The sequence below is a fragment of the Amblyomma mixtum genome, chromosome 1 (assembly GCF_055824585.1).
Source record: "Amblyomma mixtum isolate Tamu chromosome 1, ASM5582458v1, whole genome shotgun sequence".
NCBI classification, from domain to species: Eukaryota; Metazoa; Arthropoda; class Arachnida; order Ixodida; family Ixodidae; genus Amblyomma; species Amblyomma mixtum.
In genome coordinates, this window is record NC_143012.1 from 8,065,382 (window position 1) to 9,192,077 (window position 1,126,696).

Sequence of the window (1,126,696 nt, forward strand, 5' to 3'; positions counted from 1 at the left end):
TCAGCGGCTAGGCACGTGGTCGCTGACAGCTGCGTTTGAATGGGGCTGATATGTAAGTGGCCCATACACTATGTGACTTCTTCCCCGCAGGGAGGCGTCTGCAGCATGCAGACGTTGGTGAGTGGCGACACCACGGGGTTAACCCGAGCATCCGCAGGGACATCCCCGCAGGGGGATGATGGTGAACAATGCGTCACCACGGACCCGAGCATCCGCGCTTAGCCGTGCGTGGCATCGCCGTGTCTGGGGAAAAGGGGATCCTGGTGGTTGAGCCGATGCCGAGCGTTTGGACCCTTAAGGCCCCTCGGCGGAGGCAACACACCACTTTGGCCCCAGCTTCCTGTAGACGGCACCTCCGGCCTGACCCGACCGGGGGAAATCGGCAGTCGCCTTTTCCTGTCCGCCCCTCTATCTTTGACTTTCCTATTTCCTTTCTTACAACTTTCCTGTATCCTCCTCTCTTCTTTGTTTTTTCCTTTTTTCCTGGCGGCGAGGGTTAACCGTGTGTGACCAACTACCCTGAGTTGAGTCATATTAGGTTATAGTTAAGGTGTACAGCTGGCGTGGGCAGGACTTTCTTTCAAGTTCCTGTCGCGTCCCCTTGTTGGACTCCATGGTGGGTGGCTGGCACCATGACCGAAAAACATCAATTTTTTATGGCTCCCCCTTTCTCCAAACCAGATCGCTCTCTCAAAAGAGGGCGGAACGATGCAGATGATTTTTTTTCAGAAAAGAAAGCAATCTTTCCCAAAATTTCATGTCGTCCATAGCGAAGCAGAAGGAAAACAAGCAAGACTAATATCCCCGTTCCTAGTAGCAAAGTGCCTTTCAGATACCTTGGGCCTTGGGTACAAGGTATCCAAAATGGCCAGCGGTGACTTACTGCTCGAACTTCGTGACACTGTCCAACACTCTAAACTCTCAAACCTTGCGTCCATTGGGGAAATCCCAGTCTCTGTCGCTTCACATCGATCTTTGAACACTGTCCGAGGCGTCATATCTGAAATCGACTTTATCCACCTCTCTGAGAAAGAAATGCTTGAGGGCCTTACTGACCAAGATGTCATAAATGTTCAGCGCATAAAGATCCGGAAGGATAACAAGGAAATAGACACAAAGCACCTGATCCTCACTTTCAATACCAGCACACTGCCCGAAAGCATTGAAGCTGGTTACCTGAAAATAAATGTAAGACCATATATACCCAACCCACGAAGATGTTTCAACTGTCAGAGATTCGGCCATGGCTCACAGAGTTGTCGCGGCCGCAAAACTTGCGCGAAATGCTCGTCAAAGGAACACCAATCTGAAGAATGTGTTGCTACACCGCGGTGTGAAAACTGCGAAGGAGACCATGCTGCCTATTCCAGAGCTTGTCCTTCTTGGAAAAAAGAAAAAGAAATCATTACTCTCAAGACTACTGAAAACATTTCTTTCAAGGAAGCAAGAAGGCGATATGCTCAAACAAACACATTCTCCTTCAGTGCAAAAACAAACTTCGCCGATGTGGTGCGTGGGCGCGGCACACCACACCAGGCTTCGGCACCTGTCCAGGCCACACGCAGTGAGCCTGTGGCGGGGCCACCCGCGCCCCCGTGTGGAGTAGCTAGCGCTACTCCGCAAACCCCGAAGGAGGCAACGCAAACCCCCGGGTCGGCGGGCCTCAAGACCTCTTCCCACAGGTCGAGGTCTAACTTGAAAACCAACGTGCCTCCTGCACGGTCGTCCAGCGCCTCTGCAGAGGCGATGGACACAACCCAAGGCAGCCCCGTGCCGTCCACGTTGGATGGACGACGAAGCTCCTTGGATCGACTGAAAAATTTCAGGTCCCGAGTCACGGGGCCAAATCCAAGTTAATTTCAGTTTTTCTTCACGCACACACAACATAAAGATGGCTTTCATAATACACTGGAACTGCCGAGGACTCGTAAATAACTATACAGATATCAAAGACATTTTAAACATGAATTCTCCTGTTGCTTTATGCCTGCAGGAAACCAATCTAGGTCCTCGGCACACAAACGTGCTAAAAAAAATACACTGTCTTCCGCCAGGACCGAGAAGGGGCGAGCAGACTCTCGGGAGGCGTAGCCATCGTTGTGCAGCCTGGAGTAGCAGCTTGCGAGCTCAAACTGAAAACTAGATTCGAAGCCGTAGCAGCCACTGTGGTTGCTCACAAAACCATCACACTTTGTTCCATATATCTTCAACCGCACCTCGAAGTAACGCAGCATGACTTAGAGAACCTTTTATAACAGTTGCCGGAGCCATACGTGGTAGTGGGAGATTTTAACGCACACTCTTGTTTTTGGGGCAGTGATAAAACCGATAGCAGGGGTCATGTCGTTGAGGATTTTATACTATATAATAATATTTCACTACTAAACACTGGTAAGTCCACTTATTGCTGACCTAGCTCAGGAAAAATGAGTGTTTTAGATTTGTCTTTTAGTTCTCCATCTGTTTTTAGCGATTTTAAATGGGATATTTTAGACAACCCCTACGGAAGCGATCATCTGCCTGTTGAAATCAGCCTGTCATCCCCACCATCAGTCATCCCGACAAAAGCACGGCGCTGGAAGCTTCATTTAGCAGACTGGCAACTTTTTAGAACACAAGTCACTTTAGAAAAAATTGTTTTAGAGAATCTTAATATCAATGAAATAAATGAAAAATTCACAACTTGTATTCTCACTGCCGCACACTCGGCTATACCTCAATCTTCAGGAATAGTACGGCAAAACCATAAAGTGTGGTGGACTGAAGATTGCAAAGAAGCAAAAAAACTGCAAAACAAAGCTTGGGGTATATTTCGCAGATACCCTACGCAGGATAACCTTATTAACTTTAAAAAAGCAAGAGCTAGGGCTCGGAACGTACGTCGAAATGCCGAAAAAGCATCATGGCAGAGCTTCGTTTCATCAATAAACAGCCACATCACATCAAAAAAAAAATATGGGAGCAGGTGCATAAACTAGATGGTCGTTACTCCCCATTCACGGTTCCTCTTCTGACGGCTCCTGGTGTGCAGACAAATATAAAAGAACAAGCAGATATATTAGGTGAACATTTTCCCACTATATCGAGTTCCTCTCACTACACAGAATCATTTTTAAAATATAAAAACACGGCCGAAAGACAGAGACTGCCGACAACAGGCAATGCTCACGAAGCATATAATATCCCAATTACACTACAAAAAATTAAGAGCGTACTTTCTTCCGGTAAAAAGACAGCACCAGGACCAAATGGCATTCATTACGAAATGCTCGCCCATCTGTCTGAACCTGCTGTGGTATCACTTCTGACATTTTTTAACAAAATATGGGTATCAGGAGAGATACCAGAGGCTTGGAAAAAAGCCATTGTGGTACCATTGTTAAAGCCCGGAAAGCTGCCTACATCCCCTGGCAATTACAGACCCATAGCCCTGACAAGCACACTTGCAAAATCCTTCGAAAGCGTTCTGAACATTAGGTTAATGTTTGTATTAGAATCCCGTGAACATCTTGAAATTCATCAGTGTGGGTTCAAAAAAGCATGCTCTACAACAGACCATCTTGTTCGCCTTGAGAACACAGTTCGAGAAGCATTTATACACAGACAACACTGCCTTGCGGTCTTTTTTGATTTAGAGAAAGCTTATGACACCACATGGAGGTTCGGCATTCTGCGGGACCTTGGAGACCTCGGCATACGTGGCAGGATGCTGAAATGCTTGAATGACTTTTTGTCCAACCGTTCATTTCAAGTACGGTGCCACTCTTTCTAGGAAGTTCACTCAAGAGAATGGCGTACCTCAGGGATGCATATTAAGCACTACGCTCTTCATAGTAAAAATCAACTCCCTAGCAAAAATAATTCCAAAGTCCATCATGTATTCAATCTATGTCGACGATCTACAGATTGCTTGCACATCCTCTAATGTTACATCGTGGGAAAGGCAAATACAGCTGACAGTAAACAGACTAACAACATGGGCAGATAAAAATGGATTCAAGTTTTCCACGCTAAAGTCAGTAGCTGTACTCTTCTCGCTTAGAAGAGGGCTCCACACTGATCCCACTCTTTTCCTGAATGAGGTGACATTACCAGTGAACAATGAACACAAGTTTTTAGGAGTAACTTTTGACAAAAAACTCACATTCCTGCCACACATAAACACCCTCAAAAAGAAAGCTTCTCAATCCCTGAATATAATAAAAGTACTGTCACGAAAATTTGGGGTTCCGACAGAACATGTCTTTTAAAAATTTACCGTTCTGTAGTACGCTCTACCCTTGATTATGGATGTATAGTGTATGGCTCAGCGAGACCATCATACCTTAAACGACTAGATCCAGTACACAACTTAGGTTTCCGTCTTTCCACCGGTGCATACAGGACGTCACCCATAAACAGTCTTTATGCAGAAACCAACGAACCATCAATTACAGACCGAAGAACCATGCTCACATGCTCGTACATTTTAAAAATCCGTTCGATGCCCAAACACCTATGTTACCCCATAGTCACAAAATGCCCATCAAGAACACTGTATAACAACAAGCCGCTAGCTATAAGACCACTCCTCCTGCGTTTTGAAGAGATGTGCCAAAACATCTGTGTTCTAGACACATTACCTGCCATTGCACCAAGACGAAATCCACTGCCTCCATGGTACAATTTTCCTGCAATTTGTGACCTCACTCTTACACACTTCCATAAAAAACAAACTCCACACCAACATATAATACAAGAATTCCTTGCACTGGAAGAAAAATACGATAGTTTTACGGATTTCTACACGGATGGATCAAAAACAGATGTTTACGTAGGAAGCGCAGTGGTACGAGGGAATTCGGAGAAAACAATAAGACTTCCACAGTGCACATCCATCTTCACTGCAGAAAGTTACGCAATCTGTATGGCCATAGAAAAAATAGTTAACGAGAACCTCCCAAACAGTATTATTTATAAAGACTCCTTAAGTGTAATTACAGCTCTCCACTCTGGAAATGCTATCACTCCTATACTTGGTGACATCATACACGACATAGTAACAGCCACAGCTAGAGGACAAAACATAAAACTCTGCTGGGTACCTAGTCATGTTGGAATAACAGGCAACGAGAGAGCAGATTTGTGTGCTGCTAAGGCTCATGGAAAGGAAATTAAAAAAGTAAGTATACCCTGTAATGACTGCATGAAATCAATAGAAAGGAAACTAAGGAAAAAGTGGCAGTCGGCTTGGAACAGTGAAGTAAAAAATAAACTGCACTTGATAAAACCAGTTTTAGGTGAATTAAAGTCGTGTGTGCACCAGGAACGTTTTAAAGAAGTTATCTTATGCCGTCTCCGAATAGGCCACACGCACCTTACACACAACTTTCTCCTTAGAAAAAAAGACAAACCTGTTTGCGAAGAATGCGGAGACGAACTTACGGTTAACCATATTTTAATATCTTGTGTTAAACTTGAAAAACAGAGAAAAAAGTACTTTAGTCAATTTTATAGAGAATGCATTCCTTTTCATCCAGCACTGCTGTTAGACGATAATGCCATTGTTAACATTCCTTCTATATTTAGCTTTTTAAAAGAAGCAGGCGTACTGGAAAATCTTTAATTATTGAACCACTGGCTCACTCTATTGCATGATACACCTCACCCACTTTCTCATTCATGTGAAGAAGGCTGAGGTTCTTACTTTATTGGTTGGGATCCTCGACATCCTTGGCCAGCCAAGGATGGCCGCTGAGGCTACCTGACCTTTTTAAAGCTTTTACCATTAGCCATTCCTAGATCTCGTCTTCTCCGTTATTACTAGGTAGTTCAACGTTTTAGGCCCTTTACACCACTGATCACTTTCTACATTTTTATTAAATCCCGCAGAAAACATTTTCCATACCTTGTGCTTGGCGCATGATGGCCTTAGCTGCCTATGTGCCATAAAACCCAACACAACACAACACAACTTTCTGACTTCTGGCACGTTTAAGATGTTGAACATCAATTGGGTGCTTTTGATGGTCGCGAACAGCACTGCACGTTAAAACTACAGATACAGACAGGGCTCAAACTGCCGATTTTAGTGCGCCGAAAGTTCATTTGATATGAACGGTTAAACAGAAACGGAAAATGAAAGTATCAAGTATAGTGGCCTCAGGGTTCTGAGTTAGCTTCTTTTCGTCTGTGGTTGATGGGCATGCATAAACGGTCTGGGTTTCCCCAAAATCGACGTTTCACTTCGTCAGTGTGACTGACGGTCACGCACGCACGTGCATTTATTTGATGACAGCGTGCAAAAGGTTTCAAACAACTGTCTTTTCATCTTATCCTGTGACCGAAAGATGACAGTGGTGTTATCGAACAATTGTTCGCACTTCTTGCACCTAGATCCGCAAGGTTGTCTGGCGTAGTTAAGAAGCCTCATAACCTGCGATGCTCCCGGAGCCTTTCATTCAGGCACCATCCCGTCTGGCCGACGCATGCCCGGCCGCATGGTAGCGGTATTTTATACACCCCTCCGGAAAAGCAAGGCATGAACTTTCTCGGGTGCTTTTCCCCACATGGGCTCTCACGGCTCGCTGGTTTCAGGTTTATCTTTGCACACAAACCCTTGAGTTTGTTTTGGTGCGGCAAATGCTACTGCGACATCATGCTGTTCGCCAGCTTTCTTTTGCCTATGGAAGACGACGTGCATGGAAGGCAACACCATAGGCCGCTTATCGTTTTCCCGTTCTTTCTTGTTCTTTTGTCTTCCTACTACGACTGTCTTGAGGACACCGTCAGCCACCGTCAACTGGTCGCAGTGTAGCATGGACAGAGAGTTGAAAACCTTTTTCATGGTTTCAGAAAACGAAGGCAAGTGCATAACGGACCGGTCCGTCACGTTGACGAAGCGGGAAGTCGACTTCTTAAGAAAATGAAAAAAAAAAACTAGCAGCGGTTTAACTATGCTGCTCCGAATGATCGAGCAATAGCTGTTCTTGCTAGTCTGTCACGCGAATATTGTTGAACGACATGCGTTTATTTCCAAACCCGCAGTGGTGGCTGTGTGGTTACGGCGCTGGGCTGCTGGCCCGAAAGACGCGTGTTCGATCCCGGCCGCGGTGGTTGTGGTGAAAAACTTTAATATTCAAAGAGAGTTTGAGGGTCAAAAAACCGTGCTGCATGGTCGGTATCCTTAGTCCGGGACACCGCACGACGAGGCCCCGTCTCGCGCCCGCTTTACTAAAGCACTTTGAGACTCCAGTGTGAAGCAGTTGAGGAGGGCAGTCTCCCATGCCTCTCGGGTGGGGGTGGGGGAAGGGGGGAGGTGAGGATTCTGAGTACATGCCCACATCATGTTAAAGATATCGCAGATCTCTCCACAGTGCGGGCAGCGCCCATCTGTGTTCGGATCGAAGTGTTTTGCTATAGCAGGACAGAGAAGAGTTCCTGTCTGCAGGCGCCGCAGAGTTCGCTCCTCCGCCTTACTCAGCCCCTTGGCGGGTACTGGGTAGAGACGGTGGCTGTCGCAATAATGAATTAGGATTTCGCGGAACCGCAGAAGCGGTTTATGAGCTTCTGAGCCAGGAGAGCCAAGATGAGGAGCCCGGTGTGTGAGCGCTCGGGCGGCCGCATCAGCGGCCTCATTGTCTCGTAGACCCTGGTGGCCAGGAGCCCAGATCACTTTTGTGCGAGTTGGATCGGTGGGAGCGATAGAATTTTTCTTCTCCCTCGTCTTCCGTGCTCGCACCGCGGCTGCCGCTATGTTTCTATGCACTACTCTGCCCGCACTCCACCCTCACCTCTAGGGACAACTTCATGTGCGGACGCCGACACAGCCACGAAGCAGGGGAAAGGTGCCATTTACCGCTGTCGCTGTAAAATACAGTACTGTGCGCACTTGTGTTCAGGCCTCTGAGCGTAGTCATCCTGAAAATGCAGTAATTTGGGGCCAAGTCGCTTCCCTTCTTCTTGAAAGGTGCCAGACTTAGTTTGTGAAAATAACTCTAGGGACATTGTCATGATCGCTGGCCCATCTACTAAAATGAGAACGTGGCTTGGTGTGAAGCGGCACAGCATAAGGCAGAAATCCAGTGGGGCCTTCTAACGTGAGTGTGATTCTGGTTGATCAGCCACTCATCCCTTGAGTGTACTCGTGATTGGATGTCCTGGTGCTGTGCAGGGCGTGAAACTGGACACTTTAGTGCCGGCAGATTTTGCGTCCTTCTACACCTACAACGGCTCCATGACTTTTCCACCGTGCACCGAGGGTGTCAAGTGGGTGATTATCCCGGAAATGCGACTGGTTAAGGACGATACGGTAAGCCATGGAGTTTTAACGCCACGGCATTAAGGGTTTCCGAAAAGCGGAGAACCGGGCGTAGTTGGCGTCTTCGCATGTCTTCGCAGAAAAGCCGCAGTGGGCGAGAGGCTCGAGACGTCACATGTGAAGCAGTGGAATGAAAAGTGACCAACATTACAAAACATGATTAGAAGGTCACAACATTACCCAAACGTCATTATGACAAGCAAATATATAAAGTAAAATGCATTGCGTTGAAAAGAAGATTCATGCAGTTAGTCGGGAATCGAACACCGGACCCTTCGGGATGCGAGTCAGACACGGTGTCCATAAGCCAGGGAGGCGTGTTCATACTGTGTTTCCTTCCTGTTTCGTCCGTTTTTTTTGCGTACGACATTCTTTCAAAAATAAACACTGTCCGTGCTTGCGCGGGCATGGGGAGCGGCTGACGGGACCCATCAACGCTCTCGCCTTGGGCACTTAAAGGCGGAATGCTATGGGTGCCTGTGTGCTGTCTGATGAAAATGCTCGTTGAAGATCCCCAGGTGGCCGAAATTATTCCGGAGCCCTCCACTACGGCACCGCTTTCTTCCTTTCTTCTTTCATTCCCACCCCTACTGCTTTCTGTTCGGGTGTCCGCTGAGATATGTAAGACAGTTGCTGCGTCATTTCCTTCCTCAAAAACAAATTTTCAATTTTTGCAAATTTCTATTAGTGCCCTCGATTTTTTTTCGCTTTACTACGGTAACGTAATGAATCTTTACCAACGTAAGCAACACATATCCCTCTTCGTAGCATCTGCATCGTTCACACGTTGGCATCAACTACTGTAACAATGTATCCACCGCGACGGTGTTTTTGCAAAAGGACCTCTCAGGTCGAGGCGAAAAGCAGTCCTCTCTGGACTTGGCTCTCTTAGCAACAGCGTGAATGTCGTTTTTATCGCTGAGAGCCCAGAGTGCTTAATCATTATCAAACTAAACCAAACTTTCTGTAAGTGCCCCTCACCTCATCCCAATAGACGATATGCGAAATTGCTTGGTGGTCTGGCAACACCGCGCCCTCAAATTCCGGTTTCCATCTTGGTTCCGGCGAGCTCGTCGAGCTGGTGCATTGTTTGCTATGCGTACATTCTTGATATCGATATAGCTGTCATGAATCTTGCGTGTGAAATTTCAGCAGGCAAGCTTCAGCAGCTGCGTTGTTTTCACTGCTGATCTTTTACCAAATGTAGGTGCTTTCAGTAAGCGCCAACTTCCTCCTACCGCGTCCTGAGCTTCGCTTGAAGTCTGGCGCTGATGATAGCCAGAATCGGCACTGGGAAGTGTGTTGGCAAGTCGAACTCTGCGCCACTGTCATTTTAATTCGCGCATTAAAGCACCGGTTCAAGCATCACGCATTATCATGGCTATTTTATTCCCAGGTGGACGCGATTTCATCTGGTGGGGTAGCGAGCGGTCATTTTGCGCTGAGTGCACAGATGTCTTGACAAACTTCTGTGACAGTGTGAACTCTCGTTCGCACCGACGCCAGGAGCTTCGTGCATTGCAGTATATTCACACAGGACCCTCGACCAGCTGCGTAATGTGATTCCTTTAAGGCCGATTCACACGACGGACCGTTCGCCCGCGGCCCGCGCACTACGTGTTCATGCGTCAGCACATTTAGAGGCGCGCTGCCGGCCCTGAGAGGCCACGGCCGGCAGAGCGCCTCTAAATGTGCTGACGTATGAACACGTAGTACGCGGGCCGCGGACGAACGGTCCGTCGTGTGAATCGGCCTTTAGGGCAACGTGCAATGCACATCCGCGGTTTTCAACGTCACCGTTTCAGAGCCCGGCGCCGCCTGGTTTTCGCCGCAATTCGTTGAAACCGCGTCTTGCTTAAGATGCAGTTGAAGCGAGTATTGCGATGTTGTCAGTCGATATTAACAAGAGGAAAGTGGGCACATATAATTCAAAATATTGTAAGCAGAAACGCAGTTTTTTTTTTTTTTTCAGATAAGCACTGAGCTACCGCGGCGGCTTGATTAGAGAAAGAGCGTACAGCTGTAGGTGCCTGCACGGACTCGATACGCTGGTCAAGCTGTGTATGCGGGGGTGAAATTCGCATGTTCGGTTGCCTCCGACACTTAATTCGCTTCCTCCCAAACCTACACAAATTTCTTTGTTGCGAAGCAAGCTGTTGCAACTTGCCACAACGATAATAGAATCTGATAGCCTGAAGCGTTTTCAGAACAATGATGCACGTACTTCCTAGCTTGGAAATTCGCCCCGCCTTCACAATAAAGTAGCTATACTTTTTTTCAGGCTTTCGCCGCCGGAGGTATCGAATGCATAGGAATCCTCAAAAAAAGCATTCGCACCTCAGTTTTTATACGTATGATGTATTGCTTCACAAAGACCGCGCATAACATATGCGGGCGCGATCACGTACGACATTATAAGAAAACAATGTGTGGGATCTTGCAACAACCCCATGGTCCAGGGAGATTGCTCGCCCTTCCAAAACTAATCGAACACGGGAAAAACTTAACTGAACACGTAACAAACTAAGCAGTAATGTGCGTGTGGTTCTTCGAGTGCGCTTAGTACGCCACAGCATGAGCAATCGAGGTTTTTAGATGGAGCGCACTGAGTGCCCATGGCCGCGATTTACCTGCACACCAATGAACGTGCTTCTCCGCGTCTGGAATACACGCTTGAGGAACACAGGCGTAGGCTCGCTCAAAGAAATTACCTTCTCTATTACGTTGCTCAAGTATGCGTCTACATATATTCACTCCCGACCGGAGAGTTAATAAGTGCACTAAATCGTCTTCTAATTTTGATCAGAGACAACAAAGGCTGTGGTCCGTATCTTAATGTAAACACAAATCATCTAGAAAGCTTTGTGAAAAATAAGCGCACAAAGCGCAAGCTGTGCACTGAATGGCGTGCTGACACACGATACCTCACATGGCATTTGCTGTTACTAAAACGTTGGGACCGAGTCAAGAAAAAATAGGAAAGCGAAAAGCTGTAACGCACCTAGTTCTGGCACGCATCGTAGTTTCTTTGCATAGTGGACAGCATAGCGCAAGAGCGCATCGTCATTCCACTTTTCAAACGAAGCACAGCCGTTTTAACCCAACGCAGGGCAGCGGTTTCGTTTTCTGTACCGAACCAACATGGAGGCCTTAGTTCTCGGAGCGCCGAGAGAAGGCGCTGCGCATTTCGCATATGGCATAGGGGATTATGGCATAGGGCTTTATGGCATAGGGCTTTATCGCATAGGGCTTTATGGCATAGGGCATTATGGCATAGGGCATTATGGCATAGGGCATTATGGCATAGGGCATTATGGCATAGGGCATTATGGTGGTACAACAAATATGAAGTACTAAGAGGTATTTGGAAAGGAATAATGGTGCCGGGACTTACTTTCGGCAATGCGGTTCTGTGCTTAAGGGCAGAAATGGTTGGTTGGTTTATGGGGTTTAACGTCCCAAAGCGACTCAGGCTATGAGAGACGCCGGCAGAAATTCAGTCGAGATTAGACGTAAATCAGAGAGCTGTTGGAAGATTAGCACTAGGCGCCCACGGCAAAACCACAAATGAGGCAGTACAAGGGTATATGGGCTGGGCATCGTTCGAAGCACGGGAAGAAGTAAAATACTATGTGAAGAACGCCTGAGGAAATTGGACGATAGCAGGTGGGCAGCTAAGGTATTTGAATAATTATACAGAAAGAGCGTTGACTCATAGTGACGGAAAAGAACTAGAAAACTAACCAGTAAGTATGCCGGTCATGAGGACGGAGAAAGAAAGAGCGTTAAACGACAGGTTAAAAACGCGGAAGTTAAATATTGGATGAATTCAATGGAAAAGAAACATAGTGTAGAACTATATTGATACTGGAAAAGGCAGATCAGGAAATAATTTTTCTATGATAACTCAGGAGGCAGTGCCCTGCCTTTTGAAGCTAGATCAGGGCGTCTTAGAACGCGCAGCTACAAAAAGAAATTTAACGAAGAAGATGACACATGTGCAGTGTGTGGTAGATCTGTGGAAACAATTGAACACCTCATAATCAAATGTGATGGTATCCATCCGGATGTCGATGCAGGCACAGTCACTCTTCCTGAGGCCCTAGGGTTTAAAGAAAACAATGGTTACGTTAATAAATCTGCACTGGAAGTTATCAAAAAGCGATTCGAGGATTGGTGGCTGAAAAGCAGAGATGTGACATAACGTAAGAAGTGTAGGAAACCGTAGACAAAGATGCTAAAAAAATAAAGAAAGAAAAGCTGAGCATGGTGGCAATTGCCACCACCCCGTTTCAAAGTTTCAAAGGGGGCGTTGCTATCCATCCATCCATCCATTTATCCATCCATCCATCCATCCATCCATCCATCCATCCATCCATCCATCCATCCATCCATCCATCCATCCATCCATCCATCCATCCATCCATACATCCATACATCCATACATCCATACATCCATACATCCATCCATCCACCCATCCATCCATCCACCCATCCACCCATCCATCCATCCATCCATCCATCCATCCATCCATCCATCCATCCATCCATCCATCCATCCATCCATCCATCCATCCATCCATCCATCCATCCATCCATCCATCCATCCATCCATCCATCCGTCCGTCCGTCCGTCCGTCCGTCCGTCCGTCCGTCCGTCCGTCCGTCGTCTATTCTCGGTAATAAATATCATAGACGCAAGAAAAACTGCTATTCAAGCAAAAAACTTTATATTGGCAAGCACATTCCACGCCCGGGAAGTGACCGGAGGTAATTAGTCCAGCTTCGCTAGAGAGTATAAGCCATACGCCGTGTGGCTCAGTGGTTATGGTGCTCGGCTGCTGACCCGAAAGACGTGGGCTCGGTCCCGGCCATGGCGCTCGAATTTCTATGGAGGCTAAATTCTAGAGGCCCGTGTACTGTGCGTTTTCAGGGCATGATAAAGAATCCCAGGTGGTCGAAATTTCCGGAGCCCTTCAGTACGGCATCACTCATAGCCTGAGCCGGTAACCTAGGCCATTAATTTCCTTCCGTTAGGTTGGATAAATAACGCATGTCGAAGCAGAAATATCCAATGCTGGGGAATATGAAACTTCAGTCTAGGACTGCTCTTGAGATGGTTCAAAATAACTCTGCGCGTTTCATCCTCACTAATTACAACCGCACTGCAAGCATAACTACTATGAAATCTATTCTTTCTCTTCCATTGCTGTCACTAACTGGTGAAGGGCAGGGTTAATTGGAGAGACATGGGAGAGGCCTTTGCCCTGCAGTGGGCGTAGTCAGGCTGGTGATGATGATTATGATGATGATGATGATGATGTCGTGATGATGGTACATTGAGGTTGGCCCTTCGTCAACAGAGATCACATGGCACTTCATATACGGGGTCACATATGTTCATGTTGAGCATTCGCACTGTAAAGAAATGCAGCACGCAGTGAATCGCGAAGATTTAACGAGGATTTAACGAAAGTGCTTCGCTCTAGCAGACGCATCGTTGGTTTCTGTGAAGCATTTCGACGTGTGAAAACGTGAATGACGGTCTCCTAACTATCGCCCTTTCTGCGAAGTATTCCTGTTTTTGTGCATCTATAGTTTGGTTTATGGGCGTTTAACATTCCAAAGCGACTCAGGCTACGAGGGACGCCGTAGCGAAGGGCTCCGGAAATTTCTATCACTTGGGATTCTTGAATGTGCACTGACATCGCGCAGTATACCAGCCTCTAGAATTTCGCCTCCAACGAAATTCGACCACTGCGGCCAGGATCGAATCCGCGTCTTTCGGGTCAGCAGCCGAGCGGCGCAACCACTGAGTCACTGCGGCGGCTGTTTTCAAACACCTATGAACGCATACTTAGGTACAGGGTCGTTCAGTATGATGGGGAACTCGCGAACGCGTGGCCACCGCACTACGCAAAGTGCTAGACAGAATTGGCGACACCAGGCGCACGCGCAGAAAGAACCGGTGAAGCTTTGGACGGCGGTCCTTCGCGAAGCACTCCGGCCACGTGCTCGTGTGTTCCCATTCATATTGAGCGACCCTGTACGAAACTGCATGCATTCTCTGAATGGTACATATTGACAGCTCTTGTTGATGTATATCACTTCCTGCCGCTAAGGTGATCCTTATTTTTCGTTCAACGAAACGGGCGATGGAAGGATTTTGCTTCAGACGCAGGTCATGTGTGACCATCTACTCTTGGCTGTGCCTACAAATTACTACTCTGTACACCCAAAAGCTGCAAAATAGAGTACAACAGATTGTTTACTCTCCGAGAGAGTACCAGTTTATACCCTACTCTTTGTGTATACGTATATACCTACCTGCCATAGTATATTCGTGCCTCAAGTTATATGCGATTTATTTTTTTATTTCAGCTGTCTGCACTTGTTAACGTCGCACCCATGTCAGGCTTCTCGGTATCCAAGCAGGATCCAGGGAAGGAGCATGACTTTAAGGTTCACAAGCGTAAAACTTAATAAAATTCATTTCTAGCTAACATCCATGCCGGTGCTTTGTTTTGTAGTGTAGTTTGAGTTGGTTTCTTTAGAAACTAGAATGTTAATCGAAATGTGCCCGAGCCATGCTATGACACATGCGTTGAAGAGAAGCGTGGAAATCGTAACTGTGGTGTAGCAGCTTCGGAAGTTAGTGGCAACGAAGATAGAAGCCTGAAGCCACCGATGACCTGCTACCACCTGTAATCAATGCATCAATGATCCCCACCGCTTCCAACCTCGGTAAAAGGTCGCCACGTATCGCCATTTCCATGCTGCCACTACCAAGCTTCTCGGTCCACGAATATGCCAACCTCTGTTACTCCCCGCTGACTCAAATCAGTGATCCGTTTTCAGAACTGCCTACTCGCACGCGATGCAAGACCCAGCACGATGCTGCTTCGCTACGCCAACGATGAAGTAAGCGACATACAAGACATTTCACCTAAAACTGTAAGCCGTCTTCAAAACAGGGCTTTTCGATTTAGAAGAGCGCTTTTTTCGGCACAGCGTTGTCGTCGGTGAAGTGCGTCAGATTGCAGCTATGCCCTGGCTGGTCAACTGATATCTAGTATAGTTCACTTCTAATTCGTAAGTAATATCCATATCAGTTCTTAAATTTTCGAAAATTCTTTTCTCGTCGCCGCTGCAGCGCAAGCAATATGGGGATCGCACACGACTGAAACCGCGTGACCAGAAAGAGCGCTAACCACGCCCCCAGCGCACGTCACACACCAGCGCGCCTGTCACGTGCTCGCTGCGTGCTCACCGTCCCCAATTGGCCGCTGCGAAAAAAGCACGTCACACCTGCGCCGCTGTGTGACACGCACGTAGCCATGGCTAGTGCCCTTTCTGACCGCACGGTTTCGCCCATGTTCGGCCCCAGAATTCCTTCCGCTGCAGCAGCGACGAGAATGTCTTGTTCCAAATTCTAAAAACTGGTATATTACTTACGGAGGGCTATGATCCTTTCACTAAATAAGGAGCTTAAAAGCAGTAGTTAAAAAGCTAACTGCTCAGTATTAGTTCGTCGAATACAACTTAAGTGCGCAGTGAAGTTCCGCTCACATTTAGGACCCTCGCACAGAATTCCTCCACGACAAAAAAAAACATGGCTGTTGTAAAATTTTCTTGTTACCTAAACAAAGAGCTGACCACCAGAAAACGAAGAGGCTGACAATCCGCGCTTGAAGCTTCCCGGACGTGCAGAAGCCTTGCATTCCAGGTGTCCGATGAGGCGTAACTGAGGGTCGTATCGTTGCTGTTTGCGAACGGGTCATTGATACTCACAGAAAGGCGTCGCCATGGTCTCTTCCGAGTCAACACCGTCTCACGACAGGCAGTCGGCGTCAGAATTCTTGCGTCCTAAATTGCTGACCACGGTGACCCCGAACTCCTGGAGTCGCATGTTCCAGCGAGCGACACGGCCCGTGTAGTCTTTCAAATTAGCCAGTCAGCATGAAGCGATGACAAACTTGAATGTCCTTCTGTACTGGTGAGGGGCAGAATTTCCATGTAGCCGAAATTGCAAGGAACTTATCACCGGCCGTCGCATAGTTGACCATGGCTTTCGACAAGAAGCGGCTTTTGTGGACAAGATCTCTGTCCCGTCTTCATGGACGAGTACGGCGCCTAGACCCATGCTACTTGAAAAATTGTCAGTAGGGGTGTGCGAATATCAAATTTTTCGAATACGAATCGAATACGAATACTTGGTTCCGAATATCGAATCGAATATCGAATAATCAAGGACAGACACAACCACTGCAAAACATTATTTGAGCACCCAAGAACATCACAGTTCAACTATCAGTGATGAAATGAACACAAAAGGTTTGTGTGGCTGCACAAAAAGTACCAAAGTCTCAAACATTATTCTCAGAAGAGTGGCAATATCAGAGAAGATGGCTAGTATACAGCATTGATTAAGGCTAGCTCGCCATAAGCCCAGAAGGGCGTTGCTGGGATGAACATAAAAGGCTGTCGTGAAGGAAAACCGGCTGCCCCACATGATCAGGCAGAAATAGTTCCCTTCTAGCTGAAACGACTTCTCCTGCCAAAGAAAATGCCCTCTCACTTGGCACTGACCTGGCACATATTGCGAGGTATTTCATCCACAGCTCTGACTATACCAGCTTCACAGGTATAGCCACAAAGAAGCTCACCAGCGCAGTCAGCTACTGCATGACCCAACGTTACGCATTGCTCTGGGCGCCGCCAAGTTGTGTCTCTGTCGATAGGACTTGCGGACCGAAATGAACGCCGGTGCTCGCAATATAATATTCGGCTAGATACGAATATTCGCGTCGGGTCGAATATTCGAAACAAAACGAATACTTGGATTTCGAATCGAATACGAATACTAAATATATAATATTCGAATTATATTCGAAAATATCGAATATTCGCACACCCCTAATTGTCAGTGGTATAGCTCTGGTTAAACCTGGTAAATTGCGTAAGCAATGGTGCGCGCGTTCATCTGGCGATTCTTCGGCGCGTTGCCTTCGCCTGGTAGCATTGCGGCGTCCCTTAGCAGTCAGGTGTCGAGATTCATCAGTGACCGATGATAAAATTTTTGTCAATCAGCACCTGTGTCCGGCAATGAAACGCCCCTTCGGTGCTGTAAATGCCGCGAAAAAGGAACGAGGATGGTAACACGCCTGTGTCAAGAATGGAAAAATCTACGTTCGCCAAACTGAAACATCAACAGTTATACCTATCACTAGCAAGGATCAGCTGTCCAAAATTGCTTAGAGTGTTCCAGCTTATCTGTACAGCTTGCATGCTGTAAACATGGATTTTCTACCACAACCAATTCATGAATTGGTCAGAAAGAAAAAAAAAACCTGCCCTATCTTTTTTTCATCAAAACGTCCGACCTTTAAGAAACAAAGAAAATGAAATGCAAAGTCTTTCACTGTGCTCATGCTTACTGAAACATGGTATGAACGCGAAACGGCTATATTCTTCCCATCTGGCTAGCAATGCTTCTATCGAAATCGTGACGACAAAAGAGGCGGTGGTGTTTCTATGCTGGTAAAAGATAACCTGCTGTGTGATACCGAAGAGAAATTCTGTGCTGTCACTCCTGATTTTCAAGTGCTTACCTGACAACGCCTTGACAATATGTTTTGCGTGGACTACAGACCGCCAGCTGGTACATTTAGCCGTTTTTTGGCCTTCCTTAAGAAACTTTTGCAATATGTGACGGGGCAAAAAGTGCAGATCTTCTTAGATGGAGACATGAATGTAAACATGATTGTAGCTACTCCTTACCAGAAAGACTTAAGCCTTACTTAAGACTTAAGACTTGGCCTATCTAATGTAATCACCTACCCAAAGCGTATCACAGAACACATTTCTACATTATTAGACGTATTTATTACCAACGTTAACATAGACACTATATTTACTGGTACTGTTTGTACAGGTATAAGTGATCATCTGGGAACCTTGCTATTCGTAGACAAGCAATTTACCATAAAGTGGAATGAAGCAAAGCCCATATACAGTCAAGTTATTACATCTTTGCGTCTTGATTCATTCCGCCAAGAAGTTAAAAAACAAACATAGGATGCAGTATATGAATGCCGTGAGAGCAACGCAGCGTATATTAACTTCCTTAAGAGTATACTTAATTATACTTAAGAATATATACCACCAGCATTTTTCAGTAATAAAAGTAAAAAAGCCAAGGAGAGCGCGAAAACCATGGTTAACGAGAGAACACCTTAAAATGGTCAAGCATAAAAATGCGTTGTATGCCAAATCTGTAAGGACTAAAGATCTAAATATACTTGCAGAATTTAAGAGCTACCAGAATGAACTTACGTCTACGCTGAGGAAAGCTATTGATTCATACTTAATAGATATGTTCCATGCCGAATCCACACTGCGGCCAGATGCAGCTTGGCGCAAGTTGAACTCTTTGGTGCGTCCCGGTACTCCTACGCTTACACTTGGCACCTTTAGGCATGAGGAAAAAGAGCTCTCCTTGCAAATTGATCTCGGCAGACCAGTAGCAATCACTGCCTTTACATAGATTTTTCTGCGCACTTTAGACGTCCGCACAGTACCTTGATTCTACGGGATGTGTAAAAAAAAAAAAAAACAGCCGTCGAATCAGCTGATTTTTTTCTAGCTGCCATGTTTACGATGGCTGAATATGTGGGTGGATGGATAAGGCTGAATCCTTTGAATCGGGCGGCAGCTCACGCTACCTAGCAGACGCTTTTCCAGCGTCAGCGCACCCTCGGGGCAGCAAAATTGACTGAAGAGCAAACTTAATTGCAAAACTGAAGACGCTTTTTGTATTGCTTCATGTTAGGTTTGAAAAATAGTTTGTTAGGAAAATAAAACATTGTTTCTTTTATTAACAGCGTGTTTACAGTAAAATGTTAGCATACGGTCCCTTATTGTGCAACTAAATGCTTCCTGGGCATAGCCCCGCTACTAGCCACCGCAACCTCGCTGCTAATTGGTTGATTCCGCGGTCAGCGTCTCGCGGTGTCGTCATTTTCATGTCACAGCCTCAAAATTGTGACAAAAATTGAGAGTTACTTGTAATCGCACCCAAGGAATGTTCCAAGGAAGTGGTTCTCTGCTGTCTCTGAATAGGCCACACACACCTTACACACAACTTCATACATACAAAACAAGACAAGCCAGTGTGTGAGCAATGCAGAGAAGAGCTGACAGTAAATCGTGTTGTATTTTTGTGCAGGAAACTGGAAACAGTGAGGAAAAACAGCGAGGATTTTGTTATATTGCACAAAGAACACATACCATTACATCCCACATTGCTCTTAGGTGAAGATGTTCTTCTTGGCTAATGACATGTTTTTTTAAGTATTTAAATAGAGCAGATGTATTAAAGAACTGTAGATTCCATGAAATATAGTCAGTTTATTACAACAGACCTTTTTAACCTCACCTCAGCAACTTTCGCATTCCTAAGAAGGCTGAGGTCTGTTTTAAGCCTCGACATCCTTGCCCAGCCAAGGGTGGTTGCTGAGGTTCCCCGACTTTCGTTAAAGCTTATGCTATGCTATTAGCCATGTCTAAAACTTTTGTCCTTTGTTATCACTCTGTAGTACGAAATAGCTTTTTATGTCCTTTACACCAACGTTGTCGTACAGTTTTTGTATAAATTTTCGCACAAAATTTTTGATACCTTGAGCTTGCCGCATGATAGCCGTAGACACTTATGGGCCACTAAACGTAACACAAACACATATGATGTTCATGCCTACGACACTTCCTTGATTTAGGAGACCATCCTTCGCACAGATGTCGGTGTAGAATGAACTAAACAAGCTAACGAAAGTTTGTCATTGAATGTAACTTTGTGCCAAAAAAATACGTAAATATTACTCTTTTAGGTCACATCCCAAGCAACCTTTAAGTGAAAGTTGGCAAAGATTTGCGCTCGAACGTTCAGCCGCTAGTGTAATTTAAGAATTTTGAAGAATTGTAAACACGGTTTCTGATATACCTACATATTTACAGCTCACCCTTTTTCGCTCCTTTGGGCATCCCATTTGGGACTGTTGGTCTTTTACATCGCTATTGCCCGACTTTCCCCACATCCGTTGTTACGCTCAACTTCAACTCCTCTTCATATTTTTGATGAACTACGGCATTCTGGTTTGGTTTGGTTTTATGGGCTTTAACGTCCCAAAGCGACCAAGGCTATGAGAGACGCCGTAGTGGAGGGCTCCGGGAATTTCGACCACCTGGGGTTCTTTAACGTGCACTGACATCGCACAGTACACGGGCCTCCAGAATTTCTCCTCCAAAGAAATTTAACCGCGCGGCCGGGATCGAACCCGCGTCTTTCGGGTCAGCAGCCGTGCACCATAACCACTGAGCCACCGCGGCGGCCAACTACGGCATTCTGTTGCGGGCCATTAACAACAGAAAACACACACAAGTTGCTCGTCATGCTAAAGGGTTCCATTCGAATTATAGTTACATCCTACAGCTCATTTATTCAAAAACTGAATATTATTCGCGTCCACACAATGTATGGTGTAAGATTATGTAAATTTTACAGTTTAAACTTTATAAAGAACATCCCAAATCTCGCTGACCTAGTCGAGTTTGCCGAGTGCGTGGTATGAAACGTCGTTTATGACCACACAGTTTGCCATAGTTCGACATTTGTTAACTTCCCAGGATTCAGGCTGGCGTTTGTAGTTTGAAATGTCGTTTCAAACCACACATGCCAACCTAAATCCTGGAAAGTTAACAAATGTCGTACTAATTATGGAAAACATATGCCAAAATTCTTTTCGCCTGCTACAATATATCAGCTTTTACAAGACATGGATGCTGCGAGACTGTCCGTGAAAAAGTTGCGCGATATCTTTATTTACATACACGTGCATTTTCTACTTGTAATATTTTGTTAACTGGTCATGTTTTGTCTGTCCATGGCTTCTTTCTTTCTTCGCAAATACGATATTAAGCGTTTCATGATAAGCTTTGTTCTTTTTCTTCTTTCCTCGTGTATACCTTGTGCTTACGTGTAGTTTGTATATGCGGTGTCATCTTTCATTGCCCTATTTTTGTCTATTTTTTATTGACGTATGTATGTTGTCCAGTGTAGCATTTGCCATTCCTGCTGTAACAGAATGAATGCACTGGCCTAGTCGAGCCTTTTCGGCTTTTTGCCTTTGCACCAAACAACACCTGATGTTGAACAAAGATAATGATGATCTGTACTAATAAAAAAATGGCTGAGGCTTAACTTGGTTAAGCCTGGAGAATGCGAAGCATCATCGTGTCGCGTAATTTGGAGGCGCACAACCACAGCGACGGCACGAGGTGGGCCCCCGTTTCTCCACTGTCGTGACGTCATCGTGTCACGTGGTGTGACGTCATGTATCACGTGATTTGGAGGCGCACAACCACAGCGACGGCGCGAGGTGGGCCCCCGTTTCTCCACTGTCGTGACGTCATCGTGTCACGTGGTGTGACGTCATGTATCACGTGATTTGGAGGCGCACAACCACAGCGACGGCGCGAGGTGGGCCCCCGTTTATCCACTGTCGTGACGTCATCGTGTCACGTGGTGTGACGTCATGTATCACGTGATTTGGAGGCGCACAACCACAGCGACGGCGCGAGGTGGGCCCCCGTTTCTCCACTGTCGTGACGTCATCGTGTCACGTGGTGTGACGTCATGTATCACGTGATTTGGAGGCGCACAACCACAGCGACGGCGCGAGGTGGGCCCCCGTTTCTCCACTGTCGTGACGTCATCGTCTCACGTGGTGTGACGTCATGTATCACGTGATTTGGAGGCGCATAACCACGGTGAAGGGCTGAAGTGGTAGCTAAAGTAGTATGCTTCGCATAAAAAAACCTCATGAGACATCGCCACCGAGCTCCACGTTCATCACGACCCCCAGAGAAACAAGGCCGTTCTACTTTTCCTTCGTAGCTGTAAGAACATCTGAGCATCTAATTTATTACGGAGCCCTGGTGAAATTGTAGAAGGAGCGCGAACAGGAGGGCCGTGTTTCCAAAACAAGCACGGAAAAAGTCTTGCTGCCATAGTTCGGGGTCATCTTTTACTGTGTTTCGGACATACAAAACATTGAAATCCCATAGGGTCAAACACGTGTGCTCCTTAGAACAGCTTTCGATCAATCCGCGAAGAATGCTGGGAAACGAGGATAGCGCATATCCTCTTCCTTGGGGACGGCCTGCTTCCCGTCTCCAGTTATTTGGGACGACTCTCCGTGCGTTCGTTACGATAAAATTTGGAATCAATGTATCTGCACAATTTACTTGATGGCAACGCAGGCATAAAAATGCGGAGACTTTCACCGAAGACCACGCCATCGATTACTAAAAACTTATATATGTATTCATTATATACATTAAAAGACACTGTGTCGGGGGTATTACATGGGGAGAGGGGACGTATGCATTACAGAGTTGGAACAAATTCTAGATACAGCAGGCTGCTTGCCCCACATTAAAATTTCAATAAAGCATGTAGCAAGATAAGACCTCACGATTATAAAATAACAAGCTTAATGAATATGAGGTGACAGCTGCAGTCTTGATCTATGTTCTTCGTTTTGTTTGATATTGCCGTCCCTGTTTTATACTGTAGAGCTCGTTGCACGTATTTTTTTTTTTGATGAGCATTGATTCCTATTTTGGTTAATGATATTATGTGAAATAATATGGCAATGTTTGAAGTTGGTGTTATGTTCTGCAGATATTGGTCTTCATATAAATTTAGCGCGCTAGCAGTAAAACCCACAATCTTCGATTTCGCTGATGAATGTCTGTCCGAAGCCTCTCTCCGTGACCTTGGGGTTGCTCCAGAAGAGAAACAAGAGTCTCACAAGCCCCACCGGTGGCACCACCAGCCATCGTAGGGCAGTGGCGCACCGCTTAACCAAAGCACGACTGCGATAGGAATCGTACGAGGACTCCCAGCGATCTATGAATGCTCAGTATAGAAAATCACTAGTAACGCATATATGCAGATTAACCCATTAAAGCTAACGCGTCATGCGCTAAAAATCTGTAACATGCAAGCGAAAACGCTAGCGACTCCTGCCGCTGCGGCTCAAAATCCTGTTATGAGTTCCCGCGACGGCTCGAGCGGCGAAGTTGCAACAAGTTGAAAGCTTTCGGCTGCGACGCGCCGCTCAACCGCTCGATTCGCTCAGTCCCTTGCATTTGAAGGAGCCTTAAGGAGGAGCTTTCGTCTGATTTTATCTGTCTTTATCTGAAGCATACTTGACCTCATAAACGAAGCCTCGAACCGAAACCGAAGCGAAACCCGAAGTGCTAGTGCACCTAATTCGGATTTGGCATAACTATGCTGAATGATCTGCAATTTTTTTTATTAAGCATGAAATGCTTTTAGCTCCCGTTGTCGGCAGTGTGGTGACGTCACGCCGAGACCGAGAGTCAACATCCGGGCACTGAATTCCGCTCATCCGGGCAATGAAACGAGAGCATACGGGCACTGAAACGAGAGCATCCGGGCACCGTACGAGATTTAACGAGACTCTCTAAGCCCTCCTACCGGACCGGCGTACAAGCGCCGGTAGGTTCGCACCGAACGTGTGATGGTGTTCCTCCCTTCCTGTAAGGTGCGGTTCGGGTGTCCACCGAGATGACATAGAATTACTGCGATATTTTCTTTCCTCAAAAAGCGTCGCGTTCAAAGGGCAAGGCATCGCGCCGAACGGGTGGCGGCGTTCCGTGGACTGCCTGGCAGCGCTACAACACGCTGTCGCGTTCCACTCCTAAAGGCGTAGCTTAAGCGAAATTAATTACAGTTAAATAGTATTTAGTCATCAATCAGCAATTGGTCACTAATTAATAATTTGTCATTACTTCGTCATCAAATATGTGTGACGTAATTCAGTTGGTTAGTTTATGGGGTTTAACGTCCCAAAGCGACTAAGACTATGAGATACGCCTAATGGAGGGCTCCGGAAATTTCGACCACCTGGGGTTCTTTAACGTGCACTGACATCGCACAGTACACGGGCCTCTAGAATTTCTCCTGCAAAGAAATTCTAGCCGCCGCTGCCGGGATCGAACCCGCGTCTTTTGGGTCAGCAGCCAAGCACCATAACCACTGAGCCACCGCGGCGGCTTGACGTAATCCAATGGTGACGTCACCAGTGTCACATAGGCAAAGTGGTACAAATAACTGAGGAATGAAAACAACGATTACAAAGATGAAAGTCAAACAGAAACCGGATACAGCTGACGAGGCAGGGCGCAAGAGATTCCCCAGACACTCACAGGAAACGATTGCGTCGACATGGATCAGTGCACAGTATGTGTGGTGTGTACGTGTGTTGAACACTAGACCCATTTCAAGATTTTGACTAGTACCATCTACAACCAATGTGTTATGCCCGTAAACATTTCATGCTTACTCTACTCTCTGTTACCCGAGAGGCAGAGATTTTTTTTTTACTACTCTGAAGGGCAGGAGACAATTGCCAACGTACCAAAAAATGAGTGGTATTCCTATATAGAAGCGACGATGAAAAGGAAGCGTAAAAAGAAGACTGGCGCGTGTTTCGTGCCCGACCTGGATCGAGCAACTCTGGCCAATCCCCGCCGTGGGTATGTGCCATCGCTTCGGAGGCAACACCACCGCCAGCCGGGCGCACTTGAGGACAGCAGAAGGCGTTCGAAGCTCGTCCAGTTCGGTCACGGATTCCTCGACTCTGCAACATGGCCTCGTTGCTGACGTCCGTCGAGGGTCCCCTGTCATGGCCGCCTACTCCACGGCTCCGGTGAGCGTCTTAGTCGTCGCAAATACGACTTGGTCGTATTTGCAAACGATGACTGGGAAGACACGTTACTCTGACGCGGTAACCAAAGCGCGCACCTACCTCTGCAGGTTTCTAGCGTCTTGTCTTCGCTGTGCGTTCGGATCTCTCCGGGCTGCCTGCGGGCATACAAGGATCAGCGCTGAGCTAATCAGGCTTTCATAACCGAAGCGAAACGGAGGATTTGGACAAACTGAGAGCCGCGGTGGCTTAGTGGTCCTACTGCTCGGCTGCTGTCCCGAAAGACGCGTGGTCGATCCAGGCCGCGGCGGTCGCACTTCGACGGGGGCGAAATGCGTTTCGATGGGGGCGAAATGCTAGAGACCCGTGTACAGTACGCTTGCCGCGCAGGTGGTCTAAATTATCCGGAGCCTTCCGCTACGACATCCCTCATAGCCTGAGTCGCTATGGGGCGTTAAAATCCCATAAATCCTAAAACATTTCTCTTTTTTTTCTTTCACTTCCACCTTCCTTCCACAGTTACCGCGCCGTTCATTTATTCATAACCAGTCATTGAACAAACTGAGAAACCGAGGACGTAATGTCACATGGCACGATTGAGGCCCATAGCTATTAAAAATACGTCATATCAGAAGCGCTGCAATTTGACATGAACACAAGGAGACATACTAGGCCAAGCGCTGCTTACAACTGATTCCACCTGAAGAAGGCGGATGAGTGGCTCCTTCTCCGCCTTCTCACCAATACACTGCTGTGCCCAGCAGCACTAAAACATTTTGACCCCTCCTTTAGCGGCAGCTGCCCACACTGTAGTGCAGTGTCTTCTGACACCTATCACATGGTGTGGGCCTGCCCCTCCAACTCCGCCATTCCCCCCGTCCCCAACCCAACCCTGGAGGACTGGGAGGCGACCCTGCTCGGCTGCCACGACTTTCAGGCCCAACAAGCCTTAGTCGGGCGCGCCCGGGCGGCGGCCACCGCCACTGGGGTCCCATACTAGGGACCTCCACCTAGTGCTTGTAAGGATCGGTCCCTGACGGGCTGATCCAAACATACCTCCTGTCCCTTAACACCACTACCACCACCATGCGTTTTATACGCGTCCTCAAGGCTAGCATGACAGCATCTGCAACGATATTACTAGGGCATACTAAGGAACGCACTGTCTTTTCTTGATAATGAGATGGACGATCAACTGACGCAGTTAATTACGAGTGATGCTATTTTTTGTGTTTCAGTGTCTTCTCGTGTCAGTTGATCTGGAGGTCTTCCAGTGACGCGGCGCTGGCTTAGAAACGAGACAGTGCCACGGCATTCTTTTAACCACCGGTCGAAATTTTCACATTGTGCTCGTGCAGCTCGTTGCAGCGGCCAGTTCGTTTCACATACTTCTTGCTACAAGACGGCGGGAAGCGATGGCGTAGGGCGCAGCACCATTACTTATCACTGAACGATTGCTTCCTGATTTACCTCTTCGCTCTTCTGTATAGTTGTACAGTGGGTCTTCTTTTGTATTGAATTATTCTAGTTACCTTCCTCATGTTTTAACTGTTATTTAAAGCTATTTATTTCTTGCTCCTAGTTTTCTGCATGACTTCTGATTAGTTTCTAGTTCTTTTCCTCCACTGTGGTCAACGCTATTTCTGTATAAGTACAGTAGAGCCCAGTTATAACGAACATGACGGTGGCGCATACTGCGTTCATGGTATCCGAGGTTCGCAGCAGGTGGGCTTTTGCTTCCACAGCTAGAAATACCAAGTCCGATGAAACTGGCGTTTGTTTCTTAGAAAAGGCGAATAATTATGCGCGTCGGCTTCTTCGAAGGAGGTCATATGACGAGGCTTTCCAGTCTCTGGAGAGGGGCAATACGTGGGTAGTTTCTCGCCGAGGCCAGGCAACAAGCTAATTCAAACTGTGCCTCTCCCGTAACCGAGAGTAGAGTAAGCGTGAAATGTTTACGGGCATACACATTGGTTGTAGATGGTACTAGTCAAAATCTTGAAATGGGTCTAGGGTTCAACACACCACACCACACATACTGTGCACTGGTCCATGTGGACGCAATCGTTTCCTGTGAATGTCTGGGGAATCTCTTCCGCCCTGCCTCGTCAGCTGTATCCGGTTTCTGTTTGCCTTTGATCTTTGTAATCGTTGTTTTCATTCCTCGGTTATTTGTACCATTTTGCTTATGTGACACTGGTGACGTCACCGCTGGATTACGTCACACAATTGTTGACGAAGTAATGGCAAATTACTAATTAGTGACTAATTACTGGTTGATGACTAAATACTAATTAACTGCTAATTAATTACGCTTCAGCTTCGCCTTTAGGAGTGGAACGCGGCAGCGTGTTGCGCTTCCAAGCAGTCCACGGAACGCCACCACCCGTTGGGCGCGATGCCTTGCCCTTTGAACGCGACGCTTTTTGAGGAGAGGGAATTACGCAGTAATTCGCTGTCATCTCGGTGGACACCCGAACCGCACCGTACTGGAAGGGAGGAACGCCACCACCCGTTCGGCGCGATGTCTTGCCCTTTGAACGCAAGGCTTTTTGAGGAGAGGGAGTTACGCAGTAATTCGCTGTCATCTCGGTGGACACCTGAACTGCACCGTACAGGAAGGGAGGAACGCCACCACCCGTTGGGCGCGATGCCGTGCCCTTTGAACGCGACGCTTTTTGAGGAGAGAGAATTACGCAGCGTAATTCGCTGTCATCTCGGTGGACACCCGAACCGCACTGTACAGGAAGGGAGGAACGCCACCACCCTTTCGGCGCGATGCCTTGCCCTTTGAACGCGACGCTTTTTGAGGAGAGAGAATTACGCAGCGTAATTTGCTGTCATCTCGGTGGACACCCGAACCGCACCGTACTGGAAGGAAGGAACGCCACCACCCGTTCGGCGCGATGTCTTGCCCTTTGAACGCAAGGCTTTTTGAGGAGAGGGAGTTACGCAGTAATTCGCTGTCATCTCGGTGGACACCTGAACCGCACCGTACAGGAAGGGAGGAACGCCACCACCCGTTGGGCGCGATGCCTCGCCCTTTGAACGCGACGCTTTTTGAGGAGAGAGAATTACGCAGCGTAATTCACTGTCATCTCGGTGGACACCCGAACCGCACTGTACAGGAAGGGAGGAACGCCACCACCCTTTCGGCGCGATGCCTTGCCCTTTGAACGCAAGGCTTTTTGAGGAGGGAGTTACGCAGTAATTCGCTGTCATCTCGGTGGACACCTGAACCGCACCGTACAGGAAGGTAGGAACGCCACCACCCGTTGGGCGCGATTCCTTGCCCTTTGAACGCGACTGAATTACGCAGTAATTCTCTGTCATCTCGGTGGGCACCCGAACCGCACCGTACAGGAAGGGAGGAACGCCATCACCCGTTCGGCGCGATGCCTGGCCCTTTGAACGCAAGGCCTTTTGAGGAAAGGAAATGGCGCAGGAATTCTGTCATATCGGTGGACACCCAAACCGCACCGTACAGGAAGGGAGGAACGCCGCCACCCGTTCGGCGCGAAGCTACCGGCGTTTGTATGCCGGTCCTGTAGGAGGGCTTAGAGAGTCTCGTTAAATCTCGTACGGTGCCCAGATGAGTGGAATTCAGTGCCCGGATGTTTGGCTGTCGGTTTCGGCGTGACGTCACCACACAGTCGACAACGGGAGCTAAAAGCATTTCATGCTGATAACACGATTTATGTAATCAAGGTTGAAGATTTTTGAGGGAAACCGGTGGCAGGTAGGTACCCTCGCCATAAGATTCTTGGCAGTCGGACAGTGCTCGTACTTCGCGCGCAAAGAAGAAGACATTGCACGAGAGGTAGGAGCATTCCAACTGATTTGGGAGGTCTGGGCATTCGCCGGACCACGGAAGCGCCCCCCCGCCGTACTCGCGCGCCGTACTCCGCGCTAGTGGAAAGTTTGCTCCCTTTTTACTTCCATGTGGGTGTATCGTTGTTTAGAGAGCAAGTGAAGAATCTATACACGTGTGTGTCGGCGCCGCTGCACGGCCAACCAGGTGGTTAAATCGCGCGACACGACACAGAGAGGAGGATGGGAAATGTGCGGAGCAAATTTAGACAACACAGGTCGTATGTTGATGGCAGATGAAGAGCTAGCCATATAAGCCCTTCCAGAGTGTCCCCCCGCATAGACGAGCAACATGCCTAAAGAACCCAAAAAAACTATGTTTATTAAAGACTTTACTGTAGGGCTTAGGCACATGCAAAAGGCAGGCAGCAGCCTGGCGACAGCTTTCGCAGAGTTAAGATCGTGACACAGCGGATAGTAAATGCCTATCAATCTTTTTTACGGTAGGGATTTCTTTTCGGTAATTAACGCGTTATTTGAGGCATTATAAACAGCTATCACAATTTCCTTTTTATGGTCATGTTCTGCATGCATCCTACACCATTCTAACTGCTTGACGTCTATTCCGGCTGCTACCAATATCAGCGTGGTGTTAATCTCGAGTTTAGAGCACTGTTTTTACACTTTTTAGGGCTATAGATATTGATATTGTGACGAAGACGAAGCTGGCAGTGGCGCGCGACGGAGCGCTCGCGCTAGGCCAGCGGCCATTAAATCATCTCTCGTTCATGGGTCACCACGCCTCATTCTTCGGCTGGCCGCCACGTTACATTTGGTGTGAGGTGCTGGGGTCCCTTCATTGCCATCCTGGTCACGGAGCTTCGGTGTCCTTCGCCTGCCGTGGACGTCGGCCGTGAGTACCTGGTCCGCGCCGCCTGGCCGTGCCCCAGCCCGCCCGACCTGAACCGGCCTCGACGCTCACCCCTGCCCCGTCCCCCGCCCGGACCACAAGACACGACGACCCAAGACCCGACCTACCCAAGACCCACAAGACCCATGACCCAACCGACCCAAGACCCTGCCCACACGTGAGGACACCACCCCCATGCCCCTGCCGTTCGGTGCGCCCAAGGGCCTCGGCCGTCAGCTCCCGGCACCCTACGACCCGGATGCTTCGTGGACCGGGGCTCATTCTCTCATCTTTCTCATCGTGGCGGCCAGCACTGCACCATCTTCTACATACTGTTCAACCCTCCACTCAAGACCGTCGCCATTCCGCGCGTCTATTCGTCAAAGATCGGGATGATCGCTCGGTGGCCCCGGGTAGTGTGACGAAGACGAAGCTGGCAGTGGCGCGGGACGGAGCGCTCGCGCTGAGCCAGCGAGCCTATCATTTCTTCGTGAAAAGTAATGCGTTTCATGTCCAGCTCATAACCTGTGTTATCTCATAAAATTACCTAGACCACTTTGATCTAAACCGACCTTAACCTTTCCCAAATCTTTGTCCAGGACAGGCCCAAATTTGATCGTCACGAACGTGTACCCTTCACGTTCCCTGGTTGATACTCCGCCAGCTGTCAGCGTCAACAAGTTGTGTCAGAGGAAGCTTTGTGCGTAATTTATCAACAGAAAAGAACTATTTTGATATGAAAAGGAAGGATTTCTTTTTTTCATTAGAGAAAATGGCCCGTCGTCCTTTAGTAACATGCACGTGACTGGTTTTCCGCAGCTGCCAACTGCTCTTGTTCCGTCAGTTTAGAATGCCATTAGTGTCTTTACTAAGAGAGATTGAGTGCACTTATGACAAGTAAGGAAGCACTGCGCGGCTTGTATAACATGTTTGTTTGTCTTTTTTTTTTTTCAGAATGGCTTCAAGTCTGATGGTCATGCATCGGACAGCCTCAATTGCACCCGTCCACTCAGTATTCCGGTTGGTAATCTTCTGTTGTTTTTTGTCTTTAGAAGGCAGCTTTTGTTTTACCCGTAGAAAGAGATTACTTCTGAAGTGCAAATATTGTGTTCTCTATTCTTAACGCAATCGCATTCATTTACATTCAATTCTTACCTTGTCCTGAGCTTATTTCATGTTAGTTTCTGGTGCTTTTGTCCATACAGGCGCCCCTGTACAAAAAATGGCATCAATCATTCTTTTAAAGCAAAGATGGCTCAGGCTTGGTCATCCTTCTCACAGCCTACGTCATTGACGCCACCTTACGGGTGTTCAGGTAGCTGCCAACTTCAATTATAACTGAGTTTATATTGAATTATAATTGAAGGCGGCTAGCGACTCAACTACAAAGTCGAGTCGCTAGGCGCCTTTAGACTGTGGTGTTTGCGTTGCTTACCGACAGAAAATGTTTATTTTCTATGAAACTTTATGCATTGCCTTTTTTTCAGCAAAGCTTGCTCAAGCTTGCTCTTCATTGTTCGGACGACGTGTGTCATTGACGGTGCCTGTAAGTATTCCAGCAGCTGTCAACTTCAAATATGTCGAGTCACTCTGGGCATTTCAAGGACGGTTTTCCATTTCTTTCTTACCGGAGAAAGTAATTTTCTGACGGAAAGTAAAGCGTTTTCCAAACTCCACCATATCAAAACATAAAACATTCATGAAAGCAGTTTGTTATCGAGGAACTAATTCCGACACTACGTACACCCATGCTGCTGTCATCGTATCTCTTCAGAGAGCCTTGAATCCACGGGTATGCCTGTCGCAGTTCAAACTGAACTAAAGCGAGCGGGATTTAATGCTGAAACTTCGTCCAATTTACCACGCAGTGTAAGCTCCACTGGAGACAGTACCATTTTAACGCTACTATTCAGCGCGCGTTAAGCGCATTCGTCTGAGCTAAGGGAACACCTGGTTTAGGACAGCAATTCCTAGCGCGAACCTAAAAGTCCTACATCCTGTTGCGCTCTCGAATATTTTCCCGAGCAGCATATAGTTTACTGTAAATCTGCTGTATCCCATTATAGCTGCCCGGTGGGCAACTCTCCGCGTCCGAGTCCGCCGCCTGGATGGGCCACCAGGATCACAGCATGCTCAAGTTACGTGATCATTCTTTTGCAACCTCTTTGTATTTGCGAATGTTAGGTGTGCGGGGGGGTTCACCCCCTCCGTCGCCACCATGTCAGTTCTTTCCGGTACAGGGAGCACCGTAAGTAGACGCCCTGTGCACTGAAAGCGCCCCCTGTGATATCAACCTGAAATGAACTAACTCGTTTCTCTCCTGCGCGCGCTGCGTCGCTGCTGCTGTCCCCTCCCCATTGGCAACTTACGAGGCATGACCTCAGAGGACGCTTCCTCTGAAGTTAACAAAAAAAAAACATGCGATGGCTGAACGTTTAGGTTTTTTAACTCGTAAGAGCTGATTTCAAAACAAGCCTGTCATTTTTCTTTGGCTCGAAATCTGCTTTTACTGAGTTAAGTCGCGAAGGCAGAACAGTTCCATTCGTTATATTTCGTTCCATACGTTCTGAATTAGACACAACGGCGAGTACGCTATAGGTATAAAACTGGTCGCGGTCTGTTTTTTATTTCATTTAATGTGGTTTTGTCTCTATGGTACGTTGTAGGCGAAGCTTATAACGCCATCGAGAGCACACATAATAAAGCGGATCCGCTGTATTCGCCTCTCACACAGGGCAAGCTGGCGAGGAAGAGGAGACGGAGTACCCATACGTGGGATCCACTTCCGGCTTCTGTACTGATGATTGGAAGTACAGTGACGGTAATATTCTAGCGTGGCTTAAATGCCGAGAGTCCAAACTTAAGATTTCTGCATTTCTAAAGCGACACCTATGAGTAAAATAGGAAAGGTGTTTTCGCATGTAAGATACGTCACTAGGTGCAGTCAAAGTAAGCGTAGCTATCGTAGTTTTCATAGATATCGTAGCCAGTTCTCCAATTTGGCAAAAAGATTTATTTTAATGGACGGTTCAAATACTTCGCCTCCAGCCGCCGTGGTGGCTCAGTGGTTACGGCGCTCGGCTGCTGACCCGAAGACGCGGGCTCCATCCCAGCCGCGGCGGTCGAATTTCGATAGAGGTGAAATTCTGTTGGCCCGTGTACTGAGATGTCAGCGCACGTTAAAGAACCTCATGTGATCGAAATTTCCGGAACCCTTCACTACGGAGTCCCTTATAGCTTGAGTCCCATTGGGATGTTAAACACCTGTAAACCAAAACTTCGCCTCCAAAATTCTTTACTCGAACTCATTAGTTAATGACGCTGGCAGTGTGGTCACGACCGGCGCGCCCATTGTGGCGTTGATGTTGATACGGGATTTCGTCTGCCAACGGCTTGCAGCAATAGATGAAGCTGAAGTTAGACAAAAAAAAAGCGAGATACAGATGTTGCTATCACCGGAAAATTTCGCTAGTAAACTGCTTCAATCAAGGCTGAATTTACACGCTGATCTTGGAAGCTACGCTACATCGCCATTTGCTTCAAACGTGCGGCAACCAGTCCTTTTCGGTGCGGCCATCGCGAGTTTCCGTCAAATGGCTGGCAGAATTCGAACTTTCAATGTTCCGGTCATAAAGGTGAATTTTTATGGCGTAAGCGCAGCTTTGGACAAAGGCCACCATGGCACAAAATATATTTCGTACACTGTACTCGAATGCTTCAAAAATTGATCTTATCAGCCGAGCATCAGGCCAGGGCAAAGCTTCTACCTAATGTGTCACCGGTGGTTACACGGTGGTTACGGTGGTTACAAGGGTCTTTCGGACCTTCCCTTATATCTCGAAGGCGAACTTGCGTTCTCAGCTCTCCCTAGTTTAGGGTCACGATTCCTGCTACAGAGCTCCACGACTCGGCTTAGAAGCAAACCACCTTGGCTATACATTTTTCCCAATAGATGTACGTACTTAACGTCGCTTGTTGACGCAGGTGACAGCCGCAACGTGGGAAACCTTGCACTCCGGGGATCGTGGGATTATTTTCCGTTTCGACAATGCGCGTGGTGTTAGGGATTCAGGAAACAAAATTGATAGTATTATTGGTGTAAAAATCTCTGTGCATGCCTCACTGTTTTGGGGAATAATTAGGGCGTCTTATAGTCGAATTAAGAAATAGTCCATTAACGATATGAAGGCCGCTAAGTTCATCTGGAACAGAAATCGCTGCTATGTGTAGCACGCTCTCAGAGAGAAAAAGAACTTCAAGTTCGGAATGCAGACAGTTGTGTGAATGCCTTACAGGATTAAACACGTTAAATCGCGCTTTCACGCAGATGTTCCGGATCCGTGGCTACCTAAGAAATGCACTCCGCAGAATATGTGCAAAAAAGAAGGCCCAAAATCATCTCCCATCCACGTCAAAACCGATCTCCCTCCCGCCGCTGGTGAGGACATGGAGTTGAAGACTACCTACGATGCGGAGTTGAAGCACATCAACGTAACATTCAACAAATTCTGTAAGTGTCCGCTGGCAGCGCCCCCGTGCAGTCAGAATAAAAACTGCCGCCATGAAGCGGCGCCGGATATCCTATTTAACTCCATTGCTTTAAGGGTCCCTTTAAGAGAAAAATTGGCATCGGCTGCGTTGTGCAGCGAGACTAACGACTCACGTGGATCTGTGAAATGAAAGCGATAAAAAAGCATGGCACGTAATGTGAACTAAAAGTCGCCCACAGCTCAAATGATGCAACTTTATAGAGTAAACGACTTCCGGGAGTCGAACTCATGACCATTAGGTTGCGAGTCCGACACGCCAACCCTAGACCATTGAAGCACGTTGTTTGGATTTGGTTAGTTGGAGGCCTTGTGCGTCTTGAGGTTAAAAAAAAATAAAATAATTGAATAACAAAAAATAGAAGATTTAAAAATGAAAATAGGTATAAATAAAGAAATCAGCCGCCGTGGTGGCTCAGTGGTTATAGTGCTCGGCTGCTGACCCGAAAGACGCGAGTACGCACGCGGCGGCTGCGTTTCGATGGAGGCGAAATGCCTGAATTCCTTTGGAATGTTAAATCGGACGTTAACAGCGGGCATTAAAACCAAAGCAAACTAAATAAATAAGTGTCCGCGTAGGCAAAGAGGACAGGCCCAGCCCGCTATCGCGTCATGCCCATAAGGCGGAGCCTAAGTGTCATCCGTTTTTTTTTTTTTTTGTGAAGAGATGCAAATTCTTTTCACGAGGTCTGCGTGGACCGTTAGTATCCACATGAAACTTCTGAAGTTCTACCTGAAAAAAAGATTTCAGCGTGTCGCAGCTGGACGTCGTCATGTTAAGGAGAGCCGGAAATGTGCATTTTCTCATTAATACTGCCGTTGAATGTGCTGTTGAAAAATGTTCCGTTAAATGCGTTCCAAGTGATCGTACCTGCAGTACTTGCACTGCCCTAACAAGAATATGGAGGCCACCGATAGACGAAATTTCCAGAAGAGCAAGCTGCCGGGCTAGTCGGTGATGCATGTTGAGTAGAAGACAGCGCAAAAAAGCGGACGAGAGACTGAAGAGAGGACACATAAGACCGGCTTATGTGTACTCTCTTACATCTCTCGTCCGTTTTTTTTTTTGCGCTGACATCTTCACAACGAGATCTTCGCATAAGTCCCCAATATCGGCAATAACACCTCCTGTAAAACAGCTGCGGCTGAGTGCAGAAGGCATAGCGCAGCTTTAGTGCCCCGATTAGCTCACAACAGCTGCGGCGGCTGCTTTGAATGCGCTAGCATCAGTAGTGTCATTACGGTCAAAACCCGGAGTCGTTAGCGGTTCGAAGTTCTGGTGTAAGAGTGAAAAAAAAATGGAGCCGACACTTAAGCTGCGCCTTAAGTGTATAACGTGAAAGCGTAATGGTTTAATTCCCATATATGCGGAAGGTCACTCTCTACTTTGTTAGGAGAAGGTAAGTGACGCCAACCAAGTAAAATACAGGAAAAACACGACGTTTCGGGACCGGCTCGGCCCCTTCTTCACGGTGTGACTACGGGCGAGCGCAGCTTGGCTTTTTAAGCCCCTGTGTGGAGGACCTGCGGGTCAATGGCCGCAGCCCATGGACGTAGGATGAGGGGAGAGTCCCCAGGGAACGATTAACATTCTCTCGTGTTTGCTGTATGTGCCACGACTCGAGTAGAAGCCTCCTGCGTGGGTTAGCTTCCGTTTCCAATACAATGGTGCTGTCGAAGTCAATTGGGTGGTCACACCCTTCACAGTGTTCGGCCACGGCGCTGCGTTGACGATGTATTGGAAACGGAAGCTAACCCACGCAGGAGGCTTCTACTCGAGTCGTGGCACATACAGCAAACACGAGAGAATGTTAATCGTTCCCTGGGGACTCTCCCCTCATCCTACGTCCATGGGCTGCGGCCATTGACCCGCAGGTCCTCCACACAGGGGCTTAAAAAGCCAAGCTGCGCTCGCCCGTAGTCACACCGTGAAGAAGGGGCCGAGCCGGTCCCGAAACGTCGTGTTTTTCCTGTATTTTACTTGGTTGGCGTCACTTACCTTCTCCTAACATTAAATTTCCCAACCAGACAGACTTCTGTCGAATGTTTTCTTTTGACTCTCTACTTTAAATTCATTGTTCCCTGGGTGTCCTCATATCCCTCCTGGCGCAGTGGTGCAGCGGTTGAGCGATGGGCCACTGCCCTGAAATAGCAGGTGCTCCCAGTGGTGGGCGTTGTGTGGACCAGGTTGCTCTTCCAGAGCCAACAATCATTAAGTTAACTGCAACCTGCCATGGTGTGCAGTTTGCTCGCTATCCCGAGGGCACGTAGTGATGACACCGCAAGGTCACATGACCTAGGTTGTCCACCTGCTTCTTACGTTGCTTTCTGGAGACCACATGCCAGAGCCATGCCCGTGATTTTTCGCTCACAACACCCACACGGATTTTCTGATGAACGGGGCTTTTAATGTTATCGCGTTAGAGGTATTAAAGGTGGTCAATGCGCTTGATGCAGCCGAGCGTGCGTTAGCATTTCTGTTCCCACCGGACGGAGCAGCGATTGGACGGAGCAGCAGATAGCGATTCAGTCCGTCAGTCACAATGTGATACGCCGTATCGCCTCCCTCTCCCCCATTCGCCACCCGGCACCCGTAGCCTCTCACCTTTTCTTCGTATTTCCTTTCCCTCATCTGCCCTGCAAGTGGAGAGAGGAATCTCTCTCCACTTTCCCACCATCCTAGGGAGGCTTCAGTGGACGGACGGATTTTCCGACATAGGGGTTCTAATGCTGTCGCATTAAAAATGAAAAAAAAAGTAAAGGCGCCCTGGCTGCATCACTTCTCGGTGGGCACCTCAACCACACCGTAAGGAAGGAAAGTGAGGATGAAAGAAGCAAGAGTGAGAAGGAGGGGCCGTATTGGAGGGCTGCGGAATGATTTCGAACGCCCGGGATTCTTAACGTGCGCTGACATCGCATGGCACACGCGCACCTTTTGCGTTTCGCCTCCATAGAAACCCTGTCTGAAGGGATGAAGGAAGGAGCGAAGGAAACTTGAGTAAAACGGCAAGTTGAGCGAGTAGGTACAGCCTTTGTCAAAAGTAACCAGGCTGCATGCTTTGCTTCTAATTTGTGTAACAGAGCCCTCACGGCTTCCCTAAAGATAAAAAAGTTCCTTGAAGGTGAAAACAGGTGTTCTTCTTACCATACAGAGATTTAGAGCTTGAGAGCTGGCATAATACCTTTAATATACGACTGAGAAGAAAAAAAACGTGCAGCCTGGTTACTTTTGACAAAGACTGTACATATTTGAAGAACAAAAACAGCGCAGCAACCGGGACAAGCGCCTGTCCTGTCTTCTCGCTCTTTCCTTGTCGCTACGCTGTTTCTGTTCTTCAAGGAGCGAAAGAGAAAGTGAGGAGGAGAGTGTGGAGGTGGAAAAAGTACAACACACACATGTATGTCATTCCAAGACCAATCGGCAATAAAAACGTTGAGTGTATCAGTTGCTGTTACTGAGATCACAAAGCGATGGCGGTCAACGTGAGCCCTGAACCACCTTCGATGAGAAAAACTGTTGTCGACCGCACAACCTTAAAGGTACGATTTGCGCAAAGAAGACGGGAAGAAATTGCCGCGCTTCTAACTACCCCGCCGTGGTTGCTCAGTGGTTACAGCGCTCGGCTGCTGACCCGAAAGACACCGGTTCGATCCCGGCCGCGGCAGCCGAATTTTGATGAAGGCGAAATTTTAGAGGCCCGTGTACTGTGCGACGTCAGTGCACATTAAAGAACCCCACGTGGTCGAAATTTCCGCAGCCCTTCACTAGTGTAGTGGGGTTTAACGTCCCTCATAGCCTGAGTTGCTTGGCGACGTTAAACCCCAATAAACCAAACCAAACTTCCAACTGTTTTGTTTTTTTTACAAAGCAGCTATATTTACACCAGCGACAGTGATCACGGTCACGAAAGGCCAAAAGGCAAAATACGTAGTACGTTTAAAAAAATGATCGAACTCGTATAAATAGAAGTAGTGGACGTCTGCTTCGAGCTAATTCATCGTGCAAATAAACGATTCGTGAAATCGACGCTTTGTGATTGGTGTGAGTGAATTCGGTTAATAAACATAAATCGGTCACATAATCGAAGCCGCAATGTTAGCGCATAGTCCTACTCATTAATCGCTACGATCGCCTGTTTTTTTTTTGTTTTTTTTCGCCCATGGGCTGAACTATCGGTGCACGTTAGAGTACGTCAAGTAGTCGCTACAAACTACGGTGCGCCTCATAGCCCAAAGTGCCTTATTTCTGGCTACTGAACATTTAATTATCTAGTAATTGTTAATAGCGGCGTATATCGACGGCCTCGGGGTATCTGATGTTTCATCTTTCTTCTTTTCAAACTGCAGTGTACATGACGATTAGAGATGCAACACCGCCGACCCTACAGCTCGGCGCAGTCACTTACTTCCTGAGGGAAGTGCACTTCCGGTTTGCAAGCGGCGAAGACGGATATGAGCACGTTTTGACGCCCATTGAAACGCCGACTCCCTTGGAGGTGCGTCTGTCTCCTCGGCAGCACGTTGATAGCTTATTCCTTTCGGGACCGCAGGTAATATGTCACGTGAAGCGCGAGTCAGTTTCCCGTATTAGGCTTTCTTTCGCGAGTCCCACGCTTTATACGCCGGCTGCCACTGACTTTACATCCTTGGCGTTAAGTCCTTAAATGACCATGGACACCTGATTTTACTTGCATGTTTTCTTCTTTCAAATGACTGCTAAGAGAGCGATTGTAAGGGCTAGTTGGTGGTTCATCGTCTGGGAACCACGCTGGACTTAGACAAGGGAAACCACAAGGACGACGACAGACGAAACGTTAGACCATACACGGTTAACCACATGATATTCGCGTACAAACACTAATTTATAATTTTTTTCTTTGTTGGTAGCGTTGGTAGCGCTTACGTCATTGACGCACAAAAATAGTGCCATAAAATTATAGATACGTACTTCTAGTTCACAATAACGTTTACACCATTTGAATGACAGCAAACAACGTATCAGTGGTTGCGTGTCTCACGTGACCTAAACACGCCTAACGCGTCAGAGCAATCGTTCAGCTGATGAAATAAACCGAAACGGCACCAAAAATACAGTTCTAAATTACATGTAGACAGTTCTAAATTACGTAGACGAATACCACGTGGAGAACCATGTATTCTAATATTTAATCCATCTTTTCAAAAAAGAAAACACCCACCAAAAATAATTGTTTTGAGCAAATTTTGCGCAAAACAAATGGGCATAAGGTGGAAAAACACACAAGAGAAATTGCGCTCGTCTGGGCAAGTTTTCTCTTTAAATGTTTCACCGACTTGCCCAACAGTCTGCGTTACTAAAATTGTCTATAGAGTTGCACACTTCGTGTTCAGTTATGTTACTCGCCATGACCGAACATTTCCTCGGTTGTACCGAAAATTCCCCATTTCAGGCCCTAAGTCTTTCATAATTACAAAAATGGCAAAATTACAAGGAAATCTTGAAACAAACCGAAAGAACAGTTATTGACGCAAAACACAAATATTTCAATTGCACTCTGCCGAATCTCTTAAAAACAGACCCGAAAAAGTTCTGGAATGTAGTAAATCCCAAACAAAATCAGTGGGTACCATCCATGTTAGGTACAGATGGCAACGTGCTATCACCAGTCGAGTGTGCCGAGCAATTTAATGCATACTTCGTTGGGTGTTCACAGATGAGCATCCTACTAATTCCGTAACGCCGCCGCCGCAGAGTATCCCGTTTCACTTTCCTTTTATTATCATCACCGCACACGGCGTAAAATGCGCCATTGACCGTTTGCCGTTCAAGACCAGTCCAGGGCCCGATGGCATCAGTGCTAAACTTTTAAAACTAAGCAGTCATTTTTCAGCACAGTTACTTTCACTAATATTCCAACAATCACTCGATTCTGGATGTATACCAGAAGACTGGAAAACAGCTCATGTTCTGCCAATACTTAAATCTGGTGATAACACTGTCTTCAGTAACTACCGACCTATCTCGCTAACATCTGTTAGTTGCAAACTTCTCGAACATATTCTATACACTCACAATATGGCCCATCTCAATCGAAATAATTTGCTTGCAAACAACCAGCATGCTTTTCGCCCAAAGCTTTCATGCCAAACACAGCTTTTCAAGTTGGTAACGGACCTTCATAATTCATTGGACCTTTCTCATTATGTAGATGGTATTTTTATTGATTTTTCAAAAGCCTTCGACCGTGTACCTCATAAACGACTAACACTGAAAATACGCAGCATCGAACTCGACGGCAATACAACTCGATGGCTTGAACAATTTCTAACAAATCGTTCTCAAGCGGTTAAATTAAATGGTAATATTTCCAGCCTAGCCCTTCTTAAGTCTGGCGTCCCTCAAGGCTCAGTAATAGGACCGCTTTTATTTTTAATATATATTAATGATATAGCACTAAATATCAATTCGACAGTTCGCCTTTTTGCCGACGACTGTGTAATTTACAGAGATATATCTAGTCCTAACGACGTCATAGCTTTACAATCTGACCTTAACTAACTAACAGAGTGGTGCGGCAAATGGCAGATGCAAATAAATAGAGAAAAGACTAAACATTATTCACTTCTGTTTAAAAATCGCAACCAAACACTTACCTAATAAATGACAGCATAGTAGACTCGGTTTCATCGGTTAAATATCTCGGCATTCTGCTAAATTCTAGCTTAACATGGACAGACCACATCGAAACTATTTCATCTAAAGCACATAGAAAACTTGGCTTTCTAAAGCGGCGCTTATATCTAGCCGACAGGGACACCAGGCTTCAAGCATTCAATTCTCTTGTTCGCCCTTCACTGGAATATGCGTCAATCATTTGGCATCCCTACCAAACCACCCTCTCCAATATACTTGAAGCCGTTCAGAATAAAGCCGCGCGATTCATCTTATCATCGTACTCGAGATTTCAAAGCGTTTCATCTTTGAAGCAAGAGCTCAACATGCCGCCCCTCGCAATGCGCAGAAAATTTGCCAGATTATCTTTTTTTCACACTCTCTTTCACAGCAGTACATCATTTGCCCGGTCGCACATCTTACCGCCACCTCATACTTCACGTCGCACCGATCATATCTACAAAGTTAACCCCATCTTCGCTCGTACGGAAAAGTACAAGAATTCGCCTTTAACCTTGTCAATAAAAGAATGAAATGAGTTGCCCTCCAGTATCGCTACCATAACCCAGTTTTCTTTATTTCAGTCGGAATTGCTAACATATCTGGAATCCCAGCGCGTTCAGTAACCAGATTTGCTTTTATATCACTAGCAAACTAGTATGTTCTCTTTCTTTGTTATTTGTGCATTTTTTTGTAAGTTTTTTACGTTGTCATGTTCTTTCTCAACATTATGTATTAACCACCTAAAGTGCTTTTTTGCCTTGGAAAATTGTGCTCTGATTTGTCCCCCCCCCCCCCCCCCCCCCCTATGTAATGCCCCCAGTGGGCCCTTAGGGTATTTGAATAAATAAATAAATAAATAAAATAAATTCTGCTGCTACTGCAACTTTTTGCCCCACCATGCTAGCTTGCCCTCTCTTGGAATCCGCTCCGTTACCCTTAAGGACCAGCAGTTATCCTGCCTTCACATTACATGAACTGCCCAATCCCATTTCTTCCTCTTGAATTCGACTTGTATGTCATTAACCCGCTTTTGTTCCCTCCCCCACTCTTCCCGCTCCTGGTCTCTTAACGTTAAACCTATCATTTTCCTTTCCATAGCTCACTTTAAGCTGAACTATTCTTGTTAGCCTCCACGTTTCTGCTCCATAGGTGAGGACCAGTAAGGTACAGCTGTTGTATACTTTCCCTTGAGGGATATCGGTAAACTTCCATTCATTATCTGAGAGAAACTGCCATATGCGCTTCACCCTATTCTTATTCTTCTGCTTATTTCCCTGTCATGATCGTGATCAGCGGCCACTGTCTGCCCTAAGTAGACGTATTTCCTTACCATTTCCAGCACCTTCCTAGCAATTGTGAACTGCTGTTCTTTTGGTTTCCTAGATATTAATTTTTAGACCGACTGTTCCGCTCTGCCTGTCTAACTCATTGATCATGCTTTGCAGTTCGTCTTGTGGGGGACTTAGCCAGGCAATGTCATCAGCAAATCGCGGATTACTTAGGTATTATTCTTTAACCCTTACCTCCGGCTGTTCCTAATCCAAGCCTCTGAATACATTCTGTAAACAGGCGATGAATAGCATTCGCAAGGTCGTGTCTCTCTGCCTGAGTGAGTGAGTGAAAACTTTATTATCTCTAGATTCGGTTGTATTCGGCGGTTTTGAGATGGCTTCGTCCATCTTGCTCAAAGGTCGGTTGCCCTTAGTCCAGGGCTCCGCTGGATGCTGCTGCCAGTTTTGCTCGCCGAATCAGACCTTCTTGTTCGACCCGGCGATCGCTGGAGAGCACTCCCTCCCATTGCTCCGCACTCGGGTTTGTTATCACTGGTACCACGCTTATTCTCTGGCATGCCCACGTTATGTGGTACAGCGTGGGGGGTTCTTGGCACCAAGGGCATTTGTCATTGTATTGTGTTGGATACATTTTGTTGAGTACGTGTAGGTTCGGGTAGGAGCCCGTCTGTAGCTGCCTCCACGCGACAGAGTCCTCTCTGCTAAGGGAGTTGTCCGGTGGTGGATACCGCTTTCTGCAGCCCTTGTAATAATTTAGTATCGCCGAACAATCTTGGGGTACAGGTTCGTTCCCCTCGAGGTCGCCTACGTTGGATGCTCGGTAATAAGTGTACTCTCGAGCTATCCTGTCCGCCTCTTGGTTCCCTGTTACTCCCGCGTGTCCCGGCGTCCATACTATCGCATGCCTGATTGGTTCTTCGTTTGTTTGTTGTTGTGTTATGTGGCCCCCACAGCGGAGAATGCGGAGCGCTCTGTGCCCTATTCTGCCGCATAGGTAGTTGCGGCATGCTGTTTGTGAGTCTGTAAGGATTTTTAGAACCGTTTAGATCGATAGCCCTCCGCTGCCGCTAGTGCGACGGCCGCTTCCTCAGCCTCGACTATCGTACAGTCTTGTAGTGATGCGCTGGTAATCTCGCGTAGGGTCGAGTCAGTCACCGTTGTAACCGCATTGCCGTTGTGCTGCCCCGCTGTTCTGGTGTATGTGGCTGCGTCCACGTATACCGTCGTTTCTTGGGGTGCTAATGTCTTTTGTAGGTATTCAGCCCTAGCCTCTCTGCGTGCTTTGTGTAGGTTAGGATCCATGTTCCGGGGTACTGGCGTTACTTTTAGTGTGTTGCGATATTCGTCCGGGATTGTTTCTGTCCTCTGTATCTCTTGAATTTGATCGGCGCGGCCCAGTTTCTTTAGGAGCTCCCTGCCAGATGGGCTCTGTTGTAGTCTGTGCAGTTGGGAGACTTGCGTAGAGTACTTTGCGTAGAGTACTTTGCGTAGCTTTGCGTAGAATCACGTCCGCCTGTTGTACCTCACTCTTGATGGGATTGTAGTAGGGGAGGCTGTATGTCACTCGGCTGACTACCAGGCTTCTGACCAACTTGAGTGTGTCCTCCTCTCGCATGCCATGACGTCTGTGTGAGATGCGCGTGATCATGCGGGCTACTTGTAGAGTTGATGCTTTGAGTAGGGCGAGGGTGTGATTGCAGCGTTGGTTTGACTGTATCCACATCCCCAAGATTCTGATGAGTGTTTTTTCCGGTATCGATTTCCCCTCGAGGTAGACGTTCAACTTTAAGTCGTCGCTAGTGGGGACTGTGCGATTTTGTTTTCCTCTCCAAACTCTTAGGAGCTCTGATTTCTCGGTGGAGCATGCTAGCCCTCTTGCTCTGACGTAGTTCTCTACGCAGGTGGCTGCCTTTTGTAATTTCTCTTCTTTCTCTCCGAGGGAGCCTGTGTTGACCCAGATGGTGATGTCGTCGGCATACATGGCATGGTGTATGCCGTCGATTGCTTCTAACTGTTTTGCCAAGCCAGTCATGGCTATGTTGAAGAACGTAGGGGAGATGACCGATCCTTGAGGTGTTCCTTTATTTGGAGTAAGGAATTTGTCTGATCTGAGCTCCCCCAGGCCAATCGTTGGCGTTCTGTTTGAGAGGAAGGCTTTGACGTAGCCGTAGATTCTCCTCCCGCAGTTCAGGTCGTTCATGCCCGTAAGGATAGCCTCATGACTTACATTATCAAAAGCCCCCTTGATGTCCAATGCCATTATTATGTTTTCTCCACTCGTGGGGACGTTCCCAAGTACTTCTTATTTGATTTGAAGTAGTACATCTTGGGTCGATAGTTTTGCTCTGACACCTTCCTTTGTCTGAATTATATTCCTGACTTTATAGAGGACTATGGTAGCTGTACAGTCGTTATAGATATCTTACAGTATTTTCACATAAGACTCTTCTACACCCTAATTCCGCAATGCCTGCATAACAGCTGAGGTTTCTAATGAGTCATATGCTTTCTCGTAATCAATGAAGGCTATATATATAGTTGTTGGTTATATTCTGCACATTTCTCTATCACCTGATTGGTAGCTTGAATATAGTCTATTGTCATGTATCCTTTACAAAAGCCTCCTAGATCATTCGATTGACTGAAGTCTATAGGTTGTTATGAGTCTATTATCGATTACCGTAGTAAATGCCTTGTAGGAACGACGGTCTTAATGAACGATAATCTCACAGCTATCATTACGGAGTGCGCTGTAGAAGTAGGCGGTAGGATTATTCGACAGGATACCGGCAAGCTATCTCTGGATGCGGAACATCTGATTAAGAAACTCCAAAGCATGAAAGCGACCAACCCTAAAGACAGATTAGAACTTGGAAGAGCTATCAGAGTTCATAAATACGCCGAACGCAGCCGACTTCAGGAAGTTTAATATGTAGAGAATAGAGCATGCTCTAAAGAACGGAGGTAGGCTAAAAGCGGTGAAGATTAAACTAGGCATAGGTAAAAACCGGCTGTATGCGTTAAAGACAGAGAGTGCAATGTCATCAGTAATATGGACAAGGTAGTTTAACTGCACGAAGAGCTTTACAGAAGCTTGTACAGCAGCCAGTCTAACGGGAACGTTAATCAGAGAGACAGTAGTGCACAACATCGGGACATTCCGCCAGCAACGAAAGAGGAAGTAAAGAAAGCCGTAGGAGCAATGCAAAAGGGGAAAGCACCTGGCGACGATCAGGTAACAGCAGATCTGTTTAAGGACGGAGGGGATATTGTGCTAGAATAAGTAACCATCCTGCATACGCAATGCCTTATGACCTCGAGGGTACCAGAAGCTTGGAAGAACGCTAACGTTGGCTGCATTCATAAAAAAAGGGAGGCGTCAAGGACTTGAGAAAACTTGGGTTCTGAAAATTTTTTTGGCCTCCGTAAAAATTTTCACTTAGCCAAATTTTACGTTCCAGACTCCCTCAATAAAGGCAAATTTTCTGAAGGGAGCATCACTGTTGGCGTTAATGCCCTTGGCGTCAGCACCCTCGGCGCTGAATTCTTGGCGGCATCTGCGTCTGCGTTGGCCCACACGTTGTGGGCGGCGCACTCTAAAGATAAAAGGAATAAAATGGATTAAGCTTCCCTCTAGCGCACAGCCTTTTAGAGTCAGGGTATACTCCCCAAGCCGCGTAATAGACTTCCATCGCTAAAAATACAGAATACTTGCGGTTGGCAACGGAAACATGCGAAGTTCTAGCAGTTACTGAGATTTTAACCGAGGTTTAAACCTCCCATTCCCAACTGCATCAAGTTAGTATGCTTTGCAGTGGGAATATAACTTCGTTGCCAGGAGTAAACGTTCCGTATATTTAGTGATCGGAATCTGCTCCGGGACATGGGCCGCATACCCTGGTCCTAACAGGGAGTGCGCAAGAGGACAGATTACTCTCCATTACTTCTATAAAGGTACATTTGTGTTTAGAATGCGCGTGAGCCCTGCTCCAAAACTCTAACGTAGTGCTTTGGAAAGAGAACGGGGGACTGGTGAGGACTGGTGATCTCTTCCCAGGGAATGCGTGAATGGGAGGTTCTGTGCAGTTCCGAAGCGTGTAACTGATCGCTGTTGTGCGGACTGGCGTTTCTCTGGCATGCAGATCCAGTTCTTTCACGTTAAGGGTGCCACAATGGATTTTTTCGACAGCATCAAGGAACCCGACGGTGTGGTGGCGCTTTCTGTCCTATACCAGGTGAGTGTTGCATGTTCGACGGCCACTTATTGAGTAGGACCGCGAATATACCTCCCTCGGTAACTTTAATTTCTTATACTGCAGGCCTCTTGAAGAGGCCTGGCCAGATGGGCGTACTTAATGTTTACACTGAAGCAAGAGCTACGTAAAAAGTACAAGGGAAGTTCAAGGGGCGGCAAAAACACGGGCCTAAGTAAATTAAAAACAGCAAGTATTTAAACTACCTAACTCGACACAAAAAGTGTACAAATGGCTCTTGAATAGGTAATAAATAAAAAGTAATAAAACACGGCTGAGAACGTACAACACGCACGTAACAAAAAAGGCGTCAAATGCGCGTGAGACAGGTTAAGGTGCACTATAATAACAATACAAAACACAGGTGGGCACTGGAACTTAATTTTAAATAAACACTCGCAATTTACCAAACCCAGCCTTAACCAGTTGCGACAGTACTTTTTATCCGTATAGATGTTCTGGTGAATAACTGTTTTCCATTGTCCCAAATATCTTTCTTTATATTTTTGTTTCACATCATACAATCATTGTCACCACATTATATAACTGTTTATTTTCTTGTGCTCTGTTTTTCTCTCTTATGTTCGACTGATGTTATTTATTTTGATTTTGAATGTGTTGAAATCATTCATATGTATGTTTTTTCCAGTTTTTACATTACTTCAAAACTGTACACACGTTTCTACTTGTTACCGCATTTTACACGTCTTTCTGTGCTGTGTGTTTAAGTATTGATATTTTTATGTTCCTTTATTTTGCTGTTTTTCAATGTCTGTATGACTTGCCCTGCCTTGTATGCTGGGCCCTGGGCCTCGTCAAGCTGACAAAAGCAGCTTTTAGCCCAGGTGTCCCACCAGAATTTTGTTTTCTGGAAATAAACTGAAACTGAAATTGAAACTGAAACTCAAGCAGCCAAGGGAAGATGATGCAAGTGCTCATGAAAAACTAGAGAAAAAAGGAAGGAGAACAAACGCTTAGATGGATTGGGCTTAATTCGTTTTCAGTAATCAGAGCCATTTGTGCATCACTGAGAGCGTTACGGTGCTCCAATGAAGGCCTGGATCTTCATAGTGAATGTTGCTAAAGTCTGTGCATGTGTAATCAAGGCGTCCAATTTGTTTCTTTGTCAGATGACGACAGGAAAATCTTGTTTGTAATGCTGGGGTTAGTCGCTTAGTAAATGAGATTGGAGAAGGCTGCTGTCAAAAACCCCAATAATTCGGAAAGTGTTAGACGCGTACGCAAGTAAGGTAAATCCAACGGGGGCCGTTTGTGTGTGTGTGTGTGTTTGTGTGTGTGCGCGTGTACGTGCGTGCGTGCGTGTGTGTGTGTGCGTGTGCGTGTGTGTGCGTGTGTGTGTGTGTGTGTGTGGTGGGGGGGCGTGTGTGTGTGTGCGTGTGTGTGTGTGTGTGTGTGTGTGTGTGTGTTTGTGTGTGTGTGCGGGCGTGTGTGTGCGTGTACGTGCGTGCGTGCGTGTGTGTGTGTGTGTGTGTGTGTGTGTGTGTGTGTGTGTGTGTGTGTGTGTGTGTGTGCGTGCGTGTGTGTGTGTGTGTGTGTGTGTGTGTGTGTGTGTGTGTGTGTGCGTGTGTGTGTGTGTTGGTTGATGGTTGATAGGGTTTAACGTCCCAAAGCGACTAAGGCTATGAGAGACGCCGTAGTGGAGGGCTCCGGAAATTTCGACCACCTGGGGTTCTTTAACGTGCACTGACATCGCACAGTACACGGGCCTCTAGAATTTCTCCTCCAAAGAAATTCAACCGCCGCGGCCGGGATCGAACCCGCGTCTTCCGGGTCAGCAGCCGAGCACCATAACCACTGGGCCACCGCGGCGGCTGTGTGTGTGTGTGTGTGTGTGTGTGTGTGTGTGTGTGTGTGTGTGTGTGTGTGTGTGTGTGTGTGTGTGTGTGTGTGTGTGTGTGTGTGTGTGTGTGTGTGTGTGTGTGTGTGTGTGTGTGTGTGTGTGTGTGTGTGTGTGTGTGTGTGTGTGTGTGTGTGTGTGTGTGTGTGTGTGTGTGTGTGTGTGTGTGTGTGTGTGTGTGTGTGTGTGTGTGTGTGTGTGTGTGTGTGTGTGTGTGTGTGTGTGTGTTCGAAAAATTACACTAGCGAACTGAATATCCTCCTATTTGATCATTGGTTCATGCTGAATAAACAGCGCAAGATAGAGAAGGACAAAAGGAAAGGCGTACAACGCACAAGCGCTGCGTCCGCTGTGCCTCGCCCAAGTCGACATTCGATTATTGGAAAGAATCAAACAGTAATGTGGTAAAACTTACTCGAAACTAACCGAATATGCCTCAAATGTGCGAAATCATATCGAGTAATTGGCGTGATGTTCGAATAACGTCCAACGTGTTTTTTTTTTCGGCGAATGTTCAAACAAAGCCATATACCATTATGCCGCGATCAGTATATCGCGAGATGAAGGGTTCAACGCCGCGAAGCGACACATTCGAGTGGCGGCGTTCTTACCGCTTATACCTAACCTATAAAATTAGACGACGCGTCAGGGCCCAGGCGAGTTCACCAAACATCGCCTTGAAGCCCGATTTCGTAGGCTGCGGCTGGCTCATACCTAGCTGCCGCCTACCTCATGCTCTGAGGTGTAACTCCAGTTCGTCATAAATTTAATTTTCTTACACGTATAAGCTGGGAGCCATTCAGTTAAAAAATTCAGGGGGCACTTTGACTGTCTAAAGTACGTAGAGGCGAAAGCGTTTTCCGAACCACTTTCGCTGCTTCTTTGGCACTGGTGGCGTCACATATAATTGGGTACTAATTACTAAGTGATGACAAATCACTAATTAATGGTTAATTACTGATTAATGCCTGAATACTAATTAACTGCTAATTAATTACGCTTAAGCTTCGCCTATGGGAGTGGAACGCGACAGCGTGTTGTAGCGCTGCCAGGGGGTCCAGGGAACGCCACCACCCGTTCGGCGCGATGCCTTGCCCTTTGAACGCAACGCTTTTTGAGGAAAGGAAACGGCGCAGTAATTCTGTCATCTTGGTGGACACCTGAACCGCACCGTAGAGGAAGGGAGGAAGTGGGAGTGAAAGAAGACAAAGAGGGCCCGTAATGAAGAAAATGAAAATTGTATTTGAGGAAAGGAAATTACGCTGTAACTGTCTCACATATCTCGGTGAACATTCGTCAAAATTCAGAGGGGCACTTTTTTGACCTAAAGTGTGGTCACTGATGTGTGGTTAAGATGTTAAGCTTCGCCTCTAATAGCGGAACGCGACAGCATCTTGCAACGCTGCCAAGGAGTCCATAGAACGCCATTGCCCATTCGGTTCTACGCCTTGCTCGTCGGTAAATTGGTTTTTGAGGAAAGGAAATGTATCTGTCTCTCATATCTCGGTGGACACCTAAACATCGCCGGAAGGGAAGGGAGGAGGATGGGAGTGAGCGAAGACACCGTATTCACTAGACGCGCCTTTGTTCATTCCAAACCATCGAGCTGGCATGGCGGAGCAATAAAGACAAAAAAAAAAGAGCTGGCATGGCGGAGTGGATAGCATGCTCGTGTCGCACGCCGAAGACCGGGGTTCGATTCCCGAGCTCGACTAATTTCCTACTTTGTTTTATTTATTTATATGGTCCGACTAGAAAATTTAAGTAGGCTAATTGGGTAATTAAGCAATTAACTAAGCTCAGTCCCACCTACTTGGAGCATCACTATACCATCCCTTTAATTGGTTGCGTGGTTACAAGCCAAAGTACAATTGGCCCCGTTTGAAATTCGCGCACTGTGACGTCACGGCCGTTTCGACCAATTGAAAAGCGTGACATTTCTGTTGACAACTGCTGCTTACAACGATGAGACATAAAGGCTTTCGCCTTAATAATGCCACGCAGTGGTGAATGCAATCCGGAGAGCAGGAAGAGAGCGAAAATGGCTTCTAAACAAAACTCTCTTTTTTGGGCTGACCTGCGCCCGCAAAGGACACGCGCAAGCAAAACTTTGGGGTCTATAGTCCTCTAAGGCTGCCGTTCTGCAGAAGATCCGGTGTCGTCGTTGCACTTATTGGCTATTTCGCGAGCTAGAGGGGGCGCCACTGTTGATCAAATATGGCGGCGTCCCGGAGGCGGATGCTTCAGAGGTCAGCCCAGACAGAAAGCACTTATTTGAAAATTTTACAATAACTCCCGATAGTTTGTGCACTGTGAAAACCTTTTATGAGCCGGTCTTTCGTTTCTCGAGGGTGTAAGGACATAAACCAGAGACAAGGCAATAGTCGCCTTTAGACGTTTGAAAATGGCCGATGTGGACGTGGAGCAGTAAGTGGTCGACGCGTCCTTTGTGGAGGATTTAAAGTCAGTGACATTGACAAAGTTGATCTTGGACAGCAAGTGGATGACAAATCTAGACGCGCAATATTTCGCATTTAGCACTGCAGGGAAGCCAGACCAGCGGCTGTGCATTTCTCATGGTACTTCGCAGCAAACAAGGAATGATTGCCATCTAGTCATCTTCGCTTCAGTTTTAACTGATAAAGCCTATTAACTGTAATGAAGCGACTCGCACGATTAGTGTGGACGGCCATTCTTTGTTCGAGCGGTGCTGCTAAGTAGGCCAGCGTTCGCAAGCGTGCACCCGAGTTGCGTCAGCTTCGGCTTCCTTCTTTCTCTCCTTCGTGGGCGCTAGCCGCTGGGGCATCAAACCCCAACTCTCTTTCCTACATAACAATCAATTTTATTAACAATGAGTTTCTTCGAGTATCAATATGTTTACACATGCAAAGCGAGAACAATGCGGTCGCTTTCTTTCGGGCACTGTCTTTTCGGAGCAATCAACTGCGCCTGACGCTCTCCATTCAAAAGCAGTCAAAGGAAGGCAGGTAATTAGTATAAGTCAGCTATAGTAAAATTTTGAGTCGTCTGCTTCTACTCGACTCTTGCGAACCGCCCGTCTACTTGATTGATTCCGGCGACACCGGGGACGAGGGGCTTCCTAAGTGCGAAAAAAAAACCATAAAAGTAAAAATAAATCATTAAATCACACACCCAACTCCATGAATAACAAAGCACCATGTCACGATACACGCATGCCATAATAACGCCTCCAATTGACAGTCATGCACGAAACTCTTTGAACTTATTGAAACTGCCATTTAACCCGCCGCGGTGGCTCAGTGCTTACAGCATTCAAGACGCTGACTCGATTGCGGCCGCGGCGGCCGAATTTCGATGGAGGCGAAATTCTAGAGGCCCGTGTACTGTGCGATGTCAGTGCACATTACTGAACCCCAGGTGGTCAAATTCCGGAGCCCTTCACTACGCAGTCCCTCATAGCTTCAGTCGCTTTGGGACGTTAAACACTAATAAACCAAACCAAACGTGCCCTTTAGTCATGTGTGGTCAGCGATGTTTCCTAATAAACAGCGCCTCGTATTTGCATAGGCCCTTTTAATGCAGGCAGGCCATCTTTTCAGAAATTTAGGCTTAGCCTAATAAGAACTGTGCTGTAAAGGTCCTGCAAGCGTTACATTGAGCGTGAAAACTTCCTTTATTAAACTTGTGTATTGCTGGCACCAAAAGCTCACGTAATAATATTTAGCGGCTTTTCTGTCTTGTTTCTGTGCAAACACTCAGGCAGCAGCGCTCCTAACGCATATTTTTTAATGAAAACCTTTTAACCACACCCAAACAGGAATATGCCTCTATAGGAGTAAAATGGGGGTAGAGCTGTCCTCTAGCGCACTCACTTATAAAAGGGAGCAGGGCAGAGATCAGCTCCGTTTTACTGTTTTCTGTTAGGGTGCATCGAGCTCCTGAACGCTAAAGCAATAGAGCAAGCGACGTACGTCAGCGTCTGAGTATATCCTTCTTGGACTTCACTCTAAACAGGGTAAAAAATTGACAAATTAACAGACGATTACGAGAGTCGGTGGTGCTAAGTTATAGCGCAGCTCTTCACGCGTCACCTGTCATCGCTGGCAGGTGGCGTGTTACGCTGCTAGCCACCCTCCGGGTTCTTCCCTTGGCAGCCACCTTCCAGGTGGCTTCCGCTCTGCTGCATGGACAACCGGTCATGCCGACAACGCCGACGACGACGCGGAATGCAGAAACCGGCGTCTAAGGGCTGCGCTCTGAAACTAAGTGAGCTGTCTTCTAGCGCAGCTCCTTTTATAGAAGGGAGTGCACTAGAGGACATCTTACGGCCTTTTTGGTCCCATATAGGCGCATTCGTGGTTAGAGTGTAGTTAGCGGCGCCGCCGCAGAGTGGAGTCCGTTTCATGAAAATCGCCAATATACCGCGCGCATCTGCTGCAGATCAATAAAACGGAAGAGAACCCGCCACCTCCACCCCCGGACAGCGCTTGGGACACTACCCTCAAGGCCGTCGCAGAAAACATCAACGTCACGGGCAAACCAAAGCCGGTAATAAAAGTGGCGTTATTTGCGCATGCGCCGTACCTGCATACAGGTAGCATGCGATCCATTTGCTTACCAGGCTGCTTTTCAGGCATTGCACGCGTCATTTGATATACATGAAGGGACAACACGCAGTACGTTGGTGCAGCAGACGACCAAGAACCTCCTGTTCTGTTAAGAGTTACTTTCATCTCCCCCTCACTTTCTCTCTCCCCGCGCCACAACTGCTTCTCCCTCGCTCTCCACGCACCATCTGTGTAGCCACAAAAGGCCTGTGCACTCTTCTTGTGACGTTACCGCACTTTGCCCGGTTGACCGTGACGTACCAGGAATATAGACCTCTTGACTGGCGGCCTTCGCTTCTGGAGTCTTGAGGTGTAAATTCTTTACGTGGTAATGACAACTCCGTCGAATAACAGACGAGCAGAATAACGCCCAAGAGAAATTGAAGAGCTCCGCGGCGGTGATAGAAAGACGAGTCGGCTCTCTCAATCGAACTCAATTAAAAGGTTCAAGGGGAAGCTTTGAGCCAGTTGGTCTGACATGTTGAAGAGGAGGAATAACCGCGAACTTGGAGGAGACTTAAAGGGCCACTGCCCAGGGTCCGGACATTTTTGAAAAACAAGCCCACTGCATAGATGAGGCATCGAAGATAACCTCTGCAAAATACTAGAGCCATGCGCGCCCCGAAAAGCTGCGAAAATTCAAATCAAAGCCCGCTCGTTCTTTCCTTCAACAAAAACGGGCCCGGCCCACTACTCTGAACCCCGCTGACGTCGAGGGGGGCTACTTTCGCTAAAGGCACTCCATTGGTGCATCGTTCTGACTGACGGGAGAAGGTTGGGCGTAGCCTTGGCGTCGCGTCGTCTGCACAAGGCTTTCCGCAGCGCCTTCTGTTCTGGCTCATGCCTACAAACCCGCATGAAGGAACAAAAAAAAAACTGCGGAGGGTGCGTGCGGCGACAGCCTTGAACCCTAGCCATAAAAAGTAAAAAATAGTAAAACTGAGGGAGTTGGTTCGCCCCCCCCCCCTCCCCCCGCCGTGATCACCTCACGAGACGCTCTGCGTACGCGCTCCCTTCTCAGATTTTTTTCTTCTATGCAAGCCCTCTAAAACAAGGTTTTAATTACTAGTGCAGCAGAGCCTTTCCCTCGCTCGCCCACTTGACCGCTCCGCACACACACCGCTTATCTTTCGTGCATCTTGCGTACGCCTTGACTCCAATGAATGACATATGCTTTGGAGCGGAGAAAAGACACAAACACACAGAACACAAACACGCATGGAGAAAAGCAAACGGGCGGTTGCCGGGTCCGCGCTTCGCCGTGTGTTTCGAACACAACCGACTTCCGCCCCTCCGCTCGTGAAACGGTGGGGAGGCCTAAAAGAAAATGAAAAGGTGGCTCGTTAACTGGGAATGACAAACAGATGTATGAAAGGATGCGCTCGCTAACAAGTCTAGGTGGTCGAGCCGATCGCGCCTCTCGATCGTTCAGTGTGCGGAGAAAATGCAAAAACCAAGAAAAGAATTCTATTGAAGGCGGGGCCATGACGTCGCCCTGTGACGCACTCCACAGACACCACGCCTCCGGAGAAGGAAGGGGTGATTTTGCCTTGCCGAGCCTACTCGACGAGGAGCGGGAAAGAAAAATTTCGAGGAGGGAATGGAAGGAGAGGAGGCTCGCTCAAAGTGAGGTAGAGAGTGTTTGGGATTATGGGGTGGGCAGGGGCCCTTTAAGCAGATGGTATGACGTCACATAGCGCGCAGCTCCCCTCGTGAGAGGAGGAGAGTCAGGCCGTGGCTATGCGCCGCGCAAGGCGACGGCGTGAGATGGGGCCCCGTTTTTACACAGATGGTATGACGTCACGCAGCGAGGTCACGCGAAAGGTCAAGCGTGGCTATGCGGCCGCGGCACGGCACGGGCTGAGGTGGTAGCGAAAGTAGTATTGCTTCGCAATAAAATATTTACTTTGAGCGGCCGGCGTACAACGGCCAAGTGAGAGACTGTGCGAGCGTCGATGTCCCCACATGAAGACAATGGCCCCGCGCCATGTTCTGACCGGCGCAGAGCAACTCATCTGTGCCGGCGGGAAAGACATCGCGTAAGCCATGACCCCCCCCCCCCCTCCCCCCAGCCAAGCAATTTGCACGCCCTCGCACCGAGTACTCCTGCCAACCACACGCGACGCAGCACCCCACATTGCACGTAGTGTATAGAGCAGAACTACCCCTGTCCCTTCTGTCATTTCCCCTTTCTTTCCCTCTCCCTGTCCTTTTATCTCCGCTAACCGCACCGCTGGTACTTCAGGTTTCGATGGCAGATAGCGCGGCTAGCAGCACCTTTTCTTTCCATTATTATTTTTATTGATAAATATCGACTAACGACAACAACTCCACTCAAATTAAAGAACTTCAGTCGGTAGAAAATTAATCCGAATCCCTTTACTACTGCGTCCCTTCCTTTTTTTGAATATCTTCATCCCTTCCCGCATGGCACGGTTGAAGTACCCACCGAGAAGTGGGACAGCTAGTTACTACGCCTGGAAAATGAATTATTCTTCCCCCTCGTCTTCCCTGCTCGCACCGCGGCTGCCGCTATGTTTCTACGCACTCCTCTGGCCGCACTCCGCCCTCACCTCTACGGACAACTTCATGTGCGGAGGCCGACAAAGCCGCGAAGCAGGGGAAACGTGCCATTAACCGCTGTCGCTGTAAAAGACAGTACTGTCCGCACTTGTGCTTAGGCCGCTGAGCATAGTCATCCGGGAAATGCAGTAAATTGGTGCCAAGTCGCTTCCCTTCTTCTTGAAAGGCGCCATACTTAGTTTGTGAAAATAACTATAGGGACATTGTCATGATCGCTGGCCCATCTACTAAAATGAGAACGTGGCTTGGCGTGAAGCGGCGCAGCGTAAGGCAGAAATCCAGTGGGGCCTTCTAACGTGAGTGTGATTCTGGTTGATCAGCCACTGATCCCTTGAGTGTACTCCTGATTGGGTGTCCTGGTGCTGCGCAGGGCGTGAAACTGGACACTTTAGTGCCGGCAGATTTTACGTCCTTCTACACCTACAAGGGCTCCATGACTTTTCCACCGTGCACCGAGGGTGTCAAGTGGGTGATTGTCCCGGAAAGGCGATGGGTTAAACAGGATACGGTAAGCCATGGAGTTTTAACACCACAGCATTAAGGGTTTCCGACCAGCGGAGAACCCGGCGTAGTGGGCGTCTTCGCATGTCTTCGCAGAAAAGCCGCAGTGGGCGAGAGGCTCGTGACGTCACACGTGGAGCTGTTGAATGAAACGTGACCAACGTTAGAAAACATGATTAGAAGATCACAACATTACTTAAACGTCATTATGACAAGCAAGTATATAAAGTAAAATGCATTGCGTTGAAACGAAGATTGATGCAGTTAGTCGGGAATCGAACCCTGGACCCTTCGGTATGCGAGTCAGACACGGTGTCCATAAGCCAGGGAGGCTTGTTCATACAGATTTGCTAGAGTTGAACTTTATGCGTGTGTCGTGTAATCATTCACATAATATAGAAACGGTGTCCACCCTGCCGTGGTGGCTCAGTGGTTACGGCGCTCAGCTGCTGACCCGAAAGACGCGGGTTCGATCCCGACCGCGGCGGCTGATTTTCGATGGAGGCAAAATTATAGAGGCCCGTGTACTGTGCGATGTCAGTGCATGTTAAAGAACCCCAGGTGGTCGAAATTTCCGGAGCCCTTTACTACGGCGTCCCTCATGCCTCAGTCGCTTTGGGACGTTAAACTGTAATAAACCAAAAACCAAAGAAACACTGTCCGTGTTTGCGCGGGCATGGGGAGCGGCTAACGGGACCCATCAACGCTCTTGCCTCAGGCACTTAAAGGCGGAATGCTATGAGGTGCCTGTGTGTTGTTCGATGAAAATGCACGTTGAAGATCCCCAGGTGGCCGAAATTTTTCCGGAGCCCTCCACTACGGCATCGCTTTCTTCCTTTCTTCTTTCATTCCCACCCCTACTCCTTTCTGTTCGGGTGTCCGCTGAGATATGTGAGACAGTTGCTGCGTCATTTCGTTCCTCAAAAACAAATTTTCAATTTTTGTAAATTTCTATTAGTGCCCTCAATTTTTTTTTCGCTTTCCAGTGTAACGTAATGAATCTTTACCAACGTAAGCAACACATATCCCTGTTCGTAGCATCTGCATCGTTCACAGGTTGCCATCAACTACTGTAACAATGTAACCACCGCGACGATGTTTTTGCAAAAGGACCTCTCAGGTCGAGGCGAAAAGCGGTCCTCTCTGGACTTCGCGCTCTTAGCGACAGCGTGAATGTCGTTTTTATCGGTGAGAGCCCACAGCGCTTAATCATTGTCAAACTAAACCAAACTTTCTGGAAGTGCTCCTCACCTCATCCCAATTCTCGGTAATAAATATCATGGACGCAAGAAAAACTGCTATTCAAGCAAAAAACTTTATATTGGCAAGTACATTCCACGCCCGGGAAGTGACCGGAGGTAATTAGTCCAGGTTCGCTAGCGAGTATAAGCCATACGCCGTGTGGCTCAGTGGTTATGGTGCTCGGCTACTGACCCGAAAGACGTGGGCTCGTTCCCGGCCATGGCGGTCGAATTTCTATGGAGGCTAAATTCTAGAGGCCCGTGTGCTGTGCGTTGTCAGGGCATGATAAAGAATCCCAGGTAGTCGAAATTTCCGGAGCCCTTCAGTACGGCATCACTCATAGCCTGAGTCGGTAACCTAGGCCATCAATTTGCTTCCGTTAGATTGGATAAATAACGCGTGTCAAAGCAGAAATATCCAATGCTGGGGAATATGAAACTTCAGTCTAGGATCCTCCTTATGACAGTCATATTACTGCTCTTGAGATGGTTCAAAATAATTCTGCGCGTTTCATCCTCACTAATTACAACCGCACTGCAAGCATAACAACTGTGAAATCTATTCGCCAGTCCTTCTCCACCACCAGCGGGATCCGCCGCGTTTCCACGGCCTACCTCCTGAGGACGCCGAGGACTGGCTGGACCAGTTCGACCGGGTGGCCACATTCAATTCTTGGGACGGGGACTCAAAGATGCGCCATGTCTATTATGCTCTGGAAGACTCTGCAAGGACATGGTACGTAAACAATGAATCTGGCCTCCAAACATGGGAGACATTCAAAACAGAATTTCTCCAGGCATTCACCAGTACGTTTCGCAAGGAGAAGGCCGACCTTCTTCTGCAGAATCGCATCCAACTTCCGAACGAGAGTGTAATGGTGTACGTGGAAGAGATGAGACGCCTCTTCCGTATAGCGCAGACCCAAGCATGCCGGAGGAAAAGAAGGTGCGATTGCTGATGAAGGGTGTAAAGGAGAAGCTTTTCGCAGGCCTGGTTCGGAGTCCACCCGCAACAGTAAACAACTTCAAGGAAGCAATGTCCATTGAGAAATCACTCGATATGCGGGCATGGCAGTACGAGCGCACTAACGTATCGATGCTCTGCACCCGTACTGAGGGAACCTCCATGACCTCAGCAGAATCACTGCGTGAGGTCATTCGAGCCATTTGCAGCAGACCCCTGTTCAGCCACAGATTGCGTCATTTACAGATGTCATTCGCGAGGAGGTCGAACAAGCATTGGGTACCTCGCAGCTTCCGGCAGCCTCTCCACCGCCGCCACAAACATTGAGTTATGCTGCCGCTGCAAGCCGTTTCCTTCCGGCCTCGACCCAACGATATGAAGCACCTACGCCAGCCGCACCTCAGCTTCCTCCTTCCCAGTCGAACATTGTCCAGCGACCTAGGCCTCGCAGAACTGACGTCTGGAGAACCGCGGACCATCGACCGTTGTGCTACCATTGCAGGGCACCTGGGCACATCTGGCGCCGCTGTCCATACAAGGAGATGGGTCTTCGAGGGTGCCCCTTCGGTGCTCCCCGTCCGCTGCCTGGATAGCGACCAAGGGAGATCGCAGATTACATCTCCCATGCGGACTCCGGCCAGCGTCGCATCTCCCGATCACCATCTCCGTGCCGCTACAGCTCTCCGGGACCCAGCGACCAGGGCCAGTCTAGAAGTCCCCGTAGGGGAAACTAGACGCGGCAGCCTCTGGAGGTGCGGCTGCTCGACGACAAGAACAAGACCCTCCAACGCCACCAGATACATCGCGAATGCCGTGCAACACACCGTCCTCGACGACCCACGAACGACAGCATGTTAAGACAAGCCGACAACCCGCCGCACTTCTTCGTAACCACGACGCTTCTCTTCGACGCCGCATCCCTTCGACGCACCAAAGCAGCGATCGGACTCCTCGACTGTACCGCAAGACGCCACCACCGGCCGATTTAGACGTTTCAGTAAACGGCACAGCCGTAACTGCTTTAGTTGACACTGGCGCCGATTATTCTCTGCTCAGTAGACAATTCGCCGCTGTGCTCAAAAAGGTTATGGCAGCTTGGGACGGCCCGCAGTTAAGTACCGCTGGGGGACATTTGATTACGCCGATAGGAATGTGCACGGCGAGGGTCACGGTACAAGGGCAAACCTTCCCTGCAAAGTTTGTTGTCCTCGCTGATTGCTCTCGTGATGTTCTGCTGGGTATGGACTTCCTAACAGACAACGGAGCCATCATCGACCTGCAGTCCCAGTCCCTCCAGTTTTCGACAGAGAATACCATTGACACCACAGATGCCCTCTCGTCGGCGCTCCATATTCTTGACGAGCAAGTGACCATGCCTTCCCGCTCCAGTATACTGGTGACTGTCGGTTCGCATACCATTCGAGACACTGAAGGTATAGTCGAGAGTAAACAACTTTTGCTTCTCGACCGCGGTATTGCAGTACCTCGGGCGGTAGTGTTTCTGGAAGACGCCAAAGTTGATGTACTCCTGACTAATTTCAGCAATGAGCACCAGCACCTGAACAAGGGGACGACTGTCGCTTACATAGATGCCGTCACTTAGATGCCGTCACATAGATGCAGTCACAAAACCTTACTCGTGTTTCACGACCGGATCCAGAGGACATAGTCGACGTCCAGTACATTAATCAGACATTGCCGCAACAACAACAAGGCATGCTGCGCGACCTGCTCAATCGCTACAGACACAGATTTGCGTCATCTCCGCGCGTCGGCAGGACACACCTTGCTACACATCGCATTATTACGGACGACACGGCGCAACCACTTCGACAGTCACCCTACCGTGTTTCCTCTAGAGAACGCGCCGCCATCAGCACGCAAGTAAAGGAAATGCTTGATAATGACGTCATTGGACCGTCTCGGAGGCCCTGGTCCGCACCTGTCGTGTTCGTAAAGAAAAAGGACAGAACATTGCTGTTCTGCGTTGATTACCGGCGACTGAATAACATCACTAAAAAGGACGCTTACCCTTTGCCCAGAATCGACGACGCTTTGGATCGTTTATGCAACGCCAAGTATTTCTCCTCCATGGATTTGAAGTCTGGGTACTGGCAAATAGAGGTAGACGAGAGGGACCGTGAGAAGACGGCATTCATCACTCCAGACGGGTTGTACGAGTTCCAGGTCGTGCCATTTGGTCTTTGCTCCGCCCCAGCGACCTTTCAGGGGCTTATGGACACAGTACTCGTGGACCTGAAATGGCACACTTGCCTCGTATACCTGGACGATGTGATCGTATTCGCCCCAACTTTTGACGAGCACCTTCGTCGCCTCGAGGCAGTGCTGCAGGCCATAAAGTCCTCTAGACTCACTCTAAAAGCCGAGAAGTGTCACTTCGGTTACGAGGAGTCGAAGTTTTTGGGTCACCTCGTGAACCAAGAAGGGGTCCTTCCGGATTTTGAAAAAACCGTCGCCATCACTAATTTCCCGCCGCCACGCGATCAGAAAGAAGTTCGGCGCTTCCTTGGACTATGTGCTATTACCGCCGCTTTGTGAAAAACTTCTCTAAAATCGCTGCGCCCCTTACTTACCTGACCAAGGCCGATGTCCAGTTCCAGTGGGAAGCGCCGCAACAACAGGCGTTCCTAGAGCTTCAACGCCGCTTACAGTCACCACCCATTCTGGCGCACTTTGATGAATATGCTGACACTTAGGTACACACCGACTCCAGCAATGTTGGTTTGTGTGCAGTCCTAGTTCAGGTCCAGAAAAATCAACTTCGTGTAATTGCCTACGCAAGTCGTGCACTGTCTAAGGCCGAGGCAAACTACTCTGCCACCGAAAAAGAATGCCTCGCCATCGTGTGGGCAATTTCCAAGTTTCGACCATACCTTTACGGTCGACCTTTCAAAGTAGTCACAGACCATCATGCACTTTGTTGGCTGGCCAACATATAGGATCCTTCAGGGCGCCTTGCACGATGGAGTCTCCGACTGCAGGAATACGACATTTCTGTAACCTAGAAATCCGGCCACAAACACTTGGACGCCGACTGCCTTTCCCGTGCCCCTGCACAACCAGCTCCTGACGACGCTGCGGACGACGCCGCCTTTGTGACCGCCCTAAATTCTACCGACTTTGCTGGCCAACAACGCGCCGACCCGGACCTTCGAGACGTCATTGATTATCTTGACGGTGCCTGTGGCAGAGTACCTGCCGCCTTCCGGCGCGCTTTATCTTCCCTCTGCCTGCGTGACGGCGTACTCTTCAAAAAGAACTTTTCTTCTAACAGTCGCGAGTACTTGCTCGTCGTGCCCGAAAACCTACGCGTCGAAATTTTGAATGCCTGCCACGACAAACCTGCTTCCGGCCACCTTGGCGTCACTAGAACGCAAGCCAAGATTCGCGAAAAATACTACTGGCCTCGCCTTGGACATGACGTTACGCATTACGTTCGCTCTTGCCGTGACTGTCTGCGCCGCAAGGTTCCTGCTGCCAAGCCCGCCGGCTTCCTCAAGCCCATTGACCCGTCGTCCCGACCATTCCAACAAATCGGGATAGACTTGCTCGGCCCGTTCCCCATATCAAACTCCGGAAAGCGGTGGATAATAGACGCCACAGACTATCTCACGCATTACGCGGAGACAGCCGCTCTTTCGAGTGGAACCGCTATCAATGTCGCCAAATTTCTTGTGCTTCAGATCGTCCTGCGCCATGGCGCACCACGGGTTCTCATTACTGACCGAGGAGATGCCTTTACTGCTGAGCTCATGCAGCATATCATTGCTTTCAGCCACATCAGCCACCGCAGGTTGACCTCATACCACCCCCAGACGAACGGCCTGACCGAACGACTGAACAAGACTCTCGCGGATATGCTTTCGATGTACGTGGACGTGGAGCACAAAACGTGGGATGAAGTCCTGCCTTATGTCACGTTCGCCTATAATACCGCCGTCCAGGAAACAACCAACATGACACCGTTCAGTCTCGTCTATGGACGACAGGTGACCACAACACTCGACGCTATGCTCCCCCATGTCGACGACCACCCAAATGCCGACGTTGCCCACTTTTTACAGCGCGCCGAGGATGCTCGACAACTAGCCCGGGTGCGAATTCGCGCTCAGCAGGACCAAGATGCCCGACGGTACAACCTGCGGAGACGGGCGGTCGAATATTTCCCAGGCGACCTTGTCTGGGTTTGGTCCCCAATACGACGTCGCGGACTCAGCGACAAGTTCTTACGTCGTTACTTCGGCCCCTACCAAGCCCTGCGGCGTATCGGCGATCTCAACTATGAAGTCATTCCTGATCAAACACGACGCTCACGACATGACGCGCGCCCCGAGGTGGTCCACGTCGTTCGCCTGAAACCGTATCACGCAAGGACACCGTGACACTCCCTCTGACGCTGGTTTCCTTTTAGCATCGGGCCGATGCTTTTCGAACGGGGGGGGGCTAATGACGCTAGCGCTACTGAAGACGACGACGTGAGGACATTAAGCAAAAAGGACGAAGTTCGCCACCGTCTTGGACCACCAGACGTTCTTGGGAGCCTTCCAAACCGCTTAGAGCGTTAGCGGGTCTTTACACCGACGTGACAATATATCTTCACTTAACCACGTCTCAGTCAGCACTACTACATCAGTGTCATGCGTAAGTAATTGACCTTCCAACTCAACGACTTTATTAACAACACTGCGATAGTTAATATTTAAAACTCGAAAACAACCTTTTTTAGTTTTGTTGCGTCAGGTGTGCTTGGTAATCCGGTACCGCTTGTTTTCAGTTTTGTCCCAGGCAAATAAAGTCCCGTTCACACTTAATTTATCGAACAATAACTTGACCTTCGCACCGTTCGACCTTTCCTCAGCAGAGCTTTCCCATAGTTTTTGCCTTATCTGACGAACACCAAACGAAAAATCCTCTGAAATCGATATTTCAGAGCCCTTGAGTTTGGGACAGGCTTTCATTATCGATACTTTTTCATGGTACTCTAAAAACCTCACAATTACTGGACGATCACCATCTTCTTTCCCAGCCTATGACAGCGTTCAATTCCACTAATGGTTAAATCAAGCTTTTCTAGAAACACTCTCTCTTTTATCTTCTTGCTAAGATCATCAAATGTTTCCGTGCTGTCTTCTTTAACGCCATAAATTATCAGATTGTTCCTTCGACTCCGGTTTTCTAACTCAACAACCTTATTCAAGAGGCTCGAAACATTCTGTTCTAGTTCAGCTATAGTTGGTTTCAGGCCACTTACTTCTGCCTTCAATGTACCAAGAGAAGCCATCTGAGTTTCTATACCACTTATTTGTTTATGTAAGCTTGCTACATTTTTTTTTTCAAGTTTTTCTTGTCTAGTCAGGACACTGTTGATTGAAGCAGTTATTTTGCCCCAAGAGAAGTTGCTGCAACATTTCCTGGTCTGTAGGCCCCGGATTCGAAACTGATTCTGAGTCCGACCCTCCTAGAACGGCATTCGTTGCCGCTGACGGCCTCTATGAATTCACCGTGGTGCCATTCGGCCTCTAACTCTCCCGCCACGTTTGAACGAAAGATGGACATCTTGCGCGGCCTGAAGTGGAACGTTTGTCTCTGCTATTTAGATGATGATGTGTTTTCACCCGATTTTCCGACACATATCAAGCGCCTGCGCCAGATATTGAGCTGCCTCACCAGTGCTGGCCTTCGAATTAACCGGAAGAAATGTCACTTTGGCGCCCGGCAGCTAACAATACTCGGCCATCTCGTCTCCAAAGACGGCGTCCTACCCGATCCTGACAAACTCTTTGCTGTGGCTGACTTTCCTAAACTGACTTCTAGAAAACAGGTGCGCCGATTTGTGGGTCTCTGCTCCTATTTTCAGCGCTTTGTCCCCAATTTCGCCTCTATCGTCGCGCCCCTTACGAAAGTCCTGAATGGTCCCGCCGACCTGTCTCAGTGGGACACGGCCTGCGATGAAGCTTTTCCTGCGCTCCGTCGTCTTTTAACGTCACCACCTATTCTTCGGCGTTACGACCCCAGTGGCCCTACTGAGGTGCACACCGACTCAAGCGGAATCGGCCTCGATGCTGTCCTTGCCCAGCGCAAGCCCGACTTTGCTGAATACGTCGTTGCGTACGCCAGCCGTGCTCTCACCAAAGCAGAGTCGAACTACACCGTGACAGAAAAGGAGTGTCTTGCCGTAGTGCGGGCTCTCACAAAATTCCGCCAATACTTTTATGGCCTCCCGTTCACCGTCGTTACTCATCACGACGCCTTGTGCTGGTTGGCCTCACTCAAAGATCCCTGAGGACGCCTTGGCCGCTGGACGTTCCGTGTTCAGGAATTCGATATTACCGTAGTTTACCGGTCGGGCCGCAAGCACTCCGACGCCGACGCCTTGTCTCGCTCGCCACTGCCCTCTCCTGCGCCCTCTTCGCCGGTATCTTATTCCCTACTCGCAGCGCTCACTACTATGGTCATGCCCAATCAACAACGCCAGGATCCATGGATTTCATCCTTGCTCGATGTCCTGGCCTCCTTCCCTCGGACCCTTCGTCGCCAAGCTTCCCATTTTGCCCTTCGCGACGATCTCCTGTACCGCCGCAACCATCGTCCGGACGACCGAAAGTGGCTTCTCGTGTCTCCCTGACATCTTCGGTCTCAGACTTGCGCACACCACCATGCCGACCTTCAGAGCGCTCACGCTGGCTCGCTGGAAACCTATGAGAGGCTATGCCAGAGGTACTATTGGCGGGGGCATGTACAACTTAGTTCGTCGCTACGTTCGCTCCTGCACAGCCTGTCAGCAGCGGAAGTCGCCACCTCGCCCTCGACTGCCCCGTTACAGCCATTACCGTGCCCGGCTCGCCCTTTCGATCATGTGGGCATCGACTTATATGGACCGCTTCCCTTCACGACCACCGGGAACCGATGGATTATAGTCGCCGTTGGCCAGCTCACTCGGTATGCTGAGACCGCTGCCCTACCTGCGGCTTCTGCTCGCGACGTCGCCTTCTCCCTTCTTGATCACTTCGTCCTGAGTCACGGCGCTCCACGAGAACTTCTCAGTGACCGCGGCCGTGTTTTCTTGTCTGAAGTTGTTCACGAGCTTCTCGATGCGTGCCACTCAGTCCACCGCACCACGTCTGCTTACCGCCCCCAAACCAACGGCCTCACCGAGCAATTGAACCGGACTCTTGGGAACATGATCGCCATGTACATTCGCTCCGACAGATCTAATTGGGATCAGGTTCTTCCGTTCGCAACCTATGCATATAACACCGCATCTCAAACAACCACCGGCTTTTCCCCATTATTTCTTTTATTCGGGCGCGAGCCTTCCTGTCTGCTGGACACAATCCTTCCCTACAACCCCGAGAGCTCGGAATATACTTCCCTTTCTGACATTACCCATCACGCACCGCAGAACGTCAAGGACTCCGGAAACATGAGTCCGATCAAGACACCCCCGCTGTTCACTTCTCCGCTGGCTCATTGGTCTGGCTCACTGTTCCGGCTGCGTACAAATTTTCGGCCAAGCAGATTATCCCTTACCGCATCATGGAGCGTACGTCACCTGTGAACTATATCATCGAACCGGTGACACCTTCTTGTGACACGTCGCTCCCGTCAGCCCCTTGGAGCCCTATTACAGCCCCCTCGTCGTCTTCTCGCCTTGAGTCGCCAGGATAGCTCCCTCTTTACGCCGATGCAGTTGCAATGAAGGTGATGATTCAGCACCACCGCCAACGACGACAAAGTGCTCGGGGCGTCCTTCGGATGCTCGTGCTGGAGAATTGCCGCTTTCCGGTCTGTTGCCTCGCTGGTCCTCAGACCACTTGCGCTAGGGTCTTCGTCGCCGGCGCTTTCAACGTGCCAATAAATCGCTATAAAGAAGAGTGCACGTGTCTTTGAAGTTCTACACAAAGAGGACCCCAAGCCGCCGACTCCCGAATATATATTCCTTTTTTTTAAAGCCTGGACTCAAGTTGCGTGAGCTACTCTGTATATGCTTCGTGAGTCTCGCAGCTTCTTTCTGTGCACATCTTGCGAACTTCATCTGCCCTACTGGCCAGTTATTCACACATCGCTGACATGTTGGCGCCAGATGTATGCGCTAAGAGGTAAAGAGGGCAATGTCATTAGCAATATGGATAAGATAGTTAAAGAATCCGAACAGTTCTACACAAATCTGCATAGTAGCGAATGTAATCATCAAGTTACTGAGAGAGGCAGTAGAGAACAGAACTGGGACATCCCTCCAGTAACGAAGGAGGAAGTAAAGAAAGCCTTAGGAGCAATGCAAAGGGGGAAAGCAGCTGGTGAGGATCAGGTAACAGCAGATTTGTTGAAGGACGGAGGAGAGATTGTGCTAGAAAAACTAGCCACCCTGTACATGCAATTCCTTGCGACCTGGAGAGTACCAGAAGCTTGGAAGAACGCTAACATTATCTTACTCGTTGGCATCCAGCCGAGCGCAGCCATACGGCTACAAAGGAAAGCTATACAGCTTTCTCAGAAACTTCGCAGTTAAAGAAAAATTCGTCCTGGTCCGGGGATCGAACCCGGGACCACCGCTTCACCGGAGCAGTCGCTCTACCAATTGAGCTAACCGGGACGGCAAGCTTAAGGTAGGGCGAGAGCGAATTGATCAATAACTCGAAGTTTGAACAGTGTTGGTCAAATGTTTAGGGGAATCCCCCAAGGTGGAGTAGATTTGTAATAAGGGAGTAATTACTCGTTGGCATCCACCAGAGCGCAGCCATACGGCTACAAAGGAAAGCTATACAGCTTTCTCAGAAACTTCGCAGTTAAAGAAAAATTCGTCCTGGTCCGGGGATCGAACCCGGGACCACCGCTTAAAGGCCGATTCACACGACGGACCGTTCGCCCGCGGCCCGCGCACTACGTGTGCATACGTCAGCACTTTGAGAGGCGCGCTGGATGCATGGATGGATGGCGGCCGACAGCGCGCGCCTCAAAGTGCTGACGTATGCACACGTAGTGCGCGGGCCGCGGGCGAACGGTCCGTCGTGTGAATCGGCCTTAACCGGAGCAGTCGCTCTACCAATTGAGCTAACCGGGACGGCAAGCTTATGGTAGGGCGAGAGCGAATTGATCAATAACTCGAAGTGGGAACAGTGTTGGTCAAATGTTTAGGGGAATCCCCCAAGGTGGAGTAGATTTGTAATAAGGGAGTAATTACTCGTTGGCATCCACCCGAGCGCAGCCATACGGCTACAAAGGAAAGCTATACAGCTTTCTCAGAAACTTCGCAGATAAAGAAAAATTCGTCCTGGTCCGGGGATCGAACCCGGGACCACCGCTTCACCGGTGGCCCACAACTCTACTCCACCTTGGGGGATTCCCCTAAACATTTGACTAACATTATCTTAATTCATAAGAAAGGAGTAGTCAAGGACTTGAAGAATTACAGACCGATCAGCTTACTGTCCGTTGCCTACAAGGTATTTACTAAGGTAAACGCTAATAGAGTCAGGACAACCTTAGACTTCAATCAACCAAATGATTAGGCAGGCTTTCGTAAAGGATACTCCACAATAGACCATATTCACACTATCAACCAGGTGATTCAGAAATGCTCAGAACATAACCAACCCCTATATATAGCCTTCACTGATTACGAGAAAGCATTTTGACTCAGTGCAAACCTCAGCTGTCATGCAGGCATTGCGGAATCAGGGTGTGGAAGATTGTTATATGAAATTATTGGAAGATATTTATAATTATTGCACAGCTACTATAGTTCTCTACAAAGACAACAATAAAATTCCCATACGGAACGGTGTCAGGCAGGGAGACACGATCTCGCCAATGCTATTCTTCGCCTGCTTGCAGTAGGTATTCCGGGTCCTCAAATGGGAAGAGTTGGGGATATGAGTTAATGGAGAATACATGAGTAATCTGCGATTCGCTGATGACATTGCCTTGCTAAGCCACTCAGGACATGAACTGCAAAGCATGATCAATGAGTTAGACAGGCAGAGCAGAACGGTGAGGCTAAAAATAAACATACAGAGAACCAAAGTAATGTTCAACAGCCTAGCAAGGGAACAGCAGTTCGAAATTGGTAGCGATGTGCTGGAAGTAGTAAGAGAATGTCTACTTAGGGCAGGTAGTGACCGCTGATCCGGATCATGACGGGAAATAACTAGAAGAATAAGAATGGGGAGGAGCCCGTATGGCAGTTTTCTCTCAGATCATGAATCGCAGTTTACCGATATCCCTCAAGGGAAAGTATACAACAGCTGTACTTTACCGGTACTCGCCTATGGAGCAGAAACGTGGAGGCTAACGAAAATAGTTCAGCTTAAGTTCAGCATAACACAGCGAGCCATGGAAAGAAAAATGATAGGTGTAACGTTAAGAGATCGGAAGCGGGCGGTGTGGGTGAGGGAACAAACGCGGCATAATGGCATTCTAGTTGAAATCAAGAGGAAGAAATGGGCTTGAGCAGGACATGTAATGAGAAGGCAAGATAACCGTTGGCCCTTAAGGGTAACGGAGTGGATTCCAAGAGAAGGCAAGCGTAACAGTGGGAGGCAGAAAATTAGGTGGGCGGATGAGATTAGGAAGTTTGTGGGGATAGAGTGGCCGCAACTGGCGAAGGACAGGGTTAATTGAAGAGACATGGGAGAGGCCTTTGCCCTGCAGTGGGCGTAGTCAGGCTGATGATGATGATGACGATGATGATGATGGTGATGGTACATTGAAAGTTGGCCCTTCGTCAACAGAGATCACATGGCGTTTCATATACGGGGTCACATACGTTCATTTTGAGCATTCACACTGTAAAAAAATGCAGCACGCAGTGAATCGCGAAGATTTAACGAGGATTTAACGAAAGTGTTTCGCTCTAGCAGACGCATCGTTGGTGTCTGTGAAGCGTTTCGACGTGTAAAAACGTGAATGCTGCTCTCCTAACTATCGCACTTGCTGCGAAGTATTCTAGTTTTTGTGCATCTATAGTTTGGTTTATGGGCGTTTAACATTCCAAAGCGACTCAGGCTATGTGGGACGCCGTAGCGAAGGGCTCCGGAAATTTCGATCACTTGGGGTTCTTGAGTGTGCACTGACATCGCGCAGTATACCACCCTCTAGAATTTCGCCTCCAACGCAATTCGACCACTGCGGCCAGGATCGAACCCGCGTCTTTCGGGTCAGCAGCCGAGCGGCGCAACCACTGAGTCACTGCGGCGGCTGTTTTCAAACACCTATACTTAGGTACTTATACTTAGGTACAGGGTCGTTCAGTATGATGGGGAACTCGCGAACGCGTGGCCACCGCACTACGCGAAGTGCTAGAGAGAATGGGCGACACCAGGCGCACGCGCAGAAAGAACCGGCGAAGCTTTAGATGGCGGTCCTTCGCGAAGCACTCCGGCCACGTGCTCGTGTGTCCCATTCATATTGAGCTACCCTTTACGCAAGTCCATGCCTTCTCTGAATGGTACTTATTGACAGTTCTTGTTGATGTATATCACTTCCTGCCGCTAAGGTGATCCTTATTTTTCGTTCAGCGAAACGGGCGATGGAAGTAATTTGCTACAGACGCAGGTCATGTGTGACCATCTACTCTTGGCTCTGCCTATAGATTACTACTCTATACTCTCAAAACCTGCAAAAGAGAGTACAACAGATTGTTTACTCTTCGAGAGAGTACCAGTTTATACCCTACTCTTTGTGTACGTATATACCTACATGCCATAGTATATTCGTGCCTCAAGTTATATGCGATTTATTTTTTTATTTCAGCTGGAAGCACTTAAGAAAGTCGCACCCGATTCAGGCGTCTCAGTATCCAAGCAGGATCCAGAGAAGGAGCATGACTTTAAGGTTCACAAGCGTAAAACTTAATAAAATTCCTTTCTAGCTGACATCCATGCCGGTGCTTTGTTTTGTAGTGTAGTGTGAGTCGGTTTCGTTAGAAACTACAATGTTAATCGAAATGTGCCATGCTATGGGGCATGCGTTGAAGAGAAGCGTGGAAATTGTAACCGTGATGTAGCAGCTGCGGAAGTTAGCGGCAACGAAGATAGAAGCCTGAAGCCACCGATGATTTGCTACCACCTGCAATCAATGCATCAGTGATCCCCACCGCTTCCAACCTCGGTGAAAGTACGCCACGTATCGCCATTTCCATGCTGCCACTACCAAGCTTCTCAGTCCACGAATATGCCAACTTCTGTTAGTCCCCGCTGACTCAAATCAGTGATCCGTTTTCAGAACTTCCTACTCGCACGATATGCAAGACCCAGCACGATGCTCCTTCGCTACGCCGACGATGAAGTAAGCGACATACAAGACGTTTCACCTAAAACTGTGAGCCGTCTTCAAAACAGGGCTTTTCGATTTAGATGAGCGCTTTTTTCGGCACAGCGTTGTCGCCGGTGGCGTGCGTCAGATTGCAGCTATGAGCTGGCTGGTCAACTGGTATCTAGTATAGTTCACTTCTAATTCGTAAGTAATATCCATATCAGTTTATAAATTTTCGAACATTCTTTTCTCGTCGCCGCTGCAGCGCAAGCAATATGGGGATCGCACACGACTGAAACCGCGTGGCCAGAAAGAGCGCTAACCACGCCCCCAGCGCACGTCACACACCAGCGCGCCTGTCACGTGCTCGCTGCGTGCTCACCGTCCCCAAACGGCCGCTGCGAAAAAAGCACGTGACACCCGCACCGCTGTGTGACACGCACGTAGCCATGGCTAGTGCCCTTTCTGACCGCACGGTTTCGCCTTGTCAGTTTGCAAACTCCGCTGCAGTTCGTCGGCCAAACGTGGCCCCAATCGGTTCCTTCTCGTGAGGTGGCGCTTTCGACGCTGTTGGCCCGTTCCAGCCGGTCTCTCGTCACACGAACCATCGCCACTTTATGCCGGCAATTCCTGTTTAACGAAGATATTTCCAAGATACTGCACAATATTATTCTGAACGTGCAACTACAGTGGCTGCGCGAACGGTCCTGGGCGGCAGAGGTTTGCCTATGTGACACTTGCCACGTGACACCACTTTGCCTATGTGACACTGGTGACGTCACCACTGGATTACGTCACACATAATTGATGACGAAGTAATGACAAATTACTAGTGTCTAATTACTGATTAATGACTAAATACTAATTAACTCCTAATTAATGACGCTTGAGCTTCGCCTTTAGGAGTGGAACGCGATAGCGTGTTGTGGCACTGACAGGCAGTCCGCGGAACGCCACCACCCGTTCGGCGAGATGCCTTGCCCTTTGAACGCGACGCTTTTTGAGGAAAGGAAATGGCGCAGTAATTCTCTGTCATCTCGGTGGACACCCGAACCGCACCGTAAAGGAAGGGAGGAACGCCACCATCCGTTCGGCGCGATGCCTTGCCCTTTGAACGCAACGCTTTTTTTTAGGAAAGGAAATGGCGCAGTAATTCTCTGTCATCTCGCTGAACACCCGAACCGCACCGTAAAGGAAGGGAGGAACGCCACCATCCGTTCGGCACGATGCCTTGCCCTTTGAACGCAACGCTTTTTTAGGAAAGGAAATGGCACAGTAATTCTCTGTCATCTCGCTGGACACCCGAACCGCACCGTAAAGGAAGGGAGGAAAGCCACCACCCGTTCGGCGCGATGCCTTGCCCTTTGAACGCAACGCTTTTTGAGGAAAGGAAATGGCGCAGTAATTCTGTCATATCGGTGGACACCCGAACCGCACCGTGCAGGAAGTGAGGAACGCCACCACCCGTTCGGCGCGAAGCTACCGGCGCTTGTATGTCGTTAAATCTCCTACGGGGCCCGGATGCTCTCGTTTCAGCTTCCGGATGTGTGGAATTCGGTGCCCGGATGAGTGGAATTCAGTGCCCGGATGTTGGCTCTCGGTCTCGGCGTGACGTCACCACACTGCGGACAACGGGACCTAAAAGCATTTCATGCTTAAAAAGTAGGAGTCACTTTGGCGACTAAAGTGGTGCAAGGCGAAAGCCTTAGTACAGCATTCTGTCACGAATGGGGTTGTGAATGATGATTGAAGTGCTGCCAGCGAATGACGCGTCCATTGGCTGTCTGCGTGTGTTACTGATGTGTGGTTAACATGTTAAGCTTCGCCTGTAAGAGTGGAACGCGACAGCGTCTTGCAACGCTGCCAGAGAGTCCACAGAACGCCATCGCCAATTCGGCTGTACGCCTTGCTGGACGGTAAATTTATTTTTTTGAGGAAAGGAAATGTATCTCTCTCGCATATCTGGGTGGACACCTGCACCTCGCCGTAAGGGAAAGGGGGAAGAGGGGAGTGAACGAAGACGCCGTATTAGCTAGACGCGCCTTTGTTCATTCCAAACCATTCAGCTGGCATTACGGAGTGGCTAGCGTGCTCGTATCGCACTCCGGAGACCCTGGTTCGATTCCCCAACTCGACCAATTTCGTTCTCGGTTTTATTGATTTATGCGGTCTAACTAGAAAGGTTAATTAGGCTATTTCATATTTTTATTATTGTATTTCTATCCATCGTGTTCTGTCATTCACATGTCAATTGTTGGAACTGTCTAGGATGTTCGACACAACGTATATGAAACGAGCAACGTCGAACTGAGTGGGGAAGTGCGTGGTGGTGGAGCGAACGCGGCTTCGTACTTATCTGTTTTTTTCAGCAGCGTCTCCTACCGCGGACGCTGTTGTCGCTGCGGCGCGCGTCTTTCTTTTCTTTTCCTCTTTCTTCTGACCTCTTCATTCTCCTCTATCTTAATTAGGCTATTTGATTAATTAAGCAATTAACTAAACTCAGTCCAACTTAGTTGGAGCATCACTATACGATCCCTTTGATTGGTTGCATGGTTACTAGCCAAAGTAAAATTGGCCCCATTTGAAATTCGCGCACTGTGACGTCACGAGCATTTCGACCAATTGAAAAGCGTGACATTTTCTGTCGACAACTCCTGCTTACAACGATGAGGCATTAAAGGCTTCCGCCTTAAAAGTTAACTGCTCAATATCAACTATCTTCGGATACAACTTAAGTGCGCAGTGAAGTTCCGCTTACATTTAGGACCCTCGCACAGAATTCCTCCACGACAGAAAAAAAACTTGTCTGTCGTCAAAATTTTCTTGTTACCTAAACAGAGAGCTGATCACCAGAAAACTAAGCTCTAAAGGAGAGAGAGAGAGAAAAGGACGGAAAGGCAGGGAGGTTAACCAGGCGATGCCCAGTTGGCTACCCTACACTTGGGGAGGGGAACAAAGGGGAAAAAAGGAAAAAGAGCGGCAAGGAAATGAGTTTTCTAAATGTCCAGCGACCACTATGTCACAGGGACAGAGGGCGCGCACTGAAAACTTAAAGATAATAGGCGGGAATGCAACCCCGAGTCCCTTAAGAAATTCAGGAGCGCTTTCACCGCTTTCCGTTGTCTGAAGGTTGTGTCCAAGGCCCCAGAACGTTGGACTCTGTTAAAGGACGCGAGTCCAAGCGGAGCAGAGAAGCAATTAGGAAACCGCGCTCTCGCTCAAAACGAGGGCAGTCACAGAGGAGGTGGCTGATCGTTTCGTCACAATCACACTGGTCACACGCAGGAGAGTCAGCCACAGGCGGCACAACAGCGTAGTATCACCGCGGGGGAGGCCGAATGGTATATGATGTTGGAGCAAGAGGTTGAAGTGATGCGAGCGGGGTGTCCAACCTCCAGGGGCAGACCACGACGTTACAGTTAGGTTTCGGGCGAGCAGTTGAAGGTGCCTTGCTGCGTCAGCTCTTGTCAGTGGTATGCGGACAGTGTTGGTTGTATCGTGAGCCGATCGAGCAGCATAATCAGCTAAGGCATTACCAACAATGCCGCTATGGCCTGGTACCCACTGGAAGATGATTTCATGATCTTGTTCGATTGCCTGGTGGTGCATATATCGTATCTCCGCTATAAGTTGCTCATGGTCGCTATGTCTCAAGGCAGACTGAAGACATTGTAGGACAGCTTTTAAATCACAGAAAACAGCCCATTTTTGAGGTGATTGTTGTGAGATATACTGTACCGCCGCAAGAAGTGCGGCCAACTCTGCTCCAGTAGAGGTAGTCCGATGCGAAATTTGTTGGTGAATTTGAGTCTGTCGCGCAGGAACGACCACAGCGCAAGCAGAACTAGTAGAGGTTACTGATCCATCCCTATAGACGTGAGTACAGTCCCAATATTCGAAGTGGAGCATGGACAATGTCAGTTGGTTAATGGCTGGCGTCGATAAATTTGACTTCTTCGCTATCCCCGGAATAGCAAGGCGTACACATGGGAGCCGCATACACCACAGAGGAGAGGGAGGTAGTGCTGCCGGGGTGAACTGTTGTGGGATCGATGACTGTTGCGTCGTTATCACCTTTGCAAATGCAGAATGTGGTCTCTGCAGAGGCAGAGGCGCAAGGTGATGCTGTGGAATCCTTGAGATATGACGTATGTGCATTCGCAAGCAGTCTAGGACAATATAAGTAGACATCGGGTGGTCTTTGGCGAGTGCAATGCTACCCAGTGTTGATGCGCTCCGAGGGAGACCTAGGCATGTGCGAAGGGCCTGACCCTGCACTGACTGGAGGGCACGCATGTTAGTTTTGCACGTGTTTGAGAGTACAGGTGTACTGTACCGCAAGCATCCCACAAATAGAGCTCTGTACAACTCCAGCATTGACTGGACCGACGAGCCCCATGATTTTCCACCCAGAAATCGGAGTAAATGAGCGATAGACGTTAGCTTTTTTTCAAGATGACCACCTTCAACGAAATAGTGAAATGGTACAGACTGAACAGACAGACTATGCCGCCACCTCACCCGGGGCTTACCCGGAAGGAGGCAGTGTTATATAGACAGTTACAGACGGGGTCCCTGCTCACCCCGGTGCTAGCTAAGCACGTGTGTCCGAGTGTGTACGCGAGTGACATATGCAGACTGTGCGCGAAGGAGAGAGCCACCGCGGCTCACATCCTTTGGGACTGTAGCGTAAATCCGCGCGAAGCCAGCGAGAAGACGACGATCCCGCCGCAGCTAGAGGCTGCAACGAGGAGCTGTGATCATAAGACACAACTCAAGGCCGTCCAGCAGGTCTCGGCAGCTCTCGAGAGGCAGCGACCGAGCGAAACCGAGGAGAGGGGGGCGGCGCCCCCAGGAAGGGGGCGGCGGCCCTCTCGAACCCGCGGAAGTAGCGAGGGACGTAACAAGACCTCAAGGAGCACAACGCACGAGATTGACGTAGTGGCCGCGTCGCGGTAAAAGCTTGTCCTCCCTGCTTGGAGGGAGCCTAACCGACTCTGCAGGCTTTCTAAATAAAAGTTGTTCTCTCTCTCTCTCTCAGTAGAGTACAATGCGGGCTCCATGATAAATTGCGGTCGATCAGGATCCCTAGGAAACGATGAGATTTGCTGTAAGAAATGACTTGACCGTCGATGCGTACCGGATATGGAGTCATACATTTACGTGTAAATGCCACTAGCGCGCACTTTTCCGGTGAAACGCTGAGACCTTGCTTCTGGAGATAGGAAGAAGTGATTAATGCTGCCCGCTGAAGTCTTGCACGCACCTGGGGACGCGTCACAGAGGAGGCCCAAATGCAGATGTCATCGGCGTACATACACACCTGGACGGTGTTGGGGAGGTTCTCAGAGAGGGCGATGAGAGTCAGATTAAACAATGTAGGGCTAAGGACACCGCTCTGGGGCACGCCACGGTAGGTGTAATGCGCAGGCGTCGGGCCATCTTCACATTGGATAAAAAATGATCTTTTGGACAGGTAGCTCTCTATCCATGCAAACATCCGACCACCGATGCCCACAGTTTCCAGTGCATCAAGAATGGCCTCATGGGCCACGTTGTCGTAGGCACCTTTTACATCCAGAAAGAGTGCCACTGACAAACGTTTCAAGCGCTTCTGTTGTTGAACCGTGGATACGAGATCAACGACGTTGTCAATAGAAGAGCAACCCCGCCTGAAGCCGGCCATAGCGTCGGGGTATATTTTGTAGTGTTCGAGGTACCACTCAAGGCGCGACAAAATCATTTTCTCCATGACCTTTCCTACGCAACTGGCCAAAGCTATTGGCCTATACGATGAGAGCTCGAGTGGAGATTTCCCTGGTTTTAGTAGGGGTATCAATCGACTCGATTTCCATTCTTGAGGAACAGCACCGTCGAGCCAAGAGTCGTTGTAACGTTTGAGGAGCTCTTCTTGCGCGTCGTGGCCAAGGTGGGACAGCGCAGCATATGTGATTCCATCTGGCCCTGGCGAAGACGAACGCCGACATCCTGCAAGAGCAGCGTCGAGTTCCTCGCGAGAAAAAAGGACATCCATGGCTGGGACCCGTGAGGTAGGAGGAACACGGCGGGAACTCGAAGCAATTGCTAGACCAGCAATTTTCCTGCAGTAGTCCGTTGCTACCTCAGACTGCTGTCGATCTTGATAGACAGCCAACGCATAGAATGGTTGTCTTTGCTGCGGAAACGTACGGACGCCCCGCACAGTACGCCATATGAAGGACATGGGCTTGCGGGGATCCAAGTGCTGACAAAAGGACCTCCAGCGCTGGTTCGCCAGCTGATCCATTCTTCGTTTGATTTTTTTCTGCGTACGTCTCGCCTCCTGTAGCTCTAAAATTCTGTAAGGACGAATAGGCTGACAATCCGCGCTTGAAGCTTCCCGGACGTGAAGAAGCATTGCGTTCCAGGTGTCCGATGAGGCGTAACTGTGGGTCGGATCGTTGCTGTTTGCGATAGGCATAGAAAGGCTGGTTTGGTTTGGTTTATGGGGTTTAACGTCCCAAAGCGACGAAGGCTATGAGAGACGCCGTAGTGGAGGTCTCCGGAAATTTCGATCACCTGGGGTTCTTTAACGTGCACTGACATCGCACAGTACACGAGCCTCGAATTTCTCCTCCAAAGAAATTCAACCGCCACGGCCGGGATCGAACCCGCGTCTTTCGGGACAGCAGCCGAGCACCATAGCCACTGAGCCACCGCGGCGGCGCATAGAAAGGCGTCGCCATGGACTCTTTCGAGTCGATACCGGCTCACGACAGGCAGTCGGCGTCAGAATTCTTGCATCCTAAATTGCTGACCACGGTGACGCCGAACTCCTGGAGTCGCATATTCCAACGAGCGACACGGCCCGAGGAGACTTTCAAATTAGCCAGTCAGCATGAAGCGATAACCTTGGACGTCCTTCTGTACTGGTAAGGGGCGTAATTTCCATGTAGCCCAAATTGCAAGGAGCTTATCACCGGCCGTCGCATAGTTGACCATGGCCTTCGACAAGAAGCGGCTTTTGTGGGCAAGATCTCTGTCCCGTCCTCCTCGACGAGTACGGCGCCTAGACCCATGCTACTTGAAAAATTTGTAGTGTTTTAGCTCTGGTTAAACCGGGTAAATTGCGTAAGCAATGGTGTGCGTGTTCTTCTGGCGATTCTTCGGCGCATTTCCTTCGCCTGGTAGCATTGTGGCGTTCCTGAGCAGTCAGGTGTTGAGATTCATCGGTGACCGATGAGGTGGAACCCCTCTGCGAGGTAGAACGTTGTCGCCGAGCTGCATCCTTAGCACGACGCTTTGCAAGATGTTCTTCACGCTGTTGTGGCGTCTCTTGTGCACGTTGTCGCTTTCTCGCTTCTTCCTGGCGTTGTCACTTCTCCTTAGAGGACTGCATAGCAAAGCATTAACGCCTAGGCAAGCGCGCATTTATGGACGCGTAACAGCGCGGGAGCATGGGCGCCGCCATATTTTGTCACGTGACCATTCCACCACGCTCCCAGGGACTCCACTGAACGCCATCGCCCGTTCGGCTGTACGCTTGCTGGTCGGTAAATTGGTTTTTGAGGAAAGGAAATGTATCTGTCTCGCATATCTCGGTGGACACCTGAACCTCGCCGTAATGGGAAGGGAGGAAGATGAGAATGAACGAAGACACTGTATTCACTAGACGCGCCTTTGTTCATTCCAAACTATAAACGCGCATGCAAGACCGCAACGTTGAACCTGTTGTTTCGCCCAGAATTCATTTTAACCGAATGTTGCTGCAGGTAAAGGGCATTTACAAAGAATTGAACTTTTTACCGGATTGGTTTCCTCTCCTGATGCGCAGTATATCCTTACCGGTCTTTTATACCATATATATATGTATATATATATATATATATATATATATATATATATATATATATATATACATATATATATATATATATATATATATATATATATATATATATATATATATATATATATATATATATTCATGTCATGCGAGCTCTTTTTTTTCATGGTATTTATTTACATGGTTTTGTACAGAAAGGATATATATATATATATATATATGGTTTGGTTTATAGGGTTTAACGTCCCAAAGCGACTAAGGCTATGAGAGACGCTGTAGTAGAGAGCTCCGGAAATTTCGACCACCTGGGGATCTTTAACGTGCACTGACATCGCACAGTACACGGGCCTCTAGCATTTCTCCAAAGAAATTCAACCGCCGCGGCCGGGATCGAACCCGCGTCTTTCTGGTCAGCAGCCGAGCACCATATCCATTGAGCCGCCGCGGCTTATATATATATATATATATATATCCTTTTTGTACAAAATTATGTAAATAAATACCATGAAAAAAAAGAGCTCGCATGGCATGAAAGAAAAAAAAGGATGCCCAGGCTTAGCTTGGAGAATGCGTTGCATATTGCGCGGTCTTTTTGCGGCGCGAGGTATTGCTTGGCGGCACTCGATTTTCTCAGCAGCTTTTCCTTCATGATTTGGATGGATGGATGGATGGATGGATGGATGGATGGATGGATGGATGGATGGATGGATGGATGGATGGATGGATGGATGGACGGACGGACGGACGGACGGACGGACGGACGGACGGACGGACTGGACTGGACTGGACTGGACTGGACTGGACTGGACTGGACTGGACTGGACTGGACTGGACTGGACTGGACTGACTGGACTGGACTGGACTGGACTGGACTGGACTGGACTGGACTGGACTGGACTGGATGGATGGATGGATGGATGGATGGATGGATGGATGGATGGATGGATGGATGGATGGATGGATGGATGGATGGATGGATGGATGGATGGATGGATGGATGGATGGATGGATGGATGGATGGATGGATGGATGGATGGATGGATGGATGGATGGATGGATGGATGGATGGATGGATGGATGGATGGATGGATGGATGGATGGATGGATGGATGGATGGATGGATGGATGGATGGATGGATGGATGGATGGATGGATGGATGGATGGATGGATGGATGGATGGATGGATGGATGGATGGATGGATGGATGGATGGATGGATGGATGGATGGATGGATGGATGGATGGATGGATGGATGGATGGATGGATGGATGGATGGATGGATGGATGGATGGATGGATGGATGGATGGATGGATGGATGGATGGATGGATGGATGGATGGATGGATGGATGGATGGATGGATGGATGGATGGATGGATGGATGGATGGATGGATGGATGGATGGATGGATGGATGGATGGATGGATGGATGGATGGATGGATGGATGGATGGATGGATGGATGGATGGATGGATGGATGGATGGATGGATGGATGGATGGATGGATGGATGGATGGATGGATGGATGGATGGATGGATGGATGGATGGATGGATGGATGGATGGATGGATGGATGGATGGATGGATGGATGGATGGATGGATGGATGGATGGATGGATGGATGGATGGATGGATGGATGGATGGATGGATGGATGGATGGATGGATGGATGGATGGATGGATGGATGGATGGATGGATGGATGGATGGATGGATGGATGGATGGATGGATGGATGGATGGATGGATGGATGGATGGATGGATGGATGGATGGATGGATGGATGGATGGATGGATGGATGGATGGATGGATGGATGGATGGATGGATGGATGGATGGATGGATGGATGGATGGATGGATGGATGGATGGATGGATGGATGGATGGATGGATGGATGGATGGATGGATGGATGGATGGATGGATGGATGGATGGATGGATGGATGGATGGATGGATGGATGGATGGATGGATGGATGGATGGATGGATGGATGGATGGATGGATGGATGGATGGATGGATGGATGGATGGATGGATGGATGGATGGATGGATGGATGGATGGATGGATGGATGGATGGATGGATGGATGGATGGATGGATGGATGGATGGATGGATGGATGGATGGATGGATGGATGGATGGATGGATGGATGGATGGATGGATGGATGGATGGATGGATGGATGGATGGATGGATGGATGGATGGATGGATGGATGGATGGATGGATGGATGGATGGATGGATGGATGGATGGATGGATGGATGGATGGATGGATGGATGGATGGATGGATGGATGGATGGATGGATGGATGGATGGATGGATGGATGGATGGATGGATGGATGGATGGATGGATGGATGGATGGATGGATGGATGGATGGATGGATGGATGGATGGATGGATGGATGGATGGATGGATGGATGGATGGATGGATGGATGGATGGATGGATGGATGGATGGATGGATGGATGGATGGATGGATGGATGGATGGATGGATGGATGGATGGATGGATGGATGGATGGATGGATGGATGGATGGATGGATGGATGGATGGATGGATGGATGGATGGATGGATGGATGGATGGATGGATGGATGGATGGATGGATGGATGGATGGATGGATGGATGGATGGATGGATGGATGGATGGATGGATGGATGGATGGATGGATGGATGGATGGATGGATGGATGGATGGATGGATGGATGGATGGATGGATGGATGGATGGATGGATGGATGGATGGATGGATGGATGGATGGATGGATGGATGGATGGATGGATGGATGGATGGATGGATGGATGGATGGATGGATGGATGGATGGATGGATGGATGGATGGATGGATGGATGGATGGATGGATGGATGGATGGATGGATGGATGGATGGATGGATGGATGGATGGATGGATGGATGGATGGATGGATGGATGGATGGATGGATGGATGGATGGATGGATGGATGGATGGATGGATGGATGGATGGATGGATGGATGGATGGATGGATGGATGGATGGATGGATGGATGGATGGATGGATGGATGGATGGATGGATGGATGGATGGATGGATGGATGGATGGATGGATGGATGGATGGATGGATGGATGGATGGATGGATGGATGGATGGATGGATGGATGGATGGATGGATGGATGGATGGATGGATGGATGGATGGATGGATGGATGGATGGATGGATGGATGGATGGATGGATGGATGGATGGATGGATGGATGGATGGATGGATGGATGGATGGATGGATGGATGGATGGATGGATGGATGGATGGATGGATGGATGGATGGATGGATGGATGGATGGATGGATGGATGGATGGATGGATGGATGGATGGATGGATGGATGGATGGATGGATGGATGGATGGATGGATGGATGGATGGATGGATGGATGGATGGATGGATGGATGGATGGATGGATGGATGGATGGATGGATGGATGGATGGATGGATGGATGGATGGATGGATGGATGGATGGATGGATGGATGGATGGATGGATGGATGGATGGGAGCGCCCCCTTTGAAACGGGGCGGTGGCGACCGCCGCCATGCTCAACCGTCTTTTTTTATTTTTTATTTATTTTTATTTTTTTCACGTGGTTTGGTGGCGTCACGTCACGTGGTGACGTGACGTCACCAAACCACGTGACGTCACGTCACGGGGTTTGGTGGCTGCCCGGCCGCGCCCAAGGGCTGAACTGAGTGATTGCAATATGCTACGCATAAAAACAGCTCTCATGGCGGAGTGGTAGCTGCTCGTCTCTCACTCCGGGGACCGTGGTTCGATTCCCCAACTCGGCCAATTTCCTACACGGTGTTATTTTTTATTTAGGTGGACTGACTAGAAATGAGGCTAATGGCTTAACCGATATCATTCGAATGACATCGATGCACTGCGCGCCAATGCTGCTAACGCCGGCTTCGAAGCCCAAAGTGGAGGACCTCCTAGTGGCGTCATCTGTCGTAGACAGAGCAAACTGGCGCCGCTGCCGCGCGGCGCGCCGACGGCGCTGCCATCTCTGGCAGTGTGCGGCTGAAGCCACACTGTTCAAGGTCAACTGTGGCCGCCGCCGGGGCCCACGCGACGGCTCGAAACCTGGCCCAATATTGCGTACGCAATAAAAAAAGTGTGGACTTCTGCGTCTTCGTCGAAACGGCGAATGCGCGGCCTTTTGTGGGACCCCGGACGCGCTCGAACAACAGACTGTATGGCGCCAGGAATCGTCGCGTGTTGGGGTCAGTGGTCATTATTGGTCTCAAGGGTGACAGCCTAGCCGCCATCTTTATTCCCACGCCGAAAAGCGTTCAGCTGGTCAGGCACACCCCCGCAAGAGTGACAGTGGCGCCGGCTGAAAGAGAAAAGGCCTGAGGCAGTGGGAAAATACCGGAGAAGACTGGGACTGCCGCAATCGCCGGCGCTGAGAGGGGGGCGAGGAGGGCGGTCCAGCCTGAGAAGAAGGATCGCCAGTATGGACAGGAAAAGCAAGAAAAAGCTGGCGTCAGTGGGGTGATTAACAAAGCCTGAGACAACACCGCTGGCAGTTGGTCTCCGGCGCCCGGAAGCGATCGGAGGAAGACGAGCCTCAGATATGAAACGAGGACAACTCCGCAGGCCCTGCGTTCCTTCTGACGGAAGACTCCGGCGCCAAAGCAGCGGTATGTAAGCTTGGGCACGCCAGCCTCTGCATCACGTACTCGTTAACATGTAACTCATTCATTCATTCATTCATTCATTCATTCATTCATTCATTCATTCATTCATTTATTGATACTGTCAGCCTTTCTCAGGCTATTACAGGAGTGGAAAACCTAATAAATTCACATTCAAACAAAGGTACATTTCACAACTGCGATATCGACACAAAAAACAAAGAAAAGATCAAACAGTAGATAAGAATAACACATGCAAGTGCTGAGGCAAAGCTATTACATTGGTGTACTACGGTCCAGGTAAGATATCAGGCATTCTAGAAAGGCGTCGAGGGAGTTAATATTTACAATGGACTCTGGCAGCATGTTCCATTCTTTAATAACACGAGGAAAAAAACTGTACTTAAAACAATCGTTATAAATATATTCGTTCTGTTCCGAGTCTACCTGTATATCTCTGCCTCTCCATCTAGTCATAAAACGCCCCAGGAAGTAAAGAGGCTGTAATGCACCTGAAGTTCTTTGGTGGCTTCAAGTTGCGGAGCTGCCCATTTTGATGGCCTGCCTGCCTTTGTCATTTTTGTCAAGAGCTGGCAAGGCGCTAAAAGTCCTTGTCAAATCATCGGCAATACGCGTACAACCCCCCCAATCGTTTTACAACTTTTTGGTCGGCAGGCTGCGCAAAATGCGCTACAGCAGCTGTTTACATGATGCGACCTAAAACCAGCGTGCAGTTTCTTGTAAGTAAGGTTGCATTTTTTCTAATTTCCCTGTTAGCTATGATGACTTGATTGCTTCTGGTACTGTCCGAAGCCTTTTTATATGATCGTGAAAGTTCAAGACGAAGACGACGATATCATCTAAGTATACTAGTGAAACTTGCCGTTTGAGACAATCTGCTGATATGTTCATCACATACTTTGAAGTCGGTGGCGCTGAAAAAAATACAAATGGCGTTACCCTTAACTCTCAATAACATTTTGGCGTGGTGTAGGCAATGTTCTCTCCATCCCCTTCGTCGACTTCGATTTGCCCATGAACGCTTTTCAGATACATGGACAAGAAGTACTCTTCGTCACAAAGGCTATCTTAGGCTGTTTTTGACCCGGGGTTGAGTTACCCCTCGACCTCTTTCTTTGTTTAGCTGATCAATCGGAGAACTGCAGACGACCGTCCTCCTTTTTCGAGCGCAGCTCTTTGGCGCCCGTTTCTGCGTTTCGCGGCGTCGCCGTTGTCTGTCGTAACCAGCAGTGGACACCTTAATCACCCTTTAAGCTGAGAAACCTATGGAGCGGGAGCTTGTAAAGCAGAGGGAAGGCTATAAATTGGCAGCGAATACGATGCGGAACGCAGGAACGTGCGCCAAAGAGCTTCGCTTTTAAAAAATACTTTCTGGGGCCACACTGTTCTGCCATTGTCGTCGGATATTGTAGCGATAGCTACACTACGCCAGCCGCTTCGCCTCTTCGGCGTGGTCGCACTTTCGCCGTGGTTGCACTGACCTTCAGCCGTTGCGTAGCAACCGCCGCGATGGACACCCGAACCGCACCGTACAGGAAGGGAGGAATTGGGAGTGAAATAAGAAAGAGAAAGACGGGCCGTAATAAAGAAAATTAAAATTGTATTTGAGTAAAGGAAATTACGCAGTAACTGTCTCGCATATCTCGATGGACACCCGTCAACCATTTGTAGAGGAAGGGAGAAAGGAGTAGTGAAAGAAGAAAGAGGGGCCTTAAAAAAGAAAATGGTTTGGTTTATTCGGGTTTAACGTCCCAAAGCAACTCAGGCTATGAGGGACGCCGTAGTGAAGGGCTCAGGAAATTTCGACCACCTGGGGTTCTTTAACGTGCACTGACGTCGAAAAGTACACGGGCCTCTAGAATTTCGCCTCCATCAAAATTCGACCGCCGGCGGCCGGGATCGAACCCGCGTCTTTCGGGTCAGCAGCCGAGCGCCATAACCACTGAGCCACCGCGGCGGCGTAAAAAAAGGAAATGAATTTGAGGAAAGGAAATCACGCACTAGCTGTGAATCCACGTCCAGGGACGAAGAGGAAGGAACTCCCAGCGAAACGCGGCGGCGAAAGACTGCCATGCCACTTAGGCAAACACAACAACAAACACTGGCCTTGCAATTCGACTCGGCGAGTTCCACTCGGCTAGCTGTAGCTATCGCGTCTCTCCAGGTTCAACTAGAGTTAAACCACAGCCAATTTTTTTAGCGATCGTTAGTAGGCTTAGGATAAGAGTGACGGTGATCGCAGTAAAGTTCTCTCTCTCTTCAGCTAAACATACTCAAGTCCTCTCCCGGAATTCATTTTTACCAGAAGGCCGAAAAAATACATGGGCATAGCTTCTTATAGAAAAGTCAAGCTAAGAAAGTTGTTCGACTGCCGGACTCCGGCAAGGGCCAATTCGAGGGACGAAACATATTCCCGACGAACTTTCTTTCACTGTTTCTGCTATCTGCTGCTTCTGTTCCAGGACACCCGGTTCAAGTGAACGCGTTTGCAGCGATAGCCAACCACACGCTGTTGCCGTCTTTCCTATCAGTATGAACAGATGACACGGCACTTGCCTGCCCCAGTCTGAAAAATCCATGCAGTCGAGCGCGACAGGGCGAGAGCATAAAACCGAGATGAAAAAATGCAATTCATCGCCTAAAAAAAAATAAACTAGTGTCATTATGGCCTCAGTTGGAACACGTGCGAAATAAGATTGAAGATAAAGCCTCCCGCTCCTTCCCGGCGAGGCGGTTGAGAACTGTCGAGATTTGGCCTAAGCCTACCGGGCAGTGGCTACGCGGCGGCAGCGCGACTTCGCCCTTTCAGTGGTGTTCGGGTGTCATTTCCTAAGTTATTTTTGATATCGTTCGAAACTGACCATGTCTGAATGAACTAATCTAATCCTTCCTGCTTCCTCGTCGAACTGTGATGTCAGCTGGAATTCTCTATCAGCCGAGGCCTTGGAATTGCCGTCAAGTTAAAGCCTAAAACAAGGTCAAAAGGCCCAGCTATTACCGGCGCCTGATAACGTTGTGTTCGTGCCAGCTGTTCGCAGGACCTTCACCAACCACAGTGGATCTTCTCTTTTACCGCAGAAAGAAAGAACTTCCCAAGTGCCACTGCTGCCAGCTTGTCATCAAAGTGCGGTGTTGTCGGCGTCGCCTCTTCAAACGGCCAACTCGGCTTGCATGGACGAAGCCTTCCCAAAGCTTCTTCCACAGCAGCAGGAACGGTAAGTGCGTATACAGTCGGTCAGTTCTGCAACTCACAACGCTGAATTCGCGAATTCTATGCACAATGCTCGGGGTTGAGCTTTTGGGTGTAGATCTCGGCCGAAACTGAAACCATTTCTTTCGTGGTTCCAAGTGGCAAAAATCGAGGAAACACAATGTGTTTCCAAAGAATCCCGATGGCGTTGTAACTTGGCAGCGCATCGCTTCTACGATAGCTTGTATGAATGCGATTCTGCTTCTTGATGTGGAAGATCAAAAGGTATCAGAAATAAAAGGAACGCAACATCGTTTCCTAAAGCGACGAGTTAATGCCGAATTGTGCGACACGCGATACGCTCATGTATGCCAGTGCTCAACAGTTGGGAATTTCACACCAAGTGTTTGCGACAGCACTGGAAAGGCTTCCTACTTCTGCGTATGAATTGTGGCTTATTAAAGATGTGCGTGCTCAGTGGTGCGGACATGGAATGGCTCAACAAGCTGAGGCCGTCAGTAAAATTCCGTCCACACACATTTCATGTTAGAGTAAAAATGTTAGTGCAAACCGGCATCCTCTCCCGGCTAAGCTCCCCGGCGATCGCGAACCAATTGGTATGGAGGTTGGTCCTCTGCGGTACCGGCAAGAACGGTGCTTCTGATTTCTGAACCGGCAGTAATATAGCCAAACGGGCGAGTTGGTGGTACATATTGAAGACAAACAGCGCAACGACGCAGACAGAGTGGAATCGCTGAGAGACAACTTTGGTGCTTACTGCCCTACGTACTTTCTAGAACAGAGGATCGCTTCAGAGTGCGCCTTTCATTTATAGACCAGCAACAATTACGCGATCAACCCTCAGCTACGCATGACTGCGAGTTGCCAATCATTGCTTGCATCTGTGCCACCGCGACTGACACAAAAAATCTCTGCGGATAAGTATAGGTCGTTACGGGGTCTTCGTATGTGCGTTGAACGTCCGCGAGTTTTGCTATACTTGATGTTTTATTAGCGTGGGAACTTCGTTCAGGCCCGTGTACTGTGCGATGTCGGTGCACGTTAAAGAACCCCAGGTGGTCGAAATTTCCGGAGCCCTTCACTACGGCGTCCCTCATGGCCCGAGTCGCTTTGAGACGTTAAACCCACATAAACAATCATAAAGACAAAGGCAGTTTCAAAGGTCGCCATGAATATCTAAGAAATATGATACCCGAGCACCACTGAAAAGGAGCAGCCATGCTTTTAACGCATCGTCACTGCTGCTGCTGAATTCCAATTCCGGCAACAGAGCTACGTAAAATGTGTCGCACTGACAGGTGGCGGTAAGCCCTGATACTTTCGCATCACTTACGGCACAGCGGTTAAGCGATGCGCCACTTAGCAAGAATGAATACTTCCCACAAGCCTCATTTTTGCACAGATAGTTCTTTAAGAGGCTGTCGCTCTTGCACGAAGGCCTGCTGTTGTGCGAGTCATCTCCTTCTTAGCCATTTTCACTTCTGCTCAGACATTCTTTGTCCGGCGTCATCCTCCTCTCCCCTGCAAGTGGTGAGGAGGAGAGGGGCCGGGGAATAGGGAGACGGTTCCCAGGTTGCGGGTGCAAACTGGGAAATCCCCCTCCACCTGCCAACCATGGCTCCACGCAGACGCCACCGGACAGTTCTCGCCTTCATGGTCCTCCCAATGCTATCGCATTATTATCGAAAAGAAGTCTTGTGGTAAGCGTCCAGAGCCGGCCAGATATCTCAAAAAGTGTGACAAACATCCCGAAGCAGCAGAAGGAAGGGGATGTGTTAAATTCAGAACGAAAAGAGAAAGGATTAATACCCTGAAAACTGCACAAACCTGAATAAGTGCTCGGTTTATAGCGTATTTAGTGAAGCTAAAAAAAAAAGGCAGTGCGAATTTGTACGAACCATTTTCTCCTTTCTCGGGGTCGGTGAGGTCACGACAGTTGAACAGCCTTTGAGATGTGCTAAGCTATTGTTTGCGGCAACCCCAGCAAACTTACTATCCCCGCTAGTAATATGTTTTTAGTAGTCCTGCCGCCACTCGTAGCCGCCACTATGCCGCATTCCGGAACATGGCCCCTGTGAAGAATTGCGTAACTGATATGGTCAAACAGCTCTAGTGAAATTGCGTCCTGCGCAGAGTTTAAGGAGAGATGATTGTTTCAAGCAGGTGAAGCTCCTGCCTTGGATCGACGATTAGAAATGGCAGTCAAACTATGCCTATAGATGAAAGTAAATTCGATATTTGGTAAGGCTCGTGTTTGATATCTGAAACTGGAACGCCTTCATACCTTAAAAGCACAAGAGAAACACACATCTTGTGGCTTTTACGTACGATCTCGAATATTACGAGAAGCACGAGTTTTTTATTGAAACGCACAGCTGTTCGATGCCTTCGCTGCAGGATTTCTCGCAACGTCGTGACGCAACATGTTTTGATCAACGGCTTTGTTTTTCTGCGACGACGTGGTTGCCAGTCTATCGAGCACTGTGCGGGCGTACTTGAGCCTCAAGATCAAATCTCGTGGGCAGCCTTTCCGCAGAGTCTCGAGCCGGTATGTGTGAAAGACGCGCTTGGCATCTATGTACGACACCGCGGCCATTAACGGGCACAGGAAAATCTTTGTGTGGTCCTGGTGGAAATTTACCTGGAAGGAAGAAAGACGACTGCGTGAGGTTTGCTGCCAAGACAGGAAGCCGCTTCCACCATTTCACACAGGAAAAAAGTCGCCACTTAAAGTGTTTGCCCAAAATGTTAATAATTTTGGAGTACAGCACACTGCGATGAGTAAAAAGGTGATTTTGCTGAACTCAAAGTTCCACATCTCCTGTTGCATCCAGACAGTTCAGATAAATTCACTTTTCACCAAGACAGGGACCGCAGAGCGTGCAAAGTTTCACGTCATTCGTACCAATGGCAACCATTCGGGCAACACTGCGAAGAAAAATTTAAACGCTAGAATGCAACAATGCAAGCAAGTACACTCGCCGCGATTCTGCGATACTGACATTGTTAACGGTAGCTTGCAATGCACAAGGCACTTTCCGTGTCAATGCAAGAACGACAATCGCTATTATCAAAGCTTTCATCGATAAACGCAAACAACGCTATTCACGTGGTTACTTGTATGGCGAAACGATAGACACAGATGTATTCAAGACACGCGACTTCTGGTCATTTCTAACCTGTAAATGGTTAAAATGAACACCCTTCTATATGTTTAGGACCTTCAGTCGCGCAGCATGAGGACGCAAGATCAAATCCAGGACACAGTGGCCGCGTTTCGATGGATGCGAAATGCAAAAGATGCTCGTGTCCTGTGCGTTGTCAGTGCACGTCAAAAGATCTCCGTATGGTCTAAATTAATCCGGGAAACTGTACTACGGTGTCTCTCATTGACTATGTGCTGCTTTGGGACGTAAACCCAACTTGCTATGCCATGCCTTACCATACCACATTCAGACGAAGACGAGTCCTGCTGTCGAAAAGCACGCTGAGGCTACCCCATCCCTTGTTGACTTTGTGTTGCATACCATACCAGACCATACCATGGTGTATGGTCTGGTGATGGGAAATAAATCATTATTATTACGCCATGCCATGCCATAGCATACCGTGCCATACCATACCATCTCGTGCCATATCATACCATGCCGCAGGGCACTATATTAAACCATACCATTGCATACCATACCATACCATACATACCATGTCATACCATGCTATCATGCCATGCCATAGCATACCATACCATACCATATCGTGCCATATCATACCATGCCATACGGCCCTACATCAAACCATACCGTTGCATACCATACCATACATACCATGTCATATCATGCTATACCATGTCATACCATACCATACTGTACCATACCTTCCTCGCAGGACCCACCAACAAGAGACTAGAGAGACACAACCATCGTTACAACAGCGCAGCAAATAAATGTGCCCGGTCTTAGCATCTTCAGTTGTATGCCATTATTTGCGACGTCCTCAACGCTGGTCATCCATGCTGATTTCACTACTTGTGACGCCTTCGGACTTCTATGCTCTTTGGTTACACCTGAAACAAGCATAAGCTAAAGAGCAAGTGTTAAGGACTGCACCTGCACTGTGCCGTTAGTGAGGTAGAAGCAGATGGCCGGGCGTGTGCGCAGCCAGGTCCCCAGGCAGGGCAGCCTGACCAGGTTGTCGCCGTCCCGTGGACGGGAGTCCGGCCCCGCACTCTGCAAGTGCATCATCATGTAGTCCCTGAAGTACTTGAGGAGAAAGATCTTCTTCTCCAGGAACGGCGGGTACACCTCTAGGGTGTGGTAGCTCTCGACGCCGTCCGTGTCTACGAACGTCACGTTGCTGAAACAGAAGACGGCAGCTTGATGAGCGTGGTTACAATCTACAGAGCTGCGAAATCTGTTGACTGCTACTGGGAGGCCATTTTTTCTGGATCATTTTACAAACAGGGGATTGTAATTAAATACGACTGGAAAACGAAAGCTAAAAACGAACGGGAAACTACAAACAGTGCCTGCTTCTAAACATTAAAATGCGCGGAGGTTATTTCGACGCTTCTGTGAAAGCATTTGACACGTCCTCACTCATTAAGACAGGTCTAAGATGTTTCAGCTTGCGACTACTTTAATGAAGAATTAAGCGAAGAAGTCTTCCGGCTTAAAATAAAGTGACACTTAATGTGCGTGCAGAGTATGCGCTACTTATATCATCCGTAGGTTTGCGTAAGCGTAGTACAATGCATAGTGTCCCAACTGCAGTAGGCAACGCTAGAGTGAAGCATGGTTATCACGCGCTTTCACTGGAAGCAGGAAAACGTTGAATGCCTTCATTTTAGATATTTGTTTGTAAGGATCTGCTAGAGTAATTCATTTTCGGATGTACACACAGGAGGAGACTGATATGTGAAGCAGCATTAGCAACAAAAAATTTGCGCATTGAATTTCCTATCCAACTTGCAATTATTTCCCATTTATCTTTAACGGGCACTCAAACTGGCTGTACAACCGTACAGCCAGCTTGTAAAAGACTGATGCAAAGATAAGCTTCTATAGCAGGCAAGGAGTCGTGAAATCATGCATTTGTGATTGAATAATCCTTGGTGCGCTTGATATGTTCAGCGACGGCGTATTGGTCCCTTTCTAAACTTGCATACGAACTTTCTGCAATCGAGAGGAGGCAAGGTCGCATTTTAGTGTGGCAGCACAACTAAGCGCATTTTCCGATTTCGGGCATACTTACGTCCCTGAAGCCTGCTTTGTGACAGGAAACCCACCTGCCAACCTGTTTGTCCGCAACCTGCGCGGCGCGCACACCTGGCAGAGCCTCACCTGGGTGAAGGCTCTCAAGGTGAGGGCCTTCAAAGTAAAGATCTTCAGGTCAGAGGCCTTCAGGGTAAAAGGTATTCAGTTGTGAAGGCCTTTAGGTAAATGCCTTCTGGGTAAAGGCCTTTAGACCAAATGCCGTTATGGTACAGACCTTTAGGAGAAATGCCTCTAGCAAGTAAGGACCTTGAGTTCCCACCGTAATTTGGTCTAAAGACCAAATTAAAGAAAGGTACTACTTCTGCTCTGTGGAGGAAAAGACACGAGCCAGAAGAAGACGCACTCCAGGCGCTTGTGTGTAGCTTCGCAAAGCATGTATCACCTACCTATACATGCCCAAACGTTTGCGTTTAATTCCTAAACTTCTGTTGCTGTAGGAGCGAAATCGATAGCGGCGAAAAGAACACGCGTAACTGTCCCACTGCGTGTAGACGAACAGCGTAATGAGAGAAGAAATTAAAGGGAAGAAAAGAAAGGTGAGAGACACAAAAACAGATAAAGACTTCGCACGCTTCGTGCTGGAGCCACTCTTTCATTGCACTCTAATTTTACCTCTTGCCTAAGCGACACGACGAATTCGCCAAGATAGCCACCGCGGTGGCTCAGTGGTTATATTGCTCGGCTGCTGACCCGAAAGACGCGGGTTCGATCCCGGCCCCGGCGGTTGAATTTCTTTGGAGGAGAAATTCGAGGCCCGTGTACTGTGCGATGTCAGTGCATGTTAAAGAACCCCAGGTGGTCGAAATTTCCGGAGCCCTCCACTACGGCGTCTCTCATAGCCTTAGTCGCTTTGGGACGTTAAACCCCATAAACCAAACCAAACCGAGTTCGCCAAGATAGAAGAATTCGGCGAACAAACGTACAAATAAAGTGTGCAAAGCTTCATTAAAAAAAAAAGTAGGCAGAGACACTTAAACCTGCTTACGTGTGAGGAGGCGTAAGCCCGCCCGCTCACTTTGTTAACACTTGCTGGAATTATTATAATTCTACTCGCTTTCGCCGCATCGACTCGAGATGCTGCTGGGTACGCTAATTGAGATGCTCGATGGGAGACAAGAAGACGGCTTTATTTGCATTCAAGCCGTTTATGACTGCTTACGTGAGCTAATTTCGCGAAGGCAGTCGCCGCGGTACCGCGGCCCGCACTCCGCCTTAAGGGCATGACGCGATAGCTAATGGCTTAATGTCCATATATGCAGAACTGGCCTTTCTTGACATTCATAGATCCCTGAGAGTCATCATACCACTCTTGGCGCAGAGGTGCAGCGGTTAAGCGAGGCGCCACTGCCCTGCGATGGCAGGTGCTGCCACCGGTGGGACTTGTGTGACACGCATTGCTCTTCCCGAAGGACCTCGCGCGACCAATGATTAATTTAACTGCCACCTTCCAGGTTGCATCAGAACGCCATCTTTTATGGGTACCATCGAGCGTCAACACACACACACACGGAGAGGGGTTTTCGCTGAATGGGGCAGGTCAGGCTTATGCCTTAGAAACGTGGGCAGCCACTTGCATTTTATAATGGCTCCATAGACGAGAAAAAAGCTCAGTGCTATATTGATTCGCTTAACCCATATGTTATATTTAATGAGACCCACAAACGGTTCACTCTTAAGACCGCATCAAAGGCATTAGCGAGCAGCAAAGCAGAAATTTGGGCGAGTTGGTAAGTATTCATGATATTGTTCACAGCGCAACAGAAACGGGAAAAACGAGGGGTTGTGTACCAGGTTCCCTTTTCATGCGGGGCTATGTACATCGGCCAAACCGGCAGGTGTGTGAATAAGCGCCTGTTGGAGCATGAAAATACTAGAAAAAATGAACCCCTTTCCCACACAGGCGCCCATTGCAGGAACTGCCAATGCGAGAATATGAAAGATCATGCTGAAAGGAAGGCAAGAGGTGACCCCCTTGCACAGTCTACGTTTCTGTGCAAGGAATGCAAATGCGCACCGGATTATAAGAACACGCGTATCCTGTTCCGACACGGCGATAAGGTAACATGAGAGATCATGGAGGCCTTTTATATTCATCAGAAAGGCAGTCTATGTATCAGCAGCCCTTCGATTGCCTTATCCGAGAGGGAGTTGAGGTATCTGAACTCCCACGTGCCTTCCAGAAAACGTCTGTGTGCTTGATAAGTGTTTCTATATATACCCCTTCTTTTCTTCAATAAAAACTAGTTGATAGTCAGCGCTTGTGTGTGTTACTCTTTCGTTTTTCCCGTTTCTGTTGCGCTGTGAACAATAGCATTAGCGAGGCCCGCCGGCACAAACGTCAAAGGACATTTCGTGCCCCTGTTCTGGACTCTCACCGGTCAACAGCAATGGAGGCAGTTTAAATTAAGAAGGTATACGCACAGCCAGCATTAATGATTCAACATTAATTGAAGCACTGGTCCTTTCTCCCATTCGTTCCCTTTCCGGTCGGCTTCAGGTGTGGCCACTCTTAACTGTGGCATAAAGAAAATTTCATCGAACACGCACATGCCCGGCTGCGCAAGCATAATGTGTTGCTACATGATGGTTTGGTTTTGGTTTTATGGGGTTTAACGTCCCAAAGCGACTAAGGCTATGAGAGACGCCGTAGTGGAGGGCTCCGGAAATTTCGACCACCTGGGGTTCTTTAACGTGCACACACATCGCACAGTACACGGGCCTCTAGAATTTCTCCTCCAAAGAAATTCAACATGACTGCGGTCGCGCGTTCAGCCCTTCAACTACTCGGAATTTCCTTCCACTATACAGTTGGTGAGCGGCGCCCTAATCTTTCCCTCCCTTCAATTTCGAGGCCTTGCTCGCGTCTTTTCGCAGACAGAAAACAGGCAACAGAGAAACTTACGTGTTGTTGCTGAGCAGAATGCCACGGGTGTTGTCGTTGAACAGCACGCCAATGCTGTTGTCGCAGAGCTCGTAGGCGAGGCCGTATTTTTCGGTGCAGTCCATCCACTTGCTGACCCAGAAGACGGGCGTCGAGGCCGGGTCCTCCACTTCATCGGGGTGCTCGAAGCTGTGCTCGGGCGGCCGGGCGTTGAGCAGGCGCCGAAGAAGGCGCTGCAGCTCTTTCAGGTGGGCCTCCCTTTGCCCTATTCTTTGGACAGAGCCCGACGACACATCTGCATCTGCACTCGGCATTGATGCTGCAGTCTGATCCGGCACTGCATCTAGTGTTCCACTCGATGCAGTTGCTGCACAGGGGGGGGGGGGGGGGGGGGGGGGGGAGTGCGCAGTCAACATCTTCAACCTTCGAAATAAAGCACTGATGCTTTTGTAATATGCTAAAAATTAAGCCCTCGTTTATTTAACTTTTTTGTGTGTTAACAGTTTGTACTTGCCCTTCAAAGCGGGCCGTACAAACTTTCCTGAAACGTACATCTTAGCCGGAAGTGTATTCATGTTTTGCGAACAATGCCGCACATTGAAGTTGAGCGTCGTTCAAGAGGAAGTCGGTTGAATTTTCTCGTTACCATCGTTTAAGTGACACTGGCAGCATGTTTTAGCAAAAATCGATTCTATAGCTCTTCCTGGCTGCGTCAAAGATAGAAAATTGAACTTTAAGAAAAAAAATGGCTGTGGCTCAGCTTGGTTAAGCCCGGTAATTGCGAAAGCAATATCCGTAGCTACGCCATGGTTCAGCTGGTAGTGTACTGGTGCTGGTGCTTGTGGTTAAACTTGTGGTGATGCATAGGTTATACAATCCAATCTAATATAATCCAATCCAATATAAACCAATGCACTCCAATCTTTACCTTACATAAAAGCGCCGTTTTCGGCGACAGAAGCTCCTTTGTTAGGAACCCGCAGCATCATTTATAATGCGTACAGACTGAAAACTCGAGGCTATGAAACAGGCATTTTAACGGACGTTCCAACAGCAAGCGTGATAGTGATAAATCGAAGTTATACTTCATTCGGACCAAAAATCTGCCTCAAATTTGACAGGGCTCCGGAAAAGGCAAAAACAAAGGAATATAAGCCAATCATGCACGTAACAACAGATGCAGTGTCACTCAGAAGCATGTAAATGCTAAATTTTCTGCGGCAATTGAATTCACGTCAACGCTGCTCGTCCTCATCTGGGAAACGAGGACTTTAACCAATAAATAGGAACTAACACATGCCAAACCGCGGAGTCTATCGCACAAGGCAGCAAACCTTTGCGTAAAGGAGCACAGAAGTCTAACAAGAAACCAAGTACACTTCGGTGGTTTGGCTGCGCCTCCTCTTGTGGATGGTTCCTTAAAGGAGTTATCTTGGCTCCCAGCTCTGCGACGATAATGGTATGCAGCAGCTGAGACAACTCCCTACTCGACAAACCGACAGGCCAGTGATCCAAACCCAGTCTGATGAGTCAGACCTACATTTATTGTCTTAGCAACAGGAATAAAACTACTTTATTGATGTGTTGTCCTAATACTGTGTCAGTTCATTGCAAAGAAACATGCGCTGATTAAAATAAAAGAATTACTATTATGTGGTGACTACTTTTCGTGCAGCTGCAGCGCAATTAGGAAAACTCGAGTCACGCTGTATCTTCATGAGATAATTATATTGCAATTTACTCGGACCTAGAAGAAGCATTGCACTTGAAAAGAAAGCCAAATAATTTGCTAATTTATTGCGAAATAACTTTAACCCCACGTCGACTCAGTCATTAAACACTTTAAGCATGCCGTGTACTGGGCTGCCATTACCGTTACCGGAGTATAGGGAGCCCGCGCGCAGTCACTGCGCATGCGCGGATTCGCTTGAGGGCGCCAGATGGCGCCAGGTACCCGGGAGCTGCGCGGGTGCCTTCCGTATTGAACCAATCAGCGCGTGCGTACTGGCGGGCTTCCAGTGCTCCGGTAACGGTAATGATATCACAGTACACGGTATGCTAAAGGTATCTATTAGCCAGCAGTGCCACACGCAAGCAACATGCAATACCGTTGGTGAACTAACCACTGCCTTCGTTCTTTTCCGAAAGAGGTTTACGGCCATCGGGGGTCAAAGTAATGTTGAGCGTGTCGAAGCGCGGCTCCGTCACCAGGCAAGACGTTGGCAAGCGTGAAGGCAGGGGCCCTAGAATGATAAAGCATCAGTCAATGACTGTGGCAAATGACAAAAAAAAATCGCGTATTTCTGACTGCGTTCAACAGTTATTCTGCAAACGAATGAACTGAGTAGAGGCCGACAACCGGGCTAGACTCACAAACAAAAGAAAGTTATCGATTATTCTCGTCGGCCTAGAAGAGGTATCAGGAAACAATACTTTGCAGTTGAAATTAACCAGGTTTAAAAGACGAAAGGAAATTAGGGCCATTTTATACATGATGAAGAGGCCTGTAAAGCAGGGCATTGACGTTGTTTTCTGCCTCCTTACAAGCTTTCTGGCTTATGCGCGCCCATCTCAAGAGGCAAGTAAAGAAATCCTGTTTGACATAGCATGAGAACCTGTTCACGCCATGTGCCACGCGCGTTGCGTGTAAGTTCCCGCTTACCTGTGAAGGTTTACATCGGTCAAAAAGGCCGATGTATCAATGATTGGCTACGTGAACACAAGTCCTTGGGCTCTGCTGATGGAGCGAATTTGCCCCGCCATTGCAGGGAGTGTAGTTGCTACCCTCTGTTCGAGTAATCTTACCATTCTTGGCAGGGCTAGAGGCAAAGATAAGCGCGAAGTTCTAGAAGCATACTTCACCAGTATGCATGGCGATAACTGTACCACTTCAGTGTGCTTGCTTGGTAAAGAATTTGCCTTCTCAGATCGCCGGTGATAGATACGTTGCTTATCTTCCCTTTGTTATCTCCGGAATGGGACCATAATTCTGCCAGGCATGCCCATGCTAGCCTTACTAGGGGGTTGCTGTTTTCATTAAAGCACAGTTGCTAGTCCAGTCGTCGTGATGTGCGTCTCCCTTTCGTCCTTGTCCTTTCTGATTGGCTCTACTTCAGGCTTAACGCAATAAAGCAACACAAATATATGCGCTGTCGTCGGTATGCTATGGTCAATACTTGCAAAGCCTTGCTTTGCTATAGCTCTGGAATCCAACATAATTTTATCTCCACTGGCTGCAAATTGATTACCGTCGCATGAAGTGGTTGGCTTAGCCGTGATGACCCTCAAGATACACAGCATCCATCGGTGCTGCGAAGATACTTCGGTTTCATCACATTAACGACGCAAATGTGTGTGGAACGCCGCCTTTGTTCTTAAGTGTCAGTGTAGTTAATAAAAGGTTTGGTTTGGTTTATGGGGTTTAACGTCCCAAAGCGACTAAGGCTATGCGAGACGCCGTAGTGAAGGGCTCCGGAAATTTCGACCACCTGGGGTTCTTTAACGTGCACTGACATCGCACAGTACACGGGCCTCTAGAATTTCTCCTCCAAAAAAATTCTAGCCGCCGCGGCCGGGATCGAACCCGCGTCTTTTGGGTCAGCAGCCGAGCACCATAACCACTGAGCCACCGCGGCGGCCGTAGTTAATAAAAGGCAAACATGAAGTTGTGACGTCCGCCTATCAACTAGGACATAAAGCTAACACATTGTGTTTCACTGTGCACATTTTATGCCTGAACGGAAAAGCCTTTAGCATAAAAACCACTTTCTGTCAAGAAATTGATGCCGTAACGTTCGATACCTCAGGCGTTCATATTCTGCTCGGGAAATGTGCATAATTGGTGTTGCGCTGCTCCCCCTACCCACTCTCCTCACACCCTCTTCGACGTTGACAGATGATACGGTTTGGAGCCCTGCTACATGACTCGATAGCTAAACCTTGTGGTTTTGACACTTTTGGCGAAGGTTGTGCGTCTCTTAAACTTTATGGGTTTCATACTGAGGCTGTTTTAAACAGCAGGTCATCACAAAACAGACACTGTTCGTTAGCCCTAAAAAATCCTCCATGAAAGGTATAGACGCGATGCAAGACATAAAGTGGCTCATTATTTTTACTTTTATGGTAATTCCAAAGAGGTCTACCATCCCATACGTATCGCTTCCCTGCAGTGCGTGTGTATATCGAAAAACAAAAACTTGCCACAAGTTAGGAAGTCGTCCTGCAGAATGGCCTCGATGTCGGGCCTCTTTTCAGGCTGTGGATGAAGCATCTTTCGGATCAGGGCTCTGGCCGGGGGGCTCACCGCCAGAGGGATGTGGTAGTCGTTCTTTTTTATGCGCACGTATGTATCCTTCAGCGTGTGGGTCTCAAACGGAGGATATCCCGCAAGCATAGTGAACCTGCAAAGAACGGTCACATACCGGTTATTCGGCTCCGCATAGCTGCATACTTGCCATGACAGTGAACCATGCTAGGTCGTCTTTAATAAGCGGCACATCCACAATGGGCTGTGAAAGTTGTGTCAAGATGAAAAGCAAACTTTCAGAATGCAAACAATACTGTTGGCAAAGGCTCAGGGTGAAGAAGGGAAAGTGCAGCAGTGGAAAAGCCAGCGGTAATGTTTGTTCTTACAGTGATAGCCATACGGAGATCGTGTGTGGGCTTCGAAGTCACTTTTAGGAACACAAATGTTCTCTCTGAACAAAGAAGATTGCCGAGTTGTTTGCCTGCACGATAAGACTTGATGAAAAGTGCGTGTTTCTGGGCGAATTGGTCATACATGGTTAAGCAAAAGTACTGCGCAAAAAAAAAGAAAAAACACGGGCGAGAAGACGAAAAGGATTTTATTGAGAAGAACATAGATAATTATATCGTCATGTCTGCAAAATATTTACTGTGCGCATGCAAGAAACCTGCTTTCTTTCTGATACAGCTTTATCAAGATGTCGCTGATAAAGAATGAACAAAAAGGATGATTGTGTCAGCGACACCTTGATAGAGTTGTATCAGAAGGCAAGCAGGTTTCTAGCATGCGCGCAGTAAATATTTTGGCAGACATGACGACATAATTATCCACGTTCTTCTGAATAAACTCAGTCGCGAGTCTGCGCCCGTCCTTGTCGTCTTCTCGTCCGTTTTTTGTTTTGTTTTTTCACAGTACCCTTGCTTAACCAAGACTTGATGAGTTTACGTGTTAATCCTTGTGCTAGGAAAAACGGTTGTTTGCTTAACTTTTTGCAGTTTTGTTTTCTAAATGTCCGCAGAACCTCACGTATGTGTTGCTTGTAAAAATGCTACGCCCTGCTGTCAATGTTTGCGGTGGTACCATCCATGTGTACTACAATCAAGTTTTAAGAAATACTTCAAAGAGTAATGCTCGAACAAACTTGTCAAGACGAAGTCACGGCCATTTTACTCTTTGTGCGAAAAGTGCATGCTTAGTCCCTTCGGTGCAGTAAGCCTCAAGCAACCTTTTCATTTGCGAAAGCGGAGACACAGCCTGGTGAAATGATGGAATCAGGATATTCGGCAGACTTGAGTGACGAAAATTTTCCAAGCTCAAGTAGCCAAGGAAGGTGCTGAAGAAAGCTTTTTTGATATCAACGCTAGAGGCATTTATCCTACAGGGGCATTGAAGTAGCTGACTATGATGATAATGACGATGCATCACTTGACTCATTTAAAATAATTTTTTTTGGTGTCCTGGCATAGGTTCACGAAAATTTTAAGCACAGTGAGTAACATATTAGATTGAATTCGGTTATGTGGCCTTAGTTTTGCAACAGGTGGGGCCGCTTCGCCGCTCTTTACAGAAGTCAATAAGTATGAGGACGCGCGATGGCTCATTGGACTCACAGGATGCACCCAATGGACCAGATGTCGACCTCATAACTGTGCCCCTTCTTGGCCAGGATCTCTGGGGCGATGTTGTTGGGGGTACCACACAGGGTCTTCTTTCGCTCCCCCTCGTAGTCAAGACGGGTGGCAAGCCCAAAGTCTCCCACTTTGAGCTCCATGCTTTCATTGAGCAGCAGGTTGCCAAGCTTCAGGTCACGATGAATGACCCGCTGCTGCACCAGATACCGGCAAGCAAGGAGGAGCTGGTGCAGAAAGTACCGCACCTCTGGCTCAGTCAGGGCCAGGCGACGCCGGTGCACCTCCATCAGAGACTGGAAAACATTACAAAACGTTTGTGAACCTAACGTATTGAAACCGTGGCACGTCGACTATAGAAGGCACCTGGTACCCAATGAGCGCCCACAGCGACTCCTGAGCGCGCGTGTTAGCCATAAACCGAGCGTCAGGCTTTCTTCTGCCACTCATGTCTCGGGGAGTAGAACCCAGATTTGAATTCCCTGTGCAGATTTGTCATGTCCCCCGACAAACAAATCAATGGATGCGTCAGTCCACCACTCAGCAAGCCACTAAATCACACACTGCTGGACTTATGGCTTACCTGTATATTAGTACGTGCAATAAATCATACCCTGCTGAAAAATGTTGTATGTGCAATAAACTCATACAGTTTATAATACAAATATCATACCCTTATCATACAAATCATAGAAAATTATCATACAAATGTCATAGATTTCTGTAAAATCATAGTCATCATAGAGATGTCATACAATATCATACAAATTGCATGATATATCATTCAGATTGTATGATATTCTATGATGAAGCCTCTATGAGGTTATTGCATCATAGAACTCTTTTTCAGCAGGGTATTCACCCACTGGAGTGATCGCGTGCTTTTCTTTCTTTTTTTGTGCCTGCGGGGATGAGACGAAGGTAATCCTCGAAACGTATTAACCAGTTCAACCCTGCGTAGCGTCCAATCTTAAAGTGCCCATAAAAATGTCTACTACAGGAATTGACTATCAAAAGCTCTTTGGGCCTATTGCAAGTCCTTTCGGAGTAAGGTGCGGCAGTCGATAATAATTAATCAGCGGGCACCAAAGCAAGCCCACATGACACATATTTCGAATCATTCTTTTGATATCACAATGACTCGAGATGAAAATGATCAGCTGGGATTCGAACCAGCACTTCGACAGTTATCATAATCAAACTAAAGTACACTATGCGACAAAGACCCCTCCCAGTGAGCTACAATTGGATATCTCCAATGCCAGTTGTCGCCTTCCCATCCCTGCAAATTTTCCAATCTCACCAGTCGACATGACTGTGCTGCCCACCGCTACGTTTACCTCCCCTTAATATCCACTCCGTTAACCCAAGAGACTATCGCATTACATGCCGTAGGCTTGTCCACATTTTATTGATCTATGCCATAATATCAATAACTGGCGTTTGTTCATTTACCTACCCTGCTCTATCTGTATCTCTCAGCGTTGTCCATACATTTTGCTTTGCGCAGTTTGCCATGTTATTCTCGTTTCAACCTAAATTTTTTCATTATCCCCCAAGTTTCTGTCTCATAGCTGAGTGCTGGACAACTATTATGTGCTTTCCTCTTGAGGAATGACGTTTAGCTGCGATCCGTGACCCGAGGGTACCTGCACAAACGGTCTCCACCCATTCTAAGCCTCCAGCCTATATCACTATTATGGTCCGATATTCTCTTACAACTTCAAATGCCCCTCTGCCTTTCATAAACCATTCTTTCTTTTCCATGATGATTGCGAACTTTTATGGCGCAAGGGCATCTGGGGCCGAAGAGCGCCGTGGCACAAGATTTCTTTCTTTTACACAAGGTGGGTCAAAGACCCAATCCCTAAGCATTTCACCCTAAAGAAGCCGAGCGCCAGGCCAGGGGAAAGCTTGTACCCACTGTATCACCGGTGGATACCCGGCTTCTTTCTTTTCCATATTATTTCCATTTTTAAGGCGAAAGCCTTTAATGTCTCATCGTTGTAAGCAGAAGTTGTCGACAGAAATGTCGCGCTTTTCAGTTGGTCCAAACGGTCGTGACGTCACAGTGCGCCAATTTCAAACGGGGCCAATTGTACTTCGGCTAGTAACCATGCGACCAATTGAAGGGATCATATAGTGATGCTCGAAATAAGTGGGACTGAGCTTAGTTAGTTGCCTAATTACCCAATTACCCTAATTAACTTCTCTAGCCAGGCCATATAAATAAACAAAACCGAGTAGGAAATTGGTCGAGCCCGGGAATCGAACCCCGGTCTTCGGAGTGCGAGACGAGCATGCTATCCACTCCGCCATGCCAGCTCGATGGTTTGGAATGAGCAAAGGCGCGTCTAGTGAATACGGTGTCTTCGCTCACTGCCATCCTCCTCCCTTCCCTTCCGGCGATACAGATACATTTCCTTTCCTCAAAAACCAATTTACCGACGAGCGAGGCGTAGAACTGAATGGGCGATGGCGTTCTATGGACTCCCTGGCAGCGTTGCAAGACGCTGTCGCGTTCCACTCTTAGAGGAAGCTTAACATCTTAACCACACATCAGTGACCGCACTTTAGGTCAAAAAAGTGCACCCCCTTCCCTGAATTTTGATGGGTGTCCACCGAGATATGTGAGACAGTTACTGCGTTAATTCCTTTCCTCAAATACAATTTTCATTTTCATCATTACGGGCCATCTTTGTCTTTCTTCTTTCACTCCCACTTTCTCCCTTCCTCTACGGTGCGGTTTAGGTGTCCACCGAGATGACAGAGAATTACTGCGCCATTTCCTTTCCTCAAAAAGCGTTGTGTTCAAACGGCAAGGCATCGAGCCGAACGGATGGTGGCGTTCCGTGGACTCCCAGGCAGCGCTACAACACGCTGTCGCGTTCCACTCCTAAAGGCGAAGCTTAAGCGTCATTAATTAGCATTTAAATAGTATTCAGGCATTAATCAGTAATTAAAGATTAATTAGTGATTTGTCACCACTTAGTAATTAGTACTCAATTACATTTGACGCCACCAGTGCCACAGAAGCAGTCAAAGTGGTGCGGAAAACGCTCTCGCCTCTACGCACTTTAGACAGTCAAAGTGCCCCTGAATTTTTTTAGACAATCCATTCTAAACGGAATAGATACGTAGATATTCAATGATGGAATCTTTTCTGGTAACATTAAACAAAATTTTCGGGTTTCATGTTAGTCAACATTAAAGCTTTAGCATAAACGAAGTGCGAAAGCCTGAGCTACGTCGCTTTCGAACGTATCATTTCACACTGTAAGTGCATCACGGCGAAGGGAATCCTGTCCCCCCCCCTCCGAAGAAAAGCTGCAAAATGGAACATACCCGTTTGCTGCACAGTTCCAGAATGATATACACGTTGTCCTCATCTTCAAAGTGCCCATGAAAGGCAACGATGTGTTTGTGTGAGAGGCTCTTGTGTATTTGGATCTCGTGAGTGATCTGCAAGAGCCGGACACAAGCTATAAATAACAGTATCGCAGCATGAAATGTTACAGATATAGCAATTAAAAAAAAAAAACTTTAGTCCTTATAAATTCGAACATTCAAGCTACAGAACCTATGAACTTCAGCAAAGCGATGTTCATGCATAATATATCCCAAAATTTAAAGCAATAACTGCATCTCACTGTCTTGCTCATTTATTTAAACACTACTGAGTATGTTCAAGGGCAAGAAGTAAGAGAAGGACAGCAAATGCACTCAAACAAGCCCGCATACGATACATACCTTTTCCCTTTGATGGGTGTCCTTGATAAGTGCCTTCGAGACAATCTTCCCGGCGTAAGTCGAGGTTGTCTCCTTGTCCAAAAATTCATAACACTTTGCAAAGGCGCCCTGAAAAAATTAAGAACCTTTTGGTAGGCATAGTTTTTTTTTTTTTTTGTACCATGCTGTCGTGCTCCGCAGAAATTGCTTTTTGAAGTTTATTTCAAACCATGCGTGCGTGCACGTGTGTGTGTGTGTGCGCGCGTGTGTGTGTGCGTGTGTGTATGTGCGTGTGTGTGCGTGTGTGTGCGTGCGTGTGCGTGCGTGCGTGTGCGTGCGTGTGTTATACGCTTTACGGCTCTCACTGCTAGAATACCTAACTCTTACTACGACTGCTCACATCCCTTGACACCATGCCGAGCTGAATTAGTTTTTCTACGTAGTGCGAATAACAGTTTTTTTTTTCCCCACAGTCACAGTCAAGATATGACAGTTTGCCATGACAGTTTTAATATTATTAGTACTATACAAGCAATACAATGTGATGTTGCCACGATGTCTACTGCCGCGGGCACGTGGCCTTATTAGGCGCAGCGAAGGCACGGACGAATTATCTCGCATGTGTACTCCTACTTTCGAAACTGTTTGCGAAATGGAAGCGCGAAGCTGCAAAGTTTTTGAATGGTGCCCGGCCAACAACCACGGGCCGTCTGATTTCGACAATCACCAAGTGCGCGTGTTGCAAACGCCGCCGCCGAGTAGCTCTTTTACTGCAGCAGAAAAGCTCAGTTATTAACCAGTCCGCGGCTAGAATCTTCATCCATCTTGCTGCCTCCTTGCCGTCACTGCCACATAATATTATGCGAAGCATATTACTAGAGGTACACTACAGCCCTTCGCCGGGGTTACGCGCCGTGCAGACCACGTGGTACAGTGACGACACACCACGTGACATACCACGTGACACATGACGTCACGACAGATCGCCGTCACGCGCTGGGAGAGGGAGAACGATGCCATCGCCCAGACACCGGAATGTCCTCGAGCCGCATTCCCGCGCATTTCGAACGCGCGTACACACTCGGTGTAGGTGAAACGCTCGCTCCACCGGGCAGGCGGACGAGGCTTCCGTGGCAATCCAGGCGCCCACCCAACGCGCGTCTCGGGGTTAGTCGGCGTTCCGCTGTAGCCATGCCGTTGTCTTCCCCCACGACGAAGGCTTACCCACCCTTGCTCGAAGACTCAAGTCGCCAGCGCCCAAGCAGGACGACCAAGAAGTCTTCATCTCCGCGAATCTCTTGAAAGAGCAATAAAAGTTTTCTCTCTCTCTCTCTCTCTCTAGTGGTTGTATTAAAATGATCAAGTATTCAACCAAGGAAAGTCATGTATTAACAGGCCTAGCCATCAATATGCTTCGCATCTGACCAGGGTTAACCAAGTTAAGCCTCAGCCATTTTTTTTGCCACAGAGTGACCACCTTTTTTGATGCACTTCTGAGCTCTTTTTTGTTCACTGAATGCTGACGGTGTAGGCGAACTTATCGCCTTCTTTCACCCCACAGCGCAAGGTATACCTAGAGTACATGCTCGCACAAAGCAGTACGTTTGTTCGCTAAGCACTGCAATCAGACATGCAGAAGTCTGAGATATCCAGGGCTCTTCGCGATAGTGCACGCGGAGCAATGGGGCCGAAATCCACAGACGCTCTGATCCCAACGCTAACGTGATACTATCGGACTGTTCAGCTGCTCAGCTGTTCAGCTGAACATGAGTTCGCCTATAGTAAGCGGTTGCCTTTGAAGGCTTTTGTCCGCCTGCTTGCCTTGCCAAAGTCAGCTCCACATGACCTGGTAAATTACAGTTGATCAAGTTAAAAACTCCCGGCTTTGTTCGAGAATACATTGGTTGAACTCGAGCAAGAACTGCACACTGAATGTGTTAGCTAGACGTGCGGTCTTGAACGAAAGAGTGCTGCTACACTTGGCACCCTTGTTCGGAACGAAGCGCTGGCTACTATACTGTTGTATCGCCTCTCCCCACCTCCTCAAATCCGGAGATCGTAAGTCCAAATGAGCATTACACTCATGGCAATCCTCTACGAAGGTATCACACCAAAAGAAACGCGAAAAGAAAAGGAACGCCGGGATTCTGCATACCGAGCAGTATGCCTTGCGTCAACTTCAGCAGTATAGCATGAAGCTGCACTGCGATAAGCATAGATCAACTGCCAATGTCTGAAATGCCTACCTTGCCAAGGAATTTGCCACGCACGTACTCTCTTCTCGATTTGCTGTCTGTGATGACCTCCGGAATGTCCCTGCTTGCGGTGGCACCAGTCTGGGTCGGGAGGGCGGACGTCATCGTGTAGTACAAACGGCAAACCTAGTGGCACCAGCCCAACTCCGCTCGAAGAAACGGGTTTCAAATCATCCCAACCAAAGGTTCCAGAACGCTGCGCTCAAAAGAACGAAGATGTCATTGGTCAACCCGAAAGCGAAATATTCTGCTCATTGGCTGCGGGCCAGCGCGAGATTATGCCACGTTGGCATCTCCCGCGAGCGCATCTACCTCACGCGTCACACGTACGTGCCAAACACCAACTAAAGCGCCCGCTTTAACTTCTTTTTAGACCGCAGCTCTTTGGCGCCCGTTTCTACGTTTAGCGGCGTCGCCGTCGCCGTTGTCCATTGTAACCAGCAGTGGACACCTTAATCGCGCTTTAAGCTGCGAAACCGATGGAGCGGGAGCTTGGAAAGCAGAGGGCAAAATTGGTAAAAAAGATTTTTGAGGAAAAGAAATGGCACAGTATCTGTCTCAATTCTCGGTGGACACCTGAACCAGAAGGAAGGCGCATAGCTGCCCTCTTGGAACAGTGGACACCTCAATCGAGCTTTAAGCTGCATGCATTGACATTGACAGCGTTGCGCTAGAAACGCGGCGCTGAAGCCATAGGCCGTCGGCGTTCATTGTGTTCATTGGCGTTGGCATTGAAAACGTTTTACAGGCGCATAACTGCCCTCTTGGAACAGTGGACACCTCAATCGTGCTTTAAGCTACCGGGCGGTAGTGACAGATGTGCGCTGCATGCGTTGGCATTGACAACGTTGTGCCAGATACGCGGCGCTGAAGCCATAGGCCGTCGGCGTTCGTTGTGTTCACTGGCGTTGGCGTTGACGTTTTACACTCCGATCATTTTAAGGAAGGGAAGTCATATACCTTTCTCCCCGGGTCAGTGGATGCCTGAATCGCGCTTATAGGTACATACGTGGGGTGACGAGAGGGAGATGTGTGCTGCATGCGTTAGCGCTGACAACGGTGAGCGAACTCTCGCGATCAGCCATTCACCTGCCAGGGTGGTGGTGGTGAAAACGCTTATTGCCAATGATGTAAATCGTAGGGGGAAAGCCCCGTACATGGCACTTGGATGCCTCCTCAATGTGAGGAGGAGGCATCCTTACAACGCGAAGGATAGCCCCTGGAGCGCAATCCTTCTGTGAGCGCTGGAGATGATCCGGCGCTGGTCTTGAGCGGACGAGCTGGTCAGAAGAGACTCCCAGTAAGACTCCGCCGCGGTTGGTGATGGGGGATGGGGAAAGGTTGGGCATGTGAGGAGGGTGTGTAAGAAGTCTCCAGGTTTGCCGCAAAGTTTGTATGATGAAGGTAATTGCTCTGGGGGTCGGGCATGCAGCAGTACTGGGTATGGAGCAGTCCGGGTTTGTAGTTGTCGTCAATGTGCAGCCTGCGCTATGGTGAGGGATGGAGCTGGGGGTGCGTATTCCCTTCGTTTGTCTCGGCAGTACGAGAAAATATCGCGGAAGGAGAGCAGGCGCTCCGAGGCTCGTAGAGGGGGCTCGACTCCTGCCCGGAATGTGAGATCTCGGGCTAGGGAATGAGCCTCATCATTGCCAGGGAGGCCAGCAGGTGCTGGCGTCCAGATAAGGGTTATGAGGAGCCGGGGCTGCCAGAAACGTAGTAAACGAGGTGGCAGGGTGGGTGGGGACGTTAATGTAGATATAAAGACAAGGGGGAATTTCTTACCACTTATGCGGGAGAATATCCCGTTCGACTCGCTCGTAACGCATCCCACGGCTGTGACAACCTCGCGAAATACTTGCGCAGACCTCTTTTTTGAGATCCAGGCATTGGTGCCGCAAGTCGACCATATATCCACCTATTTCTCCGACCACTAAGCTTCCTTCATGACAAACGAGAACAGTTAGTGGAGTGTTTCTTGAAGAAGGAATGTGCGTAAAAAATAAGTTGCCTGTAATTGTGCATGCATGTCTTGCCTCAAATTCTTTGTCTCAATCTACCGAAAAGCTGAAACAGCTGATGAGCTGCGCTCAAATTTCGAAATAGGAAATAACGTAATCGTCGGCAATTTATTTCATTACCATCTAACTTCGGCTGAGGCGCACTGCCTCCGTGCCGATGCGAAGGAAGTGTCCTCAAAGTCAACACGAGTAGCCCGTCCCCGCGTGCCCCAGTCGAACGTGCGAAGCACTCGCAGAGTGTCCTCGCTCTGTGTGCCCTCTTTTCACCGTGGCCTCCGAGACTTCTCGGAGGCCAGCTTTACTATCCTATGACCGCAGTTGGCGATTTGTGCAATTAGCTAAAAGCATTTTAGGTATGCGAATTTGAAGAACATGCTTAAACCAGCAAACATTTCCAGAAACGGTGGGCAACGCGAGACGCGCGCGCACAGGTGACCTCGCAATCTGGTGCGATTCTGGTAGTGCATGCTTGCCAGCAGCACGGCGTTATGCTCAGAAGACACGACAGGACGAGCGCCAACTAACAACTCGGTTGTTGTTGCAAACTAACAACTCAGTGAGTTGTTAGAAGTCAACGAAGGAGCGGTCGAATGGATTCCGTTGTGAAAGGCTCGGGATAAGTTTTGATGACTTAAGGTTTTCTAACGTGTGCTGACATCGCACACCACACGGGAGTCTTGCATTTCGCCTCCATCGAAACGGGGCCTCTAAAACCTGTACTGAAATTAAACCGGAGTCCTCAACTACAGCATCGCTCTCTCTCTGCCTCCTTCCACTCCCTTCCCTCACGACATGGTTGAAGTGCCAATAGCAAGACCACCTTCCTATTCCTCACAAAATCCATTTCTGACGACATTGAATTGCTCGCCAAAGCTGGCTTTTTTGCATACACACTAATTATGAGGAGAAGCCAACCTTCAGCTCACAGTGGCTGTAGGCCTGTGGAACACTTATCAGTTAGGGGCAATGAGAACGTCTTCGTTTGATTTTATTCCAGGAAAAATTCATTGTTTGTTTTTCCGGCCCTGCTGACGTCCGTTCGTCAGCGAAAAGTGCATTTACTGTTGAGAATTCTGGAGTTAAAATGGAAAAAGTTCCCCCATACAATTCAAACTGATGGCGTTGGTCGCGTCGAGAGAATTATGGACTCGTCTGATCGCTGACTGGCAGTGGACGGCAGAGTGGTCTGGCCTGAGATCCATGAACAAAGTATGTAACGTTACCGCAGTTTGCTTCTAAGAACGGCCTATGGCGGTGATAATTGTATTTTGTTTTCCATTTTGGCCTGTCCGAGCTTGTAAAAGCTGTTTTAGTTAATATAGCCTCTGTCGTTGGAATGCAATAATTAATCAATATTATAGACGACTTCAATTTATCCACAGTGCCCTGTTAACTGCGTGAATGTTAATGGCTTAAAAGATGGAGTTTGACCTCCCGAAGCTGCACGCAGGCCGCAAGAGCTCAGCTTCCTTCCTCTATGACGTAATTTAGGCCTAAAGGCTCTTCCCCTACGCTGACATCGCGCGGCCACATAGGCCAGTTCCCGCCTTACCGCTGCTGAAATGTAGCTGCCGTGGCAGGGATTCTGTCTCGCGACCTCAGGTTCACCTCAGGCAGCCAACTTTTTTTTCTTTTGTATCGCGTTGCTTCTTTCCGTGTACGACGCGATAGCGCTGGGGCTGCTTCACGCACAAACGGCAAACAGCTTTCACTCCCTTTCCTCACGGCGCGGTTCAAGTGTCCACCGAGATATGCGAGACAGATACTGCGTCGTTTCGTTTCCTCAAAAACCAATTTACGTGACGAGCGCGGAATTTCAACTCGTTGTTAGTACGGAAGTGTCACGGAGACGTATCGAGGGAAGCGCGCATTGGTTTCAGGGCTCTGCTGGAGTGGCAATTCAGACGCCTTCGATAAATATATAAATAAACAACCAAACAAACAAAAATGTTCGCGACAACGCAATCGTCGTTCCAAATGGCGTGTAGCTCGGCTGGCTGACATACGCGCAGCCGATAGCGGCGAAGCTCCGAAAACGAAACTACGCGGCCGGAAACCCTATCGGTCTATCCATGGGGGCCTGCCGATCGTCAAAATACATGCAGTTGCACGCATGCTAGAGGGGCGTCGGAAGCAATGTAACATGCAGTTCAGGCCGGGGGCTGAATATTTGGGCGATCGGTTTGTGGAGCAGGTCATAATGCGTCACGGCACATCGGGAGCCCGTCCGAACTGACCGATGCCAGCCCCTGGGTGTCCGAATAAACGAGCTCTTGAGTCCATATCTTACATGGGCGTTTGGCAGGACTCTGGTGGCTGTCCTGATTATTTGCATTAACGAGGGCTGAGGAGTAGGAATAAAGGTTTATTTAGTTGGGTCGAATTAATTAACAATGTTTTACCACACAATGTTCCATATGCTGCAGCTAATTTCACATATGGTACATATTTCTCTCTCGTGGCGGCGCAAGGTACCACCGGCAGCTCTGTGGTTTTTGTATAGAATTTCAAATGTTTTTAGCAAATAAAATGTATTTTCCACAAAATTTAAGGCAAGGTTCGTAAATGTCATACGGGTCCAAATTCGTACATTTTACGAGAAATTCGAATGACTTGGCAGGTATGCAACTTCGGAATCTGTGCTGCGGAATGGGCGAACCTCACGAGAGCTTTCTTAGGCTGCTAGTCATGGCCATGAAACTATGGGGACTGCACAGTGCAAGCAGCAAGTCATGGAGCCCTCACTCAGCCTTCAGGGGTCAAAGAGAATGGCAACATGCGTAGATTCTTGGTCACTCCAATTCTGCAGCTCCTCTCAGCTTTGAAGCTGCTGAAAATGTGTAGCTCGTACACTTAACTCATGAAAGTGCGCAAGTGAACAAGGAAAAAAATAGAGCCCGTTAGTTAAAAGGGTGTATCCACTAACAGCGGTGCTAAAATTACAATGCTTAATAAGGTCAATTTAGTTGGTACATACGTGCAACAATTTTCAGACATGCTGAAAAACAAGTGAATTTGATAAGTCAAAATATGCAGCTCAGCACTTGGTACAAGATTTAAGAGAACTGAGACGCAGGCAGCAGAGCAGAATACAGCTCACACTAGAGAACAAAACGAGTGGTGAATCCCGTCTAAAAGTGAATACATTATCTGTGGCAAAAGTGATTACTTTGCACGAAGCTGCAGTCAATATTTACACAAATCATGATAAGCCACTTTTTCTTGCTTTTGAATTTCGGGTCATTTGAGTCTTTCCCATTCACTAATGTGCTTGAATGTTGGAACCGGCAACACATGTTAAAGCTTTTTTGAATCGCCTTTAGAATATGAATAGTACTTGTCGTATTGAACAGCCCCGACTGCGCACAGTATTAACCCTTTTCAGTCCCAGCGGTCATTTGACACCACAGCAGAAAACCTGAATTTGAACAGCGAAAAAGAAAAACTTGTAAATTGCTTGAAGTGGTTCACCCAGCATTCTTACTGGCATCAGCGTGAGCATTCTGACGTTATCTTGCAGGTGAAGGCCCCCCCCAAGGCAGACAACCTAAGGACAACAGCACGGCAAGTTACATGCCAGATAAGGCTGCACTTTTGACAACTAATCATTCACAGACCAATATCTATGCACTGTGATTTTATACGTACTAGGGCATACATACAGAAGTAAAGCAACGCAAAAGGTTATGACGTTAGGAGCTTAGGCTCTCCATAAGCGCAGCTTTTTGGCATGTACAATTTTGACACTACCAGGACTCAGCGGTTGCTCATAGTGCCCAATGCATAATGATGGACACACCATCTTACGTGTTTCTGCTTTTGTCCTCGCAGATATGCCCATGCTGGGGACGTGCTTTTATTTGTGTTGTCAGACTGCACCAGGAAACATTTGACAGACTATTTGAGATCGGAAATGGAAACTTGTCCGATGTTAAAGATGACGATCCAGGAGACAGAAATATGGTGGCAAACAGTCAAGATCAAACTGTCATGGATAGTGCGAGTGACAGCTCTAGTTATGAAAGTGGAGCAGAAGCGACCCGCATCTGGAAGAAAAATAATTCAAGACAACGGACACTACATGTCAAGGTGGAGGTAGTGGGCAGCTAGTATACTTGATAAAATTCAGTCTCGTTCCGTGTACTTCTTGCACTATGTTCTGAAAAGTACCTTGCTTGAACTCACTGACAAAATGAAGTAATACTCCATCCTACAAGGGGGTAGGTCCGTCAAGACTGATAGCAATCTGTGGAGTGTCGAAATATTCATGCTGTGTGGCGAGTCTGGTCTGATTTAAGACTTTAAATGCCTTGAAGCACATACCATCTGGTTTAGGACACTCTTTTTAACAATTATTTCACTTCCTTGCCTTTGCTGTATGCATTACTAAAGATATTTGCCGCCGGAAAAGCGAGCCAAAAGTGAAAGCTAAGCAAGAACTGAAGAAAATCTGTTCATCAGACTGCCTTATGAGCAAAGACTGAAAGGTGGCAATGATGCAATAGATGGACAATAGGGCTGTGGGCATAGTATCAAACTTTATTGCTGTTCAAGATGAAGATATTTCAGTGTTGGAGTGAGGCAGACAATAGCTTTGTAGACTTGAAACAACCACCTGTTGTCAGAGTCCGCAATCAGGGCATGGGCGGTGTAGACAAAACAAACTTCCTTGCTATATTGTACCACACAACAATCCATTCAACGAAATGGACCTTGCGGATTACTTTTCACTTGAACTTTGCCGTCGTGAACGCCTGGCTGGAGTATAGACATGATGCAGACACTCAGTGCCTAGCGTCGAGCAAGCAGCTAGACCTTCTTGACTTTAGCATAAAGTTGACTTTCTTCTAGACTTTTTTTCTCAACTTTAGCAGATTGAAGGAATGCTCTAAAAAACTCATATGCAAGAAATGCCAGTTTCACGGCTGCCTGACTAAATCCAGGAACTGTTTCAAGGATGTCCATACTCTGCACTAATGTGTACTTTTTGTTTGAATTTCTCTTGACGTGGCTTCAGAGACTAAAGCAGTTATCAACCATATTCTACAGCCCTTGAGCCCTGATGCACAATTTTGACATCGTATTGCTAATTCAATAAATACTTGCACTACAACGTTTAAACTTCCTGCAACTGCTGTTTTGGTGACCAATGTGATTTTCTGAAAACATGGTGAAAAAAAAAATATCTGCTCAAATTCAAAAATTCACGGCCGACAGCGTTAAAAGATTAAAAAGTGTTTTCATGAAGCACATGCCATTAGGCAAACGATAACCAAAAAAAAAAGGCCTAAAATTACATTCAGACACACACATACAGAAAGTAGAATCTGAACATGAAAAATAAAGCCATATTCCTACCAGTACTTGCAGTTTAATGTGCACGATATTAAATCGAAGATAGATATACTTTGCTGATATGCACGTCACAGGAAAAGCACTTGAATAGGCTGCAAAAAATAGAAGCCTTTATTTACAGCTGGACACAGACACACACAAAGCAGACATTCACCAAGAATGATGTCCAAGAATTAAAACACGCTAGAAAGACCAAGCACAGAAGAGAGACACACAGAAAAATAGTATTTACAATATGCCCAGCAGCAGTTCAGCACGCATGCATTTGTCATTAACAAGCAAGCCACCTTTGTCTTAAAGGCCTGAACGTGGTGCCGTTCTGAACATGGCAGCGCTTTTGCTGCTCCAAACGGTGGTCCTTAAGATGACGCAGAGGAGGCCAGCCTGTCCAGAATAGTGCGTGCATACTTGAGGCGCGAGAACAGGTCGGGTGGACAGCCTTGCTGGAGTGTCTCTAGCCGGTAGGTGTGGAAGACCCGGTTATTGTCAATGTAGGACACTGCAGCCATCAGTGGACACAAGATGATCTTGGTATGGTCCTGGAAGAAATTGATCTGAAAGAAAGCAAGACGCTGACATCAGAAAGTGCACTGCCATGAATGGGAGGGTGATCTGTTTGTTAGAAAACAAGGGGGAAGGAAGAAAGAAAAATTTACTGATCACCAACCAGCCAAAAAAAAAGCCAAACAATCTACAGTCGCCGACCGATTTTTGGGACTCGGCGGGACCCGAAAAATGGTCTGAATAATCGAACAGTCCAAAAAATCCGTGAACTTAAAAAAAACTTTTCTATGAAAAACTGGTTTTCAAAATCGTGAAAATCGTCGCTCGCTGTGCGAAGCAAGAAAAATCAGTTTTCATGGGGCAATGACGTTCGCGAAGACAGAGGTAACCCACGAGTAACCCAGGGGAAGACGAGTGCGGAAGCAAGCCACTCTCCGAATGCAGCACCCCCCCCCCCGTCAACCACGTTTACTGCCCCGCAGCGCGGTGTGCGTCGTCCAAAGCCGCGGCGGATGCTGTGCCATTTTCAATGCGATCGCACGCCCTTTGTAGACCATCTCGATGGCAATGGAGAGCATCTCATTTTCTCGAATGGCAACGATGGAGAACAAATAGCCAAGCCTATTCAAGCCAATCCGATTGCGCCCGCCGAGCCAATTCCGTTTCAATCCAAGATGGCGCCTTTCACAGTGGCGGCAAACGGGTTGGTAGTGGCAGCGATGCCCGCTCGCGTCTATATTAGGCTGAAATAAACTTTCGGTTGAAAAACGATCACCACAATATTGTTGGCATCTATTGTAGTCCGAAAATTCGAACTTTTAGACTCCGCAAAGTCCGAAATATTGGTCGTGAAAATGTACACATTTCTACAAGGTGTGCGGCGGTGCCTCAGCAAAGTCCGAAATGTCGTGCTAGTCCGAATTATTAGAGTCCGAAATATCGGTCGGTTACTGTATACTAAAATCCTGACAATTCAATTTCGGCTAATTTGAAATCCTCCAAAATGTGCAGGATTGGTGCAGTCCCATATTTTTTAATGTGAATTTCAATGCATAACTCAAACCGGAAGCTGACATCTGCCCGATTAATACCAAGATCTGGGGTGCTATGCAGGAGCGGCCGAGTTAGACTAAAAATTAGGAATACCCGAGTTAGACCAGAACCTAAAACCTAAAAGTAGAACCAGAAAGTAAAGTAAGAAGTAGAAAGTAAAACCAGAACCTAAAAGTAGCATGGGGTGTGAACAAATGTATTCATTATAAAATGAATACATTTCAAGTTTTGGTCAGGAAATTAAAATGTAGTTTACAGTGAGTTCATCACATACTTCACAGAGATGATTGTTTTGTCAGTAAGAAGCTTTCACACAGCTTTCACAGAAACTTCATGGTTCAAGAACAAAGAAAAAGAAGGTCATAAGACGCTGTTCATTCATTATTTCCAGATGCTTGCAGCAAGCAGACTGGTTGAAACCATAGATGACTATCTCAAAGGCAGAAAGGTTTGTGCACACTTCAAGACTGGCTGGGAGAGCGCGCTTGTAACTTTTCTGATAAACAAGTCAGCCATTAGAGAGAACGACTGAGCCTTGACTGCTATCGTACCCTCAAGCCAGCGTGCCATACCCTCACTTGACTGTTGGCAATCTTGCTCATAAGAACTTGCTACTGAAATTTGTTATAAGTGAGTTCAGTTATACAGTTAAACCTCAACTAAAGGAAATCTGTAAAATCTGCAAGTTTACTTTGTAATACTGAAATTATGCCACATCGAAATTCATCTCCTAGCACACTAAGAATCCACCAAAAAACACTGCAGATAACTCATGGGAAAAACCTTTGAGATTAAAGTGCTCGATTACTTCTGCCCTTTCTTCACCAGCAACAATGGCTTTACTAGTGCGTCACTTAGTTTTTTGTTTACTTATGCCAGTACTCAACGAAAATGATGTCCAAACCAAAACGTAGCAACCAGCAACAGGCTGTGGTTGCATCTGGAAAGGCAAAGAAGAAAGTCATAGGACTTACCTGCACTGTGCCATTGGTGAGGTAGAAAGAGATGGCCGAGCGTGTGCGCAGCCACGTCCCCAGGCAAGGCAGTCGGACCAAGTTGTCACATTCCCGTGGACTGACGTCCTCCCCCGTAGTGAGCAGGTACTGCTTCATGTAGCTGCAGAAGTACTTGAGGAGGGTGACTTTCTTCCCCAGCGTTGTCGGATACTGCTCCAGCGTGTGGTAGTGCTCTAGTCCGTTGTCATCAACGTACGTCACGCTCCTGTTGAAATAGGCAGCAACGGCATGAGTGCATGTACTGAACTAAGGTGACGATTTCGTTTAACACTTCGCGCAGACATGGGACGCAGATTAGAAGGTTCAAGGCATGTGGACTAGAAGCGCGTAAACTTGTTGCACTCTTGTACAGCATTAAATTTTGCCCAACATGCAGCTGCCCTCAACAGAATTCCCGCACACACACAAATCTATCGCTTAACAATGTGCTTGCAGCAATTCAACGCGATAAAGGTCAGACGTTGCACCACACCTCTTGAACTTAATTTTAACATAACGCAATTGATGTAAACGTAGTTGCACGTTTTTTTCTTTCAGATGGTGCAGTAGATAATTACAACACATGGATCACCAGGCGGTATTCGCCCAGAACCACTAAATTCACAACTGAATTTTTTCTCTCATGCTGTTTTAGTTTCCATTCTGTTCCAGTACTGAACAATGGCTGTGACGTGGGTTTTCAATTATAAATTTAGCAGTCATAGGCAAATATTACGCAGTAATCTATGTATACTAATGTCTAATGCATCATTTACAAAAGAAAAATATGTAAGCCGGAACTAGGCTTCAAGAATGCCATGAGATGCTATTTCCCATCCAATTTTCCCTTCCCTTAAGAGGGGACCCTGCTCTTGAAAAAAATTTTATTAATCTAGATATAGTAATGAAATTTTCAGGCCACATGTATTTTTGTGTGCTGATTTTAGATATGTCATTTAATTTCGTGTAAAACAATTCCTTGAGCACTTCTGCAATTTTTATGCAAGTATTTTGGGAAAACTTTTGCAGAAAATTTGCTGCAGGAAACTTGCTCAAATGCATGCCATTGGGTTCTCTTGACACCAAGGAATGCAATAAGGGTAAAATTATCATCCTGGCTATCCTAGAACATGAGTTATAGAGTTTTGAAGTTGTCACTTCAGAAACAGGAATACACACTTTTCTTCTCATTTCTGAAGCGACAAATTCAACTCTATAACTCAGGTTCTACAAAATTAAAGGACATATTTAGAATCAGCGCACAAAAATACATGTGGCCTGAAAATTTCATAACTGTGACTTCATTAATAAAAATTTTTTTTTTAAGACCAGTGTCCCCCCTTAAGGTTGCCGCATTTTCAGACAGGTGAGAATAAAAAAAAGCTCACACATTGTTGTTGAGGAGCACAACACGCGTGTTGTCGTTGAAGAGCACACCAATGCTGTTGTCACACAGCTGGTAGCCAAGGCCATACTTATCCGTGTAGTCAACCCACTTGCTGATCCAGAAGACCGGCACTGAGGCTGGGTCTTCGGCCTCGTCAGCCCCCTCGAAGCGACGCTCAGGTGGCCGGGTGCTGCACAGCTCCCGCAGGAGACGCTGCAGCTCGTTCAGGTGTGCCTCTCGCTGCCCTCCTTTCGGTGCAGGGCTTGACGCAGCTGCTGGTGCTGGAATCGGTGCTGGTACTGCGCCTGGTCTGGCTGCTGCACAGGGCAGGCAACACAGTACATGAGTACAGTCGTACTGTCCAGGGTTGCAAATAACGTGCAATTCCACAAGAAAGCGGCGTGCAGAAAAGGAGCAAGAGCCAGCAGCCATCACTGCATGATGAACTCTGCATGAAAAATGTGCCCAGAGAGACCACAAAAAGATTTTTTTCCGACATCTTGGATCCATGAACCATTAATATTGTGACGGACTAGAAGACGACGAAGCGGGCAGTGGCGCGGGACGGAGCGCCCGCGCTAGGCCAGCGGCCATTAAATCATCTCTTATCCATCATCCATCACACCTCATTCTTCGGCTGGCCGCCATGTAACATTTGGTGGAGGTGCAGGGGTGCCTTCATCGCCATCCTGGTCACGGAGCTTCGGCGTCCTGCGCCTGCCGTGGACGTCGGCTGTGAGTGCCTGGTCCGTGCCTGGTCCGTGCCCCAGCCCGCCCGACCTGAACCGACCTCGCCGCTCACCCCAGCCCCGTCCCCCGCCCGGACCACAAGACGCGACGAACTGACGACGTTGCCGCGACCGTAATGACCCGACCGACCCAAGACCCTGCCCACACATGAGGACACCGCCCCCCTGCCCCTGCCGTTCGGTGAGTCCAAAGACCTTGGCCGTCAGCTCCTGGCACCCTACGGCCCCCGATGCTTCATGGACCGGGACTCATTCACCTATCATCTCATAACAATATCATTAACAATAACCTAACAATATCAACAAATTAGACTAGGCACGTGCGAATATCCAGTAATTTTGAATATTAGATCAAATAGTTAAGTATTCGACATTCAATTTGACCTGAATGTCTGATGTTTGAAATCTCGAAGTACTATTCGCCTCAAGCAAATACAGTTTCTGGAACTCTAGCTGCGCGCAGGCAAAGAAAGCCCCGACAGGGCACGGCACCCAGATCTGCACCTGCCCTGTGTCGGCAGCCGCACTACCCGCGGTGTGCACGCGCCACAACCAGCATGGCTGGCATGCACCAATAGAGATTTTAGCATGGTTCGATCTGCTTCGACGCACCACCAATTTGCATAAGCTGATGGGTCCAGACAGGATAGACGTGCAAACAGCTGGCCGGCGACCTGTGCATACATGGTGACCTGCGAATGTGCATTTGGTGTCTGTACACCTTCAGGAGAGTTTTCCTTGAAGCAAAAAAAAACTGGATACCACACACAAACTGAATGCTGTGAAGAAGCAGACTAATCGATGCAAGAAGCTTGGCACTGTGCCACAGACCACTTAGGATTGAAGCGAGATTACAGAGCTCGAACAGCAGTGACCGATAACACACCTAGCAGGTAATAGCTGCTACTTGGAAGACACCAATACAAGGTTGAGGACGTCCAGACATGGCTCAAGGATCCCAGAGTGCAAATTAGTCCCCCAAATTCACCACTGCCTCTCAAGTGACAAGATTTGTAGCAAGTGCTCACTTGCCTCTAGGTTTCATCAAAGAAACGGAATTATAGATGGCAGTGAGGAAGAAGCTACGGACAAGGAAGGTTGAATCGTGGAAAAATCAGGCGAACAATCCTTACATTAATAACAATAGTATTTTAAACCCCAATGACATGGTTGGGAACAAGAGGAAGCATTTAGACTGTGAGAACGTGCAAGCACTGATTCTATGGAATTTGATAATATATTGGCAGAAAGCATGATTTCAATCAAGATTTAACTGCATTTACCACAGACTCGTGCATACAAAGCTCACTGCAATTAGGCTTAAAACATAACTGAATGGTGAAAGTGAAAATATTTTTCAATTCACATCCAATAATACAATTTAATCCTGTAAGTAAGGCCTGTGATGGCAATTCCTAAGGTGACCTGAACAATTCATTTAAGCGCCCAAGGAACTTCTAACACTAAATACGCCCTTCCTCTGATAGGAAATGAAATTGAACAAGAAACACTACACACGTTGATGGGGCTTCAGGCTCTGCACTGGCTTCACCTCCTTTTCTGGATGATTTCTAATTGGAGTAACCTTGGCCTCCAGCTCTGGAAAAGTAAAAGCATGATGCTGAGGCACTGAGTTTCTGTGGGAAGAGCAACACATGAAATCTTGGCACTATTCAACTCCGCATTGAACTCAAGCAGGTCTCGTCTTTGTGTCCTCTTGCTTTGTCTGTCGTCTTGTTCGCGCCGTACCCTCCCACAGGTCTGTCTATATCACAAATAATTCATGTTGCAACGCTAGCATGCAAGGTCGACTCACCACGGCCTTCATTTCGCTCCAGCAGGGGCCTGCGGCCACCAATGGTCAGGGTGGCATTGAGGGTGTCAAAGCGAGGCTCTGTCGCCAAGCAGGACGTTGGCAGGCGTGAAGGCAACGGTCCTAAAAAAGAAGAGTCATATTGAAGGACAGAGCAGAGAAGACGCCATCACACAGAACCAACCACACTGCATCAATCAACGCATTGTTCCACGCATGAACCAGTGTGCTGCGTGAAGCAACTCGCTGGCCCCATCAGCAGCAAAGATGGCAGCCGTTTCACCCAAGCAACACAAGTTCTGTTTACGTATACTCACCACTGAAAGGCAGTTTTTGCTTCTATATATACAGTCAAGCCTGCTTATAACGAACATGATCGTCACGTGGCATTCATTCATTATATTCGGATGTTTACAGCAAGTAGATTGGCCATAATACAGGTGACTATACTCGAATCTGTATTCACGTAATTACCGTAAAAACCCGCGTATAATACGAGGTTTTTTTTCCCATAATTAGCGTCCTAAATTTCCGCCTCGTACTATTTGCGGATCCCGAACAAAAATTTTCGAAGTTGCTCGAAGTTTTGGTTTCGTTTTTGCGGCGTGGCTATGGCTTGGCTTCGCTATTGGCGCGTGGCTACGGCTTGGCTTCGTTACTCTCGACAAACGACGTCACGACATTGTTTCTTTGTTGATCCGTTGGGTGCGCCGGGGGGGTCGCGGTGTGCCGTGCGCCTGTTGACAACGCACGTGCTCGCATGTAAGGCACGCTTCGTGAAGTGGATATTGTTTTAGAGAGCACGATGTCACGGTCTCGAAAACAGTACTCGGCTACTTTCAAGCGATTTTGGCTGCGGAGAACATCGGCAACGGTGCGGCCGGGAGGCAGTTTGGTGTCGTTGAAGGAAGCATTCGTGGATGGCCACAACAGAAAGAAGCCCTTTTCGCGTGCAGCGGAACGCGACAAAGCTTTCGCGGCCGTTTGATGGTTGTGTAAAGAAACCGTTCAAGGACGCAGTCAGGCAGAGCTACGCAGAGTGGATGCGCTCAGGTGAGCCTGCAGTGACGCCAACCGGGCGGCTGAAGCGGGCTTAAGAAGTGCGGCACCTCGAACGCCCTCGATGGCACGGAAGATGAGTACATTTGGGATGATTTGTCGGACAAAGAAGTGTCCGAAGAAAGCGCTACTGAAGAACAAAGTAATTGAAGTGAAGTGCGGGATGCGATTTGAATAAATGTCTTCTATGAGCTTGTGTTACTCGTATTATACGTGGGTGAAACTTTTTTTCCCATTTCGCGTCTCTAAAACTTAGCCCCGTATTATATTCGGGTTCGTATTATACGCGGGTTTTTACGGTAACACACCAGCTACATTTGCTATCAAAACACATACCGTATAAACGCTTGTAAGGGCCACACCAAGTTTTCCTGAAGAAAATATTAAAAAAAAGATCTGTGTATGGGCCACACCCGAACTTTCCACAACTCACGCGGGAATAGTCTTCGAAATGCATGCGCCATGGCCTCCATGATCAGCTCCAGCTGTGAGCAAAAGCGTGCTTGATCGTAGTGGCCGCGCACAGGAGCTTCTAGGTGGCGCTCATAGATGGTGCCCGAGGCCACGGCCCATCATCATCAGCTTCTTCCTCTGCCGCGAGCTCCCGCTATCTAGATCGGCATCAGTATAGCCAGCCTCAGCTTGTTGTGGTTGTCAGGGGAGTGGGAGTTGTTTCTGGTCCATGGGATTTTAACGTACCAAAGCGACTTGGGCTATGAGGGACGCCGTAGTGCAGGGCTTCGGAAATTTCAACCACCTGGGGTTCTTTAACGTGCACTGACATCGCACAGTACACGGGCCTGCAGGGGTTCGCCTCCATCAAGACTCCACTGCCGCAGCTGGGATTGAACACTCGTCTTTCGGGTCAGCAGCTGAGCGCCATAACCACTGGGTGAAGAGGATGACATGGGGCTTCGAATGGGTGTGAACACGAGGGCACGTTGGACTGGAGTATAACGGTCACGTAGGACTTGCACAGTAAACGGGCCTCTAGCATCTCGTCTACAGGCAGTGGAGTTGTGGTAGCGTGTTAGTTAACTGTAGTTGTGGCTTTCGCGTGTTGCCAACGGCTGTTGCAGTTTTAAATCGATAGGCAAGCACCTTAATAGCTACAGGGCTGGGAGTTAGCTCTCGAACACGGCAAGCGTGTGGTGGGCAGGATATTCGACGTGGCCGACAAGTGCGCCCGATGATCGTGCAACCAAAAGGGTGCACTGAGAAACAAGCTGCAAAAAGCGTGCTTTCCGAGGCAAGCCGTGCGAGTACCCCGAACTGAAAGAAGAGCTGCTCTGCTATGTGATGAAAGTGCGAAACAACGGCTCCGCGTTGACAGTGGACATGCTGCGCGGCTTCCTTTGGGATGATCATGCACCAGAGCACAGCACCAGCTCAGTCAAAATACTCCGCGAGTGATGACTGAACGCAGAATAAATGCCGCTCATTCCCTGATTGGTGTTTTTACTTAAAACACACCAATCGCACATCGCGTGTATGGACCGCACCCTGAAAATTGGCCCCCAAATCTGGAAAATAAGTGCAGCCCTTGGGCACGTTTATACGGTAGTCATCAAGAATGCATTACTATAGTGCACAGCTTTCGTCCAAACAGCCACAGTGCAGAAGAACCTACCACAGGTCATGAAGTCATCCTGCAGAATGGCCTCGATGTTTGGTCTCCTCTCTGGCTCTGGTTGCAGCATCCTCCGTATGAGAGCACGTGCAGGGGAGCTCACCGTCGAAGGAACATGGTATTCGTTTTTCTTGATGCGCACGTACGTTTCCTTCAGTGTGGGAGTCTCGAACGGAGGTCGCCCAACGAGCAGCGTGAAACTGCGTAGAAATGACATGCATTGGTTACTTAGGTACTTCTCTCGTTTGACAATGAGAGGACAGCAATGGCCTGGAAACACAGATCGGAACTATCCCATGCAAGTAGCAGCACTTCCATGGCTTTAGAACCCTGAACACCGAGGCTCCGGAAAAACCTGCACTGGCATTTAAAGGTGCACTGAAGAGGAATCTGAGCTCGTCTTTTTGCCGCGGGAACCCGATCTACACGTTCCGAGCATTCTGAAAAACTGCGACTTATTGCCCTGTGTGGCCGATTTCCCTAATTAAATCAAATTAACGCCCGGCTCCCGCCTTTTTTTTTTAATTCTGCCTCGTACGGTGGGCGGAGTCGACCAACACGGGGAATGCCTTTCAGCTAGCTCCGTGGAGGCTTTGCTTTCGCTTCATTTTGTTTTTTAGGTTTCTGTGAATAAAGTTGCATTTGCAGATAATATAACCGCAAAATAAGCCCGCAGAAATAAAAATACGCGCGGACTATTTGCTTATACGGACTACTACGTATTACTCCGCCGATGGCAGAGCGGCAAGCCGCCACGGGACTGGGTGAAAGGCACTCCCTGCGTTGGTCGACTCCACCCACCGTACGAGGCAGAATTAAAAAAAAAAGGCGGGAGCCGGGCGTTAATTTGATTTAATTGCGGAAATCGGCCACACAGGGCAATAAATCGGGGTTTCTAAGAATGCTCGGAACGTGTAGATTGAGTTCCCGCGGCAAAAAGACGAGTTCAGATTCCTCTTCAGTGCACCTTTAAGGCATCCCCAGCATTATGTCCACGAAACCCACTTGACAGCTTTTAACAGCTTGCACTAGTCTGCTATTAGTCTGCTATGACCCATTGCAGAAACTGCCACTTGCATGGCAGAAAAAAGAAATGAACTGCAGCTAGCACTCTGCAAGGATATCTGCCTGCTTGCAGAAGACACCTTACACTAATACGCACATCACCAGAGGGTCCTTTGTCTACGCATTTGTCTACATCTCCATCAGTGTCTCGGTGCAATGCAAGAACTATGATGTGAAATCAACTACAGTTAGGTGGGTCTCAAGTCTACAGTAAAGCACCACTACACACTGTTCCTAAGGAAGCAGTCCATTGCGAAAGCTCTTCTTGGTAATGAAAGAAAGGTATTCGAGAGAAAATCAAATCAAACAGCAACTTTTATGCTATCGACTTGTTTAAAGGGACACCGAGGAGAACATGTTTGTTCTCAGCAAAGTGATTTTATAGCTCATCCTGTGTATGTCCAGCACGACAGGTTGGCACCCACACCAAAAAGCACTGAATGGCCACTTAGCCTAGCCTCTAGGACCCGTACCTAAGAAAGCATTGATGTTATGCACTGAACTTGTGAAATAGTCTGGTGATGGCAATACTTGTGCTTCATTTTACGGCGTTTTACAATGTACAAAATCTCCATTTTCGGTGAAGGCAGCGAGTGTCATTAGAATGTTGTAATTTACTGATACAGGCCAACTTCAATTTGTTTGCAGTGTCCCTTTGATGGCACAAAACATTGTTACACGAATCTTGTTACAGAAAAAATTTCTAAGAATTGTTGAAAATGTTTCGCATACCTACCATACGGCCGCACTTTTCTTAAAGTATAACTTACTTCCAATTACTAAGCTTTATGACTATCGTCTGAGCAAGTGTGTGAAAAACGAGGTGTTGAAGAATATATCTTTTCTTTCCAAATTAGCTGGTTTAGAAAAGCGAGATGCAATGTACAACACAAGAAATATAGCACAATGGAACGTAAAAACATACAGAACTTTCTATGGTAATCAAACATTAGAAAATAAACTACCACGACTTCTTAACAAACTCGCACAAAACGATATTGATCTCCAAAATACAACACGCCACAAACTGTTCGAGTATTTTTTACACTACACCTAACCTTTTTTTTCTGTGATTTGTTTACCTAATTCTTCTTTCTTTCACCATCATTGTAAGTTTTCTTTCCAGCCAGGACAATGCTGTTGATTTTATGCTGACTACTGTAACCTGATAACAGCTCTGCTATATGTATTTTTTCCTTTGTTATCTGTATTTCCTGTATTTTCTTTTTTTTTCGTGTGTGTGAAAAAAGAAAAAAAACCACTGCATTGCTGTCAAAGTGGGGGCCCGTGGCCTTGTCAAGCTGTCAAACGGCAGCTTTTACTACGGGTCCCCGCCATCATCTGTACCATGGTGGCAAAATAAAATTTGAATTTGAATTTGAATTAAAATGTATTTCGTTCAGAGCTGCGATTGGTTGACAGCGCAGTAACCTGCAGACTATCAGCGATTGTTGCAAACTGCTTTTTATTTTTGTGTTTTGCAAGTTGTATACTATTATAGCCAAGCAAAATTTCCTGTACTATACGCACAGCCCAATATGGCGGCACCCACAGACCTCTTCTTGAAAAGGTCTATAACAACTCCCAAAGCACCAAAAACCTCCAAAAGCACTCACAGAATGCAACCGATGGACCAGATGTCGACCTCATAACTGTGCCCCTTCTTGGCCAGGATCTCTGGGGCGATGTAGTTGGGGGTGCCACACAGGGTCTTCTTTCGCTCCCCCTCGTAGTCAAGACGGGTGGCAAGCCCAAAGTCTCCCACTTTGAGCTCCATGCTTTCATTTAGCAGCAGGTTGCCAAGCTTCAGGTCACGATGAATGACCCGCTGCTGCACCAGATACCGGCAAGCAAGAAGGAGCTGGTGCAGAAAATACCGCACCTCTGGCTCAGTCAGAGTCTTTCGACGCCGGTGCATCTCCATCAGAGACTGGAAGATGAAAGCAGAAAAAACTTCTTTACACATGCACTACCCAGCTTGTGTCATGTAAGACACAGGCTCTCAAAATGTGAAGCTTTCTTTCTTCTGCATGCAAACATACACATTTCCACACAGCATTCTAAATATATTTTTCAGCTTATTTATCCAAAGAGAGTCAAGCTGTCAGCTATGAGAGGAGAAGGCGGCCCCATGGAAGCTCCCTCGTTGCAAAAGCTAACCCCAAGAATGAGTGTACTGTTTTAACATTCAGAATTTATCAGTTTCCCAATTTTAATTATGCAGTAATTGGATTTCTCTCAATAAATCCAATTTCACAGTTCTGTAATGTACAGAGCCCTAACGACACAGTAGTGAAAGTTCTAACTTTTGTTTGATGTTTTTAATGACTGGTCATTGCAGTGTTATGGGTTTCTGAAGATTCACGTACTCCAGAGGTTCTCAAACTAGCTCCCACAATTCTCTTTGGGGTTCCCCGAGCATCTAAACCAACCCATGTATGCCTCAAACCTCACCCTTCCTTTCAACCATTTAATTTTGGGACTACCATTCATTGCTGCGTCTAATACCCCTGTCACAAGGGCAAGTTTAGTGACACTTTAACGAAGTGCACTTCTCCAGAACTAGTGACACTTTCGGGGCGTGCTGCTACACGGAAAAATAAAGTGTCATTCGTAATTGATGGTGGTGACGATGGCTTTTCAAGTAAGGCACAAAAAATATTACTTTTCACGCTTCAAAGCTTTAATGTAAAGTTAATGTACAGTAGATTGCAAACTGCAAGCACTTTTTTATGATTATCAAGGAGCCTTGTGCAATATTGTGACTGTTGCACCGCCACACCGAAACGGTTGCAGATGGTTGCTACCATGGTTGCTACGGTCGTCATGCTAGCCGCCATAGCCATACCACTGCGGCTGCCTAAAAAATTATTGCAGCTGAAACAAGAATGTCGGAATATGTGCAGTATATATATTTAATGGCAACGCAAATAAGTTTACATGAACAAGAGGGCAAGAAAAATTAGCTGCGTTCAATAAAACGCCATTTTTATTGCCGACGTTGTATTCTAATTTCGAAACGCTGCTACCGAGGCTATACACTTCGCCCCTCGGGAAAAGTGAAGTGAGTTCCCTAAACTCACTTCTTGCCGAGTGCATTCAGCAGCGAGTGTCATTAAAGTTCATCGTGTGACACGATGCGAATGACACTACAGGAGAGTGTCACTCGTTGAAAATGACACTAAACTTGCTCGTCTGACAGGGGTATAAGTCAACTCTGAATATCAGTTGACCCCTCAACTCCTCGCTGGCCCTGCCCCAACCCGCTGCACTTAGTTTTGTAGTTTCTCGTGAAATTGCATCATGGCACACACACAACTCAAAGCAGTAAACGCGTAATGATGCAGTCAGAAGCAAATGGGCATCAAAAGAAGAAAGCTGAGCTCCATCTGCATTCCTCACTCGCATGCAGCTCGAATGACTAGCATGAAATCGACTGCCAATTAATGCGGATTCTGGTGCAGCATCCAAGGAAGCGACCACCAGCATGAATGAGCTTAGCACACTATTCGAATCATCTTCAGCCGGAACAGATCTGCTGACGAATAAATTTTTTTTTTATGCATGGAACTCCATAACTCCACGCGTCCTGTCAGAAACTGCAACCGAAGTGGAGCACATACTAGCCACCACTCGTCCAGGACTACTATAGAACCCGCAAATAGGACAGCCCCGTGTATAGGTCGACACACCAAATTCAGATGGTCGACTTTCGAACCAAAGGTTTACTCCTACATGCAAATAAACGGTAATCGCACTACCTGTTCATTACAAGCAGTTTCACTATGGAGCCAGTCATTAAATGAATTTGGGCATTTCTTGAGGTGCCATGCGTCTGCATGCTTCTTTCTGCATTGCATGCATTTTGGGCAAAAAGGAATGTGAAGCCAGGACACCTGGGCTTCCTCTGCACCTTTCGAAAGTCATTAGCGTTCCTCACAGCTAAAAACATTGACAACCACTCACATACTGGAATGAAACTTCTACTGATGGCCTTCTTGTCAATCCTGATCACCTCCATTACCATCTCATTCCTATGCAAGCAAATTTTTAAGCTCACCATTTCCACGGCCTCAGTTCAAGCAATTTCTAAGGGCAACACTGAATTTGAGGCGCCATAAACATTACCCACATGTTGATGTTCACTCCCAACTTTGCTGAACATGAATTTCAGGCTTGTTTTACTTCATTATAAACTGATTACCGGAGGCATTATTTCCAATTGCTAATTTGGTCATTCAGTGCAAGTGTTTCCATTAATGTACGTGACGTAATCACTGCGTCAGGTGGAGCACTGCATGACAAAATCCTCAATTCTAAACCAACCTAGCAGTTTCATACCTCATGTTCTTAAAAAACTATCGGCTTAGACTCGAATAAATATGGTATACTGGCATTGTATTCTGCAGCGCAATAATTTATCCTCTGCATGCTTCATAGCTATGGAAGAGTTGGAAGGCACTACTGAGACAGTACATACGAAAAGGCGCATAAAGAATACCGGGGAATGAAAAACGTACTCGTCGGCTGCACAACTCCAGGATGATGTAGACATTTCTGTCATCTTCAAAGTAACTGTGGAAGCCTACGATGTGCTTGTGGTTAAGGCTCCTATGAATCTGGATTTCCTGAGCCATCTGAACACAAAACAAAACATGAATGAGATAATATGCACTCCATCACACAAAAGAGGCAAAAATGAAAGAAAGCCATTACTGCAGCACATCCAGTAGAATACAAAAAAAGAAACAGCATTTGGCAACAGGCCATGGTTCTCTAGCACTATTATTCTGGCAACAAATCACAAAAGCAACAGGTATCCACAATGTCAAACAAATTGAAAGCGCAAAATTGTTTGCCTTATAGTTTCAACAAGGATACTGCTAATCCAGGCCCTAGCCCAGTACTTTGCTAGAACAATTTTTTAAAGGAAGAATAAATACCTAATATAGAGCAACATAAAACAAGTCATGCTTAGCTGTCCTAAAGTTCAAAAAAACAATTACAGATATTACGAACCTTTTCTTTTTGGTGAGACTTGACAAGGAGAGCCTTGGAGACCACTTTGCCAGCATAGACTGTATTTGTAGTCTTTTCCACCAGTTCGTAGCATTTTGCAAAACCGCCCTGAGAAAGAAATACCTGGTCATGTTCTACCCCCTACAGTAGGGCATCTTCATATGAAGACAGCACACCCAAACAGCTACTGCCAAGTTTTAGTCTCACTCTAGCTCCAAATATTCGGTTTGATTTGGTTTGGTTTATGGGGGGTTTAACGTCCCAAAGCGACTGAGGCTATGAGAGACGCCGTAGTGAAGGGCTCCGGAAATTTCGACCACCTGGTGTTCTTTAACGTGCACTGACATCGCACAGCACACGGGCCTCTAGAATTTCGCCCTCAAGAAATTCAGCCGCCGCTGCCGGGATCGAACCCGCGTCTTTCGGGCCAGCAGCCGAGCGCCGTAACCACTGAGCCACCGCGGCGGGGCCCAAATATTCGGTGTATACATACTTTACTATTCCTAAGTTATAATTTGATACCCAAAATACTTGTTTACTAGGGTGGATTTTTTGCCACTCGAGCTGCACAGCACACAAAGCAATGATACCGAGGCGGCAACTATGGCGTCATTTACCAACGGCCCTGGGTTCGTTATCGCAATTTTCACGCTCAGCGGAAACCGCGTCTACGCCTTGCGAACACTGAACCTTCCTGGCCCTCAGTATTCGTCGGTCGCCCACGTGTGGTGGCTTCCTTAAAAGGAGGTGAGACACTGCATTGTGGAAAGACTTGCTGGAGCGCTGCGAGTCGGCGCACCGACAGTGAAAACCGGCTTCAATTCGGAGTAGCCTCCATCTTGCAGAAGCCGTGTGTGGGCCAGACACGTCGGTTGCCCTTATTTTCTTTGAACGACGTAGTGAGGTGCTGGTTTACCAGCAACTACAAGACAAGGCCGAGCTAAAACAGTGTTACGAATACAAATCTCTAGCAGCAGCGTAGTACAGCTGCGCAGTTTCACCAAATTTCCCAAAACAACTGGAAATTCCGAGAACAATAATTCCACATAACAAGGTCCACATAGAACCTTGCCTCGAGGGGCGGTAGTAGCGCAAAGACATAACGTGTAATGCAGTTGGGAGGGCTGGACCTGTAGGGCTATCATGTCGCCGGGCAAAAAGTGCACAAAATTTTTTCACGAAATTCTCTCGGGCGTAAACACGAGGGAAAACAAACAAGCAGTGTGGAAGCAGTAAGCGAAGTACTACCTGCCAGCACTGCGTACGGCGAACTTCAGTAATTTGCATTCTGGGTCCGGAGCCCTACCTCAAAAAATGGTGTTCCACGGCATGGAACCATGGTAGGCAGAAATATCGTCCGTCGAAAGCCCGTGCACTCACCTTGCCAAGAAATTTGCCGCGGACATATTCTCGCTTGCCTTTCTTGTCAACGACGACTTCGGGAAGGTCCCTGGTTGCGGTAGAGGCAGTTTTTGTCGGGATGGCGGAAGCCATCATGCACACCCAAACCCTTGCTCACGGTTAAAAACCCCAACAGCCCCAACGAACAAGCACTCTTGCAAGCTAGTTCAAAATTGCCACAACCGTCAACTAGGAACCAGGGTTGCCAGGTCCAAAGAAAGAAAAGTCGCCACAGAAACGGGGAAAGTAGCCAGAAAGTAGCCAATAAGGTTGACTCAAGCCAAGCCACCCAAATGATCAAGTCAATATGGCGACCGCCATGTGCTGTGTTGTGTCCACCGTGGCTGCGTGATTTCCTGAGTTATTTCGCCTGAGGAACGACTACACAGTGGCAGGATGCAGAAGAGGCGACCAAGTAAGACAGGGTTGCATGTCTGCACCGCTTTCAAACTGAAAACAGGCCCGCAGTCTCCGTATTAATCGGTGTCGCATTCAAACCGAACTCATCGCACCGACGTCGTCTAGCGCTGCCGTTTTGGTAGTGCCGATCTGCTATGTGTGTGCTCCAATCACCAACCGTATTGCAGCGGATTGGAAGCTATGAGCGTGAGGCAAAGATTTACGTTCCTTATGAGAAGTGTATCGAACGACATTTTTTGACTGGTTTGGGCGTGTTACCAATCCTTGAGGATTTGGTTTCGCCAATACGGAAGCGTGTTTCGTGAGCTGCATCATCTGTTCTTCTTTTGTTCTGTTTTTGAATGGAAACATTTGCTGGTAAGGAGCATTTAGCGCCAACCAATTATATTATCTCATGTAATCGCCACTCGGGGTAATGCAGTTTTTTCGGAGTATTCCAACCCGTCATGTGCTAAGCGAGTAAAATCCCTCTTGAGTAGATGGTCAGTTTGTCGCGTGTTTAAGTCTGCGTATGCGATATAACTACGTTGTGGAAATTCATGTTCTCTAATCCTCATTTGAAACGCATGCATGTGGCAGAGTAGGTATGTTGACACACGCGTGTTGGACATGTGCACGTATTGTTGCGATCATTAATTTGAATGCGATAGGATTAGAAGTTCCATGGGACCAAAATGCGTCTTCGGTGTAAAAATCGCCCCTTTGGCTGTAGGAATGTGACCTCAACAGACCAGAAGTTACAGCACTTTCGGTAACGGCATCACTAACTGTTAATGCTGTCGCATTGCCATCTCATAATGGAATTTGGTGTGCCTGTGAATTTTTTTACAATCTGAGCGTGCACTTCGCAGTACAGAAAATCGCTGTTTACATCTAAAAGCAGAAACGGAGACATAGCAGTCAAACAAACAAAATGCTCCTAGACGTCCTCCAGGGCAAAGAAGGGGCAGTGATAGTCGTATTCATAATTTGGTTTTGACAGTAGTGTTTGTGACTCTGACTGATAAAACCTGAAGCACCTGGAGTGACTTATGTACCAGATGGCTCTGTGAGATTGGTCTACTTTGTTAACTTGTGGTTCTCAACTTTACTAATGTCTTAGCATTAGAAAGTTGTGGGCAAGAAAGAGGAACTGGTGTGATGCATGATGCGGTGTGAACCTTGTGATGTCATCAGAACCTGCCCACCATGGCAGGTGCCAGTTAAATTAATGATTGGTTGTGAAAGGTTGCTTGGAAAGAGCAACCTGAGTTTCACAAGCCCCACCGCTGGCTGCATTTAAAACAGCCGCCTGCCAGGGGCTGTGGGTGGTGCATTAAATTTAACTACTGTGCCAGGAATAGTATGAGGATTCTTGGTCATCCATATATGTAAAGTAAAGATTGACCAATTTCGCATATGTGGCATTGACCCATTGATGCTATCACGTCATGCCTTAAAGCGGAGCTTAAACAGAATTGGCAGCAACAGGAAACGCTAACGCATCCAGACGATCCACCAAAGATTGCCTAAGAGTTTTTATTACCCACTAGTCACTTTGTGCTCTTTTGTTTTGAATCCTGTTTCATGTTCAAGCCTTGAGGGAGCTAAAACCCTGTGCCTGCTCTGATAAATGATTTGGATGTCTTTGTTATGTGCCCTGCCATTGTTTCGTCATCTGTGGGTCAGTTTGGTGTTCTGCTTGCTGCTCGCAGGTTACGCATATGGCGAGAGGCTCATGAAGCAGATGGGCTGGAGGGAGGGCAAAGGCCTGGGAAGAAACGAGGATGGCAGCGCTGACTTCATTCAGGTGAAAAAGAAGCTGAACACTAAAGGTTAGTTGCATAGCTTGCTTGCAGCATTGACTAGCAGACATTGAATACTGCTCTTGGTAATATCTCTGTTCCAGTGGTCCTGACATCATTCTTCATAGCCTTCCTCGCTTTTTTCTTTTTCGTGTTTTTTGGGTGGTAGACAAATTAGTCGAGAAGTCACATCACTGAATGTATGCGACGGCAAGCATCATTAACCGTATGACTTCTTGTGCCCTTGCCAAAATAGGGCTGTTTTGTCTGTAGATTCACTAATGCATTAACAAGAAGTTGGGAGAAAAACAGAGTTATTCTCTTGGCTAATAGACCCGCCGCGATGGCTCAGTGGTTACGGCGCTCGGCTGCTGACCTGAAAGACGCAGGTTCGATCCCGGCCGCGGCGGCTGAATTTCTTGAAGGCGAAATTCTAGAGACCCGTGTGCTGTGCGATGTCAGTGCACGTTAAAGAACCCCAGGTGGTCGAAATTTCCGGAGCCCTTCACTACGGCGTCTCTCATAGCCTCAGTCGCTTTGGGACGTTAAACCCCAATAAACCAAACCAAACCATCTCTTGGCTAATAGTTGTGCATAGGGCAGAGAAATGGCGTCATTTCCATCTCAGAATATTGCATGCAGAACGTCAGTGTTGGGAAGCTTCACTTCTGAGGAAAATTAAGTGGAAAGCATGAAACAGTCCGGATGTTTTCAGGCTAGATGTTTCAATTCAGAAACTCTAGATGTTTCGATTCAGTGGAAGTATTTTCCCAGACTCAAGAAAGCCAATTAAATCTGTAATATGAAGCACCAACTTTTAATTTTCTACTGGCATGCACAAAATTGTGTGCAAAGCCTCACAGTAGTGGGAAATTTTAACATCAAAACATCAGCAGCCTAGGACTGGCTCAAGGAATTGCTTTTTGATTTTAAGACGTGGGTGACACTAGAAACCAAGGGGGAAAAAAATTGATACTGCTAGCAAGGAAATCTGCATCAAAATGGTAAGCAACTTGCTGCCATGCATATTAATTGTGATGTGAGGTGCTAAATTCATCTGAAAACACGCGCAGAAAAAGCTGCAAATTTTCTACGTACACAGTCGTATACATAATGTCTGAAAGGCTTATTTGGCATTTCTCTATGATGGCGATAATGTCATTTATTCTATCAAGCAGCTTTGTACATGAGCAGCTCTGTTACACTATGAGTAGTGCATTGTTCTGATTCAAGCAACACTACCTGATCCAGTCTGGGCATCATATTTGCAAGTGTGCTTGCATTCTTCACAGACTTGCCTGAGCACATTTTCATAACTGCTCTTTATTCCAGGAATTGGCTTCAATGGAGTTGATGATCGTTGGGTCGAACACCAGGAGGCTTTTGACAGCCTCCTTAATCAGCTGAATGACGGAGACCCAGCGACCATAGAGAACAAGCTTATTAGTGTTGAAGAGCGAGCCTTCAAGCTTGGTGGTCGGGTACAGTGAGTACTGCTTTTGAAGTTTGTGTTAACCCTCTGTGTTAACATTTTTTTTTTATCTCTAGAGAGAGTCTAAAGATGCTAGCCGCCTCTTTTTTTAGGGGGCGTGCAGGCCGCTTCGATTTGTGTGAAATGCTGTCACCCCTCAGTATTAACACAAGCTTAGTTCTGATTATTTTCATTATGTGGCAAGAAAATAAACTCTTTTGGGCAGGAAACACAGAGGTCACAGCATGGCCACAAGCAGCGTATGTTCTTGACAACGATGGTTATAGAATTCTGGCTTGAGGGGAACGGTGATGAATCTGAAACTGATGTACTGATGTCTATTCTCTGTCGGATAAAAAGACTGCCTCACATGGTAGCGATGCAGGCAACGGAAATTCCACAACGCCAAGCAAGTTCCTGTTCAAACTCCACACCGCAGTTCAAGATCTACCACACAAAGACAGCCGTGTTGGCATTAACCGAAATTGATTTCAACTTGTTGTAATGAACATGTAGGGAATTCTGAGCAGGTTATGTTTGATTTTTGTTATAAACTACCAAGGTAATTTCCAGTGAAAATCTGTCCTGGACGTAGTCGGCAATTTAAAAAAAAATTCAGTTCGGGAGGGTTAAAGAGAGGCAGTTGCCTATAGTCTCCTTTTGATGTCATCGTGTGCTGGGCCATTTATGCGCAAAATTTTTCCAACTCACATCCCTGGAACTCTCCTTATGTCTTTGTGTCAGAAGCTGTTTTGAAATTTGACTGTAGATGACATGCTTTTTCACGAAAGCCTTGGTGTGATTGTAAAGTACAAAAGTAGATTGAAGTGTGCATAGGGGAGGAAAAGTGTAACATTAGCATCCTCACACCGGCATAGTGCATTGATAAGGGTGCTTCTATTTCTCATCACTTTTCACGCCATTATCTAGACTCGCAGAGAGAATGCTGGTACCTAAAATCAGTCTGTGTCTTACGAATTCAGTAGGGCTGCATAGCCCTGAGGTGAATAGTATTCAATAGATGGGTACGCAAGCTGCTTCTGCTGTAATTTTCGGACAAATACAAAACTCCGAAAAGGCTTACCACACTATACAATTTCACTCACATGCTTAGCTTTTTGCATAGAAAATGGTTGTGCCCACCTCCATTTCTTTTGGCACTTAGTGGCAGTGCATAGAATGTGCATACATATTAGGAGGAAAATGGGGAGGAACAATAACAATTTGGGTATAGGGTAATTGATTGCCTTCAAATTGTACATTGTGATTAAGTGCCCACCTAAATGACCTCTAGCTAGTGCTTCTTCCAGCAAGAATGCTAAACATATCAGTGGCATTACTGAATGCTACAAACCTCTTTAGCATTTCTACTTGTGCAACAGTTATTGCATTAGCAGCTTGGGTGCCCCTGCGCTGAATCAACCTCACACGTGCTTGCTCACAAATCTTTTGTCTTGACTTGCAGCTACTCAAAGTTTCTTCGAGGAAAAGACTTGAGCCAGAAGAAGCAGGAGGATCTGAATGCCATTGTGATCAAGCGCAAGAAGAAGAATGATGAGGTGAGTCTGTGACAAGAAGTGCAGAAATCAGATGCTGCATTGTCATTCTATGTGGCATACAAAAATCGTCAGCAGCATTGCCAGAGTCCATCAATACATTTAATGGTCATGTAGCTTCTCCGTAACGCTGTGGGTAAGCTTTGTGCGCTGCGAGGAGTGACTGGTGTGCAGCGCTTGGTGTCACCTAAAGACACCGAGAAGACAGCAGGGAAGGTGGCCACTATTGTCGTGATAGATTGGCACATAGTTTTTGCCAGTAATTCTGCGTGCCGTGACTGATATCCTGTGTGTGAAGGCCGCGAAGAAAGTGTTGCACCTGCTACGTGTATGGCTGTTATTGCAATCCCCACACTTGGAGGCGAGTCAGGGAGGGGAGTCATTGACAGGCACAAATTTTGCAACAGAGTGCACACCTGTCCTTCATAAAATGGACAAGGCATTACTGCACACGTGATGCACAGGAACAGTGCAAAATCTTGCACTGAACTTCAGCTAGAATTAGTAAGTCAGTGAAGCTGGTAATAGATTGGCTGCTGTATAGCAACTTTGGCTGTTGATTTAAACAAGGCAGACAGTATTTTAATGTCTCTTTAATACAGGGATTCTGTACGGCGAAAAGAATTCGGGAGCAGGGAACGAGTGCTCAGTGTCCAGAAATGTAGTGAAAGATGTCACCAGACCCACCCCCAAGGAAAGGAGGGGCAGTGTACGTACTAGTAACATCATGACCTAGGGGCAGAGCAGGAAGGCTTTGTCCAGTTTTTTTTTTATGCTTTGGGTTAAAATACTGATATCCAACTAAAAGTACATCTCCGTCATGGGCATTTGACAGGCATATGTGAGTTCAGTTTGTAGTTTCCATGTGCATTGTGGGTACCTGTATGAGGACAAAAGAAATTGATTGCAGTAATCAGATAAATTACAATCGCATTAGTGACCATCTACATGGCCAAACCAAACATCGCAAGTCATTGCCTAAAAGCTCAAGTGCTTCAGGTTTGTTGCAGATATTTTTTTTTTTTCCACTGCCCATGATATGTTTTTCGTGCTATTACTGACGTGAAGAGGCCATAAACTGTGCTCGCAAAGCCTTGCGTTACTTGAGAACATTGTCAGATGTTTCCACACTGGTTGTGTGCGTAGTTGTTTTCCTGCATCACCTAACTGGAGTGAAATTTTCAGCCTTGGCTTTCTAGAAGCAGCTTCACTCTGGTATATTATTTTTCCGGAACACTTCCCATTACCATTCTTCAAAGGGCACACACATGAATGCCACAATACAGCTATCGAACGCAGTACTTCGGCATGAATTCTACCTATTCGAGTGAACTCAGATGTATGGTAGTGATAGTCAGCTGTCGAAATCTTGACAGTGCACAGTGAAATCCAGAAAAAACATCATTTCATGTGGCAATATATCGTCCAGCAGAAATAGCATCCATTTTTCATTGCCAACCGAAACTCATTTGCCAACCGAAACTCAATGAGTTTCTTGAGTTTCGGTTTTGCCAAGCCTTACACAGCCATACAAATGACTTGGATGTAATCCAGCTCGAAAAGCACCATGAACAGTCTTAACTGTGATGCACGCTGTAAAACATCTGTGCCGACTCTGCTTCCATGCCCTTAGATGCTCAGATGCGCCCCTAGTGGCAACTTCTGTCCCCATGTCACACTTGTGGCAAAGCGTTAGGACCAGTAAAAGTATTGAAAGGCTCTGGCATTACACAGAAGTTTCATGACCTGGAGGAAACCTCTGTAAGACATTCGTAATGCCTCGTCTGAGGCTTTATGAAGAGTTCAATAAGAAGAATCGCTGATCTGGACTGAAGCTGACTAGTCTGTCATAATTTGTGTGCTAAGGTCGTTCTGCATCTTTGTGGCAGGAAAGCGTACCAGAGACTGAAACGAAAGAAGAAGAAAATCTGTCCGGTGTTAAAACACATACCAGCAGCTTGAGCTACCAAGAGTACTTCACTCAGCGCATGGAGGCATTGAGGCGCCAAAAAGGTATGGACACTGTTTTGCATCATTTTGTCATGGTGTCTCTGCTGCACTCAAGCAGTGCAATAGGTCAGCGTTAGGAGCACTGAGAAAAGATTGAAGTTGACTTGTGTCACTAGCTTACCGTGTTGTAATGATAAAGGGGCTGTGATCACTCAAAGTGAGGCTTTTATAAGCTAGGAATTGTTAGTAACTACTATTAGTAACTATTACTACTACTACTGCTAGTACTACTAGTACTATTATTAGTAACTACTGGCTCTTTATCATAAAAAAACTGGTGATGTGAGTTGCAAATCTCTGAGGCTAAGAAATACTGCCACTCACTTACTTCTGAACAGTGGTCACGGAGGCATGTTTTGTATCTTTTATTTTTTTGTATTGAGTTTGAATCAAGTGGCAGGCAGGCAAAAAATATTGCTATCTTTAAATCAAATTCTCTCAGCAATGAATGATTCTTTTGCTGCGAAATAAACAGCAACTTAGCCGTAATGAGCCAAAAAGTCTATTTTTAATTAGAAAAAAAATAATATATAGTAATGACAACTTATTTTTTTTTTAAATGATGGTGTGTGAAAATAGTGTGGTTTAAAAGTTAGAAATTTTCATAAGTAGGGGATGACCACAATGCCAAAAGTTAAGAAAGCTTTTCGTCCCATTACGCACTTTTTCTTCAGTGCTGCAGTCTAATTATATCTACTAAACTTCAAGATTTTTTTCATGGTTTTCCCACATCGTCCATGCTTAAATCTTTTATTCTTGTTTCCACTGAGTGGGTCCTGTATTGCCTTGTATAGCAGCGGCACTTCCCCGTTCAGTGTTTGTCTAAGCTGGCAGTTATTCAAAGCAACTTTTTTCAAATTTAATGTAAACCTTAGCTGCAGTCATTCAGCTAGGACATTTGAAGTCTTAGTTGAACAATCGAAGTGAAAATCAGCTGTTTGGCCCTTTTTGGCTGCTTTGGCAATGTTTGCTCACAAGTAAAAGATCACACTTATTAGTCAGAAAATTGGATTTAAAAATCACGCATTCTCTTTTTTGCTGCCACTTGACTCAAACTCATGGCATCAAGACCGAGAAGGACTCTGTAATAACCATTTCGTAGTGAGTGATGGTGTTGTCTGGCCTCAGAGATCTGCTACAAAAGTCTGCATTCATCTCCTCACATTTTACGTGTGAAAACAGCCTGTGGCAGTGACAGCTGCTTTTTATTTTTTACTCATTTCTTTTTACGAAAGCTTGATTTTTCAGTCAAAATAGCCCCTTTGTCTCTAAATTGTGTTAATCTAGTGATATTGGACAACTTCAATTCGTCCTGAATGCCCTTTAAGGTTCCGGCGCGTTTGGATGAGTATTGAGAGTGAGACTGCGCCTCTAGAGACTCTTGATTGATGGTGCCACCCTTTACACTTGCCTAGGTTCCATCGGGAACAAAGATGGGCAGCCCTCTCACCACACAGAAAATGGTGACCACATATCCGAGAAAGAAGGTGCTGAGGCGGCTCCACAAGAAGATGTGCCCCCGGATGCTTGCACGCGCTTCTCCTGCCTAGATGACCAGGAGGGTTCGAAGCAGAGCAGAAAAAAAATGAGACAAAAGTCAACTCAAAACGCATTTGAGGAGAGCACGCTAGAAGGCACAACCGTTCTTGCCGCGGAGGAGACGGACAGTGCACCGCGGAAGCCTAAGAAGTCCAAACGGAAGTCGCCTGACAATTTCACCAGAACGGAGGATGCAGAGGTAGAGCAATTTGAGGTAGCAAGTGTCAAAAAAAGACGAAAGGCATCTCGAGGTGACGCTGTAACGCCCTGTGATGATGCTTCAGCTGACACAGAACCTCTAGAGGAGCGAGCAGTAGAGAAGAAGGTTAAAAAGAAACGGAGGACAGCCGAGGAAACCAGCGAGACTGGTATTGATGTCAATGAACAGTCTGATGAAGCAACTGTTTCAGTCTCTGAAGAGTTGAAGTGCGCTGCTCAGGAGCATTCTAAGAAAAAAGCAAGGCAAACACCCTGTGATGATGATTCAGCTGAGGCAGAACCTTTAGAGGAGCGAGCAGTAGAGAAGAAGGTTAAAAAGAAACGGAGGACAGCCGAGGAAACCAGTGAGACTGGTATTGACGTCAGTGAACAGTCTGATGAAGCAGCTGTTTCAGTCTCCGAAGAGTTGAAATGTGCTGCTCAGCAGCAGTGTAAGAAAAAAGCGAGGAAAACGCCCTGTGATGATTCCGCTGAGACAGACCTGCTAGAAGAGCAAGCAGTAGAGAAGAAGGTTAAAAAGAAACGGAGGATAGCCGAGGGCACCAGCGAGACTGGCACTGATGTCACAAGAGATCAAAGAGGCAGAGGTCTACACCTGGGCAAATCAGCCTCTTCTGAGGAGCTCGAAAGTGCAGTGAAACAGCCAAAGAGGTTGAAAAGAGAGTCAGGTGGTGACCAGGCTGAAAAAGACGGGCTTGAAGGTGAAGCAGACAAGGCTATAGGGATTAGAAGCAGTAGCGAGAAAGTGAATACAGGGGCTTTCGAGCCATGCTTGGACCCTTGTGCACCTGAAAAATATAAGCGCAAGAAGAAAAAGGATGGAAATGAAAGAACTGCGCCCGAGGAGCAACAAGAACAGGCTGAATCCAAGGGGGAAGCAAAAGGCGAGTCTAAACAAAAATGGAAGGAGGCTGAAGCCAGTGTTTCTAATGAGCAGCCAGTTAAACTAGGTGGCAAAAAATTGAAACTCAAAAGGGAAGAAAGAACAGAAATGGAAGAGAGCACACAAGAAGGCCATCCGGCACTGGAGGCAACGCAACCTGCTGTTCTTCCAGGAAACTGCAAAAGGTATGGAGCAGCTGTTGCGTTGTAAGGTGTAGTGAGGTTATCCCCGGGAGAAAGTGCTTTGTCAAATCCTGCTTTCTTATTTTGTGATTTATTTATTTATTCATTCATTCATTCATACAGATAGACGTTTTGAAATATTGAGTTGGCCTCTGCGACACAGTAATACCCGTGTTTGCGGACATCAGAAAACCAGGTTAATCACGTTACCTAATTTCCGAAAGTTAACTTTTGACTGCAACAGTTAGGCGCCAGATCGCAATTGGAGATTTTTAGACGGCTGTTAGTAATAACCATATTCCTTTTATTTTTTAGAATTTCAACATGCAACTTCCATCAGTAATGTAGCACAGCAAATTTTGGCCGCCTTACGGCCTTTTCGAAAATCATGCAGCACGAAGGGATAGCCATCACTGCGTGTCCCTCCGTGGTACGCACGCCTCGCGATCTTCTCTGTCCCGCCCGCGCTGCGGTGCTCACCGCTGCTCGCTGCTCCAGCCCACACAGGAGAGAAAAAGTTAATGTGATATATGTGTCATGTAGCGATGTATAGAGATTGACATGGCTTACACGTGCCAAAGACGCGCTCATTTCGAAAAAGGCGTGCAGTACCGAAAGTTTGTACCATAGCACCCAGAGTAAGCACCTTTTCAAAATTCCAAAAAGTGAAATGTCTATTACTTATAGCTGTATGACTATTACTAGTTTGTTTTGGTTTAAGGGAGTTTAACGTTCCAGAGCAACTCAGGCTATGAGGGATGCCGTAGTGAAAGGCTCCAGAAATTTCAACCACCTGGGGCTTTTTGATGTGCACTGACATCGCACAGTACACGGGCCTCTAGAATTTCGCCTCCATTGAAATTCGATCGCCGCGGCTCAGATCGAACCTGCATCTTTTGGGTCAGCAGCCGAGTGCCATAACCACTGAGCCACCGTGGCGGGGTGGCTATTGCTAGAGTTATGGCTGTTACTTATTCTGGCTATTACTACAAAAAAGGTGCGCAGTGGCGAAAATTTTTGCCATACTGTCCAGAGTAATCGCATTTTCAGAATTCTAAAAAGTGATATGGCTGTTGCTTACTGCCAGCTACAAATTTCCATTTGCAGCCAGGTGTCTAACTGCTGGAGCCAAAAAGTTAACCATTGAAATTTAGTTAACCAGCTTACAAGTTAACATGATTAACCTGTTTTCTGATGTCTGCCAACACTGGTATTGCAGTGCTGCTGAAACCATCTCAGTACTTCAAACCACTTAGTATTTTTTTTAAATTCTGATTCACCTTCGCTAAAATGGCTGGTATATGCAGTCTGTGAACTTCCACAGCTCTTGCTTGAATCCACTGCATTTGTGCTGCCACCATCAGGCTTTGCTTCTGGTCTGTAGCAGACTGACTGGTGATACTGGCAGCACATTGTGGACATCACATGCTCGTTTGCACAGTAAAAGGAATCTAACATGGCGAACATACTTTGAAGGTTTATATCACTGACCATATCCTAGCTATAGGAATTTTTAACAGACATCGGTTAAATTCATCCATTGGTATTAAATTTTTTTGTTTTGTGTGATTTTTGTTTGACTTACTACGATAGTGTATTGAACGGAGACAAAAATAGAAGTAATTTTGTGATGACTTATGGAATCTCTTGCCCTTTTGTCCACAAAAACAAGTGGAAAGTGCAGACGTGTGATTGATGCAGCAGTTAGAAGATACATACATATGATTCTGTGCAGATCACAATTTTAGACATTGAGTGTTGGATTTGCAATGTGTAGGTTCCTATACATGTTTCTAACATGTAGCGGTGCATAACAAAGTATATGTCTGCTTCCCTGATTGGCTGTAGCTTTGGCTGCTTTGCATAAAATTTGAGCCAAGGTATAGGCAAGTGCTTTGTGTTCTTCGTAGGCGATCAACAAGGTTCAATTTGCTTGGTTCCTTGCAGTGCTGTCAAGCAATTCGGTAATGCTGAGTGGCCAGAGGCGGTTTCCAGACGAAAGAGAAAGGGCAAAACCAGAAAACAGACATCTGCAACGGAAGTGGCTTTCAAGCCTTGTGAGCGGGAAGTTAGTCTCCCGCCCTGGGAGCGTGCGGTTCAGCGCTGGCAAGTTGGACACAACTTCATGTACCCGAACAAGATGCCACCAGTGAGCTACGAAACGGCTGCAGCCATGGCCTGCTGGGTTGTGAACAAGGTAGAGGAAAGCTCGAGCAAGATCACTCCCAACAAGGCATGCCACCTCAGCAAGGATGAATACGCAGAGCTGCTTGGGAATCACATCTACAAACGACACCGCACCACCAACTGGATGCAGATTCCAGGCTACGCCTCTGAACTCTGGCTGTCCAGGTGTGTCCCCCACCTGGTGTCCTGTCTGAGAAAGAACGTGCAGCTTGAGAAAGATGCTGAGTGTTCATCTGGCGAGAGGACAGTGGAAGAAGAAAACAGCAAAAAAAGTGGGGACGCAAGTTCTGTATGCAGAAGGTGGTGACCATAGCTATTGTTTGGTTATCGTGGAGCGCATTTTTTGTAGCATCAGTGCCCTTTTTTGAAGTACTCTGAAACAGACTGTGCCTTTGAGGGCACATATCAGAACGGTGGCGCACTTCTTGCCTTGTGCACACTCTAAATTGAATTTAGGTCATTGGACTGTGTGTCTGCTTTTGCATCTGTACGGAGGATTTCTTTGAATATATGTATTGCTTAGCGGATCAACAGGCTCCTCTCTACACATTTTACATTACATGCCGAAGGTTTTGAAGTGCGACATCAGTGGCTAACTTCGCGGTCAGTTGCTGCAGGTGCTCTATTTTAGAGCGAGAGCTCCACTCCTCGGGGTACAACTTCTGATTTCGATGTGAATGAGGCAATGACCTTCAATGCCTCACAAGGTCAAACCAAACTTAACTGCGTGGTAGTATGGCCCAAGCTATGGTAGTATGAACACTGGGTACCTGACCTTGACATTTGATTTGAGACAGCGGAGGCCATGCTTAAAGGGGCCAGGGAACACAAAATCAGTATTGCTTTACCTGTTGGTTGCATATAGTGAGTTATAGTGATGCTATTAACATCAGTCATACTGCGTATATTTTGGTTTTTAATATTTTAATTAGTTTGCAACAACAAATTCATGGCGATGATGGTGTCGCCACACAGTGGCAGTTTTTAGCTTTAGCATTGGATGTGACATTATGGGGTGGGAGCTTGATGATTGGACAAACAGTAAATATTCTGTTAATAAATGAAGATACTACATTTTGTCACATTCTTGCCTTTTTATATTAGATCAACAAAACCAACATGCTTGCTTTACGTAAAAGCACTGCAAAGTACTGTAAGTGAAACGAAAAAAAAAAGTACCACCAGAGGCTCTGGCTATTGTTTTGCATCGAAGGACTTTGCACCTCTGTGTACACATCTATGACCGAGCACACACCACTTATGGCTACTCTCTATGTGTCTGAGAACGGCTTGACAGAAGATATCTGATTGAGCCATTGCATTCTACAAACATTTGTTAGGGTGTCAAGGAAGGATGCAAAGAAAAAAGCCATTCATTTCACATTTACCACTGCACATCATCAGCTTGTGGAGGGATGACGCCAAGTGGCACTACGTTCCCATCAACAGTGCATCTGCCTGCCACGTCAGGACTAATTGGTGCATGCGCAGTGGCAGGACATGGTTAAAGTAGATGCTTTTAGCACAGCGTGTACCACGAGATGTCACTGCACATTCAAAGATTCCCCTGAGGACACCAGATGGCGCTGCGTTCCCGACAACATTACGCACACCTTGCTCGCTGCAACCAATCAGCACGTTTGTCTTGGCGGGCCACGGCATGCGGCAAGTGGTAACAGTATGCACTATGCTAAATGTATCAACTATATCTCAAGCAGATTGTCACTCCGTTGTAATATCTCAAGTTTAGATAAGCCAGGGAAGGCCATTGATCAGTGTTCCCTTCTATGTCGTCAACGGGACGATGGAGCATCGCTGTACCAGCTGGGCGTCCACGTGGTTTTTGTAACCATGGAAATGATGCTGCCAGCCTTGGAAAGAACGAGTTACAGCAAACAGGCAACTATGGTGTGCAAACTTCCGCAACGTGCTCAGATAGGCTGTTTTGATTGATCCCACCCAGTGGCGTCATGTGGAAAGTGAAATGGGAATGAGAAGCACCGTAAAAATTGAGTTGAGGGCAGCATTTGTTTGCTTGCATTTTGAAATTCATTCATTGAATAACTCCTGTTCCTATGTACTGATACGTATAATTCTTTTTGAGTCAGCATCTATGAGACAGAGAATTCACCTGACGTTTAGCCGGAATCCCTTCAAGCAGGGTTTCACAGCCTCATTAACAGAGCTTTTGCTCGTATAACTAGGTTCAAGCCACGTTGAACCCCAGCCATTTTTTGCTGGAAACATATACAAGTCAGTAGCTTTGGCCTGAAGCAGCTGGTACTGTGCATTGTGTCGTGCGCATGTGCTTGCATGCTACTTTAGCAAGTTCAGCACGCGCATGCGACCTGTATATATATGTTAATATGTAAATAATTTATTGCCCAGTGTATCTCTCCCGCTATTCTTTCTAACTGTCCCCTCACCTCTTCACACTTCTTCACATTTCACTTCTGCACACTGTCTGCTATCCTTTATTTCCGCTGCCCCAGCTCAGATGCTTCCCATAGCCATGGCAGATGCCGACGCCAGCAAAAATCTTTTCCTTCCATTTGCTATGTTTATTAAACCACTTACTTACTACTACTGAAGTAGCTGCAGATACTTGGCAGGTGTAATGGGAAAGGCTACTCGTCTGATCACTGCCACACAAAATGAAACATTTGGCTTGATGCCTCGGGCACGCCCTCGTGTCAGATGTGCCCAACAGAGGTTGGGAAGTAGGGTGGTCTCCCAACCTCTTCCTCCGACCTCTGGACTTTCCAGTGCCATGCTTGAGAATTGCACATGTTACTGAAGCGCAAGCAGCTGCCTCTCAGATGAAATGTGGCTAGAGAGACTGGAATAATATTACCAGCCTGCTGTCAAAAGCGGAAGGCTAACAGCTACACTGTTCATGCGATCTGATTGCTCCTGATAGGAAAATCAGTGGGTAACCTGTCGCTTGCCATCCATTACTGGCATTCTTCTATGTAGGCATGTGTGCCGACACTGAAAATCACTCCTTGGCAGTAATCTATGCATGCATATGTTAATTGCGTGTAAGGTACCAGCTGTCGTCAGGAACTTGAAAGTAAGGGTCCTGCTCCAGAGAGAGGCAAGGTGGCAAAGGCCTTTGCCACCTCGCAGGACATCTGTACGTGCGAATTAGCAGCTGGTAGTGGCAGTGTACACCAAACTTTCATCGATGCCAAAATATTCCAAAGCTCGTCCAAACCTCCAAGCAGGGTGGCACTTTCCAAATGCCGGAGAGTGCAGTCGTAGGCAGGCTGGGCTGGTAAAAGCTGGGTTGGGGATAGGGATTCGATTAGGGTGAGAGGATGTGCTGAGGCTGAAGCTGGCAGATCTTGCAAGATCCATGTAGAAAGGGAAAAAAGTGGACCCTACGAGCATTGTCCATAAAAGATTGGATGAATTGAGTGAGGGCCCATGGGAAGCATCGGAGGGCAGCCCCTGATGCAGAGCAAATTGGTGCCAGCGACCAGGTGGTGAGCGGGGAAACTTTATTTAGCACTATAACTTGAGGCCCGCAGGCCTGCTGGGTCTTCACACGACAGCACTCACGGTCTAAACGTTTATGTGATGTTGGTCCATGACGTATGTGGTCTGGCTGACAGCGATCTTCTGCCTGACCAAGTCCGCTGACTGGGTGATGGACAGCTCGGCAGGATCTTGTTGGTGTCAGCTGGTGTCTCTTTGCCGGTGTTTGGAGACATCTGTTGACCAAAACCTGCAAATTTTTTTTAAACCTCTGTGTGGAAGAGATGGGGAGGACGTCGCGCTCGTGAACCCATTGCTTAGTTTCTTTCATCATGAAAAGTCCACGGAGAGAGCGTGCCATGCGAGAGCCTTCGACTTGTGCTCCTCGTGGGTCATGTAACTGGGTGGCAAGGTGAGCACCTGGGATAAGGGGAGCCCCGGTTATCCAGTGCAACTTCCCAAGTATGCTTCGTTACGCGCGATCGGCTACGGCGGGAACAGCAACAGAATTAAGCGATGCGTCTGAAGCTGTTGAGTGCTCAGCAGCCTAGATGGTGAAGACCTGAAATGACTACGTGATGGCCTTTAAAGGGCACTGAAGACAAATGCAGGTTGGCATGCTGGCTAGTAAAACAGCTTAACTAAGCTAGAAAAGGCCACAAAACGAAACACAAGTGCAGGTGGCACCGTACGTAGATACCTGAAGCTACGCTACATCACCCAAAACTGGCCTTTTCGGTGAGAACAACACGAGTGGTCGTGAGTTTGAACTTACTTGCTCTCAGATAAATGCGTCTTTTGCTGCCAGAAAAAAAATTATTGAGAACAATAACTGAATGTACTTGTCCTCAGTTCAGCAGTGTTCCTTACAGTAGGGTCCCTACTTACAGCAGATGAAGCATTGCCTGCCATAGCTTCGGCTTCGTTGAAGAAGCAAAGTTAGTTCTATGCAGTATGCGCGAGTACTACTGTAGTAGCTATGTTTTTAATTAAGAGAAAAAAACTAGGTTCGAGCTACTATTTTTACTCGGCAAGCAGTGGGCGCGAAACCGTGGAACCTCGTGGACCTGAGAAAGCCTCGATTGAAAGCCGCATGGTAAGAGATTTGTGCCATTTGAACTGACCATTAATGCTTCTCTTAACAGTACTTGCCTAAATTTCACAGGATTCGGTCTTCCTGCTGATGAAAACTCTCCCACAAGCGAGCGGTGAAATTGTTGTTGTTGTTCTTGCCTCAAAAACGATGGCACATACCGTGTCCACGGTATGTTCCATGTTCCATCACCATGATCATCATCATCATCATGATTTTTGAAACAGGACGTCACTGCTGACAAAATAACGGGCAAGAATATTCTGACGGTTGCCATTTTTATCTTTGTTGCGTGTGTGTGGTGTTGCGTTGATCCAGTTAGAAGGCCGTTTTGCTTGGCTGTGTCACTGGAAACTAAAATTGACTCTTAGGGGCTCTGGGACGCTCATGAGTGGACTCGTGGAAAACGACATCGCCGCCCACAGGCTAAGGATGTTCAAGGAACGGCGCAGTTTCTGTGAGTATATGGCAGCCTCGCTGTCAGGTATGCGCTTGACAACAAAGCTTTCGCCACCATGCATGTGTCATGCTAAGCTGAATTCGAGTTACAAGGCTGTGTCTCGCAATCATGCTTCCTTGCTTCGTCTCTTTTGCCTTTGTTTCGACCTGTTGACACCCTAGCGACGGGGATTTATTGTGTAGTAACTCCGAGGCAACGCAGTACCACGACTATGCGCAGTACTGACTCATGCGCGGACGGTTAGATTCGATGAGGACAGTGGTGATTTCGAACTTCCTAACCAAGTTATGCTACTGTAGACTGCATCGCAGACATTCGTGTGGCCAAGTGAGGGTGCTGCTCTGACACAAAGGACATGTTTCTGAGTTGTGTGCGTGTGCGTCTGTTGCATGTCGTAACGCTTTGTAGGCGTGCAACTCTGCTGTCGACCGTTTCATGTTCTCATAATTACGCTTTGATTACGTATGTCCCCCTGCCTATTTATATTTTTAACAACTGGCCTTCTTTCGACTAACTGCGACCGTTTTCCAATGCAGTTCAGCGAAAGAGGGATGTGGACGCAATACGCGACGAGCACCCGTCCAAAGTTCCCGTAAGTACCCTTGCTCCAATCGCTCATATCTCAGCACGGCGTAGCGTTGCATGATTCATGTTTATATTGTCTCTCTCTCTTTTTCCCTGATAGGTAATCATAGAGCGGTACCCGGGAGAGAAACAGCTACCTATCATCGACAAAACAAAGTATTTAGTGCCGGACCACATCACCATGGCCGAGCTGGTAAAGATAATCAGGTATGTCTGTAATCAGAACACTGAAGCGTACTCCTATGACAGCTCATAGCTTCAGTGCTCATAGCACTGAAGGCGTCCCTCATAGCCCGAGTCTCTTTGGGACGTTAAACCCCCATAATCCAAAAGCCCGACATGACCTTATCATTGTTTTAACCAGTCTGCGACGTTATAGCCAGCATTTGGTAGCTAAAACTGAAATCATGCCAAAATTTTGGTGTCTGCAGAGCCTTAGCAGCAACACGTGGAAAGCAAAACATCACAGCAGGCAAAAACACGCATCAAATATATACAGTTAAAAAAAAAACAGCATTCAGACCTGTACAAACGCATCCAGTGGTCTATGAAACCAGGGTAAGCATGGGGAAGTATTTCTGATATTGTTTCTTTTCGTTAGACAGGGTTTGGGAGATAGGACTACTACAGCGATTTAATGGGACAATGAAATTGGGGACGTCATTTGTGCTAGCCTAATACAGCGTCCCAAGACCCAGAGTGTAAACTGTGACACTGATTTTTGCAAACATTAAGATTGTGATAGTCTGGGCACCGAAACATAGTATTGTTTGCTGCCTTTCGGTTGTTTGACTGTGTACTATATTGTCACGTTTTAGTGACGGCAGTCCAGAGGTCAGGAAGACACCAGAAATACTTGCAAACGAAGCTCTTTATTAGGGCTGACTTGCGCCCGCAAAAGAACTGAATCACTCGGTGGTGGCGTAAGCAACAAGCGTGCTCGTCAATCGTCGATCTACGAATGCCCGCTGCTCGCGGCATCGTTCAATTTAAAGCCGGCAAGGAAACTTCGAGATAACAGGTCGAGATCATCTAGAGTAATCTAGAAACAAGTAGATGCAGCTGTTCATGGCTGTGAAGAATCGAGATTAGTCCGGTCGCTTCTCGCGTCGCGATCAAAAATGATAACACCCCTTTCCTGCTGCCTTGCACGAACGAACGGGCACTACAATGCTACGTGGCATTACCTCCCTCCCAAAGAAGCATCGTCTCGATGCTTTAAAACGAAAATAAACACGGAGAATGCGAACTTCGAGTCCTTTAGCGTTCATAATAAGGTTTAAGTGCAGCGGTAAAGCTTCAAGTCTGGCCGTGTCGTCGTCGTCGGTGTCATCGTAATTTTCGTCGTCGTAGTTGTTGTCGGTCGTCGGGATCGTCGTCGTAGGGTCGTCGTAGTTCTCGTCGTAGTTGAGGCATAGTCTTGTGTTTTCGTGGATGGAGGACCTTAGTTCTTGCGCTCAGGCGGCTCGGCGATGAGCATTCTTCCCGACGCAAGAACTCTTCGTTTTCGGCTGGTCGCTGGCCGGGTCGGGGTCGTGGGGCGTCGTAAGAGAACCCTCGGATGCACATTCTCCTGTATGGGCAGTACCGGAGAATGTGACCGGCTTCGCTGCAGTGGAAGCATAGCGGGCGGCGCTGGTCGGGTGTTCTCCACTCGTCGCATTTCCTCGGCCGTGTGCGACGCTTGTAGGACGGGCGAGTTGGGGCGAGAAGGCGGCGCTCCAGCGCAGCTGGCTAATGGCGATAGGGGCTTGGGTCCCGTCGTCGAGGTGCAGGACGGTGCACTGCTGCGGCGTAAGTCATGGCTGGAGGCTCCAGAGGCTGCGTGGTAGACTGGAGTCAGTTCCTCCGGTGAATAACTCGAAGGGCTGGCATCACGACTTGCAGGGGTTGTCCGGTACCTGGAAGGCTACCCCGCACTTCCACCAGATGTCACGTTCTAGTGACGGCAGTCCAGAGGTCAGGAAGACACCAGAAATACTTGCAAACGAAGCTCTTTATTAGGGCTGACTTGCGCCCGCAAAAGAACTGAATCACTCGGTGGCGGCGTAAGCAACAAGCGTGCTCGTCAATCGTCGATCTACGAATGCCCGCTGCTCGCGGCATCGTTCAATTTAAAGCCGGCAAGGAAACTTCGAGATAACAGGTCGAGATCATCTAGAGTAATCTAGAAACAAGTAGATGCAGCTGTTCATGGCTGTGAACAATCGAGATTAGTCCGGTCGCTTCTCGCGTCACGATCAAAAATGATAACACCCCTTTCCTGCTGCCTTGCGCGAACGAACGGGCACTACAATGCTATGTGGCAATATGATGTCTAGTATACACAGGGTGGTGACCTCTCTGGGACGCGTGGTAAAGTTAGAGCCTTCATCTCTTCATTGCTGTCTCAGTGTATATACAGTACTGCTACAGATGCAAAAAGCACTTAAAGGTGGTTTACTACACGTTGAAACACATGGACATGACCGCCACTGACCGCCACTTGTGAAGCATGATCACACCAACTACTTTCATTTGGAACCTCCTCTAGAGGCATCAAACGACGCAAGCCTGTTGTATTTTTTGATCATAATCGCACTAATGTGATTGCAGTAACTTCTATCTTTGTAAAAGCTTGTCAAGGGGCACAAAATAGTGAGACTAGCTCTACTTCATGGCAGCGCAGGTTCCAAAAGTAGCCAAGAAAAGCTTTCTATTGGACCAAACCCTTTTCCATGGCAGCTGTGCCTGCAGTCTTGTTGTATTGGACTTATACATATTGGAGTATATTCAACACATTCCAGTAGGTTGATTGAAGTTTACTTAGCATTATGGAAAATGAGGTGTGCTGTGAAATTAATGTTTTTTTGCCTGCTCAGTGTTGTGAAGGTTTCTGGATTGAAAATGCAGCTGAGCTTGTGGTGACGGGACGACTGACAGTCTCTGGGCTGTGGAGGCTTACGGATATCTGAGCAGTGGCCAAACCTGGCAGCTGCATTCTGTAGTTCTTGTTGTTACATGTGTAGGGTGTTAACAGCTGTGCCAATAAAGGCAGATTCAAATGACGGACCATGAAACCAGTTTTCACCCATCAATTAGGCGTCACACGTGGCGTCCCACTTCCAGTCAACCTGGTCACATTGGTGAACATCCTGATCAGCGGATTATGCATGCTCATGACCCTTCGACATGGTACTAGCCTTCATAAGGCTATCCCAACTAACACCTCACAGGCCGGAAGGGGGACTTGAGTTGTCTAACCAGTGGGCAAAAGCTGGTCCATGCTTCATTGTCTGTATCCCGCTTAAATAGAGGCATATGGAATTTCCCAGTGCTGTGGCTGTATATTGTGGTTGGATTGTCTCCTGTGTTTTGAGTAATGAAATCAACCCATGTATTCGGTTAAACTCAGTTGTTATGAACAGCGTGATTGATTGTGATTTGTTCAGTATATAGAGTAATTCGCTATACCTAAACCCACTTTTAACAAACTTCAGTGAATTTCAGTATCAAATTCGTTATACAGGAAGTTGTGAGCAGTGGAGCAAAATTGCGCTGACAGAAAAAGAAAAACTTGCCGCTCACCATGAATAATCGAGTTCACAAGTAATTTATTGGTGAGAAATATGCACCTATTTGAAGGAGGCAGTGATTTTCGCTTGGAACAGTGCGTGTAGCCTGATCAATGAGAATCTCATTTTCGACACATGACATCATTTCAATGAAATTCAGTCCGCTTCCCTGTATTCCCAAGCAGTATTGTCACAGCACATCGGCAGCAGAAGGGGCTTTGTGAAACGTCAGGCGGGGGCTATCATCAACCGTCAAAAAATCCTCAAAGTCAACTTCTGTTGGCAGAGTGCCTAGAACGTTAGTGAGTTCTTCCCTCATCGTGGAAACGTTACTATCATCTTGCACTGTGTGCACCGCACTCAAGACACAGTTCAGCATGATGGGAGCAGTTCCGAATTGTCTCAACTCGCGTCTTACCAGGCACGAGGCGGCAGCCATCAGCACTTTGGCAGTCTTGTGTGTTGACTCGGATTGCCAATTTTTTTTTTTTTTTTTCAAGATGGTACTTAGTGTACTCCTCAGAATCTCGATATTCGATTTGGCGAATAATTTCAAGTTTGTCTGAAGGCAGCAGGGTTTGCCGCTGTTTCATCGTCATCTTGCAGGCTGAAGCGCGGGAAAGTAAGTGTGCAGCAATGCAGGCACAGCTGAAGTCGAGAGAGAAGAAGAGCAGTGCGACTCGCGAACACAAAGAAAGCTCGGAGGACGGCATCTCGTAGCGTACGTAGGCTGCCGAGCCCGAAGTCAGCGCGATAGGTCTGGATTTGCTCACGCATACTTGTTCACGCGGTAGGTGGCTGCGGAATAGAAGGGCTGCAAAGCATGGCTGGTCTACGGCACGATTTTTAAAGGGCTGCTTCCACTCCTCCTGCGTTTATGAGGTTTCACAGAGCTCAGAGCCAGGGCAGCAGCACACATTGGTGGGTATTTGGTGTTTGATCGCAAGCACTCGGACTTTGATTTCTTCAATATGTACTTCATTATAAAAAATACATTTTACATGCGTAATGCTGCACGAACTACCGAGTGTTCGATATAAAGCATAATTTGTTTCATCTGAGTTCGTCATATTCGGGTTTTACTGTATCTGCACTTTGTTTCTCAGATAGAAACACTTCTTCTGTCAGTGGAACAATGAAGACAAATTCGATAACATAATGATAATAGCTATGCAGTGCAGTCTTACACTTGCAGTAATGAAACTGCTATTCTTGGTAACTGGCTGGTTCAACATTCATTAGTTTGCTAAGTGACTGCCACAGTGCAGTTATTTTGTCACATGGAGTCGCAGTGGAGGAACAGTAAAGAGCCTTGCACTTGAGTGTTCACCGACTTGCAGTGAAAGGTAAACGCACTTCATGCGCAAGACAAGGCGAAATTGTATGGGCATCGCTTGGTCCGTGTCTGCATGGCCCTTTTTTTTTTCTGTCTCTTATTTACAACACTGTGCGTGCACTGCAGGCGACGCCTGGAGCTGCACCCGAGCCAAGCGTTCTTCCTCCTGATCAACCAGAACAACATGGCGCCCGTGTCAGCAACCATTGGTGACCTCTACGCCCAAGAACGGGACGAAGACGGCTTCCTGTACATGACATATGCTTCGCAAGAGGTCTTCGGCTGAACACATGCACTAACTGCTCCCCTTTCCTCCAACCCCTGCCCCCCACCTAAGAGCTTTTAGTAAAGTGGTTATTTGTTCTGCTTGTAAATTATATAAGTATGCTTGAAATGTGGCGACTCTTGTTGTCCGTATTGCTCACTGCTGTTTCAGCCGTTTAATTCCTAGCGTACAACATGTGCGACACTCTAAGGATGTCGGTAGTTTTCATTAATACTTGCAGGTATATATATTGATTGCGACCCTTTTTATTGTATACCATAAAACCTCAAGGGCCACACCTGTGTATGAGCCGCATCCCGTCTTTTGTATTAGATAATTCACGAAAAATACGGTTACACACGTTTTTTTAATACGTGTATGGGCTACACCTTCAGAATTCATACCCGGATTTTCAAAAAAAAAAAAAACTGCGGCCATTATATGAGTTTTAAAAGGTATTTATCAAAGCAAGGTCTAAATGCTAGCCATGAGGGATGTAGGAGGCGTGCTGGAATCACTCACTGGAAAAGTTATCACTAATGGCGAAATAGCCCAAAATTTCTGTGGTCATACTGCTGCAGTGATCGTTCATGGAACTCGAATTTTACTATTGATTTATCCTCTTTGCTAGAGCCATAGTATTTGTGTGCACTTTTATAGTTTTTTCACTTGGAAATTATGGTGGTTGGCTAATTTTAATATCCAGTAGTCATCATTTCCATAATAGGTCAAGCATTTTTCCATAATAGGTCAAGCGTAATTGGTTGGGAAGAGCATTCCCCTGAACACCTAAATTAATAGATTCCTCAACCCCTGCCTTTCCTTTTACTCATATTTTCAGAGTAATCATACTGTAATTGCATAGCAGGCTGTCTTACTATGTCATCGTCGGCCTAGCTACATCCACTGCAGGACATTGCCCTCTCTCATATCCCTGCGGTCACAATGTATTGCCACATATAAGACGGACGTTTTCCGGCCATCCAAAGTTGGAGGCTCAACCTACATGCATAGTCACCCCGTTTGTGGGGGACTAAAGAAAAGTAGTTTTGGCCAAGCTGCAGGTAGTACAGGGTCCGTCAAAAGTTCCCAGGCCACATGGTCCGCTTTTCATCGGTATATCCTGGCACTTAAGATTCCGATAGAGCTATCGAGGTTCTCAGATGGTAGAACGATCCTTCTTCTATTCTCTACAGATATTTTGAGCTTCGAGGGTATCTCAACAGCCCGACTATGCTGCTCAAAAGCAAACCCTGTGGCCTTGGAACTTTTGACGGACCCTGTACATGCCTTGTGATGGTGCCTGTTCATGGCAGGATGCATGGATCTCCATAAGCAAAATTAAAAAATGTTATTTCATGTGCAAATTGGTTCTGCCGTGAAAATTCAAATTGAACGTTGTTTACCCAGCTCACTCACGTTGGTGGTCTCTTCCCTGGCGAGCAGTAGACAGCACTGGGGCGAAATTTCGACAGTCTCTGGAACGCACGTCACGGTGGAACCCCGAACTGCAGGATCATCAGCGGTTCATTTTGCCACTAGTTGGCCAGTTGCACTCCAGTATGGGTTGGTCCCCAACTGTTAGCATTGCAGTTGCATTTTTACGTGTTTTTCGCTTTAAGCTGCGTGCGCCGCTATGCGATTTTGTGGAGGGTTGGGGTTTCACCCACCAGCTTATATGCGCAATATTCAGTAGCACTGTGCTATGCCAGTTGTGGCCCATTTTACCCCCCAAACTTCTGTATCTCATCCACCTACCTGACTGTCTGCCGCTCTGCTTTGTGCTTGCCTTCTCTTGGAATCTGGTCTGTTACCCTAAGAGACTATCCGTTATCTCTCTTCACATTACATGCCAGTTCGTCTTTTTGTTAGCCTCCAAGTTTCCACTGTATAGGGGAGCACTGGCAGCATACAGCTGTTTATATTTTCTGCTTGAGTGATACTGCTCCACTTGTACTCCACCTCTTTTTTATTCTCCTAGCTAATTTGATCTCTTGGCCTGGATCCGTAGTCACAACCCGCCCTCAGTATTTTGCTGCTCATCGTCAACTGCTGTTCTCTTCGAAGACTGCTGAGCATTGGCTTTCATTGTAGCAATTTGTAGACCCTTTGTTCTGCTTTTCCAATGTAGGTCCTCTATTATACTTTGCAATTCAGCCCTTGAGTTATTTAAAACAGCAAGGCAATGTCATCAGCAAATCTGAGATTCTGAAGTACTCGCCACTAGCCTTTATCCCCATCTCTTTCCGTTCCGGTTTTCTCAATACCTACTGTATGCGCTGTCAGTGGCAGAGAGATCATGCCTGCCGGCTTGATGCCTTTTCTGTTCGGGATTTTATCACTTTCCCTGTGGAGGACTGTGTTCGTTGTGCAGCCCTTGGGTATTTTTCCTACTCAGTATGGTGGCCGAATGGTTTAAGCATTCAGCTGCTGATCTCAGGGTTGTCGCAGGTTTGACTGTGCCGGCCATGTTCCAATATAGGCGAAATACAAATGCATGGTTGCTGTGCGATATTGGGCACTTTAAAGAACCCTGGATTGTGTAAATTCACTCAGGCGTCCGGCATAGCCCATGTGTCTCTTTGGCGCATTAAACCCCACAGTTTATAATTCTTTTTGTGGATATTTTTTAGGTAATTTACATGCACCTCTTCTGCACTATGTTTCTGTAATGCCTGCATAACTGGTGAGGTTTCTACCGAGTCAGATGCTTTTTGTAATCTATGAATGCTTTATATAGAAGTTGGTTATATTATCCACATTTCTTTATTCTTTCATTAATAGTGTGAATGTGGTCTATTGCAGAGTGGCCTTTTCGAAAGCCAACCTGCCCCTTTGGTTAACTGAAGTCTAGAGTTGCCCTAAGTTTACTAGTAAATTACCTCAGTGAATACCTTATATGGAATGGGTAGCAAGCTTATGGGTCTAAATATCTAAGTCCTTCTCGTCCTCTATGGATTAGGTCAGTGTTGTCATTCTTTGAAGATTCCGGCATACTAGAGGTCGTGAGGCATTGTGTATACAGGGCAGCAACCCTTTCTAGCATGATATCTTCACCATCCTTCTACAGATGTGCAATTACCCAATCTTCGCCAGATGCTTTCCCCCCTTTGTGTTGACTGTAAAGCATTTCTTACTTCCTCGTTTGTTACTGGTGTGATGTCCAATTCCTTTGCCGTAATCTAGCCAATGTTAGTATAATGATTATTTTGGCTACTGTATAGATCTGTGTAGAAGTCCTTGGCTACTTCTGTCTTACCCATATAGCTAGTGACATTGCACTCCTTGTCTTTTAGTGCGCACATGTGATAATTGCCCGCGTATAATTTCCGCTTGGCCAGTTTTAGGCTGCCTCTGTTAAAGCATGCTTGATCATTTCCATGGTATGCTTCCTGGCAAGGGCGTCCGCAGAACTTTTTCCAGGGGGGTGCACCCGATTTCTGGGGATGGGGGAGGCGGTAGGTTTGTAGTTGTTTTCTACTAGGGCGCAAATAATATCCGTAATTCCAAGGGGGGGCAACCGCCCCCCCTTGCCCCCCCTTCCGGACGCCCATGCTTCCTGGTATTATTTATGCCTGTCGGTTAACTATGACAGTTCTGCCAGTTCTGTCTCTGGGGTTCGAAGCTTTCATGTTTTGGTGTTTCTAAACCAGAACTTTTGTCTCCTGAGAGAGCTTGTCAGTATCCTGTCTAGCTAACCTACCCCTGACTTCTGTCTGCCTTTTTTCACAAAATATGGTGCCCTCTAGGGAGTGTGCAAAAATTTGTCTGCTACCCTTAAAACTAGTCGGAAACAAATGCACGTGCCTGCCAAGTGGCCAGTGTGTGCTTGACAGCTGCCACCACCTGTCACTAACATGAACTGCATAGTAGAAGCTGGTCACTTATTTTCAACCAGTGGAACTCGAGGAAGAGAGCTGCACATGTGTAGAGCGGTCACTTGAAAAAGGCAGATTGCGCACTTCGATATTCAACTTCAAGATTATCGCTTATGGCTTGTACACTAAAATCGCTGTCCCTGGTTAAAGCTGAATGTCTGTTCTCAAGCAATACCCTGAATTCTTCTACTTTCCCTCTTGCTTCTGACTCGTTTATGCACTCTGTCCTACCAGTTTTTCCTCCGTTCCCTATTGAAATCCATTACAATTTTAGACCTCCCCATCCTATGGTCGCTACATCTCGCCTTGCCTAGTACCTCCACGTCTTGTGTGATAATGGGATGGGTGCACAGTGCGAAAGCCTTTTTTTTTTTTGCATTTTTAGCTTTCACCATGTGGCTCTTTGAAATCTGCTTCCAGTTCTTCTGTTTGTGGAGGAAGGTGTTCATGATTTGTAAGCCATTTCATTCAGTGAACTCTACTGACTGCTGCCCACTGCTCTTCTTAGAACCCATGCCGTAGTACCTTCTGCCTGGTCGCTTGGCTGTTTCTTACCTACCTTAGCATTGAATTCACCCACAAGTACACTGTGCTGCATTTTTACTTTACTCAGTGCTCATTCCACATCTTCATAGAACATTTTAACCATCTTGTCATCTTGACTGAATGTAGGTGCATTGACTTATCCAGCCTTCACCGTGTACCTTTTATTAAGATTAAACGGGCTGCGAAACACTGCCTGGGGGAATACTGGCTATACTTCAGGTGGGTTCTTTATGTCACACAGATGCTGACTTAAAAAGAATTACAGGAATCGATGCACAGGAACGGGAGTTATTCAGTGAAGAAATTTAAAAATACAAGCGAACAAAACGCTGCCCTCAACTCGATTTTGGCGGGGCTTCCCACTCCTATTTCGCTCTCCCAATGACGGCACCTGGCGCAACCAATCAAAACAGCCAGCCAGAGCACGTCGCGGAAGTTTGTACTCCATGGTTGCCTGCTCTGTGAGACTGGCAGCGTTGTTTCCATGCCAGAGCGCCCCTGGTAGCGTATTTTTATTTTACTTGTTTCGCAGGGCTTTTATCTAAGACAAGCAAGTTGTTTTTGTTGATCTAATATAAAACGCAGACAGGTGACAAAATGTGTCTCTATTTATTCACACAATTTGCAGTATATTTACTGTTTGTCCGGTCACCAAGCTCGCGCCAGGTGATGTCATATCCGCGGCTAAAAACCCGCCACTGTGTGGCGACACCATCAGAGCCATGAAGTTGTTTTTGGGAGGACATTAAAATATTAAAAAACGGAATGTACGCGGTATTACCGACGCTAATAGCACCATTATAACTCACTGTATGCAATCAACAGGCAAAATAGTCAACTGAGATAGTGTTTCTGGGCCCCTTTAAGGTAACTGCCAGTCAGTGCTGTAGCATTTGCTGGCAAGGTCTTCATTTTGGCATCACCCCTCTTCTTTTTTCTTGACAGTTTTCCATCTGGAGCTGCCTGATGGTTCGAAGTAGTGTCCAATTGCTCACAGCTATTGAAAAGAACCAAGAAAATTGAATTTTGTCATCACCTAAACAGAATGCAAAGCGACCTCTTGCCATATATTGGCTTGCCTCTGCTTTTACGGCAACTCTGCTGACAAGGTCTTTATTTTGGCACCGCTCTTTCTCTTTTTCTTCTTCTTCGATGGTTTCCTGTTTGAAACTGCGGGATGGCTCGAAGTAGCGTCCAGCTGCTCACACTGAAAAGAACCAAGAAAATTGAATTCTGTAGTCACTTAACAAGAACACAAATTACCCGCGCCCTTCCACAAGGTGTTTACGAAAAGTGGCAAACATGCCATCCAGAGACGCAAACAAATGCCTAGTACTCTAAATCATATGTTGAAAAACACATTAATGCTTGCAGGCATAAATAGCAGATGCATTTCAACTGGTTGTCATGATTGTAATGAACCATCGAATAAGCTCTACGCAGCTTAAAGGGGCACCGAGGACCAATTGAAACTGGCCGGTATGGATAGATTACCATGTTCTTATAAAAAAAATTCTATTTTAAGTGAAACTAGAGCTTCTGTAAGCTAGAAAAGGCTGAAAATGAAGAACAGGTGTTACCACCACTGGCTGATTTCACAATTAAATTCCGGTATGTTGACAGTTTTTTGTGGAATGGATTCCACAGGCTAGGCTACACTGTCATTCACTCCGAAACAGTGATCATGGACTCGATCTCAGTGTAGATGTCTCAAGTTCGAATTTAGTGATGGGAAAATGCTTAAATCCAGTTGTCTTGACAACAAATGCATCTTTTGCTGCCAGGCAAATACCATCACGCTCAGAAATAGCCACAGAATCAGTTTTTCAGAATCAATTTTTACTCGGAACAGAAGTCTGATGTTTTTGTCCTTCCAACTTCTCTGAAACAAAGTACACGAAGCGTAATTAGTGCCGAAGCAAAGAAATACAGAACTATTTTGTCCACTTTCTGCCAACTTGGCATGCTCTTGCAGCTTTCACAGGACTGTTTGCAGCAGGTTGACATGGCAACGGTATCAACCATGTCATCTTCTGCACCACAATATTGCTCTCAAGCATGGCTGAAGACGCCATGCTTTACCTCTGCTTGGCACAGTGTCGGAAGTGACACTCTCTGGACATGACCACTGAGCTTGAGTTTTCGCTCCCTGGAAACAGTCAGTTTGCTCTCTCTGCCTGCTAGGTGTCCACTGTTCAGGTCATTCAGGGGGCCATTGGAAGCCTCTTTGTGTTCGGCCATCTGTTCATCACCATCATCGAATCCAATGCCTTTAACAAAGCGGTTATAAATGTATGCCCTTAAAAGTCTGTACAGGTTGCAACTGCAATGGCAAACGTTTTGCTCAGTCCGGTCTGAGGCATGTTCCTTGAATCCTAATCCGCGGTGGCTCAGCTCGGCTGCTGACCCGAAAGTCGCGGGTTCGATCCCAGCCGTGGCGGCCGAATTTCGTTGAAGGCGAAATTCTAGATGCCCATGTGCTGTGCGATGTCAGTGCACGTTGAAGAACCCCAGGTGGTCGAAATTTCCAGAGCCCTTCACTACGGCGTATGGCGTCCCTCATAGTCTGAGTTGCTTCGGGACGTTAGACCCCAATGAGCCAACCAAACCTAATAGTGCATAAGACGCAGTGCAACTGAACTGTCTAAACCAGGTTTTTCCTTCATTCACTGTTAGCTGGAAAGCATAGAAATGCGAAGACTGCTCCGCACCCCTCATGCTGCCTGTGAACACCGGGATGGTACTAAGGTACGGAATTACAACTCTGCAATTTTTACAAGTATGTTCGTAATGGAAGATGGTGTCAAACCATGAAAACCGGTAAAGAGATGCGATATAGATGGAAACAAAAAAAGGATGGTTCTGGCCCGGCACCTCCAGAACAAAAGGTGAAATCATTCAATCCTAGCTGCAAAATGCCATTTTGCAGCTCGATTATTGAAAAAGAAATTGAGACCAGCCGGATGATTTATAATTACTGTTAGCTCCAGCTGAAAAAATGTAGAATTTGTCAGGGGTACCCATTTCAGGTGGAAAAGCTGTGAATGAGGACCCCTGTCGAAACAATGCCCAAACATTGCATTTTCATCTGGAATATATATATAATGACTATGAAACAACTGCCTGACTTTTCCGCCAGGAAAAATAGTTAATTGCTACGTAACTGCTTGAAGCCTGTGAAAGAAGCAATTGAAAACAAGCACACAGAGGGACCCGAATTCCATGAGGCAAAGGTTGCTTCATTCTGTGAGCACACGTGAAAAAGCATATCGCCGCACAAAAATGACCGAATTTGGTGTATCGAATTTTTTTTTAAATGAAAATCGCCAAACGCATCGCATATTGCAATGCATTATATTGTAGCTTATTAGTTGCACTTTTGAACTAAAAAACGCCCAAGTTGTGTGTGCAAAACGTTTCGAAAATTTATTGGTTAAACATGCTGGTAACACAAAAAAAGAAAGAATACGAGCAAAACAAAAATAAGCCTCTGCACTGAGCCAGCAATTTATTATAAAAAACTTAAAATATACAAAACGTTGCACATGTTCTTAGCTATCACCCTTGCGATTTTCAGCTGCTAACATACTACACTGCACTTTCCGTGTCATTTCAAATTAGGCAATACTGGTGTGCCGCTAGAGAAAGCAATCGCATATGAGGATATGAAGTAGAGGTAAATGTGGGATGTGTTCCATATTACACTTCTTCTGAGTTCTCTTCTTGTGTTAGTTATAGCAGAGCTTGCAGTCACTACTTTTTTCATTGTTTTCGGTTGGTAGTAATGAAAAATAAACACCGGAAAAGCCCTAATAGGGGCGTGGCCTTTCTTGACATCATCATAATAAAAAATCTACTGAAGCATTCGGTAAAACATCTTGCCAGTATGTTGCAAAGACCCCTAAGGCACCAAATAAAGCCACTCTCGACATTTACAAATCAAATGTGCTACACAAATTGCATCGTGAGCGGCAAAACGAAACTTGTGTGCACGCGCTAATGTCACGTGCCTCTGAGACTGAGTTTCGCAACCGGAACTGAGATCCAACCATTCAACGTGATTGTCAAACTCACCAGTACTGCTCAAAAAAAAAAAGTGCTTAGTGAAGCTTTCGCCCCCCAGGAGTACGCGGCGCAACAGACACCATGACTGGCGACTGGTGCTCTATACGTCCGCTCAAGTTTCGTTTTTCTCGTCGCCGCCTCGCGTTAGGAAGTGAAAAAACGGAACTGAAAAACAAAATGGTGTTGCAGAAGCAAAACAGACGGCGCACCTTGTCCAGTAGTGTTCTTGAATTTTTGGCGGCAGGTTCAAAACGGGTTTATGGCGCGGAAATAGAGATCGATACGTACCCCATCTCTCCTCGCGCACATTTATCCGGATCTATACAACCTGAACTGTAAACACTGCGGCCAATGAACCAACTGCGATTATATCTTATTGGATTGCAAAATAGAGCCACCTCCGGGTGATCTAATTACCGCTCCTTCTCTCGAGCGGTGGGAGACCGCGCTGTCTAGCTCTGACCCCAGAACGCAAAATCTGGCGGTGGAGTGGGCTTGCAAAGTCGTCGAGGGATATGTACTCACGACCACTTAACGCGACCTCTTAGCACCAAACTCTTTCCGACGAATAAAATGTTTTACTTTCAGTCAGGGGACGAGGCCTTCCTTGACATCATCCTAATCAAAAATCTGCTGATGCATTTGGTAAAAATATCCTTGCAGTATGTTCCAAAGACCCTAAAGCACCAAATAAAACCACTCGACATTTACAAATCAAGCGCGCTGCATAAAATACAACGTGAACGGTAAACCGGAACTCGTGCGAGCACGAGCTGATATCCCAGGCCTCTGAGACAAAGCCTCGCTATCGAAACTGAAATCCGACCATTTCATTTGGGTGGCTAACTCACCACTACTGCTCTATAAATAAAAAGGCAGCATAAGAACCGAAAAAAAAAAATCCTCAGTGCAGCCTTTCGCGTTTGAGGAGCGCGCGGCGAAAGACGCCATGATAGGCGACCGGCGGATGATGGGCGGATTTTTCACGTCGCCTCCTCGCGTTAGAAAGTTAAAAAAAAAAAACAGGATTGAAACCAAATAAGTAGTGTTATAGAAGCAAAATAGATGGCGTAGCTTGTCCAGGAGAGCCATAGGAGCGCCGCCCTAAATTTTTGGCTGCGGGTCCAAAACGTGGATCATATATGACCCACGCCTTGGAGTGGTTAAGAAGAGTTAACCGTACGGACCAATGATTTCTTACTGCGAGAGACGGGTTTGCAACGGAGAGCAGTAAGCGCCCCTATGTGGCTGCACACTTACGCCCTCACTATTAATGTGTTCTCATGCGTTGTTTATTTCAAACATGCCCGTATGATGCCGTTTCATTGCGTTGTGTAATCAAAACAATAATTTTGTAAACTTAGTTTTTGACTTCAAATAAGTACCAATTAAACTGCAACGACTTAACCAACCTAACGCCATATATATCAGTGGTCCATTCGCTCATTTACATAATTTGGGTACTTCGCGGCCTTCGCGGCATAGCTTTTCTTAATATAACTAGAGGTCTCTTTTTTTGTTTGTTTCTGGTGTGGGGTTACTGGCACGGTTCGGACCCTGAACTCAGGGCCAACGCCACTCCGCTAGCTCGACCACACCTGTGGCCGCGAAGAACACACCTCCGAGGAATAAGCCCGCAGGCAAACCTTTAATTGGGATCTCCCAATGTCTTTCCTCGGTCGCGCGCGGGCAGCAGCGGCAGGCAACAGGCACAGGACACAGGCACAGGGGACAGGCACAGAGCAGTTCGGGTCACCTGGGCCGCCGCTGGTGTCGCGTCCGCTCTCTCTCAAGGCTCGCTGTCAACTCTCCATCAGACTGTGCCCGTGCGCGCTACCCGCGCGGCCGCCGAAACCGAGAGGGCTGGGTAAGGAGGGCTGCCCACGTGACGACGCGTAGTCGCGGGGCGCCTCCCCTCCGCTCCATGTCGGGGGCCGCCAGAGGAAGAGCCGTGGTAGGCCACGAGAGAGAGAAGGGTGCATCCGGCGGGCGAGGGGCAACATGAATCCCCACACTGGGGAAAGGACATGGCGCATTAATTGTCTCATCTCGGTGGACATCCCAACGGCGTCGCAAGGGAAGGAAGGAAGGTAGGATTGAAAGAGAGAAAGAGGTGCCGTAAGTGAGGGCTCCGGAATAATTTCGACCACGGTGTTAAGTACTTTTAACACCGTGATTTCGACCACCCGGTGACCTTTGACGTGCCCTGACACCACACGGCAGACGGGCGCCTTCGAGTTTCGCCTCCAGTTCGCCTCCGGGAACTAGAGGGAAAGCTTGCGGCGCTACACTTCTTCCACCGCAAGGAAAGGCGCAGGAATGCCTAGAAAACGAGGTTTCTAGCTTGGTTTGGTTATTGTTGGGCATAAAACGTCGACTCAGCCGTAAAATACGGTTCTTCTTGAGGAAAACCTCGAAGAAATGCCGTGAAAGTTTCTATACCAGCCTAACACCGAACGTTCACTTGCGTTAAATCTATTGAAAAAGTGAAAAACGCAGTATTGAAATAATTGAGTCTGCGTAGGAAAGCATCGCGGCGCAAATACCAATTCCGAAGTACAATACATGTGCACTCTTTCGGCCTAACACTAGTCAGAGTTGCGGCGGTCGGAATTTCTGGAGTGAAGCTACATGAAGAATATTTCCTCATTCTAGACTTCGTTAGGCAAATTGCGAGTGACTTTGATGTTCGCACCAGGTCACGGACACGTACTGGTGGTCCCTCGACCTACGGTGCGCCCTATCTTATTAAGACAGGTCTAAAAGTTCTACTGCGTTAGGTCCTTTGTGGAGCAAATGCATTTCCTCAGCTGTTAGTCCCTCGAAAGGCCCCACTGCTCTCTTGGAGACTAACTGCAAAGGGACATTGGGTAGTTTCATCATAGCGGTGACATACGAACTTAGACGCAAACTAGTTTACCACAGTATTCCAGCTGTGCACGTGCACTAGCAGCTGCGCGGCCACACGCCTGTTGCTGCGCGTGGGCAACGGTAACCCTGTAAAGTGACATGCAGGGTATGTCTATGTTAGTACGTCTCCGCTATTCTAAAACTCTACTAGCCATAGTTGGTCTCTTCGCTGGCCACAGCCGTTCCTCGCAAGGCCTAAACTACACGCATTTAGTGCAGGTGCAAACTTCTCGGCTTAAGAGAGTGCATTACAAAAGGAGTTGTCCCGAGACAAGCTCAATACATGCTAGTAGCTGACAGACAGGTTTCTAATGGGGTTTCGTCGCAAAGGCCGCTGTAGAATGTTCGCTAAGGCAGCTATAGCAGCAAGCAGTTCGAGCTTGAGAAAGAAATATGATGTATGGCTCCTCCCGAAAGGGGCTAATCATTACGGCTTCGTGACCCCAGAGGGCCCGGTGAACGGCAATATTTGCATGCCTCGGGTGAGGTGCTCAAAACCCATCCTCCCAGACGGCGCGATGCAGCGCTTTCGGAAGGCCGAAAAGGTCGAGAGTGTGGCTGGTTGGGCGCGCGCGCTCTGGCATAAATTATGCAAATGAGACCGACAGAAGCTGACGTGCACGCATCGCCTTCTCTCTGCAGCCGCTTCTCCATTAAGAATGATGAATTGACCCGTAGGTCGCCCCGTCTCAGTCAGCGGCTTCTCGGACGGTTGAGAAGGGGGCTTTGTTTCGTGTTTCGGCGGCGTCGGCGAACCCTTTGAGGGCGCGCTGAATTCGAACGCGTCTCTGGCTGTCCAGTGCGGTCGCGCCCATTATACGTTGCCTTCGAAGGAGGTGTCGAATTTGATTACGTCGCTAATCTGCCTTCGCACGATGTGCACGGGCTCTGTGTGAAACGACGTGCATGTACGCGTGATCGAACTGCATTATGCAGCACACGTTGGTGTTTTTCTTCGATCAGCTCTGGCGTTGTACGACGGGTGTTGGATATAGTTTTGCCTTCTTGGTTGTAATGTTTTGAATGGTGCATGGGATTTAAAAGTGTTACTTTGAAATGAAAGCTTCGAATTTCCTCTCTAAGAAGACGTTTTCTTATGCAGGTGCCGACGCTGACGTCAAAACAGTGGTGCCTCGGACGGCGTGAACGCGTGGCCGAAGCACCGTGCGGTGCGGTGGAATTTATGGCTGCGGAAACAGTTTCACCTGTCGACACAGAACTTCGGACTTCTGGCTGTTTTCCAATGGGAAGGATGGTCTGAAGCGTAAACGCACTTTGCGTTCGACGAAGGAGGTGACGCTAGTGCGTCGTTAGTTTTATCGACAACTACTCTCATCCTTCCGGGTCAGCAGGCAGAGACTGGTACGCCACTGGACAAAGAGCGCATATATATCGCCGATGATGGGGAATATATCGAAAACTGGCGTGCTCCTGGAAAAGAAGACATAACAAACTTGCATTCAGCTCGCAATTTCTTTCGATTTCATCACTTAATAAAATGGTGTCTGTTCTGGACAGCTTTACTAATCGTCATCAACCTAACTACCTCCGCTGCAGTACTAAGGCCTCTCCCATATTCTTTATTCAACGTTTTATTGACAACAGTGCATTGTTGAAGGGAGACGTAGCCAAAAAGCTAAAGTAAAGGCTTCATGGGGGCCACGCACCCTTTCCAGGCAGTTCCATCCCTCCACTAATCCCGTCCTGTGCCAGTTGCGACCACCTCACCCCGCAAACCTTCTAACCTCATCCGCTCAGTCTCTGCCGTCGCCGGCTAGCTTGCCTTCCGTTAGAGTCCAGTCCTTTGCCGCGAGCGACCATCAGTTATCTGCTCTCCGCATTATTTGTTGTTGTTGTTGTTCACCTCATGGGATGGCGCATACCCACAGAGGGGGATCGGCCAAGAAGAGGGGTGCATAGAGAGTTTTTGAGATTTTTTGCTTGTTTGTTTGGTTTTGTTTTCTGGGGAAAAATAAATAGATAAATAAAGTAATAAATAGCAATAGCAGAATGGTGGGGAAGAGAATCTTTATGAGAAAGCAGAAAGACCAAAAAGAAACAGGACAAGCATAACGCACGCAGGAGCTGGACTCAGCAAGATCTCTAGCAGAGGGAGTTGATTAACAAATAAATGAATGAAAATAATAATAATAATAGTAACGGGGGATAGAAAAAAAAATAAAATTATGTGTAAAAGTTAAATAAATAAATAAAGAATAAAATATTAGCAAGGTAACCGTTTAGATTCCAGTAAAAAATTTTTGAATGGCGGTAAAAACAGACCTGTGGCTGTAACCGAGAATGGTGGCCCCAAATGACAATATGATCGGGCTGCTCAAACTAAGGCCAAGCTGTTGCAGTGGTTGCTCTAAATATCGACGTCTCATCATGGTGAAGCGTCGACAAAACAACAAAAAATGGTCTATTGATTCTTGCTCACCACAGAATGCGCAGACGGGAGAAAGCGCCAAACCAGACCTGTGCAAATAAAAATTTAAGGGGGGGATCCGGCAGCGCAGCCTAGTTAGAGAGACTTCAAGCTGTCGCGAATGGCATGATTTCCTGCTGCACGGATACTGAAAATGCAGGAAATCATCAGATCTTAAAATTGATCCAGATCTCATGCCTCTTCATCTCAGCGAGGGTGTCATGAACTAGCGTTTGTTATTTAATCCACTATGCTGTCTCCCTGCCTCAACTTGACTCACGCCGTTGTAATGCTAACGTAATAATTGTTGTAATGCGTTAATTATCGCAAAAACTATGCGCTATGCTTTCTGTGTGACGATGAATCAACACGCTTCAACATATTCCTTCCTGAAGTAGCTTATAGCCCAAGCCGCTAACGTTTACACGAACCCGACAAGTGAATTTCAAGACAACAGGCCATCTCGACCCGACGCTGTCGGGTTCACTGAAGTTTCCAGCATGAGGACAACGTTACTAGACTATAATAGCCTGCTCTATATGCTGGTCCAGGTGGTTAAACTTATTGAATCGCCCCATCTCTCTTCGTGGCGGTGGCTTATTGTGGGCGCTACACTGTCACGCACTGTGTGTTGCGAATTTTTCTAAGGTTTGAAAAGGGAAGTGTTCTGGTATTTTTCTCAGTTTTTGTTAAATAACGGCCGCTGACAGACAGACAGGGCTCATTTGGGAACGTTCCACTGGTCTGAAGAAGAAGACAGACCACGAACGAACGCACACAAACAAACGAGGACGATGAGAAACATATAGCACAAGCGATCACGCCAAACTTGCGCCACTAATCAGCGCGTCTACTCTTTCCGAAATTTAACTTTCGGCTCTTTATATCTTACGAGCACAGCGCGAAACCCGTCGTACTAGAGACGACTGTTCCGGGGCACTCAGCTTTGGCTCAGTGGTGAACTTGGGTACGAGGCTGACGATGCGCTCCGTATTCTCTGGCAGGCGCACTTGACCCATGCATGGTCCTTCCATCCCACCTTGGCTTGGGAGGCTGCTTGGGCTGACCGGCTCGATGCATCCTCGGCATTTGTTGCCACAAGCACTCTGTGTTGTGGCCCACTCAGGCGAACGAGGAGCGCAGAACATTTCTACCTTTTGGGATCCCGAAGGCGCGTGTAGAGGAGATCGCCTTAGTGGACATCATAAACGTGGCGTAAGGATTAGCAATGAAATGCGTTGGAGTAGCTTTTTTGACGGTCCAAGACAGCTCTGTCACGAGATATACCATACCAATTTAGAGGAAAGTGCTGTACGATGTTGGAAAAGAGGGGTCATGATTGGGGCACCTGCACATAGTATGTCTATTTTATGGGCATAAGCTTCTGCAATGGGGTCAGGAAGGGCTTCCGGGCAGCCGCGTTGCAAGAACCATCGAATTTATTCACGGCGGCTGCATTCCGGTGGAGGTGAAAAGCAAATACGCCGTTCGTACGTGAAACTGGTCGCGCAGACGTCCAGCACTTTTCGTGCGACCATGACTGCAAAAATTATATGATCTCTACTACTGAGAATAACGGAAGCTGTGCGCAGAATCCTGCTGTTCTTGCCTTTTCTTTCTCTCTCTTACTTCAGCCCGCCGCTGTATTATGGAATAAAGGGCGTTGTGGAGGCTGCTTTCGTCTTCGAGATTCACGGCGAACAACAACAGGGACACCGCGACTACCCAGTGTACAACTGCAGTGTTCAGCGTCCCTGTCTCCGTTGTTTGTGCTGGGGTCGACCACCAGGGCAGCTCCAAGTCTCAGCTGACCGCTTCCTGAAATGTTCGGGCCGCACTGCCGCTTTGAGATTAAACATGCAGAGTTCGTACGCTCGTGCTTACGTGCTCGCTGTCGGAACTAAATCCGGGTGGTCTGCCGTCAGGCATCTCAGGTGTACTGAGATGAAAATAGAACGCCCGGACACATCCGGTTAGTGTTTCGGACCTGGTGACGCATGCCTGATTTCCGTGAGGACAGGACTGCGTTGGGAGCGTCATGGAGGACAGTAATAGTCCGCACTGAATGTAATGCGAAAAGTGAGGCAAAACGTTGTTTTATTTTGGAGCGGAAGATGCTGAAGAAGGCTCCTTACAGAAGGGTGGACGGCTGGACAGCTTGGAAATAGTTCATTGCGGATGGTACAGTGCAAAACAGACGAAAGAAAAAGCTAGAAAACAATGCACGCAATGTGATGATTATGATGGTGATGTCCTCAGGCTTAATGGCACATGCCCACGGCGGGGGATTGGCCAGGGTGCATATAACGGATACAAACGCACTCATGTGCAAGGAGTATTTGGATAATTTTGGGACCTGTCCAGAATTGCGAGTCAGCGCCGGCCTGTGTTGTCTCCTTCGTTTTTCTTTCGTCGGTTTCGCGCTGTGCCATCCCCAGTGAAGGTTTTCTGAGGTCTACGGCGTCTACAGTGTCAACAACCGAACGCTCTCTTACGCAATTTGTTTATTTGTTCCCCAAAATGCCCGTTATAGGATATTATACACAAAGAGTGGGCGTGAACTACGGCAGCAATGGTTAAAGGATTACTTTTTAATGCCCTTTCTGAATTGGTGACGGTCTAACAACAAGACGATGTCTTTTAGGCCTGGGCTGGGCGTAGAAAAAAAAAATGGTTTCTGAAAACCCGTCGTATCAGTGCGCTGTGGGTAGACAGCTTCAGGATGGCTGCAATGGGATGAAGGGTGGGCGGCACGGATGATGATGTTGTCCGACGAGAATATGTAAAAAACCTATGCTAGATACAAGGACGGCGGGAAGCTAAGGTGAGAAGATCAAGACGAGATTTTAACTCAGTCACTCTAATGCAAAAAGTATAGTTAGAAATGTTGAATCTAGCTACATGACCTCAGGTGCATTGGAGCAAATTGAATGGTTTATTTTGAGGAGGATGGTATGTCGACACAGGCGCTTTGTCCACATATCTGGACGCGACCTAAGCCCGCACGTATTTTCATATAGAAGGCGAATTTCCATCTTTGAACTCCGCGCTCTTAGCACTTTGACCCGCTGTCTAAAAAGGCTTTCCCGCTGTCAAGTTTGTGGCGCCACCTCTTGCAACTATAGCGAAATGCATTTGTAAAAAGAAAAAAAGAAATGATGGGCATTACGGCGTGTTTTTGGCGGGACGAATGAATGGCTTTTATTTTAGCATGCTAGCTTTTCAAGTTGTTGTGAATGATGCAATTTGCCATTTGGAATATGTCAGTACGTTAATGTAGAAAAGGCACACATATTTCTATGTCGTAGACGAACGAATGTCTGCGGTGGACGTAAAATTTACTTCTTTATTCTTATTATTTTTAAACAATTTCTTTTAACCCTCATCTCTTTGTTTCCTTCGTTTTCATTCCAATGTCCTCAAAATCCCTTAAGATCCTTTGTTCGTTTTCCCAGATTCCTGAATTTTTATTTATGAGCCGCTTTAGGTAAGCCTGATGATTTTTATCCCGTTTGGATCTGCACCAAACCCTGGCCAATATCTCCCTCCGTCGGTACATGTCATCGCTTCAGAGGCAACAACAACAGCAACAGCGTTCAGAGTGGCGCGTCCACAAACGTGGACATGGCGCCTTAATGCCGAAAATATCAAAGCGGCGTTTTCTGCCCACTATGCGCCGTTTTTTTTTTTTTTTTTTCTGGCATGTGAGGCACGAAATGGGCTTACAGGTAGCTGGAAACTATGCTTCTACAAGGAGAGCGTTGGACGACTCCTGCGCTGAAGCATTGTTCATGAAAATAGCCGATGGAAAAGCACCTCCAAAGGAGCGCGGCCGCCCAACCGAGCAGTGAAGACCTGCAGACGGTCGCAAGGAAGCGCCGCTATGCTGAGCCGCTGCTGACAAACACAGCGTGTTATCATCAGTGCTTAAAAGGGGTCTCGAAGGTCTTAGGCCCCCTACCAATATTAAAAAGGAATCTGCACCTCTCCCCCACCCCCATGCTAGAATGTAGACTGTATGATGCGAAGAAAGAAACTATTTCTTATGCTTCTGTTCAGTGGTGATCTGAACATTTCTTCTCTATCATTTTGAAAATTTCGTTATGGCAAATTATTAAGCAAGAATTATTAAAATTTTGCATAAAATCCGAGACGAAAAAAAATACGAAATGGCAGCATTACACAATGGGTGATGAAAAACAGGAACCCATACCTTTACACCACGAGTCAGTTCAGAGCTGGCCGCTCAGCTCCAAGGCTACAAAACAACAATCAGCACACTGGTGGAGCGTGGGAATAATTTCCTCGGTACTCTGACATAAAATGACCAAACAACGGCCTTTAAAAGTGACTTCGCCTATTTGTAAGAACCTTGCGTAAAACAGGCGGCAAGCTACTTTCTCTCGCTCCCCCTGCACCTGTGCTCAGATCACTCGAGACCCCTTTGATGAAGTCAGACTTTAAGCACTGCCTGTGATGGAACTAGCATTTGCCCCAACTTCTGAACACGTCATTTGCACAAAGGTACCGAAGTGAAGGCTGGACATCTAAAAACCGCGTTCGATGCCGGAAATGCCGAATTTTCCTCTGCCTGTCGCTGCACTCGCCTGTGGGACAGCATGGCTAAACGCCTTCTGCTGGTTTTGCAGGTCGTGTCGTGGTTTTCGGATGCGACAACGAACACTTCACATGGGCTACCATTGAACCTGCCGGATCATCTAGAAAGCAGCGTGACACAAGATGCAACTGCCTGCGTACTACCCGTGCACGCATTCCCGCTTGCTCATCTGGAAAACGTGACGGTGGAACTACGTTTTGCCGAGAAGAAACACCACCGGAAAATTACGTCATCTACAGCGGATCTACAAAAGGGGCAGTCCTGCGCGGGCCTCTTCAGAGGGCACGGCACTCGCCTGTGGGACAGCATGGCTAAACGCCTTCTGCTGGTTTTGCAGGTTAGTTCCTGGCATAATGTTCATTCTAACAGAAATGACAATAGATTTGTAGTAGTCCTGCCGTGCCCTCGCAGGTGTCGCGCAATTTTGAGTTATTGCTGGACAGTGTTGTTGTTGCTGTTGACGTCGGGTGAAATTGAGGAGAATCCGGGGCCTACAACAGAGGAATACTTGCAGATGATTGTAAAGAATCAGGCAGACACGGATCGCAAATTGAAAGCTATTCAAGACGAAATCGGTTAGCTGAATGCAAGGACGGAAGGGTTATCGGACTTTCTAGCGGCATTCAAGGAAATAAGCACAAGAATTGATAACCTTGAGTCTATCATCAAAGAGCAAGCTAAAAAGTTAGTGGAATTTGAAAGCCGCGGCCGGCGTAACAATCTTTTAGTTTTTGGGCTCCCTGAACAAGCCACTGAGTCAGAGTTAGATCTGAGAAAAGCGGTTGTAGACAATATTTTCCACAAGGATCTTGGTGTTCAGGTTACTTCAGTCGAAAGAATTCATCGCCTAGGAAGAAAGAAAACAGGAGCTACTAGACCAGTAATTATGAAATTCTATGATTCCAGGGAAAAAGACAGCGTTCTTAAAAACTGCCACAAACTTAAAGGCACGTCTGTTAGCGTCAGCAATGACTACGCAAAAGATATTGTACAAGTTCGGAGGAATTTGTGGCAGTCTGCTGCTGTCGAACGATCTAACGGACAAAAGGTATCGCTGGTTCACGATAAACTGAAGATAGATGACCGTCTGTACTCTTGGGACGACACTCGAAACGAGCGTTTGCTCTGCCGGACCCAACGTAAGGGTGCTCGAAACACCCACAACGAATCGGAGACAGCATATGACAGCCATAATGGATCACCTTCCAGAAGTGAAAGTAATTCATAGCTCAGGATAGTTCTGTTGAATGCTCGCAGCATTCTTAACAAGGTCACAGAATTGAATTTTTTATTGCTCTCAGAGAACCCGCATATCGTTTGCATAACGGAAACATGGCTCAACAGTGATGTTTCTTCTGATTGCATTGTTCCTCCTGGCTACACAATGCTCAGATGGGATCGAGATTCCCGTGGGGGTGGTGTGGCCATTATTGTGAAGTCATCGCTCTCAGTTTCCACGATTACGAGCGAAATGCCGGAGTCAGTGTGGTGTAAAATTATGTTTTCTGGTGCTGCGTACGTCATAGGAGCAATTTACAGGCCACCGAATACTTCACCCGATTTTCTCGATAAGTTAAATGAGTTTCTTTTCAGTCATGTAACTAGGAGCACCCGCCTAATAATGACTGGCGATTTCAACTTGCCACATATTGATTGGGGATTGACTACGCCTGGGCATACAGAAATTTCTAGCGCGGAAAAATTGCTGGATATTGCTTTCTTTTACAATTTGAGACAAGTAGTTGGACAACCTACACGGATATCGCCTCAGTCACAGTCATTACTAGACTTGGTGTTTCTCTCAAATAATGTAGGAGATATTGAAACAAAGGTCACCGATGGAATATCTGATCACAAAATTATTTTCGTGAGAGTGCTTACTTCTGCAAACGTTCCTGCGGAACCTATGGTTCGAGTAGAAATCAAAGAGTACGGGAAGGCCGATGGTACATCCATCCTGGATTACCTGGAAACTTGTTTTGATGAATTTGAAAGTGCCTCTGAAAATGCATCAGTTGAATGGTTATGGCAGCGTCTTAAAGTTATCATCAGTACTTGTGTCGACCGGTACGTTCCAACTAGAGTTAAGAAAACAAAGCAGCGCAACCCATGGGTCACCAGGGATATCATTCACGCGAAACGGAAGTTGAAAAGATTGCGTAGAAAGAAAGCCGACTTCAACGACATACAGGTTTTACGTCAAAAAATAAAAATGTTGCTATCGGCTGCAAAAGAAAGATTTTTCAATCACACTCTTAGTGGTTTTCTGCAAAATTCTCCAGAGAAATTTTGGCGCTATCTTGATAAAAGAATGGAAAGAGTAAAGCAGGTGGCAGTGGGAGCCGAACTTACTGCAGATAAAACGGATATGGCCGACCACTTCAATAAATATTTCCAATCTGTATTCGCAAGAAACACGAGCCAAAGCGACGCACACGACGAAGCACATTCTCGTGAAACGTCTATCGATGCTATCAGCTTTACTCAGAGCGGCGTGTTTCAGCAGCTGATACAATTGGACGAAAAAAAAGCTAACGGCCCGGATGGAATACCTACATGCTTCTTGAAACGGTATGCTGAATGGATGTCCTTCTACTTGGTAATTATATTCCGAAAATCACTCGTAACTCATTATCTGCCACAAGACTGGCGCACTGCCATTGTTATACCCGTATTTAAAAGTGGCAATCGCACACTTATGAACAACTATCGGCCTGTGTCACTTACTTCAATCTGCTGTAAGGTAATGGAACATGTTATTGCGAAACATATTATCATTTTTTTGGAAACAAACGGACTACTTTCTGAATGTCAGCATGGCTTCCGTCGAGGGTTTTCAACGGTGACACAGTTAATTGAGACAATACATGACCTTTCTAAAGCTATAGATGACCTGGGACAGATTGATGTTATTTGTGTAGATTTTGAAAAAGCCTTTGATAAGGTTCCTCATGACAAATTACTCTTGAAAGTGCGAAGGGCTGGCATTAATGGAGACATCCTTAGATGGATAGAAGCGTACTTGGCGAAACGCAAACAGGCGGTACGTGTTGACAATTGCGAGTCTGGCTTTTTGGATGTGTATTCTGGTGTACCACAGGGTTCTGTGCTGGGGCCATTGATATTTCTAGTTTATATCAATGACGTTGTATGTGCTGTTGGAAATTCTGTTAAACTGAAACTATTTGCGGATGATTGCCTCATTTATGCACCTGTCACATGTGAAGGAGATCAGATTAACATTAACCAAAACCTGCAGGCTTTTGCACTTTGGTGTGAAGAATGGGAAATGAAAATCAACTTCAATAAGACCACATTTACCCATGTAACTAACAAACGAAATATAATTTCTTTTCAGTACAGTATTGCAGGTCACGATTTGGTTAATGTTAGTACATTCAAGTATCTGGAGGTGTCAATTTCTCACAACCTAAGTTGGCACAATCATGTCGAAAATGTTTGTGCGGTGGCACGTAGAAAACTGTGTTTTCTAAGAGGGAAGTTGGGGAGAGCAACGAAAGATGTCAAACTTTTAGCATACAAATCTCTCATACGGCCTTCCCAAGAATATGCATCTGTAGTATGGTCTCCTCGGCAGAAGATTCTTTCAACGGAAATAGAAAAGATTCAAAGACGTGCAGCGAGATTTATTTGTTCAAAATACAGGAAAACAGATTCGGTAACTGAGATGTTAAACTCATGTAGTCTAGAAACATTAGAAAAAAGACGTAAAAAGCAGAGATTAAAAATACTTTACCAAATAATTCACGGAGAAATTAACATCAATAAAGAAAAATATCTGCAGCCTCCAGGTAGACTAAGCTCCCGCCTTAACCACCACAAAGCGATTCGGCCATACTTGACACGAACTAACGTCTTTCGCTGCTCATTCTTTCCGGATGCTATTGAGCACTGAAATAAACTGCCCGCTCACGTTGCTGAGTCTACAGGTGTAGCGGCATTCTTGAATGCACTTGGGGATTCCGTCTAGGCATGGGATTCTTGTAGATGGGCGCGTAACTGATTGTCCAATATTGCTTTTTGTATAGCAGGTGATTCTACAGTGGTGTGAACTGTGTTGCGTTTCAATGCTCTCTTGTATTGTATGCTCAAAGAAGCTTGTTCATTCATGGTTATATATGCATTTTTTTTGTCTCTTCACTTTCCCTCCCTGTAATGACCCTCAAATGAGGGTTGACAGTATTCATAAATAAAAAATAAATAAATAAAATGCCTCTTTTTATCTGTTTCATAGGTCGTGAATTGGAGAATAATTCTCTAAGCGTATATTCTCACAGGTTAACATTTATTCAAATTGGCAGTGGCTTAGCTCGGCTATGCCAGGATATACGAAGCGAAAGCGAGCGTAACGACGAGACGTGCGGTGTGACGTCATACCAAACGGTGGCTCCGCGGCGAGGCGCGCGGTGTGACGTCATGCCAGATGGCGCGGCGAGCGCGCGGCGTCCGCCAGCTGCGGCAGTTGCTAGGCAACGGCTCAAGGTCGGTCTCTGTGCCTCCTCGGAGCACCGCCACAGCGAAATCGCAAGTTCGTGGCCATTGTAGCTTTCGCTACAATACGTAACGATCAGTTAGAAAAAGAAAGCAAATGTTGCAGTGTTTACGCTGATGTAGCAACTTTGAGATGTTATGTCTACATAAGTGGACTCGAATAAAATATGCTCAAATATGAATATCTGTTCACAATTTTTTGCACATCACCTATATTTGGTCTACTGATCGTGACTTGTACAGAAAAAGATTTTTCTTTTTAAGAGATTTAATTGGCGCCTGAGGGAGACATAGAACGTGCAAACCGCAGCCTGGCGCTGAAAAATGCCACATAGTGACAAATTTCACAGTAGGGGCCGCTGAGACAAGGCTACGGCGCCAAGGCTGTGATTAGCGGAATAAGTGACTTGAGTAATATGAATGGGTCAAGATAGAAATGTCTAGGTATTTAATTCTGTCGGTTAGGGTTACAGGATAATTACAAAAGGCGGTAGGTGGGAGCTAAGTAGTTATATGACGGCGATGGAACGGCCGTAATGGAGTTTTACTAACACCTAGTTTAATGTACCAGATATCACGCCATTCTTGTATATTGAAATGATCGGTCTGCACAGTGGCAACATAAGATAGATTAGTTATGGAGCAGTACGCACTACACACTCATCCGCAAAAAGGCGGATGTTAGATGTAACGCTACATTACAATATAGATTCAGGAAACAATGGGTCCCAGTACGGCACCTTGAGGAACATTTGACAAGGCATATGAGAACGGGCAAAAGAGTGGGAGTTAGCAACGACGAACTGCAGGCGATTAGTTAAGAACTAGCAGACCCAATTGAGTACACATGGGTCTAAGTTAAAGGCACACCGAGGACAAACTGAAGACGACCTGCATCGGCAGGCTACTGCGTTCTAATCACAAAAAAATCGCCATTATCGAAGGCGGAGTTTTTATAAGCTAATAAAGATTATAAAACGAAGTATAGTTCTCCACTATCCGCTGACTTCGCAAAATGCGTGCGTCAACACCATTTAGTCGCGGATCCCGGAGTCTGAACTATACCGCCATATACTTCAACGTTGGCAACCCGTCCACTTCAGTGAAGACGTCACGACCCTGAATCGACTGGCGGGAAGATTTTTGAATCCAACTTTCTCTCCGATAAATTCGTCTTTTGTTGCCGAAACAACTCCAACATAGTCAGAAACAGTCATAGAATCGATTTCTACTGACAGATTATTGGGTGGAGTTGACACCAACGTCAAGAGAGCTCGAGTAGCAGGCGACGATCAGAACTTTATCGAAAGCTTTGACATAGTTTAGGAATAGAGTGTCTATGGGTATTATTAAAGGCGAGATTTGTGTGAATGTCGTGATGGAAATGAGCGAGCAGGGTTTCACGAGAATTACATCACACACACACACACACACACACACACACACACACACACACACACACACACACACACACACACACACACACACACACACACACACACACACACGCGCGCGCGCGCGCGCGCGCGCGCGCGCATTGTCTGTACCGGCTTCTGTCATATGCACACATTGTTTCCACAAACACACTACTCTCACACACGCACGCACTCGCTCTCGCACACCCACACCCAAACACATATATACACACATATACATTCACGCTCACTCTCGCACATGCAGTCAGTCATGCACATGACCCGAAAGACGCGGGTTCGATTCCGGCCGCTGCGGTCGAATTTCAATGGAGGCGAAATTCTAGAGGCCCGTGTACTGTGCGATGTCAGTGCACGTTAAAGAACCCCAGGTGGTCGAAATTTCCGGGGCTCTTCACTACGACGTCTCTCGTAGCCTGAGTGGCTTTGGGTCGTTAAACCCCATAAACCAAACGAAACCAACCACATGCACGCTCTTTCTCTTTTGCATACTCAAACACGTGGTCGCACCACTCATCACAGGCAGCTCGGCAAGGAGAAAGTGCGCACTAGAAAAGCCATAAAAGTGCATTAGGCTTGTGACCCAGAAACAAGCCTAGCGGCCGGGCGCTTGTCTCGGGGACGCCTCCGCACACGGCGTCCATTACGGCGCGTACTCTCGCCCAGTCTCCACGCGTTCTTCGCGCGTGCGCACGCTCACACATGCACGCACAACGCCGAGTCGCTCTTCGGCGTCGGAGCGGCAGCCGCCCGTTCGCGTAGGAACGGGGCGTTGAGTCATCGCAGAGGTGGAGAAGACACCGCAGCAGCAGCCGTGGTGGTGTGGAGAGGAGGATGTGGGCCTTCGGGAACGACCTACCCGCAGGCCTTCCGCTGCTGCTTCCTCCACTTCAATGGCCCTGTGCGCAAACACACGCCTCGGTGGTTACACTGAGCACGCGGCCACCGTGTGGTTACGGCGCTTCAGGTTGCGTCATGCGGGCAGTAAAAGTTGGCGATTAAAATGCCAACGGTGCACCGTGTCCGTTAGCGCAACGAAGTTTTTGGTGGGAGGTGACTCGCTCCTTTACCACGCTACCCTTTGCATGCCGATGTACGGCGAAATCCACGTTTCTTCAGTGTGCGTGTTCGTTTTTTTTTCTGTTTTTTTTTTTTCAAGTGCTAGCCGCGCCTGAGAATTTGCGCGCAGTCAATGGACGTTCTTTTTTTTTCTTCAGAGCTTTCTCTCTTCGACGACGCGATGGTCATTGCCTGACTTCGCCTTTCTTTTGTTTTCTTTACTATTTATTTAAAATTTTCAAGGAAAGCCCCTGCAGAAGGCGCGTACTGCTTTGCCAGGAGCTGCTGTCTCTCTCCGCTGGTGATCGAAGCTTGAGAATGAGGACGCTCTTGCGATTAACGCCCAACCTGGAAGTTATCCGGTTCCGAAGGGAAATTTGCGACCTGAAGAAGTTGCATATACATTGGTTACGTTGTTGTGTAATTCTAATCACTCTGTCATACTGAACTGACTTAATCTTGGGGTTTCTCTTCAGCTTTCATTCATTCATTCGTTTTAAATTCTCTCCAAAGCGCTTCGACCACCTACCCCTCTGCTTTTACGCGGGCCGTTTTCAACTGACAGATAGAAATTCTTTCCTTGTGTCTCGTTTATTTCTTTTTAAACCTTTGCATAACAGACTTTGACTCGCCCGAGGTAGCCTCCGTCGATAAACAAGCGAATGTATCGTAAATAAAGAAATGCAAGAAATGGAGCAGTCCCCCATACTACCGCCACATTGAGTCAGTTGAGGTGCCGCCTCTGGGACTTTGAAATCACCTAAGGTATCTCCTTAGGTATCGCCTTAGGAACCTTAGATATCGACCTCGATTTGCGGAAAGCCTTTTATTCCGGAAATCACGACAGCTTACTTAGGAAATAAAACCGGTACGGAATTAAAAGGTGTCAGCTCAGAACTTTCTGAGAGCCAACTGTCAGTGAGACGCCACTATAATTTTTTTTAGCAATGATAGGCCCCAAAATTACTTAATAAAAGCGGATGTCCCACATGGTCCAATACTGAGACCAGTCGTACTTCTCTCATACGTTATTAAGATCACTGAGCTCAAACACACACCTGCTGAAATCGCATTATTTGTTAATGACAGAAGCGTGCTCCTTACAGGCAGAGACATCCAAGAAATAAAAGAGAGGAAGATAATGCCTATCTGGGACAGCTATCCTAGTGGCTGGAAAAATAAAGTTGGGGATGCATATACAAGAAACTTAAGTATATAGTGTTCAGACACATCAATAAGTATGTAGTATATAATGGCGTCAAGGTTAAATTTTAAGGCCACTGCTTGGAGGAAGTGTGGATCCAAAAGTTTCTTGGCATACGGTTTAATGAACCTTGGTCGTGGACTTATCCATTTGACGCGCTCTTTCTTAACTTTGGATGTTTAAGCGAAGTTGCCTGTGTCGTATAAGTCTCAGGCTCAAAAGATCAATATATTGCACATTATTTTATCCAGAATTGCTATACGATGGTGTGTAACTATGATAGAGTATTAAATCTGCAAAATTGCGTATTTCGGACACAATAAATTTATAAGCACTCAGTAACAAATGTGCTTAAGCAACCATCTTTTTCCAAATTTATTATTATCACGGGTTGACAAGTACATCTGGACAAAGACCAGAGAGGAAACATATAGCTAAGCTGCTCGACCTGCATTAATTTGCTGTTATTTCAGCCTGCCGTTTAAGTCGTTGTGAAGAATTTTTAGCTCTCTTCAAAGAGGTTTCTGGAGCAATAGACAAACTACGTGCGCTAGAAAATACATCTATACATAGTTATCATGCAGTTCCAAATTGTGCACTGAATTCTGTTGCCTTTTTTTATTCCTTATCCCTCTACTCTTGCGTGTACTTTAAAATTAACTCAGTTCTGCTTGGTGTTATTGTTGGGTACAGCTCCAGTGCGCGAAGCGTAAAGTATTTTTATTCTTCTGCTAAGGTCGAGCTAAGTGTATTTATTTATTTAGTATCTCAGGGTCATTACGGCATTATAGAGGCACTATGAGTGTAACCACGTTCCTGTTCAAAACCAAGAAAATATACATCTGTCACTGCAGTGTGTTTATTTTTGTCCTACCGTAACTGCGTTCGTGTTTGAAACACAGGAAATATACTAGTGTTGGTGCAAGCTACAATTCGCGCAAGGGGGCCGAGGTGTCATCAGGCTTTACAGCCACTGTCCTTGCGCCACACGCAGAGATCCACCTGCGTTGTTTCCTTAGAATAACGGCTATTTTTCCATTTCAATCTCATTCATTCATTCATTCATTCATTCATTCATTCATTCATTCATTCATTCATTCATTCATTCATTCATTCATTCATTCATTCATTCATTCATTCATTCATTCATTCATTTCGTTTAATGGAAGAGCCTGAAGTAAAAGCTGTAGCTGCGGCTTTAAAAGTCCTCAGCCTCCATCGTAACGACTGCATATACAGGAACAGACGTCGATCTGTAGCTGTAAGGATGGGCACATTTATATAAGCAACTCGTGTGCACTATAGAAACTTGCGAGAACCAGCTGAGTCGGTAGCGAATTTGGAACGAAAATGATAAAACAAAAATAAATAAACACATTTGAATTGCAATAAGAGAGTGTGTGACAACAACTAATGTACTTCGGCTGGAGAACTCATACCAATCCGACACAGCGAGGAGCGATGAGCCTGCTACTTCTTGAAAATTCACCATCGTGTGTATTCAAGTTGTATACCTGAGGGGAGTAATGAAATGACATTACTGAACAAAAAAAGCTGTGTAGTATGTGAAAGAACACCGAAGCAGTCAGCGGCAGATATTAACATATACATACAGGGCTGAAACATGAAAGAGAACACTGTTCTAGCATTTATTCAGCGATTATTTTCCAAATATGAGCGGGAAGCTCACTTTTACTTTTTTTTTCTAAGCACTTTTTCTCCAGGCACCTGACCTCCTTTGTGTTTATATTTTAATCCAGAAGCGGAAAATAAATTTGCATCTAGAACTACAACTAAGCGTTGCCTTGTGATAAGAACAAAAAAAAAAAGTGTAGGCAGTGATTTCTTACAATGCCCGAAACTTCTCAGTTTTTCTTAACCAGCTTTTGTCTAGACACACGATTCCTTCAATGGCTCTTCAACTTCAACGCAAGAGTAAAAAAAAAAGAAAAAAAAACCGTTCCGTTTGAGTGGAGACAAAGCGTCCCCTCTTATATGGCTCGCACCTGTACGGACCCCATAGATCTCGCTCTGAAATGTTATCTTGGTCGTGTCATTCAGCTTGCTGTATACGCTGGCAGGATGAATTACTTTACGACGAGGTGGTTTTCCTACACTTGACGCGTGCATGCAGGTATCACACGCATACTGTCAAGGAAGCTGAGTTAAGCGAAAGGTGAACTTACTGGAGCAGTTGGCACTGCGTATAGAATAAACATTTTGTACGTCCGTGTATACATGGGCGAGGCATTCAGATTGAGAGAGGGCTGAAGACAGACGCTAAACAACGCGGGAAGTGGGCATCGAGCCCTTTGACATATCCCCGCCGAACACGCGCGCAATCCGCAGCCCACAGGACCGGCTCGGTACGTCCGACTCGCTAGTACGAAATCCAGACACCACGGCTTTACGACCTCTAATCACAGGTCATGCGTGCGAAGCAAGTGGCGTCGAGACGAAACGTCTGCAGGCCCGCCCTCATGCTTGTTCACTGCTTGCGACACTACAAGGAGAGACGATATATATATTTTTTACTTGTGACAGGAGCAATAAAAAAGAAAGGGAAACATCCTTCTCATCTTAATCCACTCGAAGAATGAGCTGTAATAACTCTTCAGTTTGCGCTCAGTGAAACGTGCAATGCCCTGTTGGCTCTACCTTAGGCATGAGGAGGAGCCATATTCTTTCTTCTTTCGCTTCCTTCTTTTTCTCTTCCCTAACCGCGGGGTTGTGTCCTCCGAGGAACGAGACATTATTGCGCCTTTTTATTCGGAAAGCAATTTTACGGTGCATACCGGCGCCCACGGTACGCGTGGTACGCCTTTTCTTTTTGTTTCGCTAGTGTTGCATGATGTAACATGACCGAAGGTGGAAAACGGCAGCTGCGCGAGAACCCTCTTGTGCTACTCGTGGGATAAAGGCACATCATGGTGGCTCACTGGTTACGGCGTTCGGCTACTGAGCCCGAGGATGCGGGACCAAATACCGCTTGCGGGGGCCGCGTTTCGGTGGAGGCGAAATGGGAATGACGCCCGTGGGTTGTCCAGTGTCAGTGCACGTTGACTATCTCTGACATTAATTGAAGCCCTCCACTACGGCGTCTCTCTCTTCCTCCTTTTGCTCCCATCTTCATCCCTTCCCTCACGACGCGATTGCGGTATCCATAGAGGAGGAGTGAGGCAGTTTTTGCGCTAACTGCTTTCCTCAAAACCAGTTCTCATCGCATAGAAAAAAATAAAGTTAAAACCGAGGATTTCGCTACGTTGTTTGCAGACAGGAGGGCAGGAGATGGCCGAGGAGTTTGTTAGGATAGCCCTCCATATATGCCTCCTTGTCTGCTCATATCACGTGACTGCGCACTCACTCACTCACTCACTCACTCACTCACTCACTCACTCACTCACTCACTCACTCACTCACTCACTCACTCACTCACTGACTGACTGACTCACTCACTCACTCACTCACTCACTCACTCACTCACTCACTCACTCACTCACTCACTCACTCACTCACTCACTCACTCACTCACTCACTCACTCACTCACTCACTCACTCACTCACACACACACACACACACACACACACACACACACACACACACACACACACACACACACACACACACACACACACACACACACATGAACTTTTCATGTGGTCATTACTAATGTGAGTGCGTTTATTTTGCCCAGTGGCGCTGAGCTTGATTACGTTCCTTCCAGGAATCCCGCAGGTTTATATGTATTGCGAGCTCTTTCAAGCAATGGAAGAATCAGCAAAAAAATCAGTCAGTCAGTCAGTCAGTCAGTCAGTCAGTCAGCCAGCCAGCCAGCCAGCCAGCCAGCCAGCCAGCCAGCCAGCCAGCCAGCCAGTCAGTCAGTCAGTCAGTCAGTCAGTCAGTCAGTCAGTCAGTCAGTCAGTCAGTCAGTCAGTCAGTCAGTCTCACGTCGTTACGGAGAAGATTTGGGTCAAAAAAGACTTGCTGCAGCTTGACAAGGTTGCTAGAAACCCTATTACTGAGTTCAAATTGCGATAGACTTCAGCTCTTGTGTTGCAAAAACTTTGGACAATAACATGTTCAATGAACAAACGAATTTTTAGCTGTACTCCAAACTAACTTCTTTGGCGTCCGCCATGTTTGTCATAACGAGTCCCTCTTTTCCCTTCCCTTGTCTGCTCATTACACAGTAGAAAGATGAGACCACTGCAGGGTTCAAAGGAAGCGACCGTCTGAGGATATAACGCGGGTGTCGAATGTGTCTGTTGTACGCACAAATTGAGGCATCACTGGAGCGACCTGGCGCGACAGTGCGAAGGGACCTAGGCTCGTACACCCGCCTGTAAACCGCGCCACCGAGCCGACACACCGAAACAAGCGAAAGACAGGGGGACAGAGCCCTAGCTCTTCAGCTTCTGAGCGAAAAGAATTTAAAAAAAAATAACAATGCGTTGTCTCGCCAGCTAGAAAATGCCTCTGGGCAGACGCACCCCGTGGCCAGAAGCCGATTATTCGCGCCGGCAGGGAAGAGCGCCGATTAAAATAAAAAAAAATACGATGGGAGAAAGAAACGCGAACGAGTATTTCCTTCTGCCCTTTCTTCAAAAACGCCGCCAGTCGGGAGGCAGGCATAAAGGCGATGGGTCGTGCCAAGGACAGAAACAAAAGCACTACCAAAAAGAAAAACCAGTTTCTACACCGAAGGAATGTACTGTGGTAGGGCTGAGAGCACTCCATGTCTGTGAACAGGTTGCAATCAAAGAGGTTTTCATCTCTCCAGTGGAGCAGATAAAGCTGCGGCCATATTGTTAGAGTTTTTCAGGACTTCAAGTTTCCAGCAATGACATCAAAACACTCTAAAGGTGAAGCGTACTTGTATGCTGGAAGATAATTACAAAGCTTCATGGGTACAGAGTAATCGGGTTCGAAATATTTAGTTGTACGCTTGACATTTCCTCGTTAAATTGCTGCCAACTTTTACACTGAGAGCAGCGTTAGGCAGCGCCGCTTTCCAGCAGCGGCGCAGCTGAAAGACAGCGCGAGAGGTCGCCGCCGTCGAACCGAGTTTAGCGCCCCCGCGGCGAGGAGCCGCCACAGGCGATGGCGCGTGTTTCCTCTCAGTCGTTGGCTCGGTGTCTGCGTGGTTCGCGTCAGTGCGCTGTTTGTGCCAGTGTTCGCCCCGCGGCGTGCGAATTGTGCCTTTGACACGCCCCAGGACCTTACACACAGACCACCCACGGCTCGTCCACGACAATGAGATACGCGTCCAGCTAACCGGTGAGTGACTCCGATGCCGACTACGGGACGTTTTGTTGCTGCGGCTTTCCTGAAAGCCTCCGAGAGTCAGCGGCTTCTTACGTTCGCGCTAGGCGACGACATCTGTTTGAAACCTACTGGGCCCCTGAAACCCGATGTCATGCAGCGAGTGATCCGGTGGTTGTCGTTGGCGCGGCGACAAGTGCCCTCAGAGTGAAGCCGGTATCACACCAACACACCTCTCCAGCCACTGCGCGGCTCATCGCTTTTCCCCTGGTTATTTTTGGGTCTCTAAGGCCACAGTGAGGATGGTACCGGCTCGCGTGCCCGCGAGCGCGGCATGTAGCCGCACCGGTATGTGTTTGTGTGTGCGTCTGTGGCGACATTTGTGGTCTTCATGGAGCAGTGGTGGAACCTAGTTGTCCGTGATCGCATCGTTTGGTAGGTCGGTTGCCGCTTGCCGGTAGCTAACGCTTCGAGCGCGTGCCGCGGTTGCTCCACTTTTTGCGACCCCGTCTGTCCGTTTGTCCGTCGAGACGAACTTACCGGCGAGCGCGCGCGAGCGATATCAAAAAAGATTCCGGTTTGCCCGTCGATGCGGTCGGCACGCGCACCGGCTGCCGGACTGGGTGCTGCCAACCTTGAAACGTGCCGTCGTAACCGGCAAGCTAAATCAGCCCGTCGAGAGAGACTGCCCATTAGAAATTCACTGGTGGACGCCGACACGGAGCTTGCTAGCGATCTTAGCGACGGGAGCAGAGACACGATTTTCTTCCTTTTTTGCTTTTATATCGTCTCACGACGACTGGTGCGCGCATTTTCGTGCTCAGCGTAACGAATTCACTAGTACTGGAAAGAGTTGGGCCAGCCGTTTCTTTCGAAAGAACCTTCCTGTGACTGCTTTCGCTTGATTGGTCGCACACGTTTTGTGCCAGAAGACAATTAGTGTGTTTTGCGCTGCATATTTTGTGTTAGTCTTTTGGCTAGTATATCAGACATTGGTTTGCAGGGGATCGCTGTTTGTGCCAAGAGCACGTCGTTTCTGCGACTGCCGCTAACACGCGGCTCGCCTTCGCTTGGCACGCGGTTAGAGCTCCTTGCGGTCGCTTATAAGTTATACTGCATTAGCGCTCGTTTCTTAGAAGCCTCGCGATCGGCGACTCAGGCGTGGAAACGTGCGCGCCGAGCCACGGATTTGTCATACAATATATATCGTGCGGCACAGCTGCGAACATGCATATATATACCGGGAGTTTCCACGTCGAACCTTCGGCGTCTTTGATCGCTCGGGGCTGGGAGCCAGCCAGAGCAGACTACGAGTAAAAAAACAGCTTCTCTCCAGTGGGTGTCGGAGTGGTGGTTTGGTAGCGTCTTGCCGGGAGCTCCTTCGTCGCTGCGGCCGTATCCGGCCCAATCGTTATCCGGACGTTGCTCCCGATGATTAGCGGGGCGGTTGTTGGCAGTTTCGGAAGCACCCCGGAATCGTCGGACGTCCGGCGCCATTGGTTTTTTCGCCCTGACGTCGACATCGTCTGGTCGTGCCTCGTCATATCGCCCTGGGTCTCAGCTCAGATTTCCCGCGTCTTGGCTATGGTCTTGTAAAACGTTTTGCAACTGTTAGCAGTTGATGTGTAATCGTTTGGAGGCTGCATAACCGTCCAACCGTGGCTGGTTGACGGCATTTATACGGGCGATCCTTTCTGAGCGATCGTAACGCCTCTTATGTCACTTTGGCGGTGCATTCGACCTGCGAGACTGGATGTTCATTCTCTTAAATATTGCTATCTTGAGTGGACGATAATTCCTAACAAAACTCGTGATAACAAAAACCGCGCCTCTAAAATTGAGTCCTGGGCTGCAAACTTTTCGGAGAAGGATAGAACACGTTGTTCGGTGGTTCTTGTCGGTCGCCGACGCCGCATGGGGCCTAGAACCCTGCCTACAACTTCAGTACTAAACCTTTGGCGCAGTTATTTCAGACATTTAGCGATGACGGGGCATCCCTGATACGTAGTTGATGATGATGATGATGTCTTCAGGCTTAAGGCACCCAATCACCCAATCACCCACGGCGGGTGATTGGCCAGGGTGCGCAGTTGATGATGATGGTGTCTTCAGGCTTAATTGGCAAATACCCACGGCGGGGGATTGGCCAGGGTGCATAGCGGATCTTGTTGTACTTCTCTTTCTTTGCTTCTTCGTCTTTTTCTGTCTCTCTCTTTCCGTCTGTGTTGCGTATAATCTGCCAGCAGCCCTATGACACTGATTATGTGGAGGAGCACAACAGAGCGATGATACGGTTCTGTTCAATACCGCGATAAGTGTGTGTTGACACACCAACCTGAAATAGTTCGAAGCTGTACCATAAGTTTCGCGGTGACCTGCTGAAATTGATCGTTCAACGTGGATACATCATCACGTGCCTCGAAAATGCCGCGCTAGGTACACTGTGCGCCTTACATGCATAGATCCGCTATGCTAAACGTCGCAAGTTACTGAAAGGTCCATACAAGGAGAACTATGTGCTTACATTGCAACTACGCAGAGCGTGCCACGTTTACGTAACGTTGAATGTGCATGCGCGGTGACGTGTTCGTACAACACCCCCTGAACTTGTTTTAGGGGCGTCGTTGGTACTCTACGTTACTATGAAGGAGTACTAGGCTGAACGAGCAGCAAAAAAAAAAAAAAAAGTGTGATATTTTTTCCCCAGCGCTAACACAAACATCCGTCGTTCAGTTATTACCACTACTGCTAATATCACCACCCGATCGTCACAAGACGCGCCTGATGAAGCTATCGTTGCAAAGAGAAAATGTTATATGTCGCGCTGTGCAGAAAATGAGGGAGGCGCATCTTTTCACACCGCATTTAATGTCTCTCGTGAGCAGTCGTCGAAGAGACGGCTGTTCCTTCGCAAACCCTGCACGCGTCGAGCCGTTGAAAGATGGTGTCTCGTGATGACAAGCGACGCGTCCGCACCTCCTCATTCGCGCGCTGTCTTCTTGCCATGCGGTGAGCCCCGCAGTTGCGCGTATATGCAGGCAGCCAACAGACGTGGCGAGCAGCTTCAGAAACGGAATTGTTGTGGTGCTTGCATGTGTGGCTGAAAAAAAGAAAAAACTCAACCCGCTCTGGTGGTCTAGTAGCAACATCACGTCGACAAACAACACTGTCTAGAGACCAGAGCATGAGCGTAGACGGCCACTTTTCGAGAGGACTCAGCCCCAATGCCACCTCGATACTGTGGTACGCCGCAACTGAAAGCTTCCGGGTACGCCTGCAGTCCAAAGACAGTGTTACCCAGGCAGGCCTGATCTATAAGCGGTCGACACATGCCCAGAAATTCATGACGAGCGTATTTTTTTCATGTATCTTAAGATTCCTGTAATAATTAATATATCCGCAGATCTTCCTTTGGCGGGCTTGTATTTTTTTGCTTTTAACGTTTTTGTTATAGTAAAAAAACAAAAACAAAAAAACTTCGGTTTCCTCTGGCAATCTTTACTCGATGCGGGCGCTGAACAAAGTTTGAAAGAAAGATTTTGCTGCGAATCGGAATGGACCATTGTTTCTGTAACAGTACCTACAATATTCAACAACTCTTTCACAATTGAAATTGGTGTCCAGGGATACCGGTGGCTCAGTGGTTACGGTGCTCGGCTGCTGAGCCGAATGCCGCTGGTTCTATCCCGGTCGCGGCGGTATAATTTTGATGGAGGCGAAATACTGGCGGCTGTGTAGTGTGCGTTGTCAGTGCACGTTACAAACACCAGGTAGTCGAAATGATCCGGAGTCTTCCACTGTGGCGTCCCTCACAGCATGAGTCGCTTTGGGAGGTCAAACCCCATAATACCATAAAGTTTGAGTCCTGAAATCTTTGACTTCTAGGGGCCGGGGGAGCAGCAACACCAACTGCACCTACCTCATTGTTATGGTAACAACACCTCGACGCGATCTGTCTACACGGTGTCGCCACCCCTTCCTCTGACCATAAGTCGTTTACGGACCCCATCTGTCCAGACGGCGGCAATGTAAATGAGTGATTACATAGCGTAGAGACCAGTTGTCTAAGTGACTGGCCAACCCTTTCCATACCACACGTGACTTACGGACCTTTTATAACACCACCTAGATACTGCTTAGATGGTGTTGCTGACCCCCCAGGTTACAAGTCGGTAACGGACCATCTGAATGGATGGCAATTCCGCGGAGTGACAAGTCCATTGGGAAGTATTTTTCTACACAATGCCCCCCCCCCCCTCCCCCCCCCCCCCCTCCCCCTAATATTCCCTAACATGTCGTTTTAGACCCTTTATAACTGGTGGCAGGAACACCGTCACTGTCCATATGGTAATGCCATCACCGATTCACTGTCTAGAACTCTAGGTGGTGTTGCTACCTGCCAACATCGTCGTTTATGTTCTCTGTCACGATGGTGGCAACATCACTTAGACGCCGCTGACCGCGGAGAAAGCCTGGCCATCACCGGTGGTATCGCTGTAAAACGGGACGGGCTAAACCGGCGCGCACTCGGCGACGACGCACGTGCACACTAGGAAACGCGGCGCACGGGGCGAGGATTCACCGTCCAGCCCCGTCGCCGAAAGCGTAGCAAAACGCTCCGGAAACGCGGAAAGGATTCGAGGCGGCGCGTCCTGGTACACGAAGGGGGAGGGGGAGACATCCCTTTCTCTTCTCCCACTTGGGGGGGGGGGGGGGGGGGGGGAAGTTTGAGAAAATGGACCGCATTCCGCCGGGCGTACGTAAGAAACCGCGTCCGGTTCGGCCGTTTCTGCCGCGCCGTCATGTCTGCTGTCTTCTGCCGCTTTTGTTTCCTTGGGCGTTCCTTCTTTCTCTGTTGCTTGCAGGTTGTTACCGTACTGACGCGAATACAAGCCCATCTCGTCCTTGATGTTATAACGGTAACTTTGTTGTAGACTTCTTTCAGCGCTTTGTGTGGTCATTTTTTTTTGCACAGTTACTGATATCGGGCTCTCGTGACAGTTCTTATCCTTTGGAAGTCCTTTTCCAGCAATATGAGCCGTTAACAATTACTGCATATGTTTTCTGAAAAAAATCTCTAATTTCCTGGTTATGGGCTTAGTATTTTGTTCATAAATTCTGTATAGAGTGAGGTTTTTTCAATCTTGGAGGAGTCAGGTCGCCGATCTCCCTTGCCGTCGACGCCCGATATACAGTCTGTACCACTGCTACGAGTGTGCGCGTGGTCAATATTTCTTTTTAATGCGAGAGCATTCAAAGGACCACGACGGCGAATACTGTCGGCGTCGGAAGCTGTGTGAAACCTCCACCAGGTGGCAGGAGGCGTTTAGGGGCAGCTCCCGCTCTCCACCTGCCATAACAACAACTAGAAGGAAACATCGGCTCTAATTAAACAGCGGTAGTGGTACAGTTCGTGCACCAGGCTGCAGAACGATAGCGCAAAGGTTGTGAAGAATGATCTCGCATATATCCCCCTTCAATCCATTGTATAGCCCGTCATTTATTTTTAACGACCGTCCTTCTGCTTGGAAGAAGAAAAAACAAAATTCTCAGCTCGAAGTTCCTTTTTATATGGAGTGTGCGAGTAATTTTTTGAATCTGAACCGTATACATACAGGGTGTTTCACCTAAGACTTCCTGCAATATTTAAAAATAAGCTATTTGAATTAGATGCGCGCTTTTTCTGGCATAGCATTGTCAGTGGTGTAGTACATCATAATGCAGCTAAGACGTGCTAACTAGCAGGCTTGTTAACCAATATTTAATAGTTAACTTTTAAACTATTACCGTTGGGCTCCTTAATTATTGAGAGACATGCAGCCCACCGTAAGTGATGTCCATATCCGTTTTTAGAATTTCGAGAACGCGATTATCCTCGGCGCTGTGGCCCAACAAAATTTGGCTATTTCGACGAGTTACGTGCACTGGAGAGGTTGCTTTGCCTGCAAGCTTCTCAAACCGCATGTATTTTGGCGCGATGATAGGCGAAATTTGTTGGGCCACAGCGCCGAGGATAATCGCGTTCTCGAAATTCTAAAAACGAATATGGACATTACTTACGGTGGGCTGCATGTCTCTTAATAATTAAGGAGCCCAACGGTAATAGTTTAAAAGTAAACTATTAAATATTGGTTAACAAGCCTGCTAGTTAGCACGTCTTAGCTGCATTATGATGTACTTCACCACTGACAATGCTATGCCAGAAAAAGCGCGCATCTAATTCAAATAGCTTATTTTTAAAAATTGCAGAAAGTCTTAGGTGAAACACCCTGTATAGCCTTGCTTTGCTGTAGAATTGAATACGAATAGCACGGGTCCGTTCAAATACGAATCCCAATCAAATCCCCCCGCCCGTCGAAAAACCGAATCGAATACAAAATTAACAGTGAAAGAGCCGAATCGAGTACGAATCAAATATTTGTGTGACTATTTGCTACTTGTGCGGACATCCGTACAAAACGAATATTCGTGCGAAACAGCGGAGCGCTAGCGGCGGCGCTAAAATTCATATAATTAATGCTGTAGCTGACGAAATACGCAGCACTGTTAGGGGACGCCCCGCAAGAAGTCGGTATATGTACTGTCACCATCATTCCATCGTGGAATGCTCATAGGCAAAGCACCTTTTGATACTGAAGAAGACAGCGAACAAACCAGCGCGAAATTTCAGTTAATGAAATAGTTTGAGCCATGGCCTCCGATACCGGGCATGGAGGCATGGTTTGCTAAACGTGGCTGAACCTTGTCGAGTCGCCCAATATTGAAGGCCATATATGTGTGAGAACTGTGAATGCCGCCTCACGAATGCACCACGTCGCGGCGCTGTACCCTCCTTTCCACAGAGGCCGATCGCGGCAGCGTGCTCTGCGGCGTAGGAGTGCATAGGCCCTTCCTCTGGGTGAAGGCGAGGTCAGGGTGTTTTTCTCGAAAAAAGCCAAAGCGGAGCGGGGTTCGTGAATTCGAGCTAATACGGTATGACGTTTCCTTGGGTGGGCCAACACCCTCACTCGGCAGCGCTTGCGGCGTAACGAGCGCTATCTGTATCGCGATCGGCCGAGTGGTCCTCGCGGCCTTAGTGCGTCCGTTATCTAAGTATACCTGCCATCGGCCGATGTCGGAAGCGATTGCGCGAATGGAGAAGAGGGAGAGGGTTGCTTGCTATGGATTCTGACGTTTTTTTTATATATTTTTTTCTCCGCCTTTCTCTGAAGTGTTGGCCCTTGTTCGCTTGGGAATCAAGGACCCAGATTTATACTACGCGGTGTGTGTATACAGTACGTATTGTAGAAGGAAGGAGAGTCGGGCCTTCGTCTCCGGATAGATTAGTCTTCGAAGCGGCCAGGACGAAATATAATTCGCTTTATGTACGTATTTGCGTAATGTCCGCGTGGTTCAGGAAGACGCTTTTCACTTCCTGCAGACGAAAATCAAACAAACACGGAATCTGGATATCGTCCCTCCCTTCGTGTATTTTGCCGGTGCGTATGTAAGTGAAAGGTTCAGCGGGACATGCATTTATGTATGTAAGCTTTTACAAGCTTATAGTGGGGCCCAATGACTCCAAAGTCTTCTAAATACACATCAAACCAAAACAAAAAAAAAATGACACCCCCGATGTTAGAAAGCAGCGATAGCACTTGGTTTTGGTTTAGGTTTGGTTTAGAGGGGTTTAACTTCCCAAAGAGACTGTGAAGGCCGCCGCAGTGAAGAGCTCCGGAAATTTCGGCCACCTGGGGTTCTGTAACGTGCACTGACTGCACTGACATCGCACAGTTACACGGGCCTCTAGCATTTGACCTCTATCGAAATGCGACCTCCGTGGCCGGGATCGAACTTCGTCTTCCGGGTCAGCAGCCGAGTGGCATAAACACTGAGCCACCGCGGCGGCGCGATAGCATTTGGATTTTGCGCTCGCTGATTACTTTCATGCTTTTACTGTAATGAAGGATTTTACTCCAAGCCGAGGCTTCACACACGTGACAGAATTTTTCTGGAGGGGGGGGGGGGGGGGGGGGAATGGGCGGAAGTGGGTGGGTTGTTGGCGGGTGCGGCTTCTGGAGGGTTAGGGGGACGGGGTGTGGGCGGAGCTTCTGGAGGCGTCACTCGCCGAAGCTTCACACAGAAAATTTTTTGCCTGCACACAGGTAAGCGTTGCTGTTACTGCCGCCACAGTAAAACATATGACCAAGAGCGTCTGCGAGAATCCATCATAAAACGGGCAGGTGAACGAACAGCCGCACTTTTGATGCGGTAGCACTAGAGTAGTCGTCGCACCAAAACCGGGCCGATGTAGGGGAAGATTCGCCCGTAGGTCAAGAGGTCACGTGACTTTGTGACGCCATCACAACGCTTCTTGATTGACCGAGAGAGGTCACGTGATCTTGCGTAAGTTAATGGCTGGTCGAGACAGATCACGTTACCTTGTGACGTCATCACAGCTTGTCCACCGGGTTGTGAGCAACCTAGTTCATTGACAGTTACCTAAATAGAAGATCGAAATGTGAAATCTGGAGAATATGTAATGGACAGCTGCAACTGCAGCTAGCAGTCCGTATATGCCGATTGATGGACCGGAGATTGCAAAGAAACTGATGCAAACGTGCACAGAGGTTGCAATAGACGTTGTGACAAATGCGCATTCCACTCTGAAGGTGACTTAAAGGGGCCCAGAAACACTATCTTAGTTAACTGTTTTGCCTGTTGATTGCATACAGTGAGTTATAATGGTGCTATTGGCGTCGGTAACACCGCGTATATTCCGTTTTTTATTATTTCAATGTCCTCCCAAAAACAACTTCATGGCTCTGATGGTGTCTCCACACAGTGGCGGGTTTTTAGCAACGGATATGACATCACCTGGCGCGAGCTTGATGATCAAACAAACAGTAAATATACTGCAGATTGTGTGAATAAATAGAGACACATTTTGTCACCTGTCTGCGTTTTATATTAGATCAACAAAAACAACTTGTTTGTCTTAGATAAAAGCCCTGCAAAGCAAGTAAAATAAAAATACACCACCAGGGGCGCTCTGGCATGGAAACGACGCTGCCAGTCTCAGCAAGAACGAGTTACAGAGAGCAGGCAACCATGGAGTACAAACTTCCGCGACGTGCTCTGGCTGGCTGTTTTGATTGGTTGCGCCAGGTGCCGTCATTGGGAGAGCGAAATAGGAGTGGGAAGCCCCGCCAAAATCGAGTTGAGGGCAGCGTTTTGTTTGCTTGTATTTTGAAATTTCTTCTCTGAATAACTTCCGTTCGTGTGCATCGATTCCTGTAATTCTTTTTAAGTCAGCATCTGTGTGGCATAAAGAACCCACCTGAAGTATAGCCGGTAACCCCCCAAGCAGTGTTTCGCAGCCCCTTTAAGCGTCCGCACAGTTTCTGTACTTTACCCGACTATGAGCACCCCTCTTGGATATCAGACGTCCTCCAGCATTCTGCAGCGTTCAACCGATCGCCGACTAATACGATATGTTTGCGATTCTGTGTTCTGCCATGGTGTTCTCGGATTTTCGTATGCACCTCAGTCCTCGCCGCCCAACAATGAACGCTGGTTCGTGTGGTTTGTTAACAGAAATTGCTCGCACGTGCAGGGTGCCCGCTTTGACGATAGCCTTGAGAAGCTTCATCTTGGTTTTGAAGTGTATCAACGCAATGTTGCATCAACTCAAGCTGTGAGAATCGGATATGCTGTGTTCATTGAGACTGACTGTACACTAACTGAGCAAGCCCGAGTGTGCATCGAACTGTTTACAGGGTTCCTAAGAAGTAAGAAAACACTGCTTTCGTACGGATTGTCCCTTGCATTGTTTTACATCGATCGCGACTGTGCTTCGCAAGGAGATCGAACGGGTCCCATATCGTGCGCTGTTTGCGACACTTTTCAGAGAACACCGGTGACTGCTCGCGACGTTTCGCGATCGTTCTATAGATCGCAGGCGTTCGTGCGATGGTTTCGTGTGAAAGGCTGTACACCGGTCGATCCGTATACGTTGTGTGTCGTGGCTCCCTCACTGCGTGTGAGGCCGTCAGCACGCTTCGCAGTCGCTTAAACTGCATGCTGGCTGTTTTGTCGTTTATTTGCTAGACTTCGAACGCTTGCTCATTAATTCAAATTAATGACTGCCCGTTCTGCGCTTGCCTTCCTGACTCGACGAGTTTTTTTGTCTGATGGCCTAGATTTGCTAAACATCGTCCTCTGTTCTCTGCTACCAACGGTGTGCCCAGGCTGCAGCGAGCGAAGTGATACAACACGCACACACTGCGCACTGACGGAAAGCGGTACAGGCCTGCAGTCTCTTGGGCAGCGTCTAGAAAAAAAAAGAAAACAAGGAAGCAAAGCGAACCGTACAATTATGCAACCTGTAATGGTTGCATAATCGTGAGGGTGGTGATCTCGTTATTAACCGATCAACCTGTTATTGTTTCTCCTCCTTCTCTGCCATTTTTATTTGGCTCTTCGCACGTCACTATAAGCATATAATTGACCTTATTTACTTTTGATAAACTAATTGGTTTCGAACTTAACAAAGTCACGGTGAGCTTTGGGTGGTGGGTAATCTTCACTGATCATCGCCCGATGGTCGGCGCAGGGATTACTGCGCCTGCGCGTTTTTGCCGTCTGGTCAGTTTCTGAAATATGTCTGAGCAACGTTCACGACATTTCCAGGGGTGTGCATCTGAATGAGTACGGAGCAGGGGCGATGTTGTGTTGAGGCCTCGAATCAAAAAAGTATTTTCGAAGACTAAATATTCGCGGAGTATTTTCGAAGTTTGTGAGAGCAGGGAATTTCATTTTCCTTTGTGAAAGAGCAAACTATTACTGTACTGGAAAGGAAAATTTCACGTAAGTAAGGAAACGGAAGTGAAATGAGACCTCACTGTGCACTGCATAGGTACCACATTTTGCACTTTTTCCGCGTTTTCGAGCTGAGAAAAATGGTTTTCCTCTTTGCTGTATTTGGAATGTATTCCTACCTTACGCGCGTTTTGTATCTTCCTTCTTATTATTTCACTTGCACCGATCCAGCTGAGCTATATTTAGAACGACATGGGAACAATTCCACACTCTAAACATGAATGTGCCTATATGACAGGAAAAAGGGAGTAGCTGTCCTCTAGAGCAACCCCGTTTATAAAAGGGTGAGGACAGCTTATTCCCTTTTTACTTCTTTCTGTTCAGCATGAAGGCAGACGTATCCAGTAATCATTAATGTGTACCTCCCGCCCTCTTATCTCTCAAGTGCAGCTTTCTCGGACATCACTTTTAATTGTGAGGCAACTGTGGAATATTGCAAGATACTGTTACGAACATATTGATAGTAACAGACTAATCTTTGGATGCGTAGCATAAGCTCTCTACGACAATAGACAATAAGTGTTGACAATAAATAAATTTGACTATAAATAGCAGAAAGCTAGAAGCATACAGAGGAGGGATAAGCGAATATATTGATTGTCATGTTTCACTCTTACGATAGGCGTAAACATATCGTGAATTCGTAAACAACTTCCCGTTTAAGAAATTCACTTTTCCACAATTTCTGGGCATGTTTCCCCTCCATGGGTTGGGATGAAACAGCACAAGCTAGCCTAGCCCCCCGTTCTCGTGTGCGCCTCTCTCTACGGTTGCTCACCGTTTTCTCAGTCGCCAGCGGGATTCGCCTTGCTGCAAGAGTGTAATCTACGAGAGCCTGCGCCGTAGCTGCTTGGGAGGGGATGCGAGGGCCAGTTCAGTTTTCTTTTTTTCTTTTTTCACCTTCGCAACATTCGTATGCGCGCGTATGTGTTTGTGTGAGAGTTCAAAGCGTAAATCAGCGGGGAAAAAAAGCAGCCAAGAGTAGCTGCCCTCCTCTTACTTCAAAATTTTTCATCTCCGCGCGACACGCGCACAAAAGCGGGGCTCGGTGCGGGAAGAGCGTCTTCGCCGTCGCGTAGGCTGCCTGCGTCCCTTCGTGAATGCACCGGGGGGGAGTCTGACGGTGGGAGCCAGCTCTCGCTTTTGACACTCTCCGTGCTGCGACGATTCGTGCCCTGTGCGTGCGTGTACGCGTGCTTGACAGTTGGCAGATGACGGTGCGCGAGTTGCGCTATAGAGAACTGTCCTTTTTTAGGGACACGGGTTCCGAGAACGTTTTCTCTTTATTTTTGGACACGTAACGCGAAAGAAATGAAGAAAGAGAGACACACACAAAAGAAAAAAAAATATGCGAAAGTGCGTGCTCTCTATCCCACCTTGCTTTCATTTCATCTGCATGTGTAATTGCGGATGTAGTATGAGTGGAGATAGAAAGTTATGTTCGAGTTTCTAAAGACCCTCTTTATCCAGGGCGCCGCCATCTTGCCAGCCGCGCACTCCTCAGAGAAGAGCCGGAGAAACCACGGCAAGGAACCTGTGCATGCGGCACTGAAAAGATAATTCCTTATGGTCTCTTTCCTCACGGTGTGTGCGCAAGTGTGCGCCGGTTTCTCTGATTTCTGTCCGCTCTGTGCAAATGTCTGTACTACCAGGTACAGCGAAGCAGTTGACACAGAATGTCCTCAGCAAGATTGGTATGCTGGGTGAATTCGCTCCTAGTGCAGTACCTACCAGCTCCTGATGAAGTTTACGAACACAGGGATGGGAGGCAAGACGAAGTTAAGCGAATGGGAGAAGGTGCAGAAGTAGGGAACGAAGAGAAGAGTAAACTTGTAGAGGAGAGAGAGAAAAGCTGAATGATGAGAAGGCTGATAGATGGGATCGGAACACAGTTCAGCCGTAAGCTAAACGTCTAGGAGCAAACTTTTTTTTTGTGCCTTTAGGTCTCTTTGTGGAGGAAGTGAAGATCCGGAGTGTCTGATCACGCTCAGGCCAGCTCTGTGACCTGTCTGGATTGCGCTGGGGAGTACGCTTTTAACGAAATTGGCTCTGGAATTGGGGCATAAGTTTATTGCCCTTTTGCGGCGTGATCGTGGGTGTAAGAGGAGGTAGAACAGTTGACGTTATTCGGTCCATGACGCAGAGTTAAAAAAAAAAAAAAAGTGTTCACAGCAGACGTCTACTGATATCCTACACCATTTAAGTCGTTCTTTTTTCTTTTTCATTGTAGCCGAAAGCGGCAGACTTTGCCCAAAAGAATCCCAAATGAGATCTGAGGGTACTGGCGCGAGTTTTGTGGGTCTTTTATTTACTCAACGTCACTCTTGAGTAGCCTCACTACATTGTCTGTTCAACATGAATGTCGTTTCGAGCCCCTGAACTGCGTGCTCCTTTCAGGTTCAACTCTCGTGTCCTCTAGAGAAATAATCGCGAAAAAAAGAACTACTCGTCGTAAGCTAACTGAACTATTGGCTTGCGGCGCGGACCGCAATGCGTTCTGTGCTTGCTTCTGAAGTGCAACGCGTCTGCAGTAAGTTACATGGAATCATGTGCAGTCATGTGCGATCATGTGTGGGGAAGCATTCTGCTTTGCAGTGAATATGTAGTAGAAGCTTGCGCGAAAGACCCTGTGGCATCAGAACCAGGCCGTCAGGGTGGCATCACCTTCTCCAGTTGGTCCGAAATGCTCGATTGGCCGTTGTATTATTCTCCCGCATCCAGCGAGTCGGCGCCGAAAAATAACGCTGTGTCGCTTTAAAACCGACACGGAACTGTTTTTTTTTTTCTGCAGTCGTGGCTCTTTTCGACTGGTTCGAATTGAAAGCCGCCGGACTTCTCCTTTTTTTCTTTTTCGATCCTGGTTTCAGTCAGTTTCAGTCTTGAGGTCACTCTGACGCAACCATGAAGGAAGTTCATGGAGAAATTTCTCGGTTTAGTTCGAATTCCTTCTCGGCGTAACGTCATCTTCTGGGGAGTGTGCTAATTGCCCTAACAAAAATTTCACTAGGCTGTCCAATGCCTGTCTTTGTAGGTGCTACAGACTGTCTTCGTCAGTCTGAAGAATTACTTGTGAGAGTGGGTAACACGACCGCGCAGGGATTGTCGAATGCGGTTACTTCCGGTTCATCCGGATGACGTGCATGGGACGTACGATGAGAGACTTCGGAGTCCTTTAATCTGCAGGAAGTCCTTTGCCTGAAAAGGGTACAGACACGAAGCTTTGGATGTCCGCTTCTTTTTTTTGTCTCGTTACTAGGCATAGTTTCTAGGCCTTCGGGCGTAGTAACTATGCAATTGAGCTTGAAACACTAATGTTCTGCGTTAATAATTAATCGCAACCTATTTTGTACCGGAAGTTTCGGTCTCTGTCGGCGCCAGCGCTTAAATGCACCTTGAGGTCATAGAGGATCGGCCACCCTAGACTACCACATTCCTGATGACGTCGACGTTGCCTGCAAGCACTGGTTGTTCCTGCGAATAACCATTCGGCTAGGTGACGTCACAATAATTGGGGCAAGTCCACCTTGACTTCACACGATACGAGTGGATATGCAGAGCGGCTCACCGGACAACGTTCATAAATCAAATTAAATTATGTTCCACGCAACGCCTGTGGCTGAAACTTGCTACAAGGCATCTCCTGATGGCCAAGTGAAACAAATCATATCGTTAGGCTACGTTCGAAGTTTGTTGTGTGTATCTCTTCAAAAAGAAAAAAAAAAATTCAAAGGGCACTTACTACCACTTACGTGCTTTGAATGCAAAAGCATTGTCTCATCGTGAGCTCTGTTGAGAGGTTCACTGAAGATTCATTCCTTTCTAATGACGCACCTACTCAATAGAATACAGTCGTGAGGAAACTCATACACTAAGTTTATTTATTTATTTATTTAAATACCCTAAGGGCCCGGCTGGGCATTACATAGGGGGGGACAGCAAATAACACAACTACTCAAACTTCACTTCATGCGTAATACAGATAGAGAACAAAAGAACTAGGTGTTAATGATCAAATTCGGTAGTTTTTTTTTTTTTTAACATCGTGGGCATGGTGCACTGGGCAATAAACAAAAATAATATGTACACGCATACGGCCAAGCAGGGGTACAAGGCGACAAGTTCAAACAGACGACAATGCTGCGCCTGATTCAAGAAATGTTAGTAGCGCTGAACGGAAAGATGATGGTTCAGTGATAGCTACAATGCTAGCAGGTAAACCATTCCACTCCCTTATAGCCAAGACTAACGGGGAATTCTGATATTTCTTTGTGCGGGCGAAAATTGTTTGAATTTTATGCGCATGGTCGGTTCGAGATGATATGTGATGTGCTGCTGTGATGTGCCTCCGTGCAAAAGATGAATGGTTGTAGTAGAGGGAGTGGAACAACGATAGGCGAAAGAATTTGCGTCGTATGTTGAGGCCCAGAAGATTTAGAGACTGTTTTATTGCGGTAACGCTCTGAAATGGAGAGTACGACCGTAAAATAAAGCGTGCTGCCTTATTTTGCACTGATTCTATAGAGCTAGATAAGTTTTCTTGGTGGGGATGCCATACTACCGGACAATATTCCAATGATGCCCGAGCTAGAGATGTGTAGGCCAGCAATTTGGTGTCAGGGTTCACCTTTATTCGCGAAGCAGCAGCGCGGTGTTGTGGCCTATGGGTCGCATGGTCGCCTCGCATTCTGGAGGTCTTTGGTCCAATTTCCCGCGATGTTGTTTTTCTTCCCTGTGGACGTCACTATCTTACATTCTACTGCTGACGTCATGCGAGACGATGGTGACGTCACTGGGGGGTTTTCGGACCGCTGCTGCTGGTCAATGCTGCCGAGAGAGACCCTTGTGCCAGCTAGGCGTATGCAGTACGGGAGCATGTAGCGACCAGAGGCAAGTGCGGGGCACCCACCGCTCGGGCCCATCACGGCGAGCAGTGTGGATAGGCCGCGCGGCCAGTCTGCCTCGGCTAATGCGTTCCCGCGGCCAGGCCACTCACGCCGTCGCTCGCGTGCCAGCGACGCAAAGAGGACGAGGCAGCTTTCGCCTCTCCCTTTTTTCATTTTTCATCTCTTCCTCTCGCCGTAAGCGGAGCGGGACGCCGCTGCTCGCGTAAGCGCCCACGTAACACGTGGAGCACCGCGCCGCAACACTGGCACCGAGGGGGCCGTACGGTCCGCCGGGTGCCGCATTTCACCTTAAAAGAAGTGGGCTATCGAAATGCGGGAAGAAGCACAGTTCGTAGTGATATTTGTAAACAATGGGGCGGGATTTCGCGAAAGTGGGGCCAAAGACGAGTTTGAGTCCAGTAGTTGAGGGGAAAACCCTTAGGGAGGATTAAAATTTTATGGAGGGAAATAATTAATATAGTTAGCGTCAGCTTAAGCACAACTCTATGGCTAGAAAGTAAAGCTGTGCAGTTCGCTTTTTGCTTCTTTGCAGTTGAAGAACTAAGATTTTTCAAAAGCTGCGAAGGTTTCAGAAACGTCCAGCTGTGAAGATTTGAGGAAACCGTATAGCTTTCATTTGCGTCCCTATGGGTGCGTTTGGTTAATACTAATTGTAATTAAGGTTTCCTCATTTGGACGCCACGTTTGTACTCCGTCTTGTCCTTCCACAAAATGATGTTCAGTGGTGCTAGTTCAGGTTCACCGCGTTTCATGAAAAATTCTCTCGTTTCCACCGGTGGTGACGTCATTAGTTACATCGCCATAGAAACCGCTGCGAGACGAGTTCCTAGTTAGTTTTTTTGGTGTATGGATGTGTGTGTGTGTGGGGGGGGGGGGGGGGGGGGGGAATAGAAGCCGTCTCAGTGACTCGGCCTTGTCGGTCTGACAGCAGCCGACGTGCATCACCGGGCGGAGCGCGGTATTTGAGACAGCATTACATGAGCGGCTTGCCATAATTTTTTCGGTCACACGAATAGTTCGAGCGAGTACCGATGGAGTTGCCAGCGGTTCTCTGTTCGCAGCCGTTAAAAATTTGTGCGTCACAAACTTAAGAGAAGTACTCACGTTCTAATGGCACTAGAACAATCGAAATTAGTTCTCTAAGATAGAGAGAGGGTAGACCGAATTATTCGTCTCTCAGGTATCGAGTGCCTTATACTGTGTCTGAATGTTGTGAAAAGATTTTACTAGCAATGCAAGCGTGTAAGGAATCATGTTAGCTAATTACGGCGGAGGCATCAGGGATCGTATTGAAGGATGCGCTTTCATGCCTGGTCATGTGGAGAGCTTCCATCTAGCTAGTGCAAGGAGACCCTGTGACTTGCTTGCTTCAGTTAGGCATTCAAAAGTCGAGAACGCTGTTAGTTAGTTAGGTTAGTTGAATAGCCAATAGTTATAGTTATTATAGTTATAGTTATTCTCATGACATATCTTCTAAATCTGTGCTCTGTATCTATAATCGCGCCGTTATGAAAAAGAAAAAGTTCGCATCGAACAAACTAAACACCATATATGTATACGAGGGGTGGCTGGTTCCGAGAAAGGACGCTAACATCTCCTCAGCTCAGATAAAAATAAAAGCCCTGTGGCCGGCTTGACTGTCGTGTAGTCTCCGAACTCATCCTCTCAGTCGAGCAGTGCTAACCAACGCAGTGTATTCCCACTGGAAATTTTAACTTTTCAGTACGAAGCGTTCGCGGCACTTAAGTCAGAGCGAACAGATAAAAATTTTCTTGACAGCAGTGTGTAGCTGGGCTTCTCTACGCGCTCTTTTACCATCAGACAAAAATGTCTCGTCACGTTCGTTAAGGCGCAGTCAAGTACGCGACGTCTACCTTTTTGTGTCACGATGAGACGCCACCACGAGGCGCTAGCTGCTATTTCGTATTTCGTTCATGTCGGATGCCATTGAGAGCGGCCGGTATATATACGAGGCTGTTTCGCAAAGCCTGCCATCATGTTGCGGATTGGGTCCGAGCGATCAATTTCTGTTAGCGTCATATTGTAACGCCCCACCACGGCGTCCGTGAAGCGGTATGAATAGTGGTTGGAACGTGACCGGGGTATTTAACTACCACAAAGCTTTTCTTACTATATATATACTACATACGTGTAAGTCGTGGGAGAATAAACGAACCGCGCCGCTGGTTCGAAAGCCGCCGATTTTGTACTCGAAGATAGAGAGCGATGCCGCAGGCAGTCGAATCCAAGGTATTGTACGAGAGGCAGGTAGCAACTACTAAACTTTTTCTCTTTTTTAGCTTTTATTTTTATTTCTCTAGCATGTCGTGAGGCTGACGCGTCTTCTCAAAGGGGTATTCTTCACCTCTGGTGAGCACCTGTGTATGTGTATTCCGCCGCGTCCAAGAATAGCCTCGCAAAGGGGGGTTTCTTAGCGTCATCGACGAGACGAACAGATGCGGTCGTCACGCCGCCGATGCAATTTTTTTCGCGTGCCGACTGCGAGAGATAGCGAAAGAAGAATAGGAAGGCGTAAAGAAAAGAAATCGTCCCTACACGGAAAGAAATGAATAAAGCCTCCTCTCGCTGTGAGGTGCGATCTGAGTTCAATAGGCAACAGTGGCATCGATCAATAGTGAACCGTATACAGCACGGAACACTTCCTGTTTCCATTTCTTTCGCGTACGCACCGAAAAGATGGACAGAAGAACAGAAATAGGTGAGAGGGTATGGGAGCGACCCCTCTCGAAGCGGAATCGACACTTCGGTTGTGCAGGACCTTGTTGTTGGAGGGGGGCTCAATGCAGCGATTGACCAGCGGCGTGTAATAGATAAGTACCGCATATATGCGGCCTGTGATTCGGAAATGTGTGCAGGGCCTGTGCTTCTTTCTTTTTTTTTTTTTGTAGTCTAAGCTAAGCGTGACTTCCTGCGGTGTTCTTGCACACTCTTTGTTGGGACCCGGGTTGCGAGGTCCGGCTCAGCATTCGAAGGAGGCTATACATGTACTGCACCTCGTCGTGTGATCTTAAGGAGCGAACGGCGCGGTTCGGTCGTGCTGACCCGCTTATGACACGTACAGCGCGCGGCGGTATATATATATATACGCGGCATGTACAAGCGGTCCGCGCGACTTTGCGGCTTTGATCAAACATCATGTCGGAAAGGGGTGCGAAGAGTGACTGCCCTTCCCGGCCGGTCTCGTCCAAGATGGTGAGGGGGGGGGGGGGGGGGTGATTTTTGACACTCAAGGAAGGAGTAGCGGTGAATAAACACGGGGCCTTCGGTGTACGGTCGAAGACGCTTTGAGAAATGATCCCTGCCGTCTTGCACCCGGAAAAAGCTTTCTTGGGCGTGCTGTGGTAGCTGCCTCTTTTCTTTTGCGTGCCTGTGTTGCTTCTGGGTCTTTAAATTCATTTCGTGCTTTTTTTTATCAGTAGGCTTCGTGGTTGAAGTTGTTGAGCAGTTGCGGATACCGTATATATACGGTGGGACCGGGTGTATGTAGTCTTTAGAGCAGTATGCCTCGCAAAGGGAGTTCGTAGCCCAGCTCCTTTTGCAGAGGCTCCCCGGGGATCAGGAACGTGCCTGCATGGAGGTTCACTTTTCCTCTGGCCGCCTCGAGCTGTGCTCCTCTGCGCCGTTTCCGTGGTCTCGGCTGATCTTGGCTTTGTTTTACCGCAAGTGTCGGTGCAAAGGTGCAGAGACATTGGATGCGTTCTTTGCTCTAGCTATGTTCTTTTCCGCGTACGCTACACTGAAAATAGTTCTACAGTGCGCTTCGTATGTGCGGAAGACAGTGTTTTGGTAGCCTGCTTGTTCAGCCGTACAGAGTCTAAAAGTACTGGTTTTCTGTCTGCCAGCAATTCCGTACTGCGTACTGCAGCAACACTTGTGTTTGAGTTTATGGTAGGCAGGTTAGTACTCCATCGGATTAGTGCGCTAAGGGATAAGTGCTGCATTGGAAGATTCCGCTTGCAACATCCTGTCTCTAACTGTCCCTATATATTGCCTCTGTAGAGCACGTGTCATAGAAGGTCCTCTGACACCGCATCTGGAGCGCGTAGTCTCAGTTTCGTAACCACCATCGTCAGTTAAAACCAGGGCAAAGGCCTCTCAGTGTAGTCTGCACATACCGATTGTCTTGGTCCATGAAAGTCCTCATACATCGTTAACACACACCGTGCAAAAGTAAATGCAGCCGGCTGGATTTATCTTCGCATGGCGTGTGACAATGGGTGCATGAGGATGTTCATGGGTCATCCCCGTCAAGATTAGATTCGCCTCCTGAGCGTATGCCGCCACGATGCTGCAGGCAGCTTTTGAGGTAATCCATGCGTCGTCCATCAAACTATCGCCGACCGATTCGATGCAGACCGCAGTTTTGTGCAATATTATGAAACAATATTCCACAGACTGGGGTGTTCCGCGGTACCGATGTTGTGATGGAATATTCTGCACGCTGTTAGCGGCGCTCCCTTTTGGTCCTGTGCGTGCCCGACCTGCGCGTTTCCCGAGCCATAATCGTACGCGTCCCCGCGTGCTCCACTTGCCACCGACACGCATTGTTCCTGCGTCGTGTCAGTGTTGTCGCGAGGGCTGCTCGTCGTGGAAAGGAGTCGTGGTCAGCGGATCAGCGCCAAAAAGCGAGCCGCTCTGAGCCGCCGCCTCGACCGGGTTGGCTGGGGCACGCACGACCCGCTTGTCCCTCGGTCGGCGCCGAGAAAGGAGCAAACAAAAAAATAAAAGCTTGCAACAAAACAATAAACTCGGCAGCCGGGCGCAACACGCTGGCCTGGTGACGGGCGCTTCGCCGCTGTTTCTCTCTCTCTCTCTCTCTCAGCGCGTGTCCTTCTCTCGTGTTGTTCATTTCTGTGGACGTATATGCATGCATGCATGCATGTGACCGTATATGTGGCAGAACTTGTGCGAACCACTCTCTAAAATTTTTCACACCCTTAAAGGTGCAAAAAAGTTGTTCCAGTGTCCTAGGGCTAACACGATTTACGATGTTCATAAACACCTTTGTAGCGCCTCATAAGCACATTTAGGCTGTTCACAAACACCCGAACACCATAGAGTGCTCACGAACACAATTAAGGTGTTGAACACCCTTTATTGGTGTTAGCCCTGGGACAAGACCGTTACACCATTTGAGAGTGTAAAAAATTTTAGAGTGCCGTCGGCGCCAGGGCTTGACTGGGACTGGTGACTGGGGACTGGTGACTGCATGCGGCAAGAGCGAAGCTCTGTTGGCACGTCTCGGGCTACCTGCTGTATTTATCCTTTCATTTTTATGTTCTTGCCTGCTGGGGGCTTTCGTTTGTCCACTGTCGTGGGGCGTCGCCTTTCGTTCGTATGTACTCTGCGTGCAATCTTCGGGCCCGTATGGCCTTGCAGGCGACGCTACATCAAGCTTCGCTTGGCAGTGGATGCTGACGCGCGAACTTTTCAATTCGGTAATGCAGTTCGGCATCGAGGGCGGGGTGTCTGTAGGCTCCTAGTTGATGAATTATTTGGTCGAGTGATGAAATGATAAATCACTCGAATGAATGACTGACTGAGTCGTTGGTTTAGCTTCCCATTTTGAGTTACCTTCGTAGCGTGGGCATCTCCTAGAGGTTAGGCGTACGTCTTGCGTACGCTCGCGTCCGAAGAGTGTTTTCCATTAAATTAAACAAAGAACAACCACTCCGCTTCACGTGTGCTTAAAGGACACCGAGTACTAATGAAAGACGGAGTTTTTTTGAAGCCAAGATAGATCGTAAAACGAAATCGAGGTGTTGCCACTATGTTACACCGTCATTCATTTCAAAGCGGTGTCAACCCGTACTTATCGGTACGGACGTCACGAGTGTGAATCTACTGGCGGGAAAAATGCGTCTTTTGTTGCCGGGCAAATGTCAGCATACCCAGAAGTAGGCAGATAATTAATTTTTTGCTGATAACAATATTTACACGGAGTTTTTTCAGTGTCGCTTCAATACCCTGACAGACACATCTAAGACTGCTTACGTGCGCTGAGTCGTGCGACGTTGCAGAGTGACTGAGTCATGAGTCATGACTACGAGACATGACAATGCATACTTTGTGCAAACTCTATGCACCTTACATTACATGACTTGTAAAGTGCGGGTCCATGCTACGTTACAGGATGATTATCAGTCATGAATGTGACTACGAGGCATGATTTTCACACGTTACGTTCGTCACTCATGACTATACATGTTCGCTACATGTACAGTTTTTGTCAAAAGTAACCAGGCTGCATGGTTTGCTTCTAGCTCGCACAGTGGAGCCCTTACAGCTTCCCTGAAGTGGAAGCGGTCTTCAAAGGTAAGAACTGGGGGTCTTCTTACCTAACACCTTCTGATCTTTAGGAAATCCACAAAGGCTCCACTATACAAGCTAGAAGCAAATCATGCATCCGGGTTACTTTTGACAAAGACTGTATGTTGACCTCGTACGCCGGTGTTCTGGCATCAGAATTTCATGCCATGGACGGCGACGGATGGCGGCTTTTGTGCTAATGGGACATACAATGCTTTCGCACTAAAATCTTCCACACACCTTCTGGCTTGCGGCTACACTCGTTATGGCTACACATTTTGCGGCTACGCGTGTAGCGGCTACACTCGTGGCTGCGCTCCTTGTTTGACATGTCGATGCACGATTACCGTGAGACGAGGCGCGCGTACACAGCTGGGGCTTCGGCCGGCGTGATTGCCACGGTTGTCCGGCATTGTTGACGAGCGATCCTGTCGACTGCCCATCGCGTCGGCCTTGGCTGCGCTACCCGTCGCCTGCGCAGCACTGCCTGGCCCGGGTGCACGGACGGTTCTTTCGCAAGCGGCTCGCCGGGGCCTGCGCTGGGACCTCCTGTGCCGCCGATAACGTGTCTTCTGCATGCCGTCGATAATAGTCTGCAAGTAGGTAGCCGCGCATATAATGGGCGCTGTGGGCCGCGTTAGGGGAAGTGGAGCTGCGTAATGACAATCTATTGCCTCTTCGGTGTTTAGCCGGGGCTCGGGTTTGGTTGCGCCACGGGTATTGTGCTGCGGGTCGTTATAAAGGTTAGGTTAATCTAGTTTGTTCCTTTGCTTCGTCTCGGTGCATCTATTTGCTTGCGCTTACTAACCGTCTCATCTGACATCCTGTGCCACTGCATAGCCGATGAGGTAGCTAGATTACCGAGTTGAAGTGGACGGCTATGTCATACCTGCTGCGCGCGCAAGGCTTGGTAATAGGGTCAATGGAATTATGCGGGCCAAACCAGAACTATAGGCTACGAGGCACATCGTATGATGTGGAGGGCTCTGTATTCCTCTCGACCCTCTGGTATTCTTTAGCGTGCACTGACATCACAGAGCACGCGGGACGTCTTTTGCGTTAGGCCGCCATCGAAATGCTCTCCACTTCGTAATTGCAAACTCCTTCCAGCACAGCATTCGATCACCAGCCTCAGCGGAGTTGTTCTCGTTTAGCTGATGTTTCGACTTGTCTTCCTCAAATTAACAAGATGACAGAAGCCAACAGCCACAGAAACCAAGGGGCACAGGGGATTTTTAATTAATTTATTTATTTTGTGGTGTTGATCAATTTAGAATATTACTGAATATGTTATACAAGTAATATTTATACAAGTAATATGTTATACAAGTAATATGTTATACAAGTAATATGTTATACAAGTAATATTACAAGGTTATACGGGGTGCCTCTGTACGCTAGGCAATGTTTCGACAAGATGACGACTTTGTCTGGACGAAGACGCATCCTCTTGCCGAAACGTTGGCAAGCGTTCTGAGCCTGCCGTTCAGGCCCTTGTTCACTTTGTTCTTTGTTGTTACGTATATACAAGTAATACAGGCATATACGTATAGGCTGATGCACCCCCCCCCCCCCCCTTTTTTTTTTCGAGAACGATTAGCGAATGGAATGCCCTGCCTGTGGAGTGATATCGGCTGTTGACTTTATCAAGGCACTTTAGGATGCATTCTGGATCATTTGTTTAGTACATCCATCAGTTTCATTTGTTCTGCTTGTTTTACCGATGTACGCCTACCAGCTCTTGTATTGATTTTGATTTTATCCCTCTGCCCTCTCTGCTTGGACCTAAAGAATGGTTCGCACTAACGTGGAAATAAACAACTTAAAATAATAAAATATCTAACTTGGGTTATATGCCTCGCATAGCTCATGCACCTCACATGACTTGCATACCTTATATACCCCACATGGCCTATACAGCGTCTGGATATAGTAACCAATATCCGGACGCTGCATGATAAGGTCGACGGTTTTTCCGTCTCCGGACGGCACAGCTCTTGTTCGTGACTTTCTCGCGGGCTGCGCAATTATCCTTGCTCGCGCAAGTGCGGCTAGCTGCCTCCCGCAGAGCTGTGTGTGGCGGCGACCGTATTCGCCCGCTCACGTGAATGCAATACACGCCGACCCACGACAGCGGTCGGGATTGCGTATACCGCATTGGCTCCGAATCCAGTCGGCGGTGCGGTGACGCGTCTGTCCGTGTTGAAAGGGGTTTCTCCGCGTTCTGGCTGGCGACGCTGCCGGCCAGATAGATAGCCGAGACGCGCGTCGGCGTTTGCCGGGGCTTATAGTAGATGCCGCTTGATTAGCGAAACGTGTTACCTCGGTTGCGTTGCGCTTACTAGCATATAGTATCGACTCGCTGAGGGTGAGAACTTGGCACGCCGCTGTTCACGTGAGAAGGCGTGACGTAAATGGCGGCCCCTCCGCACGGTTCAAGGGCAGTGAGGGCTCAACAACTCGCCATTCGTTTATCGTTGATCGGCTTGAACCTGCTTTGACGTACCGGTACGGTGCAGGTTTCCTCCAGCCTGTCTATACTAGGCTTATACTTGGGGGGAGGGGGGGGGGGGGGGAGGTTCGTTTATTGCGTCACGTCGCGAACTCTGTCATATCAAATGTCACACTTGCAGTGGAAATGTATACGTTAAGCTTAATGGCTTGTTGCAGGATGAGCTTGGTGGTTGTTGCTGTAATGTCTGAAAATGAGCCAAATAATTATTCTATTAGCCTATTAATACATTTTCAATTTATCGGATCATCAAATAAGTTAATTAATTGTTGAATAATTCGCGGTATACCAATTTTCGTCGATCACTCATTGCTTTAATTTTTCGATAGACCACTAACTCCTTTGTTTTATTGGTACATAACTCACTGCATTCATTTTTGGACGGACTGATCACTTGATTTTCGAAACAGAACGCTGAATTTATTGGCCGTGGTTAACCTAGTGATCGGAGGCCTAGTCGTTCGATCAGCTAAATTATCACTTAGTCATGTCGAAAGCGAGCTTTTAGTTATTGCTAACTGCCACTTGACTAGTGGAGTTAGGGTTGTCGTAGAGCCGGATGAAATGATCATGCTGTCACTGCACCAATGCCTCGTTGAATCAGTTCAACGTTTGCCTTCGATCACTGCTTCCCCTAAGTATGTGGGGCGACATACTAAGTACCGTGCTAGCATGCTGTTTATGACGGCTATACTAAGTATTGCTAGTGTTGGGCTGTGTGACGCCGCAGGAACCTTTCTTGGTGCTAGCAAGCGTTTCTTCCTCCTCCTTCGGGTGTCCACGTGGAGGCCCCAACGCGTCGGGGCAGGCAACCCCACGACTCCTTTCCGCGCCTGAATAGCCGAAGCCGCCCGGTCGGGAAGTGTTCGGGCCGAGCACGGACCGCATATATGTGGGAGAGAGGCAGCCACGGAGCGTGCAGAGCGATAACTTCGCGCGATATACTCTCTTCCCCGTCGCGTGCCCGCGGGAGCTCAGCGGACGCCGACACGTGGGTTCGGAAACGGGAGTATCGGCTTTCCTGGGGTGCTGTGAGCGATAGAGCAGTGTCTAAAGCCTGCTGTGAGACATGCGCGTATTGAAAGTGCTTCGTAGCTACTAAATGGTGACCGGATTTTTAGTATTGATAAACGGCTCATCCAGAGAGAAAGGTGGCTTACCGCTGTCTGTAATCCATCTTCTAATTATGCCTGTACCCGATGCAGGTGTACCTTTTCCTTTTATCGCCTTTTATTTCGATGTCATCTATCACTTAGCATTTGCTAAACCTCTTCGCGAAGCCCTCGCTCTGAAATATAGGTTATCACAGTGTTATATTGGTTGAATTATATCCTCAGAAACCAGCGTAACAGAGGGTGAAGATTCAAGGTTGTCTTCTCCGCATTCAACTTCGACTTCTCCGCACCAGCTCGGTTACGGACACTGAACATTGAATGTAATGGAAAAGTTAATATGCAGTCAGTATTTACAACAGTATATACAGCGACTGACAGGACAAGCAATGACATACGATGCCTGTTTTCTCTGATGTCATTCGTTCAAGGTCACATCAGGTCGTCGACCGCTGATAGTCGCTGAGACATAAGTGAGAGGAGCTTGGCGGTAAACGAGGGAACAGGGCTGTTATAGAAGTGCAGTTACCTGTCCATGACAAGGGAGCGAGTGTCGCCACCTTACCAAAGAAAGGGGAAGTCGCCAACCATCAATTCCATCGGCTACTTTTTAGCGTTGGCGCGGGGCGGGCAGATTGACGGGAGACAAGACTCAGTTGCAGAGTGGTGGGTAGTTTATATTAAGTTTGCGGGCATAGGGCGGCCGCAGCTGGGGCAGGACAGTGTTAATTGGAGATATGAGAGAGGCCTTTTTTGCCCTGCAATGGACGTAATCAGGCTGATGCAACAATGTAACCATGTGGGCTAGTTGGTGTGTATCAGACATAACTTCACCAGCGAAAGTACGAGAACACCAGGAGGAGAAGAACTCAGGACAACGCTAGTTCTGTGTTCTTCTGGTTGTTCTCGTACTCGCTGGTGAAATTATGTCGGGCTGATGATGATGATTTCAGTAGAGCAGACGACGTGGCTATCCTGGATTTATTAAGTGACGCATTTGAACAGTTTCAGCACCTTAGCATATCAGGTGACGTGAATTCTTTAGTAACATTTTTCGAAAACATTGTGAAGGTCTGTATTCAGCGTTTTGTTCCATTAAAAACTAAAAAGCAAAACCACAGTATGCCCTGGATAACAAGGGACATACTGCATCTTTCTCGCCGTGTTGCCAGACTACGCGTTTCCAAGCGCAATGGTAACCCTGAACTCTTGCAACAGTTCAGCGACGCTAAAGAAGAACTCCGTGCCAAAGTTCACTCGGGAAAAGATTTTTACTACAGAAATTCCTTGCCGCAATTAATGAAACACAATCCCCGCAAATTTTGGGCATCCATATTGCCACAGAGCACTAGTCCCAATACCTTCATTATTGATGATAAGCCGGTCTGTGACTCATTAGCTATAGCTACTAATTTCAACACATATTTTCAGTCGGTATTTACAAGAGATAACCTTGAAATGATTACTTTTCCTAGCAACTCTCAATGTTCTGTCGAAGATATTTCAATAAGCGTCGAAGGTGTTCTGAACCTCATTCTGAACATAAATGTGAAAAAAAGCAGTGGTCCTGATGATATCCCTAATGTATTTCTGCATCGTTACTCTCTTTGGACCAGCCGCTATTTGACTACCATCTTCCAGAAATCGCTATCATCCGCAACCGTCCCCGTAGCCTGGAAGCTTGCAAAAGTTATTCCCCTGTTTAAAGCTGGCAGCACCCAAATCTTGTCCAACTATCGCCCCATTTCGTTAACTTCACACTCATGCAAATTATTAGAACATATCATTCATAAGCACATTACAGAATTTCTTGAAGCTAACAATATCTGGTGCAAATTTCAGCATGGGTTTCGGCGCGGGCTCAGTACCATTTCACAACTTGTAGAATTCACGCACGACATTGCTAGTTCCCTCGACACCGGCTCACAAATCGACGCTTTATTTATCGACCTTTCTAAAGCTTTCGACACCGTTCTCCACAGCAAACTTCTTTGTAAACTTAATGCAATACTCAAAAACCCGTTACTGGTAGACTGGATATCAAGCTTTCTTTCTAATCGTACACAGTATGTTTCTTTCAACTCCTGTTCATCTGAAACTGTTAATGTATCATCCGGTGTACCGCAAGGATCCGTGCTCGGGCCACTGTTGTTCTTATTATACATTAATAATTTGCCAGAAAATATTATTTCTAAAATTCGGTTGTATGCAGACGATTGTGTCATATACAGTTCAATTAACACCCCTGAGGATCACGCGCAACTAAATCAGTCATTCGTGTCATTCTGCTCATGGTGTGAAACATGGCAAATGCAAATAAACTTTCGTAAATATGTATACATGTCATTCTGTAATCGCACAATGCCATCTTCTTACACCTACTCATTCAAAGATAACTTTCTGAATCAAGTGTCCGAGTACAAATATTTAGGTCTTCTTTTTTCTTCTAACTTGTCCTGGTCAAAGCATATTAACACAATATCCAATAATGCAATGCGGAGGCTCGGTTATCTAAAACGTACACTAAGTGTTGCCCCACAAGAAACTAAACTGGTAACATACAAAGCTTTAATTCGTCCACTTTTGGAGTATGGGTCAATAATCTGGAATCCTCATAAACAGTCCGATATCAGTAAGCTGGAATCCGTCCAAAGGAAAGCAGTACGGTTTATTTGCCGACGGTATGACAGACATTTTTCACCTTCATCCACTCTTCCTGCCATAGGCCTTTCCCTCCTTTGTACCCGCCGCGACAATGAGTGTTTAAAATATTTTCATGGTATTGTTAATTCATCCCGCTTTGCTTCACTGTCTGAGTATTTGCATTTTTCAGCATCTTCATCTACAAGGAGCTACCACCCTTTTAATGTAACACCCATTCACGCGCGCACTGATATGTACAAATTTAGTTTTTTTCCTCGTGTTATCGAACGATGGAATTCTTTACCCGGTGATATACGCTCCCTGGAACCAAACCTATTTTTCAATGTTGTTGCAAATCTGTGATTAGTCTGTTCCATTTCTGTTCTGTATTTTAATGGTGTTCACTTCTGAATATGTTGTCCCTCTCAGCCTTTTTTTTTCTTCCCCCCACTCCTGCAATAGCCCCATCGGGGCTGCAGTATATGTAAATAAATAAATAAATAAATAAATAAATAAATAAATAAATAAATAAATAAATGAGACTTCATTCAACGAGGACACGAGTATATATATAGACCCTGGGGACGGACGTAATACTGGGGTTGTTTTACGAAGACTCAACACAGTCAGGATACAAATACACGCAACAAGCCGGAAGACAATCATCAACCAAAAGCTTGGGCGACACTTAGGCGCATTCCGCGCACCCTAAGCGTGGAATGCGACGGAGATCCCCATTGTTGTTGCTTTGGTGTTTCATTTTTTATGCGTTTCGGTGTGCTCCTCAGACACTCCTCTCAACCTGTCCACTTCTGTCACACAGATGAAGCAGCAGATGAGGTCGCATGACCTCTCGATCCGGTGAGCTGGTTGCCATCTGCCACCGTGGACACGTTGGGATGACGTCGCGAGGTCACGTGTCCCCTCTCGACCAATCAATTTTATCCCCACCTGCCGTGGTGGGCAGGTTGCTCACAGTCCGATGGGGCGGTTGCGATGACGTCAAATGGTCACATGACCTCTCTCGCGGCATCGGCGGGGCTTTGGTGTGACGACAACTCTAATGCTATCACAACGAAACTGCAGCACATGTGCGATTTAATATTCGCCGTCATCATCATGAGCAGGACTAGCCTGTCGGTGCGTTACATTGTGCTCTGGGCCTCACTTCCAAGCGCTCACCGGACAGTGTTCAGAATGAGCGAGGGGAGGAAAATCCCATGTCCGGTCTGCCGGTCGTCCCCCCTTTGTTCTCCGGCGGCGCCGGTCATACTGGTGACGATAAAGAGCGCGCCCGTCGCGATAAGCGCGGCGCGTTTTGCCACGTCGTTAGGGCTTTGCTCCTCGAAGCGCCTGGAAAATTAGCGCCTTCTCTTTTCCACGACCGGTTTCTCAGCCGGGGCTGGTCGTTAGCCCCCCCCCCCCCCCCCCCCCCCCCCCCCCCTGTTTTTCTTTTTTTCTTTTCTCCCTTCTTGTGTCTCGAGCAGGGACAACAAACCCGCGCAGCGATAAGACGGCTTGCACCCGAGCAACGCTGACCATTTTGTCTTGCACAAATTTGCGCGGGCGGGGCTGGAGTGGAAGGAAAGCGGTAATGATTTACTTGCAACCCCACGCGTTGCTCTCCGCGTGAACACTGTGCTGGCTGCGGAATCCATTGTGGAGGCTTGGATTGTTGTGTATTGCTGGAGTCACGCATGCTTTTCGCCTCTTTGTTCGCTTTGGTGAGGTTGGACTCGGAGAAGGTTTTTTGTTTGTGTGTTTTTTTTTGCTTGTATATCATCGCACTGGGGCAGGTGTTGAAACTGAAGTTGATTTCCTTTGTTACAAAGGAGGAGCCGGGACAGAAAGCTGCGGCAACAGTTTGACAAACGGTCTCGACTTCTTTGGGTATTGGCTGTACAGAAGGAAGACAGATGCATTACACATACTTACAAATGCAAGCGAAAAGAGCCCGTCTCTTTTACGTGCTGGGTGACATGTAAGCTAAGCACGCTACTATAATAACTCAAGTTGTAGTCCAATGTAGGATTTGAATAGCTGCGACACAGCTGGTTGATGTTGAAGCCCATCGCTCATCCATGTGCGACCCTCTGTACACTTCAAGGTGTCCTGGTCGAAGCTGCACGTAAACGATGGAAGTTTTGCTTAACCTCACTGGCGTATCACTGTCGCGACGATCGCGCGAAGATTCTGTTCTATAGGTACATTGTCTGGACTCCCTTTACCGGCCTCACTGAGCTGACTAGAGTTCCTGTACTCTAACGCTCCCAGTACTTCTAATATGAGATCCGCAGATAAATAGCTTGTATAGCTCCTGGCATCACGCAGACAAGTGATCATCCCCGTTCACACATATGTCTATCTTAGTTTAATAACGGTGGATTTTGAGGTATACTGCTTTTTGTGCACTAACCTCTACTGCAAGACCAAAAAGGGCTTTGATAATTGGATGTAAAGAACTAACAAGCAAATGCTAACAACTAACGTACAGCCTGACAGGTAAACTCACATACAAACGAGGAAACAAACATTCTTCCTCACTCGAGTTTTGAAGTGCAATATATAGGCCCTGCTAGGCCACCATAACACGGCCTAGCAGTGAACCCTATGGTCTAGAGTCTTTCGGAAAAGACGTTAAGCGTTAAGGACGTTGAGGAGTTCTACGTATCGCAGCTATATATGACCCTGTTTCCCAATAGTCGCGGCTTCTCCAAGTGTCTGGGGCAACGTGTCGCCGCACTGTGTTGCGTCGGCGCCGACTCCCATACACTGCCCTTTTGCGCGGGGTTGAGACGATCGAGCGACGCCCGTTCTTCGGCAGCCTCGGTTTGAATGTGAGTACAGAGCATCTTCGAGTGAAAGGCAGTAAATCACGCTCGTTACCCATCGTCTCTTCTTTAGCCGTCCGGGTCGTACTCGGAACAACCACTGGCGAGCGGAATTGGCGGTCCCAGATTCGTCGTTGTCGAGGAACTGCGAATCTCCCTGCTAGACATTCTAGACTTGAGACAGTGACTCGTGTCGCCTGGAGAAGGAAGCTCTATGCGTGTTTTTTGTTTTTTTTTTCGAAGAGTCTCTGGTTGTTCCTGTGATAGGCCGCACATCTGCATTCAGTGCATTTCGCCAGAGTAGCGATCAAACTTGGCGTCCTTTACGGTCCCGGCACTGGTGGTCCTAGGAAGCGCTGGGGTATTCGCTGGAGCACTGCATTTCGCTTGCACAATTTTTCTCGATATCGGTCGTCCTCGTTTTCATGTTGTTCTTGGAACCGCATCCCCACAGACTTTCTTTCGCTCTTGTCGCTACGCAAGCTGCATATATAGTTAAATGTTTCGTTTCTGCGGAACCCTTTCATCACTAGACTGACGGTTCCAGTGCGTGGATACATCTAAAATGGAGAGAGGCACGGTTTGGGATGATTTAGCTTTCTCTCTCGTGAGAGGGCCGCGCCACCGACGCGCTGATTTTTTTTTTTTTTTTCTCTTTGGGCTGTTCAGTCTACGCCCGTAACGATCAGTTTCGAATCGCCCCAGACTGAGCGTAGGCTGCAGCGTCGATGTTTCCCGCTCACGTTGACTACGTCTAGACTCACGTACCGCAACTTAACCGAAGATGCGAGTCTGGGTTGGCCGCCTCTGATAGGACCTGCGTGAAGCGGATTCAACTGCGAGTATACGTAAGCGCCTTGTTCTGAGCCTCTCTTCGCCTCTTTTTTTTTTTTTTATCGATATCTTTGTCCCATCGTCTACCCTTGTTGATGCCTTGGTGTGCGCGCATGTGTCACAGAGTTCAGTTTGCAACATCCGTGGTAGTCGCTCGCCTGTCGCTTTTGTTTAACTGCCTTGGTGCCTGTGTTGTATGTTTCAAAACGTGTTGCAGCTTGAGCGGTAAATGGTTCTTGACTCTATTTAAAACTTGCACTGAGTACGCATAGAGTTGTAAAACACTCATAAACATTCGCGACATTTGAAGTCACGTTTGTTTGCTTTTCTAAGTTTATAGAATTATGTCTTTAGAACCTGCTTAATTCTCTCCCAGTACGCGTTCAAAACAATATTTAATACATACATACATACATACATATTTATTTTGTCATATTTACACATGGAAGTATGTGTGCCCGCGGAAGCGCAAGACAGGGCGCTTGTGGGCGGGCCACGGCAATCAAACAAAGTGCAGACTCAGTACAGACAAAATTACATGGTTTGCAATATAAAAGAGAGAAAAAAAAAACATATTGATAGGAACAACAATCACACTTGTACACACTGAAAAAGTAGGTTAAATACATAGATTATGAGGATGCAACAACAACAACAACAACAAAAAAGCAACCGTGCTTCGTAACACATATCAACAAGACCTTAAAAGTGTTTCGAGCCATTATGTCAGTGTACCGTTTTAAAGGTTCTAGGGCAGGCGCTCGTCACTGCACGTCAAAACAATTTCTAATGAGCCACACACTCTACAAAATTCTAATGAGTTGTATCTTTAGCACTTTAAAAAACCTTTACGCGAATTCACTGCAGAAGATTCCTCTATTCTCATTTCAGACCTACTTTTTAGAATTTGCGATGCTTTCATGTACAGCATGTTGTGGGCTCAGCGTGTCTAGACTTTTATATTTTTCGGCAATTCATCGACGAACACTTCACACACGATGGGGAGCAGGCGCTCTGCGTATCAGCCTGTTAGCATACAGGTTTTCCCAATAATATAAAGTTATATAAAGTTCCTTCTAAGTTATGCAGGGGGCTTTCTAAAACCTCTGAAAGTCCCTGTTTTGAGAGGTGTGGAACTCTGGCGATGGGAAACGGTTCGCGCTATATGAACCAGCAGAAGCCAATTCCTTGCCAGCCGCTGTGGCTCAGTGGTTATGGCGTTCGGCTGTTGGCCCGAAAGACGTGGGTTCGTTCCCGGCCGCGGCGGTCGAATTTCGATGGAGGCGAAATTCTAGAGGCTCGTGTACTGTGCGATGTCAGAGCACGTTAAAGAACCCCAGGTGGTCGAAATTTCCGGATCTATGGCGTCCCTCATAGCCTGAGTCGCTTTTGTACCTTAAACCCCCATAAACCAAACCAAACTAAATTCCATTGGCTGTAAATTTTTGGCAAAGACTGCATTTGGCGAACTACTTTGGTCACACGCGATGGTGGAGCCAGGCAAGTGTGTACTACTTCGTGTTTCTACACGTTGAAGTTGCTCGCGACTAACGGCGGACTCGGCGGAGCCTCGCCTCCTCCGCGTCGGTTCTTGTCGACGCAACGCTCGCGGGAACAGCAACGCGGCCCGCAGTTTATTATGCGACGGTCCTCGAAGCTGCGTAGACAGAATCCACGTTTGCGCACCGATAAACGCCACCGGAGCTGCCCTCGTAATTGCCGCGTTAATTCCGCTGGCATCACGCACCGCGGAGTCGCGTCGGTTCGCCTTTTCATCCTCTCCCGTTCCCCTCTCCTCTCTTTTCTCGTCCCATCTCTTCCTCCTCTCCGAGGACACGGCAGCTACCTACGAGGAAAGAAATTGCCGTTCGCGCAGTCCCGTGGTGTGCCTACCTTTGCCGCGTGTATTCGTGTCTTGCGTACGCGGCTGCGAAGATTCGTGCTGCGGCACACATCACGTCACGTAAGGCGCTGAGAATATAGTCTATTGTCTCCGGAGTAGGGCGCGTTGCTGCCGCCAGATTTAAGAACTGGAAGCGTCTGCGTGAATAGTTAGAGGACTCCTTTAGCTACCTATTTCGTCTTTTTTAGTCTCACATGTATGCAATTCGTATTTTTAGGTGCCTCTGGGACATTCTTTGGGGCCCGTGAAGACAGCACTGGAGGGTTGGTGTGCGCCGACTGTGGTCTGAAAAAGTGGGACGTGAAGAGGTTGATGGTCGTTCACAAGACAACGTAATAGACAAGGAACAGTTTAAGACAGACGAGAGATAAAATGCTGATGAGAGGGACCAACTGTTAAGACACAAACGGAGGAATTGTTCTTTCTCGCAGTGAACTAAACCTGTTACACAGGCGCCGCGGTGGCTCAGTGGTTACGGCACTCGGCTGCTGACCCGAAAGACGCGGGTTCGATCCCGGCAGCGGCGGTCGAATTTCGATGGAGGCGAAATTCTAGAGGCCCGTGTACTGTGCGATGTCAGGGCACGTCAAAGTACCCCAGGTGGTCGAAATTTCCAGAGCCCTTCACTACGGCGTCCCTCATAGCCTGAGCCGGTTTGGGACGTTAAACACTGATAAACCAATAAACCAAACTTAAGAGAGCCAAGAGATAAAATGAGAGGGACTCACAGTTAGGACACAAAAGGAGGAATTGTTCTTCACCTGTGTTAACATTTGGTCCGTTTTACCCTCTAGCTGTCTTATCATTTGCCCTTGCCTCTTCTTATCTCATAGCCATCTAGCCTTCTTTTACACGTTTTTGAGATAGAGAGTTAACCAGAGGCGTTCTTTAATAAAAGCTTTAGGTGCTTAACTTGCCGCACGCCTTGAACCTGGTGTGGAGGGCTGGCGTGAAGACGGATCTCGACTCTACCATTCAGAAACTATACTCCGGCTACTGCGCGCCGGTGGGAATAATTGATAACGGGAGTTCCTTGGCCCATCTGCACCTCGTTTCACCTCCACCGTATGTGACACGGAGACCGCTGGACATCTGACGTACGCCTCATGAAACCTCACTGAGGTGAGCATGAGCTACGTGAAGGCGTTTGTGTATATTCTTGGCGCGTGTTTATTGCTTGATGGGTCCTCGCAAACCCAAATCGGCTGACGGAGAGTGTTCAGTGCGACAGAGTCTAATCGAGGAGTAGCGCGGGATGTCATCGAGCTCTGCGCCTGCGCCGTTTTGAATTGAGCGTAATGAAGGAATATCGCTGTAGCGAATATTCAAAGAAAGAGCTGCAACACGTGGACCGGCCGAAACAAATAGTGTAGAAATAATACCTTAGACAAACACATGAAAAAACATTGGCAATATTAATTTCTGTAGCGTCTCGGCCTACTAATGCGCTCAGGTCTTGTCAGACATTACAACGTGCCTCTTCCGTCTGGTATCCAGGCAGGATGTTTTGCGCAATTACATGCGTACATGATGTATATATGTATCACTTGATCCTTTCCAAGAAAATGAATATATGACATACGCGACCCTTTCGAACCCTTTCTTGTTCATTTGCATATGTGAGGCTCAGCCTCTGGCCTCGCTATGTGAAAGCATCTGTTGTGTAACATCTTCCATCGAAACCTGTTCTCACTCGATCCGCACTTAGAGTCGGCCGCCCCAGGCCTGATTCGCGGGTAGCGTCTTCCGAGATACGTGGCAAGCAAGGCAAATGTCAAACGAACGCGGAAATAAGTAGCAACTGTGGCATGCTGGCAGACATAGAAACGACGTGGAGTTCTGTCGCTTTTTAAATATTTTTTTCGCCTTCAACACTCGAGAATTTAAAGGTGTTGATTTTAAGACCACGGCAGCGGCGCTTAGAAAGGATCGAGCGCTGAGTGGTTCAAGAAGCGCTTGCTTGTTTCGCTTTGATCCTTCGGGAAGCTCGGGACAGGCTGTCGAGTTAACACGTCCTCCCTCACTCGTTTGGGTGGAAGGGGGGGGGGGGGGGGGGAGGGGGAGGGGGGGGGGGGGCGTTTATAGACTGCTTCAAATGAAGCAGCTGCGGCGATCGCCGATTGAAACCTCGCAAGCCAGCGGGCCGCGCTGTGCGTTGACGTGTCTGTGATATACGTTCGCCGTGTAGAGCTGCCTCCCGTGCGCGTGTGACGCAGTCGCATACGTCATGCTGTCTCGCCTGTCTTGTCTTTCCGGCTCGCTGCGTTGTTGTCCCTATCTTGAGTTACGTCGGCGGCTAACAACGCGGCGAGCGGTGACGAAGTTGCGCGACGTACACACTTTTTCTGCGGAAACATCCAGGTGTGACATTTCCGTTTATTTCCTGCTCACCTTTTCCCCCACCTGTCGTCCTCCCCACTTTCCACACCTCTCTTTTTTAGCTGCAGATTTTTGCTGTGTATGTCTACTGGCATTCTGCGGCAAGCGATATCGAAAAACTATACACCCTAAACACCAATACGCCTATATGCTGACCCGAAAGACGCGGGTTCGATCCTGGCCGCGACGATCGAATATCGATGAAGGCGAAATTCTAGAGGCTCGTGTACTGTGCGATGTCAGTGCACGTTAAAGTTCCCCAGGTGGTCGAAAATTCCGGAGCCCTTCACTGCGCCGTACCTCATAGCCTGAGTCGCTTTGGGACGTTAAACACCAATAAACCTTTTATAAAAGGGTGTACTGCCGGTATTATCGACAGCGCGTATTGCCGTCTTAAATATACCGCTAGAAAGAAAAAAGCGGGAGTAAAAAAAGGGCATAAAATAAGGAGATAAAGAAATAAAAAGGATGGAGAAAACGAATAATAAGAAACGAAGGAAGGAACGAACGATAGAACTTGCTTTCATCCGCTCATTTCGTCTACGAATGGCCATTTCCGTAGGCTCCGCGCGTTAGCCGTAAGCGCGCACATTTTAAACAATTCCCTTGTCCGCGCAGGGTGGTGGTGGTGAAAACATTTATTACGAATGAACAGGAGGTATGTTTGAATCAGCCCGTAAGGGACCGATCCTTACAAACACTAGGTGGAGGTCCCTAGTATGGGATCCCAGTGGCGGTTGCCGCCGCCCGGGCGCGCCCGACTAAGGCTTGTTGGGCCTGTAAGTCGTGGCAGCCGAGCAGGGTCGCCTCCCAGTCCTCCCGGGTTGGGTTGGGGATGGGGGGAATAGCGGGGTTGGAGGGGCAGGCCCACGCCATGTGATAGGTGTCAGAAGACACAGCGTCGTCTTTTTTACGCGCTGAGCAAATGAAAGGCCCTTGTCGAAGCTTTTCAGGCATGTCCGACAATCCATCAGCTGCCGTTGAATAATGGGCCACACCTGAGATAGGCTGTCGGTACCGTCTGTACTTCGTATTTTTGTTTTGTTTTCGCGACGCGGTGGGCATAGTAATATACGTGCTATATACGAGGAAGGCTTAGCAACTGTAAGTGTTGGAACTACGACTTGTGATTCGAGACGCGGAAAAAAGAGTGAACATGGAGGGTCAGAACCAGCAGCCGGAGATTAGTGGCTTTCTTTTATACCACCGTAGACTTGCTACACCACTCATCCGCTGACTAAAACTCAACCAGCTCACGCGTTGCGAACCAGCTTACGTCCGTCACACTTCGGCAAAGAAGCCGCGAGCGTGTATAATAAGAGATTTGTTCGGCGTCCCGAGATCGTGACCCGTCTCGACGCAACCCCCAACGGGGCTCGCGGCTCCCCCGTACGCGTTATAAAACGGCCTATAGCTGTCCGCAAGATTATACGAGAACCTGCGTGAGACGGGCGCGCGGCAGCGATCGCCAGGGGGAGACTCGATCGAGCGTCTAGCGCGCGAGGCGGCCGGTCCGGCCGGCCACTGTTCGTGACGCCGAATAAAAAAAAGATAAGAGGAGAATTCCATGATTGATATGATTACTAATTGGTTCTTGTACACGCTTCGATGACCTCTGAGGGGACTGAACGTACTGCGTACGGACACGACTTTCAGCCGTCACTTGTCGTACATGCTCTCAAGAGGGGCTGACTCGAAGAAGCGTTAACGAAGAAATTAACGTCTAGGGAACGACCTTAGTGTTTTTTTTTTGTTAGATTGGTTTATTTTTCGAATGGCTTTTAACGCGCCGTGAAGCTCCGGACGGAGGGACTCTTCGGTTAATCGTGCGGGGGGATGGGGGGGAGGGGCCGGAATAGGAGAGATTGCGTCCGTCGACGGCTTGGCTTGCAATTAACGAGGTGCGCGTTAATCATTGCTCATTTTCGACCCGCCAGCAGGCGGCTCCTCGATGAGAAGGAAAACTAGAAAAAAAAGTAAAACTACACCCTCCCTCTCGGTCATCGGCCTTGCATGCTGCAAGGGTAGAAAAAAAAGCGTGGCTGATCATGCGCGCGCAACAACATTTTCTGTGGCTTCGCAGCCAGCGTAATCGGGGCGAAGGCTTCCAGTAACTTGCGCCGTTGACTCGTGAGCGCGTGAGAATAGCACACGTGTGCAGACAGTCGGCTCACGCTTGTGGGTTCGGATGAATAGCACGCAAAAAGAAGTGCTACATCCCCCCCCCCCCCCCCCCCCCCCCCCCCTTGCGCCGAGAGGTCTTGCTGCTGCTCTGCGCAGACTGGTTTGATTGCTGCAGGACTAATAGCGTCCGCGTGTTGCGTCGATGCGGAGGGAAGACCTTGCGGTTTAGGAGCTGATCAGAGGTAGTTCAGTGACTCCGAAATGTTCCCTAGGCAGTTATGCAACCCTAATGAATTATCACCAGGCAATTATCAAAACTATTTGTTAGGGTTCGCCTTAGTTTCGCTCTGCATATTTCGACTGTTATTTATCCGGGTCATGTGTTTTCGGTGACGTATATGATCTCTGCCAGAAATATGCATCACAAAGGAGAGTTTCCTAGCTCACACATTTGGGCGTTCTAGCAACAGTGGAAGCCCTAAAGTTTAAGAGGTTTTAGAACGATAGCTTCTCTCCCTCATTATATTTCGAATGGTCTGCATATTTTTGAGAAATGTGTGCGCATGTCATCAAATTTCCTGGCGCCTATTTTCGGCTGCACAAACCCGTATCTCTGGTTTCAGTAGTGCGATCGCTAATTCGCGTACAATTCTCAAATGTTGTGTTTGTGCCCGAGGTGACCGAATTTGTTCAGGCAGCAGTTACTACGTGCACGACGTAACGAGTTAGCGGTCACTGAATTTACTTTAGTCGGATGCAATCAAGAACTAAGCTGCAAATGCCCCTCAAAGGAAGCCTTCCAGCCAGTGGTGCGTACCGATTGTCATGACGTCATGCCTAATTCCTTTGCACCTGCCAGCGCGACATCAAATCAAATCAAATCTTTATTTCCATCGGTGCTACAGATGGAGGGCTACGGAAAAAAAGCTGCCACTTGGCAACTTGACGAGTCCGCAGCCCCATATATAAGGCAGCGTGTAGACAGCACCAGATAATCAAAAAACAATAAACAAATCAAGACACTTCATCAGTGCAGAACAAAGCAAAAAAAGGCTGAGGCTTAACTTGGTTAAGCCTGGAGAATGCGAAGCATCATCGTGTCGCGTAATTTGGAGGCGCACAACTACAGCGACGGCGCGAGGTGGGCCCCTGTTTCTCCACTGTCGTGACGTCATCGTGTCACGTGGTGTGACGTCATGTATCACGTGATTTGGAGGCGCACAACCACAGCGACGGCGCAAGGTGGGCCCCCGTTTCTCTACTGTCGTGACGTCATCGTGTCACGTGTTGTGACGTCATGTATCACGTGATTTGGAGGCGCATAACCACGGTGAAGGGCTGAAGTGGTAGCTAAAGTAGTATGCTTCGCATAAAAGTCCTGAGCTAGGTAAAGCAAACATCAGTATAGATGAAATCAGGTTAGTCAATCGGCAAACATGTCTCTAAGTTTAACAGTGGAACAACTAAATAAATCAAAATTCAGTGACTGATAGTAGTTTAACAGAGATGGCAGAGAATAACACAATCGCTCCATACCAGAATTCAAGCGTGGTACAGCAACCTTCCAGTTTTCTCCATGTCTAGTCTGATAACATTTAGCATTTCCTTCTAAATGTGCCAAGGCATCCAGGCTATGAATATTTTTTTTCACTTCATATTTAAACCGAGCACTCAAACGGTAACGGTATAGCTTGTGGGCTGTGATAACATGAGCACTGAGAAAAAATTCTGCAGTGGTTGCATTGTAGCCAGCATTGTACACGTGACGTAGATACCGTTTTTGCATATGGAATATTTTTTGTGTGTTAGAGAAAATGTAGTTGTGCCCCACACAAGGTGGCAGTAGTTGACGTGTGAACAGAAAAGAGAATTATAGACCAATATTTTTGTTTTAGTAGAAAACATATATCGGAGACGACCAACTACACCGGTTATTCGAGCAAGTTTCACTAATACAAAATTCACATGAGATTCCCAGGACATATTGGCAGTGAATATCACACCAAGACATTTGAAATGGTCAACAATGTCAGCAGGATGAGATTTTAAAACAATATCAGCATGAGGAGGAACAGGTTTATTTTTCGGCTGGAAGACAACTGCTTTTGTTTTATTTTCGTTAATCTTCATGTAATTGGATGAGGACCATTGCTGCAGTTGGACTATGGTGTCGTTACAATCAGTGATAAGTTTATCGATGTGATTACCAGAAAAAAATATGCTAGTATCATCTGCATATATAATAAATTTGGCGTTCTGGTTAATGTTAACAATGGCATTAATATACAGGTTCAATAGCAAGGGGCCCAATATGCTGCCCTGTGGGACACCACAAAGCAGTGGCAGGACTGGTGATCGCGAGTTGTTTATTTGGACTACTTGACATCGATGGGGTAAATATGATTGTAATAACTGTAATCCGCACCCTCGTATACCGTAAAAGTCCAACTTCTGCAGCAGAACATCATGATTCACCAAGTCGAATGCCTTGGAAAAATCGACAAATAGGCCGACTACTATTGCCTTGCTTTCAAACTGCGTTAAAATATACTCTTTCTGGTGAAGCAGAGCTAATTCAGTAGACATATTCTTCCTAAACCCGAACTGGTGTTTCGTTATTAATTCGCAGTGGTCAGCAAATCACAGCGGTTTTTGAGGGGAAACGGAACTTACATCGGATTGAGATGAGTAACTGTGACGTCACGACAGCTGGTCGACGCCACTGGCTGGAGGCCCTCCTTTGACTCCTGACTGACTCCTTCAGCGCCAGTCCTATCCACTTCTTCGTTTGTCCTTGTCTTTTCGCGCTGCATGCTTTAACCATGTTCACTGACAAACAAGCCCAAACAGCCACTTTAGCCCTCCTTTTGACCGGTATTCGTCGCTTTGTCCTTGAGTTGTATGCGGCTTTAGTTATCTTCTCATATCGACCCATTGTTCTTTGGAGGGCAAGGTTTGTGCCGGTTGCGTCTTGCTATGGAAACCTCGCAATAATCGCGCAATCGCTTCCTCCGAGTCACACCAGTTGAACGTATACCCAGTGTAGTATAGCCGCCTAGATAGCGGTGTTCTCGAAATCCGGGATCAAGTTTCGTCACATGCCTATTCCGCAGGGAGAGGCCCACGGAGTAGGCGTTTCTTAGAATGCTTGCTTGTTAGCCCGATAAATGAGCCACGAGCGATGGTGAACGTTGACTCACCAACACCACCGCGGAAAGTGAGGGCTTCCCAAGGTAACGGATGCTGTAACGCTTGGAATGGATTGTTCGTCGTATATGGGTCTGTTCCCACCACGGAGTCGCGGCATACAGCCAGGAACATTAGACCATCTGCGCGTGCGCAGATCATTCCGACGGGCGCGCCCCTGCTACTGCGCAGGCGCATCGGGGGAACCCGCTGAAGTGGATCGCGCTGTACTAAATATCTCTATTAAGTTTGAACAACGACTCCGTCCGGGTCAGCGACGTGAGCTCAATCGAGAAGTGGACGCTTTTGAGTGGGTTGGTGGGCTGCTTTTCGAGGTATTTTGCGGTTCGCAAATGTTTGGTCGACTTTGATGCAGCGAAGCGATGTTTTGTTTCCAGCAACTCTGCAATTAAGTGAGTTGATTTCATCATATGCAGGCACTATGGTGTGATAGAAAATAAAGAAGTGACATGCGTTTCAAGTGTGTTCCTCGTGACGTTCGTGCCGCCTGCCGTGTTTTGACGCAGTACTATTACCTCATACTGGTCGGAGCGGTGCTGCTGAAATAACCACGTTTGGCTGTTGGTGTTTAACACACCAACTTCCCAGCCCACTGGTATGCCGCCACTTGTACAGCTGGATCTGAGCTGCGCATCAGTGCCTCTCACTGCTCCATATTTTCAATATTGCTGTGTCGTTTTGGAAGATTTGAGCAGCCCCGCATCTAATGCGGGAGGTTGGTTGGCTGAGGGCAGAATTTGCATGCACTCGTGTACTTGTGTGGGTAAATGTGCGAGTATATTGTGGGCTATGGGTCCGTGTTTGCTTGCAATCGGTGCCAGGTGTGTACTTGGGCTTTAGTTATGGTTTTGTGGCGGAATGTACAGTCGGGGACAAAAGTCTCTGGAGCACGTGTTCCTCAAACGAAGCTTATAGCTCTACTATTAGACGGCGTCTGGAGACCACGCTTATGGAGGTAAAAGTCAAAATTTTGCTCTTTCATCTACACTAGCGTGGTCTTCAGCCGCCGACTAATAACAGAGCTATTGGCTTCGTTAGAGGAACACGTGGTCCAGGGACTTTTGTCCCCGACTGTACTTACTCCTCCTTGCATGGCTGATGACGTGGCGTTGTGCGGTATTCGCTTGGAGCAACGCGTTCCCGCAGTCTGTTACAACCTTCAAGATCCTTTTTAAGTCTTGCCGGTTCCTTACCTTTAGTGTAAATATCCGTCAGCTAGGAGTGCTGTGTGTTGCCCTTTAATTTTGAAAACTGTATTCGCGGCGTGTGGTATATTTTCGAGAAGGTCTTACTTTATCTAACTACCTACAGGTGCCGCGATATTCTCAAGACGGTCAACTCGTGGACTAATTTTCGAACGACTGGGGCCCTCCAGGTTGGGTGTTACGCAACTACCCCGATTAAACAGCTGTGTAATCTTGTTCTAAAAATCAGGGGGCCGTGCCTCGACAAGCGCGCCAATTCAGCGGCAGTCTTTCTTCGGGTCAACAAAAGGTTCAAGGCAAGGCTTTTGACAACACATTTCGCCGACGAAGCCAATTCACCTCTTTCGAAGTCCTCCCGTCGCCATCAGAGAAGTCCTTCGCCTACTCTCCGACGAGAAGGAACGGGAGAAGAAAAAGAAAGGGCAGTGCACTGCAGTGCAGCGCACCATCGCAGAGGTCCTGTCGCCTCTGTTCTGCTGTTGCTGCTTGTATTCATTTGTGTGCTTTTTGAATGCCGCCGTATTGGCTCCGTCGTCCGGTCACCTCGACCCTACTAGGACCCCCTTCCCCGTGAACGGCTGACGGCCCAGCCTTGTCCCGCGGTGCGGTCCCCCCTACCGCCGGCAGCAGCCGCGGAAAAGGGCCGACAGGGGGCGTGCGAGTCCAATAAAGCGCGCGGGCGAAGGACCATGTAATAACAATAATGGGACGTGAAAAAGGAGGTGGGTCGGAACTGGTCGGCACTGGTGCGAGCCGGCCGACCGTCTGCCGTGAACATCGTCTTTTGAAGGGGGGGAGAGCACAAGGAGGAGAAGCCCTTTCTCTCTCCCTGCCTCCGACTCGTTTATGTACTCCCAGGCGCCGCTTGTTGCAACCGTGTCGTGAGTAGTGTGCAGTGCGCCAGTCGCCGTCTTTTCTGTTGGCTCTTGAATTGGCCGGTAGGATAGCGTGCTACACCAAGACATAAAAGCGTGCAGTGAATGCGCGGAGCTTCAGGTAATGCCCGCGGCAATAAACGCTTCCTGAGAGGCGTCGTGGTTCGCCAGGCAGGCCGCTATTGTGACACAAATGTCTGACATCAAAGGGCCCCGATGGCGGGGGACGAAGAATTAACTATTCTAGTTTATTTTATATATGTCGTCTTGTTTTATGTGTATCTGTCACATTTTATATATGCCAGCTGCATACAATATAGGCTTATTGGAGTTTTTAGGGTTTAGGTATGTATAGTACTCCGGTGCGGTGCCCCTGATTCCTTCAACTCTCGAAGAACTAGCAGATGTACGAGTCCACCCCTCATATAATGCTCCAAGAGAGTCGTTGATGTACTAATTAATACATATTGTATAAACATACGTATTTGTTATAGTCTCCTTTTGATAGAACTGCCTTCCTTAGGTGGTGATGACTGCATCTCCATCTGTCCATCCCTAATCCCATCTCCATCCCGAATGCAGCTCCATGTGTGGCAATACTTATAGCAGTGGGAACTTCTTCCTGGTATAAATATTAAGGGTAATGGAGTCGCACGGTCAGTACATGTAAAGCCGTGTTTCCACATATACTTTTTTTTTTTTCACTCGGACATTACTCTTCGCCGAAGCACCGCCTCTGCGTTAGCGCCCCAGTGTAGCATTGCGCCTTGTGCATTCACGAATTCTCTCTATCGCTACACCTGCGTTGTGAACAGAGTACAGTGCATCAAACGCAAGCGCGAAAGGAAGGCACAATGCCGTTTTACATTATTTGACTCCCTGTGCTTCTATCTAGTGCATTGTCTTCTATCTACAGTGGCCTGCCAGTTCGCATTAGGTTCACCTTAACGGGTTTTCAGGTAATTGGCTTGGCGCGTTCGCTTTGAGGTTCGACATTTAGGTACAGAGTTTCAATGAAAAGTGCTGCTTTATGTATTTAATGTTGCTGTGCTTGCGTAATATGTATGTTCCGTGGTCTGGCTCTCTGGGTGGTTCGTGCGTGCTTATATTATACACACGGTTCTTGCTAATCCCGCGTTCCCTCGCTTTTCTCACCGCTCTCCTCCTCCTTCCTTCCCCCTCCGCCAGAGTTCACCGGGTCAATAGAATCCGGCGGCCGATTGAAGCAGGAACGCAGGGGCCGTCTGCGGGCATACGTGCGTCTGGTCTTGTGTGCATGCATGAATGCATTCGCGGGGAATTTTCTGCTGCTGTATACCTGCCTCCTCTGCTGTGAGTGTGCCGGTCGTCTAGACATGAAGTCCCGCGGGGGGTTGCGTTTAACCTCAAGCCCTTCCTCCCCTTCCACTGTGCCCTTCATTGCCCCTCCCCCTCCCCATTTTATTATTTTACTTTTTTTTTTTTTTTTCACGGCAGCTGGCTACTGATCTCGAGGCCGCGAGCACGAACCCGTCCGCATCGAGAGGCCGGATTTGGGCGTTGGCGAAACGAAGAAACGCCTGTCTGCTAAAACTGGGGAGAACGTTATTTAAATGACCCCTGGCTCTTGAAATTATTCCGAGACCCTCCACTACGGTATTGTTTTGTTATGTTAAGCGCACAATGTCGGCAGGTGAGCAAATCGCTAAGTCGGTTAGTTTGGCAAGTTAAGTAACGCTGATTGCTGGGTCAGTTGATGAAAGATTGTAAGGAAAAGTTCGCGCGAAAAAAAAAAAAAACGAGGCAAAAGGAAGAAGAGACACAGACGAGCGTTATTTGGTCAGAAAGTGAGCTGGTGATTTTACGAATTGGAAAAACAGCGCAATCAAAGACGAGACACAAGAGAAGGACAAAACACCAGCGCTGTGTCTGTGTCTTGTGTCTCGTCTTTGATTGCGCTGTTTTTCCAATTCGTAAAACATGTACCAACCAGCCCGTATTTGCCCTCTTCTGGTGAGCTGGTGAGTTTTTTTTTTTTTTTTATTGATACTGTTGACCCTCGCTTGAGGGTCGTTACAGGGAGGGAATACAAATGCAATGTACAACAGAAAAAATTCATGTCTCATAACATCAAGTTGGGTGGCCCCGACACAAAATATCGATAGAACGTTCGAACTTGTGCACATCCGATTGCTCAACAACTTCAACTGGCAAAGCATTCCACATTTCGATGACATCAGGAAAAAAAGAGTACCTAAAAACATCAACACGTGAGTCGTAAGGCTTGATTGATCGATTGTGGCTTGTTCTCGCGCTGCGTCTTCCCGGAGGCTGAACATACCTATCTGATTTTATCTTGAAGTGTCCTTGAATTATCTGAAAGAAAAGCTTTAGTCTTGATTTTTTTCTCCGATTTTGAAGTGACTCGAGCCCACATAAGTTCAGCATTTCCGTCACTGAGTCCCTTCTTCTGTATCTTGACGAAATAAACCGAGCAGCCATTCTTTGAATTCGTTCCAGTTTATCTTTTAGAACTTTTTGGTGCGGGCTCCAGACGACACAAGCGTACTCCAAGGATGGGCGGATGAATGTTTTGTAAGCTATCAGTTTGACATCTTTTGTTGCATGTTCCAATTTCTTCCTCAGAAAGTAAAGTTTTTGGGAAGCTGTCGAGCACACGTTATTAATATGTTTATGCCACTGCAGATTATGTGCAATTGTGACGCCTAAATACTTGAAGGTATCAACATTTTTGAGATTATTTTTTCCAACATTATAAGAAAATAACTGCACAGTCTTCTTATTAGTTATATGCGTAAAAGTTGATTTTGTGTAATTAATTTCCATGCCCCATTTTTCGCACCAAAGATGCAAGGAATGAAGGACACGGTTTATTCTAATTTGGTCGGCAGCTTGTGTTATTCGAGAATAAATTAAACAGTCGTCTGCAAAAAGCTTCAATTCTACGGGAGACTCGGTAACCTCGTTAATATCATTAATATAAATTAGGAACAGTAATGGAGCTAAAACCGACCCTTGAGGAACGCCAGAAAATACTTCTAATGTAGAAGAAAAACAATCATCCACATGCACAACCTGCCTGCGATTGTTCAAATAGGCTTTAATCCACTTAAGAATGGTTTCGCTAATTCCTGCTTTGTGTAACTTGAAAAGTAATTTACTGTGTGGAACCTTGTCAAATGCTTTTGCAAAATCTACGCAAATGACATCTATTTGCTCTTGGGCATCTATGGCTGAACTAAAATCATGTATCGTTTCTATAAGCTGTGTTATGGTAGATAGCCCTCTTCGGAACCCGTGCTGATGCTGATAAAAGAACGCGTTATCCTCGAGGAAAGTTAGTATATGTTTACTTATGATATGTTCCAATAGTTTACAGCTGATACTTGTCAGGGAAATTGGGCGATAATTATTTGCGAGTAGTCGGTCGCCGTTTTTAAAAACAGGTGTTACGACTGCGCACCGCCAATCTTGTGGCAAGGAGTTAGTGTGTAGGGACTTTGTAAAGATTATCGTCAAGAAAAATGATATCCACTCAGCGTATCGCTTTAAAAACTGGGTTGGAATCCCATCCGGCCCGCTAGCCTTTTTAGAATCCAAAAGTAACAATTGATTAAACACGCCGGCCTGAGTCACGACCAGGTCTTCCATCGAACATGAAAGGGAGGAAGGCGGGTACGCGTCACAGTCATCATTGCTTGGTTTAGAAAATACAGACTGGAAAAAGTTATTGAAATGATCTGCTATTTTTATTTTTTCTGTTACTATGTTCTCACCAATTTGAATTCTATTGATTTCTTCTTTATTGCCACTAAGGTAAAGCCAAAACTTCCGAGGTGCCGTTTTAACGAAGCTACTTAATTTTTTATTAAAAAAATGCTCTTTTGATTCCACCAGAGCCGTTTTTAAACTCCTTCGCAATTTCGATACCTCAGCTGAGCTGTCTTTTCTCCTGCGCAGCCTCTTTATCTTGCGCTTAATGTGTATAATAGGTCGATTAATCCAAGGGTTACGGGGTTTTATTTTCTTTTCTCGAGTTGGAATGAATCTGTCAACGCAATGTTTTATGATATTCTTGAAACGTAGCCATAGGTCTTCAACTGGTTCACAATCGCAGGCATGTTCGAATTCATTATATGACATTTCTAAAAAATCTTGAATGGATGTGTCGTCTGCCTGCCTATAAGCCTTAAATTGCACAGATACAAAGGGTTGGCCACGAGTGTTTGCTCTGATCGGAATGTGCACAGAAACCATTCTATGGTCAGATATCCCGTCTTTAACAGACACAGTACATTCACCCACTCTGCCCGAAAGAAACACCAAGTCCAAAAGTGACCGGGATTCGAGTGTTACCCTCGTGTCTTCTTCCACGATTTGTTTAAGATTGTGCGAAAACATTATTTGCAGCAGTGCTTCGGAACTAGAAATTTCAGCGTTCCCAGGTAGGAGTCTGTCCCAGTTAATGCTAGGCAAATTAAAATCTCCGGTCATTATTAGTCTGGTGGTACGGTTCAAGTGAGTGCATAAGAACATATTAAGGTCATCCAAAAACTCTGGTGAAGTGGCAGGCGGCCTATACACTGCGCCAACAAGGTAAGCAACACTCGCATAAGTAATTTTGCACCAAACTGTTTCAGGCAAAGTGCACTCGACCATTACTGCATCTATAGATCTTTTGACAATGATTGCAACACCCCCACCACGAGTATCCCTGTCCCATCTGAACATCTGGTAGTTTGGGGGCACTATACAGTGACTAGGCACACCGTTGTTTAGCCATGTTTCGGTTACGACGAGCACGTGTGGACTTTCTGTCATTAATACATATTCTAACTCGGTTACTTTGTTAAAAAGGCTACGAGCATTCAATGATAAGATTCGTAGCTATGACGGGGTGAGTTCAGGTGTTGAATCGGCGGAATTATCCGAGGCGTAAGAGCCATCATGCGAGTTGCCTGCTTTTCGAGTGCGTTGCTTGAATTTATCTCGGGAGTTCAGGAGCGAGCGTGATAGTTCAGGAGCGAGCGTGACAGTTGATCTGTCAATCGGTTATAGTAAGATCCAATTCAATAACGAGGCGGCAAATGCCCTTCGAAGGAGGCCCTACAGCCAATGGCGCTGCCCGATTTCATGACGTCATGGTTAATCCCTTTGGACCTACTAGCGAGACTTCACAGGGGGTGGCTGATCTTATAGTCTTAATCTGATTAACCGCGGCATCGTGAATATCGGTCGTCGCCGTTGACCGGAGGGCTTTTTTTAGAGGAATCTGCCTCTTCGTTCTTGGGTTGTATCCGACTGTAGTAAGGCAGTAGTTAGCTGTTCATTAGGTTAGTTACTCAGTCAGCTTGTTAGCAAGTTAAATCAGTCCGTAAGTTAGGTGGCAGACTCCACGGTACGAGGCCCGCTCCACAAAGCACTTCGTCGATGTTGTTTCCTCGTGCCCTTCTACCTCGCCGCCTCGTTACGTGACATTCTCTCTTAGCGGGGACACCCATCAGCGCACCGAAACACCTCGGCTGTCGGCTCGTCCGATTTCGGTCGTCGCGCCGCCGCCACCTGTGACCGTCGCCACAAATCCGAGACGGCACTCTCGCCCTGACATGGCGCTGGGCAGCTGTCCGTTCGGCGCCGCCGTCCGGGGCCCGTTCGATGCTAATGGACTGCGAAGTGATCAAGGAGCGGGCGGCACGATAGAGCCGGCTGGCGCGCGGTTTTTCCCGGCCGCGTGGCCGTCTCCTGTGTGCTCAAGCACTCGTGTACCGCATCTCTTCGGATGCAACGGGCGACGGTGGCTCCCTCCAGATCCCACCCCCATCCTCGTTGCGTTGGAGGCGCCTTCAGCGATGCGATGGCTTTCATTTCCCCTAAATCATTAATTAAATTGGCACTGCGCTGTCGACTTTTTTTTATTGTCTTAATGCTGTCATACATGGTGCGCCCGCGCTTTGGGGCTTTTATTTGTTTTTACGTTATACATTTCTCACCATGTGTTGTAGTTCGCTATTAGGGAAGTTTGATCGCGTTGTCGGCGCTGTTCCGTCACCACCATCACATGCATAGTATGTGTTCGGACTTCGTGATTACGGACTAGATGCGTGAACCTTGCATCACAGGTTATTTTGCGTGTGGTTTTCGTCGAAAGTATGCAGGTTTTCAGATACGCGCTTCATTGGATCTTTCGGCAGAACCTGCCTGAGGCTCACCGCCTATAGGTATACCATCGCTGGCTGACTTAAACCTCTTGAGCCGCCACCTAAACAGCGGTTTTCGCATGACTTGCAACTCCAGTTCTTCCAGTTTATTGACTTAATTTGGATTCGTTCGAAGAGAGCTTGACCTGAGCGAAAAATCAGCTAGAACAGACAACTTTTTGCCGCGCCCTAGCGCCTTATCATCGTCCGATTCCGACCGGGGCGCGCAACGAGACGGAGATAACGATGACCGAGAATGATTTCAAGGATCAAGGCAATACCAAACGCAAGCTAACGTGGAGGTTGTGGGCGTGGCAGACGGGATCACATGTGCAATGAGTGAGCACAGAACGTTTAAAACGAGGTGTAACGGTACTCACCTATGGGACAGAAACGTGGAGGCTGACAAAAAGGGACAACACAGCGAGCTGCGATAGGGAAAATGGTTGTTGAAACGTTTAGAGACTGGAAAAGGGCAGAGTGGGTCAGGGATCAAAACCTCGTTTATGACATCCTAGTCGCAATCAAGAGGAAGAAATAGGCCTGGGCAGGGCATGTAATGCGAAGGCAAGATAACCGCTCGTCCTTAAGGGTAACGGAGTGGATTCCAAGGGGAGGGAAGCGTAGAAGAGGGCGGCAGAAAGTTAGGTGGGCGGAGGAGATTAAGTTTGGGGGATAGGGTTGCCGCAGCGGTCAAAAGACAGGGTGAATTGGAGAGACACGGGAGAGGCCTTTGCCCTGCAGTGGGTGTAATCACGCTGATGGTGATGATGATACTAAAGGCAACTGTCCTCCGCTGTTGGTTGAGAGCCAAGGCACCCTGGGAGAACTAACTTCGCGAGGAGGTTCCGCCAGTACTTGGCATCTATACACTGGACGCCGCCACTGCGAGTAAAAACAGCTCGTGGCCGGCGTCGTATATCGTATACCTCAGAGGGTTGCGTTCCCTTGCCACGCAGCCGTCACTGGCACCACCCGTCACCACCAAGCAGTACCTTGTGTCCCGTGCGTCGTGAGATCAGGTTGAAGCTCATATTCACCGGGGCCGTCTTCCTCCAACTCTGCTCCGCATTGGTCTGTTCTGCGCTGCTCGTACTCGAGTTCGCATAGCTGGGAATGCGCGTCCTCTGAGAGCTGCTCGTGCTTTTCATACGCCCCTATGTCCCGGCACTTTTTACGATGCAATTGCAGTGCAGGAACTTTCAGCGGGGTTAACTGCATTAGCGTTAACAAAAAGCCGCTGTCTGCGAAACAGCGATGTAACTTAAGTATTCGGGTGGTCGGATTGCGGATCCGTCTGGCGATTGCGCGCCGCTCAGCGGAGGAGTTGCGTCTAAGCATCTGTTAGGTGTTTACGTCTCATCCGTTAGTGAAATTGTTGCATCGGGCTTACAATCGCGCGCGCGCGGTACGCTCGCGCCAGCTCGCTCGAGTGATTTAATGTGGGCGGATTAGGACGGCCTGTTGTGTCCGCTGCAGCCGCGAGTGCGGAGTCGGAAGCGTGTGTGCCCGTAATTGCCTTCGTTTTGCCGTTCGTTGTGCCTCCTCGCCCGCCAACTGTCTTTCACGGTCATTTCCTGGAGCACCCGCTTGGGAACGCGTGAGCTTGTCCGTCGAGCCTGCAGACGCCGCTGCCGCAACTGTGGTATTGCTCCAGAAACAAATAAAATGCTCCCCTGATGTAGAAGGAAAGGCAGCCCTTACAATGAATAGCTCACGAAGGCATGCAGTGGGCCCTATTGAGTGGTCTCGTCGGCTCCTATCTGTGGCTAACTGTTTGGGAGGAAAATTCTACAATTCCGCTGTCCGCCGGATCGAAAAAGGGACAGCGATAGCTCTGTAGAGCGCGCTGACTCACATTCCCATAGAGACCATTCTACGAGGGAAGGATCAGTTTCGAGAATGATCAGGTCCACGTAGCTCACATGTTCCCCGCAGCTCGGGATCACGTAGACACATGTTCCCCGCAGCAAACACTGAGCCTCACGTGTGCCCAACTTTCGCATTGCTGATTCTCCCGTCGGCGAAGTTTTCCTTGGGAAGCAAAAAAAAAAAAAAGAAATGGCAAAGGCTTGCGTTCGGTTGTTGAGTTTCCCTTATAGGTATCCCAGCGGAACTACCTTCAAAGATGGTCCCTGTATTTCCTCCTCTGCCATTTTTTCCTCTTTTTACTCCAACCAATTCCGTTTTCCTTTCTTGTGCGCCTTCTTGTCCTCGGCTGAAAATGTTTCCTAGATCTTCGCTCGTCAACCACTGTTTATCGCTCACAGAGAATCTCCCGAAGTCACGTGATGTTCTTTTGGATACTGTTCGCGTTTCCAGTGCAATTTTAGGCGCAGAATACTGCCCACTAGTAATTGTAATTTTATTGCATTTACTGTTCCAAATTTCTTGTTGACGTTTGTTTCGTTTTTTTTCTTGGAGTGGGATGTATTGCTTTACTGCCTATTATTTTATCTCTTATTTAAAACATTTTACAGTCTTCTTGGTATTTGAATTCATGATAAGAACCTGAATAATAATTAACAAGATATGTAAGCTAGCATCACACCGCCCGTGTTCACTGCAGCCGACTTGCAGAGCATCAGCTAATCACCTAAATTTGAATGCCGGCTCAAGTGGCTGTTTTTAGACCTCCAATTAGCAAACGAGGCGTGCTTTCTTTTAGGCAACGGGTCCGAGCCGAACCGCGCGCCCGCCACACCTGGTTCCGTCCCTCTGCTATTTCGAGTGGTCGAACGGCCGGTCGAGCCGTTGGAAGAAGCGACTGCGCTTTGCGAGAGAGGCAGCTCCAACGCACACCCGAAAAATAGCCGCTCGTATGCGGCGGGAAAGCCTATAGGGTCACGTGAGTGGCCGTCTGAACTTTAACAACGCCCACGGTTCTGGCACTGGCGCGTTTTCTCCCCTCAGCGAAATATTTCTCTGGCGACTATTCAGTGAACCTGAAAGGCACGGCGGATTTTCAAACGCTTTGTCCGAATGCTGGACTTCGCCGTGGAACAGTTCTTGACCTGCTGGATGGGTTAGTGAAAATGCTGTGCTTTTAAATCTGTTAGTTATGCTGTGGTACTGATAGTCACTGCAGTATGCCAATCGGCACCTCGATGTTCATTTCTTCCTTTAAGTGCAGTCGCACTACTAGGCGCATTTTCCGATTTCGAGCATACGTACACCTGCCCTCGAAAGGGTTTGCTTGTGAGGCCTGCTGTATGCCTCGTTATGTGTCCTCAGGGACCGTAATCTCTCCTGAGCTTTGTACTCCTTGATGTGCTAGAGAGCTACGCTAAAGAGCTCACAACAAACCCCTTGGGCCGCATACTTTTCACGGGAGCTGTACGTTCAGTACGTGCGTATACGTCCCTGAAGCCTGCTTTGTGGCAGACGGCTCAACTGCCCGTCGGGTTGTGGACACACCTGGCATGCCCTTACCCGAAGGCCTGTAAGGTAAAGGTCTTATGGTAAAGACCTTTTGGTGGAAGGCATTTATGGTTAATGTCTTTAAGCCAAAGTTCTACAACACGTATAAGTACCTTAAGTGCCCACCCTAACTGTGCTACCGCATCATATTCCGCGTAGAGGCATGCTAAACCGTCTGCTGTTTTTATTTTCTTTATGCCTCATGTTCCTTCTACCCGCGCACTGCTAGTGGAGAAGACCTGTCTGGGTGACATCGAACATGTCTCCTTGCTCCTCGCATCTGTGCTTCTTTGCGACTTTCTTCTCGTCTGTTCTGTTCAGCCTCTAACCACACTCAGGTATTCGGACTGTGCGGATGCATCTCGTCTTCTATTCACTGCTCTCGCCAGCACTATACCAGTATTATGCGTTTCGCCTGGCTCGTTCCTCTGATGTGTCGCAGTGCAAAGGAAAGCCGTGTTTATACAACTATGCGGTATGTTAGTCAATTCGGATGTATGCGTGCCTTAATGCACTAGAAGAGGTTTCGGAGCATTCCTGTCCACGAAAGAAAAGAAAGATTCTGATAGGTGAATGCGTGAAGCGAGGAAGATGGAATGAAAACACGGACGAACGAACAAGCGAGCCCGCTGGGGCAAGGTGCGTAACACTGCGCGCACCTTCGGCGCGCCCCGTATGAATAATTCCTCGCATCTTTCACGTCTTGTTTCTTCCGGTGAAGCGCATCCGTAGCCCTTTCCCTCGAACCGTGTCTCGGCTCGTCCTGCGATCGTTCCTGTCCGCTTGACAGTCGGAGGTCAAGGAGAGGATGATGTGGAGAAGGGTCAGATGAATAGGGAGGGGGAAAGCGGTCAGATATCGTATTCTCGCGCATTTAAGCGTCCGCCTCCGCTCCCGGGTCTTCAGACAGCGTCGCATCAGTTTTCGAGACAGACGTGCGCAGAGATGCATTATGCAGACACCGCTAGCGCAAGACCACACGTTGTTTTAGACTACTAAAAGAAACGCTCAGAATCGTGAGTGCTGATGACACTGTGAGAACGCGTATATTTGTTTAGAAATACTTAAACCAAACTTTGAGCTCAAGGGCTCGAGGACAAGATTAAAATGTTCAAATGACTTGACCTCAGGGCCAGGCACGTAGCCAGGAATTTTCTTCAGGAAGGGCACAAGGTAATTCCTTAGAGGTGGAAGGGGGGGGGGGGGGGGGGGGAGGACAGGTCTGCTTGAAGGCTTCAGATCTTCTGTGACTAATTATTTAACTGCTACGTCTTTCTTTAGCATGTCCGATAGCGTAGTAAGTAAATTAAATTAGAATAAATCATGGGATCCGCCACTCGTCGCCAAGGCTGCTTAGAACACGATTTAGGATGCCTAGCGTTAAGGGCGAAAACAAAATCAGAGTTGCCAGGAAACGCACTGCCCCAGCACTTGTGGCTGCGGTGCGCGTATGATTATGTTGTCTGGTGCGGTTTTTAAAACGTGTACGGCTGACTTATTGAGCCATGTGCTAACCGTTGTTTGAGGGAAAATTTTCTGCCAATTTCCTCAAGTACTTTTCGGTTTTGAACATCCCCTTACCCCACTCTTGCTTTTATAATTAGGTGCCCTAACTTCCTTTTAGGGGGTAATTAGGATAATTAACTAGCCACGCGTCGTTCAGGGGCCTGTCATATAAAAAAGCAAAACAAAACATAACAAAAAAGGGGGTTGGTTAAACACGCGGTAATGCGGTGTCTGGGATGCGCGCATGCCTCGAGCTCCACGTGCGAAGCGGCCGGTGTTGATGTTTCTTCCGCTCGGGGTCGCACCCTGCGGCGCATGCGTAATGGGCGTTTGTCATGTATGCCCGCGGCCGGTGGTTGGTCGCTCCGAGGAAAAGAGGGGAAATTACCAAGACGAGTGAGACGCTAGCTGCGCGCGCTTCCGAGGTTTTCGTAATTTTTTCTTCATGTCAGGTTTCGAGCGAGGCTCGATTTTTTTTTTCTTTTACCGTCATACTTTTCCTCGAAGAAGCAGGAAGCAGTGAAGAGGGCACGAAAGAAACATCAAGACGAAGGCGTCAGAAGTCGAGGACTCGTTTTGACACGTGCAGAGTTTGTGCGGTTATATGCGGTTGACCAGAGAGGGGGGGAGGGGGGGAGTCACGCTGTGTTAGCGCTCTTGTGAGCAAGGCGCGGTCTTGATAACGTAATCAACTGTGGTTGCGCAAGCCTGCTCTCTGTGTTGCTCAAGAAGCGTCTGACGTCGGACGATGCGCCGAGGAGCGCGATGCATCATATATATACTGTTTCCAGCAGCGCTGGGCTTCCTCGATTTTCCGGGCGCGTTGTACATAGTGCGAACAGGCTTGAAATAGCCTCGTACGACTTGATGCAGCTTGTATCTTGGGAGGACCTATGCCGCGGTCAATGTCAATCTTGGTGTAATAATAAAACAAGTGACCGTCAAAAACTGCTACTTCAGCTGCATATATGTCAGGCGTATGTTGAGTTGATGGACAGGGCATATAGGATGGAGTTGTTTCGCTCTGGACATTCGCGGAAGCAGCTCGCTTTTTCATATGACCTGAACTTCAAGCCGGTGGAAGCATCCGGCGTGATGAGAATTCTGCAGTTTCCTTTTTTTTTTCTGTATCTCGCAAAGGACTCCAGCTATGACGTAATCCAATTACGTGGATGCTTGGAGGCTTAGTAGTTGAAGGATGTGGCAGATTCATATAGGTTTTCCATGTTTGGCTTTTGAAAGTGCATTCAAGCCATGACGCAATACGCGAGACAGCCCTGCATTGTCATGGATGTTCTCTGCTTAAACATAGGCTGGTTGTACAGTACATTTAACTAATCTTCTCTCTCTGCGGAAATTGGTTTGTATTTGAGGATGACTGGAAATATTTAACTCTGTTGTCGCTAGTCTATAACGTTCAGATATACCCAAGGTGTGATTGACCCATTCCGTTGCGCCCTATAGCTTACTCCTGGGGGGAACAAGCTTTCGTTCACATTTCCCGTGTTTTCATGTTCTTTAAAGAAGCGAAGTTTCTGAACGAGTTTTGAGATGTTAAAAACGTTTTAGTTCTTTACCACAGTGCCGATACATTAACCTTGCGTTTGGCATATGATTCCGTAACACCCAAAGCAACCAAATGGCGTAGAGGTAGAGCATCCCCGCCGCCGCGGTGGCTCAGCGGTTATGGTGCTCGGCTGCTGACCCGAAAGACGCGGGTTCGATCCCGGCCGCGGCGGTTGAATTCGATGGAGGCGAAATTCTATAGAGGCCCGTGTGCTGTGCGATGTCAGTGCACGCTAAAGAACCCCAGGTGGTCGAAATTTCCGGAGCCCTCCACTACGGCGCCTCTCATAGCCTTAGTCGTTTTGGGACGTTAAACCCCATGAACCGAACTGAACCGAACCGGTAGAGCATCCGCCTCACGTGCATGAGGACTGGGGTTCGAATTGCGGTAGCGCGCAATTCTCCACCGGGTAGAAAAAAAAAAATAACTGCGTGATCGATGGAATTGCATAACCAGGCCTGGGGTGTGGCCCGATCTCTGTGACCAGAACCGAAAAAGCACTCCCTCAAAAGAAGCAGAATTTGGCCACCCTGGTGTAGTACCTGGCCACAACCTTGTATGAACAAACCAATTAACGCAACACACAACACAGTTATACCCCAAGGCCTTTAAGAAGTTCTTCTTAAACTCTTCTTAACTTAAGAAGTTAAATTCCAGGGCACAGGTTATACTAAAGTTGGATACAACTCAAACTTTCTGGAGTTTCATCCGACGGCAGGACTGCGGCGTGCGTCTCGTGTATGGACGGTCTAGGATTCGAACCGGGAACCCGCAGGTTTTGTTGCGGCCTTTTAATGACCTAACACCTTGAAATGGTACCGAAGGCTCTCTCGAGCCAGTAACAGCTGGATTGCGAGGGGCCTTTCGGAAAGCGCCGACGGCCTGTACGCACTTTAGGTCCTAGCGAATTCCCCGTCTACGCTTTGGCCATCGTTAAAGATGCAAACCATTAGAACGCGAGCTCTCTATCATATAAACTACCTCATTGGAGCAGACAGCGCCGAAGTGAGGAAAAGCGTCTTTCCTCTTCGGAACTTTTTTTTTTTTCGGCACCTGTTGCCCGCGTGCGTCATCACGCGGCAACGCAGGCAGAAAAGTAGCTTTCATGCACGAGCTCTCGGGTTGATGCAACGCCGTTTAAGCTGTAATAGGCGCCTCGCGAGCGTTTTAAGCGCCATAGCTCATCCGAAGCCCCCCCTGCGCGTCCCGGCTGGGTTGTTTTCGCGCAATTTCGTCCCGCGATGCTAGCTTCCCGCTGGCGTCGTTAGAAAACGCTTCAGGGTGAAAGGGACCGCTTCTTTTTTTGAGTGCCGTCCAACGTAGGGGCGCGAGAGGAAGCAAAACAGAGACAAAGCAACCGAAGAACGAGCGAAGGCATTCTTCGTGCCTCCGCTCACATAAATATCTTCCTCGCTCCGCCCCGCGGCGCGCAACACAATGTGTCTGTGTCTGGCTGCCGACTGTCTCCCTAATGAATAGGTGCGCACTCGTGATTTTTGCGGGGCTTAAGCTCTGTGTGTGCTTGCGAGTGGAGAGGGAGAGATTAGTGTGGAGGAGGCGAGAGTCTGCTGGCGCGCTGCCACCCCCGACTCACCCTCCTCTCATAGTTCTCTCCCCGGGTGACGGACGCGCTTCTGCCGCCCCTGAGTGAAGTGCGAGCACGAAACGTCCGGGCAGGAAATATTTGTCACGCGTAGTATGTGCCTAGTGCGCGGGTTTGCAGAAACAGTGACACACCCACGACGTTCTCTGATCGAGGTTGAGGAAGGGCCATGCAGTCGGGCCGATTCGTGAGTTTTTGGAGACTATAAGTGAGCGCGCGTTTTTGTTTTCCAGGCATTCTTTTTTTCTTGCGCAATGTCATAGTCGTGGCGGCATGTTGTGGCCCGTGCCTCTCTTGTTTGATACTGCGGCGGTTTCGCGGCATTAGATCGCTGCGCTAATGATGTTAACGTTTATCCCCTGTGGGTATGTGTCGTGTATGTGTCAGACATTTCGTGCAGGAATTGAAGTCTTATTTTTGTGGCGCTTGCTAAGTGCAAAGACGGCTAGGAAGGAATTATTGCTGTTGCGTTTCTACCGAACTATACTTCGAAGAGTTTTAGGTACAGCGCGAGAAGGTCACCGAGACATGAAAGGCGCGCTACCCAAAACTGAAACACGAGGCTGTATACGACGTCCAGCGCTGTGTCCTGCACGACATCGCATAAGAGGTCCTATGCAAATTCCAATACGAGGTGCAATACGAGGTGCAATACGAGGTGCAATACGAGGTGCAATACGAGGGCCAATAATACGAGGCACTATACGAGGTAATATTTTGGCTTGGAATAGGGCTTCACGATGTGCAATACGAGGGCCAATACGAGGCACTATACGAGGTCATATTTTGGCTTGAAATAGGGCTTCACGATGTGCAATACGAGGGCCAATACTATAGGCACTATACGAGGTCATATTTTGGCTTGGAATAGGGCTTCACGATGCGATTGGGCTGAATCATACAACACTGAGGAGATCGGCAAGGGACACAAGCTTTCGTACTTGTGTGGTAGCTCATTTAGCGCGAGCGTTCCAGGGTTAGTGGCGGTTTAGGTGTCCTGCTGTCGTCGGTCGCTGTGCTCCTCCGCACGTTTTTTTAACCATTTCCTAACTTGCGGAAATATACCAAATAGGCGTTGATCTGCCGTTTTGCGTGTCTGTCTAAGTGGCGTTCTTATCACCACATCTTTTTTGCCCGAAATTGAAGTCGTGATTGTTCGCCGCTTATACTACTTGGACGGAGCCCAGTATTCAGGAAATACAGAGCAAAACCCTATCACTACTCTCACCGCGGAACCGTTCCGTCAATATCTGCGGATAGTTCAACCTTGTTTTTTTTTTTTTTTTTTTCGTGGCACGTTTTGCCTATATACGCAATAACTCGTTCCGCCGAACGGGTTTTCAGTGTAGACTCTGCATGACGGACGACGCTGAAACGCGAAGCTTCCCCCCTGCGCCTTCACTTTCCTTTGGCTCCGTCGCTATACCTTGCTGGCTCGGCCGGACAGCAGTTATCTTTTTCGGCCATCAGAGCAGATCTTCGCGAGATACGGCGCAGCACGCTGGCTGGGCAGCTCGCGCCTTTGCCGCCACGGAAAGCGGTAGGCGGCACATGGCGGCGGCAGCACCAGCTGAGCTCGGCTTGGAGATTTTATCTGCACTCGCCTGCGCCTCGAGAGCCAGTCCCCGTGTAAAGAGTAGTGCCATTACGCGGCTGACGCGATCGCGAATCTCTCGGGGCGTATTCTCTCCCAGTCACGGAGACAATAGTACGACGGTGCGGGCTTAAGGTCACTGAGCGAGTGCAGTTCCAGTTGGCGTATACCTCTATACAGACGAGTTCAATACGAACTGCAACGTGGCAGCGCTGATCGTATTGCGCGACGCTCCTCCACAGACCGTTCCGTGTGAGTCGCACATGTGGAGTAAGGGGAACAGAGTCCGTATCTTATGAAAGCTGTAGTGAAATCCGTATACTTTTCATGTTTCCTGCGTTGTTTTCATAGCCTTTCTGTGTGGTTTCTACATAGTTTTTAAATGTCATACGAGGTCCCTATGTATTTTGACTTCTTTTTATGCATTGTCCGTACATAGCCCGTTTAGATTCCGCATCTTCCGTGTGCTTTCCATATGAGCCTTATATAGAAAGAGCACCACCAGGAGAGTAGCGACATACTGCGTGGCGATGTGCGGTCCTAGCATCTCACTAATTGTATAAGCGCCTAGCAGAGGCTGTATGCCTGCCATAGGACGTCGTCATGTGTAGTCCAACTGTGTGTAGTGAAAAAGGGGGGGGGGGGGGGGGGTGAACGTGGCACAACTGTTTCCCCCCCCTTGCGCTCAAATGGTGGGCGGAGAATCTTGAGCTTTTCCTTTCCCCTGCCAGCTTTCGCCTTTATGCTTAACATCGAATTCGAAATGAAATTAATTGCGGCCGTGACTCAGTCGTCGTGAATAACGGACAGTTGACCGACTGCTGACTGAAGCTATTGAATGCAGCCGGTGACTACAGCTTGTGACTGTACCTGCTGACTCTAGCAGTTGACTGTGGCTGCTAACTGTGGCTATTGACTGTAGCTGCTAACTCTAGATATTGACTGTAGCCATTAACTCTAGCTGTTGACTGTAGCTATTAATTCTAGCTATTGACTGTAGCTACTAACTCTTAACTATAATTTACTGTAGCTGCTGACTCTAGCTTTTGAATTTGTTCACTATAGCTGTTCACTATATATCTGTTTTCTATAGGTGTATCTCTGTATATATCTGTTGACTACATATTTGTTGACTATAGCCGTTGACTATGTATTTGTTGACTATAGCTGTTAACTATATATTTGTTGACTATAGCTGTTGACTATATATTTTTTGACTATAGCTGTTGACTATAGCTGTTGACCGTAGCTGTTGACTGTAGCTGTTCACTAAAACGGCTCACTGTAGCTTTTGACTGTAGTTGTTGACTGTAGTTGTTGACTGTAGTTGTTGACTGTGGCGGTTGACTGTGGCGGTTGACTGTGGCGGTTGACTGTGGCGGTTGACTGTGGCTGTTGACTGTGGCTGTTGGCTGTGGCTGTTGGCTGTGGCTGTTGGCTGTGGCTGTTGGCTGTGGCTGTTGACTGTAGCTGTTGACTGTAGCTGTTGGCTGTAGCTGTTGACTGTGGCGGTTGACTGTGGCGGGGTTGACTGCGGCGGTTGACTGTAACAGGTTTCTGGCATTATCTGCGCATAATGGTGGTTTGACCCGTCGTCGGGCCTCTTTTGAGCACCTCCTGTGCCGTTCGCCTTTCTCTGTTTTCTATGCGGAACCGAAAAAAAAATAAGTGGAACGCGGCGACACAACTTTCTACTTCCTCGTGCTCCCTGGAGACGAACTGCGGCGTCAAAACGCGCACTCGCGCCACCTTTCGCCCAGCGCGTGAAAATGGCGAGTACCTGCCGGCCTTCCCGCGACCTTCCGCCTGCCGCGCAGCTCTGCAATTGTTGTCGCTCGAGTGCGCGCAACCTCTGGGAGCGCCTGCAGTCGTCTTCACTTGGGTGTCGCCGCGAGCTCTGTCTGTGAGGAAACGAGAAACGGTGCAGCGCTGGGAGGGCTACGAGGGGCGCTTTGACAGTCACTATACAGAGGCTATCACAGTACAGGTACGATAGACTAGAGCCGGTTTGCGGAATCCTTTTGTTGCAAAATCAATTAAGCCTTGTTACAGCGGAAACGGTGTATACGGAAGTGAATGAAATTTCCCTCGGAAAAGTAAAAGGCGACGTTAGTGCCTGTCTAACTTCATTTGTGGCACTTGCCAAAGCACTTTGGTCCCGTGTTGTGCCTTTGGAGTTTGGTTGACGCTAGCATTGCTGTTTACACGATACTTGATTTCGTATGCCTGTTAAGCCTCGTTATAGCGAAACAGGCTCTGGTGAAGTAACGGATACAACGGAAGGAGCAAGACTTGGCGTGGAAATATTTAACGCGATATTGACTCTGATATAACGAAGTAGCTGCTGTAACGAAGCGGTTTTCGTGTCCCTTCCGACTACGGTCAACCTAACTGCGGTTTAGGCCCTTGTTCTGCGGTCCAGACCGCGACTTATATCGATATCGCTCAGACGCGGTTGAAACTTCAGCATCATTGTAATGAAGCAGTAGACATAGCGAAGGCAGGGTGATTTCCCCTGAAGCGTATGACACATTTCCCGACGGACATACAGCATAAGACGGTAATAACGAATCGATTTCAGTGTCGCTCTCACTTTAGATTTGACTGCGTTTGAGGGTCTTTGCGAAGAACTTTGGTCCCACGCGTTGCCTTCGTAGTCTGGTCGGCGCCAGCTGCGTAGCATGCATTATACTGCACGATATTATTGCGACAGAGAATCACACATAACACGGGAAGCCACGCTCACGGGCCTCGGTCACCCCTTCGCAATTCGTGCTTCGCTCCGCCCTCTGTTCCCGTTTAGGACCGCCTCTTTGTCGCGTATAGATTTTTTCCTTTTCTCTGTCTCTCGTTTAAGATGGGCAGCTGTAAACGTTTCTTTCTTCTTTCTTTCTTTCTTTCTTTCTTTCTTTCTTTCTTTCTTTCTTTCTTTCTTTCTTTCTTTCTTTCTTTCTTTCTTTCTTTCTTTCTTTCTTTCTTTCTTTCTTTCTTTCTTTCTTTCTTTCTTTCTTTCTTTCTTTCTTTCTTTCTTTCTTTCTTTCTTTCTTTCTTTCTTTCTTTCTTTCTTCTTTCTTTCTTTCTTTCTTTCTTTCTTTCTTTCTTTCTTTCTTTCTTTCTTTCTTTCTTTCGTCCGTTTTCTTCGTGCTTCCGTCGTTATACACCTGCCGCTGTCGCCCGCTTTATTTATGGCTCTACCGTTTCTCTTCCGTCACGTTTCGGGGCGAAAATTGCTCGCGAGGCGGTGCACACGTCGATTCGATACGCTCGTCTGGGGCTTCCTATCGTGCGTGTCGCGGGTCCAAAATAAGCGGCCCTCAATTCGACGTCTGTGTCTAGTTGCTGACCTTTCCGGTCTGTGTACTACAGTGTGGGACACGCAGTAGCCGATTCACCGGCGCTTATCTTCACGTTGTCTTATCTTTCTTTCTTTTTTTTTGCAATCGGTAGACTGGGTCGTTCGAGGTGGGAGTGATTATACCTGAGGAGATAAACATAAAACAAAGCGCAGGAAAGTAAAATACAAGATTAAATAGTAAGTCCTAGCTGGTGCCCTTCGACAGTGATTGTTATCGGCCGTTACTGTAAGGTCTCCGCAAATGGGGTTTCGTTCGTGCTGTGAAGGAAAGAAAAAAGGTCTTGTTTACCGGTTTATTGTTGCTAAATTGAATTGTGACATTTTGACGGTAACTTTGTGCGGATAAAGTTTTCTCACGGCTGATTACATGATTACATGCGGTGAATGGATCTCTGACGTACCCTCGGCTACCAACTCCAGTGGCAAAAGAATCCTGTCCTTCACTCTCAGTGTATACCGTCGCGATCACTGTGATCAGTGTGCAGCGCTGATTTGCAGCTTGGGGAAGCCTTAATAATTTTGAGCTCTTGTAGATCTGCCGTACGTATGCCTGCCTAATCCTCCGTACGAGCCTCTTCTTCTTGAGCCAGCGGTTGAAGTTCGGGATTCGTTGTCACCTGAATTCGTGTGCACTTTCAAGCGTGATCGTTAGTCCCCGGTGGTGAATCTCGATGTAATGTAATTCTGTGAATTTCTGTTTTTAAAGAACTAGGTACACTACTGTTCCCAGCGGAAAACGCGGGCGTTCAGTAATTATTGTCGAGTTTTAAAAATCTTGATCTAATGCAATGAACATATTTTTTCCTTCCTTCAAAAAAACAACAACATAATTCCAGTTCTGAAGCCTTGGTTTAACGGATACGCGCAAAAATAAAAATGCGTAATAACCTGAATAAAGCCAGTGCTGCTAAGAATATCAAACCCAGTATTTTGTAGCCTACATCGTTCTTAAGAAGCCAAGTAGAAACCATTTACGTATCCCCTAGTTTCGTAGAGATTAGAAAGATTACCGGAAGTGGCCAGTGTCGCCCCCCTCCCCCCGGAAGTGGCCAGTGCCCCCCCCCTTTGCTCATACAGAGCGTGCGAAATACAATGCTATAGCTGCTTCAGCTGCAGGAAGGAAAACCCAACCTAACTAGTCCGTGTGGTTTAAAGAGATGTGTGGGTGCTGCAGTGCGAATGCACTACACGTGCACGCCAAGGCAAGTTTTAATTGTCCCGACTTAAGCGCGCCTCCGCGGTGAGGAGTCGCTTCCGAGCTTTCATTGCGCCTAAAAACCGGGTTAACTACTGCTCCCTTCACGGATTCGGCCCTCGTGGGGGTTTACTTTAGGTAACGAGCCGGCAAGTTGCGTCCGGTTGCACTGCCGCGTTCTTCCCTTCCTCGTTGTGTGCTAACCTCGCTTTCGTGGTGGCCTTCGTGACTGTTTTCCGTGCCTCTCTAATCTGTTATTCTTCTTCTGTGCACAAAAGCGTGCCCTGTGTATCTTGGTGTTATTCTTCCGCCTTTTGTCTTAACACCGTGGTCTTAACTCTTCTCGACCTCCCTTTGTCTGTTTTTTTCTCTATACCCAAGTTCTTACTTCCCAGAGCAGGCAGGCGTTTAATACTCATTTCTTCCATCATCAGGATTTTTTCTACACCCTTTCTTACCCTTTGGAGTAGGCAGGTGTACTTTAATACCCTTCATTTCCCCCTTTCGTCATTTTTTTCCTCCTTTAGTCTCACTTTCCACCCTTAAGCAAGCAAGCATTGAGTCCATTCCAAGACTGATAATTGCCAGCCTGTTTGTACCCTTCAGCTACCTTTGAAATGAATTCGAATGACGCAAGGGAACAAACACAGGAAGAGAGAAAGCTAGAAAGAGCGTCTTCTTCAGCGCTGTCTTCCTGCCTCCAAGCCCAGCCATCGTCTAGCCTTCGTCAGCCTGTGTACTATACATGTATGCGAGGGGCGTGTGTCGGTTTCGCGCTTGCTGGAGCGGAGAGCTGTCTCTCTTAGCGACGTGGAGACGGGCGTACGGTACACCGAGCGTCTCGGCAGCGATGCAGAACGACGTCGGCGACAACGCGGTGCGTGTGGCGCCTCAGCCGTCGCTGCCGCTACATGTCGCTGCCGTCATCGTTACGGTCTGGCCGTTCGCGCCGGCGCGTCTGCGGTACTGTTGACGCGCACAGCTTTGTAGACCGTTCGCGACGCTTCCGATGAAGCAGGCTGAACAGGGAGGATGTTGAACACCTTGGGCGCTTTGTGGCGCAAAGCGGTCCCCTCACTGCGTATATCTGTGCAGTCATTTCGCTCTATGCAGCTGGCTAAGAAAAGAAAAAAGAAATTCAGTGTTTTGTTCATCGTGGGATGGAACGTCTCAAAAGGCGGAAAATAAAAGGCGAATGCACGACAATTCTCCTCTTTGTCTTTTTCGAGCTTTTATTTCCAGATATGCTCTCACCGAGTCGCCCAGACTTCCATCATGGTGCAGTGTTTTGTACTATAAGGTCTGCAGGTATGCTTCAGCGGTTAGATGGGATTAAAAAAAAAAAACAATAGTTTTTGAGGAAAGAAAGTGGCGCATTAACTGTCGCTTCTCGGTGGATATCTCTACCGCGTCGTAGTGGAAGGAAGGAGGGTTTTGCGCTTCGCGCCCGTGTGCTGTGCTGTCGTGCATGTTCTTTCCTACGTCCCTTGTGTCGTTTGCGCTGATTTTTATGCGAAGCATACTACTTTAGCTACCACTTCAGCTCTTCACCGTGGTTATGCGCCTCCAAATCACGTGATAAATGACGTCACACCACGTGACACGATGACGTCACGACAGTAGAGAAACGGGGGCCCACCTCGCGCCGTCGCTGTGGTTGTGCGCCTCCAAATTACGCGACACGATGATGCTTCGCATTCTCCAGGCTTAACCAAGTTAAGCCTCAGCCATTTTTTTTTTCTCAAGATGCAGCACCAACTCGCCTGGCAGCATGTCCACATGTGCTGTGCAATATCAGTGCATCAGTCGACGTTAAAGGTCACCAGGTGGTCGAAATTATTCCGGAGACCTCCACTACCGCACCTCTTCGTCTTTCTTCTTTCACTGCCACTTTCCTCCGTTCCCTCCCGATGTGCATAGTTGAGGTGCACACCGAGAAGTGACAGCTACCGCGCCTCTCATTTCCTGATAACCATTTTATCATAATAAAGAACCCCAGGTGGTCGAAATTTCCGGAGCCCTCCACTACGGCGTCCCTCATAGGCTGAGCCTCTTTGGGACGTTAAACCCCAGAAACCCATAAACCCATCAGTCAATTGGCGTTTCGCCTCAAAAGGGTGTATCGTAAACAACGTAGGTATAGGGAAGGTGGTGAGAACAGTGCTTCCCAATGGGGAAAGAAGATGGCGGCTTCGAGAGAAGGCTAGGACATATACGCACCAGAACCGCGGATTCAGAAGCGTCATAAGGGAAGAACTGACTGCATGTGCTTTAATTGAAATAGACGAGCGTCTCTTTTTTTTGTCCTTTTCTTCATTCTCAGCTTTCTCAAAATCTCGAGCACCAAATACACGAGCGCTGCGTGTGCGAATCAGACTTCTTCCTGGACCATTCACAGTGCTCTATGCTCTATCGTACCGCGTGACTTCCTTGTGGTGGCCTTTGCTGGCCTGCCTCCAGAAAATAAAAATAAAAAAGGGGTTGGCTCGCCAACTGGGTCTCCCCCGGTTTCTTTTCAGTCTTTGAAGGTGAAGACGCGTTGGCGGGAAAATGATGACCGAGTTGGACCAAGTGTTAAAGAGAAAGGGACGAGGAGGGGAGGGTTAGTGCAAGACCGTCGTCCGTTCTCAAGATCCCACGCTCATATGCCACATTGCTGGCGGCGCTTTCACTGTCATCTACCCCGATAATCTACTCTCTCTCACGCGCACACATGCTCCGATCGAGGCCTCTTGCTAGCCTTCGAATTAGCCAGCACGACGCGCTGCTTTTGAGCGTGATGGATGACGAACGGCGCACTGAGGGCGAGGAGGAAAGAGGCGGCGAGAAAGGAGCCGCAGTTCACGATACGCGCAAAGGAAGAGAAAAATAAGGAACGGAGAAGAGAGGGGGGGGGGGGGGGGGTCATTTTTTTTTTGCGCCCAGAAAACTGGTGCTGCAGCCGGGCGCGCGGGCAGGCAGGCAGAGGCCGTGTTGCTCCGGTTTCCGCTGGACGCGACGACCAAGGAATGGCCCTCTCCGAGGCGCATCCGGATTATCGCGGCGGCGGGGCATTGGTAATGCGGCGGGTGCCGTCGCTGGAGTTGTCGTGTTGGTGTCCAGTGGGGGGATGAAGCGTGAAGGAGAAAGTTGTGCTAAACGCTCTTCGCTGTCGTCGTGATATTTCCGAAAATGCTTACACACGCAAAAGGAGGCACGAAATGAACGGCTCACTGCTTTAACATATGCTATCCTGGCCGCGGCGGTCGAATTTCGATGGAGGCGAACTTCTAGAGGCCCGTGTGCTGTGTGATGTCAGTGCACGTTAAAGAACCCCAGGTGGTCGATATTTCTGGAGCCCTTCACTACCGCGTCCCTAAGTCAAAGTTAAAAAAAAAGTTCAATGGGGCTCGCTTAGGGGACACGGCGGAAATGTGTGAACGGTCGGCGTTACGAACTGCGCTCATGGACTGCACACCGGTATCTTTTCAATTTCTTTTATTTTTCGTGCTAGGCGTATTCGTTCTCGTCACCTTCCTTAACGCCGCGACATTGGTCATTCTTTACATTCATAGATTCCTGGGGATCCTCATACCCCCCCTGGCGCAGTGGTGCAGCGGTTAAGCGATGCGCCACTGCCCTGCGATGGCAGGTGCTGCCACCGGTGGGGCTTATGCGACCCAGGTTGGTCTTTCCGAGGAACCTCGCGCGTCCAATCGTTAAATCAACTTTCACCTGCCATGGTGGACGGTTTGCTCACAATACGATGGGCAAGGCTTCAATTTTAGGGCTTCACCTGGAACTTCACTTTCTGCGTGACATGACCCCTCTCATGTTTTCGCATTAATAAACTTGCCCTGCCGGCACCGCCATAGGTACAACGCGTTGTCTTCACAAGGGTCAAAACTGTTTGAAAAACGAAAATTTTGTACTTCTGAGCGCTGTGATGTTGCCAAACCTTTCAGAAATGCGGTCTGCAGCGGACGTCATGATACTGGTTAGAATCACGTTCTAAGAAAGGTCGTTTTTGCTGTATTAGTATGACCTCTGTTTCGCCCCGCAGAGTAGCGGTTGGTTGGCGATAAGTGGCTTTACCATAGTGCTTCCACAGTACTTTGCCAAAGGCGTTACGTTGTCATTACGGTTTGCAAGAATGTGGAGAGGGCGGCCGCCGCTTTCGCTGCTGAGTCAGTGCATTTTTTCAGGGAAATGTATTTCCATCGTCCTTAGACCGGCCATCGACAGCCGTTCATAGACAGCCAATAGACCGTTCATAGACATAGACCGTCCATAGATATAGGCCGTCTGTCGACATAGACCGTCCATAGACAGCCATAGACCGTCCATAGACCGTCCATAGACAGCCCATAGACAGCCCATAGACAGCCCATAGACAGCCCATAGACAGCCCATAGACAGCCCATAGACAGCCCATAGACAGCCCATAGACAGCCCATAGACAGCCCATTGACAACCCATTGACAACCCATAGACAACCCATAGACAACCCATAGACAACCCATAGACAGCCCATAGACAGCCCATAGACAGCCTATAGACCGTCTGTAGACAGCTTTAAGGCCGCCAATAGACTGCATATAGGCAGTTCACTGAAAGTTTTTTTGGGGTTACCCTTAGGGTTTATGAGGGTCGCCCCACCGCAGCCGAAGCGCGGTGCGCTGTGTCGGCGTGGCGGTGTTTGCTGTTTCACTGCACGCCCTCGGGACCGCTGTGGCGCATCCTTGGACGTTGAGTTGGGAGAGGAAGAGATGACCCCAGATTCGGAGAAACGATAGCCCCGGCGACTGGCGCCGCTGTCGTGATGCCTGCGAAAGCTTGGCCGGTTTGCTGGCCGCGGTGGCGGCGTCGCATTGGCGTTCGCTGCTTTTCGCGGTCGGCCAAGGACGAGTCTGCAGCGCGACGCTGGTCCTTTCTTTTACAGGCGTCGGTGTTGCTCCTTCGTCGAGGGGGTCAGCTGAGGAAGGGTTACGGAATGGGAAAGAGTGCTGTGACGTCGCAGGGTAGAGAAAATGAAAGCAGCGCGGTGTTGGCCATGGCTCCTCGACTGAAAGCTGCTGCGCATAGTATCGTGTCCGTACGACTGATTTCTTGATGCAGAAGAGAATAATTTCATGCTCTCATTACAACTAATTACTGCATTCTTCGATTTAGTACCAAAGTATTTAGCCCCGAGACTGATTCTGATGTTATCAGTTTTGCAGCTTTGATGTAAAGTTTGTTTAGCGCTGCCACGATGCTATCACGACACATTTCCATAGCAGCCGGGCGTTTTCTGCTAACGCCGCACTTATTCTGTTTCCTTTTGATGCCTAGAGCTGAGGAGCTGACCTTTAAGTCATCAGACATCTGGTGCAGCCTTAATAACATGCAATGCTACCCAGGTGGGCCCGGGACAAGAAGAATCACTAGGCGAATATAACCGCGACAGAATACATGTGCTTAGCTCCAAACCCTCGATAATTCATCTTACATCATGGGTATGCGACACTTAAACTGAGGTCGAGAACAACAGCAACGACCACTGCGGAGACAGTTTTCTGCGGCAGTGCAGTAGGAGCTGCGGATGCGCGGCGACGTTTTCCGCTAGTCGACTGTTTTCCTTAAGAGATATAGTCATAGAGATCTGGGGAGTGCCGCACAAAGCTCTCCTCGGATGTAATACTCATGCATACTTGGTGAGTGCTCAGAATATTTCTCTTCTGTACATAACTGCCCCAGCTACAGTCTCTCTTATATAAAACTTTCGGAAGCGCTGCGGCAGAGACAGGGTAGGAGGAAGGTAGGACTCTTGACAAAACAAAATGAACATGAATTGAGAGGGTGCGTTAGTTCGCTAACGAACGCTTCGATAAAAGTACAAAGTCTTTTTTTTTGTGCCTTCACAGAAGCCTACCAGTCTGGTAAACCTGGAACTGAGCTCAATACACCACAGACGATCTTTAAATCAATACACCAGTGCGTATACGGTGAATAATTAATTACAATTATTTTATCCCGGCAGCTTCATCCTCTGCTGAAGTGCTCTTTGACGTCACGGTCGACTGGCTAACCCGCACTACCAAAAAAATGTGATGGCATATCAGCATCGCCGGCAAGCACTCGGTTCGGCGACGTCACAATAATTGGCGCTAGTGCACTTTGACGTCACTATAGTTACGTAAATTACAACCACATCAATAGATGTGGGTGTAATTGCCGAGCGGCTCCTCGGACAACATTCAAAATCATACGTTCCGCCCAACGCTTGCATGTGAAACTTACTAGAAGACATCTCCTTACGCCTATGAAACAAATCATATCGTTTTTGCATTTAGGTCACCTTTGGGACATACGTCAGAGGAACAGCCCTTTCTTTCTTTTTTGATTTCGCCGCGCAGATTTTCCTGATTTCTTGAATTACTTAAAATGAGGTCGTGCTCTGCTCTTTCCCATGCTTTTGGAGCGCCTCCTCCTTCGGGTTGATCTGACGCTACTGCGCTTAGCTTCGGCAGCCTGGCGGAAGTGTCGCTTCCGCCGTTGCCTCGCTTTTTCTTCCCCCCTCGACGAGAACTAATTGCCTCACACCCGATATACAAGAGGACGGCGACAGTATAAATGGCTAGGCGAACACCCTTTCAGTTATCGCAAGGGGATTGGCACAGATTCCGAGCCTAAAACCGAACCCTGCACGGCGGCTGTGGTCACTCGCCCAGCGCAGATACAGGCGACGTGGGAAACTTCCGACGTGTCTTTTCCGCGAGCGCCTGTGGGACACTGAAGGATTTTGTTTTTGACGATCTTCGTCGTCCTCGCGGGTGCTGTTTGCACTTTCGATGACGCCGCGCGCTAGAACTTACCCCGCCATTGCGAACAATGTTTAGACGCGTTTGTGTGCGAACCTGTTTTAAAGTGGCTCTCAGCGACGTCTCTTTCCGTTTCACTTCGCGCGTTTTATAGGGCCAAGCAAGTTTTACCTCGTGGGCTACAACCTTGTATTGTGTGGCGGAATTGCAATACGCCACATTCAAAGGAGAGTTTGGAATGCCACCTTTCCGATCTTCTTTTAATGAAACAAAATGAAAATAAACAAAGTACGGTCCTCTAGGACGAAAAAGACATGACATTTCGGCTCCAACGCGGGACACTTGTTCACCATTGTGATCGATCGTGAACAGTGCTCTCGTGTAGGAGCGAAAACATTATTATATTCATCTTTAGGTCAGCATTACTTTTATTTTTTTTTTCTTGTGACATCTTGACTGGACGGGCTTACCTCGAACTCCAGGAATTGCTATCTTTTCTCTGACCTATGCGGCGCATCTATAGTGGCTGCTTTGTGCCTCGGACGTGGCCGAGAACTGTGATAGCTACGCATTTAGTTTTATCCTACGTTTTCGCTCATTTCTCTCTAACTTTGCTCTTCACTGTCTCCAGCAGAGCCTCCGGGCACTGTACAGCTCTGTGCGGTACCTTCAGATCCGCACACACGCGCGGTCTAATTTCGCCGCTCGGAAAACCGGCGACGCACCTCTGTGTGTACCATGAGTGGGGTCCTGTAATTTCCGTCCGACACGCACACAACGGTTGAATAGCTGAGGGTTGAAACGGGGGGGAGGGTATGGCTGGCAGGGACGACCATATAGAAGCGGAGAGACTTTTTCTTTTATTGTTCAGTAGAGAGCGCCCTGAGAACGCGATGAACGGCTCTCGCAGCGTTCTCTTTCGTCCCCGTCCGTATTCTGCTTAGCGCTTCCGTGGTTTCCGGTCTCTGTGTTTCTCTTTGTACGCGTTGCCTCTTCCTTTGTGGGTCGCCGTTGCTGCTGGCCCCTCTGGTCATTCAAGTCCTCGCCGTTTCCGCAGTAATCGTTCACTGGTTTTTGAAACAACTTGCTGAGAGAAGTAAAAAGCAAAGAGCTAAAGAAGAAACAATGCGCCTCCTTTCTGGGCTATGAAGTGATCGCCACAGTGGCCGCGTGCGCCTGTATTGCCACCTTGTGTCTGAATATCGACGCGACCGCCCAGTGCCCCGCCCCCCGATATCATCAAGCGCTCATCACAGTCGCTTGCTTCGCCAACCGAACTGGAGAACCGGACGAGACTCTGCCCGACGCCTGTGATAGAGCAAGCGGCCGCATTGAAAGGCTTGACAATCAGTGAGCGTACAGAACAGTATTTAGTCACAGCTTTCGCTTCAACAGTGCTGTCACACTTTGCTGGAAGGTTCAGGTTGCCCATTCACCTCCATATTGTGCGGAAACATTGGGTCGGAGATAATTTTATGAAAAAGTTCAGCGTACGCATCCATTATCTCATAATTAACTGCACACACATAACAAGGTCGTGAAGGATACACAACAATCGCAAACTCGCGACTGAGATTTATTGCAAATAAAATTCATTCTCGCACCCTCCAAACTGCCACATCATGGACTACAAGCAGTCCGAAAACCTGCTATCCTTTTGACAGATTAATTGATGGAACGCTCACACAGCCACCTTCCCTCTTTTTTATTGAAAACGCCTCAGATAGCTCACGTGCCACCTCCTCATGGCTCCTCCTCAAAATTTTTGTTTTATCGGCAGAGGCCGACAAAGCTTACTACGCGTAGCTTTCCGGCATGCGCCGCAATGCTGGGGCAAATGTGACCCTATTTTGTTCTTCATTTAAAGCTGACGTTCCCTCAAGCAATCATCATAAAGGTTTAGTTAGTTTAGTTTATGGTGTTTAACGTCCCAAAGACGCCGTAGTGAAGGGCTCCGGAAATTTCGACCACCTGGGTTCTTTCTCGTGCACTGACATCGTACAGTACACGGGCCTCTAGAATTTCGCCTCCATCGAAATTCGACCGCCGCGGCCGGGCTGGAACCCGCGTCTTTAGGGTCAGAAACCGAAACCAGTGAGCCACCGCGGCGGCGTCGATCATTATAAAAGGCGCGTCTGGAGGATGTATACCCTCCGATGGCGTTAGCTGCATCCATGGTGTTCGCACCAACAGCGTAGACAAACGTTTTGTTGGAACATTTTTCCTGCATATATATCCCCACAGTTCGCTGCAACGTTGCGGCCACATTGTGCTAGCCTCACTCACCTATACCTGTTTTACATCTTCGTGCAGTGCGGGTAAAAAAGCAGAGAGTTTATTTCATGCGTTCATCTGTGGCGCGGGCATTAGGCGTCCCGCACTTCCGCTCTCGTGGAATAGGTGTAATCCTGGCTGCGTGCACGCAGCGAACAGTACAGCTGCCTTACTCTTCCTGACCGCAATCAGCGCGCGTTCGGCGTCTGGCTCACAATAACCATTCCCAGCGCGGACGGCGTCGTACACAATAGGCGGGCCCCACAGCCAGGAACGGCCATAGCGTGCCTAAGCCTCAGCCGCTCAACAACTTCCCAATGCACACACACTGCTCGTACAAGTTCGGCGGCGTCTTGCGCACGCGCTACTTTCTTCCAGTTCTGTGCTTTGCACATTTCGTTCGTGTCTTATCGGGTTGAGCTCCAAAAGCAAGGAAGTTTAAGGGGAAAGGGGGGAGGGGGTGTAACGAAGTGGAGGCTTATGGTATACAAAAGCAGGGATGGGAACAAAACTAAATTTGGGTGCGCGCTCCGACGCGCGCACGGAGGCGCTCCCTCCGCGATGCGCTTGGTGGTGGTGGGAACGTGCGTGAGGCAATCGGTGTGAGCCACGCTGAAAGCCCCCTTCTCGCGCTCTGCTGGAAGAAACACGCCCGGCTTGTAGAGCGGGAGCTGATAGATTTGTCGCGTGCTCGGCACAGCTGCTGGCCAAGCGACCGAACGACCAACCGACCGAAGCGGCTCGTTGGGCTGCGGCGAGTCGCTGTGTGTGTATATGCATATTTTGCTCGGTGAACTGGATTCTTTTCGGGGCGGTGCAAGAAGTTCGAGCAAATAGGCATCGAAGCGAAGCGGGGACGCGCGGATTAGTGTAGTCCTTCCTTATATTCGGCACCCGCTTTCGACTGACTGATTCCGCGTTGAAGCGCGCACCGAATTAGTGTAGGTCCGAAGGAGGAAGGAAGATAGAACGACCAGAATACGACGGAAAGCTGTGGCTTTCTTTTGTCTTGGCCAGAGAACGCGAGAACCCGCTTCGAGCTTTCTTTCATTTTGTGTTGTTTAGGAGACGAATTAGGGGCGAGGAATGATGCGCTTCTGCGGAGTTGCATTGGTTTTCTCTGTTTCTTTATGTTGTCGTCATACGTCGTGCGCGGCGAAGAGCGCGTCCGGGGAGCACGGGAACGGCAGTTCTTTAAAGAGGGCTGTCTGAGCGAAGACACTTTGTCCAAGACTGTCGTTCATCATGTTTTCCTTGACAGATGCCGCGAAGCGTTTGTTATCCCTGTTCCTCTACCGCTTTTGTTGGATATGGTGGAAGCTTTCTGTAGATAACTTGGACGGCCGGAAAGAGCCGTCGAGGAGGCAGTGATTGTTGCTACTGCGTTCGAGTGGACAGTTCTTTCTTAACGGATTAGGGATGTCAAGTTCCGACTTTGCGCAAAGCCTTTCATACTCTTCCTGCACATGCTAACATTACTTTCGCCTCGTATCTGTTACAGGCGGTGATACCCAGTGAATACAAGCATTCCCCTGGCGTGGTGCTCGGCTTACCTGAGGTGAGATGCATGGGAAATACGTCATTGAGCCCGCTTTAAGAAGGGCGAAATGCCTTGTGCCGTGAAGCTCTTTGACCGAAGCTACCCTTGCGCCGTACAAATTCATGATGATCATAATCATTTTATCAAAGTGTAAGTGATGGTCACATCCTAAAAAATAATTATTGGTCTTGTTCGGCCAGCACGCAAGCAGTTACCTTCATATCGACGCTGACTATACAGTTTGCTGCATGCTTGACGCTGACTGTGTTCCGCAGCGCGCCGCTGGACCGGAGTCGCGATGCGTGAGGAGGGTGCGGTCAGCCGAGAGCCACCACCATCGTCTCGCGTGTGTCGTCACGCACGTTACGAACTGCGCGCTCGCACGATGCGGAAAGCGAGTTGGGCGCGGCATGGCGCCACAGCCCAGTCAGTCAGTCCGTCGTTTGTCGCCCGCAAACAGAGCTTGACGGTTCTACGTGAGGCGGAGGAGAAGCTATCCAGAGAGCGCACGCGCGCCGACTTCTTTTAAAATCTCCAAAAAGGGGGAGCCGACCACTGCCCCGAGCGTTGATTTCTCTCTGCGACGTCGGCCTTTGAGGCCAGTAAGTCGACCGCTCCATCTGGACGGCGCCGGAGGCCGGATTCGCTTTTCTCGTCTCCACTGAATGTGCGCGGCCCGTTTGCTCTTCGTCAGCGAGAAACCGTTTGCGTCGGCGGATTCTCTGGGAGGGTAAATATGGTCTTCTTTGGTCCGGTGTCCTTCCTTTTGTGACGATGGCCGTTTGTCCGGGAAGTATTGGAGCGCGGTGCTTGCTGCGTGGTGCCGCCCTCCTCATTTTTCTTGCGCGACATGTTCATCTTCGTCAGTAAAGGAGCCGAAATGTGTTGCTTTAAACTTACTGTTTGAAACTTACTATCTTCGAATTTACCGCCTTGCAGCTCAGTGCCTTGCAGCCCAATGCGTTGCGACTTCATGCATTGCGACTTCATGCATTGCGACTTCATGCATTGCGACTTCATGCATTGCGACTTCATGCATTGCGACTTCATGCACTACGACTTCATGCACTGCGATTTCATGCATTGCGACTTCATGCATTGCGACTTCATGCACTGCGACTTCATGCACTGCGACTTCATGCACTGCGACTTCATGCACTGCGACTTCATGCACTGCGACTTCATGCACTGCGACTTCATGCATTGCGACTTCATGCATTGCGACTTCATGCTCTGCGACTTCATGCTCTGCGACTTCATGCTCTGCGGCTTCATGCACTGCGGCTTCATGCACTGCGGCTTCATGCACTACGACTTCATGCACTGCGGCTTAAATCACTTCTACTTAATGCCTTGCAAACTAAATGCCTTGAAAACGTAATGCCTTGCAGTTGAATGCCTTGCCATCGAATGCCTTGCAACTTCCTGCTTTCAGACTTGCTGGCGACTCACTCTCTGTTCTCCCTTGTGTGTTCGGTCTGATTGCGCGTACCTTTACTTCATGGATGCATACCAAATCGCCCGCCTTGTGTAGCCCTGCTACATGTTTAGAATAACCAGACCAGACATCGCCGTGCTTCATAAATTTAACACATTTGTCTTAGTTTTTCTTTTAATTATGTGCACTTGTGAATAACCAGACCAGACATCGCCGTGCTTGACAGGTTTTACACATTTGTCTTAGTTTCTTTTAATTATGTGCGCATGTGAATAACCAGACCAGACATCGTCGTGCTTCATAGATTTAACACATTTGTCTTAGTTTTTTTCTTTTAATTATGTGCACTTGTGAATAACCAGACCAGACATCGCCGTGCTTCATAGATATTACACATTTGTCTTTGTTTTTTTTAATTATGTGCACATGTGCCCTGAGTACGTCGAAGTGCCCAATCTAGAGGGCGTCCGTGAATTGTCTGTTTGCACTGGACACCCCGGGGCTTACTAATTCGCGCCGTCAAAGTAATAGCATTCGAAGTATACGGAGATCGTGGACCGCTTATGAGCACCTTGACTGCGATTCTTTATAAAGTATGCGAGAGCGGAATCGATATGTTTAACCGATGTGCCACGCCAGTACTCTCTTTTCGGGCTGAAATTCGGAGACCAAGAGAAAAAATATACTATAGAATTGAGACTAACAACTGTGGAGCGAGCTGTGGATAGGAAAGGGACCGGCGGAACATCACCAGGGACAACCAGGACAGCGCGCGTTGAAGAGAAAGTGAGAGTTCGGGAAGTTTTAGCTGAAATAAAGAAAGGAAACTGCACATGCTGGGCACGTGAAGCGGAGAACTGAGAAGCGGTGATCTATATTAGACTGAGAGAGCGAATATCAGATGAGTGATAACGTAATCGGGGGCAGTCGAGAGCCACATAAAACGTCCATCTGAAAGCGACATTAAAGCGACGTTGCGTGAAACTGCTTCCCATTATTTCATTGCTAAAGCACGATTCTGCGTGTCATATTGAAACTCTTGACGTCCTTACCGAAAACGACGGGTTGCCACCGTTTTGAAGTGAATGGCAGTGCAGCATTGCCTCTGGGATCCGCACAAAAATTGGGTGTTGACAGAGGCATTTTGGTTACGAAATCGGTCGGCGATGGCGACACCTGTATTTCGTTTTTTTTTTGTCTTCTTTTGTGTTTTCTAACTTATGCAACCTTCGTTTTCGGCGGGAGGGGTCTCTTTGTGATTAGAGCGGGGTCGCCTATTGGGATAGTGTGGTACAACGTGGGCATAGTTGGCCCAAAATGCAAGGATGACGGATACCAGTGGGAGAAGCCCTTGCCCTGCAATGACTCAGACATGAGTCTGACGATGATGATGATAATCCCGCTGGCGATAAACGCGGCCTCTTTTTCGGTCTCTTGACGTCAGCTAGTGAGCGGGACCGGGCCGCATAAAAGGAACGGGCAGGGCTTCGATAACGACGCCCTGAGCGTGCACTTTTTCCTTTCGAGCACCAATGCACACTGGCTGCTGGCTCGTTCCTCACGCCTTCCGTCTCGTCGTTTGTCTCGGGGCTTACGCGCGCTTTTTTTTTTCTCTCCTTTTTGTGGTTAGCAGGTTCGGGTTGCAGCCATACCGGCGCAATTACAGGCTCGCAGCTGCTAGTACTACCGCTGCCACGGCGGCGTCCGTGTCGCACGCGGTCTGAAAGGAGGAAATGGGTGAGGGGGACGGAAGGAGACACTTCGCAGCTGCTCTCGCGCGGTTTTTGTCGCTCACACCCACGACCTCCTTGGCATGCTTTGCCTGCCGGCCCTGTGACTGAGTGCGCCTAGCCCCCTCCTTGGACTGCTTGACCTGGCTGTACGGATACACCCAGCTGCATGCCGATCCACACGGCTCGCCGCTCTTCCTGGCTGAATGTGTGAGCTTTCTTTTTCTTTTGCGGTCTCAGCTCCCTTTTAGCACCAGTGCGCCTTCACTTTTTTTTTCATTTTCTCACACAATAGAGCTTGAATGGATCATATGCATGTTTCCGCTCAGTGCTTAGGAGCGCTCTTTGTTGGACTGTATGCGCGTTTGAGCACCTCGTTTGCGACTGTGAGTGAGCCTGTGTAGTTTCGATAGCTAAGATATGCGGTGGCTTCAGTAGAACCTTTTTGTACCGATACCTCTATGTCGCACTTTCTACGATGCAAGCGGCGTCCCATGTGCGAACCGTAAGCTACCGCGTTGAGCAACGGCAGTGATTCAACTTGTTCATTGTGATATATCCGTGTATGGGACATTCTCTTCTGGTTATACGCGGTGTTGGTGTAGTTTAGTAATTGCGCCTTCCAGTGGCTCATATTTGGAGGAGAAATTCTAGAGGCCCGTGTACTGTGCGATGTCAGTGCACGTTAAAGAACCCCAGGTGGTCGAAATCTCCGGAGCCCTCCACTACGGCGTCTCTCATAGCCTTAGTCGCTTTGGGACGTTAAACCCCATAAACCAACCAACCATTGATTTCGCGTGGTCTGGACCCACAAAAAGTGGTCTGGACCCACTCTAGGCCGGCACCGTTTTATGGAACGCGTACTTATACTGCGTTAATTTTGAAAACAGCACGAAGGACGGGACACAAGGAAGGAGACACCACAAGCGCTGTTCACTATGCCCAATTCACTACGCTCGTGCTTATAATGCGATTGCTGTTGAAAGCTTATCACTGTGTGCCCACGCTAAACATAGTTTGCAATGACGTCATCGCGGCCGCATTTGAGACCAGGGAGCGCAGCTTTTTAAATTCTGAACGTTTTCCTACTCCTCTTACCGCCAATGGTTATTGCGTACGCTGTGGAAGCTAACCTTGTTACCCAAAATGGCGTCCGTGACTTCCGGTGAAAACTCTACATAGAGGGAATGGCAGAATGTCTGTAATAGGCTACACCTACCGGCATCATACGGAACGCATGTTACTATCTGTTGGGCTGGATAATGTGAATGTCTCCTTCGTGATGTCGAGTCGTCGGTACCTGTATTGTAGGAGTCGGCTCCAAGGCGTTTCTAGTTCCGGTCGGTCACAGCACCGCCATCGCTGAAGGATTCGACGGACGCAGTCATCCATTCAAGCCTTTGGTACTGCGTGTGCACGGGTACCAAGGCCCCCAATCAAGGTTTTATTAGCGTGCGATGTATCGGACGCGTTTCGATGCACTTTCGCGATCGTCAATGCGCGGCCTTCGCTCGCAACCTTTCCCATTGTTTATGGGGTGAATTTGGGACGCGTGCTCTGTGGAGCGTTGCGGTCGCGGAGCAGAGAAGGCTTGGTGTCGCTGCGAGCGGCGCGCGCACTTGTCGATATGGCTTCTCGAACGTATGCGTTACTGGTAACGGGTGCGGCAGATGAGACTTCCCTTACCTTAAATGTAATTCTGTTCTCGTCGCATATAGTGATCGAAAACTATACCGATCGCCTGGTGGTCAATAATGTTACTTAGATGGCCCATGGTCCTCAGGGTTAACGCCCGGGATCTGCACATAGGGCAGTGAGACACGCTGGAGTGGAGGGCTTTTCCGAGTTAATTTCGATCCCCTCTGGTTTCTTGAACGTGCACTGACGTTGCACAACAAATGGGCGTCCTTTTTTTTCGCATCTCGCCTCCACCGAAGTGCGCGCCCGCCACGGCAGGGGTTCGATCCCGCGATTTTTGGGTCACCAGCTTTTTGCTGCTGACCCCACGGTAGATGTAAGAATGGTCAAAGTGCTGGAAAAGTGCCAAGCCTGTTCCTCATGAACCTCATTGCATATAATAATCTTTATCATCCTAGCCGTCGTCGTTCCTTACAGCTAGACTTCTTTTGACGAGATTCGTCCAGTGGCTGGTCAAGTTTGCTATTATTGCCTCTCTAGTGCTTTGGCAACGTTCACACGGGAATAAAACTTATGATTTTCCTTTCTTTTAAATAGAGTGCACTGAAAACGAGAACTACATATCTCTTTATTTTTTAAAGACGCAGTGATACAACTGAAGCACCACGTTCTTGATGGCAAGACGAGAGGCACCAAAGCAATTCTCGGCCTCGACCTTGAAAGCGCGTTCGATAGAATCGCGCACTCGGCGATCTTACACCAGATATCGCGGCATAACCTAGGTGTACGCACGTACAACTACGTTAAAGATTTCTTGACAGACAGGCGAGCTGTTTTAGTGGCAGGGGACCTCCAGCTAGAAGAGCAAACGCTGGGGAGCACCGGCACCCCGCAGGGCTCCGTCATCTCGCCCACGCTCTTCAACCTGGTCATGATCGGCCTAGCAGAAAAGCTACAAGAACTGAAAGACGTCCGGCACACAATATACGCCGACGATATAACCCTTTGGGTGCACAAAGGCAGCGACGGTCACATCGAAACGGCACTCCAACTAGCAATCGAGACAATAGAGGAATACCTAGAAGGTACGGGTTTACGATGTTCGCCGAAAAAGTCGGAACTCCTACTCTACCGCCCCACGCAGAGGGGCAGACCACCCGGGAGTGGTCGGAATGCGGCAACGACAAAGCGCGAGTACGAAGAGATCAGACTACGTACGAGAAACGGAGCAACCATCCCGATAGTACACACAATTAGGGTCCTCGGCATGATAATCGAGGCCAACGGCGTCAACGGCGAAACGATCACTAAACTAAAGCACAAGACAGCTAACGCCATGCGAATCCTCAAGAGGGTCACTAGCAGAAGAAACGGAATGAGGGAGGAGAGTCTCACACGACTCATACACTCTTTCGTCATTAGCCATATTGCGTACGTTGCGGCATTCCACAACTGGTACAAGGGAGAAGAAGCCAAGATCAATGTCCTCATTCGCAGGGTGTACAAGATAGCACTGGGTCTACCCGAGTCCACCAGCACGCATCGCTTGCTCCAGCTCGAACTTCACAACACGCTTAGCGAAATCGCCGAGGCGCAGCGCACTTCACAACTGGAAAGATTAACGGGAACGACAGCAGGCCGCCAGATAATGGAAAGTCTCGGCATCCGTTACCACGTACAACAAGGCCAGAAAGTCGCCATTCCAAACGCGATCAGACAAACGCTAAGAGTCGACCCGATTCCTCGAAACGTCCACCCGGAACACAACCGGGGAAGAAGAGTGGCCAGGGCCAGAGCTCTCCTGCACAGCCACGGAGACGATACGGGGACAAGGTTCGTTGACGCCGCGGAATACGCAGAACGCTCGCGATTCGCGGTTGCGGTCGTCGATTCGTGCGGCAAAACGCGCATATAACGTCAAGTGTAGCGTGCGAACGCGCAGAAGAGGCGGAGGAAGCGGCGGTGGCACTCGCCCTCACGGATCCGACGTGCACCGTGGTTCTCTGCGACTCGCGTCAGACGGTTAGAAACTTCGCCAAAGGATGGATCTCACAGAGAGCGGCCCGAGTCCTGAGGAACCGACAAGTCCAGCAGGAGGTAGAATTCCAAACCAGAATTCAGTGGTTCCCGGCGCACATGGGAGAAGTATCGAGGACGTATCGCAACCGCAACGAGACGGCACACGCCAAGGCGCGCGAGCTCGCGAACCGCGCCGGCGACCGTCGTCCGTGGAATAGCACCAAAGACTGCTTGACCAGCTACAACGAAATTACCAAGGCCCTCTGCCTGGCCCGCCGAACCTTCCCTCCGCCCAGCGACAAGCTGGACAGTGCGCACGCGGTGACCCTCAGACAACTGCAGACGCTCACGTACCCCAACCCGGAGCTATACCACAGGCTTTACCCCGGTACATACCCGACAAATATATGCAAGGTCTGCAACGCCAATGTAGCCACTTTAACTCACATGCTCTGGGACTGTAACAAAAACCTTCACGGTGCTAATTCCGGAACCCTCCCGCCGCGGTTGGCCGCTGCCTTGCGCAGCCCCAGCCTCGGGGACCAACTCTGGGCCGTCCAGCAGGCCCGCGAGGCGACGGCGAGGCAGCGCCTCGACGTCCCCACGTGGGAGACCTAAGGACCCGTCGACGAAAGCTCTGCAGGACTATGAATAAAGTTGTTACCAACCACCTGCAAAGTAGCTCTACTCCTAGGAGGTGTGAAGCGGCACCAAGCAGGAGCCAAGTGAATCCAAGCAGGAATATAGCCGACACTATTTTTCCAGCAGCTGAATTAGCGGCTCTTTTAGCTGACGTCACGTGAGGGGTCGCGCCTATTCACGCAGCACTCACATGTGCGTCCCGTGTCGTTGCTCACTCGTAATATGGGAGAACGAACGGGCGTGGTAATAGTATCTCTCATGAGCGTTTCCGACAGTGCACCTTCCAAGCCAGCCCGTGAACCTTCCGTGTAAACCGTAAGGGGAAGGCAGAGCGAGGGACAAAACTGAATAATCCGCGTACTTCCCACTCCCACACGGGATCAGAGAAGAGACGGCGATGCTTTCTCCAGAGAAGGTACCCCGAGCAGAAAGCGGAAGATACATGCAGTCATCGTTGCGCTAAGCGTTCCGTCCGGCCGATACGCACAGGCGTAGCCTTCACAGGGACAACACTCGCCCCTGCCGTTCCCTCTCCCCCTTACTCTTTTGTCACCTGTCACTGCGTTTCCTCCTGACAAGCGGGCGAGAAGGAAGGATGAGAGAGAGAGAGAAGCGCGCTAGTCGGACGTCTTGGTCGTCATCGCCCTAAGCGTTGTCGCGCATTGAATCGGGGACACCCAGCCACACGCATACAAGAGCGGTGTGTCGGGCAGCTACACGGCGTAATGAGGTGGCGTGGCGAAGGGGCGAGGGAGGTGCGACAGGGGGGCCCCGCGTGTGTGCGTGGACGTGTTGTTGTATGGGCACCCAGTAAGTGGGAAGGGGCGGGGGAAAAATAAGAGACAAAAGAAGGCCGTTTGTGTTTTTGTGGCCGCCCGCGTTGCTGCTGCTGCCTCCGGAGCGGCGGCAGGCTCCGCCGTCATCGTTGCAGCGGACAACAAAGGGCTGCCGAAGCCAGCGCTGCGGTATATCCGGACGGTAGTCCCCGTGCGACGTGTATGTCGTACTTCGGCACCATTGTTGAACGTTGCGAGGCGCTCGCTAGCTTAGGAGAGCGTGCCGGCCTTTGCGAGCTCTGTTGCCCAAAACGCACCCGGAGCGTTAGCGAGCGGGTCATCGTAGAGCGTTTCATCGGTACTCGGGACGTTATCATTGCAGTTAATGGTAATTATTGACACTCGCGGATTCTTCGTCCGTGGAGTACATGTGCTGGTGAGCCGTCTTGTCACGTCTTTTTCGGCACTACCGTCTCGCCGCAAATGCGTTTACAGCGCTAGTTTTTCTCGTAACGAGGGCATAGATGCAGGTACAGTCGGGAACAAAAGTCTGTGAATCGCGTGCTCCGTAAACGAGGCCAGCGGCTAATAACAGAGCGACATGCTTGGTTTACGGAGCTCGCGGTCCAGATACTTTTGTCCTCAACTGTACGTTGTTTTTTTTTTCTTTTTTATGCAGGCAGCTAGTCATTTAGATTAGGTAACGCTTCTTGGTCACAGGGATGTGAAAGAAAAATCGTGAAAGTTTTAGTATGCACGTCGCTTTGCGGCCGAAAGAAACAGAGAAAAGAAGCTCGATTCGCCTTTAGATCTGCGATTGCAAGCAGAAGTTGAGTTGTTATTGGGACGGGTGATGTGTCAGAAGGCGTGGATCCGGCATCACCCCGTTCACCGTCGCCTATCGCGTAGTTCCTTCCGCCCCTTAAGTACCGCGTGCCGGTAAGGAAGCCGTCAGCTATGCGATTCCATTTTCTCCTCAAGCGCCAGCATCTTACGTGACTTTTTACAGCGTCCTCGACAGCCGTCGCACCACTTACAATGTAGTCTCTCTTCCGCGTGCTCTGCCAGCATCCGTGCACTTTCTCCCTGACACACGCGGGCTCGAGCTGTCTGTCACACTTGGGTGACCCGATCGCACGGCTGCTTCGCCGTGGTGGTGCTTTTAGCTACGCGACTGAGTCGAATTGCAAGGCAACGGTGCGACGGGACTGCATTTATAAACATGCGCCTCGCGCGTTTTTGTAATGTATACGTAACTCCGCGTGATTTCTCGCTGCTTCTCAGTCCGGGAATTGAGAGCGGAAAGTTGTACTCAAGAGAAGGGAGTAGGGGGGGTGCCAACCGGACGGCATTCTTGGCTCCTCCGCTGCAGATGCGGCGTTCTGCATCACTTACGATCGTTCCGCACTGGCGCGCACCCCGTCTGAATCTTATTCACATCTCGTCCGGCTTTGCTCTCTCTCTGATGTGCGTCGGAACTTCGGTGATGTTGTTTGTCTTGCCTCGGAAAAGTCAACGGACGCACCTACCCTTTCCCCTTCCTGCTTCCCTCCTTTCTCTCCTCCTCTGACAACTAATCTTCATCCCGCGCCCTTATAGAAATGGTGTATAGGCAGTCGGTAGACTTCTTATAGACTCTATTACCTTCCTATACATTTTGGTAAATTTATAGCCTATAGATAGTCCATCGACAAGTCTATTAAAAGTGTATGGCCATAAATCTATAGATTGTCCATAGCATTTCTATTGCCTACAGACTGTCTATAGCATTTGTATTGCCTACAGACTGTCCATAGCATTTGTATTGCCTACAGACTGTCTATAGCATTTGTATTGCCTACAGACTGTTCTGTAGTATTTGTATTGCCTATAGACTGTTCTGTAGGATTTGTTTGTAGAGAGTTTATAGACTTTATGGACAGAAGTATATGGACAGTCTATAGACTGTCTAAAATAATTTTTCTAAGGGCGGAAACGTCCAGGCCTGTGGGCTCTGCAAATTAGTTTTCGCATATCGTTTGACTTATTTTCGGGCGTAGAATTCTAAGGTGGAAAGTGTTTCATTAGTATTTGGCCCTTGAAAGCAGCGTTCACCACCGGTTACCGGTCTTCATCGGACTTAGATATTTCCCGCCTTGGTACTCGTCTCTGGAGCCCCGGACTATATGTACTGCGGTATTCCTGACCTTATGCGTTCAAAGCGCAACTCCCCCTTTTTTTTTCCTCGACTCGTGGCGCCATCTGGCGTTTAATATAGTGCGGCATGGGGACGGGCGTGGGAGAAACGAATATCGCTCAAGAAGCAATGGAAGTAACTACGTCGTTAAGTTAACCACGCTTGCTTCTCTTTTGCGCTTTTGCAGCGTGTAGTTGCAGGAACAGTTGTTTACCACTGCGTTCCGTTGACGACATGCCCGCTAATTAGATCGGGGCTGTCGCGTTCTGCGCACGCCTGGCTTGAAGAGGATGGTCGGGAGGGTAACCTGTCTTGTTTTTTTTCTTTCCTTTTGTGATCTTCGTTGTGGCACGGTAATGCATTATGTGGTTCTCTCCGATTAATATTAGGTTGTGCAAACCGGGGAGATTCAATTAGTGAGTATAAGGGGGCCTGGTGAACGCTACGCCACTCATAATTCGATATTGCGCGGGATTTATTTTTCTTATCTCCCCTGTTTGTTCCGACATCGATTCGTGCCTGTATAAGAGGAGTGTGCTGCTTATATTTATGACGCTGGGGCCAGTGTAATATACATGTGGCGTTTCTGGGTTTTCTGGCGTTCGGTATTTCAACGTTGATTGAAAACGCGCCCTTTATACGTCACTTTGGATTAAAGCAGTACCGTCAAAAAATAATTTCGTGCTTAGCGTTCGCTAATTGATTCTAACAAGAATGCATTGCATAAACGTACTGTCGTTGGCTCCTTTCGATTTTTATTTTTGAGGAGGTTGGTGGAGAACCGTTATGTCTTACTTGGACTGCTCAGTGTTTTACGGATTATCAACGAAAGAAATAATAAAAAAGTCCCCCGAATTTCCACTCTGTTCGAAGGGTTGACAGCGGTAGCTGGTCGTCTTTAGCTGGGCGGTAACTTAACGTTTCAAAAGATTTCAGGCAGTCCATAGACAGTCCATTGACAATACGTATTGGTCCATATACAGTCTGTATAAGTCTATATACAGTCTATAAACAGTCCATACAAGTCCGTAGACAGTCCATATTCTGCTAATGGGCTATGAACTATCTATAACCTGTTCACTGACATTTTTGTTTGTCTTTGGCCAGGTTAGAGCAGCATTTAAGGGCGGTGTTTAAAAAGGCATTTTCTATGCTGTGTATACTTTCGCGTGGAACGGCGTAATTAAGCGATGTTGCCCGGCTTGTACAGATGGCTCTCTGAAAACACTTAACCCTTCGCACATTCATTTCCACCCGTGTTTCACACATGCGAGCCCTGTACAGCGTGCATGTGTTGTGCACCAGCGTGACAGCTGGTCTTGATTTTATTCGCTCGTTGCTTTCCTCGTTTGTGGCGGCATAACTGCGCTGCGTTCATTCCAGCTGCATCCGCGTTGTACAAAGTGTTACAAGGTGCCGCACTGTCGTCCGTTGCGTCATGTCATGAATGCGGAAGCTCTGCGGCTTTGAAAGTCGGGAAGCCTGCATGCGCTAAGCGTTGCCGTTTTTTTTTATTGCTTATCCTTGTTTTCTTTCCGGCTGTATTAATGAGGTCATTTCCCATAACCGTGGGAAAATTTTTGCTGTGCATCGCGCGGAACAGGCGGTATTACGCTCTTCGCTACTTGCTTCTATGGAAAATTGTATAAGCTTCAAAGGTCGCTATATTCAGCTGTATGCGATAGCACCCAGCATATTAACGCTTGTTAACAATCAGCATGTTGCACTGTGTTAACTTCAGGATAACCACCTGGATATACCATGGATGTCCAGGCATGGCTAATGCTTGCATTACTTGTTGAGAAAACGCAGTGTTAGTTTATGCTGGCACAGCTGTTAGGGAGCCGAACACTTCCACTATCGGACTGTTGCGGACTCATGAAGAGTTGATGTTGGCTTCAGTAGTACTGTATTTAGTTTAGTTTCTAAATATAAGCTTTAAAGATCCGTTGGCGCCCTTAGGAGCGCGTGCTAGTCCTCATCGCTTTGCGTGACTGATAGCTACTATACGAATCACTACATGCCTGAGGTATTGGAGTGGTTTGCGGGTTCGCATGAGAGCAAAGTGTGCAAATCGCATACTAAAACCCACTCTTCACATCTTTATCGGTTGTTGATAGGGTAGAGCATGCACTGAGCGTTACGAGGAAATGAGGAAAAACAAAAACAAATATTTCCAAAATAAGTATACACAAAAATAACAGACTTAGCCAAAGGGCGTTCATTCTGGAAATTGTATTACCGTAACTTTCGTTCACACTCCGCACTCGGTTTATTATATTCCGGAGGCTGAATTCGTGAAAAGTAAAATCGTAAAAATAAAATGAATTTCGTAAAAAAATATTTTTTAACGAAATTTTTTTCTGCTAAGTACATAGAATCGCGTCAGGCAGTTCGCGTTATATTGGACGTCATATTTTGTAGACCTTGCCCTATGCATTTGATGGTGTTTGCTCATAAATTACTTGCGGTAGTGATAATTGTATTATACGTTCTGTTGAAGTGAGCAAGCAGAAACAAGGCTATAGATTACTTATTCATTATATCGAGTTGGACTACAATACAACGGGCACAACTCCTTACTTGTGCCGTATTTTAAGCCGATCCGTGCAGCGAAAATTTTCATTCTCAGTCAGAGCCGATGGTCACCCCCACAACGACCTGCCGAACGGGTTCTATGCATGCATGCTGGTCGCTGGGCGCAGGCAGTCTACATTTCGTATCACATTAAAACAGGCTCCTCGGATACGGCCGCATTCATTACAGGAAGGAATCGGCGCCCTCGTCTTCGCGTCCGAGGATTATTTCCAGTCGCGTCGCACCGAGAGACCCCAGAGCTCCCGCGGTTGAGGGATATGGAAGGAAGCCGCAGAAGATGCAAAAAACAAAAAAGCGCACGCGAGGAAACCGCCACGCCGCCGTCGGAGAGTGGCGCAACCCTGCGCATACACCACCAGCACCACCGCCTCGCGTCTTAGCACCCGGCGACCTTACGGCACGGACGCTATGGACGTCAAAGAAAAAAAAAATCATGTAAAATGCGAGGGAAAAGGATATAAAAGTAATGAAGAAAAGAAGCGGAGAAAAGTCGAGCGAGACTGATAACGCATCGGAAGGAAGACGTTGTATGGGAAATTAAAATAAAAAGAGAAAAAAGAGTTCAGGAGGCAGGAATCCGGGCTTCCTCTTTTTGCGAGAGCATGCACTAAACAGGCGACGCGATAAGCAGAGTTGCTTCTTGTATCGCGCCACCGATGCTGCGCTGGCGGCGGTGGCAGCCGGTTTTTATTTTGATTTTTTTTTTGTCGTCGCGGATGCGTCGCGGCGACCATTGCGACGACGTCGGCTCGCGTATGCGTGTGACGCCGCCGTCGCCGGCAGCGCCTCTGCCGTAGACGGGAAACCGTGCGGCCCAGTCGCCGATATGGATCTGCAATGCCGACGCGTCCGCCGTCGGTTGCTCCGTGGCCGACCAGCCGACCGACCGACCTGTGGCGGCGGCGCGACCAGGAGCGTGTCCTCGACGGTCGGTCATCAGCGATCACCCGCCGCGCCGTGGAGAAGCGCGTTGGGGTGCAGAATACCGCATCGATGCGTGTATAACTACCCCACGATTCCTGTCCCTTGGAGTTTAATGAGCGAGAAGCGGTTTATTGAAGCGAAGCTTATTACTCATCTGGCGACTCAGTGGAATAGGAAGGCGGATGAGAGAGGAGCGCGAGTGACGATGACGATGGACACAAAGATGACCTGACATGCGAAGCGGAAGTCCGGCAGACACGTACAGAGTGGGCCGGGAGCTTTCCTGTGTACCGCGAAGGATTGCAGCTGATTACACAAAATTTAAGTATTTATAGTTGGTGCTTGTCCCCAAGGTAGCGCGCATCACCGAGTTCCCTGATGGACAGAGGAACACCAGTCTTCTTTTTCCGAGGACAATTTTCTCACTCAACAATTTGCATCGCGCATAAAACATCGTCTTATAACCGCATTTTTCACAAAATGCGCGTGCTCGGTTTCCTTGCGGTGTCACACTATTTACTCGAGCGGGTGCTGTCTATGATACAGGGGTCCTTCGATGGTGGACAGTTTTCGATGACGGTCACTCTTCGATGATGGTCACTTTTCCATGATTGGCAGCTCTTCTAGGTGGGTAGCCCTTGTTGGTGGGTAGCTCTTGTTGGTGTGTAGCCCTTGTTGGTGGGTAGCCCTTGTTGGTGAGTAGCCCTTGTTGGTGAGTAGCCCTTGTTCGTGGGTAGCCCTTGTTGGTGGGTAGCCCTTGTTGGTGGGCGGCCCTTGATGATGGCAGCCCTTGATGATGGCAGCCCTTGATGATGGCAGCCCTTGATGGTGAGCAGTCCTTGATGGTGAGCAGTCCTTGATAGTTGGCACCTCTTGATGGCGGGCACTCTGTATGCCCTTTATGGCCAAGGTCTTCCTGCAGAGCAATTTTCCGCCGCTGAATGAACGCGAGTTTTTGATTACGACAAATGACAATGGTGCTGAGGCCGTTTGCCCCGTGGAAAGTGAAATATACAGGAATCTGTCTAAAAAAAAAGAAGGAATGCCTCTTAAGTCTGCGTTATAGCGGTATTCCTGGTCCGGACGGCAGGGCGGCCAGATGATCGCCCCTTTTCAAAGCGCGCACGCGTCTTTAATCGCCTCTGCTGCGCTAACCGGGTCACACTCGGCTCTGCCCTTCCTCGGTCGGCTCGTCAGAGGCCGCTCGCTGCGTGCAACGTTTTCGAGGCAAATGCGCCGCCGAGAGTCCCTCGGTTCACGATCGCTGCTCTCTGGTCGCTTCCTCCTCGGTCCTTGGGTTATGCTCGAAAGCAGCGCTTTTCATTTGCGATGCTGCACACGCCGTTCGCCCGTCGCTCTTGGGCTGCTTATGCTGTCTTTCATTTCCCTTCTTTCTCTTTCTTAGTTTCTCATTTCTGAGCTGCACTGGTTGCAAAATGGCGTACGGGGGGCATTCTGCGATCGATGAGTGCAGTACACGCACCAGGCGCTATCGTCTTCTATGCTACCTTCACTTACAGTTCATCGAGTTCTCCTTGAATATAGAGCTCTGATTTCATAATGGGCTGGGTAGACTTCGTAAGTGTATCGCCGGTGTGTGAGCCTGCCGTTTCATCGGCTTCCTTCAGAAGTCTCCTGTACACGTATACTGTATATGTCTCCTGTACACGTCGTCTAGCCTCCGATGGATTGCGATTTCGTAATTTCTTGCAAGAGGATGTCGTTAAGCACGAAAAGGCTATACGAGGACCGCGAGATGTGATTTATTTACACCAACAAAAAAAAAATAGAGAGAGAAAGGAAGAGACGGAGAGGACGGATTGGGCAAGCGCGTACTCTTCGGTTTTATGCTCGCTTCTTTGGGTGAGGGAGACGGAAATGGGAAGAAAATGATGGGAACGAGTAAGAGAGAAAAAAAAGGGACATGTATGTACAGTATATAAATTGGTACGCGTGCAGAATTTATATGAGCGAGAACAGCATTTCCCGTTTCTGCTTGCGTCCTGCGAAGGTATAATCTCGTGATTCATGTGTTAGTGGTGGGAGTTGCTACACGCCATGCGATATGCAATGGCTGCTCACTGACCTGAGAACACGGGTTCGGGTGAACAACACATGACAGCTGTCTTCGTTCATATCGCGCGGCATCCTCAAAGCTACGCGACCAGTCCGGTTTCGGCGCACGGAGGAAGTCGCAGCGAACGGCTTCGTTATTCCGCTGGGCAGACGTCGATTCAAGCAACAAACGCTGGCGCCTCGAACTTGCGGTTTCGCTCGGTTGCGTGCCTATCGATCCTGTAAAACTGCTCTATAATTCACTCTCGGACATTACAAAGTGCACGACCGGCGCTTGCAGGCTCTCGGGACAATGAATCCGCTCTGTGTGTGCGCGGACATGGAACGGGTTTTACTGGCCCTCCCCTTGCACTGGCAGTGAACTTACGCGCTCGATGATGTAACCGAAAGCGGCATTGTCTAGGCCCCTGTGGGCGTGTGCGCCGCAAACAATAAGAAGTTAAGAGGCCGCTGTACGGAGTAACACTTTTGAGCTTTAGTCTAGCCGCGCTCGTAGCGCGGTTTCTCTAGGCCCGAAACTGCGAAAGTGTTTGCTGAACGCTCCGGGAGGAGTGGTGGACCTTTGTTCGAACGACGCTTTGCAATTATGTTGCGACATCCCAATCAAGTGGCTTCTGTAGAACCTTTTCTCTACCGTCTGTGAAATAATGCAAAACTTTTTTGCCCCTGCTACTCGTTCTATTCATCTCTCACAATGACTGGCTGGAGTTCTGGAAAGGTGTACACGGAGGGCTCTTCGCCTACGCCATTTCTCATTGTAACGGGTCGTCACCAGTGCGTCATGTGCGCACCAATCCAATTTCCCTAATTTGCGCATATAATGACGCACGTTGCCTCAATTATTACGACATTGCGAGCAGGTTCACTGATAATTGCTTTACTTCTGCGTTTCAGCCTATCGCAACTAATCCAATGAATATCTGGGAGCGCTTGGTAGGCGTATGAATGGATATTCGACCTATATAAATTGAATATGAAGCCGTTTAGTTTCATACCTGTCATACGAATTGGTCTCTGTCTATCAGTTTTTCTTCTTAAATATGTTGATATATGGGGGAGATGGTATCGCATAATTGGATCAACAGTACACAGGTCGACACAGACACAAGAAAGGCACAAATGACAGACGAGCAGAACTTTGAATTCATTTGTATGGCAGTTTGTGTTCCACATTTCATTGGTAATCCTGTAAACCAGTTGTAGGCAGTTGTTTTGGCCAGTTGTTTCGGCCAGTGTTTTCGAGCACTTGCTTCGGCCAGTTGTTTTCGAGCACTTGCTTCGGCCAGTGTTTTCGAGCACTTGCTTCGGCGAGTTGTTTTCGAGCACTTGCTTCGGCGAGTTGTTTTCGAGCACTTGCTTCGGCCAGTGTTTTCGACCACTTGCTTCGGCCAGTGTTTTCGACCACTTGCTTCGGCCAGTTGTTTTCGACCACTTGCTTCGGCCAGTGTTTTCGACCACTTGCTTCGGCCACTTGCGTCGACTTGATGTTTCAACCGGTTGTTTCGGCCAGTTGTTTTTGACACTTGTTTTTGCAAGTTTTTTTTTTGCCCGGTTGTTTTTGGCCGTTTGTTTTTAGCGCAGCTTTCAACTCATTTGGCTTAGTAGCTGGCCCTTTCTTGCTGTCCGTGCTCTTCTTATGTTATGCCAAACGGCGCATTATTTATCTAATCGGTCTTTATGCTTTAGCTCTCCCTTTCCCTTATTTCAAGTAGCTGCTCCACTCTCGTTACAGTTCGTAGTTGTTGGGAATATCAAGAGGCTGCTAACGCGTTCAGCTTCTCACGATACGGTTATCGCGCAACACTAATTCATTTGCCTTTCTCCTTTCCGCGCGCTCGCTATCGAGTAGCGGAGCAATCAGCTCACGCGTGCAAAAAACAAGCTGTACACGGGCTTATCTGCAACGCGTGGAGTAGCTGCTGTGATCCCCGCGTTTCGAGTTGAACACACTCTGCGAGGAGCCTGTAGGGGGTCGCCTTCGATAAAAGCAAGAAAGGCTTAAGGCCAGCGCAAAACTTCGCGTTGCAGCCTAGAAGAAAGAGCGTGCTGTCAGAAAAACGCGCGGCCATTACTCAGGCGGCGCTTGGGCTCTGTGTGTTTGCTTGGAAGGGGGCGCTCGTTGCAAATGCTCTCCTCCAGTGGGTTTCGCTGCTCCACGTGATGCATGTAGAGTGTACGCGCCACCGGGGCGATTGGTGGTCGGTGGGCGGGAGAATGTCGGGAGAAGAAAGCGAAAGCCTGGTTCGCGGCGCGCACGCATCGACGAGACCGACCGGTTGCCTGTGTACGCGCGTGTGTTTTCTGATAGCTTCGAGCTTTATATTCCGCCTCGTCGTTTCTTTTAGTGACGATGTTTGTTCTTTTTTTTTAGTAACTCATCGAGTGATGCCGCTCAAGGCAGCGTTTAAACCGCATACTCTTGTCCCAATTTAACCAATTGCTTGCTGAATGTTCTATATTACCGTATTTTCCGGTGTATAAGACGCACCCTTGTATAAGACGCACTTGCCATATATGCAAGCTGTCACTGGAAAAGTTCGTATATAAGACGCACCCGTGTATAAGACGCACCCCAGTTTACCCAGTTAGGCCAGTGAGGCTTAATTAAATACGCTTGCGCGACTATCGCTAAATGCACCGTACCTGTGAGCAATTCTTAAGCAACGCTAAGTGATCGAAAAAGGCAACACTCATGCCATACTCGTCCACGTTCTAGCAAAAAAGAACGGAAAAACGATACAGCTCCCCATATGTCCATAACATTTTATTCTACTTGAAACCTTCGAAGTCTTCATCTTCAGATGCGCTATCAAAAGGTTCACCCATTTCTGGAAGCAACTCGGCTGAAACATGCACTACGTACACGGAGCAAAAAAAAGTTGCAAAGGGTGACTAAAAAAGAACGCCGGCTTGTCTTGACAATGGCGAGAAGCGCGATTGTCACCATCTTTTGGCGCTTCTCATTACTTTTGCTTGGGGCCTCCGAAACAGCCGCGCGTTTGTGATCCCGGAAGTCGTCATCCCCGCCGTTTCATAATATAGATCACCTAGAATGTCGCGCACGGCGGTCCCGGTATTGAAGTATTAACCGTGTTACAACCGCGTTATTGGTAGTGATATTTTTTAGGTGAAAAAAGCTTGAGCATGAACTGGAGTAATCGATGAACGCGCAAAAAAAGATGAAAAATTCGCATATAAGACGCACCCTTGTATAGGACGCACCAGCAAAATTTTCGAAAAAAAGCCGCGTCTTATACACCGGAAAATACGGTACTTAGCCTCTCCATGCATTAGGCGATGGCCGCTATGATTAACTATGCTTGTGGCCTCTTTGTAGTCTGAAGGAGTGGTGGCTACCCTTTGAGACTCTTATGGTTATGACAGCGCAGTTAGTCTTATAAGGCCTTTAGTCCTTTATGTGTTGGGCATGCAGTACCCGGTTAGAGAAGCTGTGCGTCGCTTGCGCTAATTGAAGTTCTTATCTCGCGCGGCCGACTGCAGCGGCGCGGTGCTTCGAACGTTCACACGCGCTCACAGGCTCGTACCTGAAGGAAGGATGGACGTCATCAGGCGCCCGAGCTACATGCATACACAGTGACACACACGCAGGCAGAAAAAAAAAAGCGCGGGATCATTTAGTTCTGGTCAAATTTTTACGGGGATCCCCCAAGGTGGAGCAAATTTGTAGTAAGGGAGCAAATTATTCACTGGCATCCAGCCAAGCGCGGCCATACGGCTGCTAAAGAAATATACAGCTTCCGCAGAAACTTCTCAGTTAAAAAAAAAAAAAAGAAACTGTCGTGGTCCGGGGTTCGAATCTGGGACCACGTTTCACCGGAGCAGTCGCTCTACCAACTGAGCTAACCGGGCGGCCAGCATATGGTAGTGCGAGAGCGCAGTGATAATAACTCGAAGGGGGAACACTGCCGGGGAAATGTTTAGTGGTTTGGTTTTAGTTTTATGGGGTTTAACGTCCCAAAGCGACTCGGGATATGAGGGACGCCGTTGTGAAGGGCTCCGGAAATTTCGACCACCTGGGGTTTTTTAACGTGTACTGACATCGCACAGTACACGGGCCTCTAGAATTTCGCCTCCAAAGAAATTCTGCTGCCGTGGCCGGGATCGAACCCGCGTCTTTCGGGTCAGCAACCGAGCGCCATAACCTCTGAGCCACCGCTGCGGGCAGTGGAATCTCGAATGTTTAAGGATTCTCTCTACTTTGTCGATACCTGTTGCTAGTCTGCGTTCTTATTTATTCGTAAGCCAAACAAGGTAGGCGTGCCTACTTTTTCATCCAGGATGCGCGTTCTCGCGTATTCGGTTCTCGCGGCGTGTGTGTGCCGCCGTGTTCCCGCGACGGCGCCGAAAGTATCGGGGCGGCTCTCGAGGGCGGCTGCGTGGCGAGACACTTGGGCGAGCGCGAGGGCGGTGGTGCTGCGACCGTGAATGTCGCGAACCGGAAAGACTTGTCGCGACGACCGCTCCTTCCCCTGCCGTCTGGCCGGGCACTTTTTATAGATGTGCTCGTCGCGATGGAGCAAAGCAAAAAGCAATAAGCGAAGTGCTATACGCAAGCCAGGACAATGATCTTTCGCGATCAGATTAGGTTGGGTTACGTGCAGCGTGGAGTATGGTTTATGCGGCTTGAAGTAAAAGTGGCTTGTTATGAATGGTCCCGAAGAAGCGGCGATGCTTTCAGTTGTAGGAGACTACGCGCACATCGATCAGATAACGATCGCGTTGAATAGAGTCATCGCGAATCGAAATTAAATATGAATTCTGCTCCGTTTACCCAGCGCGACGAGCACGAAGACGGGCGGCATGTGTATGTGTTTGTGTGCTTGGTGCATGCGCATTGTGTTGTGATGTGCAGCATGTGCTTATCTGCTTACTTGATGGTACGATACGGCGCTGCAACGTTATGATGTGGCGACTCCGTTTCATTGCTTCATATATTTGTAACTGTTGGCTGCTTGTACGAGACAACAGCAGTATCACGGCTTTGCTGACAGAACGGGAGGAACATCGGCATTTAAAGTGTTAAAAATATATAGGTGGTTCAACGCAAACAAGCCAACAAGGCACGTGATCTCTGACGTCAGGCTCAGTTGCTGCAATGGTCACGACGTTCCTATGGGCAGGAATGGCAATCCTGTTTTCAAAAGGAAATTTGCTGATCTGTAACCGTGTTTGCGAGGGGTAACCAGGCTGCAATGGTTTGCTCCTCTTTCTTATACTGGAGCCCTTACTGCTTCTCCAAAGATCCCTATACTGTTATAGTGCTTCACTATACGTATGAGATGCAAAATATGCGACCTGCTTACTTTTGGCAAAGACGCTACGTCACTGCCCGGTGCCTTACTCATTCCGAGTTTGTGGTTTGGTTAACGGGCTGCGGGTGGTTTGGTGCGGTTAACGGGTTAACTAAACGGGCTGCTTATCTATAAAGATAAAGTCATTGGAAAGGGAAAAATGTAACAGGATTATATATATATATATATATATATATATATATATATATATATATATATATATATATATATATATATATATATATATATATATATAATCTCGCACTGAGAAGTAGATTGAAAACCTCAATGTATCCCGGAGTACGTCTCCTTTGAGCGAGGACGTCGGCGTAAGAAAGGGGTGTCGGTCGTGTAGGCACCTTCGGCGCCAACTGTAGCCACGTGGTGCAACAAGGTCTTCTCGCCGCATTTACAAACCGTGCGGAGAGGAGGACGCACAGGAGTGGGCGCAATGGAGGCCACGCGCGTTCCCCATCTGACGTTCCCCTCAACCTCGCTTCATCAGCTCCCGGCGAAGCCGAAGTCTTGGAGGAGAAAGAAGACAGTTCCTGCAGCGAAGCAGCTCGCACATCCTTTGTCCGAGAACGCTGACCCTGCCCGCTGACTTTCACCAGCGGCGTTTTCCCCACCGCTAATTGTTGCCCGCGCCAAGTATACGGATCTCCGTCCGCGGATCCAGAAGCGCGAACAAGGACGGAAAAGATATATATAGTTAAAAAAGCAGACGAGCGGAAAGCGAGAGCGCCGACAGCGCTGGCGCCGGTGGCAGCTGAAGTTTGCGAAGAAAGAGGTCATAACTGAGCGGGCGGCTTTGACGTCGCAGATGTGGCTACTGCTTTTCGGTCGCTCTAATGGTGGCCGGTATAGAACGAGTCTCGTCTTCGTGGTCCGCGCGGCGTCCCGCTGAAAAACCGTGCATTGTTACGGAAGGTACGGCTGCGCCGTCGGCTGAATTTTCTCCGCCTGAGAGCATTTAGTCGCACAGTGCCTGTCCTAATGGTTTCCTAGTCGTGATTGGACGCGAAAAGAAGCTGGCTTCGGTTCAGGCGTCACATTAGCTGACGTCTGCTACAGGTTCCATTGCACCAAAGTTAATGTCAGTTCTCGCACCTTACTTAGAGTAGAACTATATTTTGGGACTAATATACAGAAGTAGAATTTCATATCCTGTATATCTTGAGTAAGATGAACTGTGGAACTATAGAACTTTATGCAATAGAACTTCTGTTTTTTTTTTATAGAATCCTGCATATGTGTATAGAACTAGTCTATATAACTACAAGTGCATAGAAAACTGATTTGATAGAATTTTATTTCTATGAAGTTCTATATAGTTCTATGCAGCCAGTAATGGTATGAAAATGAGGGGCTCGTTATGACATATACATACAAACGAAGCCAGCAGTTACCGAAACTAAGGAAACCTCAAGGGATTTTGTTACTTATTTATTTCTGGTATTGGTTAATTGAAAATGAGCACTTTTTAACCTGTATGGTAATTGATCAGAAGGTGGAAGAAAAATCAGCCACATGCCGCCGGCGGGCACGGTGGGAAGAAAATCTACCACATGGTGTACCAACTGAGCTATGGTGGTGGCTGCCTAGTGTTCTTGTCCCATAAAATACATTTATTATTTCGAAACAAGGTTTCATTGCACGGATTTCGCGTGACTGACTGCGCATATTCACTCCAGTGCCGACAGATGAAGGACGAGGAAACGGAACGGATGGAAGAAATGCGAGCCATTTTGCAGCGGGCGAAAAAAAGAAACAAAAACAAAGACTACAGCAAGCAGCGCGGGAGCGCACTTCGTGTCGCGTGTGTACGGCGTTTGGCCCGCTTCTTCAGCAGCTTGCATGCGTGTTGCTCGCTCGTTATCCGCGCTACTGAGAGCGCCTTCGCATCGTCCTCTTCCGCGATACTAATCGGGTGCGTGCGCTGGCTTTCTTAACGCGCGCTTGTGAGGCTCGTGGTAGTAGTATACAGACAAACCCGTCGTACAGCGTTATCCTCTCACGAGGGGGTCCCCTCCGACGGTAGCCGGACACTAATTAAAAGCCCGATAAGATCTTCTTCCGTGAAGATTGGAAGATAGTTGCACGCGTCTTCGGCGTGTCGCGCAGCTTACTTTCGTTTTGTTGATTGCTTGTCTTTTCAAGGCGAGCTGGGTGTTTTTCCTGGACCATTTATTCCGATCGCGTTAGCCTGTTGCCGATGCGTTTTTGCATCTTGTCGACTGGCGGGCGGGTATATAAGGAAGGAATAATGTAATATCCGAGTGGCGTTGCTTCGAAAATTCGATTTTATTTCCTGGATCGTGCTCTTTGCTGTTTCTGGATGACTTTTTTTTTATTAATTGCATTATGGTAGATACCGGCCGGCCAAAAGCGCCGGCTAGTCCTCGTCACTTTGCATGAACAGGGACGTCGCGGGAACAAATAAATTGGTTCCTGAAACATCAAAGCGATGGGAGAGCAAACACAACGGGTTTTCGCGAGCTCAATAGCATAACGCGCTTTTCTACAGTCCCGCGTAGTTCTCGGGCAGGAAACAAAAATATATATAATTGAAAGCCACCAGCATGGTGACTACGGACATGTACACAACGTACAAACGAATTAATAGATGTAGTAATGTTGAAGCAACTCCATTTAGGCCTTCCTGTGATGAAAGAGTACTTTTTTTGTTGTTGTTGATATAAGCTTAAGTAAGACAGGTAGCGTTCTGAAACTACTGTAATAGTAGATGAAGCCCTATAAAGGATTTCCAGAGCGCCCTGCTCGAAAACTGCTCATACTGAGGAAAGAAAGTGCCAGACAAGACTGATATCTGCTGCGGTCAACCGTCGAGTCTTCTAATCAGCACCGAATACCAAGAGTTCTTAGTTTCCACGGCTTTAATTAATGGCGTGATACATGAATAACGATGGAAGTTTCTCAATTTCATTTCGCTGGTTTTTATATGGTAGTTGATTGATTTCACGGAGTTCGCAACGTTTGCGAACTACGGCTGTCCTGACAAGGTCAATTTTGACGGCACTTCGAAGGGATGTTGGTAACAGAAATGAGCATTGGCAATCGTGTAGCTATGGACGCCGAAGTTCGTATATTTGAAATTATACACGAAACATCTTTCGTACATAATGTTCGGCGATCCCTCCTTCCCCCTCACCATCCCTTTTGTTCTTTTTGTGCATATTTAAGCAATTACATTTACCAGTTTTTCGCACACTCGTCCTGGTTTGCTTAGACACTATATGAATGCTTTGACTTCGTAGTACTCGGGACAGCTCTTTTACATTCGTCTTTTGTAACAGAGTTGCTTCATTCGCAGCGGCTGGAGTAATTTCTTCTCTCGTACCGTTAACTCGCGCACGACTTGCTTCGCTTATTCTATTTCTCTTTCCCCTTCTTTCTCATCCTCTCCACCTCTGTTCTGGGCGTGTGCGGTCGACCCTGTACGACGAGTCAGAGGGTCAAATCTCAGTCATGACCTGCCTGCGCCGGTAGCTTTTCTCTCCAGGGACCCAAGCCCGCCTTCCACTCTCGCACGCACACACGGTCGCACGTACTCCCTGCGTTAGCCATTGTTGTTCGATAGGCATCGGGTCGCACCTGTTCTTTCATAGCCGCCCAGCATGCGAACCCGTGAAGGTCGCTTGCTTCGCGACAACCTTGCAACTTCCTTTCTCCGCCCTTCTCTTTTTTCTCCAAGTCCGGCCCGGCCGTTCAATCTTGATCTCTCCGTAAGCCGATCCCCGGCCGGCTGCACGCTCTCTAAACGTTTTCTGCGTGTTCGCGGGTAATTTTGCGGTGCTCTCGCTGACCTGTTTCGCGTTTCCGATTCTTTGCGTGTATGTGTGTACACGTATCTGTGGCGCGCCTATACGATTTCGTGGTGTAGCGCCTTTTTTCTCCCCTTTTATTTATTGTCTGATTTCTGGATTTGCATGACAAGCGCGCTCGATGCAGGTGAGGCAGGGCCTGGTCGGTTGTCACGATTTTCTTGAATTTGTTTTTCTTTGACCTTTCGGGCCGTATTCTGCATAGGCGCGGCCGCTAGCGCTGACCAAATCGTGGCTATGGCGTGAAGAAACCGTGGTCGCAGTATACGCGTGTTGCGTGCTTAGCGCCAAGGACACTGCGCGTTCTGTGACCGGTGTAGCGCTGTCCCGACGTCTGTGTTCCGGCTGTGATTTAGTTGTAACCGTTCTCACCACTGCAAAGACGGCGGAAAACTAGCGGGGCGTGTACAACTGGTTGTTCCAGTCGACGTTAACGTTGCGCATTGGGTAGCAGGTCTGCAGTCCGCCTTTTGCGCGTCACTGCGTGAAATCTCCGTAAACTTTGGTGTAATTTTCCATGTGAGTTTCCGTCGCTCTAAGTTATTCGGTAACGAAGGGGGAAGTATGAACAGCGACCACTGTCAGTGAACCCCGCATGGTTTTAACCTGTCAAGGCCTGCTTCTCTCACTCTTACTACGACGAGTGTTACTGTGCTAGTCACGCTCGCACATTCCACGTATATTGCAAGATGGCTGCCCTCCCTCCTTTTTCATTCTTTGCCTGGGCGCGTCTGCAGCTCTTTCTCTTCACATGTCACGTCCCATCTTCACTCTTTGCCCCGGTCTGCGGACCGTTGGAAAAAAGTGAACATGGGACGTGACGTCATAAGAGACGCAGACTGCGGGAAAGAGTGAAGATGGGATGTAGCGTCATAAGATAAAGAGCTGCAGACGCGCCGAGGCACCACCACCGTCAGTTCGTGACGTCATGGCACGGGGATTCGAAGGAAGGAAAAGGCAGCTAGGAGGGGCGGCCATCTTACAAAAGCAAGATACGGGGAAAGAGGGCGCCCTTTTTCTGGTGGGAATAAATGTCGTTTCAATCAATCAATCAATCAATCAATCAATCAATCAATCAATCAATCAATCAATCAATAAATAAATAAATCTTTCCCGTTTCTCGTCATTTCCGTGTCCCATCAGGGCAAGTACACATTCTTCCGGTTGGCCTCTACCCATTTCGGCATCAACGCTCTCTCTCTCTGTTGTTCAGCAGTGAAACACCATATGTGCTCAGCCAACGCGGGGGGTCTAAATTGTGCGTATATCAGACTGATCATTTACTATGTCTGCACGTACCAGTCTGCACCATCTACTACCGGAACACAGTCGTGCTGCAAGGCGCAGTCCTCTGCATATAGCAGACATCCTGACGATCAGTCGCTCCTTCACAAAGAGCCAGCAGCGGAAGCTCAAGTGCAACACGTTTCAAACAGAGAAGAAAAGCGACAATGGACGCTCCAGACACGCGTATCCCTGCGGCGGAAGTAGTGCTGGGAAGAGCCGGCGCCAGTGGCGGTGGCCATTAGAGAGACGCCAGTGGCGTCCGAGGTACACGTTGTACGCGGGGCGAGTCGACAATGGGGTGGCGGTGGTGCGACGCGGTGCGCGATAAGGTTACGTCTGGACGGCCATTGGGGCTCGGCTAAGCCTACGCGTCCGGGACGCGATGGAGCTCCGATTACGGCGACAGGCGCCTGCCCATTGTCACGCTCCGCACGCTCACCACACGCACGCTGGCCGGAAAGACGGAACACGACGCGTGTATCCGCCGTCGCTGCTGCTGTCGTAGAGCACGCTGAACCACAAACACATAGAAGGCGGCTGTTGTCTCCTGTGTACAGACTAGCGTACAGCGAGGTATAGAAGTGCCTCTCGGCTTCGACTGCATGGGGAGTGACGGAACACTGAAGAGGAGATGGAAGACCTGAAGATTTGCTTCTGGTACTACCGTAAGGACAGAGAATCATTTTATTGAAGAGCACAGATCAAGTGCTCAGTACACTCTGCGCCAGTGGGCCAAGGCGAGCCGGTCTTTCAGCTGCTCCGACATCACAGCCGGTCACTGCAAGGGCGGAGGAGGGGGGGGGGGGGGGGGGGGGGGGGGGGTGAACCGGGCAGTCGGACAGCCCATACAAAAATTTTAGAATGAGTGTAGACATTCGTGTATGAAATCCATAGACTTTCTATAGACAAATCTTATAGCCTAGTCTATAGACTACAAATTCCATGGACAGTCTATAGACAATAGATTTATGACCATGCACTTTTAGAAGACTTTTGCTTATAGAAAGTTGATAGGCTATCAATAGACGAAAGTAAATATCTATAGGAAGGCAATAGTCTATCAGAAATCTGTAGAAAATCGATAGACCATTTTTTTTTAAGGCAGAGGTAGAGACACTGCTCTAGACTGTCTTGAGAGAGGGACAGTTGACGCACAAGGGGGTTCAGAGCGGAGTCGGAAAATGAAGTGTCGGGCAGGTGCAAAAAAGGGAATTAGTGTGGACTTGCATGGGAAGTTTGCTTGGAGTAACAGTAACAGCTTTTGCGGACGGATAAAAGTTCTAATCAGATTGAGTGGTTTTTGGTGCAACCTTAATTGTATGCTCGTAGGCAATTGTCTCGTTGTATGTTGGTATGCGTTTTGTTCTGCTCGTAAGTTAAGTATACACACTGCAGGAAGCCAGGTTTCTTGCACTTTGATGAATCGAGTTCTTAGGGAAAGGGAGCAGGGGCACCGAAAAACGCAGAGCCAGGCGAAGGGACGAACTTAAGTCTTTCGGAAACTGAGTTGCTTTCAAAAGCGGTGAAGGTTTTGTGAGACACGGAACAGATGGCGGGAGAGGAGGGCCTCCAGTCCTGCGATGAGCCGACGACCTCACCTGTCGACGATGATGACAGAAGGATGATATGCAGCTCTCGCAGCTTTGAAATTCCTCCAAGTGCTAGTTTGTTACTGCAGCCTCATCGGTCAAGAAGGCATTGGTCCGGCGTTGCGCGGCCTCATACGCGGCTTGACCTGCTCCGTTACACAAGGCAGTCCGCTTCTTCTCTGCCGTCCTTCAGAGTTGCATCCTCTTCATTCATTCTTATTGCCTTGTCGCCCTGCAGGCGGCCTGGTACGCTGCCAACTTCTAACGTGGGTGGTGTATCAGCGTGGTAGTGTGTGTGTAATGCGTTTAGAGAATAGATAACGCTGAGAGGAAAGACAGGGAACCTAATCAGTCTTGGGTCTGATTGGATACAATGACAGGGAAGTATTAAAACCTCTAGATAAAAAGTACGATTACGTATAAAGTACATACACGTATAAATTCAAAGGCGAGGGTGACCAAGTCGTGCAGTAGGCTGTGTGCTCTCGTTACTTTAAATAGTGAAAATACTGCCTGACACATGCACAGTCGGAACTCCCCGCAGAGCCCAGATATCAAAACCGTGATTGGTCAAAACCTAAGGAGGTATAGATTGTCGCGGTGCTTGCGGTATTCAGATGAACAGCCAAGGGCTGCTTGAAGTACAATGAATGGTTTTCAAGTAACAGCGCAAAAGCACAGACGGGACACACAGAACAACAACACACAATGAGAGCTCGCTGTGTGTTCTTGTTGTGTGTGTCCCGTCTGTGTTTTTTGGCGCCGTTACTTGAAGATGAATAACCAACAAGCCCGAGCTGCTGTTCTGTAATGAGTGGTTGTTGCAGGGCGTCATAAGTGGCGCCACCGCCAGAGAGAAAACCGCACGTGATGCGGTTTTGTCTTTCGAAGAGGCGTGTGCATCCACAAGAATGCGGATTGGATGTCGGACGCACGCAACGAGGCGATATCTCTCTCCGCTCTTTCTTGCTTCTTCTTTTCTGTTTGCGCTTTCAAGGCTCCGTGTACGCGTTGTCAGTTCCGGAGGCATGAATCTTGCAGAAGTACGACTTGAAATAACACTCTGTCACGTAGGATTCACTTTCTTTGTTTCTTTTTCTGCCCCCCCCCCCCCCCCCCCTTCCTAGAAAAAAAAAGGACTTGATATAAAGCGCAGTACAGCTATCAAGGGCGAAAGAAGGACACGTGACTGCAGCTTGTTACTTCTTTTATATATATATATTTTAGATCATGGTTGCTATGCTGAGCTCTTTTAAGGACTGCCGACTTGTAACCCTGCACATTATCTACATGAACGAACCTTGTTAAACCTGACGCCATGTCCTTTAGTTCGCGTTCAGATTTTTGCAAACCGGCGTGCCTTCATTAGCTAGGACACATACGCGTATTCGCTGTGTATACGAGCAAAGACTGGAGTAACTTTACTTAACGATATCCACTGTAGTCGCCGTGATTCCCATTGTACCGTGCAGACATCACCATGTTGAAAAAAAAATAAGCAAACGCATTCTCTGGGATGGAGCACAGCGGACGGCAGTCGTGAGTGATATGAGAGGGAAGAAACTTTTTGCACAAAACTTCAAATTTTCTGGTTACTTCTCTAAATTCGAGAATGGCTTTTGGGCATCATACACTTAGAAAACCTAATTAGAAGAGAGGAAAAACTTTCCTTGTCACACAGAATTGCGTAGTAATCAATAAATTAATTCTGAAACTTTAATCATTCTCATAATGTTCACGACTGTACGTCGTGTTTGTGTTGCAGATAGAATTATCTGCTGCCTCTTTCGACGATATAGTTTTTACCCTATCTGTGCTCTGTAATGTCGGGGCACAAGGACATGCGATAGAGGACAGCTTATTCTCTTATTTGCTTCCATATATGTTTCGAGTACTTCCACGTAAGTTCATCCATATTGTGGTGGGATTGAGCTAGGGGCACAATGTTTAGAAAGTCTCAAAAAATAAAGGAAGTAATAGAGCCTTGCTGTGACCGCCGACTGATGCAACGGACTTGAATCATTATTGAATGAAAGCTAATGTGTTCAAGGGAGGATAATTTTGTTTTTGTACACCCGTGTGCGAAAGTATAAATGAAAAAGGAAGAGATGCTAGGTGAGCAGCGAAACCACACTGTCGTGAAACGCGGGCCCGGGTAGACTCGCCAAATCTGCCCTGTGCATAAATGGGTCGTGTGGGATGCGGGAAAAGGGAATTTGGTTGTCAAGAGCGGTGGTTATGGGCGTCTGAATGGGAATTTGTACGCACCCATCGCCCTACTCAATGTAAGGATGACTGGTTTTGCGCCGACCAGACAATATTATTTTCCTGTTGTGAAGGTCGCTTCCACTGCAGCAAAATTGGATGTACAGGGTATAGAGTAGCCAAGGGATCAGACACGAATGCATTTTCTTAAATAGCCTTGAAAAAAAAAAATAGTGAAATCCATTGTAGCCGCTCATTTGTAGTAGGCTAACTTAACTTGACCACCCCCACGTCAATTCTCACGGCAAGCGTGATAACTTGCCATAGTATGCTGTTTAGCAGCGTGAGTGGCGTCGTCAGGTGCTTTTCGGTTGCTGTTCTCTTTTTTTCTGCTGGAGATCTTGCTCTGCGCGCCACCACGTTTTTGTCACGAGGACCAATGAATTGGCAAAACAATAGCAAAGAGAAAAATAGCGAAGATTGCAGGGGCAGGTGTACAATGCCTCGGAAATGGCTGTCGTTTTGTGCATCGCGGCAACAACTCGACGTTGGCGTGCGCGCATTGGGGGTCGCTTTGTTTCTGCCACCTGTATGGGCTGCACAGCCTGTTAATCAATCGACGGAGACCCGCGTCGCCTCCCCGGAGTGGGACCGAAACTTTTTTTTGCGGAGACGTGGCAGCGGGGCTCGAATAATGGCGGGACGTGAACGCGAAAACGCGAACAATAAGACGCAGCGCGCTAAACGTGTCGTGCGCTCTTGGCGTAATATATGCGCGCGATGTGCGCGCTTCGCGTGGACGTGAAATATGGCGTCGCGAAAAAAAAAATGGAATTGAGGGGAACTTTATGACCGAAGATGCGTGCCATGTTTGACTGGGGTGTCATCAATGTAAAAGTGCTTTTAAGGATAATAAACTGCAGCAGCGAAGAAACGAGTACAACGGAAGAAAACAAAGGCAAAGACGATGTTGCTGATTCTAGTTGATGCTGAAGGCTGGAGGTGATAAAGATAAGTTTAATAAGTGGCGCTTAGTGGCGCGTAAGGATGAACGTTAATAGTGGCGCTCTGTGTTCCTTCGTTATTGTTGTTTCTTACCTGTTGCAGTTTATTATTAATAATAATAATGCATCAACTAGCTGAGCAATACACCTTATTAGTACTTTTGCAGTCGGGAGCGAAAAAGAAAAGGTCACTTGGTCACGTCACTGTTTTGAATCTATGACTTCGAATGCCGCTCGCAGGAAGAGCATGCGGTATCTTTCTCTCATTAGGCTCTTTTGCAGGAGAAGCCTATCACCGTGCTCAGTACGGCTGTCGTGTGTATATCCATATGCCCGTTGTTTCTGACGTTCCTTGACATATGTTCCACGCTCTGCGGAAATGGAATTCCCGGAACAAAACCAAGGCAGCGGTGAAATGTAGATCGCATGCTGCAGTAAATATAGCGCTGGTGCACGCACGCAATGAACAGTACGTTGCAAGTGTCTTCTGCTAGGCTGCTCCGGGAACCGTATCCAACTCGCGTTTCTTTTGAGCATGTTATCGTTTTTTTTAATGCGAAACATTCACTAGCGTGCGTTAGTGTGCGTATTCGCAGATGGTAAAGAAAATCCCAGCGGTGGAAAAAAGTAGAGTGACCTCATCGAGCGGCCATAGAACGCACACAACAAGGCGAGCATCGCCATTTCATTCGTATACATGTCGTTCGTGTATATTGTTGCGTCTACCAGGAAAACTCGAACCCGGGCTCCATTTTGGTAGCGTGTTGAGTCGTCGGGCTGAGGAAAGTCTGAAGCTTCGGAGTTTGGGAAATGAAAAACAAGCTGGTTGAATTGCACTTTTAGGAAACTTAATTACATATTGTACAAAAGAGCAAACGGTCAAAAATTAAAAGTTCATAGCGTCGACCGACTAGGTGAGCCTTGTCGCCAAGGCCCAGAGCATTCGTTCTCACTTAGGGCGCCGGTTAAATACCCTAAGGCTCCGCCCCTTCACCAGGCGGTGGCCAATTCGACACGACGCACAGATCGGGACAGCACAGCACAGCAAACTGAGACACCTGTTGCAGAGTCCACGCGGGGGAATTGGCGAGGAGGAAACGCAAGTCCGCAGCTTTTTCGCTCATTACTGCAAGCGGCACGTGCTTGTCGAACGCAGGTGAGGCATGCTGGCGCCGCGGGCCGCCACTGCGGCTGGCTCTCTCCGATTCGAGCCGGCTCCTGTTAGACCTTTCCCTTCTTCCCCTGCCGTCAGTCCATCGTCGGTCGCTTCTTGCGGGGAACCAAAGGGACGGTCGTTCGCACCGAGCCGAGCGTGGGAAGAGCTCCATCGGCCACTTCCCAGCTAGTGATCCTTTTTTTGGTGGGGTCATCTTGGGGTCCAACGACCTGTCGAAATTTCCGCTGCTGTTGCCGCCACCTTGGTCAAACGCGAGTCGCAAGCTGAGTCATGACAACATACACTCCCCACTGGCCCAACTCAATGTGGGGCCAGTTTTCCCGACCACATTCGTACCAAAAATGTGAGCTACCGTGTGTCGTACAGCGTTCCCGGTGGCGTCATACGATTTCTCGTTGCATATAGCTTACATGTGCGATAGACAAGTTGGAGGCTAGCTTGCGACAGGGATTCGAACCGATGGCAGATGCACCTTCAATTGTATACCTTCCCAGACTCTTTACCTCTTCCCTTAAGGTGCGGTTGAGCTGTCCATCGAGATATGTGAGACAGATACTGTGCCATTTCCTTTCCTCAAAAACAACAAGCTAAATAAGGCGATAACGGACTGAAAAAGAAGCGGGGTTGGCTCAGTTATCCTAAACAGCCCAGCAGAGGATACCGGACTGTTCATTGCGCGCACGTGCGTAATCTCGCACGTTTCGCCCCTGTGCTCTGAGCTACGGCGTTATCGACTCGGCCGTCGACACTCGCACGTTCATGTTAAAGGATTGGAAGGGTGTACACAAAGGTTTATCTTCTGCAGTTGATCTCGCGCGAATCGCCTGCATTGGTCCTCTCAGCGGGACTGCTTGTGCCGGGTGTTTATCGCATCGTAATCGGCGCGGCCGGTGAGAGGCAGGAAAGAAAGCATGATTTATCGCCGCTTCAACAGCTTCGCCTAAGTTGTTCTCTTCTAGCATTTCTTCTGCTCGGCGGGAACTTCTTGGAGTGGTTCTTTTTTTGATGCAGCCGGGAACAAAGGGCTGTTCACTCATTCGCTGTTTGTGGAACGTGAAAAAAAAAAAAAATAGATCTTTTCATGCAGTGTGGAGAAGCCTGGAAAATAAATCGAGTGCTTTCGATCAACCAGGGCACATTCAGGCCTAGCTTATTTCCTATAAATATATCACTTTACTTGGCTCTTCTCTCATCGATAAAAACGCACAGCGAACGTTCTCAAATCTTGTCGGCGGGCTGTTGTATATCTGTATAAAATTCATGAGTACAAAGCAAAGAGGGAGGTCGCCTTGAGTATTGGCACCGCACTGCCGCATCTCGCTAGTCGTTATTGCTTGTTGCTCCCAGATGTTGAGAAGACAGGGTATTACCTGAATAGAAAAAAAAAAAAAATTCTGTGCAATGAAGTTTAAATCTTCATTATTCGACTTGTAATTGTAAGAAAAGCTGGTTGAATAACTGGCTGTCCACTTTGCGGACGTGAGAGCCAAGCGTCGCGAAGCGAAGAGCGCGACTCGCAAGTGCTGCTTCGAACTGAAATTTTCTTTGTGGCAGAAATGGTCATGGTTTGTTATCTACATTTGGGACTTTAACGTCACTAGCTACATTCGGGCACATGTTTGAGAGTTTCTAGGTTGTGTTGGTCGTATACGTGGTAAACACGTGTGTACGCCTGTACATAAACCTGTGTATGCAGGTTATACAGTGTATACAGTGCATAAACAGTGTGCCAGTTTGTTGACTGCATCATGGACTGAAAGTAAGGTCTGAGCTCGTCGCAGCTTTTAGGTTCCAGAGACAACGCTTTCGCGGAAATAGTGTCAGGTACACCCGCAAGCAAGGTGGATACGAACACTTTGCCCAGAAGTAAAGGACTGCTCTCCGATTTCAATTTTATGCGAAGCATACTACTTTAGCTACCACTTCAGCCCTTCACCGTGGTTATGCGCCTCCAAATCACGTGATACATGACGTCACACCACGTGACACGATGACGTCACGACAGTAGAGAAACGGGGGCCCACCTTGCGCCGTCGCTGTGGTTGTGCGCCTCCAAATCACGTGATACATGACGTCACACCACGTGACACGATGACGTCACGACAGTGGAGAAAATGACGTCACACCACGTGACACGATGACGTCACGCCAGTGGAGAAAATGACGTCACACCACGTGACACGATGACGTCACGACAGTGGAGGAACGAGGGCCCACCTCGCGCCGTCGCTGTGGTTGTGCGCCTCCAAATCACGTGACACGATGATGCCACACCATGTGACACGATGACGTCATGGCAGTGGAGAAACGGGGGCCCACCTCGCGCCGTCGCTGTGGTTGCGCGCCTCCAAATCACGTGATACATGACGTCACACCACGTGACACGGTGACGTCACGACAGTGGAGGAACGAGGGCCCACCTCGCGCCGTCGCTGTGGTTGTGCGCCTCCAAATTACGCGACACGATGATGCTTCGCATTCTCCAGGCTTAACCAAGTTAAGCCTCAGCCATTTTTTCTTGCCCAGTATACACTGCTCAATCACTCTGCACAAGGGTGACGCAGACTGCACTTGTGTGTAGGCACGTTTAAGCATAAGCCGAACCAGGAGAAAGTAAGGTTCAGTTATGTGTCGTCCTCATCCTTTCGCCATAGTCTTGAGCTGTCCACGCGTTCAGCTTCTGAGGGTGCGGGCACTCGGTGTCAAATTATCCCCAAACAACACATACGCACTCACAAAAAGAAAAAAAAAAACATGGTTACTTGCAAGTCCAGCGATTTCCTTCGAGCGCCACGCGATGTCCTTCCGTTAATCTAGATCGCGTCCAGAGGACGCCACGCTCTTGCTACATAGTATATATGCGTCCTTGCCCGGAGGGGGACCCCTAGCCCTCCCCGCAGTGTGCGCGTCAAAAGCCCAGCGTCGTCAATGAGGTCAAGTGCGCTCTTATAAACCTCGCTCTTGCGAGTCTCGTGGAGAGAAGGCAGCGAGAGAGAGAGTGGTGGTAGCATGTGCTCTTTCTTTTCTATACCCCTCGAGAAGGCTGCGCATAGCTGCTCGCTTATAAGCCGCCGTGGGCCCCTCTTTGGCTTCTGGTGACCTGTTGACCCGAAGCCACTTCGACGTGGCAACTGTGCAGGCGCTCGCCCATCCGGCGCCGCAGGCAGCGAAATGAGCGTGTGTGGTGGCGCCTAAGCCAGCTGTAATCCGTCCCTTTTTAAAAGCGTGCAACACTGGTCGAGCTAGTAGGCGGAGCTGGCGTGGGGTTACTCACGTAGGGTCGTTTTCACGAATCAATCCTCTGTGGTAGAACGAATCCTGATTGGCTCACGCGGCGTCCGCTTGCTGACCGATCGGGCTTTGTCTTTCTTAATTGCTGACTTTGTGTACGCTCGGCTCCAGATAAGCTTTTAACCTGCGGAAGTATGCCTATAGCTTTGAGAATGCTGCTCCGTTTTAGAGGTAGCGAGAAGGATGGAGAGAGAGAAAAAAAATTGTGCGAGCCGTGCAATGTTGCGTCACCGTGGGCTCCCGCCCCACCACCGGATTATTTTTCCCTCTTCCTTCTTTTTTACGAGCTCTGTTTTTATGAATATTTCCGTTATTATCTGGCTTCCTCCTCCGGCGCAGTCCGGGTCACCAGAGTGGAAATGCGGAGTACAAAAGCTTTGTTCCACGTCCTTGGTTTTTCTTTGCGCGGTTGCCCCTACCCTGTCCATACATGCGTTGTCGCGGTATGCATGACATTTGTACGAAGCGCAGCGCCGTCGGTGTTGCTCGCTGAGTGTAAACCGGAGGTGTGTTGTCCGCTGCCGCATGACACTGACTTAATGCCCGTCTTCTCCCTTTCCCCAGCCATGAGCTCTCGCTTGCTTGCTTTACTGGCCCATTGTTGAAATGGGAATTCGTTGAAACCTCCCTGAAAGGTTAACGGGCCGCTACGGATTAACGCATGGCACGCGTGTGGTGTGGAAATTGTTGAATTACTTGCTCGTCTAAGTATATTAAGGAAGCCAACAGCCGCATAGGGGAATGTTTCTTTTTTTTTTAATTTGTGATGTTGATCAACGAGAAAATAATACTGTGATTAGTCTGTCGCTTAAAGACAAGTAATAAAAATGCAGATGAAAAAGCAACCATGCCGCCGGTTGGATCCGAACCCACGACCTCCGAATTTCGCGTTCGGTGCTCTACAAAAAAAAAAAAAAAATCCCCTATGCACCTTGGTTTCCGTGGCCGTTGGCTTCATTCATGTGTAGGTTAAACGAGGCCCTCATATCTCTTTCCCTGTGCATCTAAGGTTGGTGAAACGGCTATAACGAAATAACCTTCATAACGAAATGAACACGGGCGCTGTTTTCTTGTCTCTCTGAAATGCGAAGCTTGTGCAGGACAAGCCGTGGCACTTCTTTGCTGTCTGGCGTAGTCCCGACATTCCACATTTAATCTCTTTCGCGTGAAAGACGAAGAGGGAGAAGACGGAAGAAAAAGGTGGCTTTGTTAGAATACAAGGGATTCCGTCGGAGCTCCGGTTCTGTTATATGCACGCACATCTCCTTCTCTTACATGTGCAGAATACTTCTCTTTTATACTGGAATTCAGCAATATTCGAGAATTCCTCATTGTCCGGCTCTATAAGATGCCCTATAAACGCGAACCATTCCGAACTCCCTTAACCCTTCGTACGTCAGCGGGACCCCACACTTGCTTCATGGGCGGCTAATGGACAACGTTGCACCTACGTGTCATATATTTTGTGCTCTCAACGCGACCGAACTGTCAAACAAAACCACCGAGTATGTTTTCATCTTGCGCTAATAGGCATTCTTGGCGTTCTGCTAGTTTTCTGCAATCGCAGGTGCGCTGTACTAAGCGGCTCATTTTGGCGGACAAAAAAAAAAAAAAACACTTTAAAAATCTTTGAGCTTTTGATACTTTTCCTTTAGCCAACTGCCTCATACTGCTACTTGATACAATTTTCAGTTTTAATTCATGTTTTTATATACGTCGGAAAGTCTGTTGTACGGACACATACAGAATTGAACGTCTTTTCGCGGAGTCATTGATCCAAATGTGTACGTACCTCTTTTTTTTTTTTTCTGCAGAAACAGTGGTATAATCGGTTTGAAAGTGATGCCAATTTCTAGAGTCCTTCTGAGTACAATTACACCCTTATATGTCGGCATGTGAGACATGCATACATCTTGGGCCTTAAAAACGGTCAGGGCGTGCCAAAAAGGCATTCATATTTATTTCTTACTAACGAGGTTCTTGATGCGGTGTTATGAGAACAACATCTGCTTTGTCTTCCTGTCATCTCAGGCTTCTCCTGTCTTCTTTCTTTTTTTTATGCGCTTCGAAGTCATCGTTGTGTGCGCAAGCGCTCAGCTGTGTTGACTGCTACTCAGGAGCCCAGCGACGTGGGCGAGCGCTAAATGAGGCATGAAATTGCTTGCGCTAGAAACAACGTTACCGCGTTTCCGCACTGGCTGCGCTGCGGAGCAGCGCGAGCAGCCACGTTCAGTTAGCGTCCGCTAGGCGGCGCCACTGCTGCTGCTGCGGCCGCCGTATAACCCCTTGGGTTTGTTTCGTCGGCTCGCGAAACGCAACGTCGAGGCGTCTCGCTTCGCTGACGCCGGCGTTAGTTTTTCTTTTTTGATCTGCTTTCAGGGCAGCAAAGGAGTAGCATAAATGGATTGGTTAATAGCCGGCCCTGCCCGCCTCCACATCAACCGCCCCTTCATTGCCTTTTATTTAGGTGCGCCCATGCATAGTTCCGTTTTTTTTTTTGTGATATTGTCTGATATTGTTGTAATTTAGGACTTTCCGTGTGTAAAGAGGGTACCAGCGATGCGCTCTTAGTAATCTAGTTTGTCTTCTTTTGAAGAACACTGATTGTAGTTTGGTCTGCGTAATGTAGTTGGCGGCTGTTGCGTAGCTGTGCAACGTTTGAACATTTAACGCTATCGCTGTGGCGCAGCTCACTGTTCTGACTCCGCGTACTCTGGTTATGGAGCGACGAGCTCGTGTGGTTCATGCATGATAGCAAACCTAACTGTTGTGGCTCGAGGGTAATGATGGGGCACAGGCCTTTTACGAGATAAAGCTTAGACTTTGATGGTATGCCTTAATTTAGAATCTCTGGTTCCGAGCTGCAGTAGATTGTGCGTTATTTTTTGACCGACCTTTGTATTTACGCTAAAGCGGTGGTAGCGATCTTGTGTGGTCTGTGTGTAGTTCTGCAAAGCGGATAATATGCGCCATTGCTGATGTCAGCCACTGTGCTGACACTGCGCAATCGCACCCTCGGCTTTGGTTGCACGTGGAATGCTATAGCATACGCCCGGATCTAGTCACGGATGAAATTAGTTATGCGGCGCTGTATGGAGCGTAAACAACCGTGCTGTGCTCTGTCAGTAGAAATTTGGGAGAAGACGACTTTAATTGCGTGCACTGGAACACTGTTCTCAGTACATCGTGTTGTCGGTATCGTGTGCGTGCGTGTATACACTGAACACTTGAACATACACTGGAGTATTGAGTAGGTCAGTGTTTTCAGTGGAAAGAGCCGTTGGTCCTCATTACTTAGTGCGTGTTCTAGTACTTTCCTTCTAAACACGAACCAAACCAGCCAATCGACACTCCTGACGTCGTGATCTTGACGCGCGAAACTTCCCTTTCAATTCACGGCCGTAACGCGGCTATTATTAAATCAATCTCCTAGTGTACTGGTCTATAGCCGGCTAATGCATTTCCCGTACGTGTTTCGCCTCCCTCTGTCGTCGTTACTAACCGCCCCGCCCTCTTGAGGTCCTTCCGACCTCCGGCTCCGGAAGCCTTTCGCGCTGCTGCTGCGATTTGCACGCAAGGCCCCCCCCCCCCCCCCCCCCCCCCCCCCCCCCCCCCCCCCCCCCCCCCCCTCCCCACCTCCGTCGGCAGCAGCCGTAGCTGCACGCATAGGAGGCGGGTCTGCTTCCGGGCGTTGTCCCGCTTCTGACCCCGCGGTCCGGACCCCACGGGGCGTTGGCAGGGCAACGTCGGAGAGAGGCCCCGCGTATATTGAATTTCCCAGCACCGCCACTACAGTCGGCCAGCAGCAGCGGTAGCATGCGCCCCCGTCTGGCCTCCCTTCCCCTCGTTTTTTTTTTTTTTCTTTTTGTCTCTGTGTACGTCGCACAATTGTAGAGGCTTGAGCCCAATCGATCGGCGAGGAGGAAAACCTCTCCCTCACAACGCCTGTATGGCCCCTCGCAGCCACCAGCAGACATGGTGTCATGCGCTGTGGTTGCCCCGTCGGATGACTCAACCGGTGGTGGTCTGCTTCGGGACGAGACCTGTTCGCGCAAAGTGGAAATTATTACGGCGAGAGCAGCAGCAAAAAGAACGTTGGCTGTTGCGTCATCGCAGGCGGAGCGAGCCGATTTGTTGAAACCGCGAGACAAGTGCGAGAAGTGTGTCGAAATGTTAGTCGAACAGCCTCTGAATCCTTAGCACAGGTAGGGAATGCCGTTTATTTTTATTTTCTCGGTATGCGATACGGAATAAAGAAGCACGAAGAATTCGGAACGGCCGATTTTGTTAGTTACTTCGAGAGAAACGGGGACAACTTGAAACTATCGTGTTTGGCCAACTATTGGACCTGCTCTCGTAGCTTAGCTGAATCAACTTTCAATTTGAATTCAATTTGCCACAGCTTTCGGATGTTCGTCCCCATCGGAGTTGAAACAAATAGAATACATGAATGAGAACTGGGGAAATTTTACCGTTTCATCATCAAAATAGAGCGTGAATATGATGAGTCAAGAACACATTAAATAAACGTGGCACGTAGCAAATCTCTGGAGGGGAAAAAGGTGAGGAGAGAGGTGGGGGGGGGGGGGGGGGGGGTGTAGGAAGGCGAGAAATTTCAGCGGTAGCAGCTGCGAACGAGTTCGGATACGTGGGCAGTCTGTACTTTGTTTATGTTGGAAAAAACAGCGCAAACTAAGACAGAAAACACAGAAAAGAGGGGGGACACTACAGGCGCTTGTAGTGTCCCCCCTCTGTGTTTTCTGTCGTAGTTTGCGCTTGTTTTTCCACCATGAATTCACACCAACTAGCCCAATGTCTGCTTTGCTTTGTTTATGTGTCTGGCGTGATGCACAAGTTTTCCAAAACACGTCTTCTCCAAACTCCCACTTCAGGCGCGCTCTGGCCTTCCCTCTTATTGTGTGCCTTTACTTCAGCGTCGCGTACAGCAATATTTCTTGATATTGCTTTCGTCTTTCTTTTCGCGTAGTTGCTGAACGTCGACACATAACAACAAGACAAGGGAAAGCGTTTTTTGGCGACACCGTGGCTCGCATTTGTCATGCGCGTCCTATTGGCTTTCCGTCTCCGCCGTGCTCGACGAGACGAGCCTAAAGAGATCGAATGCGTTTGGGAGTGCAGACCATTTCTTCTTGGTGTCGTTCGTTTAAGGCTGTGCAGATACATATCGATCTGGGAACGAGGTAGGCAAGGAGAGAGTTGCGGACTCTACAGACATTCTTCACTGTCACGGACATCATCCCCGAAAAAACGCTCCAACTTTAATAACTTCTTTCTTCAGTGAGACAGGTGCGGCAAGCGATGCTAAACTACGCTTCACGAACAAATAGCAGACAAGCAAAAAGGAAAAGCCGGATCTGAGTAGAAATCGCATAGTGAGCAGTCTCTCTTTCTTTCTTTCTTTCTTTCTTTCTTTCTTTCTTTCTTTCTTTCTTTCTTTCTTTCTTTCTTTCTTTCTTTCTTTCTTTCTTTCTTTCTTTCTTTCTTTCTTTCTTTCTTTCTTTCTTTCTTTCTTTCTTTCTGTCTTTTTTCTTTCTTTTTCTCTCTCTTTCTTTTCTCTTTCTTTCTTTCTTTTTCTCTTTCTCTCTTTCTTTTTCTCTTTCTCTCTTTCTTTTTCTCTTTCTCTCTTTCTTTTTCTCTTTCTTTCGTTTTCTCTTTATTTCTTTTTCTTTCTTTATTTCTCTCTTTCTTCTGTCTTTATTACTTTCCTTCGCTTTTTTTTTTAAGTTCTAGTTTTACCTTAATTCATTTTCTACTTCCCTTTGCTTCTGTCATGCTTCACTCTCCTCCCTTACTTCATTCCCTGTTATCTTCTTTTATCGTTTGGAGTCAGTAAACCCCCCTCCCTCTCTCTCGCCTCAGCTCGTCAGCGACTTTCACCCCTCGGTTTTCCGGCCCTTAACGCAACGCGAAGAAAACCGTGTCTCGTCGGCGCCGCCCGCGCCACGGCGCAACCGGCGTCGGCGCCCGTTCTAGCCTATATCGCGCCTCCTACTCACGTCGTTAAGCTAATGGGCGTCCCAGAAAAAAAAAAAAGAAGATAAAGCGCCTCTAAAAAATCCATGCCCTTGTGTTCCGCTCCGCCCTGCTTGCTGCAAATCCTGCCGGCGACGCTGGTCCAACCCCAGTGTTTGTTGTCTACCACCACGCACGAGCGCCTACGCTTTCTGTTGCGTGCTGTTGCCTTCCGTTGACCTCTCCGTATATCTGCGTTATAATCGCGGAGACGCGGTGTCGCTCCCTCCTCGCCCGCGGCATTGCTGCGTCGCTGCAGCTCGTGTACCGTGTGGCAGAGTGGAAGCACCACCCTGTCTCGGTGTTCGCGTGCGGTGGGCTATGTCCGATTGGCTGGGCATGTACGCTGCGAGAATATCTATATACGGCTGGGAAAATGAAATTGCAAGCTTGTATCGTGCCTTTTACATTTCTATCATCACGCAAGCGAGCTCTGGGGACTACGGACAAGCGACTCGCACTCTGCAACCTTCGAATCATTGAACATGCATTCTGTGGTTTGTAACAGTAACAAGTGCACTCCAGGGAAATATAAATGTGTACGGGGGCGGGGCAGAGTCAGAATGAATCGAGAGTTTAAGAGGATTTTGCTGACACGTGTAGGGTGGCCGAGAGATGACTGGATATTAATTGGAGGTCATTTGGAGGTCAACGCTGTACGCACGGATGTCCAAACTTCCAGGGATACCTATACAGTGGTCCTCCGCTGCTGGCCTGTTCCTCCTTGCTAGACACACGCATAGTCAATTTCTACTCCTGGCATCTTTAGACTCGCCGCTGGCGCTGGTGAGGTATGCTTGTTCGTTTAATGAGAACCGAAGAAAATTCCAATAAATTTTTCTATTAGTAAAAATCAATCTGATACCCATTTCTGGCTATATCGATGTTCCTGTCGTCGTCTTCTTCCCGGAGCTCATTTAATAAAGTAGTCACCACTCGCCATCTTTCTTTCATGTCCACTATTTCATCTTTCTCATCAAATGTATACTACGGGATCGTATCTTTTCCCTCGTGATATGAGCGCTTCGTGCAACTTGGAGCAGCTCATTCGGCGATTAGAACATGAAGCTACGGAATAAATCTTTAATGTCACTGGCAAATGTACCATTTATGCCTAAACCGGTTAAACTCCATTCGACAGTTGTAGCAAGCGTCTGTAGTTATATGTCCGACCTGTAGAGAACGGTGCGCTTTAATAAAAAACGGCGTTGCTCTTCAGTGTTCCCACATCGACGACAGGTCGAAACTTTCATTCGAGGGAAGAGTGTGATGTGCGTGTTGTTTAGATTTGGACGGTTACCGCCATTGAGGTAGTGTTTTGAGACTAAAAAAGAAAAATTTTAAGATGCTACATGGGCTTTCATGTTGCGGTTTTTGCTGCTTGCAGTACGAGCTGTTGCTCTCGCTTTTCGAGACTGCCTGAACGCAGAAAACGTTGCAAATGATCCTAGAAACCTGTTCATGACTGGCTTGCAATCAGTTATACTTTTGAACATTGCTACAACGTGCAGTGCAACATCAGCTTTGATGGAGGTATTTGAATTAAATTTATTTGTTCAACACCACTTGATGGTGCTGTGAGCGCGGCAAAAAACTCCAAAAAATCGTCGGCTTGACGGGAACCGAGCCCCCGTTACAAACATCAGTGGCGGCGGCAGCAACACCGCAGTTTGTGACACGAAACAGAAGTTCAACAATTCAAAGAAATGGTTAAATAAGTAAATAAATAAAGAAATTCAAGACATGCAGAGTGAACAAGGAATCTGATAATGTAGCTATACAGACTATATAGAGTTCTACTTTTGGAGCACTGGTTTCCTAACACACACTGTTCTTTTTAATATGAAGTGACCTGCAGAAATACGAGATGCAAGAAAAACTGCGATCACAAAAATAAAGTGCAAAATGTGAGAAAAAATACATAAGAAATTCAGGGAAGATATTTGTCATTAAAAGTAAAATGAGCAGACATTTTTTCTAGACATTGCAGTTTCCATTTTTAGATGTAAGAAAATAGGGGTGGATGCTTGAGGAATGTGATTTGCTCAAAATCCGCCAGGTAAAAAAAAAAGTTGTCTTTATTGCTCTTCTAACTTTTACTGCCGCCCTGTTCTGTCACCCCTACATGCCGAAGGTAGACTATGTGTGCTACAACCCTGCGATGATCCCGAGTGCCGGTACCCGTTCCATGCGCACAAAGGTAGCCACGTCTTGATTTCGCAAACTTCGTTCTCGCGCACAGAGCCCCTGCGTATTCCCGCCTTCTTTACTTGCGAGGTTACACCAACACCCAGTACTATACCGCTGTATATCTAGTGCGTGCTAGCTTCGCCTCATATGGCATGTTTCGAACCACTGCCGTTGAGAGACTGCTTTTAGCACACAGCCTTCTATTTTGGCGGACAGTTTGCTTCGATCTACGTGACGTGATTGCCCTAGCATTTGCGTCAACCACCGTAATCGTTCGGCGTTTACGCTCGGCGAAATGCAATCTTTGTGCATACAGAGAAAGGCTGATCGTCCGCCCCGTGGCTAGCACGAACGGGTGAACGCCTATTCTGGACGCATATACCGACGGTCTTCGTGGCCCGCTATGGGTAGCGAGCAGCGAACGTTCAACATCGCCTTCTCTAACGCTGAATTGCACGCTATACACTTGCGAGCGGTCGCACACAATAGGCAGGTGCACGAACGTACCCTCACAGTATCATCGTGAGTGCCTGCCGAAGATAGCTTGGAGCCCGTATAATCAGACGTCTGACGTTCGGCAATGCTATGAGGCTGCTTTCGCCGTTCCCTTGCTGTTGTTGCCTTAGTGGCATGGCACATACCCACAACAGGGGATAGGCCAGGGTTCAGTGCATTTTCGACCCGGCTGTATTTCTCTTCTTTCTCTTTCTCTAATTTCCATGTTTCTCTGAGGGCCATTCATAATTGTGTCCTGTGCCGGCATGTCACACGCATAACCGAACCGGAATTTTTGGCAGCATTAAAGTGTGTATACTAGATTTCTCTCTTTCCATCCCATTTATTTCTTATTCCGGTGTTACTGCGTCGTTGTTTATGCGCCGTTTCTTCGCGACAAGCTCACTGCGTGATCTACGCCGATGTTCTGTGGCCACGTCGTCCCTCGGCGGCACGCCAGTGACTGCGCGGCTTTCAAAACGGCGCTTCGCTACGCCCGAGGTCGTTGCGCTTGCTTTTTACCCTATCTTTGTCAACGGGCAGCGCGTAAGCAGGGTTTGCATGCAACGACGGCAGCATGCGCATCGCGCCGGACTTGTTTACATGTTTGGCATGCGTGCAAAACCTGTTCGATATCTTCCTCGACGTGAGCGGTGCATTTGGACTGCGGCAATAACTGCGGAGTGCCGTCGTCTCCTCGTCAACAATGCCGCGGTTGCTGCTGTATGCTGCACCAAGTGTCCTTCCAAGCACTAGGGCAAACATGGCATTAAATAACTAGAGTGCTGCTTCTGCCCTTGTTTGCGAGAGTGGCCGTGGCTCTGTGCCCTTGAGTTAGCCCGAGCCTTAGCCCTTTTGCTCTCTCTGTGGGTCGCATATAGTAAGTCTCGCTATAGCGAAATGAAACGTCGAGTAATGAAATGGGCCTATGCCGTAACGATTTTGCCGCCACTTTGATACTATAATCACCTACGTATATCATAACATCATCTGTGGCGCACAGTGGTATAGTTGGAATCTAACAATGATAGTTGGGTGGGCAATGGGCTAGTTGGTAAAGGTGCGTTTTGAGTGAAACAGTGCGAACGGACGAAAGACAGAAAAAAAACACACACACACACACAGACGAACGTTCTGCTGTGTGTTCCTCGTTCCCTGTCTGTCTATCGCCTGTTAGCGCTGTTCCACCCAAAATTCATGGCAATAATAGCACAATATGGTATAGTACAATGATAGTAGGACCGCTGCGTTGGCTCTCCTAACTGCAAAGCGCGGCTTCTCATCACATGTAGTCATACTTAACTGACACCGTCCTTGATTGAAGGGGTGCAGTTTGCGTAATTCGTATCCATACGCTTGCGCATATACAGCGTCTGTCTACTGCGCTAAAAGGCTCCTTGTAAGTCAGGCTGTTACACCATTGCGACTGCACGCAGAATTTTAGCAGCGAGAAGTCAAGCAGCAGGGATCCCCCCTCCTTCCTCCGCTCGTGATTACGACAGTGTTCCGCTGAACTGACGAAAAGTGGAAGCGCGGAGATTACGAAAAACAAGGTAAGGAGAAGTGAAGACGCTAGAACGAATAAAACTAAAAGCGGTAGAAAAAGGAAGCCGAGAAGCTGAGTTCTGAAGGGAGAGATGGGGAGGGTTTTCGGAGTACCCGCATATATTTTATTGCAGAGAGTTGTTTAAGCAAGTCCCGGCTACAGAACCAGCCGACGTCGGCTGTATGTTCTGCACAGCCGGCTCGTTTATTTGCACGTCTTCTTCCCTCCTATCTCTCTCTGTGTGTCTGATGCGGGCGCTGTCTTGCCCTTGCAAAGCGACGCAGTGCTCGGCGTGAAAGAGTGAAGCGTGCGGACACATCCTCCCCAACCGGTCGGCACGTGACCATCGCCACGTCGTCGTTTCCTCGCCGTACGCCGCCCGCGTGCGGAGCCAGACGCGGCATCACCTTCAGCAACCTGACTTCACGAGACATCCTGATTTCTTTATTTTCTGTATGTTTCCTGGGAACGACACAGTGCCACGCTTGACTTTAGTGAAAGCTTGAGGGGAGAACCGGCGCGCTTCGCACTCTCCGGTGCTTTCTCTGCTTGCTTTTTTTTTTTTTTACGATCGATAAAGCACTGCGGTGTCTCGTTGGTTCGATAGGCTGTTCATTTCGGGCTGGGTTTCTGTTTGTTTCTTGTTTCCTCGGCCATTTGGGCCTTTGAAGGGGCCGGAACTTCCATTTTTGTTGCTTTGTACTAGCCCCACCTAATTTATGTATGGTACCTGCGGTTCCATGTGTCACACGTCGCATTCCCTTTCTAATCTGGATTTTCCGGTTCGTTGAACCTTTGCAAGAGGCATTGACTTGGAAGGCGATTAGGGGGTCCAACTACTTTTGTAATCTACTCAGCTGGTCGGCGTCTTTGGATCAGAAACAAAAAAAAGTACCCGTGTTTGCATTTGGGGCTTGGCTTGCCGAGTTTTTTCGGTCGCACTCGGCTTTAGCGCACATAAGACATTTTTGCAAAACTCATGTTTCATCCACATGGTGGATTATCGACGAGTTTTGCCGTGAAAAGAAACGAAAGAGATGTCGAGTGAAGGAACACGAAGGAGGGATTCTTTTACATGCCATTCCAGTGCATGTATTTGTTCCTTCACTAGTCCCATTTTTATTTTTAATTATTTACGCTAGAAAAACCTCTTGAGACCCTTCGCTTTTCTAAGCCGCCTTTCAAGTCATGCGAATTGTATCGCCATGACCCTCCCATCGACCTCAGGTACAGACACTACAGATGCAGATACAGACTTCTAGCGTAACGGAGACGTAATAGCCTAGACGTATACCGGTTTACCGGACGCCGGCTGCGCGCCCGGTGTTGTCCTGCCTGGCCCCGCCCCTTCCACTACATGCTTGTGTGCAGAAGGCGTCCGGTAAACCGCGATGTCTACGTTAGTACGTCCCCGCTACGATAGAGAGATTTAGCATGCCGGAGACGTATGCCGGTTATAAGTGCCGAAGCTGCACATGCGCAGTGGCAATCGCGTCGCTGTGTAGGACCACTGCAAGTGCGCAACAGTTGTCGCTCCAGGCGGCGTCCGGTAAAACGGTATACGACTCCGGAATGCTGAAAACGTTTCTTACGCCAGCCGCACGTGCGCTAATCCAGCGTGTTTTCTAAGCTCGTCACTTCGTCTGAATCATGGACCCGCGATTACGTTTCATTTGCCTTGGTGTCTACTCTGGCCCCATTTCTCAAGTCGAAGCTTATTAGGCGCAGTCCCATGATTGCTAGCTCAGAGCTCCGTTTTCATCGGCCCACACAGTGGCCGAAACTGTATACGGTTTGTTTGGCTACCAGCGAGACCGGGCTCACCCTGTCTGCCTTAAAGTGGCGGCAATAGCCCCGCCTACGCGGCGCCTTTCTTGAAAGATGAAGTGCAGGGCGTCAACCTGCCTTCTTGATCCTTCAGGTGTAGTTCGTGAGAACGTGAGTCGAGGGCGTGACACCTCCTCTCTCACTCGCCGCTGCGAAAGCACCGCGGGTTCGTGTGTCCTTGTCCAACGGCAGACTTCATGATGGAGTCCCTGACAATCAAGTTCAATGCACGCAGTTCGCGCACGAAATGTCTATACAGGGCGTATCTGTGTGCGTATTTGAAGAGAGAGGGAGAAAGCGCTGATGTATAAGTGGCTGGGTGCTGAGAGGCGGCAGAGAAGTATGTAGATTTTGTGGAGAAGCGGAAAGGGAATGTTTGTGGTGGGCGAGAGGGGAGGAGTCGAGAGAAAGAGAGAGAACGGGGTCACTGATTGCCCACTTCGCTTCGTCGACGGTTTGCGGGAAGTGTCTCTCTTTTCCTTCTTTCTTTGCGTAGCGGCGGCGCGGCTGATCGTTCGTTGCACCGCAAGCAGCGGACCCGAAGCAACGCAAAGAAAGGATGGAAAGCAGCGATAGATAAGGCGAGCGGCGCGGTCATTAGGATGTCAGATTGTAAGAGGAGGGAACGCGTGCGCGCCGAGAACCATTGGCGCGTGTGCAGTCGTCGGACTTTGCTGCGCTTGTATAAAACGAGCGGGCGGAATCGACGAGCGCCACGCGGATGAGGGTCGGGCGCGTGAGCTTTCGCTTTCGCTAGCCTCGTCTAACTTGTTGGTTGTTGTTGTGGTGTCGAAGGCGAGGATTTGCGCCCTCTCCTTGGCGAGATAATGCGTCGAAGGGATGTCGGCGGTGACGTCAGAGTGCACCGTAGTTGCACAGTCTCGAGGTTGGGTGTGGGCGACGTAATTGTGCCGGGCAGAGAGGAATTGAGCAGTTCGCTGCCGCCCACCCGTTGATGCGTAGGTACCGTCTTTTCCGCACTACAATCTGCGCCGAGTGTTAGCCTTGTTGTAAACTACATGTTGTTTTAAACTACATGTTGTAAACTACATGTATTGAAAAGAGGAAGATCGGCAGATTGGTGGCTTGTGTCGGTGGACGTAGGAGACACGATCATTCTGCTACTAATCTCCTGGACGTAGGCCAAAGACCTACCCGCACCTCCACAAAGTTGTAACGTGATTTACAGGGTTGGTCCCCAGGAAAATCAGGCTGAGGAGAGCTAGCAGAAATGGTAGTCTGATTTCTAGCTGTCATCGCAACGATCTCGAGCCGTGTGCCGGCTGTGCATCTGCCGCCACTGCCCATATTTCCTCTGCAATATATATTTTTTATTTGACCTTTATCGATGTGTCGCCTTGCCATGGCAGCCCAGTGCATCGAACCCAAGACATGTAGTTCTCCGCAGCAAAAAGTGCCATAGGCGCTCAGACCTACCGATGGCTGGCTAGCGTTAACACGCCTATGATTTTCAGTTCTTCACTGGACAAAAGCTTTCTTCTTATAGGATTAAGATATATGCAGGAAAACTCGGTATTTTCTGTACGGTCGACCTCCTTCGTAGGCTTTTCCTCGGCCGCGTTTTGCTTCTTTTATTTTTCAATTGTCCTTTCCTTTCTATCTCTCCTTCACTTTCGTCTAATGCCCGGGGCGGTCTGATCGAATGGTCGGACCGGCCCATCTGATGTCGATTTCCAGTCGTCGCGAATTCGCATTTCCGATGAGGCGGCGACCGCCCGCACGCGACGCGATAAAGCGCGTGGCGTCTCGCTTGGCTGGGCTGAGTGCTCTCGGCGCCCGAGCGTCGTATACGTTCGGCTTTGCTCCGCTCTCCTCGTTCGCTCGAACGAGACTGCTCTGATACTGACGTGCTTGGCTTCGGGGGATCCTTTGTTTTGTGGTCATTAAGTGGGAAGTAAACAAGAAGAGAGCTGGGTATAGTTTGTTTTTCTGCATATGGGGCGGACAGACAGCGGTTCCTGTTAACCCACTTAATGCGCCGTGGTTAGAAATTACTATCTGTGAGGTAAATAGAGGAGTGGCAGGCACGGGAGACTCGAAAAAAAAAGAAACAAAATTGGTGGACCCCTAAATCGCGCCGTGAGGGAAGGGAGGAAGGTTTGATTGAAAGAAGACAGTGAAAGAGATGCCGTAAAGGTGGAAGTGAAATAAGACAGCTCAAGAGATGGCGTAGTGGAGGGCTTACAAAATTTCTAAGGAAAAATTTAGACCATCGGGGATCATCAGCGTACACTGATATCGCACAGTACACGGAAGCCTTTCTTTTGTGTTTTAATTGCCTTCATCCAGCCGCGGGTAGCGCGGTCGGATTCGAACCCGGGCATTATGGCTCAGCCTCAGTGGGCACCGCAGCGGGTTCAGAAATAGCGTCGCAGCACCGTAGTCTTGAGGGGAGCGGAGGTTGCGAGGAAAGGATGGGCGCAGTAACTCCCCCTCTCCTGTCGACTCCTTTCTCAGCATTGCCGTTAGGGAAGGAATGGGAGAGTGAAGAGCCGGAGGATTAGAGTGCAGTTACACACCGCAGTCTGACTCACAACTCAGCGTACATAAAACGAGGCCAAAAGGAGCACGTTCTTTAATACTTCGAGAAGAGCCGCTCTGCTTTGTTTGTCATGCAGTTCCACTCGTCTTTTCTGCCCTTTTTCTTAGCTAAATGAATAATTGATAAACGTTCATGTTATGTTCACTGATTGGTACTCAAAGCTTAGTGAAGGCGAGATGGTTAGTATCCTTGTGCTTCCCACAATTCCCGTAGGGGTGAACTGTTAGCTCTTTGATCTTCTCTGCTGTGAAAATCCCTGTCTTGTCCATGAATTGGAATCCGACTCTGTCATCGGCCCAGAGTTCGGAGGTCAGTGAACTGTCGCGTCACTTCGCGGTGGTTGAAACAGCTTATCAGAACTACTCAAACCAAACCGAAATAAGAAAGCTTTCAGTGCGCACCGCGGTTGCTCGCAGGCAGTGCCTTTTTGTGCTAACCTCCAGAATCATGCCGGACTTTGTATTCGGAGTGCCATAACTTGGGGGAATAAATAACTTTACGTGGTACCGTCATTGTGGCGTAGCACCCTTCCTGTTATGCTTAGGTAAGGAATTTACGTAATAAGAAAATGGGTTGTGATTGTGCCTGACATATTTCCCCCTGGCGTTATACACAGAGGCTGTACCCACGGATGTGAGAAAAAATGACGCAGCCTATTGACAAGCGAGATCGCCTCTTTTTACATACATTTCAATACATCCTGAACGTCCCCAGGACGTCCAAGGGAGATTCAGTGCCCATTGGGATAATTTATAAATTTGGCTATACAAACTGGGCTGTTCGTGAACTGTCGGTACACTGACTATAGATTAAGCATAAACTGAGTGCGAACAGTTTGGATAATTATTTGCTCGGGGTTCGCCCTAGCAAACCGTTGAACACAGCAACGTAGAGAAGGGATAGCAGCACCTCGCCGGGTGACTCGGGGCATGCGTCAGCGCGGCGAACGCCCCGACGGATGGAATGCCGTTCTCCAGGACGGCTTCTGGACAGACGCTCTGCGAAGAGCCGCGTTTCGAATCATTCGCCGGCAGCGGCATTCTTGAGTAAACGGAGCAGCGGCTGCAGTGCCAACTCTGCCCTGCATGCCGGCCGAAGCAGGGTTCGCGAACCCGACCTGGCCGACCGACGAGTGCCGCGAATGCCCGTCTGCGGGAGGTGTGTGTTTGGGCCGGTGCGTAAATGCCGGCGGGCGGGTAAAGGCTCTTGTGTATTTGTGTTGCGTGTCTGTGATGTTTTTTTGTTTTTTTGGCGAGTGTGCGGGCATGCGTCCGTCCGTCCGTCTTTTGAGGTGCCCTGACTGCAATAGCAGAGCGAAATGGACGGATTGGTGAAGTGCAAATGACGGTGGTGCGCAGTTCTTACCACCATTTCGCGCCCCAAGTCGGTCATCGGCCGTGTACACAGAGGGCGCTACTTTCTGTTCGTCTCAGTGCGACAGGGCGATGCCGGAGGATCGAAGTTTCGTATTGTGTGTACACATATAATGCACTCTGCCCACTTGGTGTTGTTTGCTTTGTTCGTGACTGCCGAAAATCGTTCTTTGGGCTTTCGTGGTTGTAGTACGAGTTGTAGTCGGTCTTAAAAGCAACATATTTGGATATCGGTGGCTCAGGTTTGTTGTTTTTGCTGATACGCTGTTGGCGGCTTCAACCGAACGTGCCATTTCGCTCGGTCGGCAACAATAGGTTGCGAGAGGGGGGAGGGGGGCGGGGCTAAGCAGGGAGGTGCGTGTAGATGAACGCTGTTATCTCGAGAAAAAAACAGCGCAGGAACAGGGACACAAGAAAAGAAGACGACGGGACAGGCGCTGACTAGCAACTGAAGGTTTATTGCACGGAGCACGAAAAAATATACTCTACGAACAACCAGGAGCACGCATGATCGACGCCAACAACACTGATAAGATGTTACAATCAGCCATGATCTTCAAGGAACGATATCTCACAGTCATGAACGAAGACGGATGGGGTGCTTACGCATGTGTTTTTTTCTCAAGATGTGCCAACTCGCTCAACTTACGATACGATTTACGAGAAGCGACTGACAGCAGATACGGGTCGCCCCACGCACGCAGTATTTCCGACAAGCCCAGCATTGGTGCTAGGTCATATGGAGTTTATTACCTCATTTTGTCCCTACGTCATTTAGCAAAATAGTTCAATAGCGGGCGCATAATTCGGGTGCACATTCTGCCCAGCGCGAAACGCGTTACCACTTTGCAAGCATGTTTAGCAGCGCTAAAACTTCTGTAGTCAAGATATGCTTTTGCATCTATTTCGGAGGTGCTTTGATGCGTGATTTCGTCGACGAGTATCTAAGCAGTGAGATTGCCCTTACTGCGGAGCAGACATTGACCGGGTAGTTTAAACTTAACGCCGAAGATATGACGTTTGCTTGTGGTCACGCGGTGCGCAACAGGCTTACGAAAAACCGGTGTACGTTTCCGCTAGTACGTTTCCGGCATGCGTAATCTCTCTAATGACAAAACAATTCGTCTTGACAGCTCAGGATGGAGCGGTCCTGTCCTACCATCATCTGAAATCGCGTGTACCGATTTCAGAGTCGTGTTGCTGCGACTACCTTTTGTGCGTCTTTAGTGAATGCAGTTAAGTTTTCCGCATGTTATTCAGACGCTCTTTTTCTCTGTTTTTGCAGGCGCAAGGATGGACTCCTCCCATTGCCTCCACCGCCGCCCGGTAGACGAGACGTGATGACTCACAGGGCAACCCTCATTGCCAAGGTGAGTCCCACGACAACATCGCTTCGTGCTAGACACGGGATGGAACCGAAGTACCCGCTGGCGGGCCTTTGATGTTTTATTATTGTTGTTTTGTTGCCTTTATTCGAATGTATCCTGGCTACGTATAGTGTGTTCTGGACCACTTTCTTGAGTTAGACTATAGATGTCAGGGCGAATGCTGTTAAAGCGATCCTCTACCCATGAAGTATATTCATTCATAACACGTTCTTATTTCTAAATGCCGGCAGTAATCCTAGACTAGATGCAGAGGAATAGCTACAGCTTCAATCTCTTTAGGCGGAAAGGTTGTTCACCCGGGCACGTGTTTGCCGACCTAATAGGCTAACAGGACCAGCCGACCTCATCGTTCACAAGTTTCGTTTATTTTATGGACCCTTGGGCGGGCCAGGAGCTGCCCTAAACTGTATGCGGCATATCCTAGACGCAGTGTCAACAAGCCTGTAATGAAGTGAGTGCTTGATGTTCACGAAAAAAAAAAAAAGTTGCCTCTGCTTCTCGGCGTCCGAGCGGCGGCTTGGTGCGTGACGAAACGCAGGCGGCGGCGTGTGGCTTGTAAAGGAAGGGGTTTGCTTATATTCAAACACAAGTTTGTTTTCGGCAAGCCATTGAGCACTTCATTTCAGGAGCTCAGTATGAAGAGCTCGGCTTTGCTGGCGTCTGGTGCGACCGCTTATATGCTATGCCTACTGTGGGAAGGCGGGTTCGATGAGGAGAACAAGCTCAGAAAATGTGTGTGCCCAAACATGACTCATGGCGCTGAAAATCTGAAATTACGGCGCAAATTTTGAATTTTCGCTATGCCCGGTTGATTTTCTATAGCCGTGAGTGCCAGTTAGGAGATGGCAGGAAGAGCGGGGCATTACTGTCAACGTATTCGCGCAGCATCTTTACTGGCTTCTTAGTTTTCTCACTGTTACAAGCAAATACGTCCGCAGTGAAGTACGTGGTGTTTGCTACTGGCGGTTGATAGATGGCGCTAGCTTATGTCTTGCAAAAGTTGGTTTGAGGTATTACGAGTAGCAAGAGTGAATGACGAACGTAGCCGTAAAATAGTAATCGCATTTTGAGGCTGAGAAGTTCAGAACGGTGAGAGACAATTTTCGTAAAAATATTAAGAGCCTCGCGTGAGGAAAAAAATAGAAGCAAGATCTCATCCTATATCTATGGGGATATGAATTTCCTTCTACATATATTCCGTGGAGTCCAGGCGAATGTTGTGCACAACTGTCTGCAGCGATTTATGGCTGTCGTGGAACTTTCGTTCGGAAGGGCGCTTAATAGAATAATTTATCTTAGCAGTCGATATTAGTTTCCGGATTAATTAGTGCAGCACCAGCAGTCAGTGTTTCCGAGGTAATCAATCCTAACCGTCGCGAAGCGCGGTGCTCGCTAGTTGGCGTGTCGGACCAAATGAACCCGTTAGGACTGACTCGTGCACTAAACCTAATGCGACTGAAAGACTGAAAGAGGGTGAGAGAAGGAGTGAGTGTGGAATAACTATACTTTAGTCTCACTCTCGCCAGCCTTCCCTGCCTGCCTTGAGGCGAGCCAGCTTTCCGTCGTCGTCTCTGTTTGCCAGCTTCGCGAGCTCGTTCGCAGTTGGCACAAGTCCCAGGTTGCGGAGACGCGGGCGGGCTGTCTGCGCGGTCAGCAATCGTCACCTCCGAGTCGCTGTAGCCGCGTCCTGTTGTTGTCAACGCTTCTTTTCCCCCTGTTCGTTCGCGACGATGAGCTCGCAGGTGCTGTTTGCGTAGGTGCGTCAGCGACGCTTTACCGCGGGCCTGACTTGAATTTTATTCGTCCATTTTGCAACGCGACGTCGATGTTTGGGCGAAATGGATGAATGAAAAACCGGTTGTTGAGTTAGCTTCTTGGGTGGGGGGCTTTACGTATACAGGAAGGGGAATCAGGCCAGTTATACTTTAGACTCCTTGCGGGAAAATGAGAACAGTTGTGTTGTTGGTCCCTGTTCGCCTCTCACGTAATACACAAGCCCCCAGTCTTTATCCTGGGCCGCGCCATGTGCAACTTTCCGCATCACATGCGCTGCAAGGTGTATATATATATATATATATATATATATATATATATATATATATATATATATATATATATATATATATATATATATATATATATTGTTACGCGGCGGCCAGCCGAAGAATGAGGCGTGGTGAACGATGGCTATGAGATGGTTTAATGGCCGCTGGCCTAGCGCGGGCGCTCTGTCCAGCGCCACTGCCAGCTTCGTCTTCGTCACAATATATATATATATATATATATATATATATATATATATATATATATATATATATATATATATATATATATATATATATATATATATATATATATAGTCACCAGAAATTGAAAAACATAAGACTTCATTCACGACGTTTCGGCTGAGGACCAGCCTCGAAAAAGGCTGGGCCTCCAGCCGAAACGTCGTGAATTAAATTTTGTGATGTTTTTCAATTTCTGGTGACTTTATCTTATATATATATAAGGTATATATAATATCGGGCCTCATCTCTCCAGAGATTTTACTAGTTCCACAGGAGTGCTACGAGAGGCCACCACGCGGACCACCAGCAGCAGAACCATGTTTACATTTCGCGTCGTATGGTACACGCTATTCAGGTTTTTGTACTTCCGCGTCGGTCACTCTCAGACGGGCGTGACCAAGGTGAGATGTGCCCCGTTCCGGCTGTCTGGTCTTCCCGTGTTAATCTTCGTATTAGACACACGTGGAGAGAGACGTTGAGATCTACAGCTGGAGCTACCAACTCGACGCCGCTTTGAAAATAAAAGTGCTATAAAAAACAAAGATATTAAACGTGGTTAGCGCAACCATCGTTGGCCGCACGCCAGCTGCGTCGACATAATAGCGAATGAATTATGCGCTGATGACGACGTGGGGGTAACTACGCGTTCAGGCACTGGGAGTAGCTGAAGCAATTACGCGCTATTAGCGCCGATTTGCGCTTGCGTAGTAGCGATTCGGACGCTGGCAGCTCGCGAACGATTGGTAGCCGCAGCATTCTGCTGCCTGGCACGAAGTCACGGAAGTCCTGCTGCTTGTTCCCTACTACCGCATTTTGGTGCCAGCGAAATGTGTGATCAAAAAAGAAAGAAAGATGGAAGCGTTCGTGTATTGAGATACCGATTAGCTTTTAAAGGACTCCAGGCCGCCGAAATCAATTCGCAGACGAAGCCGCCGTGGTGGCTCAGCGGTGCTCAGCTGCTGTGGCGAGTGACGCGTGTTCGATCCTTGCCGCAGGGGTCGCATTTCGATGGAGGCGAAATGCTAGAGGCTTGTGTACTGTGGATGTCAGTGAACGTTAAAAAAACCCCAGGTGGTCGAAATCCGCCTTTTTCACGACGCGACTGCGCATGCGCCCATCCCCTGGCGGCGGTGTCGCGAAACATACTGGAAGTGTAAACAAACCGGCTTCCTACGCGGCGGGGTGCTTTGATGCAGCCTTCGGGCGCTCAGCACGACGCATTTGGCGATGCCTACGACATGTGTTGCATACGGCTGCAATGTCCAATATGTAAAGGGAAGCAAAGCCGAATTTTTTCGCTCTCCGAACGCTTCCCGGGACCGCCTTCGACGCGAAGCGTGGATAAAAGCAGTTCGCCGGCTCGACGATAGTGGCCGCCCTTGGGCACCGTCAAGAACATCAAAATTGAGCGGGAATCACTTTGCGACAGGTACGGACAAGTTACCGCTGTTAAATGCGTGTGCAGTCTATCACAAAATCTTTTATTCGTGGGTAGGAAGGCCTCGGCACCGCGGCACCCAGACTTCCGGTCGCTGATCTCAAGATCGCGTTTTCGATACAGACCACGACAGCCGCATTTCAGTGGAGGCGGAATACAATAGCACTAGTGTGCTGTGTATGTCAGTGCGCGTGAAATAAGTCCAAGTCGCATATATTAATACGGAGCCCTCCACTGAAGCGTTCCACGCAGCCCATGTTTCAGACGTTCAAATCCATGTCGTGCGCTCATCGCAGACAACTGTTTTTCAAGAAACAAGAAAAGGTGCACTGCGGCAGTAGCCTCACACGCTTCCAGTTAGTCACCAAAAATGGCTTTAGGTTTGTATCCCGGTAGGGCAAAAAGTGAATCGGGTATATTTAAGTTATCTCCAAAAGTGTTGCAGCACGCACATCTGTACGGTTCCCTACGGACGGGCGGATGGTGGAACGGAAGAAAAAATAGAGTACACTCGAGGCAAAAATGTGGCCATTTCATCTGTTCCTGCATTAAAACACTGCAAACTGGAATCGTACACCAGCAAGCACATACGAGTTTGCACATTCAATATCGCTACTGTATGCAGATCGGCCTCCATGCAGCTAAGCTGCGGCACGTTTTGATAAAGCTAAACAGCACTGCCACCAATGAATGGGAAATGATCGGGATATTTCATTGAACATTTTGTTCCGAATGTAGCCCTGCATCTTTTGGTGCGGCGGCCCTTGCTTAGGTGGCGATCGTATCGCATGCCGGATGATCGGAGATACTGAAGAAATTGCTCTTCGGTGGGCACAGCAGCCTGCCTCGGACTTCGCACCCCGCCATCCGTCAGCCGTAGAAATTCTCCAGATACCAGGTGCTGTCATGGACACGCCATCGTCGAGAGATTCCAACAAAACGTGCTCCGCAGCGACACTCAGTCCGGCCGGGTTGGGCGCACAGTACCCTACCAATGAGCTTCCAGCGTTGTACGCGAGGTGGCAGCACAGGAAAATGAAAAAGGCCGATTATTCGGAGTCCTCCACTACGGCGTCGTCTGGGTCTATTGAAGGCGTTAAACCCCATAAAACCAAACCATTCCGCAGAAATTCACTGTGTCGTCGTCCTCACCCCGCAATATGTGTAGCTTTGAAATCCTACTGAGGACGACAGCGTAGTAGCTACACAGACAAGGACGGACGCAAGACGCAAGACGCAAACACAGGCCTCTGTATGATGAACTAACAAGCCAGCCACTACATATTTTCAACTCCTATTTCGGCGACTTTTTTTGAAGGGATAGTATCGCCTAGTTGATTAAACGTGCTGTCATTATAGAAGGGCCCACTTTTCGATGCACAGAAACACGGAACAGTATGCACAAAGTGGCATCTGGTGTCCGTAGTTCGCGGTAATTATTTGCCTGCAGAAGCATGCTGTGACTTTGAGATGTAATTACGCGCTTGTACCTCGTACTTACGTAATCACCATATATATAGCTATGTGTGTTACGGAAGTCCAGTTTTCATTTTACTGCGCAACATTGTACCTTTCAGCCGAAAGAACCGTGGTACGATTTTTCTTAAACAGCTATCACAGGAATATGCGCACACAAAAGAGACGTCAATAACTGGACAGAGACTGCAGCCGTATCACACACCCTGACGCCCGCTAACTCTTCATAATAGCCGTCCAATAAGCCCAGAAACCAGTGAACGCGTAGTGCTCAATAATATTGAGGTTTTGTTGTCTATTTTTTGTTGTTACTTCAGCGCTTAGTTTAGTGCTTTGACGACCACATGAAGAAGTGTCCCTGAGTATATGCTGTACTGTGCAATAAACCTGCACAAAATTTCTTCACAAAATCTTTGGGCTGCCCATAGACTTCTGTCTATAAAGTATATAGATTCACTATGATTTGTCTGTATATTGTCTATAGACAAATCCTAGGGAATAGTCTCTAGGCAATACAAATCCTATCGACAGTCTATAGACAATCTGTAGATTAGTGGCCGTGCACTTTTAGTAGAGTTTTGTCTATCGACAGTCTGTAGATTATGGAGAAAAAAAAATCTATAGGAAGGCAGTAGAGTCTATAAGACGTCTTTAGACCTGGTTGCGCGGCATCATTTTGAATGGAGGCCTCTCGAGGGTGAATTGAGAGAATTATGATCGCCAACCCTCCACAGCATATATGGCGCTACATGAGCCACGCAAAACGCCCTGCAGGGAACCATGCGTGTGGTTTGTGTATTTCCGACGAATGCTGAGCAGTCGCCTTTTAAGGTCGCCAGATTAATCTCCAGATAACGTAGACGTTTCAGGAGATAACAGAATCACCTCGAGATGTAACTTTGATAACGACTCGAAGACTTCGCAAGGACTCTGAAACTTTCTGTCTTGTGGATTACGCATTGGTCGTTTTCATGAGAATGCTAAGTTGAAACCTGTTCAGCTGATTAAGTGATGGGTAACACGCCATTACTGTGGAACTTGACACTATTATTCGTTGTCAAAAACCGAGGAGACCGTTGCTGGATTCATCCTTCGTCTTTCCGGCAGTTCGTGATCATGGATACCTACAAACTTGATACGTACCAACTACCCTTGCAATTCGCTTGAGTTCTTTTTTTTTTGTTTATTCTTTTGCGTGACTTCTTGCTGTCGGCGCCTTTCTGTCACGGTCAGCCTTTCAGCCCCTGCTTCCGAACCTTTCTTTCGATTTTATTGTGGCAGTGTTTTCACGCAGTTTTCTGAGCAAGTTCCGCAGGGAGCTTGGCAGCGTTGAGGAATTTGCCGCGTACGTGACTGCTTCGGAGAACGCGGCTGCCGGAAACTGGCCCGTCCTCACATATTTGGAATAACCTTCTTCTGTTTCGAGAAACAGCTGATACAGAGAAGGAGGGAGTGACGTCAGAGGGGTAGTGGTGAAGAATTTACTGCACCGCTGTTCGCCATGTGCGAAGTTGCTGAAAGCCTGTAAGCAAACTTGAGTTTCTTTCTTTCTTCCCTTCCTTCTTTCTTTTTCTTTCTTTCCTTCTCTCTTTCTCTTTCTTTCTTTCTTTCTTTTTTTCTTTCTTTCTTTCTTTCTTTCTTTCTTTCTTTCTTTCTTTCTTTCTTTCTTTCTTTCTTTCTTTCTTCCTTCCTTCCTTCTCTTCCTTCTATTTCTTTTTTCTTCCTTTCTTTCTTTCCTGCTTCCTTCCTTCTTTCTTTCTTTCCTTCTTTCTTTCTTTCTTCCCTTTCTTTCCTTCCTTCCTTCTTTCTTTGTTTCCTTCTTTCTTTCTTCCCTTTCTTTCCTTCTTCCTTTCTGTCCTTCTCTCTTTCTCTCTTTCTTCCTTTCATTCTTTCTTTCTTTCCTTCTTTTCCTTGCTTCCTCTTTATTCCTGCCCCTATTCCTTTCTCTTCCTTGTTTCCTCTATTCTTTCTTCAGTCCTTCTCTTCCTTCTCATGTTTTCACGGTCACCCACAGCGTGCACTGTCCTCATGTCCTCTTTCCCTGTGCCCTGCAATTTCAGTCGCGCACTCTCTCCTCATGCATGCTAGTCGTCAAGGGACGTCTACACGTCCACCTCAGGAATAGGGGGAGGGAGAGGGGGGGGGGGGGGGGCTCGTTGAGAGGATCGCTTTCACCTTCACGTATACAGGCGCATTTCTTCGCTGCAGCTGCGCGTTTAATTATTCGTCCCGGAGGAAGGCTCCACCCAAGGCCGCTGCCGTCGAAACAAAGCCGGGTCACCTTTTTCTCGCTTTATTTTACGGGGCAGTCTCTCGCATGTACACCGTCGTATAGCTTCCTCGCAGCTGCGTGCGTGCCTGTGCATGCATTCTCTTTCGAATGGCCCGCTCCTTCCCTTTCAGTCTTTTCGTCGGGCTCGTCTTTTTACCCGCTTCTCCGCTGCGAAGTCCCTCTCTTAAATGCCGATATTTGGCTACGGGAGGAAGGCTGCGGAGAACTTGTTAGGTATTCTTGGTCGCCTTTGTGTGCCCTTCCCGTAATCACGCTGCGCGCGCGTGACGGCAGGTGTTTGGGCGCGTTGGTTTGCCGAATAGGCTCGAGTCTTCTTGCGAAACGCGGATACGAGCTTCCCCATTATTCGAGCTCGCGGTGATTTCACGTCCCAGTTCTTTTTATACCTGGAAATCCGGAAGATCCTGCAGATCTAGTGAAGGGGTTTTCTTTCATAGGCTTCTTGGCGAAACAGCGCAGACTGTTATTGTAACGTTACCAGTCGGGAGAATCGTAAATCTCTAGCTTCGACTGTGGTTGAAAGGATGTGTGGACAGCGTCATTTCTATGGCCTCTATTTATACTCGTCCCACCTGGGCAGCGCTTCCTCAATTCACGGCATTCAGTGTTGTGTCTGTGAAGGGGCTGAATAAATGTTCCGCTTGGGTGTGTGTATATATATATATATATATATATATATATATATATATATATATATATATATATATATATATATATATATATATATCATAATTATACGCCGGTCGGTCGCAGGCATGCTATTCAGGTGTTCGGTTTCCAACGTCTAAAAACTGGAGCATCCTATATTGATAGTTATGGTACTCACTACCCGTCTCGTGCGTAGGGAGCGGTTAGTCTTTACCGACATCAAGTGTTCCTCCTGGCTGCGGCGTCTGAAAGTTGTCGCTTTTTATTTCATGACATAGTGTGTTTCTCCTCAGAATGCTTATGTATGTTTAATTTTATGAAACCAGCCAACCAACGAACATGACTGGTGGTTGACGTGGCCCGCGTTGTGAATGCATCCTGTCGAATCATCATGTTCTCATCTCCTTGAAGCTTGTCCCTTCTGCGATGATATGATTAATCCATTTAATGGAGTTCTACTGTACTCTGCTTTTCTAGGCGGGGCGTCTCGTATTTTTCATGTTTTTTTTTGTTTATGGATGCTATGTTGTAAACAAGCCGCTTCGTATTTCGCGATATAATGCTGACGCGTACCGGGTCGTGTCAAACGTATTGTTTGTCTATAATAAAGGGGGAAAGCTATTACAACTTTGGTTTAGCCGCCTAGTCCTAATTTATATCGTTTAACCTACAGTGTCAGCCGTAAAACCTTAATTACTTCGTGAATTAATTAAATTTGTTGAGTGCAGCTTACTTTAATTAGATTAAATTCAATTAAATTGCCACCTGCTAACCACAGGCTGTTAGGCCACCTGTCAGAATGGGCTAGCGGCAAAGTGGAGAGAGGGAGCACCCTTTCCGCTTCTTGGAGAGAAGAGGGGGAGGTGAAGTGCGGAAGGGATGAGAGAGAAGCCTAGTGGCTTGGTAGGTTGTGGCGAAAGCGGAAGAATACGCAAACGGAAGGTGGCTCCCCTGGGAAGAATACTGGGGGTGGCTACCGTGGAGAGAGGAGGTTATTACAAGGGTGGAGGAATGCGCAACCTGAGGTGGTTCCACAGAGGAAACCAAAGCTTAAACAGCTTTCGCTGGTTCTTGCGCTGAGCCGCTAAGCTTAGCCCTAGAATTTTGTTGTTCTGTTGCAAGGCAACAGAGTTCACAATTGGTAGCGAGGTGCTGAAAATGACTGGAGAATACGTCTACTGAGGGCAGGTAGTGTCCACTGATCCGGATCACGAGAGGGAAATAACCAGAAAAATAAGGATGGGTAGGAGTATATATGGCAGGTTCTCTGAGATCATGATTGGCAGTTTACCAATATCCCTCATGATAAGTATCCAACAGCTGTATCTTGCCGGTACTCACCTATGGGGCAGAAAAGTGAAGGCTAACGAAAATGGTTCATCTTCAGTACAAAGCAGCGAGCTATGCGAAGAAAATTATAGGCGTAACGTTAAGAGACCTGAAGCGGGCACAGTAGGTGACGGAACAAACGCTGGTTAATGACATCCTAGTCGAAATCAAGAGGAAAAAATAGTCTTGGGCAGGGTATGTAATGCGAAGGGAAGATAACCGCTTTTCCTTAAAGGTAACGGAGTGTATTCCTAGAGAAGGCAAGCATAGCAGGAGGCGGCAGAAAGTTAGGTGGGCGGGTGAGATTAAGAAATGTGTGGGGATACTGTGGCCGCAGTTGTCAAAGGACAAGGTTAATTGGAGAGACATGGGAGATGTATTTGCCCTACAGTAGGCGTAGTCAGGCTGATGACGATGATCCGTGTTGTATTGCAAGCGGCTAGAGCGGATACTGTTCTTTGCTTCGCCTGTCTGCGCAGTGTGTAGGGACAACTAGTAAATACAAAGAGGAAAGCGAGAAGCCAAAGGCGGCGTATAGTGGAGTGCGTCACGCGGGGAGATGACGCAGCCCGCACGGTATTTGGGCTGGCGAGCCCCAGATTCGCCGCCCGGCTTTCCCTCTCTGGCCTTCCAGCCAAGTTTACAGAAGCCGCCCGAGCGGATGTTTTCCGAAAACGAGGCCTTCGTTCCTGCGTTACCCGACGTCCGGAGCTGCTGCGCCGGCTCCCGGCGCGCTCGTCGTCAGACGTTAAAAATATGAGAGTGGAGCCTCGGCAGTTTCCAGGAATCGGTCAAAGCTTGCGCACGCATGATAAACAGCGGTCTTTCGAACCGCCTCTGTTGATTGTTTTTTGTAAAGCTAGGCTTCTGTCTGACGAAACTGTCGGCATCCGTGTGGAAGGCCAGTTGCGCGGTGTCGTGATGTCAAAGTTCGGAACAGCGCTGCAGACAGCTTTTAGTCCCCGGCCAGTCCTGTCAGGAAAGCGGACACGTTAGGCCACCCGTGTCGCTCCTCCACCATTTCCTTTTAGTAGTTCGCTGCAGTGTGCGCACTTGACACGTGAGCGACTGGAAAATAAACTGAAATAGAAGCTTCTGAAGGAACCAGCGCACAAAACACAATGGACAAGAAAAAGGTGGTACACGACGGACAGGAGCGCTGTCAGCGCTCCTGTCCGTCGTGTACCACCTTTTTCTTGTCCATTGTGTTTTGTGCGCTGGTTCCTTCAGAAGTATGTATTACCAACTAGCCCAACAACAAGTGTTGCTGAAATAGAAGGACGAGCTAGGCTGGACTCTACTACGCTTGGACTAGGCTGATGGAGGTTAGGGTGCCTCGATGCAGCGTAGATGGATCTAAACTGGTGGGACTAGGTTGGTCTACGCTGGACTAGGCCGGGCTGTGGTTGTTCTGTACTAGACAGGTCGCACTGGATTGTACTACACTAGGTAGGCTCGAATGCACTGGTTTGGACTAGACTTGGTTGGACTTGGTTGGACTAGACTCAGTTGGACTGGATTGGACTAGAGTCGGTTGTACTGGATTGGACTAGACTCGGTTGTACTGGATTGGACTAGACTCGGTTATACTGGATTGACTGGACTAGCTTGGGCTGGACATAACTAGGCTATAGTCGGATAAACTCAAGAAGGAAGCGGCAAACGCCCTTCAAAAGAGGCCCTCCTACTAATAGCGTCGACCATGTGTCATGACGTCGGGGTTAATCGTACACCTAGTGCGACATCACCGGTGCATGGCCCATGGCTCCGTGAAATGGCATTAATGACGTCATGACAATCGGTCGGCACCATTGGCTGGGGTCCGCTTTCGAGGGGTGTTTGCGGCTTCGTTCTGAAGCTGTATACAACTATAGGCTGAACTGCATAGCATTTATACTCAACGAGGCTGGACTAAGCTACGATGTGCTGGACATGTCTAGGTTAACGAGGAATATCTATTCTCACTCGTACGCTTGACATGTCCAGAGCTGCTCATCCGAGAGAACAAGGAGGAGCGGGGAAGCCTTTTTGTTCCGTGCGCATTGCCTAATAACGTTCGGTACCTTTGTGGGCGTGCTAACAAACATGCAGCCAACGGCAGCACGAGATTTCTCCACGTGTTTGCTGTAGTGCGAGAAACACGCGCGTCGACTCTATAGAGTGCTGAAGAATGGGAAGAACACCGCAGGCCTTCTAGAAAATTCTCATTGCATGGAGCCAAGACGAACTTGGTGAAAGAAAAACGTAGTGTTTAAATTATTTGTGCGCTATTGGCGTCGCCGTCGCTTCTCCCTCCAGGGGGCGGCCAGAAGTGTCCTGGTCCTTCTTTTATTTCTGGTATTGTAGTGTGGGAGTCGATATCGCCCATCTCTAGGAAGTGCGCACAGACATCGGCGAGCATATATTTTTTTTTATCCTTAGTGGCATATATTGGGGAAACGGTGATTGTCTGTTTGACGAAGTAGGGACATTCACCAGAGCCCCTTCCCTTGGGTCCCACCCTTTTTTCCGAATTGGCCCGTTATATCACCTCTCTCCACGCTAGCACCAGCTCATGTCTTGCGTGTCTTTATCGCTGTCTCAAAATGTCCCGCGCTGCGCGCAGAATCCGTGCTAAGCGGGGCAAACGCGCGTTCCAGAAAAGATGCGTCGGCGCTTTCGCCTTCCCCGGCCATTCGGACAAGCGCAGTTAGGCCGCGAACGGTTTCCGGTGGGAGCGGTCCTCGCACCGCCGCAGCCGCGGTTCCTCTTTCGTTGTCTCTTCGCTCTGTCTACCCTGTTTTGTGGTGATTGCGTCTTCTTCACTCGCCGTGCTGAGGATCGCGACGCGGAATAGCAGAGAAGAAAAGAAAGAATAAGGGAAAAAGAAGGCAAGTCCGCACGTTCTCGTGTCCGTCCGGCGCCTATCCGTCGTCTCCTTTTCGGAAAGCGAGGCCCTTCCCAGCGGCTTTGTGCGTCGCTCACGTTCCTCACGATGGCGGCGGCTGCGTTCAAAGGAGTGGAGCCTTCCGCCCAACGGGAGTGAGTCGTCTCCTTCGGCCGCTTCCTGTCGCAGTCGGTGGACGGAGGGCCGATAAACGGGCCGCCTTTTCCCCTCGGGTGCCGGGGGTATTAGCGTTTGGCGCGTGCTTTTGCCGCGCCGGGAAATAAATAAGGCGGCTCGGAGCTGTACTAGGCTTATTTCGCACCGGTCAGAAACCGTTACCGGCGAAGACGACGATGCCTGTGTATGGACAGAGCGGCGGTAATAGAAGGGAGCGCAAACTTTTGCGTGTAAATCAAGTTGTCTACCGTCAAGGGTTAGTGAGAGAGGGAGAACAGAAGGGAGAGGTAGGAATGGAACGAATGAGAGGTGCAGACTTCAAGGCGGTGAGAGGAGGAAAGAGTAATTCAGTGATGGAGAGAGGGAGAGAGAAAAAAAGCAACGATGAAGGCAGGAGATTAATCAGAAGAATGTTAATAAGTGATGGAATGTGCGAGATAGTAAGGTAGGAAGAGGCGAGAGTGAATATGTTCTGGAGAGGGCAGGAAAGTATTCGAGGGAGTTAAGAGCAAAAAAAGGAGTGAATAGTGTGGGAGGAAGTGTGCGACAAAGCGAGTGAAGCAGGAAGACGAGAGATAATGAATGGGTGATGGGGTGTGCGAGAAAGTCTGCGAAGGAGTGAGCGACGAAATGAAAAACAAAGTGGACAGGTAACTTATGGACTGCTCGAAGGAGTCAGAGAGGCAGCGAAAGGCAGTGAATGGGTGATGGAGTTAGCGAGGGAATGGAAGAGAGAGAGAGGCAGAGAGAAGGAGATGAGGAATGATTGGCGGAGTGAGCCGGGAGAGCAAGCAACTAAGCGGGTAAGTCTACTTTCATTGAGAGGGAGGGTCGTATTTTTGTTGTAAAGAGAAGTTGGATTGCCCTCTCGCTTTAGCGCTAGGAGTAAGCGGCTATTCAAACGATGAGTTAGGGTAGCCTGAGGCACAGGTACTCGCATGCAACAGAGCACTTAGTTGCTTTGGAGAACGTTTATTTTTTTAAATGTGTGTAGGACTTGAGGAAACATGAAGCGGTTTATTCCGCCGAGAGCTGCGAACTACTCCGAAAAAGGCAAGGGCTACGCTTCTCATTCATGCTTAACAGGCAATCGTGGATCGTTGGTTGCGTACTTGTAAGGAGTTGCCCTTTATAGAGCATGTGGTTCTGTTGACTTCTAACGAGAGCCGCGTGACGTATTATCGCGCAAATTTTATTGCCCTCACTTCTATTTATTCATCTTAATTCGTAGCTGCGCGGAGGAGTATTCGTGTTTCGGGATGGGATTAGGACGTGCTGAGTCACGTTACTGTGCAGTAGCTACTTGCTAACTTACCTGCCTTGAGCATATGTCTTGGCAAGTACCAGGCCAGAAATCAACATTTATTTTGGCCGTCGAGTGCAGTGCACCTGTTGCTAATTGCACAATTTTGGGGGGCAAGCGACGAAGAGAGCTCGTTAGCGTTAAGGTTCGCGTTCTGCAGAATACCCGGCGTCTCGTTGTTGTCGGCGGCGTTGTGAACGAAAAATCCCCGTAGAAGCAACCTAATTGGTCCACCTAGGTCACGTGACCTTGTGGCGTCATCACAACCTGCCCATCCGGATTGAGAGCGAACTGACCGATGGGGCAGGTGACAGTTAAATTAAGGATTTTTCGCGAGTAGTTGCCCAGGAGGAGCAACTTGGGTCGCACAAGCCCCACCGTTAGCAGCACCTGCCAGCGCGGGGCCATCGCTTGACCGCTGCACTACTGCGCCAAAAGTAATGTGAGGACACCCAGCTATCTATGAATGCAAAGTCCAGAATGAGCAATTCCGCATATACGGGCAATTACCCATTAACGCTATCGCATCAGGCCCTCCAGGCGGAACTTGTGTGTCCCCTCCAATTTGTGTGTTTTGTTTTTTCAACGGCAGCTTTACCTCGGAACTTCCTAGGCTTATACTGGCGTCGCCGCTGTTGTTGTCGTAGCAGCAGTATCCCTTTCGTGACGGAAAACTGAATGCCGTCATCAATGCGGTACCACGTGATCACTGCTGACCAATTATTATGGAGCACTGTCTCTTTCACCTGTAGCGAGCAAAAATATGTGCCTTCAGTTTCTTTTTTTTATGGTTTATCCGGAGGACGTATTTCGTAACGATTATTTTAGTTTATTATTTTGCTTCCTTGTTTAAGCGCCTGCTGCAATACCAACATGCCGGCGAATGACATTAGTTGCTTGATTTCAGCCATGACGTCATGATCCTCAACTACCAATGGAAGATGGCAAATGAGTGAATGGGGAAAGGCATTACTGCAAAATACGGCCTCAGATGTTTGTTCTTTGAGCTTAGGAGTGGGCCGACTGGAAGGAGAGAGGTAGTGAAGCAGTCATACTGGTGAACAGTGCAAAAAAGGCGGGACAACAACAAGACAAGCGCTGACTATCAACTGCAGTTGGTATGCAGTATGAATGCATACCAACTCGCCCAGATCTCAGCCTTACTAAGTAGTGAAACAGAGAGGGAGAGTGTTACAGCCGGGGAGAAACGGCTGTAGGATTTTAAATAGCCATTCCTCCTCTCTCTCGGCCCCTACAGCGTCGCATAGAATCGTGGCTTACAGTTTCCACCGTTAAAGAAAACTTGATTTAGGTCGGGGCAGCGGAAAACATGATTTAGGTTGCGTTTCACTGGCCCACGTACTACCCAGACGCACAACTGCGCCGCAAAAGGCGTGCGTCTTAGTTTACGACCGGCTCGTCTCCCGCCCAGCTGACCACAACCGCCGCTGCCCTGATCCGGTGTGGCGCCGGCCGTCGTAACCTTATTTCACGACTCGCGCTCTCCCCGCGTGCGCACTTTGGTACACAACCTGCCCCGCGTGTTTCGTGCCCGGCTGCAGCAGCAGCAGCAGCAGCTGATCACGTTTGACCGCTAGAGGGTTCGTCCGAAGGTATCCGTGTATACGTCTGCATGCACAGGGGTCTATTTTCCCGCCGTATCGCGAGAAAGGCTCGGTTTTTATGTTATACTTCCGCTATCTGTTCCATGCCGTTTCACTCGCGGAGTGTCGCAGTAGCACCGCCGAATTTCCCAGTCCGTTTCTCGCCGACTGTCCCCTATGCAGTGTGGACGCTTTTTGAGGGAAAGGAGAGGTGGTCGTTTTCTTCGGCAGTTTTCTGAAGCCTGGCACGGGGCGGAGGGGTAGTATAGCTCCACAAACTGGATGCATGTGCGATACACATATGGGAAACGGGTCGAACGCGCACACAGACGTTCGCCGCTGCGTGTGCGCAGCTTTTTCGTGATGGTCTGGCCGCTTTTGCTCGAAACTGATGGGAACTCCAAAACTTCGAGTTTATATATAGACAAAAAGTGCGAAAGGAAGAAAGATGGTTTGGTTGGTTTGGTTTATGGGGTTTAACGTCCCAAAGCGACCAAGGCTATGAGAGACGCCGTAGTGGAGGGCTCCGGAAATTTCGACCACCTGGGGTTCTTTAACACGCTCTGACATCGCACAGTACACGGGCCTCTAGAATTTCTCCTCCAAATAAATTCGACCGCCGCGGCCGGGATAGAACCCGCGTCTTTCGGGTCAGCAGCCGAGCGCCATAACCACTGAGCCACCGCGGCGGCGAAAGGAAGAAAGAGAACGACAAAATCAGAGATAGAAAGGGAAAAAGACAGAACGACGCAAGAGCGAAAGAAAAAGAGCTAAAGGAGTAAGGAGCGAAAGGAGTATGGAGGGAAATGAGTAAATAGCGAGAAGAATAAAGAATGAAAGAATAAGGAAGAATGAAAGAATAGGAAAGAAAGAAAGAAAACAAGAAAGAGAGAAAGAAATAAAGAAAGAGAGAAAGAAAGAAAGAAAGAAAGAAAGAAAGAAAGAAAGAAAGAAAGAAAGAAAGAAAGAAAGAAAGAAAGAAAGAAAGAAAGAAAGTCGTGGCGATTTCATTTCTTTTTATTTTCGTTTGCTCGATTCCTTAGCCCCTGTCTCGTATGCCGCCAAGTTCGTGTCCCGCGTTTGATTTACGCTGGCCGCGCTCGACGGTCACGCTCACGCCACCATACACCGCGGCGCGGTGCGATCACGTCTTCTGGACGACCGCTGCCCTTAGGCGCCGACGCGTGTGTCTTTGCCATATAATAGCGGGGACGGTGAGGAGCTGCTGCTGTTTACCGCCGGCGGCTCGTGCCGATGTCGTACAGTCGTGCCTCTCTCTGCGCATATATACTATATCCGCACGCTCGCCTCGGGCAGCCCGCTACGACTCGTATGCGATATCCGCCGAGTCTCGATCTTCGTTCCTTGTCAGCACGCCTCGTACTTCTTTTGTTTTTTTTTTCTTCCTTCGTTGCGCTTCAACACAACTTACTTCGGCGAAGTAAGCTGACAAGCCCTCCGCGGTAACTTACTTCGGCGAAGGAGGGCCTGAAGTCCGCGAAGGATATATACTCTTCGATAGCGGATTTTCTTACTCTGCTGCAACTTTTAAACACCTACACACTACAGGCCAAAGCAGTGTAAAAAGGGATGCTTTATTGGCAATTTATCTCCATACATCAATGCGAAACAAGTTTTTTTTTTTTTTTTTTCTGCGCGCTTATTCTGTTTGGTATTTTGTTAAGTTGGATGAACCAGTGAAAAAAAAAAGTTTCTTGAGGACGAACTAAGCCTTCCCGCTTGTTTTTCGCAACTCTTCGCCAATGAATGTTCGCGACACTGCGGTTGTTGTTAACCTACTGTTAGTAATGACAGTAATGTAACGTCAATACTCTTCGTAATGTCATATTAACTTTGGCTGACTCTCGCGGAAGTTGCTGTCAACGCGGTGACGTTCAGTATCGAATCGATCGTATCTGGCGACGAGAGGCAGTACGCTGTTTGCATCCGTCATGCGCGTTTACTCACGTCACCGCTGTCGTCCTGGCTGAGTTTGTCGCACGCATCCGCGCTGTCGTCATCGCCTGCAACGATGAGGAGTGTTCCTTGCACAACGGGGCTCGAGGGCAACTCCCGTGCACTTTTCTCTTGACGGCCCGCCGCGGTGGGGCTCAGTGGCCATGGAGGCGACGAGTTCGCGCTTGGAATCCCGGTCAAGACGGATGAAAATTTCGAGGTGAGTCTCGAAAAAGTTCGCCTACCTAGGTTGCAGTTAAACCCTCGGTTGTCGCAAAAACAATGCGGAGTCTTTACTACGCGTGCCTCAAAGCCCGGAGTGTTTTCAGCGCACAAAATCAGATGAGGAGTTTCTTTTTCTTTTAAATACGAAGGCAGGCTGAATAATAGAACTTTTTTTGCACAGAATTCAGTGGAACAAATTATGTCAAATCTTTCTCACGAGGGCTCTGGTCATGTGCTCAAAGCCTTTAGCACTACATCATATATGATAAGGAAACGCCTTGAATGCATGCCGTGCGAGGAGCTGCGAAGATTTCTAAGGTCACCATTCCCGACTTAGCCACATAGGTTTCTTATGCACACATTTTACCTTTCCGCGCTCAAGTACAGCGCACGCCATAGCGCACTTTCTTCATCCTACGTATGTTTCATTTAACGCAAATGCACTGCTTCCAATTCGCCTCAGTACGCGAACAGGCACTACCGTAGTATTAACAATTCGCGACCTTCACACTTCACTCCGGGTAACGGAATCGGCCGCCGACCACAACGTATCGTCGCGTTGCTGGCCTCTCATTCTCTGGCGCAAGGCTGGTTCGTTGAAGTTAGTCTGTTTCTATATTCCCCGTGTGTTAATTATGCACTCAGCGCCCAAAGAGTATCTTGAAAGTTTCGTATGGTGACCTGACAGTCGTCTGTGTGCTGAAGAACTAAACTTTCAGGCTTTGTAGCACCGTAACGTTGTTCGCACTGACGTTGGGTCGATTGTGGGATCTCAGAGAATCCCAGCTTCCATGCTTTGTGCGGTATAGTCCAAGCTGTATACGGCGTTGGCGCTTTGGGGAATGTTCAAAGGGTGCCGCACAATTTCGTGGATAGCCGAAACTTCTAAAGTAGGTAAGATTTCTGAGAGGTTGGACGTTCTTGTTCAGGCTAGACGTGCTATGAAACCCCTATTGCACGTGACAAGAAAGACAGGACGACAAGCGCTCTTATATTTATACCGCCCTTTTGAGGAACAGCGGGCGAGGATATATGTGACACTTGTATTCAAGCTTTCTTGATGTTGGCGCTTGTGTTGCTTTTACCGTCGCCCATATTTGCCCTTTCTGCACCGTGTACGTTGGACGTAAATGCTTGTCAGAACTCATTCAACTTTGTTTTTGTGCGATGAGTTAAGCGCCGCTGAAACAATTAAGGCTTTGTGGGGCGATACCTCGTGAAGTACGTATAGAGTCGTCGCAGAGTAGGGACGTATAACGGCGTAAGACTGTAAAAGTCTAGTGCAAGTTCGGATAAACAATTTCTCGGAAATCGCTGACTGGGAGAGTCATATATGACCCAGCCATTATAACAGGTATGTTTTTTAACATAGAACTCGACACTCCGCTGGGGGTGTCGTGCCTTGCATTCTGTGGTATTCTGTAGACTTACTTAGCGGTGCTTGAGTGGTTGTTCAAGTACAGCCAAAGTGTGTTGGTGAAAACGGGCTAAAATGGTGCCCTGAGGGGACCCAAACACCTGACCTTGATTCCCATGAGCAGGCTTGATACATTTTCTAGCAGAGGAATGCAATAAGATGCACTTTCTTTAATCAGGTTGGGATCAAGCCATGATCGCAAATTTTTGGCATTTTTTTTGTCACAGCGCTGTTTTGTGTTCCACTTGTATGATTATGCCAAAACCCCGGAAAAATCATCTGGTACAGGTCTGTAAAAAGCTGTTTTCAATCTAGCCTTAGCCTCTTGTTTGTGATCAAGTCGCTTTGCGCATTGACAAGTGTGACGAAGCTAGCATGGAGGCTTTTACTAGTGGCCATTTTTAAAATATCTTTCCTTTGTCATCACTAGGTAGTAAAACTAACGTTTTAGGCCCTCTACACCACCGATCACTTTTCACATTTTTATAAAATTCTGCTGAAAACTTTTCCTATACTTAGTGCTTGGTGCATGATGGCCTTAGCTGTATATGTACCATGCATTAAACCCAACACAACACAGCGCAAACGCCTCATTTTGACGCAGCCTAGAGTTCGTACTTAAGTACGATTAAAAACCGTACTTTTTTCTGAGTTGCTAGCTGCACATAATATGCCCGATACTTTCATAGCCTCCGCGGTGGCTCAGTGGTTATGGCGCTCGGCTGCTGATCCGATAGATGCGGGTTCGATCCCGGCCGCGGTGGTCGCATTCCGGTGGAGGCGAAATGCTAGAAGCTCGTGTACTGCGCTTTGTCAGTGCACTTTAAAGAACCCCTGGTGGTCGAAATTAACCGGAGCCCTCCACTACGACGTCACTCATAACCTGAGTTGTTTTGGGACATTACACCCCATAAACCAACCTATCAACGATACTTTATCAATTTACATTTAGGAGTAAGAATATGAATGATTCACCGGCTTGAACGAAGACTTCTTTTTTTCATATTGCCCGTGCCTACCTGAACACACCGTGCCCTTGTAGCGGAATAGCAGCAGCGCGCGTTTACAGTTGCTCCCAGCTTTAAGAGCGAGGGACGTTGCAACACGTGCGCTCTTACTCGTCCCCAACCTCTCAGCTTCTATTTCTTCCCACGTGACAACTTACAGAAATCCTGGAAACCCCAGCGTGACCGTGTCCCTGCTCGCACCCTTTTCTTTTTTTTTTTCTTGCTTCGCGAGATGAGTGCCCGCCATATTTCACGCGTCGCGCTCCGTCGAGGGAAATTGAGCAACGCGTGCTAGAGAAAGCTGCGCGCGAACGCGCGTAACCAGGAGCGCGTTAAATCTTCGCGGAGGTACTCCGAGTGCCACGGCGCCAGGTATGCTCACTTACGCGGTCGCTGTCTCTTCCAAGAAAAGCGTGCAGTACTGCGAAAGCTACAGTGCCGGCCTCACCTGATCGTGGGTCCACAGTCGCAGCAGGAAGATGAGGAATGGGTGGTAAAGAAGTATAGACCTAAAGAGAGGGAAGTTGACCAGGCGCAGTAATATCTGCTTGCGTACGACAGACATGGGGAAGGGGCAAAGGAGTGTTAAAGAAGAGAAGAAAGTCAAGAACATAGGGTTTAGACTATGACAATTTGAAAAGATGATTACGGTGCTCGGTAATGCGACATTTGAGCGCACCAGGCACACTGTCGCAATAAAAGTGATGGTCGATTTGCGTTTTCAGGCCAGTTGCGAATTAGGTGTATCTAACAGTTCGGTTTTCCCTTCGGTTCCGGGGTTCAAATCCAGTCCTCAGAGATGGCAGTTGTTCGGATAGCGACAATGGGTTAATGTTCATATATGCGGCATTGGTAATTCTCTGCATTCATAGATCCCTGGGAGTCTCCCTACCACTCCTGGGAAGGAACATCTGCAAATCATCTCGCGTATATGTGACATTTGCACGGAATCAGGTGCGCAGCTCTCATCACTTGAAAGTGTAACCAACCAAAAAAGAAAGCTAAATGTCCGGGTCGCTCCGAATCCACAGCGGCTACCGCCTGTAGTTTTGAGTCGCACAGTCTTACTAACCGCAGCACCGTCTTGGGCAGAGCAAGTTTCGCTTGGGATAGGGGTGATATCTAGCTGGCGCCGGGATACAGTGTATCTTCGGCTGTCACCCATCGTCTTTGTGATCGTCCTCAGTCCGAGGCACATTCAAAAGCAGCTTCGTGGCTGTTGGCCCTCGTTGGTTGGATGAACGCGAAGTTTTATACTGTATCTTCCACAACGCTGCACTCTTATTCTAAGCGCAGAATGTGCTTCTTCCAGATGCATCGTTACCCGTCGTATGCGCGAGTACGCGTAATGTGAAATGCACGTTCCTTGCCATCTTGCGTCTCGCATTTTTCGTTCATGGTTTTACGGCGGAGACGTCGCGTCGTCCGTGACCTTGGACGTTCCGCTAACAGTGTACAAGCGTCGCGTTCCGCGTGAAATTCAGATGCGTCCCGCCAGCTCCCGTGTACTGGTATACACTCCGTACGCGCTCGCTTGTAATTTCGCCGCGTATAGCGGGATTTTTTCTTGCCGCATTGCTGATGCATCGCATTTTTCGCGATGCTCCTCTTGGAGCCGCCTGCTTCTGACGGCGCCGCCGCCTCTTCTGAGGAATTTCCGCGTCGGTTGCCAGGATGCTACTGGATGCTCCGAGGAACACTATGAGAGGATCTGACATGCTTGCTCTCAAAATAGAGAGGAGGGTTGCGGCGGAATGTTGGTGACGAAGAGTAAAGAAAAGTGGTGTGCTGGCTTTTGCCGCGGGGGAGAGATGTCGCGTATCGCCGATCGCTTCGCGCGCGTCGGGAGAAATAAAAACTGCTGCGCACCAACGGGATGTGCTTGCGTGCGCGCGATTTCGCTGGGCCTTTTCTGGGATTTCTCAACGCGCGCCTGGCCTTGGCGAGTCTTCGAGACTCTGCGTGTGCAGTTCTCATTTGATTTTTTTTTTGTGTGTTTCGCTTTATGAATCTTTATCCGCGCTCCGACGCTGCATCCCTTGAAGGCTCTGCGAAATGTACAGCGAGGAACTGTCACGTCATGCGAATTGCGTCAGTTGGCGCAAATGTACTACGGACCGCTGACGACGCTTTCGCATGACATGCGTTACGACTTTTGTCTGGGGAGTTTATTACGTGAGGAAGCACGCCATGTTTGGTCTTCTTTTTTTTAAATTTGCTTGATGTGCATGAGACACTAAGTTGCTTACTAACGTTGCATGGGCATGTTGGTGCTGCATGACAGTATCAAACAGCTAGCAATGGGCGACGAGCACTTGTGTCATCTCCCGTCTCCCTTTTGTCCTGTTTTCTGCGCTGCTTAAGCATGAACCCATACCAACTTGCCCAGTTTTTCGTTCACGTGTGTCTCGTCGTTTCTTTTCTTGTGTCTCCGTTCAACGTGCGCGGTTCAATCCAGTCTCTAAGTTGCTTTCATTTTATCTTTGTTTAACCCGGAACCGTTACAGACATGAAATAAATTATTGATGTAATGCACTCGCGATGACAGAATGTGTTGAATGTGCTTGTCTCTAACTGAACGGCATCTTTAACCAGTCGGATTTTACATTTCTAGGGGATTCTACTTCTGACATTTCGTTTCGCTCACCATATCGTTCCGTGGCATATGCCGAACGCTAAAGGGCAGTTGCAGGGGTTCGAGATTTCCACCAGCTTAAAGGGGTCAAGTGTGTGAAACTTGCAGGTCATCATCATCAGCCTGACTACGCCCACTGCAGGGCAAAGGCCTCCCCCATGCATCTCTAATTAACCCTCTCCTTTGCCAGCTGCGGCCACCGTATCTCCGCAAACTTCTTAATCTCATCCGCCCGCCTAACTTTCTGCCACCCCCTGCTACGCTTGCCTTCTTCTGAAATGCACTCCGTTATCGTTAAGGACCAGCGGTTATCTCGCGTTCGCATTACATGCCATGCCCAAGCCCACTTCTTCCTCTTGATTTCGACTAGCATGCCATTAACCCGCGTTTGTTCCCTCACCCATTCCGTCCGCTTCCGAACTCTTAACGCTACACCTATCTTTTTGCTTTCCATAGCTCGCTTCGTTTTCCTTAACTTAAGCTGAACCCTTTTAACAGGTAAAGTGTTCCAAGTCCCTTTGGGCTATCATTTAAACTGGTGGCGTAATCGCCAATTAAAATCGCGTGGACCTTCAAAATTAGCAGCCCACAGCGCCAGGTGGGGGGCGCATGATGATGTAAACTCTGGTACCGGTATATCTCCAAGGCATAAACGCTCGCTTTGGAGGAAGAAAACTAACGCCACCGAAGGCAAAGCGCGCGGAGCGTTGTTTGGCAGCATCCAACGACACACGGAGGGTGTGGTTGGCAGCACTGCAAATTTGAAACATTACCGTCCGGGACGTCACGCCGAGCTTCTTCGCACTCCTACCGTGCTCTCAGGAGAAGCCTGAAATTTAATCGTTCATTGCGTCACCATTTTAAATGCTGAAAGAAAAGAAATAATGGCATGTTTTACCTTCGAATTCTTGAATATTGCGGATTTCTCAAACAGGGGTGCAGTTGCTCTATGATCTGTGTTATTTCCAAAGTTTCGCCGCCGCGGTGGCTCAGTGGTTATGGCGCTCGGCTGCTGACCCGGAAGACGTGGGTTCGATCCCGGCCGCGGCAGTCTAGAGGCCCGTGTACTGTGCGATGTCAGTGCACGTTAAAGAACCCCAGGTGGTCGAAATTTCCGGAGCCCTTCACTGCGGCGTCCCTCATAGCCTGAGTTGCTTTGGGACGTTAAACCCCAATAAACCAAACCTATTTCCAAAGCTTCTGCTCTCTCTCTGTGGCTTTGCAACCTATGGTGGCTACAGGCATAGCAGCTTGCAAATTTGCTACGAATACTGTGTACTTACAGGCACCCGAGCCTTCCAGCGAATTAACGACTGCGATGCTTTTATATGCGCCTGCAGAAGAGGAGCAGCAGAACTTCCCGCTATCACTCACGGCTCGCGCCGTCGTGAAAACGAAAGGTTCAGCCCGCCAAACTAGCGGCATTACTAAAGCCTTGCGTGGCCTTCCATGGCACACGCCGCCGTGAAAGTGAAAGTGTTCAGCGCATAGGTCCAGCTCGCCAAACTAGCGGCATTACAAAAGCCCTGCGTGGCCTTCCAAGGCACACGCCGCCGTGAAAGTGGAAGTGTTCTGCGCATAGGTCCAGCTCGCCAAACTAGCGGCATTACTAAAGCCCTGCGTGCCCTTCCATGGCACACGCCGCCGTGAAAGTGAAAGTGTTCAGCGCATAGGTCCAGCTCGCCAAACTAGCGGCATTACTAAAGCCCTGCGTGGCCTTCCATGGCACACGCCGCCGTGAAAGTGAAAGTGTTCAGCGCATAGGTCCAGCTCGCCAAACTAGCGGCATTACAAAAGCCCTGCGTGGCCTTCCATGGCACACGCCGCCGTGAAAGTGGAAGTGTTCTGCGCATAGGTCCAGCTCGCCAAACTAGCGGCATTACAAAAGCCCTGCGTGCCCTTCCATGGCACACGCCGCCGTGAAAGTGGAAGTGTTCTGCGCATAGGTCCAGCTCGCCAAACTAGCGGCATTACAAAAGCCCTGCGTGGCCTTCCATGGCACACGCCGCCGTGAAAGTGGAAGTGTTCTGCGCATAGGTCCAGCTCGCCAAACTAGCGGCATTACTAAAGCCCTGCGTGCCCTTCCATGGCACACGCCGCCGTGAAAGTGAAAGTGTTCAGCGCATAGGTCCAGCTCGCCAAACTAGCGGCGTTACAAAAGCCTTGCGTGGCCTTCCATGGCACACGCCGGCGCGTGGTAAAAATAACCCTAGGGCGTATAGTAAAGGCGGGGGCGAACCCTTGACCGTTTGGCATGCCCACCCGTGTGTAGTATATGCGTGACTCACTCAGCTTAACCGCGAACCGTGTGACCGTGACGTTAGGCGGCGCGCGCGGCTGAGCAGGTAGATAGATGAAGCCTCGGCATCGATGCGTGTGTGCACAGCTATAGCGAATGCTTGCCCATAGCGTAGAGGTGGAAAAGAAAAATAAAGGTAAGGGCGGATAGATGGGCCGCGTCGATGTAGCCGTGCGGTGTTTCCGGCGTAAATGCGCATATATCCGCCGCACGATCGTCTCGCGCCGGGGAGCACGCGACCTTGGCTGCGACCTTGCCGCGGCCGCCTTGCCTCGTCCCGCATAGCGGCGGCCGTGTGTCCCCGTGACCGCCGTGCAGTTGCTTTCCCCCCATCGCGCCCCGTACAGTGCCACGTGCCGTACCCCATCCCTCGCCAAGAGCTTTGCATTGTTATATACCCTTCAGTGAATAGTGCATTGTAGAAATGGGCCCGTCAACTATTGCTGTACACTATTGGGCTTGCCGGTGCAACAGATCGATCGAAAGCGGCGCAACATGCAGTGAAGCATATGGACGACGCTCTGTTCAGTTACCTGTTTATATGCCAGATGTGACATAATAGAAGAAAAGGTATCACGCTGTCGGTGGAGGCCCAACCCACAAAACTTGCGTCTTCGCCTTTGCGTCTTCGTCTTGATGCCTTGCTCTGTTCCTGGTACACCTGACGAGCTGTTGAGGTGTTGTTGCAAAGCGGCAGTATACCCTGGATCTATGACGTCACTACTCACAGAGGCGGAATAATGTGGACATTTTTATTTGGTTATTTGATTGATTGACTCTACGCAGTCAAACACGACTGTTCAGATGTTTGGGGCGCTTTTTTCAGCGTGGATAGATAGCATTACGTTGTAATTTCTATGATCCATTTCGCAAGCATGTAAAATTGGTCGTAGCCGCGACGGAGAGGTATTATTGATGAGAGATTTTGATAGGCAAACGAAAATTTCTTCCCTGTGCAGGGGAACTGCATGACGGGTTTGGCATTCCATGTTACATTATTTCTCGTAGGAGGCATTGGCAAAGAAGCAGATATTGAATTGTGAACACTTAAGGATTAATTTCAGCAGGGCTTGAATTACAAATGAGCTACTGGAAGGAGCCGCGGTGCCAAATTCAAGAAGCTGAAGAAACGTGTAGCTCTTGTCACACACCGCCATTAATCACACTTATTCGGCACCGCGTCTTTTTGTCGGTCCAAGAGGAAAAACTGCATCGTTTGGCTTTCGAGTTGCGCGTATACCTAAGAGAAAGCACAAATAACACTTGGGTAGCTCTAAATGTGCATAATTTGTGCTCTTTGTCGTCTCGCATATGTCTTCATAATTTTCAAGACGCGCACATAAAATAAAGAAGGAATGCGCGCTAACATTTGATACGGGCTTGAGCTTTGAAGGCCGTGTGCAGGACGCCTCTGGCTATTCTCCTTATTTTCCTTGGCTTCATTCATTCATTTCCCTCACTCCTTCGTATATATATATATATATATATATATATATATATATATATATTTTGTCGCCGGGAAGCACCTGCGCGGAGAAAGGAAGAGGCGAATGCCAAGGTCGCCATCACCGTCTTTCTTAGGCCAAGCGCGGTGGAAGGTCGCCCATGCAAGCTCGATTCGACTGAATGTTGTGTGCGCGAACGCTCGGGTGAGAGGAGAGCCTCCGGTGAGACCCGACCCTTTCATGCATGTATTCATCCGCCGATGCTTGTCATAAGGACGCCCCCATTCACCTTCCATTTCCGCCGCGCCTTCGAAATCGCAACGTCCGCCACTGGCGTTCCGGAGGCGTTCGGGGCAGGAAGCGGTGGTGGTGTCGTCGTGTGTGCGTATACGTGGTGTCGATCCTGCCGCTGACGACGGGTATGCCAATTTGTGGCCATGTGTGCGTCCTTGCCTGCCTTGCGCTTGTTGAGGGCAGAAAACAAGGCGCGGAGGGGCTAGCAGAGTAAGCGTTTCAATGAGCCATACCGGTCTCCAGGGCTGCGTACTATATTTGTTTGTTTATTTTTTTATTTTACAATCCTTCTCTTCTTTAAATGAGCAGTTGAGACTGGCCACGAATTTTATGCTATTGGCAGAGTGCACAATTTTGAAGTTCGTTTTTGCAGGCAATTTAGACGCGCTTTTATTATTTCATGACGGTCACTCCTGGTTGTTTAATGCCCATCGCTTATAATTTTCTCTATCGTCCAGTTCCACTTTCTGGCGCTCTTTAGCCTCAGATGACCTTGCACTAATAAATACCATTATTAATCATTATCGCTCTTTTAGAAATAGAAATTTCTTACTGCTATACTAGGGGACAACTTTTCTTGACAATGCTGCAGAGGCTAGGCAGGAAATGGGTGGAGACGAGCTTTTCTCCCCGTGCGAAGGGATGAAAGGGTGAAGCTCCGGAGCTGAATAATAAACATGGCACGGGGAGAAAGCCCGCCTCCTTTCTTTTTCTGCCTAGCCTCTCTACTGCATTGCGAACAAAAATTGTTCCCTGGTAGACTACCACCATCAGCACCACCACTACCACCACCACCGCCACCACATCTAGAACTTCATGGATGCTGCAAGTACGTCACTATGCTGCTCGACATCAGTGTATAGGTTCTAGGGACGGTTCATTAAGGCTGTACGCCGAAGAGCACGTGTTATTCAGACGGCTATACGCTTCCGTCTGGCTGGAACCGTACAATTGTCGTCCGTGAGAAGCGCGAGTTAGATAAGCCCCCGCTCTCCTGTAGTCGTAAAAGACCGCCCTGGCGAGGCTTTCCGCTGCGCGTCGGACTCGATGTGAAACAAAGACGCGGCGGCGCGGAGGTGTATCCTCTGTTTTTTCGCCGGTCCGCTTACGTAAGCCGCGCGCACACGGAGGTCACACACTTACACGCCGTCGTCGTGGCGGTGTTGTTCGGTTTCCGATTGGCCTTGAGGAAGGCGCCGTACGCTTTATACCGATGGCGAACAGATTAGACCACGTGATTTACGCTGCAGATGTTATACGAGGGAAGGAGGGGGAGTTAAATGTTAACGGGCGGTGCTTGTGGGGTGTTCAACACATTGCCTCATCGCTGATGGGAGTCAAGATTAAGGAAGGTGGGCGGGTACACTCGAAGCTATAAAATTATGCGAGACGGCCTGCCGTGAACGGCGGTAACTCGTGGCGTCACCTTTGCTCCCCCCTTGTGCCCACAGGTGAAAGGAAGACGGTTCTAAGACGTCCACTGAATTTTCCACGAGAAAAGGCATCAGAAGCAAAGTGCATTTTGTAAATTTTTTTTTTATAAATATTGATGTCCAAGAGAAGCAGTGTGTGTGTTTTTTTTTTGGTATCTTTATCACTTCCGGCAGGGCGTGACCTTGGTGACGAGAGTATCGCACGAAGGCCTTCGTGTGCTCCCAGTTGTGTTCAAGTAGGGCGCTGTTAAGAAACACGCGGGTTTCACCGACCAGGGGCGTCGTTCGAAGTTTCGGGAGTTAGCGTGCGAGGTGTAACGTGTGACAAGGTTACGTGTTCCAGCTGAAGCAGGCTCCACTGATGCTTACTCGTATGATTCTGTCTTTCATTAAAGAACTTCTGTCTCTCTACTCTTATAAATTTCAACCCTTTATATACTGCAGCAGGACATATGCATCCTTCTCTACGTGCTACGTTATTGATCTTTCTCTTGCATCACTCCGTGAATCACTGTATCAGCGGGACATGATAGTAGAAAGACGGACACCATTGCGAATGGAAGTGAAAGAAGGTTATGGCGTACCATGGTGGTATTGCGGAATGTTGACGTGTCTTGCCCTGGGCTTTGACAAAGGAAATTGCCCTTGTCGAAAACTTTGGCACCAGACTTGGACTAGCGTTGTTCATTACTACTTCGCCTAAACCATATTAGGTGGAGGAGGTTTCTAGAAGAGGAAAGCGCGGTATCTGTCACTCCAGGTAGACACCCGAACCACGCCTTGAGGAAAAGAGTGAAAGGGCTGAAAAGGGAGAGATATGTAAGGCAAGGCAGCGATGTTCCATTCGGTAATTTTTTTTTGTTTTCCGGAGAACTTTAGGAGTAAAATTGGGAGCAAAGAAAGGGAACCTTTTCAGCATTCAAGGAATATTGTGAACCAAAATCTTGCTTTAATTATGGCCTTTCCCAGCGGCTGCGGGGGAAAAGGGTCAGGAATATGGATTTTTCCGGTCTGCTCAAGGAATTTTCGGCTACAGCCTGAAACATCACCCAGGTTGGGGCGGTCGTCGGTCGGCAGACTCTGCAAATCAAAATTAAATTAAATTAAATGGTTTCTGAGGAACGGAAATGGAGCAGTATCTGTCTCACACATCTCGGCGGACACCTGAACCGCGCCGTAAGGGAAGCGAGGAAGGTAGGAGTGAAAGAAGAAAGAGGTGCCGTATTGGAGGACTCCGGAATAATTTCGATCACCTGGGGATCTTTAACGTGCACTGATATCGCACAACACACGTTTGCGTTTCGCCTCCATCGAAACACGGCCGCCGAGGTCGGGTTCGAGCCCGAGTACCCCGGCTCGGTATATGACCGCCTTACCACTGAGCCACCGCGGGGGGTCTATGCAGATCCTCAGCTTTTGCATATTCGCAGCCATTTTTCTGCCGCGGTATATGTGTGCCACGTGATACAGCGACCCGCGAATTCTCGTGCGCTCCACACCGCAGCCGCTGGACGGCACTGCGAGCAGCGCCGGAGCCATTCTTACGTGCGCGTCATTCATCACCGCGCACACGTCGGCATAAGTGCGTATGGGCTCTGCCGCGCTGCTCGCTGCTTGACATAATGCTTGGCAGAAACCATCATTATACGGGACACCTCGTCTCTGCGCGCTTCTTATCCCAGCGCACTGGGGCGCCTGAAAAGCAGCGGTGGCTTCGCTACTTCGAATGGCCAGCACCGCCTGCACCGCCTGCGGTCGTTGTGCTCGATTCCGTGAGCTTGGCGCGCCGCATGTGAATGCTGGCGCTATCGTTGCGAGTCTGAAACCTAGATTTCTCGGGGATACCTTTGCAGTGACCGCGCTGTCGAGTTCACTTCGGCGTATCGAGGAAACCGAATGTCTCGAGTAGGCAAATGCCTGAAGGTGCTCCTCCGTGCTGTCCACTTTTTCGCCCCAAAACGTACTGTCCATTTCTCTGCCTTAACGTACTGTACGAGGTCGCGGTTTCTTTTCTTCTCGAACATGTCGGGAAGGGTTTCGAGAAATTGAGTCATCCATCCAGCGAGATGAGGAAAGCAAAATGGATGCTGCGCGTACGAAGACCAGCCCGCTACGCCTATATGGGAGTAAAAAGAGAGTTAGCTGTCCTCTAGAGCGCACCCCTTTTATACTTTTTTTTTTGTTGCATACTGAAATCTATCCTCAAATCAGTTGTATATGGTAAGGCACGAAATGAAGGTAGTAGTGTTTTTGATCTGTTAGACATGCCTGACTTCTCTCACCTTTTTTCCGAATCAGTAGTGTTTAAGCATATCTGGACAAGCGATTTTTGTACACACTACATTCCGGTCAAAGATCTGAGAACTCGTGATCGTTTTCTCGTCCCTAGAGTCCGAACTCGATACGGCCAGCGTCTGCGAAAACATTATGTTCCTTCTGTGCTCAGCCGGTTACCTAAAGAAATGTTTTCTGCTAACTCCAAAAAAATAGTGAAAGCTTTTCTTCAGAAACTTCGTTGTTAGTTCCAGCATTCTGTTATGGTTCTGTGATTTTACGTGTTCTTTATTTTGCCGTTTGTTCCATTTTTTACTCCGCTCTTTGAATTTATTTTACTTAGCCCCCACTTTTTCTTTCTGTTTTTTGGCACTTTGTGTGTTCGGTGCATGAGGTGTGTGCCGTCTGCTGCCGGGCGCTGCCTCAAGCCTTCTAAGGCTTTGGCAGGCCCGCATTTGTATTGGAATGAATAAATAAAAATATATTATTATTATTATTATTATTATTATTATTATTATTATTATTATTATTATTATTATTATTATTATTATATAAAAGTGAGTGCGCTAGAGGACAGTTTAATCCCTTATTTTACTCCTTTAGGATTAGAACGTGCTTTCATGTGCAGCGAGACCTGCCTGACGAACAGGGCCAGCGGCATGAAGTGCCCAAGAGCAGCACAGCGAAACGGATGGGGATCGCTGTACTAATAAGTACCGATCACTTACTTGTAGTGCATATAAAGTTGCCTGTGTGGAGAACTAGGTCATGCCTTGTTTAGTTTTGTTTGCGTTCTGGAGCTTTCCTGGGTTAGTTATGTCAGGCGCGCACGATAGACCGCTCACACGTCACGTATACCATGGCTCACCGAGAACGACAATTTGGCTTTGTTGAGTGACGCGTCAGTGGGGAGTGAGGTGTCCATGCTTTGTTCATTTTGTAGGTGGAGCGGCGTCTTTATGTAATTTACGCCTGTGGGATGGTGGGGGATTTCATGAAGGAAGTCATACGGCAGCCACTGCAGGGGAAAGTTTCGAAACAAATATACAAAAGAAATAAATAAAATACTTTTTGAGTCATTTTTCTTTGTATATTTTCTTTGAGTCATTTTTCTTTGTGTATTTGTCGTCTCCTAGCGTAGTGCACGTCTTTTCTATCGCACAGGCGCACTCTATTACACACCTCAAAAGTAGAGCAGCCAGGGACACCTTGCGGAGAAGCGCGCTACACTGGACAGTAAAGGCTATTGTGTACAGCTATTCCCCTGTTTCTGCTGGCTATGCAGGCGACACAGAACTGGTGGCCCTCACCAATTCCGCCTTCAGTAAACCATTGTACACTTTGTTCCCTTAGTGTATTCCAATGTCGAGCTTGCGCTTCGAGATTGGTAAAATACGAACACATATGCGTGCGTTGTTCTGGAATGCTTTGCAGGTTAACGTGAGGTATACTGGTAGAGACGGTGATAGTACAGTGGTTTTAACTCAGACCGTGACGTTCTTACTGCCGACCAGTCACTACCAGCCTCACGTTTGCGCGTATAGCATCTGCGAGAATCTTTGTCGTCGCCGAACTAACTGCCTCAGTCGAAGCGAAATCGGCTGCGCCACGCATACCCCGCCCTATAAACACACTGAGACGATCCGGCGCCTGTAGGGCACTCCGATGGTATCGATAAACTGTCTACAGAGCGGCGCGTAGTCGCTGCGTTGATTTTCCGTGGAGGTGCCATAGCGACGATTTCGTAACATTGTCGACATACGCTCGCATCAGAAAGAACAAAGGATCGGATCCATCGAGACTGGCGGTTCCAATCGTTTTTTTTTTTTGCACTCCTCGCGCTGACTGCGTGACCCCATGACTTGCTGCGCGCTGGGTTGCAGTGCGGTGACGTGAACCGATGGTGTCGGGTCAGGCGATCGATCATCTGCTTCCAATACTTATCGGCCCCCCTTCGTCGGCGTAACAACTCCCGGCTGACCAGCTTTGCGTCCCGGTTTTTCGAACGGGAACGGACCGAGCTCGCGGGTTACGGGGTGGCGACAGCGAAAGTTGTTGACGTATAGCTAGAAGCGACGAGGTACAACTCGCGGGCTACTTCCTTCCTTTCTTTCTTTTTCCGCCTTTCTTTTCTTTCTTCCTCCTCCTTTCTTTTCTTTCTTCATAGTTTCCTGCTTTCTTTCTTTCTTTCTTTCTTTCTTTCTTTCTTTCTTTCTTTCTTTCTTTCTTTCTTTCTTTCTTTCTTTCTTTCTTTCTTTCTTTCTTTCTCTCTTCCCTCCTTTCTTTCTTTCTTCCTTTCTTTCTTTCTTTCTTTCTTTCTTTCCTTCTTGCCCTCTTTCTTCCTCTCTTTCTTTCTTCCTTTCTTTCTTTCTCTTGCGTCCCTTATATTTTCGTCTTTTTTCTTCTTCGGTTTTTCACCTCGTCCGCTTCTTCGTGCCGTCTGTGAGTGCGCCATTGGGCCTTCCTCAATCCATAACTGTCACTGCAGTTTGCAGTCGCTCGCGTGTTGACCGGCGCTTTTGACCAACTCGAAGATTTAGCAGAGTGTACCGGACTACGTAGCAGAGTGGCGGACAACGTAGCATTGTAGCAGAATATGTAGCAAAGTACAGGCGACAAGACGTCCTGAGTTTCACTCGTCGAACCGGCCAGGCACTTGAGAATGAAAGGACAAGCGTTAGCTTTCTTGCAGAACCCTTGCAAGAATGTTAGTTGCTGCCATTTCAACCCCAACTAAATATCAGTGCAATGAAATCAATAGAAATTCTATGCGATCTTTTGGCGTACTTCACGAGTAACACATATAATCGTAGAACAAAGTGTGCTGTTCGTAACTATGCTGCGTCAGCTCTGCATGGTTCATTGAACGAACAAGGTGGAGCGATTCTTGACTCAGTTCGACGAAAGTTCATCTGATGATACATGAAGGCCACCGAGGACCATTCGATACGGACAACATCGCAATACTAGCTAGAACCACGCTGTTACTTTGGGAAGGAGAAAAAGATAATCGTCTTATATTTTGTTGCAATCACGAATGCTACGAACGAAGTCGTATGTCATAGTCTGAAAAGACTGTGACATAATCAGCCAAAATCTGCCAATCCTTGTATCTTGTACTCACTGTTACATTCAAATTTGTCCATTCCACCCCTGTAATAGTCCCTCTGGGACTGACAGTAGGAATAAATGAAATGAAACGAATGAAATGAGGGAAGCACGGTTAAATGATCGCTCTGTCATTTCGTCACGTTTGTTTCATTACCTTGAAGACATCGCAAAAGGGGCGAGTAGATGTTAAGTTGCATAACTCGACTCGCCTATTCGAACAGGCAGCTATGTTGGACCGCCTCCATACCACACCTCTAACAGCGGTGCGTGTTTGAAGGTACAAAACTAACACAAAACTTTCTCATGAAATTGTCAAAACGTTTTTGATGTAGGCCTATTACTTCAAAGTTTTTTTCTGCGACTGCAGTTATGAGCAAACAGCGCCTCTCTCGTCATGTCTCTCTGTGTGCTGATCTGAAAAAAAGTAGCGCTGAATTACTTTTCTAGAAAAATGCGTCACCAACTACCCCCGTAACGTGCTTTATTAAGTTTGTCGAAGCGCGCATGTTTCGCCCAATTCACCGCAAATAACGCTCGCAACTTAGCTTTAGCAGAGTAGCCTCTTTCGTTCGGCCAAATTTTACGCGTGCATAGATGACATCGTCTCTTTGTAACGCGCTGAGGTTTATAGCTAGTCGTTATCGAAGTAAGGTGGCAGGTACAACGCGTTAATCAACGAAGCCTTCTGTTAGCTGATGCCGATCTAGCGAAACTTAGACTCGTGGCGATGATATATGGCGAGTATTATATGGGCAACAAAAGAAAATGCGCCGACGTGATTGACAGGTCTAGTGCTTTACAAACAACAAGGGACAGCGCGCACTATTGCGATGCAGCCAGGGCTAGTCTTGTCATTTACGAGCCCATAACACCAGGTGCGCCAAATGTGTGCTATGCACTGAACATTTCAGGAGGAGCCCTAACATAAGGCAGACGCTTGGGCTTGTTGGTGCATGATATGAAGAGATATATAGCGCGACCAAGGCACGGAAAGATAGGGTGCACATATGCAGTGTTAATTGCCAACAGTGGTTTATTGCACAAAGGAAAGGTGCTTTTTATGTCAAAGATTGAGTCTGAAAAATTATAGTAACCAATACCTCCCAGGTACGCCAGTTCCTTTGATAACAGTGCCACGTATCAAAAGAATCAGCCACATATCAGCCAAAGGTTGCACGGTAACCTTTGGCTAGATGCGAATAACGTGTTGTACCTTTCGTATTGTAGCTACTTTTGCGTAGCACAGCAGGTACATCAAGATCAACAACACCATCCACCTTAAGAAATGAAGGAGTAGGGGGCAGGGGGAGTTATTTCTCTCTACCCTCCCCTTCGTTTCCTCTCTCCAACCAGCCCGCTCAGCGACTGCAGCGGTCAAATTCAAAGTGGCCTGACCACTTTCGCATTGCACTGCGCGTATATAAAACCCTTTCGGGCGCGGCGCTTGTTCAGGCGCGCCCCAGTGCGGGCGGCTGCGTGCGCGTTGGCTTTCCGCCGTTCCTTGTTTGCGTTGCCGCCCTCTACTCGTTTATATACGGCCCCCTGTCTATATATCTCTCTCTCCCTTTCCTTCCTGCTCTGTTTGGCTTAACCGCCGCCATGTTCAGGGTCGTGTGTGGCGCGTGGGCGTGGGTTGCGTGTCCGTGCCTGATTAGCCCTCGCATGCGTATGCACGGTGTACTGAGGAGCACCACCCACGGCGACGAACTATGCGCGCGCTGTTAAAATATAGCCAACAAACCTCGTAGACAGCAGTGCTGTTTAACTCCTCCCGCATCTTCCGGGACGGCTTGGCCTCGACATCCTTTTGGATTTGTATAAGCACCTCCGTTTTTTATTCTCTCACGCTTCGTTAATCCTTTGCTCAGATTTACTGAGGCTTGTCCTTAGCATATTTGACTCGTCGGCCATCGGTCGTCGTGTCAGGTCTATGAAATGCAGCTGAGACTCCTTCTTATCAACAGTTCTTGACCAGCGGAAGGTGATAGCTTTGCCACCTTCCTTTGCTCACAGGTCCGGACCTCATTTCATTTTTTTTTTTCATTTGACGCGCGTCATTACACATCAGCGTACATCCGCGCTGTCCGTATGTGATATTGCTCTCCATTCTCCACGGTGTGACACGAAAGAACCCCGACGTGGGGGTGCTTCTTCACGTATGGCCGAGATGCCCAGCGGCGGGGTGGCGGTCAGCTGACGGTGACGTATAGTGAGGTCGACGCAAGGAGTCTTCCTCGCGCGCGTCGCAATCGACACAAATCGCGCCAACACCTTTGCCCTTGGTTGCGTGGTACACGTGCTAGAAAGAAACCCCGACATAACTAACCCGGCGAAGACGCAGGCGGCGGCCGACCCACGCCACTGCGCAACCTACTGCCTTGTCCGAATCCAGTCACCGCATTACTGTTCCTGTCATGGGCGGCGCGCATTTCCATGCCGGCACCGATGCTTGGAATGCGTTCGCTTGCCGCTGTTCGTGTTCACGACTAGAATGCCGCTTTCTTTTTTCTTTCTTTGGTCTTCGTTTTTTTTTTGCCTTCGTTTTGTTAGTGTTGCTTGCGGCTTGGACCGTCCGGGCAGCCGGATCTGGGGAATGATTTGCGATTGCATCGGATATGCAGTCCCGTTCATAGTCGGTAGAACCGAGCGCTGCCGGCCCTCGTCGTCTCCCGAAAGGTCCGCGTCGCCTGTAATGACGTAAATATGCGGGGTGTATGCATATATTTTATACGTATAGCGGCAGCGTCGTACTAAGGAGCGTTCCGTATTGCGTGTGTGGGTCCAGCCGTGTTCGTTAACGCGCCTACGTCGAAAGGCGTCGATCAGATCTGCGCACGTTTTTTTGCAAACCAAATTACTCACTCGGCGCATTAGTCGAACGCTGTAAGACTACGCAGAGAGGACTGTCGCGTTTGTAAAGGAGGTAAGGAGAAGGACAAGGGAGGGGGGGGGGGGGGGGGGGGGGGGGGGGGGGATCGCCTTGGTCACGACTACAGCACTTTCGTTGCCGCGTGGCTTTCACCACGTGCTTTCTTTCAGTTCCGTTCTTTCTTTTATCCATCTTGCGTTCTGCGGCGCCTCTTTTAACTTTGTCTCGAGAACGTACGTCCCTTCTGCCGCGTCTTCCTTCTTCAAGGCAGTCGCTGCTTTATTTTCTTTCTTCCACTTCCTTTTGTTTTGTTTGTGTTTCACTCCGCTTTTTTTTTTTTTCTAACGACAACACTACGCCAAGTCCCTTTGACGGAGGCTCGGCTCTTTGAGAAGCAGCTGGCAGTTAGGCCTAAAGAGTAGAAAAAATATACGTAAAGAAACGGTCAGCTTGTTCTGTGTGTCCTCCGTAGAGCTTTCTTCCAGGAAACACCGTGGATCGCTTTTAAAGGTGCGACACAGAGTCGTAGAGTGAAAGAAAGGCAGTGATGGCAGCGGTTGTGTACGACTCTATGTGCGAGTGGAAGGAATTGCTAAGCCTCACGGACGCAGAGCTGTATTACCGGCCGTGGAACGACGTCTTTCTCTCTCGTCTCAAAGTAAAGCTTCAGCTGTTTAGAGGAAAGTTACCGGTGATGCTCTCTTGAAGGCCGGCTTGCTCTAAAACCGCTCTACACCCTTTAGCTTTACACCCTTTGGCTTTATATCTTTTATACCTTTACAAGAAGGCTTTACGGCTTTTCTCAAGGGATCTGCGCCCCTTTCAGAGCCTTTGGATTTTGGGAGGTACGTTCGGTTCGCCGAGTACTGCGAGAGACGGTAATCTGTGTGTCCGTTTGGCTGTGAAGCTTTGTGGCGTTTTTTTTTTTTTTTATCACTGCCGGCTTGCGGCCTAATCGCTTCATGACACGAGGCAAGTTGCCTATCTTGCGTTCGCTAGACGCGACCCGATCGCTCTGGGACGATCGCGCTCGACTGGTTTTGTGATATCCTGGATTGGTCGCGGCATTCTAAGCACGACCGCCGAGTGAATTGGCCCTTATCTATCATCACAGAGTGAATAAGGGAGGGGAGTGCCTTAATGTGCTTGCCATCATTTCGACAAGATACCTTTTCTGCGTCTGGGAGAAGTCCTGTTGTCGAAACGTTGCAAGCACCCTGGGGCTTTCCCCTCCCTTGCTCACTTTGTGATAATGAAGAACCGTCTGACCAAACTCTCTCTACCATGGCTCTTATCTAATCTTTGTGTGCAAATTTCACGTCAGTCAGACGGTCCGTTTTAGTGCTTCGTCAATCTGCCCTTTTGTAGTCCGCGGCTGCTTCCGTGCTTGTCATCACAGCCGCGTGGCAATATATTTGTTTTCGATCCCTCTGTGTCATTTGCACACAGTTACCACGTTCAGTTTTAAGCGAAGCATACTACTTTAGCTACCACTTCAGCCCTTCACCGGGGTTATGCGCCTCCAAATCACGTGATACATGAAGTCATACCACGTGACACGATGACGTCATGACAGTAGAGAAACGGGGGCCCACCTCGCGCCGTCGCTGTGGTTGTGCGCCTCCAAATCACGTGATACATGACGTCACACCACGTGCCACTATGACGTCACGACAGTAGAGAAACGGGGGCCCACCTCGTGCCGTCGCTGTGGTTGTGCGCCTCCAAATCACGTGATACATGACGTCACACCACGTGACACGATGACGTCACGACAGTGGAGAAACGGGGGCCCACCTCGCGCCGTCGCTGTGGTTGTGCGTCTCCAAATTACGCGACACGATGATGCTTCGCATTCTCCAGGCTTAACCAAGTTAAGCCTCAGCCATTTTATTCGCACAATATTGCTAGAAGTAAAGTTTTGAGACAGTAAACCGAAATCTCGTTGTGTCAAGTTCAGATCCTTTAGCTGCGTATATAGCTAGGCTTGCGTTTTTTATCTGAAGCGCCTGTCGATGGCGTTCTATTGAAATGATAGCGTGCTTTGCTTATTTAACGTTGCAGCGTTTCATTGCTGTTACAGCTAAATCTGTAAGGAGCGTTGTTATCGGCCGCAACTGCCCATGATATGCACATGGCCAACACATGGTCGCCACGTGGCTCGCGCGGGTTCAACCTCCGGCACCATGTGATGCGCATGTGTTCAGCATGCCATCACCACATATTTTACACATGTTCAACACGTCGTTACATCATGGTCGCGCATGTTCAACTGTTGCTGGTAGGTTCCTCCCTGGCTAATCTCATTGGCTCCAGATACCTGGCAGCACCTGGTTGCAGGCGGCCGATTACCACAACAGCGAAATCCCAGCAATCAAATCCCGTAGATTTATACTTTGTTCTAGTTCTCTCTCCGTCGTTCTTGATGTAACAGGTGGCCGTGTTTGAGCGTCGTATACGTTTTCACATTGAGGAAGCAGGTCACTAGTATATATATATAGCCTTTATAGCGCATATTAGCCCTGCCTACGTATGTGCCATAAAACGCAAGACGAGAGTACACATCTAGCATCGCGTAAAGACTGCAGCGTACATTTTTGCACGGTTTATTTTCTACAAGGCAACTAAGCCTCACAGAGAGTCACTGCGCGTCTCGTGGGCTCGTAAAAACACCCTTGCGTGATCGCAACTGCAAAAAATAAAAATAAATAAAAGGTAGCTTGCTGCTGCGGCTGAACCTTTATGTGCACCGACGGTGGCGTGCGCACCGCGTCGTTAATTATTATCCTTTAGGAACAATTTCTCGTTGCCTTGATTTTCGTACCTGCCATCCTCTATTTTCGTGCGCGACCCGGATCAGCAGCAATACAGGCGATAGAGCGTTTTAGTGTATCAATAGAAGCAACACAGGCGGGCGCATTTGCACGATGTATACCACTGCGCTGGCCCAGTGCTGAGCTCGCTGGCGGATCGCGGTTAGCGCGACGCTAAAACTCTCTAATAAAGCACTACAGCTGACTCTACGCTCGTGCACGCGACGTTTTCAACTTTTCCGTTACGAGTTTCGTCGAAAAGTGGTTCGCTTTAAAACCCCACTGTATCGCGTGTCCCGGCGTTCGCGACGATTTTTCCAAGCCTTTCCGTCTAAACCGCTATGTGCCGCGGATAATTCCACCTGCTGTATCGCAGCTGGGGAGGGAGTAATTTTGGAGTAAATTACGAGCTGAAGGAGAGCGTTATAAACCGCCACCCGTGCTTGGCTGTGAGGCGCGAGCGGTTTTAAGCGGCCCGCACTTTGAACTCGCCGAATAGCTTCTCGCGATGTCGCTATGGCGCGAAAATATACGGGCTATATACTTTATACCGTATATACTTTCAGTGAACTCCTTCAGGGCGGATCGCTGTAGCGGAGAGTAATTGGCTCCAGTTTAATTATGAAGTGCCCCCCCCACCTTTCAGCCTTCGCAATGCTCCCGAATGCGGTGATCTTTTTCCGCCGGGATTTTGTGACTTCGCTTTGTGCTTCGTACGCGTTTGCAAGTATTCGGAAATAGGTTTTCTCACCCGCTATGATTTTTCTCGGTTTATAGCTCGTTTCTTATATCTCTAAAGTCGTCGACGGCTGTTCTTAATTGGATTGAATAATTTTATAACGTTAGCTCCTATTTTTACTCTCCATATAAATCTGTTCGGAAAAGTGCATGTTTAAACGGAGCGGTGAACCTGAAGCGCGGCTGTCTAGACTCTCAACGTTCAGGGTTTCGCGTTAGATGTCTGTCATTTGTGACGTTGTTTACGGCGTGGAGGGGAGAAATAATTTCGAGATCACGCGCGCTTGATGGCGGGTTAGAAACACTTGCGTTGGTGCTATGGATGACTTACCTAGCGGAAAATAAATGACTGCTAGAGTTATTGCGCTTTTTTTTTCCTTTATGCGGCTTTCCATTGTTCTATTCTTAGCCCCTTGTTGGCTAATACAAGGGGCTTCTACCCCTCCGCTGTCGTTCAATGACTCTGGCTATCTATACCGGCCGCCGAGGCCGTATTTCGGTGGAGGCGAAATACAAACTGCTCCCCTGTGTGTGCGATGTCGGCACACGTTAGGTGTAAATCATTCCAGAGCCCTCCATTACGGCGTCCCTCATGTGTCGCTGCGGGACGTTAGGCGCGACAATTCAAATTTGAAATCAAGGAGCTAGCTATTAAGGAATGCGGATTAAGGAATGCGGATTAAGGAACACGGAATAATTGCGACAGACAAGAACGGTTAATCGCATAACTTAACCACAATCCAATGCACTTCTTCAGCCTATATATTATGTAGGCGTGGAAGGTACACCATACTGTGGAAATTCGGTATTCGGACAGGTATTACTGAAGAAAACAGTACGCATTTCCATGGCACTTAATATCCGAAAATGTTACCTCGTTATGAAAAGAGCGACTGAAGACTGTCACGCGCGCGTCTCGCTCACGCTTTAAGATGTTTGATAACTTTGCGCGTCCATTTGTTTTCTCGGTAAACAAGATCTGTGTAATTTCAAAATTAGGAATTCAGTCAGTCACACGTGAGGATTTTAGGTGCAAAAAATAATATTAAAAAAAAACATTTAGTAACGGTTCTGTTCTGCCCACCTCTGTTTCTATGCTACGTTGATCGGTGTTTTCCATTACAGCTCATTTGCGAGGCATCGGCTGTTTGTCATGCTCCTGTCTGCCCTGTTCTTTTGTCCGGTATCTCTGGAAAGGTTTCCTGTGGATAGCCTCTCCAGTGCGAGTACAGCATCCTTCGAGTACTCCAACTGTACAGCTTCTCTTACGCAACAATGCCCCTTGAGTGATATCCTGCATCGCTATCTCTTGTGCAAACAGTTCGTTGCGGGTGCAGCATCGTCCACTTGTGTTCCAGGTCTATAAAGGGTCTTGCCGTTATCCCCACATTCTTTAATGCCTCATACTGTCGTTAGCAGACGCGTCGGCAGCTGTGTCGACAGACGCGTCGGCAGCCGTGTCGACAGACACGTCGGCAGATTCGTCCGCCTTTCGGCGTCACTGCTTAAAAGGCTCAAGGTTCCAGCATGAATAAAGGCGCATCTAGTGAATGCATGGGCTTCATAAATAAAATAAAAGGAGTAAAGTCAAGAAAAGGAAAATAAAAAATAAACAGAAATAAAACAAAATAAAAATAGGATGTGAAAATAAAAATAAAAAAACAATAAAATTAAGAAAGGAGCAAAAAATAAATAAAAAATATGCAATATAAAAAGTAAATAAAAACAAACAGTGGCCAGGAAACGCTTTCTCCTTGCAGCACTTTAGAGAGCCAAAGTGCCCCCTGAATTTTTTCGCTTTGCAAATACACACCTGCGCATGTCTGTGTACAGCTCCATTCCTCAGTCCGCAGAGAAGCAACAAGCAGGTGGGCCACTAGGTCACGTGACTTTGTGGCGTCATCACGACCTGCCCCCCGTATTGTAAGAAAACTGCCCACCATTGCAGGTGGCAGTTAAATTAATGATTGGCCGCTCGGGAATAGCAACCTCGGTTGCACAAGGCCCATGTGGGGCAGCACCTGCCATCGCACGGCAGTGGCTTATCGCTTAATCGCTGCACCACTGCGCGAGAAATCGTACGGGGGCTCCAGGGGATCTATGAATGTGAAGTAGAGAATGACTAATTCTGCGTATGTGGGAATCAACCCATTACGGTATCGCGTCATATCCTTAAGGCGGAGGTTAAGTGTCCCCTCAAATTATTAGTTCACAAGCGTCAGTTGTTACTGATTGATTGATTGATTGATTGATTGATTGATTGATTGATTGATTGATTGATTGATTGATTGATTGATTGATTGATTGATTGATTGATTGATTGATTAATCGGTCGGTCGAAACGTTAACTTCGCTAACTTCACCCCTTAACTCGGGCATTCATCTGTTTTCATTTTCACACGAGTTCATCCGTTCTCGTTAACGCACGTATTCTTCCACTCTTTCATTCGCATACTCGTTCGTTCATTCATGGAGATGGATGACCTGTCGCCTCGCACGTCCCCTTACCGCGTGCTTTCAGCTTTCTTCCTTTCTTCGCCTTTCCCGTGCTCGTAGCTCCGGACCTCGGGTGCACCGCTTTCTCTCTCGCTCAACCCCACCTTCAATCTTTCCTCCTCCTGTTCGGGGGAGAAAACACCTGCTCCCTTGTGTCGGCTATTCGCGAACCCCCGCCGTGAACGGACGGACTCTGGGAAATGGAAGCGGCGCATCTTCATCTTGTATGCGCACTCTGGTGGAAGTGAGGTTCGGGAGAGCAGAGGGGAAGGGGGCGGGGAGCTCCGCTCCGAGGTTCTCCGCCGAAGTGTCGTCGGCCTCGGGGCTCGAGAAGACGGACGGCGCTCGCGCCGGCGGTCGCTCGCTCAGTCGGAGTCCGAGCTCTTCGCGCGGCGGGCCCGAGGGACCGCCGTCGTCGTCGCTCGTCGAAGTGCCTGGAATTTTTTTTTTCGTTCATGGTGTCGACGGAGCGTCTCAGGAGACGTCGGCGTACCTTTCTTCCGTAGGATCGCGACGTGTGCGTCTTCTTATCTGGCGGCAATTTGCGAATTGGACTTTGCACAACGTAAGTGGAGGGTTCTTTGCCTCTTTATCTTGTCTGCTTTACTTTTACAGCTCTAGCGCCCTACGCAAAATTTTTGGCGACAAATCAACTGTTCTTTCACAATGTATATTGAGCTGCTCACCCGAGTGCCTCTAACAGTGTACTGCGTCTTAGAATGCTTTTCGCAGCAAAGACATGCAATGAAGTTTTTGTTTGCTTCTTTACGCTATATTGGTCTACTAAACTCTAATATTCCTGTAAATCTCATCGCTATGCGTCCTTCATGCATTGAACTTTGTCATCCCCCTTGTATAGGATATCGCACGTCACCATTTAATGTCTTGTAACATTACTCGTTGATGCACTTTAACCCAAATTCAGTGCTTGTTTTTTTTAATTGTTTTTTTTTTGTTTCTCTTCCTTTACGTCTTTACTTTATTATTTTGTGTGCCTTTCTTCTTCCGTCTTTCTATCCTCAATTCCCTTGCCCACGAAAAGTAGCATGTCAGCTACTTTTTCAAGGCGGCTGAAATGTCTGCTTTTTGATAAAGGGTATCTATCGTTCTATTGCATGTTGGCGGTTTATTTTCTTCTTTTATTTATGTTGTTAACGAAAACAGCCGAACAGTTTATTCGAACACGAGCCGCGGGCTGAGAGCAGCTGCGCGATTGCACGCAGATGAGAATGATTCTATTTGGCGTATTAGTGCTTACAGTATTATGCAATTTTTTAGTGAAACACGCTTAAGCGTAATGGCGTCGTTATTGGGGTGTGCATGTGCAAGTCACGTACGTGCTCAAATTACCGGCTTATTGCATCTTCTTTCACTCAACTTTGGTTCTAAAATGGCGCGTCGTTGGTATGACAGTCCACCTGCTTAAGTACAGAGCTCGTCGTGGTAGCCATCTAAGCAAATCTGAACGGCTTTGATAATCAGCTGCTAAGCCCAAGCTCAAGGAACGTAATCTTGGCCGCGGCAGGCTCATTTCCATGGTGGCGTAACTCAAAAACGCTCTTGTTCTGTGCAATCTAAGCGCACCTTAAAGAGCTCCGGATAGCCGTAATTAATCCGAAGGCCTCCACAAAGACGTTCCTCGAAGCCCACACGTAGCTTTGTGACGCCATATCCCGCGTACCGTGCCTTTAACCTGCTTCGGGGAGCGTCTAGCACATGCTCCAGTTGGTGCAGAACAGCGATTAGCACAGCACCATCGCCTTTCGTTACTGGCGAACATCATGCTGCACGATCCTCACCCTTCTCCCTGCACCCCGTTTCGACCACCTTCCTGGACCTTCTTAGTAACTTGACCGCAGCAGTGGCCTAGTGTTTCAGCATTTGCCTCCCATACGGGAGTTGGGGTGCTCGATCCCCATTGGCGCCGCGTACTTAGCGGTGATACACTGAGTACAAGCTTTCCCCTGGCCTAGTTCTCGGCTTGTCTGGGGTGAAATTCATGGAAAATGGTCTTTGACCCTACGTTGTATAGACGAAAATACATTACGAAAATACGAAAATACCAAAGCTGCCCTTGCTCCATAAAAAAAAAAAAAAACACCATCACCGTCTTCGTAGCATCACCTTTGCTCGCCGTTGATGCCGTTCTAGTGCTGCGCCCATTGAAGCAGGACAGAACAGAAGCCGCCGGTGTCTACGGAAGCCTATACTAGAGCAATTACAAGACATGGCCACCGAAAGGATGAGCCGCCGTTGGGGCCCGTAATCTTTATGGCCCACGGCCGTTCTGCGTCGGCCAACGTGTGACGCACACGTCGGCTTTTTACTACTCCGTTCTCCCCTGCACACTTCATCTATCCGCACGGACGGATGGACGAGCGTGCGCGCAGGCCCTCGTTGACCGCTTCGGGTGAAGCGTGATCCCGGAACTGCAGTCGTGGCGGCAGCAACAGCGCATGCCTGCGTACTTTTTCGCGCGCTCCTGCTCTTATTATCGTGATTCTCGTTACACACTTCGCACCAGCGACGTCCGACGCCGTCTTCGAGGAGAGGCGAGAAAGGGCTCGCGGCGGGTGCGGGCAGAGTGGGTCTTCGTGCCTTTTTTTTTTAATTCTCTTTGTGTGTGAGCTTCGGCGTGCTTGTGCGTGAGTTTGTGCGCGTGTCCTGGTGATCCACTTCCTATCGCGCTCTACTGCAAGTTGTGTGTCTGTAGGTGAGTACAGTATACCGTATTGACGCGATTTTAAGTGGCGTCATTCTCATTTACTTCCTTCCTGTCCTGCTTTAACTTCACTTCTTGGTCTTTCCCCTTTTGCTCGGCGCGCCCACCGTGAATCTCTTGTGGTCAGCTTGCCAGCCTTTCGTTCAACACGCACGCACACACGCATACAGACACACACAGGAACACGCACATACACCTGCACACATACACACAGAGCGTACACACTGACATATACGCACTGACAGACGGACACACAAACAGGCACACACACGCGCGGCCTTCTTCGAAAAAGGTATCGGGGCTTCTGTAGCGAAGTGCCAAGGACAAAGCAGAGAGTACAAGAATCCGTTACAGGTGCGTGTTGTCGTCCTTGCTGCCCGGCTTTATTTTCCGGTGGTACGCTGCAGTAACTTCAAGATGCCGTACCGACCAGCCCAAAACGCCTTGGATGCTGCGAATTTCGAGATCATGGTTATATCTGTGTTACTACGGTACCTTTACCCATCGTCGGGATGTCTGCTTTGCCAGCAATCATGCCCGCGCGCCTCGTCTCCGATAAATTGGTGCCTGTCGTCGCATTTGTCGGAAACGCATCTATCAATCGAGTTGGTCGTACAGAGTCACTAGAAAACAAATATATTGGGCTGAGCGGGGCGTTGCGGCTGTGCAGTTTGTCAGGAAACAGACGGTAACCTCGTTTTAGTCAGCGGAACAAGCAGGAAGAGTTTCTCTGTATGCAGTTGGTTCATGAGCGATTGAGAACCAGTTTCTCGACCAAAATGTGTTACAAGTACTCGTAGGGGTTGCAAAGTGAACGATGCCTATTTCTGCGCGTCACTGATGTAAACTGCTCACTTGTCGGTATGTCAGGCTTTTCTGCATTTGAACTACATTATAGGGGTCTGCATTGCACTTAATGCTTTCAAGAGAGTAATCGCGAAGATGCAATGCAGATGTATTATCTGTCTGTCTCAAAAGTCCGCAGAGCACCCGATTTCCTTGTTTACACTCCATTGTGACTCGAATGGCGTTCCTAAAATGCCTAGTTTTGCGGAAGGCGACGAAAATTTCAGGCCCCCATGGGTGCTACACTACAGTTCTCTGTTACACCGCCTCGAATAAAACCTATTGCCGTGCGAACTTTTGAAAGGGCGGTATCGCGTTACCAAAGCTTGTCTTTTGTTATGTTTGTGCACCATCGCAGCAGTGGCAAAGTATTTGAGCATCCGCCTCCTATGCGGGAGTTGCGGTGTTCGATCCCCAATGCTCCCTTGGCTTGGTGCTCGGCTGAATCAGGGTGAAATGCTTGGAAAATAGGTGTTTGGTCGCGCCTGAGCAAACGAAAACACCTTGTGCCGTGGCGCTCTTTGGCCGCAGATACCTTTGCGCCATAAAAGTTCACAATCATCATCATGCTTGTGTTGATATGCTGGATGAAACTCCTCTGCGACTCCTCTGCGAAACTAGGAAAGGAATAAGAGCCGAATTTCAAAGGGAATAGGCGGGTACGGAATGCGTCTGCGCTCTCACGTGGTAGCGTAACCTGGCCAAAGTTTCCAGGCCGCTTGCTCGACCTCCGAGACAATCGGTATGGAATTCTCAAATAAAAATAAAATGTTGCAAGGTTGCAGTTCTTTAGGCGCTCCTCAAGGCGCCCCTACGTTGGGCGCCAAAAAACGGCACCTGGTGAGCGGGAGCCTAATGACCGACTAGCATATTAACCTTTACCTTCTCGGAGGCCACCACTTTACCGTACGTATACGGCCTCTGCGCCACCTTACTCTGAGAAGCCCTATTCAATCGCGACTCTTGTCTTTTTTTTTTACTCCTTGCTGCCTCTGTCCTCTAAACCAGCGGGTCCGACTCACTTGACCGACAGTGCGTGCATGCTTAGGCGCGCGGATAGCGCCGAGCGACTCGGCCGTGAAGGCTGATTCGTCGTCGTCGCCGCCGTCATCCGTGGCGCCGTGAATTCGCGGTACGCGAGCTCGCGAGGCGGCGACTTGAGTTCTCACGTGATAGTCCGCTGCCTTCCAGATGCCTGCCGCCGCTGACTTCATAGTTAATTCGCCTTTGTGTACCGAGACTGGCTGCGAAGCATCGTGTGTAAACTGCAGCCGGGCCGGATGCAGCCTTTAACGCTGCGCACCGAAGATGGACGCGCAGAGGTGCATTCTGAGGCGGGCTCTTTGTGTGGCCTCCGAGAGCAGTGCCGGTGGGTCCCTCTGCGTCCGTTCTTAGCCGGCATGCGATTAATCAGACCTGCTCCAGTTGCTCGCAGCTGCCTCCTGGCTTTTTCTCGGTACGATCTGCAAGCTCCATAGGAAGCGCTCGGATGGGCCTTCGTTTCCTGTGAGGGGGTGAGTGGAGTCGGATCGATAGCGGCGCGTTAAAGGAAAGATGTCGTCGGGGACCGTCGTTACCGCTACTTAGTGAGTGACTACCGGTTTCGTTTAGTGCTTGTTGCGCAATGGAGTCAAAGACGGCTTTGTTTCCTGTGCGGAGTGAAAAAAGAAGCGTGGGGCGGAGTAAAAAAGGAGTCTTATTTAGCGTTCCAAAACTACACCCGGGCTTTGAAGCAGGCTATGATAGAATGCTTCGGATTTATTTCTACCACTCGGGGTTGTTTGAAGCGGCACTGCAGACAATTTACAAAGTGAAGTTGGTCGGCATCGACAGATCACTGCCTGCTGATCGCAGAGAGGCTGATCTCGTCGAAAACTGAGGTTTGTGGGCATATATTTTCAGGTGCGAATCTTGTAGACTAAGCCACACCGCCAGTCACATCAGAACAGTGCCAACCAGTCTTTTTTGGGTGTAGATGTCATAAATTTGAACTGAACGGCGGGGATAATTTTTTTATTCAGTTTTTTTTCGGCCATGGATGCTTCTTTTGCTGCCGGACAAACGCCAGCATACCCACCAAAAGCCTGAGAATAAGTTTTTACTGAAAAAAATCACTGGATTGAGATCTCCTCCTCAGTGGCCCTTGAATAACGTGCACTAAAATATCTCTTGCAAAGCTTTTTTTTTTTTTTTGTCATGCGGCGCATCGTATCTTTCTCATGCCTAAATGCTGTTTCATTGACTGACTGATTCTGAGCCTAGCTTTATGTATCCATCTGTGGTGAGTGACTGTGAGACTTAGGCGGATCACCTGCCGACGCCATTAGTGTGAGGCTAGCCCCGCCTGCAGCTTAGCATCGTCACCACCAATCACCGGCTTCGTATAATGTGGTTTAGTTTCCTTTACATTGTCCACCAAGGTCTCCTACTATGCTGCTATAGCGCACTTATATGTTGTGACCTTGAAGTAGTTGCGGGTGCGAATTCATGCGGAAGAGGCGAGCGAGCAGGGCTTAACGATGCATTCGGGCCCAAAACCTCGTTATAAGGGGGGGGGGGGGGGGGGTGCTTTCTTCTTTGTCGCATATGCGGCAAGGAAAACCGTGTTGTGCTTATTTGAGCTACGAAGTGCGTAAAGCTGTCTCGGCCATTTCGCCTAACGAGGTGTCGCATCAAGAAACCATTCTGCTTGTGCAAACAGCGCCTGCCAAAAAATAAATAAAATGAAACAAAAAGGCGCACAACGGAGTATTTTCGTTCTCGCTCTTCCGCACTAGTCTCTTTGGGATCAAATGTGCGCTGCAGTACGGAATAGAAATGTTAGTCAGGGTGTGCTCTTTTCGGTGCTGAGGGCTTAAGAGATGCGATTACCGAAGCGTCGACTTCTGGTAATGAATACACGCGTAATGTGCGCATCTCATTAAAGCGAGTCATTAAATGTTCCACCCACATCGGTCATTAGGGAAACATATATGCGGCGCTTCCCTGCTTTTTGACAAGGGCAAGAACGAGGAGTCCTCGGTTCGACACGTCTATAGCAGCTTCCGTATCTGTAGGAGGCCTCCATTACACTTTCTATTTTTTTTTCGGTAGAAAACGTGTTTTTTTTTTAGTGCCGAGGGCACCATGACGCGTCCACGTTGTAGCCGAACATTTTAGGGCTATGCCAGAAGACTGGTGGAGAATGGCCAGCTGAATCACTTCTATGTTTCAGAAATCCTTTGATACATTCATTTGCGCCGTGCGGAGGAGTCAGCATAGATTTATTTACAGTGGATAAAATTATAAGTGGTGAATTTATTTATTTAGGCATACTGCAGGCCAATGCCAGAGCCCAAGCGTGAGGTGCTTTTCAACAATTAGAATGCACAGACAAGTGTAAAGGACAACTCCTGAAATTAATACAATGTATAAAATAAAATAGAGCAATGATCTCATTTGGACGTAACGCTTACGACGTTGTTAATAACATAGGAAAAGAAAATTAGCAGGAGAGTGCAAATGGAGTGGAGTGCATCTGTTGACCTCGACTGAACAAAATGTAACCCGTTGTCTGCGTGGTAGTTAAGTACTTATAGAATACTGTATATCGATAGCTTTCGGAACTCTTTTTGAAGACAAGCTCTTGGTTAGAATTTCGACAAACATTCTAAGATGGGTCATAGATGTACTTCTGGCTACACTCTTTTAATCGGCCTTGGTAAGAACGTAGTCCAGCATTCACTCGCATGAATTATTTGGTCTAAGAGACGCATCGTGGGAGGGAACAGCGCGAACAAGACGACAGACGAAGCAAGAGGACACAAAGACGAGCGCTGACTCGAAATTGAATTTTTTATTGAAAGAAGAAAACATATATACATCATAATCACGTGAACAAACCCACGATGTATTATTACAAACTCGCCCAGCTATCCATCCTTCTTCTAAGAGACGCGTTACGCCACCTTGCCATCGTATGCTGCCGAGTAATTTTGGCGTTGCGGAGCAGACAAATTCTTCCCTGCTCCGGTCTCAAACCGAGGTCGCATTCCAGATTCTGACGTCTCTTACTGGGGTCTCGTATGGTCCGACCTCGCTAACCGACCGCAGCTAGTTGCTATAGTATGTATAGGATGTTTGGTTTGGCACTGGGGCCGTATCTCATTGGCTTGGCTACTGTTAGTCTTGCCGATCTATAAAAACAACAAAACACTATAAATAACTAGGCACCGCAAGCATACAGTGATCGTGCATTTAAACGTCGCCGTGGATAAGCTTCCACCTTCCCTGCCACAGCCGTCGCATTGCTTTCTTTCTTTTTTTTTTTCAGTTTACACACGTGTTAGTGTTGGAAATCAGCTCAAACTGGACCAAACGGGATAAAAATAGGACAAAACAAGCGCTTGCGTTCGCCTCCTCTGTAAAAATACTCCTCTACATTTTTCCTCTGTTGTTATGCGTTATTTTTTCTGCCTAGGATTTGTATTATATTGATCTCACTCTCATATGCTTCTATACTCAGTTTCTGATGTTTTAATTATACTGCCTTGTTATATCTAGCCTGTTGGTTGTACCTTTTTCTAATTCTTGAAGTTCTTTTTATGGTACTCCACCTCCCCATGTAATACCCTCTTATGGGTGCCTTTAGTCTGTCCTGAATAAAGGCAGTAAATTTAATCAATAAATATCGTGAACCTGCACCAGCCATAGTCCGAACTTCTGCCTTGCATACGCGTGCCAAGAAAACCGGTTATTGTCCGTGCACGGGTCTTCAAATGAAACACTTTCAGCTCGCTCTGTGGCTGCTTTATTCGATACTGTTTCTGTGTGCCCTGAATTAGTGCGGAGTCGTCTGGCCTCGTTCTTAAACTTATTCATTTTTTTCTTATCCACGATGTACGCTAGTCTAGTTGTCTTCCGGATATTTTGCATGCGGTTGCTTGAATCTGGCTCTGCCGCTCCCAGGACCCTGCCCTGTTACCCATCTTAAAAGAGATTATCGTTGCTGCTCTTAGACCTCCGATAGTTGGTTCTCTTCTGCTGCCGAGCTTTCGCTCGCCCTATTTGCATACGTTTTGCTAATGTGGTACCGTGGTCCGTCGTGAAACCTTTCTCTATACCGCAAGAAAGGGTTGACCAACTGGCCCCACAGTCTACTCTGTTAAACTTTCTCTATACCGCAAGAAAGGGTTGAAAAATTGCATCTACATTTCCGGAACCGTTCTCTTGTCCAGCTCGTCTGGAATTCATTTTTTTTTTTTATGCGCAATACGGCCAGATTTTTCCAAAACTGCAGCGACCGATGAGGTTTGCTTAAAATTACAGAAGAAAAAGAAAATAAAAAGCGTCACCTGGGCCTTGCACCAAACAACAGTGCGCTGGAGCGTGCTCGACTTGCGCTTTGTAGCGAAGGGTTCAAGCACGTGCTTGATATCGACAGTGTCGAAGAAGGGAGTAGTGCTGAAAAGTAGGGAGTTGTATTCTCGAATGATTTGTCCCAGTTACCTATCTCTGTTTGTTTTTGCACACTAATATCCTCCTCCTACCATATACCATAACCATAAACGCCTAATCGTAATCTAATCGTCATACCATATACCATAAACGTCTAATCGCCGTTTCCAGCGTATTGTTAATTGTCGTGGTCTAACATCTTTTGGGAGTTACGCCGTATCTCGAAAATTCGTGGTCAGCTTTAAATTGAGCACTGCCAAGAGCGGCGGCTACCCTGTTCGAGGACCGAGGAGCACGCCCGTAGCTACCGCCGCTGCCGAGTCATTCCTTTCTTTGTTGGCGTAGGGCAGGCCCATAAGTTGTTTCGTTGGGAAGCCCTTTTCGCTGTCTTCATGACTGCCGGACTGCCGTAACACGACTGAATGGTGGGCCCGTTGGTAGCGCATGTCCAACAGGGCTATAACCAGCCAGAAAGAGGACGTGCACAATGACAGAGAAAAGCATAGGGCAAGGACTGGACTAAGAACTGGAACTTGTATTGTTTGAAATAATTTTTTTTTAAATTTCAGTTTAGTCCAGCCCTTGTCCTGTACCTTTCTTTGTCACATATGCGTCTTTGTACTTGGAAGGGACGGGGTGGAGAAGGAGGGGGGGGGGGGGGGGGTGGCTTGTTATACTCCTTTTGAACAAAATTGCAAGTATGCCGCTATATTCCCCGTTGAATGCACGGAACAAAACGCACCAATTTTCCTTCATAATGACGGCAACGCAGCGAGCTATGGAAAGAAAAATGATAGGCATAACGTTAAGAGACCGGAAGCGGGAAAAGTGGGTGAGGGAACAAACGTGGGTTAATGGCATCCTAGTCAAAATCAGGAGGAAGAAGTGGGCTTGGGCAGCGCATGTAATGCGAAGACAAGGTGACCGCTGATTGCCTTTAAGAGTAGCGGAGTGGGTTCCAAGAGAAGGCAGGGACAGGGTTGGTTGGAGAGACATGACCTTTGCCCTGCAGTGGGCGTTGTCAGGCTGATGATGATGATTATGACAAGCTACAATGTTCTTAACGCCCGCAGTGAGATGAATCCTTCGTAGAGGTTCACTCCATGCGCGCATTTCATAAGAACCGCGCATAGAGTCAAGATGCACTTCCCTTGGGCGCTCTCTGTGCACATCTCATATTTCGCCTTATCCTTATCTGGCCCGGAAATCCTGCGCAGTATATACCGAGTCTGTTCTGGCTAAACGGATGCGGCAAGAATAAGATTTCTCCGCAGTGACGTGGGGCCCTCTTGCTTTCCGCTGACGACCCTGACCTGTCGTCGTTGCATTTTACGGCTGGCCGGCGTTGCTTTGCCTCGGTTATCATTTCCAGTTGCGGCATGCATTCGTGCAACGTCGGGCCAATCCTGGCGCTGGTGTTGCCCGTCTCCGCTCATATTAGGGACGTCTTTTACGACTGCTCGTCTGTGTTGAGTGCCGCTTGTCTTCAGGCTAGTTTGTGCTATCGCCAATAAAGCGGAGTCTTGCGACGTCACTCTTTTACTGTGAATGCGTGCGGCTGGCTTACGCGGACACCCCGTGCGCCCCGGGGTTGGCTCCCCGGTCGTTCTTCTACATTAAATGTGTACCATTACAACTCATTTCGTTCTTCCTTTGTATTTTCTTTCTTTCCTTCATCCTTCTCTGCTTCATTCATTCACACAGTTAATCCTAGTATATCTGATCGCTGCTTTCATGTGTCACTGTGGATTCGGTGCGCAGCCCAAGATTGAGCTTTTGCTGAGGTTTGTGTCCGACTTGTAGTGACTTCTTGCATGCTTAAAACGTGTGCGCACTTCTCTTTTCCTTCTCCATTTCCCTGATCGTGTGCTCCCCACATCGCTGCGAGCGGGCAGCTTGGGCAAAGTGGACTGGCCGTAGCAGGGGCTGTCGCTAACGCGACGCTAAGACCGATGATGCCGTCGGCTTCGTTTTGTTTGGGGCCGCGGGGCGGCGTAAGAAAAAAAAAAAGTGTTCGTAGCCCGCACGCGACGGCACGGAAGGAGGAGAAGGGCAGTGTTGAACGAGGGAGGGAAACAGTCGTGCGACGTGACTCCTCAACGAATCCTTTCCCTTTCACCCCACGATGCTTTCGCTTCGCGTAGCCTGCAGCCCCTACGGACGCTGGCGAGAAGCTTCGATTGGCGCGCTGACCAATGCGGTTGACAGATGCTGAAACGCGCACGCATTCAGTCAGTCGTCAGGGAAACGCCGCGGCGGTCACAGCGGGAAAAATACAACGCGCCAGCTTTGTTGCTTCGACGGACGCCACCGCCTGGAGGCGCGCGGGTCACTCATGGTCAGCTGGCGCTCTGTGCTCGTGCAGCCGGGTAGTCTAGGTGGTTGTGTGTCAGCGCGGTGGCGATCGCAAGGATCCTCCCTGTGTGCATCGTGGAGTCCCGAGCTTGTGCCCGGAAGACTGTTAAAAGAGAATTCGAAGGCGTTGAGCTTGCTGGAACGTTAGCGGAGCCGGCGGACGAGAATATCGGCTTCATGTGAGTGGGGTTGCCACTTGTTTGTTTGTTCGTCTTCGTTCATGTATTTTCCCGCGAAAGAGACACACTGTCTGAGAAAACGATTTGAAATCATTACAATGTTGAAATTCGATGACGACTAAGTGAAGGGTATAAGACGTCGCTACGAAACGGGAGCAAGATATAAAAAGGGGAAAATTGTCTTCGTCGCCCTTCAAATAGGTACGACGTCCTTCTATAGTCGTTTGAAATAGAAGTGATGACATTCGACAGGTGCGGACAGAGGGCGGTGTACATGAGAAGCTAGGTATTTCTGGTTAACTTTAGGAAAGTAAGCTGTGGAAAAGATTGCCTGCAGGGATTGTGCCTTCGACACTACCAGCTATATATGCTTTGGAGATGTCACCGGATATGTTATCACCACGCCAGTACCTTTCCGCGTCAGCCACCATTTATTTAAACGTAGACTTGCGTCATTCGAAAAGAGGTGCGTACGAGCTCGCATTCAAAGGTGCAGTTGTACTCCGCCCATTGCAAGGCTGTCCGTGTTTGCGTATCACTTGTTAATCGTATAGCCAAACTGGTGTGCAAGAAATACATTTGCCCTTCGCCCCACGGGCACGGACCTTTGTTTACTCCTCACTCTCTGAATTCTGTCTTACCAGCGACCGCTACGTCAGGAGTCGGAACCTTCATAGGCACTGTCAAGGGCTAATGGTCTTCGGTAACTGCAACATGCTGCACATCGTTTGCCAGCTTCTGCACGCATGCAGGATTAGGCTCCAGTTTAACAGTCTTGGACGAGGAGGTGATTGCGAACATTTCGGAGTGAACTGTTCGTTTTAAATTCAAATTTCGTATACGTGCACTTTTTGAATGCTTTCTTTGATTCGATTTCTTTTTATTTATATAATGCACTTCTTCAGTGAAGCGTTTAAGGGCATAATTGTCTGGCATTTAGTTCTTGTTAGGTCCAACGTCGTAGCCATGTAGATGTTAAAATAATCGTCTCATTGTTTGTCCTTTGTCTAAATCGCGGTTAGAAAAACGTCATTGTTGTGGCGATCCGACGCGTTGAAGTAGGTACTCCTTGCTGAGTGCGCTATGCCTCGAATTATCTTCGCTTTTTGCGAATCGGTAAAAATTGAACGACTAATTGCAGAGAAAAGCCGCGAAAGGGTGAATTAACGCCTGTTTTTCTGTGGGAGAAGTGCGAACTCCTTACTCGCTAGTGTTTATATAGCATGGTATCTGTCGTGATTGCGTGCTTCAAAGTGTGTCCCGTTTGGTGTAGACGCACAAAGGCTGGGAATGCGGGCAGGCATCTTATCTCTTAGCGTCCGCGGATAAGAGGACCGTCAATACTCCTTGTTTGTTTTCTTCCAGCCGTGGTGTCCTGTGTGTAATCTCGGCCCCCTCTGCTTTATCCTCCGCGAATCGCCGCGCACTATGCCATGGCCCTAGACTGAAAGTCCGGGTACGGGCTGGTGAGAACAGCTTCCCCCCCAAAAAAAAGAAAGCACAAACGTTGCACTAATTGCTCTAAACAATTTGGGATGAAAAGCTGCGCATTAAGCAGCTCAGCCGGATCCACCTCCGTCGGAACTCGGCCACTGGCGACAATGCGGCAAAGTTAAGCAGGCATCCCAGCAAGTCATTGAGGAATTACAGCACATTTGTACTAGACATATTTGAGATGCATATCTCAGTACTCGCAACAGCGCTCTAATATATCTATCCCTGCTCTCTGTCCATCCGTCTGTCCACGGATCCGCCGGTCACGTGACCGATTGCTGTAGCTCCTGTCACGTTGCTACGTAATGAGATCATATCAGGCGAATGACTACCACGTCGCAAATTAAATCCCTCTCGTTGTCCAGAGACCTTGTAAGCATTAAATGCATTACAGGACAGTCGAAGCACCTTTTCGGGCAGCTCACAGATGGTGGTAGCCACCTCTCGGTCCCGTTCCTGGAGTTTGGCAGCGCGCGTAGTCTCCCTGACAACTTCACCTGCTTGAGGCTCGTAGAGTTCGCTCGCTTTTCTACGAGCTGAGCGATGCGTTCGGCCGTCGTGAACGCCTTCTCACCTTTGTGTGGGGTTGAGTTACGTTACTGTTGGCGACATAGAAGAATCTTCCATCTATCGATTCATCGGGTTTTATTTCCCGGACACGGCTTTAAATCTACCGGCGTCGTACACATGCAAGCGCAGAAAAGCGTATACAGCGGGACTACGATTTAGCCGCTAGGAGGTGTATATATATACTACCTTTTACAACACACAGCGCCCGGTGTTGCGCTGATGGCCTAGCTGTCTCAGGCATCGAGAAACGAAACTGCTCTTTTTGGCTGTTCTTGTACTGCCGCTATTTTGAATCCCCGTTCAAGGCTACGAGTATCGGAAAGTTTTCTTCTTCTTTCCTTTTTTACTAGAAACCATCCGGACGGAACATGCCGGAAACTTCCGTACAGTTTCTACTTCTGTTTCGGCATTCTCTTCGCCACTTTTTCTGGGCGGTGTTCGTCTGAGTTCGCCGTGAATGGCAGTGAGAAGCGTTTCATGCTTTATTGCGGTGGCTCAGTGGTTATGGTGCTCGGCTGCTGGCCCGAAAGACGCGGGTTCAATCCCGGCCGCGGCGGCTGAGTTTCGATGGAGGCGAAGTTCTAGAGGCCCGTGGACTGTGCGATGTCAGTGCGCTTTAATGAACCCCAGGTGGTCGAAATTTCCGGAGCCCTCCACTACGGCGTCCCTCATAGTCTGAGTCGCTTTGGGACGTTAATCCCCCATAACCCTAATCCAAACCAATTTCATGCTTAAAAAAACATTCTCGGTCGATTACCTTAGTCGGCAATGCGAAATTTGAGCACAGTTCTTCACACGCCACCTTCCACCGCTGACAGGTGGCGTGTCACGCTTTGAAGTAGGTACAGGGTCAGTCAAAAGTGCCCAGGCCACAGGGTCTGCTTTTGAGCAGTATAGTAAGGCAGTTACGACACCTTCAAAGCTGAGCATATCTGTATGGGTACAAGAAGTATTGTTCTAACATGTGACTACCTAGATAGCGTCATCGGTATCTTAAGTGTCAGGACATACCGAAGAACAGTAGACCCTGTGGCCTGGGAACTTTTGACCAACCTTGTACATCTTGCTGAGTGACTGAGTGAAGATCAAGGATGGTGCTCCGGGATCTTCCCTTGGCAGCCACCTTGAACGTGGCGTTTCACTCTGCTACTTGAACTTCCGGTTACGCCGACAACGTCGACGCCGATGACTACGACGCGGAGCGCAGGAACGGGCGCTTAGGACCTGCGCTCTGTAAAAGTGTGAAAGCACAAGTCCCGTCGTCCGGAAGAAGGAAGGACGCAAGGTTGTCTGCGTGTCGGCCGCGTTCCTGGCGGGGGCGTCTTTCTCACCCCCTGCTCCAGGGTCGGGCCGAGGGAGGGGGTCAGACCAGCAGCGGGCCTCGCTGTGGCCACGCCGGTTCCATATGCGAGGCGGCGGCGGCCGGCTTGGCGCGAGAGAGGAATGCCTTCCTGTCGCGGCGCCCACCTTCCTTGGCGCGGCGTGAACCCGGTGACCCGAAACGTCGGCGAGGCTGCTTTGCGGCACTCCTTTCGCTGCCGATCGGTCTGCGCGCCTCCTGGTACGCGGCCTTTCGTCCAAAGGCGGTGGGAACCCGCTTATTACGAAGGCGACCTCTCTGTCAGCAGCGGTGCACCGTACGAGTTGGCCGGCGTATGTCTGCAGCCTGACGCGGCGCTGAGGAACGAGCATAGAATCGACTGTGTGCATTGAAGTCATCAGTAATTGTTATTTGTATAGTTGACGTAACAACTCGAATAATAACGGTAACACGCAGCATTAGGGAGTTCATATCATGGTTACGGGTGACGTGGAGGGACACGGTTGGTGGCGTGGATCACAAAACTAAGAAGTTGACGTCCTAGATAAGATCAAGAGGGGAGATTATAAATGGGCATGGGCAGCGCATGTAATGCAAAGGAGAGAGAACCGGTGATCTGATAACGTTCGCAGGATGCATTTCAAGGGGTGAGAAGCGTTGCGCCGGTGTTAGCTGTGCCAGGCGGGGACGTGCAAGATGAGCTGTGACCGCGACCTTTGGAGGGCAAGGCAGGATCTGAATGAGGGGCCTTAATCCGACTGTGGATGAAAGCTTGCCGATTGTGATGGTGATGATAATGGTAATGACGAAAAACTTACCTTATGCCCGCAGCAAGTAACGCTTTAGATGTAGTGGGTTTTTATCGTGATCGTAGAAATGCAGCTCAGTGCGCAGGAGATTTTTCGTTTTCGTGAGGGGGAACAGGTCTTCCCGCAGAATGTAACTCTCAGAGCGAGGCTCTGCGGCCTAAATTTTGGGCTCAGGAGAGACATTGAGAGATGCGAAAAAGGACGACTTAGTTAAGGTGTCACTGTATGTGTTTTCTTTTCTGCGGTTTTATTACAATCATCGTCAACCCAGCGCGAACAAAAATTACGGTTCGCAACTGTAGGAGGATCGTCATCGACGATAGAGGCTTTTTATTATATTTTGCAGTTATTGCTGTCAAATTATCAGTAGGTGTAATAAGCACTGTTTTTTTACTCCTCAAGCACGAGAGAAACGTTGTATCTTAGTCGCATTCAGCGAATTTCGGAATCTGTTCTTCTTTAGCTCTCCCTGTGCCTCTCTGTACGTTTTAATACCTAACGATAGCGGTAATGCCTGTACGACGTAAAGACTCCTCGCGACGTGTTATCACGTTGCGCATTATTCCGCCTATCGTAGGGAATTGTTCGCGGTAATTAAGAAGCGCGACGTCATTGCAATAATACGGACGTGTTTTTTTTTCTTCCTGCAGCGAATATTCTTTCTCTTAGACGTAATCCAGCGATAAGCATTATTGTCGGCAACCTCATAGGTTGTCTATAGACTGTCTATAGGATTTGTATTGCCTATAAAATAGTCTATAGAATTTGTCGATAGAATGACTATAGACTTTATACTCAAAAGTGTGTGGACAGTCTATCGAACGTCTAAAAATTTTTGGGAGGGTGGCTAGCATTTAGTTGAAATTGAAATTTATTGAAATTCAGACAAGATACAATTGTCTAGGTTAAGAGGGCTAAAGGTGACACATGAGATGTCACCTTTAGAAATAGAACTCACCTAAAGGTGAGTTCTATTTATTCTCTCGCTGTCGCAGTCGTTGCACAATTACGGGTTCGAGTGGTGGTACTGCAACTGGCGTTGCTAGCGTCGAGTCTCTTGATGACATCTGAGCCGTCTGCAGTTCTTCCTTATTTCGCAAGCCAACGCTGATTTCATTATCGTCTATACCTCTTCGCGCGGTCGTGTAGGCGTTTCCTTTGCTTCTTTCTCTCTTTCTCATTTATTGGCGAGCAGCGATAGACGAAGGCGGAAGGCTTCTTTCGTTCGTTCATCCTCTTTCTTTTCTGTTTCTTCCTCCGTCTTTCTTTCTATGAATAACTTTTTGCGAAAATCCAGTCGCATGTGCATATAAGCCCGAGGTAGCCCACCCGTCTTTATGCGCATAATCGAAGTCGGGACTCGGTGGCGCCTCGTGCCTCGGTGGTCGTTGCTCCTCGATGCAAACACTTGGGGCGCGGCCAAGAAGTGATCTCCCTTGCTCAGCGGCGCCTTGGCCCGCACTGTATGCGATTCTGCGAATAGCTTTTTCCGGGAGGCGTCCCCGTCCTTTCCGCTTTTGGCGACGATGTTCCGTGACCTCTCCGCTGCTTAGATCAGCGCTTGCGGTCCCCCTGTTGTTAACTTTGTGGATTAAATTGCGTCGGTTGCGTGGGGGCCACCGTTCACTTCTTCAGCGCTAGAATAGAACCATAGGGTTGCTGGGTTTGGGTTCAGAGTACCGTACTGATTGTGATGAAAATATATTTAACAAATGTCGTTGGCAGGCGTGTTTGTCAACAAGGCGTTCGTTCAAGGATCTTAGTTTAAACTTAGTCTCGGAGACTGATGATCGGTGTTGATAATTATCGGGTGTCAACCTCCATATTTCATGCCGTGGCTTCGAAGCCTATCGCTATGTCTTCGTGGTTAAGCTATTCCTGGAGCCACCCATTTGTTCATCAAATTCAAGAGTGGTGCTTATGGGGAGCCAATAAAAAGCTTCCTCTAAGTGGTCAACCAGACTATTTATCAAAGCAGACAGTGAATTCGAAAAGTAAGATGCTAAACAATCTGATAAGTTACTGATTATATATACAGCTTTTAGTTAAACCCAGTTGGCCACTAAGACGGGCCCAACCTCTCGCCATTCAGTCCTAATCCCATGCTTGGGCCAGGCGTGCTGGCCGGATTACACCCAGCCTGGTTCGTTGCCGACTGTTGGCCGGCATCCGGCCAAGCAAGATTGGGCCGTCAGGCTGGCAACAGCCATGCAATGCCCAAGCGCAGTCTCCTAACTGCGCTTGGGCCATGGCGGGCAGCCGATGCCGCTTGAGAAACTATACTACCACCCGTGTGCCCACCCAAGGTTAAGGCACGTAATAGATAACACCCCAGAAGACACACTCAGACCGGACTCGGAAGAACTGTGTACACATTGCAGATAAATGAGAGATAAGGACCTTCTCCTTCTACACCCTCCTGGCTTGTGCGGACGGGTGCAAAAGCGCTTTGTTTTTCTCCACGCCCGTCATGGGCATTCCGTAGGACGAAATAAGGTCGCCTATGCACAGCCTGAGACGTTAGCACATTAGCGTCTCTCTGCTCCGTTTCAGTGGGCAACCTTTCAGTGGAAACGTGGGCCGTTTCAGTCGACTGAAATATAGCAGTAATGTCGGCGTTTATCGAGCTCGTGTTCAGCGGCAAATTCGACATATCGAACGGCGCGACGCACCCCACTTTTCGCTTCTCCTAACGGCACTCTGACATGGTGAACGTGGGGAGCGCATGAGGGCGGCCCACGGTCTCTTTTCCACTCCACATCGCTGTCATGCAATAAAGCTAACCTGACTAAACCTTCGCATTGGCCTTATTCTGACGTGCTTCGCTGCTGAATTCGTCGCGGAAACGAAACCTTAATTTGGATTAGATTATTTTGTTCTTGTGTGCTGGTAACGGAATTGGACATCATATAATAGGCAGTCGCTACTTTCAAAGCACCGTCCGCTGCTGCTTCGATGCGGAGCAGGTTAGTCCTGGTAACGCCTAGCCAGCGGTGCGGTGCTGCTCGATTCTGGATATATCGAATTATTGTTGCATAGAATTATTCGATATATACATTTATCGATATATACAACTATTCGCGATCCCTTTTGCGTTGGATATATCCAGGTTCGACTGTATACTAATGTTCTTCCTGAAGCTTCGATGGGACGAGGTGCGACGAAAATCTGGCAAGATACGAAACGAAATATTGGATTGCAAAATCATGGTACATGCACATTATCGCAACAAAATTTTTGAGTAGGTATACGTTCTAGTTATCGTCACCCATGATTGGACAGTCTTTTGAGTTCTTTGGACGGTTGGCGACGTACTATGTCGGCGCGAAAAGGCGTCGTAGCTTTGCTGCGAGTGGAATGGAGAATTGTTAGGCAAAGTGGTTTCCCACAGCGTTTCCCACCTCACACAATACAGGACCTTCATCTACCTAGCTTCAAGATTGCACACTATTACGTTAGCCTAGCACGCTAAATACGAATCGGGGTATCCGTTCACTCGCTTTGGCAGCGTGCGTAAGCCATGCTGGTCGTGCTGGTTTACGCGATGTGCATGCTAAACAGGCGCTTACGCTCCCATGTGTCAACACCACAGCGTGCGCTTAACGCATTAAGTCCGTCGACCATTCATTTCATCCGCGTTCCGTGCCGGCCCGTACGTGTGCTGGTGAGTCAGAACCGTGACAACGCGGCTTCAGAGGATGACTGCAGTATATACCGGCACGCCGGCGTGCTTCGATGACAGGCGGCTCACGTGCGCCGGTTCTTTCGCGGAGCCGCCGCCGACTGACCCTGGTCGTCCTTCGCCGTCCGTGACGTCATCCCCGTCGCCTCTCCGCAAGCTAGACGGCGTGGTGCGGATTTGGCGAAATGCCTGCTGGTCGCCGCATGGGCTTCGAGAAGAAACGAACGAACGAAAGAAGGCGCCGGTGGAAAGTAACGAACCGCGTGCCCAAGACAATGTGACGAGCGCGGTGGTGTTGTATTTTCCTCTTTTTTTTTCTCCGCCGCCGGGCACCCTGCCGGCGGATGCGTGGAAGGAGAGGGCGTGACACGAAGGGGGGAGAGGAGCACGGAGCATGAGGGGCGAGTCGACGCAGGGCGTCTATCCCGAGACGGGACGTCCCGCCGGCGGATCTGGCGTTTGTTGCGCACGCTGTCTCCAACGTCTCTCTCCCTCACACTCTCGCTTTCGTAGCGGAGTGTGTGTTCAGGCGCCGCACTTTATAACTGATTCTCTGGTCGGTGGCGCTTAGGTTTCGGGCCGGGGGGAATAGGAAAGAGAGACTCCGCCCCTTTCCTTTTCCTCTTCTTTCTGTTTTCTCTCTTTCCTTTTTTATTTTCATGGTTCGTTCGTTCGTTCGTCCGAGAAGACTCTGCAGCAGCAGCGCTCTGGCGGCGGCAACGCGTGTCGGATATGTGGAAAGCCTCTTATTCCGTTTATAGGGATGACGTAGCGTAGCGTGCCGCTCGTTGTTTCTCCCGCGCCTCCGCGTACGCACACTGGGCACTGACTCCGGAGGGTGCGCGCGCTCCGCTCTTCGTGGCGTGTGGTGTGTGTCGCGTCGCCGCTGAGGCGCTTGTGTCGGCCGTTGGACTCTCCACGCACCCCTTTCGCGATTGGTGCGACTTGGAATGGTTCTACGGTGTCGAGCGATTGGATGTAACGAGAACCTGGTAAGTAGTTGTTTCAACGTGGTTATCCTAGTTCTTGCTAAGGAGCGAGGGACATTCGAAGAGAAATGCTGTGAAGCCCTGGGAAATAGAGATCCGGCTCGTTTGGAACACGACGCAAATTGGCCGGATATATTCTTGTACTGAAATATCCGCAGTGTTTGTATTGCGCGGTTGAAAGCCTTGTCGATGAACTCGGCTCCCGTCTGCACTCTGTGGGTTATCTTTTTTTATCCCCCCGCGTATGTTCTTAGCTGCCAGTTCAACGTGCTACCTTACCAACTCGCCTACCTGCCTCTGCTATTGATTTTTGTTTGCTTTTTGCAAATTGTTTTTACTAACATGCTCGTCTTTCTGTCTTGATTTTTCTTTTGCTTTTGGTTTTTAGCATAGTCTTTTTGCTAACATGCTGCGCTTTTTGTTTTGCCTGACAAGCATCTTAGCTGTCTTAAGATGGTTAAAACAGTTAACTTAAACCGCGTCCTATGCTGTTCGTTAAGCGACGCTGCCCCTCTTCTCGACGTCATTTACGTCGTGCCGCAGGAACTGCAAATGACGTCACCTATTTCTCCGCTGTTTCTGCCCTTTAAGTAAACGGCGCCGGCTCGGCGCCGTCTCTCCACTCTTTACGCGCCTCGCGAAGACGTCGTGTGCTCGTCCGGCAGAACGCAAACGTGTTTTTAGTCGCTTGGGGTCCATCCTCACGTACAGCAATTAGAAGTACAGCATGAAGTAGAAGTGTTCTCATTCCTGCATTAAGTTTGAATTTTCTCGCGGGCATCATTTGCCCGGAAGGAAGAAAATCATTCGGGAAAAGGCAAAAGCTACCGGGGGCTCTTAGGTGTGGCTACGTGCTATGAATGCGAAAACAGTTTACAGTACTGCTGATTCCGTTTGTGCGTTTTTGTGCTCCATTCGGAGCTCCGTGCGTTAATGCCATATGCAGATTGGTCAGTCTCTATTTAACCACCACTCTCTCTACTTAGCATTCGTAGATGGCGGCGAGTCCTCATACCACTACCAGTGCAGTGGCGCGGCGGTTAACCGATGCGCCACTGCACTGGCAGGTGGCTGTTTCTATCACAGCCACCGGTAGGAACTGTGCGACCCATGCTGCTCTTCCCGAGCAACTTCTCGCGCAGCTAGCGTCACGCTCCTCCGAACTTACCTGAGCTTCCTGCTGTTGACTGCAGCTTGCGCGGCGCTCCTCCGACTTATCCGAGTTATTACCGAGTAACTCGGGTAAGTGTCCACACTTTTGGTTGACACTTTCTGTACACACTTTCCGCGGACGCCACGCATGAGTCAAGTAAGGCTTACACATTAAAAAGAAAGTCTGCTTGTCATTTATAATGAAGGAGTAATTATTGGCTGAATGCTCATGTTTCCCTTTATGTTACCGATGCCTGTACGTACCGAGAAGTGTCACGACCTGCAGTACGCAGCCGCTAATCGCGGCGCGGCATATATAGAGACTTTCGCACACCGGTTGCAAACAACGACCCTGGGGCGAAACTGAACTTGCGCGCTCTCACTTCCCCCGAAGGCAGCTACTGCGACCTGAGTGAAGCGATCCCCCTTCCTTCGATCTCAGGAGAAAAGCGCTCGGCGATTTGTTCCCGGTATGTATAGCTATTACCTCCGGCGCGCAACCTTTGCGTCCGTTCTATCCGTTTGCCGGCGGGGCTCTCCCCCTTGTCTTCACGCTGGCATTCTTTCTGAGAAAGCCGATAGAACAAAAAAAATTCTTGTTCGGTCCCGATGCTGCTGCTTGCCATCGGTCGGGGCAGCTCCTTCGAACGCGTGAACCGGCGGCTTTGTTTTTCTTCTTCGCTCACGCTACGAAGACCTCTCTCTCTCTCTTCTTCGTTCCGCCGCCGTGCAGGAGAGAAGGAAACGCTTACAGACACGCTGGGAAGCTTCGCTCAGACGGTCACGTGGGCCCGCCTGCATCGTCTGTCATTAAACCGCACTAATACCCTGGCATCGATAGCTCTTGCGTCTCGCTTTCTCGTCCGTTAACCTCTCCGGGGGGGGGGGGGGGGGTGGGGGGGGGGGTGACTTGTGTGCACTTTTCTTTTTTTTTTTGTTTTCCCCGCTTTCCGACTGTTTCATCTTCTCAGACACGACCGGCCCTGGATGGTCTCGGTTCTTCCTAGTCCCGCGGAAGGGCGGAGCTCGCCGACTCTCGGGAGTGGTTATATACGTCGTTGTTTTTTTTCCCTCCAACCCTTTTTATTTCGACTCCGCGTTTATGCGGCTGTGAACACACACACTCCCTCTCTCCTCCGCTTTCTCATCCTTTTCCTCTCGCGATCGTCTTAGTCTGGACGTGGCTTCGGTCAAGCGCCGTTCCTCTCCGCTTTTGTTTCGTGCCTCCTTTGTTTTGTTATTGTTGCAGTGCCGCTTCGATTGTTTGCGCACGCCGTGAACACGGTGGCACGTTGGCCCCGCCCATTCCAGGCAGATGCCGCCGCCGGCTTTCCCTCTCGCCCTCGTCGCTTCCTCCTCCCCCTCTTCCCGCGCACTGCCACCCCCTCCCTGCCCCACCGTCCCTTGCTTTCCATTCCCGGCCTGTTGTGATGTAGAGTAGAGAGCGTTTCGTAATGCATCACCCCCTCCGGCGCGGTCGTTGTTCTTCCAAACCGATGGGATTCCCCCGGTCTCCTGGTCGCATCATGTGGGCCCGTCTGAGCCCGGTCTCGTAGCCAGTCCACGCGGCGTGGCCGGCAGACAGGCCGGCATTCTTCGCTCCGGGCGCCGCTCCTTTCTTGGGGGAAGGAACGCACTGTCTGCGGATTACGGTGTTGCTTCTCGGTGAGAATCTTTCATCATCGCCTCCGAAGGAACCGGGGGCTTTCGTCTTGATCTCTACGTACCAGTGTTCAAGGAGACTAGCGTGTGATGCGCCCTGGGAAATACCTTGCGAGGTAAACTCGTCGCCCGGCATTTATTATCAGGTATGTGTTTTAGGCATAAAATTAGAAAGTTTGGCCGCAGCTGGCGCGAGACAAAGTTAAGTGAAGATCAGTAGTCTAAAAGACTAGTAGGCTAGTCTTACTTGTGATGTAGTCGGGCTGTGTCTGGTTATGATGCGTTTAGGCGCGCGCGACGGCTTTTGAAGCAAGCGCTACTTGCCTAGTTCTCGGACACGCTCATAGGCATATGCGTGAGGCCTGAATGCGAAATGCGAAGCCATCGACTTGTTGGATGAGTTTTTGGGCTGAGATCTTTTGAACACTTCGAACACAAAGCAGGGACTTTTGTCTAATGTTCTATGGGGCTCATTCTATGCTATGTCATCATCCGTGCATTTGTCTTCCGTTGTAACTTGCTCCGTTAGCGCATTCGCAGCCGTGGTCTCTCCTTATCTGACGGCTTTATTATCCCGATACCCTCATCCCACGTTCGTTTCTTAGTTTCGCATCATTATTTCCGTGCTCGATGCGCCCTATGAGTATCTCCAGCCCGAAAACATATGTAATTTGCCTGTGCCGCCGGGCGAGGAATCTGACTCTGAGCAGTCGTGGTTTAGCTTCCTTATACGTGTTAACCTCTACAGTTCTGTAGGCGGCTGCCACAGGGAACATGCACTTGTAGATGGACTGTGTCATACTTGTGTCGTGCGACCGATAATATCTCGAGTGAACTGACCTGAAAGATAACCGGTGGTCACCTGGCTTAACCAAGAAGATACCGGGGAAACGACAACGTAACCAGTGGTGGCAGAGTCAGACAAGAAGATTAGATAACGCCATTGTTTTGACATTGTTGGAGAGACTAACCAATGAGAGGAGTAATTACAGAACAACGGGAAAGACCTCCGCGCGGCATTGAACTTAGGGAAGCTATGCAGCTGCTGCATACCAATGTCAGGCTCCAGACACGAAGCTCTAACAATACCTGCGTCGCCCAGTTCCAGGGGTACACTCGAAAGCTTGCATCGGCTCTATACTGAGAGGCGTATCGAGCGTGCGCCGATGCGTTCAGAAAAATTGGCCCGCAGTCACACAGCGTAGTCAGTTGATCGACTCGTCAACGCAGTTATCCTCGTGCACAGTGCTGCGGCGTCGACTCCATACTATAGCACTGCTGGCGGGCCGCAACGCGCGCGCTGCGGATGTACTATCGGCAGCAAAAGTTTACGGGACGTGGGCATGTGGAAAAAAATTTATTCCGCCGCAGTTGTCCCAAGCGAGTCGCTGAAAAGTATGAAGATGTCAAGAAACATACGTGTTCCTTCCTCTGGTAATAATACCAGGCGATTTGGTCGCGAGGTAGAGCTGTAATAAATTTTCTTCCGAAAACTCGCGTCCCGCAGACTTTTGCTGCCGATAGTACTTGTTATCACCAGGCCGCCTCGCGTTCGTGACCCATACAACGGAGCCGGGATTCTTCCTCTGCGTTCTGTTCCCCCGCTGTATCACAAAGCGCGCATGGGGCCATTATGCCCTTGCGCACTGCGTCCGCTTCTTCAACTTTTTTTTTTTAACCCCACCCCTACAATTGATCCGCGCAGGAGAACGCAACATAGTAGTTGTGCAACCAAAGCGTCGCCAGTTTCCTCTCTCGACTGAAATCATGATGCTCACTGCATGTATGCAACGGCGCGACCCTGTGTTTGTGCGTGTCCGCGCATATACATGAGTCGTCCTTAATTGCGCGCGAATGCATTATGGGCTCGCGCGGGGCACGCTTACTGCACGGGCGTTTCCGTGAGCCCCGAATTGTCGCCGCTCCGCTGCAGCTGCTCGCATCCTCGTGGTATTCAGCTGCGCGTGCCGCTGTTCTTTCATTTCTTCCCATCGTTATTTCTTTCCTTCCTTCTTTGTTGCGGTTAGGGCGAAGGAGTAACTGTACGTCAACCGCGGCGGTAATAACAATAATAACGATCACAGCCTTACACTTTCTTGCGAACTCCGCTTTATTTTTTATACTTTTTTGTTTTTCGCCTGCAGCTGCGCAAGCGCCGACCACAACGAATGGGCTCTCACCGGAAAGGGCTTTCAGTGCGCGCGGCGCGCACTTTGTCGAATCGTGTCCGGTCGTGGAAAGAAAGGCGCGCGAGTCCTTATTTCTGGCGTCGCGCCGCCGTGCTGTATAAGCTGCCTGTGAGGCGGGAGGGGAGGGCTGTTGGAGAGGTCACAAATCAATATAGCCCACTCTCAGTGTGAGCGGCATGGCAGCCGCAAAAAAAGGGGGGCCTCGCGTGAAACGACGTTGAGCCCTAATGACCCATCTGTGGGCTTGGCTTCGTATTTCATTCTTTATTATTTCGTCGATGCGCTGCTCTCAAGCTGTAGCCAGACCATAGAGTGCGTTATTATTGGATGCTGCTGTGTCCGAATGACCGGGCGCCTACGCGACACCCCTGTGTCCCTCTTTGTGTGTGCGTGTTCGTTGAAAACCTGGATGACAAGGACTGATATCGGACGTGCTACATCTGCCGCGGTAACGAAAACGTTCGCTGTGTTCATGACCGGTTGCTCTGCGTGCAAACGTGAGGCTGGTTTTCGTCGCGGATTGTGCGTGGTCCCTGTAATCCTCCGGGATACCTTGCTTGCTTTCCGTGGCTTGGCTCCAGTGTAGATTTTGCGCCGCCCGAGTGCAGGTGAGCAAACTGAACGGCTCTTTCCTTTTCGTTCCTTTCCTATTGTTGGATCAGGCGTGCATTGTGCGTGCATCTTTGTTTGAGCTGTTTGGGCTTCGTGCCTCCTTCCTTTGTTTTTCGCGAGTCGTTGCTGCCGGAAATTCCACCTCTTGCCTGCCGCCGTATTGCCACGATGATAAGCCGCTTAGTGCTGATTCTCGTGACCTGTTATCGGAGATACTGTTTTTAGATCGGACGACCTGGTGTGCGCGTGAGCTTTCCGTCCGGTTCATCGCATGGGGCACGAACAATACCGCGCTTCTTTGGAACACCAGGTGTCTTCTGAAGCCTGCGCGTATCTTATGTTCATTCAGTTCTTTCTCACCTTCTGTACCAGCTAGGCTTTTTTCGGGATTAATTTTGTTCGCTGTAACATCGGGACGACCGGTAGTAGTAATAGTACGTTTAGCAGTAGCAGTAATAGTATCGCGTGTCGAGCATTGTGGTCTTCTTACTTAGTCTGGTACTGTTTCTGCTGTCCTCTTTTTCATCGCTTTTGTCTTCTTTGGGGAGCGAAAAGCGCTGTAAAGGGGGGGGGTTGTCGTTTGGAAGCCGCTCATGGGCATCGACCGCGACTCCCTGAACCATCTGCTCGCTTTTCGAAAAGCGCGTTTGAAAGCGGGCCTGAAGTCGACCTCGACCTTCAGACTCCATTTTCTCGCGCTTCGCTTTTCGATTTCGGCCATAGTTCAACAGCAACCTGTATTTATCGCGAGCCAAGGGCTCCGTTTAAGCGCTGTCCTCAGCGTAAGCTCCGTCAAACTCATTCGCGAAACGCGTCCACTAGATTCGCCCCCGCAGTGAAAGAAGCCGCTCACCATCGAGTGTCGGGGACATTGAAAGGAGTGTTACGGGGAAAGCAATTGCAGGCATATAAAGAAGCTGCTCGCGTGCGCAGCCTCATCAGCCTACTGCTTGCACGGGGCCAACGTTCCCGGGAGCTGACGCCGTAGCTGCGTAGGTTGCTTTTAGCCGTTCAGACGGGTGCCCAAATCGTGCTTGAAAATAGAAGGCTCACACGACGGTTATGACGTTGCTGCTGATGCCTATTACGATGGGGGTCATGACATCGACTCAGCGTGGTGTCTTTTTCTTTAATATTTAAAAGTGGGTCGCGGTCAACCTTGCCTATATTTTTCTCGTAATCTAAAAACAATAGACGTCGGGTGGAGTAGCAGAATAAGAATAATTTGAGATCATTGTCCTGTTGCATATTAAACTCTGCTGCTGCTTATAACGGCAATTACTACGGTGGTAAAGCTAAGGACGCGCGCCCGACTGTCATGTTTATTGAGGTAAACAACAACAACAACGACCGTGGGTACTTTTAGTCGTATATCATGTTCACGTCTTTGGGCTACGCCGGCTGCTCCCTTTTCTTCTTTGCGGGACAGTGAACACTTCTTGAAGTTTTCTTCACTCTCCTACACACAAGATATATATACCGGCCTGAATCGTGCGCGTTGATATTCCGATGTCAGCACCCCCTCTTTGTCCGTAGTCCGTCTTTGCATCTTCGGCCCCCCGTAGTAGGTCGAGCCTGTCGTCTGTAGTGCTGAATAATGCCTTATATGTGCCTTTCTACTCAAGGAATCCACTTATCTATATAGACCTTTACAATGTGTAGTTGAGCTCGCTCGTATTGAAAAAAAAAAAACCTGACTGTAATCGTCTGAGCGTAGCATTCGACTTCTTCGTTATAGCTTTACGCTCGAGTTAAGGCGAAGCAAATTTGCGAGAGACCTCTGCTCTTTGTAGACTATCGACCCACCGCGGTGATTCAGTGGCTGTGGCGTTGTGCTATGACCGCGTCGTCGCGGTTTCGAACCGACCGCGGCAGCCGCAATTTGTTGGTGGGTAAATAAGAGAACCGCCGTATTATTATCACATACGTGCCCGTGATTAAAAACTCCAAGCGTTCGTAGTTAATGCGGAGCTCCAGAAGTACGGAATCCGGAGTACCCCTTAGTCTGCAGGGTATTGCTCCGTTTTGTGAAAATCGACAAATATATCTGTTTGCAGGCTGGACGCTGCCGCGTGTATTGGTTGTGTGCAATGGCAACGTTATCTCAAACAGCCTCGATCTGGCGGCGGTGCGTACCTTTTCGACGGAATTACGCTTAGAATCGCCGTTCGTCTACAACTCAGGGCCACAGTTCGTACGGTAGCTGTCATCGCCGTAATTGTGCGATAGATCGGCGCAGATAAATACTCGTTAATAGCCCCGCAGTCCTGCGTGCCCAGTTTCTCGGCTGTTTTCTTCATGCGCTCGCTGCTTACTCTGTCCCGGAATTTCAATGTCAGTCACGTATCCGTTAATGACCGTCGTCCGTCGTTCTACCTGGTATCCTCAGCAGCCATTTTATTCTATTGATGAATAAGCGGTTTACTGTTACTTTGTGCAGGTCTAGATGACGTTGTGAAGGAGCTGGTTGTATGTGAAAGCTAGAGAGAGGTGGGGGGGGGGGGGGGGGAGTATTTATTGCTCGACCAAAGTGGACAGCCTAATGCTCTTACTCGTGCTTAAGACCATCCGCTCGATTTATGACGAAACCGTTGACCTGGATTGAATGAAGCCTCTCTCTCAGTAATTTTGTCGCCGTGACGTTGAATTTGGCTCTCTGCGCCTCATATTCGGCGGGGAAGTGATTCGCGTCGATGTGAATTATCGCTGTGAATTCGTGCACGCCAGTAAGCTAAGCTTGCGTCGCCTGCAATGCATTACGCGCGGTACTTTCTCGTATATATTTAGTGAATTTGTGCCGAATTTTTGTGCCTCTGGTTTTGATGGCGTTCAGGTAATCATCCAGTCAATTTATTCGTATTTTTCTGTGCCTTCCGTTCATAAACTTGATTTTTCGCAGCGCATCTACAAGTTCATTCGTTTTTGATTCAATAATTCAGTTAGTCAATCGAGCAGTCAGACTGTCAGTGAATTCATGAACTAATCCATAAGTTAAGCAATCAATTAATGCATCAGTTAATATACAAGTCAATCATTAATCTCTCTATCAATCAGTGGATCGAGCGATCGATCAACGTTGTGGGCTTCTGGTCAGCAAAACTTCGTTTTTTTTCCTTAGAAAAAATTCAGATTCGTTTTACACGGAACTTTTCATTGCTTCTCTTTCTTGTTTCTTTAGTTTCACCGCTGTTGCACTGGTATACCGCGAAATCATCCGGCTGGTTTTCCGTCGATGCAGTACGCGAGCCCTTCTCACGAACCTACACGTTGCGCGTGTACACACGCCACTACTTCAAACAGCCCGTTCGACAGCGGCGAAGACGTCATCGCACGCACAGCGGGGGTCCGCCATCCTTGAACTCCCTTCTTCGCCTACTTGAGCATCCAGGACGCGCGTCGTCGCGTTGCTATCGACGGCTGCTGACTGACTGACACTTTCCCGGCTGTGCATGCCGACTTCGTTCGCACGGCTGCATAGTGCCTACACGTGTGCCTTGCCGGAAGACTCTGTAAACAAGCTGACTACGGGATACGATGGTATAAGTGTAGGCGCTGTAGCTGTACACCTTCACTAACGCTTCGTTGGCGCTGCCGCCGTATCGTAACTCATATGAAACGCTCGCTTTGGACGTTGCCTGAGCGCCTCTCCCCTGCTAGTCCTCCTTGAATTCAACGTATAGAAAAGCGGCGCTTTTGAAACGCGTCGTTGCGTGGGAATGTTTCATATCCGTGTGAGTTATTTTCCTGCCTCGTCTGTAGTGAAAAGCGTACGGCTTGCCGCTTTGCGTGTGTGCACGTACGGCGCAGACTCGTTGTGAGAAGGCGAAATAACGCGCTCTCGAAGTCTATAGGCGCTCGCTTGGCGAGCATATAGGCCGGCGTAACGGAGTTCCTGCTTTGAGATGCCTTGTTTGTGTGTTGTTTGTTTGTTTTTTGCGTCGAATAACGTTATCAACTGAATATTCAGGACACTGATTCATACGGTCTTTGTTCGTTGGTGCAGTTTGTAGCTCGCCTGAAAGAAGAAAAAAAAACGCGATTGTATAGCACTTTTCCGTCGGTGCGTGCAAAACTACGCTGTTGCTTTCAGTTTCTTCCTTCCTTTCTGGGCATCTTGTTTTCACTCATGTACCCAGATAGTGAACGCTATGCTATTCCAGTCAATTTCCTCTGCTTTTTTAATGTGTACACCCTTCCACCCCTCGCCCCGGCCTTCTTTTTCTCCTATTATAGTACCTTGTACTGTACACAAACAATTAGAGATCTTTCGCCATTGCTATACTCAACTGTGTTCGTTTCCGGATCTGGTTCAATTGGGCTACGTTTTATTCCTGCATGTTTGGCCCAGATTTTTTTCATTTCGCCCCGTTTTTTCTTCTTCCTTAGGATATAGAGTAAATAACGTCAATTTAGAGAGTGGGTACTGATTATAAGTTATTACCCTTTATTAAGAAGCCTTCTCAGCCCTCTAGTCCTCTTTCGGGCATCCCTTGCAGAATTGTCGAGCCGTGACGAGACATTTGTGATCCGTGTTTTATTCCGCGCATTTTATTAACTGCGCAGCTTGCGCGTCAGGAAAATAAAATAAAAGAAAAACAGAGTACGCAGGAACCTTCCTTTATTGCGAGGTAGTCGCGTTCTCAAGCAATTTATATATGCTAGCTCCGCCTATGCCTTTGCTACCCGGCGCCGTATACGCGGCGCGCACTTTCGAAAGCGATCTGCCCACCCTCCTCCCGTCTTCGTTTCCAGCTGGCTCTGTATGCACAACCGATCGTCGATAGCCGTTCGAACGATCTGGCTCAGGGGTCGTTACGTAAACACTATCACCGCGAGCAGGCATACGTCCATATACGAACGAGCTCGTCGTTGTTCGTTCAGAAATCATCCGGCAGCTCGCGCCATATAGAGGGCTATCGAGTTCCTTCACGCCGCAAGGCGGTGGTGCTTATTGTTTTCGGACCGTGCCGTCGATCGTATCGTCTCTAACGACGAGCCGTGCCCCCTTTCGTATGCTCGAAGAGTTGTTAGAGTAGGGTATAGTCAGAGGGGGAGCTAGCCCCACACACGCTCTTTGGCGCTCGTTTCTGCTGCTATATGCACCGTGTGCCAGGCTCGGAGGGGGGGTGGCTCTGTGTTTTTCGTGCTCTCGGTGTAGTGTGTCTGTGTGTGCCGCGTATAATGATCTTGACACCGATTTTGGCTAGGCGCGCTTGACACGCATTTCGCGAGCGCGCGGGGGCGTCCTTCGGGATCCCCGGTGATTAGCAGCGCACAGCGCGTCGCAGGCTGATTGCTTATTCGTTTGCACTTTCTTTAACCCTTCTTTTGTATATTGCTCTCCATTGAGTTTGTGCACCGGTGGCCGTCTGAGCGTTGTATTTCTTTTTTGTATTTTTTTTTTCGTCCTCGCCTGGCAGCTGTGCTATGCTCTCCGCGGGAAGTCGTTGGCGATGAAAGGCAGTGACTGATTGCTCCGTCGTCGTCCCTGCATGCGAGCGATATATCCGTAGATGGGTTTCTACACTACAGGGTTCGCGGGTTCGTTCGGGCTACAGCCGACAACGTCCTTGCTGGTGCACTTGCCTATTACCGCGTCTGTCAATGTTTTTCTCAAGAAGAGAGCACGGATTGTGGGTGTTTTTGACGCAGATGCGACGGCGCATCCGGTTGTCTGGAGGCAGCTTGCAGTGAAGCCTGTCGTGCTGACAGCAGCGCCGTAACACAGTCTGGCGAGCAGAGCACGAAATGCTCTGAGCGAAACTTGCACGCGTTTTGCTACGGTCATGCTGAAGCTGCCCATAGTGCGCATGTTCGGGACAGCAAAATGGCTGTGTGGGCAGTTGTTTTGAAGGGCGTGAATCAGGCACGTGTGTGTAGTAGTAGCTATTCGAGAGCATGCAACCGGAAATATTTAGAGGAACTCACAATCGACGAATCGGTTTGTAGCACTGTCTAGACCGCGCAAGTTGTCGGCAACGCGAGAGAAATGCCACAATAGAATGAACTTACTCAATATACAGCCTTTGTAAATGCGTACAGTCTATGGAGTTCGCTTCTGAACTGTGTCACTCTTGGAATGCTTAAGCTCTGCAGTGGTACTGCATCCAGGTCCTTCCACATTCGAGAAATTTGAACGCGGACGATTCCGTACGAACCACGTGGCCTGACCTAGAGGCGCTGTGCGTCTCCAGGCATGCACATCGCCGCAGTATAGGGTTCTTCCGTTGTCGAAGGAAAACACGGCATCTTTCAGTTTCGCTGATACTTTCTGCGTTAGTCCAAAGAGGCCCTTCTCTAGCTCGAGAAAAATTCAAAATGATTCGAGGGCTAGTTTGAGATTCTAAATGAAGGATGTGCCGCCTACGCATCACAGCCCGGTTTTTCCGCGCTTTCCTGTCTCGTTCTCGGAATAAACGACGCGGCCGTGACGGTCAGGTCTTGTTCCACTTCTTCAAAGCAGCACGTGATGCTGTGTCTTCCCTTTCGATTGCCTGTAGTCTTCGCCTCTACGAAGCACGGGGAATCTAAACCTAGTCCGGGAAGTTGCAGACTTACTCACGTTGGACGCTTGGTGCTGTTTTGAAACCTAAGATTAAGCTTTTTTCTTTTTCTGCGGGGTTCCTCGATGCAGCGCTCAGCGGAACGCTGCATCCTGGTCTTTTTTATGAATCGCTAGGGGACAGTGCGGAGAATTTGCTAACGGCTTGTCTTTAACGAAGTGCAGTATACATACACATGCCCACTTGGACAGCAGCTCGTAAATTGTGCGTATTTTCGACGCCGCCCCTCCTGAAGTCACATAAAACGCACTGCGCACCTTGGATTGAGTATGAGGTTTAAACACCGTCGTTAGAGTTCGAGGCGAAGCATATGTCTTCGCCGTATACGCAGTAAGGATGACAGGAACCTTTCTTTCTTTCTTTCTTTCTTTCTTTCTTTCTTTCTTTCTTTCTTTCTTCCTTTCTTTCTTTCTTTCTTTCTTTCTTTCTTTCTTTCTTTCTTTCTTTCTTTCTTTCTTTCTTTCTTTCTTTCTTTCTTTCTTTCTTTCCTTCTTTCTTTCTTTCCTTCTTTCTTTCTTTCTTTCTTTCTTTCTTTCCTTCTTTCTTTCTTTCTTTCTTTCTTTCCTTCTTTCTTTCTTTCTTTCTTTCTTTCCTTCCTTCCTTCTTTCTTTCTTTCTTTCTTTCTTTCTTTCTTTCTTTGGCCAGTTAGAGGGTTCGGGTTAGCGGAATTTCGATGCAGGCGAAAGGAAAAAGTATCCTTGCACACAAACTTTTGCATTTACTGTAATTCTGGATGTTCTGTGTGGGCTAAGATTCCGCATGAGCCGAAGTCGTTCGTGTGGTAAAGTTGAGCGCGTGGTGTGCTTTTTATGTGCGCTGAGATTATGATGAGCGCTATCATCTAGAGACCGCCACACTTTCACCATGTGCAACGTATCACGACGGTGATGAATTGATTTTAGCGGCGTAAGATCAGCGTGACCAAAATAGCGCCATAGCTAACGTTCGTGTGGCAGCTCATAGTCCGCATTACAGCTTTGGCACGCGGTATTCTACGAAGCATTGAGCACTCCCACTGTTCCGAGAATTGCGGTTCCTTTGGCGCCGTCTACCCCGAGCAGCAGCGACAATCGGCGTGCAACGAGCTCACGCGAATAAAATCTGCAGCGACACCCGGAAACAATTTACTGCTTACGCGTGCCCGTGCTCTCGTGCGGGACCCCAAAAATTTCCGTGATCGTGGCCAAAAGCGCCTCGATATCTGACGGCTCGACACGGCACAGCCACTCGGGCTGAGCCGAATTCCTCGCGCGCTTTGTGCGTGTGCGAGAAAAGAAGACCGCGCTTACGGGAATCGCAGCTGCTGCAGTCTTCACGCGGCGCTGAGTAAGGTGCGTAAGTCATATAGGCCGCATGTGCGGGGGCTGGTATTCCTCAAACGCTGTCATTTTAGTAATGGCTCGGTCACACCGGCTCTCGCCAGGCACGCGCCGATCACCGATACTCCGAACACCGGGCTTATTACGATGAAGGCACCCGCAAAACTTTGTATGTGCGCCGACACATAGTACTGCTCGTGCATTGCCGCGCATTGGTGAGGAAACGAACGTTACTCCAAAGGTAGAATTGAACGCCCTTTCGTGCCATGTTGTTGTTGTTTTTGGCCTCAGGTGGAGTGACCTGGAGTTGGAGCTTTGCAGCTTGAGCCTTCTTCTTTTCTTTCTCTCTGACCTCTTTTTCCCCGAGCGGAAATTAACGGACACCATTCCAGACGGTGCGAACGTTATAACAACCAGACTGATAACTAAAATTCCATCGTTTTCTTATTTATTTTGGTTATGCGCTACGACACCTATAGTCTGGATGTTAGTTTGGTAACAAGTGGTTCTCTGGCTCGTTTTTCAGCTTACTGGATGAAAACAATGGCGATATGTCCACCGTAATTTAATTAGAGGTGCATACAATATCGCCGTCACGGTTATGCATGTGATAATGAATAAATTGTCGCAGCTTCATAATAAACTTCACTTGCTTTCTTTATTTATTGCCACCGTCAAGCCGTTTAATTAGGTTAGATTTGGACGCCTCGTACGTCGCCAGAAAAAAAAAAAAGCGGCGTTAACAATCTTGAGGCACTACGCGTATAAAATAATTTCTTGTACGCTTGCGGCATGGGTATTACCCGTGACTGTGTCGCTTCCGGTTCTTCGCTGTTTCATCGTTAGAGGTGCGTCATTTCCGTTTGTTCGCGTTGGCTGGATTGTTGGCTGCAAGCCAGCTGATTCCAGCCGACCCCACGGTTAGTGGTCTGTCTTCGCGAACTCAAAGCGCGTTCCTCTCCATTCAGTGTACCAGCGGGAAAACACATATACTAAATCACTCTGTCGGCAGTGACCGAGGGTTTGGTCCGCTGGAAACTGTTCTCGAACAAAGCAGGCCGCGCGCCCTGACACTGACGGGTCAACCAACCTCAGTTCCCAGCAGTCTGCAGATACTGGTCGCTTCGAGCCTACGCGAAACCCAACTTTCAAGGGTACACATATATAGAAGATATAATGGAAGACGGCGAGCCGCGGTTGCTATAGGCGGCGCCTCCAGTGAATGGGGGGCAAGAGCTGTCGCTCGAAGAGTCCGCCACAAAAGGGAGGAAGACGAAGACGAAGACAAAGACACGTCCACATCGGCAGCCGGTGGGAACAATGGTTCCAAACGAACGCACTGCTCCGAAAGCTCTCCTTCGTCCATCTCTGCCCGCGGCCCCTCCCAGCGAGCGTATACCGGACTCGGCCGCCGTCCGGCACAGACGCCCGACAAGCACGAGACGGGTGCAGCGGCGACGCACTCGAGCTCGCCACACAATGGACCCGGGGTTCGCCCGAGAACAGCGGCTCGACGAGGGGGACAACGGCCTGCTGCTCCGCTGGTCTTGAGACACCACCGCACGCCCCATTTCACGTGTTTGCGGTGACGAGCGACGGCGTGTGAGTCCTTTTTTTTTTCCGTGCCTGTGCGCGCGTGTGTGTGCATAATCATGCGAGGCATCACGCCATATAGAGCTCCCCGTGCATACCGCCGCTGTAGTAGCCTATCATCATCATCAGTTTCATACAGGCGCAAGGCTGATCCAGCTCAATCCAACGAGAACGCGGCCTCCAGCGCGAGCCTGGTCGGCACGAGCCCTCGCTGTGTTGACTTCATTCTTTGTCCTCTTCATGTTTTCATACTATAAAACTTTTTTTTTTTTTACTTTCGCAAGAATTTATCTGCTCAGCCCCGAGCATCAGCACCTTCGCGCTCAGTACGCTTCCAGAAGAGCTGTTTCAAAGGGGTTGGTCGTCCTTGTTAAGTTAGGGTAATTGTAGTCTGGTACAACTCGAGAATGAATGGACAAATGTCCCTCAAAGGAGGCCTTTTAGCCAGTGGCGTCGGCCTCTCATCGTGGCCTCGCTGTCAGTAGCCTTGCACATGCCAGCGGCTTGCGAATGGCCCAGAAAGTTGGAGTCTCATCCGATTATAGTGCAATTAATCGCTAGTGTTGGTTTTCTAGTTAGCGTAGTCAGTCGACCTTGCTATTCTTCTGAGCGTTTAGGCGTTATTATACTTATCGCAGTTATTAGTTTGGACAGAAATATGTTCTGGCCGTGTGTGACTTCCGTCGTCTCTGCTGCGTTCAGCTCATTAATGGCTCTGCGCGCTCCTATTCCCAGAGACTCTCGACCTCCTTTGGAATACGCTAGTCCCGTTAGGCACTGATCACCTGGAACCGCCGTGAACTGTCAGCGCTGCGCAGTCAGCAGTGAGGTCGTCTTCGATTCCTCTCTCTCGAGCGTTGTTTTTGATCTGGCTAGAAAATTGTTTTCATTAACCTGTACCGACCCTTAATCGAAGAAGCGTGCTCCGGAACAATGAGAGGCGTCGTGCCCCATAGCGGTTTTCGTGGTGGAGGCCTTGAATTTTCGCGGGAGGACTCCCATTCGCGACGGCTCTCGTCACGGTCAGGTCTCGGGCAACTGCGCATTACTTGCGGCTATCTGCTCATCAGGAGCCATGTTGTTGCGTGCCTGTGTTTCATCGATCTTGTGGCCAGTGGGCGCAGCGCGTCCGGCCGCTTATTACTCGATTGCTCTCTCTCTCTCTCTTTCTTTTTCCACGCAGTAGCGCGACCGACGTGGGTTCGAATTGTTTTCCCAAGCTCGGCGCTTCAAGGCCTCGTGTGGTTGCGAAAGGGTGATTTTTAAACTGATACACTAGAACGGAGTGCTCAGATGAGCGGTTTGAATTCGATTGGCGCTGAGGACATGCACGGAGGAAACGTTTCAGGCTTTAACGATGACAGGGGAGTGTTGTAAACGGTGCACGCCTACTCCGCGCTGTCGTGCCGCACTCGATGCCGTGCCGCACTCGCTGTCGTGCCCGGTCCCGGAAGGCATTTACAATAAAGGCCTTCATTTCACCCTAAGGTCCTTCGCGTAAAGGCCTGCCGCGAAGTTGGCTTCATGCACGGACGTACATGTATGCCCGAAATTGGAAAATGCGTCTAGTAGTGTTCACGCACTAAAACGTATTTGTGTACGGCGTAGTAATGCACAGAGAAGTATTTGTTTCATCTTTTTTTTCTGCCCATCCTTCACTGCTTCCATGGTGTGCAAACTTCCGCAGCTGCATTGGTGAGCTGCGGTCGCTTAAGTGCGCTGGCCTCAAAAACCCGCCACAACTCCAGTTGTGGCTCGCGTCTTCACTCGTCTACAGTAGTTCCTGCTTACTTTGCCATTGTTTCATTTTCGCCTCCCGAAAGCCTAGCTGAGGCCATTCTTTGTTTTCACGAGCAGTGTCCGCTTTTGGCACATTCCCCATTTTTGTTTATTTTTCTCTTCCTGGCCGTAGTACGGTTCCGGTGACACTTGGCTGCACATGTCACCCAGAAAGCAACAGCAGCGATGCCAACGCCCCTCCTGTCCGAGGGGGGCGGTGCCCCCGATATTGCCAAACAAAACCACTGTGGGGTGCCATCCGTTTTGGCTCAGCTCCCCCCTACCCTGCTTGCAATGAGAGACAACCCGGCCGAACCCCCGGCGCCACAACCTCCGCTGCTTGCTTCGCAGTTAACCGCGCTGGAATTCCCCGCTTCGCCAAGCGAGGAGGAACCACGTTCGACTGACAGCGTCAAAAGAGGCGTTTGCTTTTCCTTTCGGACACGCTGGCGCGCAGTCGTTTCCGACGCCGACAGCGCAGCGAAGAGCGGACCGAAACAACCAGACACACACAACCTGTTCCCCGCCGGACGCGGCGCCAAATTGCGCGAAGTCCCTCGGCTTCATCTGGGCTGCGCGAGCGCTCTCGCAGAAACATACGCACACAAACATCGCGGCGATCTCAACAACGCGGAACAACGCGAACTAACTCGGAGAGACTTTTGCAGGGAAGCACGCGATGCTCTGGAATGTCCGCTCATTTTCGCATCTCTCTTCCTTCCCATCCTCCTCCTCCTCTACTTCGTCCTTCGACCGGGTGCAACACCACCGAGGCAGGTTTGTCTGGAAGGTGTTGCCGAATGTCCGTCCTCCTCGCTTGCTTCGCATCGCTTGTCTGTTCTTCGATCTAGAGATGGATAGCTTATGTAGTGGCACGTTATATAAGTCCGTTGAACTGCTGCCGTTGGGGATGCGTTGTTCTCTGCGTTTACGTGTTTTATTTTTTGCCGCCTTGTGGTCGGGCTGTTTGAAACACTTGCGACTCCAATTCTCTTGGGCACTTGCGGAAGCGATCAAGCCTTTGCAGCTCGATGTTCTCCGATGCCCCTCCTTGACATGAGCTAGGCGTTCGCTGTCTCTGGAGGTCATTAACGCGAGCTCTCTACCACTTACCCTCCCTAATGGAATGCTCGTTGTTGGTTCCATGGGCAGTGGACGGTGAGGCTATTAGCGCCATTCGCCAGTGCTCTGAAGACAGCAGCCTACAGGAGGTTCTGTTCTCGTTCTTCTGTTGAGGTTTGAAGCCACAGGTCTTACTTTCCACATGATTTTGTTATCTGTTTCGTGCATTTAGGCGCGGCGTGACTACAGACGGTGACATTCTTTCAACGGCTCGTCCAGCGACCCCTAATGTTTCGGCTCGAAAGAGCGTTAAAAGGTTTTTGGGTGCCTCCATGACGCTCAGCCACTAAGGGAGCACATTTCGAGGGAATCGCGGGTTTCATTACGGTGAAGGGGAGCAGAAGGTTTCATTAGCGCTCTTCGCTGCTCCTACTCTCCAGCTTGTTCTTGTCTCGTTTCTCTGCAGAGTTCGTTTACGGAGTTGTTCGCTGATTGTGCTGGTTTTGTTTCTCCGAAGAGAGTATGCGTGGCTATTTTATGCCCCGTCTTTCTTACACCACCATGAGCTAGAAGACAGAATTTGCCTACTCGCGATGGCTACCCATCATGACTATCTGGAGGCTGGCCTGCTCAACTAAGCGTCAGAACTTAGCTCACCTGCGGCGGCGTGAAATTATTTCAGGATTGATTGCTGCATAGACGCGGCAGGTTGGTTCTGGCAAACTTGATGGATATTCGCAAAGGTCCTGCCGTCTTAGGAGTTAACTGACATTGCGTGCAAACGCTAGCGGTGGTCAGGGATCTAAAGTTCCCGCTTCGATTTTATATTTCCTCAGCCAGTGTTACCGAAGGGTATGGGAAAGTTCAAAGACCTTTAGTCGAGTGTACTTGCTGTAAAATGTCGAGCTTTCAACTTACTGCAGTTCATTGCACTTCCTTGTTTAGCATCCCATCACACTTACTTGCTTAACACTTTCTGTGTATCTCAACTGTCCTAAAGAGAGCATATCTGTTTGTTTTTCCACACACGTACATATCTCAACTTTCCAAGCCGTTCGTTTAATTCTTACATTAGAATTTGGGAGCTTACTTGAGCGTATTAGCATCAGAGAAAAAGTGTTGAGTGCAAATATGTGTGGTAAGAAAAGGAAGAAAAACTTCTTGTTTTAAGTAGTTGACACTCGTTATGACTCACGTGCCTTATGTTCATTCGTTTTGTCTCGTGTTGTTTAGCCTTGATATAGTTTCAGTACTTATTTTATCTGTTTGAAGAGAATCAGCTGGTTTGTTAGCTTCAGTCCTCTTCGATGGCTTGTTTACACAGAATATGCTGTTCTGCTCATTTCTTGATTGTTCACGCATATGAGGAGGCGTCCACAGCGCCACTATCGTTCGCCACTGACAAATAGCCTTTCACTCGCGAATTAAAAGAGGAAAATTAAAAGGGGCCACAGCCCGTTCCGCTATGTGTAAACGAACTGCAGCTCCCCACTTCCAGCCGTCTCGCCTTCAGCACGTCAGCTCCGCTCGTTGTGAAGCCTTGGCGCTTTGGAAGGCTCGCAGACGGCGCGGCGGCGAAGGTTCATCAGTGTGCCGCGGCGCGCGTGTCCGCGGCCTCGCAACACCCTTTGGGCCCTCGGCAGCTAATTGCGCATAAGGGGCGTAGCACGTTTTCACCTGTGCCTTCGCCACGGTATTCTTTATACACCCCGTGCTTCGTTTAGAGGAGGATAGAGAGTGTATTTAGAATAACTCGGTGATTATGGCTCAGTGGCTCAGTGGTTATGGTACTCGGCTACTGACCCGAAAGACGCCGGTTCGATCCCTTCCATGGCAGTCGCATTTCGATGGAGGCGAAATACTGTGCGGTGTCAGTGCACGTTAAAGAACCCCAGCTGATAGAAATTAGCCGCAGCCCTTCACCACAGCGTCCCCGTACACTGGGTCGCTTTGGGACGTTAAACCCCATAAACCTAAACCATCCGTAGAGGTGTATGAATATATAGATGGGTGCTCTAAACCGCACAGCTATAGTATACGCAGATTGCTCAGTGGTCAGTGATCAATGAGTACTGCGTCATATTATCACCACATAAAGAGCATTATACTGTGTGTATAGGTAGATTGTATATACTTCCCCTATAGGGGAAAAATCATATTGAGACCACATAAGTGTATACACTCTGTATACCGTACGGAGCAAATAGAGAATGCTGTCCACACTTGACAGAGTTGTCTCTCAGGTCACTCCTCGTTTATGTTCATAAGAACTCTAAATACTGTCCACATTGGTGTGGAGTAGATAGTGTGTACGGAGAGTTAGACAGCCATGCAGGCGGTACTCGCATACCCTCCCCCCCCCCCTTTTTTTTTTTTCACTGCTAAGTTAAACCTATGCAACGCGAGCCTATTCCGTCTTCAACTTCAGTTTTCGTATCAGGCCCGCAGAACGTGACTGGCCTGCGTTTTTCTTCAGTATACACCGCCTATTGTTTGTGGGACACTGTAATTGGCGCCACAACTCCCGCAGGCGCGGGCCTATTACGAACACGCTTTGTACGTTCGGCCTCTTCCGAACGAGGAACTGACGTGGGCTCCACCGCGTGTCTTCAGCTGCGCTGCACAGTTTCCAAATCTTGCCGAATGACGCGCCGTTTTCTTTCTTTCTTTATTTCTGACAAATCGTGGCAGGTAGGGTCTCTTCTTTTTACCTTGCGGTACATGAGAAATACACGCACGCGCACACACGCTGGTTGTCTAATTGCGCCTGCGTTGCACGACCTCCCCGCGAAGAGTCGAATGACTCCGACACGCGAGAGGCTCTCTGGATACATAGATTTCTCTCATTTGCGTGTTCGCGGCCTTTTGGGTTCTTTCTTTTCCTTTCTGCAGTCTTACATCCTTGATGGTAAAATGAAAAAGAAAGAGCCGGTCCTTCGTGTTCGGCATGTTGTGTACACACGGCGTCATCTTTTCGTTTTCTTTGCTTCGTCAGCCAGTATCCATTCCGTGCTTGTGATTAATTCAGGAACACGACGGCCTCAGAAAGAAAAGGAGGAAAAGGACAAACCCACGAAATCTTCCGACGGTGAACGGTGTGTAACCTCTGTTTATGTGGCGCTAAAGCATTCTGCTCGGCAGGGAAACTAGTTATGGTCGCGAAAACGTGCAGGTTTATCCACCGCGCGTGGTTTATTCGCTGCCTTCACTGGCCCCGTTCTTATAGGGGTAAGTAGGCTGCGAAATCTCCGTATGCGTATCAGCGTATCGGCTTCGGTTCGAGGCTGCATCCTCGCCAGCCTTCGTGCCACGCATTCGGGGATATTGCGGCTCCTCAGAATCCTCGTGGATTGCGTCCTATATGTGCTTCGTAGCAAAATTCAGTGTTCATATGTGTGGCTCTTTTTCTGTCTTTCACGTCAATTAAACCACTCAACATTGGACAGCTTCAATACCTGATAGTTAACGGCTCCTTATTGATTAATGGATTCTTCTGTCAAAACATCGCTGCCACGCTATGCCAGCGTGGCATAGCGTGGCATTTGTGTGCCTTTCGATTCTTTAAAGGCAATCAAAATCTCGGTACATAAACATTTTCACTTTCACTGAATGTGGTCGTCGTTGTTGGCATTCGATTCCACGAGTTAGTGCTGTGCAGCAGATCGCCGTCATCCTTGAGCTTTCGGTTCACTTATTTAGCCAGCTAAACTAAATTGGTGCTTTGACCTATGCCTAACTCGTGGGTGTGTAATGCGGAAGGCGGCCAAGAAATTAAGTGGAAAAGGAGTGACGTCACCCTTTTATTTCTTGCTGCTTACTTTATGCTGCTTATTATGCTGCTTACTTTTCATCCTAATGCCGTACTAAAACTGCGTGTACTCTTGTAACGGACATTCGCGTCATCGTGAATCTGGGCCACCACTTGGCTCAACCGGTTCTATTGTTATTTTTACTTTCCCTGATTCTGGCGTGGATTTTCTTGTTTTTCACTTCGCTTCCGCCGTACTTGCTGCGAATATAAACATCGTGTAACATAATCTGCTAATGGGAAATAGCTGTAATTCACGGCGCAGTGCACCTTCTTTGTGTCCTTGCAGCTGCTGTAGCTGCTCGCCCTTTTCAGCCGTTCACCGGCTGAACGGATATACAAGTCACACGCACATGTTGCTGCGAACTGCCGTGCCGAACTCTACCGACATTACTAGAGAAATCGCGAATAAAAAGAAAAAGAAAACGCTGTGCGCCTCTTGATGGTGGTCATTAACGTTTGTGGACTACGCAACGTCACCAGGCAGCAACATCTTCCATGCATGTACCGCTGCTTCTTTGATCGTGAGGGTGACCGACGCGCCGACGCCGGGGCCGCGTGTGTATGACCCGCTGCAACTCGTTTGCTGGCCGGGATTCGCGCTGATTGCGTCTGTCGCATTCCAGTCCCATGGTTGCCTGCCACAAGGGAAAACTGACACAACTGATGACACACAATCTCACGGAACGACCTTACCGTCGGAGGCGTGTTCGCTGGCAACAAAACTACGAGTGGATGCTGCTGCCGCGTCCCATAATACGTTATTTGTCTGTGCTGGGCCCTGTTTCGCGCTCCGTCAGGTAATTAACGACTCTCCGAAAGAGAGCCACGCAGTTCGGGCTGCTTCCACGCTTGTGCTCGTTTCGCGGGTCATTCGTAAGTAACCTCTTCTCGCCCACGCGTATGCGTGTGCATATAGCCCTCGTGTTAACGCTAAGCCTCTGGTATAGTGATCGGCGCCTGACTACGTCCCCTAACGACCTCTATCGCGAACAGGCTTCTTTCTTTGTTCCCCTCGCCTTACTAGGCGCATGTAAGCATACGTACTGTTGGAAGTGAATACAACGTTTCAGATCTGCGACTGAGACAACCTCTGTCTTTTTTTTTTCGCTTGCATCCCGGGGTCGTGATGCATCATCTCGCTGCGTCGCCGTATGGTGTTTGTGGTACGCGTGTCCTCTGTTTTACTAGTTCGTCGTATCACCATCATTATAATTACAGCCAGATTACCCGCTGCTGAGGAAAGGCCTCTGTCCTTGGTATTCAGTTAGCTCTTTGCTGTCCCAGCCGCAAACACCCAATCCCAGCAGATTTCAGCAACCTTATCTTATCGTACTAGCTAGTCGACGCCAGGTCTCTAGTTTTCGTGGTGAGTGATAGCGAAGGCCTCTTCAAGATGTGTTGAGCTTCTGAATGTTCTCGAGTTCACGTGCGATTTGGATATTTTCTTTTGCCTCAGTTCGCTTTACATTTGAGAATTGTGATGTTCGGGATCTTCGAACGTTTGCTTGAAGGTCGAATACTAGGCCACGTAGCGGTTGTTACTCTCGAAATTGCCTTCTTCTTGAAACAAGTAAAACCAGCGGAAAGACACATAGATGAGCCACAGGACGACAACAGATCAACAGAACTAGACAACTAGACGGGTAAGACTATACATCTGGATAGTCCAGCGTCATCCTTTGTGCTTTTCAGTGTCTTGGTCTTTCCGCTTACTTTACTTGTCTCAAAAATGTACCAACCTGCCCAGCTCTCCACTCTACTGAAGTGTTCTTCTCTTCTTGTTCCGTCTGTTTTTGTGAAATACTATCTAGTGGCGTTTCAAGGCTGTTTTATTAACTTTTACTCTCCTCAGTCAGTCGAAGCTTCGACGAGGATCTCCCATGTCGAGTTGTTTCGTTACGAAATTGATTTTCATTTATTTTAGTCGTACATACCTGCATGAATGGGGTAACCGTGCAAACCACTCGTGCATACAGATAACGGGTTATTGACTTGTCGTAGTTGTTAAGTTGTGCAGATTTTTCGCTTGTTGTTAACGTAATGTGTGCCACCTGCGCGAACTTTCGTTTTTATCGTGTTGTAGACAATGTTGCACACTTCGAACTCGTTTTGTCGCTCGCATTGCTAATGATTCAATTACAGACGCCGTTTATGTACTTTATGACGTAGAAGCAGTTAAGGTGATTTCGGCAACGGCAGCACACGCAGCGACATCAATTTATAAATATGCAATGCGAGGAAGCCAACATAACGAGCTTTGAAATGCGTAACTGATGTTCGAAATTTCGAACCACCTTACCGACAAAGAAAGTTTAAAAATTGGCTGACGTTTGATGTTGACCGCCTTCATGTCGCATTGTAAATATCTTAGTTTGTTTTAGTTTAGTTAACACGTAATGGCCGCCTTGCTGTATACACTCCACCTGCATTGATCGCATTGACGCCTCTCGCACTGTTTCTAAAATAAAAAAAAATGTAAACATGAAAAAACCAACACCCTGGATATTTGCGCTCTCACACTCTCTTTTATCTTTTCTCTGGTTATTCAAACACACGGGACATTTTATCTTTATTTGTTTTTTTTGGCATCTTGTTTTTTCCTCAATATTTGTTTGGAAAGCGTTGGTCGAACTGCTGTCTTTTCGCATGCCCTTGCACAAACAGAGCCACCACTGTTAAACGCCGTCGCCCCCCCCCCCCCCCACCCCCCCCCCCCCTCCCTCCCTATTTCTAGGCACCCGATAAGACCGGCCGTTAGCTCCACAAGACAGGAGTGCGCTGCCATTTGCAGCGTTCGTTTCCCCGAGTCTTCCTCGCCGCTTCAGGTTAATGCAACATAAAAGAGCTGTTTTACGTGTTCCGCCGTTTCCCCGAAAAGCGCGTCCTCGTGCACTTACTGCGTTACACGGAAACTTATTCACTCGTGAGTCCCCCCTCCGTGCGTAAAGAGAAGGGGAGAGCGAGGTGGAATCGCCGTGCCGCAGTTGACATCAAGGAGTAATTACGACGCACGGGACTCTATACGACGCCGCAGCGACAGCTCGCACGGAGCAAGCGCTCTTGCGGCAGCCGCCGGGCCTGACAGGCGAAGGACTTTAGAGAAAAGAAGCCGAGCCGTTAGCGTTTTATTTACAGCGCACTCCGGATGCGTTGTTGGCTCGCTGGGTGCGCGTTGTATACGCCTGAGCAGCTGCCTGGAACGCTGATGCTGCCTTTTTTAAAACTAGCGCTTGGTTCCGCCGCTGTTAACTAGCGGGCTGTACGGGAGCCCTCTTTGGTCTTAGTGGGCGACGCTCTTTGAGGTTAATCGCTTTGAGGAAAGGAGTCGGAAGATTAGATTCAAGAGGAGATTTGCGATTACTTGTACGTGTGCTGTCTCTCCCGCTTGTTCCCGGGCTGTTTACGCAGTAGGGGAGTGAATCATCAGTGCGAAGACGTGGGAGGTCCTGTAGCGCTTGTGAAAACATATTACAAGTGACATGCAGCTCCTTCCTTTGGTGTTTCTTGCAGCTTTGCCTTACGGTTGCTTGCTGCAGCACCATCTTAGAACATGCAAGGTACGCAGTGTGGTTTGTCCTTGAAAACTGGTTGCAGATACAACCAGCGCAGTGTAGCCTTCGTTTCGACCACTTGCTGTGGCACATGCGTTCATCGACAAGTGCTGTGACGGCGAGGCATGCCTAGACGTTACATGGATATGTTCTTTGCTGGCGTGTAGTTACATTCATCTTGTTCAGCGCGGTTTCAGTTCTACTTGCATCTTGCGTGTGTGTGATGTGACTTTATTTTACTCATATTGACCTGTATAATTATCTTATTTTAGGTTTCAGCTCAAATTTTTTGCTCTGCAAAGTTGTGCTACTTGCTTTCCGCAGCATTTTCTCTTTGCCGCAGTTCGCGAACCATCATTGTCTTGACGATCGCTGTGGCAGCGATCATACCGTGTTCGCAGGCAGTCAGTCTGCGATCTGTATGCTAGTTTCGTCGTGTTATTCTTTGGCCTAGTGCCTCCGCGGTGGCTTAGTGGCTATGGTGCTCGGCTGCTGGCCCGGAAGACGCGGGTTCGATCCCGGCCGCGGCGGTTGAATTTCTTTGGAGGAGAAATTCGAGGCCCGTGTACTGTGCGATGTCAGTGCACGTTAAAGAACCCCAGGTGGTCGAAATTTCCGGAGCCCTCCACTACGGCGTCTCTCATAGCCTTAGTCGCTTTGGGACGTTAAACCCCATAAAACCAAAACCAATCTTTGGCCTAGTGTTACCTGTTAAGAAACCCAAACTGTCATGAAGCTTAAGCAGACGCAGGGTATTAACCTGTGCAGACATGACGAAGTGAACTTAGTCCATTTTGTTCTTTTTCTGTTCGCAGGAAAGGCCATTGAAAACCTGACCCCCGCCTTGTGACCATGGCTCGCAAGCAACTCCTGGTAGCCTGGAAGGCCCTACGGAGGGTCCTTCTACTGGTCTTCGTCTGGATGGGCGTGTGTTACGCCGTGTTCCACTTCACACACGGTGCTGGCAACTCGTTCCTCATTGGACCTTTCCAGCGATCCTTACTACAGACGGCCGCGCCTCCGGAGCACCATGTGCCCGTGGAACCGCTCAAAGCAGTCGCCACCGCGAGGCTCGAGGCCTCTACCGCTCTGGTCCGTGACACAACGCCCGATGGCAAAACACTTCTAGACCTAAGTCCCCACGTCGACATATCCCCATCGGCATCCATGAAGGCCTTCCTCTCGAGGTTGTCGAACATGTCCAACATCCCCAGCGCCTACTGGGAGAACGGCCGCAAGCCGCCCATCAGCTCCAAGAGCTGCGTCAAGTACCCCGAGCTGTACGACCTCTCCTTCAACAACCTCTACTGGCAGAAGTTGTCCGTCCGGAACGGCACCTTCTACATCTACGGCGCGTACTTCGATAACCGGGCCCGCGTTGGCAACGTTCCCTTGGTCCGCATCCTGGTGATGGCCGACAAGATCAAGCCGCCGCCCACGCTATGTCAGCTCTGGTACAACACCGGCTCTTACCCCACAATCTCGACTACCAAGTACACCTACGCCTGGTACTCGAAGTGGGGCAACTACCAAGACGGCATCCTGCAGCCGTTCATCGTGACCTGCAAGGCGCCCTATCTCAACCCAAAGCGTGAGGCACCCGTGTCCGTGTCCCTAGTGGAAAAGCAGTGCGACAAGCCCACCAACAACGTTCGCGTCGTCAACAACCGACCGGCCGAGAAGCAGGACTTCGCCGTGTGCGTCAAAGGCCTGGACTTCCTCAAGGACGACCTCAGCGTTCGCCTCATCGAGTGGATCGAACTTCTCAACATTCTGGGCGCCAAGAAGATCTTCCTCTACGAGCTTGAGATCCACCCTAACATATCCAAGACCCTGCAGTACTACCAGCAGAAAGGGCTGGTCGAGCTGACGCCTATCACCCTGCCCGGCGGCCAGCCCAACTTGCCCGGCCTGCGACACCACTTTTTGAGCATGAAGCTCACCCACAAACGACAGAACGAACTGATCCCCTACAACGACTGCCTCTACCGAAATCTCTACTCGTACGAGTACATCGTCCTCCTGGACATCGACGAAGTCGTCATGCCCGTTCAGCACCGCACCTGGAAGGAGCTTATGAACGACGTAGTGCCTATGGCGCTCCAGCAGAAGAACTACACCCGGGCCAGCTACAACGTGCGCAACGTCTACTTCCTGGACGACATGATGAACGAGGACGCCAGGAAGCACGCCGTGCACGAGGTCGGCATCCCCGGGTACATGCACATGCTCCAGCACGTGTACCGCGCCAAGAACTTCACCAAGCCCGGCTCGTACGTCAAGTGCTTTCACAACGTCGACCGCATCGTGTCCGTGCACAACCACTTCCCGCTGAACTGCTTCGGCACGTGCACGACGTACAGCATCGACACGCCGTACGCGCAGCTCCAGCACTACCGCAAGGACTGCGTGGGGCCCCTCAAGAAGAGCTGCAACAGCGAGTTCAAGGTGTACACAGTCAGGGACACCACGATATGGAGGTACAAGGACGAGCTCATACAGAGGGCCACCAAGGCACTTAAAGACCTAGGCTTTTTCTCATAGCATCTAGTGATCAATTAATATTGTGCGAGAAAGGAGGATCCGAATGTGCCAGGACCGAGTGTGTCGGTGGTGCAACGTGGATGTGGAGTGCTTTTTCATGTTTGGTTGCGCGGTGTGAGAATGCCTGTGACGGCACTTAGCATCTTGGAGGATGTTTTGCCCTGGGTGTGATGCGGAGGAAAGTGTGCCAGTACCTCCTACCGTGTGCACGGCTGTGCTTTTGTACACGGCGACAGTGGGAATGTGCGCATGCGCGACTGCGGCACTTAAGAACAGTGGTTTTTTCTCGTGGCGTCTGTAGTGATTGTTCGATGTCTTATGTTTCCTGAAAGCGAACAACGTATCAGTGCAGGCTCCCGCCGCTTTCATCATTGCGGCGTCGGGTCGTGCTCCCTTGTTACAAACTGCACAGGCAGCCCGGGGCCCTTAAGAACCGAAGTTATTGTTCTTACACGTCGTCTAGTGAAAAACAAGCGAACAGTCCGCAAAAAAATTGTGCCTGGAACAAAGCCTGCCTGTGGTGCCTGCTTTAATGTCGATGCTGTAGCTTTTTCGTCCGTGGTGAAAGACTTGGTTTTCTTTTTGTGTGCCATAGTGTTTTCCTTGTGAGAGTTGTGTGATTGACAAAAGAAAAACAAACTGCGAGCGTCGTTATCGTTACGAGTTGGAACAAGTATACGTTTTTGGTTAAGCCTGACGAACATTAATACGAAACCTTGTTGAACTTTTTGTAATGGACCGATAGTTGTTTTTGTTGCATTTTATTTTATTGATTTACTGGGAGTTTGTGCAGAGGTGGTCATAGCGATTTAGTTTTGCGAGGTTACAAGTTGCGAATGGTGTTTTCGTCTCTGTGTACAAAGACTAACACTCATTTGTAACATACCTTTGCGATTGTCTTCGAGATGTATAGCGTGAACAAGCGTTGTGTTGGTAGCCTTTTTTGCTTCTCGCTGGTGTGGCCGTTGTGACTGAGACGTTTTTTTTTTCCCCCTTCAGCTTAGTGCGTTTGCGGAGTGTTTTACTTTCTTTTCGTTTAGTTTTTGTCACTTAAGTGTGAATAGTGGCCTTGAGCCGTTTTCTTTTTTGTTTTCTTGTTTTTTTCTGCGGATGTGTATTTATTACTGTGATTCCAAGCCCGGACTCTGGGCGGGCTTAGTGGCTTAGGACTGGGAGAGTGTCTCGCTGCCCAGCGCAGTATTCCGCGCCAATGTCTCTCTTTCTCTGGCGTTCTGTACATACAACACACATTCAGGAAAGTTCTTGCGAAACGTGCTGGTCATAACTTGAGGTCATCACACTGTAGCTGTTTTTTTTTTTTTTTCCCCGCGCTCGCGCGATGTTTATACCAACGAGCACATACATGCACGGGGTGTTGACTTCGTCTCCTTGCCGAGCCCCGGTTTTCGAGTTTTCACAAGAATAAACACAATATTTGTTAAAAAAGGAGCTGGCTTCCTGTACCTTTGTGCTGTCTGTCTCTTTTATTTACCGTTTCATCTGAACTCTTGTTTAGTAAGCTCGAGCGGCAGTTTCAAGTTTCTTTACTACTTCAGGTATAGATGGTATCAAGAGGTCGCGTACGATATCTCTAATATTTTGCAATCTTTGGTTTGGTTTATGGGGTTTAACGTCCCAAAGCGACTAAGGCTATGAGAGACGCCGTAGTGGAGGGCTCCGGAAATTTCGACCACCTGGGGTTCTTTAACGTGCACTGACATCGCACAGTACGCGGGCCTCTAGAATTTCTCCTCCAAAGAAATTCCAGCCGCCGCGGTCGGGATCGAACCCGCGTCTTTCGGGTCAGCAGCCGAGCACCATAACTGCTGAGCCACCGCGGCGGCGCTTTTTTTGCAATCTTTGGCACTGCTGTTTAGTTAGGTTATGTTTACATAGTGTCCTGGTCAGGTGCCATAACCAACTGTTCCCGGATGCTCCATTGTTGTAGCCGGGGAAACTCAAATAGCACTTCTTGCTGAACAACATGCAGAAATTGAGAAGAAAAAAAACGTATACCTGAGCATGGGCACAAGCGCTGAAGGTGTTTTTTAACATCAGGGTGATAAATCTGTGAACACAGTAATGCAACTGCCCTGAAGCAAAGACTGCAATTCGAGGCATATGCTACGTGGAACTGGAACGCTCAAGTACTGGGTAGCCACGCCTCTACAGTCTTCTATGATCGTCTTTCCTCGGGCATTAGATAGAGTTCAAAGGGCTAACCAGCCCATTTCAACACCAGAAGTTAAACTACACAGCGAGCTGCAGATAACCTAAATCTGCCCGTCGTCGTGAAGATAAAGTGCTGATGTAACAGTCTGCATAAAGGCTGTTCTACTTGAGGCCACAGGTAAGTTTTCCTAATACCTTATTCTATTCCGTATTATTGGCGACCTATGTCAATTCATGTAATAGATTTCAGATATGGGCACTGTTTCTGATGGGCTTGCAATGCGTGAAAAGATACTGAAGACATGGTGAAAGAAATTTTTCACTCGACCGCAATGGCAAGGTTAAGCGAAATGAGTGCTGCCTCGCTGATGCCTAGCCAAGGTTTAATTTGTCCTTCCTCAAATGCCTAAAAGCTTTTACGGACAGTATCCAGCATTCGTCACTCGGAAGCAGTGATGAATGCCCTGAGGGTAACCTGCATCCATGAGTGAATAATTCAGTTAGGTGGAAAAAAAGAACAGCGCAAACTAAGACAGAAAACACAGAAAAGAGCGCTTGTAGTGTCTCCCCTCTTTTCTGTGTTTTCTGTCTTAGTTTGCGCTGTTTTTTTTCCACCATGAGTTCACACCAACTAGCCCAAATGTCGGCTTTGCTACAATAATTCAGTTAGTTGTGCGAAGTCTTTCGTGGTTATAGAACGAATCTCTCTCATAATGTCAAAGGCAGTATCCCCATACGGTGCTTAACAAAAGCAATTTGTCGCTGTGCATATAGACAAGAAAGTAGACAACAGCCGGGTGTTGACATCTTGCAGGGCCACTTCAGTCTCCAGCACGTCGATCAAAAGTTTTCCCACCAAAGACGAAACCAAAGCCTGGTCCGAAAATCTGCCGAGTGCGGTGCTCCAGGCGTCTTGTGGCAGTAAACACTTTCCCCGCCGACCTTGCGGAAGTTGTTTCTATAAGGAGCTCGAGATTTCACACTCTTCTAATGCGATCTCCGAGGCCAAGGATACAGATAGTACCAATCTTGAGGCTGCGGACGAAGCTGTCTCATGCCGGGAGACATGCCGCAAACAGTTTCTCGGGAGAGATTAGTCCAGCCACGTTTGGTGAGTGGTGCCCGTTGAGGCGTCGGGCGGTGTGGCCGGCTGCCTAATCTGCTGCAAGCTGGTGCATGCCCAAAGGACGTTCAACAACTAGCGTCATCTGTTGCTCATCAGTATAGGACGCCGTGTTACTCACTGGGGTGTATTTTCGACTTTTTTAAACTATAAGGTCCGAAGATATTGATCGCGAACGTAGTGATTATTACGGCCGGCCTTTCCTTGTCGCTGCCAAATCTGACCTATGCAATGCTTTCTGCACTCACAGATACTATTTCCAACGGCCATAGACAATCAGTGGGAACATACCGAACGTTCAAAATGCCCGCGACCAATTTGAATGTTCAGCGTCACACGGTGGCAGTCGTGCATACTAGAAGTCGTTTGTCCAGATTTTCTGGGCTTGGAGTGCAACAGCGAATCGAGTACATCGCTTACGGCTTCCGACGATAGCGTGACCATGACGGCTAGAGCGCCTTTGCAACGAGGCCGACCAATACCCCCGCCGATGCTTACTACAAATGTGGAAGTTGTGATATGGGGGGGCAGTCTTCCAGCTCGCTCCCAATTTGCGGATGCACACCCTTCGTAATGCAACTGAGATAGGGACGGCAAGACGCGTGCACTCGGATGTTATTGCGGCTGCAAATAATAGATACGTACAATGGGACAGCCAGATACAAAAACATCCGAGGCATTCTTCGGAAGTAGAAGACTGATAAGACGGTCTTCTGAGCTGCAGGCGAGGGCAAGGGCGCGATTTCCGTGGTATCGGTGACGAGCGTTTGCATGCGCCGAGAATTGCAGAATTGCGCGACCGACCTTCCGTGCGCTCCGCATTCTTGGAGCCAAAGCCACCCCCAGGGATTGGCCGGGGTTGCAGACGGGAGCGAACGTTTCCAGCCCGGAGTTTGGCGGCAGTCTGTGACGAGCTTTCCAGCGCGCTTACAGCGGAAGGCGACGACAGCGTGCGGTCAGAATCAATCGCAACGCTGGCCGCATCCAGAAGAGGCTATCGCCTGCGCCATTAAATTCCACCGAGCCGTGTAGGTGGCACTACCGTCCCTGCAGAACTCTTCACCGCCTATCCGAGTTGAGTGAAAACGAAGAATAAATACATTCTGCTATTGAGCGTACTCATTTCTCTCTTATCATATCATTCGAACCTGGACTATGAAATTTTTTGTAAGGTTCTGCTTCGAAAGGCGCTTGCGGAATCTATGGCCACGTCACGTATATGCAACCGAAAACATATAAGCAGTCTCTCGCTACTCTCTCCTCCCGCTTGTAGTTTCCATTCCGCTGGAGAACAGCTAGGGTAACACGGTACGCTACACTCATGTCCCACATTCTTCGAAAATTTTTTTGAAAATTGGAAGATACAGTCAAGGAAATATTTAAGGTAATGGTACAGTCTTCTAATATATAGCAAGACCTTCCTTTTAAAGCGTTTCCATCGATTGCATCGAGGAGTTAAGACTGCTATAGGAAACCAAGAACACTTTTGATGATAGCAAAAACGTTAACAGAAAAAAAAAATGCAAGGCTGTCGTCAGGTGATCTGCGGATATTTCTGTTTTTGTTATAATGAAATCATGCATTATACGAAAAAAATTGCTTCCACAAAGCTTCCTGCTGAAAAATGTCTTTGTCCAGAATTCTTGGCTATGTGCAAACACGACAATACGTGCTGCTTGTACGTGCCATAAATTACTTTTTAATTGCATGAGTCTGAATAGTTTTAGTTGCTCGTTTTCTTATCTGTAAGGATGCAGAGGGCGTTGAATACATTGATCACCACGTGGGATTCGCCTACGACCGCTAAATAATTTGTCCTTGAGTTTCTTCCCACATGCTGTTCCGGTTTCAACCACCGAACGATGGCTTTGGCGTCTAAGTTGTTAAAGGACTGCGTCTACCTAAGGCAAGTAGTGACGGCAGATCCGGACCACGGGAGTGAAATAAGTAGAAGAATAGGAATGCCATGGAGCGCATTTAGCAGGTACTCTGAGATCATGATTTGCAGTTTGCCAGTATCCCTGAAGAGAAAAGTGCACAGCAGCTGTATTTTGCCTGCACTCACCTGTAAAACAGAAACGTAGAGGCTAATCAAAAGGTTTCAGCTTATACTGAGGGCAACGCAGTGAGCAGTGACCAGAAGAAAGCAGAGTGGGTCAGGGAAAAAAACGCGTTAATGATATTCAAGTATAAATCGAGAAGAAATTGACATGGGCAGGGCATGTAATGCCACGGCAAGGTAACTGGCTGGTATTCGTCAAGGATAACTGACGGGATTCCAAGAAAAGTAAATACGGGAGTGGCCTTTGCCTTGCAGTTAGGTCGCCAAAAGCCACGGGTTATCTCATGGTCCAGGATGGTCCAGAATAATTCATCTAACAAAACAATGCTTAAAACCCTGGCGGCGCTGCTCGTGGCTTTGATGGGTAGCGCCATCTAGAGACATATGAGGAAACGATCGCGGGTGGTGTGGCTGGTTGCGGAAAAGGCGCGAAACACGGTACAAATAATACTGCGGTAGGAGCTGTAACGAGTGAATAAAGGCTAATTGAAGCATCACAAAATAAAATGATCGTAGCCACTTGGAAACACTGTGCAATGAACTGACTTACAGACGAATCGAAATGTGTCTTGGGTATTTATAGTCGGTCTTTTTTTTTGCGCTGGTGAGCCGTTCTGCTGGCTAAGAGGTGTCAACGTCGAAAGTGGTGACCGTAAGTATCTGTCTTCTCTTGCGGGCTCGTGAAGACGTTAATCAAGTGGGCAAGCGAGATGCAGACTGGGGTAGCTTTCTTCATTGAGAAGTTCGCGGGAGCTGAGTGGCTCGACGCGTGCGCAGACCTTACAACATCGAAGTGTATGCAGTCGCTCGCTGATCTCGCAATACGTGGTACCGCTTACTACTAAGTCACTTTCAAGCGAAGTGGTGACCGAAATTATCTTTCTCTTGCGGGCCCGTGACGACGTTAATCGAGTGGGCAAGTGGGCATGTTCGCCCGTCTTCTTCATTTCAGCTAGGGCAACAATTAACTCGCAATGGTTACTAAATAAGAGGTAATGATATCTCCGCTGAGATGAAGGTGTGGGAGTTGGTATGGGAGAGACATGAGATGCAGAGGAAAGATAACGGATAGTCAGTTAGGGTAGCGGATTGTATTCAGAGGGGGAAAGAGTAGCTGAGGATGGCAGTATCAGATGAGATTAAGAAATTTGTGCGGATAGGGAGGCAGCGGCTGTCTTAGCAGCACGGGGCTAACTGGGGATCATCGGGAGAGACCTGATGATGCTGATGATGAAGAGGGGAATTGCAAAGTTATGCCTCTCTAACGCCATAAAAAAGTCCTGTCCACAGCTAATGGCAGCAAGTTTCGCTGAACAAGTACAGAGGCTAACTAACGCTGGGTTTCCTATGCATGTCCTTGCAAGTATTACTGAAATCCTAATGAAACAGATCTGTTCCCCTCTAGATGTCCCTCCTCTTTCAGCAAATAAGCAAAAAGTTGCTATTATTCCATACAATCACGGTTTGTCTCATTGCTTGAAAAAGACTGGACAACGGGCCAGTGTCAAAGTGATTTGTTCAGCTCCTGAAAAGCTGCAGAAACTCTGCAAGGTGACAAGACTTTGCCCAGCGAAAAAGAGTAGGTGTACCACAAAGCATGTAACAATGTTCTTTGAATGTATGGAATCTATTGTGTACAGCATACCATTGACATGCGGAAAGAAATATATAGGTCAGGTGGAAGGGTGGAAGGGAGGAGAAAATAAATGACAGCAAAATTGAGAGCTGCACTCAAAGTGGTAATAGGAAGAAAAAAAAAACTACACGAACATTTGGGACAATTCTTTCAGAGAGCCGCCGCGGTGGCTCAGCGGTTATGGTGCTCGGCTGCTGACCCGAAAGACGCGGGTTCGATCCCGGCCGCGGCGGCTAGAATTTCTTTGGAGGAGAAATTCTAGAGGCCCGTGTGCTGTGCGATGTCAGTGCACGTTAAAGAACCCCAGGTGGTCGAAATTTCCGGAGCCCTCCACTACGGCGTCTCTTATAGCCTTAGTCGCTTTGGGACGTTAAACCTCATAAACCAAACCAAACCAATTCTTTCAGAGAAATATTGGATACATCAAGACTCTTGTGGCAGTACAACTGGTTCAGAAGTGTCGGTAAGCTATGCTGCAACATTTGTTTGCCATAGTTTGTGCGGCATTTCTTAACATTCCAAGGCTGTGCTGCGCGGGTAATCACCGCCCTGTAATCACCAAGAACCCTAGCAAACTTACCCGTGAAATTATTGAAGCTGAAGCCATAGATAGCCTAGGTGACTTGTGCATCGCAAAACCGTCTGTTGGATTATCTCGAAAAGATCGACTTTATCTGAGAACCTATTGAAAATTTTTTTGTCCTGCGTCTGTGTAATGTATCGCCACTTCGTATATATTTACCGCCCTGCGGTTCACAATAAACTGTTGAAAGTTAGCGCTCGTGTGTGTCCTTGCTTGTCCTTGTTCTGTTCCTGCGCTATTTTTGTTGACTTGAGATGAAGTGAGGACCAGTGATTTCCCTGCAAACTCTTAGGCGGGGTGTACATACCCTCGTTTTTCTGAAGGCACCCTCTTAATTTGTATCGATTTTTTACACACTACTTTTGACATCTTCGTCATGAGGGTTGGAGTCATAAAAGTTGCTGGCACTACACAACACATCAATGACACAAATAAAAATATTAAAATTACCGTTGGTCGTTTATTGTGCGCATTCTACGACGAGAGAGACGTCTGGTCACAAACGGCGTTTACTTCTAAACTTATAATCGTAAAGGCATGCGATCCCTGCCTCATTATACAGCGCTTGCGCGTAAGGTGTCATCCGCACATATGTGACCGCGGTAGAAAGATGGCGGGCCCTCTACGACAGCTTGGCTTTCACCAACTTGATTGGACCATTCTGTGCAATATAGCTCTTGATTGCAGAGAAATAAATGAATAAATAATAAATAAATAAGGAAAGAAAGAAAGAAAGAGAAAAGAAAGGAAGAAAGAAAGAGAGAAAGAAGGAAAGAAATAAAGAAAGGAAGGAAGGAAAGAAGGAAGGAAGGAAGGAAGGAAGGAAGGAAGGAAGGAAGGAAGGAAGAAAGAAAGAAAGAAAGAAAGAAAGAAAGAAAGGAAGAAGGAAAGAAAGAAGGAAGGAAGGAAAGAACGGAAGAAAGAGAAAGGAAACATATTATCTATGAAATTTGATGACATACAAGGACCAATGTACCTCCTGCTGCTAATGGTGGCGATTTCAGCGCCACCCTTACCAGCCGGATACCCACCTATTTCATTAACCATCCATTTTAGTGCCACCCATACCAGTACCATAACGACCGTGTCGTTATGGTGCACTTTTATGCTGACGGCGACCGAGACCGAAACTGTAGGAAACTGGAAATTAACCACCGAAAGCAACTGAGACTCTGAGGGACGCCGTTGTGAAGGGTCTTGGAAGTTTAGGCCACCTGGGCTTCTTTAACGTGCACTGACATCGCACAGTACACAGGCCTTTAGAATTTAACCTCCATCCATATTCGACCGCCGTGACCGTGATCGAGCCCACGTCTTTCGGGTCAGCAGCCGAGCGCCATGAACACTGAGCCACCGCGGCGGCGTTTGTAATAATTTATTCGCTATGCGCACCAGTGCTTTGAGCTCATTTCCGTGATTACTAGGCCCGGAGGCCTTTTCGAGGCAAAAGAAAGGGCACTGAAAAACTTTGTGTCTGTATACCCGTTTAAAAATGATTGTGCTAATATCGGCAATCAGGGGCACCGTTGTACTTCACCAACAGAAGCAAGGAAATGTTAACAGCAGGATGCTGTTAGCATTTACTTGTGTGACAGCCTTCTTTTATAGTGTCCGCACTTCGGCAGAGGAAAAGTTAATTAGGTAGAATGTATTAGATGAAGAATATCTTCCACTACACGGCGGTATCCTAAATTCATGATAAGTCGCGAAATGGTAGCGCAGACAGAACGTGAGACCAAAGGACAACCGCTAGACCTGCGTCTTTTCTGCCTGCGTCTGCAATTCATGTGGTAATTATGAATATAAGAAGCCAGTAACAGCTTGCCTAGCTAAACGCTTTAACGTCCCATGTAGTAGAGGCGCATCCTTGGCTTGCTCAGCGACGAGGCTAATGACCCCTTCGTTATCGTCCTCTTCTCGGTTCTGGTCTACCGCCAATCTCTACGTATCTTTCTCAGCCGACGAGAAAAGGAGCAGTGGAGAAGGAATAAATGAAGGCACGCTCGGAAAAGCCCGAGCCAGTCCCAGCCCTGAGGCTCAAACTGTCAGAGAAGGCTCTCAAGAGTGGGGCTGATTCATTCTGATCAAGCAGGATCTGTTTCATTTTGTATTTCAGATATAATTTGCGCATACATTTTCTAGCGTTACGAGGCCCTTTTAGTTGCTATAATTTCCGCAAAAGAATGATGTATGATTCAGGTTTCTGGATATGGCCTATTTCGAAAAAAAAAAAAAAAAAAGACACTCCTCAAGTGCCGTTGACAGTTGGGCATGCACATAAATTCTTCAGGCCTGTTTGTCAAAAAGTCACCTCAGTTAAGACAGGGCTCCAGTGAGCTGTCGTGAGGTGCACGTGAGCAAAATTTTGAGGAACCGTTCGTACAGCGTTCGGGGTTGTAACGCTGTACGAACGGTTGCTCAAAATTTTGGTGCGAATGTAGTCGGGAATACTGCCACCGCATTGAGGTCAGCCAGTGATTCCAACGCTGACATTTCATCTACACCTTCATGGATTAGGGGCTGGGGATGGCATGTAGCGTACTTGTCACGTGGCCTTAACGCTTTGCGGTCTGTCACGTGACTTGGTATGACGTCACATTACATCGTTGTCACGTGACTTGGTATTCGCGGCAATATTACGTAGTTGTCCTGTGTCTTAGTGTGACGTATATTACATATCGTTGTCACGTGAGTTGGTATGCGTCATATAGCATTGTTGTCACGTGATTGTATGACGCCACACGTTTTTCGTTGCGACACTTTTTACCGCTGTCGCGTGACTTGGTGTGATGTGAAAAGTTTTTCGTTACGACATAACACACCACTTTCACGTGACTTGGTATGACGTTGACTCGTGACGTTGCATAGTGCCGTATCCTGCGGACACATTTTGCGCACAAAAGACCTTGAACTGAGCCATATAATGTTTTCGCATTAATGAGGTGGGCAGGTTGTGATTACGCCACAAGGTCACGTGACCGAGTTGGCCCGCCTGGTTACTTATCTGGGGATTTTTCACTCACAGCGCCGACGACGACAAAGTCGAATTTTCTGCACGACGGCAGCCTTTACGCTCTCGAATTAAGAGCGTTACTGGCAGCATGAGGCCTCACGTCGCTCGAACAGTAACACGCCCCTACTACTCAGCCACCGCTGACAGTCCGTTCTTTTACATTTTTAGTACGTGAAGGGCTTCCTCTTTGGAAATTAAAGTCCACATTTCACCCTATGGCAACGCTATGACTTTTGTTCGTTTGTTTACAGGACTTATCAGTTTTCCTTTCTAATTGCGATAGGCAAATAAGGCACGGAGTCGACATCGGGCAGAGTAAGCCGAAGTGGGCTAGTGACAGCTGCGACAATGAAACATATTCACGTGAGGACTCCTCGCAGGTGCTGTTATCACCACGCGGTGCCATGCCAGGCCAATACACGGCTTACGAACATCGCGCGGAAAACGGACGCGTCATCGTCGCACGCCACAACGCGAAGTGGCAGCGCGCTCTATTCGTTTGTATGTGGAAGTGCTGCCATCGAGCGGATGAACTGTGCACCGTCACTGCAGCGTCACTCAGCGGCGCCTGCTGCAACTATTGCGTCAGCTAGTTTTTGCCCTCTCCAACAGAAGCCGCGACCCGACCAGAGCTCCGCGCATGCGCAACCGTCCCCGCCCCACGGCGGCGAAAGAAAGGCGCGAAGGCGGCGCGGCAACGCGCAGCGCTGGCGGAGAGCAGCTGCAGCCGGGCCAATTTGACGATGCCGAGGTGTGGCGAGGAAGCAGTTTTCTCGAAGTTTGTTCGACGAAAAGTGGCTATCGCGGTGCTCATCCCACTCGTTCCTTGTGCATAATCGGTGTTGCGATGCCGACAGTGAGCGGTGCGAGGACCGTGTGAAAGTGTGGCGACTGGTGGTCGCGCGCGTGACTCATACCGACGACGCCGAGCGTCCGTCCCATGTGAGAAAGCGGCAGTGTGGATACTTTTTCATGGCGAGAACTTCTGATTTCCCTTTCGGCCGCGGGACCGGTGCGACTGGTGCCATGTTTTGGTTCGCTCTGTGCGTCCTTCTGCAGGCTGTACTGCCAACTACGATGGCTAAAAGTGAGTTTTCACCAATGTCTTGATCTCTTTGCGCCAGCACCCAGAACTGTCAGTGAGGCGCGCTTACATAACGAGAACGCGGCAACGCTCACTCCTCATACATGTCCCGGTGTTGAAGCTTGCTTTCGTTGATTGCCTGTCATGTGGAGTTCACTACACTAAACGTATACCTCGTTGGAGAAACGAACTGTTCGGTATTCTCCTGCAGAGACACTTGCATTGTCCGTGGGCATAATCGTTTCGTTGATATATCAGCGTGACTAGATGTGCTCTCATAACTTTCGTAAAAGGCGCTGCCTTTGCCAAGAAACTGGAATACGCATTTTGTTTGAAGCTGTTGACGTCTTATCGAACACTTTCTGCACCGTGTGTTTCGATATTATCTCACATGTAAATTTTACAAAACTCGCTGCCTGATCGCTGTGAAGGAAGTGTTGTGGGCTTTGCTAGCAACATCATGTTCGTACACTGGTGGCACCAGATTCCACGTCCCTCCATCAGCAGCAAGTGTCAGAGCCACTGAATGACTGGGAGAAGCACGCGCAGGCCGGTGGTATATACAAACGGCCCGTAGCGCAAACAGCGCGCGTATGGTTTATGTCATCCGGCACGGTATCGCGCTTGCATGTCGAGATACACGATCTCCAGTCGAGCTGCGCGGCTAGAGGGCTCGAACAATGTAAAGCCTCTGTGTGCGCCACATGCTTGCCGCGCCGGAGCGTTCAGGGCCGTAGCATGAAGAAAGTGCTCTGTATTCCCGAAGAAACTTTTTTCACGATACGAGCGGAAGTTTCAACAAGCGGCCGTACGTTCATTTATCTGCGTGCTTAGTCGGTTGCTAGATCTCCATGGCCTGCGGAGCTCGCTTGCGGACAGTTACAGGCTGTACAGCCTGCAGTACAGGTTTAGCGCGGGTTTCGTGGTAGCAAGTAACTTGATTGCTTGCGACTGCTTACCTACAAGCAGTGGCCAGAGGAGTCGGCTTTAAGAACAAAAGTAAAACAGTAATGTCGGATTGTTTGATGCTGTTGTCTTCGTAAGTAATGGAATACAATGCAGGTAGTGCAGAAAGTTGGGCGACTTGGTGATTCGTCTTTAAAACCTGGCATGAAAGTCAATTTACGAAGACATAAGGAACTCAGAGGAGCTTGATCTGTGTCTTCTTTCTTTAGGCGGGTGCCAGGTTTCAAGATTACTTGCAGTAAATGACTGGTAATCAAACGTAATGTAAGTCTATGATAGGTAGCGAGGCGCAGTGGAGGGGGTGAGGGAATATACATACTGAGGGCAAGTAATCAAAACAAATTCATATCACAGAGGAATTAAATAAGACTGAGCTGGACGGCATCCGGCGGATAATCCCTAGTTATGCAGGGCAGCTTAAGGATGTCCCTCAGAATAAAAGTACACAACCCATGTGTCGTACCATTGCTCACCTTGAAGGGTTGACACTGAAGGCTAATAAAACAGCTGGAAATATGACATGCACAACGTTGAGACAAAGAGCAACTCTGTACAGAAAAAAAGGGCGAATTACCGTTATTGAACTTGAGTTCTAGAGAAGCACAAATCGGCTGCGTAGTGCTCCTATTGCACGGAATCGTCTTGTGAAGCTACAACATGGAGATCAAGGTACGTCACAGTCCAGGCGGCAAACAATTATAGGTGAAGTGGTAAGACTAGGAGAGGAACTGGAACATGATGGGCAGCCTGAGCTGGCGCGAGATGGGGTAATTAAGGAGCATAGGGAGGAGCTTTTATTCCCTATGGTTCGCAATTTCCTGTTGCAGTACTTTTTTTAATTAGGCTTCTTTTTAACCCTGCGAATGCTGTGGATTTAGCTCGCGTAAAAACGATATTGGTTGGTGTACTCAGATGCACAAGCGAACATCTTGCTTTTTTTAGGCCAAAACAGGCTGTTCTAGCGGCCTCAATCCATGACCAGTATTGAACGCAGGAAACCAAGACCGCTAACACCACTGAGCTTGACGCGGTTGTCTAGCGTCTGTAAATGCGTGTACTATCGGCAAAGGTATATTTTACGCCGTCTGCTTGTCGCCGTAATAAGCGAGTTCTTCCAGTTTGAAATAGTTTTGCTTCTGTTTTCTTTGACTTTCGTTTTCTTGCTTCGTCACGGCAGCGCCACATTTCTGTTGGCAGGGCGGCGATAAAGGTCGGTTCACCGCCAGAAATAAGTGATTCAGCAACGCCCACGTCGTACACCGATCGCAGCCCGATCGGCCTTTTTCAATGTTCGCTTCGCAACCAGACGCTGATAACAGGACGATGACGGAAGCAAAATCAAAGCGCTGCAGGCCAGGGAGCTAAAAGCGCTCGCTTCACCCACGTGGGCTACAGCGGCCGCCGCCAGCTAAGCCGCGCTGCGCAGTTTGCGAACGGTGGAAAGTACGAATGCGGTGCTAGAGTGGCAAAGCGATAAAACGAATGTCAAAGAAAACAGACGCAAAACCACCGCAAACCGTACCAGCGCGCCTATCTGTGATGGCACAAGGCAGACGGCGTACACCGGACCTTTGGTCACGCGCTCCGCTCTTCGCATTTCATTTGACGCCGATGGTAAGTGCGTACTTACATTGTTGTTTGCAGTAGCACAGTGCTTTGGGCCAGTTAGTTGCTATCCATAATGCAGAAAAGATTCGCAGCGTACATAAAACGCATACGGAAGACCAGGAACATCACGTCCTTTCTTGTTTGTTCTTAGTCTTCTTTTGTGCACTTCCTTTATGCTGCGAATATTTTCTGCATTATGGTTGCTATTTGGTCTCGCTTAGTTTTTAACGAGGTATGCAATGGACGCGAAACACTTTGGTGACAGTGGTGTGGGTGTTTCGAAAAACTCGATGTATACGTCACAAAGCATGAATGAATGCTCCAGCGTTGGGCTAGTTACTAAGGCGTACTATCGGCCACTAACATTCACGGGGTGCCCGTTCTCGGGGAAAAAAAAAATGTTGCGCTGCCTCCCGACCCAGCCGCATGGTAGTGTTACCATCTAATCGAGCATATGCTCGTTCCCAGACAAGAGAGCATGCATGCCGGGCTAATTGCTGCTGCATGATGGGAAGCGCTGGTCTGGTCTTAGCTCCTTCACATCGTTCCCAGACACTTTCAGCCGTTTCAGGTAATTGCCTTTGCTGTCTGCCTCGGCATACATTTTTTCCCCGCACACCTGCATCGCGTAAACTTTTATGGCCGATTGCACATCGTATGATGGAACAAGTTAAGCGTACTCTCAACGATGACTTTTTATTTCTTTCGTCTTAAACGCGCTGTACCTGAATGAAAGGGTTTGAAACGCAGCAACGGGCATTCTGAAATCATATCGGAAGCGCGTGAGCTTTGCAGGATTTGGCGCCGCGGAGACGAGAAAATAAATTATCTTTTTGTTATACTTTTTTTCTTCCTTCTGCGCTCATATTCAGTGTTATGAATGGAACTAAAAGACAACTACTCACTGGAGAAATATAGCACACGTCGAGCTGTATGAATGCAGGGAATGGGTCTTTAACGGGCCATTTCGTTGGTCGCGCTGCGGAGCGGCGCCTGTCACGCCGTGATGCCTCGTACGGCTTACCCGCGAATACCCGTTTAATCCGGTGCAGATCAAGACGGATGATTCCGCGGGAAAAACGATAACTTCCGTGGACTCCTCTCTGCAGTGCTCCCCCCCCCCCCCCCCCCTTTTTCCTCCTACTCGATTCTCTCCCCGACCTCGCAGCTCCGACGCCGATTGGAGCAGTCGTGCGCGTTGGCTATGCGGCCCCCGTTCTTGGAGCGTCTTACCCTTTTCGGCAATCTCTCCAGTCTTGAGGAGGGTCGAAGAGATGAAGGAGGTAGGACTTCTCGAAAGATGCCGAGACCGCACAAGGCATGGATTGTTTCAAAACAAAACCGCTTTCAATTCCCCCCCGCTGTCCGCCCTGCCGCCTCGGCGTTCCGGCAGTCGCATTCGCTTCGCTCTATCCGAGCTATGTGTTTCTTTTTTTCTTCTCTTGTTTTTTGCTAAACGCACTCAATGCAATGTCGACTGCGGGTATGGAGTTGCGTGTTTTGTTTTGGGTTGCGTCGTATCGACGGGGTTGCTGTCTCGGCATACCGTATAGCGAGGGAACGGACGCGCTGGGAGGAATTCAGAAGAGCGCCGTTGTTTTTCGTCTCTCTCTCTCCATTTTTCATTTCTCTTTCTGTATTCGTGTAGCGCTTCTTGGGATCCACTCAGATTTGTTTCCGAGTCGACTGTCTCCGCTACCTCATGCTCCCGCCCCTCAAGGAGGTGGAAGTGAATGAGAATGAAGGAAAGAAACTATAGAAACAAGGCCGCCGGGAAGTTAAGTAAGAATGTTGGACGGCGTGGGCTGAGCGCCGGATTGTTAGCTTCTCCGCGCTGCATGTATCGAGGGGAATTTACATACGCCGTGATTGATGGTCGATGCTTGACATGCCGCATATATACGGTAGGTGTGTTTGTGCTTTGATATCGCTGCATTTAACGGTTTTGATATAGTCGTGCTCTTCGTGCACGCTTTATTTCATTCTTTCTCTCTCACCATTCGTTTTATTTTTATGATTGCTTTTCCTTTTTGTGCCGGATTTAGTTTGTTAGTCTCCGCAGTCTCCTCCCAGCGTTCGTTCCGTTCTTGAGGTGGCCCAGTTTGCTCCAAGCCGAATTCTGCATCTTCGATTCGTCAGCTTCGATTCGGCTAGCCGGGTTGTTTCCGATTCTGTGACGTATGCTAATGCAACATTCCTCCCCGGTGGTCTTAAAAGGACCGCAGCCGCCGTGACACCCATGCCGATATTTTGAAGCACAGCAGCTAACTGTGTATAGCCAGCTTATGGCGCGTGTTGTTTTCGCTTGACTGAAGCGGGCAGCAACGACTCGTTCGCGCGGGGCCATAGTTTTGCGTACAGAATCCTCTGGGGATGCAGAGGTCATGTTTTGGAGTGACAGCTCTAGCCTCTCAAAACGCCGCCTGTCGGAACAGATGTCCCTGAGGAGGTCTGAATGTAAGTGCGGCTACGGCAGGGTCTTGTATTTCGTGTCGGGCTCTGCTGTTTATGGATGTCCTCGCGAGGATTCACGTTAGGCCTTTTCTAGGCTGCGGACGTGCGTGATCCTGTTACGCGTCTCGCTCCTTTTTGGTCCGCTAGAGGGCGCAGCTAGAGAATGGAAGTTAAACATGATTAGGCAGTGAAGGTGAGCGGAAAATCCGAGACTGGGAGACCAGAGTGGTTGGCACCATTTTTCAACACATGTCAAAGCATGCTGCAACTCCCTGACCATAGCAGTCGCGAAAACACTCCTCTTCCATCTCCTTCTCTTCATCATCATCCCAGGTGAGTCTAATGCATGACTCGAAGGACCAAAGCCTCCTTTATAGATATCCATTTGTACCTGTCCTCCTGCCGCGGCCGCATCCTTCCAGAGTATTTACTAAACGCGTCACGGCGCATGTCTCTCGGTCGTCCCCAGTCACCTTTGCCCTCTCGTCGTGTGCAGAGTGAAACTCGAACAGACCACCGCTATCAGAGGGAGCATGAAATGGAATCCTACACTCTTGACAGGTTCAAAGCTAAATGAGTTCGCCGCATCACGAAAACACGCACGTCTGCGCCTTTCTCTGTGTGACATGGCGGCCACTATAACGTCAGTGCAAACCGTGCATAGGTATCGACATTGTCCCTGTCCCGTGGGTCGACCCGTGGCACTGATGGGGCTTCGAAGTCGCGAGTGCACACACCTAGATGAAGAGCCTGGCAGCTGAATTACGCTGGAAGCGTTCTGGGGCGTAATTGCCTATTTACTGGTCATGTCGGAAAGGTTACCGCGCCATGGGGCTTAATCCACAGGGGTCGACTCGTGGTCACGGGTCCGATATGACCACTAAATGGGCAGTTTCGCGCCAGAATGTATGCATCCGTATTTCAGCAAACCTTGTTCTCATCAATACTTTGATTTGAGCTAGTTGGTTGTTGCATGACATGTTTACGCAAAAGGCGTACTGGCGCTAAAAAACGGAGACAACACACACAACAAGACAGGACTGGCGCCAACTTCCAACTGAGTTTATTCACAGAAAAACCACTTAAAAACCTCACTGCATGCAAAAAGATAAAGACAAACCAGATACACACGTGCCAAACGGATCAAAGCAATGATTATAACGCTGCTTTGGTCCGTTTGGCACGTGTGTATCTGGTTTGTCTTTATCTTTTTGCATGCAGTGTGGTTTTTAAGTGGTTTTTCTGTGAATAAACTCAGTTGGAAGTTGGCGCCAGTCCTGTCTTGTTGTGTGTGTTGTCTCCGTTTTTTTAGCGCCAGTACGCTTTTTGCGTAAACATGTCTTGTTCTCATGTGCGTGTACACTGGCCACTTCGAGGCTCCATTAGTGCCTGTGAACGTGCCCTGCTCTTTCGACATCTGGCCGCATGGGAGAGGTATGCGGGCTATACTATGGGCACTGGGAAAGCGGTAGAACCCTTGCGAACTCGTTGTGTGTGCGTGAGTGTGCGCTCACCGCGAATCCTCTCCTGCTTGTGCCTCCCCATCTGCGACGTGGTATATATATCAAGCTCCAGACGCGCCGGGCGTACGATTTAATTGGAGCACCGCGATACGTGGCTCGAGCCCTGTAGCGGCGGCAGATTTCCGGGGACTCGGGGGAGGGGGGTGGGATAGGGAGAAGCGTCGCCCCCCCCCCCCCCCCCCCCTCCTCTCCCCGTCCCGGGTGGCACACTTCCGGTGCACTTTGTAATCCGGATGGATGACGGGCCGGCCGCGTAGCGAGAAAAAGAGAGCGGGAGGGAAAGAGAGAACCCAGCTCGCGTCCGAGCCAGTGCTGCGGCGACGACAAATTGCGTCGCGTCGACTTTGAGTGCGCACGCGTGCATGCTCGAACTCGTGCGTATGCGATCTGCGCCGCGGCGTCTTTCTATAGCAACTGACAACACCGTTGTAGAGCTCAACGCGGCTCCTCCAGAGTACAGGCGGAAAAGGATCGAAATAGCATAGTAATACTATACGCCAGCCCTGTTGCGTTGTGGTCCTTTGGGAGCCCACAGCTAACGCCTTGTTTTTATCATGGCAAGAAACGGAACTCGCCGCATACTTGCATGCATATCGACTTAAGGATAGGGCGATCTTCCTGGCAAGCTTTTTGAGTCAGATAGTGCACACATAGTTTTCAATTCTGACCAGAGAATTTCGGACATCAATACATAATGTTAATGTTGATTGCACCAGGTGTTTTAGAGAAGCCCGACAGAATCTCTGCCACGCTCGCGCTGCGGTGTTCCTCGCCACATCGCTGCCCCAGCGCGGGCTGGGCAGAGAATCTCACGTGGTACGTGCGCCACGGAGTAACGCTAGGACAGCCGCTCAGCGCACGTATTCCGTTTCCATAGGATTTTGCTGTACAGTTTGTTTCAAAGTATCGCGCTTTTGCATTGAGCTTGCTTGTTAGCCGCCGTGTGCTGCAGTATATACTAGATGTTTAATTTTATTCGCTGCATAATAATTAGAAGAGCCTATTCATTAAGTTAATTTGATCATGTAAGGTAGCTCATCGAATAATATTCACACCTATGCTGTAGTACGGTATTCGCTTGGCCAAATAACCGGCTTCAAAAGCGGTGCTTTCTGGCTGCCATGACGATTTTTTTTGTTAAAGAAATTGGTATTAAATAGACTGAAATGCCCTGAATAATATACATGAGGGCAGTAAAGGAAATTATGCATAAACCTGTCGCAGGGCGCGGTCACTACCGGTCCGCTACTGCTCGCTTTTCCGACGGCTCACGCTGTGCAGTATCCTGCATTGCGGAAGTGCGTAACATAGAGAAACAATGAGGAAGGTTGCCGCACGACCCGACCGCCTCGCTCATATGCCACCCCGCTGCCCTCTGGGCTCCCGGTTCCTCTTCGACGATTGAAATTAATGGGAAACTCGCGAGCCATGCGTTCGCGGTGCGCTCTTTTATTCCGCGCAGCAATTTCGCTCATTCGTTAGCTTTCCCTCTTTCTCCCCTCTTCACTCTCTCTTTTTATATCTGCCTTTTAAGCTCGTGAGAGTTTCAAAACCGCCTTTTCTCATTTCCGCCGCGCGATGAGCAGAACCTGCCTTTATTAGTTATCACCGCGCACAGCTAATATTTCTTTGTATTTTTTCACTTCCGGTGGAGAATCTCGTGTTTTCCACTCTCCTTCTCATCCACCTCCTGTCGCTGCTTCCTCTCCGCGCGCTTTTGACCCCTTGTATATGGAGTGCGTATGCGCGCTTTGTGTGTGTAGCCCCGCCGACCGCGCCCGTGCTGGCTTTGAAATGCGATTATGAACGAGCACGGATCGCGCCTCGTTACGGGGCGCACTTGTCTTCCCTGTAACGAAGAAATTTCTCTATTCTGCGGCCCCTGTGGTCGGCCATCGGGCGCTTTGGCACAGGGAAGGTTGCGTGAGAGCTTGAACAGCCGCAGAAAAAGGGAGACTTCGGACAAATGTTTTCCTAAAGAGATAAGCTATGCGCAGGACCAATACGTTCGTCCGGAGGCGGCTGTGGTTCTTCTTCGCAGCCGTTTAAAAAATGGCGTCGTATGTCTTAGCCGAAGACTCCCGCTTCTTCACCTGCTGGTTCATAAAAATGTCGTCGTTTTTAGACACTTGGCGTACCTGCCAGGTATACCTGCATAGGGGCATTGTTCCATTTATAACCGTTACGCGCCGTGTATAAACACTTCGTGCAGCATGGTGTACTGGTTCAGTTGAGACGAGGCGCTTCGCGGAGCGGCCAGAGTTGCGCTCTCTCTCCTCGGGTCTCAAGTGCACTCTGTCGGCGAATCCTTTGTTGGCCGGTGGTCGCGGCGCCCTGCTCGCAGCCGGGTCTTCATGCCTGCCCAGCTGTCAGCACCCGCTTGCAGCACGCGCCAGAGCTCCAGTCCCGAATAGTCCGGGGCAGCCGATTCCCTGAAAGGCCGCCTCGAAACGTGCCTCCCGCGGCGTCTTTGCGTCACTCGGGCAACGAAGAGAGACGGGGAAAAAAAAGGGAAGAAAGGGAAAGGAGAAGCGCGTGTTCAGTGCTTAGTTGTGTACGCATTCAAGTCGTAATTCGCCCATCTCACCGGTATAAGAGGCAAAATCGTTCCGTCTGCACTCGCCTCGGCGCTAACGACCCCTGGCCGTATTCATTGGAAGCTCCACCCCGCTCTCCTTATGCTATGCACTGCGTTCGTTCTGTGCTTTCGTTCCTCTTGGTTTGGGCGCATGCGCACCGAACCCTTGAGGGTAATGAGGGAGCTCATGAGTTCGCCCGAGGTCGGACTTTCTGGCCGATCTGCGGGACTCTTCTCCGAGGATGGATGCATTACAGAAAACGAGCGGCTGTACACTTTTCGGGATGTCACACAGTTATACAGACTCAGCAGACGGGAAAATCCAGAAGCACATAGGAAGGTCAGCAAGAAAGAGGAAGCAGCATGGAGGCAGTTGCAGGTGGGCATATTTCCGAAGCCAGCCACACTGTCTAGGTTCCTGCCGAACTTAAACGACGACAAATGAGCAGCCTGTGGAGAACGGGCGACTTTAATCCATATGATGTGGGCATGCGCCAAGTCCACGTCTTTAGTGGGCAGTAAGGAGTCATGGGAGGCTTTGCTACGCAGCCAGGACCTGGAGGAACAAAATACCTTCATCAGACAAGCCTTCGAAGCCGCCAGGCCCCAAGGCCGTCTGACATGGACGGGAGGGCCAGTCCGCCCTCCTGACACTTGGTCTGAACTCGGTAATGTTTTTGTATTCTATGCTATGCGCTATGTTTGACTCTACTATCGCTTCTATGTTTGTTTCTTCAGCGGCGTTCCAGAAGCGGGCGCTTACAGACATCGATAATGGCTAAGGTTTGTAATGATGCAGAGTGCGTCCACATCGCCGTGAAAGTGCGTAGCTGGTGAGGCACGGAATTTTACTTTTGGTTTACTAACGGGGGCGCCTTAGAGCATCAGAGCGAGGCGAATCGTTTCGGCGTAAAGGCACACCCACGGCCACAGGAAACAGCGGTCGTCTAATTTTACTTATAGACCATATTTGTGGCTGGTGACGTTACATTCACTTATAGGGTACGAGATGGCGGCCTTGGTCTTGCTGCATCTGAAAAAAGTTTTGCTGCGCAAAATCAACCTGCGCCATCTTTCTTCTGCGTGCAGCGAACACCGCGTAACTTGTTGAGGAAAGTTTCACTTGTAATTGTGAGACTACAGAGTGCGGAGAGATGCGGAGCGAACATGTTCATAGCGAGGGCCTATTTGTCCTGTAGTCGCTAGTGCCTCAGAGTAGTAAGAGGTTGGACAGCATCGCAATCATGGGCGTCCGGAGGGGGGGGCAAGGGGGGGCGGCTGCACCCCCCTGGAAAATCACTCACTCGAACCGTGAGTGATGGCCGCACGTCAGGGGCGGCGGTGCGCTCAGCCAAAAGAGTAAAAGCGGCCCTGCTTCCACGCTTTGGGTCACATCTGCAAAGTGCCGCGTCCGGGGACGCGTCGTTGCAGACATACAGCGGCACCGGCGAGCATGTGTTTCGAGCCGTCTTGAGATGTGTGCCTGTTTCTTTGATCTCTAGAGAGATAGCGACACGGAGGCAGACAGTGCACACCCCGGCCACCGATGAATTCTTCAGGAGGGAGGGACAAATCAGCCGTGTCCATCCCCGCTTTGTCGGACTGCTCAGGGGCAAGCGGGCGATGAGTTGGCGCCGCCGCCGCTCGCTGTCTCCTCCGATCCACGGGAGAGCGCAGTTCGGTACAAGCGCCGCTTTCAGAATTTTCGGCAAAGGGGATTAGCTGCTTTTGTTCACGGCGACGCAGTCTCCAGAGGCGCCCCCACACCAGCGTTCCTTGCGTCTTCTCCGGAAACCAGCGCCTTTGGTCAAGGCAGCCCGATGGCGCCTGCCTGGCTCGCCTGTCACCTCTGGCTGGGCCTCAAATCCCAACAGCGCCCATGTACTGTGCGATGTCAGTGCATGGTAAAGAGACCGTCCGTCCCTCATAGCCTGAGTCGTTTTGGGGCTCTGAACCTCATAAAAACACACAAAACAAATTTTCCGACCGGAGTGGCGAGTGTCCCTTCCCCTCGGAAGTCGCGCGGCGTTCCTTGCGTGTGCGCGCCTCTTTGTTTGTGCTTCGGTGTTTTTAGTGGCCGGTTGTCAACGAAGCTGAGAACAACCAAGACAGCGGACGAGAAAACGACGAGCGGCGAGTAGTGTGTGTGCAAATACTCGACTGTGCGGTTGCGCGAGCAAGATGGAGCGAGGTGTATGAAGCTGCGAGCGTGCATTTATCTTGTAAATAAGTTTTCGCTGCATACATAGTCATTTTTTGTTTTCAACGTACGCATTCAACCGTTTTTCCAATCAATGTGTATATATTTTTAACACTACCAACCCCGAGGAACTCCATAGCCAGCTTTGTCTCGCGCGGTCCCGAATGATGGATATTCGACGCTTCTTCAAGCGTCAGCGGTTGTCTGACGAAGCATTATCCAAATGCGCCCCTGCAGATTCTGGTGTGACATGTGACAACGGTGTAGCATTTGAACAGAGTGATGCAAGCTTTTATCACCGGACAGTAGCTGATGTCGTCGACTCCATGGAAGGGACTCTGTCAACAGTGAGTTCAGGTGATGCAGCAGGCCGAGATGATTCCATTTCTCCTTTCTTGGGATTCAAGTCCGGATTTGACCAGAGCGATGCAACCTTTCATCACCGGACAGTAGCCGGCGTCGTCGTCTCCATGGAAGGAACTCCACCAGCGAGCTCCAGTCACGCAGTAAGCCGAAACGATTCCCTTTTTCCTTGCTTGGGATCGAAGTCCGGAGACAACATCAAGAAAACAAATAACTTGCCTCAAGAATATGACTTAGGAGAGTTTCTAGGCAAAGCTAAACTCACTGGCATACCGGACTTTTTGAAGTTACGTCTTCTTACTAAGCCATGGTCGCCAAATGTCACATATGATTTTAAGAAGGATGTAACACCTGGAAAGAGGCCTTTTCGACATCAGTGGCTGGGAGATTACGCCCCCTGGCTTGCGTACTCAGCGACAGCGAAAGGCGCCTTTTGTCGTTTTTGCGTCATTTTTCCTCCCCGTGTTCACCGGGGTACTCAAGGTAGTTTTATCGTGCGCGCTTTCAGTAACTACAGAAAAATGCACGAGGCGTGCAGGGATCACGTAAAATCCCAATGGCACCAGGAGGCAATGACGGCCTCACAGAACTTTATGGATGTGATGAAAGGCAAGCAGCTACCCGTTGTACAGCAGCTGAACAGAGCACTGCACGCGCAAGTTGAAAGGAACCGTGAGAAACTATTTCCAATAGTTTCCACCATTGTCTTTTGCGCGACGCATGACTTGCCGATTCGCGGCAAGCAGTCCAATAGTGGAGTCTTCAATGATCTGCTTGACTTTCGTGTAGAAGCTGGAGATACTCTACTTCAGGAGCACTTCGCTTCTTCTGCTGGCAATGCCAAGTACACTTCTGTCCGCGTCCAGAACGAGATCATCACAATCTGTGGCGACATCCTGAGAGAGCAGATAGTTACCGAAACTAACAAAGCGTTTGCTTTTTCCGTTCTTGCTGACGAAACTGCAGATATTTCAGGAAAAGAGCAGATGTCTATAGGCGTTCGCTTTATTGACAAGGCGGAAGTCGAAGTGTGCGTTCGAGAGCAGTTTTTGGGATTTGTAGAGCTGGAGCAATTAAACTCCGCTTGCATCGCCGCGGCAATCTTGAAGCTTTTGACGAATGTCGGACTGATTCTTTCGAACCTCGTTGGACAGGGGTACGATGGATGCTCTACAATGGCTGGAAAAGAAGCTGGAGTGAACAAAATTATACAAAAACAGTTCCCGAAGGCACTATTTTTCCACTGTGCAAGTCACAAACTAAATCTCGTCATCAACGATTTGAACGACGTCTCTGAAATTCGAAACACAATTGGGATAATCAAACAAACCATAAACTTCTTCCGCGAGAGCGTGCTCCGGAGAAAATTGGTGCCCAACATTCCGATGCTGTGTGAGACAAGATGGTCTGCAAAGTACAAGTCTATTAGGATCTTCTCTCAGCATTACGTGGCCATAGTCGAAGCACTCGAGCAGCTCGCGTCCACGGAATCATGCTCGAACGCTGCAACTAGACAACGAGCTCACATCCTCTACTGCGCAACAACAAGCTCATCTTTCATCGTCTGCTTGCATATTGTAGCGAAGTACAGCGCTCGGCTCGAACCAGCTACGAACATTCTGCAAGGTGTATCCATGGACTTCCATTCTGTGCATGGCCACATCACTGAGCTACAACGTATTTTTCGCGGCCACCGGACAAACGCTGTAGAGGAGTTCTCTAACATCATGAATGCAGCAAGGGAGGCAGCCAATCACTTAAATGTGGTGATATCTGTACCAAGACAAGTCTCTCGTCAGGCCTACCGAGACAACTACGGGATTCAGTCGCCAGAGGAATACTACCGTGTGGCAATATATGTGCCGTACTTGGACTCCCTCACTGCTTCTTTAGCTCGGCGCTTTTCTGAAAGCAATGAGAGGAGCTTCAAACTTCTCCAGCTGCATCCGTCAAAAATGAAGCACTTGAGCCGTGTTGAGTTCGCTGTTCTCGCCGAAGAACTCCAGTGCTTTTACGGCATCGACAACTTCAAGGAAGAGGCCATCTCTTGGTACGAGATGTGGTGCAACAAAACTGGGGACCCATCAGAAATAACTTACTGCGAGCTTCTACATCAGGCCAAGACATTCTTCCCTGGTGTTGCAAAAGCCATTGAGGTGGCTCTGGCTTTGCCAGTTACTACCTGTGCGGTCGAACGCTCCTTCAGTACAATGAGGAGAGTGAAAACGTGGCTACGCTCAACGATGACAAACGACAGACTGGACGGCCTTTGTATGATGAGTGTGCACCGAGAGCGTGTAATGAAGCACAGAAATGAATTTGTCACCAGTGTCATCACGCAATTCGCCCAGAAAAATCCGAGGCGTCTACAGTTTCTGTTCAAGGAAGACTGACTGAGTGACTGTCGTTGCGTGTTTGTGAACATATTGTGCTGTGTGCTGGTCATCAATCCGGGTGTGTCGAGAACCCGTATGCAGCAAGACTGAGCACTCTTCTCCACGAAGTGATAGTATCTTTTTGCATTTTTATTAATTTTAATTGTTTCTTCGTTGATAAACTCCAATGTATCTCTCCTAGCCTCGCTTTAATTTGCTGTTTGTAATTTTTCTTTCATGTGTGTATTTTACTTATTTATTTTATTTGTATATAAATAAATAAATTTACTGCGCAAATAGTGCCTTTTTGCTACGAACATACCCCCCCCCCCCCCCCCCCCCCCCCCCCTCCGGCGCCAACAACCAATGGGGCCCCCCCCTGCAAAAAATTCTGCGGACGCCCTTGATCGCAATACTTAGGGGGCCACGTGAACCTACTTGACGGCTACTAGAAGACACGGTTTATGTGCCTGGCTTCAGGCAAGAACAGAATAATCATAGCACAATGGTGGGTTAAGTACTACGCTATTCGCACCCATTTTCGTGCATAAATAAACGATAGATAACCTGGAATCGCTCCCCCAAATTATTCTGACGTCACTTTCGACCATCTACGCACATCCAAAATGATGTAATTGTTTTTCAGTCGCCCTCATAAACTGTGCCTCAGGATTTCATAGCACTGCGCATCCCATCTTCAAGCAAGCGCAGGTCGGCGAAATGAACAAAATGTCTCCCGACGCGGGCCGTATAGGTAATGCCCGTTGGGAAGCCTCCGACACCTTTACCGCCTTCAGCGATCCGCTCGGCAGCGCGGCTTCCGTCTTGTTCGCGCTGGTTGATACAAGCGAAGCTAAAAGAAAAGGGCGCCCAACCATACAACTCCTTACAGCGGAAACTAACTTTCGTATACCATTAGCGAGCGGCACACTGTTCTTCACATCGCAGCAGGTTATCTAACGTAACTCGAAAGATGCGACAGGACTTGACCGGAAAAAGTGAAGTCGAGCGGGTAAGTTCCAGGTGAAAACTGTTTGCTCGAGGCAGCGACCGCCGGAGGGCGCTCGTGTCCGTAAAACGAGCGCGCACGGGGCTCTCTGGGGAGATGCAGATAGAGCGTCGGCGCACGGATTACCCCAATCTGTGCCCCCGGGCTCCGTTGGAACTCCACGGGAGCTGCAGGATTTAGAAGGCGGTGGCAGTGGTGGTCCGGTGGGGAAGGAGTGGACGACGTGCGGCCGCTATAAACTGGGGTGGGCGTGAGAGGGAGAGAGCTTTGATTTGCATTTCGCCCCGCTTCCTTGGCCTCGCTCGCTTTCTGTCTCGCCTGACGAACAGCGATTTGTCAGGGGCGATTAGCGACGCGGTGTGGAGTAGGAGCGAGATAGAAAGGGGAGGGGGGCATGGAGAGGAGGTTACAACGCTGAGCCACGCTTAGCGGGGCATTTGCCGGCTCTTTCAGGAACAGGAGCCTCGCGACGCTGTCCCCAATGACACAGCGCCGCGGTGGGGGCGAAAAAAAAAAAGTGCTAGACGATACACAACTACAGGAAGAGGCAGGGACCAAATCGAGGTTTCGGGAACGGGTCCGTTTACTTTCCCTTCTGTTCATTCTGTTCTGTCTTGTTTATGCGCTTCATTTTATTTTTATATTTTGCGTGCCCGGCTCCTTGGATGGAAGGAAGCAATGGGACAGCACGGGCAATGAAGGGGGAAAGGAAATAGAGGAGGAGGAAGTCGGAAGATGGAGACGACGATCTTAGCGAGGACTAGTCTGTCGTCCCCAGCTTTGCATGTTGCGTCTCCTTCGTATTTCTTCTTTTTTTTCTTTTGTTTTTAGCCCGGCTCCGTTGCTCACACGTACGGGCACACTCGCCGCGACTGTCGTTAACGGTGCGGCTCGCGGGACGGGGGTGTGACTGGATTGCGCTTGGGCCGCGTCAGCGCAGCAGCCCCAGCCGGGACGGAGCGGGGGCTGATGGAGATCTGACGCCGTTACTTGCACGCTGGGTCCCCGCCTCGGTCTTCTTTCTCTACTTCGAGACCTCAATTCGCTTCGTCACCCTTCCGGGCTGCTTTCTTTCTTACTTGCTTGCTTTCATTCTCGTTTTCCCCCATCTTTCATTCTTTTTGCTACTCGCGTCGTGGCATGTTGCTCGCGCTTTTCGACCGGCGACAGGGGGGCGCGCGGCTGCTCTTCTCAGAACGTTGCGCCCGCGCCGTGCGCAACAGCTACGGATTGAGCGCGCTCTTCCAGCATTCTCGGGAAGTCGTTTGCGCGTGCGGGATACTTAGGCGCGCAAATGAGTCCGACGGGGGTCGCGGCTCTCGCGTGGCAGCTCGGCGCCTTCTGGCGATGAATTCGAAGAGGCGATAAAAATGAAAGAAAGAAATGAGAGAACGAGAGAGAAAGAGCAAATGCGAATAGCGCGTGCAAACATAGAGCAGCGGCGCCCAGACGGGTATAATGGGTAATTTGGCCCTCCCCCTTCTCTCCTTTCTTCGAGTCGTCGATTCCGGTGGCCAAGACCCGAATAGGAGCTCGACCGAAGCGCGTGGCTGCCACATAGATGCGGCGTGGAGCGCGCGCTGCTTTCGCGACGGGTTTTCCCGGAATACATTTTTTATTCTTTTTGTTTAATGGCGGTGCTTTGCGCAAGACAGGGACTGGAAGGGAGGAGGGGGGTGAATTAGGGACGGTGTGAATGCGCGGTCATTAGCTGAAGCCGAGCTGTCTTGAGCGCCGCGCGTGCGTGTGGTTGTGGCGCGTAATTAGCGGACTGAGATTCCTGTTTCCAAGGTCACCCGTTGCGTCTATTTTCAAAGGTGCTTCACCTGTGTTTGTGACACGGGTGAGCAACGTTGATTGCTCCGCTTTTGTTAACTACGGGCGTCTCGTGCGAGGTGGATATTCATGTAAAAGAAATCTCCAAAACGACGCGTTTTGTTTGCACGCCTGGTGGCAGTGTCAGGATGAGTGGATGGTACTGTATGCTGTTGGCGGCAGATTATGATGCGGAGGGGCGTTGATGCTTTAGGTGACTATACGGCCTACTGTACAGTGTGTTGAGATAGAAGATGTGTGTGCGAAAGGACCAGTGCAGGAAAAAACAGAAGTAAATCGATAATTCCCGCCAACTTAACACTGTTTTATAAAGGCAGTGTCGTTGCCTTTGGGTTGACAAAATGTTGAACCTTTCAAATTGGGAAGCGAAAACAATAAGATTTGTAACGGCCCTGCTACGAAAACTTATTCATATGTGAAATTTTTCAAGAGAAACAAGTCAAGAGCTAAGAGTTCATTGCGATAAGCGTTTGAATGTTTTCCATGGGGCACAGCGTCTTTGCTCGCTCAGAACCGTCTTTAAAGCAGCTTGGGTCCAAAGTCTCCCTCGGCAGGATGATTGTCAATCAAACACAGCGCACTTCCCTCCAGGACGGCAACATTTAAAGCATTACATAGCAGCAGAAACAGTGACGCACAGACTGAACACTGTTGCAGTAAGCGAAGTCTCTCGTTGCCCTGTGTCACACAGCGTGAACCGAGCCCAAATTCGATGTCGAATTTCGATGTCTAATTTCTGTGGAGGCGAAATTGTAGAGGCCCGTGTACTGTGTAATGTCAGTGCAGGTGAAAGAACCCCCGGTGGTCGAAATTTCCGGAGCCCTTCACTACGGCGTCCGTCATAGCCTGAGTCCCCTTGGGACGTTAAACCCCCATAAACAGTAAACCAACCCAAGAACCCAAGACGCAAGGCACGCCTTGCGTTCTGAGAATGCGCACTTCGACGCCCCAAACTTCTTGGGGCCCCCAAAGCTTTGGGGCCTCCTATTCTAAAGCTCCCTAATGCGCACATGCGGATTGAAGGTAGTGGCTGTTTTGAATGGTAACGTTCTTTTTTTACACACTCTAGTGTGTAATATGGTGTCAAATTTTATTCTTTGGTGAGTGATCATTTCATTTCGACGAGCATGCAGATTCAGTCCTCAACAAGCTAAGCAGTACGGTTGGAATGCTAAGTCGCAATCGACACATTTTTAAGCATGAAATGCTTTTAGCCCCCGTTGTCGGCAGTGTGGTGACGTCACGCCGAGACCGAGAGCCATCATCCGGGCACTGAAATCCACTCATCCGGGCACTGAAACGAGAACATCCGGGCACCGTACGAGACTTAACGAGATTTAACGACTCTCTCTAAGCCCTCCTACGCGACCGGCATGCAAGCGCCGGTTGGTCTCCAAACGAGACAAAAAATAACTGCTGCCAGTGCCTTCTCAATGTTTATCAAGATATCAGTGGAGCTGTGGGTTTGATAATGCACGGAATTATAATTTCCGATTTCTAATAACGCGTGCAGAAAGCACATAAGTGCCACGTTACACTTCGTTCTCATACGTGATCTCTTAGGGGCTTCGCGCATCGAAGCAAAGCCGCGCAGGCGCACAGGGGCCCGGGGGAGAAGCGCTGCGTTCAAAGGGCAAGGCATCGCGCCGAACGGGTGGTGGCGTTCCTCCCTTCCTTTACGGTGCGGTTCGGGTGTCCACCGAGATGGCAGAGAATTACTGCGCCATTTCCTTTCCTCAAAAAACCTTGCGTTCAAATGGCAAGGCATCGCGCTGAACGGGTGGTGGCGTTCCTCCCTTCCTGTACGGTGCGGTTCGGATGTCCACCGAGATGACATTCGGCCCGTAAACATTTCATGCTTACTCTACTTTCGGTTACGGGAGAGGCAGATATTTTTTCCTACTTTTGTTAAAATACTTTTGTATAATGCCTTGTTTGCCTCGCACATTAATTATGGTCACTTAGTATGGGGTACAACGACACAATCAAATCTTAATAATATATTAATCATGCAGAAAAGGGCTCTACGTATTATTGCCAATGTATCCTTTACGGAACACACTGAACCACTCTTCGAGAAGTATAACATAAGAAAGATTCACGACATTTACACATACAGACTTCTGCGGGATTTTTACTATAGCAGCAGGAAGCATAATTGTACGTTAGTGAAAATCGCGAACCTGCATCAGAATGTACTTGCCTACACTACACGCCGCACGGAAATATGGAATGTTTCGAGATACAGAACTAATTATAGCAAACAGATGCTTGAGAATAATTTACCAAGGTTGTTAAATTCCCTAATTGAAATGGGTATCGACAGTCTAAGCATGAACCCGTCAAACTTTAAAGCCTTCATGCGTTCCTATACTGTACAAAATGTAATATATTTTTGTCTTTATTATTTCTTTAATACCTGTGTCTCTCCTTCATACATATTTGTGAATGTTTCTTTGTTTTGTTTTGGGCTTTCTTTATTCACTTCTTGTGTTCTGATGAGCTGACTGCCACCGCCGCTCTGCCAAGTGTACACCAGGATGCAGGACCAGTCAAGCCTCCAGGAGGCTTTTTGCCTGCCATCCTCGACATTTTATCTGTATGTTGTAATGTTGGAATAAATATTTGAATTTGAATTTGAAAATACTCCACCAGGTCTGTAGGTCGTTGACTCCGATACAACGCCTGCATCGCGTTACACAGAATCGCTCATCTTATGGGCGAGATACACGAACCTTAAGGGCCTTGAGAAAAACAGCGCTTGCAGACAAAGGATCAACCAACCAACTCGCCCTGCAGATGAACCAGCACTGATGAGACCCAGGTATGAAATTCTTGAGCTGACAACGTGACGAGAAAGCAATCGATCAAAAGGCACCGATCGAAGAGTCCGCCAAAGCACTTTGCTTCACTTCCAGTCTGTCGCAACCAACAGCGAAGTAAGTAAAGAAGAGACTAGAAAACAGTAATCGTTGAGCTGTGCAAGGCTAAGCCGGCGAAGGCGCAATTCCTTTATTTTTTATGCAAGGAAACAGCTTCCGCAGAATCTTCACGCGCGTTTCCCGAGCGACAAGCCAAATTGAAGGCTCAGTGCTGTTTGCCGGAAACCAAGTGGCGATGGATCAAACGGGGAACTCGCGCGAGCCAGCCTGGAAAAAATAAAAAAAAAAGCCAAAAACGTGTGGGCGTAAATAAAGCTAAATAAGATTCCAGACGTTGAATGCGCCTTGGAGAAAAAAAAAGTCTAGAAAAAAACGTGTCGCGTCGTTTGTATTGATTACAAACTTGACGACGCTTCCTCGTGCATGTATGTATAAGGCTCCGTACTTGGGCGGAGAGGAGGCAAGGAAGGCGGCTAGCGCGCTTCTTTATAAAGTCTTTATCGAGACCTGTGCCTGTCTCTCCTGCTTTCAGTCTCCAAAGACAAAGCTTTCTATTGCTTACGCGTCGCCTTTCATATCTGTGTCTTTATGTGCTTTTCTTTTTTTCTTGTCCGTCGGGAAAGTCGCTTGTTGGAACTTCAGGCGCGGAGGGAGCTATCTTGTTCTCAACGGAGATAAATGGGGAAGCGTTTTGCGTCTGTCTGCCGAGCCTAAGTGTGGTTTCGTTGTTGGCGATGGGGAGTGGGTGTAGCTCTGTCTTCATCTTTTCTCTCGCCCGCGCTGAGACTTGCTTATACCTGAGACGTCGTTTCTTTTTTTCTTTTTTGTGGTTGTGCAATGTTGCTGTGATTCCTCCTTTCATTGAGTAGTGTGGCGAGTACCAGCGGGACACGGGAGGAGTGTCTTATGTCTCCGCAGCATCGCCCTCGGGTCTTTTCTATTCTCAACTCCTCTGCCCCGGAGACGTATGTCGCGATAACGCTTTCGTGGATTTATTCTCTTCAACTATTGTCACTGATCACTATATGCATGTGACGACACGACTGATACGCAGCTATCAATGAAGTTCGCCGTGTCGATCTTGTTCGACTGGAAAGCGGATAAGGGATTAATCGAAAAAAAAATAATCGCAAAATGCAGGCCGTGGGTGCTACTTTGCACTTGCAGCCCTTGTTTCGTTCACTTGGGCAGTCCTGGTTAGGGAGGATTGAAGTGCGGCAGAACTAGAATCCCCTGAACTGGCCTGTATAACATGACAGGTACTTCAAAGCTGGTTCGTATGGCTTAATGACATACGGCATGTGTAATCCCCCCGCCGCGGTGGCTCTGTGGTTATGGCGCTTGTCTGCTGACCCGTAAGACGCAAGTTCGATCCCGGCCGCGGCGGCCGAATTTCAATGAAGGCGAAATCCTACAGGCCTGTGCACTGTGCGATGTCAGTGCACGTTGAAGATCCCCAGGTGGTCGAAATTTCCAGAGCCCTTCAGTACGGCGTCCCTCATAGCCTGGGTTGCTTTGGGACGTTAAACCCCAATAAACCAAACCAAACCATGCGTAATCCCATCTGGATTACGTATTCATTTCCCGGTTGCTGTGCCCTATATATGTTCCGGGAACAAGTGAATGTCGTGCCCGTGTGTTACGGAGTTTGACGTGCAGGCATTTGTCCCTTTGAAAAAAAAAGGCGTGGTTGTAATTTCCGGAGCCCTTCGCTACGGCGGCCCTCATAGCCTGAGTCGCTAAGGGACGTGAAACTCCCCTAAAGCCTGAAACCAATCAATCTACTGGCAAACGTTGAGGACAAGTCGTCAAAGGAAAGGCTCCCTGGAGTAGTTTGCCCAAAAGCCCGCTCAGACTGCAACCGAGTTTACATTGGTGAATGAGGAAGTTACAAAAAGTGATAAAAAGTTATAAAAACGATATTGATTGCAGCAGCACGTTTGGGATGTGGGAAACGAAATCGTTGGTGATAATGCTTTATATGAGCTCACAGTCGTGAAAAGCCACAAAATTGACTGGGACACAAGAAAGGTCGCCGCCGTATAATTTACAGCATCACTGACAGACGACATCCCTAACAGACCACATCACACACGTTGAATCAAAATGGCGGAAATCTAAACCCACACACGCACGCTCCTTGCTGCGATTATTCAAACGTATTTAAAATGAACCACTTTTGGCGAAGTCTTCATTGTAAACAAGGCCCGCGTGCTGGGAGTCGAAACCTCATGAGATATCTTTTATTTCACTGGTCGCCGTCACTGTTTGTTTTCAAATTTCCCTAGAAAGAAACTCGTTTTTTTCTTTCTTGGTTGCGACACGGTACGACCGAGACGCATCTTTTTTTCGCCAGATAAAGTCCTATAGTTACAACAATCGTTCTACAACGCGCATGTCTTGATTTGTGCACCAAAAGCTTGTTTGGAATCATCTTAGTTTACTGCAATTCAGAGTCTATTAGCCACATTCAAGACTCATCTTCCCTCAGAAAGGGCCGGTAGGGAGGGTAGTGGGGAGGCAGAGTGTCGGAGTGTCAGGATCACGTGTATTCGTCGGTAGGGATACTGGTAGCGGAGGACAAGGGGAGGAGGAAAGAAGAGGACAGGCTGATGAGGGTGGAGAAGAAGACGAGTGTCTTGCGGCTCCCTTTGTGTCAATGAGTCTCCCTACTCCTCGCGAATTCCATGAAACGCAGGCATCATCAAGCCATCCTTAGCACGAGTCCAAGTGTAGAGGATTCTTACAGTATAAAACATCACGAGATTGCGGTGGTACTTAACGTTGTCCCACTATAGTGTTGACATGCTACTCTCGGTCGTGGTGCCAGTACTGTGTACTCATCAGGAGTGCACCCTGAAGTGTGCATGACCACCCTTGCAGGGCTGCGCAACGCAGTTACGTTTGCTCAGCAAGTGTGGCGCCCTGTGGTGTACACACTCCACTCGCTTCGAGCTTTCAACCGCCGGAAACGGCAACAGCCCCCTGACCCCGGTCTGCAGCTAGTTCATTACGAACAGAAATGGGGTCCAGAGCTAGGGTGGGAAACGCGATCTCGCTGCCCTCTTCTCATTGAGGCGAATCCGCTGGGAGTTGCGTACGCACGCTCTCGTTGCGTAATTGCTTCGTTAGCGCTCACGCTTTGCTAGCGCCGTGGGAGGAGTGCCTAAACCCGCTCTCCGGTCGGGTTTCAGCGCCGAATTAAGAACGAAACGCGATCCCCCATGCGCACTCTACGGGCGGTCTTTCGCTTCGCCCTGAAAAGGTTTGCGTACTATGACATGGTTGCGTGTCTACTGCTTCGTGAGTATAGAATTTTAGCCCGGTCGTGGCCTTCGCAGATTCAGTTCCCCGTGGATCTGTAGGCCCTCGGTTGGTGTGGTATCGGGTTGTTTGTGCTGTTCTCAAACCATCTAATTATTATTCAGCTTTTTGCGTTTCTTTGATGCATACTGGTAAGGAACGCGAATGAAACAACCATGGACGCAGAAAGCCAAAAATGTTTACCGTATATCCCTTGAAAGGGTCTTGCTCTCAAACCATTTGGTAATGAATAGCAGATGAGGCGCGGCCACCGGTATAGTTCGCCACTATTACCTTAATGTAAGATGCTGGTAATCACGAGATTATTGAACTGTGTGAATTGGGGTGCGTTCATTAGTAGAGGGCAGCGCAAACAATCGGGAAAGAAAGAAAGAAAGATGCCTTGTGTCTTCGCATTTCTTTCTTTCTTTCTTTCTTTCTTTCTTTCTTTCTTTCTTTCTTTCTTTCTTTCTTTCTTTCTTTCTTTCTTTCTTTCTTTCTTTCTTTCTTTCTTTCTTTCTTTCTTTCTTTCTTTCTTTCTTTCTTTCTTTCTTTCTTTCTTTCTTTCTTTCTTTCTTTCTTTCTTTCTTTCTTTCTTTCTTTCTTTCTTTCTTTCTTTCTTTCTTTCTTTCTTTCTTTCTTTCTTTCTTTCTTTCTTTCTTTCTTTCTTTCTTTCTTGGGGCAGTTTGCATTGCAATCTTAATGAATACTGGACATATAGATTCGTTTTGTGCAGGGAAATTAAATGATGCAGTATTTTATTTTCTCATTAAACTCCCGCACCTCTTCTGCTACAGAGAAGCCAGTAACGAACATACGCTTACTTAGGAGCGAAGAAGTTAAACGCCCCGAAGTTCTTGAAATCGACAAGTAAAAAAACAAAGAAAACATTATTCAGTCTTTGTGCGATCAGAGCCAGAGATCCAGAGAGCCAGAGAGAAAAGGCTAAGTCAACTGCGGTGCTTTTGCGCTGAAGTTTGCCCGCTAAAAAAAAAAAAAAAGCATTCAGAAGAGCTTACGCTCGTTCTGCCGCTTCTCCTCTTCCCGCTTTAATATAGAAGAAAGAAAAATAAGGCATAACGAAAAAGGTTGTAATCCTTGCATTGCGACAAAGTAAAGAAAAAGACACGTACATACAGGCGCACTAATCCTGAAAGCCACCGCAGTCCCTCTTAAAAGGTCCGTTTCAAGCCAATTACTCTCGTTTTCCGTCAGCCTTTTTAAAACGCCGCCACTCAGGCTTTGTTACTGCCTACTTGTTGCTTGTCATTTCTTTTACGCGTTCTATCTTGGTTTTACCACTTACCCGATTTTTCTTTATTTCTCCCCGATCAGCGCTTTTCGTAAACGTGTCGGACACACATGAACGCTTAAGGCACAGACGCTAGTAGCCTGCTCTTTTTCGCGTTGTATCGCTGTGGGAAAAAAGAAATTGGACAGGGGCCCACTCGAGTGGCCACTTCATCGGTGACGTGAGTGTAAGAGGGGTGAAAGAGGGGAGAGAAAAGAAAAAAGAGGTGATGTAAAGGTAAACGCCTCGGTGGTCTTGTGGTAGAGCCTACGCCTCGCGTTCGGGAGGTGCTGGGTTCGATCCCCTGTGCCACTGGGTACCCACCTGTTTTATGATGGGTACAAGATTCTCCCCCGCCTGGTGCTCGGCTTTTCGGGGGTGAAATACTTGAGAGGAAGGTCTTGCACCAAATCTTTGCTTTCATTGGTCATTGAGTCCTTCCGCCGTCAAACAACTTAAATCCGCCTCGTGCGGTAAACCTTACTTGTCGTCTAAAACTCTCCATCCCACACATGTGCTCTAGTCTATGAATGGTGTCGCAAACAGGCCAAAACACACGTCTGTGTGAAAACGTGGTGTCCGAAAAAACTTCGCGCTTTGCGGAGGCGGCCGGTTTTGCTGCTGGCGATATTCGCAGCCTGTACATGCTGTGAGTGGTGACCGAAGTCGGTAAGAGTAGCCCCGAACTGTTCACATAAAGAGTTTGCTCGCTGCGTCCATGCAAGGTTGAGGTTGTCGTTGTCTACTGGCGAGACTGGTTTTGCGGTGTTCTGCCGCCTATTGCTCTGCACTGTAACGACACTTGGGATGGGTATCGATCAAATTAATTAATGTCGCCCATAGGTCGGACAATTTGTTGGCATGGTAGACCTTCCTCACCACTCTGTTAACACCCTGGAAAGTCAGTAGTTTTCACTGTGACCATATGATGCCTTAGCTCCCGAAGGCATTATTGCCCGGTGGAATGGAGGGGTGGGATGACAGATAACATTTGCAGGTAGTGCTGAGAGGACAAGTAGAATATCATAGAATGAGAAAAATACCATGACAAGTAATATTGGATAATGGAAAGCATATTCACCATCATCATGCGTAGTTTTGCGTCACGATGGTGCTGCAGAAGAACTATACGGGAAGATGGTGTCTTGCATAGATCCTGCAGCACCAGGCTAGCGCAACGCATCTCACCACACGGGTTTATGAATTAGGCGTCGCCGAGCAAAGTAATATGAGCCGACAATGTGAGAGCGTCTGTAGATTCTTCGCCAGTGAAGAGATTGCCGTGGTCGACAGCACTGTGCGCTGCACGAAGGTTACTAGAGGGCTTTCGCACCTTTGGAGTTGTATTGCTCTTGCAATACTGATTACTGAGTCGTTGAGCTCCGCCTGCTTATGTTTCTTACGTCTTTTTCATACATCCTGTCTTGCAGAGGCCGTGAACTACGGTTGAACATAGAAATAGTAGCAGCAGCTAATCAGGAGAGGTCGAGTTCGCACAACGGTTGATATGCAGGAACTGTTCTCGACTTCCGGCAGCATCTATCAGCCTATAAACATTGCCGGCCAAGCTTCACCTTGGGCTCAACAACCCTTCAACCCCTCCCCCCCCCCCACACACACACACGCACACACACAAACAAAAAAAGCAAACAAAATTTTTTGAAGCGGAAAGAGTGGGTGAAAATCGATGGCAGTTTACGTTCGTGGGTACTCGTGTGAGCAAAAGTGTGAGGAAAGAAATGTGTAAAATTAGAAAGCGTGGCTTCAAACTAACATTAGTGTCACTTCCAAGTTTTTGCATGACAGATGTATGTGAAAAAATAGATAAACGGCATGGCAGTGTCCAGAAATGGCGTCGTATAGGTACAAATGCAACAGCCCGTGTACTGTGCGATGTCAGGGCACGTTAAAGAACCCCAGGTGGTCGAAATTTCCGGAGCCCTCCACTACGGCGTCTCTCATAGCCTCAGTCGCTTTGCGACGTTAAACCCCATAGACCAAACCAAACAAATGCAACAACCCGGAACGGTGACTTACAACTAATGATGATAACGCAACGGTACGACAAGACGATTGCACAAGTACGCTTTCAAAATCCTTGCCTGATATAACATGCTGTGGGCACTTGTTACAGTCCTCAACGCAGTGTGGAAAGTAAGAAGGGACAAATTCCTGAGAATATGAGAAGATATATGGCGACATTGTGGAGTTGTGCTTTTGGTTTGCAGGGTATTCACAACCCAATACGGATTTAGTGAAACCGAGAATAAGTTGTTTCTTTTCTTTTCATCCTTCGAATTCGAGACAAAAGATAGAGGTATGTGCAGTCTTTGTCAAAAATGTACAGCCCAAGGGGCTTGCGTCCAAGCCGTGTAGCGGGGCCATTTGACAGTACTAAGCTTGGGAGGGTTGAGGACATGCAAGGGGATCCGCACTGCAGGGCTCGGAAGCTGCCCCCTTGGACTGTCTATGTTTGACAAAGACTGTACTTACTGTTCGCCTATCCTTGTATGTTGTGATTTGCGCTCCACCGACTGTACGCAGAGCTTGATACGCTGGACATTTTTAAGCGCTTGGAACACGCGGAGACTGCGGCGTTCTGTTTTGTTTTTTCCACGCGGGAAGCAGCCCACATGTCGATGGAAACCGGTTTCACCCCGTGCTCACTGGACCGAGGAGGAAGGCGCAGTTCAGCGCCTGAGCACTCGGCGTTTTGTTTCCATCTGGTGCATGCAGATATGCGCAACGAAGGTCCTGAACGCAGAGAGATTTAGAAATTCATGAGAGGAAGACGTACAGCCTCGATGGTCACAATGAATTGAGTACGGCGGCTATTAATAGGCTTATTTGTTGCTTTGACAGGTTGCTGATGGTTTACGTTTCTTTCGTAGCCATTGTCACGTAGTGCGTTATTGACCTTAGTACTTCGTTACTGCGCTGTTGAGTCTTGAGTAGCGCACTTTCATCCGTTTTCAGGCGCTCCGTCTGCATAATGTGGTAGCTTACTCGAATTAATGCTTGACCGAGTTACAATCCCGGCGGGTTGACCTTATAAGTTAAGGTTTCGGTATGCATTGGAAGATTATTTTGATAAGGATGAGAATGAGTGCTGTAAACCGCACTTGGCGGCACAGTATCCTTACGCTATCTCCAATCCGCGGCTGAGTACAAGGGTCTTCTTATCCCTGTTTTAAACGAGAGTTAAAAACACAAGGCGCGTATCCGGGCTTATTCGTGCGCGGAGAAAGTAAACAAAACAATGAGCAAGGGGCCCGAACGCCGTTGTTGGCGCCGCGGCGTCTCCCGCTCCACAATGGGGTCCCTTTGTGCGAGAGAAACCCGCCGCCTGCCTCTCCCAGTGTTGCTGGCTCCCCCCCCCCCCCCCCCTCTTTAGGTTTCGCGTGCCTTGCGGGCAATGTGGCGTGCATTCTGCGGGGGAGCAACCGCGGGATGGGGAGGGGGACAAGGGGTCTGAAGCAGGCTGAGCTGAGCGGGCCAGGCAGACAGCCACCGTTGGCCATAGGGGCGCCGATGGCCTCTATGCTTGCCCCCAACAGCACCCACCACTACTACACGGTGGCTCATCTGCCTGCCCTCTCGCTGCTCCCCCTGCACGCGAGTGCCCACTCTCCGCCCGTTCTGCATTCGCGAAGGGGGGAAAGGGAAGGGGGGAGGGTTATCCTTGCGTGGCTGTGAACGGCGTGGAGACAGCTGTTTCTATGACGGAAACACGACGATCATATAGAACACGCGACTACGTAGTGTGCACCTTCCTGGCAGATGCGTTGCTGCCACTTTGCCCTTAGCAGATAGATACTCGGAGCCCTCTAGGACGTTCCTTACTGAGACACAATTTATTATAGATTGATAGGGTGCCACGTCCAGGGTTGCCGTTGGTGGCTACTTTGCGCCAAATTGGCTACTTTTCGACCCCGTCTGGCGGTGAAAATTTCACGTTGGCTCCTTGGCTCCTTGGCTACTTTCTGGCTACTTTGAACTTCTATTTTGGCGCACTTACTAGCCATTTTTTTTTTTTTGCAATTGCATATACAATAGTAAGCAAGAACAAAGAAGAACAATTATTTCCAAGGACGTTGCGCGGCATCTGGAGAAAATAACGCTAATTCAAGTGCACGGCGAAGCAAAAGGCCGCGCGGACGCTGCACTCCATCTGGAGAAAATAACGCTCATCTAGAGTACTTTCTCCGTTAGGATCATGCATCCGAAACCATGCGTTCAGGTGCAGCCGTGTGAACGGCATGACACCAGGAGAGGAACGAGCAGCACGGTACCGGTGAAAGAACACTTGTGTACCGCAAGGCGACAAAGCTCCTGTTTTTGTGCCTTCGGCTTGCCGACACCGGCGTCTACCATGGGATAAGACGCAAGAGCAAAGCGCACGTTTCGAGAAGAATGGAAAAAGGCCGAGCAAGTGGCCCAAAATTCTGTGTTCTTTATTTACTGTGTTTTTGTGTTGATTCAAAATGATATTATTTATTGTTCATTAATAAAAGTGGCTTATAATAATGGTTCTTTTCTACTTGGCTACAAATTTGGCGCCAAGATCTTGTAGCGTGGCTACTTTTGGCTACTTTTAGCTTCAGTTCTGGCTCTTTTTGAAAAATTCCCAACGGCAACCCTGGCCACGTCTGTCGCCGCATAACGCGTTTTCTGCTATTTGAGCTGAGGTCGGAGGTTCGAAATAGTGTAGCTGATTGCATCGAGGCTGAAATACGGAAACTTCATCCGCACAGTGTTCATGTAAGCTAAACCTTCACCTTCACCTAAGCTTGGCTGCAGAGTCGCAAGGCACAGAATACTGCCACACTACAAACCACTCCAGTGCCGCTGTCACGCGGCAGAACTAGCATTAGAATTATCTAGCATTTTGCAAGCCTTGGAAATGCAAGTGGCTATCGGCTTTGCCTCCTTCATCTCTCGAGCTCCCTTTTTATCCCAGTCCGCCAAAGTAGATCCTCCCTGCCTGCGTACGTCAACATTTTGTCGGTGACAATATTACTTAATTGTGTAACCGCACTACACGCTGTTAGGAGGCAGTTCGATAGGAGCGACCGGACGACGACCTTCCGCTGTGGGTAACCGCCATCCTGCTATGCACAGGAAGCTTGGGTTTTGCCTAGACTGTTCAGTCGAAAGCCACAACCTACAGGAACTCAGTAAGCGCGCTCGCGTTATAGTGAGCTGAAAATGTTGCGCACATGAACGAAACCATGTGGCTGTTGCAGAAGGGTCATTCCAATCTTTGTATTCTCTACCGCTACTTTCCGTTCCGCCGCTTAACACCACTCAGTCTCTCGTTCTCCGGATATAGCTCTTTAAACTCGAGAAACTGCCTCGTGTGTTGATATGCTAAGCCAGGGAAGATGGCATTCATTCTGTAGTCGCTGGCAGGCATTCCACTCGAAAGAACTCTGAAGGGGCTGCGGAACGTATTTCGGGGAAGTAAATTTACACTCAACGTAAGCTGCAGGGCCAAACTTGCATCTTCATTGAACGGGACTGTTTTGATATATGACGCATTTGAATCCTGTTTATTTCCAGTACCCTCCATTTGTTTTTATTTATTCTTTTACTCGTCATTGGATGATGCGCCGCCGTGCACCACGCTAGCTCTTTTAATGTGTTAATATTAGAAGGGTCTGCCGCCGCGATGGCTCAGTGGTTATGGTTCTCGGCTGCTGACCCGAAAGGCGCGGGTTCGATCCCGGCCGCGGCGGTCGAATTTAGATGGAGGCGAAATTCTAGACACCCGTGTACTGTGCGATGTCAGTGGACGTCAAAGAACCCCAGGCGGTCGAAATTTCCGGAGCCCTTCACTATGACGTCTCTCATAACCTGAGTCGCTTTGGGACGTTAAACCCAAATAAATCAAACGAATTAGAAGGGTCTGTACCAGCGGATATGGCGACCGCCGTGACACGTGTCCCCCTCGTATCTGTGGAAATATTATGTTACTCCGCTGGCCACTCCCAACAATAAATGAAATTAGTTTTTAATATTTGACTTTTGTAAACAAGCAGGGTACGAAAACTTTAGAGCTTATAATTATTTTTCTTGTGATTAGCTTCTTGCATAAGTAACTTAGAGAAGTTTTAACCACCGACTGCTTTTTTCTCGCAGAGGAATTCTGTGCGGCGATCCTGAATGGGTGGAGCTTCACGGTAGACTTATGGCACGAACCGTTGTATGTTACTTCGAATATAAAGAACTTTAGTGTGTTAGCGTCGGATATAACGAATCTAAGTATGTCACCTCGGATAGAACCAACTTTAGTGCGTCTCGGGTATAAGCTATAACGCACCCATCTATGCCACTACTATAGAAAAAAAAAAAACATTCAATGTGTACATGATCGAAAGATGCAATACACTGTTCTAAAAATGTAAACAAAGACATGAAGCGAACGTGAGCAAAGGTATATGCTTGGTTTTACAGGGTTTAATGCCCCAAAGCAACTCAGATTACGAGGGACGCTGTATAGGGCTCCGGATAATTTAGACTGACAAGGCACATCGCATAGGCCTCTAGCATTTCGCCTGCGTCGAAAATGTGACCGCCGCGGCAAGGATCGAAGCCGCGTCTTTCAGGTCAGCAGCTGAGCACAATAACCACTAAGCCGAATGTACATGCGAATTTTGATCAGCAATAAGAGAATCAGCACCAACCGAACATGCTAACGCATTGAAACGATCCACCCAGATTCGCCTGAGAGTTTTACTGGGTCCCGCCCAGCGATAGCAGCATCTCGAGGCAGTGGCTAAGGGCAACGAAATAGACATGGAGTAAGACCAGAACAGAGTCGTTACACTATACTGGTTTTGGCGCGCTGGTAGCCTCGTATTTTTATAGTTCACTAAGCGGGACGCGCTGCGCGCATAACGGAGTTCCTGCTTTGGGAGACAACGGAAAGGGAAGGACAAAGTAGTCTGCACTCTCACTCTTACGAGAGACTCTCTCTCTCTCTCTGAACACTGGCGGAGAGAGAGACATGGCGCCTCTCTCCGGTTACCACGCAGCCGGCGACGGTGTCGGGTCCCCTGCAAAGCCTGCCTGCCCGTCTGCGGGCGCAACAGCGTCGTCTGGGCGAAGGGCCTGATGGATGGCGCACACAGGACCTGGGGCGTGCATCCGGTCGCGCGCCGGACAGATTTGTCCGCCGAGCAGAGACGACGACACGAGGAGAAGGAATAGGGGGCAGGATACGCGATCGCGCACTAAAGGAACCACTGGTTCGTATCGTTCAGGCGTCTGCATCGCCAGCAGCTTTCCTTCTCACTATTTTGGCTTTAATTCGCGCACGCGTCACCGTGCTCCTGTATTCTCAGCGTGTAGGGAGCGGTGTACTAAGCGTCAACCCTTACAAAATTTCTTTAGACTGCCTATAGACCAGGAATAGACGTTCGTCAATAGAGTCGATAGACTTTGATGGAAAAATCCTTTAGACTAGTCTATTGACGTTTGACGTATTACACGAACCGGTTAGGGTATTGCAGTAGTAATTCGCACCGTTATAGAAATTCATGGCTCTCAGACGTATGTCGATAGAAATCTTGACGCTTCGGGAAAAAAGATTATGCACATAGTAGTCGTAGCACTTCCGATATACGCTGCTCACTTTACTAATAAAGTCTTTGGCTGTTTCCTGACCAGGCGGTATGCGGTCAAGTCATTCACTGAATACTAACGGTTACAAAATACGAGGTCAGTGTGCAAACCTGCTTGCTGCGGGCGTGTCCTTATATTGATTTATCTATTTTGCTAGCTCCATGCAGAACTGTGTTTGTCAGCCTACGCTGCGTGCCCTTTACCCTATGCTTCACCAACTAGCCCGAATCGCTACCACTGGCCATAGAAGCACATGTTCACTCCCTCCTGGACCATTTACTGCAACTGCCGTCGCGGTGGCTCAGTGGTTATGGTGCTCGGCTGCTGACCCGAAAGACGCGGGTTCGATCCCGGCCGCGGCGGCAGAATTTCGTTGGAGACGAAATTCTTGAGGCGCGTGTACTGTGCGATGTCTGTGCATGTTAAAGAATCTTAAGTGGTCGCAATTTCCGGAGCCCTCCTCTACAGTATCCCTCATAGCCTGAGTCGATTTGGGACGTTAAACGCACATACCAAACCAAACCAACTGTGAAAACGACTGTAAGAGTAAAAGCAGGGGTGGTTGTTCATGGCCCTTTATCGATCCTTTTACTATGTTATGATACTATGCGATGTCCATTGATCGCGTGGAGTGTAAACAATTCAATGCTACACATGACGCATTAGCGAATAACCAGAGTTCGGCAGAACCGCTTCGCACCAAGACATGAAGCTTGTATAATCCGATCTGCTGTCGACCCTCCATTTGCCTTCTTTTTTTTCTGAACAGCACGATGTTGACGCTACTCACTATTTTGTTGGCGGGCATACATTAAGGATAAACAAAGAGGGGAAAGCCAAAGTACCGCTGCCGCGCCATTCCTTTCTGTCTTCTTATTGCTGTTATTAAATAGCCGAGTATGCCCCGAGCGGTTATGAATCGTTCGTAACTCGGGCTTATGTCTACGGCATCCCGGGCTTCCGCTTCCTCCCACGCAAAGGCTGCCGTCACTGCCTCGCCACACGGCTTCGCTGTTTTCTAAAGCACCCTCTCCTCCGCCCCCCCCCCCCCCCCCCCCGCCCCCCTTCCACCACCCCCTTGCGCGGCATCTTTGATGATCCTCGTGTGTGGGCCTTGCTCCAGGGCGCTTTGGCTCTCCGTTTGTATGCAGCCTTGGATGAAGGGGGAGGAGGCGCTTTTCTTTGTGTCGTTGCTAATCCACGCTTCTTCTTTCCATTGCTAAGTGTTTCACTTGTCGCTCTGTTTATCTCTTTCCTTACTTGTGCTGAAGACCCATAGCTCCCGGCGTAGTGCATTCTTAATGCGCTCGTTGTGACGGCGTCGCCGTCTCAGGCGTGTCGTCGTGCTCTGCCGTTGCTGCCACTGCATGCACTTGGGGCTAAATAGACGTTATATACTGAATGCGAGCTTTGTATCTGTGCCCCGTTAGTAAATGCCTGCTGCCGGATTTCCGCGCCATTAGTGAGCTGCTGCTCTGCCTCGTTGATAAATGCATTAAAGATAGGTACATCCTTCTTTTTTTTTTTTGTCGCTCTCCATATATAAATACTTGTAGAATCTTGTCTCACACGTCGATGACCTTATATTTGTGCAATGCAGTCATCACACCGCGATTGCTGTTTATCTTCGAACGCAGTTGACGAAGACGGCCACATTACTTGATATGCTAAGCGGAGCTGGTGATACATATTTAGGCGACCAGGTGAACACTGGGGTGGTATTCTCCCGGTGTCGCCTTTTGCGACATGTCGCATTCGCTCTTCGCTGATTGGCTCGAGCCGCGGTGACGGCGGCGTGACGACACGGAAGCGCCTTCCTGCTACGTCATCGTGACGTCGCCCCAATTTACTACGCTTAGTCGAACAACGGAATGCGCTGAAGCGATTCGCGCGGGCGACGGGCTACCGTTAGCGTACGAACGCAATCGGCAGTTGCGGCTTTTGCGCCCTTGGCGTGAAAACATGGCGACATCCTTTCAAGCGAGAGCCGCCCGCTTCAGCCAATTCAGCAGTCCTTGCGATTCCGGTCGGCATGTTTACCGGCAACTACTGGTGTTGTTACTTTTCGCTATGACTTACCTTGCTTCGACGATAAAGTTTAAGCTGCAATTCAGCCTAGTTTTTTAGATACGCTCTCGATTCTGGAGCGCGCAAGCCTAATGGGACCTCCAGTTACACTGCTACCGTCTGCAACTGCCCGAAACGCAGCCGAAACCTAGCAGAACCGTCCGGAACGAAAGAAAAATAGATTTGCAGCTTTTTCGCGGTGTTTTATAGACTTAAATGAAGTACAGCGAGTTTATATTAAATTTGCAAATGTTTTTTTGAACATTAGACGTCATGTGATGGCAAATATTCTTGCTATAAAAGATACGAAACTACTGCTGCTAGTGGATCAGCAGTGGTAAATTGTCGCTTCTCGGAGTGAATGAATGCACCGCAGAGGAAAGTGCCGGCGGCTTTTTCCGTTTCTTCGAGCATCTGTAAGCACTTTTTTAGGCCCCGCCCATATGCGACATGTCGCAAAAGGCGACACCGGCAGAATACCACCCCTGATTTAATCTTGTGCGTCCGGCAGGCCATGAAAATTGGATTATGTGCTCACGTTGTCGCAACCATTCCGACATCCATGAGTGTCTGTGAAGCGCGAGCAGCACAAGTGAAACTCTCAGAATTAAAAATAAAGAGGACACTTAGCCTCCACCTTAAGGGTACGACGTGGCAGCGTTAATGGGCTAATGCCAACTTATGCAGAATTTGTCATTGTCTACTTAACAGACTTAGATTCCTGGGAGTCTTCATGCTGGGAGTCCTCACACCACTCCTGGTGCAGTGGTGCAGCGGTCAAGCGATGCGCCACTGCCCTGCGGTGGCAGGTCTGCAATGGCAGACCCAGGTTGCTCTCTCCGAGCAACCTCTCACGAACAATCATCAGTTTAACTGCCCCCTGCCTCGGTGGTGAGTTTGTTCATAATCCGGTGGACAGGTTTTGATGACGGCGAAGTCACGTGACCTAGGTGGCCTACCGAGGTTGCTTCTCCGGGTGTGCCACGAGTGCCACACTCGTGGCACACCGTACGTAGGACTTCGTGTGCCTTATTCCGCAGCCACAACTCACTGGGGCGCCTCTCCTGACCTTGGAGCACATCTGGGCCACTTTAACAAATGCATGTATGCAAACAACGCATAACCAGCTAGGCCCGCGACCTGTGAATGAATGTTTATCTGGCGCTTTATACTTACGCACTCACAGTACGAGTGATATTGTATAGAATAGTTGATCGGAGAAACTACTCACTTTTTGTTTGGCGCTTTATTGCTGCGTGCTCGGAGGACGAGGAAATAAGGGACGCGGTTTTTTTTATTTAGTCGAGGGGGGGGGGGGGGGGGGGGGATGGGCTTCTTTTTAAAGCAACCGCTTCCGCCTTCTCCCGATTACGCCTTTTCTATACTTGATGCTGCAGTGCACGCTTTCGGGGTGCAAGAAATTGGTATCTGCCCTATATATACTAGCACAGCCTATGAGAAACTGACGCAAGCAGCTTAGCGGAAAATAGTAGTAAAGGATGGGAGCGTTTTGCGGAACACTTTCGAGGGATCACCGATGCGCAAGCTGTCATACTTATGCGTGCGAAGATTGATCGCCGCCGTGTGTACGGCGCTTGTAAAGCGCGCGGATTCTGCATAAATTTTCAGAAGGAAAGATGCGGAATATATATATATATATTTCTTTAACGCCGCTCGTCCTCGATGCAAAAACGTTCGGCCCCGAACGTACTTACATGCTTGATTCCGCTTTGTGGGCTTATCGGGGGGGGGGGGGGGGGGGGGGGGCATTTCTGAAGGGCAGCCGTTCGTTGTGAACGGATTACTCGAGCGACATAATCTGGTTCGAGTAATAGAAGTTGCGCTGCGTGTTGTTCTGAACGTGCAGTCCTGTATGTAGATTCAAAGCATATGTTTATGGACCGCGCTAAAAGGATTAGGGTTCTAACATACTTGGCCATGAGCCATGTATTTGCTGGTGTTGGTTATCTCAGTCCGTTACCTTGTCTTTAGGATGCGCACTCGTGCCATCTAGTTCCAGTCATATCTTTCCCTGCATAAAGTGCTAACTGCATGCCATGAAGCTTCAGATGGCGGATGCTCTAAAGCCAAAGTAAAGCTACAGCGACCGACATGTTCAGAACCAATGCGTTCCTATATCGGATGCTTCTACTACTGCATACCGTGCGCCTGCACCCTGTAGCCTCCGGGCCACTAAGGGCAGGCCGGTGCGGTTACCGCAGGGGCTTCCTTAGTCTCAATGTTTCCTATTCGCCAATACTGAAGAGTTCTGCCTTTATTTTTTGGTGGGTCGGGAAACACACTTTGTAATATTTTTTTTTTCGCGGTTCATTATTTTACCTCTTTTCCATTGGTCAGTCGTGCCTTCAATGAATTACTGTGCTTGTTTAACTCTCAGTCACGACGTCAAAAGTCGTAACTATCCATTGTAGGTGAGCTAAAGAACGAACCTGGGTCCTGTAGAAAATGTTTCCCCCTTTTATCAGGGGAGCTGCTGCCTTTGACGTCAGGCGTGATCGCAGGGAAACAATTGCAGCTCGCAGCTCCGTTATCAAAGCTAGGCCTGAGTGGCAAAGAGGCAGTAGAAAGCAAAGAAAAATTAATCTGTCAAAACCGACCTCTGGAGAAGAATAATCGATTTAAAAACAATGCTGAAGTTCACAAAACTGTGCCACAAATGTGCCGAAGTGTCTCTACGCAGTCAGATTATTTGCCGGCGTTGTTGATGCAGAGCCCTGCCAGAAGCCAGCAGCAGCCTCAACCTACGTGATTCGGGACCATAACGTGACCCCGCATGAGATGTTCTTTCAAAGCGCACCGGCAGTGCGCGGCCGCCCTTCCTGCGTCGTCAGGACGCTTCGGCGCGTGACCCACGGTGCGCATGCAAACACCCCTCGCACACGCACAGGTCGTCAGCGCGCCGTCCTTTGTCTTGGCCGCCGACGACGTCGGCCGAGGCCGTGCTTTATTGGCCTCTCTTCCGCCGCGGTGCCCCGCCACTCTTTGTCCGGCGCGTATACACACGCTCCCTCGCACTTCCAGGAGCCTCGCCGCAACCTGGCAGAGCCCTGCCTGAGAAGGCCGTCTTTTGTACGGCGCCCTGCGTCCCCTCCACACCCTCGCCTCCACCCTCCTCTGTCGTCATCGTCATCCCGGTGCGACCGCTGTCGCCGCCACTGTTGTGTCAGCGTCGCGACGCCAGCCGCTTCTTTGGCCGAGCTGGGTTATATAGTATTCTAGGCTCCCGCGGCGTTTTTTCGGGTTCCTGCGGAGGACACGCGTGTGTTTATGCGCGTGCGCGCGCTTATGTCACGTGACTGAAAGGGGCGGGCTGAGGAGGAGGAAAAAATCTCTCTCTTCGTGGTTGTTTTATTGCCTGCATAACTGTGGAGATACGCGCCCTCCATGTGCGACCTCTTCCAGCCAACATGTCACACGAAGATCATAATGGTCGGCGCCTGGCGAAAGCCCTAGCCTGACAGTATGACAACAAAACAGGTGTATACTACGCGGACGCCTCCGGCCCTCACCACGGGGGACGGTACACGGTCGCGGTAGTTCACAACAGAAACACAGTTAACGGCCTCACCTTCAGGGCCCGCAGTGCAACACACGCAGAAGAGGTCGCGATTGCTCTGGCGGCTTCACATTCCGATTCAAAATACATGATCGCCGACTCGCGAGGGGCCTGTCGTAACGTCGAACAAGGCTGCACTCCCTTCCTAACCTCACCGGGCTGTTTTCTCCTCCCCACCTGATCAGGAACCCGATTTTAATTCGGTCTGTACCTTCAGACATGTTACAACCTACTATTACGATAGTGATCTCCTTTACCGTCGCCCATGTAAAGGCCTCTAGAAGGCAGATGAGCGGCTCCTTCTCTGCCTTCTCACCAATACATTGCTGTGCCCGGAAGCACTAAAATATTCGACCCCTCTTTTAACGGCAGCTGCCCCCATTGTAGTGCGATGTCTTCAGACACCTATCACATGGCGTGGGCCTGCCCCTCCAACCCCGCTATTCCCCTCATTCCCAACCCAACCCGGGAGGACTGGGAGACGACCCTGCTCGGCTGCCACGACTTACAGGCCCAACAAGCTTTATTGGGGGCGCCCGGGCGGTGGCCACCGCCACTGGGGTCCCAAGCTAGGGACCTCCACCTAGTGCTGGTAAGGATCGGTCCCTTACGGGCTGATCCAAGCATACCTCCTGACCTTTCCTAATAAATGTTTAACCACCACCACCTACTTCACTCTCTTCATTTTCCCCCTGCTGACTTCATATTAGTCGTGCTTGTTAGGAAATAGCGGCGTCTGGGTGGCCGAAACGGTGATGAAGAGGGGCGTGTCGTCTACGGTGTGACTGGCCCAGCTCTCTTGGCGCATCGCGTGCGCGCGCGCAGCGGGTCTTTAAATGAATAGGATCCGTTTCACGCCTGATATAGCGCACGTTGGAAAACTGAACCGCTGTGAATTTCGAGCAAATTTGCGAGAATGGTGCAGTTCGGGATTTACTAACTCATCTTCGTTTGCCGAGGTCTTCGTTCTTACCGATATACTCTTGACACGAGAGAGTGGATGACAACGTAATGCACTTCTTGTCTCTGTACTGGCGGAGAAAAACAATCCGATGAGAAGAAAATCTCGGCATGCATATCGTACTGCGTCTGTCGGTGGACACGACGCGCGTCCTTGTTACTCTGTCTTGGCCGAAGGAAACCTTCTTTATTTTTTGTTGTTATTTACAGACGCCCATTCTGGCACTTTTGTTTAGATGTTGGGGAGTCGGAACGAGCAATATGTGTGGCATGTTTCATTCGGGACGTATCGCCGCGAAGATGAGTCATTAGATTACCTTAAAAAAAATCTTATCAGGGCACTTTGCCACCAAGGACCCGTTAGGAGCTCGGTAATCGGACATCTGCGTTCTCATTGCTCGAGATTGATCTCTTATGTAAACAATGCAATTTTGCCAAGGCCGGGCGTGCGTGAGCATAGAAGAAAAAGGTTTCTTGTTTAGCCGCTGGCAGTATACTACCGCTCGACCGCGTGAATTTTTTGCAGCAAAGTAGGGGCGGTAAAGCGTTTGTGTGTTGGTGAATGAATGCTAACTCTTATAATATAACTCTAGTTTGGTTTTGGTTTGGTTTTATGGGGTTTAACGTCCCAAAGCGACTCAGGCTATGAGAGACGCAATATAACTCTAGTACAATATTTGTGGGAATTCTCTAAGATGGAGTTGTCTTTCTGGAAGCTGTATTGTTTTCCTCTATAGCCGTATGTATACTTGTATGTTGCCGAATTTATTAAGTCCCGTATGTAACCGTAGGTGTTAAGTGGCTGCTAATGATTAATTACTACATTATTGTGTGTTCCCAAAGCCTTTCAATGGAAACCTGTAGCATCTACTGAAGTGCTGAAGCGCCTAGCGCGTGCAAAAGGAGCAGAGACTCCTGCCAAGCTAGGCTTCTTTTAGTCTAGTTTCTTTCTCTCTATCCCTTTCTCTTCTCTTTTTCTTTGAATTTTTTACGCGATTACACTTCAGTGTTTTATTGCTCTTTGTTCGCCTCGAAATGAGGGAGCTTTTGTCCTGCTAATCGCATCGACATGTAAATCCTGGCGGCCCATCATGAGCTCTCGATGGGTGGAGAGCGGAAAGCGTGCGCGTCTTCTTCTTATTTTTTCTTTTCTCTTCGTTCTTGTGCTTTCCGAACGACGCGTACCCTTGCCCCTGGCGGGTTGCTTCAGTTCGTGCTGCTCTTTTGTCCGTGAACTCTGGCGCGCGTAATCCGGTGTAACGCTTCGCAGGACAGAGGAAGGACGCCTCTTATGCCTGGCTGCCTGGCCGAACCTTTTGTTTCCACCTGTGATGACTCATTCAATGCATCGCTCTTCTCTCGTTTGCCTCTGCACGCCGCCGCCTCCACAGCAGCAGCAGCAGCGGCAGCAGCAGCCATCGACAAGGCGGCGCACCGCGTTAAGCCGGCTTTGCGCACGGGAGCCGAACGGGAGCCGAAACGTCACGCCATCCGTGTCTGGCGCAGCTCCTACTCTGCCTCGTCGTCTTCTCCGTCGGTCGCACTCGAACCGGCTCGGAGAGGAGAGGGGTTGTACTTCCCCTCTCACTGCTGAATAACGTGCAGCGCTGGGTATGCTGTGCGCGGTAACGTTAATCGGCGCTAAACGGTGGGCGATGCGTGTTTACTGCAATAGCTGTGTGGGTGGGGGACTTTCTCTTAGACCAAAAGGCGGTGCTTTCTGTGGCGTAGCATGTCGCGACCGAAATATTGCGCCTTCACGTCTCGGGTCAACTACGTGAACATTGTTGGGCCAGTTGTGGGCCAGTGTCAAATAGACTTGGGCATTGTCGAGCGTGCGTTGGGCTTGCGGTCTGGACAACGTTGTCCCAACAGTGGTCCAGATAGTGTTGGCCTAAAGTGTGGGGCCATTGTGCGGCTTTCGCAATCATTGCCAATGGGCCATAACGACCATGCTATAATCTGCGATCGTGCAATTCCGGTAGCGCCGCGAAGGGGCGCTTGGGAGGCAAGTGTGGGCGGGATGTCATTGTAGCTGTCACTGCTTTTCCCCCTGGAAGAATAAAAATACTGCCGTTATAAAATTTATTTTTTCTACATCATCGGTGTTCATTCTGACGAGCTAAAAGTAGTCCGAGCCACAGTTCTCGGAAGTTACCTATCTGGCGCTACGTAACACAAGGACATACTTGCGAAGGTGTAAGCACGGTGAGAAGCACATTTATTGGTCTGCACAGATGCGCGCATTAGCCTAGCCAAACAGTATAATAGCGGACGATGAGATAGCAAATAAAAGCGGCCGCCGACCTGTCATGTATCGTTCTCATGCAACAGCTATCATTGACTGGCAAGTTGTCTGGCTAACTCAGTACTGCATGCTTTTACCGGCATGTAAAGTAGAGACTGGAATCTGTAATACGACCACTTCGCTGCGCTCGCTACGCGTGTATGCACGCGTCGCTGCGCCCGCTCGCGGTCGATGAACCGGAAAAACTCCTCCAACTTGCTGCTACTGCACTGCGCCTACGGAGGTACTGGGAGCGATGCAGTGCTCGTGTTTGTCTTGAGCGATTCGCTCCAAGGGAGTACGCTGGAATTACACGACGTGGACAAACACCGACTCGACGAGGCGGTACTTCATCGCAGTCAGCGGTCACGCATAGGATTTGCATAAACCTCTGCCGTCCCAGAAAGCCTCTCGCGTTTCTACGCCCGAACTGAGTTTAATATTTTGTTTTGTACGAAACGCCTCTCGTTCACATATTTTGCACTGTGTAAGCATTCCGCTGTGGATTTTTCCTTTTGTTTCTTTTTGCGTTCGAAAGTTTACTGGTGCTCTCCTACGGGCATAATTTTTCGCAGTGCTCATTTCTGCGCTTTCTAGTTTGGAAACCATAACTTAAAGAACAACTTAAAGAGCATTAAATGGCAAAGGGATCGAGTGTGTGATACTTGCAGGTAAAGAATGCGAAGTCTTTTTGTGTGTGTTTGAAATGGAATGCTAGCGCCGAAATAACGTGACATTACCTATTGAGGCCCCATACACTCGAATCCTTGTACCTTGGCGAATTCTCAGACAGCGTCCCAGCTTCGCATTCACGATATTTTGTCGGGGAAATTGATTAGTTGCAGCCACGGTGTAAGAATGTTGCAGCTGAATTCGAAAAACTGGAATGTATCAGGTGCTTGCGGGGTGCGACAATGCACGTTGAGGAACGTATCTGGTCGAATTGTCCAAGAGCTTCCCAGCGCGGCGTCGCTCATAAGCGAGGGTCCTATTTTTTTTTCCGGAATTCGTGAGGTAAAGATAGGTTGCTATTTTTAGTTGAAATTGTGGTAACAATCGGGTTATTCAGAAAAAAGTTCCTTAATTTGGGATTTTTCTTCTCCTGATTTTTGCAGCAAACAAGAATTTCCTAGCGCTCGTTTTTGTGCGGGGCATAAAATGTGTCTTATTTATCGCGTATTTCCTTGCCTTTTTTCGCGTGGATACCTGATGTCATAAAGGTTGCATTAACCCTCGTTGCTCCCTGTGCATCGATCTGTACACCGACTATTCTTGAGCTCCAGCTCTTGAGGCCAGATCTCCCAAGTAGACTTCCATGTTTCCAGACAGAGGGGCCCAATTACACGCGGAGGTTTTATTATTTTCAGAATGCTTTATGTCAAGTGCTCAGTTCTTATTAAGCCTTTCGTTCCACTCTCACTCGCGTTGGCGCCATCCTCGCCCGCGTAGTGCCACATAAGGCGGCCCATAAATACGCTTGTCGCCCGAACGTTCTGGGCGCTATTCAACGCCGCACCTGCGCCCAGCTGTACTCCGAAGCGACGCTGCTGCGTGTTTTCTTCAGTATGCGTCGAACGGCCGCGTTGAATGAGGCTTTTATTGTTATTTTTTTTTCTTCGAAGGGAAGAGTTGCCCCATTTGTGGCTTATTCTCTGCTGGAGCGGAGAGACGCCTACCTGGTCGCAGCTAGGCTGCGAAGCAACTGCTGTTTCGTTTTTTTTTCCTTGCTCAAAGCGCGCAATACTCGTGCTAGCATTTCTCGCATTATAAAAGTCCTCAGACGTCGTGGACTTTCTCGAGACGCCAATTTTGAAACGTCGCTCGTACTCCGCTACCGCGAAGGCGTTTCTTCTACCAGTCGGCTGCTTTCAGTCCGTGCGAAAGAAACTGTTTATTTGTAAGGAAAATCGTATTGTTGCTGTACATAAAATTAATTAGAAGTCCCCCGCGGGCTCATTGACGTGCACAACTCCCCCCCCCCCCCCCCCCCCCCTTACTCCAGTAGAAAGGGGGGGGGTCCAAGCTAGGGTCGAACTCATGACCTCAAGATCTGAAGCTAAGCGCTGTAACCACCGGGTCACCTCGGCGGGTCCTGGTGGACAAGTATGATTTGAAAGCCGACGTGCGTGAAGCAACTTCACGTAATTTACAGCTGGTGTTGTTTAGTGGAAATAAGCGTAGGCTGCGTTACAGGGAAAAGTCTCGATCAGCTTAGATATATCTACACGTGTTTTGCTACAGCTGTGTTAGTCTGGGCTCTCCTTAACTAAGTATAATATGGGGAAGGAGAAAGGAAAGTAGAGGACGGTAACCAGAACAGACCTGATGATTGAAACCGTGCCAAAATTAGCACACAGGACAGGAGAACAATTTCGCACATATGCTACTGGACAACCGCTCCCAAGCCCGTCTCGGCAAGCTTAATTAACCCGTTTGGCGATGTGGCGCTGGGGCAATGGAAAGTGTAGATGCTAAGAGAAAGAAGAAAGAAAGGTATCAGTTAGGAAAGAGAGAAAGCTCAGTGAATGTCTACACGTGCAGCCAGCTCGTCACTTATTCGGCATGGACGTAGTGCCTGCTTCAGTACCCAGATGCAAGATCTCTCCTCGACGAAACAGTACCACTGCCGACGCAAGAAGAGGCGTTCTTAAAGCTCCTTCCACCCGCGGCGCTCTTCCCTTTTTCGCGAGTCTGATCGACGCGGCCGGCATGCCTGACGGGCGCATTGCATTTCCACGCGTATGGTTCAACTGACACCACCATCGCCGCCGAGTTTCTCCTTGCCCGAGCGTCGGTGCAAAGCGCCCGCGTTACGCCGGCGCCTCACGCTCGAATAGCGCAGCGGGCGACGTGCCAGCGGGTGTACCCGAGACGAAGACCACGAGTGATTCGTACTCCTCCGACGACGAGCGCGGTAGCGACTCTAGAGGTGGTCTGGAGGTGACGGCACATCGCCGAGACCGTTGTCGCTAGGCTCGGTCGGCAGAGTGCGCCTCCGGCCCGGTGTTTTCTGCGAGGTGTGTTGGGTCTTGTTTCCGTGTTACCCTGCTGCTTTTGTCTATGCAAGCGGCTTCACCGTCGTGCTTGCGGCTTGGAGAGAAGAAAGTAGAAAACTACGGTGGAGGTAGCGTGTTGAAAGTCGTAGGGATGAATTTGGCTTGTGACAATGAACGAATTTCTGTCTTCGCTTTCTCTCGGTGCAGTTTAAACGCCGCTGTACCGTGCACGTTAGCGAATAGCGTTCTATTCTGACTTATTTTTTCTCTCCGCGGGCTACATTTCTTGTGCTCTGACAGAAAAACTCGCGCTGGGAGAAGAAGCCGCGGACGTCCATGACGGACACCGAAGTACAGGAATGTTAGACGACAAACACATAATCGCGATGAAAGCCCAGTTGCCCTCGCATGACCCTCCAGAAGAGGAATCGACCATCTCTTCACCTGCTCTCAAATATTGGTTTTTAAAAAAAAATGTCGTAGTTTCATCATCACCATTACTGGTAAATACCTTCACTGCTGGATGACCGGGACGCCTTATATTAGACACCTTTAGCGTGCTCTATACCGTGTTAAAGTTACCTGAAAACCAGGAGCCCGCGCGCCGTTAATGCGCATGCGCAGATCCCCTTTAAGACGCCAGATGGCGCTAAGGGTCCGACAGCCGCGTGGGCGCCTGCCGCATCGGGGCCAAGCAGCGGATGCGCACTGGTGGTAGGCGGGCTCCAGGCACTCCAGGAGTGGTACCGCGGTTCACAGTATGCTAAAGGTGTCTATTGAGAATCCTGCAAAGCTTTCCGTTCATTCAAATCAACGAGAAACTTCTAATTGTCTGCTGGTGACTGTTGCTCCCAACACGCACGCGGACATCGGCGGAGCGTATAGCCGAAACAGCAGCACGTCGCCCTTAGAAGAGGGTCGTTGTGCCGCGGCATGGCAGCCGAGTAGCCTGCCGTGCATACAAAACGCTGCGCAAATAAACTCCCACCTGCGCCACCGCCTCCGCGTCGTGCGAATGGGAGGAGGGGAGTGTTGCGTCGGGCGCGTCAAAGCAGTGGGCGTGTACAGCCGCCGCAACGCTGACGAGATAACGACTCGTCCAGTCAGTCCGGGGCGTCATGTGGTCACAGAGATATCATTTTTTCTTTGGGGAAGGAGGAGCGGGGTGCAGCATCTGGCGCGTAATCCTCACTTCTCGCTTCTCTAAAGAAAGGCAAGCATCTCTCAAGAAAACTTAAGTAAAATGTACGGATAGAGGGCCAAAAATATTTATTATCACGAAAAATCGCACTTCGTGGGGGTATTAAATTCCCTGAGTCTTTTGTTGTTTTGTGGAGGGTGCAGGAAACTTTGCCATAAGTGGTTAGCACGACGCTGGCTGTGCACTTTGCACTCTTGAGCAAAACAGGTACTGAGCTTCAAGGAAATCTAGGAAGCATTTATAATTTCTGCAAACCAAAGCAATGGAGGCCAGTGCACAAGGTAGCTCTGTATAGTGTCGAGATCTTTATTGCATCTTTTTTTTTTGTGCGTGATAGAAAATCAAAGGGAATGGTTTTTTATCCCCTATGCGTACACTTTACGTTGGTTGTCTTTTGTACAGAAGGTAGGAAAGAAGCTATGAAAAAAGACAGATTTCGTGCAGTTTTCCAAAAATGAATTGAAAGCCGCGTACTGCCGTTTCGAAGTCACCTTTCTCGTCCACACTTGCGCCAATCTCAGCCGTGATCGAATTCAGTCTAAGTTTAAAATACCTTCTTAACTGAGGAAAAACTCGGGCGCCCACACATACTGGGCGGACTTAAGCCGTTAGAATCTCTCATCGTGTTTCTTTTATTGTTATCTTTCCTTGGGAAAGAGTTTTATCGGTTCCTTCGCCGCTCGAAGTTGAAATAAGGCGCTAAAACTCTTCCCCTATTATTTGGCTGTTTGTTTACTAGCTTGTTTGCATGTTCCTTCGGTGTCCTTTGGCGGCTCGTGTGGGAGAGCATCACGACGTGCGATACTCGTGTGGGTGCCGAGTAAACCCTCAACGCGGTAGTTTGTATTCGCCGCGGACCCCTCGGTATCGCGATCGTAAATGTTTACGGCTGTTCGGCTGCATCGCCTTCGTCGCCCACTCCTCGCCAGGCCATCGTTGTTCAGCGGTCCGAGAATCTCCCCTTCCACCCGCGCACGTCGGCGTCGGGCACTTCTTCGGTTCTCGGCCATCATCGTTGACGTCGCTGCCCGGGAGTGGTAACCAGGTTAGGCCGGCCGGCCGGCCGGACCGGAGCGCTTTCCAAGTCGTTCTCGTGCCGTCATTGTGGTGTTGGCCCCTTGCTTCGCGCTTTGCTGTAGAGACTGTGGCCCTTTCAGAACTCTCCTGCCTGTCTCTGTTCCACTGTCCGTGGGTTTTCCTGCAGAGCTGCTCGTGAGGTGTACCCTCTCAGTGTGCGGCATGGTTGTTTCTCCGAGAAGTTGTTGTCCGCTCGGTCGGTGTTGAATTCCAGGCGCGTGGGTTTGGGCGTGTAGGCAGACTAGGAGGAAACGTGTTGGAGTTATCGCGCCGACGCGTCTGCGCCGAACGCTGTTAGCCTGCTTGTAGGCCGCCATACTATCGTCTGGCGCTCTTTTCTGGAGCCTTCTTAACGGCTCCAGAAAATTGCTCATGTTGTTTATCCCGAACCTGTCGGACGGCGGGTGGCAGAGCAGTATTTCTTGCCGAGCCTTGCTTCGATTCCATTCGAGAGGAAGGCTTCTTAGAGAACATTTTACTGTCAAGTTGTGTTGCACCTGTAAAGCGGTCGCGGTAGTCCCTCGTAGTCGTCCATATCCTTCTTCTCGTATGCTTGTGGCTGCCTTTTGTACAGTCGAGAACGCGAGACTAGAAGTCTCACCATACGGCCGCGGTTATATCAGTGTCGTTTCGACGACGTTCGACATTCCAAGATTTTGGAGCACTGATCCATGAGACGGCGTACGTGCTTTATTTGGGGTCACCTGGTCCCCACGTGGTCCTTTTCCCCTTTCGCAGTGTCTTCGTATTTTTCTTTTGCTCGCATAACTCACTTGGTTTGGTTATGGAAACCCGTCCCACAGACACCTCTAGTGTAGCTCATATATTTGTTTTTTCAGCGAAGAAACGCAGTTCCTTTAATGCGTAAGTTCCCTACAACAGCGTGGCAAAATATCACTTGACAAAACAAATAAACAAACAAGTCCCCCGCCTCTCTCAATATGCATGTTGTAAAGACATCGCCAATGCACATCTTCTTAACGGGCGCTGCGCTGCACGAAACTACACAACATGACTGCACAAATGACGACCGAAGGCACCTAGCCCCTTCTTGTTTGTGCTGCCGCGAACAACCTGTATGCACGCGCAGTCGCGGGCAGCATAGAACCCTTCTCGCCGTTTTTGTTTTATTGCTTCAGCCGGAGGCGAGGGTTTCTTCGTGGTGCAGAAAGGGCTGCCTGAACTCTCGTCGCCTTCTCCTTCTCAGTCAGAGGGTGGAGATGGCGCACGCCGCGAAATGCGGCACGCGAGGTGGACTCTAGGGGGCGCAGCGAGACACGAGTTCTCTTGGCTCCTTCTCGGCCGGTCATTACTGCGTCGACCGTTAACAGGCTGCTGCCGTGTTACGTCCGGTCATTACACGTACTACCACACTAGGCTCGTATAAGCGAGCAAGCGGTGATCACCGCGGAAGCACTTCGCAATCAGCCGGAATGCGCTGTTACTTCTTCCGAAGAGCGCGAGGGGTGATTCTGCTTGCGCGTACCAGACGGCGCCCTAACCGACCATTTTGCTCGGGTCTGACGCGGCGTTAAATGCGAGTGATTTGCACCATTATGCGCCTTAAAATCCTGTTGTTCCTCGTATAGTGTAGCTTTGCGTCTGATTTGTGCAGCGGGGTCTTTATTATTGCTTTTCCTTCGAGCTGCTAGTGTCGCGGGAGAGCCAAGCAATCCAGAAATATTTCTAGCATAGCGGAGACGCGTATACCGGGTGGACGCAGGCTACGCCCGCGCAGTAGCCTCGCCTATCTCCACCCATACCACTGCGCATGCGTAGCGAGCATCCGATCCGCTGTACTAGAATTCTCTAGTACTATGGTACTATACGTCATCGCCGTGCTTTACCTCTCCTTCCGTTGTTGGAGTCTTACTTTCTGCCTGGGACCAAGAATATCAGCGATCACTGTGTCACACTCGCTTTCCATTCCCACCTCAGCACCCCCGCATTCCGTCCTTGAAAATTTCCTTTGAATGAACCCCCCCCCCCCCCCCCCTTTTTTTCTTCTCTCCTAACCCCCTACTATCCGTTCTTGGAAACCATGACATTCCTGTTACCCCCTCCGCCCCACCTTTTGGCTTTCTCTAAACTCGAGCCATCCCCCCCCTGCCTTGTCCTTCCTTGGAAATACCCCGCCTTCCAGTGCCAGCCTATGTTGTTTGCCTTCTTCTCATTTCCCTGTACCACGCTGACTAACCCTCTTATCTGAGTTTTTCAGGTCCTACAGCGCCTGCCCCCCGTCGCAGCCCCTTCAAAGCCTTTGTTCATTACACACCCCCGGATATAAGTTTTTCCACTATTGCAGCTTAACGAATCAAGGTTCACCTCCCTCCCCTTCCTGACACGCATCCCCTCTCACACCACTTTCCTTCCCCACCCCCGGGGCCTTCGTCCTCGGAGCGAAGGCCCTATTTAATCCCTACCAATGATGAACGCTTTGCCCAGACGAAGACAAGTCCCCTTGTCGAAACGTTGGCTCAAGCAACCTGAGGTATTCCCCTCCCTTGTTCACTTTGTGATCGCCAAGGACCATCTACCACACCCTCTTTCTACCATGGACTGCAGTTTATAAAGACAGTTTATAAAGGATATATTAGCATTTATTAGAAGTTTTTGTAAAGGTGGTCCCGACGGCCATTGTATGGCCCTTCAGGATATCATTCCAGTAATTTTCCTTTAAGACATATGCTGCCGCACCTGCGACTCCAGCACGAACGACATTTTGCTCTACGATATAAAATGCCTTACGCCTGCCATTGTAAAGCACTTATATGGTGCCAAACAAGGAAGTAACTTGGCAGTTTATAAAACCTGTAGCTAGCACGCAAACGTTTACTTACTGAAGACACATTTTAATTTATAGCCCCTTTGGTGACGGTACTGCTTAGCGTAATATTATGATTAATTTAATTCCGGCTAGCGAATGAACGCATTCAGCAAGGTCTCCGTTGCATCCATCGATCGCCTTTTTTTTTTTCACAAGTTTGCCCCGTCCCGATCAGGGCACCTACTTCCTTGTGGTGCCTCGGGCGCCGCAATGAAAACATTGCTTGTTGATAACAGCGCGTCCACTAATCCTTGGCGTCCGTCCCCTTCCATATTCGCCCTGTCGCTTGAATACGTATACGGGATTGGCGGCTTCCTGTTGATTTAACGTCACCGCCGTGTTCCGGGTCTTGCTTAACCATACACGTATACTGGTCGACCACTTCTCTCGTGAAGGGCGAGCTGGTTTGCGCTGGCATCTCCAACTCGAAACCCTACTCTGTGGTGAGCTCTGTATGCAGTGCAAAGCTCTAGCTGACAGTGTACTTGTCCGCTGCGACGTAATGAAAACAGTCGCGTCACGTCGCCTGAGGCGTGACGCATATGGGTTCCACTCGGAGTCCAGACAGCGTTGTGTGAAGTGTATAGAGCATCTCTCCGTTTTCGACTGTAGGCAATATGGAACTGTCGTCATCTTTCGAATGAAATGAGCTTTTCGACAACCATTTCGCCAGCTGTTCGACAACCATTGTTTGTTTGCCTCCCGCAGTTGCGTTGTCATTTGTGTTATCCCTTGTATACTGCCTGCTACCCCGCAGTGTAGGGAACGAGGGGTGCGTCATGCCACCATTTGTAGCTTTTTTCTTTCGACCCTCTCCATACATACATAAAAAATAAATAACCTGTACTGAACTGGTTGGTTGGTTTATGGGGTTTAACGTCCCAAAGCGACTAAGGCTATGAGAGACGCCGTAGTGGAGGACTCCGGAAATTTCGACCACCTGGGGTTCTTTAACGTGCACTGACATCGCACAGTACACGGGCCTCTAGAATTTCTCCTCCAAAGAAATTCAACCGCTGCAGCCGGGATCGAACCCGCGTCTTTCGGGTCAGCAGCCGAGCACCTGAAATATGCTACATTCGTGTGATACATACCTGAAAAAAGAGCGAAAGATAGAACCTGCATACTACGGTGATGTCAACGGATGTCTACGCAGCTATACAGACGCTGCCACTGAACCAGCCGTCTAGGTAAAGCGTCCGATCAAACCTTGGTTTGATAAGCATATGTCATCCCGTATAGCCTTGAAAAGTAAAAGAAAGCCTAAGGTGTTTCTTTCTAGGCCGCATTGTGTGAGTTGTTACGCATCTCCAGCGTTCCAAATACCCTGAAGGTGACAGAAAAAGTCCTTAACCCTCCGAAAGTTAGGGCCTCCACGGGAGTCTATAAAAGCGCCACTACACGGCGTCGAGCCAAGCACCTTGGGCTCTTCAGACTGTTGACAAAGACTGTGCTAGTCTTAAGGGATGGAGCGGAGCAGGGCACCAGGAAGGGGGCTACTGGCGAGCGATATATTGTCCTTAGGAGTAACGCAGACACGACGCCTGTTGACGATTCGAGCTGAATCGAATTAGGCGCCGACGCAAACTCGAGGGGACGCCGCGGAGAGTGTCCCCGCTTCGGGGTCACCACTAAGTGCGTGTGCCGTTGGGTGGCCGGGCCACGGCTGGACCTATTTAGGTTGCGTTCTTCCGACGTAAGAGGCGGAGCAAATTGGCCGCGACGTTATCTCTTCCACCTTCCGTCGGTGCTGTCCTCCGGTCGGCCATCAAAGCGGGCTGTGCTTGGTTTGGTTGCTGACTTCGATGAAGGAACAGGCCAGGGGCCTGATACTGTCATGTCGTTGGCATTAGTAGTTTTTGTCTTATTACAACGTCAGCTGTTAGAGATATACAACAATGGTATATAACAACACCGTATGGGACCTATTGCGCGCTATGGGGGATAGATTTTCAATCTCCGTGCAGCCATTTTTTCCCGAGAATTCAGTCCTGACTGGATGGCCTTTCTGTCTCAGCCCTCTTCCTGATGCCATATGCTGTAACTCAACTTTTGATGTCGCCACTAACAGGCTTGCGTCGTTAAGGAAGGCAAAGGAAAGGGCAAAGGAGCAACTTGGGACTTTGCAGCTCTTCTTGACTGGCCGGTCTGTCACCAACTTCCTCTATTACTTCCGGGAAAAAATTGCCAAAATTTCTTCCTCATATTGTTCTGTTTTAGCTTCATCACAGTTTACATTCATCTTTGAATGGAAATTTCAATCCTTTGATATGTTGTCCTCTTCATTTCCGTACTTCCCTTTCATCTCCGTCTTTCATTTTCCAGCTTTTCAAAGTTCCGGAACAATCTTTGGTTCCAAGAGGAGCTCATTCCAGCGCCAAACTTGATGTCTCTATTATGGCCGCGACGTCCTTTCTCTCATCTTTCAATCTCCTCGATCGAGCACTACGACTTTTATTACACGCCAGTGCGAAACCTCGCCCACTCACGTTCGTGCTCGATGGCTCTTAGCGCGATTGAAAAACGGAACCGTGCTGGAAATGGTACTTCACTTCCCCCACTCCGTAGATGGCGCCAGCCACGCACGGAAGATATCGGGATTAAAAGACATTGGGCGCCGGCTCCACTGTGCTACTCGGGACATTCATCCATGAAAGGTTCTTCCTGCAGACAAAAGGGCCGCTCCTTGCCTCCAGGGTGCATTGGAGGCGAAGAAGACCTTAAGGAAGAAGAAATGGAAGAGTATGAAAAAGGCACGGAGAAGAAGGGGGGGGGGGGGGGGTGAGGCCAAGAGGGCAATCATGCTCCTCATCGACCTCAGCGGCCCGAGTTGTGGGCGGGGTCCTAACACAGGATCCTGATGAGCACCGGCAGACGCCTCCACCGCACCTAAGGTCGACGTCGTGGGCCCCCTTCCTTCCCGGTGCTCCCCCTCAGCTTCGACGGAAAGACACTTCGTCAGAGTGCCCCCCCCCCCCCCCCCCCTCCTCCCTCCCCCCGCCATTTTTCTCGTTCCCTCCTTCCGTCTTTCTTTCAGTTCTCTCTAAGTGCTGTTCCCAGGACGAGAAACAAAAGCGTTCCGTCTCCCCATCCTCTCTCCCCAACCGTCTTTAAGCTTCGCTTTTGGTATCCGTGTCTTCTCGTTCCGCCATCTCCCTACCGCTGCTGGTGTGTATAGGCGTTTCTGTGGGTTTGTGTATGGTATCGGCTGTGTATTCCACACGTCTCTGGGCTCTTCGTTCTCTCCCCGGGGCTTCTGAGCCGTACTAGCCTCGCGCGTCTGTATGTCTAGCCATCTATCTATCTGCGCACTTGCTGCCTCTGCAAGCTTCTTCGCTCCTATTCTGCCAGCCCCCTCCCGCTCTAATAGTAGCACAGGAGTGTATCGCTTGTTTCTTTATCGTGGCCTGTCTGTGCTAGAGCGTGCATGCATATCTGTGTGAGTGTGTGTGCTGCAGCGTCTTCATCTGCAGCCTCCGTACAGCGCCGTATTTCCTCTGTAAGTTGACTATTCTCGTCCTCTCATTCTGCGCCCGCACACCCCCCCGTGCCCCATCCCTGCTCGCCCCGCGTGCTCTCCCGTTTCCCCGATTCTATTCCTGCCTCCGGGGCGTGAGGGGCGAACCCTCAGGGCGCGAGGAAGAGTGACAGGTTCCGGACAGTGCTGTAGCCACTTTGCGCGAGCTCTTTGACAGGTGCGATGACGTGCGCCTAGTCTGACGTCCTTAGCGGAGCACAGTCGTCAACACTCGCGATGGCTGCTCGTCCTTTTACGTGCCCTCGAGTGTGGATACGCCGGCCTCTTCCCCGGAGAGGGGTGCGGTACGGAGCGCAGGGGCCTTCGGGGTCTTTTGCCGGCCGCTGGAGGATTGACTCCTTTGTTATTGCGAGCTTTCTGGGGACACTTGGCATTCAGTGCACTGTCGCTGAATTTGATTGTAGGTGCGTGCATGCCCATGTGCATACGTATTGTCATAGAGTGGTGACATTATCCACACACACACACACACACGTGCACGCACGCACGCACGCGCACGCGCGCCTTCACATCATTGAAAACACAGTGGACTCGCTAGGCGAATGTCCCAGTTTTATTGCAGTACTATGTTGATCCTCATGCCGAGCGTCAAAATAATTAGGGCAGCATTCTCTAGGGCGAGAACCCTTTTGCGACTTGTATAAATCATAATTTCAGAGCTTCGCCTTTCGAAGTGAGTAGCAAGGCACGGTAATCCTCCAAAAGTAAAAATAAATAAAAAACGAAAAGAAACCCGCAGAACCGTGTGAGAAATGACATACAGTATAGTTGCCGCTTCTGTCTGAAGCTTCCGTCGCAGCAGCTTAGAAATCAATCTCCTCACTGGATTGTCATCGAAGCAAATGAAATAAAAGGGTGAAATCATGCGACTTTTTTTTTTTACAGCGTCGAGCTATCCAGACACAGGATTTGCTGAGAAGACGGTAGGCAATTTTCGGCGCAGGGTTTTATTCGTTAAGAAACAAAGGAACCGCGAGGGGCGCTAGAACTTCACTTTAAACGGCCAGTGTATATAAGTTCATTCATCTAAGAGAAGAACTTGCAGATGTACCAACTTCTTGCGCTTGTTATTTATTTTCGGGCTCAAGGACGCAGCGGCCGCTTTGTGCCCCAGGGTAGTCGGTCGGCTGATTGCCTCCGTTCTTTATAAGACCAGCTTATCCGTCTCTACGAGGCAACCGTGCAGGGACCCTTGTTTCTGAGCGCAGCGAGATTGCTCTTCGAACGATATTCTCCGACAGACGACGGAGGCCCTATCGCTCTAAGCCTCGCCACTAGTTGCGTGCACTGTTTCTGGAATGTGTCAGATAGGCTGACACGCCGGCTTTGACGCCTTGTGTAATCATAGTATGCCGCTTCTTTGTACAGTGCTGTGTTCCGAGCACCGTCTTTGAACTGTACAGCTATGAAGTGAATTCCGTCAGCTAATTTATTATAAGAGGCTCGCAATGCAAATTACCGAAGGGCACCTTAGTGCGTGCCCTGTGTGTCTGTGTGTTGGAAGACCAGTTTATAGCCTTAGCCCGGCTTCCTTCCATTTTAAACTTTCCTTAAAATATTTTGTGATTGTGCTAACAAATTGCTTCAGGTGTCTTCTCTTACTTCCTATGTTTGTACTCCTTGAACGAGTAAAAAAAAAGAGGCAGTCACGTGTTCCTTTATATATTAAGTATATAGGGCCCTCAAACTTAGAAAATCGGGCATTCGATTAGCCAGCACATAAATTCAAGGTTTCTAGGAAGACTGCCTGCTGTCATGTGTATTCTCTGGGATCAACTCCGTCTGACTTCATGCAGCATTTACAGACAGCTGTCTGAGCCTCTTGTGATAAGCGATACCCTGCAATAGCAGTGCGCTTCTCAGGTAGAACTGTGCGGCGCATTTGTTGGAATGCCGAACGTATACAGTTGGGAACAGATTTTACGAATTTGAAACGGAGGCAGTCGCGCCATTTTTACTCACAATGAAATGTCTAAATTAAGCCTGTTCGCATGCGTTTCGCAGAATAGCCATGCGCTTAATTTTTCACGTTCAAGACAACTGCCTTCTCGACTAATTTCGGATTTCTTTTTGTGTGTCACCGTTTCAAATGTCTACAACTTATTTCCGTGACCAAAATTAGTATCGTTTTTTTTGTTATGTCTTTCTGGAATGAGTTGCCCCCCAGTATCGCTACTATAACCCAGTTTTCCTTATTTCAGTCGGAACTGCTAACTTATCTGGAATCCCACAGGGTTCAGTAACCAGATATTGCTTTTATATCACTTACTTGCAAACCAGTATGTTCTCTTTCTTTGTTATTTGTGCATTTTTTGTAAAAGTTTTTACGTTATGTTCTTTCTCAACCTGACGTATTAACCACCAAAAATGCTGTTTTACCTTTGAAAATTGTGCTCTGATTTGTCCCCCCCCTCCCCTATGTAATGCCCCCAGTGGGCTCTTAGGGTATTTGAATAAATAAATAAATAAATAAATAAATAAATAAATAAATAAATAAATAAATAAATAAATAAATAAATAAATAAATAACTAACTTTCTGCACCCTTCCATCACTTTTATTCGCACAAACTTCTTCCCTTACTCGAAGTCGATACTTTTGCGCTGCATATTTATTAAAGAGCTCTCCACATGTCTTCTTGTAAAGGAAATGAAACGCTGGTCTAGGATTGTTGTACTGGTTTAGCATGCGCTATAAATGCGCATTCGGTAGTCTTCGAACTCACGCCGCAGCCAGGGCGAGTCATGTACCTCTCAGCGATTCGCAGAAGCGCAAAGTGCGGTAACTAATTCCCCCCCCCCCCCCCCCTCCCTCTGCCCACGCACGACAGACTGGTCTCAGTGAGGCCTGTTCAGAACAGCCGCCCACTCTTTGCAGTTTCGCAGAAAGCTCAACGAACGGCACGCAATTTGGTCGCCCACAGTCCTCCCTCTATTCGTGGGCGTTGTGTCGGGACGGGATGCCCGGCTCATTTTATCGTCTTGCTTTGCTCTCGTCTTGTTTTCTTAGTGATTCTGTTTTACTATTAGTAGCATGTGAGCCTGAACGTTAGAAAGCGATAGCTATCAAGCTGTCTGTCAATAGCTGTTAATTTTTTTTTTTCCCGGGGTAAGCGACGTCGTATTATGCCATAACTGACAACTCCCGCGTTCGGCTGCTGTCGGAAAGGAGTGTTTCGGGTGTGCCTGACCCATATAGAACGTGTAAACTAGTGACTCTCACAAGGAATACAGAGCTTTCAAAGATTACTTAGATTAAAAGCGCAGAAAAAAGGTAATCTGAGCGATGTATTATCACACAAGGTGCTACAAGCTGTGGAAATTTGCACGCGGAATATGTGTTCAATAGAGTGAGTCTTCTCTCCCTCTCTCTATGCGCCAGAAATTATATACTTCTAAAGTAGACTGACACACGCTTGAACACATACCATGGGTTTACTGACACGCTGAAGAAGACTGGCCTCCAGTCGAAACGTCAATAAGCATATATATGTGTACATTTATATATAGATATTAGATAAAGTCACCAGCAATTGAAAAACATAACAGGATTTGATACACGACGTTTCGGCTGGAGGACCAGCCATAACTCGAAAAAGGCTTCCTTAAGCTGAAACGTCGTGAATTAAATCCTGTTATGTTTTTCAATTTCTAGTCACTTTATCTTATATCGATCAATTAGCTAAATTATTTTTGATATATATATATATATGACAGTGAGGACGGAGGGGGCTCCTTTATTGTCACTCGCAAGTAAGGCGCATGGCGGCACTTCTCCGCAGACGAAGATGAGTAATGGTGATGAATATTTACAGATGAAGACGAAGGTCGCGTACTGTGCCTACAATCTATATATCTCTTCTGGTTCCCTACTGACTCAGTGTTTCCTTCGGCTGCTCGTGGATTCCGCAGCTTCACTGCACGGAACTAATGACTGCGCTTACTTGAGCCTTCGTCACTTCTTTGTTTTTTCTTTTCTTTTCGTCTAGTCGTTGTCGTCGCGGTGCCCAGGATATGAGAGTGCACTCGATGGCGAGGTATCGGGGACCCCACCCGGCGGTCAAGTGGCGGTCGTCGCCGGATAGTCTTTTTTTGGCTTCGTACAGCCGCCGGTCTTACGGGTGACCGTGCCCCGGGTATTCGTCTTCATATGCGCGAAACCCTCTTCGCCGGCCGTCCCGAGCCAAGTATATTGCCTCCGAGATCTGTTGTCTCTGTCAGCTGGACAAGCACGATCTCTGCCACTGCCGCAGCCCCAAAGGGCGGCTCTGGGTGCCTGGTGACTACCGCTTGCAGTTTGGATTGGATTGGAAAACGTTTATTGTCAGCACTGAGCCCTAGTGGGCATTATACTAGGTGGCTTCGAGCCCATGGCTCTTGGCGACCTTGTGAGCCCACTCAGTGGCCCGGACTTGCGTCAACGGGTCTGAGCTGGCCAGTATAGCCTCCCACCGCTCTAGAGAAGGGACTAGTAAATATGTGCGGACCTGTTCTTTTTTTTTTTTTGGGGGGGGGGGGGGGGGGGGGCAAATTGGTCTAAGACGCCTATTTGGGGTTTACTGCGGTGGTTTCAGCTTTGGATCAGTGAAGCGTGCAGAAGGCAGTTGTTCGGCCGTCTCGGTTAGAAAGGCGGCTTTACGCAGTCACGCTGCGCATTTCTCTTTATGTTTGGTTTGCCTTCGAATCGAATCATTAGGTTCGTTTAGAGCAAACTTTTGTTTTCTGGGTTTCGATTTAGTCGAAGAAACGGAATCCTTGTAGTCGCTTGTGGTGCATATAGTCATTAGTCACCCCATCCGCTACCTCTAGGGAGGGAGCTCGTGACGTAAATAACAAATTAAGGTTGGAGGAAACCCGCATTTAACAGCACAAAAGGCGATCAAGAGATGAGGAAGCCTCAAGGTGCCTGCCAACGTTTCGACAAGAGGGCTTGTCTTCGTCTGGGCACCCAACGGATATGTCAAAACAGGTTCAAGCCCATCAAAGATAGATGGAAAGGGGCAAAAAAGCCAAAAACAATCCATCTTCTGGGAAAAGCCTATCGGAGAGAAAAAGAAGGGCACTACGATCGCAGGAGTTCCACCGGGCGGAAGGCCGAGAACACGCAGTGGGTTCATTTGTTCACAAATTACGAAAACGCTTAGACGGAATAGTTTTCCAGTGGCCGAGACGTAGTGGTGGAGCCACGACATGATTGGCATGAGGCCTGTGAAGAAAAGCGACTGTGAAAGCTTTAAAAAAGGTTATCTAGTACAGTGTGCACGCAAAGAGCAAAGGACAAGAGGTAAACCTAACGAGAGGTACCCCCCCCCCGTCTTCGTTCCCGGGAGGCCCACTCCATAGTGAGCTGGATCACATTACTGCAAATTGCGCATTCTTGCTGACTCGCCCGTGATTACAGCAATAGCATACTGAATTCTGTTCGGGGCACAATAGGGCCATGCTATTCCTTATTGATGGCGTCACAGATGTTCTGCTAATGTAAACACTACTGCGAAACGATGCCTTATAAACCCCGATGCACCTCGCCGATACAGTTGTGGCCGCTGAGAGAGCGAATAAAGTTACCTTTTCTCATCTTAGAGACGTCATCTCTTTGAGTGGTTTTACTCTGCTTAGCCATGTTCGCTGGAATCGATGTACACTCAGCACTTTACTTGCTCCGAAGACGGGACGTGCCACACGTCAAAACAGAAAAGTAAGAACTGCGGGGTACACAGTCCGTGTAGCGAGGTACCGCATAAGGGTGCCCAGGAACTCTGACCCCGTGTTTACTCGCTGCCATCGTACAAGTGCGCGCGAGGCGTTCGCGCGTCACGCCAGCGCAGATCGCAGCCAGCCTTCGCAGACTTCGGGCCCTCCTCCTGTTTGCCAGCCGGCGCCGGCGGCGTGCGAAGTTGGCGCAGGCATCCGACGGCTCTCGGAAGGAGATGAAGGGGTTCTCCTTCCCCGCATAGCGTGACGCGGCCCCGGGACGAGAACGCGCGCATGCCTCACGGCCGAGGAGCGCGATGTGACACCTGATATCAAGCCGCCTGACAGGATGACGGAGGAGGTGCCGGCCGGATGGCTGGGCCGCTGGGCCGGCGTGTTCGAGAGAAGGGGAGAGAATGCGCACAAGTGTTTGCACTTGGGAGAGAGGGGTGGGAAGGATAGAAAAGGAATGAGATCGTAGCTTGCTCCGTATGCAAATCTCCGGGTGGAACGCGTGCTCGCCGTGTGCTCTGAACTATCCGTTCGCGCTTTGTGTGGGCACGCTCGTTCCCTGGAGTTCGTCCCGTTACCTTCGTTGATTCCTTTGTTCATTAAATGTTGCGACTATGTTGCCGACGGAGCCGTGTACTCACTTATCTGGTGCGATGGAACGTAAAACGATTTCTTTGTGAGGACGATGACAAAAAAGCATGCTGTACGCAAGCCGAGACACTGGCTGTCGAACCCTCACCTCCGTTTGGGGAGCCTGTTCGTCGTTTGTGCAAAACCGACGGCGTTTTGTTAGCTCTCAGAGGTCCCATATCAATATAAACTAGCTGTATATTGAAGCCTGGTCACTTTGTTGACTTATTGCTTGTGCATGGGAGGGACGCATACACTTCACAAGGGCCGTTCGTGCTCAAGTTGACGTGTGATTGCTGTAAGCGTTTTGAGCCGTAGTACGGTGTGGTAGCGTTGGCCACACTAAGATCGCTATGGGCAGTTTAGATATAACGCTGAATTCTCATAAGTGACGAAAAGAAAGAAATCAGTCCAGCCGATATGGAATGAAACATTCTATCCGGATTTCTTAATGGCCGTGCCTACTGGTGTTACTTAGAGCAAAAAATAAAATAAAAGACTTTGATGAGGAGAAAGGGTGAGTATGTCTCACTTATAGATGGAGATCTCAACCACGCCGTGAGAGAAGAGAGTAAGGAGGGAGTGAGAGAAGGAAGACAGAAAGTGATGCCGCAGTGGAGGTCTGCGGATTAATTTCGACCGCATGGGGTTCCTTAATGCGCACTGACAACGGAGAGCACACCTGCGTCTCTTGCATTTCGATGAATGCGAAACGTATAAGGCATGCGTGCTCTGTACGATGTCAGTGTACGTGGAAGAGCCCAGCCTTCTTCTAGGGCGCCTCTCACCACCCACCGCTCTAAACACGAGTACAACTACATGGGAGTTGAAAGGGAGTAATATGTCCCCTATCGCACTCTTTTTTATGCAAGGGAGTTCGCTAGATGACAACTTTACTCCCTGTTTACTCCTTCCTGTTTAGAGTGCCAAGCGCGCATTAGAGTGCGGATTAGCCATCCGCTTCTGAAACTCGCGAAGATGGCCCACTTTGTTCATCGCTAGACAGGGGATTCCTTGGGAGCTGTTGTTGGTGTTTGTTTACAGTTTTCACTCCGGAGCGCGCCTCTTCACCCGTGCGACGTTTTCAAACGCAGTGGGAGACCTTTCTCACTTCGTCAGCGGCTTCTTCCTTTCTTCCTTCTTTGGTCTTTCTTGCTTTTTCTTCCTTATGAGCCTGCAGCTCAGCTCAGCGCTTAGCAACAACGACACCGAAACAAGAGACCTCCCACCGAGCACCGCGTGCGATCCGGAGTATCGCAAAAACTCGCTTATAATACGGCGTTTTACTTTAGCAGCATTCTAGAGCGGAAAATTTAACGTGCTGTATTACAAGCGGATCCTGCTTATTTTGGGTTTTGTGTGATGCACAAAATACAGTTCTCGCGAAATTTTAGTTTCAGTATTAGCAACGAACAGCGAGTATCATCTGTGCTTTATAGACGGCAGCGAAAATGCACGGGAAAAAATTCTTTATATCGCAGTCTCGCAAAGTCGCTTGGAATCTATGCCAGTGGGTGGAGCATTCACGTCTCCCCATAGCTGCAGACACTCCAGGTGATTGACTTGCGTCACTTCGCCAAAATAATAATCTTTCAGCACACCGGCACTCCAAACATTTGGGGCCCAGTAAACTACGAATGCATTTAACGCTATACGGAGACAAGTATATGGTAGGGAAGAAATATCTCGAAAAAGATTGTCCAACGCCTTTTCTCTGTGATCTGACGATGATTATCAGAAGATACTTTGAACACTTTTTGGAAAGGTGTATCAAAGGACTGTCTGAAAAATCTCTCTTCCGATCCATGGCTTGTGGGAAAGGTCATCTTCCTGAGTCGTCTTATACCCGAATATAGATTGCTTACACTTTTTCGCTGTTTTCAAAACCCGTTTCGCGTTATACGCCAGATTTTACGGTATCCTCTTCAGGCAGAAACATGCATGCAACTGGCGCTAAAAGTACAAAGGAGAAAGAAAATATACCGAACGTTTGCGTGTGTCCTCTCGATTTCTTTTCGCTGTCCCTTGTGTTTTTTAGCGCTAGTTACCATGTTACAGCCAGTGAATCAAAAGCACCAACTGTCCCGTCTTTCTTCTTTAATCATCCTCTTCAGGCAGAGTCCGGTTGCGCATGTCGTAATTTTTTTCAACTTCTCGCATTTCTATACAAGGACCAACGCATCATGCTTTGCAGTATGGGAATGCTTAATAGAAGAGAGTCCCAGCAAGCGAACGAACCTGGACAGCCTTTTCATTGTTCGTGTCCGTATTGTTGATTCGACTTGAGCGGTGATGGTTCACTTTTAGGATCTGTCATAAACTGCAGGCGCGTCTTCGCGAGATGAACGTTGTGCTCTCTTTACAGTACTTTTCTGTTTTACTAACTACTACTACTACTACTACTACTACTACTACTACTACTACTACTACTACTACTACTACTACTACTACTGGTACTACTACTACTACTACTACTTCTACTTCTACTACTACTACTTCTACTACTACTACTACTACTTTTACTACTACTACTACTACTTTTACTACTACTACTACTACTACTACTACTACTACTACTACTACTACCACTACTACTACTACCACTACTACTACTACTACTACTACTACTGCTACTGCTACTACTACTACTACTACTACTACTACTACTACTACTACTTACTTTTATGACCATTACTGCTGCTAGTACCACGGTGACTGGTGCTTCTAATATCTCCGCGGAAGTTGCCCGAAAAGCAGAACCTCCCGTCTCGCCAACAACGTCACCGGTGGAACTGTTATCGCCGTTTCGAGTTTGCAAGCTGCAATCCCTAAACGCACCCTGGCCTCGCTGCCTATACATATTACACACGCTACCTCCAGTTCCGCAACGCGCTGCTTTGTTCGAATCCAGCGTTTCCGTCAGCGACCCAGTACCTCTGAACTCGTACCTAGTGCGCGCTCGCTCACTCGCAGTCGTCGTCTACCGCAGCGCGAGCTAACGCTAGCCATGCAGCAGCCCCGCCGTATCCGGGCGCACCTGTCAGAAGCACTCGCGTCTCGCGCCTCGCTTTCTCCGAAGCTCGCTGCTCGCGTCGTCGCGTGCACGGGCTCTCTGCAAGAACACCGCTTTGCCGCCTTTGCTTTTTCCATTTCTCAAACGCCGGGAATGGAGCAGTGCGACGTTACGGTTGGCACTCCACTGTTGCAGCAAAGGCCGTGAATGTAAATGCATGTATTGTGCACATATGTATATGCATGCATGATAGTGTGTTTGCGAATTTCTGCTGTATGATCGCGTGCATTCTGTCCTATGCATTCGCTTTTGCTCGTAGATTGGCAGCTATCGGAGTTCCGTTCTGTTGGGTGGTTTCTGTATTTATGTTTGTGGGTTTTAGCCGTGAGGTGGCGTGCGCCGCTCAAATCGAGTAAAATCGAGGTGCTTGTGTGGCAGGTTCGTGAAGGGGCGTGTCTGGTTCGGTTCCCGTCACCGTGTGCATTTGGTGTTCCCCTTGTCGGGTCTTGTTGAATTCTCCCTGTCGGCGCTTGTTCGGTGGCAAGGTGTTTCAGCAGAGTTGGGTGAAGGGGGCGTTTGGGAAAACGTGGAGAAGACGATGGTTACGGGGAAATGGGCGTGTCAGCAGTAAACATTCCCGGAATGTGCGGCAAATCTGTTTGTGGATTTTGTACTCTTTTATCGGATGCGTCGTCCTCTTGTTCACGACTGCAGGCGATCTTTTGAGCCATATTTTTCCATATTGTCTACAGTACTCTGTGCTCCTAGTGTCTGAACGCTGGCGAACTGTGTATCTGTCTCGGCAACACTTGTTGCATTCTGGACGCTGAATTTGACCGTTTTTTCAGCGAATAGCAGTCCACCTCAGCGGTTGGTTTCTTTTGCTGACGTTATCACAGTGATAGTCGTAATAACGTAGCACTTATGAAAATTCCTCAAAGGTCCTCAGTTTTCGGTTGAGACTTAATATATCCAAAAAATGATAGTCGTTTCAGTTTGAGCGTGAATTTCGACTTTTTACCAGATTTGCCAGTGATAGCAGGGCACGAGTCGCGTTTGAACCAACATCTACTACCTAAGTGGCCATACATGCAATGCGCATTTGACTTGCCCTTACATACTTTGGACGTTGACAAAGACATGGGTGGTTTTTGTAGTTCTCCACCTGAGCTTACCTGGATACTTGGATTGTTATTCAGAGGAGGTCGGCACTGCCGAGGCAAAGTTCGGTCCACGAAAACTGTGGGGTCGGCGAGCCATGAACAGCTTTTTAGCACTTAAGAAGAGGCGTGTAAATAATGTCTTGCTGGTTCCAAAAGTGTCGCCTAGCTTCCGACCGGTTGAGCCTGTGCCTTCTCCATCTCCATCGAGTTGCGGCGCTGGTTCTGCGTACACCAACGCGTAGAGCGGTCCCCGCCCCTTTTCCTCGCCGTAGGTGGCGCAGCTGGTCTCGCGGGACCCACTATGGGACCAGCGTGCGTGCACACACACACATGACCCTGTGCCTAGGCGCTTTGCGAGAATCGCGTGGACCAGGACGGATGGAGAGCAGCGTTGGCCTCATAATTAACTGGCACCACGCTCGAGAGATTACCGCCGCCGGCCAGCGTCGGGCTTGCTCGGCCTCTCCTCCACTCTGTCTCCCTCTCCGTCCCTCGCACCTTCTTTCTCCTCCTCGCGACGTTAATTCACCACCGAAGCGGTGGCGGTGTTGGCGCCCGAGCGGACGCGCACATATTACACACACGCACGCACGCAGGCATGCACAGCGCGCGGTGTGAGTCTAATTGACGGCCTGTTGCCCCGGACAACGACCGAGGCGGGAAGGAAAGGGGTGCTGGCTTCGCTGCATAGCGCCAGATCCTGGGCCTCGTGACCACCTCTACGCAATCGCTGAGCCACCGCGCAAGTTGGGGCGCGTGACCTCTCCCCTCTTCTGTCCCTCACTCCCATTCCCCACCCGAGCTCTCCAATGCTTTCTGGGTGTAGTCGATGGTTTTAAGCATCGGCTGATTTGTCCTTGAACCCGGCCCGCATTTACATTAACTTTCGCATAGTTCGAGTTATATCCTTATTGCGGACTGCTGGTTGCTGTGAAATCTGTGTTGTGCAAGCTTGGCTCCCTGTTACAGAGGTAGATGGTTGTCATAGTTTCCTGGGAATAGTGGCGTGACTGCCGACGTAGTATGCCGTCACCTTAAATGCATCCTTTCTCTTGTTGCCCCAATGGAAGTGTTACCTGTCTGAGTCGGAGAATGCGCCCTGTTCCCACGTGTTGTGGGTGAGCCTGTACCGCATGGTCTTGGGGATTGAGTCACGTCGAATGGGCTATTCGGAGCATGAGGGAATAGGCTCCGCTTGAAACAAGCTCCACTTGGGGATGCTTCCCGTTTCGGTTACCCACAGCGTACACAAAAGGCACGGACAGATACAAACACACCATAAAGCGCTGACATCAATCCTCACTTCAGAATTGAAGTCAGCGCTTTATAGCGTGTTTATTTCTCACCATCACTATTGTGTGCGCTGTTTGGAACTGGAGCATATACAACCAACTAGCCCCGCAATTCGATTTAGGCTTTCCCTGATCGACGCGTAACAGCTTCGCCTGCAACAGGCTCCATATGGGTTTGGTTTCGCTTGGAATAAGCTCTATTTAAAAAACTTGCCCGGCTCTACATGGAACGGGCTCAACCTAGTCACGGGGTTCCATTGGGCAAGCTGCGGTCTAACAGGCTCCACGTGGTATACGCCTCACAAGGGAAGCCTTGCATGTTCCACGTTTTACTGGCTCACCCGGATTATGAGAAACCAGTCTCATTGCGGAATAGGGCGAAATGTGCGGCAGCTTCTTGAGCCGAATACGCGAATCGCAAGGCGTCCTCCTAGATTGAATTTGAAGTGTTCGAGCGTGATTTCGAAGAAGGGTGCGATGTGCCGATTCCTATTTCGATCTCGAAAGAGGGCCTCGGGGTGCTGCCTAAGGAGAGCCAGCTTTTTACGCAAGGAGAAGGAACTTGAATTCGACGCGTCTTCACAACCCTTATTTCGGTTCTCCTTTTAAAGTCGAGTGGCTTCGAGCAGGCCTAAGCTAAAAAAATGAGATTACGACAAGCATTGCTTAAAGGACTAAGACTCAGAAGCCCCTTTGCATCGATCGCCGACGAAAACAAGAAGAAAGGAGAAGAAAGCTACAAGAATGAGAGGTGGAGCTGGAAGCCAAAATTCGTTTTCCAAGAACGCATACCAGCTGTGTACCATGCAGAACAGCCTCGCTCTCCGCCAGGGGTGATGGCGCCATCCCGCGAAAAGTAAAGAGTTAAAGCAAAACGAAAAAGAAATGAAGAGAAATGCTCTCTGTAGTTGCTCTAGCTCTTCTTTTTGTCACCGCTTTGGACTTCGATGTTTGCTTTTCCGAGTTTTTTTTAAATCTGTTTTGGTATTTTTCTGGCCCGTGTCGGTGCACCGTTTCGGTTGAACCCGATGAAGCTGTTGTGATCCTCCTCACGCGCGTCCCGTTCATTTGCATATCAAAGAGAGCGGCGTGAGAGCGCGTACTAAAAAGCATGCGCAGAAACCTGGTCGTACAGCTGTTCTTTTCTTGCAGCTCGATTCTTACGATTTTTTTCTTCTTGTTTTCTGTTGCTCTTCATCCATTTTTTATAGTTGGCTTGCTTCATTTTTTTTTCCCTCTAAGAATTTCGATGTTGTCTTACGCCTCTTTCTCGGCCGCCAAACCCTCGCCTGTAGGTTATATTGGTTATTTGTATTGATTGTGCTTGCGTGCTCTTGCCTTCATTATTATTATTATTATTTTTTATATTGAGATATATTAGGAGCGTCCTATTGTGTATTACCTCGTGTTTGTGTCGATATTCCTTCTTGTTGTCTTGCCACTTTTAACTACATTGGTACGGAACTTCCTGTACGTGGTCCTTTTTTGTTTGTTTTTGCCATCCTTCAATGATGGTCAAGAAGCCGTCCTGCTTGCATAGTATGTAGCGCCACTAACTACGTTTGACGCCTTCAATTGTCACTTACGGAGCACAGTGGTTTTGAATTTTCTCGTTTTCTTTTTTTTTTTTTCTGCACACGCTGACGAGAATAAAGACCGCAAGGATTTACTCTTCTAGGGCAGTTTTGCAGATTAAAAATTCGGGAAGTCACCGCTTGTAGATTTTCATGATGATGAATATAAACTGCGTGTCATTTTTCCCTTGACACGTGGTTATGTTTTCGGATGTTGGTGCGCGCTTGGGATTGCACATGCTTGACCTACCGTGCCGTGTTCACAGTTTTCAGTCACCTCACTTTTTCAACACGCCAATGTTGGCGAAAATCGTTTCCATCTTCTTTTTCTGCCTCCTGTTTGACTGGAAATCTTGTTCGCAAATTTCAGCACTTTGAAACATTTGCACGTCCAGCAATTTGCGACTTCGACATTCCCTCAGTTTTTCCCATTGGCATCGTCTCTCTGTCTCTTGTTCTCTCGCACCTTCTAATATAACCTCGATTCGTACGATGCCGATTGCCGTTGCCGCTTAGTGCAGGACATCGCGACGAACAACTTACTCCAATCCGAGTGACTTCCGAAGCATGACGCCGTGTGATTGATCCTCCGAAGCCCTCGGCTTAGACTCCGTGTCCTCAACTCTATCCGGCGAGCTACGTGACAGCATCTCTCTTTCTTCTCCTGTCATCTCTCTATACGAAGAGACGGGCAAGAAAGCGAGACTCTCGCGAAACATGTCGACAGAGGCACGTGCATGGCGTTTCTATTCGCTCAAGAGACGCCAGCTCCACTCTATATCATAACGCGGACGCCGGCATTCCTTCCACGTTTTTCATTTCTCTCCCTTTCTCTCTCTTTCTCCTTCTCTCCCGGTCGCGTATTCTCCGTTTATTACTTGCGTCTACAGGAGTTGCCGTGCGTCAGACCAAGCTCTCTCACTTCTCTTTCTTCCGCTCATGTTGTCGTCTTTCCGCTACTTTGTATGTTTTTCAACACATTAGTTTCTTCGCTGCTTTCGTCGCTCGCTTTTCATCGGCTCTCCTCCGTACTCCTCTCAGCTTTTCACCCTTTCATTCGTTCTTCCTTAGCCTCTTCATCCTCTGCATTCATTTTCTTTTTTCTTCCTCCACCGTTTGCTGCTTTCTGTCTTTCCTTCGCTCCCCTTCAGAAGCAGGTGTCGACGCGTGCGAGCTTTCTTTCGCTGGCGCCAAGTCGAGTTCACGGAGCAGTCGTCGTCTAGGAGGCGCTCGCTGGAGCAGCCGCGGCTTGCGTCGACGCCCTTGCAAACACAGCCGCCGCCACCGCCGTTTCCTTCTCATTCTTATCTCCTATTTCCCCATCACTCTCCTCCTCCTCTTTGCATTCCCGGTCCAGCGTACTTCCTTCTTTGCATACCGCTTTCGCGCGCCCGCGTGTCACACTCCGCCACGCACGCGCAAGGTGCAGGGCGTCCCAGCGTGTTGCGTTGCGTAGCGCCAAAATATGCGGAGTTGGGTGCACTTCTATAGAGGCTACCGCCAGCTAGCTACTTGTATGCGTTCTCTCCGAATACCCCTGCTCACTGTATCATCATCATCAGCCTGGCTACGCGCACTGCAAGGCAAACGCTTGTCCCATATGTCTCCACTTAACCCTATTCTGTTCCAGCAGCGGCCACCCTATAGCCCCGCAATCTTCTCCAACTTTGTGCCGCCCTCTGCTACGCTTACCTTCTCTCGGAATCCATTCCGTTAATTTTAAGGACCATCCGTTATCTTGCCTTCGCATTACATGCCCTGCCCAAGCCCATTTCTTGCTCTTGATTTCGACTAGGATGTCATTAACCCACCTTTGTTCCCTGATCCGCTCTTCCCTTTCCCTCTGCTTAAACGTTACACCTATCATTTTCCTTTCCATAGATCGGTGCGTTGTCTGCCGTGTCCGTTATAAAAACCGGGCCTTCGTCTTCTTATATCTGTTCCCCAAAGGACCATTTCTATAATTACTAAGCAGGCTTCACCTCAGGGTCACGTTTTGTTGTTATGGCGGAAATGGAAAATTTAACGGAATATATATAGCCAAATTCGCGCTTTTTTCTGAAGCGAAATTTGGAGTTTACTTGACAAAGCCATGTGCAATAAGTAGCAAGCGTGTTCAGCTGGTTGTCTTCGGTCTACTGATAGCCAGTTATACGTTTATCCGAGCAATACAGCGAAACCAATTTAAGCAATAATGAAAAGAGTTTACAGCTTTCTAGCTCCTTATAACTAGCCTCCCGATTATTTGCGAACACGTTGGTGGTAACTGGACAGCAAGCCGTAAAAAAAAAAAAAATGCTTTTTTATTTGTTTTATTTTAGTGTAACCAGCGACCGAAATGGACAGCAACAAAGCATACCATCGAATGGGGTTGTTAATAGCATTTCGGGCAGGGCAAAGCTGAAACTTTGCGAAATGTTTATTCTAGCTTCAAAGCCCTTTAGATGTGGGAGAAAAAGAGAGAGGTCTGATTTCTCCGTTTTGGGCTGCTCGTGGTTTCTGACTGAGCCTTTTAACGCGCCGACTGTTTGTCATCCAAAGAACGTTCGCAATTAGTCGGAGCGATTGAAGGGGCGGAATTCCATCTGCCCCGTCGGGTCGATCCTCTTCAGGCTCGCCACTCATTTATTTATTTTAGTTCCTGTCGGCAGCAATCCTTTTACGCCCTGTACGACCGTAAATGTGAGACAGGGGAGCCAAATTTGTATCCTCTTGATGCCGCGCTATGTTCCGCAAGCGATCTGCAAAATACATATAAAATATAAATTATTATGTTGCCTATTATTTTTACAACCATCATCATCTCTTTATCTTTGATGATTCGTTCAGCTCAAACGCGCTTTTGCCTTTTCTGGGGATAAATGTTCATGTGTGTGTGAGTCATACGCTTTCGTTATCACCCAAGTAAATAATGAGAGAAGTTTCGACAAACGAACGACGCAATGAGCCAGGGAACGAAGGGCGGAATGAGTCATTCAATGTATGAACGAATTAATGAATCAACGAAGGAATGACTGAATTAAGAGCACGTATATAAGAGCCTGTGAAGCTCAACAAGGTGAGGAACTCCGCGTATTTCTGAGCAGCACAAAACGGGCAAGAATGCCCTTTGGCGTGCAGTGTCCTGTTGAGGCGTTGCACGGAAGTAATCCTGAAACTGTTTTGTGCCGCTCCTTTCTTTGTGCTTCGGGCGGCTGCCGCTGCGAAGTGTCACTCAGGCCCGCGCGCATGCCCTCTGGAAAAGCTACGTGCTGCAGTCTGCCTTTCCGAGGACATCTGGTCTGTTTGCTTCCTTTTCCCTTTCTTCCCTTTCTGCCCCTCCGACTTCCCTCACTTTATTTTTTTTTTCTTCTGTGCGTTGCTTTCCCTCTATACCTCACTTTGAATTCCGGCGCCTCTGCATGTTTGACGTGAGCGCGCGCTTCCTCTAACCTCTTTGTTAAAAGTCCCCAGCGACGACACGGTGAACGATTTATTGGTTTCTACATCGTCTCCGGTCTGTTTATTTCTTTCCTTCTTTGTCATTTTTTTGCTGTAGAGTTGTCGCTTTTAAGTCACTGCAAAGTATAATTCAAGGACGCCTAAATTGTGCGTCATTTTTTTTTTTAAATGTCGACCTCTACATTCGGCAGTTCTCGAATTTTCCTTCGTACCACGCGGAAGAACATAGCATATACCGTTCGCCTTTCCAGAAAGACAACAGAAGTAATATCGTATGCAAAATTCGTTTTTTTTCGGACCTGGTTTGGTGCGTTATGTGGTTTAAAAAGCACGACTGTGATGTCGACCTCCTGGCTATGCATATTGCTGTTTCTTAGCGCATGAATAGTGAGAAGGGTGAATTATGATCCACATCTTATTGTGCATACGTAATTTTAGTCGTGCTGAATAAAATAAAATGCTCCGTTGAGAAGGCGATCAGTTTTCTCAACGTTGCAGTCTTTGTCTTCTTGCGTCTGTTGTGTGTGAAGGGCATGTCCTTTGCTTATTTTTGGGAAATGGACAAAAATTAAGAAAAAAAAGCAAAAAGCTCCTTATTGTCAGAGAAGTGGCGGTGCAAGGCCATAAATTTGTCGGAGGGAAGTGAGCGCGGGCAGCTGTGGTTACCGACAGTTGCGTAAAACTGTAGCGGGAAGCCGCTTGCGACATTGTGGTGCGGCGCCAAAAGTGATCGATGTAATTCGAGATGTCACAGGAGCGCTTATGTAAGGTGAAATATAGCGACTGTAGTATTTCTAACCTTGTAGGTTTCTGTCTGGCCGCTAACAAATGAACGTTGTTTCTCTTGTTTCACACACTGGGGTGTATCTAGGCAGCCCACCCCTTTTAAACCGGTGTTTACTTTGTTTTTGTCAGGCTGCATTTACAGGCGCAAACAATATAAAAGGGAACACTTCGCTTGCTCCAACGACCGTATTTGTTTCTTTCGCAAGAGGAAAATATTTGTAACGATCAATGGAGCAATTACGCGCTTGATCATTACAAATCTACTCCACCTTGGGGGTTCCCCTAAAACATTTGACCAGGAAAATATTGTACGGTTGTTAATTCAAATGCTAACAATCAGGGAATGAAAAGTTCTTTACTTGATCGCGCGTGGCGACTAATCGTCGGTTTCCTGAATATTGGAGTTGCCTTTTACGGTGCTGGGATGTCTACTGGGCACGCCAGAAGTAAAAAGAACCCAGCGCTCAGGGCAAATTTGACTAATGTGTGACCTTATTAATTAAGACGGCGCACTGTGCCCACATATGAGAGTTCGTTTCATATTGTCACGTAGTGGGACGTCAGTCTGGCAGTGAGTAAGGCAGCGAAAGAAGGCTACCAAAAGAAAACTATTTATTTGGCCGACCTGCGCCCTCAGTGAACTGAATGACTCGGTGGCGGCGTAGCAACACTCGTGTTCGGCAGTCGTCGAACAGAATGCGTGCCGCTTTCGGCCGAGCTCAGTTTAAAGCTGACAACGAACTTTATAGATAATGCGTGTAAGGTAACCACAACAGTGGGGAACAACGTAGAATTGGCGCCGCCTGGGTGCGATCAATCAATGTAAATCTGGTCGCGTCTTGCCGTAAACAAAGCGATAAAGCCGCGTGACGGCATCTTTGAAGAATTAACCAACAACCATTACAAGGGTTTGCGTCAATATTTTTGCACAACCGTAAGCATTGCTTCCAGAGAGAGACTCTAAACCGCTCTCTCTTCTGCGTCTAAAGTGCATTAAGGAGGCTTGACTGGCAGGCAACTCGAGACGACAGGGACAACCGAGTGAATTCGCAGGGCATAGGCGAGGTCTTTCTGTCTAAGAAGCCACAAAAACTTCTCCGTAGCGCGCAACGCAAGAAGTGACGCTTTAACAAGGCCTAATAGCACTCATGAGATCAGGTAAGGGTCAGTTCACAATCCGAGTATGCTGTTTTTGTGTCTTCAGGATGACGTGAAGGGCTTGTATCGACTAACGACACTCGTATCATATGCACGCATATTACAGGCTACGCTCATAGGAGTGCCCGACTGCATAACAAAAAAAAAAAAGTAGTTACACGGAACGACCAAACGGGTGTAATGCAAGCATTCGCTGCCATGCGTGTGAAGGAAATGCGCAGCGTATTGCATTCTTTGTCGAGGGAAAACCGACTCCCATGCTCTTCTTTAAACAATGTGATTCAGACGGTCACGTGTGATTTCGTTTTTTAGCCTTTTTTTTTATTCCTGTGCCGCATTTAATTCGCTAATGCTGACGCCAGATCTTTTTGGCGGTCATAAAGAGAGTAGGAAAAATCACCCCTCTTGTCTCAGGACTCAAACCCGCAAATACCACTTGTTTTTCTATTTTTATTTTAATTGCATGACGCTTTAAGTTCATTAAACTGCAGTGGGAATGCAAGCAGGCCTGTCTGCGGCTGAGGGGCGGAACGAAAGAATGAACTTAGGGGCGAAGAAAAAAAAAATGCTGTAATGAACAAGAACACCTCAGGTGCACTTGACAGCCTTCATAGATGGCCTGCTTTGTTGTTTCTTTTTACTTCTTTTCTTTCTTCGTTCTCGTTTTCTCTGCTGTCTGGTTTTACACGTCACACACGTCACGCGTTTTATTAAAGCTCACATGTATGAAAGGGAGAAGCGTGGAGGAAAGAGCTGCGCCCACGTGTGTGTGTTGTGAGGAGGCTTATATTCACTTTGCTCGGGGCGTTTTGGAAGAAAAAAAATGCAGTGGATCACAAGGGTATATATAGCTAATGGATACATACAATGGCTTGGACGGTGCTCAGGGCCGGATTAGTTTAAAGATTCCACTCTGATGCTGTTCATTTTAATCCATCGTTATTATTTTTGGCACCGCAATGCCCTTATTTTTGCTGGCATCATACAGAAGGTGCGGCTGCTGGCAACACTGGAATAGAATTCAGTAACAAGAACTCTTCTCTGCCGGCCTGCGGACTCTAGTCCGTGACAATATTAATCGGACTCTCAGTTCGTTGCCGGTGGAACAAATGTCGGCGACAGCAAACCCAGAGCCGAATGTTCAGTCCATTCACGCCTTTAGAATGGTCTGCAATTAGTTAGCTAGAAGTTTGATTGCTTTACGCCGGAGTGTTGCAATTGAGCGATGAATTGATGAGTGAACCACCACGCTTACCTGCTGCCATCTTCTGGAATCCCGCTTCTGATTTTATAGAGTAATGCGGCTTATTATTTACTCGCTAGAGAAACTCTGTATCGTACCGTTAGCGTGCATCGCTACTATCACTGGAAAAGCTACTGGCTTGGTACGTCTCCCGCGCATGCGCCGTTCGTTGACCGTTTTTCCGTACTGGTACGGCGCTATACCGTTGTTTCGCCGGGAACTGACTGGACATACTCACTGTACAAATACGCTGGCTGCATCCTACGGTAGCTTTAACAGTAGCCATGTAGGCTAGCCTTACCATAAAGTGTTTTAATAGGCAGTCTTATGGGATAGGCACCGTAAACGCATTTTCATCGAAGTGTGTATTGGTGCAGGTGTAAACTGGCGAATACAAGGCAACTCTGAGCAATGCCACGGCCGCTTGATGCAAAGCGCAAAGCGAGGTGCGGCCAGCCACGTCGCGCCGCCGACAATGGGTGAGCATGTCCTGGCGGAGTTTACAGTCGCGGCCGCTGTTTTCGGTGGGGGCGCCACTGTTCGGGGACAGGTCCCGGGAGTGGACTCCCGAAGCGCTCCTTGCTTCGTCGTGTTCGAGCGCGTTTGCGTCATGTAAAACCGCGTTTGCCTTCCATATTCAATGCAAAATAAAAACCACTACTACTACTACTCACGTTCCTCATGTCTGCAGTGCTTTATTTGGATTTTCTGCTGTGCGCATGAGTGAGCACGTTTGCCTCGCGTCTGCGGTGCTGGATTTGGACTTTTCGTGTGCGCGTGAATGAATGTTTGCCTCGTGTCTGCCGTGCACTCTGAGCTTTTCGTGCATGCGTGTGTGGAGGTCAGTGACGTGTATGGGGCACGATGCCGCGCATCTGCCGTGTGCCACTGTTCCGTCACAGACTCCAGAAAACAGCCAACTGTGAGAAATCACGAGTTTCCCTCCGAACTACAGCGTCGAGAAGCGTGGCTGAAAATATCGCTCGCCAAGGACTGTCAGGGAAAGGAAGCAAGTGGGTGCCAAGCGACAGGTATCTGGTATGTTCTTTGCATTTTACAGAGAATGACTACAAAAAGTAAGGTCAAGGAAGGTTTTTCGTCTGTGAATGGTTCCTTCCTTTCTTGTATGACCGTGCAATAAAAGTGTTAAGTACTTTGTGGTTTTCTCGGCTGCAGGTGGGCTTGTGAAGTTCCACAACTTCAGCTATAATGATCGTTTTTTTTCTTTTTTTATAAATTGCAATAACTTGCGTATATAAGAGCCAAAATTCGACGTGACACGAAGCGGAAATTTACTGCGTGTGACCAGCTGTGCGTGTCCGTCTCATTCACCGTCTACATGGGGTAGCGAGAAGTGAATAAAAATCAGGGAGCACTTTGACGATCTAAAGTGCAAAGAGGCGAAAGCCTTTAACCGCCTCTGTCGCTGCCCTCTGCTTGGCGACTGTTGAAGATCGTTTGGCGACTCTTGAACGCTTCCGTACGGCATCGCGAGCGCGTTTCGTAGCGGGCGACATTGGAGCGCGCGCCGGCTGCATCCTTCCTCGATCAACGTTCAGAGACCACCTGAGAGAGCTCTGGGTGATACGACCATTGTGCAAACTTATGACGTCAGTGCACATGCGCCGTTGTTAAACCACCTGAGGATTGCACATGCGCAGTGTGCGCGTTTAGTGGGTATCATTAACTAATCATCATTACTGTTCGTAAATCTACTACTACACCATTAATCATTACTGACTTTTCAAGTAACAATTATGACAGCTGCCGCGGACGCATGGACGGACGGACACGCTGGCGAGTCATGAGCCATAAAGGCTTTCGCCTTAAAAATAGAATGAAAGCTTCAGGCGCATTAACGCTACATCCTGAGGTAGAGCCGCTGGCCCGGTCGTGCATCGTATAGGCGGCTGTTATGGACAGCGTTCAGGCATACACTAGAAGGGGGATTCCCACCTGCTGCGGTGATTTGTGGCATAATCGGCGCTTTCAATGACGGCTGAAAAATGCAGTCTTTAATGAGGCACTAGGAAGCGCACTGCTTACGCCCTCAAACAGTGAGCAACGGGCGTACCGACGCAACTGTCGCGGCGTTTCCCTGCGAGCAGTTGTCCCCGAGCAGTGGCGCCGCGGCGGGCGCACGGAGAACTAGACCCAAGACGCCGTTTCTGTGCGACGTGGCGGGCCGCACCTCGCTTTGCGCTTTGTATCTAGCGGCCGTGGCAATGCAGCTAGTGGCACCAGCTGTCGCTATAGGGACGTTTCCTTATTTAGGTTCCGGCTTCCAACGCTTAGATTGGACCCATAAAAACCCACATTTCACCCCAATAGCAGACTCCTAAGCGGAAAACGCCAAAGAACGATGCTCCATTCGGGCTTTGAAACGTTACTTCAAACTGTGCAGTTCGCGGCTTTCTCGTTCTTTTTTCTCTTTTTGCCACTTGGGAGGGACGGCGTCCAAGCGGCTCAAAGCCTAAGAGCCCGTAGGGGTTTATCGGCGGCTAATCGCAACATTGATTCGGTGGCTGGTTGCCGCTCCGCAATAGTACGTATACCCGTCCCGAGTGCGGCCCGCTTTCGCACAGTAGCTCTAAAGAAAAAGTTCAGGAAGCGTGGTCGCAAAGGAATAAAAAATGTGTACGAGTATAAAAACACAAACTTAAACGCTTCCACCAACGGTGAATGCAAGCTTGCGTTCCGAAGATAGGGGAAAAAAAAAAAAAGGTTTAAAAGACTCGAGGGGCTTACCAAGCCAAATATTGGTTTCGTTCTCAGTCCTCCTCCTCGCCTGCACTCGGCTTCTCCCCGATGTCTGCGTTGCAGCTATCATATATACATTCTGTTCTTTCTCCCTTTCAGTTTTTTTCTGTAACTCTCCAGCGCCCTGCACATTCATTTTGGTTTTCATCGCCTAAGCGGTTTCATTTCTCTTTCGTTTTTATTTTTGTTTCTCGTTTTCGGAACGATAGTGCGTGGATCCTTTTTGAGAGCTTTTTGTTGGCCCGCGCGCTTTTCTCTTAAAGCCCGCTTATCAAACAAATCCGTCCTGCTTTCGTTCGTGTCCCGGGGAGATGAGAACCCGATAGCTCCTTCCATTTATTTCGTATTCTTGTTTTACTCGCTTTCTGGCGACCCGCATTTCTGTTATGTCTTTAAAACCTTTATTATTTTTATTTTTATTCATTTATGAGTACCGTGTATGCCACGGCTGCTTTGAAAAGTGAAATACACCACGAAGCCTGCCTGGGATGTTCTTTTCTTGGCCGCGCGTTCACGAGTGAATTAATCGATGTTCTTTTGTCTTTCTTTTTTAATAAACACCGAGACGTACTACGCACTTTCGCCAGAGTTGCCGGTTATTGATCTCCGTTAATTCGATGATGCATTACGGTAATTCCTGGCTCATTCCTACCCCTTCAGCCGCCTCAACTAAAACAAAAAGTACAAAAGAGACCAGCAAGAAGCGCGCTACGCAAGATGCTCCAGCGCCTGGAACGCAGCTTCGCCGTGCACACACACACACAGGCGCCCCAGCCTGTGTTAGCGGCGCCCGCTTAATCAGCGATTAAAAGGATGATTACTTAACGGAAGGTTGAAGGGCCGCCCGAAGAGCACGCCACGCTCCTCTCCGTACGCATGGCGTAGCATCTCGTAATAGCCTCGCAAGGCGCGATATCGGTAAGGCACCGCCGCGGTGGATTAAAAGGCGCTCAGGGGGAAACGGTCGGTAGGCGCGCTCCCACGCACACCTCTGCTCTAGAGGATGGCGTTGCGAGCGTGTGCCGCAGGCGTCGGTTTAATCAACCGAGTACCTTAATCAGTCTCGGCTTGGTTGCGACTTGGCGAGGGTTTCTCGCGTGAATGTGCGTGTTCATGTTTTACAAGCGGTTATGATTGAAGCAAAGCCTATCTGGTTTTGGTTCTTCGTGACATTCAAAAAACGAATACTGCATCAGGTAATATTAATTTTTTTTCGGTCCTTCTACTTACGTTGGTTAAGCGTTCAGTAAGGAGCCTTTATATTTGTATACTATTAAATTATAGTAGATTTCAATTCTAGGACAGGCTGCAAGTTGAATTTCTTTATTTAACTGTGAAGTATTTGTATTGTTAACTCCTACAAAGGGTGGATAGAGTCGGCATCCCATTTCGTTTATAAGAACTCTCGCGAAGAAGACTTTGCTTGCGGCGACGCAAAATGTTTGAGAGCATTTTGGGTTTGTAATTTATTTAGACTTCCTGTGAATAATCTGGAGAGTTGCAAGAGGAAGGCACTAAAACAGAGGTAATTTGTGGTTTTCTCTTCGCTAGCTTCGCGAAGCCATGGCGTAACGGCATTCCATGTCTAATTTTCCTTTCATCCAAAGTGGCTTTGTCAGCATCTATTGACCAGCTTTCGGTTCACTTAACTTTAATATCGAAAGAGACATTCCGTAGACCTTTCCCGGTGTTTTAGGGACTTTGGCGATCGTAAGCTGAGCTCAAGGTCGCCGGGTCGAATCCCAGCCGCGACGAGCGCATTTCAATGGAGGTAAAATGTAAAATGCGCCCGTGTGCTGAGCGGCTTTGGTGCACGCACAGGCGGTTGAAATTAATCCAGAGCTGTCCTCTACAGTTCCTTTCAGAGCCCATTCACAGCGTAGGAACTTTAAACACCGCATACCTCATACCAGACATCTCATTGAACCACGTCGCACGAATGACGTGCTTTTAAATAATCGATGTGAGAAATTTATTGTTTCTATACTAGCATCCTCACTACTGCACTATTACGCAGCTTCTTTTCGACCTTTTAAATTTTCATTTGACAGAGGTTAGTTTTTAAATATTATTCGCTATTCGTGCCCTGAGCACGCCGCATTATATGCGGACCCTGCTGTCTAGTTCATTAAATATAAAATATCAAAGTTCCCACGTTGGTCATAACATCGAAGGGACGTACTTTCCCAGCGGATTTCCTCCCCTAACGGCGCATTCAACTCGCCGCCGAGCCTTCTTTGAGTCGCCTGGGTCGGCCAGCATGAATTGATTGCGGAGAAAGACACTGTTTCGCAGCGCTAATTGAGAATCGGAGCAAGCGGGGCTCGGGCGGTCGCTCTTTGGGACCATCGCCCCTCGGGAACTGCGTCGCATTGTTCTCCCCAGCGCTGTTGTATCGCCTGTGTTACCCCTTTCGACACTCGCGACGACATCCCCCCCTCCCCCTTTTTTCCCAAGTCCCGGCGGCTATCTTGAAATCCCGCTCAAACGAAGGAGGCTTACGTGCTGTGCGCCTTTTCAGAACCAGATGCTGAGTTCGCCTTTGTTCCGCCGTTGTTGTGCGCCGCTAATATATATCTTCGCTGTTTCGCCACGGGACAGCATTCGTTGAGGGAGAGCAGTACCCGTGCAGTTCGCTTTGTACAGGGCTGTGACGAAACTTTTTGACCGGACATTTTTTTCTCTTAACCTGACTAACGAGTCTGTTTCGAGGCCATCCACGGTGAATGGAAATGTTACCGGTGCGACTAGAGAAAAGAAGTTTCAAGTTACTGAAACAGAAACTTTGTTAATCACGTTCAAAGAGAATACAAAGAGGGTAGCAAACAGGCAGGGAATCCTCGAAAAAAAGATGAGGTATTCAGTTCTACGAAAGAAAGTGCTGTCAGTTGCGAAAGAGAACCCGTCATTGCATATTCGAGCGATGGTTACCTCACTATAACGGTTTCTCAAACTCCGTTCGCATTTATAGGATACACTGATTTGTTTTTTAAGCCTGAGTTTTAAAGATCACAGCCAAGCCTCGGCTTTAAAAACTATAATGTGTTATACGCGAAAAGCACCGGTCTGAAATAAATGACCTTTCCTGTTTAGTGATATTGCTCACGGCTTTCGACAAGCTGGAGAACTTCGCCGATAGTCGGTATCGAACTTGGTGGCAACGTTTGATGCAGAGAGAAAATTTAAGCGATTTCTTTTTACCGGACGTTTTATCTATGTGTCATTAAGGGAAATTCCTTGTGCTTGATTCTATCCTCTTACAAATGTTTTTCACATATTTCGAATAAAATTAGACTACCCATTCTTCCAAATGCCTTTACCGCTCTGCTTTGTGCTTTACGAGTTAGCTTTCCTGTTTTGGAGCGTAGTATTCTGTATTGACGTCATTACCTGCAGGGGTTCGGTTGTAACCAAGGGGAAGAATGTTTTAAAAAAAATCGAACCCTCAGCTATATGATGACGGAGATAATTTCATTTACGGATTCCTTTCCTTAAGGAGTAATAAGCAGCGGCAGCCTGGAATTGTCATTCTTGACGTGCCTTTGGTACGATGTAAGGGAGATACACCACATTCCTTCCCCCACCGGAAGCCTTTTTTTTTATATGCTTCGACACCACCACGGGATATCGAAAGTCATTGTCGGGCAACTACGAACCACGGCGCGAATGCTGTTCATTTAAGCGTTTCCGAACGCCCAGCGACGCCGAGCCATCGCGGCGAGGCACGTCGAATATTCGGTGCTAATCGAAATGTGGTCAGGTGAAACAATAGTAAAAAAAAAATTGGGACACTGTTATCGCCCTGGAGCACTTCCATAGAAGGAGATATCTCACTTTCAGATTTGGACCTTATTTTTCTCCGGATCGGACACATCCATACGCGCCCGTACGGTACTGTGGAGATTTCCTCCATTGCATGCCGTAACCATCCACCCCCTTCTTCTCTTATATAGCCTGTCGTTTTGTCGTCTGTTTTGCATGTTTTCTGTTTCTTTTTCTTCTGCGGTTTCCATCAGTGCGAAGCACGAGTGGAATTCCAACCAGTGCTACGCTGGGTCTATTCCACGTTCCTTCTCTGTATGTACAAGCTCGGGCCTGGTCTGGTGGGCACTTCACGATCCATAATGCGACCGGAGGCCTGTACTGTGTCCATCCTGGATACCCGCTCACACCCATGCATACTATTCGCAAGAGTTTGGGAAATCCGGAAACTAAAAGCTGGACACACACCAAAAGGCACAAACCAGTGGTGGCGGTGATCGTGCGAGGTAGAAACCATCTCTTGGACGGTATATACAGTACATCGCGACGAGCCGTGGGTATGCACTTATCTCAAAAGTATGGCGAATGGTGTCGGTGCGGAGGAGCATTCTCGTCGTCGGGAAAGAGGGGATGCATGCGGCTCGGATGAAAGCTGCAGGGGCAGGTAAAAAAAAGGGAAAACTGGGAGAGGAATTTCGAAGGAGGAGTCCCGTTCTTGCCACGGCTCTTAGAGCACGTTGACTTGGAGGATTCTTCTCGCAGCGTGGTTTCTTCTCGGCCAATGAGGGAGGATCGGGAGAGGCAGAAGAGGTTCGAACTTCGCGTGAGCGAACGTGCGTGCTCCCAGAGAGCTGCTGTGGGAGCGGGAAGGACCGGAAAAGGGAGCAAGGGGGAACTGCCGGAGGAGCACGTACTACGTGCGAGGAATTCGGAATCTTCCAAGAATGCCATTGCGTCCGCGGAACTGGTGCGAGGAGGCTGCGCGCTGTGGCTATGTGTGCAAGGAAGGAAGGAAGCAGAAAAGGAAAATTGCGTGCATGCGGAAGGGGAGACAGTGTCTTTCACCTGCACTCTAGCAGGAAGGGTATGCAGGGAGTGTTGGGGAAAATAAGAGGCCTGGGAAGACGCGGGAAGGCCTTTCCGTCCGTGTGACTCCCGAACGGAGTCTGGAGATAGTCTAAGGCGTCTGCAGACCCCCCCCCCGAGACTTTTTTTGACGCACGCGCACGCACACACGCGCACACGCACGCGCGCGCGCACACACACACGCGCACGCGCGCGCGCGCGCGCGCATGCGCGCACACACACACACACACACACACACACACACACACACACACACACACACACACACACACACACACACACACACACACACACACACACACACACACACACACACACACACACACACACACACACACACACACACACACACACACACACACACACACACACACACACACACACACACACACACACACACACACACACACACACACACACACACACACACACACACACACACACACACACACACACACACACACACACACACACACACACACACACACACACACACACACACACACACACACACACACACACACACACACACACACACACACACACACACACACACACACACACACACACACACACACACACACACACACACACACACACACACACACACACACACACACACACACACACACACACACACACACACACACACACACACACACACACACACACACACACACACACACACACACACACACACACACACACACACACACACACACACACACACACACACACACACACACACACACACACACACACACACACACACACACACACACACACACACACACACACACACACACACACACACACACACACACACACACACACACACACACACACACACACTGTCTCTCTCCCTCTCTCTGCTTCCTGACCCTCCTCTATTACTAGCTCTGCTCAAACATAACATCGCATTTCAGAAGAGTCACGCGGAGCAGAAGCACTGGTAAACACCGGCCGAGCGGATCGGATCCGCATCGCTGGTATCGCTGAATTGGATTCGCCAGAGGCCATGACTATGGCTTGGCTGCTTGGGTGGTTATATAACGCTGCCCAGCGCTTGCGCTACGCTGACTGGCGGTTCGCAAAAAGCATTTGGCGCTGCGCGCATCATTGGACCGAGACGAAATCCGCTGTTTGCGTTCTGCCAATGTCCATACATGGGAGGAATCGCCTTCGGCGTCCTGCAGAGCATTTTGTAAACCCAAAGCGCTCCCTACCGGACCCCTCGTTTTTTCAACGCATATATATGTGGGCATATCCTCGGGGTGTTTACACTTGCGAATAGCTATCTCTGGTAGATCCACCTCTAAGCCCCCTGTTAATGCTCAGGGCACTCAGTTTCGACAGCATATATGAATGTCGGGTGTTGCTGGACAGAATTTACTGAGCGCTTCGGCTTCTGAATAAAACTGAGTAATTTTAGGGAGATCGATGCTGGGGAATTTTCGCGTTTAGTCTCTTACATTCTAATGTATGGTAATCAGCGTCGCACGAGTTCGGCCCGGCTTGGGTCGTGTTTAATGAGAATGCTTCTGAAATGTCGTCATGCGACGAGCACGTGCTTTTGGCGTCTGTCGGCCTTCGTTATGGCGTTACTGAGAAAAAGGCATTGTATAGAATCTGGCTGAAATGATTCGCTTTCAGCACAAAATGTTTGAAACCAGTTGAACGACATTTGACCGGTGTCTTCCCCTTTCCTGCTTTTCTTATAGTTGCGAGTTGCCGTCTAATTTCCGACCGCACAAACTGTTTGGATTTCTAATGAGCTTTCAGCATTCTGTCTCCTTTCAAAAAGGAGGCCGGGTCACTTAACTGTAGCAACGCACTTAAACATTCCCGCGAATAATATATCTGAACCAGAGCACGCGATATTGTTTTTTTAGTTTTTGCACCGATTAATGTTAAATGATGGACTCGCGTAAAAACGCGTCAGAGCTGTTTTCATATGGTTGGAGTTTTGTTTAGTCCTATTTATTTAGGTCTAGTGTTTAGTTAGCTTTAGTTCGTGTTTCATCACGCTCGTACTTTGTGTACTGAAGAGTGCACGCGTACATACTGATGTCGTTGAACCGTTTCACTACAGGATTCTAAACCGCAATAAATAGGTGAGGTCTCACAAAATCTGTTACGGGCTGGTGCATTGCCATGCCCGACATGCTTCGCCTCCTGTCGGCATGCTCCGACGACATGCTCCGCTTTTTGTCGGAGCATGCTCCAGCATGCTGCGGGAATAGCGACATGCTTCGGTGAAGGGAGCGCAGTTAAGCGGAGTTCCTCCCGTGCGCCGCGCTGTCTGGCCCGCCGTGCCGGGCTGCCGACGTGGCCGCCTCCAAGCGTCCGTGTCTATCGCCCAGCTAGGGGGGAGGGTGTGCCCGTTATCGCTCCTTCTCGGGCGCTGTCCATCTGCCGCTTGCAACGCCTGTTTGCTCTCGGCGAGGCTGCGCTCTGTCCGAGGAAGTCGTGCGTGTAGGTGTGCGGGCGTGTGTGTACTCTTGGCCGGGCTCCTGAGTGCGCTTCTGTGTATTTGCGTGTGTGCGTGTGTATGTGCCGGGTGGCTTTGGTGTCAGTGCATTCTTCTAATGCGCGTCAGGATGAAAGAGACTGACGGTTGCCGTGCAAGCACTTGCAGTCGGCTCTACTTGTGGCACGTGTTAACGCTTCACAGAAAAGAGGCCAAAAATCAAGAAGTTGTGGAAAAAGAGATTCAGAGGGGAAGTTGATTATCTGATTGGTTGGTTCATTGTGAGCTTTTTCTTGCTTTTTTTGTTGTTTTACGACTTATCCTAGAGGGCAGATGTGTCGCTCGAAGGGCGGAATTCGGGAGGAGTAAGTGCATGAAATGAACATGAGGGGCTAAATGACGGAACGTTTTTCAACATTGATGCGCTCTTTACTCGTGTTGATGAATCGAAGGAAGGCGCTTTATTCCCAGGCGCTTGTCTTTCTGGTGCGGTGAGGGGGGACGCTGAAGTTGGTATGGAGCAAGCCGAAGATCTGAATCTCTGACGACTTTCGAATATGTGCTGCCCGAGTTGATAACTGAGTCTAGGTGGTACCTGAAGACAATGCGTAAAGAGCCGTTGTAGGACGAACGATCTGCGCTGTCAGTGTATGCACCATCGCTGGCGTTAAGTTTTCCAGTTGCGAAAGTTTTTCAGGAGAATTAATGCTGGGTTTATAAGATGGTAAATGATGTACATAAAGAAAAACTCAGAACTGGTGAAGTGCTCATTTGATCTACTCTAAGCAATGAGGAGTGAATTCGATCGACTGGTGCTCTTTCCACCTTGTATTTCCTGGAATCTGCCCTATTATTTTCTTAAAGATAGAAGGCACGCAATCTCTTGCATTGGTCATTCAAGCTCTCTGATGTTCTTGGCTTAACATGGTTGTGCTAATTCTTCTGTGCTGACATTTTCGCTCTGCGGTTTAAGGCTAAAAGCTGGGCTAGTTGGTGTTTAGAATGAGGACATAGTAGTAGCGCTAAAAAACAGGGACGACAGGATAGAAGAAGACAATACTGGCGCTAGTGTGTTGTCTCTGCGGTTATATGACACACAGGGATTCGAACCAGCAGCGCTGTTCCTCCTTTAATTCTGATGTACACTCGCTTTGGTCAGATAGCCATTTGACGAAACATCTGGGTGCCTCTTGCGTCCTCTTTAGTTTTACGTGTCGTCACATGCTCTTTCTCGTTCCAAATGTCTTTTGTGTGTGTGATTTTCGTAGTTGTACGCTGGAAATGTTAAAACGCTGCCCACTCTAGAAGGACGTCGAGAAAGAGAGCGAGTGGCAGGGAAAGATAGCTAGGAGCGGAAGCAACGAAGTGTCGAAAAAGAACCGCGCTCGGACAAGAAATCTCCCCGTTGTTTATTTTGCGCCCGTAGTCGTCAGCCCCCGCGTACTCTCGCCTTGTTCCTGAGCCTCCTCCGCTGTGGAGTTTTGGCGCTTGCTTCGTAAGTTACCCCTGCTACGCACACGCCCGCACGCCACCCTCTTTTCTTTCCTCTGCGACCCCCCCCCCCCCCCCCCCTCCCTTCCCACCGATTCCGGGCCATTCGTTCCCCAGGGAGGGAGGCCTAGGCCTCGTATCGCGAGGTATAGCGGTTAGTTCAAAAGACGGCCTGGCGGTCACAGTGATCCGTGGGGGAGTGCGCGGAGAAGAGACGGATTCGTCGCTGTTGAAAAATTTTTCAGCCTAAACCGAAATCTCGGGGTTCTTTCGGCGCAGAGGACAAATTTCCGGCGCTCGAGACCCAGTCGCGTGTACAAAGGAAGGGGAGCTGAAAAAAAAGAAGGCAGGCAGAAAGCGCTCCAGGGAGTCCTCTTTGAAAGACGCGAGATGATGTCACGCAGCAGGCGTCATGGCGTACGACGTGTGTGCAGAGCGTGAGGGTTGTATAACAGCAGCCTTTCAGCTTTGTTTTCTCGCTGAATTGTTTCTTTTGGAGTTTTCTTTTTTCCTGCTTTATCTTCCATGTTTTGTTTTGTCCTTTTGTCTCGCATGTACTTTTCATTTTTGAGAGTAGGTTGATTCGAGATCCATTAGGCCTCGCTCTGTCCCGCAATGCTTTCCTCTCGTTTCTCCAGTGACTCATCCTCCTCCCTTTCTTTATCCTGGCTTTCGGAAGTTGTGAGTAATGTCTTCTTTTTTTTTATCGCGCAAAAGTTTGGTCACTGTCTCCTGGCTTGGCTCTGCCGGACGTTCGCAGGAAGTCGTGGAATTCCGTTCTCTCGCTTCCGTAGGAGAGGGTGACTCAAGCGTGCAATTCTGTAGTGCCTTACATTGACTGAATGACACACTTTTCCGTTTAACACTTATCTGTGCACCACTCTTTTTTTTTTTTTTTTGAGATGAGTGTCGAAAGCCTTACTCTGAGTTGAAGACGCAAGGGGCATGATGTTTTTAAGGTTTCATCTATCAGTTTTTACAGGCCACTGAAGAACTCCGTCCCGTTCTCATCCATCGTCAAGTAAGAAGTCTGGACCTAATACCAACTCCTCTGTTTCGTTCCCTCTTTGCATTATCCGTTCTTGTCCGCATAGATCCGAAACACTTTTTTTTTCTCTGGGGGTAGTATTAATTTATTCGTACTGGCCATTCCCATTAGTTGCTGTGGCGCCCTATCTACCTTTTCATTGCACAGGGAAGTTGGGAAAGGGATAAAAAAGGCATAACGCTCGCTTCCTTTTTACTGAAGGTGCGCGATCGCTGCAAACTAAGCACGCCCCTTTCCCGCCCGGCACGATTTCAATCTTCAACCAACGGAAGCTCCGCGTGTAGCTGCCCCCCGGGCTGCGAACGTGTGCTGGGTAGGCCCCCTCCTGTGTTGCGTTAATTCGGTGCTACTAGAGAGCAGCTTGAGCTGGGAGAATTTTGACAAATCCAGAAACCATTTCAGCAGTTTTAAGGGTATAAGCAAGGCAGTTGAATATTTAGTTATTAAGATGACCATAACAGCAGGTACACGTTTTGTCAAAACTCGTCAGGTCACACAGGGTCTGCTTTTGAGCTATATAGGCACGCACTTACGCTACCAATAGAGTTAATATGCTCAGGAGTTAGGAGGGATGTTCCTCGCCATCTAGAGATTTTGAGCTTCGCCCGTGTCTTAAATGCCCTACAACAAATCTCAACAATGGACCCTCCGCCTTGATGACTTTTTAGTCAACTTTGTTCTCCTGATTCCCTGAGACTCCGAACGTCGTGGCTGTAGGGTAGCGTCACGGTGACCTCTTCTTCCTTGCGTTCTTTCGTTTCCGGCGCTAGTTTTTCGATAGTTCTGCGACGTGAGGATCTCGGAGTGTGTTTACGTCTTTGCAGTCGAATTCGCACAGGCACTGAGATATACATGAGAAAGACGTTGGTGTGCCTGAAATAAACCTTGCAGCGCTTTAAAAACGCTCTGGGCTGTAAAGTATTGCCGACATGTCCCATATAAAGTTTCCTGCAGATCTCTATTCTTGGAGAAGTGGAACTCTACGATATTGCTTTTATTTCTTTCCTCCCCGTTTTTGTACGAACTAAAGAAGAATTGCGTGTGAAACTCTGGATCCTGTCCACGCATGCGCGTCTTGTTCTCATGGCCAGACTAAGCGCGACTTTATGCACCGTGCCTGTGTTTCCTGCACGGAATTCGGCGAGCTGGCGGGAGGGTGTGCAGCCAAGTATTCACTCTGATGGGGCCGGCATCGTGCCACGGGCTAGCTCGGGTACCGCTGGAAACGATTCTCCGCGCGTCGCGTTGCTATAGAGAGATTGCGAAGCAGGCCTTGCCTTTCGCCCGCGGCTCGAGGCGTGGCCACTCCTGATCTGCCGTCGCACGTTGGTCCCTTCCCTCGCACATTCCGTGCTATGCGGTATGTACTGCGCGGCGTATGCCATGTGGGGTCCCCCAACGCGCTCCCTATCGCTCCCGTGGATAAAGTCAATTGCCCAGGCGTGGTGTCCCGTCTCCCTACCTTCCTGTGCTTCCCCACCGACGCAGCTTCTATGCAGCCAAGTTTTGGGCTCGGGCGCTCCTTCCGTGCTTATGAATGGCTCCGGTTCCCGTGTCTGTCGTCCCCTTAACGGCACGTGCAGATAAGGGTTTGTCTCCCTTTCCCTCTCCACCGCAGCAAAGCGGGATTGCGGTACCGGTTTTGCCTGCGAGCAAAACGGCGACGTGCGTACCAGCGTAATGGCCGCCAGAGCGGGGACGGGGTATCCGGCTGTGCTTGTTCTATCGCGAGGGAAGTGTCGGTCCCGCTTACCGGGAGGTGGGTCGGAACCATGGGTTGAGAAAGTAGTTTCGCCTGCAAGCGCTGTCGAATCGTGCGGTCACGCTGTGTGATGGTGGCCATATCGCATAGCCAAACTTTTTTCGTGCTAACAGAGAGGAAGAACATTGTTTCTTCTTGGGTGGGGTGGACTGGGGAATAGATTTCAAATCGTGATTAGTTTCCTCCCGCTGTTATTTATAGCAACGGCCACCAGTTTGCCCTATACGGGGGCTGCGGTTGTTGTACGTGGTCGGTAGGAGGCGCTGCAAGCGCTGACGTATTGTTTTGGAGCATGCTTTTGCGATGTCAAAGGGTGTCTGGAGAGGCGAGGCAGATAATATAAAATTCTGAAAGAAAAGAAAGCAGCGAAACTGGGTGTGCCGCAAGCACTTAGCAGACTTGCTCCTTCGACATTCTACGCTGAAGGCACGTCCTGTTACTATCCGGAATGTTGAACGACGCTTTCATTCGACTTGTTTCCCTGGTCCGTTCTGATGCGTAGGTTAGCACAGCGCTTTGTTCAATTGCACGAGCTGCATACTGGAGCCGAACAAGGTGTGGTATAATAGCATTGTGACGGCACTGTAGTGCGTTTTGTTTGCCTTGAGTTTTTCCTCGTCATGTTTTCCTAGTGTCTCGATGACGGGACAGTGAATGTGAAATTCAGTTATTTTCATTGTTTTTAGAGCGCAGCTCTTTGGCGTCCGTTCCTGGGTTTCGCGTCGTCGTCGGCGTCGGCCTCGTAACCAGCTCCGCCCCCCTTTCATCTCCCCAGCGCTAGCAGCGACCGACTGATACCGCTGGATGCCGCTGACGCCGCTAGAGAGTCAAGATAACGTGACTGCATAGAACACCGTCGCCGCCATGCAGAAAGAGGAGGAAAGGGTCCCCCCCCCCCCCCCCCACTGTTCTTGTGTGGCGGATAGGGTGCTCTTAGTTGCCGACGCGCCGGTTATTTCACATAGGCCCCGGCACGTCGACGAATACGTGACCACCTTCCCACGGCTAGACCTGGTTCTTAGCGCTGCGGAAGCGAGGGTATCATATTGTTTGTGTCGGCATCGGCGGCGTTGTCCCTGAAACCAACTCCGCAGCTGGGGTTGACTCACTATCGAAAAGGTGAAACAGCTTATTTGCTGCGCTCAAATTTCGCATTAGGAAGTAACGTAATCGTCGGTAATTTATTTGTATATTTAAAGAGAACTCGCTTTCTTCTGCATCATTAAAGAGTTTCATCATAATGCGATGCGCTGCTGTAATCCACTTACTCGAGGAACCAGCTGGTGCCCTGGCGGGTTTGCGCTTGTGACCATCGCTTGCATCTGTCGTCTTCGCCAACTGCTCATGCGCTGATTTCCGAGGGTACAGAGGCTTATGCGCTATTTTACAATTGCAAAAGTTGGTTGTGCTAGCGGATTCTGGATTGCGCTGTGCTGAGAATGTTTTTAAACGTCTGTTGCAAAACGTCCACGCTATTCTGAGTCGGACGTCCCAAAAGGTCGCTGTAAATGTAAGCTTTGTCGAAAATTCGCAGTACATGCAACCGATGACGTTTCTGGAGAGTTTAGCATTGGTGTCTTTTGATTGCCTGCGTCCAGAATAACTTCAGTAGGGGATTATCTTCATCTTTGTCTAAGGCTTAAGAAATGCATGGTGTAGTTCGGAAACGTCACATGTGTTCTCGTAACAAATCACATGGCGTGCATATATATTTGACAAAAAGTGTATGTGGTCCTGTTTTTAACGTGGATGCAGCCGTTTGCTGTGAATAGAATCTGGCGCTTCCAAAATTATGGGCACGTGTTCGTTTTTTCTTCATGAAACAAAAATAACAACTGAAGAAAATTTCTGTGTTAGCCTTATCATCGACAGATAAGTAGTGTTTGACTGTGGCGATTTGATTTCTGCTTTACTTGTCCTGAATATTATAAAAACAAAGCCATCTCCTCACTCAATGGATAAAGGGAAAAGGGCGTAATTTATTTTTGTTCATCCAGCTTTATGTATCAATGCGACGCACGTAGATGACGCACTTAACGCTGCTACCAGACCCTATAAAGCGCGAACGGTGTGTTCCTAATTCCTATTGTTTCCGGAGAATGTGGTGAACGTTGGCTCGTTTTCATGTTAGCCCTCCGATCAGCGGTCGTGTACAACACCATTGTCTTTTTATAGCGGCGCATTGTGGCTATTTGGGGAAACGACCCTGGTTTAATGCTTCCTGCCTGCGTCATCACCACCGCAGTGGCCACACGAGCGCCCACAAACGACCAGGCGCACAGCACATAAACACAAACGCACGTGAACGTTGGACTCAACACCACTGTACATCACACACACCACTCAGCATCGCGCTACAACTTGGCTCGCGCTCGGCGCCTTCGTATTCACTGCAAACTGCGCTGCTCGGATTGCCCGTTGTGAAACTCGCGCAGTTTTCTCTTCTTTGTAATGCTAGTGCAATAAACCGCCATCACCGCACACAAACCTTCCTTTAACGACGTCCTCGGTAGCAAGCAAACCCTGGCCGAATGGCCACCAAATGCGGGGTGCGCGTCAGCTTGCAGCTGTGTTATATGTTGCCGTTGCGAAATGCTTTTTGGAAACTCGTCCGCCCGGGTGTTGCACTGGGCAACGTGTAGGTGGCGCTGGGTACGCGTTTGTTGCGTCCCGTGACAAATTCGGTGCAGTGTTCAAGAAGCTGTCTCGATCGGAAATGCCGTCGCCATTGATGCGACGCAGAACGCTCGCCTGTACGCAGAGATCCTTTTGACCTAGACTTCTACGTTCGTGAGGGACAACACATTGAACGCTCAATAAAGCGAAATTAAGGTGAGTGCTGCTGGGAATGAAGACTTGTGACGTCAACTTGCGGTCAAGCATCGCTAATGGAAGCCGAAAGTGGAAGCCGAAAGTGGTGGGTGGTAGTGGTTTATTTAAAAAATAAAAAAGTGAAGCAAAAGAGTGTTGCCGGCCGCGGCAATTGCTATCTAATATCTTAAGCACCTGAGCTGCAGCCGGCTGAAATGAAAGGGAAAGGTAGAGGATAGTGAGGAGAAGTGTAGAGGGGAGCGACAGCAAGAAAGGACAGGGGAGAGCTTTGTACACTATTTACAAAATACAAAAGTAATCAAGTTCGCGCCGCTCGCGCGCTAATGTCCAAACATTGTCCGAAAATAAGTGCGCGCGAGCGGCCACTGCGCACAATCACAAAAGATGTACACTCTATGTACATAGCCGCGCGCACGTAGCGTCCTGTCTCGGACTAATCGCGCGCGCGACACACTGCACTAGCGGCCGGGGTGGGGCGCCCCGCCGCGCGAGCTGTCCGGTCCTGCTCGCTTTTCGGTGTAGTGTGCAGCAGTTTCTGCCGCACTGCACCTAAGTAGCGAGGCAAAGCTGTCAGCAGGGTTGCCTCTTATTACGAGCTTTGAAGCGCGCGCGGACGAAAAGTCACTTTTTACGGCCCGCGGGCAGGTTGAAACTGCCGCAGCTTCCGTGCAGCACAAATCTGTAAATTTCTTCTTTTCCCTTTTGCTTTGTGTGTATTTCCTTCCGAGGCTTAGTACGATGACTTTGGGGTTTGTGCGTCTTATTGCATGGGCGGAGGCGTTTGTCGTTCTTGCTAAGTTATGTAACACTTTATTCTCTTGTACGAGCATACCTGGTTGCGGGTGCTGCTGCTAAACTACGCAGCTTCGTGAAAAGGGATATCACGGCGTAATGGGCTTTCGCGAGTTGCAGCCCATGTTGCGTGGCGCAGTGGTACGCGAAAGACACTAAAAGAGGGGAGGAAGAGGGCTTTTGGGAATCTACGCTTTTGCACGAAGATCAGCGTCGGCATGTGCCGCTCTATATGATGTGTGTCCTGGTTCTTCCAACAGTGATATGCATGCAGATTCGCTGGCTAGTGTCGTCACTCTTTGACACTGGGTTCCTTTATTATTTGACTCCTTGTTCGCTTTTCTCGTTCTTTGTGATAATAGAAGCGATGCCTTATTCTCTGAGGTCGCCAGATTCCACAGCTATATTCGATGTTGGGCGTATGCTTGTAAAGTTTCGTACACATTGCTTAACACGTCGCATTTCCTGGAAAAACAAAGAGATGGAGAGGTTGAAGTGATTGATGTCCGCGCCAGCTCTGAAGTGTTGTTCGTCATCGCGATAGAAAGCTTCGCTCACTGACCTTTTCTAAACGTTCCAGATATATAGCAGCAACCCTCCAGAGGGTTTCTGTTTAACTAGGCCCCAGGCTTTTCAACCCTTACACAAGGGAACACATTTTAGCGAATCGTCCGCTATGCCTCTACTGTAGCTAGGATGTTCGCGGCCGCAGTTTTAACAGCCATCTTCTGCGAGGCACTGCTCCGCAGCCATAAAGCGGCGTGGCGACGAGGTTGTGAGCCGGGCGCGTACGCAGGAGGCGTAACGCCGTCCTATGTACGCGCTCTGAGGGCGGGGTAAACTGGTATACGGTAGGTGGGTGCGTGCGGCACGATAGATGGCGCTACGCTCCGGTGACTTTGCCTCGCTACGGACCACGGACTTTCCGAAACTTTCTTTCTGCAGCATCAGTACGCCCGCTGCTGTGGAGCAGCATTACAGACCACCCGAGGTGCGATGAGAAAGAGTGTTAGAAGTGGGAGAGAGTGGCGTGTGATGAAGATCTGCCTGTTATATGTAGTGCATCACTGTCTGGGCCTTGCGCGTTCATCATGCTCTCAACGTACGGGTAGGGGCGGGAAAAGGGCAAGGAATGAGATTGACTTGATAGCCCCTGAGGCCAGTAGCCGTGAGGCGTGCCAGATCAACGCGTACGAACCGTTGCTGCTATAGCGAAAAAGCGCGCAGTGTTAGGCGACTGCGCATCGTGCTTTGAGCACGTTTTGTGGCCTGTTCCGATACGACCGTGCTTTTGCGTCAGATCCTCTTTGTGTTTGACTTTTTCGTGCAATCACGGCTTTGGTTCCTGTGGGATGGATCCTTGTGCTACGCTTCGAATGGGTCGCCCCCGAATTGCGGGCAGAAAGTCGGGCAGATGAGTATTCGTGCGCACACTAGAGGGCGCTGGAGCGAGACGAATATTGACCGCATGGCACCTCCCTATGCATTAAATTAAAATAACTCCTCTAGTGTGCCCCCTGATCTCATGGATGAGCCGCTCAGAATATGATAGGTAGATCTATGCTGGGAAATCTTAGCATGTCGTCATTTTTTTTTTCTTCATCCTTTTTCATAAAAGTTTAGTTTCCTGTTTCTGCTTGCTTCTTCGTCACGAGCCGGCTGGAAATTCTTTCTCCTAGCTGTGTTTTTCCGAGGCTAGGTCTTCCGCGCATTTCTTTCAGGTGAGTTCGTACCTCTACTTTTTCGCTTCCTTGTCCCCGGAAACCTGAGCGAAACTGTCTCAGAGAGATATGTAGAGAGAAAGAGACAATGAAGAAAGGGAAGACTGAGAGGTTACCCTCGCATAATGTCCGGTCCGCTACCTTGAACATGGAGTGAGTGAATAGGAGAGTGAAAATAAGAGACAGAGAGAGGAGGAAAGGATAAAGAAGCAAGACGTTCGTTTGATGAGGAGGAGGGGTGTTCAAGTGAACGAATGAAGCTACTCGCCGCGTAACCGACGACAGCTAGTTGCCGCGGTCGGTATATGGCCTGCTTGTGTACACAACCACCAGAGCCTTACCGGAACCTCTGCTCTGCGTAAGCCTAGGCCGCCATCGTGTGCGTACCTTGTGCGTCAGGAAAGAGGGGTAAGGGCAGAGAGAAATGGAAAAGGACGTTACGCAGCCACAGCAACAAACCGCAGAAATGCTGCCCGAGCACAGGCGGCAAAACACACAGCGTGAGGGGCGAAACGCCCGCATACAGTATGTGCAGGAAAAGACGCGGTGAGGTGGTGGTTGAAGAGGAGGCAGAGGGGAGGATGGGAGGGGGTGAAAGAGGATTGCGTGCAAGCCAAGCGATGCATCCTGTGGGATTCAGGCCCTCGTATGCACACAAGCGCACGGGTACTCCGCGATGCTTATATGTACCTCGCTTCATCGACAATGGCTTCATTGCTTATTTGTTTGTTTGGCTCGGCTTCGTGTTTATCCTGCGCGCAGTGGTTGTTCGTGGCGGCGTCTGCGTTCGGTAGGGACGGTGCCGCGCGATCCAAAAACAGGCCGCCTGGCTTCTCCTGACTCGGCAGTTCGCTGGAGGCCGCGACGCGTGAAATTACGTGGCGCTTCTTCCCCTCTCTCTGGGGTTCATTTTGGGATATATTTTTATCTTCCATTGCTGTTCTGACTTCTGAAGCAGGTTTAACTTTTATCTTTATCTCAGTCTTTCTCGCTCTCAGATATAAACACACTCGCACAATCTTCCTTCTCCGGGCTTGAACTTGAGCTTATGCATACCTAGCGGAGTCGTGTGGGGAATTATCGAAAACCCTGTGTAATGGGCAGCCATTGGGTGCGCAAATACCCACTGAATCTTCGTCTCCTTGCCATGGGTGACTTGCATTTGGCTGGTTTATGTAGTTAGCCTCGCGCTTTCATTGGGCGCAATGGCTTATTTAAAAGTACCTAGCCTGTACAGCGCACGACAGCAGCTTTGGTAGCGGCAGTAGCAAGCATGAACAGCCATATCATACTAACGCCAATGAGAAGGTTAGATATGACTACGAAGCTGTATTGGCTCAGTAGCAGTTCTTTAGTGACGCATTAGCAGCGCTACAGCAGACGATGCTCCGGCTTCTAGGTGCATTGGTTCGATCACTTGGAAGTGAAAGGTTTTACAGTAGTCTCTCCGCGCGGGCGTCGTTAATAAAACTTTGTCGCCCACGGGTTAGCAGCCGCCATAGAGAGAGGGAGGTCGATGGGGAGAGCGCAGCGTACGTATGTTTATGGTCACCTTAGTTCTTCTGCCTCGAACTTCAAACTCATGGCCTTACTTCGTGCGCAAATATAGAAGATTACTGCTCGTTCCACTCAAATTGTCTCTAGAGGCTGAATGCGAGTAAAGGAGGTTAAAGAAACGGTTAGGGAATCCAGTTTGTTGATCAAGAAAAAAATATGAACCTGGTGATGAACTAAACAAGTGGTATTGCTGTTAAGATGATTCCGAAACAAAGGCTGAAAATCAGGTGGCTGCACGAGTAGGCGCTGCGTGCTTGAGACTCGTACCTTGCTGCTGAACGTCATGATTTTTTTTTCGCCAGTAATTTTTCTGTTCCTTCTGCTTACGTGGAGAAATTTACGGCTATAAAGACCTTTGCGCCTGCTTATTGCCTTTAGGTTACAGCTTTTTCTCTCAATATGGCGAGTGGAAGGCGAGGCGCAGTGCAAGTGACGGCTTGTAAATGACCTTCGCTCGTTGTTCGTTACTTGAATCTGATCGTAAACATTATGCAGCGAGGTCTTGGGAACCAAACGCGCTGGGACCACTCACACGCTCCCCTGAAGGGGTTTATATGCCTAATTTCGCCGGCAAGAGAGGAAAATCCACTTTCGGGTAGGCGCTCGCGCGAGATTGCGCGCCTGATGAGCTCTCCGCATACCAACGTTGTGGCCTTTGCGGTGATGGAATGCCGATAGCCAGGTATTTTAATCAATGTATAAGAGCGATGCTCGGTGGCATAGTCGTTTCCCGAAGAAACACTAGCTTGTCTATTATCGTGTCGTGGCTTTCGTTGCAAATGATTTTGGTTCTGTGGAGCCCAGCGGGCTACTGACGATGATAGATAGTATTGTTAGTTAAGAGGGAGTGATGTTGGTGGGACGGCACCTGACTCAGACACGCAGTCTTGCAATAAAGGTGGCGAGCTTCGTTCAGCCTAGCCGATTTTTCATTAAGCGGTTTTTGCGTGCTGTACCCGCCATCACTGATAAGAATAAATGTTGGTTGGTTGGTTTATGGGGTTTAACGTCCCAAAGCGACTAAGGCTATGAGAGACGCCGTAGTGGAGGGCTCCGGAAATTTCGACCACCTGGGGTTCTTTAACGTGCGCTGACATCGCACAGTACACGGGCCTCGAATTTCTCCTCCAAAGAAATTCAGCCGCCGCGGCCGGAATCGAACCCGCGTCTTTCGGGCCAGCAGCCGAGCACCATAGCCACTGAGCCACCGCGGCGGCTAAATGTATTGTACTGACAATAATTATTGCTGTAGCTTGCTCACTCTACGTAAATGCATGCCGGGAAAAATACTATACGGTGCTTTTCTTCTTCGCTAGCCTCATTATTTTGGGTCTATTCTTTTGGGTCTATTCGCGTTGTTTTTAATAGTGTTATTATCCTTTACTTGTCATCAGGAAATTTTTACTCATGCTCACTCGTACTAACATTACCAGAAGCTTGCTGATGAGCATGGTGGGTAGAGACGCATTAGTATTTTTAGAAAAGAGTGTTGTATTTAACATAATTGCAATAATAAATTGATATTCGCTTTAATATAACTACATAAAACTCTGTAGTTCGCATTCGCAGGTCACAGTGCGGTGTACCCTGCGTAGAAGTTTTTATCATAATCTTCACCACGGTGGAAGAATAGTCTGTTTCTTCCACCGTGATCTTTACCATGATCATCGGTGTGGCTGCGTGTTTCCCATTGTCATGTGTAGGTATTTCTTGCGGTGTTTGATTCTGTGGGGAATGTCGATGTAAATAACTTTTCTGCGGCTGCCTCGTGATGTCGTTGGCTTCATTGTTATTAATACTATTGTTGATATTATTATAATTAGTGTCTCATTAATAGCAAAATAACAATTGAAGGAAAATATGGTGCAACCGTGGCATGTGCCATCGAAAGATGAATCACTTGAGCTGCGACTAGCTTGAGTAAAGGGCAGGAAAACTGAAAATAAAGGTTGGAGCGATAGAAAGAAAGGATAGGAGGAATTTTAGGTTGCATGTAAGATGAGCGGTATTGCACATGACCATTACAGACCGGCTTATCAAATTACCGCTGCAGTTTCAGCTATCATTTCTTCGATCTCGTATGTCCTTAAGTTGATCACCATTGATTTTTTTATTTTTTCTTTACTGTGTGCGCTGGTGGGCCTGTTCTGCGGTTGTTTGCCCCTCCTAGACTAGTTCTGTGCGCTGAACGAGTTCTGTAAGTTCAGCTGTTTGTTTCCGTTCCTCTAAATACAGTTGCTTGGGGGAGAGGGGGGGATGGGGGTGAGGCCAAGGCGCTTAACAAGTGCACGAGGAAGAACTTCTGAGAACCTCGTGCTCATTCATCACACACTACTAAAGCACAACGCTAACCACAAAACCTTACGGCCAAGCTGCTGATAACGAAACAATGGGAAATACGCCTACGAAGAGTAGATGCATCAATTCGCTGGAAAAAAAAAAAAATCCGAGAAAAAGTTTCTTTACTGAACGGGTTGGCACAAAAAGAAAAAAAAAACTAAAAAGTTTAGCTGCGTTTTATCAAGGTTAAAAAACAATTGATGATAAATATTGTGCAGGCAGCAGACACATATTCATCATTTCAGAGGCCCAAATCGATCTACTTTCTCCACAAATGTTCAAAACATGTTGCACGCTAGACATTTAGATATTCGGTAATCTGGTGACCCAGTTTCCGCGCTCGACCATTCCATTACAGACCAGTTGACAGCCCTACTTCTGCGTTCACATCCTGCGGAGCAGACATCGTCGCCGTTATGGAATTCTCATTAACGCAGCAGCGCTCGATTCACCGTTGTTCCGCTTTGACGACGAAATCGTTTTACTCGCTCGCTTGTCCTCACCACTTCTCCGTTCCTCTCCCTGTCCGGTGACAGCATCGCTGGCGACGCGAGACCAGCGCTAAAAGTGTGCCTTGATTGGTCCACTCCACGATGGGTGTGAAGAGACGATGAAAACAGAAGTTAGTGAAAGAGAAGACAGGAGGTAACGGTACAGCTTCCATAGCCCAGCGGGTTGCAGCTTTCGCTGGGCGATACGAGGCGACGAACGGGACTGGACGTTAGACCCGACGCATGACAAAAGGGGGCGGGGGAAGCGAGAAGGGGAGGAGGAATAAGGGAGGAGAAGAGTGGCTAGCGAACGGAAATGGTCCGTGGAATTGGACGGACGACGAATGCGGCTGGTGACGCTGTTGCAGCGGCAGCGGCGGCGATGGCGACGGCTATTGTTCGCCTGCGGCTGGCGGTGGCGACAGCGCGCGGACATAAATGGTACGAGCCGGGGCTTGGAGCGGTGGGCTGAGGAATGCGCGTGATGGTTTCTCTGGGAGCTGCTAGAGAGATGTTGCGATATATCTGAGAACTCGTCCCTTGATGGATCTGTAAGAGGAGGAAGCTTTGCATGAATAACACCACCTGTGTAGTGTGCCACCACGATGAACATACGACATGACCCGAGGTGGTGGGTCCTTGGCCACCATATTAACATGATGAACAATGCTACCGTGGGCATGACACATACCACCTGTCGTGGTGCTGACATGTACAGAAAACAATATGATCGACCTGGACCGTAGTGGTCGGTCCATAGTAGCATCTACCACGACCACCATGCTACCACGCTAGCAGTTAACGCTATGGTCCATACCCACCATGGTAGCACGGTGACCACGGGCAGCAACCCCTAGTCTCAAATGGTGTTTGTCGCCCACGCTCACCACCCCTAATAGATGTTGTTCGTGAGGCGGTGAAAGAACGTCGTTGTGACATTCGGAATTTCTCGCAGGTCCCCTGCATTGTTTATTGGAGATTTCCCTTTTTGGCGCTCACCCTAATCCACGTTGAGAACAAAATGTGTGAATTGCGTGTAACGGCAGTGAATGTTGCGCGTTAGTTTCAGCTTCGCTTCTGTGCTACTAATAATGTTGAAGTGTAGCCACAAACCCAGGTCGAAACGCGCAACTTCTACAGTAATGGTTGCATGGCGAGAGCTTGTCGGAGTCCTTTACTATGGTTTACACTCTAGCTCATAGTGTAGCTTGTGCTCACTAACATCCATTCACCGTTTGGCTTCTTTTAGCACACCATCACGCGCGTATGGTCACTGTGCGGTTTATATTTTTAACCTACACTGTACTGTAATACGCGCAGCTATTATCGATGCCAGATTATCACCGTCCGCTCGACACCGGTGTGACTTGTGCCGTTTTACTGGTGGTTAGAAAACACGCTATTGCTCTGTACCCTTGTAACTCAGCGTGTGGAAAATGCTGTATGGTTCGAGTCTCCGTGAATTTCGATGCCCTTGCTCCTATAGAAATAAAGGGAAGGAAACAACCCATCCTTTTTCCCCCTCTCGTTGCCTTATCCGACAATGTCGTCGTCGTCTCCCCGTTTTGGTCGGCCCAGTCCGGAGATGATGGCGATGCCATCGCGTCGCAATGCCGAGAAGTAGGAAAGTTGTGGAGGTCGGAGCCGCGTGGACGGAAGGGGAGGAATGCGATGCAATGACGCGAGTTCTCCTCCTCCTCCTTATGAATGATAGCACGGTAATGAATTCCGCCTCCTGCGTGTATACCCGGTTATGTGCGCCCAGAGATGGGGAGCTTGAGATCCTCGGATCTCCTCGGCCCAGGCTTTGCTTTTCTCCTGGCTTCTTACTTTTGTGTGTGCGTGCGGGATGGGCCTTTGCGCACGCCATCGACTATTGGGCTTTCGGCCTCGACCGTATCTTCTCTTCGATGTACGTGCACTCGGCCGTCGCACGTCTTATTGGCCCACGCACGGCCGGATTCGTCGTTTCTTCGCGGGTGCCTGGGGCAGTTTTTTTTGTTATCTAAGGCAATAGGCTTGCGCATACGTACTGCTTGTGTGAACGAGACAGCCACTACTTTTTGTCCCGAGTATAAACATTAGAGCGTTCACGGTGATACGATGAAAGTGAATTGCTTTCCGCACTTCTGATGTTTCACAGGCTGCGTATTGCTTTAGACGTTTGCCGCTCCTGGACACGCCCCGCTAACTCATTGGCTGCGGTTGATTGGCTCCTCAGCATATCTCTGGTTCAGTCCTGGCCATTTCGAGCACTTCGAAGTGCGGAAACACCGTGGGTCAAGCTTTCGACACATTTTAAAGAACCCACGGTGTTTGATATAGCTCGAATCAATCAATCAATCAATCAATCAATCAATCAATCAATCAATCAATCAATCAATCAATCAATCAATCAATCAATCAATCAATCAATCAATCAATCAATCAATCAATCAATCAATCCTTCAATCAATCGTTCAATCAATCAGTCAATAGTTCAATCAATCAGTCAATAGTTCAATCAATCAGTCAATAGTTCAATCAATCAATCAATCGTTCAATCAATCAATCAATCGTTCAGTCAATCAATCGTTCAATAAATCGTTCAATAAATCGTTCAATTAATCTTTCAAGAAATAAATAAATAAATCAGTCAATCACTTATTTGGTCAATCACTGAGTCAATCAATCACTCAATTATTAAATCAATCAATCATTCAATCAATCAATCAATTAATCAATCGGATTAGTTCAGTAAGTGGAGAGGCTTTTAGACTGAGACAGCCGCAGTAGGGCCGGTAGTATTGGGAGCATAGTAGTATTAGTGAAAATGACACTGTGGATCACAGTATCTGTCAGACTGATAATAGCAACCATAGATTCACTTGTATCAGTAGAGTTCGTTTTCTTCTGGCCATACAACGTATGGCAATGGTATCGACTGTATCAGCCCTGCTGTTCTTGGTGTTAGCCGGTTTAATGCTCGCTCATCATTAGCGTAAGCAGTATTGCACATAAACGGGAAATGCGGTTATTTTTTTTAATGATCTGTTACAATAACCTATAGTATAGAGATTAAAGCTGCAGGAGAAAGCAGTTATGAGACTACGTGACGGGCCAGCAATGCCCTCACATTTTGCAGTTACCTGTAGCGGTAGTAGTTTTGTTAGTACAAGAAGACAAAGTAGAAAAAAGGGTCTTTCTTGCGGCTACTCATGCACACGGGGAAAGCAGCTCCTACTGACGTTCTTCGTGCCTGCCAGTCGTCGACAATTCCCGACTCTATCAAGGGCATTTTTGTGTAGCTTTTTTTTCTTCTTAGTAACGATTATTGGTGCTTTATTCTCACTTAGTACGATGTACTTGAGTCATTCACGTCTTTGGAGAAGAGCTTTTTTTTTTCTCTGAGACATTGCTTTTCATTAATATTGTGAAACAGCAACTTCGCATGCGAAGGAAAGAAAGAAAAAGCATTGAATATCAAGTAATAACTAAATACAGTAGGCCTGTTTTCCTGAGTACTGAAGTGAGACGAATATATGAAGGCGGTATCAAAGCACTGATGTCGACGCTGCTTTTTTTTTTTTTTTTGAGATGTGTTCCTGCCATGTTCTTTTCTTCTGTTGTACGGGACATAAACCTTGATTGCTTCCCTGGATAGCGTGATGGCGCCTTGTCGGTAGAGCAACAGTTTTGCCAAGCTGCGCGAAGGTAGATAAGAAGAAAGTCGCGTTCCTTCATGGAGAGTGAACTGAGAATGCGCGCGTTGCGGTGAAGCTGGCGGCACGGCTTCGCACGCGAAGCAATCATCTCTGCTGGACACCTAGTTCTGCTGCCATGCCATACACGATGACGCATGAAAAAAAAAAGAAAAAAAGGTACACGATATGTCTTACACGGCCGCTACGAGGTGATTGACCAGTAAGCGAAATGATGTGTATACGTAAAAAAGGAAAACGTGTCCATGGGTATATTTTTGTTGCATATAGAGGCTGATATAGAAACGGGCAGAAGTGGATGAAAACGAACTCCAGGAAATGGTTCCCAGTCACGCATGGCTGACGCCGGCCGGTGCAGAACGCCCTGAATTGCTTGGCTCGCCGTGTCCCAGTTTTGCATTGGCGACTAGTTTGGGAGTCGATCGAGGCGTGACTTCGGATGGAGGCAGGAACACAATGACGGCAGCTGGGGGCGGCGATCCAGAAAGTTCAGCGATTTTATAGCGTGAAGAGCAGTTTTTGTTGAGATAGATGAAGGTCGAGGGCTTTTTTTTAGCACTAGTTTTGACAATTATTTTCTCTTGTGGTTCACGCTCGCGAGCGTCTTTTATGAAATTTGCAGTTTGGGAAGATTGTCTCCCGGAGCGACTAATTTCTTTCGCTCTTCCTTTGTTCTCGAATCTAGTATGTAAATGAGGGCAATGCTCCTGTTTGGGAAACGAACTAAGAGTGATCACAAAAGTGAGACATGGCACCGAGTTTTTCATTCCGACATGTACGTAGTGAATGAAAGCGTTCTTTATGCTTTTTTGCAGGCTGATCGGTACGAATGAGCGAAGATGATGTCAAAGTAGGTTTGCGAGAACTAAATAGACGCTAACACGAAATGTACGTTTCGCCCCAATACTAGTAGGCATAAGTCCTTTTTCTACTTCTGTTGCTAGTAGAAATGACGTGTGTCCTCGTTCGTTTACTCGTGCTTCCTTATTCTGGAGCTCGTTTAACAAAAAAAGTGCTGATGAAATCGGAGGTACCGGTTTTCCTTTCATCGTGTGTTGGCCCAAGTATCCGCGATAGCGCCCGTCAAGTTTCGACAGAGGACCCGAACCTCGCCTAATCTCAGCGCTCCTAACAGCGCCTCCGAGATCCCTATGCCAGTTGCGCGTGAAGTTCCAGCAGACCCTGTCGTGCACTTCGCGAGTCTAGCCGCGTCCTCTAGAGCGCAAGTCTGGAGGTCTAGAACGCAAGGCTTTGTCGGCGTGCTGCTTGCGCATTGCAAGGTGGAAGCAGGTCTGCCGTATAGGACGGGAGTCTTGACAAGGGAGCGGCTTCCAAGCCGGTCTCTGAGGGATCATTGTGTTCGAGAAACGCGCTTCGTAAACGCGCCCGAGGGTGGCAACAACAGCTGAAGAAAAGTTGTGAAGAAGGGGCCTTTGCTTCGTAGAGAAGCGTTCGTCCGTGCACACTAGTCTGCCGAGCTCTACCGCTTCATTCACGGGCCCTTGGGCGACGGAGCCGTTTACGACCACCCTAGTCGACTTCATACGCGACATTAAGCGTGTGAAGCCCTGCCAGGAAGCGAGCCTCGGCCTGTGCTTCATTCTTCTTTCTTCGTACTTTCGCCTCCTTCTCCGTCTTTCTTTATTTTCTCTTTAGAAAGCTAGACCAGCGCTTTCGGCTCTGCTGGCGCAGAGGTAAAGCTCTTTATGGCTTTTGACAAAAGGCAGTTTTGTAACCGTGGGCGACGCTTTCGAGTTTCGTACTCTGTTGGGAATACGTGGAACTTTGGAAGGAAGGAAGGAACACAAACGCACAAGCACGACGGCTCAAAGAAGGGGCGAGACGGTGGCGAATAAAGCAAACAACTATGAAGGCGTTCAGTGTAGTGCAGGCGGGCACATATTTCGGGGCAGTTTGGAGGTAACGAGAAAATTGTAGCGGAGACGGGGGAAGGGACATGGACTCATAAAATTATCTCCCTCTCTCTACTTTCCTTTTCACACAAGTATGGCGGTGGTGGCGTCGCTTTTACAATAGGAGGAGAACGAGACGGAAGTTTTGGAGGAAGATTGAGCGACAGACCTAGAGGGGCAGTAAAATACAAGGAAGAATTCAGCTGGGAGTTGTGTTCCAGCTAGAAACTGCGCTCGCGGGGTGCCTGTGAGCGTGCTGGCGTGAAAAAACTTCTGTCTTGGGAAGTCAGTTTCGAAGCACAGTGATTATCGACTGCCTCTGCTGTACATTACCATTTAGAGGTGGAATGTCCGTTGTTTAGGCATTCTTTTTTTTTTGTTCCTCCAGATGCGTACTGCCGTTGTACCTGTGCCATTACTTTCTGGAAAGAGCTCTTTAGTACGTACCACTGGGTAATAAACGAGGGAAATGGGTTTCGTGTGTTCACAACTGCAGGTCGTTTGCACTTCTTAAAATTGCTACACGTCACCTTATCGCGGCAGTTACTTATCTCCTTTTTGTTCATATTTGCCGAACTTGCTGCGACTACGCAACATTGCTTGTTCAAGCATGATAGCTGTTCCACTGCTTCTCTGGCCTTGCTGTGTGCATTTTCACTTCCGCAGATTTTTTAAAGCTATGTCTATGATTGCGGGTTATTTCTGGGCCGTGCAGTGCGGTTCGTTGTAAATTTCCGGTGTTCTAAATCTCTATACTGTGGGGGGAACTGCATTCTAAGTTTTGCATGTTTTATGAATACCGGAAGTGCTGCAGAAATACTGCTAGTGGATCGAAAAGAAACCTCGTGGCTGGTGAATATTCGCGTAGCTTTTGTAGCTGTTGTTTAGCTTTTGTATACATATTGCGGTGATTTTGTGCAGTTCTGCAGCTTTTGTGCAGCCTGTGTGTTGCTGTTGTACAGCTTATATAAACGTGTGTACATAGAGGGCTTGGACGGTAACTCCAGAAAGCAGCTGGTTATTGCATACCTTACTAGTTTATCGGCAATTATTATCGAGATTTCTGTTTCTGTAAAGTATGACTGCTATGCAAAAGTGAGAAGGGTCAGCGAGGAATAACAATCGGACGACCTTGGGCTTTTTAAAAAGAATTATCATAGTCCTTATGGAATTATGCAGTGGTAGATTTTCAACTTCGCTTGATTTTAACTTTTTTTTTCACAGGAGCGGGTTTTTCTGTAAACGGTTAGCAGCCGAAGGGTTATGGCTAATCGGAATTCGTATGTTTCTGCTTACTTTCACTTGGTAAAAAAATTAGGAGTCACTTTGGCGACTAAAGTGGTACAAGGCGAAAGCCTGAGTACAGCATTCTGCCACGAATGTGGTTGTGAATGATGATTGAAGTGCTACCAGCGAATGACGCGTCCATTGGCTGTCTGCATGTGTTACTGATGTGTGGTTAACATGTTAAGCTTCGCCGGTAAGAGTGGAACGCGACAGCGTCTTGCAACGCTGCCAGGGAGTCCACAGAACGCCATCGCCAATTCGGCTGTACGCCTTGCTGGACGGTAAATTTATTTTTTGAGGAAAGGAAATGTATCTCTCGCATATCTGGGTGGACACCTGCACCTCGCCGTAAGGGAAAGGGGGAAGATGGGAGTGAACGAAGACGCCGTATTAGCTAGACGCGCCTTTGTTCATTCCAAAGCATTCAGCTGGCATTACGGAGTGGCTAGCGTGCTCGTATCGCACTCCGGAGACCCTGGTTCGATTCCCCAACTCGACCAATTTCGTTCTCGGTTTTATTGATTTATGCGGTCTAACTAGAAAGGTTAATTAGGCTATTTGATATTTATATCATTGTATTTCTATCCATCGTGTTCTGTCATTCACCTGTCAAATGTTGGAACTGTCTAGGATGTTCGACACAACGTATATGAAACGAGCAACGTCGAACTGAGTGGGGAAGTGCGTGGTGGTGGAGCGAACGCGGTTTCGTACTTATCTGTTTTTTCAGCAGCGTTTCCTTCCGCGGACGCTGTTGTCGCTGCGACGCGCGTCTTTTCTTTTCCTCTGTCTTCTGACCTCTTCATTCTCCTCTATCTTAATTAGGCTAATTGATTAATTAAGCAATTAACTAAACTCAGTCCCACTTAGTTGGAGCATCACTATACGATCCCTTTGATTGGTTGCACGGTTACTAGCCAAAGTACAATTGGCCCCATTTGAAATTCGCGCACTGTGACGTCACGAGCATTTCGACCAATTGAAAAGCGTGACATTTTCTGTCGACAACTCCTGCTTACAACGATGAGGCATTAAAGGCTTCCGCCTTAAAAAATCCGACGCTGTACTCTGTACGCCTTTTGCGTATTAAAGTCGGCTTTTCTGCAAATGAAGTGTACCTGCGGCGGAGTACCCTTTACAGGACATGATTTTGGTGACTGGTGTCAACGTGTTCGCTAGGGATTGGGAAGGACATGCTTGGGGGAAAGGTGACCACAGGAACGCTCTTTTTACTCGCTCTATAGGCGGCCATTCTGGGCCTGGAAGCCTTCACCTCGTGCTGTGAGCTGCCACTGCGCTGGCGGCCAATTTTGAGACGTGGTATAATGAAGCGGCATGGCTCACAAGTTCTGTCTTACACGGATTTATAAAATCGACAAAGGAGAAAACCGAAAGACAAAAGTGAAACGGGAAATTCATTATGCATATTGCTCCACCTTCATCTATTTTTAATTGTCTACTGATATCTTCAACTTCAGACACTGTCTTGTCGTATTTTTTCTTTTCTGATATATTATACGAGAACGACAGCTGCGCATAAAGTACAGAATACCTGTGGCATTGAACGAAGGAGGTAAAAGATACTTTGCAAGGAGGAGCCCCTTGGCTACTATCCTTTCTTTACTCTCTGAGATTTACAGCTTTCATACCTGACCGGGTTTCATCACAATACTGACAGGCAGCTAAAAAAGGGTTTTTGTTTTCCTTTTCAGTGAGGCACCCGATGCAACGCGCCGCTTCATACGCGCTGATTGATTTCATTTTTCTTTCCTGCCGAGCATCGACCGAACTCAACCCCATTGGCCACTGCCAGTGTACGGAAAACAGAAGTAAATCTCCGCCGTCAAAGCCCAAGCAAAGTGCACCTGGAAAAAAACGCCTTCGGGAGAACCTTGCAGCGGGTAGCCATCATAATGCCCCTATCCTTTCTGGCGCGTTCTTTCTCTCTTTCATCCTGGCGGGCATATTTGTCTCGACTTGTGTCCGCAGAGCCCCTTTCGCCGCAGCGCTTCCGAGGCATCCGTGCCTTATCACACCTATCCGCAGGCCTCGTATGAAAAGGCTCGGAGCGCGTCAGATTTTTTTTCCTCCTCACTCTCCCATCGCATTCTTCTCTCTCTCTACCTCTCGCCTGTCCGTTCCCGAGATTACTCTCCGCGCTGCCGCAGTTTCTTGTGTATATATATCCCACTTTGTTCGCTCCCGCTTCTCGTTTTGTGGGCTGTCGGGCTCTGCCCTGTGTTATACCGGTGGGCTCTCATTGTGAGACCGAAGCCCCGAGGTGATGATAAACATTTGCGCGCCTGCGGCTGCCGCGGCAGCGAAGGAGGCCTCCCGCATCCTTGGGACGAGGGCTCCGTCGCTGTGGGAGGGTGAGCTGAAGATTCCTGCTCTGCCATTGTTCGACTTGGCATGGAAAGTAAAGCATCCTAAAAGAGAGATGTACAGGGAAAAGGAGGAAGCTAGGGCGGGTGAGGAGGACAACGTGGTGCTTGTCAGCGCACCTTGCGGACAGTGCCGCCACTAAGTGGCGCTGCTTCGACCTCCTCTCCCCCTGGATTTTCATCTCTTCTTCATTGCTTGCTGACAAGCTATGTGCGCTATGCGTGAGCAGTAGAGGGAGCGGCAGCGGGCGGAGAATGAAGTAGGGCAGTTCGTGTACTATGGCGGAGGCAGGGTGAAGTGGAGGGACAACACGCCCCACCTTGCGGCCACTTCCGGCATCCGGTAACTTCCGTACAGTAGTGTGGAATCTAAGCGTACGCGCTCCGACAGGTGCACAGCTCGCTCAGAATGAAAGCGAGAATTGTCTTGGTTACGCGGTAGGCCTTTGTAGGTTGTAACGCCGTAATGCGGTGTTGTTGGCGCTTCGCTCCTTGTTTGGCAGTTATTGGAAACTTAGGCGTGCTTAGTAGAGCAGTGCAGTGAGTTGTTTTATATCTTCGCTGCTTTCAGTGATGGGGCTTTCGCAAGTAAGATCTCCCATTGCCACAAACATGGTACCGGTACGTTTGAAGTAAAGGTGCGATTAATTCAGAACGTAATGTTCTTATCACCTGACTTGAATGAGGTGACAGGCTTCGGAGTGATGCAGCGAATTAGAATGACAATAACTTATATGTGTGGGGCTACCTGTTCTTCTCTCCTTATCCGTTCATTGCGCGAGCCACACATCTCTCTCTGATAGGCGACGGGGAGAGGAGGCCATATTTTATCTCTCTCTACACAAGAACGAGGATACAGCGCCCCCCGGTGGGAAACGCTGCCACAGCTGGGATGACATGCCCGATCCCTCGGAATAATAAAGGATGAAACTGGGGCTAGATGCCACGAGGGGAAGAGAACGGCAGGAAATAAGGGGAAAAGATTTCGACCGCCCTGTTCCTTTCATCCCGCCTCTATTTTTCTTTTCCCTTCACAAGGAGGAAGATAGGAGGCGCTGAATAGCTGCGAGTGTAGCTCTTCCCGCGCTGTTTTCTGTGCAGCATCCTTGTAAATCTTTTTCCTTCATTCTATTTTTGTTCATTTCCTATAGCTTTTTTTTTCCAGCCCCCGGTGTTATGACGGGGCAGCAGGTTGGTCGGAGATATATGACGATATAGAAAGGTTATTGAACTTGGTATTGTTATCGTTCCCGTGTCGAGCGCGAGAGTGAAAAAAAAGGCGGAAACGAAACAGTTTCTTTTTTCTCTCGTTTTGTCTTGGCTTGCTTTCTTGCGTCCATAGGGTGACGTCAGCAGTGGGCGTCGCAAAAAAAAAAAAAAAAAAAAACCTGAGCAATATGACGCTTTGCCGGCCTGGTGTGAGTGAGTGAGTGTGTGTGTGTGCGTGCGTGCGTGCGTGCGTGCGTGCGTGCGTAATCTCATAACCACTGTGCCTCACCCCCTTCCGCTGAAAATGAATTTGCTTTCTATTCTATAAAGAATTACATCCCGGTGTCGCGTTCTGTTCTTTATTGGTGGTCCCTGCTAACTTTCCCGCACTGAGTCAACGCGAAATACGCTGAACTTCTATAGTAACTTAAGTGTATAGCATTGTTAGGGCTGAAATGATGCCTACGCTTAGTTTTCACCAGCCTGTGTTCGAGCATTCAAGGTAAACTGACTGCGTTAAGCACCGCAGTAGTTTTATTTATTTTTTTTTTACGAATGCGCATACTCCTATATATGAGTAAAAAGTGAGTAAGCTGTATTTTAGCGCACTCTTTTATATAAGGGAGTGCGCTAGAGGACATCTTCCTCGCTTTTTTATCCTTCTGTTAGAGATGTTCGCAGTATGCGGGAATTCGCGATATGTAGGAAATGTGTTCGCTTTAGAGAGCCGATACTGCTGTGTCCTCGCTACTGCTTATTTTTCGGTACTTGAGGAGGCCGTGTTTTAGAACAGACTTTTAGAACTGACTGGCGGAGTATGCTGTCAACCAATCGATATGGACGGAATGGCATACCCGTTGGGCATAATAAACACGGGATTAACGTTTTGTCTAGAGCATGCTAGGATAGGAGTATAGAGAGAAATATACTTTTCGCGCATATGGCGTATTTTGATGGACGAAGGCGGGTCCCGAGTACTGTCCGATGTTAGCTCACGTTAAAGAACACCATTTGGTCTACATTAATCCTGAGCCGTCCACTACGGCGTCCTTGATAGCCCATGCGTCGCATCTGCACATTAAACCCCACAGTTTACATAATCCAGAGCCCTTTTGCTGTAGTCGGAGGTCGCACTCGTTTTATGGCGCCCGCGTCGTAAAGTTTTATTAATTTAGTTTCTCTCTAAATCGCTAGAAATTTGACGGCCTAATGAAGGAGCAAAACGCACTCAAGCGAAAATGCTGTACTGGTTTGGCTGAAGAAACAAGGAATTTCACTTTACGTTGTTTGCTTAGTATAGCCGAAAGCAGAGAGAAGGAGGTGTGAACGTTTTACGGGATATCGTCATAACGCTAAAAGGGCGGTAGCTGTAAGTCTGGCGTAGCCGTTCACCGAACTACAATTAGTGCATCGCAGTGAAGCCACCTTATGAAAAGACAACAAGAGCTGCTGAGGGAAGATAAGTGTTTTTGGCGGAGGTGAAACAGAGGGAGGGGCGAAATGAGTGACGGAGGGCAGGAAGCGATGCTTGGGGCCGCAGTGCTGCGCGCGCCCCCTGCGCCCGAGATTGAGTTATGCAAACAATGCGGAAAGAGGCGCGAGCTCGCAAAACAGCCCCGCAATGCTAGGAACTCTGGGGCATCCTTCCTCGCTGTGGGTGTCATTTTGTGAATCCCTCGTTTTCCGTCTCTCAACCCGCTGTTGACGTCGGCTGCATACCGAAGTTTTCAAAGTGTTCACTGTTTTTGAGTGAGGAATTCAACATTCGGAATGTCGATTTTGCCGTCACTGTGCGTAGGCATATGTGATGGCTGCGTTTGGAGTTCAGAGTCTTCTCTCTGTATATGAGTTGACGCTGTAGTCGAAAAACCGTGCAGAGGCGAGTTATAATTTTTGTCAGTCGCTGAAGTTGCGCTTTGAATGTTTCGAATCGATTTCTGGCATTCTTGAGTTCCAGTTCTAGCTGTCGGAATGTTCCGCAGGACCTGTTTAAACTTGCTTAAGTTTGCAGTTCCAGTGAGTGGCTGCTTGTAGGCCGACGGCTGCTGGCTATAACTTTGCTTTTAGCTTTAAGACATGATGCATTGGCCTTTGCCTTAAAAATATTTCAGAATTAAGAGACCATACACTGCCTCTGGGCTCTCTATGTAATGAATAAAATATTTTTGTCGGCGTTTTGCGAGATATTGGCCGAAGGAAGTGTCGATACATCGAACCGTGATGACTGTTTTTTGCAAGGAATGGGAGTCACGGTTACCAAGTAGCGAATAAAGACAGAGTTACTTCTGCTGCGCTGACTGAAGCCAAATTTAAGCTAGTACGTGTTTATCTTCTTTTTGCACTTCCGTAAAGTTGTGGCCAGCTAAACTTCCTGCTTCGTTGCCGTGGCAAACTGTCCTGTCGGCTGACTGAGCCGTGTCTCTGCGCGCTGTTCTTGTTTTTCTTTAATATCACGTGAACCAACCGGCAGGAGCAGTACTGTCCGAAGGTTAACAGACCGCATGATTGAACTAGTTCATTTCAGAGTCCAATTGGATAAAAGGTAGTAGATAATGAAATGGTGTATCCAAAAGACTAGCAATAAGGCTGACAGGCCTAAACAAGTAACACGTAAGCATTGCTTCACCCGAAATATACACAGCGCCTTGCAGACATGACGTGAGTGGCTCAGTAGATAAGATAGTTGCAAGTGAATAAAAACGAACTTCGCGCGTGCATCAAATCACACACACGAGCAGTAAGTTCACATGAATATGCTGATGCGACTTTGTATTCAGCGTTGCTTCATTTACGCTGACTGCTTTAGCGGAGGCAGGAGAGAACGTGAGTCTGAAGCACCCACTGAAGGCCTCTGAAAGCGGGGAAACAACACCTAAAGGCCCCTGTGAGGCTTGTGATGGTTACAACAGAGCGTTTGTGCGGTAGCCCTATCGCGACCGGTTCTGCTGCGGCTCTTCTGCAGCTTGCTACACGAAGCCTCAGCTAGAAGTCCACAGCTTCCGACCCTGTGCGTTCCCTCCCCTCTCTTTCCCCCTCCCTCCTCGTTCTCATAAAACACACGCGAGTCCGCGTGGCCGAGCACTGATAAAAGGGAGGCGCCTCGAACTTTGTGTTCTCGCCCTCATAGTCTCTCTCTCTCGGGGTCTCTTTTTCTCCATCTTTGTTTCTCTCTCTCTCTCTTTATTACTGTTTATATTTCCTATCTTGTTGAGGACACGGTAGGTGGGCTGGACGTTCGGAAGGACTGTGAGGAGGAGTGGCCTAACGGCTTTTCGCGCGCTTTCGGTGCGGCGCGTGCGTTTGCGCGGCGTGCGTCTCTACTACGCGCTTGTGGCGCGCTTTTTCCTAGGGGCTTTAAAGGCGAGACCGGCCACGGTCGTCCATCAGGGGCCGACTGGTGCAGATTGAAGCGATGCCTACTCTCCGCAGTGGGGTGAGCGAGCAGTGCAGATTCTACGCTTCTCGCCCTCTTTCTATTATTATCCACTCACGCCCATTCGGAATTGCACCCTTGCTAAACTAGGGGTGCGTTGTGCGGGTGTGTGGTATTGTGTACCGTGGCGTGTTTACTTTTGTCGTTTATATTTGTTGGGGCTGGAATGTATTGCAGAAAATGTGATGCAGTAGAGGAACCGCCTGGGCAATGGGAGCGTTCTCATTTTGGAATTATAGTATTCTTGGTATGTTCTCCTCGTATTCCACTTCATCCTCGATATTGAATATTTCGACGGCTTTAGCACTCTGTGAATTCTCGTCGACGCTATGCCCGAATTCAATCCGTAGCTCAAAACACAGAGAACGGAACTACGATCTTGAAACATACGCAAAAGATCAAAAAGGAATATATATATTACGACGTGTACAGCGAAATCTGTTGCAACTACCAATTGCCGACGACGAAGCCTTATGCAATCCGGGATAACCATGAAATCCGACTGTTCCAAAGCTCATAAGCGCGCGCGCAATCTACTCAACCAGTGCGCGCTCTTTTTTTCGGCCAAACATACTCAGTCCTCCAATATGAAGCAATCGTGGGGGAGCTGGAAAATAGATATAGATCTCTGGGCACGAGCCGTCATCCAGACTTATTTAATCCGGTGCTGCAGCGAGCGGTATGGGATTCGACAGCCGGGAGGAGAGGCCTATCTTCTCGTTTCCATTAATCTCGTGGAACAAAAATACGCGACGAACCAAAACAAAAGAAATACCAGCATGGCTTTTCGGGTGGGCTTGAAAGCGACCCGCGCCATAGTCGTCGTTAACCGGAAGCACGTATCCGTATCACTTCCCGAATTGGGTCTCTCTGACGAGGTTAGCAACCCAAGTAGCGCCTGTGGGCGGAGGAAGGAGAAGGGTTTTCTTTTAGGGAGCGGAGGATTTTGTACGTGCAAGTGGAGTGCCTCTCCTGCACAGCGTCGCAAAGACACTATACCTCGCTCGTCGTATACTTTTAAACGCCCGTGAAGCCAGCGGGGTAGGAATGAGTCCCTGCGTAGTGCATACCTGGAGAGCGCCAGAAAAGGAAGAAGCTTTTGCGATGCAAATGAACGTTCCCGCTGCGCCACTCTGCGCGGCTCTAGCGCCGGGCCGTCTATTGGAGGGGAATTACACGAGGAAGATACTCCGGGCGTCGAACGAAGGGGCTCTTCTAAATTTTTGCCTTGGCACGCGCGCAGATTCAATTTGCTCTATGGCTTTTCCCGTTACCGCTGCGACGCGCTTTTGGGAAGCGAGATAAGGAGGAATAGGGAAGGGCTAGGTGAAAATCCGTATATATTCGCGCGCGGATCGTGCATAAAATTAAAGAAGGAATGAAATCAGGCTAGATAATATGGAAGGAGGAACCGTCTTAATACGTATATATGAACTCGAGAGCGACTTGTAAGCGTTCCAGCGTCGAGCAGATGGAAGACGGCTAGTGCAGTGAATGGAAAGGGCCTTTCCCGTAGAAGGAGCAGGAAAGGCAGAAAGATTCGACGCGAAGATTGCACTGGAGAATGAGGAATAAGTGCCAACGAAGAAAAAAAGAAGAAAAAAAGAAAACGGGGGGGGGGGGGGGGGGGGGGGGTGCCCATCTGTGCGGCTTCGAGTTTTTTCGAATAATGCGTATACGTTCTTCTTTGATTAGGCTCGCAGTATGTTAACTTAAGGCACGACGGGTCGAACATTTGAAAAGGGCATTGCAGCTGAAATTCGAGGGCGAAGGTGATGCTTATGGTGCTGGGTGGAATAAAGATAATGTACAAGTAGGCACGTCGGGGCGCGCAGAAATGGGAAAAGTCTAGCAAAAGGATAAAATTCTGTTTCTTACCTCTCACCCATTTGTTCTTACTACATCAACGACTTCTCGTTCGGCAAGCACGTCTCGCTCGGGCCCCGTGTTCAATCAGGTATGCGTACTGAGGATTCGCTCGCATATATAGGTAGTGCGCCCGCGCGCACGGCGTCTCAAATCTATCGTCGGTAGTACCTTCGAGATATGGCCCTGGGGAGAGGTCCGTACGTATCTGCGCTTTTTGCAGTCTACGAAGCTCCTTCTGCGCCGATATAATGGCCAATTTGCTGCGCGTCTCCTCCGAGCTCTGCTCTTTACCCCCAACCTTTTCCAGCCGCCGCGTTCGATATGCGCGCGATCGTTTCGGTTCCGCCAGGAAAAAGTTAAGGATCGTGCGTTGCTGGTGCTGCATTTCCGTTCCTTTCCTTTTTCTTTCTGTGAAGCTTTGCGTAGGCATGCTTTACATCCGCGCTTCCCGAAATCTCTGCAAAGAGCACCCCCCCCCCCTCCCCCCCCTCCCCCTTCTAAGAAAAAAATCTTGCCGGAGTGGTTTCTGCTCGCCGCTATCTTTGCATTGACTTGTTTCGCGTGGTTGCTTCGAAGAAATCGGCGTCGCTGACTGATGCAGCAGCACAACTTTTTTTTTTTTTTTCCTAACAAGAGCCCGCTCTTTAGTATGCATCTAACCAATTTTTGCTCTCGAAACAGGAAGTTGGCGCTAGCTTGTCTCTGCTTGTTCAAAGGCGTCTTAATTATCCTTTTTTGAAAGATTTTAGGGGTTTATGGAAGCTTGCCGCAGTTTATGTAAGCCACGACGCGCCCTTGTATCAGGAGCGCGATGAGCGGGATGTTGGCGATGCATGGTTCTTGCAGGAGGGAGGCGTCCATTTAAGAGAAGAATTACAAGCGTTGGATAGGGTTCTTCAAGTTGCACGCAACATCCGTCTTAAAGATTTATGAGAAGTTTGCCGCGAATTTCAACCTCTTTCAACATGTAGCCGTCAAGCCCAAGCACTCTCATGAACCGCTGCTCTGTGGTTATGGCGCCCGGCTGCTCACCCGAAAGACACGGGTTGGATCCCGGCAGCGGCTGTCGAATTTTGATGGAGGCGAAATTTTAAAGGCCCGTGTACTGTGCGATGTCGGTGCACGTTAAAGAACCTCACGCAGACGAAATTTTCGGAGCCCTTCATTACGGCGCCCTCATAGCCTGAGTCGCTTTAAGGCGATAAAACCCCATAAATCCGTAAACCAAGTGCTCTGATCGCACAAATGACGCGATGCAACACTGCATTAAGCTGCGGACACCCGCTGTGCCAAATTTTCCGGGCATGTCCCTATAGTGATACTACACATGTAGCCCCAGGGCTACTAAAATGTGACACCTCCCTCTCCGCCGCTTCTCCTCGGAACTAGCTGTCCGCTCCCGCGACTTCCCTGCAAAGTTTTATGCGCCCAGAGTTAGTGGCGTGCATTACGGCAACAGCCTGCAACACAAGTCACGAGAGACCCCTCACTAAGACCCGGGAACGATTTAGACTCAACTAAGAAAGCACTATCCGCTTTTTCCCAGCGCGTATTAATTATCCGACGTAAAATATCTTGTGCGCGTTATGTTTTTTGGAAGCGCCATGTGACGTGTGTGTGAACGCAAGTTTATGTAGCTGGTTACCTTTAGACATGCTGGAAGCAGACTGTTACTGAGCATTGCTTACCAAGTAAGCTTGAGTGGACATTGCCTAGTGTACAGGGTCAATCACTCTTAGAGGGAACACGGCTCCGCGTGGCCACGTACCTGCGGAATGCCATTGCATCGAACCCGTTCATGAACCAATGCAAAGTGGCGCACGAGAAGACGGACCTCGACGTAGTGCCTCGTGTCATCTGCGCATTTGGACTAGTTTGCCACCGACTTGGTCGCAATAGTGCTCCGCGTGTGCGCAGCCACGCGGAGCCGTGTTCCCTCTAAGTGTGATTGACCCTGTACATAAATACACTGTATATAATGCATATCACGGGATGACCACAGAATGCCGTGTATAAAGGATCGGCGTGGTATAAACTCCCTTGAAGACGCCCTGTCGATGGGGGGGGGGGGGGGGGGGGGGGGGGGAACAGAGCGCGTGGCGCTCATCAAATTTTCGTTATTATGTGTTATTTCGTTTTTCTACTGCAATGTTCTGCTGTGGTTAACATGTTTAATTTCGTCTTTATTCTTCCTTCTCTTTTCCTTTGCGTCTTTTTCGTTTTCTGCGCCTCCCGTATGTTGATGCTAGCAGCGCTAACGAAAGGACTCGTTAGTGTTGCAGTGCTGCTGCATCTGCTTCCGATATTTCTCCCTTCTTTGCCTTGCTTCTTCCTGGCTCTGTCTTTTTCTCCCTTTCTTCCTTAATACTCTCGTTACCTTTTGTCTTTAAGAGATTCGTTTCACAGTGCTGTATAATCGTGAAGGGAACCTTCGCTGCTAAGAACAGCCCTAATTTGCATAACAAGGTGAAACCTTTTCTTCCGGCGCGTATTACGCATTCCAGTTTCCACTTTGTTTCTTTTTTTTTTGTTTCTTCTAATTCATCCCCAAACGAAGTTAAGTCGAGCACTTGTTCCTTGAAAGGAGCGAGCGCGAGTCTTTAATCTTCATCCCTTTGCATTGTTAAAGAACTGCAGTCTGCATAAGTAATTGCGAGAGAACGGAGACCGAAGTTGCAGACTCCTTGTGATACGTTCAGACTCCCCCGTGGGGTGTTATTCCGAGGAGGATGCTCGTTTCGGCTGCGGGACCGCCTGCTCGAGGAAACGCTGACTTATACCGCCGGGTATCTCCATAACTAGGTCACAGGTTTGGTCCTTGGGGATGACAACTGCATTCATATTTCTGGAGGCTGTTTAAGGGAAACTGAGTCCCCTATAAGGCGACTAGTGAATACAGATAGAGATAACATCAAAGACGGAAAAAGGAAGAGGAAGAAGAAAATCTAATAAAAGAAAGAATAAAGAAAAAAAGAGGCGTAAAAAAAGGAAGGCAAGGAAGGGAAGACGGAAAAAACAAAGGAAGAAAAAAACAAATTAAAAGAAGGAAAGGGAAGAAAATAAATTTAGGGGGGAAGAAAAGGGGAAAGGTAGGATGATGTAGCCAAGTAAGCAGGCTTACTAGGGCCCGACAAATGTCATCATCATCATCATTTATGAACCCATAAGGACCCCTGTCGGGGTTTTAAGAAAGGAGGGTAGGGGCGAATACAACACGCATACAGAACAAAAGGTCAGTGTAGAAGAACAGGTTAGGTTAGTATAATTGTAAAAGAGAGCAAAGAATATGGCAGGGCGAATACAAATAGATACAGAAAAAATGGTCATTATAAAAAGAATAAATCAGCATAAATATGAAGCAAAGCAATGAATATCCCATTCTACAACATGGCTGATCAACATTGCCCGAAACCTAAAAGCGCCACGCTCATTAACGAGTGGTTCGGGCAGCAGGTTACTATCCTCTATCACAATTTGGAAGAAAATCTTACTAATACCGTTAGTGCAACAGTGAAGTCGTTGAACGCTATTAGAAATGAACAGGCTGTGTGATGTAGGATTGTTAGGAGTTATAAGTGAGCCGCGCGGGTAGGGGAAATGGTGGCATACCTTACGGAATATACAAAGGCACGCGACTTTGCGCCTGAAAGCTGAAGTAGTGAGATCAAGTGATGTTTTCATTCACCTTACGCTGCAATGAGCGTCATACGTTGCTAATGTGAAGCTTGCTGCTCTGTTCTGGTCGTAGTAAAGCGTGGTAATTAAGTAACGTTGATGAATACTCCAAATGACAGATGCATATTCAAGCTTACTACGAACAGACATATTGTGTGCCAATTTTCGTATGTTGTCAGACATGATCTTATGAGAAATCCGACTGTATTACGTGAAGCGTGGGGCGTGATTTTTGTGATACGATCTACTCAAGCTAGTTTGTTTTTGATAGCGATTCCGATGCAATTGTAAGATTCTAAGGTAAGTCTTCTGAAGTATAGATAACGACTTTGTTAAGTTAGCATAAATTATGACGGGTACTTTGTTTTTTATTATTGAGTTTGGCGTTAGGAGCGCCACCGGGTAGTAATTCGTGATGAGATGCTGACGCATTATTGACGCCGTCACATCTCGTTTGGCTTGCACGTGAATGCGCACAAAACCTGAATATACGTAAAATCCGAAGTGTTGGGATTGCGGGCTGACTGCAAATAGCTGCTTTAAAACTGATTCAGACCAGCATATGAATCTGAGGCAGTTGCGAGTATTTCTATTAAATAAACACAAATAATGATTGCTGTAATCATCCTACACAGCTGAGCGCGAGACAAGACGTCCACTGTGCTAAATGATCAAGTATTGTGTGCTTCTTCAATGAAAAATGTTTCCCAGTATACATTCAAGATAGTGTGGAACACCTTTCTTGTAACGTTAACGTTGTTACATATAGCAAGACGTTTAGTGTGATCAGGGAAACGAGATAATTAAAGCTCATAGAAACGTAGGGATTCTACTGAGTGAGAGGAGAAATAAAGCAGTGGAAAGAGGTAGTTATTTGTTTACAAGTTTGAATTTTTAACTTACTGCTGAGTATCCCGCTCGCTGTGAGGCAGTCGCGTCTATTTCAGTAACGGGGAATGGCGACCCGCTTTCAGTGTCACTTGGATTCATATTGAGAGCCGGAACAGATGGCTTTAAATCTGGCCATCATCCGACACAGTGGGCAAGCGCGCTCTGTGTACCGTCTAATGCAGGATGGCGGCAGTAAAGCAACCCGCATCTACGGCGGTATTTCCATCAGCCCGGTGCAAGCGCAGCTGCGATAAACAATCGTCTTTCCTCGTGTCGCCTCCATTCTATCTTCCCTTTCCCTCGCCCTTCGATACCCTCTTAATCCCTCCTCCTCGGAGCGAAGCCCTTTGAGCCTCTCTTCTCTTGTGATGCCCCCAACGCCGGCTGGCTTCCCTCTCCGCGACCCTACCCTCTCCTCCCTTTCTTACCCTCGCTAATTAGAACCATTCCGGGAAATTGCCAATTAAGCGGAACGTATTGCCTGCGGGCTCGGATGGGATAGGCGAGAATGAAGACCGGCGAGGGAGGGGTGGTCGCGCTTTGCTAGCGCTGCCCCTGAAAACGCCGTCGACTCGCGCCGCCCACGAGACAGGTCGTAAGTGGTTTTGGCGGCATCGTCTCCGCGGCGGAAGGGGTGGAAAGTGAGCTGCGAAGAAGTTTCTCCGAAGAGCGTTTGCCTCCGGACATCGCCGTACATTGCGGTTAACGCCCTTCGTTCTATACAGGGACAATAGCGCTCTCACACTCGTCGCAGACTCGGTCTCTTTCTTGCCCTCTCACATTTATGAACGTCTATTCACTGTCGCCGCGTGTGTGTGTGTGTGTGTGTGTGTGTGTGTGTGTGTGTGTGTGTGTGTGTGTGTGTGTGTGTGTGTGTGTGTGTGTGTGTGTGTGTGTGTGTGTGTGTGTGTGTGCGCGTGTGCGCGTGTGTGTGTGCGCGCGCGCGCGGGGGGGGGGGGTTGTGAGAACATCAAGTACTGAACTGCTTATAGGAGTATATAGCGAAGTGTAGGCTTCGTTAAAGAAAACATATTCTGCGTAACGCATTTAAGCGAGGAGCTAGCATGAATTCTCAAAAGTTATCACTGCAGAAAAGCGATGACGGAGATTATATATATATATATATATATATATATATATATATATATATATATATATATATATATATATATATATATATATATATATATATATATATATATACATATATATATATAATCGTTTGTCGCGCAAACACACATTTAGCCATAGGTCAGCTTCGCTGTGTAGATAGAGGTATGCATGCATGCATACCGCGCCCGCAGCCATTTATATCATCTAGCCCCGCGGTTCAATTCATCGTGGCGGGGTTGTTCCACACATTCATGCGGTTGCATGAAGGAGACGTGTGGGAGGAGGACTTTGTAGAGTGGTCCGGAGGACTGAGTAACGAGCGAGGCAAATAATGTCTGTTTGCGATCGCTACAGTGTTTGCACTTGTACTCCAGCCGGCGCGAGTCGGGTGCTGATTGAATCGGCAATGCGAGAGATTAAAACGTTTCGCCGGGTCTATATACATGGTTGTGTGGAACGGGATTCAATTCATTCGCGGTTTGCTCGGAGTTGTTTCTCTGTGAAGAGTACGAGGGAGAAATGAGATCATTTCGTTTATTTGGTTTCTTTTGCTAGCTTTTAGACCAGACTGCGCTTCCGCAGAAAAGTTGCGCCTCGCGGGATCGAACGCACTGCTCGATTGAGGCTATTGTTTATGCATTCCTTCCATTCAAAACCCTGGGCTGTGAGATGAGATTAACCAGAATCTATTTTGATGGGTTGCTGCAGAAACCCCATTTCGTGTAAGGTTGTTGACGTAATTCTGATTTTTGTTTTGTATTTTCTTTCATTCAATTGTCGTTTTCTCCTCTCCGATACAAGGATGCTTAGTTGACAACAAGCAGTAGTAGAAAATGGTACAGCTGCGCGTCCTTCTGCTGTATAACTACCATATATAACCTTTTGTTTTTGAAACACGATCCCCTTTTTTAATATCTAAATAGCATTGGAGGTACTGAATAAATAGTAAGTATATTTTCTACAATGAATTCGATTTCGCGTTATTCGAGGAAGATTGGGGCTATTAATGGAACAGGTATTCAACGTGTTATGATATGTTTGTAACACTTCTATGGCTGTTACAAACATGCTCTGTAAGCTCTGGTGCTCTCTAAGCGTTCATGTCCGAAACTTATTCCTTTGCAAACCTGAGTTTTTCCTTTTATATTGATTATGCAGAGTTTGTTTCATTAGAAGATTTCGCATTGTTTTAATTTAATTTAATTTATTGATTTCCTCATAAATTATATGGGAAGGGGCTTGGGAAAAAACTGCACGGGCAGCTTGATATACTCACCACCCCATGTTACTCATGGCAGCGTTGGCAAACAGACATATGTTACTTGCGGGGGAGCACTAATCAGCAATACACATGATTTGCAGAATAGAGGAGCTACAAATTTTGGTCAGCGCATAGAAACACAAAACGAAAGACAGTGCACTGAAATACATATCCAGTCTTTATGCACTCCCACATGTCTGACACGACTCTGCAGCTATAGCGTCAAAGTTTTTTTCAAAATGAGGACGCACGATGCTCTGTAAGCGTTCATGCACACATTGGCGGCTATGTTCTGCAACTCCCGCGGCGTAGCATGTATAGCAGTTCGTATTGGAGCTTTAGCTAAAATTTTGCGCGCACATTCCTTATCATGGCTCCTCACACAGCCTATCACGTGACCCTGAGCTCCAGCTTTGTTTATGATTTCAAGTAGTCCTGACACTCTCGGAGATTGTTTGCCAACCAGATCCTCGCTGGCGTGAACCTCATCGCGTACGCAAACACTCCCGCGTTGACAACCGGGATTAAATTAGCGGCGACGTCAGGCGGCGGAGCGACGGTTGAGTGACCTCTCGAGCCACGCGACGACGCTCTTGCGAGAGGGGCTAACGCCAAGACAAATACCGCGCGCAGGTCCACCGAGCCGCATGCGGGCAGAACAACAGCTTTCTCCACGGCATCAAGCCCCTCTCCCACACCTTACTTGCCCCCTTTCTTCACCACTGCCAGGTCTTGGCATCGTTCTCTTCACCGTCAGGAACATCTACGGCGCCGTCGCGAACGCTGCGCGTCTTGTACGCGTCTTTTCCTCGTCAGCCGGATTAGGCTCTAACAGCGCAATGATGCCGCCCTTCACCGGGCTCTCTATAACAGCTCGCTAAATCTCCTAATCAGAGCCTCTTTCAACTTCCTCGACGTAATCTAAGCGGGCCGAGGAAGCCCAAGAGGGAAGCGAGATTAAATTTCCTGGCGAAGCTTGAAGCGCTCGCGTGCTCGCGCAAAGGCGCTGGCGGCGCGTTTGTCCCTTGCTTAAACTGACTTTTTTTTTTATTTATTCCTTTGAGCTTCCATCACTCCTCTCCCTTCTGAGCCGAGCCCCCGTGCTCTCACCCCTCAGCCTAATTCACCTCTGGCAAGAGGATTAAATGCTCGGGCCACGAGGTGACGCGGCTGACAGGGAAGAGGCCCTGAGTGAGGGAGGAAATACGACGGTGCCAGCGCGAGGTGGCGACGGTGTCAGAAGAGTTGGGTAGAAGTGGAGGGGGGGGGGGGGGGGGGATGGGCGTATTGTGGACGACGTACTGGCGTTCCATCGCACTACGCGGCGCCCGTCGCGTCGTTAAATCGAGGGCAATGCCTCCCGCAGCATAGCGGCACATAGGTGCCGCGAACGCCATCGCGACGCGGATGATGTCGGAGGTGAGAAAAGAGAGAGTCGAAGGGGGCGTTAGGTGACGCCGTCGTTTGCATGGGTGTTGACAGGTGGGCAAATCCGCTCGTCGCAACGCGTGCCTGGACCCGTCCGCTAGAGTGTGTATTGCGAGAAACCGGGAACGCGACCAACGAAGCAAGCCAACCGAGAAATGCCCCCCCCCCCCCCCCCCCCCCCCCCCCTTCCCCAATTAGGCCAGATTAAGCGATGATGACGGTGCGTTGAGCAGCAAGTGCGGCGAGCGTGCGCCGCTGCGTGTGTTCCCGGGCGACGACGACGCCTGGGATGACATCGTTAGCGCTACGTGCGCCAACTGGCCCAGCCTACGCTACGGTTTGCGGGTCTGGAGAGAGGGAAATCGGGAGGAGGGGAGGTTTTAATGGGGACTACGTCGAGCTTCGCTGCGCCTCGGAAGCCGTTCATCTTTGTTCATTCGCTCGTTTCGGCACTGTGCCTGTTGCGCGCGACTTTGTGTGTCGTGCGCTACCTGCTGGGTATTTTCCAGTGATCGCTCGTGGATCTTGGTCTCAACAAAGGCCTGTGTGTGCAACACTCAGCAGGAAATTTAAGCGTGCTAAGGACGGCGCTAGCCATGAAGTATGCCCGCAGTGTGGTTCAGTATATGAATGCTCCGCTTAGAGCGCCAAAAATGTAGAACTCGGAAATCAGTGGTGAACACACGTTTGTTCAAAATAGCACCTGCCATACCGCACCCGCGCAGGCAGTGTCATCTGAGCTAGTGCCTTCTAAACTGCATGTTTGATTTTCGCTTGTTTAAGCAGCGTCCCCTTCGTGGAATATTTCACTTTGTTCAACGGAGGCTGTGGTCTCTGTGCCATGCGATGCCTGCGGGCCTCACATATTTGAGACATGGAATGGATGCTCTCAATGAAATTCGTCGCCACACCTTCCTCCAGAGGTCATTGCTTACATCAGTAGCAAAGCTCCACACGGAGCCCGTGTATCTAAATTATACTCTTCTCACAGGGCAGAAATTCGGAGGTTAGCACGTAGTCACTCCACCTTTTGCGTCCAGACGGACCGCACAGCGCTGCCTCAAACAGAAATTTGGTGCGGAACCAAACGGTGCAGGATGCCATTGATAGCTGGCCGCCGTGCTCATTGGCGCCTGCACCGCCTGTTATCGCGTAGCTCCCGCGGGAAACGGCCGGGTTTCGAAGCGGAATTTCGCAACTGGTATGACCAATGGTCTCGGCTCTTCCACTCCCTTCTCCTCAGATTAACTCTTGAAGCGCACTAACTTCAAAAGCGCACGTAGAAGGTTACATGACCAAACAAGGCTGATTCTCGAGAAAGGCCTCAGCTAATGTGCCTTTTGCGAGCATGTGAACTTAATAGCTTTCGGTTACGACATATTCGACATGGCGACGTCGTGCGCCGCTGACAAAAATTCCACATGCAGCGATTACCTTAGAAAGAAATTAAGAAATAGGGAAATGATAATCTAGTTGCAGGAGGACCAAATCGCGCCTACCGGAAGGAACCTGCCGCGTCTAACGCGTGCGCCGTTCTCGCAGGCGGCGTGTTTCTCCGCAGCACGCGTAGTTAGGCGCCGTCAGACGCAGACGCGAGCGGCGGTGCTATACCCGGGATCCCAAACTGATTGGGTTTTAATCGCCCGCGTAGCGCCGCTTTTGGCCCACGAGGCCTCGCCAATGCAAATGACTCGAACAGGCGCACGCTTCGGGTTACGTGTGCATGATTGGGTCGCCTTCTCCCAAATTCTCTCCCCTCCCTCTTATATCCGCTTTTAGTGTACGCGTGTTGCACTCGTGTTACAAACAGCGCACGAAATAGGCGTCGGTGTACAGCGCGATTCCCGAGATGCATAGCCGGCGTTATTCCCGAAAAAAAATTTGTGTTCTGCTGGGCGGTATCGAGCGGATTCGGTGGTGCTCGTAAAATCTGTAATAAGTGCAGGTGGGGACGTGCTGTTCGTACGCTCTGTGGAGGTAATGGTCTTGCCGGAAGTTGTTTTCTTGCTCTTCACTCAAGGAAAGGAGAGGGGAAGTTGAACAGGCGTGTATGGTACTCTGCACGAGAAAATGCACTTTACTGATCTTTTATTTTTTTGAGTCGACGGGGCAACGGGAACGTTGTATATCAAGATGGCTTTGAAGACAATTATCATAGCGACACGTGGTAATGCTCTAATAAAAGTGTCTCTATATGTAAAAGTGCTATCTATGAGCCTTGGCCGCCGTGATCGGGCATCAAGGTAGGATTTGCCGAACCTGCTTGAGCCCTGCCACGGCGTCCAATCATGGAGGTCAAGTATAAGCAACGTGAATGCTGCTCCCACACAAACAGACCACGCCCGGCACTGAACCCTTCATCCTCTACATCATGGTACAAAGAGGTAGCGTGGGCCCCGCTTTTGGAACAATGGCTGAAGAAAAATACTGCGGGAAGTTTTCGAACTTCGTGCTCGTTATTCGAAACGTATTCGAAACTTAATAACACATTTGATTTGTTTCAAATTATTCTGAAAATGCACTGTTTGAATCGTTCGACAAAATGAATAGAAGGATATTTGATTCTCTATTCGATGTTTTCGAAGATTCGCAGACCCCTGTGGAAAGCGGTAGCCGCACTACAGCTCTTTGCCTTCTTACCACAATAGCTCCGTTTTTTATGTCCTCTTGGGTCACGTCGTGACCCTTGGAACATTGTTGGAACATTGCTCAGTTGGAACATTGTTGGAACATATTTGACCAACAGGGGACAAGCATATTTTTCTCCGACGAGGTACTCCGCACTTCATCACCGTTCATGCACTCCAAGCCTGAAGAGAGCAAAAGATGTATGGGGGTAAAAGACGCATAAAAATGACTCCTTCAGGGGCTTAACCGCGTCGCCATATCATTAAGTCTAACCATTACTCCCCACAGCAGAACTGTGAAAGGCTCATTGGCCGTATATTTACGCTTTCTTTGGACTAACTGTTCTTCGCGATGTGCAAGTTTTGCAGTTAGTCCCGCTCACAGTGTACAAGGAGGAACGTTAAGGTTTCGAAGTTGTCTCTGTGAAACTGCCTATTTTTGTTCTCCTTGCTCGACGTTCGACCGTAGAATCATCTCCATACTTTCGTCGCGCCCACTAGTTCCGTAGTACGCACGGTGAGCTAAAACAAAACGAAACAAAACCAAATGAAAGCGAGAATATGTCGACAGCGGCCCGAGACTACAGCGAACGATATGAACATATGCAGCACAGCTGAAGCGAAGCGTCGCTCATAAGCCTGGATGCACGACGAAAGTGTTCGCCGTTGTCAGGAGGCGACGTGGGTTTCTTTTTGTTTTTTTCGGCATAACTTCGGTGAGAGCTCTTCCCGCTGTGCTTGCGAAAGAGGCGGGGCTGTGCAACACGGCTTCAGCCCTCATCGCCTCCTTTTACTGCAGGCCAAATTTAATATGCCTCCTGACATCCCGCGTTCTCTTTTTCTAGCGTGAAATCCTTTCAGTCGTCTTTTCTCCTTTGTTTTCTAACTGCGCGAATTGCGAACGTGTACCTGGCACACTGTACCTGGCAAAACGCCAGCATGAAACTGCAAAGCCTGGAGAGGGAAGCCGTCGATGTGTTGTGTCGAAGCGCCGAAAATGAACTCGAGAGCGCTGTATACATAGAACCTTGCAAAAGAAAAAAAAAAAAACAATATGAAACGTCAGCTTTGACCTTAAAAAAAAAAAAACATTCAGCGAGGTTGCTCTTTCGTGAGCTTTAGTTGAGACCGATCCCGCTATTCGGCTGAGGCGGAAGAGAGGTTAATACCGCCTAAAAAAAAAAGAAGAAATGAAGAAAGACGAAGCGAGCCAGGTAGAACAAACAGGCTGTTCAGATGAACTAAGTGAGTGGCGCCCGTTCTTGTCTAGCGACTCATCGGAATCAGCGTTGGCGTGATTGTTTGGCTTACGTCGCCTTAACGCGCAAGCTATTCGCGTTGTGCCGTGGAAAAATTCGAGCTTATTTTTTTGTCTATATAGTCTTTTAATTGGCCGTGAATGTACACGATGCCTTCGGTTCCGCCAAAAATAAAATGAGAAGAGCGGAGAGTTTGTTCCTCAATGACAGTGCCTAGGTTCTGCTTGTCCTTGCTTTTTTCTTTCTAATATGCGTTCTTTGCCTGTTCGTTGGTCTGCACAACAAATTTTTTTCGGCTTTCTGTTTTCGAGTTCTGCATGGAGCTGAAATGGTGCTTTACTTGTCTGACTCGAACTAGCAGCGTTCGTTGGTTAGGCATTGATGTTTCTTTTTGAAGGAACACGACTTGCGTCTGGGTTTGGAACTTTCGTCTAGACGGCGAAGAATTTGGGCGTCTACTTTCTTCAGACGCTGAATATTTGCGCAAGCTTCGCTGCGGCTACTTTTATTTGCCCTTATGCGTAGTTGCACTCAAACATTTCTAGATCTGAGAGACGTCTGTATACGCTTACGTGAAAGAAAATCCTACAGGACGACGAAAAAGTAAGTAGAGGAAGTAGGAGCTCGTCTATTATGAAAAAAAAAAAAACTCTGGAAAACAAATCATCATAATTACTTTATTCAATCGATCAATTACGATGTTTCTTCCTTTCTATTTTCTTTTCTCGTAGTGCAGTAGGAAACGCGCCATGGGACTCACTTCACTACATTAGGGTTTGCTCCATTGAAAAACTTCTTTCTGGCATATAGGCCTTATCAGCGTAAAGTAATTTTTTTTCATTCACTTGTGTCCGCGGATTTTTCTCCGTAAGATGGACATTTTAATCTGCGCCAGTTTTTGAAAGACGACTTCACTGAGAATATTATCGATACCTACGGGCAATAAGTGCATATCAGGGTGTAGTGCACCAGGCTGAAATTTTATTCAAGAGCAAGCGGGCATGCGACCTCGCCGAACTAATCAGCTTAAAGAAGTACATAGACATAGTATGTATAGGCTGAAGTTCAATGACCGTTAAGCCCACAATGGAGGTATGATGATATCCTGGGGAAATGTATGTTGCTCACTAGACGTCGTTTTAGAGAGCCAGTTTCTGATAATATTTCTAGCTGTTAATCATGTGTCTTCAGAATTTGTGTAGCTTTAAACGCGAACCGAAGGAATCTGTCGTCATATATTATAAAGAGCCCACGAGCACCTGCCTTTAACTTTATTTGTTGCTTTATCTTTCATTTTTCGGTTCTGGCGAAGATAGGCTGATGCTTATTCTTTCTTTCCATCTACGTTATGAAAACAGGCAAAATGTCTTCTGCAAGGCATCTGCGCATCATGAGGTTGATTACACGTTGTATGGCGCAAAGTAAGTTTCAGAAGTATCTTCCACAATGACAGTGAATATAGTGTACATGATGAAAACGATTAAATTAATACTGCTCGACCCTCACCGCGTTTGCACAATGTACTCTTCCGCACTGACAGGCTTTAGAGTGGGCCGCAAAAAGAATAAAAGTAATGCTGTCCTGTTCGCACCATCATTTTTATTCTTTTTACTGCCCTCTGCGCGCACAGGCTGCAAAGACAGGAGCACCATACGAAGTAGTAAGGGCAAAACTAATGTGCTTATAAATAGAGCAGTCTGTGCGCTAGCGCACATCTCACTGTCATAAAAAAGCCGTGGAAAGAATCACGACGACAGCAACACAATCGTGAAATTTGTTGTTGGTGTTACGCCGTTGCTCTGTTCTCAAAACGACCAACAAAGGAACGTGCAAAATGTGTGCAGATCTTAGGTGCATGTCTGCCACAGAATACAAATCCGAAAAAAAGCAAATAATGTTTTAAAATGAATAAAAGAAAAAGCGGGAATATTTGTGGCTGCTGAAATCTCACCGAGGCGCCTTATATTGGATGAGCGTTTTCGTGTTCCTCGTCCCATTATGTCGTAAAACCGCAAGAAAATGGCCACCTTGAAGGCCGCGCAGAGGGGAGCCCGTGGAATCCCTGATTTACACCGGCTTCCGCTGATGCCGGCGCTTCTTCGCTCACTGGCTGTGTCTCCGGGGAACCGATAAAACTGGCCTGTTTCCTCGAGCGGCACGTGGGCAGCTCTGCTATTAGCCTGAGTGCGCGACGATTTTCAGAGATCGCTTCCGCTTTGCTGTAATATTTCTCCCCTTTATGTCTGCGGACGGCTGTATGTTTCATGTATGTGTGCTTGCACTGATCTTCTATGTAATCTTTTACTTTGTTTCGTATTTTGTTTTTTTTTGTATTTTTATCGCATAGAGAAGTTTTCATGCCAATAGTAAAGGTTTCCTATTGCGACGTTTGAAACAGACCGTTGTGCACGACATCTGACAGAGCTGCGGTTGATAGGCTAACGCAGAGAACGGCATAGGCTGTTTCGGAGCTCTGGCCTTCTGCCTGCTTTCAGATTACTGCTTTGACGAGACCATATCATCCATCGTCAGTATCTCTACTGGCTGAGGTTGATCGTAGATCACGCCAGAATTACACAAAAATGTTTATGCGGTATTTGAGAAACAAAGAGTCTTTCATGTTGCGACGCCTTTGTCGTGCATGTGCATTTTGGAGTTGTCGTTTTCAACGTGCACGACTGCAAGTCTGTAGCAAGGGGAGTGCAAGTCTGTAGCAAGGGGACGTGTAGCAAGGGGAGTGCTAATCCCGCAATCTCCCGCAACATAACGCAGCCTATGCCGATATCTCTCAGTGGTGTCAGACTTAACCTTCGGGAGTACTGAAAAGGACGGAAATAGCCTTTTTCCTAGTCACTGCGACATCAGTTTGATCAAACAAGAATGCGGAACAGTCTGCGTGCTACGGTTACGGAAGTTTAATATTAAAGCAAATCCCCCCTTTTATCGTGCTAATAGTAGCGGTAGCAGTTGAGAACGTTTATACCGACCAAGGTGCGGAGGTCTCGGTAGGGCCCTATTTGGCCAGAGTTTATCCACAGCCGTCCAAGGGTGGACATCCTAGGCCTGGTGCATATCTTCGGCACGTAGAACACATTAACGGGGGCAATCTTCCAGCTGGGTCAGATCATAATGACTCCACTTTTACTTAGGACAACCTGGAACAGCTTCCCCTGTACTTATCGACATGTGGCGTAAAACTACGCACGATCGTACGCGAACTATAACATTGTAGGTCAATCGTATTTTCTTTTTTTTTGTTGTTTGCTTTTCGTTCCCGTGCATTGCAGAGGCGTGCGACATTATTATTCGGTTCCGCCGTTTATTACGGAGTTGTTCGTGACTCGCACCTTCCGCGGTCTCGCGCTGAGCATACGCGACGTCGATTTATGGCCGACTCGCGTGCCTTCCCGGAACTTGCTTCCGTATTACCCTATCCCCCCCCCCCCCCCCCCCTCTTCCTCTCTCAGCGGCTGCTTCCGGCCCTGCCGTCGTCGTGCCGCGTTCGCCGAGCACTCGTAAACGCTTTACGGCTCTCTTGTGGCAGGAGGTGGAGGAGGACCGTTCATTTGCTCGTTCCTTCGGAACACGAAGAGAAAAGCGGCTGAATTCTATAAGGAATTTAGGCCATTGAATTCAGTTCATACTGCTTAGTGGGACCGTATTTAGATGGTTTTTCGAGCCTCTTACGTCAATCTTATCGCGTCGCGTCCTCTTTGGATTTCTTACGTCACTAACTCTGTAAAGTCGCCCACTCGATTTCAGTTCCAAAGAAAAGTAACTGGTACGTCCTGGAAGCGGAAGTGGTTTCGTAGGTGCTATTACATTCTTCCTTTTGTCCCGATGAATGACGCCGCTTTAACAGCGCTTGTGGTATAGGTGTTTTTTTTTTAATACGGCTCATTTAATTCGTGATTCGTCCGTTTTCAAATGCTCTGCGAAATTTCCGTGATTGAGAAGCTCGTTTGTTCATTTTAGATTTTAGTGAAAAACGATGACCAATCACACTGGCGTCGCATTCCATCACCGAAAACATTCTCTAATTTCTCTCCTTTACAAACTTTATTATCACAGCAGCAATTTACACACTGTTTGGATCGTGGCGGCAGCGCTAATTTCTGGTCGTCTTTATCATTTTCAGAAAGTTAGCATGCGACATTTCAACACTCTTAATGGCGCTAGCTCTTTATTTCCTAAATTTAGCAGGGACTGGAATAGCGTATCTCCTTCACCAAAAAGTGTAATTCATCCGCTTATGTTTAGAAATGCATTTAAAAAATGCACTTTATTGGTGCATTTACAATGATTTTTTGCCTACGTCTTGATACTATTCTATATTTTATCATTTTCGTCGTACCATTCGTACTTCCGCATCTCTACATATCTATTTGCCATCGAGTTAATTGTATTTTGTACCCTTTGTGCTTCTGTGTTTATCACAATCAGATGTCAACACCAAATTTGTAATCCTCTGTATTGTGTTTTTTGTTGTTTTGGTTTTTACTGATGTTTAATTTCTCTTCTCTTATCCCATCATCACTCTGATATACTGTGTACCTTGAGGGTGAAATAACGAAAAATAAAATGAAAACAAATCAAATGAAATGGCCTTGAAATGAAGTGGAAATCAAATCAAATGAAATGAAATGAGTAGCGTTTGCGAAGATGGCGTTGTAAGGAATCTAGCGCTGCTTATACAACAACGCAGAGTTCAGCCGAATCTGAAGAACACTATTTATTTGGCTCGCGCGGTACTTGTTGCGTGTTAAAGTGTTGATAATACGCAATTACTGTCGAATGTGCCTTCGTTTCACAACTTCGTTGGTTCGCCTCGTTGCTGGATGGCACGCGGACTCAAGCACCAAATTAACCAGTTCTCTTCCCCCTTTTCTCCCTCCGTCTTTATTTGCGAAATTCCTGCTCCTTTAGCTCCAGCCTTTGCTCAAAGGTTCCGTTCCGCCACTAAATTGCTTGTCCAACTGGGCGCGTCGTTCGCCGCTGCGTTGTCGTGTGCACCAGCCGATTTCCTTCCCTTAAAACCACAGCCTTCCGTGTGCAAGGGGCGGTCTTGTTCCAGTCCAACGGCCACTCACCGTTAGGGCGCAAATGAGCTAAGCTCCAACGTTGCCACACTTGCGTGCATTGGAGTCCTGAGATAATCCGCTGGGGGCTACAGTTTCGTTTCTTTGCAGCAAAGAATAATCATTGTATTCTGCACAAAATGTCCTTTGTGAGCCGTGCCGTGTGCTTGACTTTCGCAAGTAGGAGCATCGAGGCACACTTCAGACCGTCCAACTTCCGTCGGGTAGCTTGCTAAGTGTACCGAAATTGGGCTGTGCCCTCTCATCTGGCCTTAGATATTTGGACCCCAAATTGTTTGCATTTCCTTCGGGTTCCAGTCTCTGCTACTACAAAATATTTGTGCTCCGTTATTTCCTAATTCTTTATTTTTGTAGCCAGGACTTGCCGTTGCAGTAAGCACTTTTACGGCAGACTTTGCTCTAGTCCATCTTGTCCAATGCCCTGCGCCGTTACTCGACACACATTTTCTTTTAGTATTAATAGTGGCTCTGTACTCTGCCATTCTTAGGAGATCTTTCCCTTGAAACTATAGATATCGGCTATGGCTTCACGAGAAGGGCCATGACATGGCTCGACAGATTGATACGGTTTCAGGATGTCTCCATTCAGTTGACTGAACCGGGCGTCAGGTTGTAATTGCGCATTTCGCTACACGTTATACCCACTGCACGCTACTTCACACCGAGTCTTTCTGCGCGCTCCTGCGGAAAACAGCCTTATAGAGAGCAGCTCTCGGCGCGCTGCTAACGCTGTCCCAAATCCCAGCTCTTTCCCTATAATTTGCGACTCGTAACGACTTCGGACGGACCCACAAACGCGCCAAGTTACAGCGCGCTCCCGTTTGGCGAGCGACCGCGACCAGTCGTCGCTTTGCCGACGCTCCGTGCTAAAGAGCGGAGAGGGCGAAAACGTAATGGGGAAAGGGAAAATGAAAAGAGGCACTGGGGAAGAGGGATAGAAGAGGCCCGAGCCAGGCGAGAGGGACGAAACAAACCAAAATGGGGTCTGTAATTAACGCTTTCGGAGCGTGCAAGGGAAAAAAAGGATTGCACGGGTTCCCCGAACCACCCCGGTATGCCTCGCCGCCCTTCCCCGTTTCCCCATTTTCTTCCCCGCCATGTACTGCTGCCATAATTATAATCAGCGTTTTGCAGGCGCCTCTGGTTCCGACGTTGACGACGGAGGCTCCCGCATGCAGCGTCGGCGATGGAACTGTTCGGGAGCAGTTACCCGCTCTGCGCCTCTCTCGCTTATTCCCCTTAATTTTTTCTTTCCATTTCTTCCCGTGCTTCTGCTGACGACGTCTCCTCGGCCGAACGCTCATTTCGTTCGCTGAACACGACTGATGAATACGAGACTGCGGAGGCGCGCGCCTGTGCTCTGAATGTGTTTGTATCATTCTCCAAGCCTTGTTGTTTCGTCGGCATGAAATAGTTTAACACCGAACGCTGCGCGTTCGCTGGTTGCTCGGCGGAGCACTTACAGAGGAACGACGTGTTCTCGGCGTTTTGAAAGCCAAGCGGGTGGTTAGTTCTGGGAGTCGGGGGTAGGGGGGTGAAGGGATGAATGTATCACTCGACGAATAGATGAGAGATGTTGCAGAGGAGACGCTCGGAGATTTGATGACGGAGATGGCTCCCTTGAGCTTCCCTTCTGCCCTGAACTAACGAGCTTGCGCCTGGCGCCTTTGGGGACCGAGAGATGCAGCGATGAAGATGGAGGGAGCTGTCACTTGCCGATTTCGGCAACCAAGCGGACGCTTTGCTGGTGGCGTTGTTTTATATTCCTGAGGGTTGTCGCGCTTTTGGCTCTTCAAGCACACCCTGTCTTGTGTGCGAATGAATTTTTTTCTCTTATTTTATAATAGTCTTTGGTTGAATGGGACCTTACTTTTTTTGACCAGGTTTACCGTTCTTGTTTAGTGGTTGTGGCTTTTAAGTGATGCGGGCTTGTGGTTACCGTCACAGGGGCGTGACATCTAGTGCATCTAACTTAAAACCAGCTATTTTCTTTGCGTACTCTTAGCTTGTCTTTAGTGTATGTTCACATGCGCACCTTCGCATTTGTAACGGCGGTAAACAACGTGCGAGACATTTTATATACAGCTGTTGGTTTAGCTGTTTTAAGAATCAGCTCAGCAAAATTTTTGTTTTGCGGGCGCTATAAATCGTGGATCATTTTTTTCTTTTGCCTCGTGTATGAAGTGCGTGCGTCTGTCGAATGAAGCATGCTGAGAAGTCTTTAGGGTAAATGTATTCGAATTCACAGCATTTTTTTTTAAAAGTCTCTGCTGTATATAATGAAATGCTGCATCGCTGCGAGAAAACTGCTCAAAGGTTCATGCATGACCTAAGGCCCTGGGATCATTCACATAGTTCACGAACCACAGGATTCGCATATTACAATCCAGAGCTGATAGGCTAACGGGGTTTCTGCTCAGCCGTACGTCATGTGCTTACGGTACTCTTGACGCCTCTTAGCTTAGAAGTAGTGGAAAGTGGGAGTCCCTTCACCAGCATGAAACTCGCAGAGCTGGGTGTCAATGGTATTGGCACTGAAAAGTCCAGCAGCAGCTATGGTGGCCTGAGAACTTTTGGTCGAGACTGTAAAGTCTAAACCCTTTGAAATCTCCAATATATGCTACAACTGTGACACAGCAAAAAACTCAGCATCTTCTTTCCTTTTTTTGTATGCGCAGAGCCGATGATTCTGGAGGGTCCCCGGAGCCGGACGGTGGTGCGGGGCTCCCGCGTAGTGCTTAAGTGTCTGGTGGAGCCCCCTCCGTCTTCTCCTCGGCCACGGAGCGGCGGCGGCGCCACCAGTGTGCTTTGGCTGATGGACGGCCGCAGCCTGGCCGGAGAGGATTCGTCCGCGTGGCGTCAATTGGACAACGGCGCCCTGCTCCTACGTCAGGTGGAGCCACACGACGCCGGCTCGTACCGCTGCAGCGCCAGGAACGACCACGGCGTCGTCTACTCCGAGGCCGCCGAGCTGGTCGTCCACGGTGAGAACCTCGGGGTCGTGTTGGTAGTCGGGAGGAGCTGAGGCAGTTTTCCAAACCCCCTCTTATACAGCAGGATTTTTCTGCAACAGATAGACCCCATGGGCAAACACTGTTCAACTTTGGCCACTCTCATACACATGGCATGGACTTGTCCACAATGCAACACAAACAACTAAAACAGCCCAGAGACGTGGGAGTCTCTCCTGCGTACTTCCGAGCCAGCAGACCAACGCCGGCTTATCCAGCGCGCGGTGGAGGCCGCGACATCCCAAGGGATCCCCGCCGACCTCCTCTAAGCCAGTGCAACCGGTCCTTGGACTGGTCACCTGTTTTGGGGGGAAAGAAAAGAGTTCACCACCACCACCTTTGGTTCTAATCCCAATGCTTTGTTTTATAGCCAAAGCTGTTTCTGTTACGTTCACCGAAAGTGCGTGGCTGGGCGTCCCGCTTGATTCATAGCATAGCTGGAGGCACAAGCGTTTTTGAAGGGTTTTTAGGGTAAGTAAAGACGCGGCGGCATTCTCAATATGACTGGACAGCTGGATCGTGCCGTGAAGGAAGGGAAAGGGTTCACAGAAGCTGGGATTAAATAAAAAGAAGTCAGATTTGTGCATAGTTTCACAGGATAAAATGGAGTGGCGTCCTGCATTTTTTCGTGCCAGTGCTTTCGGGGAAATTAAATTAAAAATAAAACGCTTGTACTTCTCTGAATCGTGAGATTCAGCAACTTCTGTTTTTATAGTCCGAAAGCTGTTGTGTGTGGTGTGCGTACGGGGCCTGCACGAGCGGACACAGTGATGGCTATCGCCCAATTTCTTGAATTTCCCTACGTACGTAAACGTTGTCAGTTTTTTCTTTCCATGTAAGAGAAAAGGTTGCAAAGCGAGAATAATACAGTAATATTATTCTATGAGGTATTTGAAGTTGTTATTCCGCATAACAGGGTTTTTTTACTCCTGTTGTCCCATGATTCCCCTGGGCCTTCCCTTGTTCAATTTTCATTAGCTCTTATGATTACAAATTATAAAGGTAATTACAGTTACAAATTATAAAGGTAATCAGAGCAATAAAAATGTGCATGAAACATCTGCTTTTTTTTTGTAGCTGTACTTGGTCAAAACTTCTTTTTGCTTTTTGATAGCACGGGCTACCTGTGTTTACATATGTACGAAATTATTTGAACATATTCGATTCGATTCGTAACCAAATATTTGATATTTGCATCCGTCATGGTACTCACGCTGCAAGAACAAATTTGAGTCATCTCTCACAGGCACTAGGTTCTTCCTGCATGTTTCCCTCTGTCTTCTCACTCGTCAGTGATTTTATCCTCGCTTAGCTTCAAAGCCGGGAGATTATGCAGCGGACGGTTTAGAGAATTATGTGATTTATTGAGCGGTTCAGAAGGGAGGACCGAGGCATGCTTTGCGACACGTGATTGCAGAAGTTGGTTCGTGTCATTGGACCGTGAGAACTGCTGGCTCATACTTTTTCGAATTTTCACAGGTAAGGTTTTCTGGTATCCGGATCTTCTAACTAAAACCTTTAGATACAAATAGGGGGAAATTCACGCATTCATTATTGGTTATTTTGCGTTGTGAAAAACTCAGCAACGCAGATATATTTCTGAACTAGCCGCCGCGGTGGCTCAGTGGTTATGGCGCTCGGCTGCTGACCCGAAAGACGCAGATTCAGACCCGGCCGCGCTGGTCGAATTTCGATGGATGTCTCTAGAAAGAGGCCCGTGTACTGTACGACGTCAGTGCACGTTAAAGAACCCCAGGTGGTCGACATTTCCGGAGCCCTTCACTGCGGCGTCCCTCATAGCCTGAGTCGCTATAGGACGTTAAAAAAAAACCCCATAAACTTAATATTTCTAAACAGGCGAGTGTTTTAACCAAGGGGCACCTTATTCGTTGTTTTAAGTTTGTTTATTAATTTATTTATAAATACCTTACAGGACTACACGGAGGCATTGTTAAGTTGAAACGCTGTTAAGTTGAAATAACTGATTGTAATTAGCAGAACTGACACAAAAGGCATGCAGAAAAATTCAATGGATCATTGCATTTTTGCATTCTTAATTGATCATTGGCCATGGATCGTCGCATTCTCCAGCGTGCTAATATTACCGCCCCAAAAGAATCGTATTTCTTCTCCGTACCTACTCGAGAATGAAAATATTCTGCTCCATAGTTGCTCCACAGCTGCTCCAGATCGCGAATTTCTCTGCTTCAATGCCTTCTCCAAAACCTCTGTCTCCCTCTTGGCGCACATAGCTGCTTTCATTGCACATCTGTTGCTGACTACAGCTTATTTGTCTTCTAAGCTATCTGCAATGCAAAAACAAAGCAAAAGAAAAATGTTTCCACCCTGCAGCTATAACAAAGTGTTACTTTCTGGTTCTTTTGATTTGAGTGACTTTGGCTAACTTGGTTCACGTACTGAGCCAACTTATCGTATAGCTCAGATTCTCGAACCTCACCTAATGTATTGAATTTAAAATCAGCCACTGAGGATCTGTTCCTTCAACGGTTGACCGCGCGTATGCTCCTTCGCTTCCGGCTGACTTTAGTGCATTTTAGTTAAGCTGGAGGGTAACGCTAAACTACTATAGAGTAGGCCGTACCGCCGATCGTCACGCTCTTGTGGCCCGCTGAAAGCCTTCTGCTCTCAATGGAGCGTAGCGTTTGAAGAAGCGATGCGTGAAAAGGTGGCGTAAGGCTAGGCGCCGCAGCGAAGCTGCTAAAGGTTATCGTACGTTTCGCCTGTGTGGCGCCAGAAATGTAAACGAACTGGGAGTTGGGGAGGATGACGGAGGCCTGTGGCGGGAGGAAGGGAAAGATGACGGGCAGCGTGGAGAGGAAGTTGAGAGGAGGAATGTCGGGTACGAGTCCCGTGGGTTTTCCTTCCTGGTCCCACCGTGCCTCAAGTTTCCCCACCCCTATTCCCTACTGCAGCGTTCGTTCAGTTCGGAAAGTAGTCCCCTGCCTGCCATCTCGGTAAAAGAGCAAGCCTAAGCGCGTCCGTGGTGGTGGGAAGAGTCTTGGGAAATGGGGAAGGGAGCGGGAAAGGGGGGATGGCAGCTTGCCGCCTCTCTCTTTCTTTGTCTTGTGCGCGTCACGTGACGTCCCACTCCTTCCTAATGGAACAGAATTAAATTACGAATTTTTGCCCTTGGGACCCCGGGAACTCGCGCCCGAGCCTGCTCTCGTGCGGAGGTCTCGGCTGCCCCCACTGCGACCGACACGGGGGATCTTCTTAGGGAAGAATGGCGGAGGATGGGGATGTGGGGAAGTGGTAACGTCGTAGCGGAGTGCTGCGCGCATATACACGGCTCTGTTACGCCTCTGTTCCTCTTGCTGCTGAGCTGTCATCGTGCCTGCTTTCTGGGCCGTCTTTCGTTGCGTGGTGCCTAATTAATCTTTGCTGATTACCGCGCGGGCCCCCGGTGGAAACTGTGAAGAGAGGAAGGGAAAAAAGAAAAATGGAAGCAGACGCTGGGGGAACCAAGGTGTAACAACAAGGAGTCATAAGCAGGAAGAAGATTCTAGGAACAGAAAAAAAAAAAAAACTGAGGGAAGCTCGCGTAGCGCCCCTCGCGTGGAATGCGTTGAAGCGTACCTGCCGTTGCCGCCTCCACCGGACTGGCCCCGGAGCTGTCTTCATTCCCTGTCCGCGTGCTCCTAGGTTCGCGCACAGCCTGTCGCATTGTACCCGTGTACTGCACGCGCATCCTGTGCGTCCTCTTTGTGGTTGGTTTTCTGCGTGACGTGCTTTGTCGTCACTGTGCGCTCACCTTCTTTTGGGCGTCGGGGCATTTTTGTTGTGAAGGCGGGATCCTAAGAGCAGCGGAGGGTCCAAGCCTGATTACGACGTCAAGGCAGCTGTCATCTTACTTTTTGTGTTTTTGTGTTTTTTCGCCCCTTAGTTTGTGCCCCGGCTTGTGTTGCTGCGGCTTTGTGCTGTCCTGACGAAGGTGTCGCCTCAGCGCTAACTGCCCATTGTCTTACGCTCCGATTCGCAGAGTGCTTCGACACGCAGGCTTCGCTGCGTGCGACAGATGTATGCAGGATTGGCTCCTGAGCGCTGCCATTGTTAGTCGCTTGCTGATCCGTATCTTTAGCTGCTCCGGGAAAGGAGGTCTGCCGCGGAGCATGCGCCTGAGAGGCCCTTAGGTGCTTGTAATTCGGGAAGTGTGTGAGCGGGTAACACCCAGGAACATTTGATAAGCACTGCTGAAATACGACGCCCCTGGTCCAGAATTCGGGGCAGTGTATCGAGACTTGACGAGACCAACTATGGTGTGTCGCGATAACATTACAGACTCCGAGAGCCTTAGTAGCTACGAATCAGCATGTGCGCGACTGATAACGCCGAGTCTTCACTCAAAGCCAAAAATAGACCAATTGCACCACGTGGGCCTTGAGACGAATTGTTAGATCGGAATGGGGGAAAGGCGCCAATATCCCACAGCTCTCACGATAAAATGCAGCTCCGGGAGCTCTTTAAGCTTCCTGATTACTTCCTCCTGATTACTTCCCCCTGATTACTTTCCTGATTACTTTCACCAAGTTTGGCATGCAGCCATAAGAAATTTCATGCCAGCGCAAATGCATTTTAAAATTTGCCGTTTTCATGGCCTCTGATTTCTATGGGCAAGACTTCATTTGCAGTGGCAAAATGTTCCCCGCACGTTAATACCCGCTCCTCGCTTTACTAACAAAGTTTTATGGTTTGTATTAGGCGGTCTCAATCATTTTAAGAAAGGATTCGTTGTTTTCGGTTGCTGCTTCACCCATTCAGTGCGTATTTGTATTTTTTTAGCAATCTTTGTGACGTCATCGCTGCGCCCCGCGAAGTATCGTCCCTGCCACGGACTGGCTTGCCGTTTCGGTTTCTTGTACTCAGTATTATAAAATTGTTCCTCCTCGACATTTTGAAAAAAGGTTGCTGGGGCGGAGACAGGAGACAGTAAGGAATATGTCCTGACTATCGACCAGAAATGCTTGAAAACCCTGGAAGTTTCCGTTTTAAACGTAATTTATTGGTCGTAATTATCGTCGTCGTCGTCATATCACCCTATCGGTAACCATATCACCCCCATCACCCTTACGGTAACACGAGTGATTTAGAAATGGCGCCCTCCCATTTCACTGATTACCGTTCTTTAAGGCCGATGTGTCCTGGTGCTTGCCTTGAACCGAGTTTACCTGCTCATCCTCCCTCCCTTTTTCTTTCACCATCGCCCTCTCATCGTACAAGGGTCGCCGGCGCTGAAGACTGCGCCGTAAACAGTTTACTCTGCTCTTATAATAGTTATTTTCCCCCGGTTTCTTTCGCCAGCCGGCACCGCAGCTTTCAGAAGAGGGGACAGGCTAAGGACTCAAACAAAAACAGCGCAGCGTCCAACAAAGTCAGTACCGGCTGTACACAGGGTATGGGAGGAGGAGGAGGAGGAGGAGGAGGAGGGGAAGGGGGAAGGGGCAGGATGAAGACGTGTCTGAAATAACCTTCACTTGTTTGTCGACCAGGAAAGCGCCGGGTCTGGGCGCCCGCAGCTCTCTCTACCTCGGCGGGTAACAAGAAGACAGAGGCGCGTGTGCGGGTTGAAAAGGCTGAGAGGAGGGAGAGCGGGTTGAAAGGGGGGGAGGCTTCTATGAAAGCCGGGAGCTCACGGCGCAATCGAATTCGGAGCCAGATTTGGACGGATAAGGGCTGTATAAATATAGATATACACACACAGTACGGCTCGGAGGTTTTGAAAGCTCGCCTCACACTGGCAAGCAACCCTATCTGTAACCCTGCTCTCGTATATTGGCTTCGAGGGATGGGAAGGGAAAAATGGGGAGGAGGGGATCTTTCTTTCCCTCTCCTTTTCTATTCTAGCCTTTCTTGGCGTTATTTTTCTTCGCGTTCCAAATTCGGATACAACTGTGCGCCCAGATTTCTTAAGCTGGCGACGGTGCCCGAACAAATGTGAGGGTTGAGCGGCTGCATGATTGGATCATTTTCTGTGTGTTCACGCAACGCCGAGCACCTGTCGCAGTTATTTTTCATTGATATGTGTAATACGCCCCCTTTGAGGCAACTAACTTCTCCCCCTTTGCAAAATGCGAAGTGATTCAGATAATCGTTATATACACGAAAACTGAGAACTCGGCTTTTGCCGCAAAAAGGTTTAGGGCGGAATGCGCAGCTCGCGTTAGAAAGCTTCTGTTTCTGTTCCAGTCGCTCGCTTTGGCAGTGCCGTTCCATAGCGCGGTAAAAGTCGCTCTTGTGCTTCTGTGTACGAGCAATAACGAGCTTTCCAAATGCCTCGTGAATGGCGAAAAATTTGGCAGCTCGAGCGTAGCTAGTTTCCTCCATGTCTTTCCTCCTCTCAATCTTTTATCCTCTGACTTATTTCCCGACCATGTGTTTGTCTTGCGCCGTGCTGTCTCGATGCCGCGCTTTCGCCTCTGGCTTTGCGCCGTAGATATAAACGCGTTTTGAGAGCAGGCGGAAGTGTTTCTCTTTCTTCGAACTTTCTCTCCGGATAGAGGGAGAGAGAGGAAATGAACTTTTATCCTCCCGCGCGTTCTTCTGCGTGGATGCTTGTTCGCCAGCCTCTGTTCCGGTTGGAGGAGCCGTGAACGTAGCCGGGCTGCCGGAAGCTTCGAATGAAAATCGGCTTACGCGTTCAGGCCCTCTGCCCCGGTGGCTAAGAGCTTCCGGAAAATCCATAAGCCCGTCGGACTGAAGTGGCTCTAGTCTCTGCCTCCACTGCACACAGTTGACCCTTGTTATGGGTTTGCTAGCTGTTCTTCCTCGCTCAGCGCAACGAGTTGTGACGGCTACAGTGCGCTAAAGTTTGCTGTAAACGTTTCTCTCAAACAGCGTCTAAAAGTATTAGCTGGGAGTGTTTCGACCGGTCTATTTTTTAGTTCTTTAGGACTGCGCGTCTGACGCGCTTACGAGAAACTGTTGCATGAAGTGCTTCGCTCAAGGCGCGCTTATATACGTGGGCTAAGCTTTTTCACGTCGATTCTAACGTGAGTTATTTAGAGGTTCGCAGGAGCGTGGTAAGGGGACCAGGAAAATTTTACGATGCAAAGACAGATTTACGGATATGAGCCATATCGTGTAGTGGAGGGTCCTGGATTGATTTTGGCCCCCTCGGATTCTTCAGAGTGGAGAGAAATCTTAACACGTCTGAATTTTTGCAGTTGACTTTAGTCGATATGAGCTATTGTAACTGGAATAGAATCTGTAGACCCTTTCGAGCTTAGTAGCTGAAATCCATTGCTACTGAGCCACCGGGGTCATGAACAGCTTAGTAGCTGGTGCTACTCGTTGTGCCGCGAAAGTTTCAACATGGCGCCTGCCTCTGTGGACGCCCTTTCCGTGCTTGCCATGACAACAAAAAAGAAGTAGCTGTCTCCGCTACCTGCGTTAAGCTGAGGAGGGACCGAAGTCGAGAATCGGTATTGCTGCCAGCGAAGAAAATATCGTTCTTATGCTTCGGATTAAATTGGAGGCGCCAGTGTTTTAATCTAGGAATTAGATACGGCTCCAATTCTGGCATCAGATAAGCTGTTTATTAGGACGGGCATTGAAAACGTTCTTTGCCTGGCTCAGATGTAGCCGTGGTGTATTTCCAGTATTTAAGATCGTACTGCGCCTGCGCTGATTTGGGCAGTGACTGTCAAATTGTTCTGACTGCTGGTTTTCGCACTCAAATAGCAGATACAGAATGAATCGGATGCTTAGCACTCATCACACGCACAAAAAAGGAAAAAAAATATTGGTGCTCAGTTTCACGCCTTTAACACTGAGGTGCAAGCTGCAGCTGTTCTGACATTCAAGATCGCGATCATGTCTGCGTGCTGTTCTTCAGCGGCAGATCGCCGTGATGCAAAAGCAAATTAACCAGTTTAGTTACTGAGGGGTTGCAACGCCGTTCAGTATGCTGTAATGATCGGCCGACTGAAAGCATGCGCCGCAGGAGAGTTTATAATAGACACTGCTCGTTATTTCCTCAAAAATGACTGCCTGAGTGTTCTTCGCAGCTTCCTCTGGAGTAACAATTGAGTTGCAATATAGGCAGCTGCCGAATCTAAGCCATGGTGACAGGTTTTATTTGTTTGTCTGCGTGCGGTATTGAAATCTGCGTTTCGAGCCTCGAAGCTCGTTACTGTGATATGCGAAGATGTTCACCTGTCTAAAGACACCGTGCTTGTGGAATAGGGGGTGGGTGTGCTTAACTTCAAGCGTATACGCATAGACACGCAACTATGGGCCGGGTTCAGTCCCGCCTTCCTGGCTCAGGGGCTATATGGCGTTCGGCTGGAGAGTCCAAGAGTCGCTGCAGCAGGAATTCGGTTGCTGGGAACGTATCTCGATGTAGGCGACATGCAAGAACGCTCGAGAGCAAAATTTTAGTGCGTGTTAAAGATCCCGGAGGTTAGCTGGCAGCCTTAGAGTAGGCATGCGTCATAAATTAATCCATAATTCTTTTTTGACGCTTAAAAAATCCATCAGTTAGCTTGTAAGCAATCAGTTAATGAAATAATTAGCTAATTGACAAAACATTTAAGTTGATTAACTCATCCTTTCAGTTAAGTAGTAAAAACAGCGTCTTCCGACCGTTGTATACGGTGCAAAGCGCTAAAGAATAAAGATGACTTCAGGCGTCAGGTGGTGGCTTGCTATCCAAACCATTAAAGAATGTTTTGCTTGCTGAGACGGGCTAACGAGCCTGTTTGTCGGGACTGGCAGGCCTTCGCTGGCACGCTTTAGCTCAATGGTTGCATTAAACTAAGCTTCATCTCTAAAGCTTTCACTTTCTTTGAGGCTAGGAACGCGATGGTGCATGAATCGGACCATAATATTTAATAAAGCGTGCCAATGGAAAAGAAACCTTGCGTCATAAAGAATCGAGCTTGCACAGAATGCGACGAGCTCATTTGTTACTTCCAGTCACTGAGTGCTTGTTACCGAGGGGTTAAAAATAATTCGTTCTCTTTTGGAAGCATGATTGAACGAGCGGAGAAAAAAAAAATATGGAGAGAAGGTAAGTTTAGTTCATTGTAAACCGAATAGCGTGCGTGAAAAAAAGGAAAACAAATCACAATCGTTTCTCTCCACGTCGTTAGGAACGCCCTTTCGCTTTCTGTCTTTCTTCTCGCAACATTGAACCCGGTCACCTGATTGATTTCTTTCGGTTTATTCTTACTGCTACACTTTTTTTGTTCTTATCTTTTCTTTCTTTGATTCGTCCTTCCGTTTCTTCTTTTTCACTTGCGTGCTTCAGTTGATTCTTTTGTTTCGGTTACAGGTTTTTTGCTTGTTCGTTCATTCATCATACTTTTGTTAATTCTGACTACACGCAATCCAAATCCGCGCATACTTTTGCCTGACGCGCTTAAACTTAGCAGTCGAGCGAAATCATTATCAAGTCGAGTCTAAGCCATATTTCCTTCTTCAGAACGCAGCATACGACGTGAGCGTTCAGCCCTTAATCCCTTACCATTTGCGAATTCCCTGTATGGCACGTGAGGAACTTTTTAACCCTGTCTCATTGGAAGTGGCTGGAATTGGAAGAGCGGTAAGGAATTGATAAATTTTGACGACGAATATTCGCTTCTTTTTTAAAATTGTGGACCATCATGAATCGTTTTGTGGCGCTTCTTCCTGTCCCGTACTGATGCAGCGCTAGCTGGCTGGCCTGTGCTCATACTTTGCTATCTTGTATTGGTATTCATTTTTTATCTTTCCGTTCGATGGAACAGAAAGGGCACGGACGAGGTTTATTAAACGGCCGAACGATCCCGACGTCGTTATCTTGAGGTCATTAGAAGGGCGCAGGAACGGGCACATCGGTCGGCGCTGTGAACGCCAGGAGTCAAAATCATTGGAGCGGCGGAAAATATATTCGCAAAATAATAATAAAAAAAACAGAAAAGAATCGCGTGGGTGCACGAGGAGGAGGGCGTTTAGTTCCTTACTTTCAGAATAACTTTTTTTTTGCTTTTTGTGTTTTTTTTTCACAGAAAATTTTATCGACCGTGTCGACGTCAGCAACTTCACTTGCAACGGACAGGCGATTTTTTCCGTTCATTGCAACTACGCAAGGCACCAACTCGCCCAAGAAGAAGTGTTAACGCAAGGCCGATGCGCCTCCTTCACGCGCGCTTGTGTTTCGTTCAAAATTTTTTCCTGAACGCTATGAACCACTTTTTTATACAACTTTGCAGTGTTTCCTTGTATATTTAATTGGAGGCAGCGGAGATTTCTATTATTATTGTTGTTCATCGCATTATCTCCCATATTTTTTTTTTTATTTCTGTGCATTCCATATTCGCCTGCGGTACAGTTGCGCAGACTTCGTGTGGTGGTTGGACGCATGTCTCTGCTAAAACGAGCCTGATTTTATACATTTCCATTGTACTTTTTTTGTCAAAGTTGCCCGTTCCGTCCGCTCTTGATCAGTGAAGCGAGTGGTACCTTGTTATATGGTGATTTTTTCATTATGTTTCCCTTAGCTCTCCGGCCAATCATTTTCCTATTGACAGCGTTACCGCTTGGCTTTGCACTGCCCATCAGTTTGCAGTTAGGCCTTAGCTGCTCATTAGCGTCTTTCATCTTGTCCTTCGTCCCGATTCTTACGTTTAGTGTTGGAGAGCTCTGGACTAGCTGTAGGCTTTAACGTCAAATATTCACTGTTTCACTAAATGAGGTGCTTGTGGCGCATGACCTCTTTCAGCCTTACATCAGGTATGTACAGCCTCCCTGATTTTTAATAATATAGCGCGAGCGTCGACCGAACTGCTGGTCAGCGCCTTATAACGGCGATAAGCGTGCAACAAGGCGAGAGTTCGCGCACGCGCACGAAGGCAGAGTGTCGTCTGCTATGCTGTTCCGAGCACGAGGGCACACGCCCTGCCACAATATCAGTTCGCTAGATCCCGCCAAGCCGTAGAGCGCATGCGCATGATTAATATGTGAGACTGCATGAGACATGATTTCTTTCCCTCTTTTTTTTTTGCCTACTACGGGAGGCCAGCCTGGCGATGCAAAGTTACGATAAGAAAAAATAAAAGGAAAGAAAGTATCACATATTAATCATGCGCATGCGCTCTACGACGTGGCGGGATTTAGCGAACTGATATTGTGGCAGGGCGTGTGTCCTCGTGCTCGGAACAGCGTAGCAGACGACGCTCAGCCTTCGTGCGCGTGCGCGAACTCTCGCCTTGTTGCACGCTTATCGCCGTTATAAGGCGCTGACCAGCAGTTTGGTCGACGCTCGCGCTATATTATTAAAAATCAGGGAGGCTGTACAACCAGGAGCTTGCTGTCAGTTGCTATGCGCATAACAGCTTTCATTCTGTGCAGTGTATTTGTACTTCTTCCTTTAATACATTGTTGTAATATTGCGTCCGTTTTGAAACGATTGTTTGCGGTTGAACATGATTAAAAACGTGTAATATTTATTTTGCTTTGAGTGGAACAAACTGACTGAAAGTAGCTGCAAATATCGCTTTTCTCTCAGCTCCATGTATGGAGACGTTGTGCGTGCTACACCTTAGACGGCGAAGTGTTTAGCCGGTTAAAAGCTGACGCGTGAAAGTACTGCACAAGTGTAGTTACATCACTTCCCTGCGGCTGCACCGTGCGCATTGCTGTACACGGAAGCGCGAGCAAGAACCATGCCCTCTCCCTGGTCTCGCTACTCTCTCGAACTGTTCCGACCCATCCTGACGCCCATTCCGGGCTCCATCCCTTCTTTTCCTTTTTTTTTTCGTTTCGCCCAGCACTTTCTCCCGGCACCTCTTGGCTCATTATTCTCCGCGACTTCTTCTTTCCTCTCCGGCTTGACCCAACGAACCGGAAACGCGAAAATGATGCCCCACCGTCACTCGTTTCTCTTTGCCGCTTCCAGCATTCCTCTTTTCCCTTTTCTTCTTGTTTTTCCCTAGCCGTCCTTCTCCTCACCGGACAGCGGCAGTAACCGTCGCACCATACTGCCTGCACCACCTAGCTGCACACGGCAGTATATAATACCACTGTGCACATCGGTGCGCAGCGTACATTCTGGGAGCAGGGTGCCTTCTAGTCTTCCCTTCTTCCCCCAGCAAACTGCCCGTTCTCTTTCTCTTCTTCTCTTAGCGTCTGCGCCACGGAAACGGCACATAGCCTTGATTCCGTTTTCGAATGGGCTCCTCCCAGCGCTTATTTTCCGAATACAGTCTCTTATATACGACATTCTTTCCTTTTCCTTCCTTCCTTACCCTTCCACTAAAACCCACCCAAGCTCTCTCCGATACTGCTAGTACTACCACCGCCACCGCCACCATCGCCAACACCACTGCCACCGTACCATCACTTATCCACAGCCTCCTCTTCCTATGTTTCTCTCACGCAGTATTACAGCCATTTCCTCCCTTCTACCCAACAGGCATGACGACGGACTTTGGAGCGGATGCGTAAGTGTTATGTGAGCAGCTCTTCCGCGAGGAAAAGAAGGGATGATGAGAAGGAAGGGGAAGAAGCCGGCGGATGGTCGTTGACCGAAGTCCAGGTTTCTCACTTCACCTCCTGGTCTTGTCCATATTCTTTTACGCGCAATGCCCCGACTCGTTTTGATTGCCGGGGCGGGTGAGCTTATGAGAGCAAATAGCCGTTTTTCTTTGCCGCATGACTTTTCTCAGACTTTGCACGTCATTCCCCCATCTTCTTCTGAAGCTGCGAACGAAACTGCTGTGCTGTGCACGACAGCGCTACGAGATCGCGGTGTGGATGTATACTTCTTTAGGCTGTACTTATTATTTTCACGTCTAATATATCCTTTTTCCACTCGTCTCGTTCTTAAGGTGCAAGGATGATGCTACACGCGATGAAAGTTGTCTGAGGTGCACCTCGGACTTACCGAAATGGTTTTGCGCACTCCGAAAGTGTTTATGGGCGGAAGACGTTAGGGCCATGATGGCGGCGCTTAATTCCTCTCAGTTTGGCTGACGCATGCTTCAAATGTGGCAGTGATGGCAGTGGTTCTGGGTTATCGAGTTTCCTGAGGAAGTCGCCAGTCGGGACGAAATACGGCGTCCTAGACAACGTAGCTCTTTTGAAGAGCCCATGACATCACACCTTCCTCATTACTAGGAAATAGTGTACTAAGCTCATTGCACCTAGCATTGAGCTTGTACGATTAATAAAAAAAAAAAAATCCATGCATTTAGGATGGGACAGGCAGTAGTATTGCAGCCTGTTCCGGTAATGGATGCCGCCTTTATGTCGCAGTATTACTTCCTGTTATCTTAAGTTCAACTACAAAATGTTCACTGTGTTAAGTGTTTACTATATTTTAATCTAGCTAGTAGTACTTTATTGGTTTGACACAGAATAGCAGTAGTTTAATAGGGAGGCTGGTTTACGGGGCTTACATGGTTCAATGTCCCAAAGCAGCTCATGCTATGAGGGGCGCCATAGTGGAGGGCTGGGCATAATTTTGACCACCTGGGACTCTTTAACGTGCACGTGCATCGCACAGTACACGGGCCTATATTGTAAGGAACACCAGTACTGGCTATTTAGCTGCAGCTGCCAATTATGTGCGTGTTTTAGATGTTTATGCCACCATCCTTTTAAAACTTTTTTCCTGGTGGACTACTGTAGAGCATGTATATCTGCATTTAGTTTGCAGTTTCACTTCCTTCACCCTCCCCATACACACACTCACAGACATGAAATTAGCAGATCCCTTGCCTTCTACTTTTCATTTCTTGCTTGCAACTCCAGAACTTTCTGTAGTGGGCGTGTGGAAGCCTGCCTTATGTGCAGCGACGTAGCGAAGCGGTTGCGTTCCGCCATGATCTGGGCTTATGTACGACTTACGACTCACTTTCTCCGCCCGTTACTCTCTTTAATCCTCCTTCCTTTCGGGGAGCCTGTGCGGCTAATGTTAAGTGGGAAGTCTGCTTGAGTTCTCGTTTCGAGTTATTTCGCTTGGACTACTCGCTTCTGCGGATTCACTTATGCGCTGTTTGTTTTATTGTTTTTCTCGTGGGGGACCCTTTGGCCAGCCTGGCTTCGGCGCATAATCGGTGATTTCGCTGGTACATGGTATGGCTCAAAATAAAAGAGGAAACAACAAAAGGAACACAAAGCAAGAATGAGCGGAAAGCAACGAAAGCTAAACGGGATGCGTGGCGAGGCGTGAAAACTCAAGCAAAGCTGGAAAATCCGCCTGGGTTGCGTTTTTTGTTTTGTTTTTTCCGTGGTGCCATTTTCCCTTACGCCTCGGCTGTTGCGGAATCTCCCGTTGCCGCACCGCGCCGTCGAGGGAATGCGGAGAGAGTGGGGTGTCGCCCCCACCCCTGTCGCTCGCAGCCGAGAAAAACAATCTCGAAAATACCAGCATTTTGATGTTTTGGAAGTTTTTTTTTTCTCTGTCCATCTCTCGTGTGTCCCTCTTTTTTTCTGCACAGATATCAGCCTACGCTGCGGTTTGTGTAACGCAGAACCGTCCTGTATCGGCTCGAGACGGCTTAAAAACCACGACGCTGCAACATAAGGGATGAAAAATATATACCAAAGGCGCCGTCTTGGCAGAAATAAGACGAGCGAAAGGCTGGTTGATGTCCCGTTTCCTTTTTTTTTTCTTTTTGAGGGGCGGGGGGCGGATCTGCTTTAAAAGAAGAAAAATGAAAAAGAAGAGTAACATTTGTTGTCTGCAGAAACTCTGTCGCCTGTGCCTCTTCTCCTTGGGCTTGTCTGGGCTCCGTTGTGTCTCGCCGGCCCGTGCTGCACCCTACACGCTTTGAGTCAGGATGTATAGCACTTGAAGGGCATCTTGCATCTCCGCAAAGTACTGGCTCGCGTGGAGCACCACCCGGGATTTGATGATCCGGAAAACCAAATGTGGCTGGCTCCGAGGGTGTTTCCGTGCCGTCTTGTCTTCTGGGCCGGTCTTCTCTTTTCTTGGCTTGTCGTGGCTTGTCGTGGCAGCTATTTGCGGCGCCCTGCTGATGCGACGCATGCGGCCGGAGCTTTCTCGAGGGAAAGAGGGAGGCCAAGGCGCCGGACGCGGTTCCATGAAGGCAAGCAGCTCGGGGTGAATGAATTCATACGACGTCTGGGGAGCAAATGGACCACTGACCATAAGAGGTCTGGCGAAGGCTGTTCCATTGTTTTTTTTTTTTTCATTTTCTTTTTCAGGCGGATGGGTGGGTTGCCTTATATTGCACCACCAGGCAAGGGGACGTCGAGAAGGCAACTAGCCGCGAATATTGACGCGGAGACTGCCGGTCGTTTTTGTTTACTGGTTTTTAAAAAGTAAACCGTTCGTTTGTGCAAGATGAAAGCGGGACGTATTGTGTTTTTTTTTTATGCAAGATAAGAAGGCGGCGACTTGACAACTACATCGCTACCGTTGACAAGTGTATGCAAATAAAAATTGAAAAGATGATAAAATATGTGAAGCCTGAGAAACAGAAGTTCTCGACATGGACATGGTGTGGCGCGAAGCGAAAAGATCAGTGCCGCCATCTGTCCCCTGATAACAGTACCATTTCTGGAAACTGCCATCCCATCCCCAGACGAAAATTATAACCTTCATTCGCGCTTCTTTGTAAAGTGGGAAAAAGCTCGAATTTTAACATGAAACTGCGATGACGAATCTAGCTTTTTGCGTGCGATTGCTTGCTTTTAGAATGAATAATCAAATTTGGCACCCTCCATGCTGCTACAGCTGCGCCGGTATTGAGAATCAGGCGATTCCGACCTTTTAGGCTAAGAGGAGGCATGCCACCGGAATTCTAGCGCACGTTTTATTGTGTAGGACTTTATATTTTTCTACTTCATTCCTGGAGATTTCTCTATGAAATGCGGAGTTTTTAATAATAACTTTAAGCTGTGGTCAGCCTTTCTCTTACGTAATGGTCATCACACAGGTTATCTTGTGAAAATTTGTGTTTTATTTTGCGGTGAACTTCGAACCACTTCTCTTGTTTTTCATACCGTTCGGTAATTTAAGCTTTCTCCAAGATGCTTCCGCTGCTGTTCATGAGTTCTAGTGCGCAACGTTTTCGAGGCGGCAAATAAAAAAGAATAATTAATTGAAATAAAGCACGGGAAAACGCGAGCTGCGCCCAGCACTTTATATCTCTTGCGTTCGCGATGTTTGCATAAGAGGCGTTCACACAAGACTTGAGCGCGTGCGGGTGTCGCCTGTTACGTCTTTTGTTTCAAAACTTCTTTTACCAAATCTTTAATCATGCGTGCGCTCATTTTGTTTTTCTCTCTCATTTTAATTTCGCATAACTCATAGGCCTGCATAGGCGACACCTTCAAACGAAGAGCTGTGGCGAAGAATTTCCGCCTTCACTATTTCAAACTCGTTGAAACGCGTTTTGAAGCACTGGCAATGAGAAACTTTCCACTTTTCCCTCTGCCAAGCAGCCTTAATAGCTTAGTAGCGTTTGTTTAACCACTCTTCTATGCGCGCACGTAATGTTGCAGGTGCCTTTTGGAAAACAATAACTGCGAGCCGCCGCGGTTGCTTATTGGTTATGGGGCTTGGCTGATGACCCGAAAGACGCGGGTTCGATCCCGATCTAGGCGATCGCATTTCGATGGAGGCGGAATGCTAGACACCCGTGTACTGTGCGATGTTATTGCATGTTAAAAAACCTCAGATGGTTAAAATTATCCGGATCCCTCCACTACGGCGTTCCTCATAGCCTGCGTGACTTTGGAACGTTAAACCCCTCAAAATAAAAAAAGTTTCCCCCACCAGTTATCTGCCTGGCCAATATAGTCCCGCGATATTCGAAATCGAAGGCTTTGGCTGTCATTGAGCGGTCCATGTTCTCTCCGGCACTGACCAGCCCAGCTGTCCAACTTCTATTTTAATTGCTTTCCGCAGATGTATTGAGAGGAACACCCGTACTTCAGAGTCTCCGGACAGATGCCGAAACCTAAAGCATGTAGGAGCTGGTCTGTACGCCTCCTTGGGTTGTCACTACCCTACCGATGTTTCTGACTTGTCTGATGTTTCTGTGTCTCCGGTAAGAAAAAAGATCTGCAATTACAGCCTCTGTGAAAAGTCAGCAATACACAGGAAACCCTGTGGAGATGTGTAAAGCGTCACTTACTTATGCTAGCCCCTGAGGCTTTAAGTGTCGGACGACTGCGGCGCAGAGTTCGGCTCACCCTCCTGATGTCTGGAGCTCCATAGCTGTCCGAAGTGCATCTCTGTACCTAGAGCGAACTGTTTTACCTGAAGGCTATCGACCAGAGCTTCACGCTATTCTTTTCGTTCACTGACAACTTATCTAGCGTGAGCGTCCCGGAGAATGCGGTCTGTACTGACCTGTGTACAAGTGGCCTGCCTGCAAGTATACCTTAATTTCAAAACACTCTGTCTTCATGAAACGCGTGCCATGTATGTTGTACAGCGTGCAGCAAGTTTGCGGGATGCATTCACTGGAAATATATTTATTCCAGCGCTGCCTCGTTACCAAGTCGCCTGGTATCCAGACCTGTTGATGGCGGTTGCAGGTTCCATCATAGTTGCTGACATTTCAGGCTATTGTTTGCTTGACTGCGTCGAGCAATTTTTTTTTTACAGCACACCGCGTACCGTTAACTTTTGCTGCCGACAGTAAAAACACCATCACCACGTTAAAAAGGAGCACGAAGTTCTGCATTCAAAATTGGTGGAAGGGTTCGAGTATCTGAAAAGGTATACGTGTGCGTATGTCTGTCTCTCTGTTTCTTGCTTGATTGAATTCTAATGCCGGCGCGTGGTCGGGATGGGTGCGCGGGTGAGTCTCGGAGCGGCAGGGGTTTTACTGGGGCGCAGATTTGATTTCGAGCGAGGTGGGGTCTGTCTGATTCGTGACGCAGAAGGTTGAAGGACCGGGGGAGATGCATTAAGTGGCGGTGAGCAACTGTTTTAGGCATATGCGCGCGTGCACACACAGGGAGCACAGTACAGACACACGTGCACGCGCGTACGTGCTTGACAGAACCCATCAAGGGCGCTAAGGAAACCGTTAAAGTGAACGCAGGAAAAAATAAAAACTGACAGTACGTTGGCGCGTTTCATGGCCCCTGCCGTTGTTTGTGAAGGTGCCAAGAATGATGTGTTCTAGCGCGCTGCTCGCGTAAGCATAGAGAACATGGACGTCTGTGTGGGATGGTGTACGAGTTGCATAAAAGGCGAAGCGTTGGCGGTGGGGCGGCTGAGGGAAGACATGATTGTTGAAAGGAGATTGGAGTGTGGGTAGGGGGTGAGTCAAGGGTTGTAAGCGTGGTCCTGGCAGGGCAACTCAGTGCGTGCTGCAAAGGAGCCCGCGAGTTGAACCCCAGGACACCCCGGCGGTGAAGCACACGAAAAAGCAGGCAATAGTTATGCGATGTAGAACGTTCCGGGGGTCGAGGTAGGGGGATGGATCTTTTTTTCTTTTTCTCAGTACTTGTAGACGAGGATGGAAGCCTCGCAAGGGGTGTGAGGAAAGGTCGAGGGGGGAGCGCCAGGCATATGGGGTCCGCTGATGAGGCCCGAGATGACTGATGGTGATGACGGCTCGCCTGACGGGGCGCCCGTCCTTCACTGCGCTCGTAGCGTGGCTGGTGCACTGCGCCGCTTCGCAAACCCTTTTAACCCTCCTCGTACTACGTACGACAACCACCCGTCACCTATCCCGTCTATCACGCGGAGCTCGTATATGGCTTCTTTGCCTACTCTATTTTTTTTTCCTGTTTAGTATAGTTTTCGATCTCTTCCAGAATGTTCTTTTTTACAGTCTATAGCTCTTATTCTTCGTGCTTTCAACAATTTTTAGCCTGGTTTTGTTATCGCTTGTTTTTTTCTTTCTCGTTTCTTTTCCTGTCGTAGTTTTCCTTCTGTCAGCTTTCTCTCCCAGTTTTTAGCTTTGTTCGTTGAATTGAAAGGACTTCTTAATATTCCTTTTTTCTTCACAGATTATTTTGCGTCAGATAACTCTGCAGAGAAATTTATGGACGTCCGCCTTTCACGCACGTCTTCATTATATTCTGTGATTTCGTCTGGTCTTACTGCCGTACATTTTGTGAGGCACGTCTGAGCAAAGTGAAGTAATGTTACAGTCCATCAGTGCGTATACTATCGCAGACTCAGAGCTTCGCATACCGTAATACGGTATGAAATGATTCTGCGAGGTCTCGGTAACACTTCTTCGGCCCGAAATATTTTCCTCATTATGTAGGAGCTGTGCTAGTTGACATCATCTTCCGAACTCCGTAGCAGGAAACTTCAATACTTATTTGTCTACTCGTAGCCATCTGTCTTGAACTACAGAACCCAATACGCTAATAATGAGCGTCGCCGAAGGATGGCTTATGCTGGAGTGCCTGCTAATTTATTTTATTGGTAGAATATTCGTATATAAAGAAAGTGCTCCGTGCGAGATTCAAATAAACTTCATCCGTTTGGGACGTGGCATATATGATTTCACTCGCGCTTGCATTCATATTTTATGCAGGTGCGTTGTTTCACATTTATGTAGGCCCTGTTACCGCTCGTCAGACCCACCTGTACCCCCTCCTCCCTATTTAGTCCCAATCGCGTCCCAACTGCCTCAACCGCATTTGCATACACTGCTCACTCTGGGAGCGCTCTCGGACGACTTGGCACTCGTACAAATGTAGATTTTCTTCTTCAGTTCTGATTTCTTTGTCGTTTTCTGACTGACAGAAGTTCTCTATTTTCTAAATATTTCTGCGTTATTTTTACTTGAGTGGGGAACTGCCATATTCGCTGATTGCGTTTTCGTTCGTGTTCTCTTTGCTGTTTTTGTGAGGCTTGCCTCGCATGATGTCACTCATTGCGAATTTAAAAAGGAACCCTGAATTCGTCTCTTTGCTTTTCTCGAATACGTGACCGCAGCCACACTGTGGGCTGACGCATCGCATATGTGCGGAATCTGCCTGCCTGTTGCGTGGGACACCACTCGGCTCCAACGACTATACGTCCTGTCTTCTTAAAACCCGGTTCCTATCCCCTTATGCATTTGTTTCGGCATATCCCATATTTGAATTTTGCATCCCGAATATCCTCTTGCCCATTTTCCTTCTCCCTTTTCTCCAACGTGAAGCTACTTGGCTGTAAGCTTCCTTGTTCAGCCACTTCGGTTCTTCCCGACATTCCTCCCCTGCCTGAGCACTGTACACATTTGTTCTTATTTCCTTCCTTTATTCCGATAGCTGATTACCCGCGCTCGCACACTCGCCAGGCTCTGCCCTGAAGGAAAACCGCGCACCCAGTCTCAGATTGCGGTTGCCCTGTAAATTTTTGAACTTCGCGTGCATGCATCGAGTCCTACCTGACAGCAGCAAGCAGGTTTTTCTCGTTCTCTGTCTTTACGCTTCTTAGGGCGCTGCAGTTTCCGCATGTAGTAGGAGCACCTCCGTTGCGCAAGCTCTTATGTACTCGCCCGCACGCGTGCGCGCCTTTTAAACTCGCTTGAATATTTAATGAGGGGGCGCCGGAAACTTTTGCTTTTCTTTGCGTGTTCACACCCCCCCCCCCCCCCCCCTCCTCCTATCTAGTTTGCAACACATCCCGCGCCCCACAGGTCGTAGTGTGTGGGACAAGGGTTCTGCATGTTTTTTTCTTTGTTGCCTAACAGAGCGGGCGCTCCTTGCGATCGCTGTACCGTTCACTCACGCTAAGCATTCGTCCCCTAAGCTGCTTTCAGCTTTTCCTCCCCTGTCTTCGTCGTTTCTTTGCCTTTTATGCGCGACGCACCGAGAACACCGAAAGCTACTCTCTATTCAGACGCCCTGCACCTTCGACCCAGCTCGGTGTTGCAAGAGAGAAACACCTTTTGTCGCATGCATGCCGGAGTGGCTGGCGAGCGGCGGTAAATCCGGGTTAATTTTGGCGGAAGGGGCGGTGGTGATAGCTTCTCGTTTTCTAAACGTTGCCCCGCCAGAAAGCGTGCAGCGTTTTGGGAGTTGCGTATGTTGAAAGGGATCTACGTAATCAGGCTTACTGCCGCGTTTCGTTGTTGTGATTGGCAGCCAGCTGACCGGGGTGCCGGCAATACGTGAACCGTTGCGTGTTTCACGTGCGGACATGGGCTTTACGAAAATAGGCTTGCATTAGAAAAAAATTGGCAGCTCTGGTTAAAAAAAAAAATCGAGAGGATGGAAAAGCGAAGGAATGCGTGTACAAACGAAAAAAAAAAACGCGAAGGAAGAAAGGTATTGGAAAGAAAGCAAAGAGAAAGAAGGAACGAATCAAAGAATGAAGCACTCGGCATGTTACATCAGTGCTCTATAATAATGCCAAGCTGCCCTCGTTGTTCGTGCTCTTTGCTCGCTCGCCTGGAGTCCCCCAACTCTCGCACGAACGCTTCCCGTGACTTCCGCTCCACGGCGTCCGTGTCGCCAGGAAGCGGCCTGCATCTAGTAGGGAGGCAGTGTCGACACTACGCGGAGTGTTAGAAACGAGCACACACTCTCGAACGCATACTCACCGTCGGAGGAACACGCAAGCACGCTGAGGTCGGGCAACGTAATACGCTAAAGGCACCCGCGATTTCCCTTCCTACATTTACCTCCGCCTATGCTCTTTAGCTCACCATGCGTAGTTACGTGCACTGCAGTATACGGGAGAACTTGAGGTGTACATTGTGTGTCTTGAGGTCTCTTCCTTTGTGACTTGTCCAGCGCTTCTGTCGCTCTCTATCTGTCTTTGATTAGATTGCTCCAAACTGGCGTATTAGAGTTTGTACTTGACAGTCGCCAAGAGGACATAAAAGTTCCTGCAGTCTTTAGAACACGGAAATCCGGCCAAGACAGGGCTAGCCATGCTTGATGCGTACGCAGAGTTTTTCCTCCATGGCGCTGATGTTCCGCGGCGAACACACTTTTTTTTTGTTAACCTATTCTCACCGCATCACTTTATGCGTAGGGAGTATTGGTGCCCCCAGTACTGAAACCAAAGAATTCTCGCACTGTTTTTGCGGTTCGTGACGTAGCAGCTAGCGGAATAGTTCAGTGATGAACCTTTGCTCCATTTGAACGTTGTGCATCGTTCGAGCACAAGCACGAACGACCATTCTTTCGAACTCGTATAACCGGGGTGATATCGAAGTGCAAAATTAAGAAACAGACTGAACAAGAGCAAGAACGTGTTTGCATTTTTAAAAGCGTGAAGACAGCGGGACTCATGCACACGGATGCACTCTCTCGTCCTCGTTGCGCGCTCAATAGGGGCCATTTACTAACCTACTAAACTTTTCCTGTACCGCAAAATACCTGTAACATTTTTCCTCCGTTCGCTTCACATTGGTGCGGCGCTTTGTCCCTGCTGCACCGAAGTAATGTGGCGAAGCTTGCCTGCTCTTGACTTCACACACCGACACCCCCGCCCCCTTGCCTCCCAGCTCCCAATGTCGACAGGAAGCCGGGTCGCTCACATGATCCCCAGACACAACGTGCGTTGCGTGCGCTCCGTGGTTTGCTAACAGGGGGTCTGTTCTGGCCTCTCGGTCGTCTCGTTAGAGCACACAGCCTAGCAGTACTTTCCCCTGCCTAGGGGAGGAAGGCGTCGTCTACCTTGCCTGGCCTGGTCCCTTGTTGGAGCCAGCCTTCCTTCCTTCTTTCCCCTGCTTCCTTTTGTTCGCTCAGCAGATTGTGAGGGGGAGGAGGGTTTACGCATCGCTTTACTTCCGTGTAGCTCTGACGTGGCCTGGCGTCGAAACGGCGCAGGGAATTGGGGATCATGCTGGAAGCCTCGTAGCCGGGGTGTCATTTAGACGGTACTGATTGTGTCCCGAGCGCCGCATCTTTCTTCTCTGAACAGACGTCTTTTACCTGCCAGCGCACGATGAGTAATTTCTGACGCTCTCACTTTAAGCAGGGTTTTCGGTTTGATCTACAAGATTGTGACGTTACAAGAGAGTTTCAGAAATCTTTCTAGGCGCGCGCGGATCACTAAATATATAACCGCTGGACGTGCCCACGTGCGCTCTGCCTCTGAAAGAAGGTTGAAAACCTCTTTATTTTAAGGCCATGAACCAGCAATTGGTGTGCCGCCACTTGCGTATGATGTTATGCTAGAGGATTTTCTGACGAGCGGAAATCGATTAGCGTAAAAAATACTTAAGCAGCAAACAACGGAACTTTTTTCCTCTCCGGCAACTACTACACCCACCCACCTCCACCGCATGCACACACACGCTCTCTCTCTTTGTTGCTCTTTTGTGTCATTCATCTTATGCCCAGTTCGCCCTGAGGAATACTCAAGTAGCTCCCGTTTCCATAGGCTTCCCGGAGTTCAGTGTGACGTTTACCAGTACGATTGCGCAACCGAAAGCTAAATACAGTCGTCTCTGGGATATCCAGTGAAAGCTTTTGGTCAAGTGAGTATAGAGATTTTGTAGCCTGTAATCGGCTGCTCCCCGGCGAGAACGTGCTCCTGGTATGGTCCCGTGATGCAAGTCCTCGACCTTGTTGTTGCCACTTTCATAGGAAGAAGAAGGAAGGGGCCAGTGAACATTCTTTCCGTCGCGAACGTCTCGCTAGCGAAATTTATGGGTATTGCGTTTCCTTCCACGTCAAAACGTGACTGGCAATGGCGGCACATGAGCGACCAAATGAAATGTTAGCAGCGAAATAAGAAGACTTTACTTCAGGGCGAACGTATCCTTGCTAGGTTAGTTATTATTTCTAAAGTACGTTGGTCACGATTGAAAACTGATATCAAAACAAGGTCGTTCTTTGTCTCCTCCTCTTATTATATATTTATGAATGTAATAGCGCTAGCGTCTTATTTGAGCCCGATGTTGCACGTCCACTTTTCAGTCGAATCATCGGTGCCTTATTGAATTCGATGAAGCTGTTCATAACTGTTGAGCTTTGGAGAGAAGGCTGAAGAATTAAAGGGTATGGTGTCGACAAAGCTGCGCACAGTGCTGATACGGCGTCGCATCTCCTTTTCTGCATGTCAAAATTGAAACAAAAATCGTTAATATGCGGAAAGAAAGGGAAAAGGACTGAGCGTCCATAACGCGGTCATCCGTTAGGAGAGCTTGTCAGCGCTTCAGTTTGAGCGGGCGCAGTGTGGCGTCGCGCGGCGCCATCTCGTGACCGCGTCATCGACTCAGCCCCCTGCCTGGAGTGCGCGCCAGCTTTCTTTGCATCGTGCAGCTTTACCTTGTTCTGAGAGAATACTCAGCAAAGAGGGAAACAATAAAAAGAAAGGATAAAAAAAGAAGCATAGGAACGCTCGGTAAAGGAACTCTAGAGGAGCGGGAAAACAAACAAACACGAAAAGGAAAAAAAAAAGACCGAAGAAACGCAGAGTGACGTGCCGAGCAGGCGGGGAGCAGCTTGGCCAGAAGAAAGCTGGCACGTTTTCCCTATTGACTCTCTGACCTGGGGAGAAAAGGAACACAGTGATCCCTTGTTTTGCTTTCTCCTCGAACAAGTGCTCGGCACGCGAGCTGCATTGTACGCCCTCTAGCGAGAGTGTGCAGTAGGCGGCAAGGTAAAAAAATAATACGTTGTACAACGAGTCAGCAAGAGAACCCGCGCTTGCTACTCAGCTTTCAGTCTAGTTGGGAGTTTGGTGGGACAAGAAAGGCGACGAAAAAGAATTCCGTGTCCTCCGGTGGGATGAGAATTCTACAAAAGAAGTGGCCCTTGGAGACAACTGCGATGCGCCGTGCCGTTCGTATTTCGCATACGTTGTTTGGGTTCGTGCTCTTACTTTAATGCTTAAGCACGCTTATTCGAGCCAGCTATTTTCGTATGAACAAAGCTGAGTGAAGGGAGCCGAAATATCCACAAGATTATATTTTTCGTGGAAGCAAAAGTTTTAATTATAAGTGTAGAAACTTTCTATATAACTTTTGCCGTTGTTTTCTTTCAATATACAAGGACAAGGCGCGTTACACGGAGGTCTCAGAGAAGGGCTGAGTGTAGGTTATTTCGCTTCTATTTCTATTTTATATTTGAAAACAATGAAAGACAAATAGAGTTGACTGTTCGTCCACGAACGAAACCACCGGCCAACGTAAGTGGCGTGAAGCAGAGGTATCTAAAACATTTACGGCATTCTGCGGTTATATTATTCATTTTTTTTGGCATTTGCAGTCCGACTCCAAATAAGATATCGCCGATTTAACTCCTCTCTCTCAGTGTTCTTTTTCTTTTTTGTGTGGATTATGCGTTCACCTTTCTCGCATAATACACCGAACGGTAAACGTCCACCGTGGGGTTTCATAGCTCCGAAGTAAACAAAGTTCCGATTGGAGAAGAACAGTTTCTAACGCCATATCTGCAAAACTTTTTTTTAAGGCGGAAGCCTTTAATGTCTCATCGTTGTAAGCAGCAGTTGTCGACAGAAAATGTCACGCTTTTCAGTTGGTGGAAACGGTCGTGACGTCACAGTGCGCGAATTTCAAACGGGGCCAATTGTACTTTGGCTTGTAACCATGCAACCAATTGAAGGGATCGTATAGTGATGCTCCAATTAAGTGGGACTGAGCTTAGTTAAGTGCTTAATTACCCAATTAGCCTAATTTGTTTTACTAGTCAGGCCATATAAATAAATAAAACCGATTAAGAAATTCGTCGAACTCAGGAATCGAACCCCGGTCTTCGGCGTGAGAGACGAGCATACTATACACCTGCCATGCCAGCTCGATGGTGTGGAATGAACAAAGGCGCGTCTAGTGAATACGGTGTCTTCACTCACTCTCATCCTCCTCCATTCCCTTCCCGCGAGGTTTAGGTGTCCACCGACAAATGAGAGACAGATACATTTCCTTTCCTCAAAAACCAATTTACTGACGAGCGAGGCGTAGAACCGAATGGGCGATGGCGTTCTATGGACTCCTTGGCAGCGTTGCAAGATGCTGTCGCGTTCCACTCTTAGGGGCATCAGTGACCACACTTTAGGTCAAAAAAGTGCCCCCCTGAATTTTGTGAGACAGTTACTGCGTAATTTCCTTTCCTCAAATACAATTTTCATTTTCTTCATTACGGCTCCTCTTTATCTATCTTCTTTCACTCCCACTTCCTCCCTTCCTCTACGGTGCGGTTCAGGTGTCCACCGAGATGACAGAGAATTACTGCGCCATTTCCTTTCCTCAAAAAGCGTTGCGTTCAAAGGGCAAGGCATCGCGCTGAACGGGTGGTGTTCCGTGGACTCCCTGGCAGCGCTACAACGCGCTGTCGCGTTCCACTCCTAAAGGCGAAGCTGAAGCTTCATTAATTAGAAGTTAATTAGTATTCAAGCATTAATCAGTAATTAACCATTAATTAGTGATTTGTCATCCCTTAGTAATTAGTACTCAATTATATGTGACGCCACCGGTGCCACAGAAACAGCGAAGGTGGTGCGGAAAACGCTTCCGCCTCTACCCACTTTAGACAGTCAAAGTGCCCCCTGAATTTTACCTTTCTTCCTATCAAAGTGATTACATTTTCTTTCTTGTATTCTGTTCTTTATGCTTTTTTTTTTCTAGTTTTAGCTTTATTTTGTGAATAAATCCCATCGTTCTGCAGCCGCCTTTTAGAAAGGGAAGTCAACTGTATTAACTGCGCCCAAGTGGCCTCTTTCGCTGCGGCGTCGCGTATAAACCGTATACAATGGCTCTTCTTAGAATGAAACATTTCCTTCAAACCATTAAATATCGCGTTTGGTTAAAAAGGCGTCTAATATTGGCCTTCGGTGAGTTACGGCTGCGGCGCAGCAATTCGATTTCGATCGCCCCGTTTCGTTTCCTTCTCTGCTCCCATTTTTCTTTTTCACGATTCAACGCATGCCTTTTTTCGTAGAAGGAAAAGGACTGTTTGTATTACCCTTCGCGTGAAATATTGGCCGAGGACTTATTGAGGTCGGCCCGTGGTTAAAGGGTTCGCTTAAAGAGCTTGCCGCCCGCGAAGGCGCTTTTAAACTCCCCTCCTTTCTTTTTACTCTTGCTTGTGTGGAGCGAATCGCCGTCGTACGTTCCAGCCGAGTTTTGTACGTTGCCCTCGAGAGAGGCTGTAATTGAATTCGGAAAAGCATTTGGCCAGGCAGAAGAGCCGTGCAGGCCTTGCAGGCAGTCTGTCGTTCGTATTTCACCAGAAGACACAATGGGGGAGAGAGAACAGATACCTCTCTCTCTTTGTTAGGGAGAGGAGGCAACTTTGGGGAAAGGAGGAGACATTCCGAGGTACTCTGCGGGCCACTTTAGAGCGAGCTTCTTTGGACGGAGTGCTCCAAGCAGCCACTTTGCCTACGATAATTGCCTGCGTATTAGTCGCAAAAATTCAGGGGGCACTTTGACTGTCTAAAGTGCGTAGAGGCGAAAGCGTTTTCCGCACCACTTTCAGTGCTTCTGTGGCACTGGTGGCGTCACATGTAATTGAGTACTAATTACTAAGTGATGACAAATCACTAATTAATGATTAATTACTGATTAATGCCTGAATACTATTTAACTGCTAATTAAGCTTAAGCTTAAGCTTCGCCTTTAGGATTGGAACGCGACAGCGTGTTGTAGCGCTGCCAGGGAGTCCACGGAACGCCACCACCCGTTCGGCGCGATGCCTTGCCGTTTCAACGCAACGGTTTTTGAGGAAAGGAAATGGCGCAGTAAATCTCTGTCATCTCGGTGGACACCTGAACAGCACCGTAGAGGAACGGAGGAAGTGGGAGTGAAAGAAGAAAGACGAAGATGGCCCGTAATGAAGAAAATGAAAATTGTATTTGAGGAAAGAAAATTACGCAGTAACTGTCTCACATATCTCGGTGGACACCAGTCAAAATTCAGGGGGGGGGGGGGGGGGGGTGCACTTTTTGACCTAAAGTGTGGTCACTGATGTGTGGTTAAGATGTTAAGCTTCGCCTCTGAGTGTGGAACGCGAGAGCGTCTTGCAACGCTGCCAGGGAGTCCATAGAACGCCATCGCCCATTCAGTTCTACGCCTCGCTCGTCGGTAAATTGGTTTTTGAGGAAAGGAAATGTATTTCTCTCTCATATCTCGGTGGACACCTAAACCTCGCCGGAAGGGAAGGGAGGAGGATGGCAGTGAGCGAAGACACCGTATTCACTAGACGTGCCTTTGTTCATTCCAAACCATCGAGCTGGCATGGCGGAGTGGATAGCATGCTCGTCTCGCACTCCGAAGACCGGGGTTCGATTCCCGACCTCGACCAATTTCTTACTAGGTTTTATTTATTTATATGGCCTGACTAGAGAAGTTAATTAGGCTAATTGGGTAATTAAGCAATTAACTAAGCTCAGTCCCACTTACTTGGAGCATCACTATATGGTCCCTTCAATTGGTTGCATGGATACTAGCCAAAGTACAATTGGCCCCGTTCGAAATTAGCGCACTGTGACGTCACGACGGTTTCGACCAACTGAAAAGCGTGACATTCTCTGTCGACAACTGCTGCTTACAACGATGAGACATTAAAGGCTTTCGCCTTAATAAGTCAAACAGCAGTCGCGACGGTTTTGGGAAGGAGATTTGAGAGCTTCTTTTGTGTTTTATTTCCGTATTCATGGGAATTCTCAAGATGGTGAACCAATCTAGTTTAATCTAGTGGGCACTGAAGTGCCTTGTTCTATGCCCCACTTTATGCCCAAATTTTCTGCCCAAACTATTCTTTTCATTGAAAAGAATGGTTCAGCCTTCCCTTGCCTTTTCCTGAGTGTTCTTACGTATTTGCTTGGAATGAACGATGACATCTTTTTCCTTTACTCATGTTCTTGGCGCTCTCTCATTAAAAGCCAGTTGCTACCGCACGCTGTACTTTGGTTATTGCAAGTGCGCAAGGCGAAAGAAACTTTCACTTCTCTTCCAGAAGCGGTTGGAAGTTCTCGCACTTGACACAGCTTGTGAAGCGCGCAGACTTCCAGTCGCATCTGTTAGTGAAGTTGCACCACTTTTGTGTCTTCTAGCTACTGCTTCTCTTCGCTTTTCTTTGTGTTTTTTTTAATTGACTCCGTTTCTTTTTCCTTTGAGGGAACTTTTAGTCGAGGCTGTCGAGTAAAAAAAGCAAAAAACAATTTGAAGACTGTGAATATTTCCAAATCCGCAGTTTTAAATTGTTTCGCTTTGCCTGCACTGGTCTCTCCCGCATCTAATTTCCGCTTTCTTTCACTATCTCGACGCTTCTCGTTTTCGAAGAGAAAATGAACAAACGAAGTGGTAAAGAATTGACTAATAATTCTCCCGACGGTCGAAATTCTCCTGCGCAAGGATAAGGGAACACTGTGAAGCGTCCAGACGTGCTCGAGTGTTCACTAGGCACGGGGGTGTGGCGCTATGCCTTAGAACGTGCTTTGAGTGTGCGCGCGCTGCTCGCGTGTTCAACATTGTGGTACAGTTGGAGAGCAGGCCTGTGGGTCTATAGGCACTTCAAAACAAAGTGCGCTTGCAGCATTCTATCCTAGTGAGCTCTCCTGTCCTAGCTGTGCTCTCATTCGCAATTTGGTCTCTCGCGAGTGCCTTTATATCCCAGCTCCACCTATGCGCGAAGTGCGCGAACAAATTTTTCGGAGAGGATTCGTTTAAACCTTGCTCCTACTTGTAGCTCTGAAAGCGGAGTCGTGCATCTTGCGTGGCAAAATGAGGAGGGTGTGTGTGAGGGATGTTTGCTAGCACCGAGCGAATACATGGCGCTGATCTCAACGGGGCTCAATTTCTGAAACTTTGCGCTGCCTGTAGAAGTACGCCGCTCATTCGTCTGGTTGCGACGATGTCTTTTCGTAATCGCGTGCTTTTTGTGAGGAAGATGCGAACGAAGATAAAGTATTCGGCTCGCGAGTGGGTTTGCTTATGTTGGGAGCTTTCACAGTTCGTGCTTTGACATGCCTGTCTCTTCTGCTTGTGATCTGGTTTCCACGAGGTGCCCGTCTTTCAACCGGCATGCGAGGAAACTTCAAAAGCAAGATAACATCTGAACTTTTCTGTTTCTCCAGCGACATCTCGCGGTTCAGTGATTGCCTTGAATACATCTCGTTAGCAGCGATCCTCAGAGCGCACTCGTATGGTCTCCCTCGCGCGCTCTTTTGACCCATTCATGTTAGCAGGCTGAAACACTCATGGCTGGAGTTCGGTGTGCTTACACGTGTATAACCTTTGGAAGAAATACTGTCGCTAAGCTTCGTGAGACATTTGCCCTTTGTACGTCAGCAGCAGGCTTTTTTTTTTTTAACTGAGCACCTGTACTTTCGCAAGCTGGTGCCTGGAGTTCTCGGTGTTGAACCTAGCTAGCGTACGAATTCGGAGGTGCAGAAAAAGGATGGTTGAGCTCATAGGTTCAAAGTGTGCCAGGCGTGCATCTAAGTTCGTATTTGATAAAGAAGAAAAGGTGGAAAGAAAGAAAGAAAGATCGAGACTGAAAAAAATGAAAGGATGAAGGAGGAAAGAAAGAAAGAAAGATCGAGACTGAAAAAAATGAAAGGATGAAGGAGGAAAGAAAGAAAGTAGGTAGGGATGGGAAGAAAAAATAAAAGCCGATTTCTGTAGTTAGGCCAATTGCGAAAGTGTGTTCTATCACGGTTCTTTGTAGTTTTTCCGTCGTTAAACATTTGTACGCTACGGTGTTTCCCGTGGTGTGTGTCTTCTTTCACGCAAATGTGAAACGAGCATATTTCATGGTGACACACGATTATTCTACACCCTGCGGAGCAGACGGCTCACTTGCCACCAAGGTCACGTGACCTTGTGACTTGATCATAACCTGCCACGTGTGTATATATATACGCCTGTGCACATGGCAGGTAGGCCACTTACCCGCAACAGTGCGGGGAATGGGCGCTATAAGTGCTAGTGCGCTAAAAGAGAGAACTAGAGAAACAAAACGATGGAGAAGGAAGATAGAGAGATAGGCAGCGAGAGCTTGAATTAGAGAGGAAAAGGGGAGAGAACTAGATAATTAAATGAAAAGAAAAAGAAAGAAAACAGATGAGAAATGTAAGCATGTTAACAGGGAAGCAAATAAGCGGTGCTAGCGCATGCGCACCACTTATTTGTTTCAGAGCGCTACCATTATCGGCCACGGAAAGTTTCGGCATGAACGCGATTTGTTAGGCGCGTTTTTAAAGAAAAAGAACGAATGCATTTCCAAAAGTGACCCGTCTGTTATCATCACTGACAAAGAGTGGCAATTTTTATCCGAGTTGTAATGACGTCCGGACTTTGATAAATGTCGCATGCATGTGCGCTTGCGCAATTGGCTTTAAATACATGGTTGAACCAAAAATAAATTAGTTGCAAGTCCGGCGAAAGCCTGCGTCTGTCTTCTGCTGGTTCTGTTTCCTTTTCCGCTGGTTTTTCCCACTTGAGCTATCTCCCTTCGTTGCCTGCATTCCAAGTGTAGCCGCAATTAATAAAATTGAAGGAAAGTGGTTATACTGGAAAATCCTTCTGCAAGCGGTTTATCGTCTGTTCTTTCAGCGCCAGTAAACGTGCATGTTATCGTGCATTCCTGGTATCAAAACGCTTTTCTGCTGAGGGAACAATCCGCGCCCTCATTCTTCTACATATGTATAGAATAGTGCTGCCCACGTGCTCTGGTTACGGTTCGCGAAACTGAGCGCCGAAAGGGGAAAACGGGGCATAAAACAAAAAAAAAGGTGCAGGAAAACAAGTAAAGTAAGGATCTCTATCCTGTCGTGAAGCTGGACAGCTACTTGCACCTGTTACGAGTACCTCCGAACTTAGCCCGTTTCCGCGCACTTTACCGGTCGCCCAATTACCCGGAGATTAGAAGGGGCTCAGCTGCTTCGGTCAATCCTCTTTGCGCGGATTTTGGCCGCGCACCGCCGGATTAGCGACCTTGGTACGCCAGGTATAGGCTCCGTGGCCGAGTGACTCCTCGACAAGGTTACTTCTTGGGGCTCTGTGGTGGAAAGGGTTTTCGAAACTCTTGCCCGTCTAGGCGCCTATACCATGTCAACTCAACCCTAACTAAAACAATGTTTAGCAATCGCTTTCGTTTTCAAAGACGGGCTCTTAAAAGTATGTAATACGCGCAGCTTTGTAGCAGAACATCTATAGGGTTTACTGATTGCCAGAAAACGCTTTGGTCGCTAAAGCACGCCAGATTTTTTGTTGCCGATCGTGTTCGTAGACAAGAATCACGGCGGGGATCGGTGGAAGTCCATCGAAGCGAAAGGACTTAGGATGTATCCTTGTAACTAATGATCTAACCCAAGTTGGCAGATTCATGAACAAAACTTTAGAAAGTAAGTTGGCCTCTGTCTGTGTGACCCCGACAGAAATCCTTTCCTCTGGTCGGCTTTCAACTGGCTAGTTTTCCTCTAATAGCTTTCTTTGGATAGCTGAACCTTTCCATCTCTCTCTCTCTCTCTCTCCTCTGTCCATGCTCTTTTTTAAGGCGGAAGCCTTTAATGCCTCATCGTTGTAAGCAGGAGTTGTCGACAGAAAATGTCACGCTTTTCAATTGGTCGAAACGGCCGTGACGTCACAGGGCGCGAATTTCAAATGGGGCCAATTGTACTTTGGCTAGTAACCATGCAACCAATTAAAGGGATCGTTAGTGATGCTCCAACTAAGAGGGACTGAGTTTAGTTAATTGCTTAATTAAATCAATTAGCCTACTAAGATAGAGAAGAATAAAGAGGTCAGAAGAAAGAGGAAAAGAAAAGAATATAAAGAGCCGCGTAGCAGTAACAACCGCGTCCGCAAAAACAGACGCTGCTGAAAAAAAAAAAAAACAGATGTTTAAAAAAAACAGATAACCGGCCGAAGCCTCGTTCGCTCCACCACCACCTACTTCTCCACCCAGTTTCTTGTTTCATATACATTGTGTCGAACATCCCAGACAGTTCCAACATTTGAGAGGTGAATGACAGAACGCGATGGATAGAATTGCAATAGTACAAATATCAAATAGCCTAATTAACGTTTCCAGTCAGACCACATAAATCAATAAAACCGAATACGGAATTGATAGAGTTGGGGAATCGAACCAGGGTCTCCGGAGTGCGACACGAGCACGCTAGCCACTCCGCCATGCCAGCTGAACGGTTTGGAATGAACAAAGGCGCGTCTAGCTAATGGCGTCTTCGTTCACTCCCATCTTCCCCACTTCCCTTACGGCGAGGTTCAGGTGTCCACCCAGATATGCGAGAGAGAGAGAGAGATACATTTCCTTTCCTCAAAAATAAATTTACCCTCCAGCAAGGCGTAGAACCGAATGGGCGATGGCGTTCTGTGGACTCCCTGGCAGCGTTGCAAGACGCTGTCGCCTTCCACTCTTAGAGGCGAAGCTCAACATCTTAACCACACATCAGTGACACAAGCAGACAGCCAATGGACGCGTCATTCGCTGGCAGCACTTGAATCATCATTCACAACCACATTCGTGGCAGAATGCTGTACTCAGGCTTTCGCCTTGCACCACTTTAGTCGCCAAAGTGGCTCCGAATTTTTTCTCTCCTTCTCACTGCACTTCGCCCTAGTTTTTGGTGTGCGTGCAACCATTTAGCGCTTAATGCATCTGGTGATCCGAAACTTTCGATGTTAAAGAGAGAGAGAGAGAAAGAGAGAGAGAGAGAGACCGTTGCTGTCGAGCCTAAACCGATTCCTACTCCTCTGTACCTTTCGCTAACTGTCGCTTTACGAGATCATAGGCTTTTCGCTTCGGGTGGGTTCAGTTATCCTGTTCTCGTTTTTTTTTTCTTTTCTATACGCGGTTTCTGCCGTTATTTGTATGAATATTTTCTGAGTTCTAGATAGTTCTGCAACAGTAGCTGCGTAACACCGTGCACGTTGGATGCAAGATCCTGTTGTAGGCTGGACTTTATTAGGATATTGACAATTTTTTCATGACTATGACGTCACAAATGCGGTGGGCGTCACTTTGAGACCAATGTGCGCAGATTGGTCATTTCCCATTGTGCTCTTCAACTGCAGCTCCATCTCCCGCTGTTTCGTCATTCCCCTGTGCTCTTCTCTAGCCCCACCCGCATCTTCTCCATTTTTCTTTTCTCCCCTTCCCCTGTGTGACTCCGTTGCTGTGGTCCCTTTTTCTAGGAGAGCATTATAGGGTTGCACAACTCCCACACTTAATTCACCCCTCAAATCAAGCGTCCTTCTCCATCCAAGTATCTCAAGTATTGTGCTGCGAGGCGGTAGGCCTGATGTTTGCTGGAAGCGCAGAGAATCATCGATGTTGAAGTCTTGAAAAAAAAAGTTTGCTCGAGCAAACAATGGTTGCTCACAACCCGCAATATAGCCACTCGCAGGAGGCACCTTCGGCCTTGTATTACAGCAAAGCGCGCTCCGGACAGATGTGCGTGGACTCTTCACGGCATCACGAATAGCGAAACTGTTCCGCCGCGGTGGCTCAGTAGTTAGTGAACTCGGCCGGTGACCCGAAAGACGCAGGTTGACGCCCGGCCGCGGCGGCCGAAATTTTGATGGAGGCGAAATTCTAGAGGCCCGTGTACTGTGCGATGTTAGTCCACGTTAAAGAATCCCAGGGGGTCGAAATTTCCGGAGCCTTTCGCTGCGGCATCCCTCACATATCCTGAGTTGCTTTGGGACGTTAAATGCTAATAAACCTAACCAAACCAATAGCGGAAGTGCACATCGCTAAAGCACAAAGGGCCATGGGCGTCCGGAAGGGGGGGCAAGGGGGGGCGGTTGCCCCCCCTTGGAATTACGAATATTATTTATGCCCTACCAGAAAACAACTACAAATCTACCGCCTCCCTCATCCCCAGACATCGGGTGCACCCCCCTGGAAAAAGTTCTGCGGACGCCCTTGCAAAGGGCTACACTGATCAAGCACTTTAACGAAGCAGGATTGTAGAGGCCTGCTTTTTTATTCTTTTTTGTCTCTGCATCAAGTTAGTTGCCCGTAAAATGTGTTTGCATGGAACTCTTGTCTTTTTTTTACCTCTCTGACGTTATTTTCGTGTGCTTATATTTTATTTCTTCTTCTGATTCGCTTTGTTTTGGTTCGGGCTGTCGTTTTTAGTGGCATTTCTCATTTATCGTTTTCAGCACCACATAACGTGCTTCCTATATTTTCTCTGGTTTAAAGACAAGCTCTCAACATTTTCAGTCACATCTCAGCAAAGGCGACTGACCCTGCATTCGAGCTCCCTTCGCTTGCTGGAGTTGATGCTTCTTTTTGCGTGGACTTCGATTGCGTGCATCTTGAACGATGGGGACGAGAAGGAGAAACCATAATCGTTGATGCAGGCAGGCAGACAGGGCAGACAGCTCGTTGTCGCAACGGAAGCACGGGCGAGTAGTGGAGAGATAGGCTATCGATTATCGACCTCTCCTTTGTTTACGTCCCGCTCCGCTCTCTTCTTTCTATCTCTTCTTTCCCTCCACCCGTCGATCGTTCTGGTGCTATCGTTTGCACCGTTTTTTTTCTCCACATTCGATTTCCTCACCGTTCACTCCAATAGACATCATTTCCGGCTTGGCGCTGGTTTCTGCTCCATAGGCCGACAATGCCGCCTTTGCGTAGCGTGCTATGCAGCACGCAGTTGGCGGGCTTTGTTTCGGTGAGCGAAGACAAATTGGCTTAATCGATACATTGCGCATGTACTGTATACGGCAACTTTCCGACGCCAAGCAGTCTGCTGTGGGTGGTACAGTCCATTAATTCCCAGAATGCATGTCTGTTATCCTGTTGTCTTTAGTGCTATATTTCTGTTCGTGTTTTGATGAGCTTTCCGTCCTAAAGACGTACACTGTTCGCGACAGGGGTCTCGTATGCACGCAAGAAAGCGATCACATCTCGCCTTAATATCGATGAAACAAAACTTTAATTTTTTTTTTCGTTTTTTGCTTCCTTGCATCGAGGTTGGTTCATTACCACGTTAATATCGTGGTGGTCGTTGGCATTCGCGGAGTTCAATGACCTCTTGCCACATGCCTTCGTCGCGTGCTCGCATTACGGCTTTTACTGCTTACATCAAAGCGTTATGGTATTCAGAATGTATTCAGAAGACCAGTACATGGAAGTAGGCACGCACTTGTTGATAGCGCAATTATACCGATGTAATAGATTATTAATCACGAAAATGCTGCTTCGGTAATTTTTTTTTATGCGTCGCGTGGATGGCTGCTAATTATGCTCCGTGCCTATAATTTCCATGTGGGCGGGATCAGGTAGGTGGACTGACGAGAGAATCATACTGTTACACGAATTGACAACTACGGAAGATAAATAATGTTAGTATTGCTTTAATTTTGCCTCTCTAGCAGTAAATGTTTTGCCTTTCTTGTGTGGTCGAGCGCTTTGAATAGTTTTAAACTGTATTTGATCTGTTGCTTTGACCTGGCGCCTAAATGGAACAAAACAGCAGTACTTACTTATTAGAATCAAATGAAAGAAGTACGCTTCGAAACCACTCCGCGTTCCTCGTTCACTGTTCTTGTGTGACACAACATTCATTGTAGTGCACATTTTCTTTTTAGCATAATTGAAAAAATAAAGCGTCACTTCTGCGCCCTAGGTGCTAATGGAAGTCGGAGAGTTGTCACTGTGTTCGCACTTATTTTTATTTTCAGGGGCGCTCTAAGCAGCCTTCCGTGTTTCTGTGTTTGTTGCTTTGTCTACATCATCTTTCTACTCCAAGCGGTGAGACAGCTTCCAAGGTTTCTACCATGAGTTTATTTCTTGTTTTAATTTCAGGATGCATTGGGCCGTACATGCATTTGACTAAATATGCGTCCAGGGATTAAAAAACAAGGACAAAGTATGAAAATTCATCCTGACTTTATGTTGGATCGTAACCATGTGTTCATTTCCTTTTTCACCCATCGCTGTCGTTGCCGGAAGTTACAATGCACTGTTGGGAACAGAAGTCCCGAGGACACAAAAAGACAATCTGGGTGCATAAATACCATGCCTTCCAAAGATTGCCTGATTCACTATCACATGTTGGAGCACTCGGGTCGAGCTTGTTTATCTACAAGCTTGGCTTCGGGTGACTGGAGAAGCTAAGCGTTGGTTCGTGCACTGGCTTCCTGAAGGCAGTTAATTCCCATAACCTCAAAACGGTACCATAAACGTTCTTCTCACTCACATCCATTCCAGATGTTATTGGTGTAGTGATGTATACACTGTTTTTAGGCCGCTAAGCAGTAAAGGCTAAGTTTTATGCTGGGTGAACATTCGTCCTCATGAGCCGCCGCGGTGGCTCAGTGGTTATGGTGCTCGGCTGCTGACCCAAAAGACGCGGGCTCGATCCCGGCCGCGGCGGTTGAATTTCTTTCGAGGAGAAATTCTAGAGGCCCGTGTACTGTGCGATGTCAGTGCACGTTAAAGAACCGCAGGTGGTCGAAATTTCCGGAGCCCTCCACTACGGCGTCTCTCGTAGCCTTAGCCGCTTTGGGACGTTAAACCCCATAAACCAAACCAAACCAAACCAAACCAAACCAAACCAAACCAAACCAAACCAAACCAAACCAAACCATTCGTCCTTACGTTCGTTTTTCTTGGTTCTATGTAGAATACAGGAACCCATGTAAACAGAGTTCGGCATGCGTGAAGCGCTGAGTTTCCCGCCTAGATGTCAGTGTACCCTCCACTCGACGAGCTTGACTTATGACGACCGCTTTTGTGTGCATTCTTACTACCGTTCTGAACCTGGATGATTCTGATTTGACCTTCTTCGCGAGTATTCGCTTCAATTTCTTCTTACCCACTTAAAGTACCCTAATATTTTTCGATAATAATGCCATTCTCTCTAGGACTCGAACTGTATTTGTTTCCTATTGAATTATTCAGTCGAGAATAATCGTTCTGTTGCTCTAGGGAGCGTTCTGCAGTTCTCTCAAGAGAAAGAGAGAGAGAGTGCTTTCCTCGGAGTCTCGTTAGCCACAGAGATGTCGTTCTTGAGGTTCAAAATAATGCCCGCGGAAAAACGCTTAATGCAGAGCCGCCTTTTTTCCCCACACCACAGGCCCGTTCTTCATCCCCTTTTCCTCAGCTAAACGTTCGCATAGCGCGGGATCCTTTCAATTCTCGGGAAAAAGAGCCTCCGCTTCGGAGAAGTACTCAGCCGTGATTAACGCGGAGAGCGTATCTTTGCGGGGTACTATGGCGGCTTATTATTTATGCTTGGCGAGTTTCAAAATATTTAATGTAAAAAAAGAATTAAGAAACCAGAAGACAGGCGCGTGGCACCACGTGTATTCTGCCAGTTCCTTCGTGTCCGACTTGAAGAACATCCTACTCCCTACTCCTTCATTTGTCATGCTTCCCTATTCGCTGCATCGCTCTTCCCTATCCCGTCCCGTCTCCATGCACCGCAGCGCAGGGTTAACGAGCCAAATCCCGCGCGGCCCCCTTCCCACTCCCCATGCGACCGCGCTTCAGCGACTGCTTTACTCGTCCGAGCTTTCCCCCTGAACAAACGAGCTTCGGCCTTCCTGCGGGGCATGGGAGTGCTGCGGCAAAGAGTTCGTTTTGCTTGTGACCCTCTTCCCTTTTTCCCTAGCCTCCTCTACCCAGAGCTCTTTACGCATCCCGCTCACGAGCTCTCTTATGGGGACCCCACGGACCTTACCGGCCGACCTGTTTACTAAAACGGCGCTCTTGCCGGCGACACGAGAGGAAGCGCTAGTTAAGAAGCACCTCTGCCACTTTCCGTTATAGCGGACGCGGAAAGGTATTTTTTTCGCAGCAAGCTGTTGTGAGGCCACTGCCGAGATCGATGTCGTTATTAGTGCTACCACCTTTCTTAGCGGTACACTGAGGCAAGACGGAGGAAACTTTTTTTTTCAATTTTTTTCCACCGCCCAGTCCAGCCTCCCTACTTTTGAACAGGGTATCGGCGCACCTGGAAAATTTCCCAGTTTCCATTTTTCGCATTCGCCAGTTCATTAGAGCTGTCAGAGCGTTGATCTACCGCTTATATCGGCGACCACTAGACAACAGCAGTAAACTACTAATTTCATTTCTTGCGATGATTGGAGATTGTCTCCACTTTCTTTGAAATGTCCCGTATTTTGCTAACGTATTTTCGCCTCCTAAGCGTGCCATAAAATTCTATTCTTCGAGTTGCAAATGTTCCAAATTGAGTTTATTGGAAAGGCCTCTGGGAAACTGGGAATGTTTCGGCTACTATTTAGCCTTTCGACACGGGAACCCATTTTCGAGCTGAAGAGGTCTGGCGCCCGAGAAATGTCACTCAGTCTTACTGACATCATTCCGTTTCTTGCTTTCTTTTTTTTTTTTTTGTCTCGCGTTCACTGTACACCGCTATGCCTGTTATGAGGAAGCAACTGCAGTACTCGCCGAACCCGCGCACCGTCTTTGCGATTACACGTCACTTCCTGTTTTCAACCCAAGGAGGAGGGCTCGAAATAGGTCGAGCGCGGGAGCCTACCGGATCCCTTTTGTCAAGATGCTCTGTCGCCTTTTATTCAGGATGTAGGCGCCAAGAAGCACTGTTCGGGATGTTCCCTCCTGCGCTTCCTCTTACTGCCGGAACCTGTCCCCCTCTTTTCCCCATCTTCCTGCCTCATTCCTCCTCGCCCTTCCGATGCCGTAACGCGCGTATCGTGCGTTCTCTAATGGCTTAGGAAAACGTCGCGGGAATTTAGCGCTCCGCTGAACAAACTAATCGACAGGCCAATGCGAACGAGCGTGTACACTTCCTCTTTCTCTTTCTTCTCCTTCCTCCTCTCCCCCTCTTTCATTCGGGTGTGCGTCTTCGCTCTTTCTCAGTCCTTACCGTTTTCCAGGCTCTCGCCTTGTCGTAATGGGGAAACGGGAGTATGGGAGAGAGAGAGGCTTGGCCGAAGGGTAGGAGAAGGAGGAGGAGGAGGGTGATTGATCCGAGCGAGTTTCTCGAACCCGAGGGCGATGCGGATCGGCTGCTAAACGCGGAACGACTCTTTTTCCCACAGGGGCCGTTGGTCTTGGAGAGGGAAAAAGAATAGCTGCTTCGCGCGTGAGGCACCGTATAAGAGGATTCTTCGTCGAGAACAGCTTCTCGCGTGCGCGTCAGCGTGAACGGGAGGCCTCGAGATGCGTAGCTATACGAGGATGAAACATGTCGGAGACAAATTTTCCAAAACGTCGCTGTGCACACTCTGAGGAATTGATTATCGCCCGATGAGATCAGAAAACTTCACGGGAATAAATGAAGCCGCGAATCGATGTGCGTCTAATTCGCGAACGTAGTAAAGTATAATATATCTGCCGTGCCTGTTATCTTAACGCCCAGGCAAAAACTTGTCAATGTTATGCACTCCCGTCCTTCTTGCCTTCTCTCCCACTGAAGGTCTCTGGCTTATCACCCGTAAGTCTACCACTCATGCCGTTCTGGATAGCGTTGTTTAGTTTTCTGCTTTGACGTGCGAAGGCCACTGTGTTTAAGCAGCATACAGGTAAAGCGTATTATATGCATGTCTGCCTCCTTCACAGCTCCTATAGTGGCTTTGTAGACCTAGAGCATATCTCGCTTACAATCGCTTATACGTCATATACATATGTCTTCCTCCTCTTATATCTTCCGCAGATGTCACACCTCCAACGCGATGGCCAAGCGCCTATAGTTCCCCGCTGCTGACTGCGAGGTCGTGGGTTGGCTACCCAGTCGCTGTTTTCACGTGTTGAAAAGATATTTCATGGAGAAAAAATCGTGCACTGAGCTTTGAGAATAAATCCGGAGGTCCCCAAGCTTGTGCATTCAGGACTTCAAGGTTATATTGGGAGCACTCTTCCACTGCGTCATTCCGTAGTGCACCTCCAGGTGTAAGATGTGAGAGCAGGTTACTTGTTACTATTCAACGAGGGAGGCGTTCAGGGTACTTCCTTCAAATTATTCCTGGAAGCTCCTCTCTGGATTCACTGCGGGTTTCTAGAAATTTTTTGGCAGGAACGAGACCGCGTGCGAAGCAAAATAATACTGGATAAGAACATGAAATGTAATCATCTTGTATTCACCGTATGCCGCAGGATTAATGTGTTTCGGGAACGCGTCGGGCCTCTGTGGGCGGCTGACGTAGTTACTCGGCTCAGGCGGTGGCTTCGCGGTTTTGGGTCGGCAAATGCTAACTAGTCTTCTCACGTTTTCAGCAGACAATGATTGAGAAAACTAGGTGGAAAGTCCGGAAACGGTCTGAAAAATATCGAGAGTCATGAAAACACGCTCGCGGCGCTCTGATCGGACCCGCTGCGTGAGAGTGCCCTTGAAGGGACGTCATCATTGGCAAAGATAGTCTCAGGCTGCGGCTTGCGGAAAGTGCGGTATTTTGATGAGGTACATTCCCGTGGAAAAGGGATTCGCCCTTCTTGAATGTGATAGCGGTGACATAATGCTTGACATTAATTATGCTTGGTTAAGACAACATGGAAAGTACCAAACTAACTGTGCTTATTTAAGTCGAGAGCCGAGAAACACCTCCATTTTGGATAGTGCTGTACGTGCGGGCGTGAAAGCCGCAGTGAACGGTTTAGCCGAGCAAGCAAATGTATAAAAACGAAATTTCAGTAAAATGGTCGCTTGCGGGAAACCACGAGACGGCGTGGTGTCGAGAAAAAAAAAGAATGTAAATAGAGTGAGGGAAGGGTAGTTCGGTGTTGGGAAGTCGAAATAAAGCAAATAGTTATAAAAAAAAGGAAAAAATCAAGCAGCGGCCATTTGGGACACGAACAACTTCGGCGACGTCGGCGTGGCGGGTGCAATGCAGGAAGGGAAAAGAAGTGGAAGTTCTTTGCGATAAGCGTGCCTGGACCGCCGGCACGCGCTCCGGACTTCCCCTTTTCCTGATTTTTGGGGAAGAAAAAGAAGGGAGAAATGTTGCAGCAGCGGGAAGGGGAAGGAGCTCGGCGACCGTCTCGCCGACGACCACATTTATTTTTATTTCTTTTTTTCATTTGCCTTTCTCACTTTTATTCATCGTTGCTGCTTTTCCTTCCCTGTCGTTTTATCCCCTTTCTCCTTGGAAAGCTGCAAATGCTTCTCCTGCTTCTGAACCGGCGGTGCGGGCGGCGGCGAGATGGTGGCGGTGGTGGTTAGAGCAAGACATAGGGGCCCGCATTATCTGCCCTTTTTGGTCGAGTACTGAGAGGGCAGGGCGCCGGCGACGGCGGAACGACGGAGTCTGTGCACTGCTTTCAGGAGCGGCGGGCTCGCAGCCCTTAAGATGGAGCCGAGGGGGGGGGGGGGGGGGGGGGGGGGGGTATAGGGTAAATGACGGAAATGGAGAGGGTGGAAGATTGAGGCAGCACGAAGGGAAGGAAAGGAACCGTTTCCGCAGCCGGCTTCATCAGTGTGAACGCTGGGGGTGCCGTGCTTGCTGTTCTGCGGCGGCAGTGGCTATTCATTTCCTTTATTTCCCCAAACGTTTCACTATTCTCTTTTTCTTTTCCTCTTCACTGCCATTTTTCTTGCGATGCTACTTGTGTGTGCGTGTCCACCCTTCGTCAGCGCTCTTACATGCTGGGCTTGCATAACCCTGTGGCGCTCACCGGCTGATTTAAGTTGCTTCTCGGGCCTTTCTGAGTGGTGAGCGTCCTGACAAGTTCTTTTTTCTCTTTTGTTATTGGTAACTTTTAGTACTTTTTTTACACAGATAACTATATATAAGAGGAGCTTGGTAAACCAGGCATAGGGTAGGTGCATAATTTGTGGTCACCGAAAACTGACGTTAGAGAGGACAAGCAAAGAAAGGAAAGACATGGAAGTTAATTGGACTCTTCTCAGGTTTCCTTCTTTCCGCATGAGGAAAAGGAAAAGAGAATAAAAATGAAAATGAGAAAAATGGAACGGAGAGAGGTCCCTTAGTCCTGGATAGATCTCAGAAACTGCAGCACAGGTCGCGTACGTAGTTTTTTAGTTCCCATAACCTACCTCTACAAAATGACCACTACTGATACATATTATGCAACTTAGCCACATGTGGTCCATTTGGCTTTATAGGACGTGACCACCTGGTCTACACTGCCGGAAGTGGCACAATCTAAAGAATACCTAAGCCGTGGATTACATGGCTTTTATGTGCAGCTGTAAAGATAAGCATAAGGCCTTAAGGATAACACCATGATTGGATTGGGGCTAACTCGATGGTTCACCTTGATGTATGTACAGCTGTGCCAATGCTCATGCCAGGAATGACTTTTCCTTTATTTATCTGGCGTAGCAATATCTCAAACACAGTGCAACTTCGTTTTCATTATCCCTCTTAATTAGTCCTTTCATCACGTACGACCAGATCAAGTTGTCTAAATTAAAGTGCACTTTTGTCTGCACACTATAAATATGTATAATTTTGGCCAGGTCCACTGTGAACATTTACCAGACGAAATAGTTATGGGCTACGGCGTATTACAGCTGCGCAGTCAAGCTGGGAATGCTGCGAACCGCAAACAGTAGAAGGTTCCGACTCCTCTCCTTGGATCCACAGCAGTTATAGAAAGAACACAGCGGTCTTCTATCACTAACCAAATTTTTACGTACCGACAGCTGCTGTTCTAAACTGCTCCTTTAAGTTTGCTGTCGTAGGAGCAATGACTTCGAGAGCCCTTCTCGTCGTTTGCGGCACCCATCATCTTATATCCTTTGTCTCTGCGGCTGCCGCATTGGGGCGGTTGCCTGCAGTGATAAAAAAAAAAACGAGAATAACATGGCTTAATCAGAAATTCAAACAGCTTCGGACAAGAGAGGCCGCCGAGACAACGTCTTTTATAGGCACCGAAAAGCTCGGGGTATGAGTCCCCATATTCCCTAAGTATTAGTGTCACTCCCTCCGTCCCACGCCGCTTCCCCAACCCTCCGTGCCCGCCCTGCCAATTTGTTGCAGGGATGCCGAAGACTGGGAGCGATTTATGCTACGTCGGCTGACGGCCGAACGATGGGCCTCTTCCATGCTGGTGGGAGCGATGAATGGAGGGAGAGAAAGGCAGTGTTATGAGAAGCGAAACCTGGAAGGGATAACTGTGGGGAGCTGAAAGGGGAAGAACGGGGGGGGGGGTAAGGGTTGAGGGCAGCGATGCTATGGTTGAGAGGATTGGGCGCCAAAGCACCGTGTACTCCTCGCTCTTTGTATTGATCTGATAATGGCAGGCAGAAAGGATTTGAAGATGGGGCGGGCCCAGTGCGGAGCGAAAGTCATTTGTGATCGGTGCGGCTACAGTCTTAGCTGAAAAGCGCTATCTCTTGGTTTTTTTAACACTGGGCGCAGTGTCTTGGTTAGAAGGTGGATATAGAGAGCGGCAGCATACATTGCAGGAGGTGTGTTGAAGAAAGCCCGCACAGGGTGCGCTATTTGTTAGAGGAAGAGAAAGGAAAAAAGGTCCCTTTGCAGCTGCATGCAGTTGCATTAAGCAGTACCAACACCGTGGCTATGCTTGTGAGGGGCACCTCGACTGCTGAAGCCTTGCCATTGTGTAGCAGGCCCTTGTCTTGCAGCTATAATGCCGCGTCTATATCTTCAATAACGACTCCACCTGTTACTAGCATAGTTGGAATTCTGATCGCCCCCTGCCGCTTGTAGCAAATCCTCATGAATTTGCTTTGGCTTCTAGCTAACTCTTTCATGTGGTGAAGCCCACAACTCTTCTCGAGGCGTCGAGGGCATACACTCGAAGCAATTGCTCGCATTCGTCTGACGTAGAAAAAAAAAAATGGAAACAGATTATTCAAAGACGCGTCAGCCTTCCTCTAGAATAGAAACTGCACCATGTGATATTGTCTTGCCAGGGGCCGTATTACGGAACTGTCAAATCAAAAACTTGTCAAAAACGCGTCAAAAACTCGTCAAAAAGCCCCGCCGTAGTCGCGCTCCTATTGGTCGGCTGTGTTCGGCGGCCATGTTGCTTTCTTGCATCATGGGTGCTGGCGTTTACGTCACGGACATGACAGAAGTGGTGACGTTGCACGCCTAATTATGCAGGCGCATTTTGACGATTTTTTTTGACGGCTTCGAGGCGGTCAAAATTGGACCGTTCGTTTTTGACAGAAAATGGCGGCGGCGGCAGCGGCGTCGTATGTGGCTGAGGCGGCTGCGGCGACGCGAGCAACGGCGAAGGAGGGCGCACGAAGACGCGTTTGACTTGCCGGACGACCTGTTCCGACGCCTTTTTCGACTGGAGAGGCAGACTGCGGTGAGGCTGTGCGACAAACTCGCCGATGAATTTGGAGGTTTGCGTGCGAATGCGCTGTCGGTGCAGCGGCGGGTGGCAGCGGTTATTTGCTACCGGCGGCTTTCATGCAAGCTTCGGCAGCCGACGACACCTCTGTGCCACAGCTACATACAAATAAAACATGCTTATGCTGGCAAATAACTTTATTTTCACCTGCAAATCGCACTTCGTGGCCGTCTTCTGTTTACCGGTCGAGGAAAAAGAAACAGACGACCACACATCACATACGCTTCACGCTTTGACACTTTTTTCATCGATCGTAAGAGCCGAACAACACAGACCTTAACAAGTTGGCTTCGTCAATTTTTCCGCACTTAGAACAACCGCACAGTACCTTGATTTTCGTCGCCACGTAAGAAAACAGTATCAAGGCGTGGAACAGCTGTTCACGTGCAAAGCGGCTTGTTGACGTTTTACCGCCGTCTGCGCACCCCCGTGGCAGCAAAAGTTACCCACCAGGAAGTTTAATAGCCTAACTTCTTGCGCTTCTTGTTTTTCTTTATATTTTTTAGCTTTAAACATCATTTTTTGGCAAAATAAAATAATAATTATTTTTATCACTGTGCATTTCTTTACTCTTTTAGCAAAAATTTAGCAGACGGTCCCTCGTCGTGCAGGCAAATGCTTCGGGGCGCCGCTCTGCTGTAATTGGCTGATTCCTCGTTGCGTCAATTTTGCGTCAAGCGTCGACGTCACATCGTTTCGTCATTTTGACGTCACTGTCAATAACTTTTGACAGGTTTTTGACAAAGTTCCGTAATACGGGTCCAGGATGCGATTTTTTGGGATCTAAAACAGAAACTGAAGAAAAAAAAACCTGTTTCCCCCTTTGGATTACTGCGATGGCTAGTCGAGGTCTGAGTCACGTGCAAGGAGTGGAAATAAATAAAAATAATTATGAAAAAAAAAACATTGGCGCCCACTTGACGCACACCATTCCGAGCGCAAGTGGAACTTCCCGAAACTGCATTTCGAAGACGCCGCGACCTCGTTCGCATCTTGCCGCTGCTCATCGGAGCGCGGTGTGGCCCGACGAAGTAAGCAATACAACGCTGGCATACACACAGAGTAGCGCTCCGCATCTTGTCGAAAAGGGCACCGCTCCCTCTACGTACTCCCGAGGAAAGGACGAGACGGGAGTTCGAGGGGTCGGAAGGGGGAAAGCTGGAGAGGAGGGTTGGGAAGATTTTTCATCCAGGAGCCTACCGGACGGGGTGCCGTTTCGGCGCCGGGTCTCAGCCAGCCTGGAACGGCGGAAAAAAAAAGTGGGAGACGACCGAATGCCCCGTGGGCGGCGACTGGTCTTGGATTGAGATGGCTATTGATTCCTCGGTTCCCTCGTCTCCCCTTCACTCTCTACATGGCGAGCAGATGACGTTGCTGCGGCCGCTGCTTTTCTACGAGGAAGGCTACGGCGCGCAGTTCCGTGGAGACAGTCCGCCCGTGCTCCTTCCCTTACGCCTTCTTCCAGCTTTAGTATTTGTGTGGATACGTATATGTGTGTGTGCGCGCAGTGTTTTGGTGGCAATGTATACGTTTGCACACGGAGATGGAATCTCGCATCCCGTTGGGGTTTATTCTCCAGGGTCGCGCCGCCTTGCGACCTCTGGGTTTCTTGCATGCCGTGGTCGCACTGTCGGATTGCGCCTCAGTTTTTTTTTCTACTTGTTGAGTGGAGCGTAGCATCTGGAAAACTCAGACATTGCTGGCGCTCGTGGAGCGGGTGTCTTCCGGATGCGGTTGCGAACGCAGCTTGTCGAATTTCTTTTCTTCCGCAAGCACTTATTTTTAATCGAAAAAGCGATAGCGTATTTGGTCTCTGGAGGTCTCACGTGAAGCGTACAGCAGAGACCATTGCGGAGTTTATAGGTGTTTCAATAGAATTATTACATTTTTTTTAAGGCGAAAGCCTTTAATGTCTCATCGTTGTAAGCAGCACTTGTCGACAGAGAATGTCACGCTTTTCAGTTGGTCGAAACGGTCGTGACGTCACAGTGCGCCAATTTCAAACGGGGCCAATTGTACTTTGGCTAGTAACCATGCAACCAATTGAAGGGACCATATAGTGATGCTCCAAGTAAGTGGGAATGAGCTTAGTTAATTGCTTAATTACCCAATTAGCCTAATTAACTTCTCTAGTCAGGACATGTAAATAAATAAAACCTAGTAAGAAATTGGTCGAGCTCGCGAATCGAACCCCGGTCTTCGGAGTGCGAGACGAGCATGCTATCCACTCCGCCATGCCAGCTCGATGGTTTGGAATGAACAAAGGCACGTCTAGTGAATACGGTGTCTTCGCTCACTGCCATCCTCCTCCCTTCCCTTCCGGCGAGGTTTAGGTGTCCACCGAGATATGAGAGAGAAATACATTTCCTTTCCTCAAAAACCAATTTACCGACGAGCGAGGCGTAGAACCGAATGGGCGATGGCGTTCTATGGACTCCCTGGCAGCGTTGCAAGACGCTCTCGCGTTCCACTCTTAGAGGCGAAGCTTAACATCTTAACCACACATCAGTGACCACACTTTAGGTAAAAAAAGTGCCCCCCCCCCCCCCCCCCCCCCCCTGAATTTTGACGGGTGTCCACCGAGATATGTGAGACAGTTACTGCGTAATTTTCTTTCCTCAAATACAATTTTCATTTTCTTCATTACGGGCCATCTTCGTCTTTCTTCTTTCACTCCCACTTCTTCCGTTCCTCTGCGGTGCGGTTCAGGTGTCCACCGAGATGACAGAGATTTACTGCGCCATTTCCTTTCCTCAAAAACCGTTGCGTTGAAACGGCAAGGCATCGCGCCGAACGGGTGGTGGCGTTCCGTGGACTCCCTGGCAGCGCTACAACACGCTGTCGCGTTCCACTCCTAAAGGCGAAGCTTAAGCTTAAGCTTAATTAGCAGTGAATTAGTATTCAGACATTAATCAGTAATTAACCATTAATTAGTGATTTGTCAGCACTTAGTAATTAGTACTCAATTACATGTGACGCCACCAGTGCCACAGAAGCACTGAAAGTGGTGCGGAAAACGCTTTCGCCTCTACGCACTTTAGACAGTTAAAGTGCCCCCTGAATTTTTCGTAACTAAACGAGTGCTTTAAAGGCAGCGTTTGGTTTGGGGGTAGCTGGGTCATGATCGAAGACCAGTGAAACGTCGAGCCAAACTCTTAGCGGAAGAGGGTGCCAACGTTTCAAGACCGGTTCTGTCTCCTCTTCAGGGTCGGCTTTAACGGTCAGCAGGAGCCATTTTTAAGCGCGGTCCTTTATTGTGCCGTTAATCGCCGTGGGGTAAACGGGGGGTGTTGCGGTCAGCAGTGCTCCCAGCGATATAGGTATAGGTTGTTCCACACGCATTGTGGATGGCACGGGCTGGGACCCTTGAATTTTAATTCCTTTAGTAAGTCACACCATTCCAAAGCAGACAAGCAAACGTAGAGAGGTAGGTAGGATACACTTTTATTGATACAAGTTTGAGAGGGATGGCGTAATGCCTCGCTACGTAAGGTGACATCCCTAGTCCAGGACATCATTGGTCGAAGCTGCCAGTCGCGCCCGATGGACCAAGGCTTTTTGTTCCTCCAGTCCAGAGCAGTTGAGCAGGGTCCCCTCCTAGGCCTCTCGGATGGGGTTGGGGGTAGGGTGGAGGTTGGGGTTCTTTTGACATGCCCACAACGTAGTCTGGGACCCTTTTTCGTGCAGAGTTTGGCTATAGACATTTTCGTCGATACAGTTTTTACCCTAAAGAAGCCGAATTCTACAAAAATGTCGGACTTAAACGACTGCTTGGCCACGTGTCTTGCTGCAAAGAAAGCTCGAAAATTCAGGGAACACTTTGACTCTAAAGTGCGTAGAGGCGAAAGCGTTTTCCGCACCATTTTCAGTGCTTCTGCGGCACTGGTGGCGTCACATGTAATTGAGTACTAATTACTAAGTGATGTAAAATCACTAATTAATGTTTAATTACTGATTAATGCCTGAATACTAATAACTGCTAATTAAGCTTAAGCTTAAGCTTCGCCTTTAGGAGTGGAACGCGGCAGTGTGTTGTAGCGCTGCCAGGGAGTCCACGGAACGCCACCACCCGTTCGGCGCGATGCCTTGCCGTTTCAACGCAACGGTTTTTGAGGAAAGGAAATGGCGCAGTAAATCTCTGTCATCTCGGTGGACACCTGAACCGCACCGTAGAGGAATGGAGGAAGTGGGAGTGAAAGAAGAAAGATGAAGATGGCCCGTAATGAAGAAAATGAAAATTGTATTTGAGGAAAGAAAATTACGCAGTAACTGTCTCACATATCTCGGTGGACACCCGTCAAAATTCAGGGGGGCGGGGGTGCACTTTTTTGACCTAAAGTGTGGTCACTGATGTGTGGTTAAGATGTTAAGCTTCGCCTGTGAGAGTGGAACGCGAGAGCGTCTTGCAACGCTGCCAGGGAGTCCATAGAACGCCATCGCCCATTCGGTTCCACGCCTCGCTCGTCGGTAAATTGGTTTTTGAGGAAAGGAAATGTATTTCTCTCTCATATCTCGGTGGACACCTAAACCTCGCCGGAAGGGAAGGAAGGAGGATGGCAGTGAGCGAAGACACCGTATTCACTAGACGTGCCTTTGTTCATTCCAAACCACCGAGCTGGCATGGCGGAGCAATAAAGACAAAATAGCTGGCATGGCGGAGTGGATAGCATGCTCGTCTCGCACTCCGAAGACTGGGGTTCGATTCCCGAGCTCGACCAATTTCTTACTAGGTTTTATTTATTTATATGGCCTGACTAGAGAAGTTAATTAGGCTAAATGGTTAATTAAGCAATTAACTAAGCTCAGTCCCACTTACTTGGAGCATCACTATATGGTCCCTTGAATTGGTTGCATGGTTACTAGCCAAAGTACAATTGGCCCCGTTTGAAATTGGCGCACTGTGACGTCACGACCGTTTCGACCAACTGAAAAGCGTGACATTCTCTGTCGACAACTGCTGCTTACAACGATGAGACATTAAAGGCTTTCGCCTTAAAAACAAAAAAAAAATTCAGGGGGCACTTTGACTGTCTAAAGTGGGTAGAGGCGGAAGCGTTTTCCGCACCACCTTCGCTTTTTCTGTGGCACTGGTGGTGTCACATATAATTGAGTATTAATTACTAAGTGATGGCAAATCACTAATTAATTGTTAATTACTGATTAATGCCTGAATACTAATTAATGACGCTTAAGCTTCGCCTTTAGGAGTGGAACGCGACAGCGCGTTGTAGTGCTGCCAGGGAGTCCACGGAACGCCACCACCCGTTCGGCGCGGTGCCTTGCCCTTTGAACGCAACGCTTTTTGAGGAAAGGAAATGGCGCAGTAATTCTCTGTCATCTCGGTGGACACCTGAACCGCACCATAGAGGAAGGGAGGAAGTGGGAGTGAAAGAAGATAGATAAAGAGGAGCCGTAATGAAGAAAATGAAAATTGTATTTCACGAAATGAAATTACGCAGTAACTGTCTCACATATCTCGGTGGACACCCGTCAAAATTCAGGGGGGCACTTTTTTGACCTAAAGTGTGGTCACTGATGTGTGGTTAAGATGTTAAGCTTCGCCCCTAAGAGTGGAACGCGACAGCGTCTTGCAACGCTGCCAAGGAGTCCATAGAACGCCATCTCCCATTCGGTTCTACGCCTCGCTCGTCGGTAAATTGGTTTTTGAGGAAAGGAAATGTATCTGTCTCTCATTTGGCGGTGGACACCTAAACTTCGCCGGAAGGGAATGGAGGAAGATGAGAGTGAGTGAAGACACCGTATTCACTAGACGCGCCTTTGTTCATTCCAAACCATCGAGCTGGCATGGCGGAGTGGATAGCATGCTCGTCTCTCACGCCGAAGACCGGGGTTCGATTCCTGAGCTCGACAAATTTCTTAATCGGTTTTATTTATTTATATGGCCTGACTAGAAAAGTTAATTAGGCTAATTGGGTAATTACGCAATCAACTAAGCTCAGGCCCACTTACTTGGAGCATCAGTATACGATTCCTTCAATCGGTTGCATGGTTACTAGCCAAAGTGCAATTGGCCCCGTTTGAAATTCGCGCACTGTGACGTCACGACCGTTTCCACCAACTGAAAAGCGTGACATTTTCTGTCGACAACTGTTGCTTACAACGATGAGACATTAAAGGCTTCCGCCTTAATATCACTTGTGAAAAACTGACATGGCGCCGCTCCAGTGCAGCGCAGCCAGCGCACATCCTCGCATCAGCAGATTGTATAAGAGCGCGGATATATGAGGTCACTGTGAGTGGGGGCCAAGCCGGCATGTATTGCTGCCGACGGTATATATGAGATCAACTCTCCAGATTGCGGCACATGTCCTCTCTGTTTTCGCAAGGCCTATAACCGTGTGTATCGCACAGTGGCGTTCGGTATCTCCACTTCCAATCATGCCGTCGCGGCTGTACGACTCTCGCCGCCACCGCCCAAGGAGCTCCTTACTTTGCAGCTCGGATTCGGAAGAGGGGGGAGGTGCTATTGGATGTCCCGGATGAACGCAGAACCGATGGAAGGAAGAGTAAAGGAAATAAAGGAAAGAAAAAAATAAGAGTAATAGCTCGATGCGCTATACGCAGCACCCACGGGAACCGCAAGCCCTGGAATCCGCATCGCCGGCCGCAACTTTTAGCCGCCGCTGCCAGCCGGAGAGTTTAGCAGCCTGGGAGTCGCGATTGGGCGCTGGGTTCGAATGACTTCGTGAATATCTGTCATCCTGCTTCCCTGCTTTCTTGCTGTGGCATCCGTGGACGAGCGTTGACGATGCAGTGTATCACTACAGCTATTACAATGCTTTGCTACTTGGTTGGATTGCTTTCTGCGTTCGTGGCTGACGACGTAGATAACCAGATAATATTAAAGCGAACGCTGTAATGCATGTTTGAATGATAGTTGTATATTTTGACCAGCTTAGTAGTATGGCGGTCATCACCTTCATAGCTGCATGACGTCATTCCCGGGGGGAACACGTGATCAGCTTTTGACCAATGAGACGGCCGGAAGGGTTCAATGTTCACCTGTAGTAGTACACTGTGGATGTATTGTCTGTAGTCACGTGATCCGGGCTAATGGTTCTGTGAGAACCCCCTCGGCATGGATAAGGGCGCTTTCGTGCGCGCGCCTGTGTGTGTGTGTGTGTGTTTGGGTAGGTGGGTGGTTGGGTGCGCGTGAGCGTGCGTGCATACGTGCGTGCTTGCGTTGATGCATGTGCCCTGTCTGCTCCCTTTCATCGATTTAACTCCTACCCTTGCGTAAAAGCTGATAAAGCGAACAAGAGCGAGCGCACCAACACTTTCCTTGCGAATTGCTGCCGCTAACCAGGCATCCTCTAACAAGCCAACAATCATTTAGCGATGAGTGACCGGTTAGGTTTGGATTAGTCGTTAGACCGCACTAATACGACAAACAAACGTTAGGCGGAAGAATAGCGCGGTTCAGGGCCAGTGGTCGTCCCTGACGCGGTTCTTTTTATTTCTACACAAACAACTACGAAGAATCGGTGCGGCGAACTAAGACCCCGCATTCCAAACTTTTCCCATTTTTTTTTGTCCTTTCCTTTTGGTCACCCAGCATCCTCCGGGCGGCTTTGTCGGTCTCCTCTCATTCTGGTCATGCCGAAATGCTGGCTCGCTCCTTTCCGCCTAGGGTTCTTTTCGCACAAAAACAGAGTATAAAAAGGAAAACAAGCCAGGCAGCGGCAGATCCGTGTTGACAGGACTGGAACTGTACACCGCGCGAGTCCAGCGTGCGCGCGTGCGTGAAGCGGGAGGGGGAGGGTTGCGCCCTCTGTCGGCGGAGGGAGCGTGCGTTATCGGGTGAGTCCACACACCGGGGTTCCCTTCCCGTGCGGCTGCCTGCGCCTCGCGTTCGTTTGTCTTTGCCGTCGTCGTGGTCGTTGTCGTGGCATTGGTCGCCGTCGCCCTCGCTGCGGGTCCCGCTCTCGGGCTTCGATTCCGGGGTCGAAACCGTACGTCACGGATGTCGGCCTTTCCGTCTACATCCTCTTACCCTTTTCTTTTTCTCCGTTTCACTCTTTTTATCTCTCTTTTTCTTTCTTTGCCCTGAGCTGAAACGCTAAGTGCGGCCAGCCCGAATTGATTAGCTCGAGGCGTTTGTGCACGATGAGTTGAGCATGCCCGGAAAGGCGGGAACATGCAGCCTTTCCACTGTGGGAGCAAAACAATAGAGATGGATGAGGAGAAGGGTGCGGTTGAAGTACCATTGTGAAGGCAGTACCTTACCCTTCGCAGAATTTGGTCCTGTGCTTGTTCGTGCGTATGTGCGTTCGTGCGTCTGTGTATACGCGACGGGATTAATTGTTTGTTAGCGCACTGCCGGGGCAGCTAATTTGAAGGGGGTGATATTTGGGTGTGCAGGATTGGTTGATGGAGATTCAGGTGAGTGTAGCTCTGGGATGGCGGATTTGGTTCACCGCAAATCTGTCTGCTCCGCTGCGGCTGCCACAAAAACGGGTCTGCGGCGGCCACAAACAACGTCCCTCTTAGCCAGAATTGCTTTGAGACGTTAAACCCAGGTAAACCATAAACCAAATATAGAGCGCTTTGAAGAACCGCACGTGGTCAAAATTATTCCTGTGCCATTCACTGATGCTTGCCTCATTGCGCACATGTCCCTTTGGCACACGTGAAAACACTAAAAACTTTTATGTCTATTAATTAATCTCCGCGCGCTTTTCATTCATGACGACTAAGGTTAGTGCGCATAGCGAAATTCACTATTAATGACGCCACTGTTTCTTTTTTTCTTTCTTGTCATATTCTATGCTGCCGTTTATTTCGGTGTCAGGTGCTATTATTTAAATGTTCTACCCTGGCAACATTTTCTTCTGCCGGTTACAGTCTTGTGAAGCAACAGCGAGTGAAAAGGTGTTAGCCACAAATAATATCTGAGAAGGTTGACCAAATCTGTCAGTTCTAGGCGCACATAGCGCTCGAACTTGCACTAATAGTTTAGAATCTCGGTGCGTTCTGCGTGGTATAACAACGCAAACGAAAACTTATCTTAAAGTGCTTCTTATTCCAACGATACCCTTGCCTGGCTTAGCGGCATGTGTCTCTCAATGTTCGCTTATGCGAACTCTCAGCATCATGTGTTTGTCAGATACGCAGCAGCCTGCTTTCATGGCACTCCCACAAAAGGACCCAAAGCTTCAGGAGCCCTTTTTTTTCCTACGCGCAGGCTTCTGTACACGACGCCTTGTTCGATCCGAAAGAGCACAACCGAATGGAGATATGTGGTGGTGTCCACGATGCCTTTTCTCTCTTTCTCGTTTTGCCATTTGCTCTCGCTCTACACAAAATAAACGCGCCAAAGGAATCGCCCTCTAAATCTCCTTTGAGTTGAGAGCCACGCCCCTTCCATCGCAGTGTCCAGAGTAGAGCTGGCGGCCTCCACACAGAGTCGGCGGCGGAAGGCTTTCTTCTCCATCCTCCGGTTTTAACGGGTCCTCAGAGCCCGCACCCCAGCCTCTTCCCCTCAGAGTCCAGCTCTCAGTTCTCCAGTCCACTCTTCCTTTCTTCTCTCGACGGCCGCTTTGTATCGAATCTCACTCCTTCTTAATCCGGAGCTGCTCTCGAAATAAGCGAGCTTTCGGCAGCTTCTGCCTCTGTCTCCATTCCACTACGCCCTCCGCTCTTCGTCTAACCCTCCTCTCGGCCTTTTAAAACTGCCGACGAAAGCATTGCATGTTTACAGACGCCTATAGAGGGACGTCCGTAGAGAGAGGCATCTTTAAGCTCGTATCCAGAGTGCTCACGTCTTCATCCGACGCCGTCCGCTCCCTCTATTATTCTCTTTAGCGGGCGATGGAAAAGCCGCGGCTGGTTCTCCGTCGGCGGCTCCGAGCTTTCGGAGCTCCTTTAGCGCGGCTTTGTTTTGATCCGGGCCCGCGCCTCCCTGTGCGCTGTCGGGAAGCCCGCCGCTTTTACGAGAAACACACAGCACTTTTTCTGCCTCCCGCCAACCCCACTCACTCTCCCCCTCCCCCCTCGCGCACTCCATCCTTGGGCCCTGGTGTCATCATCGATGTCTCATCCCTTACGCTTTTCGAGCCTAAGTGGTTTCGTCTCGTCGACTATGCAGCCGGGCCTCACGCTTGCGCGTTCTCTCCTTTCTGCCGCGCAGTTCGCTTCGCCTTGAATCTCTCACGCCGTCCATACATCGCCGTTGTTCGAGGCGAGCGCGAGCCTGCCTTCGGCGGAGGAAGAAAAAAAATTTTGTCAAGCTTTTCGTTCTCGGCACGATGTTCGAGAAATCCGGCAAATGCAGCGGAAGCAGCGATAGAGGACGTCGAACGCTAAGTGCCCTCTACTCCTTTCCCTTCTCGCCCTTGTTCGCCGTTAAAACGAGTGTCCTCTCTCCCTTTCTCCCCAATGCTGAGGGGAGAGGTGGGAGTCTTGTAGCAGGTATGCCGGGAGCTGCTGAGGAATTAGTGATTACGTGAAGCTGGCAGCATGTCTCCGCTGCTCGGCTTGTCCCTAGGCAGCTTCCGGGCTACGTGCTGTGGGCCAATCTTCTGGCAACATTGGAGAGTTCTGTATTGTCTGCAATGTACGGGACGCTTCGATATGAACGTTAATAACAGCTTCAAGGAAATACTAATTTTTTTTTTCTGTAGTAAAGTTGAAAGCGTCTTAAGGACAATATACGACAGGAGGAAAACTTGTTAGGAAAGAAGAAATATTGTGTTTCTACACGTAATTATTGAGTAGTCATTAGTTGAATGCACCAGTTTTGTTCTCTTTCATATTCGAGAATCCTGTACATTTTTCATATGAATACGTTTCTTTTGCTTTAGCTGCTAGGCAAGCTCTTGAGTAAGAAGAGAGAAGATTTCCTTTAACGAAGCAGCTGGTACTTTACATTGCCAGAAGCAACGTTATTGAGGTGCGCTCTGAAAGCTAATAACCAAAACAAATCGGTGCATGGTTACGACGCTTACAGTCGGCATTTAATTTTTACGGGATGCATGCCTGACCACCCAGTGGCCTAGTTTGGACACCACCCTGTCTTCTGACACTGCCCTGGGTTTATGCTGATGGCCTACGTGAAGGGACCAAAATTTATATATGTATTTTTTGCAAGCAATGCACTTTTCCTGTCGACTTTACACTCGCACTTTGTGGCTGGCCTGGGACCGTACGGTGACCATTCGCAATAGCTAGCGGCTCCGTGCACAGTAGTCTCCAACCAGTAGCGAGTTGGTCTCGCTGGCTAAAGATTTCTCGCACGATATTCCCATGCGCCATTAACCGTCTTGGGACTGCGCTCCAGAGTCCAAGATGTTCAGCTCCTATCCTCCTCATATCCGGAACTAGTGATTGGCCGTGTTTTTTCTGCCTAGCAATTTGTGACGACTAGGCCTCGGCGCATGTCCGGCTATGGTGTATATATACAGTGGAGGGGACTGGTAGGCACGGCGTTGCTTGGCGCTGACGGGTCGTCCGCTTCAGGTGCACCGATGTGACATGATACGCACTTCGTTTTCGCAATTGCCAGCTGCCATTGACATTGACAGAACGTCATTCCAAGCAGGGAGCATAGATATCTAGCAGCTGAGTGGCTCAGCGAGAGCCGTTGATGAGACGGGTCCCCATCGGCTGCAGAGACAGCTGTCAGCAGCATCTGGACTCAGTGCTGTGCTCGCTTTCTCGAAGAAGCAAGAAGGGGAAAAAGCAACAACAAGAAACCATGACTTGGTCTCCTATCCGTGTGGCTGCTTTGCGTGTGCATGCGTTCGTTGGGTGCGTCCAGCTATCTGCAAACATACGTATCTGTGTGTCTTGTCCGCGCTTCTTTTCGGGTCATGTCTGTTCGCATGACTGCCTGTGCTTGCTTTTTACTCCCGTTGAGTTGTGTCTATGCTATGTACAGTATGTTGCTAGCGTGTGCGCTCATGTGTATGTCTACACGTGTGGGTGTGTGTGGGTTGTGTGTGTGTGTGTGTGTGTGTGTGTGTGTGTGTGTGTGTGTGTGTGTGTGTGTGTGTGTGTGTGTGTGTGTGTGTGTGTGTGTGTGTGTGTGTGTGTGTGTGTGTGTGTGTGTGTGTGTGTGTGTGTGTGTGTGTGTGTGTGTGTGTGTGTGTGTGTGGGGGGAGAGGGCGTGCGTGTGCAGCCTCCATCCTTGATGCACACTCCAGTGGGCGCACATCCAGGCAGTGAGAGAGAGAGAAAACGGAAGCTACGTAAGGAAGCCGGGCACAAAGATAAAAGCAAGAGGACAGAATGTTTGTCGCTATAGAAAGTGCGTTTGATACAGCCCCTATATATCGAGTTCTTTTGCGCTTCGGCAGGAACAATAGTCGCTGCTGGAAGACGATGAACTGAAGCCCCACCGAAGAGAATGACGATGGCCCGTCCGGCGGACTGTGTGTTTTCGCGATGAAAAGAAGCCTCCGCACTGGCTGCCCCACCCGCTGTCTCGGTCCTCAGGCTACGCTGAGAACAAAGACTTTCCTTTGGCCTCTGTGTGTACCTCTGTGGGCGTCTGTGTATGTTGGCCTCTGTGTATCTGTCGATGTATATACTGTGTGTCCTGCGGCGGATTCGAGCACCGCTGTGTGTGCGCTACGCAGGTAGTTTGTCGTTGGGGGTCTGCGAGGAATTGTGACGAGTGCTGTGCCATCTGGAGGATTAATGACGAGTGGCTCCGCTGTCACAACTCCAACAAAAAAAAAAATGACGGTGAAAGAAAGGAACAGGAGGAGAAACGAGAAAAGCTCACTGAGGGGCGGCAGTATTTCAAACCCTACGAGTACATTTGTACAGGTTCTGAAGATAATACTCGACGGTGAACAGTTCACCTGACGCCGAACTTATCCAGCTCAACTTGATTAAGGGTGCCTAAAGACTTTTATTGTCGTTTTGTTTTCAAATATCTTTAAATCGAACATCTTCGTAGAAAATGCCCATCGATCAACGTGTATGTCATGTGTCGTGCAGGAGAGTTAACTCTCGACAACGAGCCGTCTCTGGCTGTGTAGTTCAGGAGGCCCATACAGTAGTCTTGTTGATGATGATGAAGGTTATGGTAATGTTATCCAAAGAACGTAGTGGGCGGAGTATTATCGCGCTATCGCGGCATCTGCTTCGCCTGCCACGAGAGTTAAATGTCTAGTGATTTTTTGTATGCGTCGTCATCTTGATGTGCTCCTCAATCTCCTTTATTTTTTTACTACATATGTGTAGTCTAGGGCTTGCACTGCCAGAGGTAACCTGATGACAACAAAAGAGCGCCTGAATGTTTTTAAGTTTTATATCTGGCGTACGGTGCGCTGGATGCGAAATTCCGAGGTTGTGGGTGCGGATACAACTGGCGACATGTGGGGATTTCTTCTACTTTCTAATCAGTAATATCTAGGCCGTGAAAAAATTACTATTAATTTCCAGTTGATCAGCACCGCAAATGAAGAAATGTAGAAACATTTTCTACGCTTCTCCTTTGCATCTGCGCCTTTTGGCCTCATTCATAAGTATATCATAAGGAGAACCTGATTTCCCTACCCTTGTCTGCTCACTAGGGTGATGGATATTCATGTTACCACGGGTAGCTTAGGCGAAGAATAAGAAGTAGTAAACAATCAAGAAGACGCTATCTTCGACAGAGTACACAAGCATCCATTGCAGTAGGTGGTGATGCGTTGCTGTACCAAATGCACTCTTCGTGTCTGCAATTTTCGATATGATAGAAAGTATTCGTGTTAATGACGCTATAGATGTTTTTTTTTTAGATCAAGAACAAATATTGGGTTCAATGGTCTGGTCTCTCTATGTAGGGCCTTTGTCAAAAATTTGGAGCCCAGGAAGTTTGCTTCTAAGCACTGTTGTGGCGCTCCTGCAGCACTTGTGGAAGTCCTACGCATTGGATGGAGCAGGACCAAAAATATTCTTACCTTCAGGAGATTTGGGACGCTGAGGTCGCATTACGAGCAAAGCAATGCAGCCCAGAAGCAAACCCCCTGGGCTCTAAACTTTTGACAAATGCTGTACATGTCGAATATGTTTTGAAGTACATTTTTTAAAGTGCTATTTCAGAACCTAGCGTCCTCCGCGTTTTAACACCTGGATGATTCGTCGGGTGTCTACTGCTTCTTGAAGGATTAAAGCCAGCTCCTACGGACACTATCACAACCATACCCGCAGCCTGCATCGAAAATAGTCATGTCTCGGCCACCCACATTATTAATTCTAGAACATTATGTGGCTATGTCGTGCTATCAATACTTCTCCGCACGATTGTGTCGTCCAATAAAGATAAATGTGCGAGAGTTTCATTGTCTTAGTGCGCGAGGAGATCTTGCTGTGGGAAAAATTTTGTTCATAAGTTGTGATTATTCAATTAATTACACGCGAAAATTACCCTTAGACGTTAAAACACCCATGGACGTCGATATAGTACATGGGCATCACAATTGGCACGGACGTCGATATAGTATGTCCACGTTTCTTTCGCATTGTTCCAATGCGGGTCGCCGCAGTGATTTCAAAGTTTTTTACTGCATGGGTATCAGCGCACCGCAGGCAAAGGGCCCCGTTCCGGTACACCCGCGCCCGTGTCGATGTGGGACACGACCCGAGAACCAAATTGACGGTTTTCGTCGGCCGCACCGGCTCTCTTATCTCATGTTCGCCAGATGGAAGAAGCGATGTCGGCGGATCGTTCCGCGCCAGTCGCTGGCCAGGCAAGCGGAAGAGCAGAGTGGGCCACCGTAAAGAGAAGCACCTACAGTAGAGCCGCGTAGCACAGCATCGGTGTTGTGCGGGGAAGCGACGGAGCGCTCGCAGCGCCCCTGTCTGCACAGAGGAAACGCGTGGTCATTGATGCGTGGCGTGAAAGCCGAGCGAATGTTCGGAAGGAACGGATGGACTAGCGTCGATGGGTTGCCAGGATGCTGCAGACGTTGTGAATGGGATGGTGAGTTTTTATGGCCACAGGGAGCCCGTTGTATGGCAGTTTACCGAGAGGGAAGAAATGAAGCTTCGCGACGTTTGTCTGAAGCCTCGTTATACCGAACTTGGGTGCAGTCGTATCCGAAGTTTATGGAGCGGGACATTAGCGAAAGATTATTTCTTCCCATTGCTCGAGAGTTAATAATGAAGTGCGTGTTTCGCGAGCCCAGGATTAGGCTGCATTCCAGGCAATGTACGAAGACAGTCAAGTGAAGTTTGTATTGTCCTAGCACTAAACTCCTCGCTAGCGGAAAATTCGTCCTGCCTGCGGATGAAGCGTCGGAGCGAAGGGATCAACACCTGTCGGATACGATAGCCACAGCGCCATGTCTGTTTTTTTTTTCTTGTTACCTCCACCTCTTTGCGCTGTTGCGATAACGTTCACCCGACTCGCCCAAGCTTCCTCCTGTACCGCGCTTTTTCGCGGTCACCCCCTTCCCACTGAGAGACGAAAGGCGTTTTATTTTTGTTTACTTTTAGCTATATTTATCCCGTTTGTTTCTTGCTTTTCTTTGCTACGTTATGCTGTTTTTTCTCTCCTCTGGTGTCCGGGCCATGTCCCTGCGGGAGTGCCCATCATCAGATCGCAGAACTCGACGCGCCGTGCCGATCACCCAGGGTATAGCGGTTGCCTGGCGCTTTAGTTTACAACAAGCGTTGTAATATCGGCATACGGCTTAGGATTTAAACATTGTGTTGCAAATTAATACCGATAAATATCTTCACATTTGGGATAGTATATATACGGAGACCACGTGGCTGCTGCCTAGCAACGGAACAGTAACTAATGAAAAAAGCATGCACAATTTTAGGCCCACTTCTTCCGATACAGAGATACACGACAGAGATGGCCGGTGGTACCTGATATTTATTATTGGGTGCCTCCTAACATCGACTTGATTTGTTACTTGCCGTAACAAATCACCGCTCAGCTCGGCGTCGTCAGTTCGTCACCTGTCCTGAGCGACCGCGTTTCCCCCGTGGTGAAATGCACGAACGGACATGTGCTTGCCACGTCGGCTAATGTTAACAGACCCCGAGTGGTTCGATAACTACCTGGAGCCTTCCTTTATATGGTGTGCCTCCTTGTCCAAAATGGTATCTGGGCACGCAGACAACTCTAGTTAGAACCTCGCACTGATTTTTTTTTGGTTCTCGTAGTCTTTTCTTTTGGTGTCTGCATAACGTACTTCGTGCTCATTTAGTGAGGGAAAATAATTCATTAAAAGCATCGTTATGTTAATGACCGTTCTTATTAACTCGTTGGCCACGTTGCTTGAAGCACATTCCTCCGTCTTGAATTGCTCTTGAGTTTGTGGACAACTCTGAACTTTTTAAAGCGACAGTCTTAATGGCCCCGTTCGCTAGAAAATCGGGCGTCGGCGTTGTAAGCGAAAAATCTCGGGTTTGTCTGTGGTAGGCCGTCCACTGAGAACAACCCAAAAGGCAGGTGGGCCAACTAGGTCACGTGGTCTTGCGGCACCTGCCATCGCAGGGCAGGAACGCATCGCTCAACCGCTGCAAAACTGCACCAGGAGGGTTATAAAGATCTGTCGTGTCCGGTCGCTGTGTTGAATGCAGCGAAAGACGCACACGGTACTTTAAGACTTCGTTTATTTAAAGCCGATGAGGGTGCGACCAGCGTCGACCGAGGCAGGAGCCGAACTGGCCGCCCGAAGAAAGGAGGGAGTGGAGAAGCGTCCACGGCAGGGAGTGGCTTCCCAGAACAGGAGGAGGGTGCGGGGGCGCACCGTGGGGGGGCATCCGGCGACAGCGTGCGACGAGGGGCAAGCGGTCGTTAGGAGGAGGATGCGAGTGGTCGTTAGGAGGAGGATTGAGTGGTCGTTAGGAGGAGGATGCGAACTGTCGTTAGGAGGAGGACGCGGGGGCGCACACACACAAAAGCAATAAGGGGACACAACACTTCCTTCCCCCTTAGAAAGTTGCCTGGTATCGTGCAGGGGGTCGGCGCTCACGCGTGGAGGCGCGCTGGCTTTGTGCGCTCGGGGGAGAAACACTTGTAGGCTGGCTGTTGTTCGCTGTGTCTCCTGGGTCTGTCCTGGGCGAAGTCTCTTCTTCCGGGAAGAGGTGCCAGGCTATGTGGGAAAATGGTGCACGTGTTCTCTCCGCTGGCGGACAGCTCTCAGACGGCGTCGTAAATCTACGCAGCTGGTTGAGATGTCGGCGTGCTACTGTGCCATGTATGTTGACGAGCCAAGAGCGCAGGCCTATGCGTCTGACAATTGTAGCTTCCTCCCAGCGTGGCTTTTTCAGAAACTGTCGGGCGAGGACGCGCTGCCCCTCATTAAGCGTGCCGCAGCGCGGAATTGCTTTTTCTTCCCGGAACGTCTCTGCCTTTGGCTCGGGGAGGATGGCTGTGAGCTGGGTTCGCATTTCACGCTCGAACATCATTTTCGAGGGGGTCTCGCCTGTTGTGCTCTGAACCGTCGTGTGCTGCTTGAAGAGAAAGCGCGCAAGGCGGCGCTGCAGCGAGCCTGTCTGATCTCTTTCAAGGGCGCGTTTTAGCTCGGCTACGTAGCGCTCGGCTTGTCCGTTTGTCGCTGGGTGGTAGGGGGGCGATGTAACTGATGAGATCCCGTTGTCGCGATAAAACTTGAGGATCTCCGCAGACACAAACGGTGTTCCGTTGTCCGACACTACCTTGCGCGGCAGGCCGAACGTTGCAAATAGTGATCGGAGGTTGTCAATGACTGCTGCCGAAGTCGTCTGTCCCATTTGCCTTATCTCAAGCCACTTTGTGTAGGCATCTACGACCACAAGGAAAGTGCAGCCCTCAATTGGTCCTGCAAAATCAATGTGCAGTGTGTGCCATGGTGTGTCTGGCTTTTCCCATTCTGGGACAGGAGCTTTCGGCGGGGCGCTCCGGCTGCTCTGGCAAGGCTTGCATTCTCGCACCACTGTTTCGATGTCGTTGTCAATGCCAGGCCACCACATGTAGCTTCTGGCACACTTTTTCATTGCAACGATGCCCCGATGTCCGGCGTGGATGAGAGACATAGCTTGTGCGCGTAGTTCTCTCGGCATCACAACTCGGGACCCAAATATGATGCAGCCGCGATGGGTGCTCAACTCTGTAGCTCGCCTGCGGTAAGCGTCGAAGTTGTCCCCTTTGAGTTTATGCACGTTGCCTTGTTGAACAGCTGTGTAAACTAGCCGGAGAGCTGCGCACTTCTGCGTAGATGCTGCAACTGTGTCTGCTGTAAGCGGAGGTTATGGCAGTGCTTCGAACATCAGAACGTCTCCTGGTGGAAATGGTTCGTCAACAGTTGCGTCTAGTGGCAGACGGCTTAGCGCATCGGCGTCTTGATGTTTACTCCCATTGCGGTAGACCAGAGCGTAGTCGTACGCTGAGAGTTTGATGGAATGCTGCGTCGGCTCGATGACACCTTGCTGCTCCAGTTTGTCCAACTCTTTTTCAACTGAATCTCGGAGAGCAAACGGCACCGGCCTGGCCTTCAGAAATTTGGGTTGCGCGTTGTCCAACAACTCCAGTGTGACCGGGGGCCCTTCGTTTCCTGGAATCTCTTCCGAGAATACTCTTTCGTATTTCTCTTGCAGTTGCTCAACCATGTTCTGGCTCGGCGTCTGGTGTATGCCGCATATCATCACGCCTAGTGGAGAAAACCAGTTTCTCCCTAGAAGGCTTGATCCTGTGCCCTTCACAACAAGCAGAGGTAGCGTATGGGTCTGGCCGTTGTAGTTAACCTGCACGTTGGCAGAGCCCAATAGTGGCAGATTCTGTCCTGACCACGTTCGCAGGTGCGTGTCGTCTTGTTGCAGGGCGGGTGCGTCAGATGGCCATGAAGTTCGGAACGTGTCCTCACTGATCAGAGTACAGGCTGCGCCGGAGTCCACCTCGAACTTAATCAGCTGGTGATGTACGCTTACTTCTGTAAAAATCTTCGGTCGCGTGCCGAGATTCATGGTGTTCAGGTCGTACAACACAGATGGTGTTGCTGATGTTGTTCCATGGAGATCAGATAGCGGCGTATTCTCTGAGGCGTTGACGCTGTGATTAGGCTGGGAAGGTGACTTTATCTTGGCAAGTCTCCGTTTCGTAATGCATGCTCTTTCGATATGCCCTCGCTTGTGGCAAAAATTACACGTGGCTGACTGGAATCGACATCCCTGGGGGTTGTGTTGGTCGTCACACCGCCAGCAGCGTTGTGCCTTTTTGACCGATTTTACAACAACAGAAGGCTTGCGCACCTGGTTGCTTGTCTGGTGTACCGGCTCGGTGTTCCGGCGAATCCCTCTCTGCTGGTGACCGGCGCTCTCCGCTCGAACGGCGATGTCGTAAGCTTTGCTGAATGTGAGGTCCTTCTCAGCGAACAGGCGCTGCTGCAGTGACTCGTCACTCAGTCCGCACACAAATCTGTCGCGTAACATCACGTCCAAGGGAAGCATGGTGGTGTTAGCAGAAGAAGCTGCGTCTCCCTCCTGCCCGGTAGCTGTTGTCGACAGCGTTCCAAAATTGCAGTCGGCAGCGAGCTTCTTGAGCGCGGCTACGTAGGCGCTCACAGTTTCTCCTCCCAGTTGATCTCGTCGTTGGAAGCGAGCCCGGCTGTAGACCTCGGATGGCCTTGGGTCGTAGTGCTTTTGCAGCGCTTTTACGATGTCGTCGTAAGACACTGCCGCTGGTGTGCTTGGCTGAATAAGGGCGCAGACAGTATCGTAGGTCTGCTCCCCGCACAGCGTCAGCAGGTTGGCCCTCTTCAAGGCTGGGTCTGTGATGTTGTTAGCTTCAAAGTAGAACTGAAGGCGTCCAACCCACGATGACCACGATGAGCCGTTGAATTCTGGTATCTGATTGGGAAACCCTCGCGTAGCCATGGCTTGTCAATAGCGTTGCGTAGCGCGGGTCGAATCCACTTTCTCGTCGCCACTGTCGTGTCCGGTCGCTGTGTTGAATGCAGCGAAAGACGCACACGGTACTTTAAGACTTCGTTTATTTAAAGCCGATGAGGGTGCGACCAGCGTCGACCGAGGCAGGAGCCGAACTGGCCGCCCGAAGAAAGGAGGGAGTGGAGAAGCGTCCACGGCAGGGAGTGGCTTCCCAGAACAGGAGGAGGGTGCGGGGGCGCACCGTGGGGGGGCATCCGGCGACAGCGTGCGACGAGGGGCAAGCGGTCGTTAGGAGGAGGATGCGAGTGGTCGTTAGGAGGAGGATTGAGTGGTCGTTAGGAGGAGGATGCGAACTGTCGTTAGGAGGAGGACGCGGGGGCGCACACACACAAAAGCAATAAGGGGACACAACAAGATCTATGAATGTCAAGTTGAGAAGGACCTTCTGCTAATAGGGAAATTAACCCATTAGGAGGCGATCGGGTCATAACCTTAAGGCTCAGCTGAAGTGCCCTCTCCAATTTTAAGGCGAAAGCCTTTAATTGCACATACTCTCGTCCGTCAACAAAGCGTGTCACACGAGTTTAACTCGGGAACTAAAAAAGATAGAATAAATCCAATGGTTGCTTCAGATAGAAAAAGAAAAAAATGAACCTAGAAGCCAAGTTTAGTGACTTTAGGTCAATTAGTTAATCATAAGCAAAAATGTCGCAATTGCGTCGAAATAGCGCGGATGTCGATATAGCCACGGTAAAGGTGTAACGTCACATCCATCGGAAGTCGTCACGGCATAGTGAAAATTGTCAAAGAATGGTCGGAAAAACGTCGGATTTGTGTCAAATTAGACCAATAAATGTGTAATTAAGCGTAATTAACACTTATGATCCCCGAAAGATGAACAATTTTGGTATCGATATAGCCACGGGAACGGTGTGACGTCACATACACCGGAAGTCGTCACGGCATAGTGACCTCGGCTTTCGCCTTTGAACATTTTAGTTGCCAAAGTGTCCACGCAATGTTTTTTTTTTAGGTGGTCGCTTACGCTCCAGAAATTAGCAAAATACATTCCTCGTACTTTTATGAACTTAGATCGTTATTTCACTGCAGCCTGCTTGTTAACAGGAGTGGATGCAACTCCACTTGCTGTTAAGCTGCTAAGAGACACAAGTATTTAAAGGAAACTGCTACCTTTTGGCGGCATTTTAGCCATTTTCAGCCAGAGATGAGAAAACCAGCACTGATTTTTAAATGCCGTCTTGGGCTTATCGGGCCTTTAGCCATTTAAGAACCGTTAACTATAACATTAGGAACTAGTACTTGGTGGCTTTTATTCCTCCAACGTCCTCCATATTGTTTTTGTTTCTTTGAGAAATCGCAGGAAACTACGCCAAAATATGGAAATGTAACATTCTTTTCCAGTTTTTCTTCTTTGTTCATCTGTTATATACTTTTTTAAACCGAGCGTTTCGTCAGCAGTATAACGGGCATGGATTTTAAATATTTTCTATTTCCGTTTGCTTGCTAAGCCTAACGATGGGTAACTACCGAAAGCTTAACGACCCTCTTTCTTGGTAATTCGGCTCAATATAGCTTTCATCTTAGCAACAGCGGGCTGATGGACGTCCACAATTGTATGCTTTGTGTACTGAAAAATTAATTATGCATTTATTTTTTCTCTTTGTCTGTAATTTCAAGCTCGTATTTGCGTGATGTGGCTTTTGAGCAGAAGCAAAAACTTTTTCCTTTCAGCCGGCTGCCGTCATCTGTGTCCGTTTCATCTGCGCAATAATCCTCTTTGGTCGATTGACTCGGTTCATGGGCAGAAATAAAAAAAATGCAATATTTCGACAGAATGAAGACGGATAGATAATAGCCTTCTGTGCAATAATGAAACTGGACGAAGCAAAACCGCCGTGCTGTCCGAGCTCGAATCTAATATTTCCACTGCTCTTGTTCTTGCTGAAAATTAAAATCGAGAGAATGGGGGAGCTTCTAAGTATTATTGTTACTTCTTCGGGGCACCTTCTTCTCTTCGCTACGGAGCGAGAGAAATTAAAATGAGAAAGTTCCCACTTATTGTACGAGGAAGCGGCTTCCCAGAAATAATTTCTGCAACCGAGAGAACATTTCAGACACTTGCACTCAGCTAATAGAAAACGCATATCTTCAAGCTGCCTGTGCAAATAGCTGAAGAGAAAATGCCAGTGCATACAAGTGAAACTCCCAGTTTCTGTCTCTTCGGGCTTGGGCTGATTTTACACCCAGCTTTATTCTGTTTTTTTTTCTTGGATTTTGTGTTTTGTTTTAGCCGCTAGTGCGATAGCCGGTGCGCCAATTGTTCTTTGTGTGTTTTATTTATTTCTCTTTTATTTTTTTTTAAAAGCACCGAAGTTTGGGCCAGTTGGTACTGATCCATCTTTAAAAAACGTAGCAGCACAAAAAAAAATGGGGCGAAATAGGCACAAGTACGACAGGACGTGTTTTTCTGGGCATGTTTCAGTGCGTGTTATGCCACTGTGGCCCTATTCTCGTAATCCCGTCCACGACTGGTCTGCTCATACTAGTTTTTTTTTTTAATTTTATTGTCTCCTTCACCATTTGTCCTGTCTTTTTTGCCGTACTGAATCTGAAATGAAACAATGACATTCTCTCTGGCACTTTTCTTTGATCTGCTGTGCAATGCTTTCGGCGTGGCGTATGCGTGTGCGCTGCTTTGCTTTTATTTGATTTTTTTCCAAAGGCAGCGGAGGAAGTGGAGAACGTGCTATAGGCATAGACAGAGATTAAAATATCGGACATTTCTTTTAATACGCTAGCCATACACTCGCACAGGGTAACTGGCTTTGTCGTAAGTCTCGTTTAGCATTTATTTTCTTTATTTTTATCTGTATATTTGTCCGTCTGCACTTGTCTTTTTGGTGCAGATGTCGAAATGGAGTGCTTATCAGCGAAATTAGAATAACTGTCCTCTTGTGATTTATTTTAGGTGTGTCTACATTGTCCTGAGATGCTTTCTTTCCGCGTTTTTTTTTTTTTTTTCCTTTTCTGACCTGCGTCGTCTTGAGGGCTTTGCTGTCTATTTAGATTGTTAACTCTGTGTTTCGAATATAATATGATCTTCGTTTTCAAATGGTTCTGCCTTCGAAGCGGGAACAATGAGGTCTTTACATTATAAATTTCAGACAGCCGTATAGCTGGAGATGGCGTTCGCGCTTTCCAGGAAAGCCATATTCATCATACCGTGAATTCGTTTCGCCCAAATGCTCTTGCTCCTGCGCTTTTGATGGGTTATTTAGAGAATGACTCTTTCTCAATGCAAGGTAGCACTGCTAGCGGCTTGGTAAATGAACCGACATGCATAGATGCTTGGAGTTAATCGCTCGCCTTTAGTCTCTAACACATCATTCTTTTATCGATTCCCGTGTTCACTGCTCGAAGTTCACGCGCTCCAAATGGGTGGTGTCCGTGCCAGTGGGTTATGCAGATAAGCCAATTGCATAAAATGAACCGAGGTAATTGCCTAAATGGGGCTCTTTTTCGTCATCAGCAGGAGGCGAACACTGTGCTGCCGCTTGTTCATCTTCATGCCTCACGCGCATTATCTCCAGACTTGATAAAGCTTATAATGACACTTCATTACCTTCATGCTCTGGCGTAGCTCCTACTGGTCGTTCATTGCTATAACATCATCTGAAATCGCTGGATAGAAGCACCAAGGTGGATCTTCTGGGGGGCGCTACGGACAGAACTGTTGGAACATTAAAGTACCGTTCTACTTTCTTTATTATGAAATCTTTTTTGGAAGGCTGGTTGGTGGATTTCTATCTTGTAAAAAGTTTTAAGAGTAACGGACACAGACAACGAGAAACACGACACACACGCACGAGCGCTAGTTATCTTGTTGGTAGGGGGTTTGTCCAAGCAACTTTACAACATTAAAACAATGTCTACAGATGGAGTTTACTAAGGTGGCAGATTGGGCTTGCTGGTGTTTTTTTTTTTTTGTAGGTGTGACGACAGATGGTGTGATGCGTAAGACAAGATCATAAGGGAAATCTTGGATCAGCTATCTTACATGCTTGTAAGAACATTTTACCAAACTGTATCATCTGTCAAAGCGCAACAACCAGACAGTCTAGTTATTATAAAAGAACAGCGCGCGCGCGCACGCGCGCACGCACGCACGCACGCGCGCACGCACAAGCACACGCACAAGCACACGCACACGCACACGCACACGCACAAGCACAAGCACACGCACATGCACACGAACGCGCGCGCGCACACACACTTCGTCCTGTATTCTATGTTTAGGGCCCCCGAAAACAAAACAAGATAAAAATTAAAAAAGGGATACCCTACCAAACGAAGAGATCCAGAGAACAAAATTACGTGGGCGCTTAATTATTGTTGTGCGATGGAAGTGCGTTGGTCTCCTCCTCAATTTTAATTGGTTCTTATACTTCTTACTTTCTCATCATATCTTCTCATGAACTTAGTGATATATTTCTTAGCTGATTAAATATGTTTTGCTGACTCTTTGCTGTGCTGTTTTATGTCGCATTCGTCGTCAGTACGATTCATAACTATTACAAAGTGTTATTTTGTTTCATTTGTTTGTTTTTGTTTGGTAGCCAGCTTCCGGTCTCTGCATTCTCTCCCCTACATGTAGAGAAGGAGATTTTTCCGCTCCCCTTACGCTGCCTGCTAACAGTGGAATTTGGTGACAGGTGGTTGGTGGCAAGTGCACGTAGAACCATGTGGCCGGTAGACGCAAGACGCTTTTTTTTTCGTGTGAGGCTTAAAACGCCGCGCGTCATCCTCCTCGCTTGAGAGCAAGGGCCCTCCATGTGCGACGAATGTTCCAGGTAAAACGGCCGAGCGCATCGCTGGAACGCGCATAGAAGCGTTGTTGCCCCCAGGCGGAGACGACAGGGTGTCGTATTAACGAAGCGTGAATGGGAACAACTTGCCCTGCCGTGCTCCTCTGCGCTGCTTTGTGTCCGTCCTTCGATCCCTCCAGCGGCGCTGAGTGAGCGAGGCACACACGTAGAGGTGAACCCGCTTTGCCCTCAGTGATGCTTTCTCTCTCCTTTTTTTTTTTTTTTTCATTTCGTGCGCTGTGTGTGTCAGCGGGTGGCGACGCATTAGCGATTCGACAGGGTGACGTTAATGAAGCGACGACAAATGGCCGCCTTTCCCCGGAGCTTCGCAAGCAGCTTCGTTCCTGGAGGCCTGAACGGAGCTTTCTTTTTTGTTATTTACTCGTTGAGCTTCACGTTACCCCACACAATACCGCAGAGAAGAGGGATGATAAGAAAATGGCTGAGAACCGCACAGTGGTGTGAAGAAACTTCGTGGATAACTTGCGTGAATGCCTGGCGCTGGCGATACTGTGGGCTAGCCACTCCTAATAGATAGGAACTGCAGATATTGCTGTAGCCAGAGTGCTGGCGGACAGGGGGTGGATCAAATTGCGCTGTGGTGTAACTACTTAGGGAGAATGGGATGCAGCATTGCCACACTGTCCAGAGTACAAGAGGTCTTTTGTGTCCGGCCGAGAGAACTTTCGGGCTAAGTTTCCAGCTTATTTTTTATTTCGATGTTTCTCGGTTATATGTTGGCATCCTTTGTCGGAGCCAGCCCCTCATTGTGTAATGTAATGCATCTGTAGTTCCAAAAAGAAAAAAAAAAGAGCAACCCATGTTTAAATTGCACGTGTCACTTTAGATTAGTGGACTTCGCTTGTGAACCACTGGTGGTATGACACTGAGCTTCACGCTAGAATTTATGACGCCGTATATAGTTCTATGGTGATTACTAAATTGCACATTGCAGGAGTCAGAGGCACTGATAAGCTTTGTAATCATTTGGAAGGCTGCTGCTAGGGATCCCCATTGGTGTTTTCATATTTTCTGCTGTGTTCTAATCAGAACGGGGTAAACAGTTAGTCTGGTTGGTGAAGAACTGTTTCATTGGAGGCCGAAATGCAGTTACAACAGACGCACAAGGCAGACGAAGTTCTCCGCACATTCGTCGTCGTTTGTCTTCTAGCTCTCAGTTTCCGTCTGCGGCGGAACTTTAAATGTTCGGAACAACAATTTGCAGTTTTTGTGTTTTTTTTTTTTCAAGAAATGCGCGCACTCTGGCGGCGAGTGCAAGGGTGCGAGGACCGTACCTCGCGGGCTGATATCATGGTATCTTACGCCGAGACAATCTTGACGACGATCGCAAAGAAGGTTTAACAGAGCTTAGCAAAAATAACAGCAAGAGTAACCAGTCCATCCCACTGCAATACTGTAATGGTGAATTCCAAACTACAATTAAAGGCGTATCCCGTATCCAAGAGCCGCTGATTCCAGGCTTGCGCCTTTTGATTACCGCACTGTTATCGCAGACATTATCACACCGCTATTGATTAGCGATGCGGCTTAATTCCTGCGTAGCCGTTTTGACCGCCAAGGGTGCACATTATTGGCTGTACTACTCCGCATGACATCTTCTTTTTTTCTTTTATCTTCCAGTGCCGGCAAAGCTTGCAGGACCTCCTCGAACAATCCTCAACGTATCAACGGGCGCTGCCATAGTTCTACGCTGCGATGCGGAAGGAGATCCGCCCCCTGTGATAACCTGGTTCAAGAACGGCAAGAAAGTGAGTCGCTGTTGCAGTATTACTTCGCTGTTTAAGCGGGCTGGATCTTAGTGCCTCACTTAAGGCATTTTCTTGAGGCGACTTTGGAGGTGTCAGAGTTTACGTAACTCTACACGCGCCAATTATTTCCATCAAGCTGTCAGCTGCGATTGTTTAGTGTGCTCCTACAGCGTGAAGACGTTTAATATTCGGTTTCGCCCTGAAGAGCGCCTCTATTGTCACACCAGTTTTTTTTGTTTTTTTTTCATTGCCGTGAGATTGGCACACCTTTATCTTCGGTGTTTTCGTAGTTCCCGGATATCTTTCCCTCACACTTATTGGAGTACATCCGTCGCGCTAATTTAGCGCGTGTATTTTCAGTGTCTTCCTTGTGGTAAGGCCGAATCTGTCTTTATTTAGTGAGCAATACGACGATAACACGTTGTACGTTTTTGCGAAGGTGGCTGTGACCCGTGTGGAACATGCAAAATGGCAAGCATGTTGGGTTGGTTTACATACAAATTATGGTAGTACACTGCTTTTGTGAAGGTAAAATATTAATCGGTGAGCTGAACGAATTTATCATTGCTACCTGCTGTCTCCAAACAAGTTGCAACGGTCGTTCTGTATAGCCTGTTATATAGTTTTGATCCTCGCTTCCTTTCGTTCGCTTTCCTTCACCGGTATAGGCCGCACAAGAGCTCTTTTCGGAGCCTAAGTTACTAAGCCAATCAACGGTAATGCTCAGTTTTTGCTGCGTCTTCTCTTCTGGCGTACCTTAAATCCCTCAGAATAACAGCATGGAAGTCATTTGTCCTCAATTCGTGGTATGCTGTTTTCTCGAATATCTTCTAATCCTGGCGACACACCCCTGCCCTCATACATCAAACGTGCACGCTACACATTTATTCCTTCTCTACAGCAGACGTTATAGGATTGACTTCATTCGTATAGACGTTTTCTCTTTTGGTACTGTAAACACTTAAATTTCGTCCGATCTCTAGATAAACTTCCCCGCAGTAACTTTATATGCACATCAAAACCTGCTTTACAGGCATAATTGCTGGGGTTATGTGATAACGTGTTGCGCTTACGCGTTTCGACCAGGGGGGCCTCTTTGGGAAAAGGAAAAATAAAAGAGAAAGGAAGAGGGAATGAAAGACACGCGTGGACCGCCACAGACAAAACAACGCTACAAAAGGCAATTGAAATGTACTATGTGATGCACAAAAATTATTGTTTCAAGTGGGGCTGTTCATAAGGGCTCCACGCTGCTTAAAGTACGCTTAATGCATGTTTCATGGAATTCTGAGCGCGCGTTTTGGCCCTTAACATGCGCCTATCTGCCTTTCCTTTAGGTACCTTTGAGATAAGCCCCTGGTGTTTTGTAAACTGATGCGTACTGTTACCGTGGGGTTCATACCAGTGTCGGCCGCGCTTTCTCCGGTACAATTTTCAGCATGAGAAGGCGTTGCCATCGCTGGGACGAAAGACGCCTTCAAATTCGCCGCTTTTCTTGAAGCGCACTATAAGCTAAATTACCTCACAGCCTCAATTAGACTCTGAGAGAGGTGTAGCCAGTCTTCATGAAAATCTTACTAACCTCCTGTGCGTGCTCCTAATCGCTCGTTTCCTCGTTCACATGTTGCCATTGCTCTTTTTTTCGTTAGCTGTTTGCGTATCTTGCCGTGCTTGTAGTTATTAAATTAAAAAAACTGCCAAACTTATTATGTATATCTGTTCTTTTTATGCTCTCCTTCGTTCCTTTAAGTGTTTTTAGTCGGAGGACTAGAATGGCAAAAGTAGCAATGAGCAGTTTCTTGTGACGTTCTCTGCTTAGTCGCGGTCACATTTTGGTTGTTGCCGTCGCTGTTACGTGCCAGTGGTAGATCCTTGTTTGGCGAACAGGCTACTGGCATTTGAACAAGTCCTGTTGTCCATAACTGTACCGACCAGCGCCACCTGTTTTCCACCAGTTCTGAACACCGCTTGATCCGTGAGGATACTTTCACTTGTAATTGTGAGGAAACTACCGAGGGCGCTTAAATGCAGCGAAAAAACGTTGGTAGTGATGGTTAACTATTCTTACTCGCTGCAAAATCTCACTTGCAGAATATTTCCTGCGGTCGTCCACACTGGTTCCGAGGTCCATAAAAAATCAGTTGTATATACCACACGTTCAAAATTCCCGCTGTTATTGTCGGTACTCAGCTTCACGCGGCACATGTTGGCATCCGTACAAACAACGCTTGTACTGGTTTCCTGCGCTTGGGGCAGTGGAGGCAAGGACAAATGATGCACTAGCCGTCGCCCGGTTTTGCTCGAAAGTCTTATTATTATCCTTTATTCCTTGTCTGCACAACGGAGAAAAAATGTTAAAGGTTTTCTCTGCGCTATCTTTTGTTCACTGTGTACATCGTGTCTGCGTCACCTTCTCTCATCTTCTTGCAGCTGCCTCGCGAGCGTTCAAGGCACGATTTGTCGAAGCGTTTAGGTTATTGTAGCCGTAAGCAAACGAGCCCAGCTACATCGCTTTCTATTCGCAGCTTTGTTGTTATTATTCAGTGTACAATGCGTAGGGTAGCACGCCGGCGTCATTCTTTATGCACGCGCCAGCCAATCTCGCCTTTCTTCGCGGCGTAGTCTGGCCGTCTTTTGCAGCGGCGTTTTTTTAGAGCGCAGCTCTTTGGCGTCCGTTCCTGGGTTTCGCGTCGTCGTCGGCGTCGGCGTCGGCCTCGTAACCAGCTCCGCCCCCAATGTCATGCTTTTCAATTGGTCGAAATGCTCGTGACGTCACAGTGCGCGAATTTCAAATGGGGCCAATTGTACTTTGGCTAGTAACCATGCAACCAATCAAAGGGATCGTAAAGTGATGCTGCAACTAAGTTGGACTGAGTTTAGTTAATTGCTTAATTAATCAATTAGCCTAATTAATATAGAGGAGAATGAAGAGGTCAGAAGAAAAGAAAAGAAAGACGCGCGCCGCAGCGACAACAGCGTCCGAGGAAGGAGACGCTGCTGAAAAAAAAAAACAGATAAGTACGAATCCGCGTTCCCTCCACCACCACGCACTTCCCCACTCAGTAAGACGTTGCTCGTTTCATATACGTTGTGTCGAACATCCTAGACAGTTCCAACAATTGACAGCTTAATGACAGAACACGATGGATAGAAATGCAATAATGTAAATATGAAATAGCCTAATTAACCTTTCTAGTTAGACCGCATAAATCTATAAAACCGAGAACGAAATTGGTCGAGTTGGGGAATCGAACCAGGGTCTCCGGAGTGCGATACGAGCACGCTAGCCACTCCGTAATGCCAGCTGAATGGTTTGGAATGAACAAAGGCGCGTCTAGCTAATACGGCGTCTTCGTTCACTCCCATCTTCCCCCTTCCCCTTACGGCGAGGTGCAGGTGTCCACCCAGATATGCGAGAGAGATACATTTCCTTTCCTCAAAAAATAAATTTACCGTCCAGCAAGGCGTACAGCCGAATCGGCGATGGCGTTCTGTGGACTCCCTGGCAGCGTTGCAAGACGCTGTCGCGTTCCACTCTTACAGGCGAAGCTTAACATGTTAACCACACATCAGTAACACACGCAGACAGCCAATGGACGCGTCATTCGCTGGCAGCACTTGATTCATCATTCACAACCACATTCTTAACGTACGCTCCCTTGCCGCACATGCCAAGGACGTACACCACGATCACATTCTGCGCCATTCCTCTGTACTTTGCTTTGCTGAAACCTAGATGGATCCCGAAGAGGCTCTCGAAATCATAGATTTGCTATACTGCTGTGGTGCTCGCAGAGACCACAACACAGCGGCGGGAGTCGCTATCTACTTGCGCACAGGTCTCTCTGCAATACCACTCGAAATGTTTGGCATGTCACATGAAGTTGGCGAAGTGTGCGCCGGAAAGTTGCCCAACGGCTTGCTGGTAGTAGCTGCCTACTTCGCCCCTACCGCACTCACGAAAGACGTCGTGCACTTCCTGCAACTCGCATTAACCGTCCATCGATCCACACCGATGTTAGTAGTGGGGGACTTTAATGTTGACATAAAGACAAACAGCAATTTCCTAACACTTATGCGGGAGAACATCCCGTTCCTCTCGCTCGTAACGCGTCCCACGGCTGTGACAACCTCGCGAGGCACTTGTATAGATCTCTTCTTTGAGAATCAAGCATTGGTGTACCAAGTCGAACATATATCAGTCTATTTCTCCGACCACAAAGCTTCCTTCATGACTGTCAAGAACTGTTAGGGGAATCTTTGTTAAAGGAATACGTGTGAAAAATAAAAAAAAAAACTCTGTGATAGCGCATACATGTGTTGCTCGATTTCTTTGCCTCAATCTATCGAAAAGGTGAAACAGCTTTTTGCTGCGCTCAAATTTCGCATTAGGAAGTAACGTAATCGTCGGTAATTTTTTTTTTTGTTTTTTTTTTTTACTTTTTCTTGTCGATCGATGGTTTAGCGAATCTGAGGAGCGCGTCGGTTTAGGTTGGCGTATCCAAGAAAGTATAAGTAAGAAGGGGAGATAATGGAACCAAGCTCTCTCTCTCGCGGCCGGTCTACCGCAACACAGTCGAGCGCTCTTGACAAAACCGGTGAATTCGGGAACGAGAGCGGGAAGAGAGCGCAGTGCATGCCAGGCTGTAGCGTATTCGCGCGTGTACTGCACTACACCGAGAGCTTTCGAGTGGGCCGCAGGGAGGCCGGGGAAAGTGTTTCAGTGGAGGCGATGCAATGAAGTGTTATCAAACAGGAGTGATCCATCACTTTGGAGCCTTCTCGCGCGTATGGACGGAAAAAGCGAGCGCGGATGTTTTAGGCGACGTTCGCAGAGCGCTGCGGTGGTCCTGCCTGCGTGCGGTGGTGTCAAGGTTTTCTACTCAGTGGATAATAAACGTAGTGAGCGTCATCCAAGGTTTGGCTTTAATGGTCGTGGGAATGCCTGGAGGATCGATTTCTGTGGTTATCATTCGTCTCTTTGTTTCCTCCGTCACATTTGTACGTGATTCCATGTGCGTTCGCTCGCGCGTGCTTGTTGAATAGCCTAGTGTTCAAAAGGGCAACCGCTAGTACTTTCCTGATCAGTTTCCGCCTGATTGGTATCACCTTAGTTGTTGATGTTCACATATTACCGTATTTTTCATTACGTAGTCAGCGCACTGTACACATTAATGACGTTTTGCGTGGCATCACTGCACCGTGCCGCGCTAGCTGGTCCGAAAACAATGATGTTATGGGTGACACTGTAGTGACATACACTCTACCGGAGAAGAACAGAATGTATTTAATAATAATAATAATAATAATAATAATAATAATAATAATAATAATAATAATAATAATAATAATAATAATAATAATAATAATTTTTATTAGTCCTCATAGTATACACATGATAACTTGCCGGGCCTGCCGAAGCCTCTGCATGGCTTGATGGCAGAGCCCGGCAGCGGGGCAGAATCTGAATTCACAAACAAATGGTATGCGCTTGTTCAGATTAACAGACAGCCAAATATGCTATTGACGTACACACTGAAAACTCATAATTGTGTCATATAAATACGTTAAAGAAATATTTTTTTTTAAGTTCAATACACTTTCAATGCATTAGCATAAATCAGTCAGACAAAATAAAAGGAAAGAGGACCACACTGAGCAATGCCATTGTGCACATACACAGAAAGGAACAAAACTATATCGGATGCTCCGAAACATCATAAAATACGTACCAAAAGCACTATGCACCACCTATTTTTGAAGTTTTATTAAAGCTCTTTTGATTCCGGATCGTGTAGTTTGTTGTAATACTGTCCCAGGAAGGTCATTAAAGGTAAGGGGAATGTAGTATTTTCTAAGGCTTTTACCGTAACGTGTTCTTATAGGAGGTATCGCAAAACCTGTATCGGCACGTAAAACTTTACCGATGCTGCGTCGCTGACGAAAGTCTGTATTCCAAAAGTACTTGGGAACAATGGTGGAGAGAAAAAGGGTGTCAAAGTCTGGAAATCTTAGATATTTAAACAATGTAATACCAGGTGCAGGGGGGTTGGTGTTATAAGCAACACTTTTAAGAATGTTCTTGAGTAGCCCATTAATTTTGTTTTTCCAAAACAATGAACAATTGAAAAAACAGGCTATACCATATCGTATGACAGAATATGCTAAGGAGTGTAAGATCATTTTTTTTACACGTAAAGGAACAAGTGATTGCAATCGGTACAACATGCAAGCAATCTGCCGAAGTCTAGTACAGATAAAGGACATGTGTTTGTTCCAAGCCAGGTCGGAGTCAAAGTAGACACCCAGATATTTTACTGAATCAGTGTACTGAACGGGTGGGCATGCGCAGGACGAGCATTTGTGGGAATGAAGGTAAACAGGTATTTGTGTACTGATAGTTCGCAACGGATTATGAAAACATACCAGTTGTGTCTTGGTTGGGTTTACATTTATCTTGTTTTCTTGAAACCATGCCATGGTTTCAGTTATGTCTAACTGTAGCATTGACACAGCGTCCTTGTAATTCATATGCCTATCAATAATAAGTGTATCATCGGCATACTGATAAATATTACTGTATCGAATGACCGAGCTAAAATCATTAACATAAATATTAAATAGTAACGGTGATAACACTGATCCTTGTGGTACACCCGTCTGAGTGAATTTTATGGTACTTCTAAATTCTCCTAAACAGACTAACTGCGACCGCTGCGAGAGATAATTACGCAAAAAATCATGAAACTGGCCGCGGAAGCCATAGCTATACAACTTGCTGCACAGTATGTCCCGACTGACAGAATCAAAGGCCTTGGCTAAATCCAAGAAGAGAGCACATGCAATCTGATTTCGCTCAAAAGTTTCATGTAGAAAATCTGATAGGCTTTCGAAGAGCACATTTGTACCGCTACCTGCTATGAATCCATATTGAGAAGGTGTGAGCATGCTATGCTTTTCTACAAAGCTGTACATAACATCGAGAACATGTTTTTCTAAAATTTGAGATAGTATAGGCATAATAATAATAATAATAATAATAATAATAATAATAATAATAACATCTTTTATTGCACATAGTAAATACAGAATAAAGAAACGGGCCTGTCAAAGCCTCTAGTGGCTTGAGGGACTAGGCCCGGCAAAGTCGGCAGGCGGACGTGCAATACAAACATGAAATATGAGCATAATATTAACACAACATATCAAAACAATAACACGAAATGAGTAGTGACCAAGGTGTAACAGGTCAGGTAAGTGACATCAACAAGAGATAAAAATAAACCGCAAGAGCCAAGGTTAACACAATAGTAATTTAACACTTCGTGCCTGATCATGAAAATTAAGACAAATAATAACCGTGTTACAGTGACTGAACCCTGATTTTTAATGCTTTTTTTGATGTTGCGGAAAGCACCTCCTCTGGCAAATCATTAAAAATTTGGGGAACATAAACACAGCGCCTGGCTTCTCCATACCTTGTTGAGGAGCGCGGTACCTTAAAACGAATGGTACTACGTAGGCTTCGGGAAGCTACATGATGCACTTTGAAATTGCTGTCCCAGAAATGCCGTACCACTACAGTCTGTAGAAAGAGCGTTCGAAAGGATGGAAGACCAAGGGCTGTGAAAATGTTATCGGATACAGAAAAGGGGGCGTTATATGCTATATTTGTCAGTATGTTTCGTAATAAAGTGTCAACTCTGTTTTGCCATCTGGCTGAGCAAAAAGTAAAAATAGTAATTCCATATCGGAGAATGCTGTACACCAGAGCATGCGCAATATTTTTTTTTATGCGAAAAGGAACAATTGATTTTATATGGAAAAACAACCAGGCTGCGCTCCTTAGCTTATCGCAGACGTGTGATAGCTGGCTGTAATAATAATAATAATAATAATAATAATAATAATAATAATAATAATAATAATAATAATAATAATAATAATAATAATAATAATAATAACAAACAACATTTTACAGAGTGGTGGCCGTAGTGTCGCTTTTTTGCAGTTGGTATTACTTCGGGTTGTCGAAGGACTGAAGCTTTGAAATTGGGAAAACGAAATCAGGAAGGTTTAATGACATTGCTATGAAAACGCAACTCAATCGTGAAAAGTTTCAAGAGCAATAAGCCGCGAGTTAAATTTCAATTCGATTAGAGAGTGGAGGGGTATTTAGCCAGAGCCCAAACGTCCTATCTCACCTAGTACCATCGTTAAAACAGCTGAGATGTTCTAACGACAGTGTTTTAAGCACGTACTCCTAGGACGGTTGCCGATCAAATACACTGCACAGCAGCAGAAGAAGTGATGATCGGACTGGCACAGCACTGTTCCTTAAAGCGGGGTTGGTCGTTGCCTGCTTTCACATCGCTGGAACGACGAAGAGGGATCGGAACTCCGCTTCTCATTTCTCTAAAGCAGGCAGCGATGGTTCAGGCGGATTGCTCTCCGCGAAAGCACATGGGGCACGTGCGACGCCACGGGTGCCAACTAAAAACAACAGCGGGCTCGGAACAACTGCTGAACGTCCCCTAACGGTTGCGTGTAATGGTTAAATGGCCGGGTCCCCTTGTCCCCTCGAACTGCCTCCCCATGCTCAGTCACACAGTACGTCGCTTTCACCGGTGTAATCACATGTAATCATATGTAATTAACCGCTTCTGCGTCATCTCTTTATGTATTACGGACGGTTGCTTGATTTATTGCAGCTCCGTCCTAAGGAACATGTGCTGAATACCAATGCAATAGCATACCGCCCAGCGTTCAATACCTCAGTTTTCATGAACTTGAATGGCCCTCATAAATAAATAACTAGATGGCCCTGTGTTCGCTTTCTGACGCTGCCTGGTGGGAAAAAGTGATTATTATGCTCCTTTTTTATTTACTTGTTGACCTAAACTAAGTGAGGATTTGGTGACTCGTGGCAAATATTCCCCCAGCGCCGACGAAGACATCATTGGTCACCGCCCAACACCGCCGTGACTCCCGCAAATGAGTTTACACCGTAAAGTTCGGCCAGCTTCGGTGGCGTGCTTCATCATCGTCAAACTAGTTGCGCTGACCGAACAATTAAGCGATAAACTAGAAAAAAAAAAGGAACGATTAAGAACTAATAAACAAAGAGCGCGATCCCTAGAAAAATGAAGACAATAAGTCTGTATACGTTCACCGGGCCTATCTAAATCTATGCAGCGATAAGGATCCTATGTTGCCACCGTTCACTGATCAGGTGCCGAATCCACAATACTGAGCGCGTTTGAAAGTGGAACTCAGGTGATGTAATGATTCTTTCCTCTTCGATCATTTTCCTTCCTAGTCCTTTGTTGCGTGGACTTGCAAATCGCCCATTTGGGTGAGGCGGTGCTTTTCTTCAGAAGGGATTGAAAACAATAAAGAGGGAGTAGTACACGAGTATAGAATACGAAGAAACTGCTCACGTGAAGTTTCTCAAATCTAGCCTTCCTGGATTCGAATTACGTCTTGATAAGTTGCTCTAAGAATTCTTCCGCGTCTCTTTCATTGTCGGTATAACTGCCTCTTGTGACATCAGAAGTGGAGTGTAGAGATGACACCTTCCGCTTGTGATGAGGGAATCAGTAAGCAGTGCCATACGCCGTTTCTGGCATCAAAGACGGTGCCATCTGATGTAGAATAGGCGGGAGAATGGAGTATAGGTTACGCCTCCGTAAGTGGCAGCATCTCTTGAGCCAGTCATGAATGGCGCCAAGAATCTGTACGAAATAAAATTGCATAAATTTTTGTCATCCCGGCTTAGGTGTTGACTCATTTAATTTTAGCGCAGTTATAGAACATTTGTATTCTTTTCGCCACCCATAGTTGGCGCAATAGATACCACATTCTTAACATCGCCAGTATCTGCCAGCCGACGAGGTGGACAGTCAGTATACAATAGATGTCAAGGTAGAAAGTTGGGCTAGTTGGGGGTTAATCACTGATACAGAAAACTGGCCCAATAGACTAGGACAAAGCGGTAGAAACAGACAGGACTAGTACGAACGAGTGCTAATTATACTACAGAGTCGAACGCAAAAAATTGGCCTAAGTCTCCACGCCACTGCACGGCATTCGGTGAGACGCAGGGTATAGTATAGACCGGCGTGCTACAACACGTTATAGCGTGCTCTCTGGCGCGCGGTTGGTTGGTTGCTCGGCGGCCGCTTGCGATGACGTGTATCGACCGGAAATTACGGCTTTGCTGGAAGCTTTCCTTCGTATCCCATATCCAGTTGCGTAACTCGTTAAGCGGTGCTGCGCGTCCAGGTTAGGCGCCCGATGCCAGGCGCGGAGATGGCGTGATTAATTATACGTCCGAGGGCCTGGCTGCGTCTTGCTTCCTCTGCTTCGGCGGTTCGCCTTCCTGTCGTTGCTGCTTTTGTTACCAGTAGCAGCATCAGCGTGGAGACGGGATCGCCACCGCTCGCTGACTAATGAGCGCGTGCGGCTGGGCGCCCGGGTATGAGGCGTCCGCTAGACGAATGACTCCCGCCGGCTTGTTTCTGCCGCTGATATGCGGCCAACGGGATTTCTTTCGCCTGACGCGGTGTATGTTTTGAGCAGATATATAGGAGTGGTTTCTGTGCCGCATGTTGAGTGTCGGAATGCGTAGTAAAACCACGCCGTGGTTACACAGTGTTTGATGTTTCGCTCGCAGCGGCAGCTAGAGCCGAGTGTCGGCGCGCGACGGGCGTTATCAGCTTTTCTCAGTGTCTATTGGGCCAGCATTCCCTTTCGGGACTTTATCAGTAAGTTACCGCCATGCATGCTGTATTATGTAGCTAGCAATCGATAACTCTAACCTCTGCTTGCTGCCGAAAAAGAATGTTGCTCAGGCAGTTTGAGCCGTAAGGAATACGTGAACCGGCGTTGGCCGCTCTATCGACACGTCACATGTGTTCTGTGGTACGTGCGTGCTCTGGAGTACGTGCTGTAATGTTGTACGTGCTGATCAGATCTTTAGAGCGCAGAGCGAAGTAACTTATACTACGTTGCATACATCAGGTGCAGCGCTGTCAGAGCTAGCGCTATGCTTGCGCTGCCTACATCCACGATCAAAAAGTAGTTCTTTTCTTGTGATGAGTGAAAACTAATGAATGCTTTACTTCCAGGCTTATCACAAGCCCGCCGCGATGGCTTTGTGGTTATGGCGCTCGGCTGCTGACCTGAAAGGCGCGGTTTCGATCCCGGCTGCAGCGGTCGAATTTCGTTGGAGGCGAAATTCTAGAGGCCCGTGTACTGTGCGATGTCAGTGCACGTTAAAGAACCCCAGGTGGTCGAAATTTCCGGAGCCCTCCACTACGGCGTCCCTCACAGCGTGAGTCGATTTGGGACGTTAAACCCACATAAACCATAAACTTTATACATGACTTATTTCTCTTAAGATTGATTAAGAGCACTCTTGTTGCTGACAGCACACTGACGATTTCTCGCGCCTTGCACCACTCGGCCACAAAATAAGCGCGGAGTAACACGCCTCTGTTTATTTTTTCAAGCAGTCTACTTCCTTATCTTTTCCAGCTAGATCCAGTACAGAACCTTGGTTTGCGCCTCGCAACTGGGGCGTACAGAACATCCCCTGTAAATAGTCTTCATGTAGAAGCAAATGAGCCACCCCTCAACATAAGGAGAACAATGCTTACCTGTGCTTATGTACTTAAAATAAGGTCGTTGCCCAAGCATCTGTGTTGCCCCATAGTTACTAAATGCCCATCCAGAATACTCTTTACCAATAAACCTCAAGCTGTCAGACCACTCCTGCTCCGCTTCGAGGAAAAGTGTCAAGAAATAAACATACTAGACGCACTTCCCGATGTTGCACGGAGGCCTGATCCGTTGCCACCTTGGTACACGTTTCCTGATGTATGCGATTTTGCACTAACACACATTCACAAAAGACAAACCCCACAGGAATACATCTAGCAAGAGTTTTGTGCAGTACAAGAAAAATACAAGAATTATGCCGATTTCTACACGGACGGTTCTAAAACAGCACTATATGTAGGGAGTTCGATAGTACAAGGTAAATGGGAGAAAGTACTCAGGCTGCCCCAGTGCGCTTCAATTTTCACAGCAGAATGCTTCGCCATTGCTGTAGCTGTAGATCACATAATGAAGGAAAACATAAAGAACAGTGTTATCTACACTGACTCCCTCAGTGTAATTACAGCAATAAACCTCAAGAATGCAGTCGAACCCATAATAGGAAATATAATACACAATGTGATAAAAGCTCACACACAAGAACGTACAATAAAGTTCTGCTGGGTTCCTAGTCACGTGGGAATCAGCGGAAACGAGAGAGCTGATGCATGTGCCGCACTTGCCCGCAATCGTGAGATAAAACAAGTAAACATACCGCACAGGGACTGCATGAGGCTGGTTCAAAATAAACTTAGAGGGAAATGGCAAGCTTCATGGGACAACGAGGTTAACAACAAGCTGCACTTGGTAAAGCCCGTCTTGGGTGAATGGAAGACCTGCAGGCACCAGGAACGGTTTATGGAAATAATTTTATGTCGTCTCCGCACTGGTCACACACACATTACACATAATTTCTTACTAACGAAACAAGACAAACCACTCTGTGAAAGATGTGGAGGCGAGCTCACAATAAACCATATTTTACTCTCATGTTCATACCTCGGAAAACTAAGGAAGAAACACTTTATCAAGTTTTATGAAGAATGCATTCCTTTACACCCTGCGTTGCTCTTAGGTGAAAATGCCATTGTTAAACCGTCTTGTGTTTTTAGCTTTTTAAAAGAAGCAGGTCTTCTTGAGAAACTGTAAATTTTAATCCACTGCTTCGTTTTTATATATACACTTCAGCCTTGTTCTCATCCTGGAGAAGAAGTCTGAGGTCTTTATTTGATTGGCTGGGAACCTCAATTTCCTTGCCCAGCCAAGGACCGCTGATGAGGTCACCCGGCCTCCTTAAAAGCTTTTACTTGTAGATAGTTCTAAAATTTCTTCTCCCTCTTATTACTCAGTACAAGAAACTGTAGCCCTGTACACCATTTTTTCACATAACAGCACAAATCTGCATAAAAGAAATATCCTATACCTTGAGCTTGGCGCATGATAGCCTTAGCTGCTTATGCGTCATTAAACCCAACACAACACAACTTTTCCAGCGGTGTACCTGATCTGTGAAACATAGTATAGCCCCAAGATCACAGAACTCACTGAAACCTTTTCTTTACCCTAGATCGTGAACCGTTAACAATAGGAAGTTAGCAGTTGCCTTGTATATGCTGATGTTTGTATCGCGGTTATTCTTTCTTTCTTTTTTGAGGTGGTTGGGGGGGGGGGGGGGTCGTGTGTAGTGATTAAATCGTGGCACCTTCTGAACTATGGACGTCTATCAATCTCTTGCGTGGATCACTGCTCGTTCATGCACTCATGGGAGCGTCTCGTCTTCAAATGGCATGCGTCCGCGTTGCACTCTTCGCCCCTTAAACTACAAACTGCGTAGACGGGCTGTAGCTTTCAGAGGCTCAGTTCTCGTTAGCCGCGAACCCTATAAATAAGCACTGAGTAAAAGTATGGTTGGCTAACAAAGGCATCTTAAAGTTACGCAATGGTATTAGAGGGCTCTATATTCCGCAAAATCCTCTACCGGCATATGGCGACGAGACATTAAAACCGGAATCAATAACGTGACCCGACCCAGCCGATGGACGAAGGAAGCCGATAGCGGGGAACAGTGATAAATCGGTCGTCACAGCTTCGCTGCCTTCCACCGCCATCCCCCTTCTGACCGCACTTTTTACGAAGAACCTGGTATTTCTTTCCCTTTCCATGCGGTACATATCACCACGGGTGCAGCTTCCCCCTGACAAAAACAGACAGCGGCAGAGATGTGAGATTCAAACAGGGCTCGTGTGAATCATTAAAATTCACAAGTGGCTTCATCAATCCGGGGCTCGAGATGTGATCCCGTCCATTCATCTCAGCGGATGCATGGAGGGTCGACAGCGGACGGTGTAGAGAGGTTGAAGGGAAAGAGGCACGCGGGGTGAAACTGATCACCTAGGCAGCACCGCTACGAGGGGAGCAAGGCAAGGCTGGTCCCCTCGCCAGAGACCAAGGTTCAGAGGTTCAGGACCAAAGACAATATCCAGGACGTGCGTAAGCCGGAGCCTTGCTGAAAAGTGCTTTTTGTTTTATCGCTTATGACGTTTTGCTTTTATAATTCCTGCCTTTGTTCGTCTCTCTCGCTGATCCACGATTCAGAGGCGGTTTCATGTCTGTTTTTTTCTTCCTATTGTCATCCTGAAATATTCGCCCCTTTTTCAAAGTATGCACTAATTTTTATTTTAGGCATTGCGTTGTTAGAGGTTAGTTTTCTTCCCTCGGATGACCATTACGTAGACCGCATGCCGCTGAGGATGAAGATAGGCAAGAGAAGGGTCGGGATCAAGGGGGGGGGGGGGGGGGGGGGGTCTTATCTACTGGACGCTCCGTTTTGTAAAGCAGCATCCGCTCTTCGACCCGGACAGCTAGAATACCGAGCATCACCGCATGCTTGCTCGCGCTCTCCCCTTTCGATCATCACCCTGTCATTTACTCCAAAATAACACACCACATGCGGCTCGAATTCATGGTGCTGGTCTTAATCTACATGATATAATTTGAGAACGATATGGTATGGTATGGTATTGTTTCATATGGTATGGAACGCTACGCTACGCTACGGTGCGTTATGGTGTGGCACGGCACGGCAATGGACGGCGCGGTACGGTACGGTACGGTACGGTACGGTACGATACGGTAGCCTACGGTATGGTATGGTGCGGTGCAGTACAATACGGTACGGTACGGTACGGTACGGTACGGTACGGTACGGTACGGTACGGTACGGTGCGGTGCGGTGCGGTGCGGTGCGGTGCGGTGCGGTGCGGTGCGGTGCGGTGCGGTGCGGTGCGGTGCGGTGCGGTGCGTGCGGTGCTGTATTATATGGTATGGCATGCGAGGTTTAGCGTTCCAAATTGTGATATGGGGCTACGAGAGACGCTGTAGCGCAGGCGCTCCTGCTTTATATCCACCGCCTAAGGATGTTTAGCCTGCCTTGACATCGCGCCGCACACGGGTGTCATTCCATATTGCCTACATTAGAAATGCGACCTCCGAGGTCGGCATTCGATCGCAGGACCTTAGGCTTAGCAGCCGAACGTCATAGCCGATTAAAAGACACCGCGGCGGGTAAAAAGCCAAGTCTGCTGGAGAGGCCTTGAAGGGCTATTGTGACCGCAGTAATGTTGATAATAGCAAAAATAATCATGGTCCTCAATGAGCCCTGTCGTGCTCCAGCCTCCTCCACCCTACCCCAACAAGCTCTCTAATCTCGTCTCTCAACGCTACGTCTTCCTTCCCTTGAAATCGTTGCAGGCCGTCGATTATTACAGCGTTATCTGTTATACCTTTGGATGGCTCGTCTTCATCTTGTTATGTAGTTTTTTTTTCGTTTTTACGTAACACATTTCGAGTCGACATTTAGCGCCGCCGGCTTTCATCGCTCCGACAAGTCTTCCAGGAGAGAAGGTAACAAATGGAACGCATAGCCAGCCCATCCTAATGTCTCCCTCCCTTCTCCGCCGCTTCCTGCGAACTTAACTGCACTTTTAATTACGAGTATATCGCTATAGATAGGGAATGGAGGCAGGTTAAAGTGAGTCTTGTTTCAACCACGGACAATAACAGCTGTTTGCCCCCTTGAAGACACCAGCCTGCCACAACTTTCGTGGGCAAACTTGCGGAGAAGACCATCGCGTCCGCGAACATCACGGTGATCGTGGTAATGGAAGAGTCAGTCGTCTTCCCACTACAGAGATGACCATGGCCGACCCTGTTCCTGGCGCGTTGGCGTCGTGCCTCTGGCACGCGCGCGCGCCGGCGTTATGGATGGGTCGGGCGAAGCTTTGATTAATTGCGAGCACCGGAAAGATTCTGCCGGTTCCGCGTGGGCTGCGCGAACGTTTTAATATAATAAATTATTCGCGCAGTGGCGATGGTGGTAGGGCCTCCTTCCCCTATTTATCCCTCCTCTGCTCCCCTCTACCCCTTTCTCCCCGGCCCGACCCCTGCCTCTGCCGCGCGGTGGTTGGCGGCCGTGATTGTTCCGCGCCGCTCGCGGAGAGACTCACTCACTCGTGTAATTGGAAAATTCCTGCCGCAGTTCTTCTTGTTCTTCTTTATGACATTCGTGTCGTCGCGTCGTGTATGACCTCCCTGCCCCTCTCCGGTGAGCTTGACGTTCATCTATCTTTTTTCCTTTTATTTTATTCTTCTTGGGGCTTTTTTTTTTACTTGGCGCATAACTGGCTCTCCTGTTGACTATACACTTTGGCTTCGCGCTGCGTTAATTTTAATGCCAACCGCTCGGGTATGTTGTATGATGTATCTATACAAACAGGCCCGTTTAGTGCGGGCCATATATTAGAGGTGCCACTGCAAGAAAACGGTTAATCATGTCCCACGGCTACAGCTGCGCGCGGTTTTGGTCCCTTTAATCACAGTGTACAGCCTTGTGGTGTAAATAAGCGCTGTTTAGCATAGGTCACTCTTTAGCCATGATCATTCGGGAGTTTATTTTTTTTTTGCTTTCTTTTGTTGTACTAAATCTTTTTGCAAATTGACAGCGACCATTTTAGATGTCATTAACGACTCCACGCGAATGCTCACCGTGAAAACGAGTGGTTGCCTGGAGCTATGCACCTAAATTTAAAAATGGTCTTTAGCGCGGTGAGAGCAGGCTGCGTTAAAACCGTTAAGCAACTGATAAGCTAAGAGAATGACATTCTGGTCGCTTCTTGCGCTGTTGGTTATTAGTACTTCGAGATTAATAGTTTACATCGGTAGAAGCCCATGCCTGCCAAACCTCTAATGCTCATTGCGCGCCGGACTTACGTGTTGTCGGACATAACATTAACCTCCATGAACAAGAAGATGCACCCTGAACCAAAAATAGATGAGTTGCGTCTAAGTTGCACCACTTAATCCACGTGAGAAACGGTTAATCTTTGAGGGGACTAACTGTTGTCTTATCCCTCCGCAGCTAACATCTAAAGGAGTAATGGTTGATGTTTACGGGAATAATGTCTGTGGCAGTAAAGTCGGTTCTGATAGGACTAGCCCCGGTCACATTTATTGTACTTCCTGGCCTAGAGTGTAGGCTACGCCCTGACATGTGGCCTGCTGGTAGTAAGCAGTGATGGAACACGACGGGGGACGAAGTTACGGCAACTATGTCGCAAGCGCATATTATGAAACCTCTTTGATATTCGTTTATGGTTGTAAACCTCAATACCCCTTCATCTTCGCCTTGCACGTTTATGTTCATAGGCTTCACAATGTCGCGATGGTACAGGCAAGTGCAGTGTGAAACCGAACACTTGGTTTAATTTTACTGAATTCACTTGATGAAGTGCAAGCCGAAGATGCCGAACGGAAGAAACAGACGAACCACAATGATGCCACTCAAGCGTTTCAGCGTCAGTTCGGCGGTAACGTTTTCGGATTTGTGTCCGCCGTCAGCGATGAGACTGTGAAATGTGCTGCCAATTTCGCTAGCACCCGTAATGTTAACCGCCCTATCATCAGTAACATAACATGGAGGCTGAGTTAAGCGATCATCTCGTGCTTGAGATCACTGCGTCTTTGATGGCCGCCGGACAGTGTTCTTTTTTTTCTCTCTCTATCTCTCTTTCCGGTTGGCATTATTATATTTTGGTTGGAGTACGCGCCCACCGATCCTGAGTGGCCCACAGTGAGAGCCTGCTACAATTGTTGGGCTAACATGTACTTTTAGTGCGTTAGGATTCGAAGGCTTATCCGAAGAAAAAAAATGCGTTGTCGGCCACATAATTCGCAGAACTGAAAGCGACGTCATCAGGCCGGAAGTGACAACTTCAGGTTGCGATGTATCTCTATTGCGACCGTGTTGCCACCTCTAGACACCTTCGGGGAAGCGCTTACCTCCCATCTCGATGACTTTTGTGCTGATATATGTGTAGGGGTACGCAAACAGCCATGAAAAAATGACACAAAACTCGATATAAAGGCATCAACAGCGTCTAATCCTATCGCATTGCTAACACGTAATGTAATTAGGTGCCGTTTTAGTATTTTTTTTCGTCTCGGTGATGCCGTTTGCCCGGGCTATACAGTCGCCCACGTTCTCCCGGCCGTAGCCATCGTCGCCAAGCTTCGAGGCTGTGTGTGTGTGTGTGTGTGTGTGTGTGGGGGGGGGGGGGGGCTTCTGTTTTAGCTTTTGCGCATGTGTGTCCACATAATAGCGCCTTGTGTGTGTGACCAAATCAATTCCCCACTCGTAGCGAGGAAAAAAAGGACGAGGGAGAGAGAGAGGGAGAGAGCAAAGGATGAAGGAGGACACGGAAGTGTAGCGGTTGACAGCGGAACCATCGGCGTCGCCGGTTCCGCTGCCGCGTCGATACTTCCTCCTCCTCCTCCTCTCCCCCTGTTGCCGTTCTACCTCTTTACTGCGAACTGCTAATGGCCGACCGTTTTGTCTCGGACACTTGGCTGCAGATGCTTATGGAAAATCGAAGCCTCATTCTATTATCCCGCCTGGGGAAAACAGTCGGGACCGGCGAACGCGCTCCGGCCGCCTCTGTATGTGCCTCGCCGTAGCGTACCCCGAGAGTTTGCTGGAGCGAATCAATGACTCTCTAGTTTTCTCAATTTCCTTTTCTGTTTTTCTTGTTGCTTTGATAGGGCTCCGTAATCGCTCCTATCTTTCGTCTCGTACCGTGGTTGCTGCTGTTGCCCTCATGTTTGTCGTTGATTTAGTGCCTTATCTCGGCTCAGTACATCCCGCTGTATGTCCCCTTTTTGTTGTTGCGTTTATTATTGGGATCCCTCTTGCCCTTTATATCCCCCCCCCCCCCCCCTTGTTAATGCCTAAAGCGACGACAAAAAAAAAAAAATTGGCGCGAGTGAAACAGAAGCCCCTTGTGAAACGAACGTAGGTGGGCATAGGCATCGAAAGGCACAAATTAAAACAGAATGACATAAAGAACGGGCGGAACAGGCAGAAACACTTGCGGATCGATTATTGTCCCGCTGATGGAGCCTCGGGACTGGATTGGCCAGCCGGCTATATGCACAGAAGATAGTCGTCGGAAACGGGGGAGGGGAAGTGCTAAGGGGTCATGGCCTTCCAGGCTGCTGAGGAGTGAAGGAGGAAGGAACGTCCTGCCCTATCTGCAGCTACAAAGGAGAGGGGCTGTTAGCGTCTGAACGGCCAGGCGGCAGAAAGCGCGTATGCGGCTGAAGTCATTTTTGCTTGTCGGTCCCTGTTTTCTTTTTCTTTTTTTACGAGAATTTTCTGTCAAACGATTACCGACAGCTAGCGGATCTGGCATCGCTGTGAGCTCTCTAAAGGCTGCTGTTTTACTTTGTATATTATTCAATGCATTTTTCCGGAGCGTAATACCGAGAATAGCACGCCATCAACGTTTATAGATACTTTTTTAGTTACATAACTCCTCGCAGCGCCCGTAGGGAGCAGGCGGCCTGTCGCCGTCCCCGCCACCGCGGCGCTGCAATCGCGGGTTGAGCTAGGAGAGCGAGAGTCGTCTGCTAGCGTGCAGCGTGCCAGCACGAGCACTCGCATTCGAATCATCGCTGCACGACTGCTGTTTTTGGTTTCCGGCTCTTGCCCGGAGGTATTACATAACATATGTGTGCTTAGCGCGTTTGCGAACTTAAGAGCGGTATTCCGAGCCGTGTCACAAGCGGCCGTTTTGTACGGGCAAAGACGAAATTCACGCTTCGATTCTGCTCCTCGTGAGATGAACCTAACCTTGCTACTTCAATAGATTCGTATTATCCGCCGAACCAGTTTTTCGCGACTCGCTGTTGTGTCTCGCATTTCGCGCAAAATTACTTTTACGTTTATTGCAGCAATACTGGTGAAAATAAAAGCCGCCGCTGTCTCGCTGGCTACGGCCCGCGGCTTCTTTCCCGAAAGCCGCGAGTTCGATGCCGGTGTAGGCGAAATGCAAGAGTAATTCAAGGCCCTTGGCATTTAAATAGAAAAAAATTATTCACAAACCCACTAAACATCGCTGTTGACAGATTTGCTGTCAACTAATTTGTCAGACAAGCTTCGCCTACTTTCGCTCTTTTTGAGCTCTAACGGCGCTACTATTTTCCAACCACTTTGCTCGCGCAAAGAAGTGCATGGGCGTCACTAAATAAAAGTAAATTAATTGAGCTGTGAACACCTCAGCATGCTCTGGTAAACCAACACCATTCGTGCCTTTTTTTACAAGAGAATCCAGCACGTTCCAAAACAGGTCGCCAAACAACTCGCCCTTTCAAGCCTGTTTTATAGCACCCTCTACCGCGCTTACACAGGCAAAGGGTACGGTACGCGAGACTGCCACTAACATACTCGCGCTCAATAATGAGCATATAGCCTCACGCGGCAGAGAATCCTGCCTGCCAAGTGCGTAACATTGCGTCACAGAGTTCACATTGCGCTTTATTTTTCATTTTGAAAGCCACATACACATAGCCTGCCAAATAGCACAAGGCTGTTTCTTCTGGTGATGGAACACTGTATCTGTGGTCGTTGGAAGCATTGGAGAGGTCCCTGAAAGGTATCGCCATCAGCTCCTGCCAGATCTGTTCTTTCTAGCCTTTTTCCTGGATGAGGGCGTCGCGACGCTTTTCTCCGAGGCTCTCGAAGGCATTAAATAAGACACGATCAGTTCCCGTCTCACAGTTCCATTTCACAGCTTCTTCAAGAGGTGTGTAAAAGAGAGCAGCCTAAATAATGATAAGATGGAAGACTCCATCTGAAGCGGCAAAAAAATATTGTAAAATAGAGCAAATAAACGTTTTCCACCACCACCTAAATAATTGCCTGAACTTTGTCACTGTAGGGTGGTCTTCGTCACCTCCTAATGGGCTCACTAGGCCAAAAAATCTCTGAATTAAAAAAAAACATTATATATGAGCATTTCTAGGCTTTTTCAACGTGCCAGTCTAATTACCTCAAGCGGGTCTTGGTTTAACTTCGCTGTGAGAATATAGCTGACGCCCTTGCTGTGTAGGAAGTCTATAATGGACAGCACTGACATCAATGTCACCCGCAGGGACTCAACGGTTTGATTTGATGCAATGAGTTTGATATTTCCTCTTGCTTCCGTACGGATGTCGTTTCTCCGGGTTGCTCTTGTACCCGCTGGTACAGCCGGGCACGAAGCAAGTTGGCATTGTCGCGCTCGAAAGCTGCTTCACGGCCAGCAGCGTTTGTTCACAGTGCACGATGGGGACCACGTGTTCGCAGAGCGCACAGGAACACAAATGGACAAAAAAAAGGCAAAGACAAACCCGCGCACACGGGCTAAGCAGTAACTTCAGCCTGCAGGAGAGGAGCCGCGCGCGCGTCGGCGACCGCGCAAACCTCGACTGCAGCGCCCTCTCACCGCCCGGGTACAAGCAGCGCCCGCTTTCAGGGGAGGAGTTATGGAACTAAAAAAGTATCTATAAACGTTGGCACGCCATTAGTATGCTACAGTTGCATCCGTTCGCTGAGTAATAACAACGAATCAAGGAGAAACTAATCGCAACACGCGTGGATAAACAAAACCCGCAGAGTTTTTTTGTTTTTTTTTTGTCTACTTTCGACGCTGGGTTCCTTCAGAAGCGCTTACTTGCAAAATCAGAAGTCGGCCGTCGAAACGTTAAAGTCATCTTGACCGTTAAACACCATCTAGACATGTAGGGCCTCCTCCGCACTCGTGGGGTGATGTCATGCAACTGAGATGGCGTGCATGCGACCGCCTTTCACGGTGGAGCACGCTACCGTGCGATTGCCGTCTACCAATAAAGACGCAGGCGCCTGGAAGACGATGTCGTGGGGGGGCCTTCTTTGTGTTCTAGGTGGTGCTAGGCAGCTCGAGCTGGGCGCCGACGTTAGGAAGCCTACCAGTTTAATTTTCTTACGCATCGACTAACTACGGTCCTCGTCTTCACGTCTGTTTTTTTTTTCCACGTGCAGTAATTTGACGAGCAATTATAGTGGGCTCAGTGTCGAATCCCACATGGTAGCTATCGCAGCAAATAAAGAAAAATATTGATAAATCATAGTGGGAGCCTTTCTTAGACGCATTTGCGAAAAAATAAATTTAAATCGAAAAGGAGCTCCGGAAATCATGCAAGCTTAGCATTCCGACGAGCAACTCAAGGCAGTCGAGGCTCTGCACAACAGCGACAGCATTCGGCATTGGCGCAACCCTGTCCAGTATTGTAGCATTTCCGGCAGGAAAAAGGACGAAACGCGATCTCCCCTCTCCGTCCTCCTACGCGTCCCAGCGATTTGCCGTCGACTATGAAAAACGAAGCCACGTCCTCGGCGGTGCGCGTGAACCGGACGGGGCAAGGCGGGGAAGAGAGACAGTGTAGGGTATGCATCCTGTCTGGCCGTTAGAAGACACCGTCCGCCTAGCAAACGTGTGGCTCAGATTCTGTGCGCATGAGTCGCGATGGCGATGACGAAGCGCGTGTACAAGGAGTCCAGCCGATACATGTACGCCGCTCCGTGCAGTAGTCGAATGGCTAAAACACTTCATTTGAACTTACCCCGTGCTGGAGCCGTTGCATCAATAAAGGAATCAATGAATAAATAACTTATTAATTCAGTCAATAAATAAATAAATGAATTTCTGCATATATGCGCATTATGGACCAATTCTGCATATGTGTGCATTAGCCCACTAAGTATATCACGTCATACCTTTAAGGTGGAGCTTAAGTGCCGCCTCCAATTTGAGAATGAACACCTGCTTTCACATGTCAACTCGGTTTTACTTCGTTAAACGCCTACCAGTTTTTCACTGCTGGGACAACCTCTTAGGACAACTAATGCTATCACGGTTGGTATCCCTGAAGAGGACATAAAGAGTTCGCTATGTATCGAATGTATCGCAGTATATTTCTTTTTGTGTACTAGTTAAGATAATGGCACATTTAGGTCGTGTTAGGTATTGATTTTCATCGAGTGATTGTCCTACCAAGTATACTACTTAGCGCAGCGTTTAACAATCCGCTGTACCTTATCTCCTAGCGAAATTTTTATTTAATGCGAGCATATTTGGTGACAACACCTCTAAGCTGGTGGCAAAATGAAGAATATTCCGCGTTGACAGCTCACTGTTATATCAGCTGACGCCCGAAAGATATTGGTTACTTTAGCTTCTTCATCGTCCCCTCATTCCTGGAACAACGAAAGCCATGTGAAGCACAATAGAATTGTCGCGTCTTACCGGAAATTCGAATACAGGATTGGACTTCCACCCAGTGGCTGATAAAGCCGCTGGGTGGATTTTCTTCTGAGCCATGCCGTGTAGCTCGCTATGCATCGACAGGGTTCCCAGGTAAGACGAACTCTGGTTGTCCCCTCTCCGAAGTTAAGGAAATCCATGGGTGCGGCTGAAGCCGTACTACGCGGCTTAGAAGCAAAACCAACCTGGCTTTGTAAGCTATGTGCTATCGGGGACAAAAGTGATATACTCCACGCGGCGGGAGCCGGAGAAACGGAAAACTGCGGCATTTTGGCGAGCTAAAGCGTGAAACATTGAAACGAGCCAAACGACATGTCTGCTGATAATAAAGGTCACAGATTGGCTGTCTCGATCCCAGATTCCGCCTGTGGATGGCGTTGCAATGCAGTTTTCCGTTGCTCCGGCTCCCGCCGCGTGGAGTATACCACTTTTGTCCCCGATAGTACATAGGCTGTACAGAGGTTACGCTCACAAGTAATGTCCGTTGATCCTTGCATCCTGACGGACTTAAATACATGTTTATTAATTGCCATTTAATTGCACTTTGCTCGACTCAATAGTGCGGACACGTAAGATACAAGCACATAAGATGTGTGAAGCGAATGCAGTATTCAGACTGTCGAAGCAATAAAACGTAGCATTGCTGAACGTGGCAAATATACAGATCGTGATTGCCTGTCTAAATTTGACTGAAACCTATCCAAGTTACAAATTGTAGTCTGACTCTTATAGACCTGCCGAACAGCGTGCTTTTTCGTTCTTCCTAGAATTCGTATGCTTTGCTTCGAAAACAAGTTCCACTTCCCTTTATGAAAGTTAAAAAGTCAGTCCTCGGGGGGGCTGCCTTGACCCGTCTCTCGTGCCTAAGTACGCATCTACAAAGGGATACAGCCCCTGCCTGGTCCAATGACCGCCACTGGGAAAAAGCAGAAACAACGCTGGAGTGGAGGGAAGAACGCCGGAGGGATTACGGGAAGAAATGACGCAAAAGAAAACGAAAAGGCCAAGGAGCAAGCTGGAAAAGGACAGCCCCTTTCCTTTGCCGTACGCGAGCACTAGGTTCAAGCGATGGAACCACAGTAACCCACAATCCACGGTGATAAATCAACCGTCGCGGCGGCGTGCGCTTTGGGGAAGAATGGGGAGCGAGGGGAGAAACCTAGCTAGACGGATAGACGATACCCTGCCTTTCTATTCTCTTCAGCGCCCACCGCCGCTACCACCGCGGCTGCTTCGCTTTGTCTTTCCTTAATTCTTTCTTTTGTCCTTCCATGTTTCCGTCTTTTCCCTTGTTCCTTTTTTTTCCTTTTCCTTTCTTTGTCCTTGGCAGCCCGTATTTATCGTTTTTCTTGTTCCAGGCGCGGCGCATATGCATGTATACTGATTCGCCCATAGTCCGGCACGGACCATTCATGCGGGAAGGCCACGGAGCGTCCCGTTTTTCTCCTTGTTTCCATTTTTCCATTCTTAGCGATTCCGAAAAGAAGACGATGGCGCAAAGCCGTAAACCGGGAAGGCCGCGTTCTTCTCACGGTCTCCCGCTTGTTCTCCTTGCTCCGTTTCACACCAGTCATGGTCGTTGCATAGTCGTTGCGTAGCGCGTTACGGCGTTCAAGACGATAGCCGCGGGCGCTTGTTTTCAGTGGCATGCCGCGCCGATCACCGTCCAGTCGCCCGTGATGCCATTTGTTCCTCCTTTATTTATTCTCGGTTCCATCCTTTCCATCGCTCGGTGAAAATCATTGCCGTTGTTGACGCCATTTCGCGTCGTCGACCTCGTCGTAGCTATCGCATCACGTTGCCCACAATTCATTCGCGCGGGGATCCTGAATGCCTTTTCCTGGCTTTCTTCCCCTCGATTGCTGGGCTGCTTGCTGCTTACAACATGCGCCGCGAGGGGTAACGTACGATGGCACGTCGTCTCTCCATGCTGCCCGCGATTTCTGTTGGTTTATATTTTTTTCCCCCAAACGCTGAATTGCAAATGGCGCAGCCCGAACGACTTCGTTCCGTTTCTGGACGCATGCAGTCTCGCGATTCTATCCTTCCCTTTTTCCTTTTCTCCCGATTGGTTCGTCTCACTGTCGGCCTGTTTTCTCGTCGTTCGGGACGGCTTGGCTTCGGCTTCCCTGCAGACGCTCTATGGCAGAACCTCCTGCGAGCTTCTCTGTTTCGTTTCCTCCTCGCCCAAATGAAGACAAATTACCGCAGGGAACCGTTCCCCAAAGACGGGAGAAGGTTGAGAATGGGAAGGGTTGTTCTTGGCTCTGACCTGCACGGAGCTGAACGGAGGGCGGGGAGCTTGCGACGACGTCTTCTGGAAGAAAGACGCGTGCTCGAATAAGTGGGTTTGTTATGGTGTCTCTGTCTGCGTGGTGGTAGGGCCTCTGTCGACGCCAATGCAGATCTGTCTGTCTGGCCACCGCGTCTGCCTGCTGTTGCGGCTCCCAGGGCGACGTCTGTCTGTCTCACGGGTGTGTGTGTGTGCGTGCGTGCGTACGCTTTCTAGCTTTCCAAAACATTAACCTCTCTGAGGTCGAGCGACAGGCGTCGATTCTTCTTTAGACCGCAAGCTGTTTTAGACAGACATCCCCTGTGATCTCCTCGTCGTCCTCCCCATAAAATTACACAGGAGTGTGACGTGATGGTTATGTGACCTATTTAATTCCTTGCGCGTGAACATGACCCCTTAACGTTTCACCTTGAAACTTGGTCACATATCGTTAAGCCGCTTCAACTTTTTCTCCTCTGCAAACTATGTTGTCATTATCCTCTGAGAGTGTCGGAACTTGCTCGTATTCTTTGTCTCGATGAAGAGCTCCTCTTAATTTGTGCAGCAGGTACACAGGCTGGAAAAACCTCCTTGTTTAATTGCACTGGTGCTTCGTTACCGTCAACATCACATTTACTAACGGAAGCCCGGTTCCGCTGCTTCTAATTAGAACGCCGTACAGTTTTCTTTACAGAAAGAAATATTTGGTTCTCATTTAGTTGTAATTGTTGAGATTAGATTTGCTAACGGAACACCCTGACGATAGCGTTAGTTCCGAGGCCGCTGTCGCCTAAAAAGTGGCGGCGTGGCAAAACTTGCGATTTGTCGAAATGCTATGACGTTCTCAAAGGCGGAAAAATGCGAAATCAGGTATTTACAACCGCACTAACATCAAAGAACTAGAATACAGTTGGAATAAAATTGGAATAGAATTAGAATAGAATTAATATAGAATTGGACTAGAACTGCAGTGCTTTCGCAATACTTGCATGTAAATTCCTTAAGTGCTCGCCTTAATCTTCTTTCAGTCTTTTTCATTCGCGTATATCATAAACAGTGCACTAATTCGTTACCCCGACCGAAACCATCTGCAATCATGCAATACGCTTGGCTCGGAAGAAAGTTCGGCTGCGCGGGCAGCAAGCCTTGAGCACGCGTTCCTTCGCGTTCGTAAGCTTTTCAGCTGTTTTACTTATCTTCTTCTTTTCTCTTCCCTCGAAAGGAGAAAGAGACGAAGCTCTTCGAACGTAATGTCTCAGCGCTGCTGCGGCCCGCGCATGCGTTGTCATCTCCCTTCGTACTTTCCTCTCGCAGTTTATTTATGCCTGCGCCTTTTGTACCGGCCATGTTTCACGTCCTCCTCTCTCACCCTCCTTGCTTCCCCGCTTGCCTCTTCCTCCTCGTCATCATCCCTTACTCCCCACTCTCTCCCTTATTCTTGTGGGTCCCCGACTTCGTCGAGATGAACGAGCTCAAATGTCTTGGCGGGGTCGATAACTTTTAGCGAAGCCGCTGTCTTCTTTCCCTGCTTTCTTTCTTTCTTCTTTCGATCCTCAGCATTACTAGGCGCTACGTTCCCTGCTGTGTATGCAACTTTCCCGGCTTTTCCCGTCCTTCTTCCTCCATCCTTTCCATTTCCTTTTTCCCCTCGCAGTTTTGTTCTTTATATTCGTTACAGTGTCTCGTGCGTGGTTCCTCCGTAGCGCAGTACATGTCCTTGCAGTTCTCTCGTGTCAGGGTCTGCGTCCTCGGGCGCATGAGCCACGCTTTTATGCGCCGGCAGTATCTCTCTTTCTTTCCTCTCTTATTCTGTCTTGTTCGCTCTTCTTCCCACCACACGTTCCCAGACCGAACCCCGGCCGGCTCGGAGAATCGCCGATGCCTTTTTTCGCCCTAATGTTCATCCGCATAACGATTCCGATGCACAAAGACGGCCTCAGCCAGCTACCTATACTCAGCCTCGTTCTGAATAACAGGTCATTTTGCTTTTTCTTTGCGCGCGAACTGACCCGCTTTGTGCGACAGTCTCCGTTGTCTTCTCGGGCCTCGATGACAAAAGGAATGCGAGGCGTTGGGATATGGGAGTGATACGGCGAGGACAGGAATACCGCATTCTGAGACTCATGCTTATGCATCGGCAGCATTTGGTTCGAGGCGGTGCAACGCTTGTGCCCTGGGAGCGACGGATACCACTGGGAATCCTCCTCCCTTAAGCACGGTCGTCCCCGTTTCTTCGGAACTATGCAGCCAGGACAGAAGGATACGCTGGCTTGCATAGCGAAGACAGAGTCGTTATGATGCGAATGCCTGCCTGGCAAGACCACCAGGATTCCGTTCAATGTTTGCCCTAGAGACATCCTTGAAGAGCGAAAGAGCTTGTTTTAGGTCACTGCAAGCGAAGTCGGAGGCCTTGTCTTTGGCGAAGCTGAGGTTATTCGAGAGAGTGACAAAGATAAAGCTCTAATAGGCATGCTTAGTTCCGGCAGGCAATATGCAGGGCCATGGCGCACACATGTGAACGTAAAATGTTATTACGATAGCCCCAGCATTTGTTATCTCATCCTGCAAGGAGTATGTGCAAATAATGGGATAAAGAATAAAGACCCCTATTCACACCAAACAAAGATGTGTAGTAATACGAAGGTTATAAAGAAGATAACGACAACTGCTGCCAACTTCGCCGCATTTATTTTACTTTCTCGCAGCTGCTGCGAGGAAATTTTGAATGGTTGAGGCCTGTTGAGTAAATGTGCAGTTTGACAACCTGAACCACAGCGTGTTTTTTTTTTTAAATGCGGCTGTTAGCTTTCACGAAAGAAAAAAAATATCCACTACATTAGACTTGACAGTCTTTCTCGTTTACTCTCCTCCGTACTTTATGCTGTGAGTCACCTAAGGTGACTCGCGTTAGACGTTACGTTAGGTGGCCTTAACGCTTTGACAATACATTACGTATTGTCTAGTTCTGCACGGGGGCCCCTCGCTGTTGTAATAACTTAAGTTCGATAAAAGTTTTATCGAACTGTTACGCTCCAACAGCGAATAGTTATTGCCCACAGATAGGTTGTGCTACATAGTTCAGATTAGAACTAAACAGCGAATTTCTCACAGCTGTCAGTAAAATTTACGTTGTCGGCTTTGTAAAAGACATTTGACACATTTGACCAGAGTACAGTAGCCGACGAATTGCGCGCAAGGGAAAGTAGTCTGTAGAGTGTCGCCTCTGTGCATCATACAAACCCCTTATAATTAGACGACGAATTTCGCAGCGCACAGTTAACTATAGAAGGCTTACTATGTAAAACGCAAAGGTCTGTAATGCAGCGCTGGGTTTGTCCTGATTACCTGTTTCAAGCGCGGATATTGTGAAAAAGCAGCAGTCTCCACAGGCAACAAAAACACCGACCGAATTTTCGCTTAATACCGCCGATGCGCTGCGCTAGATATACTCCACGACCTAAAGTGGCGCATATGTACAAACTTCTTATATGACTTTATGATGTTTCTATCTAAACAACTCAAGGCTAAAAACAGGGTTTTCTATTTTGCTATTTTTTGTTGTGACATGTCCCAAGTTTTCATGTCATGAGAATTACTGTAATTCCAATGGAAAATAATTTTTTTGTGTTTGAATAAGCGCAGTTATCTCTTTTACAAAGCAACTTAGCGTGTACTCTCTGTCGCGCTGGTGACAAAGAACGTTCAGTTCGTACCGATCGGCTATTTTTTTTTGTCTCTGTGTGAATGTGTCCCCTCTCTAAGTCTTCCCCGAGCTTGACACAGGGCCAGATCGGCTTTTCTTCGGCTCTGCACCAAAATCTTGCAGCTGCGTTGCTGCTATTGTGTTGAGTTTTGAAGACGCTGTCACTTACATGGCGGGTATTCCCCGGCTCCCGCCGCGGTTCCCAAAGGAGAGAGGAGGTCCGCACCCTTTCCCCTGTCTTCGCCCTGCCAGCGCGAACCCCCGCAACCCATGAATCATTCAGATGGCGTAACGACCATCTCTTCTGCCCCTATCCGCCATCCATTCACAAACACACATACATACACACTGTACAACTTGCTCGCCGAGACGGCGGTGCGTCTCCGTCTCGTCTCTTCCTCTGCGCGGCGTCTTTTCGCGGGGTCCTTCTCGGGAACACTTAAATCAATTATCCTGCCGAGCCAGAGTTGATCCGAAACCCGCTGTGGAGCAAAGGGGGCTTGGTAAGCAGCAGTCTATGTCCTCCTGGCTGGCTGTTTCCGCCTCGAAGCGCAGCTGCTACTTTAATTTGCCAGCGATCTCGGCTCGCTATTGGTGGGACGTGACCGGATTTCGGCGCTTTCCGCGCGCGCTTCCGGAGCGTGCTTTTGAGAGGCCGTCATCCTCATCTTCTGCAATGGTAGGTTGAAACGCGCAATTGCGGTAAACGTAGCAAAAAGAAGAAATTGAAGTAGAAACGGAGTAGACTAGTTCGAGGCTGTCGGCAGAGTGGTTCATTTTTCTAACCAAGGAACGATGAAACACATCCAACAGATTGAGCTCGTCGCGAGCAACTCTGTTTGGGAACCTTCATAACAAAGTAAACTTTGGTGTACCGACCATGCGCAGTATATTTCTAACCATTAAAGGATCCTAGTGGAAAATCTCAAAGCTTAAAACAAAAAAAAAATAATTTAAGAAGTTTTTTCTTCTCTCACTGCTGTAAAATAATGCACCTCAGGACTGCCTCGCTTTTTTCTTTTCGGCAGAACCTTCTTTCAAATACATCAATGCGTAAGTGCGTCGGTAATAACACGAACCGGTGCACATTCCTGTCGAAACCGCAGTGCTGATAATCCTCGTCGATTTCCTAGTATTTCTTAGTAAGGAAGCAGCCTGAAATAATTCCCCACTTTCGGGCCACTTACGTTAGAGCTCCAGTCGGTGTTGGCACAGTTGCAGCAGGAGTAAGTTGTCGCTGCAAAATCAGGAAAGAGTTCGATCCTTCCGACGAGCATCAGAAGCAACACTGTGGCTACCTCGGACTGAGAGAAGAATGGGAAACGGGAGAATAAAAGTAAGTAGCAGGAAAAATAAGAGAGAGGATTAAGCGCTGCGCTGTTCACATAGTGTCCTTACCTGCCGGAGAATTTCTCTTGCCCTGCGCACTCATTCGACCGCGCTTTAGGGGCCCGTAGGCCTACAGCATCCTCAAATGTCCCTAAACGCTCCGGCTATGGCTGAGCAAACCGAGTATTCGACAGTGAAAAGAGGCAGCGAAAATTGACAAGGACGAACACAAGACAACAGGCCTGGCGCTATGTCTATGCGCGCTGCTTCTTTTCGTTTCGCATTCTGTCCAACAAGCCCAAATCAAGGCTATGTAATCATGGCGATAGTACATATAAACAACGCGTTTAGCGCGTCCTGTCGTTTAGCGTTGTTTATATGTACTATCGCCATGGAACACCAACTCGCCCAATCTACCGTTCTGCTAAGTAATCGACGGCGGTCAGATTAAAGCCGCTGCTTTTTACGTATGTTGTTCCGTGGGGCGCGCATTTAAGCGTCGAAGATATCCTTTGCCACGGTCACTTTGCAAAGCCAAGTTGTCCATCAGCTGGTCAGTAGCCAACCAGCCGCGATCAGGATACATGTAACGCGTTCATAGCAGCTTTAGCCCTTAACACGCTGGCGCTTTTTATTTCCGCTTTATGCGTACTTGCGCTGATTTGTTGTTGCTGAGGCCTGTCACTTATTACTCCACGACCAATATGAAGCGGAATGCGACCTGAAGTCGGAGGTAGTGAAAATGACGCATGATACCTTGAGTTACAATGTTTTAATGTACGAGAGGGGAGATTTTCTCGCTTTTAACTTTTAAGCTTCTCTCCTAGCTTAGTGCTTCGGGGGCGGCGTTTCATTTGAGGCCACCTCTGGGGACCACCTGATGATGCCACTGCTTTTCAAACGAGCTACCATCCCGCCGGTTGCCTAAGCTTACAATGAATATTGATCCCGTCGCGTGCGAAAGCCTTTTTCTTCCCGATATAGCGTATCTGCCGGTTTACGTCTACTACGTCAAAGTTTATTTCTTTTGCTGGCTTTCGAATTTCTCTGTTCGCTGCATTCTCAGAACTTGCCACTCGTTATTGTACGTGACCTACCGCCTCTGGCAGTGTGCAGATCGCAATCTGCGCACCGTGAGGGACTTCTCTGCGGTCCTTCACTCCCTTCATGATATTCCCTCAGTGCCTCTAGCGTCTCCTCTCAGTGGCACAATAAGCCCTCCGACTATATACCGTCACTAGATTCGTGTCCCCCTTCGCCTCTCCCAATATCGGTCCGCCTTGTCCATTCTGTCTTGCAGAGTCCCGCCCTGGAACGTGCCCACCTGCACTCTTCTGTCGTGTTCTACCCGTTCGAAGATAACTCCCTTGCACCTGCCCATATTTGAAAAACCTTGGCCTCGATAATCTTATCTTCCTCGACTGCTGCGTCGGCGCACTCCCGGAGCTGCTTTGCCCGTGGTAACGCCTACGCGTAGCTTGCACACTCCTTATCACCCGATTTCAGTGCGGTAACAATTAAACCCCCATTGGCTGATTTCGCTATTGTCTATTTGAAGCCTCCAACAAATGGCACAGCCCGCTGCAGTGGGCACTAGCTTCACTGATAATTAGAGCGATGACCTGTCGTCTTTTCCCGACATTCCTAGCTGCCGGTTTTGGATAAACCTTGTCTCGATGACAATTAATTATCCTTAAATTGCTCTGCCAATTAAGGCTATGCCGAGCAACATCTAAGAAAAAAAAAGGAAAAAACTCATCGACTGTTCTGAAGTCGCTCCTTATGCCCTCCGTCCGCGTAGAAAGCGATAAAACTGCCCGTTTCCGACGATATTACCAAGAGCCCTTCAAAACACGTCGTCTACGCACGATTGCCTCCTGCGAGCCTAACGCCACGCCGAAAAGAGAAAGCGAAGACCAAAAAAACTTCCTGAACGAAATAGGGAAGTACGGGAAGTGCGAAAGGAATAAAAGGAGTGGAGCAAAACGGAAGGGCGTTTTTTCTGCAGCGGGGGAAGAGAAGCAGGGGCTCTTCCGTAGCCCGTCGTACGCATAGCGCTTTGGCGGACGTGTTGCCGCTGCGTTTGGTCGACGCCATGACGCCTGAGAGGGGCGTTTCTTATTCTTCCTTTTCATCCAGGTACCCTCGCCCGAGCCGCCACGAGCGTCCGAGTCCACGCTGAGCATCAATGCCACCGCGAGTGCTGCCTACATGTGCCATGCGACCAACATCGTCGGGGAGGAGCGCACGGAAGTGAGCGACACCCGCGTCTTCGTCGTCCAGGTGGAAGGATCCCCACCAGGTGAGGCAATGCACCGAATACGCGCGAATGTTTGTCCCGCTCTGCGCTTTATCCGCTCTGCGTGCGGACCATGTGATTCAATTACCCGTTATGTTCCCCATCTCGACGAAGCTCGTTGTGGCGCTTTTTCAAGTACGGCGGTATTTACCGGCATGTGCGCTCGGCCCGTGGCGTTGAAGCTTCAACTTATCAAATGACCTCTGTCGTGTATTCGCGCGCCCAGGCGTTCACGCTACCACGCCTGGAGTCCAGCCAGCAACGGTGCCTCTCAGGAGTTGTGTGCGCGTGTGTGTTGTGTGTGTGGTGTGTATTTACACGCGCTGACCGCCACCGTCGCCGAGGCTGGGAAAGTAGTCTGGAAGACTACTTTCCCAGCTGTCTGCTTGGAACCGACACGCTTCTTAGGGCTTCACCGCTATGTAACCGGTTGTATAAGTAATAAACCCAAGATATAATACTGGCTGGGAGATGAACCGTTAGTCGACCAATAGTTAGTGAGACTCCCACTTCTGTAACATGGTGACGTGGACGCCTACCTTCAACTTATAAGAGTTTGCGCCTGCATAGCCTGCAGCATAGCCCGTCTGCCTGGAACAATTTCAACTCTTCTTTTGTGCAAACAATGTTACAACGAAGGACAAGAAAAGGGCTTTCCTCCGCAACGTCTGTGAGTTGGAGACGTGCGGCATTATTCGCTTTCTCTGCGCAGTAGATCTCCCGAGACAAGGTACAAAGAAATCATAGCTAAACTTAACGCCAATATTGTGAGCACTTCTTCGGTGACTTTAGAGCGATTTTACTTCAACAAGCGTGACCAGTGAGTGTATGAGCCCGGTGGCGTCATCTGTGTGGACATTGCCATTTCGGCCAACCCCTTTATTCGCTGCCGCGCACCGGCTAGTATGCGGAATTAAAGATGAACGCCTCCAGTGTCGCCTGTTGTGTGAGCCAGACTTCACCTTGGCCGGGGCAGGAGAGCTTTCAAGAGAGAAGCGACGCAGTATGAGCTTCTGACTGAAACCGCATCGCTCGTGCTCCGCCTGCCAAGAATCAAGACCTTCGCTGGAGATGCAACGGGCATCGTGCGGGCAGTACTTGCTTATTCTTAAGCGGAAAATGCTGCTTTTGCGGTATCAAGGCCAGGTCACATTGTTAGAACCTGTCGAAAGAAAGCAGCCACCAGAAAAAAAAAAAACATGAACGATAGTTCTCAAAGACACCAGCTTAAGTCGCACAGGAATTTGTTCAGCGAGGAAGCTGTCGAAACGAATCTGGCGTGAAACAAGAACCTTCGCTCGACATAAATCTTGTCTGAATGGATAATAACTCGGAATCCGGAGATAACCGCTACGTGATTTTAACATTGTCGGTGTTAGCAATGACGCACAATCGCTAACGATGACTTTGAAAGTTAGCAGCACAGCGACTACCGACTTCGAATGGAGTCGCCACCTGTCGACTCCATCGTTCTTTCAGTGACAATGCAGCCGCTGGGCATATGAGAGCAAAATCTGCACCTGCCATTCCCTCAGCTGTTTCAAGAGGGACAGTGACGTTGATCAGACTGCCTATCCGTTATTTTCCAATGAACGAAATGGATGTCCCCAATTCGCGCAGAAATCGGTACTACAGTAGACATGCTGGTTGGAGAAGGTATAACCGAGGCAATCCGATCTCCACAACGGGCCACGCCTGGCGGGCCAGTAATTAAAAAGAACGAAAGCTTCCGCCTCTGCAGAGATTTCATGGGTCCGGTTAATCAAACGCTTAAACGTACCCGCTACCGACACTTGATCGACTGTTCTCTGACCTCTCATGCTTCTAGGCGTTTTCAACTCTCGACTTCAGCCAAGCTTATCTGCAACTCACGGTCGACGAGGCCACAGCTTTGCTTCACTGTTAACACACAGCGGATCTTTTCAGCGTGACAGTACTTCACTTTCGAGTGTCATCGGCGTCCGCTATATTGCAAAGGTAGGTGGAAGAACTGCTTGTAAGCATTCCAAATACATACTTGGTTGATATGTTTATGCGAGGCCTAGACGAAGAACACCGCAAGAACCTCAGCGCTGTAGTCGCTAGGATGCAAGATGACGCGGGTTTCCTCAAAGGAATGAACAATTTACCTTCTGGGCTGCAGAATCACATTCCTGGGCTTCCAAACTGCCAGAAGGGCAGTTCCCTCAAGCGTCGAAAAAAAATCAAGGTGGTTCACAAAGCTTCCGAACCGAAGAATAAGCGCCAGCCGCAGTCGTTGACTGAACTGCTACATTTCTGCGATAGGTTCCCACGGAGCGTCACACAACCTTGAACCGCTTCGCCGTTTTCTTAGAAAGGAAGTAGCCTTAAGGTGTACTGATGAAGAAGCAAGAACTTTCCGAAAACCTTTGCACCTTATCCAGTCCTCGGCATTGTTCACGCACTTCGGCAGACGGTGCCGTGCATCGCGAAGAAGCACGGTATGCTGAGTTTTCAAGTACAGCAGTCTTTGACAGCATGCATGGTCGGCCTGTGACGTCGAAGCTTCAGAACATCTCATAATCTGTGTCGGGTATTCTTGCGTTCAGGCGTTCACAGTGCGACGCCCAGACCCCAGCCGGCGCCGGAGCTTCGCAAGAGTGATGTGTGTGTCCTGTGTGTATTTGCACGCCCAGGCGGCCGCCTTTGAGCCTTCCACAATTTACGTGCGTGTATGTTTATGCGAGCGGTGCTGCGCGCTCGCGGCCGGCATCGGAGACCCGGGTATCAACGCACGCGACCGCTTCAGGAGGCAGCGTCTCGCTGCCGCCTGTGGCCAGTATTCTGGGAGATTCCCCTCCCAGCTGTCGGCCAGAGCCAACACAAATCTTCGGGCTCCACCGCGCGTGTAATTGCTTCGACGTTTTCTCTTGTAAAATATGCGATGCCTAACTGAAGACTACCGGACGCGAAATTCGAAGGTCGTTCGTTCGAGGCGGCATGTTTTTCCGTCAACTTTCCAACCGATTATCTTTTGGTCATAAAGTAATTTCGCTAATAATTTTCTGTCATGAACCCCACAAGTTTGCACGAAAAGTATAAGAAGCACAGAAAACTGGCTTAGTTGGCGTAGACTCATGTTTTAGCAGCGTAAGTGTATTGCATTTTGTGCCCTCTTCTGTGGGCCCTTTTCTGCTTATCATGTATAAGTACGTCCATACAGTGCAGCGGCACCGGGCCCTCTCTACGTGGCGTGAAGTCATGTTTCAGTTGCCACTATCTCCGTTTTCTCACTTAACGGACTCGAGTGGTAGATCCACAGAGGTGCGGAGTGCAGCAGTCGTCAGTATCTCTGGTACACACAGCTGGTGTCTGTCCACAACTTGAAAGGTTCTTGTAGATATGTGAATTCGCCATTTCGTGAAACGACGCGAAGCGTTATATTTCTCATTTCCGGTGGAGCATTTCACGATAACTTGTTTGTTGTAGGAATTTTGGCATTCCCTTGCCCCAGGGGCATGAAAATGCTACGCAAACTCAGTTTGCGTATAGGCATTCCTCTGTCAGGGTTGCGAAGGAATCGCCATCGGCTGATTGAAGCACGACATTCTAGCGTCCTTGACGGCGTGGTACAGTCGACCTCTAAGCTAAAACGTTCTTCTGTCTTAAACTTTATCCGTGCGCTGAAGCTGTTTCGGAACGACTTTGTCTTAGTGGCTAATGCAAAGACTAAAAATGAAATTAAGACAGCACAGCAAGGCATGGAAGGGAAGGTGATCGGGGTAACCTCAAGAGAAAGGGAGAGAGCAGATATTAACGCGAGTTAATATCTCAAGAGAAATCAAGAAGATGTATTGGGGCATTTACAAGCGAGAAGAATGATTTGTGCTGGTGGCTTTGTGCATACTAATGAGCATTTGTTGAAAAACATTTGCACTGGCCGTGACGACAAGCACGGAAGCAGGCGTAGAAGACAATGAGCAGGGTGACATATAACTGGAGAGAGCTGTTTTCCCTGCTAACTTGCTCCCTTAAAAAAAATGGCTGAGGCTTAACTTGGTTAAGCCTGGAGAATGCGAAGCATCATCGTGTCGCGTAATTTGGAGGCGCACAACCACAGCGACGGCGCGAGGTGGGCCCCCGTTTCTCCACTGCCGTGTCGTCATCGTGTCACGTGGTGTGGCATCATCGTGTCACGTGATTTGGAGGCGCACAACCACAGCGACGGCGCGAGGTGGGCCCCCGTTTCTCCACTGTCGTGACGTCATCGTGTCATGTAATGTGGCATCATCGTGTCACGTGATTTGGAGGCGCACAACCACAGCGACGGCGCGAGGTGGGCCCCCGTTTCTCCACTGTCGTGACGTCATCGTGTCACGTGGTGTGACATCATGTATCACGTGATTTGGAGGCGCATAACCACGGTGAAGGGCTGAAGTGGTAGCTAAAGTAGTATGCTTCGCATAAAAAAAAAAAAAAAACTCGCTGCTAGCGAGGCTTGGAAGAGCCCTTGGCTAGAGGCACGATCAGACTGAGAGTCGCACTAGGCCGCGCTCTGTTTAAAGATGGTTGGGAGCTTTCTAGCTTGCATTCTGAAGGAGCATAGCGCAAACGAAATGGGGCAGAAGAGAAGAAGACATACACGAGCGCAGCTCACAATTGGGTTTAGCAAGGTGGAAGCAGTACTAATAATGAACCGTAATGTATTGAACCTTAATGGACCGTAATGAACCTTAATGTAATGTAAGGCGCTTACATTGCCGCGAACTGTAATATCGCAGGAGGTGTCACATATGCTAACATTTCTCCCGGTTTAAGAATCGAGTCGCTCCTAGCCAATCTAAGTAACGTAACTCGCTCAGCGTGGTGAACGACGATGCGGAGGAAAACAGCGAAGTTTGAAAAAGCGAACTTTCAGCCTCGCGACAATAGAAAAGTTCGCTAGTGATTCTTATATTCTGTGCATACGAAAATAACCTCACTCTTGTTCGCTGCATGTCTACAGGAGGAGTGATAAATTGAAAAGAGTTGGGTGCAGAAGGGAGATACACTCAAACCCCTGATTTATCGCTGCCATTCCCTTCACAAGTAATGGCATAGGAACAGGAAGTTATCGAAATCTTTAAACACGGATGGGCTGAAGGTGAACGTGAAGAAAAGTCACGTCATGTTTGAGAGTCTTGCGACCAGTCCAGAAACTATGGTGGAAGTATTGAGGGAATACATGTATCGTGGCTGTGCATGTGGTATGGCGCCGTTTAGCGTCACACCCAAGCGCCATTAGTTTGAGCGGGAGAGCTGTCTCACTTTATGCTGAACACCTCACTTGCGCCGTGCGGGAAGGGAGGAAGTTGGGAGTGAAAGAAGGAAGAGAAACAGGTACCGTAGTGGAGGTCTCCGGAATAATTTATACCAGCTGGGGATCTTTAACGTGCACCTACGGTGCTTAGCACATGTACGGGCGTCTTTTGCGTTTCGCCCCATCGAAACGCATACCGCTTAGTCGGATAATTAGATGGAGCGGTAAAGCTAGAAGAGGAAGTGGAACATGACGTCTGGTTGGCATGGCGTGTCTGGGGAAAATGGAAGCCATCCGGAGGGAATCCTGTACCCAGTGGTTCCAGATTTCTCTTTAGAGTACTATTTAATTTGGATATTTTTGTACTCTATACGTACTGCTCGGGATCTAGCTCGGACGATAACCATGATGCTTTGTGCTCTCAAAGACACATGTGAACGCCTCTCGGTTTTTAGTGTAAAACGTGTTCTCGTAGAAACATGAACCCGTGAACCACACTGACCGCCAGAACCCAAGGCAGCTGACGCCACTGAGCTCGGTGTGGTTGTCTTACGCTTGTAAATCCATGTACTCTGCTGTCTAGTGTTGCGTAATATTTTGATGCGGTGTACGATATATGCTGAACACTGTTCTGACGGTGTTGGTGGTGGTAGTTTTAAGAAAACTGACATCAATAAGAGCGCATAAAACATGAATCAACGTTCAAACAATCATTGAGCGTTTGGTTGTTGGGTGTATATCGTGTAATAGTGCAAGCTAAGAGCACTCTAATCGATGCCATTTTCATTTTATTCATCTTTAACGCGCTTTACCAGAATTAAATGGTTTCAAACACAGTCACGGGCATCTACTAAAGCATATTGGAAAGGCCTGAGCTTCCCATACATTTGACGCCGGAGACGTCAGGGACAGTAAAGTTTCTTTTCGTTGTATTTTTATTTTCCCTCCGCACTCACTCAGCGTTTTAAGCCAGAAGCCAACAACTCGCTGGGAAAATGTAGCATACGTCAAGCTGTACGAATCTCGGCAAGAACGGTCCTTAACGGGCCGTTTGGTTAGTCGCGCTACGAGCCAGAAAAGAGCGCCTGTCACGCCGTGATGCCTGGTAGGGCTTACCCGCGAATACCTCTTTAATCCGGAGCGCATCAAGACAGATGATTCCGCGGGAACGATAACTTCCGTGGGCTCCTCTCCGCAATTCCTTTTCCTGCCCTTCCCCTCTGTTCCTCTCCTCAGACTCCATTCCCTTCCCCGCCCTCGTAGCTCCGGCGCAGTTGGGGCTGTTGTGCGCGTTGGCATGCAGCCCCCGTGCGCGAAGCGTCTTACCCTTTTCGCCAATCTCTCCAGTCTAGAGGAGGGCCGAAGAGTTGAAGGAGTTCGCGAAAGATGCGGAGGCTACACAAGGCGGCTCAGATTGTTTCAAAACAAAACCGCTCGCAATCTCCCCACCCGCCTCGGTCCCAGCGTTCCGGTAGTCGCATTCGCTTCGCTCTATCCCATCTACGTGCTTCTTTTCTTGTTTGCTAAACGCACTCAGTGCACTGTCGGCTGTGAATATGGAGTTGCGCATTTTGTTTTGGGTTGCGTCGTATCGACGGAGTTGCTGTCTCGGCATACCGTATAGCGAGGCAACGGAAGCGCTGGCTGGAATTCAGGAGAACGCCATTGTTTTTTTTTTTCGTACTTCACTCCGCTTTTTCTTTCTTTTCGTTTCCTCTATTCCTCTCGCCCTTCCTGTGATCCGGTGAGATTTGTTTCCTAGCCGACTGTCTCCGCGACCTGACGCTCCCGCTCCTCAAGAAAGGAGAAGTGAAAGAGAGTGAACGAAACAAGAAATAGAATGAAGGCCACTAAGAAGTTAAACAAGAAAGTTGAACTGAGCGTACTCGGCGCCGGATTGTTAGCCGATCCGTGCAGCATGCATGGAGTAGAATTTGCGTTCGCCGTGATTGATGGGCGATGCTTGATATGCCGTATATACAATACGGTAGGCGTGTTTTGTGTCTCTATATTCCTGCATTGCGAATTTTTGATATTGTCGTGCTCCTCTTGCGGGCTTTATTTCGTATTTACCTGTCACCATTAGTTTTCTTCTTTCTGTTGCTTTTACTCTTTGTGCCCAATTGAGTTTGTTAGTCTCCGCAGTCTCCTCCCAGAATTCATTCGGTTCTTAGGTGGCCCAGTTTGATCCGAGCGGAATTCGGTGTCTTCGATTCGTCAGCTTCGATTCGGCTGGCTGGGTTGTTTCCGATTCTGTGACGCATGCTAATGCAACATTCCTCCCCGGTGGTCTTAAAAGGACCGCAGCCGCCGTGACATCTATGCCGATATTTTCAAGCACAGCAGCTAACTGTGTATAGCCAGTTTATGGCGCGTGTTGTTTTCGCTTGATTGAAGCGGGCAGCAACGGCTTGTTCGCGCGGATGAAACTTTTGCGTACAGATTGCTTTGGGATGGGGAGGTCTTGTTTACCGAGAGGCAACCTTACAGAGTCTTAAAATGCCGCCTGTCGAAGCAAACGTCCCTGCGTAGGTCTTCTGGATAAAAATGTGGCTACGGCGTCTCTTTGGCTGTGTTGGTCATAGATTCCCTCGCAAGGGTTCACGTTCTGCGTTCCCTTGGCTATGTTTCTGCTTGATCCAGCGAGGTGTCTAGCTCCTTTCTGGTCTGCTAGAGGGCGGAGTTTGAGAGAACGGAATAAAGCTCGAGGAGAGAGCGAGAATAACTGAAAGTTTCTTCATTGGGCAAACACCGTAGTTGGTGCCATTTTTCAGCACACTGCAAAGCATCTCAGAACTGATTGACCATGTAGCATTTTAGAAAGCATTCCTCCTTTTTCTCTTTATTATTGTCGTCGTCATTATCATCACCTGAGTTAAGAGCAATGCCGTAGCGGCTGGACAAATTCCTTTATATATACATTTCCTAAACAATTCACCTTGTCTGTCTCACGGCTGCCCCCTGTCATACCTATTCCCTCTCGTCGTGTCCACTGACACTCTGACAGACCATCGGTTTCATAGGGACCATGGAATGCAATGGAATGAAATCCGACGCTCTTGACAGGCTCAACGCTGAGAGCTTAGCAAGGCTAAATAAGTAAGCCGGGTTACGAAAATGCGCAGGTTTGCTCCGCACCTCTGGTCTTAGACATGACGACCACCATGGCATCGGTGCAAACTATATGTCGATCCACGGCACTCATGTTGTTGCTACAGGGTGCTGAACTACGGCGAATACGTTCTGGGGCAAGACTGCCTATTTATTGGTTATGGCGTGAGCTTATCGTGGACCTCAATTAACTTGAAAACGACCAATGGCCATAGGACAGACATGACCGGCAATTGGGAAGTTTCGCCTCAGGATGTTTGAGCCGTAATTGAGCTGTCAGGACACTCTCATACATGCACATTGGCAACTTTGAAGCACCGTCAGTGCTCGTGAACCTGCCCAGCTCTTTGGACATCTGGCCACTTCGAATGTGTGATGTATAAAGTGGACAGTGGGAAAGCGGCCGAAACCCGGTTATCTCGTGTGTACGGGTGAGTGTGAGTTGACCACGGTCCTCTGGGATTTGTCCCTCTCTATCTTCGGCGTAGAATATATATTAAGCTCTGTACGCGCCGTGTGTACGGTTTAATTGGAGCGCCGCGATACGTGGCCCAGTAGCATCGGCGGCAAGGTACGAGAAGCAGATTTCCTGGGACTCCGGAGATTGGAAAGCGTTGTCTTTCCCTTCCCATTCTTCGCTCCCTCTCATATGGCTCGCTTCCGGTGCATTTTATAATACGGATGGATGAAGGGCCGTTTGTGTAGAGACAGGGAGAGTGGGGGAGATCCTTGTTCGTGTCCCTAACAGTGCGGCGGCGACTGCAGATTGCATTACGTCGGCTGAGTGCGCGTGCATGCTCGAGCTTCTGCATATCCGCACCCTCTCGCGGCGACGCGACGTGACATCGTGTTTTTATAGCAACTGACGACACCCTTGAAGGGCTCAACGCTGCTCCTCCGTGGTATAGTCAGAGATGAATCGATATAGCATCGTAATACAACGCCTGTCCTGTTACATTACAGACCTTTGGGGAGCACCGCTACTCGTGCCAAGAAGTGAAACTTGCCGCACACTTATCACGTGTATCTACTTAAAAGCCGACCATAGGGCGATCTTCCTGCCAGGCTTTTATGCGAAGCATACTACTTTAGCTACCACTTCAGCCCTTCACCGTGGTTATGCGCCTCCAAATCACGTGATACATGACGTCACAGCACGTGACACGATGACGTCACGACAGTAGAGAAACGGGGGCCCACCTCGCGCCGTCGCTGTGGTTGTGCGCCTCCAAATCACGTGACACAATGATGCCACACCACGTGACACGATGACGTCACGACAGTGGAGAAACGGGGGCCCACCTCGCGCCGTCGCTGTGGTTGTGCGCCTCCAAATCACGTGATACATGACGTCACACCACGTGACACGATGACGTCACGACAGTGAAGAAACGGGGGCCCACCTCGCGCCGTCGCTGTGGTTGTGCGCCTCCAAATCACGTGACACGATGATGCCACACCACGTGACTTGTTGACGTCACGGCAGTGGAGAAACGGGGGCCCACCTCGCGCCGTCGCTGTGGTTGTGCGCCTCCAAATTACGCGACACGATGATGCTTCGCATTCTCTAGGCTTAACCAAGTTAAGCCTCAGCCATTTTTTTAATTCACATAGTGCGCGCATAATTTCATTTCTGACCATTTCATTTGGAATATTAATACATAATGTGAATTATGCCTACGAGGGAGGCAAGGGGCGGCTCATACGTTTCCTGACTAAGCCTTCACCCTCGCCTTACACACCTTTTTGGAAAATAATCGCGGGAGAATGTCGTTGAAGTTTGTCCCATTCAGATGCACCATTCTTCCCGTAAGCTCGATACAGTCGTCCCTGTTGCCACCGCAACCACAGCATAAGATGACGTTCTTTATAAAGGAATAATTATGCCATTTGACATACTTTGTTTTCCTAGTGAGAAGCCGTTTATCGCACGTTTAGCAGAACCTTGCTTGCATAGGAATGCTCTGTACACTTTCAGACGAAGAATCTAGCTGTCGCATTGAGCGTGTTCGTTTATTCGGGGTGTATTGTAGAATTGTTTCTAGAAGGGTAATTCAGCTCTACTTACTTTCGGACGGGCACACAGACAGCCATGACAGGATGGGCGTCGTAATGTCTGTATGCTCGTCTGAAAGGAAGTAGTGCTGAATTACCCTTCTAGAAACAATGTAACACAACCAGCTCCTCAATGAGTTAGTTTTATTTAGTGTATTGCAGAATATAAAGGGTATTTCATCTTATTCAGTACAGGTTACTAAAGCAGACTGTTTATGAGGTGAACTGGATTGTGTAATATAATTTGCCAAATAATATTCGTAAATATGCTGGAATGAGATATCCGTGTGATCAGACGATTGGCTTCAAAAGCGGTGCTTTCCGTCTGCCATTGCGCTTTTTCTTTTAATAAATCGGCTTTGGATAGACCGCAGCACCTTGAATAATACACATGCCGGCACTAAAGCAAATTATGCATGAAACCTGTCGCGTCGACGGGCGCGGTCACTACCGTTCCCCTGCAGCTGGCTTCTTGTGATTTCTCACTCTGTGTGTACTAGATATCGTAAGTGCGTAATACAGAGAAACAATGGGGAAAACTGCCGCACGACCCGACCGCCTCGCTCATATGGGACTCCCGTGCCCTCAGGGCTCCAGGTTCCTCTTCGACGATTGAAATTAATGGGAAACCCGCCAGCCATGCGTTCGCGGTGCGCTCTTTTAGTCCGCGCAGCAATTTCGCTCATTCGTTAGCTTTCCCTCTTTCTGCCCCTCCCTCTACCTTCTCGCTCTTTTACATCTGCCTTTTAAGCTTGGGAGGGTTTCGAAACCGCCTTTTCTCATTTCCGCCCCGCGGCGAGCAGAGCCTGCCGTTATTAGTTATCATCGCGGGCAGCTATTTTCTTTATATTTTTTTTACTTCCGGTGGAGAATCCCGTGTTTTCTGCTCTCCTTCTCATCCACTTCCTGTCGCTGCTTCCTCTCTGCGCGCTTTTGACCCCGCATGTATGAAGTGCGCATGCGCGTTTTGTGTGTGTAACCCGGCTGAGCGCGCCCGTGCGAGCATGGAAATGCGATTATGAACGAGCACTGGTCGTGTCTCGTTACGGAGTGCACTTATCTTCCCTACAGCGAAGAAATTTCCCTGCTGCTGCTTCTCATGCGGTCGGGAATCGCACGCTTTGACAGCGAGGGTGTTGCGTGAAGCACTAGGTTAAAACAGCCGGAGAAAAAGGAGGAATCGGGGTAAGTGCTTTCCGAAAGAGATTCGAAGGGAGGAGCATGAGAAACACTTTGCTCTGGAAGCGGCTGTGGTTCTTCCTTGCAGCTGGTTAGAAAATGTCGTCGCATGTCTTAGCCGAAAACTTCCCGCCTCTTCATCGGCTGGATTATACAAGTGTTGTCCTGACTAGACATGTGGCTAGCCTGCCACGTGACCACTAAAGGCCCACTAAAGACCTATGTAGCCTTACGAGGTCAGGGTCAGTACGTTAATTGCACCTCTTAGAAGGTGATTTAAGGCTATCGCTGTCGCTTGGTTGTCGCTTGGGGCAGCAGCAATCTAGGAGATTTTTTTTTTCCTTCAGTCGCAGCTTCCGCAAGTTATATGAAAGAATGACAGCGGGCGGCAAAATTGTACGCGGCTACCAGCCCGAAAGGGTTACGAGCAGCTGTAAGTAAGGATATTTTGAATTGTACGGCAAGAGGCGGTTTTGTTAGTCTGAGTGTGTCATATCTAATTAAGCCACCAGTAGCACAGAACGTGGAAATTAAGTAAACGAAATGGCTCAACAATAACTGAGCCACCAATAATCCCACTGGTAAATGACTAATAAGCAGCTGCCAGCTAAGCAAATAAAGTCCAAATAATTAACCGTTATGAATTCGCTCATGGGCAGACTACTGGATGGGCAGCGTGCTAACATCAGTTGCTGACGCACGTTTCTGTGTTTTTGTTAAACTTTTGTCAGTGCTTCTTCCAACGTCTTCCGCCAGGATCGCATCGCGAGCTAGGTATTATTAGTTTTAATCAGCAGCATGGCGGACTGTCTGGCCCAGAGGGCTCGTTCTGTGTTCCCTGTTGCGGGCCGCGAATTTCGAAAGCCATTTACGCCCTTATCGCCGTGCAAGACCCACTGCCCAGCATTTATACCTCTGTTCACGCGTACTTTCGTTTCTTATATGGCAGAGCCCTCACACTTTGCGAAATAAGGGGTAGGGAAAAAGAGGGGAGAGTGTGAAAGGAGAAGCGCTTGTTCAGGGATAGGGTATATGCGCGCTACCACGTCGTAATTACGGATAGAAAGAGGCAAAATAGTTCCGTTTACACTCGCTTCGGCGCTAACGACCCCTGTCCGTCTTCATCGAAAGGTCTGCCCGGTATCCTCGTGTGGTCCGCTGTGTTCGCTGTGTGTTTTTCCTTGTTTTTGCTTCTTCGCCCGAGATCTAGAAGCAGCGCTTGCAGACCTCATTAAAGGCAAAGGCATCTAATGATGCAGAGGCCATCCACATTGCAGTGAAAAGTGTGTGGCTCATCGCTCTTGTGACTGTGCGTTTAATTTGTTAATGAGCACTGTGGTCTGCCGTGCGATGTCCGAGAAAACCGAACCATTGCGGCGTAAAGCCACACGCGTCACCACTGAAAACAGCTGGTTTCCTCCAATATTTGTCACTGGTCACTGTCCTTCACGTATGGGATATAAGAACGCGACTTAAGATGCGACCTTGGTCTTTCTGCATCCAGTTATGCTGGGAAACACCATCTAGCGCCAGCTGCCGCCGCTGTGGCTCAGTGGTTACGGTGCTCGGCTGCTGACCCGAAAGGCACGGGTTCGATCCCGGTCGCGGTGGTCGAATTTCGATGGAGGCGAAATTCTAGAGGCCCGTGTACTGTGCGATGTCAGTGCACGCTAAAGAACCCCAGGTGGTCGAAATTTCCGGATCCCTTCACTACGGCGTTCCTCAGCCTGAGTCGCTTTGGGATGTTCAACCCCATAAACTATACCATATAGCGCCAACTGTCGTCCTCTAGTAGCTTGCACCATGTAGCTGAAAGTTGTTGGTTCCGAATGTAGGAGGACTGCAGAGTGCGGTGAGATACTGTGCGAGTACGTTGCTACTGATGGCCTGCCCGCTCTATGCGCTGCTGCCTCTCACTCGTAAGCGGATTAACAGGGTTGGAATTCTCAAAACGCCCCGTGTATACCCACCTCACGGCTATTCGAGGAGACAGTGTACGTGCCTTGCTGTACACGGGAACAGAATAATGGTGGAGCGGTTGCAGTTAAAGCACACTGCCATTCGCACGCCCTCTCCTCGCAGGAGTAAAATACATAAACCAGAGTTTCACCTTTACTACACTCTGGCGTCATATATCGAGCATTTCTATTTCATCAAAAATGTCGTTTTTGTTTTTCAAGTGCCCCGTATTCTTAGCCTGAGGATTACATAACACCACGCGTCCCGAGTTCAAACAACACACACGCTGCATGAATATGTTGTGTCCCGAAGCGAGCCGGATGCGTGTTGCGTGTTCGGAAGCTACTGGCACGCATCAGCGTTGTATACCATTAGCGAACGGCGCACTGCTCTTCTCCAAGCACAGCAGTGGCTTAGCTAACGCGGCTTTAAAGACTCGCCAGGACTTTACTTGGGAAAGTGAAGTACATCGAACTTGGCGCAGGTGAAAACTGCTAGCTCGAGCCCTGGGGCTCCGGAGGACGTTGGTGTCCGTAAAACGATTGCGAAGAGCTGTCTATGGAGAGATGCAGATAGAGCGTCGGCGCTCGGATTACCCCAATCTGTACCCCGGGGGATCCATTGGACCTCTACGGGAGCTCCAGGATTTATAAGGTGGTGGCGGCGATTGAAGTGTGGAGAAGGAGTGGACGACGTGGGGCCGCTATACACTCGGGTGGGAGTGAGTGAGAGAGAGAAATAGGAAGAAGAGAGCTTTGATTTGCATTTCGCCCCGCTTCCTTGGTCTCGCTCCTTTTCTCTCTAGCCTCACGAACAGCTAGCTATTTGTCAAGGGCGATTAGCGTGCGGTGTGGAGAAGGAGAGGATGTGGGAGAGGAGAAAGAGCTGGGGAGGAGGTTACAACGCTGAGCCGCGCTTAGCGGGGCATTTCCCACTTCCTGGCGGAACAGTAAGTTCGTGACGCTGTCCCCAAAGACACAGCGCCGTGGAGCTGCGAAAAACAAAGAAAGCGGGAGACGATACAGTACAACAGAAAGACGCAGGCACCAAATTGAGGTTTCAGTAGCGAGTCGTTTACTTTCGCTTCTGCTTTTCTTTTTCTCTCTCTGTCGCTTTCTCTTTTGTCTTCTCTCTGCGTTTTATTTTTCTTGCATGCCTAGCTTCTTGGAAAGAAGGAAGCTGAGAGACAGCACGAGTGATGAGAGGGGAAAGCAAGGGGGAGGGGAGCTGGTAGGTTAACGGAAGATGGAGACGACGATCTTGACGACGACTAGTCTGTCGTCTGGAGCTTTGCATGTTACTTGTCCTTCTTCGTTCCTGTGATTTTCTTTCCTTTCTGACTCCGCTGCTCCAAGATACAGAGACACTTGCCGCGACTGTCGTTAACGGTGCAGCGCCGGACGGGGGTGTGACTGGATTGCGTTTGGGCCACGTCAGTGCAGTAGCGGCAGCGGAGCGGCTGCTGATGGAGATTTGACGCCGTTACTCGCACGCTCTTTCCTCGTCGGCTCGTTCTTCTTCTTCGTTCTCTCCTTCGAGGCCTCAATTCGCTACGTCGCCCTTCTGCACTGTTTTCTTTATCTCCTTCTTTCTTTCTACGATCTTTGAGTCTTTTTCTTCTCGCGTCGTGGCATGTTGCGCGCCTTTCTCGACTGATGACAACGCGCACTCGGCTGCTTTGTAGCATTCTTGGGAAGTCGTTTCCGCGTGCGGGATACTTAGGCGCGTTAAAGGGCCACTGACCAGGGTCCGGACATTTTTGAAAAACAAGCCCACTGCATAGATGAGGCATCGAAGATAACCTCTGCAAAATACTAGAGCCATGCGCGCCCCGAAAAGCTGCGAAAATTCAAATCAAATCCCGTTCGTTCTTTCCTTCCTTCAAAAACGGGCCCGGCCCACTACTCTGCACCCCGCTGACGTCAAGGGGGGCTACTTTCGCTAAAGGCACTCCATTGGTGCATCGTTCTGACTGACGGGAGAAGGTTGGGCGTAGCCTTGGCGTCGCGTCGTCTGCACAACGCTTTCCGCAGCGCCTTCTGTTCTGGCTCATGCCTACAAACCCGCATGAAAGAACAAAAAAAAAAAAAAAACTGCGGAGGGAGCGTGCGGCGACAGCCTTGAACCCTAGCCATAAAAAGTAAAAAAACAGTAAAACTGAAAAAGTTGGCTAGCCCCCCCCCCCCCCCCCCCCCCCCCCCCCCCGTCACGAGACGCTCTGCGTGCGCGCTCCCTTCTCAGTTTCTTTTCTTCTATGCGAGCCCCCCAAAACAAGGTTTTAATTAGTAGTGCAGCAGAGCCTTTCCCTCGCTCGCCCACTTTACCGCTCCGCACACATACCGCTTATCTTTCGTGCATCTTGCGTACGCCTTGACTCCAATGAATGACATATGCGTTGGAGCGGAGAAAAGACACAAACACACAGAACACAAACACGCATGGAGAAAAGCAAACGGGCGGTTGCCGGGTCCGCGCTTCGCCGTGTGTTTCGAACACAACCGACTTCCGCCCCTCCGCTCGTGAAACGGTGGGAAGGCCTAAAAGAAAATGAAAAGGTGGCTCGTTAACTGGGAATGACAAACAGATGTATGAAAGGATGCGCTCGCTAACAAGTCTAGGTGGTCGAGCCGATCGCGCCTCTCGATCGTTCAGTGTGCGGAGAAAATGCAAAAACCAAGAAAAGAATTCTATTGAAGGCGGGGCCATGACGTCGCCCTGTGACGCACTCCACAGACACCACGCCTCCGGCTTACACCGGAGAAGGAAGGGGTGATTTTGCCTTGCCGAGCCTACTCGACGAGGAGCGGGAGAGAAAAATTTCGAGGAGGGAATGGAAGGAGAGGAGGCTCGCTCAAAGTGAGGTAGAGAGTGTCTGCTGGCCGCGGGTGGGCAGGGGGCCTTAATGAGTCCGACGGGCCGGGGTCGCAGCTTTTTGTGGCGTGCTCAGCGCCTTCTGGCGATGAATCGGAGAGGTAATAAAAGTGAAATAAAAAGAAATGCGAGAAGGAGAGAGAAAATAGATGCAAAAGGCTTGTGGAGACTGAGATGAGCGCGGGCCAGACAGGTATAATGTGTAATTTGGCCCTCCCCTTTCCCTCTCTTTCTTCGAGTCGTCGATTCCGGTGGTCAAGACCCGAATAGGGGTTCTACCGAGGCGCGCCGAGGTCATTGGATGAGGCGTGGAGAGCGTGCTCCCTTTGCGGAGGGTTTTCATTGTGTAAATTTATGTTTACTTTATTCAATCGTTCTGCTTTGCGGTGGGGAGGGAATCCAAAAGGGGGTTAAGAGACGGTGTGGCTGCGCTCTATTTAAGGGAAGGAGAGCGGCATTCAGTGCCGCGCGCTTATGGATGGAACGCACTAATTAGTTGGGTGAGATTCCTGTTTCAAAGGTCGCACAATGCGTGAATTTTCAAAAGTGCGTCACTTGTTTCAGTGCTGTTGACTAAAAGTTAAGGTCTAAATTGCCATTACCTTTAATATTCTGCTACGTTTGAAGTAACCATTTATAGCACCACTGTCAGACAGCGGTGCTCCCTTAAAAAAAAAAAAATAGCATTCAGAAGGGCTTTGGGTAGCGAAACATTTAGACGGTAGGTGCCACTTCTTTATTGTCATCATCATCATCATCATCATCATCATGGTTTATTTTCTCTTAAAGTCCTTGGGGCATTACATCCGTCCATTTCACTGACAGTACATTTTGACCACCTTGGACACAATACGGGACACATCCGGCTTACGAATTACGCGTGGCTTGGTAACCCAACTACAGTGCGATTAGTCTTATAATTCGTTTATATCGTACGTTTGAGTTCCAGCCCTAAAAAAACTAAATAGTAGATATAGCGGCACTTCTTGAAAAGCATAATTTAATAATCTCCTTCGTTTGGACGGAAATACTAGGTTTTTCTCTCTACAACTTTCGTCGAAATATTGTTTGATGTTTCATTTCTTGCCCAGTTATTTTTTCGAAAATACTTCGCTAGGTCCGTAGGGCGTTGACCCCGACACAGGAGTTGCAGCGCGTTACACAAGGTGGCATTTCGCTCATCTCATGGCGTAGATACAGGAGCACTGTGGGGCTTCGGACTCTGCCAGATGACCCAGCGCTGATGAGGTCTAGGTATACACGAAATTCCTGAGCTGACAACGCGGCAAGAACTCAATCGATCAAAAGGTACCGATCGAATAGTCCACCGAAGCACTTCGCTTCACTTCCAATCTGTCGCCACCAATAGTAAAAGAAAAAAAAAATTAAAGAAGAGAGTAATCGGCGAACTATGCAAGTCTAAGCCGGCGAACGTGCTTTCTTCTTTTTTTTTACGTCAAGAAACTGCTTCCGCGGAATCATCCGCAGTTTCCCTCGCGACAAGCCAAATTGAACGCTGGGAGCTGTTCGCCGGGAAAAGGAGTGGCAATGGATCAAACGGGGAACTCGTTGGAGCCGGCCTGAAAAAAAAAAAAAACAGCCCGAAAATAAGTGCGTAAATGGAAGTGCAACACATTCGAGACATGGATGGCGCCGACGAGAAAAATCAAGGTATAGAAAAAAAAAGATGTGTCGCGTCGTTTGTATTGATTACAAACTTGAGGACGTTTTCCCAGGCATGTATGTATAAGGCTCGATACTTGTGCAGAGAGGAGACAAGCAAATCTATCCCGCTTCTTTATAAAGTTTTTATCGAGACCGCCGCCTGTCTGGCCCGCTTTCTTTCTCCAAAGACAAAGTTTTCTGTTGCTTAGGCGTCTCCTTACATTCCGGTGTCTTTGTTTCCTTTTTCTTTTTTCTTGCCCGTCGGGAAAGTCGCTTGCTGAAAATCCGGGCGCGGAGGCAGCGATCTTGCTCTCAACGGAGATAAATGGGAAAGCGTTTTGCGTCTGTCTGCCGAGCCTAAGTGTGGTTTCGTTGTCGGCTTCGGGTGAGGGGTGTAGCTCAGTCTTCATCTTTTCTGGGTCCCGCCAGTGCTGAAACCTACCTACCTGAGATACTGTTTTTGTTTCTTCTTTTTTGGCTTCATGCTGTACAACGTGAGTCCCTGGAGTGTGTTCAGTGGTGTGTCTTCAGTCTTTTTAGGATCGCTGTTGGGCCTGTTGTATTCCTTTATCCTGGAGCCGTACTTCGGGGCGACTGGTACCTTGATTTATTGTTTTAACTATTACCACTGATTACTAAAGAGCGTGTGACGTCACGGCTTTTACGCAACAAGCAATGAAATGAGAGGCAGGGCTGCCGATCGATGGCGAAGTGGCAGGATAATGAATAATAATAATAATTATTAAATTCTTCCCATCGGTACCATTTTGTACTCGCAGCCGTAGCTGCATTCGCTTAGGCTTTTGTTATTACTCATTCTGCTCCGAGAGCGCAGAATTGTGGCTGGACCAGAACCCATATGGGTGGCTTTCATAACGTAAGACAGCTACTTCTAAATCGGCCTGGTTTGCTTGGCTACATGTTGCATGTGTTTTCCCACCTTGATAACATTTTCGGTTGCCCAGCAAAGGAGCGCGGTTGGCTTTGGTTGCGACACGTTCCGACAGAGTCACTGTTTTTTGTTCTTTTTACCCGAGAGATTCCTGTTTGCAATTGTCAGTGTAAAACGTGCCTGCCTTAATTTGTGCCGCGATCATTTGTTCAGAACCCATCGAAAAAAACAAAACAAGAACGACAGAATCGTCTAAAAAAATACTACAAAAGGTTTTGTTGTTTTGTCGTAACGACAGATTTTATTTGCTGTTGCTGTTTTGTAGTATTTTCTAGTCTTTAGTTCTGTACCACTTCTGCTTAGTAACTTTACGAAATCCTGCTGTTGCTGCAAAAGTTTCTGTTGTTACTGCAATATTCTTAATCTAAAACATTATACAAAATTTGTTGTGACGACAAACTTTTCTCCTGTTTTTTTCGAATGCAAGTCGTCTTTTGCTAGAATTCCGATTTTATTGGTCACATTCTCGTACGGGAGAGAGTTGTGGTGTCAGGATCACGTTTATTATTCAGTCGACGATATTCAGAAAGTAACATGAGAAGGAAAAAAAATGATAAAAAGAATAAGAGTGTCTTCCTGCTACTTTGGCTACCTTGATGTTGATGAGCCTGCCTTCACCTCGCGAATGCCTTAAGTGTGCGCTTCTTCAGGGTGTCCAAGCTTAGTATCGACTGGGACTGTGGAAGATTGGTCTGGCATGAAACCCCACGTGATTACGGGGATGCTTAACTCCATCCAACTACTGTTGACAGAACACTTGTAGGCTGCGGTGCAGGTACCGCGTACTTACCAGGAGTACAGCTTGAAGTGTGCACGGCAACGCTCGCGGGGCTGCGCATTGGAGTTGTACTCAGCAAATATGGCGCTGTAGGTGCTATACACTCCATTCCCTTGAGCTCTGGACGACCGGAAACGGCAACAGCCCCCGGCCCGCTCGACAGCGAGTTCATTAGGAACGGAAAAGGGGACTGGAGCCAGGCCGGGTAACACGATCGCGCTGCCCTCTTTTCATTGAGGCGAATCTGCTGGGAGTTGCGCACGCACGCTCTCGTTGCGTAATTGCTTCGTTAGCGCCCAGCATGCTTTGCGAGCTCCGTGTAAGGAGTTGCTCAATCCACTGGTCTGGTCGGTTTTCAGCGTTGATTTAAGAACGGAACTCTACCCATTATGTGTACTTTACGGGAGGGCTTTCTCGTTGCCCTTAAATGGGCTGCGTACTGTGCCGTGTTTTCTTGGCTATTATTTCGGGATCTGAACAGAAAGTTTTAGCGTAATTGCTGCCATTGCTGATTTACTTACCCGGGGGACAGGCGAAGGTGCGCACCCTGCACCGCGCATGCGCAGTCAGCCATCGTATGATCCGGTATTCGTCCTCGCTAGCCCGCCTTCAATTTACTAAATTCTACTATGATTCCTCAGGCACTTTGCCATTTTCTGGATATTGATGAGGAATGCAAATAAAAGTAGGGTGGCCATGGAAATTTCCTACGCATATCTTAAATAGCTGGAACATGTTCTAGCTCCCAAAGCAGTTGTTGTTAAGGAGCATCAGATGTGGCATGGTCACCGGTAATTTGAAAGCCTGCCCAGTGGTAATTTTCGAAAAGGTGCTTGATAACAAGATGGTATTTAACTGGTTGATCTGGCGTGCATTTGTTGTTAGACTGCAGCGCAAATATTCTTGGAAGAAAGAAAGGAAGGAGGTGGGAAGGAAGGAGAGAAGGAAGTAAAGAGAGAAGGAAGTAAAGAGAGAAGGAAGGAAGGAAGGAAGGAAGGAAGGAAGGAAGGAAGGAAGGAAGGAAGGAAGGAAGGAAGGAAGGAAGGAAGGAAGGAAAGACAGAAAGACAGGAAGGAAGGAAGGAGAAAGAAAGAGATGAAGAGATTCACCTTTCTTTCTTTCTTTCCTTATTTCTTTCTTCTCTGTTCGCTGCACTATAACAAATAGTGCTTCAAATAAGCATCTTTCTTTAGGGCAATGAAATAATGCAGTTGAAGACAGGTATTGTTCTTCAACGGAACTTGTCTCCTTTGTCGAGGGCGCCTTCGCACCTCTTTAGCTACCAGAGAGGCCAATAATGAACATGCACTCGCTCTGAAACAAAGCAGTAATGCACACCTGCAGTTGCTTGAAATCTTTAAGTGAAAAAAAAAGCAACCGAAATTGTAGGATCAAGACCAGAGGTCTTTGTTAAAGGGAGGGCTATACTCAACTTCACGTGGTTTTGCGCCGGAGTGTGTGCGCTCTTAAAGAAGGTCGTTGTAAACGCTATGGCTCCAAGAGAAGGCAGCGCTGTGAAGCACCATTAAAATAAAACGTGCGCTGGTTATGCCGCTCCTCCTCTCGCCTCTTGAAGTTGGAACAGAGAAAGAAATAGGAATAGTGAAAAAAGGCTGGAATCGTTGCGACGCCAAGAGGTAAAGAAAACACACATACGTACAGGCACTCTAAACCTTAAAGCCGCCGCAGCCGCTCTTAAAAGGCCCGTTTCAAGTCAATTACTCCCGCTTTCCGTCAGCTTTTTTAGAAGGCCGCCACTCCGGCTTTGGTGGTGCCTACTTGTTGCTTGTTATTTCATTTTCTTGTTCTCTCTTCTTCAACACTCGCCAGTTTTTCTTTTTTATTTCTCTTCCGTCAGCGTTTCTTCTTTTTTTTATAAAGGCGTTGTAAACGCCTAAAAGTTGAATGCACTGACGCTAGCCTTCTGCTCGTTTACGCATTGGATCTCTGTGCGAAAATGCCCGTCGAGAAAGAAATGGCGCTGTAACGGTCCTCTCTGAGTGGGCACTTCACTCGCGATTTGAGTGAATGAGCGGTGAAAGAGGGCGTAGAAATGAAAAGGAAGGGATGTGAAGGTAGAAGCCGCTCAAAGCGAAAATGCGCTGCTTAGATGCCCCATAGCTGTCCAACCCACACATGTGCTAGACTCCGTCCAGGGTGTTGCGAAACCACCAAGCACGCCTGCAGACTGCACACGTCTCTATGAAAACGTACTGTGAGAAAAAAAAATCCGCGATTTGCTGAGGCGGCGGCTTTTGCTACTCGCGCTATTCGCAACCTGCATATGTTGGAGGGATGTCTGAAGTCTGAAAGAGTACCCTGGAACTGCACATATAACGAGTTTGCTTCTTGCGCCCGAGGTCGAGGTATCTCCCGTTGTTAGCCCCAACTGCTCCATAGTAGGGGTACTTAAGATGGGTATTAACATCGTCCATCGGTGAGGCTGTTCTTTGGCTTAGCAGGCCTCGGTGACCACTCGCATGGTCACCTAGAGAAGTCTGCCCTTTATCCGTGCCGTTTATAAAGACACTGCAAGATTGTGTAATTAAGTATATGGTGACCGCAGCTGGCAAAGGACAGGGTTAATTGGAGAGACATGGGAGAGGCCTTTGCCCTGCAGTGGGCGTAGTCAGGCTGATGATGATGATTATCTTTGTTGTATTGTAAACGGCTAGAGTGGATACTGTTGGGATTTGGTTCGCCTGTGAACGTAGTCTACGCAGCAAGCTGCCATGGTGGCTCAGTTTTTGTGGCGCTCGGCTGCTGACCCGAAAGACGCTGGTTTGATTCCGGCCGCGGCGGCCGAATTTTGTAGTTGGGCTCATGGCGGGCAGCGCATTCTGCAACTCTCTACGGGTTTAGTCGAAACGAGAATAGTCGCCTTTTTTCTTATTCGTCCCTAGCTTCGTGGTCGAGACAAGAGAGGCATGTATACCTGCGGTTGGCATATCTTTTTGCGTTGAAGCTTGCGCTCCTCAGACTGGACTGTGCGCTTGATATGCTGAGAGTTTTTAAACGCTGCGAACACATGGAAGCTGTTTTCTTTTCCTTGTTTCTTTGGAAAGCGGCAAGCGTGTCGAAGGAAACCGGCTTCTCTTCGCGCTCTTTGGTCCGAAGAGCAAAGCGCAGTTAAGCGCCTGCTTTTTCGACGTCTCGTTTCCACCTGGTGCAGGTAGCCATGCGCAGCGAAGGTCGTGAAGACATATTTCGAAACTCGCTAGATGAAGAAAGCGTCATAACCAGAATGAATTCAGCACGACGGCTATTAACGTGCTTATATTTGTTAATTGCTTTTACGTGGTGCTAACGGTTTACTGAAAAACTCTTTCTTCGTAGCCACTATCATGCAGTGCATTATTAACCTTAGTGCTTTGATCGTGTGTTGTTCAATTCTTAGAGGGAAAGCGCACATTGTGCTATTTTCAGGCGCGGCGCTCTGTCTTCACAGTACGGTACTGTACTGGAGTTTACAGCCATGTCGGATTCAGCTTACTGGTATAGGCTTTCGGTATGCGTTCCAAGATTATTTCGGTAAGTTTCGGAGTGAGTGCTCTTAACCATACGCCACAGCACTAGGAAGCTCTGCGGCGGCGCAACATTTAGGCTTCCGAGGCGGCATGGTGTCTTCACGCCATCTCCTAGCCGCGACTGAGCACAAGGATACAAGTCGCGTTTTGGGACTTATCCTGGAGTGGAGAAGGGAAGCCCAAGAAATGTGTAAGCGGCCAGGCCGCCGTTGTTGGCGCCACGGCGTCTCCGGCTCCACAACGGGATCCTTTGCGACATGCCCATCGCCCGGTTCTCCCAGTGCTGACTCCCTCTCCATCCCTCTATTCAGTCTCCGCGTGCCTTGCAGGCAATGTGGCGTGCGTTTTGCGCGGCACGAGTGCGAGAACAAGGGGGGTGGTGCAGGCTCAGCGGGCAGGCAGACAGCCTCCCTTGGACCTGGTGGCGCCGGCAGAAGCCTGTTCCCTGTGCGTGCCCCACCCCCCATCTCCCCCATCTGCGCCCACCGCCAGAAGCCGTCGCCACAGTCTCTGGGTTCGTGGGTGCCTCCTCCCCGCCCACTCTGCATTCGGAAAAAGGAGGGGGGGGGGGGGGGGGGGGGGGTCCTTCTCGCGGCAGTGGCCACTGTGCAGACAGCTGTTTTGATGACGAAAGCGCGGGCGTCATATATAGTCCGAGAGTATGGAGAGCGTTCCTTCGTGGTGGGTTCGTTGCTTTCACCCTGCCTTTACCAGAAATTGGTTTTAGGGCCCACAACGAAGAAACCTTGCTGCGAATAATTCACTGTCGATAAATCGGACGCTAGGTTGTCTGACCGGATAACGTGTGTCTTCCGCTGTTTGCACTGATGTAGGAAGTTTAAAGTTGCGGGTGTTTGCATCGAGGTCGAAACACGGGATCTTCATTCACGCATTGTCCCTGCAAGCTGAAGATGCAAGCAGGCCGGAGGTTTTTTGCAGCACATTTGTAGTCGGCATCAAGCTATATTCACCTCAACTTGACTGTGGGGTCGCTGTTGTACCCAAGGCACTGAATGTTACTGAATGATGTAACCGCAGTGCATGCTGTTGGGAGGTAGCTCAACGGGAGCCACCGAGCGATAAACTTCCGCTGTGGATAACTGACACCTCGTTATGAACGCGAAACTTGAATTTTGGCTCCTGTGTTTTGTCGAAAGCCACAATCCACAGGAACTCAGTACTCAGGAACCGTGCTAACGCTGAAGGGAGAGTCTAAAAAATGGTGCCTGCGTTATAGGCTTGTTAACCGCATGAAATAAACTGTAGTTCTCCAACGGTCATTGCAGTATTTGTATCCTCTACCACCACCTTTGGTTCCGCCGCTTTCAACTCGAGAAACTACCCCTATGCTGCTATGTTAAGCCAGTGAAGACTGCATTCATTCTGTAGTCGCTGGCTGGCCTTCCCTCTCGAAAGAACCCAGAAGGTGTTGGGGCAAGTGGCAGGTAAAGTTCGCACTCCGGCCGCACTTTCCTGCGTTGCTGAATGGGGCATAATGTATTCTGTTCCTATTCCATTCCTTTCTCCCCACCTTGTGTTCATGAGGGTTGCAAAATCAGAAATGGTATCGATTTGAATGAAATAGAAGAGAAATCATTAGCCGTCCCGCTTACGATCGGACTGAGAACCTCGCGTATTCGCATAGTTCACCGAGGGCGACGCACGACACGTATAACGGAGTTCTCGCTTTGTGAATAAACGGAAAAAGAAAGTACAAGTCCACTGCACTCTCACGGTTAAAAGATGATCTTTCTGTCTCGCTCGCTCGCTCGCTTTCTTTCTGAGTGCTGCCGGAGAAAGAGAGAGATGGCTGCAACTGCTCTCCTGTTACCACGCGCCCGATGATGGCGTCGGGTCCTCTGCAAGGTCTGCCTGCCCGTCTGCGCTCGTAGCAGCGTCGCCTGAGCGAAGGGACTGATGGATGGTGCACGCAGGATCTGGGGCGTGCATCCGGTCGCCCGCGGGACAGATTTGTCCTCCGAGCCCAGGCGAGGGGGAGTGGAAGGATTAGGGTTAGGGCACTTTATCGCACACCAATTTAGGCTACCGCATCGCGAGCAGCTTTCCGCCTTATCACTACCTTCAACTTGCGCACGCGTCAGCGTGTTTTTGGATTCTCAGCCGATAAGGGATCGGTGTAGTGCGCTTTATTAATGGTATTGCTGTACACATTATGGGTATTACACTTGGAATTCTAGCTGTTAAAAAAATGCTTAGGACGCTGACATGTGTCAACAGAAAAATTAATGTTTCGGGAACAAGGATTGTGAACAAGAAAGTCATAGTGCCTCCGATGCGTCAATTTTTCTTCCCAGATTCCTGTATATTATACTTGTGTATTCAGCTGTGCTGCCTGACCATACGGTACGCGGTAAAACCATCTGCTAAATCCTAACGGTTACAAAGCATCAGATAGATGTGGATCACCTACTTGTGAGCGTCTCCGTCGATTTCTGCCTCCATGCAGACTGGTGTCTTGTTCCTCCTGCGCTATGCGTCCCTTGATATGCTTAACCAACGAGCCCAGACCCCTACTTTGACCATACACGGGTCCAAGTTCGTTCTCTCCTGGATCACCACTTACTGCACAGCTCTGCAAATGAATGAAACGGCATTAGCGCAGATGGTTCTTCAGGGTATTTTATTTGAGGTTTTATATCCGCAACATACAATACACATTGTTCGCGCGGTACGTTAGCACTACAGTGCCATGCATGACGCATTCGCGAATAACCGCAGCTCGGCCTAACCGCTTCGCACGGAGACATGAAACTTGTATAGTCCTATCTGCTGACGTCCCCCGATTTTTTCTCATTTTTTTCGATTGCATGATATCCTCGACACGCGCCTTTAGGTTAGCGGACATAGATGAAAAATAAATTGGGGAAGGCCAACGCAGCACTGTCGCGGCATGCCCTTTTGTATTCTTGTTTTTTTTTGTTAAATAGCCGAGTGAGTATGCGCCTCACGGTGGCGTATCGTCCGTAACTCGGGCTTATGTCTACAGCGTCCCGGGCTTCCGCTTCTTCCCACACAAAGGCCGCCGTCACTGCCTTATACACACGGCTTCGCTGTTTTCGAAGGCACCCTCTCCTCCGCCTTCCCTCCCACCTCCTCCACCACGTTGCGCGGCATCTTTGATGATCCGCGTGTGTGGGCCTTTTACTTTGGCTCTTCGTTTGTGTGCAGCCCTGGTGAAAGGGGAGCAGGCGCTTTTTTTTGTGTGTGTCGTTAATAATCCAGAGATCTTTCCATTGCTAACTGGTCCACTTTCTCAGAGCCGAGTTGCTTCTTTGATTTTGTTTTCTTTTTGACTTTTTGCCTCTCTGTCTGTATCTTTCTTGCATTGGCGTTCCATAGCTCCCGGCGTAGTGAATTTTTAATGCACTCGTTGAAACGGCGTCGCCGTCTTTGTGTCGCGTCGCCGTACTCTGCCATTGCCGCCGTTCCATGCGCCTGTGGCTAGGAAAGCGTTACTACTCTAGAACGGCGCTTTGTATCTGGATCCCGTCAGTAAGTGCCTGCGGCCGAATTTCCTCTGCATTCGCGAGCTGCTGCGCTACCTCGGTGATAAATGCATTAAAGGTATAGCTTTGTAGCCTTGTTTCTTTTTTTTTTTTGCCCTCCGTCTATAAATAGCCGCTAAAATCTCGCCTAAGACCTAGGTCACCATTTCTGCAATGGAGACATCAAACCCACCATTTTGTTTTACGTTACAAGCCGAGCGTAGTTGGCGATCCATACTCAGGTGACCACGGGACTATTGATTAAACCTTGAAGCGTCCAACAGGCCATGAACATCGTATTACTTGTTCATGCAAGTCGCAGCCTCTTAGAACACAATAGAGTGTCATATGAAACGCGAACAGCATGTGTTAAACTTGAAGACAATAGCTCAAAAATAGTGACGACTGGAGAAAAAACAAAGGTGGGAGTGGGGGAGCTTGTAACACTTCCACTCAGGGTTTATCATGTCATCGCAATGAATATCAAATACGCTGATGTTCAGTTTTCTTGTACAAAGGTCTCGTTTTAATTTTTGTCTTTCTTTCGATGCTGATAGTACATCGATGACGGCATGCACTATACGGCTGAGTCCAACTTTCCTCTGATATTAGTTTATTTCGTAGAGGCTTTGTGCTTCCGCTCTTTTGGCAGCGCTGTTTCAGGTTTGCTTTTTTTCCAAGTTTAATTAATGTTTTGCTGTCACCTCTTACACACTCAGAGCTGGTGGGAGACGAATTTATTGGTAAATCCCTACATCTTTGTTGTTATTTATTATTTTTTTGCTGTATTTTTTTTCTGGTAAGCACATGGAGGACAAGGAAATCAGTCTTGAGGGGCGGTGATGCAAAGGATTTGTTTTTTCATCACTGAGTACTTCCGCCGCCTCCCGGTTACACCTTTTCTATGCATAGGCGATGCCGTAGTGACGTGTTTGGGGTGCAATAAATTGATTTCTACCCTGAATATAGCATAGCCTAAGAGAAAGTGACACAGGAAGCCCGACGGAAAAAGAGGAGTAAAAAGTGCACGGGAACATTTTCGTAGGATGCGCAAAATGCCATTTTTATGCGTGAAAAGATTGATCGCTGCAAACGGACGTGTGGCGTCGGCCGAAGGTGCCGCCGTGTAAGCGGCGCTAGTTGAAGAGCGCGGATTTTGTGTCGTTCTAGTGAGAAAACGGCGGGGACGGCTTTTTTTCTTTATCAACGCTCATCCTTTTTGCAAAAACGATCGGCTCAGCACATTCTTGCTCGGTTCCGCTTAGTGGGCATATCTAGGAGGTGTTTCTCAAGAGCCGCCGTTCATTGTGGGCTGGTTATTCTAGCGGCATTATCGAACAATGGACGTTAAACCGCGTGTGTCGTTTCTAAGCGTACAGTTCAAGGCATAGATCGGTAGATCCCGTTCAGAGGTTAGTGTTTTAACACACCTGGCAGGGAGCCGTGTGTTCGTTGGTGCAGTTTAATGCACTCCGCGTTCTTGTGTTTATATAGCTAGTGCGCACTCGTGTCGTGTAGTTCCAGTCACACCTTACCGTGCACAGAGTACTAACAGTATCATAAAGCTTCCAGTGGCAGTTGATAATCGCCGGATGCTAAATGACGGAGTCATCGACTTGTTCAGATCCATCATGTAAATGTGGCGGGGACCTCCTGCTCGCCGTGGCGGCTGCTATATGTACATGTTCTCTAAAACAGCACATACCATGCATCTGCACCCATTAGCCTCCGGGCCACTCTGTGCAAGCCGGTCTTGCCTATTAATTGCTAAGTGTGGCCTTTCAACCTCGTATGGCGGCGTCCTTTATCTCAATGTTTTCAACTCGCCATGGCTGAGGAGTTTAAACATCTTAGGGGCCGTAAATTATGACGATTTTTTTTGGCGGTTCATTAATTTGCTTCTTTCCCATTCCCCAGTAGTGCCTTAGATGTCGGCGCATGCTAATGGCTCTGCTTGTATAGCTGCCAGTCACCATGTCACGAATCGTGAAAACCAATGGTAGAAGAGCTACAGGATGAATAAGTGTACTGTTTACATTTATTTTTCCCCTTTTATCACGAGCAGCGGCTTGCTTTGACGTCAGTCTGCATTGCAGACAAGGGATGTCGCCCGCCGGCTCTCTTATTAAAGCCGGGCCTGAGCTATAGCATAGATGCAATGGACTGGGAAGCAACAAGAAACCTTCTCAAATAGGTCCCCTGAAGAAGACTGAGAAACTAGAAAATACGGTCGAAGTACACGCGGAACTGGGCCACGAACGATATTTTCCGTTTAGTATCCGAAGTATCCCCCTACTCAGGCAGATCATTTGCCGGCGTGGTTTGATGTAAAGCTTTTCTGGACAGAAGCCATCAACAGCCTCGGCCTTCTACGTGACCCCGCATGAGCGTTGCCTCAAAGCGCACTGGCGGTGCTCACCAGCCTTTCCTGCGTTGTCAGGGCGCCTTGGCGCGTGACCCACGATGCGCATGCACACACCCCTCGCATACACATACGTACGTTATCGCGCGCACCCTCTCCTTTGTCTCGTGCAACGACGTCGGGCGAGGCCGTGCTTTATTGGCCTCTCTTCCGCTGCTTCGCCCCTCCACTCTTTGTCCGGCTCACACTAACAAACACTCCCTCGTACTTCCAGGAGCCTCGCCGCAACCTGCCTTAACCGTTCGGCTCGTCGATTAGAAGGCCGTCTTTTGTACGACGCCTTCCGTCTCCTCCACACCCTTGCCTCCACCCTCTTCTGTCGCCGTCGTCGTCCCGGCGTGGCCGCTGTTTCCTCCACTGTTGTGTCAACGTCGCGACGCCATCCGCTCGTCTGGCCGAGCTGGGTTCCTGCGGCGTTTTCGTGTGCACGTGTGCGTGTGTGTGTGCGGTTGGGACTGAGAGAGAGGCTGATGAGGAGAAGGAAGGCCTCTCTCTCTCTTCGTGGCCGTTTTCTAGCGTGCCTACCTCCTCTTCCCATTTTTTTTCTGTCTCCCCATTTCTCACCTCGTCCCTTCATATTGCGCCCGCTTTGTTTCCAAGTAGCAGCGGCTAAGAGGACGAAACGGTGATGAAGAGGCGCGCGTCGTTCACCTAGTGATCTAGGGGCGGCTACAAATCTGCGCGTGGCAGCATTGGCCCAGCTATCTTGGCCCATCTCGTGCGCGGTCGCAGCGGGTCTCAAAATGAGAATCGATTTGGCGAAGTGCACCGCACGTTGAACCACTCAGGCTTTGCGAATTTAGAGTAAATTTACGAGAATGGGGCAGTCGGCTATTTACTTATCGCTTTCGTTTGGTCTGGTATTAGTTCTTTGCCTATATGCTACGGACACGAGAGAGCAGCTGACAGCGTAAATCCCGTTCTGAACTCGCAGAGAATACCAATCCGGTGAAAAAAATATCGGCAATATCGTGTTATTTGATGCTCTTTTTTGGCCGCAGGACATCTTCTCTTTTTGGTGTTGTTATTATTGCTTACAGGCACAATCTCCGGATCTTTAAATTAGTGGGCTTCGGGAGATGAAACGGCTAATATATTTCTGACATTCTCCAGATTAAAGAAAGAAAATAATTTCTTGTTTAGCCGCGGATAATTTAGTAATGCATGTCAGTTTGAATTGCTAGGAGTTCTGCAAGCGAGGTAAAAAATCTGCAGTTGGTTGATAAGCGAGCACTAACTCTTGCATTCACATGTTGCATATATGCTTTCAGTGAAGAGCTGCAGCTTCTTCTGAATTGCGGGAGCGCCGAGCCCATGTGCACAAAGATGTAACATTGCGCCCCAAATAGAATAGACCACTTCTAAGCTCGGCTTCTTTCACTCTTGTTTCTCTCTATCTCCTTCTGTTCTTCTTTTGCGCTTTTTCCACCATTAAGACTCGATACTTTATTTCCCCTTGTTCGTCTCCAAATGAGGGAGCTTTTGTTCCGCTAATCGCATCGACATGTAAATCCTGCCTTCCCATCATGAGCGATCGATCGGCAGAGAGCAGAAAGCGTGCGCCTCTCGTCATTGCTTTTTATTTTCTTCTTTCGATTCCCAAACGATCCGTACCCTTCCCCTGGCGGGCTCCTTCAGTTCGTGCTGCTCTTTTGTCCGTGAACTCTGGCGCGCGTAATCCGGTGTAACGCGTTGCAGGACAGAGGAAGGACGCCTCTTGTGCCTGGCTGCCTGCTTGCCTGGCCGAACCTTTTGTTTCCACCTGTGATGACTCATTCAATGCATCGCTCTTCTTTTGTTTGCCTCTGTACGCCGCCGCCTCCGCAGCAGCAGCAGCAGCCATCGACAAGGCGGCGCGCCGCGTTAAGCCGGCTTTGCACATGGGAACCGAACGGGAGCCGAAACGTCACGCCATCCGTGTCCGCCGCGGCTCCTGCTCTTCTTCGTCTTCATCGTCGGACGCTCATGAACCGGCTCGGAGTGGAGAGGGTTAGTTCTCTCCGTCTCAGTGCAGAATTGCATGCAGCGCTGTGATAACTTCTGTTAGGTGCGTGACCCGTTTGCGGGGGACCTTCTCCGGCACTTGAGCGTGGCCCATTGAGTGGAGTAGCACGGCCGCTAGATACAAAGCGCAAAGCCTCGCTTTGCGCTTTCCATCAAGCGCCCGTGGGAGTAGCATATAGGGACGGAAATTTGCCGCGTTCACCTGACGGGTCAATGGCAGGCCGATTGTGGGCTTAGTTGTTGGAACCCTTTTGGGGGCCGATATGTTACCGTTCGTTCAATTTTGTGGCCTCGGGCATTGGCGGGCTTGTGTTGGGCCAGTAGTGGGTCCAGTGTTGGGCTAGTCGGGCCAATGTGCCATAAAGACTGTCTGGCGTGGGGAGCGGTCTTCTGTGGACGTGCTATTCAGATTGGGCCTGGAAAAGGCGCGCTAATAATGCAAGGCGTGGCCGCAGCATCCCAGTCGCTGCCGCTGCTTTTGCCGCTGAACAATAAAATTTCGGTCGTTATAAAATTTGTTTTCTCTCCATTGTCGTCTCATGCAGAGTAGCTCAAGGTAAAGCTCGCTAAAGTTGCATAGCTCAGCTGACCACAGAACATACTTCGAAGGCGTTCGTGCGGTAGGAAGCAACTTTGATTTGTCCGCACGCATGCGCTCACAGGCCAATCAGGAAAACATGGACGATGATATAGCTAGTGAGAACTGGCGCCGACTGGTCGAAAGTACTGTTCTCGTGCAGCAGCTATAATTGGGTGGCGATTTGTCTAGCTAACTCAGCACTGCATGCTTTTACAGGGACGTAAGGTAGAGGCTGGAGTCTGTAATACGACCACTTTGCTGCGCTCGCTACGCGTGTATGCACGCGTCGTGGGCTCCCGCTCGCGGTCGATGACCCGGAAAAACTCCTCCAACTTGCTGCCACTGCACTGGGCTGGCTTATGGAGAGTATTGGGGAGGTAAGGTAGGGCATCTGTTTGTCTTTAAGGAGTGCGCTGGAATTATGGGACGTCGACAAACAACCACTCGGCGAGGTTGTACTTCATCGCAGTCAGCGGTCACGCATAGGATTTGCATAAACGTCTGCCGCCCGAGAAGTCCTCTTGAGTTTGTACGCCCGAACTGAGGGTAACATTTTGTTTTGCACGAAGCGCCTCTAGTTTTTACATTCTGGAGTGAGCGCACATTCGGGTGCCTCTTTCTTTTTTTCGTGCTGGATTCGAATTCTTACTTTTACTCTCTCTTGTGCGTAATCTTGTCCAGTACTCATTTTTCTATTTTCTAATTCGTAAACAGTCACTTTGATGCGTTAAATGATGCTTTGTCGGACTAGCTGCAATTTGCCTAGCCGGGCCGTATTAGGGGTTTGCTCATGGTTTTTACGGCTCGATAACAGTGTGGCTTGGGCATCATTACTCCAGCACTAAAAACAGCATGTACGAAAGAACTAACTTCGCGGGACCATGTTCTGTGAAGTTTTTTAAGGAAACCCATTCCGGTGCCTGTTTTCTTTATTATTTTTCCATTTGCGATGTCTCAGCCTAGATACCAGCTGGAGCAAGTCTCTCCTTTTGTTATTCTTGAGGAGTGAGTGCAGTCCTTCCCGTGTGCTGCGGTGTCAGTGCAGGTTGAAAAACCCACTGTGGTCGGATTTCACCATGCCAGAGCCCACCTCCACAGCAGCGTCGCCCATAACTCATAATCCATGCACAGCTGGGGACAAGTCATAGTTTCTGTATATTTTTTCTACCGATTAGCATTTTTGCGAAATTCGTCTTAGTTCACTTCGCTCTCATTATTTAGTTTAGGGGTGAGCTTTGCTAACAGGCCTGTGTGTTGTGCCGCGTATGCGAGCTTCTTACTGCCATTTCAGGACCATTGTCATTAAAGAACCATTGTCGTTTACAACAAACGCATTTTAATGGCATCCTAGTCGAAATTAAGTGGAAGAAATGGACATGGGCAGGGCAAGTAATGCGAATGCAAGATAACCATCGGTCCTTAAGAGTAACAGACTGAATTCCACGAGAAGGCCAGCGCAGCAGGGGACGGCAGAAAGTTAGGTGGGTGGATGAGATTAAGAAGTTTGTGGTGATAGGAAGACCGCAGCTGTCACAGGAGAGGGCGAATTGGAGGGATATGGGAGAGTCCTTTGTCTTGCAGTGGGCGTAGTCATGCTGCTGCTCATGATAATGATGCAGCTGCCGGGGTCCGGCATGGAACCCGTCCCCTGTGGTTCTTAGCCGTACTCCAGTCACTGAGCCAACGTTTTGGTTCCGGGTGAATACTGTTCAAAAAACAAAAGACGTGTGGGAAATCGCTTCGCGTGATTTGCGGCGGTGGTTTTAGGCAAGTATACTGAGCAGCATAAATCATTCCACATGTCACTTGCTTCAATAATGTAAACCTAGGTTTTGGTTAGTTAAAGTAGAAAAAGAGGGAGAGAAAGATAAATAAAAAGATGTGAAGTTAACTGGGCGGTGCATGGTGACGAGAAAAAAAACGCACCAAGTAAAGCAGGACAACTTCACACTTAGAGCCCTACACCTGCAGTCGGCCATGCCTCTTTCAGCACGTTTTGCGCAAAAAATAACAAAATAAATTTGGGAATATATTCTGCTTTGCTGCCCTTCACTGGAGATTATGATGGTGATGAAGTGATACCGGTGTTGATGATTTGATTTTTAATGGAGAATGTGCAACTTGTACAAAAGGCGCCACGGCTGATTTGTTTCTGGGCTTCACAAGGTAGGCTTAAACACCAACTTTTCCAATCGTTTCACCCAAGAGGTGTCGCTCACCACGCTAGAGGAAGGCTTATACCTACTTCAAAACTGTGCAGCTACGAAGACGATAGAACCCCGTACCTCCACCGTAGAGGGAGAATGCTCAAACTACTAGTCCTGAGCACTGGGGAAATTGAAGGCGTGTGTGTAAACGGGTAAAGTAGATAAAGTAAGAAAGAGAGAAAACTCAGTGAAATCTAAGCTGACCGCAAACATTCCGCTTGTTCGAGAGAGACATGGTGTATACTTCTCAGCAGAACGCCAAAATTTCTCTTCGACGAAGCGCTGCCACTACTGCCTACCACCAAAGCAAGAAGAGGCATTCTTACAACTCCTTCCACCCGCGGTGCTCCTCTCATTTAGCGAGACGGAGTGGTGTGTCTGGCATGCCTGACGGGCGCATGTCATTTCCACGCGTATGGTTCGGCTGTCGCCATGTGTACGAACGTTCCGCCGAGAGTCTCCTCGCCTGAGCGTTAAGCCGGCGTCTCACGCTCGAGTGGGTCAACGGCAGACGTGCCAGAGGGTATACCCTACACGAAGACTACGACGACGACTGATCTGTTCTCCTCTCTTCGACGGCGCGCGCAGTTGTCTGGAGGTTGCGGCATACCGCCGAAAGCGTTGCCGCCAGCGTCGGTGTGTATAGCGTGCGCCTCCTGTCAGGTGTGTTTTGCGAAGCGTGCTTGGTCTTGCTTTCGTGTTAGTTTACTTCCGTTGTCTAGTCAGATGTCTTCACAACATTTTCGGGGTCTAGTCGTGCGTTGGTTTAAACGTCGAGCATAGGACCCGTTAGCGATCCGCCGAGTTCCGAGTGAAGCCAAGCATTTCAGGAGGAGTGGGGGAGGGCATGGGAAATACTGGGAAACAATGGGAGTGTCACATGCATATGTGGAATGCGTTTGGTGCCTACCATCGTCTCCTGGTGATTTGAAGAGTGAGCTGTTTCACGCAATTCGAAGTTTGTGAGCATTATTGGGGCGAGGATAGTGTTAGTGGGTGAATTTCTCACTGTCTCGGTCTTAAGTCATTGCGATTCCTAATAATATAAAACATGAAGTAAGGGTCGTAGTCATTGATTGTCGCAAATGCTGTGGAGCTAAAATATCTCCTTGAATGAAATTGTGCTATTCTATTAAGTGAATGAAGCTTACGCTTAAACAATTGTTTTCTTCAAGTGAAACGTAAAGAAGTTGTGCCATGCGAAGAAGCCGACGTATGCCTTATTAAAAAAAACAAAAACAGAAAGGTCACAGCCAAGGAGCCAAGAATAAACAATGATAGCTTAGCAGTGTTCATGAAACAGACAGCCTCATATAGCTGTCTGGCCATCGGGAATGTACTACACGGGCGCAGATACGTGGCGAAAGTCATCAAGGAGAGCGAGGCCCTGCGCACTTTGTGGTGAAGCTATTTCGAACGATACCGCGTTCACCGAAATATCATGCGTCGTTGGGACGCATTTGTTGCCCCCAGCCCCCAAAAGCCGCACACGGCCTGTTTCAAGCCCCCTTTGTAGTTCTCACTTCCTCCTAAGTCTCTTCCTTTGCAGCCATAGTCCTGTACTGTCTTAGTTTGAAATACCTCCTTACCTGAGGAAAACCTCGGGCGCCCACGCCTACTGAGCGGAATTAAGCGTTAAAATTTCTAACCGTGTTTCTTTTCAGTTTTATCTTTTCATGGTAAGAGTTTTATCCCTTCCTTCGCCGCTCGGAGTTTATGTAAGGATGTACAACTTTTCCTCTAATATTTGGCTGCTTGTTTACTAGTTTGCTTACATGTTCCTCGTCCATCCGTTGACGGCTCGTGTGGGATAGCATCATGACGTGCGATACTCGTGTGGGTGCCGAGTCAACCCTCAACGCGGTAGTTTGTATTCGCCGCAGACCCCTCGGTATCTAGATCGTAAATGTTTACGGCTGTTCGGCTGCATCGCCTCCGTCGCCCACTCCTCGCCAGGCCATCGTTGTTGAGCGGTCCGAGAATCTCCCCGAACACCCTCCGCCCGCGCACGTCGGCTTCGGGCACTTCTTCGGCTCTTTGCTGTCGTCGGTGACGTAGGTGCACGGCAGTTGTAACTAGGTTAGGCGGGCCGGTGAGACTGAAGCGCTTTCCAAGTCGTTCTCGCGCTGTCATTTTTATGTTGGTCTCTTGCTTCGTGCAGTCTTGTAGGCTGTGGCCCCTTCAGAATTGGCCTGCCTGTCCGCTCCTCTCGTCTTGGGTTTTCCTACAGAGCTGCTCTTGAAGTGTACCGTCTCAGAGTGCAGCGGAGTTGTTTCTCCGAGAAGTCGTTGCCCGCGCGGTCGGTGTTGAATTCCAGGCGCGTGGGTTTGGGCGTGTAGCCAGACTAGGCGGAAAGGTGTCGGGGCTATCGCGCCGACGCGTCTACGCCGAACTCTCTCAGCCTCTGCGTCTGGCCCTGCTTTAAGGCAGCCTCCTTAATGGCCCACGTGTTATTGTTTGTTTGTTTGTTTGTTTGTTTGTTTGTTTGTTTGTTTGTTTGTTTCACCTCAACCCTGTCTGTCCGTCGGTGGCTTAATGTCGATGCTTGCAGAGTCATACTTACTTCGCTGGAGGTCTGGGTTCGTCGGAGCACGTTTTTCTGTCAAGCGATGCTGTACCTATTGCTGCCGCGGTAGTTCGTTGCGGTCAGCAATGACACTCTTCGCGTATGCTTGCCACGGCCGTTCGTAGCCGAGAACGCAAGGCCAGGAAGCACATCGGTCGACCACGCCTACATCAGTCCCGTGCTCACACTGTCCTACGTTTCAAAATTTTTGAGCTCTAGGCCAAATGAAGGGGCACGTGCTTTATTCCAGGTCAATCAACTTTTTCGCTTGTTTGTTAGCCGCTCATACTGCCCTTTCTCCTATTTTGTTCCTTGTCTTCGTCTTTTTATTTTGTGGCCATTAACTCACTTGGTTGGGTTATATAAGCCGGCTCCAAAGACATATCTATAGCGTACCTGCTGCATTCCTTTTATCTGAAGGAACGGAATTTCTTTAATGCAGAACTTCCTTACCACAGCGCAACTAAATATAAAGGGGGAAAAAGAAGAAAATTTACAAATCCCCCAACCCTGCCGTTACGTGCGCTGTGAAACCTTCACCAAAGCTCGTCCTCTCACATACCGTTGCGCTGCACGGAATTACATTGCAAGAATGTCAGCCAAAGGCAGGCGACCTCTTCTTTATGTTGACGCAAACAACCTGTGTGCACGTACAGTCGCGGGCAGCGCAGAACCTCGCGTGCCTTTTTGTTTTCTTGCTTCAGCCTGGGGCGGGGGTTTCTTCGTGGTGTAGACAGGGTACTGAACTCTCGCTGCCTTCTCGTTCGCCATCCGAGGGTGGAGGCGGCGCACGCCGGGAATGCGGCACGTGAGGTGGACTCCAGGGGGCGCAGCAGTTCTCTTGGCTCCTTCTCGGCCGGTCATTACTGCGTCGACCGTTAACAGGCTGCTGCATGTGTTTCGTCCGGTCATTACACGTACCACACTGCTCGTGTCAGCAAGCAAGCAATGATGGTTGCGGCCGTGTTTCGCAATCTGCCGGAACGAGCTGCTACTTCCTCAGAATAGTGTGAGGGGTGATTCTGCTTGCGCGTACCAGAGGGCGCCATAACCGGGCATTTTCCCCGCTCTGACGCGGCGTTAAATGCAAATGATTTGCGCTATGAAACGTGCCCTAAAGTCGGGATGCCCTTACTATCGCGTATTTTTGCAACCGATGTGTGCATGGAATGGGGTTTTGTTGTTTACTTTTCTTCAGGTTGCTAGTGCCCCGGTCGCACCAAACAAATAAAAAAAAGCGACAAGCATAAAAAGTATATTACCACGGTGTACGCCAGCGCCGTGCGTTACCTTTCCTTCCAGTGTTGGAAGCTCCCTTTCTGCTGATCTGTTTCTGAAGAAACCAACACCCAAACGCAAGGCTTGGGCACTGCTTTTTCTCAAAATACTGTTGAAGGTCACAGTAATGTGTGGTTGCTGTAGGGGTTGTGGCTATGCGGTTTTGAAAATTCTCTTCGCAATTTGTTTACATAAAATTTAAAAAAAATGTCGAAATTTCCACTGTGTCATGAGTCGCGGAAATAAGTCATTGGTGCATCACACCTACTCCCCCTCCCCACCGGGAGTACCCGCTCTTTGTCCTTGAAGTAGTTTCTTTAAATGGCATATCTCTGTGTAGACAGCTTAAGGCAGTTCATAGGCAATCTATAAGTTGTGTACTAGCAATTTTGTAAAGGCGGTCCCGATGGTCATTATGGTCCTTCAGGATATCAGTCCAGTAGTTGTCTTTGGGACATGTACGGCCATAGCTGCGTCTCTGGCGAAGATGCCATTTTACCCCAATAAAGTGCTTTGCGTACACCTGCCGTTTTTAAGCAGCTGCAGTGTTCTGAACAAGGCAACAACCTTGAAATATATACAACCTGTAGTTACTGCCCAAACGCTACCTAAAGCCACGTTTTCTTTACTAACTTTTTTGATGGTGGTTCTGTTGAGGAATATTTTATTATAAATGCCATATTTAGGCTGGCGAATATGAAGCTTTAAGCTCTCGAAGCTCACAATAATTGAGGAGCCTAACAGTAATAGTGAAAACGTTAGCTATTCATTCTTATTTAAGCAGTCTGCTAGTTACCACGTGTTAGCTGTATTCTGATGTAGAACACCGCTGACAATGCTATGCCGAAAAAGCGGTCTTCTAACTCAAAAACCTATTTTTAGAAATTATGGGAAGTTTTAGGAGAAATAGCCTGTATACTACTTTCGTGCAAGACATAAGGAAGAAACAACTAGATATTACGGTGGTTTAAACAGACGTGGACGCCGCCACACAGACACTCGAGCTTAACCAGCCGTTAAACCACAGTATTTTATTAAACCTTTTTTTTCGTAAGCATGTCATAAATGTCATAACCATTATAACGTACTGACTTTGTCAAAAGTATAGAGGCTAATGGGTTAGATTCCTTACCGCGCTGTTTTTTTTTTTTTTTTTGCTATGCGCTGCCAGCATTCCAGATTTGTTTAAATTTAGAGGAGGTCTCATCCACGCGCTTCCGAAAGCTAGAGCCTCCACGGTAGTCTACAACAGCACCACTACGCGGATTGGAACCGAACACCTTGGACTCTTCAGGCTGCTGACAAAGGCTGTACGAGTCTTAGATGATGGAGAGAAGCGGAGCACCAGACAGGATGCAACCGGGGAGTGACATTGTCCTTCGACGCGATCGACGCAGACACGATGCTTGGTGGCGATTCGAGCAGAATCGAATTAGGCGCCGACGCAAACTCGAGGGGACGCCGCCGGGACTGCCGCTGCTTCGGGGTCTCCACTCTCTCTGCCTGCTACGTTGTGTGGCCGGGCCTCCGCTGGACCTTTTTAGGCTGCGTCTTTGCAACGTGAAAGGTGAAGCAAATTGGCTGCGACCTTATCTATTCTCCCTCCCGTCTGTGCTGTCTTCCGGTCGACCATTAAAGCGGCCTGCGCTTGTTTTACTCTATGGCCTGAGAAAAGAGCAGGAGCTCTGATGTAGTCATGCTCTTGGGGTCGTTGGCTATATTTTTTGTTAACAGCATCAGCTGTTGTATCCATTCAGCATCGTTATATGACACAGCCGCATAATTGGGGTATGGGGGGCTAAGGCAGAGAGGTTTTCAATCTCTATGCAGCCTTTCTTTCCGGAGTACTCAGTCCCGATTCGATTGGCACGCTGCCACTGTGCACTATTACTGCTTCGTATGATGTGATAAACTCGAACTCAGCTTTTGATGTACTAACGGATACTAGGGAGGCTGACTGACTAGACCACATGCAAACCCTGCGGCTGAATGAGCCGCAGCTTGCTCATGTTTCTGGATGGAAGTAGCCTCCACGACCTTGTATAGCTTACTGGCAGCGCCATCTTATGCCATATACAGGTCTTCGAAACAAACAAAAAAGAACCTCTTGATGGTGTCACCAACGGGCCCCCGTAAAGAAAAAAGGAAGGGACAAACTTGAGACTTTGCGGCAGCCGCCGCGGTGGCTCAGCGGTTATGGTGCTCGGCTGCCTGCTACGTTGTGTGGCCGGGCCTCCGCTGGACCTTTTTAGGCTGCGTCTTTGCAACGTGAAAGGTGAAGCAAATTGGCTGCGACCTTATCTATTCTCCCTCCCGTCTGTGCTGTCTTCCGGTCGACCATTAAAGCGGCCTGCGCTTGTTTTACTCTATGGCCTGAGAAAAGAGCAGGAGCTCTGATGTAGTCATGCTCTTGGGGTCGTTGGCTATATTTTTTGTTAACAGCATCAGCTGTTGTATCCATTCAGCATCGTTATATGACACAGCCGCATAATTGGGGTATGGGGGGCTAAGGCAGAGAGGTTTTCAATCTCTATGCAGCCTTTCTTTCCGGAGTACTCAGTCCCGATTCGATTGGCACGCTGCCACTGTGCACTATTACTGCTTCGTATGATGTGATAAACTCGAACTCAGCTTTTGATGTACTAACGGATACTAGGGAGGCTGACTGACTAGACCACATGCAAACCCTGCGGCTGAATGAGCCGCAGCTTGCTCATGTTTCTGGATGGAAGTAGCCTCCACGACCTTGTATAGCTTACTGGCAGCGCCATCTTATGCCATATACAGGTCTTCGAAACAAACAAAAAAGAACCTCTTGATGGTGTCACCAACGGGCCCCCGTAAAGAAAAAAGGAAGGGACAAACTTGAGACTTTGCGGCAGCCGCCGCGGTGGCTCAGCGGTTATGGTGCTCGGCTGCTGTCCCGAAAGACGCGGGTTTGATCCCGGCCGCGGCGGCTAGAATTTCTTTGGAGGATAGGATAGGATAATTAAATTCAAAGGCGCCAAACCATACGCACACACACACACAGGAGAAGAAAGAAAGACGAGACAGAGCGCCACTCACAACTGATTTAATGTGCAGAAAGACACATACATATATGTCACTGTCGGCGCATGCGCAAGGAAGACATTCAGCTTCGTGAAGATAAGCAGCGATCAAAAAACGCTTTTTCAGCCTTATACAGGTTTAGCGCCTTTGAATTTAATTATGAATAACTACCAACTAGCCCAACAACAAGTTCTTCTAGGATAGGATAACTTTATTTGGCTCTAGCACAAGTGCTTTTTTTTTTTATGTGGTCAGATGAGTCCATCCGCAACGGTCGGTTGCCCCTATTCCAGGGCTCCGCTGGATGCTGCCGTCAGCTGAGCTCGCCGTATCAAACCGATCTGGTCATCGCGGCAGTCGCTGGAGAGCAGACCCTCCCATTGCTCCGCGCTTGGGTTTTGTATAACTGGGACGATGTCGACTTTTTGACATGCCCATGTGATGTGATACAGTGTAGGTTTTTCATGGCACCACGGACAATTGTGTGCGTAAAGTGTGGGGTGAATTTTACTTAGTGTGTTTAGATTTGGATATGACCCCGTTTGAAGTTGTCTCCATGTGACAGCCTCTTCTTTGTTTAAAGATTTGTGCGGTGGTGGGTACCGCATCCTGCTGCCCTTGTAGTGTTTGAGTATGGCCGAGTATTCCTGAGGTACTGGCAGGGATTCCTCAAGGTCGTTGACGTTGGATGCTCGGTAGTTAGTATATCCTCGAGCTATCCTGTCTGCCTCTTGGTTCCCTGCCACCCCCGTGTGCCCCGGTACCCAGATGATCTTATGTTTGATCGGCTTGTGTGGTTTTGCATGTGTTTGTTGCGTCTTGCAGTCTACAGAGCGGAGTATGCGGAGCGCTCTGTGACCGACTCTGCCGCAAAGATAGTTGCGGCAGGCTGCTTGTGAATCAGTAAGAATTGTCAGTGACCGCCCAGTCCGATAGCCCTCCGCTGCCGCTAGAGCGACGGCCGCTTCTTCAGCCTCAGCTATCTTCCAGTCTTGCAGGGAGGCGCTGGTAATCTCGTGTAATTCCGAGTTGACTACAGTTGCCACTGCGTTGTTGGTGCCTTGTCCCCTAGTCATGGCATATGTGGCAGCGTCGACATACACTGTTGTATCCTGGGATGCGTGTGTTTTCTGTAAGCGGTCGGCCCTTGCCTCTCTTCGGTCTTTGTGGAAGTTCGGGTCCATGTTTCTTGGTATTGGTGCCACCCTGAGCGTGCTGCGGTACTCATCGGGGATCGTTTTAGTTCTCAATATTTCTCGAATTTGTTCGGTGTAGCCCAGTTTCTTTAAAAGAACTCTGCCTGTGGGGGTCTGCTGTAGTCTGCGCATTTGGGCAACATGCTGCGCTTCCCGTAATTCCTCGAACGTGTTGTGCAGTCCCAAGGCTAAGAGCTTTTCAGTTGAGGTGTTATGGGGTAGTCAAAGCGCGGTTTTATAGGCTTTGCGTAAAATCGCGTCCGCCTGTTGTATTTCACTTTTGATATGATTGTAGTGCGGGAGACTGTATGTCGCCCTGCTGACCACTAGGCTACTTTCCAGCTTGAGTGTGTCTTCTTCTCGCATGCCATGACGTCTGTGTGAGATGCGCGTAATCATGCGGGCCACTTGGAGTGTAGATGCCTTTAATAGCGCAAGGGTCTGAGTACAGCGTTGATTTGACTGTATCCACATCCCTAGTACCCGTATGAGTGTCTTCTCTGGTATTGGTTCTCCTTCGAGGTAAACTTGTAGTCAAAGTTCTTTACTGGTAGGGACTGTTCGGTTCCGTTTTCCTCTTTGGAGGAGAAATTCTAGAGGCCCGTGTACTGTGCGATGTCAGTGCACGTTAAAGAACCCCAGGTGGCCGAAATTTCCGGAGCCCTCCACTACGGCGTCTCTCATAGCCTTAGTCGCTTTGGGACGTTAAACCCCATAAAACCAAACCAAAACCAAGACTTTGCGGCTCTTCCATACTAGCCCCGAGCGTCACCCATTTATTTATTTTTATTATTTCCCTGTTGACAAGAAGTCGCACTAATTTGCTTTCTTTTGTTCCTTTATGTTCGCTACACTTTATAGTCCACACGCTTCTTGTTTCTTTCCCGTCGTCCAAATTGGGAATTTCAATCCTTAGGTACGTTGTCCTCTGCATTTCCGTACTTCCCTTTTATCATCCACTTTTATTTTCCAGGTTTTCAAAGCTCCGGAACAATCTTTGGCGCTTCGAGAAACCCATCCCTGAGCCGAGCCAAGCGTCTTTATTATGACGGCGTCTCTTCTCTGTAGCTGCTGTAGAGGCACTGTTAAAATTCTTTAATAAAATCTGCATAACTGGAAACATACCTGACGAGTGGAAAAAAGCAGTCATAATACCTTTTCTCAAACCCGGAAAACCACCAACAAGTCCTAGCAGTTACAGACCAATAGCCCTCACCAGCTGCATTGCTAAATCTTTCGAAAGTGTAATAAACATTAGACTGACCTTCGTACTTGAATCTCGGCAACTACTAGATAAACACCAATGTGGGTTTAAGAAAACATGCTCCACCACAGATCACCTTGTCCGCCTAGAAAACACCATCCGGGAGGCGTTCATCCACAAGCAGCACTGTATTGGGGTCTTCTTCGACCTGGAGAAGGCCTACGATACTACGTAGAAGTTCGGCATCCTCCGTGACCTAGCAGAGCTAGGTATCCGCGGCAGGATGTTGAACTGCTTGAACGACTTCCTGGCTAACCGCACATTCCGAGTCCGCCTAGGAGCAACTCTCTCCATGACTTTCACCCAAGAGAACGGCGTACCCCAGGGGTGCATTCTAAGCACGACACTCTTCATAATAAAAATGAATTCCTTAGCTAAAGAAATACCCAAGTCCATAATGTATTCAGTTTATGTAGATGACCTACAAATAGCATGCACGTCCTCCAGCATATCAACCTGTGAGAGACAAATACAAATCACACTAAATAAACTAGGTGCTTGGGCAGACAGAAATGGATTTAAATTTTCTCCTCAAAAACAGTAGCTGTTCTTTTTTCATTGCGACGAGGCCTACAGGTCGATCCCGATCTATACCTGAATCACACTGCGCTACCAATTAAACAAGAACACAAATTTTTAGGCCTAACTTTCGACAAGAAACTCGCATTTCTACCACACATTAACAACCTTAAAAAGAAAGCTTCTCAAGCCCTCAATGTCTTAAAAGTGCTCTCACGGAAGCGGTGGGGGTCCGATAGAGCAAGCCTTTTACAAATATATCGCTCTCTGGTGCGCTCCAAGCTGGACTACGGGTGCATAGTATATGGTTCGGCAAGAGCATCCTACTTGAAAAGATTAGACCCCATTCATAATCTTGGTTTGCGGCTATCATCTGGAGCATACAGAACATCACCAGTAGTTAGCCTTTACGTTGAAACTAATGAAGCCGCTCTTGAGGATCGAAGAATCGCCCTTACATGCTCATATGTCTTAAAAATCCGTTCCCTTCCGAAACATCTCTGCCATCCAATTGTCACCAAGTGCCCATCTAAAAGATTATTCATCAACAAACCACATTCTATCAGGCGCCGCCGCGGTGGCTAAGCGGTCATGGTGCTCGGCTGCTAACCCGAAAGACGCGGGTTCGATCCCGGCCGCGGCGGCTGGAATTTCTTTGGAGGAGAAATTCTAGAGGCCCGTGTACTGTGCGATGTCAGTGCACGTTAAAGAACCCCAGGTGGTCGAAATTTCCGGAGCCCTCCACTACGGCGTCTCTCATAGCCTTAGTCGCTTTGGGACGTTAAACCCCATAAACCAACCAACCATTCTATCAGGCCATTACTACTGCGCTTTGAAGATAAATGCGAAGAGCTAACAGTACTATAGATGCCCTACCGAATATTGCACAAAGGAATGAATATTTACCACCATGGTACAACCTGCCTTCAGTATGCGACCTCACAATGACACATTTAGATAAAAAGCAAACGCCAAATGAGTACATATTACAGGAATTCTTTGCACTACAAGAAAAGTATGACACCTACATTGAATTTTATACCGATGGCTCAAAAACAGAAAGTCACGTTGGAAGCGCAGTAATCCAAGAAAATAATAAACAGATAATGCGACTACCAGACTGCGCATCAGTTTTTACTGCTGAGAGTTATGCCATCTTTGTAGCTGTAGAAAAAACAGTAAGAGAGAACATCAAAAAATACCATCATTTACACCGATTCCCTGAGTATGCTTAAAGCACTGCACTCCAGAAATGCAGCTGAACCTATAATAGGAAACATCATACACAACATAGTTAAAATCACAAAACAAAAGCATAACATTAAATTCTGCTGGGTTCCTAGCCATGTTGGAATTGTGGGCAATGAGAAAGCAGATGTATGCGCTGCACAAGCCCGGAATGGTCAAATAAAACAAGTGAGCATACCGCGCAGGAATTGCTTAAAGTTTATCTACAGTAAACTCAGAAATAAATGGCCGGCTGCATGGCAAGAGCACGTAAACAACAAACTACATTCTGTGAAGCCAATTTTAGGGGAATGGCAATCATGTAGGCATCAAGAACGTTTTACCGAAGTCATTTTATGTCGGCTCCGCATTGGACACACCCACCTCACGCACAGCTTTCTACTAACCAAACAGAACAAACCTCTCTGTGACATGTGTGGTGCTGAACTCACGGTGAACCACATTTTAATTTCATGCGTCAAACTAGAAGAACTAAGAAAGAAATATTTTACAACATTTTATAAGGAAAGACTTCCATTACACCCCATGTTACTTTTAGGTGATTGAGCACTGGTTGACATCTCTTGTATTTTTAGGTTTCTCAAGGAAGCCAGCGTTTTAAACAAACTCTAAGAATAAAAAGCTTCACCTTTAACAAAAACTCTAACCTTGTGTTTGGCGCATCATAGCCTCAGTTGCTTTTGCGCCATTAAAATCAATATAACTAACTATCTTCTCTCTTCATTCAGTGTCCTCGCTCGCGCACTACGACTTTTATTACACGCCAGTGCGAAACCTCGCCCACTCACGTTCGTGCTCGATAGCTCTTAGCCCGATTGAAAAACGGAACCGTGCTGGAAATGGTACTTCACTTCCCTCAGTGCGTAGATGGCGCTTGCCACGAATGGAAGATATCGGGATTAAAAGACATTGGGCGCCTGCTCCCCTGTGCTGCTCGGGACATTCATCCATGAAAGGTTCTTCCCGCAGACAAAAGGGCCGCTCCTTGCCTCCAGGGTGCATTGGAGGCGAAGGAAGAAGGAATGGAAGAGTATGAAAAAGGCACGGAGAAGGAGGGAGGGGGGGGGGGGGGGTGAGGCCAAGAGGGCAATCATGCTCCTCATCGACCTCAGCGGCCCGAGTTGTGGGCGGGGTCCTAACACGGGATCCTGATGAGCACCGGCAGACGCCTCCACCGCACCTAAGGTCGACGTCGTCCGCCCCCTTCCTTCCCCGTGCTCCTCCTCAGCTTCCAAAGGAAGATACTTCGTTGAGAACGAAAGCGCCCCTCTCCCTTCTCCCTCGCCTCTCTCCATTCTCTCCATGTGCTCTTCCCGGGATGAGAAACAAAAGCGTTTGGTCTCCCCCTGCTCCTTAAGCTTCTCTTTTGGTCTTCGTCTATTCTCTTTCCGCCATCCTCCCCTCTTGCCGCGGCTGCTCTTTCTGTTGTTGATGCTGGTTGCTGTGCCTTTGTATATAATCGCGGTTGTGTGTTCTGCACGTCTCCGGGCGCTTCGTCGTCTCCCCGGTGCTTCTGCGCCTTGCCATAGCGTGGCGTTTCTCTATGTCAATCCATCTGTCTCCACGTTTGCTGCCCCTGCAAGCTTCTTCGCTCCTGCTCTGCCATGCCTCTATCTCGCTCTAATAATACCACGCGAATGTATCGCTTGTTTCTTTATCGTTGCCTGTCTGTCCTAGCGCATGTATTAATATCTGTGCGTGTGTGTACTGCACTGTCGCCATCTACCGTCTGTCTCAGTGCCTGCATATAGCGTTGTATACTTCCACTGTAAGTTGACTATTTTCGTCCACTCATTCTGTGCACCGACACACCCCCGTGCCCCGTCCCTGCTCGCCCCGTGTGTTCTCCCATTTCCCTGGTTCTATTCCTGCATGCCTCCTTCTCAGCGTGCCATAAGGTGCGAAACCGCTGGGCGCGAAGACAAAGATAGCTCCCGGGCAACGCTGTAGCCACTTTACGCACGCTTCTGACAGGTGCGATGACATGCTCCTCCTCTGGCATCTTTAGCTGAGCGCATAGATGTCAATGATCGCAATGGCTTCGCGTCCTTTATTTCTACACCCTGGAGTACAGATGCGGCGGCCTCTTCCCGGATGAAGGGTGGTACGAAGTATATATCGCCAGCGTACGAACCATTCAGTGGCGCCGTACCGCGGCCGAACTGTTGTAGCTGCAACTTGTCATGCATTGGCCATTCGAGGGGCTCGAAGATCGTCTTCTTCCTCGCTCGAGCTCCCTGCTGTCTGGAACGCTGATCTTGTCTTATAAAACTTGGGCTGTGCTCTTCAACTTTTTGTCGGTGACAATATATGGGTCTTCGGGGTCTTCAGCCGGCCGCTAAAGATTGAAACCCTTTGGTTGGGGGAGGTTTCTTGGGGCACTTGACATTGACTGCAATGTCGAGGAATTTTTGCTTTTATGTGCGTGTGTGCGTTGGGTGAATTGGCGTGGTCGCTTGCGTTCGTGCATACCGTGTGCACGTGTTGCCAATGTTTTGTTTCTGCCGAGGTGTGAAAAATTAGGTAATCCTCTGTGCGTTTCAGTCCAGAACACAGCCGGCTCTCTTCCTCTTTTTGTCATTTTGTCGGAAATTATTCATTAATGTTGTCAAGATATTTTTTATTTTTTTTTACTGCTTTCACTTGCTTTCTTGGTGTTATTTCATTCTGCTATTGGCTGCTATCTCTCTATGTAGGGTACATGCCTGTATTTCTTATTATTATCTCATTCGCGCTATTGTTCCAAGACCGGATACTTGTTAGGTACTGTGCCCGTTATGTAAAGGTCGGTTGATTCCTTTTATCAACGGATTTTCACGTGCCAAATCGACACTCTGGGCTGTAACATGCTCTCTGCATCTAAAGTTTCCGGATTAAGTTCGACCACTTAGTGCGGTTTCGGTTGCGCGTACCGAATTGCCAGCACCCGTGTCCCTTGCATTTCGCTTCCGTCGAAACGCGGCCGCGTGGTAGCCGGAATATAACCTGTGATTTTGGGCTCAGGAGCCGGGCGCCATAGCCAGTCAGGGCTGTGACGGATATTTCATGCTGAGAAGAAAGTCGCGAAGCTGCGAACAACTAGAAAATGAAAAAAAAAAAAAAAACATGGTATCTGACATTTCTCTTCTGCTCTCCTCCACCCCGGAGAGGGCGCACTCAATCCCACGTACTCCATGCCTGTGTCACATGACCCCAGGTGGCAATCTGTTGCTCGTATTGGCCAGCCGGAGAAAGTAGAGTAATGCATACTGACATTCCTTAGAAGGCGACTACGTAGTCGTGACGTCATTGGGCGCACTGTTAGATTAAGTTCAGCAGAGAGACCGTGCCATGTGCGCCGTGCAATTTATAAAACTAACTTCGGAGTGCTAATTAGGAAGCTTGCACGGCGATAATATTTCTGTATATTTACATGGAGTAGTTAGGAAAGGTTGGGGCCTGACAGTGGCGCCCTGGCGCCTCTTGTCTACAGGGATCGAAATGATACTGTGTCATCAGATATAATCTACAACTAAATGAAAATATAACACAATGCACAAGGTAGAAAACACAATGCGCTCGCCTGGTGGCAGTCGTGTTTGGTTGCTCCTGTATTTGGTATAAATTTTAAGAAAATTGGTTTTGGATAGTTTGGTCCTGACTCCGAGCGTCAAAATAATTACGGGCGTTGTTCTAAAGAGTCAACCCGTTTGCAAGTTTAATGTGTCAGTGTTTCGAAACTCCGCTCAAGGAAGTGAGTAGATGGAACACTGTCTTATGATACCCGAAAAAGGAAAGAAAACAACAATCCCTGCAGAACTGCTTGAGAAACGATATACGATATAGTGTCCGTTTATGTCCAAAGCACACGTGGCAGCAGTTTGCAACCAATCCCCTTACTCGTTTGTCTGTAAGCAAAAAATAAAAACAATATAAACTGGCGAAATCATTCAATTTCTTTACAGCGATAAGCTGGTGAGACAGAAGACTTACTGAGAGTACGGTAGTCAATTTTCGGCGTAGGATTGTATACGTCAAGAAACAAAGGAAGCGCAAGGGGCGCTAAAAACTTCACTTTAAGCCGCACTGTAAATTCATCTAAGAACTTGCAGATGTACAGACTTCTTGTGCTCGTTTTTATTTTCAGGCTCGAAGACGCAGCGGCAGCTTTGTGCCCCTGGGTGGTCGGACGGCTGATTGCCTCCGTTCTTTATAAGACCAGCTTATCCGTCTCTACGGGGAAGCCGTGCAGGGACCCTTGTTTCTGAGCGCAGCGAGATTGCTCTTCGAACGAGCTTGTCCGACAGACGACGGAGGCCCTATCACTCTGAGCTTCGGCACTAGTTGCGTGCACTGTTTCTGCAATGTATCAGATAGGCTGACACACACCAGCTTTGACGCGTTGTGTAATCACAGTATGCCGTTTTTTTTTTTGTACAGTGCTGTGTTCCGAGCACTGTCTATGAACTGTACAGCTATGAAGTGAATTCTGTGAGCTAATTTATTAGAGGCTCGCAGTGCAAATTACTGAATGACGCCTTGTGTGTGTGTGTGTGTGTGTGTGTGTGTGTGTGTGTGTGTGTGTGTGTGTGTGTGTGTGTGTGTGTGTGTGTGTGTGTGTGTGTGTGTGTGTGTGTGTGTGTGCGTGCGTGTGTGCGTGTGTGCGTGTGTGTGTGTGTGTGTGTGTGTGTGTGTGTGTGTGTGTGTGTGTGTGTGTGAGAGAGAGAGAGAGAGTGATTTTCCGTTCACGTACTTCTGAGACATTTCTTTTTCTGACACATTTTTTAATCTTTCTGTGTCGCCGTTTCATATCTCTGCAACTTCATTCCGTAACCAAATTAATATACACTTTTTCATGTCTCCCTGTTCTTTACTTACTTTCTGCACAGCTCTCTTCCGCTTATTTTCTTTCCCGAAGCCTCAGCCTCTACCCAGAGTCTAAAGTGTTACGCTGCTTATTCACTGAAGAGGTCTCTATGTTTGGTTGAGAAGAAAATGAAACGCTGGCACAGGGTCACTGTTATTCTATACTCGGTTAAAGTAAGGTTTTGAAGGTACCATGTTCTAAATGTGATATGTAAATGCGCGCTTTGAATCATTTGTTCCTGCGCACGCCGCAGGCAAAAACCGAGTCACCTACATCTTCGCACATCGCTGAAATGTAAATCATGGTAATTAATCACCTTCACTGCCAACTCATCAAAGACAGGGCTTTGGGAAACCGCTACAGAACAACCGCCCATTCCTAGCAGTTTCACAGAAAGTGTAATAAACAGCAGGCGGGCAGTTTGTCGGCCGCAGTGCTCCCTCTATGCCGACGACGCCTCTGTTTTGGGGCGTTATGTCCGGATGGTTTGCGGCACGGTGTATTTTGTCGTCTTGTTTTGCTGCCTTCTCATTTAACTCGTAATTTTTTGCTCTTAGTAGCATGTTCTCTTGAACATCGGGTAGCGACAGCTGTAAAGACGTCTATCGATAGCTGTTCGAGAACCTTTGCGCTGGGTAAATGTCGTCGTTAGGTGCCGAACTGATAACTTCCGAGTTCACCTGCTACCGGAAAAGACGACTCCTGACTCGTGGAGAACCTGCAAACTGAGGGGACTCACACAGAACGCAAAGATTTCAAAGATTACAAATTACATGTTGCAGAGGTTGGAAAAAACACGATTATTATAGAGCTCAGTAAGTCATGTTGCCGGGCAAGTTGGTTTAGCATCTCTAAACTTGAAAAAAAAAAAAAGGAAACACCTTGGCGCAAATAATTTCACATACACAAAAGAGATTGTTATAAAGATTACGAAAATTACAATCGAAGAAGTATTAGGTATTCTACAGCTGAAAGGCGAGTGCGAAATGCAGTGCGATTCAAGAATGGGAGTAATGAGAATTGAGACCATTAGTTATTGTCGTGAATATTGGTGAAGCTAATTTGAGTCATGTCTTTGTGTCCATAAGGCGTTCCTATCTGCGGAAATTTTGCACGGTTGATATCTGTACAACACAGTGACTTCTCTATTTTCTATCCGTGGCTTCTGGTTCCCTGCCCAGTGTTTCTTTCGGCAGCTCGTGGGCTTCGCAGTTCCGCTGCACGAAACTACTCGCGGCTTTCACTCGAGTCCTCGTTAATTCTTCCTTGCTTTTCTTTTCGGCTCTCATAGTTCTCGTCGCGGGGATATGAGAGTCCACTCGATCGTCGGCGAGATATTGCGGGACAGCACCTGGCGGTCAAGTGGCGGCCGTCGCTAGCTAGTTTTCTGGCTTCGTACTGCCACCATTCTTATGGGTGGCCCTGCCTCGCGTATTCGTCTTCATATGCGCGTGACACTGTTCGCCGGCCATTCTGACCCAGACATGCGCCCAGATGAGCTCTCATTGACCGAGATTGAAGACCACGAGCTCTGCTCCTGTGGTGCTGTAGCTCTGGATACCTGACGACTGCCGTTTACTATAAGTATGCGTGACCGTGTTTTCCCGGTGAATTACTCAAGATATTGTCGAATGATTTCAGCGCCGAAATAAATTTGCCGCTTATTGGGGTAACTTCAGCTATGGCTTGTGAAGAGTGTAACACTCAGTTGTTGTTTCGTTAATTCGCCTTCGCTAGTGAATTATTCCTTTGCTCAGTCTCGGAGCGCTTAGCCTTTCTGTTTGTAGGGTTGATGTATTAGCTCTATTAAGAGCAAAATGTTTGTTTTTTGGTTTTCCATTCACGAAAAAAACAGAACCCTTGAAGTCGCTTTATGGGCGTAAGCAGAAAGTGCCCCCCCCCCCCCCCCCCCCCAATAGCCAAAAGAATGGACCCCCATGCATAAAAAAGTAATAAGTAAAGAAAAAATAAGGTTGCGTGAAACCCGCGCCAAACAGGTATGTCTAAGCAGGTTCCAAAGTAAATGTAAGCGGACAAAAAAGCCCAAAAATATCAATTTTGGGGCGAAAGAACAAAAAAAATGAACTAGGAGGCCACCTTGCGTAGATTGGGAGGCCGGATCACATGGCTGCAAATGGCGCATTCCTAGCGGACTGCCGGGAGAGACGGCAGTAGTATACTGAATTCTGATTGGTGCCCAAAGGGATGACGTCATCTTGCATTTATGGTATCACGGGTGTTCCGGATGTGACAGACTCACTATTGCGAAGACGATGCCTTATAAACCCCACTCCGCCTTCCCTATCAAGTTGTCGCTGCTAAGAGAACGAAATAAGCTACCTTTCCTCGTTCTGGGGGTCTCATCGTTTCTGAGTTTTTTTACATTGCTTACCAATGCTCGTGGAAATCAGTATAAATTCCGCACTTTATTTGCATCAAATACTATTTCTAGCCATAGGAAAGAAATAAAAAGCAACAACTGCGGGGTACACAGCCCGTGTAACGAGGCACCGCATGAGGGTGCCCAGGAACTCTGACCCCGTGTTTACTCGCTGCCATCGTACAAGTGCGCGCGAGGCATTCCCGCGTCACGCCAGCGGAGATCGCAGCCAGCCTTCGCGGACTCCGGGCCCTCCTCCTGTTTGCCAGCCGGCGCCGGCGGCGTGCAAAGTTGGCGCAGGCATCCGGCGCACTCTCGGAAGGAGATGAAGGGGTTCTCCTTCCCCGCGTAGCGTGACGCGGCCCCGGGACGAGCACGCGCGCATGCCTCACGGCCGAGGGGCGCGATGCGACACCTGATATCAAGCCGCCTGACAGGATGACGGAGGAGGTGCCGGCCGGCTGGCTGGGCCGGCGTGTTAGAGAGAAGGGGCGAGAATGCGCACAAGTGTTAGCACTTGGGAGAGAGGGGTGTGAAGGATACAGAATGAACGAGATCTTAGCTAGGGCTCTGTATGCAAATCTCCGGGCGGAACGCGTGCTCGCCGTGCGTTCGGAATTAGCTGTTCGTGCTTTCTGTGGGCTTGCTGAGTGAAGCTCATTCCGTCATCTTCACTGATTCTTTTTTTTTTCTTTAAATGTTTTTCGACCAAGAATCTTGTCACCTACGTACGTACGTACGCACGCAAATAAAAGACAATCAAATAAATATCCGCCGCCGCGGTGGCTAAGCGGTTATGGTGCTCGGCTGCTAACCCGAAAGACGCGGGTTCGATCCCGGCCGCGGCGGCTAGAATTTCTTTGGAGGACAAATTCTACAGGCCTGTGTACTGTGCGTTGTCAGTGCACGTTAAAGAAACCCAGGTGGTCGAAATTTTCGGAGCCCTCCACTACGGCGTCTCTCATAGCCTTAGTTGCTTTGGGACGTTAAACCCCATAAACCAAACCAAACCAAACCAAATAAATATCCACGACTTAGAGTCGAATCCGCGGCGGCGCGAACGGACCAGCTTTGCGGGCCGCTGCGCGAGAGCACTTGGCTATCGCCGCAGCCGAACACGCCTCGTGCTAAACTGCTGCGCACTCTCGCGCTGTGCATTGAGTATCGTCGTCTTCCATCTGCGGCGCGAACACATCAGATCAGCTTAACCTCGATCAGAGCTTAACCTGAGTCGAATACCATCGCCAGACGTGCCGACGACCCAGAAAAGAAAAACCATGAGCCAACCAGGCTAAAAACATGCTATCGCACGTCTGCTGTGTTTAACTGCGGTAAAACCCTTCCATTTTATTGTTAGTTTTTGGTTAGCCTATGGAGCCGCGTGTCAGTATTGTTGACGTGGCTGAGCGTTGATGTTTAACTGCGGCCTTCAAAACCGTAGGATGCGTCATGGTGCGTGCGTGGTGCGTGTCGACGCGAGATACACGTAGTGCGCAATATTTAGCACATCTACTTTTTTCAAACGTTTTATCTTACAATTGGTATTAAAACTATTCCTATTTGCCAACACCACCACTACTCCCACTACGGTTGCTGGCTGGTCGGCCAGCTATCGGCGTTTAAAGTTCCCAGCGGCAGTCCCTAATCGCACCCATTATCTAGCTCTCTCTGTATATATATACACTACCTCCAGCTCTGCTACGCGCTCCGTTGTGTGAATCCACCGTGTCCGTCAGCCAGCCAGTATCTCGGAACTCGCACAGAGTATGGGTTCGCTCACTCCCTGTCGTCGTCTACCGCGGCGCGAGCTAACCCCAGCCAGCAGCCCCGCCGTATCTGGGCGCACCTGTCAGAAGCACTCGCGTCTCGCGCTCCGCTTTCCCCAAAGTTCACTGCTTGCGTCGTCGCGTGCACGGACTCTTTGGGAGAACACTGCTTTGCCGCCTTTGCTTTTTCCATTTCTCAAACGCTGGGAATGGAGCAGTGCGATGTTACGGTTGTCGCTCCACGGTTCCCCTGAAAAGCGTGAATGAAGGCGCTTCTATTGTGTACGCATGTATATGCATGTATGGTAGTGTGTGTGCTTGTTTCTGCGGTGCGAGCGCGTCTATGCAGTCCTATGCTTGTATGCCTTCGCGCGTGGATTGGCAGATATCGTAGTTCCGTTGTGTTGGTTCCTTTCTTCGTTTTTATAAGCGGCTTAAGCCAAGCCGAGAGGTGGAGTGCGCTGCTCAATTCGAGTAAAGTTTGTGTCGTGTTGGTAAGGGGCGTGTCCTCTTCGATTCCCGTCTCCGTATGCACCTACTGTTGCCTTTGTCCGGACATGTTGAATTCCCCCCTTCGAGGCTCGTTCAGTGGCAAGGGGCTTCAGCAAAGTTGCGCAGACGTGCCGGTAGAGGAAACGGTGGGAAGGAGAGCGTTATGGGGGAATGAGCGCAGTAAACATTTCCGGAGCGCGCGGAAAAACTTTGTGGATTTTGTCCTCTTGTAAATCTGTGTATTTCATATCATATGCGTCGTTCTCTTATTCAGGACGGCAGGTGAAGGGCTGGGCCTGTCTTTTTCTATTGTCGACACTATTGCGTGCTCCGAGAGACTGAATGCCGGCGAACTCTGTACCTTTCTCGGCAACACTTGTTGCATTTTGGGCGCTGAATTCTAAAGTTACTTTACGCAAATAGCTGCCTCCTCAGTGATTGGGTTTTTTGCTGACGTTGTCACGGCTACAGTCATAGTAACATAGAATTTACGGATATATGCGCAAACTACTTCGCTTTCTTTTTGTGACTTAATACATCCAAGCAATGAAATTGGCTTTAACTTGAGAAGGAATTCCAGCTTTTCACCGGAGTTACCAAATATACCAGGATAGGATAGGATAGGATAGGAAAACTTATAATGTCCAACAGAAAGAGGGTAGCCAGAGGGCTACCCGCCTAGACGACGGCCGAAAGGTCTTGACTCTAATATACCAGGACACGAGCCGCGCTTGCACCAGATTCTCCGACCTATGCGGTCACATATGCTGTTTGCGTTTCAAGCATGCCTATGCATACGTTGTACTCTCACAGAGACACGGACGGTTGCATCGTTCTCTATGTGAGCTTGGTTGACCTGTGTTGTTATTCGATGAACGGGACAGTGCTGAAGCAAATTTTGAAGAAAATTGTCTAGGTAAGCCATCAAATTGATTTTAGCATCTCTATTTCCATCGCGCCGCCGCGCCTGTTCTCCACACATCAACGCGTTAACCAGTCTCCGCCCTTTTTTCTCACCGTAGGTGGCGCAGGTGCTCCCGTGGGACCCACTATAGGACCAGCGTACATACACACGCGCACGGTCGTGTGCCTCGCCGCTTTGCGAAAATCGCGTGGACCAGTACGGATGGAGAGGGGAGGCGCGGCGTTGGCCTCATAATTAACTGGCACCACGCTCGAGAGATTACCGCCGCCGGCCAGCGTCGGGCTTGTTCGGCCTCTCCTCCACACTCTCTCCCTCTCCGTCCCTCGCACCTTCTTTCTCCTCCTTGCGACGTTAATTCACGACCGAAGCGGCGGCGGTGTTGGAGCTCGTGCGGACGCGCACATACTATATACACACGCACGCACGCAGGCATGCACAGCGCGCGGTGTGAGTCTAATTGACGGCCTGTTGCCCCGGACAACGACCGAGGCGGGAAGGAAAGGGGTGCAGGCTTCGCTGCATAGCGCCAGATCCTGGGCCTCGTGACTGCCTCTACGCAATCGCCGAGCCGCCGCGCAAGCTGGGGCGCATTACCTTTCCCCTCTTCACCTCCCCTCCATTCCCTCGCTCTATTCTGCTGTAGTTACAGGGTGCATACGACAGGTTTAAGCATCGGCTGATTTGTCATTGATTCCGCGCCTCACTTACATATATTGAACTTTCGTAGTTCCAGTTAAGTCCTTATCGCGCGCTACTCGTTGCAGTCAAATCTGTTCTTGTTGTGCCAGCTCGGCTCCTTTGTACAGCGCTATCTGAATGTCATATTTTCCTTGGAGGAAACGCGTCACAGTCGGCGTTGTAGGCCATGACCGAAAACTCTTCGATTAACTTAATGCCCAATGGAAAGGGTGTTTAATGGACTCAGAGAAAAAGTCCTTTCAGAATTGCGCCTTTTGGCCTCGTTGGAGTGGGTCACGTGAAATGGGCTCATTCGGATCACGGGAGCTTATGCTCTGCTTGGAACAAGTTGCACTTGGGGAGGCTCCTCTTTTTTGTATTAGGCAAGCTGCCCGTCGTCCACGGGGTACAGCTCCGTGTGTAACAAGCTTCATGTGGTATAGGCTCCGGTTGGAACAAGCTCCACTTGAGAAGGGTACCAGGTACTAGGTGAAAGAGGTTCCCCCGTATCACGGGGATCCTGTTCTAAACTTGTGCCGCGACCACGATGGAAAGGCTCTAGTGCGACAGGCTTTGACGCTGAACAAGCTCACCCGCATTTTGGGCAGCCATACTGGTTACCGAAGAGGGCGAAATGTGTGGGAGCTTGTTGCGGCGAATACTGGAATCACTACTTGTCCTCCTGCATTGAATTTGAGTGTTCGGGTGCGGTTGTCGACAAAGGGTGCGATGTGCGCATTCCTACTGCGATTTCGATAAAGGGCTTCGGTGCGCTGCTCAAGGAAAGGAAGCATGACATGAAAGGGGAAGGAACTTCAATTTTCCATATATATATATGCAAACCTGGTTTCGCTCAAGTCAATCTACTTTAAAAATTTAGTGTCTTTGAACAGGCCTAACCTAGAATAAGTGATTACTACAAGCATTGCTTAAGAGCTAAGACTGGGCAGCCCTTTAGAGCCTATTGACGACGAAAACAAGAACAAAAAATGCAGGAACAAGAAGAGGAGCTGGGAGTCAGAATTTGTTTTTCTAGAACGCATGCCAGCTGTGTACAGCGGAAAACAGCGTTGCTCTCCTTCAGAGGGGATGGTTTGTACTGCCGTGCCTGCTCTTCCCACTGTTTTCTTTTTATCACTTTTGCTATTCTTCTGCCCCGATCACGAACACCGTTTCGAGTGAACCTGGCGAAGTTGTGATCCTCCTCACGCGCGTCTCGTTCATTTGCATATCAAAGAGAGCGGCGTCAGCGAGTGTAGTGAAAAGCACGCGGAGAAACCTGGTCGTAATGCATTCTTTCCTTCTAAGCGCTTTCTTACGCTTGTTTTTTCTTGTTTTCAATCGCGTTCCTCCTTCTGTATTTTTTTTTGTTCGCTCGTCTCATTTTTTTTTTTTTCACAAGAATTTCGGCTATCTCTTACCCCTCCTTCTTAGACACCAACCCCTTGCCTGCTGCAGGTGGCTTTTCGTCATATGCGGCTATTCACATCCGTCATGCTGGTGTGAGCTTGCCTTGATTTTGTTATGCCAGTGAGGCATATCATCATCATCCTACCATGTGTATTCCCTTGTGTCTGTGATAATATTTGTTTTTGTTGTCTTGCCGATAATAACTAAACTGACACGTAACTCCTCTACAGAATTTTTTTTTTATTTTGCTACCCTACCTTGGTAGCAGAGAACCCGTCAGACTTGTATTTTAAGTAGCGCCGCTAACTATGCTTATATCGGCACTTGTGGTCAAGTATAGTTTTTTAAGTTTTCTCTTTATTTTCGGCACGCTCTCACGGAAGTAAAAAAGTCAAGGCTTCTCTTTTCGAGGGTGAATTTACAGGTGAAAGATTTACAAAGTCAGTGCTGGTAGCCTTTCGTGATGATGTGTATTCGTGGTGATTTTTCCAGTTTTCCCTAGGACGTGGTTCGGAGGTTTCAGATGTTGGTGCGCACTTGACAATGCTCATGCTTAGCGAATTGCACCGTGCTTCCAAGTTTTCAAGCCTCTCTATGCTTTGAGCACGGTCGCAGTTCAAGCATTGTTCGCTAAAGCAGTCTTATTCCTCCTCTTAGACTTGCAACTCCTTCACTGAAAACCTTGTTCGAAATTGCAAAATCGCTGTATTATCTGCACTTTGAAACAGTTGCAAATCCAACAGTTTGCAATTGAAGCGCCGGCAGCTGGACACGTTGGTCGGCAGCCGACATCTCAGCGTGTGTTCCTCGGCCAACTTATTTCAGATGCAAATGTATGCGCATTCGCAGGCCGCTTTGGACAATCGCTCAGTCGGTCGCATTGACATCGTCTCTCGTTCGCCTTCTAGTATAACCTCGACCGGTGCCATGTCGTAGCCATTGCCGTAACCGCTTAGCGACGACATTGCGACGAACAACTTGCTCCAATCCGAGTGACTCCCGAAGCATGACGCCGTGTGATTGATCCACCGAAGCCCTCGGCTTAGACTACGTGTCCTCAGCTCTATCCGGCGAGCTACGTGCTCGAAGACGGCATCTCTCTTTCTTCTCCTGTCCTCTCTCTGTACGAAGGGATGGGCAGGAAACCGAGACTTGCGAGAGGATGTCGGCATGTGGACGTGCATGGGGTTTCTATTCGCTGAAAGGACGCCAGCCTCTCTTCATAACACAACGTGGACGCCCGAATTCACTCCACGTTTTTCATTTCTCCCCCTTTCCATCTCTCCCTCCTTCTCTTCGTGTCGCATATTGTCCATTTTATTATTTGCGTCTGCACGAGTTCTCGTGCATGAAGCCTGGAGCTCTCTCACTTGTCTTTCTGCAGCTTTTATTTTCTTTTATTTATTCTTTAGTTTGAACAGACATACAAGGTACGTTTCTTACAGGTTGCTTTCGTCGCCGCTTTCTTCGCTCTCTTTTCTTCGGCTCTCCACCGTTCTCCTCTTGGCTTTTCACCCTTTCATTCGTTCTTTCTTAGGCTCTTCGTCTTCTGCATTCGTTTTCTTTTTTTTCTTTTCCTTTTTTTCCTTCGCGCCTCTCCTGGAGCAGGTGTCGACGCGTGCGATCTTTCTCTCGCTGGCGCCACGTCCGCGTTCTCTGAGCAGTCGTCGTCGGGAGGCGCTTGCTGGAACAGCCGCTGCCTGCAGAGCGGCGTTGACGCCCTGGCAAACACAGCCGCTACTGCTTTCCTTCTCATCCTTCTCCCCTCTTGCTCCCTTCGTCTCCTCCGCTTCTTCCTCGTTGCATTCTCAGTTCAGTATACTTCCTCCTTTGCATATCGCTTTCGCGCGTCCGCGTGTACACTCCGCCGCGCACGCGCAAGGTGCGGGGCGTCGTAGCGTGTTGCGTTGCGCAGTCCGAACGTCTGTGGAGTTCGGTGCACTTCTGTGGAGGCTGGCGTCAGCTAGCTACTTGTACGTGCACCGTCCCGACACCACTGTGCGCTGCACAAAGAGATGGGTTCTGCCTGCCCAGCAAGCTTGATAAGTCCGCGCGTCTGGTCAAAACTCGCGCTTTGCCCTTTTTATACCCCACAACTAATAGAACGTTTTCGTACTTGTTCAGCAAGCTTCACGGCAATGCTATGTGCTCTTGTTCCAGAACAGGAAATTTTTAGTGTAATAGACATAACCGTATTCGAGTTTTTTTTTTTTTTTAACGTAATTCTCAACGGAATTGACGTGACATCACACGCAAGAAGTAGCCGGCTTGTTCAGCACTTTTATTTTTTTTACTAATCACCATTGGCACCGTTATTAGGGCGACGCAATAAGCGCGTAAGACAACATGATTAATTATGAAAAAGGTTGGCACTTTTCTCGCTCATTATAACCTCTGTCGCGAATATTTCCAAAGAAGCTGACAGTAGCTGCCGAGCAAGCCAAGAAAATTAAAAGCAATATCCGACACGTCATATTCACAATTACCAGCGACCGCGACTGATAACAGCAGCAACATCTTATCGTACATGGCTCCTAATTTAGCGGAGAGTAAAGCCGCGAATTTGGGAAAGGTTTTGTGCTAGCGTCAAAATCGTTTCGGTGTGGCAAAAAAATGAGAGAGATTGGATTGCTGGGTTTGGGGCTGCTCGTAGTTTCCGACCGACCGCTCTTGTGCGCCGACTGTTCGCCACCCAAATAGCCTCCGAAATTTGTCGGGGCGAGTTCTTTTCACACTGACGAGTCACCTTGTTTATTTTCTTTTCTCTCTCAGAATTTTTGTACTCGGCTTAGCAAGGCGTACATGTGAGACACGGGAGCCAGATTTGTCTCCGTTTCGCAAGCCGTCTGGAAAATGCAAATCAAGTGAATTATTCTTGTTATCATAATAATCATGAGCTATTTTCTCTGCTAGCCTATTCAGCTGAAACACGCTTTTGCGTGTCGTGTGGACAAATGATGATGTGTGCGGAATGCGCCTGTGCCGTTATGTTCTAAGTACTTAATTAGAGGAAGGTGAGAATTAAGCATGAATGATTGAAATAATGGATGAATGAACGCAACAGTGAGCGAGAGAGCCAAGGATTGAATGAAAAAGAGTGAGTGGACGAACGAATGAAGAAATGACTGCAATCAGAACATGAATATAGCCTGTACATTTCATCAAAGTTTGGAACAAAACGCACTGCAAAACTGGCGAGTCCGTTCACGCGCCTTGCGATATTGAAGCGTTGCACGGAAATAATCCCCAAATGGTTTGCGTCGCTCCTTTTTTTGCGCCCCCTGCGACCCCTGCAGCGAAGTTTCGCTCAGGCCCGCGCATATGCGCGTGGAGAAACTGCGCGCTGCAGTCTTCCATGCCGACTACGCTGAGTCTGTTGGCGCTCTTTTAGAGCGCAGCTCTTTGGCGTCCGTTCCTGGGTTTCGCGTCGTCGTCGGCGTCGGCCTCGTAACCAGCTCCGCCCCCCTTTCACCCCCCCAGCGCTATCGGCGTCAGCGGCATCAGTCAGTCGCTGCTATCTCTTCCCTCCTCCCTTTATCGTGTTGTCCGCTTGCTGCGCGCGCTTCTGCCCCCATCGTTTGCCGCTGGGTGTACACGCCGCCCCCCTCCCCCCTCTTCCTGCGAGTCTCCGGTTGTCAAAGCGCCGGCTCGAACTTAATTCCTTTCTTCGCTCCTTCTCCAATGCAACCCCTGTGCGGTGGCAATCAGAGAGCCAGATCGGTGGCGGCGGATCTGTATACCGTATTGTGCGTTTTTATCGTAAAGACTTTCAAAAATTTTCCCGCCTCAACCGCTCGCTCGTTTGCGGTGAAACTGCACACAGAGCTTGCGCAATACGGTAACTTTTGTATCGTAGCAAGTTTTACAACGGTACTTACTTAGTTGAGCCCTGCATGATGCGAAATCGTAGTTGTCTGCGTAGAGATCGTCGAACCAAAACTCGCAGACGCCGTTTTTTCGCTGAAAAGCGGCAGTGGCGCCATCTGTTTTCAGCAGTGAAAAGCGTCACGACAAGGTGCCGCGGCGATTTTGCAAATATCACCTGAAAGGTAAAGCCTCGTTAAATCAGTTGTTTTGATACTTTTTTTCGCTCAGTTAGCCGAAAAAACGGCATATTCAAAGGGCATGCGTACAGTGTAGGCACGCGCTTCATGCAACGCTCACCTCGGCTACCTCGGCGCCTTGTCGTGACGCTTTTCACTGCTGAAAACAGATGGCGCCACTCCCGCCCTTTAGCGAAAAAACGGCGTCTGCGGGTTTTGGTTCGACGAAATCTACGCAGGCAAGTACGATTTCGCATCATGCACGGCTCAACTAAGTAAGTACCGTTGTAAAACTTGCTACGATACAAAAGTTACCGTATTGCGCAAGCTCTGTGCGCAGTTTCACCGCAAACGAGCGAGCGGTTGAGGCGGGAAAATTTTTGAAAGTCTTTACGATAAAAACGCACAATACGGTATGTGCACCGCCCGAGCCGAAATTGCGAATACGTGTGAAAAATAAAAAAAAAAATCTGTGATAGCGCATACATGTGTTGCTCGATTTCTTTGCCTCAATCTATCGAAAAGGTGAAACAGCTTATTTGCTGCGCTCAAATTTCGCATTAATAAGTAACGTAATCGTCGGTAATTTTTTTCTTCTCTGTTCTTCAAAGCCATTCTTCAGTTCTTTTTTTGTTTTTCTTTTGTTCACTGTTTTCCCATGCACTTCCCTTTGAAGTCAGTCGCCGCTGCATGCATGACGCGAGTGCTGGCTTCCGGTAACCTCTTTGTTGTAAAGTCCCCAGCGACGACACGAGCGACTTATTCCGTTCTATGTCGTTGTGCAATTTTCTATGCAGTTTCGTCGTCTTGAAGTTGTCGAGGTTATCCCCGTGTGCACTGTCGCTTTCCTGTTATGCTCTTTACTGCCCGATTCCGTTGTTCCGCTTTTCAGCGAACAAAGAAATGCACTGAGCAACGTCTCAAGCAAGAAAGGATGGTGTGGTGCGGTGTACGCAGGACCGTATCAGGAGCGCTCTCTTTGCACGCATTGAAGGCGATGTACAGCCGGCCAAATCTGTGTGCATTACGGCCGCGCTTCCTGTGCTCCTTCAGCTTATGACGGAGCAAACTTGCGTAACTATGAAACCTAACACAGGCTTACTAAGCCCTTGCTTAATATCTAGCTTTCTCTTAGTTTGCTTTATCGTGAAGCGCAGGAGCGCAGAAAAAACGCGCATCGCGCACGCTAGCTAAAGATTTGGCCAGCTCTACACACAAAGTCTGGAGGCATGGTGGAGCGAGCCCTTACAAAATGCGAACTGGGTTTTAATTCACCGCAAATTGAGTCCTAATAGATAAATTGTTATCGACGTGTCGACAAGCAGCAAATAAATCTGAAGAAATTATTGGCACCACGCGAAATGATGGGCGCCACTTTCGGCGGTTCTCAAATTTCTTTGCGTACCACGGGGAAAAACGCATTTTCCGCGCGCCTTTGCCGAAACACAACAAGAATAATATTCTGTATAAAAATTGTTTTTAACGCAAGATTGTTATTACCCTCGTGTCTGAAAAGATTGTGCGGCAATGGCGACCGTTTGTAGCCTCGCAACCGGAGCTGCCGGAGCAACCCTCCGTTCCCGCAACCTAGCTGGCCCACCAAAGTCACGTGACCTTGTGTCGTCATCGTAACCTGCCCACTTGGTTGTGAACAAAAGCAGGAGTAAATAGAACCCAGCGTTAAGGTAAAGTTGACTGGTGTGTGACCTTATGGATTAAGAGGGTGTATTGTTCCTACATGCGACTGTTTTAGTTCATGCGTTTCAAAATAATATACGGTATACATGAGAACAATGAGAACATAAATGAGAACAAAATAAACTACAAATGAGAACAAAATGCAATGTGCTCTGCAGAGTTGTTTTATGACACATAAGCAATTACGGCCATCATGAGCCAATCGCGTCGAGGACAGGAACATGGCCTCGTTGATTTTACTGATTTAGTGCGTTCGAAGGTTAAAGCATGGTTTCATGTTGTTACTACGATCATGTTGTTTACTGTCAATGATAACGATTTTGGTTTCAGTGTGGGAAATAGAGAAGGTTTGAGCGCCGCTTGGACGATGTTCCTAAAAGTGAGCTTCGCCAAAGAACAAATTCGCTCGGCGAGGGCCACTTTATATTCCTTTTCATTAGCGCTCGGCACTGGACGAAAGTCTTATGGCGTCGCACAACTTTTTTACGACGTCATTCTTTCATGACGGGTCTTGTTTTCACAGAAATATTCTAAAATCGAGCAAACGGCGTGCCTGTGAAGGAAATAAAACAAAGTAAGCTACTGAAAGACAGGAAATTTCTTTAGAGCTAGACATACGGCTTAACATGACCATTAATAAATTGCAAGAAATAGCAACGAGGAAAGCCAGAAAGATTATATGATGCAAGGAAAGACAATGCAACTTCCTTTGCAGTAATAGTATTCCACCGGGGATGTTGAATTTGATGGAGCATAGAAAAACAGTGCAAGGTTTAATTAAACAGATGTTGGACACGTCTGCAGCATCCGACTCTCCACCTAGGGAGCGGAAGCTGGAAGTAATAGCAAAATGGAGTACATGCTCATATCGCACACACACTTCTCCCTAAGGCCCCAGAAATTCTTCAGAGATGGTCGTCCAGGCGGATGATGATCTTTCTCCTATCTCGCATTGACCATCCTAAGGCACGTAACTATTCTCCCAGAGAAAGAGAGAGAGAGGGCAAACTGCTCTCTATTCTCGTTCTAAAGTACATTAGGGAGGCTCGATTGGCAGGCCATCTCCATGTGCCTGCGAAAACATACACATACAGGCACTCTTGCATTAATTCACGGAGCATTCCCAAGACCCTTCTCACTGAGAAGCAACAAAAATGTGATCGTTGCGCGCAACACAATCATTGTGCTTCCCCAAGGTGTTATTGCACTCGTGAGTTCAGGCTGCCTCCCAATTGGAACAGTCTGTAGCGTCCTTTCTATAGGCTGAAAGGGATGTGCCTGCTAACGACGTTCTGGACATCTGCACGCACACGACCAGCCATGAAGTCCCGGGCTGCCCAGTTCGAAATAATATATTTTCACGTACAAGCAACAATAAGACATATGCTGTGCAAGCATGCGTTGTCATTCGTATCCCGAAACCGCGTGGCGTGCTGAACTCGTTGCCGAGATCAAACCGACGCCCGTATACCTGCGGCTGCTTTGAAATATGTGATTGTGATGGTCACGTATCATTTTATCTGTTTGCCCTTTTGCTTTCTGTGCCGCACTTAATTCGCAGCTACTGATGACTCCACGGCGTTCTGGGAGCCATAAACGGAGTAAGAAAAATCACCCCTCTTGTCTCAGTACGCAATCCCGCAAATGCAACTCGTCATCTTTCTTTTCTTTCCATCGCTTGACGCTCTAAGTTCATTAAGTTGTGGAGAGAGAACAGGCAGCTGCGTATGACCGGCGAAAAGAAACAATGAACAGAGGGACGAACAAAAAAAAAATGCTGTAATGAAGAAGAATGCCTCAGATGCATTTGACAGCTCTCGTATATGGCCTGCCTCGTTGTTTCTATTTCTCTCTCTTCTTTTCTTTTATTTTATCTTTCTGCAATCTAGCTAGACACGTCACACGTCCGGTGTTTTAATAAGGCTCATATTTATGAAACGATGAAGCGTAGGGGGAAAGAAATCTGCCGACAGTGTGTTGGAAACGCGGGGGGGGGGGGGGGGGGGGGGGTATACAAGCGGGTGTGATTGAAGCACGCCGTACTGGTTGTGTTGCATAAGTGAGTTTGGGTTTGTGGCGTTAATGAAATAGATATTGATTCACGTGATATCAATTTTCTGAGAGTCCTTTTACCGTTCGATGAGTTGTCAATAAACAGGTTTTATACTTCTCCTGTTGAATGATTCAAGCAGCTTTTCAGTTCTAAGGCACTGGCTGCAACGGATTTTCTTTCTAACTTTACACCGTATTGTTTGATACGGAACTCGCAGCGGTAACAGAGTCGTCATCGCGTGCCGTTTCTGAAAACTCGCTGCAGTTACTTTCCTTGCCGGGGCGCGAAATGTATGAGACAGTTTTTAGTGCAGTAAAACGAGCGGTAAAAAATTCCCATAGTCGATTTTGCTGAAACAGAGCATATTTGTGCATAACATCTAAAGAACCTATTTGCCTTACGGATTTCCTCTCCTGATGGCGCATTCAACTCGTCGCCGAGCCCTCTTCGAGTTACCCCGGTCTGCCAGCGTGAATTGATTTCGGAGAAAGGCACAGTTTCGGAGCGCTAATTGAGAATCGCAGCAGGCGGAGTTCGGGCGGGCGCTACTTGGGACCGTCGCCTCCCGGGAACTGCGTCGCATTGTTCTCCGTAACGCTGTTGTTATCGCCTTTGTTACCCCTTTCGCGACAGCCACCACGATACCCTCCCCCCCCTCTCGCCACCTAGAGGTTAGAGGGTGCATGATGAACGGTATTTGTGGCGCAAAGTGGGGAATGTACAGTCTTTGTCAAAAGTTTTGAGCCCAGGAGATTCACTTCCAAGCTTTATATTGGGACTCCAGAAGAACTCATGGAAGTCCTACCTACTGCAGGAGGCAGTACCAGATATCTTCTTATGTCCTGGAAATTTGTAGCGCTAGACATCCATTAACAACGACACAGTGTGGATCAAAAGAAAACCCCCTGGGCTCCAAACTTTTGACAAAGGCTGTACATGTTTGGAGCTTTCGCCAACTTGATGACGGATGCATTCAGATCAGGGATATGTGACATATAATTTCAATAACGAATGCCCTTCCTTAGTGAATACGAAAGTAAGGGCGACGTGGAATTGCTCCATTCCCGACGTGCCTGCAGGGAAGAGAGAAAAACCGTATTCCTTGCTCAGAGCGAGGCCTTCTTTTAATGCCTTGGCTCCGCCACGGAATTGCGGAAGCCTCTGTCGGGCAATTACGGACCACTCCGCGAATTCGGTTCGTGTGCTCATTTTCGAACGCGAATCGACCATGGGTTACCGGGGCGCACGATGTCGGATATTCGGTACGAATGGAAGCAGTCATAAGGCGAGACCCGACCGAAATTAAAAAAAAAAAAAAAAGTCGAACACCATTCTCGTCCGAAATCATTTCCGTAGAGGTCTGGACCTCACTTTGAGGTTTGCATTTTATTTGTCATCGACGCGGACATGAGCATGCGCTCGGCCTCACGGCACTATTCAGACTACACGATGGCATGTCGTGGACCCCAAGTGCTGCACACTCTCTCGCTCGTCAATGTTTTGTCGTCTATTTTGCTTCCTTTATTTGATTTGATTTTCAGTGCTTGCCGTGCACGACTGGAATTGCAACCCGTGCTCTGCGATGTCTATCGAACGTTCCATATAGGTAACCATACCCAATAATCTGGTTCTTCATCGGAGAGCGCCGGTAGGCACTTCGCGGTCCAACCTCGTTGTGCTATCCCGCGCGTGCGTACCATTCATCCGATTCCTTTAAGCGTTTGGGGAATCTGGTAGACGAAAAGAGACGGAAAAAAGACCAACTGTGGCGGTGGAAGTGGTCATGCCTGGAGCGAATGGTCTCTTTCACTCTAAGTTCGAAAGACTTGTACTTATCTAAGTTCGAGAGACGATTCGCACTACGCCTTCTGATCTGCGCTCTGCATGTGCTTGTACATATATCAAAAGTATTGCTGCTGATGTATTTACAGGGGGAGAATCCTACGAATCGGGACAGTACGGTCCCATGCTACTGGAACGAAATCAGCAGGTGCCGTTAAAGAGAGAGGTTGGAAGAGGTAGATAGAAGGAGAGTTTCTTTTTTGCTCTGGTCCTGGCGGACGCTCACACCAGGGTTTATTCTTGGCCTGGGAAGGTCCAACCAGAAAGGGGTTTAAACTTCGCGTGAGCGAGCGTGGTCCCTAAGAGGTGCCATCGGATGGGGAAAGGAAACTCCCGAAAAGGGAATGAAAGGGAACTGCCGAAGAAGCACGTACTACGTGGGAGGAATGCGGAATCTTCCAAGAATGCCGTTGCGTCTGCGGATCTGGCGTGAGGGGGCAGCGTGCACCGGCCGTGTGTTTAAAGAAGGGAGAAAGGAAAATGGGGGAGTGAGGTAAAGAACACACTGCCTTTCCTCAGCACCCTATGGCAGGGGTATGCAGGGAAATATGGGGAAAATAAAACAGAACGGAGTCTGGGGAAGACGCGGGAAGTTCTTTCCGTCCATGTGATCACCTCCCAGAGTCTGGAAGTTGTCTCAGAAGTCTTCAGGACCCCCGTACCCCCCCCCCCCCCCCTCAACCTCCCTCTCTGTCTCACTAGCTCTGCGTAAACTTACCGGCGCATTTCAGAAGAGTCGCGTGGAGGAGAAGCATTGGCAAACATCGGCCGGGCGGATCGGATCCGCGTCGCTGGTCCCGCTGAATTGGATTTGCCAGAAGCCTGGCTATGTCTTGGCTTGGCTGCTTTGCTGGTTAGATAATGCTGCCCCCTTGCATTCGCACTACTCTAGCTGGCAATTCGCAAAAACAGTCGGCGGTGCGCGCATCATTGGACCGAGACAAAATATGGTGTTTGCATTCTCCGGTGTCCATATATAGCTGGGGTCGCCTTTGGTATACTCAGAGTATTTTATAAATCCGGAACACTACCTGCTGGACCTCACTTTTTTCAATTTTTATATGTATTTCTGTGTACTCATGCGGCGTTGGCCAGATGTGGATATATCCTCCGGGTGTTTTCATTTTCGAAGGGCTATTCCAGGTTCCTTCTCCTGATAAGGCGTCTGATATTGCTCAGGGCACGCGGTTTCAAAGGCACATATTGTTGTGGGGTTTTGTTGGCCAGTATTTCCTGAGTGTGTCTGCTTCTGAATAAAACGGAGGAATTTCGGGGGAGATCGATGCTAGAGAATTTCGATTTTGATCTCTCATCATTGTAATGCACTGTTGTCAGCTAGCATAGCTGGAGTTCTGCCTGACAGCGGTCTCACTAATCGGCACGGGGTTCAATGAGAATGCTTGCGAAATGTCGCCGTGCGAAAAGCGTATGCCTTCAGCAAATATCGTCCTTCGTAAGGACGTTACTCAGAAAAAGATATTTAAGAAAACTTGGCTGATATATGATTTTCTTCCAGGAGAAAATTTTTCGGTTTAGCGCCCTTCGAGTTTCCTTCTCATTTCTGGCCGCATCAACTCAAATCCTTTATATTCGGTTTTCAGCATTCTCTGTCCCCTTAAAAAAGGGAGGTAGTGTTGCATAAATTTACCACACACATGAACTTACAGCAAAACAATATATCTGAACCGGAACGCACAACATTTCCGATTTTTATTTATCTGTTGGGCCAAGGAACGTTAAAATATTTGTTTAATGTCTGAACCATATTACCCTTTATAAGACAGCCATCACCGTTGTTGGCAATGCATGGACTCGAGTAATAATGCATGAAAGATTTTGTCATCTCGTTAATGTTCTATTCATTCATTCATTCATTCATTCATTCATTCATTCATTCATTCATTCATTCATTCATTCATTCATTCATTCATTCATTCATTTATAAATACTGCCAACTGCCTCTTGGCATTCAAAACAGGAGTCGATAGATTATTCTTGAAGCATTGCCGAGTTGCATTTAAGCAGCGGCAAGGGAACACAAAACATGTGATTGGCAATCAGCACTGGGGAATGCGCACAATCCACAAAGAGAATAAGGATCTACGCTTACAAAGGCCGACGGCAAAGCAAAAAACGTTGCAAAGAAATACTTGCCGCATCATAGATGAGTTGACTCGGCCGTTGCAAAAGATTCAACCGAAGGCATGTTAGCAACCTTATAAGGCAAGGCGCTGCACTCGGATGTGGCTCTAGGAAAGAGTTCTGTTGGCATGCTTTCATGAGATGCTCAGCTTTCAGTTGGAGCATGTTGCGGCGACATGCTCCAGCGGGGAGAGCCGAGGGCTTCCAGAGAGCGCCGCGCTGTCTGGTGCGCCGTTCCGTGCTGCCGACGTGACCGCCTCCAAGCGTCCGTGTCTGTCGCCCAGCTTGGAGGGAAGGAGAGGGAAAGGGAGGTGGTGCCCGTTATCGCTCCTCCTGTCGCTGTTCATCTGCCGCTGGCATCGTCTATTTGCTCTCCGCGTGACTGTGTCCTGTCCGAGGAAGTCAGGCGGGTAGGCATGCGCGCCTGTGCGCGCTCTCTTCCATGTTCATCGGTGCTCGTCTGTGAGTTGCGTGCGTGCGTGCGTGCGTGCGTGCGTGCGTGTATGTGCAGATGAGCTTTGGTCTTTTTGGACAGTTCTGCCTGTGCGTGTCAGAGTGAAAGAGACTGGCGGTCAGGTGGCCTGGCTTCCGTGCAAGTATTTGTAGACGTTGCTACTTGTTAGCCGTAGAAATAAATGCAGTAAAGGAAACAAAATTCAAGCAAATTGAGGGTGACGGGAAGTTTTAGCCCGGAAGTTGACTTATGTGGTTGGTGTCGTCGAAGCTAATGTTGTGAACTTCTTTTCCCCACTTGATCTTATTGCGACAGAGGGCAGGGGTGTAGCACGAATGACGGAAGGAGGGACGAGTAAGTGTATGCAATGAACATGAGGGAAGAAATGACAGAATGACTGATACCCTCTTAGCGCTTCTTGGTGATCGGCAGAAACTGTTTTATTTCTACGCTCTTGTGTTTCTCGTGCAACGAGTACAGACGCTGAAGGCAGTGTGGCACCAGCCCAAGATTTCGATCCCTGGCGAATCCTGAATATGTGTTGCTGGAATTGATAATAGAGTCTCTGTGATACCCAAAGACAACACGTAAGAGTCATCGTGGGAGCACTGACCTGAGCTATCACTGTATACTCTGTCAGTGCTGCTAAATTTTCAAAGTTCCCTTATGTATTCCGGAAAAATCGTGCGGGAACTATTGGTTTCAAAATAATAACAAATAAAAGAGCCAGAACAAGTGAAATGCTGACATGACCTTCTCTAAGCAAGGAAGAGTAAAACTGGCTGATTAATGTATTTTCCTCCTTGCATTTTCTGGAAAGAACGCAGCTCGGTTCTTCGAGATATGGGGGACGTAGCATCTTCCATTAAACAGTCAAGCAAGCTCTCTCGTGTTCTTCGTGTAGCACATTTGAACTTATACTTATGTGGCTTTCGCTGTGTGTTCATTTTCCACACGGGTATTCGAACCAGCTGCACTCGTTCCTCCTATAGTTATGTTATAAACTCTGTGTTGTCAGGCAGCCATTTGACAAAACATCGGATTGCCTCTAGCGTCCTTTTTGATTTTCCGTGTCGTCTTCGCTCCTCTTCTTTTCAGCGTTCTCTTGCGTGTTTCTTTCTTTGCATTCCTACATTCAAAACGTGGGACCACTTCCCACGCAAGACGGACGCCGAGAAATGCGCAGGAAAAGTTAGTGAGAGAGAAAGATAGCTAGGAGCGGGAGCAGAACCAGCGAAGCGCCAGAAAAAACCACGCTTATATAAGGAGTATCCCCGTTGTTAATTTTAGCGCTGCAGTCAGCCCCCTCATACCCTCCTCTTGTTCCTGGGCCCTATTAGCTGTGCTCTTTTTCTAATTGCCTCGTTGTAAGTTCTGCTTCCCCCTCCTACGCACACGGAGGCACACCACCTTTTTTTTTTCTTCTATTTGCGAACCCTCCCTCTCCCCATCGATTCCGGGTCATTCATTCTCCAAGAAGCGAGGCCTAGGCCTCTTATTGCGAGGTATAGCGGTTAGTTCAAAAGATGGCTTCGCGGTCGCGGTGATCCGTGATGGAGTGCGCAGCGAACAGTAGACCGATCCGTCGCTGTTGAAAATTTTTTTTGAGCCTAAACTGAAATCTGGGGGTTCTTTCTCCGCTGAGGACAAATTTCCGGGGCCCGAGATTCCAGTTGCGTGTACAGAAACAGCGGAAGATAGAAAAAAACATCAAAAGTTAATAAGGCGGGCAGAAAACGCTCTAGGGAGTCCTCTTCTCTGAAAGACGCGAGATGATGTCACGCACCAGGCGTCATGGCGTACGACTTGTGTGCAGAGAGTGAGGGTGCACGACAGGAGCCTCTCATATTTGTTTTCTCGCTCAATTGTTTATTTTGGAATATTATCTTTTTCGTTGTTGATCATCCTGGTGTGTTGTTCTGTCGTTTTGTCGGCTTTCCTTTCATTTTGGAGAGTAGGTTGATGCTAGGTCCATTAGGCGTCGTTCTGTCTCCCAATGTTTTCTTTACGTTTCGCTGCTGACTCATCCTCCTCATTTTCTTTATCCTGACTTTCGGAAGCTGTGGACGCTCATATTTTTCTTTCTTCTTTATTTTTATAATGCGTAAGCTCTATCACTGTCTCCTGGCTTGGCTTTTCTGGATGTTCCTAGGAAGTCCCTCAAGCCGATTCGCTGGCTTTCTTAGAAAAGGTTGACTCAAGCTGGTGATTCTGTAGTGCTTCATGTTTGAAATGAACGCTCTTTCCGCTTAAGACTTCATCTCTGCGCCTTGTTTTCGGAGACAAATGTGGAGAGTCTGACTTTGTGCTGGAGAGGCAAGAGCGATAATAATAAAAAACACGTTGTGGGGCTAGTTGCTGAAGCATGGTTTCTTGAAGAAGTTTTTTCAGCACTACGTTATGAGATAGACGATAGAATGTAGTCAGCTCTCCTTAATCCACCGGAAATTTCTCACCCACATGCGCTCTGGTCATTCATTGTGTATAAGTGTTGAATGTGTCAACTTCATTAAAGTTCATTGGAATCAGCGCCCGTCCTGTGTGCTTCTTTCTTTCCGTGTCCTCGTTTTTGTAGTGCTGAAAAGACTTCTTCAAGAAAGAACGATAATATTTTGGATGTTTCATCAATGGCTTTTTATTGTAGGACACTGAACAATCCTGCCCCGTTCCCTGATGTATTAGCAGTTAGAGAGGCAGAACAATAGCCCCGTCTCCTATGAACACCCGGCTTCGTGGCTTCGGCTTCACATTCTTTCCACAGAGCCAGTGCCTAGTACTGAATATCTCAAAAAAAGAACGCTTATTTTGCACTCAAGCGCCGCTCTTATTTTTTACTTCGACTAAGAACTTGTGTGGGCATGAAAGAGGTGGATTCCTTGAGAGGCTAATACAACAGAGGGGGCTGAGATCAAGTCGACTTGATTGACGCGATTCGGGCTTAAGGGGACAGCTAGAACCTGTTATCTAGAGTCGGAGAACAAGGACATAGGTCTTTGCTCTGCTGAAGTCCTACTAAGTGTGATGGTGATAGTGATGGGATTGAAGAGGACTTACCTCTAGAAGAAAACTAGTTAAAAAAGATGCGCTCCTCACGCGTACCTCCAGAGGTTTGAGCTTGTGACCCTTACACAGAGCGGATACATCCGTGCAACGGATGCATTCTGCCAATCGACGTCTAGTCTGATTCACTGCAACCGTAATGAAGGTTCTGGTATGCATTGAAACCAAATATGCAACGCAGTTTATCCTCTCAGTAGCGGTGAAATAACTGCACGCGACAGTTACCTTCAAACACTTCAGTACCGAACAATAAAAACTGTCGAGCCTCACCAACCCAAAGCTATCTTACTTACGGGAACTTGTGTTTATGTGGACGGTAGTGCCGTGGCCAGTGGGTTTTTAGGCGTTGTTCTAAGGAGGCTCAGTTTACACTCGTTGTGTTCTAAGGACACTGCCTTGCAAGGGGCAGAAATGGAAACGCCTCCTCTGCTGTCCTCTACATAGTACCGAAGCAGTTTTTTTGTTTTTTCTGGGAGTGCAGAAGTAATTTATTCGTGCGGACCGTTTTCATTAGCGGTCGCAGCGCCTGCGCATATCTTTCCGTTTCAGAGAGAGGGTGGTGGGAGGAGATGGAGCGCATAACACTGGCAATCTGTCTCCTGCAATTTGCTTAAGGTGCACGATCCCTGCAAATTAATGCAGGCACTTCCGCCGCCCGGCATGTTTTCAATGAGTACAGCTACGCGTGGGGCAGCCATCATGCGCTGCAAACGTATGCTGGGTAGGCCCTCCTCTATTCGGAAATTCGGTGCACCACTCCTCGCGAATAGCTTCATGAAAGAAAAAAAAAAAGGAACCCTGCTCCTTTAGAGTAACCCTTAAGTTACGAGCGACGCGGGTGAATATTTAGATATTTAGGTGACCATAGCAGCACCTACAGGGTTTTCAAAAAGTCCCCAGGCCACAAGGTCGGCTCTTGAGCAGTACAGTCGGACACTTTGGAGATATCGGTCCTTGGGGACTTCTGATCAATCTTGTACCTCCTGGGGCCCTGAGACTCTTAACGTCTTCTTATTAACGTCATTTCCCGTGCTAGTTTTTTTTTTTTATAGTCCTTCGACGTCAAGATCTGATAGTTAGTTCACAATTGGGCAGTCGAGTACGCGCAGGTACTGAGGTACGCATGAGAGACCCATTAGTAAAGGGGCATAGGCTGTAATCTATTGAATGCCTATCGCACGTAATTTTTCCTGCATATCTCGATTCTTGGAGCTCTGTGCAACTCTACAAATCGCTTTTTTATTTGTCTCGTCCTTTTTGCATGCACTAAAAAAAATTGGGTGAAGCTTGGGATCCTGCCCACGCATGCGCGTCTTTGTTCTCATGGTCAGACTAAGCGCTACTTTATGCACTGCGCCTGTGTTTCCTGCACGGAATTCGACAAGCAGACGGTAGGCTATGCAACCACGCATTCACTCATATGGGGCCGGCACCGTGCCACGTGCTAGCCCGGATCCCCCTGGAACGACTCTCCACGGGTCGCGTTGCTATAGAGAGATTGCGAAGCAGGCCTTGCCTTTCGCCCGCGGCTCGAGGCGTGGCCACTCCTGATCTGCCGTCGCACGTTGGTTCCTTCCCGCCCTCCACCATTCCGTTCTATGCGCTAGGTACTGCGCGGCATATGCCATGTGGGGTCCCCCGACGCGCTCCCTATCGCCCCGTAGATCAAGTCAATTGCCCAGGCGTGGCGCCCGTCTCCCTACCTTCCTCTGCTTCCGCACCCATACAGCTTCTGTGTAGCCATGGTTTCGGCCCCGTGTGGTCGCTCTGTGCTTATGAATGGCTCCGGCCCCCGTGTCTGTCGTCCCCTTAACGGCACGTGCAGATAAGGGTTTATCCCCCTCTCCCACATCCCTGCAGCAAAGCGGGGTGTGTTACGCGCCTTTTCCCGCATGCAAAAGGACGACGCGCGCGAGCGTAACGGCCGACTCAGCGGAGACGGGGTACCCGGCTGTGCTTGTTCTATCGCAAGAGAAATGTCGGCTCCACTTACCGGGCGCTGGGTTGGGAGCAGGTCGACGAACAAGTTTTGCCTTGGAGTGTTCTCGATACGTGCAGTCACGTTGCCTGCCGGCGGCCATATCGCGCTGCCAAACTTTTTCGTACTAACACAGAGAAAGAACATGGTTTGTCGGGTCGGGTGCACTGGGGAAGAGGTTTGAATTGGGGATTAGTTTCCTCCCGCTATTATTTACAGCAACGACCACCAGGATCAATCTCTGTAACTAATAAGTAGTGCTTCATTGCGGAGACTTGATTTCTGCTTTACTTGTGCCTCAAACTATAAAAACAAAGCTACCTCGTAACTCAGTAGACAACTGGAAAGCTAATTCATGATTAAACTGCGCGAAGAAAACACGGACAGAGACAGAAAACACGTGCACACACTGAGCGCAGATCTCTATCTGCGCTCTATCTGCTATCTGCGCTCAGTCTGTGTACGTGTTTTTTGTCTCTTTCCGTGCTTTCTTCGCGCAGTTTAATCATGAACGAAAAGCACCAACTAGCCTGCCAGAAAACTCAACTGGAAAGCGTGCGTATTTTTTTTTTTATTCACTAACGTGACCTACATAGAAGACGAACTTGGCCCGGTCCCTTACCTTATAAAAATCGAACCTCGCGTCCCTATATCCCATTGTTTCTGGAGAACCGGGTGAACATTAGCTGGCGTTAACTGCAGGCAGTCGATGAAGTGTGGTGTATAACACCGTTGTCTTTTTATGAGCGCTCATTGCGGCTATTTTAGGGAGCGACCCTGATTTTTATGCTTCCTCCTTACGTCGTCAAAACCACAGTGGCCACACGAGCGTCCACAAACATCCAGACACACAACGCACAAACAAAACCCCCATACACAGCCCAGCACCACCGTACATCACATATGCCACTCACATTGCGCAATCTCGCTCGCGCTCGGTGCCATTCGTATTCGCCGCAAACTGCGCTGCCGGGATTACCCGTCGTGAAACTCGTGCTGCTTTCCCTTCTTTTTAATGCTAGTGCAATAACCGCCGTCACCGCACACAAACCTTCCTTTTAACGACGTCCTCGCTAGCAAGCAAGCCCTGGCCGAATGACCACCAAATGCGGGGTGCGCGTCAGCTTGCAGCTCTGTTATATGTTGCCGTTGTGAAATGCTCTGTGGAAACTCGCCCGCCTGGGTGTTGTGCTGCGCAACGTGTAGGTGGCGCCCCGTACGCTTTTGTTGCGTTCTGCGACTAATTCAGTGCAGTGTTCGGGAGGCTGTCGCGATTCTAAATGCTGTTGCCATTTCTGTCACGCAGAACGCGCACCCGTATTCAAAGATCCTTTTGTCCTAGGCTTCTACGTTCATAAGAGGCAACGCACTGAAGGCTCAATAAAGCGAAATTAACGTAAATGCTATTGGGAGTAAAGGCTAGTGACGTCACATAGATGGCAGAGGTCGTGAATGGAAGCAGAAAGCTATGATGCGTCTTTGGAAAAAAGTGTTGGAGCTACCCGGTTCAGGTCGGTTTTCCCTTGTAGTGTGTAGCAGCTTCTGCCGCAATGCACATTACTACTGCGGCAAAACCGTCAGCGGGGTTGCCTCCGATTACGAGCTTTGAAACACGCGCGGACGAAAAGTCACTTTTTACGGCCCGCGGGCAGTATGAAACGGCCGCAGGTTCTATACTGCACGAATCTGTATTTTTCTTTTTTTTTTTCTTTAGCTCTGTGTATGCACGCGGCTTATTGCATGAGCGCAGGCGGGTATGTCGTTCTGACTAAGTTACGTAATATTTTCTTGACATTTACGAGCACACCTGGATGTGGGTACTGCTGCTAAATTACGCCTGTTCCCGAAAATGGATTGCACGACGTAATGGGCTTTCGCGAGTTCCAGCCCATGTTGCGTGGGCGAGTGATACGTGAGAAGTTGTAAAAGAGGGAAACAAAAGGGCTTTGCGGAATGTGCGCTATTGCGCGAAGACAGATTAGCTGCATCTGCGTGGGCATGTACTGGCGCTAAATGAATTGTGCCCTGGTTCTGCGACCACTGATATGAATGCAGAGCCGCGTTCTTGTGTCGTCACTACTTTGACACTGAGTTGGTTTACCGTTTATCCCTTGTTTGCTTGAATATGCGTTCCCCGTTGTTTGCGATAAAGGATTCGCTTTTCCTTGATAACAGAAGCGAATCCTTTATTTTTTTTCGGTTGGGCGTTGGCATGGTTATAGGCGGTGTTGGACTTGTCAAGTTTCATACACCTTCGTGAATACTTGGCATCTTGTTGAAAAAACAAAAAGAAGGAGAGGATGAAGTGATTGATGTCCACGCTAGCTCTTGAGTGCTGTTCTTCTTGCGATAGAAATCTTCCCTCTTTGGCCTTCTTCAACGGGGAAGTACAGCACCAATTCTCCTGAGGGTTATCGAGCGTCGAGACCCCAGGCTTCTCAACCCTTGCGCATGGGAACACATTTTAGCGCGAATCGCGCGTGATGCCTCTCCTCTAGCTTGGATGTTTGCAGCTGTAGTTTTAACAGCTATCTTCTGGGAGGCACAGCTCCGCAGCCATAAAGCGGCGTGGCTCTGAGCCGGGCGTAAACGCGGGAGGCGTAACGCCTTCCTGAGTACGCGCTCCGAGGGCGGGGTAAACTGGTATACGGTAGGTGGGTGCGTGCGGCACGATAGATGGCGCTACGCTCCGGTGACTTTGGCTCGCCACGGACCACGGACTTTCCGAAACTTTCTTTCTGCAGCTTCAGTACGCCCGCTGCTGTGTAGCAGCAGAGAAAGAGTGTTATAAGTGGGAGAGAATGGCGTGCGATGAAGATCTGGGCCTTGCGCGTTCATCGTCCTCTCAACGTACGGGTAGGGGCGGGAAAAGGGCAAGGAATGAGACTGACTTGATAGCCTCTGAGGCCAGTAGCCGTGTCAGGGGCCAGATCTACATGTATGAATTTTTGCTCCTAAGAGAAAAAGCGCACAGTGTTTGACGATTGAGCATCGTGCTTTGAGTGCGTTTGGTAGCCTATTCGCACCGACCGTGCTTTTGCGTCGGTTCCTCTTTGCCTCCGATTTTCATGCGATCGTTGCTTTGGTTCCTGCGTGATGGATCCTCGTGCTACGCTTCAAATCGGTCGCCCCCTAACTGCGGGCAGCAAGTTGGGCAGATGAGTGTTCGTTCGCAAAATGGCGTGCGCTGGACCGAGACGAACATGAATAGGCCTGCACGATTCAATTTAGAAATGAAACTTTTTTCATCTGTTCACTTATCCCATAGATAAGCCGTTCAGAATCATCCAAATATAAGGTGCTGGCTCCCATTGCCTAGCATGTTCTCTTCTTTTTCTCATTTATCTCGTCGCCTTTCAATAAAATTCCCATTTGTGCTTGCTTATTCTCCGTGACCAAACGGCGCAATTTTTTTCGAACAGTTTAGTGACCGTTCGCCTCGTCTAGGTCTTTCGCACGTTTTGCTCTGGCTAATTCGTACGGCTGTTTTTTTTTTCAGCTCCTTGTCAGCGGTAGCCTTTATGAAATAGTCACAGAGAGATGTAGAGTGAGACAAGGAAGAGGGGGGGGGGGGGGGGGGGGTGAAGCTTATCTATGTGGTGTACAGTAAAGATGAAGTGTCTGAAGGTAAAATGGACAGAGTAAGGTAGACGCGGCGCAAACGAAGACAGCTAGTTGACGCCGTCGGAATAGCTTGCTTGTGTACACAATCACCAGAGTGCGCCCACGGTGTTTTTTGCGGAACATCTGCTCTGCTTAAGCCGAGGCCGTCATCGTGTGCGTGCCTTGTAGGGCAGGAAAGAAGGGGAGAAGATAAGAGAAATGGAAAGAGAGGTTGCGCAGCCACAGCAACAAATCACAGAAATGCAGCCGGAGCACCGGCGGGAAAACACCGCATGAGAAGCGGAACGAGCTCAGGTATGTGCATGAAAAGATGCGGTGAGGTGGTGGCTGGGGGAGAAAAAAGGCTGAGGGAAGGGGTTGATAGAGGATCGCTTGCGAGCCAAACAGCGCATCCGCTGGGATTCAAGCCCGTATGCACACAAGCGCACCGGCACTCCGTGATGGTTATATGCACCTCGCTTCACGGCTTCGTGTTTACCCTGCGCCCAGTGGTCGTTCGTGGCGGCGCCAGGGGTTTTGTGGTTGCGGTACCGCTCGTTTCCAAAACAGGTCGCCTGGCTCCTCCTGACTCGGCAGTTCGCTGGAGGCCGCGACGCGTGAAATTACGTGGCGCTTCTTCCCCTCTCTCTCTCCGGAGCTTCACTTCGCGATGTATTTTTACCTTCCGTCCCTATTTTGATTTCTGAAACAGGTGGAACACTTCGCTCTCTCCACCTTCCTGCGTAGGGTTCAATTTAAGCTTATGCTTGCCGGCGGCGCCGTGTGGTGAACAAACGAGGATCCTGCGTAATGGGCAGGTAGTGGGCTTGTGTATATCCACTGATTCTTCCTTGGTCTCCTTTTCAGTGCGAGGCTGACGTGCATATTGCCATTTTCGTTCGTTAGCCATATTCCAACGTAATTAGAAATACCTAGGCAGTGCAGTGCAGTAGAGCACCACCGATAGCGGCTAACGATGATAGATATTGTTGCTTGCTAAGAGGTGAATGTTGCTGAGACGCTTGACAACTCCACGAAAAGACCTTCTGAGAACCTTGTGCTCACAACATTGCTAGAACAGAAAAATAACCGAAAGATCGTAAAACCAATCTCCTCATTAAAAAATAACTGAAAACATTCCTATGAATTTTAAGTGCCTAAATAGCCTCGTAAATTAGTAGCGTTAAAACTACAGCCAACAAACATATGTCGCACACTTAAAAACACATCTTATTGGATGTGTATTTGTCGGCTGTAGTTGTCTTGTATCATGCACTAAAAAGGTGAGAAAGAAGTTCTTCTGAAACATGTAAGCCAAAAAAATGTTACGGGACTGAACAGCTTGGCACGACAAATAAAATTTTTAGTAAATTTTAGCAAGGATATAAAACAAATCATGGCAATTATTTTACTGGGAGAAGACACCAGTTGGTTTTTTGCACATACCCAAATTGATCTATTTTCACCACTGATGTTCCTAATGGTATAAGATACGCATTTAGAAACTCTGGAGCCTGGTGACGTGGTTGTTTTCCCTGGAATAACCTATTACGCACCCTTTACCAACCGGCGCATCTGCGTTCACATCCTGCTCTGCAGACATCTTCGCCATTGTGAGACTTGTCATTATAGCCGCTGTTCTTTATTCGCCGTTTTTCCACTCTGACAACGAAATCTTTTCATTTGCACGCTGGCCACAACTATTTCTTCGTCCTATTTCATCACCGGCGACAGGTTTCCTGGGGACAGGAGCCAGGTAGGCGCGCTACCACCGCTAAAATCGCGCCAGGCTTCGTCCACGATGGCTGTGAAGATAGAAATGAAGATGGGAAAGGGGAAACCGAAAGAAAGGACAGGAAATAACGATACAGCGTCGGTAGCACGACGGGCTGCAGCTTTTGCACGGCGACATTAGGCGACGAACGCGACTGGACGTTGGATGCGGCGCAGGACAAAAGGGGGCTGGGGGAGGGCGAATGGAAGAAGGGGAAGAAGGGAGGAGAGGAGCGGCCGGCGAACGGAAATGGTCCGTGGAATTGGGCGGACGACGAACGCGGCCAGCGACGCTGTTGCAGAGGCCACGGCGCTGCTGTTGTTCGCGTGCGGTTCGCAGTGGCGACAGCGCGCACATAATTAAATGAGCCGGTGCCTCGCAGCGATGGGCCGAGGAATGCCCGCAATGGAGACTCAGGGAGCTGCCGGGGAGGTGTTGTAATATACGGCGAACTTGTCTCGATGGTGCGTCCCTAAAAGTAAGTGTACCACTTTTGGTGCACCTGTATTATGGGCACGGGTCTGGGTGACGCGTCCATGGCAACCCATTGCAGCCCTAGTGGCATAGGCAGCACTACCAAGCCTAGGTGTTGTTGTAATGGGTATACCACCATGGCTCATACCTACATGAATACGTTGATGTTCGCATCACCTCCAGTGTATGGCGCGCACCACGCCCAGCGGAGTGCCATGGGACCATCATAGCATGGTGGGCATGGTGGCCGTGTTACCTACCGGGCTACAATGCTACCCTGGTGGTCGGACATTTGCTACTGTATATGCCCACCATGGTTGCATAGTATACATGTGCAGCTCAACCTAGTGTCTATGTGTGGTTGGCCAGACGCTGCATTCAGTTAAGACGGTGTTGGCGTAGACGCAAGGGAATTTTTTTCTAGAAGTCCAAGTTTCTCGCATGTGTCGAGTTTGGTTTATTACAGCTTTAATTTTGGGTTCTCATCCTAGTCCACGTTGAGTAAAACATTTGCACTGGGCTTAAATGCAAGGAACGTTACTGCTGACCATCTGCCTCGCATCGCTGACCACTGGAGAGATGGAAACTTTTGTGGTAACGTTAAAATACAGGCTGTACAGCCAATACCGCTACGCGTACAGAGTTAGGATGGAGAGCACAGCTTCCACAACGCCAGCGGTATGCGAAAGGCCTTCTGGGGCCTTCCACTAAGGCTTTCATTGTAGTTCATAGTGTCGCTCGGGCTCAGAAAAGTCCATTATCCGCATGGCTTCTCTTTGCATACAGACATTCTCGCGTGCTCACTGCGAAGTTTATATTTTTTTACTGAGGCACCGAAAGAATAACTGTGCTGTGATAAAAACAGCTGTTATCGATGCCACATATCTTCTGCTCGATACCCGTGTAACTTGTACCGTGAGGCTTGTGATTAGAAAACAAGACGTTGCTCTAAATCCATATCACTCGGCTCCCGATAAACACGATACGGCTGACGTCTTTTGTCGTGTTTGCGTGAATTTCGACGTCAATGCTTCTATCGAACTGGAGGGAAGAAAACCAGTCATCACTTCTTTCCTTTCGTCACCGTATTCGACGCTGTCGTCGTCGTCGTCTTGCCGTCTTCGTCGACGCAGTCCGGAGATGATGGTGATGTCATCGCGTCTCATCGCTGAGAGGCAGGAAAGGGGTGGTGGCCGGAGCTGCGCGAAAGAAAGCGGGGGAATGCAACGCGATGACGCGAGTTCTCTTCCATATGAATGATAGGACGGTAATGAATTCCGCTTCCTGTGTGCGTACTCGCTCATGTGAACCCTGAGAAAGGGAGCCTGGGATGACCTCCTCGGCCCAGGCACTGCTTTCTTCCTGGCCTCTTCTTCTGCGTGTGCGCGCGGGATAGGCCTTTGCACGCGCCGTCGAGTATTGGGCATTCGGCCTGAGCCGTATCATCTCTTCGCCGTTCGTGCGCCCAGCCGTCGTCCGTCTTATTGGTCCCCGCGCGACCGGATTCCGCGTTTCTCCGCGGGTGTCTTTTGTGGCAGTTTTCCTTTTCTTTTGTCTGAGACGATAGGCTTGCGCGTACGTCCTGCTTGCGTGTGCGAGACAGGCACTACTTTCTGTCGTGAGTGTAAACATCTGAGCGTGCACTGTGGTACGATGAGAGTGTATTGCTTTCCGCACTTCCGGTATTTCCGTCTGTGCATTGCGTTGGGCGCGTTGGCCGTTCCTGTACACGCCACGCTAACTCATTGGCTATGTTGTACTGGCTGCTGAGCTCACCCGTGGTTAAATCCCGGCCATTTCGAGGGAGTTGAGGTGCAGAAACGGCCCTGCACTGAACTTTCGCGTAATGTTAAATAGCCCCTGGTGTTCGAAGGGATCAGGATCGATCGAGCGATCAATCAGTCAATCAATCTATCAGTCAAGCAATCAATCAGTTCGTGAGTGAATCAATCAGTCAATAATCAAGCAATCACTCAATCAATCAACCACTGAATCAATCAAATATTGTAGAAAAGTGGGGAGGCTTTTATTCTGCAGTTGCGTGTTGAACAACAAGCAGCCGCGGTAGCACTGGTAGTAGATTGACAGATAGATACAGGGGGAGGGGAAATGAGGGGATGTTAACCAGAAAGGATACATAATACTGTTAGTGGAGATGAATCATTTTCAAAGGAGGTTAGTTTATATTCCATTTGTTAGTTTTACGTATAAAATTGCGGGAACTGCAAGAGAGACTGCTTGATGGGCCAGCAGTACTCTCCCGTTTTGCAGTCTTTAGTAGCGGTAGTAGTTCTAGTTTTGCTACCGACGTTTTTGTACCGTCCAGTCAGGTAATTTTTATTTTCTATTTTTTGTTTTATTTATCCACGCCCAACAGAGCACAACCGATGGTTTCTCCTCACACGTGGTAGGGTGTGCGTGAGATATTGAAGTATTTTGAAAAGCTTGTTGTTTGTTTTTGTTTTTTTCGGGCACTATTTTTCGTGCAGTTGGGGGCAACAGAAACTTCGTGGTCGAGTAAAGAGAAAATATGTCCCGAATATCAAGTAAGAGCTTTATACAAAAGTCCTGCATCTCCAGACTACTCAAGCGAGACTAAGATAAGAAGACATAATCAGAGCACTGATGCCGACGGGACTTTTGTTTTTATTCAAATCTGTTTCTTCTGTTTGCATTTCTTCTGTTGCACGAAGTAGCAACCTGTATCGCTTCGCTGGATAGCGTGACAGTATTTGGTGTAGCGCAACAGTTCTCCCAATCTTTGTGAAGATAGGCTAGAATAAAATTGTCTGGCTTCACGGACAGCGAACAGTGAACGTGCATATTCCGTTCAAGCCGGCCATACGGCTTCGCACGCGAAGTAGCGATCTCTCCGGCAAATCTACTTTTGCTGCCATGCGACGTAAGATATTTCTTACACGGCCTCAAGGAGATGATTGACCATTCAGCGGAATTGAGTATGTGGGAAAAATGAAAAGCGTGTATGGGGGTATATTTTCCGTCTACAAAGTATACAGACAAGTTTAGAAACGGTCAGAAGGGGATGAAGATGAACTCCAGGCAATGGTTCCTTGTCACGCAAGGCTGCCGCCGGGCGGTGCAGAGCGCCCTGAATTGCCTCGTTCGCCGTGTCCCAGTTTTGCATCGACGACAAGTTTGGAATTCGATCGAGGAGTGACTTCGGATGGAGGCAGGCACGCAATGGCGGCAGCTGGGAGCGGCGATCCGGAAAGCCCAACGGTTTTATGGCGTGAAGCGCAGTTTTTGTTGAGGCAGTTGAAGGTGGTTGCCTGTTTATTTTTTTTTTATTTTTTGCGTACGTTTTGACGTTTGTTTGCTCCTACGGGGAATGTTCATTAATGCCTTTAATGAACTTTGTTGCTTCCGAAAATTTGCTGCCTATACGACTGCCTCCTTGTGAGCACCTTGTGAGTTTGGTATGCAAATGAGGTCAATGTCTCTGTTTGGAAAACGAAGCAAGAGCAGTCACACGACGGACGCACGTGCGCGAGCTTTCATACTTTATTTTATTTTTGGTTGTTCACAGTCTGATAGGAGTGACCAACACTCTACTCAATGAAGGAAGGCAGCTTTAGATAAAGTTTGTTCTAGCTTGACGTACGTCTTAAATATGTATATGTCCCCTAACAAAAGTAAGCTCCATAACGTTTTATACTTTTGGGGGAGTAAAGAGGACATCTGCATGGGTCCTCGTGTTTAATTCGTGCCTGCTCATTCTGGAGCACGTTCAATTAAAAAACCGCAAGTGAAATAAGACTCGTGATTCATTTCCACGATCTTAGGTTTACGTTCACCGCATGTTCGCCCATCCTACTAGCGTTACCTTACAGGCCGTTTCGAGAAAGGTCGCCGTACCTCGCCTAATCTCGGCGCTCATAACCGCCCCTTGACAGTCCCTATGCCATTTTCACGCGAGGTGGTAGTTGACCCGCTCGTATACATTGGGAGTTTACCAGCATCATTTTCGACTTCGGTATAATCTCGCCTTAAAACACAGCGCTCAACTGTGCCTTGTAGGCGTGTTACTTGCACACTGGAATGGGACGCAGGTTGTTCGTATGGGACGAGAGTCCTGGCAAGGGAGCGGCTTCCGAGCCGGTCTCTGAGGGGTCATTGTGTTGGAGAAACGCGGTTCGTAAACGCGTCCGAGGATGGAAATAACGGATGAAGAAAAGTTGTGAAGACGGGGTCGTTGCTTCCTAGAGAAACGTTTCGTCCGTGCACACAAAAGTGGCGGGCTCCGGCGCTTTATTCACAGGCCCTTGGGCGAAGGAGCCGTTTACGACCGCCCTAGTCGACTTCATACGCGACATTAAACGTGTGAAGCCCCGCCAGGAGGCGAGCCTCGGCCTGTGTTTCATTCTTCTTCATACTTTCGACTCTTTCTCCTTCTATCTTTATTCTTCTCTTTAGCAAGCGAGACCAGCGCTTTCAGCTGTGCAGGCTCGGAACTAAAGCCCTTTATGGTCTTGGACAAAAGGCAGCTTTTTAACTTTGGGCGACGCTTTAGAGTTTCGGACTGTGTTGGGAATACGTGGGACTTTGGAAGAAAGGCAAAGAAAACACAAACGCACAAGAACGACGGCTCAAAGAAGGGGCGAAACTGTGGCGAGTAAAGCAAACAGATATGAAGGCGCTTCGTGTAGTGTAGGCGGGCACATATTTCGGGGCAGTTTGGAGGTAACGAGAAAATTGTAGCGGAGACAGGAGAAGGGACACGGACTCATAAAATTCTCTCTTCCTCCTCACTTCTCTTTCCTCGCAAGTATGACGGTGGCTGGCGGCGCCGTTTTTACAATGAGGCAGGAGATCGCGGCGGCAGTGTTGGAGGAAGATTGAGCGGCAGAACGAGATGCGAAACACAGTAAAAGGAAGAATTCAGTGAACGCAACGTTCGCGGAGTGTGTTCCAGCTAGAAACTCCGCACGGGTGTCTGCGTGAGTGCGTTTGCTTGTGGCAACTTCTGTTTTGTGAAGTCAGTCGCGATATCACGGTGGTTAGCAGGTTCCTCTGTAGGGGAAACCATTTACAGGTCTGGTGTCCATTATTTAGGCGCACTTTTCGGTATGCGCTTCCAAAATGGGCACTGTCGTTGTGCTTGAGGTATAACCGTGTTGAAAGAGCTTTTGAGGAACCATCGCTGGGTAATGAACCGGGTGAATGGAATGGAAACGAGTCTTGTGTGTGCGCAGCTGCGTGTTGTTTGCATTTCTGAAAATGGCTACGCGCCATCTTGTCGCTGCAATCCCTTCTGTCTTTTTTGTTGATTTTGCTGATTTAGCTTTTTCTGTTTGCGTTGTTCATTCAAGTACGATAGGTGTTCCACTGCTTCTTCTTGCGTTTTCCACCCGGCAACACCAGGCGGCAATGTAATTTAGCCAGTGTTTCTTTTTAAGTGCATTTTTTCTGCGCACATTTTCAGTTCTGCAGCCCATTTCAGGCAATGAATACAACTACGGGTTGCTTCTTGCCCGCGCAGTGCAGATCGTCTTACATTACCGGTGTCCTGAATCTGTATAAATGAGGGGTGAACTACCTCCTAAGTCTTGCGCAGATTGTGTAACAACTCCACCTTTACGTGGGTCATAACAAGTTCTGCGGATGGTGCATTTCTTTGTATCTTCTGTAGCTGTTATTCAGTTGTTGTGTAGCTTTTGTATAAATATAGATGCTTTGTAGCTTTTGTTCAGTGTTTCTGCTGCCTTTCTGTAGTTGTAGCGGTTGTCTGCAACGGCTATACATTAAAGGGCCTGCACGGTCACTCCGGAAGACAGCTTGTTATTACGCTGCTCAGTAGTTAATCGACGATCATTGTTGAGAATTTGGTTCCTCAATAGCGCGACAGCTATAGATGAAAAAGTGAGACGCGTTGAAATGAATATCGATCGGACGGTCCTGCACCGTTTAGCGTGGTCCAGTGGTGCACGGGCAGCTTCATCCGCTTTTTACTTAATGTTTTTCAGCCGAGCGGGCTTTAGAAGTACGGAGAGTTGAGCTAGTCGGTGCATGGCAGGACTGAACAGCGCACAAAGGACGAGGACACAGAGAAGGTGCGACAAGACACGAGCGCTGGTTGTCTTCTCAGCGGGCTTATCGGTATACATTTAGGAGATGGATGGTTAACTTGTAATCTGGAGGCATACGCATGGGCTTAGTTTCTCTTGGTAAACATCCGGGACAACACTCCCTGAGCCTTTTACGCGCCGTTCAGCAGAAAATCCGGTGTCGGCGTTGTAGGCGTCGGCGTTCTGAACGAGAAATCACGGGCTTGGCTCTGGCAGGTGGTCCCCAGAAAGCAGCCTAGCAGACAGGTGGCCCACCTAGGTCTCGTGACCTTGCAGCGTCATCACAACCTGCCCACCGGATAGTGAGCGAACCCCCCACCGTGCCAGGTGGCATTTAATGTCTGGTCGCCCGGAAAGAGCAACCTGGGCCTCACAAGGCCCACCGCTGGGAACACCTTTCATCGCAGGACAGTGGCGGGTTGCTTAACCGCTGCACCGCTGCGCCAGGAGCGGTATGAGGACAGCTAGAGGTCTATTAATGTAAAGTAGAGATTGACCTTCTGCATATATGGGAATTAACCCATTACCCTATCGCGCCGTATCCTTAAAATGGAGCTTAAGTGTCCCCTCCAATTTTAGAGTTGGCTTCTCCTCTGAAACACGCTTCTTGCGGCGGAGTACCCTTTACAGGTGTTGTTTCGACGATCTACTATAATTTCCCGCATGTGGCAGCTTGTTCGCTGTGATTTGCAAGGGACGAGCCTGCGGCAGTGGCGTCCACAACCGTGCCCTTATCACCAGTTGTGAAGCCAACCATTCCGGTCTAGAAGCCGTCGCCAGTTTTTTGTAGCTTTCACTGCGCTGGCAGCCAGTTTTGAGACGGAGTATTGTTAAGCGCCATGGCTCACAAGCTCGGTCTCGCAGGGATGTTTAAAATTAGTGAAAGGGGAAACCAGTTGCGCACGACAGTCCACATAACGCAAATATCTTTATAAGCAGAAATGTACTTTTTTCAATTTTATGCAGCTGTTTTGTTTTTGTTTTTCTTTTCTACTTTGGGATTGGAGAACACCAACAGCGCATAACGCACAGAATACACGTGGCATTGAACAGAGGAGAAAAAGAGACCTTGACGAACGCTTTGGCCACTGTTTTTTATTTACTCTCTTAAATTTATAGCTTTCATGCCTGTCCACATTTTATCACGATGCTCGTCGGCTGCTCGAAACGTTTTCTTTTTTTTTCTATCTCTCATTACTGGGGAGTTCGACGCAACGTGTCGTTTCTTACTCGCCGATTGGTTTGATTTTCCTTTCCTGCCAAGAATTGACCGAACTCAACCCCATTGACCGCCGGCTGTGGAGGGATGCAAAAAAGGTGAAGCGCCTTCGACGCCCAAACAACAAGTGCACCTGAAAAAAAAAAAAAGTATTCTGGCGAACCTTACACCGGGTAGCAATCACAAGCCCCCGTTTCTTTTTCGTGCGTTCTTTCTCTTGTTCACCCCGGCAGACATATTTGTCTCCACTTGTGTCCGCAGAGCCCCTTTCGCCGCTGCTCTTTCGAGGGATCCGTGCCTTATCACACCTATCCTCCGGCCTCGTATGAAAAGGCTTGGAGCGCGTCAGATTTTTTCCCCGTCTTACTGTCCTATCCCATTCTTCTCTATCTCTTCCTCTTGGCTGTCCGTTCCCGAGATTACTCTTCGCGCTGCCGCAATTATTTTTTATCTATATCTCTTTTTTCGCTCTCTCGTTTCTCGTTTCGTGGTTCTCGGGCTCTGCGCTGTGTTATACCTGGAGGCTCTCATTGTGAGACCGAAGCCCCGAGGTGATGATAAACATTTGCTTGCCTGCGGCAGCCGCGGTGGCGAAGGAGGCCTCCCGCATCCTCGGGAAAAGGCCTCCGTCGCCGTAGAAGGGTGCGCTGGCGATCCCTGTGCTGCCCATTGTTTGACAGAGCAAGGGAAATATACTAAAAGAGAGATAGGGAGAGGAAACGAAGTGAGGGTAAGATGAAGGGGACAGCGTAGTGCTTGTCAGCGCACATTGCGGACAGTGCATCCACTAAGTGGCGCGGTTTCGACCTCCTTTCCGTTCGTCTTTTCATTTCTCCTGCATTGCTGGCTGAGGAGCTTTATACGGGCCATATGTGAGAAGTAGAGGGCGCGGCAATATAGGAGGGGAGTAATACGAGGGAGTGCACGTGTCGGAGGGAGAGAGAAGTGGATTGGCAATGCGCGCCACCTTGCGGTCATTTGTGGCAGTGCAGGTTCATCCGCTTACTTTCCTGCAGTAGGGTGGAATCTAAGCGTATGGGCGACGATAAATGCGCCGATTCGTGTTTGCGGATGTTTACATTACTCAGGAGAAAACTCGAAACACATTCATGTGGATGCACTCAAAAGCAAGCTGAGGACAGGCTTGGTTACGCGGTAGGCTTTTGTAGGTTGTGACGCAGTAATCTGAAATTGTATGGACTTGGTTCCTGTTTCGGCTGCTCTCGGAAGTTTGGACGCGTTGAGGGGATCATGGTAGTTATTTTATATCTTGGCTGCTTGGAATATTTGAGCTTTTGCGAGTAGTATCGAGCAAAGCATTACAGCATAATGCTCTCTGTCACGTTGCCGGTCGTGAAGGGGGATACGGCCTGCGCTGTTATGCAGTGAATTGGGAGCACGAGAAGATATGTGTGCGGGACTACCTGTTCTCTTCTGCCTACTCACTCATTGTGCCAGCCACATAGGTTCCCTAAGATTGCGGGAGGCGAGGGTAGGAGAGAGAGAAGGCCATATTTTATCTGTCTCTGTGTAACAGAGAGGACAGAGCGCCTTCCAGTGGGTAACGCTGCCACAGCTGGGATGACATGCCGGAGCCCTCGGCACAATAAAGGATAAAACTGGGGAGAGGTGGCGTGAGTGGCGGAGAACGGCAGGAAATAAGTGGAAAAGATTTGGGCCGGCCTCTTCCTTTCATCCCGCCTCTGTTTTTCTTTTCCCTTCTTCTGTAAAAAGATAGCTGGCGCCCAATAGCTGCGAGTGTAGCTCTTCCCGCGCAGCTTTTTCTGCGGCCTCCATTATTCATTCTATTTCTTCATTCTGTTTCGGCTTTGTTTTCTATCTTTTTTTTTCTTTTTCTTCTCTCCTGTTTTATGACGGGGGCAGCAGGTTGGTCGGAGATATATGACGATATAGGGAGGTTATTGAACTTGGTATTGTTATCGTGCCCGTGTCGAGTACGAAAGTGAAAATATCGGAAACAAAGCTGTTATTTTTTTTTCTCCTTGTTTTGTCCGTGCTTGGTTTCTTGCGTCGAAGGAACCACGTCAGCAGCTCGCGCCGAAAAAAGAAAAGGTGAGAAATATGACGCTTTGCCGGCTTGAACCGACATGCTATAGTACTCGAGGGAGGGGTTTCTGTTCTCATATATATATATTCTTTCCCCATAGTTTGGCGCCCTGTGCTTCACTCTCTTCTCACAGGATTCGATTTCGTTTTGAATTCTTCAAAAATTACATCCATGTCTTCTCTTGCTGTTTTGTGTCGGTATGCCCTGCTAGCTTTTCCACTCTAAGGTGATGACATGAGAAATCTATTGGTACCTAACCTCTACAGTCATTTAATATGCATCCTTGCTAGCCTGAAATGATACATGCACTTACCCTTGCGAAGCTTCTGCGCAAACATTCAAAGGAAATGGACTTAGTTTAACACAACATTCTCCTATTTTTTTTTTTGTTCTATGGAAAAAAGAGTTAGGGGCGATTACGCATGTCCAGAAAGCAGGTCTCCTCCTTTCCCTCATCTGTTTTTGCTGAAAAACAAGAATACATGTACATTCTTAACTGGCCCTGTTCTTGATTGCACTCACTTGTGTTTGTGACTAATCTGCATTAATTTCACTGCCCCGCAGCTAAAATTGATTGATTGATTGATTGATTGATTGATTGATTGATTGATTGATTGATTGATTGATTGATTGATTGATTGATTGATTGATTGATTGATTGATTGATTGATTGATTGATAAACCGGAAAAATCATCAATCAATCAATTACTCAATCAATCAGGAAGTTTATTTTGCTGGAACCAAAAAGCATGCAGTTGCAGTGCAGGCTGCGAATTCAGCTTTTGCTGAGCTAAAGGGCGGCGATTTACAGCTGTGTTGTTTTGCGAGATTTCTGAGGTAACCGCTGTCCGTTCACGCGCTACGCTCAGCGGCTTTTTCTTCCCAGCATTTTTTTTTTTCGATGGTACTTCGGCTCATTACATGTTCCAATTATGCAGTAGATGTGCTTGCTTTTGAAGGTTGAGACCACCGCGTCCAATCTCATAGTCGTTTCTCAGTACGCCAAGAAATCTTGTTTTGAATCTCATTTTTAGTTGTCATTTTGACTCACTGACATTTTTGCCTAAACACTGTGTATTAACGCATTAACTTCATAACTCCTAGGCTTGGCCGGCCTTTTGTCTAGAGCATGCTGGCATGGGAGCAATGAAAAATAATACTTATAGGGCATGTGGCGTTCGACTGCTGATCCAAGGGTCTCGAGATAGGTCCTTACAGCGGCGGTCGCAATTCGTTGGAGGCTAACTGCTAGAGACCCGTGTATTCTGCGCTGTCAGTGCACGTCAGTGAACCCCAGGTAGCTGAAATTCTCCGGGGCCCTCAACTATTGCGTCCTTCAAAGCCTGAGTCGTTTTGATACGTTTCACTACATTTTTTTTTTTTTGTAAGATACGCACGTCAGAGAACACCATGTGGTCTAAATCAACACAGAGCCGTTCACGACTCTATTCCTCATAACCCATGTACCGCTGCAGGGCGTTTAACCCCATGATTTACTTTTCGCGCCTATACAGATTACCGAATAGTTTTCAGCAGCTTTGAAATCAAACTACAGCCCCTTTTTCCGTAGTCGGGGGATGGCACTCGTTTTACAACTTCAGCCTCGTCAAGTCGCTTCTTTTATTTGCATTTGAAATCGCTGGAAACTTGACGTCCAACGGAAGAAATAAGACATGCTTGAATGAGATGGCTGCACAGGTTTAGCTGCAGAAACCCAAAATCTCACCTTGGATCCCGGCCGCGGGGGCTGAATTTCTTGAAGGCGAAATTCTAGAGGCCCGTGTGCTGTGCGATGTCAGTGCACGTTAAAGAACCCCAGGTGGTCGAAATTTCCGGAGCCCTTCACTACGGCGTCTCTCATAGCCTCAGTCGCTTTGGGACGTTAGACCCCAACAAAAAAAATTTAAAAAATCTTACCTTGCAGTCCTTGTTTAGTATGTAGCTGGAAGCAGAGGGAGACAGAGAGAGATGTGGATATGTCGGCGGCTGTTATCATAACCGTAAAAGGGCTACTGAAGGAAGATAAGTGTTTTTGACCGAAGTGATTCGGGGGGATCGGCGAAATGAGTGACCCAGAGCAGGAGGTGAGGCTTAGAGCGCCGAAACTCAGTGCTTGCTGCGCCCGAGATTGAGTTATGCAAACAATGCGGCGAGACGCGCGTGCTCGAAAAACTTCCTCGCCGTGCATGCGAGCAACGCTGGCGCGTCCTTCGGCGCTTTCTATGTTTTGTTTTATGAATTCTTCGCTTTCCGTCTCTCAACCCGCTGTGGACGTCTCTTGCACGCTGAAGTTTTCAACGCTTCCACCGCTTTCGCACGAGGAATTCAACACGGCGGCATGTCGACTTGGACGCCACCGTGCGTAGGCAAACACTCGAATAGCTGCGTTTTGAGTTTCGAGGCTTCTGTTTCAAAATTATTCGAGGCTGTAGTAAAATAAAAAACGAGGTGAGCTGAGTTGGAATGTGGTGTAGCTGGGTGAAGTGAGTAAGTTTAGCCTCGACTGTCGCGATGCGATCTCCAGGATTTTCGAGTTGCAGTTTTCGCTATCGCAAAGGCTTTACTTGAGCTGTTTGCATCGCCTAAACTGTGTTTGGAGCTTCTATGAGTGCTTTTTTTTTCTAGGCCAATAGACGCTTGTTAAAATTATGCCCTTTTTTCTAAGGCATGTCGTTGTTCCGCTTTCCATGGCAAAAAAAAAAAAAAAATCACATGTGCACACTACAGATTGTCTATAGATTCCCTGTTGGATTCATAAAAATATTTTTGTGACGATTTTGTGCGAAATCTGCCGAGGCAAGTGTCAGTACCCGATACCCCGGGCCAACCCCCCAAAAATGGATTATGGTCGATTAGCAGGTATTGGTTAGTGGATTAAGGTGGCCTTGTGTTCCGGATTAGTACAATCCCATATGATAATCCAATAGAAGCTACTCGGACATTTTAGAACGCGATAACTCATGCTCACCATTTAAGCTTGTTTCTTGTTATAAGCTTTTCTTGTTTAGGAATGCGGTTAGGAAGGCCTCTAACTTTTTTTACCTTTTTTTGCACTTCCAGACAGTTTCTGACCTTTCAACCAAGCAAGCATTCCTGTCTTGTTCTCTTCCCTCCCAAATCGTTATGTTTGCAGTCTGAGCGATGTTTCTGCGCACTTTCCTTACTTACGTTAATAACATGGGAACCATCCAGTAAAAATCAACACTGTATCAAGCTGAACCTCCGGCGTGAAAGAATTATTCTGCTGAAACTCGAAATGGATAAAAAATCTTATGCCTACAAATGAGGCTCCTAATTAAATCAGCCTAGTTATATATCTGACACGCCTAAAACGAATAACAATCAAGCATTCCTTCACGCGTCATGAATACAGTTCCTTGCAGTCATGACGAATGCTCGCACTAGAAGCTCTGCAGGCCCGATAGCCGCAACTGAACAAAAACCAACTTCACAGGTACAGGAACACATGCATACAAACAGTACAGATCACATGAACATTTCGATTTATCCTGGCACTACTGTGTAGAGGCGGCTTCAGATTCAGCGTTGCTTCTGTTCCGCTGACACTTTCAGCGGAGGTAGGGGAGAACCTGAATCTGGCACCCCCTAAAGGTCTCCCAGTACGAGAAAATATAGCCTGAAAGCCCCGGTGAGATTCGTGATGATTATGGCCGAGCGTATGTGCGGTAGCCCTATCGCGACAGGTTCTGCTGTGCCTCTCACGCTGCTTGCTACACGAAGCCTCAGAGGAGTCCACAGCTTCCGACCCTGTGCGTTCCCTCCCCTCTCTTCCCCCTCCCTCCTCGTTCTCATAAAACACGCGCGAGTCCGCGTGGCCGAGCACTGATAAAAGGAGGCGCCCGGACCGCTGTGTTCTCGCCCTCGTCATCTCTCTCGGTCTCCTTTTCTCCGTGTCTGTTTCTCTCTGTCCATTTCTTGCTGTATATTATTGTTTACCTTTTTGAGGACATGGAAGGTGGGCTGGACGCTCGGAAAGAGCGTGAGGAGCACTGGCCTAACGGCTTTTCGCGCGCTTTCAGTGTATCGCGCGCGCGGTGTGTTTGTGTAGAGACGCTCTTTTGGCGCGCTACTTCCGTGGGGCTTTAAAGGCGAGACCGGTCGCGGTCGTCCATCAGCGGCTGACCAGAGCGGGTGGAAGTGATGCCAACTCCCCTCATTGGGAGAGCGAGTGGTGAAGATGCTACGCTTGCCTCCCTCTCCCTTCCTGTCCTCTCTCGCCCGTTCTCAGTTGCTCCCCTGGTACACTAGGGGGTTTCGTGGGGGTGAGAGATATAATGTACCCTGCTACACGTTCACTTTCGTGCTTACTTTTTGCTTGACGTTCCTTCCTACCTTGAGGTAGAAAGGAATGAAGTTTATGGTACACATGACAAACATAGGAGAGGAACCGAGTTCCAGAGACTTTTTGTTATATTTTTCGCGTTTGGGTTCTCGCCTGTGCTCATCATCTCAGATAGCGTGTGGCTGCCTTTGTTCCTAGAGGTTTGTAGTTCGTATGTTTTTTATTTATTTTTGTCTCAGCTGTGATGACTTCGCTATGGGTAGCTGTAAGAAGTATGATATAAGGGGATATGAGGATATCCCTCTCGAGATTTCGTTGAATGTGCCTGTGCCTGTCGTTTCTAGTGGCGATCACTTGTGAAGATGAATGGGCCTTCGCTCCCTTGCCACTGGCGCAGCTCTGGTGGCGTCATTTTCGAGCTTTTATTGTTTCCTAATTGGGAAGGGACTCACACTCATCTTGTATAACAGGTGTTTTATATTCTTCGCAGTTGTTTCGAGATGACGTGATTCTGCAGAGGTACCGCCCGGCCGGTGACAGTATTGTCCTCTTGGAAGTAGGCTATTCTTCGATTGTCCTCTTCCTATGCCACTTCAACGTCGAAGTCGAATGGTTTCAACGCTTTCTCACTTTCTAGGTTATCGTCGATGCTTTGCCCGAATTCTGTACAGAGCTTACAGTACAGAAAGCTCAACTACCATCTTACCACGAACGAGAAATATGGAAAGAGAGATGTATATGTTTCGCCTTCGACGGTCACATCTCTTACAACTACCAATTCCCGACGAAACACCCCTGTACAATTCGGGATAAAGAAGAAATCCGGCACTTCTAAAGCTCATAAGCGCGCGCGCAATCTAGTCAACCTGCGCGGGCAACTTTTCCCGCCACATTCACTAAGCCCTCCTGCATGAAGCAATGGAGGGAGAGCTCAAATATATACATCGCAGGGCGTGAGCCGCAGCCTAGGCTTATTTAATTCGGCGCTGCAGTGAGCGCTGTTGGGTTCGGCACTCGCGAAGGGAGGCCCCCTTCCCTTTTCCATTACTTCTCGGGGAACAAAATATACGGCGAACTGAAACCAAAGCAAAGCCTGCATGGCTTTTTGGGCGGTCTTGATCTGGGAGTTAGCCGGACGCACGTTTCAGTTTCGCTTCCCAAATTGGGTCTCTCCGACGATGTTAGGTACTCAAGTAGCGCCGGTGGGTTGGAGATATTGGAAGAAGGGGGTTTTTAGCGGGTGCAGGACGTGTACGCGCAATTAGAGAGCATTCCTTGCAGAGCGTCGCAGAGGGGCTATACCTCGCCGGTCATATACTTTTAAAGGCCCCTAAATCCAGCCGGGTAGAAATAGGCCCCTGCATAGTGCATACCTGGAGAGCAGCAGAAGCAGCAGGCGCTTTTGCGATGCAAATGAACGTTCGCTCCAGGCCAGCGGGGGGCGGCGTGGCGGTCTATTGGAGTTGAATTACACGAGGAACAGATTGCGCGCGACGAGTTGGAGGGGCTCTTCGAAATTTTTGCCTTGGCACGTGCGCAGATTCAATTTGCTCCATGGCACTTCCCGTTACCGCTGCGACTCGCTTTTGGGAAGCGAGGAAGGTAGGAAGAGGGAGGTGGGGCATGGAGGAAATCCGTATAGGTTCGCGTGCGGATAGTGATTTAAAATAAGGAAGGAATGGAAGAAGGTAAGATAATATGAAGAAAAGAACCGTTGTAATAAGTATATATTAACTCGAGAGTGACGGTAAGGTAGTGTACGAAGCTACTTTGTTATCCGGAGAGAGACTTGTAAGTATTCCGGCATCGAGCAGATAGAAGACAGACGGCTGGGGAAGTAAAGGGATAGCATCTTTCCCGTCCATAACTACAGCGCAAACGACAGGACAGAGATGAAGAAGGGACATCACACAGCGCTGACTCACAACTAAAGTTTTATTGGATGCCAGCAGGTATAAATACCTCCTTGGCGGCCAGAAAAGAATGCAGTCCACACTTACATGCGTGACTGACATACTAGTATACCAGTCACGTGCCACTAAGCAAATCACATGCGCGAGAATACAATATAATCAGTGAGCATGCACTTGTCAATATTCGCAATCAAGGTATCGTCTTTCTTTTTCTGACAACGCGACAGATGAAGCACTGATGCATTCTTCCGAGAGCCTACCTATTAAGTGAGCTTCTATCATCTCTATTTATTTATTTATTCACGTTGCCTCACAGGCTCCAAGCATGGAGTATTGTGTGAGGGGGGGATTACATAAATAGGGGTAATAACAGGAGCATGAATGACATGATTATATAATGCTGATTGACTGTTAGTACTCATTAAACAGTAAGAACATCATTACACAATGCCAACTGACTGTTAGTACTCACCATAAAACAAGAAGAACATCATTACACAATGCCAACTGACTGTTAGTACTCACCATCAAACAATAAGAACATTATACAATAGTTATTGACGCGTCAGTAATTAGAAAAAATGGCTGTTATTTCGGTCCTAAAAGAAGCTGGATCACGAATATTGACGATGTGTTCCGGAAGACCATTCCAGTGAACAATAGCGTGCGGCAAAGCGGATGAATTGAATGCAACGGTTTTACCTGAAAGGCGTTGGAAGCTGAGATGGTTGTTTAAACGGCGCGAGGTGCGGTGAGGTTGCGCAAGAGGGAGAGTCGAATGATTAGTACTATAGACTGTCATGTGAAATAAGCAGACTAGGGCAATTAATCTTCGTGATTGCAAGGTACAAAGAGAGAGCGATAATTTAATGTTTGTGACGCTTGAGTGACGGTCATAGTTTCTGGAGATGAAACGCGCAGCACGATTTTGGACTGATTCAAGGGAGTTAATTAAATAAGCCTGGTGAGGTGACCAAATGGATGATGCATACTCGAGTTGCGGACGAACAAATGTTTGATAGGCGAGCTTACGGGTAGTAGCAGGAGTTCCATGAAGATTCCGTTTTAGGTATCCTAAGGTCCGGGATGCTTTAGCTGTTATTTTCTGTATATGAGTGGACCAGGACAAGTTACATGAAAAATGGACACCGAGGTATTTGTAAGAAGACACCTGAGAGACTAAGCTGTTATCGAGCATGTAATTGAACGAAGGGTTAGATTTTTTGCGGCTGAATGTCATTAACTTGCATTTTTCAGTGTTAAGTGACATTTGCCATGATGAACACCAAGCGGTTACATGATCGAGGTCCCTTTGAAGTGCAAGATGATCTGCAGGTGATCGGATTTTGCGGTAAATTATGCAGTCATCTGCGAACAAGCGAATGGTTGATGTAATGTTGGATGGCAGATCATTAATGTAAATCAGGAACAGCAACGGGCCCAGGACGCTTCCTTGAGGAACACCAGATAGAACATCGCTAAACGGAGATGAGTGGCCGTTAACAACTGTGAACTGTTTACGAAAAGACAAGAAATTCCTTAGCCATGAGGTAGTTAGTGAGTCTAGGTTGAGGGAAGTAAATTTACCTATTAAGCGTGAATGCGCAACGCGGTCGAATGCTTTTGAAAAATCTAAGAATATGCAGTCTGTTTGGAAGTTCTCGTCCATGTTGTGTAGTAGCTCGTTAGTAAATTCCAGTAGTTGAGTCTCACAAGAGAAGCCTTTCCTGAGAGAAGCCTTTCTTGCTAACGAGTCACGGTTCTTTCCTAACACTGCACTTTCCTGATAGTTTGGCGCACAGACGTAGGTATCATCGTCATCTTCATTGCCTTTGCAGTACCTGCAATGTTTCGCCACGTGGCCCGAGATGGCGACACGAGAGACATTATACTCATGCTCTTTGAGTCTTTCGTTTAAACATCGGCCGGTTTGGCCGATGTATCGCTTACCACAAGACAGTGGCAGCGAATATACCACTCCTTCCTGGCAAGGCACAAATTGTTTTGCGTGCTTTATCGGGCACTTGCGCGATTCTTTAATCTCTGAATTTACATTCTTAATCAGGCTGGACAGTCGTTTGGGCGCCGAAATGACGACATCAACGCCTGCATCTTTTCCGATTCTTTTTAGATTGTGCGACACTTTGTGAAGACATGGCAACACAACAATCTTCCTTTTCTTCGTCTCTTTCGTACAATCACTTTTTCCCTTTGATTTTAACTTTTCCTGTAGTTTTCCTGCCACGGAAACTAATAATTCAGACGGGTAGCCTGCCTTTGCCAGGCGGTCTACTTGGTTGCTGAAGCTATGCTCCAACCTGTGTTCGCAGGATTTGTTCACTGTGTTGCTGAAAACGGTATGTATAATTGCTCTTCAATCAGGGTCTTTCCCGTAGAATGAGTAGGAACGTCAGAAAGACTGGAAGGGAAGAACGAATTGCAGAATGAGGTATAAAGGAGCAAAAGGAGGTATGAATGCAGGCGGATCGGACGTCCGAAAACGACACGAGCTGTGAGATTCGAGGGCAAAAGTGATGCTGACGATTGCTGTGCGGAAGAAGTATAGCGTATGCTTTAAGTAATCACATCGGGCAGGCGGACAGGGGCGAAAGCTAACAACGAGACCATGAGCTCCTTCTCTTCCCTATCCCTTTCTCTTTCTTTCCACTTACGACTTCGATAACTTCTCATTCGGCGCGCACGCCTCGCTTGCGCCCCCGTGTTCAATCAGGTATACGCACTAAAGATTCGCTAGCATATAAAGGTAGTGCGCGCGCGCGAGCGCAGGGCGTCTTGAACGTATCTTCGCTACCTTCGAGATTTGGCCCGGGAGGAAGACCCGCATGCATCTACGCTTTTCGGAGTCGTCGTAGCTCTTCGCCGATGTAATGGCCAATTTGCCTCGCGCCTCCTCCGAGCTTTGCTCTTTGCCCCCCACCTTTCCTTGGCGCCACATTCGATATGCGAGCGCGATCATTTCTTTCCGCCAGGAAAAAGTTATGGAGCGTGCGTTGCCTGTGCTGCGTTTACTTTCCCTCGCTTTTCTTTTTCTGAAAGTTTATACAGAAATGCCTGCGCCTTTCGAAATGGCTTCAAAGAGCGATAGGAAAAACCAGTCTGGGAGAGTTTCCGTTCCCCGAGTTCTTTGAGTTTCTTTATTTTCTCCTCTTCAAAAAAAAAAAAAACCGTCGTCGTGAGTAAAAAAAAATGGTTTTGAGAGAAGTAAATGGAGCATTAACTGCCTCACTTCTCGGTGGACACCTCAACTGCATCTTGAGGGTGCAGTTGAGGTGTCCACCGAGAAGTGAGTCTACCGAGTCCCCTAAACATTTGACCAACACTGTTCCCACTTCGAGTTATTGATCAATTCGCTCTCGCCCTACCATAAGCTTGCCGTCCCGGTTAGCTCAGTTGGTAGAGCGACTGCTCCGGTGTAGCGGTGGTCCCGGGTTCGAACCCCGGGCGAGGACGAATTTTTCTTTAACTACGAAGTTTCTGAGAAAGCTGTATAGCTTTCCTTTGTAGCCGTATGGCTGCGCTTGGGTGGATGCCAATGAGTAATTACTCCCTTATTACCTTGAGGGAAGGGAGGAAGGTGGTAGTGGAAGAAGAAAGAGGTAAAGAAGTCCCTTAGTGACTCTGGAAATACGGAGAGCACTTCAATCTGCTTACGTGCTGTGAATGCGAAAGCATTTGTGTGTCATCGTGGACTACTAGTTAGCTATATTTGTTTACTAGTTAGTACTGGTTACCTACTAAAAACCAGCACTAACTTAATCCCTTATTGTCTTTTCCTTTTGTAGCTTTTTGTTTCTTTTCACCATGTGAAGGCTGATACTAATAGCACTGACGAAGCGGTACGTTAATATCGGAGTAAGTGCTGGATCTGCGTTCGGAATTTGTTTTCTTTGCGTCGCTGCTTCCCGACTCTGTCTTTATTTCTCCGCCCGATTCTTCCTTCATTCCAAAACGCTCTCGTGTGCTTTGTCTTAAAGGATTCCTCTCGCAGCGTCGTCTGATGTTGGGGCGAACCGTCACTGCAAGAACAGCCCTGATTTGCATAACACAACGTCCAACCTTTCTCCCGACGCGTATTATGAATTCCAGTTCGCCACTTCCTCCTTTTTTCTCTTAGGATGTTTCCCTAAACAAAGTTAAGACCAGCACTCGTTCCCCGAAAGAAGCGCGGCCGAGTCTTTAATCTTGATCCCTTTGCATTGTTAAAGAACTGCAGTCTGCATAAGTAATTGCTAGAGGACGGAGCCGCAAGTTGTAGATTCCTTGCGATACGTTCGCCCCCGAACCCATGGGATGTTATCCGGAAGCGTATGATCAATTTGGCTGTGTGTACGACTGTCTGAGGAGTTACAAATTTCTGCTGCTGTTTATCATCTTAACGAGGCCGCAGGTTTGACCGCCGGAGACTGCGGCAGCGTTCATATTTCTGGAGGCTATTTGAAGGAAGCTGCTTCTCCTATAGGAGGACTTGTGAAAGCTAAAAGAGATAGCATGAAAGACGGAAAAAGAAGGAAGGAAGGGAGAGTAAGGAGGAAGGAAATAAAGAACAAAGAAAGGAAGAACGGTGGAAAAATAAAGAAAGATAGGAAGGTAGAACGGACAGGAATGAATAAAAAGAAGGAAGGAAAGACGTTGAGAAAGAAAGAAAGAAAGAAGGAAGGAAGGAAGGAAGGAAGGAAGGAAGGAAGGAAAGAAAGAAAGAAGGAAAGAAAGAAAGAAAGAGAAAAAGAAGGAGAAAAGGAAAAGAAAGAGAAAGAAAAAGAAGGAGAAAAAGGAAAAGAAAGAGAAAGGAGAAAAGGAAAAGAAAGAGAAAGAAAAAGAAAGAAAGAGGAAGAAAAAGGAAGAAAAAGGAAGAGAAAGAAAGAAAAGGAAAGAAAAAGAAAGAAAGAGAAAGGAAAGAAAGAGAGAGAGAAAAAGAAAGAAGTCAAAAGAAAGAAAGAAAGCAACTGAGGATTAAAGTTTTGACAAGACGCTGCGTGTTTGCTAAGCTAGAGTGTCAAACCCCCAATAGACAGCTGGAAGTTTTGCAGTTGGGCGCTGACTGAAGGCAGGAGCGTTAAAAATGATGCAAACAACCGTCGGAATGAGAAAAAATATTGTTTGCTGTCATGATTGCATGCAGCTCAACACGAGACTAGACGTGTACTGTGCCATTATGAACAACAATCGTTTTCGTCTTCTGAATGTATTAAAGATAGTATTAAACTCCTTTCTGGCACCGTTAACTTCTTTACTGTCGCGAACCGCCTGTATTATGAACAAAGAAACGAAAAATTCAAAGTTAATCGAAGCGTATTGATTGCAGTAAGTGACATGATAAAAGAAGTTTCATTTTTTCACTTACTGATACATTTTCTTCTGGCTATCAAACGGTCACGTGGATTTCGGTAATCCGTAATGACGACCCGCTTTTATCGTCGCTTTCAGCCCTGCCAACAGCCAGAACAGAAGTGTTTTAATGCCGGCCATCATCCAACACATCCAGGCAAGCGCACTATGTGCCGTATTCTGCGCTATGGCCGCAGTCCTGTAACCCGCATCGACGTCGGGATTTCGATCATCCCGACGCGAGCGCAGCTGCGATAAGCAGCTGCCTTTTCTCGTGTCGCCTGTCCTCTGTCTTCCCTTTCCCTCACCATTCGACATCCCTTGCACCCTCCTTTTTTTAGCGAAACCCTTAGAGCTTTTCTTCTCTCGTGATACACCACCAGCCGGCTTTTCTCTCTCCGTACTCTCCTCCTCCTCCCTTTCTTACCCCCACTAATTAGAACCATTCCGGGAAATTGCCAATTAAGCGGAACGTATTGCCTGCGGGCTCGCAGGTGGTAGGCGAGAGCGCAGGTCGGTGGGGGAGGGCTAGTGGTGCGCTGCTAGCGCTGTCCCTGGAAGCGCCGTCGACTCCCGGCGTGCGCGAGAGAAGTCGTAAGTGGTTTTTGCGGCACGGTCTGCCGTGCAATGCGGCCAACGTCCTCTGTTCTGCACAAAAACGCGCTCACACACTCACAGACTCGGTCAGTTTCTCAGCATCGCTCACATTTATGCACGCGTCTCCCTTTTTTATTGCGAAAGCAATGCTACTTGCACTTTCACGCCTTTGCCGTGCCGCGGCGGTGACCACCATCATGCCGCGGCGGTGACCACCAAAGCACTACTACTTGCACTTTCACGCCTTTGCCGTGCCGCGGCGGTGACCACCATCGTGCCGCGGCGGTGACCACCAAAGCACTACTACTTGCATTTTCACGCCTTTGCGATGCCGCGGCGGTGACCACCATCGTGCTGCGGCGGTGACCACCATTGACCTTCATTTGACCTTTATTACATTAGATTGGATTAGATTAGATTGGACTGGACTGGATTGGATTGGATTAGATTGGATTATATTAGGTTAGATTAGAGTAGATTCCATTGGATTGGATTGGATAGGAGTGGATTGGAGTGGATTGAATTGCATTGGATTGCATTGGAATGGATTGGATTGGATTAGATTGGATTGTATAACCGATGCGTCACCACAAGTCTAAACACAAGCACCACCACCAGCTACACTACCAGCTGTACCATGGCGTAGGTACGGATATTGCTTTCGCAATTACCGGGCTTAACCAAGCTAAGCTACAGCGAATTTTTTTTTCTCTCATTCTTGTTTCATGCGTGCAAACACACATGCAGGCATAGCCGAACATATAACCACTCAGCTTCTCTCTGTAGATCGAGATAGGCATTCATGCACATAGTATACATTGCCATTTATGTCATCTTCTCTCGTGGTTCCGTAAGTCGTGGCGGTTGGTTCAACAAATTCCAGCGGCCGCATAAAGGAGGGGGGTCGGAGGAGAGTGGGGCGGAGTTCGTAGAGTGGTTCGGAGAACGACCGCTCGAAACAGTTTGAGTAACGAGCGGGGCAAATAATGTCTGTTTGCGATCGCGACAGTGTTTGCAGTAGCACTCCAGCCGGCGCGCGCCGCGTGCTGATTGAATACGCTATTGAATTCGGGAGATTAAAACGTTTCGCCTGGTATGTGTACGTGGCTGCGTCGAACGGGATTTAATTCATTCGCGGTTTGCTCCGGGTTTCGCCCGCTGGAGAATACGAGGAACCTAGGAGTCGTCTGTTTGTTATTTTTATTTTTGAGCTATAATGCGCTTCCACAGAAGTCTTGCGCCTCGCCGGATCGAATGCATTGTGCGACTGAACATTTGTTTATTCATGTCTTATATTCAAAGCCGCGCGCAGCGAATTCAGATTAAGGAAATCTATTTTAAGGGGCGGCCTGCATAGAAGATCCTTTCGTGTATTTACTTGCAATGAATTGGCGTTTTGTTGTCACCGATGCCGGGGGCGCATAGTTGCTTAGGAAATGATGTAGGTGCGCGTCCTTCGAGTGTATAAATATTTTGTGTAACTTCTTTTTATGCAAATTGCTTCACGTAATGTCTAAATGGTAGCGCAGGTAGTAAATAAATAAGCAATATAAATTCATTCTACTAAGAATTCAGTTCACATTTAATTGAGGAGGGGGTTATTAAAAGAACAATTCCTTAACGCGTCCTAGTATATTGTTACAATTTTCTGATGTCTTGAGCAAAAGGTGTTCCTTTGCAAGCGCGGGTGATATCTTGTTATATTCAACACGTTTGTTGTAACTGAAAATTCCAACATATCCGAGACCACTCTGCAACTATATTGGTGTCAAATTTTTAAAAATCTGTCCGCACGATGTTCTATAAGCATGCATATGGCCTTTGACACCCATGTTCCTAACTCGTCCCGGCGCTGCTTCTAGCAGTCCCTCTCGAAGGGAGTATAACTTAAGTCTCCTGCGCACTTTTCTTATCGTGGCGCTCCACGCAGCTGCATCACGTGACGCTGAGCCCATCTGCGTTTCTTATGATTTCAAGTGATCCTGGCAATCCCAGAGATTGTTTGGCAACCAGATCCTCGCTGGCGTGAACCTCATCGCATACGCAAACACTCCCGCGTTGACAACCGGGATTAAATTAGCGGCGACGTCAGGCGGCGGAGCGACGGTTGAGTGACCTCCCGAGCCACGCGACGACGCTCTTGCGAGAGGGGCTAACGCCAAGACAAATACCGCGCGCAGGTCCACCGAGGCGCATGCGGGCAGAACAACAGCTTTCTCCGCGGCATCAAGCCCCTCTCCCGCACCTTATTCACCTCCTTTCTTCACCACTGCCAGGTCTTGGCGTCGTTCTCTTCACCGTCAGGAACATCTACGGCGCCGTCGCGAACGCCTAGCGTCTTACACTCGCCTGCTCCTCGTCAGCCGGATTAGGCTCTAACAGCACAATGATGCCGCCCTTCGCCGCTCTTTCTATCACAGCTCGCTAAATCTCCTAATCAGAGCCCCTCCTCTCAACTTCCTCCACTGAACCTAAACGGGCCGAGGAAGCCCAAGGGGGCAGCCAGATTAAATTTCCTCGCGATGCTTCAAGCGCGTGCGTGCGCTTGTGCAAAGGCACTGTCGGCGCGTTTGTCCCTCGCTTCGAACCGCGTTTCTTTTTCTCCTTTATTCATGCTAGCTTCCAACACTCCTTTTCCTTCTCAGCCGAGCCCTCATGCTCTCTCCCCTCAGCCTAATTCACCTCTGACAACAGGATTAAATGTTCAGGCCACGGGTTGACACGGTCGACAGGGAACTCGCCCTGAGTGAGGGAGGAAATACTACGGTGTGAGCACGACGTGGCGACGTCGTCAAAAAGGATGCGGGTGAGAAGGGGGGGGGGGGGGGAGGGGGTGGTCGATATGCGGACGAGGTACTGGAGTTTCGTCGCGCTGTTAGAAGGGGCCAATGCCTCTTGCACTGAAGCGGCAGAGGAGAAAACCCTGTGGGGGGAGGGGGGGGGGGGAAGAGGAGGGGGGGAGCGCTATAGCTACGCGGTTGTTGAGGTGAGAGAAGGCGCTGTAGGTGAGGGTGTGGGATGTGACGCCACCATTTGCCCATTTGCGCGGGTGTTGACAGGTCGGCAAATCCTCACGTCAGAATGCGTGCCTGGTCTTTCCAGCTAGAGAGCGGTTTTCAAGCCGCCCGGAACGCGAGAAATGGGCGAGGCTAACCTGGAGCTGCCCTCCACCCCCTTCACCTAATTAGGCCAGATTAAGCGGTGATGACGGCGCGTTCAGCAGCAAGTACTGCGAGCGTGCGCCGCTGCTGCCTATGTGTCCCCAGGCGACGTCGACGACGGCGAAAATGACATCGTTAGCGCTACGTGCGCCAACTCGCCTAGCCTACACTACGGTTTGCGGGCCCGTGGAGAGGGGAAATCGGGAGGAGGGGAGAGTTTCATTGGGTCAGGCGTCGAGCTTTTCGGCGTCGATGGAGCCGTTTACCTTTGTTGGTTTTGTTTTTGAGAAAGAAAATTACCCAGTACCTGTATCACATATCTCGGTGGACACCCGAGTTGCGCCGTAAGGGAAGGGATAAAGGAGAGAGCGAATTAAGGAATAAAGAAAGGAAGAGGTGCCTATAGTGGAGGACTCCGGAATAATTTCGACCACCTGGGTATCTTGAACGTGCACTGACATCTCACAGCACACGGGTGCCTTGATGCATTTCGCCTCCTTCGAAACGCGGCCGCCGCGGTCGGGTTCGAACCCGGGTATTCCGGCTGAGTAGACGAGCGCCTTCATTAGCTACTCATTCGTTGGCTTGAAGAAATGCCTATGTGTAAGACACCCAACAGACACTATAAGCATGCTATTGACAGCCGGAGAGCCCTTGCCATACGCTAACCATACAGGCAGGTTCAGTATCTGAAGGCCCCTCTTTGGGTTTCAAGGATGTGGTTCACGGATTGGAGAGCTCCGAAATAAGCAAATTGTTAGCTTTTGGTTTATTTTGCCTGCTTTGTTTTCCTCCAGTTTCCTTTTAGGTAGTAACCAGAAACTTGTTAAATAATATTGACTGCTCGTTTACCATTGTGGCAACGTAAATTTGAGCGGCACCTAGGGTGGGGCCAGGTGCCGATTCCAGTCTGCACGTTTAGGGGCTCTAAGTTCAGCTGTAGGATGCCTGTTCACGTTCATACTGCTGCAGTCGCTATAGGGCCATTGTATAGTGAATATCTCATGACGTCATGAGCACTGTCATTGTGTTCTGATCAATCAGTATATGGAATTCTCGACAATCAGCTTCGTGTGCTGTGATGACGATTCCTGACTTTTCTCTGTTATGACCAGTCAGCGCGGTGCGTTCCACCTAGAATGTTACGCCAACTAGCTCCGCATTAACGGGAAAAATTTCGCAAACAGCTGTTCCTGTAAAATATCGCACATGTTGGGATATCCAGGCAGGGATCTTCAGAAGCAAAGACCGCCCACATTGGGCGCAAATTATATGACCCCCGGTTTAGAAAGTCGCGAATACACCATCTGCACGTTGGTTGTGCCATGGTCTTTATAGCTATGCTTTTTTCGGCCACTATAGCCAATATGATATGAGCTAACACTTTACAAGACGCATGCGTGCTTTTCTCTGGGTTGATCGCAGCCCTCCTCGAGGGATGTCATAATCAAAACCTTTAGCGTTTACTTGCTGTCTGGTGAGAACGTTCTTCAAGTGCTCGGCTATAGGGGCGTGTTCGATGATCTGGCCAGTGTGGTCACGTCGTAATAGCGTTTCCGCATATGTGGGCTACGCAATGGCTGTTCTCAATGAAATACAGCACCTCCCCCACTTTCCCCTAGAACTGGCTGATTGTACCAGGTGAAAAACTCCGCGTAGAACCCATGTCTCAAAGTCTGGCTGAAATTCGGAGATTCGTATATTATCGCGCCACCTGTGGCATCCAGACGAATTGCGCAACGTTGTTTACAACGCGAACTTACGGGAGAAACTTAAGTTTGAAACTGCCATTTTTAAATGGCCGCCTAGTTCATAGGCGGCGCCAACATCTGCAGACTATCATAAGTCTTCCACCGTCTTAACACTTCCGTATACGCGCTAACTTGGAAGTCCCCCTATAGAAGGTCACATCACCAAACATGGCTGATTCTTGGGAAATGCAACGGCCAAAGTTATCTTTGGCGAGCGTCAGAGCTTAATAAATAGCTTTAGGTTACGACATAATGCACCATAGCGATGTCCTCTGCCCCTGATGAAAATTCCACATAGAGCATGCAGTGACTAAAAAAATAAAGAAATGTGGAAATAGAAATTTGCAAGTCAGAGGACCAAATTGCGCCTACCGAAAGGAACCTGCTATGTCTAGCACGTGTGCCGTTCTCGCAAGCCTCGTGCTTCTCCGTAACACGCGCAGTTAGGCGCCGTCAGACGCAGTTGCGAGCGGAGGTACTATTCCCGGGGACCGAAACTGATTAGGTTTTAATCGCCGGCGCAGTGCCGCTTTTGGCTCACCGGGGTTTCGCCGATGCAAATGACTCGAACAGGCGCGTGCAGACGCTTCTGGTTACGTGTGCACGATTGGGTCGCCTCCTCCCCCCCACATCCTCCCCTTCCCCTTCTGTCCGCTCCGAGTGTGCTTGTTGCGCTAGAGCTGCGGACAGCCTGCGTGCTTCCTGAAAAGACTTGTGTGGCATGGCGGTATCGAGTGGATTCGGTGCTGTTCGTTGTATGCATAGCGCCTTCTATAAGTGCAGGCGTGGATGTTCTGTTCGCGCCCTATAGGGAGGTAGTGGTGTTGCTCCAAGTTGTCTTGCTCGTCACTTGAAGAGTGGGGAGGGCAAGATGAAGGGCCATGTTCAGTCGACCCTGAGACAAAATGAACTGTACACCAGGTGTGCCAGCTAAATTGAACCAAGTTTTATAAAATCACGGAATGCCCTAGCAGCGTGACACCAAATGAGGATTGTTTAGAGTCGTGCGACATAGTCTGCAGGGTTTTTTAGTTTTTCAATGACAAATAATTAGTCAAGCCTATTTAAATATTTAATTCCAAGCCTTTCCAGGCTTCCAAGCCTTTAGCCTTACGACACCCGCAGGGATTCATCTGTATTGTTTCCTGCAAATAAAAAGTCAATTCAATTCAATTCAATTCAATTCAATTATTGGCTTTAGGAACAAAGTTTCAATGCAGAAGTTGTTGATCGCTTTGAAAAACAGCTCACTGAAACGTCTACGCTGAAGCTAATAAAAACGAGAAACGAGAGTAGAGCGACGGTGGTCGCAGACTATAACGAACGATATAAACATACACGGTATATCTGAAACGCAGAGTCGTTCATAAACTTCGAAGCACGACGAAAGTTTTCTCCGTCGCCAGGAGGTGACGTAGGTTTCTCTCGTCTTTCTTCTTTCTTGTTTTTGTCTGTTTTCTTTCGTTTCGCGAGGCCCTCTCCCTGTGTTTGCTCAAAAAGTTTGAGCATTGCATCCTGGAATCTTCCGCTTTCCCTTTCTTCACGTGCAGACGAAATTTAATATCTTTCCAACGTCGCGCTTTCGCCTTTTGCTGCGCGAAAGGCTTTCACTACTGTTTCTTTTTTTTTTACATGCGCGAACTGCAGTGATACTACGCGCACTATACATTGCAGAACACCTGCACAAAACAAGGAGAGACGAGGAAAGCCATTGGCGCGTTCTGTTGAAACGCCGAAAATGAACTCGCATGCGCTGTGTATAGAATCTTGCCGAAAAAAAAATTCTTTGAGAGCAATCGCATTATTCTCCTGGAGAGGAAGAGCCGTAAAGGCGACTCAGAGGGGGCAAAAGAAAACGAAGCCAACCAGGTAGAACAAGCGGTTTAGATGAACGAAGTGCGCGACGCGCATTTTTCTCTGGCGACCGATCGGAATCAGCGCGGCCGGGATATTTCGGCTTGCGTCACCTTAACGAGCAAACTGCTCAGGTTTCGCTGCAGAAAAATTGGAGCTTTTTTTCCTGTCTGTCTATACAGGCTCTTGTTTTGTCGGGCGCTTACCGGATCCTTGTTGCTCCCCCCTGAAATAGAATGCGAACAGCGAAGATTTCTTTTCGTAGAAACATTCTCTGGGTACTTCGAATCCTTGCTTTTGCTTTCTTGTATGCGTTCTTCGCCTTGTCGTGGGTCTGCAGGATAGATTTTTGCGCCTGTCTTCGAATGGTGCATAGAACTCAACCGGCGCTTAACTTGTCTGACTTGAACGAGTAGCCTTTGCAGGTAGGCACCGATGTTTCTTTTCAGAGCAATGCGATTTGCGTCTGGGTTGGAAGTTTGGCCCAGACGACGAAGAACTTTGACGTCTACTTTCTCTTGACACTGAATATTTGCGTAAGCTTCGCTCCAACTACTTTTATTGGCTCTTGTGCGGAGTTGCGCTCAAAAAGTTCTGGATCTGTGGAACCGCTATACACGTTAACGGCAACGAAAATTCCCGGTAGCGAAGTGTGCGCTCGTTTTCTACCAAAAACTACAGGGAACGAAGCATCGCGATTTATTTATTCAATCAATCAATCAATCAATCAATCAATCAATCAATCAATCAATGATGATATTTCGTTCGCCTATTTTCTTTCCTCTTAACGCAATATGAAACTTGGCGTGCGGTCTCGGTTGACTACATTACCGTTTGTTTCGCTGAAAATTTTTTTTGTTCTATATTCTTATACCCTAAAGCATCCCCCCCCCCCCCCCCCCTTACCTGTGTCCGCGCATTTTCCTCCGTAATATTGACATCTTAAGTGACAGCACTTTTTGAAGAATGACTTCACCGGAAATATTATTCCAACTTACGTATAATAAATGCATATTAGGGAACAGTGCACCAGTCGGAAATTTTATTCAGCCGAACGCGACAGCAGTCTGCATTGTCAACGGGTGCTCCGAATTTGGCGAACCAGTCAGTTAAAAGAAGAACATAGACATACTATGTATAAGCAGAAGTTCAACGACCGGTAAGTGCGCAGCACAAGTGTAACGACACCCTCGGGAAATGTGTGCTGCTCAGTAGGCGTCGTTTTAGACAGCGAGTTTCAGACACTGTTATTCCTAGTTATGAATCATCTGTCCCCAGAATTTGTTTAGCTTTAAACAAACTGGCGAAGATAGGCTGATGCTTACACTTGCCATCTACGTTGTGTAAACAAGCAGGAAAATATATATTACTTGCTATATGCTGCAAAGCAAGTTTTCTAAATATTCTCCAGACATTGTCGAAGCACAGTGCCGGCTCAGTCTACAGAGTACATTTCGGAAGAAAAATGGCAAAAATAATGTGATTATAAGTAAATCAGTCTGTGAGCGACTGTGCGTCACGCTTTCACAGGACGCGACGGAAAGAATCACGGCGACACCAACGCAATCGCGAAAGTTGCCGCTGTCTTTTAGACACCCTTTTTTTAGAGGATGCATTAAGCCCATTTTACGCTCTTGTAAGTTTCCTCGAAAGGATAAAAACGGAAAGTGCGAGATGTGACAGAATAGGAGTTCACGCAACAGAAAAATGCAAAGATGGTGATAATGTTTCAGAATCAAAGAAAAAGCAGGAATTTTGTTGCCGCTCAAATCTCGCCTAGGCGCGTTACTTAGGACGGGCGGGATCGTGGTCGTCGTCCCATTACGTCGTAAAACCGCAAGAAAATCGCCACCTTAAAGGCCGCGCAGAGGCGAGCCGGAGGAATTCCTGATTTACACCGGCTTCAGCAGAGGCCGGCGCTTCTTCGCTCGCAGGCTGCGTCTCCCGGGAGCCGATAAAACTGGACTCTTTGCTCGAGCGGCACGCGAGTAGCTCTGCTATTAGCCTGAGTGCACTGCAGTTTTCGCAGATCGCCTCCGGTTTGCTGTTAAATTGCTCCCATTTATATGTACGGAAGTTTCGTGTTCCAGGCATGAGTACTTGCACGTTTCTTCTTCTTTTTCTTCGACTTTGTTTTGTTTTTAATGGTGCACAGAAACTTTATGCGAACTATAACGGCTTCTGATTGCGATGGTTGAAAACTGCGAATAATGCGTGAGATTATACCTAAGGACATTTGTTCGGTTAATGGAAATCACGCCATGACCTGTTTCGGACCTGTCACCTTCTCCTTGCCTTCGGATAGCGACCTAGACAACACAAAATCTTGCGTCGTTCAGTACATCCGCTGGCTGCGGAAAGTCGAGGATTGCGGGAATAGTACACAAAATCCTCGTGCTTATAGGAATCCAAAAAAAGTCTTCCGATGTTGCGAGAACTTGTCGGCCACATGTGTTTTAGAGTTGGCGTTTGAAACGTTGCTGCCCGCGGCTGACACAGGGCAGGGCTAATTGGAGATCAGTGAGAGCCCATCAGCTGACGATGATGATGAGAGTTAACACTCCGCAACCTACCGAGATTCAATCAATGGTCCCAGAAATGTGCTGCGGCAGACACGGTAGGGAGACCGGAAAGGCGGTAAAAAACAGATTCCTGCTGCTGCGATCGCATTTCGGTCAAAGAGGTAGGTGGTGGAGGCTGTTAGCAAATGTTACGGGAGTTGTGAAAAGAATGACGCTGTTAGTGGTGGAAGCAGTAGCTGTAGTAACAAACTTTTATAGCGACCAAAGAACGGGAGCTTGGGTAGGGCCTTATTTGGTCATAGTTTATCCGTGCTTCTCCTGTTAAGCCCGCTTAACAAGCCTGCCGTATTGCTCTGGCTCGGAAAATGAATTAATGGTCAGACCTTCTAAGTAGGTCACATCATTAGTGACCTCATTTTACTGACTCCTACCGTTTGCAGCTTCCTGAGTACTTATCGATATGTGACGTAAAACTGCGCATGGTCGTACGTGAACGATAACCCTGTACCTTTACATGTTGTTTTTGTTGTTATTTTGCTTTCCTTCTCGTGTGTTTCAGCGCCGAGCGACATTATTATTCGGCTCCGCCGTTTATTACGGAGTTGTTCGTGACTCGCAGCTTCCGCGGTCTCGCGCCGTGCATACGCGACGTCGATTTATGGCCGACTCGCGTGCCTTCCCGGAACTTGCTTCCGTATTACGTGACTTTTCCCCCTCACTTCCTCTCTCTGCCTCCGCTTCCGGCGCTGCCGTCGCCCGGGCCTGCTTTCTCTGTGCAGTCGTAAACGGTTTACGGCTCTCTTGTGGCAGGAGGAGGAGAAGGGGCACCTTTCATTTGCTCGTTCGGTCGCAACACTAAGAAAAAGCGGCTGAATTGCACTCGGATTTAAGCCATCGAATTTAGATGGTATTGCTGAGTGCGGCCGTATTTTGACAGTTGCTGCGCCTTTCGCGTGAGCCGCGTAGCCGAAGTTTTGTTTCAGTAAGTGCATAGGGCCCGGCTGGCAACTCGATTACAAGTCTAAAGAGAACTTTAGAACTGCTACAGCTTGGAAGCGGAGCTCGTTTCGGAGAACTGGTTACATTCGTCTTTCCAGCCCAATGATTGCAGGGATTTCAAGCCGTGTGAGGGCTAGTTTCAGCCCGTGAATAGCAGTTTAGGGCGGGTTCATTCTCAATAATAGCTGGCCTTTAATTTCAATGTTTCGTTGAGCTGAGTTAGCACAGTAAGAGAGGAAAGATCAATTACGCCGATCTCATAGCGTGCGGGGTATAGGTGTTGCATTTGAATAGCACTAAGTTAATTCGTCCTTCATCCCCTGGAAAGTGTCCTACCGTTTATGTATGAATGAAAAGCTTCGTATAAGCAAATATTGACTCCTTTCTATTACAAATCGTGTTTTTTTTTTTGTTTTTGTCAGAAAATGACCACTGACTGGGCCGTCTCATTAAATGACCGCGCCATTGTAATATCGTGCCATTGTAATAGATTTGGTGTTGCTGCAAGACAACAACTTAGACTTGAGCTTAAAACAAGCTATTTATTCGGCACTCACTGCGTGTGTTCTGCATTACAGCGTTGAAAATACTCAATGAGATCTCACAATCGTGTCTTCGTTTCTCAGCTTCGTCCGCTCGCCCCTCTGTTGGGTGGCACGCGTATTCAAACACCAAACTAACCAGTCTGTGTCTCCCTCCGTCTTCTCGGGAGTCTTTCCTGCTCATTAAGCTCCGCTCTTTCGACAAACTTTCCCTCTCACACCTAAATTGCCTGTCCAGCTGTGCGCTTCGGGCTTCGCTGCGTTGTCGTGTGCACCAGTCGATTGTCTCCCAGAGAAACCGCAGCGGTCCGTGGGCCATAGCCGGTCCTGTTCCACTTCGGCGGCCCTTTTACGTTAGGGCGCAAATCAGCTACGGTCCGACGTTGCGGCAGTTGCGTGCAATGCGCGCATGAAGCCTCGAGATGTCGACTTCGTTCCTCCGTGCGGCGACCGTTTCTTCGAGACAAATATGTAGTACATGGTTTCTGAAGAAAACGCCCATTGTGAGTAACTCTGTCGTCCCGAGTGCTTGATCCTTGCTAGCAGAAATACCAAGGTTTGTTCGAGACCGTAAGTCTTTCATCTTACAAAGCGTACTCAAAACTGGCCTGAACCCTCCTCTTCCGCAGTTGTCTTTACTACCGTCCTTCTTCTGCTTTCTGCTTGATTATTTCTTGATTCTGCTTAATTGTTTATTTATCTTTCAAAATCACGATAAGTACACGTAGGAATGCCTTTCTCTCGAAACGGTGTTCAATTTTGCCAGGCCCGACTTTCTCAACCAATGGTGTAACCTTTACTTCAGACTCGTTTGCTTTGGTTATTTTCTACCGTTTAGTCTAGAGACATTTCAGCTTGAAGCATGGTCTGCATAGCGGCCTCACGAAGACAGCCAGGCAGGTTTGGGGCATTGACTAGCACGTTTTTAGAACGTCTTTGCTCCGTTGGTTGAGCAGGTCATCCGACAGAAATCCTGCGTTTTGTGTACCTGCTGTACCTACTGTACCGTACTGTTGTACTCCACTGTACATTGAGCACAACTTCACGCCGAGTCTTTAGTGCGCTGCTCCGGAAAGCAGCCGTGTAGGGAGCAGCTCCCGCGGCGCGCTGGTAACGCTGTCCCAAATCCCAGCTCTTTCCCTATAATTTGCGACTCGTAACGACCTCGGAAGGATCCGGGAACGTGCCGAATTACAACGCGCTCCCGTTTGGCGAGCGACTAGTCGTCGCTTTGCCGACGCTCCGTGCTAAAGAGGGGCGAGGGCGAAAACGTAAAGGAAGGAAAGGAGAAAATGAAAAGAGTCCGTAGAGAAGAGAAGGAGAAGAGGCCCGAGCCAAGGGAGAGGGTTTGCAACTAACCAAAGTGGGGTTTATATAATTAACACTCTCGGGGCATGAAAGGGAACAAAAGGGTGGCACGTGTTCTCCAAGCAACCCCACTACGCCTCGCCGCCCTCCCCCATTTTCTCATTCCTTCCCCTTCCTCATTTTCTTCCCCGCTATGTATTTCTGCCATAATTATAATCAGCGTTTTGCAGGCGCCTCTGGTTTCGACGTTAACGACACAGCCTCCCGTATGCAGGGTTGGCGGTGGAACTTTTCGGGACCATTTACTTGCGCCGCTCCTTCTCACCCTAATTCCTGATTTTTGTTTCCCATTTTTCCCGAGCTTCTGCTGACGACATCTCCCCGTCGAGCACTCGTTTCGTTTGCTGAACACGACTGATGAATACGAGACTTTTTTGTAGCGGATGCGAAGGCGTTCGTGCTGTGTATGTGTGTGTGTTTGCACACTCCCCCTAGGCCTGGTGCTTCGTCGACGTCGGAGAGTTTAACGCCGAGCGCGGCGCATTCGGTGGTTGCTCAGCGGAGCCCTTAGAGGAGGAGGACGTGTTCTCGGCGTTTGGGATGACAGGCGGGTGGTTAGAGACTGGGGAGAGAAATGAATGTATCACTCGACGACGAGATGTTCTTGAGGAGATGCTCGACGATTTGATGACGGAAATGGCTTCAGCTTCCTGTATCGCTTGAACAAGAACGCTTGTGTTTGACTCCTTTCGGAACCGAGATGCAGTGGTGAAGGCGGAGAGCATTAGCAGTTGCAGGCTTTGGAAAGCAAGGGGGTGTTTTGCCGGCGGCGTAGCTTTATGTTTTTGAGACGTCTCGTTTTTCGCTCTTGAAGGCCACCCTTTTTTGTTATGAGAGAAGTATTAGATATGAAGTCGGTTTTATATTTTTTACCTGACGACATCGTAGGTTATAAATACCTTAACAGCTGTCGCTAAATCTTGCGTTTCACAATGATAACCGTCCTGTTACTTTCTTTTATTTATAATGTTTTCTTGGATGCGAAGTTACCTTATTTGACCAGGTTTATCGTTGTTTTCTAGCGGTCGTCATTTTAAACTGACGCAAGTTTACGGTTACCATCAGCTGTAGGTGACATCTAGTGCACAAACCTAATACCTATTTACTTACCGTATTCGTGGCTCTGTTTGCTGGTGTGTTCACATGCACGTCTTCGGATTAGTAACAGCACTTTAACGTAACGTTCAACGCAATGCTACTTTTTCTATTGCTTTGTGACGGCCATGAGTGGAGTTTTTTTGCGGTCGGTATATATATCGTGACTACCCCCCCCCCCCCCCCCCTTCCTTTTTCTTTTTGTCTTCCGCATGTTAGAGCTTGTAGGTTTGTCGGAAAAAGCTTGTTGGATAATCTCTTAGGTCGCTGTACTTTCACTGACAGCAAGTTTCATTGATCTCTGCATTGAATATCGTGGAATTCTGTATTGTTTCGACAAAAATGAACGTTCGCACAGTTCACAGACCATTGGGTTAGCAGACCACGGTGCTCACAGCTGACAACCCACAGTTCATAGGCTAAAGGGGTTTCTTTTGAGCCGTAGACCACTTGCTTACAGCACTGTTCGCGCCCGTAAGCTTGGAAGGAATGAGGAGAAAAGTTCTCACCGGCAAGAAACTAGCACCTCTGGGAGTACAACGCCATTGGCACTGCAGAGTTCAGCTGCAGCTACGGTGGCCTGAGAACTTTTGGTCGAGACTGCACATTCTCAGTCTCGTCGCAGTCGCTGTTATATGCTGTGCTGTTGCACTGTCAACGAAACTCGACATCTTCTTCCCCCCTTTCTTTGCACGCAGAGCCGGTGGTTCTGGAGGGTCCCCGAAGCCGGACGGTGGTGCGGGGCTCCCGTGTATTGCTCCCGTGTCGCGTGGAGCCCCCTCCGTCTTCTTCTCGGCCGGGGAGCAGCGGTGCCAGCAGCGTGCTTTGGCTGCTGGACGGCCGCAGCCTGGCCGGGCAGGGCTCTTCCGCGTGGCGTCAGTTGGACAACGGCGACCTGCTCCTCCTCCAGGTGGAACCACCCGACGCCGGCTCGTACCGCTGCAGCGTCAGGAACGGACACGGCGTCGCCTACTCCGAGTCCGCCGAGCTGTTCGTCCACGGTGAGCACCTCGGGGTCGTGTTCTTAGCTGTGCAGGGTGGTTGGAAAATTCTGGAACCTATAGTTCCCATTTCTTTGTGTTGCACTGACATCTGTTGGTTCTACGTTCAGCGGAAGGGAGCGGGCTGGGCGTCCCGCTTGGCTCATAGCACATCTAGAGGTGCGAGTGTCCTTGAAGGATTTTATTGCGAAAGCAATACTACGCCAGGTGTCGCTCTCTTTGCTGTACCGCAGCCTACCCTTCACCGTCGGTGATCGGTCATGTGACTACTGACGTCATACCAGAGCGAGAGATGGGGCACCAGGTCAGCTCTTCAGCGCGCCGCAGCTAGAACTTCGCGGCCGGTCGACCACCTGAGAACGGCGGCAAGCGATTGACGTCATACAAGTTGCAAGAGCTTGCAGGCCTTGCTGCGGCGATCGCTATCGGGTGTAGAGAAAAGTAGCTCCTGCTCGCCGGTTCTTCCGTATAGCTATGGAAGACTTCGGACGCAAGTCAAGATTCTTGTGTTGTGTTACCGTTTAACCTGATGGAGGGTATGGATATCAAAAATGCTACAAGTTACATCACTTGCTTTCGCAGTTACCTAGGCTTAACCAAAGCTAAGTCCCAGCAATTCTTTAAGGTAAGGGAAGGCACGGTAGCAGTCTTACAATGGCCCGACAGTTTGTTCGTGCCGAGAAGGAATATTTAACGAAGGGATGAAGGGGGCAGGTGTTAAAAAAGAGGGTCTTGTTGGTACATAATTTCACAGGAAGAAATGCTTCGATGCCCTGCTGTTTTTGTCGCGCCATTTCTTCGTGTGAAATTAAAAAAAAAGCATTGATTACACTTATTCTCTAAATCTCAAAGTTCAGCAATAGCTGTTTTGAAGTCCGAGCGGCGTGGCGTGTGTTGTGCGCGCGGCGCCAGCACGAGCGGACGCACTTACGGCTACGGCCAAATGTCTTGATTTACCCATCATATGCAAACGATGTTAACTTTTCTTTCCTTGGAAAGGGAGGGCTTGGTAAAAGGAAATGTAAATAACGCAGTATTGTTATTCTGCGAATTGCGTCGGGTTATTAATTCACGCGACATGGTTTTTTACCACTACTGCCCTGTGATTCCCCTCCCCGTTTCGTTATTCAATGCTGAGTTCGTCCGGAGATAAATTATGATGATAATGATTGAAGTCGAAAACGTCTTCTTTGCTTTTTTTTTTTCGCTCGGGCTGCCTGTGTTGACATGTGTTCGAAATTATTTACAAATACTCGGTGCCATTCACAACAAAAAAGTGATATTTGCACCCCGCATGGTTGTCGCTCTGAGAGAGCAAATCTGAGTCATCTGTCGGAGGCACTCATTCTTTTCTGCACGTATTCTTTTCTCTGCGCTGCACAGTCGTCACTGACTTTGTGCTCACTTAGCCTCAACGCTGGGAGCTTATGTAACATACGGGTTGCCAGTATTATGTGAATTACTGAGCGGTGGTCAGAGGAATTTTTGCGACACGCGACTTCAGAAGTTGCTTTGTGTCCCGGTACGCGGTATGACCAGCGAACCGCGACAACTGATGGGTCATACTTTTTTCGAATATTCAGTATCCAGATTTTCATATAGCCGAATCGTGTCATGAAAACGTTTCGGTATAAGTATGGAGAAACCTATGCTTCTATTAAAGCTGCTGTGCGCCGTAAAAAACTCAACGACGGCGACATTTTTTGACACGCAAGTTTGAACAAAGGCGTACTGCGTTCGTGTTATTAAGTTGCTCCAAAATTCTGATATTACTGCTCTAAAATGATCATATTTCTGCTCTGTAGCTGCTCCAGAATTTAAAATTCTCTGCTCCAAGGGCTTTTCCGAAGCCTATTTTGATTGCCCACTCCTGCTATAGTTCGCCGCTTTCATTGTGCCTCTGTTGTCCATCTAGGTCATAATTTTTTGATAATATTTCTTCAAGCTACTCATGCTATCCAAAAAAAAAAATTTAAAATGTTCCCCCCACTTCAATTATAAAACTTCCTTTTTGCTTCTTTTGATTTGAGTGACTTTAGCTAATTTGATTCGTATACTGAACAAACTTCGCATGCAATTCAAATGTTCGACGCTCGCGGTATGTATTCAGCTGAAAATGATTACCGGGGATCTATTCTTTCAACGGTTGGCCGCGCGTATACCTCACTACAGCCTATCGCCTCCGGCTGGCTTTGGTGAATTTTATGATCAGTTAAGTCTAGAGTAACGCTAACTTTATAGTACGCTGAGCCCGCTCATCTTTACGCCAGTGTGGCCCGCCAGAAGCCTTCAGCTCTCAGTGGAGCGTACCGTTTCAATAAGCGACGCGTGAAAAGGCGACGTTACGCTGGGCGCCGCAGCGAAGCATCGAGAGGTTATCGTTCGTCTCGCCTCTGTGACGCCAGAAAAGTAAACGAACTTGGATGGAGTAGAAAGGAAAGATTACGGGCTGCGTGGAGTGGAGGTGGATAGGAAGAGTGTCGGGTACGAGTCCCGTGGGTTTGCCTTCCTCAAGCTTCACCACCCCTGTTCCCTATCGCAGGCTTCGTTCAGTTCGGAAGGTAGTTCCCGGCCTGCCATTTCGGTAAAAGAGCGTGCCTAAGCACGTCCGTAGTAGTGGTAAGAGTCTCAAGGAACGTGGAAGGGAATGGGGAAGGGAGGAAGTAACAACTATTCCCGTTTCCCTTTCTTTTGTCTTCCTTCTCTCCGCTGTGAGCGTCACGTGACCTCCCACTCTTTTCTAATGGGACATAATTAAATTACGAATTTTTGCCCCTGGCACCCCGGGGACCCGCTCGCGAACCCGCGTTCGCGCAGAGGTCTCGGCTGCGCCGACTCCGATTGGGACGGAGGATCTTCTTAGGGGAAAAAGGGGGGAGGACAAGGATGGGGAAGTGGTAACGTTGTACGTACGGGAACGCCTCGCGCATATACACGGCTCTGTTACTCCTCTGTTCCTCTTGTTGCTGAGCTGCCTTCGTGCCTGCTTCCGCCGCCGTCTTTCGTTGCGCGGTGCCTAATTAATCTTTGCTGATTACGGTGTGGGCTCCTGGTGGAAAGCGGGTAGAAAGAAATATGAAAAAAGGGAGAAAGCGCTCGAGGAGCGGAGGTGTAACAACGGGGAGTGGTGCGCAGAAAAGGGAGGTGTGGGGGGACCGGGAAAAAAATTAACAGAGGCAAGCGTTGTGTGCCTCTTGCGTCGGATGCGTTCAAGCGTCCCTGCCGTTGCCGCCACCACCACCAGGCTGGCCGCGGAGCAGTCTTCATTGTCTCTCTGCGTCCTCCTCAGTTCACGCATAGCCTGTCGCATTATTCGCGTCTTCTGTATCCACATCCTTCCCGCCCTCTGGTGGCTTGTATCCTCCGGGACGTGCCTCGTCGTAACTACGCGCGCGCCCTCTCTTGGGCGCCGCAGCAATCTTGCTAGGAAGGCAGAACCCGAAAAGCAGCTCCGCTTCCAAGCCAGATTACGACGGCAAGGCAGCTGTCATCTCAACTTATGTGTTCATGTGTATGTTCCTTGCTTATTTTATATGCCAGCTTTTGTTCCTTCTGTGTACTGCTGGCCAGACAAAGGTGTCGCCTCTGCGCTAACGGCTCATTGTCTTACGCTGTGATTCGCTTAGCGTATCGTGGCGCTTACGTGGCTGCTTGTGACGCACTCCGCTTGTGCGGGATTGGTGCCTTAGCTAAGCCAGTGTTCGTGTTCTCAGTCGAATCCTGGTCAGTAGGTTTGAGGAGATCCTGAGGGGATACTAAGTTTCCTTTTGAGGGGCTTTTATTTGTAGCAGTGTTATTTTGTCTCCAGTGGACTAACACCTGTAGAACTCCTTTCGTAACTGGAGTGTTTCTGATCGGATAGCTAATGGAGATATACTACGTCTTAGAACCTTTCTCATGTCGGTAATGTTTAGTCTTTTTGCGTTGGCTGGTCCCATCGACTGTAGAAAGGACAGTTCTTACAATTTAGCGTGTACGGTTTTATAAAGCGAGAACGTTTCCTACCGTCGTTGCCCTGGTTGCGAAAGGTGGTACATGGAATCCCCCTGGTGCTGTTCCCAGTCGACCGTCTACCAATCGGAACCTCGGAACCAGAATCGCCACGTTACGCGTGGCATCGTCCGTGGCCACGGACTGACTTGCCGTTTTGTTTGCTGTTCTCGCTGTTGTGAAATCGTACTTCTTCGGTGTTTTGTAAAACGGTTTGTCGTGGAGGAGACAGGAGACTCTAAGAAACGTGATGTGACTATCAATCCAAAATTTCCGAAAAACCCCGGCGACCACTCTTTCAAACCTGCTTTTATGGTCGTAGTTATCATCGCCATCGTTATAATCACTCTCACCTTAACAGCAGCGCGAGTGATTAAAAAATGGCGTGCACGCCCAGTTTCATTGCCTATCCTTCATTAATGTTGGTGCTTCCTGGTACTCTCGCCACCTTCTGCAAGGTGCGTCTCCTGCTCCAAGTCAAGTTCGCCTGGTCATCCTCTCCCTCTTTTTTCTTTTCACCCTCTCCCCGTCGTCGTACATGAGTTCGCCGGCGCTGAATACTGCGCCCTATAGAGCCTATACGGCTTTTATATTCTTATTTTTTTTTGTCATCTCTTCCGCCGCCCGGTGCCGCAACCTACAGAAGAGGAGACAGGCTATCGAGGCTCAAACAAAAACAGCGCAGCGTCAAATGAAGCGCGCACCGGCTGCGCACAGGGGTCGGGGGTTGGGGGGAGGAGACGTGTCTGAAATACCCGTCACTTGTTTGTCGACAAGGAAAGCGCCGGGTCTGGGCGCCCGCAGCTCTCTCTACCTCGGCGGGTAACAAGAAGATAGAGGCGCGTGTGCGGGTTGGAAAAGCTGAGAGAAGGGAAAGGGGGTTGACATAGGGAGGGAAAGGGCCGCGGTCCTATGAAAGCCGGGAGCTCACTGCGCAATCGAATTCAGAGCCAGATTTGGACGGATAAAGGGCGTATAAATATATACACACACACAGCTTCGCGGTACGACTCGGATGTTTTGAAAGCTCGCTTCGCACTGGCAAGCAACCCTATCTGTAACTCTGATTTCGTGTATTGGCTTCGAGGGATGGGAAAGGGAAGACAGGGAGGACTTGGTATTCCTCTTTCTCTTCTTTTCTGTATTTTTGTTTTCTCGGTCCGGATACAACTGTGCGCCTAGACTTCCTGAGCTGGTGGCGGTGCCCGGACAAATCTGAGTTTCGAGCGGCTGCGTTGCGGAGTTTCCATGTGTAACCGCGTCGCCGACCATCTTTCGAGGTTATTTTTCATTGATATATTTAACACGCCTGCCTTGAGGCAGCTAACTGCTGGCTCACTGCACAATGCGACGTGCGTCGGAGAATCGTTGTGTAAACGAAAACTGAAAAGTCGGGTTCCGCCGTAAGAAGGCCGGGGGCGTAACGCGCATCATCCGTTCTAGAAAGCCTTCGTTTCTGCTCGAATCGTTCGCTTTGGCAGCGCCGACGCGTAACGATGCAGCGTCTGTGGCAACGACGTTAGCTCGTGCCCGCCACCACGTATGAACTATAACTCTAACGAACTTTCTAAATCCTTCGGATAGGGCGGAAATTTTTGACAAGTCGCGCGTGGCAAGCTTTCTCCTCGTACTTTCTTCTCTCCCTCGTTCGACCTCTGACTTTATGTTCCGACCATGTGTTTGTCTTGTGCCCTGCTGTCTCGATGCCACGCTTTCGCCTCTGGCTTGGCGCAGTAGATATAAACGCGCTTTGAGAGCAGGCGGAAGTGTTTCTCTTTCTTCCAACTTTCTCTCCGGATAGAGAGAGGGAGAGGAAATAAACTTTTATCCTCCCGCGCGTTCTTCTGCGTGGATGCTTGTTCGCCAGCCTCTGTTCCGGTTGGAGGAGCCACGCTCGTAGCCCGGGTGCCGGAAGCTTCGAATGAAAATCGGCTTACGCGTTCAGGCCCTCTGCCCCGGTGGCTAAGAGCTTCCGGAAAATCCATAAGCCTGTCGGACTGAAGTGGCTTCAGTCTCTGCCTCCACTGCACACAGTCGACCCTTGTTAAGGGTTTGCTACCTGTTCTTTCTCGCTCAGCGCAACGAGTTGTGACGGCTGCAGTGCGCCAAAGTTTGCTGTAAACGTTTCTCCCAAACAGCGCCTAAAGGTATTAGCTGGGAGTGTTTCTACTGGTATATTTCTTAGTTCTTTAGGTGACTGCGCGTCTGACGCGCTTACGACAAACTGTTGCGTGAAGTGCTTTGCTCAAGGCGCGCTTATATACGTGGGCTGAGCTCCTTCATGCCGATTCCAACTGGGTTATGTACATGTTCGCAGGAGCGTGGTGAGTAGACCAGTAAAATTTTACGATGCCAAGGAAGATTTGTGGATATGAGCCATATCGTGCGGCGGATGAACAGCTTAGTAGCCCGCGCGATTCATTGTGTCCCGAAAGTAGCAACATGTCGTCCGCCTGTGTAGACGCCCCTTCCTTGGTTGTCATTACGACATGATAACAAACAGGCTCCGCGTCCTCCGTTAGGCTTGGTAGGGATCGAAGTCGAGAAAGAAAATATCGTCCTTATGCTTCGGGTTATGTGAGACTCTGATACCTGAACTGGGATGTTGAATACGGAATCATTATTCACGTAAAACTAACTTTTTAATTGGGTAAGCATTTAAAAAGTCGTCAATTACTCGATACAGATAAAGCCTTGCGGTATTTCCAGCTTTTAAGAACGCATTGTTCGTGAGCTGATTTGTGTAGTAATTGTGAAGTGGTTCTGACTGCGGTTCGTCCCACTTGGATGACATGAACAGCATTAATGCGTCCACTACAGTTGGCACTTTCTCAAATGAAATATGCAGTCTTAATAGCCTGAGCATTCTTCGTAGCTTCTTCCACAGTTTTAATACATTGTGAGATGCAGTATGCAGTTGCCGAATTTTAGGCTCATTACTCTGATATACTAAATTGTACACTCGTCTAAACACGACGTGCGTGTGAACTGGGGAGTGAGTGCTTAACATTAAGCGTAGCTGCAAAAAAAAAGTCGAGTTCAGGCTCTCCTGGCTGTCTCAGTTGCTATAAGGCATTCGGCTTGAAAGCTCAAGCTATCTGCAGCCGCAATTCAACCTTGGGCGTCAGCGCTGAAGTCTTAATCTTAATTCTTCTTCGGCAGGTAACACTGAATCAGTAACTTAATAAATTCAGACAATCAATTAATGATTAAGGGGGTTAATTGAATAAACATTAATTCATTAATTGGTTGCACATTCCAGTTCAGTACTCCGGAACGGAATTTTCGGAACGTCGTACGGTGGCTAGTGCAAAAGAATAAAGGTGGCGGCTGCTTATCAAACCACTGAGAATTCGTAGCTCATTAACAAGCTTGTTAGCGCTAACACGCTAACGAGCTTGTTAGCCGTGATTGGCGGGTATGCGCTGGCACGCGTTAGCGTATAGAACGTATTAAGCAAGAGTCTAGCTTTTTCTCTGGCGATGAACGTGATCGTGCAAACAAGTGAGAGTAGCATTTATTCCCGTAGCAATGGCAACATTAAAAGCGTGCTAATGGAAGGGAAACCTTGCGCCTTGAAAAATCGCTCTTACACAGAGCGCGACGAGCTCGTTTATTCGAGTCGCCGAATGCCTTTTAGCGAGGAATTACATATTAATTCGTTCTCGTTTTCAAGCACGATTGAGCAAGCGATGGTAAAAACTATGGAGAGGAGGCCGGATTAGTTCCTCGTGCAGACCATAGTGTGCCTGAAAAACAAAAAAGAAAACTCAGAACCGTTTCTCTCCGCGTCGTTAGCAAAGTCCTTTCCCTTTCTGTCTCTGTTCTCGCGTAATTGAACCCGGTCACCTGATTCATTTCTTTCAATTTATATTATTTATTCCGTAACTTCTCTGTTCTCATCTTTCTTTTTTCTTTCTTTCATTGTGCCTTCGTTTCCTCCTTTTTGGAGACGTCCTTTGGTCCATTCTCGTGACTGCACGCAATACAAATTCCCTTTGGCGGACACACTTAACCTTAGCAGTTGAGCTACATCATTATCAGGATGAATCTAAGTAATATTTCCTTCTTCGGAACACAGCGCGCTGTGTGTGTTCAGCTTTAATCCCTTACTATTTGAGAATTGTGAGGAGGGCCCGGGAAGAACTTTTTAACCTTGTCTCATTGGAAGCGACCGGGATGAAAAGAACAGTAAAGAAGGGAGGAATTTCGATGACGAATATTCGCGTCTTTATTATAACTGTGAACCCGCTTGAGTCGTTAGGGTCGTTTCGTTGCACGTTTTCCTCATCCGTCTCTTGCACTGACGCAGCAGCAGCTGTCTTGTGTGCGGCCGTCTTGTGCTGTCATTTTTTTTATTGGTATTCATTTTCATTGTGTTGCTGTTCGACTGGACAGAAAAGGACATGGACGGGGTTTATTAAACGCCAAACGATCCCGACGTCGTTATCTGCAGGTCATTAAAAGGGTGCAGCAACGGGCACATAGGTTGGCCCTGTGGATGCCAGGAGTCAAGAACTTTAGAGCGAGGAAAAACATATTCGCAGTACAAAAACAAGGGCAACGGATTACATGGATGCACAAAGAGGAAGAAGTTTCAGAAAAAAGTTTTGTTTGCTCGCTTATTCTTTTCCCGGTAAATTTTATCGGCAATATCGACATCAGCAACTTCGCTTGAGACTGACGGGCGTTTGTTGTCCGTTCGTTGTAATTACGTAAAGCCGGATGGGTCTCTTTTATGCCTACTTGCCTTTCTTTCAATTTATTTTTCTGGAATGACATTTTTTTCTTTCTCACTTGGCAAAGAGTTAAACATTTTTTGCGGTGTTTTCTTGTAATCTTTTTATGTTATTATTATTAGTACTAATACTCATCGCATACACTAAGTATTTTTTTTTCTCTGCCTTCAGCGTTATTGCACGGGGCAAAATTCGATGTGTCCACGTGGCGGATGGACGCAGGTCTTTGCTAAAACGAGTGTGGTTGATCTCTTACAGCTAGAATGTACTTCTGAAGACGCTGTTGTCCGTTCCGTGCGCTCTTGGTCGATGATCGACCGTTACTTCCCCTGCCATATTCCCTTGCACGACCTGGTTGTTATCGTACCACTACTGGTCAGCCAACGAGAGGCTGACGGGTTTACTGTTTCTAACAGTAGGTAGCCTCACGTCAGTGTGTGAAGCCTGGATGTCTTTGGTATGCGGTCATTTGTCATTCTACTGCCCTTTACTCTCTGACCTATCGCTTTCGGTATTTGTACCGTTACTTCTTTATTTTTCACTCCCCACCTGTTTTCATTTAAATTTTGGCCGCTCATTAGCGTTTCTTAGGTCGTCTTTCGTCCTGGTTCCTACACTGTATGACGTAAAGCTTTGGATTAGCGACAGGCTTCAGTACCAAATCTCAATTGTGCTTCATTAAGTGTGGTTATTCTGGCGCATCACCTGTCGCAGCATTGCACCAGGTACAGCCAGGATATTCCGTTCGGTTGTCTTGCCCTTGGCAGGTTTCATTCTGTGCTTAATATTTGAACTTCTTTTTAATTCCTTGTTGTCCTCCTGCGTTCTTTTTTTAACGTTTGTCTACGTTTTAACATCATTCCAAACATATACTATAGTGTTTGCTTTGAGTGAAACAATCTACCTCTATGAAAGTATCTTGAAATTTCGCTTTTCGCTCAGCTTCCTGTTTGGAGATGTTGTGCGTGCTGCACATTGTGAGGCAGAGCTCGGTAAGTTTACCTGGTCAAAAGCTAACACTTAAATATAACGCACATGTATAGCGCTAGCGCTGCTCCTGGAAGGCACCATATCCGCTGATCACGCAAACGCAGGCAAGAATCATGCCCTCTCGCTGGTCTGGACACCCTCTCGAACTTCTCCCTCCCACCCTGACGCCCATTCCCGGCTCCATCCTTTCTTCCCCTTTTCCCTTCCCCTTCGGCGCTTTCTCCCGGCGCCTCTCGGCTCATTATTCTCCGCGACTCCTGCTTTGCTCCCCGGCTTGACCCAACGAACCGAAAACGCGAAAATGATGCCCGCCCTCACTCGTTTCTCTTTACCGCTTCCAGCATTCCTCTTTTCCTTTTCAATCTTCCTTTTCTTCTTCTTATTCCCTAGCCGTCCTTCTCCTCACCGGACAGCGGCAGTAACCGTCGCACCATACTGCCTGCACCACCTAGCTGCACACGGCAGTATATAATACCGCCGTTCGCACGGCTGCGCAGCGTATACTGGGGAGAGCGGGGTGCCTTCTAGTTTTCGCTTCTTCCCCCCGGCAAACTGCCCTTTCTCTTTCTTCTTCTTTTCTCTTAGCGTCCGTGCCACAGAAACGGCCCATAGCCGTGGTTCCGTTTTGGAATGGGCTCCTCCCTGCACTCCTTTCCCGAACACAGTCTCCTATACGGCATTCTCCCTTCTTCCCTACCACCTTACCCTTTCTCTCAATATCCACAGAGGCTCTTGCCTATGCTGCTGGCACTCTCGCCGCCACCACCATCGCCAACACCACTGCCACCGTACCATCACTTATCCACAACCTCCTCTCCTTCTGTTTCTCTCTCTTGATATTGCCGCCATTTCCTCCCTTCTACCCAACAGGCATGACGACGGAACTTCGGAACGGCCGGGTAAGTGTTATGTGAGCAACTCTTCCGTGAGGAAAGGGAGAAGTGTTGAGAAGGAAGACGAAGATGGCGGCGGTGGGTCGTTGACCGAAGTCCATGTTTTCCCTTTCCCCTCCTGTTCTTGTTTATATTCCTTTTATCCCCGGCACCACTACTCCTTTGGATTGCCGGGGCGGGTGGGCACATGAACGCAGGGAACCGTTTTCCTTTGCTGCATGACTTTCCTCATGCGGCTTAAGTCATTCCCCCATCTTCTTCTGAAGCTGGGAACGAAACTGCTGCGCTATGCTCGACATGCGTGCGAGACCGCGGTGTGGATGTACACCCCTTTACGCATTGTTTTTTTTTCCTTTTCTTTCCACTCGTCTCGTTCTTATGGTGCGGGTGTGGTGTTCCATGCGATGAAGGTTGTCTGGGGTGCACCTCGGGCTTACCCAAATGTTTTGCGCACAGCGAGTGTGTTTATAGACGGAAAACGTTGTGTCCTTGCTGGCGGTGCCTTTTTATGAGTTTGGTTCGCCGGTCGCGCTTAAAAGGTGGCGGTATTCTCATTGATTCGTGGTTGTCGAGCTTTCTGAGGGAGTCGGCAGTCGTGATGAAATACGGCTTTCTAGCTTTCGAGCGTCCATAACATCACGCCTTCCTCATTACTAGGAAAGACAGTATACTGAGCCCGTCGCAGCTAGCGTACGGCTTATACTGTTATTATATAAAACAACGACATCAATCATTGATGGACCTGACAGGCAGTAGCACTGCAGCCTCTTCTGGTAATGAATGCCGCCTTGATGTCGTGGTGATCTGAACTGTCATGGAGCCAGTCCCTCTTACATGAAGTTTATCGCTATGATGCTTGCTAGCTTGAGCGTTCAGCATAGTTCGTCCGGCAGAAGTACTTTATCGGTTTTACACATAATACCAGAAGTTTATTAGAGAAGCCACTACTGGCTCTTTATCTTCAGCTACCTATGGTGCTCGTGTTTATGGCACCATTCTCTTAAAAGTCTTTTCCTGGCTAACTATAGTATCAAGGATGTATACCTGCATGGCGGTTGCGGCTTTCACTTTCTTCACTCCCCCACACTCTGATACACGGAATTCGGAAATCCCTTGCCTGTCACTTTTCATTTGTAGCTCGCATCTCTGAAAATTTCTTTGGTAGGCGAGCGGGAGACATCGTGCCTTACCATAAGACGTACAGTGACCGAGCATCAGGATTGATTCCTACATAATCCAAGCTTATATACAGCTTAAGGTGTACTTTCTCCCTCCCCGTTCCTCTCTCAAGGGCTCGTTCTTTTCATGGCTACCGTTAAGTTGGAAGTCTACTGGAGTTTTTGTCCCGAGTTCCTCCTCTTTGATTACTCGCTTATTCAGGTTCTCCTGTGTGCTATTCGTTTTAATGTGTTTCTCTTAGAGGACCCTCTGGCGAGCGTGGCTATGGCGCATAGTGCGTGATTCCACTGAGCGGGTACATGATCTTGTTCGAAATAGAAGGAGCAACAAAAACAGATAAAACAAAACAAGAGTAAGCGGAAAGGAACGAAGGCTATACTGGGTGCCTAGCGAAGCGTGACATCTCAAGCAAGGCGGGAAAATCCGCCAGAGTTGCGGTTTTTTTTCACAACGGTGCCGTTTTCCCGCAACCCCCCTCCCTTCCCGCTGCGGAAACTCGGGTTACGGGCCGGCGCCACTGAGGGAAAGCGGAGAGAGTGCGCTGTCCCCCCAACCCCGCCGCTAGCAAAGGAGGAAAACAATCTCGAAAATAGCAGAATTTCGAAGTTCTGGAAGTTTTTTTGTTCTTCGTCTGTCTGGCGTCCCTCTTTCCCCTGCACAAATATCAGCCTACGTTGCGGTTTGCGCAACGCAGAACCGTCCCGTCTCGTCTCGCGACGGCTTAAAAACCGCGACGCTGCCACGTAATGGAAAATAAGTCGCATACCAAAGGCGCCGGGTTGGCAGAAAGGGGACGAGCGAAAGGCTGGCTGCTGTCCATTTCTCTTTTTTTTTTTCCTTTTTGTCGTTGGCTGTTTATGAAAAAGTGAAAAAATGAAGTAAATTTTGTCGTGGTCTGCAGAAACTGTCGTCTGCGCGTCTTGTCCTTGGGCTCGTCTTGGCTCCGTGCCGTCTCGCCAGCTCAGTGCTACATCTGCATCGTATACGCCCCGCGTCACAATGTATGCAGCTGTAAAAGCGTCGAGGGTCGGAGCGCGGGTCCACAAAGCACCGGCTCGCATGGAGCAACACCCGGCAGTTGATGATCCGGAAACCGGAACGTGGCCGATTCCGAGGGGTTCCATGCCGTCTTGTCTTGCCATCTTGTCTGCTGGGCTGGGCTTGTCTTTGCTTGACTTGGCTTGGCTTGGCATGTCGTGGCAGCTTTGCCGCGCTCTTATGTGATGCAAGCAGCCCGGGCTTCCTCGAGGGGAAGACCGAGACCAAGGCATCGAACGCGGTTCCATGAAGGCAAGCAGCCCGGGTTGAATGAATTCATACGACGTCCGCGGAGCAAATGGACCGCCGTCAGTGCTTTCTATTATGTTGTTGTTTTTTTCCTCGAAGGAAGAGGGTGTGCGGAGGCTTTCCCATATTATCATTTTTATGCAGGGCGGCTGGGAGGGTTTTTCCATAGCGCAGCACCAGGCAAGTGGACGTCAAGCAAGCAACTAGCCGCGAATATTGACGCTGAGGTCATCAGTCGTTTTTGTTACTTGTTTTTTAAAGCCAAGCTATTCGTGTTGTGCAATATGAATGCAATCTAAGTATATATATATATATATATATTTTATTCACATGCAAAAGAAAAATGAGGTGACAAGACCAGTGGGTTTCTGGCGTTGAAAGGCAGACAGAAAAAAAATTAAACAATGATAAAGTGTGCTATGGCGAGGAAATAAGAGGTCATCGACATGGAAGTGGTTTGGTGAAGAAGCGAAATATTGTTTCTTTTTTTATTATTAGGTTATCTTACCCAGGGCCGCTCTACACCGAAATTTATGGACGCCCCGCCTTCGAACATGTCTTCACTGTGTTCTGTGATTATGCGCCCGGTTTGAACTATTGTTTTTTTTTCTGTTTTATTCTCCTTGAGCATTGATTTGTCCAATCTTCCTAGCGTAAATATTCAGACGCTTCCCCGCACGTGTGGGCATACAGTGATCAAGCTCGTCTTTGCACACCGTATCGCAGAGTCATTGCCTACCGTAAGACGCTATGAAATGGCGCCGTGCTCTCTGTAACAATTTTTTGACCCACCCGTAATAGCGTTCGCATTATGCAGAAGCCGCGCTACGTGAATTCGCTTTCCGAACTGCGTAGCAGGACACCTACGGACTTATTTTTCTTCTCGGAATCATCTACTTGGGCGACAAGTCCAAATCCGCCAGTAATGAGCGTCACCGGTGGATGGCATATGCTGGAGTGTGCCCGATAATTTATTTTTTTTGCCAGCGTATTCATAAGTAATGTACTACGTGCGTCATTCAACGAACTCCATCGTGTGCTTATGACGAGGCCTGTGTGATTGCATTTGCTCTCGCATTCGTATTCTATATGCAGGGACATCGTTTTACATTTACGTAGGCCCGGTTTCCCTCCGTCAGTCCCAGCTGTCCCTCCCTCCTTTATCCCATCCGTGTCCCGCCTGCCTCCACTGTATTTGCATACACTGCTCAGGGAGCGCTCTCGGATGACTCCCACTCATGCAAAGCTCAATTCCTTTCTTGTTTGCATTTCTCTTTCCTTTACTTCGTTTTATTCCGAATGGCAGAGTTCCCCCGTTTTTCTGTACGCATGCTTCTTTTCTCTTCAGTCAAAAACTTGTATATTCGCTGATAACTTTGTCGTTGTCCCTCCACTGACTTCAGCCAGGTGTGCGCCGCACGATGTCGCTCATTGCGAATTCAAAAACCTTCCCAGAGTAGCCTCTTTGCTTTTCTCGAAATACGTGACTGCCACTACCCGGCGTGTAGACGCTTCGCTTACGTGCTGAATCTGCCCGCCTGTTGCGGGGAACATCGCTGTGTTCCAGTAATTTTTTCCTGTCTTTTTTAATCTAAATGTTTATCTTCTCTATTTTTTCTTCCTGCGTTTAATGACGTCATTTTATTTTTTCCCATTTCGGGACACTTCTGTCGCGGTCATACCGCAAGCTCAACACCGGGAAGCACGATTTCCACTTCTCAAATTTTCTAAAATTTAGGAACGCCCATTGATTACTTTTTTCTTCCTTTCCTTTTTTTCTGCATATCCGTCTGCTACGTATTTGTTTCGGCATATCCCATATTTGACTTTTGCATCCCGAATTTCCTCTTCCCCATTTTTCTTGTTTTCCCTTTTCCCTACAGTGAAACTATTTGGCTGTAAGCTTCCTTGTTCAGAGACTTCGGTCCTTCCCGATGTTCTTCCCCTGCCTGAGCACTGTACACATTTGTTCTTATTTCCTTCCTTTATTCCGATAGCTGATTACCCGCGCTTGCACACTCGCCAGGCTGTGCCCTCAAGGAAAACCCCGCACCCAGTCTCAGACTGCGGTTGTCCTGTAAATTTTTGAACTTCGCGCGCAAGCATCGAGTCCTACCTGACAGCAGCAAACAGGTTTTTCCTCGTTCTCTGTCTTCCCGGTTCTTAGAGCGCTGCAGTTTCCGCGTGCAGTAGGAGCACCTCTGTTGCGCAAACTCTTATGTACTCGCCCGCACGCGTGCGCGCCTTTTAAAACTCGCTTGAATATTTAATGAGGTCGCGTCGGGAACTTTTGCGCGTGTTTCGTTGTTCTCACTCCCCCGTCTCTTCCTATCTCAGTTTGCAATGCATTCCGCATCCCACGCACCGTAGGGGAGCAGACGGGTGTTCTTCGTGTCTTGTGACTTTTATTTATTCTTTTTTTACTGTGTTGCCTAACACGGAGGGCGCGTATGTCGCGATCACTGTATATCGTGCACTTCGCGAGACGTTCGTTCCTTGAGCTGCTTTCAGCTTTTCCTCCCCTGTGTTCGTCGTTTCTTTGCCTTTTACTCGCGACGCACCGAGAACATCGAAAGCTACTCTCTATTCAGACGCCCTGCACCTTCGACCCAGCTGGGTGTTGCAAACGAGAAACGCCTTTTGTCGCATGCCGGAGTGGTCCGCGAGCGGCGGTAAATTCTGGTTAATTGTGGCGGAAGGGGCGGTGGTGATAGCTTCTCGTTTTCTACACTTTGCGAGCGAAAAAGACTGCAGCTTTCTCAGATTCGCATTGTTTCGAAGGCAGTTGTACAATAAGGCTTATCGCCGCGTTCACCTATACTGTGTTGTCTTGTATTTTGCTGTTTTGATTGGCTGCTAGGTTACGGAGTTTCCGGCCGTACGCAAACCGTCGCGTGGCTCTTGTGCAAAAAGGGGCTTTAGGGATCTGTACTTTCATTACCAATCAACGACGTCCTTCCTCTACCCGTCCTTCGTCCTGGCTGTTCGTTCCATATAGCTACTATCTGCGTAAACTTGGGGTCCTTTTACATTATGGTTAGTGAGCTCCTGCTGCAAATTTTTTCTTCGGGCGTGTTCATGTAGTGGTCGATTTGCTATAATGTTACTTGCACGCGTTGTTTGGGAAGACTCATTTGCCCCTCAGTTTACCAAGGGTGGCTTGCGCCGAGCTCTTTGATCGCAGCGAATCTCTTTTAAACCCGTGGCCACTTCGCGGTCTCGCCTATGAGCTGTTCAGGCAGTTATCGGTGGCGCTTCGAAACTTTTGTTTCTCCACTATATCCTCGTTTTATGGAGCGCTGAGTGGGTCCTTTGAATACAGCAGGTGGTATGATAGTCTGTTGACCTCCGAATTTATCTCCAGTCACAGCGACAGATTTTGATTTACGGGTTTAATAGGGAGTTTCAGAACTGTTATAACCAATGAGCTCTTGTTTTGCGAGCGAGCGTAGACCCAGAGCTGAAAGCCACAACAATGCCGTGCCTTCACACATGCCCTGGTTTCAAAGCTCTCTGAATATGCCATTTGCGAAAGTGGAACATATGCTGGAAACTGAAAACTGCTGCAGCTCCTGCACACGACGAGCAGTCCCGACCGGGAATCTTTTTCCCTGCCTTTGTACGTCGTCTTTATTTTCTTGGCGCCGAATTTTATTTTCTAGCTGTCCCGTATTTTCCCCTCCTTAATTCTGCCTGTTCACATCCTGAAACTATGGGCGCTGCCTATGTGCGTGCTACTTGTCTCGCGTGTTTTCTGCTTTTATTTTGTCTCTGCATCTATTTAGTGCTGTTGGGAAAAGCGTCTATTTTGCTTCTTTCAGTCCTTACTCGCTGATGCTTTCATAGCGCTCGTCACTGCTTTCGTCTCAACGGACTAAAACCACCGCGCCGAGGTACACCCTTCCTTTTTTTTTACCTGTTAGTTTATTTTTATCTTTTGTATCTTTGTCGTCGACGATATTGACAACGGTTTGTGTCTGTCTCTCTGGCTTGTGTGTCTCTCTCTCCCTCTTTGGATTGCTCCAAATTGGTCTATTGGAGTTTCGATTTAGCATTTGCTAAGACGAGATTGGACTTACTGCCGTACGTGTTCTGGGCAAAACACCGGCAGCCTTGGTTGATGCGTACGCAGCGTTTATTCTGCATTGCACCGATATACCGCGGCGAATTTGGTATTCTTTTTTAATTTCTAAGCCAGCTTCACCGCAACGCTCTACGCCGACGTAATGGCTATGCCACCAGGCTGTGAAGCAAGCAGTTCTCGGGCAGTTTTTGTGGTCCAATACTTTAGATATGTCGAAGTGGTTCCTATGGTGACAGATCAGGTGAACCTTTTGAGCTTAACCAAGGGCGCTGAACGTTTTGAACTCGTATAACTGCTGCGTTTCGGCGCAGTTAGCTGCTCGAAATGCAACGTGAAAAAACATACTTTACAATTAGGGAAAATGTGTATTCATTCTTGAGCACTCACACTACGGCACTCAAGCACATGTGTGCACACTCCCGTCGTCTTTGCGCTTTTAAAAGTGAATGTTCACCAACCTACCCACCTATCTGATGTGTCGCAAGAAGCATGTTACAGCTTTCCTGTGTTCGCTTGACACTGGTGCGGTGTTTTGTCCCCGCAGCACGGAAGAGATGACCCAGAGTTCACGTACCGTTAGCTGCACACATCGACACCTCCACTTCCTTACCTCCCAATTCCTGACGTCGACAGGAAGCCGGGTCGCTCGCTTCATCCCCATGCACGGTGTGCGTTGCGTCCGCACCGTGGTTTGCTAACAGGGGCCAGTTCTGGCCTCTCGGTCGTCTCGTTAGAGCTCACAGCCTAGCCGCGCGTTTGCCTGCCTCGGGGAGGAAGGCGCCGTCTATGCTGACTGGCCTGGTCCCTTGTTGGAGTCAGCCTTCCTTCTTTCCCCGACTCCTTTTGTCCGCTAAGCAGATTGTGAGGGAGACGGGGTTGGTCTTTGCCTCGCTTTATTCGCGTGCAGCTCTGACGAGGCCTGCCGCTGGAACGACGCCGGGAATTGGGGATCATTCGGGAAGCCTTGTAGGCGGGGTGTCATTTAGACCGTACTGATTGCATGCAGTAAGCCGTATCTTTCTTTACGTCACATGTGTATTTTATGTTCAACTGGAGGAAACAAAAAAAAATTTCATGCTGTCTTACTGTTTTAACTGATTGTGAGGGACGTTCGCGCAAGAAAGCTTTTAGCACGCTTCTTTCATCACGCACCTTTTTTGCTAAAGTTTTTCCTCACCCCCCCCCCCCCCCCCCCCCACACACTCTCCCTGAGGTTTTCCCTTCCTTGTTCACTTTGTGATCGTCTTTGCCAAAGGTAAACAGGCTACAAGATTTGCTTCTAAGCCGTATAGTACACCTATTACGGTGCCTCTAAATGCCAAATGTTCTGCTGATGTTACGTGAAGGGTTCTGCTTACTTTACACAGAGTTAGACCTTAAGATAGCACTTTTGCACTTCACGGCTACGAAACAAATCCCGTTGCCTGGTCACTGTTGGCGATGCCATGACACGAAGCATTTTTTTAGTGCGTTTTCTTATTTCTAAATAGTCTTTGCGCAGGTGTTCGTTATGAATCATAACGCGTATCCTGCCAACGCACGAGAAATAATTGCTGACGCTGCCACTTCAAGCCTGGGTCACGGTTTCTGGAGTGGCATTTAGTTTGATAGAAAGAGGTGTTACTTCACAAAAGAAGTTCAGAAATCTTACGAAGCGTGCACATTTGATTAAACTGGCAACTGTGTCTAAAAGAAGGTCGAAAACCTATTTCTTTCAAGGCCACCAACTCAAGGCCACCAACTCCGTTATCATTTGTAAAGTGCGTTGGTCACGATTGAAAATTGATGTCATTATAAGATCGTGCTTTGTCTCCTCCTGGTGTTGTATTTTGATCTCTTTATTGGCGTTAGCGATTCATTTGAGTTCGATCATATGCATTCACTTCTTGATCGAATCATCGGTGTTGTATTGAATTCGAGGAAAGTGTACGTAAGCGCCGAGCTTCAGAGAAAAGGATGCGTAATTGACTGGCTGCTGTCGACAAACATATGAACAAAGCAAACATAGCTACGGACAGGGCTGATACGATGCCACGCCTTCTTTCCTGCATGAGAAAAAAAAAACGCAAACATGTACAAAACCAGGGAAAAGGACGGAGCGTCCATACCGCGGTCGTCCGTAAGGAGAGCTTGTCAGCGCTTCCGCCTGACAGGGCACAGTGTGGTGTCTCCTGGCGCCATCTTGTGACCGTGTCATCGACTCTGCCCCTTGCCTGGAGTGCACGATAGCTTTCCCTGCGGCGCACGACTTCGCCTTCCCTCGACAGAACACTTAGTGTAGAAGAGAAAAGGAAAGGAAATATAAGGAAAAACAGGTAAGCTTGGAAGAGAAGCGCTGTAGGAGAGAAAAACAAAACAAAGAAACCCGAAAAGGAAAACAAAGAGGGCACCCATGAAAGGCTCAGAGTGACGTGCCGAGAGGGCGGGGAGCAGGTTGGCCGGAAGAAAGCGGGCATGTTTTCCCTATTGACTCCTGTCCGACCTGGGGAGAAAAGGAACACAGTTGTCCCTTGTTTCTCTGTCTCCTCGGACAAGTGCTCCGCACGCGAGCTGTATTGTACAGGCGGCGAGGTCAAAGAGAATACGCGCTACCGGTCACCACGAGGAGCTGCGCTCGCTTCTCAGCGATTTGTCCAGTAGTGAGTTTGGTAACACTAGAAATAACGAGAAAAAGAATTTAGTCTTCCAGTGGGACGGGAATGCTTCAAAGGAAGTGGCCCTTGAGACAACTGCGAGGCGTCGTGTCGTCCGTATTTTGGTTCGTGCTCTAACTTCAATGCTCAAGCGCGCTTCTCCAAACCCGATACTTCTCTATATATAAAGCTTAGGGACGGGAGCCGAAACTTCACTGAGGCTGTATTCTTTGTCGATGCAGTATATCTTACCTTTAAATCTGGGAATTTGCTATATATTTTTTTTTTTCTCCTCTTACAATAAGCAAGAACAACATTCATGGCAGGGGGTTTTATAGAAAACCTGACTGCCGGTTATTTCGCTTTTGTTTTTTTTCTTTTCTGTGGGTGTTACTCTTCGAAACCATAAAGGACGAAGAGAGAAAAGTGTTCGTCCATGAACAAAACCTTCAGCCAACTTGAGGGAGGTCGAGCAGATGTGCCTAAAACATTCCTGGCATTCTGCGGTTGTAATATGCATTTTTTTTTTCATTATTTGCAGCCGAACTTCAAAAAAATCATATTGTCTATTTATCCCCTCTATCTTAGCAAGATTTTCTTTTACAGTGTGCATTATGAGGTCTACAAATCAGGCACATACCTGAGACCTGACTGATCTACATAGCTCTAAACACAATCACCCATAAGAGCCAATAGTCAAGTCCTCCTGTCACCATCTGGAGTCCAAATACGAGTCCTGGAGTAACTTTGAAAGAAGGCGTGAAGCCTCCTTTCTACATGACTGTTTTCCGCGCGGGTAGACAACGTCCTGAAGGGAACTGTAAAGGTCTCCTGTATTCTTGAGGGAAGCGAACAACGTACACCTTTCCGCGTTGTACACTCCATGGACAGCACATAAGATAATGTTTTATATCCCCGCACACACCACATGTGGGACACAGCGGAGGTGACGCCAGCCCCGTCTTCCACGCAGGGGTGCCAGCAGAGCCCGTGCAAATGCGGTGTAGTAATGTGGCCTGGGATCTTCTTTAGTCCCTTGGTCACATATGACTTGTTGGGCGAACTCCACAGGGTACTGAAATGGTCGAGCACTGTTTACCGTGCAGGTCTTTAGCTAAGAACTAAACAAAGTTCTCATTTGAGAAGAATCGTCTTGAACGGCATTTCTGCAAAACAGTAATTTACTTTTTCGATTTTATTTCGGGACAAAATGCATCGTTCTGCAGCCTCCTTTTACTAAGAAAGGTCGATTGTATTAACTGCGCCCAGGTGGATCCTTTCGCCGTGCTATTAAGTACAAACCGTATCCACTGACTCATGTTGGAGTGAAATATTTCTTTCAGACCATAAAAAATCGTGTTTGGTTTAATAGGCGTTTTGAAGTAGGCGTTCGGTAAGTAACGACTGCGATGCAACAATTCGATTTCGATCGGCCCGTGTCCTTTACCTCTCTGTTCTTATGTCTCTTCTTCACGATTCAGTGCTTGCCTTTTTTCGTAGAAAGGAAAAGGACTGTTTGTATTGCCCTTCGCGTGAAATATTGGCCGAGGACTTATTGAGGTCGGCCCGTGGTTAAAGGGTTCGCTTAAAGCGCTTGCCGCCGACGAAGGCCCTTTTAAACTCCCCTTCGTTCTTTTTCCTCTTGCTTCTGCGGAGCAATTCGCCGTCGTACGTTCCAACCGAGTTCTGTACATTGCCCTCGAGAGAGCTTGTAATTGAATTCGGAAAAGCATTTGGCCAGGCAGAAGAGCCGTGCAGGCCTTGCAGGCAGTCTGTCGTTCGTATTTCACCAGAAGACACAATGGGGGAGAGAGAACAGACCTCTCTTTTTGTAGCTGGAGAGGAGGCTGCTTTGGGGAAAGGAGGAGACATTCCGAGGTACGCCGCGGGCCACTTTAGAGTGAGCTTTTTTGGAAGCAGTGCTCCATGCAGCCACTTCTCCTTCGGTAATTGCCTCCGTATTAGTCGCAATAAGTCAAACAGCAGTCGCGACGGTTTAGGGAAGGAGGTTTGAGTGCTTTTTTTATTTATTTAATCATAGGATTTCTCTTTGCGATGAACCATTCTTGTGGCGCTCTTTTATGTGCCGTGCGTGCGTGCGTGCGCGTGTGTGTGTGTGTGTGTGTGTGTGTGTGTGTGTGTGTGTGTGTGTGTGTGTGTGTGTGTGTGTGTGTGTGTGTGTGTGTGTGTGTGTGTGTGTGTGTGTGTGTGTGAGAGAGAGAGAGAGAGAAAGGGAGAGAGAGAGAGAAATAGGACGCGTCCGAGGAGGAGAGAAACACGCGTATATTTAAACTCCGCAAAAACTTAAACATGTTCCCTGATCTGGAAGCGCTAGTTTTCTTACACGTATGTTCTGATTATTTAAATTACCGATAGCGTTACTAGCTACCTGTGCTTTGTTAATAGATACATTTAGCATAATGCGTACCGCCAGCGCGTACCCTGTCCCGCCACTGCGCTCGCGCTGATTGGTCCGTACACGGCAGGCGAGCGCGCGGTTGACTAGAGTTCCTGTATATGCTACCTTTGGTAGCATATACAGTGGGCGCATTTGTTTTTCAGTCCCGGACTGTCCGGGACTACTTGCGGACTCGAGTCCGGTATTTGTTTTTCTCGGGCAGCCCGAAAGCTCCGCCCACCTGCCTGCATCGCCATAGCAACGCGTTCGTTTTTAGCCTATGGCAGTCCGCGGGCTGCTGAGAAGGCAGCAGACGACAGCTGCGCGCCGCGCTGGCAGCCATATTGAGTTAGACTCCGTGTGCATTTTGAGTACTTTTCGTGTTCCTGGAGGTCGATATCATGCGTTAAACCTTCAAATGAGCTCCGTAGCTGCTCTCTGAGCCATCGCAAGACTTTTTGTTCTTGCATCTTCGTTTATTTTCTTGAAATCCACCGCACACGGACGCGCGTTCGAAGCTGCGAGCGCGTATTGTTTGCTCGTGTCGTCAAGAGGTTCTCGTTCACTTGTTTTGCGACATGCTGTCTGTACGCTTACCTGAAAGCATCGCAGGTGAACCACTCGTATATTGGAGCAGCTATAGAGCTTGTTGTCAACATTTTTGCGAAGGCTTTCGTCTATCTGCGTATCCGCAACGAGTTGGGCTACTTTGTGCGAACTTCGCCGCAAGCAGTAGCGGCGAGCATACCTCCGAAGCTGAGTTCTGTAATGCACCTACGCTAAGCTCACAGTACAGTCTTTAAATCGACTCAGTATCATGATCGAGCGCACGGCGTTGCTTCGGCGTTGCTTCGGCGTCGTGGTGGCCGTGGCTTGCATCGTCTGCTAGCAGATGACAGCGTCCTTGTACGGTAACCGAGGGGGAGCCCGGCTCTGGCGGCGAGTTCGAAAGCAGCCTATGGCATGCCTATGGCAAGTAGGTCATGTGACCGTGACGCTTTTCCTGTCCGAGCGGAAGCCGAGACCTGCCAGCAAGTAGTCCGGGACTGGAAAAACAAATGCGGCCAGTAACTCTACGGTTGACGGGAATGTGGCACCATCTGGCGCCCTCAGGGAGATCTACGCATGCGCAGTGGTGGTTCGCTGTACGCTGTAAGCGTTACCGGTATGCGCAATGCTAAAAGTATGTAATGTCGCCGAATCGGGGGTGTAGTTTTCAAGGACTTCTTTGAGGATTTTTTCCTTACGCATGTTTTTCTTTGGTTAGTTCAAACAGAGCCGCTCATTGGCATTGTTAATGTTTGATTTAATATTGCAGACTATAGGGTTGGACAACCTAACCTGAAATTTCGGAGCGATGACATTTAATCTTTGATTGCGCTGTGCAGCAGCCAAGATAACACGAGATGACAGAAGAAACTCTGACAATAAGAGAGCAGAGAAGCGCCTCGATCCTTTGTTGATTTTTGTTCTCGTGTTATTGAATCCCTCATGTTATTGTTCATTTTCTCTTTTCCACAACGTTCTTCCTTGCTACAAGACACGTCTCGCCTTCCTTTGACTTTGCCTACGTCCTCGTAGTTACTCGCGTCGAACGAACTATCATTCCTTTCTATCGCTCCGCAGAGTGCGAGCGCTCTTTCATTAAAAGCCAGTCTTTACCGCACGCTGCACTTAGGTTGCTGCAAGTGCGCTAGGCAGAAGAAACTTTCACTTCTCTACCAGATGCGGTTGGAAGTCTGCGTACTTGACAGTTTGTCGAGTGCGCAGAAATCTGACCGCATCTGTTAATGAAGTCGCAGCACATAAGTCTCTCCTAGCTGCTGTTTCGATCCACATTTCTCTTTGCTTTTTTTTTATTTCCTCCCATTCTTTTTCGTTTCATGGAACTCTGATTCGAGGAAGTTCAGCGAAGGAGTCAAATTAACGGTCGTGAAGACTGCCGTAACCCGCAGTTTCAAATTCATTCATTTCCTCCGCAGTGCTTCCTCCCGCACCTAATTTCCGCTTTCTTTGACTACTTTGCACTTCCCGTCTTCGAAGTAGAAAACGAAAACAAAAATGAAAAAGAACTCGATAACGATTCGCCTGGAATCCTGCTCAAAGATAAGGGAACGCTCTGAAGCGTCCGGACGTGCTTGAGGGTTCGCGAGGCATAGCGGTGTGGCGGGATGCATTAGAGCCTGTTTTGTGTGCTCGCGGGCGCGCGTGTTCGCGTAATCATCTTTGTGGTATAGTTGAAAGGGGGAGGGGGGGGGGGGGGGGAAGAGTGGGCCTGTGGGCACTTCAAAACGAAGAGTGCGTGCTGAATTGTATCCGGGCGAGCTCGTCTCGTAGCTGTGCGCTGACTTGCAATTTAGTCTCTCGCGAGTGTCATTGCATCCAAGCTCTATCTCCAGGCGAAGTGTGCGAAGAGGAAATTTTCCGGAGAGGATTCTTTTAAACCCGCTCCTACTCGTAGCATTGAAAACGAGGTCGTGCAGCTTGCGTGGCAAAGAGAGGAACGCGTGTTTGAAGAATGTTTGCGAACACCGAGCGAATACACGGCGCTGACGTCAATGGGGCTCAGTTTCTGAAACTGTTTGCGCTGCCTGTAGAAGTGCGCCGCTCGTGGCGCTGGTTACGACGACTTTTAAGGCGGAAGCCTTTAATGTCTCATCGTTGTAAGCAGCAGCTGTCGACAGAAATGTCGCGCTTTTCAACTGGTCGAAATGGTCGCGGCGTCACAGTGCGCGAATTTCAAACGGGGCCAATTGTACGTTGGCTAGTAACCATGGAACCAGTTAAAGGGATGACATGATGATGCTCCAAGTAAAGTAAATAAACAAATAAAACCGAGTAGGAAATTGGTCGAGTAAGGGAATCAAACCAGGGTCTCCGGAGTGCGAGAGGAGCACGCTAACCACTCCGCCACGCCTGCTCGATGGTTTGGAATGAAAAAAGGCACGTCTAGTGAATATGGTGCCTTCCTTCACTCCCATCTTCCTCCCTTCCCTGACGGAAAAATGTAAAGAACACAACAAAAAAATAGAAAAACGGAAACGGAATAAAATTTAAGAAAAATAAAAAGAAAAAGTACGAAAAAGTGAATAATTAAAAAACAAAGAAAATCAGTGCTCCAGGAAAGGCTTTCGCCTTGCAGCACTTTAGAGAGCCAAAGTGCCCCCTGAATTTTTTCTTCTTAATTGCATGCTTTTAGTGATTAATGTACAAACGAAAATAGAACATTCAGCTCGCGAGTGAGGCTACATAAGTAGGATGCTTTTAAACAGTTCTTGCTTTAATAGTTGCATTTCTTCTTCGTGTGTTGCTGCTTGCCCACGAGTAAAGCTTATGTTCCCTGTCTCTCAGCTCGCATGCGAGCCATCTTCAAAAGCAACGCAGCGTCTGAACTCTTCATATCCCTCCAGCTACGTATCACGGTTCGGTGATTGCCTTAAATTTATCTCGTTAGCAACAGTCGTCAGAGCGCACTCTCGCGCGCGCCTTTCGCCCATTCGTGTTAGCGGGCTGAAACACTCATGGCTGGAGTTCTGTACGCTTTTACTCGTATACCCGTTGCATTGAATATTGTCGCTAAGCTTCGTGAAAGCTGTGACCCTCATTCATCAGCAGAGCGTATTTCGCGCATCTACTTAGAGCGCCCGACAAGTTTTGGAACCGTGTGCCGTTGTTTGAGCAGAGAGAACGCTGCAGAGGTGAGCGGGCATAGGTGCTACGTGCGTAAAAATGTTACCCGAGTTCATACTTTCAAAGTTAGCCAGACGTGCTCCGACTTTGAGTCCGAGAAAGAATTAAAGAAGGAAAGAAACAAAGAAGGAAAGAAACAAAGAAGCAAGGGAAGAAACAAAAGAAGGAAGGAAAGAAAGAAAGAAAGAAAGAAAGAAAGAAAGAAAGAAAGAAAGAAAGAAAGAAAGAAAGAAAGAAAGAAAGAAAGAAAGAAAGAAAGAAAGAAAGAAAGAAAAAGAAAGGAAGAAAGAAAGAAAGAAAGAAAGAAAGAAAGAAAGAAAGAAGGAAGGAAGGAAGGAAGGAAGGAAACGGGGTAGAATGAGAAGAAAGAAACAGTGTAGGGAAAAAAGGGACAAGGAAAGACAGAGATTGGTAAATAGAAAGGAAAATCAGTTGATAAGCAGAGAACTTCAGAAAAAAAGCTTGAGATTAAAACGAAATAAGGAAGCACCCAAGTAAGAATTGAGAAGAAAGGAAAGAAAGGGTCCAAGCGCATGCGCACTACATCAAATACAGCTTTGACCCGATTTTAGTAATATCCTTATTCACACTCCTCCAGATATGCCGAAGCGGCAGCTCATTTTAGATTCAGTAAATAAACATCATTTCTTTTTTCCCCTTATTCTCTAAGCGCTCAAGGAACCTGAAATTCTATGACGTAACCGCCTCGCGCATCAAAGTTCTGGAACTGCTCACGGTCTGGCGGCTGTGGCGTGTCACACAGCACACAGCTTCTGGGATGATATGAGGAGTTTCGCTATATGCTTACTTATCGTAATTCGTAACAGGATGTGTTTTTCTCTCAGTATCTTCCTCCGGTCTCTACGCGTGACCAGCTCCACCTGTCGTCCGTCTTGCTTTACCAATAAGAAAAGCATGGACTTCAAAGACTCTGAGCAGGTACTTTTCATACAGCCTGGCGTATCATATGCGTGCCATATGAAAAACACTCAAGCACATGACTGTCGGACAAGATGGAAGGATAAAACAGGTTAGAAACTGTCATTGCTGTTCGTGCCAGACGATTTATTTGTGTCCAATTAAGCAGTGTTTTCGTCGCGTGCCACGTACCAGAAAACGGCCGTGTTCAACATGAAAAAGATGCGCTAGCTGTGTCATTGGGCGCTGTTGCGGTGAAATCTTATTGCGTTATAGGATGGCCATACCCTGCGCTAGTACCATGAAAAACTAATCATACTTAGTGCCATAGACGCTGCTTCAAGGCGTCCGCTACGTTGTCATCAGACTGAATAATAAGGGACCGAGGTTGGAACGACAGAAAACGTTACTGCCATGCGCCCACTGACGGTCGTGCAGACACGGTATACTGCCCTGTGTTATCTTCGTTCGTGTCCCGTGCCAGTGAAGCCGCGATGTCTAAAAATTTGGAGGCTTATCAAGGTTAAGCCCAGTGGATGCGAAGCATGTTATAGGCGTTCTTCGCGTTCTTCATCGGTTTCCGTAGCACGCTGCAGCCTTCGTTTTGCATTCCTATTACTAACGTCCTTAGCGTTTGGAGGCATCTTGACCGCATACACGCCCGGCGCAAAGACGCTGGCGCGGTTGCGGGCACCACCATGGCGGGCACAGAGACTGACGCGACGGCGGGCGCGCGCCGCTTCATCCCTGGCGTGACGTCACATATCACGTGATGCAGCGATGGTGGCGCCGCCGTCGCGTCGCGCGCGACGGCGCGAACCGAAGCGTGGAGGCCTCCGCCGGGCGACGTCCGACGGCGCGATATGAGGCCCCATCTGCAGCCGGTGTGACGTCATCACGTGACGTCACATCATGTGATCTCACTTCAAGGTCAATGGTGGCCACCGCCGGGAGGCGACCGACGGCGCGATATGAGGCCCCATCTGCAGCCGGTGGGACGTCATCACGTGACGTCATGTCACGTGACCTACTTGAAGGTCACTTGAAGGTCAATGGTGGCCACCGCCGGGAGGCGACCGACGGCGCGATATGAGGCCTCATCCGCAGCCGGTGTGACGTCATCACGTGACGTCATGTCACGTGACCCCACTTCAGGGTCAATGGTGGCCACCGCCGGGCGTCGCGCGAAGGCCCGAAACCTACGTTAATATGCTTCGCATAAAAAACAAACAGAAGTGGTTGTATACTGCAAATACTCTCAGCAAGCGAGTATCGTCCGTTCTTCTGCGCCAGTAAACGCGCATTTTATCAAGCACCTCGTCCTATCAAAACGCTTCGCTTTTGAGAGAACAAGCCGTGCCCACTTCCGTCTACATGTGTTTAGACTAGTTTCACCCAAAAGGTTTAGTTAAGCCTTGACAAACCGGCGGGTCAAACGGTAAGTTGGAAGGGAGGGAAAGGAGTGGATTTAAGCTCCCACACCCCTAAAAAACAGAAAGAAAACAAGCACAAGTAACGACGCCTATCCTTACGTGGAGTCGGGCAGGTACTTATTCCTGTTACAAGCGCCGTCGAGTTTGGCCCGTTTCTGCCCGCGTCTGTAGCGCTGGCGCACTTTAATGGTCGCCCAATTACCTGGAGATTAGAAGAGGCTCAGCATTCTCCGCCAATCCTCTTTGCGCGGATTTTGGCCGCGCGCCATCGAATTGGCAACCCAGGTTACGGCAGGTATAGTGTTGGTGGCCGAACGAGTCGTGGGCAAGCTTAATTACAGAGGATTCGTGTGGGGAAAGAGTTTTCCCAGCTGTTGCCCGCGTAGGTGTCTATACCGTGCCTTAACGGTGATCAGGTCTAGCAGTCGCTCTCTTCGAAAGGCGGGCTCCTAAAAGTCTCTAATAAAGGTGGCTTTTTACCGGGACACCTAGGACGAACTGATTGCGAGGAAACGATTTGGTCGCTAATACTCGCCCGATTTTTTTCGCTGCCTGTCGTGTTCGCCAGCAAGAGTTGCTGCGGGGATCAGTCGAAGTTGTTCATCGAAGCGAAAGGACTTAAGATGTACCCTTGTAACTAATGATCTCAGTTCAGTCGTCAGATTCAGGAACAAAACTTTAAAAAGTTGGCTTCCATTCGTGTGGCAGCGCCAGGAATCTTTTTCTGTTGTAGTATTTACTTTGGCTAGTTTTCCTCTGATAGCCTTCCTCTGGGTAATTGAGTATTTCCATTTCTCCCCTCCTCATTCTCTCCTCTTTTTCGTTCAGCTTTTGCGGTTCTTCGGACTTCGCCCTAGCTTTTGGTGTCTGTGTAAGCACTTAGGGCTTAATGCATCAGGGGATCCGAAACTTTGTACGTTCAAAAAATAAGGAGAAAACTGGTTTTGAGCCTAAAGCGATTGCTACTTCTCTGTGCTCTTTCGCTAACTGGCGCTTTGCTAGATCGTTGGCTCTTTCCTTCGGGTAGGCTCAATCACACTATTTTCGCTTCTTTTCTTTATTTTTTTTTTCATTTATATACATGGTTTATAGTGTCGTTTCCATATGTATTTTCTGAGTTTTACGTAGTTACACAACAGTCGCTGAGTAACACCATGGACGAAGGTTTCGGTTTCCTGTCCTGGGCTCTAAGTTAGTAGCATATTTGAAGCTTTCTAAGCGCTTTGACATCTTAAATGCAGTGGGCGTTACTTTGAGACCACTATAGACAGTTTAGTTGTCTCTTAGCATGTTCCGGCGAGGCTGGCCGAATGGTGGTGTCGAAAGGCAGGGAATTGTCGAAGTTAGGATCTCGAAAATTCCGAAGAAGTTTCCTGCAGCGAACCGCTATAGCTGCGGACCTGCACAATATCCGCTTGTAGGTGACTCATGAGGCCTATTTTTACAGCCAAGCTGTTAGTGGCTCACTTGTGGCGTGAGCGGTGTGTTGGCGTAACACGTCACGTCACCATCTTGTGTTCACGCGATCGTGACGCCACCGGCACGTGACATCACATGACAACGACGTCACCGGAAACGAGGAACTACCAGAACCTTATAAAAAATGGTGGATAGACTTCTTATAGACTCTATAGCCTCCCTATAGATATTTCCTTTTGTCTATTCACAGTATATAGACTGTCTAGCGACAAAAGTACAGTAAAAATGTATGGTCATAAATCTAGATATTCTATAGACTGTGTATATGATTTGTATTGTCTATAGACTATTCTCTAGGATTTGTCTATAGCCAGTCTCTAGGCTTTGTAGACAAACGTCAATGGACAGCTATAGACTGTCTGAAAGAAAATTTTTCTAAGGGGAGCCAGCTCCGCACAGGTATTGGTGGAGTCTCTTCATTCAGAAAACATTATCGTACAGGCATTTTTTATTTAGTGATGTTCATGTACATCAAATTACCTTCAGAATGTGTCTGCAAGTAGCTCTGTTTTATTTCACCTCGTTGACGTTAGTTTAGTGTCATTGTCGTTATCCTTTGTTCTCCTTCCCTTTATTTTGTTTCGGGAAACCGGTTTTCTCATTCATCCTCCTAAACGCCACGGACCGCGCGCCGTTATTTCTCGCTCCCGCTGCATAGGCGGGGGACGTCTCGTGATTTGCAGTCATCTCTTAGTAAACTCGACTCACCTCACATTCGGGCTTCCTTTGCCTGCTAGAGTTCATGCTGTTTGCGTGCAGGTAGGTTGCATGCATCCCTAACGAGAAAAGTGAGAAGCCATAATTGCGGAGTAGGCAGTCAAACAGGCGGGCAGCTCGTTGTCACAACGGAAGCACTACCGCGTGGTGGAGAGGTAGGCTATCGATTATCGACCTCCTCTTTGTTTATGTTCCGCGCCACTCCCTTCTTTCTGTCTCTCTCTTCTTTCCCTCTACCCGTCGATCGTTCTCGCGTTGTCTTTTTCCCCTTTTTTTTCGTCCACATTCGATTTCCCCGTTCATTGTTCTCCCCCATAGGCATCACTTCCGACTTCTTATTTAGTGTGCAGTATATTGTGTACCACGCATTTGCGGCGTTTTGCTTGTTTGTTTCTTTGTTTGTTTGTTTTTGTATGTGTATGGTGAGGGAATACAAATTGGCTAATCGATGCGTTGAACATGTGCAGTATAGAGCGATTTTGCAACGCCAAGCAGTCTACTGTGGACTGTAGCATCCATTAATTTCTAGCATACACGTTTGTTATACTGAGGTGTTTTGTTTTCTATCTTTCTTTGCTTTTTTGGCTAATGTTGTCCTAAGGGTATGAACTGATCGCGACAGGGCTTTCCTTATGCACGCAAAAAAGCGATCGCATCTCGCGTTCAAATCGATTAAAGAAAGCTTTATTTTTCGTTTTATTGCTTGCTTGCATTGAGATTGGCTTATTACCGGTCGACGGACGCCAACATATTTGTAGGTGGTCGTTGACATTCGCGGAGTTCAGTCACCTCTCGGCGCGTGCGTCATCGCGTGCTCGCATCACAGCTTTTACTGCCAACATCAAAACGCTATGGTCGAGCCTTAAGTGTTTCTCATGCTTTTGGACGACCAGTACGCGTTAGGGTCTGACGTCAGAGTAGGTAGGCCCTCGTTCATTGCGGGATTATGCAAAAAATATGAGTCAACAATCTCAAAAATGGTCCCTCAGTAACTTTTTTTTATGCGTAGTGTGGATGGCTAGTAATGCTATTCTTGCGCCTCTCGCTCCCAAGCGACCAGGATAAACGGGAAGGGATTAAGAAAACCTGTTAGCGTGGAACGAAATGAGAATTATCGAAGAGAACTACTGCAGTTAAGGGAGAGAGAGAGAAGAAAATTTTGATTAGCACTACGGCGTCTCTCATAGCCTTAGTCGCTTTGGGACGTTAAACCCCATAAACCATAAAACCATTTTAATTAGCATAGAGTAATTCGCAGGAGCTGGGTGGTCGGGGCCCCTAGTCTAGAGCTCCGCTGGCGGCAGCTGACTTGCGGACTATAGCTGGATGATCCAGGCTTACTGGTCCAGGTTATCGCTGGTCAGGGCCTCCTCCCACTGCTTGTGGGTCGAGTGTGGCACTATGAACTTTCTGTCTGGTCTGTCCAGGCATTCCCAAGATAGATGTATAGTAGAGCGTGGGGCTTGCTCCGCACCAAGGACAGTTACTTGGGTTCTGTGTGGGTCTCATGTTGTGTAAAATGTGCAGACTTGGATATGAGTTTGTTTGTATTCTCCTCCATTCTGTGGCATCCGAGGAGTACAGTTGTTTGTGTGGCGATGAGAACTGTCTTCTTTCTAGCCTAAGGTGTTCTAGCCTGTCACCATACAGTCCTGGGGGGGGGGGGGGGGGGGGGGGGGGGGGGGGTTGTGGTAGGGATGGGGATCCGCCCTGTTTGTGAGAGCTCGGGTTAGTCATAATAGTTAATAGTTCTTATGTTTTGTCACTCTAATACTAATTAACACTTTGTCTCCATTGTAACCTGTGATGTTCTTGTGCAGTCAGCCGTTTTGTATATCGTCATAAACAGTGCTTTGATTCTTTGCATTGGCCTGGCCACGAACTGAAGGTACGCAACAATGCTCATTGATCGAAAACAAATGAAAGATGAATGTTTTGGAACCGCTACGGGTTTCTTGTTCTATGTCCTCATCAAACTTGGCGTTCATTACAACAGAAATTTTAATAAGGGAATTTTTTAGTGATCTTTCACTCAATATTTGCTTCAGTGGTTTCTTACATACCAGTGACTGCATTAAAATTTTTGGATAATCATGAAATTCGCTCTATGACTCGATCTTTCTATGATTCCTCAGTGTTCTTTACAGAACAATCGTTGTATTGTTCTAAAGCTTGTTCTGCCCTTCTGGCTAGGGTAAGAATACTATACACGGAGTCTTGTTAGCGACAGAAATGCTGTCCTTCAGACTGAATATAATGCTTGCAAGGAAACGCTTTGGGCAGGGGCTCCTTTTTTCCCCAGACGATAACCCCGCTCATCCCTTTTTCCTCCGCTAAAGTTTCGCAGAACGCGGAGTCCTTTATATTCTGTGGGTAAAAGCACCGCTCCGGAGAAGTACTCAGCCGTGATCAGCGCGGAGGGCGTATCTTTGTGGTGTACTATGGCGCCTTATTATCTACGCTTGGCGAGCTTCGCAGAATTGAATTCCAAAAAATAATTAAGAAAGCATATGAAAGGCGCGCAGCACCTTGTGTATTCTGCCGGTTCCTTCCTGCCCGACTTGAGGAACATCCCACTCCCTACATCCCCCTTTGTCATGCCTCCCCATTCTCTGCGTCGCCCTTCCCTATCCCGTCCCGTCTCCACGCACCGCAGCGCCGGGTTAACGAGCCAAATCCCGCGCGGCCCCCTTCCCTACTCCCCATGCGCGCGCGCTTCAGCGACCGCTTCACTCGTCCGAGCTTTCTCCCTGAACAAACGAGGTTCGGCCTTTCAGCCGAGCAAGGAAGCTTTGCGGCGAAGTGTCCGCTTTGCTTGTGGCCCATTTCTTCTTTTTTTCCTCGCTTCCCGACCCAGCTCCTTACGCACCTCACTCACGAGTCCTCCTATGGGGACCTCACCGGCGGACCTGTTTACTAAAACGGCGTTCTTACTGGCAACACGGGGGAAGCGTAAGGAGCACCTCTGCCACGTCCCCATATTGCGGACGCGGAAAGGTGTTTTGTCACAGCAAGCTGTTGCGAGGGAACTCTTCAGATCGATGCCGTTATTAGTCCCGGGCCAGCGACCTGGTTTGACCTGCATTCCCGTGCCGCCTTCTGTCTGATCTACACATAGAGGCGGGACGGAACAAACGTTTTTTGTTATGTGTTTTCGCCGCCTGGTCCACCGTCCTTGGTTTTGAACAGGGTTGCTGTGTAGCTGAAAATTTCGCGCTTTCTAGTTTTCACGTTCCCCACTTCATTTGAGCTTGGGTACTTTCTAGTCACAGCATTGATGTACCTCCTAAATTGGCTGGAGAACAGTGAGAAACTTTCAAACTTTTTTAGTTTTTTTTTGCGATTATTACAAAGAGTCGGCACTTTCTTTGAAGTTCTTGATATTTTAGTAACGTATTTTCGGCACCTAAACACGGCTGAAAATTTTATCCTTAAAGTTTGAAACGTTCGCAAATGAGTTTATTGCAAAGGCCTCTGACAATATAAAGATGTTTCGACTACGAATTACACTTTCTTTAGGAGAACCCATCTGCGCGCTAAAGGACTTTGACACTCGTAAAGTGACAGTTAGTGTTGCCGACGTCATTCCGTTTCTTGTTTCTTTTTGTTTTTGTTTTTTGTCTCACGTTCACAGTACACAGCTCTACCTCTTACGAGGAAGCAACTGCATTACTCGCCGGACACGCGCACCATTTTCGCGATTAGATGTCCCTTCTGGTTTTCGTCAATCTTCGAAATAGGTCAAGCGCGGGAGCGTAGAGCATCCCCATTGTCAAGACGCTTTGTCGCCTTTTGTTCAGTCTGTAGGCGCCAAGATACACTGTTCGGAATGCGGCCTCCCGCGCCTCCTAGCGTCCTGGTCGAAACTTCACCCTCTCCTCCCCATCTTCCTTCCTCCTCGCCTTTCCGATGCAGAAAAGCGTGTATTGTTCATTCTCTAATGGCTTAAGGAAACGTCGCGGGAATTTAGCGCGCCGCTGAACAAACTAATCGACAGGCCAATGCGAACGAGCGTGTACACTTCCTCTTTCTTGTCCTCCTTCCTCTCCCATCTTTCATTTGGGTCTATGTGTCTTCGCTCTTTCTCGATTTTTGCCGTGTTGTGGACTCTCGCCTTGTCCTAATGGGGAAACGGGAGTGTGGGAGAGAGAGAGAGAGAGAGAGGCTTGGCCCAAGGGAGAAGGAGGAGGAGGGTGATTGATCCGAGCGAGTTTCTCGAACGCGAGGGCGATGCGGATCGGCTGGTAAACGCGGAACGACTCGGCGTCCCTCAGGGGCCGTTGGTCTTGGAGAGGGAAAAAGAATAGCAGCTCCGCGCGCTGTGCCGCCTTATAAGTATACATTCTTCGTCGAGAAGAGGCGCTAGCGTGTGCTACAGCGCGAAGCCTTGATATGCGGAGCAGGGAGGAGGATGAACGATGTCGGAGACAAAGTTTCTAAGAAGTCGCTGCGCGAACTCTGAGAAAGCGATTATCGCCCGATGGAATCAGGAAAGTACATTGGGATAGACGGTTTGGTTTGGTTTTATGGGGTTTAACGTCCCAAAGCGACTAAGGCTATGAGAGACGCCGTAGTGGAGGGCTCCGGAAATTTCGACCACCTGGGGTTCTTTAACGTGCACTGACATCGCACAGTACACGGGCCTCTAGAATTTCTCCTCCAAAGAAATTCGACCGCCGCGGCCGGAATCGAACCCGCGTCTTTCGGGTCAGCAGCCGAGCACCATAACCACTGAGCCACCGCGGCGGCACATTGGGATAAACGACGCTACGAGTCAATGCCGAGTCAATGCCGAATTCACGAATGTATAAAATGTAATATAAAACTCTCGTGCTTATCGCCTTAACCTCGCTGCAAAATGACTCTGTGATGCACTCCCGTCCACCTTGCGTTCTCTCCCACTAATGTTTACAGACTTTCATGGCTAACAAGTTGAATACTCACCCCCATGGTGTCTCACATATGCTTCATATGTAGGCTGCACAATCCACACTCTGCATATAACCTACAACTCATGGCCTTTTGGAGAGCGCTGTTGATCAGTTTCCTGGTGTGACGTGAGACGGGAACGCTTTTTCCGCGGAATACAGGTAAACTGTCTTCTATGTTTTCTTCCTCCTTTAGAGTTCTTACAGTGGCCTTATGCAGCTTGTGCTTAGAATGCAGCTGCTTTAAGGTCCCTCCTGCTATTATCTGATCTACAGATGTCGCACTCCCACCGCGGGGGCTGAGCGCCCACAGTTCTCCGCTGGAGAGCTCGAGGTCGTGAGTTGGCTACCCATTCGCTGCTGTCACAGGTCTCAGGAGCCATGCTATGCAGAAACTGTCGCGCACTGAAGTCGAGACACGACTAACACTGCCCTTTCAGTAAGCGCTGTACGTTCGCGTGTCATAGCCGAAGTGAACGGTTTATCCAAGTAAGGAAAGGCGTAAAATGAAATTTCAGTAAAACGGCCGCTTGCGGGCAACCACGAAATGGCGTTGTGTCAAGGGAAAAAAAGAGTAAACGAAGTGAATGAAAGGAGGGTTCCCACAGTCAAGTCAGCAAAAGCTTAAAAAAAGGAAATAAAAGGGGAAAACTCGAGCAGCGGCCATTTGGAACACGAACGACTTTGGCGTCGTCGGCGTTGCGGGCGCAATGCACGAAAGGAAAAGAAGTGGAGGTTCTTTCTGATAAGCCTGCCTACACCGCCGGCACGCGCTCCGGGTTTCCCCTTTTCCTTGTTTTTAGGGAGAAAAAAAACGAAAAATCAAGAGAAAAGCTGTAGATGGGGGAAGCGAGGGACCTCGGTGACCGACCAAGCGACGACCACATTTTTGTTTCTGATTTTCCCCTTCTCACTCTTCGCTTTTTCAATGCTGCTGCTTTTCCTTTTCCTGCCCTTTTATCCCTTTTCTCCTGGAAAAGCTGCGAATGCTTCTGGTTCTTCTGGTGGCGGTTGGATGGTGGCAGCGGTGGATAGAGCAAGACATAGGGGCCCGCATTATCTGCTCTTTTTGGTCGAGTGCCGAGAGGGCAGGGCGACGGCGGAACGGCGGAGTGTGCGCACTGCTTTCGGAAGCGGTGGGCCCGTAACCCTAAAGATGTAGGGAGCGAGGAGAAAATAAGGGAAAGGTCAGAAATGGAGAGGGTGGAAGATTGAGGAAGCACGACGAGACGGTAGGAAACCGTTTCCGCTGCCGGCTTCATCAGCGGAAAAGTTGGGGGGCGCCGCGCGTGCTGTCCCGAGGCGAGACTGGCTATTCATTTCCTTTATTTCCCCAAGTCTTTCCCCATTCTATTTTTCCTTTCCTTCTCCTCCTCACTGGCGCCGTCTTTCTTTCGACACTTTTTGTGTGCGTGTGCCCACCCTTTCGACAGCGCTCTTACATACTCGGCTTCCGTAACCATGTAGCGATCAGCCATATAATTTAACTTGGTTCTGGGGATTCCTTCTGTGGCGAACGTCCTGACTAGTTCTCTTTTCTCCTTGCATATTCCTTGCTGAGTGGTCTTTTTTTTTTACAGTGGTAACTACAGGAGGAACGTGATAAACATTGTAAAGGGTGGCGGCGTAGTTTGTCGTGGCCGAAAACGTACTCGCTCACCTGCTGTTCTTGAAATTTAAGCAGCGCTACATTTTTAGACTAATACACAGATAAACATGACAGGACGGGCGCTCTCATGTCTATATGTGTATTCGTCTCAAAATGTAGCGCTGTTTAAATGTCAAGAAAAGAAAATTCATCACCAACTAACCCCTCAACGTGTTTTATTAAGTTCACCTGCTGTCCCGTATAGAGCAAAGAAAAAAGCTAGTCTCGTTTTATCGTGGCTTGAACCTATGGGATGGGGAGCGTCATGTCGGTTATGCTTGGTTTAGCTTGCTTTTGATTTACTTTATGCTTTCGGCCAGACGAATGGTATGGCTGGTTAGGCGCTCATTGTCACGTCCATCGCAGTTTCACTCACAGGACCCTCGTCGGCCGCAGCCTCTGCTGTGGCTGCAAGCTTGGCACACTTCCGCTATTGATAAGCGTCTCTTTTACGGGCCACTCTGAGTTCTCGTTGTTCGGAGGTCTCGGCAGCCTGTCTGGCATGGTTGCGTTCTCTCTTTTTAGTGAGACTGGCTTCCCGCAGAGCTGGATGATCATCCAACATCCGCTGGATGATCAGATTGGGCCTGATGCTTGCGATGAAGCGAAGGCACAGATAGTCCGGCCGCCCCCTCGCCGTCCATGACCAGTCTGAGGAGCGAGCGCCGCGTAGCAGCTGTTATCCTCTCTAGAGCAGGTCACGTGTTTGAGCGTGACGTCACTGACCAGTTTGGCCGGCACTGGAGCTAGGCCGAGATGGAGGACAATTTCCGGTCAAAATATACTATGACAGCTCTTTATATCTGGTCTTAGTTGTGACGTAATGCACACATCTTATTCGCTATAACCGGCCTGTTCCTTATATTTGGATTCTAGTTACGATATACGGCTGCACTTCGTTATTTCCGATATTTTTTTGTTCTGGTTACGACGTGCTACACCATCATCCACTTTGTGCCTGATTACCATAATTAATCTTTGTCGTATTAAGTCACGTGACTTTTGGTACCACGATCTGCGGTCAACTTCCGGGAATGGCTTTTCTGTCTCGTGAGCCATATAATGCCCTTGTATTAATAAAGCAAGGTCGCGGAAGTTGACTGGACTCTGGTCCGCTTTCCTACCTTACGCATGAGGGAAAGAAAAGGGGACAAAAGGTTCATTGAGACGCCTGATACCTTTATGTGTTGGCATCACGATAGCATTAGCAGCTGCTCATGCTTTCACCTGAAGTGACGTCGCTTTGCTGCAGCCAGTGGGCGAATTTTGTGACCGTCAACGCATTTTGGCCCCATGGTGCTTCTAACGCTATCGTATGAAAAAAGAAAAAGGAGAAAGAGGGCACCACTAGTCGGTGCAGGGTGCATACAAGCACAGTGCACCGACTACAGTAAAGGAGGTCCGTTAGCCCCGCATATACCTAAAAAAAATTGCAGCACCGCTGTCCCGCGTTGTTATTTTCCTAGGTCATTCCAGGATCTTCCCGGATGATCCCGGGAAGGTGGCGGGGTCCACTGCGGACAATGGTAGAGTGTCATGAACGCAGCCGCTCTCATACGCACCTGAAATATATGGCCACGAATGACACATATTATACAGCGTAGCCTCCTGTAGTCCATTAGTCCTGCAGCCCAGCAGCAGGGACGCAGGGAGTCCTTCTCGTCATCTGCAAGACGCGTGTTCCTCTCTCCTATGTCTCGGCGGCTGCCCCATTTGAGTGATTTCCTGCAATAGGGAAACAAAAAATGTGATTATAACATGGCTTGATCAGAAATTCAAGCAGTTTCGGACAGGGGAGGCCACCGAGACAGTCTTTTTTAGCCACCTAAGAGCTCTGGACATGAGTCCCCATAGTCCCCATAGTATTAGTGTCACTCCCTCCGTCCCACACCGCCTTCCCAACCCTCCGTTCCCGCCCTGCCAATTTGTTGCAGGGATGCCGAAGACCGGGAGCGATTTATGCCACGTCGGCTGACTCCGGTACTGTGGGCTTCCTCTGGAGGGCTGCAGGAGGGATTGGGGGAAGTGCAGTGTTATGAAGAGAAGCGAACACTGGCAGGGACAACGGTGGAAAGTTCGAAAAGAAAAGGGGGGAGTAGGGGTTGAGAGCAGCGATGCGATGGTTGAGAGGATCGGGCGGAAAAGCACGCACCCCCCTGTCTTAGTATTGATCCCGTAATGGTAGACAGAAGCGATATGAAGACGGGTGGGCTTAGCGCCGGGGCGAAAGTCGCTTTATGATTGGTGCGGCTACGGCCTTAGCTGAAAGGCGCCGTTTTTTGCTTTGGACGGAGTGGCTTGGTTAGAAGTCGGATGCGGAGAGCGGCAGCATGGGGAAGTGGTGTTGAAGAAAGGCCACATCCGCGTTCGCTACTTTTAGGTGGCAGATGAACAGAAAGGTATTGTAATTTAAAGGCGCCAAAAACCACACATACACACTCGCGCGCACAAGACAAGAGAACGAGACAGAGCGCCACTCACAACTGTGAGTGGGGCTCTGTCCCGTTCTCTTGTCTTGTGTGCGTGTGTGGTTTTTGGCGCCTTTATTTTACAATGAATTACCAACTAGCCCGACACGAAGCTCTCTGAAGCTAGAGAGAGATGTTTTTGGGAGTGCATGGAATTGCATTTCGTGGTACCTACACCGCGGCTGTGGTAATAACGGAGTAATTACTCATTGACATCCACTCGAGCGCAGCCGTACGGCTACGAAGGAAAGCTATACAGCTATGGTTGTCAAGGGAAATGCGGGTGCTTAAATCTTTTAATTCTATTGGTGCTTGTCTTAAACCGATAACGCTGCGTGTATAGCTTCGAATATCACTTCACTAACTATTAGTAAAAGTGCTTAAGATATTTATTAACCCACTGCTGATAGTAGCAATGCTTTCTGGAGCAGAGGCTGCAGGCATAGCATTCAAGCCGGGAATATGCGGCAATTCGAGGAGTACAGGACTCAGTTATATCCGGAATTTGAAACCCGGAAAACTTTCACCTCTTTGTTACCGTATCCCTGCACCGTTTCCCTTGCCGTTAGCCGTGACGCAAACCCAAGTCCAATCCTGGACTTTGGCAAAAGATCCAAAGAAAGTCAAACGACGCATATCATACAAGCCGCCAGGCGTGTATGTATGTGTGTTAGGGCTACCTTATAAGGACATACTTTTCAAGGCCTGTCAGATATTGGCAATAAATTATGTGGATATTTTCCCCGCTCCATTCTGTTGAACAGAATCAGGTTGTTCGCATAGGTGCGATGACCACACAGTGCATGTGTCGTTTAATGACCGTGTGTTCAAGCCGCCGCTTGGATTTATATTAGTGCGACTGGCTAATACATGAAACGTTTGGCTTCGGATGTGCAGGTGTGGGCATAAGCAAACGGAGCACGCAGTTCCGTTCTGATCGCGATCATGCATTTCCTTTTGGGCATGAAACATGCTTTGTTCATGATAAAGCGGAGTAGCGTCCATTACCAGTCTGCATATAACACTGTTGAGAGTTTCAATTAGAAAACGCGTGAAAAATGTTGGAAGGCAGAAGCACGCTTCGTTTACTTTTGTACACATCTGTACGTATATAAGTGCTTAAACCTGTATGGCTGTCCCATAGAAATGTTTATCTCAGAAGTCACTCCGAGCAGCTTTATCTCAATCCTTCCTCCGTGATCCCACTCTTTTGGTGAGTTCATTTTAGAAACTTTTTTTACCATATTCCTTTGTGTTCAGGCCTTTTCTCACATATTAAGGTATATAACATTTAAATGTTTCTTGATCGTCTTGCTGATCTTTCTTGTTCTGTTTATGAACCATGAAAAGATAGGTTCCCTTTGAGTTTTTTGGCTCGTTACCCTTTCGTGTGGTGAAACCCGCTACTCTTCTCGAGGCATGGGGGACATTCACTAAAAACAACTGTTCACAGTCGTCTGAAGTAGCGAATGAAAAAAAAAAGGTAAAAGGTAGCTCAAAGACGCATCAGCCTTTTTGTAGTACACAAACTGCGCCATATAATATTATGTTGCCTGAAAGCAGGCTTTGGGTTCTGAAAGATAAACTGAAGAAAAAAGATGCCTTTTTCTTTTGGAATAACTGTGATGGTTGAGTTCTGAGTGACGTCTCAAGCGTGGGCAGTGAAGAAAGAAATCAAATTAAAAACAGTGGCGCCCAATCCACACACCATCCCGAGTGCAGTGGGACTTCCCGAAACTGCATTTCGAAGACGCCGCGACTTCGTTCGCATCTTGCCGCTGCTCATCGGAGCGCAGTGCCAAACAAAGTAAGCAATATACACAGCGCTCGCAGAGTAGCGCACCGCATCTTGTCGAAAAGGACGCCGCTCCCGCTACGTACTCCCGAGGAAAGGACGAGATCGGAGCTTGAGGGTCGGGGGAGAGGGGAGGGTGGAGAGGAGGGTTGGGAAGATTTTTCATCGAGGAGGCTCCCAGACGGGGTGTCGTTTCGGCGCCGGGTCTCAGCCTGGAACGGCGGAGAAAATGTGGGAGACGACCGAATGCCCCGTGGACGGTGGCTGGTCTTGGATTGAGATGGCTATTGATTCCTCGCTTCGCTCGTCTCCCCTTCACTGTCTACACAGCGAGCCGATGACGTTGCAGTGGCTGCTGCTACTGCTGCTGTTCTACGAAGAAGGCTGCGGTGCGCAGTCCTATGTAGGCTGTCCGCCCGTGCTCTCTCCGTTACGCGTTCTTCCTCCTTGCGTATTTATATGTATATGTGTGTGTGTGTACGAGGGTTGCTTTGCTGTGAACTTATACGCTTGCGCAAGGAGATGGAATCTCGCGTCCCGTTGGGGTTTATTCTCTAGGGTCGCGCCGCCTTGCGACCTTCCCGTTTCTTGCCGTGGTCGCACGGTCGAATCTAGCCTTAGTTTCTTTTTTATTAGTGGTTGAGCGGAGAGTAGCATCTGAGAAAATCAGACGCTGCGAACGCTCGCGGAGCGGAGGTCTTCCGAATGCAGGTGCCAACGCCGCTTGCTGATTTTCCTTTCCTTCCGCAAGGCTGCCACCTTCGTATTCCTTGCGGAAGCGAAAGATTGTTTGCTATTGTAAACGAATAACTGTGTTGTCTGACTGCTGGAGGGCTTTTAAGAGCCAACTGAGGTATGACACCTAGAGAGCTCTTGACAACAATTTTTCGCACGCAAACGCGCCACAGCAGTGCGCACTTCTCTCATTACACAGGCACACAAGCTTGTGTGTATATTAGTCGTCTTCATCATTAGAAGCTATACTGACGGCAGTGCAGGATAGAGCCTTCTAGCTCTGACCTTACATAAGCCAGTACCGACCATGTTATCCCCCGCAAACTCCCTATTCTCAGCCGCTCAGCTGAGTCTCTGCCGCCGTTTGCTGCTGTTGCCTTCCCTTCGAATCTACTCCGTTACCCTAAGGGACCATCAATAATCCATTCGCGTTACATGTCACATCACAGTGTGGTTGTTTTGTTTTTATTGATAGGACCGACCTGTTACCATGGTCACATCCCATTGATATCACAGACAAGACTTCCCTTTGCTTTCTTTCTTTAAATTTCATTTATCCTCCGATAGTCTGACGTGACCACCGGTGACCTCTGCGGGCGCGGCGTGACCGGAACTTATACTCTGCTCTCGAGTACAGCATTCAGCAGAGCCCATTGCGTGTCATAGGAGCTTGAATGGGTGATTACAAAATTGTTCCTATTTAATCGACTGGTTTTTGACAGCGATTCCAGCCAAACTTTAGCCGCGTTTGATTTGGGGCTAGTTGGCTTACGGTCGAAGACCAGTGAAAAATCCAGGCAAACTCTTCGCGAAAGATGGTGCCGACGTTTCAAAACCGGTCCGATCCCTACAAGCACGGATTTGCCGGTCGGCAGTAGCCAGTGTTAAGCCCGGGGGTCCATTGTATCCATCATTCACATGGGATAAGCCGCGGGCGTAAGCTAGCGGCAGCGCTCCCAGCGATCTATATTGATTGTTTCACGTGTTGTCAGGGACTCTCTTTTGTGCACGTCATGGCTGGAGTTGTTCTCATCCATACATATTTTAAACCAAAGCCAGGCCGAATTCTGCCCGAGATATGTACATTGAACAAGTGCTCGCTCACATGTCTAGGGAAGCCGGGGGGGGGGGGGGGGGGGGAAGGAACTCCACCAACGGCACTTGTGGAAACCGACATGGCGCCGCTCCAATGGAGCGCAGCCTGCTCACATCCTCGCAGCGGAAGATTGTATAAGAGCTCGGATATATGAGGTCGCAGTGAGTCGGTGCCCAAGCCGGCTTGTTCTGCTGCCGGCGGTATATATGAGATCAGCTCTCCAGATTGCGGCGCATGGCCTCTCTGTTTTCGCAAGGCCTATAACCCTGTGTACCGCGCGCAGTGGCGTTCGGTATCTCCACTTCCAATCATGCCGTCGCGGCTGTACGACTCTCGCCGCCGTCGCCCAAGGAGCTCCTTACTTTGTAGCTCGGATTCGGAAGAGGGGTGAGATGCTATGGGATGTCCCGGATGAACGCACAGCGGATGGAAGGAAGAGTAAAGGAAGCAAAGGAAAGAAAAAGATAACAGTAATAACTCGATGCGCTATACAAAGCACCCACGGGAACCGCAAGCCCTGGAATCCACGTCGCCGGCCGCAACTTTGGCCTCTGCTGCTAACCGGAGAAGTCTATCAGCTCGGGCGTCTGATTTTCCCTGAGGCTGAGTGCTGGATTGGAGTGACTTAGTCGCTGTCTCTTCTTCTGCTTTCTGCGCCCTAGCATACAGGGGCGAGCATTGACCAAGGAGTGTATAATTATAAAGCTAGGATGGTTGGCTGCTCGGCTTGATTGCGTCTGCGAGACTTGCCACGCAGTACACATGGCCCAACGCACAGGTCAAAGATATATTGGAGGAAACGCTTTTTAGCGTCCCGTCAGTGGTTCCATCTCAAGTATATATAAAAAGGATGCTCATATTTTTCTTTCGTAAGTAGTAATTGTGCATACGCGTCATCCCTTTATTGTTTTTCCAAGTTCAGTGTAGAAATAGAAATATGCTTCGTTATTATATCCGACCAAAGAGTCGCCTTTGATACTGCTTGCACTTATCCAGTATTTTAGACACTCTGGAGGCTTACTGTATGGTTACTTTTATACGCGTTTTCTTTGATTTTTTTTTCATTGATAGCTGTATAACCTATGGTTCGAGCAGCTTAGTGTTTTGTCGGCTCCAACCTTCATGCCTCAATGGCGTCAGTGCTCGGGAAATCACGTGATCAGTTTCTGTCCAGGGAGCAGGCCAGAGAATTCCGGGTGCTGCAGCTGCTGTCCATTGGGAATGTGTCGACCAGGTTCGTGGTTCTGAGAGAGGGTCCCCTCGGTATGATAAGGGCCGGCTACGCACACACACACACACACCAACATGTGTGTGTGTGCGCGTGCGTGCGTGCGCGTGTGTGTGTGTGTGTGTGTGTGTGTGTGTGTGTGTGTGTGTGTGTGTGTGTGTGTGTGTGTGTGTGTGTGTGTGTGTGTGTGTGTGTGTGTGTGTGTGTGTGTGTGTGTGTGTGTGTGTGCGCGTGCGCGCGCGCGCGCGCGCGCGCTATTGAGCGCACCAAGCTTTTGCTTGCTAATTGCGGCCTCTAACTGGCGCCCTCTAACGAAGCGACAACTACTCCGACTTTGACCGACCGGTTAGGCGCTGAGCAATCGTTAGACCCGCATTTCTTTCGGCAAACAAAAGCCAGTCGGAAGAATTGCGTGGCTCAGGGCCAGTGCAGTTCGCCGATGCGTTCCTTTCTATTTTTGCTTATTTTTCTTGTTCTGCAAACAAAAAGCCCGCATTCCAAACTTTTCCCCTTTTTTTATCCTTTCCTTTGGGTCAGCCAGCATCCTCCGGACGGCTTTGTGGGTCTCCTCTCATTCTGGTCATGCCGAAATGCTGGCTCGCTCCTTTCCGCCTAGGGTTCTTTTCGCACAAAATCGGAATATAAAAAGGAAAACAAGGCAGGCAGCGGCAGACCCGTGTTGACAGGAATGGAACTGTACACCGAGCGAGTCCAGCGCGCGCGCGTGCGTGAAGCGGGAGGGGCGATAGAGGGACGGTTGCGCCCTCTGTCGGCGCAGGGTGCGTGCGTTATCGGGTGAGTCCACACACCGGGGTTCCCTTCCCGTGCGGCTGCCTGCGCCTCGCGTTCGTTTGTCTTTGCCGTCGTCGTGGTCGTTGTCGTGCCATTGGTCGCCGTCGCCCTCGCTGCGGGCCCGGCTCTCGGGCTTCGATTCCGGGGTCGAAACCGGGCGGCAGGGACGGCGGCCTTTCCGTCTACATCCTCTTACCCTTTTCTTTTTCTCCTTTTCACTCTTTCTATCTCTCTTTTTCTTTATTTGCCCTGAGCTGAAACGCTAAGTGCGGCCAGCCCAAATTGATTAGCTCGAGGCGATTGTGCACTATGAGTTGAGCATCCCCGGAAAGCCCGGAACATGCAGCCTTTCCACTGGGTGAGCAGGGTGAATACAGATGGATAAGGAGAAGGGTGCGGTCAGAGTACCATTGTGAAGGCAATACATTACGCTTGGTCGCTTAGTTTGGTCGCTTGTGTTGTGCGTCCGCTTCGCTCCGTGCGTGAGTGAAGGAGTTTTGCTCGAATGCGTGCGTGCACTCAGGATGTCGCAGAGTAGAAGGGGTGATGATGGTGTAAAGGATTGGACGTAAATAATATCGAAGGCACAGATAGGCACAGATAGCGCGCGAACTTGGTGCCTGGTGAATTTCGGCACGTTCTGCGTAGCTCAATTACAGAAGTGAAAAACTTACTTATCTTAAAGTGTTCCTTCTTCCTACGATACCTTTTCGTGTTTACCAGCACGTGTATTACAGTGTTTGGTTATGTGTGCTTTCATCGTCGTGTGCCCGTCAGATCCGCAGCATCCTGCGCTCATAGAACTCCCGCAAAACCATCCCAAAGCTGCAGGAGTCCTTTCTTCTATTCACACGCTTCCTACTCGACGCCTTGTTCGATCCGAAGGAGCACAGCCGAATGGAGATGTGTAGTGGTCTTGACGACGCACTTTCTCCCCCTCTGCCATTTTTTTCCTCCCCACGCAAAATAAACGCGCAAAAGCTGCCGCTCTCTAAATCGCCTTTGAGTTGAGAGCCACGCCCCTTCCATCGCAGCATCCAGAGTAGAGCTTGCCTCCACACAGAGTCGGCGGCGGAAGGCTTTGTTCTCTATCCTCCAACGCGGCGGCCGAAGCTGCCGGCAGTTTTTACGGGTCCTCAGAGAATGCCATGAGAGAACCACCCTTCGCCCCCCCACCAGCCTCTCCCTCAGAGACCGCACAGTCTTGTTCTCGGTTCTCCAGTCTACCCCTCCTTTCCTTCTCGACTCCCGCTTTATATCGGATCTCACTTCGTAATCCGGAGCTGCGCCCGAAATAAGCGAGATTTCGGCGGCTTCCGCCTCTGTCTCCATTCCACTACGCCCTCCGCTCTTCGTCCAACCCTGTTCTTCTCCTTTTAAAACACCCGTCGGAAGCCTTCAATGTGTAAAGACGTCTAGATGGACGTCCGTATAGAGAGGCGTCTTTAAGTTAGTGTATAGAGTGCCTCACGTCTTCAGCCGATGCCCTCCGTTCCCTCTCTGTATTACATATTCTCTTTAGCGGACGATGGGAACGCCGCGGCTGGTTCGCTGTCTACGGCTCCGAGCTTTCAGAGCTCGATCCTTTAGCGTGGCTTTGTTTTGATCCGGACCCGCACCTCGCTGCGAGCCTTCGAGGGAGGCCTACCGCTTTTACCAGAAAGACGCAGTACCTCTTTTCGCCGCCCCCTCCTCTTCTCCCCCTCCCCCCTTGCGCACTCCAGCCTTAGGCCCTCGTGTCATCATCGATGTCTCATCCCTTACGCTTTTCGAGCCTAAGTGGTTTCGTCTCGTCGAATATGCAGCCGGGCCTTCGTGCTCGCGTTCTCTCCTCTGTGCCGCGCAGTTCGCTTCGCCCTGAATCTCTTACGCCGTCCATACATCGCCGTTGTTCGAGGCGAGCGCGAGCCTGTCTTCGGCGGAGAAAAAAAGAAGGAAAAACCTCTCCCGTGCTTTTTATCCCCGCGCGCTGTTCGACAAATCCGGCAAATGGAAGCGGGAGCAACGATGGAGGCCGTCCAACACAAGTGCCCTCGCTCCTCTTCCTCTCTCTCACTCTTATTCTCCATTAAAACGAGTTCCCTCCTCTTTCTCCCGGATGTTGAGTGAAGAGGGAGAAACCGGGGGGTGGGGGGAAGGTGGGGGAATCTAAGGAATTATAGATCACGTGGAGTCCACATCACGCTGCGGCTGCTAGGCTACTCTCCCTAGCTGGCTTCCGTATTATGTTTTGTGGGTTCATCGACTCGTAACATTGGAGTGTCCTTGTAATATCCCATGTGTAGCACTCTTCGATATCAAAGGGAATAACCGCCTTGCACAAAAAGATGATTCTTGGGCTCGTTTTTTTAGTCAGTTTGAACATTACGTTTCGATGTTATGCGCAAAGAGGAAAACTAGTTAGAAAACAAGAGAAGGTGTGCCTGTCGCTCATAGCTATGGAATAATTATTAACTGAATGCCTAAGCATTGTTACCTTTCTTTATGGGAATACTCTGTACGTTATGATATGAATACGTTTCGTTTTCTAACGACGCTAGTTGAACTCTTGAGTAAGCTAGAAAACTGGATTTCCTTTAGATAAGCTGGGGCGGTGGGGCGAAGGGAGGGGGGGGGGGGGGTGTTTTGCGGTTGTCGCCTTTTTAAACGTGTTCGCTTCGGTCTGCACCGATCGGCTCGAGCCTTGAGCAGCACAATTAAGATTCGCTCCCAAGGCCTCTGCAACCGCCGAACGCCGGCACTCAAAGCAAATCAGCCATGATTAGGATACTCACTCTCAGTAGCAAAAGTGTACGGGATGCGTGCGTTCGGGAACAAATGAACTGCAGCGCTACCTGGCGATGAATGCCACCCTTTGGAGCGTAACTCATCCACTCCCGGCATTTTATGCTCTTGGCTTGGATAACGGTCGGGGGGGGGGGGGGGGGGGATGTTTTTTTCGCTTGCCGACATTTTGGCTGCTTACTGTACATTTTCTTGGAGGCAGCCCGGTTACAATGTGTAGTCTACCAGAACATCCATCGACTCCGTGCGCATTCGACTCCAGTCAGTCAGTAGCGAGCCGATATCGCGCGCGAAGGGTTTATCACAGGGTATTCCGATGGGCCATTAGCAGTCCTGAGACTGCGTTCCGCAATTCAGAATGTTCGCCCCTTATCCTACTCATATCCGGAACAGGGGATTAGCTTCGTCTTTTCTCGGAAGCAATTTGTGATTATTAGTACTGGTTTCATGCCCGCCTATAGTGTATATATATAGCGGAAAGGAATGGCAGGCACAATGCGCTGACGGTTCGCCCGCATCATGTGCGCCGATGTGATATGGCAAGTACGTCTTTTTTGTAACCAGCAGCTATTGACATTGACAGGCAATCATTCACAGCAAGGGGCAGAGAATCGTATCGGTGGAGTACATCACCGAGAGCCGTGGATGAGTCCTGGCCGTCTCGGCTCCAGACACAGCTGTCAGCAGCATCTGGACTCGTGCTCGACGCCCTTTTTCTAAGGAAGAAGAAGGGAAAAAGAAAAGAAACCATGACGGCCTTATTTCCGTGTGTACGCCTTCGTTTGGTGTGATAAGCTAGCTCCAAACGTCCGTGTATGCTCTCTGCCCGCGCTTCTTTCCTTGTGCGTGTGTGTTCGCCTGGCTGTGTCTTAGCCCACTCCCGTTCTCTTGCATGTATGTTGTGCATGTTGTATAGCTTATTAGCTCGTGCGCTCCCGCGCGCGCGTGTGTGTGTGTGTGTGTGTGTGTGTGTGTGTGTGTGTGTGTGTGTGTGTGTGCGTGTGCGTGTGCGTGTGCGTGTGCGTGTGTGTGTGTGTGTGTGTGTGTGTGTGTGTGTGTGTGTGTGTGTGTGTGCGTGTGTGTGTGCGCGCGCGTGTGTGTGTGTGTGTTTGAGAGAGAGAGAGAGAACTGAAACCACCTAAGCAACCAGGGCACAGAAATAAGTAGCAAAAGGAAAGAATGCTTGTCGGTATAGAAAGTATGTCTGATACAGCCCCTATATATCGAGTTCTTTTGCGCTTCGGCAGGAACAATGGTCGCAGCTCGGAGACGGTGAACCGAAGCCCCCCGAAGAGAATGACGATGGCCCGTCCGGCAGACCGTGTGTTTTAGCGATGAAAAGAAGCCTCGGACTTTTACTGCCCCACCCGCTGTCTCGGTCCTCGGGCTACGCTGAGAACAAAGACCTTCCTTTGGCCCCTGTGTGTACCGTTGTGGGCGTCTGTGTATGTTGGCCTCTGTGTACCTGTCGTTGTATATACTGTGTGTCCTGCGGCGGATTCGAGCACCGCTCTTTGAGCGCTACGCAGGTAGTTTGACGTACCGTGTCGGTCGATAATTATGACGAGTGCTGCGTCATCTGGAGGATTAATGACGAGTTGGACCCCTGTCAGTCCTAATCAGGAAAAAAAAAAAGGTCAGTAAAGGAGAGGGAAAGCAGGAAACACGTGAAGGGCTAAGTGGCGGCAGTGTTTCAATCCATAGGAGCATATTTATCCTGGCTCTGAAGACCACTACGGCGTCCCTCATAGCCTGAGTCGCTTTGGGACGTTAAACCCTATAAACCGTAAACCATACTCGACAGTGAACTACTTACCTGGCGGTGGACTTACCCGACTCAACATGACTAAGCGTGCCTAGAGAATTTTGCGACTGTCTTTTCAAATTGCTTTACATAGAGCATCGGCAGAGAAAATTGGCACTGATCACTGAGAATGTCAACCTGTTGTGCAGGAGAGCAGAAACTTCCACAAACTGAAGCCTCTGGCCATCTATTTCAAGTGGCTCATACAGTAGTCTTGATGATGACGATGATGATGACTATTATATTATCGAAAGAAGGGAGGGGGTAGACTATTACTGTGCTATCGCTGCCTCTCCTTCGGCTGGCACGAGAGCGAAATGTATTGTGACTTTTTTGGATGCGTCGTCTCCATGTGCTTTTTTATTTATTTGCCTCTTTTATTGCAGAAATGTAGTCTAGGGCTTGCACATCAGGTTTTCGGAGGCTCACCATTGCGCCCGCACTGCCAGGTGTCACCCGACAGCAACAAAAGAGCGGCCATATTTTTTTTATTTTGCACTTTATACATAGCTGCGAATGTAGGATGTAAGTCCAAAATAACAGACCTTTGGGCAGGTCGATGCATGTTGCAAGAGAAGGCCGGCGCAGCGACTTTTTGTGCCGTCGCATTTGCGCCTCCGTACTCCAGCAGTAGGACTTTCGGTTATTCATGTTATCAATATCAACTTGGAAGATTGATAATAAATAGTAGACTATGGAGAATACGCCAGCTTCGATATAAAGCTAGCGAAGCTAGCTTTGTTTAGCTTAGTTACCTTTGCATGTTCTCTTACCTTGTGCTTACAACTTATGCTTACTTTTTTTACTGAATTGTACAACCAGGAACATGACGCTTTTATGTTGAATTTTTGTTTTTGTACTTTTTTATCATTTGTAACCACTCCCCACTGAAATGCCTTTAATCCTGAGGGTATCAATAATACACAAACAAATACACAGACACCCATAACAATGAGTGACTCTACGCAGCAGTTGCGTCCACCGTGTCGCAAGTCCATGTTAAGTAGCCTATAAAGTCTTTACTTCGTAAGTTATCCTATTCTATGGTAACTGAAATCAATAAATACTTTTTTTATTGTCGGATATCTCTGTGTACAGGTCGAATTTATCTTGAAGTACATCGAGTGAAGCGCGAGTTGAAACGCTAATGTCCTCAGCTATAGCCACAGAATCGTTCTTAGACTTTCGAATGCTCTCTAGTGGATTTAAGCCCGCTCGTACAAAGACTGCAACAACTTTCCGCAGCCTGCCTCGAAGATCAATCATGTCTCCGCCATCGACGTTATTACTACGTGGGCATCATTAGCGCACCGCAGGCAAAGAGCCCAGTTCCAGAACACCGACGCCCGTGTAGATTTGGGTCGTGACCCGAGAGCCAAATTAACGGTTTTCGTCGGCCACACCGGCCCTCTTATCTCAGGTTCGCCCGATGGAAGAAACGATGTCGGCGGATCGTTCGGCGCCAGTCGCTGGCCAGGCGAGCGGAAGAGCAGCGATGGTGCACCGTATAGAGAGGCACCTAGAGGAGCGCCGCGTAGCACAGCACTGGTGCTGTGCGGGGAAGCGAAGAGGCGCTAGCAGCGCCGCTGTCGACGCAGCGGGAACTAGCGGTCGCTGGTGCGTGGCGAGAAAGCCGACCGAATGTTCGGAAGGAACGGATGAATGGGCGTCGATGGGTTGCCAGGAAACTGGACACATGGCGGACGGAATAATGTTTTCACGCCGGAAAGCCGTTTGTATGGTGAGTTTCCGAGAAGGAAGAAGTGTAGCACGACGACGTATATCTGAACGCTCGTTAATCCCCAGAGGTGCACTCGCCGTCCAAAGGTTATGGTGTGGAACATTAGCGAACGAGTTTCTTTCCATCCAGGGCTTATTACTTGAGAGATAATAGTGTAGCGCGTTACGCGTATCCAGGATTAGGCTGCTTTTCGGGCTGCATACGAATACAGCGATGAAATTTAGCATTTTTAAATCTTTTTTTGATAATGCTGATTTCCATAAACTTTAAAAAGAACTAGGAGCTGGCCCTCATTTTGGTACGGGTAGGTGAAAATGTTTCAGGCACCTTTGGGTTGTAGGAGCCCATGTGCGTTGCGCATTTATTTAAAACGGACTTAACACACCTTACTTACTTGCACCGAGACTTTAAAGTCAGGTAACCATATTGCGATCGACTGCAGGTTTACCCCATCCACTGCTGACGATGTTAAGTTTCGTATTACTGTGGGACCTAATAGTTAAGTATCACTCGCCGTAGCTTTGGTGCCTATAGCTATAAACCTCTTGTGCATTAAGCCAGCCTTGCTTAAAGTACACAAGATTTTTACAGGTACGAAATGTGCTAGTACATGCTGCGACTAAGTACTATGCATGCTATCTACTAATTACTAAGTAGTCGCCAAGAACTTGGTACCTATTGATTACGTCTGTGGGGGCGTTCCTTCAGAGATTGTCGTATTTGTTTTCGAGTGGCACCCCAAACGCAACCGACTGGCGATCACCCCCGTGGACATCTAGTTACTTCGCAGTGACTAAATGTGAGTGGCGTTCTACTACTCAGCGCGAGGTCACGGGTTCGATCCCGACCGAGGTGACCATTCTTCTGTGCAGGCGACATGCAAAAGTGCCCTTCTACTGAGAGCCCGCAGTGCTGTGAGAAAGCCCAGGTGGTTTAAATTGACCCGGGGACCTCCACTACGACAGGCATCATACCCCATAGGGCTTATTTGGCTCGCAAAAATTCATTAAACCTGTTAATTGATCCAACCGTCGCTGACAAGTTTTTATGACGTGGGTACTGGGGACAATATTTTGATGTAATCGGACTGATAACTCACTTATGTTAGAAAGAGAACACTTGTTCTCGTGCATTTTTAAATAAACGTCAAAGCTTAGTACAAGCTCCAGTACTGGCACTGTATTTTTCAGCAAAAGCGGCAGCAGCAGCAGCAATAATGGCAGCGGTAGCTCCAATGAGGTGCTAGTGGCGCAGTAAAAACTGACACCATGGTGAGCGAAATGTACGATGCCCACTGTGCGTTTAGTTGGGGCTAGGCTTAAGTGTTGAAGCCTAAAAATGACTTGGCTCCCGAGTACGATTGCCTGTTACACAATGCCGACTGATACACCTAGTCTTGAGCGACACTATCTTCGGGAGGTGTCATTCCGGCCGAGGGATTGGCGGCCCCTGGTCGGTTCGGCCTTTTTCAGCAATGCCAAATAGGCGATCGACACCTGTGCCGCGCGGTTGGTTGCTCCCGCCATCATTAGACTTAAAGAGCCTTCTTTTTCTCTCTTCCTAAACAGTTTTTTTTTTTTTGTTTCCTTGCTACGTTATGCTTTTCGCTCTCTCCTCTCGCGCCCGGATCATGTCCCTGCGGCAGCGCACATCATCAGAGAGCGGAACCCGGCGCGCCGCTCCGATCCCCTTGGGTGGGGCGATCGGGCCGGCCTCCAATCTGGGACGACACACAGGTCGCGCCCTGGGGCCGCAGCCGCCCAGATTGCACGCTTAGCACGTCTACAACGGCGACCGGCGGGGTCACTTTCGATCGCCCGCAGCTGTGGAATAAACGTCGCTGAGGCCGTCTATAGCGTTTTACTAGTTTAAAACACGCGTCGTTGTCATCGATATACGGCTTAGCCATACATTGTCCAGAGCACGCGGATGAGTATCCTCACATTGGGGAAGGCGTCCATAGGAATGCCATGTGGCTGCTCCCGAGCGATGGAACAATAACTAAGAAAAAAAGGAGAAAGCACCCATTCTTTTCGGATTGCAACGTGCGACACAGCGACACTACGCTACAGCAATAGCCGGCGACACTGGAAATTTACAATCGGGTGCCTCTTAGCACTGCCGTCAAGAAGTGTGATTTGCCGTGGCGGCTGAACGGTTGTAGAGATGTACCGGTGAGCTCGAGGTCGGGAGTTCGACACCGGAGTACAGTGACCGCGTTTTTGCCATGACCAAAATGCACCTATTACAGCTGTTTATCTTATCGGCTCATGTTAACTCCCAGTGGCCCCATAACTTGTACCTGCAGCTTTCACTTTCATGATGTCCCTCTTTGTCCAAATGCAAGTTGGCCGAGTTATCAGCTCTAGTTCGAACCTCGCACAGACATTTTGGGTTCTTGGGTTTTTTGGCATAACGTATTTCATTTTGATTTCTTGTTCGGAAAAGAAGTGTAAAGAAACGCATGCGTTAGGCTAATGCTAGCAAGTTTTATTTTGTTAGCCACCTTTCTTGAATCATACTTCTTCGCCGTCAATTGCACTCGTCATTATGAAAGAACGACCACATCAACTTTTGTTTCTGAGATCGCCAGAAAGGCTGCACAGGTTACCGAAAACACATTCCTCGCGATTTTAGGGAGACAGGCCATCACGCCACAGTATAATTGCTGCTTAATTGGAGAGGGTGCACCTGTAAAATCTTAATTCGCTTTTAGGCTTTTGAGAGATGCAATCATTTGGCTTTTCTTATTACCGCATTTTTTAGCCATGCGGCCGGCCTTTAACCAAAAAATAGAAGGAAGAAAGCGGTTCTAATCCTCTCATTAACGCAGAGTTCCCAATGTCGCCTATGCGCCGTGGAACCTAACGTAACAAATCAACATTCCATGGCTTTTCTTCCACTCCTCCCCTTTTTTTTCCCCTTTTTTAAGCACGTGACTTTACATCGAAATTTGCTAATGTAACGTCTATTCTCTGTGGCTATTCTTCGTTTTTCTTTTATATTTTTTAAGCCACCGTTACATCAACAGTCTAACAGGCATTCATTTAATTTTTTTCTTATTGTCGTTTGCTCGATAAGCCTAAAGATGGCTAATTACGGAAAGCATAAAGACCACCTTTCTTTGATGCAATTGGTATTGCAATTGGGGCACAACATAACTTTCACTTTTGCAACAGCGCGCTGATGAAGCTCCACAATTTTTTCTTTATGTACTGAAAAACGAATAATCTATCTCTTTTTTTCTTCTTTTTATCTCTGATTTCAGGCCCGTGTTTGAGCGGTGCGGTCTTTGAGCAAAAGCTTAAAGCTTTCTCCTCGCAGCAGGCTCCCGTCATCTGCGTCCGTTTATCTTCATAATAATCCGTTTCGTTCGATTGGCTTGAATTGTGGGCATAAATAAAAAAAAATGCAGTAATGCGATAGAATGAAAAGAGAATGGGTCTCTGTGTAATGATGAAACGGCGCTAAGGAAAGTCTCTGCTCTGTCAGAGATGGAACACAATATCTCCACTGCTCTTGTTCTTGGTGGAAAATTAATTACCGACGGCAGTGGGGTATTACTGTTACTTCATCCGGGCAAACCGTCTACTTTGCGCTGGGAAGCGAGTGAAATTTATAAATACAAAGATATTCTTTATTGTGTGAATAAACGGAGTTCCAGAAATAACTTCTGCGACCGAGAGTGTTTAAGGCACTTGCTGTGAGCTAATAAAAGACGTTAATCTCCCAGCGCAATAGAAAATGCAAACAACACAGAAGTGAAATTCCCACTGCCTGTCTTGTGGATATGGCTAACGTTAAACCATCCTTCAGTGTATTTTTATCCCTCTGTTTTTTTTTTCCTTATCGACTGATGCGATAGCGAGGGCACAGTGCGCCCTTAGTACGCTTCATTATTTTTTTATTTTTATTTGTGCGCGTGTATATGAGAATGTGTTAAGCTACTGTGGTCCTATGCTTGTAATCCCGCCCACGATTGGTTTGCTAATTGCATTTTATTTTTCTTCAGTGTTTTCGTCGAAAGCTGTGCTGTCGTCTTTGCCGAACTAAATCGGAATGGAAACAATGACAATCTCTCGGGCACTTTTCTTTAATCTCCTGCTCAATGCTCGCAGTATCGAAAAATATGTGTGTATATGTGCCTTGCCTTATTTCATTTTATTAATATATTTTTCGAAGCGTAGGGAACAGGCGGAGGAGGTAGTAGAAGCCTAGAGAGAGGCAGAAATTTTTGACATTTCTTTTAATCTGCAAACCAATCGCTCGTACAGGATAACTGGTTTGTCGTTCAGTCTCTATTATTATTTTTTCTTTTTTCGTTATCATTATATATTTCTTTATCTTAATCTTTTTGCACTTCTTTCTTTGGTTCCGATGTCAAAACGGAGTTCTTCTGAGTGAAATCAAAATAATCTGTCGTATGGCAATTTTTTTAACTTTGTGCTGTGAGGTTTCCCTTCCAGCTTTTTTTTCTCTTTTCTAACCTAGACCATTGCGATAGCTTCGTTTATTTCTTGTATTAACTCGGCTTTTCGAATATAATACGATCTGCGTTTCGAAATGGTTCTCGCTTCGAAACTCGAGCAGTGGAATATTTCTATTCTGAAATTTCCGTCGGGCAGCCAAGTGTGGAGTTGAAGATATAGAGTTCACGCTTTTCGTTAAAGCAAATTCACCATCCCGTGGAAGTCTTGTTCAAAATGTATTTTCCTCGACACCTCCTGCTTCGTTGGTGTGGAGAGGTGATTTGGGGAATGACTTTTTCGGTGTGAGGCAGCGCTGTTAGCGTCATGGTAAATGAATCGAGAGGTCTAGCTCTTCGCAGTTAATCGCTCGCAGTTAGTCTCTAACACACCTTTCGTATCTCGATTCCCTGCTTCAACACTTGCGATGTGTGCGCTGGAACCAACTTGAGTCCGCGCATGTAAGTTATGCAGATTAGGCGATTGAAGGAGATTAGCATAGGTAATCGTCTAAATACGGCTTATTCCCGTCATCAGCAGGCGGGTAAAGCTTGTTCATCTTCATTACTCGGGAACATATTCTTTTCACCTTGAGACTTAATATAGTGGATAATGACACTTTATTTTGCCATGCTCTGGTGTAGCTCTTAATCGTCATTGAGATAACTGCATCCGAAATCCGTTTATAGAAACGCCGTGGTGGTTTTTACGAGGTGTTTTACAGTTTAGTCTGGTTTGGTTTATTGAAGTTTAGCGTCCCAAAGCGACTCAGGCTGTGAGGGACGCAGTAGCGAAGGGCTCCGGAAATTTCGATCACCTGGGATTCTTTAACGTGCACTGACATCGCACAGTACACGGGCGCCTAGAACGGACCTAACAGTCTGCTCATGACAGCGTGTTCGAATCGTGTTGCCTGTGTATGGTGGTGAGCTAAACAGTCCTTCTTTCTTTATTACCTTGTTTCTTGGGGGTATATCGAATAAGGGATGGAGCTTTAGGACCATAAGATAGTGACGACAGATGGGGCGAGGCTTAAGGAAAGATCTTGAGGCAAGTTCATGGGACCAGGTGCACTGCATGCTTGAAAGAATCACTCGCCAAATTATGCCATCCGTCTAGACGCAGCAGGCGACGATGTCTGTTTGATATAGCGGCACGCAGCGCTCGTACGCCCGCACATGCACACGCACGCGCACGCACGCAACACGCACAGATTAGAACGGCGATTCCTACGTCGTTTATCCCTTCTTTTGGGTCCTTCTTTGAAGAAAAGGCAAAAATAAAAGTGGAAGGAACTCAAGCTTAACGCAGGCACCCAGATAACGAAATTATCCTTTTCATGTGAAAACGCCGCGCGTCATCCTCGCTTGAGAGCAAGAGCCCTCCATGTGCGACGAGTGTTCCAGGTGAAACCGCCGAGCACATCGCTGGAACGCGCATCGAAGCGTTGTTGCTCCCAGGCGGAGACGACAGGGTGTCGTATTAACGAAGCGTGAATGGGAACAACTTGCCCTGCCGTGCTCCTCTGCGCTGCTTTGTGTCCGTCCTTCGATCCCTCCAGCGAGCGAGGCACACACGTAGAGGTGAACCCGCTTTGCCCTCAGTGATGCTTTCTCTCTAATTTTTTTTTTCATTTCGTGCGCTGTGTGTGTCAGCGGGTGGCGACGCATTAGCGATTCGACAGGGTGACGTTAATGAAGCGACGACAAATGGTCGCCTCTCCTGGAGCTTCGTAAGCAGCCTCCTCTATGGAGGACTGAAAGGAGCTGTCCTTTTGTTACTTACTCCTTGGGTTTCTCGTTGCCCGTACAGTGACGCAAAGATGGGAGGGGAAGAAAATTGCTGAAAACCGCACAATGGTGTGAAGAAAATGCGTGGTTAACTTGCATGAATGCGCGGCGCTGCCGATACTGTGCGCGGAGAACTCTTTGAGCAACTTCAGAGATTGCTGCAGCCTGAGGGCTGCCGGACGGGGGATGGATCAGAGTTCCGTTGTGTTGTAACTGCCTTTGGAGAGACGGGTGCAGGGTTGCCACACTGTCCAGGGTACAGGAGGTCCTTTGTGTTCAGCGGAGAGAATATTTCGGGCACACTTTCCAGTTTATATTTTGATCTAGATGGGAGTGGAGAAGACGTTGGCATCCTTTATCGGAACCAACTACTCTCTCTTGTGTAATGTAATGAATGCCTCGCCCCAGACACGCAAAAACAAAAGTGCAGGTTTCACTGTGGCTTCGCAGACGCGGAGATTGCAGCGGCTGAGATGATAGACGACTGGTGGAATGACCATGAGCTTCACTTTGAAAAAGTGATTAGATTGTTCATTGGAGGAGTCAAAGGCAGTGATGAGCCTTATAACCACAAGGAATGCTGCTGAGGATCCCCACTAGGTGTGTTTATATTATTTAATATGTTGTAAGAGGAACATGGTACGAAGCTACTCTGGTTACTAAACCTGTTCCATGGCAAGAAGAAACTCAATGACAACAGTCCAGCAAGGTATGCGAATTGCTGGGTACAGTTCATTGTCGTTTGTCCGCAAGCTTTACGCTTCCGTCTGCTGTGGAACATTTGCTGTTCTGAGCATTGATTGTCTTGCACTGCATTTCTCAAGAAATTCGCGCACTCTGGCGGTGGGTGCAAGGGTGAGTGGCGCCTTATTTGCTGGCTGATACAACATTATTTTTCAATGTTCATGCTTAGGTTTCCTATTTTAAACCATATTGGCTATAACTAAATAACCAAGCCATGTCTTACGTGAATGTAGTCGTGCCTGGATATATTCAACCACAGTATTTCGAATAATTGGTTGTGTCGAAAGCACAGTATCTAACTTTTAAAATCCTGTGCAAAAACATAGAAAATTCGCGCAGCATATCGAACTCGAATATCGCCTGTCGTTCGATATATCGAACTGCGCGCCACGCCCCTGCAAGTAGCGCTTCTTCTAAAGGCGCTCTTCGATCACTTTTCACGCGCTGAGACAGGTCGCCTGCGCGGACTTGGACACCTGTTGGCAGCGCTAGCGCTGTGAAACTATGCTGAGAGGTGAACGTGCGGTGTACTTAAAGGTTGTCTTCGATATCTCGCGCTCATTTTTAACGCCATATCGCTGTCATGCGGGGAATACAATACAAATAACTAAAGAATTGCAGCGGCACTCGCCTGGCATGGTTCGCGGTCGAAAGCGTTGTAGAAATCAACTGTACCTTAATTTTAATGAGCGAATGTTCTATTTGTAATGTAATGTAGCCGCCGCGGTGGCTCAGTGGTTATGGTGCTCGGCTGCTGACCCGAAAGACGCGGGTTCGATCCCGGCCGCGGCGGCAAGAATTTCTTTGGAGGAGAAATTCTAGAGGCCCGTGTACTGTGCGATGTCAGTGCACGTTAAAGAACCCCAGGTGGTCGAAATTTCCGGAGCCCTCCACTACGGCGTCTCTCATAGCCTTAGTCGCTTTGGGACGTTAAACCCCATCAACCAACCATCCATTTGTAATGTACTGGTAGCAGGATTAGATCTTATAACAGTCAGTGGTTAGTTCCACTGCGGTTTCGATGCGAAGCAGGTTAGGCATAGCAACGCTCAGCAACCGGTGCGCTTCCGGCACGTCGGCAGGCGGCACGTCGCTGCAAGAATCGCGTCACATTAGAGTACGTCCAATTTATTCTTGTTTCTAGGTTGCAGATAATCTTACCTGTCTACTGTTACGTTTTTGTATATCCAGTTATCGATATATCCCGCAATTTCGCAGTCGCCTGCGAAATCGATGTCCGACTTTACACTATTCACAATACTCCACGTAGCTGTATATAAGGATTATCTGAGCGGACGCCTCGATGCAGTGAATTCTTGGTGTCGTCACATCTTTATTATTTATTTATTTGGAACATACTGCTAGCCTCTTTCGAGGCTGTTGCAGGAATGGGTACATGTTTGTTTTCGTTTTTTTTTTTAGGTACGTCAAACAAAAAAAAACTCACAAAGAAGGTTCACACAACTGAAATAACATTGTAAAAGGGATAATCATGGGAGACAGTTTCTAAATGGAAGACGCAGTATTAAACACAAAATAAAGCACAGTGTGAAAAAATATTTTTTCGAAAAAGTACAAGCAAAGCCTTACTAAAAAGTTCGAATTAACAATTATGACAGGTGACAAAGAAAACTACTCAGAGATTCAGAGCTAACAACATTTGCAGGTAACATATTCCATTCCCTAATCGCTTGCGGAAAAAATGAATAACGAAAGGTGTCAGTATTGAATTTATACTATGTTAAATGCTTTGAGTGTTTCGTTCTGGTATTGTGTTTTGGTGAAGGAACTAAGTAGCGTTCAGAATCTATTTTAAGAGCACCGTTTAAGAGGAGAAAGACGAATTTAAGGCGCGAGATCCGGGCGCGGTTACTAATAGTGGAGAGATTCGCCGTGTTTAAGAGTTCAGTTGGAGAGTCATTACGTTTATATTTGTTAAAAATAAACCTTACTGCTTTCCGATGGACGCTTTCTAACTTATTAATGCATTTCTGTGTGTGCGGAAACCAACACAGGATGTTGTACTCGAGCACAGGAAGGACGAGGGAACGGTATGCCAGTAGCTTGGTGTCGGAAGAGGCAGTCGGTATTGATCGCTTTAGAGAAAAGAGTGCGGAAAGTGCTTTTGACCATATATATTCTACATGATTATCCCATTTCAGGTGAGATGAGATGACAACACCGAGGTACTTGTATTTTTGGACTGATTTTAAAGGTTTATTTTCGACTTCATATGAGAAAACGAGCGGGTTCCTTTTTCTTGATAGTCATACACACTGATTTCTCGAGATTCAGGGTCTGCTATCTGCTATTTGACCAACTGCATTGTTTAATGAGACTTGATCGTTGTGCGATTTAATTTTTTTATAAATAATGCAATCATCTGCGAACATTCGGACTGTTGCGTTAAGGTTAGCTGTTAGATCGTTGATGTAAAGTAGAAATAAAGTAGTGTACGTCCTTCGATCGGACCCGAAATTCTTCACATTGGGGTCTCCTCCCGCTGCATCGAAGTCTCGTTAATATCGAGGTGGAAATTGGCGTGGTATTTACCGGTTAAAGTTTACTTACTTCTTTTAAATAATTACTGTAGGAATTCGCGATGTCTCCAGTGTGACTTTAATGCTACAAATGACGCGAGCAAATCAATTTCCCTTTTGGGCTTTTCTTCATACTCTCATAACCTCCCAGTTTCTCACACAACCTCACCGCATGTTTTTTCATAAAGCTTCATTCTGTAAAAAAAAAAAAAAAAAAAAAAAACGGACAGAAAAAGGGAGGTAGCACGGAAAGTAATTGAAGTTGGCTCAGGTGGGTGAATGGCGCGGTGAATCGCCGAGACACGATAATGCCTGCACGATTTGCTGTTCTACGTCTCGGGAGCTTCTCCACCGAATCGGTTCTGGAAATACTCGTTATAAAATTTCAGCAGTGCAACTCTTTGCCATTTCGCCTTTCTGAAACAAAATGCTTCGCGGGATCTTTTTGACAGCGGCGGGAAAAAAAAAGTCAACATTCACGTCGGTGATCGCAGTTTTGATGATCACAGATGGGATTTACAGAGCGTTCACTATCGCCGATCGACGTTTTACAGCCTTGAAAACGGAAACGCTTGGAAGTGCAAGTGTGATCCGATTCGTAGCTTGTTCCAAGACTGATATTTCTTATGTTTGGTGGATCTTATCTGCCGTCCTGATCTTTTTGTAAATAAAGAACTAATCGCTGTTCCTGCAAGACCATGTGGACCGTCGCAAATGAGCCTTAAAAATTTTCACAAAAACGCACAACATGAACAGCCATTATATACCACCGCAATGATATCTTCTAAACAACTTCTTTCCTGACACCAAAGGTGACACCTTGAGACACAGCAGGTAACCAGTAAGCGCTGATTCTAGGCATTATTTCTCCATAAAATATTGCCCTACACCTTTCATTATGGCAGTGTGATCGCAGGGATTATCACACCGCTGTTGATTAGCAACCCTGCTTTAGTTCCTGCTTCGCTGTATTTACCGCCAAGGGTGCCGATTATATACTGTATTTTTCTGCAATGACAAATGCGACCATTGAATATCATTTTTGCTTCACACATTCTTTTTTCTTTTATCTTCCAGTGCCGGCAAAGCTTGCAGGACCTCCTCGAACAGTCCTCAACGTGTCAGCGGGCGCTGCTGTAGTTCTACGCTGCGATGCGGAAGGAGATCCGAACCCTGTGATAACCTGGTTCAAGAACGGCAAGAAAGTGAGTATCTGTTGCAGTATTACCTCGCTGTTCAAGCGGGCTTGATCTTAGTGCCTTGCTTTGGGTGTTTTCTTGAGGCGGCTTTGAAGGTCTCACAGTTTATGTAACTCTACACGCGCCAATTATTTCCATAAAGTGGTTACTAAACTGGCAGCGCCGGTGCTTCCGAAAGCTCAGCACATGATGACTATTACTATTAAAATTCGGTTACGACTTTAAGAGAGCCTCGAGCGTGACCCTGGAGTTTTAAGTTTTTTTGTGGTGGTGGTGGTGTTTTTTACCCCTGTTGCCGTGAAATCAGTCTTTTTTTTTTTTTTTTGGGGGGGGGGGGGGGGGGAATCGGTGTTTTTGTTCATCCCTGATATTTTTCTCTCACACTTATGCAGTACACTCATGGCGTTAATTTCTCGCCTATATTTTCATTGTGTTGCTCATGGTAACGCAGAATCTGTCCCTCTTTAGTGACCGATTTGGCTATATCACATGTTGTACTTGTGCTTAAGCCAGCTGTGAAGCGTGTTGAAATGCAGTATAAAGAAAGATGCGGTGGTCGACAGTTTGTGATTACACTGGTTGTGTCAAGCCGAGATGTTATACAGTGAGCTGAATAGTTTAGCATACCTATCTTCAGTCTCCCAAAAGCTTCCACCTGTTATATGGTTGTACAACGGGGTAGACTGCACAGAACTTTATTTCCGAGCCTAAGTTAATTAACGAATTGAAAGCAGTGCCCCAATCTTGCTGTGTCTTGTCAAATGGCTAACCTTACATCGTCCAACATAACAGCATGCAAGTCATATCGTCCTTTTTGCCTTCCCCTACTCATGCTGTATTCTTATTTCGAATGTCTCCTAATTATGGCGACACACCTTTGCCCTCATTCATCAAGCATGCAGGCATACAGCAGGCGTTATTACATTTGTAACACGAGTGCAGACGTTTTCGTTTTTGATGTCAACTCTCGAGTTTCGTCTAACGTCTAAGATAAACTTCTCCGCACTATTGAATATTGAACAGAGAAGCCAGCTTTACAGGCGTGATGGTCAAATTGGGTTGGGGCGAGTGACTACGGGGTTGCGGAGCGTTTCGACCAAGGGAAGCCTCGTTCAGATGAGAAAAAAGAAAAAGAAAAGGAAAAAGAAGTATATACACAGGTGACGATCGTCAGTGACAAATACAGGAACAACAACAGCGAAAGGCTATTTCTATGCTCTATATGACGCACAAAAACAATCGCACCAACCGATGCCCTTCGCGAGCGGCTGCACATGGCATAATGTAAGCTTAAGGCATATTTTTGGAATGATGTGCATCATTTATTGCTGAAATAAATTTGATGCAAACGTTAGCACGCGCCGGCCTTCTTTTTTTCCTTTCATTTCTTGTGCTCGTCTAGTCTCGCAGCGCCTGGGTTATTGTAGCCGTAAGCAAACCAGCCCAGCAACACTGCTTTCTATTCTCACCTTTTTTTATATATGCTTATTATTATACAACATTTAGGGTAGCTCTCTGCCATCCTTTATACACGCGTCAGCCAATCTCGCCCTTTCTTCGCGATGTAGCGTGAGCCGTATATTGAAGATTCTTCTGCCTTCTTTTCTTATTGCTCCACGCTCTATCGAACCTGAGGAGCGCGTTGGTTAAGCTTAGCGTATCTAAAAAAGTAGGTAAGAAGCCGAGATATGGAAAACAAGCACTATCCCGCTTCCGGTATGCCGCAACGCAGTAGAGCGCACTTGACGCATACCGGTGAATTCGGGAACGAAAGTGTGGAGAGAACGCAGTGCGCGCCAGGCTATAACGTATTCGCGCATGTACTACACATCGCGAGCGCTCAAGTGGGCCAGAGGGAGGCCGGGTAACGGGTTTTGACGTAAGCGGTGTAATGGCGTGTTATAAAATAGGAGCGATCCATCATCACTTTCGAGCCTTCTCGAGCGAGATGGCGGAAGAGGCGAGCGCCCACGTTTTCTTTTTTGTTTTTTGTGCTAACGTTCGCGCAGCGCTGCGTTGGTCGTGTCTGCGCGCGGTGTGAAGGGTTTCCTACGCAGTGGATGAGAGGACAGGAGGTGCGCGTCGTTCGAGGCGGAGCTGTTACAGTCGTGAAAACGCGTTGAGGTTCGATGTCTTTCGGTATCGCTCGCGTGTGCTTGTGTACTAATAGCCTAGTGTCCATAGAGGGAACCGTTTGTACTTACCCGATGAATGTCCTCCTGATCAATATCGCCTAAGTTGATGTTCTTATATAACCGTGTTTCCCTTTATGCAGTCATAATTTTTTTTTAAGAAAGAAAATGGCGCAGTATCTGTCTCGCATATCTCAGCGAACGCTTGAACTGCGCCTTAAGGAGAGCGAGGAAGGTGGGAGTGAAAGAAGAAAGTGTGAAAGAGGTGCCGTAGTGGAGGTCTCCGGAATAATTTCGACCACTTGGGGATATTTAACGTGCACTGACATCGCACAGCGCACGGGCGCCTTTTCCGCTTCACCTCCATCGGAACGCGGTCACCGCGGTCAGGTTGGAACCCGGGTACTCCGGCTCGATTCGAACCCGGGTACTCTGGCTCGGTTCGAACCCGGGTACTCCGGCTGGGTTCGAACCGGTCGGAGTACCCCGGATCGAACCCGCGTCTTTCGGTTCAGTAGTCGAGCACCATAACCACTGAGCCACCACGACGGCGAATGATGAAGAATAAAGAGCATTATATTCACCACCGCAAATAGCGGTCGCTGAATTTCGCGTTACCCAGTGTTGACCGTGATGTCAGTTTTTGCTCTAAAAATAGGCCATTATGTCATGCCGTGCCCAAAGCAATTTCCCCTATTGTCGTGGCGCTCAGTCTGTCTCTAATACGGGCTGTAATTGGTAGCATTGCATTTTCAGTTTATGTATTAAGGACGGTTGCATTACTCCTTGCTGTTCCGTCCTAAGGAACACCTGCTCAATACCCATCTGCTCTTTTCCTGAAATATCTGCAGTTTCGTCAGCAAGAACGGAAAAAGCAAACGCTTTGTTAGTTTCGGTAACTATCTGCTCTCTCAGGATGTCGCCACAGATTGTGATGATCTCGTTCTGGACGCGGACAGAAGTGTACTTGGCATTGCCAGCAGAAGAAGCGAAGTGCTCCTGAAGTAGAGTATCTCCAGCTTCTACACGAAAGTCAAGCAGATCATTGAAGACTCCACTATCGGACTGCTTGCCGCGAATCGGCAAGTCATGCGTCGCGCAAAAGACAATGGTGGAAACTATTGGAAATAGTTTCTCACGGTTCCTTTCAACTTGCGCGTGCAGTGCTCTGTTCAGCTGCTGTACAACGGGTAGCTGCTTGCCTTTCATCACATCCATAAAGTTCTGTGAGGCCGTCATTGCCTCTTGGTGCCATTGGGATTTTACGTGATCCCTGCACGCCTCGTGCATTTTTCTGTAGTTACTGAAAGCGCGCACGATAAAACTACCTTGAGTACCCCGGTGAACACGCGGAGGAAAAATGACGCAAAAACGACAAAAGGCGCCTTTCGCTGTCGCTGAGTACGCAAGCCAGGGGGCGTAATCTCCCAGCCACTGATGTCGAAAAGGCCTCTTTCCAGGTGTTACATCCTTCTTAAAATCATATGTGACATTTGGCGACCATGGCTTAGTAAGAAGACGTAACTTCAAAAAGTCCGGTATGCCAGTGAGTTTAGCTTTGCCTAGAAACTCTCCTAAGTCATATTCTTGAGGCAAGTTATTTGTTTTCTTGATGTTGTCTCCGGACTTCGATCCCAAGCAAGGAGAAAGGGAATCGTTTCGGCTTACTGCGTGACCGGAGCTCGCTGGTGGAGTTCCTTCCATGGAGACGACGACGCCGGCTACTGTCCGGTGATGAAAGGTTGCATCGCTCTGGTCAAATCCGGACTTGAATCCCAAGAAAGGAGAAATGGAATCATCTCGGCCTGCTGCATCACCTGAACTCACTGTTGACAGAGTCCCTTCCATGGAGTCGACGACATCAGCTACTGTCCGGTGATAAAAGCTTGCATCACTCTGTTCAAATGCTACACCGTTGTCACATGTCACACCAGAATCTGCAGGGGCGCATTTGGATAATGCTTCGTCAGACAACCGCTGACGCTTGAAGAAGCGTCGAATATCCATCATTCGGGACCGCGCGAGACAAAGCTGGCTATGGAGTTCCTCGGGGTTGGTAGTGTTAAAAATATATACACATTGATTGGAAAAACGGTTGAATGCGTACGTTGAAAACAAAAAATGACTATGTATGCAGCGAAAACTTATTTACAAGATAAATGCACGCTCGCAGCTTCATACACCTCGCTCCATCTTGCTCGCGCAACCGCACAGTCGAGTATTTGCACACACACTACTCGCCGCTCGTCGTTTTCTCGTCCGCTGTCTTGGTTGTTCTCAGCTTCGTTGACAACCGGCCACTAAAAACACCGAAGCACAAACAAAGAGGCGCGCACACGCAAGGAACGCCGCGCGACTTCCGAGGGGAAGGGACACTCGCCACTCCGGTCGGAAAATTTGTTTTGTGTGTTTTTATGAGGTTCAGAGCCCCAAAACGACTCAGGCTATGAGGGACGGACGGTCTCTTTACCATGCACTGACATCGCACAGTACATGGGCGCTGTTGGGATTTGAGGCCCAGCCAGAGGTGACAGGCGAGCCAGGCAGGCGCCATCGGGCTGCCTTGACCAAAGGCGCTGGTTTCCGGAGAAGACGCAAGGAACGCTGGTGTGGGGGCGCCTCTGGAGACTGCGTCGCCGTGAACAAAAGCAGCTAATCCCCTTTGCCGAAAATTCTGAAAGCGGCGCTTGTACCGAACTGCGCTCTCCCGTGGATCGGAGGAGACAGCGTGCGGCGGCGGCGCCAACTCATCGCCCGCTTGCCCCTGAGCAGTCCGACAAAGCGGGGATGGACACGGCTGATTTGTCCCTCCCTCCTGAAGAATTCATCGGTGGCCGGGGTGTGCACTGTCTGCCTCCGTGTCGCTATCTCTCTAGAGATCAAAGAAACAGGCACACATCTCAAGACGGCTCGAAACACATGCTCGCCGGTGCCGCTGTATGTCTGCAACGACGCGTCCCCGGACGCGGCACTTTGCAGATGTGACCCAAAGCGTGGAAGCAGGGCCGCTTTTTACTCTTTTGGCTGAGCGCACCGCCGCCCCTGACGTGCGGCCATCACTCACGGTTCGAGTGAGTGATTTTCCAGGGGGGTGCAGCCGCCCCCCCTTGCCCCCCCCTCCGGACGCCCATGTACCCATGCCATAGCTTACCGGCAAACGTTCAGTAGCTCAGCTTTCATGGGCCATAATAACCCTTAAAATAAAGAAGTATATGTAACTTTATTGGCTGTCTGACGCAAACGTAAGTTACGGAGGCACACGATGGCGGGGAAAAGTGTTCATGGCTTGGCACTACCGTTATATTATGCCCTTTTTCTTTTTACTTGTTCACCAAAACTAAGTGAGGCGGTGGTGACTCGTGGCAAATATCCGCCCAGCACCGACGCAGTCCTGCCAACTTCGACATCATTTGTCACCACCCAGCACCGCCGCCTCTCCCGCAAGTTAGTTAATGCCGCCGAGTTCGGCCAACTTCGAGGTCGGGCCTGTGCGAAAAGCTCCCCACTTCCTGTGCGTGTTTAGCCCTCCGCGTCGGCAAACTGAGCGTCGACTTATTGGCCCAGCTTTTTTTTTTTCTGTGCCTGTGCTATATATTTTTTTCAAACGTCAACCATCATCCAATCTAGTTGCGCTTAATATTTCCCGCTACTGTTGCGCTGAGCGAAAAACTAAGCGATAAACGAGAAAAAGAAAGGGCAAAGGAAAAGTGAATAACATGGTCGGCGAAGAAAAATGAAGATAGTAAGCCTTTATACATTCACCAGACATAACTAGTACCGTGCAGTGCTGTGAATTCTATTACTACACCAGTGGGAGCCGAAGTAAAATGGAGACCGTAAGCCGTAATACTTTCACCAAGCCTATCTAGTAGCGCGCAGTGCTGGGAATTCGGTGACGCTACTGTAGACTAGTCGGGAGCCGAATTCGCAGAACTTCTCGCGTTTGGGAGCGAAATTGATATAACCTAAAGGTTATTGCTCTTTAAATCCTGTTTCGTCTCTATCCTCTGATGCGCCGTCCTGCTGACCCCGCCATCTGCGGAAGGTGGTGGCTTGCTTCAGCGAAGGAAAAATGGAGCAGATTGGGAGTAGAATGTGAAGAACCTGCTCGGCCAAAGTGTCTCAGGTCCTGCCTTCCTGGGTTCGCATTACGTCTCAAATCGTTTCTCGATTAATTTCTCCGCCCCTTTTTGATTGTCGGTATAGCTACCACGTGTAGTGTCACAAAGGACGTGCCTAGTGATGATGGCCAGTCGCTTGTGATTCAGGGCTGAGTAAACAGTACCGCTCGCCATCTCTGACGACGAAGATGAAGCTAGCAATTCAAATTCAAGTTCCAAAAGATGCGGAAGAATGGAATGCGGGTTGCGGCTCCTGAGCTAATGACATTGCTTGATTGCGTGAGCCACTCACGAATGGCATCAATATTGTGGATGGGATAGATTTGGCATGTTTTTTAGTCACTACGGCTTAGGAACAGGGCAGCAAAATTTTATGACACTTCTATTCTTTTACTATTCTTTTCGCCACCCATAATTTGTCCCAGGGGCTCCAGTGTCCCGCTCGCGCTGATATCTTTCAGGAAATGTTGTGGACTGCAAGAATAAAGTCGAAGGAAATGATTGGGCCTAAGTCTCCACAACACTGCACGGCATTTGGCGAGACGCAGGGTATAGTACAGACCGGTGTGCAACAACACGCTAGAGCGCACTCTCTCCCGCTGTTAGTTAGTTGGTCGCTCGGCGGCCGCTTGCGATGACGTGTATCGCTTTCCTCGACGGATCTACCGGAAATGACGGCTTTGCTGGGAGCTGTCCTTCTCTTCCTCGGCTCGTATCCAGTCGCGCAACTCGTTAAGCGGTGCTCCGCATCCAGGATGGACGCTCGATGCCAGGCGAGGAGATGGCGTGATTAATTATACGTCACAGGGTCTCGCTCCGTCTTGCTTCTTATCCCGTTCGCCTCCCCATCGTTGCTGCTTTGTTGCCCGTAGCAGCAGCAGCGTCAAGACGGGCTCGCCACCGCTCGCTGACTAATGAGCGCGTGGGGCTTGACGCCCGGGTATGAGGCGTCCGCTAGACGAATGACTCCCACCGGCTTGTTTCTGGCGCTGATATGTGGCCAACGGGATTTTTTTTCCCTGACACTGTATATACTTCCAGCTATGTGGGAGTGTTCGCTGTTCGGAACGTGAGCTGTCCATAACGGGTATGTATGGGCAGCGCAGAAGTTGCACATTGTCCTATGTTTCGTTCGAAAGCTGGGAGTGTCAGCGTGCGGCGGACTCTGTCAGCTTTTCTCACTGCTTCTTTTACACCAATATCTTCCTGAGAGACATTCCCCGGAGTAAAGAAGTCGTCATTGGCTTCATGGTATGCAGTAACCGACAACTCTAAGGTCTATTCCGGGCCGAAAAAGAATGTTGCCAAGTAGGCTGAGCCATAAGGGATGTGCGGACTGGTGTAGTCCCTCTCATAAATGTCCCATGTGTTGGCATGTGGTTCGTGGGGGTTCTGTGAGGTGCTGTCATGGCCGCAAGGGAGTGAGCTATGGTACACAGTTGAAAGTTGGTGCGCTTTTTCGCAGCGAAAGCTGTTATACGGGGTCCTACCCGGCGGATGCCGTGGCGTAGACGGTCAACATCCGCTCACGTGACCGGTTACGTGTCTTCACTTGATGAACATCCCCCACGTGACCGTGCGCACTTTGTGATCGCCGTTTTAACCCAGTTGACATAATCTTGGGCTTTACTGTAGACCTCAGGCATCAGCAAAAAAACAGCCAACAGCGCAGCGACAGCTTTCGCTAAACCTAGCGCGTCATGCAACAGAGTGTAAACACTTCGCGCGTTTTTCCACTGTACGTGTTGTGGCACGCAGACTCGCAGCCTGCGCGCGTCAATATGCAGTTGTTTAGGGCCACATATTAGTTTTAAGCAGATGTGAACAAAATTGTTACGTTCGAAACTTTTTAGTCTGCATTAATCGGTACTTTTATTTTCTTTTTGTGCTCGCAATTAATTGTTCGACGTGATTTGTGCACTTGATCGTTTTATTTTTGTAGAGAGCTGTTTTTAGTGATTTGTCCACTCATTGGATAGACAGACGTGAAATGGCTGCTTTTTCGCGTCACTTTTGATGACATTTCTGTCGAATTAGGCCTCTTTGTGTGCGCTGTTATGCTTAGTTAATCGCGCAGAAGCTGGGGGTGTAACTGTTGATGTCCTTCTACTGTTGGTGAGCTCCCGTGTAGAATCGTTAATTTTACATTGTATACTGAATTTATTAACTTAGGCACTCAAAAGCGGCAGGTAATATTGTTACAAAGAAGACGAAGAAGCGGGCAGTGGCGCGTGACAGAGCGCTCGCGCTAGGTACACAGCCATTAAACCACATCATTATCTCGTCCTGTTCCTTGGCTTGCCACCTCGTATCAGTATTCTGTACCTGTGTTTATTAATTAACTAATGAGAATAATCCTTCCACTCCATTCCAACTGACAGAGATTTGGAGCAGCTTTTTTGTTGTTTTTATATGGCAGCTTAGCTACAGTTCTTTCGGCGCTGTAGCGCAAGCTGAGCGGGGATACAGCCGCCTTTTTGTATGTATTGTATTTAGCCTTTTTACGTAAGCTGCTCGATCATATCTTGTAGAGCATAGAGCGGTGTAGATTATCCCCATCATTACAGAACCCGCTTCAAACCTTTTGTTCCATCTACTCCTTGAACCGTGTAAAAATAGCAGGATAGCCTTTGTGTATCACGCTGCGTTTGTTTCTTTTTTTTTCTTTTAGTTACGTTCAAGAGCAACTTGCGAAGTGTAGTCGTTCAGCCTTGGCGCCCTTTGGAGAATGGCACCGCCCATTCCTTCGCTTGTGTCACTATGCCTTCCTTCCTTCGCCTTCGCACTTCGTAAGCACTTCGCCTGTGCCCTCCTTTATGCGCCCATCGGAACACCTCGCCTCTGTAAACGTATTTGCGCTGCAGTCTTCGCACCTTAAGCTACAAACTGCGCTAACGCCTTTGCGCAGTAGCTTCCACAGGCCTCAGCCTGCATTGATCACACGTAGCGGGAAGAATCAGCAGCGAAAGTATGATTGCATAATTTGCTTAAAGGGACTATGAAATAAATTTATTGATATTACGTAAAGATAGGCAATCCATCACTCGTCACCCCAGCGCAAGAATTTTTGAGCTAGCATCAATAACAACGAAGTTATAGACGATTAGAAATCACACTCCTCCTCTCCCCCCTCAACTCGTACGCGCGGGGCACCATAAAAAAATAAAGAAAACAGCTCCGGGACTGGGCACTGCCCATGAATACGTCATTCGCTGACGTTCGGTTTACGACTTCCGGTTGTCGCACTCCCGAGGAGCAGCGTGCGTCGGCAGCGTCTCTCCGGTCGCTGCGCTTTCTTCTTGGCTCCCGAACTCGCGACAGAAAGAGGCGGCAGAGGTAAATTGAAAACATATGCGCGAAGGCAATGCCCTGGATCGCGCTTGCCCGAGGGGGGTGCGCGGCGGCTCGAGCAGACGATTTTCACCGCTACCGGAAGTGTGCCCGTTACGTCGTAGCTGCCGCGGCTCGAGCGAATGACAGCGTGTGGTGGCCTGCCGACGTCATGGGACTAGTGACGTCTGTTTTCCCTTTTTTGTTTCCAAAATGGCTCCCTATGAAGACACCAAACGGCCCGCGAATTTTAAAAAACACGATTTTTAAAAATTCATAATAAATTGCCGGCTCAGTTCCGAAGACTCATACTTGGTGTCAATGCTTCTGTGCATCACTTCTAACATTTACAAGCGGCCTTTAATTATTTGCATGGTCCCTTTAACAGGGGCATTTGAAGCGTACGCAGCGGTATCAGAAGGATATATATTCTGCACCTTCCTTACATAGTTGTAACGACGGGGCAAAAGCAGGAATCTATAACTTGACCCGACCCACCCGTTGGGCGAGGGAAATCGAAAAAGGGAAAAGTGATAAATCGGTCGTCACGGCTTCGCTGCCTCCCCGTCCTCCTTCTGACCGCACTTTTTTTTTTAAATTGCGTTCCCTTCATTTCTCAAGCAGCACATATTACAGCAGGTGTTGCTGCCAATGACAAAACAGGCATAGCGGCAGACAGGCGAGATTTAAACAGGGCTCGTGTGAATCATTAAAATTCGCCAGTGGCTCCATCAATCCGGGGCTCGAGCTCTGATCCCGTCCATTCATCTCAGCGGAAGCTGACAGAACGGAAGACGCTGTGAGAGTCTACATGGGACGGCGTAAAAAGTTTGAAGGCAAAGGCACAAGGGATGAAACCAATCACCTAGGCAACACCACAACGTGGGGACTGAGAGTAGGCGGTCCCCTCGCCAAAGACAGAGGTTCAGAGACAAAAGTTTAGGAAGCGCGTATGCCGGAACCTTGCTGGAAATAATGCCTTCTGTTTACATTTATTATGGTGTTTCGCTTTTTGTTTTTAATTTCTCTTCTCCTTAGTCTCGCGTTTATCCACGGTTCCGGGATTTTCCGACTTTATTTTTTTTATTCCTGGTCCAACTCTGAAATATTTTTCTTTTTCTGGATAATCAAAGAGCTTATATCTTGGCTTTTCCTAGAGAATGGATTCGCCCCTCCGATCGTCATTATGTATACTATGTAGACGGTCACCGCCGAAGACGAAGATAGCCAAGAGAAGACGCGGTTTCGGGGGATGGGGTGCTTATTTTTTTTGGACGAGCTGTTTTGTAAAGCAGCTTTCGCTTTTTGACCCCGATTGAATATCAGGCACCACTGCATGCTTGCTCTTGCCCTGGCCCTCCGATCAAAGCTCCGTCCTTTACTCCTAAACAGCACCGTAGAATCTTTCATTTACGATATTTGTGACCTTTGTCGCAGAACATTTGGAGGCCTTTCTTTGTCCTGCAATTGACTAAATCCTTATGATGGTAACGCTAGTCGTGGCGGTTGCGATGGTGGTAGGTGACGGCCTTCCATATACGCGCCTTGAGTCCATGACGTTGCTCCAAAATGAGATATCATTTGAAAACTATGTGCTGTGACATGGTATGGTGTGGCATTTGGCGTTTGGTGTGGCGTGGCATGGTGTGTGGTGTGGTGTGGTGTGGTGTGGTGTGGTGTGGTGTGGTGTGGTGTGGTGTGGTGTGGTGTGGTGTGGTGTGGTGTGGTGCAGTGTGGTGTGGTTATGGGGTGGTATGGCAGAAGTACTTGCTCTTGAGTGAGTTGATTCATTATAAATTTTAATGGCGCGAGGGAGCAAATACAGGAAGACCGAAAGATTGATATTTGTCTTTCTGTGTTTGTTCTTTTGCGCCACTCAAATTTATTATGCACCAACTAGCCCCAACAGCAAGTACTTCGGCAACGCATTTTTTCTACCCTGGGCTCTTTTCTGTGTTCACCACTCTTGCGTACGCCTGTTATCTCCTGCACGAACCTCATCGTTGTTTCCACATGTCATGCTAGGATGTGTACCTATTGCATGAAGCATCGAATCATCTTACCAGAGCTTCAAGGCATTTTTGGCAGTGTACAACCTCCATGGGGTCACGCCCGAAGGATTACAAGATTTGCAAGTCCGAAAAGACGAGACAAGTCTGTATGTTATAAGACTGGTTGCTTGTCTTAGTGCACGGCGCCCGGAACCCTCAAAACACCGACCGAAAGCTGCAGGCTTTCAAGAAGCAAGCGGCCACCGTAACGGAGTTCATCTTTAAAAAAAAAGGGGGGGCGCTATTTTTACCTTCTGTCTTCCTGTGTTCGTTCCCTTGCGCCATTCAAAATTAGTGTGGCGTGGATGTGGTGTATGGGTGTGGTGCGTGTGTGGTGCAGTGTGTTTGTGGTGTGAGGGCTTAACATCCACAAGTTTTGCATACGCTACGAGAGACGTCGTAGTGGAGGGTCTCAAAATTCATTTCGAGCGCCTGGGGTTATTTAACCTGCACTAACATCGCACAGCACATGGGCATGTTTTGCATAGCCACCGCCGGGATTCGAACCCGCGATGTCGAGCTCAGTAGTTGAAAACCGTAGCCACTAAGCCACCGTGGAGGGTAAAAACCACAAGGCTGATGAAAGGCCCTTGAAGTTCGATTCTATCCGCGATACTGTTTATGATAACAATCATCATCAGCTGGATTTGGTCCGCTTCTGGACAAAAGAGTCTCCCAATGCTCCCAATTAGCCTTGTTGCGCCCCGGGCGCGTCCAGCCTATCCCAGCAAACTCCCTAATCTCCCCCCACGCACCTCTGTCGCCCACAGGTACACGTCGTCTATCCCTTAGAATCCTCTTAATTACCCTAACTGGTGATTACAGGGTCAGCTCTCATACCTTTGCGTCGCTCGTCTTCGTCGCGAAGGTAAATGTTTTCGTTTGCTTGTTTCTCGCGTAAGCCCTTTCATATAGGCTTTCGGGCGCAGCCGACTCTTCCTTGCTCCGAAAAGTCTTTCCGAGAGAGTAACAGGTGGAACGGATAGCGCATTGTAATGTCGCCCTCCCTTCTCCGCCGCTTCCTGCGAGCTTAACAGCAGTTTTAATTAATAGTCTGTCCCTAATAGGGAATGGATGGAGGTTAAGAGGACCTGGTCGTTTCAGCCACGGACAAGTAGCCCCAGCTGTTTTGCCTCGTCAAGACACCGGCCTGCCACAACCTTCAGGGACGAGCTTGCGAAGATCATCGCGTCCGCAAACATCACAGTGATCGTGGTAATGGAAGAGTCAGTCGTCCTCCTCCTACAGGCATTACCATGTCCATGCCTGTTCCTGACGCACTGGCTTCATGCCTCTGGCGTGGCGCGCCGGCGTTATGGATGAGTCGGGCGAAGCATTTATTAATTGCGAGCACCGGAAGTGTTCTGACGGTTGCGCGTGGGCTGCGCGAGCGTTTTAATATAATAAATTATTTGCGCCATGGCGATGGTGGTAGTGCCCCTTCCCCTATTTATCCCTCCCCCACTCCCCTCTACCCATTTCCCCAGCCAACTGCGGCCTCTGCCGCGCGGTGGTTGGAGGCCGTGATTGTTCCGCGGCTCTCGCGGAGAGACTCACTCACTCGTGTAATTGGAAAATTCCTGCCGCAGTTCTTGTTCTTCTTTATGACATCCGTGTCGTCGTTGCCGTCGGGTATGACGTCCCTGCTCCCTGCGTGAGCTTGACTTTCACGCTATTTTTTATTATTAACTTTATTCTTCTCCTGGTGTTTGTGTTTACTTGGCGCATAACTGGATCTCCTGTTGTGTACAAGTATCTATTTATTATATAAGCGTTTCGTTATTGTAACCTTTGTGTGCCTATGCATCCTGTTCCCTGTGACTTCTGGATGAAGCAAGAGTCCTTGTCAAACTACGCCTTTAGCTCTTGCTTTTTCTGCTTTTTCCCGTACTGAAACGAAGAATAAACTTCAGTATACAATTTGACTTCGTGCTGCGTTAATTCTGAGTGACAACCGCTCCGGTATTTCGTATGATGTATGCACACAAACCAACCCGTTTAGTGCGGGATATATAGTACAGGGGCCCGTACGAGGCGACGGTTAATCATGCCCCACAAGCAGTGGCTGTTTTGGTGCCGTTAACCACAGTGCGTCGTCTTGTCGTGTAAATAAACGATGTTTAGCAGATCTTGCTCTTTAACCATTGTCTTTCATGAGTTAATTTTCATGCCTGCTTTAATTTTTACTAGTTGGAATGTCGGCCATTTTCAGTCCACGCGACATATTTCATCTTCCCGCTCCCCGACGCAAGATGTATTTTATTCCCGTCCAAATGGATTGAACCGCAGAGAAGGTTTGTATTGTTCAAGGCGAGTTGTCTCACCTGAAAAGAAGACAGAGAAAAATGGCTCTGTGTTTGGGGGCTTTAATAAAGACGTTATTTCTCTTGATCTGATAATTGCGCTGAATAGGCCACTTGATTACTGCTACATAGAAAAGCTTGATAGTGTTGTTGGTCTTTACCACTTGGTCCCCACGAGGAATGGTTAATCCTTTAAGGGACTAACTACGGCCCCCTTCACAGCTAGTCTTTAATCGACTTGGTTGCTCTAGTGGTTATTACAGTGAAGTCAGTCCACAAATAGCAAGCCCTTGTCGCACTTACAGGCCTTTCTGGTCTGTTGTGTCGTTCATGCTCTCATATATGGGCTACCGGGGGTAAGCAATGATGCAACACGATCAGGGACGAAGTTTCCCCGACTACGACGCTACAGCATATAATGTTAGACCTCTTTCATGTTCTTTTCTGTGTAGTGCCTTATAACTTGATCTTCGCCTCGCGCTGTAATTTTTGCAGGCTTCCAAATGTCGAGATCGTACAGGTACAGGCGCGGACAAAAGTAAACGGAGCATGAAACTGTCTTCGAATATTTTTCAAGCGGCACCTAACTGAAATTTCCAGCAGTGGTACGCGCATGCTGGCAGAGGAGGTCGGTGGGCTTTCTTGCGGACAAACAACGCTTCTTCATTACCAATGAAGAAAGCGTGATTGCACTTCGAACGCAATAGCGTGCTCCGTTTACTTATGGCCACGCCTGTACATGCGGTGTGAAAGGAAAGACATTTTAATTTTACCGAACTTAATTTGATAAGTGCGTGCCCTCTAAGCCGAAGTTGGCGAACGCAAGAGACAGGTGTACATGGAACGTGCTACTCGCTGGTTTATGCGTAAGTTTAACGCCGAGCCGAACGGCACTTCATGTTCTGGCAACGACTGTGCTCAGAATTTCAGTAATACCTGCGCGCTTAAACGCCTCATTCATCAGTACCAGCATCGTAGGGAGGCCGGGTCAAGCACCAAGATCGCGCTTGAATTCGCAGCATATTTGATGGCTGCCTGGTAGCTTCCTTTTTTTCTGTTACTTCCTTTTCTTTTCTGTTACTTCTTTCTTTCTGTCATTTTCTTTTTCTGCTGTTTCTGTCTTTCTGGATCGCATAAATACATTGGATTTCTAGTACGTGGCCCCAGGCACTGATTGGCACTTAGTGAGAGTCTGGAATGGTCTGCTTTTCGTTTTCTTTTTCTTTCGGTGACATCATTTTCCCGGACCATACAGTCTCCGCCGGTCTCCCGGCCGTAGCCATCATTGCCAAGCTGGCCAAGCTTCGAGGCTGTGATTGTGTGGGCTTCTGTGTTAGCTTTCGCGGATGTGTGTCCACATAATAGCGTCCTGTGTGTGTAGCCAAATAAATTCGCCGCTCGGTGCGGAGCAGAAAGGGCGGAGAGAGAGAGAGAGAGCAAGGATGAAGGAGGACACGGAAGTGTAGCGGCTCACAGCGGAACCATCGGCGTCGCCGGTTCCGCTGCCGCGTCGATACTTCCTCCTCCTCCTCTCCCCCTGGCCGTTCTACCTCTTTACTGCGAACTGCTAATGGCCGACCGTTTTGTCTCGGACACTTGGCTGCAGATGCTTATGGAAAATCGAAGCCTCATTCTATTATCCCGCCCGGGGAAAACAGTCGGGACCAGGGAACGCGCTCCGGCCGCCGTTCTGTCTATGTGTCTTCTATGCGTCGCGAGAGCGTACACCGAGAGTTTGCTGGCGCCGAATCAATGGCTCTCTCTCTCTCAATTCCCCTTTCTCTTTTTTTTTCTTGTTTTGTTCGGGCTCCGTAAACGGTTCTATCTTTCCTCTCCTACCGTCGTCGCTGCCATCTTGTTTGTTTGGTCGTTGATTTAGTGCCTTATCTCGGCCCAATACATCCCGCTGTTTCACCCCTTTTGTTATTCCGTTTATTATCGGAATTTCTCTCGCCCTTTTTATCCCTCTCTGCTTTTCCTTCCTGTCTCTCTCTCCCTCCTTGCTAACTCCGAACGCGATGAGAGCACTGAGATTAAATGTGTAGGTTTTTCGACCATTCCATACAGGTTTGTTTTTTACCCTTCAGGATTTTAAGTAACGTTTTTGAATGAGGTCAAGTTGCGGGTCGCACCGCAAATGATCCATACGTCCGTTTTTGCCGGGAAGCTTTCGTAGCTCACTCACTACGAAGTCCAACCGTCTTCGAACGATTCCGCAAGAGCAGAATCTGGCACCCAGAGGGGACGGTTTGTTCCAGCTCGGCGACTGAAATCCATACAAAAGGAGACTTAAGACAGGCCGGAGTGACCGCATTTTTTAATGTCCTTCAGCGTAGTCGATAAGCGCCAGCTGCTGGCAGCCTGCTGGTGACGTCCTCTTTCCTGTTTCTTTTTTGTTTTTTTTTATAATTAGCACTCCTGATTATTATTATTTATTATTATTTATTCAAAGCAGGAGTGGATACATTGTTCTTGAACAATTGCTAATGTGAGTTTAACAGCGGCAAAGAAAGAAAACGTGCTATTGACAATCAGCCACGAAGCAATGTGCACAATCAAAAAACACAAAAAAAGAAAGAAGGAATACACTTTGAAAGGTGGACGGCAAAGCAAGAAGCGTTGTAAAGAAATACTTGCTGCATCATAGATAAGGTGACACGGCCGTAACAAAAGATTCAACTGAGGGCATGTCAGCTACTTCATAGGGTAAGGCGTTTCACTCGGCTGTGGTTCGAGGAAAGAATGATGAACGGTAGGCGTTAGTTATAACCTGCGGCATTACAATTGTTTTGCTGTGCTTGCCTCTCGTTTTCCTGGATTCGTTGAAGTGCATGTAAGTATGAAAATTTATTTTGACATGGCGGTTGACAATACTGTACATCATTTGTAGGCGGTGTAGTTTACGGCGCATTTCTAGCGACGGGAGCCCAGCTCGTGTTCTCAGGTCTGAAACAGAGATACTTCTATGGTAAGCGTTAAAAATGAATCGAAGTGCTTTCTTTATTACCCCTTCAATGTGATTATTCATTCCTTCAGAAAAGTTTAAGCCGCGAAATGAATTGGTTCCCTATGCAAGTGCCTAATAGTAGTGCAAGTCGACAAACTTGACTAAAACCAAAATTATTGGACACTTTACCGTACAGGAAGACTTTCAATACGGAAACCGTAGTGAATCCAAAAGCTTTGGTGAAGTTCATCACGGACAAACTACCACAGGCTTTCTAATGGGCCGCTTGTCCATGGTATGAAATACTAGCAGTATAAAGGTCTCTGCAATTGCCTGTAACTGTCTATACTGTCATTGAGAAAAACATAGAACACGGATAGCGCGAATATGCTACCAGCAACCAACTTTGAAGAAAAAATCTCGCCAGTTAAAAATTTGGGCGGCTGTACGTAGAGCACGCTTATCTCAAGTATACTACTAGACAAGGGGGACGTAGTGCAAGAAAGTGACGAAATAAATATATAATAAAGGAAGAGGGGCTCCGAAGCTCATCTCGAGAATGCACTAGACAGCGTCTTTCTTCTTGGGTTTCAATGTGTGCTTCCCTGTGTTCGGTGAAAAATAAAGGAAGAAAACGCTCCGACTACGGGAGCCGAAGCTCTGGCTCTGCGTTTCACCAATAGTCGAAGACCTCCGCGAAAGACGACCCAACTCCGCAGATGGACTTTGCAAGAATACGCGCTATACGTACGCGTAGTGGAAAAAGCGAAGGCGAGAAATAAAAGGAAGAAAATAAGCTCCAGCAAGAAATAGAAGACGGAATCAGCGCGAGTGAAACAGAAGCCCCTTGCGCAGACAAACACATGTAGACCCACACATAGGATTGTACAAATTCAAATACAAAGAGAAAAGGACGGGCAGAATAGGCGGAAACACTTACAGATCGATGATTGTCCCGCTGTTGAAGCGTCGGGACCTGATTGGCCAGCTGGGCATGAGCAGAGAGGACTGTCATCGGAACCAAATGGGAGGGGGGGGGGGGGGGGTGAAGAGGGAGCTGGTTACAGCATTCCGGGCTGCTGAGGAGAGCAGGCGGAAGGGAAGTCTTGCCAAAGCTTCCGCTACTAAAAAGAGCGGGTATTATCGTCTGAAGGGCCAGGCGACTCGAGAGCGCGTATGTGTCTCATGTCAGTTTTTTGCCTGTTTCTCCCGGCATTGTTTTTCTTTTTACGGCCATGGCCTTTAGCATATTTTTCTCTCTAATGGAAACCTAGAGTGAGCGGCTCTGGCAACGCTGTGAGCTCTCTGAAGGCTGCTGGTTATACCGGGCGCGCGAGGTACTTGAGAACTCTATTCACTATCGCCATATACCCCCACACTCTCATTATATCTCTCTAGACGTGGCGAACATCTCGAAGTGCCACCTGATCCGAGTATGCGGCCGGTTGCGAAGCCGAATTGAATCAGTTATGGTTGCTGACGGTGGCTTCATTGTGTAATTTTCCAAATAAAGTATAGCAAAAGCACTTCCCAAAATTAGGCTATTCATTGTACAGTGCTGGATGCGGAGTTCCAGACTGCAGTTATCGCAGCAAAGAAAGAAGAACATTCTTAGAGTATCGCGGGAGTCCTTCTTTGCCACCTATTGAGACAGCTGTATTCCTGAAAGAAAAAACTGAGCAAAGCTGTCTTCCTACAATCATCATGCAAGCGAGACGGTACGACCAGATTGTGGCGGCAGTCGCCGCCGTACGCAGCAGCGACACCATTCGGCATTACTACGGCAATCGAAACCACGTCCTCGGCGGTGCATGCGAACCGGACGGAACACGGCGGAGACAGTCGGGTATGCATCCTGTCTGGCCGTTAGGAGACACCGTCCTCCAAGCAAACGTGCAGCTCAAGTTCTGTCTGCGTAGATCGCGACGGCGAAGACGAAGCACGTATACCAGGCGTCGTCTCCCTGCATGTATGCCGCTCCTTGCAACAGTCGAATGGCTCGCTAAAGTTCGGTCTTCGAACTTCCTCCGCATGAAAACCCTTGAATCAAACAATCAATCAACCAATCGATCGATCAGTCATTCAATCAAGCTTTATTAGCTGAGAATGACGTCCTCAGTACAGGGTGTTTTTAATTGCCGCTGGAACGTTCTCTAGGTATCCCTATTGTGTTTTATGCTCTGGCGAAGAAACAAAGACGTTGCAGTCTGTCGATGTAATTTTTTTTTTCTGTGCTGGGGAATATGATGCCGCCTTTAGGCTACGCGGTCTACTTTATTTACTTAGTGTTTCACGTACACTATGTTCACCTTTTAACGCAACATTTTGAAGTGCGCTATAGTTCACCACAGAAAGACTTTTCGGTCTTCTGCTGGCAGGTTTGGTGCGAACGCCCAGTTACGAGCGGCGAAATAAAGAATACTCCGCGATGGCAGCTTAATGTTGGATAAGCCGACGCGTAAAGGAGACTGGTGTGCCTCCAGCGCCGCCTCACTAATTGAAGAATTAAACCACGTTACCCTCCGTCAAATTCGCGCTGGTAACTTTCGGCAACACCCCGACGTTTACGTGCGTAGGCAAAAACTTAAATCTCCCTAAAAACTCGCGAATAGCGACCTGTAATTGGGACCTGATTAGGAGAGCCGGCAAGAGGCATTTGTCTCTGGCAGCTATATTTCAGGGGGGAATTTTTTCCTTTGTTTAGGAAATTTGATGAGTTAAATTTTGCGAAAATTGAATTTTTGCGGCGTTTCGGTAAATTTAAGGAGCGGAAATTTTTACCTTTTCCCAAATTTACGCTGTTTTCAAGCTTTTGTCGGGAAAGCAAGTGATAGATGGGGATTTTGCATCTAATTGAAGGAATTTTCGGTTAGTGCAGCGAACATCGCTTCTCTCTGGCAACTTTACCATGGGGAACGTCCCTTGAAGCAGCAGATTAAGCGAGAGGATTTAAACTGCTGACATTTTCTCAGTGACAGTGGTTGTGGTTTCAAGCGAGAAAAGGAGCAGCGCAGGTTGCATTGTCTACACACCGCCCTTCAAACTTTTGGTTGCACCTAGGAGTGACAATCGCTCTAAATTGCAGCCTGAGAACGAATAGTTGGGGAATTCTGCTTATAGACCTCCTTCACCCCGCGACGTCACGGAGATGCGGTGGCGCTGATGTCAGTAGCGACTTCCACGTGGTAGGCAAAACAGGTTCCGCCTGCCCGTGCCTACCGCAGCTGCCGCAGCTACCGGCGGCTGCACCGTGGCTGCGCACTGCAGAAGCAGCATGTACTGACCAGCTGCGTCGCTGTTAGATCCGCGTAGTATCATAAAACGGAAAATTAGATTAGCCTCAATAGGTTCCTCGCATATAAATGCCGAATTAGGAAATGGGCCGCGGTAGTAAAAGCGCGAAGCCTGGGTGTCGACCGGCGCTGCCAGTCAACGTACTTCACAGCAGGGAGATTGCCGCGCTCATTCACTAGCTGAACAGCATGGTGCGCTTAAAATTGTGCAAGAAAAAAAAAGCATGTATGTAGCTGCGCACATATTTATCACCTTGAGCTGATGTGCACGGGCGCCGGCAGGGTCACTCTCCACCAAGGAGTGCATTATTTTGTTTATAGCACAGCATGTTTTAACTTGTGTAGAAGTTATACGAACGTATAATGGCGCGTTTTAGGGCATGTAATACATACTTCAAACATTTCTTAACATGACCGACATATTTATTTAATTCTAGTAGAAAGAAGTCTGGTAAGTTGAGACAGTCTTGCGCGGTCACGTTGGCATGCTTCGAACAGCGTACTTTGAGTGTGACAAAAGCCATATGCTTTTCATTGCATCACACATGTGTCGTAAGCGGCTTCATGAAGTAGTACATAATCGCGAAGACTGTTTGGAAAGAAGCAACCGCAGGCGGGCTACCAACAGAGGCTCGTAGCGAGATTGACAGGAGATGAGGCAATAAAAAAAGTGTTTTCTTTTTTGATGCGTGAGATATGTAACAAATTTGGCGCAAATATGAAATTGCTCTGCTAATTTCAGTAATGCGTTTTATTTTCAGCTATACCTGTTGCAGTTCTTGGATAACTATAATTAACACCCTGGTCAAGTCACCCTGAGTCTTGAATAATTAAGCGGAAAGTGCGGAAATTTTTTATGCCAGCATGTTGCCAAAGCCCTATTCTCTATGATGGCGGTATTACTTCTTTTTTTTTTAGATTCTCAGTACTTATGCATGCATAGACACATGAAAACTTTTCTTATAAAAATAACTAACATACTACTGCTCCTGTCGGAAAAAAATCGAGAGATTTATTGCACTCCTCAACGTCTCTGGAATCGTTCGCGACAAATTTCTATTTCCATTCGTTACAAATTTACGAAGGGGTGAGTGATGCCAATCGCATAAAATGTGGTAGATCGCAAAACAAACCTTTAAGTGTATTCCCTCGTTTATGGCCTCTTCGCTTTCGCTTTGGTCAAAGAAATGCGGCACTGAAATCAACGAAACCTCTTATCCCTGTTCTTCGTAGTGATACTACCATTGTGGTGCTCCGTCGTCAGAAACCCGCAGAATTCGCGACGTGCCAGGACCATCAGAAAACCCATTACCTCACAATTTTTGACGACCATAGATCTAAAAACCGTAATGTTATGAATTTTTACTGAATATTTTGCTATAATTTTTTGTAACCAAACAGAAGACCCGGGGCTGGGAAAGAATATAATTTCAGGAATCCAAACTTTTCACCAAATTGACAGTTTAAGAAGGGAAGAAGTCAAGTACATCTACCTTGGAGAAGTCGCCCTGGCTGGTGCCTGATCTGACGACTAAAAACAGCGGTTACGCGAGACAGATGGACACGATCAACGCTGTCCCCACATTTCGCACTGTGCGACACGTGTGTCAACAGACGGTGAGCGCACGTCGGCTCTGCCGAAAAAACGCCAGTACTTCCCTCACCACTGTCCCGAGGTAAAATCATTCTTGCTAGTGCAGAGTGTCAAAAACATTACTTTATGCAATGCCTAGGGCAGAAACCAACATTAGAAACGCTTTCTATCCATAATAACACTGTGGCGAACTACGCCGTACATGCCAACGCGAGCCCGTGTACTTCGAGGAATACTAAGTTGAAAGCATCAACCATTGTTATGATTCTCAGAAACTCAAAACGCGCCTACAAGCCATGAAAATCGGCGCTGCACCACTAGCACCCGACGCCACTCCCTGGCCTCTTGCCTACCGCGAGCCCGGTAGCGACTGCAGCGCCCCCTCGCTTGTTTGCAAACATGGAGGAGGTCTATACGCGCCGTCCGCTAAACCTCACTCTAGTGTCCGCGAAATTTAAAAATGTAGCAAAAAGCAAAAGTCTCGCTACATGCGAATAAGCTGAATGAAGCGACCATAGCATTCGGGGTAGCCAAGCAAAAAAACTTTGCGTTACAGAACCATGGCAAATACATAGTGCGTTCTCGCCTGTCTTATTTCGAATGGAACCTATTCTAGTTACATACTGTATGTACACTGGTTGTAATATTCCGGCAGAACAGCCAGTTCTTTCTTCCTTCCTAGCATTGTAAGCCTTGCTTCGAACAGACAGCGTGCTTCTTTGAGAAAGTCGATCGTCGAACGGGCTCCCTTGACCCGTCTCTCGTGTCCAAGTACGCATCTACAAAGTGCGGCAGCCCCTGCTCGGTCGAATGTGCACGGCTAGAGAGCAGCGGTGAAGTGGAGGGCAGAGCAGGGGAGGGAAAAGGGAGGGAAGGATGAAAAGGGGAACGAGAAGAACAGGGAAGAAACTGTAAAAGGATCGCCCCTTGCTTTTGCTGTACACGAGGACCTGGCTCAAGCGAGGAACCACCGTAACCCACAATCCACGGTTATAAATCAACCGTCGCGGCGGCGAGCGCTTTGGGAAGAATGGGGAGCGATGGGAGAGACCTAGCTAGACGGATAGATAGGCGATGCCCGGCCTTCCCTATTCTCTTGAGCGCCTGCCCCCGTTACCACGACGGCTGCTTCGCTTTGTCTTTCCTTCTTTCTCTGGTTCTTCGTTCTTTCTTTTTTTTTCTTTTTGTCTATTTCATTTTTGCTTTTTTCCTTTTCCTTTCCGCTTTCTTGGCAGCCCGTATTTATCGTTTTTCTCGGTCCGAGCGTAGCGCATATGCATGTATACAGATTCGCCCCTAGTCCGGCACGGGCCATTCATGCGGAAGCCCAGCGTCCCGTTTTTTCCCCTTTGTTTCCCTTTTCCCCTCCTTAGCAATTCCGAACAGAAGACGACGGAGACTTACGAGCCGGCAAGCGGGGAAGGCAGCGTTCTTCTCCGAGTCTTCGGCTTCTTCTGCCTATTCCCTTTCATACCAGTCAGCGGTCGTTGTGTAGCGCGCTGTAAGGACGTTCAGAATAGCCGTGGGTGCTTGTTTCCGGTGGCATGTCACGCCGATCACCATCCAGTCGCCCGTGACGACATTTGTGCCTGCCTTCCTTTCCTTCCTTATTTTCTTTTCGTGGCTCGAAGGAAATCATGGCCGTTCTTAACACGAATTTGCGTCGTCGCCTTCGCCGCAGCTATTGCATCGCTTTGCGCGCATGCGAGTCGGCGCGAACAGCGCCTGAACGCCTTTTCCTGCCTTTCTTCCCCTCGATCGCGGTGTTGCTGGCTGCCTAAAGCATGGGCCACGCAAAATAATGTACGCAGGCACGTCGTCTCTCCAAGCTGGCCGTGATTTCGGCTCGTTTATACTTTTTTCCCCCGAACGTTGAATTGCAAATGGCGCAGCCCGAACGATTCCGTTTCTGAACGCATGCGCTCTCTCGCGATTTTGTCCTTTTCTTTTTTTCCTTTTTTTTTTGCCAATTGGTTCGTCTCAGGGTCGGCTGGTTTTCTTCCCGTTCGGGACGGCTTGGCTTGGCTTCGGTTTCCTCGCAGACGGACGGTGGCGAATCCGCCCTCGCCCTCCTCTGTGTCCTTCCTTCTCTCCCAAATGAAGACAAATTGCCTCAGGCAACCGTTCGCTCAAGACGGCAGGGGGTTGAGAGGAGGGTAGACGGGTTCTTTGCTCGAACCTGGAGCTGGAGGGAGGCAGAAGAGCTTGCGACGATGTCTGCTCGGGAAAAGACGCGTGGCCGAATAACTGGGTTTGTTATGGTGTCTCCGTCTTCGTGGTGATGAGTCATCTGCCGTCGCCGATACTGTCTGTCTGTCTGTCTGTCTGTCTGTCTGTCTGTCTGTCTGTCTGTCTGTCTGTCTGTCTGTCTGTCTGTCTGTCTGTCTGTCTGTCTGTCTGTCCGTCCGTCCGTCCGTCCGTCCGTCCGTCCGTCCGTCCGTCCGTCCGTCCGTCCGTCCGTCCGTCCGTCCGTCCGTCCGTCCGTCCGTCCGTCCGTCCGTCCGTCCGTCCGTCCGTCCGTCCGTCCGTCCGTCCGTCCGTCCGTCCGTCCGTCCTAATTGAATTACGTCGTCACATGGCAAAGTCATGTGATGGCCATGCGGCTCACTAATTGCCAACCATTGAACCCTTTACATACAATTATAACCCCTTAACATCTCACCTTGAAAGTGTGTCACATCACATTAGCGCCTCTTGAACCTTTTTTTATCCTTCTTAAAACATTGTCATTCTCAGAGAGTGTCGGAACTGTTTCCCCTAGTTATGACACAGCATAAAACTTCCAGTAATTGTACGCAATGTAGGCTAGCAGAAAAACAGGTAACTTTCTTTTATATTCTATAACATCAGCGTTAAGGCAGCCGTGGGACGTAGAATCCAGTGTAATCAGCCGTACACTCCTTTCGAAATCCCATTCACGTTCCCTCCTCCTCGCAGGGAGATGGTCTTCTAAACCTTTCTTCTAAATCTAACTCCGTATAATTGAAACAAGTATTTTGTTCCCGACAAGTTCGAATTATCGAAATAAGATTTACTAACAAAAGACTCAGACGACAGTGTTAGCCCCGAGACGCCCCTGTACATGCTGTCGCATTTAAACGAGCATCCAACAGTGATTTCGGTTTCAACATATTTTTCTCTCATTTCCTTCGCTTATTTTTACAAACAATCCACAAATTCGCAAGCACCGCCCAAGCCATCTGCAGTGGTGCAACACACGGCGTTCAGACTAAAGTTCAGAGGTTCAGCTTGAGCACGCGTTCGCTCGCATTCTCGGGCCTTTTAACCTCTTTTCCTTTTCTTCCCCTTTCTTTTCCACCGAAGGAAGAGAGGGTCGAAGCGCCGCGAATATAATGCCTCTCAGCGCTGCGGCCCATACAGCGCGGGCAGCGAAAGGCCCATGCACGTGTTGTCATCGCCCTTCCTGCTTTCCTCCCGCAGTTTATTTATGTCCGCGCCTTTTGTCCCGGCCATGTTTCATGTTCCCACCCTCCTTTCTTCCCCACTTGCCTCTTCCTCCTCGTCATCATCCCTTACTCCCCACTCTCTCCCTTATTCTTTTGGGTCCCCGACTCCGTCGAGATGAACGAGCTCAGATGTCTTGGCGAGGTCGATATCTTTTAGCGTAGCCGCCATCTTCCTTCCTTGCTTTCTTTCTCATTCTTTCGATCCTCGGCATTACTGTAGCTGTTACATTCCCTGCTGTATGTGCAACCTTTTCCCGTCTTCCCGTCCTGCTTCCTCTTTTCCTTCCGTACCGTTTTTTCTTCCTTGCAGTTTCTTCTTTATATGCATTACAGTGTTCTTTGCCTGGTCCCTGAATGGTGCGACACTGTCCTTGCAGTTTGGGTGCCGCGGTCTGCGTCCTCGGGCGCTGCAGCTCCGCTTTTATGCGCCGACAGTCTTCTCCTCTTTCCTCTCTTATTCTCTCTCGTTCGCTGCTCCTCCCCACCACGCATTTCCGGACCGAACCCCGGCCAGCTCGGAGAATCGCCGATGCCTTTTTCGCTCCGCCCACTCCCTCGTGACTGTCCTTTTCTTACTCCACTTCGTCTTTGCGTGTTCATTGTTTGGCTTTGTTTCGGTTTCCTCTCGGTCAGATCTCGCCTTCGCAGCGCCGCGTTTCCGTAATCAGAGCGCGCGCTCTTTCTTCCCGGTTCCCCATTTCCAAAACATCCAAAGTCCTCCGCGCTCCCTAATGTTCATCCGCATAACGATTCCGACGCACAAAGACGGCCTCAGCCAGCCACCCAGCCAGCCGCGTTCCGAATGTGAGCGCGTTTTGCTCTTCCTTTGCGCGCGGACTGACCCGCTTTGTGCTACAGTCTCAGGGACTTCCCGAGCCCCGATAACCAAGGGAATGCGAGGCATAGGGATGTTGGAGTGATACGGCGAAGTCTGGGATAGTGCATTCTGAGACTCATGCTTATGCATCGGCTGCCTTTGGTTCGAAGCGACTCCGTGCTTGTGTCTTGGGAGCGAGCGATGCCACTGGGAATCCTGTTTCATTGAGCACGGTCGTCCACGTGTAACTGTGTAGGCAGTTCGGAGCGATACGCCGGATTGCATAGCAAATACAGACTCGTTATCTTGGGGAAGGCAGACAAGACAACTAGGTTTTCGTTCAGTGTCTGCCCCTAGAGGCATCCTTTAAAAGCGAAAGAGCGTGCTTATAGGTCACTGCGGTGGCCCTCGCATCGGCGGGCATCGGCGGCCCTGTCTTCGGCGAAGCCGATTTCATTCAAGAGAGTGAAATAAATAAAGCTCGCATAGGTCATTTTAGTTTCCGGCAGGCATTGCGGAGGGCCGATAATGCACAAATATGAGTGTAAAAACTTTATGGAAATAAAAGTGAAGGGAACTATAATTAACGATAACTCCAGCATGTGTCATTCAAACAACTGCACCGAGTAAGTGCAAATTATGCATTAAAATAAAAGAAGAAACATCGCTACTCATATCGAACAAACTGCGTATAAATGCGACGGAAACGACAAGCAATTTCAGAAGGCCACTGTTGCTAACGCCCGCTCAATTACTCTTTCAGCTGCATGGTGCGGTGAAGTTGTGACTTGTTCAGACTTGACTAAATGTACTGTTTGTCGGCGTGAACCAAAACATTTTTTTTTTCTGCCTGCAGTTAGCTTTAATGCAAAGATAAATTCGAAACTATCTCAACTAGGCTACGGCTTAGTTAAGATGTTCGGTGAAAGTAATCGTTTGCCTCCATTTTCTCCTCACTCTTCTCTCTTCATCATCTTTCTCTTCTTCTTTCTCATTTTCTTCTCTTATTATTTCACTCTTGGCTCTCCATGACTATTTGTTTGGCATGTATTGGCTCAGCGTCAATCCGCTTGGGCGCCGAGCCAACGCAGGTCAAGTCAGGTACTACTACAACGGGCTTCAGTTACACGGCAACTCATGATTGGCTACCAATAACTGCTCTCGTCGTAAAAAAAAAAAAAATGACGCCGCAAGCTTGGCAGTTTTTCTTTTTGAGTGTTCTTCGTGGGTTTATGATACGAGTTTTCGCGCTTGTAAAAGTAGCCACAACATATTTTGTCACGTCACTTCGCCGCCGTTCAGCAGAACACTGATTAAATGAGGCAGTCATCCCGTCTTAGAAGTCTGTTCCAGAGTACCACTTTTGCTGCGAAGTCTGCGAGAAAGCAAACTAGACTCAACACATTGAGTACTCTGGCATTTCTAACCCCCGGTTTTGGCTGCAGGGGAAACGCGTTTTGTACAAACAATGCAAAAAAAAAAAACATCCGGATAATAATTACAGAGGTTCTGACGAGGATATATTTGTATATCCTCCGTGAGTGGCAGAGAGGCCTTTGGCCAGACCGTATTCATTGACCTGATATTGAAGGGCTCTTTCGCCGCACACAATTTATTTGGGACTTGTACGAGCTAGTTTGCTTAAGTTCCTCACGGTTTCCCCTCGCCAGTTAAATTCGATAAAAGTTTGATCAATAGCTAAGCCCGAGAAGCGAGCAGCTATAGTCCGCAAGTATATTGAGGTGCGTAGATCAAATTGGAGGTTGGACAGTAAAGTATTATATCTGCTTTATATAAGATTGGACGGGATACAAATGTCGACGAATTTCGCACAAGAGACAGTAGGCTGTTGAATGACTCTTGTCTGCATCGTTCGACCGCGTTAGGATTAGACGATGAGTTTCGCGCAACAAACAATGGACTACGCATGTTTTCTCCGTAGAACTTTAGATCACCAATGCTGCGCTAGCTGGGATTTGAATTACCTGCTTCAAGCACGTGCATTTGTGTAAAAATTAGTCTGCATATACAACGAGTTCGCCTACCGTTATTTCGGTATCACAGGTGGTGCGTTGCTGTTAATATACTCGGCCACCAAAGCTGCGCATGCGAGGAAATTGGCATCGTCTTATCTAAGACAACAGATACATACAACGAACCTGGCGCAATGCTTGTATTTACAGCTGAGGCGCAAATTTTTTTTTGCACTTGCATAAAAATTTTATGCCACCGCAGTTGCTTTAATAGAATTGCCAAAGGAATGTTTCGTACTTGCATGCTTCTCAGGTCGCCCCTGTCCACTCGTAGTTAAGGACGTTGTCCCTATCATAACAGTAGCAACATTTCAGCGGGTACTTGAAATCGCACTGATGACAAAGAACGTTCTGTTCGTATAGATCTGCTTTCTTTTTCGTATCGGTTTTCAAAATCTTTCTTGAGCCTTCCGCAGGTGCAGAGGCTTTCCTTTGGTTCCACCCCGAAATCTTGCAGCTGTGTTGCTGCTATTGTGTTGAGTTTTAAAGACGCTGTCACTTATATGGCGGGTATTCCCAGGCTCCCACCGCGGTTCCCGAGGGATAGAGGAGGTCCACACCCTTTCCCCTGTCTTCGCCCTGCCATCGCGAACCCCCGCAACCCATGAATCATTCAGATGGCGTAACGACCATCTCTTCTGCCCCTATCCGCCATCCCTTCACAAGCGCACATACACACACACTGTAGAACTTGCTCGTCGAGACTACGGTGCGTCTCCGTCTCTTCCTCTGCGCGGCGTCTTTTCGCGGGGCCGTTCTCGGGAACACTTAAATCAATTATCCTGCCCAGCCAGAGTTGATCCGAAACCCGCTGTGGAGCAAAGGGGGCTTGGTAAGCAGCAGTCGGTGTCCTGGCTGCCTGTTTCCGCCTCGAAGCGCAGCTGCTACTTTAATTTGCCAGCGAGCGCGGGCCGCTATTGGCGGGACGTGACCGGATTTCGGCGCTTTCCGCGCGCGCTTCCGCAGCGTGCTTTTGAGAGGCCGTCCTCTTATTCTTAGATAGAGGGCGAAACGTACAGTGGTGCCAAGCGTTGCGAAAATGGAGAAAAGAAAGCGGGAGCGGGACGGGCTACTCCGAGGCTGTCGACAGAGTTCTTCTCTCCAACCAACGGCGAAAATAGGCGTTGGCAAAACACGTCAAACAGACCATCCTCGGCACCAGTCATTGCAGGTCCCGCGGAAGCAGAAAATGCCGGAAATCGTCGCTCTTCTTAAAGGAACACTGGGACAAATTGGTATTGCTCAGTATCGACTGCTCACCGCGTTCCTGTCATTAAGAGGCCACTATCTTCGAAAACTGAGCTTTTATTAGCTGGAAAATTCCAAAAACCGAAATAGAGGTGTCGCCAACACCGGCCAATCGATTTCGCAAGTTAAATGCATGCGTGGACACCTATTTTTTTTACGCGGATCTAGGAGGCTCCGCTACGGCGCCATTCACTTCTAAACGACGGCAACCGTTCTTTTTCGGTGTACACATCACGAACATGAATACAGCGGCGGGAAAATGTTTGTCTAGTTTTTCTAGGCCATGGATGCGTCTTTTGCTGCCCGACAAACGTCAGCGTACCTAGAAAGTACCGGGAAATCAATATTTACTGAAAACAATTGGATGGCGCTGTCCTCTCTGCCCTTTCAAGCGGATGAGGAATAGCACCTGTGGTTAGGGACGCGGACAACAAAATAGAGATTTGTTTAACGACCAACGGCAGTATGTTTCTAAGCATCAAAGCATCTTCCGGAAAAATATCAAAGCTTGATATGAGTAAAATTTGTTTGACGACTTTTTCTCTCCCTGCTGCAAAATCATGCATCTAAGGTCTGTCTGGCGTTGTTTTATTATTATTATTATTATTATTGTTATCTGCAGGGTGATGTTTCTAAACTAGCGGCTTAAAAAGCGTACCAGCCAACCTTCCAGCGCAAAGCTCAAAGCTGGTAACTCTCAACGTTGTCCTCTCCGTCGTATGCAGTATGCGGTCTGTTCAGTAATGCCTGTACATCAAAGCCTCCGGTGCCGGGACTCTTAAACGTGCGGGTCAAGGAGGGCGATCCTTGCACTCAGACAAGATGTCTGGCATAAGCTTGAATTCTAGGTCTCTTTTAATATAAAGTACAGTGGGGTTGAGCTAGTTGGCTTCGTAGCCAGTCGTAAATAATTTCGTTTGAGTAGCCTAAACCAATCATGTCCGAGCTGAAGTCGTTGACTCTCTGACATCTGTTTGTGGGCATGATTGGCAGAATTGAAACAGACCATACACAATTTTTTTTAATGCAATCGATCACTCCTTGTGTGTACATTTAGGAAGCTGCCCATATCTATTCAAGTTGTATAGGCATTACCTGACATACCTTTGAACAGTTAAAAAAACAACAAAATGTGAAATTTATCGCGTAAATAAACAGAAAATAAATAATTAAATCAAACAAACTTGCCCCCTCTTCCCCAACTCCCACTAAAGAAAATGTTCCGGCGTCCCTGCTCCGGAGGTGTCTGCAGCGCCCTTGTAGTTGTAGTTGCCTATTTAGAAATGAAAAGATACCTTCTTAGAGCACTCACTATCGGCGGCCGACGAAAGTAAGCCCGTGATGCGTGTTAAATAGCAAACTATCTTATCGAGATGCACTAATTACCCTCCAAGCACAGCTTCTAGCATATATGCAACTGAGGCTTTGGACAACCGCTACTGTCGTCCATTTGCGCACCACCATCCCTCGGGCTAGTGCCCACTCCAAAGTACGCCGCGCTTTCTGACGTCCACTGACCAGGATGAGTTTTCGAAAAAGTTACCTTATTATGATTGATAACCTTGAGGAAATCTCGTCGGAGTTCGCAGTTGGGTTATTTAGAACGTCAATTTCGGCTAGATGGTGCATTATTTGAGACAGAAATGGTAATAGGGCTACAGCAAGACGTACACAAGAAAGACTGACACGACATACGCTAACTTCATCTGAGTTTATTTACTGCAAAGCCAGCAAATATATAGAAAATTTAAGGCATGCGCAAAAAACCGGTACAACAAGGGATCAACAAAACCGTTCAAGATATGATATCTCAGTCTTGAAAAGGCGGACCGAAGTATCACTTACACAATCTAATCCCTTCTTTTTAATGTGGAATGCTTCTAAAAGCTCCCGCGCCTTCATACCTCCACTCCTACCCAGAATCTTTATCTCCCGAAGCCGTGGCTCAAACTTTTTGCATTGCTAGCATCTTTTTTGCCCCGGCCCATGTTCTGCTGCACGATTACACACGAAGCACTCAGCGCAGTGCTGCGAAAGATGTGCACCTCCTAGATTTGTTAGCGATCGTGCGTGCTCAGCCGCGCGGTCATTAACGCACCGCCCCGTTTGGCCCACATAGGCGTTTCCGCAGGTCAGTGGTATCTCGTTCACCACACCTGTGCAGCACTTCACGTACTGCTTGCCATGCTTTTTGTTGCAGGACCTCTTTTTATCGCTCCCAATTCGCGCGCATAGCTGGGCAAGCTTTCGTGGAGCAGAAAACACGACCGGCACGCCATGTCGCTTTGCCACCTTTTTCGCATTGTGCGCGACCCTGTGCACATAAGGCACCACCTTTGGTCTCGGGGACTGTTTGTTTGGCTCAAACTAATTCTGAAACATCACACACTTGTCTTTCTTGAGAGGGCTTCAGCAACTGCTGTGATAACCGTACATGGGAACCCCGCCGAAACCAACCGATCAACTTGCCTATCAAAACTCGCCTGCATAGCTTGGGTTCTGCAAGTTTGGTTATGCTTTACGATTACATTTTTAGTTGTCATATTCAAACCGTTGTTATAACTAGCTTGTTTGTGATTGTATATTTTGTTGATTTTACTTTGTGTTCTATCTTCCTCCCCGCAAGTAATATGCGCAAGAGGCTCTTGGGCATATGTTGAACAAATTATTAAATAGGTCCCCTGTAAATCATACCACAGCTCTGTGCTTCCTGAGTCGCTGAAGTTTCCCGCCTTGCTCACTTTTGCAACTTCCCGCAAGGTGGCAGCATGGTCCAGCGCGCGCTGAGCGCCATCTGGAAAGGCGAACGCGAAGCCAAGCGCACCCAACTTCCGGAACGAAATGGGGAAACACGGGAAGAGCGGAAGGGAAGAAAGGGAGCGAAGCGCAAGAGGAGGGCGTCTTTCTGAGCTCAAGCGGGGGAAAAACGCTGTACTGCTGCGACGCCGCCAGCACACGGGCGCTGCCGTAGCTCGTCGTGCGCATGGCGTCGTGGGCGTGTTGCTGCTGGGTTCGGTCGGCGCCGTGACGCCTGATAGCGGCGTCTCACGTTCTTCCCTCGCCTCCAGGTGCCCTCGTCCGAGCCGTCGCGAACGCCGCAGTCCCAGCTGAGCATCAATGTCACCGCGAGTGCTGCCTACGTGTGCCGGGCGACCAACGTCGTCGGGGAGAACCGCACGGAAGTGAGCGACGCCCGCGAGTTCGTCGTACAGGTCGAAGGAATACCGCCAGGTAAGGCGATGCGCTGCACGCGCTCGGATATTTTGTTTTCTTGCTTCTCGCGCGGCACTCTGCGTACGTACTGTGTGATCTGATTACGGACTGTTGTGCGTCGCGAAGAAGCACACCGTGCTGTGTTTTCAAGTACGGCGGTATTTGACAGCATGCAGACGGTCGTACTACGTGTGGCGCCGAAGCTTCAGCTCATCCCGTTATCATGGTTTCGCATTCCGAAGCAACCATAGTAGAAAGGGTTTCAATTTCTAATTGCGGAGGACCTAGGATGTGAAATAATTTTCTTGGAAAGTATTTTTAGGTGCATCCATAACTGCCCCACTGACCTCTGCGGTAGTGCTTATTAAAGCGGGAACGAAACCTTGTGTGACCGACCTTTTGAGTGACCTATATGGCTGAAATGCTAAGAGCGGGTCCAACTTTTGCTCTTTTTAACTCGTGGGTGCGTTAACGATCGCGACGGTGAGGTGGAGATCGTACGTTTGTAATTTTAATTGTTTCAGCGTTTTCTGGGCGTCAGTATTGGATGCCTACTTGAAAGCGAGGTAGACGCGCGTTGTGGACGGCCAGTTCACATGTGGGTTATATTTCTGCATGCGTGTGGTAATTGCATCGCCGTGATGCGCAGAAAAACGCTTCCGGTATTTCCTGTCATATTGTTTTTTTATTTTCTTTCAGATAGGTGGTTTTCTAGCTAGGGTCTGTCGTGAACGGCGTGCACAGTTTCGTTTTAGGGTGCTGATTTTTTTTTTTTTTTCTGCCGCAGCTTAGTTCATTAACGCCATTACTGAGCTTCTGAGAGCAGTTTATCGAATTTCATTTTCACCTTGCACCTTTTTGGTGACGTAAGCAGTTAGCATCACTTCCTAGCCGTCGTTACTTGCGGCATCTTTTGGACGTGCGTGCATTGCTGTGTCTGCGGTCAATATTTTCCTGCAAGTTCTGTGTTTAGTTGCTTTTGTGATTCCTTCCGGATGATACTAAAAATTATGCGGTAAGCGTCTTTATTGCTTCGCTGGGTGACGGCTTAGTTGTCTTCTCCGTTATGTAAACGCTCAAAATATCCGTAGCACGTCCAACCCGTTTCTTTTGTTTTGAACGTGACGGCCTGTTGCTGCTTGCACCGTAGTAAATGTTTATGGCTCACATGCATGCATTAACGATGGTGGACGTTAAAATCACAATTTGTGCTTAAAAACGCCGAGCTGTCACGCACTCAGTTCGACCGGCCCCATTCTGATCTTTCGGCGTGGTACCCCTGGCGCCATCTGCAGACGGTCTCGCAGAGTGCTGCTGGCGGTTCCCTTGAATTTCATCTGGCTCACAGTCTTGCGAGTGCATTGCATTTTGTGCCTTCTTCTGTGCGCCCATTTGTGCTTATCCCTCACACGTACAGTCTTTGCCAAAAGTAGCCGGGCAACGGTGGTTCCTTCCTTAGCCGCGTAGCGATGCAATTACAGCAGCTCTTAAAGGGCAACTGAAGCGGTTTTAGAATTTGATGAATTTAAGGTTGCCGAATGTGCGAAATGAGCAAGTAAAGCCTGCGAAATCGTTTTGCTCTAGCATTTCAAATGGTGGCGTAATCGCCGAATATAGTCGTCGTCGGCGTTCAGGCTTCTCTGAAGTGCACAGCGACGGGCATAGGCCCCGATAATGACGTCACGTATGAAGGCACTACGTTTCCAGCGAAGAAACGGTCATTCCATGGAAGAAAACCGATGCTATCGAAGGTGAAGCTCACGATGCATTGTTTGGCGCCATCTGATGACACACAGCAGCATGCAGACGTAAGCAGCGGACATCTGAAACTTCGGCAACAATGACGTCACTGCCGAGTTTCCTCGCACTCCCCCAACATAGTGAGGAGAAGCCTAAGCATCGTCGCGGTTTTAATCGACGATTATGTCACCATTTTAAATGCTAGTGCAAAAATACTTTGCATGGTTTATCTAGAAGCTTGATAGATTCTTGAATTCTAGAATAACCTCGAATTCTCAAAAAACCGTTTCAGCTTCCCTTTAAGCTCTGAATGTGTGTAAAGAAAGGTGAACCCTTGTCCTCACGTTCTGACACCTTTCGGTCTTTATGGGGGTCTTAAAGGCTCAGTTGTGCGCAAAAACCTGCTGCTCGGTTATTTTTGGCAAAGGGTACGTTTATACAGTGCAGCGACGCCACTATCTCTTAGGCAGCCAGAAGTCATGTTTCAGTCGCCACTGTCTTCGTTTTCGGACGTTGCAGACTTGATCACAACCTTAAAGGTTCTTGCAGATGACGTGAATTCTGTATTTTGGGAAATGATGTACAGAGCTATAGTTGTTCATTTACGTAAAACTATAGCTCTGCATTTTACATTTACGTTTACATTTGTATAGTCGGAAACAACTTGAGTCTGCAGTGAAGCTCCACCCACATTCAGGACTACCGCAGAGAGTTCCTACACAAGAATGTAGTCTGTTAAAACTTTTCTTCCTACCTGAACAACGAGCTATAACCACAAGAAAAAGTTATAAGCTCTAGATTATTGATATATGCTTGTTTAATATAGACAAACTTTAAAAAGCTGAATCGCCAGCGGAATAAAACAGGACGCCCCGGATAGTGTTCCTGTATTACCAACTCCTGTTTTGTTAAATTGTATCCGACTTATAGCAGTAGTTTTGCCCAGGGGGAAGACGTATTTCACATAGCCTTGCTCTAGCGCCGAGAAAATAGGAAATAAACTCAGTTTGTATGAAGGCCTTCTAGCGGTGACGTGCGGTGCAGCATTAAAGCCCGTTCGAATAGAACTAAACGTTTTCCCTCTTGGTTGTAGTGAGGCTTTTGCTAGAAAGTCTATTTTTTTTAGGCGGTGGTCGCGCTTGCGTGCCTCAGGCTCCAACCGTGTTATGCCCTCTTCTGCTAGAAAGCATGGAGTCAGCATGCTTTGATTCTTTGATGGGAAGGATTTTTCTACAGAACTCCGAACGGAGGCCTTTGTCTTCACTAGGTGCGTGTCTAGTCGCACGCGAAATATCCAACCAAAGAATAAAAAGGCTATTTTTTTCGTTGATATTATCTTACACCAACGTTGTTACGACCTAATAAAGGAGAATGTACGAATTATTGGTACTTCATTCTGCCTAATATTACGTAAACAGCTCCGTTCGATTTTCTCTCCTGTATTCATTAAAGTGTCTCTCCTCTCCTCTGTTCGATTTTGGTTGCCGTTCGCGATCGTTGCATATATGTAGTGATTGGCAGTATTCTTTATTCCTGTCAGTCACAAAACTGAGAATGAAAGCCAGGACATGTTCGCCAGCCAGTTCCTGAAGGTTAGCTAGCGGACGTGGCCCTTAATCATTGTTTAGTTATACAGGTAGTCACAGATGACCACTGGATGTGCTAGAACATCAGTATCGAACATTGAAAATATCCGCGGAATGTCCACTAGAGGTTTCAGTTAATTCAAATGCGATTCAGTTGATGGACGTTCAAAGCGGATATGTTTAGCTTCGGTAATATGAACGTGGCTAGCCGCATGCATTTAACATTTCATTATTGTTCGAGTGAGACGATACTGCTAGCCTGGCAGTCATGCTGTCATAGAAACATTCAAGCGCACTGTTGGATTAACACTTCACAGCGCAGCCCCTTCTGTAGTTAGTCTGTACCTTCATTAGAACTAGTTGGTCGGAAACGAGGCAACATTTAACTTTAGTAAGAAAAAAACTTCAGCTGCGCCGTCTTGAATTTGAATATTTCGTGTACAGGCACGTGGCCATGGAGCGGGGACTCTGGCAGTACTTCGTTGGACATACATAGTCCCCCCTCCCCCCTTGTTTTGAAGGGTCACGGACTACCCTCTGGTCAAAAATACTCTCTCCCTCTCTTGGAGCGAGCCTCCTCTCCTTCCGTTCCCTCCTCGAGATTTTTCCCTCTCGCGCCTCGTCGAGTAGGCTCCGCAAGGCAAAATCACCCTTCCTCCTCCAATGTTAGCCGGAGGCGTGGTGTCTGGTGGAGTGCGTCACATGTCTACGTCATGACCCCGCCCTGAATAGAATTCTTTTCTTGGTTTTTGCTTGCTACCCGGTCTAGTTAAGAGTTGGGGTGGGGGGGGGGGGAGCGGCGGGTCTCCCAAAACCCTCTCTATTTTGATCTTTGGGTCTCCTCGTGGTGTTTCGTCGCGTTTTTTTTTCTCCCTCTATCCTTCCTCTCCCCAGTTGCTTGGGTCGTGGACGTAGTCGTCCAGAGCGAAGTATTTTCCGCAAACCACCACAGTCTTTACCGTTGTGTCAGGAAGGCCGATGCGTTGGAGCCAGAGACGACTCAACTCATAATCTCCTGGAAATCTGTACCGGATTGTGGTTCGACTCCAGTCGCTGCGTGCACATCCAACGACGAAACACCGTCGTTGCATTTTCTCCGCACACTGAACGATCGAGAGGCGCGATCGGCTTTACCACCTAAACTTGTTAGCGAGCGCATCCTTTCATACATCTGTTTGTCAACCCCAGTTACCGAGCCACCTTTTCATTTTTTTTTTAGGCCTCCCCATCGTTTCACGACCAGAGGGGCGGGAGTCGGTTTTGTTCGAAACACGCGGCGAAGCGCGGACCCGGCAACCGCCCATTTGCTTTTATCCGTGTGTGTTTATTTGTTCTGTGTGTTTGTGTCTTTCCTCCGCTCCTAAGCTCATGTCGTTTAACGGAGTCAAGTCGTAGGCAAGATGCACGAAGGATAAGCGGTGCGTGTGCGGAGCAGTCAAGTGGGCGAGCGAGGGAAAGGCTCTCCGGCACAAGTAACTAAAACCTTGTTTTGGGGGGCTTGCATGGAAGAAAAAAAAAAGAGAGCGCGCACGCAGAGGGCTATCTCGTGACGTGATCACGGCGGGGGGCGAACCGATTCTCTCAGTTTTACTATTTTTTACTTCTTATGACTAGGATTCAAGGCTGTCGCCGTACGCTCCCTCCGCAGTTTTTTTTTTTTTTTTGGTTCCTTCATGCGGGTTTGTAGGCATGTACCGAAACGGAAGGCGCAGCGGAAAGCGTTGCGCAGACGACGCGACGCCCAGGCTACGCCCAACCTTCTCCCGTCAGTCAGAACGATGCACCAATGGAATGCATTTAGCGAAAGTAACACGTATGACGTCAAAAAGGGCCAGAGTAGTGGGCGGGGACATTTGCTTGTGGAAGGAAAGTACGAGCGGAGTTTGATTTGAATTTTTGCAGCTTTTCGGGGTGCGCATGGCTGTAGTATTTTGCAGAGGTTATCCTAGATGCCTCATCTATGCAGTGAGCTTCTTTTTCAAAAATGTCCGAACCCTAGGCAGGTGCCCTTTAAATATACATCCTGGCTACTTGCGTGGTTGTAGAGTAGATCTTTCATCTGAAAAATATTCTAGCTCTGCCTTTATTATTTCCTTTGTTACACTCTTGAAAGTATCCCCAAGAATTCAGAGGCCATCCTCAGGACATCCACTGGACGCCCAGTTTTGTCATAGCATCAATAGCTTTCTTGCATGTGGCGATGCAAATATTTTCCTGGTTACTTTTTGCCTTGCGTATACTTCTTTAACGAGTCTTTCTTCTATGTCCGGAAGTAAAAATCTCTAGCGTGTAGGAATTCGTGCTTCAGATATCCGTTTGCCATTCCAAAGTAGGTAAGGAGTGCGTTAAAATTCGCGCAGAGGGGTGTTTGGACTTGTAGCGTATGTCCTATTGATATAATTATTAAGGACCCAGCAATAGCTACCGCCCGTTGTAATTTTCTCATGTGACCTGCTATGTGCATCGTAATCGTAGTTTTGTCTAGGAAGGCTCAGCAGCCGTTATTTGTGTCCATTCAAAATTAAAGACATTCGTTCTTTCTCGCAGCGTCCAGCGCTACCGAGGAAGGCGTCGAGTCGACCAGCGACCCATCCGCCTCCTCGGCGATGGTGCAGGCCGAGCAGTCGCGGCCTTCGTCGGGCGACGATGACGAGGACGCTTCGGGAGGGACGTCTGGGCCGGGCCACGAGGACGTTCCGCAGGGCTTCTGCTCTCCGTACACGGGCTCGGTGTGCCGGCGCTTCTTGGGCCCCAGCGGCCTGGTCTACTACAACATCAGCCAGGACGCGTCGCCTGTGGTGCTCAACGAGCAGCTCACCCAGCAGCTGTGGGAGGAGTTCATCTCGTCGCTGCTCGAGCCGTGCCGGTCGGCCGCCGAGGTGATGATCTGCCACTACGCCTTCCCGCAGTGCGAGTGGCGCGCCCGGCTCGCCATAGCCAAGCCGCTCTGCCGGTGAGTGGGTTTCTCCCTCCACTCGTCCCCCACTGGTTTTGGTGGCGCTGTTCTTGCGTCACTTGCAACCCTAATATAAGGTTTCATGTGAGTAGCTCATATAAAGTTATGGGAATACGGAGTCCATATAAAATAATAAAAAATACAGGATTGTACTTAAAGGGCAACTGCGGCACTTTTGAAGCGAAAACTGTTACAGTTTCGTTTTCATGTTTTGTGTTGTGGCGCCACCCGGTGCCGACGGTTTAGAACTTGCGAGGCAGCAAGGAATAAAAAGGACACAGCTCTAGGAGCAGTTGTTCGTTGCGCAGTGGAGCGCGTGCATCATCGTCCGTTTCTTCGAGCCTAGCCGTTGACGGCGACCGCCGAGCCGGTCCGCCTCTCGGCATTGCTCGGTCCACCAACTCGTTACAAGTGGCGACGAGGAAAAAAATTCAAGTTCAAGTTCGTCTTTCCTACGCCCCTTCTGCGCACGTGAGTTCTTCGTTGTTCTGACGAGTTCAACGCGCAAGATTTCCGTCATGCCAATGTTCGGCAACCTCGAAGCGTTCGACGGAGGAGGGGGAGATGCGTGGCCTTGCTACGTTGATCGCCTTAAAGCTTTTTTCATCGCGAATGACATTGCAGAAGCAAAACAGAAGTCAGTCTTCTTTAGTTGTTGTGGACAGAAAACGTATGCTCTCTTGCGGGATCTCGTGAAGCCCGCCCAACCGCAAGACAAAACCTTGCAAGAAATTCTTTCTGTTCTTGGTGACCATTACTGCCCCAAGCCATCTGCTGTCGCGCAGCGTTTCAGGTTCAACACGCGTGTTCGCGTGGAGGGCGAGTCAGTCAGTAACTTTGTGGCGTCGCTCAAAAGCCTCTCTGAACATTGCAACTTCGGAACTGAGCTTAGCAACATGTTGAGGGACCGCATCGTGTGCGGCATCAACGACACAACCGTGCAGACGAGGCTGCTCGAGAAAGCAGACCTTACGTATGAAGACGCTGTACAAACTGCACTTGCCATGGAAGCTGCGAAGAAAGATGCCGGCGAGATAGCGAGCTCAAGCCGAAGCGCGCTTTCCACTTATCAAGTCGCGGCATCAAAGGGGCGTGTCACATGCTACCGCTGTGGGGATGAACACCTCGCGTCCGTGTGCAAGCACATCAGTAGTTCGTGCAATTACTGCAGGAAGCAGGGACACATTGCTCGAGTGTGCAACTCGAAGAAAAAGCACGCTTTGTCACGGAAGGGAAAATTCACAAAGCCAAATGCAAATGCGTCCGCGCCTCCGGCTCGCAAAACTTCGTGTGGAACTCATCCAGTCAACACTGTTGACAACGACGTTTCTGCCGACGTGTTTGACATGTGGCCAGTCGACACCGTCGCGCCGTCACCACCCTTCACCGTAACAGTCAGCGTCTGCGGTAAACCGCTCTGTATGGAGCTGGACACCGGTGCGAGCGTTTCTGTCATGGAAAAAAATCGTCTTCAGGAGCTGCTACCGTCAGTACCTGTCATGCCGTCTGATGTACTCCTGCGAAGCTACTCGGGTGAGCTCACACAAGTTCAAGGTAGAGCGGATGTCACAGTGCAGTTTCGTGACAGAAAAGCAGTGCTACCTTTATTCCTGACTGGGGAACGTTCACCTACACTTCTGGGCCGGAACTGGATTCGAGCACTGGGCATTGAGATTGCTCGCGTGGAAGCAGACGTTCATGCTGTTTCTGATGTTGAGGACCTTCTTCAAGCGTTTCCTGAGGTGTTTGAACAGAGCCTGGGAACTTTCAAGGGTCCAGAAGCCACAATCCATGTTCCACAAGATGCTGTACCAAAGTTTTTCAAGCCACGGCCACTGCCCTTTGCCCTGAAGGATGGGGTGTCACAAGAGCTTCAGCGCCTACAGAGGGAAGGCATCCTGGAGCCAGTCACTTCTTCAGCTTGGGCTGCACCAATTGTTCCAGTGGCCAAGAAGGATGGACGTGTCAGGATTTGCGGAGATTTCAAGATTACCATTAATCCAGTAGCTGTGATGGAAAAGTATCCAATTCCAAGAATTGAGGACCTGTGGGCCATGCTGTCAGGAGGTGAGAAGTTCACGAAGCTGGATTTGAGGGACGCCTACCAGCAAATAGTTCTTGACAAAGAATCTAGAAAGTATGTCACAATCTCCACACACATGGGATTATTCCAGTATACACGTCTTCCTTTTGGCGTGTCATCAGCACCAGCCTTGTTCCAAAGGGAGATGGAGAACCTTTTCCGAGGGCTGCCACATGTTGCAGTATATTTCGATGACATCCTTGTCACTGGCTCGAATGACTCGGAGCATCTTCGCAACCTCAGTGCTGTCCTATCTAGACTTCGTGATGTTGGACTTAAGTTGAAGTTCGACAAGTGTCATTTTTTCGTCCGACAAGTTGAATACCTCGGGCACATCATAAGCAAACAAGGCCTGTCTCCAAGTTTGAGCAAGGTATCTGCCATCCTTCATGCACCTGCACCCCGGGGCGTCAAGGAGCTTCAAAGTTTTTTGGGACTTGTGAACTTCTACAGGCGTTTTCTACCAAACCTTTCCGGACGCCTCCGCCCTTTGCATTTACTTCTCATGAACGAGAAGAAATGGGTGTGGGGAAAAGAGCAAGAAAATGCATTCAATGTAGTGAAGCAGTTAATAACATCCGCCCCAGTCCTAGTACATTTCGACCCAGGGAAGCCACTGTGTCTCAGCTGCGATGCCTCACCGTATGGGATCGGCGCAGTTTTGGCACACAGAGAATCTGATGGTCGAGAACTGCCCATTGCTTTTGCCTCCAGATGTTTGTCTCGTGCAGAGCAAAACTACAGCCAACTCGACAAAGAGGCATTAGCCTTTGTATTTGGTGTGGAAAAGTTCCACCAGTACTTGTGGGGCAATCCTTTTACTGCTTATACGGATCACAAGCCTCTACTAGGATTACTGAACGATGACAAACCCATTCCAGTGCAAGCATCACCACGACTAGTCAGATGGGCATTGAAACTTTCTGCATACAAGTACAAGCTTGTGTACAAGCCTGGTCTGGACTTAGGTCATGCGGATGCTCTCAGTAGGTTGCCGTTGCCTGCAAACAACGTGGATCTACCTGCACCTGCTGAAATGTTCATGCTTGAACAAGCATACCCAGGACTGTTGTCACCTGCCATTGTGGCACAAGCTACAAAAAAGGACCCATTCCTGAGCCACGTAGCTCTTGCTGTCCTGCGAGGGGAAAAACTTCCAGCAGGACCAGAAGGAAATCCATTCACAGCAAGGAGCAGCGAACTCAGCCTCCACGAAGGTTGCTTGCTGTTTCCGACATAGTTTCTCATAGTTTCCGACAACGGGCCTGCCTTTGCAAGTGAACAGTACTTGGAATTCTTGGCACGTAATGGAATACGTCGCATGCTTGTGCCTCCCTACCATCCAGCTTCGAATGGTGCGGCAGAGCGCGTCGTACAGACTGTCAAGAACAAGATCAAGAAGAGTGGATCTGGATCTTTCCAAACCCAGATTTCGCGGTTCTTATTTCATTACAGAACCACACCACATGAAGTCACAGGCAGAGCACCGTGTGAAATGCTCATGGGAAGGATGTTCAAGACACCTTTGGATGTTCTTCGCCCAAATCTACACACTTCAGTGCTGCTGAGACAGTTGAAGCAGAAACTACAGGCCGATAAAGGGTGTCGTTCTTCTCCATTGCCGAATGTGGGAGACAACGTACTCGCAAAGAACTTTCGTCGAGGACCACCGTGGGTACCCGCACGTGTCACAAGCACTACAGGTCAGTCAGCAGCTACAGTCTGTCTCAGTGACGGTACTCTCTGGCATAGGCACGGCGACCACCTACGTCCTCAAGTCGAAGAAATCGTTGAGCCTACCCCTGAACTATGGAGGCCTGAACCTACTGGAACACAGGGCGTTTCCAGCCACCCATCAACAGAGTGTGACACCAGCTTGGCTGTTTCTGTGGACTCTGACCTCACCGTGAGTGGTACTAGTGGCACAGAAGAGACAACTGTGAACGTGACTGGTGGTACAGAAGAGACTGCTAAGAACTCTCCCAAGTCAGCGTGCAGCACGCCTCAGTTGCGAAGAAGCACGAGAAGCCGCAAGCCAGTGCAGCGCTACTCTCCATAATGTTCTTCTCTTCTTGAACAAACTAATGGGGGAGGACTGTTACAGTTTCGTTTTCATGTTTTGTGTTGTGGCGCCACCCGGTGCCGACGGTTTAGAACTTGCGAGGCAGCAAGGAATAAAAAGGACACAGCTCTAGGAGCAGTTGTTCGTTGCGCAGTGGAGCGCGTGCATCATCGTCCGTTTCTTCGAGCCTAGCCGTTGACGGCGACCGCCGAGCCGGTCCGCCTCTCGGCATTGCTCGGTCCACTAACTCGTTACAAAAACCTTCACTACGCTAGTCAACACCGCGCTTCGCGTGAGCCAGCGTATGTCAGAGCACGAGAGACGTCACGCACAGCGCAGGCTACTGCGCATGTGCGCCGCCGATTCTCCTCCTCGCCACCGTTTGACCTTTCGCCGCAGCCGTGCGCAAAGCGCATTTGAAAGGAGGGGCATACAAGGCGCGCTTGCCCATAAAACAGGCGCACGGTGCCGCGCGCTATGCGTCATCGTTTGACGTTCGCCGCAAGCGCGTGTTTATTGCGGAGGCCGGTTATTGCGGAGGCCGGCTATATAACTGTTTGCCAGAGAATAGGCGTGCGCATTCAACATGGACAGAGAAGAGAGAGAAGAGAAGATACTACCGATACAGAAGTGCTAAACCATAAGCATTACCACAGCTTTTCTCTTCGAGATATCCAGGCTTAACCTTGGCTAAGCCCCCGCCAATTTTTTTGAGAACTTCGCGATATTCAAGGATTCTAATCTATATAGGCCACAGGTAAAGCATGCCAAGTGTTTTTACACAGCGTTAAAAACAGTGACGTAATCAACGATTGAATTTTGCGCTTCTCCTCTATGCACCGGAGGAGTGCAGGGAAACTCAGCGTGACGTCATGGAAGGTACGATTTCAAATTACCGCTGTCGTCAACCACACCCTGCCCTGGCGCGTTAGACGCTGCCAAACAACTCTCGGCAGGGTTCGCCTTCGTTGGCGTTGGTTTTTTTCTTAAAGCAGGCGTTTGTGCGTTGGAAATGTACGGATACCTTCGATGACGTCATCATGCGCCCCCCACTTGGCGTTTTGCGCTGCGGAGAAGCTTGAAGGGCGTCCGGATTTTCCTCTCCTCATAGTTTCTACGTGATATTCATAGAATGTGCATCGCATCACATGGGTCATTACCAAATTTAACTTTTTCATATGTGCTGTCTGGACAGTCCTTACACTCTCTGTATGTGCCATATAGTTTCCAGGGGAGCCATGCAGAAAACATGGCATTTTGGGAATCATAATAAGAAACGTTTCACTATGGAAGGCTGTTCGTTTGAATGTTAGTGCTGAAGCACAATAGGGGTTACAGCTCAGTATGGAAGCACCAAGACACAGAAAAGGGACACAAAAAAAGTCCTCTTCCCATCACCTTATTTTGTGGCCTGGTCTTCCCGCACTGGTCTTCCCGCACTTACGACATTTGACCACATAGTGTCTCAAAGCGCCACCAAAGTCTTAGTGTGCTTGTTCTGCAATAGCTGTATCATGCAGATTGTCCAGTGCTTACAGTGCTGTAGGAGCAGTAGGTAAAAGAGAGCTTCATGAAGACATCGCTGCAGGATCACGGGACTGCTTTTTGACCAATAAAAGCAAACATAAAAGTGACAGTTGGTCGAAAAGCGCACCCTACAACACAGAGAAATAGACTGAACAGCGGTTGTCTAGCCATTCCCAGACAACACAAGTACATCCTCGGGACGTCCTGACGATTAATTTTTGAGGACATTGTGTTGTCCTGAGGACGTCCTCTTCTAATCCTCAAAAGGTCCTCATTTAGTCCTGTTGTCCGGCCTCAGTATGTCCTCAGGACATCCTCAGATTTCCTCTGGAGGACTTTCTCAGTCTGTTTTCAGGACGTCAGACAATGTAGCCCCAGGGAATGTGTCATTGTTTTCTTAATTATTGTAGGCAGTGTGCACAGGGGTTGTGAAACTGCTTTCTTCGTGCTTCTTTTGTGTAGTATTTTGGCAAACAAATTTTGCAAAAGTTTCGCATACTCAACAAGTAACTGGTTCATTCACCATATTTGTTGGCAGTTACAGGTTATTCTACATGCAATATTTTCCTACAGCAATGACTATATAACTCTCACAGGAGTTGAACTCTGTCGCCTCAGCGGCATAGCCAATCCAACAAATTTCCCAAAAATTTGCACACTCCAACCCCATCAGAAGCATGCAGTACATGTGACCAGATTTGCAAACTAAAATAACTTGAGATATCTCCTGAAGGCACACAATATTTTCAGTCAGAATGGTTTCCTACATTACATCTCTATTGTACACAAGTATCTTTTAATAAACCTGAAGTTTTTACGAAATGAAAGCCGAGTGCGAGAGATAAAGCTGGTTTCATCTCAGTTCAATGCCACAATGTTGTCCTGAGATAGGACGTTTGTAGGACATTTGAGAAATTTTCGTCCTTGAGTCGTTCCGCGAAGTACAAACTGAGGACATCCTGATGAGGACATTTTGCCGTGATGCCCTCAAAAAGTGCTCAGAATGTCCTGTTCGGGATGAGGACGTTTTGACCATTTGAGGACGTCCTCAGGACGTTTGGTGTTGTCTGGGTTGTCCTGTGCTCTTCTCCCTCTTGTGTAGCGCCTTTTCTGTCTGGCTGTCACCCTTCTGAGCATGCTACACCAATTAGACCGCCATTCAGCCTCGCTGCAATAAAACAATCATTGCCGTATACACATGTGACCCAAACTATTCTGCCCTCTTTCATAATGCAAGCCATTTTTGTGGCTTCAGGTGAAAATGTTGACCCATTGCCACCTAAGTTGTTCAAGCCATACAATTACCGAATCATGCAGAAAGGCTCAGGTTGATTGCTTCCATTGTCTCCTTTGATCCTACTGACAACTGCTGCCAAATGGCAATCACGAATAACATTTCCAGGCCAACCAATTCTTTTTCTTATTTTTCTGATTGTGCACTGCTTCCTCAATGTGCAGGGAAGACTGCATCGCAGTTCGCGAGCTCTTCTGCTACAATGAGTGGGCCATGATAGAGGACAACAAGCAGCGTGGCATTTTCTTCAAGTCCCGTGGCCACTTTCGGTTGCCTGATTGTGAACAGCTGCCTAGTTATAAGAACAACACTGGAGAGTGCTCACACGCCCACTTGACAGACTTCAAGGAAGATGAGGTCACTGGTAAGGGCATATTTCTCTCTTTAGATGTTTCATGACAAATGTGAGCTGTCGTATTCTACTATTTCAAACTCATTCCACCAGCATGATACCTGTGAATTAGCCAAGAAAAAAATTCTTTTTTTCCTCAAGCCAGCCATGAATTACTAGGGGCATCATTTAGCAAGCCAGCATCATTTTCTGGAAGAATAATCATGGCGTTGTATGAAGGGACTATTTTATGGCTACGTTGTCTCGCTTACGCACATATGTGTTTGGCAAAGAGAGCTTTCTATATTGCCGATGCGGCGAAAGCATTAGCTGCAGGCGCTATTCAAAATTCTGGCCATTTAAGGTTGTCAAGCGCGTAGCAGGCCTTAGTATACAGTAGAACCCCGCTATAGTAAGCTCAGTTATAGTAAAAACTTGGATATAGTAAAGTGAAGTTGCGGTCCCATTTCACCTTCCATAGATGACTGACATTTTTTTTTTTTTTCGGTTATAGTAATGGGGTTTTTTTTTCGAAGAAACGGCTGCAGTAAAGAGCGTCTGGCCGTAGCGATGTACTTCCCGCGGAATGATGACATCGCGGCACGCGCGAAGGGTAGGATCGCGAGGCCTATAGATACCGAATACACTAAAACGGCACTTTTTGAGGTAGCTTCACCACTACTGTCGAAAGCCGCGAGGAGAAGCCAACTTTTTGAAGACCTTAAGGCAAAGCGTGCGGCGCGCTTGGAAAAAATAAATCTGGCTGTGAACGTAGAAAGAAAGCGGCGCGCGTCGCTAAGAAAGCAAAGCCAGTAAAAGTGCAGTGAGGACTAGAAAAGGGAAGAAAAAGGCGTGCGTGCGTAGCACGGGGAAGCGGCGGCAAGAAGCAGAGGCGCGGCGGCACTGCGTAGGCGGTTTTGCCGCGCTTCACTGTGTCGCGCGCGTTTCTTGAGTACTACCTCTTAAGTGACGCTGAGGCCACGGACGACGACGCCTTGACCATGCAAAGCTTTCGTTTTCACATGGAGTCAAGCTGGAGTTATATTCGTAGCTGCCTTGTATTCGTGCAAGTGCACGAATACACACTTCCAAACATGATGGCATGTGATCTCAAAATGAATAACTATCGCATAAATTGACAACCAGAGCAGGATGCAAGGTATTTCTAAGTGCTTCTCTTATAAACCAATGCTTGGTGCTTAGTAAGCAGCCAGAGAGCACAGCCAGAGCCATGCCATGACCAACAACTGATACAGCAATGACCCTGATATATTAATGATTTTTGCTGGTCCGAGCTTCGTTACTGTAGAAAGATTCTACTGTGCGAGCATTGAAAATCATTATAGATGCTCTTTGTGCTCTGCTGAGTACTTCATTTGTTCATTTCTTCCTTCTATTATGCTTCTTGGAAACCAGTGAACTGCATTAAGGGCCGCGGTCGCTTCTATCAAGGGACTGTCAATGTGACCAAGTCAGGCATCCCGTGCCAGCGATGGAGTGTGCAGGCAAGTTCACTTCAAATATATGTTAGCCAGCATTTTCTCTTTTCTTACTGGGTAATTTGTGCTTGAAGCTTTGTGTGGATCTATAATTAGTTTTGCTTAACACAGGATACGCTTGCTTAGCCCTTAAAAAGTTTGTATCATTGATGTCAGCCTTTTCATGTACAAACTATAGAAGGTCTAATAGTGTGATGTGAATGACGAGAAAGGAAGGCCATACCGAAGAAATTATTTTATGGAAAAAAGGATCTGAAAGAATGTCCTCGAGAGAGGTGTACTAGCTTCATGATGCTCTTACTTGCAGGAGCCCCACCATCACAACAGACCTCCAATGGTGTTTCCTGAAGTGCTGAATTCTGAAAACTACTGCCGAAATGCTGGTGGGGAAGAGCCAATGCCTTGGTGCTACACAACAGACCCCAGGAAGCGCTGGGAGCACTGTTCTATACCACAGTGTGGTAAGCCGGAAAAATTATTATGACGCACTTCGCTATCTTGTAATATGTGCGAGAGTGACAGTTGTCGAAATGTTTCTCAAATCAATTTATTTATTTGAACTGATAGTTTTAATGTGATTCAGGCATAACACAGATACCTGTGGCCATTTAACTGCCTTGTACAAAACCTAACAGCATTAAACGTAAGAATGTAAAAAAAACAGTCAAACGTAATTAATGTAATCAAAGAAAAAGCATAACAGCCTTGTTATTGCTGCCACCTGTGAAGCACGCTTGCCACCTGGCAAGCGTGCTTTTCTGCAAGACACCGCTGCTTTCGGAGCGGCACGCGGGTGCGCGCTAGGGGACGCGGTGCACGGAGAACAAAATAAAGCAAAAATGTCATTTCTTGAGCATTTGCGGTGGTGTTTGGTGAGCGAAATTTAGGACCGTGTACAGTTAGTCCAAATTCTCGTGTCCCACTCCGCAATGTGTAATTCCGCAATGACCAAGGTGTAAACCATTCAGGGCAGGAGCGGGTCGGACCAACCCACGCACACACCATGGAATATATATAAAATGCCTTTTTCTCATTTCGCCTTTAATTTCACCCCTTCATCTTTTTCGCCTTCATCGAAATTCGACCGCCGCGGCCGGAATCGAACCTGGCCGCAGCGGTCGAATTTCGATGGAAGCGTAATTCTAGAGCCCATGTACAGTGCGATGTCATTGCACGTTAAAGAACCCCAGGTGATCGAAATTTCCGGAGCCGTTCACTACGGTGTCCCTCCGCCTGAGTCGCTTTGGGACGTTAAATTCTCACGAACCAAACCAATCTTCCTTGACTTCCTGATTCAGGTCTAAAGTGCTACGCTTACCACCCCTTTCCCTTTACCTCCTCTTCCATGGCAAATTAATGGGGATGTACCCATGTCAGAGAGGATGAATATAAGTCGTTCTTTGGTAAGTTAATTCTTTATTGCTTGTAATTTAAAATAAATTGTTTTAAATATAGGCTTTTATGGTAATGTGTGCTAGAGTGCTTAAACGGTAACTGCTGGGAAGTTAAAATTTTCTCATGTCTTAGCAGTACAGCCTGCTGTTTACAGGGCCACTGCAGTGATTGCAGGCACAAAATCAGACTTGGACTCGGGAATATGCGCTGCGGTAGCTAGAAAACTCAGTCTCTCTTCACCTGCCATGCTGCGAAAACTTTTGCTGCCAATAGTGTAGGCGGTCGACAACCAGGTCCGCAAGAAAGAGAGATGTTGAAGCAGTCAGTGGAAATGAAATCTATGCTGGAGATGTATAGGAGATGCAAACAGGAAATCTTAGTCAAAAAATTGTACAATAGAATGTGCAGCAGCCTATGCTAGTGGCTTAGGTTGAATGAGTGGTTATTGTGTTGTGACCATTGGATGTCACACTGAGTAGCACTTCGCTTCTTCCTTTTTTTTATGCTCTTATATTTTCCCCCTCCCCTTTTTTTCGGAGCACATGGCCTGAGCATCTTTGAAATTAACGCTCACTTGTTCCAGAGGCATGGCCACAACAACATTATCATCAGACATTTCCTGATTGACCTCTCTGCCTTTCCTTCCTTCACACTGTCTTTCCCCTCCTTCCTTGCAGAGAACACAACCTTGGGCGATGTGTCAGGCCGCGACATCCTGGACTTGTTCGAACCTCCGGGCGAGCCGTCATTCGCACCAGCCCTAGTTCTCCTCGTGTCCGCCGTGAGCTTGGCAGCACTCGTGTTGCTGCTGTCGCTGGCGCTGGGCTGCCGCCGGCTGCGTCGCTATGGAAGAGGCCGCTCCCGGGGCGGCGGCTACAACGCGACGCCGACGGCCGACGTGGAGATCGACCTGGACAAGCTGCCCTCGAATGCCTCCTACCATCACACGGCTGCCCGGCTCCACCCGCGCCTGGAGAAGCTCGAGTACCCGCGAAACGACATCATCTACCTGAGAGACATCGGCCAGGGGGCCTTTGGACGCGTCTTCCAGGTACTTCTCCGCTCAAGCCACTGACCTGTTTGCAGTCGAGTTCAAGCCCACTTATAACGGCTGCAGTCATAACGAATGCTCGCTTATTAAGAACTCGAGTTGTGCTGCCGTCAAAGCATTTTTTAGAGCCTTGGATAAAATTAACAACCGTTACCATACCACTCAGTCCAAGTGAATGATGAGACACGGTAAACTCGTCCTACATCCGAAAACCTCGTGCTTGCCATAAACGAGCAGGCCGAGACATCTCCCAGGCCGTGTGACTGCGCTGCTACTGTGTGCATACAATCCGCAGACAACAGATAGTACAGGTTATACGTTCTAGCAGCATGTGCACTGCTCCCTTACAACTTTTTCGAAGATCGAAGGCTTTCGGAGCTGTTTCATTGCACGAGTCTAAGGACTGCAGTACCGCGTAGAATGATGATGAACTGCATGCATAATTCTACTTTAACTGCGAAAAACAATAAAGACGGCGTTGCTGCGAATAAAGCACGTCATGCTTAGCTGGCAGTACCTTAAGTCACATGGGTTAACTTCGCTGGTGCGCATGATGACGCCAACATCGCATAGCCATGATCTGATGCAGCCATTGTATGCAAAGTTTGACCACTCCTCGACTGCCAGCAATTTATAGTGAAAAGAAAACATTCTACAGAGGTCTGTCTGATTGGAAATGCAAATTTAATTGAGGAATGCACTCCAACGAAGTTCTTATAAGATAACACGGTGTTTCGAAGTCTGCTAGGTTTCAGTAAGGTGTGATTGCAGGCAAGTTGCAGCTTGGTCAGCTGGGCTTGCAGCTTGGCCTGCAAAGTACACGTACGGTCCACCGCTGGCTCACTGACCTGAATCCTTTAGTGTAGGAAGAAGGAAGGGTTCAAATGGAGCAATTAACTGTTCCCCACGTCTGCTGAATGTGCCATGACTCAAGCAGCGGCCTTCTGCATGGATTTGGCTTGATCTGTCTCCAGCACAGGAGTTCAGTAGAATTCAGCACTGTTCAGCCTCTTCTTGCTCCCATAGGTTAAGGTCAGTGATCCGGCTGTTGACCATACGTGGGCTTTTATTAAAAGCCAAGCTGCAGCTCGCCTACAGTCACGCATTGATGAATAAACCGAGTAGGTGTCACAATATCTTCATACTTCATAAGAACTTGGATGGCATTCATTTCTTAATTAAAATCTATAGTGAAGGCGACGTTGAGTCGACCAATATACTACCATTTGCCATGAACTCTTCAACTCCGATTCGATAGTTTCGTGTTCCAGAAGCAGTTCATTGGCAACAAGATCTCGGCAAAAAGCACATGAACCCGCTGGAGCACTCGAATAGCTTCGTAACAGTGTGTATGATGGAATTTCAAAGTGCTGTGTTCACCCTCTGCATATCTGCTTTGTATCAGACGTGTGCATAAACACCGCCTTTGTTTCACTTTGAGTTCTTGGCACTAATCTTGAGTTTTTGACACATATAGAAAAATTCCAGTTGCTACGAACTTCAGACACAACTAACGTAATCGGTGTGACCGTCAGGTTCATTATAAGTGGGCTCAGCTGTAGGTACTGTCATCCTGCGATCATATGCAGCATCTTTCATGGCATCTTGGTCCAGTTGTGCATTAGTTTTCCTAGTTTATGGGGGCACTGCACTGTAGTTAAACCCTTCAGCTACCTTGATACAGTATAGCTGCTTCCCAGATTTTTGCATAATTTGAGGAAGGTGCAGCCTTTATGATTGCAAATTGATTTGTATGCTAGTGATATGCCGACTGGATCTGGTGTTACATTAGCAGTGATAAGATCAATTATTGGTGAAGTATTAATGCTTTCGTGAACAGCATAAATGGTCCACATAGAAGTCTACATAGTCTATAGAACGGTCTACACACACAGTCCACATATAAATGGCATTAGGCTCTAAACAAGGCTCGACCGTGAGCATCAACAGATTAACCCATGGTGAAGGAACAACGGCACGAAAGAGAACACACAGCATAGGATGGGCACTGTTGCTGCAATATAAGTTGAGGTCACCAGATGAATAAAAGATGCAAACACTTGCTGTTATATTTCGCAATCTTCCGTGCATATCTATGGCCTACAGGGAACAGCACCTGGGCACTAAACATGTTCAGTGTCCAGCATGTGAACAGTGTCTATACCTTAGCAAAACATGTCTACTGGTGAATACATTCTTATGAGCTTAAACGGGACCATCTGATTATCGTTTGCCTCCTGCAGGCCAAGGCTCCTGGCCTCATTAAGGGTGACGAGTTCACCACGGTGGCGGTCAAGATGCTGAAGGAGGAAGCATCTGAGGACCTCCAGAGCGACTTTGAGCGCGAGGCCTGTCTCATGGCAGAGTTTGACCACCCCAACATTGTCAAGCTTCTGGGCGTCTGCGCTGTCGGGAGCCCCATGTGCCTGCTCTTCGAGTATATGGGCAAGGGAGACCTCAACGAATACCTGCGCTCCTGCTCACCCTCCAACTACATCGTCCGCAACCCATCGGGCGGCTGTGGCGACATGTTTAGCGACGTCCGGCTCAGCCATGTTGAGCTTGTCTCGCTCGCACGCCAGATCGCGGCTGGTATGGTGTACCTCTCCGAGCGGAAGTTCGTCCACCGCGATCTGGCTACGCGCAACTGCCTCATCAGTGATGACATGGTCGTCAAAATCGCCGACTTTGGCCTCTCGCAGAAGATGTACGCTGCTGACTACTACCGTGGCAGCGAGCACGATGCCATTCCGATACGCTGGATGCCGCTGGAAGCCATCCTTTACAACAAGTTCACCATCGAGTCGGACGTGTGGGCGTTCGGTGTCGTGCTGTGGGAGATCTTTTCATTCGCTCTGCAGCCCTACTATGGCATGACGCATGAAGAGGTGGTGGCATTCGTCAAAGAAGGGAACTGCCTCGGCTGTCCAGAAGGAGCGCCAGCACCTGCGTATGCGCTAATGAGAGCCTGCTGGAATCGCAAGCCGTCAGCCCGGCCAAGCTTCAAGACGATCCACAGGGCACTTGGGACACTCCATAATGAGCTAGTCAAGCACAGGGACAAGGAGAACATGGTCCATGTATGAAGACAGGGATGCTTTTTTACTTCAACATGTCGCGACATCTCTGGCGAAAATCTTTCCCAGCCCAAATGGTTTTTGGAACAATTTTCAACTGGTTCCAGTTGGAACCAGCTGGGTTCCTGTTGGTTCCAACTGGAACCAGCTGGAAATTGTTTCATAAACCAGTTGAGCTCGGAAAGATTTTCACCGGGGATCTTTGACTTTTGCAAGTCACGTGCTTGGACTACAGAGCCAGTTTGGAACTCTGCTAAAATGGTCTTCTGTGTCAGCACCAAAGAGACTCAACAGTGGCATGAAACCTGTCGTTTTTCACGTGTCACCAGTTATTTTCCAACTTTGTGAACATGGCTTCTGATTTTGGAGTGTCGAAGGTGGCAGATCAAGCTTTCTGAACAGTAACTCTCACTGTTCTTTTATGTCAACATCTTCTGCTCATCTACTGGAAAACAGAATCATTCCTGCAGTCCTAAAACTTGTACAGCTTGAGTCGCGCCATACATTTCACATTGTGAAGCTTTGGGCACCCATATCATTCTAAGCAGAATTGAATTGTTGGTGCCAAAATTTATTTCAGGGATGTATACCATGAGGTGATCTGTCAGATTTGTGACGGCAGGGCTGCTTGTCAGTCAGTTCCAGCATTGATTATCTAGTATCATCTATACGGGCAATACAATTTGCTTTTCAGTTACCAACTTTGAGGGCAAGCTAATTTCATGGTTTGAACGTGCTATAATGTAAGCTTTGCACATGCTTAGAAAGAAGGCATTTTCAGTAAGGCATGTAAAGTCGTCAGCAAAAGTTTGAGGATACATGTGCTCGGAAACAAATTTATTGCAGCACTGTCTACAATAACCTAGTTGCGTGGTATTGCTACTAGTGAACTGATCCTACAAGTCCCCTTATACTTGCATATTCGTTTTAGGCAACTGACTTGCATGATGGCACTGACACAAAAGTTTGTTCTGCACACTTGCATCCCAAAAACTATCACTTTAGAGTTTTGAGTGTGCATCTTGTCTGAAGTGTAGGAGACACAACACCAGGCCAATGCCATGGAAAAAAACTTCCTCTGTTATGCACAAAATAATATGCGTGCAGTTTCTGTTATTATTCTCTCATGACACCTGCAAGGAATAGTTTTAGTTTTGAATGCAAGATGACCTGCCACTCTTTGGCAGTCTTTCGTGTGCATGAGAAAGGCGATATTATCGCTTTTGCAGGTTTCGCACTACACGAGATATTCTGTCTAGGTGCACTTCTGTTTCACAGTAAAAATCCCTTCGATCAGAGTCGTTTATAGGACGTCCAAAGCATCAGGGTGTCAGGGAAATCTGGCTTTATGATTTGAAGGTGGTGTTTCTTCATCACCTTGGGCTTGATGTTTCTTGTTCAAAGGCAGGTGCAGCCCTGAATTTCATTTCACAGGCATTGAATGGCATAGCTCACCATTAAAAAGTCTGTCGATCGTTTTTCGTATAGAGTAGTTGGGTGCTAACTCAATGTGGAAGTCGTATTCATGTTTTGAAAACACAATAGTCCTTGGAACCACACACCTGACTGGAGCTCAGTAGCATTTTCTTTAATTTTTATGCCTAGAATGGGCTTTCTTTGCACTTCACTAATTATCGCTGTTCAGCTGACAAGCTTTCGCCTTGTAATTGCAGGCTGACAAAGTTTAAAGTCTTTTGTTGTATGTGGACGTCACTGACTCTGACATGTATAGAAACATTCCAGCACATCACTGCACACTCTTGTGAGCTAGCTACTCTCAGATAGAGCAGGGACCAAGTGCCTGATCCCATCTATCAATGCTGAACTCTGGTGTCCAGTCAAGATTGTCATGTGGGCTTCCGAAATGATGCAGCTTGTAACTGATTATTTTAACCATTGCCTACCGCCTTTGTTTGTTTGTTTTACATAGCTTTCTGTATCTGCATAACGTTCTTCATTACTTGTTACAGAGTGCTCTATTCATATTACGTTTTTTACTGTTTCTTTTTTGTCCAAAAGCTTTTATTTTTATCATCCTATTATTTTAGCTTTGAGCAGATGTATGGTTTTTATGAATACACTTGAATTATGATAGAGAGAAGATAGCTTACTCTTTTCTAGCAGGTGCACAAAGCATATTGCAAGTGTTGACAAGAAGTGCTGGAGGGATCGAGGCTTTTCCTCAGAGGTATCTACTGTGGACTGAGCCAGTGGCCAACTGAGCCTTATTGAAACCAAATGTGTGAGCATTTCAAAACTTGTGTAAATATTGTGTGCAGAGAATTTTGCAGTGAATTTGTGTGTGGAGTGGTTGTTGCTTTGAGATGTTTGTAGCTGATTAGCATGTGCGCCAGACCACAGCATAGTGCAAGCATAAGATGCTGCCGTAATTAAAGCAAGAGAGCGCCATCTTCAGGAATCACTGTGGGGCAGCAGATGTGGCGGGTGTGCAACATGTGCAATCATATGCGATATAGTTAACTAAAACCGTTGATTCAGTTACACCTAAGTCATATCATGTCATGTCTGCTTCAGTGGATTCTGGGGTTTGCACTATGGAGCATGAAAGTCAAAAAAATTTGTCGCTTGCAGTGCTTCTAGCAGGTGGCGCTGGTTACATCAGCAAATATGGCGGCACTGTGCTCTGGTCCTACGTGCTTTCTGAGAAGCTCTTGTGTATGAAATGAAAGCTTGACGTCAAAGTGGTGTGAAACGGATACAGCTGATTGTGCTTTGCAAAGAAACCACTCTCCTGTGAACATATGAGATTACGCTGCTTGCAGCAAACACTGCAAAATGTTTGTGGTGTTTTTGTTGCTACACTAAAGTTATGATATGCTGAAAGGCAGCAGGTCTGAGTATATTGTACAGAGTTGCCTCTGTTGAAGCCTATTGCAAGTGTAATGAACTGTCCTTTCCATTTCCTCTGTGTATATCCTTGAATGCTTAGTATTCATAAATGGTGCTTGGTTTTTGTATCCACTATTTTCTGTCCTAGTCATTCCATGATTCAGTCTTGTGGCACTGGCTGCTCAGATTTGCATTGTGTGACATCATGTTTGGCAAGAACGATCAAACCTGTTTTCTTGAAAGGAAGTGTGAACTCCCATGTCTAACCAGTTAATTTCGTTTGTACTCATCCCGGTGTCATTTTCAAAATCCAGCAATTAATTTCTCAAAACTTGTAGGAATGGATTGAAAGAAGATGCAGGTTCCAGCAATGTTCTTCATTTCCTTTGTCTGCTTTTTTAGTACAGTTCGTAATGCGTACATGTCGATTTTTCAGTCATCTGAACTTGCACTTGCAGCAACAAAAGATGTTTTGTATTGACAATGTGCTGATATTATTTCATGTTTTTTGGCACTTGTCTGTGAAAACGCACTTTACTTCTTACTTTTTACTGTCAAAATTTACTCCCTTTGGCATGAACTGCTGCTGTGCTAGCCTAAAATTAGATATAGCACAAACTTGGCATGTGCTTCTTTTCCTCATTCAAGTGTCAAAACTTTGATCGTTATTAAATCTGCGCCGATGATGAAACAGTTATGTGTGGGATTAAAAAGACTGTGTATAAACATTTCTTACGTGATGTCTTCTCCTAAGCGTGCACGTTGGTCAGACATTCTTTTAATATTCTGCCTAAATGCACTTGCCAACAGGACATTGTTGAGTCAGGTGTTCATCAAGTTGGGCTGCTTTTAGCACAGACACTTGGTGCACTGTGCTATCCTAGTTTGTGTGCAGGGTGAGGTCAGTGGGCACCAAGCAGATGTTGTGTATATCAGATGAAGCATGGTGCTGCTGTGCGCATTGATTAAGCAATTTTTGCATGTGTATGTGTGGGAAAGTCACGGGCACCACTTGTGGCAGCATCGTTGTTTCTCTTGCCTCCTCACTGCATGTGTGTCTGGATGTACATTTTTGGAAATGGGGACACATTGTGGCATTTGTACATAAAAGCACCATGGTACTTCTAGCCGTTGTGTTTTCTTGTTCACTTCCATGACTGGCAAGAAAGACTTATTTTTCCACGATTGCTTCTTTTACTGAGCAGCTGCTAAGCACCCATTCCGTAGCTTTAACTGTGTTGGCATTACCTGACAGATGATGAGGAGGAAAAGGCGAAAGGAGGAGGGTGTGGAAACAGGTAAGGCACTCTGTAGAAGAAGGATGAGCAGGTCAGAACAAGCAAAAAAAGTTAGCTGTGGTTTAGCTCTGGTTAAACCGGGCAAGTTGCGTAAGCAAGCAGCAACTCTTTTGCCCGGGGCGAACGCGCGTATTTATTCCCCGTTTCCCTCCCGCTTCCTCACCTCTCTCCACATTCTGGCACATGCGTCGAGAGCGCGCGACTATAAAAAAAAATAAGCGCGCGGCAGCGGCGGCGGCGCAGCGACGGTCCTGCCACCTGGTGGAGCGCGGCTGAAACGGTTGCTATGGCAACGGCGCTCCATCTGTTTGACCTCGGCCACCGCCGGGAGCTACGCGACGGCTCGAAACTTGGCGCAGTATTGCTTACGCAATAAAAAGAGGTTCTTGGGTCACAATGAACGCCAGGATGATGCAGCACATCCGAACGCTGCTCCTGTCAAACACATCCATGATAAAGCATAATCGCAGCATCTTTTTTTGCCAATGGCGCATTTCTAGCTTGTTTGGGATTATTTTCGTCAAAGTCTCTATCTACTGAACAAAATTAACTTTGCCCCTGTATTTAACCTTCAGCCTGAGCTTTAAGATAGAAACGGTCATAGATGCGGTGCTTACACAGTGGAAAGCACCACTAATTGTCTGAACGTATTTCAGCGATTCCAGCAGAGCGTGTCTGCTTGGAGCTGGAAGTGTTGCTGCATGTATTTCTCGGCCTTGGAGGCTGCGCCATTTTCCATAAGAAAGAAAAACTTTTAATCAGAGTAGTAATCTCCTTGCTGTACAGCAATAAAAAAAGGGGATTAAAAGGTGTTAAACTAGTGCAAAAAGGTTGCGTTTTTTTTTTTTTGGTCACTGCCTTAACCCTGTACTTCCCCAATTATCACCTGTGACAGTGCAATAAGGGGAGTTATCATTTCTGCTCGCTGAACAGTATGAACTGGTAACATACTTGAGGAAATGGTGGACTCAAACATATTTATGAAAGCAAGGTGAAAGTGCTAATAGCAAGAGATGCAGGAGGTTTCGTGAAAGAAAAATTAATGCAATAGCTAACGGTAACGACAAAACAGCCAAAATGTATGCGGTCATATATGCTGTATTAGCAGGTGATAAGAGTTTTCAATTTGGCTCATGATTTACTGTTTCCTCCGGCTGATTTACACTCAGCTTTATTGTCCTTACAGAGGTGGAACTGCTACGCCATTTGAGTCATTCTGCGGCATAAGCATTTCCTGGCGACATCCTGTGTCACAGCAAACTACGCCTCAAAAGATTGCTGGCGTCCACGGTGCTGGCGCCATTCTGCGCCGCTTGGGAAACCTTGCGCAGATGCATGGAGGAAGAAAATAACTAAGGAGAGCCCGTGACGTCACTTTTCACGAAGCCGCCCCACGCGCGGAATCAACGCGGAAGATGCGGTCGCGCCATATGCTTAGGTCATACCTCCTCCTCCCCCGTGACTGTCAGCTGCCCGCGGCGCCAACGTCGACCGCCACGCTGCTCTCAGCAACAATGGCGCCTTATACATAGGCTTAGAAATGACACATGACTTCCGGCACGCTTTTCGCACTGCATCTGGGTTACATGGGGTCTCAGATTTCCTTCCTTCATGCGCAGAAGGAAAAGAAGCCTGTGTAGTTTCGGTTACTCCTTAGTAAAAGAAAAAAAAAGAAGGTTGGAAATTACAACTGGAACCAATTGCACATTCCAATTGCTTCCAATTGGATCTTCCAATGGGTTCCACTTGTGTTTTTGGCCACCCGACCAACTGGACTAAATCAAGTGGACTCACGCCCTCGTCAGTTATTGCATCCAGCAAATATTCACAATGTGTATGCCTAAAAATCAAGTTGAGCAAAATGTACAATCTGATAAATATTTCTACAAGCCAATTTACATATTGCGCAAAGTGACCACTGATGCCGCTGAAGTGGCTCAATGGTTATGGTGCTCGGCTGCTAACCCGAAAGCCGTAAGTTCGATCCCGGCTTCGGCGGCCGCATTTCGATGGAGGTGAAATGCTAAAGGCCCGTGTACTGTTTGATGTAGGCGCAAGTATGGAGCACATGCACAGATCATTTTTATGTGTAGAAATAAGTCGTGTGTTTTTATACGCAGGAAGAACGGTTTTTCATACAGAGGGTCATATATTAAAGTCCACACTTGTAGCCTACATAAATGATATTTAGTGAATCCAGTCGAACCCCAATATATCGAACACGAAGAGGCGACGGAACAGTTCGATATACCGACAGTTTCTTATATAAAGTTGTTCGCTATAGACTAGAAGCAAGAATGCATTGCATCGGCGCTAGTGGCGCGCTTCTTGCAGCAACGCGAAAAAGTGCCCGTCGGCGCAGTGGCAGCGCACAGTAGGTCTTTGGAACTGGCCACTGTATATCGGAAGACTTCTAGTGCTAATACATAATCGCTCACTAAAATTAACGCATAGTTAGTTTCCGCAACGCCTTCAACAAAGAAGCGAGCGAAGCATGACAGGTCAGGGCCTTAAGTTAGTTAGGTTGGCTTCACAGCAAGACTTTAGATGCGGCGTGGAAAATGGGTACAGGAGATCGAAGACCATGAGGTTGAGATTGTTGCAAGTTACAGATGGGGTTAGCCTTGCGGATCCTGCCGGCAAATGCTCCACCGTAGCGACACTTCAATGCTGAATAAGGTCTATAAATAAGGCACATGCCTGAGACCTGACTGATCTGCATAGGTCTAAACACCATCACCCCGTAACAGTCAACTTCTACTGCCACCATCTGGAGTCCAAATACGAGTCCTAGAGGAACTTTTAAAGAGGCGCGAAGCCTCCTTTCTACACGACTGTTTTCCGCGCGCGGATAGACAACGTCCTGAAGGGAACTACTGTAAGGGGCTCCTGTATTCTTGAGGAAAGCGAACAACATACATCTTTTCGCGTTGTACTCTGGAGATCACATAAGATAATGTTATGTACCACAGCACGCACCACATGTGGAACACAGCGGAGACGATGCCACGCCCGTCTTATGAATCCACGCAGGGGTCAAGCAGAGCCCGTACGAATGAGATGCAGTAATGTGGCCTGGGATCTTTTAGTTCCTTGGTCACACATGGCTTGTAGGATGAACTCTACAGGGTACTGAAATGGCTGAGCACCGTTTCTCTGAAGAATCTCTTGGCATTTTAAGAGACTTTTCTCGACTGTTACCTGACAGCGCTTTATAGGCGAGACTATCGTCATCTCGTTGCCTGACACCTATATGTGAGGCCACCCATTGGAATCTTATGGAGAAACCTCTGCTGTGCAGATTACGCCCTATGCGTAGAGAGCCAAGAGACAAGGCATCAGTAGGAAAGCCGCGATCCAATCTTTGAAGGGCAGATTTCGAATCTGTCAGGGTCACAGCAGGTTGAGCCGGACAAGACCCTAGCTTACGTAAAGCTCCCCGTAAGGCCACTCTCAAGCACACCCCACGTTCGCCTCGTCACTCGGTTTCACAGCGCTAGCGATGCATGATAATAGATTCCCAAAGCCGCGCAGCCGACCCATCTGCGCGCGTGAAAAGTCATTGAAGAATGGTAGGAGGCACCACTTCGATATATCGAACGACCGGAAAAACTGCAGTCCGGTATACTGCACCACTCTCGCATACTTGTACGCAGGATTTTCATGGGGATAATCAGCGTGCTCGATAAATCCAGTAATTCGAAATATCCGAATTCATATGTCCGGGCTTGGCTGCATAGCTGGTTTACTGATTTCCCGCAGCGATATATTAGAAGGGTTTGGCATAACATATGGAGCTCAGTTTCGCTGCGGCACTGCAAGCCATTCGGACCTACCACGCAAGTCTGGCCTAGTAGTTGAGTGTTGTGCCATCTAGCAATGAACTTTATAACGTAATTTTTTTAGACAAAATTCAATATACTCTTCATAAGAACAGAAAATTGGGATAGTTGGTGAGGATTCACAATTGGCAGCGCGAAAAACCAGGTCCAAAGCGAACGAGGAGACACAACACAGGCGCATCCTATCAACTGAATTTTTATTACAGAAAAGAAGCTCTATAGGTGCACATAACCAGATACCAAAGAAAAGAAAGAAAAGTAAACACTCACTTCCACACCAGCAATAGGAAGCCACAATCAACTCAAACCAACATGGCCTAAAAATTGACGACCACAAAAGAAAACAAAAGGTAATGCATCAAACGAACACCCCGTACTGTGCATTCGTACTGAAGAAGCTACGTAAAAACGCTATCTTCTTATCAAGCACGTTAACCGAAGGTGATGCGACACCCGCGTCTTCTTCTTTTTTGATCAGGTAAGCTTCCACCAGCTCACGACATGCCGGATCTCTGTGAGTAAACAAGATACTTGTTTTATCCAGCAAAGGAAAACAATCTCTGCAACCTCTACAGGGCAATGTAAGGTTAGAGGACACAGCACCTTTCAATGACCTACGGTGTTCCGCCAGACTTTCATTAATACATCGACCAGTCTGGCAGATGTAGTTCTTGCCACATGAAAACGGAACTAGATACACAACACCTGTGTCCCAGTCTGTAAGCCTCTTTCTGTGGACCACCGTGCATCCTCTCCTTGCACTCTCAACTCCATGCTCAAGCCTATTGCGCCCAGCACTGCACACACCACCCAGCTTATTCTTCGGGGTGAAAAGAACGTTAACTCCTTACCGCGCCCCCACTTTTTTCAGGCGAAGTGAAATACCGTGGACGTAAGGTATTCTCACCATACGTTTTCTCGAACTCTCCTCAGACATTCATTCCCTTCTTGTACAGGATCCTTTCAGAGAGCTAAGACAAGGTCCGATCAGGAAAACGAGCCTCCTTAAGCCTGTGCATTTGCCACAGGAAGTCTGCCTCCACCTTGTGGCTACAGGAATTTGCAAGGGACGCTTTCAAGCAAGCAGTAGCAATGCCGGTTGTGGTTAAGGAGCGGCTTTTTCGTCGTTGGATGGTATTCCCAGCACGGTCTACTCTATACTCCGTTTCATACATAGCTGTCAACGCAGCCAAGGCTACGGCGCCTGTTCGCGCTCCTCGTCCGCATCGTAATGTAGTGCGTCGAAAGTGAAAAGAGTAATGAACTCAATATTAAAGTTGTTGTTGGTTAATATTGCAGTATAATGATAATGGTGTTTTATTTTGCAAAAAGATTGCTTTTTCTTTAATGTTCTTCAAAACAGAGTGCCTTAGTTTTCTGGGTTTTTTTTCGGCTCCTCCTGTATCAGGTTTTCGCAGCTAGGCCAGCCGGCGATGTCGTCTGCTTTCGTCTTTCGGTTTCCGAGTATGCGAAAATGGCACCGCTATCTCCTACTCGCTTGTTTTCTTCGCCCACTGCGGCTTTAAAAACATCTCCTGCTCGCATATTCTCCAAGCTGAAGCCTCCGAAAATTTCGAGAAACTGCAAGCAGGTGATTGTCAACGTTTACTGTAGCGTAAGGAAGCGCTTCCCGGAGAAGACTGCGCGTGAAGTTCTCGAAACTGTGGGCGAGGTGACCGGGGTGAGCCCTCGGACAGTTGCGAGGTTCAAGAAAGAAGGTATCTCTACTGGAATAAGATCACCTTGTGTGCCGCATGCTAAAAAGTCGCTCATTGCCCGAGAAAAGCACTTCGCAATCACGTCCGTCGCCAATAGACTACACTGCCTTTTCCCTTCGAAGCAAGTAAAGAGCGCTGTGTTTTTCAAGGTAGGCATTAGAGTTTGACAGTTTCGACTTTCTACCTAATGATGATTTTAATAAAAATAAAAAAGAAATGAAAAAAAAAATATTTTAATAAAAATAAAAAAGAAATGAAAAAAAAAAACCAGCCAAGCCGGGAGTCGAACCTTGGCATCTTGTAAAATGAACTCATAGGCGCGCGCTTTGTACCACTCAGCCACGACGCGAGGCGGACGGATACATTTTGCTTGTTCTTTGCAGCGGACTACTTTCGTACCTTTGGCAGCGTTGACAGCTATGTATGAAACGGAGTATAGTGACTGCTGATCCTCAGGTCAAGAAACTGGATGAAGCCTGACTGCGGTAATTCAAAGGTAAACGTTCGCCCCTTTGAAGAAAGGGGCGAAGGTCCGTATAATAAACAGTTGGTAGTGTGCGCATGTGGTGTCCTCTTCTTGTTATTGTCCTTGTTGCGCCAGCGTTCATTTCATCATGCACCAACTCGCCCCTCAGGCCATTCTTCGCCCCTTTCTTTGAAACACTCGAAGACGTGCGGAATCACTCGGGGGTAGCATTGCTTTAGAAAAACAAAAAATCGTCCACATACCGGAAAACCCTTTCCGTAAGGTCAGGAAGATCTTCCGCTAGTTTCTTATCCATTTCACTAAGGAAAATATCGCTCAGGACAGGCGCGACTCGGGAGCCAATGCAAACGCCAGACTTCTGGACGTACACTTTTCCGCCCCATCCGACGAAGGTGGAGCCCAGGGGAAAGGAAAGGAGCTCTAGGAAACTTTCCACCGAGACACCACATTGTGCAATGAACACAACTTCATCATTATCCTCGACGACCTTTACACACTTCATAATCTGAGCATAGGGTAAACTAAAATAAATCCTCAACATCAACTTTGAAGGCGAAGTGCTTCCTGTTCTCCCGATGTGACAGAAACTCGACACCCTCTAGAATTCTTTACCAAAAAAAGGTCGGACAGCCTGAGAGAGCTAAGATGTCGCCGTAGAAAGCCTGAAACAGCATGTTGCCAAGTGGCTCGCTCCGACACAATAGCCCTAAAGAGAAACGTCTGGCTTATGGGTTTTGGCGGTGAAAATTAGGTCCAGAACGGTACCATTGCTGATGCTGACAGTGGAGCTCAATCCATCAAGATTCATCCTTTCCAGCAGCACTTTGGCTTGTTTCTTAATGAAAGCAGGCCTCAGATTTACTTCCTTGAAGTTCTTTTTGACTGCCCAGGCCTCAGATCCACTTCCTTGAAGTTCTTTTTGACTGCCTCCTCTGCTTTCTCGGTGAAAATCCCCCCCGGCACTAGAACAAAGAACCCCTCCTTGTCGGACCGGAGAGGCCTCAAGCCCTCAGACAGCAAGTATTCTATCAGCTCTTTCATTCGTCTTGGTGTCTTCGTTTTTCTTTTGTGGTCCATCACGACTGCGGAGTATTCGCTGACACACCTTGACTTGTCGGCCTCGGGGGCAACCCTGGTTATAGGAAAAGAGCCCATTGAATAATAAATGAAGTTAATAAGAACAGAAAATTGAGCTAGTTGGTGAGGATTCATACTTTGGCAGCGCGAAAAAACCGTACCAAAGCGAACGAGGAGACACAACACAGGCGCAGGCCATCAGCTGAATATTTATAGCGAGATAATATAGCGCAGAGTAGGACAGGACACAAGAAGACACGAACAACACGAGCGCTACTTTAGCGATATTTAGCGATATTTATTACAGAAAGGAAGCTTTATAGGTGCACAAAAACAGACACCAAAGAAAAGGAATCACTACCCTCACTTCCACACCAGCGATAGGAAGCCACCCTCAACTCAAACCAACATGACCTAAAAACATAAAACCGCTAAAGAAAACAAAAAGAAACAAAAGGTAATGCATCAAACCAACCCCCTTACTGTGCACTCGTACTGAAGAAGCTACGTAAAAACGCTATCTCCTTACCAAGCACGTTAACCCAAGGTGATGCGACCCACGCGTCCGCGTCTTTTTTGATCAGGGAAGCTTCCACCTGCTCACGACATGTCTGATCACTGTCAGTAAACAAGACACTTGTTTTATCCAGCAAAGGAAAACAATCTTTGCAACCTCTGCAGTGCAATGCAAGGTTAGAGGACACAGCACCTTTCAATGACCTACGGGGTTCCGCCAGACGTTCATTAATAGATCGACCAGTCTGGCCGATGCAGTTCTTGCCACAAGAAAGCGGAACTTGATACACAACACCTGTGTCACAGTCTGTAAGCCTCTTTCTGTGGGCATCGTCTCCTTGTACTGTCACCACCATGCTCAAGCCTATTGCGCCCAGCAATGCACACCGACAAACACGCCCGACAGCAAGGGCACTCAATATACCGCGATAGAGCTAAGCTCACCAGGACACACACATGGCCTCACTATTATTAACATATACAGCAATCCTAAAGATAAAGGCAGAGTTATTCCGGGTATCCTGGGCTCCTTCCGTTCCTCAAACCTTCTTGTGGTGGGTGATTTTAATGCACGTCACACGCACTGGGGATACAACTCGGATACCCCCAAAGGTAATCTGATTTCTACCGCAATGGCTGATTACAACCTTACCCTGATCACAAACCCCACCGTACCCACTCGCATTGGCACAAGCGTCACCCGCGACACCACACCCAATCTCACATGGGCCACACAGAACATAATCGTTAAATCTCACACGGTGCTCCAGGATAGCCTTGGAAGTGACCATTTTCCAGTCTCCACTATTATATCTTATGAATCCAAGATTTTCAACCCTCGTTCGCAGCTTCTCACTGACTGGGATAAATTGCGCTCATATTTGGCAACTGATTCGACAGAACCCCGTACTGTCACTGACTGGACAGACCGTCTGGTGAAGGCCATCCAGGCGAACAGCAAAAGCATTAAAAATACCCCTAAGGCACCGCAGGTTGATCCGCATCTGGCTCATCTATGGGAGGCCCGACAGGGACTTCTCAAGCGCTGGCGTCACCAGCGACACAATCGTAAATTGAGACTCCGCATAGCCGCTCTCACTCGCGAGGCAGAAGAATACGCGAACACGCTAGCCCGCGCAAACTGGGCAACCTTTTGTAACGACCTGAAGGGTACATTAAGCACTAAACGCACGTGGTCCCTCCTACGCTCTCTCTTGGATCCAACAACCACTAAATCTCAGACACAAGTAAACACACAACGTCTAATACAACTAGAGCTCCAAAAGGGCACCGACGTAATTGGCCAACTACGGGACACTTATATACCCACATCTCTTCAGTCGGCAGATCCACCCAATCAACCTCCACCTAACCCAGAACTTGATGCCGACATCACCTTAAACGAAGTCCGCCGAGCACTCTTTAGTATTCGCCGCTCTACGGCGCCGGGGCCGGATGGCATAACGTATAAGGCACTACTCAATCTGGACGATGTCTCCCTCCAGGAACTCACGGAGCTCTTTAATAACCACTGGCAAGCTGGGACGCTACCATCAGCCTGGACCCATGCCAGCATGCGATTTATACCCAAACCGGGCAAAGCCCTCACTCTTCAAAATTTGCGCCCCATCTCCTTAACGAGCTGTGTTGGCAAGCTCTTCGAGCACGTCATTCTCAATCGCCTGCAACCATTCCTAGAAACAACAGGCTTTCTCTCAAACGTTCAATTCGGCTTCCGCCCAAACATCTCGGCGCAAGACGTACTTCTCGCGCTTAAAGAGTCCCTCTTTTGCACTAAGCGTCGTACAGCCTCTACGCGAGCCATACTGGCCCTGGATATCCATAAGGCTTTCGACACAATAAGCCATGACCATATCCTCACGACATTAGCCACCACGGGGTGCGGCACCCGCATATGGCAATATATTCGGGCCTTCCTTCAGGGGCGCACGGCAGACCTCCACCTTGGGGATATTGCCTCCCAGCCTTTCCCCCTGCCTAATCGGGGAACCCCACATGGGGCGGTTCTATCACCTTTACTCTTTAACATTGCCCTAGCGCCACTGGCAAACGCCCTTGCTGCTGTCCCAGGGCTCCACACAGCCATATACGCAGATGATATAACCCTCTGGACAACGGCAGGATCCCTTGGAACAGCCCAGGATATCCTACAATCTGCCATAGACATCACCACCACTCATTTAGCAAACACAGGCCTCCGTTGCTCTCCAAATAAATCGGAACTCCTGCAGCTGAAACCCCTCCCCAGTGACCCCCCGATTGAACTGCACATGTACGGGAATCCAGTGCCCATTGTGCCTCAGGTGAAGATTCTCGGCCTTCTAATTAACAACACACTCGATGCAACCGCCACCCTTCAGCTCTTGCAGAGACAGACCAAACAGGTCGCTGCACTTATCAGGCGGGTGGCAGCACGCAATCATGGGCTGTCTGAACGCGAGACCCTCAATATGACAAATGCACTAATCATTAGCCGCATTACATATCACCTTCCATACCACATACTCACTCAGCGGCAAAGACAACAGGCAGACATCCTAATACGCACGGCTGTCACCTCTGCCTTACGTCTTCCACGGACGGTTAGCACGAAACGTCTCCTGGCCACTGGTACCCACAATACAGTGATGGAATTAATAGAGGCTCAGCGCACCAACCAATTAGTCCGCCTGAGTCGCACGGAAACAGGACAATGCCTACTGCGACAGCTACGTCTCAATCCACCAATTCCCACCCCAACAAGTCCTACACCTTACATGATTTCTCTGCGCACGCAGGATCACATATATCAGAAGCCCCTACCGCGCAATATGAGTGCTAGTCTCCATCACGGTAGGCGGCAGGCACGAGCGAGCTATTACACGAAAACATACAGCAACCGCTCCGATATCCTTTATGTCGACGCGGCACAAAATTCTAAACCAGGATATTTCACGGCAGTCGCAGCCTATGAAGACGGCACAGTGGGGGCCGCTGCCACTATTCGAACTAATTCGCCTGCAGAGGCGGAAGGAGCCGCCATCGCACTCGCTCTGGCCCACTCCATCATTGACAAAAACATAACAGATATTTGCACAGATTCACAGGCCGCGTACCGCCACTACCTACAGGGCGTGGCGACTCCGGCAACACACCGTATTCTTACCACGGCCACCTCTCTCGACCGAACGGTTACTCTGTCGTGGGTCCCTGGGCATGCCTCGATCCCCGGTAATGAGCGCGTTCATGCGCTGGCCCGAGAACTCTCCTCCCGGACCCCGGAGGATCAGGCACCCAACCCTGCGCAAGAAGCCCCTTCGGTCCTCTCTACATATCACCAAATTACCACATTTTACAAATTCAGCCGCATGACACTGCCACCACCCCACAGTGCCTTGTCGCCCTTATCCAGCGCCACATGGCGGCAATTACAGACAGGCTGCTTTATTTCACCCCACCGCCTCTCATGCTTTCATCCCACCTTTCCTCCTGATTGTAACACCTGTGGCGTGCCCAAATCCACACTTTTCCATTACCTTTGGGAATGTCCTTCCCCAAAGGCAGTATCCCCCATCCCCAATCCCACTCATTCTTCCTGGGAGGCTGCTTTACGGACCGCTCAGCCCGCCGGCCAGAAATGGCTAGTGGATCGGGCTTTAAGTGAAGCACTAGCCCGTGGACTCCTGGACCAGTAGGGGACCACCCTGGAAGATTTTTTTTTTGTGTAATAAAGTTGTTTCCATCCATCCATCCATCCACACCACCCAGCTTTGGTTAACGTGCTTAACATGTAAAGGATTGCATCCTCGAGGATAATGACGAGGTTGCGTTCATTGCGCAATGTGGTGTCAGGGTGGAAAGTTTCCTATAGAGCTCCTTTCCTTTTACCTGTGCTCCACCTTCGTGGGATGGGGCGGAAAAGTGTACGCCCAGAAATGTGGCGTTTTTATTGGTCGCGCCTGTCCTGAGCGATATTTTCCTTAGTAAAATAGATAAGAAACTAGCGGAAGATCTTCCTGGCCTTACTGAAAGGGTTATCCGGTATGTGGACGAGTTTTTGATTTTTCTAAAGCAATGCTACTCCCGGGTGATTCCGGACGTCCTCAAGTGTTTCAAAGAAAGGGGCGAAGGTTCGCGGTTTACCTGTGAATTACCGCAGGAGCGGAAAAGTGAACGCCCAGAAATGTGGCGTTTGTATTGGTCGCGCCTGTCCTGAGCGATATTTCCCTTAGTAAAATAGATAAGAAACTAGCGGAAGATCTTCCTAGCCTTACTGAAAGGGTTTTCCGGTATGTGGACGATTTTTTTTATTTTCCTAAAGCAATGCTACCCCCGGGTGATTCCGGACGTCCACAAGTGTTTCAAAGAAAGGGGCGAAGGTTCGCGGTTTACCTTTGAATTACCGCAGGAGCGGAAAAGTGTATGCCCAGAAATGTGGCGTTTGTATTGGTCGCGCCTGTCCTGAGCGATATTTCCCTTAGTAAAATAGATAAGAAACTAGCGGAAGATCTTCCTGGCCTTACTGAAAGGGTTTTCCGGTATGTGGACGATTTTTTTATTTTCCTAAAGCAATGCTACCCCCGGGTGATTCCGGACGTCCACAAGTGTTTCAAAGAAAGGGGCGAAGGTTCGCGGTTTACCTTTGAATTACCGCAGGAGCGGAAAAGTGTATGCCCAGAAATGTGGCGTTTGTATTGGTCGCGCCTGTCCTGAGCGATATTTCCCTTAGTAAAATAGATAAGAAACTAGCGGAAGATCTTCCTGGCCTTACTGAAAGGGTTTTCCGGTATGTGGACGATTTTTTTATTTTCCTAAAGCAATGCTACCCCCGGGTGATTCCGGACGTCCACAAGTGTTTCAAAGAAAGGGGCGAAGGTTCGCGGTTTACCTTTGAATTACCGCAGGAGCGGAAAAGTGTATGCCCAGAAATGTGGCGTTTGTATTGGTCGCGCCTGTCCTGAGCGATATTTCCCTTAGTAAAATAGATAAGAAACTAGCGGAAGATCTTCCTGGCCTTACTGAAAGGGTTTTCCGGTATGTGGACGATTTTTTTATTTTCCTAAAGCAATGCTACCCCCGGGTGATTCCGGACGTCCACAAGTGTTTCAAAGAAAGGGGCGAAGGTTCGCGGTTTACCTTTGAATTACCGCAGGAGCGGAAAAGTGTATGCCCAGAAATGTGGCGTTTGTATTGGTCGCGCCTGTCCTGAGCGATATTTCCCTTAGTAAAATAGATAAGAAACTAGCGGAAGATCTTCCTGGCCTTACTGAAAGGGTTTTCCGGTATGTGGACGATTTTTTTATTTTCCTAAAGCAATGCTACCCCCGGGTGATTCCGGACGTCCACAAGTGTTTCAAAGAAAGGGGCGAAGGTTCGCGGTTTACCTTTGAATTACCGCAGGAGCGGAAAAGTGTATGCCCAGAAATGTGGCGTTTGTATTGGTCGCGCCTGTCCTGAGCGATATTTCCCTTAGTAAAATAGATAAGAAACTAGCGGAAGATCTTCCTGGCCTTACTGAAAGGGTTTTCCGGTATGTGGACGATTTTTTTATTTTCCTAAAGCAATGCTACCCCCGGGTGATTCCGGACGTCCTCAAGTGTTTCAAAGAAAGGGGCGAAGGTTCGCGGTTTACCTTTGAATTACCGCAGTCAGGCTTCATCCAGTTCCTTGACCTGAGGATCAGCAGTCACGGGAGTAGAACGTGCTGGGAATATCACCCAAGGACGAAAAAACCGCTCCTTAACCACAGTTCCGGTCGTTCAAGATTGGTTGAGGCCGGCATTGCTACTACTTGCTTGAAAGCGTCCCTTTCAAAATCCTGTAGCCACACGGTGAAGGCAGGCTTCCTGGCGCAAATGCACAGGCTTAAGGAAGCTGGTTTTCCTGATCGGGCCTTGTATCATCTCTCTGAAAGGATCCTGCTCAAGACGGGAAGGTCTGAGGAGAGTTCGAGAAAACGTATGGTGGGAATACCTTATGTCCATGATATTTCACATCGCCTGAAAAAGGTGGGGGCGCGGTAAGGAGTTAACGTTGTTTTCACCCCGAAGAATAAGCTGGGTGGCGTGTGCAGTTCTGTGCGCAATAGGCTTGAGCATGGCGGTGACAGTGCAAGAAGAGGATGCACGATAGCCCACATAATGAGGCTTACAGACTGTGACACAGGCGTTGCGTATCAGGTTCCGCTTTCATGTGGGAAGAACTACATCGGCCAGACTGGTCGATGTATTAATGAACGCCTGGCGGAACACCGTAGGTCGTTGAAAGGTGCTGTGCTCTAACCTTGCATTGCACTGCAGAGGTTGCAAAGATTGTTCTCCTTTGCTGGATAAAACAAGTATCTTGTTTACTCACAGTGATCAGGCATGTCATATCTGGTGGAAGCTTACCTGAAGAAGCGGACGCGTGTGTCACATCACTTTCGAAGGCGATAGCGCTTTTACGTAGCTTCTTCAGTATTAGTGCGCCGCACGGAGGGTTGGCTTGATGCATTACCTTTTGTTTTCTTGTGTGGTTGTCTATTTTTAGGCTATCTTGGTTTGAGTTGAATTTGGCGTCCTGTCGCTGGTGTGGTTGATTGGTTGGTTGGCGTCAAATAAAATGGCACATACCCACTACGGGGGAGTGGCCAAGACACAGGCGGTGAACTGCTTGTAAGAGGGGCATTTTTAGAGGAAGAGGAGTAGTAACAGGGTATAAGGCTGACAGATTGGACGACGCAACGACAGGGGTCCTGTTAACTGGGAGATCGAAGACGGGACGATGGCTTTATGAGCAAATTCGAATGCTACGCATGGAATGGTTGAATTTTTAACTGACTGAAAGAGAGAAAAAAATAGTTAAATAAATGTTGAAAAAGCATAAAAATAAAAATAAATAGAACAAATAAATGAATAAAATTAAAATTAGCATGGGAGTCGCTGTGTTTCTAGAAGAAAATTTTGAACAGCACTGCGCGCACTCCTATTGTTTCGTCCAAGCGAAGAAGCGCTAAAGGAAAGAACAACCTTTGGGACCTCCTACTGTACTAACTTTTTTATGAAACAACTCATTTGTATTTCGTTTTAATAAACCTTCAAACCGCAGTGGACACAGGCAGACCCAGCTGGTGAAACGGAATTTCTAATAGGCGCCTCCTCAAAGAAGAGAAGCGGCGGCAGAACAGCAGGTAGTGATCCACTGTCTCAGGCTCGGAACAAAATGGGCACAGTGGAGAAATCGCCAGACCAGATCTGTGAAGGCAGAAATTTAGCAGAGGCTCTAGGTATCGCAAACGCGTGAAAGAGACCTCCAGTCTGCGCGAGCGCCAGTCTTTGCTACTCCAAGGATGCAGAAGATGCTGATATTCGGGAGATGAAGTAAGCGCCGAAGCTGAAAATTTCTGAAATAATGTGTAACTGCGAAACCTCACCGCAGCTGTATATGCGCAGGTTGGCAGGACAGCAATTATTGGGCCGCAGAGAGAGGCCCTTGCTAAGGAATCGGCAACCTCATTTAACTGAATGCCCATGTGCCCCGGTACCCAAAGCAACCGCGCCGAATTTAGATGGAGGCGTAATACCCGAGACTCAGTGGGTGATGATAATGTAGAGCAAATAGATATAGAGCCCGTCATAACCGTGACAGATAAATTAGAGTGAAGTCAGGAAGACGGAGAGAAAAGGACCATCCCAATGTAGGGGAAAAAATGCCCACACCTGCCTTTTCACCATCCTGCGAGGCATCGGTAGCAATGAGAATATGAAAAGGAAAGGACCTTAGGTGGTCCTGCAACAAACCGTGAAGGAGAGGAAAGGGCTGCGGCTTTACATTTGATGGGAAAATGTCATCAAATGCAATCTTGACTGAAGGAGAGATGTTATGCATTGGATGGATATCTGTGAAATTAATGTTTAAAGGATCAAGAAGAGACTGCACGAAACGTATCTGCGGAGTACGCAAACGAGACCAGGTGGCATTTAAAAAGACTGCAAGTTGACTAAGAAATATTACAATGGAGATGTGAAGAGGAGAGTCGCACAAATTTAAAAAGGTTTGGACTGTTAAAAGGCGAAATCTAGCTAATGAAGATGGAATTCGCGCCTCAAGGTGCAGGACAACATTAGCTACATATTTTGGAAGTCCCAAACAGGCACAACGCCTCACGCTCCAAGAGCACAAGAGGGCGAATTTTAGAGGCAGGAGCTCATGAGAATAAAACACAGCCGAACTCCAAAATTGGACGGACATACATTTTATAGATCAGCAGGAGTGTGTGTGTTCTCATGCCTGACCTAGCGCTGCAAAGCCTACGCAGAATGCCAATAGCCCGAACTCCTTTTGCAGAAGCTTGCTCAATGAGTGCCCGCCAGGAAAGAGTAGAGTCGTATATCACTCCAAGAAACTTCACTGTTTGAACTTGAGGAATTATGTGATTTCTATAAGCAACGCAGATATTTACAGGATGAGAAACCGGGAAGACCAACAAGGCGCATTTGTTCACATTGAGGGAAAGATGAATACTTCCTAACCAGTTGTCAAGAATATTGAGGTAATTCTGCAAGGTTTGATAAAGAGAGTGAATATCAATTGCAGAAGCAAAAAATTCGGTGTCATCAGCGTACACGTAAGTTGTCACATTATGGATGCATGGAATTGAGCTTAGAAAGATGTTAAAAAGAACGGGGCAAAGAACTGAGCCTTGCGGTACACCTCTTGTCTGTCGAAATTTCCTAGAAGAAACACCATTTCGGCAGCAATAAAATTCTGTTTTTCAAGAAAGCAGAGGTCCAGGCTACGAAATAGTTTGGGAAATTAAGGTCATGTAATCTGTGTACGTCGAGTACTCGACGCTGTCGTAGGCTTTACTGATATCCAGAGTGACAAGCGCATCAAACCGTTTAGTGCTGCGAGCTAATTTAATACGGCTCTAAAGGTCAGTATGAGCACACCAAATCGAACAGCCCAGCCTGAAACCAATTTTACAAGAATTCAAGAGATTATTTGCAGAAATGAAACACATGATACGATGAAGCAGGACCCGTTCCACCAATTTCATTAAATTCGTTGTTAATGAAATCGGGCGTATGTTGTCTGCAGTGAAACCCTCCCCTTGTTTTTTAAGCAGTGGAACTATTTCCGCAAGACGCCACTCATGGTCTATCCAAGGACCTTTAAGGGAATGATTAACTAGAGTCAATAGGTCTTCAGGAGATTCGTTAAACAAAATTTTGATCATAGATGATCAAAACCTTATCGGGGCCAGGAGCCGCTGGGGTTAGGCGCAGAACAATTTGCGAAAGCTCAGGCATAGTGACCTCAATGAAATCACTTGAGATGCCTGTGAATGTAGCTGGAGAACGAAGTGCAGATGTAAATCGACGTTCTAGGCCGCACGCAATTCCCTCTAAGGCCTTAGCGATGTCAGCAGGGGTCTGAACGAGGGATTCAATGTTGAGAGCCGGTGGAATCACTTTCCTTCTCATAAAATTAAACAAAGCCCGTTTATTTCCTGACTGAGAAAGAAAATCATAATGACTTGTAATATACTCCTCCTTCGCTCGGGAGACAGTGCGCTTAAATGTTGCTGCGACATACTTATAATCCAACCAATTTTTTCGGCATTGATTTATGAGAGGTTTCTTCCAGGCTGTTTTCCGCCGTCTATAGGCACGCGTGCACTCAGCATACCACCAATTATTGGCGATTGTATCCTTGGTTCCAGTGACAATGAGTTCAGACTTTTGCCTTGCGCGTTCCAACACTGAGCAGAGATGTGTAGCTTTGCATTCGAAACTTGTCGCGGTGTTTCGGTCTGACTTAATTGTGAGAGCTGATTTGAGGGTGTCTTTAAAGCGACATCTTTTCTTTCTTTTCTTTGGTATCTAGTTTTGTGCACCTATAAAGCTTCCTTTATGTAATAAAAATTCAGTTGATAGTCTGCGCCTGTGTTGTGTCTCCTCCTTCGCTTTGGACCTGTTTTTTCGCGCTGTCAAGTACTCTTCATAATGTCCTTTATTCTATAATTTCTGAAATGACACGAATAAAGGTTAAAGTAACCTTCCAATAGCTCTAACATCCACAAAACGATTGAACAACTCATATGCAACTTTCCTAAAACGGGAATCTAACCTCCCAAGCCTTCGTTTGGGCGCTTTGGACGTTGGAAATTTCATATCGTTGTGTCGGCCGTAAGCGGCCGCAAAGAAAAAATGCAAGCGTCGTAAAAACTGATTCATCACCAACTCGATCGTCCTTCGGGCTTACAGACGCGTCTGCTTTCATTACTTGATATGACACGGCACGAACCGATGACTGGCGCTCGGAGCTTCCGCTCGCAAAACTGCTGACTGGGAAAGAGTGTAATCTATCAGTTCCAGGGGATGTGGCCGCCAGTGCGGCTTATGGTGCGGGTACGGGCAGGTGAAACGTTTTACAAGCTGAAACGAGACGCTTGCTGCAGCGCCGCCAGCTTTCGAAATGCATCGCCAGACGAAAGAGCACACCGAATGTGAGTATATGCTGAACACAGATGGCGTCGTGCATATCGTGGGGTCGAAAAACCTTTATTGGCTGTAGAAAGGAGGGGATTAATGGGGCTGTAAAAGGGAGACATTACCGTGCTCGTCTTGCCAGAGAACGGCGTTTAGGAAAAAGAATAAATTCACGAGCAATACTGATCGAATGACTGAATGAAATTACCCCAGGCCTCAGTTCAAGCTCCTTGCCTCGCGTGTTCCTTTTTTTGTGTGTGTGCGAAGAGCTCCTCAGAAAGACTCCGGAGGAAGCGCGCCTTTGTCTGCTGTGGTTCTCGTTAAGCGGGGCGTAGCGGGGACGGTAACGTGATTATCTTCGGTAATGGAGCATTTTTACGGTTTGCACTTTATATAGTGCTATCTTTGTTATGTAAGAATGATGTGGAGTGCATATGAGCGGCAGAACACTAGCATCTCTCAAGACGAAAGTATGTAACAGCTGTATCTTACCGCTACTCACCTATGGGGGTAGAAACGTGGAGGCTAACAGTAAGGGTTCAACTTAAATTGAGGACGACGCAGCGATCTGTATATAGGTGCAACGCTGAACGGAAGAGAGCAGAGTGGGTCAGGGAACAAACGTGAGTTCATGACATCCTCGTCGAAATCAAGAACAAATGGGCATGAGCGAAGGCGAAGGCAATTCGAAGGCAAGATAACCGATGTCCCCTTAGAGTAACGGAGGGTATACCAAAAGAGGGCAAGCGTAGCAGGACGTATCAGAGGATTAGATGGGCGAATGAGATTTGGAAGTCGGCAGGAATAAGGCGGCTGTAGCTCGCAGAGGACGGAGTTAACTGAAGGGCCATGAGAGAGGCCTTTGTCCTGCAGTCGATGCAGTAAGGCTGATGATGACGATAATGATCATCTTTGTTTAGCACTGACCGCTGCTCACAGCCTTATCATATTGTGTTCGCGATAAGTGAGGCGTGCTATCTGGCGCGTCTTTGCAAGACGTGACGGCTCTAAAGTTTCGATAACGGCCATTCGCTCATGCCGTCTACTATAGTCTAGGCGGCTATGAATCCAATTGTTTTTGATAAAGGCGCAACTGACAGACAGCGGCGTTTAGCCCCGCTTGAGCAAGCGGTGAGGGGGCGGTATCACTCCGGCGCTCGCGTGGGCTTGTAGTTATGAGTCAACGATGTGCGATAAGCAGAAATGCGCGCCATACCTTCGCCTGCGGTACTTTGGGGGGAAGAAATGCCCAGGACGCGCAGCCGCCTGCTCGAATGCATCGCTGCGTCACCAGCGCCGTCGCCTAGTGGTCCGAGAATGGCGCGTCCATTTCGCGCCAAGGGGCGCTTGTCTAGGAGCATCTTCTATTCCTTGCGTTTGATGCGAGAAGCAGCCCCTACGATGAGTCAACAGGCTACACGCTTCCAGCGTATGCCGCCGCTGTGATAAGACATGGCAACCTGCGTTTTTTTTTTTTTCGAATTTTACCAACAGCTCACGTCTGCGGGCCGCCGAAGCGTTGACTCGCGTATCAAGCCGAAGGATCGGAACATCGTTCCGAATGCATGCCCAGACGACCGCCCCTTTTACCAATAATGGACACGCCGATACAGAAGATACCGCCTCTAGTCACACATATTTTTGCTGGCGCGGGCGTCCTGGGCGCTTGTCCCCTATAGTACTATGTTGTTGTTGTTGTTGTTGCGACTGAAGAAAGGATGAAAAAGAAAGTGCACGGGCCTGCCCACTGACTCGAGCTGAACCGCAATCGCTGTCACGTGCGGACCGAGGAGAGTTGAACGATGTGACAGGAAAGATGGAAAGAACAGATGCGCGTCGCAACAACAGTGAACGCCGAAGCGACGACGCCGGCTGTAAAAAATACCCCCCCCCCCCCCCCCCCCCCCTGCTGCCCATCCGTGTAGTGCTATCGGGAGCAAAAGTAAAAGACCCCTGCAAGCGCGTGCCGATCCATGCCCTACTGCCAACTGGCGAAGCACTTCTGGTGTCGAGACCGGCGCAGTGGCACGCGCCTGTCTTGAGCAGAGCACTGTGTTCCGTGCTCAAGCTCGGCTTCGTTTGCAGGGGACAGAGTGAAACTGAGAGACGTGGAGGTCCTGACCCTGCACCAAGGACGGTATACCACCGCACCACCGCACGAAGGTCACACCCTGTCCCCTAACTGGACTGCCTCGGCGGCAAAGAGGGATGCCGCAGCGCGCATTCAGTTGGTCTGTGCTCAATCGTGGCAGCGATGGACGGGACCTGCAGGTGACCTTTTTGCATTTCTCTTCACACCATCGAAAAAATCCATCGTTTACTCACCCTTTAAATCACTGCAAACGAAATTAAGTTAATTCTATTTGGAGCAACAGCTATTAAGGCTCGTTCCCTGTGTTTAGAGTAGCAGTAATGGTGGTGGTGGTGGTGGTGGTGGTGGTGGTGGTGATGGTGATGATGATGATGACGATGATGATGGTGGTGGTGGTGGTGGTGGTGGTGGTGGTGGTGGTAGTAGAAGTAGGAGTAGTAGTACATAACGACGAAAAGCGGAGAGTATGGTGAGAGATGGGGAATCATCAACCGCAGGGTGGTCGTCACGGGAATAAGGAAGAGGAGGGACACCGTGGAAGCCGGAGGGTGGTTACCGTGAAAGGAGGAAGGTGCAGCGAGAGCGGAGGAATGCGCAACCGTAGGCTGGTTACCATGGGAACCACCAGGAGGGGGGTTACAGTAGAAGGAGGAGGAGTGTTACTATGCTAGGAGAGTACGGTGAGAGCGGAGGAATGCGCAACCGGAAGGTGGTTGCCATGCAAGGAGGAGGGTATGACGAGAACAGAGGAATGGTCAACCAGGGATGGTACTTCAGAAAGGGCCCGAGGGTGGTTGCCGTGGATGGAGGAGGAAGGGTATGGCGAGAGCGGAGTAATATGGCCGGCTTCCTCTGCGGCGGCTGTTGCAAAACGCTCTCCCGAGAGCGGTGCTGCCAAGCGCCTGGAGCGGCGGATTATCGACGAGGGAGTAAGCGCGGTAAACTGAAAAGAGTGCTCCATAATTATACATGTATGCCTGTCGCTCTCAAATTCTTTACTTCGATATATCGCGAAATCAAAACGCCTCAACATCTATCGCTGAATCTCGCGTTGCACAGTGCTAATCGGCTGGTGTGTTTTGACTTTGTTTTTGCTGCTTTACTGCTGCTGCTGCTACGAGGTAAGCCGTATTGTGCAAGATTCCGGAGCATTTTCGGTCATCTTAGTACACAAAGGTGTTATTGCCTCGATGTACTGAAAATCAGACGCCGCGTTAGCAAACTGAACCCGCAAAGCTGAGCTCAGCGCTCAGCAGCAGACGTCCTCTGCGGGAGGTGCAGGGTTCGGTCCCCTGTGCCACCTGGTACAGACCAGTTTTCAAATAGGTGCAGCGATGCGATTTATGAGCGTGAACATTGCATCACGAGCCGCTTTTACACACAGCGCAGCCAATCGTACCCTGTAAGTGACGTCACACACGGATCTCGCGCGGCTGTGGCTGTTTTTCTAGTCTGGGCACTCCATGCCGTACCGTCGTTTATCGCCTCGTTTAACTGCGTAGTATGCTGGGCTCGGTGTTTATCACATGTGGTCATACAAGGTTAAAAAATAAAGGCGTACACACAGGAGTTACGCTTATATCGCATGCCCGGCAATAGGTATTGTGTAGAGGTGCGGAACTGTCGAACTTCTGTGTTTTGTTTTTTGATGGAGACACTGAAGCAGCCGAGAAAGCCTTTTTTTAGTTCTCGCTCCGTTCACCGCCGCCGGTAACGATCTCGGTCAGGAACGTGCGCGTCCGAGATCCCGCCATACTTGTCGTAACGCAAAACGCCCTGCTCTGTCGCCTTCTCTTGTCCTGTGTGTGTGAATTTCGCTAGTCACTGTGTGTGATACCGACTACCAACTAGCCCAACTTAAAGCATTAGCAGCTACTATTTTTCGTAATAGCGTGTCTTCTGTCGCCTTCTGTTGTCCCGTGTGTGTGAATTTCGCTAGTCAATATGTTTGATACCGACTACCTACTGCTTTGGCGGCTGGAAAGCGCCATCAGATTATCTCTCTCAGCATGCATGCCAAGGTGACCAGGGAACCCTACCTGTCCCCGCCTTTGTTATCAGGCATCACAGTGTGATGCCAACGGCAGGTGTAGCAGGCGGCCCGCGTGCGCTGTCTGGGATTGCATCTGCTCGTGTAACAGCAGCAGCCTAGGGAATCACGCACGTGACGTCGTTCACAGTGCACGCTAGGCTGCGCTCTTTGTACAGGCACTATAAACACGAAATACCTACATGGAAGTGAAACGGGAGTAAGCTGTAATCTAGAGCCCTCTATTTTAGGGAAAGGTTATTCTGCTCCAGCTCTTGAGTGGATTTCGGTTTGGTTTTGGTTTGGTTTTGGTTTTGTTTTATGGGGCTTAAGGTTGGTTGATTGGTTGATTGGGGTTTAACGTCCCAAAGCGACTGAGGCTATGAGAGATGCCGTAGTGAAGGGCTCCGGAAATTTCGACCACCTGGGGTTCTTTTCTTTGACGTGCACTGACATCGCACAGTACACGGGCCTCTAGAATTTCTCCTCCAAAGAAATTCAACCGCTGCGGCCGGGATCGAACCCGCGTCTTTCGGGTCAGCAGCCGAGCACCATAACCACTGAGCCACCGCGGCAGCTTGAGTGGATTTCGATCACTAGATATACGGAATGCTTACTCTTTGCAACACAGGTGTGTTTCCCCTGCAAAGCATAGTAACTTGATGCAGTTAGCAATGGGAGGAGGGTTTTAAATGCTGCACCGGAGTTGTTGAGGTCAGAAAATAGAGGAGGTAGAAACCTCGGTAAAAATCTTCATAACTACTGAAACTTCACATGTTTTGAAGAGGAAATTTGTTTCTGTTTCCAACCTTAAGTATTCCGTATTTCTGAAGATGGAAATCTACTCCAGGGCTTGGGCAGCATACCCTGCCACCGTAAAGAGAGTGCGCTGGAGGGCAAGTTACTGCCCTATTATTCATTTTGGACCTAGAGGGTAGTGACACGCGTCCCCGTGTTCACGCTCGTAAATCTCATGACCGTCCAGTCTTTCCCTTCACATGATGTTCGGCCTTCATGGCGTAAAATGCTGGGAAAAACAGCTATTTTATAATATCTTGTTCAGATCAAAGCACGTCAGTCATGATGCTGTTTTGCCAACTTCCATTTGCACCTTTAAAATCAAAGAATTGTCGCCATTACCACTACTCCGAGCAGCAAGATGCAGTGCTCACATTCAGCCATGGTACTGCAGAGCTATTGCAACTACACGAAACGGACTAACTTGAACTATTCGTCACTTGCAGGAAAACGTGTGAAGCGGAAAGAATGGACATTCGAAGCAGTCATTTCTTAAGAATCATCTGACTGTAATAGTGGCGCCAATCCACCAACCAACCCACTAACAACCAACCACCGCCACCCTAAAAAAGCCGTACGCTCCACCAATGCGCTCACTTACACCCACCAGAAGCTATATGCAGCACTGGAACAAAACAGCGACCGCGAAATACATCTAATACTGCTAATGCACATTTCCTTCGTCACGTCGTATCTTTGCATCTGTGCATGTTTTATTCCATATTTTCACTGCGGGGCCATTGCAGTATTAAGGTTACAGTTTTCGTTGTCCGGAGCATAGTTCGCTGCTCTGTATTATTTTCGTTTGCTTGTACATACTTTGCCAAAAATGACCGAGCAGCCGCGCCAGTTTTTACCTTTGGAAATTATGAACCAACTCGCCCAGAAGAAAGTACTTATTGATCAGCCTGCGGAGTACACTAATCCGAAAGGCGGCGCTATGCTCGCCGGCGCTGGGCGCAGCTGTCCGTTGCCGAGCGTAAACTTGGTGACGTCTGCTTTCGCCCTCGCTGGACGTCTTTGGATGACAGAGTAAACTGGTAACACGTAAAGCATGCGGTTTCGCGCCTTCGGAACACCGTGCTACCGAAGGAGGGCACTGCGGCCGGCAAAATTAGCTGAACGCTGCTTTCGGGTCGGCGCTTTGAAGCCGCGCTACGCGCCCGGAAACAATGAGCGTTTATTATAGCACGCGGCTCATGGAATTTAAACGGATGTTCACTGACATGCTTTCGTGCACATTTGGAAAGACCGTTAAGTAAGACGAAGAACAGATATCAAAAATGTGACACACTTTTCCGCGACAACGCTTCTTCCGTCGTTACATTTTATTCGGTATACCGAATAAAATACTCCTATAGGAGTAGACTGAAACGAGAGAAGCACTCAATCTAGTTCGTCAGTGGTAAAGTGGCTGGTAAATAAGAAAAATAAAGCAGCAACACCGAGGTCAAATTTGAGAACGAAAAAATACACCTACAGTCAGTCTTTAGCGTCGTGAAGCAGTTAAGTGTTATTATAAACGAAGTTTCACGAGTGTGTTTGGGTGTAACGAAGCCCCCTACAAAGTAAAATTTCGATAATCCCAACTCGAGGAAGAGCTAAAATATTATCCTCCTATTATGCGGAGTTTGATGTAAGGGACACTCGATCAAAACGAGGTTCGCGTGCATGCGTGCGCTCAGCACTGGCGGCAATTCGCCTAATGTGCGAACTTACTAGTAGCTTATTTAGTCTGCAAAGCGTACTTCCACGTGTAATGCCGATTACGCGTCATTTTGAGATTATACGCTGGCAATATTCTGTGTCTTTGGTTTTTTTTTTTTCCTGTAAGAGGAAAAAATGAGAAAAAGCAGCGAAGGCATCTGCAGCGTAGACAAAGGCACAGTCATCGTACTTTGTACACAAAATGAGACGGCGTCTCCAAGATGGTTGCGTCCATCTTGTATCATTAGAACATAAACGTGCTACCTGAAAGAGGAGAAAAAAGAAGCATCTTAGCGGGGCCCGGCCGTGGCTGTGTGGCGTTCGGGGGGGAGCCAGAAAATGCAGCGGGGGAGCTGAACGATCTGACGCGCACTTTTTGTTTCGGTTTATAAAATTCTGGCGGGACCACCATGTAGCCGAAGCTGGTATGTTGATGTGCACCTGATCACCACATCGGGTCTCACTGAGCGCAGTTCGCCGCTTCAATGACGTCGCGCGAGATGCACTGCACCATTGCCGTTCTAGTCTCTCTGCTCACCAGCCCGTCATTCGGCTGGCAAGGTGCGTAAATGCTTTTACTTGACCTCTTCGTGCCTTTCTGTCAGGAACATAAACTGCAGGAGAGCGGTACGGTCCTGAGCTATGGCAGAGAAACATGAGAGTGCTATATCGGGCAAACCTCATCATAAAAGTAAACACAAGACCTGCAAAGCACACACACACTTGAGCGCATGAAAACGCATTAGAGTGAAAACGTACGAGTTTTGTTTTCTTCCACTGTCGTTCTCATATCTTCACCAGGTGCCAAATGGGCCGTGTACAATGCTGTTAAGGAGATAAATTGCTTTGTTTTTATTGTTTCTTGATTACAATTGCTATAATTACATGTCTCCTGTGTTTAAGTTGGTGTAGGCGAAATGAAAAAAAACACCGTGTACTGTGTGTAGTCAGTGCACGTTAAAGAATGACAGATGGTCTAGATTAATCCGAAACCGTCCACCACGGTAACCCCACAGCTCACGTACCGCTTTGATACATTAAACTCGCATACCGCACTATACTATACCGTTTACGTCATCTGTGTGTTTGGTTGCGCAATATCTTCAAGCTTAAATCTCGCTCCATCTAGCCCGTATTTACCCATTGTGAAAACCTGATGTTATATAGTGCAGTAAGACTCAGTAGTGTCAACCTTTCTGTACTGCGAAGCAGGCTATCCATATCTTAGGATAGGTGGCAAGACGCCCTGAGATCGTCAGATAAGGCAACATGGAGGCTTCTAGCGCTCAGACCTAGATGGCGCGTTGTTATATTCCTGATCACTACTTGACTAACACATTCCTCATGGCTCAGGGAGCCCTGGGCAACCCTACCTTCCCTAGTAGGTGGCGCTGGAGTTATCCGCCCAAAGTCATCATCATCATCACCAGCAACAAAGCACTGTACGCAAACAATGCATGCCTTTGTAAATGTCTCACGTTCAACTATAGCCATAAACAAATAACTTACTTAATTTTCACTCGCCGAAGGCATGTTTACACTTTGAATGTACAAAGCGGCGCCAATTGGTTAGTAGGTTGGCTTATGGCCGCATGATTACTTTTGCAAACTTACCTATAGCGAGAGCTGTTCCCTAGAAGACACCCTTTATCTGCAGTTAACAAACGACGGGCCTTTCTGAGCGGTCTCCTCTAACACGCTATGCTCCAAAAGTGTTCAGGATGTTTCTTCCCTCTTCATTTCCTTCCTCTGCTTTTTTCCTTTTGCTCGATCTTTCCTTTCCCCAACGTTACCGTTGCTTTCCCCGCTCACGCGTGCTACCGTTTGCAGGAGACAGAGTGAGACTCAGGGATGTGGAGGTCCTGACACTGCGTGAGGGACAGTATACGACTGGTCGAAGGTCGCATCCTGTTCCGCAGTTGAACTGCCGCGGCGGCAGCGCGGGATGCAACGACGCACCTTCGGTGGTTCAGTGCTACAACCGCGGCAGTGACGGCAGAGACGTCCAGGTGACTTTTTTTATCCAGTGAGAGCAGCGAAGTCTAAGATGCCAGTTGAACCTCGTTATAACGAAGTTACAGGGGCCCGGCGATTGCTTCGTTATAGCCCGTGTTGACCGAGCTTACAAGGGCAATCGTCATTCCTTTGTTGTCTCCGCTATTTCGTTATAAACCGTTTCGTTATAACAAGGTTCGACTGTCCTCAGCGGTCACCTTTGGAGCCATTGCGTACGAAATTAATGGACTTGTGCAAGTAAACCTCGTATCCATGTTGCGAAGCAAGCGGTATATGTGCGAAGGGTTCAGGAACAGGCCATCGAAGGGCCTTTGACCTAAATCACAGCACGATAATGTTTTCGCCTTTCTATGTACAGATATATCGAAGCACGAAAACGCAGGTAGGCGAATAAAACAGGGAATACAACCAGCTGGAAACTCGGAGAAAAACTCCATGGTAGATCTTAGCCGTTGCGTTGCAAGACAGCTAGTGGAGTGCGGCATTTACGAAACTGGCCGCTTAAAGTATTCGCAGGTAGCATGTCGCTTTTTCGCTAAGAATATCGTAAATATGAAGTGCCGCAAGTTAACCTTCGAGCTTCGACAAGGTGGAAATTGGTTCCTCATATTTGTAAACTCGCTCAATTTCGGGCAAGGAAGACGGCTGATTGGAATGTTTAAAGGTGTCCACCTTAAAGCAGCGCGATACACAGGACGAGAGAAAGAAACAAGAGACAACACGAGCGCAATCTAACAACTGAGTTTTATTCCTAGAAGGGTTAGTTATATACGCACCTAACACAACGATAAAACACAGACACATCGCGATCACATCTCCTGTTTCTTTCTCTCGTCCTGTGTATCGCGCTGCTTTAAGATGAATCCGTTCCAACTTGCCCAGTTTTCTGTTCTCGTTTAAAGGTGCCCTGCCACTTAGATAAAGCATGAGGTCTTTATTCTTTGTATGTAGAGTAAGCGGCATTGTGGCTCCTGAATGCCCAAAGAGATCGCCGAAATCGTAGTATTTAATATTTTAATCGTCTCCAGAAATGCTCGTTTCGAGCCGAGGGTGTCGCAACGCAGCGGCCGTTTTCGGCAGCGGAAATGAGGTGGAATCCAGATTGGGAGCTGCCTATCTGATTAGTTGTGCGTCCAGTTTGCATATTGTTCCTTTATACTCACGATATCGATCCAAAATATTATTTCTCCGAGTACTCAAAGCTTTTTGCGTAGCGCAAAGACTAGAAAGAAGCAGTGACAGCGAACGAAAACTGATATGAATAACGCTAGGGACGACACTTTCCGTTCTGCTTCAAACCTTCGTGGGGGCGAGCGCTGTTCAAACCACACCAAGGAGGCAGCGAAAAAAAGCTAGCCGACACACCTTGCCCAAAAATGTCAAGAGAAATGCCGGACAGCAGAAGGAAGACGAGTTTGATGGGAAGGGGATGTTTACATCGTGTTTCCTGAACTTTATTTCTCTAGTTTTTTGTATTTTCGGCAGTTTTACCTCCATAATGGCGACTTTTCATCTGCATACTTATTCACCCTTATATCATATAGGGTACGTTGTATGTCGGTATAAAATATTGTTCCTATATTTTTTTAAACATAGTTAATATTTTGGTATCTCCCATTACTGTGGCTGCCTTTTTTATTTGTAATTGACTTTAGCGAATAATCTATCGAGGATCCCGTTGCAGTCGTTCTAATTTAGGACTCGTGTATTTATCTTCGTTGTAGTTAGTGAAGATTTATTTCACTCGATGTAATTTTTTTTTTAGAAATGTTTTTCCCGGGGTATTGATGAGTGTGGCGGGAGAGCGTTCGCCGATTCCCCAGTCTTCTTGCGTTTGCTTCGAACTTCTGTTCAGTTAACTTATGGCGGTAGATTTATGGACATTGCGATTCATTTCCGCTTCTATCCTTACGTCCATAGTTCCGCACGTCATTCTGTGTCAGTACTGTATTTTATCCCCGCCGCGGTGGCTCAGTGGTTATGGCGCTTGACTGCTGACCCGAATGACGCGGGTTCGATCCCGGCCGCGGCGGTCGCATTTCGATGGAGGCGAAATTCTAGAGGCCCGTGTACTGTGCGATGTCACTGCACGTTAAAGAACCCCAGGTGGTCCAAATTTCCGGAGCCCTTCACTACGGCGTCCCTTATAGCCTTAGTCGCTTTGGGACGTTAAACCCCCATAAACCAATAAACCAAGTACTGTATTTTTCAAAACTATCATCATCCGGAATACGCCCTCCGAAGGATGAAACCCTCCAGTAGAGTTAGTTCTTGGGCTAGTTGGTATTCTTGATTTACACTCATAGTTTTTTCAGCGCAACGGCACATGGCCAAAGAAAAGAGCAGGAAGAGAAGGACGAACACAGCGCTGTGTTCGCCTCTTCCATTGATTTTCGATAGGTCTGTCCTGTTCCAACAGCGACCAACTTATCCAAAGAAATTTCCTGATTTCAGCTCCCAGCCTTGAGCCCCTGTTGCCACCGGCTGGTTTTCCATTATCTTAGTATATCCACTGCATTATCCAATAAACCACCGGTGACCTCTTCCCTGCATTTAATGCTGCCCCCTCCCCCTCACAAGAGTATTTCTCTTCTCTGTATCATCATCATCGTCATCAGGAGCCAAACAATATCTACTGCAGGCAAAAGGCCCTGCCAATATATCTTCATTTAATCCTGTGCTGTGCCAGCTGCGGCTACCATATCCCCGCAGGCTCATCCGTCATTCCCGCCTCTCCCGCCGACTCTCCGCAATTCCTTGCTTCTTTTGCCTCCTCTCTTAATTCACTCCGTTGCTGAAGTCACTTGTAACCTGCTCTAGGCATCAGATGCGCGGCGAATGCCCATTTTCTCCTTTTTGATTTCAGTAAGGATATCATTAGCTCGAGTTTCTTTCCTGACCAGCTGTGTTCTCTTCCCGTCTGTTACAGTATAATTTTCCTTTCCACAGCTCAATTCACTGTCTTCAAGTCAATTTCAAGCTTTTTCTTTAGCCTCCAACTTTCTGCCCGTTAGGTAATATCAGATACAACATTACTCACTTGCTTTTGTGTTCGTTAGTTCGCGCCGCTTTCTTTCCTTCTCTTAACCCGTGCCCCGTTCATAATCATTCCCATAGCTTTCAAAGCACTCTTCTTTTCATGTTGCTTTGAGTAACGTTTAGCCGCCGTAGCATGAGTCTTTTCACAACTTATCTCGCCTGCATTTTCAGTGGGAGTGCAAAGCGGAAATGAAAAAGACTCAAAAGTTCGGTCTGCTACAAGTAAGCTGCGAGGGTTACGATTACCCTAAAGACGACTACATCCTAGTGGGATCCTGCGGCGTGAGTATCTTGAACTTTACTGGCCATACTTGCAAACTTATTTTTTTTTTTAAGAAGCTAAAGCACGTTATGTATCCGTTATAACCTGACGAAAACTACGGACCAGAGATTGCATTCTGCCCTGTGTGAATGGTGAACGCAGCCTGTGCTTTTCTGATTGACGTCCAACGCGACACACGAAAAGAAAAACATGGCATCTAGTAAGAAGGAAACAGAAAAAAGACACAAAGCACCTTTTTCGCCCTCCTTGCTTGTGTATGTGATCAGGTGTTTGCTGTCTTCCTTTAACAAGGTAGACTGCTCGGAACAAAAATTGAGTAACCGTGAATTTCTTTGTTAATTACGTAAAGTTTGGTAACGATTACACTAACGGACGTGGCCATTCGGCAGACTTGTCCAGCAGGGCAGCGCACTTTAGGTATATTCAAACGCGACTGTTCCTGAGACATCTAACTGTGGACATTTTTTTTTTTTTCGTTTACGCTCCACTTCCCAACCTGTCAGAAAGCGCCAGAATCGCTGTTCACGTGGCACTAAAAAAGGCGCTTTTTTAACGAAGAAGCCCAGGTAGTGTATTTGCACGTTGGGCTTCACTTTTATTTTTTTTCACTACAGAAACTTGGTTTAGTTGCACTGATAACCTGTGTACTAGGGGTGTGCGGACAGTACATTTTACAGAACTAATCGAGTACGAATAGTGTATCTTCGATACCGAATCGAATGCGAATCAAATAGGAATCGCATATCTGTGCTAGTATTCGCTACTTGTGCGAGTATTCGCACAAGTAGCCGGCGAAGGCGAAGGTGCTGCGGTACGGCGCTGTAATTAAAAGGCGCAACAATAATAACCACTAAGGGGTTGCAATACAAAGCCAGTATATTAACTCTATGGCCGTCAAGTTATACGTGTAATACAATTGAATTTTGTTCTTGTTGACGAAAGAGAAACTGGAGAGGACGACAGCTACGATACTTGAACTTCGAGATCGGTCATCAAGGCAGGGTTTGCTGAAATTATTCAGCCCTGCCACGTCGTCTTGTACTAGAAGTCATGTGTGAGCACTTTGAAAGCCGTCATACGAATGGACCGCGGCCTGGCGCTGAACCCTCCATCCCACCGGCGCACACATACTGATCGCGGCAGGATGGTACGCGCCGTCGATGTGGGTCCCGCTTTTGGAACAGCCGTCGAAGATAAATTCGGCAGGTCTTATGCGAGCTTTGTTTCAGTTATTCGTACAGTATTCGAAAAGTTTAGAACATACTCTATTCGGTTCGAATAATTTTGGACACCCAATTTGATTCGTTCGATTAGTCGAATAGGATGACACTCAATTCACTATTCGAAATTATCGAATATTCGCACACTCCTACTGTGTACAGATAAATTCATGATGTGTGCACTCGTTGATGAAAAGATCTGACTAAATTATATGTCCATAAACGAGCTGCCTTTCCCTTTCTCTGTCAGCTGGAATACTATTTGGAGAAAACCGAATATGGCCATGGTCCCCCACGGAACTCGTGAGTCGCGATTACTTAGCGCCAGTACTCCTTTTGCGTAAACATGTCAAGCTACAACCAACTAGCTCAAATCAAAGTATTGCTGATTACTTTTAGAGCTTTTTTTGTGACTTGCCTTACTCAGTGTGGGTTTTCTTGATACACTTTTAGTTTGTACAAGATTTAACCTGCACCTTTTGTACCTGAGAGGGAAGACATACAGTTTCGCAGAAATGAACGTGCTTATTTACGACACAAGGCACCCAGAGAGAAAAGAACACGTACAAAAGGATGACAATGGTGTGCTGTTAGGCTACTTGGTGCAGACTTGCGAACAGGATGAGAAAATAGCTCGTTGACTCGGTGCGTTTTGTCGCCTTTTCGTGTGGAACTCTACTGTTTATCAATAATGCAATGAAATTCTCTGTTCTTCGCTATAGTGTAAGCGCTGTTCTTGTGATTAGAACGAAAGAACCACAGAGTGACGGAGCTGGAAATCCACTATATATCCGTAGTATATTGGAGTAATATGTTCTTATGGCTTATGGGGTTTAACGTTCCAAAGCGACTCAGGCTGCGAGGGACGCCGTAGTGGAGGGCTCCGGTAATTTCGGCCACCTGGGGTTCTTTAACGTGTTCTGACATCTGCAGTATCCGGGCCGCTACAGGAACGGCTCCATCGAAATGCGACCGCCACGGCCGGGACCGAACCCGCGTCTTTCGGTTCAGCAGCAGTTATACGTTCTAATGTGCTTGTCTTGTGTACGTGTTCCCACTCCCGGCATTGCCTTCTCTCGGGAATACGTACCAAATGACGCACAGGTGCTAGTGTCATGAAAGAAAACGGCTAGTTTGCAATCAGGAATTAAAAACGAGAAGTAATCTTGCCGACTCGAACCTGGGAAGGAGTTATTCTTGATCGCATACTTGCATATCTATTCGAAGTAAACAAGTGGCACGTGACTGACCGCCCTGGACCGGTGTGACACGACACGCAGTCGGCGTCTCTCTAGGCTGACGCCACTGGCTTTGGCTGTTTTGAGTGCAAGTATATATACACATAACTTCGGGCAGAGCTTCCTAAATTTCGTTATTTTTCTTGGTTTTAATAAAGTCGTTCACTCTCTCCTTGTACATAGTGATGTTCCCTGCCAGAATCGAAAATTTTCTTATACAATAATATAGTCCCAAAAAATCCCTCTTTAGGGCACTTTCTCCGCAGCTGTTTGAAAAATCCCTGCATTTTTCCCTGCGTTATTTCATAGCAAAATTTCATTGTTTCTTGCGTATCTCATATTACTGATGTTGCGGCGTGTAAAGCTGAAATCGCGCTAAAGAAGACGCGAGATGGAGTCACCTTCTTTCGGTTCTCTTATAGTTCGGCAGACAACCTAAATGTCCGCAGTGTCACAGATGTCTCACATTAATGGCAGTGAGTTACATAACAACTAAGCAACGATAGCGTGAAAACGCCGTGAGCGAAGCGACGGCACGGCGCGCTGTGCTGATCACCGTATCGGTCTCCCCATGGTATTTCTTTCGCGGTATCGATTGGGCAGTTCTCCCCACGTATTTTTTTTTCTTACGTTTGTAGGCGGATCCACACCTTGCCCTGGCTTTGATGTTTATTTTAGGCGGAAATATTATTAGTCGAAAAAGAATTCCATTCGTTTTCGTTTGGATTATTTTATCTTCAAACTCCTGAGGATATTCCTTTCGGGCCCCGCCCCGGTGGCTCAGTGGTTATGGTGCTCGGCTGCTGACCCGAAAGACGCGGGTTCGATCCCGGCCGCGGCGGCTGAATTTCTTGAAGGCGAAATTCTAGAGGCCCGTGTGCTGTGCGATGTCAGTGCACGTTAAAGAACCCCAGGTGGTCGAAATTTCCGGAGCCCTTCGCTATGGCGTCCCTCAGAGCCTCAGTCGCTTTGGGACGTTAAACCACAATAAACCATATTCCTTTCGGCCTGATTTCAGACAGAAAAGCCCTAGAAAAATAAATAATAAACTCGCTGGATCATTGACCATGCGCGCACGACGTGAGCAGTCCTTTTACACATTGGGGGTATAAGTTAGAATCAGATACACTGAATCGTTACTAGAAGCGGTGCATACCGGATGTGAGATTTTCATACCGCCTCCGGTAGCATGATGCTCAGGCTGCTAGATACGCATAAATATGGATGCTGGAACGAGAGCAACACGCGTCAGATCGATAACTGATGCTGCGACACAAAACGATGCTGATGATGGCGGTGGTGGTGATGATCGTGAGAACGGATTTATTTGCAGACTGTCAGACCGTCGGCAACGAAGAGAGATATATCCGCCGAAAAACGCAAGGCATGTGGTTCACGAGGAAGCAACCCCAGGACGGGAATATCCGCCGAAAAATGCCAGACGTCAGGCACACGAGGGAGCTAGGTGAGGGCGAATGCAGAATCACGCACAGCGTAGCTCGCACTTTGATTGAAAGAATGTCGCTGTATTTTGGTTGCTGGTTAGGGTAAAACGTTTTGTTGTCCACTGTTCGCAAGCGCCAGGTGTTCAACATCATCAAGAGTTGTTTACAATGTGATGAGCTTTACCATTTTCGCCCTGTCTAAGGATGGAGGTGCAACATTAACAGTACAAGATAATTATCGGGTTATGCACTATAAGTTTCGTGCAACAAGTTTGTGAATTACCCTGGGGCGGAAAAGCGATAGTGGTTGCTGCCCGACTGCCCATCAGAGCACCTGTCAGTGCGCTCTCTCAGGCCCAAGTTGACCGTGTGAACACAGGTGGCCACATTTTTAGAATTGCCGCGGATCCCCAGGGCGGCCGGGTACCTACCGGTTCCTTATGAGGGCAAGTTTTCCCCTGACCTGGTGCTGTCGTCTTCTGTTGGGTGAATTTCTTGGCAAACGGATCGAGTTTTGTTTCGACGACGTCTTGTGCCGTAGCGCTCTCTGATCGAGCTGCCCTTGAGCCATTAAAAATTCGTCATTATCATCATCATCATCAAGCCTATCCACTCCGCTGTCCACTTCAGACGGACGTTTTCAAGTTATACAAGGTGGGCGTGGTCATGGAGGGCATGCTCAAGATGGACAACGTGGAAATGGGCATGTCTGTATGTGTACACGGCGGCCATGTTCAAGGTAGGCAATGTGGGCAAGGGGAACATGCTCAAGGTGGACAACATGGGCATGCTTAAGGTAGGCAAAGTGGCGTGGGCATGGGGGGCCTGCTCAAAGTGGGCAACGCGGGCATGGGCATAGGGGGCGATTGAATTCACCGCTTGTGTGCGAATCATAACCAAACCCTCTTGCAGCGAACTCTTGTTTCCCTCGGAAAGACTCAGAGGGAAGCCGTAGTGAAGGGCTTCGGAAATTTTGACCACATAGGGTTCCTTAACGTGCACTGACATCGCACAGTACATGGGCCTCTAGAATTTCGCCTCCATCGAAATTCGACCGCCGCGGCCGAGATCGAACCCGCGTCTTTCGGCCCAGGAGCCGAGCGCCATAACCACTGAGCCACCGCGGCGGGGTGAAAAGAAGGAAAACGATTTCTTTTCTGTAGTGAAAGTAATTAGGAAACATTTAACATTATCCTTCTTTCTTTCTTTTTTTTCAGGCACTGGTATCCCGAGCACTACCACCAACGCTCCGGGGGCATGATTTCTTTATTTATTTATTTATTTATTTCGAATACCCTCAGGGCCCGGGTCGGGCGTTACAGAGGGGAGTGGAATACTCAACATAATTAAGATAAAAGCACAGGCATATATATATATATATATATATATACATATATATACACATATATATAGGGGTGTCAAAAACAGTGCAAAAATAGTAAGGAACACCAGAAGGTAACAATAAACATCCAAGAATTCAATACAAGTACTACAAGTAAGGAACACCAAAATATAACTGTAGAACACAATACAAGTAGTAATACGGGGGTAAAAAATAAATAAGCAGTGCGTAACGATTAATCAGGAACACCAAAATGAGCTTTTAAGGCATTTTTGAACAATGTAACATCAGTAATAGACACAAGATCTTCGGGAAGGTGGTTCCATTCTGTTATTGAGCGCGGGAGAAATGAATTATGAAAGGTATTCGTGTGGCATGCGAAAGATCCAATTTTATGACGATGGTCCACGCGATGTGACACATAAGAGGGCCGGTGGAGTAAAAGATTGTGAAGTGTGTCGTGGTAGTATATTTTATGGAGCAAACAAAGTCGCTGTATCTGACGTCTCAAGGAGAGTGGAGGTAGGTGTAATGTGTTTTTCATGTTAGTTGTGCTGGCAGTACGATGATAATTACTGAGAATGTAGCGAGCAGACCGATTCTGAAGAGCTTCGATGGTTGTTACCAGATGATCAAGGCCGGGATCCCATACAGAAGCAGCATACTCAAGCTTTGGACGGATAAGTGTTTTATAAAATTGTAATTTAAGAGATGAAGAAATGTTCGCAAAATTACGTTTCAGATAGCCTAGAGATCTGTTAGCGTTGCTAGTTATATAGTTGATGTGCTGTTCCCATGATAATTTGGATGAAAATAAGACGCCCAAGTATTTGTAAGATGTTACCTGTTCAAGCGGGGAATCCTGAAGAATATAAGAAGAAACATTAGAGTTAATTCGAGATACATGCATTAAGTTACACTTGTTAAAGTTAAGAGTCATTAACCAATCCTGACACCATGCAGTTACTGCGTTAAGGTCTGATTGCAGAATCTTTTCGTCATTGGGATTGGTTATTTCACGATAAATTACACAGTCATCTGCGAAAAGGCCAGCGCGAGATTGAATTTTGGTGGGTAAGTCATTTATGTAAATTAGAAAGAGCAAGGGAGCAAGAACGGAGCCTTGTGGCACGCCGGAATCAACGGGGACATAATTGGAGTCGATTTCGTTAATCGTTACGTATTGGGAGCGATTAGTAAGAAAACTTCTCAACCATGCAAAAACGTTGGGATCCAGGTTAAGTTGGTGTAATTTAAAGAGGAGTAGAGTGTATGATACCTTGTCAAAAGCCTTAGAAAAGTCTAAAAATATGCAGTTGACAACACCGCCGTGGTCGAGGACGCTGTGAAGAAAGTGAGTGAAAGATGCCAGCTGCGTTTCACATGAATAATATTTTCTGAAGCCATGTTGGGAACTATGAAAAAAAGATTGAGAATCAAGATGGGTAGCGATTTGGGATGATATGATATGCTCAAGAATTTTGCATGGAACACATGTCAAAGATATGGGGCGATAGTTTTTAACATCATGCTTGTCACCATTTTTATGTGTGGGAACCACCTTCCCTACCGCCCAATCATCAGGAACCAAGCCGGTGGATAAAGATTGGTCGAAAAGTTTTGTTAAGATGATAGATGAATAAAATTTGGTGTTTTTAAGGAATTTTGACGTGATACCATCAGGACCAGAAGCAGAAGAGAGCTTCAGGCAATCAATAATCTTTTCGACACCAGCTGGATTAACTGTGATGGGAGGCATTGGCGATAGCGGAGGTATGTCGAACAGAGGTTTAGGGACGTCTGCATGACTAGAGAACGATGCTGCAAAAAAATCGTTGAATGTAGAGGCACATTGTTCATCTGTTAACGGTAGACCATCACTGGAGTTAATAATCATCCTATCGCTTTCAGGGCCTTTTACTGTTCGCCAGAACTGTCGAGGATTTGAACGTAGCAGATTGGGGAGGGTGTGTTGAAAGAAATAGCGTTTGGATTCCCGTAAAGCGCGACTGTAACTAGCATTCGCGGTGCGATAGGCTTGCCATCGCTCTGATAGTTTTGAGGTTTTAGCTAGGCGGTATAAACGCTTCTTTTTATTGGCTAGTCTTCCGAGAGCTTTATTATACCATGGTGATTTGGTGCACTTAATTACTCGTATGGGGATGTGCTTGTTGATGAGCTCGGCTGTTTTGGTTTTGTACAAGTCCCAGTTTAATTGTAGGCTGCGATGTTCAAAATTTCTCAAAAATTCGTCACAAAAAGAAGATAATGCACGATTAATTTCGTCGTAATTTCCTCGGCTGTAATTCCTAACAATCTTCATTTTTTTTCCTGCTCGGGGGGCAGGGAATTCGAGCGTAAATTCAAGGAGTGAGTGGTCGCTAAGTCCTGGAAGAATGCTGAGGTTTGAAATTGATTCAGGGCATGTAGTTAAGATAAGGTCAAGAGTGTTTTCAGAATGACTAGTGCATCTTGTAGGCAGTGTGACGATTTGAGAAAAATGGAACGTTGAGCACAAGTTAATAAAAGATTTAGATTCTGAATCAGTAGGAAGACTGCTGAACGTAGTCTTCATCGCCGTTTCGGCCTTTGTCACCTACGCTTTCTGCCTGTGTTGTATGGCGCTCTGTCAGGGTGGCACTGGCTATTCCTACCAGCGCCTTCCGGCATGCGGCTCCACTCATCAATGGCAGAGCAACCGGTGCGCGGCAGGGCCCGGGTTTGGGCAGCCTCAATACTGTGCTCCCCCGCCGTACAACCCCACCTTCACAGCGCTCCCCTATCCATACACAGGCGGTAAGCTGGCGTTATTTTCAATATATCAGGTGGGTAACTAGGGGGGTGTGGAAGGGGGGCGATTTGGCGCTGTGCTAACAGGGTCGGCGCTGTATACTAACAGGAACAGGGCCATAGACGCGTCACTTCATCACTGAATGCAAGCGTGTTAACGGATTCTGCCCTCACCTATTCTGTCGGCATTTCAAAGACGTGACTGCCGAACATCTTCTTTGCTTGCTTACTTCTCTGATAGCGGATGCTGCTGCTGTGCCAAACTGGGTGCTGCGGGCCAGTAAAGCTGTCAACGGGCACCTTTTTCTTGCAGCTGCCCTCCATCTGGAAATTTCGAGGTGGCAAAATAAACTGATTTGATTTGATTCTAAGGTCCACCGGGTCACTAGGCTTTGCAACTGCAAGAGTATTCGTTCACCGTCCCTTACAAGTCCGGACGGCAGCACCACAAGCAGTGCTTTTCCCATCACCGTTTGGAGTCGCCAGGCTCAGTGAGACCGATGTTGGACCTCGCCCCTCCGGCTTCCGACTTAACATCGCTGTCAAACAGCGTCGCAGCACCTCATTAGTGCCGCTCATTGAAGGCGCCGACTTTTTAATCCCGATATCTGACTATCTCTTCTCCGCGATAGCATGCCGTATAGCCGCAGTGTACACCCTGATGAGCCTGAGTAGCAACTTGTGGTGCCCAGCGGCTCCAATCGGCCTTCTTGAATTCTGTGACCTGCCCACCGCTTGCCAGGGACAGCGTTAACTGGGGAGACATGGGAGAGGCCTTTGCCCTGCAGTGGGCGTAGTCGGGCTGATGATGATGATGATGATGATGATACTGCACCGCACGACGCTGCGTGGCCTCCTACGATCTCAATGAGCGTAACAAAAGCCACCTATGTTGCCTGCCTATCCCGTTCAACCTATATGGACGTCCCTCCTTACTTTTTGTCATGTTGGCCTCGACCTGCTGGGTTTTTCCTCGATGTCCCACTAAGGAAGTGAACTGCCGTTCTCGCTAATTAGCGATCAGGTACGTTATAACACATCTTTTACACACACGTGGCGCTACTGAATTTTCTCATCTTTTTCTGCAAGACGTTATCCTTCGCCATTGTGCTCTTCGACTACTTTCAGTCAAAAGCCGTCGACGATATCCTCCATTCGTGTTCCACGCGCACAAACAGACTACAGCCTATGATCCCTATAGACTGAGGGCATATTAATGCGATAGCGTTTTGGAGCTTGTATAGCAAAATTCCGGTGTCGGTGTCGCTGACCGTGAGAGACCGTGCCCACCTAGGGCATGTGACTTTGCGGCGTCATCCCAACCTGCCCAGCGCGGCCGCCGCGGTCGGGTTCGAAGCATGGTACTCCCCCTCAGTAGGTCGTCAAAAATGTCGTCGGTTTACGACCACCAGCGACAGGAAGTCCACTTCCCTCTGCAGGCTAACTCATCCCCATGCAGTGTCCATCTCACCACTTCGGGCTCCGAAAAACTGTTCTCGCGTATACTGGAACTTATCGCGTGTTTCGTAAGGTAACCGACGTAACCCACGGTCCGCATCCGCTCGATTCATACCCGGGGTCACCCGCCCAGCAATTGGCGTTGTTCATGTCGTTCAGCTCAAGCCATACCACGCAAATGATCCGCATCCAATTTAGCACTTGGAAAGCGGTTCTGGCATCGGTGGATTGCGTTGCGACCACAGGTGCGGGAAAGAAACAATAGAAATAGCAGTACTAGGGCTGAACTACGCTTTCTTCTAGCTCTTCGGCTTCGTCTGCGCCTGTCTTCGACCGTCTATTTTCCTTTTTGTACATATATCTTCGCGTGATAATATGTTGGCTACTGTGTTTTGTGTATGATGTTTTAATTAAATATTTATTGTGTTGCTGAGTGAACTACACATCGAAGCAGGGACGAGGATGTGGGGATTGAAGCGCCAGGCTACTGCACCAGGTGCCGCTATGCCTAGTGACGCCACTGCAACGTACTGTGCTGTCGTCACTAGTGCACTGCACGGGCTCGGGCTGGCCCGAAAGCCCGGGCCCGGCCCGGCCTGCGGGCCGGGCCGGGCCGGGACACGATCTGTTTTGCCGGGCCTGGGCCGGGCCGGGCCTGAAGCGGCGGGCCCGGGCCGGGCTCGGGCTTAAAGCTGCTGATCCGAGCCGGGCTTGAGTGTGTACAGAAATGGCTGGTGTCCGACTATTCATTCACTATTACAGAGGGAAGTACACAACTACAGCATTGGAGCCGCGACACGGATGAGCTATGGGTTATGGTACGTGCTGAGAAAAAAAAAAAACAAGCTTTATTCATTGACTTATCTATTTCCTTATTTCCACGCCGCGGTGGCTTAGTGGTCGAGGCGCTTGATTACTGAGCCGGGGAACTAGGGTTTGCTCCTAACCTTGGCGGCAGCATTTCTGTTTAGGCGGCAAGCATGACAGCCATATACTTTGTAGTATCATTGCTCGTTAAAGAAACCCAGGTGATCGAAATGATCCGAAGCCCTCTGCTTCGGTGTCTCTCCCAGCCTGACTCCACTTGGGCCCTTAAGCCCCAAAAACATAGCTTTTATTTTATAGCCATATTTTTCTCATGTGAGAAAATTCACAAAATAAAACGCGTTTGGTTTTCTTTTTGATCAGCTGCCCGGAACGTCTCGTAAATGAAAGAGCCACAAAAGTTCGCGAGAGTTTGTAAATCTCATCTCATAACCACATCTATCCCTCCTCGCTTCTTCAGCCTGGTTGCCATGACAAGTGTTTTGCCCTGTAAGTTATCACGTGGCTCGCGCATTATCTTCTGCTCCACCAGTAAGAGCAAAATTCAACCGGTCTTAATTGGCCATTGATCGTTCGTCATCCCAAAACATACCTATACACTATTAGAAATGCATTCGGCAAGAACATATTAGTTCAGGACGCTTATAGTTTTCAAAACACACACCGTGATATACTCAAGCCTTTTAGCTTTTCGTTTCTGCTGAAAGGCGACCAGTTCGGCTATGAGTTAAAACTGTGAGATTGCGTTCACTACAAAAATGTTATCCCACTGCTTGCTAGGCAGCTTAATATAACTGACTAAAATCATGGGGGAATGCAAAGTAGTGTATCACGCGCGTATGCAGCCCTTTTTATTTGGCTCTAGGAACTTCCGAGTTCATCTTTGCGCACCTACACGCGATCACTGTCCAAAAGGCGGGCCTGGCGAGCACTACTCTTAATCACTTCCTTCTGGGTTAAAAATTACCAACTTTTTGCAAGCCAAACTGTGGTTTCAGAACCTTCGTCGGCCAGTTTCTTATCGGTCTAGTAGAAGTCTACTTGCTCAGAGTGAGCAGTATACCTCAAGCGTTACTGCGAAACGGGCCGGGCCGGGCCCGGGCTGGGCTTCACTCCGAGATTCACGGGCCGGGCCGGGCTCGCTAGAGCGATAAATTAGCGGGCCTGGGCCGGGCCCGGGCTTGAAGCCGCGGGCCTGGGCCGGGCTCGGGCTTCAGGTCTCGGGCCCGGGCCGGGCTTGGGCCTCAGATTGAGGCCCGTGCAGTGCTCTAGTCGTCACTGCGCGCCCTGCGCGCTTGCCTGCTCCGTCGGAACCAATCAGCGCGTGCACACTAGAGCCGCGCGGTAGCGGATCGCGCAACAACCACCGCTGCCGCGCACCGCCACTGCGTATGCGTAAATTGCTCTGAGGGCGCTAGGTGGCGCCATGTGTGGCCAGCTGCGCGCCCGCGTGCCGCAGCGGGACCATCCGCGCATGCGCACTGCGGCACGTGGTAAGTTGTAGCTATAGTATGGACCATAGCTATAGTGTCGTCGTAGCGGTGGCGCTGTATGTTACTCCGCGTTCACTCTCCAACTCCCGCTTCCTTAACGAGGCCCATCTCTTTTACCCACCGCGAAATGCGCCCCCCCCCCCCCCTTATCGAGGCAACCTAATCCTTGCGCCGCTGGTAACCTCGATGTACACTGTCTCTTACCAGTACCACGAGGATTTCACTTGTCAGATTTCACAGCTTTTATTTGCATAATCTCTAGTGCATAAACAAACTAAGGTTGTGTATCGTGTCTATTTGGCAGGGTGTGGCTCCACTCCTGGCTTTGGCTGGACCAATAGCTCCGGAGGAGGCCCTGGCTTCTGGACTGGTGCAGCTTCAGGGGGACTGATGGGCTATTTGTTTGGAAGCAGGAAGTAAGTGAAGAAAAAAAAATTATATGACGATCACGTTTCTCGGTAATGTGATTTTTGAGTGCGGCTGCTGCGGTACTCGAACCTTGGCGACCGCATACGGAACACGTAGTGCCGAACGGAGGCGGCTCTGGGTTTCGACTTACCAGCGCGTACAGCGTTCTGCCAACGATGAGCTTCGCCTCGGGCGAACGGCCTGTGGCAGCGTTGATTAAGGGGCGGCAAGCCGCCACCCTGCTATTGTCGAATACAACTCAAGCTAACGGGAGATCTCTGATCAGCCAATGGCGTCTACCAACCCTCATGACGTCGTGCGTGGTTAATTCCCTTGGGCCTCCTTGTGTGACATCGCTGAGGATTAACCGCGGTGTCATAAAAATCGGACGACGCCACTGGCTATGGTGGCCACCACCATAGGTAGCACTTTTAAGGGGTGCATGTTTTTTAGGTAATTAGACGTAAAGCACCAGTATACACGGATTACCACGTTGTATTCTCCTACGACCGCTAAATAATTTATCCAATTTCTCGTGCTGTTTGTTTCAGCAGCCGAACGATGACTGTGACGTCAAAGAGAGGTTACAGCCCAATCGAAAATTCCACCAGGCCGTATGTGGTGTTAACACCAGAGTGGAAATTCAGACACGGTTCTGGTGTTCCCGAGCTGGTGTTCCCGGGCTGGTGTTTCCGGGCTGGTGTTTATGGGCTGGTGTTCCCGGGCTGGTTTTTCCGGGCTGGTGTTTCCGGGCTGGTTTTTCCGGGCTGGTGTTTCCGGGCTGGTGTTTTTGGAGCTGAGAAACCCACCAGGATGTGCCTGGTGTTAACACCAGAAAATACAGTTTGGTGTCTCCGGGCTCGTGTTTCCGGGTTGATGTTTATGGGCATAAAAATCCACCAGGCCGTGACACCAGACGACGTTTCCATGCATGCAGGCATACAGGCTCGTATCACGAGCCTGGCATGTGCCCTGCTGCATTCGGTATGTATGGTGAGACGTAATGGTGCATTATATGGAGAAAGTTGCATAGGAAAAAATCCCATGCCACTTCTCGGATAAAAAAACATGCAATTTTCTATGCTTACGCAAGATGTTTATTTTGGGGGCCTCTGTCGCCGCAGCTCACAGGCTTTTTGTGAGAGCCACATCCGAATGTTCTTCGAGGCCTTGGCGACGTCCTCCTCTGCGTAGCCCTTTTTTGAAGCGTAGTGCGTGAAAAACACTGCGTAGAAAAGAAAATGCACCATGATTGTTAGAATGACGCACATTTGGATCTCCGCACTAGTTAATTTAGCTGCGGTACATTAGAATGCAGCTGTAAACAAACAAAAAAAAATTGAGGGGACATTTAAGCTCTGCGGCTCACAGTTTTCTTTATTTAACAGCCACCTCTCACAACCAATCATTAATTTAACTGCTACCTGCCATGATGGGCAGCTTTCTCACAATCCAGTGGGGATGTTGTGATGATGCCACAACATATGGTCCTTTCTTCCACTAGCTGTCAAATTATCTGCTATCAAAATTCCTCAATTGCTTTCCCACTGTGAACAATAAACCTTTCAGGCATTATTTTCTTTTAAAAACACATAAAAATTTAATTTCATGGCTGAAGGTGGAAGCACAATATCAATCACACAGAATGTGTAACACCAACAGCAATCAATTTTTGCGGACACAGAGCACATTGAGTGAAAACTTTAGTCTGCTTACTAATAAATTTGAGAGTTAAACTGCAGTTAAATCGCAGAACAGAGAGCAAGATGACCGCATTCACCTTTCAGTGCATCAACTTTGTGGGGGGTGAGGGGCTGTTGAGGCGGCTTCTCTCCGCCTTGGGCGACGAACCGGTTTGACAGTGTGCCCGTCACACTCCGCTTAGCGAGCACTTCCGTCGACCAAATGGCAGTCGCGGCTCGCTTCACGAAGTGCGAGTCCTTTGGCACTGTGAGCAATTGGTCATAGACCTCTTTGGTGAGATGTACCCCATTGGCCAGGTGAACCTGTATGAAATCAAACCAAACTACTTTCAACACCACTTCATAATGTGAAAAAACACACACAGCCATACAGCCCATAAAAACAGCTGCTTCAAGGCAATCTGTGTTCAGTGTAGGTTGGAATATAGCAGTTAATGCAGCACAAAAAAAAGGTTACGTCACTTTCGTATCTGCCCTCAGCTCATGACAATATTGCGGCCCCTGGCCAAGTAATAAAACAACAAAACAAGAAAAAGGTAGGCACTTCCAAGAAATTACAGTTATCAAAATTGGCCATGTTACGTCCACTGCAACACAAATGCCTCTCCCACTGATTTCCAATAACAAACCTGAGGAATTCACAGCCCCAAGTATTTTCAGAATGTGTCCTCTCACTAGCTGTCGAAGCGTTCACACTCGCAGACAACCAGCTATATACCACACATCTTGCCTAAATCAATACCCAGGTTCCATGCAAGTCTATTGTTAAGCTCGAATATTCCGAACCAAGAGTTGTGCTTCATTCCACACTGCTCTCGTCACGTGAGCCATGAAACTACGTGAGGTCACGTGAGCCATGAAACTACGTGAGGTCACGTGAGCCATGAAAAACTGCAATATAATCGCTGATTCTACATTTGTTGTCATTCCGGCTCTTTAGGAAGGCTGGCATCAGCGCTGCAGTGAATTGAAATGATGAAGCAGTGCTGATATCGTAGTTTTTCGATGCCTCGCGTGACCTATTACATCTCTTTGGCGCCACAGCCACCAAGATCCAAGAGCCATCGTTCGGCTGTTGAAATTGAAATAGCATGACAGCAAAATTCGATTAAATTATTCAGCGGTCGTAGGGGAATACCACATGCTGACTCATGCATAGTAGTCTCTTCCGCATCATTCTGGAAAATATGCCACCAAAATTAGGTGTCTATACTCCTTTAAAAGGCTGACTGCAATGCATGGTGGCAATGCTATATGGCGCTTCCGGTTTCGTACGCGACGCGATTTTGCACTTCGGGAATTTACGGCGTGGTTCGTGCGTACAGAGATGTGAAACATATTACTGCGCCATTTGCTTTCCTCAAAAACCAATTTTTAAGTTTTCTTATTCTCGATGCTGGCGTCATAAAGTGTGGCTTCGGGCAACGAGGTTCTGCCCGACGTGCCACTAACAGCTAGCGCAGTAAAACGGGGTAACTTCCGCGCGAAGTCCTGCAGCTTCCATCGCTGAGTGTTTCCCGGAGCTAAAACGGAGGGCGCTGCGATCTTTATCGCTGGTCAGGATGTAATCGGGTGCGCTTCTTGTCACTTCGCCCTCGCTTGGTAGTTCGCGGTGTGACCACAAAGGGCGCTACACTTTTCGCAAAAGCGCGCAGCGCGAAACCAAAAGAGTGTAGGCTCTGAAGCTGTCACTGGAACAGCCAGCCAGACCAGCCAGGTCATGTGAAGTCATGCGCCAACCACTAGTGCTGTAGCCAGAAACTGGTTTTCGATGCGAGAGACTGAGATGCTTCCTGATTTTCGGGACGGAGGGTGGTCTAGATGAGCAAGAGGCATTACTCTATGGGGAGGAACAGGAAATGGCGGGGGACATACGTTCTACTTGCAAGCCTTCGACTCATATCTCACGTCCCTCTCCGTCTAATCCTCTCCGTAGAAATTCCTCCCATAAATTTGCCTCCGGTACAAAAGTGCCAGGTCAGGAATAATGAATACTGAGTTAAGTGGGCAAGAGAAAAATAAATAAAAAATATTATTGCCTGGCCCACACCACGTGAGCACAAGGCTCGCGAGTTAATACAGTGGACCCGTTTAAAAAAAAGGAGAATAAATGTTTCGTGCAATTAGTGGCTCTGCAATAATACCTGTTGATGTGCCCCCCTTTGTCGCTGCACTGACTGCCAGTATGTTGAATGTTTCAGCAACACATCCGAGAGAACGGTCTGCCGCTCCCCTGCAGAGTGTACATTTCTAGCTACATCACCTCCACCATCCGTCTTCGCTGACGAGCTTGACGATGGGTATATCTCTACCGGTAAGGGCGTCGACCATTTAGTAAAAGGAATGTCAAAAATTAGCTACGTTGTCATTCTTCCCAGCTAGACTGTTCGTAATTTAAAGGCTCTTTAGAATAGCGTACAACTGCTTGCAGTGAACTTTTGTGACCATAGGTACGTGCTGTGTGCACCACAACGTATGCTATATAATGGCAAGTGACATAATAGCATTTTCACTTCTTTATTTGCAGGTTTCGGAGGCACCGACATGAGATAGCAAAAAACGAAGAAATGAGACTTTCTCCGCCTTTCTCAAAATTGCTTCGGTTTCAAAAACTCGTTATTTTTGCGAATCCTTGCGAACGCTGGGCAATCACCCCATCATGGGTATGTGCCATTTCAACACACGACAATTCCACCAGCAATCCCAGTGCCGGTCTTCAGATTGTTTTATTAAGTGCACCGCACGATAGTACCTCTAGTGAATGGATGCCTAGCCGCCGGTGATGTGCTACCTCTTTCAGGAAAACGAACTAGAGCGACGGTGTAATGGCAGTGCGTAGCTGATACATCATCCGACTACAGCGTCATCTCCTGTATCACTGACAGCACCCGAGGCCATTTATTATTTTCCATAAAGTGGACGATGTAGCGAGTGACTGCAGCAAGCTGGCAGCATGGTCGCCGGTCGTGCGCTCCTTAGCCTCCCAGCGCAGTACAACAACACCAAAGCGAGAAATCCCCAAACAGGCTCAAACTACAGCCTTGATGGTTCTAAGACCCTATAAAATAGATTTACTATGGAAGGCCATTTTCTGAGCACATGGGCCCATCGGCGATGTGAGTACGGCGCGAAACACTTCTCCGAAGCCTGCCAGAGGACACCGCACAGGATTAATCCATTTTCCAACTCCTTCAAAACGAATTCAATATTACCACTTCAGGTATATTTCTATTGCAGAAGCAAAGGCATTGTTTAAACCACAGCGAAAATATTCACGCCACGCCGACAGTTTGAAGTATTCATTCATTCCATCAGCAATAAGAGCTTTATAGACCTTCCGTAACACCAGGCATAGGAAGTATCAAAGATGCATTTATCTTCGATATACTATCTTTGGATGCATTTTTGAAGCGAAAAACTTACTACGAGGGTCGGAGCCGAGCTTCGCCTATGCCGCGACCGAGTGACGTCACTCCGTCGCCTGGCCTTTCGACGCAGCAGCGCGCTACTGCGCATGTGCGCAGTCTTCTCACTGCCGCTACTACTGCGCGCACTCCTCTCCTCCCTGCCGTTTGACCTTTCGTTGCAGCAGCGTGTTGCCCGCATCGCAGCCGGCAACCCTCCTCTCCGCATTCCTGCGGGCAGTTTTAACCGCGCCGATTTCCGTCTCCTCCTCCGCCTCCGTACAGGCAGTGTGTGGACGGCCGAACGCCTCCACCGTTATCGTGGTGCTACCAGTGCATTGTGCGCGAACTGCGACAGCCATGACGTCAAACCAAGTGTAACTGCAGCTTTTCGCTTGTATATCCAGGCTTAACCAGAGATAAGCCACTGCCTATTTTTTTTTTATCTGTATTGGGTATTGCTTGCCAGAAATGGAAGTATCGGAATGTCGGTGTCATAAATACATATTTTTAGCGTATCGTGTATATTAACGATACTTTAAAAAAATGTGAGTCAGACTTTTTCAAAAAAATAAAATTTGAAAATTGCTTTCGAGAAAAGGAAATGGCGCAGCAACTGTCGCACATATATCGGTGAATACCCGAACCGTGCCGTAAGGGAGGGGATAAAAGAGTGAGTGAAGGAGAGAGAGAGAGAGAGAAAACTATTGTGCAGAGGAATTCGGGCCTCCCAGGCCCTTGGGTCCCCGCACGACCCCACCACACTCAAACTTTCATGCCTAAAAGGTCCATGACGTTGGCAGCGCGGCTGGCGACGATCTTTTGTCTTGCCGGGTCCATGGAGCGTTGAAGTCTCCCAGTCCTCCCATGCTGGAGTGGCATTGGTCCGCCGGGCGGAGGCGAAGCGGGACAGGACAGGACGATATGGGTCAGGTTTGCCTCCTGTGCATTGCACAGAGGGCAGGAAGGTGGGGTGGATCGGTAGTGGTAGAGTACAGATGGGGTGGGTATGGTCCGCGTTTGCAGACGGCGCCAAACATGTTTCTCCCTGGTAGTGAGGGAAGAGTCGGGGGGGTATATTTGCCTACACACGCTCCTTTGAGAAACCCCCCATGGGGTCCGCCTGTGCCCGATTTCTAGACCCTCGGGCTGAAGAATCGCGGCCCCATTGCCAGGGTGAAGAAAGAGGTGCCGTAGTAGAGCTGCCCGGAATTTCGGCCATCTCTGAGCCACCGCGGCGTGTAGCCACCAAAAAGCCACAATTTGCCTTAGACGCAGCCATATTTCCACTGTGCTGTCCTAGCAGCGTTTTGATAGGTGGATTTGATTCCGGGATCTACTGTGCATGCGCAGCACATTTCAACAAGCACGCGCGCTTAATAAAGCTGAAAATAGTGAAAAGGTCTATACTGCAGTCCAGCCACGATGCAGCACGCTCGCGAGCGTGACAAGCGTCAGCAAAAGCGAAATCCAACCATGAGGCGGAAGGCTTCGCGGTGAAACCGAACATCGCAGCCAGATGAATGCAGCATATTTTTGTTGTTCAAGAGCACCGCAAGCGTAAGAGGGCAGCATACAGACTGTAGTCGGATACAACTCAGGAACGAAGGGGTAAATGCCCCTCAAAGGAGGCCCTCCAGCGAATGGTGTCGGCTAAATCTCATGACGTGGTTACCTGTTAGCGCGACATTGCAGGGTGACAGGGGGCGTCAGAAGAAACGGTACTAACCATGGCTTAATCTGGTTAACCGCGGCGTCTTGAGAACTGGTCTACGCCATTAGCTGGAAGGCCTCCTTTGAGGGCCTCGACATCACACAATCGACATCAAGAAGGGGAACGCAAATTTTGTCACCTATTGTTTCCTGCTACCCAGAAGATGAAGCGGCGCTACCAACACCCTCCCCCCCCCCCCCCCCATGGAAGGACCCATGCACGTCAATGACTGCCTCCTTGGTCGTGCCCGGATGTGTGCTAATGAATGAACAGCATGCTCGCTGAGTTCATGGTAAGTAGTAGCTTAGCCACTGTAGACTTTTTCTTTACTCCCCTTCTGTCCTCATGTGACAGTGATAGTGGCAGCTGACGAGCCTTCCTACCTCCTCCGTGGTCGACAGCACAACCATTGGACGCAGTGCAGCTTTGCGTCGAAAGCCTGACGCGAAACTACAACAAGAGTGCAGGTCAAAAAGCCTGGCTATGAAACTGGTATCCAAATATGCAAGAAAGATATATGGCAGCTGTGCCTTGTGAAACAGCCAACCTTCAGTAAGTTTCGTCAGACTTCACTAAAACATTCAGCAATTTCGGTGCACTAAGGCAGGAGCACATTCACACACTATTGAAATCAAAATTGTTTGACACACAATTAAAACTGAATTATTAAGTTCAAGGACAAATTCTGAGATCGAAGATCTTTCCAAAGGCAGATCACACTCTTACAGCAGATTAAACTTTATTGTTCCTTCCAAATAATGGTGACATTAAAACATCATATTGCTCCATAACAAGACCTTATGCTATGCCCATACAAAATATGACCACACCTAATTACATACCTAATTATTCAAAATACTGACTTCCGATTGCCATCAGATACCGCAAACAATCAAAAATAAATATGCATGGTGTTGCAACACAACACTTGCCAATCTACCACTGTAAATCAGGCACACACACTGCAATTGAGAGCTCCAGTTAATGTTCACATTTCTACACCATGCATGTACATTATGTGCAATAAAATGCTCATGATAGATGGCAGTCAGGAATTTCCACCTGGCAGTCAGGCATTTCCACACTTTCTTTTTATATTTTTAGACATCAGCAGGAGGCAGAAAAAAACATATTATCAGACACTGGAACCCAAACCAAAGTTATATGAAAATCATTTTTGAGCACTACTACTCGGGTCCATTACTTGCAGGGCACTAAGTCAGCTACTCATGCACAAAGCATGATGCAAAATGAGTCACAAGTGCCCCTGTGGACAGGTACAGAACTTCAAAATTTAAAACTGCTCGTGTCTGATGGCGGCACCTCCACTACCTCAAGCATGTGCCAGCCATAATACTGACCAATGCAGGCTGCCCAACATTTATGTTACGCTGCACCTGTTAGTAATTAAAACAAATGCAGATGCAGCATATGTCATATCACAAACTGCAGTCAAAGGCAAAGTCATTCGCACTGAGGCGGCAATAACTGGTTGTGGCCTAGCATAACAGGCACTCAGAAAGGTGTCTTTGGATACCACCCACGAGCCACATCACCCTCAGCAGCATTTCCTGTATCTTTCCCAGTCCTTGCATCGGCAGCGGCCTCGTCAGGTTGAAGGACTACCACCTCTTCTTCCTCACTGTCATCGCTTTCGTCTTCCGCCACTTGCTGCGGATGCTGCCTTGCCTTTCTGGCACCTTTTTTTGCACCCTTATCTTTTTTGCTTGAATGCTCCAGAACACCCCAGCTGCTCGGCCCACCCTTGCCAATCGTTGCTGTTCCCAACCCTTCCAAGAACACCTTCGCTTTGGATAAAGCCTTCGGTGGCTCAGGTGCTGGCACAACTTTTGCAGCAGGGGTCTTCTGTGGCTCTGCGTCATCTATTTCGATCATTTCGGGCTCAGCCATTGTAGTCAGGTTCTCATCCTCATCCGCTTCAAGGGCAGCAGCAAAACCAACCCTCCTGTTTTTCATCCTCGCTTGTTCGTCCTTGGTCACTTCCGCTTTGATCTTGTCTGCGATAGCTTTGGCACGCACTGATGCGAGCCGAGCGCACAGTAGGATCAAATCCTTGCGAACGGTGCACCCATGCTGGTGCAACAGGCAGATCTCTGAATGGGCATTTGCACCAACGGTGAGCAGCCCCTCGGCAATTCGTTCCTCTATCTCAGTGGGGTCAACAAGCACACTTTTTCCTTCATCGTAGAAGGCAAAGGACACGAGGAATGGATAGTGGTGCAGATGTAACGGAATTGGCTCGCGCTCCCTCGGGTTGTGGACTGTGACTTCTGTGCCGATAACAGTGACGTCCGGTCTCCGAAAGTGGGTCAGCGCACCCATTGTCGCTATACCTGCACACTCCGCTATGTTACCCTCGTGGTTTAGCACCTGGGCATCGATTCGGAGAGCCCAGACTTTCTCGCCAGACACTATGCACAGGGATTCCAGGTCGATACAGCGTGAGTCGCGGATGCATCGCTCCAGAAGGCGGGAGACTTCAACCCCGTAGTCGCCAAGGCGACCTGCTTCAAAATGTGGTGCCGCCATCGGCGAGAGTTCCAGGCTCACAAACAGCTCTCCTTCCGCAGGTCTTCCTGGTTTAGGCACTATGATCTCGGCAGAGACCTGCACAACAGTCAAAGTGTTACTTCACAATGAGATACACAAACTTGGGACAAGTTTATCATTTGGTTTAACCTTAGCGGCCTCATGCAGGATATTTCATGGGAGACTGGTGCAAGTGATATTACTGGCTCGGAAATCAGCTACTGTAAGGGAATTCTGAATTGTGGGATTTAACGTCCCGAAGTGACAAAAAGGCTATGAGGGGCGCTGTAGTGGTGGGCTCCGGATCAACTTAGACAACCTGGTGTTATGCGCTTATATCACACAGCACACGGTCATTGTCGCATTACACCTGCATCGAAATGCGACCGGGATTCGATCCCGCCACCTTACGATCAGTAGCCGAACGCCAAAGGAACCGAGCCACAGCAGCGAGTTATTGGAATGACCGATTTCACACTCACCTGCGCAAGAACTTTGGTCTCGCCGAGAGTCGCTACGCAGCATCCTCTGTCAAGGCCGAAGCAGACGTGCACATTCCTGCTTTCCTTGGAAGTCCGGTTGTCCACTCGTTTGTCTTCAGACACAGCAGTCTTTACGAAGTCGCGCTCACAGTTGGAAAGCTGGTCGACGTTTGACAACATCGTGATATCCAGACGCCTACCACGGGCGATCTGTCAAGTACCTGAGGTGAAAAGCACGTCAGTCATGTTAAGGCAGAAGGAAAATCTGAAACCTTAAGCAACTTTGTGTCCAAAACTCCACATGAAATTAATGTTTGCAGCTGTAAACAGACTCGGCATCCCGTTTCATAAACGGAACATGACAACACCGGCTGTTTCACAGCATCGTTTGCCTTATCAGCTGCTAATTATCGGCTTACCTGATGATCGTTAGGAAAGCTCTTCAACGCACTTAACCTGCAAAAAACACGAATATACGAAAGTCCGCAAAAGCCACATGGAACTCACGTTCTTCACACGCGCCATGACGCCATGATTGCTGCCGTAACTGCGGCACTGCGGTGACCGCAGCGCCCCAAAACAAATATCCGGCAGTTGAATATGCAATTAGATTTATAATCAATTAAATATAAATAATAAATTTTCATTTATTATTGGTATTTTTATTCAGGAATTATTTTTGGGTTGTACAATTGTTGTACACAACATCTTAACTTCTTTTGTATAAATATCCAACTCGAGCCAAGTCGCCTATGCGTCAAATCCATTGGGCATGTTTATGTCGCGATTCGTGCGAGTCTCACGGTTTTGAAACTGAAAAAAGTACTATTTTGCTGGTTTTGTAAGCCCATTAGAGCACAATGTCGGGCTCAATGAACGCCTCGCTGGCTTCCAATTTGATTCAGTCCACGGCAGGCGCCATCCCCGTTCTCAATGAGAAGGGTAAGTGTTTTTAGTCTCACCAGTAGCTCACGAAATGCCCCTTTCGGTTCGCTTTCTTTTCAGCCACCAGTTTTGTGGCTTTCTGTTCGAACACAGGTTGTTATTTGTAGCCTGAAAACTTGCATTATAAATTGTACACAAGTATTAGCACCGACTGCGTGTGTCACTTCGTTAGTTGTTTGAACTCAGTGTAGCAACTATCGTGGACATGTAATGTACTTCTCATTCCAGCACTTATCAGGTCGATGAAGGAACACCTTACATTATAAATTGTGTGCAAGTATTAGCACCGACTGCGTGTGTCACTTAGTTAGTTGTTTGAACTCAACGGTAGCAGCTAGCTTGGATATGTACCGTACTTCTCATTCCAGCACTTATCGAGTCCATATAGGAACACTTAGCCCCTCTTAAAATATTCAAGTCGGCGTATCTTGTCAGGAGTCATGTGTTTAGTGGTGCATCTTGTGAAGGTTGCGAAATTGAATACGCTGTTCTTTTTGCAGGCGAGGTGTCCATGCAAAAGGTGAAAGTCCACAGATACATATCTGGAAGAAGGTGAGCGGTACCCTTGTGAATGTGTTACAGGTGATTAAAATTTAATAGGAGGTGCATTTAACTGAAAGTTAGCTGACAAAACGAGCAATCTGGCTTTTTCGTTTTGATTCCAACAACTGAACAAGCTGTTCTCAGGCACCCACAGCACCAGTTGAAAGTTCCGCCACAGTGCCGCGAGTGTGCAGCGTCGACACAGGCAGCTGAAATGCTGCTTGGCACTGGCTGTCCGAAACGAATGGTCGTGGGCTGGCATCGCCGTCTGCTCTTCATAGTGTCGCTGCCAAATTGCAGCCAGCTGCTTGTCGTTCACATCGGCCACAGCCGCCAACTGCCCGAAATGCGTGAATAAATTTCAAGCAGGCAATCGCGGTGAAGTGTTGCCATCATCCAACCCCAGGAAATAAGATTTCCAGAAACAAGTCTTTACATGCATTGGAGTAAAACTTTTCGCTTGGCTAGTTGGGGCATGTTACAGAAAAGAGAAGCGTCAAAGGGCTTGTCCATGTCACTCTCTTGCGTTTGTTTGTGCTGTCACTTCTTTCTGTAACGTGCATTACACTTAGGTGTTTTGTAAATATTCACTGAAATTCTGCCCGCGGGACTCGGCTGCTCAGGTTTGCTAGCATGACGTCGCGAACAGATTTCCACCTCTTCCTTTCACGGAAGAACTGCTACTATTTCATCACTGCGGCGGTCATATCTTCTCGACCTACGCATGAGCACCACCATCTTGTTGCACTTCAGCTGCACTTCCACTTTGAGGAGTGCAGGGGAGTGCAAGCCAACCAAGAACTTGGGTTGCCCTAGGCACACTCTGGCAAAACAAATATAAAGTGCTGCACTTTTTGAACTAGTGCAGCAATTGCAGCCAAATCAAGCAGGCCTATAATACTGCAGTTTAATGCCTCGCATGGCCTCAAGTCAACATTGATGCCACAGCCACCATTTCGCTTTTGAAACTGAAATCAGAACAGTGTGAGAGGAGAAATTAAGATACTTACTTGGCTTATGTAAATTCCATATGGAAATTTTTGTTTACTACTGTCTTGCGCATCATTACAAAGAAAAATGCACAACTAAAATTAGGCATCTCTATTCTTTTAACAATAGCACCGATCTGCATACTAGGTGCAACTAAGCTTATTTGTGCTGGGATTTTATTTTGTTGGGTTGTTGTGAACTTCGCTTTATTTTTTCATTCCTTGCATGTTTGTTACTGGTGATTTGTTTTTCTGCTACTTTCTCAGGCCTAAGTATGCTCCCAAAGAGAGCAGTGATGAGGAGAGTGGAGATGAGTTCACCTTTGAGCGCCGGCAGCAACCAGTCATCCCCGAGCCCATCCCCATTGATGAGGAAGCTGAAAAGAACGATCCACGTCTGCGGCGTCTTCAGCGACGTGAGCAGCTGGTTAACGAAGAGGAACGGTAAGCTCTCACTTTAGTTTCTAGAAGCTGTGTGTGCTATCATCATCACTTAATGGCTGTTAGAATGTGAAGTGTTATTGGCCTTCGGTAAAAATGGCATTCACATTTATTCTGCGACCGAAGGTATTATCTTGATGGCAGAGCTGTAGCAATGTGCTGAAATATACGGACAAACATAAAAATCAACGGAGAGCAAGCATATCTTCAGCAGTATTTATAAACAGTGATTTTTTTAGCATAAAAAATGTGAATATTTGGAGGCTACGTGCCTGTTTTCTTCTTTCAGAAAGGTGCTATGAAAATTGCAGGAACTGCTTTCAACGTTGATGGACCGTAATGTTCTACTTACTTTCAACAGCTACCATATTTGTTATTCCTTCGATATTGTAATAAATGTTTTTGCCTCGTTTCTTGACAGCATTTCTCAATAAATTTCTGTGAATTGCAGTCACATTAAAAGTTTAAAAATGTGCTTTGGAATTTATGTAATGTTACAGTGAAGCACTTGGGTGTGGTCGACCATTTTCATTATGGCCAAATTTCATTGCCATTGTTTGCTAGAGACCCTACAGTGACCTCCTTTCCCCCGCATCCTATATAACGCGCTCTGCAACAGTGATATAATTAAGCTGTACTAAAGAAGGGTGCTTGTACAGAATGTTTGTGTCCTTGTGACACGTGTGCATCTGTTTAGGAAGCCTTGAACTAAATAACTCTAAATGCAAGCAGTTTGCTGTTTTCATTGCAAAGCCTTTTGCATTCTGTACTTCAGAATGGAAAGACACAGGATGATCCATGAGCCAGAAATCGTGTCTGTTGGTGCCGAAGGAGAAGAGCCAGTGGATGAAGCTGAAACACGTGCTGCTCGGTGGCGGGACGGGGAGGAGGACAGTGACGTGGAAGAGCTTGACGATGAGGTGTGCTGAAGCTTTGTGCTTTTTTCTGCACGCATTGATATGCGAGCCCAACAGTGCAGTGTGAATTGCACAGAAATAATGGTCAGACCACTCAGAGGAGAATTTGTAGTTGACTCGTATCTACTTCTCGTTTTTGATATAGTGTCTGGGAAAGTTAACCGGCAAATAGACTGGATAGTAGTCGTGTCTGGATGAGCTGGCACTTTCCATATATACTTAAAGCTTTCATCTTTGCGTAAAACCTGATTTTACTCCACTCTTGCACCTTGAGCAGGTTTCTTAAAAATCAGGTTAAACCCAATTTCTACCTGAAAATGCACCTTCTGGAGAATGTATGTTTTTTAATGTGCAAATTTGAATACATTTGATGAAAGTTAGCAGATATCTAGTGCTCATTAGGAGGAGTTTTTGGTCAACTGGTGACCTTAAACCTGTTTCAACTCTGTTACTCAAGGCACTGCTTAATTTAAGAATACATTCAAAGAACGTGCTTGAGAAGTGAGAAGCCAAAACACAGGCACTGGGCAGAAATCTTATAGGAAGTGTGCATCAGTGTCAGAGTAGCCACTATTTTGTTCTCCATGGAGTGTAGCATAAGGGCGCAGCACATGCCTGATTAGTTAATTGCCCCCTGCTCCGACCAGCACCGCTGAAGCTGTGCGCTGTACAACAAATTGGTACCTCTGACGTCACGTGAATACCACTTGTTGCCATCACTGTATCAAGCGCTACCCATGCTAACAACGTCCTGGTCCAAGGCTTTTGTGCGCTTAAAATGGCCACTGTAACTTTGAAGGAATGTTTTTCAGGTGTAGAAACAAAGGCAAGGAGGCCTTCTACTCATGAGGAAGTTGTGCATTGGAGATTAAAGGATCGTACATGACGAAATAATTGTAATAGATGAGGAAAAAACCACATTTGATGATCAGTCATCTTGTGCAATCTGCCATTTCCACGTTCTTAATGAAATAATGTGAGAAAAATAATTATGCCTTGCATGCAGTTGTGCAGTGTGGTCAAAGCTCGTTAATTCAAACTTCAGGGAACTGGAAAAAATGTTCGAATTATCTGAAAGTTCGAATTATCGATTCACCCTGAAAAAATGCCCAGAACTGCTTGCATCAGTGTAAATTTATTCAGTGGATGACTGGGTAAAGGTTGCCTGATTTTGACATAAAAGCAGCGTAGCAGTGACTGCTTTTTATGTTTCCCTCAATGCTTTATTGCATGCACCCTATTGGGAGCATTGCATTGAAGCAGAACTGCTGCAAAATCTTTAGGGCCCTCTACGTCCTTCACAGTGCGACGTGATGGAGTTCCATCGCTACTGCGTCACACCATTCATAAACGACAGTGTCGCGTGTGAGAAGTCTTCTCTGCACAAACGCGAATGTCGCGTGACAATCGCACAGTTTTGGTGCACTAGAAAAATGGAACCACGCGGGTGCAAGAGAAGGAAGCGGCGGGAAAAAGGGGTAGGGGAGAAAACACCAGCAACGCGCCAGTCAGCATCCGAAACCGGGATAGTTTGGCTGGCATTCTAGTGGTGGCGTGTGCCGCTGTCGCTTCATTTAGGCCATGGCTGATGCTGGCTAGTCTGGCCGCCATCACTGTGGGCTGGCCCATATTAATAAACGTTTCACTGAGGAACTTGATTTTTACCTGTATTTGAAGTGAAAAAAAATGTCGCGCAATTTTTTACCCCCCTGCCTCCCTTTCGAAATTCGGAAAAAGTACAACCCAAGAACAAGGGCTCTACATACACTTCATGTTTTATTGTTACTGATTTATTCATGGCCTTGTTTGAGATACTCACATTTCTAGTGATGTGTTTTAAGGCTGCTAGTTTTACTTTTTGTGGAGGGGGCTTGAACTTGTAGCATGTTTGTCACATGCATCTCCTCTCTGCAGGAAATTGAACGCCGACGTCTTATGCTGAGGCAGCGGGCATTGGCAAGAGCCCAAGAGGAGGTGAGCTGTTTTGTCTTTCTTGTCTTCAGAGTCCTGCCATTGCAAATTGCGTTCTTATCTCTTTGCATTTCATAGATGGATTGTGCTTGTTTAATAAATTATTGATAAACGATGTGCTTCATTGCCCGTCCTGCATCCCACAGCTTTTGATGCCGAATAATGGATCGTGTTTGAGCACTGTAATAACAGCAACACAATGCATTCATTGATATTAATGTAACATTGTTTTTTATAGTAACAAGAGCTGGTTAGACATGTTAGTGCCATGTTGTGTAAAGTTTTAAACAGTATCCTGAACACCTGAGCATAATTATTTGTCTAGCTGTCAGGAGAGCTGCAAGACAACTTCCGTATGTCGCTGACAAAAATTAGTGGAAGAGAGGTGTTTGTTAACAAGTGCCTCACGATGTTTATGTCCACTAGGATTCATAGCCCACTAACTACCCTTCTTTGCCATTTGAGTAATCCGCATGTACGTAAAGATGACCCTATTACCCATGCTGTCAGGGATTATGGTTCATTGGCCCAGGGGGGGATATATGTCAAACATTCGTGAAGTGACAGCAAGCCACCAAACTTAAACTGGTTAGGGGATAAATGTGTGCTTTCAAAACAAGGAACAGATTCAATGGCAGTGCATCTGCTAATTCGAATCCAGCACGGGCTTTCATTCAGGCGCCATCTGTGACAGTCAGTGTGCATTCTTGTACAGCCAGCGCTACGCTTTAAGAAAGCAGCTGTGAGCACCAAGCTATGCAGTTTAGTATTGTGGGAGGACTCTTGCTTTAGTAAAAATCTATTAATGTCTGTGGTGAATCGTAACTAAATGAACATAAGCCACGTGGCAATGTTCTGTAAACTACATAGATGCTTTTTAATAGCACATGTTCTCAGCTTCGTGCATGGGTCCCAGCTAGATAGAATGAATGGTACGACATCAATAGCGCAATCGATATTCTTAGCGGGGCAGTCAGGAAATGACAACAGAGCACCGCATACTTGGATGCCGTGGGTTATTTGCAAGTCCTCATTAATCCGCTTGGACTCGTTCACTTCAGGAGCTTCTTGACCTGGAAGAGGAAGGTCACTCAGACGAAGGCGAGTCTGAGGATTCCGAGTACGAGGAGTACACAGAGTCGGAGGAAGAGGACACAGGGCCCCGTCTGAAGCCTGTGTTTGTGCGAAAGTGAGAAAGCATATCTGTTGTTTGTGCGAAGTGGATGCAAAGGCATTCCATGTTACTCTTCATTTAACTTGATGCAGTATTCTTTCTCATTTTCCCTCTCTTTAGTTTTTTCTCCTGTAATTTTTTAACCTTTGGGTGCTGAGTGGATATACACTTGCAGACAGCTAATTGATTTCTGGACTGAGAAAACCAAGTGTGTGTAAAGTTCTGAAGATAATTTGGTTTGTATGCCTTCTTCTTTAAATGCTAGTGTAGTGTTTGGATACTTGTTACAGTATGATGTCTCCTGTAGCTTTGAGGAAAGAAAACACACAAGCATCAAAAACTGCATTAGCAGTATTATTAGTTTCTATGTAGTATTAATACAAACAGTACACATAAACATAATTCCTCGTAGGCCTGGAATCTAGAGAAGTTGAGAATCATGTAGACCTGCATTTTTTCGTTAGGTGACAAAAAATAGTGGGGTCATCATTTTTCTAGCCTAAAATGAAAATTGCTTTGATTAAAATCATTGAGCCAATACCCAATAATACTGGCTATCAAATTGGCTGCTTTCTATATTTCCACTTGGACCATCTGAAGGTGAAATTTACTGCTGAATAGCAACAAAACACACTTTTCCGCAAATTCGTATTTTTTCTGAAACGTAGCCTGTTAAATTCTGGTTCAAACATGTTTAAAATGTTGTACACCTGAGACAGCCGACAAAAGATTTATGGTTGTGACAGAAGACAACTACATATTCTAAAAAAAAATGCAAACTTGATGGAATTCGTGCTTAATTTATGGGCTAAACATTTATAAAAATGTAATGCTGCAGTTTTCTTCATATCCAGTACAGAAGGACAAATCTGCATTGTTAAAAAAAACGTGAAGCATAAAAAAAAGCCTGATTTTTGTGAATTTATTTTTGGGACCTAGTTTTGCACTTGTTCTGGAACAAGCAAAAAATTTTTGTCAAAGATATTCTGGCAAAAGATTTTTGACTGCACAATAAACAGCCATTAATTTTCTGAAAGACACCGAGGAGGGTCGAGCTCGAACTCTGGTGCACTTGGCGTGGAGTGACCCAGTAGAGTTGTGTATGTTTGCTTAACCATTAGTAATGCATAAATCGAATCATGTTTACGCAGAGTCCTAAACGTCATAGGGAAACTGGTTTAATAGTTCGTGTTGCGATGGAGCAGCAGTACAAGGATAAGGAAACAAAATGAGCTTTTGCAGTATTGCGTAGGGGGTTCTTCCATGTGTATCCGCTGTACATGTCCAATTAACAGTCTAAGTTAGTTGTGAAACTTATCTTTACTTAACTTATTGCTACTGTCCACACCCCTGTGTGTTCCCCAGTCACTTCGAACGATGGTAAGGAGGAGCATTCACATTCATTGCTCAGAAGCATGGTACAGTGTGGAGTAAGATGGTCTTTTTGCATCTGTTTACCCCCAGGCGTGACAGGGTCACCATTCAGGAGCGAGAGCGGCTGGCACAGAAGGAGAAGGAACTGGAGCATGAGGCCAAGCGCATTGCTGAAGAGAGGCGACGAATCACCCTGAAGGTGACCACAGAAATCTTCTTTGTTCAAAATTAAGGTTCTGTGATTGAATTCCACCCCACCTTTGAGAGATTTCGCAACACTTTTTAGGCTGAGATCCTTCTCAGAAGCCTGTCCCACTGATAAGAATGCTCTGAGTAATCTGACTTCTTTGATCCGACATTATAAGATTAAGTATAAATGAAAAGTTGACAAGGGACATATATTCTCTTTTCTCTTTTCTTTCTTGGCTGCACGAAGAAAGCAGACAGAAATTTAAAAGCCAATGACGTCACCAGTATTCGAACTGTGCAAGTTGTGGTCATCTTGCGTGAGAAGTGTCATTTTACTACTTAGCACTTTCACAGACAACCAGCTGACACCCTTGTAGACCTGCGTCTCAGATGCAGCAAACAACCATGGGTGCACCACTCTGTTATAGCGAAGGAGGTGCCACTGTAGAAGTGTGAGGGGTGGTGACCTCAGCAGCTGCAGCACTGAGAGGGGATGCAGGTCCAGGATAACGAGGTGTGGGTGGTGACATGTTGAGCCTTCACACAGGGCACTGCTGGCCGTGGTGGTACTTCGCGAGGACGTCAACCTACCATTGGTTGCCGTTAGCACTTCAGCCGCTACTAGTTAAATCACGTCCCTAAGCAGCTCTTAGGCTCCAAGGGTCTCGGCGAGGAGCACATGACTGAGCTGGAGAGCTTGGAAAGCGCCGTGATATGTCTGTCTTGAACATAACTTGCATTAAACCGACGGGTAATGAACATTTTAAAGAAATAAAAGCCAGTTGTTTTAACTGCATTTTTGGCTGTAATAACGGAAGTCCACTTGCTGCGCACTTTGGATACAACCAGCAAAATCCACACAATTGTCGGGTTCGATATAAGAGGGCTCGATTTTGTATGCATTTGCAGTATTGCATTCTTGTTACGTGGGCTCATCATCTAGGCTAGGGATTCTATATCCTTTTAACCTTGTGGAGCCCATGATGCATATCTCGGCTTCTGTCCCTTCCTGCCCGACATGCATGCAGGCACATGGCACCTCGAGAAATGCACAGATTTGGTTTGTGATGACCGGCTGTACAGTGAGACAGTCTGCAGTGAACAGTTGCAGTGTGACTAGTCCCAAAACAAAGTGCATAAAGGAAGGCGGGGGGGGGGGTGGGGTGGTGGATTGAGGCATGCATGGATGTTGGTGCTCGGGGAACACCAGTCCAAAGAACCCAGTTTGGGAACGCCTGATCTAGGCTACTCCTTGCCTTCTTGTGTGTGCTCAACTTTCCAGATTGTGGAGGATGAGACCAAGAAGGAGCTGATGGAGGAGAAGCGTGTTGACGACTCGGAGGACTGGGTCAACACCGACGACGAGAACGACGAGGCAGCCTACGAGGCCTGGAAGCTGCGTGAGCTGAAGCGCATCAAGCGTGACAAGGAGGAGAAGGAACAGTGAGTCATCTTTAGCATACCTGACGGGTGTTGATTGGCGGTTTGCTGGCTTTCGAAGAAGTGAATATATCAAAATAGAAGCAAACTTTTATGTACTCTCCTAGCCAAGATGCTGTTTGGCATGAATTTTCGGGCTTGATCTTGCCCACGACAGCTGCTTTTTGATGTATGCAAAATGCAACAGTGCCCATGCACCGAGATCTTGGTGCACATTTAACAACCTAAGGTTGTCGAGGGCCCCTCTTCCCATGGCATGCCTCTTCACCCACAGTGTTTGATACAGAAAGGTGTTAACCGAAGTTTAATCCAGTCTTCTTGAGGCAAACTTCTGAGAAAAACTCAATCCATCTCCATTATTTGGGTCAGTGATATTATCCTACAGAAGGCTTCAATTGTAGAGTAAATGGCGTAACCAGGGGGAGGCAGCTCTGGGGGCTGTAACACTTGCAGAGGGAGCATGTCGTGGCATTACTTATAATGAAGCTAAACTTCTTTTGATTATGATGTCAAGCTGTCGAATCCAGTCTCAGCCGTGTTTACATGATCTCCTGTTTTCTTTCTCTCTCTCTCTCTTTTTTCGATAATTGCGATGCTACTAGTGTCTTCAGGAGGATTTGTGGAAAGTTTGCCAGGTGTGATACAGTTGGAGCTGTTAGGTGTAGTTAGGTGAATTGTGATCTCAGGCAGAATGACCTCCTGGCATTTGAAGTGTTTAACAGCGAGCATTCGACATTCCTTCTGCTGCAGATACGAGAAGGAACGCATGGAAGTGGAGCGCATGCACAACATGACGGAAGAAGAGCGGCGTGCCGAGCTTAGAGCCAACCCACGCCAGGTCACCAACAAGGCATCCAAGGGCAAATACAAGTTCCTCCAGAAGTACTACCACAGAGGTGCTTTCTTCCTGGTGAGACAATCAGCACTTTTCTTTTTCCGATGACCTGTGTGTTAATGTTTTGCAGTTAATCAGGCAGCCAGTTAAACTGTGCACTTCCTGTTTCCCATTATTATTGCAGAATGAGGACGACAATGTCTACAAGCGCGACTTTTCAGCACCAACCCTGGAGGATCACTTTGACAAAACTATTCTTCCTAAGGTTATGCAGGTAAGCGCCAGGATTTTGACTTTGGCCGCAAGGGACCTCAGTTTAGGAACATAATCAAGATACGTATTTATTCGAATCTAGGCCGATAGTTTTTTAAAAAAAATGAGATGTAGAACTCTTATGTCGGCTTAGAATCGAGGATTTCGTTTCGAGGTTTCGTATTCGTAAAATACGAATAAATGTAGCACGCTGGTGGTGCCCCCACAAAACGCCAACGAAAGACAGCACTGTAGCCGTTGCTATCCGTAGCCGATACTGATCAAAGCACACATGAGCACTGGCTGCCATTTTGGCCTTGTTCTGTTCTCGTGCGGTGGCGTGAGCACATTCGCAGCAGTGAAGTTTTCGTGCGTGGTTTTTATCACCAACACCATGGCACCAAACAGGCGGTGCCATTATATTGCCGCCTTCAAGCGGAAAGTTATACTCGCTGCAGAGCAGTCGTCAAATCTTCAAGTCGGGCGGGACTTCGGCGGCTGATCCCGGGCTGGCGTTGCATATGTCTCCTCGCCCAAACGCCAGCCTGGGATCAGCCTGAGCGGGTTCCTGGCAATAAATGTCGTTTGCGTGCTGTACCTCTTGTTCGCAGTTGTTTTTTCGCCCGGCCTACAATCGAGGTAAGTTTTTTTTTTTTCTGTGGCCTTCAACTTTCGGGTCTCGGCTTAGAATCGTGGCCGGCCTAGATTCGAGTAAATACGGTAAGCGCGGTTCCTTCAAAACTGCTCTCTGCACTGATCCCAAATGCTTGCAGTGTTATCGCTGGGTGCATTTAAATTTTTCTCTACTCAACCACCCACTCCTCTTTCAAATCCAGGTGAAAAACTTTGGCCGATCAGGTCGGACCAAGTACACCCACTTGGTGGACCAGGACACCACACTGTTCGACTCCCCGTGGATGTCCGAGACGGCGCAAAACCTCAAATTCCATGCCAACCAGGCCGGAGGAATGAAGCAACTCTTCGAGAAGCCGAGTGCCAAAAAACGCAAGACAACAACGACATGAGCAATGACAAGGGATTTATAACGATGCCCGTAATTGTACATAGTCACTATATTGTCACCTCACTGTTTCTGCGTCACCACGCTCTCTCAGGCAGTAGAGAGGTTATTTGTGTCTTAATTAAATGGTTCCACTCCCATCCGGGTTAATGATTAAAATCACTTGCATGGTGTTTAGTAGTATACAAGGAAAAGAGGAGAACACAAAAGATTGCAATTTATATTCACTGCAGACAGCCTGATTGGGCTGCTGAGTTCCTGTTGGGTGACTTGAGAGCAAAAAGAGCTGTAATAAGGTGAAGGGTAGCATCAGGATGGCAAAATTGAATTAAACTAAAGTTTTAATTTCTGACCTGACTTGCTTGAAAGGCAGCTGCTATGGCAGGCTGAATATGGACCGCAATCATGGAGTGAAAAAAACATACTTTTCATTATAAAGAAATGACATTTCATTTCATATCATTTTTATTTCCTTAAAGGTGCACTGAAGAGGAATCTGAACTTGTCTTTTTGCCGCGGGAACTCTATCTACACGTTCCGAGCTTTCTTAGAAACTGCGATTTACTGCCCTGTGTGGCCGATTTCCCCAGTTAAATCAAATTAACGTCCGGCTCCCGCCTTTTTTTTTTTAATTCTGCCTCGTACGGTGGGCGGAGTCGACCAACGCGTGGAGCGCCTTTCACCCAGTCCCGTGGCGGCTTGCCGCTCTGCCATCGGCGGAGTAATACGTAGTAGTCCGTAGTAGCAAATAGTTCGCGCGTATTTTTATTTCTTCGGGCTTATTTTGCGGCTATATTAGCTGCGAATGAAACTATTTATTCACGGAAACCTAAAAAACAAAATAAAGTGAAAGCAAAGCCTCCACGGGACTGGGTAAAAGGCGCTCCACGCGTTGGTCGACTCCGCCCACCGTACGAGGCAGAATTAAAAAAAAAAGGCGGGAGCCGGACGTTAATTCGTTTTAATTGGGGAAATCGGCCACACAGGGCAATAAGTCACTGTTTCTAAGAATGCTATGAACGTGTGGGTCGAGTTCCCGCGGCAAAAAGACATGTTCAGAATCCTCTTCAGTGCACCTTTAATAACCCTCTTTCTTGGGGGTGCTACAGAATGGGTGCGGTTAACGTAAGAAAGTATAACTTTTTTTTTTCCAGGATAACAGGTGTGACGTGACTTACCTATTAATGTTGATGGGCAGGTGACAGCTGCAATTTCATGAGAAAGGTTGTTCCAGTCGCTTGCTGCTCGGAGGAAAAAGGACTTGGAAAAAATAGTTGTACAGGCATGTTGACGTGACACTTTCACCGGATGACTGATGCGGTGAGATGTGCACGATAGCATTGTGCAGATGTAGAGTTGCTGTCTGAGTTGGGAGCAATAAAATTTGTGAAATAGACACAGGCTAGATATGCGGCGACAGAGGGAAAAGCTGGATAATTGGGACTGTAGCTTGAGAGACGAAACACTTATATTGGATGAGTAGGAGCAATGAATGAAACAGACAGCTGTTTTGCACGGCTTCTAATGAATCAGTGAGGTATGTTTATTGTGGATTCCAAATGGCAGATGCGTACTCAAGTTTTGACCTGATCAATGTTTTATAAGCAAGTAACTTTACATTTTGAAGGGCATTGCGAAGATGACATCTAAGAAAGCCTTGTTTTTTATTCGCAGATGAGATTAGGTTTGTTACATACTCGCGCCATGATGTTTGCAGATTGGGATGCCTAGGTAAGTATAGGACGAGACAAGTTCGACAGGAAAACCAGGAATTGCGTACGCAAATGAATGCGAGTTGCAACAGCAATGAAAATACATGAGCTTGCATTTAGTGGAATTAAGTGCCATCAACCAGTGATTGGACCATTCTTGAATGCGGTTAAAATTGTCCTGGAGGAATTCCTGATCAGCGTTGTTAGTAACTGGGACATAAATAGCATAGTCATTGGCAAACAGATGGACATGGCATGATAAATTTTGTGTCAGATCATTAATATAAATTAGAAATAGGGGACCAAGGACAGTTCCTCGTAGAACACCCGATGTTACCGGTATGCGGTTAGAGGAGTGGTTAACAACTGACTGTGAATGATGTGTAAGGAATTCCTTTAGCGATGTGATAATTTCTATATGCAGGTTAAGTCAGGAAAGTTTGCAGTCGATGTCTATGAGGTACCTTATCAAATGCCTTGGCAAAGTCTAAAAAGATGGCATCAGTTTTAAGTTAGCATCAAGATTGGAAGGAAGGCTGCAAGCTGCGTCTCCGCACAATAGGCCTTCTCAAAATCCACTTTAGGATGGAGTGAAATATTTCATAGAATCTAGATGCTGCACTACCTGGGATTTGGTGACTTGTTCCATGAGTTTACAAGGGATGCTAGTCAGCGAAATAGAGCGGTGTTTGAGTGGCGAGTCTTCGTTACCTGATTTGAACACAAGAACAACTTTCCCCATCTTCCAGTCTTCTGGGATGATACCTGTGGCGAGTGAGTGAGAAAATAGTAGGCACAGGATCCTTGGAGAAATGCCCTTGTTGTTCTTGAGAAACTGGCTTAATTTCATCGGTTCCGGCTGATGGTGAAATTTTTAATTTGTCGGTTGTGCATCAAATTCTATTTGCAAGAACAATTGGCAGTGGCTTAGCTCAGCTATACCAGGATATACGTAGCGAAAGCAGTTTCGTCTACTGACATTTCGGTAGCGACACGCCGTCGCCGTCTTTCAGCAGCTTGGCGAGACGTTCCTCTCGTTCTTCGGGCGTCTCGGCCGCCCACTTAGACTTTTTCATGTTGTCGGCCGACCTTTTACCATGCGACTTCTGGATCGGGACACATTTTCACGCAGCCTGTACTGCTGCCGTGACGAGCACGGCCACTCTACTTCCATGGTGCGCGTCTGAGGAGCGAGCGCATCGCTTCCGGCTGATATCCCAGCTACGCGGCGCGATTTTGCGCATGCGCAGTGCGGCGCAGCGGCTGCACCGCCACTGTTGTCATGGTATTGGTTTCCGTAGTAACGGCGCATGCGCAGTAGTGGCCTTTGGCAGGCACCGCGAAATGCGCTTCTTTCGCTGCAAAAAATTGCCATTTCGGTGATAGAACATATTGAAAGAAGTGGTTCTTCACTTTCTGTCGTCACTACTGATGAAAATGCTTTATTAGATATATCGGCACACTGAGCATCGCTCACAGAGTCGCCGTTATCATTAGTAAGGGCAGAAGGACTATGGTAAGGGTGATGGCGCGCCGTTGCGGGGGATTTATCACTTCCAAATTTATTTTTTTGTCTACAGTTCCGTGTACGGTGCGGTGTCTGTGCAACTCTAGTTGATCGAAATTTCCGGAGCCCTTCACTACGGCGTCCCTCACAACCCGAGTCGCTTTGGGACGTTAAACCCCCCATAAACCAAACACCTTTTTTTTTCTTTTTTCGATATAACCACTACTACGGCGCAGCCGGAAACTTACAACCCTATATATGCGCTAAAACATCTGCCCGCGTACGTCCACAACCGCCACGTGCGTCCCTGGGCTGCTGCAGCTGATGAATAAAAACACTCCGTGCGCGGGAAGCGACAACAGCCGGGCATGAACACGTGACGTTACGGTGCTCCGCGCTCGTCATGCCGAGTGACTGCCTTCTTTTTCTTTTTGACGCATGCGGCTCACGTGCCGTACGCTCGTCGTGCTCTTTCCCTGTGTTGAAGACGCTCTGCGGAGCACTGCATGATGGATGGAGTCGCGAACGATGGCGGTCACTGAAGACTCCTCCGTGTGTTCTGCCGTACGTCCCCTTCGGATAGGGCACGGGACTTTGGTGCTAAACATGACGCTCCCGAATTGACATTTAATAATAATAACTTGTTTATTTCCATCAGTGATGGGGGAGACTGCGGATAAAAGCCGCTTGACAACAAGCGACTTGACTGAAGCCCGCAGCCTCCCTACAAAGAAGGCAGCGATAGAACAACAACAAAAAAAAACTCGCAGAAAGCACAATATTCAAAAATAATGCACGTCCACTTGATAGTCACAAGAGGTAAATAACAAAAGGCAAGATAACACTTTTAGTTGTTATTGTAAGCAAGGATTGTTAATGAAATGTTTGCGTAGGGTTCGTACAGAAATTGTATGCAAATCTATACCTGATTTGTGGAATGAATTTAAAAGGGTTGGCAATGTGTATGACACTTTTTGCCTGGAATAATTTGCCCGCGCAGTGACCACCTTCCACGGTTCTGTGTAACGGGTGGTGTAGGAATGTGTGTTTTTATCGAGATCTGATAATTCATGAAAAAACTTGAGATTTTCTTTCACCTCCTGTTTGAAAGCCAGACTTAACTTATAGTTATAAAGATTAAACGCGCATATTATGTTTGCTTTCGAAAATAGCTCCAAAATAGACCAAAATTGCCGCCCGTCTGAGGCACCTGCAAGGGCATTCCGTCTGTTCGATGCAATTTTTTCGTTCAACAAATTGATACACAACACCACTTCTGAAGGTGGGTTATCTGCCCAGGCGGACACTTCGTTCAAGCATATTTGTGAATAATGCTTAGCTACCTAATACGCTGTAGGTAATTTTTTAGTCAGTCTGTTCTAATTGCCGCCGCGGTGGCTCATTGGTTATGGCGCTCGGCTGCTGACCCGAAAGACTTCGACCCCGGCCGCGGCGGTCTATTTATGATGGAGACAAAATTGTAGAGGCCGGTGTACTATGCGATGTCAATGCACGTAAAGACCCCCCAGGTGGTCGAAATTTCCGGAGCCCTCCACTGCGGCGTCTCTCATAGCCTTAGTCGCTTTGGGACGTTAAACTCCGATCTGTTCTAATTCATTTGTAGGCAGTGAAATGATGCACCTTGCGTGCGTGTGCGTGCGTGCGTGCGTGCGTGCGTGCGCGCGCGCGTGTGTGTGTGTGTGTGTGTGTGTGTGTGTGTGTGTGTGTGTATGTGTATGTGTGTGTGTGTGTGTGTGTGTGTGTGTGTGTGTGTGTGTGTGTGTGTGTGTACTCAAGCGTACATATTTACTACGCTCTGAGCGAAGATAAGTGGTACTTTGGAAATTTCCCACATATGTATTATGATGCAATGAAAAAATGTCTGTAGCATATATAATTCAGCGGGGATGAAATTTCTCAAAAGTGAGGTTGGATGAGAGCAGATTGACGCTTATAAGATGCGTAAACATCGTCCATATAAATTGCGTTTTATAAACAGTAAAAATCAGTACCGCGCAGCGATGCAAGCTTGTTCTTGCTGTTCTGAAAACCATCGAAATTTATTTGAACAGAAGAATAAAATTATTTCTTGTCTTGGGACAAACGCCGATTAAGCCCGCACTTTTTCAGCAGCTGTGCCTTGTGGCGACTGGCGATGCGGTGATAATTCCTTGCACATTTTAACTTAACCAAATGTTCGCGAAGTTTCTCCGCTTAGTTGTAATTGAAGTTGCTCCCGAATAAAGTGAACATGTTTTCAAAATTAACCCAAATCGCCTTGCACATACAACTCTTCGAGAGGTTGCCCGATCCCTCCGAGCCGTCTTGAAGAACTGCCGATGACTGATTTTATTTCATAAAGAAATCCCTCGTACAGTTCCGAAACCCTTTTATACCCGCGTTCCCCAAAATGTAACGATGTCTGTGGGGGAACAGGTACCTCCGGCAACTGAATCCTTGAACGGGCAAACGCGAGAACGCTTTTAGAAGTGCAGACTGTACTGCAGTACTACGTTCATTCGCGTGGGTGAAAAGATTTCATGGTCGCCTCTCATATTGGTGAACAGGATTACCGATACAGTGTGCAACGTCTCGGGGTAGAAGGGCTTCAGAAAAACAGTGACCCTGTCCATATAGGGTATCTGGGCAAATAAGAAAAAGAGCAGTATCGTCGTCTTCCACTCCGGAAGGGCGAATATAGCACTTCCAGCTATTGGTTCTCGAAGTACGCTATCCTATGTCCGTCTTCTCTATAAGCTATCGAAGGCACAAGAAAAGGCCTCGTCCTTCTGTCAATTTCCCAAGGGAGAGACAAGGCACCCCACCTTATCTCTTGCCTTGTCCACAAAGACAGAAGCGCAGCGGCCGTTCTGCTTTGATTTTATCCATGCTTATTACTTGATAAATAGGCGGCGGAAAGTTCTACTGCTGCATTGATACAAACGCTACGTTTTTGTGGTAGTATTCCAGCAGGTATAGTTTCAATACATGGGTTTTGTGCTTTCACCACGAAATATTTGAAGTGAAAATGAAAATTGGTTTCGAATAATATAAATTATTATTAATTTCTTTGTTAGTTCGAACAACATACAAATTCAGGCCTACCAAAGCAACAGAAGGCTTGAGGATGGCGACGTCAGAGCAGAATAACACATATAAAACTTTACCGAATTACAAGAAAGAATGGGCGCAATAATTAACTGCCTTACTTCTTGGTGGATACCTCAACTGCGCCCGTGACACTAAAAAGAGTGAAAAAACGAACAGAAAGGTGTGCCTTAGTGGAGGTCTGTTTTTGTCCATTATTGAGTATATGCCTTCGTGTTTTCAAGCCAAATATACGATGTTGCTTAGAGTACTGGGTACTGGAATCGAACATGCCTGCAAAAACGGAAGTGAACCCAGAATCGCGTTAAAAAAATCGATTTTTGCAGGCAGCAACACCCTTAAATAGGCATTTAAGCACCATTAAATGGATGCTGAACTAGGGATTTACTGCCTGCCGCCCTTTAAAAGGACACAGCAGGTTTTTAATGTGGAAAAATAATTGCAGAAGATAAACGCTAGGAGTGTAAATAAAAAAAAAAGGCGTCATAAAAGATGACTCATGGCTTTGCTGCCAAGCGAGACTTTTTCTGACACTGCTAGGGAATGCGCACGCTATCAACGGCAGTGCGGGCGGGATTGTCGGTCGCCTCGTATCAGACTTAGCACGAGGCAGATAGCATCCGATACATTCTTGTAACCCCGCGCGAAGCGATTATTTCCCCACCGAGATCCGCAATCCTTGAGTGCGCAAGGGCATTATGTCTGTTTTCATCTGTCTGCTGATATGTGCTAAAAGCTTGCTCATACCGTGACTTACTCGTAAGCCGCAGGATTTAACACGTTCACTGGGTCACCCGCCAGTCACGTGATTCATTTATGCTGTGTGACCACGAGTACTGGGCCAAAAGATGAAGCCATAGGATATACATTTTTCCACAGAGACTGCGATAAGCACCCATGCCAGGTCGCTATTAACCCATTCAAAGATGATGGCGTCGCCAGTTGCTGACTGGTGGGTCACACCGCACCTAAGAAAGTTTGAAGGTGGCCCACCAGTAACGTTTGTTGCCGGGCTAGTTGGGTATGCATGTTACACTTCCAGAAACAAGGCGCTACAAAACACACGAGGCAAGACAGGACGACGATACAGGCGCCTGTATCGGCGTCCTGTCTCGCCTCGTGTGTTTTCTAGAGCCTTGTTTCTTGAAGGCCTACCAGTGGCTCACGACGCGCATGGGCTGGGGATCCGAAAATTGTGCCGCAGTGAACGTGTTAAGTGGTCTACGGAAAAGGATTAATAAAGGTCCAACAAGAACGAAAACGATAGATTTTATTCCTCTACCGTTTGTAAGGCTTGCATAATGTGGCTGCTGATTGTTTTAAAGGAGAGTTCCACGAGCCTTCTTTATTCGTACAGCATCTTACACTATTTAACAGAAAGGAGTTAGCTGTTCTCTATCGCATTCCCTTTTATAACGCTATAGAACAGCTTACTCCCTTAAAGGCTTATTTGTGTTTTGTGCGTACTCTTGGCGTTGAATTGTTTGCGCATGCTTTCAGTCGTAGCGAAAAGGGTGGATTAGGAATATGTCAGAAAGTTTGCGAAACTAATTAAATATTGTTTTATTCACGTACAGCAGGCGCATGGTTCTCTCACTCTCTTCTTTCCACTACTATTACAAATATCCGCCTGTCAAAAGGGAGTTTCTGTGTCCTGTCTTTTTCTCCCGAACCAACTTTTACTCAAGGCGTTAAGGAGTGGATCGACTCACATCCGCAGAGTAACCAATAAGAATTTCATCGCTGGCATACAGGTACAATCAGTGTGAAAGGGAACATGCGAGCCCGCGGTGATGCAGACTGACCGAGCGCTTGTGGCTGTTCTAAACAGTGAAGGCACGCCACGTAGAGCTTTCGTGCCGTCTGGTTTAGAAAGCCGATGGCCAGCATATGCTTGTTCAGCGAGTATTCCGATTTTGAAATAGGCGGCTTTGTTCTTAAAATTCTTAATGTTCTAAAAATTAGTGCGGCGTGCCTCCAATTTTTAGAACAGCAGCGCGCGAGATCAACCCGCATCGCCCCGCGGGATCTCGTGTTCCTTTTTATACTGCTTCTACCAATACGAAAACTAGCTGTACAGGCGCGGACAAAAGTAAACGGAGCACGCAACTGTCTTCGAATATTTTTCACGCGTCACCTAATAGAAATTTCCAGCAGTGGTACGCGCATGCTGGTAGAGGAGGTTGGTGGGCTTTGTTGTAGACAAACAACGCTTCTTCATTACCAATGGAGAAAGCGTGATTGCACTTCGAACGCAATAGCGTGCTTCGTTTACTTATGGCCGCGCCTGTACATAACGCCATCCTTTTGCATGTGGCATGTTGCCGTAAGGACTAGTTGAGCCAATCTTCCATTCGGGATATTTCCATTTTTCACGAATTTTAGGAGTAAATCTTGGTAAAAAAGGTAATCTCCATGTTTTTTCTGGGGAATTTAAGAACCGAAATTTTCTCGTGTTTTATTTTTCTAAATTGCTGGAATTTCCGCTGATCTGCAGAGAAAAGGGGCCAGAAATAGGGATTTTTTTTTCTGCTTAAGGAACAGCATGGAAATTCACCAAGCACCCACACTCTGAACACGAGTATACGCCTATATGAGGGTAAAAATGGGAGTAAGCTTTCCTATAGCGCCCTTTTTTTAGGGACAGGGTATCCTGCCCAAGTTCCGGAGCAGATTTCGGTAACTAATGCGGAATGCTTAATGTTAGCAACAAAGGAATGTTCCCACTTCAAAACGTAATAATTTGATGCAGTTAGCAGTGGGAGTAGGTTTTTAAACGCGGCACCGGAGGTCTTGAGGTTTGCAGATAGAGGAGGTTGGAACCTCGGTTAAAATCTTCATAATTTCTAGAACTTCGCATGTTTTGGAGAGGGAATCTGTTTTCGTTGCCAACCGCAAGTATCCCGAGTTTTTAGTGATGTAAGTTACTCCAGAGCTGGGACAGCATACCCAGTCCCGTGAAGAGTGAGCTAGAAGACAGCTTGCTTCTTTTTTACTCCTTTCGTGTTTAGAGTGCTTCAACTCAGCCACCATTCCTCGGGCGGTCAGTGACCAAGGAACCACAGGCTCCCTGCTTGGTTTAAAAATGTGGGTAGACGTCACCCACAGTATTTCCTTCCCCCCTTCACTTCAGTGCTAGCATTTTTTTTTTTAACGCCTGGACTTCTAAACGCGTCACAGGCGCTCTCAAATTTGTCTACCACGTGTGCACGTGACAGCTGCCTAAGGCATGTTCGTTTCAAAAAATAACCCGCAGTATATGGCAGAACCTTCCTTGCTTGACGAGGCTATTCACTCCTTCGCGTCACGAGTGTCGCGTCGGACGCAGTTCCCGAGAGTGACCTTCGGGAAGACGGACGACCCTCTAATATCTTTGTTTACGCGCAAAGCCTTTGCGCACCACGCTACGCGTCCATGCCGGTGACAAATGGAGTCCTTTGAAAAAAAAAAAACGCCTATTCGCGTAGAGGGACCCGTGATCTCATTTATAGTCCTTCCGGCCTGCCGAACTCTGTCAAGGCCACGCGCTCTGGGCCGACGCAACAGCTCCCGATTCCCAGCCAGTCTTTTGTCTTCCAAGCGCAGCTTAATTGTGCAGCAACTTCTAAGGGTGTTTCTCGGCTTAATTGTGGCAGACTTGGCGCGCCTCTGACTTCCCGGAAACCGTGGTTAAATATGTTTAAGTGGGCGCCGATGACGCCACGTGTCGGCATGAAAGAAGTCGGGAAAGGAAGAATAACAAAGACGGGGCTGACTGCGCAAGCTTGCGTTCGCTCACGAAAGCGGATCGCGTGCAGCGGGGACCAGAGTTGAGGACGTTCAGCGGCGCGTTGTTGTCTTTGCAAACAGCGTATGGGTATGAAGTCCCATGACGTCACGGACGTCGGGGACGGGCTTTGGGTGTGCCCTGCGCCGCTCGTGTTATAAGAGTCCACATTTATTGTCGCCTTTTTTGTTGCTGCTCTGTTGTTATGTGTTGCTTTTTCCCCCTTCGAAGGAGGAAGTGAGAGTCCCTGGAAGCCAGCAGCCTGCGGCTTTCGGGCACCTTGTATGTATGGCACCATAAAAGAGGATCAGCTTAACTCTGGCACGGATACGTATATTCAGAGTGGTCCGACCAACGATCACGTGTTACTGTCTAACAGTCTCTGCGAAGGTGCGCTGGCTCCGAGGTTAATACTCTGCCGAGTTTTAAAGAATAAATGGCCTTTACTGAGTTTAAATATATAGCTCTCTGCGCTCACAACTCGTCAACATCAATGCAAAATTGACAAGAAAAAGAAACACCGTTGAATGAACCGTTTCCCGGAAAATTTTACATTAGTTCATTCTCCATCGTTTAAGTTGTGAAACTGCAGTTTTTAGTGCATTCAAGTGTTCGTGCTTGGTTATGTTAACTACGTCTACGCCCTCAATGTTCTGTATAGTTGCGCAAGGAGATGGAGCTTCATTTGTTTTATGGTGTATTTTTTTTTTTTTTACATTTTGCATATGTGCTGTCTGTATTGACTCCAGTAAAATCTTACGGCGCAATTTCCCGTAACCTGCTGTAGCTGAGAAAATCCGTGATGCATTCAGCGCTCCATGTGTGTCGTTTCGTTTCTCTGTGTTTGTCTTTTGCGCTGAATCAAGTTTCAACTATGTCCTACCAACTAGCCCAGCACGAAGTTTTGTTGAAATAAATATTCGATTGTGCATCTGCACAATCACATTACATTCAGTGACACCATCAGAAGTGGAATATTATTGTATCAAGCTAATTTAAATACAAATATCTCAAAGGTGATTTCGAAATCGCCGCTCGCAGCGCGGCTCTACCAAACTATGTGATACCAATAAACAAGGCACATGTGTTCAGTATGCGTTTCAGGGCTCGTTAAAGCGATCGCTGAACTCGGGGATCGGTAACATACGATCTTATAGCTGTTTTAAGGTCAAAGACCTGCCGCTGGAAAGCTGTCCAAGCATCCCCTTGTTGAAATGTTTAACGGTTACACGGAACGTTGTGACAAGAAACAGAAATGAGTTGTGATACTTCACTGCTATGCTTGGCCTTGGTCAGGCGCGTCGCTAAAAGTCTGTTGCGTGTCGCTGTCGTCGACTGTTTACTCTTCAGCTGTAGGCTTTCGCTCGATTCACTAATGGGGCGAATCAGTTAGCGCTCAAATTTATTGATGAATGCCTGGAAATAGCGATATGTTCTTTTCTTTTTTGAAATCGCGGCAGGGATGTTCACCTCCTGTGGTGCAATTTATCATGTGATGGAATTGAAAGTTGTTGTATTGAAGAGTGGAATGCCGTCTTTCTTAGGGGCGCTTAACTTTTTTATTCAGTCCGCGCCAGCCGCGGTTCACATCTGCCAGCGGCGCACTATAGTCGGATACAACCATAGAGTTTCTTACTATTACCTAGAGGGAAAGCTGGTGACCCCTCTATGGGAGTTTGCATGGCGACCCCTCGAGACCACTTCAGCCACCATGGGCGCTCAAAGCATCATGGGGCGGTGAGCTACTTGTTGCGGAACTGCAACTTTTGGCCAAAAAATAATAGAAAAATAGAGCTGTTTGATAACTACAAACGTCCTAACATTCAATATCTTGTCTAATGATTGCAACAAACGAGCAGAAAAGCATTTAAGTGCAAAGTTTGCCCAAAATAAGAGACGACTCGCTCTCCTATTGGCCAAGTGATGAACACTATAAAAACTAATATTTCGTTATTAACAGACGCACTTTCAAAAGTAAATATGTTTTCAAAAAAAATATTGTTGATTAAACATTATAAGAGGTTTTTAATGGCATTTTAGAAAAGTGAAACCTTTTATTGGCGTCGTGTGTCGACGCGTTTTCACTACTATTAGTGTTGCACACTGCGTTCGCGCCAAAGTCGTCTGCGCACACACGAACAGCGTTTTCGGAATGAAACATCTTAGTAGTGCCACTCCGTGTTCCAAAAAATTACGACTGTGCCGCAACAAGTAGCTCACCGCCCCATGATGCTTTGAGCGTCCATGGTGGCTGAAGTGCAGCGCCGCCAGCTTTCCCTCTAGGTAATAGTAAGAAACTCTATGGATACAACTTAAGTCTGCAGTGAAGCTCCGCCCACATTCAGCCTCCGCGCACAGAATTCTTCCACGACAAAAAAGTAGTCCGCTACCTAAACGTTTCTTGTTACGTAAACAAGACTCTTACCACAACAAAAAAGTTGTGAGCTCTAGAGTTCTGATATGTGCATTGTTTGATATAGTCAAACATTAAAAAGCTGATTTCGTTTACAGTTGCGTTTGGCCAGCGGAGTAATACAGGACGCCGCGGACCGATGCACAGTGTTAGCAACTGCTGTTTTTTTAAGTTGTATCCGACTATAGTAAATGTTTAGCTAGTTTAGCATAGCGCGATGCTCCACCTATCACTATCCGGTAACGTGAGACGCCATCTGCGCACGCGCAGCTGCAGCAATACTCCATCTGCGCATGCGCAGATGGAGTATTGCGCATGCGCAGACGGCCTTGAGGAGACAGGTGCGCAGGCGCGGTTGAGTCACCGTGACAGAAGGTCATGGTTACGCGTTTTGCATCACGCTATGCTGTAGCTCGCTAAATATCTGCACCCCGTCATCGGAGAAGTAGGGCTGCTGTTGATGACATTATAACGGCACAGTGTGTTGTTGAGCTGTTCTTAGGACGCGAAGCACATACCAGTCATACGTTCCTGCATCCTGCGAAGCAGCCAAAAATTACGTGGTGTGAATTAAGTGGGGAGAATTAAGCATTCATTTTTCTGTGACTACGAAATGCTGAGATTAGAACACCGGTACAAGAATTGCATTGCCGCCGATGAATTATATCGGAAAGTAACGTGTTCCTGGTAAAGTGAACAATTTTATTTGAACTCTTTCTATTCCGTCACTGGAAAAAAAAGCTAAGGGCGTAGTAGGCAAAACTTAAATTGAACATCTCTTCTAAGATTTATTAAAGTCAGGGTACGAACTGTGGGGCCATGCGCGCATTTAATCGTACGAAGATGTCTTCCGCGTGCATCTTATATGGCAACGCGCTCAGAAAATGTGATGTAGGGGTGCGTGAATATTCGGAAATTTCTAATACCGAATCGGATATTCTCGCATTCGATTAATCGAACGAATAGAAAAGTGTATGTTCAAAATTATTCTAAAGAATCGAATATGCCCTGAAGTTTTTTAATACGCTGCAAATAATTAGCACGAAGTTCGAATAAGGCCTGCCGTATTTTTCTTCCTTGGCTGTTCAAAAACCAGGGACCATACATGCCGCGATCGGTATGCGCGGGATGGAGGGTTCAGCGCCACGGTGCGGTCCATTCGCGTGGCGGTGTTTGTAATCCTCATGCATGTCCTCAGAGATTAGACGACGTAGCAGCGCCCAGGCGGGTTCAGCTAACCCAGCCTTTATGCCTGACCTAGGATGTCATGCCACACGTAAGCTTTCGCCTGTCTTATGCACGAAGATGTGGCGCTAGTTTATCTTCCATTAGTAGGTACTTTTCTTATGAGCATAACGTGACAATATTAAAGTTAATGCACTGACTTCGCGTTGCGACCCCCCAAAAGAAGAACAATGTCGCGTCTTTTAACAGATACAGCTGTAATTGCGAAAGCAGTGCTTCGCTGTTCCTCACGTTTGCTCTTTGAATATTCGCACAAGTAGCGAATATTCGTCGGTATATTCCATTTGTATTCGGTTTTAGCTAAACTATTCGTATTCGATTCGATAGCTAAACTACATTATTCATATTCGATTCCGTTTGGAAAAAGTACAGTACGGTCCATTGTTAAAGGGAACAAGCGATCGCGTGGCCTCCGCGATTCACGAAGCCCTGCTGCCTAGATGCGGCGAGAACACGCGGCATGAGGCGCACTGCGCATGCGTCTTGTGCCGACAACTCCCACAAGTTCTCGGCGGCAGCGCTCCGCGAAACGCGGAGGCCACGCGATCGCATGTTCTCTTTAACAATAGACCGTACTGTACATTCCACGCACCCCTACAGCAAGCCTGCACTGCGAGCAGGAAAAAGCAAGCACATGTTTACTTTGTAAGCTCGGTGTCCACGTCGCAGCTGGAATGGTCTTTCACAAAAAAAGAACTTGGCCCTATACTGTAAAAAAAAATAAATAAAATGCTTTTGCTTCCCTAGCGAGAATTCTAATATCAGAATTGAAAGCCTACATGCTTATCAACAACTGAGAAGTGATTAGACTTATAAGAAATGCATCAAATAGGAAATACAGTAGGTTATTATTAGGTTTCCTGATGCTGGGAATGAGCATTTGTACGGCCATCAGTGTGACAGAGTTCTCCATTTAAAGCACGCCCACATTAACGCCCTTTGGGGGCACGGCGACATAATAAGGAAATGCAGAGCTAATAACCTCTACACGTGCTGTATATAAATAGGCATCTTTCGCTTTCATAGTCCCTCTCAACAGCATAGCCATATGTACCGGTTGCGAGCTGACGGTCAGCAAATATAGCTGTGTGAACAAATATTGCAAGATATTCGTAATGTGTTCGTGTAAAGCTGAGTAATTTGTTGGTGACATTGTTAATTGAAGGCTGCATTAATTGCTGACGTCAAAGAAGTAATTAGTATGGTTCTTTTCAAATTAGACATTTTGCCACCACAGCATGGTGAGCACCTGCTACTGTACCCGATTGATCGATCATTTCAGAAGAACTGGCGCAAACACACGCAGAATTTGCAAAAGAAGCTGCGACAAATGTGAAATATAATGTTATCGCATTCCACTGTTAAGGTGCTTAAGCGTCACCGTAGTTGTTTTACTTATGCAGCTGGACTGAATAATGTGTGATATTACCGGAACAATTTCAGCTTTTAGCGTCGACGCAGCTGTTATCGAAACAATGGGTTAGTCCAATTAATTTTATGAGGAATCCCCCTATAAGGGAATACGGTTTGTAACAAGAGACTAATTACTCATTATCACCCACACAAGAGCCGTCATACGGCTACAAAGCGTTCAGCGTCAGCACTGTGCCCCCTCGACCTCGTTGTTCTTGTGTTCGGTCTATATGCGCTGGTTACTGTATAGGCATACTGCGACAGAAACTTCGTAGTTGAAGAAAATTTCATCCTGGTCAGGGGTTTGAACCCGGACCATATTCTCACCGGGGCAGTTGTTCTACGAACTGAGCTTACCGGGGCACGTCTGGCATATTGTAGGGCGAGAGCGAATTGATCAACAACTCGAAGTGGGAACGGTGTTGGTCCAATGTTTAGGGGAATCCCTCGAGGTGGACTAGATTTGTAATAAGGGAGTAATTACTCATTAGTACACACCCCAGCACAGCCACACGGCTACAAAGGTAAGCCACACAGCTTCCACAGAAAACTCGTACTGGTGCGATGTTCGAACCCAGGGCCTCCGTCTCATTGGAGCTGATAGGTTAATGCAAACAATGCAATGCTACAATGGGTTAACGCAAAATAAATGGTTTTTTCCTTACATTCGTATCTTAGCGCGTAACAAGACCGACGTTAGGAACAATGAACCTAATGTAATAGCGAAGGTTTGTATTTTGTTGTATGTCTTACTAGTAAATCGACGCGAGCAGTATATTATAGGTAATCTATTCGACCTACGAATCACGCCACTGCGCGGAGCCTTGCGGTTGTCGCGTGATCATTTCTTAATCCACCCTCCATCTCCCTTCTTGTACTAACTGATTACCGAAACCGGGAAACCTGTCATCCTCCCATCTCAAGAATGAACGCCGACCTCGTATGTACGATGAATTACCTTCAACTCGATCGAGCCTCCCACAAGAGCTGGACGCAGATCTATTCGTGCTGTGCTCTTCCCGATGGATGTTCCTGGCTATGTCACACCACAAGCAATTATCCCGGGACCTTCTAATTTAAACCTGCGGATAGATAGTACCGCACGCTGTTCCCGAATGATTACCTTTTCTTATCAAATGCGTGATATGACGCAATGGCGGTGCTTGTAGGCCTCGCTGGCGTATTCAGTTAAGTTGCTTTTATTTTTTTTTCCCCCTAGCCCGCCGTTGGTGTCGCGCTTGTGACTAACACGGTGCGCTTCGCAGATTGCGCCTGAGGATACTATTTCTGTGGGATTTATTGACTGGAAACATCTGTTTGGAAACATTTCCGTTCTCTTCTCTTAGAGTTTTTTTTTTTTTTTTTTTTTATCAGGCGTCACAATACGCATTCACAAGCGGCGTTCAGAAGTTCAGGATCGTTAGCTATAGAGTTCAGCGCTGAATGTAATGAATTAATTATATTTATTTTTCTAATTTATTAATTACTCGAATTGAGTCGTAAAAGGATCCCAGACAAAAAGCTGAAAACTATGCAATTCGAAAAAATCTTTAACATATTGTAACGCGGCGGCCAGCCGAAGAATGAGGCGTAGTGAACGATGGCTATGAGATGATTTAATGGCCGCTGGCCTAGCGCGGGCGCTCCGCCCCGCGCCACTGCCATCTTCGTCTTCGTCACACTACCCGGGGCCTCCGAGCGATCGTCCCGATCGGTGACGAACAGACGGCGAAATGGCGACGGTCTTGAGTGAAGGATCGAACAATATGTAGAAGATGGTGTAGTGCTGGCCGCCACGATGAGAAAGATGAGAGAATGAGTCCCGGTCCACGAAGTCCCGGTCCAGGGACCCAGCACCTCACACCAAATACCAGCGCAAAACAGCAGGACACACGACGAAGAACAAGGGTATTTATATGTTATGGATCACCAACTAGCCCGCACCCTTACCCTACTGAAAAAATCTTGGGCCCAGAAACCTCCCGGCAGGGCAAACACAAATCGAGATTGTTGCTTAGCACAGTGCAAGAAAGCGCAGAGAATAATTAAGTGTGAGTAATGATGATGACGAGGATGAATTTTTATGGCGCAAGGGAATCTCTGGCCAATGAGCACCATGGCACAAGGTTTCTTTTCTTTTACTCAAGGTGGGGTCAAAGACTCATTTCCCAAGCATTTCACCCTAAAGAAGCCGAGCACCAGACCAGGGGAAGAAAGCTTGTACCCATTGCATCAACGGTGGGTACCATAGAGTTTCTTACTACTACCTAGAGGGAAAGCTGGCGGCGCTGCACTTCAGCCAACATGGACGCTCAAAGCATCATGGGGCGGTGAGCTACTTGTTGCGGCACAGTCGTAGTTTTTCGGGAACACAGTGTGGCAGTACTAAGGCGTTTCATTCCGAAAACGTAGTTCGTGTGTGCGCAAACGACTTTTGCGCGAACGCAGTGTGCAAAAGCCATAGTAGTGAAGACGCGACGACACACGACGCCAATAAAAGGTTTTACTCTTCCGAAATGCCATTAAAAACCTCTTAAAGTATCTAAACAACAACATTTTTTTTGAAAACATATTTACTTTTAAAAGTGCGCCTGTTAATTACGAAATATTAGTTTTTTTAGTGTTCATCACTTGGCCAATAGGAAAGCTAGTCATGTCTTATTTTAGGCAAACTTTGCACTTAAATGCTTTTCTGCTCGTTTGTTGCAATCATTAGACAAGATATTGAATGTTAGGACGTTTGTAGCTATCAAACAGCTTTATTTTTTTATTATTTTTTGGCCAAAAGTTACAGTTCCGCAACAAGTAGCTCACCGCCCCATGATGCTTTGAGCGCCCATGGTGGCTGAGGTGGTCACGTGGGGTCTCCATGCAAACTCCCATAGACTGCTTGCCAGCTTTCCCTCTAGGTAATAGTAAGAAACTCTATGGTGGGTACCCTGCGACACTGGGGATCGAATCCCGCACCTCCCGTATATGAATAAAAAATTATGAATAAAAACCTGAAATTCTCCTTCATGAAATCACGAGAATCGAAGCAGTGTTCTCGTAAGAGCGCTGCTGGGTAAATTTTGATGCAAGAGAATGTTTGAAATCTGTGGTGACTGCATAATTAATTCCGATCTCAATGCTTCTGACGAAAAGAGACCACTGTCGCAAAATTTGATTCTCCTGATATTTAATTTTTACTGCTCAGCAGCTCAGCGAAGAAAATAGATGTTGAAATTCTGTAAGGTACACCCATTTTATAACCTCTTAAGAGCTATCAAAATTTGCGCCCAATTAAATAGTTAAGTTGGTTACGCATACATGAGTTCATCAAAAATCTTGTTCATGAACATAAATCGAATTTCACTCGCCAATTCGGCAAGCCTTCTAAGCGGTTTCGCTTACAGTGTGTTTATATGTTGTGTTTCATATTTATTTAAAAAAGGATCAGTATACTGAAATTTTGCAATCTTCTGTCATTTATTTTCAAACGACGAGCGCCGAATTTGAAATCAACTTTCTGCTTTAAATAAAACGAGTTTCGCCACAATCCGTACTCTGCTGATCAGCGCAGTGTCTTTATTTTGATGTGTTTGGAACCTTAGAGCAAAGCCCTCTCTGTTTATCAGTTCTTCAGAACGCTAACATCCGCTATTTACTTGCACGCTGTGACTGGTTCGCCTTGAACAGAGAGAGAAAGAAAAACCCTTTAATTAAAAACAGAGCATGTAGCCGGCGTTTAAAAATCACCGGCATGTTACTGTGTACAGTGCTTGGCAAACCTCTTGGATGTCCCAACGGCGCCCTGCCTGCACTGTGTTATCCTTCACCGATAACTTGGCAATGCTTGCGCAGCTTTTTTTTTTTCCCCCTTATAGCATGGCGGTAAGTAAAAGAAAAAAGGTAATCCAGAAGCCACCCCTCCGAGGATAATATACGAATGCGTTTGTAGGCATTTACTCAGACTTATTTCTAGAAGGACTGAAAAGCTTGCGTTAGAAACTACTGCGTCGTGTTTTTGTGTATTTTCAGTTAGTAATTATTTAGATTAATTGTAGTATAATGAAAGCTACTTAAATTATACCCGCTTCGTAGTTGACAGTTTTGCGCGCCTCACAGTTGTCCATTTATTTTGTTTTTACAGTAAAATCTGTTCGAACACGCCTTATTCGAACTGATGCCTTGGTGTATAGTCTGCACTGAGTGTAATAAGGGGAGGCCAGTCCGCCTCGAGTTGGAGTTAATGACGTTCGACTTCGTAATGAGCGGATACCTCCCTCTTTTGGCTATATGCTCGCAACGGCTAGCTGCTGAATGTCGCAAACGCATTCCTCGGCAATCGGACGTCGAGCAGCTATAGATGGATTGGACAAACGTCACTCCTAGCAGATTCTAGCGGACATCCGGGTACCTATGGTCCCACTGGCCAGCGTGTTATTGGACCAGAAGCACGGCAGAAGCCTGTTAGTGTGGTTAATCCGCTCAATGCCATCTGCCGTGGTCCTCCATTATAGCGCTCATGACGTCACGTCCAAGTCCCTCGCCATCACCCTCCGGGCTCATGTCAGAGGGGCGATGGTATTTTGGGCAGCTAGTCTCCGAAAACGTCCTTCGCACTCACCCGCCGTGCTCGCTAGATTTACGGAAAATGGCGGCCTTTCGGTTCATGCCTGCTCGGCACCTTGAAGATTCGTTGAGACTACTGAGGAGCGTTTAGCGCTAGTTTCTTACTTCGTCGTTTGAATAAAGAATCGCGGTTAAATAGCCTTAGAAAGCAATGTACACCGACGGGGTCCAAGGTTCACGCCCCGGCTCGACACAAGCCGTATACCCCGTCAGTGTTGCTCGTCGCCCAACCGCGATCACCGCACACACCAGGCTCTTGGAGGGCCGTCGTGCCCCGATGGCCACTGAACCTCCCTTGGACGTCTTGCAGACGTCTTGAACATCCGCAGGATGTCCAAGGGAGTTTCAGTGCCCATTGGGGCGTTCTCCAGCGAGGCGCACCCGAATTCCCGGAATCATTCACGTTACCCCTCGCTGTCAGAGCTGCCGCTGGTTCGATGTATTGTCCTTCCACGACGACCAAGTGCAAGCCGAGTCGCCTCCCCGCGCTGCGGCTACTGTAAGAGCTCGCTTTCAACGAACGCCCCACACAGGCGCCGACGCGATGATTCGACCGCCCTTGACCGCCCAGCCGCCTGTAATTCGATGATTACGAGAGGTGGCTCGTGGAGTCGTTCACTTCATGGGTGTAGTCGGTGAGTTGTTGCGCCAACAGGGTTTCTGCAACGGACAAGTCTACAGACGCGACATGATTTAAGTTTCTCAAGAGCAGCCCGTAAATTCTTGCCGCGTCCTTCAGGGAACGAAAGTGGAGATTTTAATTGGTGTTGCTCGTCCCTCGCATACTCGCGTAGTGACGACAGTCGCCTTTATGTGTTTTTATTAAAGTAGCAGAAGGAGGGACTTGTGCCGTCGGCGTCTGTATCGTTGTATGTCATAAATGGTAGCGCTGGCTAATGTGGAAATAAATATTTTTACTATTTATTTACAATGGTGGACAGCGTTACTGCACTGCTCTTCGGACAGATACAAAAGCCTTCAGCAAATGGTATATACGGCTGGCCAAATCTTTAGCTTGCGTGCGCGACGGCCGCTTTTTCTGCGCTCCTACGCTTTGCGACGAAGCAGACTTGCGGAAAACTCAATATTAAGCACGGGCTTAGTGAATGTATGATATTTTCGCAAGTTTTCTCCGTCATAAGCAGCAGGAACACGGAAAACGTGGCGTGACGCCGAACCTCACCGCGCTGTGTTTCCATGCACTGTTTTAAATGTACCTCTACCTCGTGTCTCTGAAATTTTTGATAGCACGTGTACTTGCTGCTTATATTCGTTTTCTCAGACAGCGTGCTCTTCGTCGACTGGGTGTTGTCTGTCGACTATCAAAGGACTTCAGCCATCCTATTTCGTTCATGAGGGTACGCAAGACCATCTGCTGTCCTATGCTGGAATACGCAACCTTTTTTTAGAACAGCACATGCCGGTCGAGCAACGACATCATCGATCAACTACAAAGGAAGTTTTTGTCAGTCGAAAAGAACCGTTTCTGCTGCAACGCCGATGACTCTTCATCTAGCTCTTACACGTCTAATCCATTTCGTTCCCTGCGCGCCCGACGGGCAAAGGCCATCACCGTACTTCTACTTAATCTTATGCATGGATTCATGTCTTGTCTATACCTGTTGGCTGAAATATGCCTGAGAACTTCGTGAAAAGCCACCAGCAGAGGTCCCATTTTACACATCTCTCCGTCGTGCGACTAGCGTTGTCCGTCCTTTGTTCTATAAAACAGTTTAAAAAGTACACGAAAGACCTCTATCCATTTCAGTCCTCGCTTTCTTCTTTCGTGTCTGAAGTTCGCAAAGTTGTTATTGCACTGTTTCCAATCACTGCACAGGCTCTGTAATTCCTATATTTATCCTTGCATTTCACATCACTGCTCCTTTGTTCTTCGCAGTTCGCTGCTGCTGTACAGGCGCGGACAAAAGTAAACGGAGCACGCAACTGTCACCTAATTGAAACTTCCAGCAGTGGTACGCGCATGCTGGTAGCGGAGGTTGGTGGGCTTTCTTGTAGACAAACAACGCTTCTTCATTACCAATGGAGGAAGCGTGATTGCACTTCGAACGCAATAGCGTGCTCCGTTTACTTATGGCCGCGCCTGTACATCTGATTTCTGATTTTGTCTGCTCTCATAGTATTGTTTTCACCTGTTTTTTTCGTCACCCTTCTGATCTTATACATATATTTCTAGTACCCCTTCGTCTTGATTTCTTTACCCTAATATTTTGATCTGCGATCCCCCCCGTCAAAAGTATACGGCCCAAGGGGTCTGCTTAGAAGACCTGCTGGATGCCTCGTTGTGCATCATCAGTGGCCGTAGTCTCTCGAAAGAGGAGTGGCTTCGCGTCCTCAATCAAGGCTTGGACTGCTAGATGTGCTGGGGAGCCCCGCTAAACAGCTTAGAAAAATCCCTTGGGCTGTATACTTTTGATGTAGGCTGTATTTCTCATGCCATATTTCTCTTGTTCGTTGTTTGGGTTGTAATATAATTTCATGTGTTGTATTTGCACCGTTAATCCCATTCATTCAATCTTACTTTTTTTTTTTTTTTAAAGTGCGCCCGCACAGTTGGGTATTACTCTGGAACGAGGTGGCAAATGCTCCTCAAAGGAGGCCTCAAGCCAGTGGCTTCGATCAATTGTTATGACTTCATAGTTATTCCCCTTGCCCGTACTAGCGTACGTGACATGCAGGAGGCAGGTAGGTGCAAGAGGACCAGCAACGTCAGACAACCGGTCGACGCAATTGGCTGGAAGGCCTGCTTTGAATTCACCGCTTCGTTCTTGAGTTCTATTAACTCTCGTAGGGTTTGTCTGGCCCGCTATAGCGTGTATTTTTAATTTATTTTGGCAATATACATTATTGCTATTCCGCTTTCACCTGCTGACTGAGGAGGGTGTTGCCCAGGTGAGCATGTGGTACCACTACTACTTACGTAATTATTTTCAGCGAAGATCTATCATCTTTTTCTGTTCATTTCTTGCGTCCCAAAAAAGCGCTGTATATATATGGGTGGATAAAAGCAGTGGTGTTAGCAGCCTTGTAGGGCCCGCTCTATGTTTTTGTTTTACCCCAAAAATTTGGAGCCAGCCGGCAGCGTCTTCTCAGCGCTTTTAACTATGACATTCAGGAGTATCAGGCTGATATATAGTTCAGATATATTTTGTGATACAAGTTGTTGATTGATATATCAACACTGATACATGATTCGCAAAGCCTTTTTTTTTTTTCCTCACTTTAGACGATACTGCCGCCAAGGCCTGTTATATCTGCTTTTGAATGTTCTCAGATTCATTGGCGCCGGCATGCTGTCTTATATATTTTGTTTGCCACGCCAGACGGTTCCAGATCGCTCTGGAACTATCGTGATTTCGCGCATGAAAAGACTGGTATAGATTGCTGTCGGTTTTTTTAGAAGCAGCCTTATCGCGAAAGTGCCTGTCAACTATAAGTATAAAACGTGACCGGAAGCGACAAGCATGCTTATCTCGAAGGCCGTTGAGTGCCCTGCATTGCGGCGTCCCTCGCGTATTACTATTATTCGTGGTTTTACTCATAATTGAATTGGTGGCTCAGTGGTTATTGTGCTCGGCTGCTGACCCAGAAGACGCGGGTTCGATCCCGGCCACGCCGGTTGAATTTCTATGAAGGAGAAATTCTAGAGGCCCGTGTACTGTGCGATGTCAGTGCACGTTAAAGAACCCCTGGCGGTCGAAATTTCCGGAGCCCTTCACTACGGCGTCTCTAATAGCCTCAGTCGCTTTGGGACGTTAAACTCCATAAACCAAACCATTCATAATTGAATTAAAACGGAAGTAAAAGATGCTAGCCGCGGAATCTGCCATCGAAGCCTGAAGCGCCTGAGCTGCATCTAGCGGAAATTAAAGTGATAAGGCGAGGAAAAAAAACCCACATGCAGCTTCGGGGCGTTCAATTCCCCATATACCATACCATACCATACCATACCATACCATACCATACCATATCATACCATACCATACCATACCATACCATACCATACCATACCATACCATACCATACCATGCCATACTATTTTTTTTTTGTTTTTGGTCAAAACAGCTTAATTCATTATCATTTATTCACCCTTAAAGGCCCTTAATTAGAGCATTAGATAAGGGGAGGGGGTTGATCCGTAACATATTACAACGGTCAATAATATACACAGTCTGCATGCACAAATGCAAATTAGTTCATTATTAAACAATTCAAGAAATCACGGTGCACTCTAGGCTGAATTTATGCCATCTACGACAGTGCGTGTTGTTACAGCCACGTGACAACATGTACAGTTCCTTTGAGTACATTTGTTGGTATGAACACAGCTTTCAAAACTGCTCAGTTGCTGTGGAGATCTTGTCTTTGCTATGATCTCAAGTCCTGCAGGCATGAGCAAGTAACCGTCATAGTCCATTAACTGACGTTGCTTAATTAGCCAATATTCCAATTGCAGCTTTGAAGGCGGTCTTCGTGGCGGTCTTAATGCTGCGTACACATTTTTAATGAGCCAGCTTTCCTCGACATTTTTCTTGCTGACATTTTTTTTTACTTCGTTCACGCGCTCGATTCCGAAACTATACTTTTCGGCTTTGCAGAGAAAGTTCAGAAAGTATTAATTATGCCTTTTTCGACTCGAAATCTTCATTCACTGACCCTTTAACAAAGAAACGCCTCGAAGTCTCACCGCGGCCTTAGGAAATCGCTCCGCTGTCGACGACGCATCTTATCAGTCGACTCATTCGGGGCCTACCAGCGACTGTTTATTTCTTAAACTGAATGGCGCACTTATCACCGTGGCCGCACCTTATCTCGCGAAAGGGATTTGCTTGCGAAAGGCAATCGCTTGCGATGGGCCGACCGAGGCCACGGATTAGGCGCCCTGGCACTGTAGGCCAGCTTCAGTGAGCTCAACGCTCAGTCGCCGAAATATGCCGGTCATTTTCAAGCCAGTAGAGACTCACGTTTGCAATCGCGTGTACCCAGTTTAGTAATCTGAGCAGAAGAGGTATGCGAGAAATTTTAGCTTAATTTTATTGGAACAACTTCGACAGTCACTCGCCCTTAGCGATGGCGAGATTCTTGTAGCAGATATGTCGCTCTTTTGAAAACAAAAAATTTTTCTAAAAAAAACTGTTGCCCACACACAGGAAGAAAGTAAAATGAAGTATCAAACCATTCGGCCCACTCGCACACACGGATCAGGACGGCTCAAAAAAAAAAAAGCGCAAAATGTTGCCAGAGCTTCGCGATCAGTGAAAAACGCAATGAGCAGTGCGCGCATATACGTTCCACGATTGCATTGAAAGACCTGAATTCATCTTGGTGCGCCATCTGCTGTTGGCGAATACGTGGCCAAGTCACATGAACGCCGTTCTCGCTGTGATAAATTAGCTAGGTGTATATGATCTAATAACTACGTATCTGCATCCTTAACCAGCAGGAGCCAGCTTGGATCTTACTTGAAGATAAGGATAATCATTACATAACTGACGACGGTGAAAAACTGGTCTCTTAATAACAGAGCTGGCACGTTGGCCTATATATTGGTTAAACGGTACAAGACGCGAGATTTATTAATGGTCCATCCTGACTGTATTACCTTCTCATCCAACACCTCTTATACCTCGGAATATTATTCCCTGCATTTGCATTTAAGCCGCTTATGCATGCATCTTTGCATGCATGAAAAGGCTGTGCGTTTTCCGTCTCTGTATATGTATGTTTATTTTTTACTCAAATTCACACCGAAGAAGGAAGCATGACGAATAAATTATTGTAAGCTCAATGCGATAAGGAAGGAAAAAAATAATAGGAATAAACGAGTAAGCACTATAAACTGAACGTGACGGAACGACGCAGGAACATGGGGCGCTAAGTAGGCGACGAAAGAAGGTGAGTTGCTGTATTTAGACGCCGAATATTGCGAAATGCGCATCGGAACGTTTACTATATCTGTCACTGACGTCCGCGGGTCAGGCCGTTCGTGCCCGTAGTTCCTGGAACATATGTACTTACTTTAGGGCTGAAAGTAAAAGCCCGACTCTAACCGGAATATCTCTTACGCGAAAAAAAAAAAATAATAATCCGTCAAAAACGAGTGGCTGCTGAGTAGAGTACGTATATGCTCGCGTGCGCGGCAAGTATGTCCACATATTTTACTCTTTGCCTTCTGACGTTCGTTGTGACGCATATCTCTCCAGCCGGTGCGTGGATACAGTCGGCAAGGAGTACTGGGAAGGGTGGGGTTAAGTCCCTTGCTTGTTTTGTTCTCTTCGGACGACCGCGACGCGTCTGGAATTGATTGCCTTCATCCTATATTTATTTATACGCTCTGTACACGAGGAAAGAAAGGGGACGGCACTGGGGCGCGAACACTGGCTACGCCTCTTTTGTTCTAATGTTTTTCTTTTTTTTTATTTTTTATTCTGTAGCAGCAGAGAGATGCGCATCTTCCTGCTCCTCCGTCGCCGCGGCCCGCGGCCTTGGGGGCGGCGGTGTCGCGCCCAGCTCAAGCGTTGAAGCGTTGCTTGTTGTCTTCTTTCTTTTGCTCCTTTCCTCCGCACCCTCTCCTCCCTTCCAGTGTGTCGGCGATAAAACGTGGCGGGAGCGGAAAAGAGTGCGCGGTCCTTTCAGTCTCGTCGCTGTCGTCTTAGCGTCTTGTCTGTCGAGAGCAAAGCAGCGGGCGGGACAGGCTCGTTGACGCCTGGCTGAATACATCACGCAGCTTGATTCCGTTTGACGCCACGGCGCTGGTGGATCGTCGACGTTTAGTCTGCGCTGCGTGCGTAACGACGTCGTTTTGTGTCTGGTGTGTGCAGCTGGCGGCCTGAGCGTAGGGTGTGTGGTGTGTGCGGCGTTTTTGTCTTTATACTTATTTCGCCACACGACGTTCGATCGCCTCAAGTGCGGTCGCAAGGATTTCTCAAGAGCCAGCAGCAGTGAGCAAAGGTGGGTCTTTGAAGCTCAATCAATCGTGAGGGTGTATAAGGGGACTCTTCACGCATAAAAGTGCTTAATTGTTTCAAGAACTTCTTTCTGTAAAGCTTTTTTTTTTTCCGTATGACGCTGACTAGTGTTCATTGCAGCTGACCACTTCTGGTCGATCGAGCTGCGGGTAACACCATTTGATGGCAGTGACACTCTGGCACGGGGATAGTGGCAGTGGCACGGGGGATAACCTGCGAATAGGTATTGAGATGGGTGTTATATCGCGTATCGTGTTATATATGTATGGGCTACACAGCGCGGGAGGGTCAAAACGCAAAAGAGAGACATGCCGTGTAGCCGCGCTGTGTAACCATCGCCATGTTTCGCCACCGTCTAGCCCAAACCGCTATCCATAACATATCTCGTTTCCTTTCTTGCTCCGTGTCAGTCAGCGCGGCGAGGATTCGACGATCTTCGCAGCCCCCTCATTAATCCAGAAGGTCTTACTCGCAATATTATAAAACCTCACATAAGTGCTAAATGCACTTCGTCGCTCAAATGATCGGCAAGCAGACGACTTTGTAGCAGACGATATGTATCCATATACGCGCATTTCATGCTACGACTAGTGGCCCACATTGCACACTATCCTTTTAGCTTTTTGGTTGCAATAACAGGTAAGAGTTTTTTACTATTAGCTCTTAAGAAAATAGCTGAAGGGATTTTTCAATTCTTCGATTCACTTGGCATCTGCTTCGTGACGCAACGTCCCAGGTACGTCCCAGGCACGTCCCATGGGTTAAAAATGAGGCTGTCTTAGCTCCATTTTGAGCGCGAAATTTTATTATAGCTTGGAGAGGGTATTCCATTTCGAAACTAAATGATAAAGACGTCTTGTCTTACAAACTGCCGCTAAATGCGCAAAAATGTGCAATCGCAAAGTGACAAACAGTCTACTTTCGGTTTCGTTTTCTAAAACCCTATTATGCAGAATATTAAAAAACTGCTTCCACCAGATTATTTCACTTATTAACCTTTAAATTTATTTTATGTTACGCTCTATTTTAGTAAATTTGGAATAGTAATACAAATTTAGCAAACGTTTGACCAAAATGTGCTCGCGTCACAGCTAGTCTGGCAACGTCAAAGAGCGCCTGACCCGCACTTCCGGTTTCGTTCTTCCGTCTTCTACGTGTAGTGGCAAAGTTAAAAAAGGGACCGAACTGGAGGAATGCTCGTGTCGGAGCGGACTTTCGCGTGCCTTGTAAATTGCGAGGGCTGACTGCGACAGCGGGGGACCAGTATCGGCAATCATCGGTAAATGCTCAAAAGCTCGAGGTAAGCAAAGCATTGCGAACCGCTTCGCTGCTACGTTGAGGCTCAAACCTCGCTTTTCGAAGAGGAGAAGAAAGAGAAAACGCGGCTGGGGACGAAGAAGAGAACAAACGGAAAAGAAAAGCAAAAAACCGCGTGTCCCGTTGCACGGGCCACGCTGTGCATATGATTCATACTTTTTTTTTCTTTCTTTGTTTCTCCTCGCAGAAACACGACGGACAAGTAAATTTTTTTTGTTAGCGCTCGGCGCCTTCCGTTGGCCGGCCGCTTGTAGTTAGTCCGTTAGTCCGCGAGTTTCCCGGGCTCGCCCTTTCTGATCTTGTGCGAGGAGGGGGGCTTCGCGGCATTTGACCGGTCGTTAACACGACCCGAAAATTTCCCTGTGCTGCGCGCGTGGCCGCCTCTTCCTGCGAGCGCGTCGGGGATATCCCCCCTGCTGGATTGTTTCATCAACGCATTCGTTGCGTCATTTCTTAAGCGCCGTGTGGTGAAAATACACACAGCTTGGAGGAGGCGACGGAACGGGACGCCTAGCTCTGGAGAGGCGCGGCGAAGGAAAAACGGCGTCTTGCGCGTGGCCTCGAACTTGAAAAGCTAGGTCACGGTCGCGTGACGTTTTTGCCGCGTAACCTAAATAATGCCCGAGCGTGTGTACTATGTTATTCTTGTATCCGCTGGCGGGTGCGGAGGGGTCGTGAGTGGGATACTACACACTCGCACGGCACTCGAGAGAGAGCGTGATTGAACACGCGCAGGCGCCGAGCGTCTTCGTCGTACTTTCCGACCACATGCTTTAACAAGCAACTGCGCACGCGCTTTTTTCCTGAAGACGCGTCGTGCACGTTCTTGTCATCCGGCGGCGGCGCGACCATAGCGGTGCGTGCGGTGGCCGCTGTTTAATCGGCGGTCTTGTCATTTGCACCCGGATGAATAAGGGAGGGGCTGCTTTTCGCTGTGCGTGCTTTTCTGCGCGCGTCAGCGAGGCGCCTTTGTCTTTTTAGGTCATCTTGGAGGATAAACGCGAGGAGAAAATAGTCGCCGCGCGAAAGAAAAGGTCGCCCCAACTGTGCTCGCGAATATGTTATGCAGTCATGTGTAGCCCCTACGGACAGCACTAACGTGCATTCATCGCATTAATCGGCGTTTCCGAAAGGTATGTTGCGAACAGAAACTAAATTGCAGTACCGCAATTCCGTGTTGCTGGCAAAGTGCAGACCCTGTAATGCAGTGACGTTTCGGCCGTGACTACCTCAGAATATCCGTGGTAGCCTTCGTAACGATTTTGGACGGGCTTGTATTGTATTGTTTATTTTTAATTTTTTTCTTAATCGACGTTCTGCGTAACCTTCCTCGCTCCGCGATGTTCGGGTTACAGTCTAGAGCTGCAAGTTGCAGTAAGGAACTACAAGCCAGCTCTTGAGTAAAAATAGACGCTTCGCAATTCACGTGAGCATTGCTATGTTTTTGGCTGTAGTGTTATTAGTGGCTAGTGACTGCTAATGCCTGCCATTGAATTGTTTGCAAAGCATTGCTTTTGGACGACAATGCCGCATACTTCCTTTGTATGCATGCATTAGTGATTTTACCGCATTATGTGTAGCCAGTCTTCTCATCATTTGTGCGTTGCATGACACTGAAAATTGAAAGGGAGTAATGCTCCATGTTGACATTTTTTTTTTTGTATGGCTGGATTAGGTGTGAGTGTGTGGCTACAAGAGTTAAATGCGTAAAGTCCGTGTGCAGAAACACGGTCCTATATGCCATCTGTTTTGTGACAGCAAGCCAGCAGCAACAGCAGAAGGGAATCTGTATCAAGCCGTCACTCTGTTCTGTGATGAAGTTTTGTTCATTTTTTGAGTAGTAAGATAGCAAAGTCTCATAGCACATCATGCACAGTGTTTCGCTTTTCTATTCGAGGACACTTGTGCACTTGGAAAGCCCTTTCTTCTGTTACTCCAGGCTGATCTGCTTGTGTCATTCTAGAGGCGAAGCGCGCGGTAGTTTGTAATTGTGCAAAACACTGTACCTTAGAAAGAGGGGTGGCACGACAAACGCTTCCCTCTTTATTGTACCTATTCCGTGTAGCTGTTTCACGCTTGTTCAGAGGTGGATTCTGTCCGACGGGCTTAGCTTTATATCTTACCTTTTCTTTCATTGTTATGTGAAAAAATTTAAAATGTGCAAAACACTGTACCTTAGAAAGAGGGGTGGCACGACAAACGCTTCCCTCTTCGTTGTACCTATTTTGTGTAGCTGTTTCACGCTTGTTCAGAGATGGATTCCGTCCAACGGGCTTAGCTTTATATCTTAACTTATATCTTATATCTTAACTAAATAAATAAAATAAATTAAAAATCCCCTGTGCCCCTTGGTTTCTGTGGCTGTTGGCTTCTCTCACATTTATAACGAGCCCCTCATTCCCCTTTCCTTGTCTGCTTAATTGCTTAACGAGGGCCTCGGTTCTGGCAGCCTTGATGCCTTAGGAAGCATAAGAGTGTTTTCACACAGCTTCTACCCTCACCGTTCGATGACGTTCTACGTCACATCAGCGGTAAATCAGGACGTGCCACGTCCGCCGCTTAAGAACGTGGGTGGCGCTGGTGAACACTCCCAAGGTTAGGTTATTTGTAAACATAAATACCCCCGAAAGCAGAAGGTTTGACAGCCGTCGCCGTAGCTCAGAGGTAGAGCACCGGACGCGTAATTCGGAGGTCGTGGGTTTGGATCCCACCGGCGGCATGTGGTTGTTTTTTCTTCTGCTTTTCTAATCAATTAGCTTTAAGCGATAACATATTCAGTAATATCGTAAATTGATCAACACCACAAAATAAATAAAATAAATTAAAAATCCCCTGTGCCTCTTGGTTTCTGTGGCTGTTGGCTTCTCTCATATTTATAACGAGCCCCTCATTCCCCTTTCCTTGTCTGCTTTTCTTTCATTGTTATGCGAAAAAATGTAGAAATGACAGTGCTTATTCGCGTTGGCTATATGTATTTTCTGAGTACTCTATGCAAACCATGAGGGCTGTTATCAATTACCTCTAATACTATGCCTACTCTGTGGGGGCCTTCCACTCCGTACTAAATTACGGTTGTCATCACAGTGTTCTGCAAATTGCAGTCCAGTGCTAGAACTATGTGGGCATGAGTATACTTTCATTTCGCTCCCATTTTGATCGAGCCCCAAACAGAAGGAAGCTTGCTTGTAAAATTTTTTCAGACTAAAAAAATGTTGTCTTTATATGACAGGAAATCTGCGCTTGCACAGCAGAAAAGCTGCCTAGCTGCCTTGTGTTACAAAAACCGGTTTGATGCTAGTTTTAACAGTAGTCTTCATAACTAATGTAATAATACCAGCAGCTCCACGCATCATACTTTTCCGTTGGGGTTTCCCGAACTCTGCGTCCCAAAATTTCTCTGGTCAGCGCCCTTTTAATTTTTTTTTCATTACTCTTTATGATAAAGGGGTGCATCACTTGGGGGCTTAGATTTCGGGTGCACTGACCGCATGTGTTTGCAATGAAAAGGAAGACTCAGCATTTCAAGTTGATAGTGCTGTTTATTTGTGTATTTTTATGGCCCGGGTCCCTATTTCTTGCATCTTTTCTCCGTTTTCTCAATTTTCCTGTCTCTGCTTTTCATTTGCACACTGTTGCTTATGTCTTTTCCAGACCTGTTCTTTTTTTTTTCTCATCGCTTCACTTGAAGGAGCTTGAAGTAAAGTAGATTGAAATAGTAGTAAATTGCTTTTAATTCTGCGACAGATGTGGACCCCACAGCTTCCAGTTAGCAGTGCTAACTTCGAAAAGCTGAAGCAGCCGAAAAGTATACAAAAGCATAGTGCACAATCTTGGAGTGAACAGTGTGAAACAGCATGAAAAATGCAAACTAAATACTAAATACAGAATTCGACAAGTGTTTAAGTTGAACTGGAAACAGAGTTGCAACCACGTAAGTGAGGAAAGAGTGACAAGGGTGAAACTAATAATTATAAAAAAAAAGTGGGATATAGCATGTCATGGACAGCGCGTGCAGCAAGAAAGGAAAGCTTTGAACTTTTCCTCTTGTTGTAATGTTATCTATTGTAATATTTTTGGCGGTTTGATGGCAAGCTGTGTTGTGCCGTTACAGTGTCTGGTGTTTATCTCTGCAAACAGTCCATTTCATTTATGTGTCTTTACCAGCAGGGAACGAGTTAACCAGGGAACTAGTCTTAGTAACATTGCTAACATGTGTGACTTTGACTGCTGTTCCCAAGTTGCAGATGTTATCACACTCGTTACAGTGTCTTTAGAAGCCACACGTCAGCCGCTTTTATTCATACCAGTTTCACTTCTTTCTTATCTGTTGCCTCAGATTGCTGCCCATTATCTCGTTTGGGGTTCATTTCCTGGACGTTTGAGTGCTTATCTCCATATGTAGTACACGTGTTGAAACGAGTTGCTCTGCTGCAGTTACATTCCCAATTGTGCAATCTTGGCATAAAACTCAACTGCTACTTAGACCGTACTAAGTTACAAAACCTCTTAAGATGGGTGATGTCCCACTGATGAGTATTACATCAGCAAAATAATGAAAGGTGAGGCTGTGTAGCCTGTAAGAAGGAAATTTCAGCTGCTTGTGGGATGTTTAATACAAGTGTAATGCAGAGCAAGAAAGAATTGCAATAAAAAGATGCACAGTGAAATGATAAACATTTCAGAGACACTTTCATAGTGAATGTGAAATTCAGGTTTGTGGACTAGATGTGTTTCCTGTATTCCGTTGCTAAGCCAGTCTTGGAAGTTCTGTCTTGTGCTCTTTTAAACAGGTTTACAAGTCTTAGAAATCACTTTTTGCAGTGCTAGACTTGCTTGAGTGCAATGAAATTTCAGGTTTTGTGTTCTTGTTGTGAGCGTTGGGAAGCAAGGCTGTTAGTCATTTCTCTCTTGGCTGCAGCGAGAACACATCTTATGCGAATAGGAGGACGCTGCAAGGAGAGCATGCTCTCAGTATTTGTCGTTTAACATCAGAAAACTATAGGCACTCGTATCACTTACAGAGGATTGGAAAAAAAAAAAAGCCTAAAGCAGCTGTTAATGTAGAAGCTGGCTTGTCCAAAGCCTTCTAACACAATCTATTTCTGGCTCATATGGGAGTGACGTCATGTCGGTGCTTGAAGGTCTGTTAGAGAACCTCTTTATAACATATGATAGACGTGTTTATTTTATTCAGAATATCCCTAAAGGCCTTCAAAGGAGGGTATTGCATGGCATAGTTAATACATAAAAAATGTGATAATAATGCGATTATAGACTTATTTATTCAAAATACCCCTTATGTGATGCTAGCAATTTTGGGCTGACCCTCTTAAACTAACTAGCTGGCAGCATGATGAATATCAGTGAGTGTGCTTTCTCGAAACTACTTGCTGAACTGTGGAAAGCAAAGGAGAACGTAGGAATTTTTGGTAGGTGCAGTTTTGCTCATCAGTGTTTCAGTCGCTGTTTTTCCATGCACGAGATGTAAATTTCTGCATCAGATTTACCTATTTTCAGCCAGACGGAATCGTTATCTACATTTGTTTGTCAAAATCCTAATATATAACTCAGCTTTGTATTTTTCTGTTGCCCCAACTACACTGAGTTTGACATGTTGTCATTACAGATTCTGTGTGACGGTCCTGTATTGTTTTATGTTTGTAGGCTTTTTGTGCTGTGCAGTCTTACTGGCTTCCTTTAAATATGCTTTGTGGTAGAGGAAATCCTGTTGCCTCTCATGGTCAGACATACTGTAAATTTTGGTGTCTGTCTGAGAACAGAACTGCTGGCTACTACACGCCTTCTTGCTTCATTTACCGAAGGAAGCCACATTTTAAGGGAGGACAGTATTCTGGATGTGAACCTTGTAGCTTTCGAAATTCTAAACACTGATATGGATATTACTTACAGTGGGCTATGCGCCTTGCAGTAAATCAGGAGACCAACAGTAACAGTTGAAAAGTTAATCATTAGTTATATTAATTAACCAGCCTATTGGTTATTAGCTGTATTCTGATGCGCTATGCCGCTGGCAATGGTATGCTGAAAAAAGGCCTCGTCTAGCTCAAAGATCCTAATTTTAAAAATTGCACGTCTTAGGTGAAACATCCCATGTTCGACTCTCTCAATCTGAACAATGGGCACAAGATTGGATTGTAACTTTGAGCCCTCAAATGAGGCCTGAGAGAATGTAGCACATGGATCACAAGTTTTTCATTGCAGTTTATTTCTGAGTCCTGGCAGTACATTTTTGGAACTTTACCATTTGTTTGGCGAGGTGTGTGTCAACTTTTAGCTTATGTGCTCTGTCACGCACTTTGCAAGGCAGCTCTGCAAAGGCAGCGTGGAGAAGGCAGCTGTGGCTCTTTCTGCACAGGTTTGACGAGGTCCAGGCCATCAGCTTTGGAATTCTTTCAGTTGCAGAATAGGCCCAAATAGGCCCACCTGGCTGTACGCAATAACTTCTGGGTTTTATTTCATGCCTCGGAGATTAGTCATCTCACTGGGCAAGACAACAGCATTGTTTTGTCGCACTTCATTTGAGTCTGTCTATGAGTCTGTCTACTCTTTCAGGACTGCAATGAAGTGCAAATCTTTAGCTTTCAAAGTCTGGGGTGGATTTTTGGCCAGTTGCCACTCTGAATTTTTTTTTTTATTTGAAAACTTGTTGTGAAAGGCATTAAGTATTCTGTGCCATTCCTTAAGGGGCATTGACCTCATTTTGCCAGTGGTGGTAAGGTTCATGTCTGCATATCGGAGGCAGAGCAAATGCCAGGTGAAATTTCGTGAGGCTGTTAAGCTCCGGTTTACGGCTAGTGACACTTGATGGGCACCACTGAAACAGAGCAATCTGGAAGCATGTCGCAGGCTGGAAGCTTTTCCTAAAAAGTGTTCATTAACTATTCCTTTTCTCTTTTAAACAAAAACAAATGTGCCCATGTGGGCAGACGTTGACGTGTGCAATAGACTGATTGCACTTTGCTTCGATTTCGTTGCACGCTGAACTTGCACATAAAAAAAGAAGAAAAATTGCGACTTCGGGCCATCTGGAAGCTGTTGCATAGCCGAGACTGTTTGGCGCGCTTTGCGTTGATGCAGTACGCCTCACATAATTGAGTCCACAGGCATATAATTGAGTCTCGTTCTGTGGCAGTCACAACTCTGTCCACCTCGCTAAGCCTGCCAGCTGTCTGGATAACATGCCAAGCTTTTGCCTCTTGTGCTTTATGAACGAAGCAGCTGTTGCAGAAGGGCAAATGGATGGCATTCTGTTGACTATGCCATTATTTGGCCAGCCTGTTTTGTGCTCTCTTGTGTCCTCCCGGCTGCTTTGGTAGCCTTCACAGTTCTGTAGTTGGTGTCCATTGCTGATTGTAGCTGGCCGGTGCATCTTTGGTTGTGATGGCTTTTGTGAGTTGTCTCTGCTGGATACGAGCTGCATTGATACGAGCTGCAACATTGCGGACCAAAAATTTAGTTCTGTTTGCCTACAAGACAGGGAGTACAGGATATCAAGTGTCTAAGCTTAGCTTGTTACATTAGTGAAAGACCGCACTGTGTGGAGAGTGCCAATTTTCTAAGTGTACTTTGTGCAGTTTTAACGTTTAAGTTGGCATTGTAACAGCTAAGGGTGCTTGCTATTGCTTCTTCTTTCCTTTATTGCACTTAATTTTGACATGTCAGTTGTCATTGGGTCAGTCTGTACGCATCGAAATGGTGTTTCCAAGCTAGTGGCAAATAAATTGAAGAGATATGTTTTGTAAAAAATGGTTGAACTAATCGAAGGAACCATCTTAAGCGTTGAGGTGAACATTATTGGCATCATGTCCTTACCTGTTGCTTGTTGCTGGTTGTTTTAAACTTCTTTTATGTTCCCCACATTTGTAGTGCCTTTACTTTGTCTTCATTCTTAGTGTGCCTCTTTCCAACCTCTTGCATTGTCTTTAACGAATGCTGTTTGCTCTGCTCTGGTTTATGCGCAGACAATGCCCAGCTTCAAGCAGAACGAGACGCGTGGCTGGCCCGAGAATGTCGGCATCTTGGCAATGGAGATCTACTTCCCCTACCTGTACGTCGACCAGACTGAGCTCGAGGTGTACGATGGGGTGTCGACCGGCAAGTACACGATCGGCCTCGGGCAGGACCGTATGGGATTCTGCTCCGACCGTGAGGACATCAACTCACTCTGTCTGACAGTCACGAGCCGGCTGCTAGAAAAGACGGGCGTGCCTGCCGGCCGCGTTGGGCGTCTCGAGGTGGGCACCGAGACTCTTGTCGACAAATCCAAGAGCGTCAAGACGGTGCTGATGCAGCTGTTTGAGGAAGCGGGCAACACAGACATTGAGGGGGTGGACACGACCAATGCCTGTTACGGAGGCACGGCAGCACTCTTTAATGCAGCTGCGTGGGTGGAGTCAAGTGCCTGGGATGGTGAGTTGTTTTTTTTTTTTTTTTTAACATTCCACTGATGTGCTTCCCATGAAACAGCGAAAACCTCATCATGGAACAAAATTTTAAAGCACTGGTGAATTGATGGCTGCCAACCCTGAATAGCAGGTTATCTACACTTCGAGAAACGTGAGCATGGTGAGGCCAGAAAACAACAAAATAAAAAAATGAAGTAGGGGCAATGGATAAAAAGCCACGGAAAGTTTTGGCCATTTCCTTTCAGGCTGACTCAACAAGTATTGAGTCAGTGCTTCTTTCCTTATTATGCCTATAGACCATCCAACATAAACATCGAATAAATTCACACACTGCAACAATTTTAAAAATCTCTTCAAGTTGAAGCCTTTTCTGATTAAGGACTATAATACTGACGTGTTTGATGTGGATAAGTTGGACCAGCAGACTAGCTACTGCTGTGTGTTATCGAAGTGCATGCAGGGGTGAAAATTGTTATTTATTCACTGTATTGACATCGTGTGTCAATAGCTTCATCCTTTTTCAAGCCCACCATGAAGCTCATTGGTACATACCGGAGTGGTACATGCCTTTAGACTGGAGTTGCTGGAGGAGATTTTTGACTTGGGTATTGTTGAACGAACAGGAAAGAGCTTCATTTTTTTGGTTTGATGAGATGAGTTGGCTGGGTGTGGTGCTATGACTGTTTTTCGTGCATGCATTTTGCTGTTGATGGAAAGGGGCGTTGCTTCGACATATCAGTTGTTAGTTCTGCGCTCGTCCTGTCTACTTCTCTTATGCGTCCTTTCCCCTGCATAGTTTTATGTTTTTATAATCATGTTGAACGAAGCCACACCCCTTTTTCACCTGCCGCAAGCTTGCGTCATAAGCCCCAGGAAACAAGGAAATGAAGAAATTTCATGCTATACTACATTGGGTACAAGATTGAACATCAAACAACAGTGTTCTGCATAGGAATGTGTTGTGTACTTGTGCTCAACAGCAAGAAGAAATTGCTTTCTTGAGTGGCACAAGTTCCATTGGGGCTGATGGTTGTCAACTGATGTCATGCACTAATACAACAACCAAAAGGCTCATTCGGAAGTTTAAAACTTCTGAGTGTGATAGCGGATAGCTCGGACAGCATCTTGTATATGTTGCTTGTTCACCTTGGTATAGTTTAGCATGCTATCATTTTTTTTTGAATTATTAAAAAAAAAAACTAAGTTTTTCTTCTTAACATTGTTTAACTCATGAATGTAAGTTCTATATTTAATGAAGGAGAAGTGACTGAAAACACTGTTGCCCAACTGTTGTCTTGTTTTTCTTTTAATTTTACAGCATCTTCTGTGGCTTCTGTTGGCAGCCTTTTTTGAATAATTTAGAATGAGACATCGCCATTGATTGATTACTTTGTGCTAGAAGAGAGTATTATGATGATGTATGATTAGCGGGGCATTGATTCAGGCCACGTAGCTTCATATTCAAGGAAGTGGCAGCTTCATTGAATGATGTTTTGAGATTCCTTTAGTAAAAGAGTTGAGATTTTCTGAGATGGATTGTGTGCCTGTGGTAGGCCGGCGGTTATGAATGTAGTTGTTCTGGCTTTAATCGAAGTACGAGCCCAACTTTTCTCGACATGCAAATACTGTTTAGTGCAGACAGGGTAAAACTTTCTCAACGGTGCCCCCTCCCCTCGCATTGTTTTCTTTTACGTATTGAACATGTGCTGCTGTGCAGGGCGCTATGCCATTGTGGTGGCCGCAGACATTGCCGTGTATGCCACTGGACCGGCCAGGCCTACAGGGGGCGCTGGCGCAGTGGCCATGCTCGTGGGACCAAATGCAGCTCTCGTTCTGGAGAGGGGTGAGTTCATGTGGCATTGACATAGTTTGTAAATCACTGATTATAAGCTTCAATAATAATCCTTGCACGTCAGTGACAAAACTTTAACTGAGCCCTTTTGATGAAAGCAAAATAAGAGCGTTTTGACAACTGCATTTGGTTGTTGTCTTTTGGTGGGTGTTTGGTGGGTGTTTGATTTGTCTTGGTTTATGGGGATTTAACTTCCCAAAGCGCCTCAGGCTATGAGGGACGCCGTAGTGAAGGGCTCCGGAAATTTCGATCACCTGCGGTTCTTTAACATGCGCTGACATCACACAGTACACAGGCCTCTAGAATTTCGCCTCCTTCGAAATTCGACTACCGCGGCTGGGATCAAACCCGCATCTTTCGGATCAGCAGCCGAGCGCCATAACCACTGAGCGACCACGGCGGCACGGGATATTTTTTTTTATTCCGGGGCTAAAAGCTACTTATATGGTTTGACAAAGGCCCAGGAGCCATTTACAGTCGAAACCCACAATAACGAAATCGCTGGGGACAGCAAAAAAAAATTTGCTTTCACGAGAATTTCGTTGCCCCGAAAATGAGACAGAAAATATAGTAAACAGAAAGAAAATTTATTGCCAAAAGTTACGAAATTGTGTGTCATGGCCTTCATCTTTTGTAGCAGTCTGGCGAGATTATTTTTCTTCTGTGCGCAACACAAGTTTGAGTGAGGTCTCGCCAGTGTCCTGAACGTGGAGTTCTCTTGCATGACAGGGGTGCGGTCTTCCTACATGAGCCACGTGTACGACTTCTACAAGCCAGACCTGCTGTCGGAATACCCGCGCGTCGATGGCAAGCTCTCAGTGGAGTGCTACAGCCGGGCCCTGGACAAGTGCTACGCGGGCTTCTGCAAGAAAGCACGAGCTACCCGCCCCGAGGGTTAGTCCTTGTGCTTAGAACACATTCTAGTTCATCACCATCATCATCATTGTTGCTGTCAGCCGGGTTACAGCCACTGCACAAGAAAGGCTTCTCCCATTGGTCACCATGTAGCCCTGTCCTGGGCCACCAGCAGCTCTCTTATCTCAGTAAATTCTCTGATCTCATCTCTCCAGTTGGCTCTGTGTGCTCTCTGACTACATTTCCATTCACTTGATATTCTTGCTGTTGCTCTAACAGAACAGAAGGTACCTTAACAGGCTAGCAGCTATACCCTAACAGACCGTCGGCTATACCCTAACAGACCGTCGGCTATACCCTAACAGGCCGTCGGCTATACCCTAACAGGCCGTCGGCTATACCCTAACAGGCCGTCGGCTATACCCTAACAGACCGTCGGCTATACCCTAACAGGCTGTTAGCTACCCTATTAGGCCATTGGTTCTTAAGCTACCCTATTAGGCCATTGGTTCTTAAGCTACCCTATTAGGCCATTGGTTCTTAAGCTACCCTATCAGGCCATTGGTTCTTAAGCTACCCTATCAGGCCATTGGTTCTTAAGCTACCCTATCAGGCCATTGGTTCTTAAGCTACCCTATCAGGCCATTGGTTCTTAAGCTACCCTATTAGGCCATTGGTTCTTAAGCTACCCTATTAGGCCATTGGTTCTTAAGCTACCCTATCAGGCCATTGGTTGTAGTAACAGACCATCAATTTGTGTTCATGTCCGATTTTATGTCCCCTCCTCTTTGCCCTGGCTGGTTCAGGTGTTGCCTTTTAATATGTCAGCTTTTTTGTCACAAAACAACCCACAATAAAACATGAAGCAAGCAGTTTCGCAGCCAAACATCATGATGTGTGATTTCAAACTTGCATTATCTACACATTTTAGATTGATTAACATGGAAGTTTGTTCACACAACTTGGTCCCTTTCCCGTGCAGAGCATCGAGATCGGCCCGTAACCCTGGATGACCTGGATGCCATGCTGTTTCACGCCCCATACGGGAAGCTTGTGCAAAAGAGCCTGGCTCGGTTGGTGCTCAACGACTTCCTGCGTGACTCGGCATCTCCCAAGTACGCCAGCCTAGCTGGCTTCAGGTGGGTGTTGTTGCAGTATGCACGTGTTATTGCATCACCTATTGCAGCATTGACCTAACGGTCCTCGCGCTTTTCCCCGCAGTTGTTTTCTCCATAGATATATAGAAATGATCAAAATCGGCTAAATTTAATTATGCTCCAGTGATCGGTTTTTTTATATATCTGATCTTTTTTGCATTTTTCAAAAAAAGAAGGGAATAAATATTAATGAAATCCTTGGGGGTTCATTACTTTCATCAGGTGTTTTCAATGCCTAGGCACTACAGGGTCAATTGCATTTGTTTCTCGTCATCAAAGTGTGCGGCATTTGTTTTACAAGGCGCTTTAAGAGTGTATTATGAAAGCAAGTCAAACCTGAACATCAGAAACATAACAGCATTGTCATTTGGAACTCTAGTTGTGAAATGGTTCAATTGAAATAGTATCTAGCCATAGTCTTATGCTATTTAATTTGATGTTTGCCAGTCTTCCTCCTTAGCTGTGCCACTTTCATGCGGTGTGCTTTCTCTGTTTCACTAGGGCCATGGCGTTGGCCTAATGGCATGGTCAATAAATAATTTCACGAAGGTTGACACTCGTAATAGACTGAAAGGGAAGCTTCATTTCTGTCTTTCCCTCACAGCTCGGTTCATCTGGAGGACACTGTGTTCGACCGGGACGTGGAGAAGGCCTTCATGAAGTTCAGCCAGAAAATGTTTGAGGAGAAGACCATGCCCAGCCTGCTCGTGTCGAACCAAGTGGGCAACATGTACACGCCTTCCCTGTACTCCTGCCTCGCGTCTTATGTTGCCAGGTGAGCTGCCTCTGGCAAAAGGGCTTTGGTGTTTTGTCCCTTCACATTTTTGGCGTTTTTTTCTTCCCATCACCTTGCTTTTCTTCTTACACTTGAAATGTTTGGAGTAGTTGTTCATTGGTGCTGGTGATGAGTGAATGCAGCAAAACAGTAGGCAACCCTGTAGTGAAATGTCTAGGTCTAGCCCTCTCTGGGCTCTGAAACTGCCTTAATTAAGGGCCCCGTTCGAGTACTTAGCAGAAGCCTGATGCAATAAAGTATCAGCGCATTGGAATGTGTCTAATGTGGGAATACCGGGATGACGTCATTTATAACTTGAGAGAAGTTTCTTTTCATGGCACTAGAAGGTACCAAATTATTTGCAACCTGACATTACTGCTTTATCAGATACACTAAGAAAAAGTTAAAAATTATTTGTAGCTCCGAAGGAATGCTATCCTGTTGAATAGTAGTGCTCTGTGCTAGAGGATGAAACTCTGTCAGCATAACGGACAAGGCAGGCATTGGTTGCTCTTGCTGCAAGTGAGATATTGAAATGCTGAAGCGATATAGTATAGTGTAGAGTCCTCCTCCCTCATTTAGACAGTAGAATCTCACAGGTATGGGGGATTGGGTGAGGCAGGAGGGGATTTTGCCTAGGGAAACCATGCTGAACCTCATTTCGTCAATGAAATCAAACGAGTGGTGCATGTGGCACCACCCCCTCTGGATTGACTTGTCGATTGGTGAATGCCCCCGTTAGTACGGAAAGCTCTGTTGTGAAAACAGCTAAAATGGTGTTATTTTGTAGAAAGTTGAAATAAAAGGTGGCCCAAAAAGATTGATGGAGGAAAAGTAGGGAGCAAATCAGTTGGTGATGCAACATAGCGCAGGTGGTAGAAAAGAAACTGGCAATTTATGCCCAGTGGCAGGATGATAATGATGGTAGCTTCCCATGGTGGCTTGTCATCACAAGCTGCTTGCTACTAGATGTTAACTTCCCGTTACAAAGGGGAAGCTTCTGAGCATCTGTGCATCGAAGGTTGACTTGCACGCTAGTAGATAGCACTGAGCTGCTGGCTGCGAACATTGTCTTCTTGCATATGCATTTCTCAGGCTTCAATACAGACTGACTCTTTTTCCTCCCTCTCCCTCTCATGCATGGCAGCTTCTCGGTGCCCCAGCTGGCAGGCAAGCGCATTGGCATGTTCTCGTACGGCTCTGGCCTGGCGGCCACCCTGTTCAGCCTGTGTGTGACGACCGACGTTGGGCCCAACTCTCCACTGCACGACATGCATGCCAGCCTGGTCGACCTGCGTGCCCGCCTCGCCCAGCGCCGCAAGGTGGCCCCGCCCGAGTTTGCCCTCATCATGAAGCTGCGGGAGGAGACCCATCATCAAGGTAGCGTCCATGCACCTCTGCTATTATGCTCTTGTGCACACTTTTGCAGCCATGGTAGCTGGGGGAGGGGGGGGGGGACATGTGTGATACAGGTAGGGCTGGGTATGGGTTAATGGGAGATGTCATAGAGTGATTACAGCCACTTCATTACCCTGGTGCACAGTGAAAAGTCTGGGAAAAGTCTGGAAGTTTTTTCTTACTGTTAAGTTCCAAATGTGTTCCTGAGGGGGCGTTGACGTAAAATTCTGGGCAGGATGCTGTGTTCTGAGTCTAGCTGCTGGTTTATATGTGAAGCACAACTGGGCACTAGCACTGCATGCACTTGCTTTGTGGCGGCAACAGAGTGAGAAGGACACTTCAGAAGGGACCCATGTCTCGGAAGGATTTCTGTGCTTCGTGTCTGCTGTTCGTAGCAAGATAAAATGGCAATCCCCCTTTTTTTTTATCCGAGCAGCTGTTCGTCATCTATTGCCAATTCCTCTGTTCCTTTTCTTCTCACTTCTTTTCTGTGCTTTTAGTTTTTTCTGGTTATCTACTTGCCTACCGTGACCACCTGCCATGGTGGCTCAGTGGTTAGGGCACTTGGCTACTTAGCCGCAAGACCTGGGTTCGGTCCTGGTCATGGTAGCCATGTTTCGCCTCCATTGAAAAGCAAAAGGCGCCTTTGTGCTGTATAATGACGATGCACGTTAAAGAATTCCAGGTGGTCTAAATTAATCCGAAGCCCTCCAATATTGTGTCCCACATAGCTCTTGTGTCGCTTCGGTACATTAAACTTCACAATTTACATTTTACCAATGTATAACATGTTAATTTTGCTCATTGAATGGGCCATAGGCAGTCAAAGAGATATACCGTCTTTGTCAAAAGTAACCAGGCTGCATGGTTTGCTTCTAGTTTGTATAATGGAGTCCTTGTGGCTTTCTTAAAGATTGAAAGCTGTTGGAAGGTGAGAAGACCCCCAGTCCTTCCCATTAACGACCATTTCAGCTTCAGGCAAGCTGTAAGGGCTCCAGTGTACGAGCTGGAAGCAAACCATGCAGCCTGGTTACTTTTGACAAAGACGGTACATGCCTGCATGGGCTTCCTCTTGTGGCCTTCCTTGTATTGACTGCTCCCTGACTCTGCTCATCTTGAACACGAGCTCTGCCCTTCGTCACAGCCATGTTTTTTTTTTTTCCTTGGTCTTCTTTATTACTTTCAAATGTGCAGTAAAGCCTGTGGCAACATAGACACATTAGCCCCGGTTCATGTGGGAGGGGCCTCTTCAAGCACATGCAGAGACGGAGGTCAGTGCTTTGGTGGTGGCACCACCTCCTCACTGTCAGACCAGAGCTGACCCAGCAGCTTCCACTTCCGTACAACTCTTTTTCTTACTTTCACACTTTACGGGAAGGTGTACTGAGCATCTTCCTTTTATGACTTTTGCAGCACCATACACGCCGGTCGGCCCCCTGGATGACCTCTTCCCGGGCACCTGGTACTTGGCGTCGGTGGACAGCATGCACCGGCGACACTACCAGCGCCTACCACTTGCGAGCACCAATGGCAAGGCCCCCGTGGCAACCACACTCAAGGCATGTCCCATATCTCAAAGCGGCCCTGGGACACATTTGTCAACATTTGAGTCATCTAGAACAGAAAGATGGGGACTCAAGAGAGCAGGAGTCTAGCTGGAGACGGAAAGATCAGAATGGCAATATTTCGTTGGCCAGGCATTGAGGACACTGCATTTTCATCTTCACACGTTCTTCAATGTACTCCATTATGGTGTAGTCCTGAAAAAAGAAAGGTTGCAGAGGCAAGGAAATGGGCTGATTGAAAAAACAATGGTGATTTGGGGGCCTCTAAGCTCAGATTGCTTGTAGGTCGCTGTGTCCGGGTTCCAAGGAAAGGATTTAATGAGCAATGAGGCAACCATCGTATTGAAACTCAAAATAACTTTCTTTAAGTTATAGCAGTTACACTGAAGGACGCTTTTCAGTGGCGTGATCAAACTTGCAAATTCTAGTGCAGAAGCTTGACATTTTTCTTCAGATCATTCATGTTTAACTACAGCAAGTAATTTTCACGTAAAAAAAACTAAAAATTTGTCATTGCTGGCTAGCTTCTTTGTCTTGAGTATTGGTTGAATACCAAAACCATTACGATTCTAACCGCTCGGCATCTCTCTTTCAGGAATTCAACAGCAGCGAGGTCACTACTAACGGTCAAGCCATTGCCCACGAAACCTAGCAGCACGCATGGCAACTTTTTTTGGCGTTGGCGAGGACCGTCCGTGTGCTTCACTGCCTCTGTCTCTTGTTGTCCTTACTTTCCTTTCACTCGGTTTTGTTATTCGTTCCCTTAACGTCAATTAGCCACATTATTTTGTTTTTCCTCATCTCACCTTTAATCCACCTCGTGTTAACATCGTAGAAACAATTTTTTTTTTTTCCGAACATTTCGTTACATGCTGAGCAAAGTACTCCTGCGAGCCTCCAAACAAACTGCGCTGTGTCGCGATGACTGCAGCGAGTGTGTGTCATAATGACTCTGGCAAAACTTTTTTTTTTTTCTCGCCGCTTCTAAATGAACACCCGTGCGTTGTATCGAACTCAGCCTCAACTTGTGCTGCTGCATGCGTCTTACAAGGAGCATGCAACAATCCATAGTGGCCTTGGATGACGAAGTGTTGGAAGTGTTGTAGCTCATTAAGTGGAAGGAAAGAAGGAACAGAGCCGTGGCGTTTGTGCATTTTGCATGTTGGCTTTCTCATATCGCGTGTTGCGTAAATCGGAGAAAATGGAAAAAAAATTTTCTCGGCTTAACCGCGCGTTTGTTCGGGCTCAAATTTCGCACAGAGGTTGCATTTGGTGGTCAGTTTTGTTTTATACTACATTTAGGTGGGGTACTTGCCTGATTCAGTCAGAATTATTTGGAAATCCTCATCATATGTGGCGACGACGATCCAAAATCGAAAGACATCGCAGCAATGGTACCCGTGGCGCCATCTCGCACCCATCGGAGAAACCCAGCTGTGCTAAGTGGAGAGCTCGTTTCTCCGATGGCTGCGAGATGGCGCCACGCGTACCATTGCTGCGAAGTCTTTCGATTTTGGGTCTCCGTCGCCACAGACGATGGGGATTTCCAAATAATTCTGCCCGAATCAGGCAAGTACCCCACCTAAATGTAGTATAAAACAAAACTGACCACTAAATGCAACCTCTGTGCGAAATTTGAGCCCGAACAAACGCGCGGCTAAGCCGAGAGAATTTTTTTTTTCGATTTTCTCTGATTTGCGCAACAGTCGGTAGAGGATGCCGTCTAGGGCACTGTGGTCGCGTGCAATGTGTGAAGCCGGGAATAAGAGAGTGGATTTCAGTGTACATAAGTCGTCTTTCCTCACCCCTTAGCCTCCACATGGAGAGGACAGTTCTCTTTGATAGCTTGTTTTCTCTTTTTTTACATACTGCCTGCCTGTGAACAAAATGCAGATTCTTGTAATGGTGGTGCGAACAGCGCTTTTAAATTAACTGAGAAGAGAGTAATTACAGGTCAAGGTTTTCTTCTTTAGGGGGGGGGGGGGGCGAGGTCACACGGTATTTGTCAGTAGTTGCTGGCTATGGCTAGACTCATTCTGTGAGGGTTGTGTGTTGCAGTTCGCAATGGTTTCAAATCTACCATGCTCTGTTCAACTGCAACTGCCATGATGGTTTTTCGTAAACAAACAAAAAATTGTGGGTTCTACCGACCACATTAAAAAAAAGGCAAGACTGTTGGGGGGGGGGCACTCTGATGTTGTCATATTTACTGTATTAGGCAAAGAAATTTAATATATAGATATGGTATATGATCTTGTGCTGCACTTTGCGTAGGAGACAGTATGTGAGAATGTATTATTCATTAATGCATTACTGCTAAGCACATGTGGAGGTGTTTTTGTATTTATTCTACTTCCTAGAGAGCACGTCCTAATGGTATTTTCTTGTTTGGTATATGGGTTATAATATTTTACATATTTTAGCAGAGCACTATGTGGTGCAGCTTTATTTTGAGATTATTACTGATGGTTAAATCATTAAAGGGACTCTGAGGAGAAATTGAAGTTGGCTTGTATCGACAGAATACCAGATCCTGATTACAAAAACGCCACTCATACTGATAACAAAGCTCTTGTAACGTAGAAAAGAGCAAGAACCAAAATACAGGTAACGCCGCCACAGGCCAAACTCGCAAGTACAAGCGTGATGAGGTCATAGGACAAAACAGTGTTGCTAGAACCAATGGTTCTAGCAACTCTAGGACCCGAGAAGCCACAAATCACTGAGGCGCAGCCAATGCATGCGCAAATCTCCTTGACGTCACCAGATGGCGCCACGTGCCCGGCAGCTACGCGCGCGCCTGAAGCATCGGGACCAATCAGCGCCTGATCGCCGGCGGCAGGCGGGCTCCCGGTATTCCGCTAGCGGTAACAAGGTACACGGTATGCTAAAGGTGTCTATTTGCGAGAACTTCGCTGACGACTTCGAGAACAAGATCCATCGTAATGCTGGCAAAACGCCAGTGCAAACGTAAGCGAAGCGACTGTAGCGACGGCCGCAATAGCCGATAGATGCCTTCAACGTGCGGCCGGCGGTAGCTTTCTTTTCGGCTGCTGCTGGGCCGCTATGTTGGCCGTCAGAAATCACTGAGTCTGTGTTACGTCATGTCACGTCATAAGTCTCGTCACTTAGTCCTGTGTCGTCATAGGAGAATCCCAAGTTTGAATCAGAGCGGCGGGAAAAACTTTTTAAGCTTCGAATCCAAATTTCTTGGAAATAAATGCATCTTTCGCAGCCGGCCAAGTGGCAACAAAGCCATGAAATGCCGAACTATCGGATTTTGTTATAAAAAAAAATATTAATAGTGCTCTCCTCACTGTCCCTTTAAAGAGCTGAGATGACTTCAATATTTGAGAATAAGTTTTATACAAATGAATTTAATTGCGAAGAGAAGTCTTCTTTTATGCTGGAAGAGTTTGGATATGCAGTGGTATCCTCTCGTTGTTGGTTATTTTTTGTATGACATTTGATTGTAACCGATACTTCCAAGAAGATACCTTTGAACTGTGATGCAAGGCGCAGCTTGTATTGACAAATAAAGGTTGTAATTATCTTTTTACTTCTTTCGCATTTTATTCTGTGTTTATTGTTTAAGGATTCAGTCTGCATGCACACAGACACACAGCACAAAAATTTACTGAAGCTAGGGACAGTCCTTGAGAACTGCAAGAATGGCAAGAAGTCATCCCTTTTCAACAGCCTAAAGGACACCTGTGTGTGAATTGCATAGTGGAGTTAAAGGTGCACTGAAGAGGAATCTGAACTGGTCTTTTTGCCGCGGGAACTCGATCTACACGTTTCTAGCATTCTTAGAAACTGTGACTTATTGCCCTGTATGGCCGATTTCCCAAATTAAATCGAATTAACCGCTGGCTCCCGCCCTTTCTTTTTAAATTCTGCCTCGTACGGTGGGCGGAGTCGACCAACGTGTGGAGTGCCTTTCACCCAGTCCCGTGGCGGCTTGCCGCTCTGCCATCGGTGGAGTAATACGTAGTAGTCCGTAGTAGCAAATAGTCCGTGCGTTTTGTTTTTTTCCGCGGGCTTATTTTGCGGCTATATTATTTGCGAATGAAACTATTTATTCATGGAAACCTAAAAAACAAAATAAAGCGAAAGCAAAGCCTCCACGGAGCTGGCTGAAAGGAACTTCACGCGTTGGTCGACTCCGCCCATTGTACGAGGCAGAATTTAAAAAAAAAGGGCGGGAGCCGGACGTTAATTCGATTTAATTAGGGAAATCGGCCATACAGGGCAATAAGTTGCAGTTTCTAAGAATGCTAGGAACGTGTAGATCGAGTTCCCGCGGCAAAAAGACAAGTTCAGAATCCTCTTCAGTGCACCTTTAAAATGGACCTAGGAGCCACTGCTGGAATTACTGGTAAGCACCCATGCCTCTCAGTATGTACTGTGTAGTGTTCAACACCATCACAATGCAACACAACCCTCGCGTCACTGTAGTAACAAACAGTCTGGCTTTTGTTTACTGCTTTTTTATGAAATAAACTTTTGAAAGCCCACGCTCTGGTTAAACTACTCACCTAAGATTCACTAACTGGGCCTGAACTCAAATATGCATGCGTGGTGCAGGATCCGTATATTAAAACCATTATTAAAAACTTAGAATCCAAGGTAAAGCAATATGATTTTATTCCAAATTTTCACTGTTTGATTCTCTGTCTGAACTAATTAAATCTAACAGTATCCAACCCCTCTGGGGAAGAACAAAAAGCATTCAGGAATTCCTTTCCTTGCTCATGAATAACAAATTGGCGCTTCATCCTGCATCCTACTTACCATTTTTAAGCTGCACGCCTTGCACGTCGCCATCATCCCAGCTCACTTTCCCCATGTTTTGCCCGAACTGACATTCAAATTTTTCTTTTTCCCACATACCATAAGTGAGTGGTATTGACCGATGTCAACAAAGAAAAAAAAAAGTGGAATTAGCAGCCAGAATGACTGACAGCGCATAGTGATTCCGCATGCTTTCTTTTGTAGTTCGTCATTTCATTTGTTGCCCTTGGATCTGTGACATCTACTGTGACATCTATTGTTCTGCTTGGGTCTGTAATAGTCTGTGCAGTATGAATAAAAATATAAATAAATAAAATTATAGGATTTGTTTGCGTAGCTAGAGAGTTTGTAGTTGCCGAATGAAGATGTTTTTTTGGAGCGTCATTTGTTTGCCTGAGCCAGCGGCTCATTTGCTGTCCATTATGTCGTGCGCTACGTCCTTCGCGTGTAATGCGAAGGCTCTGATTTCAAGGGAAGGGAAGTGTAGCACGGGGCGGCAGAAAGTTTAGGTAGGCGGATAAGAAGTTTGCAGGGATAGGGCGGCTGTGACTGGCGAAGGACAGGGTTAATTGGAGAGACATGGGAAGGCCTTTTTCCTGCAATGAGCGGAGTCATGCTAATGATGGTGACAATGTCCTGCATAGTAATTAAACATTTTAAGTGCACTTTTCACTGTTGTGCACTAACTCCATATGTTTAATGTGGCATGCATGCTCGGTTCTGTATTGAAAGAACATTGGGTGGATGTAAAGCATGTAATTGTGCAGGCAAAGTGTTTCTGTTGCAGTTTTGGTACCAGCTTCGCAGACGAAGGGAACGGCAATGATATTAAACTCTCTCTGGTAGTTTGTAGCGAAGTTTGAATAAGGGAATTAAAGTAGGTACAAATAGTAAATGGACAAATTTCCAAATCCACTGAGGAGTCGAGTCTCTGGAAGTTTTGCGAAATCAGGAGTCTTTACTAAGGTCTAGATAAAACCTGCTGTGAGGGAAGGAAAGGTGCAGTTCTTGCCTCACAGGGACATCATGCCTGCGTACAATTTTATTCGTCCCCTCGACGCCTCTTTCCACGTCACCCCTCACCCACATTGAAACGCGGGCGGGATTTGATCCCACGCCCTTGAGATCGGCAGCCAAAAGTCATAACCACTGAGCCACCGCAGTGGGCGTAGTGGAGGGCTCCGGAAAACATATATACATTCAAACCTCATTGTAACGAAATAATGAATATAACGAAACAATGGCAATTTTCCTTGAAAGCTTGGTCAACATGTGCTATAATGCAGCTACAGCTATAACGAAGCAATCGCCCGGCCCCTTCAGCTTCGTTATGAGGATAGACTGTAAACCATGCATGCATGCTTTGTCGTTACAAAGAAAGGAAAGGTATAGTGAGCGTCTCACTCTTGGGCAGTCTGTACCGCGCCAAGAAAGGTGAGTGAGAAAGGAGTGCAGGAATTCGTTGCTATGTGGAGGTACCAAAGGCCAAACTGAGTTATGCACGAAGCTCATTATCCCAATACCTAGATGTAGCCATCACCTCCTAGCAAAAATAAATCTGCTGATATGCTGCATGCAGAAAAAAAAATGAATCGATCGATCACGTAATTGTTGTAAAGGCCTTCTGTGCGTGACATCTCCCTGGTAAATTAATCTTTATGCCAGCGGCATGCCTGGGCGTTAACAACATTATCAAGACTTTTGCAAAAACAGCAGTTATCGCCGGTAATTTTGAAAGAACATACTGCAGCTTGAGCTGCGTTCTTTTTCTTAATTGTCTCCGTCATCTCTTTGGAATTAAAAAGCAATTGGTTATAGTGCAAGAGTCAGCCACGAACAGCAACTTTCAGCAGCTGCCGACAACAACTGGTTTTGGAAACCCAATATTTTTCGGAGCTAAAAGTCCTACAGATGCATAACACATATAGGAACGCCCCTTCCAAAAGCCTGGAAGTGCAGTGCTTTTGTCAGCGATGTGATTATTGGCTCATGTGATTGTTGGCGCGCCATTGCAACCGACACTCTCGCACCCGTTTCTGTAGCAATGGGCGCATTTGTTCCCGCTTTACTATAGTGCCTGCTCTACTCCGCTCACTCTCCTCGAGCGGGTAGACCATGGGTAGACACTTTTAGCACGTGATCTCACCCCCACTAAGTACTCTCTGCGCATGCGCATGCGCTGAGATGGCGACGGAGGCGCGCGTCGTCTGCTTCTCACGGCGTCGCAGCTGCCGCGGCCTCAAAGCCGTTCGCGGTGCTAGCGCGTGCTGCAAGTTCAAGCCAAGTGCTTGAGCATTCTACTTGAGCAACGTCAGAGAAGGAGGGTGCGAAAGTGGAGTCGTCTGCTTCCCACAGCGCTGTGCTGTTTCCAAGTCCTCAAGCCCGCATAGCGCCTGGCAACAAGCCAGGCGCTATGCTCAGTTTCTTTCAGGCTCCTTTTATGTGTTTGTTGACAGTTTTTTCGTGAACCTTTCATTTCCACCCTTAGCTTCAAGCTGCAACACCAAGCAACTTGCTCTGCTGCGCACCTGGATCACCTCACCACTTGGGAGGCATGGGAGACCCTGCTGCGCTCCGCGGACCCGGCCTAACAGGCCATCGCAACCAGCTGGCCTGCCGACGTCATGGTCCGCAGGAACATGAACGTTTGAGTGCAGTGAGGCCGTGCGGGGGCCCAGGGGTCTGCGAGCCCCAAACTCCTCTGCATACAATAAAGTTTCTATGATGATGATGATGACAGATGCACGTGTTCTTTTAGACGAGGAAGGTGGGTTCTGTACCTCGTGGTAGAGCACCCGCCTCGGCTTCGGGAGGTGGTGGGGTCAACTGCCGCCGCGGCCTGGGAACCCAACAGTTTTCTAAAAATGGGTACTAGCTGTGCCTCGGCCTGGTGCTCGGCTTCGTAGAGTGCTTGGTAAAGGGGCCTAAAAACTAAAACGAAATAAAAAAGAATTCGTTAAAATTCTTCATGCAAATTTTTTAGCTCGTTTTTTTCACTGGCGAAGCACCCGCGGAATCTGTTCGGCCGCTGCAGTTTCTTAAAACATAGCCCGCGCTAGCACGAATGAGTTGCCAAGGCTTATCTTCGTGCGCTCCCGACAGCTTTGCTGCTCGCGCACCGCGCAACCACGCTTCGGAGCATCTTCCGAAGTCCGAAGGTGACTTTTCGATCAGCTGGATGAAGCAACTGTCGTCGTGGCAAACTTTTTCTAACGTAACCGTCCAACCAGCGACTTCTGGCCTTGGGCGTGGTGAACACATTTCGTGAGCTTCGAGAGGCCCACTTAGTCAATCAATACACGCGTCTTGCACAGACCACGTCCGGTCGCCGCCTCTTGGACCGGCTACACATCAAACATGACTACCATATTGAGGAAAGGGAGAGAGTGCCAGAACCCTGGAGACGCGCCCTCCGGGTCCGACCCCTTCCCCGCAACATGTCCAGAGAAGACCATAGCGGTCGTCGCCAGGCGCGCGCGGAAGCGTACGTTGGCGCGATACTATGGTAACCAACAACATGTGTATTACGTGGACGTTGCCGGCCCACACCACGGGGTGTGGTACACGGCCGCAGTCGTACACAACACAAACACAGTCAACGGGCTCACTTTCAAAGCCTACAGCGCAACACACGCGGAGGAGATTGCCATTGCTCTGGCTCTCACTACTCCCAAGTCGAAACACATCATCACCGACTCGCGAGGGGCCTGTCGGAACTACGAGTTGGGCTGGGCTCCCCCGCTTGCCTGGCGCATACTGGAATATAGCTGTCGATCTGAAGATCCAACTCCACGCAACCTGATTTGGGCCCCCGGTCACCAGGGACTCCAGGGAAACGAACAGGCCGATCAGGCCGCCCGCGCACTCTCTCCCCGGGCTGTCTCCCTGTCCTTGGAAGGGTACTCCCAATCAGACAATCTGGCCATTACATTCAAACAAATCACCGATTACTACAAGGAGGAGCACCGGCGCTACCCGGCCCCTTGTAAGGGTCTGGATCGCGCTGACGAGCGCCTCCTCATCAAAATTCTTACTAACACTGTACTATGCCCGGCGGTGCTTAAACATTTCAATACATCCTTTGATGGCGCGTGCCAGTTCTGTGGGGAGGTGGCTGACACCTTCCACATGGTTTGGGCGTGTCAGTCAAACCCATCTATCCCCCCCAACCCCAACCCCACCAGAGAGGACTGGGAGGCGGCCCTGCTCGGCTGTCAGGACCTAAATACCCAAAAGGCCTTGGTTCACCGGACGCGGGCGGCGTTGCTTACCAATGGGGCCCCGGAATAGGGGCTCCACCTAGTATTGTTAGGGGAAAGGGCCAATAGGGCCTACCCCAATCACCTCTCTGTAAATATTTATTGCATTATAAATGTTTTTCACCACCACCACCTCACTACCGACTCCAAAACATCGAAAATATCAAACAACGCACTGAAAACACAAAATATACCTTTAACAAACAGTTGTAGCACAGTAATAGCAAGAGTGATTGATATTAATTTCACGCTAACTCTAACTTTGGCCAATAGATGGGGCAGAAGAGCACTCTGCTCTAGGGTGCCTCGATGGCCAGCGGGCGAGCTAGCATCCAGGTGGCCTACTAGCCCTACTCCGCTCTACTGAGTCCGCAACCGCAAGTAGTCCCGAACAGTCGGGACTCCATGGTAGGGACTGAAAAACATATGCGGCCAATGATTAAACTCGCCCGTAAACCCGCCAAAAGTCATTTCACGCATTGCTACACAAAACAGTTTTTAACTTGTATATCTGTTTAATATGTATTATTATTCTGATATAATTGGTTCTTGTTGTTGTCCAATCAGCATCGAAGTCCAACCGTCCAACTACGCCATGTTTTCGTTTTTGAGCATGTGACTGGTCGCCGGCCGTTTTTAAACTGACGTGCTGGCGTCGTAGCGTCGTCGGTGTCGTTGTGTGGCGTGCGCTGTGCAAAAATGTCCGTGACAAGGTGACGTTAGTGTCTACGCTTCTGGAAATAGTCTTATTTCGTACGGAGAGGCCACTATGGGCGACTCACGAGATCGCCAGTACAGAGCTACGAGGCTGGTACGTATGCAATCCGTGACCGTTGTAACCACTTGCAAATGAATAACGTTAATTTCAACTTTCGCATGCTCGCGTTCTACTCTTCTCTTGAGAATGAAAAACAGTTTTGATTTCCCTCTTGTATATTGGCTGCAAATAGAAATTAGCACCCCAGAAGTGCGCTTTCATTGTAGTGAAAGTCCGCTTCGTCGGCATCGAGGTCTGTGCAATGCGCAAAACTTGCTTTTGCCGAGAGTTGTGCAAGAACTCACAGAATGCGACGTTGCAAGATCTATTTATGTTATGTTACGCTAGTCAGGCTAGTTGCCCACTGCAACTGAATGTGACAGGGCAAAAAAAAAAAAAAAATGGCATTCTAGTTGTAAGCAGAGTCCCAATGGGCGCTGAAACTTTTTCGGACGTCCGTAGGACGTCCTGAACGTTCGCTGTACATCCATGGGAGTTTAATATCTATTGGAGTCCGCTCTTGATTCCGACATGATTACACAAAAACTTTCCCACCATATAAATATTTTGCTGCAAGTGCTCAAGAGTCGGTTTTGTTCACAATCTCCATGTCCAGTTGTGAGATCAACTTCCGTTGAAACTTTTCAGTGGAACAGCGTCATCAGGTCCTTCCGCGAGGGCATGCCCCGAGGCAAACACAGACGCCACATGAGGACGTTTGACAACTGTTTCGTGGCCAGCGAAGCGATTTCATGGCTGCACGAACACCTGCAAGGCGACCCAGACTTCGGATCAGGTGTTACAAGGTCTGAGAGTTCAACATTGACAAGGGGCTCATGCATATGTGTAAGGGGTGTAATCGGTTACAGGGCCCTTTAATGTGAGCATCGGGGTGACCACGACGTGACCACCCAGTTAGCCCAGTCATGGCGCATATGACAGTGGGTCATGTGTTGTGTGGCGTCCGTCATTTCATGCAGCTGATGCAACAGCTGATGTTGCAAAAAAAAAAAAAAATGTTCTTGAATAACTCACATGGAAGAGCGAGAGTGACAGCGTCACCGTCAGCAATAGCTTTATTGGCAGTTTTTTGTTACAACAAATTTTGCAGTTAATACAGTTGTCGACATCTTGTATTTTTATACATCTGGATATTGTTTCAATTAATATTGCAACTTGACCTCTTGTTTAATCTTCCAAATAGATCATCAAGAAAATAAAGCAATGTTTTGTGATGACATGAGCCAAGGACACCAATTTTTTACTTTTAAGCCTGTAGGAGTGACATTTTCTGCTCATAGTAAAGAAATGCAGGCTTAGCTTTTAATCCAGATTAGGAGCTTGAGGCCTGAAGGCTGATCTACTAACATTTGCACTTCACTTTTATAGTGTTATTTAGCAAATAAATTAGTTTAGCAAATGATTAGGCGCAGTACTTAAAGTCGAAGGGGGGGGGGGGGGTCCTCGGGGGATCTCAGCCCCCCCCCCCCCCCCCCCCCCCCCCCCAATATTGGCAAGGAGTCTGAAACCCCTTGTGCTAGAATAGAGAGATTGCATGAATCCGAAGCAAGCAACCATTCTTTATTTTTTTTTTCAGTGGTGGATGAAGCATTTCTTCTCTATCTTTTAGAAAATTTTGCTGTGATTTTAAGTAGGGATCATTAACATGTTTTCCAAAACCCAAGACTGAGAAAAATACAAAGTTGGCAGCACTATACAAAAGATGTAAGAAAATGGGAAACCCGTGCCTTCACACCATGAGTCACCGCAAAGCTGGCCGCTCAGCTCCAAGGCTACACCGCAATGAGCACACTGGCAGAGCATGTAGTAGAACTTTTTGACGGGTTAGTTGGTACATTGTCTTGAAAGAATGTTGTACGCCAAAAAAGGATGAAACAGGAAGGAAAAACACAGAACAGGAAAGAGGCGCAACTTCCAACTTTAATAACAGGAAAGGAAACCAGGCGCTCTTTTATAGCCGCTGAGCTGCATGAGGGTGCGTGAACTAAAAAACAAATGCGGTGGTGGACGAGTGATAACAACACTACAACACAGCACAACAAGTCATAGGGAGGTCGCTATTACAAAAAGCATGTTGATAACTCATGTGAGCGTGAATGATAGCACAGGTTGAACGATTATGAATAAGGATAAGAACTACCTCTAAGATATTAACAATCATGAAACCGATTGAAGGAAGCAGGCGGACTTTGCAAAGGGCATCTAAACGAAACCGTCCAAAAAAGCTATTTCGTTTCTGGTGAGGAGAACAGAAGGCGTGCTAACGCAGTTGTCTTTTCTTTGATCAATATAAAAAGCCTCAATGACTTCTCTTTCAATTTTTTCTTTTGCCCTGGCTAGAAACCTGGTCTCTTGAAATTTCGGAAAACAATCTTTACACCTGCTACAATGTAAAGCTAGATTGCTTCCCGTCTTGCTTTTTAGGGTCACATTGTGCTGTCGAGCACGCTCATATGGCAGAGCATGAGCGTCGTGACATATTCTGAGCAAACAAAGACCTTTAAAAATGATTTCTCACCTATAAAGGTGTGCAAAACAGGCACCCAACTACTTTGTCTGTCTTCCTTTTTATTTCCCTTTGCATCTATTCTCAAATTACTAGAGATCCCCCTTTGATGGAGCCAGACTTTAAGCACTTTTAAGGCACCAGCGAAAAATGTGCAGTAGTCAAACACATTACAAATTGGAGCGCGTCTTCTGATGTCGTGTTGATGTCTGCTCTTCTGGTTCACATTTCAGGCATCAGACACTGCAGCTTCTGCAGAAGTTCTTGGAAAACAGGGTCATAGAAGCCGTCCGCAGCAGCGGTAAACACAAGATTATTCAAGATGACAAGCAACTGTACAGGTGAAATTCCTTAATGCGCAAGGTTCTTCATTAGTAATTTGGGACGAAGTATTCTTTTGGGTGCTGCAAATGTTTCCACCACACCTGACTGAGGCTTTTTGCTAAACTTTTTCTACATTTTTTTTTTTTCGTTCAAAGACAGACAGACTCTAACTTGATTCATTAATAGCCTGTCAGTGTGGAATAGTTGAGGACTTCTTGCCCTTTAGCTCTGCTTGAATGTACTCCTTCAGCATAACTTGGACTGCAGCATTATTGAAGGCTGGGCAAGTTAGATTGGGTTTATCTTGGACGCAATATAAGTGCTTTTTCTCTGCGTTCTGTTTATTTGAAAAACACCAATATTTAAACTTGTAAAGCACGTTCAAAAAAGCAGTCAGCAGAAAGAAACTCGGCAAAAGGAGCAATGTTAAAAAGCTTGAATCCAAACTTTAATCCAAACTTTATTTCAAAAATATGCACATTCTTTAGAATGAGCCACAGGCCAAAAGCTAAAGAAAATAGCTTGAAAATGCCTGTGGCTCATCTAAGAGCCATTACAACATAATAAATAAGATAAACACATTCATACAACGGTGGCAGGTCGCATACGAGCACACTATAGAAAGAATTAATATTTACAATTGAACGGATTGCTACACAGAGATGTAGTTTGAAACTAGAAAAAAACAATTAAAACTGAACAAGATGCATTTGAAAGTTACACACACTGCTGGGTTGATGACAAATGGGAAAAGGACACCGATACATACACAAACTACAATATATGATAAGAAGTTATGGAATATTATTTACAAAGTACACTTTTAAATCATGTGGCCGGAGGTTATACATGCTAAGCTGGTTAGATTCGTAGCTGTTTAGAACATTAGGTATAAGAAAATTAAGTGCTTGTTTACCATAATTAGTTCTAGTGCGTGGAAGTTTCCATTTTGCAGTTGATCGGGTTTGAACATACTTTTATATGGGCTTTAACATTGCGATATTAAGCAAAAAATTACATATTGATGGTGAAGAAAATTTGAGATAGTATAATAGGCGGTACTCAAGAAAAATATTTACACGAATTACTTCATACTTAATAAACAATTCAGCCGTATGGGCAGTAAAACTGGCACCTTCGATAATCCTGATAGCTATCTTTTGGAAAATTAGAATTTTCTGTAGATTTGTTTTGGATGTAGTAGCCCAAACTATGTGGCAATAGTTAATGTGTGATTGGAATAGGGCATGATAAATCATTCGTTTTATACAGGGAGGAAATTCAGTGCGGTACCGAGCAAGAAAACCAACGGAAGGAGCTAATTTCTTACGAAGATGTGTTGCGTGTGCGGTCCAGCTCATACAGGCGTCAAAAATTACCCCGAGTGATCTGAAGGTGTCCACTATTTCTATTTTATGGTTACCAAGTTGAAGATCATCGTTTAAGTTAATTTTGATGTTTTTAGGTCTGAAGAAAACAGCTTTGGATTTATTGGTATTAATAGACAACCCATTTTGAACGGACCACGCATGCAAAGTTTTAAGAACAGCATTACCGCGATTTAATAAATGATCTGTTGAGGAGCCCGTTAAGAAAATACTGGTGTCATCTGCGTACAGAATGAATTTAACGTCACTGTCAATGTTTACGAGGTCATTTATATATACGTTAAAGAGAAAAGGACCTAAAAGGCTGCCCTGAGGCACGCCACAGTTTATAGCCTGGAGAGTGGATCCATGTCCATCACAGAAAACAGCCTGCTTTCGATCAGTGAGGTATGACCGTAGAAGATGGAGACACATTCCTCGAACACCATACATTTCTAGTTTAGCAAGCAAAATAGTGTGGTTAAGAAAGTCAAAAGCCTTACTGAAATCAACAAAGATACCGAGAGTTAGACATTTGCGTTCAAAATTTTGCAAGATAAATTCTTTTTGTGAGAGGAGAGCAGATTCGGTAGAGCGTCCTTTTCGAAACCCAAACTGTGAATCTGTTAGCAAGCTGTGTTTAGTAAAAAAGCTATCCATTCTTTTTAGAATAATCTTTTCATATACCTTCGAAAAAACCGGAAGTACGGAAATCGGGCGGTAGTTGGTTAATACGGCTTTATTACCTCCTTTAAAGATAACTGTTACTTTGGCATTTTTCATTTCATTAGGGAAAATAGAGCATGAAAGGGACTGATTAAAAATGAAAGCTAGATACGGGGCTATTAGGTCTGCAACAAACTTCAGCGGTTTTATTTGCAGCCCATCATAATCCACACAGCGTGTTGATTTCAGATTCATTAATACTGAGAACACTTCTTCCGAATCCGTTTGATAAAAGACCAGTGATTCATTAGGCATATTGCTAATTGTACTAGTGGCAGGTTTTACATCTCCGGTTGGCTTAAAGGCAGTAAAGAAAGAGTTAAATTTCTGTGCAAGGGAGGCCCCGGATAAAAGCTCATTTTCGACAAATAGTTCACCTAGTGTTTTGTTATGTTTTTTGTGGACAAAAGCTTCATTCAAAACTTTCCATAGCTGTCGGGGATTGTGCTTGTTATTACTAACTAAGCGCTGCTGGTAAGCTTGCTTAGCGCGCCTTAGCTCACTTGTTAGATTATTACGATATTTTTTGAATGAAACTAAATCAGCAGGATCCTTAGTGAGCATAAAACGCTTGAAAAGCTTACTTTTGCGGTTCATCATTTTCATGTGAAGGGGGGTTACCCATGGTTTTCGGATCTTAGATTTTTTAGTTTTTGTCTTCCATGGAAAGCAGCGTGTGTAGTGTACTTTTAATTTATTAAGAAAGTACTTATAGCATTCGTCCGGCTGAGAGTGATTGAAAATCGAGCTCCAGTCTTCAGAAAGTATTGACAGCCTAAAACGGTTAAGGGATTCTTCATTAATGCACTGGTAAGTAAAGACGTTATGTTCACAATTGACAGCAGGGGTTTGGGCAACAACAGAAGCAAATACAGCGCAGTGATCACTAATATCCGAAACTATAGTTCCAGCACAATTCACATGCGAAGCGATGTCAACGATCAAAAGATCAAGTGTACTCGAAGAAGTAGCTGTAAATCTGGTAGGTGTGGTTATTAAATTCAAAAATCCATTGGACCAGACAGCTTCTAAAAAGGCACTGCTGTTACAACTATTCTCTTCAATGTTAAGATTAAAGTCCCCACCAATCAGCGTAGATTTTTCCCGAGAGCAAAAGTCAAGAAAGGCATCAAAAAACTCAATAAAGGCATCAGTGCAACCTGACGGGGGCCTATATACCACTGAGAAAATACTGTCAGCAATTTTGACTGTAAGTATCTCAAAATCATCCTTCATAACAGAAAACTCGGGTAGCAGGTCTGCTTTGAGACCGCTTTTCACGTAAATGGCTACACCGCCACCACGCGTGCTTCGGTTCAAATAGAAAAGAGAATAATCAGGAAGGTTTATGAAATCAATTTCATGCACCGCCCACGTTTCTGTGAACAACAGCACATCAAAGCTATGTTGAAGGTGTGCTAAGAGATAGGGCAAGTGGTCAGCCTTGTTTCTTATCGAGCGAATATTTAGGTGTAAAGCTGAAAAGCTGTTTTCTATTGCTAAGCTGCTCTTAACTTCGTGCGGTAGGAGAAGCTCATGGTACTGCATAATGTGTAAAAAGCTTAAGACAGCTGAGCGAGGTCCGCTTCAGATCGGACAACCACGACTGAATCACCTTGCTTCTTTCTGATAAGGATCCTGCCGTTTGCGTGCCAAACAAACGCATAACCGTGCTCCTTAGCCCAGTTCTTTGTGACGAAGAGAAGATTACGAGCGTGCTTTGTCAGGTTTTCCAGGATGTACTGGTCACTATTCTCGTCACTCAAGGCACGTTTCTTGGCAAACCATTCATCCCTTAATTCCTGACGGGCAAAACGGACGATGACACCAGGTATTTTGTCGCGTTTCGACGGCAGCCTGTGGATTGCTGTGACGTCGTGTGTGACGAGGGGTTCCAGACTCAGTGTTGCACCAATTTCATTTACTTTGTCGAGAAGAATTTCGTTATCCGTTTGAGAAATGCCATGAAACTCCAGGTTCAGCCTCCGGCTTCGCCACTCAAGGTCATTCAGTTCAGCTTTTAGTTCTGCCACTTCATTTGAATCACATTTGTTTTCCAAGGTGCTTACCCTATCTTTCAACTGCTTCGTTTCTTTTTCTTGAGCATCAAGACGTGTAGCAAAGTTGTCGAACTCCGCTGAGAGCAACTCAATGGAATTCTCAATCGAATCGACTTTGCCTGGTAGACAAAGGAGAGAGTTCAGTTTGCCATTTATGTCTAGAAGTACTGAATGTATGTCTGTTTCCAGCGAGACCGGAGACTCAGCAAAGTTTTCTTTTGACCCACCTGGCTTGCATGAGCTGCACTTCCAATTTTTCTTGAGGGACTCTCTTTTGTTTTTGGTTTTAAGTGCTCCCTCAGCAACCCCGGAACACTGCCCCAAATGGAATAAGAATGCGCATTCAGTGCAAGCCAAGCGAGCAGAATCCCCAAGAAACACACCCCTGCAAGCACAGCAACGCGACATTGCAAGATACGTCAAACAGCAGCCACTGAATGCAAAACACTTCTCATTGGCAGCAGCGGTGGAAAGTTGATATGAAAGAGGTGAATTTGAAAACTAACCTGCAAAAGTTCAAGAACGAAGGGTCAAACAGCGTCCCTCAGACGAGCCGCCGCCGCTGCCAAATGAAGTGTTCCGCCCACGCCGGGAATCAAGCAGATCTTGTCACAAGGAGTCGCCGCTGTTGACGAACGATATCTGTCGATGATGCTGGCCCTCGAAAAGCGATGGTAATCACTGCATTGCACCCGTCTTGAGCTTGAAAAATGCAGATTACTGTACGGCCAAGGACCAAGTAGACAGGCAGCAATACTTTGGTGATGCACTCCTTGGGTCCACTGCAAAAGTTCAAGAACGAAGGGTCAAACAGCGTCCCTCAGACGAGCCGCCGCCGCTGCCAAATGAAGTGTTCCGCCCACGCCGGGAATCAAGCAGATCTTGTCACAAGGAGTCGCCGCTGTTGACGAACGATATCTGTCGATGATGCTGGCCCTCGAAAAGCGATGGTAATCACTGCATTGCACCCGTCTTGAGCTTGAAAAATGCAGATTACTGTACGGCCAAGGACCAAGTAGACAGGCAGCAATACTTTGGTGATGCACTCCTTGGGTCCACTGCAAAAGTTCAAGAACGAAGGGTCAAACGGCGTCCCTCAGACGAGCCGCCGCCGCTGCCAAATGAAGTGTTCCGCCCACGCCGGGAATCCTGCTGCTGCTGGGTAAAAGCTGCTGGGTAAAAGGTCGTAGGTTGCACCAGTAAGGAATAAAAAAGTAAAATAGGTTGAATAAGTATAATTCCGCTTGTTGCCAAGATATGCCATCTCCTTAACACACAGTATAATTTATGGTTTACTTAGGCATGAGTTTTCTTTCTTTCTGTGCATTTTTTTTAGCATTGCTTTGTTTTTTAGTGTTGCGCAGAGTTTTTTCTGTTTGCTATTTGCCTTTTACCTGTTTTACGAGGTGGATTTTAAGTTCTTGTGCTTCACTATTCTTCTAAGATCATTACTTCGGCCCACTTGCATCAGTGCTAACTACTGCTATTGCATTTGTAGCTCCTTGGTGCTTTACCTTGCAGTCAAATGTGTCAAGGAATGAGGCATTCTCTCAGCGGTGTTCAAGGCCGTGACAACTGTTCGTGTCTATTCGCCATGGCTAACAAGCGATTGCCTTCATTTATGTCGCTGCAGTCAAACATGCACAGTCGTGGTACTGGTGCATCATAACTAGGGAAGCAGTTTACGGGCATGACACATATGTCATTGCAGAAGCATCGTAGGGAATGCCTGATTAGTGTTCAGTAAGCAGTTACTTGTTAAACATGAGAGCATGAACATTGGTAGGCCAATCCTGCAAAGTAGTTTTCACTTTGAAAAAAAAAACAGCATTATGTGTGTGCGTTTTTGCCTTGCAAGTTTTGTCAAGAACCAAAACAACTTTGTTCAACGATAACTTGTTGTTCGTAGTTATATTCTCCTGCACTAGGCGTGGCTTTCATTTAAACTTGCATGTTGTACATATCTGCCGTCTGAGGGTTCACTTTGGTCCAAGCACTTCCTGTGTTAACTTCTCTTTTGCAGGTTCACCGTCTGCTCACCTGCCAAGACCCCCCCTTCTTCAAAGCTCCCGAGAAAAGCGGGGAGCGGTCGAACACCACTCTTGGCCCGGGAGAACCAGCCAAACTTTGCCCCCGAGGCACACCGTGTGTCCGCCAAGGCACTGGCCTCCTGGTTTGGCAGCAAGCCAGACAGCAACAGACCTCTCGCAGCTGATGCTGTCAGGGGTGCTTCCGATGATGCAACAGAGCAAGATATGGGCCTGGTGACCCGAGAGGAGGTCCAGCACATTTGGGAATCGGTGGTCATGGCAAGGTGTGTCTTTTGCTCACAACAGCATCGTCAGGAGAGGCTGCCTAATGAAAAAAATAATCTGATTGTGCTGACATTCAGTGTGTTCTAGGGCAGTCTCAGTGCCATAATGAAGTTCTTCTGTTGGACTGCGTGTTGAATCTTTAAATGTGATTTTGACACCTTTCGTGCTACCATAAGGTGGTTATCAGTCAGTAGTTCAAAAGGTTATTTATTCATTTGGTTAGCCCCGCCGTGGTGGCTCAGTGGTTACGACGCTCGGCTGCTGACCCGAAAGACGTGGGTTCGATCCCGGCCGTGGCGGCTGAATTTCGATGAGCAAAATTTTAGAGGCCCGTGTGCTGTGCGATGTCAGTGCACGTTAACGAACCCCAGGTGGTTTAAATTTCCGGAGCCCTTCACTACGGCGTCCCTCATAGCTTGAGTTGCTTTGGGATGTTAAATCCCAATAAACCAAACCAAACTATTCATTTGGTGATACAGTAAAAAAAAAATTACACAGAAAAAGGAGCTATGACTGGAAAGTACATCAAGTCCTCCAAGAGCAAATAGTGCTGTGGAAAAAAAATAAATGTAATGAAAATGTGCCTTATTTTTCGTAGGTGAGACCAAGTCAGTTGTTCATTTTCTCAGACGCTTCCTTAATTATTCTTTTTTACGTTACAAAGGTAATATCAGGCCTGTATTGAAATAGGTGATATGTGTATCCAATGCTATGTTATTTATATGATCAATGCTCGATAATTCAAACTTGAAGAGGACTGAAAATTTCTTGATTTATGTAGTTTGAATTAGGAGGAATGTTTTTAGTGTTCTTGATATGGACAGGACCATGGCATCAGCTTGAATGAAATGGCAGCTTGATTTATCAAGGTTTTGCTATACATATTACTGATGTGCATTATAATAAAAGAATCAATGGAAGGGTCTGGAACTCATTGATGTTTCACTTCCAGGCTTAGATGCCTTGTTGGAGAAGAAGCCACAGATGAAATCCTTGACAGTTTCCACGTATCCGGGGCAGACATATTGCACAATATGTATCGGCTCAGCCGTAATGGTGTTGTCATTCTTCTCGACAAGTCAGGTTGGTGTCTTGCTAGTTTTCATGCCGTGCTGTGTGTGTTAGGTTTCTTTTTCTGGAGACTTGCGTTTTGGTAAAAGGCCACAAAGAGTAAACTGTACTAGCAGGAGGCCAGGGCAGAATTTGAGAACATAAAGGAAGCAATCTTATGCAGATACATGTGGCATGTAGAAGTGGGATGCATGTGAAGTTATGCTACCCATATATGAGTGTGCTTCGAGAAACTATTAATAAACCCCATGCTGGAGGGATTACAAAAGCCTGAATTTTTGTTTACGTTTTCATTAGCTTTTCGTAATGATTATCTAACTTCCAGAAACAGTTGCACGCTATGCTATGAAGCAATAATAGGGAGTAATTACTCAATGACGTCCACCCGAGCGCAGCCATACGGCTACAAAGGAAAGCTATACAGCTTTCTCAGAAACTTCGCAGTTAAAGAAAAATTCGTCCTGGTCCGGGGTTCGAACCCGGGACCATTGCTACACCGGAGCAGTCGCTCTACCAATTGAGCTAACCGGGACGGCAAGCTTATGGTAGGGCGAGAGCGAATTGATCAACAACTCGAAGTGGGAACAGTGTTGACCAAATGTTTTAGGGGAATCCCCCAAGGTGGAGTAGATTTGTAATAGGGAGTAATTACTCAATGACGTCCACCCGAGCGCAGCCATACGGCTACAAAGGAAAGCTATACAGCTTTCTCAGAAGCTTCGTAGTTAAAGAAAAATTCGTCCTGGTCCGGGGTTCGAACCCGGGACCACCGCTACACTGGAGCAGTCGCTCTACCAATTGAGCTAACCGGGACAGCAAGCTTATGGTAGGGCGAGAGTGAATTGATCAATAACTCGAAGTGGGAACAGTGTTGACCAAATGTTTTAGGGGAATCCCCCAAGGTGGAGTAGATTTGTAATAGGGAGTAATTACTCCCTATTACAAATCTACTCCACCTTGGGGGATTCCCCTAAAACATTTGGTCAACAATGCTATGGAGCCTTGTGTAGAAATTGTTGCGAAGAAAATGCACAGTCACAGATTGGCTTGGAAGGTGCTGGCAGTTATAGTGCTTGGCATGTACGTGTTGTGCTTTTCTGCTTTCCACTTGACTGTTTAAATTATTTGGGGTCATTTTGTCAAAAAAGGGAGTTAGGCTTTAGAATCACTACTAAGTGCTCCCTGTTTCTCATTTTCTTACAAATTCTTACGTTCGCTTTTGGCTTGCAGATGACCTGCCAAAATGGATAATCAATGCAATGAAATGCCTCATCCACTGTGAGTATTTGTTCTGCGTGGTTGCAAGAACATGCAGTACTGGCTAAAATGCACGACAGTCTTCACACCACAGCTGCTGTCAAGAGTACCGTATTTTCCGGTGTATAAGACGCACCCTTGTATAAGACGCATCCGCTATATATGCAGGCTCTCATTGAAAAAGTTAGTATATAAGACGCACGTGTGCATAAGATGCACCCAAATGTACCAAGTTAGGCTAATGAGGCTTAATTAAACATGCTTGTGCGACCATTTCGAAATGCACCGCACCCGTGAGAAGTTCTTAAGCAACGCTAAGTGATTGAAAAAGGGAACACTCACTTCATACCCGCCCACGTTTAAGCAGAAAAGAAAAAAAAAGAACGAAAGAACTCTCCTTATATTCGTAACAACATTTTACTTCTGCTTAACATCGAAGTCTTCATCTTCGGATGCGCTATCAAAAAGTTTGCCCATTTCTAGAGGCAACGGGGCTGAAACATTCTCTTCGCACTACGTACGCAGAGCCAGAGCAAACAAAGTAGCAAAGGGTGACTGAAAAAAAAATGCTGGCTTGTCTTGACAATGGCGAGAAGCATGATTGTCGCTATCTTTTAGCATTTCATAATTACTTTTGCTTGGGGCCTCCGAAACGGCCACGTGTTTATGATCCCGGAAGTTGTCATTCCCACCGTTTCATGATAAAGTTCACCTAAAAAAGTTTCGAACGTTCGTCCCCGTATTGAAGTATTAACCGTGGTGCAACCACGTTATTGGTAGTGATATTTTTGGGGTGAAAAATCTTGAACATGAACCTGAATAATTTCTCAACTCGGAAAAAAAACCCCGAAAAATTCGCATATAAGACGCACCCTTGTATAAGACGCATCAGAGAGATTTTTGAAAAAAAAAAAAACGCGTCTTATACACCGGAAAATACGGTAGGTGCTAGCTTGAAATGTATGCTGAGCAGAGCTTAACGCTGTTCAATATTATGCCTGTGAAAGCTTCAGAATAAGTGGCATAGTGTCATCGGGGTGTACACGAGAAACTTATCCATGTTTTATCTTACCTCACTGCTATGAGAGGCCCCATAGCAGTACTGCTCTGTAAGCCCATCGTTCGATGCACTTATAGTCCTTACCTTTGCATGCTGCCAGTTTAGTATTGCTTCTTAGTGGTCTTTTTTGTTGAACTTTATATGGCCCTAACAGATTTTGAGCTTTGGTTTGCAGTGTGCTTCGTTTCTGGCAAATTTTTTTTCTAAGACCTGCACAACTTTCCTTGTCTCATATACGGAGTGCACACAACCATCTGAAATGACTGGCCAAGGATAGCGTTGCGACTTGCTGCATATTTTCTTTTTCGTTGCTGTCTTCATCGTATATTTTTCTTTCCTCTCTTTCGTTCAGGGCCTCGAGCATCGGGAGGTGGGAGTTGTCTGCCAAATTATCCTGGCTTCGAACTGGATGTACTAAAAGTGGTCGGCGAGTTCTTCACAGGCCTCGGAACTGCGTTTGTCCCTCATCATGTCCTGAGGCTGTTCTATCATGCTTTCGGTAATCACTGCCTTCTGTAGCGTTAACTGCTTATACAGCCCTTTTTAGACTCTGTTTAAGACTTCTCTGTGTTTTTCTTTTTTTGCTACTTCACTTTGTTCTGGGAAGGAATGCCTGTTTGGCAGTTAATCAGGCTGTGACTTTTAATACACCTGGTGACTCTTGTAAATAAGGGATGTAGTAACTTATCAATATCGACCCATGCATAGCTATACAGCTGCAAGGGACGCTTACACACTTTCCCAAATCTTAGCAGTTAGAGAAATCATCCTAGTCTAGGGCTGTGTTCCTTGACTGAAACCTGCTCCACCTTGGGGGATTCCTCTAAATAGCTTGGAGGTTTGTTTTTGTTGTCTCAACTGAATGGTTTTCAGATTACAAAACACTTAGAGCTCTATTCTCGCTGAAGCCTTCACTTTCTCCAATGTTTTCCTATAGCACGCATGGCACAACAGGTCTATATAGCAGAGGGCACTTACTGTTGTGTATCTGACTGGTGGGTTTGTTCTGGTGGGTTTGTGCTGAGTACTGATTTCGGCCCCTGGCAAGTAGAATCGAAAGGCATATCTTTGATGAACGGGCTACAGTGGCAGAGTAAGGATCTTAATTGTCTGAAAGGTCAACCTAACAGCGACTGCTGTTTGTGAAAAGCTAGCCACCTGACTCTTTGAGAAGACCGGCTGAAGATGAATCTGTCCTTCAATGCCATCTCAGCACATCTGACAGCTGTGTAGTATCAAATCATCATTGATACATGTGTGTTCACTGAAACAGTGTTCTTCACCGTAACCTGTTTCTACTGCTGGAGCAAAAGAGCATGCAAAAGTGTAGTCATTTGTAGGTTGGCCAGAGTCTTCTTTTCTTTAATTTTTTTTTATTGCAACATTTTAATTGAACAGACACAAGCAGAATCTCCTTGGCACAGCTTTTTTGCTTAGTGTTGACATAATCTGGGATTAAAAGCTTCATCCACTTCAATCGAGAGAACTCATTGTTCTGATTTTACTCCGCACTGACAGGTGCCCGTATAACTACTATGGTATTATTCATTGCAGGTCCTCTCATTGAAAGATGTGCGCCGTCGGAGGAACCTCCATCACCTGACGCGTCTGTTGAAAACCTTCTTCACAGCATGTCCATCTTAGCCCAGCCGGTCGAGGCAGCAGAAAAAGCACAGATAGCAAGGCCAGGTCTACAGCCATCTGTCTCCGGACGGCGACTGGTCTTTCGAACTGCCTTCGAGTCGGCCGAGCCCGTGACAACACTTGTCGACACGGTTGGACCCGTGGAGCGGGCATTCACGTTGAGTGCTGAAACAGCCAGCACAATTAGCTCGTGCAGTGGCGGTGGCTTTGCCCGGCCTTTGTCTCCAACCTACAGCGACAGTTACCGGGACTTCTATGACACTGGCGATGGCCTGGCAGGCTTCAGCTCTGGTTTTGACTCTGACAAGAAGCCCGTCAGGAGGCTGCCACGAAGTTCATCTGTCGAGGATCTCAGAGATGCGAGGCACTTTGCCTGTGCAACGGTGTCTGCCCCCAAGGAGGCACTTGTGCGGAGCACGGCATTGTTAAATGTCAGTGGGTTCTCAACGTTGAGGCAGGTCAAGAGGGAACAGGAAGCAAAGAAAAACATCCAGCCTGGGGAGGGGTATGTGAACCTTGGGTATGGATCAAGTGGCAGCTTGAATACGGACTGGCAGATGGCATCGCAACGTTCAGCCGGAAGCGTCTCATACACCAATGTGCCGGTTCACCTTGGTGCAGAACCGTACTCCCACGGTGTCATTGTGCCAGCCGACAACACTGTGACATGCTTGCGTTATGCCAAATCAAACCCTAGTTGTGAAAGCCTGCCAGCCCTCGCGCATCCAAAACCAGCTGAGTCTGGGAAGGCTGCAGGGCCTTTTTACGCGAGCATCTCTTCTTTGCGACCGAAAGGTAAGCACGTGTCCTGTAGTTTCATCAAACATTGTCTGTAATTGAGTTTCTTTTTGTAATTACGTATACTTTCGTTGTGAAAATATGTAATTACATTGTCATGAAACTACATAAAATGAGTTTTTGTAGAAGTATTGTTGTAGTTTCGTATCTGTGTACTTTCAGTTGCATGTGGGTGGACCAAGTAGTAAAAATGACCATGAAAGGCATATCCCATTTTATAGGTGCCCGCGGTCATTAAAAGAAGACGAAAAATTAATGGGGGAAATTTTAATGCATCTGATGATGACGTGACCAGCGTATCAGTTTGAATAAACAGGCAGTTCGAATTAAGCCAGTTCAAATTTGAGAGAGGTCACTGTGCAATGAAGATATTCAGATGAGTATCCTGCGACCGAGTCCGAAGTGTGTTGTTGACCATTGGTGCTCTGATCGATTTACGATAAGGTTGAGAGAGAGCCCAAGGTCTGCTTAAAGGAAACAAAGGCATGGTGCTGAATTGTAATGTCGTGAGAACCTCACCTCAAGCTGAAGGTCTGTTTATTTTGTATGCTGTTTTGCACACAGCAGTAGTTTGTTTCTTTTTTCTTCTTCTTTTTTTATCGCAGATCAGGGTGGGTGAAAATTGGCATTAATACAGGAATCAGGGTATAATGATGGCAAGACATTGAAGCATTACTATATTTGCTTGGCTCTAGAATGCTTTTGATCCTTGTGCACTTTGTTTAGATGTAAAGTAGTGTTCGGAGAGTTCTGCTTTTGAATGTAAACCTCTCACAAGTGCCACTTATTATGATGTGTTGTGTAGGTACATTATAATCAAGTAAATTCAGTATAGTTACAATCTCAATGCAAAAGTGCAACAATTGGCCGGTACCGGCGAAGCGTCCACCTTGTATCACACTGTTTTGTATTCTGAAGCCTGATAGAAAGCTTCTCGGCCGCCGCGGTGGCTCAGTGGTTATGGTGCTCGGCTGCTGACCCGAAAAACATGGGTTCGATCCCGGCCGCGGCGGCTAGAATTTCTTTGGAGGAGAAATTCTAGAGGCCCGTGTACTGTGCGATGTCAGTGCACGTTAAAGAACCCCAGGTGGTCGAAATTTCCGAAGCCCTTCACTACGGCGTCTCTCATAGCCTGAGTCGCTTTGGGACGTTAAACCCCATAAACCAAACCAAACCGAAAGCTTCTCGCTTATATCAAACAATTATTATAAAGTGCCATTGGTGACTACTCTTGCTGTGTTTGCTGTGTGTGAAGTACATACCCCCTTTTTTTTTTTGCTCTTTTGGCTTGGTCACTGTTTCAGAAAACGCTGAAGTCCTGCGGCAGACGGTGAAGGCGATGCAGGTTGCCTCTTTGCTGCTTCCACCATGCAGGCGGCGTTACCTTCACCTGCTGCTGCGCTTCATATACAAGACGTCAAAGAACGAAGCACTGACGCTCAGCAACGCGCACAGCAACATGGACGTGGTGTGTAACTATCCTTTCCGTGTGATAGCCCTTAGTGTCACATTTCCCGGTTCTGTAGCATTGGCGGTGTTGGCATGGAAAATGAAGGAGTGTGAGAGAAAAAGAAAGAAAAGCACAGTGTCTCTGCCTTCATTGAAATGTGACTGCTTTGCACAATCACTATGATTGAATACTGCATGTGCAGTGAAGGTCAGCCCACGATCACGACATCCCCACACTGTTCCTCCGCAAAAAGTAAATACTAGTCTAGTGTGAGAACTTTTCTTGTTACCTAAAAAAAAGCCAGTCACATATTGATATTATAAGTGCTAGAATTTTGATGCCCCTGACTCTTTGTGTAGAGTGAAGCAGTAAAATATTGATGTAGCTTATGGTTTTGATTGGTTAGCCTGATGCCCTTTCTGTAATTCATATCCAAATAATGAAAATCACTGCGGCACTCCCATTGAAGAAATGTGTAAGCATGAGTTTTCAAACTTCGCGCCTTGCTTTGTTTTCAAATTTGGTGCCACGCGTTGGGTTAGCCTACACTTCTGGTCATGTCCTGGTGGGCACTGTACCTCCCTTGGATGTCCTGCAGACATCCTGAACATCCACAGGACGTCCAAGGGAGTTTCAATGCCCATTAGGGTGGTGCCACACTTCCGGCGTTTTCAAATTTGGCACCACTTTTGCCCCGGCCCCGCCCACTTTTTGGACATTTTTGTCTCTAATTAATTAACCCACCTCAACCTCCCGATTTCCCTCACAAGATTTTTTGATTCTCTATCCGCCGGTACCATTCTTTTCCACATAAACCCATTCGTTCGGACATAATCATGCTGACAAGCTGTGCAAACATAGCCATACAATGCTTACGCATTAATAAGATCAAATGACGCCCACTGCTCTTGCAGTTGCTGAATGCCTTTGCTTGCGTCTTGCTGAGCACTGACGGCAGCTGCCTGGAGGCTGCTCCAGAGGCAGCACGGGAGCTTCTCGCCTTCCTGGTGAGACACTGCGACCGCATCTTCGCTCCGCCGCGCGAGCTTCACCTGGAGGTTGAAGCTCGACTGACCATTCTTCAACGAGATAGGGTAAGGAGCGACGACCGTAGGTGACCCTTGCAAACCGTTTAGCTGTGGCCTCTGCAAGGCCAGTTAAACGGTGCCTGGAGAGAGAGAGAGAGTAACTACAGCCCTAATGTTGTTGGACAGAGTAGCTGTGTTGATGGAGTGGGATTTTTTCTGCCTCCTGAATGAGCAAATGTGCTCAGCAATGCTACACCTTCCATTAGCAAGTGCACTGCACATTGCGTTGCATCGCTTTGGCTGGGCAGGGCTCAACGACAGAAGGAAGGTTGACTTGCAAAGGGTGGCAATGACAGTTGGCAAGGCACATGACCAGTTGAAGTATTTCTATGATGTTCACAGCATATATTATTATATAAGTAAAGATGCTTGTTGGGAAATTTTCTCTCAACTCATAACCTTTTCGCAAGTTCAAGTGTTGCAAGTTAAGGGAAGTGAAAAGCACACGGAGTGCTCTGGTTGTGGCTTTTAGGAATGTGCTCTAGTGGTGAGCAACTCATAACTTCGTAAAAATATATGTGCTCTTTTTAAATCGCATTTAGTCTTGTAGTGTGCCTGAACTGAGCGAAGCGAGTTTGCTTGTTACACTCTCTGTCTAGTACGATACGAAGCTAGAATCACTTGGAGCTTTACTTGTGATAGGTTGAGAAAGTTGGTGTCACTTAATTTGCTCCCCTGACTTGGGAGCATATTAGCAATCCTAGAGAAGATGGGAAATTAGTGCGAGAGTCAAATTTCCCCGCTACTGTCGTTAGACTCATGCTCTTTTGAAATGGTCTGTATCCCTGTTATTTTGGCAACTATTCTGTTTATGCAATCTAGTGACCTGCCGAGGCAAGGTGGTGGCAAGGCCGGCTTAATTCAAATGTTGCACAATCTAATGAGTTTGAATTACGAGGAGATTTTTTCCCATTGATGTGCACAAGTTTGAATTACAAAGAGTTTTTTTCCCATTGAAGTGCACAAACTAGTTTCGATTGGACCGAAGCATTGTTTTGAATATACCAGAAGTTCGAACAAGATTAGTTCAGATCCATGGGATTTCACTCTGTTGAATAAATATTTTGTAATAGGGCAGTTAAGGTTAATATATCTGGCATAGCATTTTACCGGTGCAATGTTGTCGCAACCAAGTGAAAGAACAGCGGTAAGAGAGGTTCGGCTGATAGTCTTCACTTTGGCACATCAGGACTTCACTCCATCTGATGGTTGTTCTTATTTAATATCCATGAACAAAAGTGTCCCAATGTTTTATGTTCTCATTAATATTCTCCCACTCATATTTCCTTTGTACACGATAGCACACTTCGATGTTCTCGATGTCCAAAACTTGTTGGTCATGTTTTTAGGTGAACAAGAAATTCTGAATGTTTGGAAGCTTTGAACAAGAAAAGTGTGGTGCGAATTAAATCTAGTAACAAAGTTTGTTTGCGAACTGGTAAAAATTGTGAATATTTGCACACCCCTGATTGCAGATATGTGTGCTTAACATTCCATGTCGAGGCCACTGTTCCACAGACTAATGCCAGACTTTCATTTGGCTTTGATGTCTCAGTTTTCCATCATTTAACAAAATATTCACAGCGCAGAAAGCAGAAGGGATTGGACATCTTTCATACTTTAGTCAACATATGTGCCATAGGAATCTTTGTGTTTCATTTCATTGTATGCATGGAGGGAGCGGATGGGGCCATAAGATCTCAACTATCTCTCGAAACAGAGTGCGTTCTAGGGAACATCATTCCGAGTCGAGCTTTCAAACATTCCATTGGTGTCCTCAGTTTTATTACGGTGAAAGCGCATATTTTTCTTCGTATTCATCACTATTTACTCTGATCATGTTCCTACGTACTTATTTTTTTCCGGTGTGTAAACTTTGTAGGAGTAATATGTGTTCTGTATTTAGGTGTGAACTGGCAAAGGTGGCAGTTCAGGTTTTAGGTGAAGTATACCTATATCTGTTTATGCAGATCTCACATCTGTGTGCTGAAAACTAAAAATTATTTTCTAACACTTAGAGGCATTCAAATTTTACCTTTCAAACTTTTTTTTTCTTTTTTAGCCTAAGGTAGTAGAAATGTCATTTCTGGCTATGTAACGCAGTGTAGAATTCCCAGACACTCTGCAGATTTCATTATTCATAAGCTTCCACGAAGTGAGTTTCAGCATCGAGCATGACATCACAACCAGTTGAGAATGCCAGTCATGTGCTTGTAGAAAATGTTCTCCCAGCCATTGCAGGTGCATTTTTTTTTTTTTTCACTGCGGTGTAATGCTGAACATGTTTTACTACCAGGCTATACAGTCGACGACCGATTTTTCGGACTCTCTAGGGGCCGCGAAAACGACCGAAAAATCGGGCAGTCCGGAAAATCAAATTTCACCGAAAAAATCACGAACTTATTACCACTATGCCGGAGAAAGCGGCCAATTGTATTGCACACATTCTAAAGCTCCTCATGACTATATTTCGCCGCGCGAAATACCGTATAAACGCGTATAAGGGCCGCACTTTTTTTTTTCCAGATTCGAGGGCCAATTTTCGGGGTGCTGCCCATACGCGCGATATGCGGAACAAAAAAAATTTTTAAGTAAAAACACACCAACCAGGGAATGAGCGACATTTATTCTACGTTCAATCGTCACTCGCAAAGTATTTAGACTCCTGAGCTGGTGCTGCGCTCTGGTGCACGCTCATGCCAAAAGAAGCCGCGCAGCATGTCCGCTGTCAACGCGTAGCTGTTGTTCTGAAATTCCATCACATAGAGGAGCAGCTCTTCTTCCAGTTCAGGAAACTCGCACGGCTTGACTCGGAAAGCGCGCTTTTTGCAGCTTGTGTTTCTCTTTTGGTTGCACCATCATCGGACGCACTTCTCGGCCACGTCGAATTTCCCGCCCTTCGCACGCTTACTGACCGCGTTCGAGAGCTAACTCCCAGCCGTGTAGCTTAAGGTGCTTGCCCATCGCGCTAAAACTGTGAAGCTCGGCGGCAGCACGCGAAAGCCACTATCACGGCAAACGCGCTAACACGCATGCTGACACGCCACGAAAGGCTGGAGCTGGCGATACTGATGCCGATGTGAACAGCGGAAAATCGCGACCGAGAAAAATGTTGATGATAATGATCACGGCGCCATCCATAGACGGCACTTGGAAGCTCCGGTGCGCGCGCGTGGCCTCCGCGAATGGCGCAGCGCCGGAGCAGATCGCGGCCGCGATAAGATCCGGCGGCGCGCCGCGCGCTTCGATCGCGGAGGCCACAGCGTGCGCGTAGCCTCCGCGATCAAGCGCTCCGCGATCGTAGTCGCGTTCCGTGTTCGGGACTAAAGACTCGGCACAGATGAGTTCCGTGAACTCAGACTACGGTTCAAGTTCGTGCGGCGGAAGACATTCAAGGACAGTATGAATTCGAAAACACGCGAGCGCAATGTGCCGACTCGCGCAGAATTTCAGCATCGCAAGTTAAGAGGCTCCCTTTTAGCTTGAATTTCATTTTGTTTGATCAAGTTTTTGATCTCTCCTGCAGTTTGAATTAATGAGGTTCCACTGTACACATTACATGGCGGCTTGGGTACTGGCGGCCAGTGCGAATGAAGTCCGAAAAATCGAGTGGTCAGTTGCGGTGCGTCCGAAATTTCAAGCGCTCTTACACATTGGCTCTATGGGCCATGTCGCGGTGTCGCGAAAAAGTCCGAATAATCAAGCATGTCCGAAAAATCAGGCGTCCGAATTTTCGGTCGTCGACTGTATTGAGTTGTTAGACGTCAAGCTGGCAAGCAGGGTCTATAAAATTGCCCTATACGTCAGTACTTGGCGTCTGTGCCACAAAAACTCTCCAAGCATTTGTGCATACACTTTTTGGCATCATTTTCAGTTGCAGTGGGTTTGAGAGACCACTGCAGTGTAGGGGAGGCTATTCTCATTTTCATTTGATGCCAGGCTACATGTTGCGGTTTGCAGTAAGTACTGTACTCAGTTTCATACATCAGGTGCAACACTGTTAAAGGTATGGAAGTAGTCTGCGTGAAAAAATAAAGGGAGGCATGTTACAGCGTGCTTGTTTTGTGGCCGAATGGTCTTGGATGCTAGAAAGCGACAGTGTGTCCTCAGCAATAAGAGCACATTTAATCAAGCTCCTGACAAATGTGTCGTGTAATAAGGCAACAGGCAGAACATTTGTTATTTTTCGCTCGCCACAAGGAACACGGGGCAGTTCGTTTTGTCGTCGCGCCTGTCGTTGTGCGCTTGTCAGAAATATATGAGTGACTGCAGCACGGAACTCAGGTTTGAGTAAGCCTATTTTGACAATCTTTTTCTGCACTGGTCATATCTTGATGTGGCCCTCTTCGGGAGCTTGTTTGAATTAACCCGTAGCATGTTAAATAATGAGTGTGCAATGCCATAGACTTACGTGGGTGCTGGCCGGGACCGAGCCGGCAGTTCGAATTATCCAGATTTCCAAATTAAAGGGGGTGAAATTAATGAGCTTTCATGTAAATTTTGATCACAGATGCAGGCAGTGCAAACAAGGGCTCTAGCTTTGACAGCATTGCACATGATGTATGAAATGGAGTATAGTTGTACGCTCATTAGTGTGAGGAAAAAAAGATCAGAAAAGTTAGTGCCTTCTTCTTTAGTTTCTAGTAACAGTCATGTGTACCATATATATCTTGCTTTTTTTTTTTATATAACTTTGCCTAATCTTTGGGTTGGTGGCATCGTCGAGTTCTTCTTTTTGTACAGTAATTTTTTTTTTGTAATTTTTTTGTGTCAGCATGCAGATATTTTCAGGAGGGATGAGGGTCTTAAAACTGACCTTTTCATTTATGGCTAGAATCTCATGAAATTTTACTCAGATGTGTTTTTCTATTCTGATTCCAAGAATGTAGTCCTAATTGAGCTGCTGGTGTTAGATCAACAGTTATCTTAAATTTTAGAGTGTAATTATAATTAGGTAATTTCTTATGCAGCTTTAATGAACTTTCTATTACATTTTGTTGCTTTTAATTACATGAATTGATAGCCAACGAATTACCATACCCAATGACATTCTTATTTCTTTTGTTTAGGCCACGTATAAATAGCAGTTTACAATTAGCTTAACGAGTTGCAGTGTCAAATACTGCGACCTTTTACTCTCGACACAGTATATCAGGATTACATTCCTTCAGAGAAAATCGAAGAATGTCACCGGGTATCAATTCATGTAAATAAAAGCAACAAAACGCAATGAGAAAGTTCATTAAAGCTGTGTAAGAAATTATGTAATTTCATTCCAGACTTTGTAAGATCTAAGACCACCAGCTCAATTATGATTACATATTTGGAATCAGAAGAGAAAAATGCATCTGTGTGCAAAATTTCATGACATTCTAACCATAAATAAAAAAGTTAGTTTTAAAACCCTCGTCCCCCCTTAATTTGGTACCAGCAGCTTGAATAGTGCATGAGCTATGTTAATAAACATCATATAGCATGCTTTCTTTTTTGCAATGCATTGTCATATCAGAACTGTGCTTCCTTTTGTTGAGCTATATGAATGCGTCTGCTTGCATGTCTTTTTAATAAATCAGTGCCTTGAATGCTTTAGCGTGTTTTGTGGTTATGCTGTATTTATGGGGAAGAATCATATACGAAGGGGACAAATTGCTTGTGCAGAGTTTTTTCGTTACAACTACTATTTCATCATTTCCATCACCAATGCTGCAAGGAATCCTGAAATTGTGTTCGTTATGTCGTCTGTGCTGTAGTGGCACGTAATGGAGGCCAATGTACTGGAACCTGTGCCTGTTAAGACTACATGTCTGTCTTGCAAGTCATGATCACTGCACATTGTATAAAGAAATAAAAATCTATTTTTTTATTTAACTGCTTGTTGCAAATTTTTATTTGATTGGTGCTTCGGTTGTTAGCACTGGGCTCAACAGGTTTTGGGGCACCCACAGTGGCATATTGTTATTGTTATTGTTATATATATTGTTGTAGACTGTTTGACTCAATAGCTTGCTGGGCTGGGTTAGGAATTTTACCGTAGTTTTTTTTTTTTTTTTTTTGCCTGCATCTCGTTACGTGTGTGCTGTTGTAGAATTCTGGGCATGGACGATGTTTTCTTTTAAACACAACAATTGAGCCAGTATATATTGAACAAGAATATTTCGAATTATTGGCTATATTGAACTCGCAGATTATCCCCTTTAAAATCCTGGCCGCCAGATGGCATGTTGCTGCAAGAGCCACATCAATAGTGTGGGTGCATTGTATTCTTGCTTCTAGGTTACAGATAAGCTTATCTACCGCGATTTTTGTATACATTGAACTATTCCGAGATCCTCTTCGAGTTTGATATATCCAGGTTCGACTGTACTTGAAGTCAGTCCTGCACCTTTACAATGCATGCAATGTGACATTAAATCCTCTGTAAAGGGTAATATGGCTTAGTTAAGCACGAGTTATAAAGATGCTTGCCTGATCACTTTATTCTGTCCCCATTTCCTTTAGCTTGCTAAAATTTCAATTCTCAATACCTTCCAGGGGTTTAAATCGCTTGTCACATTTGACTCTGTTAAGCCAAGCAGAGAAATAATGTGGAATGGCATTACCACTTAATCATTACTTTTTTGGCCCCTTTGTCATCATGATTCCCTTGTCTTTTTGCATTGATCAGCTGTCTGCATTCCGTAACGATTGTACCTTTCTTATGGTTTGTCTTTTCTAAATTAACCAAAACTAAGAAAGAACACTGGAGGCATCTGTGTGAATAGAATATACTGCCTGGTATTAACAGCTGTGTATTCTAAGTATTTTATTGTTGGGTAAATTAACTGAAATTAATTGGTAAACTTTTGAGTAATTGCTACAATGTCTTAAGCGTTAATCTTAGTCACAGGGAAGCCTCTGCAGCATTTCAGGTCTAGTGAAACTTGTGAACTTGGTCTGTCGATAACACATCGTCACGGTGCAGTGGTCAAGACTTGCGTAGTGAGGGCAGCCGTGGTAGTTTGGATGCATGCCCACTTTGCATGCGCCCACCTAACCTAACCTTGCCTGCCAGCACCTCAGACGGGGTGGTGAGACGGAACGCCTCTCTTTGCAGGATGCCGGGCTCACCTATTGCCAGCAGGTGACGCGTGAGCAGTTCGAGGCGCAGAAGCTTACGCACTCTGAGCAGGCCCTGATGGACCTGTTTGACGACATCCTTCGCGATCCCAGGATATCGGACAAGCAACGCAGTCTCAGGATGAAGCAGGTGTGGAGTGGTCCCGGCCTTTTTTGTGTTTGTTTGTGCCAAGTCATCCAAGCTGGACAGCTAAAATGTCAAAAGCTTCTCTTTGGAACCAATGGATTAAATCAGGCTGGTGATGATAATGTCTTAACCTGAGTCGCTTGCTTGCACTTTTTTTCTGCAGTTCCGGCAAAACTACCCTGCTATCTACAGCAAAAAGACGTGTGATGAAAGTGTTGCATCGACTTTCAAGAGGAACAGCCGCTCAAGGGCCACAGTAATTGGTTTGCTGAGAGGTCTCCGATTCTGACTTCTTACGCTCTCTCGTACAGAAAAGGAAGACGAAAAGCTGTCATATGTGAATTGGTGGTTTTCTTTCATGATTTATTTTTATTAAGCTCTATTGTTGCTTTCAAACACTTGGCTTCAGTAGCAGCTTCATGTGTACAGCTGACATTTTGCATCATGCGATTCTTGGTCCAGGCATTGCAAAGTGTTGCATTTCACTAAGGTCACCAGTAGTACAATGCTCACTGAGAGCCAAGTCTTTTGGTTGCTGCTCCAATTTATTACCTTTTGTGTTGTTTGATACGAAAGAATATGCGTACAAAGATGTCGTTTTAGCATTTTGCTCTTTGATAGGTGTTCTAAAAAACACGAGAAAAAAAGCGTTAGAGAGTATGACTATGCTGCTGTGCAAATGTAGTAGCAGTGCTTGTTTGGACTCGGCAGGGATAAAAATTCTCTAAAGTGTGGTGCATGTGAAAGTGTTCAGTCTTATTCTTCAGTAAGCTCAATGCTGTGAAAGCTGGCAAGTGTAGAAGCAGAGAGAATCTCTAGGCCTGGCAGCTAATTTTTTCTCTCTGGAGATTCAGCCACTGAAGAAAAGGACATGTTATTGTGAGCTTTGCTACCTGTATTAAGCGACCTCATGTACAGTTCAGTCTGATATGACTCTGGTGTCCTAGCAGTGATTTTCTTTCATCTATCTCCAGGCTAGCCATCGCTTGTTGACGCATATGCAGAGCTTCTTTCATTAAGAAAATTAATGTCCTAGCTATCTTAACTAATTTCAAGTTCTGTGCAAAGTGTGGACAGCATTTACCTTTCAGTTTAAAACTAGTTTGTGTAAACATACGCTGCTGTATTAGTATATACCTCTATGAACTTGAAGCAGCCCAGAGCAGTTTTGTTAATGGGAAAGTCACTTAAAAGTTGGATTTCGTTCATTACTGCAACTGGTAACCATGTATCAAAAGTTGCACTGTACTGCCTCTTAATTTCAGAGGATGCATTCAAGTTACAAGAAAATGCAACTTCTTTTGTGATTTCTGTGTTCTGGAAACTACTGTCACTGCCTGTGCCCTACTGTGTGTCATAGTGTACTCAGGGATATTGTGTACATTTTTTTTAATCCAGTCATTTGTACCTTTGGCATTTTGAAGGGGCTCTGAAACACTCTTACAAGTTTTTTTTTCTTGCATTTCTCTTAATTTATTGTCATTTTGGTGGTATTGTGAGAAATGTCTCCATTGGTCGCCTGTCTTGAATGTGTGCTGTTCACTGCATATATATTGTAAAAAAATAAGAAAAAGAGGGATGCATGTTATGATTGGCTGAGCAGTGGGAATGTTGCATGAAAAGGAGGAACAGAATGAAGAAAGGCTTATGATTGGCCGAACATTGGGGATGTTATGTGAAAAGGAGAGAAAGGTGTGTTCTGACTGGTCGACCACCCGGAATATTGCACATCCAAGCCAGCCTTCATACTTCATTACTGACAGTTTATAGAGGAGGGGGAAAAACATGGGGAATTCTTCAGGGCCCCTTCAATGCAAAAGCTGTTCTGAGCAGCCCGCTCTGCCAAAGATCTGATGGATGTGCCATACATCTGTGCTCAATGGACTACTTATTGCCAATAGCTGATATATTGTAGATGTTTTTCAAAGCATTTTTTTAGAGTTTTGAACAAATGTGAATCTTTTTGGTGCTACAAAGGGAAAGAAAAGCTCTGTGCTTTTGATGACTTGCAATTCTCTTCAGTCAGCATTCAGTATTACGTGTGAGCACACTCTACTGACAGAAAAAAAAAAGCACTAGTCACATGTGTACAACTTTAGCTTTTAATACAGAGCACTTATCGATGACGAGTTGAATGTTTGTAAGGTGGCCTTTTAGGGCCGTTGTGTACTGTCAGATACTTTGTTCTCATTCATGTCTAATAAAGGCAGCATTATATAACTTTCTTCATGAACTTCTTTTTTGTGCTTGCTTGGGAGGGAGAAAGATTGGTGTGAAAACGATAGGCAACTAACTAGCCATTAGCTGAAGTCACAAATATGTATTGTAAGTGGATGCTGCAGTCACTTTTTTCAACTTTTTAAGAATTCAAGTTGTCACCACCCTTGAGCTTTGGTATTGGCATGATTACAAGCAGTAGAATGACTGCCATAATGGAAGGATACTGCACATTCAGTACTTTGCTTGTCAGTAAGGTAACAAACATGGGGCTACTTGATTTTAATACACAGTGGAAGCTTCAGTGTGCTCGTGATGAATTGGACGAGGCAGTGATCAGTTGTCAGTGATCAGATAAGTCATTCACTTAGTTGTACTGCACCTGTGTTGACGTCTTGTGCTAGCCATTGTGCAATCTATGCTTCACAACTACTTTCCCTGACTACGGAGCCAAAACATGTCCTCTTTGCCTGCCTACATCGTGGAATGTAGTCCTTGCCTGCAAAAACAGTTTTCTTGATCACAAAGGACTTGCTGGGCATGTATTGTTACAGGAAGCTTTTGTAGATGGCATCAGCCTCATCTACAATGGATTGAAGCTGCCACGGAGAGAGGAATGTGCCAGGTGGCCGAACTATTTGGCGGAATGAGAGTTACGGACGCTACGCTCCTGTAGCCTTGCCTTCATTGCCGAGAAAAGCTGTCGCCGAGTATAGTTTATTCCAAATGCTCTTAGTATGTGCCTCCAGCATACACTGTGCATCTGTTCTGTACCAACTCGTGCTATCTGTAGTTATCTCATAAGCCTCCAACTTACTGAAGCTGCAGCTTCAGCCATAAGCACTAGTCCAAATGGCAGGTGAAATGGGAAGTGATAGTGAAGCAATAACTTGGCTAAACCTTTAACCACCAACCCCGAGCTGTACTCTTCATGCGAGATTGTAGCAATATCGGCAATGACGAGTGTCACTTGTCCAGCGTGATGTCGCACTGCTCCCACTGCGGAAGACAAGTTATAGTCCGCAGTTGCGTTGGGTGCAATTTTCAACACTAGAAGGCGGTAGTAGTTGCTGAAACACGTTTTGCACCTTTAGCGCATGTTTTTAAGCCTGACAGGAGTCATCTTTGCGAAAACTTTCCAAACAGTTAGGTGATTTTGGTACATTTGTAGGGAATTAATTTGGCAGTTAAAGGGTTAACCTTGGGAACAGAAAGGAATGAGAAAGGTTTGCCTTAGCCGGAGAAATTGTTGCTGCATGATGGGATACGGTAAGTTAAAAGATTCACTTTTCTCTTCTGTGGCACAAGAAAGTGAATGCCATAGTTATCGTTAAAAAACAGCCGCTGTTAGTAAAGTGCTGGATACAGCTAATTTTCTTTTACCAGGGTTAAAAAGCAGTCAATTTCTTCTCAGCTACTGGCGTCTTGGCGCACACACTTGTTCCTTCAAACTGTGCAGTAGTTTCATTATTTTTGTGTCCACAAGTAGTAGTCGGTCTAAGTCTTCTATACTTGAGTCTTCATCATCATCAACATGTCTGCAAAGAACTTGGTGAAAAGAGTTCCTGTACTTCACAAAAGCGAACTTCCAGGGAAACAAACAACATGCTAAATCTGATACACTCTTGGTTTTGTAGTTATTTTTTATTGTATTCTTGTATCTTTGTTATGTTGTTGCTCAAGCGTGTTAAGATTTTGTGGTTGCACTGCAGTTTACCTAGTGACACTTGCATTTTATTTTTTGCCCTTTACTAGCTTATGAAAGCTTAGTTGTCAGTTAAAGTGGCATCTTTGTTGTTGCAATACAGTATATCTATATCTATGCAGGCAAACTTGAATTTGTCCTCTGTGTCCCTTGAATGCTTATATAATTTAGCTAACACTATTGAAACTTCCACACAACAATTAAACAAGATTAAAATAATGTTAGAGTATTGAAGTACCAGACCCACCAGCTGTTAGATTATGCTGCAAATTGCAACAATAGAGCAGTGTACATAGCACAACTCTAAGGTATGTATGCAACGCTCACATGCAGTCACTTGATTGATCTGTATTGTTACCCGGAGCTCATGCTTGTATACTAACCATGAACAGGGTCCAAAAAAGTATGGGGACACCTAATTTTCTGACATACACTGGTTATTGCATTTTTTTCACCATATATGTCAAATTACCATTTCTCAAAACAAAACTTTGGCAATTAATAATAATAATAATAAATTATTTATTTACTTAGCATTCTTTGCGGGTGGCACAGCATATCAGAAAGGCAGCACTACCCATACCATGAAGACTTGCTGACAATGTGGGATTAGGAGTGAAAGGATGACATATTCAGGAAAACTTTGTGCAAGATGGGAAGGAGAAACACGCATATACAAATGAGTGCAATGAGGATGAGTTGCACAGCCTTCACAATAATGGGGCATCACAGGCATGAGGGGGGAATTAAGGACCATGATATGTATCTATGGCTGGCATTAGCCAATAGGTTTTGTTGGAATTTGTGTCAGCTGATATCATTACTGCCTCAAATGTGAAAATAAGTTCTAGAATAGCGCCTAAAGTCGAGGCTTGCAGTAAATGTATGTTGTTCCTGAAAATTTTTTAACATATTAGAAACGTTTTAATGCTATATTATAACATTAAAATGTTATAGTTTAACATTGCTGAAACATATCTGGTTACTGTTTGCATGCTGAGCCTAAATTGTTAATGATATAATGAACATTACATGTTACATTTACATGTTACGTCTCTGCTTGTTCCTAATATTAGTTATAATTTACAGCTCTACCTGAACATCACATGAATGCTTTGAACATATTACGTGTCTTATAACGAACACTGGTATTTAGCATTATCTTTTGAATGCAACAAATATGTCGCATGTTACATTTTATCACGGAATGTTATCACGGAAGTTATAACAAGTAACACATGCTGTTGGGCTAGTTAGTTCATAGGATCAGCAAACTGCGCAAAGAAAACGAGACGGGAGAAGAACAGAAATATGCACACACAAAGCTCCTCCCATCCCGTCTTCTTTGCGCAGTTTTATATTTGCCGAGAACAAATAAATAATGCCAATATAATGTTTTGTGCTACCTAAGTTCGTAACTGTCAACTTTCTTATTGCTCAAGCAAAACTGTTGCCGTGCGCTTCATCTCCGCTACTCTCTTTAATCACGCTACTTTACATCACTTTGCATCTTGCATCACTGAACGACATCGGCAGAAAGAAAGAAAAAAAAGAAAAAGCAGTGTGCAGCATGGCATCGCGGAGTTCTTCCTCTGCATAGATTACAATGTATTATTCTAGTACACTGTAGCACAGATACACGAAATTGAATTACGCGCCAAAAATGCCATTGAATCAGCCCTGACTTCACACCTCAAAATATCTATGGTGTCAGAGTTGTGGCGCTAGTAAAGCCGTAAAATTTTCTCGAATAACGTCACGACTCTAGCGCCGCCGGCTTACGTGGGCACTTTCTTGCCGTTCAGAAACGAGGCTACGGTTGTTTGTCTCGCCGTCCGTACGCTCGCTTTTCAATCCCGCGCAAGGCGCGAAATCGTTCGCGCGCTTGTTTTGTCGACCGTGTTGCTCTTTCAAGGCACAGCACATCACACACCCGAGAATGGCCGAAGCGAGTTCACCGCCACCCAAGCCAGAAGGGTGAGTTTAAGAAAGTTATGAGCACACTAGAAGCGGGTGCCGCCAACTCTTCGTACAGTGGCGGCGACGACCCCTCGCCACGCCAAATGGACCCCTTGCGAATTCTGCATTGAGCGTTATCCTGTGGCTGGTTGCGGCTGTAAGCGTGTGGAGTTTAAAGCTCGTGCAGAACATTGTGCCCGGTAGTTGACTCTCTCAACGTCACAAGAGCATGTGTACTGCATTCCTGCAGACATGCTTCCGTCGGGTCCCTCACATTTCTGTCAGATGCATGTTTCGTAAACTTGCATTGCGTGAAAATTTTCAGTGACCTTTCGACTGTTTTACTTTTCATTGTTTGATGCGCGCATAACTTTTTACATCCTGCCCCTTCGTTAACGTGTTTGCACTCCTGCGTTCATGAGGGCTGTCATGAGCACAGACAGGGCTCGTCATTGTAGCTCAGAAGGAATACCTGCCCAGCAGGTTTTTCTGTCGAGATGTCCGAAGTGGTTTCAGTTAAGTGCTCGCCGATTCACGTTTTATGCGGTGCCCGTTTCAAATGACTTCTTGGATCTTTAGATAAACGCGGGAAAAAACTACTTTCTTTGATACTAGCCAGTGGCGTCTCTGGAGACGCTCGTCAGGAAATATATAATAGCGTATATCAAACAGTCTCTGTCGTGTGCATTGGGAAAGCAATAAAAAGCGAAGCAACGTTGAAAGCTGGCAGTCTGAAGCAGGTGTGCAAGCCATATCATCCCTGTGCAGTCAGTTTTGATTGAGTGCCCTGTCATTCCTATGCGTCATTTCACTAATATTCCTGATGACATATCTGCAGTGCTTTTGAGAAGGCTGTGGAGGTGGTCGTACCCCAGTCACATGGGAGCACCTTAATGGCATTTTACCAAATGCCCTGGTTCATTAGAGAATTGCTGGTCCACTACTTTGTAATGAATTTAAGCTCGTGATGAAAATGACCTTTAGCTCTCCACATCTAAGGAATATTTTCTTCATGCCATGCAGAGAGCAAATGGCATAATGGGGTTTTAGGGGCCACAGCTTTGCAATAGAAAATGAGGAATGTTGTAGTGTAGTGCTCCAAAATAAATTTGGCCAACTGGAGGTCGAAGTGCCTATGAATATTTCTGAACATGGGCAGTTTTGCATTTTACTTCAGTTGAAATGGGACTGCCTTTGCTGGAATGGAACCCGCTAACTTGTGCTCGGCAGCCTAGTGCCTTAGCTACTGAGCTATTTGAGTGGGTGCCCAGGTCAAATGCTAACGGTGTAGACCTCTTTCGCTGCTCACTTTTGTAAAGTGCAACTTTCATGTTTCGGCTGCTGGAATATGCGTGCCTGAAAGAGGCAGCCACTGTTTGTAAATGCAGTTAAATGGATGCTGACTATGACTTCATGCAATTTTTCATAATATAAGTCAATTGTATGGGTTTTTGTGTCTATTTCGACCTTTGTTTTGCAGCAAAAGACGGATTTATTACTGAGAAAATTGTATTTAAAAATGCAAATTCATTTTTCCCCGCCTCGAGTTTGAATCAAGTGGCGGCAATAATGAAAAGGACTCCGTGATCACTTTTCCAAAGTGAATGCCAGTGTAATCTATCCTCGGAGAATCGTGTCAGGGAAGCTGAGGGAAGTGGTCTTGACGTCATCAGTTTTTGAAAACTTCTAGTGGCAATGATACCTGTATTTCATATTTTGGTCTTTTTATAGCTTATAAAAGCTCCATTTTGTGTGAAAGTTGCCTCTTAGTCATTAAACGCGGTAATCTGTAAACACAGGCCAACTTCAATGTCCCTCTAAGAAGTGAGCCAAAACTTGAATGGTGGGTCCTTTGCAGGGAAGGAGGGTCCAAGTCGGAGCCGTCCGTGGATGCGGCCATGCTGCTGCTCCAGGGCAAGCGTCACCTCCTGGTGCAGGACTACCCGTCTGCTGTGGTGAGCCTGGAGGAGGCTTGCGAGCTGCTGAGCACCCTTTATGGCGAGACCGCCAAGGAGTGCGGAGAGGCTTACCTCTGCTATGGACGTGCCCTTCTCGAGCTTGCACGGCAGGAGACAGGTGTCCTGGGGAATGCCCTAGGTGAGGTTACGGCTTGTGTTTCTGTTCACTGCTGGCGCCATGAACAGAACTATGCACTCTGTCACAAGCTGGAAAGTGTGATGAGTAGGCTGACTTGTCATGAGGACTAAATGTGGGCACAGAGCCACCGCCGCATTGGCTCATTGGTTATGGTGCTCGGCTGCTGACCCGAAAGACGCGGGTTCGTTCCCGGCTGCAGTGGTCGAATTGCGGTGGAGACGATATTCTAGAGTCCTGTGTACTGTGCGATGTCAGTGCACGTTAAAGGGGCTGCGAAACACTGCTTGGGGGAATACCGGCTATACTTCAGGTGGGTTATGTCACACAGATGCTGACTTAAAAAGAATTACAGAAATCGATGCACAGGAACGGGAGTTATTCAGTGGAGAAATTTAAGAATACAAGCAAACAAAACGCTGCCCTCAACTCGATTTTGGCGGGGCTTCCCACTCTTATTTCGCTCTCCCAATGACGGCACCTGGCGCAACCAATCAAAACAGCCAGCTAGAGCACGTCGCGGAAGTTTGCACTCCATGGTTGCCTGCTCCCTGTAACTCGTTTTTGCTGAGACTGGCAGCGTTGTTTCCATGCCAGAGCGCCCCTGGTGGTGTATTTTTATTTTACTTGCTTTGCAGGGCTTTTATCTAAGACAAACAAGTTGTTTTTGTTGATCTAATGTAAAACGCAGACAGGTGCAAAATGTGTCTATTTATTCACAATTTGCAGTATATTTACTCTTTGTCCGATCATCAAGCTCGCGCCAGGTGATGTCATATCCACTGCTAAAAACCCGCCACTGTGTGGCGACACCATCAGAGCCATGAAGTTGTTTTTGGGAGGACATTAAAATATTAAAAAACGGAATATACGCGGTATTACCGACGCTAATAGCACCATTATAACTCACTGTATGCAATCAACAGGCAAAACAGTTAACTAAGGTTGTGTTTCTGGGCCCCTTTAAAGAACCCCAGGTGGTCAAAATTTCCTGAGCCCTTCAGTATGGTGTCTCTCATAGCCTGAGTCGCTTTGGGACGTTGAACCCCATAAACCAAACCAAACCAAGCCAAATTAATTATTTTTTTTTTCCCATGACTGTCTTAAAATGTGATGTGTGAAAGGTGTGAAATTGAAGAACTGAAGTTTCATTTACGCCAGGCAAAAATGGCGTGAAAGTAGAAGGATACGGGGGAAAAAAAAAACTGCCTACTGGTCAGTTTTTACAGACTATAGAGGTGCTGCTTCTTGAGCTGTGAAGACTGTGCACAGCGGGCACAAGCGATTAGTGAATTTAAGTTGCACTTGAGGTGAAACCGAGTTGAAGGTTTAGCAAAACGTTCAGTTGGGCGAGTTGGTAGATATTCATGATGTAAACAGCGCGAACACAAGGGACAAGAAAAGAAGGGACACAGGACGAGCGCTGACTCGCAACTAAAAGGTTTATTCACTGAAACCTTCATATATGAAGGTTTCACGCTCGTCCTGTGTCCCTTCTTTTCTTGTCCCTTGTAGTTCGCGCTGTTTACATCATGAGTTGAAGGTACACCCAATGGAACTGAAAGTATTTCGGAACCATTGTTTAGATTCCTTTTGTGCTTTCCTGATATTTTCTGCATGCGATTGAGCCTGTTTATCATTTGTAGCAGAACCAGGCGGGAGAGTGTATCACAAACATAAGCCATCTCAGGAAGGTATAATGGTACTGCCTCCCTTTTATTTTTGTAAAAGGGAGACAATTAGCATTTAAAACTTTTTTTCTTTTAATTTGAAGAGTCTGAAGAGGAGCAAGATGATGACGAAGACGATGATGAAGCGGAAGGTGGGGAAGAGAAGTCGCCGGATGGAGAAGGTGATGCTGCTGGTAAGGATGTCCCACTACTTCTTGTGGTTGGAGCCTGCTGAATTTTAAATGTGTGTTTGGTGATGCATGTTCCTAATCCAATTTTCAGTGATGTTTAATGTGGAGCGTCAGAGGGGAGTTGTCACTAGCATTCAAAAGCAGGAAGCACTGCAGGTGGCTGGCACAGTGATTAAACCAGCACTTGTTGAGCTCGGAGCTGTATTTCAATCCTTCCAACGTGCTGCTGTTGACAAAGGCAAAGGAGAGGTGGAACTGGTTGCCATATTTTCAAAAATAAAAAAGGAACAGCTGAATCACAGGGAGTGGTGAACAAATGGTACTTTGTGACAAAAAAACTCTTTGAGACAAGTTTCGTCTCCTTTCGGTTTGTTTGGCAGAGCTGTTCACTGCAAAGAAAAGGTTGCAGCAGGTAGTACTAACCTCGTCTATGTATTACTTATTTAAACTGGGACCATGTACCAGAAGGGGACCTACAGTGTTGGGAAGGAGTGGAAGATCAAACATGAAGGCTTTTGTAACGCTTTCCTTTCTCGAAACTTGGTAGTTCATACGTTTGAACAACTTGTACTCATTGGTCATGGTGTGGTTTTAAGTGCAGAATATATGTTCTACCAGTTCAGTGCTTTCATTTAGATTTGAAGTGCAAATGCGTCCTGCCTGGAAGCTAGTGGGTTACAGTCGCTTTAGTTAAAATTCTGTATCCCCGATGTTGCTGGTTGTGGTTGATAGTTGAGAATGATGTGGTAACAGTGATTGCCATCGCTCCTTTTCCTGAGGAGTGGGGAAAAGTTCCTGAGAGCCTCTCTGTGCTCCCAGTGTTACTGCTGATATCATTTTGTGTGCTTATTCACACATGAAGCTGCATGAAGCTTATGTGAGAAGCTTTTTCACATCCAGAACGAAGAAAGCGCATTGGCACCCACTTTTCTGCACCACCATTTCCCTGGGGTGCAGTTGTTTGATGCAACAAATCGTAGTTATAGCTATGTTTTGTTTATTTGGCTGGCCCCCACTCTTGTTCCTAGTTGCCGTGTGGCTGGATTAAGAAAGAGAAGACTTCGCAAGGTTTTTATCGCACGCCGATGTCCCAAATTGCTTCTGCAGGATCTTCTAAGGGAGTTAGCGATGAAGAAAGCGAGAAAAAACCAGAACAGTCTGGCTCCCCTGCAGAGCCGTCAGGGCGCCCAGACGTAGAGAAAGCGGTGGAATCAAAGGCAGCTGTTGACGGTGGTAGTAGTGATGAGCCAGTGGTGGCGGACGCCACAGAGGTGAAGGCGCAAGGAGGTGGTGGAGGTGAGAGGCTACACTTTGGGTTTACTGCAAAACGCCTCTGCTCTCTGTCTCTGCGTCTTACTTCTCGCCTCAGCCTGCTGAGGCCCTGCCAGATCTTTTCTCCATCTGAACAGTCTTGGTACAGCTGTACTGCATTTTGGAAGCTGGAGCCTATGCCTGCTTGTCAAGAACCAAATTCACAAAACTGTCAGTGTGTAAAAATGGTTTGATAGAGGGCACGGCTTTGGTCATTGCATCGCTGAATTCTGTGTTTGGCCAGAAGTAATATCACTTAAGCTTGGCCAGTGTTATTGGCTCATGAAGGAGTACAGACGCCAAATTTTTTGTTTTCATCTTCAGAATGATCCACGAGCCATTGACGTACATAGGTCACCATGCAGAATTCACCTGCACCTGGAAAATAGTTTAAAATTGAGTTTCTTTTCTCATGTGGTCTCTGTTCCAGTTTTAGCAGCCGAATGGTGATATGATGTCAAAGTTTAGATTTGGTCACTTGAGGCACACAGAAACAGCTTTAACCAGTTCATTCATTGACATTCCAGCTCTCGGGCCTTGCTGGTGTAACAGTAGAAATGAATTAAAATGACAAAACAGCCATTATATCGCAGTTTTTTTTTTCTGCAGGTAAATTCAGCGCAGCAGTTTGGTCTTGTACATCATTACGGAGAGTAATCACGAATCTAAAAAAATTTGGTGCTTCCACTCTTTAACAACAGTCCTGGATTGCCAAGGCAGTTGTGTACCGCCCAAGATTCTGGCCATGACACTGCTCACCATAGTGAATTCAGCGAGTGCTCCCATGCTTGCCAATCCCAAACCATCCTTGTGCGCAGGCAGCTTTGTCAGTGTTCAGCTCCCTCTTAGCTCCTGGCTACTCTGCCCTCTCATTTGACAAGGATAGTGTGGTCCACAGTGCAGACGCCTCTGAATGCCTCAGCATGGATAACGTTACCCTGTGTGCGGTGGTATCACTCAAGTTCCTTTTTGACTTGTTTCAAAAGTAGATCTTGCTCTGTAACTATAATGTTGATCTTTAAAGTGCTTCACCGTATGTGGTGCTGCGCTTGAAGCTGCATCTTATTAATGGGTTGCATGCCTCTGTTGTATGCAGTTGGTAGCCACTCTCCTACCATCTTGCTGGCTCCGGTGCTTGCTTTACTAAAACAGTTTGCAGCCCACTGTTGCAAGCTGCTCGTTTGCTGCATCTGCCATTGCATGAAACTGTGTTGGCTTTTTCTATTTTTGTGAACTGGCTGACCGGTTAAGTGAACATGCTAGTTCATTAATTAGGCATGGGCATGTGTATGTATGTACGCATACGTGCATTCATGCTTGAGGTTCAAAATGTGTCATTTCATTGTGCTGCTTTCAGTTTGCTCACTTGGTGCGTCTTGTCTTGCCGGGACCAGACTGAATGAAAGTTTTGCTGGTTCCTTTCGTTTTGTTTATTTTGTGTTATATGTCAACATGTGCGTCTTGGCTAGCTTTGCTTTGCAAGGCATCCCGTTTAAGGTATAGACCAGACAAGTGCATTTGGTTGAAAAAGGGTCTCGAAACATTTTGTCCGGCTTAAAAGACTCTTGCTTTTTTTTTTTTATGGCTTCTGCTGCATCATTTACAAGTGAAGTGCTGCTAGTTTTCTTACACAGTGGACGTTGCACTGGGGATGGGGTGGGGATAGGGTGAGGGCGGGGGGTCATCTTGAACAGATGCAGGGTGGTGTGCAAGTTTCTGTACAGAAACACTGCACATTCTACAATGCGCATGCTTCGCTACTTTTTATCTCATTAGCAGTGTTAAAAGCAGTGGAAAAGGAAAAGTAACAAATTGCAGCAGATTGTTTCAGGACCTTTAAAAGCAGACTGCTTTTTGCATGATATCATTGTGATATTCTGCTTTGCATGCAGTATAGCTGTGAATAAACGGCTGAAATAGTAATTGTCAAGTAATATTTTAATGTGCCACGTAGTTGGGCTTAGCTGGGAAAATAGGTGGCAGCAGCTCGCAACAGAGAAGCAACACAGACGACCATAAAGGAGAGGGCCCGGCACTTTGTCTTCCAACTGATCTTAATTACCAAGAACAAGAGCGTATGCAGATATTTTGAAAGCACAGTTGTCCTGAGCCGCCGCGGTGGCTCAGTGGCTATGGTGCTCGGCTGCTGACCCAAAAGACGCGGGTTCGATCCCGGCCGCGGCGGCTGGAATTTCTTTGGAGGAGAAATTCTAGAGGCCCGTGTACTGTGCGATGTCAGTGCACGTTAAAGAACCCCAGGTGGTCGAAATTTCCGGAGCCCTCCACTACGGCGTCTCTCATAGCCTTAGTCGCTTTGGGACGTTAACCCCATAAACCAACAGTTGTCCTGAAAGTAAAATTACTGGCTAAACTAGGCTACGTCTCAGTCAAAACATTTGGTGAGAGCCCTGATCTGTTTTCTTTCCCTTCTATTCTTTAATTTCCCACTTTCTGGGTTTGCAAAGTTCTTTTCTTTCACTTTCTCATTTCTCTTGGCTTGGCTTTGCTTCTGTCTCCTTTCTTCTCTTGACTTGGCTTGCAGATTCCTGCAGCTACTACTATCGGCTTCACTTACAGGACCACTTGGGGTAGGCTCCCAGTAACCAAACCAAACCAGTAAACCAGTAACCAAACCAATAAACCAAACCAAACCAAAATTAAAATGGCACAGGACACTGCAGTATCAATGGCAAGGTTATGAAAAGCCCCTAGAAGAGCCTGAAACGCCCAGCAGGACAGCTAGAAATGGTGTGTCCTCACTTTGTGTTCGTCTGTGTTGCTGCTGTTTTTGTAGTTCTCTCTGCAATGAATTGGATATCACCTTTTAATGCTCACGTTAAGGACTCTGTGAGAGCTCTGCTACCAGTCATTGCTTTCAGTTGCACGAGAGAGAAGATGGAGGCGTGGGGCTTGTAATGTGTGCTCTGCATCCTCAGAAGCTGATGCAGCTGCCACGGAAGAGGATGCCGAGGAAGACCTGGAGAAGCCCGAGCCAGCACTGAAGGACGACATCGAGCCACTGCCGAGCGAGCCCGGAACGTCAACAGCAGGTCCCAGTGGGTCATCTGCGCCAGCTCCAAAAGATGAGGTGCCTGGCCTGTTTTCTCGCATACATTCTATTATCTTCTCCTTTCTTGAGCATGGAAATGCCTAGAAGTGGTATGCCGCTTTTTGAGGGATGAATTGTATGCGACCAGAGCAAACTTTGCTATGGAACCAAGAAACACTTTGCTGCTCCTTGGCATCATCAGCGTAATACTTGTTCACTATCAAAGAGTTGAGCTTGGGATGTGGGGATCAATTCAGTTAGCTGGAAGGTTAGGCAAGCAGTCTAATAGCAGTTCTGCGGTAGCATCACTCATAATGGGGCTAAATATATTTGTGTAGTGCTAGGCGATGCATGGAGCTGCAGACTAAAGTTAGCGCATGTATACGTTAACGCCTGCAGTCGGATATAAGTCAAGAATAAAGCAGCAGTTGCCTCTCAAACGAAGCCCTCCAACCGATGGCATCAACTGATTTTCATGATGATGCAGTTAACTTGGTCAGCCATGGCTTATTCTCCGTTCATCTGCTACCCCTTGCGATTTCACGCTGGCCAGCGCAAAGAAGGGGGTCAAGGGGGAGAGGGGGAAAATTGGTCTAAGGGAGAATAGGTTGACGCCTTTGGCTGGTGGGTCTTGCCGTAAAGGGGCATTCGCCGCTTTGTTCTTCAGTTCTATCCAACTAAGTGGAGCTGAACTTTCATGCTTGTTCTTAGCGAGATGTGCGTTTGTTTATTTTGGCACACACTTTCCAACTTTTGGCAGTGCAGAGACTGAGCAGTTTGCCATTGGCAGAACAGCTTCTATGCATTATGCAAAATTTCATCTCTCATCTCTTGAGATGTGAGGGCTTCATATGAGGGCTATATTGGCACAATGACCCTTATGCATGGCTTCAGTTTAGTGTCCAGCAAGGCAGAAATTTGGGCGAGTTGGTAAGTATTCATGATTTTGTTCACAGCGCAACAAGAACGGGAAAGACGAAAGAGTGACACAAACAAGCGCTGACTATCAACTAGTTTTTATTGAAGAATGAAAAGAGGTATCTAAATTCCCATGTGCCTTCCAGATAACTTCGGTGTTCTTGATAAGTGTTTTTATATTTGTATATATACACCTTTCGTTCTTCAGTAAAAACTAGTTGATAGTCAGCGCTTGTCTGTGCCACTCTTTCGTCTTTCCCGTTCTTGTTGCGCTGTGAACAAAATCAGTTTAATGTGAAATCTTGTTTCAAATCTTAAGGTATTTTTTCACATTTGTCCTTAATCACGCTCTACTCTTTGTGTGCTTTCTTCTGTTAAGTTGCAGTGTAATAGGTGCTCTTTCTTTTTTTTTTTTTTTACACAGGAAGACGTACCAAACCTTCAGTTGGCCTGGGAGGTCCTTGAACTGGCCAAGGTCATATTTAAAAGGTAGCGTTGTGGCCGACCACATTTGCAGTACTGTGCTCCACTCTGCAGTTCTTCCATTGCAGAGTATTAAAAGTGCATGGACGCGAAAATTTTGGAAGTCAAGATATGTGCATTGTACAATTACTGTTTGTGCATATGCATCTTGTGTGATGGCAAACAAGAGTTCAGCAGAACTTTTCATTTTACTTGCGCTATGCAGGCCTTGGCCCCAAAGTGTAGTGCACCACAATTTAAGACCAGTGTGAGGAAATAAGTACTTCATACTTATAATTGTCGCTAATGGGTACAAGTATAAATGCTCCTTCTGGCTTGCCGTATTTACACGATTGTAAGTCGACTCGAATGTAAGTGGACCCCCCCCGTCATATTGCATGCCAGGAAAAAAAAATAAAAATCTTAAGAGGTTGCTTAAGCTTCGCCTTAATAGAACACGATAGCATTATCTGGCCGCCGCCACTTATTGTCAGCCGCTATTGGCTGCTGGAATGTGCCCGTGGGCACATTCCAAAACAAAAATGTATTAGTAACTGGACTACTCATCCACACTTAGCCATAGTCCTCACTAGCGCTGCCGTCGCTACAGGCACAGTGTAATGGTCATGTGAGGCTGACTTGTGATGAGTGTTTGTTGTGGAGAGGACACATCTGAGAAGTGAATCGACCCAGAAAGCTGGGTGTTAAGCAAACGAGAAATATTGATTGTAGGGATGGCTACTTGGCTTGTGATTATGAAGGGCAGTAGTTGAGGTGCTTTCATTCAGTGCGGTTTCATATTAATGCTCTTCTTCTCAATTTAAAGCCAATTTCATAACATTAGTTCCTTTATCTTAAGAACTCCAAATGCTAGAGTTATCATTTTTGCCCAGCATGTCATAAACGCACAACGGAGTCTACTGTTAATGATTTGTGGAAATTGACTGCGGGAAATTTGTTCCATGGGATGTTTATTGCCCAATTAAGCCTAAAAGTTTGGGTAGGGAATGAATTAGAAAAAATTGACAGTATGCTACCCAACTGGAATTCTGCGATAGTGAAAAGTGGAAGAGCTGATTACATTGGTACCATTGTGATAGCTCTAACCTTAGTAGATCCTGCTAAAAAGGGTCGCAAATATGGGGTCAAATACCTACCGATCATTTCTTCGTGAACAGACTAGTACCACTCACTCGTCACACCCTAAGGGCAAGTGGCTGTAACTTTTTTTTTTTCCTAATTGCAGGCAAGCAGAAGAAGAACCTGATAACAGCCGGGAGTATCGCCTCAAAGTTGCCGACGTGCTGCTCAAGTTGGGCGAGATCAGCCTCGAGTCGGACAACTGTGAGCAGGCCGTGGAGGACCTTGCCGAGTGCCTCAACATCCAGCGTGAACTGCTTGAGGCGGATAGCCGCCAGATCGCTGAGACGCATTACCAGAGGGGACTGGCCCTCTCCTTTGGGGGCCAGTATCAGGAGGCAGCCGAAGACTTGCGTTCCGCCGTGCGTGTCCTCGAGCTGCGCGTCGAAAATCTCACCCGGTGAGCTCTGAGTGGCCGAGTCTGGCCGAGTCCGACAAAGACATAATGTGCACAAGCATAAACTCTAATGGTTTCTGGCGGATCCTGCAAGGTGGTGTAGATGTGAAATAAGGGAGGAATTGCTCATTAGCCTCCACCCATTTCACCTACACACATCGGACTAGCCGCCGCGGTGGCTCAGTGGCTATGGTGCTCGGCTGCTGGCCCGAAAGACGCGGGTTCGATCCCGGCCGCGGCGGCTGAATTTCTTTGGAGGAGAAATTCGAGGCCCATGTACTGTGCGATGTCAGTGCACATTAAAGAACCCCAGGTGGTCGAAATTTCCGGAGCCCTCCACTACGGCGTCTCTCATAGCCTTAGTCACTTTGGGACGTTTAAACCCCCATAAAACCAAACCAACCAACACATCGGACTAAACACTGTTCTTGATGCTAGCTGTCCTGGTTGGCTTAGTTAGTAGAGTGACTGCCCCGGAAAGATGGTGATCTTGGGTTCAGTCTCCATACAGGGACAGGATTCAACTGCAAAGTTCGTGTGAAACTCTGTAGCTTTGTTTTGTATTCATAGAACTGCTTGGGTGGATGCTAATGGGCAATTACTTGGTTATTCCATAAGCATAAACTGTCTTGTGGGTGCAGTAAGAATATTTCCTGAGTGAGCATTCTTTTGACCTTAAATGCTTTTTTAGTCACGTGTGTGTGTTAGCAGAGCTGGCCTTCAGAGCTTGGAAGATGTGCATTGTATATGAGCAGCAACTTTTGCATCCATTGTGGCCGATCGATCACCTTGTGTCAAAAGAATGCCAGTTTCGGCTATTCAGCTGCCCGCAAGGTGTGGTTGGAGAGCTTTAGTGATGAAGTCGTTTCCGCATGAAAAAAAAAATGCATGTAAACTCTTGAATGCCTCTTTATACCACTCCATAGCATGCACTTCAAATATGAGGGGGTATTTCACATGTTATGGTTTCCAGCTAGAGGAGTAAAGTAGCTGTGGCTTCGTGAAAGTTAAAAGTATTACTTTCTTACATTTTGGTGTTTGTTAGCTGAAGTTGTCGTGCGCTACGAGGTTAATGACTCAGTAGCTTGGCGCATAAATGCATCGAGTACAGGGTGATAAAGCTTAGTGATGGTTGTTAAGGTCTGAAACACGTCGCCAGAATGTGGTAAGTGCTGATCTCTATATGCCAAGATTCACTTCATTGTGAGTGGTTTTTATTCATTACTAGCACACTTATCAAGGCATTTGGTGCCATAAATTTGCCAGTGTTGGGCAGTTGGAAATGAAGACTACATGTAGTTGCAGAGAAGATAATATGGACCACGCTTCAGCATTCCAATTTCCAGTGATAAAAAAAACCTCTCATGCACTCTGCAATGTTTGTGCACGTTAAAGAACCCCACGGGGTTGAAATTAATCCGTAGCCTTCCACTACAGCGTCCTTCCTAGCCCACGTGCCATTTCGGAACATCAAAATGCACATACCACGTGCGGAGCCCAACTGAGCGTGTGATGCTTGGTTTGTTCTGCTTTACCTGCTTTGTTCATGCTGCATGTGGCGATCTTGTGTTGGGTCATTGCGAGAGGTTTAGAGTAGGGGGCCCACAGCACCTGGATTATGTTAATTGTATATGTTATCAATTTAATTCTATTTGCTACAGCATAAGCAAAAAGCAGTAACACATAATAAAAACAGCCTATTGCATGAATAATAGTATACTTTCAACACCAACACCAACCTATTTAAACAGTCTGCGCTTTAAGATGTCTGCGTGGTGACCAAGCAGCACATATTTGCTAAGCCTAGCAGCTGTCAAAGTCCAGAAGCAGTCTTAAAATTCATGGCACTTTGTCTTCAGATTTTTGTAGCATGCTCATCTGTAGACAAATAAAAGGCTTCGTGCACCGCTCTAGTGCCACGAACGCAAGTCGCAGTGAAGTGGCAACGGCGAATTCATGGTGAAGCAAGCGGCTTCCGCTTTGTCAGACACCGCCATGTTGTTTGACCCTATCCAGCATTAGAGGGCCACGCTATTTCACCGGCGGCACGAATGGCAGGGTCCTTGGCGGTGGCGCTGAGCTTCTGCTTGAGTAGCTCATTTAAGGTATGTCACCACCTTTGAAAAAACGTTTTTTTTTGTAAAAATGACATTTTTTCTTTTTTATATTTCGGGAGCCCCCAAACAGTCAACAATGTTTTGCAGCAAAAATAATGTTCGTATCTTACTTTGTTAAAAAGTTATAGCCAACTTTCGAACAGGTGGTGGACAGTTCTGAAACCGAAACTGATGTGGTTTCGTAACACAAAATGATAACTCAGCAATAATCAACGGCGTATATTGAAAATTTTTTGTTTTGTTTCAGTTTGATATGTAAAAGATTATTTAAAAGCAATTTTGAAGGCTTCCTTTTTTTTGAAACATTGCTTTAAATTTCCGCAAGAGGGATGCATGACGCTACAAGCGTCTCAGTTGTTTACTTTGCGCGCGCTTCACGCTATCGCTTTGAATGCTACTGGATTCGTCCTTCAATGATGGCAAAAGAAGTACAGCAGATATTTTGAGGGAAGCAGGCACCGAATCTAGCCACCACACTCTCGTAGCATGTTGCACCAGTGACCATTACCGTGTGTTGAAGGCCCAGCGTCAATCAACGGGTGAGGCAAAACATCTCCGAAAATAAAGACGGGCAGCAACAAATGCCAAAAGAGAGCTCGTGTCAGCTAAGGAGGGCCCTAGCTATAGACCTGGAGGATTTTAACTTCTTACGGCATGATGATCTTGTTTCTACAAGGATTGAAAAACTTTATTCTTGTTTTTCTCAAAACTAGTTTTTTTGCATTTTCGTGTTGCGCAAACAGTGATAACTTCGAAATGAATGAATATTTTTCATTGAAACTTTGCACGCTCGTTCCTTTTTTATTAGCCTGTGCAATGAACTAGGATAAATGAAATCGAATGATGAGTTTTGATATAATCGAGTTTTATGTCAAGGAATGCAGGCAAAAATGGCACATTTTTTTGTTTTCTTTGGCATTTTTGCTATAACTTTTTTCCCAATCATCGGATGGCAAAGATCCTAGTTGGTTGCACAGCGCGGTTAGTTGGCTAACTCTGTGCCAAAAAGTTTACAATTCCTGCTCTCCATTCGCTAGTTATGAATGTTCGCATAACAGCCAAGTTTGGGCAATTTTTTGTGAATAATAAATGCCAGCATAGATTTTTTCACTCTTTTTTGCTTTTGAATATCATATAAAACGGTGTTTTATAAGGTAAATGTGAAATAAAAATTTAATAGTCAAAATTAAAAAAAAATTTTGAAAAAGGTGGTGACATACCTTAACAGCAGCGCACCACTCTGGCGCCATCTATGAGCATGCGGCGGTACTTTCGTTCGCTCGGCGCGGCCAGTCTCTCACTTCGAGAGGAGCGCGAGCATAGAGTCAAACCCTACTAGCTGCCCCGGTGGTTGAGTAGTGTTGGCGTTCGGCTGTTGAAGCCAAGGTTTACTCTCAGGTTCATCGAGGAAGGCAAGAAGAAAGAGCGCCAGGGGAGCTTAGACGAAGACCCTGTGTGGCTGGCCGAACGAGAGGTGGAGGAGTTGCAGGGCTTGCTGCCTGAGGTGCGAGCTCGTGTCGAAGACACCGAGGACACCATTCGGCAAGACTGCCGCGCCCTCAAGGACGCCACCATCCAGAAGATGCGGGAGCGCTTGCCCGTAAGTGAGATTCACCACCATTGCACCCATCAAATCTGTGGTGTTTTGCCACAGGTTCCAGTGGTTGTACAACTGTGCTAGTGTGCATTCTCCTTCTGTAGCATGGTGCCTCCTCAGCAAGGGGATGTTATTTCACAGAAGCGAAATCACTTTCATACAATGTATCCTGTTAAGCTCAGAGTTATGGAACATGTGTTGGTCAAATGTTTAGGGGAATCCCCCAAGGTGGAGTAGATTTGTAATAAGGGAGTGATTACTCATTGACATTCACCCGAGCGCAGCCATACGGCTACAAAGGAAAGCTATACAGCTTTCTCAGAAACTTCGTAGTTAAAGAAAAATTCGTCCTGGTCTGGGGTTCGAACCCGGAACCACCGCTTCATCGGAGCAGTCGCTCTACCAATTCAGCTAACCGGGATGGCAAGCTTATGGTAGGGCGAGAGCGAATTGATCAATAACTCGAAGTGGGAACAGTGTTGGTCAAATGTTTAGGGGAATCCCCCAAGGTGGAGTAGATTTGTAATAAGGGAGTAATTACTCATGTAATTAGCCATATGGCTGCGCTCGGGTGGATGTCAATGAGTAATTACTCCCTTATTAGTTATGGAACATGTGTGCAACAGAAGAGCAGCTCACTAAGACCTGTCCTGGAGGTATCCCAAGTTCCCTGCCTGGTTTCATTGAGTGTGCTTGCCAAATGCAAGAACATTGCGATGCCAAGGCACTTGTCAGAGCATATCTTGGCCACAGAAATGGGTCGTGAAAAAGGCCTATGTCTTCAAGATGCCCCTGGCACTTTTTTTTATTGAGGGAGTCGCATTTAGATTAACGACTTGCAAAAGATTAGGTTGGTTGTGACCCAATCAGTAACCAGCATTGTGAGCACTGGCCCTGATGTCTGTAGGTGAGATGTGACATGCTTACCGTGTCAGTCTGCACTGTTATAAAACAGCTATGCGTGATTCGCATTCATAAGTTGCACTAAAATACTGCACCTCACACAGGGTGCGGTGGGAAGTTTTTTACTCCATGTAGAGTGGCAGAATGAAAGGGGGGGGACGCAATTTGTGCTAGCGTTGTATTGTTATAGACTGACTGATATCAGAGAGTTTCATTTGAACCTCGGCAGCACAATAATCTTATCCTTTGTAGGCAAGAGTTGACAAAATCATCTGTTGGCAGCCAATTTACTTCACTTGCTTTTTGTGTGCTATATCTTACTCGGGTTTCTTGTGGTCCATTGCTTATTGCAGGCAACGTCCCCCGTCAAGAACTCTGGCTCGGGTCCTGTGAGTGCTTTATCATATCATTTATACTTCATCATATATTACTAACATAACAATATTATGATAATATACTTAAGGGGGGACGCGGGTTGCTTACAACGGTCAAAAATGGCCAAAAAATCGATTTTGAGAAAAACTCATTTTCGGAATGTTTGTACCTTCAAGCACTTGCCGTCTAATTATTAACGTTGAATTCAATCGGGAAATGCGATAAAATCTGTTTTCAAAACGCCATGGGAGCCACGAAATGCCCCGAAAAGAAAAAATTTTGTTCGAACTTCCCGCGCGCGCCACGGCTAAAGCAGCCGGCCGATCGCCGCCATCTTGGGCTCGTTTTGAAGCTGGTTTCTTTGTGCGCATTTTGCTGCCTCTCAAAATGGCGTCGCTCAAAAGGAACAGCCACCGTCGCAGGTTTTCCGAAGGCCGCTTCCGGGCCGCTGATTGGCTCGTGGGGCGCGCGCGTTTCAAACGTTCCGTTCCTCGCCTCCCATTGGCTGGCGTGACCGGCGCGTCATATTCTTTCTTTCTTTCTTCTACGTTTGCCGCCGCGGCTGCCGCGTCGCGCGTCTTGCTTTTGCGATAGTTATCTTGTCCGAACGTTTCTCTCGACCGTGCTCTCGACGCATCGTGTTTCCGCTTCGTTCCGGAATGTCCGGAGACGCTCGCCTGAAGAAGAAGACGCGTCAAGCGTACGGAAAGAAACGAAAGCGTCCATGGAACGCACAACCGAAGGACGACAGCACTTTACCAGGATCGCCTGTTGCTTCCGAAGCGGCCTGTTCTCTGCCTAGCCAGCCTAGCTGCAGTACATCTGGCGTCATCGAACCGTCAGCGGGCCCTTCTGGAGGCATCCAAGACCGCATCGACACAGTGTTCTATTCTGCTGATGAGTCTGCTGAGTACGCGAGAAATGCTGCGGGCGTGAAGGAGCGTCTGGCGTCGCAGAGCGCAACAGAACGAAAGTTCAAGCTTTTGGACGTTGAACTGGTGAGTGACAGCGGCAAGGAAAACGGCACAGAATTTATGATCGTGGACTTAGCCGTGGTGAACTCTTTCATTGGGCTTATGCTTTGCCCCGAGTGTGGCACGAAAAGCGTGACTTTATCAAAGTCGAGCAAACAGTATGGGCTGTGTGATAAGCTCGTGCTCTCCTGTAACACGTGCGACTTGCGCGAGGAGCGTTTCTCATCACCGAGGTTGGCCGGGGCTAGTGATGCGAAGATAACGGCTTTCGAGGTGAACGTGCGCGCAATGAAAGCCATTCACAACATCGGGAAAGGAGCGACAGCCCCGTCGGACTTTTTCGCCGCGATGAATATATCGCACCGTGGCTTGCACCACAAGACCTACCAGGGCCATATGAAGATGATGGCAGAAGCCTGCACAGCGACCGCTACCGAGTGCGAGGCCGCTAGCGTTGTCTGCGTCAAGGAGTTGTATGCGGAGTTCGGCAACGCGCCAGGAAACATCGACGTAATCTACGACGGCACCTGGCTAACTCGTGGACACAGCTCCCACATCTGTGTGGGGTGCACAGTTGAGATGCATACTGGTCTTGTAATAGACCACATTGTACTTTCCAACTTTTGCCTCGGCTGCACAAAAGGGCCCAAAGAAAATGAACAACGACATGCAGCCTGGCTGGTGCAGCATGCTCCACTGTGCCAGAAAAATGTTGACTGCAAGGCTGGCCAGATGGAAGTCGAAGCAGCCCTGCGCTTGTTTCAGCGGTCGTTCGAAAAAAACAAGCTGCGGTACACGACAATGCTGTCTGATGGGGATAGTCGGACATACCATGCTCTGACTGAAGATGCAGTATATGGCTTTATAAAAGTCGAAAAAAAGGACTGCATCAACCATGTACACAAACGCATGGGAGCTGCCTTGCGCACCCTTGTCGACAAGAAAAAAGCCCAAGGTGAGCCACTTGGTGGCAAAGGAAGGCTCACGCAAGAAAAGATAAAAAAGATCACCAGTTATTACGGCTATGCCTTACGGAGCCACAAACACGATGTGCCAGGCATGCAAAAAGCAGTCCTGGCCACACTGCGGCACATGTCATCCACAGATGAGGCACCAAGACATGACCTCTGCCCCGAAGGGTCGGACTCATGGTGTAAATACAACAGGGCCATGGCTATGAATGAGGAACCGCCGCCACACAAAAACAGCCTGCCTAGCTTTGTTTGCGAGGCATTGGAGCCTGTATTTAGGAGGCTGAGTGATGCTGCCCTGTTGCAGCGATGCAGTGATGGGATCACACAAAACGCCAACGAAAGCCTGCATGCCATGATTTGGGAGCAGGTCCCAAAGAATCAGCATGCCTCACTTCGCAGCACTGAAAGAGCAGTGGCTGAGGCTATCAGCCGCTTCAACCAGGGTCTCATGAGAAGTAGCACACAAATTGCCGAGAAGCTCGGCTACAGTGCTGGAAGCTGCTTGGTGCGCCGCAGCCTCGAGAAGGACAAAAGCAGGCTGCAGAAGGCTCAAAGGGAGCACCTCGACAGTAGTGCTGCCAAGGCAAGGCTTGCTAAGCGACACAAGCTAGCAAAGGACCCTGCATACAGCCCTGGTCTGCTGTAGAGCAGTTTCTCGTTGGGACAGTCACCAGCCATGTGAATAAACACGACGTTATGTTTCAACCTAAACCTTGTGTCAGTTTGTCTATGGCAGGACTGCTTTATTACACAATTTGGGCATTTCTTTAGCTTGAAGGGCACTGAAACAGGCACATCAAGTGCTAAATTCAGTTTTTCTTGCTGATCCTAGGGGTAGGTACATGGCTTTATGACATGCTTTTGCCAGTTTTTTGACAAGCTGCAGTCACATATTTAGTATGACCTTTCTCCTGAAGAGCAGAGCTACACAATGATGCTATTAACATTGCTGTACCTTCATTCTAGCAAAAGTTACAGTTGTCTATAACTTCAAATGCTTTTTTCTCAGTTTGATGTTTTTGGACATCGCACTCAGCCTTACGGGGCTTTTTTCTATGTTGTCGTTAAGCGACAATAACAAATATGGTATCACTGTAATCATACTGAAAAGATCTAGGGGGTGATGCTATTTATATCACTCTAGCATTATTTTGCTAATTACAAATTAGGGCAGTGATGAGAGAAAATTTGAGCAAAATTATTCACAGAAATGCTGGTCCAGTTTCTTGCCTATAAATTGCTTTCAAATGAATAAAAATAGCATCACCCCCTGGAGCATGTCTTTGGCATTGGGGCCACACACTTGCTTTTTGTATTTCAGAGACAAAATTTCTATGAAGCCCCGTAAGAAATGCCCATTAATTTTTTTTTAAACATTAACATTTCTTGAACCGCTACAGCTATCAAAAATCTAATTGCAGATTTGAAATCAGCATAAAAAACTTATCAAGAGTGTGAAGTTTCATTCAGATTGGACCAAGAATAAAAAAAAAAAATTTTAAGACCCACATCCCCCCTTAATATTTATGATATAATGTATTAATATGCCATCATGTATTAGGTAGACAACTTTTTTTTTTTAATGCAATCAAGCTCGTACCGAATCCTAAATCTGGCTTGTTCACTGCTCTTTCAGGAATCAAGCCGCCCAGTCAACGTCATCACACATTTGATAAAGAGAAAGGTCTGTGCCTTTATTTTTTGCTTTATCAGCACTCACTTGTGGCCATCTTGGCGAATAGCACTTCCTTGTTCTCTGTTCTTCCCATTGAGCTTGGGCTGAATTATCTTTTTCACCAACAACGTATCTGTCCTGAACGAGCACGGTATCATGTTACACACTGTACATCAATTGATATGCTGTCAACTTTTTGAACTGTAGTTGTGGTCCCTGTTGAGTGGCGTTTGTTTTAGTTGAGTGCATGAAGATACAATCGATGACCGATTTTTCAGACTCGCTAGGGACCGCAAAAACGTTTGAAAAATCGGGAAGTCCGAAAAATTAATTTTCCTGAAAAGAGTTACTCTTAACTTGTTGTCTATATAGAAGGAAGGGGTCAGTAGCTTTGTGCGCATTCTAAAGCTCCTAGTGACTATCTCACCGCGCGTCGGGCACCCAACGATAGGCGGCGACCGCTTCTGCGAGCTTGGCAGGTGATGGCTGTACTGACTTAGGCAGTTCACAGATGAACGCACTGATTGGGACAAATTCCAGGCATGAAAGCGAACCCGTTGCTGTGGGAATGAGAAGGTAAAGATGGCGAAACGATAAGATCAGACAAACGGCCAAAGCAAACGCTCTGTCAGCGTTGCTCTTTGTAATTAGGCCTAGCGACTAGAGCCAAAATCAGCATCGTAACCGGCGATATGCACTCTATGGTGGCTTGTGTATGATGAAAGGCGTTGTCTGTCGTCAAAATGCCATTTGTTGAGGGTTTGACGATAGAAAGCCTGGGTTGTGGTGCGTTTTGCTGTTGGCACGCTGGCTTTGCTTTGAAATGCACCATCATTTTCTTTGCGCTCGCCGTCGCCGTGAGGCTGTACGCCTCACACGCGCTTCGCTGCTACCTCTTCCTGTGTTTGGTATGAAAGATCAGCATAGAACAATTCTATGAACTGTGACTAATGATTGTTCAGCTGACAGTGTCCAAGAACTGTACGAATTTGAAACCATGCGGGTGCAATGTGCCGACTTGCGGAGAATATCAGCCCCGCTATTAAGAGGCTGCCTTTTAGCTTGAGCTTGAATTTCGCTTTGTTTCAAGTTTTGGATCTCGCTTGCAGGTTGAATTAACGAGATTTTACTGCGGGCATTATGTGGTGACTTGGGTTACTGGCTGTGAGTGTGAACGAGGTCTGAAAAATTGAGCTGTCAGTTGTGGTGCATCCGAAATTTTAAGCGCTCATATGCATTGGCTCAACGTGCCATGTCGCGGTGCCATGAAAGATTTCTAAAAAAATCATGTCCAAAAAATGTGGGGCTTAAATTTTCGATTGCTGACTAGTTGAACAACTGAACACGCCCGGCCATGCTTCCCATATACCAAGTAAAGCGTACTGTCGCTCTAAAGGAAGAGTAGGCTGCTGTGAAACTAAAATTTAAAGTTTCTGCACGTGGAATAAAGCTTCAGATTCCGGACGTTTTTCAGCGACGAGGGCTTTCCTTGTCTTGAAAAACGTCATGTAAAGTACGTCGTGCAGCACTCTTCTCAGTAATGTCAAAAGTGAGCAAGGGTTGTTTTCTCGAACGGAGCAGCCGACTGCATTACAGAGAACGAGCGACGAAGGTGGATGCTCTGCGGAGAGTCCTTCTGCCACTCCCAAGAAGGTCAAGTCCGAGGTCACCGACACCAATGGCGAGTCTGTCAAGAAGTCTTTGGCGTTGGTGAGTTCTGTAGTTGCATTTACAGGAGGCCGATACTGCCGATTACTGTAGACCATCACATCATTTATCGTAACTGCTACATCTTCACATCATTTGTGCCAGGTTTCATTAATGTAGCTTTTGGTTATACATTGCTGCAGAACATTTTATTATTGCTTGTTCTGAAGTCTCTTAGGACAAGTCTTATCGAATTACTGTTCCCAGTAAAAATTGATTGTCTGGCTATTTTTTGGGTATGTTAACAATGGTCTGGCAGCGAAAAAGGCATTTATGGCTGGAAAAATTGAATTCAAAATTTTCCTGCCACTCAATTCGAACTTGTGATAGCTACACCGGGGTGGTTTGCCAAGTGTTTTGAACTAAATGGCAGTGTAGCATAGCCTCTAGGATGCGTGCCAGAAGATTTGGTGTTGATGCACGCATTTTACTTGAGAAATCGTACAGTGATGGTGAAGCGCAGTTCTTAAGGACCTGTTCGTGAGTTGAGCGCATCTGTCGCCGTCAGCTTAACTGGGCGCTGAATGTGTTTGTGTTTGCATGTGTGTATGTGTGAAAGAGAGAGCTCTTTTCACCTCTTGGCACGCTTCGTGACAACAGAGTCTACGGAAGTGTCCTACAGCTATGAATGTGGCAGAGGCGGTTTGTTACTGACCTGTGACAGCTTCACAGGCGACAAATGCATGCTTCCGAAACAAAGATTGCATCGTTGCCCTTAGTCGACCCATGGCGCTGAATTGTGAAGTTAGTATTTGAATAGCTTTCTCCGAACAAACTTTCAATCCGCCTTTTTCGCAAGATGCGACGCCCTTTGGGGAACAGGCAGAAACTGGTTGAAAACAAACGCATGTGGGAGGCTCTGGCACGATCCCGTTTCACAAGGCACCAGCTGTGCCTGTGAAGTGGCAAGTGTGTGCTTGACAGCTGCTGCCATCTGTCACTGGTGTCTGTTGCTAACATGACTTGCGCATGCGCAGTAGGAGCTGATGGTTTGTTTTCAACCAGTGGAGCTGTAAGAGGTGCGCATGCACAGACCGGACGGCTGAAAAAGTCGCATTAAAGATAGCACCTACTCCAAAATTCGCCTTGTTTCATTCTGCTTGACTTAGAACACCTAGCGCCATCTGTTGGATAGCATGCTCACTTCTCAGTGATCATTGAAATTCCCGGTGTAGCAGCAGTGTATCTGGGTGGCTCTTGAAAATGATGCTCATTGGCTCGGCGAGTGCCGATTTGACAGAGCTCTGATGCCAGGCTCAAAAATGCCTATTGGCTCACCGAGTACCCATTCGACAGAGCTATGATGCCAGGGCTCAAAAATGCCTATTTTCAAGTGCCGCTGTGGTTGATAAAACAGCATTGAAACTTTAAGAGAGCCTAGAAGACGAGTTAAATGAGTGCATACTTCGATATTTAGCAAACCGAATCGTCATTTTGCTCGATTTGAAAGCTGCGTCCCCCCTTTAAGAGACGCGAAGAATAAATTAACTTGGCCGGTATGGGTATGTCACTGAATTTAATCACAAAGAGACAGCTGTCACCGAAAACAGAGCTTTTATAGGATTTAAATGGAGATACTGCCGCCATTGACTGTTTTTGCAAGTATGTGGTGATGCCGAGCTGGTTCTGTGCACATATATCCATGAGGCCAGGCTTTGTCGCCATTCACCCTCTGGCAGTGATCACAGCATCCTGTTTGACGGTGATGTTGCAAATTTAATCAAATGACAGGAAAAGTCTTAAATTCAATTTTCTATGCAGTAAATTGGTCTTCTGCTGCCAAACAAAAGTCATCCTAGGCAGACAGAGCAGTAGCACCGATTTCTGCTAACAATGCAGTGCAGTTATAAAAATGCTTCCCTTTAATCATTGTATTGTGTGTACTGGGCTCCAACACCTCACAACTGCCAAGATTAACCGTCAGGGATCAAGGAAGGCAATTTATTGGCGTGCAGTTGAACTTTGTGACTTTCATCTTCTTATTTGTGTGCCGTCCCTTATGCGTAAAGGTCCTTGGCATGCACAGAGGCATGGCAAGATGACACTTTCATGTGCAAGCAAATGCTGCGTTTCATACAGAAAGCACTTGCCCCGTGTTTGCCAGTGCCATCTCTTGGTAGCGAGGGGAGTGTGTATAAAAACTGGTACAGAACAGTTGTTCAGTGCACAACGTAGACTTCTCTAATTGGCAGCAATTATCGACTCACCTTTTCCTGCTTCCTTTCAGGAAACTCCAGCTGCAAATGACTGTGAAAAGGCCATTTCATCTCCTTTAAAGACTCTTGCATCATAGTCGACTGTGGGTTTTAAACGTGCCCGGTTTCTATGGCAAGCAGCAGGCCACCTTCACACACTGAACTGTTCCAAATGGCACACTAAGAGAGCCGAGCACATCACATCTGTCCAAGGAACTAATGCTGTCTTTTTCCCCCCGAGTTGGTTTTCCAGTGTACCATTTCACATTGTATAAAAGTACCATTGGCTATGCTATGTTTGTATTTAAAGCTCAAATGTGTGTATTTCTGTACGCAATGTTTTTGCCTGATTGTGACTAATAAAATGTCTTTCTATATACTTTTGGTGGCCAGCCTGCAAGGTAGTACTCTGTACCTTGCAGAGTACTGAATTAACACGAATTATGCCTTTCCTTTGGAACTGAAAGGTGTTCACATTCGTTAGCCTGTGCAGACTATGCTGTCCAAATGCATGATGGTGTATTTTTTGTCACCAACAGTGTGGTACTGAGAGTGCTCAGTGTGCATGGCTTATCATCGAACAGGCATAAATGCTCATTGCCGTCCCTTCATCCTCTGGCTAGGATACTAATCATGACAAATCTATTTCATCCTTGTTTTACACCTCATCAGTGGAGAGGTTGCGTTCACCAATTTACATCAACAGTTTTGACATTCTTGTCAGTACTTAAGGGGGGACACTGGTCTTGAAAATAAAATTTTATTAATCAAGTCATAGTTATGAAATTTCCAGGGCACGTATATTTTTGTGTGCTGATTCTAGATATGTCATTTAATTTCGTGTAAAGCAATTCCTTGAGCACTTATGCACTTTTTATGCAAGTATTTTGCGGAGAGTTTTGAAGAAAATTTGCAGCAGGAAACTCGCTGAAATGTATGCCATTGGGTTCTCTGGACACCAAGGAATGCAATAAGGGTAAAATTATCATCCTGGCTCTCATAGAACTCGAGCTATAGGGTACTGAAGCTACCACTTCAGAAACGGGAACACACACTTTCCTTCTCATTTCTGAAGCGACAACTTCAAAACTCTATAACTTAAGTTCTATGATGGGCAGGAAGACAATTTCACCCTTATTGTATTCCTTGGTGTCAAGAGAACCCAATGGCATACATTTCAGCGAGTTTCCTGCAGCAAATTTTATTCAAAACTCTCCGCAAAATACTAGCATAAAATGTGCACAAGTGCTCAAGGAATTGTTTTACACGAAATTAAATGACATATTTAGAATCAGCACGCAAAAATACATATTCCCTGAAGATTTTGTAACTGTGACTTCATTAATAAAAATGTTTTTTTCAAGACCTGCTTCCCCCCTTAAATTTAGAACACCTACCGTAGTGGCTTGGTGGCTATCATGTTCGGCTACTGATCCCAAAGTCGTACTGCCTTGATGCTATTGTGTTAAAACTACCTTCGGCAACACTCCCCAGGTTCAAAGTGTGCTGGCAATACTTGCCCATGCTAGTAATATTTGCAGCAGTGACCATAACAGATGGTTTAGCCTGCCAAAAATGTTGCCATGCACTCTCAGTCGCGTGCAAAAAGTGGTACTGGTAATGGTGCTTGGGCTCCAAGATGACATAGTACACGGCTCCATATTAATTTTGACTGCTTGGGGTTCTTCAAAATGCTCTGGCATTGCACACAGCACACCCAGCCATTGCATTTAATTTCCATCAAAACTTTTGCCTGCATGACCTTGAGCTCACTAGCAGAACACCACAGTTGCCATACCACTACAATGAATCGTGCAATAAGCATCTGGTTAGCAGTATCCCAGCAAGGAGTTCAGGAGATGCAGAAATACATGGCGACCCAAAAGTCACGGAAAGAGTAATAATTCGATGAGTCAAAAGGTAGACAGTTTTGGGATTCAGTTTTCACTGAAATGCACAGTAGTAGCAGTAAGTGGTTTAATAAAGCATCCCGGCCGCGGCGGCTAGAATTTCTTTGGAGGAGAAATTCTAGAGGCCCGTGTACTGTGCGATGTCAGTGCACGTTAAAGAACCCCAGGTGGTCGAAATTTCCGGAGCCCTTCACTACGGCGTCTCTCATAGCCTTAGTCGCTTTGGGACGTTAAACCCCATAAACCAAACCAAACCATAATAAATGGAAGGAAACGATTTTTGCTAGCCCCGGCATCTGCCATCGCTGCAGGAAGTGCCTAGCTGGGGCAGCGGAAATAAAGGATAGCAGGCAGGATGTAGAAATGAAATGAAAGAGGTTGGGGACATTTAAGAAAGGATAGGGGGAGAGGTACACTATAATAAATCTATTTACATATGAACATATATACAGGTCGCGGGCACGCGATGATCTAGTTAAGCACAGTACAAACACATGCACACAACACAATGAAACAGAAATGCACAGAAAAAAACTGCACTGCCGTACTTCTCATCGACAGGTGGCACTGTAGTGCCGCTGTATACTTCAGTGTCTGGCTGATCCTGAAGGATGGGAAAGTCTACTTCCCTGAAATCCTGGGGTTTGAAACAAGCGGAAAACAGAATTGGACAGCAGTGGAAATTAGCAAAAGCAGACTTGAATGTTGATGGAAAATAAGCCCAGATACAGAAGATAACTCTCTATACAGCTCTGTTCGGATTGATTAGCCTTAAAACAAGACAAAACATACCTCCCTAAGGCAATGTGGTGCTTGCCACTGCCTCCATACAGGGGGACTGCACTACTGACACAACTGAAGCACGTCGCCTTCTGGTGGGAAATGTATTGTGGCAATAAAATATTTTCCTTGTTACGAAAACCTTGACCTTTTTTTTTGAATTTCTGTGCAAACCGCCCTGCACTAATGTCTATTCTTTCTCAATTATTGAATATTTACTTTTTCTGTTGCTTTTGGATCAGCCTGCAGCTATGCTTACATTTCAATGAGCAACCAGTGAAGTAACAAATAAAATGCAAAACCGCAATCTTTCTTCAAGCATTCACTTTTATTTACAAGCCAACTGCTCTCTGCTCTGACACACAGCTTGGCAACAGTAAAACAGAAAAGCTGTTGGTTACTTCACCAAACAATGTGTCTAAAACCTCAGAAGCTGACAGTGAAAAAAAAAAAAACTGCAAGTTGGAGGCTGCAGTTTTGCCACTGCATTTTTTCCAACAAAATGCGAAACACAATTGGTACATGTATGGGTCAAGATTATAGCCTGCTGTAAACAAGCAAACAAAAAAATTGCTCCACACAGGTGGCTCCTGTTAAGTATCTGCATTAACTTCTTGTTTAAAGCTCTCTACACACGTCAAACACAACAACAAAACAATACATATCTTGCGCTACTTATTTCCAAAAAGTGCCTTGAACTTTTCAATGTGCTTAGGACTATGCTTAGTGAAATTTGATGTCCTGATAAGCAGTGGAGTAGTCTTCCCGCTAAGACACAGCCTGTTGACTATTTCATCGAGGCCCAACTGCTCTGCGTCGAGATTACCCGAGGGGCGATGTTTTGAATATGATAGCACAAATGTTGCAAAGGCATAACCTGTCATGAACGCATCAAAGCCTGCCCTATGCAACCCCGTTGTGAATTTGCGACGCTCCCTATTCGAGGCCCCCTCAGGAGAGTCACCGTCATCCGCCGCCTCACCGTCGTCCGCCACCTCATCGTCATCATCGCCCTCATCAGCAACCGACAGGTCCCTCATTGAGTGCTCCGAGTCAGATGTGTTTGCACACTCTCCGTTTGAAGACACCTTCACTCGCTTATGCCTTCGACGTTTGGATGCCTGGGCGTCGAGAATGTCGTCGACATTGTGCGATGCACAACACTTGTCGCCCTTGCCGCACCAGCCATACCTCTGTAGAGCAGAAAAAAGGAGAACGATAAGTGCTCATTGGTTTTGCAGGAAAAAAAAATGCGTGTGGAGACGGCACTGACAGGGATGTGACGATCTTGAAAACCACAAGTTCACCTCCAATACGAGTAGTAGGTGAATGAAATGCTTCCTTGGATTGGGTTGGTTGTTGTGTTACACCCTTAGTAAAGGCAATGACTCTAGTACTAGATAAGCACCATACATACAATGCCGATAGGCTGTATGTATGCCATCAATGCCATTCATACAACCCAACTTTCTTTTCATGAAAGGGCAGGGGCCTATTCTTGTGCTTCGCTGTAGTTATTATATTTCACGCCTCAAAGCATGCAGAACACTACCGTTACACATTTCACAAACTAAAAACATGAGCATGTCTACAGCCATCATCATCAACGAAATTTACGGAATGGCTGCAATGGGAAATTACTGAAATTTTTGTGATTGAAAACACTATTCACAAAAGAAAGAGTAAATAAAGTAGTTCTGTATGAGAAGCCTATTACAGCTTGTGGAGCAATATAACTCATGCTTTGGACTAATGCTGCTCTTGGTTTGAGTCACTGACCAGTTTGATCTCGCTCTACCATCCCGGTCAACTGCGAACCAGGATGATTATCTTTTTTCTTTGCAAGTGCAAATATTTTAGAAGACTGCATAGTTTGGATAAGGAAAGTCGGGGAGTTCTGTTTTTTGTTCTGACATTTTTGTCTTGTGCAAAAGAAGCAAGTGCTGAACTTACGGCAAAGTTCTTGCATATATCCGGAGCAACCTTTGCTGGCTCCTCCCTCAGGGCGCAGTTTCCGTGGTCAATAGAGTACTCCTGGTTATACTGGAGAAACTGGACGCTTATGAACTGCCTTCCCTGTGCCTCCTTGGAAGCATTCTCTCGTTGCCTGGACAGGGAAAGGCCAGGTAGTGTGGGCTTGCAACCATCTAAACTAGGGCTATTGAAACTTTGAGTCAAGTTGCACCAACATGCATGTTTGTGTTAATTCAGGGTGGCACCTGTCAAATATTTAAAGCTGATGCCATGCAAAAGATGTTAAAACTTGCAGACTTTCATTTGCGATTCGTTCTTAATGTGCGATTAGTTTTAGTAGTGAGACTGACGTGATTAACAATATGCTTTTTATGGCTCTCCTATGATGTAGTGCTCCCAGTGGCATTGAGGATGGGGTCAGAGCCATCACTAACCCGCCCACTACCAGCATTTAGGGGCAGGAGCCAGGCTACCATGGCAATGGTACCAGCCATAGATTTGGCAAGTGGAGCGATACTTCTACAGGGGCAAATTCGGGGGAAATGAAAGAGAATATTTAAGCTGAGAAAAATGGGCAAAGCTGAATATCACAAAGGTATTTCTGTTGCTCTTCTGGAAAAAATTTAATGAATAATCACTCATAAGGTGTGACACATTCTCTAATTTGTTTCGAGTGATAACAAGGTGGTGGTTCAGGGCTCTTTTAGAGGGGTCATCAAATTTTTGGTTCCATTTTCAAAATTCGAATGCTGCATAAGAAATTGGAATACATGAATCACCATATAAACTTTGCCTGTGCCCAATAAATAATTGATAATTGAATTCCTTCTCTCATTCTGTTACGGTTTCAACAGCTGAACAGTGGCTATGATATCCAAGTGGAGTTCAGACAACATGATTCATGAACTGCAATATAATCACTGCTTTATTGCTTTCATTCATGTCAACCCTTGTGCTAGCCAGCTCCAACAGCTTGAATGATAATGAACAAACTTGAAACTTTAATATCACAGGCTTTTTATACCTCTTGTGACTTCAATTCCAAGTTGGCATCACAGCCACCATTCGCCTGTTGTAACCAAAACAGCACGAGGGAAGAAGTTCAGTTATAAATTAGTTACCAGGTGTAGGCAAACTACATGTGGCATGTTATGTTTAATAATATCTTGCACATCATTGAAACAACACTCAAGCAAAATTTGGTGTGTCTACCCCTTTAAGGTTGAGTAATGCAAGTGATTACTTTTCACGTAAGCACCATTGCATCACCTCTCACCTTTCACGTAAAGTGAAAAATAAACTATTACCTATTGCGAAAGACATACTCCAGGTATGATGCTGGCAGTGAGGCTTTGGTTTCCGCAATGAACTTGGTGTCGTACACATGACTGGGAAACAATTCACTCAAGTCAGCCAGGAATGTCTGCAGAGACGGAGGCAGTGCCAAGTAGAAGCTATGGTACAGGAACACTGTGTCCATGAAGCCATTATGGAAGACAATGGGCTTCCGATGCACCACCAGCAAGGAGAACAGCTTACGAAGAGAGTACGCCTTGTCCTCCGACTGGTTTGGCTGCAGCAGGAACAACAATACGCACGCCCATGTGACATGAACCCCCCCACCATGATAAACATATTCGAGTTATTCACTGTCTGATGCATTGATACTGCTGAAAAAATAAATAACACAGACAGCAGATATATTGTCTTTAACACTACTACTAGCAAATATCGTCAAACTTCAATCTCTTTGAACATCTATTTTTTCTTCCCATTGCTAGATATTTGAATTGAAAACGATGCTCTATTTGCTTGAATCTGGGTTGCTTTTATAGTAAGCATACATGTGCTTTGTTTTTTTCTATACTGACTCGTCAGGTGACCACAATGCATACTTAAAAGGCGCTCTTTTCTCAACAAACTGCGTTGTAAAGTTTATCAAGGTGCGAATCAAACGAACGCTCAATTACCCTATCGTGTCCTCTACGGTAGGGAACCCCAAGAGCATACTGTCTGTTGAAGTCGAAACCGTGGCTGATGAGAAACTGCAGTGATGATGGTTCCACAATGTAGTTGTCTTGGCATAGTACGAGTATGTTGAACGTCTGAACGGTGAACCTGGAGAGGGCAAGCGATGTGAACAGCATTTATAAACCTCCACTAAACGAGATTGTCAACCAAATTTTGCGTTTTATCGCGTCAGTATCAAGTTTGGTCAAAGGATGCTTTAGCAGAACTAGATTAATTTCAGAGCGATAATCTGGCTCGTCCACTGCTTCAGACATTTCCGAACGAACTGTTGATCTTACATGAGTGGGCCCGTTTCAGCCGACCTAGCATCTTGGCGAAAACACGAAAGTCCCATCGATATGATTGCTCTCGTGTCAGCGACGCGGGCCATGGCCGTGTATCGATCTTCCACAGACCTGTGCGAAGAAAATAATGCAGCGTGTTCTGACAGCAAAGAGATAACAGTTACGGGTGTTGCTTTCACAATGAGCTCACTTGGCATTGATTTCTTTCCTGTTTCCAATACCGCTGAGTTCCTGGGAAGACGACAGATCAGTTAGCAGTTTAGCAGATACCGACAGTTCACACCAGTTTGAAGGGTAAAATAAAGAAATGTAGAGCGAAACGGACGCATATCCTCTTACCAGATCTATGGCTACAAACAGAGAAGTCTTCACAGCAAGGACTAAAGAAGGCCATACTTCGGCGATGTTGTCTTTTGTAACGTCCACAACAGGAACGCTCTTTAGCTCACTCATCGTAAATCCCGCGCTAACCGCTCGAAATCTTACAAATGCCGATGTTACCGGATAGGCGTTCGTTCACTGTCTTGAAGAACGACAGCGTTCATGCCTGGTTAACCGTTTTCAAGACGCGAAAAGACAGTGCTCCAAACTTTTTCACAAAAGTTTTGGGCTCAAATAGCGCGTTCGCCAGTCGAAGACCGCCTGACAGGATGCAATCGGATCCGACGGTATGCCGACAGACAGAGGCAGACAGAGCGCGCCAAAGCAGCTGAAGCGTACTGCGTGGTAGTCTCGTATCTCATTTCCGATCGGTTACTCGTTCACGTAAAACTCCCAAGGCTCCGTAAGAAATCGTACCTTGCCCACTTTATTTATGATGACGCCATCGGCACGCTTTGGCCCGGACGCTCTACTTTCCGGCGACGACCCCGTTTATTTTTGTTGCTACGCATGTCTCTCTCCCTAATGCCCTTCGGCTCACTTCCGCTTCGTACCACGCACCGCCGCTTGGAGTTTCCGAGGCGTGCGTCGAGCCTGGCGAGCTCCCTGCATCGCAGGTGAAGCGGAGCATCAAGTCGTGCGATGTGTCGCCGACGGTCAGGAGTCGTCTCCTCCGCTCCGGTCCAGGGCTTGCCTTCGCCGCTCTAGAATCGACGACGACAGCGCGCGAGCGACAAGTCGCGGTGATGGCGGACAAGCCAGTGGAGGAGTGGACGGTAGGCGACGTCGGCGAATGGCTGCACGCCGTCGGTTTGGGCAAGTACGAAGCGACTTTCGGCGAGCACCTGATTGACGGGCGCGCTCTGCTGACTATCTCGGAGTCAGACCTGCGGAAGCCTCCTCTCGAGATCAGGCTTCTGGGGGACATCAAGAACCTCATGATCTGTATCCGAGAGCTGCAATGGCAGAACGTGGCCGCTGTCAGGCAGTTGCTCGGCCCCGGCGACCTGGTGCCCTCGACGACTGGCGCGCAGGGTATGAGCCGTCGAAATTCGACGCGCAAGAGGCGCGGTTCATCGGACGGCACGGCGCCGTCGCCCGACATTTCTTTCGAGTACGACGACGACTACAACACCGACGACGGCTACTCCGTCGGAACGGCCGCCGCCTCTTCCGCTCCGTGCAAGCAGCGGCGCTTCAAGCCCGAGATCTGGAAGACCGTGGTGGGCATGCTCTATTTCCTCGCCGTCACCTGGATCACCGCTATCGTGATGGTCATTGTGCACGACCGCGTGCCCGATATGCAGACGTACCCGCCGCTTCCCGACATATTCCTCGATAACGTGCCGCACATTCCCTGGGCCTTCGCCATGTGCGAGTTCACGGGCCTCGTCCTGTTCATCGTGTGGGTCAGCATTCTCATCTGTCACCGGCACCGCTTCATCCTGCTCCGCCGCATGTTCTCGCTGTTCGGCTCCGTGTTTCTGCTGCGCTGCATCACAATGCTCATCACCTCACTCTCGGTGCCCGGAAAGCACCTCCAGTGCAAGGCGCGCCACACGGGCGACTTCTCCGAGAAGCTGAGCCAGGCCTTCGTCATCTGGCAGGGAGGCGGCATGCTCATCCAAGGCGTGCGCACCTGCGGCGACTACATGTTCAGTGGCCACACGACGGTGCTGACGCTCCTCAACTTCTTCATCACCGAGTACACGCCGCGCTCCTACTACTTCCTGCACACCACCTCCTGGGTGCTCAACCTGTTTGGAATCTTCTTCATCCTGTCGGCGCACGAACACTACTCCATAGACGTGTTCATCGCCTTCTACATTTCCACCAGGCTGTTCCTCTACTATCACACGCTCGCAAACAACAGGGCACTGATGCAGATGGACAGCAAGCGGACACGAATCTGGTTCCCGCTATTCTACTTTTTCGAGTCCGGAGTGGACGGCATTGTACCCAACGAGTACGACACACCCTTCGCCTGGATCAAGTGGTTCAAGCGCAAGGCATCTAACATTGTTGTTAAGCTCAAATTCACTAAGACCTTGTAGCAGCGTAGTGGCAATGCGGGGGAACTCAAACCGTACTAGAATTCAGCTAACCCTATCACCACTGGTATTTCCTTTTGCAATTTCTCACTACAGATCCAAGGCACTGCCTTGAGAATTTTGTCGGGCAAGCCTTAACTGATATTGTCTGCAGCAAGAGATTGGAATGCTTAATCAAGCAGCACCACCTGCAGCAAGATTCCACTGCCCTTGGCACATTTCACTGTGTCAGCATATTTTGCTATAGCCTTCCAAGAATACAAATTCATGCACTGTGAAACGGTTCTTTTGCAACCCATGTTCGCTCTGAAACGATTTAAAGCATCGGTCTAACAGCTACATGCAACTGGTGCATTCTCTCGGCAGCACTGTCCACCATGCCATCAATCCATGCTGCAGCACTGCGGGGCAAAATTTTCTTGCACTCTTGAATGTTTTATTTGGATGCATGCAATGTGACAGATCTGGAGCGAAACACTCAACTTTCAGCCAGACAGCGCAGTTTGTGTGTCCTGTCTCTGTGTTGTCAAGTGTAGAAAGTAGTATAACTGTACCCTGGCTCTAAGTTTGATCTGTGTGTCTTTTTTTTTTTTTCTGGTTAGACCTGAGCTGGCCATTGTAAACCTTCAAGGGGGTCTACCAGGGAGCACCGTTTTGAAGGTACATTCATAAGCCCCTATAACTAAGATATCTCCTGTACTGTCTTCTGCATGACCTATCCAACGCATCTGTTCTGTGCAGTGAGTTTGCTCTATGTTTCTGGCTATTATGTGACATGCCCGGTGATTCGTTACTGCTGCCAGTGGCTGCATGGCATGAACCTCATGTTTAAATTTGCATCAATCGTATAAATTCCCGTTTACTGTGAGTTGCTCACCTGATGACCGATCAGGCTTCCCGGTTGATCAGACACTTGTACAAGTGTTGGATACTGCCTCACTATTTTAGGTGTTTGAAGCAGACTTGATAGATCCTTACTGTCAACATACATGTACTGTTTGAATGTGCCTGTGCGTCAAGCATTGATACATAGGTGGTGTGGTCATCATTTGAGACAGGCAGGTGTCAGTCTTTCTCACTCTAGCAGAGAAATAAGAAGAGCATTTACTCATGTCAAGACAAGGTCACCTGCTCATTGTATCTGTTAGGAGTTAAGGGCATAAGAAAACCGTTATATCTTCTTGGATTTTTTTATTGCTATTCTCGGAAGCGTAAAACACACTGTGAGGAGTATGCAGATTGTTTATCTTTCATGCAGCACTAAGATGGTCTAGCCTAACTGCATGCCACAGTTTTTGCAGTGTGCTTTTATTGAGTTAGTGCAAGAATATGGGGTTTCATGCAGCCTGGTTAAACATTCTATTAAGCCTGGCTTCATTGACCGTCGTTTCAGGAGGTAACTCCTTGGGAGGACAAATGTCTTCCTCATACGACCTGAATTTACTTGTAGCCTTTCTGTGATCAAGAAACCAGCATGTGAATTTATATCGGTCGACCTAGTTTTTATTGTTCAAAAGTGATGCTGACTGGGTGAATTTTCAAGAGCCTTGTCTTCCGTAACATCCGATTCAGGCGTGGATCAAATGTTTGCTGCCATGTGCCTTCTCTTGACCCAGCACTCTTTCCCTTTGTTCTCATTCCATGCTGCTCGCAACATTTGTTCTCCTTCTGCTCCAACAAAAGGCGCAACCACTTAATAGCAGTTCAAGCTGTGTTTACAATATTCGAGTTAAACAGTTCCTCCTCCTCTCTCATGCCCACCACAGAGATGTGTTACAACGCCATCTTTCTGTAACTGTGTCTTCGAGAATGTAATCGCTGACAGGGGTGATTTTATTTCCATTTTGCGATGGTGTTGCAAGATGGGCTATTCTGCCAAGAGTAGAATTGTTCTCTGTTCCTTTGTGTGCATGCGTTGAGTGTAATTAATCCTATTCAATTGCGGTAAATGTGACACATAGGCAGTTGAGCCAAATGTGCGATTGAAAGTGCTCGTGCAGCAATTATGGTGGCCACAGTTATTCCAAGAGGGAGTTTACAGATTTTGGTGTCTCCTATGTTGAGACTGAAATTCTGCAGATGCTCGCTCGTTTTTGTGTCATGTTGCTGCAGCGGCCTACCTCTAGAGACTCAGTACACGTATAGTTTATAGATTGTCAAAGAGTGATACACTATAATGATCACTGTGATATCTGTTGAGGGTATTAATATGACTATATCTTTGTTTTATTTTTATTCCCTGTGTCTTTTGTGAACTGACCTGAAAGGTGGCGTGTGTAAATTTTGATGAGGTGCTTGTCACTGAAAGCCCAAAGTAGGAAACCGCAAGCTACAAATTCCACAAGCCACATGCTCTGAATTCCAAGCTTGTTTGGCCTATGCAACGATTGTTATTATGTTATGTAAAGTGTTACATGTAACTTGTGTTAAGCTTTCTTTATTTATGTAAAGACTGGTGAATAAGTTATTCAATAAACTAAGTTTATGCAATAAAGTCATTTTCTTTGCCAATTATTAGGTTAGTATAAATTTGGTTTCAACAAGTTAAGTTATGAAGGAAACTCAACATTATCAGTCTGTATAGACACTTCATCCCTGAGGGAAGGGATGAAGGGAGCGAAAAGGGGGGGGGGGGGGGGGGAATCTCTTTAATCCCAAAGTAACACCTGAGACATCAGGTGAAATGCTATTTTCAAGACTTTATGAAGGGCAGTTAATATTTGTGCTACAATTGATATGTAGAAGTTATTGTCATCTTGTTTGGTTTCGATTATACCACCACAGTTTAACATCTGCTGACGGTAAACATTGCCATAATGGTCAGATCCATAGGTCTGCAAACTCACTCGACTCACCCAGGCTCACTCATGCTCATTTCAGATCATGATCTTTGTCGTGAGTCCGGACTCACATTCAGATCATTATCTGAGTTGTGAGTCCAGACTCACGTTCAGATCATGATCTGAGTCGTGAGTTCGGACTCGCATTCAGGTCATGATCTGAGTCGAGGTGAGTTCGGACTCACATTCAGATCTTGATCTGAGTCTTGGGGAGTCCGGGCTCACATTCAGATCTTGATCTGAATCTCACATTCAAATTATGATCTGAATCGTAGTGAGTCCGGGCTCACATTCAGATCACTATCTGAGTCGAGGTTAGTCAGGGCTCACATTCAAATCATGGTCCGAGTCCTGGTGATTCTGGGCTCACATTCATATTATGATGAATCGTGGTCAGTCCGGTCGAGTTTCCTGTGCGTTCGTTATACTTATGCACTTAAATGAGCCCAGATGAGTTGTGAGTCGAAATGAGTGAGCCCAGATGAGTCATGAGCCAAAATGAGTGAGTCCACATAAGTCATGGGTTGAAATGAGTGAGTGAGCCTAGATGAGTCGTGAGTCGTTATGAGTTGTTGACCTCTTATGGCTAGTGAGTTTGAGTGAGCCCAAGTGAGTTGTAATTGTGAGTTCATGACTTCGAATGAGCCCAGGCCTCTGTGACTGTCAGTCTGACTGAGCCCGTAGGTTGACCAAAGTTTTGTGAGTGAGCACTTGTGATTTTGCCGAGGTATGGTCATTTCTGATTAAAATTTATGCAGTTCTTTGTGGTTTAATTCTGTGTGGTTTAATGTTCTGTTGCTAAGCTAACCTATTTGTAATTTCAGTTCCATTGTCAGCATTTATGAAAGTACAGAGTTACGATTAATTGACTGCTTAGAGGCATGAAGCGCCTGCTCTTGAGCAAGAGTCTGCTCATATGGCTGCTGCATGAAAGTCTAGAGTTTGCCTGTTTAAAATGTCACAAGATCGGGGATCCAGGAACATCAATAACTGAAAAAATATAGCAATTGCTACGTGAAGGAAGCAAATGAAGTCAGCTCAGATTTGGAGGGCTGCTGCAGGAGAAAAAGATAGTTTGTGAAATTTAAATGTCGGAAAACAATGTGTGATTCTTGATAACTGAAGAAAAAATGGCAGTTGCTATGTTGACGAAGGAAGTACAATTGGGCATAAATTAGGGCATTCATTTACAAAGGCTTGCTTGCACCTATAGGATTGTGGTTGCTTAAGTCATCTTTTGACTGTTAGCAGTGAATGTGGTTCTGAGACAAGGAAGCATTTAAGTTTGTCATTCGCATTGAAGGTCGTGCGTTGCACAGCACTTTGAGGCACAAATTTAGGCCACTTGGCAATTTATGCCTTGGAGCTGTGTGCAAAATAAAATAAATACTAATGGCGCTGAGCACGCGACGACAGACAGATATAGGTTCTAGTCGCAGCCGCTTGCTTGGTGAAAAACAAAGGAGAGTTAGTTTTTATTTTAGCTCTCCCGGACACCTCGCAGCCGCGTTCCCGGAGAAACAAACGACCTTGCCCTTGCCGAAAGCTTTTTCTTGGCGAACGTTCAAGGGGCGAGTCGGGTTGCCCATGATTCAGGGTGCGGTCGGCCGGGCTACTCGGACGTCGTTGCGCAGGATCTTTCCACATAGGCCGCGCCGAAAATCTAATCAAGCGCACAGCATCAAGATCATCCGAGTAGCACCTAGCCGCATACGGGTCTCTATCTACGGCCGTAGCGTTGCGAGAGATTTCTGGGGCGCCCTTGTAGCAGACGACGTCCGCCTCCCTCTCGCGTAGCAGACGACGCGCATCCCGTCGGACAAGTGTCGCCCCCCTAGCCTTGCTCCGCCCGTTGCCTTCCCGTGCGGGCAAAATTGGTCGATAATCTCGTTTGATTTCGGCCTGCTCGGCTTGTTTCGTGCTGCTCCCTCGACATGTCCGCGCCATGCGAGTTGTGAGACCGGTGTTTCTTTGCTTCGTGGTCGTCGTCGCGGCTTTTGAAGTCCGTGCTGTGTCGGCCGATGCCGCGAGCGGCGACGATGGAATCGCCGACTACGAGAGCCTCTACCTTTCGGCCGTGGAGTCCTACCTGAGAGGTAACTGGGCGCAATGCGTTTCGCGCCTGAAGAACGCTCTTGCGGCGTACAGGACGCACGTCGGTGTTGTGGTGGGCTGTCGGACAAAGTGCCGAGCGGGCGGCAAGACCGACGGCGAGTGTGCGACGTCGTCGAGTGCCTTCTACATTGCGCAGGCAGCTGAAGCACACTGCCTACGCCAGTGCGCGGGACCCTGGGATAGGGTTTCCATCACGGAAGCGACGATCCGGGATTTCAGGGAGCGTCTGCCGTACCACTATCTCCAGAAGTGCTACTTCGAGGTATGCTAGCTCTGTGTACATGATCCATCGCGTCATAGCGGCTTCCGTCATTACGATGTTTAGCGAATATTCTTACCTTGTATATGGCTCGTACGGTGTTCTTAATGTAATTATTTTAAAAGTGAGCTTATATACGTCCTTTTTATCTATGAATTCTTTTCTTTTAGTACCACACTTAATTTATTGCACAATAATGATGTCACACTATTAACTGCCACATCCTTTTATACGGGTTGTGCCCCACCATTATAAAAGGGGAAACATCAACAAAGACAAACCACTCATGTTAAAGGTCGGTCTTCCGATCGAAATGTGGAGTCAAATAAATTTGTTTCCTTTAACGAAGCGTATACTTTGCTATATACTCCTTTAAGCAGTCAAGTACTTCATGCTCTCGCAACCTACATATATGTATATATATGTTTGATCGTATGAGCGTATGAGGTTTATCAGGTGATCATATGAGACAAACCCACTGAATAGACAAGACCGATGTGGTGTCTAGAAAAGGCACCCCACTCCTCCTATTTTCTCGGCTATATATATATACACACACCACATATCGTCTTGTCTATCAGTGGGTTTAATATATGTCTCATATGATCAACCTGTTTTACTATGCGTGAGCTTATGATATTTGAAAACAATTCTGGCACACCATAGCTTACTGCATGAAAAAAAATGGACCGCTATTTTCATCCTGGGCAACCCAGAAAATTAAAAAGGTAGCTGAAAGTGAATCAGAAGCTCATTGCCAAGATTGGCTACAGAAAATCTGTGTGCCTGTGTGGTTGACTCAGCCACAACTTCAGCAAATCAATTACTTTTAGTGAGACATACAGGACTAAGCTCTAGCTATGTGTACAGAGATCCTTGGCATGGTGTCTCTCACAGTGCCTCTACTTAGTAAAGGTTTTGTCATTATTTGTGCTTTTCTCCAGCTTGGCGATACTAAAGCAGCCGCAACTGCAGCCTACACTTTCCTCGAGAGCAATCCGGGTCACAGCCTCGTAGTCTTCCATCTCAGCCAGTACCTGGAAGAATCTGGCCTTAGTAATAAGGATGTTGCCTCCCTTGAAAACAATGAGTATCAGGTAGGTTTCTTTACCTCAGTGTACACCTCCCTTGCTCAAAAGTCTCCAGTCCACTGGGTTTGCCACTGAGGCATACGTTGGGCATTCACAGCACCCCTGATAATCCAAAGGCCCAGCGGAGAGATAGTACTTTGATTTGGGCTAGTTGGTTCATATCTTGAAAGTAGTTCGGACGGCTCGAAAACAACAAAGACAAAGGAGACACGAACACAACAGGACGGGCGCCAACTTGCAACTGAAGTTTATTGCACCAGACCCCTACATTTTATGCATCACCGCAGCCATATCTCGCAAGCCTATCACACAACAGAACGAAATTGTCATCAAAAGTCCTAACACCGGAAGTAGGCGCAACTATTACAGACAGATATGCGTTCTGCACTATACACATGATAACATTTTCCTTATTTTATAAGTCTCAAGATTAGAAGAGCGGACTTTTGATGACAATTTCATTCTGTTGTGTGATAGGCTTGCGAGATATGGCTGCGGTGATGCATAAAATGTAGGGGTCTGGTGCAATAAACTTCAGTTGCAAGTTGGCGCCCGTCCTGTTGTGTTCGTGTCTCCTTTGTCTTTGTTGTTTTCGCGCCGTCCGAACTACTTTAAAGGAGAGATAGTTCTCACGTGTCCTTCAGATCTCTGGTGATTCAGGGCTGCTCTAGGTTCCCGACTATGCATGCCTGTAATATATCTGCAGGTTACAGCCATGCATGCATCCAAAGGTAGTGCAATTCTTTCTCCTCATTTGGTTTCTTCTGCGGCCAGCATAACATCACGTATTATACTTAAATACAGTGTTTCTGCTGACACACTGGTACTGTTAGCAGCACCTGTCAATCTGCACATGCTGTTATCCAGTACGCATGGTTTATTAATAAAAATACAAAAAGAAAGGGAAAAAGTGTTGCCAGCTGCAGCACTTACTAATATGTTAAGCACCCGAGCTGCAGCCGACGGGAATTAAGAGATAGGAGAGGATAGTAAGGAGAAGTACAGAGGAAAGCATTGGCAAGAAAGAACAGGAGAGGGGTTTACGCACTATCCACAATATTCACAAAAATATAAAAAGACCAGTGAACAAGTTTGCGCCGCTCACGCTTGAGTGGCCAGACACTGTCCGAATTATAACGACGTGCGAGCCACCACAGCACATGTTTGCAACTTAGAAACATTATGCGTGGGCTCACTGCTGCTTTTTATTATCTAGTATTTGTTTCTACTGTGATCAACAGCGGATATTTGTCGTTATTTCAGTTACCAGTGCAGGTATCACGAATGCTATTAAGCAAATAGATACTGCTCCTAACTAGTCGTCAAAGAAAAGCGCTGTCTCACACTAAAAAAAGAAAGAATAACTTTTATTAGGAACCAAACCCTGTGCACACTGGAAAGTGAGTATCTGCAATTCACACTCTCCCTCTTTAAAGGTGCACTGAAGAGGAATCTGAACTTGTCTTTTTGCCGCGGGAACTCGATCTACACGTTCCTAGCATTCTTAGAAACTGCGACTTATTGCCCTGTGTGGCCGATTTCCCAAATTAAATCGAATTAACGGCCGGCTCCTGCCCTTTTTTTTTAATTCTGCCTCGTACGGTGGGCGGAGTCGATCAACGCGTGGAGTGCCTTTCACCCAGTCCCGTGGCGGCTTGCCGCTCTGCCATCGGCGGAGTAATACGTAGTAGTCCGTAGTAGCAAATAGTCCGCGCGTATTTTTATTTCTGCGGGCTTATTTTGTGGCTATATTATCTGCGAATGAAACTATTTATTCACAGAAACCTAAAAAACAAAATAAAGCGAAAGCAAAGCCTCCACGGAGCTGGCTGAAAGGAACTTCGCGCGTTGGTCGACTCCGCCCATCGTACGAGGCAGAATTAAAAAAAAAGGGCGGCAGCCGGACGTTAATTCGATTTAATTAGGGAAATCGGCAATACAGGGCAATAAGTCGCAGTTTCGAAGAATGCTAGGAATGTGTAGATCGAGTTCCCGCGGCAAAAAGACAAGTTCAGAATCCTCTTCAGTGCACCTTTAAGTCTTTACCCCTTCCCCTCTTCTTTGTGGAGAGTAGCAGGCCAGAAATGTGCAACTCCAGCTGTCCTGTCCTCTCCCGCGCAATAATGGCTTCCTTCGGTCTGTTGGAAGAACGGCAGAACCAGCTGTAAATGGCGGCTGGCATTTTGATGTGACAGCTGGAAAGACTTTTAATGCTTCGCTGTTCGTTTTGTTGCTTTTCTCTACTCTTTGCCCCGTCTAGAACCTGTTTCAAAATGCCGCAAAGCTGTACACAGAGAAGAAATATGCTGAGTCATCTGTTATGATGGAACACGTCATCTCCAGCTACCTGAAAGCTGAAGAAGAATGTCGTGTACTGTGTGATGATTTCCTGCCCATTGCGTTTGTGACAAGGGAGTTCTCGGAAGTTGCTGCAGGTAAATATATATTGGCTGAGCATTGTGAACTGAGCTGAATATGTCATGCCAAAAAAAAAAAAATGTTTTTTGCTCGGTTAGACCGGGTAGTGCAATCCTTGTATCTCATAAGTTGATGTGCAGGAGTGTGAATGGAATAGTTTACAAAGAAAAAAATTTTATTTTGGCTGTTTTACTACCGAAGTGAATGATAATTGCTTCTAAAACCTGCATTTTATGGTTTTCATGGTAAAAAAAAAGTGCTTTTGAGGATGTTAAGCTAGAGTGTGTTATTTCATGAGCTATTTGTTTCACTTCTTGGTGTTGATTACAGACTGGTGCTCTGATGCAGAGTAATAAATAACTATTAAGGACCGCGTAGTATATTTTGTTGATATAGAATGGCTGAATAATGCAATATATGCTTTTTGGCTAGAAAGCTGCAAGTTTAGGATAGCTTTTAGCATTGGCTGTTATTAACAATAGTAACTGGCCATGATTACTGCTTTTAATTTTTCTGTGAACTTGCTATCCATTAAACACGCACTTGTGTGATATTTTTATTTGGTAATCACAAAGGTATTTTTATGTTGTAACTCTTTTAGCTGACAGCGCAAAAAATGCATTTACAAATAAGCTTCAGTTTTCCATTGTTTTTTTTCTGGCAACATGATCTAGTTAAGCACACACTGCATTTTTTTTATCATGAGGCTACATTGATAAATAGCTGTTTCAGAATTTTTAACCTTTGTCTACATCCACATCACCTTGTGCTTGATAATGCATAGAATAACACCCAACTTAGGCCTTGAGTCCACGTGCCAGCAAATCCCTACACAGAATATTACAGCTGCTCATATCAACAATGGATGACGTTATGTCAAAACTGTTGTTTTTTGATGGCTCTCTGAACAAGAGATGATGTCACAGCATGCACAAACTGGCAGATGTAAACATTTCAAGTGCATGAATCATTATGTATTTGTTCGAAGCCTGCCTCTCACAACACATACCGTATTTTCTGGTGTATAAGACGCACCCTTGTATAAGACGCACCCGCCATATATGCAAGCTGTCATTGAAAAAGTTCGTATATGAGATGTACCAGTGTATAAGACGCACCCCAGTTTACCCAGTTAAGCTAGTGAGGCTTAATAAACCCGCTTGCGCGACCATCGCGATATGCACCGTACCTGTGATAAATTCTTAAGCAACGCTAAGGGATTGAAAAAGGCAACACTCACGCCATACCCGCCCACGTTTTAGCAAAAAAGAAAGAAGAAACGAATGAGCTCCCCATGAATAATCTTGTCTTGGCTTGTCTTGACAATGGCGAGAACCGCGATTGTCGCCATCTTTTGGCATTTCTCATTACTTTAGCTTGGGGCCTCCAAAACGGCCTCACGTTTGTGCTCCCGAAGACGTCGTTTCTGCCGTTTCATGATAAAGTTCACCTAAAGAAAGTTGCGCACGGCGGTTCCGGTATTGAAGCATTAACTGTGTTACAACCGCGTTACTGGTAGTGATATTTTCTCGGAGAAAAAAGCTTGAGCATGAACCCGAGTAATCTCTGAACTCGGAAAAAAAACGAAAAATTCGCATATAAGACGCACCCTTGTATAGGACGCACCAGCAAGATTTTTGAAAAAAAGCCGCGTCTTATATACCGGAAAATACGGTACTACATTGTGAAAGCAGGTTGACGACAGAGCCACATTTGTTGTACGACGTGGGTTGGCTCATATCAAGGCCTCCTAATCCATACCTTCCTTTGCTTGATGCATGTCAGACCTCATCGCCAAACAAAGCTTCTTATTTTTGTGTTCATGTATGTTTTTGCTTGACAGGTCATCATCTGTCAACACTCAAGTGCAAAGAACAATGCCCTGTTCAGCTTTCGTATCTGAATGGAAAGCATCGGCCAAACTTCTTCGCTGGGCTTTACCACTACCTTCAGTTCTCGTACTATCACTGTAAGTCTTGCATGCATACTTGCAGCAGCAGTCCGCTTGCTTCAAGACATGTTTCCTCTCAAACTAAAGTGCATAGGTGTGCGCAGGGGTGCAAGGAGGACAGTTACCCCCCCCCCCCCCCCCCCCCCCCCCCAGTAGACATGGGGAAGGGGGTATAAATTTTGTCCTATATTGTTCCCTGCTACCAAGAAGACATAAAAGGGTGCTACCGTGAACTTTGGTCCATCTTATGGAGAGTCCTGTGCATGCTTATGGTAAAATGTGCAGTCAGTAGAAAAATATAATTGAAAAAATGATTATGTGGGGGAGACACTGAAACAATCTTCAAATTCACACTTGATTTCTTACAGTCAGCAGAACATTAAGAGTAGCAACATTCCAAATTCATCATCATCATCATAATCATCAGCCTGACTAAGCCCACTGTAGGACAAAGGCCTTTTCCATATCTGTCCAACTAACCCTGTTCTGTGCCAGCCACGACCACCCTATCCCTGTAAACCTCCCTATCACATCCGCCCACCTAACTACGTACTGCCCCCTACCACGTTTGCCTCCTCTTGTAATCCTGTCCATTATCTTCGGAATCGCTATCTTACCTCTCGTAAAGAGGCAGTGAATAGCATTGGCGAGATCGCGTCTCCCTATCTGACACCCTTCCTTACTGGAATTTTATTGCTGACTTTATGGAGGACTATGACAGCTGTGCAGTTGCGATAAATATCTTCCAGTATATTTATGTAAGGCTTATGTACATTTGACTTACATGAGGGAATCTTTTCATATGAAATTTTTTTAATCTATAAGAATCCCATCAAGCTTTTATTTGTAGCTTCATAAATTGTTTTTAGCTGGATTTTAATTGCATCTCTTTATGTTCCAGAAGCATGCTGCACTTCGTGGGGCCACTTGAAATGCATTAAACTGGGACTGGGCTTCTGGGACTGGGCTTTGTTTTTAGCAAAGTATGGGTTTTTGTGTTCACTTCTGATTAATTGCTAAGCTCTAGCTGGCTTCTCTTTGCAATAATTATGCTCTAAACGGCAGTTGATATGGTTAGAAACTATGGTGATTTTTATTCTGTGCCAAATGGTTAGCTTCTGCTGTTTTTCTTTGTTGAAGTTAGTTTCTTTGAATGTGATTTCTAATTTAATGCAGGGGGTGGAATTTCATTAGCTGACAGGCGAAGTGTATTCAGTGGAGGTTATAAATATTTACACAGTATATGCAAAACCTTTCAGCGTTCTTAAATGCTGATTCTTCATCACACTACCTCCACTTCAAAGCCAGCTATAGCTAGGATTCTGAAGATTTTTCCTGCGGTAATGTGGCAATGTTGAGTTGGTTAATAACATTAGCCGTAATTAGTAATTTAATGCTTTTGGACTCTGCAGTGGGTGAGCTACAGAAGGCCTGTGAGGCAACGCAGTCTTACTTGCTGCTGATGCCCGATGATGCGGACATGTGGTACAACCAGGCATTCTACGCTCATCTCCCCAGCACTCAGGACTCCTGGTTCAAGGCGAGAAACGTAAGGCAGCAAAATTTGATTTTACTTATCTAAAATGTAACATATGAGTCTCACAAACATTTATTCTAGGGGTGTGCGAATATCAAATTTTTCGAATACGAATCGAATACGAATACTTGGTTCCGAATATCGAATCGAATATCGAATAATCAAGGACAGACGCATTTAACCACAACAAAACATTTATTTGAGCTCCCAAGAACATCACAGTTCAACTATCAGTGATGAAATGAGCACAAAAGGTTTGAGTGGCTGCACAAAAAGTGTCAAAGTCTCGAACATTGTTCTTATACGAGTGGAAATATCAGAGAAGATGGCTAGTACACAGCATTGATCAAGGCTAGCTTGCGATAAGCTCAAAAGCACGTTGCTGAGATGAACGTAAAAGGTTGTCGTGAAGGAAAACAGGCTGCTCTACATGGTCAGGCAGAAGTAGTTCCCTTCTAGCTGAAACAACTTCTCCATCCACAGAAAATGCCCTCTTAATTGGCACTGCACTGGCTCATATGGCGACGCATTTCGTGCACAGCTCTCACTATACCTGGCAAGCTTCGCAGGTATAGCCACAAAGAAGCTCACCAGTGCAGTCAGCTACTGCATGGCCCAACGTTATGGATTGCTCTGGGCGCCGCCATGTTGTTATGTCTCTCTCGATCGGACTTGCGGACCGAAATGAACGCCGGTGCTCGCAATAGAATATTCGGCTAGATACGAATATTCGCGTCGTGTCGAATATTCGAAACAACACGAATACTTGGATTTCGAATAGAATACGAATACTAAAAATATAATATTCGAATTATATTAGAAAATTTCAAATATTCGCACACCCCAATTTATTCCTTATTATCTAATAGTCTGCAGATAAGAAACACCTTCTAAACATGAAAGGCGAATATAATTATTACAGCAGTCTGTTGCTTCTGTGGGCACAAGTGAAAAAATTTAATTTGCATTCATTTTACATGTTTAAGTAATACAGCTATTCACCTTTAGTAGGCCGAGCAGCCCCATGTAGTTGCACTGTGATGTAAGGCAGACAAAAAAATGAAGAGGGTAACAACCCAGTGGGCACTGGAATTCTCTTGGATGTCCCATGGATGTCCCATGGATGTCCTAATCGTCCACAGGACGTCCAAGGTAGTTTCAGTGCCCATTGGGAATGAGCAAAAATGAATAGGTGCAAGTGCACTTAGGGAAAACAATAATAGCAGCACACTGTGCTTGAAAGCACAGCTGAGATAAATGCACACGCACTGAAGCGAAACCTTCCAGATAAAGGCTTAGAGATAACGATTTAACTCCTGTCAACTCGTTTCCTGTTTTGATTTTTTTTCTTTTAGCACTTGCCTTCTTTCCTAGGTTTGTGGCTTTCAGTGCATCACTAAAAATAAACCACTAGCCACTCTCCTTGTATAAGAGAAGAGGCAGATGTGTTTGCACTGCATTGGCACAAGCCCAATGTAAGAAAGAAAAAGTTGCGAGACAACCATCAAAGATGTTGCAAGTTTGAGCTAGTGCTGAAACTTGCTTCAAGCTGTGCATCTTCTCCTACGCCGTAATGACCAGCTACTTGACAACACGCTCATGGGAAGCTATTAATTTTGTTAATTTTGCAGCCACCTGTACATGACCCATGAGATCATAGTATGACAAAGGAAGTGTTTCTGCTTTAGGTATTCTGAATACTCCAGTGACCAACCACAGCTTTTTGCTAAATCTAGTTCATGTAACTGAGCTCCTGACCTTTCACCTCCAACTGAAAAACACTGCTTCACTTCTGCTGGTAAAAACTTTTGAAATTGGTCAAAACTGAAAAACACCAGTGTCTGTGGCCTTTAACTATTGATGCAACAATATGTTCTAGTACTTTCAATGTGGGCGCCATGTTTACCAGTAGGAACAAAACGAAAATGAACTGCGTTTATCCACTTGTTTCAGGTTGCACGTGCATGATGGCAGTACGTGCAACTATCACTGTGTGGTTCTTTTACAAGAAACAATATGTTTTGGCAGGCTGTCTTAAATTTATTGCAGTGTACAGAATGCTGCAGTGGTCACTCTTGGAAGAAATGAGTTGCAGAAACTTTATTCACTGTGTTGAACTGTCAGGACCCAGAAGATTGTGAGATGAACACTGCAATCTCTATCGTAAAAGCTGTATGGAGCCAGTCAATGTTGTCATGGGCATTACTTGAAAGTCAGTAAATAGTTCTTCCCTTGTGCAGTAACAGTGGTAAGGGACGTGTTCCTTGAAACTGCAGTTGTGATGTCTTAGGAATGTATACATGGGCTAGAATCTGTTAAGTGCACTAGAATTTCGATGATACGAACACGGTTGACACGAATTCGTGAAATTCACTAGCCAGAGTAACTTTGTACAATGTGCAGAATTTTGGGCATTTCGAACACTCCCGTATCACCGCGCATGAAAGGAATGTGCGAGCTGCGAACATGCCCTCGAGCACGAAGCGCTGCCCGCACAACACCGAAGCCACGATCGTCAGTCGTAGACTACGCACCGCGAGCAGTGAGGGGTGGCACGCAGCCGTAAATAAATTCTGCTAGCTGTTAACGGATCTGCATGAAGGCATTTATCATGCTGCTGTGTATGTATTTTGTTTGCTTTGGATATGGTACGAATATTTTTCGCGATTCATTGAGATTGTTGTTATTAAGATCTACTACATTATGATCAACAGTTATGAACATGCATATAGTCAAAAGATCTCTAGAAGAATGCATATAATCTAAGATAGAAAGTTTTATCTCTCCCTTCATCATTGTGCAAAAATTGCCGGTATCTTACTTTTTTCTCTGATATTGGCTGGCCTTAGCATTTTTAATGGACCAAACACCTAGCTACGCTCATCTATACCAATATATATATATATATATATAATATATCATACAAGTGAAGGGAAAAAAGGTGCTCGTTATGAGTGTTGATTAATTCGAGATTAATAGTGTATATATTAGCAGTGTACAGTGTGTGTGTGTTTATATATATATATATATATATATATATATATATATATATTGTGTGTACACACATACACGCACACAATATATATTTACTGTATATATTTAAATACAATATATTTACATACACACACACAATAGCACATAAACCAATTTTTCACTCTTGCCATAAAATCGGAGGCCCACCATAATGCAAACATCTTTATTGCACTGTTTTCACAAAAAAATTGAGTTTAGTATGGGAAAGGATAATAAACCTTGTTTTCTTGTGATTTGCCATTTGCTGGTTTCTTGTTATTTTCAGGAGGTGGAGGAATATGTCAGACGTCTAGAGAGTGAGCGGGAAACAATAGCGGCCCTTGAAATGCAGCTGAACATGGTAGGTAGATTTTTGAAGTTGTCACTTGAAAAATTTTTCTGTTGTGTTTTGAAGTTTTAGCTGTATTTGAGTATGTTTTGCTTCCCTTGAAGTCTCTTTGTCAGTTCTGACATTGTCTTCTTACTGGGCTGTCACATGCGCTGTGATCAATATCAGCTGGATGCACCGAATTTATTTATTTTATTTATTTTTAAATATATTGCAATCCCATCTGGAATTTTAGCAGGCAGGAGTACATGGCTGCTTACATTTGGCAGACAAAAAAATATAAAGTGTAATAAGCAAACAAAATTCTACACAAAGCACCTGGTGCAACAAAAACACATCTATGTGAAAAAAACATGGGGAGGTCACATTAAAGGAAAAAAGGTTCAGAGAATTCGGTAAAACTGTATCATTGGGAAGCCTGAGCTGCCGCGGTGCTTCTGTGGTTATGTCCCCTCAGCTGCTGACCTGAAAGATGCAGGTTCGATCCCAACCGCGCTGGTCGTATTTTGATGGAGGCGAGATGCTAGAACCCCGGGTGGTCAAAATTATCCGGAGCCCTCCACCATGGCATCCCTCATAGTCAGAGTAGCTTTGGGACGTTAAACCCCATGAACCATTAATCAAACCTTAAAGAAAAGTACTTATGTAGTTGTTGAGGTTGGAATAAGGAGTTATTGTTAGGAGTGCCTCTGCAGTCTAGCGTATATTGTAGAAAAAGATTTTATATGTGAACTATCTATTTCATAATCTCCTTGGAGAAACTGAAACAGAAACTTCAAGTGCAAAACTCGTACTTCTTTCAATTAAAGTGGGCAGTTTGTCACCTTGTTTTCAGTCCAATCACTGTAGAGCACTTGCAATGCCTGATTGTTCATTCACTGAGATATTTGTTTGTTTGCGAAGCCAGCAAAAGTTTGCCCAGTGAACACCTGGAATTTCAAGTTTGTCTCCCTGTTATTTCAGAATCAGTGTCGTCCGTTCATGGTAGTGATGTTAGTGAGATAAGGGAATGAGCCCACTCGAAAGAACTTTTGTTTGCAAAGTGATTGATTATTGCTGACTGTGATCTCAAGCAGTGGCAGTGTTCTGCAAACACTCTTAAGCCCATTTTATAGATCTGCACTTATAATCTCAGCTGATGAGTGGGATGACAAAGTGCCTGTTTCTAGTGCTTCGTCTCCCAAAGCTAAGCGTGACCTATGAACGGTGTTATAGAAGAGTAGTACATAGGGTTCTCGCATTGACAATGCAGAGTGTACGGGCATTTTTGGCCTTGGACTCAGTGGACGCTACAGCCGCTGACCTAATGTATGCAGGCACTTGCAAAACATTTACAGGCATCGCTGATGATATTTTGTGTGATGTCTCGTGCAAGTATTTTTTAAATATGGAATGTGATAAGGATTGTTGCGTGTGGTGAAGGGCTTCAATGAGTCGTTCTCATGATGAAACATCACATGTTGTAGTTGATGTTTACAGATCTGTGGCATTCCATTGCAACCTGTCAACATGTGCTCTCACTTCGCATTGGCAACACACCTATCAGTGCCTTTTTGTGTATGCTTGTTTGTTATCTATTCACGGTTATATAACAAAGTGCAAACAGTGTGGTGTTCGCGTTGCTAGTTGTTTTCAGCAGTCGTCTTTAGCAGTATGTCGCAGGGATGCTTGCATTGCATATTCGCATTTATTTTGAGCACATCACATTTGTTTTTATTAAACACTTACATTTATCTCATTTGATAAAAAAAGCAGTTTTTCTCTGAAAGTGAAGAATGAGGAAACTTCAATCATCAGTGACCATTAAGAACAGAAATTCTACAGATCAGAAAAGCTTTTAGTTTCACCAAAAGGAGTGTGGATGTCGAAAGAAAGCACGGGAGGTAACAAATAGGTGCTCATATACCTACTTCCATGCATTGAGCTGACATCTAGTTTTGCACATCTGTGGTATTGGTTAGCCATGGTTTGCCATTGGCTATTGCTGGCTAGTGTGGCACTGTTGGCATGTAGCCACTAGGTTGACAACAAAGGCTATGCGTCGAATTTTAAGCTAAGCAACATATTAAGGGGGGCCCTAAGACACTTTTCATTAAAGGTGTCGTTTGCTTTTTTTTTTTTCACTTTTTCTTTCTCTTACTTGATAGTGTCCTGGGGAGACACATTGTTGCTAGTGTTCTAGGTACTAGCATGCAGTAAGTAGCCTTTATGCTATGTTGGTCATATACCATAATGACTGTAGTGTTCTGAGTCTTTCCTCTGTGCAGAGCACAGAGCCAGCCCTCGTTTGTTTTTCCTGAAGTATGTTTTGTTACGTCAATTTTGTGACCCCGCTTTCACCTGTGCTTTTTAGACAATATTCAAGTGAAGTTATGTTATTGAAATTGAAGTGTGAGTGTTTTTTCAGCATTTCTTTCATTGCTCTGCATGCTGTAGTTAATTAATAATTGTTACAGTAAACACAGTGCAGAAGACTGTTACAGACAGACAGAAGCACTAGCATGGCACTGACTTACAACTGAATCCTTATTTTGAAACAGGTGGACATTGAAAACATCTGCTCAGCAAATAAATGATATGTTGTTGCAAAGTCCTTTATTTTTCAACTTTAGCTAAATTTTTTCAGTTATTTTAAAGGTTTCTGCACCTCACTAGTTGGGATTGCATAGTATTCGGATTCACTTCTCCACCTTTCTTTATCACTTGGTTCTTCCCATTATTCTGGTTTTGATAATAAGACGGTTGATTAAGGGTGCATTACGCAGACAAATGTTTTCTTGTTTCAGATAAAGGTTTGTTTTTAAGTCAGTACTTTGTTCTTCCATCCGTTTCATCCTTTTATTCTGTGCTATTTACTATGACAATGAGGCATCATTTTGCCTATGCTTACACACTTGTAGTTATCGCTTTTTCTGGAACTCAGCGCACAGCCATGAATTCTAATACATCAACTTATAAGGGGGAAGCATGGCTCCGGAAAAGAGATGGGACTCCATTCTATTTCGGATATCAAAGGAAAGGAAATATGTGCCACATTTGGGCACTAAAACCATCGTATAGTTATGCAAAATTTCATGTCTTTCAGATTCTTATTTTCGTGCTCAATGTTTTCTTGTGGTGGTGCTTGGCGGGGTTAACCAGGCAGTGCTTTCCAACTTTGCGATGATCCCACAAATGTGGGCCTGACAGAATAGGATCAACGAAGGGTTATGAGCCGTTGAAATAGTGCATACTAGAGTGAGCTGATGAGCATTTCAGAGTCAGTTAACACCCGTTACCAAGTAAACTGAGCTTTTCAGGGGATCCTGGTAATTGCTATCTAAATATAACACAGCCTAAGTTGATCTATGGAACTGTGGGTTGCCAGCTTGGAAGGTTTTATTTTACGAAGCATATATGTTTGTGTTTGTGTGAAGCAACCTAAGTATCGCATTTTTTTTAATGCAGACGGTTTCATCTCCCAAAGTGAGTGAGAGTGAGAAAGAAGGCTTGTCTTTCAACAAGAGCGCCATCAGAGTTGTTCAAGATGAAGCGGCCCTCAACGGAACTCGCTTTGTGGCTGAAGGCTTCCTGACTGAGGACGAGTGTTCATCACTGCTCTCACTGATCAGTGTAAGCTTGGCTCTTTCTAGTTTGAGGGCAACTTTACAAATTCAGTAGAAAAAAATAATAAAAAATTATTCATTTATTTTATTTTAAAAGGATTGTCTTCTCAGCACTGTAGTCGTCAGGAAAGTGCACTGTTTTTTTTGTCGTCTTGTAGGACCAGTTTGTTTTTTAAGTATGCCAGAACCTATATGAAGTGTGGCAGTGATGTTATCACTCGAAAAAAATAACTTCCTTGCCATCAAACCAGATTTTCGAGTCTACAGAAATTAAAAATTAAGTCATATGGGTCCAGGTCTGGCTAGAATGGCTGGTGAGGAATCAAATCATTTCCCAGTTCCTGCAGTTTAGCTATTGAGAAGGCCAGACAAATCTTAGATGCAGGCTTTTGTTACTGACTTTCTTTGGCAAGTGCTGCAAATCTGCCTTCAAGCAAATGGTGAACATGCACATTACATTGTGTGTGGCTGATATTAAACCCAAGTTGCGTTGAACAGCAAAACTCATGAGTTATACTGTCATGTTTTGAGTTCTCATTGTCCTGTTAAAAATTTTCTTGCCTTGTCAAGTGACCTACACACAGTAATTGCGTCCAGCCCTCCTAACCCATGCTTCTTTCCCAGTTGTAGACCACCCTGCGGTCATTTTCACGTATGAATCTTAGCGTGAAATTTATTCTGGACATCTATCCAATTCAGTGCAAGCACTTTTGTGTTTGCTTTTAGTATATTGTGCCATCTACAGCTAACTATATCATACAGCTTCAGTAACTCTGAAGAGAAATAGATAATAGCTACATACTCATGATATTTTAAGCTGCTGGTGTACTATAATACTAAACTTCTGGACAGAATTAAAGCTTGATTGGTATTTTGTAGACCTTTATTTCATGTTCAAGTTAGCAGCTTGAGAGCCATGGATGGCGTTAAGGGTGGGCATTACACAACTTAATCCAACTTAATATAACCTAACATCACTGTATCTATTCCCTGCCATTTACAGTCTCGCATACATATACTGACAGCATTCATTTTCATAGTCATGAGTCGTGTACTCATGTCACTTTCCTCAGGTTGCTGCTCTCACTGGGGATGGATACGATGGCAAGCAGTCTCCCCACAGCAAATTTGAGACATTCGAAGGAATCACTGCTGGCCGGATTGCACTCGTGAGTTTTATAATCTGTGGTAATGCTAGTACACTTGCCCTTGTATTGTCACAGCATAGGCTGTTGGTGTGGCTTTCTAGTTCATGGTGTCATTAGTGCTAGCCATGGTGCTTTGGTGGTAGATGAAAAGACGTCCATACTTTTTGCCCTCTTCTAAGGCCACTGCAAGGTTCTCATGGGTCTCTGTCACACGACCATGCTGGGCACATTTTCAGGATCTCCACTTCTTGGCTTACCTGAGAGAGAGAGAGAAAAACTTTATTATGGCAAGTGTGTTTAGACCCCCCTTGGGTCCCTGGACCACCGCGCAGTCCCACTCTGCATCGGAACGTTCATGTGGTGTTTGTCCATGATGTCGGCATCCTGAAGCACCGCAGCAAGCTGCGATGGCGGCCACCACAATTTTCATCTACTGTTCAAAGATGGCTTACCTGAACATCTTTGAACAGTAGATGAAAATTGTGGTGGCTGTTAGCTAGAACAATTATTTGAGAAAGTTCCCTGTAAACTCGTAGCTGTAAAACTCGGACTTTTAGCCTTCTTTAGGGGTAACAGTCAGGTGTGGTTCCAACCTCTGTCCCATAAAATCACCCACTCTGAAGTCAACATTGTCAGTATTATCATTATCGCGCTGTTTAAAAGTGTGGTACATTTTAATGCCCTGTGTTCTCAGCATGGAGGTGTATTCTCCCACAGAATGCATATGCCAATTGATCGCCGGTCAGGAATTTCTCTCAGAATCACAATGTTCATTGTTGGTGTTATTGTGTATTGTGTTGAAGCCAAAAATTCCCACGTTCACCTGCTGGCTGATGCGAATGTATTTCAGGTGGGCTTTGGACATATGAAAGCCGGCACTCTCGAGAATGTACCATATTAACCAACATCGACACATACAGCCTTTGCCAAAAATAAACAGCCCAGAGGTTTCGCTTCTAAGTCAAGTCAAGCAGTGTTTGTGCAGGTCCTAATCTGCAAAGGGCGAGGCTGAGAGTTCCTGGGTGATATGATACTTTTTTTTTTTGCGGTCATGCGAGATTCGTATTAATGGGATCCTACTGTATTTATACATATGATTGGGGTTACATGAGGATACAGATCATTAGTTTCTGTAGCTGATTTCAATCAAAAGAAGATATGTATGGATAGTCAAAGAAGCAAGCAGCTAAAATGGCGCTTATACATACTGATTTTACCATTCGGTCAGTTTTGTTCACTCTTCTAGCTTTAGGTCTGTTCAACAAACCAAGGCTAAGGTCATGCCCAATGTATTAAGTGAAATTTATTTATTTTATTTATTTACTTATTTATTTATTTACAGAATACTGCAGACCGAATTGGTCCAAGCAGGAGAGGGTACATACATTTGTTAGTAAATACAATGCCTTAGGATCAGCAACAATGGTGAAGTTAGAAATGGAAAAGGCGTCCAGCTAGCTGGCTAAAATTCACTCTATAAAATGTCTCGAAGTCATTAAGCACAGGCAGATAGCGCATTTAACGCTTCTCAAATATTGTGCCAAAGACACAGCCAGCCAGTATTCACCCAGTAGCTGCGATAGATTCAAGTTTAGTCCAGAAAAGCCAAAGATCTTTGAGCGTGTTCTGGAATGCACTTATTTGTGCGGGCCCTGGCAATTTGTGCAAATACTTGCACATCTGCAAGAAGGGACAGCATGATATGGTGTTATAATGACAGTTATGAGGTAAAAGGAAACCCAGATTTCATGGAACAGCGCAAAATACTGTCATTGTTGTTTTGCTTTCACCCCTTTACATGGCAATGCCAAGTGTGACATATGCACTGCAAGACTTCCCATGTCACTGGTTCAACCACTCAGTGTGACTATGTTTAAGCAAAACCCCACTTCACTTGGGCGTCGTTTAACTTATGGCTTCTGATTCCTTGGTGCAGCTGACTCGAAACGGCACCCTGGACAGGCGTCTGGCACAGCTTTTCTATGAAGCCAGTGATCGCGTACGAAGCTATGTCGAGTCTCACTTCAACCTCGCTTCACACCTGTACTTCTCTTATACTCACCTGGTCTGCAGGGCAGCTGTGACTGGTAGGTATACCTGTATTCTATCGTTGCGCTACTGCTGCCTCCCTCTGCAGCTTGTTTCAGTAAGGGAGGCAGGTTTGGAGAGTTGTTTTTTGGAACGAATTGTGCTGGATAAAGATAGAGGCGTGTGCCAAGAATGTGTACTGTTGTGCTAGTTTTATTGTTTTGCTTCACCTTTCAATTCTGAAGCAGTTTCATAGTTGCTGAAGCGCAGATGTTTCCATGCATTTTTTATATACAGCACTAGTGCTCACAATATTTGGCCTGAACTATAGGCTGTACTGTCTCTTTTTCTTTCTTTTTTGCATTCATCATACTTAATAAAGTTGAATTAACAATCTTAATTCAGTGTTTCTGCTTTGGATTGGATAATGTATGGCTGAACCCCATCAATATGATCCTCATTGATACAAAGAACTCGAATTAAGGATACTTTTTCTGGTGATCAGGCTTTTTCAGTGTATTTTTTTTACATCTCAACAGCTTGGAAACCTGCTGTTTGGACAATAGATGGGTTAAAAATATACAGCGCTTATTGTGGCCAGTGTATTTTGTCGCATTAATATGGGCAGAAATAAGAACAAAGCCTCAACTGCCCCATCCACAACTTTCCTTTCCTGTATTTTAAGTGAGGGAACCAGCAGAAAGGTACACAGATATTTAAGTGGTGGTATTTTTTGTTTTGTGGTTTTATGCTGTAATGAGTCAAGGTATCCAGTTTATATGTGCTTTTCTGTTTACCATATCGCACTCTGTAAAGAAGAAAGCTTTTTCCCTCTGCAGCTTCTGTGACGTTGAAAGCTGTGTTCAGCAATAAAACTTGGGTTGGGCCTAGTTGGTACATGATGTTGTGAAGGTGTAGGTTGCGCAACCACGGGACGAACCACGAAGAAAGACGCAGAGACAGCTGCTGTGTTCAGCAGCTGTCAGCCAACTGGTTTGGTTTGAAAGCTTGGTTTTGTTTGAAAGCTTGGTTTTGTTTGAAAGCTAGGCCCCTTCCTTACTAGTACCTGGTATTACTGACTACTTTGAAATGTTTTTTGAATGTCCGCATACCATTGTTTTTTGAGGCCTCTACAACGTCCTTTGATTGGCTGGTGCGCGCACTTCAAATGCAATTTTCTCAGCCTCATGTTTTTTTCCTACGTAACTAGCATTACAGAAGTTCATATTATGTTTTTATGGTGCAGTTTCAATAAATCTTATACTGTTGAGTTCGGAAAAAACTAAACTGTGGAGCTACGCTGTTTTTGTCTGGCTGAGTCAAACATTTCAAATTTTGGAACCATAACGTCACCTAGGTATACTTCATAATTATAATGTTTGAATGAAATTTAATATTTTTATATGGTGATGTACTTCAACAACAATATAATTAGCGTAGCTCCAGATGGCAGGTCTTTGACTACAGCCCCATTTCAGTTGAAACAAAAAAAATGTTGTAAGAAAGTTTCTTAACGGCCCGTAACAATTTAACTAGTCAGGCTTCAGTTATTTTCCTGTAATATGGGAAGTAATTGAGATATACCGAAACTTTTTATATTTTTGAACACGGGAAGAAGAAACACATGTGCATACCTAATTTCATTACGATATCTTTAATGACACAAATGTTCATTCGAAGACCCGCGTCTCCCCTTAAGCTACATTCCTCATCACCATTGGGGCTTCTGTAGGTGCCAAGAGTGCCACATGGTATGAGTGCTGCATTTTGCATGCTTTGCTCACACGACATCGCTAAAACTTCATTTTTTTCAATAGATTTTTCCAACAGGCCAAGCAGTGACATGAGCCACTCGGTTCATGCGGACAACTGTATCCTTCAGAAGACTGGAGAGTGCCTCAAACAGCTCCCAGCATACATCTGGAGAGACTTCAGGTATGTACAAGGCTCTGCTGATGTGCACTTGCGTGCTTTTCTCAAAAGTGGGGATGGCTTAAGCAATTTCTTAAGCTTGTCTTCAATTTCTTCAGCAATTTCTTCTTTTTTTTTGAGTTGATATTTTGTTTTTCCTTCTTTCTTCTCCGCTTCCATATCTATGGTATATATTCTGATATCTTTCCTAATAAAAAATTCAGTCATGAGAAAGCGCTCGTGTCCTGTCTTCACCTTGCCTGTGTCTTGTTTTTCGTGCTACGTATTTCGAAGATGCTTAAGCAATTTCTTCAGTGGCAAAAATCTTGCCGAAATATCTTTTTGTTGAGGGTAGATGTAATCATAGAATGCTTTACATACTGCCTGTTGTCTCTCACATCATCTTTGTACGGAATTTTTTTCAATGCTCTACTAGACAAGTGCTGCTTGGATGCTTCATTAAGTCTTTAATGATGGACTGCACATGCATTTTTATTTACTTGTGTTGTCATGTGTCATTGATATGTGAGATCATTTTATACTGCAGATTGTGGTAGTAATGTGAGTAATTGATTTACATATAGAAATTGCAAGTGCCCCGAAGGATTTCCTTTTTTTTTTTTCCTCTTCCACTGTTGTGCACATAGCCCTAAGCTTTCGTGTATAATTTGTTCTCTACGAACATAATTTTGTGTGCCTCACCTGCCAGCCTTTTTCTGTGAGATTAAGCATTTGTTGTGTATTCCCTGAGACAGCTACTTTGTCACAGTCATGCTGTCATGCCTATATAGCCAACCAGAACTCTTGCTTGTAAGCAATTTAAAGTTGGGCTGCCCTATCTAACTTTAAATTGCTTTATGGTTGAAATAGTAAATTACTCCCATCATAGCATCACATGTTGGGGGCTGTCTCAAAACTTGCCTGATCACAACTTCATAAATTACAGTGTTTCAGCTGCTTCTTTTGCTTTCATGTTTCAGTGCTGTGTTGTACCTGAACGATGACTTTGTTGGTGGAGAATTTGTGTTTGCAAGGCATAAAACCAGCATACAGGTGGGTGCTTTTTTTTTAATGTGGCTCATATTAGCCCGGGGATCAAAAACTCCAATAAATAAATTATGTAATTCTGCCCATGCATTGGGTAAGCTAACTTAAGCAGAACAAATGTCCTGAAATTATGGGCGGATTTGTCGGTAACTTTTGGAGGGGGTGACGGGGCAGTCCTGTTTTTGCACTGCATTTCTGAGGCTTTCTCCATCAAACAAAAATGTTGTTTTTCATGGTTTTTCTACAGAAAATTTCTCGCTGAGGGGCAGGCTGCTCCCCCCCCTCCCCCCAAATTTGTCATTGCATTAAATGCCTCAAAAAGCCCGTCAAGGTTTCTGTAGCGACATCAAGGTAGCGTCACCAGTCGGGCCAAGAGGATGGGCAATACAAATAGCCCCTTTGAAATCACTTGTATTGCTGATCAAGTGCTCTTTAAAAATATGCCTTAGAAAGTGGTAAAGCCATTTCACCTGCCACTAGTGCCTGTCCCACGGAGGCCGTGCATTGGCAAAAGATAGTATGTTTTCTGTTACTCAGAGAGCACACACTTTTTCATGTCGAGTGACCCAGTTGTCAGGGTTAATATTATCGACTGTGCACAGACCAAAAATTACTTCGTATTCACCAATAAAGCCGTGCAGTTCATGTTTTCGGCACTATAGAAACATGCACCCATTAAAGGTGCACTGAAGAGGATTCTGAACATGTCTTTTTGCCGCAGGAACTCGATCTACACGTTCCTAGCATTCTTAGAAACAGTGACTTATTGCCCTGTGTGGCCGATTTCCCCAATTAAAACGAATTAACGTCCGGCTCCGGCCTTTCTTTTTGAATTCTGCCTCGTACGGTGGGCAGAGTCGACCAACGCGTGGAGCGCCTTTCACCCAGTCCCGTGGCGGCTTGCCGCTCTGCCATCGGCGGAGTAATACGTAGTAGTCCGTAGTAGCAAATAGTCCGCGCGTATTTTTATTTCTGCGGGCTTATTTTGCGTCTATATTATCTGCGAATGAAACTATTTATTCACGGAAACCTAAAAAACAAAATAAAGTGAAAGCAAAGCCTCCACGGAGCTGGCTGAAAGGAACTTCACGCGTTGGCCGACTCCGCCCATCGTACGAGGCAGAATTAAAAAAAAAGGGCGGGAGCCGGACGTCAATTCGATTTCATTAGGGAAATCGGCCATACAGGGCAATAAGTTGCAGTTTCTAAGAATGCTAGGAACGTGTAGATCGAGTTCCCGCGGCAAAAAGACAAGTTCAGAATCCTCTTCAGTGCACCTTTAATATGGATTATAGGTAGCCAAATTTTTCGTTAACCTCACTATGGCATATAGTCGTGTCTCCTTGATACTCCTTAATATGGACACCTTGGCGGTAATCCACTGTAATCATGCTGTCTGCAGGCCTCGGTGAGACCCAAGTGCGGCCGTGCCGTGGCATTCTCGGCAGGCGCAGAAAATCTCCACGGTGTCCTCCCCATTGAAAAAGGACGGCGGTGTGCGCTTGCAATGTGGTACACCCTCGATCCCAAGTACCGCGAGCGAGAGCGGGAGATAGCCTACAACATCATCAACAGACATCACTCCTCGCCGGGTAGAGAGCCAAATAACCCGAAAGAGGGTAACCGTGAAGTGCTGACTCCTCCGCAGAGCCACCAACATGATGCCAAGAGCCGTCGCCGTGGTGAACTGTGACAAACCAAGGTTCAGTGAAAGTGTATTGCTTTGTTTGCATGAAACCAAAGAAGTTAACTATGTAATAAGGGAGTAATTACTCATTGGCATCCACCCAAGCGCAGCCATACGGCTACAAAGGAAAGCTATACAGCTTTCTCAGAAACTTCGTAGTTAAAGAAAAATTCGTCCTGGTCCTGAGAAAGTTTCTGAGAAAGCTGTGTAGCTTTCCTTTGTAGCCGTATGGCTGCGCTTGGGTGGATGCCAATGAGTAATTACTCCCTTATTACAAATCTACTCCACCTTGGGGGATTCCCCTAAACATTTGACCAACACTGTTCCCACTTCGAGTTATTGATCAATTCGCTCTCGCCCTACCATAAGCTTGCCGTCCCGGTTAGCTCAGTTGGTAGAGCGACTGCTCCGGTGTAGCGGTGGTCCCGGGTTCGAACCCTGGACCAGGCCGAATTTTCTTTAACTACGAAGTTTCTGAGAAAGCTGTGTAGCTTTCCTTTGTAGCCGTATGGCTGCGCTCGGGTGGATGTCAATGAGTAATTTCTCCCTTATTACAAATCTACTCCACCTTGGGGGATTCCCCTAAACATCTGACCAAGTTAACTATGTGTAGTGTACAGTCGCTCATTATTTTGAACTTCAGAGGGACCAAAAATTGGCTCTAATTATGCGGAATGCAAACTTTTCAGTAACTAGCCAGATAGATATGCTAGCTAATGTATCCACATTCAAAAGCCAATATCAAGATTTTGTTAGCGGTGCTAAGATTGGAGAAATAATGTCGCCAATTAGCAACAATTAGCATTTGACAAATTTGTGCAACTAATTCTTGTTGTGTAAAGGACCAAATCGAAGGCCTCGAACCAACTCTAAGGCCCTGAGAGAGTGAGCAATTTACTCAGCAAATGTCTTTCTATTTTCCCCCCAACATATGCCAGAAAATGAGAGATGAGGAATTGTTGCACGCTGGCTGGAAGCCCCATATTTACATGCCCTGTTTCTTCGAACGGCTTGCTCATAGAGACGCCAAACATTTTGACCCAGAAGCACTGGCTTCAGAGAACATGCTGACATCAAACTTTGTATCCAAGCTTCATGTAGAGATGGGTAACTGGTGAGGAAACGGGGTGTCGCAAATTCACGATGCACTGGCTAGTGAAGGAAGAAGTAGTCATGCTATGGAGTGCATAACTCACTGCCTAACATTTCGTATGTGTCATCTTTTCACAGTGATGCTGCTTACATCCAACGAAAGATCTGAAGGCCATTTTTAAGATGTAATGTTCTTGTATATCTGGTGCAAAATCAATTTTCAAGAATTTTATAATTTTATGTGCCTTTTTTTGTTCACAGCTTGGCCTCTGTGAAGCACCTTTTGTACACTTCCTTAGTCTGACCTTTTAACATTAGTCGTCTCAACTTTCTTCAACATCCTAGCTTTTTGTTGTGCTGTTTCAAAAGACCATTGCACAGGTATGACTAGTTTTAAGCTTGCCACAATGAAATGTGTCTTTGGAACAATTTGCTTAGAGTTTGAAAGCTTGAGATGCAATGAAGACACTATGTGAGATAAAAGGGGCTGCATTTGACCAACTTACCCACAAAGTTCTGCAGTTTTCCTGTTTCTTTGTATATTGATTTATAGCACTAGGAACTTTCATAATGCTTGACTAGCTGGGGTAGGAGCTAGCATTTAAGATTTTACATTTTTTAACATTTTTGTGCCGTGATTTTCTTTTTTTCATCAAATTTATCAGGAGTGTGGCTGTTGACATTCTAGTCAGTATTGATGCCAGTATCTTAAGTGCACATAAGCCTAGTGGGAACAAATTTTTAGTGTGAAAGCACTTCTGGCCACATTCCCTAGGTTTCAGCAGTGTCTAGTGTGTGTGAAATTCCTGATTAGCAAGTGTAACTGGGTCAGTGGACACCTCGGTCTCCCTATGAGTAGGGGGTGGTGTCCCCCTACAGTTTGAGGCGAGGGCAAGGTTTAGACTCTGTTGATTTTGAGGAAGGGAAAGACAGCTGCTTATGAGCTAGTAATGTTTGCTGAGGCCCTCACAATCACACTGGAAGGTAATTATTTCGGTAATAGTATTGACATAGCTCATGTTTCTTTGCTAAAGCTTTGCTGTACTAGTAAGAGGGCAGTGAATATTGATTTAACCTGTTCTAGTCATTATGAAGCAACAGAAATGCCTGGCTAGTTTTTCAGTCTGGAGGTGTCTTAGTACCTTTATTGTAACTAATTGTTACTATTGTTAAAGTGTAACATTCTAAAAGTTAGTTTCCTTTTGTAATGGGACATTTAAATCAATTTTCATTGCGTGTTAACTTATTTCACAGTACATTGTTCATTGCAATGTGTTCTTGAGCATTTGTTTTTGCTGTCATATTGTATTTACAAATTTGCAGACATTTTGTTCTGATCTGTTTTCATAGTTTCAAGTTTGATCTGTTCCCTTACAGCAGCCATAATGTTTGTGGCTCCAAGCATTTTTGTGTGTATGACTGTGTGCATTCACACATGCCTTGTGTGCAAGAGCTAGCACTGCCATGTTTTAAGCATTGCACTTATGAAGAGCATTGTCTTACTTACAAGTCAGTCTGCTTCAACTTTCACAGGGGCGTCTGTAACCACAGGTATGTGTAGCTGGTTAAGTTTAGAAAGTTTCTGAGGAGTCCATAACAACTTAGTATTTTAATCCATAAGAAGGGAAGGACTTGACAAATTATAGATTGATGAGTTTTGATCAGTTTGCTGTCCATTGTTTACAGTATCTACAAGGTAATCGCTAATCGAATTAGATCACCCTTAGACTTCAGTTAACAAAAGGACTAAGCTGGCTTTTGGTAGTGTGACATTTTTCTCTAAAAACATGGTTACCATCACTTTATCGGTAACCTTTTAGTGTGGCATATGTTGGCAGTGAATTTGTCATAAATGTGTACTTTATTCAACTCTTGACCATGATAATCTGCTTTGTACAATGAAGCATTTAATAACAAAACATGTTTCTTTTTACACCACACACTTTGTTTCAGACTCATTGCTTCTGTGCTCTTGGCTGCAGCATTCAGAAGACACACTCTAGTGATTATAGGAATGATACTATGGCTGGTGATTTGGGTTCATGGACTCTAGAATGAGTGCATGGCACTTACTCATTGACTGAAAATGTTCAAGTATGGACCTGCCAAGCCATAAATAGTCAACAAGACACTACGCCATCATGCCCAAGCTTTTCGCTCACTTTGGCGACAAAGCATATATACTAATACTGCACATTGAAGTGACCAGTCAGGAATGCAGTGTGTCAAATTAGTGGCAAATATTAAATGCAAATTTGAAGTGACAAAAGTAAAAAACATACTGCTGACGCAGTGCTTTTCTGACTGCATTTCGAAATTGTTTCGGAGGTGGGTGTCCACAGAATGACTGCTCCTGTTTATCCGGATACCCGGACATCCAGGTCTGTTCGACGCCTGTTGGGATGAGCGAATCAAAAATGTGCTCAGTTGGGATTAAAGATATTATATAAAGAGCCTCCCAGTTTCTAGGAGGATCAGAGGCTTTCGAGGCAAAAAAAAAAAAAAACATTAGGTCCAATTGGGCATTCCATTTGGATCCAATTGGAATCAAATGGACTATCATCTGGGCTACCAAATTGGATTCACGAGTCCAGTTGGTTTCTTTACTTCCGATCGGAAGGTCCAATTGGAGCTGACTAGTGGACATATCACTTGGAGCTTCCAAACATGCCACGAAGCAGTGCAGTCAACGTCACATTGGCATTGTCAGCGATGTTGGAATACAATAAATTACTAGAATAGGCGTATTTACACAGCGACTCGATTAAGCAAGTGAACATTGTCACGATATTGTGGGCGGCTCGATGGTCGGTTGGCGCCGAAATTATAATTATTTGGGCCAACCTGCCCACCACTGCACTCTCCGTAAGTTTGGAGGGGGAGGAGCGACAAACTTCTCCACCCTGCGTGCAAAAGATGAGGTTCGACTGCTGACCGGCGATAGGGGCCACGCCTGAGTAGCCGTTGACCAGAGGCATGAGGCGTAGACAAGTTCCTTAACAAGCAAGCACCTTTACTTGGACAAAGGACAATAGGAAAAGTTACAAACAAGGCCCACAAAATAGCAGTAATACCCAGGCGCGACGCGAATAAACACAGAATCGGAGCACAAACAACTATTAACAGGAAAAGGGAAACATCAAGGCGATTACTATACAGCACGTTACGACAACAATTACTGTACAAAAGGTTACGACAAGAAAGAGCGACAGGACAAAGAAAAAGAGTACAAGGGAGTGGGAAGAAACGGTGGCTTAGCTGCGGGCTGGCAAGGTCTGGTCGCAGGGAGCGTCGGGCTGCGGAAGCGCGCGGGGCTGATGGGACGTTGCGGATACGGGCGAACTTGGGCCACGCGTCTTCCACGCGTCTTCGGGGCCGCCGTCGCCGCGCTCTACGCGTCAGGCACCCGCCTTAGCTCGCTTGCCAACCACTTCCCTGGCTGACCTCACACACGTACGCACGCACCGAAATCTCCAAGCCAACTGCCCGGCTCGCGGTTTTCCCGCCGCCGCGTTAACAAACAAATGCAAACGAATCCTCAAGGCCCAGTGCGCCAACGATTCGCAGATGTTAAAAAGGGGGGAGAAGAAACGCGAAGAAACTGAAGGGGACGCGAGGGAAAGCTACGGCCCTAACGAGAAGCAAGGTTACCTTACGAAGGTCGGAAGGGGTGCTGGGGCATGATATGCTTTGCCCTATGGTGCTAGCTGCATTGAAATGCTTCTCGTTGAGGCCATATGCCACGCCACAGCACAATGCACTATTCTGCCGTCGACCTCGCCGGAGCACAGAACAAGCCAGAGATGTAACGCGCTCACGAGTCAGCACAGCAACCGTGTGCTCTGCGGTCTCGTCTCTGAGGTCTCTGCCAAGCACACCGCTCGGCGTGCGCCCCGGAGTGTCCCCTGACCTCCGCCCTCACCCTTCTTTTTTTTTTTTTGTGGCTCCGCATCTATTTTATTGTTTATCCCCAGACTGAGGCACATGCAAACGCTGCCTTATCATGTGTGTCACTTCCGCACCACACCGGCGTGCTTTGCGGCTTGCGAACGGTGAGATGGGATCGCTGATGCGCGCTGCCGCCGGCTCTATCCCGATCGTCCATGGACACACAGCGCGCATCCGTTCGGACTGAAAGTTTCAGAAAGTTTGCTTCATGTTCTCACTCCGATTCGCCGCTGTTCCCGGACGATATTGTGAGACAGATACTGCTCCATTTCCTTTCCTCAAAAACCTCAGCAGCCATGCAGGCAACGCGGAATCGGGGTGTAGAAGAGTCTTATCGTATAGCCCGGTCCCGCAGAAAACCGCTTCTATCGCAGATCTCGAGACAGAGACGGTAATAGTGTACGCTAGCCCCATTATTTCAAAGGAAGAGGTCAACAATTCAATGACGGAGAAGGAGTGCTTTGCGATAGTCTGGACCTCGTCAGAATTGCTTCCGTACTTGTACGGTAGGCCTTTCAGAGTTGTGACTGACCATCGGACATTGTGCTGGCTTGCCAACTTCTGGAACTTAATCTCCTTGCCATCGTCTTCCTCTTTTTTTTTCTACACTCTTTGTATGGACTATGCGTGGACTGCCGCTGAAATGCCGCGCTCAGCGTTGTTTTCCTAGCTTGCACGCCGTTCGCCCGCCTTGGGCATGTTTTGACGAGCAGTTTTCCACTATCCTTCAAGAGGAAAGCATATAACAGCTGTATTTTACTGGTGCTCACCTATGGGGCAGAAACGTGGAGGCTAACGAAGAGGGTTCAGATTAAGTACAACGCAGTGAACTATGGAAAGAAAAATGATAGGTGTAATGCTAAGAGAGGAAGCGGGCAGAGTGGGTGAGGGAACAAACGCGGGTTAATGACATCAATCGAAATCGAGAGGAAGAAATGGCCTTTAGCAGGGAATGTAATGCGAAAGCAAGATATTAACCGCTGGTCCTTAACAGTAACGGAGTGGATACTAAGAGAATGCAGGCGTAGCAGGGGGCGGCAGAAAGTTAAGCGAGCGGATGAGATTAAGAACTTTGCGGGGATACGGTGGCCGCAACTGGCAAAGGACAGGGTTAATTGGAGAGACGTGGGAGAGGCCTTTGCCCTGCAGTGGACGTAGTCAGGCTGATGGTGATGATGATGAGACCGCGTTAGCTTTCGCTTTTCCAACTATGGGGCGTTGTTCGTGCAAGGAATCGTAGAACTCGTGACCCCACGCTATAGTGTGAGGAAAAGATTTCAGTGATTGCTGAAAAGTAGAGATACGTGTGGAGGTGCTCGCTTGGCGGCTCTTGTGCAGAATACCGTATGCCGTCGTGTAAGGGCCGCGCTCATGTAAATGGCGCTGCTCTCTACCTGCAATCTGAAAATTTGAAATAAAACGAGAGCGGCGATTACGGCAGTCTCTAATACGAAATTTGTGCGCAGCTTGCGATACATTGAGGCAGAAAACTTGGGCGACGCTTAAGGTACCCATAAGAGAACAATGCGGATCGTTGCCTCTGTCGCAGAAGGCCTCTTCATTATCGTGCTGAACGAACGCTCCTCAGTGGTGTGGAGTGTCTCGGTGCAACCTTTTCCCGGTTGTGGCGTCCTCTCCCGCGTTTGCTGCTTCCTGCGAGAACAGTTTTTGCGACGTGCTTCTCTTGCTTCTGGGAGGAAGGTTGAAGCCAGAAAGGACGCTTCTTCGTTTGGAGCGGGCCACAGGGCTCACGGCCCACACATTCAGAGTAGCGTATGCTCTCTCCCATGGTAACTCCACAAACGGCCCCAACAGACGTCCATGTATGTGCTGGTTGACGGTTCGACTGCCAATTTATGACAGTTTCAATCTGCGACTAGCAGAATTATGGTAGACCTTGCGCTGATTGCTTGGATGATGAACATAATCAGCCATGCCCCTGTGCGACAGTTAAGGGGCCCACACTCTTCGCGCACGGGTTCGCTTCACTTCAACAAGGCAGTGAACCGTTTTTCGCAAATACTGCAATATGTGCCACCTGGAACGGAGAAGTTGCGGGGCTATCTGCTTGCTACCGCACCTACCGCTTGGACACAAGCTAGCAGGAATTTGCGAATTCGTGGTGCTCAACGTGGAACACATCCGCGTGATGTCTCCGAGGCCCAATTTTCAAATACAGCGCCAAATTCACTATGTAACTAATGCGATAGCGTTGAAGGCCCCGTTACCCGGAAATCCGGCGTCAGCGTTGTGAGCGAAAAATCACGAGCATGACTCTGGCAGGCGTTGCCCAGAAAGCAACCTAGGAGGCAGGTGGGCCACTTGGGTCACGTGACTTCCAGCGTCGTCATCAGCCTGCTCACCATGGCAGTTAAATTAATTATTCGTCGCTTGGGAATAGTAACCTTGGCTGCACAAGGCCCATTACTGGTAGCACGTGGCATCGCAGGGTAGAGGCGCATCGCTGAACCACTGCGCCGAGAGGGGTATGACGATTCCAAGGATCTATGAATCTGAAGTAGGGAATGAATGTCGGCATATATAGGAATTAACCCATTACGCTAACATGCCACACCCTTAACGCGCCATACACGCAGTGGCGAAAGGCGGCGTCTATGCGTTTCGGCTTGGGCGTGCGGGAGGTGGCGCCAGGAGCGCGCGCAGCTAGAGCAGCGTGCTGCCCCGGCTGCGGAGCTAGTTACGAGGAGCAACGGCGACGCCGCGAAACGCAGGAACGGGCGCCGAAGAGTCTAAAAAAAAAAAAACACATGAGCAAAGCTGGCCCCTTCGTACCCATCACCTTCGCCTTCTAGAGGCATGTGAATCCTAATTCGTCGCCCGAAATGGATATTCGCGACCTTCCTGTCGCTGTTTCTGCTTTCACGATAGAACTGTAGTTACAGAATGCCTGGTCACGTGACCGAGCAGTTTCAGCGATAGCCAAGCATACTCTGCAGCCGCCTCTGCTATCGCGACGACCAGGTGACGTGGCATTCGCATGCGCCAGCCTGAAAGAAAGCAAAGCAGCCGAGCGCGGCAGGACGAGAGGCTAAAACTGCAGTTCGCCAACCAAAAAATAAACAAAACAGTCGATATGGCCTTAGTTGGAGCACGTGCGAACTGAAAGATTGAAGATATGACCGCCCGCTTCTTGCGGGCCGGCGGACGAGAATTAGCGAGACTTGGCCTAAGCCTACCGGACTGCAACGAGGCGACAGCAGCATGGCTTCGCCATTACAGAGGTGTTGGAGTAGCATTTCATTAATTAATTGTGACGTTGATTGAAATTAACCTTGACTGGTTACTCTAATGAGGTCTTTCTGCCTTCCTCGTCGTAATGTGAGGTCATCTGAAGCCCAGTTTCTTTGTCTGTGAAGTTATGGCGTGACAAATTCCGAGCCACCAACTTTTACCGGCGCCTGACAACGTGGTGTTCGTGTGGACTGTTCTCCCGGCATTCGCCAACCGCGGTGGATGTTCCCTGTTTACCGGAGAAGAAGCAACTTACAAAGTGCCACTGCCGGCTTGTCTTCGAAGTGCGGTGCTCTCGGCGTCATCTTTCCAATGAGTGAACTCGGCTTGCGTGGACGAAGCCTTCCCAGCTTCAGCGCAGCAGCAACAAAAACGGCAAGTGCGATTGCTTTTTTGTTTAGAAGCAATGTTTTTCCCGATGGTTAGCAAGGGGAGGTCAAGGCGATTGCTGGGCAATAACACAGCATCCGCGATGTGGGAGCGGCGGGCGAAAAATTTGGCTTGTTGGAACCTCATCTCTGGCTGCTCGAGCCGCCGCGGCCGCTCGAAACAGGTGTTTAGGCCGCGGTCCCGTGACTTTTCGCCTGCATGTTAAACAGGCTTTAACCGGGTGAATAAACTGGTTTGCTATTCTGCATACAGGTGAAGGAGAAAGAGTTGTTGTTTTCTCGAGCCACTCGCATCCATAACATCGAAGAAGCCTTCAATTATTGATCAGCCGCAGGCATGCATTTTGTATGGTTTCGATAGCTCCCTCTTCCATATTGCTCGCACTTGAACGCACATGCTCAGGGTCGTCCACTCTTAGTGGGAACACGCGAGCGCATGCCGTGCTATTTGGAGGGCCACTGCGTCCGATATTGACGCACATCGAAGAGAAGTGGCGGATGGCGCGAACACCGCGCCCAGGTCGTGTAGCAGTTACTCTTACTGCATTTTGCTACGTTTTTTTTTTACTAAATATTTACCTTCCTCTTTAAGATATAAAGTAAGATTCGGCCCTTCCTACCTTTTTAACGCCTATGGTTGCCAGTTAATACCTGCTTAGTAACCGTTCCTTCAACTCTAAAATAAAGTCGCAGAAGGTAACTCACACGGACTGTATGAATAAAATGGTTTTGTAATTAAGCAACTCTGCAGCTACGTGCGGTCAGGTCGACTATCCAGTTTCTGCAATCTAAACTTCATAATTAAGACTGGTATCTTTGCTCAACGGGTAAGAGCTGAGGCAGATTTACGGAGTATGAAAGACGGAGAAACATTTACCGGTACAACGTGCAGTGGGCGTGTCGCGCCTGTGTGAATTTTTGTGATATGTGCTTTTCATGCGTTCTAAGCCTTTTGTGTGTGCCCAGTAGGGTTGTTTGATGCCGTCGCCTCGCGTTAATCTTACCATCTTTAACAACTGAAAGGCGAACAGCAGAACGTATGGCCAAAGGTCCATTTTACGCCGTCTGTCTGTCGTCGTCAGAGGTGGGCGCGCTCATCTGATTTGGAGTAGTTTTGCTTCCGTTTTCTTCGACGTTTGTTTTCTCGCTTTACCAATGGAGCGCGACATTCGTATTTTCCACCGATCTCAGTTTGCGCACCGCGGCTTAGCTGGCGGCGGCGGCTGTAGACCGCGTGGATGAAACGAGCGTTCTTATCTCCCTGGCCTGCAGCCATTTGATTTCGCTTCTACGTATCATCGTCCGGTTATCAGCGTCTGGTTGCGATACCAGCAGTAAAAAACACGGATTGGGTGGCGATCGGTGTCCGACGCGGCCGTTGTTGAATCGCTTGCTTCTTTCTGGCGGTGAACAATACTTTATCGCCGTATTGCTACCTGAAATGTGGTGCTCCGTTGGCAAAGCGCGACAGTGAAAACAGGAGAAAAACTATCGCAGACCGGAAGAGTGCGCCTATCTCTGATGGCGCCAGACACACGGCGTAAAATGGACCTTTGGCCACGTGTTCCTCTGCTCAAGGATGCTGAACTGGGCAAGTTGGAAAAAAAAGATCAACCCGGAAGAAGAACGAGACTGAAGGAAGGGAACATGGCACAGCGCTGTCTCACAATTGAATTTACTTATAGGAAGTTTACAGATGAACGCATGAAAAACATGTAACACATGAAAAACGTAAATCACAAATCCAGGTTCGTACCGTGTAGTACACGGATAGTCTACAGGATCCCTCGCACCTGCAAAAACTTCTATATTGGTCAGACGTGCCGTTGTTTGAATATCCGCCTTCTCGAACATAGGAATTATTTATAGGCTCTATTGCAACTGAAAACGTGCCTAAGAATTGCGCAAAATGCAAATGCCAACCCCCTTTGATAGAACCGTTGTGCTTGGGAAAGCGTGGAACCAGCGCACGAGGATGCTTTCTACATCGTAAAAAGTGGAGACTGCGTAAGCGATGCATCAATTGCATTGGCTAAGAAGGGGATTACTTACCTGGATTCAGCAGTGGCCCAATCGAAATTTTCAAACTTTAGCTTCCCTTGTTTTTAGTGGTAATTTCTCTGACTTGCTTTTTTAAACGCGTTTGTCACTTTTTTATTTCATACGTTCTTTGCTATTTAATCTGTACACTTCCTATCAATAAATTCAGTTGTGAGACAGCACTATTCCATGTTTCCTTACTTCCGTCCCGTTCTTTTTTCGCGCTGGTTCTTGAAACATGATCCGTTGCTCGCATTTCATTTGTTGCCGAGCTTTCAGCGCTGTTGGGCACTGTGTTGGGCACATAGAGTTTTTATTTTTCGTGTGTACTGAAATTAACCAGCCAAGCCAACGCCATCTAAAAACTAGAAGCATATGCGAAAACGGTTTCTACTCATTATCTCAGTAAATACTACTACCTTTTTGTTCAGAATCAGAATCAGTCTTTATTTGTTGATACATTTTGAGAGTACAGCATATTATGCAGAAGGAGGTCCCGAAGTCAGAGACTGTAATGGGACCTCCTAATTAAATACATCTAGTAAAACATTTAACAGCATACGACAGATCAGATAAATATACAAAACTGAATATACACGTATATTCAGTTTGTCCTACAATATTGTCCTACTTTAGGTAGGACAATATTGTTATTGAGTGCGAACCGAGTTATGTTGGCGCTTACAAGATAACACTGTGGTACGAGAGGAAGAGCGATTAGATTGCTGACAAGTTTGTACATGAGAATGCCAAAAGAATATCTAACAAGCTGTGATACGGAGAGGATGTTATGATCCTGAAGAATGAAGGCTGCATCAGTGTAATAAGAACTGTAGGTAAGTGTACGAATGGCTTGATTTTGAGTTATCTGCAATGATCTTAGATGAGTAGCATACGTGGAAGGTCATGTATGTTCGCGACTGAGCTGCTCTTCACTAGCTTCCTAACGTAGTAGCTTTCACAATATATACTTTTACTGCTTCCAGTCTAAGAAGGTAATGGTCTGTAGGAAAAGTATTCGGTTAGTAGCTGCTTAGTTAATTCTCCAACCTTTTTCTTAATGGTATAAGCATCGTGGCTGTCGCTGAACGAGTACTGCAGGTTTCGAAGCACCGTTCGTCCCGCTACTGCAATGAACCGAGTCCGAGCATTGTGCAGAAAAGTATCTCCCGGTAAAATAGAGAGTAGGAGAGCGGGGGGTTTAACCGGGTGAAGAAACCGATGTTCTAACCTTCACTGAGAGGAAGGGATATGAAGGTGAAGGAGAGACGGTTAAGTGTTAACTGTTTTCTAAGAGGTGAAAGCCACCCTTATTCACAATAGAGGTGCCTTCGTGAGCCGCAGGCGCATGATGGGCTCGCATCGACATGCCTTCACACGCTTACTCTTCTACACCGCTTGCACTCGCACACATGTGGCGAGAAGGAGGCCCCACCTAAACACCCACCTTCACCAGTACCCAAACATCATTGTCTTTCTGGAATAGAAGTGAACGAACGGGCACATGACCTCGCTCGCGACATGTCTCCGAGCAGCCCTTCGCTTCAGCCGAATGATATCAGCCCAAAGGATGAACGGGCTGTGCACCGAAAACACCGAAGAGAAAGCCGGAAAAATATACGCATCCTCCACCTCCTTTCTCCCACTTCTTCACATATTACTTGCCGCGAATCTACTTCCATTAGACAAGCGCAGATTCTCTATAATGCGACCTGTACAACCCACGTGCTCAAGCGCTTCGGCCATCCCCGCAGCCAGGGATACGACGCCTACCCTGAAAACACGCACACGTGCACGCACGCACGCACGCACGCACGTACACACACACACACACGCACGCGCGCACACACACACACACACACACGCACACGCACACACTGGACCTGCCCACGTGCCACACAGTCACCACACTACATACAACGCTTATTACTGCCTAACCATCCTACTCTTAGTTGAGCTGGGCCGCCGCTCCTGCTGCACTCAGTACTGTAGTCCCTGCTCGTAGTCCATATCGCCGACGTCTGAGGTTACTCGACCTTCTTTAAAGGTTTTAATACTAACATTTCCAAAATTTATATTCCAGCATTACAGTGTTGTAGCAACTAATATTTTAGGCTCTTTACACCACCGATTTTTCTCGCTTTTTAGTAAAATTCTACAGAAATCAATTTTCCTACACCCTGAGCTTGGCGCATGATAGCCTTGGATGCTTATGCGCCACTAAACCCAACACAACACAACACATATCGTCGACGTGTTGGGCGATATGAGTTTTATGAATGTTTTCTCTCTCTCTCGCGACCAAACTTTCGGTGAAACCGTGCACATACTTGAACTGTGTATGAAGGGCATTTTAATTCTGACTGCATGCCTATACTTGAAGCCCTCAATTTTCAAAGTTTCACATTCGTGTCACCATCAAGGCACTGGCTAGGCTGGCGACTCCTGGCAGTTGAATATGACAGGTTGATGAAGATAGCAGAAAGAAACCCAGCACGCTGGTTGCTTGTGCGCACTGACTGCCTGCTGCAGGGCCAATGTTCAGGAAGGGAGAGTGCGATAAAATTTATTGTGGCTACGTCGGGGATAGCAGAAACTGACGACTGCGGGCAAGCAGGATAGTGAATATCTGGAGAGATTTGAAGGGTTGTCGGAAAACTGATAAAAAGCTTGCTTTATAGTTATACGCAATCCGAGCAACTTAAAAGCTGCATAAGGGTGATTATAGGCCAGTATTAACCCACATGAAAACAATGGTTTGCTGAGGTCATGTACAGGCGCGGACAAAAGTAAACGGAGCATGCAACTGTCTTCGAATATTTTTCACAGGTCAACTAATTGAAATTTCCAGCAGTGGTACGCGCATGCTGGTAGAGGAGGTTGGTGGCCTTTTTTGTAGACAAACAACGCTTCTGCATTACCTATGGAGAAAGCGGGATTGCACTTCGAACGCAATAGCGTGCTCCGTTTACTTATGGCCGCGCCTGTACATACCTAGCTTTATTTTGTCTGAAGTAATTAAACTGATGACGCTGCAAGAAGTGGAGAAGTTGAAATGTGTGATCACGCACATAAGTAACTCTCACGTAACGTTGCTCACTCTGCAATGCAGGAGAGTGTGGTGGCAGAATGGCTCTATTTTTCTCTGTCGTCACCACACATGGTGGATAGCTTCGTTACTTTTTTCAAAAAACAGAAGTGCCGTAATAATTCCAAGGCCATAAAGAACTACAATATCTTTTTTTCCTCGAGGAAGCAAATTTTATCCCTGCGTAAGCGTCCACGAGGGAATAACGGCTGATTTGAAAATTCAGTTTAAATATTCACCACGTGCACGCATATTAATTCTCATGAAGAACAGAACAAGCTAGACTTCTGATACCGTCTTGGCTCCATCTCGGTTAGAAGCGAGACCGAAAGGCACTACACAAGAATTCAGGAGGTCTTTACTTCGTTCCGCACTCGTTTAGGCCTCTTTAATGTAATGACAAGTAATCGTAGTTCCATGGAGAGACTCCGATATATTTTGAACTGAACCATATTATTAAATGAAGAACATTTTTTTGCATTCTTTTTCTGACACAGCCAGCCATCTAACTTTCAATGTTGAGCGGAATAATTATTCATTGTATTATAAATAAGCGCAAGGTAGGCATATAAGGACGTTTAATATGGAGATAATCGAGCAATAAAATTCCAATAAGGAAAGTTGTCAGGCAGGGAGATACGATCTCGCCCATGCTATTCATCGCCTGTTTACAGGAGGCATTCCGGGGACTGAAATGGGAACAGTTGGGGATACGAGTTAATGGAGAATACCTAAGTAATCTGCGATTCGCTGATGATATTGCCTTGCTAAATCACTCAGGACATGAACTGCAAAGCATGATCAATGAGTTAGACAGGCAGAGCAGAACGGTGGGGCTAAAGGTTAACATGCAGAAAACCAAAGTAATGTTCAACAGCCCAGCAAGGGAACAGCAGTTCGCCATTGGTAGCGAGGTGCTGGAAGTAGTAAGAGAATATGTCTACTTAGGGCAGGTAGTGACCGCAGATCCGGATCATGAGAAGGAAATAACTAGAAGAATAAGAATGGGGTGGAGCGCATATGGCAGGTTCTCTCAGATCATGAATGGTAGCTTACCAATATCCCTGAAGAGAAAAGTATTCAACAGCTGTATCCTACCGGTACTCACCTATGAGGCACAAACGTGGAGGCTAACAAAGAGGGTTCAACTTACGTTAAGAACAACGCAGCGAGCTATGGAAAGGAAAATGATAGGTGTAACGCTAAGAGATCGGAAGAGGGCGGAGTGGGTGAGGGAACAAACGCGGGTTAATGACATCTTAGTTGAACTCAAGAGGAAGAAATGGGCTTGGGCAGGGCATGTAATGCGAAGGCAAGATAACCGCTGGCCCTTAAGGGTAACGGAGTGGATTCCAAGAGAAGGCAAGCGTAGCAGAGGGCGGCACAAAGTTAGGTGGACGGGTTTGCGGGAATACGGTGGCCGCAACTGGGTTAATTGGAAAGACATGGGAGTGGCCTTTGCTCTGCAGTGGTTGTAGTCAGGCTGATGATGATTATAACTTCCCTCCGAGTCCAATACTAGCCAAGACTTCGAGTATGGCATGAGCTTTGAGTTATCTTCGTAGCTCACTTTGTCATGGCCTGGGGACGTGCGCTTGTTTGACTCAGCGAAAGCGGTGGTCAGTTCTTCTATAGTGAAGAACTGACGTTATTGATCGTTTGGTGCCCAGCTTTCGCCGGTCGCAAGCCAGAGAATAGGTCGGAGCCAAAGGTTCACAAACAAAACAAAGTTTATGCAGCATTGAGACGATACAGAGGATTTCACAGTCACTAGTACAGACACATACAAAGTGATGAACAAAATAATACAAATCGTGCAAAGTTACTCGAGAGAGAATACAATAGAAAGGGAATATTGCACCTAAAGGACTAATACAAGAGAGAGGCAAATGAACAAAACAATTTGTTCACCGGACACTGCGGCAGTCCCACGACCAGAGGTTCACGACGGAGCCGTCCCGCAGGCTGGCGCACGCTGCCTCGCTGGTCCATGGCTGAACGAGTGCTGTTGTCCCGGGAGTCGAGCGGGCGCGCTTCTCTGAAGCTTGAACGGCGGCTCGGGCTGACAGACAGCGGTGAACGCCCTTCATTTATGGGCACGCTCCGCGTCTGTTCGGTCTTCGCGCCAAGGTAGGCGCGCACACGCACGCAGTATCAGCTGTGCAATTTGATTCTCGCGCCGGACACGAGCCCCATTGGTCATGCGCGGAGGTTGGCTTCGAGAAACTTCCAGATCCTTCTTGCGTTGCACCGCCGCCGGCGCACGAGTGAAGGGGAGAGGGCATCACTTAGCACGCTCAAAGCTGCGCCCTCTCATTCAGAATAGAGTAGAAATTACTCAGACATTCTCGAACAAACGACGATGCGCGTTGACGTCATTCCTTTGGTGCCGCGACGCGAACGAGGTGGAGAAGGCAGCAACACACTGAAGGTTATGTGTTCTCCGGGGTTCTTTCTCCACTCTTTTGACGGCGCGCGCTGGCGAGATTGCTTCCGCGTGGCGATGTTTTTTTTCGAATATGCGCCGAATTTTGTGACATATCCTGTTTAGACTATGAATGCATAGTGTATGGTTCAGCAAGGCCATCTTACTTGAAACTACTAGACCCGGCACACAGTTTAGGTTTGCGTCTTTCAACTAGTGCATACAGGACGCCATCCATAAACAATCTTTGTGTAGAAGTCATTGAACCACCACTTAGCAGACAGAAGAAGCACGCTCACAAGCTTCTGCTTTCTAAAAATCTGTTCCCTACCGAAATATGTCTCCCTGCCGAGTCATGTCGGAATTAAAGGCAACGAGAGAGTAGAGCTCAGCGCTGCTCAAGCTCGTAATGTTCCCTTTATAGACGGTATGAACTTAGTACATTGGAAAGTAAGAAAAAAATGGCAGTCCGCTTGGAACGATGAGGCAAAAAACAAACTACACTTTGTAAAACCAGAAAAGGGTTACAGCGCCGAAACAGACAACACACAGAAAGCTAGACGGGACAGGCTAGCTTTCTGTGTGTTGTCTGTTTCGGCGCTGTAACCCTTTTCTGGAAACATGCACCAACTAGTCCCCCAACAAGTATTACTTTGTAAAACCAGTTTTAGGTGAATGGAAGTCTGGCACTCACCGGGAGCGTTTCAAGTAAATGATTATCTGCCGTCTTCGTATAGGGCACACACACCTCACACATAATTTCGCACTGACAAAACAAGAGAAGCCCCAATGTTAATTATGCGAAGATGCGGTAACAATAAACCATGCTTTATTTTCATGCAGAAAACTCGAAACACTGAGGAAAAAGCATTTTGCAGTTTGTTACAATGAACGTATACCATTCCGTCCAGTATTGCTCTTAGGTGAAGATGCACGTGTTGGCTTTTAACATGTTTTTTAAGTTTTTAAACAAATTGTAGATGTGATAGTATATAGCCGATTTCTCACTCCTGAGAAGAAGGCTGAGGTCTACATCCAATCGGTTGGGGGTCTCGACATCCTTGCGCAGCTAAGGATGCTTGCAGAGGTTACCCGACTTCCTTTAAAACTTTTACTAGTGGCCATTTTTAAAATGTCTTTCCTTTGGCATTGCTAGGTAGCAAAACTAACGTTTTAGATCATTTACACCACCGATCACTTTTAATCTTTTTATAAAATCCTGCAGGAAATTTCCTATACCATGGGCTTGGCGCGTGATGTCCTTAGCTGCCTATGTGTCATTAAACCCAACACACACACACGCACTGACTGTGGGCACTTTTTCCTTCAGCGCGAAAATAAACTTCGCTGATGTGGTGTGTGGGCGTGGCACACCACACCAGCCTACGACACCTGCCAAGCACATTGAGCCAGAGTCAGGGCCACCCGCGCCTCTGGCAGACGCAGTGAAAGCTGCTATGCCACCCCAGAAGAAGGGTCCGCCGGCCACGAAGTCGGCAGCCCGCCAGGCTTCCCCCGTTGGGGAGAAGCCCAACCCTGCGCCCGTAGGTTCTCCGCGGAATTGAACGAAAAAAAAAGATAAAAAAAATTCTAATAACAGGTCCCAAACAAGCAGGGTCCTAAGTTTTCAAACTCATCCCCACATAATTATGGTCTTCCTAATCCACTGGAACTGCCGGGGACTACTAACTGTAGCAACGTATCTTTTAAATATGCTGTCGCCTGTAGCGTTATGTCTAAAGGAGACAAACTTGGGACCTCTACAAAAACATATTTTTAAGAAATATAAAGTATTTCGAAGAGAGTACTCTCTCTGGATACGTTGCTATTGTAGTCCAGAGCGGTGTTGCAACTCACGAAATAAGGCTCCAAACAAACTATGAAGCAGTTGCAGTCAATGTTCTTCAATGTAAAACACTTACAGTATGCTCTATATATCTTCCAACACATCTCACTATAACACTGCACAATTTAGAGGAATATTTAATCAGCTACCGGAGCCATATCTGATAGTAGGAGATTTTAATGCACGCTCCTCGTTTTTGTGGACGTGAACTAACAGATACTAGAGGCCGAATTATGGAAGATTTTATTTTGTCCAAAAAATGTCTGCCTGCCCAATGCTGGCAAGCACATTTACTGCGTTCCGAACTCACGTAAAATGAGCTGCTTAGATTTGTCTTTTAGTTCTTAGTTTACTGATCTTAAGTTGGATGTTCTCGAAACCCCAGCGATAACTTACCAATGGCAATGACCTTGTCATCTTGACCCTCAGTCCTCCCTAGCAAACTGCGCCGTTGGAAACTGCACTTAGCCGACTGGCCGCTGTTTCGAGAAAAAGCCATTCTGGATATGGTATTTTTCGATGATCTCAAAGTCTACAAATTAAACGAAATTTTCACAACCTGTATCATTGCGGATCCACGCCTCACTATTACGCAATCATCAGGCGTAGTACGACAAAATAATAAGGCCTGGTACACACAAGAATGCAGAGTAGCAAAAAAGAAACAAAGCAAAGCCTGGGGTGTCTTCGGACGGTACCCAACACACAAAAACCAAATGGCAGCTTCTCTCCCTTCACTATTCCCTTTCTTACAGCCCCTGGTACACAAACGCAAGAACAAGAAGAACAAGAAGACATCTTAGGTGAACATTTTTCACACGTTTCCAGTTTTTCACACTACACAGAATCATTTAAAAATACAGAAGCACAGTTGAGAGGCATAGACTTCCAACAACTGGTTGCACCTACGAAACTTATAGTGGTTTAATTACAATCCCAGGAATAAACACAGTTCTATCTACCGGAAAAAAGACTGCACCCGGCTCTGATAATATAAATTAATTAATGCCAGCGCATTTTTCGTCTACTTTCTTGTCTCGTCTACTTTCTTGTCGGAGTGCAGCTTGCGCTGTTCTGCCTTGTGATGAACCAACTAGCCCGCGATGTGTTATTCAAGTTCGTCTGTGGAAGCACTTTTGAAATTTTCTAACCAAATATGGGTACTCAGAAAACTACCGCAAGCCTGAAAAAAAAAGCAGTTATTGTATCATCCCTTAAATATGCAAGGCAACCAACACACCCCAGTAGTTCCAGACGATAGCACTAAACATCGGTTAATGACTAGAAATCAAGAGGAAGAAATTGGCTTGGACAGGGCATGTAATGCGAATGCAAGATAACCGCTGGTCCGTAAGGCTAACGGAGTGGATTCCAAGAGTGGGCAAGCGCAGCAGGGGGCGGTAGAAAGTTAGGTGGGCGGATGAGATCAAGAAGTTTGCGGTATACGGTGGTCGCAGCTGGCAAAGGACAGGGTTAATTGGAGAGACATGGGAGAGGCATTTGCCCTGCAGTGGGCGTAATTGGGATGATGGTGGTGATGATGATTAGCAAGGGCGTCCGCAGAATTTTTTGCAGGGGGGGGCCCCGTTGGTGCTCCGGGGGGGGGGGGGGGGGGTATGTTCGTAGCAGAAAGGCGCTATTTGCGGAGTAAATTTATTTATTTATATATAAATAAAAATTAAACAAAATGCACACATGAAAGAAAAATTACAAACAGCAAATTAAAGCGCGGCTAGGAGAGGTACATTGGAGTTTATCAACGAAGAAACAACTAAAATTAATAAAAATGCAAAAAGATGCTATATCACTTCGTGGAGAAGAGTGCTCAGTCTTGCTGCATACGGGTTCTCGACTCACCCGGATTGATGACCAGCACACAGCACAATATGTTCACAAACACGCAACTACAGTCACTCAGTCAGTCTTCCTTGAACAGCAACTGTAGGCGCCTCGGATTTTTCTGGGCGAATTGCGTAATTACACGTGTGATAAATTCACTTCTGTGCTTCATTACACGCTCTCGGTGCACACTCATCATACACATTGATTGGAAAAACTGTTGAACGCGTACGTTGAAAACAAAAGATGACTACATATACAACGAAAACTTATTTACAAGATAAATGCACGCTCGCAGCTTCATACACCTCGCTCCATCTTGCTTGCGCATCCGCACAGTCGAGCAACCGCACACACACTGCTCTCCGCTCGTCGTTTTCTCGTCCGCTGTCTTGGTTGTTCTCAGCTTCGCTGACAACCGGCCACTAAAAACACCCAAGCACAAACACAGAGGCGCGCACACGTGCAAGGGCTTACTTGCCGCAGTATCCCCGAATGCGCACTTTGGGGGTGAAAGGAACGCCGCGCAACTTCCGAGAGGAAGGGACACTCGCCACTCCAGTCGGAAAATTTGTTTTTGTGTTTTTATGGGGTTCAGAGCCCCAAAACGACTCAGGCTATGAGGGATGGAGTAGTACAGAGTTCCGGGTAGTGTCGACCACCTGGGTCTCTTTACCATGCACTGACACGCACAGTACATGGGCGCTGTTGTGATTTGAGGCCCAGCCAGAGGTGACAGGCGAGCCAGGCAGGCGCCATCGGGCTGCGTTGACCAAAGGCGCTGGTTTTCGCAGAAGACGCAAAGAACGCTGGTGTGGGGGCGCCTCGGGAGACTGCGTCGCCGTGAACAAAAGCAGCTAATCCCCTTTGCCGGAGATTCTGAAAGCGGCGCTTCTACCGAACTGCGCTACCCGTGGATCGGAGGAGACAGCGAGCGGCGGCGGCGCCAACTCATCGCCCGCTTGCCCCTGAGCAGCCCGACAAAGCGGGGGTGGACACGGCTGATTTTACCTTCCCTCCTTAAGAATTCATCGGTGACCGGCGTAACGATAGGCGAAAACAAGATGCCCCGTGCACTGTCTGCCTCCGTGTCGCTATCTCTCTAGAGATCAAAGAAACAGACACCCATCTCAGGGCGGCTCGAAACACATGCTCGCCGGTGCCGCTGTATGTCTGGAACAGGTCGCCCTTCAGTAGAGCTAACGATGGCGTGGTTTGAAAACGGCGGAACGACGCACGCCCGGACGCGGCATTTCGCAGATGTTACCATGCGGGGCTGCTTTTACCCTTTTGACTGAGCGCACCACCGCCCCTGGCGTGCGGCCATCACTCACGGTTCGAGTGAGTGATTTTCCAGGGGGGTGCAGCCGCCCCCCCTTGCCCCCCCCCCTCCGGACGCCCATGATGATTAGCGCTTGCCAGCTCCCTGCCAAATCATTGAAAATGTCCTAAATACAAGATACACTTTTGTCCTTGAATCCTGTGATTTTTGGCATACATCACTGTTGTTTTAAAAAGGCGTGCTCGGGTACCGACCACCTAGTTCGTCTTCAAAATACTATCCGAGATGCTCTCGTACACAAACACTGCCTTTGTCTCTTTCTACATAGAGAAGGCGTACGACACAACCTGGAGGTTCGGGATGCAGGGCCTGGTTGAGATTGGCATGCGCGGCAGGATTTTGAATTGCTAGAAAGCTTAGTGCCTAATCGTACATATAATGTCCAACCCTTGCTCAACCCTTGCGAAGGATTTCATTCAGGAAAGTGGAATACCTCAAGAATGCAAGCTTACCGTATGATGGCCATACAACAGAGCTTTTCTCAACATATAATTCCTGCAGTACATCTATACAATTTAAACTTAAGTATGAAGTATAAAATCTCGTTGACAAAATCCAATACATGCTTTCTCTCGCTGTGCAATCTCAGACAATGTTTGGATGTTCCCTACAACATAAGACACAGAAACATTTGGCTAGTCCCCTTTTCGCGCACAAATAACGGTTTTAGTAGGTTGGAACATCGCTTGCCAGTATTATTAAACACACTTCAAGACACAGACATGGACATAAGAACAGCGTCAAGACCCGCACTCGTTAAATATTTTAGGAATCTAACAGTATGAAGCAATAGATTAAGGATTAGCATTTCCATATTGCAATTAAAGAAACATTTCTGTATAAATACATTTGTCTATGTCTCAGATTTCATTTTGAAGTATGTACATGTTGTATAAATTTTTGTGTATAGAGTTTTTTTTTGTGTGTGTGTGTGTGTGTGTGCGTGTGCGTGTGCGTGCGTGCGTGCGCTCACTAGGTATAATGCTTTCTGGTGTGCGCGCATAAAATATTATTTGATCGTATTTTGTGCTGTAGTGCAAGAACTTCTGCAGAGACTAATCTAAACATTATGTGTAATTTTTTGTGTGATTTGAAACCGCTGTACGCTGCCATCAAAGGGGGCAAGGGCCTTAGTCAAGCTGCTTAACTAGCAGCTTTTAGTCCTTGCCCTCACATTTTTTCTGTACCAGGAGAAATGTGGAATAAAGTGAATGTGTGAATGCGTGAATCTATTTTAAGCGCAACGCTGCTTACTGTAAAATTGAATTATTTTAGGAAAACAGTCCCAAGGTCCGTTATGTATTCTGTCTATGTAGACGATCTTCAGACAGCTTGCATATCCTCTAAAATATAAATATGCGAAAGGCATATGCAGGTAACTGTAAATAAGCTGACAACAAGGCGTACAGAAATGGTTTCCGTTTATCTCCACAGAAAACAGTGGACATTCTGTTCTCACTCAAACGAGACTTACAGACAGATCCCACACGGCACCTTAACGAAACCGAATTACTTGTAAAAATTGAGCAAAAGTTTTGAGGCATAACGTTAGATAAGAAAAACATAAACGCGTTGAAAAAGAAAGCTTCCCAATCACTGAACATACTCAAGTCCTTTCACACAAAACACAGGGGCTTGACAGGGCAAACATTCTACATATTTATTGCTCTGGAGTACGATCCTGTTTAGACTATGGTTGCGTAGTATATGGTTCGGCAAGACCGTCTTACTTAAAACGACCAGGCCCAGTACATAATTTAAGTTTGCGTCTTTCAACTAGTGCATACAAGACGTCAGCCATAAACATTCTGTGTGTAGAAATCATTGAACCACCACTTGCAGACAAAAGAAGAACGGTCACATGCTTCTACATTCTAAAAATCTGTTCCCTACCGAAATATATCTGTTACCCTATAATTACAAAGTGCCCATCTAGAACACTGACAAACCTCAGACTACCAGGCCACCTCTTTTACGGTTTGAAGAGATATTCCAGAATCTCGGCGCAATCTACACGTTACCTGGTATGGCACAAAGACGAGATCCACTGTCTCTATGGTACAATTTCCCTACAATCTGCGATTTCACTCTTACAGTTCCGTAAGAAACAGACTCCACAACAACATATTGTCACGGAAGATAGGGCGACAGATCACTGACAGGCAGAATACTGCGACAGCTAGGCAGCGCGATATACTTCAACGTCGTCACTTTCATGCGTAGTGTTGTGCAATATCTCCGAATTTTACCATGCGCTTTCCGCTCCCTTGGTCGAGGAGTCCCGAACCAGTCCGGCGGTGAATAACCCCGAATAGCTTGTGTGCCGCCTCGTTGCCAGGGTTGGAGGCATGTGCCGGCGTCCAGATTAACATGATTGCTCTCGCAATGCTGCGTTGTGATAAAATTCTCGCCGCAGAGGGCGAAATCATGCCCTTACCGAAATTTAGGATGACATTTTTTCTATCTCTGATTATGAATGTTGCTTCCGTGCTCACGCAAGCTAGCTCTATTGCAACCTCTTCATCTCTTCAGCGGCTCTGGTTTTGATCGTTGCGGCCGTAACCGCTTCCTCTTGCACGTCCATTACCACGGCGACCGCCTTACGGTCTCGCCCGCACGCCACGTCTGTGTACGCCATCAGTTTGGGCTGCATGTTGCTGTAGCGTCAGTCAATGGCCTCCGCTCTTTTTTTTTCTTTTATCTGTTTGTGTTCAGGGCGCATTTCCTCGGTAACGTGGAAGGGCCGCTGCACCACTGCGCCCGGAGTGGTTGGAAGTCTCCCAGGGATCTGTGAACGGAGAGAATGAACAATGTTGGATGTAGGGGCATTAACCCGTTATCGCTATTCGAAAAACTGCAATCCGTAAACACTGGATTTCAACACCGGAACCGAAGGGAAAACCGAACTACTAGCGCACCTAATTCGCATTTGGCCTAACTACGAAAATCGATCATCATTTCTGTAAAAACTTGTCAATTTTTAAGTCAAAATTTTTTTTCTTCTCGCAGGGTGCATGTAAATTTGCTGGAGAACTTCACGACTCGCAAAGAAAAAAAAATCTTTTGTTGGAATATGCGCAGCATGTAGCAAAAGCTTTCAGGGCTCATGGTTTGATTTTGACATCTGTAGTGGAGCGTTATGACGCCCCCTATAGAACAGATGGGCTTTGAAATGTAAGGACGGCAGTTGTGTTCACCCTGCAGACACTTAGATCTTCAGGCGTGCTATAAGCGCTCAACTGTGCTGCAAAAAGCAAGACACCTGACCTGAATGCTTTCGAACTCTAGTGTATACCTGCGCGCTGCTGTCCATTCTTGGATATCATTTCCAAGACGTTTCTGCTGTAATAGAGACGCGACCATGTCAAGAAGTTTTCATTTAGCCATGCTACGAAGACAATCACGCAGATCATGTGAACTAAATCAGTCGGTAAATGTCCATGGAAAGGAAAAAGAATATATTTCGGTGCGCACGAATCTTTAAACTGTGCATCCGAAAGATGAATTAATGGAGCATTCAGTTGGGCGAGTTGGGAAAAAACAGCGCACAAAAGACAGAGCACCAGAAGAAAGAGAGACACAGGACGAGCGCTGTTAGCATAGACCAGCGCTTGTGCTGTCTCTCTCTTTCTTCTGGTGCTCTGTCTTTTGTGCGCTGTTTTTCCCAATGCAGCCGAAAGGCGCGCACTGACTGTTCCATTGGCGGCAGTGCCCTAAAGAAGCTCCGGGAGTGGTCTTGCTATTGCGCACCGCACAGTTCGTGAACCCTCCGAGCAGCGCATCCACAGTGAAGCACGTAGGCAACAATTAGACTGGACTTGATTTTGATTGTTGAGGGCCTTTATTCATGTGTGCTGTCTGTTTTTCTCGAGCTCTGGCCCAGGTTCTCAAGTTCATCGACACCTCTGTCCTTTACCATAAACGCGTGTAGACGGTGCCCGCCGCCAACGTAGGTAAGCCGGATTGCTCGTCTAATCACCCTACTTGTCTTATGCTCATATTTCGCAGATAAACAGACGTAATCTTCTATAATGTGTGCAAATAATTTTAGTCTGACGCCAATGCACATATGTTGCTATCTTACTACATGTACTGTGTATTCATCTTTATGGTCACTCTAAGGTGCTGTTTCCTTGCCAATTTAGTCTTGTCTAGGTGCCCATGTACGCGCGTTATAATGCGCTGGTTGCCTTCTTTTCAGCGGTGATGTTGAACGTAATCGTGAAATCTAGCGCCTCGTGTGATTTCGCCACCTCCAGTAAGCAAAGTCGGTCTGGTGATGGACGTCTACAGCCCGGTCTATAGGGCTTAATCCGGTATCGTTCTGGAGGCGGCTACTGCTTTACAGACTCCCATTAACGATATCGACGTCCCTTCTGAGCCTAAAATGTTCGCGAAATTGCCGGTGGGCAGAATTAGTTGGTTCAGAACAGTATTTATTTATTTGTAATCCCTCAAAAGCTTTTCGAAACACAACTTTCGTCAGTCGAATTCAACATTAACAGCAAATGAGAAGTTGTGATTGTTCAAGCCTAAAATAGCACTTATTGAACTATGGTACACCTAGTACGCATTCGTGGTGATAGCGTTAGACCCTGGTTCTCAGCCACAGAGTTTTGAAGAAAAAGTGCTCTTCCGGGATGCAAATAATTCGTTTCCTTCAGTATGACAACATTATTGAACATGCATTCATGAATGAACTAACTACTGTGGCGCTGAAAATTCATTCACTGGGTCCTACTGGGCACCATTTGCTCTAACCCCACGAAATTCTTGAATCTTCAATGCCAAGTAACAAGCCTTTGCAGAATATTTCCTTCAGTAATCAGGACGGGTTCCTATTTCCGTCTGACCAAAGAGCTGTTATAAGAAGAGAGAGAGAGAGAGAAAACTTTTTTAATTTAAAAAGAGTTTAGCAGCCGTTTAAATCCTCTGACTTGCTACTTACTGTGCGTGGAGATGTGATTTGGGCTGAGAAAGGTGGAATGAGATAGGTGTAGGGAATGGGTTGACAAAGTTCACTGCGCAGAGAATACGCAGAGAGTGCTGAACGGAGGGGTTAGAGTTTGTCTAGAAAACCAATCTCATCTAAATAATCAAATAAAAAGTTCATAGCACGTCTTTGCTGTTTATGGAAGGCTACGTGTCCTAATGCACAGTCGAGTGTTAGATGCACTTGAGTTAGTGTTTCCATAAGATGTTCATAAAGTCCGCTGGGCATTCTAACAAAATATGCTGCACTGTTTCTACTATGGTGCAGTTGCCGCAATACGGACTGTTCGCTTGACTTAAACGGTACTGTAAGGCGTTTGTAAACGCAACGTTTAGACAAAGTCGATAATAAAGAGCTTCCAGATGGCGAGGAAGTCTGGGTGGCATTCTTGATATGAGGTATGGGTCGATGGAGTGCAGAAATTGGTGTTGTGTCGGCAAGCTCCAGAGCCGTTTCTGTTTTTCCTCATAAGCGCTTTTTTTGAGCTAGTTGGGACGCCTCAGACATCGTTATATAAATCAGCTTGTAATTCCAGTTTTGATTGCCTGTGCTGGCTGCTTCATCCGCTTTTTCGTTGGCTGTGATTCCACAGTGAGCTGGAATCTACTAAATTGTAAGAGTGGCCTGCGGTAGTAGCCTGGTGATGTAACTGATGTCCAAGGAAACTGTCTGGTGATTTTTTTCTACAATACGTTGTACAGGGATTGTAGCGCTGTTTTGGAGTTCGTGAAGACAATCCAACGGCCAGGGTTTTGGCGTGGGATATTGGAGGCAGCTTCTTTAATCGCGTGGAGCTCTGCTGCCGTGGAGGATGTATTTTGCTTCAGGTGATAGGAAAACGTTTGGCCTGTTGAGGGCACATAAAGACCACACGAGAAAGATATGGATGTGCGTAGAATATTTCTCAGCGAATAAAGTCAGAGCAGCTTGCAGAAGCGCCGCTTCTGGCATGTGTCTGTTCGTATTTACCCATATTGCACTGATTTGTCTTGAGAGGCGAGTGTGTGCAGGTCGGAAAGGTTGCAGGCAGGAATTTATTTGGCTGAGTAATATAACGGAGGTTGAACAGTTGCACAGCTTAGCCAAAGCCAGAGTTACTCTCGGTTATGTGAACCAGGAGTTTTTTTTTTCCTTGGAGCACATGTCGGAGATGTGTTCGGATAGTTTCCTGAGAGGCAATGACGTCGAGAGGAAGGAATCCTGCTTCCGATACTGTTTCCGAAGCCGATGAATCCTTTGGGAGGCCAAGACAGATTCGCAGGCAGTTGTTCCGCGTGACCTTTTGACCTTTTACTAGTGACCTTTAATTCTAGTGACCTCTTACTTGTTGGCGATAGACTGTGAAGCAGTGGCCAGAAGTAACGGAATATTACTTCAACATAGGCTTTTTGAAGAAGTGCGATGGCGCGGCACTTGCAGTCCCATCCTTTTCCCGCCATGAATATGAAAATTTGGTTTTGTTTATCGGGTTTAACGTCCAAAAGCGACTCACGCTATGAGAGACGCCGTAGTGGAGGGCTCCGGAATTTCGACCACGCGGGGTTCTTTAACGTGCACTGACATCGCACAGTACACGGGGATGCTGTGGCCACTCTCTCGCGGAGCATTTTAATCTGACGAGACCAAGAGAGATTCCTGTCTGTAACAATGCCAAGGGATCGTTGGTGTCGCACTTACGGTAATGCCCGCCCACCTAGAAGAAGCGGATGCCAGGTCATTTTTTATTGTGGAAGACATTATAACACTTTTTTCTGGCGAGAGTTGCAGACCTCCAGGAGCCAAACACACGGAGGAGTTCAATAACGCTCTCTGGAGACGTTTTCGAGGGACATGGCGAGAATTTTACGTGGTCCAGACGCAGGTGCCGTGAGCACAAATCGTAATGCTTACTCCCCGGGTAGGTTTCTTGTGTGTATCGGGGTGGTGCTGAACAGGAGAGGGCTGAGCGCGGCCCACTGAGGTACGCCCATCTGTAGAGCATGAAACGGCGTTGAACCGTTTGTAGTACTAATAAAATTTGCCGCTCTAATAACTAGTTTTCAATGCAGTAATATAACTTCCCCTTCCCTCAGTCCCCAGCGGCTGCAGAGCAACTGACCAAAGCGGCGGTCAGATCTGTGACGCAGCGGAGGGTGCTAAGAATCTCTGGCTCCGGACAGGCCGCCATTGGAAGCTGAACCTAGCAAAGTTTAATGCTGGAACCTTATCCTGTCAGGCTAGCTCAGCAGTGCTGTTCGAGGAACTAACGGGTATTGAATGGGGCGTCACAGGGCTTAGTGA

General features: G+C 47.7%; 16 protein-coding genes and 1 non-coding gene across 39 annotated transcripts; 12 read left to right on the forward strand and 5 right to left on the reverse strand.

Moving 5' to 3' along the window:
* The first annotated feature begins 8,154 nt into the window (after positions 1–8,154).
* On the forward strand, positions 8,155–90,849 carry LOC149365399 (carbonic anhydrase-like). Of its 2 annotated transcripts, none has more exons than XM_089542226.1 (11): positions 8,155–8,290; positions 30,767–30,832; positions 31,300–31,358; positions 32,547–32,633; positions 34,140–34,322; positions 38,707–38,909; positions 46,449–46,541; positions 52,840–52,947; positions 55,960–56,097; positions 86,167–86,303; positions 90,185–90,849. In XM_089542226.1, the coding sequence occupies exons 2-11, from the start codon at positions 30,768–30,770 to the stop codon at positions 90,240–90,242; spliced, it is 1,131 nt and encodes a 376-aa protein (XP_089398352.1). In that variant the 5' UTR covers positions 8,155–8,290; position 30,767; the 3' UTR covers positions 90,243–90,849. The 2 variants fall into 2 exon arrangements, with proteins under 2 accessions (XP_089398352.1, XP_089398343.1); XM_089542217.1 differs by lacking the exon at positions 8,155–8,290 and adding an exon at positions 24,831–25,095 and having other exon boundaries at positions 90,185–90,846.
* On the reverse strand, positions 88,611–106,648 carry LOC149365400 (serine/threonine-protein kinase PLK1-like). Its single transcript, XM_089542187.1, has 9 exons — positions 106,303–106,648; positions 104,078–104,185; positions 103,673–103,789; positions 100,310–100,623; positions 98,654–98,853; positions 96,577–96,696; positions 94,475–94,820; positions 90,406–90,652; positions 88,611–88,940 (listed from the first exon to the last, which is right to left on the reverse strand). The coding sequence occupies exons 1-9, from the start codon at positions 106,414–106,416 to the stop codon at positions 88,659–88,661; spliced, it is 1,848 nt and encodes a 615-aa protein (XP_089398313.1). The 5' UTR covers positions 106,417–106,648; the 3' UTR covers positions 88,611–88,658.
* A 7,119-nt stretch (positions 106,649–113,767) lies between these two features.
* On the reverse strand, positions 113,768–130,554 carry LOC149365401 (serine/threonine-protein kinase PLK1-like). Of its 3 annotated transcripts, none has more exons than XM_089542203.1 (10): positions 130,339–130,554; positions 128,959–129,066; positions 128,460–128,576; positions 125,556–125,869; positions 122,875–123,074; positions 120,189–120,308; positions 119,891–119,971; positions 117,625–117,937; positions 116,216–116,462; positions 113,768–114,238 (listed from the first exon to the last, which is right to left on the reverse strand). In XM_089542203.1, exons 1-10 carry the CDS (start codon positions 130,453–130,455, stop codon positions 114,044–114,046), a joined length of 1,812 nt encoding a protein of 603 aa, XP_089398329.1. In that variant the 5' UTR covers positions 130,456–130,554; the 3' UTR covers positions 113,768–114,043. The 3 variants fall into 3 exon arrangements, with proteins under 3 accessions (XP_089398329.1, XP_089398323.1, XP_089398335.1); XM_089542197.1 differs by having other exon boundaries at positions 117,625–117,940; XM_089542209.1 differs by lacking the exon at positions 119,891–119,971 and having other exon boundaries at positions 117,625–117,940.
* Positions 130,555–130,622: 68 nt separating this feature from the next.
* Positions 130,623–143,692, forward strand: LOC149365402 (uncharacterized). The gene is made up of 7 exons (XM_089542176.1): positions 130,623–130,774; positions 132,474–132,593; positions 133,896–134,049; positions 135,500–135,593; positions 137,480–137,603; positions 139,016–140,426; positions 142,371–143,692. Exons 1-7 carry the CDS (start codon positions 130,756–130,758, stop codon positions 142,915–142,917), a joined length of 2,469 nt encoding a protein of 822 aa, XP_089398302.1. The 5' UTR covers positions 130,623–130,755; the 3' UTR covers positions 142,918–143,692.
* Positions 143,693–147,436: 3,744 nt separating this feature from the next.
* On the forward strand, positions 147,437–153,492 carry LOC149365403 (microtubule-associated protein 1 light chain 3 alpha-like). Its single transcript, XM_089542251.1, has 4 exons — positions 147,437–147,640; positions 148,180–148,235; positions 148,329–148,435; positions 153,245–153,492. The coding sequence occupies exons 1-4, from the start codon at positions 147,571–147,573 to the stop codon at positions 153,402–153,404; spliced, it is 393 nt and encodes a 130-aa protein (XP_089398377.1). The 5' UTR covers positions 147,437–147,570; the 3' UTR covers positions 153,405–153,492.
* Positions 153,493–185,134: 31,642 nt separating this feature from the next.
* LOC149365404 (uncharacterized) lies at positions 185,135–405,316 on the forward strand. 7 transcript variants are annotated; one of them, XM_089542260.1, is made up of 4 exons: positions 185,135–185,314; positions 260,013–260,069; positions 313,091–313,175; positions 402,139–405,316. In XM_089542260.1, exon 4 carries the CDS (start codon positions 402,176–402,178, stop codon positions 403,865–403,867), a length of 1,692 nt encoding a protein of 563 aa, XP_089398386.1. In that variant the 5' UTR covers positions 185,135–185,314; positions 260,013–260,069; positions 313,091–313,175; positions 402,139–402,175; the 3' UTR covers positions 403,868–405,316. The 7 variants fall into 7 exon arrangements, with proteins under 7 accessions (XP_089398386.1, XP_089398408.1, XP_089398400.1 ...); XM_089542274.1 differs by lacking the exon at positions 185,135–185,314 and adding an exon at positions 243,380–243,498; XM_089542282.1 differs by lacking the exon at positions 260,013–260,069.
* A 9,823-nt stretch (positions 405,317–415,139) lies between these two features.
* On the forward strand, positions 415,140–888,864 carry LOC149365405 (tyrosine-protein kinase transmembrane receptor Ror2-like). The gene is made up of 13 exons (XM_089542304.1): positions 415,140–415,543; positions 548,028–548,333; positions 619,841–619,968; positions 652,748–652,910; positions 769,247–769,549; positions 831,616–831,743; positions 864,142–864,304; positions 870,160–870,565; positions 877,699–877,898; positions 879,282–879,370; positions 879,672–879,825; positions 881,437–881,810; positions 884,054–888,864. The coding sequence occupies exons 1-13, from the start codon at positions 415,429–415,431 to the stop codon at positions 884,894–884,896; spliced, it is 3,372 nt and encodes a 1,123-aa protein (XP_089398430.1). The 5' UTR covers positions 415,140–415,428; the 3' UTR covers positions 884,897–888,864.
* An 18,172-nt stretch (positions 888,865–907,036) lies between these two features.
* On the forward strand, positions 907,037–935,966 carry LOC149365406 (uncharacterized). The gene is made up of 12 exons (XM_089568613.1): positions 907,037–907,066; positions 909,281–909,418; positions 914,247–914,334; positions 915,604–915,782; positions 919,000–919,110; positions 920,582–920,634; positions 922,903–923,034; positions 924,232–924,290; positions 926,913–927,152; positions 931,227–931,338; positions 935,235–935,347; positions 935,561–935,966. Exons 1-12 carry the CDS (start codon positions 907,037–907,039, stop codon positions 935,584–935,586), a joined length of 1,281 nt encoding a protein of 426 aa, XP_089424739.1. The 3' UTR covers positions 935,587–935,966.
* Positions 935,967–938,873: 2,907 nt separating this feature from the next.
* LOC149365407 (exosome complex component RRP45-like) lies at positions 938,874–941,749 on the reverse strand. Its single transcript, XM_089542314.1, has 3 exons — positions 941,603–941,749; positions 941,184–941,404; positions 938,874–940,779 (listed from the first exon to the last, which is right to left on the reverse strand). Exons 2-3 carry the CDS (start codon positions 941,361–941,363, stop codon positions 939,667–939,669), a joined length of 1,293 nt encoding a protein of 430 aa, XP_089398440.1. The 5' UTR covers positions 941,364–941,404; positions 941,603–941,749; the 3' UTR covers positions 938,874–939,666.
* Positions 941,750–941,928: 179 nt separating this feature from the next.
* On the forward strand, positions 941,929–953,414 carry Mfap1 (Microfibril-associated protein 1). The gene is made up of 11 exons (XM_089542325.1): positions 941,929–942,125; positions 942,629–942,680; positions 943,928–944,104; positions 944,877–945,021; positions 946,933–946,992; positions 948,051–948,178; positions 949,628–949,736; positions 951,009–951,169; positions 951,917–952,076; positions 952,186–952,275; positions 953,090–953,414. Exons 1-11 carry the CDS (start codon positions 942,044–942,046, stop codon positions 953,276–953,278), a joined length of 1,353 nt encoding a protein of 450 aa, XP_089398451.1. The 5' UTR covers positions 941,929–942,043; the 3' UTR covers positions 953,279–953,414.
* Positions 953,415–979,665: 26,251 nt separating this feature from the next.
* Positions 979,666–1,000,942, forward strand: Hmgs (hydroxymethylglutaryl-CoA synthase). 4 transcript variants are annotated; one of them, XM_089542341.1, is made up of 9 exons: positions 979,666–980,021; positions 989,338–989,785; positions 991,499–991,624; positions 992,363–992,527; positions 993,471–993,627; positions 994,250–994,420; positions 995,568–995,800; positions 997,232–997,377; positions 997,979–1,000,942. In XM_089542341.1, the coding sequence occupies exons 2-9, from the start codon at positions 989,341–989,343 to the stop codon at positions 998,033–998,035; spliced, it is 1,500 nt and encodes a 499-aa protein (XP_089398467.1). In that variant the 5' UTR covers positions 979,666–980,021; positions 989,338–989,340; the 3' UTR covers positions 998,036–1,000,942. The 4 variants fall into 4 exon arrangements, with proteins under 4 accessions (XP_089398467.1, XP_089398461.1, XP_089398474.1 ...); XM_089542335.1 differs by lacking the exon at positions 979,666–980,021 and adding an exon at positions 981,172–981,338; XM_089542348.1 differs by lacking the exon at positions 979,666–980,021 and adding an exon at positions 981,598–982,488.
* A 6,064-nt stretch (positions 1,000,943–1,007,006) lies between these two features.
* LOC149365410 (DEP domain-containing protein 1A-like) lies at positions 1,007,007–1,034,325 on the forward strand. Its single transcript, XM_089542365.1, has 12 exons — positions 1,007,007–1,007,247; positions 1,007,842–1,007,999; positions 1,009,954–1,010,061; positions 1,016,221–1,016,511; positions 1,017,465–1,017,595; positions 1,018,814–1,018,861; positions 1,020,253–1,020,399; positions 1,021,455–1,022,339; positions 1,023,647–1,023,810; positions 1,024,707–1,024,886; positions 1,031,974–1,032,126; positions 1,032,287–1,034,325. The coding sequence occupies exons 1-12, from the start codon at positions 1,007,206–1,007,208 to the stop codon at positions 1,032,410–1,032,412; spliced, it is 2,433 nt and encodes an 810-aa protein (XP_089398491.1). The 5' UTR covers positions 1,007,007–1,007,205; the 3' UTR covers positions 1,032,413–1,034,325.
* On the reverse strand, positions 1,018,323–1,018,396 carry TRNAT-AGU (transfer RNA threonine (anticodon AGU)). The gene has a single exon. It is a non-coding gene; the product is annotated as a tRNA-Thr (tRNA).
* Positions 1,034,326–1,037,847: 3,522 nt separating the features above from the next.
* On the forward strand, positions 1,037,848–1,062,132 carry LOC149365412 (protein HGV2-like). Of its 5 annotated transcripts, none has more exons than XM_089542375.1 (12): positions 1,037,848–1,038,022; positions 1,039,863–1,040,101; positions 1,041,873–1,041,962; positions 1,043,067–1,043,255; positions 1,046,207–1,046,358; positions 1,047,662–1,047,726; positions 1,048,946–1,049,239; positions 1,052,752–1,052,953; positions 1,054,207–1,054,242; positions 1,057,813–1,057,860; positions 1,059,433–1,059,561; positions 1,061,786–1,062,132. In XM_089542375.1, the coding sequence occupies exons 1-12, from the start codon at positions 1,037,985–1,037,987 to the stop codon at positions 1,061,849–1,061,851; spliced, it is 1,548 nt and encodes a 515-aa protein (XP_089398501.1). In that variant the 5' UTR covers positions 1,037,848–1,037,984; the 3' UTR covers positions 1,061,852–1,062,132. The 5 variants fall into 5 exon arrangements, with proteins under 5 accessions (XP_089398501.1, XP_089398511.1, XP_089398507.1 ...); XM_089542385.1 differs by having other exon boundaries at positions 1,059,448–1,059,561; XM_089542381.1 differs by having other exon boundaries at positions 1,046,210–1,046,358.
* A 2,618-nt stretch (positions 1,062,133–1,064,750) lies between these two features.
* LOC149365413 (target of EGR1 protein 1-like) lies at positions 1,064,751–1,069,863 on the reverse strand. 5 transcript variants are annotated; one of them, XM_089542439.1, is made up of 8 exons: positions 1,069,531–1,069,863; positions 1,068,923–1,068,963; positions 1,068,727–1,068,843; positions 1,068,388–1,068,535; positions 1,067,957–1,067,990; positions 1,067,725–1,067,840; positions 1,066,397–1,066,550; positions 1,064,751–1,065,636 (listed from the first exon to the last, which is right to left on the reverse strand). In XM_089542439.1, the coding sequence occupies exons 2-8, from the start codon at positions 1,068,927–1,068,929 to the stop codon at positions 1,065,115–1,065,117; spliced, it is 1,098 nt and encodes a 365-aa protein (XP_089398565.1). In that variant the 5' UTR covers positions 1,068,930–1,068,963; positions 1,069,531–1,069,863; the 3' UTR covers positions 1,064,751–1,065,114. The 5 variants fall into 5 exon arrangements, with proteins under 5 accessions (XP_089398565.1, XP_089398560.1, XP_089398557.1 ...); XM_089542434.1 differs by lacking the exon at positions 1,069,531–1,069,863 and adding an exon at positions 1,069,072–1,069,180; XM_089542431.1 differs by having other exon boundaries at positions 1,067,725–1,067,990; positions 1,069,531–1,069,855.
* On the forward strand, positions 1,069,713–1,076,270 carry LOC149365414 (sphingomyelin synthase-related protein 1-like). 3 transcript variants are annotated; one of them, XM_089542454.1, is made up of 3 exons: positions 1,069,713–1,071,137; positions 1,071,767–1,071,824; positions 1,076,256–1,076,270. In XM_089542454.1, the coding sequence occupies exons 1-2, from the start codon at positions 1,069,860–1,069,862 to the stop codon at positions 1,071,770–1,071,772; spliced, it is 1,284 nt and encodes a 427-aa protein (XP_089398580.1). In that variant the 5' UTR covers positions 1,069,713–1,069,859; the 3' UTR covers positions 1,071,773–1,071,824; positions 1,076,256–1,076,270. The 3 variants fall into 3 exon arrangements, with proteins under 3 accessions (XP_089398580.1, XP_089398572.1, XP_089398585.1); XM_089542446.1 differs by lacking the exon at positions 1,076,256–1,076,270 and having other exon boundaries at positions 1,069,713–1,071,231; positions 1,071,767–1,073,658; XM_089542459.1 differs by lacking the exon at positions 1,076,256–1,076,270 and having other exon boundaries at positions 1,069,713–1,071,122; positions 1,071,767–1,073,658.
* On the forward strand, positions 1,074,094–1,101,194 carry LOC149365415 (prolyl 3-hydroxylase 1-like). The gene is made up of 13 exons (XM_089542407.1): positions 1,074,094–1,076,381; positions 1,077,323–1,077,475; positions 1,079,730–1,079,904; positions 1,081,731–1,081,856; positions 1,083,251–1,083,387; positions 1,086,674–1,086,748; positions 1,090,184–1,090,348; positions 1,091,415–1,091,510; positions 1,093,426–1,093,576; positions 1,095,335–1,095,452; positions 1,096,409–1,096,481; positions 1,097,878–1,098,177; positions 1,099,393–1,101,194. The coding sequence occupies exons 1-12, from the start codon at positions 1,075,950–1,075,952 to the stop codon at positions 1,098,166–1,098,168; spliced, it is 1,992 nt and encodes a 663-aa protein (XP_089398533.1). The 5' UTR covers positions 1,074,094–1,075,949; the 3' UTR covers positions 1,098,169–1,098,177; positions 1,099,393–1,101,194.
* The last annotated feature ends 25,502 nt before the right edge of the window (positions 1,101,195–1,126,696 follow it).

Coding starts and splice junctions, on each gene's coding strand:
- Hmgs (XM_089542341.1), top strand. CDS start 989,341: ATGCCCAGCTTCAAGCAGAACGAGACGCGTGGCTGGCCCGAGAATGTC. Junction 993,628..994,249: donor GCCAGCCTAGCTGGCTTCAG/GTGGGTGTTGTT, acceptor TTTCCCTCACAG/CTCGGTTCATCTGGAGGACA. Junction 997,378..997,978: donor CCGTGGCAACCACACTCAAG/GCATGTCCCATA, acceptor TCTCTCTTTCAG/GAATTCAACAGCAGCGAGGT.
- LOC149365410 (XM_089542365.1), top strand. CDS start 1,007,206: ATGGGCGACTCACGAGATCGCCAGTACAGAGCTACGAGGCTG. Junction 1,020,400..1,021,454: donor GCTGTTCTATCATGCTTTCG/GTAATCACTGCC, acceptor TATTCATTGCAG/GTCCTCTCATTGAAAGATGT. Junction 1,024,887..1,031,973: donor CCATTCTTCAACGAGATAGG/GTAAGGAGCGAC, acceptor CTCTCTTTGCAG/GATGCCGGGCTCACCTATTG.
- Mfap1 (XM_089542325.1), top strand. CDS start 942,044: ATGTCGGGCTCAATGAACGCCTCGCTGGCTTCCAATTTGATTCAGTCC. Junction 945,022..946,932: donor TGGAAGAGCTTGACGATGAG/GTGTGCTGAAGC, acceptor TCCTCTCTGCAG/GAAATTGAACGCCGACGTCT. Junction 949,737..951,008: donor GGCGACGAATCACCCTGAAG/GTGACCACAGAA, acceptor TCAACTTTCCAG/ATTGTGGAGGATGAGACCAA.
- LOC149365403 (XM_089542251.1), top strand. CDS start 147,571: ATGAGTGGACTCGTGGAAAACGACATCGCCGCCCACAGGCTAAGGATG. Junction 148,236..148,328: donor AGCACCCGTCCAAAGTTCCC/GTAAGTACCCTT, acceptor TTTCCCTGATAG/GTAATCATAGAGCGGTACCC. Junction 148,436..153,244: donor GAGCTGGTAAAGATAATCAG/GTATGTCTGTAA, acceptor CGTGCACTGCAG/GCGACGCCTGGAGCTGCACC.
- LOC149365415 (XM_089542407.1), top strand. CDS start 1,075,950: ATGCGAGTTGTGAGACCGGTGTTTCTTTGCTTCGTGGTCGTCGTCGCG. Junction 1,086,749..1,090,183: donor TTGAAATGCAGCTGAACATG/GTAGGTAGATTT, acceptor TTTTTAATGCAG/ACGGTTTCATCTCCCAAAGT. Junction 1,095,453..1,096,408: donor TACATCTGGAGAGACTTCAG/GTATGTACAAGG, acceptor TTCATGTTTCAG/TGCTGTGTTGTACCTGAACG.
- LOC149365413 (XM_089542418.1), bottom strand. CDS start 1,069,185: ATGAGTGAGCTAAAGAGCGTTCCTGTTGTGGACGTTACAAAAGACAAC. Junction 1,068,844..1,068,922: donor AGGAAAGAAATCAATGCCAA/GTGAGCTCATTG, acceptor TTCTTCGCACAG/GTCTGTGGAAGATCGATACA. Junction 1,067,991..1,068,387: donor ACCGTAGAGGACACGATAGG/GTAATTGAGCGT, acceptor TTCCTGCTGCAG/CCAAACCAGTCGGAGGACAA.
- LOC149365401 (XM_089542197.1), bottom strand. CDS start 130,455: ATGATGGCTTCCGCCATCCCGACAAAAACTGCCTCTACCGCAACCAGG. Junction 128,577..128,958: donor AGTCTCACCAAAAAGAAAAG/GTTCGTAATATC, acceptor TTTTGTGTTCAG/ATGGCTCAGGAAATCCAGAT. Junction 117,941..119,890: donor GAGCCTGAAGCCCCATCAAC/GTGTGTAGTGTT, acceptor TGCCCTGTGCAG/CAGCCAGACCAGGCGCAGTA.
- LOC149365400 (XM_089542187.1), bottom strand. CDS start 106,416: ATGACGTCCGCCCTCCCGACCCAGACTGGTGCCACCGCAAGCAGGGAC. Junction 96,697..98,653: donor GGACGACTTCCTAACTTGTG/GCAAGTTTTTGT, acceptor TTATCATTCTAG/GGCCCCTGCCTTCACGCTTG. Junction 94,821..96,576: donor GGAAAAGAACGAAGGCAGTG/GTTAGTTCACCA, acceptor CCCCCTGTGCAG/CAACTGCATCGAGTGGAACA.
- LOC149365405 (XM_089542304.1), top strand. CDS start 415,429: ATGGCGAGAACTTCTGATTTCCCTTTCGGCCGCGGGACCGGTGCGACT. Junction 831,744..864,141: donor GGTTCAAGAACGGCAAGAAA/GTGAGTATCTGT, acceptor CCTCGCCTCCAG/GTGCCCTCGTCCGAGCCGTC. Junction 881,811..884,053: donor CCTTTGGACGCGTCTTCCAG/GTACTTCTCCGC, acceptor TGCCTCCTGCAG/GCCAAGGCTCCTGGCCTCAT.
- LOC149365404 (XM_089542260.1), top strand. CDS start 402,176: ATGGCTCGCAAGCAACTCCTGGTAGCCTGGAAGGCCCTACGGAGGGTC.
- LOC149365399 (XM_089542217.1), top strand. CDS start 25,034: ATGGCCTCGTTGCTGACGTCCGTCGAGGGTCCCCTGTCATGGCCGCCT. Junction 30,833..31,299: donor CCCGTCCACTCAGTATTCCG/GTTGGTAATCTT, acceptor CCTTTTTTTCAG/CAAAGCTTGCTCAAGCTTGC. Junction 52,948..55,959: donor TCACGGGCAAACCAAAGCCG/GTAATAAAAGTG, acceptor GGTGCTGCGCAG/GGCGTGAAACTGGACACTTT.
- LOC149365412 (XM_089542375.1), top strand. CDS start 1,037,985: ATGGCCGAAGCGAGTTCACCGCCACCCAAGCCAGAAGG. Junction 1,041,963..1,043,066: donor TGGAGAAGGTGATGCTGCTG/GTAAGGATGTCC, acceptor TTGCTTCTGCAG/GATCTTCTAAGGGAGTTAGC. Junction 1,054,243..1,057,812: donor AGAACTCTGGCTCGGGTCCT/GTGAGTGCTTTA, acceptor CTGCTCTTTCAG/GAATCAAGCCGCCCAGTCAA.
- LOC149365407 (XM_089542314.1), bottom strand. CDS start 941,363: ATGTTGTCAAACGTCGACCAGCTTTCCAACTGTGAGCGCGACTTCGTA. Junction 940,780..941,183: donor AGACCAAAGTTCTTGCGCAG/GTGAGTGTGAAA, acceptor ACTGTTGTGCAG/GTCTCTGCCGAGATCATAGT.
- LOC149365402 (XM_089542176.1), top strand. Junction 132,594..133,895: donor AAAGAAGCTGAACACTAAAG/GTTAGTTGCATA, acceptor TCTTTATTCCAG/GAATTGGCTTCAATGGAGTT. Junction 137,604..139,015: donor GGCATTGAGGCGCCAAAAAG/GTATGGACACTG, acceptor ACACTTGCCTAG/GTTCCATCGGGAACAAAGAT.
- LOC149365414 (XM_089542446.1), top strand. CDS start 1,069,860: ATGGCGGACAAGCCAGTGGAGGAGTGGACGGTAGGCGACGTCGGCGAA.
- LOC149365406 (XM_089568613.1), top strand. CDS start 907,037: ATGTGGCCGCCAGTGCGGCTTATGGTGCGG. Junction 923,035..924,231: donor CAGGCACACGAGGGAGCTAG/GTGAGGGCGAAT, acceptor CTTTTTTTTCAG/GCACTGGTATCCCGAGCACT. Junction 927,153..931,226: donor CCCCTATCCATACACAGGCG/GTAAGCTGGCGT, acceptor TCTATTTGGCAG/GGTGTGGCTCCACTCCTGGC.